The sequence below is a fragment of the Panthera tigris genome, chromosome E1 (genome assembly GCF_018350195.1).
Source record: "Panthera tigris isolate Pti1 chromosome E1, P.tigris_Pti1_mat1.1, whole genome shotgun sequence".
Lineage (NCBI taxonomy): Eukaryota > Metazoa > Chordata > Mammalia > Carnivora > Felidae > Panthera > Panthera tigris.
Window position 1 is genome coordinate 25,254,613 of NC_056673.1, and position 959,338 is coordinate 26,213,950.

A 959,338-nucleotide genomic window follows, 5' to 3' on the forward strand; every position below is an offset into this window, starting at 1 on the left:
TTGCTTTCTCCATTTCTCCCTCTAATTTGTCCAGAGGAGTAATTCTCTTCTTCTTGTACTCTTTGGGAATGGGGTTCTAGATACTGTTACTCATTCCCTAAACATATGAAGAAAAATTAAAATCCATTAGGAACAGACTTCAAACCTCAAGCAGTCTCTAAGACAGACTCAGCTTTCACTTTTGCTTGCAAAGAGCCTTAAAGTCAGCCTGAAATTAGTAACTAGAATCTTCTCCATTCCCATGTGTCTCCTGGGCATGTGCACAGCCTTGTGCATTTGCACAGTCTTATTTATTTATTTAATTTATTCATTCATTCTTTATTTATTTATTTCATTTATTTTTAAAGATTTTATTTTATTTATTTATTTTTTGATTGGTCTCTCTCTTTTTGTCCTTTGTTCATTTCTTTCTCTTTTTTTTGTAATTTAACTTTATTTTTTATTTTTTAAAATTTACATCCAAATTAGTTAGTGTATAGTGAAGCAATGATTTCAGTAGATTCCTTAATGCCCCTTACCCATTTAGCCCATCCCCCCTCCCACAACCCCTCCAGCAACCCTGAGTTTGTTCTCCATATTTATGAGTCTCTTTTGTTTTGTCCCCCTCCCTGTTTTTATATTATTTTTGTTTCCCTTCCCTTATGTTCATCTATTTTGTCTCTTAAAGTCCTCATATGAGTGAAGTCATATGATTTTTGTCTTTCTCTGACTAATTTCACTTAGCATAATACCCTCCAGTTCCATCCACGTAGTTGCAAATGGCAAGATTTCATTCTTTTTGATTGCCAAGTAATACTGCATTGTGTGTGTGTGTGTGTGTGTGTGTGTGTGTGTGTGTACCACATTTTCTTTACCCCTTCATCCATCAATGGACATTTGGGCTCTTTCCATACTTTGGCTATTGTTGATAGTGCTGCTATAAACATGGGGGTGCATGTGTCCCTTTGAAACAGCACACCTGTATCCCGTGGATCAATGCCTAGTAGTGCAGTTGCTGGGTTGTAGGGTAGTTCTATTTGTAGCCTTTTGAGGAACCTCCATACTGTTTTCTAGAGTGGCTGCACCAGCTTGTATTCCCACCAACAATGCAAAAGAGATTCTCTTTCTCCGCATCCTCGCCAACATCTGTCGTTGCCTGAGTTGTTAATGTTAGCCATTCTGACAGGTGTGAGGAGGTATCTCATTGTGGTTTTGATTTATATTTCCCTGATGATGAGTGATGTGGAGCATTTTTTCATGTGTCGGTTGGCCATCTGGATGTCTTCTTTGGAGAAGTGTCTTTTCGTGTCTTTTGCCCATTTCTTCACTGGATTATTTGTTTTTTGGGTGTTGAGTTTGATAAGTTCTTTATAGATTTTGGATACTAACCCTTTATCTGATATGTCATTTGCAAATATCTTCTCCCATTCCGTCAGTTGCCTTTTAGCTTTGCTGATTGTTTCCTTCGCTGTGCAGAAGCTTTTTATTTTGATGAGGTCCCAGTAGTTCATTTTTGCTTTTGTTTCCCTTGCCTCCGGAGACGTGTTGAGTAAGAAGTTGCTGCGGCCAAGATCAAGGAGGTTTTTGCCTGCTTTCTCCTCGAGGATTTTGATGGCTTCCTGTCTTACATTGAGGTGTTTCATCCATTTTCAGTTTCTTTTTGTGTATGGTGTAAGAAAGTGGTCCAGGTTCATTCTTCTGCATGTTGCTGTCCAGTTTTCCCAGCACCACTTGTTGAAGAGACTGTCTTTATTCCATTGGATATTCTTTCCTGCTTTGTCAAAATTAGTTGGCCATATGTTTGTGGGTCCATTTCTGGGTTCTCTATTCTGTTCCATTGATCTGAGTGTCTGCTCTTGTGCCAGTACCATACTGTCTTGATGGTTACAGCTTTGTAGTATAGCTTGAAGTCTGGGATTGTGATGCCTCCTGCTTTGGTTTTCTTTTTCAAGATCGCTTTGGCTATTCGGGGTCTTTTCCAGTTCCATACAAATTTTAGGATTATTTGTTCTAGCTCTGTGAAGAATGCTGGTGTTACTTTGATAGGGATCGCATTGAATATGTAGATTGCTTTGGGTAGTATCGACATTTTAACAATATTTGTTCTTCCTATTGAGGAGCATGAAATCTTTTTCCATTTCTTTGTGTCTTCTCCAATTTCTTTCATAAGCTTTCTATAGTTTTCAGTGTATAGATTTCCACCTCTTTGGTTAGATTTATTCCTAGGTATTTTATGGTTTTGGGTGCAACTGGAAATGGGATCGATTCCTTGATTTCTCTTTCTGTCGCTTCATTGTTGGTGTATAGGAATGCAACCGATTTCTGTGCATTGATTTTGTATCCTGCAACTTTGCTGAATTCATGAATCAGTTCCAGCAGTTTTTTGGTGGAATCTTTTGGGTTTTCCATATAGAGTATCCTGTCACCTATGATGAGTGAAAGTTTGACCTCCTCCTGGCCGATTTGGATGCCTTTTATTTCTTTGTGTTGTCTGATTGCAGAGGCTAAGACTTCCAATACTATGTTGAATAACAGTGGTGAGAGTGGACATCCCTGTCTCATTCCTGAATTTAGGGGGAAAGCTCTCAGTTTTTCCCCATTGAGGATGATATTAGCATTGGGTCGCTCGTATATGGCTTTTATGATCTCGAGGTATGCTCCTTCTATCCCTACTTTCTTGAGTATTTTTATCAAGAAAGGATGCTGTATTTTGTCAAATGCTTTCTCTGCATCTATTGAGAAGATCATATGGTTCTTGTCCTTTCTTTTATTGATGTGATGAATCACGTTAATTGTTTTGCGGATACTGAACCAGCCCTGCATCCCAGGTATAAATCCCACTTGGTCGTGGTGAACAATTTTTTTAATGTATTATTGGATCTGGTTGTCTAATATCTTGTTGAGGATTTTTGCATCCATGTTCATCAGGGAAATTGGTCTATAGTTCTCCTTTTTAGTGGGGGTCTCTGTCTGGTTTTGGGATCAGGGTAATGCTGGCTTCATAGAAAGAGTTTGGAAGTTTTCCTTGCATTTCTATTTTTTGGAACAGTTTCAAGAGAATAGGTGTTAACTCTTCCTTAAATGTTTGGTAGAATTCCCCTGTAAAGCCATCTGGCCCTGGATTCCTGTTTTTTGGCAGATTTTTGATTACTAATTCGATTTCCTTACTGGTTATAGGTCTCTTCTAATTTTCTATTTCTTCCTGTTTCAGATTTATTTATTCTTTCTTTCTTTCTTTCTTTCTTTCTTTCTTTCTTTCTTTCTTTCTTTTGTTTTTAAAGATTTTATTTTTAAGTAATCTCTACACCCAATGTGGGGCTCAAACTCACAACGCTGAGATTAAGAGTCGCATGCTGTACCGACTGAGCCAGCCAGGTGCCCCTACACAGTCTTTCAGATCCCCTGGAAAATGATGTAGCTTTTCAGAGTTCCCTGTGGTTATCCAGTTCTGCAGGATGTACTCTAAAATTCCTATCCTGTCTCTTGCTAACTGCAACCAAAAAAGCAAAGACTTACGCAGTAGCAATGTTGCCAGTAGATGGCTATTATTTTTGAAGATGCCCTGGGAGTAGGGCTTTTCTTTTTTTTTCTTTCTACTGAGCTGAAAGAATTCTGAGTTAAACCAAACAGCCAGAACAACCTAAAGAAAGATTTTCCAGGGAGCTGCAAAGTTTGGACAAAGACACTGTCTGTGCTCTGAGGATGTTGCTTTTAACTGAGCTCCACAAGAGGTCAGTCCTCTCCATTGGCCATGAGACTGCTGACTTTTTTTTACCACAAAGTGAGCTGGGAATGGAGGGTGGATGGAAATAGCATCCCATCCACAAGTTAAAATACCCCAGATCCCACTTTCTAACCGAAGTTCAGTAGTTTCTTTTCAATAGATGATTTCCAATTTGTTCTGTGGCTTTGGTTAATTCCCAAAATTCTAAAATGGTTCACTTTAGTTGTTTTGCCAGTATCTTCATTGTTTTTGTGGAAAAGCAAGTTTCACTGAGGTCCTCATTCTGCTATTCTGGAAGTTGATTTCCCGGCAAGCTCATTCCTAAACATGGTTCTTCTCACATATCCTACATCTCTGCAACAGAGCTTTTATTTAAAGTTTGTGCTGCTTCCATCAGACTCAAGGTCAGAATGCGAGTCTTTGTCACAACATGATTTAAAATTATTTTGATGTGAAATATCCCAGTTATCTTTAAGGTGTATGGTTCTCTTAAATGGAACTTCCAGAGATCACTGGAACATATTTCATCAAGAGCATCCCACTAGCCTGCTGTGCAACAGAAGATTGCTTACTAACAGCAGACCCTGACAGAAGGTGATCACTTGAGTGCTGTCAAGTTCTCTGTACAACTGCCCTAGCTGAAACAAATCCCAGTAGATTCTTTTCGTTCTGTTTTCATCCTATTGCCCAGGATGTGTTCTTGACCCATCATTGCTACCTTTGGGGAAGGGAAAAGCATCATGGGCTATTTGGAACGAAGTGCTAATCTTTCCTGCTTAGCTCTGGACCTTTCACTTGGCATTAGTGGAGCTTATCAATAATGCCTTTTTTGCAGAATTCTCGGTCCCTCCCCTAAGAATCAGTTCATATCATTTCCATGTCATTCATGACTTTACTGCTAGGACATGAACTATGCCTTTTTCAGGTCCTAGGTGCTAGTCTGACAAAAGTTTTCTGTCTTTTTTTTTTTATTTTTTTTAACATTTATTTTATTTTTGAGACAGAGAGAGACAGAACATGAATGGGGGAGGGTCAGAGAGAGAGGGAGACACAGAATCTGAAACAGGCTCCAGGCTCTGAGCAGTCAGCACAGAGCAGTCAGCATAGAGCCCGATGCGGGGCTTGAACTCACAGACCGCGAGATCATGACCTGAGCTGAAGTCAGACGCTTAACTGACTGAGCCACCCAGGTGCCCCAAAAGTTTTCTGTCTTTAATGAGCTTGTTGTTACCCTCCAACAATTGAGAGTGAGTGAAAGACATATACACCTACTCCCCTATCTCTATGGAGCTGATTGAAATAATCAAAGAAAATAACACCAATGATGAAATGATGGAAGGGAGATGTGGATATATGCCACAATCATAGAAGAATTTTTGGTAGATAATGGCCACCTAGGACTCAATGTAAGGCAAAAACCCATACATATCATTCTCAAGAGAGTAGTATAGTATCATGAAAACTAAGCAGAGGAAATCCTGGCAGAGCCACACTAGTACCCACTAATCTAAAAAATAAAATCTCCTAGAAAAAACTGTTTTTTGGAGGGATTGAGGCCATTATTACTTGGAAACTCTTTTGATGCTGCAGATAAATAGCACCTGAAGGCCGTTGCAGAATTTAGAAAAGGAGGCCATGAAAACAAAACAAAAAAAAAACTGTGGAGACATCTTTCCCTGACTGTACCTCTCATTAGAGCAGGTAGCTCATCTCAACGCTGGAAGAAGTTTCTTTATTTTCAGGAACAACTGACCCTGTGAGGCAGCTACCCTCAGCGCAACTTACAAAACAGCCAGGAAGGAAGTCATACACCTGTCCCAAAAGCAGAAACCAGGCCAAACAGAAAATTGATACCAAAAACTGTTACCTACGGCAGCAATTTGAACAAACAATGGGAAAAGTTCTGAATAAGAAGACCCATGACTCTGACTTCCTCTCAACCCTGTGCAGGATGCTGAAACACTGAACTGGTGATTTAAACCCACATAATGAAGGACTCCCACAGCAGCCAGGTAAATAGTGAGGGACCCAAGAAAAATAAAGACACGATATTTTTAGTCAATTATCATGTCTATCTAAATCAGGGGTTGGCAAGGTTTTTCTTAAAGGGCCAGAGAGGTAAATATTTTAGGCTTTGTGGGCCAAAAGACACAATCAAGACTATTATACAGATACTTATATAACCATCTAAAATGTAATCATTTAAAAATATAAAAACATTTCTCAGGTTGTGGGCTGTAAAAACAAAACAGGTGGCTGACCAGTTATGGCCCATGGGCTCTAGCTTGCTGATCTAGACTTATCCTCACTCAAATATGAATAATGAGGGAAGACACTGAGTCTGTGATTCTTATGAAACATAGAAGAAAAAGATAAATAGAGCATACACAAGATATATAAACATTAGTTAAGATACTTCTGGTCGTGACAGAAATCCAATTCATACTAGCTTAAGTAGAAAAAGACTATCAATTCAGATAACTGAGGATGGGTGCTTCAAAAGGAGGGGCAATATCATACTTTTTATCCCTTCTCTTATCTCATCTGCTTCTCTATGATTTTGTCACTTTCCTTCTGCATATGTAAATTAAAAGAAATATGTGTTATGTCAGAAATTTAGATTAAGTGAAAGATTTGGGGAAAATAAAAATGACTAAAACTGGCCAAAAGAAGATCCGAACAAAGGTATAACATGAAAGTGATTTCAAAACTAGTCAAGAGTGAGCTGCAGAGTGGGTAGCTCTGGACTTCAGGGGGCTGGAGGTGAGTGGGGGAAGCTTGGGATGGTGGGAGAGAAGAATAGGAGGGGACTGACCAAGGACAAAGTATAAGGTTCTTGAGCATTACTCTGCGCCTGCAGATCCAGAAATTTGTTAGCAACATCTATCTTCATGGCATTTCTCATCATTCTCGGTATGGGGCAGAGAAAAGGGCACAGAATTTATTTTAGAGATGGTGTTTTAATGTGTAGGTTGATTGAAGAAGGAAGGGATGTGAGGGAGGGGACAGTTCTGAAAGAATAGCTGAGGTGACAAGCCATGGAGGTTAGACTAAAGAGTGAAAGAAGTGAGGCAACAATGGGGCTGGTAGGTGGGGAAAAGAAGAAAGATCAAGAAGCTACAAGTATTTAACAGTTAAACCTCAATAAATATGGAAAATGAAAATAAACTATAGGTCTCTCTGTATGACCTAAGAACAATACTAATGAAAGTTAGAGCAGGTAAAAGGTGGAAGACAGAGAATGGTAGGTACATTAGAGTCAAAGATTTCTAATGTGGAGCAGTTTCTAGCATGGTCATGTGTGAGTCTGGTTGACCTGGAGTGAAGGATGTATGTCACTTGAGTTGAGAAAGTCATGGAAATGTGAGGTTTAGGGGTTTAATGGTTCTTCCAAAAGAAAGTTATCAGAGTGCTGGCACAATATGGGATTTAGAGGTAGATAGGAGCCTAGTGCTACATGCTATTCTTATAAATGTAGAATAGTAACCATAAATTGGAAGATAAGAGAGAAAGTGGTAGAGGGATTTTTACCCATCTGAGAGGAATACTGGTTTGGCAATAATGGAAATGAGAAAAATTCAAAATTCCCTCAGCCCCTATACTGTGTGGATTATGGGAGACCACAAGCCCCCTAACTTCAACAGGATAGCAACCGGAATAGGATTTTCAGGATAAGACAAGAAGGAAAGGAGGAAGGGAAGAATATGGGAGAGAAGAGTGTGGGAAAGTTTGTTTATAATGGAAATAAATACCCAGAAGGCACAGTGGAAAAGTAATTTAGGCAAGGGAGCAGTGGGATGATGAGTCAGGAAAGAGAGAATAAAGTGGTTTTGGTTTGGAAGTATGGAAAAGAAAAGAAAAAAAGAATGGGAGATATAGAGGTTAAATGATGAGTTGCCTATATTTTGGGCAAAATCCGAGAATGATAGGTGAGTTCAACTGGCCTCTAGATGAAATCCTGGTGTCTGGCTTCAGGAGATCTCCTAAGATGGCTATATCTAGATAAGGTCTCAGTGGATTTGTATCATGATATCCAAGCTGGGGAGCTGAGGCAATCATATTGGAGCCAGTCTAGTTTGGCTCTATCATTGAATAACTTCCAAGCTATTGTATATAGTGAGTGTTCAATGTGTATTAGTTATTTGTCCCATTTCAACAGTCCTAGGACTGGGATGGGAGTTGCCTATCCCATAGTGTGATGGGAATGGCCTATCCTAGGGAACTGGAATAGCAGAGACCATCCTGCCCAAAGGCAAGGGTATTGACCAGATGAACTTAATTCTGGGTAGGAAAGTGTGTTTGTTGAAGAGGAGGTAGAGGGAAGAATTCATTGTACTCTATCCCATGAAACATGTCCAAAAGAGTCACTCACTGAAAAGTCTATGAGACTCAAGCTTCTGAAAAGAACATAGGGAAATCATTTCATTACCAGATGAGGTGGAAGAAATGTCTTTTAAACAGAATTTCCCTGCCCCTCTCACTCCCTACCATCATCTCTATCTAATCAATCTACAATTGTGACATGCCCTTACCTCACTTCATCTTCTGAATCTTTTCCCACAGATCTAATCTCAATGATGTTGTCACTTCTACTGCGATTTTATTGTGTTGTAGTGTATGTTTGTTTATTGATTTGTTTCCTCCTCGCTTTACTATGCTGTAGTAGAGAGGGTGCTGAGCGGGAGGGGGCAGAGAGAGAGGGAGAGAGAGAATCCCAAGCAGGTTCTGTGCTGCCAGCACAGAGCCTGATGTGGGGCTCAAACTCAAAACTGTGAGATCATGAACTGAGCTGAAATCAAGAGTCAGAGGCTTAACTGACTGAGCCACCCAGACAACCCTACACCATATTTCTGTAAGTAATTAATTTTGTTCTAAAATGTAGGAAATAGGAAAACTTCCTTGACTCCCAGCAAATTTTTAACTTCTATTCTTATCTATTAGGGGCACCTGGGTGGCTCAGTCGGTTAGGCATCCGACTTTGGCTTGGGTCATAATCTCAAGGTTCATGAGTTTGAACCCAGTGTCAGGCTCTGTGCTGACAGCTCAGAGCCTGGAGCCTGCTTCAGATTCTGTGTCTCCCTCTCTCTCTGTCCCTCCCCTGCTCATACTCTGTCTCTCTCTCTCTCTCTTAAAAGTAAATAAATATTAAAAAAATAGAATTAGTATTTACCTTTGCAGAGCTATTGTATTAAGCATACAAGGAACCCAGCATGAAATAGACATAGTGACCAGTATTATAATTTTAATTCCCCATAAACTATACTTTTTTAAGTATAATAGTCCAGTTGAATAAGAATAAGTAGTTGGCAACCTAAATAGGAGACTATTGAGAGTTTGTGTGAAGTAATATGCTTAAAGCTAATCTCTGTTTAATTGGTACTACACCCTAGGGATCACCACTTGGGATCTGAACAAAACTGAAAGAGGTTGTTCCTGAAACCATATCCTAGATTCTGGAATCCCAAAATTCATTAATACCAAATGGAAGTTACCCCATTTCAGGGTTGCCTGGGTGGTTTAGTCAGTTGGGTGTCGGATTTCAGCCCAGATTATGATCTTGCACAGATCGTGAGTCTGAGCCCTGCGTCAGGCTCTGTGCTAACAGCTCAGAGCCTGGAGACTGCTTCAGATTCTATGTCTCCCTCTCTCTCTCTCTCTGCCCCTCCCCTACTCATGCTCTGTCTCTCTGTCTCCCAAGAATAAATTAACATTAAAACAAAAATTTTTAAGCTCTATAGTATTAAAAAAGAAGAAAGCTACCCCACTTGACACACTTATTTGACACTTAATCTGAACTGAATTCACATTACAGAGCCCTCAAAAGACTATATTATGACATGGTTGAGAACATAGCCCTGGATTTAGACTGTTTGGGATCAAACCCCACCACTTATTTTCTGTGTGACTTTGAGCAACTTATTTTCTTCAAGCGTCACCTAAAAATAGGGATAATAATAGAACCCATCTCATGGAGCTATTGTGAGGATCACCTGAATTCATATGTGTAAAGGGCTTAAAACAATACTTAGCACACACAAAAATGGCTCAATAAATGTTAGCTATTACAGTAACAACAATATATATATTTTCTACAACTTATCCTGAATGGTCACCTAGAGTTGTAGATGAAGTTGGGTGTAGCTCTAGATTTGATTTAATTCGATCCTCCCACAAGATCTTCATGAAACAGATTCAAAGAGAGAAACTGACTTGAAGCATTTCCTATGACACACACTGGGCAGAAGTACTTACTGCATAATCTTATTTAATTCTCCCCAAACTCTGTGAGATAGGTACCATTCCCATTCATGTCCCCATTTTACAGGTGAGACACTGAAGCCAAGAGAAGTTAACACACTTGCCCAACACCGCTAATATGTGGTGAGGCAGGATTAGAAATCAGAGCCTCTCATTCTAGAATCTATCCCTTAGTAAATTCTATGTCACTCTGCCTTTTAAAACCAATTGAATTCCTAAATTTCTACATCAAAGTACATGGCCAACAATATTCAAGCATGGAAATTTCCGAAGCAGGAGTTTCCAGTTAACCAGCTAAAGGAAAATCTTGCTAATTCTTCCACTGCCCCACATAACTTCCTGGTCAACTTGTCTGGATGAATTAATTGCAAACATTCCTTTAATAAGTAACAAAATAAATAGACTTGTTGTATGGTGTTATGAGGAGAGTTAATTGGAGGGCATTAAGCTTCACCTAATACTTATGTTCCTTATTCCATCCTCCTCTCTCTCTTGCTTTCAGCTGATGATTTCACTCCTACTTCACAGAGAAGATACAGGCCAATAGGCAGGAAATTCTTTAGCATCCTACCTCCCCCCAAAATCTACAAACTTATCTGCAGCCCTGTCAGTGTTTGCCTTTTCCTTATTTTCTCAGTGCTGAAGTGATCTCTCTTTGAAGGTGATTTTCTCTACACATACAGTAAATCAGTGATTCTCAGAGTATGATCCCTGGGCAAGCAGCATCAGCAGCACCTTGGAGCTTGTTAGAAATGTAAATTCTCGGGGCGCCTGGGTGGCTCAGTCGGTTAAGCGTCCGACTTCGGCTCAGGTCACGATCTCGCGGTCCGTGAGTTCGAGCCCCGCATCGGGCTCTGGGCTGATGGCTCAGAGCCTGGAGCCTGCTTCCGATTCTGTGTCTCCCTCTCTCTCTGCCCCTCCCCTGTTCATGTTCTGTCTCTCTCTGTCTCAAAAATAAATAAAATGTTAAAAAAAATTAAAAAAAAAAAAAAGAAAAAAAGAAATGTAAATTCTCGTGCCCAATCCCAGATGTACTGAATCAGAAACTCTGGGAGTGAGGCCCAACAACCTCTGTTTTAACAAGCACCCAAGGTGATTCTGGTGCATACTTAAGGCTGAGAACTGCTGGTCTAAATTCTTACTATTCAAAGTCGGGTCCATGGACCAGCAGCACTGATAATATCACCTGGGAGCTGGTTGGAAATGTAAACTCAAGGAGTGTCTGGGTGGCTCAGCTGGTTAAGCGTCCAACTCGTGATTTTGGTTCAGGTCATGATCTCACAGTCCCTCTCTGTCCCTAGCTTGCTCACACTTTCTCTCTCTCTCAAATATAAGTAAAATAAACTTAGAAAAAAAAAGAGATGTGGAATTGTAAGCCCCAATCCAGATTCACTGAATCAGAATATGCATTCAATAGAATCCCAGGGGTGATTACAAGATCTCCAGGTGACTCACATGCATATATAAAGTTTGAGAAGCACTGCTGTAGATGACATTCTCAGAGACCAGGCTCATTTTTATGGATCTATTACGTTTCACTCCTTTGGATCTTTCTGATCAGCATTTTACTTTATTATTTTTTAAATTAGTTTTACTTTTATTTTTTTAAAGTGTATTTATTTTTGAGAGAGAGAGAGGGGGAGAGAGATAGCGCAGGAGGAGCAGAGAGAGAAGAATACAGAGAATCCTAAGCAGGCTCTATGCCATCAGTGTTATCTCTCTCTCTCTCCCGAAATAAATAAATAACAACTTTTTTTTGCTCATTTATTTTGGGAGAGAGAGAGAGAGAGCGGGGGAAGGGCAGAGAGAGGGGGACAGAGGGTCTGAAGTGGGCTCTGTGCTGACAGCAGAGAGCCTGATGTGGGGCTTGAACTCATGAACCATGAGATCATGATCTGAGCCAAAGTTAGACACTTAACCAGCTGAACCACCCAAGTGCCCCAATAAATAAAAACTTTTTAAAAATGATCCTGTCTCTTCATAATTTAAAAACAAATGATTTCCCGACCCCTTCATCTACTTCTCTCTTTCCTTTCATTCACATGCAAGCTTTTTGAATGATTTGCCTATACCATAATTAAAGTCTCTTGATTACCATCTCTCACTCATTCCATATCAGCCTAACTTTGGCTCCTACCACCCTCCTGGAACTTCTTGGGCAAAGGTAACAAGTAACACCTTTATGGATGAATCCAATGGATGATTTTTAGTCATAAACATACTTGACCTCTCTACAGTCTTTGATAATACTGGCCATATCTTCCTTAAATTTTTCCTTTGGCTTTTGAACAGGCCATTTTTTCCATCTTCTACCTCTCTGACCACTCGTTATCAGACTTTCTCTGGTATGTACCCCTCCCTCACCTAGTCTTGGTGCTTCAGAGGAGTGGGTCTACTTGGTCTAAAACAGGATTTCCCAGTCTCAATATTCTTTTTTTTTAATGTTTATTTTTTTATTTTTGAGAGAGAGAGAGCAGGGGGAGGGGCAGAGAGAGAGAGGAGAGAAAGAGAGAATCCCAAGCAGGCTCCAAGCTGTCAGTGTAGAGTCTGAAACGGGGCTCAAACTAACGAACTGTGAGATCATGGTCTGAGCTGAAATCAAGAGTCAGACGCTTGTGGGAGCTGTCCTGTGCATTGGAGAATGTTTAGTTGTATCCCTGACACTAGATGCCAGTAGTGGCCCCTTCTTCCAGTTGTGACAATCAAAAATGTCTCCAGATATTGCTAAATGTCTTCTCAGGAGAAAAAGTGCCTATGGTAAAAGTGCCTACGGTAAAAGTGGCTAAAAGCAATCTAATGTGACCTAGTTCTAATAAGCACTAAGAGAGCTTTCCGGAAGATTTCTAGGAAAGTTCTGTACTTGAGAAAGAGCTATGGAAAGCCATTCTTTTTCTCCCACTACATGTGGGAAGCATGTAATGTTGATTGCTACAGGCAGCCATCCTATAACTCTGAGTGAAGAATGAGATGCATCTCATGACATCACTGGATCGCTGGATCAACCAGTTCTAATGTCTGTTCTTCCTCTGTATTTAATCATGAATAATATACCTTCCAAACTTACTCATCTTGTTGCTTCCTGTTGTCTCATTTCCTTATACTTGTTTTTTGTCTCAGCTTGTTCCCTTTAGACTGATGTTTTATTTGCACTTTATGTTTGGTTTTCTACTTTAGTTTCCCAGCGGATACTAATTTTTCTTTCTTTCTCCATGTTTTGCATGGAGGCCAGCCATCTCACCACTGGCCTGATGACTCCCAGCTCCCAGGGCTCAACTGAAACCTCAGAAATAACTCTCTCTGCACAGCTGAAGGGACACCTGGAACACGTAAGTCAGAAAAGAGGTCTGGCTGGGCTCCAGAACCCTCTTTCGATGTACTTGAGGCTCAGTGGTTCCCTCTGCTGATATTATTTCAGGAGACTGAACTATTCTAACTTGAAACCAATTTTCTTTGGAGTTTTAAGAACTCCACTTAATCCTACGGAAGAATTGGAATTGAGAAATAGAAACAGGAAGTCCAAAAATTAGATTCTTGCAGTTACAAGGACACATAGACTGGAGGGGCATGGATGACATTTTGGGAATACATATTTCTGTCTGTTTTATTTCTTTCTCTGTCCCCAGTGCATGGAACAGTCCTGGTCCATGGTAAGTGCTCAGTCAATATTTGATGAGTGTAAGTGTGCTGATGAGCAATTAAAGGGGTGGTCTGCTGAGAAAGGCATAGTTGAGGCCCTTTATGCCCCTAGAAAGATAAAGAGAACAATTGCCTTGGTTTGGTTTCTGACAAGTCCCTATTCAAGGTCCTAATTCGTCCTGGTAGGCTTCCTGAATTTTGGTTCCATGAGAGACCCCTACATTTGTATAACAAATTCTTTTTTTTAAACAAAAAAATTTTTTTGAGAGAGAGAGAGAATCTTAAGCGAGCTCCACACTCAGCATTTATATTAGAGAGAGAGAGAATGCATATGCGAGCTGGAGAGGGGCAGAGAGAGAGGGAGAGAGAGAGGGACAGAAAGAATGCTAAACAGGCTCCTCAATGTCAACACAGAGCCCAGTGTGGGGCTGGAGCCTGATATGGGGTTGGAGGTCAACATGGGGTTCAATCTTATGACCAGGAGATCATGATGTGAGCCGAAATCAAGAATCGACACTTAACCAACTGAGCCACTCACAACAAATTCTTTTTTAAGAAAAAGAATTGGGGTTTGGCCTAGACTGCCATAGAATTTTTAATCTGGGCACATGGTCCATTTAGAAAGAGGAATTCATTTCCCAGCCTTCTATAAGTTAGTGTGGTCAGGTGAGTAAAATCTGGCCAATAGGATATAAGTAGAAGTGTTCTGAGCCAGTTCCACATGACACACATGCCTCGGACCATACTTAGAATATCTGTGCTTCGCTCAAGGACTGACCTGGGAAACCCTACTTCCCAAAGAATGAAGATAATGGCAACCAAAAATTTCTAGAATACTCTGGATTTTATCTCAGAGATTATACTTTTTATAGATCTAATTCTCATAATGGCACATTTTATTTCCTGACCCAGTCCCCACTATACTATTCATTCAATTTTCAGTGGTATCTGCCTGCATGAATGGCTCATTCCCTTCTAAGCATTGCCTTTACTTTAAATCCCAGATTTTTTTTCAATATATGAAATTTATTGTCAAATTGGTTTCCATACAACACCCAGTGCTCATCCCAAAAGGTGCCCTCCTCAATATAAATCCCAGATTTTGAAGTGAGGGGAGACAAACCCTTTACGTGCTGGATTGCAAAGGCAATCACCTCTACCCTTGAGTAGCCTGACAAAGAGCTGGGTCAGCTGAAATGATCTGGCTCAGCACAAAGGGCTATAATACTACTAGTAGATACCAGCACTAGTGTTTGAACTCCTTTAGAAAATTGTCCCACAGAATATCCCTTTTGTATTCATGGCCATTCCTCCAAATAAAAAACTCTGGTTGATTAGTGTTCTCTACTCCCTCCCATTTCCCTGTAAATACAAAGAGCGGCTTGGGGCAGGGTGTGTGTGTGTGTGTGTGTGTGTGTGTGTGTGTGTTTTCCTGGAGCACTATTTGTAGAATGTCCTACCAAGCTTGACCCAAGCTTACCTCTCTATGGGATAATGAGACCCTAGGGGACTGTGTGCACTCTGCTGACTCTGCTATAAACTTCTTCCACAATAGGCTTTGTGTTGTACCTGTATCATGTATCTCTAGTATGTTTCCCACAATCCTATGCCTGACAGAATCTTAGAGATTCTTAAAGAATCTCTAAGTTCACTGCTTACCAGTCACACAGATGGATGACTGTGTCTATAATTTCAAATGGATTCTTAGGGAATGCCCATGTCTCTATATATCTTACTGATAGTATGACAGATCCACCAGTATTCCCACTACAGAATTTATGTCTAGCAAATCACTACACTCCTCTAGGCAGAACACCTTGTTTCATCGTAATTATGGTTTTCGGTCCTGTTACTTCTCTATACCCTCAGGATCACTTAAATCTTCTTTAGAATCCCTACTTAGAACCTGGGCAAAGTATAGGCCACCCAGGACAACTACCTTCAAGACTCCCCAGCAAGACAAGGTACAAGGAAAGGATATCTGAGTAAGAGATGGTGCCTAACTGGTGCCTCTCTCCCTCTCCCTTTCTCTCTGTATGAGTGTACTATCCCCTCAAAGCAAAACCACTATAATGAATTTATGAAAGTGTTAGTTTGCTGGCTTTCTGTTTTCAGGTGGTGATTCCCAAAAAGTGTTTTAAAAACTCCTCTCCAATTGCATCAGAAGATACTTATCTATTAAAGGAAATGCAAAAATCAAGCAGAGGATGCCTAAGATGGCAAGAAAAAAAAAAGGAAAGAAAGAAAGAAAGAAAGAAAGAAAGAAAGAAAGAAAGAAAGAAAGAAAGAAAGAAAGAAAGAAAAGGAAATAATAATCTATAGAGTACCATCACACAACCTTACCTAATATTTTGCAAAATGTCTTGGAGAAAATCAGAGACATCCAGATGTAGTGAGTACACAAACTCAGGTCTGTGAGGAATGTAAACTTATTTTCTATAATTATGTTCATATTTAATATCCCTACTTTCCCAAGTTAATGAAAAATTAATCTTTTAAAAACTGTTTATTTATTTATTTATTTTGAGAGAGAGCTTGAGCATGTGCAAGTTGGGGAGGGGTAGAGAGAGAGGGAGAGAGAGAATCCCATGAAGGCTCCATGCTGTCAGCACAGTCTAATGTGGGGCTTGATCTAATGAACCATAAGATCATGACGTGAGCTGAAATTGAATTGTACGCTCAATCGACAGAGCTAGCCAGGCACCCTGAAAAATTAATCTTAATTATTTGAATGTTCTTTTTTAAAGTTTTTTTTTTTCTTTTTTTCAACGTTTTTTTAAAATTTATTTTTGGGACAGAGAGAGACAGAGCATGAACGGGGGAGGGGCAGAGAGAGAGGGAGACACAGAATCGGAAACAGGCTCCAGGCTCCGAGACATCAGCCCAGAGCCTGATGCGGGGCTTGAACTCATGGACCACGAGATCGTGACCTGGCTGAAGTCGGACGCTTAACCGACTGCGCCACCCAGGCGCCCCATGTTTTAACTTAAATTCTAGTTAGTAAACATACAGTGTAATATTAGTTTCAGGTGTACAATATAGTGATTCAACACTTCTACAACACCCAGTGGTCATCACAACAAGTGCACCCCTTAATCCCCATCACCTATTTAACTCATCCTTCCACCCACCCCCCTCTGGTAACCACCAGTTTGTTTTCTATAGTTAAGAGTCTGTTTCTTGGTTTGCCTCTCTCTCTCTCTTTTTCCCCTTTGCTCGTTTGTTTTGTTTCTTATATTCCACATATGAGTGAAGTCATATAGTATCTGTCTTTCTCTGATTTCATTTAGCATAATACTCTCTAGCTCCATCCGTGTGGTTGCAAATGGCAAGATTTCATTCTTTTTATGGCTGAGTAATATTCCATCGCATATATACGTACCACATCTTCCTTATCCATTCATCAGCTGATGGACGCTTGGGCTGTTTTCATAATTTGGTTGTTGTAGATAATGCTGTAAACATCAGGTTGCATGTATCACTTTGAATTAGTATTTTTGTATTTTTGAGTAAATACCTAGTAGTGCAACTGCTAGATTGTGGGGTAGTTCTGTTTGTAACTTTTTGAAGAACCTCCATACTGTTGGCTATACCAGTTTGTGTTTCTAACAAGAGTGCAAGAGGGTTCTCCTTTCTCCATATCCTTGCCAACATTTGTTGTTTCCTGTGTTTTTTATGCAAATTGAATATTATTTTAAATATATCAGATGAGCTGATTCCATTCAGAGTCTCACATATGTGAGGCTTTACTTAACTTGAGTGGTGAAAGGGGCCTTGGATATATCTTCCCAAATCCCAAAGGTAGTCATTTCTACTTTCCTGATGCCTTACCATGGTGGACAGAGCAGAGAGGTAAGGCTTAGAGGTTGCTGCCTTCCCAAGAAAATGAGGCAAAACACTGGAGAATCAAACTATGTGGAAGACTTTGATGGACTTCCCCCAAGCTTAGCTTGCAGAGAAGACTAGGCACAGGATAACATTCTCTTGAACACACCAGTATCTAAGATCTTTAGTTCTCTTCTTCATACAGGCTATGGAATCATTTGCTTTTTCTCTTTGAGAACTTTTTTTTTTTTTTTTGCAGAAAATGTAGAGAACACTAAAATGAACACCTGTGTCCTCACTACCAAGGAGTGAAGATTGTTAATATTTTCATAACATCTTTTTTACCTATTTAAGTAAAATAAATGAAATATCACAGATACTTTGATGTCTCTTTGGGGCTAGATTTCAATTTCCTATTACATTCAAGTGTGGGGAGATGTGTTCAGGAATTCCTTATAGTTACATAAATGGGTTAAAGAAACTTAGGGCAGGGGCGCCTGGGTGGCTCAGTCGGTTGAGTGTCCGACTTCAACTCAGGTCACGATCTCACACTCTGTGAGTTCGAGCCCCGCGTCAGCCTCTGTGCTGACAGCTCAGAGCCTGGAGCCCGCTTCAGATTCTGTGTCCCCCCTCTCTCTGCCCCTCACCTGCTCATGCTCCTTCTTTCTCTGTCTCAAAAATAAATAAAAACATTCAAAAAATTTTTTAAAAAAGCTTAGGGCAGAAAGCCACCACCACAGGGTGAAAGCACCCAAGGTTAGTTAGCAAGATATTATAATGGGATAATGAGTAACTTGTTATATTACCTGCAGGAAACTACTTTCCGTCTGGCACCAATATACTTTGATCACAACTTCAAACTCCACTTGCCCCCCCCCCCCACCCCAGACCCTTTGCTTCTTACACACACAAGTTAATGATACTATCTGTTTTCTTCATGTTCACTATGTGTGTAAGATCTTGAGAGCTCAATAAATTTGGACACAAGGGGCACCTGGGTGGTTCAGTTGGTTGAGTGTCTGACTTTGGCTCAGGTCATGATCTCACGGTTCGTGGGTTCAAGCCCCGCATCAGGCTCTGTGCTGACAGCTCAGAGCCTGGAGCCTGCTTTGGATTCTGTGTCTCCCCTCTCTCTGCCTCTCCCCCACTCACACTCGGACTCTCAAAAATAAATAAATGTTAAAAAAATTAAAATAAATAAATACAGAGACGAAATCCCTGTTCAGGGCTCTTGTCTTCTCCCAGACATCAGCCTCTCTCATATTCAATTCTGCGTCCACTCTCTTGATGGACAAGAGAGAACTCCAGACTCATAGTCTGCAATATCCATGCACTACTGCTCCCACATGGTGAGCCAATGTTGGTTCACAAACTTGTTTATTCCAGTTGTTCTTGTTTAATTATATATTTAATTAAATGTTGTGCAACATGATGAAATATGAATGGAGGAAAAACAATTTCTCTCCGTGAAAATTAAATTCAATGCTTTAAGAAGATTTAATAAAGGCAAATCAATAACAACAACAACAACAACAAAACCCTGCTGTCAATTAGGTATACATGTGACAACTATAAAAGATTGATGGTGTTTTGGGTAAATTATGAAACCCAGAAGGATTCTGCCTTGAGAGCACTTTGCATATGTTTTTAAGTTCTTGTTCCACTTTATAGTAAGTAGGAAAACTGAAAGGCTTAGGTGATACACTATTGATGTGGTTTATGAAAAAAGAAAGGATGCTGAACTCCAAACAGTGGACTCATATACAGAGTAAAGGTCTTGGCTGTACATCTAAAGATTGGCAAATTAATATATGTTCATGCAAATTAAAATAAATGTGTAAGATATGCTTGTATATGTGTGTTGAAAGCTATAAATTAAGCAGAGAGCTCTGTAAACAAGAGAACTGGAATTGAAGTTGGTAATTAGGAGGTAAGAAGTGGTTCAGGAAGGTAAAGAAGATGGAGGCCAGATTACAGGAGAGTAAGGTGAAAAATAAAACCACTGTACTGAGAAAAATTAATCAAGATGGTTAATAACAATAAATCATTAATAACAAATGACAAGAGGTAACATTTACTGAGTGCTTATTGTATGCAGGCACCATCCTAGACATTTTCCATGCCCTATCTTCCTACAAACAACTAAGGAGGTAGATACAACATAACTCGTGCCAAGTTAAATAGCAAGAAAGTGAAATGGATTTTTCTGTTAAAGCACATGCTGGGTGGGGGGGAGGATGGGGAATCTGGATTTTTCTGATGAGAGAATATCCTAGGGAAAAAAATAATAAAAGGTTTAAATCAAAAGCCAACTGTAAGTTATTAAGTGTTCTTGCTACTTGGCCAATATTCACTTAAATGTACAAACTTCCTCTCTTTAAATAGGTGATCTAAAAGTTCACCTTTAACAGTTACTTCTGAAGTCCCTACTAAGTTCACTCAAGTCCCACAGACTGGATGGAGGAAGAAAATGGGGTGGGGGGAGTAATATTATGCCTTACAGCTCAGCACAGGGGATGCAGTGAGTATTCTAAGTAATCTGTTCCTACCCTACCTCAGAAACCAAATGTAATGCTTAAATTTTATTGGTTTCTCTCTTAAAGGTGGTCTCTGATTTTGTCTCTAATTCTGGAGGACACATTCTTTGGGGCTTAAAATTTTCTCCAACATAAATATAGTAAATAGTACTACTGAGTAAAAATAAAGCACACAGTAGTTACTTCAAGGAAAAAAAAAGATTTTTCCAAATTATTTAAATAACTTTTGTGTAACTTATCAGAAAATGAGAAGAATGGAACTTACATCAAGGAAAAGCAATAAATTCAAGAGTAGGTCTCTTTAGAAGAAAAGGCTAAGTGTATAAGTAGAGGTATCTAAAAAGAAATAGTATGAGCATTCTTTCCACATTAATGACTCTGAAAATAGTTATCTGCAGAAAACATGACAGATTGAATTTCCATGGCTAATTAAGAACAGATACAGGTTTGACACCTTTGGGACTCTGGCAGCAGTGATTCTAATTTTGTGTCTCCTACCAGTTTACATTTGCACACAATGAGTGTGACAGCAGTAGCCAGATTAGACTGATTATTTTGTCAAATATTGAGTTACAAAAACAACAGGGGCAGAGTAAAGGTAGAGTCATAGAATTTAACCTCTTGAGGCACATTACCTCACAGTTCTAAACACACAAGGTGGCTCTGATAGATGAACAATAGACTAATACTTAGGAGTAGATATTACTGATTTTTTTCTAGCTATGAGAAGAAACAATAGGAAATTAATTAGATTCTTATTTTGGTTCTAAGATTAATTCTCATAGTCTACATTTGAAGACTTTGAACTCAATACAAGCAAGACAGGACTCCCAAATCAATAAATCAGTGTATAGGAATAGTTAACCCTGAAATAGATCCCAGGGTGTGTAAAAACCTACTATCTAATAATGGGAGTATCACTAACCAATAGATAAAAAAAATGGATCATTTCACAAAAAGCATTGGGGAACAGTTATTTGAAAGAAGTTCAAACTCACTTCATGCCAAAATAATTCCAGAGAAATTTTAATGTCAAGACCCATTTTAACCATTAAATATTCTAGAAGAAAAAAAATGCTAGAAGAAAATATGAAACTTTAGGGGCACCTGGCTGTCTCAGTCTGTTGAGCGCATGACTCTTGATCTTGGGGTTGTGAATTTGAGCCCTGCGTTGAGTGTAGAGATTACTTAAAAATAACAAATCTTTTCTTTAAAAAAGTTCTATAAGTTCTATTGAACTGATCTCAAAAGATAAAAGGACATTTTAAGCATAACATCACTGGAAATATAAGAAAGGAAATATCAAGAGTTTTTTTCGTGTATTCTATCCCATATTTTCTTCTAGTACTTAAAAAAAAAAATCCCTTACTATTATAAGCAATGCTGTGAAAGTCCTTACATAGGTACCTTTTGCAAAGATGCCCGTATGGTAAATTCCTAGCAATGGAACTTCCAGGCCAAAAGATATGTGTAGTTTAAATTTCGTTTGATATGAACTGATATTAAATTACATTCCCACTAATAGTTAATGAGAGTGCTTGTCTCCACACCTTTCCCAGCCTTACATATTACTAAATTTAAAAGGTTTTTGCCAATCCAACAGGTAAAAAAATATCTCATTGTTACTTCTTGCACTCTTACACTTTTTTCTTAATGTAGTTCTTTAATCCACTTGCCATTTTACTTTCAGGGTGGTCCAAGTTGAGGACTTCATCATTTTCACCCCTCAAGAGAGTGAGTTATCCTACCAAAGGGATAGCCAGATGTCCTCACATCAGTGAATAATCAGTCTTTCCCCCAATTGTTTGAAATGTCACATCCATCATATACTCCTTTGCATTGTATATTGATTCCTTTCTGGACTCCTGGTTCCAAATGACCAAATGGACATTTATCTGCCACTGTCGATTTTATAAAATATTTGATATCTGCAGGGCACCTAATTGTCTTAATATTCTTCTTTTTCAATAACATCCCTTTTCTCTTCTGGATAAATTTGAGAATCAACTTGTCAAATTTAAAAAAAAAACCCAGTTGGGGAGGTACCTGGTTGGCCCAGTTGATAGAGCATGTGTGACTCTTGACCCCAGGGTCCTGAGTTCCAAGTCCCACATTGAGTGTAGAGCTTACTTAAAAAAAAAAAAAAAAAAAAAAAAACCCAGTTGGGATTTTGATTAAAATGATGATAAATTTTAGATTCATTTGGAATAAACAAGTTTCTCATCCAGGAATGTGATATATTTTCCCATTTATTCAGAGATTTATTTTTTCCTTTATAACAAAAAAATTTCATGGTTTTCTTCATAACAATTTTACACATTTCTTCCGGAATGAATGAACGAATTCACAGAACAACTTTTTGTGTTAGGTTCAGGGAATATAGAGATGAACAAGACAAGTTCCCTGTTTCCATGGAGCCTATATTCTAATTGAATAAGATAGTCAATAAACAAATAAGTAAAAAAGATCAGAGGGGTGCCTGGCTGGCTCAGTCAGTAGAGCATCCAGCTCTTGATTTCAGCTCAGGTCATGAGCCCAAGATCGTTGGATCGAGTCCCGCCTTGGGCTTTGTACTGACCTTAGAGCCTGGTTAAGATTCTCTCTCTCTCTCTCTCTCTCTCTCTCTCTCTCTCTCAGATAAAACAAATATAGGAGCACCTGGGTGGCTCAGTCAGTTAAGCATCTGACTTTGGCTCAGGTCATGAACTCTCTATTTGTGAGTTTGAGCCCCACGTGGGGCTCTATGCTGAAAGCTCCAAGAGCCTGCTTCAGATTCTGTGTCTCCCTCTCTCTCCGTTCCTCCCCTGCTTGCACTCTGCTCACAATCTGTCTCTCTCTCTCTCTCTCTCTCTCTCAAAAATAAATAAATAAATAAATAAATATTTAAAAATTAAATAAATAAAAAATAAAAAGAATACAGGGGTGCTTGTTGACTCTGATGGTTAAGCGACTGACTTTGGCTCAAGTCATGATCTCGTGGTTTGTGAGTTCAAGCCCCGATTAGGTCTCTGTGCTGACAGCTCAGAGTCTGGAGCCTGCTTCAGATTCTATGTCTCCCTCGCTCTCTGCCCTTCCCTCCCCCCTCTCTCTCCCTCTCTCGAAAATGAATAAACATAAAATAAAATAAAATAAAATAAAATAAAATAAAATAAAATAAATATATTTATTGATTTAATTTTTTAAAAGTTTATTTTTGACAGAGAGAGAGAGAGAGAGAGAGAGACAGAGCATGAGTGGGGGAGGGGCAGAGAGCAAGGAAGACACAGAATCTGAAACAGGCTCCAGGCTCTGAGCTGTCAGCACAGAGCCCGATGCGGGGCTCAAACTCACAGACCGCGAGATCATGACCTGAGCCGAAGTCAGAAGCTCAACTGACTGAGCCACCCAGGCACCCCAAAATAAATATATTTTTAAAAGATCAGGTAGTAAGAAGTCCTCTGCAGAGAATTTAAGTAGGGTTATCATAGAAGTTGCTTTTTCTTTAAATATGAAATGCTTCACGAATTTGCGTGTTATCCTTGCGCAGGGACCATGCTAATCTTCTCTGTATTGTTCCAATTTTAGTATATGTGCTGCCCAAGCAAGTGCTAGAGGCCACTTTTAAAAAACAGGCCTGACTGCTTTCAACAAGAGCAAAATTATGGAAAGAGCCCAAATGTCCATCAACTGATGAATGGATAAAGAAGATGTGGTTTATATACACAATGGAATACTACTTGGCAATGAAAAAGAATTAAATCCTGCCATTTACAGCAATGTGGATGGAACAGGAGGGTATTATGCTTAGTGAAATAAGTCAGTCAGAGAAAGACAGATATCCTATGTTTTCACTCATATATAGAACTTGAGAAACTTAACAGAAGACCATGGCGGGTGGGAAGGGGAAAAAAATAGTTACAAACAGAGAGGGAAGGAGGCAAACTGTAAGAGACTCTTAAATACAGAGAACAAACTGAGGGTTGGTGGAGGGGGTGGGGGAAAGGGGAAAATGGGCAATGGGCCTTGAGGAGGGCACTTGTTGGGATAAGTGCTGGGTGTTGTATGTAAGCAATGAATCATGTAAATCTAACCCCAAAACCAAGAGCACATGGTATACACTGTATGTTAACTTGACAATAAATTACGTTAAGAAAAAAAAAAAAAGAAAAGAAAAGAAAACAGGCTTGAGCAATGGCAACTTGATCAAGGCAAAAGGGCCCCTAGCGACCACTTGGCTGAATACACAGGCCCATCAGGCGGCCCACATCAAAATATCTATAAGCCCTAGCTCACCAATGGGCTATTTATATCCAGGCAGTTACCAAAAAGGGGAAAATTTCATATGTGCCCTTGTCTCCTCACCTTCTTGCTTTAAATACAACCTCCACCCACTGCCTCCTTGCGGACAGTCTCTCCTTTGCAGTCCTGCCTACCCATCCCTTGCGGTGTATTCAACAAACTTCTTTTTTGTTGTGCTTTGGGTGAGCCCTTTCACCGTCCATGCCACCATCTTCCACCCAATCATCGCCTCACATTTGGGGGCCGCCATCCGACTGGGTAGAGAGACACCGTGCGTAATGTGGTAGAAATACTGGGTGGCTACTTTAGACTGGATAGCCAGGAAAGTCCCTTAATATTTAGACTGAGGTCTGAATAGCATGAAGAATCCAGCCTTGTTAAGCTACTAGAGGTGAGGCAAGCATTCTTTATTTATAATTCTTTATTTACAAGTTTATTTATTTATTTTGAGAGAGACAGAGACAGCGTGAGTGGGGGTAGGGGCAGAGAGAGGGGGAGAATCCCAAGCAGACTCTGCACTGTCTTCCTGATGTGGTGCTAGAACTAATGAAACTGAGATCATGACCTGAGCCGAAATCAAGACTCAGTTGCTTGACTGACTGAGCCACCTAGGCTCCCCCGCAGGCATTCTATGGGGAGGGAACAGCTAAATGCAGAAAGTCCTAGGACTGTTAAATAGATTGGCTGGTTCAAGGAACAGAAAGAAGGCCAGTGAGGCTGGAGTATAGTGGGGAAGGGGAAAACTATTATGAAGTAATGTTATTTTACTTTATTATTTTTTATTAAAGAATAATTGACATACAATATCGTATTAGTTTCAGGTGTACAACATAGTTGGTTAGAAATTTATATGCATTATGAAAGGGTCACCACAAAATCTAGCTACCATCTGTCACCATACAAAGTTGTTACAATATTATTGATTATATTTCCTATGCTGTACATTACCTCCCCCTCTTATTCATTTTACAACTGGAATATTGTACCTCTTAATCCTTCACTTATTTTGTCTATCTTCCCACCCCCATACATATCATTTTAAATGTGAGAGGAAGTCATGGAGCGTAGTGAGTCGCAGAATGACTTGACCTGATTTACGGTTTTGAAAGATCACGATAGTAGCCAGTGGAAAAAGGAATGCCAGGGTCAAGAGTGAAAGAAATGAGACTTTGCGAGGAGACTGATGTAGTGACCCAGGTGAGAGGTAATAGTGACTTAAACTGGGATGGCAGTGGTGGAGGGAGTGAGAAGTGGTGGATTCAGTATTGATCTTGGAGATTTAGTCAAAAGGATTTGCTGATGAATTAGAAGGATTGGAAATTGGTAGGGAGATGGAGTGGGGGGAAGAGTGAAAGAAAGAATAAAAAAACTCCTAGGTTTGGTTTTTTTGTTTTGTTTTTGTTTTTGTTTTTTTGACTTGAATAGCATGGTGGATGGTGATGCTTACCGATGTGGATAAGACTGAGGGAGGAGAGCTATGGTCCTGGATGCTGTTACCTAGGGGGAGTGTATAGGAACAGAAAAGAGCCCAGGACCAAGCCCTGGACTCTCCCCAGCAACTTAAGGTCTGGCTGGGGAGAAATCAGCAAATGAAAATGAGAAAGGGTGGTTTGTGAATCAGGTAGGAAGAAAACCAGCATAGTGTGGTTTCTTTTCAACCAAGAGAAGTTTTAATAAAGAAGCATTGGTTTGACTTGCTACTAAGTTTCAAGAAGGAAACAGTGGTTTCATTTGCTTCTTCATTTGGAGCAGAGTCAGTAACAGAAAAATCATTCTTAGCTTTGGAAATAGAGAGGTCTGGTTATGTCACAAAAAGTCTTAAAAGAACAATGGGTATGGTTGCTTGTTTGGAATAGATTAAGGAGAAATTATGAAGTAGGAATTAAATGTAGAATATTAGAGACAAATCTTTCTTTTTTTTTTTTAATTTTTTTTTTTAACGTTTATTTACTTTTGAGACAGAGAGAGACAGAGGATGAACAGGGGAGGGTCAGAGAGAGAGAGGGAGACACAGAATCTGAAACAGGCTCCAGGCTCTGAGCCATTAGCACAGAGCCCGATGCGGGGCTAGAACTCACGGACTGTGAGATCGTGACCTGAGCTGAAGTCAGACGCTTAACCGACTGAGCCACCCAGGCGCCCCGAGACAAATCTTTCAAAGAATCTTCCTGTGAGGGGAGCAGAGACATGGGGTAGTGTAAGGGGTCAAGGTAGGTAGTTTTTTGTTGTTGCTTTTTTAAGTGTTTATTTTTGGGAGAGAGAGCAGGTGAAAGCAGGGGAGGGGCAGAGAGAGAGGCAGAGGACCTGAAGTGGGGTCCAAGCCGACAGTAGAGAGCTGGATGCAGGGCTTAAACTCATGAACCATGAGATCATGACCTGAGCCAAAGCCAGAGGCTTAACCAACTAAGCCACCCAGGTGCCCCTGTTGTTGTTTTTAGTTAAAATAGAAACCAGAACATGTCTGTGTACAGATGGAAATGACCCAGTAGAAGAGGAAAAACTTATGAGGTAGGAGCAAGAAAGGATAATTGGTGGAGCAAAGCTCTGGGGAAGGAGAGAGAAGAAAGGATCTGGAACACAAATGGAGGGTTTGCTTTTAACAGTATCAAGACCACTTCATGAAGAGGAGAATTTGCAACTGAGAAGACAGGGTGTTGGATGGAAAATGTGGATTACATTTTGAAAAAGTGGCCGAGAAGTGACAAAAATAGTGGAAGAAAGGAAGACAATGAGCCATGAACAAATGAAGAGGGAGTTGCTAGGGTGATGACATCTTGGTGTAGTAGCAGTTGGCAGTACTTTAAAAAAGCTTGGGTTTTTGAAGGAAAAAGAGAAATGATTTGGAGGAACATGAAGAGCAGGTTTGAAGATAAAAAAAAAAAATGTGAGAAGTAAAACAATCTCCTCTACTTGGAAAGTTGCAAGAGAGGTAATTTTGCCAGGTGATAAACCAGTTTTCAGTTGGAACAGGAAGTTGATGGGAACATTTAGAGAAGAGGTGAAGAATAAAGGGGAAATGACTGTTAGCAGATGTTGAAATCTAAAGTGTGGAGTGAAATGGTTAGAATGGTTGGTGAAAAGTGGACGCTGAATCAGATTAATGGAAGTAGTGGGTAGCATGGAGATGCTAATCAGGGTAATGGTGTATGACCTGGAGGCTACTGGTTGTGAATGAGTGAAAAGGATTATAAAGCTCAAGGGAATTATCTTTTTTGTAATCTCTAGGGAGGGAGGGAAGGTGGGTAAACTGTTTAAGATGAATAATATAAAGCTACACAAACTGTTTTCTCTTGCAGGTCTCAAGGTATGCAGGCTATTGGGTTAGAACTGCTAATTTTTCATTTAGGATTTTTGCATTTACAGTTATAAAATACTCTATAGATTTTCTTCTGGTGTTATGATTATTAGGTTTCTTGTTTGTTTTTTATTTTTAGAGAGAGAGAGCTAGAGTGGGGGAAAGAGGAAGAGGGAGGGAAAGGAGGGCAAGAGAGGGAGAGAGAGAGAGAGAGAGAGAGAGGGAGAGAGATTCATAAGCAGGCTCCATGCTCAGGAAGGAGCCCCACAAGGGGCTTGATCCCATGATCCTGGGATCATGACCTGAGTGGAAATCAAAAGTGAACACTCAACCACTGAGCCACCCAGTCCTCCTGATTGATTTGGTTACAGGATTTGATTATCTTTCAAAACAAGCTGGTATTTTTCCAAGTATTTTCACACTCTGAAACTATCTGGTCTAGTGTATTTTGGTGTATAGGGTCATCTCTGATTACACTTTTAATTGTAATTTTATGTAACTCAGATTTTCTACATTTTGAGCTTTTTTGTTTGTTTTTAAGTTTACTTATTTTGAGACAGAACGCAACTGGGGTTGCAGAGGATCCAAAGCAGGCTCTGTGATGACAGCAGTTAGCCCCATGCAGGGCTGGAACTTATAAACCAAGATATTATGACCTGAGCTGAAGTCAGACACAACCAACTGGGCCACCCAGGCGCCCCCTGATTTGGTTATTATTATTAGTAGTAGTACAAGGAGGTTTTTTTCTCCTATTTGTACTTCTTGAGCCAACTTTTTTTTTTTTTTTTTTTTGGTGCCAATTGTTTGAATGAACATTTTCCCTACTCCTATTTCTGTACTAGTAGAATTCCATTTGAGACTCTGGAAAGCCCTACAGCAAAGGGCACACGGGAGAATTGATGAAGTGGCTAAAACTGGAAAAAGGGAACTTTAAACGGATTCACTTCAAGAAAGTTTGCAGCTAAGAACATATAACCTGCCTACTCTGAGGTTTCATTTGTGGAAATCCGTGCAAAGGTTTCAGTGTTTAGAATACAACCTATTGGGCAAAGGGGGTGGAAAGCTAACCCAATTGTTAGAGCACTGAGTGCTTGGCAATTTTCGTAAGCTATTCCCAAGTGATAACTTGAAGTGGTACCACCAAAGGAGTACAATACTGTACCCAGGGCTCGTTGGGAAAAGTACTAGGTTTAACAAAAGCTGAAAAGATGTTTAAAATTAGTTAAAATATAACCCTTTTAAGTCTCCTACATACTAGTTATGTGAAACAAAACTGCAGCGGATGGTGGAAATTTCCCGTTTCCTTAACACAAACTGGATCCCTGCCAGTCGGATACATCCCACCCAAATCCAGTTCAAGAGTGCCACACTTTTTCCAGCCTTTTCACAACTACCTTCCTAAGTGGGGTTTCCCGCCATTTCACTTCAACGAATGAAAGGTTTCCCCTTCCCAGATTCTCCGCTCGTGGGAGGCCCGAGCCTACGCGGCTTCCCACTCAGGCGAGCGGCGGAACGCAGTGGGCTGCATTACGATCCCGGCGACTGAGCAATAAAGGTGACAGCCCAAGCTGTACAAGTGCTCAGCATCCGACAAAAACCCGGAGGCGACAACACCCACGGCAGAGCGGAAAGCCCGGCAGGGCAGCGCGCGGGCCCAGAGCCCGCGCACGGAGGATGAAGCTCGGCCGTTGCCGGTAGGAGCGAGGGTTGGGGGCGGGTTTGCCCCAACCCGACTCCGGATTGGTCAGGCCCAGAGAGCCGAATGACGACAGCCAAGGAGAACGTCTGATTTGTGTGGTGGGCGCGGGCAGGCGGGGAAGCGCATTGCGCAGGCGCAGCTGCTCGGCTCCTCTCGCCCTAGAGCCCCGGCCCAGCTCTCGCGGACAAGTCCCGACATCGCGTGCCCCCCCTCCGGGACCGCCTCCTCCCCCCTCTCGGCGTCGTCGAAGGTAAACAATAGTTGGCCGGCGGGCGCGGAGTGTGTCTCCCGCCGCCAGATTCGGCGGGCTGCGTGGGACCGGCGGGATCCCGGCCAGCCGGCCATGGCGGGGCTGTACTCGCTAGGAGTGAGCGTCTTCTCCGACCAGGGCGGGAGGAAGTACATGGAGGACGTTACTCAAATCGTGGTGGAGCCCGAGCCGACGGCTGAAGAAAAGCCCCCGACGCGGCGGTCGCTCTCTCAGCCGTCGCCTCCGCAGCGGTCACCGTCGACTCTTGCTGGCAGCGAAGTCTCGGGGAGAGGCCCGGCGGCGGCAGCCCGAGAAGCTCGCGACCCTCCCCCGGACTCCGCGGCCTCACCAACTCCCGGTCGCTGCTGCCGCCGCCGTTCCTCAGTGGCATTTTTCGCCGTGTGCGACGGTCACGGCGGGCGGGAGGCGGCACAGTTTGCCCGGGAGCATTTGTGGGGTTTCATCAAGAAGCAGAAGGGATTCACCTCGTCCGAGCCGGCGAAGGTTTGCGCTGCCATCCGCAAAGGCTTCCTAGCTTGTCACCTCGCCATGTGGAAGAAACTGGGTAAGTTCGCTGGCTTGTTTGTCTCTTCTTCGTGCAGTTGAGGGCTCTTATAAGAGCGCCAGCCCCGAGTGGGCCCCCGGCACCCAGATCGCTACAAAGTGCACCTTGGTTGTAAGTGAAGTCTCTCCTAGGTTGAATAGCGCTTTCGAGGGTGGAGGGTCGGGCGAAGTGGCTTTGGGAAAGATCGGATCGCTGTCTCCCCGCAGTCGGCCCGCGCTTAATTTCCACCTTCCAAGGACCCAGGGAAGCGGTCCTTTCCCAGCGTCACTTTGGTGGCAGCCTGCGGAAATGTGTTTGAAACCTGGCGCCAGATTTTGGCCAAAAGATGAACTGAAAATACGTTGTTACCTGGGCCACGCGCAAAGGAAGCGGGAGACGGCAAAAATGAGAGTGCTTCCCAAGAATCTGTCATAATTTTGCTCTGGAAGGACTTGTCCCTGTCGGTTGCCTCCTACCGGTGGTGTCGGTTCACCAAATTGACCCCGGGTGGTTGGTAGTTGAAGTATACTGCAGACTAATTTAATAAGGTTAAATGTAATTATCCAACGAGTTAAGTCTTGGGAAGAATTCGGTTGCTTATCATCAAATGTTTTAAAGATCTTCATGCTTATACTGCTTATGGGAAAAAAAAAGAAGCGGGGAATGCATTGCTATGTCTCAAACTGGCCCCGCCTTAGGCGTGTGTGTTAAATTCCACTGGGGCTTTTTAAAAGTATACTTTTTTTTTTTTTTTTTAATAGTTGCCTTAGCTAAGCCATCAGATAATTCTCACCAGTTCTCACTTTTACTACTTAAAAGTTGTAACTGCCGGTCAAAGTAACAGGAGAAATTACTGATATGCTAAAAGGAAATAGGTTTATTTTTAAAAATTCAGCAGAGTTGTAGTTTCCTCTAAGCTTTAAATGTTTTCTAAAGCAGCCATTGTTTCTGTACCCAACATGTGTTATACAGAGTTATAGGCGCTTATCCATTACTCCGAATGAATGGCATGAGCTTTTTTTTAGAGAGAGGATAATAACCTCTGTCATTTAAAAAATTCTCTTGTTTGTGGTAGCATAATATTGCTTTATTTTCGGCAGCGGGACAGGGGGATAGAAGAGTGTAAAAATTGGTCAAATAAAGAACAGTTTTTATAAGGTATTGTCAGAGTTGTAGACTAGCTTCTTTCAAAGTCTGTTTTCTGTTTGTCTGGCTTTCTGCCAAGAATTGTTTGATTGACTCATAGAACAGCCAGTCCTCCTGTCAGAGGCGTTTCCCATCCAATCCCAGAGGCCCCTATTATTTGTTTTGTTTTCGTGTAGGCAGAGCAGAGCTGGAAAGCGCTGCAGTATATTCCAGAAATATGTCATTTCATTGCCTACAGGGCAGCTAGGAGTGGACATCAAGATAGAGGAAGATTAGACACAAAGAAGTATTTAGAGGCCTATTTATTTTGCAGTACACTTGGAGCAGCATGAGTGTGCCATATATTTGAACTAAAAGTATAAAGTATAAACCTTGTTACTTGAGCATTTTTTTAATAAGGCAGGGACCATGCTGTCAAATGTTAATGTGTATGTTTTTTGACATACACATACTTTTTAAATCAGACTTTCACTCTTATGAGGCATAGTTTAGAGCCTTATACACCAAACGGATGTTAAAGTTTGCTTTGTTCCACAGCTAAGCCTTGTACTCAAAACTTGAAAAAAAAAATATTGGGGTGCCTGGGTTGCTCAGTAGGTTAAGTTGCCTGGGTTGCTCAGTAGGTTAAGTGTCCAACTTCGGCTCAGGTCACGATCTTGCTGTTTTTGAGTTCCAGACCCTGCATTCAGGTCTCTGCTGTCAACACAGAGCTTGCTTTGGATCCTAGGTTCCTGTCTCTTTCTTCCCCTCCCCCACTAATTCCCTCTCTGTCTCTCAAAATAAATAAACCTAAAAAAAAGGAATATGCTGAGTATATGAAAGTCTTGACACAGGAGTTGCAGATTTTTTTTTAAGTTTATTTATTTTGAGAGAGAGAAACAAGCAGAGGAGGGACAGAGAGAGGGAGAGAGAGAATCTCAAACAGGCTATGCGCTGTTAGCTCAAACTCATGAACTGTGAGATCATGAACTGAGTGGAAATCAAAAGTCAGATGCTTAACCGACTGAGCCACCCAGGCACACCCAGGAGATAAAGGTTGTTAGAAAAAAATTGTTCTTCAGTCCCAAATTCATGGATGGCCCCTCATTTTCTATATAAATGAACTGCGTTTATAATTTATAGGGTAAGCCCTTCCCAGTCCAACTTTAGACTCTTTATTCAATTTTATTTGTTACCCACATTTCTATTACATTAGTCTTTTCACCGTCCCAGAGCACATTGAAATACTCCATTTTCTTGAATTCTCCCCCAAAAAAGAAAACTGAAAAATAAACTCCTCTAAGTTTCTAAGTCAATATGTTTTCTTCTGTGAAGGTTTCTGTTTCTTTTGGAATTAAGCATCCTTTGTTTCTACTTCTGTAGTGCTCCCTAGGTTATAGCAGTGGTTCTCAAACTTTCTGCTCTCAGAACCCTTTTTACTCTTAAATGATTGAGGACCCTGAAGAGCTTTTGTTTATGTGGACTACATCCATTATATTTGCACTGTGAGAAATTAAAACTGAGAACATTTAAAAATACTTATTAACCTATTAAAAGTAAATCAAATATATGTTAATACATTTAAATGAACATATTCATAATTCATCATATTCATTATTCAATAAATAGTCATTATTAATATATAATTAAAATTTTTTTTAACGTTTATTCATTTTTGAGAGACAGAGTGTGAGCGGGGGAGGGACAAAGAGAGAAGGAGGGACAGAATCTGAAGCAGGCTGGAGGCTCTGAGCTGTCAGCACAGAGCCCGATGTGGGGCTTGAACTCATGAACCATGAGATCATGACCTGGGAGGCTTAACTGACTGAGCCATCCAGGCACCCCAATATATAATTTAAGTGAAAATGCTTTTTTCTGAAATAAGAAATATTGAAATAAATATTCTCATATCTGTTTCTGCATTCAGTCTATTGTGTTGGGTTTTCTGGTTGAAGTATATAAAGAAAAGGCAACCTCACATATATAATAGGATAAGGGAGGAATAGTTTAGTGGTGTTTTCAGATAATTGTGGATATCCTACACCAAAGTGATAGTTTCTTAAGGTTGGTAAAAATGGAATCTGAAACCTGATTGATTGGTCTGCCTTGCACTTTGAATGAATCATGAATCATTACCCATGTGTAATTTATGACATGGTACATTAGTCATTTGGGAAATAATCACTGAATTATGCCGATCTTCGAAATATTGACATTTTATTATGCAATATGAAAATATCACATTTGTTAATATTCCTGATCTCATCAGAAAAGTCTTAAGATTGGGAAGCTATCAAGTTCACTGTAGTGAATACACATTTTCCAAAATGTGAGTTTTTAAGCAGCAATTAGAAATTCATCGCTGGCAGGGCACCTGGGTGGCTCAGTTAGTTAAGCGTCCAACTCTTGATTTTGGCCCAGATCATGATCTCACGGTTCATGAGTTTGAGCCCCAAATTGGGCTCTGTGCTGACAGAGCAGAGCCTGCTTGGAATTCTCTCTTTCTCTCTCTCTCTCCCCCTCCCCCACTTGTGCTCTCTTGCTTTCTCAAAAAAAAAGAAAAAGTTTATCACGGCAACAAATACTGCCAGTTGTTTTTCTTGAAGTCAAGAGCTCACTTTGTACATATTGTTTACTTTTTATTTATTTTTTAATGTTTTTAAATTTATTTTTAAGTGAGACAGAGAGCACAAGCGGGGAAGGGCAGAGAGAAAGAGAGGGAGACGCAGAATCTGAAGAAGGCTCCAGGCTCTGAGCTATCAACACAGAGCCCAATGCAGGGCTCCAACTCACCAGCTGTGAGATCATGACCTGAGCTGAAGTTGGATGCTCAACCGACTGAGCCACCCAGGTGCCCCTTGTTTATTATTTTTTTAAGTTTACTTTATTTGAGAAAGAGTGTGCTTGGGCACATGCATGGGGAAGGGGCAGAGAGAGAATCCCAAGCAGGCTCCATGCTGTCAGTGCAGAGCCTGATATGGGGCTTGAACTCATGAACCGTGAGATCGTGACCTGAGCAGAAATCATTAGTCCGACGTTTAACCAACTGGGTCACCCAGGCGCCCTTCACTTTGTTCATTTTGAAGAAAATGTATGTCAAATGCCCAAGTGTTGTTAATATAGTTTATCAGTCTTGCAAGTAAAAATGATGGTCCGTGAAAAATGGGCTAGATCATTTCATAAGTCACAGAGTCAAAGGTACTTTTCCTCTAGACAGGCATAATATGCAACAGAAGCCTGTTGTATGTACTTCCCTTTCTCTACAGAATATAAAAAGACATGTGTTCATGGGTGGAGGCTTAATAAAATTAATTTTTTATTGCGACATCAAGGACATTAAGTAAAACTGGTTTGGTTCCCCCCCCCGACCCACCTCCCCCCCACTTGGTTTTTTTTTTTTTTTAACTGTAAGTGGGTGGCTATGGAGAATACAGAGACTACTAATTCAGTTTGGTGTCACTGCCTTGATTCCTGCTAAGGCACCAGCAGTTTTACAAACCACTGCTTTTGAACCATCAGTTCAAATGTCAACACAGTGAAAAGGGCAAATAAGCTCTTAGAATTATTATGAAAAGAGTTTGGCTTTGTGAAATCCCGGTAAAGATCACACAGACAATTGTGAGATGGCCATTATGTTTTTTTCTGTCTTTCAGGTAAATTTTGAGGTCTTTTGGTTGGGGATGCCTTACATACTTCATAATTAATCTCTTAGAGCTGATTTCTTGCTTAAAGTAGCTGCTAGTTTAGTTGAATTTCTGTGGGTGAAATGATTAAATTGGATTTTTTACTTCTATTTTTTAATACAAAAATTTTTCCCATTTAAAAAATTGTGGTAAAATACATACAAGATTTACCATTTTAGCCAATTTTATGTATACAGTTCAGTATACTCACAGTATTGTGCAACCATCACTATTGTCCATTTTCAGAATTTGTTCATCCTCCCATACAGAAACTGTAATCATTAAACAGTAATTCCCTATTACCCTCATCCCTAGCCCCTGGTAACATCTGTTTTACTTAGTGTCACTATGAATTTACCTATTCTAGGTACCCCGTATAAGTGGAATCATGTAATATTTGTCTTTTTGTGTCTTATCTCACTTAGCATAATGTCTTTAAGGTTCATCCAGATTATAGCCATGTATCAGGATTTTTTTCCTTTTTAATGGTGAATAATATTCTATCCTGTGTATATATGACATTTTGTCTATCCATTCATCTGTTGATAGACATTTGGGTTGTATCCACCTTTTGGCTAGCATGGATAATGCTGCTGTGAACATAGGTTGTTTGATTCTGTTTTCATTTCTTTTGGGTAGAAACCCTAGAAATGGAATTAAAGTCATTTTTTTTCATATTATTTTCTTATTTTCTTTACTCTTTGTTCCCAAGTTATAATACGTACCTAATTTATGTGTATTCACATGTATGCGTTATTCTTGTGTTATGCTCGCCTTCTAAGAAATAATGTTTTAAAGTTTGTGCTTTAAAAATTTTTTTTTAATGTTTATTTTTGGGGGGGGGGCATTTTAGAGAGAGAGAGAGAGAGACAGAGGCACAGAATCCAAAGCAGTCTCCAGATCTGAGCTGTCAGAACAGAGTCTGACGCCGGGCTTGAACTCATAAACTGTGAGATCATGACCTGAGCCTAAATCAAGAATCTGATGCACAACTGACTGAGCCACCTAGGTGCTGCTGAAGAATAGGTTTGGCAGATAGTTTTCATTTTCCTTAAATTTAGAAATGAGACCAACACTGAAAGAGAATGGGAGGGATAGAAGGAAAGATAAGGGAAAGTGTGATAGAATTAAATTTGAAGAAGAGTTCTCTTAAATCAGAGAATTTTAAACCTGTATCTTTATTTTGGTTTGGTATTTCTGTTTTTACTTTCAAGGACCTTCACCTTCTCACACATCACATGTTCGAAAGAGTTTGCCATATTTATCCAAGTACTAGATTTTTTCTATTTTTGTCAATCATTTCTTTCGATCAGTATTAGATAATTTCTGTTACCACATGTTTTGGCATATATCAGTAGTTCATTCCTTTTTATTACTGAGTAGCATTCCATTGTGTAGATACACCACAATTTGTTTATTCATTCACCTACTGATGGACATTTGGGTTGTCTTCAGTTTTGGCTATTACAAATGTGTAAGGCTTTACAGTAGAAAGGCCACTAATAAATGTAGCAGGAATGATAGAGAATCATGTTTAGTAACCATCATAATAATGATTCAATCAGGAGACATAAGTGAATGCTAAAACTAGTGGGTGAAAATTTGAGGAACAGAATTATATTAGTTTCTTAAAGGTGTTATAATAAATTAGCATGAATTGAGTAGCTTAACATAACAGAAATTTACTCTTTTATGGTTCTGGAGGTCTGACATCTGAAATCAAGGTGTTAGCCTCTGTTTTGGAAGCTCTGAGGGAGAATCTGTTCCATGCTTTCTCCTAGCTTCTGGTGGCTTCCAGCAATCCTTGGCATTTCTTGGCTTGTAGATTTATCACCTAGTTGCCACCGTCTTTTTTTTTTTTTTTAAGATTTTATTTTTAAGCAACCTTTTTTTTTTTTTTTTTTTTTTTTAGGTTTATTTATTTGAGAAAGAGAAAGAGAGGGGACAGGGAGAGAGGGCGTACACACAGTGGGGAGGGCCAGATTGAGGGAGAGAGAACATCCGAAGCAGAGTCCACGCTGTCAGCGTAAGACTGATGTGGGGCTTGAACTTGTGGACCGTGAGATCATGACCTGAGCTGAAATCAGAAATCCATTCGGATGCTTAACTGAGCCATCCAGGCACCCCTGTTTTAAAGTATTGTGTACACACAAAGTGGGGCTGGAACTCACAGCCCTGAGATCAAGAGTTGTGTGTTCCACTGACTGAGCCAGCCAGGAGCCCCATCCACCATCTTTATATCCCTTTCTCTGTGTCTTCTCCCCTTCTCTTTTAAGGGCACTTGTTCCCTTTAAGGGCACTAAATCCAAAATTTAGGGCCCAGTCTAATCCAGGATGATCTCTTAAGATCTTTAACCTAATTACACCTGTAAAGATCTTTTTCCCAAATAAGGTCACATTCACAGGTTCAGGGTGGACCTATATTTCATTCAACCCACTACAAGGATTTTTTACATGGTCTCAGATTATCTTCCCACAAAATACTTATTAATTACAAGAGAAAAAAGATTAGAGTGGAGAAACCTGGTAGACACGACCTTAAGTGACCAAAGGTAGCGTTATTTTAATGAATAAGTTGAGATTGCATACTGCCAACAATGAGAAGATATTTAACACTTCTGTGTTATTCCTGCCAAAAATGCATAATCTGAATACAAACATGAGGAAACATGAAACAAACCCAAATGGAGAGACATTCTTGAAATGATTGATCTAGTACTCTTAAAAAGCATCAAGGAAACAAGAATTTTTCCAGATTGAAAGGCTAAAGAGATATGAGTAAATATAATAAAGAGGTCCTGAATTTTATCATTTTATTATAAAGCATATTGTTAGGATAATTGATGAAAATTTGAATGAGATCTGTAGATTAGTTGGTAGTATGGTATCAGTGTTAATTTCCTGATTTTGATGGTTGATTGTGGACCTGTAGGAGAATGCCCTTGTTTATAGGAATTAGATACTGTGATAGTACTTGGGAGTGATGGGATATACTGTTGGCTATTTAGTCTCTATCTGTTCAAGAACAAGAAATTCTCTGAATTATTCATGCATAATTACTTCATTTTATGCAAAAAAGAAAAAAAGTAAATCCAAAGAAACAGGTCTCAGAAAGATCAGAAGCCTGGGTATCTCCAGGAATTTAAGTAGCAGTTTCATCAAGGCCCTGCTGCTGAATGCATACCAGATAGCCAAGTCTGTATTTATTTGTTTTACTAAAGAGGATAAATCAGAAACAGCAGTTGCATTTAGGATCACCACTGAATGTAATCCACTGTCGTTTTCTAAGAACTGTCAGAACTTTTGCAGTGGTCAAACTATAGAATTAAATATGTTGGATCCCTACCCCTGCTTTCATGTTTTAATGGTGCCAACCAATCTTTGTGATTCTTTGAGAGATGAGATAATGCTTTTCATTTACTATTTTGGAGGAGAGTATCATTGTTGGGGTGCTCTAAAATCTTAACACTTGGCCTCTTCAAGTATAATAGGCTTCCTGACTCGTCAATTAAGAGCTATGAGGAGAAGCTATTAGTTGCTGCAATTATTTGGGGACTAAACTAGCTGTGGCATAGGCTTGGGGTTCCACTGAGCCTGAGGTGGACTGGATTCAAAGTGCTATTTAGTACTTGGTCTCCATGAGCCTTAGCCCATGACCAGTGGACTGTGGTTGTGTTCTGTAGCTCCAGAATTATTATCTTACAGCCATCGTTCATTAGTTACTCAATGATGTGGGTATTTCTCTTTCCTTGGTGTACAAGTACATGTAAATGGCCATATACCATTTTGAAGAAGGTTAATGATTTCTTTAATTAAACTAGGAAAAGTTTTTGGTTTTTGTTTTGTTTCTTGTTTTGTTTTGTTTTTGATTCTTTGAATCAAATAAGGCCTTGTGAGTGACCATTCTGGAGATGCATTTTTTTCCCTCTGCCCTGTTGTCAGTTAGGTAAGGTAACCCTACCAACTTTGCTTTGCGTTAACTACTCCTATCTAACTACTCCTATCTGATCTCTGTAACCTCATGGTTCTCTAATCCCTACACAGATCAAGGAACCCATTTTAGTTGCGGCTTCTTTGACTAATATTCTTGCCTCAAGAGAAGGGTCAATAAAATGTGTTTAAAAGATTTTAGTGTTGGAACGCTTGAGTGGCTCAGTTGGTTGAGTGTCCAACTTCAGCTCAGGTTGTGATCTCACAGTTCGTGAGTTTGAGCCCCACGTTTGAGCCCCCTGCTTTAGATTCTGTCTCTCTGCCCCTCCCATGCTCATGCCCTGTCTCTCTCTCTCAATAAATAAACATTAAAAAAATATTAAAAAATAGATTTTAGTGTTTACCTAATTCCTTTTTTTTCTTGAATTTTTAAAAATGTTTATTTATTTTTGAGAGAGAGAGAGAGACAGACAGCGTGGATGGAGGAGGAGCAGAGAGACAGGGAGACACAGAATCGCAGGCTCCAGGCTCTGAGCTGTTAGCATAGAACCCGACACAGGGCTCCAACTCACAGACCGTGAGATGATAACCTGAGCCAAAGTTGGATGCTTAACTGACTGAGCCACCCAGGCGCCCTATGATACTGTCTTTTTAATATGCTCCTAGTTTTAAGTCATTTATTTTTAAATCATTTTTTGAATACATTTTTTAAAAAAGTTTATTTAGAGAGAAAGAGAAGAGAGAGGATCCCAAGCAGGCTCTGTGCTTCTAGTGCAGGGCCTGTTGTGGGGCTCAAACTCATGAACCATGAGATCATGACCAGAGCAAAAACCAATTAGACGCTTAATCGACTGAGCCACCCAGGCGCCCCTTTTTTAAGTCATTGAAAAAAAATTTTTTTTAATGTTTATTTTTGACAGAGAGAGAGAGAGAGAGAGAGAGAGAGAGACAGAGTGTGAGCCGGGGGAGGGGCAGAGAGAGAGGGAGACACAGAATCCCAAGCAGGCTCCAGGCTCTGAGCTATCAGCACAGAGCCCAGCGCAGGGCTTGAACTCACGAACTGTGAGATTGTGACCTGAGCTGAAGTCGGATGCTTAACCGACTGAGCCACCCAGGTGCCCTGTTAAGTCATTTTTTAAAAACTAAAAGATTAAAATAAAATGTAAAGTAGAAAACAAGGAACACTAATTATAAAGATATTGATTCCTTAGTATATAAATTCATTGCAGTTTTAATCAGACCTCAACAGGGTTTGTTATTTTAAATTTCCAACTTCTAAAGTTTTTTGGAATTTTTTTTTTAATGTTTTTATTTATTTTTGAGACAGAGAGAGACAGAGCATGAGCAGGGTAGGGACAGAGGGAGAGAGGGAGACACAGAATCCGAAGCAGGCTCCAGGCCCTGAGCTGTCAGCGCAGAGCCCGACACAGGGCTCGAATTCATGGACTGTGGGATCATGACCTGAGCCGAAGTCAGACACTCAACCAACTGAGCCACCCAGGCGCCCCATGGAAATCTTAAGATTGTTAAAAATAGAAGAAGAATTGGGGAATACTTAAATTCCTAATTATTGAAAAGAACCATAAATAGATTAGTAGGATGAGTCTAGAAATAGGTCTGAGGCAAAATGTAGCATATGATAAAAGGTGACTTTCAAATGATGAGAGCATGTTCAGTATTTTTAGATCATTGCAGAATATCACTTTGTACATATTAGTGTTTTTGACCAAAAAATGTGATTTAAATAATGTTAATATTATAATTTTGAATATTCTTTTTCTTTAAAGTTCTTTTTCTTCTTTTCCATCTTGTTTAGGTGCTTTTTGCAAACAGCTGGTAAATTTTAGGTAAATTTTGCTTTCTGAATGTGCTTAAGAACCTTTCTGGGAGTTCTCTCATTCATACTTACTGTGATAATTGTTTTTTGCAGCTGAGAACTTTAAAAAAAAATCTATTTTAGCTTATTTGAAAAGAAAAGGTTTTATGGGGGCGACTGGGTGGATCAGTTGGTTGAGTGTCCGACTTTGGCTCAGGTCATGATCTCGCAGTTCGTGAATTCCAGACCTGTATTGGGCTCTGTGCTGACAGCTCAGAGCCTGGAGCCTGCTTTGGATTCTGTCTCCCTCTCTCTCTGCCTCTCCTTCACTTGTTCTCTCTCTCTCTCTCTTTCATCTCTCTCCATCTCTCTCAAAAATAAATAAATGAAAGTTAAAAAAGAAAAGGAAAATTTTAAGCGGGAGCTGTAGTTAACCCACAAAATAATTGAAAGAAACATTCAACATACTGTAGGTTGAGCTTCTAGGAGTAATACCTGTGACCAAACTGGGAAAGTAGATGGGCTAGGGAGCTGTCTGCTGTGATCTATGCATGCAAAATTGATGCTTGCTTCCTGCTTTTTTGTTTTTGTTTTTGTTTTTTAACTTTAAACAAAATGTGAAATATAGCATACATATAAAAATGTCACGAAATGTAAATGTACACTTCAGTGAGTAGTTACAAAATGAGCTTTAAAAGTTAAGTAAGAGAACATTGCCTGTACAACAGAAGCCACATATGTCTTTTCTGATCTCATATTCTTATCTTCTCAAGGGGTAACCACTGTCCTGACTTTTGTGGTGATAGTTCTATAGCAATTTACTTATTTTTCTTTCTTTTTTCCTTTTTAAAAGAAAGTTTTTTTGAGAGAGCAAGCACAAGTGGAGAAAGAACAGAGAGAGAGGGAGGGAGGGAAGGAGGGAGGGAGGGAGAGGGAGAGGGAGAGGGAGAGAGAGAGAGAGAGAGAGAGAGAGAGAATGAGAATGAATCCCAAGCAGGCTCTGTGCCCTACACTGAGTCTGACGTGGGGCCTGATTCCATGACCACAAAATCATGACCTGAGCCGAAATCAAGAGTTAGATGCTTAACCGACTGAGCCACCCAGATACTCCTTAAAGATTTTATTTTTAAGTAATCTCTTCACCCAACGTTGGGCTTAGACCCACAACCCCAAGATCAAGAGTCGAATGCTCCACTGACTGAGCCAGCTGCCCTGATTTACTTATTTTTCTCAATAGTTTTACTACTTATTTTAAAACATGATCGTTTTCTTTTGAAGAAAATCATGCGGTTTGCTTTTATCTCATGCTTCTTGTGAGATTCTTACATGTTACATGTAGTGTAGTCTATTGTAGTCTTTTGTCACATTGAAGGACATTTGGGTTGTTCCTCCTTTTCAGCCCACATGAATGATGCATCTCTGAACATTCATATGTATTGTGTGTATGTATATGTGTGTGTATATATATATATATGCACATACACACATTGATTTATGGTATATGTCTAGGGATAGTGAGTAGTCAAAGTGTATACGTATATTTATTTTTGATAATGCCTAGATGTTTTCCCAAGTGGTTATATCAGTTTATACTCCCACCAGTAGTTGATAGAACATGTTGCTCCATATTCCTAATCACAGTTACTATTGTCAGACTTTTATTTATGTGATCTGGTAATTGTGTAGTGGAATCTCATTGTGGTTTTTATTTTATATTTCCCTGTTGATTAAAGAAGCTGAATACCTTTGCATGGTTTTTGTCTGTTTGGATTTCCTTTTATGCAAAAGGCCTGTTCAAGCCTTTTGTCCATTTTTTATTGCATAGTCTGTCTTATTGATTTGTTTTGTAGGAGCATTTTATATATTCTGGATACCATTCCTGTGGAATGTATATATATTACAAACTCCATTTTTTGAGATATCTTTTCGCTCTACTCATGGGATCTCCTGACAAGAATTCTTAATTTTGATGGTAGTACAATTTCGCATTTTCTTTATATGGCTAGCCCATCTTTTGTCTTTAGGAAATCCTTCCCTATCTTGAGGTCATGAATGTACCTTCCTAAATATTTTCTAAGCAGCTTAAGCTTTACTTTCATATTAAGTCATTTGATGTACTTGGAATTGACTTTTTGTGCTTGGCATCAGGGACCCAAAATGTTTGGTAGTTTTGGGGTTATTTAAAGAGAGAGAGAGCAGGGGAGGGGCAGAGAGAGAAGGAGAGAGAGAATCTCAAGCAAGCTCTGCGTGGTCGGCCACCCAGACACCTGTTTTTTGTTTTTTGTTTTGTTTTAAATCTTGTTGCAATTTCATGTACTGGATGCTATCTTTACTGTTCGTGTATCAAGTGTTTATGCATGGGTCCGTTTCTGTGCTTACCATTCTCTTGTAAACCATACTTTGGTTTACAACTTTTCCATAAAAGTCTTGTTAGAGATTTGTTAGCCATGTTCCCAGATATATACCTTTTGCTGTTAATTGTGAGTGGTATTTTAAAAGTTACATTTTGTAATTTTTTTAAAAGTAAGAGAGAGAGAGAGAGAAAACGTGTGCCCCTGAGCAGCGGAAAGGGGCAGATGGAGAGACAGAATCCTAAGCAGTCTCCATGCTCAGCACAGAGCTGGATATAGGGCTCAATCCCACAACCCTGGGATCACGACCTGAGCCAAAATCAGGAGTCAGATAGATGCTCAACCAGCTGAGCCATCGGGCACCCCAACATTTGTAACACTGTAATTTTTTGTTGCTGGTTTACAGAAATAGCATTGATATTTTATATAACAATATATAACCGTACTGAACCTTATCAGTGCCAATAATCTATAGATTCTTAGGATTTTTCCACAGATTTTTTTGGGGGGGGGGGCTTTTTTGTTTGTATACTCCTCTTGATGCCTCTCAGGCTCTTTGCTTTTCTTAAATAATGGTCATAACAAAAACTAACATTTATTGAGCATTTACTGTGTGTCTAGTACTGTTGCAGTGGTTTTACATTGTGTGAATTTCTAGCTTCATCAGTATTGGTAGCTGTTCTGGTTTCCCTCAGCAGTTGTGAGGGCCATTATTTCATATGTTGCAGGCAGCCCTCTGCTGTGAGTGACAGGACATTCTGTGGGGTGGATTCCATCTGCTGGATGAGATGAGGAGATGCACTGTAGGATTCAAGAAATATCTTTTTAGCGTATGTAATATTGTAAAGAAAAGAACTCTAGGTAGGGGCGCCTGAGTGGCTCAGTGCGTAAGCATCCGACTTGATTTCAGCTCAGGTCATGATCTCACGGTCCATGAGTTCAAGCCCCGCATTGGGCAAAGAGCAAAGAGCTGACAGCTCAGAGCCTGGAGCCTGGATTCGGTGTCTCCCTCTCTCTCCATTCCTCCCCTGCTCATGCTCTGTCTCTCAAAAGTAAATAAATGGTTTTTTTTTTTTTTTTTTTTTTTTTTAAAAGAAAAGAACTCTAGTTAACCTGAATACACTAGAGAAACCTTGTGGCTATGAAAGGTGTGTAGCACCCCATCCAGTTTTTTAGACCCTATTTCTTATCCCTCATCCCCTTTGAGCCCCTGTTGTCTCTATCAACAGATGCATCACTTCCCTTAAAAGAAAGGTATTATAATTACTGGCAGCTTAAGAACTAAAATGTTTCACCTTTTATTGTGCAGAAGTTTAGGCACTGACCTAGCTCCTGAAGTTTTAACTATATCTGCCAAACTTCTGCTATCTATTCCTGACACAGCTGCTGTCACTGTCTGTGAGTTTGAGCTTTTCTGGGACTCTTTTAACAGGGAAAACTGATGTATTGCTTTCTTTACTGACTGTGGTTTTTGCTTATGTTGGATTACAAGTTTTGCATTCTGATTTTTCCTTTAATGTAATTCTATTTCTTTAAAATTCTGGGGATTCCTCAGATTTGCTTATGCCCCTTCTCTGTGTTCATGACTGCTATGGACTTTTTCTAATACTTATATTCTGTCCTTTCAATGGGATTTTGGTGAGGAGAATGTGTCAGTGTTTGGATTCAGTTGGCTATCTTGAACCATAAATTGTAGTTTATTTAATATTACAGAATATTTCAAGTTTTTTAAAAGTTTATTTGAGAGAGCCAGAGCGCGCCCACAAGTGGGGGAGGGGCAGAGAGCGAATCCCAGGCAGGCTTTGAGCTTCAAGCTCACAAACCCTGAGATCATGCATGACCTGAGCTGAAATCAAGAGTCAGACCCTTAATTGACTGAGCCACCCAGGTGCCCCCAGAATATTTAGAGTTTTTCAATAACAATGAACTAGACATTTAAGATTTTGGAGTTAAATATATTGGGTCTCTGCCACTTGATATTGAGCAACTTTCTGAACTATTTCAACCTATTGATTTCCCTATTTGCAAAATAAAAATAATGGGAATAATTTTACCTGTCTTGGAGGTTTGCTGCAAGTATTATTTTAATTAAAAAAAATTTTTTTAATGTTTATTTTTGAGAGAGACAGACAGAGTGTGAGCGGGGGAGGGGTAGAGAGAAGGAGACATAGAATCTGAGGCAGGCTCCAGGCTCTGAGCTGTCAGCATGGGGCTCTAACCCACAAACCATGAGATCATGACCTGAGCTGAAGTTGGATGCTTAGCATACTGAGCCACCCAGGCGCCCCATGCACGTGTTATTTTGCTGTTTTTTTGTTTTTGTTTTTGCAAGTGGTTATTAAAATAACACTTATTATACATGTAAAGCTCTTAGCACAGAACCTGGTATACAATAAGTGCTCAATAAAAATGTTATTTGTTAGATTACGAATATTCAAAACAGCTACTTCAAAAACAACTCAAGTAGCTTTTTTATGGAAATCTTTTCAAAGAGAAATTAATAAATAGATGCTAAGCTACTGGCTATAGAGGTATCAAAACTCTGAGGACATCCTTGCTGCTAAATGTAGTTAGGACTAAGACATTTGGAACTAGTTACTTTATCCTATAATATATTTTTAAAAAAATATTTATTTATTTTTGAGAGAGTGCAAGCGGGGTGGGGTTGGGAGAGGGGAGACAGAGGATCCAAAGTGGGCCCTGTGTTGACAGGCTGACAGCAGCAAGCCCAATATGGTGCTTGAACTCACGAATAGGGAGATCATGACTGGAGCCAGAGTCAGACTCTCAATCAACTGAGCCACCCAGCTGCCCCTATCCTGTAATATTTTTTTCCTAGTGTTGGTTTGATGGTTGTAATATAATTATATTATTTATAAAATTCATTAATATATTGATGAAGGAATTAACACAAGTTTTTTGAATAGCTTTAAAAATATTCTTAAATTTTATTCTATGCTAATTCAAGTCTTTTTTTTTTTTTCTAAATCAAGTCTGATTCAGCACATGTTGCCATTTTTATTCTGATACAATACTAATGTTTATATCTGGAAGAGTAAAATATTTTATTTCTTATTACAGCAGAATGGCCAAAGACTATGACAGGTCTTCCCAGCACATCAGGGACAACTGCCAGTGTGGTCATCATACGGGGCATGAAGATGTATGTAGCTCACGTGGGTGACTCAGGGGTGGTTCTTGGAATTCAGGATGACCCGAAGGATGATTTTGTCAGAGCTGTGGAGGTGACACAGGACCATAAGCCAGAACTTCCCAAGGAAAGAGAACGAATCGAAGGACTTGGTGGGAGGTAATCATTGTGCTGTTTTGTCTTTCCTCTCTTGGTTCTATTTAGTCCTTTTCTGCTTTACTAACCAGATTGACCTTTACTCACTTTTGAAGTTATTTTCTCAGTATTACATGTTTTTAGTTTGCCTAATAAAGTACCCATCTGTGTTCATACTTACCTCATTGTTTTGAATTGACTTTTTTTTTTTTTTTCTAATAATGGCTCCAGAGGGAAATCCTATTTTAATGGGAGTCAAGTAACACATACAAGGATTTACTGATCACCTTTTACATAAATACTGATCAGCATGACTTTCAGAATCTGAACAGAACAGCCCTTAGGATTCTGGAGTAGAACAGTTTGAATCTGGCTTTGAGAATAGAATTTTGTTACAGTTAACCTTCAGCTCTTTGTTTTATTTTTTTATTTAAAAAAATGTTTTTTAATGTTTTTATTTATTTTTGAGACAGAGAGAGGCAGAGCATGAGCAGGGGAGGGGCAGAGAGAGAGGGAGACACAGAATCTGAAGCAGGCTCCAGGCTCTGCGCTGTCAGCACAGAGCCCGACGCGGGGCTCGAACTCACGGACTGTGAGATCATGACCTGAGCCGAAGCCGGACGCTTAACCGACTGAGCCACCCAGGCGCCCCTAGCTCTTTGATTTTTAAGTCAGATGTGCTGCTGCAAACCTTTCTTCTGATTATTTTATTTTGTCTGTTTCAAGTTATTGTTTCAATGTGTAGTTTGTAAACTATGAACTGAAAGTGGCTTTAGCATATTTTATAATGCACACTAAAATGCAAGATTATTCTAAAAACCAGAGGAATGAATAACATGAGAACATTTAAAAATTATTCCAATACTAATTTTTAAAAATTGAGGGTATGAGGCAAGTTAAATAGAATCCAGTATTTTCTAAATACTTGTTCTAACTAAAGTCTTACCATATTATTTCTTGCCTCCTTTTTCTTCCTTCTATTAGATCAAAATAGTTTTTTCCAGAGTATTAATAAACTGGGAAAAGAATTAATATCTTTAAACTATAAGGGGTTCAAAAATCAGTAAGAAAAACACTAAAACACTGCCACACCCAGATGGGTGAATGAAGGAGAGGACTTTTGAACAACAGCAACGAAAATGCAAAAGCGAGTAAATATTTGAAAAAATTGCTGAAGTGAAACTATTTCTTGCTATTGGGTTACCAAAGTTAAAAAAAAAAACGGATACTTCTCAATATTTTATAGTGTGAAATGGGAATCCTGTTGGTAGGATTATAAATTGGTATGACCTGTATAGAATATAATACACATCACTAACTTAAAAATGTTTATAGATTCTGTAATTTTGGGAATGTATTGTAAAGAAATCTGAAATGTGGACCAGAATATCTAAAGAGAGTTATTGATTGCAGTGATGTTTAATGGCTGTTGAAGCCTGGAAATAACTTGAAGGCCCAACAATTGAAGAATTGTTAAGTAAATTATCATACATATTTATAACATTGAATATGATATAGCTATTAAAAATAATGTTTATAGTAAATTTTTAAAAATCATGGTGTTAAGAAAATTTTCAAACATAGGTAAAGGTAGAGAGAGTAGTATAATGAACTCTCATATGTATGAAGAATTTTTAGTAATAAAGGATAATGCTTACTAGTCACAAAATAAGCAGGATATAAGTTATATTTGTAGTGTGATCTCAACTATGCAGAGAAAAGGAGTAGTATAGGAATACACCAAATGTTAATAATTTTCTGTATGATGATTTACATATATCTAAATATGTATAATTTTTAATGGGAGCATTCATTTGGTTAAAATTTAGGTAGCATAAAATGATGTACTTTAGAAGGTCTCTCAACTACTACTGTCCCACAGGCCACCCAGTTCCTCTCCCTCTCAAGAAGCCAGTATTACTGTGTATTCTTTGATAGCTATTCATGCACAATCCAATAAGAAGCTGTACCATGTATGGATGTACCATCATTTATTTAACTAGTCTCCTGTTGAAGAGTATTTGTTTCTATTTTTTTGTTGTTGTTGATATTACAAACACTACTGTAAAATGAAAAATCTTGTGCACGCATCTTTTTGTGCATACAAATATATTTGTAGGATTATTTCCTAGATGGAATTGCTGGGCCAAAGAGGAGTATTTTTAAATTTTTAAATCATTAATTAATTAATTTAAAATGGTTACTTATTTATTTTGAGAGGGATCCAGAGAGAGCGCATGTGATTGGAAGAGGGGCAGAGAGAGAGAATCCCAAACAGGCTCTGCACTGTCAGCACAGAGCACAACATGCTTCCCAGAAACCATGAGATCATTACCTGAGCCAAAATCAAGAGTTGACATTTAACTTACTGAGCCACCCAGGCACCCCAGGAACCCTTTATACTCTTAAAAATTGTGGACCTCAAAGAGCTTTTTGTTTATATGGATTATATATAATGATTTTACCGTATTAGAAACTAAAAATGGAGACATTTTCAAATATTTCTTAATTCATTAAAAAATAATACTAAACCCATTGTGTTAATATAAATAACATCTTTATGAAAAATAGCTATTTCTCAACACGTGTATTTAGTGAGAGGACTGGCATTGTTTTACACTTTTGAAAGTCTCTTTAATGTCTGGCTTAATAGTGGTAGCTAGATTCTCATATCTGCTTCTGCCTTCAATCTGTTGTAAGATGTTTTAGTTGCAGTATCAGAAGTAAAATGTGGTCTTTCATAGATACATAATTGGAAAAAGGAGGAGTATTTTGTTTCATTCATTCATTTATGTATTTATTTTTTTAATGTTTATTTTTGAGAGAGAGCAGCATGTGAGCGGGGGAGGGGCAGAGAGAGAGAGAGAGGGTGAAATGGAAGCAGGCTCCAGGCTCTGAGCTGTCAGTACAGAGCCCAATGCGAGGCTCAAACCCACAGACTGCAAGATTGTGACTATAATTGACTGAGCCCACCCAGGTGCCCCAAGGAGGAATATTTTAAAAACTTTTCCATGTATTGGAGATAGTCATCTTTGATGTTATTCCAGAACTCAAAAAGAGGTAGTTTCTTAAAGGTTAATAATAGTATATATTAATGACCTTTTTATACACTCACATTAAGATCCATAGGTATATCAATTGAGAGCTATTGCTTAAATTTTTTTTTTTTTTTTTTTAACGTTTATTTATTTTTGAGACAGAGAGAGACAGAGCATGAACGGGGGAGGGTCAGAGAGAGGGAGACACAGAATCTGAAACAGGCTCCAGGCTCTGAGCTGTCCGCACAGAGCCTGACGCGGGGCTCGAACTCACGGACCGCGAGATCATGACCCGAGCTGAAGTCGGCCGCTTAACCGACTGAGCCACACAGGCGCCCCGAGAGCTATTGCTTAAATGGCTTTTTTTTTTAATCCACATAGGATTTTTTTTTTTTATTAATAGACTTTATGTTTTAGAACAGTTTTAGGTTCATGGCCAAATGGAGTGGAAGGTACTGAGAATGCCTGTATACTCCCTGCCTCCTCCTATACACACAAACTTCACTCCTACACCAGAGTGGTGTGTTTGTTACAATTGATAACCCTACATTGACATATCATTATTACCCCAAGTCCGCAGTTTACCTTAGGGATGTTCTAGAGTTTTGACAGACATACAGTAACACGTATCTACCATTACAGTATCATAAGAATAGTTTCACTGTCTAAAGATTCTGTGTGCTTTGCCAATTTATCCTCCCTACCTCCTTTGTTACTGGCAACCACTGGTTTCTTTATTGTCTCCATGGTTTTGCTTTTTCTAGAAGATCATATAGTTGGAATGGTATAGTATATAGTGCCCATGTGTGATTTTGTAACATAGGCATTGGTCATTTGTAAAATACTGGTTTATTGAGTTACACATATCCAAATATTGACACGTTTTATCATATATCAAGACATGTAGCCTTTCAAAAATTCCACTGTATACACATGGTCTTACGAAAATAATTTTGACCTGGCAGACCCCCTGAAAAGATCTGGGAATCACTTTTCTAGTACTTGTATGGAGAGACCTTCAGTCTCCCTGGAATTTTAAAATCTGAGATGTGTAGTAGGGTACAAGTAATTTTTTTTCTTTATGGCCATTAGTAGCTACTTGAACAATTATATATCTTTTTCTTACTGATTAGAAGTCTTTACCAGGCATAAAACCCCTCTTTAATGGGAAGATGACCTTGAGTTTACTCTCTTCTAGCACTGTTTCTCTGGTTAAGATAAATAACAGAGTGTTAGCTCTGTTATAAGGTAACATTGCTTATGGTATACTGATCCTTGAATTGGAACTATATCTGTTTAGAGAAGATTTTGAGTGTACTATAAATTTCTGTTGGAAAGCACAGACCTTATTAGCAGCCCTATATCATGCAGTTTGACTTGTGCAGGGATGGGCTATTAAAAGACACTGATTCCTGTGGCATATGAAGCTCATTTATGGGGGCTAGAAAATGGCTCTTGGATTTCTGTTAAGGATCATTTCTGGAGACAACATGACTGAAGCTGCCATGCTGGCATACTGTGCTTCCTGTTCTGTATCCTACAAAGTTAAATGAGCCTGGTTTCATGCTGTCATTTATGTGATCCTATGAGTTTGAAAGTCAGTCTGTATCTGAGACCACTACTGGTAGTCATGCAAAGTGGGCTTTGCAATTATAAACTGAATTCCTGTATATCCTTGGGTCTTTTTCTGAGCTTTTTTTATATTATATGTGTACCAATATCATGCTTTTTTTAAATTGAGGCTTTGTTGCAATTTTTAATATTGGTAGGCCTGATCCCTTTTCATTAATCTTTTAAAAATATTTTCTTGATGATTCTTTATTTTTTATATGAATTGTTAAATTAGATTTTCTTTGATTTTTTTTTTTTTAATAACTTTTTTTAGAGTTTGTTTTTTGTCTTATCACTTAAAATACCATCTGGATAGTTGGACAGATGCTCTTTGCCATTTGGGAGCAGGTGTCTTTTTGCACAAATTGAGCTGTTTTATTAGAAGTTATTTCCTCCTTTCCCTCTGTCTCACCCTAGGCAACTGGCCAGTGCTATGTTTTTCCAGCCTTCTGTTGCTGCTAAGTCAGCTCTCTGCATATCAGGCTGTTCCTTTTGTGTATGCCTTTTAATCATACAGGACAACAGCAGGGAGTACAATAAAAGCAGTCTGCTTTTGTTTTTTGTTTTGTTTTTTGTTCCTCAGAAACACAGAGACCATAATATCTTTGACTATTAAGTGTCAAGAGAGCTCCTACTTAGATTTATAATGGAAACAATTTGGGTAGCTATTGTAATTACCTAAGTATGTATTAAAACTTACATTTTAGGGAGCAGGTTTAGGAAAGAATAGGACTTAGGTGGTATGAAGACAGAATGATGGTGTTTCTTCTTGTGAATGGTAGATTTAATCTTTACTCTCCTGTTTGTTTTTTGAGGATCAGCATTGAAGAAAGCATAGAATAACAAAATGGCCACCTTTGATAGTCTCACTCTTGAGACTATGACCTAGAATAATGTTGCTTTGAGGACTGTGAATTAAACTAAATGGGTTCTCAAAGGGATAGTAAATAAAGAACTCTCTTAATTTTCTCTTCTGTGTTATCATTGACAGCGTTTTGTGATCATTCTGTACTTGCTTCATTCCTCCTTTGTGCTATCCTATATATAGTTTCCACTAGCCACATATAGCTGTTTAAATTTAAATAGAATTAAAATCAAATAAAATTAAAAATTCAGTTCCTCATTTAGCACTAGCCACAGTTACAGTGCTCAGTAGCCATGGAGAGCAGCAGAGTGAACATTTCCATCGTTACAGAAAGTTTCGTGAGACAGCTGCTCAAGTCCCCTGGCATGCCCTTATCAGATAAGTTTGTTTTCTACTTCAGAAAGGTTGAGGCTGTTCTACGCCATATTCATGTTTTTCTTGGCTCAGAGGAAGAGTGGCCTTTTCTCATTTATATGGCTTATGCCTTTATTTTTCTTCTCTTAGGACTTTTATTCCATTTGTTATCTTTTTTTTCTCTAGTATCTTCATTCTTTTGAAGTTAGAGTAGAGGTAGAAAAGCCGTAGTTGGGGCTTAACTAGCTGGCAGCTGCTGAGGTATATGGCATTTTATAGTGACATTCCTTTGAGGGTGGTTGCCATTAGTTGTCCTGTCTTCAGCTTTCTAAATCTTTTTTTTTTTTTTTTTGAGAGACAGAGACAGAACATGAGCAGGGGAGGGGCAGAGAGAGAGGAAGACACAGAATCAGAAGCAGGCTCCAGGCTCTGAGCTGTTAGCACAGAGCCCGACGCAGGGCTCGAACCCACAAACCGTGAGGTCAAGACCTGAGCCGAAGCTGGATGCTTAACCGACTGAGCCACCCAGGCACCCCACAGCTTTCTAAATCTTAAAGCCAGTTTTATTTTGGTGTTCATCAAGTTTAGGAGGATAGAGTCATGCTACTCAAGGTCAACATAATCAACTGATAAGGGACTCATGTATTCATCAAGATGTCTTAGTACTCATTAATCATGAGAAAAATAACTGACAAGAAAACCTCATGTTATTATTGTCAGTTGCCCTGCTGTTGATGAAATGAAATTTCAGATTATAATCAAAGGGTGTCTGGATGCACGGGAGTTCTAAGTGAGAAGACTTAATTATATTATCTTAGTGTCATCTGTCTCAGAGTCTTGGGAATCACCCTCTGTCTTCTGCATGTATCTGTCAGGTGGACTTAATATCAATTAGGCTAATATAGTTTCTTGAAAATTCTCTTTGTGTTTTTCTCCCCAACTTTTCTAGCCTTCCAGAGGAACATTTTTCTTGTGTAGATTTTTTTTAATCCAGGCAGGTTATGATTAAATTAAGAGTCAGTTTACCATTTCAGTCATACCAGGTAACTGCAGAGAGACCATCTCTATTGTGTTATTACTTTTTTTGCTCAAAGATTGACTGTATTTTCATGTTTTAGGTACCCTAACATGTACTAACTTCTCCATATACTAATTACAGATTTCTGTTGCTCCTATGCCACATTCCTTTTTAAGAGTTTCCTTATTCTGTAACTCCCACATCTATATCTCTACAGCTGATCTGCTTGCAAAGTCTACTCTCATACTTCTAATTACAGAAATATTTCTGTAATACATAGTTGTTTCTATTTAGGTATATCCTATGCCTCAAATTAAGAATATTAAAACTGAATTTGTACCGTTTTCAGTACAAGTTTCAAAAACTATATAACCTTCCCCTTTTAATTTTTTTATCACTGTTTATTTATAGCCTCTTCCTCTCCTCAGTTTTCTTAGTTATCACATTACCTTGCTTTTTTCTCTGACAAGTTATCTACTCATTTTTCTTCTCATTACTTCCACTCTGTTCTGTCTAACCTACCTTAGTAATCTCCAAATTCCCCATGTTAATCTACCCTATTTTGTCTTTGCTCTTTGAACAGGAATCTTGGCTTATGCATCTTTGTGTCTGAAATAGATAAGTCATTATTTCGTGATAATTGATTATATTAGGTATTTGACACATTGATGTACTTTGTTATATTTTATTCATTTAGAGTATTTTTATGAACTCTTTTTTCAGTGTGATGAACAAGTCTGGGGTGAATCGTGTAGTTTGGAAACGACCTCGGCTCACTCACAATGGACCTGTTAGAAGGAGTACAGTTATTGACCAGATTCCTTTTCTGGCAGTAGCAAGAGCGCTTGGTAAGTAGGACTTACTTAGTGAAATCCTATTACATTTTCTACAGTGAACGGTGGTAACATAAAAGAGGAAACTAAGAACTAAACCTTCATTTAACAGATAATGGGGGTAGAAATATGCTGTTTTAATAGTAAATGCTTTAACACTCAATCCAGGGGAAGGTTAAAATACGGATTTCAGTGCCAATTGCTTCTTAATTAGGAGTCACGTTTAATTTTTTGCTGATTCCTACCTATACTTAGGGAAGTATATGTATGTCTGGGCTTGGTGTTACCCTTAAAACTGTTTTTAAATGTGCTTCCTTCAGCCTTTCATATTTCTCTTAAGAGCCTTTAAGGTTCTTTTCTTTTTAGCTAGCAAAATAATTGTTCATTACAAAATAAAAATACTTCTTTTCTAGTCTACCTGGTTTTGGAAGAAAGGCTAGAGGATTATAGCTACAGAAATATCTTACCTGGGATGTGCCAGTTAAATTTTCTTGTACAGCAAATTTCTTTTAGGAAACACTGATTTTTTCCTTCTTTCCTCTAACAGAAACTTGAGTACTGACTTAGTGCCAGGCACTGAATTAGGCTTTGGAGAGATTTTACTGGTAGATATATTCTGTTTGTTTTCACAGAACAAGACTATGTAGTTGAGGAGATAGGCAATAAAGAAATAAGCTTGTAAATGAAATAAGTATGGATTAGGAAATACTGTGAGGAAAAGAAATGGGGTTCTGTAATAAAAAATAATTTAGAATGGAAAAACTTTTATATAGTGTAATAGAAATGCTCCTTTTAGGAGGTGTTATTTTAGCTGAGATTTGATGGCTGAGAAGGAGCTATTCTTGTGAAGAGTCTGTTAAAGAATATTTCAGGCCTGGATCCTGAATTGGGAAAGAACTTGACATGTTCTAGGAATTATCAAGAGACTGGAGTTAATGAGGCAGACATGGGCCATATCATGGCAGATATTTGCATTCTAGTCTGAGTGTACTGGGAAACATTGAATGATACTAAGGTAAAGAGTAACACCATCTGATTTGCATTTTCAAAAGATCATTCTACCTTTCATATTACTATCTCTTAATTCGTCTTTGGTGATCAAATGCAGATAGGCTGAGCATTCATGGAACCTATAATCTAGTGGAGGAAATAGACAACAAATGAACAAATGGGAAAATTGTTCTAAAAAGTGTCATAAAGGAATTAAACAAGGTGATATACCTGTAATTGGTAGGAGGATTAGTGGGTAACAGTGGAAGGCTACATTAAAGAGGATGATCAAGGAACATTCTTTAAAAAAGTATTTATTACTTGAGTTAAGACCTGAAGGAGGAGAAGGGGGCGAGGAAAATAATAGTCAAAACATTCCCACAAAGCCATTAGGCAGTAGGTATTTGATTTGGGGCAGTGGATGGGTGAGTTGTCCAGCATGTATTCTCTTTTCCTACTAAATAACATACTGAAATTTTGGGAATTATGTCTCCCCTAATATGTGCAGTCTTAATTTAGACGTTCCTATTCAGGGTCCTTTTGTAAAACATAGGTCAGCTCAGTTAAATCAGTCAGATTCTCTATTCTAGGATTTTGAATTGTGACTCTAGTAAGGACAAAAATTAACAACAAAGAAACTGGTTGGAATGAATTCATCTTAGGAATACTGACTTCTTTCGGCAGTGCCCATTGATATGGTAGGGTTTTCCTGCCTAAGGCTTGAAACTGACCTGTATCCATGCTTGGTTCTCCAGCTTCTTGTCTGTTGTGTGAACTACTTGGGTTTTCTTCTGAGTTGCCTTTTGGGCCTAATTTAACCTGAGTTGGAAATTGTCATTTGCAAGCACAGAATCCTAATGCAGGAAAGAAAGGGCCTGATGTCTTTAAGGAACATGAATGAAACCAGTGTGAGAGAGAGGGAGGTAGAGATGTAAAATGAAAGTGGAGATGAGGATACTTACCCAATTAAGAAGGGCTCTGCAGGCTAAGTAAGGTAAGTTTGGTGAAGACATTATGGGTGGTAGGCAGGAACTAAACCCCACAAGGCTTTATGGCTAGACCATGATAAGAAACTTCATTTTAAATACTTTTGAGAAAAGGGTACCTGGGTGGCTCAGTTGGTTAAGCATCTGACTGACTCTTGGTTTCAGCTCAAGTCATGATCTTGTGGTTCATGGGATTGAGCCCTGAGGCATTGGGCTCTGCACCGACAGCGTGGAGTCTGCCTGGGATTCTTTCTCTTTGCTCCTGTCTCACTCGTGCTGTCTCTCAAAATAAATAAATAAACTTTTGGGGCGACTGAGTGGCTCATTTGGTTAAGCATCTCACTTCAGCTCAGGTCATGATCTAAGCAGTTTGTAAGTTCGAGCCCCACATTGGGCTCTGTGCTGACAGCTCAGAGCCTGGAGCCTGCTTTGGATTCTGTGTCTGCATCTCTCTCTGCCCCTCCCCAGCTCGCACTCTCTCTCGCTCAAAAATAAATAAACATAAAAATAAATAAATAAATAAATACTTTTGGGAAGGAATTGAGGAGTAGGAGAAGTATACCACAGTAGTTAAGAGAGAAACTTTGGAGCCAAGATTCCAAGGCTCCAATCCAATGCTGTTTACTTACTATACAAACTTGGGCAGATTACTTATTATATGTAAATTACTTAATGGGGTACAGTTTTTTCAGCTGTAAATGGGGTTAATGATGGTACCTGCCTCATTCTTTTGTGAGGATTGGATGACAATATATTTAAAGTGCTTAAAATAGTGTCTGGCACATCATAAACACTCTATAAATGTTAGCTGTTGTTACTGCTTATCGAAGTAGGACGGACTGATTCAGTTTTTTATTTTATTTTTTTATTATTTTATTCATTTAATTTTATTTAAATCCAAGTAGTTAACGTATAGTGTAATAGTGGTTTCAGGAGTACAGTTTAGTGATTCATCACTTAAAAATAACATGCAGTGCTCATCCCAACAAGTGTCCTCCTTAATGCCCATCACCCATTTAGTTCATCCCCTCACCAGATACCCCCTCCAGCAGTCCTCAGTTTGTGTGTATTTAAGAGTCTCTTATGGTTTGCCTCCCTCTCTGTTTTTATCTTATTTTTCCTTCTCTTCCCATATGCTCATCTGTTTTATTTCTTAAATTCCACATATATGAGTGAAATCTTAGGATATTTATCTCTCTGACTGACGTATTTTGCTTAGGATAATACATTCTAGTTCCATCCACGTTGTTGCAAATGGCAAGATTTCATTTGGTCACTGAGTAATATTCCATTGTGTGTGTGTATATATATATATATATATACACCACATCTTCTTAACCCATTCATCAGCTGATGGACATTTGGGCTCTTTCCATAATTTGGCTATTGTTGATGGTACTATCCAGTTTGTTTTTAAATTTTTTTTTTTTCTTTTTTTTTTTTCTTTTTTTTTTTCAACTTTTTTTTTATTTATTTTTGGACAGAGAGAGACAGAGCATGAACGGGGGAGGGGCAGAGAGAGAGGGAGACACAGAATCGGAAACAGGCTCCAGGCTCTGAGCCATCAGCCCAGAGCCTGACGCGGGGCTCGAACTCACGGACCGCGAGATCGTGACCTGGCTGAAGTCGGACGCTTAACCGACTGCGCCACCCAGGCGCCCCTATCCAGTTTGTTTTTAAAGGGTCGTTTTGGCTGCTATAATGGCTAAAATTATAGGGTAATAAAATTAGAGACAAGGGTACTATTTAGGGGCGTGTAGCAGTATATAGGCACTTTACATATTTTGTAGATTTTTGCAGAACTAGAATGCTATCTTAGTTACCCAGGTTGTTCATGTCATAGTATAAGCATGTGATGTAAGAGATCCTTCAATTCTTAGCAAGGAAAAAGAGGGAGGAAGGTGATAATTGGTAGAGAATTAATATTACTAAAGAATAGAGGGTTTTTTATGGGGCAATTCACTGGACTGAGGGCAGGGTCTCACTTCAGGTTCAAAAAGTAAAGTGAACCTTCAGTTTAGATTCTGGGGTGCCTGGGTGGTTCAGTCGGTTGAGTGTCAACTCTTTATTTCAGCTCAGGTCGTGATTTCACAGTCATGAGATCAAGCCCTGCATCTGGCTTTGGGCTGGCAGCTCGGAGCCTGCTTGGGATTCTCTCCCTCCCTCTCAGCCCCTCCCCTGCTCACATTCTCTTCACAAAAATAAATAAACAGTTTTTAAAGAGTAGATGCCAAGTTATTATGTATATATGAAGTATATGTGCCAAGCATTTTAAGCCTTGAAACCCATTAGTGATTGTGTAGTGGAAAAGAAGGAGCAGAAAGACCAAGAAAACTAACTGGTTTTTCTGTTTCACATATTCTTCTGTTCAGAGATATCTCTAGAGCAATTCAGACAAGAAATAATTCAGCCCATGCTTGAATATCTTCAGTAAATCCTAATATTTCATAGTATAAACACTTGCATAATTGTCAGTTAAAATCTGCCTCCATGAATCTTTCAGATGTTGGCTCTAGTTATGTGTGCTGAAACAAAAACAAAGCAGTATATTTATTTTGCCTTTTGCCTAATGACCATCATTTTACCTATTCAAAATTGCCTAGCATGTTTCTCTAGTCTTTCCTCTAGGCTAATTTCAGTCTCTTCATTATTCTTATCATATTCCTCTAGATGTTTCCTTCAGTAAATGTTCCAGAATTGAGGACACTCTACAAGATGTGGTGTGACCAATTTGAAGTATAATGGAAATATTTAGTTCCTGCTACCTGAGTGTTGTACTTCTACTAATAAGTGTCCTGGAATCCTGTCATTAGCTTTTAGTAATCATATCACATTTGTTTTATTCAAATAGCTCCAGTCTTTAGATGTTTTTCTTATTAACTGCTACCAGGTCAAATTTCTATATTACATCTTTGTTCTTTATTGGGATAGTGAGGGTGGGGAGATGGAGACTGAATAATAGCATTCAATGAGCTTCTTACAGAATGTATAGTCAATACAAAAAGTATTGATTGGTGTATTTGGAGAGATTTTTTTTTTTCTTTAAGAGAGACCACAAGCAAAGGAGGGGCAGATAGAGGGGAACAGAGAATCCAAAGCAGGCTCTGTGCTGACAGTAGAGAGCCCAATGTGGGGCTCAAACCCACGAACCACGAAGTGTTCCATGAAGTGTTCACATGGCTAAATGGCTACCCACTGTGGTTAGCATAGATTTCTACAGTGGATAGGAAGTTAGAGAATATAAGACTTTGAGGATCTCTTATAGTTTTGAGAGTCCATGGTAATATTTTTCAAATTGTTGATCTTTGGGATGTGAGGGCGATCTGGCTGTGACATCTGTCAACCCATTGATTGCCAGGGTTGATTTGACTGATCTGGCTGGCTAGGTGGGTGTCCCCTTCCTCCCTCACTGCTCCATGTGCATCCCTCCTGAAGCTGCATACTTGGTTGATGAGGATGACCTTCCCTGATAGAGGAGGACCTTTCTTCGGTTAAGTGTATATTAGTAGCTGTGCTCCCCAGCTAGAGTCTCCAAACAAGCTCTCGAGGTCCACTGATAGGAGAACATAGGGTAGTGTCAAGCTTCCAAGACTCCAGACACATCCAAATGAGGTCTGCATGTGGCAGTCTGCCTTTATTTAAAATAAATAAGTTAAACAAATAAATAAATGTTGATCTTTGGATTAGCTTTCTATCATAGTCAAAACACCTTTTTTTAACTTGCTATTTTCACTGTGTGTTGTTTTTGAGATTTATTCATCTTTATAAATGTAGTTTTAATTGTTGACTATTAGACATTCAGTCTCACTATGAAACTGTATTTTCTTCTTCCACACCCTGATTGGACAGTTAGGTTATACCTATGCATTTGCTACTATGAAAAATGCTGCTATGAATATATACACCTATGAGATTTCTTTAAGGCATATAAATTAGAAGTGGAATTGCTGGGTCATAGTACATTACTTACCAACTTTTAATCTGTATTTATTTTTGAGACAGAGAGAGAGAGAGAGTGCGAGTGGGGGAACAACAGAGAGAGAGGGAGACACAGAATCTAAAACAGGGTTCAGGCTCTGAGCTGTCAGCACAGAGCCTGATGCAAGGCTTGAACTCATGAAACTGTGAGTTCATGACCTGAGCCAAAGTCAGACACTTAACTGATTCACTCAGGCGCCCCCTACTTTTAAAACACCACATCAGGGGCACCTGAGTGACTCAGTCAGTTAAGCGTTCAACTTCAGCTCAGGTCATAATCTCCCAGTTTGTGAGTTTGAGCCCCATGCTGCTTTGGATCCTGTGCCTCCCTCTCTCTTTCTCCCCTGCTCATGCTCTGTCTCTCTCAATATCTATCCCTCTCAATAAGTAAACATTAAAAAATTTTTTTTAAATACTATGACATACACATACAGTATGATAATATTTCTTCAGTAAGTGAAGGAGGCTACTTCAGGCTGGAGGTAACTGGCCTAAAGGCTCTAGCCACTCAGGTCCCATCCTGCTAACACATGGTCCTACTCAATCCATTCAAGGGATACCAGTTGGAAAACTCAGTTCATAGATAAGTACATTTTTAATGTTGTTAGATCTTAATGTCTTCCCAGAGTGAGTAACTGAATTAGTTATCTCTTGCTATCTGACAGAATATTCTCAAACTTAGTTTAAAACATTTATTATTTCATATGGTTCCTGTGGCTCAGAACCTGGGAGTGATTCTGGCTCAGGGTCTCGCATGTAGTTGTAATCACGATATCACCTATGGGTATCATCTGAAAGCCAGAATGGGGTTGGAGTATTCACTTCTAGGATGCCTTACATACTTGGCTGTTGGAAGTAGGCCTCAGTTCCTTGTCCTGTGCGCTTCTCTGTAGGGCTCCTTGATGCAGCTGGCTTCCCCTGATCAAGTGATGCAAGAGAGCAAGGTGCAACAACCATAATGTGTTTTTATGGGCTAGTGTCAAAAGCGACACATCATCACTTCCTCTTAGACTAGACTAGAAAATCTAGTCGATTTTTCTTCTGAGCAGAATTAAGCTGTGCTTCTTACGAATGAATTTGTGCACATATTTTAAAACCACACAGAGTTCCCACTTCTTCATGACTCATAAATGAATCTTTGTTGATTTATTTACCAAATATCTATTAAATGTCTATTATGTGCCAGGTACTCTTCTAGGTTCTAGGGATTCCACAATGAACAAAACAATAAAAAATTCCTGGACTCATGGAACTTACCTTCTAATAGGAGAAAACAGACAATAAAGAAATAATAAGTAGACTATGTATTGTGTTATGTAGTGAAAGGTGCTATCATGAAAAATAAAGCAGGGAATGTTGTGGGAAGTAGGGGTGTAATTTTAAATGGAATACTCAGAGGAGATCTGAAAAAAATGACATTTGAATCAAGAGATGAGGCATTGAGACCTATGGGTGTCTTCTGGGGCAAGAGAATTTATTAGGCAGAAGGAACAATGAATGCAGATATCCTTATTAATGATTTTTTTTTTAACTGAGCAGCTATTAACCACATAGCAAATACTGAAACATCAGTTGCAAAAGGAGGTCAGGAGTTCTGTTTTTAACAAGTTAGTTTGAGGTGCTTATCAGACATAAAACCACTGATGTCCAGTTGACTTCATGTAGTTGACTTCATGAAAATTGGCAGTAGGTGAGGTCCAGGCTGGAGATAGCAATTTGGGAGTCAGTGGCATAGATAGTATTTTAAATACTGTTGATGGGGTACACCTGAGTGGCTCAGTTGGCTAAGTGTCCCACTGTTAGTTTCAGCTCAGATCATGATCTAATGGTTATGAGATTGAGTCCTGTGTCTTGTTCCATGCTGAGCGTGGACCCCGCTTAAGATTCTCTCTCTCCCTCCGTCCCTCCCCCGCACACATGTGGATGCGTGTACTCTTTCCGTCTCTCCCCACCCCTGCTAAAATTTTTTTAATTAAAAAAATTAATAGTTTAACATGTTGCATGATAATACTTATTGGCTCATAGTAAATTAAATTATCGTATTTAGCACCATTCTTATGGCATGTGGCCATTTTTCTTCTAGCTTTTTGGGAAAGAGGGAAGTTTGCTTAGCAGAAATTGGTATCGTTTTTAGGCACTCATTAGGATTATAGTTACTTGAGTACAGATGTGACAAAGGTGCCTTCTTGTGGCTGCCTCATGGAATTGCATGTGAATCTTGCAAATCATTTATTCATTGAACAGATACTGATTACAGTATGTGTCAAGCATGTGGTTGGCCTTTGTCCTCATGGAATCTTACAGTTTAGAGAAGGGGAGAGGCATTCATCAGATCACAAAAAGGACTGAAAAATTACATCTCTAAATATTTGTATGCATGTTAATAAGAACTTAAAATAAGGGTATTTTAGGGGCGCCTAGGTGGCTCAGTTGGTTGAGCATCTGACTTTGGCTCAGGTTGTGATCTCACGGTTCATTATGAGGCTCGCTGCTGTCAGCGCAGAGCCCACTTGAGGTCCTCTGTCCCCTCCCCCCCTTCACTCTCTCCGCTTGCACACGTGCTCTCTCTCTCTCAAAAATAAATAAAACATTTAAATAAAATAAAATGGTATTTTACTAGCTGGAGAAGCAAGAGATATTTAAGTCTAACAATTACTTGATGTTAAAAGTGGAAGAATGTGTGTTCTAGGCATAGGAACTGCATTTACGAACAACTCTGTGATGGGAGGAAGGCTGGTGAATATAAGGAGCTCTGACAAAGGCCAGTGTAGCTAGAACAGAGATTGATACAGAAATAAGAGGCACAGATAAAATGAGAAAATATTTCATGCTTTTAGACTGTGGTTAAGAGTTGTGTCTTAAGAATACGAATAAACTGTTGCAGAGTAGAAGTGGGAAACAACTCGATTTGTGTGTGTGTTTTCAATTATGGCAAATACATATACAGTTTTGCCATCTTAACCATTTTATTTTATCATTATTGTTTTTAATATATGTTTGTTTATCTTGAGGAAGAGAATCCCAAGCAGACTCTGCGCTGTCAGTGCAGAGCCCAAGGGGGGGCTTGATCCTATGAACCTGTGAGATCATGACCTGAGACCAAATCAAGAGTCAACCACTTAACTGACTGAGCCACCCAGGTGCCCCCCATCTTAACCATTTTAAGTGTGCCATTCAGTGGTAGTGTTAAGTACATTTACAATGTTGTGCAACCATCACCACCATCCATCTTTTTCTTCTTTAACTTTTTCTAACATTTATTTATTTTTGAGAGAGAGCACTAGTGGAGGAGGGGCAGAGAGAGAGACGGAGGGAGACACAGAATCTGAAGCAGGCTCCAGGGTCTGAGTTGTCAGCACAGAGCCTGATGTGGGGTTTGAACCCATGAACTGTGAGATCATAACCTAAGCCAAAGTGGAACACTTAACTGACTGAGCCACTCAGGCGCCCCATACCACCATGTTAAATTTGAGTTTTAAAAGGATGATTTGGGTTGCAGTTTTAAGAATGGATTAAGTGAGGCAAAAGTTGTTTGGGAGCTCTCCATGGGAAGCCACCCAAAGAGGGTAGGGAGAGGAATGTTGAAATTCACTAGGGGTGAGGACCACTGTGTCCTGTGCACTGGGCTGCCATGTGCCACACAAGAAAGCAGAAAACATACTGAAACCAGAAGGAAGACCTCTTTCTCCTCTGGGGTCCCTCCAGTGCCTCTACTGAAGACAAAAAGGAAACAGCCAACAAGCAGGCAACCAACTACATCTGCCCCAGTGCCCAAGGTCCCTCCCTTTAGAATGTACAGGAATGATACTCTGTGATCCTATTTTGGTGTACAAACTATAGGTCAGTGATAGAAACAATTAGTTCAAGGGCCAATTCTAATCCTCATTCATTTGATCTCAGGTAAAGCCATGTAAATTCTCTGAATTGGTAACATAAGGGAACTGTGGCTATATCATATATTCTTAAATCTGGCTATGAATACAACTCACGTAATGAGTTTGTTAAAAATTAACACTCCAAGGACTTTTACTGGCAAATTTAAAGCAACTTGAGCATCAAAACAAATAACGACAGGAGTAATTTATAGCATATTGAAGTAAAAAGAATCCATAAGTTTATAAAGATACTAAAAAGATTATAAACAAGTAGAGGAGAATGGGAAACTCTTCTTCAGAAAATACAACAAAAAGTGTAATTTAAGAATGTTCTTATTCTGTCAACAGTTTACAACCATCATAGTAACAGTTAATTATAGAGAGTTAAAGTTAAACATACAGTTAAACATAGGGGGCTAAGAATCATTAATGAATGCTAAAACATGGCATATTTTGGTGGACAAGAGGATATTTCACACAGACTCAAAGCTATCACTCTTTGGATTACATATCAATTACAAAATGAAAAGGGCACCTGTACAGTGGTGGTTGATAGCATTTGAACCAAATGGTTCAGGTTGGCATTGCCAATGATGGGAGAAACTGACACACTGTGCCTCTTAAGTGAAAAAATTACTTATTTAAAAATATTTTTAAATTTATAAAGATATTAATACTAGTTTATACATGAGAAATTGTGGCCCTTTTTAAAGGTCATGTAATCTGCATTATATTGAAAATTGGAATTTCTTTTTTTTACATAGATTTTAAATTTAGACATATGTTCTTACTTGGAATGGCAATAGTAATTCCAAATAATGAGGAAAAACTGCTTTTGAAAGCTTTTAGCATCACTTATGAATTCTGTACTTGCTATATTAATATTTATCTGAACTGTTTCCATGCTCATTTTAAAAGTTTCATCAGCCAAAGAACTTTGTTTTGTTAACATAAAGAACTAAATGTGTCTTTGTGAGTCGACCTGGATTATAATTAGCTTTTAGTGGTCCCGTGTGTTCTTTTTTGTTTGTTTGTTTTTAAAGATTTTATTTTTAGGTAATCTCTAAGCCCAGCATGGGGCTTAAACCCACAACCCCAAGGTCAGGAGTTGCATGCTCTACCAACTGAGCCAGTCAGGTGCCCGTATGTGCACTCTGTTGCTACTCTGAAGACTGAATTGCCCCTTTCTCTTTCAAGGGGCTGGTTTAGCAATGAATTTTGCTCTTTTAGAGTGGAGTAATTGATATGAATTATTTTTTCCTTAGACTCTGAGCATGTTTGAATTGGCCGATACTTCTGCTGGGTGGTAATAGGGAGGCTTAAGTAAGGAAGAGAAAGGACCAGGAGCTTCCTCTTTTTTAAAAAGAAGTCAGACATGGTGAAAGTGCAAAAACCACCTTCTTGTCTGAAAACCTTTTGCTTTTAATTTAGGTCTTTACTCAGAGTACATTTCACTATAAACAAAAGAGTCAGAGATTAATGTTTTCTCCTTTCTTTCTACTCTTCCCCCAGTTTTGGGGAGCAAAAGAAAAGTTACATTGTTCCACTTATTTTGTATTATGTATCACAGAAGAATAAATGGTTTCTGTAAAATGTTTTTTCTATCTCACTTGTAAAAATGTTTTTGATGGCCTGAGTCAACTAAAAGTTCTTAAGTTGCACATTTTGAGGTTTGTACTAATACGTCTGAAAGGTAGGAGTTTAGGTATTGTTTCATAGAGAGCTAATCAAGAAGGAGGGTAACTGTATGAGGACTTCTTTTCCTCACTCACTGAAAGGGTGAACTATTAATCTCCAAAGACTGGTCATGTGGTAGTTTAAGAACATAAAAATGCTCATTTTTATTTCTAGAATTTTCTTCCAAGTGACTGACATTTATTCTGTAAGTTTTGACTAGATCCTTTCTTGACCCTACGGGTGAGCAGGGGTTTTCAGATAGCAACTAAGACTCCTAGTTGTTGAGCAAGTTCTGTCTTTTATCTTTTCTTCACACTTGTCTTGGTTAATCTTGGCCCTTGTTCTTCCCTGTCCATTTTAAAAATAAGCTTGTCATTCTACAAAAATTCTTTAGGGGTTTTGCTTGGAATTACATTGACTTTTAAAGCTTTTAAAGCTATTTTTGGGAGAATTAACATCTTTAAAGTATTAAGTCTTCCTTTGAAATAGTTTATTTCTCCATTTATTTAGATAGTCTTTTTAATGTTTTGTAATCTAATTGTATAATTTTGTCCATAAAAGACTTGCACAACTTTTGTTAAATTTATTTCCAGATATTTACATTTGGTTAACTTATAAATAAATTGTTTAAATTTATATTTACTATTTCTTACTATTGTCTAGAAATACAGTTCACTTTTATAAACTGGGTTTGTATTTAACAACCTTTCTAAATGTTCCTTTTCTGATAATTTATCTGATTTGGTTTTGATTTCCCATGTAGAAATAAAATTATCTGAAACAAATGGTAGTTTATTTTCTCCTTTCCAGTTTATATATCTGATTTTAATTGTTTAAACTTACTATGCAGGGAGGGACCTTCAGTATAGTGTTAGAAAAGAACTTTTATCATGTTAAGGGAGTTGTCTTTTATTTCTAGTTTGCTTAAGAAGTTGTGTGTGTGTGTGTGTGTGTGTGTGTGTGTGTGTGTGTGTGTGTGTGTGTTTTAAATCATGTGTAGACTTTGAATGTTATCAAATACTTTTCTACATCTGTTGAGATGAATATGTAGATTTTCTCCTTTAATCTGTTGACATGATATTACTAGCTTGGAAATAATACTTCTTGCTTCTTACTTCTGCCCCCCACCCCCAGGTGATTTGTGGAGCTATGATTTCTTCAGTGGTGAGTTTGTGGTATCACCTGAACCAGACACAAGTGTCCACACTCTTGACCCCCAAAAGCACAAGTACATTATCTTGGGGAGTGATGGACTTTGGAATATGATCCCACCGCAGGATGCCATCTCAATGTGCCAGGACCAAGAGGAGAAAAAATACTTGATGGTGAGAAGTGACTCAATAATTAGATATTATGACCTGTACATTGTTTTAGTACGTTGGTCAGGAGTCTTGAATATGAACTAAGGATGTTCACTTTGTGTAGATTTTTGCATTTGCCTGGCTCTAGAATTAGTAAAACAGACTTTGCAACTCATCAGGAGAAGGAGACAGGATATAAATAAATGAAACTAGATAACAAAACATACAACCATAGACTTTTATGAATAGCCTTAAGACTTAAGGGCCTATGAAACCTCATTAATTTTTTATTTATTTTTTTAAAGTTTATTTATTTTGAGAGAGAGAAAGAGAACACGAGAGGCAGAGAGAGGGAGAGAGAGAATCCCAAGCAGGCTTCGTGCTGATAGCACAGAGCCTGACACAGAGCCAGAACCCACTAACCATGAGATCATGAGCTGAGCAGAAACCAAGACTTGGATGCTTAACTGACTGAGCTGCCCAGGTGCCCCTGATTTGATTTTTAGCAATGGATCTATTAGGCTTCCTTTTGGAGGCTACTGTTATATTCCAAATGAGAAATTTTGCAAGCTTGATATAGGGTAACAGTGGTAAAAAACAACAAATCCATATATACACAATAACAAAAGAAATTCATGAGTGGTAGAATTGATAGAATTTGGGTTTTTAAGGAGGATGAATGTGGTGATGCCCAAATTTTTGACTGGTGATAGCTGTTATCAAGAAGAAACACATTATTCTGGGGTAGAAGGGTGATAATTAATTCAGATGTAGGCATGTTGAATTGGAGGTGCTTGTGGTTAATCTAGATAGGTATTTTCATTAGGCAGAAATATTTGAGAGAGAAGCCTCTCAAATACAAATTTGAGTATTAAGAGTTAGGTAAAGCTGTGACAACTTATGAGATCACCTAGTAAGAGTGTATGGTGGAAGAAAATCGTTTTCATTTCTGTTCTTTGAAACTTAGTAATTATTGAATACATGTATTGAATCTGTGTATGATACTAAAAGTTTTATTCCAAGCCACATTTATTTGCATAACATGAGATCATTTGGAGTTTTGTTTTTTTTTTTTACGCTTTCTGTTTGTATGTGGTGATCTCCATACCATAGCCACTTACTGTATTGTTTTTTTTCTCATATCAGTGGCATCATTTTTATGTACAGTTGACCTTTAAACAACATGAGTTTGAACTACGTGTTTTTTGTTTGTTTGTGTTTCTTTTTTTTTTTTACCATGCCTGATTATCTCATTTGTGAATTATTTATCTGTAATAATTTGATGTTACTTCCCATTTTAGATAACTTCTATATAGCTTTTCCTAATTAAAGTTACAGTGAAGACGTAAGTTTCTTGCTACCAAAAAGAAAAAAGCACAGGTGAAATTTAACCACAGGATAAGGCCTTGTTTTATTACTTTAAAAAATTTAGAGCAATACTATTTTAACATAGTTATGGGGACTGTGGATAATGTTTGAAATTTTGGAGATTTAATTTAAGCCATATGAATACCTCATTTTAAATTTGATAAAACAGGGGCGCCTGGGTGGTTCAGTTGGTTGAGCAGCCGACTTCAGCTCAGGTTATGATTTCACAGTTTGTGAGTTCGGGCCGCGTGTCGGGCTCTGTGCTGACAGCTCAGAGCCTGGAGCCTGCTTCGGATTCTGTGTCTCCCTCTCTGTCTGACCATCCCCCACTCACGCTCTCTCTCTCTCAAAAATAAATAAACATTAAAAAAAAACCCCACACACACCTTTAAATTTGATAACAGATATAGTGGCAACTAAATCTGAGTTGTGAACTTTCTTTCTTCTTGTTCTTTTAAATATAGGGTGAGCATGGACAGTCTTGTGCCAAAATGCTTGTGAATCGAGCACTAGGCCGCTGGAGGCAGCGTATGCTTCGAGCAGATAATACTAGTGCTATAGTGATCTGCATTTCTCCAGGAGTGGACAGTCAGGGAAATTTCACCAATGAAGATGAGCTCTATCTGAACCTGACGGATAGTCCTTCCTATAATAGTCAAGAAACCTGCGTGATGACTCCTTCTCCATGTTCTACACCACCAGTCAAGGTATGTGATTCTCTTAAATGGTATTTAAGTTGTTTTAATAAATAGAATTTCTTTGGTTGGTGTTGCCTGAAAAGTTTTCAGATTCTTCATAGAAAAGGATTTTGGATTTGAATGAGGTTCAAGAAAGTGATAGATCTTTGTCATGTAACTTATTGTCATTGATTCATCTTCACATCAGTGCTATTCTGAATGCTAGCTATGTGTACAGCACCTAATAGAAAGGTGATGTAGATGTAATAATATTCTAATGATCCTCTTCTAATACTATGAACATTTATGTAAGCATTTAAAAGTTTGTGAAGTACTTTCATATATATTTCATTTGAACCTCATAACCCAAATAGGTAAATAGTGCAGTTGTTATTCCATCGTATAGATAATAAGACTGAGAGATTAAACAGTTTGGATTAGATGTACAGACTCAAGATTGAAGTGGACCTTAGGATATCAGACCTTAGAACTTGTTGTCTGATAACATGGATAAGAAACATTATTCCTCTTCTTACTCATGTTAATATTGAATGAGTTTAAGATAGGCTATGAAACAAATTTAAGTGGTACCATATTTCCTTTTTTTCTGATTTCATCCCAGTATTTTCCTACTAAAAATTAGTAGTATTGATAACTACTTTGTTATACTTGGGCCTTCTGAGAATGTGCTTTTCAGAAGACTGACCATTAAAATAGGAAATACAGTAGAATTTTATGTTATGTATTCGGCAGTTTTTTAAGGTATTCAGAGCTACACAGTACAAAAAATTTGATTGATTTTGGTATTGTGATCCTATGCTCAGTACTTGGAAATTTACTTTTAGTGCTTTCTTTTACTTCACATACAGGTGGCAACTTAGTTTTCCTTGCATTGACTCTTCATTTAGAAACTGACAAATTAATATTTTATACTTATATTCTTAGAAGAATTTCTTGTCAAAGCTTTCTTTTCTTTGGAAACTTTTGAATAATAGTGCGGATTGAAACCTTTTAAAATCTCCTTTCTCTTTTTGAGAGTTGTGAAGGAGCTTATGTTCATTTGAGTATTTGTCTATTCCTCAGTTTGAATGTATTCATTACTTTCGTGTTCCCTAATGTATTTATTTGTATTTGAATCACTGACCTTTAGGCAGAATAAAGAAGGAAGCATTAGAATGGAGATAAAGGGTAAGGGGACATAGACTGTGATAGGAATAAATATTATTACTTTTTAAGTTAATTTATTTTGAAAGAGAGAGCGCAAACAAACACGTGACCAAGTGGGGGAGGGGCAGAGAGGGGAAGAGGGAATCCCAGGCCCTCTCTGCACTGTCAGTGTAGAGCCTGATACAGGGCTCCAAGTCATGAACCATGAGATAATGACCTGAGCCAAAGTTGGACATTTACCCAAATGAGCCACCTGGGTGCCCCAAGGAATAAATAAATATTCTTAAAAAAATTTTTTTTCTTTAATGTTTATTTATTTTTGAGAGAAAGAGACAGTGTAAGCAGGGGAGGGGCAGAGAGAGGGAAACAGAGAATCTGAAGCAGGCTCCAGGTGCCGAGCTGTCAGCACAGAGCCCGACATGGGGCTAGAACCCACAAACTATGAGATCATAACCTGAGCTGAAGTCGGATGCTCAACTGACTGAGCCACCCAGGCATCCAAAATAAATACTCTCTTTTTTTAAATTTATTAATTTATTTATTGTTTAATTTATATCCAAGTTAGCATATAGTGCAACAATGATTTCAGGAGTAGCCCATCCCACCTCCCACAACCCCTCCAACAACCCTCTGTTCTCTATATTTAAGAGTCTCTTATGGGGTGCCTGTGTATACACCATATCTTCTTTATCCATTCATACACACACCATATCTTCTTTATCCATTCATACACACACCATATCTTCTTTATCCATTCATCTGTCGATGGACATTTGGGCTCTTTCCATACTTTGGCTGTTGTCAATAGTGCTGTTATAAACATCGGGGTGCATGTGCCCCTTCAAAACAGCATACCTGTATCCCTTGGGTAAATATGTAGTAGTGCAATTGCTGGGTTGTAGGGTAGTTCTATTTTAAATTTTTTGAGGAACCTCCATACTGTTTTCCAGAGTGGCTGCATCAGTTTGCATTCCCACCAGCAGTGCAAGAGATTTCTCTGCATCCTTGCCAACATCTGTTGTTGCCTGAGTTGTTAATGTTAGCCATCCTGACAGGTGTGAGGTGGTATCTCATTGTGGTTTTGATTTATATTTCCCTGATGATGAGTGATGTGAGCATTTTTTCATGTGTCAACCATGTGAATGTCTTCTTTGGAGAAGTGTCTATTCATGTCTTTGCCCATCTCTTCACTGCATTGTTTGTTTTTTTGGGTGTTGAGTTTGATAAGTTCTTTATAGATTTTGGATACTAACCCTTTATCTGATAGGTCATTTGCAAATATCTTCTCCCATTCCGTCAGTTGCCTTTTAGTTTTGATAATTGTTTCCTTCACTGTGCAGAAGCTTTTTATTTTGATGAGGTCCCAGTAGTTCATTTTTGCTTTTAATTCCCTTGCCTTTGGAGATGTGTCAAGCAAGAAGTTGCTATGGCCAAGGTCAAAGAGGTTTTTGCCTGCTTTCTCCTCAAGGATTTTGGTGGCTTCCTGTCTTACATTTAGGTCTTTCATCCATTTTGAGTTTCTTTTTGTTATATGGTGTAAGAAAGTGATCCAGGTTCATTTTTCTGCATGTCGCTGTCCAGTTTTCCCAGCACCACTTGCTGAAGAGACTGTCTTTATTCCATTGGATATTCTTTCCTGCTTTGTCAAAGATTAGTTGGCCATACATTTGTGGGTCCTTTTTTGGGTTCTCTATTCTGTTCCATTGATCTGAGTGTCTGTTCTTTTGCCAGTACCATACTGTCTTGATGATTACAGCTTTGTAATACATCTTGAAGTCTGGGATGGTGATGCCTCCAGCTTCGGTTTTCTTTTTCAAGATTGCTTTGGCTATTTGGGGTCTTTTCTGGTTCCATACAATTTTTAGGATTGTTTGTTCTAGCTCTGTGAAGAATGCTGGTGTTGTGATTTTGATAGGGATTGCCAGAATAAATATTCTTAATATTGATTTCACATAAAAATTATTGCAGCCTGCTGATTGGCATTAGTAAAAATTGTACATATGTTTCAAAAATTATTTCTAGAATTTTAGAAATGATCTAGAGATATAAGGATCTAGGAAAATAATGATTCTAACGAAATAATGATCTAATACTAAAATAAAGATAAGGAGATTTATGTATACACTAACTTATATTTAGGCATAGTTACTTGTTAACCAATTGGCCCCACCCAAATAGAGGAAAATATTTGGAGCCATTCAGAATAATTAGTGTTGTTGGCTCTGACCTAACAAGTAAGTAAAGGCAAATTTCTTCCCAAGAAATTATGTTTTATCTTAATTGGCAACCATAAGTACATTGTCTCTGATTTATTTCCTTGTTAAAATAATCCCATGTTTAGTAGCATCTAGATAAATATAATGACATTTTGGTCAATTTGGTTTTTAAGACTTTCCCACATTTAAATTTAAGTCACAAAACAGATGAACATAAGGAAAGGGAAGCAAAAATAATATAAAAACAGGGAGGGGGACAAAATGTAAGAGACTCTTAAATATAGAGAACAAGCTGAGGATTGCTGGAGGGATTATGGGGGGGTGGGGTAAATGGGCAAGGGACATTAAGGAAGACATTTGTTGGGATGAGCACTGGATTCTACTTCCGAAATCATTATTGCACCATGTGCTAACTAACTTATATGTAAATTAAAAATAAGGAAATAAAAAACAGACTGTCCAACATTTGGACTAGGCATTTGAGTGTAGGTTTATCTATCTATAGACATGTGAATTTGGGTATGGATTCTAAGGTATACCACTAGTTATATCTTTGTTTTGGAATAGATATGGTAGAAATACTTTGTTTAAGTGATATATTACTCTGGCACACGTTTCTTTCTCCATCCTTTCTTTAGGGCAAAACTAAATTTACCTTTTTTTTTTTTTTTTTAATAAGCCAAGAGCTATAGGAAGGAGGAATAGGGAAGGGAGTTGTTTCAGAAAATTAACATTTGGTTTCAGTTGAGTTCTCCACACAATTTTCAATTAGTTGTTTAATATTGTTGGATTGTAAGGTAGATGGCGCGAGGAAGTTGATCTCTGAAGTAGTGAAACTTGTAAAGTATGTATTTTTAGGAGGTAATCTCAATATCACATACGTTTTATGAATATGTAAAAAGGTCTAGTAAAACAACTAATTAATCTGGGATGAGTGTGAGAACTCTAAGCAGTTGCCTGTGCTGACAGATGCAACGTATTCCCACAGAATGCCAATAAAAAGAGAATAAAAAGGAAAAGTTCAAGGAGAAAGTGGGGGAAGAAAAGCCAGCACTCCTGTAGTGTCAGAATAATAATCTGTGAATTTAAAAAGACCCAGCACACCAGAAATTACAGTAAATTGTGTTAAAATGTGTAACGTTGTTTTACAAACTGGAGCAGTATATTCTATTCCTATCAATGGCTTGACTATTACCTTCTTTCTTAGGCCTAAATTAGTGATGTGATTGTTTGGTTAGTAGGAATCCTTCTGTCTGCCTTGTCTTGTTGTAAATCCTTTTTCCGTATTAAAAGCAGGACAAACTCGAGGTCAATAATTTCTTATGAGTAGATACAGTTTTCTGTGATTATCCAGAACATGCTTGTGACCACAGTAGGCATTGGAATCAACTAATGCAGAAGGATAAACTCACCTTACAACTCTTGTTGATATTATTGAAAGTCATATGTAAATATCCTGGAATGAAGACTGTTCCGTTGTCCTTTCTTGACAGTGGCACTTGGAAATAAGATTGCTGCCCAACATCTAGTCAGTGTTAAAACAGATAAGAACTGGGCTTTCAATAAACTATGCAATATAAAATAAATGAACCAATGACTGCAGAAGGAAAGAGTATTTTCTTAGTTAAAACAACAACGATAAAAACAGCAGCAGTCTAATTGAGGCAGTACCAAATTAGGAACTAGGGTTTCTCATCTCCAGTCTCCATTTGACCTAAAGTCATTATATTTTGATTTGGTTTGATTGAAATGCTTTCAGATGGCTTAAATTTCCCTTTTCTTTTTAATTCTAGAAACATAAAACATTCTTTTTAGAAGTATACTTTTATATAGCACTTTCTGAAAGGTGTTTATTTCTAAGGGATTTTATATCAGGAAAATAATATGTTTTCATTTACCCTTCTATAAAAGGGTTTACTTCAGAATATGTTAATATTTTAATAAACTTGATTTGATTTAAAAGAGGTAATGATTTGAGGGAAATGTTACATACCTGAAGGAGCCATAATATTTATGCTTAAATTCCATTTTTGAGAAACTATTAAGACAAGGATTTAAAATTTTTTTTTAATGTTTATTTTTGAGAGAGAGAGAGAGAGAGAGAGAGAGACAGAGCATGAGTAGAGGAGGGGCAGAGAGAGGGAGACACAGAATCTGAAGCAGGCTCCAGGCTCTGAGCTGTCAACACAGAGCCTGATGCAGAGCCTGAACCCACGAACTGTGAGATCGTGACCTGAGCTGAAGTTGGACACTCTACCGACTGAGCCACCCAGGTGCCCCAAGGATTTTATAAAATATTAGTGGTGTGGAAGATTTGGGTTTGATAGGAAAAATATCATCTACCAATGGGAAAAATATTCTGAGTGTATGTAGAGCACTATATCTGAAGGAGTAATGCATATCTGAATCACTTGTCAAACTTTTAAAAAACTACCTGAAAGTTTCCATATGATTTTCATTTATTTCTTTGAGAGTTGCCCCATCCATGCTCTGTAGGTTCCCATATGTCCTGCTTTTCTCAAGTCACAGAACAGCCTCTAGTGTTTGGGAAATAGATACAAAGCAACAATATGAGTTTGCATTATGACATTGTTGCTTTAATGTTACACTTTACATTATCTATACTACTAAATATTCAGGAATGAGAATATAGAAAAAAATGGGAAAGTAGGAAATAAACCAACCAAATTTGTCACTTACTCTAATGAAACTTCTTCATCTCCCCAATGGTTGAGTTGAATTCTAGAATAAATTATTTATTTGGCTTACTTTCTTGTTTTTCAGTCACTGGAGGAGGACCCATGGCCACGGCTGAACTCTAAGGACCATATACCTGCCCTTGTTCGTAGTAATGCCTTCTCAGAGAATTATTTAGAAGTCCCAACTGAGATAGCTCGAGGCAATGTCCCGGCGGCAGTCATACCCGCAAAAGATCCAGAGCCACTTGAAGAAAATTGCACTAAAGCCCTGACTTTAAGGATACATGATTCTTTGAATAATAGCCTGTCAGTTGGCCTTGCACCTACCAATTCAACAAATACCATCATGGACCAAAAAAATTTAAAGATGTCAACTCCAGGTCAAATGAAAGCCCAAGAAGTTGAAAGAACCCCTCCAGCAAACTTTAAAAGGACATTAGAGGAATCCAACTCTGGTCCTCTTATGAAGAAGCATAGACGAAATTGTTTAAGTAGAAGTAGTGGTGCTCAGCCTGCAAGCCTCCCCACCACCTCACAGCGAAAGAACGCTGTTAAACTTACCATGCGACGCAGACTTAGGGGCCAGAAGAAAATGGGAAATCCTTTACTTCATCAGCACAGAAAAACTGTTTGTGTCTGCTGAAATGTATCTGGAAAATGTTTTTTTCCCAAACTTAGGATATAAGAGGGCTTTTTGAAGTTGGTGCAGAACTTGAACGTTTTTTAGGGGGACAAAATAAAAATAGTATACAGTTTCACTTTTTGGAATTTGGCAGTTTTATCCTGGCCTTGTATTGTATTATAAATGTGAATTTTGTAGATGTTAGGGTATAAGTTGCTGTAAAATGTGTGTAAATTTGTATACTCCACACAAACTCAGTCTCTTATTCTGACACAGTAAATGTAACAACAGGGCTAAAATTTAAAAAAAATCAAAAGAATCTATTAGATTTTAGAAATACATTTAAACTTTTAAAAATGCTTATTAAGAAATTTGTATAAGTCACTTGTGATGAAAACTACACAACTTTTTAAAGTAAATTATTAAGCAAACTGGAAAAGTGATGTATTTTCATAGTGACCTGTGTTCCACTTAATGTTTCTTAGAGACAGCTAGTGTCTTTTAAAAATTATTTTTATTTCTAATTTCATAATTCAGAACTAAATTTTTCATAGCAGAAGTGTTGAGCCATGCTTAAAGTAGCTCGGCATTAGTCTTCTTGTCCTAATAAAAAATACTATGCAGTATCTCTTATTTCATTAGCATTTTTGTAAAACATCAATCATCAGATATACTCCTCAAATCTTTGGAGTAGAAGGAGGTGTGTTTGCCTAAAAAGGTGCCCTTCTCAATCATCCCAGACATTCAGTGGCATTATTGGGTCTTAAAGTAGTTACCCTCTTCTCGTGTTTGCATAAAATATGTGAAGTTTTTCTTGCTATTTCAATAACGGATGGTGCTGCTAATTCCCAACATTTCTTAAATTATTTTATATATCAGACAGTTTTCATTGATTATATGGATATATGTTTGTTCATCTAATAAATCAGTGAACTGTTGTTGATGTGCTGGAATTTTGTCGTTGGTTTAATGGTAGATATTAATTTTTTGTTGTGCTCTGATCATGCTTTAGAGGAACATTTTAAAAATACAAGTTTATTTTTGCACTCTTGCCTTTTTTTGATGTTTATTTATTTTGTGAGAGAGAGAGAGAGAGACCAAGAGTGAGCAGGAGAGGGCCAGGGAGAAAGGGAGACACAGAATTTGAAGCAGGCTCCAGGCTCTGAGCTGTCAGCACAGAGCCCGACGTGGTGCTTGAACTCATGAACCGTAGGGTCATGACCTGAGCCGAAGTCAGACGCTTATCTGACTGAGCCATCCAGGTGCCCCCCTCTTTTTTACATGTTTATTTAGCTCTTAACTTTTGGTTTTTTTAATGTTTATTTATTTTGAAGGAGAGACAGAGCATGAGCAGGGGAGAGGTAGAGAGAGGGGGAGATAGAGTGTGAAGCTGGGCTCCAGGCTCTGAGCTGTCAGCACAGAGCCGGACGCGGGGCTCTAACTCACAAGCCGTGAGATCATGACCTGAGCCCAAGTCAGATGCTTAACCAACTGAGCCACCCAGGCACCCCTTAGCTCTTGACTTTTTAATTTTATTTTAGAATACATTGAAACAGGCTAAATATCCAACAATAGACTATGGTTAAGAATATGGTTAAGTCAGTTATGGCTTGTAACCATTTGATGAAATATTATGTCCCACTTAAAAGTGAGTAGAAGTATACTATACCTAAGAGTATGTCATTTTGGTATGAATTGTTCTCCAATAAGAAAACTTTTTAATTTATTAATTTAGAACAAGATATCTCATTAAGAGATTGAAGAGCTAATTCATGCATTCAACATCCACAATATGCTAGGAACTGCACAACCGGAAGCATACCAGTTTTCAATAACAGGGTTGAGAACCAGTGGTCCAGGTAAAACAGTAATTGTGGTTCTTAAGAAGGATTTTTAGTTACTGAAGAGTTTGCTTTTCCAATCTTTCCGAGACAGAGACCTAGCAACTAATAGACACTTTAGAAGTCAATTTATTGTGAAGGGTTATTCCATCTTTTATTTATTTTTTGGGGGGGGGGTTCCATCTTTTAGACCTGTGATACCATCTTAGCTGCACCAACTAGAAATTGAACCAATCTGAATGTATATTAAAGAAAATTCATTTAACTGCTTTTACTTTTTTTGCCAGTGATTGTAAATGTATCTACATGAAATTAAAATTTTCACTTGATTAGAGTAATGCATTATTGAATCTTGATTTTTCAAATCAGTTTTTTTTATGTTTATTTATTTGTGAGAGCGAGCGTGTGAGCGGGGAAAGAGAGAGGCAGACACAGAATCTGAAGCAGACTGCAGACTCTAAGCTGTCAGCACAGAGCCCAGTGTGAGGCTTGAACTCACAAACTGTGAGATCATGACCTGAGCCAAAGTCGGACTCTTAACCGACTGAGCCACCCAGGTGCCCCTCAGATAAGTTTTTTTTTTTTTTTTTTTAATTTTTTTTTTTCAACGTTTATTTTATTTTTGGGACAGAGAGAGACAGAGCATGAACGGGGGAGGGACAGAGAGAGAGGGAGACACAGAATCGGAAACAGGCTCCAGGCTCCGAGCCATCAGCCCAGAGCCTGACGCGGGGCTCGAACTCACGGACCGTGAGATCGTGACCTGGCTGAAGTCGGACGCTTAACCGACTGCGCCACCCAGGTGCCCCCTCAGATAAGTTTTTTAATGTAAAAACGTTACACATTTCTTTCCTAGATCACTTTTTAGTGCAATGGAGTCCAATTCCATATAGTAGTAGCTATTTAATACTAGAAACATTTTTGGTTTAAGACACGACTACAAATGCTAAGATTAGCCCTTTTCTGTATGTGTTTCTAGGATTGTGTTTAGTCCTGTACTTTAAGGAGTTGAAGATGTTATGCAATCACAAGCAGTGTTTTAATGTTTCCACTTTGTTTTATTTTCTAAATTTATTTGCCTGTGTGACATAGATCAGTAGTATAGTACATTATGGAAAGTATATGATGTATGAGATGGTACATAAGAACTCCCACCTCGGTTTCCAAGGCAGCCAACATTTCCCCCTTTTTGTGTTATTTTAGTGATAATCTATGCATAGCATGCAATACACATGCAACTTTACCTCTTAATCTTGAAAATTTTCTCTATCACTATTTCACAGAGCCTCCTCAGGTTTTAGTATTCTAATCTGTGGATATAAGTTTATTTAACAGTGCATTACCTATGTCCACTGAAAGGAAAACATTTCTTCCTTTACTCATACGATACTTATGACACCAGATGTGTAGGTTTTCTTTCACCAAGCAATTCTCTGATTTTCTGTAGATACCAGTTGGGTGTCCTACAATTCAGTTCAGTTCTGACACTTCCTAGGATTATCATCAGATCCCACAAGTTAAGGGCTCAGTCTCACAAGACTGCCCCCACTCCAGAAACCAACTGCAAGTCCTAGGTTGTCACATATACTTCTAATCAACTGGCTGTAAATCCGTTTCCACAAGCCCCTCTAGATTGATAATTTGCTAGAACAGCTCACAAGAATTTAGGGAAACTGGTTTATTCTATAATAAAGGATACAGATGACAGCTAGATAAAGAGATGTATCAGGTGAGGTCCAGAATGGACCTCTACCCAAGCAGAGGAGCTTCTGACCATTGGCTTGGGGTGAACCTCTTCCAGCATGTGAGTGTATTCACCATCCTAGAAGCTCTGAACCTCATACTTCAGGGATTTTTGTGGAGGCTTCATCATTTAGGTGATCAATTATTAATCTCGAGCCTCTTCCCTTCCAGGAAAAAAAAAGGTGTGTGTGTAGTGAGCTCTCCAAGAAAGAGTTATCTCATTAGAACAAAAGCTGCTCCTACCAGGAAATTCCAAGGGATTTAGGAACTCGGTGTCAGGAATAGGAGTTAATGACCAAAGACAAAAGTTCCTAGTGACTTTATTACCTAAGAAATCACAAAGGTTTTACATACTCTAGCCAGGAGCCTGGGACAAAGGCCAAAATATGTGTTTCTTATTTTATCACAATATCACATCCACACACTGGTTCTTTTCAATATTTTGTAAAACAGATAATTATCCTGTTTCTCAAAGATTAAAATACGTATTATATATTGCTGCATAATAATACCTCAAAATTCAGCAGCCTAAAACAACAAAAAACATTATCTTCACAGTTTCTAAGTGTTAGGAAACTGGGAATGATGAAGCTAGGTTACAGAATCATGTGGTTGCAGTCAAGATACCAATCAGGGCAACAGTCATCCAAAGGCTTCACTAGCATTGTTGCACAGTGCTCACTTAACCTGTTAGTAGGAGGCCTCAGTTACCGTCACATGTACGGCTTCTCACAACATGTTAGTTAACTCTTCCCCCGCCCCTGCCACCGCCATAGCAAATGATACCAGAAACAATGCAGAAGGCTCAGTGTCTTTTGTAACCTAACCTCAAAAAAATATACCAATTCTGTGTTTAATCTTATATTTATTTTTTTCTATTAAAAGATTGAGATTTAATCATAATATTATAGAATGTTTTTCCTCCTCCACATCTTACCACCACACAACAGAGTATATCCAGTATAAACACAGAGCTGAAACTATAAAATTTAGACTTTCTCTGAGTAGTGCAAAGCCCAAAGTCAAGAGAGGACACAAAAATTAAGTGATAGGCATTTGAATTTATTGGCACCTCTGGCTACAGCCAACATTAAATAAATCTGACTCCCAGCCAAACTAACATAACCCTTCATGCTAGACGCATATTTACTCTAGTTCCTATTACTTAATGCACGTCTGGAGTTTCTACAAGTTTTTCTTTAAATTCCTCACAGTAACATACAGCGTAATATTCATTTCAGGTGTACAATTTAGTGATTCATCACTTACATATAATACCCAGTCCTCATTACTACAAGTGCCCTCCTTAACCTGTCAGACATTTAACACAACCCCACCCACTTGATCTCCAGTAACTTTCAGTTTCTCCTTATAGATAAAAGTCTGTTTCCTAGTTTGACTCTCTCTCTCTCTGTCTTTTTACCTGTATGTTTCTCTGTTTTATTTCTTAAATTCCATAAATGTGTGAAGTCACATGGTATTTGTCTTTCTCTGACTGAATTATTTTGCTGAGCATAATACTCTCTAGTTCCATCCCCACCATTGCAAATGGCAAGATTTCATTCTTTTTTATGGCAGAATAATATTCCATTGTGTATATATACCACCTCTTCCTTATCTATTCATCAGTCAATGGACATTTGGGCTCTTTCCTTAATTTGGTTATTGTTTAGAATGCTGCTATAAACAATGGGATGCATGTGCATGTGATTCCCTTTGAATTAGTGTTTTTGTATCCTTGGGGTACAAAATAGAAAGTAGTGCAATTGCAATTGTAGAGGAGTTCTATTTTTTTTTATTTTATTTTTTAAATTTACATCCAAATTAGTTAGCATATAGTGCAACAATGATTTCAGGGGTAGATTCCTTAATGCCCCTTACCCATTTAGCCCATCCCTCCTCCCACAGCCCCTCCAGTAACCCTCTGTTTGTTCTCCATATTTAAGTCTCTTCTGTTTTGTCCCCCTCCCTGTTTTTATATTATTTTTGCTTCCTTTCCCTTACGTTCGTTCATCTGTACTGTGTCTTAAAGTCCTCATATGAGTGAAGTCATATGATATTTGTCTTTCTCTGACTAATTTTGCTTAGCATAATACCCTCTAGTTCCATCCATGTAGTTGCAAATGACAGGATTTCATTCTTTTTGATTCCCAAGTAATACTCCATTGTACAGATGTACCACACCTTCTTTACCCATTCATCAGTTGATGGACATTTGGGCTCTTTCCATACTTTGGCTATTGTTGATAGTGCTGCTATAAACATGGGGGTGCATGTATCCCTTGGATAAATACCTAGAGGTGCAATTGCTGGGTTGTAGCATAGTTCTTTAAATTTTTGGAGGAACCTCCATACTGTTTTCCAGAGTGGCTGCCCCAGTTTGCATTCCCACCAGCAATGCAAAAGAAATCCTCTTTCTCTGCATCCTCGCCAACATCTGTTGTTGCCTGAGTTGTTAATGTTAGCCATTCTGACAGGTGTGAGGTGGTATCTCATTGTGGTTTTGGTTTGTATTTCCCTGATGATGAGTGATGTGGAGCATTTTTTCATGTGTCGGTTGGCCATCTGGATGTCTTCCTTGGAGAAGTTTCTATTCATGTCTTTTGCCTGTTTCTTCACTGGATTATGTGTTGAGTTTGATAAGTTCTTTATAGATTTTGGATACTAACCCTTTATCTGTTGTGTCATTTGCAAATATCTTCTCCCATTCTGTCAGTTGCCTTTTAGTTTTGCTGATTGTTTCCTTCACCGTGCAGAAGCTTTTTATTTTGCTGAGGTCCCAATAGTGCATTTTTGCTTTTGTTTCCCTTGCCTCTGGAGACATATTGAGTAAGAAGTTGCTGTGGCCAAGATCAAAGAGGTTTTTGCCTGCTTTCTCCTCAAGGATTTTGGTGGCTTCCTGTCTTACATTGAGGTCTTTCATCCATTTTGAGTTTCTTTTTGTGTATGGTGTAAGAAAGTGGTCCAGGTTCATTCTTCTGCATGTCACTGCTCAGTATTCCCAGCACCACTTGCTGAAGAGACTGTCTTTATTCCATTGGATATTCTTTCCTGCTTTGTCAAAGATTAGTTGGCCATACATTTGTGGGTCCATTTCTGGGTTCTCTATTCTGTTCCATTGATCTGTCTGTTTTTGTGCCAATTTCTGTGTTTTATAAGTTGCACAGACCAAACTGGTAACAGTGTAGGAGGCAACTACACAGGGCATGAATATCAGCAGATGGGCATCATTAAAAGCCATCTTGGAGTCTAGCACAATCTAGAAGTTAAAAGCATTAATCATGTAAAATACAGGCTTTTTAGCATTGCTTTCATAAGCTGTGCACTAAGTTTGTTTTGGTCACATTAATGATGTTATTTTCATCTTCCAGATATCTGGAAGATAGTGCTTTAATGGAGGGAAACATTTTAGTTGGCTTTTTTCTCTTGAATATACTATGTCATAGAAAAGTTGAAAACTTAAACTTTGATCCTTGAGGCAAAATATTTTGGCTCTGTGAATGGTTGCATTAGGGATTACAATATACAAACTTTGGTAGTCTACTTAAAGTCAGTATTTTACCACTTAAAGTACAATGTAGAAAATTTACCACTGTATTACCCTCTCCTCTATATGTTATAGTTGTCATATCTGTATATGTTGAAAACCCCATCATGTGGTGTTGTAACTTTTGCTATCAAAAATCAAACATTTTAAAGAACTCAAGAGGAGAATGCTGTGATATTCATCCAGATATTTACCATCGTTATTCCTCTTTTTTCATTCCTGATATTCTAGGTTTCCTTCTAGTATTGTTTTCTGGTTTCTGATGAAAAAATCTGTAGTCATTCAAATTGTTCTGTGGGTAATGCATTGTTTTTCTCTGGCTGCTTTCAACAATTTTTCCTTTGTCTTCAGTTTTTAGTAGTATGATTATGAAGTGTCTGTACATGGATTCCTTCGAGGTTTTCTGCTTGGGGTTTGCTGAGCATCTTGAATCTGTAGGTTTATATCTTTCACCAAACTTGGGGAGGTTTACAACCATTTCCCCCCTTCCCCATTTTTGTTTTCAGCATCACATTCTTTTTCTTCTTTCTTTGAAACTCTTTGTTTTTCCTTTTGTTAGAACATTTGTTGTTATATTTTTGAGTTTGAAAATTTCCATTTGGTTCTTTATTTTTATTTTATTTTTTCCATTTGGGTCTTCTTTGTATCTTTGCTGAGCTGTTCTGTTTTTTCATGCATGTCAAGGGTGTTCACAATTGCCCGTAGAAACTTTTTTTTTTTAAGTTTATGTATTTATTTAGAGAGAGGAAGAGAGCAAGCTGGGGAGGGGCAGAGAGAGAGCGGGGACAGAGGGGATCCAAAGCAGGCTCTGTGCTCCAGAGAGCTGGATACAGGTCTGGAACTCAGGAACCATGAGATCATGACCTAAGCTGAAACCAGGAGTTAGTCACTTAACTGACTGTGCCACCCAGGTGCCCCAGGAACATTTAAAAACAATTTTTTTAAATCTTTATTTATTTTTGAGAGACAGAAATATTATCTACATATAATAGATGTAGATAATACGTATTATATTATGAGCGGGGAGGGGCTGAGAGGAGACACAGAATCTGAAGCAGGCTCCAGGCTCTGAGCTGTCAGCACAGAGCCCATCATGGGGCTCAAACTCACAAAATGTGGGGTTATGACCTGCGCTGAAGTCAGAGGCTTAACCGACTGAGCCACCCAGGAGCCCCTCCAGAAACATTTTTATAGTACTGCTTTAAAGTGTTTGAAGGATAATTGTCATTTAGGTATTGGCATCTGTTGATTGTTTTTTCTCTGTGAGTTAAGATTTTCCTGGTTCTTTCAAAGTTCTCAAAGTCTTTGATATGCTAATTAGGACCAGATCCTTGCTATCTATAAGGTCCCTCTCCTGAGTTCCTCTCTTCCTACAGTCTCCATGGTACTTTCCCTACTCAGCATCTCCCCTTTTCAGTTTTTGTTTTTAAGTTTATTTTTATTTATTTTGAGAGAGATAGAGAACAAGCAGGGCAGGGGCAGAGAGAGAGGGAGACAGACAGAATTCAAAGCAGGCTCCACGCTGTCAGCACAGAGCCTAATGTGAGGCTCAAACCCACGAATTGTGAGATCATGATCTGAGCAGAGATGGAGTCCAACAGTTAACTGACTGAGCCACCCAGAAGGCCCTCCCACCACCCTTTTAAATATTTATTTTTGAGAGAGAGAGAGAGAGAGAGAGAGCAAGAGGGGGCGTGACAGAGAGAGAAGGAGACACAGAATTGAAAGCAGACTCCAGGTTCTGAACTGACAGCACAGAGCCCAACACAAGCCTTGATTTCACCAACCATGAGATCATGACTGAGCCACCCAAGTGTCCCTCCCCTTTTCAGTTCTCTGGGCAGAAAGCTGTGACTTTAGGAACTATGCACTTCTACCATGCGCCTACATCTGGAGCTAAATGGCTTAACACCTTTGTGTCTTGGTACTCATCTATAAAATGTAGATAATAATACCACAATGCCTGGCCTATATAGCTAAATGTTACCTAATATTACTCTTATTAAATGTTTAGCCTCTCAAAACTATCAATACAGATTCAGTTTTCTCAGATTTTAAAGTAGTTTTTATTCAGGGTTATGTGTATATGGGGAAGGCAAACTATGCCCTGGGCATCATTAAAACGGTTGATGAAACTAATTTTTGATCTTTGTAAATAGTTTTGGTTTTCAGTATCTTTTAATTATAAATACATGCTCCAGATTGCAGGATAAATCGTTGGGGTTCTGACATGTAATTTTTCCTGTTAGTTTTATGTTTCATAGTTTTATGGAGAATAGAAATGAAACAAATGATCCCTTCTGCTAAAGAGTTTACATGTTTTCTAAGTAGACAATAGAATTATACATTAATCAACTAGAAGAGTTCCAAAGTAGTACTAATGTATCAGAAATAAAGGGAAGCCATATTTAATGGTTTGCCTGAGACAGTTCTACTCTACCTTTTCTTGAAGGTGTGTGTGTGTGTAATTGTTAACAGACCCTCATATTTCATGAAGGTTTTCTGGTTAGGATGATGAATTATATGGCTACTTTATAGATACTGGTTATTTTCAAGACAATGAAAGGAAAACAATCACCATGTCTTCAGAAACTTTGCTGGGCCTCAGAATGAGCTAAATGAATCTAAACAAAGACTTAGAATTTTGAATAGAAATGTGGGAACATGCTGTTTTAGAAGCCACAGTTATGTCCTAATATGCAGGACAGATAAATGGCAGGCACTATTGCAATCAAATAGATATGAGGTGATATGACCTTTGTTGGTTTTACTCTTCTACAAAGTTTAGAATTCTACTTTTTAGGATATTACTATAAAAGGTAGTGTTCAAAATTTCAACCCTAATAAATGCACCAAAGAAAGTCTATATAGTGAGCAATTAATGTAGTTTTACCTCACAATTGGGGGATTTTAGAGAAATGTGATTTTAAACAATAGACTTTTTTTTAAGAGCAGTTTTAGGTTCATGGCAAAATTAAGCAGAAAGTGCAGATATCCCACGTATGCCCTCTCCTAACTAGTTTCCTATCACTTTCTACTTATACAACACATGTATAGTATCCCTTGTTATCAAAATCCCCAGTGTGATACAATTGATGATCCTACATTTGATGATGGTTATTTTTTTTACCTCTTTGGTTTTTTTTCCTTTCACTTGACTAAAAACTAAAATATTAATGTTTATCATAGTTCTGTGTGAAATCAGATTATTTTGCCACTGCTTAAATCATGTGATTGTTGTCCAAGTGGTTTTGGTGGCCAGGGTAAATGAGGCATTGGCTTGTTTGAGGCTAAAAAGGACTCCTAACGCTACCGAAACAAAAACTCATGATAAAGTATAAACTGCCCTTGAAATTGGTTTTCTTCTTTTTTAATTTTTTACTGTTTTTTAATTTATTTTTGAGAGAGACAAAGACAGAGTGCAAGCAGGAGAGGGGCAGAGAGAGAGGGAGACACAGAATCTGAAGCAGGATCCAGGCTCTGAGCTGTCGGCAAAGAGCCCGATGCAGGGCTTGAACCCATGAACTGTGAGATAATGACCTGAGCCAAAGTTGGACACTTAACCAACTGAGCCACCTAGGTGCCCCAAAATTGGTTTTCATATGGATCATTCCCTGATGATTTTCTGGAGATTTTTTGTTTTGATTTGCAGGGCCATTAGGAAAGGCAATTTTAATCATTAGTGATTTATTATAATGGATCATTTAGGAACTGGAAGAACACAGAATTCTGGCTCGAAGTCACTCTTTTACACTGAAAATCAGTTTCCTAGTTAGTATTGCTCAGCTACAAGAACAGATTGTTGAAAAGTTTCCTCATATACCAATGCTTTAAAATGACTCAAAAGCTGGCAATATGTACTGAGTAGCCTTAAGTTACTTCCATTTAAAAAATGATCTCCACAAATTTGCTTTCTCTCTATTTGAAGTCTCATGAGAGAATCTTATACCATCTCTGTGGAGAAAAAAAATGGAGTAATTAGAAATAGTGGTTAATTACAAGTAGTTAATTTGGAGAAATTTCTAACTGGTTCTAAGAATCTATCTATATCTATCTATCTATCTATCTATCTATCTATCTATTTAAAGTTACTTATTCATTTTGAGAGAGAGAGAGCACAAGCAGGTGAGAGGCAGACAGAGGGAGAGACAGAATCCCAAGCAGAATCCCAATACCTGACTGAGCCACCCAGGTGCCCCTGGTTCTAAGAATTTAAAATTTCCTTACTATTCATAAAAATCCTATGAACCTCAGAACAGTCTTTTTACAATTTATAAAGGATGAAACCAAAGCACAGAAATGCGCCCTTCCTAAAAATGTGTAACTTCACCAGTGTTCATCCTATTCATAATGTCATCACTTAGTTGTTAAAGCCCAAAACACAGGCATCATCCTTGATTCTCTTTTTCCCTTCTATCCCACAACTAACCCAACACTGCTTCACTTCTAGGCCCAGTTCTAGACTGCATCTCCCACCTGGTCTACTGAAATAGCTTCACTACTTGACCCACTGCTTCCGCTCATACTCCCTCCCTGACAACAGTTTATTCTTTGTATAGTGGATAGAATACTCTTTGAGAAATGTAAACATGATCATGATACTTTCTAGGTGAAAGTCCTCCAAAAGATTCCCACCTAGAACAAAATTGAAACTATTATTCTATACAAGACCATACTCCATCTGCCACTACTTACCTAGTTTGCTATCACTTTCTACTTATCTCACTTTGCTTAAATCATACTCTTTTCTCACTCTTCATCAAAATTCATTCCCTTCTTAGACCTTTGTACTTGTTCCTTTTGTCTGGACTGCTTTTTTCCCACAGTAGCTTTCTCACATACTTCATTAAAGCCTTTGTTAAAATACAGAGAAAGACAGATACCATATGTTTTCACTCTTATGTGGATCCTGAGAGAGTTAACAGAAACCCATGGGGGAGGGGAAGAAAAAAAAAAAAGGAGGTTAGAGTGGGAGAGAGCCAAAGCATAAGAGACTCTTAAAAACTGAGAACTGAGGGTTGATGGGGGTGGGAGGGTGGGGAGGGTGGGTGATGGGTATTGAGGAGGGCACCTTTTGGGATGAGCACTGGGTGTTATATGGAAACCAATTTGACAATAAATTTCATATATTGAAAAAATAAAAATAAAATGTTATCTCCTGAGAGGGCTTCCCTGATGACGCTACGTATATCCAGCCATCTATTTATCTGGATTATTATATTTTTTTCATAGCATTTTACACTACTTGAATTTCTCTGTTTATTTCTGTATTCCCATCAGAATGTAAATTCTCTGGCTGAGGAAAGCACATTGATTGATTTGTTTATCACTGTACCTGTGGAGCTTAGAACATGTCTGACATTTAATAGCTCTTACAATATTTGTTGAATGAATGAATGAATGAATGAGTGAGCTTGTGTACAACGGTATTCTTTATGTTTTTTTGTTTCTTTGTTTTTTCCCATAGCTTTGTAGAGGAATAGTCAAAGAGCTATGGAGTTTAACAATGCATATGAAACAGCTATTTTAACTGAATAGCTTTATACAAATGCTGGTTGTCCCATTTGTGATTATTACCTATTGGTTTCCTCTGGATTTCCTCTTTATTCCTGCTCTGGGTCTAGACGGCATGAAAATAGTAATTATTTAATTCAAGTAAGTCTGAATTTTGAAATACCTGTTGTGGTTGGGGCTGTTAGGTGTTAAGAGGGATTGAAAAATATGAAAACTTTAGTCTTCTAATACCTAAGAAGAATTTAACATTCTAGTTGGGGAAAATGAGATATGCACAAGAGAAACTCCAAACATTTCAAATACAGCAAAGAAGTAAGCTAATGATAGCAATAAGAGCAAAAGGAATTTAGAACTGTGGAAAGATTCTTCCGTTAGTGGGCTTAATGTAGGAAGCAAATCTTAAAAGGCCATGGTGCTCAGAATTTGTGTGTGTAGTGGAAGAAGATAAATGTTCAGAATCTTGTATTAGCCAATGTTCAAACATTAGCTCGATAAATAGCACTTTGGGTGTGCTATTTATTGGCATTGATAGAGCGTCAAGAGCATATAGGTGGTTTCCTGGCTACATCTACATCTATATCTATATTGGTATATCTATCATCTATCTCTCCAGCACCTGATTAACTGCATATTTCCGTTGAGGTAGTTTCTTTACTAAACTTTTCCATCCTCCATTGTGCTTAAAACCTTTTTAAAATTTTTATTGCTGTTTCAGCCAATTTTCTACAAACCTCATGCCTATTAATAAGCTATATCCTCATGGGATTGCCGTATTACATTTGATAATACTTATGAAATGCTTAAGACTGTATTGAGCGTTCGTTAAAAAAATCAATAAATGTAAATGTAAAGGAAATGTAACTGACGCAATGACACTGGCGAAATCGCGATCTCTTCCATAAGGGAAATGGAAACAGGTAAGGAAGGAGTCAGGTGAGCTCCACAAACCTTGCTCAAATTGACACGATCACCGGCCGCGCCCCTCATTTAGCTCAATATCTCCTTGGCTCTAGGTTTGCCCACCCGCGCAAGCCAGCCGAGGCTCCCGGAAGGTAAACACATCGAGAAGGGCGGGGCAGAAGGCGGGTTAGGGATGGGTGAGTGGCCAGCAGAAAGTGATTGGCAGCTGCCATGTCCACGTGCTTTGTGCTTCGAACTAGCTGTCGCGAGAATTCGATGTAAACAGACCAGTCCCGGGTCCTCCGACTCCCAGCCCGAGACGCTCAGCTGAGGTGCAGAGGAGTCTGAGACATAATTCCTTTTGACAAAGCCACGAAGGTGTGCTGTCTGCAAAGGAAAATAGACATGTTCGTAACTCTCCCTACCTGCCTGCGTTCGCAACCGAACCTGACACCTCGGCTTCACCCAAACTTACATACTGTTTTGTTTTCCCTGGAGCCCCAGCGGATTGGATAAATTCAGGAGGCGGGTCCGCCTCTTTTCTACTTGCTGGTTGGCGAAGCTGACCTCCAAGGGCGGTGCCCGGCCGTAGCCAGTTTCCTTCTGGGATTGGCTAGAAAAGTAGTTCCGCTGAGGCGTGGTAGGAAGTGGTAGCCGTCAATCACGAGGGGAGACTCCAAACAGTGAGCCTTGAGCTGGAGAACAGCGTTTACCGGCGGGGCGGCCGGTGAGAGGGCTGGTGGGGCTGTGGCTTTGGGGAGGCTTGGCGAGAACGAGGTGCAAGCAGCGTGAGGGGAGAGGGCTTGACTGGTATGGATTCGACGAGAGAGAGCTATCGAGATTGGAGGGGGAGGGGAAGAAGGGCAAGGGGCCAGAGGGCGGCCGGGGGCAGCGGTGGCTCCGCGTTGGAGGTTAAGTGGGTATCGCTGTTCTAGTCTTTCGGGAGAGTGGGGCCTGAGGGTCGTCCTCAGGAGACAGGGCCCTTATAGGACATTTCTTGGAAGGCTCTGTTTCGGGAAATGAAGGGTGGAATGGAAATGAGAGTGCTGAGGGGTTGGTGGTGAAGATACCTACCGAGGAAGGGGTACCTGGACTAGGTGGGTCAGAGGGTGTTTTTTTTGTAGCAGGTGAGACTCCTCAGTTTGGGAATTTTCAAATACGGTGAGAGAATGCTTCTTACTTAGAAGTGATGGTTTTAAGGGCTTTCAAGATTAGTTCCAGGTTGTGGACTTTCCTGAGCCCTGTAAGAGATCATTGATATTGCTGTCAATCCTCTTTTAGCCTTAACCAAGTACACTGTATGTTCTTAAAATCTACACAGTGATTCAGATGCTTATTGAACATTCAAGGATCAAGATTCAGTGATGTGACAGGAAAGGACAAGGGGCTTCTAATGTCATATAAGTTTTTATTACTTATTAAGGCTCTGGTGTTTAGGTTATAATAGTAAGGGGATTGACAAATCTGATTTAAAAACTCTTGTCAAATTATGATCATGCAATCCTTTTTTTATAGCTGTTACTGACATAACGTTGTATTAGTTTCAGGTGTACAACATAATTTGATTTGATATTTGTACATATCTTGAAATGATCACCACAATGTCTAGTTAACATCCATCACCAAACATAGTTACAATGTACAGTCTTGCTCATAGTTTCCCAACAGTTTTAGTTGGAAGATATTACCTCACTGTTCCATTAAGTCTCCAAATAGTGTGTTATGTGTATTTTCACTATCTCAATTTAAGATTTTAGTACATTTTAAAATTTTGGCACACAGAGATAGCACATTTTTAAAAAATATTAAGTGGTCTTGTGCTAGACTCTCTATCTAGCACATCTTACCTTTCTAGTTTGTGTTAACAGTGGATGAGAGGGGCCAGAAAGAGTCTTAACTAGTTTTGGGGTTCTGAGGCTTAGTCCAAAAAAAAAAAAAAAAAAAAAAAACAAAACCTCTCACGATAATTAGAAAACTTCTTTATCTACTTCCTGTCCTAATCTTCCCCCTTTCTGGTATAATTGGAATTTCTGGGAAGGTTTCCTATATTTTAGGCATTTTTGATAAGGGATCTCTAGTGAGCAACCATAAACCTTTCCCTCTACTGCCAACAATAATGATCAGTTTTTTTCTATCTCTTCCGTTCTGCAAACAGGTTTAGTGAATGAAGCTATGGCTACAGATTCTCCCAGAAGACCCAGTCGTTGTACTGGTGGAGTTGTGGTTCGCCCCCAGGCTGTCACGTAAGCAAATTTCAGTATAAGCCTAAAAACTAAAGAAAATTTGCTCAGAATAGTAACTAACATTCAGGTTTCCTTTATGAACGTTGATTACTTTTTAAATTTAATTAAGGCTTTATAGGATGATAAATATCGCCAAGGCCAAATAAAAGGAATAATGGGAGGGTCTAGTCGATGTAGTCATGTTTACAGAGTATGTCAAAAGCACTGTGCTAAATTCTAAGGAATAATCGTTTTTCCAACTCCAGGTTCAAAAATTGGTGGATCATTAATTCAGTGGATCAGGACCATTATTTAAAAAATGAAATAGCATATAATAGAAAATATAATTGGGAGTATTCTTTTGTGACACACACATGGATATTTTCATATGTATATATATGTTCACCAGATCCTGATGTAAAATGTATCTCTTACTCTAAGTCTCAGTCAGAAAGTTTCAGAGTCAGTGTCATAAAGAGTACATTCTATATTTTAAGCATTCTTTGACAAAGCCTATTTATACTTTCTGGGAGCATATGATCTTTTTTTTTTTAATGTTTATTCACTTTTAGAGAGAGAGGGGGCACGCATGTTTGCGCACGTGAGCAAGGGGAAAGGCAGAAAAAGAAGAGAGAGAGAATGCCAAGTGGGCTCTGTGCTTGCTTGATCTCATGATCTCTGAGATCATGACCTGAGCCAAAATCAAGAGTTGGCATTTAACTGACTGAGCCACCCAGGCACTCCTAGGAGCATATGATCTAATGTGGTTTTAAGATATGTTACTTGAGGGGCACCTGGGCTCAGTCTGTTAAGCATCCAACTTCGGCTCAGGCCATGATCAGGTTTAAGCCCCGCATTGGGCTCTGTGCTGACAGTTCTGAGCCTGGAGCCTGCTTCAGATTCTATGTGTCTGTCTCTCTGTCTCTCTCTCTCTCTTTCTCTGCCTCTCCCCTGCTTGCGCTCTGTGTTTTTCTCTTTCTCTCTCAAAAATAAATAAACATTAAAAAAAGATATGTATACTTGAAATCACCATAATTAACAAAAAAGATGCCAGCATAACAGCATGAGAATTGAAAGGAGTATTCTAGTGGGATTATTTAATGGGAATATTTTAGTATTTTAGATCCTAAAGGGTTTTATTAAGAAGCTAACATAATGTACTTTAAAGGCTGAACGGAGTTTAGACAATTAGAATCAAAGGTACATTTTAGGCAAAGGGACTAGAGTGAACAGATATGGGTAAGGCAAGCTATTTTCGTAAATGGAATATAGGGAGGTTGACCTATATAAAATAGGTTAGGGTGGACAATTAAGATCCTTCAGTATTTGGGTGAGGTGAAACTTGTTTTCTACCTTTTAAAATGTTTATAAGGGAATGTTAATATTTTGTATTATTCCCTTGGGCAGTTTAGCATGTTACATAAAGATTGCCTTTTCAGATTAAGAAAAGTATATGTATTTTACTATAATACTTCCTTTTTTTCCTTCCTGTATTTCCTGGGGCCATATTTCTTTGCTAACTATGGGCCATGGAACAAGTTAAGCATGTTATTAGCTATGAGTTAGGTACTATTTCAGTCTTCATTTTTTCCCCCTCCCTCTCAGCCTTTGTTTTATAGGTGAGAATACCAAAGCAGGGAGAAATTAAGTAAATTGCCCTTGGGAACAGCCAAGAAGGGGAACCTGGATCAAACCCAGGCAGTTTGTCTCCAGAGCCTGTGCACTTAGGCAGTATTGTATGTTGGTATTCAACATATATTGCTTTTTTTTGTTAATTAAATACGTAATTTTAGTGTTTTTTTAAAAGTTTTTTATTTATTTGTATTCTTTTAACAAATAATGCTCAAACATCTACTCTATGCCTAAAGTACTGGATTATAGATTCTGGAGGTAGAAGGGAAAATGAGAGTTGGATTCCTTTCTGTTATAGAGTTTATATTCTAGTGGGAGAAACACTAAGTTACTATAGGCTTGAACACTACACAGTGTGCTATGATAGAGAATGATAGCAGGGAGTAGGACTTAGGCTGTCAGGAAGGGCCTCTCTGAGGAGGTGACACATAAGCTGGAGATATGAAAGGGATGGAAGAGTATGGGAAAGATTCCTGACAGGAACAAAGCTCGTGTAAAGGTTTTGATTCAAGGAGCTTGGTCTATTTTAGGAATTGAAGTTGCAGGAGACTGAAGCAGAGTAAGTTAGGAGGGTGGCAGGAAAACAAGGTTGGAGAGGTAGGCCTAATCAAATTGTTTTTCTTTTTTTTCTTTTTAGGTCTAATCAGTTTTGGTAACTATCTAAGGCATACCGCTTTTTTTTATAGGATTTAGGATAACTCCTATGATTTTCTTTAAATGTAATTTTTCACATGAAATGAAATGATTTGATATTTTGAAGAATTTTTTCCCACTTGCTGATATCCATATACTTCCTATTTAAAATATCTCAGTGACCCTAACAGTATCATTTTTCTTCACTTCTATGCATTGTAATATTTTCTCATGTCTTGTCTATTGCAAAAGTTCTGTGAGGACGTCTTAGTATCTCCTAATTTTGCACCTGCAGCAAAATACAGATTCATTTTGCTGTATACAGGTAAGAGACTAGGTATGTAACCAATTTAAAGAAAAGGTCATGAAATACTGAGTCATCAGCAACAGTTTTTCTTGCTCTGGTAAATTCTTTTGCTTTGACTCAAGAGGAAGGTCCTGCCATAGCCTTGTGTCATCACTCTTTCAAATACAAGTTAGAATATCTGTGTCAAATTAAGAGAACATGACTTTTAAGAAGAGACAATGTTTAAAAATATTAAAATTTCATTTGCATTTCACTTAATAACATATTCAAAGAAACTAGAAAGCAGGGTTGCAGAACTATCAGTTGATGAGAGTTGTTTTTTTTTCTTTTTTCTTTTTTAAATATTTTAAGTGACTTTAGAAAGAACTTTTTCATGTTTTGTTTTAAGCTGTCAGGATAAATTTTATCCATTTCACCCCTTTCCAGGGAGCAGTCCTACATGGAAAGTGTTGTGACTTTTCTACAGGATGTTGTACCACAGGTAAGTGTCTGTGTAGTTTCAGAAATAGTAGGCCCCAGTAGTAGAACCATTGGCCAGGAAAGTTCTGAAATGTTCTCTTTCCTAAACTTGACACAGGTATCATCAACTTCACAAAGACTTTTGATGTTTTAGCATCCTGAGCATTGGTAGGGTAGAACCATACTTGTTAGTATTACTTGTGCCTTAGTTTTGTGCTGACAGTGGCACAATTATCATTCCTCAGGACTTGCTCTCATAAACAGAATCAAGGTGAGACATTAGTTGAGAGATGGGACTTGGGACTCTCTAGTTGGGTTCTATTTCCAGAATCTTCCTCTTGTCCTCGTTAAATGTTGCCTGTCTGAAGTGATTAATGCAAAGTATATATTTTGCATTTTATTAACTAGATATTATATTAACTAAATACTATACTGAACACAAATCTGTATCTTTTTCATATTGAGCAGTATTTATATGCCAAGTAGAGTATACCTTGTTACTCTAACTTATACAGAGTTCCATCTATATAAATGTAACAATAAAGAATAAGAGCAGCCCTTCTGGGATCATATCTAGTGCAGTGTTGTCCAGACTTAACATAAATGTCACTTGGCTCATGTGTTAAAAATAATAATTTCCAGGCCCCTTTCCCAGAGAGTTTGACTCAGTGGAATTGAGGTGGCATCCAGTTTGAGCCTCTGGTGATTCTTGTGAAACAGTAGCTGTGGGAAGCACTGTTCCGTGGAACTACTGAAGGGAAAGTTATTTTCTCCTTGTGGTGATGTCAGTATTTCCCGACTGCAAGGGATCTGTAACTGCACTGTTCAGAAAAGGACATTCATAGATCCAGTGTCTCAGCTTTATGACCACATCCTAGAAAAGTCTAAAATCCAGATCTCAGTTATACTAAATAAATTGTATTTATCAAATAAATTAAAGTATCGGGGTATTGGTATTCCTTTATTATGTTCAGACAACTCTAATGGAAATAGGTCACAATGACAAGGTTCATAGGAGCATGTAAAGAATAACAAATGCTTGCAGTGCCTGGGTGGCTCAGTCAGTTGAGTGTCTGACCTTGGCTCAGGTCATGATCTCACAGTTTGTGAGTTCGAGCCCCACATCGGGCTGCTGCTATCAGCACAGAGCCCACTTCAGATCCTCTGTCCCTCTCTTTCGGCTCTTCCCCCACTTGTGCGTGCGCTCGCTCTCGCTCTCTCTCTCTCTCTCTCTCTCTCAAAAATAAATAAAACATTAAAAAAACTTTTAAAAAAGGAATAATAAATGCTTTCCTTTTTTGAGGAACTTGGTTACTAAGGGAAGTAAAATTGCTAAAACAAGCATATCAGTAAGTGTTCTACATGATAGTACAGACTGAATGTGTAATTGCTAAGAGAATGCATAGCAGAGAAAGAGTGAGAGTCAAGTTCCAAAGGATATCAGAAGTAGCATTAGTTAAAATGAATGGAATGCTTGGGTATTTGATGTTGGAGGAGGCTGGCTACCTGGGTATGGTAGGCAAAGGAATTGCTGTGGCTGTAGAGTATCTTAGACTATGTACAGAAGACTAGTTCTAGAGAGCAACCTGGGACTGAAATCCAACCTGGGCTCTACAAACTGCTCTTTCTCTTAAGCCCTGAGCCCTGGCATGAAACTAGTTCCAAGGAAGGGGCGTTTAAAATTTTTTGTAATTTGCCTGCCCCTAGAGTGCCTCTTTATCACATTTTTACAAAGGCATCTTTTGTGTTAGTGGAAACCCTGCATGGCAAGCAGTTCTTGCTGGCTGGAGGAGAAATGCTGTGGTCAGAGGCTTTGAGGGAATAGAGAGTTTGGTAGAGAAACAAGAATACCAGATTGAGTAATAGATTGACAATAGGGGGTTCTTAAAACTGATAGGGTAAAAGTTCTGGAAGGTATAAGATTAATATAGTGTTTATGAGCATTACTACATTAGAAAGGAGATAATCTGTGCAATTGATTGTGAAGATTTGGATCAGAGTAGCAACTGTGGAGGTAAAGCTGTAGTCATGGATCTAAGAATTAGAATGTTCATTCAAGAAATATGTAAGTCATTATTCTGTTTACTCTGGAAAGAAAGCAAAAATTCAGGCAGCAGACATTTACTTGAGCACCCACTATGGGACAGGCACTGTGTTACACTGAGGGGATATTTGGTGCTTCTCCTTAAGGCTTCATGGTCTTGTGTAGCAGTAGTTGGCAAACTTTCCCCAAAAGGGCCGGATAAGCTTTGCAGGTCATACAATATCTGTTGCATCTACTCAGTACTGCTTTTTATGTAAAGGAAAGGGCATGGCCATATTCAAATAAAATTTTATTTATGAACACAGGTGGTGGGCCAGATTTGGTGTTTGGTGACCTCTGGTCTTTTTTTCCCCATATTTAATCCAGAATCCCCCAGTGGTACTGTGCAGTCAACCATTTGGAAAAAGTATGTTTTTTGCTGATGTTATGTTCCAACTCCTGTTCTGGAAATTGTCAAATTCATGGAGCCTAGAAATTATTCTCTGGGTTTCCAAATAGCCACAAAAGGGGGAAAATGTGTTGTTAGACTGGTATCAGCTTCTTCAGCTGTTACAGATAGAATGAATTACCATTGTGTTCAGCAGATGTCATTGATGCCTTGTAGATGCCCTTAGCTGTGCTGTTTGATCTAATAATTGTACTTATTAAAATTTATTAAAAAATAATTCAGCAAGGAAAAAGTTAAAGCTCAGAATTTTTTTAAAAAAAAATTTTTTTTTAACGTTTATTTTTGGGACAGAGACAGACAGAGCGTGAACAGGGGAGGGGCAGAGAGAGAGGGAGACACAGAATCTGAAACAGGCTCCAGGCTCTGGGCAGTCAGCACAGAGCCCGACGCGGGGCTCGAACTCACGGACCGTGAGATCATGACCTGAGCCGAAGTCGGACGCTTAACCGACCGAGCCACCCAGGCGCCCCAAAGCTCAGAATTTTTCATTTCAGTGTTTGTGTGTGAAAGTTCTACATTTTCAGTGTAAAAAATTGTAGCCAACCCAGGGGTGACTGGGTGGCTCAGTCTTACTTAAGCGTCTTACTTCGGCTCAGGTCATGATCTCATGGTCTGTGAATTTGAGCCCCGCAATGGGCTCTGTGCTGACAGCTCAGAGCCTGGAGCCTGCTTCGGATTCTGTGTCTGCCTCTCTCTCTGCCTCTCCCCAACTTGTTCTCTCTCTCAAAAATAAATAAAACTTAAAAAAACTTAAAAAAAATTATAGCCAGCCCAAATGTCAATAGCAGTCAAACAAATTATGGTACGTTATCCCTATAGAATAATTTGCGGTAATTAACAATTATACTTTTTGGCAAAAGGGAGGTTATTTCTGTATGATAAAAGAAACAAAACATATACATACAACAAAAAAATACAACATACCTACAATGGCTGTAACTATGTCTTTTAAAGTTCAACAATAACCTTATGCTTATGAATGGGTATATGTGGTAGAAACCTGGTAAGGAATAAAAGGGAAAATAACGAAATACTGTAAATAATGGGGTGGAAGTTTTGATTCTAAATAAGAGGGCTAGAGTAATTGCATCTTGGTTGAAGAAGGAGAGCTAATAATCAGTGCTCGGCAGGAGACTTTTGTGTGGTACATTGATACTGACCTCCATTAAGGTAGCAAGTGAAAGCTGGATGGGCACTGGGTGAGTATGTGCCTCACTAAGAATAAAATACCTACACATGGGCAAGAGATATCATAAGCTAAGAGGCAAAATGACATGATGTCACATGCCTTCTTTGTGCAGACCTGCAGGAAGGCACACAGGAAACAGCACTCAGATGCCTCAGCTTCACATTTTTTTCAAGAATGCTTAGTAAAGAACACCATGTCTGCTAAGGAGAGAGGAGAACTTGAAGACATAGCAAAAGTAGACAAGGCTTGTTTTGAAAGTCTTATTTTCCCCTGAAGGGGAAAGAAAAGTTCAAGAATCCCAGTACACTGAAAGACCTCATTCAACTTTGTTTTGTTCTGCATATCACTCAGAAATCAAAGGAGAACATCTTACAAATGTTGCAGAGGAATTGAGAGAATGTTGAATAATGCTGCAGGTGATAAATCTGCTAAGCTGAAGAAAATTCTGAAAAATGTTACTGCTTTACCAGATGAAAGGAGAGCTTGATGTGGGGAGAAAAAGTTGTCTTAAATGCACTGTGCTATTCCAGATTGGATCCTGGAACTGAGAAAGAACATTAGTGGAAAAACTGATGAAAACCAAATGAAGTGTGGGGCTTAATTAATAGTAATGCATCACTGTCAGTGTCCTAGTTTTGAGAAATGTTCCATGGTAAAGTCAGATTTGATTAGATAGTTAACATTAGGGGAAACTGGTTGAGGGATATATGAGAACTTTGTACTGTATTTAATAATCTAAAATTATTCCAAAATAAAAAGTTTATTTTTACAAAAGATTTTAAGCATGAAAAGAACAAAGAGGAAGGAGGTGAGGATGAGGCAGTTGAAGATAAAGTTGATGAATTAGTTAGATATAGTGCAGGTTTTCTCCTCTTCTTCAAAGGAATTAACTATACACATCTCACTTTTTTTTTTAAAGGCAATGAGATTTGTAAGGATTTGTAAGATAATTTCTTTTACGTAGTAAATTTATTAAAGTAATTTTGTCTTTTAGTAGTATTTTCAATGTAGATAATTTTTTTTGAGAGAGCGTGCATGTGTATGTGTGTGTGTTTGCGTGTGCGTGTGTGCACTAGCAGGGGCAGAGAAAATCTCAAGCAGCCTCCATGCCCGGTGTGAGCCCAATGCCGGGCTCTATCTTGCCACTGAGATCATGATCTGAGCCAAAATCAAGAGTCAGATGCTTAATTGACTGAGCCACCCAGGCACCCAATGTAGATACTTTTCAGTTATCATACAAGGTACAAGGGCTGTAAACTGGCATGGAAATTTAAAGTGGGTCGAGTATAACATAAATTATATGCAGGTTGGTAGTTTTTATATGCTTTTGGTACAGTTTATATTAAATAATTATTTTGTGAACTGGGTACCACTTTATGATTGAAAATGTTGCAGGCCTTTTGTTGACATTCTAAATGCTTATAAATATATACAATTTTTAAACATTTTAAAATGGAAACATTTGCTTTATGCAGCAATGACTCCCTTTAAATACGGATGGATACCATTGACACTTATGATTTCATGGCAGCTAAACTTATCTTTGTGAACTTTGCTGGCCTGCAGAAACCAGCTAATAGGTTGGGTCTAGAAGCCAGATAAGAGACTTAAAAAGTTTAATACTGTACTTTTTTATTCACCCCCAACTCTGGCTCTTGCCTTCTACCTGGAACTGGAGGCAAGCAGAAAGTAATATATTAGAAAATTCTAGGTAGAGTGTAGTTACATGATCATAAACACCTGAGACTAAATAGATACGTGTGGTAGTTTTGTTTTTTTCTTCTTTTTCTTTTAATTTTTTTTTTTTAACATTTACTTATTTTTGAGAGACAGAGAGAGAGAGACAAAGTGCGAGTGGGGGAGGGGTAGAGAGAGAAGGTGACACAGAATCGGAAGCAGGCTCTGGGCTCTGAGCAAGCTGTCAGCACAGAGCCCAATATGGGGCTCAAACCCATGAACCATGAGATCATGACCTGAGCTAAAGTCAGATGCCAACTGACTGAGCCACCCAGGTGCCCCAGTTTTGTTTGTTTCTTAAGCCTTCTTATTTGTTGATCAATATAGGGGGTGATGTAGGTTTTTGAGTGCCTTTCAGTTATAGTGATGTTTCCTAATAGACTATGATCATTGTATTTTAGGTTTCTGCAATTCTTTAATAAGTTAAAACCCCCTTTTTTGGCCAAGGTTATCACAGTTCTATATAACTTTCTTTGGGAGTAAAGATATTACAAAATGTGCTAGTTCCTAAGATGTTGGAACATCTTGGTGAAGTTGGAAAGAGATAAGATTGGCTTTATTTAAGTTACTTTTTGTCTTGAACTTCTGTAATACTATAAAACATTTTTATTCAAACCTTTCTATTTACTATGCAGGCTTACAGTGGAACACCTCTGACAGAAGAAAAGGAGAAAATAGTCTGGGTCAGATTTGAAAATGCAGATTTAAATGGTATGGTTTTAACTTTTTTGGAACATATGAATTAAATGTTTGTTGGAGGATGACCTAATTCTAAAAAGAGAACTCTTACTTTAGATTACTTTCTCTACAGTAAGTTTTTAGTTTTCAAACGAAATTTATTTTTAGTTTAAAAAGTAACGTAACCACACTATGGAAACTTCATTAGAACTTGTACAAGTCTTTAAAAAAATTTTTTTTTTTTTATGTTTGGTTATTTTTGAGAGACAGAGAGATACAGCATGAGTGGGGGAGGAGCAGAGAGAGAGGGAGACACAGAATCCAAAGCAGGCTTCAGGCTCTGAGCTGTCAGCACAGAGCCCGATGGGCTTGGACTCACGAACAGTAAGATCATGACCTGAGCCGAAGTTGGACACTTAACTGACTGAGCCACACAGGCGCCCCTGTATTGTAAAAGTCTTAAAGTAACTGTAACATATGGTGCCTAGCCTTAAGCTTTAGGACATAAAGATTTCTTAGAGAAGTTAATGTTTGATCAGTTGTATAGGATTTATAACTGCACACTTAGTACTGTTGAACTTTTTAGACTTTTAACATTTTTTTCTGGACAAGATTTATGTCTGGGTTGGCTCTTTTGTTCTCAGATACATTCCTGCATTCCATTTCTTTGTTCCATCCTGCTCCCTTGCAAGGTGGCTGCCCATTGTCTTTTTCCCATGATACCATGTCTGTTGTCTTCTGCTGAGTTTGGGAGGCATTGGTGAGAAATTGAATGAGAGGATAGGAGAAAGGGAAGAGTATTATTCCTTCTCCTCTCTCTGTTAGTGACTGCATTTCCTCTGTCGTTCTAGCTTCTTCCAGGCAGTTCCATTGGTGTTCCAGTTTTTGCCAGATGACCCAGCATCCTATACTCTCTGTCTCCCTAGCCTCGGGGTGGTAATGGTTTCCTACTGTTGTTAATATAATAGGCAGCCTCAAAGTTCCTTTTTTAGTCTCTCAGCTATTCTGTCGTCTGTAACCAGTTGTCTTTATTAAATTCTCAGTTATGAACACACTGAATTATTTTCATTTCCTAGTGGGGCTTTGACCGATATCATACTCTTGAGTCTTCATCTCCTCTAAGACTTTAAAAATGTGATGCTGTATTTTTTTTTTCTTTAAGCTACTGTCCAGGAGAGAGAGGCTAAGTAGCACTTCTGCAAATTGTTTTTTTTTTTTTTTTTTTTTTTTTTGCATTTTTGGATTCTTTATTAGCTGATTCATTCAAATAATAGCAACTTGTTGGGCTCTCTTTGTGGGAAATAAAAATTCATTTGTATGGGTAATTATTTATGACTTATAAACTTTTCCTACTATGTTTGCCTTTGAAAGCTTCTTATATCTTTGATTTTCTTTCTTTTTATGACTGTTAAATTGCCTTGTTTACTAGTGTATCCTTCCTTCTTTTTTCCTTTCCTTCATTAATAACTAGGTAACTATTCATCTTTTGTTTTCTATCTTTTCCTCTTGAATTCAGACTCTTCTTTCTTTTCTGGAAGTATATTTTGTTTAGTGGATGTCAGAAAGTATTAGAGAGCTCTCTCTCTCTCTTTCTTTTTTCTTTTTTTAAATATTTTATTCTTAAGTAATCTCTGCTTCCAGTGTGGAGGTCAAAGCCACAACCCTGAGATCAAGAGTTGTATGCTCCATTGACTGAGCCAGCCAGGCTTAGCATTAGAGCACTTTCTTTCTTTCCTTTTTTTTTTTTTTTTAATGTTTATTCTTGAAGAAGAGACAGAGTTCAAGCAGGAGAGAGTCAGAGAGACACAGAATCCAAAGCAGGCTCCAGGCTCTGAATGGTCAGCATAGAACCTGATGTGGGGCTTGAACCCACAAACTGTGAGATCATGACCTGAGCCAAAGTTGGATGCTTAACTGACTAAGCCACCCAGGTGCCCCTAGAGAACTTACTTACCTTAATAACAAAGCAAATGGTTGTCGTCTTGGAAATATTAGTGCCAGATAGTAGCAAAAGCTTGTTATACAACATATGTGAAATATTAAAAATAATTTTTATTTTTTTATTTTTTAACTTTTAATTATTATTATTTTTTAAATGTTTATTTATTTTTGAGGGAGAGAGACGGAGTGAGAGCAGGAGAGGCATAGAGAGAGAGGGAGACACAGAATCCAAAGCAGGCTCCAGGCTCTGAGCTGTCAGTACAGAGCCTGACACGGGGCTTGAACTCACGAGCTGTGAGATCATGACCTGAGCCTAAGTTGGACGCTTAACTGACTGAGCCATCCAGGTTCCCCTTAGCTTTAAATTATTTTTTTAATTTAAATCCAAGTTAGTCAACATATAGTGTAATAATAATTTCAGGAATAGAATTTAGTGATTAGTCACTTACATATAACACCCAGTGCTCATTCCAACAAGTGTCCTCCTTATTGCCCCCACCCCTTTAGTCCTTCCCCCTACCCAACACCCTGCCAGCAACCCTCAGTTTATTCTCTGTATTTAAGAGTCTCTTATATTTTGTCCCCCACTCTGTTTTTTTTTTTAAATTTTTAATGTTTATTTATTTTTGAGAGAGAGAGAGAGAGAGAGAGAGAGAGAGAGAGTATGAGAGGCAGAGGAGCATAGAGAGGAGACACGGAATCCGAAGCATGCTGCAGGCTTTGAGCTGTCAGCACAGAGCCTGACGTGGGGCTTGAACTCATGGACTGCGAGATCATGACCTGAGCCGAGGTCGGAAACTTAACTGACTGAACCACCCAGGCGCCCCTGTCCCCCACCCTCTTTTTATATTATTTTTGCTTACCTTCCCTTATGTTCATCTGTTTTTTATCTTAAATTGTACCTGAGTGAAATCGTCTATTTGTCTTTCTCTGACTGACTTGTTTCATTTAGCATAATATGCTCTAGTTCCATACACGTTCAGATGGCAAGATTTCATTCTTTTTGATTGTCGAGTAATATTCCATTGTACGTGTGTGTGTGTGTGTGTGTGTGTGTGTGTGTGTGTGTGTGTGTGTGTGTATGTATATATATATGTCACATCTTCTTTATCCATTCATCAGTGGATGGACATTTGGACTTTTTCCATACTTGGCTATTGTCGATAGTGCTGCTATAAACATTGGGGTGCATGTGGCCCTTTGTATCCTGTATCCTATGGTTAAATAACTAGTAGTGTAATTGCTGGATTGCAGGGTGGTTCTATTTTAAATTTTTTGAGTAACCTCCATAGTGTCTTCCAGAGTGGCTGCACCAGTTTGCATTCCCATCAGCAGTGCAAAAGGGTTTCTCTTTCTCCACATCCTTGCCACCATCTGTTGTTGCCTGAGTTGTTAATGTTAGCCATTCTCATAAGTGTGAGGTGGTGTCTCATTGTGGTTTTGATTTATATTTCCCTGATGATTAGTGATGTTGAGCATTTTTTCATGTATCAGCCATGTGGATGCCTTCTTTGGAAAAGTGTCTATTCATGTCTTTTGCCCATTTCTTCACTGGATTGTTTGTTTTTTGGGTGTTACACTTGATAAGTTCTTTATAGATTTTGGATACTACCCTTTATCCTATATGTCGTTTGCAAATATCTTCTCCTATTCCATTGGTTGCCTCTTAGTTTTGTTGATTGTTTGCTTAGTTGTGCAGAAGCTTTTTATCTTGATGAGGTCCCAGTAGTTGATTTTTGCTTTTGTTTCCCTTGCTTCTGGAGACATGTCAAGTAAGAAGTTGCTGTGGCTGAGGTTAAAGAGGTTGTTGCCTATTTTCTCCTCTAGGATTTTGATGGCTTCCTGTCTTACGTTTATGTCTTTCATCTATTTTGAGTTTATTTTTGTGTGTGATGTAAGAAAGTGGTCCAGGTTCATTCTTCTGCATGTTGCTGTCCAGTTTTCCCAGCACCATTTGCTGAAGAGACTATCTTTTTTCCATTGGATATTCTTTCCTGCTTTGTCAAAGATTAGTTGGCCATTCATTTGTGGGCCCATTTCTGGGTTTTCTTTTCTGTTCCATTGATCTGTATATCTGTTCTTGTGCCAGTACCATACTGTCTTGATGATTACAGCTTTGTAATACAGCTTGACATCCAGGATTGTGATGTCTCCTGCTTTGGTTTTCTTTTTTCAGGATTGCTTTGGCTATTGGGGTCTTTTCTGGTTCCATCTAAATTTAGGATTGTTTGTTCTAGCTCTGTGAAGAATGCTGGTGTTATTTTGATAGGGATTACTGAAAATAATTTTTAAAGGCATAGGCTCATGTCCACAACAAAAAACAAAATGATTTTAATATCACAAAATTAACATTTAGAAAATGTCAAAATAATCTTTACCTAAGCATGGTTTCTGTTGTTTTGTTTTTGTTTTGTTTTTAAATAGTGAGTAAGAATTTCTGGCATAATATTCCATAAAGCCTTTGCTTTATTGAAGTAAAATGTACCTGGAAATGTAGATGGGTCTTGCTTGAAAATTATTTTAGTCTGTGTGTGCTATTGAACTTACAGTAGTTGTTTTATTTTTATTTATTTATTTTTCAGAAGGTTATCTTTTGGTTTTATTGATTGTTTCCTCTGCTGTACAGAAGCTTTTAAAAAATATAGTCCAAATAGTTTATTTTTGCTTTTGTTTCCCTTGCCTTAGGAAACATATCTAGAAAAGTGTTGTTACAGCTGATATCCAAGAAATTACTACCTGTGCTCTCTTCTAGGATATTTATGGTTTCAGGGATCACGTTTAGAATACAGAGCTTCCACCTCTTTGGTTAAGTTTATTTCTAGGTATTTTGTTATTTTTGATATAATCATAAATAGGACTGCCTTCACAATTTGTCTTTATGTTCCTTTATTGTTAGTGTATAGAAGTGCAACAGATTTCTATACACTGATTTTGTATCCTGTGACCTTACTGAATTCACTTATTAGTACTTGTAGTTTTTTGGTGGAGTCTTTCAGGGTGTTTTTTTTTTTTTTTAATATTTTATTTTTATTTTATTTTATTTTATTTTATTTTATTTTATTTTATTTTATTTTATTTTATTTCATTTCATTTCATTTCATTTCATTTCATTTCATTTCAGTCATTTACATCCAAATTAGTTAGCATATAGTACAACAATGATTTCAGGAGTAGATTCCTTAATGCCCCTTACCCATTTAGCCCATCCCTCCTCCCACAGTCCCTCCACCAACCCTCTGTTTGTTCCTCATATTTAAGAGTCTCTTATGTTTTGTCCCCTCCCTGTTTTTATATCATTTTTGCTTCCCTTCCCTTATGTTCATCTGTTCTGTGTCTTAAAGTCCTCATATGAGTGAAGTCGTATGTTATTTTTCTTTCTCTGACTAATTTCACTTAGCATAATAACCTCTAGTTCCATCCACGTAGTTATAAATGCCAAGATTTCATTCTTTTTGATTGCCAAGTAATACTCCATTGTGTGTACGTATGTGTGTGTGTGTATATACACACACCACATCTTATTTATCTGTTCATCCATTGTTGGACATTTGGGCTCTTTCCATACTTTGGCTATTGTTGATAGTGCTGCTATAAACATTGGGGTGCATGTGTCACTTCGAAACGGCACACCTGTATCCCTTGGAAAAATACCTGGTAGTACAATTGCTGGGTTGTAGGGTAGTTTTATTTTTAATTTTTGGAGGAACCTCCATACTGTTTTCCAGAGTGGCTGCACCAGTTTGCATTCCCACCAGCAGTATTAGAGGGTTCTCCTTTCTCCACATCCTCACCAGCACCTGTTGTTTCTTGTGTTTTTTTGTTTTTTTTTTTAAATTTTTTTAACGTTTATTTATTTTTGAGACAGAGACAGAACATGAACGGGGGAGGGTCAGAGAGAGGGAGACACAGAATCCGAAACAGGCTCCAGGCTCTAAGCTGTCAGCACAGAGCCTGACGCGGGGCTCGAACTCACGGACCGTGAGATCATGACCTGAGCCGAAGTCGGCCGCTTAACCGACTGAGCCACCCAGGTGCCCCATCTTGTGTTGTTAATGTTAGCCATTCTGACAGGTTTGAAGTGGTATCTCATTGTGGTTTTGATTTATATTTCCCTGATTATGAGTGATGTGGAGCATCTTTTCATGTGTCTCTTGGCCATCTGGATACCTTCTTTGGAAGAATGTCTCTTCATGTCTTCTGTCCATTTCTTTCCTGGATTATTTGTTTTTTGGCCATTGAGTTTGATAAGTTCTTTATAGATTTTGGATACTAAGCTTTTATCCAGTACATCATTTGCAAATATCTTCTCCCATTCCATAGGCTGCCTGTTAATTTTGTTGATTGTTTGCTCTGCAGAAGCTTTTTATCTTGATGAAATCCCTATAGTTCATTTTTGCTTTTGTTTCCCATGCCTCTGGAGACATGCCAATAAGAAGTTGCCATGGCCGATATCAGAGAGATTGCTTCCTGTGTTGTCCTCTAGGATTTTTCTGGTTTTCTGTCTTACATTTAGGTCTTTCATCCACTTTTTAATTTATTTTTGTGTATGGTGTAATAAAGTTGTCCAGTTTCATTCTCTTGTATGTTGCTGTCCAGTTTTTCCCACACCATTTGTTGAAGAGACTGTCTTTTTTTCCGTTGGATATTTTTTCCTGCTTTGTTGAAGACCAATTGACCATTTAGTTGTGGGTCCATTTCTGGGTTTTCTGTTGTGTTGCATTGATCTCTATATCTGTTTTTGTGCCAGTACCATACTGTCTTGATGACTGCAGCTTTGTATTATGGCTTGAGGTCTGGAATTGTGATGCCTCCAGGTTTGTTTTTCTTTTTAAAAATTGCTTTGGCTATTTGGAGGCTTTTTCTGGTTCCATCCAAATTTAAGATTGTTTGTTCTAGCTCTGTGAAAAATGCTGGTGGTAATTTGATATGGATTGCATTAAATGGCTAGATTGCTTTGGGTAGTGTAGACATTTTAACAATATTTGTTCTTCCGACCTATGAGCATGGAATGTTTTTCCATTTCTTTGTGTCATCTGCGATTTCTTTCATAAGTGTTCTATAGTTTTCAGAGTACAGAACTTTTACCTTTTTGGTTAGGTTTATTCCTAGCTATCTTACGTTTTTTTGGTGCAATTTTAAATGGGATCAATTCCTTGATTTTGTTTTCTGCTCCTTCATTATTGGTGTATAGAAATGCAACAGAATGTACATTGAGTTTATATCCTGTGACTTTGCTGAATTTGTGTATCAGTTCTAGCAATTTTTTGGTGGAGTCTTTTGGATTTTCTGCATAGAGTATCATGTTGTCTATGAATAGTGAAAGTTTGACTCCTTTCATGCCCATTTGGATGCCTTTTATTTCTTTTTGTTTTTCTGATTGTTGAGGCTAGGACTTGAAATATTATGTTGAGCAACAGTGGTAAGAGTGGACATCCCTGTCTTGTTCCTGACCATAGAGGAAAAGCTTTCAGTTTTTCCCCATTGAGAATATTAGCTAAGGGTCTTTTGTATATGGCCTTTTTGATGTTGAGGTGTTTCCTCTATCCCTACTTTGTTGAAGGTTTTTATCAAGAATTGATGCTGTATTTGGTCAAATACTTTTTCTGCATCTGTTGAGAGATCATATGGTTCTTATCCTTTCTTTCATTAATGCGGCATATCATATTGATTTATGAATATTGAAGCACTCCTGCAGTCCAAGAATTGTGGTGAATAATTCTTTTAATGTACTGTTGGATTTGATTTATTAGTATCTTTTGGAGAATTTTTGCGTCCATGTTCATCAGGGATATTGGCATGTAATTCTCCATTTTAGTGGGATCTTTGTCTTGTTTTGGAATCAAGGTAATGCTCGCCTCATAGAATGAGTTTGGAAGTTTTCCTCCCATTTCTATTTTATGGATCAGTTTGAGAAGAATAGGTATATTAACTCTTCTTTCAATGTCTGGTTTAAATGTCTGGTAGAATTCCCCTGGGAAGTCATCTGGCCCTGGACTTTTGTTTGTTGGGAGATTTTTTATTACTGATTCAATTTGTTTGCTGATTTTGAGTCTGTTCAAATTTTCTATTTCTTCCTGTTTCAGTTTTGGTAGTTTGTATGTTTCTAGGAATTTAATCATTTCTTCCAGATTACCGTTTGTTGGCATATAATTTTTCATAATATGCTCTTATAATTGTTTGTTTTTCTGTGGTGTTGGTTGTGATCTCTCCTCTTTCATTTGTGATTTTATTTGAGTCTCTTATCTTTTCTTTTTGATAAGTCTGGCTAGGGATATATCAGTTTTATTATTTCTTTCAGAAAACCAGCTTTTAGTTTCATTGGTCTGTTCTGTTTCTTGTTTTGTTTTGTTTGTCTGTTTCTATGTCATTTATTTCTGCTCTAGTCTTTATTGTTTCCCTTCTTCTGCTGGCTTTAGGCTTATTTGCTGTTCCTTTTCTACCTCCTTTAGGTGTTAGATTAGGTTGTGAATTTGAGACTTTTCTTCTTTTTTTTTTTTTTTTTTAATTTTTTTTTCAACGTTTTTAATTTATTTTTGGGACAGAGAGAGACAGAGCATGAACGGGGGAGGGGCAGAGAGAGAGGGAGACACAGAATCGGAAACAGGCTCCAGGCTCCGAGCCATCAGCCGAGAGCCTGACGCGGGGCTCGAACTCACGGACCGCGAGATCGTGACCTGGCTGAAGTCGGACGCTTAACCGACTGCGCCACCCAGGCGCCCCAGAGACTTTTCTTCTTGAGGATGGCCTTTGCTTCATCCCAAAGGTTCTGGACTGTTATGTTTTTATTTTCATTTTCTTCCATGTTTTTTTTTTTATTTTTTCCTTAATTTCCTGGTTAACCCAATGATTCCTTAGTAGGGTGTTCTTTAGCCTCCATGTATTTATCGTCTTTCCAAATTTTTCTTGTGGTTGACTTCAAGTTTCATAGTGTTGTGGTCTGAAAGTATACACGATATGATCTCAGTCTTTTTCTACTTGTTGAGGACTGATTTGTGACCAAATATGTGATCTGATCTATTCAGGAGAGTGTTCCATGTGCACTCAAAAAGAATGTGTGTTCTGCTGCTTTATGATGAAATGTTGTGAATATATCTCTTAAGTCAGTCTGGTCCAGTGTGCCATTCAAAGTCTTGCAGAATAATTTAGAAGGTTATTATTAGCTGTCTATAGATTTAAATTATTTTATGTTATTAATGAAACTCTATTAACTATTAATTAAATTAAAAGTTACAGTGTTCTAATTGAAAATTCTGCTCTGGTGGTTGCTTTCTCCTCCTTTCATCAGGCCTGGAAGCTGTGCTTTTTAGTTTGGAATGATAAGAGTGGTACCAGTTGGCCCTTTGTCTCCAGATTGCAGCCCGTTTCATTATGACTTATCATGGTTGGGGGTTGAGTAGTTGACGACTGACAGAAGATAATTCTAAGGATCATGGCTTATTGGGACTCTCTAATCCTGGGTTTTCCTAGCTGTCTCCATTCTTAATCGTTGCATTAACTTTGACTTGGTGTTAGGTAGAGACTACTGCTTTTGGAACTCATTGGAGAGTGGGATTATGTCCCTTAGTGTCATTGTCACTATTCTCTTTCTGCTTCCAGGCAGTCTGGTTTGTATCTAAGCTTGTTTTTCTTGAGGCATTGTACTGGAAAAAGCACAAGAAGTAGCCAAAGCAAGTTAATATCCTAACAGTTTTCTATCAGATTCCCTAAAGGAGAGCGTATAATTTGAGTCCCAAAATGCATCATGTTAACCAGCTGGTTTTCTATAGTATTACAAGAACTGCCAACCTTCTAGCCTGTGAAGGGAAATTCTTATCACTCCCTAGCCCATCTTGACTTGGTCAATTCTAGTATAAAAGTACTAGTATACTACTATATTCCATGTGTTATATAGTGTATTATATATACTATGCTATAGTATAGTATAGTACTCACTATTATACTTAGGTATCCATTTTTATATTCAACAGGTTTGTTTTTTTTCCAGGTGTGATTGGTTTAAGAGAATCAAATATTTTTTTTATTGTGGTAAAATACATATAACATAAAATTTACCATTTTAATCTTTTATTTATTTATTAAAAAAATTTTTTTTTTAACATTTATTTATTTTTGAGACAGAGAGAGACAGAGCATGAACGGGGGGAGGGTCAGAGAGAGAGGGAGACACAGAATCGGAAGCAGGCTCCAGGCTCTGGGCCATCATCAGCCCAGAGCCCGACGCGGGGCTCGAACTCACGGACCGTGAGATCGTGACCTGAGCTGAAGTCGGATGCTTAACCGACTGAGCCACCCAGGCGCCCCTTTTTTAATCTTTTAAAAAGATGTTTTTTTTAATTGAGAGAGAGCCTGAGTGAGTGGGGGAGGGGCAGAAAGGGAAGGAGAGACAGAATCCAAAGCAGGCCCTGTGCTTTGCACGGCACAGAGGCTGCTGTGGGGCTCAGTCCCACAAACTATGAGATCATGACCTGAGCTGAAAGTAAGAGTCTCTCAACCAACTGAGCCGCCCAGGTGCCCCCATTTTAACCATTTTTAAGTGTACAGTTTAGTAGTGTCAAGTACATTCACACTGTTATGCAAACAATGCCTAGACCTCTTTTCATCTTGTAAAACTGAAACTCTGTACCCAGCCCCACATTCTCACCTTCCCATTAGCTCTTGGCGACCACCATTTTACTTTCCGGCTCTATGAATTTGACTACTCAAGGTACTTTGTAAGTGGCATTTGTCTTTATGTGCTGGCATATTTCACTCCAGATGTCAAGGTTCATCCATGCTGTAGCACGTATTTCCTTTTAATATGATATAATGTATACTATATTACATTTAATATATATAAAATATATATAAATAATTATTAAATATTATATACAATATATTTCTTTTCTTTTTAAGGCTGTATAATATTGCATTGTTTGTATATATCACATTTTGTTTATTCATCGATGGTCATTTGGGTTGCTTCCATCTTTTGGCTTTGTGAATAATTGTGCTATTAATATTTGTGTACAAATCTCTCTTTGAGTTTCTGTTTTCAATTTTTTCTGAGTATATATCCATAAGTGGAATTGTGGGCTCATACGTTAATTCTGTTTTTAATTTTTTTGAGGAGGCACCATACTAGTTTTCATAGGGGAATTATTTATTTATTTATTTTTATTTTAGAGAGCACGAGTGGGGGAGAGGGATGGAGGGGAAGAGAGAGAGAATCCCAAGCAGGCTCCACGCTCAGTGCAGATGCCGTCTGATGTGGGGCTTGATCCCATGACCCCGGAATCATCTGACCTGAGCCAAAATCAAGTTGGATGCTTAACCGATTGAGCCACCTAGGTGCCCCAGGAGAATTAGTTTCTTTATCCTACTCATATCATATAGCTGGAAAGGATAGTGGCTTGAAACTTCTAGTCATTCACTTCTTGCCACTACTTCTTTATGAATGCTTGCTTCTCTTCTTTGACTTCTCTAACGAGGATGGAGCAGTGATTACTCAGAGCTCTCTGATCATACCTTTATGATTATGCTATATGATCAAGGAGGACAAAGTATTCTTTCGGTGATCCAGGAAGATTACCTTCCAGTTACTGGTATAGTTGCAATGGCCAAGGATGTAGTACTAGAATTGGCTCAACTGGCTGTGTGCCTGTTCCTATGCTTAGTGGGGAGTGAGATCAATTACCAGGTAAGGGGGGAGGTTTAGAGTAAGAAGTGTGTGAAGCATACAAAGATAATAGCTGCTGCAAGTCTCTGTTGCTCTAGTGTGCTTGGGTCCACATTTCAGCTGTCTCCTAGACCTTTCACTTAGATGTCTCACAAGTGCTTCAAACTCTTATTCCTTTTCCCATCTATGTCCCCTCAAAAGCTATATTTCAACCCCACTTGGCTTTCAGGTCATTAATGGCACAGAACTTTTCATTCCTCAGAATCTTTGTACAGGGGGCCTTTTGGCTGAAACATTCTTTTCTGCCTTACTTCTCATTCATCTACTAGCATCTACTAAAAATGACGTCTCAGTTTTTAGACTGGGTATTGGCAGTTTATTTTATTTTATTTTTATTTTAGAGAGAGTGTGAGTGGGGGAGAGGGTCAGAGGAAGAGAGAGAGAGAGAGAGAGAGAGAGAGAGAGAGAGAGAATGAGAATCTTAAGCAGGCTCCATGCTGACTGTGGATCATGAGTCTGGGATCATGACCTGAGCCAAAATCGAGTTGGACACTCAACCGACTAAGCCACCCACCAGGTGTACCTAGCTGGGTATTGGCAGTGTGTTGCTGCTATTAGTACAATGTGGAATACAGAAGAAGCTGGTTTGGGAGAAAGATCTAATTTCACTTTACACCTCGATTTTTTAGGTGAGTCGAAAACTGGGTTTTAGGTGAATCGAAAACCCAGCCCCTGCCTCCTCCACCATTTGCAAACATTTTTGTAAGGAGGGAGAGTGTACAGAGTGCAGTATGAAGTTCACTTATAAGACTGGACAAGGTTTTGGAAGATGGGTGAATGAAAGGAGAACATTGTAGTTGTCTAAAACCACAAAAGAATGCTACATATCTCTAAAGGAGAGACTGCAAAATCCATATTTATGGGTGGAATAAAAAAGAAACCAGAAAAGAAGATAAAGAGCAGCTATGGGTAGAATAACCAGTGATGGTATAATAGAGGATATAAAGGAAAGTCAAAGAATAAGGATGCATACAATTTTTATAAAATTAGGAGTTTCATTCAAGAGTAATGAAGTCTTCTGTACCACCATCCAGAGAAAGAAAAGTAGTGCCAGTGACTAAGCAGAATCTAAAACAAGAGAAAGGAGATTTTGTTCATATAATGACCTCAGGGTTTTATATGTGGCATTTGAGCCCTTCTAAAAATAATAATCTGTGATCAAGATGGTAGCTGTATTAGAAAGATACCTGGATTGCGTATCAAGAATCTGGAGATTTCTTGGGGCACCTGGGTGGACAAATTGGTGAAGTGTCTGACTCTTGATTTTGGCTTAGGTCATGATCTCATGGTCATGAGACTGAGCCCCAAGTTGGGTTCTGTGCTAGGTGTGAGACTTAAGATTCTCTCAAAATCTCTCTCTCTCTTTCCCCCTCCTCCTTCCCCCGCCCTCTGCCCTTCTCCTCTGCTCACATGTAATATCTCTCAAAAAAAAAAAAAAAATCCTGAGGGATTTCTTTAGTTTTGAGTAAATTATACCTAATTTGTCAAAATGAAATTGGCTCCTGCTCTTTGTATAAAACAGGATTGTTGTGTGTCAGATTAGATGATCTAGGTATCAGAGCACATCGAAAACTATGAAAGAACATATTGATGTTAGATATAAAGAGAATTATGCCCTTGGAAAATAAGTTTGTAATTCTGAATTTTCCTAGACATAGAACCATGTGCTGTTAACTTTGTGCCAGTGAATTTGTGTCAAAAGAAAGTAAAAAAAATTACTGATTATAAGCTTTGTTAAACATTTTGATCTTTATATTTGAGCAATGGGGCATAACTAATATAGTGGATGGAGGTGAAGAAGTATGTCATTATTTGTATTTTTTAAAAAAGCACCTGTTGTATGGAGTTTATGGGCAATGGTGGATGCAGGAAGCCATTTTATGCTTTTGGAGTTGATGTTGGTGTAAGAAGAGAGCTGTTTAGGAAGACACAGGTGATAGATTGGTGGTAGATTTATTGCAAGAGAGAAGGAAGAAGGTGATTCCTGACTTTGCCAACTGGTTAGATAATCATTCTATTCACCAAAATTGAGAACCTTGGAGGAAGATCAGGTTTGCGACAAAATCATTATCTTTCTTTTTTTTTTTTAATGTTTATTTTTGAGAGAGAGAGAGAGAGAGAGAGAGAGAGAGTGTGTGTGTGTGTGTGTGTGTGTGTGTGTGTGTGTGTGTGTGAGAGGAGGAGAGGGAGACACAGAATCCAAAGCAGGCTCCAGGCTCTGAGCTGTCAGCCCACAGCCTGATGCAGGGCTCAAACCCATGAACCACGAGACAGTGACCTGAGCCGAAGTGAGAGTCTTAACCAACTGAGCCACCGAGGTGCCTGGGAAATCATCTTTGAGTGGAATTTGATTTTCTACTGAGACATCCAAAAACCTATGTTGAGGAAGTCACTAGCATACACTAATGGAATTAGTGGATGGAATGAGACCACTTGAGAGGGTATATTGTGAGAAGAAAAGAGTGTTTAGGAATTAGCTTTGGACAACTTCAATATTTAAAGAATAGGTGGAAAGGGTTGAGCCAGTGGAGGAAATGGTGAAGGAATGATTAGAGCAGTAGGAGGAAAACTAGGAGAAGGTTGTACATGGAAACCAAAGGAAAATATTTTAAGGAGAAACTGATGAGCATTGATTATAGCTGCTAAATAGTCTGAAAAGATGGGCTTAAAAAACACATATTGCATTCAACAACTTGGAGATTATTGCTGAGATTATATTGATTATCAGTGAGAACAGAAAACGTTTTGAAATGGATTTGGGGTGAAAGAAATGCAGAATAGATGACAGTGGCAAATAATCAAGGCATTTAGCTTCTAGAAGGAGAGGAGAGTAATGAAGTCAAATAAAGGAAGAGGGATATTGTTTCAATTTATGATTTTTTAAAACCTTATTTATTGTGCAAATATATCATGGTAAATAATACAAAAGTATGGCTCAGTGAACAAATTTTTACAAAACCACCTGTGTAACAATCACCTAGGGTAAGAAATAGAATATTGCTACCTAATTGCCTAGTGATTTTGAATTTCACATAAATAAAATTATTCACTATATAGTTTTTTTTATATCTGGCTTCTTTTGCTTATTATGTTTGTACGTTCATCAATATTATGATGTATGGCAGTGGTTCAGTACTATTCCATTGTTGCAATATACCCACTGTGCTTTTCCACTTTTGTTTTGATGGACATTTGGATTGATTCCAGCTGTTGGCTCTTTACAAATACTGTTGCTATGGAGGTGCCTGGCTGGCTCGGTTGGTAGAGTGTGTGACTCTTGATCTAGGGGTTGTGAGTTCAAGCCCCACGTTGGGTGTAGAGATTACTAAGAAAAAAATAAATAGGCTTGAAAAAAATTTTTAAAGTTAATGCTGCTATGGATATTCCTGTGCTTGTCTCTTGGCTTCAAGTGAGTGTATATCTGGAGTAGAACTACTTGGTCAAAGGGCATGGTATCTTCAATTTGAGAATATATTGTCAAACTGTTTTCCAAAGTGATTGTACTGTTTTACCTTCACTAGCAGTAAATAAACAATTACTTTATTTCACATCCTGCCCCTTGGTTTTGTCATTGTGGTTTAAAAAAAATTTTTTTTAACGTTTGTTTATTTTTTTGAGAGAGAGGGCGGGGGAGGGGCAGAGAGAGAGGGAGATGCAGAATCTGAAGCAGGCTCTGAGCTGTCAGTACAGAGCCCGATGTGGGGCCCAAACTCATGAACCATGAGATCTGTGAGATCATGACCTGAGCTGACGTTTGGGTGCTTAACCGACTGAGCCACCCAGGGGCCCTTTGTCATTGTGGTTTTAATCAACACTTCCTTAATTACAAATGCGATTGAGCTACTTTTCATATTTATTGATGATGGATTTATTTGAATATCCTTTTTTTGAAGTGTTTTTTCACGTCTCCAGCCTGTTTTTCTAATGACTTTTTCATATTGATTTTTAATTGTTATGTGTATGAGATATGTCCTTGTGGGGTTATATTTGTTACAAGTCTCTTTTCCCCTGCTGTGGCTTGCCTTTTCACTTTTCTGGTAAGGTTGGCTCATGATTAATTGAAATTCTTCATTTTAATGTAATAGATAATGTAGTAGGATTGTGTAATATTTCTTTTTTTTAAAGATTAAAAACTTTTTTTTTTATTTTTGAGAGAGAGAGAGAGTGAGCATGTGTAGGCATGTGTGTGAGAGCAGAAGAGAAGAGAGAGAGGGGGACAGAGTATCTGAACTGGGCTTTGTGCTGACAGTAGAGAGCCTGATGTGAGGGTTGAACTCATGAACTGTGAGCTTATGACCTGAGGCAAAGTTAGATGCTTAACTGACTGAGCCCCTAGGTGCCCCTAGGTGATATTTTGTGTGATATTTCTATAGCAGTGCTGGATTGCCATAGAATGTACTAAGAGAATGGATAGTTGGATTCATCTAGGATTGAGATTTTGTGAGTTGGGCACCATGCAGAGATTCCACAAAAAGAGATTTGAGACTGTAGATTATTGACAGAAGTTACTGAGATAATTGATCCAAGAGTGTAAGATGGAAAGAGAGTCAATATAAGATGATCTATAGAATAGAGAGAAGGTAGGGGTGTCAGTGGACCTGAGGGCCTAATGAAGTCAGAGAATGGATCATAATGGAAGTGGTTGAGCAAACTTGCTGGAAGATAAGGTTGTGATTTAAGAATAGAATGCTTGAATTAGTGTTTTGTGAGGTGCAATAGTTTTGTTCAGGAAGGATATCTTTTGTCATATTGATTTTATAACAGATGCTTAATATTCATTGATGTGAATTGGAAGTTGATTACACAAGTACATATAATTCTCTTGTAGTGGACTCTATGCCTGGTGTTCAGGTATATCAGGATTCACTTCCTATACATGAAGGAATATAACTTGTCTTCCACTGTTAAATTTACAAGTATTAGAAATTCTAGCAGATTACACTTCATATTTATATTTAATTAATTTTAGTAAAATTTTTTATTTTCATGTATCACTTACAGATAGATGGTTTTGTTCCTGGTATTAATATTCCCAAGTTCTCTAATGAGACTTTGGTTTTTAAAACCTTACTTGTGCAGATAATTATAAGTACTGTTAAAAAAAAAATACTAGTTTTCTAATTTCAGCTTCCTGATCCCTGTTCACTTTCTTTTAAATGATGTCTTCCAAATACTTTTTATTGAAAAAATGTTTGTTTATTTATTTTTCTTTTTTTAAAATTTAAACCCAAGCTAGTTAACTTGGATTATATAGTGTAATAATGTTTTCAGGAATAGAATTTAGTGATACATCATTGAAAAACAATTTAAACAACAGTTACACTAATAATATTAAAGAAGAGTAGTTGTTTACTTTTTAATTTGCTTCTTTGTGACTTAATTCTAATGCAGATACATCAAGAAATCTGGAATTTCATGAAATACACAGCACTGGGAATGAGCCGCCTCTGCTGATTATGATCGGCTACAGTGATGGAATGCAAGTCTGGAGCATCCCAGTAAGTATGAAGAAGGTTGAATCCCTAAAATATAATACTTTCCACCATGCTAGCTGATGTGAAATCTGGTGATACTTTCTGTAAGGTCTCATTAACTCTATTAAGTAGTTATTATTATTATTATTATTATTATTATTATTATTTCCCTTCTATTTTCCAGAATGGTAAAAAAGCTTGCAGAAGGCTTTTTCTTTTCTTTTTTCTTTTTAAATTAATTAATTAATTAATCAAAATTTTTTTTGGAGAGAGTGAGAGGGTGCAGATGAGCAAGGGAGGGGATAGAGAGGGAGAGAGAATTCCACGAGGGGCAGAAAGAGAAATGGGGCTCACCCGAAGCGGGACTCGAGCTCACCTGATGTGGGACTCGAACTCATGAACCCTGAGATCATGACCTGGGCTGAAGTCAGATGCTTAACTGACTGAGCCATCCAGGCACCCCTCTTTTCTTTTTTAAATTAGCAGTCATTAAAAATCAATGTTTTGAATCAGTTAAAACATTTATGTGGTACAAAATTCAAGTTACAAAGGGTTAAAAAACCTTTCCACCCTTGTCCCCCATTTCCCCTCGAGGCAACTAGGATTTCTAGTTTCTTATGTATCCTTATGGCTGTATTTTATGCAAATGATAACATAAACAAATCTGTTTCTGCCACCCTGCCCTCTCTAAAAGATGGTAGCATATTATGCAACTTAGTCTATACCTTGCTGTGTTTTACTTTTTTTTTTAATTAAAAAAATTTTTTTTTAATGTTTATTTATTTCTGAGAGAGAGAGAGACAGAGTGCGAGCAGGGGAGGGGCAGAGAGAAAGGGAGACACAGAAGCCAAAGCAGGCTCCAGGCTCTGAACTGTCAGCACAGAGCCGAACGTGGGGCTTGAACCCATGAACTGTGAGATCGTGACCTGAGCCAAAGTCGGACGCTTAACCGACTGAGCCACTCAGGCGCCCCTTTGTTTTACTCTTAATGTCAATATTCAGAGAGCTTCTTCTTTGAAGGTTATAGCTGTGTATAATTCCATTGTTTGGATTTTCTTTAATTTATGTCATTTATTTCCTATATTGAAAAAACTTGAATGTCTTTTTTTTTTCCCTGCTCTTAGCCATAATGATATAATATGTGAATTTGAACAAAGGTTATTTTATGTCTGTGTATCTGTATAAGATAAATCAAAATTTTGATAAATGTTTAAAATTGCCTAATATTGGTCCCAGTTTGCCTGTTAAATCTTACATGTTCCTCTTTGGGATGACGAAAAATAAAATGTCCTAAAAGAGGAAGAGGCTAGGTAGGATCATAGCTGAGTGAACTGTAGTAAAGATTGCATAATTTGGCTTGTACTTACATTCTGGCATGGCCTAAATATCGAATCTCTCCAGTAGATGATAGGGGGAAGGGGAACTTCTGTTGTGTGGTTCTTTTGCAGTTGGAGGCTCAGGGTCAATACAGAGACTTTTAATTTATACCTTTAATAAATTCATTCACCAAATTGTTGTATGTGTGTGTTTCTGCTAAAATTTTTGCCCCCTCTTTTTGGTTCCGTTGGGTAATACCAATTCTTAAAAGATTTATAGGAAAACATAGTTTATTATGTCAAATTTAAAGGAATTTGAGATGTTCTTGAGTACAGAATTTGGCTTCAGTGGCATAAGGATTATTAAGTAATGATCACATTGGACTTCATAATTCTTTAACATTTTTAGTAAAAAATTATTCTTTGATAAATCACGATGAACTTCAGTCTTTCATCTAATCGTATAATTAATTATGTATGGTATTATTATTTAGGGTTTGGGGTTTTATATTTCTTGTTTTTAAAGATTGGCTTTTTTTTTTCCCAGAGGTAGAAGAATCCTGCTGATATGTCATATAATGAGTGTCCTCTTTCTTTTGCCTTTTTTGGATGTGTAGTTGATGTTTTTCATGGGTCTACAATGTTGTTTGTGATTTAAGTATCATGCCAAAGACATGGACAAAGGACTTAAAATTAGGCAGTGTTTTTTGTTTTTTTTCCCCCTTCCAAGAGAAATATTTCTAGGTTTTGTGATCAGAGGAAAAGATTTTGTAAATGTAACTTTTTCTTATTAATAGATACAACATTTTAAACTCTTATGCTGTCTGTTGACAGGCTTGAAGGCAGAGGGGAAGCTAGAGCTTTAACAAGAAGGTTGAGTCTGTGTGATTAGGGGTGTTGACTGGATTGAGCACATTCCTTTGGTGGTACTCAGGCTACCCAGTTGTTTCGGTTATAATTAGAGGTATCACTTTTAATAGTTTTAAAGTTAACTTGTGTTTAGCTGTGAGTAACTTTAAAAGTTTTCTGACTAATTTAAATTACTTCTTTAAAATAGTTCTTATGCCCAGATTGTATTTTGAGACACTTGAATAATCTTTTCTTCATGGAATATTCATTAGCTGGTTGTTTACTCTTGTAGTATTATAGCTCTGTGAGAACTATTTCATGAATTAGGAGGCATTTTGGGAAAATAGGCTCCTTCTGTTGCATTGATTGTGCTCTTACTATGTCCAAAGCATTTTATATACACATGATCTCATCTGTTGTATACTGTGAGGTAGAAGTTGTCGTATTTATAGGTGTTAACATCACACTACGTGTAAGAGGCGGGATTAGAATTCAAACCCAGTTCTATCTGACTTCGTCTTCAAAGCGTATGATCTCAGAGCTGTACTTCATTACTCTCCAAATGTGATAGCAAAAGATATGCCATGCAAGTACACCAGTGTTCATTGTGAAAGGTTATGATATGGCTTCAAATATTCATCTTTTATAGAGTATCATGACTGTTACCCATTACTAACTAACCCCTTCCAAAACTTGTTTATCACTAGTCAGTTATTCAGTAATCACTTAAGTGTTACCATGTGCTAGACAGTGGGGAGCTTTATGTTGGTCAACCCAGGAATAATCCCAGCTCTTAGGGGTCTTTGCAGACCATAAATCATATTTGCTTTTGAGTAAGTGTGAGTGGGCAGAAAGTCAATCCCTGTCCAAACCATAGCTCAGTTTTTGCTTCAAGTTTGTGAACAGGGTTCCCTCGTGTTGATTTTATATAACCTGTGAGTCTCAGATGAAGAAAATAAACATATCCTGGGTAAACATTTAAAAAATTGTTTACAAATTGCACAAATTTGAACAAGGCTTAAATAGTGACTTGACAGACAGTTAAGTGGAGATAGCTCAGAAGCAGAACTGCCCAGAAGTAGTTTCTTGACTGCCTAGTCCCCACCACTTTGTTTACAGGGTGGCTGTAGGAAAACACTGGCTTTCCCAAGCTGTCAGGCCCTTTTTTCAACACATCTGATGTAAGAAAGAATGATTATTTGTTGATGTTTGGATAAACAGGCCCTTTTCCCATTCATGCCTAACAATCTCTTTGCCTCTTTTTGGTAATATAAATACAGGTTCTTGTGCTTAAAATTCTTAATAAAAAAAAAAAAATAAATAAAGGTTGTACATGGACTAAAAGCCAAATAGTTTTATGAGATTTGTTTTAAAAAAAGCAGTTCTATACTTTTCCTTTCATGACTCCTTTAATTTTTTAGCTCTTATCTCAGTATACATTTCAGTTATTTTAATACATCATACTTACATTCGTTATTTTTCTTTTCTCCGAGTCTTATACATAGAGTGATTTCGTGCTGTGAACTATGAGGACTTAAAAGGTGTTCATTTATTCAGCAAAGGCCTGGGATAAAATAATGTATTTTGAACAAAACAGACGTGGTGTTTGCTCTAATGGAGCTAGTAGGGGAGGTGAATTTAAATAAAAATCAATTAATATACAACTTAAATTGAAATTCAAGGAAAAGAATAAGAGATTATAGTAAGAAAGTGGCCTAGAAGTTAGGATTTAGCCAGGGAATGCTTGAAACGGCAAACAGTAAAGTCTGTGGCTCTGAGGTGGAAATGTTCTTTCCTGTATGGTTGGACATTGATTTAGATTTTTTAAGTTTTTGTCTTCTTAAAGAATATTGAGACAAATATCTTTATGATCATGTAATTTGGAGAGATCAATGAAAGTAGATACACCAAGGCTCTTGATAGATTTTCCAGATTGCATTCTTGTAAAGCCATTTGTACTTACCCCATTCATTTATTAATTCACTTACTCAGCAAAGATTTATTGATTTTTGTTTATGAGCCAGACCCTGTTCAAGGTGCTGGGAAAACAACAATGAACAAAACAAAATCATTCTTCGTGTGGTAGGGAGGAAGATGATAATAAACAAACATCTAGTATACTAGATGATGGTAAGTGTTAGGATGGGGTGGTTGATGTTGCTGTGGGTTGTTGTATTATACAGGGTGGCCTGGGGAAGTCTCTCTCAAAGATCCTTTGAGCAAAAGTGTGGAAGAGTGATCCTTATGGGTATTTGAAGGAGGAACATTCAAAGCCAGTACTCTGTGGTAGGACTTTGTTTCCTGTGTTCAAGAACAGCAAGGAGGCAGTTTAGCTGGAGGTGGGTGGGCAAGGTGAAGAATGCTTGGAGATGATGCCTGAGAAGTGGTTGTGGGCTAGAGCTTTGTCAACTACAGACTTCACAAATTTCAAATGTAGAGCAAAGTTGTGACAATTTTATGGTGAAAGCATGTATATCTACACCTAGATTTGAATCATTAAAATTTTACTATACTTCCTTTATTTCATATCCATCTTGTTCAATGCATTTCAAAATAAATTGTAGACTTCAGTATACTTTACCCTATTTTTTCGTGCTATCATTAATTAGAGTTCAATATTTGATTAATTTTTGTTGGATAAACTCTACAGCCATTAAATACACAATTCTTAATACGTCAAGTTATTGAGCTTTGATAAATGCATACACCTAGGTAACCCAGATCTCTGTCAAGATACAGAACATGTTTATCACTGAAGAAATTTCCTTCATGTCTATTCCTAGTTAATTTTCTTCCATCCCATTCAGAAGCAACCACTGTTCTCATTTTTTCCCTCACTATAGATTAGTGTTGCCTGTTTTATAACTTCCTGTGCTATTATACTATATGCACTTTTTCTTTTTTTTTTTTTTTTGTGGAAGGCTTCCTTCACTCAGCATGTTTATGAGATTCACCCATGATGTTTATTCCTTTTTATTGCCAAATAATACTCCAACTTATGAATATACCATAGTTTATCCCTTCTTTTAGTGATGGATAGCTGGGCTATTTGTAGCTTTTGCCTTTTCTGACTAAAGCTGCTGTGAAGATCTTCTGTAAGTCTTTTTGTTAAGTGTGTGTTCATTTCTCTTAGGTAAATGCCTACAAGTGGAATTGTAGCTTCATAGGGTAGGAATGTGGTCAGTTTTATAACAGACTCCAAACCTTTTTGTACCATCTTATATTTCCCCCAGCCGTGTAGGAGTTGTTCCATTAACCTCATCAACATTTGGTGTTGTCCATCTTTTTAATTTTAGCTATTCTTATGGGTGGCACCTTGTGGACTAATAATGTTGGACTACTTTTTCATATATTGTTGGCCATTTGAGTATCTTTTAGGAATATCTTTTAGGATTTTTTTTGCCCACTAAAAAAATGAGTTGTGGAAGTCATTTGAGGATTTTGAACAGATGTAGACAGCGATGCCTCTTACAAAATAGTAAAGGTATGATAAAGAGCAAATATGGGTGGAAAGATAGTGAGTTCAGTTTTCAGTTAGTGGAGGATGAACTGGTAGTGCTGGTCCATGAACTGGTAATAGTGAAGTATTTGTTACTGTATGCAACAAAATAAGTACAGAAAATGAGAGTAAGCTTTTAGACATCCATAGCTGTTTGCTAGTTGCACATCATCTAAATATGTGTTTGTCATTTACAGAAGTATCTGTTTGTGCCAGAATGGAAATTAAAAAATAAATAATTGGTCATTTATAACATGGTTTGACAAATACTATCAACAGGGCATCCAGGTGAAGGAGGAGTTTATGATAGTGTCTATGTTTTAGACGTTGTGTAGTCATGTTATTTTATTTAACACAGACAACTCTCACTTCTATGATTATTAACATTCATTTTAGTGGTTATATGCACTCTGGACATGGGATGAGATATAGAAGTTTCAGGGAAGAAATCTGAACTGCAAGATGAGAACTTGGATTTATTAAATCTTTCAGCCAGTGTGAACTCATTAAAAATCCTTGAGTAACAGAGATACATTGCAAAATCCATACTTAATAAAGATTTATTTTGCAGTGACAGTGGCATGAATAGAGAATAGGGAGAAAAGAAGAGGTTATAAGGCTACTTAGGAATCAGTTTCAACATTGTCCAATATGAGGTTGAGAACCTTGAACAAAGTTTGTTTTTGTGGTATCTGATAAGATATTAAGAGGAGAAGAAAGAGTCAAAGTTGTTCCCAAGGTATTGACCTGGGGCTGGTGCTACCTGGTATGTAAGATAGCTAGTTTTAGAAGAAGTAGAATTTATTATTAGACTTATACTTACATTATGTTAAAAATTATATGAGGCAAAAATTGTATTGCATAGTGTAAGTAATAGAGGTCTCACTTAAAATTTTCAGTGGATAAGAAACCCAAGATATACCATTATAAAAGTCCTGATAGTTTTCCCTACTTTTTATGTTGTCTATTTTTTTATTTATTTAAAGATTTAATTTAATTTTAATTTTAATTATTTTATTTTTATTTTTTATTAAATTAAAAAAAGTCTTTATTTTTGAGACAGAGAGAGAGAGATAGACAGACAGACAGACACACAGCATGAGCAGGAGAGGGGCAGAGGCAGAGGGAGGCACAAAATTTGAAGCAGGCTCCAGGCTCTGAGCTGTCAGCACAGAGCCTGATGTGGGGCTTGAACTCACAAACCTTGAGATCATGACCCAAGCCAAAGTTGGACGCTTAAACAACTAAGCCACCCAGGAGCCCCTTAGTTTAGTTTTTAATTTAATTTAATTTAATTTAATTTAATTTAATTAATTTAATTTAAATAATTTATTTTTTAAATTTACATCCAAGTTAGCATATACTGCAACAATGATTTCAGGAGTAGATTCCTTAATGCCCCTTATCCATTTAGCCCATCCCTCCTCCCACAACCCCTCCAGTAACCCTCTGTATGTTCTCCATATTTAAGAGTCTCCTATGTTTTGTCCCCCTCCTTATTTTTATATTATTTTTGCTTCCCTTCCCTTGTGTTCATCTGTACTGTGTCTTAAAGTCCTCATATGAGTGAAGTCGTATGATATTTGTCTTTCTCTGACTCATTTCGCTTAGCATAATACCCTCTAGTTCCATACATGTAGTTGCAAATGGCAAGATTTCATTCTTTTTGATTGCCGAGTAATATTCCATTGTATACATGTACCACATTTTCTTTATCCATTCATCCATCGTTGGACATTTGGGCTCTTTCCATACTTTGGCTATTGTTGATGGTTCTGCTATAAACATTGGGATGCATGTGTCTCTTCAAAACAGCCTACCTGTATCCCTTGGATAAAGACCTAGTTGTGCAATTGCTGGGTTGTAGGGAAGTTCTATTTTTAATTTTTGAAGGAACCTCCATACTGTTTTCGAGAGTGGCTGCACCAGTTTGCATTCCCACCAACAATGCAAAAGAGATCCTCTTTCTCTGCATCCTCGTCACCATCTCACAACTAGTATGGAGGTTCCTCCAAAAATTAAAAATAAAACTACCCTACAACCCAGCAATTGCACTACCAGGTATTTTTCCAAGGGATACAAGTATGCTGTTTCGAAGCGACACATGCACCCACATCCTTGCCAACATCTGTTGTTGCCTGAGTTGTTAATGTTAGCCATTCTGACAGGTGTGAGGTGGTATCTCATGGTGGTTTTGATTTGTATTTCCCTGATGATGAGTGATGTGGAGCATTTTTTCATGTGTCGGTTGGCCATCTGGATGTCTTCTTTGGAGAAGTGTCTATTCATGTCTTTTACCCATTTCTTCACTGGATTGTTTGTTTTTTGGGTGTTGAGTTTGATAAGTTCTTTATAGATTTTGGATACTAACCCTTTTCTGATATGTCATTTGCAAATATCTTCTCCCATTCTGTCGGTTGCCTTTTAGTTTTTAGTTTCAGTTTTAGTTTTGCTGATTGTTTCCTTCACTGTGCAGAAGCTTTTTATTTTGATGAGGTCCCAGTGGTTCATTTTTGCTTTTGTTTCCCTTGCCTCTGGAGACGTGTTGAGTAAGAAGTTGCTGTGGCCAAGATCAAAGAGGTTTTGCCTGCTTTCTTCTTGAGGATTTTGATGGCTTCCTGTCTTACGTTGAGGTCTTTCATCCATTTTGAGTTTCTTTTTGTGTATGGTGTAAGAAAGTGGTCCAGGTTCATTTTTCTGCACATCGCTGTCCAGTATTCCCAGTACCACTTGCTGAAGAGACTGTGTTTATTCCATTGGATATTCTTTCCTGCTTTGTCAAAGATTAGTTGGCCATACATTTGTGGGTCCATTTCTGGGTTCTCTATTCTGTTCCATTGATCTGAGTGTCTGTTTTCTTGCCATTATTTTTAATTTTAGAGAGAGAGAGAGAGAGAGAGAGAGAATGAGAATCCTAAACAGGCTCCATGTTCAGCATAGAGCCCGACATGGGGCTCGATCCTACAACCCTGGGATCATGACCTGAGCTGAAATCAAGAGTCAGATGTTCAACTCACTGAGCCACCCAACTGCCCTTTAAGATTTTATTTTTTAATTTTTCAATGTTTATTTATTTTTGAGAGAGAGCGAGAGACAGTGTATGTGTGTGTGTGTGTGTGTGTGTGTGTGTGTGAGTGAATGGGGGTGGGGGGAGCAGAGAGAGACAGAGACACAGAATCCAAAGCAGGCTCCAGGCTCTGAGCTGTCAGCACAGAGCCCGATGTGGGGCTCAAACTCATGAACTATGAGATCATGACCTGAGCCCAAGTCAGACGTTCAACTGACGGAGCCACCCAGGCACCCCAAGATTTTTTTTTTTAAGTAACCTTCACACCCAACGTGGGGCTCGAACCCTGAGATCAACAGTTGCATGCTCCACTGACCAAGCCCATCAGGTGCTCTTTCTGGTGTCTGTTTAAGTGGCTACTTAGTTTTTTCATTCTCTTTTGAAATTCTTAATGTCTTAAAAAAATTTTTTTTAATGTTTATTTTTGAGCGAGAGAGACAGAGAGAGGGAGGGAGGGAGGGGGAGGGGCAGAGACAAAGAATCTGAAGCAGGCTCCAGGCTCTGAACTGTCAGCACAGAGCCTGATGCAGGGCTTGAACTCATAAACCACAAGATCATGACCTGAGCTGAAGTTGGACGCTTAACCTACTGAGCCACCTAGGTGCCCCTGAAATTCTTAATATCTTAAAAAATCTTGAAAATATATTCATTACAGTACCTAGAAGATGACGGTTGCATTGCATGAAACGGTATTTTTTCTTTCTTTTTTTTTCCAAAGGTTTTTTTAATGTTTCATGTTTTTATTTAAATTCTAGTTAATTAACACACAGTATAATAGTTTCAGGAGTAGAGTTTAGTGATTTTTCACTTACATATTACACCCAGTGCTCATCACAACAAGTGCCCTCCTTAATACCCTTAATCACCTTAATACCTCCTTAATCACCCTTTTAGCCTAAATCCCCCCCCCCCCTACCTCCCCTCCAGCTCCAAGAAAGCACTCCAAATGTTAACTTACTGAACCTAAGGTTCATGTGGAGTGCCTTCTTGGAGCTTTGAATGTACTTCAAAGATGTGACACTAGGTGTCACTAACACATTGCGGTAAGAAAAGTGCAGCTGTTCTCTTGAAAGGAAATATTTCCCCTAGCTTTTAGCGTATGTAGCTTTTACACTAAAGCTTTAGAGAAACATGCAAGGGCATATTTGAGGTAAATACCAATTAGTATTTTATTTATTAGAAGTTGGGTGCCAGTAGACCTTGCCATGTCACGATTGCTAGCCAGGAACAATTTTTATGAGTTTCACTTGGGAGCAATATAAAGTCTATGATTTGGGTATCTGGCAAACAGAGGAAATTTGAATATGGACCTGAATCAAAAAATTGTGCTCATTGAAAATAGGTCCTTATTTTGTTTGGTCTAGTCTCTTGTTTACTGGGAAGAGAAGTAAAGGATGGCTCTTTAGTCATCTGCAGTGGAATAGCATTGATTGTCCTGGAATGAATGGAAGCAAAAATGAAGAATGATGTTGCAACAACTTCTAGAATCCACCTGTATTAACAGAGAAAAATACTTTTGCTTAGAGTGTTTCTTACAGTGTCACTTTAGAAAAGTCTTACATCTGAAGTTTAATTTTTCCTTGTGTTTTAATAGTGGCTTTATGTTACTTTTGTTGATTTAATATATGCACTCTACTTTGAGTTTGAAATTTATTACCACAAATTGGAATCTTGTTTGAAATATTTTTGATGTTTTTCTGTTCTAAAGCAGAAAGTATTCTTTGGACACAGACTTATGAGTGTGTGGAACGCAATTTTTTTCTTTTGTTATAAATCCTCTTGTTTTAAATTTTATTGAATATATTAAATACAGTAAAGTACACAGGTCTTAAGTGTGCAGACTGAATTGTTATATATGTATATAACCTTCTGTAGATCACTCAGAATAAGATATAGAACATTTGCAGCAACTCCGAAGAATTCCACTTCCCTGTTAATATTGTCCTCCTTATACCTCCAAATAACCAATATGCTGACTTCTGCCAGAGATTAGTTTTTCTGTTTTTGAACTTCATAAAAAGTATCGTAGATACCTGTGCTCTTTTATGTTTGGCTTCTTTCTCTTTTAACAGTATGACTATGAGATTCTTTCTTGTTCTTGTGTGTAGCAGTAATCTGTTCTTATTTTTTTTCTGTGTAGTATTTTATCATGAATACAACACATTTAAAGAAGTCCACTATATAGCCAATAGACATTTTTGGTTGTTTCCAGTTTTTGAGCATTATAAATAAAACTTCTCTGAATGTTATTTTATATGGTTGTTGGTGGACATATACTGTATCCATTTCTCTTGGACATATAGACCTAGAGTAGATTTGCTGTGTTATAGCGTATATGTATGTTTAACGTTAGTTCATATAACCAGTTTTCCAAAGTAGTTTTACCAATATGTATGCCCACTAGCAATGTATGAAAGTTTCATTTGCTCCATATTTCTCATTGGTTTTTGGTATTGTTAGCTTTAAAAATTTTTACCATTCTGGTAGGTGTGTACTAGTATCTCATTGTGGAGTTTGAAAGATGCTTTTTATTTTGCAATAATTTTAAACTTCCAGAAAATTTTATAATTAGTACAAGGAGCTCCTTGATTTACCCAAATTTACCGGTTATGGACATTTTGCCTCACTGGCTATATCATTCTCTCAGTTTTTTTATTTGTGCAGATTTTTTTCTGAATGGTTAATAAGTAGGAGAAATAATGTACCCCTTTTCTGTAAATAATTCAGTATATATTGCTAAGAATAAGGCACATTATCTTATACAACTATAGCACTATCAAAACCAGGACATTTACATTTGATACAATACTGTTATGTAATCCACAATCCATTTTCTGATTTCATCATTTGTCCCAATAGTCTCCTTTATAGGTATTCTGACATTTTCACTTTTTTTTATGATTTTACTTTTTAAAAAATTTTAAAATTATTTATTTATTTATTTATTTATTTATTTATTTCCAAGTTAGTTAGCATATAGTGCAATAATGATTTCGGGAGTAGATTCTAGTGATTCATCCCCTATGTATAACACCCAGTGCTTATCCCAATAAGTGTCTTCCTTAATGCCCCTTACCCATTTAGCCCATCCCCCCACTCACAGCCCCTCCAGCAACCCTCCGTTTGTTCTCTGTATTTAAGAGTCTCTTATGTTTTGTCCCCCTCCTTGTTTTTATATTATTTTTGCTTTCCTTCCCTTACGTTCATCTGTTTTGTATCCTAAATTCTGCATATGAGTGAAGTCACATGATATTTGTCTTTCTCTGACTAATTTCATTTAGCATAGTGTGTTCTAGTTCCATCCACGTAGTTGCAAATGGCAAAATTTCATTCTTTTTGATTGCCAAGTAGTACTTGGCTGTATAGATATACCACCTCTTCTTTATCCGTTCTTCTGTTGATGGACACTTGGGCTCTTTCCATACTTTGGCTATTGTTGATAGTGCTGCTGTAAAACATCGGGGTGCATGTGTCCCTTCAAAACAGCACACCTGTATCCCTTGGATAAAGACCTAGTTGTGCAATTGCTGGGGTCATAGGATAGTTCTATTTTTAATTTTTTGAGGAACCTCCATACTGTTTTCCAGAGTGGCTGCACCAGCTTGCATTTCCACCAGCAGTGCAAAAGAGATCCTCTTTCTCCGCATCCTCACCAACATCTGTTGTTGCCTGAGTTGTTAATGTTAGCCATTCTGACAGGTGTGAGGTGGTATCTCATGGTGGTTTTGATTTGTATTTCCCTGATGATGAATGATGTGGAGCATATTTCCATATGTCTGTCAGCCATGTGGATATCTTCTTTATTAAAAAAAAATTTTTTTTTTAACGTTTATTTATTTTTGAGACAGAGAGAGACAGAGCATGAACGGGGGAGGGTCAGAGAGAGAGGGAGACACAGAATCTGAAACAGGCTCCAGGCTCTGAGCAGTCAGCACAGAGCCTGACACGGGGCTCGAACTCACGGACTGCGAGATTGTGACCTGAGCCGAATTCGGACGCTTAACCGACTGAGCCACCCAGGCGCCCCTGTGGATATCTTCTTTAGAAAAGTGTCTATTCATGTCTTTTGCTCATTTCTTCACTGGATTGTTTGTTTTTTGGGTCTTGAGTTTAATAAGTTCTTTATAGAGGCATACAGTATGTACTCCTTTGTGTCATTTTTTGTTTAGTGTATTTTTTAGATTCATCCATGTTGTATGTTGTCATGGTTTGTGTTTTTTATTTTATTACTTTGATCATGTTTTCATGGTCTTTATATATCTGGTACCAAGTACATTGTCTGGCAGTTAGTTGGATATATATATATATATATATATATATATATATATATATAGATATATATATATATGTTTATATATATACATTTATGTATGTATGTGTACATGTAGACGTATATATGTGTGTATATGTTTAGTAAATGTATTTCAAGATTTCAATATTTTGCTCAGTATTTTCATCTAAGAGTGCTAGAGAGTCAATTTTAGAAAGATACAAACTAAAGTTCATAATCGTTTGCTATTGGCTTACATCCCATTCCATTCCCAGTCTGTCCCTTCTTCCTAAAATCTCTATGTTTATTAATTAATAGCATCATACTTTTTCCATTTAGCCACATTGAAGCCTAGGGTCTATGCCACGTATTAGGAGATACAAATATCACTAAGACCTGAGTCCTGAGCAGATCACATTCTACATATGTGAGGTGTCACTACATAATTGCAGTCTGTGTCAGTGCTTCCCAGATGGGAGTGCTTTTGCCCGCAAGGAAACATTTGCCATGTTTGCGGACATTTTTTATTGTCACGATTGGGAGTTGCTACTGGCATCTCGTAGATGAAAGCCAGAGATGCTACAAAGCTTCCTACAATGTTTAGGACATTTTTGCTCAACAAAGCATTGTCCATTCCAAAATGTCAGTAGGGCTGAAGTTGAGAAACCCTGGCCTGTGAAATTCATGTTCCAGTGGAGGAACGAATGGAGCACCGCAGAGCACTGAGTAGTGAGGAGATGCCTGGGGGAGTTTTGACACTTGCGCTGCCTAGTGAAATTTCATAATGTTAATATAAATAATAGCATCTGTAATTTGAATAATCAGAATATACCACACCATCATATTAGGTGCATCACCTATTATTCTCTATTATCCTGTCAATTTTACTATTTTTTTTTTAAGATTTTTTATTTTTGAGTACTCTCTATACCCAACATCAGGCTTGAACTCACAACCCTGACATAAAGAATTGCACACTCAAGATGCACACAAGAATCTTTGATTTAAGCCAGGCAGGCACCCCTTAGTTTCACTATTTAGTGTCATTCTCATTTTGTAGATAAAAAATTAAAGCTCATATTTAACCCTTAAAATGCACAGCCTCCCCACTATCAACATTCCACATCAGTAGTCCCTTTTATCTGTGGTTTTGCTTTCCACGATTTCCGTTACCCACAGTCAGCTGTGGTCTGGAAGCAAATGATCCTGCATCTGTTGTATTGCCATAAGGTGAATAGTAGTCTAATACTACGTCACATGCCTGCATCATTCATCTCACTTCATCTCATCACGTAGGCATTTTATCATCTGACATCACCACAAAGAGAGTAAATACAGTACATTATGTTTTGAGAGAGAGACATTCATATAACTTCTCTTATAGTATATTGTTATAATTGTCTTATTTCATTGTTGTTGTTAATCTCTTACTGTGCCTAATTTATAAATGAAACTTCACCATGATATATACATATAGGAAAATGTATTTATAGGATTTCTTACTATCCACAGTTTCAGGCATCCCCTGGAGGTCTTAGAATGTATCGCTCATAGATAAAGGGGGACTACTGTATAGTTTTGCCTTTCCATAATGTCATATAGTTGGAATCATACAGCATGTAGCTGTTTCAGATTGGCTTCTTTCACTTAGTAATACACATTTAAGTTATGCCCAAGTCTTTTCATGGCTTGGTAGCTCATTTCTTTTTAGCACTAAATAATATTACATTGTCTGGATGTACCATAATTTATTTATGGTAGATATCTTTAAAAAATTCAGATATAGCATATATACTCTAAAAAGTACAAACCTTGGGGCGCCTGGGTGGCGCAGTCGGTTAAGCGTCCGACTTCAGCCAGGTCACGATCTCGCGGTCTGTGAGTTCGAGCCCCGCGTCGGGCTCTGGGCTGATGGCTCAGAGCCTGGAGCCTGCTTCCGATTCTGTGTCTCCCTCTCTCTCTGCCCCTCCCCCGTTCATGCTCTGTCTCTCTCTGTCCCAAAAATAAATTAAAAAAAAAAAAATACAAACCTCAAGTCTGTAGTTTGAAGACTCTTTGTGTGTATATGTGATTATGTAAATGTGTATGTTTGTACCCATATGTAAATAAGTGAAAGTAACATTGAGAACAAAATGTAGAGCATTTTTCTTACTTATGTAGTTCCTCAGCCAATATTTCCCTTCCCCTCAGGTAAGATGATAACTATTCTGACCACAGATCTGTATTGAACGTCATATAAATAGAGGCACACAGTATGTACTCCTTTGTGTCTTTTTTTGTTCAGTGTATTTTTTAGATCCATCCATGTTGTTGCATGTTGTCATGGTTTGTATTTTTGATTTTTGATTTTATTACTGTGTTATATCCCACTGATTAGATATACCAATTGTTTAGCTATTATCCTTTTGGGATGGGCATATATGTTTCTATAATGAATATAGCTCCTATGAACATAATTGTAGATTTATGTGCTCTATTTTTGAGTATGTACTTAGGAGCAGCATTGCTGGGCCACAGGTCAGGCATATATTTAACTTGATTAGAAATTGCCTACAGGTTTTTCAAAGATGTTGAACCATGATACACTTTCACCTGCAATATCTGAGAGTTGTAGTTGCTCTGCTTCCTGCTACCATTGATGTTGTCATTCATTTTTTAAATCATCTTGTCAGTCTTACAAGCTCATAAGGTATCTATTTTACAGAAGAACAATCTTAGGCTTCTATTTAATATAATGTTTCTTTTTGGTTAGATATCTATGCAAAACTGTCTTCAGCCAACAGATTGTATCAGGATACATTTACAATACCAATCAAATATGACAAACTCAGTCTTTAAAAAAATTTTTTTTAAACATTTATTTATTACTGAGAGACAGAGCGACACAGAGCATGAGCAGGAGAGGGGTAGAGAGAGGGGGAGACACAGAATCTGAAGCAGGCTCCAGGCTCTGAGCTGTTAGCACAGCGCCTGACACGGAGCTCGAACTCACGATCTATGAGATCATGACCTGAGCTGAAGTCAGTTGCCTAACCAACTGAGCCACCCAGGTGCCCCCAAACTCAGTCTTTTAGAAGTAGAAAGAGGCTGTAATCCAAAATTGGCTTATCTGTAGCACTGTTTTCTCTCTTTCCAATTGGACATGTATTCTGCACAAAATAAAGTAACAAGTTAAAGGGAATCCAGTTTGTGTGTCTGAGTGATGATGAAGTGTTTATGACAGCTGCTAGGCTGACACTCTCTGTAATGGTGTTACATTGACTTCTGAACACCTTCCAGGCTGCTTCCAGCCATATGTGTCTGTGTAGTCTGAGTGGTTTTACATTAACATCTACCCTGAGTAAGATCTTTTGACTACAAAAGTGTTACTTTCAAATGGAAGATACCATTAGGGCTGCTTCAAAGCTCGGAATGGTATTTGGATTGGTGGTGCTGAAATAATGGCTGGGGTTTTGAAGTGTAAGGTCTAAATCTGTGTTGCATAACCAAAGGAACGTGTGAGTTTAAACTGCTTTTCTTTGATCTTCCTTTCAAAAATCAGACTGGAGGGGAAAGGTTAAAGTCGCCTTAAAGTACTCCTCTGTGTGTGCAAAAATTTGGAAGTATGAAAATATGATTACAAGTTCCATTCATTATTTGTGTTCTGTGGTTTTCATATTGTTCTTGCAACTCACTTCCTTCTTGCTCAAGTTTTGTATTTTGAATTTCGTGTCAAGACCAAAATATAGACTCAATTGCTCTCTGCTTTATGTGGTTAGCAAGTATCTGCTCTATAAGTTGTTAGTCCTCAAAAATATGTGTTTTAGGTGGTTTTTGTGGTTTGCATTTTTTTTTTTTTTGATGGCATACACAGTAGGTTACAGAGATACTGACACTCTGACATTAACTGAATCATTTGTGGTTAGTTAGGCAAAAATAAAACAAAAATGTTATCCCTGTCTTCCTCCTAATTTTAAGAGCTTTCCAAAGCTCTTACTATTAGGAATCCTTTCTTCAAACTGTGCTGTCTTAAGTTTTTGAAATTGTTGGAACAGAGTTGTAAAACATAAAATAACGCCCTGGCAGTGACTTGTTGGAGAAAAAAGGCTTGAGGTTAAAAACTGTTTTGAATACAGTATACTAACAGGAGATTTTGATGCCTCTTTGGTCTGGTCATGTTTGGAGAATATTGTTTTTTGTTTCCTTACATCTAAAATGAAAATATATCATCCAATTGGCTCATGGGGTGATTCTAGAGAGAGACTATCAGCTCTCATTAGAGATTGCTTTGTAGTTATAATAGTTACTCATGTAGCTAGTGGAGTCATTTTTTTGCTAATTAATCGAATACCATGGTATAACGTCATACTTCTCACTCCTTTCCCTATATTTCTTTGTATTTTTGCTTTTCCTCCCAATTAAAAACTTGTTGTGACTTCTGAAGTTAAAAAAAAAGTCATTAAATGTTCATTTTTTTAAAGAACTTCATCGTCAGTTCAGTTGTGTGGTCTGTATGATTACCACATGTGAAGTAGTTAACAAAGTGATAACTATACACTTGTACATTTAAATAGGCGAAGTGAGTTCCTTCTGTTGCTTTAAGAACTGAATTCTCTTAGTATAAGACCTCATCACCTCTTCATTCTCACTCTCTGTATTTTTGGGAGGGGTATCAGGAAAGGTTAAAATTTATTTGTGGAATTTCCACATTTTTCCATGCCTATATATGTAAATAAAAGTTAATAGACATTATTTTTTTGACCAATTATAGGTCTACCTAAAAATTGAGTAGAAAGTACAGAGAGTTCTCATGTATCCCCTCACCACCGTATTTGCCCCTGTTTAACATCTTGCATTAGTGAGGTACATTTGTTAAAATTAATGAACCAATATTGATATAAGTTATTAATAACTTTAAGTCTATAGTTTACATTTTCTCCTTAATTAAAAAACTTTTATTTGGTGTTACCTTTAAGGAAATGATGCTCTTTTTTTTAAGGAACTTCATTTCAGTTGTATCTGTGTGGTTAGTACATGTGGCATATTTAGAAAGATTGATAACTATTTGCATATTTAAATGTGCTGTTTTTAAAACATCATAGTTGGTAAGAAAACCTGTTGCAGGTAAAAACATCATATAAACACATAAAGATTGGAATGAGTGTAGGGTATTTGCTAGAGAGGGTGGAGACTGCCTTGTAAGAACTGTTGCACAGATGATGTGCTGCTTTCCACCTTGGTAATAGCCCTTTTACTGAGAGCTGTAAAACATAGGAAGTAATATACTGGTGGCTTCAAGAATGAGATGTACCAAATGTGTTTTATTGTATGGTATTATAACACATTTTCAGACATTAAATATTAATAACTTGCTTTGAGAACAGTGGGGCAAAGTCAGATTTATGCTAAATACCATTAAGATTGAATAATGAGGCTGATATAGACCCAGTCATTTATTCATCCATTTATTCAACAAGCATCTTTTTGATTTAACTGTCTTTTATGTTACATATTTTAGATATGCAATTTAATCATTACAGTTGCCTTCTTAGATATATCATCACCTCTATTTTATTTTTTGAGAGAGAGTGAGAGCAGGGGAGGGGCAGAGAGAAAGGGGACAGAGGATCTGAATTGGGCTCTGTGCTGACAGCTCAGAGCCTGGAGCCTGCTTCAGATTCTGTGTCTCCCTCTCTCTCTTTACCCCTCCCCCACTCGTGCTCTGTCTGTCTCTCTCTCTCTCTTTCTCTCTCTCTCTCAAATTATTATAGTTAATAAACACAAGTCCAGTTTGTTGGAATATTTGATGTGGTTGATGTGTGATATTTGCAACCTATGATCCTGGCATATTGTTGTATGTACTTGCCATTGTACTTGTCATTGTTGTACTTTCCCTTGATTTTGGGAAAAGAATAAAACTTCCAGGGTCCCACCTGTGGGCTGCTTTTACTCTGTCAGACTTTCCACGTGGAACCGGAGCCATTACTGGTGTGGAGAACTCTGACATGAAAGATATTTTTGATTGAAAGTCTGCATGTGCATGAGATAAACATGGGGAATTTTTTTCTTTTGTCTTTCATGTCTGGTGTCTTGGTTTTCAATTCATATTTCTAGCCTGGAAATCATCTGCTATATATGCTGTACCCATTTTGAAAAAAAATAGGCAAATTAATACTTCTTTTTAATTTTTTTTATTTTAAAGATGAAAACTTGTTAAAGTATCAAGAAAAAGAACTACTAGTCATTATCTTTTGTTTGAGCTGTTTGAGTTCCAGGGAAAGTATAGTAATTTTTGTGTGTTTCCTATCTTTAACAGAGACGGAATTTTCTTTGAATGTTAGTATGAATTTTTACAAATCATATTTTTCACTTCAAGAGATGGATATCATGTCGCTATAACCAAGCCATTGTACCTTGTTGAAGGGAGGGTTGCTTATTTATTACTGGATTTGGAATTAAGATATGAATTTGATTAGTTACAAAGAGTTCTACCTTTTTCTTGAAATGAGTTTTTGAGTCTCATTCATATTCTGAACTATTCATCATATATACATGTGGTAATCAAGGGTCCTTCAGGACAAAAGTCTTACATCATTTTCCCTGATGGCAGTCCACTACAATGAAGACTATTTATATAGTTAGTTTGAGGCAGCATTACTTTTCAGAGGATACTGACCTGCATTTCATTCGCTGTGCACAATAGATTTAAATCCATAATGTCTTAGAATCAGGGAACTGTAGTGGGCAAGAGACTTTAACAGTCATTCATGGAATAGTATAACTAATTCCAATAAGCATATGAAAAGGTGTTTGATCCATCTCCTTAGTCATGAAGAAAATACAAATTAAAACCACAGTGAAAGTCCCATTGAACACGCCAGAGTGCCTGATACAAACTGTTGGTGAGGAAGTGAGCAGGTAGAACTCTTTTTCATTGCTGGTGGAAGTGTCAATTTGTACAATCACTGTAGAAAACTATTTTGTTGAAATCTACAAAATATGCACATATGCCTAATATAGGAGCAATTCTAACTAGTAGATTTATACCAGGAGAAATATATATATATGTATTCACTAAATGAAATGTGCAAGAATATTCATAACAGTATTCTTTACAATGTTCTTTTAAAAATGCTAAAATCATGGCTCTCCTACAACTGTAAAATGGAACAGATGTCATAGATTTTATTTAATTCATTAATAAATGAGGTGTTTGGCAAGTTGTTACAGCTGGTTCAAGGGAGAATCTGAAGAACCAATATAGGCAATTAGAAATACTAAAATGAACTTTTTACGAGGTGCAAACCTGGTTAATATACTACTGAAACTAAAATGTACTGCCTGGAATCATCTTTTTTATAGAGTGGAATTCAATTGTATCTCTTCCAGACAAAATTCACTTGCATTTCTGTGGACAAGAGTCAGTTACTATCAGTTTTCTATAACTTACAATATTGCAAAACAAGGGTATAGATGTGTATAAAATCAAATAACCCCAAAGGGTCCACTAGACACTCTTGGTAATCCATTGAAAGGACATATAGTGATCTTTTTCTCATTTGAAAGTTTTTTCAATTTTTCCTGACATCTTAAGAGCCAAGAACTAGAAACAACCTGTAAGTCCACCAATAGTAAAATGGATAAATTGTAGTATTTTTCACACAGTGGAAATCTGTATAGCGATAGAAATTTAAAAAATACAATAAAAAAATAAAAAGCCAATCGTATGCAACAACATGAATGAATTTCATACATATGTAATTCACAAAAGAGTGTATACTGTGTGATTCTATTTGCATAAATTTGAATGAGTAAAATTTATATGTAATGAAGTCAGGATAGTGGTTATGATTATTCTTGAGTTGGGTTTGTGACTGGGAAAGGGGTGTGAGGGACCTTCTGAGTATCTGTCATGTTCTGTTTCTTGATGTCTGTGCTGGTGACAGAGGTATTTTAACATGGAAAATTCATTAAGCTGTATATATATGTATGATTGAGGTGTTGTTTCTGTGTCTGTTATTCAACAATGTTTGATAAAAAGAATCAACTGCAGACACAATTCTCCATTTGACTAGTATCTAAAAGGGAAGTTGGGGGTGTAAATATGTACTCTTGTCCTAATTCTGTGTCATAAAGCATTATTATTATTGTCCATGGTATTTGATTGACTTTTCTATTTTGTAGTCATATATCTTTGAAAAGTCATCATGATTTCAGAAACAAGTTTGGTTCTGAGGGCTAGATGACCTTCATTTGCTTTTAGAATTTTCTAGAGGTAGTTATAAAGCTCTCCCACAACTTTTATAGCCCTTTCCCTGTGTGTATTGTCTCGGCTGTTATAATTTCCCTTTGCCTTAGATTGAGTTGTGAGATTCTAAACTTGTACTCTCCCCCCCACTTTTTTGGTTTGGTATGTAATTTGCATATTTTCACCATGCGAAAGCTATTTTCTATGGTTGGAAAAGATTTTTTTCCTACAGTGTGAACAAATCATTCTTTGTTCTCCTTATTGTGCCTCCAAACTGGTACGTCCGGTTTATGCTCCAAACAACAAAAGTCTGTCATCAGAAATTAAAATGCCAGTAAGAACAAAGGCAGAGACCCATGAGGAACTCTTGGAGAGGTTTCCTCCCTGTTTGCTCCTCTCCCCAAGTTACCACAGTTGCCAGGAAGTTGGAACATTGCTTGGTACAACTCCTTCCTTGTAGTTCTGCCCTTGTATTTATTATTATTGTTGGTTTAAAAATGAACTTAACGCTCCTGGTAATTCTTGTCAGGATATATAAAATCCTCATCTCTGAGATTTTTTTTTTTTCCATTTTCAGTGAGCTCTTTTTTAAGAAATGTAAAAATCACTTTGAAAGCCTTTAAAAACTTAATCAGTTTTGACACGCATTTATTTGAGAGCAGAATTACCAGTGAACATGCTGTATAAAATTATTAGAGGCAATTGAAAGCGGCAGCTAAAGCCGAGCCTGTAAGGACATATCCAACTTGTGTTCTTTCTAAAATGTGCACATCTTATCTGTACATACTTTGTTGGCACTCTTCTGAAATAGTATTCCAGTGTAGCATTTGTACACATTGTTTGGAGAGTTCTCTCATCTCAGAAGTTTGGCATTTGAGACTCACTTAGGATACTTTGGAATTATGCTTCTAACAATCTTGATTTTAACATAGTCACAAATATTTGTAAATAGTGACAGAATGTTTCTTCATCCCTCCCTTCCCTTATGCTACAATTAAAGATTGAAGGATCTTAACTTAGAGGTAATAAAGGATGGGTAATAAATGTGGGATGCATTTTGTAATCAATCCTAATGTTTTTTCTTACCCTTTGCGGTGTATTTAAAGAGGGATTTAGAGTAGAAGCTTAGAATAGAATAGAGCATTTAGGTCTGTTTTGAAAGCTGTTATGCTGGAGAGCATGGTGTGTTCAGATTTCAAAATGTTTTTCAATGTCAGAGTAAAGCTCATGTGAATTAAATCCAGTGTTAACAAATGTTTATCATATTGTGAGAATGCCAAGACAGGTTTGCCTTGTTCTTTATTATTTAGTATAATTTAGTACACATAGGTCAGTTAAATATGATTAGACTTTTATTTTTTATTTTACTTTACTTTAAGGCTTTATTTGATAGAACCAAAAGCTAAATGCTAGATCTGTGGAATATGGCCATAATAGTACACAGCAGATTTTGTGTTAGAATATTATGATTTGTTAAAAGTATGAATGTATATTTGTTAGAGTGAGAAGTGTTTTTCATTGCTCTGAATTACAATTTCAGTGCAACTTCTACAGTATTGTTTTATAATTTTTTATTTCCTTGTAAGTAGAATAGTCTGTATATTGAAGAATATTATTTATCCATTTTTATATCCCCATTTTGGTGGAGATAGCTAATAATAACTCTATAATATAAATGTATTACATTAGTGACGTACCTTTCAGTGAAAGTGTGCTTAATATCAGAGAGATCATGCTTTTTAGATTTTAGAGAATGTGTGATTCCTGTGTTGGGTGGGAGGTTGAACAAAGTGACCTTTTAAGCCTTTTTCTAAATTTTAAATTCTGTTCTATAATATTAAACTGTAGACTTAAGAGCTATAGTATATAATGGCCATGTTTTTCATGTAGAAAATTAATGTTCACAAAGGAGTTTGTAGAGAGCTAAATTCTTATCTTTTGCTATACTGAGTTTATAGTTTGGTGTGTTTAATTGGTGATAGGTGGTGCTGTTGTTGCACAGTTGGTGCGAAGAGCCTAGCATTCCTCAAACCTGCATCCCAAGTGCTATAGAGAGATTTGCCATTGTGGCCAGCGAATAAGTTTATAGTAATTTTTATAGGCAGAATGAATATGATGGCTCTTTAGGCATCACCGTAAGTTAACATTTATAAGAAACAAAATATTTATAGTTTGCAGTCCTTAAATTCAGACAGAAGAGAAGCTGAAGATCTGAAAAAGTAGTTAAAGGAAGTGCTGCAGATTTACAGTTTAATATTGAAAGCTTTATAAGCCTTTTATCTTATATATGTTGTTTATATTTTAAACTGCTTGTTTGGCAGGCCCTATTGAAAAAAAACTACCATCCGCATGTTTCTCTTATTGAATATTTAGTACATGTGTTGTAAGTTCTTGAGTATTTAGAACTAGTTTTATAATTTTGGCCATTTTCCCCATCTGATATCACATATTCCATCAAACGCTTGAGAGTTATGAAAATGTATCGGGGACTAAATTATCACTTAAAGCAGTCTTAACTAATTCTAGTTTAATCTGCTCAATACTTCAATTAGCAGCAAACTGTTCTCTTGAACCACTAGTTTGGAAAAGCAGTTGTTTTTGCACTTGACACATATATTGTCATACCCTTTTACCTTTGGATTAATATACTACTGTACTCTTTATATCTGAGGAATAAATCTGATATGACTCAAAATGAACATTCATACAGTGTTTGATCTATGTGTATAATAAAAATGATGACATTTAAAGATGCTTACATATTACTTCTTTAATTCATAGAATATTGAAATGATTAGTATTTTGAGGTTCTTTGGCACCTTTACCTTTTAGGTTTATAAATGCAAAATAATACAGGCTTATGGGAGGTGAGGGGAGTGGAGAGATGTTGGTCAAAGGGTACAGAGTTGCAATTATGTAGAATGAGTAAGTCTAGAGATATAATGTTAAGGCATGATGCCTGTAGTTAATAACACTGTGTTGAATACTTTAAAAATGTTGAGGGTAGATTTCATGTGTTCTCATCATACAAAAAAGGAGGAAATGACTGCAGTAATAATTTTATTATGTATGCCTATGAAACCATCATGTTGTACACCTTAAATATCTATGATTTTAATTCAAAATATATTAAAAAAAGAGAAATATATAGGTTTATAGATGCTAAATGATTTATTCAAAGTTGTTAACAGGAAGGTAGTTGCAGAACCATAACCTGGTGCACAGGTTATTCATGTTCCACTATGTGTTCTTTGCAATATGTTTTGCTTTTTCTCCTTTACAACATATTTGCAGAAATTACTACATTTAAGTTCTGTTTTTCAGAATACTAAGAATATTTACCTTTTTGTTACGTGGAACACCTGGTACTAATTAAAAAAATCATAGTTGCTCTGCTCTAAAATGAAAGGCAATCATGCAGGAACTGAGCAGACTAACAGGAGTTTCTTAAAGATAAGAATTATAGACTTTAAGAGCAGATCATTCATTTTCCTGTTTATATTAAGTGTGTGCTCTTATCATTTTCTAAAAATATTTGTGGTAATTTAAATATGAATATGCTGAATGTGTATGAACAACCATAAATGTGTGTGTCTCTGTGTGTACATATATTACATTTCAGACAAAAAATTGTGATAAAATTTAGGAGATCTTGTTTTCATATAATCATGTTCTGACCTGTATTTTCATTTACGGAAATTTTTTGTCTTCTCATGCAGATCAGTGGGGAAGCGCAGGAGCTCTTTTCTGTTCGACATGGCCCCATTCGAGCGGCTAGAATCTTGCCTGCTCCACAGTTTGGTGAGTGTAGCCCTTGAGAAGAAACAAATCATTTAGGAGTTTCTCTTTTATTGGTCTTGGACTACAGACAGCAAGAATGATAACTAAAGTCTGTTTTCCTCCAAGTGTCCATGCCCCATCCTTTCCTCCCCACAAGATAAATTCTTGTTCTGTCAGTTGAGATGGAAATAGGTAATCTTAACCAATTCAATATGGCCATTCACATTCTACTGTGGTTTTGATTTATCTTCATCCTCTTTGATCTCAATTTAGCCTCTGACTTTGCTGGCTCTTTCTTGAAACCCTCTTCTCTCTTGGTTTTCATGGCATCACTCTTCCCAGATCCCTTCCTTGCTGACTGTACTGCTTTTGTTATGCTTCTGGCTTAGCTTTCTTCTGTGGGTATTCCCCAAGTCTCTGTTGTTCTCATGTCTTTGCTCTTCTTCGCAGTTATTCTTAAACTGCCTTGGAGAGCTTGGTTTTCACCATTATGTCGCTTCTGGATAAGTCTGCTGTCTATATTTCCAGCCTTGTCAGAAGTACAGTTTCGGGCTTTTGACCTTTAATCTCTGCTTTAAAAATAAATACTTCTTAATGTTGTATTTAAATATTATGTATGTTTTGATTTAAAAAGTCAAATATGTGTTTAAATTAAATATGTTATTTGGGTGCCTAATAACTCCTGACTCTTTAGTGATATGTTTTCTCATTAATTTGCCTGTGTTCACTCAGAATGTTTTTGCACGAGCAATGAAAACATAGTCATTTTAATCTTGTTTGCATACTCTAAAATCTTTTTAAAAAGAAGATATTAAAAAGTCTAATTCTGTTTTTAAAGTTTACTAGAAGTTGGATAATCTTCCTTATAATACTTCATTTAGCTTATAATTCTCTAAACTGGTGAGAATGAAGTTTATTAAAACTTACTACTGTGTGCGTTATGCACTAACCATATGTGTAAGTAATGTCAGGGATCAATTTAGCGATTAAATCTGCTTAATGGAAATGGGAAGGGTGGAGGTAACAAGGCAACAGCATCCTGCAGTCATGTAGAGATTTTTCTCCTTGTTATTGGGCTATATGACACATCCAGAGTTCAGCTGTCTCTCCTTTGCTCTCTCTCACTCTCTCTTGCTCTGATTTTTATTGCATTTGAGTTTTGGTGAAATCTTTTAACAAGGAAGATTGTTGAACATCTTTTTCTGGAAGGTTTTTGGAGTAGCCAGCCTTCTCTTTGGATAGTTGGACTCAAGAACAACTTTATTATTAGAAGACTCTGCTATGTCTTTGTTTCTTTTGTATGTAATTCAGAGGCAGATTTTTCTCCTTTCAGTTCATTTATGAAGCTCTTTTATATATGTCAGTTATTAATTTCCCACCTTTTTCAACTTTTACTTTGGGCAGAAATACTTCGTGAGAGAGTATAAAGCTATAAAAGTTATTGTTGGTAGTAGAATTTGAATATGCTTAATTTATTTTATCTAATTAAAAAAAGATTTCTCTTCTATAATATAATATTTAAAAATATATTATATTTAAAATATAATTTCACACAGCTAAATGTTCTTGTGCAAAAGTTACATATGTATCACTTTTGTTGTATTTGATTAATTGAAGTTCTACACTGAAGTTCTACATGTGACTGATCACATAAAATTTGTAATGGAAAATAGAATACCCCATCCCTCTCTTTCATCCATTTTGCTTTGTGTGATCATTTTGATGTAGTAAGTTCTTTAGTAGCTTCTGGAAAAAAGATGTGTGGTAAATCTTGTTTGTCTGAAGTTGTCTTTATTCTTTCTTAATTCTTGATTGCTAATTTGGCTGGCTAACAAATACTTTTTTGTAAATGGTGTTCAGAATTTTGAAGGCATTGATCTAGTGTTATGGTTGAAGAGTCTGAAGCCATTTTGACACCTTTTTCTTTGTCTATGGCTTGTTTTTCTCTGGGAACTAGCATAATGTTAGTCTTGTTCCCAGTGTTCTCAAACTTTACAATGATGTTTCTTAGCTCATACATTGTCCTGGGCCCCTTCAGTGAGGATGAAAATTAGTGCAGTTTTAGAAAATTTCTTTAAATTTATTTTTTGATGCCTTCTTTTAGTTTTATTTGTTCTCCCAGGTACTTACATTATTTGGCTGTTATACTCCTTAGAATGATTAATTTTATTTTTTATTTTTTTAATTTTTATTTTTTAATGTTTATTTTTGAGAGAGAGAGAGGCAGAGCATTAGTGGGGGGGGGGGGGCGGAGAGCGAGAGGGAGACACAGAATCCGAAGTAGGCTCTAGGCTCTGAACTGTCAGCACAGAGCCCAATGCAAGGCTTGAACTCACGAACCATGAGATCATGACCTGAGCTGAAGTTGGGTCGGATGCTCAACCAACTGAGCTACCCAAGTGCCCCTAGAATGATCAGTTTTAAAAAACAATTTCTTTCCTGTTCTTTTTGGGAGATTGTCTCCCTCGGGATTATAAACTCTTCTGTTGAATAATTCTTTTCTATTATCATGTTTTTCTTTTTTTTCCTTATTTTTAAAAAAAAATGTTTATTTATTTTGAGAAAGAGAGCATACATGTGCATGCATGAGTGCACGAGAGAATTCCAAGCATGCTCTGCTCTGTCAGCTCAGAGCCCAGTGTGGGGCTCCATCCCATAAACTGTGAGATCGTGACCTGAGCCGAGATCAAGAGTTGGACTTAACTAACTGAGCCACCCAGGCACCTCTATACTAACTTGTTTTTCTTAATCTTACCTTCTCATACCCAACAATTCGCTCTCCCTCTCTGCCTACTCCCTTCTTATCCTCTCTCCCTCCCCTCTGCTTCTTCTTCTCTTTTCTTTCTTTCTTGATGTAATTTACATATAAATATTACCAACTAGAATCCAGTGATATATGCAAAGAATGATATATCATGACCAAGTAAGATATTTCAGAAATACAAGGTTAGTTAACATTTGAAAATCATTCACATCATTCAGTGTAATTTGTATTAATAGAACAAAGAAGAAAACCCAGATGAGCATCTTATTAGAAGTGGAAAAAACCTTTGCTAAAATTCAGTAATCATTTATGATTAAAAAAACCTTTCCACAAATTAGGATAGAAACATCCTCAGTATGATAAAGATTATAAAAAACCTACAGCTTACAATATACTTAATAGTGATATATTAAATACTTTCTGCTGAGTTTGGGATAGCTTCTACCACAACTTTTATTTATCTTTGAATGTAGGTCCTAGACATTACAACAGGCAAGAAAAATAAATAAAAGGTGTAAATACTAGAATGAAAGATGTAAAATTGTCTTTATTCATCGATAACTTGATTGTATATATGGAAAATGCAAAAGAACCTATAAACTTTAGAATTAAGAAGTGAATTTAGCACAGTTGTTGAATACCAGGTTCATTAGATCTTTTGTGAACTGATCCCCTCACTGTATTTTTCCAGCATCATTTTCAGCCATCCTTTTAAAAAAATATTTTTTTAAGTTTATTTATTTATTTTGAGAGAGGGACAGCATGAGAGGGGAGAAGGGCAGAGAGAGAGAGAGAGAGAGAGAGAGAGAGAGAGAGAGAGAGAGAGAGAGAGAGAGAGAGAGGAGAGAGAGAGAGAGAGAGAGAGAGAGAGAATGAATCCCAAGCAGGCTCCATGCTGCTAGCACAGAACCCAGTGCAGGGCTCGGACCCACGAACCATGAGATGGTGACTTAAGCTGAAACCAAGAGTCGGATGCTTAACTGATTGAGCCACCCAGGTGCATGCATTTTCAGCCATCCTTAAAGAGTGTCTCACATCTTCTTCCTTGCTCTGATAGTACTCCTTTGTGATAGTTGTACTGAACTTCTTTCATTTCCTCAAATGATCCATTCTCTTTAAGGTCATTTCATTGCGATTTCCTTTTCTAGAATTCTCATGTTCTGCTAACCCTTTTTGCTCCATATTCAATTTAACAGTATGTGCTGATGTACGATTTACTCTCCTTTTTTTAATTTTAGTTGCTCATTTACCTCTCGTTAGATTGTTTTTGTTTTAAAGATTTTATTATTTTAAGTATTCTCTACACCCAACATGGGGCTTGAACTTGCAACCCCTAGATGAAGAGTCACATGCCCCACTGACAGAGCCAGCCAGGCACCCTGTACCTCTTGGCTAGATTTGTATTCTGTCTTCATATCTTTCGCACCTCACCAAGTACTTGTTTCAAGGTGTTAATAAATATTTGTTGAGAGTTGTTACATGGTGGGGCACCTGGGTGGCTCAGTTGGTTGAGTGTCTGACTTCAGCTCAGGTCATGATCTCATGGTTTGTGAGTTTGAACCCCGCAGCAGGCTCTCTGCTTTCAGTGCGGATCCTGCTTCAGATCATCTGTACCCTCCTCTCTCTGTATCTCTCTCTCTCTCTCTCTCTCTCTCTCTCTCTCAAAAATAAAATAAAAACATTAAAAAAAAAAGTTGCTTCAAAAGATGGTAAAATCTTTTGAAAATTATGACCCAGTAGAAAAGCAGGTTCCCTTTCTGTAGGTGTTTCTGTGGAAAGTCTGTCCTTTAAAAGTGAGAAACTGAAGGATTTGGATGGCATCTTATGCCATGGTAGGTCATTATTAAATATAATATACTATAAATGGGCATTTACTCATATCAGCATAGTTTGTGCTTTCCATGGTCAGCAATAATTGATTATTTTCTTAATGAACCTACACCTGCTTTAGAATTTTTTATGAGAGTATTTCAGAAAAGTATGACCAATCAATTGGTATTCTAATATCAGATAAAAACTGTTATTTATTTTTAAAAATTTTCAAGAACTTATTTCAAGCAAAGCAGATTCTTTGTGTCATTACTCTCAGTAGCCATTGTGGTTTTTAGTATCTCAGTACCTCACATTTGAAATAAAATATATTAGCATGTATGTGTTAATGTAAAGTTAAAAATGTATATGATTATAAACTTTGTGCTAGTAATGATTATTTCCAAGGAGTGGGATCAGAAAGCACTTTCACTTTAATATGTTTTTAATATCTTAAAATAAAGACCATATAATTCTAACCAGTTAAAATATTTATTATAAAAATTTAAAGAGGGGTGCCTGTCTGGCTCAATTGGAAGAGTGTGCGACTCTTTCAGGGTTGTGAGTTTGAGTCCCACATCGGGTGTAGAGATTACTTAAATGAATAAAACTTAAAAAAAAAGATAAAAATTTAAGCAATACTAATTGTAGAAAGTGAAAATTCATTTGGTTCTGTGTTATCAGAGATAAATCTAGGTTACTTCTTTCCTTCCTTTTCTTCCTTCCTCCAGATACTAAGTTCACAGCTTAGAGTATCCATTTCCTGACTTTTCCCCTTAACATGCATGAAATTAACTTGTAGTATTATGTCCAGGGCCTGATTCAAGTTCTTTACATATGTTGCATGTATTGGCTCTAGGGTGTGTGCGTCATTCCTTTGTATAAACATTTATATTAATTTTGACTTTCCCCCTAGCAAGTTATGTTGTTACATACTTCTATATATGTGCAATTAAAAAATACAGGGAATTATTTTTTTAGGATAGCTGTTAAATTTTTTTTAACGTTTATTTATTTTTGGAAGACAGACAGAGCATAAGTGGGGAAGGGGCAAAGAGAGAAGGAGACACAGAATCTGAAGCAGACTCCAGGCTCTGAGCTGTCAGCGCAGAGCTTGATGAGAGGCTTGAACCCGTAAACCATGAGATTGTGACTTGAGCCAAAGTCGGATGCTTAACTGGCTGAGCTACCCAGGCAGCCCTTAAGATAACTCTTAGAAGGGAATTCCTGTCCCATAACCAGTAAGGAAATCGAATTAGTAATAAAAAATCTGCCAAAAAACAAGAGTCCAGGGCCAGATGGCTTTCCAGAGGAATTCTACCAAACATTTAAGGAAGAGTTAACACCTATTCTCTTGAAGGTGTTCCAAAAAAGTAGAATGGAAGGAAAACTTCCAGACTCTTTCTATGAAGCCAGCATTACCCTGATTCCAAAACCAGACAGAGACCCCACTAAAAAGGAGAACTATAGACCAATTTCCCTGTGAACATGGATGCAAAAATCCTCAACAAGATATTAGCCAACCAGATCCAACAATACATTAAAAAAATTGTTCACCACGACCAAGCGGGATTTATACCTGGGATGCAGGACTGGTTCAATATCCACAAAATAATTAATGTGATTCATCACATCAATAAAAGAAAGGACAAGAACCATATGATTCTCTCAATAGATGCATAGAAAGCATTTGACAAAATACAGCAGCATCCTTTCTTGATAAAAACCCTCAAGAAAGTAGGGATAGAAGGAGCATACCTTGAGATCATAAAAGCCATGTATGAATGACCCAACGCTAATGTCGTCCTCAATGGGGAAAAACTGAGAGCTTTCCCCCTAAGGTCAGGAATGAGACAGGGATGTCCACTCTCGCCACTGTTATTCAACATAGTATTGGAAGTCTTAGCCTCTGCAATCAGACAACACAAAGAAATAAAAGGCATCCACATTGGCCAGGAGGAGGTCAAACTTGCACTCTTCGCAGGTGACATGATACTCTATATGGAAAACCCAAAAGATTCCACCAAAAAACTGCTAGAATTGATTCATGAATTCAGCAAAGTTGCAGGATATAAAATCAATGCACAGAAATCGGTTGCATTCCTATACACCAACAATGAAGTGACAGAGAAATCAAGGAATCCCATTTCCAGTTGCACAAAAAAATATAAAATACCTAGGAATAAATCTAACCAAAGAGGTGAAAATCTATACACTGAAAACTATAGAAAGCTTATGAAAGAAATTGAAGAAGACACAAAGAAATGGAAGAAGATTCCATGCTCCTCGATAGGAAGAACAAATATTGTTAAAATGTCAATACTACCCAGAGCAATCTATATATTCAATGCAATCCCTATCAAAATAACACCAGCATTCTTCACAGAGCTAGAACAAATAATCCTAAAATTTGTATGGAACTGGAAAAGACCCCGAATAGCCAAAGCGATCTTGAAAAAAAAAACCAAAGCAGGAGGCATCACAATCCCAGACTTCAAGCTATACTACAAAGCTGTAACCATCAAGACAGTATGGTACTGGCACAAGAGCAGACACTCAGATCAATGGAACAGAATAGAGAACCCAGAAATGGACCCACAAACGTATGACCAACTAATCTTTGACAAAGCAGGAAAGAATATCCAATGGAATAAAGACAGTCTCTTCAGCAAGTGGTGCTGGGAAAACTGGACAGCGACATGCAGAAGAATGAACCTGGACCACTTTCTTACACCATACACAAAAAGAAACTCAAAATGGATGAAAGACCTCAATGTAAGACAGGAAGCCACCAAAATCCTCGAGGAGAAAGCAGGCAAAAACCTCTTTGATCTTGGCCGCAGCAACTTCTTACTCAACATGTCTCCAGAGGCAAGGGAAACAAAAGCAAAAATGAACTACTGGGACCTCATCAAAATAAAAAGCTTCTGCACAGCGAAGAAAACAATCAGCAAAGCTAAAAGGCAGCCTACAGAATGGGAGAAGATATTTGCAAATGACATATCAGATAAAGGGTTAGTATCCAAAATCTATAAAAAGTTCACCAAACTCCACACCCGAAAAACAAATAATCCAGTGAAGAAATGGGCAAAAGACATGAATAGACACTTCTCCAAAGAAGACATCCAGATGGCCAGCTGACACATGAAAAAATGCTCCACATCACTCATCATCAGGGAAATACAAATCAAAACCACAATGAGATACCACCTCACACCTGTCAGAATGGCTAACATTAACAACTCAGGCAACGACAGATGTTGGCGAGGATGCAGAGAAAGAGGATCTCTTTTGCATTGTTGGTGGGAATGCAGGCTGGTGCAGCCACTCTCGAAAACAGTATGGAGGTTCCTCCAAAAGTTAAAAATAGAACTATCCTGCGACCCAGCAATTGCACTACTAGGCATTTTTCCAAGGGGTACAGGTGTGCTGTTTCGAAGGGACACATGCACCCCCATATTATTAACAGCACTATCAACAGTAGCCAAAGTATGGAAAGAGCCTAAATGTCCATCAATGGATGAATGGATAAAGAAGGTGTGGTATATCTATACAATGGAGTATTACTCAGCAATCAAAAAGAATGAAATCTTGCCATTTGCAACTATGTGCATGGAACTGGAGGGTATTATGCTAAGTTAGATTAGTCAGAGAAAAACAAAAATCCTATGACTTCACTCACATGAGGACTTTAAGAGAGAAAACAGATGAACGTAAGGGAATGGAAACAAAAATAATGTAAAAACAGGGAGGGGGACAAAACAGAAGAGACTCATAAATATGGAGAACAAACTGAGGGTTATGGGAGGAGTTGTGGGAGGGGGAATGGGCTAAATGGGTAACGGGCACTAAGGAATCTATTCCTGAAATCATTGTTGCATTATATGCTAACTAATTTGGATGTAAATTAAAAAAAATTAAAAATAAAATTAAAAAGAAGGGAATTCCTGGGTAAAGAATATATACATGTAAAATTTTGATACATCTTGTAAGGTTGCTTCTCAGAGAGAGTATACCGACATCTGTACATGAAAATTCCTTTTTTTCTCCAATTCTGTCCTTTACTGTCTATCTATTATGAATCTTTATAGTTTTTGCATATCTGATGGAGGAAAACCCTTTTCATTTGTAATTTTTTGGTCTTTGAGTGCTAGGAAGAGTAGAAAATCTTCACGTTTTTGCTGTTTATTCTGATTAATACCTTGCTTATTTGTACCCTTTGCTCTGATTGATTGAGCTCTTGATTATTATTAGTGATATATTGTTATGGATATGTATCCTGTAAACTTCATATATAGTTTGCCATTTGTCATGTTATCTGATGAAATCTATCAGTCTTTAGTTTCATGCAACGAAAATCTTTGCATATTTTATAACCATGTCTAACTTTAAATCTTGACTCTTCTTGAAAGTTGAATTTACTTTTTTTTGTTATTTGTTTTATTTTTATATTTTCTTGGTTGTTCCTTGACATCTTCTGATTTTCATAGGTTTTTGGGGAAGTTTCTCCTTTATTAAGGTGTTTTCCATACTATGATGTATTTCTTTGGAATAATGAGACAGCAATCTAATCACTACTTTCTCTGCAGTGCTTTCCATAATTATGTGGAAAATGAGTAGTGATACAAAATGTATTTATTCTGTATTTCACAAAAGAGGAACTAGAGCTCTACTTTTGTATAAAGTATTTTTTTAAAATCATTTGTCAGTGACCAAATGAATAATGCTGTTTTTAACTGTAATAGAGCTTGTAACTGTATTAGAAGTTATATTAGCCTTGTATTCATGCTGTTTTCTTATTGGTTATGGAGAAAGATTATTTTAGTCTCAGACTTGAATCAGATTTCTTAGAAATGCAGATTAAATCTTATTCATTATCCTTAGGAGTCCAGTGTACTGAGTACCTGAACTTCTTCATATTGAGAATGTATTAGAACTAATTCTTATAAGCTAGGACCTTTTTTCTGAGAATAGAAGGACTCTGGAGATAGAAGTTTCTTCGAGTGTCTATGAGCCAAAGTTCTCTCGTCCACAATACTGGGTAGCCAATTTGGTTTATTTCTTCTGGGTTATTTATACTTATCACTGGAAAGGTACTATTATTTTTTGTTCTGCTATAAGGAATTTACAATTTCACATCTCAAAATATTTAAAGGTTTAAAAAGAACCCTAAGATCCAACCCAGTTTTTCCTAGTGGAAGGTAAATTCCAGGTATTTTCTGAAACTTATTATAAACAGACCACCAGGCAGTCAAAAATACTAATCATTGTTGGTTTTTTATGCTATGAATGGCTAGAGTTATTTTTCTAGAAACAAACATGCAGGGTAATTCTAAAGTTAAACTTTTTTCATTTGCTTATTTTTGTAAATTTTCAGAGTACTTTTTCATAAGGTACAACCACCAGTTTCATCCTTTTCAAATGACTTAAATGTGCTTTTTGATCACATTCAAAGAAGAGCTGTTTGATTTTTCAGCTGTGTGAATTCAGAAATTTTGATTAACTTCACCAGAAGGATTTGCTATAATTTTTTTTTGTTTTGCTCTAAAATTCTAACTTCAAACAAATAAATCCTATAAACACGCACACAGACGCACAGAATCTGTTCAACCAAGACACCAGCAGCCTTCCAAAAGTAGGCCAACTGACATTTGCTCATAGTCATCACCAGTACTTTGCAAAGAGGAAACAGGCTTATTGACATTTTAAATGGCCAAACTATGAGATTTAAGGCCTCCCTAATGTTTTCTGCTCTAATTATTTCTCAGTTTGCCTTGTGTATTCTTTTTTAATAACACCTCATCTTTTTTGTTGGGGCCTTTACTACTTGGAATCATTTAGGTTTTTACAAAATTTTGCTAAACCTGTGATTTAGGTAAATTATGACTGGAAATATATATTCCTCTTAAATTTCTTTAATTGTTTTGGTCGGAGAAACAGTTTCCAGGAGAGAATATCTGTTTTAGAAGTGCTGCTTTTTTAATTTTTTAGTTTTTGTGATGTCATGGTGTTGAATTTGAGACATTGATCTAAGAGTATTCTCAGTTTATATCTATTTGAACCCAGTAATTAAAGATTTTTCCTATGAGGGCTATAGTGAGAGGGAAGTGTACTAAATAGAAAAGATAGGAAGTAAATTTATAAATGAGTGAATAATAATGCTTGATATTTTTCAGATGAAATTCTAGGTTGATTATATACATTATCATCACTTTACCACTAGTCTGGAAAGGTGAGTACCATTACCCTGTTTGATAGGTAAGGAGACTTAGAGCTCAAAGTTGGTAAGTGGCTGGCATAAAGACATATAGCTGATGGGTGGTGGAACTGGAATTTGAACTTTAAAGCTTGGCCTCTTAATCACTAGGCCTCACTGTCTCCATGTTTACAGGGCAACACTTTTACCAAATTCAGGTGTTTCTAGGTTATGCTTCTGACTGAAGAAATCAAACAGTTGTGTATTCATTGACATACGTAAAAAGTAGCTGTTTCTCTGTATTTACTTCCATTTTGAAAATTTAAAGTATCTTCAGTTGTTTTAGTGTCTTCATTGTATTTGGAGTCCTTGGTTGTTTAGTCTAAGGGTGAAGAGCAATTAAAAGAGTCAATCTGGGCATCAATATATAGAAAAGCCATTATCCTACATAACTACATTTAAAATTTTAAGCTGTCAGGATAAAGTATGTCACAGAAACAGCTGTAGTCTATTCAAGTTACATTCACCTTAAATTAAATCAACTGTTGAAAAGAAATGTTGGTTTCTTTTTATAGGACTTGGTATAAACTACTAAAAGTACATCAAAAGGGTTAGTGACGGATATCTTGAATCAGATAAAAACAAAGGTGTAACACGAAGCAACTAAATTACATGTGAGCTTAATGATTCTGACCCAAATAAACAGACTTGTAATGGAGATGCTGATGATTATCAGTACAGCTTAAATGCTTTTTACTGTAGAGCTGTAAAGAAGAATGTGGGTGTCTTAGTGAATTGGACAAGTTGTGGTCTTGGAAATCTTTGTTCATTTATCATAACACATTCCTAGGTGTGAAAGTGAAAACTCATAATTTTCTAAGTATACTTATTGTAAAGTTAGCCTTTTAAAAAATTCATCTTTATTGAGAAATAATTTACCTATAACACAACTTATGAATTTTGGGTATATAATTTGAGTTTTGCCAGATGGATGCAGTTATGGAACTACCACCACAATCAAAATACAAAGTGTTTCTTTCACTATAAAAAGTCCCCTTTTCCAATTCACACCCACTAAAATGGCTTACATACAAAGAGAGGTAATAACAAGTGTTGGTGAGGATGTGGACTAATTGGAACTCTCGTATGTTATTTATTAGAATGTTAAGATAGTACAACCACTGGAAAACAGCTTGGCAGTTCCTTAAAATATTAAAATATGGAGTTACCATTGACCCAGCAATTCTACTCCTAGGCATGTAGCCAATAAAAATGAAAACATACATCTATAGAAACTTGTAAATGAATATTTATAGCAGCGTTATTTGTAATAGCCAAAAAGTGGAAACAACCTAAATGTCTATCAGCTGATAAAGAAAATGTGGTATAACCATACAATGGAGCATTATTTGGCCATGAATAAATGATGTTGTGATATATACTGTAAGATGAACCTTGAAAACATCATGTTAAGTAAAAGAAAGCAGCTGCAAAAGGCCACAAATTGTTGATTCTGTCTATATGAAATATCCAGAATAGGCAAATCTGTAGACACAGAAAGCACATTAGTGGTTGCCTAGGATTAGGTGACTCTGAGAGTTTGGGGAACAACTGCTAATATACACAGGGTTTCTCTTTGGGGGCTATGAAAATGTTCTACATTTTTTGATTAGTTGTTGGGGTACCTGGGTAACTCAGTTGGTTAAGCGTCTGGCTCTTGGTTTCAGCTCAGGTCATGCATGATCTTGCTGTTGGTGAGTTTGAGCCCTGCATCAGGCTTTGTGCTGATAGCACAGAACCTGCTTGGGATTCTCTTTCCCTGTCTCTCTCTGCCCCTCCCTTGCTCACTCTGTCTCTTTCGCAAAATAAATAAACTTAAAAAAAAAAATTGTGGTGATGGTTGCACAACTGTAAATATACTAGAAACCATTGAATTGTACACATTAAATTGGTGAAATATATTTATGTGAATTATAGATGTATATATTTTTAAAGGTTTTTTAAAGTGTATTTTTGAGAGAGAGAGAGAGTGTGAGAGAGTACGCACAAGTGGGGGAGGGACAGAGAGAGAGGGAGACACAGAATCTGAAGCAGGCTCCAGGCTCTGAGCTTACAGCAGAGAGCCTGATGCGGGGCTTGAACTCACTAACCGTGACATCATGACCTGAGCTGAAGTCAGATGCTTAACTGACTGAGCCACCCAGGTGCCCCTGAATTATATATTTTTAAATGTCTATTTATTTATTTTAAGAAAGAGTGAGAGAGTGTATGTGCACACACAAGCAGGGGAGGAGCATAGAGAGAGGGAGAGAGAGAATCCCAGGCAGGCTCTATGCTGACGCGGGGCTCCATCCCACCACTGTGCGATCATGACCCGAGTTGAAATCAAGAATTAGATGGTTAACTGGCTGAGCAACCCAGGTGCCTCTATGTGAATTATATTTTAATAAAGTTGTTTATAACAAAATTCCTCTTTAAAAATTTTTTTTTAAACATTTATTTGTTATTGAGAGAGAGAGTGAGCAGGAGAGGGGTAGAGAGAGGGGGAGACACAGAATCTAAAGTAGGCTCCAGGCTCTGAGCTGTCAGCACAGAGCCCAAAGCAGGGCTCGAACTCACGATCTGTGAGATCATGACCTGAGCCGAAGTCAGTCACCTAACCAACTGAGCCACCCAGGCACCCCTATAACAAAATTCCTCTTGTGCCCCTTACCTCCCCACACCTGGAACACCAGCAATGACTAATAGAATTTATGTCACTATTGTTTCTGCCTTTCTAGAATTTGAAAAAATGGAATATGTAACATTTATATGTGCTTGGTTTCTTTCACTTCACATAATGCTTTTGAGAATCATCTATGTTGTTGTTTCAGTTGTTCATTCCCTTAAAAAAAATCTGAATAGTGTTCCATTGTCCAGATATACTAGTTTGTTTTTTCTTTCACCAGTGAATGGGTGTTTGGATTGTTTCCAGTTTTGTCTCATGCATAAATCTTCTCTGAATAGTTGCTTGGAGATACATGTTTTAATTCCTCTTGAGTGAGTAAGAGTAAGATTACTAGGTCATATAGGAGGTGTAGGTTTATCTTTGTAGAAAATTGCCTAGCTGTTTTCCAAAGTGACTATACTGTTTTGCATTCCCACCAGCAATGTTCCAGTTATCCTAACGACTAATGATATTGATCTTTCTTGTGCATATTTGCCATTTTATTGTTTTTATAAAACTATTGAAATTTATTGCATGTTTTAATAGTGTTGTTTTATTTAGTTGTAAGAGTTCTGTATATAGTCTAGATACAGGTCCTTTTTTAGATATATGTAAAATATGTACAAAAATTTTATTCCTTTGTGTGACTTACCTTAATGGGATTTTTTAAATAGACTACTTTTTTAGGGTATATTTAGGTTCACAGCAAAATTGAGCAGAAGGTACAGTGATTTCCCTTATATGCTCCATGTGCATATTCTCCCCCATTATCAACATCCTCCCACAGAAAGTACATTCAAACTTTTCAGGAGCAAATTTTTTTTTTAAGTTTATTTACTTATTTTGAAAGAGAGAGAGAGAGAGAGAGAGAGCGAGAGAGCGTGTGCACGCTGGGGAGGGGCAGAGAGAAGGAGAGAGAGTCCAAACCAGGCTCCATGCTGACAGCTCTAACCCACAAACCATGAGATCATGATCTGAACTGAAACCAAGAGTCCACACTTAACCAACTGAGCCACCCAGGTGTCCCAAGAGCAAATATCTTTAATATTCAAAAGTTTTTACATTTTAAACTTCATTTTTAATTTCCAGTTTATTGAGTTTTTAAAAAATAGATTGTGTTTGTTACGTTCTCTTTTTCATTCAGTTCAACACATTTCCTAAGGTTGCCCTGTGATTTTGTCCTTGACCTATGATTAGTTAAAAGGATGTTATTTTGTTTTTAAATTTTGAGAGATTTTCCTGATGTTTTTCTATTACTGATATCTAATTTAATCCCCTGAGAAGACCTAGTTTATATGATTCCAATCCTGTTAAGTGTTTTGAGATTTGTGTTATGGCCCAGAATATGGTCTATCTTACTTCATTGATCTCTATCCTTAGGAGTTGTGTTCCTGCTTATTCTGTCAGCTGTAGAGAAAGGGTTGTTGAAATCTTCCATAATATTGTTTGGGTATTCTTGTAATGTTATCAGTTTTTGCTTTATGTATTTTGCTACTCTGTTATTAGGAGCAAAACCATTTAGGATGGTAAAAGTCCTCTTTGTGAATTGATCAGTTTATTGTTACTGAAATCTCTGGTAATATTTCTTGCTCTGAAATCTTCTTTTTCTGTTATTATTATAGACATTCTTGCTTTCATTTTTTAAAGTTTATTTATTTACTTATTTTGAGAGAGAGTGAGAGAACGTGCACAGGAGGGGCAGAGAGAGAGGGAGAGAGAGAATCCCAAGCCGGCGCAGCACTGTCAGTGCCAAGCTCAATGAAGGGCTTGAACTCACAAACCATGAACCTTGAGATCATGACCTGAGCTGAAATCAAGTGTCAGACGCTTAACCGACTGAGCCACCCAGGCGCCCCAGACATTCTTGCTTTCTTTAGAACTAGTGTTGGCATGACATATTTTTTTGTGATCTTTTTACTTTTAATCTTTGGATTTCTTCATATGTAAAATGCATTTGAGGCGTCTGGGTGTCTCACTCGGTTGAGTGTCTGACTTTGGCTCAGGTCATGATCTCATGGCTCATGAGTTCTAGCCCTGCGTCAGGCTCTGTGCTGACAGCTTAGAGCCTGGAGCCTGCTTTGGATTCTGTGTCTCCCTCTCTTTCTGCCTCTCCCCTGCTTGTGTTCTATCTCTCTCTCTCTCTCTCAAAATAAACATTAAATTAAAAAAAATATTTATATGTACAATGCATTTATGTAGGCAGCATAGAATTGGGGCTTACTTTTTTATCTACTATTTCATTGTCTTTTAATTAGGTCTTTAGACAATTTACATTTAATGTGTGTGTCAATGGGAATTGATTTAAATCTGTTAGTTTACTATTTTCTCTTTTTCATATGTGTTCATTGTTCTTTCCCACTTTTTCTGTCTTCTTTTGGATTGGGTATTTTTATATCTCTACTTTATCTCCTTTGTTTATGTCTCTTTATCTTGTTTTTAGTGGTTCTTTAGGATTTATAGTATATATCTTTAACTCATCGCAGCCAATCTTCAAGTAATATAATGCCATTTCACATATTGTATAAAAATCTCAGAACAACAAAAAACCTTATTTAAAAATAGTCACATGACTTGAGATATTTTTTCCAAAGAAGGTATAAAAATGGTCCATAAGCACATGAAAAGATGCTCAATATCATCATTAGGGAAATGCAAAGCAAAACCATGATGAGCTACTTCTTCATATCCATTAGGATGGCATTATTAAAAAAAGGAAACAAAAAACCCCAGACAATAACAAGTGTTGATGAGGATGTGGAAAAATTGGAACCCATATGTTTAGTGTAGCCACTAAATAGTGTAGCCACTGTGGAAAGTGGTATGTGGTTTCTCAAAAACAGTGGATTTATGAAAAATTTTGGTTATTTATATAAATATTAAAAAAATAGAATATATATATTTTTAAATAGACTATTTTCTTAATTACAAATGTTTTTTAAATTTATATTTATTTATTTTTGAGAGTGAGAAAGACAGAGTGTGAGCAGGGGAGGGGCAAAGAGAGAGAGGGAGTCACAGTATCTGAAACAGGCTCCAGACTCTGAGCTGTCAGCACAGAGCCCAACACAGGGCTTGAACTCACGGACTGCGAGATCATGACCTGAGCCAAAGTTGGATGAGCCACCGACTGAGCCACCCAGGCACCCCTTAAATAGACTTTATTTTTTAAGAACAGTTTTAGATTTATAGAAAGATTGAATGGAAAGTACAGACGGTTCCCATATATTTCCTGAAATGAGAGTTTCTATTGTTCTACATCCTTGCCAGCATTTGATGTTGTCAGTTTTGGATTTTGGCCATTCTACTAGCTGTGTAATGCTATCTCAGTTTAATTTGTGTTTCCCTAATCATGGATGATGTGAAGCAGAAGCAGCATCTTTTGATATGCTTATTTGCCATCTGTATGTCTTCTTTGGTAAGGTATCTGTCAGGTCTTTAGCCCAGGATGTTTATTTTCTTATTGTTGAGTTCTAAGAGTATTCTGTATATTTTAGATAACAGCCCTTTATCATACACACACACACACACACACACACACACACACACACACACACGTACATGTATATATGATATGTGATATATTTTTCCCCAGCCAGTGGTGTGTCTCATTCTTTCGACAGCATTGTCTTTCCCAGAGCATATTAAAATATTTTTTCTTTGTCTTCTCTATTTTAGCCCACTTCATGTGGTTTCACAGCTCACTGATACTCTGTTCATTTTTTTCAGTCTTTTCTCTCCTTTTGTGTTTCTAGTAGTTTCTACTACTGTCTCTTCAAGTTTCCTAATCTTTTCCCCTGAAGTATCTAGTATATTATTAACTTATCTAGTGTATTTTTTCACCTCAAATGCTGCATTTTTCATTTTTAGATGTGTGTGAGTGTATGTTTACCTATACGGCAAGATCTTCCATGTGTCTTTAACTTGCTCTCACTTTGCTCTCCTTTTTTGAATAAATGAAGTATTTTTCTGATAGTCTTTAAAAAAATGTTTATTTAAGAGAGAGGGAGAACATGCGCACATGTGCATGTGAGCAGGGGAAGGGAAGAGAGAGAGAGGGAGAGAGAGAATCCCAAGCAAGCTCCATGCTTTCAGTGCAGAGCCTGACATGGGACTTGATGCCATGAACTGTGAGATCATGACCTGAGCTGAAATCAAGAATTGGACACTTAACTGACTGAGCCACCCTGGTGCCTCTCTCATAGCAGTTTAAATATCACTTTATTCTGTTGATTCATTTATCTCCTTATATGGGTCATATTTTTTTGCTTATTTGCATGTCTTGAAATATTTGTTTGGATGCCACACACTGAATTTTATGTTGCTCAGGGCTGGTATTAGTATTCCTTTAAGTATTTTGGGGCTTTGTTCTGGGCTACCTGACTTAAGTTACTTGAATTTTTGCTTGATATGCCTGGAACAGCCTTTATTCTAAGACAGGGGTGTGCAAACCTTTTCTTAAAGGGCCAGATAAATATTTTAGACTTGTGGGCCATATAGTATCTGTCGGGACTATTCACCTCTGCCGTCATAGTGCAAAAGCAGCCATTGGTTGTACTTAAATAAATTAGAATGTTGGAACATTCATAGGGCTCCCTTGTCTCAAGGATTACTGGTCCTATGCTGCCTATTGTTCAATATCTGGAAGCTGTCTTTCCATACATCTTATCTGTTTCAAGTTTCCACCAGGAGGGTATATCTACTCCCTGTTACTTCATTATGGCTGGATGTGAAAGTTCAGCATTTTGCTTTAATTCTAAGTTTTAGATAGTTTTTCTTAAGATTGTTTAGAACAGCACCTGGTACATAGTAAAAGCTCCATGTGAATTTTGTAAATTAAGCAAAGAAATAAATTGGATTTGGATTTTATTTGTAGGATAGTTTAAAATTTAATGTATCTTTAGAGAAGTTGAATCTCAGATCCTTTAAAAGTTGCCAGTATTATACAGGAATTTCTAGAGGTATTGTAGTCTTAATTGTGCTTTCTTCTCTCTGGTGTTAGATGTAGTAGCAAAAGAAAATGATAAAAACATCAAGGGATTCCTTTATTTCTTTTGATCTCATGAATAGGTAGAGGCGGCTTAAACTTTCCTTCCTCTTTTACTGTCACCAAGGGACTACTGTGATTCTTGGCTTTCAGAGAATGGCATCTTGTTTTTTTTTTTTTTTTCCTCCTTTGCTTGTGATGCTTTTAGTCTTAAAAACAAGAGGATTGAGCCTTTGTTGTTATCATTTGAAGTATCTTCTTGGCACCTACTGTTTATCCTAGGTTTCACTGAAAGTTTCCCTCTTGTTGCTGTTGCTGTGCCTTGCAGTTTTAATGTGTATATGGTTTTACTTTGGGAATATTTTTGAATTTCCATTATTTTCACTTGTGTAACACAAGAGAATCTATTTGAGGCCACATGCATTTATTCAGCTTTATATTTAACAGCAACAGCCTGCCACATGAACTAATCAAAACTCTAGTTTTAAAATGTGAAAAACAAAAATACAACTCTGGGTGTATGTGTGTAAGAGTGAGAAACACGAAGTTTAGGAGAATGGCTACCTGGTAGTGGGTGAGTGACAGGGTATGAATCTATATAAGTAAATGGAAATTATCGGTAATATTTTACTTCTCATTTTTGGGTGATGGGTTCATAGGTGTTTAGTTTATTATTAAAACATACAGAAGAGGTTCAAGCGTTCACCATTGAAGAGAAATAAACCAATGATTATTAATGGTATAATTCTTTGCACTCATTGCCCTAGGTGGAGAGGAGAAAGAAGCAGGCAAAGGAACTGAATATGGCAGTCTTTACTGGGACAGAAATGGAAATCAGAAATGAGAATTACAAGTTTAGAGTAAAGAAGTACAAGGGCGGGTTATTTTTCTCTGTATGTATTTTGCCTTGAGAGATTTATTTTATTTTTGCATAAGGATACATTCCTTAATTTGTTAATGTTTTAAATTTAGTAGTATTAAATCAGTTCTTTGTTTTAAAAGTGTGTGTGTGTGTGTGTGTGTGTGTGTTTATGTATGTATATATGTGTGTATTTTTTTCCCTCTTTTTCTTTTATTTTCATGTAGAGCAGTGACTGCATGTATGGAGCTAACATCTGTTCTTGGTATTTTTATTCATATTATTGAAAAGACCAGTGCAGTATCATCTCAAATTAGTCTTTTGACCTGTATATCAACGTTTTAAATGTAAATAATATCCTTTTTAAACTTTTTTTATATGAAATTTATTGTCAAATTGATTTCCATACAAAAAACACTTACTTTTTTAAATGTTTATTTATTTATTTTGAGAGAGAGTGTGCATGTGAGTGGGGGAGGGGCAGAGAGAAAGAGAGAGCGCGCATAACAGAGAATCCCAAGCAGGCTCCATGCTCAGCCTGGAGCCTGATGCAGGGCTCGATCCCACAACTGTGAGATCATGACCTGAGCTGATATCAAGAGTTGGATGCTCAACTGACTGAGCCACCCAGGTGCCCCAATATCCTTTTTAAACCTACCTCACAGAACTCCCATGAGGATAAATGAAGTAAAGTGTAATTCTTTTGAAAGGTTTTACTTTTTTAAAAGTAATCTCTATACCCACGGTGAGCTCAAACTCACAACACTGAGATTAAGAGTCATATGCTCTTCTGACTGAGCCAGCCAGACGCCCTAAGTAACGTGTAATTGAAATTTTTTCTTCACTGATGGAAGTTGCTAAAATGAGCAGGTATCAAGAGGGAGTCCCATGACCTCCATTCCATTACTGAGAGGAGAGAAAAAGTGGCTCTAGAATTCTTAGTGTCTTCCCCATCACCTCCTTCTCCTCTCACACTATACTCACAGTGTTGCCATCACTATCTGGAGACCATGGGAACTAAATTCCTCATGTCCTTTATTCTTGTGTTACTCAATCGCCATAAGAAGCTTAAAGATCATCTCTCATCCTTACACTCCTTCCATATAGCATTCACTTGCCAGATTTTTCAGATCTCTCTCTTAATTCCCCTTCTCCTTGCACTGCTCACCCCAACTCCTGAAATTTTTTTACCAGGCCCTCTGGAAGTCATTGTTATCTGCAAAATCCCCTATATCCTCAACCAACTTCTTTTGGAATGTTCTTTTCCTTTTTCCATGGTGCAGTCTTTCTTGGTTATTACCTTTTTGGTTTTCAAAGATTAAATTTTTATTTTGTGGTTTTATGTATCACATTCCTGATGATAGCTAATGATGTTGAACATCTTTCATATGCTTACTTGAAATCCCTGTATCCGCTTGGGTGATAGTGTCTATTCATGTCTTTTGCTAATTACTGTTGAATCTAGAGAGTTCTTTACATTTTCTAGATTCACGTCCTTTGTTGGATATATGATTTACAAATAACTTTTTTTCTATCTATGGCTTTTTCCCCCATCATCTCAATATAAATGAAGTCCAATTAATCATTTCTTTTCAAATGAAAGGATTCTTTCCTCAGGAATATTTTGGTACAGTAGTAGATATCCATCTACACATTATTAACTTTGATACTCTGTATTTTGGTTCTTGTTTCTCAGATTTTGTTATGCTTGGGGAAACTGGTGCTTATTCAACAAGGATTCTGTGTTATTCAAGATTTATTTCTCTGCAGTCTGCAAATCCTGAAAGGAACTAGATAAATCCCCAAAGTTTACTAGTTGATATGAGTATATAATTACCTATCATGTAAAAAGACCAAGCCTGGTATTTGACCAGGATGAGGTAGTTTATACCTAAATACAAATTTTTGCAGTACCCTTTTTGGTTAATACAGTAGTAGTGTTTTTAATTTGTCTTAATTGTGCCTTGATTCTAAATACATTATTCTGTCACTACTAATAGAGTTAGTCTAAATCATGCAAGTGTGGCATGATGCTCTTTGAAAAGTATTCTTGGTAATATAACTTGAAGTCTGGAATTGTGATGCTTCCATCTTTGCTTTTCTTTTTCAAGGTTGCTTTGGCTATTTAGGTTTTTTTGTGGTTGCATACAAATTTTAGGATTGTTTGTTCTAACTTTGTGAAAATGCTGTTGGTGTCTTGATAGGGATTGCATTAAATGTGTAGATTGCTTTGGGTAGTATAGACATTTTAACAGTATTTGTTCTTCCAGCCCATAAGCATGAAATGTCTCCATTTCTTTGTGTCCTCTTCTCTTTCTTTCATCAGTGTTTTATAGTTTTCAGAGTACAAACCTCTTTGGTTAGGTTTATTCTTAGGTATCTTCTGGTTTTTGGTGCCGTTATGAGATTGATTCTTTAATTTCTCTTTCTACTGCTTCATTATTGGTGTGTAGAAATGTAACAGATTTATGTATGCTAATTTTGTATCCTGTGACTTTACTGAATTTGTGTATCAATTCTAGCAATTTTTTGGTGGAGTCTTTTGGGATTTCTGTATAGAGTATCATGCCATTTACAAATAACGAAAGTTTGATTTCTTACTTGCAATTTATTTCTTGCTGTTATCTGATTGTTACAGCTAGGACTTCCAGTACTATGTTAAGTAATAGTGGTGAGAGTGAAATTGAAACTACACTGTGTGTAGTGAGTCCTTAAACTAATAACTTTTTCATTTAGATACTAGTTTTTGTAAACATATGTGTAGGAGTATATGGAAATAGAACTTTTTTTTTTAATACAGTAGAAAAAATAAAAAGTGTTCTTGGTGGCTATTTAATGTATAGGCTCTGACATGGTTATTGGAACATGGTATATTATAGTATTTTAGGGAAAAGAATAATATATTTTAAAAAGTTGACATTTATCCTTTTAACACTTTAGGTAGCTTCTCATACACAGAAATTTATTGGGGCTGAAAGCAGGCCTTTTATTTTATTTTATTTTATTTTATTTTATTTTATTTTATTTTATTTTATTTTTTTAATGTTTGTTTATTTTTGATTGAGAGGGAAGGAAGGGCAGAGAGAGAGGGAGACAGAGGATCTGAGCAGACTCTGCTCAGAGCAGGGAGCCTGATGTGGGGCTTGAACTCAATAACTGTGACATCATGATCTGAGCCAAAGTCAGATGCTTAACTGACTGAGCCACCCAGTCACCCTGAAAGTAGGCCTTTTAATACTAATTTTTGATAATCTATTTAGAAGATAGTTCCTCTTAAACAACATGACTTAGAGCTTCCTATTATAAGTTGTAGCCACTCAGAGCATAAAAGGATGATATAGGTAGTGATCAGAGTGTATGAATAATTTTGTTGCTTCTAATTTCTAGGTTGGAGTTCTTTACATCTTTCTTAGAGTTGTGGCTAAATGTGGCATTTTTTGAGGTATACTCCTAAGCTAATTATAGGATATCTATAGATACTTTGATAGACATACATGGAAACAATTTAAATGTTGGCCCTTTAAGATAATTTTTCCATCATGTTAAAAATTTTTTTTTATTTTGGGATTTGAAGTCATATCCCAAAGAGTTTTCCTTCTTCTCCTTGTTTTTCTTCTTGAATTTATTCTATCATATACTTAGTTGGATCATATTTCCTTGTATTGTCTCTGTCTTGTTCTCATCTTTTTTCTTCGTCTTTAAAAATTTTTTTTAAATTTATAAAAATGAATTACGTGTAGTTATACATGTATATTTCTTTGCAGGAATTCTATTTCTTTCTTTATTAGTGAAAATATTAACAATTGGTTTATGTGTTTCCAGGCTTTTTTCTAGGTGTGAATTTCTTTTTACTCTACTAGAGATTTATCAAGCTTATTGGATCACAGGATTGTTGCCTTTACATAATTCTGGAGAATTCTCTGCTTATCTCTTTGAATATCATATTTTTAATTCTTTCTGTCCTTCTGTCATTGCCTTTATCATGTTCCACAAAGACATTTCTGCCAAGAATTCAACCAGGTGAACAACCTAGCTAGAAAACAGGCTAACCTTCACAAAAGGAAAAGAAACCCGCACCAGATACTTAGTTTTTTGTTTTTGTTTTTGCCTTAAATAGGAACTGAAAATTAAGAATGAACAGCATATGAGGATAACTAGTGGTTTAAAGAGCAAATATACTTGGGGTGCCTGAGTGGCTCAGTTAGTTGAGCATCTGACTTTTGATTTTAGCTCAGATCATGATCCCAGGGTCGTGGGACCAAGCCCCTCATCAGGCTCCGTACTGAGCATGGAAAGTGCTTAAGATATTCTCTCTGACTCTCTTTCTCTCTCTCTCTCTCCCTCTCCCTCCCCCTCCCCCTCCCCCTCCCTCTGCCCCTCTCCCCTGCTCAGTGTGCGTGTGAGTGCTCGCTCGCACGCGCTCTCTCTAAAAGAAAAAAAAAAAAAGGAAAAAAAAGAAGAACAATATACTGTTAGGAGAGTCTTGCATTATAGATGAAATACTATATTATTTGAAGATAAATTTGTATTTTCCTGATAATGAGTGAAATAACTTAGACACATACTGCAGTTGTTAGAGCAAGAGAAAAAAGGAAAAGCAGAAGGAAAAAACAAAACCAAATAAATGTAGTTCATCATACAATAGAAGGGATAAAATAGAATATTAAACAAGACTTAGTTAATCCAAAAGAAGACAGGACCTAGTTATATGCAGTCTATAAAAAATAAATGTTGAATATAAAGATACCAATACATTTAAGGTAATCAGGTGGTAAATTTATACTGTGTAGAAACTAATAATAAGAAAGCCGGAGTGGCTGTATTAGTATTGGGTAAAGACTTTATTTAGAGACTTAAGAGCAAATATTCCCAGGGATAAAGAGGGACATTTCATAAAGACAAAAACATCAGTTCATTGGAAGACAGGACAGTCCTAAATGTGTATTCATTTAACAACAGAGGTTCTTTTTTTTATTGAAATTTAAGTTTTATTTTTTATAAATCACTCATTTACCTAGATTTATTTATCTATTTATCTATTTATTTATTTAGAGTTTATTTTGTTGAGAGGGGGAGGGACAGAGAGTGGGAGAGACAGAATCCCAAGCAGGATGCTTGCTGTTAGTGCAGAGCCCAACACAGGGCTGTAACTCATGAACCATGAGATCATGATCTGAGCTAAGATCAAGACTTGGATGCTTAGCCAACTGAGCCACCCAGGTGCCCCTCATTTACCTAACTTTATTTTATTTTATTTTTAATATGAAATTTATTGTCAAATTTGTTTCCATACAACACCCAGTGCTCATCCCGAAAGGTGCCCTCCTCAATACCCATCACCCACCCTCCCCTCCCTCCCACCCCCCATCAACCCTCAGTTTGTTCCCAGTTTTTAAGAGTCTCTTATGCTTTGGCTGTCTCTCTCTCTAACCTCTTTTTTTTTTTTCTTCCCCTCCCCCATGGACCTCTGCCAAGTTTCTCAGGATCCACATAAGAGTGAAAACATGGTATTTGTCTTTCTCTGTATGACTTATTTCACTTAGCATAACACTCTCCAGTTCCATCCACATTGCTACAAAAGGCCATATTTCTTTCTTTCTCATTGCCACATAGTATTCCATTGTGAATGGGAAAAGATATTTGCAAATGACATATCGGACAAAGGGCTAGTATCCAAAATCTATAAAGAGCTCACCAAACTCCACACCCGAAAACAAATAATCCAGTGAAGAAATGGGCAGAAAACATGAATAGACACTTCTCTAAAGAAGACATCCAGATGGCCAACAGGCACATGAAAAGATGCTCAACGTTGCTCCTCATCAGGGAAATACAAATCAAAACCACACTCAGATATCACCTCATGGCAGTCAGAGTGGCTAAAATGAACAAATCATTTACCTAGCTTTAAATGTCAAATAACCTTAGGACTTGAAAAAATTAGTCATCTTTTACAGGCAGAGTGTCAAGACCCCAAGGAGGGAACATTGTTTGCATATTTGGGTAACTTCAAAGAGGATGCTAGTGAGACAGAAAGGGTGAGGGGTGTTAAGAGACCAGTGAGAGAGAAATAAATGATGAACCAAAGGATGTAGGACTTGTAAACCATTATAAGTATTTTTGGCTTTTATTTTCCATCTCTGAATGAGTTGGGAAGCCACTAGAGGGTTTTGCAAATTAGATCAATCAGACTTGTACTTTTATAGCATCATACGCTGCTGTGTGGAGAATAGAGGGTAGGGTGTAGGGCTTTATGTTATTCAGTTTTGGAAAATTGTTGTATTATCATTTTGTTTATAATTTCCTTCTGTTTTCCTTATTCTCTCTTTTTGGAACTCTTACAAGTTAGATATTGGGCATCTATAACTTTCTTATTTAATTTTGCTTTTTATCTTTCATTTTCCATTTGTTCTAATTTTGGAGGAGGATTTCTTAAATTTATCTTCCATTCTGTCAAATTTAACTTAAATAACTTTTGGTTTCTGATTATATTGTAAATTATAACAGGTTTAGAAAAGTACATAAGACATATACAGTTTAACATATACAGCTTAAGATATACAGTGTAACATGAGTACCTTTTCAGCAACATGGAGGATAAGAACCACAACACTGTTAGCAAGCCCAAAGCCCCCAAGTGACTCATTCGAGTCAGTCTCCTTTCCTTCCTCTAAAGAAATCACCATTTTTGATTTTTATGGTGAATAGTTCCTTTCTTTGTTAAGCTACTGCAAATATGCATCCCCTGAACACTATGGTTTTTGAACTTACATAGAATCATGGAGTATACATTCTTTTGCATGGCTTCTTATTTAGACATGTGTTTTCAAATGCCTTCATGTTGTTTTTTGAAGCTATAGCTTACCAATTTCCATCACTGTAGAGCAGGGTTTCTCAGCACTAATGACATATTTGCCAGAAAATTCTTTGTTGCGAAGGTCTTTCTTGCATAATTTTAGGTGTCTAGCAGCATTCCCTGGCTTCTACCTATTAGATGTCACTAGCACAACCTCCTTCTGTCCCCTTTGTGAACTCCCACTGCAGTATAGAGGCTGACATAGAGCAGGGGCTGACAGACATGGCCACAGCTGGTTCCCTGTTTTTTTTTTTTTTTTTTTAATAAAATTTCATGCAATACAACCATGTCTATATGTTCAAATATTGTCTAAGGCTGCTTTTGTGCTAAGTGGGCAAAGCTAAGTAGTTGTTTCAGAGACATCATCGCCCACAGGCCTGAGATATTTACTGTCTGTCCCATTAAGAAGAAGTATGATGACCCTGTGAAAGTTACCCACTGTATGAATGTATCATATTTGTCTGTTTTACTGTTAATGGACATTTCAGTTTTATCTGGTTTGAGACTGCAATGAATAATATCCTCCTCTGCCCCTAGTCATGACAATCAGAAATGTCTCCTGGCATTGTCAAATCACCCCTGGTTGAGAACCAATGTGTTAGAGCACTCATTATACAGATTAATTAATTTGTTGATTGAGCAAAATCCCAATCAAAACACTAGGGTGTTGAAGAAATTGACAAGTTGATTTAGTTGTTTTTTTTTTTAAATGTTTATTTTTGAGAGGGAGAGAGACACAGTGTGAGCAGGGAGGGGCAGAGAGAAGGAGACGCAGAATCAGAAGCAGGCTCCAGGTTCTGAGCTGTCAACACAGAGCCCAATGCAGGGCTCGAACTCACGAACCATGAAATCATGACCTGAGCCAAAGTCAGATATTTAATTGACTAAGCCACCCTAGCACCTCAACAAGTTGATTTAGAATTTATGTGGAACTGCAAAGGACTTGGAGAAAAATAAGCTTGAGTTCTCCATCCCACTCCCTAAATCAGATTTCTCATTGTTAACTAGAGTCTTTATAAATAATGCTGCTGGTTAATTCCTCTCTAGTAGTTTTATTTGTTTGCTTGTTTGATAAAGGCTTATTGTTGTATATCACCTTTAATTCCAAACTCTCTTTTTTAGGGTCCAAACTGGTCCAGTCCTAACTCATCAACTTTATTTTATATTAGTCAATTGACAATAAATCCTTGTCTAGTTAAACATATACATACTTTGGACTTCAGTCCTATGTTGATTCATTTGTATTTCTTGTGTCCATGTTTTTATTTTTTTTCTTCTCATCCACATATTCTTATCCTTCATGGACCCCTAATTCCAATTTGATATTCTCCATGAAACTTTTCTTATCAACCAAGCAAAGATGATCTCTATGAGCTATTTGGTGCTTGAAGAGAACCTAATGCCTATCATTTAGTTTTCTTCTTATTATTTCATGTGTGCTAGTTTTCTGAAGTCCAGAAATTCCTATTGAGGAGGTATGACTTTAATAAGACTACTTTTGTTTATCTCTTGCATTCTTTCAAATAGCTTATAGCACTGTGTGAAGCTCAACATTGTTTTTTAATAATTGCCTGCTATGTTTAGTTTATGGTGAAAGATTTGTGCTTTTTCACCAACTTTTTAACATCAGCTCTCCCCTAGAATTCTTTCATTTTATCTTACTTTATTATAATAGCTGCCATTTATTAAGCACTTGCTATGTGTAGGTTAGGTAGAATCTCATTTATAGAAGTGGAGACTAAAGTTCAGAATTAAGGTTATAAAGCAATTAGTTGCAGAAATGAGTTTTGTGTGTTACTGTGTGTCCACCTGTGTCTGACTTCAAATTCCATGCTCTATTTACTATATTATGTTCAAATCAAAATTTAGGACTAGAAAACATGTTCATTGGCCTTTGGATATTTTACATTAAATCTTAACATGTTAAGCTAATTAAAATCAAGTCTTTAAGTGCATGCATATTTATATTTACACATTTGTAAATTTTTACATTTGTAAATAGATAATTCCTAAGCATCTTTAGATTTTTGGTAATGTGGTTTTGCTTCCTTTATTCTCATACTAGCCATATAATAGTATTTTCATCATGAACTTCCTCTTTACCTTTCTTACCTGAGTGTATTTGTTCTAAACTAAATGTACATTCTTTTATGGTATATACAGAGTTTCTGTATTAATATAAACTGTGATGTAATGTCACATGTATGGTTTGAGACTAATTTTGCTTTTTAATGCTTTTTTTACAAGTGTATTTATTTTTGAGAGAGAGAGAGAGAGCGTGCACGCGCACAAGTGGGGGAGGGGCAGAGAGAGAGGGAGACACAGAATCCGAAGCAGGCTCCAGGCCCCGAGCTGTCAGTGCAAAGCTGGACATGTGGCTTGAGCTCACTAACCATGAGATCATGACCTGAGCCAAAGTCAGATGCTTAACCAACTTATCCACCCAGGTGCCCCAGGAGGAATGTGAATTTTAAAAGCTTTTTTGGAAAATGAGCAAACAGTGTTTATTAAATTAAATACATCTAGCAATCCCACACATGTCTTTTGACTTAGCAGTTTCATGTTCGAAAGTCTACTTCATAGGAACAGAAGTATCAGTCTATGCTGATATACTATATATTTACAAGAATGTTTATAGCAGACAGCCTGGATGCACACATTAAGAGGAATAGTCAAATTATGTTGTGGGTGCACCATGGAATATTAGGAAGCTATGAAAAAGTGCATTAGATGTTGACCTGGAGGGATGTACATGATGCATTGAGTGAGGAAACTAAGATTCAGATGATATGTATACTGTGATCCCATTTTGTAAAACACATCTAAAAAAAATCTGTATTTAATATACATATGTTTTATTTGAAATGTGAAATATACATGTATACAATGTGAATATGTAAGAAATTTATTATATTCATGATTAAGACTCATGAACAATTGTAAATATTATTTGACTTTGATATGGGACTGTGCATGATCATGTTCACGTTTGTAGTTCAGCAATTCAAATGAAAGATTAGTTATCCTTTCTGAGGTTATTTTGCGTTTTAGGCAAACCTTTTTCTAAAAAGTTTGAGGTAAAACTTGTTAAAAACCTTTATGTTGTAGCATTGGCCATCACTTCTAAAGTGGATGTAATTAACATTTTGAATGAAGTAGATTACTTTGTATTCTAATGCATATATATTCCAACTTCTTATTTTGAAAAACATCAAAGCCCCAGAAAGGTAGAAAGAGTGGGATAATAAACTCCTCTATACCTTTTTCCCTGAATAATTATAAATATTTTGGTCACATTTTAGATAAGAAAAAGGAAAAGCTCACTAGTCTTAACCATTCTAATTAACCATTATCAATGTTATGCACACAGTTTATTTCCTTTGCTACTGAACAAATTTCTCATTTGCTTCATATTTTTAATGCAGGTATAATTTACCAAAGAGAAATAGATATATATTATAATGTAATCTGTTAAGTGTTTTGAAGAAAAATCAGAGTAAGGAGCCTGAACATGATTAGCGATGATCTTTCTGATTGGAAAATATTTAGCATGACCTAAAAAAAAAAGCATGCAAGTGACCTATGCACATAACTAGGGCATAACTTGGTATTTCTAAGCAGAGAGCAGAAAAGTGCAGCATTCCTGAGGCAGAAGTGTGCTTGGCGTATTCCATTATGAGTGTACAAGACACAGAGGGGGTTAGGTCAAAGAGATACTGGCCCCATGATAGGAGAGCAAATAGAAACTCAAGGATGTGAACAGTATTTTGTTTGTTTTGTTTTGTTTTGTTTTGTTTTTTGCCAGAAAAGCAGATGAATGGATTCACCACACTAGAGTTGCCAGCAACAATCATAACTACATCAAGATTATTGAGTTGTTACATGTTACAGCACCTTGCTTAGTCCATTGCATTTATTATCTTTCTAAATCCTCACAGCAATCCTATGTGAGGTATTGGTATTTATCCTCACTTTACAGATGAAAGAATTAAAGCACTAAGGGATTAAATACATTAGCCTTTGCCAATAATTTTGTTTATTTTTCAGCAGGGAAGTTGATCCTAATTTTCTGGCAGTAGCTTTTTTCAGTGACCAATGGTAGCAAAGGAAGGAATTCTGGACTGTCTTTCAGGTTCACATGTGGCATTTAATAGCACAACAACTTGGTCGAGTTATTTAACCTCTCTTAATATCATTTTACTCAGCTGTCAGATGGATGCTTTGTACTTTGTGTTTGTTAGGGTCTGAGGAGTCTCATCTGTGAAAGAGCCGCAAAGGCCAGATTATTAAAGTGAAGCATGTGATGCCATTATTAAGGGATACTTCACATATCGAACACTTTAACTTATGGAGGAAGGTAATAAAGCTAGCTGTAATGAAAAAATGTCTTTAATATATTAAACTTTTTGAAACCGTGGAAGCTAAAATGTATTACACATATTTTGGATGTTTGAGGCAAATGGCAAATATGTCTTTGGTGGTCATATTTAGATAAAATTGTTCAAGGTAATAAGATTTCTGTCCTGTTTATCCTCCTTGTGGTTGGTTGATGGAACCTGCAACCTCTGTATCTAGTTTCCTGTATCTATCTCCCTGCTCATCTCCAACTTCATCTCTGTCTTCTCTGTCTTAAAAAATTCCTTGCATTTTTCTCTTTTAGGTAAGATACAAATATGGATTACCCAGATTATACTGGAGATTATTTTGAAGCATAAAGTAGAAAATTTTGTGAGAAAATATAATTTTTTAGTGGGAAAAGATCCTGAAAGAATCTAAAATTACACACAATAAAATTTGACTATAAATGACAATAGAATCATATTTCTAGCTAAAATTTAGATCTGCAGAATAATGACTGCAACTTGAAGCTCACATTGAGAGAATCTATAAGGAAAACTGGACATGGACAAACTGGTTGGATTAAATCTTTTCTAAAAGAAAATTATTTCAGTAAAATAAGAAAAAATGGAGGAGGCTTGGAAATGGTTTAATTAACTGATAAGATGAATTAAATTGTTCAATGGGATCTTTCTGTAAAATACATTCTCATTTAAATTTTATGTAAGATCTTTGTAAGATCTTTATGTTCAAGGCGTCATAGTAGAGTTGGAATATTTCATTATCACTTGGATTTGTATTTGCCTCTGGATCTGTTTTCGGATCCTTGCAAAAGTGGTTTCTGTTTGATTTCTTGAAATCTTCAAGGCTTATTTATGAGCTTAAACTCTTTGGTTTAAATGAGTTTATAATGGTATGTATGGTGGGGGATATTATTTAACATTTTCTGACATGCAAACTGTCTTGAATTTTGTTGAGGGAGAGGGGAGTTGTGACTTGGTGGGCAAGCCCATTTTCATTACTTTAATTGTGCGATTTATTAGGATTTTAAGCTTTTTATAAATGTTTTAGTGTTATAGGACAGAATTAAAAGGATTTAGAATAAAAGGAGTTTAACAAAAGGACTTTACAACAGGATTGCAATAGTTTTTATATTTGATGGATTTGGCTAGCCGCTTTTCATTTCAATCATCATGCTACATTCTGTTAAATGCTGTAGAACAGGTGTGTGTAACGTCATTCTCTCTATTGTACATGCAAATAAACACAATTTTATATATAAAAAGTTAATCCTCTACAATTTGGAGGATTACATTATGGGAGGGTGATGACTCCATTAGGCATCATGGAGAGTACATGCTCCTATTTATACTGCATGAAAAATCAGGTTAATAGCTATAGTGTTCATGAGATTGTAGATTTTTATACTAACACTTTAAAAACTGTATTTCTTCAAACCATCTACAATGACATTATTTGAAGCAGAGTTAAGGTTTTGTTACTTTAGTTTTCTAACTCCAAAATTAAAGTTTTGTTTGTTTTTTTAAACTGAAAAGCATGCCTCAAATAGATTTGGAGGTTCTGTTATTATTTGTTTGCTTATTGTTGACGTTGGTCTTTTCTACTTGCATGGTTTTGGTAGTAGTTGCATTGGAGGTTATGCTTTTTGCAAGTTAAGGTTTTTAAAATTGTGTTGAGGGAGAGGGTTTAAAATTTTTGCTTGGCTATCTTCTCTGAATATCCATGAAGAGTATAAGTCTTCAGTAAGTGTCAGGTGGCTGACCTTCTAGTGCAAAGTCGGGAGTACTTATGTAACCTGTTAGGTCAGCTGAAACCAATGGGAGTTCTTCCTGGTTAGGTTTGAGAAATGCAAAACAATCAAACTATTCTTGCCAGTATTATTTGCATTTTAAAGACATGATGTTTCATTCATCAGAATATCAAGTTGTTATGTATAACACAGGTACAAACTGTAAAGACCTTACAGAGACCAGGAAGCAGAAGTAAAATAGTTATTGTTAAAAGTGAAGGTGAAATATGTAGGAGTGAAGAATTAGGTTTGCATAGATGAAGTCAAGCTGTAATTAATTTGGAACATAAATATTGTGGGCTTTGGACCAGTTAATTGTTAACTTGTGCTTCACTCAAGTTACATTGTTAATTGTGAAATTTGATTTATTTGTTTAGCAGGGATAACAGCACATAATCCTTAGTAAATTAATCATTTATAAAGTTAGTTAACATATAATGTAATATTGGTTTCAGGAGTAGAATTTAGTGATTCCTCACTTACATATAACACCCAGTACTCACCCCAACGACTGCCTTCCTTAATGCCCATCACCCATTTAGCCTGTTACCCACTCACCTCCCTCCAGCAATGTTCAATTTAAATATAGTTTTCTCTATATTTAAGTCTCTTATGGTTTACCTCCCTCTATTTTTATTTTACTTTATTTTTCCTTCCCTTCCCCTATGTTCATCTGTTTTGTTCCTTAAATTCCACATATGAGTGAAATAATAGATGTTTCTCTTTCTCTGACTTATTTTGCTTAGCATGATATACTCTAGTTCTATCCGCATTGTCGCAGATGGGAAGATTTCATTCTTTTTGATCTTCGAGTAACATTCCATTGTGTTTGTGTATATATGTGTGTGTGTGTATATGTATATGTGTGTATATATATCATATGTGTATAAATATACATACGTAATATATATGTACAATGCATATTGTCTATACATACATATATGTATATATATTCTTATATATATATATATATATATATATATATACACACATATATACATACACACATTATGTATATATTCACACACACATGCCACATCTTTATCCATTCATCAGTTGATGGACATTTGGGCTGTTTTCATAATTTGTTATTGATAATGCTGCTATAAACAGGGTGCATGTGCCCCTTCAAATCAGTATTTTTGTATCCTTTGGATAAATACCTAGTAGTGCTATTGGTGAGTTGTAGGGTAGTTCTATTTAAAAATTTTTGAGGAACCTCCATACTGTTTTCCAGAGTTGGCTGCACCAGTTTGCATTGCCACCAACAGCACAAAATTTTTTTGCATCCTCACCAACATCTGTTGCTTCCCAAGTTGTTAACTTTAGCCATTCTGACAAGTGTGAGGTAGTATCTCATTGTGGTTTTGATCTGTATTTGCCTGATGGTGAGTGATGTTAAGCATCTTTTCATGTATCTTTGAGCCATGTGGATGTCTTCTTTGGAAAAGTGTCTGTTCATGTCTTCTGCCCATTTCCTCTCTGGATAATTTGTTTTGGGTGTTGAGTTTGAGAAGTTCTTAATAGATTTTGGATACTAACCCTTTATCTAGTATGTCATTTGCAGGTATCTTCTCCCATTCTGTCGGTTGCCTTTCAGTTTTGTTGCTTGTTTCCTTCGCTGTGAAGAACTTTTCATCTTGATTAGGTCCCAGTATTTCATTTTTGCTTTCATTTCCTTTGCCTCTGGAGACATGTTTAGTAAAAATTTGCTGTGGCTGAGAGGTTGCTGCCTGTTTTCTCCTTTAGGATTTTGATGGTTTCCTGTCTTACATTTAGGTCTTTCATCCATTTTGAATTTATTTTTTTGTATGGTGTAAGAAAGTGGTCCAGTTTCATTCTTCTGCAAGACATATGTACCTTTTTAAAGAGTAAAATCCAAATTATTTAATATTGTAGAAAAACATTTATAAAGCAATCCTAGCAAGGAGTTTTCTGAAATATTATGTATTTACAGGAAGTTGCAAAAATACTAGAGAAGGGTGCTGTGTACCTTTCACCTAATTTTTCCCACTGGTTACATCATATATAAGTATAGAATAATATGTGAACCAAGAAATCGACAGTGCTGGAATGTGTGCACATAGTTCCATGATGTTTGATCACAAGTGTAGATTGCTTTAACCACCACCACAAAAAAGATACAAATCTAGACCATCACTACAACGATTTCCTTCATGGTGTCTTCTTCCACCATCCCTAACTTTTGAGAACCATCAGTCTGCTCTCCATTTCTATAATAATTTTGTCATTTCAAGATTGTTACATACCTGGAATAACACAGTATGTGAAGTTTTGAGATTGGCTTTTTCACTTAACACAATGTTCCTGAGTTATATTCAAGTTGTTCAGTGTATGAACAGTTTCATTTTTGTAATGATTAATATTACATGGTATAGAGATATCATTCATCTGTTGAATGACATCTGGGATGATTTCACTTTTTGGCTACTGCAAATAAAACTACTATAAACATTTGTGTACAAGTTTGTTTGGAAATACGTTTTTATTTCTCTGGGATGAATGCCCAGTACTGTGATTGCTGGGATGTATGGTAAGTATATGTATTGTTGTTTTTGTTGTTGTTAAAGAAAACATCAAACTCTTTTCTAGAGGGACTGTACTATTTTACATTTCCACTAGGAATGTATGAAAGATCTAGTTTCTCTACATCTTTGCCAACATTTGTCACTGTAATAATTTTCTCTTCTAGTTATTCTAATAGCTGTACAATTGTATTTCATTGTGGTCTTAATTTCCATTTTCTTGATGGCTGGTAATGTTGACAGTCTTTTCATCTGTATTATTTGCTACCCATATCTTTTCAGTGGAATATCTCATTTTTTTTATTTAAAAGTCTTTTTAATGTTTATTTTTGAGAGACAGAGAGAGATAGAGTGTGAGTGGGAGAGGGGCAGAGAGAGAGAGAGAGAGAGAGAGAGAGAGAGAATGAATCTGAAGCAGGCTCCAGGCTTTGAGCTGTCAGCACAGAGCCTGACACAGGGCTCAAACTCACAAGCTGTGAGATCATGACCTGAGCCAAAGTTGGATGCTTAACTGACTGAGCCATCCAGGTGCCCCTCAGTGGAATATCTCTTTATGTCTTTGGCCCATTTTCTAATAGGATTGTATGTTTTTTTTTAGTGTTGAGTTTACATGTGTATTGTAAGTATTTTTTTCCCCCAAAGTGTAGCTTTTTTTTATTATTAAAAGTTTTTTGCTTGTTTTTAATTTTAATTAAATCCAATTTATTGATTTTTTTTTTGGTCTTGTGAATCATACTTTTTATGTTGTGTATGTCTGAGACTCTTCTAGGTCCTGCAGGTTTTCTTCTAAATTTTCTTCTAAAAGCTACATAGTTTTACATATAAATCTATGATCACTTTTGCGTTAATTTTGGATAAGGTGTATGGTTTAGGTTAGGTTTTATTTTTTTCTTATGGATATCCAGTTGCTCCAGGACTATTTGTTGAAAAGACAACTACTCTTCCTCCATTTAATTGCTGTTCCCCCTTATAAAAATCATTTGACCATATTTATGGGTGCTTTTCTGTTCCCTTAATCTGTGTATCTTATATCAATTATATATCTCCATTTATTTGGATCGTCATTCGTTTCTTTTGTCAGCATTTTGTAGTTTTCGGTATATAAGTTCTACACATGTTTTGTTAGAATCATACCTGAGTATTTAATTTTAGAGCAATTATAAATGTAATTTTACTTTCTAAAGAAGTTTTTATTAAATTCCAGTTAGTGTAATATTAGTTGCAGGTGTACAAATTGTTATTGTACCTTTAATCTCATTTTTCATACATTCATTGCTAGTAGATGGAAATAGCTGATTTTTCCCCCCAGCTTTATTAAGGTATTATTGACAAATTACATTACATATTGGTATAATTGAGGTATACATTACATTGTAATGAGGTATACATTACAGTGAGGTATAATTGCCAAATTATATTACAAATTACATATATTTAGGATTACAGTTTGATGTTTCGTGTATGTATATATCCTGAAATGATTACCACACTCAAACTAATTAATATAGCTATCATTTTACATAGTTACTGTTTTTTGTTTTTTTGTGTTGTTTTGGTGTGGTGAAAATAAAATCTACTCTGTTAGCAAAATTCAAGTATACAATATAATATTATTAGCTACAGTCACCATGCTGTACGTCTCCAGAGTACATTCATCCTGCATGACTGAAACTCTGCACCTTTTGGCTAACATCTCGTCATTTCCCCCACTCCCCAGTCCTCGTCAACCACCATTCTACTCTCTGCTTTTATAAGTTCAATTTTTGCAGATTCCACATTTATTTTTTTCAGTGTTATATATATATACAATATATATATATAATACATATAATTTATAATATTCAGTGTATAATAATATATATAATTTATAATATTCAGTATATGATAATATATAACTTATATTCAGTGTTATATATATAATTTATTGTCGAATTGGTTTCCATACAACACCCAGTGCTCATCTCAACAGGTGCCCTCCTCAATACCCCTCACCCACTTTCCCCTCTCCCCCAACCCCCATCAACCTTCAGTTTGTTCTCAGTATTTAAGAGTCTCTTATGGTTTGCCTCCTTCCCTCTCTGTAACTTTTTTCCCCACCCTTCCCTTCCCCCCCTGGTCTTCTGTTAAGTTTCTCAGCATCCACATATGGTTTCTGTCTTTCTCTGCCTGACTTATTTCACTTAGCATAACACTGTCCAGTTCTATCCACATGGCTGCAAATGGCCAGATTTCATTCTTTCTCATTGCAGGTAGTATTCCATTGTATATATAAACCACATCTTCTGTATCTATTCGTCAGTTGATGGACATTTAGGCTCTTTCCATAATTTGGCTATTGTTGAAAGCGCTGCTATAAACATTGGGGTACAAGTGCTCCTATGCATCAGCACTCCTGTATCCCTTGGGTAAATTCCTAGCAGTGCTATTGCTGGGTCATAGGGTAGATCTATTTTTAATTTTTTGAAGAACCTCCACACTGTTTTCCAGAGTGGCTGCACCAGTTTGCATTCTCACCAACAGTGCAAGAGGGTTCCCATTTCTCCACATCCTCTCCATATCTAAAGTCTCCTGATTTGTTCATTTTAGCCACTCTGACTGGCGTGAAGTGGTATCTTAGTGTGGTTTTGATTTGTATTTCCCTGATGAGGAGCGATGTTGAGCATCTTTTCATGTGCCTGTTGGCCATCTGGATGTCTTCTTTAGAGAAGTGTCTATTCATGATTTCTGCCCATTTCTTCACTGGATTATTTATTTTTTGGGTGTGGAGTTTGGTGAGTTCTTTATAGATTTTGGATATTAGCCCTTTGTCCAATATGTCATTTGCAAATATCTTTTCCCATTCCATCAGTTGCCTTTTAGTTTTGTTGTTTCCTTTGCAGTGCAGAAGCTTTTTATCTTCATGAGTTCCCAATAGTTCATTTTTGCTTTTAATTCCTCTTGCCTTTGGAGATGTGTCAAGTAAGAAATTGCTGCGGCTGAGGTCAGAGGTTTTTTTCCTGCTTTCTCCTCTAGGGTTTTGATGGTTTCCTGTCTCACATTCAGGTCCTTTATCCATTTTGAGTTTATTTTTGTGAATGGTGTAAGAAAGAGGTCTAGTTTCATTCTTTGCAGATCCCACATTTAAATGGGATTATGCAATATTTGTTTTTCTTTGTCAGGCTTATTTCATTCAGCATAATATGCTCCAGGTACATCCACTATAGGATATCCTGTTTTATTTTTTTAATTTTAATTTTAATTTTAATTATTTATTTTTAATTTACATCCAAGTTAGTTAGCATATAGTGCAATAATGTTTTCAGGAGTAGATTCCAGTGATTCATCTCTTATGTATAACATCCCAGTGCTCATTCCAAGTTTCTTTCTTTCTTTTTTTTTTTTTTAGAGTTTTTTTTTTTTTTTTTTTTAATTTTTGTTTATTTTTTAATATATGAAATTTACTGTCAAATTGGTTTCCATACAACACCCAGTGCTCATCCCAAAAGGTGCCCTCCTCAATACCCATCACCCACCCTGCCCTCCCTCCCACCCCCCACCAAGTTTCTTTCTTAATGTTCCTTACCCGTTTCGTCCATCCCCCACCGGTAGCCCCTCCAGCAACCATCAGTTTGTTCTCTGTATTGAAGAGTCTTTTATGTTTTGTCCCCCTCCCTGTTTTTATATTCTTTTTGCTCCCCTTCCCTTATGTTCATCTGTTTTGTCTCTTAAATTCCTCATATGAGTGAAGTCATATGATATTTGTCTTTCTCTAATTTTGCTTATCATAATACCCTCTAGTTCCATCCACGTGGTTGCAAATGGCCAAGATTTTATTCTTTTGATTGCTCAGTAATGCTCCATTGTGTATGTATGTATGTATGTGTATATATATATATATATACACATATATACACATATATATATACACATATATACACATATATATACACATATATATATATACACCACATCTTTTTTATCTGTTCTTCTGTTGATGGACATTTGGGCTGTTTCCATACTTTAGCTATTGTTGATAGTGCTGCTATAAACATTGGGGTGCATGTGCCCCTTCGAAACAGCACACCTGTATCCCTTGGATAAATATCTAGTAGTGCAATTGCTGGGTTGTAGGGTAGTTCTAAGAAATAGTTGATTTTTGTATGTTGATCGTATCTCCTATAACTTTGCTGAACTAACTCACTAATTCGCTTCTTTTTTATTTTGTTATGTTTGATGTTGATTCTATGTGTCAGTCATATTATCAGCACATAAGGATTTTATTTCTTCCTTTCTTATCTGTATACCTTTTTTCTTTCCTTCTTGTCTTATTGCCTTGGCTAGAACTTCCAGTAGTATGTTAAATAGCAATGGTGAGAATGGATATTCTTGCCTTGTTTCTGATTTTAGGGGGAAAGCATTCAGTTTATATGATGTTAGCTGGGTTTTTTTTTGATGTTATATAATACCTAGAGTAGCCACTGGAATTCTTGCTTCTGTAAACAACCTGTTTTTTCTCCATGGAGACTTGTAGAAACTTCTTGTTGCCATTATCCTGAAACGATACACATTGGGGTTGATCTGTTCAATCAATTGTTCTAGACTCTCAAAGGGCTTATAAACTCATATACTTTTGTTCAGTGAAAATTTTTTTGAAACATTTCATAGATGATTTCTTCCTCTCTATTTTCTCTGTTTTTTCCCTTTTCTCCTATTTATATATTAGACTTTTGAGATTGCTCCTTTAACATTTCATGTGTGTGTGTGTAGATTAATGCCATTTTCCTCTAGTTTTGTGTTTTTGCTCTCTGAGACATTTTCTCAGTTTTACCTTTGACCCTTGTGTTGAGTTTATTAAATAATCTATCTTGTTTTTTAATTTCCAGGAGTTCTCTTTTATTCTCCAAGAGTCCATTTTCATTGCATTCTTGTATTGTTCCATGCCTAAAATAGCTTCTCTTATATCTTAGAAATGATAGATAGATAGATAGATAGATAGATGTTTTTCTTCCTGTATAGAGTTAGCCACTTTGCAGATGATTGTTTTCCTTTTCCTTGTCTGCACATATTTATAAGTGACAAGCTAAAAACCTGATTGAAAGTTCTGTGATGTGTTTGTCAATTTTTAATTTATTGTTTGGTGCTTTAGTTGTGCTCTTTGTTGGGGTCTTCTGACTGACAGTGTCTTTTGGTCTTTTATTCATGGACTGACTTGTTAAATTCTCCAGAGAAAGCTTACAAACTCCTTTACAATCTCCTAATTGTATAAGGATAAATCTCAGGTATACCTGGTATAATCAGGTGTCAAGTAATTTGAGTCTCAGATTCTGTTTTTTCTCCCAAGAGTAGCTTGAACTTTCACTTAGGACTGCTAAGTTAGTTATCACTTATCTAGTTCCAGTATTTGTTGGTGTTATTATATAGTTTTTAACCCTGTTTGATTTAATATGCTTTCACTGGAATTTTCAGAACGGACAAAATGAAATGCATATCTTCAGTCTACCAGCTTATCTCAGAAAGTGAAATAAACACATACTGGTGTCTGCTGGCATTTGTCTCCTTATTTCAAAACAAAGCAAAATTTGGGGGGAAATTAACATGTTCATATGGTTTTAAAATTAAAAAGTATAAAGTATATAGACTATGAAAAGCTTTTTTTCCCATTTTTGTTCTCTATCTTTTGCTTTTTCCCTTCTCCCTCCCATTGGTGGCCATGAGATAAGATTTTGTATGTATCTTAGAGTGTGTGGATATGTTTATATGCAAATAAGTCTTTTTTCTCCATGTTATACAAAAAATGGGACAATATTTTGTATTTTTCTGTTATTATATATATATATATTTTAGATTTCATTCCATATTTTCATAGAGCATACATTTATTCTTTTACAGCTATAGGAAATACTTCATTATATATTTAGAACTTACTAGTCCTCTGCTGTTACAAAAATGCTATAGTGAATAATTTTGTATACAAGTTACTTTCCTCATGGCTGAGTATATATGTAGGATGAAATCTTAGCAGTGATATTTCTGTATTGGAGGCTATTTGCATTTATAACTGATTGATATAACCAGAAAATTTTACAGAACTTTTGGATTTTTTGAGAAGGTCTTATGTAAAGGTCAGTGTTTATAAGTATAATTTAAACATTTTTAATGGAAAATTTCTAATTTATTCAGAAGTAGTAAAAATAGTATATCAATCTCTAATATTCTATTACCCATCATTTTATGGCTAATCTTATTTCATTAACATCTATTCCCCTTTATCCAGAAAATTGTGAACTATCCTCTCCCAGATATCATGCCAGCTTATTGGTTAATATTTTATTATTTATTTCCAAAAGATAAGGAATCTTAAAATTATAACCATAGTACCATTATCACTTCTGAAAATTAGCAAATTTCAATATAGTTTTAAGTGGAATTTCTCTCATGTGTGAGGTTGAGCATCTTTTTTTTTTTTTTTTTTTTTTTTTGTGGTTCTGACTCCTGACTTTATTCTTCTGCTTGTTGCTGCTATTACATTGATTTTATATCCAGCAATATTATTGAGTTCATTTATTGTTATTATCCTGTCTAGGACTTCCAGAATAGGGTTGAATAGAACATTTAATTGGATATCCTTGTGTTATTACTGATTTTCATGGCAGTACTCTGAAAGCATTACCTATGATTTTGTTGTAGAATATTTTGTAAATAATCATTATTTGGGCAAGAAAACAAGTTTTTTTGTTTTCTTTTGTTCTCATCATGACTAGATGAATACAGGATCGTATATAGAATAGTGCAGAATAGAATGTTTTTTCTGCATCTGCTACATTGCTAATATAAGCAATTACATTAGTAGGTTTTGTAATGTGAAATTATAACTTGAGTAAATCCAACTTTGTTATGAGACTTTGTTTTTTCTCATATATTGCTACTCAGTTTACATTTTTAAAAAGGAATTTTGCATTTATGTATATTGATAATGGCCTATAATTTTATAATTTTTCTGGCCTGACCTACCTTTATTTAGTTTTGACATGAAAATTATACTAGTCTTAGGTAATTAGTTGGTGGAGTTGGAAGAGGTTTCTGATCTCATGGAGAATGTGTATAAGATTGAAGTTGGTGCCAGTTTTTTAAAAAAGATATTTTAAATGCTGGTTCCACTTTAAAAATAGTTATGTTTTACTTATAGCTGTTCTATTTTTGTTCAGTCAAGTATATAAATTATGTCAATTTATAATGAATGTTTTGCTGTCTCTTCAGCTGTAAATAATTTGAGAGCATGAAGTTAATGGAAAATACACAAGAATATTTCTCAAAGTTTTATTTTACATTTTATTTTATGTTCCTTATCAGGTACTCAAAAGTGTGACAACTTTGCTGAAAAAAGGCCCCTCCTTGGTGTTTGTAAGAGCACTGGATCTTCTGGGTAAGGAAATTAAAAAAATTCTTTGAACCACTATTAAAAGTTTATATTGTTATTCCAGAGAGTGAATTTTGCTATCCTAAAATCTTTGTTACCATAAGACAATGCTCTTACAAGAGAGAAGAGAAAGGAATTAAAAACATATTTAGGGTTTCCTGTGGCTCAGGCCTTGTTATTTCTCTGCCTACTGTTTTCTCATATGCAGGGTGACAGTAGGAGACAAAAGAAAACAAGAAATTGAACAGAATTCAGTTTTGAAATAAAAGATTAGCATCATTAAGGAAAATGTTTTTTAGTTTCTGTGTTTTTTATTATAGTAACTTTTATGATGGCTTTCCACAGTGGAGACTAAACTAAAATGTGGGGAGACTTGAAACTGTTCTGGATGTTGGATATACTACCCTGACCACACATAGATCCTTTTGGAAAGGATGACAACCTTTATTGAGTATTTAAGTAAATTCTCTGTTGAATCATTGGCTAAGCTACATAGACACAGGGGCAACTCCAGGAAACTAGGCTTTAAAATAACAAGAATTAAAGAAAAGCAGAGCAGAGCAGAGACATTAGTAGCTGCACATGGTGGAGGAAGACAGATTTCTAGAGTTGTTACACCATATTATATTCACATAATATGTTCTAAGAACTAAATGAGTTGTGTTTCTAAAATTAAAGAAAGCATGGTAACAATGACTCAACAGATAAAGGATTTCAGTAAGGAGTTAGAAATTATAGAAAACCAAATGGGAATCCTGGAGTTGAGAAGATGCAAAAAATGAGATGATAATCTGGCTAGAGCAACTCAATACTATATTGAAGCCAGGGTGAGAATTAGGGCACTGATGTGTTGACAAAGGTACTGAAAAAGAATGGGTGTCACAGAGAAGAAGATAAGCTGCTGTGCTGGAGGGAAACTTTGTTGATTTCAGTTTTCCTGATGTTTGGCCCTTTAAGTTCAAGTGCATGTAGACCTGTGGAAACTCCACAGAAAGATGTATTCGTAGAAGGCATTTGCCTACCTGCTGGGTTGGGTTTGCAGTTCTTGAAAGGTTTTCCATTCCTTATCAACCCTGCTAACTGTATGATTAAGGAGATTGTTTTTGTTTTTACAAGATTCATTTATTGAGGGATCATTTTATAAAAAAAAATAAGACAAAAAGGAAGAGTAAGGTGATTATATGTAGTTGGTGATGAGGTCATTTATTGAGGGTTGAATTTAATGGAATGGGAGTCATATTAGTTAGGGTTCTCCCTAGAAACAAAACCAGTATCATGTGGGATATATGTGTGTGTATGTGTATGGTGGGAGAGAGAGACAGAGACAGAGAAAGAGAGAAAGAGGGAAGGAGAGAGATTGAGATTTCAAGAAATTGGCTCATGATTGTGAAGGCTGGCAAGTCCAAAATTTAGACACTGAGGGAGGAGTTGCAATTTCAGTCCAAAGATAGAATTCTTTCTTCCCCCAAGGAGGTCAGTGTTTTGTTTGTTTTTTCATATTAAGACTTTCAACTGACTAGATAAAGCACACTCACATTATAGAGCATAATCTGCTTAAGAATCAAACTTTACTGATTTAAATATTAATCTTATGTAAAACTACCTTGACAGAAACATCTAGAATATTATTTGGCCAAATCAGGTTATTGTGGCCTAGCCACATTGACACAAAATTAATCACCACAGGGGCAGTGAATGTAGTCCTGATTAAAATAGAATTTGCCTATTTAAGAAAATATATCTATTGTAGACATTTATTTTCCTCTTCTCATTTCTGCTCCTTAAATTATTTCACAGAAGAGGAATCATTCTAGCAAGAGACTTCTATACGTGTGTATCATTTGCTGGGTGGTTTTAAGAGTGGTTATTGATGAATAAATGCAAAGATACTTTTGAATTAAGTTCACAAGTCATTTCATGGACTGTAACTTCTGTAACTTCTAGCGAGTCTTGTTATTATATATAAGCTTTCTCTTGCCTGCATGCTGTCTTTTTTCTCTCTTGTTTTATACCTTTCTTTCTAATGGAAGATGATGGCAGGAAATACTCATTTTGTTTTCACTTATTTGCTGATCTGAATATAATAAACAACTGTATGTAGCATCTTTGTCAGAATGTTTATTGTCTCAAGGACATTTCCAAATAGGATTGTCTTGTGTTTCTTGCAAGTGTTGCATTATGCTTGCTGGTGAATAGAATTTTCTCTCTGAGCTAGTGCTTTGTGAATATGTACACATTTTAAGAGTTAATTCTAAGTGTGCAGTGGGTTAGAAGATGGTGATGTTGAACGGATTAGACACTTTTTAATAACTCCAAAGTTGAATATAATAACGAGTCTAATTATAGGTCAATTCTTTTAAAATCTGTTTCCCAGATTCTGGGATTTAGAAAAAAGTTATAACTCAAAATTTTTATGAGGCATATGCTTGTTGACTATGCTATTATAGCACTGGGGAATGGAAAGCAAATGTTGAATGCCTACTATGTATCTAGTCTGTTACATATTTTCCATTATGTAACATCATTTAATCTTAAAACAAGACTGTGGAGGAGATTGTGCTATTCTCATTTTATACATGAAGAAACTGAAACTAAGTGAGATTCAGTCATAGTTGTGGACCCAGGCCTTTGCCCACTTGCCAGGTCTGTAGATGGAACATACCTTTGCATTTAGGGTGCCCTAACTTCTTGTTCATGCATCCAACCTTCCTATTTTCTGGCCAGTTATTTTTAGAGTTAATAATAGAATTATTTTAAAATTAGCAAATAAGTTACACACTTATTTAAACAGTAACTTCTTAGTAGAGTTTTTGTTATGTGCATATGTTGTCTCAGTATATTTCTGTAGAAGTGGAGTATACTTTTGTTGTTGATTTTACTTTTATTGTTTTAAACAGAGTGACACATACTGTTACATAGCTACTTAGCTGGAAGTTTTTCAGTGTAAAGGGACTTCCCTGATTTGTTTGTTTGTTTGTTTTAACACATTGTTTTATTAAATGCAGAGGGGATCTTCTTTGCATGATAGCAGGAACATGCAAAGCACATGGAGATTGGAAAATAGAAGTAGCTAATTTAAGAAATACATAAAATTTTTTTGTTGTTTTTATTATGTGCTACATTAATACACTGCATAACCTTCCAGAAGAGGTAGATGATCATAAATGAGTTATTTTTCATCAATCAGGAAAATGCTTCCTTAATCGATGTTCTCCAAACCACATTGCACTGTGGTTACCAAGGCCTAGAAATACTCTTATTTAATGAAGTGTAGTGCCAACTTCTGTCTAATGCAAAGTAATTTCAAGACAGGGCATGTTCCCTCCCCACCCATTCCAATTTTTTTTTAAGTTTATTTATTTATTTTGAGAGAAAGAGTGAGTGTGTGTGAGTGGGGGAGGAGCAGAGAGAGAGAGAGAGAGAAAGAATCCCAAGCAGGCTCTGTGCTATCACTGCAGAGCCCCATGCAGGGCTCAATCTCCTGAACGGTGAGATCATGACCTGAGCTGAAATCAAGAGTGGGATGCTCAACTGACTGAGCCACCCAAGTGCTCCCACCCCATTCCAATTTTAAATAAAGTAACAAAAATGGAAGGCACTTGAAAGGAGGATATGAGTGTATCTAAGGTATAGTAGTCCCCCGTTTCCTAGGGGGAGTATGTTCCAAGACCCCCAGTGGATGCCTGAAACCATAGATAGTACCGAACCTTATATATACTGTTTTTTCCTGTACATACATACCCATGGTAAAGTTTAATTTATAAGTTAGGCACAATAAGAGATTTTTTAAAATTAATTTTTTTATTATGAAATTTATTGTCAAATTGGTTTCCATACAACACCCAGTGCTCATCCCAACAGGTGCCCTCAATACCCATCACCACCCACCCCTCCCTCTCACCCCCCATGAACCCTCAGTTTGTTCTCAGTTTTTAGGAGTCTCTTATGTTTTGGCTCTCTCCCTCTCTAACCATTTTTTTTTTCCTTCCCCTCCCCCATGGTCTTCTGTTAAGTTTCTCAGGATCCACATAGGAGTGAAAACATATGGAGTCTGTCCTTCTCTGTATGACTTATTTCACTTAGCATGACACTCTCCAGTTCCATCCATGTTGCTACAAAAGGCCATATTTCATTCTTTCTCATTGCCACGTAGTATTCCATTGTGTATATAAACCACAATTTCTTTATCCATTCATCAGTTGATGGACATTTAGGCTCTTTCCATAATTTAGCTATTGTTGAGAGTGCTGCTATAAACACTGGGGTACGGGGCGCCTGGGTGGCTCAGTCGGTTAAGCGTCTGACTTCAGCTCAGGTCATGATTTCACAGTCTGTGAGTTCGAGCCCCGCGTAGGGCTCTGTGCTGACAGCTCAGAGCCTGGAGCCTGCTTCAGATTCTGTGTCTCCCTCTCTCTCTGCCCCTTCCCCGCTCATGCTCTGTCTCTGTCTCAAAAATAAATAAAAACATTTAAAAAAAACACACTGGGGTACAAGTGCCCCTGTTAGGCACAATAAGAGATTAACAACAATAATAAAATAGAACAGTTATAACAATATGCTGTAATAAAAGTTATGTAATGGTCTCTTTCTCTCAAAATATCTTATTATTACTGTATTCACTCTTCTTCTTGTGACAATGTGAGATGATAAAATACCTATGTGATGAGATGAAGTGAGGTGAATGAAGTAGGTGTTATGATGTAGTTAGGCTACTATTGACCTCTCATGGTACTTCAGAAGGAGGATCATCTGCTTCTGGACCATGGTTGACCATGGGTAACACTGAAATCCAGAAAATGAAACTGTAGGTAAGGGTAGATTGCTGTAGTTTGAATTAAGAAACTCAAGTTTGGGGTGCCTGGCTGGCTGATTTGGTAGTGCATGCAACTCTTGATCTTGGGATCATGAGTTCGAGCCCCACGTTGGGTGTGGAGTTCACTTAAAAAAAATAAACTCAAGTTCATAGACATAAAGGTGGTTGATATAAGGAACCATTGAGGAAGGAAAAGGAAAAAACTGAACTAATGGAAAGGTAGGAGAATAATTAAAAGAGAAGTGACTGAATCAAATGGAGATGGAGAAAGCCATACATTCATGCAGTGGCTGCTTGAGATACTGTCTAATGTCACATGCACCTTGAGAATGTTGACTTTGTCTTGACTTTATTATCTTCTTGTTATTAAGCACAATGCCTTCTATCTAGTAGGCCCTCAAAATATTTATTTTTTAGTGAATAGATTTTAATAAGCTTGCTTTATATTCATACTAGCGCTTTATTTGAATATTAGTAGCTCCAAAATATAGAAATCATTTTTTATGATTGAGAAAATCTCAGGGGAAGGAAAAATAAAATAAGATAAAAACAGAGAGGGAGGCAAACCATAAGAGACTTTTTTTAAAAAAAATTTTTTTTAAATGTTTATTTTTGAGAGAGAAAGAGACAGTGTGAGTGGGGGAGAGACAGAAAGAGAGGGAGACACAGAATCCAAAGCAGGCTCCAGGCTCTGAGCTGTCAGCACAGAGCCTGATGCAGGGCTTGAACCCATGGACTGCGAGATCATGACCTGAGCTGAAGTTGGACGCTCAACCTACTAAACCACCCAGGTGCCCCAAGAGACTTAATACAGAGAACTGAGGGTTGGGGAAGGGAGGTGTGTGGGAGGATGGGCTAAATGGGTGATGGACATTAAGGAGGGCACTTGTTGGGATGAGTATTGGGTGTTATATGTAAGTGATGAATCAGTAAATTCTACCCCTGAAACCAATGCTACACTATATGTTAACTAACTTGAATTTAAGTTAAAAAAAAAAAAGTCTCTTAATCTGAGAAGCCATACATACTGCACCTGGGTTTTGATACCTTCTTCCAAACCAGTGGTGCACAGTCTTGAGACCTCCTCCTTCCCCCTGTGGAGATGTACAAGATGTGTCCATTGCCATCCATTTCTCTGGCAAATACTTTATTGAGAACCTGTTGCTATGGACATTGTCAGTTGCTTATACTGCTTATTAAATTATTCTTATGAAAAGTCAACAGCATTTTCTTTCGATTTGATTGGATTATAATTTTTTATTTTTATAAATTTATAGTGCCTTTTCAAGGAAGGGGTAATTGCTATGGAAATAATCCTAGTCTTCCTCATATTTTATCCTTTTTATATAAGTATGTTGTAGTTAGTCCACAGTTTTTTGTTTTATTTTATTATTATTTTTTAATGTTTATTTATTTTTGAGAGAGAAAGAGAGAATGAGCAGGGGAGGGGAAGAGAGAGAGGGAGACACAGAATCTGAAGCAGGCTCCAGGCTGTGTGCTGCCAGCCTGGATGTGTGGGCTGATGTGGGGCTCTAACTCAAGAGCTGCGAGATCATGACCCAAGCTGAAATTGGATGCTCAACCGACTGAGCCACCCAGGTGTCCCTAGCCCGCAGTTTTAAATTGCATTCATGACTATCACTAAAATATATATTTTGGTATTCTAGTAATTTTTAAATTATTATTATTGTTTGTGTGTATGTGATTCCATAACAATTCCAGATAAGCCATTTAGGTTTTGGGGGAGATAATGTTTGTTGTGCTACTGATCCAGGGATTAAGTCAGTGCTTGGTGTAATAATATGAGGGGAGAAGTACAGACAGTATACTACAGAATATACACTCTTTTAGGAAAACCAGAGTTCATTGTATACTGTATGCTAAATGGCTCCTAGAATGTAGCAAAAGAGTAACATTATTTAACAGCTGACTGCAGACCTTAAAGAATGTTTAATCATATAATACACTGTCATCACTTTATATACATTATATGGAATAGAGATATGTCCTTTATAATGACAGAATCATAGAAAATTGGAAATGGAAAGAATGTTGAACATCACATAGTTTGTCTCCTGATAAAGATAAAGAAAATCTTGGGGCACCTGGGTGGCTTAGTCAGTTAAGTGTCTGATTTTAGCTCTCGGGTCATGATCTCACTCTTTGTGAGATCGAGCCCCGCATTGGGCTCCGCACTCACAGTGTGGAGCCTGCTTGAGATTCTCTCTCTCTATGCCTTTCTCTCTGTGCAATTTGCGCATTCTCTCTCTGTCTCAAAATAAATAAATAAATTAAACAAACAAACAAAACAAAGCTGTTCCAGAGACTTCTATCATATATCCATTTGGTGGTGAGAAATTCTTGTAAGAGTGAGAAAATTTCCTCATTTCATTTGGTTTGGAATCCCTTATCTCTTATTAAATAGGCACTCTCTGGCCATATTTCCAAGATTGGATTTTAATAATCAGAAAAATTGAAATTTGGCAACCAAAGACATGTAAAAAACATAAAATACCTGTTTTTATCTTAAATTCACCTTGAAAAAAAGCAAAGTAAGTTAGCTGTATATAAGAGTAAAGTCTTAATTTAAAAATTAAAGACTGTTCATTAAATATAATACAGTTAGTTCAAAGGATTAATTTTTTGCAGTTTTTTTTTTTTTTTTACAGACTGCCAAAGAGTCATCTTGGATTGGCAGGATTCCATGGGATGGGTGTTTGGTAGCCACTGCCTGAAAGCAGTAGTTATTTGGGTAGAAGTTAAGCACAGTTTCAGTGTCCTGAAGTGTCACTGAAGAGACTTTATTTCATGTTGTGTCTAAAGTAAATAAAAGTTCTGTTAATTAGAAGTAGAAGGGAGATTGCTTGGGATAATAGGTATGCAATGTTTCTTTTTGTTGTGAAATGTCACCAGTGATTTTACATGTGATACTATGTATTTTGAGTTTGGACTAATTTTCATCCTATTGTGTTCATGAGGAATGAGGAAATCACATTTGGGGCTGGTATTGCTTCTGCAGACACAAAAGAGAGATTTATGTTAGTCTTCCAGTCTTTGATGTTTTTTTAATACATGCGCTTTCCAAGCAGTTCCTTGGCCTTCTTTCAAGCACAACTCTTTCACTTGCCCATCTCTCTGGTATTTTTCCCTCCTGTGGGTGTTCTGCATTTTCTTCTAGTTCTCTGCATGGCTCTCTGGCTCTCTTTACTGTTTTCAAAGAATGGGCTTTTACATAAAAATCTTTGACATATCACTAATCAGAGCTGCCACGTTGGCATAGCGGTTTTTAATGCAATCAGTCTGTATAGTAGGGTATTGAATATCATGGATTGTTCATGAGCCTCTGGACTTTAGTATTTATTATCTAGAGTATGCCCTATTCATCTAATTGTAGATGTAATGAAATCTTAAAGAAATAAGATGACATTACTATTACTTATATCTTATAATGACATTAGAAGATGACATTACATTACAGTGCTTTCTCTCATGAACTTAGAGATATACTTTATATATCTTGAAATGTTACACTGCCTTTAGTAAACAAAAGTCATTAGCATGAATGTTAATTATGCAACATTTACCAAGTTCACTTACTTAAAGCAAATTTTTAATTTTCCCATGGGGGAAGGAAGAGAGCCAGGATACTACATACTTGACTCACACTTATAAAGTTTTAAAACACATGCTGGACAAATCTGTAAACTGAGACACATATTATTATGTTATATTTTAACCCGGGAAAGTTTTTAAAATGTATTTATTTCAAAAAATAGTATCTGAACTATGGACACTCCTAAGTGGTGTGTTGTAAGGTCATATTTACAGATACTGCTGTATATTTCCTTGTGATCCTGAAATTGGCACAAATCTCAAATGGCCTACCAAAATGGTTGTATGTAGGTGACCAAACCAAAGGAAAGTTGGCTTAGTTTTTAGAAAGAAATTCCTTATTTGCTATTATATGCTATATGTATTCCTCAAAACCTGTTTTGTTAGGGTCTTGCCTAGAAACAGACGACATACTCAAATTGGATATTTTGAGGAAAGTTACAGTGAACCATGCGGGAGCTGAGACCTTTTACCATTTTCAGACAAGGGGAGAGAGCCATTAGCAGAGCCTGAAAAGGGAGCCCTGTCAGGAGGGTCACATCCAGAAGCAGTGGCCTCTGGTGGAAGGATTTGGTAGAGATAGAGCAGTCAGAGGTGTACCAACTTTACTCTCTTTTCTCTAGATGGCTCCCTCAGGCTGAACCCAGCCAGAAGCCAGAGGCTGGGTTCTGAAGGTTCAGAGAGCCCATTTAGCAACCTCTATAGTGTGGGTCGATCTCCCAAGGCAGGAAGCAGGGTGCAGAGAATATAAAGTGTATTTGGAGGAGCAGCACGCTTACATTCAGCAAAATTTCATACTAAAGCCGAGTTTATGGGGAAAACAAGTGTGGAGGAAATTTATGCCATGTTGTAATCAGAGCAATAATCCTGATTCAAAATCAGAACTATTAAAAAGAAAGGTTAATGCCAATAAAAATTACTAGTAATTAAAGAATTTTACCTAGAAAGGAGAGTGAAGATACCTTGTTGGAATGGGGGTATAAGGAAGAGTTGAGATAGTTAGGTTAGCGAAGAAAGAGCAAAATGGACAACGATCAGATAGAAACAAGCTCTAAGTACATCGTAGCCCGAGCACATGGTTAAACTGAGCCATAAAGAACCTGATTCCTCCTGGTTTTATGCATTCAATTGAGCCAGTGTATTCAATTGCTGTTATGTTGTAGCATAAAAAATTAAAATACTGTCAGTTTTATTTATTAATACAACTTCCTTGATATACTGACATAACTCTCCATTTAGAATTATAAATTGTAGCAAAAAAACCTGTAATGTGTGTGCACACACTTTTAAATGGCTTTATTGAAGTATAACTGACGTTAAATAACCTATATATACTTAAAGTGTACAATTTTGTGTTTGACATATATATACAGTTATGAAATCATCACTACATACAAGATAAGGAACATATCACTCCCCAAATATTCTTTGTGTCCCTTTATAACTCTTCCCTCCCAGTTCTTTTTCCTCAGATGATTACTTATCTACCTTCTATCACTATAGTTTACATTTTCTAGAGTTTTATATAAATGGAATCATACAGCATGCACTTTTTCTTTGGCTAGGTCACTTTTTCTTCTGTTATGCAGCATATTTAATTTGAGGTTCATCTGTGTTATTGCATTTATCAATAGTTCATTTTTATTGCTTACTACTATCTTATGATGATTGATCATCCATTCACCTAATGATGTGTCTTTCAATTGTTCCTGGGTTTTCGCTTTTACAAATAATGCTGCTATGAACATAATTTTCAAGTATTTGTATAAACCTGTGCTTTCTTTTCTTTTGGACCGATACCTATGAGTAGAATGGCTGAATCACATGTTAGGAGTGTGTTTTTCAAAGTGGTTGTCCTATTTTTACAATCCTACCAACAGCATATGAGATTTTTAGTTCTACTTCCTCATTAACACTTGGCTTTAGCAATCTTTTTCATTTTAGCCATTCTAAGAAATATGTAGTGGTTTCTCATTATGGTTTCATTTTGCACATTGTCAATTTTTAAAAAATCCTCAATCTTCAGTTAATTCTTCTTTCATATCTTCTTATTTGACCATTCTGAGTTTGTGACTTTCTGATTCATAGTGGTGTTTCACATCTATAATTGCTTATTTAGTTACAGATTTACCATATGTAATAGTTCTTTTAAATCTATACAACTTTTTCTTCTTGTTATAATAGAGCTTTAACACAAAACGCAGTAATTGAATATGAAATAAGAGTCCTATTTCTACATATGGTTTCAGGTAAAGCTACCACTGCAGCTTAATCAAAACAGTAGTTTCTAGTCAGAATATTCTATCAAATAACTTTTAAAGTACACTACTTCTAATTATTATGGTTAATGTCCTTCAGTGAATCGAACTTCCCAGTCCCGCCTCTCCATGTTCTTGTGTAGGCCCCTCCCACTTGAAACTAAGCTTGTTTGTGAGACTTGCTTTAACTAATAATCTATCAGTAAACGTACCACAGTCACATGCTTGATAAATATTTGCATACTGAAGCCTCTAACGTCAAGTCATCATCACCAACAGCATGTGAGGGTGAAAGTCCACATGGAAAGAGACTTAAGCATTCTTGCTTTCCCAACTGAGCCCAAAGCTCAGCCAACTTAGAAGGCGGAATATGAGCCCAGGAGAGAATGGCAGAACCAGCACCTCCCCAATCCACAGAATCATGGGAAATAAAGTGGTTATTGGTCTAAAGCAGTATGATTTTTAGTGCTTTGTCATATAGCAATAGGTACATGAACTGTATTAACCATTATTTTTTATACCTGGTGAGAAGGATGATGTGGTAGCACCTTCTTAACTCTTGTCTGTTTTTTACAGCCACAACTTTCAGATGTTGGGAACACTCTTTTTATTTTTTTGTGAAATAGAATTTATTGTGACTCCAACTATGTACCTGTGAGATGTGCCTGGCCAGGCCAGCTAGACTCGTACAGTTTGTATAATAAATACATCAGTGGGGCCTGCTCTCTGTGGCCAGAAAGCACCCACACCAGTTTCCACCCAGCTTCCAGTTTCTCACTTTCACAGGATCCTTGCCCACCTTCTTTTCAGTATGTTTGGCCTCCAGCTCCTGCTGATGCTCCTCTGAGCTTCTTCCAGGCTTGCTCAGCTTTCCCTTACCGGTTCATTGTGTCCAGACCTTCCCAGTTGTCTTTGCTCCACAAATCTGGTCTCGGGTGGGCGCCAGCCTCCCGTGGTACCAACAGGGCAGCAAAGGGACTACCTTTGTTACTGGGCTCCTGGCCACCCCAGTTATACTCATTGGCCAGCTGTGTGTCCTCACGGCGCTAGGGGACTTGGGTCCTGCCACCCCTGCTGGTCTGGGAACACTCTTGATTTTAGTTTTTATTTTGTCCCAGTATTTCTCTGCTATAATTTTATTTTAATGTGTGATCTGGGAGCAGGGGATCCATGAATCCCAAAAAGGTTGAAAAGCTGATGGGGAGAATGGTGTAGATAAAAGAGAAGCAAAGGGAAAAAGCTTAAATCATTAAGCAAAAGATGGTCTTTTTTATAAAGAGGATTGAAAATGGAAATAGAGTTTTAAAAAAGGGCATTTTCTTCAGAATTAGCCAACTACTGACCTGGTGTATGTTCTCAGAAATTATATCATGTCATTAGAAATAGTCATGATATTTGAGAACCTTAAAATGTATGTGATGTATTAAATGGAGACAAACTATGAGAAGTCAGTCAAGCTTTCACATTGTACTTTTTTTCACACACAGATTCTTCTTTTATGGCTATGTCAGGTTGAAAAATTTTTTTTTATTATCATAGTATGATGGAAAGGTAATTCTCATTAAACATGTCTCATTCTGATACTGGATATCCACCTGAAAGTAGGTCACCTGAAAGGAGATTTACCTTCCATGAAATGGACTTCCTGATACCTTTTTAAAATCAACAACCACTTACAAACAAGTCTTTCTACTTTGACTAGTGTGATAAACTTTCATTATTTTATAATTAAAGTACAATGTGTATTTACTTTCAGACTAATGTTTGTCATGTAAGTACATAGTTAGTATTTATTTACTATCTTTTTCTCTGTGAAAATCTGGATTGGAATAGAACTTATTACAGTTTTTACCATTGAAAGTAATAGAAATGATTTTCCATTTAATGCCTTTTCATTTAGTGGTAGAGTTTTCAGGAACAAATTGAAGTCACTAAGTGAGGCATGCATGTTTAGGTGATTATCTTGTACTGTGGGGTTATAGTTTTCTATTTTGTGGGATTTGGGGGGGTATTTTCATTAAGATAAAATTCTGTTTTTTAGTAGTTTAGTGTGAATGTTACTAATTTCTTTTTTTCTTTTTCTTTTTCTTTTGTCTTTTTTGTTCATGATGAACACAGTATGTTTTTTTTTCTGGGCCAGTTTTAACAATAGTTTTATAGAGGTTAGGAGTTGTGGTTGGAGGGGTTCAGATGTGTTACGTGGTTTCCTAGTGGGTGTATGTTTTTTTCTGTAGATATGGTGAAGTATAGGGTTTCTTTAATAAATGACACCTTGGGGCAATGACTTCAGTTCTTCCTCTTTTTTTTCCCCCCTCCGCTGGTTTTCTGGTAAGACATTTACCTTCATCTGCTTTCTTCCATATTTCCTTTTCCTGTTGAGTTCCTGAGGACATGTCTGTTGTGGTTCCTCTCTGACGCTTTCCCTCTGACTGGCATCTCTGGTCCTGCACTCATTCTGAGCCCTTTCCATTGATTCATTAGTAGACAACACTTTGATCCAACTGATCTGAGACCTGTTTTCAGCAATTCCCCACTTAGGTGAGACTTCTTGCTTCTGGAAGTAAATCCTAGGTGATTTTATCTATGTTCTGCCACTAGTAGGACCTTGCAGTTTCTACTTTTTTCCACATAATCCTTACTGAGCTCTGGGCCCAGAGCTCAATTTTGAATATTTCTGATCTCCCTATGTAAATTTTATTTAAATTTGTTGGTTTTTCTCGTTCTTAGTTATGCTATAGTACAATTCAGGAGTAATTTCATTTGCTTTCCTTGTTGAGATATATATATATATATATATATATATATATATATATATATATATATATATATATTTATTTATTTGAAGATATTTGGAGATTCAGAGTTAATTGGCCATATATACACACACAAACACATTTTTAAAAAACATTTGGGTTGTATCATTCTTATTTGCACCTTGCTTGTTTTTGCCTTTTGTTAATATGGTGTGTTTTCATTTAACAATGATTATTAATGCTACCTTATGCACATTATCCTATTGTATACATATTTCATGAATATACATATTTTAAAACATTGATCATAAATAGAAAGCTTAAAGCTTAAAATAGGCCATGATGTGCTATCACCAGATCTGAGGATCTCATGTTTAGTTTTGTAAGATTTTGTGTAAGAGAATGACGGTAAGGCAAAGAAGAAAGCATTTGTGAAAGGTTTGTTTCCTATACTGTCTGATTCTAAATTTGAGATAAAAAATTCGCCACAAATTTTATTAAAATGGGGCTGTTTCTCCTGCCATTTTACTACAGTGTATGTTTCATGTAGCAGTGTTGCAGAGAGGTGTATTTTCCAAGAGCTACATTTAATTCTTGTCATGTGGTTCTGCCTGATTTTAATAGAAGTCCTTGAGGAACGAACCCACACAAAGTTTTGACCCTTTTTTTCAGAAAGTGAGTATTGAAATCCATCATTACAAGGAGTTGAGAAGATGTTATCTCTTCTCTTGGATGTGTTTCATATGTTTTCCACTTTTCTTTAGGATCCATATACTTAAGTATTAGCTGACTAGCAATTCTTGTATTGTTCAAGCAGATTTGGCTATGAGAAATTTAAACATGGTTGATGCCAATTGAAATGATAATATTGTGTATTATATTATGTAAAATATAATATATATATAATTATATATATTTATATATATAATAATATATAAATAATATATAAAATATTATATATATAATAATATATAAAATAATATATAAATAATATATAAAAATATATATATTATGTAAAAGTATATTAAAATAAATTTCACCTGTTTCTTTTTACTTTTGTTTAATGTAGCTACTAGGAAGTTTCACATTACGTATGTAGCTCGCTTTATCTTTTTATTAAACTGTGTTGCTCTAACCTTAATTTGGTGTATGGGTATACATATGGATTCTTTCTGATGACCTCTTTGTGGAAAACCATCACAGTTTTTCTCTTTTTTTTCCCACATTTTCTTGTTACATGTACAGATCTATAGATTCATCTCTCCTGAGCTGTTAGCCAGGAATATTTACAGGAGTTCCTGGAAATGTAGTGTAAGGAAAGATTGCCAGAGGATAATAGTCTATAATGTATAGTTGAAGAAAGAAGCCTTCAAAGCAAACCTTGACTTTATGATATTCTGGATGACATTGAGCCTTCAGTGGCAGCATTTTTAGTATTAATCTAATAAGAACGCTACCTATTGTGATATTTGTGTTTAATGCATCTGGTTTTCATTTTTGGTTCTATAATTCTCTTTCTGTAAACATTTATGCTGAGGTTAGTGCTCTATAATATTCACTAATACTCCAGAATGCATGGCAAAAAGTGTAGAATAATGGAAAAAAAAAAAACAAAGGTTTTGGAGTCACACAGACCTAGATATGAATTATTACCTGCATAAATTAGTAAATTAGTCAACAGTATTCAGGCTTAATTTCTTATTTGTAAAGTGGTGCTCATATACAGCTACTGGGCTTGGTTCTTGTGAGGATTTAATAAGATAATGTTTTCAAGTATTTCATACAGTGTCAGGTCCATATTAGGCGCGCCTCACATTAATTGGGTGAGAAAGATATGAAGGGCAGCCAGGGAATACTCGACCATGTATGTATGTATATGTGTATGTGTGTGTATATATGTATACATTATGTATATATGTAATGTTTGGGGGAAGCTTTGCCTGTATGACTGTTGGAGAAATGTGGCCGTGCCCAGTTTATCTGGTACTTGTGCTACAGGTTTGTCAGGCTTCATGTCTTAGCCCAGTATTGTCTATCTCTGATGAACAGGAGCCCTTTACTTTCATTGGAAAATGGTTATTTGTTTATATTCCCTAAAGAAGCTCATGCTATATTTATATATTTATATTTTCACTGAGGTGTAACTGAAATACAACAAACCACATCTTTAAAGTGTATTGTATGGCAAATTTTGACGTATGTATATACCATGAAACCAGCACTCCTGTGAAAGTAATGAGCATATCCATCAGGCACAATAATTTTTTCATGCCCCTCATTAATGCATCCTTGCTGTCCCTCCCAGTAGGAAGAATAGAAGCAGCACATTTCTATGTAATAAGTCTCCCAGTATCACTGAGGTCTTTTTTTGGGGGAGATACTTTGCTGTCATGTAGTTTAAGATGACTTTAGTATATAGTTAAAAACATAAAGGTAGTAGTTTTTAATTCAAAATTGTTTTTTCTTCTGCTCTACATCTGAAGCTAAAGGCCTTTTAAAAGAAAAGCTTTCCATCTAGGACAAGTTCATAAAACTACTAAAGGGCTTACGGTTTCTCTGTGTAATCATTTCAAAACAAAATTTTTCAGCCACCAAAAGGATGCAGTCTTGACATATAAATAGAAAACAGATTGAGTTTTTGGCTGATATTGCTATATTGGTTTAGATGTTGGTTCGGTCAACTTCAGGCTTAGATTACAAGATTTGCAAATTAAAGGAAAACCAAAAGGGGAAGAACATCTGCATAGATTCCGACTTTGTGGAATTCCATACAGGCCCACTGACTCTACTTCTGGTGGAGCAGGGCATGTGCACAGTGAATAAGCTGTAGAAAGAGATCACTGTTTTGTTGTGCTTGTCCTAAAGACAAAATTGATGATGAAAATTAATTCATTATGAAGAACCATGGCAGTTTCTAAATCAAGTATAATTCCATAATTTTGGGGGGAAATATTTTGTTAATGTAGCCATATGGTATTTAGCCAGAATAAAATCTTGCTAAATGTCACTAGTTGTGACATGGTGACGAGGATGTGGAGAAAGAGGATCTCTTTTGCACTGCTGTTGGGGATGCAAACTGGTGCAGTCACTCTGGAAAACAGTATGGAGGTTCCTCAAAAAATTGAAAATAAAACTACCCTATGACCCAGCAATTGTACTACTAGGTATTTATCTAAGGGATACAGGTATGCTATTTCAAAGGGGCACATGAACCACAATGTTTATAGCAGCACTATCAACAATAGCCAAAGTATGGAAAGAGCCCAAATGTTCATCGATGGATGAATGGATAAAGAAGATGTGATATATATACACAATGGAGTATTACTCGGCAGTCAAAAAGAATTAAATCTTGCCATTTGCAAGTACGTGGATGGAACTAGAGGGTATTATGCTATGCGAAATTAGTCAGAGAAAGACAAATATCATATGACTTCACTCACATGAGGAATTTAAGAGACAAAACAGATGAACATAAGGGAAGGGAAGCAAAAAGAATATAAAAACAGAGAGGGGACAAAACATAAAAGACTTAAATATGGAGAACAAACGGATGGTTACTGGAGGGATTGTGGGAAGGGGGATGGGCTAAATGGGTAAGGGACATTAAGGAATCTACTCCTGAAATCATTGTTGCACTATATGCTAACTAACTTGGATATAAATTTAAAAAAATAAATAAAATGGCAAAAAAAAATGTCAGTTCTGTTACTTGATGACTTTCTTGAATCCAAGTATTGGGATTTGAGAAAGATAATTTGCTTTAACTAAGACTTAAACACGTTTTAATCAAGGGCTATGTTGATTACTACATAGCAGTAAATTGACACATTTCAGTGAGATATAAGGAATCCTTACTTGCTTCTGAGTAAATCATACCTGTGTGTGTATGATTTAAAAATGTTTGCTGTGAAAAAATGTTTGCTATGGATTACCTATGCTGCTATCTCAAAGAAATGCTTTAATATTTTTCCCTTTTATCCTAAGAAGGAACATTATATTCTCTCTGTTTTTTAAGGTTTTTAATGTTTTATTTATTTTTGAGAGAGAAACAGATTGAGAGTGGGAGAGGGTCAGAGAGAGAGGGAGGCACAGATTCTGAAGCAGGCTCCAGGCTCTGAGCTGTCAGTACAGAGCCTGACGTGGGGCTCGAACTCAAACAGTGAAGTCATGACCTGAGCTGAAGTTGGACGCTTAACCAACTGAGCCACCCTGGCACCCCTATATTCTCTTTTTAAAATGTTTACTTATTTATTGAGAGATAGAGAAGAGAGAGAGAGAGCATGCAAGCGAGCATGTGCATGTGTGAGCAGAGGAGAGGCAGAGAGAAAGTGAGTGAGAGAATCCCAAGTAGGCTCCACACTCAGCACAGAGCCTGATGTGGGGCTCTATCTCATGACCATGAGATCATGACCTGAACTGAAATCAAGACTGAGATGCTGAACCAAATGAGCCACCCAGGCACCCTGAAACATTATGTTGAGAAATATTTATGGGTTCCTACTATATTTCAGCTACTCTCACAGTATCTGGGAATTTAATAGTAATCTGAGGCAATGGTTTTAAACTGCGGAAAGGAAGGTGGGTGGGAGGTGATTTTGATCAGAGACCCATGGCAGTGTCTGGGGACAATTTTTGGTTGTTATAACTTGAGGTGGGGAGGAACTAGTGGGTAGAGTCAAGGATACTGCTAAACATCCTGTTATGTAGATATCAACCCCTGACAATAAAGAATTATCTAGCCTGTCAATAAAAAGGGCCAAGGTTGAGAAACTTGGACCTAAGGGGACAAAAAATTATGCACCAGATGAGCTGGCATTCTAGCATAGAGAGAAACAAATAAGTAAAATACATAATATGGTGATGAGAGATATGTAAACAATACTAGATAAGGTGGTTAACTGATGTTGGATAGAGCAATATTATGTGTTTTTGATGGATATTTAGATAACTTGATGTTTGGGATGTAGTCAATAGAGCTGATCATTTGTGTCCATGTGTATACCCTTTTGGAGTATATTTCTGTTTGGCATATATACCTAGGAGTAGGATTGCCATATCATAAGTTATGCTTTGTTAGATAGTACCATGCAGTTTTCTAAGGTGTTTTACCTTCCTACCAGTAGTCCATGAGGGTTCCAGGTGCAGTACTTCTTGTGAAAACTTGGCATTGATAGTCTTCATTTTAGCCATTCTGATGGGTTTGCGTTGGTATCTCGTGTGGTTTTGCTTGCATTTTACTGACAGCTAATGAGTTTGAATACTTTTACATGTATTTGTAAGCTATTTCAGTATCTTCTGAAGTGCCTGTCCAAGTCTTGCTCATTTTTCTTTTGCATTATATGTCTTTTTCATTTGTAGGAGTCCTTTTAATGTGTGCCCCTTTTATGATTAAATCCTGGTTACCCCAAGGTCATGAAGCTGATTCCAAAATGTACATGGGTATCAATACAGAGGCCCAAGAATAGTGAAGACAGTTGTGAAGAACAAATTTGGTGGGGTTACACTAGATATTAGCTTATGAAGTGACAGTAGATAAGACACATTGGCATAAGGAGAAGGTTTAGATTAGTTGAATCTAATTCAATTAGTTGAATTAGTTGAATTAGAGAGTCCGGAAACAGATAAAGTTGTTACTGCAGTACAGAGAGTGTTCATGTATGGTTCTTTTGGATATTCATATGGAAAATGAAGAACCTTATTCCCTACCTTATACCAAGCAAAAATAAATTTAAGATGTATTGTGGACCTAGGTCTGAGGGAAAAAAACAACAATATTTGAAGATAAATCATCTTCATGACTTTAAGGTAGGCAGATATTCCCTAAACAGAACATATTAAGTCCTGACTAAAAAGGAAAAGATTCATGAGGTGCCTGGGTGGCTCAGTCGGTTAAACATCTGACTTCGGCTCAGGTCAAGATCTTATGGTTCGTGAGTTTGAGCCCCACGTCAGGTTCTCTGCTCTGAACCTGGAGCCTGCTTCGGAGTCTGTGTCTCCCTCTCTTTCTGCCCCACCCCTGCTTGTGTTCTGTCTCTCTTTGTCTCTCAAAAAGGAATAAATGTTAACAAAAATTTTAAAAGAAAGGAAAAGATTTATATTCTGTTAGTTTTGATATTATACAGAAAATTGCTTCACTGGGTGATATATCATGTATATGTGATAGCCTGTTATGTGAATGCAATGAAAAGCTAGGATTTCATTGTCCCGCAAACCTTTATTTAATGTCAGCATATGGAATTATCATATAGTGAGGACAACACAGCAGAATGTGCATCATTTCCTATGTGGATGATACTGTAGGTCCCATAAGATTGTCCTAAAAAATTAGCTTTGAAATCTTGGATTTGCTTTTTCTCCATTTGTAGTCCTTTAAAAAAAATTCCTTTGTGCCTTAATTTATCTTCCTAATATTCCAATTATTGAACACTTTGATGTAGCATTTCTTTATGTTTGAGAAATGTAAATGCAACTATAATGGTACAAAACATGATATTGTCTCATAAATCTAGTTGGAAAACTTACCTGAAAGATAGCAGAAATCCTTAAAGCCATCTAGGTCATGGGGGCGGGGGAAAGGACAAATAGGAAGTCCTGGATAGTTACTTTGAAAGGGCATGCTAAATGAAATGGTAGGGGAAATTTTTTTTAATGCTTTAAATTCCTGGATTTTGTATTCTGTGCAAGATGGTATAGAGGGTCACAGTTTTCTTGTTTATTTCTATGCGTAAAGCTGTTAGTCGTATCTTAGGATACTTTGAAGGGGATTTAAAAAGAGAGAAAAACTCCTTTTGGACTAATACTTTGCTGAAAAACTTGAAAAAATTACAAATGAATTGAAGTATTGTTTCATGTATATAAACAGATTATTATTATTTAAAAATAAACTTTCTGGCCTCGATAAGGTAGTTGTCACAATCAATATAATATCCCAGAGGCAAGATTTATTTTTGTTGTTGTTTTTAAAGTCTTTTGAGTGTGTTATATCTTAATGTTAACTGATTTTATCCTTTGTTAGACACAATTGTTATAACAAGTGGTTTTTCTTGGCATTCAAGTAATTTTATTAACATCTTGTTTTTCAAACACAATCTAAAGAAGGTTACGGCAATTACTGTGAGGTATCTGGCACATTAGTTTGAGCCTCCTGCTTGGGTGGGGGTGAATGTGCTTATGGACTAGCAGCACGGGTAGAGATGCACAAGAGACAGTATTTTGAGTGCCCCTTTGGAGTTACTATTAACATTTTTTAAACGTATAAGGGCCACAAATCGTTTAAACGTATGGTCTGTTTAGATTTTATCACTTACTTAAATGTAAGTTACTCTTTCTCTCTGTGGAAACAATGAAATATAATAAATTTGTGTGTTGTAACACTTCCCATTTCGTTTTAAACTCTATTTTCTTACAGTCTTTTCATTTCCTTGAAAAGTTTCAAGAACACATTCTGAATGCATCTGTTTGTCAGTTTTTTCCACGTACCTTTCTCTAACAAAGAAATAAAAGTTAAGTTTATGTGACCAGATAGCTTGATGAAAACAGCTGCAGAGCATACTTGTCAAATGAAGCAGTGACATAGGAAAAATGGTAATGCACCCCTCCAGTCTCACCGACAAAACTGCTGCGTTTGGGGCCACTTGAAATTATTAAACACTAAACGCCATCATGTTAATTAGAAGAGGAACAAACTCTACAAAGATAAATATGTTTTCAATATGATTCTTAGGGAGGGTACAGTAGAAACCAGTGAATAGAGAGGAAATTTATTTCTGGCAGGACTCTAGACATGGAACTGTGGCTGAACTTTTTACCCTAATTACCTCCTGCTAATGCCTGCAGCGGTCTGGAATCAAAGTGGTGCTTCGGGCCCTGGAAATTCTCTGATGTGGCAAACGTTTGTTGTGTGAGGAGGGTTTCTTAAGAAAAAGCAGAATATTGTGACAGGATTTAAAAAAAATTTCTCAGTTACCACCCACCTCACTTGTTGCCTACAAAAATAGAGTAATTGTTTGCATCTGTGTGTGCTTTTTTTCCCTCTAAGAAATAACTGTTATAAATCAATGTGACATAGATCCAGTGAACTGAGGCCTGCCCGAGGTGGCTTTTTAAAAAATATGTTTCTCCTTTATTTTAAAATTTAGGTTCAAATGTAAAGAAGTTATTTTTGCTAAGTGAGAAAAAACATTCTGCCCATTTCTTAGGAGAATTCGAATCTTAAAGTATGCTTTGCAAAATGAAGTGTAACTACTTTCGTAGCATCAAACTGATAACTATTAAGTTGCTTAATCCTGGAAGATGAAATGGGAATTTCCAGTTTCCCTTTTTAACTCTCCATCCGACTGGGACTTGAACCTTTGAGACATTTCTTTTTAATTTTTCTGAAACTTTACATCATTCCATTTATCTGTCATAAAATTTCTGGCTCCTTGTACATATTTTTGAAATGAAAAGAGTAAGTTTTGTGAAAACCACCTGCTTTTCATCCTTTGCTTTTAAAATCAGTGTTTTCTATACTATACATAGGATAAATACATCGACCTTGCATTCTCTATGTTCTGAGACCATCCATATTTCAATTATGAACATCTGTGCTAACTTACATCTCCAGCTCTAGCCCTTTACTAATCTTAAATACCTTGTAGATAATTCTTGAAAAACACTAATTGCACTGTTATTTTGTAATGCAAGTAAATTCATGGTTTCCCTTGAGTAGAAATTTATTTTAGCAGTCTTTTATTTAGGTATTGTATAGAAATAGCTTTAATTTATAAAGGTGGTAGGTTATTAGTTTTCTTGATCCTGGGCAATAAAGATAATTTTTATTCCTCATAATGAAATCTAAAATTTCTTATAAGGCTTGTCACAAATTCACATCTTGCTGTGGTTAAGCTGTGGTTACAGTTGCTCCAGTACAACCTTAGTATTTTGTATAGTGTATAGTTTTGCACTGCATCTGTGACCATTCAAATAGTTTTATTTGTGAATTGTGGATTAGGGTTAGTTTTTTGACTTACCAGTGTCAAAATTATGTTGTAAATACTTTATTTTTATTTTGTTCTGTACATAGGTTTGTAAACAACTTTTTAATTAGTGGAAGGCAGTTATACATTTTCTCTTTAATATATTGTTTTGAAATTATAAATATCCATATTGGATGTAAAATATGAATTTCACAACTTTTGTTGTTTGATTCCCCTTGATTCCCTCCCATTCCACATACCTTTACAAGAATAGTCAAATAAAAACAGTTTTCTTCTAATTATACTATAAAAGTAATCTTTTATTGCAATAATACTGTTAAAAGTGGAAAACTACTTATGCTTTAACCATGTCTATATCTTTAGGCATTTAGTGCTGTTGCAATTTAATTTATACTTCATTATAAAATAACTTTGCATATTATTATGAGAAGTATTTATAGCCTCATCTGCTTTTTCCTAAATCTGATACCTCAGGTAAAAGAAGTGACAATGATGTGGCTTTATTGCGTATTATGGTGGTGTACAAATAATGACTTTCTTGAACTTTTAATAAGTCAAATTAGAAGAATTGATTTTGAACAGTATATTTAGTTTTCCTCTAAAAAAATAAAAGAAATGCTCAGATTTCTATATTAAGTATTACTACTTATAAGTATTAATACTATATTAAGTATTAAGTGAAAAAAATAGAAGTAATAGATTTTACACATGTCCTTTTCTAAAAGTATATGTGAACAACAGTACATGTTGGTATTCTTTGATTTTGAGAAACAGATTTCACATAATCTATTAACTAGTTTTCCTACATTTTTCAAGGTGTCTCAAATGATGTAATAATTTGTTGGATTCCATGTTTAATAAGTTGGTTTATACTGGTTCCATGCACATTGATAAAGCCTTAGGGTAACCCTGGAATAATAAAACCATGTATGCTTTCACACTATAATGTATTTGGCCTCTGTGCTTGCTTGGCAGAAGTTGGTGTAGTTAACATCTTTTTGTAAATTGAGCCAGACTTCAGTGTTCTCATTTCAAGTATCCCATGTTTGTCATTTAAGCTATGGTTATACATATCTGTTGATGTGCAACATGATTCTGTATATACTTTATTTATCATAACAGATAAGCAGTTATAGATTAGTTTGCTTAATAGGGAGATAAATTCAAGCAAGATTTTGCTTTGTTTTGTTGGAGCATTATTCTACCATAAACACCACATACATTTCCCTTGATATAGTCTTTTTCTACTCAAAGTTTCATTGTAATATTATGATTCAAAATTAACTATATCTTTTTAGGGAACGTATTTATGATGTATTTCTTAATTATTAAGTAAATTTTTAATTTTTAACTTTTTGTCTCTGTTCTTCTGTATCCCTCTGTCAGTGGTTTTCCTTATTTTAGGGGAAAATGTCCATGGGAAGGAAAAAAATAGGAAGTTACGATCAAAGTTTCTAGTAGACTCACTAAGAGGGTGTACCTGGTAGGCTTGGTTGGAAGAGCATGTGACTCTTGATCTAATAGACTCACGAAATTTCCATATCTTCCAAACTTATAAAGTAGTGAACAATTTGCAAATATTTCTGCAATAATAAATAAAAACTTTTTCTTCTACATAGGGAATTACAAAGTGAGATTTTAGGATCCTGAACTATTACTTTCAAGAATACTATATAATAGTTATAACTGTGGCTAATTATAATATTTACTATGTGAATACCAGAGGCAGATTTATTTGTTTTCCTTTTGAGTTTTGGGAAACATGCTGATAAAAGCAAGGTTGGAGCTTTTTTAGTCTTTGTTATCCTTGTTCTCTTCTGTTTCTATAAATCACTTTTCGAAGCAACCAGTAAGTGAACATCAGCACCTTAAGATATTAGCTATCTAATATTTGAAATCTTTGCTGTTGATATAAACATTTCCTATGGTATTTTTATTACTGAACATTGAAATTTATTTGAAGAATGAAATAAATGCTTAAAGAAACACTTTCCTCTATAAAAATTTTTCCTGCACCATAGGATCATTGTAATGGTTAAAATTAAATACTACATATAATGTCTTTATAACAATAGCTGGTATTTATCAAATGCACAGTAATCAGAATTACTGAGCTGCCACAGACATGGGACTTAGTACTAGAAAAGTAAGATTCACAAAAGGTAGAATGTCAAACATTTTCATACCTTTATTTCAGAAATGGAGTTTTGCCAAGTATCTCTCTCTTGATTTTATTTACTCCTTTAGGTTTAAAAAAAAATAGACTTCATTTTTTATAGCAGTTTTAGTTCACAGAAAATTTTAGAGGAGGGTAGGTACAGAGATTTCCCATATACACCCTTTCCCCACACATGCATAACTTCCCTCATTTTCAACACCCCCCTCCTCCCCGGAATGGTACATTTGTTACACTTGATGAACCTACGCTGACACATCATAATTACCTGAAGTCCATGTTGTACATTCTGTGGGTTTGGACAAATGTATGATGTACCACCATTATAGTATCATGTAGAATAGTTAATTGATAATAAGTAATTAACATTGATTAGTTTTCTTAATTCTTGATTATTTTAACAAATAGTATAGTGTTCAACATACAACAATAAAGAAGATGTAGTCTCTGCCTTATAGAAACTTACAGTTCTTTTTCATGAAAGGGCTTATATGTCTGCAAAATGTACACGTGACACTAACTACCTTTGTTTAGTCCCTTTGTTTGCATTCCTTCATTAAGAATGTTTTAATATCTCTAAATTATTAAAAAACATGGAAAATATTCTGGGAGGATTAGTGGACAGTTACTTTCCTCATTTGTTGGAATAAACTATTTGTATGTTTTAAATTCTGTTATTGTCCTCAGAAATGTTGCAGTTGTTCATATGGATTGTTAATGTTATTTATAATATCTCACATGTATATTTTTATGAATTGTCATATCATTTTTGCAGTTATATCATGTTAATAGCTTTGAAATAAAATGTTTCATATTTAATTATAATAATCTTTAAATAGTTATATATTACTTTATGTTAGGTCAGGTTATGTAGGAAAGTAATTAAAATATGTTTCACTTGAAAAAATACGTTTCACTTGTACCTAATTAGTTTAATTAAAACCTGATGAGAAGTTTAAAAATGTTCTAATTCTTACTGATCTTGTTGAGTTATTTTGGATGGGGGAAGATCCCTAGATTTTAAAGTTAGGAGAGATATTTGAGAGGCTTACAAAGTTACACTTTGTGTTTTTGGGAAATGAGACTTGATAATTTCTTGGAGACTTGGAGGATTTTCTATTCTCAAATGATTGCACTTTAACCTTATTTTCCTTTTATCTAGTGGAAAATTTACCTTCTTAGTAGATGTCAGAAAAGTTCAACTATTTAGATTTGGATGGTAAAACGCATATTAATGGGTGTATGTGCAACATTTAATAAATAGATGTAACAAAAGATGCTGAATTACCTGTTCTAAACATTCATAACTTTGTTTAAGCCGTTTCATATTTAGCAGATTACCATACCTGTTTTTTTTAAGTTTTTATTTAAAACTTTAAAAATTCCTATAACATACAGCGTAATATTCACGTGTACAATATAGTGATTCGGTACTTCCATACAACACCCAGTGCTCATCACAAGCAAACTTCTTAATCACCCTGACCTACCTATTTACTTCATTAGATCTTTAATCCAGTCTATTTGGAATTCCCCTAGATTATTTCTCCTCTGCCTCTAAACTTACCTATGCATAATTATAAAGGAATACCTGCTTAATCTGTGTAATATATCTGATCACCTAACATTGTTTTATTCAGAGGAGATGACTGGCAAACACATGTTCTTTCTTGAATATGTCAATATTTTAGAAAATGACTATTCAAATATGTGTTTCAAAACGCACACATTTTCAAAAGACATGAAGCAGTAATACAGCTGAAAGAGAGATAGAGAAATCAACAATTAAAATTAGAAATTAACCCTCCTCTTTTGGTAACTGATGTAACCAATAGGAAATCAGTAAGGATATGGAAGACATAAACTACATTATCAATATGACTGAACTGATATTATAGAATATTATATCCACATACTTTTAAGTACACGTGGAACAAAGACTGATCATACTGGATGATAAACCAAGATTCAGTGATAGACTGTGTTTTACAACCATGATACAATTAAATTAGAATTCAATAACAAACATCTCTTTGGAAAATCTGTACAATGTTTGGAAATTAAACTGTGGGTCAAGAAATATCATGGAAAAATAGAAGTGATATTGAACTGAATGATTAAAAGAACATAGCATATCAAAAATTTAGGATGTAACTAAAGCAGAGACAGAGGGCTATTTATAGCACCAAATGCTCACATTTGAGAAGAAGAAAGATCTAAAACCTTTCACTTTAAGAATCTAAAAGAGAGGAGTAAGTTTACCTAAAATAAGTAAAAGGAGGAATATAATAAATGGAAATCAGTGAAAGAAAATGGGTAAACAACAGAGAAAATCAATTAAGCCAAAAACTAGTTCTTATCAAGAAGAACAGAAGACACATTAAAAAAAAGAAGAGGAAGAAGAATGGAAGACACAAATTACCAATATCAAGAATGCATGAAGGGGCATTACTACAGATCTTATGGTCATCACAGGATAATACGCAATAGTATGAACAACTTTATCTTTGAAAACTTACATGAAATGGATGAATGGAGAACTTAGCTCAGTTTAAAGTTATTGGTAAGTGAAGAACAATCAGTAGAATAATGTTACTATGGAGCAGTTGATAGCTGTAAACAAATATTTTACAATTTTTTTTATGATTTAATAAACTGATTTTCTCTCTGAAAGAAGAGCACAAAACAGAAATACAACTCAGGGAAGACAGGGTGAGATAATAGGAGGGGAAGAAATAGAAGGAAAAAGCCCCACAAATTTATTACAGAATTGATGGAGAAATTAGAAGGGAGAAGAGATAGAAAACTGAATAAAACAAGAACTTGAGAAAAATGGAGAGAAAACAAGAGCAATTGCATAGTTCCCAAACAAGAGAAGCAAAGTAGTGCAATGAAAGGAAATATTAAATATCAGAATGGTGAGTCCCCAAAGATATCACTGTAGAGTTTCCTGTATTTCAGGAACTCAGGCTTACCTCATATTCTCCCACAACAATTGAAGCAAATAATTTAAGACCCTTGAAAAAGACTGTGTAAAAGCAACTCAGTTACATTAGAATAAAAAACTACAGATCATGTATCAGTAAAATTTTTTTGTCATATGCAAATTTTTTAAAATGTTTATTTATTTATTTATTTTGAGAGGGGTGAAGGGAGAGGGGCAGAGAGAGAGGGAGATGGAGAATCCCAAGCAGTGTCCATACTGTCAGTGCAGAGCCCAATGCAGGGAGGGCTTAAACTCATAAACTGTGAGATCATGATCTGAGCTGAAATCGAGTTGGATGCTTAACCGACTGAGCCACCCAGTCGCCCCCAAAATCTTTTAAAAAATGTTTATTTATTTTTGAGAGAGACAGAGCACAAGCCAGGGAGACACATTCTGAAGCTGGCTCCAGGCTCTGAGTTGTCAGCACAGAGCCTGACATGGGGCTTAAACCCATGAGCTGTGAGATCATGACCTGAGCTGAAGTTGGACCCTCATCTGACTGAGCCTCCCAGGTACCCCTACAAAATGTTTTAAGCTTGGTAGATTGTATGGTCTCTGTGGCAGCTACTGAACTCAGCCTTAGAAAATACATACATACATACATAAGTGTAGCTGTGTTCCAATGAAAGTAGCAGTAGGGTTGGATTTAGGATGTAGTTTGTTGACCTCTACTACACATTAAATTTTTTGAAAATTTTTTCTAAATCAAATTTTAAGTGCTATGTTTATGAATGGTTTTTAGGGGACAAAGATTGTGTAGGCATTGTTGAAAATAGTATTGTAAATATATAAATTATATATATGTTTATATTATTCATATATGAATACATGAAATAAACTGAAGACTTAATATCTCTCTTCCAGGATTTGAATTTCCCTTGCATTTGTTTTTCACTGTGGTATTTTATTTTATTTTATTTTTTTTTTTTGTTTTGCTTTACCAGCTGCATTTGATTTTTTTTTTTTTTTTTTTTAATATATGAAATTTACTGTCAAATTGGTTTCCATACAACACCCAGTGCTCATCCCAAAAGGTGCCCTCCTCAATACCCATCACCCACCCTGCCCTCCCTCCCACCCCCCATCAACCCTCAGTTTGTTCTCAGTTTTTAACAGTCTCTAATGCTTTGGCTCTCTCCCACTCTAACCTCTTTTTTTTTTTTTTTTTTTTTTTTTTTCCTTCCCCTCCCCCATGGGTTTCTGTTATGTTTCTCAGGATCCACATAAGAGTGAAACCATATGGTATCTGTCTTTCTCTGTATGGCTTATTTCACTTAGCATCACACTCTCCAGTTCCATCCATGTTGCTACAAAAGGCCATATTTCATTTTTTCTCATTGCCACGTAGTATTCCATTGTGTATATAAACCACAATTTCTTTATCCATTCATCAGTTGATGGACATTTAGGCTCTTTCCATAATTTGGCTATTGTTGAGAGTGCCGCTATAAACATTGGGGTACAGGTGCCCCTATGCATCAGTACTCCTGTATCCCTTGGATAAATTCCTAGCAGTGCTATTGCTGGGTCGTAGGGTAGGTCTATTTTTAATTTTCTGAGGAACCTCCACACTGCTTTCCAGAGCGGCTGCACCAATTTGCATTCCCACCAACAGTGCAAGAGGGTTCCTGTTTCTCCACATCCTCTCCAGCATCTATAGTCTCCTGATTTCTTCATTTTAGCCACTCTGACTGTCGTGAGGTGGTATCTGAGTGTGGTTTTGATTTGTATTTCCCTGATAAGGAGCGACGTTGAACATCTTTTCATGTGCCTGTTGGCCATCCGGATGTCTTCTTTAGAGAAGTGTCTATTCATGTTTTCTGCCCATTTCTTCACTGGGTTATTTGTTTTTCGGGTGTGGAGTTTGATGAGCTCTTTATAGATTTTGGATACTAGCCCTTTGTCCGATGTGTCATTTGCAAATATCTTTTCCCATTCCGTTGGTTGCCTTTTAGTTTTGTTGGTTGTTTCCTTTGCTGTGCAGAAGCTTTTTATCTTCATAAGGTCCCAGTAATTCACTTTTGCTTTTAATTCCCTTGCCTTTGGGGATGTGCCGAGTAAGAGATTGCTACGGCTGAGGTCAGAGAGGTCTTTTCCTGCTTTCTCCTCTAAGGTTTTGATGGTTTCCTGTCTCACATTCAGGTCCTTTATCCATTTTGAGTTTATTTTTGTGAATGGTGTGAGAAAGTGGTCTAGTTTCAACCTTCTGCATGTTGCTGTCCAGTTCTCCCAGCACCATTTGTTAAAGAGACTGTCTTTTTTCCATTGGATGTTCTTTCCTGCTTTGTCAAAGATGAGTTGGCCATACGTTTGTGGGTCTAGTTCTGGGGTTTCTATTCTATTCCATTGGTCTATGTGTCTGTTTTTATGCCAATACCATGCTGTCTTGATGATGACAGCTTTGTAGTAGAGGCTAAAGTCTGGGATTGTGATGCCTCCTGCTTTGGTCTTCTTCTTCAAAATTACTTTGGCTATTCGGGGCCTTTTGTGGTTCCATATGAATTTTAGGATTGCTTGTTCTAGTTTCGAGAAGAATGCTGGTGCAATTTTGATTGGGATTGCATTGAATGTGTAGATAGCTTTGGGTAGTATTGACATTTTGACAATATTTATTCTTCCAATCCATGAGCAGGGAATGTCTTTCCATTTCTTTATATCTTCTTCAATTACCTGCATAAGCTTTCTATAGTTTTCAGCATACAGATCTTTTACATCTTTGGTTAGATTTATTCCTAGGTATTTTATGCTTCTTGGTGCAATTGTGAATGGGATCAGTTTCTTCATTTGTCTTTCTGTTGCTTCATTGTTAGTGTATAAGAATGCAACTGATTTCTGCACGTTGATTTTGTATCCTGCAACTTTGCTGAATTCATGTATCAGTTCTAGCAGACTTTTGGTGGAGTCTATCGGATTTTCCATGTATAATATCATGTCATCTGCAAAAAGCGAAAGCTTGACTTCATCTTTGCCAATTTTGATGCCTTTGATTTCCTTTTGTTGTCTGATTGCTGATGCTAGAACTTCCAGCACTATATTAAACAGCAGCGGTGACAGTGGGCATCCCTGTCGTGTTCCTGATCTCAGGGAAAAAGCTCTCAGTTTTTCCCCGTTGAGGATGATGTTAGCTGTGGGCTTTTCATAAATGGCCTTTATGATCTTTAAGTATGTTCCTTCTATCCCGACTTTCTCAAGGGTTTTTATTAAGAAAGGGTGCTGGATTTTGTCAAAGGCCTTTTCTGCATCGATTGACAGGATCATATGGTTCTTCTCTTTTTTTTTGTTAATGTGATGTATCACGTTGATCGATTTGCGAATGTTGAACCAGCCCTGCATCCCAGGAATGAATCCCACTTGATCATGGTGAATAATTCTTTTTATATGCTGTTGAATTCGATTTGCTAGTATCTTATTAAGAATTTTTGCATCCATATTCATCAGGGATATTGGCCTGTAGTTCTCTTTTTTTACTGGGTCTCTGTCTGGTTTAGGAATCAAAGTAATACTGGCTTCATAGAATGCGTCTGGAAGTTTTCCTTCCCTTTCTATTTCTTGGAATAGCTTGAGAAGGATAGGTGTTATCTCTGCTTTAAATGTCTGGTAGAACTCCCCTGGGAAGCCATCTGGTCCTGGACTCTTATTTGTTGGGAGATTTTTGATAACCGATTCAATTTCTTCGCTGGTTATGGGTCTGTTCAAGCTTTCTATTTCCTCCTGATTGAGTTTTGGAAGAGTGTGGGTGTTTAGAAATTTGTCCATTTCTTCCAGGTTGTCCAATTTGCTGGCATATAATTTTTCATAGTATTCCCTGATAATTGTTTGTATCTCTGAGGGATTGGTTGTAATCATTCCATTTTCATTCATGATTTTATCTATTTGGGTCATCTCCCTTTTCTTTTTGAGAAGCCTGGCTAGAGGTTTGTCAATTTTGTTTATTTTTTCAAAAAACCAACTCTTGGTTTCGTTGATCTGCTCTACAGTTTTTTTAGATTCTATATTGTTTATTTCTGCTCTGATCTTTATTATTTCTCTTCTTCTGCTGGGTTTAGGCTGCCTTTGCTGTTCTGCTTCTATTTCCTTTAGGTGTGCTGTTAGATTTTGTATTTGGGATTTTTCTTGTTTCTTGAGATAGGCCTGGATTGCAATGTATTTTCCTCTCAGGACTGCCTTCGCTGCATCCCAAAGCGTTTGGATTGTTGTATTTTCATTTTCGTTTGTTTCCATATATGTTTTAATTTCTTCTCTGATTGCCTGGTTGACCCACTCATTCGTTAGTAGGGTGTTCTTTAACCTCCATGCTTTTGGAGGTTTTCCAGACTTTGTCCTGTGGTTGATTTCAAGCTTCATAGCATTGTGGTCTGAAAGTATGCATGGTATAATTTCAATTCTTGTAAACTTATGAAGGGCTGTTTTGTGACCCAGTATATGATCTATCTTGGAGAATGTTCCATGTGCACTCGAGAAGAAAGTATATTCTGTTGCTTTGGGATGCAGAGTTCTAAATATATCTGTCAAGTCCATCTGATCCAATGTATCATTCAGGGCCCTTGTTTCTTTATTGACTGTGTGTCTAGATGATCTATCCATTTCTGTAAGCGGGGTGTTAAAGTCCCCTGCAATGACCACATTCTTATCAATAAGGTTGCTTATGTTTATGAGTAATTGTTTTATATATCTGGGGGCTCGGGTATTTGGCGCATAGACATTTATAATAGTTAGCTCTTCCTGGTGGATAGACCCTGTGATTATTATATAATGCCCTTCTTCATCTCTTGTTACAGCCTTTAATTTAAAGTCTAGTTTGTCTGATATAAGTATGGCTACTCCAGCTTTCTTTTGGCTTCCAGGAGCATGATAAATAGTTCTCCATCCCCTCACTCTCAATCTAAAGGTGTCCTCAGATCTAAAATGAGTCTCTTGTAGACAGCAGATAGATGGGTCTTGTTTTTTTATCCATTCTGATACCCTATGTCTTTTGGTTGGCGCATTTAATCCATTTACATTCAGTGTTATTATAGAAAGATACGGGTTTAGAGTCATTGTGATGTCTGTATGTTTTATGCTTGTAGTGATGTCTCTGGTACTTTGTCTCACAGGATCCCCCTTAGGATCTCTTGTAGGGCTGGTTTAGTGGTGACAAATTCCTTCAGTTTTTGTTTGTTTGGGAAGACCTTTATCTCTCCTTCTATTCTAAATGACAGACTTGCTGGATAAAGGATTCTCGGCTGCATATTTTTTCTGTTTAGCACACTGTAGATATCGTGCCAAGCCTTTCTGGCCTGCCAAGTTTCAAAGGAGAGATCAGTCACGAGTCTTATAGGTCTCCCTTTATATGTGAGGGCACGTTTATCCCTTGCTGCTTTCAGAATTTTCTCTTTATCCTTGTATTTTGCCAGTTTCACTATGATATGTCGTGCAGAAGATCGATTCAAGTTACGTCTGAAGGGAGTTCTCTGTGCCTCTTGGATTTCAATGCCTTTTTCCTTCCCCAGTTCAGGGAAGTTCTCAGCTATAATTTGTTCAAGTACCCCTTCAGCACCCTTCCCTCTCTCTTCCTCCTCTGGGATACCAATTATGCGTATATTATTTTTTTTTAGTGTATCACTTAGTTCTCTAATTTTCCCCTCATACTCCTGGATTTTTTTATCTCTCTTTCTTTCAGCTTCCTCTTTCTCCATAACTTTATCTTCTAGTTCACCTATTCTCTCCTCTGCCTCTTCAAGCCGAGCCATCGTGGATTCCATTTTGTTTTGCAATTCGTTTAAAGCGTTTTTCAACTCCTCGTGACTGTTCCTTAGTCCCTCGATCTTTGTGGCAAGAGATTCTCTGCTGTCCTGTATACTGTTTTCAAGCCCAGCGATTAATTTTATGACTATTATTCTAAATTCACTTTCTGTTATATTATTTAAATCCTTTTTGATCAGTTCATTAGCTGTTGTTATTTCCTGGAGATTCTTCTGAGGGGAATTCTTCCGTTTGGTCATTTTGGAGAGTCCCTGGCGTGGTGAGGACCTGCAGTGCACTTCCCCTGTGCTGTGGTGTATAACTGGAGCTAGTGGGCGGGGCCGCAGTCCGACCCGATGTCTGCCCCCAGCCCACTGCTGGGGCCACAGTCAGACTGGTGTGTGCCTTCTCTTCCCCTCTCCTAGGGGCGGGATTCACTGTGGGGTGGCGTGTCCCGTCTGGGCTACTTGCACACTGCCAGGCTTGTGTTGCTGGGGATCTGGCGTATTAGCTGGGGTGGGTAGGCAAGGTGCACGGGGGCAGGAGGGGCAGGCTTAGCTCGCTTCTCCTTAGGTGATCCACTTCAGGAGGGGCCCTGTGGCAGCGGGAGGGAGTCAGATCCGCTGCCGGAGGTTTGGCTCCGCAGAAGCACAGAGTTGGGTGTTTGCGCGGAGCGAGCAAGTTCCCTGGCAGGAACTGGTTCCCTTTGGGATTTTGGCTGGGGGATGGGCGGGGGAGATGGCGCTGGCGCCTTTGTTCCCCGCCAAGCTGAGCTCTGCCGTCCGGGGGCTCAGCAGCTCTCCCTCCCTTTGTCCTCCAGCCTTCCCGCTTTCCGAGCAGAGCTGTTAACTTGTGACCTCCCAGACGCTAAGTCGCGCTTGCTGTCGGAACACAGTCTGTCCGGCCCCTCCGCTTTTGCCAGCCCGACTCGGGGGCTCTGCTTGGCCAGCGAGCCGCCCCTCCGCCCCGGCTCCCTCCCGCCAGTCCGTGGAGCGCGCACCGCCTCGCCGCCCTTCCTACCCTCTTCCGTGGGCCTCTGGTCTGCGCTTGACTCCGGAGACTCCCTTCTGCTAATCCTCTGGCGGTTTTCTGGGTTCTTTAGGCAGGTGTTGGTGGAATCTAAGTGATCGGCAGGACGCGCTGTGAACCCCGCGTCCTCCTACGCCGCCATCTTCTCACTGTGGTATTTTAAACATATTTCCTTGTATTCTTACTTTATTCTCTACCCTTTTTAAAAAATCAGCTGATTATTTAAAATCCCCTTGAAGGTAGTGTATTTCTAACTCATCTTTGCATTTAAGTACAAATAATAAAAACTTGGGGCGCCTGGGTGGCTCAGTCAGTTAAGTGTCCGACTTCGACTCAGGTCATGATCTTGTGGTCCGTGAGTTCGAGCCCCACGTCGGGCTCTGGGCTGATGGCTCGGAGCCTGGAGCCTGCTTCGGATTCTGTGTCTCCCTCTCTCTCTGCTCCTCCCCCGTTCATGCTCTGTCTCTGTCTCAAAAATAAATAAACGTTAAAAAAAAATAATAAAAACTTATTTAAAAAAATACAATGTATTATGCTTTTGGCTGCCTCCTAATGGTATGTTAGATGAGGATCACTATTGAAAAATATCTGATTCCAGCCCTGATTCTAACATTACCTCCTATTTTTATGTGAAGATATTACTTCTTCCTGCATGATTACCACCCCATATAAAAGCATCATTAATACCATTCTCTCAATGTATGGGAATGTTGGGAGGTTTAATTACCCAGTGTTTATTCAGCACTTTACAAAAGAAAAATGTTATTATTAACGAGGCTAATCACAAATTTAGCTTTTAATATGGTTAAGTTTCCATTTCTTTGCTTTTGTTTTTAATTACTTAATAAAAAACGTGACCAACTGGCTTTTGTTCTTTAGGAGCTGAATAAGAATACAACTAATGTAATACTATCAAAAATTTTCCTCTTACATTTAAAGGATTAGATTCAGTAACACATGTTGAAGGTTGTGCAGCTTTTTCCCATTTAAAAATAAGTGTTTCCATGCTTCTTGCAATTTGTGGTAGATTTAAAATGTCTTTGCTATTTTGTGTTTCAGTTTATACATGCACATTCTTGGAAAATGTCACTTTCTCCAATACTTTGTTCCGCTTTTCCTAATTTTGGTTCAATCTGTTAAATATCATGAATAAAAATAATAGAAGTCTTTGTAAAGAAAAATGGTATTAATGTTTAGAATTTTCAAATCATAAAAGCCATATTTCACATTGCTTTAACATGATGCTCATTGTATTGCATTACAAAAATACTATTTTGAAAACATCATCCATGGTAAGAAATGGCTATGATTCTGATAAAATATATGAAAATAAAAAATGTATTGTTACAAAAATTGAAAGTAGATTGTGAGAGTGAAATTTTAAGTATTTTTTTTAAATTTTTTTTTTAACGTTTATTTATTTTTGAGACAGAGAGAAACACAGCATGAACGGGGGAGGGGCAGAGAGAGAGGGAGACACAGAATCAGAAGCAGGCTCCAGGCTCTGAGCCATCAGCCCAGAGCCCGATGCGGGGCTCGAACTCGCGAACCGCGAGATCGTGACCTGAGCTGAAGTCGAACGCCCAACCGACTGAGCCACCCAGGCGCCCCGAAATTTTAAGTATTTTTGATAGAGATTTATAAATTTGAGCTTAGGAGTTTAATATTGTATTATGTGTAATTATTGTTTTCCATCAGGCACAATAGATAGTTTTGTATCTAATACACCATTTTTAGGCAGTCTTCAAATTTCAAAGATAACGTGTAAGGATGCCATCATCATTTGTTCATACATTATTTTTTTAAATTTCTAAATGTTTATTTTGAGAGAGAGAGAGAACATGAGTGAGAGGGAGTATGAGCAGGGGAGGGGCAGAGAGAGAGAGAGAGAGAGAGAGAGAGAGGGAATGAGAGGGAATTCCAAGCAGGCTCTGCAATCATAGCTCAATCAGTGCTATCAGCACACAGCCCAATGCAGGGCTCAAACTCTTGAACAATGAGATCATGACCTGAGCTGAAACCAAGAGTCAGATGCTTAACTGACTGAGCTACCGAGGGACCCCTGTTCATACGTTATTTAAAAAAATGCCAAAGTAGTCAACATCATACTAAGTCTTCACAAAAAGCCTAAGATACCTAGGTCATTCCTCATTTTCTAGATGCTGATAACCTAGTTTTGAGAGGATGGGGACTAGTAATGGGAAGGAATTATTGATTCTTCCATGGAAAGATGTACTTTAAGAGGAATACTTAACTGTACAGACCTAAAAATCTTATTTAATTCCTGTCCTTTGACCAATTCAGTGCTCCTTTTAGTGGTTTATTTGGCTAGGCTTCACCATATTGTTGATTTTTTCCTTATGTTGTAATTGTTGAATCTGAAACACTGTCAGAATGTTTTCCCATGTTTACAACATGTATAATATTATTTGTATATAAAACGATTCTGAAGTAATAGATTTAGAGTCTGATGATCACTTAGCCAAATGATGTGGTTATGTATATTTGGCTAAATCTTTTAACTGCACGACCTCAATTTATTAAGAACAATTTCTTGATATAACTTAAGAAAATTAAAATAAATTTTTGATTAAAAAGTGCTTAATGCTCAGTAGTTTTCCAGTTTTATTATTTTGGAAACTGTCTCTGTTGTCTTAATAAAAGTGGATTAGGATACCAATAATGTTAGTGTGTCATAGAAGAACCTGAAAAATGGAAGTCCACTCAGATTTGTTTCAGAATGGTTTATATTAGTGAAATTAAAACAAAAAACGTATTTAAATATGTATTGGTTTAATTGTTCATGTTATACTTAAAGAAATTTATAAACTAGTAAACAGTAAATCATAATTCTAGTTACACTGCTGAAATTTAATCGTTAAATACAGTGAAATGAAAAGACAACCTGATGTTATTTGAAGTAGTACAATGGCAGAAGGAGTTAAACTTTTATATTTCCATTGAAAATCCTACTGGTCTTTGGGATTGTACTGTATTTAAAGATCATTGTGAACAAAAGAGGGAGAAGGTCTATGTTGGTTATTTGTTGCTGTGTAAGAAATTATGATAGACTTAATGTCGTAAGACAACAAACACTTATTATTTCATGGTTTCTATGGATTGGCAGTCCAGGCACAACTAAATGGGTCTTTAGTGTAGGGACTTAAAAGGCTGCTGTCAAGATGTCCACAGAATTGGGTTTTTATCTGCAGGCTTGACTGGAAGAGAGTCCATTTCTAAATTTAGTCAGGTTCATTTCTTTTGTAGATTTAGGATTGAGGGCTCTGAAATACTGTTGGCTATGTGCTAGAGGCTGTCTGCAGTTCCTGGACATGGGGACTTCTCCCACATGGCTGCTTAATTACTTAATCAGACCACCAAAGAGAGACTATAGTGATGACCTTTGAGAGGATAGGGACTAGTAATGGTAACTTATTGAAGCATGAGGAACATTTCTGAGATACTGGAAATGTATTTTTCTACCTGTGTAGAGTTACATATGTGTATCTATCTTATGAAAATTCACCAAGACTTCACCTTAAAATTCATCAACTTGTACACTCTTCTTTATGTATGTTTACTTCAGTTATCTTTATCTGAAAATAATTATAAAACATAAAACAACTGCTAGTGACTTACAGATTTTTCAGTGTATTTTTTAGTTTTTCAATGTTTTTCATATTTTTTCATATTTCTTAACTTTTCTACTTTGGAACTAATTATTTGGTCAATATTACTTATCACTAGAAGTGAGTGATAGGTAAATCCTACCACTCTTTAACCATAGATCATTGGATAATAACCTTTTAAAATAGGAGATGTTTCTTCTTAAATTTTTTTCAACATTTATTTATTTTTTAGAGGCAGAGAGAGACAGAGCACAAGTGGGGGAGGAGCAGAGAGAGAATGAGACACAGAATCTGAAGCAGGCTCCAGGCCCTGAACTGTCAGCATAGAGCTCGATGTGGGGCTCAAACTCACAACCTGTGAGATCATGACCTGAGCCGAAGTTGGATGCTTTGACAACTGAGCCACCCAAGCACCCCCCATTTTTTTTAAAATTCCAGTTAGTTAATATACAGCGTAATGCTAGTTTCAGGTATAAAATTTAGTGATTCAACACTTACATATGACACCTGGTGCTCATCACAAGTGTACTCCTTAATCGCCAATTTAACCTGTTCCCCTCCCTCCCACCTCTCTTTTTGATTGCAGTGGAATTTCATTTCAGTTTGTTGGTAGTGGACAGCCATACATTATTTGGTAAATTTATTAGGAATCTTGTAATCATCGATGATGTTAAGAATGCTACTTCATAGAATATCATATGCAGTGGTATTGGCCCTTAATATTACTCTGGTGTTAACTTTTGGGGCCAAGGTACTAACAGTCTATATGATGATAGAAAATAGAAGGTGGGCTAAAACATGTTTTTTCAACTTTCTGTTTAGAACCCTGACCATAGCTAGTTCTAAGCCATTTTCCTTTTCCTTCCCAATATTCCACATACTTTGTGGAATAGGGATTCTGTCTGACCTCTTATGGTGGGATATAGTTCTTTCTCCACTTTTCTGTTTTCTTATTGATGTATAGGGTACTTTCCCCTTCTCTCTTTCTTTCTTCTTACTCTGGTGTCCAGTTTCTAGGGTCTGTCTTTTATATTCTTAGATTCTGCCATTGTATTGAAAATTAATTCCTCCATATCTACAGCCTGGCTTTCTTTCAAAAGACAAAATTTCCTAATAATACTGCCTTAATTTGATCTTTGTATTCTCTTAGCTTTATTAATTTTTATGTGCCTTTTTGATTGTTGTTTTATGTAGTATTTGTTGTTTAAAAAATTGGCTTAAAATATGTAATTCCTCTTTCCCTAGTGTCTATGTCACTGTTCAGTGAAGAGGAAATCTCATTTCCATACTCCAGACAAGATGTGCTCTCTCTTGCTCTTCTCCCTACACTCTTAATCACACTGCCATTATATACCCTGTGACCATAATGACAGATTGTGCCTGTTTACAGGTTTATATTAGTCCTCAGAAGACACCAGTACACCCAGGTTATTTCTAATTCTTACTCTCTAATCCTCATAAGACTTTGTGGGCAGTGAGGCATATCCTTTCATTCCCTGCACTTACTCTTTTAACCTGCTGTGTTTTTCTTTATTCATACTATTCACCAATATTCACCAACGATCAAATCATTTGGTTTATTTCACTTATTTATGTATTTATGTTTGTCTTCATCTACTAGAATATACTCAATAAGGGAAAGATCTTTGGCCTTTTTGTTCAGAATATCCAGCACAGAAATTAGTAATTAAATTTATCAAATGAATAGATTAATGAAAAGATAAAAGGCAATAATTCTCTTCCATCATTCTGAAAATAAAACCTAATTTTGACACTGTATTTTGTTCATTGTTTACTTCCATATTGCTTTATAATGTTATTGCTCTTTAACCATTTTAAATATGTGATATATGAGGTGTTAGGATATACTGCCATCACCTATAATCCTCTTTTCTCTGAATATAGTTCTTTTTTTTATTCTTTTTTTCCCCTTTTTTAAGGTGCTATGGTACATCTCTATATGGATACAGTTTTATACTACAGCTACCCATAGGTTGCTTGTCCTTAAGTCAGATACATCCTCTAGTCTAAGGGGAGGGCTTTTGTAGCAAACAGCATGGCCTTTTAAGACTGCTGACTAGTCATGGAATGGTTAGTAGGACATTTCTCTGTAAGTCGATTATGGCTGGTAGATCTTTAATTGACCTGGCAGATTCATGAGATTTCAAAGAAAGAAGCAAGTACTTCAAGCTAGGAGGATGTTATTGTGCTTATTCTGAAGAATGTGTTAGATTTAGGTGTGTGGAGTTGGGGATGGAATAGAACCAGGTAGACAGAGACCATGAGTTAAAAAAAAAAAAAAAGGCACTAATGGTACATGGGCTAGGTGACTCGGTTGAGCATCTGACTCTTGATTTTGGCTCAGGTCATGATCCCTAGGTCATGGGATCAAGCTTCGCGTCCAGCTCTGCACTGAGCATGGAGCCTGCTTAAAATTCTACCCCGCATCCTCCCCGCCTCTCTCTTCCTCTGCCCCTCTCCTCACACACTTTCTCTAGAAAAATAAAATAAAGGAGAGAGTGTCAATTAAATATTTAAAAAATTGAGTCTATATCATGGAGGGTTTTATCTGCTTAGATGAAAGGTTGAACAAATTGTTGGATAAATTCTGTGAGAGTGAGTGCCTTTGAAAGTTTCTGAAACAGAAATAAATGATCGGAGATGTTGTTTAAGTTTACTATGGCAAAGTAGATAGAGTTTTAAGTTTGTAACTTTTGAGTGTGATATAATGAAACAGATCACAAATCCTTACACTGATAGTCCTTAATTGTGGGCACTGCTCATTACACTCTGTTTCTGAACGTCTTCTTTTTCCTTCATTCACTCTGATTACTCTCAAAAATATTTATTGATGGTATACTATGTTCTAGGCACATGATGAGGGCCTGAAAAATGAATATGTCATTAGTGGCTTGAACATGATCACAGTATATTGGAGACTTGAAAATAAATAATTTTGATAAAGCATAATAATATTGTAATATTTTTGAAATGTGATTATTTCCCAAGGTTCCATCTTCTGTTCTATTCTCTAGATCACGTTTCCTTTTCTACTTAATTATTACCTTTTTCTATCAATATGGTTGAACATATACACATAGATGCTCCCACTAACTGTCTTGTTTAATAATATTACTGTGTTTCTCAGACTGGATAATGGCATGTATCTGTCATTATTGTATCAAGCAGAGTATTTTCACTGCTCTAAAAATTCTATGTGCTCTGCCTATTCATCCTTCACTCTTTCCCTGACTTCTGGCAAGCTCTGATCTTCTTTTATTATCTCCATAAATTTGCCTTTCCCAGAATGTCATATAATTGGAACTTCATTTTAAGGCCAAATAATATTATATCATATGTGTATACCACAGTTTGTTCATGCTTTCATCAGTTAAAGGGATGAGTGGGTTGTTTCCAATTTGATTGTTATGAATAATGCTGATATGAATGTTCATGTATTTCTACAGACATATGCTTTCATTTCTCATGAGAATATATCACCTAGGAGTGAAATTACTGGGTCACATGATAATTTAAAAAAAAATTTTTAACGTTTATTTATTTTTGAGACAGAGACAGAGCATGAATGGTGGAGGGTCAGAGAGAGAGGGAGACACAAAATCTGAAGCAGGTTCCAGGCTCTGAGCTGTCAGCACAGAGCCCAACGCAGGGCTTGAACTCACAGACCATGAGATCATGATCTGAGCCGAAGTCGGACGCTCAATCGACTGAGCCACCCAGGCGCCCCATATGTCTAGAGCCATCAAACTGTTTTCCATGGAGACTGCACCAGTTTACATTCCTACCAGCAACAGACCAGGGTTCCACTTTCTCTACATCCTTGCTGATGCTTGCTCTTTTTCAGTTGTTTTATTATGACCAACCTAGTGGGTGTGAAGTGGTATCTCATTGTGGTTTTGATTTGCATTTCCTTAATGACTAATGATGTTAAGCATTTTTTCATGTTTGATGGCCATATCTCTGTCTTCTTTGGAGAAATGTCTAATCATATCCTTTGCCCTTTTGTAAATGGGGTTGTTTGTCTTTTTGTTGTTGAATAGTAAGAATTCAACATATTCTGGGTACTAGACCCTTATCTGATCTCTGATATGCAAATATTGTCTCATTTTTTTTAGGTTGTCTTTTCACTTTCTTGATAATACCCCGTTTTTAAAAGAATGTTTATTTTTGAGAGATACAGAGCATGTGTGCAAGCAAGGAAGGGGCAGAGAGAAAGAGAGAATCTCAGGCAGGCTCCACACTGTCAGCACAGGGCCCACTGTGGGGCTAAAACTCACAAACTGTGAGATTATGATCTGAACTGAAATAAAGAGATGCTCAACCGACTGAGCCATCCAGGCACCGTTTTATAATGCCTTTTTATGCACAAAAGTTTTGTGCACAAAATATTGATGTAATTCAATTTATCTATTTTTTCTTTTGTTGCTTGTGCTTTTGGTCTTGTATCTAAGAATATTGCCAAATCCAAGGTCATGAAGATTTATCTCTCTTTTTTCCTTCTAAGAATTTAGAGTTTTAGCTCTTATATTTAGGTCTTTAATTTATTTTTAGTTAATTTTTATATATGATGTAAGATAGAAGTCCAACTTTATTCTTTTGCACATGGACTTTCAGTTTACCCAGCACCATTTTTGAAGATACTCTTTTCCTCATTGAATAGATTTGGCATCTCTCTCAAAAACTAATTGATCATGGAGGTATGTGTTTGTTTCTGGAATCCTAATTCTGTTCCATTGGTTTATCTCTCTAATATTATTTCACTATTTCAGTGTTTTGATTAAAATCACTTTGTTGTAAATTTTGCAATTGGGAAATGTGAATTTGCCAAGTTTGTTCTTTTTCATTATTGTTAGGCTGTTTGGGGCCTCTTGCATTTCTACTTGCTTTTTTAGGTTTGCTTTTCATTTCTGCAAAAAAAAAAATACATCTTTGGAATTTTGATAGAGATTGCATTGCTGTTGTTAATGGAACTGCTTTCTTAATTTCTCTTTTGGATTGATAACTGCTGGTTTATCTGTTTGATATTATACTCTGCAGCTTTCATGAATTTATCAGTTCTAGTATTATTTCTTTTGGATCCTTTGGGATTTTGTATGTATTGGATCATGTTGTCTGTGAATAGAGCAAGTTAATAAAACTTCTTTTCCAATTTAGAAGCTTTTAATTTCTTTTTCTTGCCCAGCTGCTTTTGCTAGATCTTTCAATATAATGTTGAATAGCAGTGTTAAAAGTGGGCATCCTTTTCTTTTTCCTGATTTTAGGGGGAAAACATTTAGTCTTTTGCCATTGAATATGTTAGCTCTGGGTGTTTCATAAATGCCCTTTATGATATTTAGAAAATTTCTTTTATTCCTAGTTTCTTATGTGTTTTTATCATTTAAGGATGTTGACTTTTGGGAAGTGCTTTTTCTGTATCATTTGAGATGATCACGTGTTCCTCCCCTACTCCCCTGCCCCCTGCATTCCGTTAATGTGGTGTTGATTGTTAAAGAGTTTATTGTTTAATCCCACATACTTGTGGCTCAGTGATTGTTTAAGAGGTGTTTAATTCAACATATTTGTGAATTTCCAGTTTTCCTTCTGGTTTTGATTAGCAATTTCATTCCATTTTGGTTAGAAAGCTTGTTTTCATTGTTTTTAAATTTATTGAGACTTGTTATGTGGCTAACATATGGTGTACCCTATAGAATGTTCCATGTGCACTTCAGAAGAATATGTATTCTTTTGTTGGGTGGAGTCTTCTGTAAATTGGCTAACTTTAGTTGATTTATAGTGTTGCTTATAAGCTGTGTTAATTTTTCTTCATTCTTTTTTAATTTTCCTCTGATGTATAATTTCAGTTGTCTTATTTTCAAGTCTGCACATTCTATCTTCTGCCTATTCTGATATTCAGATATGCTTTTGAAACCTTTAGTGTGTTTTCCACTTTATTTTATTTTATTTTTTGAACATTAAAGTCACTTTTTAATGTTTGAAATATGTGAATCATCATTATTAAAGCCCCTCAAGCATGCAATATCACATATATTAGAGCTGAGCATTCTTGGATGTAATTTCCCTATCAATAGAGATCTTTGAAACCAAAGAGAAATAAGCAGGTGCCTGTGTGGCACAAATACACTCCCCTCCCCACATTACTACCTGAATTTTGTCCCAGTGGAACCCAGAACTGCTGGGGAGAATGTTTAAAAACAGATTTAAACTTAATATAAATTGTACTTGAATAACCAGGAGGAGAACAAAACTGTGAAGTCAGGACTCTGATGAGTTTTGTAAAATCAGAAAATCAACACAATGTTGAAGAAGATGATGGCAGGAGATAGAAGAGCTAGCCCCTTTAAACTCACAGAAGTCACAGACCAGCACAAGCCGCTTTCCACATAACATTCTTCGTCTCTAATGGCATCATTCTTCCATGCTGTCTCCATCATCCTTGTAGTCATTGAACTCGTTCTTTGCCCTCCCTAGAGCACTTCAGCACTCAGTACCTTCCATTCCATTTGAATCATGACCATGTGATTTGGTCACAACAGCTTCCCTTCCCAGGTTGCACTCTCTGGTCAGCTAGTTTAATGGTGTCCTCCTCACTACCTTGGACTCTGTTCTTTTCGTAAGTTCCAGCTGGACTTGTTTCTGCTATTTGAATTCCTGACTGTGAGAAATTGCAGCCCAGCATGACAGTAGTAAGGAGTTCAGGCTCTGGAATCCAATGGAACTGGATTTGAAACCACTTGCTAGCTGTATGATCTTAGCAAGTTATTCAATTTCTCCAAGTCTCAGCTTCTTTTTCTGAAAAATGGAGATCATAATAGCACTTCGATCACAGGATTACTGTTAAGTATAAATGATACCAACCATGTGAAGTGTCTGGCTCAGAATAGGCATTTGATAAGTGTTAGCCATCACGAAAGCCATTTTCTTTTTCTTTTTTTTTCTTTCTTTCTTTTTTTCTCTCTTGTTCTTTCTTTCTTTCTTTTTCTTTCTTTCTCAAGTTTATTGTGTTTTCCATTTTAATTATTGTACTTTTTAGTTCCATTATTTCTATGTGATTCCTTTTTTCATAATTTCTAGATCTTTATTGATATTCTCAATTTGTTCATCTTTCTCTCTTGTAGTTTGTTTTAGCTCTATGAGCATAATATTTAAATCAATTGATTTAAATTCTTTGTATGGTGAGAAGTACAATGTTTTGGTTTCCTTTGATAGTTTCTTTCAATTAATTTCCTTAAAAAATTTTTTTTAATGTTTATTTTTGAGAGACGTTTTATTTATTTTAGAGCATGAGCTGGGGAGGGGCACAAAGAGAGGGAGACACAGAATCCGAAGCAGGCTCCAGACTCTGAGCTGTCAGCACAGAGCCTGACATGGGGCTCGAACTCACTAACCGTGATATCATGACCTGAGCCAAGATTGGACACTTAACCAATTGAGCCACCCAGGTGCCTTTCTTTCTTTTTCTTTCATTTTCTTTTTTAATGTTTATTTATTTTTGAGAGAGGGAGAGAGAGAGAGACAGAGTGCAAGTGGGGGAGGGGTAGAGAGAGAGGGAGACACAGAATCAGAAGCAGGCTCCAGGTTCTGACCTATTAGCACAGAGCTGAAGCGAGGCTTGAACTCACGGGCTGCGAGATCATGACCTGAGCCAAAGTCAGAGGCTTAACCGACTGAGCCACCCAAGCGCCCCCCCCCCCCAATTTATTTTCTATGAATAGGCCATACTTTCCTGTTTTTTTTTTTTTTTTTTATGCCTTGCATTTTTTGTTGATCAGTGGACATTTGAATATTGCAATACGGCAACTCTGAACATCAGGTTGTCCTCCTCCCCAGAGTATGCTGGTTTTGCCTGCATCTACCCATTGTTTAATGGCTTTTCCAAACTTTTTGTATGTTTATCGTCTTATGTGATTACTGAAATCTCTATTATCTTGGCAGTCAGTCAGTGACCTGACAGAGGTTTGCTTAAATGGCAGACCCCAAAATGAAAAAATAAATACTCTAACTTTTGCAAATTGGTACTGAGCTGGAATAGTCCTTGAGTGTGTAGTTATGCCATCTATTATTCTGCCTTAGCCCTTACGTCCAGCCTGTGCAGAGTCAAAGGCCCAGACAGAGATGCAAGTCTAGTGTCCTTGTGGTTCTTTTCTGAGCATACATCCGGCTCTGGGCATGTGTATTATATACTGAATTACCCAGTATATCATTCAGTTTACACACCCATACCCACACACATGATTTTGCTTTTTGTAAAAAAAATCATTTTATTTTAATTTTGTTATAATTAACAACAGTTTTATGTTAGTTTCAGGTATACAGTATAGTGATTCAACATGATTTTCATTTAAAGGAATTATGTGATTGTAGGGGATGGCAGTTAAGAAATAGGGTAGGCTGGCAGGCTGGAAATTATCACGTAGGGATTGATGCTACAATCTTGAGGCAGTTTCTTCAATGATATGTATTTCCATAAATTGAATTTCTATGTTCAGTGATTTTTATCTGTTGTTTTCCATTTCATCCCTTTTATTCATTTCTTCTTTATTCTGGAAATGTTTCTGAGGTTATCCTATACTTCACAGATTCAATTTTCTGAACAAATTTGGACATCATTAAAATTAAATACTTCTGCTTTTCAAAAACACCATCAATAGAATAAGAATACAAAACAGTGACAAAACACTTGGAAAATACACATCTGATAAAGGACAGAGATCTCTTAAAACCCAACAATAAGAAAATGAACAACCTGATTAAAAATTGGGCAAAAGACCTCAAACACAATATATAGATGTCAAATGGGCATGTGGAAATATGCTCCGTATTTTATGTCATCAGGGGAAGCCAATTTAAAACAACAATGAGATGTCACTATATACCTGTTACAATGGCCCAAATCCAGAAAGCTGACAGCATCAAATGCTGGTAAGGTTGTGGAGCAACAGGAACTCTCATTTATTTCTGGGAGGAATGCAAAATGGTAAAACCACTTTGTTAGACAGTTTGGCAGTTTCATACAAAGCTAAACTCATACCATTACAATCCATGAATTGCCTTGCTTGGTATTTACCCAAAGGGGTTGGAAATTTAAATTTTCACAAAAAAGTGCACATAGGTGTTTATATTTGCTTTATTTATAGTTGCTAGAACATGAAACAATCACGATATCCTTCAGTAGATGAATGGAGAAATAAACTGTTGACATCCAGGTAATGGAATGTTAATCAGGACTAAAATTAACTATTAAGCCATAAAATTAAATGGGGGAAAGTTAAATGCATATTACTAAGTGAAAGAAGCCAGTCTGAAAAGGCTACATCCTATATGATTTCAACTCTACTCTCTGGAAAAGGCAAAACTATGGAGACAGTGAAAAGATTAGTGTTTGTCAGGGGTTGGGGGTGAAGGACGGACGAATAGGCAGAGCATATAGGAATTTTAAGGTAGTGAATCTATTCCTTATGATACTATAATGTTGGATATATGCCATTATAAATTTGTCCAAACCCATAAAATGTACAACACCAAGAGTGAACCCTAATGTAAGCTGTGGACTTTGGGTGATTATATGTCATTGTAGATTCATCGATTGTAGCAAACATTCCATTCTGATGGGGGATGTTGTTAAAGGTAGTCTATGCATGAATGGTGGAAGGGGTATATGGAAAATCTCTGTACGTTTTCAATTTTGCTGTGAAGCAAAAATTGCTCTAAAAATAAAAAAATTACATTAAATATATTAAAATATTTTTAATGTGGTGAAAAGTATTACATAGAAAGTAAGAAATACTGAAGTAGGCAAGATATTTATATGGAAATGTTTAGTGTTTTCTTGGTGTTTATCTATAATATTTATAGATGGTATTTATAGGTGGTATTTATAATACTTTCAATATTTTTACTTTTGAGAAATCTAATGTAACTACTTGGTTTTATAGTTCCTTATTGCTTAATTTAACCATTGCATTTTCAATAATGGAGGCTTTTAAAAAAAATTGCTCTTTAAGTAGTTCTAGTCAATGCTCTTCACTGAAATAGATGAAATATGTAAATATCATACCATTGGCTCTGGAAGGACTTTTCCAAAACTCTCTAATAGAAGCTTAATAATTTCCCTTATGGGTATAGGTCACTGGTACAGTAGGTGACACATTATTCTGATACAAAAATTTTCAACTTATGTTCTTGGTTGCTTACTATAAAACAGGCTACTTAGGTAAAGAAAAGGTCAGTTAAGGACAATTTGTATTCGTGCCTATTTTTAAAAATTTTTAAAATGTTTTATTTACTGTTGAGAGAGAGAGAGACAGAGCATGAGTGAGAGAGGAGCAGAGCAAGAGAGGCACACAGAATCTAAAGCAGGCTCCGGGCTCTGAGCTGTCAGCACAGAACCTGATGTGGGGCTCGAACTCACAAGCTGTGAGACCATGACCTGAGCCGAAGTCGGATGCTTAACCTACTGAGCCACTCAAGCGCCCCTGTATTCATGTCTATTTTATATTTATTATAAAAAGTGTAACATAACTTTATACTATGCATGTTGCTGTCTGTGTATTGGTAAGACAGAGGTGCTGGGTTCACAAGTTAGAGTTCCTGAACCAACCATTTAATAATAAAAACTGTATCATTCCTGCTTTTTCTTCTAACCTCTGGTGTTTGCTTGCAATATATTCAGTTACGTTCTACATTTGGCTCTCAACATATCTATGTGGAACTTTTTTCCTTAAAGAATTAATTAGGTTTATTGTAAAGTTAAGTCACAGCTTTATGTTTAAATGTCAGACACAAACATATGAAAATGTTACCCCATTCAAATTCTAGAAATCTAACGAAAACTCATTCTGTAAACAACTTTCTTGTGGCACTGTTTGGTGTATACTAGAGTGCAGAGTCAAAACTTGTTTCATATCTTCATTTGAGTTTAACACATATCCTTTCTGTTATGGGGCATGCACACTGCTGCTGTTATGGAAAGCTTTCTCATCAGCCTACCCATGAGAAAAATTAAGATTGTCTTGCTGTGTCCCAGGGAAATAGTCAAGGCTTTTAAAAAGAGAAAAAATAGAGAACAAAAGGATATGTCAGGCGTGTACACAACTGTGTTATTGGCAGATAGCATGACTGACTCCTTTATGAATGTGTGACTTTCTGAAAACTCTTGTTTTAAAAGAATTATCTTTTTTCTGTTAGGCATTGAATAAGAGGTCCCCCCCCCTCCCCGCCCCATATAAGTAGGTTTTTCAATTCTACCAAGTCTTGTTTGGTCAACTCTAAACTGAGCCTTCATAGTATTTGTTTTGTCTGTTTCTATTGAAGATTTTCTGCAGGAAGAATCTCAGTTGTGACATAGTATGGATGCCAGTGAAATGATCAGAATTCAAGTTTCTAGTGTACTGTGGCTATACTGAGCTGCTAATTGAAGGTGACAAGCTGTTTTTTTCTTCCCAGTTGGTCTGGCAAAATTTTAGATTTCATTCATTATTAATTCATTGCTTCTCAGCAGAGGACTGGATTAATTAGTTGGGAACATTCAGAAAAGAATTTTTGCCTTGTGTCAATTTAGAGATTGAAGTTCAGGTTTTACTAGTTTCCCCCCCACCCCAGTTTTGCCACTTGTATACAGTTGTGTATCAAGACACAGCAACATTTCCATTATCCCCAGAATTTTCTCATGGCACTTTACCTCCCTCTTGCTTTGTCCCCTGGCAACAACTGATCTACTTCCAATAATTATAGTTTTACCTTTGAAGCTTTTCATTGAAAAGGGACTCATGCAGTGTGTGGACTTTTGTATCTGACCTTTTCTTTCTCACTTCCTAATGGTTTTAAGATTCATTTTGTATGGATAATTCATTTTTCAAAATTGCTGAGTAATATTGCATTACCTCAATATATCATAGTATATTTATCCATTCACTTATTGACTTACATTTAAGTGTTTTGTTATTATGAGTAACAAATTACCTAGATGTGACACGCAGTAAGGGTATGTTCACTGTATAAAAAGCAGCTAAACTATTTTTCAAAGTGAGTATTTTGCATTCCTAACAGCAGTGTATGACAGTTTTAATTACTTTGCATTCTTATATTGCCAGTCTTAAATTTTAGCCATTCTAATGAGTATAGTGGTATCCCTTAGTGGTTTAGTGGTTTTAATTTGTATTTCCATGATGTTCAGCATCTTTTCAAGTGTTTAGTTGCCCTCTCTGTATTTCCTTGGTAAAGTGTCAAATATTATGGCCATTAAAAAATGTGTTGTATGTATCATTATTGTTGAATGATAAGAGTTCTTTTTATGTTCTGGGTACAAACCCTTAGTCAGATATATCTTTTGAAAATATTTTCTCACGATACGGGGCTTGCTTGTTCATTTTTAAATATCAATTACAAATTTTTTTTAAATTTTATTTTTTATTTTTTAAAATTTACATCCAAATTAGCATATAGTGCAACAATGATTTCAGGAATAGATTCCTTAGTGCCCGTTACCCATTTAGCCCATCCCCCCTCCCACAACCCCTCCAGTAACCCTCGGTTTGTTCTCCATATTTAAGAGTCTCTTGTGTTTTGTCCCCCTCCCCGTTTTTATATTATTTTTGTTTCCCTTCCCTTATGTTCATCTGTTTTGTCTCTTAAAGTCCTCATATGAGTGAAGTCATATGATACTTGTCTTCCTCTGACTGACTAATTTCACTTAGCATAATATCCTCCAGTTCCATCCACATAGTCGCAAATGGCAAGATTTCATTCTTTTTGATTGCCGAGTAATACTCCATTGTATATATATACCATATCTTCTTTATCTGTTCATCCATTGATGGACATTTGGGCTTTTTCCATACTTTGGCTATTGTTGATAGTGCTGCTATAAACATGGGGGTGCATGTGTCCCTTCGAAACAGCACACCTGTATCCTGTGGATCAATGCGTAGTAGTGCAATTACTGGGTCGTAGGGTAGTTAGTTCTATTTTTAGTTTTTTGAGGAACCACCATACTGGTTTCCAGATTGGCTGCACCAGCTTGCATTCCCCAAAAAATAAAATTTGTTTTGATAATTTTGTGTTGTCAGTTATGTCTGTGTTCATACTTTCTTTTTCTTATTTAAGAAATAGATTTATCTAGGGGCGCCTAGATGGCTCAGGTGGTGAAGTGTCCGAGTCTTGATTTTGGCTTAGGTTATGATCTCATGATCTTGAGTTTGAGCTCCACATCAGGCTCTGTGCTGAATCCTAGCACAGAGCCTGCTTGGGATTTTCTCTGTCCCTCTCTCTCTACCCGTCCCTCTGCATATAAATCAATCAATCAATGAATCAATCAATCTTAAAAAAATATATTTTATCTATATTTTGTTCTAGAAACTATTTGGTTCTTATATTCTTAGGCTGTGATCTATTTTGAGTTATTTTTTATACATAAGTTAGGGAAAAATTTAATTCCTTCCATGCAAGTAACTAATTTTTAAATGCAACATTTGTTTAAAAATTATTCTTTCATCACTTAATTATATGGCACCTTTGATGAAAATCATTAGGTCATACATGTGCGTTTATTTATGGACGCTCTATTCTGCTTCCTTGACCTATATGTCTGGGCTCAGACCAGTATCATAATACCATTTTTTTTCTTAAATTGAGATACACTTGTCATATGACATTATATTAGTTTCAGGTATATGATGTAATGATTTGATATTTGTGTATACTGCAAAATGATCACCACAGTAAGTATAGTTAATATTTGTCACCACACAGTTACCATATTTTACTTTTGATGAGAACTTTTAAGACCTACTCTCTTAGCAACTTTTAAATATATAATACAGTATTGTTAACTATAGTCACCATGCTCTACATTGTATCCGCAGGACTTATTAATCTTCTAACTGGGTGTTTTTTCCTTTTGTCCATCTTCTCCCATTTTGCCTACCCCCTACCTCTGGCAAGTATAGTCTGTTCTCTGAATTGATGAGTTCATCTTTTTTGTTTTGTTTTTTTTTTTTAAATTCCGCATATATGTGAGATCATACAATATTTGTCATTGACTTATTTCACTCAGCATAATGCCCTCAAGGTGTATCCATGTCACAAATGGCAAGATTTCCTTTTTTTAAAAAATGCCTGAATAATGCTCTATTGTGTATGTATATCTGTATCTACCACATTTTCTCTATCCTTTTATCCATTGATGGACCCAGGTTGCTTCCATGTCTTGGCTGTTGTAAATAGTGCTGCAATGAACATACCAGTGCATGATGTATCTTTTATTATTATTATTATTATTATTATTATTATTATTTTAAGTTTTATGTTTATTTATTTTGAGGGCGATAGTAGGTGGGGGAGGGGTAGAAAGAGGGAGACGGAATCCCAAGCAGGCTCCGTGCTCCAGTGCAGAACTCTGTCCGGGGATTGAACCCACCCACGAACAGCGAGATCATGACCTGAGCCAAAGTCAGAGTTGGATGCTTAACCCATTAAGCCACCATGTGCCCCTTGAGTGAGCCTTTTTTTTTTTTTTTTTTAATAAATACCCAGAGGTGGAATTGCTGAATCATATGATATTTTTACTTAAAAAAATTGTTTTTAACTTAAATTCCAGTTAACATACAGCATAATATTAGTTTCAGATATAGAATTTAGTGATTCAACACTTCCATACAACACCTGGTGCTCATCACAAGTGCAACCCTTAATCCCCTTTACCTATTTCACATACCCCCATTCACTTCCCCTCTGGTAACCATCAGCTTGTTTTCTATAGTTAAGAGTCTGTTTCTTGGTTTTAATTTTTTGAGGGACCTCCATACTATTTTCCATAGTGAGTGCTGCAATTTACATGTCCCACCATCAATGCACAAGAGTTCCCTTTTCTTTGCACCCTTGCTAACTCATATTTCTTATCTTTTTGATAATAGCCATTCTAACAGATGTGAGGTGACATCTCCTATTATCTTAATTATTATAGATTAATAATGTTTCATACATATAAAGTCACTAATCATGTTTTGCAAATTTTCATAAATATTTAGAAATTAACTTGTTAAATGAGAGTGGTCAGAGCAGACAGGTTTGCCTTGTTCTTGATATTTTGGTGAAAGTTTTTTTTTTGTTTGTTTTGTTTTGTTTTTAAGTCTGTGTAGATGTCCTTCAGCAATTTGAAGTTGTCTTATATGCAACAACCTTTCATTCCTGGGATAAACCTTGTCTCATTTTGTATCGCTGGATTTGATTTGTTAATATTTTGTTGGAGAATTTTTATGTATAGTCATGAGATACATAGATACAGAAATGTATCTGTAGTTTCTTCCAAAGTATTTGTTTAGTTTTGCAATCAGGTGTTACTTGCTTCATAAAATAAGTTGAGAAGTTACTCCTCTTCTACCTTCTGAAAGTGTTTATGTAGGATATCTAAACATTTTTGTTTAACTGATTAATAGGATTTACAAATGAGCCATTTTTACAAGGATTTCACTGTGAGAAGTTTTAAATTATCAGTTCAGTTTCTTTTATAGATACTGGAATAGTCAAATTATTTGTTTCTTTGTAGATTGGTTTCAGAAAACTAGGTTTCATGTTTTCTTTTGCTTACTCCCGTTTCAATTCATTGATTTCATATTGTATTTTATTATTAATTCCCTCATTGCACTTTTATTGGATTTAACTTGTTCTTCTTTTCCTACCTTGTTAAGGTGGAAACATGAATCTCTTTATCTGTTCTAGAGTCAAGAACCCAGTCTCTTAATTACTATACCTTTCCAAAATAATCTGATCATGTGGAATGTATATTTATATACATTTTGGAGTGAGGTCTCATTCTGGTAGATTTTTTATTAGTGTTGAACTGTTTCAGTTTAGAAAGTCTGTCAGCCTATGGTATATACTTCAGTTTATTTTGATTTGTTTTGTTTTGTTTCTTTTTGTGTAAATATGTCAAAATTTTTACTTAGATTTATTCCAAGGTATTCAATATATTCATATATCCAATATATATGGATTTAAAATTTCACTTTATAATGGTTTGTCCTTAATTTATAAAAATATGGGTGGTATTGTACCTAGTGACCAGGGTAAATTGATATGTCAATTAATTAGCAATCCATATTACCAATTAATTCATGTATTAATCCATATAGTAATGGTTCTTCTTTATTGTGGGGTTGTCTTTATGTATATTTTGACATACAGATTTGTCTTACTGGGTTTTATACATACACAGGCAAATTCTTGGCAAATAATGACAGCTTTTTTTCTTCCTTACAGTAATTTCTTTTCTTGCCTTATGCACAGGACTTTCCATACTGTCTTGAGTAGATGTGGTAATAATGAGTATTCTTGTCTAGTTCCTGATTTTAGGGTGAAGGTTTTCAATGTTTTACCATTATATACAATTGATAGTTTTTCTTAGTTTTAAGGTTACTATACATTATCAGATTAATGAAATATTTCTTATGAACAAGTTTTTAATTTTATCAAATACTTTTATGTATTTATTGAGATAATCTTATAGTTTTCTTTTGTATAGTGATAATTTGGTGAATGAGTTTTATTTTCTTTTTTTCCCTTAATTTTGCATTAATGAAATGAATTGATTGGGATATATTATATTATGAACTATTTTAATAGTTCAAGTAAATTTCCTTCTATTATGTTAATTAGGGGTTTTAAGATTATGTTAATAAGAAAATATAGAGTTTACTGGCTCCCCCCACATTTTTAAAAATATGGCTTTTGTCTTTTTTTCTTTGTCTTTCTTTCTTTCTTTCTTTCTTTCTTTCTTTCTTTCTTTCTTTCTTTCTTTCTTTCTTTCTTTCTTTCTTTCTTTCTTTCTTTCTTTCTTTCTTTCTTTCTTTTAGCACAAGTCCACCTTACTGTTGTGTAGATCTATATTCACTTCGTACTGGTGAGATGGTCAAGTCTATTCAGTTTAAAACACCTATCTATGATCTCCACTGCAACAAGCGGTAAGCACTTTTTCATGTATTTCTTCTTTTTAAAAAATATTTTTTAATGTTTATTTATTTTTGAGAGAGAGAGACAGACAGACAGACTGAGCAGGGGAAGGGAGAGAGAGAGACACACACAGAATCCGAAGCAGGCTTCAGGCTTAGAGCTGTCAGCACAGAGCCCCATGTGGGGCTCAAACCCATGAACCTCGAGATCATGACCTGAGCCGAAGTGGGATGCTTAACCAGCTGACTGAGCCACTTTGGTGCCCCTTTCATGTGTTTCTTATACAAAGTAATGCACCTCCTGGGCATGTAGAGCTCTACTGGTATCATTGACTATCTTTGATTTATTTATTTTTTTTAAAGTTACAAAATACCTTCCCTGAATTTTGCCAAGTGGAGTAACTGTTAAGATTTCTGAATGAATGTTTTCAAACTTCCAGTCTTGATCCATTAGTGAATTAAGTTTAGCGAGTCATAATCAGTATTTTAAAACTGAAATGGAAAAGAACAAAAAGTAAGCAAATGTACAAAGATTAAGCATTGCTTTGGGGAACTTTTTTACATGTATAACATAGCTTTTTAATATATAGAATGTATGAACTTCTGTGGGTTTACTGGTTTATAATGTGAAATATAACTTTCCTGTTAGCATTCATCAAAACAAAACATATATCTGAACAATAAAAGTGGCTTTTAAATATTGTTATTTATTTATATTTAACAGTAGAACTAAAGCATGGACTAGATACATTTTCCTTCTTTCAAATCTATTTTGTTAAAATCTCTAAGAAAACACTCAGATCTGGGTTGAACCTGACCTAATGATAATGAAGATTTAACTTACAGCCATTGAATATTAGGGGAGAAAGGGACCTTAAGAATCTTCTATTACTCAGCACTTCATTTTACGTTTGAGAAAATTGTAGCCCTGCATTGGAAAATGTCTTGATCAAGGTCATGGATGCAAACTGTAAATCTGAACATCTCATCAAAAAGCAAACACATGGAACATGGAAAACACAATATTTTGTGCTGTGTCAATATAAAATAAATTTTGTAATAAAAGACTCTTGGGTTAGATTTTAAAGAGATTCAAAAAGTGACTCAGAAAGGCTGAATATAAAAAGAAGCTAAAGACAGACCTGACAAATGCAAACTAAAAGGATATGTGGGCTTTGATACTAATGAAAAAAGTGTTTGAATTCAAGTATAAAAACATGAACTAGGACAAAGAAAAGCTGTTCAGTGATAGTGTGCAGTTCATAGTGAAGATCTAATTATTATGCATATTTATACTTTAAATAATCTCAAACTCAAAATTATAGGAAACAGAAATATTATTGCTGGGATAATGTAATTATCCAATGACACAGCAAATTATTCAAAATCAACATTATTGAATGGCTGGATCCAATGGATAATATATTTAACCTGGGAAAATGTAATGAAAGCCCTTTTTCAAGTGTCCTTGTGCTGTCTCACACAACAGATTACATACCTACTTAGCCAAACAGCAACTTGCACACACTTGGAAAGGGAGATTAAGTACAAATAAGATTTGTAGAGCACAATTTACTTGTAGTACTACAAATACGCAAATACACTAGAAAACAGAGGAACAAAGTGCAGTTAAATTTTTAAAAAAGTATTTCTTGCAAAATATTTTAAAACTGTTACAGAGACAGGGTGCCTGGGTGGCTTAGTTCGTCAAGCTTCCGACTTTGGCTCAGGTCATGATCTCATGGTTCATGAGTTCAAGCCCTGCGTTGGTCTCTGTGCTGACAGTTTAGAGCCTGGAGCATGCTTCAGATTCTGTGTCTTCCTTTCTCTCTGCCCCTCCCCCGCTTGTCCCCCCCCCCCCACACACAAATAAATAAAACATTAAAAAAAACACAACCTGTTACAGATGCTATGAATGGCAGATTTGGGTTTTTCTTAAGTCTGCACTTGTTCCAAGTACTGTGTTCCAAGTACTGCAGTTAGGTCAGCTTTTCCTACAACAAATATTTTTGTGTTTATCGCTTTTAATTTTAGCCATGAAGTAATGAGCACATTTAATATTTAACAGATATAAATTACATTGAAAATTAATACAGTTAATTTTTTTGTAGTCATCAGTGTGCTCGTCGTAATTAGTAATTGTGAAACTTGTAAGTAGGAGTAAAAGGAGATAAAAGAGTGATTTATGAATATGAGATATCATTAATGAAAAGTGATTATGAAATTCTCTGGATATTTGGTTGATTAGCAAATGTTCATATTCTACCTTTATTTTTTTTTTAAGAAAAACTATTTGAAGATATGTTCCAACAAAAAACATCTGTTGATTTGGGCACATTATGTAGTATTTTTAAAAATTGATTTTCCCATTAGAAGTTGCATGAGTTCAAATGGTGAAGGTTAGAGGAAAAGCTATCATGCGGATTTCAGGATACTGCTTAGATTTTGCTCTATAAAGTGTCAAATCTATTCACCAGGTCTTTGCCTGGTTAATTTTGCATTTGGTTTTGCAAATCAGCTCTATGGCACAGTGTTTTGGACTTAGCAATATTCATAATAAATTAAACTGTCCTTGTTGGAATCATTCTTTGTTACTGTATTATGGGGAGGGGCTGCTTGGTTATAGGAAAACTTTTCATCTCTGGTTTGTCTGCGTTTTCTCTCATTTGAGTTTGTCACCTTCTTATTATGGGTTCCCTAAGCCTTTAACCTGGGTCTGAGGATTGGTTGGTTTCTTATGTTAAGTGCCATGACTGAATCATTTATTATGTGTTGTCAACTGTGTTAAGGATTTTGTTTTGCATTAGCAAATGAACAAGATTCTTTTTTTTTCTTTTTTTTTTAAATTTTTTAATATTTGAAATTTACTGTCAAATTGGTTTCCATACAACACCCAGTGCTCATCCCAAAAGGTGCCCTCCTCAATACCCATCACCCACCCTGCCCTCCCTCCCACCCCCCATCAACCCTCAGTTTAATGAACAAGATTATTAAAGCATGCATGTTGAAGACAACACTTTTCTTTTTTCCCGCTCACCATTAACATCTGTTACTCAGGCTTACCTCCCCCAAATTTGGAAAAATACACTGAGTATGTTAAATATTTAACAATTGTAATCTTTAATTATTAAAATGACTTTGAAATTTGTATCTTTACATTAATGCTATGCAAGGAGAAGTATTCTAAAACATAATTTATAAAATAACTTCATTTTGGACGTATTTTAGGAATTTTGATTATGAAAAAATTTTATAACTGAATTATGTTCCTAATTATTTGCACATCTTGGGCTTTGGGAGATAGTTCATACAGATTCTGATTAAATTTTAATATATTGAATCAATCAGAAATGGCTCATTTATACTGAATAACAGTTGTCTGAGTTTGCTTTCTTTCTTTTGCTCTTGTGTTGGGAAATTCAGCAATCATTTTAAGTGACAGGTTACATAAATCCATTTTATGTTTAATTTCATGACTTTGAGCAGCACTGGAAAACACTTTTAGTAAATAGCCAGCAGTTTATTGATTTCATACATTCCTAATGAAGATAGATTTATTTGATTAATAATGAATGAAAATAACATTTTATTCAGAGAAAAATAATTTTTTAAGCTATAATTTGTTCTGTCACTTTTCTTCTAATCATGTTTTTCTTGATTACTATAAGGATTTTGTGGTTCTGTTTTTATATTTTAACAGGCAGAGGTTTCTTGCCAAAATTGCATTGGTAGATACTTATTTAAATCTAATGATTTATCTTATTTATAATTTAATTTACAGAATTTCACATTCACATTTTTTTCCCCCTCTAATTTTAGGATCCTCGTTGTAGTCTTGCAGGAGAAAATTGCTGCCTTTGATAGCTGTACTTTCACAAAAAAATTTTTTGTCACAAGTATGTATCAAATTGATTTCTTATACATTTGAGTTTATACTATTTGATAGAATCAGCAAACTTATTGTAATCATAACATCAGTGTTTCGTGGTTATTCAATTATTATGATATTCCAGTGTTTCTGTGGATCTCTTACTACTGTAATTTTATGGTCTATCTTTACAACCCACAGCACATTTTCTATCTGTTATTGAGGACACCTTGTACTGTATTGCCTCAATTTCTCCTTAGTCTCCTTGAGTAATTGTGATTAATTTAGGTTCATGTAGCTATCTATGTTATACTTTCAAAGCCTGTGTTAAATTACTTAATTAACATAACATACTTGAAGAGATATCTGGGTTATTGCAACTGAGGGATTTGAAACTTAGAGAAATGTTTCAGTCTCTTTCTGTGTCTCCCTCCTTCTTATTCCATCTCCCATGACTTCTAGTACTGTTTGAAAGTGCAAAAATAAGCATAGAATCTGGAGCCATACACGCACTCACTGAGTGGTCGACTGATTTTTTTTTTTAAGGCTTATTTATTTATTTTGAGAGAGAGAGAGAGAGAGAGCATCCACACACACATGTGTGGGGGAGAGAGAGGGAGAGAGAGAATCCCAAGCAGGCTCCATGCTGTCAGCTCAGAGCCTGATACAGGGCTTAAACTCATGAACTGTGAGATCAGGACCTGAGCCAAAATCAAGAGTCAGATGCTTAACTGACTGAGCCACTCAGGCACCCCTGACTGATTTTTAGTTTTTTTTGAAAGGCATTGGTTCATGCAGTTGTGGGGGCTGGCAAGTCCAGGATTTGTAGGGCAGGCCAGCAAGGTGGAGATTCCAGTAGGAACTGAGTCCAAAGGAAGTCTGGAGTTAGAATTTTTTTTTACTATACTTCTAGTAAAATAGTAGTTTTCATTCTTATCTTCTATATTTTAACTTCTATAACTCACCATCAAAACTATATGTGTTTTTTCCAAAGAGTATAATTATGCATATGCTGCAGAAATAGTTTTGTTGGAACAGATCCCAGGTTTGTTATAACTAGGGAATCGAAATCATATTGCTGTAGCTCTTGAAGTATCACAGTTATTTACATACTTATTCATTAGGTTTATCAAATATCTGCTATGTATTAAGCACTGGGTAGTAGACATTATCCTTTCTGATAAGAACTCATGTTCTTGAGATAACTAGTACATTATAATTTATATGGAATCGCATGTATTATATATGATATATAACACATAAGGTAATAACTCATAATGCATGGTTTATAATTTTGTAGACTAGGAAGGAGAATTATGACAACTTGTCTTTGGCTTGCAATCATCTCTCAGAGATCCACAAAGATAATAATGGAGATCATGTTACTGGGATATTTTTTGTTTTATCACAAGGCCTAATGTGTACCGTTCATATCTTTGGCCCCTGGGACATTGATTAGCACAGTGTAGGCTCTCATTAAATATTTCTTGAATGAATGAGTACATTAATCCAGCTATCAGTGATTTTATGGTGATCAGAAATGTATTTATATTTTAATAATTATTAAATGTAGATCATTAGGCAGGATTTTATATTGTTACATTTATATGTAAAAAAATTAAAAAGTTTTTGAGGAACATGTATATTTGTTAATAACATCTTCATTCACAAATGTATTATATAGGTAATCTGGGAAACTTTGGATATTACATGGCCTGTTTTAGCTTAATGTTTCTTATACAGGTCTTATGCATTAATCTATTACATTATATTTGTATTACTCATTATTACAATTAAAACAATAGAGAAATAGAACATATCTGAGGAGCCATGTCTGAATCTATCCATTACTTCCATGGGTGTGGGCTACAGAGCAGTGAATCAGGACAATGTGAACACTTCAGTCAGATTCAGATACCAGGTTTTTTTGAGTATTTATGTTACATTTTATCAGTGGTCTTCTGCCCTTCATCATTAATCAAAGATATGTGTGGCCTGACTTCTGCAAAGTCAGATATCTCTGTTGTGACTCCATATCTTTTTTTATATATTTTTTTAATGTTTACTTATTGAGAGAGAGAGAGAGCGAGAGAGAGAGCGAGAGAGCGTGACAGAGCATGAGCAGAGAGGGGCAGAGATAGGGGGAGACACAGAATCTGAGCAGGCTCCAGGCTCTGAGCTGTCAGCACAGAGCCCGACGCGGGGCTCGAACTCACAAACCGTGAGATCATGACCTGAGCCAAAGGCGGTCACTCAACCAACTGAGCCACCCGGGCACCCCTGTTGTGACTCCATCTTAATTTTACACTTAGAATCTCTATTTTTTATTAGCTAATTTTACCTTTTAAAATCAGTTCAGGAGAATAGAACTACTTTCTTTTTTCTTTTTAAAAAATAAAGGTAGCCTACTTTTGCTGTCTCAGCTGAGTGTTAAATTGGGGGGAAAAATCCCAAATCATTATTTGTTAAGATAGTTTATTTAAATAACAATGTATGTTTTGAAATTTAAACCTTATTTAAACATTAGGCTCTACTGGACTGTGTATGTTGAAAGTAATATTGTACTTACCAATAGATCTAAGTTTCTTTCTTTGTAATAAGTGTTGGTAAAACTTCAGTTGTCACAGTGACTAAAGAGAAGTTAATAAATATAAATGATTTAATAATAGAGATATTTACTTTATAGAGCATATTTATTTATAGTTTTTTTAGTAAATAAGTAAAAAATACAGATTTTCAGTAATTAATTACCCAGTATAGAATTTTAAAAGAAAAATTAAACTTTATTATAAAGGAACAACTTAAAAGCGTTGGTGTACAATATAGTAATTCAGCAATTCTACACTTGATCTTAGCCAAAAGGCCAAGAAGTGATAGTAATTCAACAATTCTACACATTACTCAGTGCTCGTCATGATATGTGCGCTCTTAATCCCCTTCACCTATTTCACTCATCTTCCCCCTTCCCCTGGTTTGTATTCTGTATTATAGACTCTGTGTTTTTTTGTCTCTCTTCTTTGATCACTTATTTTGTTTCTGAAGTTCCACATATGAGCGAAATCATATGATATTTGTTTTTCTCTGATGTATTTCACTTGGCATAAAATCATTAGACTTATGTATTGAACTTATAATTAGATTTGAAGGACACAAGCTTTGTAATATTTTTGATACACTGGAATAAGAATAGGCCTTCCAGAGTACTCTGAAGGGAGAGGGGCAGAGAGAGATGGAGACACAGAATCAGAATCAGGTTCCAGGCTCTGAGCTGTCAGCATAGCCCCATGAGGGGCTTGAATTCATGAGCCACGAGATCATGACCTGAGCCAAAGCCGGACACTCAACTGACTGAGCCACCCAGGCGCTCCATTAGTGTTCATTCTTCCTTGAAATTATGAAGTTCTTGTTGAAAGAAGATGAATTTTTAGTTACGTTAAAATGGTTAAATGTGTTTTTGATTTTTAATAATTTTGCTTATTTGATAGACATTTAGTATATATATGGTGAAAATATTGTGTTTTATTAAATTAATAATGCCGCAGAAATACTATTTCATCTCCTATGAATGCCATTGAAACATTTTTAAAAAAATTTCAGTAAGTACATACTGTTATTTAAATAAAGTCATGGTATAATGAACCACCATGTACTTATCATCTAGTTTCAAGAATTATCAGTTCATGGGTAGTCTGTTTTATTTATACCTTTCCGCTAATTATTTTGAAGCATATCCTGGACATTATTTAATTTCATCAGTACATATTCTATTATGTATATCTAAATGATAAGAACTTAGAAAATTATATTTTTGATACACTAAATGACCATATATAATATGTCATCTAAACTGAGGTCTTTTTATTTGAACAAATGCTGTACTTGATTTAATTCTTGTCAAGTCTGGTTAACAGGTATACTAGAAATGTCCTGGGCCAACAGGGACATGTATCTTACATATTTCCTACCATCTCAGCTTCCAAGGTTTTTAACATAGAAAAACCTTCTTAGCAATATCCAATATCCTTGTCAACTCTTTATTTCTACAACTCATTTTCATGCTGCTGATGCTACATTTATTTTGAACCCCATTCATTATTCTCATTTCTTTGCAGATATACTGTTGCTTTATTTTCCTGCCTCAATTGGCCTTCCCAGAATGTATTAAGCCTATATATCTTTCCAGGCCCTGTATCTGTTTTAGTTCTTATGTGAACTATTTCCTGACACCTTTAGTTTAAAGCAACCTTGCCTTCTTTTAAGTCCCCAAAGATAACAATTCCCAAAGTCTGTTGGCAGAACACTAGACCTTCAACATGTGCAAATCAGAATGCCCTGGTCAAATATACTCAGGAAATGCTGTCTCCTATTGGAGAATGGTAATGGTGATTAACATTTTTATTCTGCTTAAATTTATTTACTGCATTTCTTTTTTTTAAAGAAAAAAAATTTTTTTAACATTTATTTTTGAGAGACAGAGTGAGACAGAGCACGAGTCGGGGAGGGGCAGAGAGAGAGAGGGGAGACACAGAATCCAAAGCAGGCTCCAGGCTCCTAGCTGTCAGCATAGAGCCTGACGTGGGGCTCAAACTCACAGGCCACAAGATCATGACCTGAGCCAAAGTCGGACGCTTAACCGACTGAGCCACCCAGGCACCCCACAGGTCATGATCTCATAGTTATGAAATTGAGCCCCGTGTCAGTCTCTATGTTGGGCATGGAGCCTGCTTAAGATTCTCTCTCCCCCCTCTTCCTCTACATTGCTCATGCTCTCTCTTTCTTTCTCAACACCCCCCCCCCCAAAAAAACAAAAAAAACACCCAAAAAAACCAAAAAAAAAAAAAAAAAAAAAAAACAAACCCCAACTCAGTTTGTTAAAGATGAAAAACCTTTATCACAGCTATTTTCTGGTTTCAAAGCATCAGTGGCCCTTTACCAAGATGTTTAGTTAACCAATATAGTTTAGAATGTAGTACAGCTCTGTTACAGGTCATCAGATAAGGAAAAAATTATTAATATAAGATCAGTACTGACCTCATGGAGGAGGTCTGAGGTGGAAATTAATAGTTTTTGGTGAATATTTAAAGAAATGAATATATGAATGCATATATGAATGAAGATTCTCCTACATATTGTGTTGGAGTAAATCCAGAAATTTTCTTGAAATACGAGTTTATTTGAAAAATGTATGTTTGTAGTCATCAGCTCTTGAGTATCTCTCCTGTACATGGAGTGTTTCCCCTTTTGAGAATAGGAAGATCTGTTTTATGAGCCTTTAGCAAGTACAAACTATCAGTGAAGTTAAAGATGAATGGGAGACTGAATCATTATTACTCTTTCTTAATGCTTTTGTTTTTTCTTTTTTAGTCGATATCCTTTGGGACCTTTGCCATGTAGTCCTAAATGCTTCCTTCTGCATTGCTGGACCCACCGAGTAGTTGAAATAAGTGTTATTGAAGTGTTAGTTTCTCTTGTATTCTGTGAATTGTGCATGATAAGAAGAAGAGATCTGAAGGGATCGGCAGTGTATATAGTATTGGAGTCAGGTGCCTTATAAGTGACATACAGCTTTATAAGTAAGTCTTGGTCAAGTGGCTGGAGGCCCCAAGAAGTGAGTTTTTAGTAATACCTGATCTATTAGGATTATTACTTATTCTCTCAGTGTAGTGTTTGTAAAATAGCTCTCATGATATCGGGATGCCATAAAGTCTATTTAATGTGAAGGTCATTAAATCTGAAAGGTATGTTACTAAAAAATATTGAAAACTGGGGTAGTATAAAAGTACACCTGTCATTTCTGGGGATAAAAAAATGGAAATAAGTGTAATAAACTGTGCTTTAAAGCCCAGTGATGTCTTTTGAGGACAGATGTTTAGTATAGTTGTTAGAAGGCAGGATAGTGCATAACCTTGGGAGAATAGGACTGGAGGGTATATGACATTGGGCTTTTGGGATTCTATAAAGTTTTGGGGTTTTTGTTTATTTTGTTTCAGGTACTGCATATGCATGTATACGTTCACTTTGTTGATTTGGGAACATGTGTATATATACATATTGTACTGAAATATATAGTTTACATAGAAAAAAGAGTTGAGAAAGCATCAACAGCAATGACAACAACAAAAGTTTGTGATTTTCTGAATACTATCCATTGTAGCATTTCACAAGTCTTCCCAACCCCTTCATCTATGAATACTCTGACCAATAGTGGTAACACACCGCATTTCATACTTCTGTGGAGAAGTATCTCATGGTTAGTTACATATTATTTTACTTGACTTGAAAACCCTAGAGATTGGATTTGTGTGAATGATGTAGGGTCGGTAAGATTGATAATATTTGTCAAATATTTGTATGAAGGAATGTAGCTTCTTGTCTCTGAAATGCTGCTTCACCTAAAGTGATTTATATCAACATGTTGAACAAAATTCAGCATAACCTAATATTTAAGATCAAGGAACAAGCGAGCCATTTCCTAACTTGATAGAAGCTTTTTTTTCTTTAATTACTGCCATCTTCCTACTATTCTTTTATACAGACTGAAACTTTTAGCAGGTGAAACGAGTCATGTTTATATTTGTTTCTCTAAATTTGGGTTATCCCATGAGTATAAGCCATCCTGCCTGGGACACTGAAAAGATGCAGCTGAGCCAGGCGGCATACTGAAAATAGCATTCATTGTAGTCCATTTGCCTGTGCCACATAGTATTTCTCCAGTGATTGGTTTCTAGTTCTTGAAGAATTAGGACCAAAGTCCACATAGAATGACATAATCTCTGCTTAATGATAATGTTTTCATCATGCAAGCATTTGATTTCTAAAGTAGTTTGAAAAGCTCTTGTATAATACGATTGTGAGTGCCTCAGTTATATATGAATACAATGATGGGACTGTAAAATAAGTAGAGACACCTGTGTCCATCAGAGAAGGCATCATGGGAATTTGTGACAGAGGGTGGAAGGATCAGGTAAAGAGAGCTGATAGAGAACTAGAAAGGGAATGCAGCCAATATAATGAGAAAGGAGACACCTTTGTATTTGCCTGTATAGAAACCGTGGCCTTGAGCAGCTGTCTGGTGTGGAAATTCAAAACCCATGTATGATTAAGAAAACAAAAGACAAGGACTGATAGATGTCATTAGCAGTCATTTCCAGTGTGCTTAAATTGAAAGTTAGATATGAAGTCTCTGGAGAGACCAGAGGATTGTGTAATAAGTAACTCTTTTCAGTGGCCTCTGTATTTACTTTGGGGAGGAAAATTTATTCCTTATAATCCTAATGTTATTTCTTAGTGTTACTATGTGTATTTTTGATTTATGTTAATGATGAATTAACAAATACAAGGAATGAATTTAAAGGATCTTAAAAATGTAGGATTATTTTTAGTTTTGGAAAGAAGCAGCTTCCTTTTTATGTTTAGAAGCAAATTTGTAACATTTATTAGGAGAGATAGGCAGGTTAATGTGAGCTCTAAGCTCAGGACAAGTTAAAAGTCAAATCTATCCCTCTTCTTTCAGGTTCCCATCTCTATACTGCCATGATGTTTTCACAGCCTGGGCAGTTGCCCAGTACAAAGTGGACACTCAATGGATATGTGTGCAGTAAACTAACTTGTGACTTTCCTATCCTCTCCACATAATTCCCACACATTTAACCCCACAATGGCAATACTCTTAAATTCATGATACATTTATATACATGAAAAATAAAGCAAAAATAAGTCAGAAAGCTAATGGAACTTTAAGAAGGTCATTAATCAGGGGTGCCTGGGTGGCTTAGTCGGTTGAGCGTCTGACTTTGGCTCAGGTCATGATCTCACAGCTTGTGGGTTCAGGCCCCGTGTCGGGCTCTGTGCTGTCTCCCTCTCTCTCTCTCTCTCTCTCTCTCTGCCCCTCCCCCACTCATGCTCTGTCTCTCTCTCTCTCTCTCTCTCAAAAATAAATAAATGTTAAAAAACAAAGAGGGTCATTAATCAGTTATAAAAAAGTCAAATTAATCTCTTAAAGTGGTGTTTAATATTTTATGTGCTTATATGTCTTTTTCAGAGGGTGTTGAGAGTTTTTTTCTGGACTTCATAGAATATGGGGTCTTTTGTGACTGTTTTTTTTTTTTTATTGAACATAGATAATCATAGTTCATCCATGTTGTAGGATGTCAGTTCTTTTAAAAGGTTTTTTTTTATATTTATTTTTTTAGAGCAGGTTCTTAAAAAAAATTTATTTATTTATTTTTTTGAGAAAGAGCATGTGTGCAAGCTAAACAGAGGGAGAGGGAGATAGAATCTCAAGCAGACTCCACACTAGGGAGAGCCCAGTGCAGAGTTCGCTCTTAACAAACTATGAGATCATGACCTGAGCCAAAATCAAGGGTTGGATGCTTACCCAGTTGAGCCACCCGGGTGTCCCAAGAGCAGTTTTAAGTCTACAGCAAGACTGAACAGAAGATACAAAGATTTCACTGTCCCTATACATGCATAGTGTCCCCCATTTTCAATGTTACTTATCAGAGTGGTACATTTGCTACATTGACACATCATTATCAACTGGAGTTTGTAGTTTACCTTAGGGTTCAGTCTTGGTTTTGTACATTCTGTGGGTTTGGATAAATGTATAATGACATATATCCATCATTGTAATATCATACAGAGTATTTTCGCTGCCCTAAAAATCCTCTGCTCTGCCTGTTCATCCCTGCCCTTCCCCCCACCCCCCCAGCAACCACAGATCTTTTTGTTATCTCCATGGTTTTGCATTTCCTAGAATGTCATATAGTTGGAATCGCATAGTACATAACCTTCTCAGATTGACTTTTTCTGTTTGGTAATACGATTCAAGTTTCTGCCATGTTCTGCCTGACTTCAAGATTTACTATCAAGCTACAGTAATCAAGACAGTGTGACAGTGGCAAAGGAATATACAAATAGATGAGTGGAACAGAATAGAGAGCCCAGAGATAGATCTTTGACAAAGGAGCAAGGGTAGTACAATGGAGCAAAGATAGTTTCTTCAACAAATGGTGCTAGAACAACTGTACATTCACATGTGAAAAACTGAAGCTAGACACAGTCCATACAGCCTTTGTAAAACTTAACTCAAAATGGATCACAGACCTAAATGTAACACACAAAAGTATAAAATTTGTAGAAGATAACATAGAGAAAACCTAGATGACCTTGAGTATGGTGATGACTTTTTAGATATAACACCAAAGGCACAATTCATGAAAGAAATAGTTGATAAGATGGAATTCATTAAAATGAAATGCTTATGCTCTGCAAAAGACAGCATCAAAAGAATGAGAAGGCAAGCCACAGACTAAGAGAAGGTTTTTGTAAAAGACACATCTAATAAAGGACTGTTATTCAAAATATACAAAGAATGCTTAAAACTCAACAAGAAGAAGCAACTGAATTAAAAAATGTGTCAAAAGCCTCAACAGACACCTCACCAAAGAAGATACACAGATAGCAGATAATCATATGAAAAGATGCTCCACATCATATGTTTCCAGAGAAAGTAAAATTAAAACGAGATACTATCACACACCTATTAGACTGACTAAAATCTAGAACACTGACAATGAACACCAAGTGCTGACAAAGATGTGGAGTAATGGAAATGCTCATACATTGCTGGTGGGAATGTAGAGTGATACAGCCACTTTGGAGGATGAGTTGGCAGTTTCTTACAAAACTACACATATTCTTACCATACAATCTAGCAATCACACTCCTTGGTATTTACCCAAAGGAGTTTGAAACTGACGTCCACTTACAAAACTTGCACAGTTGTTTATGGCAGCTTGATTCACACTGCAAGCAAGATGTTCTCAGTGGGTGGATGGAAAAATAAGCTGTGGGATTTCCAGACAACGGGATGTTATTCTTCATTTCTTTTTATTGCTGAATAATACTTAATTGTGTGGATAATACCATATTTATATATTTATCAGGTGATGGACATTTAGTTTGTTTCCATTTTGGGGCTATTATGAATAATATTTTCATGAATGAAAGGTTTTTGTGGGGACATACACAGTTGACCCTTGAACAACATGGGGGCTAGGGGTGCCAAATGCACACACAGTTGAAAATCCACGTATAACTTTTGACTCTCCCAAAACTTGGCCTACTGTTAATCAGAAGCTTTATCAATAACATAAGCAGTCAATTCATACATATTTTGTATGTTATATGTATTATATACTATGTTCTTACAGTCAAAGTAAATAAAATGTTAGTATGAAAATCATCAGGAAGAGAAAATACATCTACAGTAGTGTTCTGTAAAAAATCTGCGTAGAAGTAGACCTGTGTAGTTTAAACTCATGTTGTTTAAGGGTCAACTGTATTTTCAGTTATCTTGGATATAAGTATTTGTGTGGACATGTGTTTTCATTTCTCGAGTATGCAATGAGGAGTTGAATTGCTGAGTCATACGGTAATTCTATCCTTAACTGCTTGAAGAGCTGCCAGGCAGAGTGACTGCACCAGGTTACATTCCCACCTTCAGTGTATGAATGTTCCAATTTCTTCATATTCTCACCAGTGATTGTTACTACCTTTCTTTGATTATAGCCATATTATTAATATCTCATGAAATGCTATCAGATTGTACTTTAGATTTGTGTTTCCCTGATGGCTAATGATGTTGAGCATCTTTTCATGTGTTCATTCACCAACATATATCTTCTTTGTCAAAATTTATGAGTTATTTGTGTTTTCTTTATCAAGTTGTTACAGTTCTGTTTATATTCTGGATACAAGTCAGTTAGACATATGTTTTGTAAAACTTCCATTCTGAGTTTGTTTTCTTTCTTAGTGATGTCTTTTGAAGCACAAATGTTTTAGTTTTGATGAAGTCCAATTTTTCTATTTTTTTCTTTAAATTTTTTTTATAAATGTTTATTTTTGAGAGACAGGGAGTGCACAAGCAGGGAAGAGGCTGAGAGAGAGGGAGACACAGAATCTGAAGCAGGCTCCAGGCCCTGAGCTGTCAGCACAGAGCCCAGTGCAGGACTCGATCTCATGAACTGTAAGATCATGATCTAAGTCGAAGTCAGATGCTTAACCAACTGAGCCACCCAGGCGCCCTACTTATTTTTTTCTTTTATCACGCATACTTTTGGTGTCATATCTAAGAAAGCATTGCTTAATCTAAGGTTATGAAGATTTACCACTATGTTTTGTTCCAAGAATTTAATAGTTTTAACTTTTTTGGTAGTTTTATGGTTTTATTAACACCAATGTGACATGTACAGAAGCTGTTTGTCTATTCATTTTCTTTGCTGTGCAGCCTGGCCTTGGGATTGGTGGCTCTAATGGCCAGCTGGGCTACTCTTTCCATAGTGGCTTTGTGGTTTTGGAGGAGACACTGTGAGCAATCTCTGCACAGTAAGATTTGTTACACATCAGCAGCACTTTATGACATTGTGGACTAGGAACTTCCAGAAGCTACTGGACAGCATGTGCTTTGTTTTGTTATTGCTCCTGTAACCAGTGTTGGGCATCAAAATCTGGCTCTTGAATCTTCTGCACACCCTGTTGTCAGTGCCTCTGGGTTTACACCGGTTGCACTTAATTTCGACATATCAGTCTGACGGGTGCCGGATGAACTTCTTGGTCCTCTTTTTTATGGTCGTGGACTTCACCAGAGGTCTGAGGGCAGCTAGGAGATGGCTGCCACCCTGCAGGCAGTGCCAAGGAAGAGAGCAGTACTTTTAACTTTTTCATTTAAGTCTTTGATTCATGTCGAGTTAATTTTTGTATGCAGTATGTGTGAGGTCAGGTTTCAGTTTCATTCTTTGGCATGTGGATATGGAGGTGGCCCGTCATCATTTGTTGACAAGACTATTCTTTCCCCATTGACTTGTCTTGCTACCCTTGTTGAGAGTTAATTGACCATAAATGCAGACATCTGTTTTTTTCAAAAAGGTCTGAAATCTTTTGAGTTGTCTTTATCAAGAAAAATAAGGCAGAGTGTTACAGACAGTAGTTAAATCCTTTGTTTTTCAAAATGGGATCAGGTCACCTCCCCATTAGGGATCAACCTTATGGGAGGATGCCATCTAAAATTGTATCAGTCTCCTGTGCCTTTGAAAATATTTCTTTAGTAATGGAGGAATCTTCATTTAATGTGCTATTCTTGGATTTTACCTTTATTTCGATTTGGAAATCTCCGTATTTTTAATATACAGTTCTCTTATTTTATTCACAAACATTGTAAAACATGTTGGAATTAGTCCTAGTATTATAGAGATTGGGTTTCCCCCCCCTTGTTTTCAAAGTTTAGCTGGAGGCAGTGGTTAATTTTTAAAGGAGTCATGCTTATAAAGTTGGGATAGTGCTGAGTGGCTGATGGTCTGGTGATTCCAGCTGTAAAGTGTTTTTTGGAGAACAGAAAAACAATTTGCTTTCATTCTAGTACATAATAATTCTTGAGGTCCACTGAGTTTGTAAAAACATTGACTCAAAAAGTGAAATGAAGAATTGTTAACTACATTTTTCCTTTAGTATCTTCTAGTATTTGGAAAGGAGAGTATACTTATTAAGATCTATTGAGATGAAATTGTTACCTGAATTGAGTGATAGTTAGATTACATTGACTTTAAAGTTCAGGGCATTAGCTACATATAATGTAATGCTGAAGCTCACAAGTATTTATTTCTGTTTTTCATTTGGTTCTTTTTTTCATGACATTTTATTTTTTTTTAAATTTTTTTTTCAACGTTTTTTATTTATTTTTGGGACAGAGAGAGACAGAGCATGAACAGGGGAGGGGCAGAGAGAGAGGGAGACACAGAATCGGAAACAGGCTCCAGGCTCCGAGCCATCAGCCCAGAGCCTGACGCGGGGCTCGAACTCACGGACCGCGAGATCGTGACCTGGCTGAAGTCGGACGCTTAACCGACTGCGCCACCCAGGTGCCCCTTCATGACATTTTAAAAGGGGGAAGTTGTCAAAAAATATTTAAAAGGGGGAAATTTTCTTATAGGACATTTTCCAGCTCTGAAAATACCTATGGAATATGTGTTTGAATTAGTTTACTCAATGGGACTATAATAATTAAATCTATGTAGAGACTGCACAACATATGTTAGAGTGTATTGTCTTTGTACTATTTTAGTGGGCCTTGGTCCTTTGTATGTGTCCATAATATGTGGACATATTCAGTGGATATATTACCTAGAGGTCAGTTTTCCCAAAATCCAAAACATCCCAAACACAACCCTTTAAAGCTTGAAAGAAACAAAAAGTTGTGTTTTGTTTTTTTTTAGGATGAGCAAAAATTAGAAACCTCATATTTGATTTGTATTTCATTTGACATATGGATCTTCTCTTAGGGCCATTATCTCCTTTATAAAATCTTTATCTTCTTTAAAAAGGAAAACTCAGGGTACCTGGGTGGCTAAGTCAGTTAAGTGTTCGGCTCTTGATTTTGGCCCAGGTCATGATCTCACGGTTTGTGAGTTCGAGCCCTGCATGAGGCTTCACACTGACAAGTGAGGACCTGCTTGGGATTTTCTCTCTCCCTCTCTCTCTCTCTGCTCCTCCTCTACTGGAGCTCTCTTTCTCTCTCAAAATAAATAAATAAACTTGAACAAATAAATAAAAAGGGAAACTCAAAATAGATGGCATTTGAAGGAGCTCAAATGAAAACTGCTATGTCATGGAAGCAGCAGCAATGTGTGCTTCTTTAGTGCTTGCGAACACAGTGGCACTAGCATTTCAGAATGGTGACTGTTGCTATTCAGAACGCTTTCTGAGTCAGAAAGCATGTAATACATGTTTACAAAAGATCTATGTTTTTGAAAGATTCCTATTAAAAAAGTGGCTTTAAAATGAAAGATCTGGCTTTTAGGTGAGCACACTATTTGAGTATTTGAAAAGTTTTCTTAATTTGTTCAGATGTATTTATCAAGCTGCATTCAGGTGTTATTCTAGGCAGTGGAGATTCAGCAGTGAATGCAACAGACACAAATTCTTGACCTTACATACCCCCTAATCAAGTGGGAGGAAGATATAAAATAAATTTAAAAATAATAAATATATCACAGAACATATAAATTATTTTTATTATTGAAAGTAAGTCTTAAAGTAGTTTATTGTTCTTTTTCTCATTAATAAGTATGCTTTTGGATAAAAAATTGTCATACATTGATAACTCTATTCCTCTTAGGGTCAGTAACACAGACCAGGACTTCCTGCAGGGTAACACATTGTCAGATGTGCAGTTTACAATTCAGGTCATGTTATTTTTTTGCTATTATGGTCATGATTCAGGTAATTTGGCTATTATTTTGCTACAAGAAGAAAAGGGTTTTGTTATAAAATCTTGTTTGTCTCAAGATTGTATAAATTTAGATTCCAAACTGGGACCTAAACTGTGAAATAGAATACCTCAGTTTGATCCTCTGGTGTACATTTTGGAGGAGAACATTTGTAAAAATATTAACCAGATACTTGTGGAATGATAAACTTGAAGTTCTTTAGTTTAGGCTTTTTGTGTTGTCTGATTTTGCAGTTGCCTTTGAGTAGATCCTTTAAAGCTGTTTTGTGACTCAGTGGAATGTTATTTTGTGTAGTTGATGATGAGGGCATTCGACTCAAAGACCTAACTGGCATGGCTAGGAGGGGAGAGGAGAGCCTCTAGGATGACAGACGTCACTTACTTGACTGGGTTGTGGTGTGTTTTGGTTAGTAGTTCACAGGAAGACGGCATTGGAGTTTCCATGCATTGATGGTGTCCACTATCACGACTGTATGATTTATTCTTCTTGAGAGGAGGAGCCACAAAGCAATCCTTCCTACTAGTTTGCTATTGGCTGGACTGAAAGCAAGAAGAATGAAGTAGAGTGCTTAATGTAAATACACAAGATTATGCAAATTAGTTTTCCATCATCTTTCCATTGAGGCAATCTTGGTGAATTACGTTGCCTCGCTGGTGCCTTAAGTACTTGCTCTGTTTTTTTCTTCTCACCAGTGTATCATCATTTTCTTTTTAGGTGTTTGTTATCTTTTACCTTTAAATTCATGAACCAATTGTATCCTTTTTCTTTCTTCTCTAAACATTGTTGCTTGACCTAAAAGCATTGTTTCCTTTTAGCTACTCTTTCTTGTTCTAGGAGTAACTGTAAAAAATGCCCAATTTTTGCTAAAAGTTATTACCAGTTGTTCCCAGATTTGTTTCTTATTGGAATGGTGCCAAAACCAAAAGGAAACTGTAGAGGGGGAAAAAGAAAGAACTTCACTCAGCTATTAAAATAATGACCAGTTTTATGGGAATTTTATGTGAGACTTGAGAAAATAAAACCATTTGGTTGTTTTGTTTTTATGGCATCAAAATATGATGTGCCAACAGAAAACTTATTAAGAAATATCTCAATATTGCCATTTCAAATTTTTCAGGCTGCTATCCTTGCCCAGGGCCCAATATGAATCCTATTGCTCTTGGGAGCCGTTGGCTTGCTTATGCAGAAAACAAGGTAAGGTGTGGCTCATGTTTGGATTGTTTGTAATGGAGCAAGTGTTGAAGAATTTTCCAAAGTTGATTGCCAACCAATAATGAATATTTAACTTACTAGTTTTTCTTTGCTTAGATTTTGGTTTTAATTGGGCAACCAGTAATTATCCTATCTCCCTTATTGCTTAGGATCAGTATTTGGGCTCAACTTTAATTTTCTAGGCTTGGTTTTTGTTTTTTGTTTTTAATTTTTTATGTTTATGTGTTTATTTAATTTTATTTTTTTAATTTTGTTTCTAATTTTTTTTTAAAATTTACATCCAAATTAGTTAGCATATAGTGAAACAATGATTTCAGGAGTAGATTCCTTAATGTCCCTTACCCATTTAGCCCATTCCCCCTCCCACAACCCCTCCAGCAGCCCTCAGTTTGTTCTTCGTATTTAAGAGTCTCTTCTGTTTTATCCCCCTCCCTGTTTTTATATTATTTTTGTTTCCCTTCCCTTATGTTCATCTGTTTTGTCTCTTAAAGTCCTCATATGAGTGAAGTCATATGATTTTTGTCTTTCTCTTGACTAATTTCGCTTAGCATAATACCCTCCAGTTCCATCCACATAGTTGCAAATGGCAAGATTTCATTCTTTTTGATTGCTGAGTAATACTCCATTGTATGTATGTATGTGTGTGTGTGTGTATATATATATCTATATATGTATATATATGTATATATATGTATATATATGTATATATGTATATATCTATATCTATATCTATATCTATATCTATATCTATATCTATGTCTATGTCTATATCTATATACCACATCGTCTTTATCCATTCATCCATCGATGGACATTTGGGCTCTTTCCATGCTTTGGCTATTGTTGATAGTGCTGCTGTAAACATGGGGGTGCATGTGCCCTTTCGAAACATCACACCTGTATCCCGTGGATCAATGCCTGTATCCCGTGGATCAATGCAATAGCTGGGTTGTAGGGTAGTTCTATTTTTAGTTTTTGGAAGAACCTCCATACTGTTTTCCAGAGTGGCTGCACCAGCTTGCATTCCCACCAACAATGCAAAAGATATCCTCTTTCTCCGCATCCTCGCCAACATCTGTTGTTGCCTGAGTTGTTAATGTTTGCCATTCTGACAGCTGTGAGGTGGTGTCTCATTGTGGTTTTGATTTGTATTTCCCTGATGATGAATGATGCTGAGCATTTTTTCATGAGTCGGTTGCCCATCTGGATGTCTTCCTTGGAGAAGTGTCTATTCATGTCTTTTGCCCATTTCTTCACTGGATTATTTGCCTTTTGGGTGTTGAGTTTGATAAGTTCTTTATAAATTTTGGATACTAACCCTTTATCTGATATGTCATTTGCAAATGTCTTCTCCCATTCTGTCAGTTGCCTTTTAGTTTTGCTATGTGTTTATTTTGAGAGAGAGAGGGAGGGAGGGAGAGAGAGAGAGAGAGAATGAATTCCAAGCAGGCTCCATGCTGCCAGCACAGAGCCTAACGCTGGGCTTGAACTCACCAGCTCAGGACCTGAATCGAAAGCAAGAGTTGGATGCTTAACTGAGCCACCCAGGCACTCCTAGGCTTGGTTTGTTTGTTTGTTTGTTTGTTTACTTTTAATGTTTATTTTGAGAGAGAGAGAAAGACAGAGCATGAGCAGGGGAGGGGCAGAGAGAGAGGGAGATACAGAATCTGAAGCAGGCTCCAGGCTCTGAGCTGTCAGCACAGAGGCCGATGTGGGGCTCGAACTTACGAACTGTGAGATCATGACCTGAGCGAAGTCGGGTGCTCAACCGACTGAGCCACCCAGGTGCCCCTAGGCTTGGTTTTTTATAGAGAACTTTACTCCATCGATCTTAGGCACAGCATTGATACTACTTTAATAGCTTCTGTGGAGCTAGAAATCAGGGGGCAGGAATGACTTAAAAAATTTTTTTTAAAATGTATTAATTTTGAAAGACAGAGCACGAGTGGAGGAGGGACAGAGAGAGAGGGAGACATAGAATTCACTCCAGGTTCCGAGTGGTCAGCACAGAGCCCGATGTGGGGCTCAAACTTGTGAACCGTGAGCTCATGACCTGAGCCAAAGTCGGCTGCTTAACTGAATGAGTCATCCAGGTGCCCTAGGAATGAGTTTGTTTTTATTGGTAGATTGGGAACTGAGGCATAGAATAATTTAATTGATGTTATGTGTCTACAACTAAATCTAAACAAGGGTTAAACTATTTGTCTTAATAATTAAATCATAGGCAGGGGCGCCTGGGTGGCGCAGTCGGTTAAGCGTCCGACTTCAGCCAGGTCATGATCTCGCGGTCCGTGAGTTCGAGCCCCGCGTCAGGCTCTGGGCTGATGGCTCGGAGCCTGGAGCCTGTTTCCGATTCTGTGTCTCCCTCTCTCTCTGCCCCTCCCCCGTTCATGCTCTGTCTCTCTCTGTCCCAAAAATAAATAAAAAACGTTGAAAAAAAAATTAAAAAAAAAAAATCATAGGTGATCACATTTTGTTGAATCTTTTAGTTGTTTTTATGTTTTATTTATGTCCAATTCAACACCAAAGACAAATTGAATTTCAGAAAGAAAATGTGAAATCTTTTTTATACCATTTAGTGCCCTTCATGTGAATATAGGATGAAATCTAAAAAATATTACAGACTTCAAAGAAGATTATCATTTTTTGTTTCATTTTAGTTTGCTTGTATAGTTATATATTGAGATAATAGCAGAATAATAGGAAATAATATTTATTGAAGAGTTCTTAACACAAATCTGGATATGGTAAGTACAATAATTATTTGGAGAAACTACATAGCATGTAAATCTCTGGAATTCACAAAATCAAGAAACTACTGAAACAAGTTATTTTTGTAGATGAATTCCTTGATACTTTTTCCAAAATTCTGTTTGCTACAGATAGATACTTTGTATCTTACTGAATGCCATGTTTATGCTCCATTCTGTTATTTCTCTTCATTTTCTAGTATATCTCATAAAAATAGCTCTTTACAAATTACTCTTTTCAAACAAGACAAGAGGCATACAATTCAGTGTGGTAACATAATGGTGTCTTCAAATGTTTAAATATATAATATGTTTCTTTGAGTGCTGGAGACATCCAACAAGAAGATGTATAAATTGTCCCTTGGTTCTTGTAGATGTATTCTCACATGTGGGAAAGTACCCATTTAGAATTGTAGGTGATATGCAAATAGTTACATATCGTTTTCTAGCAGAGGAAACTCCCTTCACAGATACATACTGGGTGTGTGCCAGTTATCTTGCTTGTCTTGCCTTTGTAGAGATATGTGTTGATAATATCTAGCATTACATACAGAGATCAGAAAGTGTAGTGGCATTTATGGGGAGTTTGCTAATCAGATAGCTCTACCATCCTTTGGAAGAAATATTTTCAGATACATGTATTTCCAATAGCATTTATGTAAATGCTAGTATTTATTAACAGTTTCTGATTGTTTTAGTACCAGTGTCTGATTGCTTTGGTTTTGGGGCTGAGTGTGGAATTGCAAACTTAATTGAATTTTGGAGTAACAATATTTTTTAATGAAAATGCTTTTTGACTAAAATTTTAAGCAAGATGCCATATATACTGATTGGGTTTGTTTTTCAGTGGTTCTCTTTATTTTATTTTATTTTATTTTATTTTTTATTTTTTAAACTTTACATCCAAATTAGTTAGCATATAGTGCAACAGTGATTTCAGGAGTAGATTCCTTAGTGCCCCTTACCCATTTAGCCCATCCCCCCTCCCACAACCCTTCCAGTAACCCTCTGTTTGTTCTCCATATTTAAGAGTCTCTTATATTTTGTCCCCTCCATGTTTTTATTTTTGTTTCCCTTCCCTTATGTTCATCTGTTTTGTCTCTTAAAGTCCTCATATGAGTGAAGTCATAGGATTTTTGTCTTTCTCTTTCTCTTGACTAATTTCACTTAGCATAATACCCTCCAGTTCCATCCACATAGTTGCAAATGGCAAGATTTCATTCTTTTTGATTGCCAAGTAATACTCCATTATACACACACACACACACACACACACACACACACACACACACACCCCACATCTTCTTTATCCATTCATCCATCAATGGACATTTGGGCTCTTTCCATACTTTGGCTATTGTTGATAGTGCTGCTATAAACATGGGGGTACATGTGCCCTTTCGAAACAGCACACCTTTTTCCTGTGGATCAATGCATACTGTGCAATTGCTGGGTCGTAGGGTAGTTCTATTTTTAGTTTTTTGAGGAACTTCCATACTGTTTTCCAGAGTGGCTGCACCAGCTTGCATTCCCATCAATGGTTCTTTTTAAATGTCCTTTTAACTAGGAAAGCTTATAGAAAAGTTGTAAGAATAAATATAGTACAAATAGCACAAAGCACACCCATATATCTTTTACTCAGATTGGCCTTTTAATTATTTCAGAGTAAGTTGCATATATCACATTACTCCTAAATACTTAGTCAGTTTAATCTTTTTTTTTTTTTTTTTTTTTTTGAGAGAGAGAGAGCGAGAGGGAGAGCACAAGTGGGGGAAGGGAAGAGGGAGAGGGTTCATCTAGCATCTGCCCTGTCTCAGCCCTGGAATCTGCTACTTCTTATTTTCCTGGTTCCTTTTAATGGGCCAGAACTTTAGATACTTAGCTTTGTCCAGTAGATGTGCTCATTGTTACTGGGGTGTTTTTACTTCTAGACACTTTCAGTGGACAGAGTTTGGAAACACACATACTTCTATGCATACATAATGGGAAAGTATACAAATACATATATGTATTTGTACACCTATACACACACACACACACGTATTTTGGAAATGAAGGTTAGACATTGGTATTTTCCACAGGATTCTTTCCTTTCATCCTCCATTTATTTCTTATTTATATGTTCCTTGTTTCGCATGGGAAACTCTGATATCACACGTTTATTTCATTTGTTGAATCCTATAATGGCAAAAGTAATTGCAGAATTGTTTGCTCACACAACTACAAATATCAAGCCAAATAAAAAGAGTTCAGGATTTCTTGTAGTTCTCTCCAGTCCCATTGCTGCCCCAAACTGAAGATATACAGTCAAATACTGTGTTCAAATATTACTTTGATTATCCTTATCTCTCCCTTTCTGCCTTCCTTCATTGTTGTTACAGTTTTCATTTGATATCTAATTACATACACTTATTTTTATTTTTATGTTTTATTTACTTGCTTATATATTTCATTGTTATATGTATTTATATTTCCCTTTCTTTCCAAAAGATTAAATAATATACTTGCTCTTTTGTATGTTGCCTTTTAACTTATATTTTTTGAAAATCAGTCCATTTTATAGAGTTTTGCACTACAGAAATTTCTGATTCATCTTTAATTTTTGATGAATTGAGTTGCAAATGTAATTTTCTAACAAGTCTAAAGTTTTAAACAAAAATTTCTGGCTTAGTTATGTTTGTGTTGAAATGCTGACTCGGTTTTAGTTGAATTGAAAAAGTGATAGTGTTGCTTATTTTCACATATTTATCCTTGATTATTTTAATTACTGGAAGCAGAGAAAAGATGGTAGTATTTCCAAGATAATGTCTTTCATTGCATATGTGGCAGGAGGCAGCAGAGGGATAACTTGCATAATTCTTTGAAATTGTATTTATGACTGAATGAGCGAGTGAGTGAATGAAAGGGATACTTTTTATTAGCTGAAATGATCACTTTCAAACTACCTGTTTTCCCCTATATGAAATCACATTTGTGATCATCTGTCATTTGAAAAATTTCCTCACTACTGACCTTGAAATTTGCTCATGCAACAACACGTTTAGTGTGGCAGCTTGACATTTCATATCAGACTTATAAAGATACCCCATTATAACATATTATTATTGCTTTGAGCAATTGCTTTTCAATGTAGTGTCAGCGATATAAAAATTTTGATTTTAGAAGAATAAAAAGGTGACATTCATATTTATCAAATAATCATGTTTTAAATTATATAAGCATTTTTGTTTTTATGTTTTGAAAGAGGTAGATTCTTTCTGAATTATGTAGGCTTTTAAAATCATAACACAATGTGGAGCTTTTCTAATACTCTACAATTGTCATTTTATTTTTTTAATTTTTAAAAAGTTTATTTGTTTATTTTTGAGAGAGAGAGAGAGTGAGCAAGCAGGGAAGTGGCAGGGAGAGAGAGAGAGAGAGAGAGAGAGTCCCAAGAAAGCTCCGTGCTGTCAGCACAGAGCCTGATGCAGGTCCCGAACCCACAAACTCTGAGAAAATGACCTGTGCTGAAACCAAGATTGGATGCTTCACCAACAGAGCCACCCAGGTGCCCCTGTCATTTTATTAAAATTTTTTTTTTAAAATATAAAGATCTGGCTAATGAATTAAAAAACCCTAAATTTAGGAAGTGTAGGAGCAGTGGAGATTTTAATCCTGGTTTATTGCTTTAGTCCATGAGAGAATCATGCTATCAAACTAGTGATTCACTTTGAAAATTGAATCAAAGTGAATTGATTTGGTTGGTTTATTTACATCAGTCGTGACTAAAGGCACGTCTTTTTCATTCTGTGGTAATACTAGTAAGCCCTCTGAAGTGGACAGCTACTATATGCCTCACAGTTGATTTATGCATGATTTGTGCCACTATTCCCCTGACTTAATTGAAAATGGAAATATGATAAATTATTTTGCCTCTTTTTTGGCTTTTCTTTTACTATCTTTATGTAGGAATTAAGAGGACAAAACCTCCAATTTGCTAGTATGTTAAATATTTAATGTTAGAAAGGCAAGTCTAAGTCCTTTGATTATGTTTTAAAATTTATTTGTGGAATGGCTGCCAGATCCCAAATACTACCATTTTAGAGTTTATGAATTCTTAAAGACTATTCATCTGATAATTAAAAATTGTATTTGAGCATGACACTGCCTGAGTGGCACCAGTAGATTATAAAAAGAGGGAAAGTGTCTTGGCAGGGCTTTTAGCTGTTTGCCTGAAACACTCATACAAACATTCACCCCTCCCACCCTCATTCTGCTTGATAAATAAGCTCTGTCCTAATAGCCTGTACAATTAAACAGTTTAATAGAAATAACTTTCTGGCTTTTCTCTCTGTCTCTTTTTCCAGTTGATTCGATGTCATCAGTCCCGTGGTGGAGCCTGTGGAGACAACATTCAGTCTTATACTGCCACAGTCATTAGTGCTGCTAAAGTGAGTATTGAGTAGTCCCTAGGAGTTGTGATTTTGTGGAGTAAATATCAGGTTTCTCTCCTGAATTGTGTTGAAATTTTTCCTTCCCTTTTTGTTCACAAATGTGGAATAAACTTAAGTAAGTCAGAATATTTTTGCCACTCATGAAGATTGATGACTACATAATTAGATATTTAATCTCTTAAGGTTCATAAATCATACATTATTTTCTATTATAATTATAGGGTTTGTATTTATCAAATTTTAAATATTTAAGTCTGTTAGCTAGATTAAAATCTATTATATAATTAATAACATTTTTGAGAGAAGCTTTATATATATGTTTTAAGTAGTGACTTCTGGGTTCTTTTTCTGTGATTTCCATCATTCCATCTATACTGACATCCTTTTGTATCTTCGAATATTTATGAATCTTCTTCATGTAAAAAGAATATTATTCCTTAAGAAAACTTGAGTCAAACCCCTGGCACATTCAAAGACTCTTTCATGTCACAGGGCTGCCCTCTATGTGTTTGTCAAGTGAGCTCTGTTTGTGTGTGTGCGAGGGTTAATTTTGATGATGGCTCTTAAACTTTATGCTGATTATAAGGTATTCTTATAATCACTATCCTTTTGAATTGTGAAGTATACAACAAAACAATTCTAATAATAGGGATGACATAGTGAATCTAAATGACAGCATGTAATAGAAAGCACAACTATTCAGAAAAGAACAACAGTTTAAAGCAAACCACAGGGAGGGAATGAAAGGTCACACTGTTTTATGTAAAACAAATACAAAAATACTTCAAGATTGATCACAAGTACTTACATGTTATGCTTTAGAATGTGTTCCTTGGTTTGATGAGAGAAGCATTACATATTTTTTACTCAGAAAGGAAATGAAATACTGAATGTCTTTATGCTTACAGCACTATATACTTTGGCTTTTAGAATGTTCAAAAAAATTGCTTACTTTTCTCCATTGTGTATGTAAAAATTATGATGGTTATTTCAGTGAAGAGAATTCTGAGACAGAGTAATTAGCCAGCATCAGTGTTCTTCTATAGTTAGTTTATAATAGATCCACAAAATATACCAATGAGATCTAGTTCTCATGTATTATATTCCTTTTAGACTTATCTGTGCCATACATGTTAATTAGGATAGTTCATTGTATTATCATTTGAATAATTTTCAGTTCTGTGGTAGTGGACAGCTTTTCAGGTCTTCTTTGCTATAATGTGTTTGTGTGCTTACATAAAAGAAAACTGACCTGCTTCATTCAGTAACAGTTTTGCTGTTTAACTTTTAGCTGAATGTGGACATGTGGACAAACTCTAGCTAAATGAGGCTAGAGTTAATGTGCTTGGAAAAGAACAAGTTTGAACTCTCCAGTTTTCTATACCACATATTGAGAACTGTGAGGGATAAGCTCATGTCTTCCACATTTTAAATTCTCAGAAATTATGATGATGACAACACTCTAATCCAATCAGTTTCCAATAGACCATTGGTCACCAGTGGAATTGGTGTTGATTGAAATTCATCATTAGCTCAGGCAGTTGATAAAATTCTGCCATTGACCCTTGAATAAAGTAGTTAATATTTAATTTTTGTTTAATTGCTTTTGTCTGATTTTTAAAAACATTTTTACTTATTTTTTTAATGTTTATTTATTTTTGAGAGAGAGATAGTGCGAGAGGGGAGGGGCGGAGGGGGGGGCGGTGGGATAGAGGATCTGAAGCAGGCTCTGTGCTGATAGCAGCAAGCCCGATGTGGCACCTGAACTCACAAACCTGGAGATCATGACCTGAGCCGAAGTTGGACACTCAACTGACTGAGCCACCGAGGCACCCCGCTTTTGTCTGATTTTAATGCTTATTCATGCTCCTGTTTATAAATTTACAAAATGAAAGAAAAACAAAACCATAAACATAAAAGTTACCCATTTCTTTTTTTTTTCCCCCACATTTTTATTTAAATTCCAGCTAGTTAACATACAGTTGCAACATGAGTTTCAGGTGTAGAATTTAGTGATTCATCACCCACATACAACACCTGGTGCTCATCACAAGTGCCCTCCTTTTTACCCATCACCTATTTAACCCATCCCCCTGCCCACCTCACCTCCAGTAGCCCTCAGTTTGTTCTCTATGGTTAAGCGTCTGTTTCTGATTTGCTTCTGGTTTTTTTCCCCCTTATGTTCATTTGTTTTGTTTCTTACACATATGAGCGAAATCATGTTTTTTGTCTTTCTCTGACTTCTTTTGCTCTCTGGTTCCATCCATACTGTTGTAAATGGCAAGATTTCATTCTTTTTTTATAGCTGAGTAATATTCCATATGTACATATTATATATCCAACTTCTATATCCATTCATCAGTCAGTGGACACCTGGGCTCTTTCCGTAGTTTGGCTCTTGTTGATAATGCTGCTATAAATATACAATAGGGTGCATGTATTCCTTTGAATCAGTATTTTTGTATCCTTTGGGTTGGTACCCAGTAGTGCAATTGCTGGGTTGTAAGATAGTTCTATTTTAATGTTTATTTTTGAGAGAGAGAGAGAGAGAGAGCAAGAGCGAACAAGTGAGCATGAGTGAGGAAGGGGCAGAGAGAGAAGGAGACACAGAATCCTAAGCAGGCTTCAGGCTCTGAGCTGTCAGCACAGAGCCCGATGTGAGGCTTGAATTCACCAACTGCAAGATCATGACTTGAGCTGAAGTTGGACGCTTAACTGATGGAGCCACCCAGGTGCCCCAGATAGTTCTATTTTTAACTTTTTGAGAAACTTCCATACTGTTTTCCAGAGTGGCTGCACAAGTTTGCATTCCCACTAGTACTGTAAGGGGGGCTCCCCTTTCTCGGCATCCTCACCAAACCTTTGTTTCCTGTGTTGTTGATTTTAGCCATTCTGACAGGGATGAGGTGATATCTCATTGTAGATTTCTTTTGTATTTCCCTGATGATGAGTGATGTTGAGCATCTTTTCATGTGTCTGTTAGCCATCTGTAAAGTCACCCATTTCTTGAGTCTTACTGGGCTTACCAGGTAGTAAAATCCATATTGTACACTGCCTTTTAAACTTATGTGTAACTTATATGCCATGAAATATTTTTGAAAACACTTTCATATGTAATATTTATGTACTTATGGACTCCTGTGTTACCATGAATGTTTTGAGATTTACTTAAAAATATTAAGTTAATTTGGTATTTAGTACTAGTATTTAGTTATTTTCCTGAAATTCTACCAGAAATAGAATGATCTTTCATTTCACTTTCAAGGTATGGATATTTTATATAGGAAAGATTGGAAAGTTGAGATGATTTTGCCTCCTAAGTGATAATTTCTTCTAGTAAGATATTAGATACAAGAAACTTTGTGGGTAAATTAGCTTTCTGAGGTATAAGGCAGTTCCAGTTTTCCATGGTAGGTACATCAGAATTAAGTAGTCTTTGTTACCATTACATTATGTATTATACTTCTATTTATATTAGTATATTCACTTATGAAAATTCATCATGATGTACACTTATAATTCCTGTACTTTTCTGTATGAGGGAATATAAGTTTACTATGAAAAGAACAATGTCATGTATCTATCTTCAGGCCTAGAAGATATTCTAGGATATTCTTTTCCAGAGAATGCTCACATTTAAGAATGAACAATGGCAATATTACAAAGACTCTTCCATAGAATAAGAGATAATGCCTAATATTGTTTTATGATGCAGGATGACCTTGATACTGAATCTTGACAAGAGCATTGTGAAAAAGGAAAACTATAGTCCTGTCTTACTCATGAACATGAAAAATCCTGAAAAATCCTAAACAAAATATTAGCAGAGAAAAATTAAATATGTTGTAAGGATAATGTGTCCCAATCCAGTTGGGATAATTCCATAATATAAGGCTGGTTTATTACTCAAAATCAATGAATGTAATTTGTACATGAACAGAATAAAGGAGAAAAATTATATGATTATCTTGATATATACACAAAAAGGGTTTGATAAAATCAAACATATATGCATTGATAAAGTCTTTTAGTAAATAGTGATCATTTCTGGTTCTCTAGAATTCAGTTTTTTCTCAAATTACTAAATTGTTTAAATGTAGTAAACATAGTTAATATAAAGTCTTTCTGATAACTCCAATGTCTGGCTTCTTTTTGGGTGTATTTTTATTGTTTGCTATTTTTGCTGGTTCTCACTAATGATGTCTTGACTCCTTGTTTGCTAGAATTTATTTTAAAAATCTGTAGAAACAAGTTTGAATTTGAGATACCAGAGTTCTGTGGCACTCTTAGTCTTGGACCCTCCTAATCCAGTTTCTGGGATTGAGTTCCTTAAGGAATTTAAAGCTCACCTGAAATAGTTATGGGAGCCTGATTACTACAGATTAACTATTCTTTCTATTGTTGTGTTCCTTTGTGCCTCAACCAAAAACATGGAAACTCATTAGATAGATCCCCTTGGACATGACCACCTAGTACCACAGGTCCATCAAAAACACCACTCAGTCTCTTAGAAGTCTCCTCTAGAATCATCAGATCCATCTAGGCCTAAATACCCAACTCACATGTGTGGGATTTTCTTGTTCTCTTGGATTTGGATCTAGAAGCTCTCTACTATCTTGTTAAATATTCAATACCTTTAAGCAGAGTTAAAAAAAAAAAATTCTCCTCGGTTATCCTACTTGCTTTCATTGGTAGGATTGATCTGATTTACCTAGCCTGCCATTATTGAAAATAGAAAATAAAATTTCTGTTTATTTTCTGCCTACCTATTTATCTACTTAGAAATGATAAAAAAGGTAATTTAGAGATACAACATGGAAAACCTTTAAAAAACCATGTAGTATGTGCTCCTTAAAATACTAATCTTAAAATATTCACTTTGAGGAACTTGTGAAATCACTTTTTCTGAAAGTGATCACTTGTCAAATCACTTTTTCTGAAAGATTAATCATTAATATTTTTCTCTTGCTGATGACAGCTGCTTATGACTTCATAGAGGTTAACCACTTTGTTATACAGAAGGATTAATTTTTAAATTTTTATTCTTATTTTTTGTCTCACCAGATACTTGTAAGCAAAAATATATTAATTGCATATGTACTTGGATCTCCTTAGAGGAAATAATGTTTTTACAGTTTCTCTGGATTTTCAAATAGTAGTTAAAATTTATCTTTCTACTTCTAGATTTTTCTCTTTGTTTTTCCAAATAATTTATTTGGCTTTCCTTATAAAGAATATAATGGTGATGAATTCTCTGTGGCAGTGCTAAGGGGAAAATTTTAATACTTAAATAGTTCAAATTGGGTTATTTTGATACATTTGTAAAATCTTGGTCCATATTTCCTAGTTACCACATATTACCACCTATTTGATTTTTCCTTTTAATGTGTTTTAACCCCAGTGTGGTAAATTGATTTAGTAAATATGCCTCTTTTTTCCCCCTGGTTATCTGATAACTTCTTAATGACAACTAACAGCTTTTGTGAGAGCAGCACCATTACCACTAATGGACAGGGGTGGACAGCTGATATGGCATGAGAAAGGTTAAAGATGACTAGTGACCCTTTGACAAATCTGTCTGCACACAACAGAATAATACCATGCTCATTTGAATTTTTGGTCTGAGTGGATTATCTGACATATTTGTTATAATCTTACATTCAGCTCTCTTATGAGATAGAGTTTGGTTCTGTGGATACTCCTGTTAAGGTTAGTCAGGAATATGGTAAACTTTTTAGCTACCTCAGGCTGTGAAGACACTCAGTGTAAGTTAATATCTCCATTTGGCCAAATTAGATTTTTTTTAGTCCTAATTTTTACTGAGTCTTCATCCTTTTTTGGTATGTTGAGGAAATTATCAGGTATGTATACACTCTTTTGACTAAAATGTAATGAAAAGACTACTCTGAGGTGATTTAGATATTTAAATATGGTATATAGACACTATTAAATAACATTATATATTTCTTCTGGACAATGTGTTTGGGTGTAACATGGAAACAAATTTCTTCTAGAAGCAAAGGTCTTTATTGATGCAGAAAACTTCCAGTACCCCTCTCTCATCCCCTGCATTATACCTTATTTTGAAAGTTAATGAACTATAATAGATAGTACTATCTTGTCACTTACTATAAAAGTGCAGATTTGATGACTGTTAAGTCTTGGGTTTAGATTTTATCCACTAATAAGATGACCCCACTGGTTGTTGTTAAGTTGTGTGTGTGTGTGTGTGTGTGTGTGTGTGTGTGAATTATCAGTAACTCTTCATGTGTTATGAGGCTTTGTGAAATATACTACTCTGTTTTCCCCCTTCCTGGAGTTTTTTCCTAGTTCTCTTGTATTGACTTTTCCTTTTATCTTATGGTTTCTTTGGTACATTTCTTCCCACTTTCTGTGTGCTCCAGTTATTTTAGTTTTATTCCTATTCATTGGTATCAAAGCATGAAATAATAGGCTCAAGGGCAAGTTGGGAGGATATACAACCAAAGGCTTGAAACCTGAAAGGCACATTCCTTTGATAAAGGGATAGCTCTGTTTAAGTGGGAGCATCTCCATTAGCATTAATGGAGTAAGTATAGCAGCTGAGGCATCTTAGAGGTTAATCAGGCTTCCTAGCCAGCTTTGACATCAATACACTGTGGCGCCTGATTTTGTTGGTCCTTCAGAGGCTTTCTTGACAACACTAACAGACTTTGTGTAAGTCATTTCTTGTGAATTATTGAAACAAATGTTTGGCTGCTAATTGAGGAACGCTAATGTGTTTTATAATCACTGCAGCTTGAGTTTTTAGTGCTAAACAAAGGAGTTACAATTGATTTGTGGCCTTTTCTTGGTTTCAGTCAGCTGTAAGTTACATCTTTTTGCTCAAGTTCAGCAAATGGCTTTGATGGTCATTTTATTTAAGTATTTATTAGGATACACTATTATGGTCTTCATTCCCCCCACCTCCCCAGAATTCGTCTGTGTTCTGAATTCATGAAGTGTGAGATCACAAGTAGTAACAGGAATAGATTACAAAGCAGTACTGGTTGGTGGTTAAAATCAGGCTTTGGAGATAGACAGTTCTATTATTGAATTCCGGCTTTGTCATTGGTTAGCTGTTTGAGATGCTGTTTTGCATCTACTGTGGTCTCAGTTTTCTGTTCTATAAACCTGAGGTGTTGTAGGAAATCTGTACAGATCATTTATGTTAAGAGCCTTGACAAGTTCACAGTTAAGTTTCCACAGAACATAGTTACAGTAAAATGATACATATATTACTAGTGTTATATGGTGTTTTAATGAAAAATTTCCTTGGAAAATAGATTTCCTTATCTTAATTCCAATCTAATTGTTGCTTAAATCACGTTTAGGCCTTTATAAATTACCTTCTTTGCCTACCATTTATAAAACTATTTGAAATATTATGTATATTAATAATTTTCATTTTAAAATTTAGCTATAGTATATATCAGAGTATAGGTGAGCATATTTCTTTGATTATTCTGAAAAGAGAGTCACTTCATTAAAGGTTAATTTGCAATATTTTAATAAAAACTTTCTCACAATTGGAATTGGAAGAAAATTATTTCTGAATGTCTGTATTACACGTAAATTTTGATATATCCATGTAATCTACATTACTTATTTTGACTCTACTGGTTAGATCTTTTTTCACTATTTATGAGTTGCATGCTTTTCTTTTTGTTTTTGTTTTTTTCTCTTTTAGACAAAAACATCCCACAAAAACCTGTTGTTACTTTAACATTATTGTTAAAGTAATCAGATAATAAGATTCACATAAAAGAAAAATACTCACATGATCTATTTGCTTCAAATGAAATGGAACTAAAATGTAATTATAAAACATCTTAAGTTGTCTTTAATTGAAATAGTATATTAGGAGTATTACATTGAATTGTTTTCTGTTACCAGAGAGAAAATAACCTTCTTAGCTAATCTTTTATGATGTTTTATTCATCTAGTAATTGGTATCTTGGATGGAGACTGTATTTCTACGTGCCAAATATTTTTTTTAATTGAGGTAAAATTGGTATATAGCATAGACTTTTACATGTACATTATAATTGACATATGTATGCACTATAAAGTGATCACCACCAAAAGTCGCCATTCATCACCATCGAATTGACTGCCTTCACCCAATTTGCTTACCTCCCAACCCCCTTCCCCTCTGGTAATCAATCTGTTCTCTGTATCTGTGAGTTTGTTTTTATATTCTTCTGTTTGTTTCTTAGATTCCACTTATGAATGATATCAAATGGCATTTGTCTTTCTCTGTCTGACTTATTTCACTTAGCATAATACCCTCAAGCTCCATCTGTGTTGTCACAAATGGCAGTATTTCATTCTTCCATATGGCTAAGTAGTATTTGTGTGTGTGTGTGTGTACAAGTGTCAGACACACACACACACACACACACACACACACACACACACACCCTCTTTATCCATTTATCTATCAGTGGACACACTTAGGTTGTTTCCATATCTTGGCTATTATAAATAATGCTGCAATGAACATATGAACATAGAGGTTTATATATCTTTCTGAATCAGTATTTTCATATTCTTTGTATAAATACTCATAAGTAGAATAGCTGGATCATATGGCAGGTCTATTCTTAATTTTCTGAGGAATCTTAATGCTAATTTTTGTAGTGGCTGCACCAGTGTACATTCCCACCAACAACATATAAGGGTTCCCTTTACTCCACATTCTCTCTAACACTTGTTATTTCTTGTCTTTTTGATAATAGTCATTCTGACAGGTGTGAAGTGATATCTCATTGTGGTTTTGATTTTTATTTCCCCGTTGATTAGTGATGTTGAACATCTTTTCATATCTGTTGGCCATCTATGTCTTCTTTGGAAAAATGTCTCTTCAGATATTCTGCCCATTTTTTTTTCTTATTGTTGCTATTGTTGAGTTCTAGGAGTTGTTTATATATTTTGGATATTAACCCTGTATCAGATGTATGATTTGCAAATATTTTCTCCCATTAAACATTTTAATTTTGATGTTGTTTTCCTGTGCTATGCAGAAGATGCTTTTTGGTTTGATACAGTCCCATTGGTTTATTTTTGCATTTGTTTCCCTTGCCTTTGGAGTCAGATCCACAAACACATCTCTAAGATTGATGTTTGTGAGCTTACCGCCTATGTTTTCTTATAGGAACTTTGTGGTTTTAGGTTGGTCTTACATTTAATTCTTTAATTCATTTTGAGTTAATTTTTGTGTATGGTATAAGAGAGTAGTCTAGTTTAATTCTATTACATAACTGTCCAATTTTTCTGGAACTATTTATTGAAGGGACTGTCCTTTCTCCATTGTATGTTCTTGGCTTCTTTGTTGTAAATTAATTGTATATTTGGGTAGTTATTTCTCAGCTATCAATTTTGTTCCATTAATATATTTGTCTTTTTTATGCCAGTACCATACTGTTCTGATTACTATAAGTTTATAGAATAGTTTGAAATCAGGGACCATGATTTCAGCTTTGTTCTTTTTTTCTCAAGATTGCTTTGGCTAAAAGCATAAGAGACTGTTAAAAACTGAGAACAAACTGAGGGTTGATGGGGGGTGGGAGGGAGGCGAGGGTGGGGGATGGGTATTGAGGAGGGCACCTTTTGGGATGAGCACTGGGTGTTGTATGGAAACCAATTTGACAATAAATTTCATATATTGGAAAAAAAAAGATTGCTTTGGCTATTCTGGGTCTTTTATGGTACCATGCAAATTTTAGAATTATTTGTTCTAATTCTGTGAAAAATGCCTCTGGAATTTTGGTAGGAATTACACTGAATCTATAGATTGCAGTGGTGGTATGGACGTTTTAACAGTGTTAATTCTTCAATCCATGGGCATGGAATATCTTTCCTTTTATTTGTGTCTTCTTCATTTTCTTTCATTAGTGCCTTATAGTTCTCAGTGTACAGGTCTTTCGCTCCCTGGTTAAATTTATTCATAGGTATTTTATTCTTTTGATGCAATTGTAAATGACATTGCTTTCTTAATTTCTTTTTTACAATAGCTTATTATTAGTATATAGAAACATCACAGATTTATGTATATTGATTTTGTATTCTGCAACTTTACTGACTTTGTTTATTCGTTTTAACAGTTTTTTGATGGAGGTTTTCTATGTATTTGCACATAGTAATGATTTTACTACTTCTTTTCTGATTGGATGCCTTTTATTTATTTTTCTTGCCTTATTACTGTGACTAGGCTCCAATGCTGTATTGAATAAAAGTGGAGAAAGTGAACATTCTTGTCTTATCTTGTTCCCAATCTTAGAGGACAATCTTCCAGTTTTTCAGTATTAAGTATGATACTAGCTATGGGTTTATCATATAAAACCTTTACTATGTTGAGGCATGTATCCTTCATACCCACTTTGTTGAGAGTTTTTATCATAAATGGAGGTTGAATTTTTTCAAATGTTTTTTCTGCACCTATTGAAATGATCTTATGATTTCTGTCCTTCATTTTGTTAATGTGGTGTACCACATTGATTCGTGGATATTGAACCATTCTAGCTTCTCTGGAATAATTCCTACTTGATCATGGTGTATGATCCTTTTAATGTGTTGTTGAATTTGGTTTGCTAATATTTTGTTAAGGACTTTTGCATCTATGTTCATCAGTAATATTGGCCTGTAATTTTCCTTTGTTGTAGTGTCCTTGTTTGGTTTTGGTATCAGGGTAAAGTTAATGTCATGTTTTACATCTTTTTATTTTATGTATCCCTTAACTAATTGTAGTTTTAATTAGTTTTACTACTATTCTCTTTTAGCCTTTATACTTGTTTTATAAGTGATTAATCCACTATCTTTACAATATATTTATATTTTCCAATGAGAGTTTTACTTTTGTATGTTTCCTTGTGATTAAATACTAAATATTAAGTATTTCTTTTCAACTTAAAAGAAATCCCATTAACATTTCTTGTAAGACCACTTTAGCAATGATGAACTCCTTTAGTTTTTGCTTATCTGGAAAACTCTTAATTTCCCCTTCAATTATGAGTGATAACTTTGCTAGGTAGAGAATTCTTGGTTGGAAGTTTTTTCCTTTTAGCACTTTGAATATGTTGTGCCACTCTCTTCTGGCCTGCAAAGTTTCTGCAAAAAAATCTTGATAGCCGTATGCGGTTTCCTTGTGTGTATTTATCTTGATACTTTTAAGATTCTCCCTTTAACTTTTACCATTTTAATTATAATGTGTCTTGGTATGGAACTCTTTGGGGTTCCCACTTGTATGTCTATTTCCTTCACCAGATTAGGGAAGTCTTCAGCTATTAGTTTTTAAAACTTTTTTTCTGGCCCTTTCTCTCTTCTCTTCTGGGAACCATCTAATGTGAATGTTTTTCTGCTTGAAGTATTCCCAAGTTTTTTTTTTTTTTTAATACATATATGTTTATTTTAATTCTTTCTCTTTTTGCTCCTTTGTCTGGGTGAGTTCCATTGTTTTGTCTTCCAGCTCACTGATCTGCTTCATCTAGTCTATTGTTGAACCTCTCTAGTGTATTTTTCAGTTCACTTATTATATTTTCAGCTCTGTAGCTTCTGTTTGATACTTTTTAATGTTTTCACTCCTTTTGTTGAAGTTCACACTGTGTTAATTCATTCCTCTGAGTTTGGTGAGCATCTTTATGGCCATTTATTTGAACTCTGTTGCTTATCTCATTTTATTAAGGTCTTTTTCTGGGGTTTTGTTCTTTGTTTGGAACATATTCCTCTGTCTTCTTATCTTGTCTTTCTGTGTTTGTTTCTATGTATTAGGCAAATCAGCTACCTCTATACCAATCTTGAATGAGTGGCCTTGAAGTATCCTGTGGGACTCAAGCATTTATCCTTCCTGGCCACCCAGTGCCAGATGCTCAAGGGGTGTCTCCTATGTGAGCTGTACATGGCTGCCCACCTCCTGTGGAGGAGCTGTGGCTGTGGCATGAGTGCATGGGGCTCTTGTCTGGCCCACCTGTGATGTGTGGCTGTGACATAGGAATGAGTGTCTACATGCCTAATCTTGTTGTGCAATATTATATAACAGCATATTATAGATTTAATTTGGAAGCATAACATTTTTCACATAGGCATTCTACCAGTGTTCAGTCTTTTTCATGCTAAAAAATAGATTGAAAATTAGATTTATAATATTTCAAAAAATAACCATAGATGTTGGTGAGGATATGGAGAGAAGGGAACCCTCTTACACTGTTGGTGAGAATGCAAACTGGTACAACCACTCTGGAAAAACAGTATGGAGATTCCTCAAAAAGTTAAAAAATAGAACTACCCTACGATCCAGCAATTACACTACTAGGTATTTACCCAATGGATACAAAAATACTGATTCAAAGGGACACATGCACCCTGATGTTCATAGCAGCATTATCAATAATAGCCCAGGTGTCCGTTGACTGATAAATGGATAAAGAAGATACATTAAAACAAACAAACACAAACAAATACAAATAAATAAATAAATAGAAATATTACTCAGCCATAAAAAAGAACGAAATTTTGCCCTTGTTATAGGCATTAAAGACAGGAGAAAAAAGAAATATTTTTTTAGAAAGATATAATTGTTCCTGGGGTGCCTGAGTGGCTCAGTTGGTTAAGTGTTTGACTTCAGTTCAGGTCACAATCTCATGGTTTGTGAGTTCAAGCCCCACATCGGGCTCTGTGCTTACAGCTCAGAGCCTGGAGCCTATTTTGGATTCTGTGTCTCTGTCTTTCTCTCTGACACTCCCCCACACCCCCTTTCTCTCTCTCTCAAAAATAAATAAACATTAAAAAATATATATGTAAATATATACTATATATCTATATGTAAGTATACATACATATATGTATATGTATATACACATATATATGTATAATTGTTCCCTTATGTGAAACAAAGTTCTTTAATCATTTACTTGTGGCTTTATTCTCACTATGCTGATTTTGGGGATTCTACTGATACCATTTACTCAAACTAATACTGATTTTCTAACTAAAATTTAAGATTGTATGAAAAGTCAGACTGAATTTTTGTGACAGTTCACTGCTACATATAGGTTTGTAAGACAATAGGGAATTGAAAAGGTAGGAGAATGAGCCAAATGCATATTTCTGTTTAGAATTCAAATACTGATGTGAAGTCATATATTTTATATTTCATTGCATAGACATTGAAAACTGGTCTGACAATGGTCGGGAAAGTAGTGACTCAGCTGACAGGCACGCTGCCTTCAGGTGTGACAGAAGATGACGTTGCCCTCCATAGTAATTCAAGGCGGAGTCCTCTGGTTCCAGGCATTATCACAGTAATTGACACTGAAACCGTTGGAGAGGGCCAGGTAAGAACTTCCAATGCAAGTAATGTAAAAATAATACCTGTGGGGTGTCTGGGTGGCTTAGTCAGTTAAGTGTCTGACTCTTGGTTTTGGCTAAGGTCATGATCTCATGGTTTTGTGAGTTTGAACCCTGCTTTGGGCTCTGTGCTAACAGTGCAGAGCCTACTTGAGGTTCTGTTTCCCTCTGTCTCTGTCCTTCCCCCACTTGCCCTGTCTTGTCTCTCTCTAAATAAATAAATCAACTTTAAAAAAATAATAAAGATGACACTTGATATAACCTAAATTGGAAGATTAATAATTGATCTTTAAGGCAGAGGCTTGCTGATAGAAGCAATCAATAGGACCTTCCATATTTTGGAGGGAATTAAATAAATTATTGATTAATTATGATAGTTACAAGTGACAATACTGTAAATAATATCAAGTTTTATTACAGACATTTATAAATGTGAGAAATACATAAAGTCTTAAAGTATATGTTAAGATACATACATGGTAATGCTTATCTACATACATATGTTGTAATCCTGTATCTTCAGATAATGCAGAAACATTTAGATTATAAAAATCTAATTATTACAAAAAACATGGAAAAATAAATTACATAGTGTAAATCTGGCTGGTAAGAAACCAGTTGGGTTTTGTTTTCTTCCCCCATGTATTCATAAAATCTTTTTCTTTTGTATCATAGTCTTGAATTTTAAAATACATCTCTGGGGGTGACTGGGTGTCTCAGTTGGTTAAGTGTCTGACTCTTGATTTAGGCTAAGGTAATGATCTCATGGTTCGGGTGTTCGAGCCCCACGTCGGGCTCTGGGCTGGTGGCGTGGAGCCTACTTGGGATTCTCTCTCTTTCCCTCTGTCTCTGCCCCTCCCCTGCTCGTGTTCTCACTTTCTCAAAATAAATAAACATTAAAAAATACATTTTGAACGGAAGGTAATTTTAAAATTCTAATAGTTTGTGATCATTGCTACAAAAAAAAATCCAATCTAAAATTGATTACTAGAATAGGATAGGAGTAGATCAACATTTATGAAATAGAAATTATTTTAATTTTATATAGAATATATATTTAATTCTTTTTTCAGAATATAATGTCTGGGAGCTATGTGAGTCTTTAAAGTATTAAACCTAAATACTGCATTTTTTTTTTTAAGGAAATATGTTTTCAGTTTAAATGGTGATTCGATACCTGATAAAAAATTAGCTTTGACTCAATACTCATGTACTAGTTCCTACAGTAAGATCAATTCGCATTTCTAAAAAACATAGACTACTGCAATTAAAAGCCAAAAAAAATTTGAAGTTCTAGGTTACTGAATTTAGCTATTGTATTTTATTTGAAATCTGAATAATAATCAATCTCCACCTCCCCCATGTTAACTTTATGGTTCACCAAACATGTTAGAGTGCAGGCCTGTATTCTTGTTTAAAACTCTTTTTAATGAAGTGCTAGCAAACTTTTCAGTTGACTTGTAATGAATTTTTTTTAAGTTGTGTTAATTAGCTCAAGTTGATAGATACAGACAGATGTTAATTTTCTTTCTTAATTGGAATTAAATATTTAAACCCTAGTGTTTAATGAGTGTTAAAGTAAAAAATATTTTCTTATGTCCTTTGATTCTTAATCAATTTACCTCCAAGGCCACACACATTTTACTGAGTAGTAACAATCCTCCTGAACATTGTCTAGTTTGGTGAGCATAAGTCTGTTAAACATCTAACGTTTGTTGACAGATGGATGGTGGTCATTTAAAAGTAGAAAATGTTATCTCATGATTTTTGATGAAATAGAGGTATAACTCAATTTATTTTATTATATTTAAGTGTAGAAACATGTAAAAAGAAAAATTTTACATAATTATATAATTCTAATTAATGGCATATTAAATAGTGGCCTTATGTTTCCAAATATGCCCCCCCCATTCTTTATTAACTTTTTATAACTTTAAAGTGCAATTCTCAGATTTGAAATATGGAAATGAACTGTAGATTGTGGAGTTGCAAAAGTTCACTTTTCTTTGGTAAATGAATTATTAACACTTGAAACAAGTAAAGTTGTTTATTAGGAAATAAGAATTATAGAAATGTTAACTTTAAAAGTTAAAAGAAGTTAAAAAGTGTTACTCAACCTGAAAAATATTATCTTTTCTATTATTTGTTGAGCTCATAATCTCTTTTCATTCCCACTTATAACATTCTGAATTTTTATTTGATTTAAAAATTGTTTTTATAAGGGAGGAAATAAATTGATATTCAGTAAATGGTAAGTTACTATGTGCATTTTGAAAGAATTATAACTATTTTTTAAAGCAACAAGATTTCCTGACTATAATACTATCCTCCTTTTTTTTTTTTTTTATTACTGTGAATCTGTTTTTTGTTAAGAAGACATTTTTGTCTCTGATACATAGTTCAGTTGGAGTACAGAGCTGTTTTTAGGTTATGCTGGATTGTATTAAAAAGACTTCATGGGTTATTGTCCTAGATTTATCACCTCTAGCCCTTTCCGACTGATGTTTGACCTTAGCTGTAATGTTTTTCCTTTTCCATCTAAAGCTGACATTATGTCCACTTTTTCTGTTTAAATCCATTGAGCCTTTAATAAAGACATTTTCATGTTTACAGTGGCAATGTATAAAATTTGATTCACCATCTTTCTAATGCTAAATTGATTGATTTGATTTTATGTTGACGGGATCATTGCGTGGTAACTGCATTAAGGAAGAGTGGATTTGATTGAATTTGTGTCCATTTTTTAATCTGTGTTACTTGTTTTATTTAAAAGCATTTTGTGGCTAAGATAAGCTAAGTGATATAATTTGCCTTTACACATTTATATAATTGAAGTTAGCAGTGTGGCAAAGTCCCTAATCAAAGGAAAATGCTCCAGAATGATGACCTAAACTTGAGCTATTTCTTTCTCTGGGTACAAGTGTTATTCATAATAATTTACTGGTTCCTGAAGTGTTTTATGTATCTTTTTGTTCACACGGCAAAAGCTTATCCACCTTGTATCAATTAAAGTACTTTGATTAATTTTAATATAGTCAAGTTATTATTAATGTATACTTAAGAAGTTCAGCCTGTTTAAATGGGTACATATCTTAGGATAATTGTATTGGCATGTATTTTATATTATTAATTTGATGTTTTAGGCGAAGTGATAAGGCAATGGAGAAAATCCTTCCAAAAGTATCTGGTTGTTATGTTTGTGAAACTCATAAAGAGAAGCTTCAAAAAGTCTTATGTAATGGTATCAGGCTTTACTGTGCACCAAGATTAATGTGCCTTTTTACTAGACGCCTTCTGTATTGGTACCATCAAATAGAGTACTCAGTACTAATTGTATTGGAGACGGAGATATAAGATTATAGTGTATGAAAGGAAAGGGAATCTTGTAAGATTGAGTTAAAATAGAAAAGTAGACAAAACACAAATATTTCACAGAAAAAAATAAAACATACAGATTGTCTCTGACTTAAAATGTCTTGAGTTAATGATTTTTCAACTTTATGATGATATGAAAGTGATAGGAATTCAGTAGAAACCATACTTGGAATTTTGAATTCTGAACTTTCCCTAGCCCAGTGATATGTGGTATAATACTCTCTTGTGATTCTGGATAGCAACAACCAACTGCAGCTCTGAGTCAGCCTCGTGATCGTGAGGGTAAACAACTGATACACTTACACCTGTTCTGTACTCAGATAGCCATTGTGTTTCTCGCTTTTGGCATAGTATTCAATAAGTTACATGAGATATCCAGCATTTTGCTATAAAATAGGCTTTGTGTTAGATGATTTTGTCCAACTGTAGGCTAATGTGAGTGTTCTGAGCATGTTTAAGGTAGGGTAAGCTAAGGATGATGTTTGGTAGTTAGGTGTATTAAATGCATTTTTGACTTAAGATGTGTTCAACTCACGATGGATTTATTGCGATGTAACCTCTTTGTAAGTTGAGGAAGATCTGTATATAAAATGCTGTATAATCTATATCCATGACTTCACTTGTTATAAGAGAAAGACAAATTTACACTGAGATACCATTTGTCACCTGTGAGAATGAGGGAAATTCAAAAGCAGTGTATTCTACGTTTTAACTTCTAATTTTGAAATAATTGTAGAGTCACATTAAGTTGTAGAAATGTATTCATGTGATCTTTACCCAGATTCCTCCAACTTCCCTTGAATAGCGACATCTTACATAGCTGTAAGAAAATATTAAAACCAATATCAAGTTGACAAATATCAATACTGTTCATATGCTATAGACCTAGGATGCCTGGCTGGCTCAGTCAGTGGGGCGTGCAGTTCTTGAACTCAGAACTGTTAGTTCAAGCCCCGTGTTGGGTGTGGAGATTACTTAAAAATAAAATCTGTAAAAAAATATGGCACAGACTTTACTCAGCTCTCACTATTTGTTTTACCTGAATTTATTTGTGTGTTCCTGGGTGTATATAGTTCTATAACTTTTATTCCCTGTATAGATTCACATAATCAACAACACCATTAAGATATAAGACTATTCAACACATACATTTTTTTGTATTCAGACTTATCCTTCAACCTACCCCTTCCTTTTCTCCTGAAAACTATTATATGTTCTCTATCTCTATAATTTTGTGATTTATAGAGTGGATATAAGAGAAATCATATAGTATATTACATTTTAAAGTTAACTTTTAGACTAAATATGATATCCTTGAAGTTCATTTGTTGTGTGTAATTAAGTCTTTATTATCTCTCTGTTGTATTCCTGTGAGTAGCTGTGTCTATTTGTGCAACCGTTCACTCACTGGAAGACATTTGAGTTGTTTCTAGCATTTTGCTGTTATTAATAAAGCTGCTATGAACATCTAGGTAAAGGTTTTTGTGTGATTTCTGTAGAGTTTTCAGGTCTCTATATTAAATGCCACAGAGTATGATTGATAAATTTTATAAGTGCATATTTAGTTTTGTCAGAAACTGCCCAACTGTTTTTGCAGAGGGGCTGAACTGGTTTACATTCCTTCCAGTAATGTATGATAGGTGGCAGTTTTCTCATCAGAATCCATGGATGATGAAAGCAGTGTTAGAACATCTTTAAAATAGTGAAATAAATGAATTGTTAAACCTGAATTCCACATCTAATGAAAATACCTTTCAGGAATGAAGGGAATATAAAGACATTCTTATAAAAGGAAAGCTAAATTAATCACTAGCAGATCTATTTATTTATTTATCTATTTTTTAATGCTTATTTATTTTTGAGAGGGAGAGGGTGGGAGAGAGAAAGAGCGAGTGAGCAAGAGAGCACATAAGTAGGGAGGGGCAGAGAGGAGACTCAGAATCTGAAACAGGCTTCAGGCTCTGAGCTGTCAGGACAGAACCTGACATGGGGCTTGAACTCGTGAACCATGAGATCATGATGTGAGCCGAAGTTGGACGCTTAACTGTCTGAGCCACTCAGGCACTCCTATTTTTTTTAATTTTTGTTTGTTTGTTTGAGAGAGAGAGAGAGAGAGAGAGAGAGAGAGAGAGCACATGTACAGGAGCAGGTCAGGGGCAGAGAGAGGGGGAGAGAGAGAATCCCAAGCAAGCTTTGCACTTCCAGTGTAGAGCCTGACGTGGGGCTTAATCTTGGGAACTGTGAGATCATGACCTGAGCTGAAACCAAGAGTTAGATGCTTAACCGGCTAAGCCACCCATGCACCCTGCAGATCTACTCTTAAAGAATGTCTAAGGGAAGTTTTCTAAAGAAATTATAACAGAAGAAGGCTTGTAACTTCAGAAATAGAGAACAGTGGAAGAGGTAAAAATAGAAGCGTATATAATATATCGATTTTCGTAAGTTAAATTTGGTTGAAGCAAAAATGATAACATCTCATGTTATGATCAACATATTTATGAGAAATATTTGTGGGGAAGTAAATTGAGTTTCATAAAAATGTTACAATTTTGTACTACATATCACTGTATCTGAAAAGTTTAAAGACAACCCACTAAAGGGGAGAAAATATTTGGAAATTATATTTTTTATAATGGACTGCTATCCAGAATATAGAAAGAACTACAACTAAATAAAGAGATAGATAATCTAATTTTAAATTGAACAAAGATATGAATAAACATTTTTCTGAAAAAGATTTACCAATGGCCAATAAAAACAAATGAGAACCCTCATACACTGCTGGTGGGAATGTAAAATTGTGCAAATGCTTTGGAAAAGAGTTACCAAATGACTTAGCAATTTATCTTCTAGGAATACTCAAAAGAAATGAAAATATATATTCACATAATTGTATGTTCATAGCAGCGTTATTTGCAAGAGCCAAAAACTAGGAGCAACTCCAGTGTACCTCAACTGATTAGTAGATGGATAAATCAAATGTGATATGCACTTACAATGTAATATTCTTCAGCAATAAAAAGAAATGAAGCACTGTTTCATGTTATAATGTGGGTGAGTCTTGAAAATATTATACTTTGTGAAAGAAGCCAGTCTCAAAAGAGTGTATGTTGCATGATTCCATTTATGTGAAATGTCTAGAATAAGCAAAGCAATAGAAAGAGAAAATAGATTATAGTTTCCCAGGGCTGGGAGTTTGGAAGGAATGGAGAAATGTGGGGTGACTGTTAATAATTATGGGTTTTCCTTTGGTGATGAAAATGTTCTGAATTTGGTTGTGGTGATGGTTCTACAATTGTGTGAATATACCATATATATCCCAAAACAAACCTTTAGTAAATATTTAACAAGTGTAGTTTAACACACTTTCCCAGATACTACTACTATAAGACTTCGTTTTCTTGTTCTCCTCACTTAATACTTTGAAAGTCAATCAAACAACTAAAAAGAGAATAACTTATAATGCATGTTCCCCCCACCCCCATTGTGATAAAATATGCATAACATAAACATTGACATGTAACCATTTTTTAAGTTTACAATTCAGTGCATAAGTGTATTTACAATGTTGTGCCATCACAATGGCACATCACAATATCCATGGTTATCACAATAACCATCACTGTTATCTATTTCTAGAACTTTTTCATCATCTGGATTCATTAAATAGTAAACAGTAACTCCCCAAACCCCTGTCCCCACAGTCCCTGGTGACCATCATTCTGATTTCTGCTTCTAGTAGATTGCCCATAATTACAAAAGATGTACAATACAAAGTGTTGGAAAGGTTGTAGAAAAATTGGAAACCTCATGCTTTACTGATGGAAATATAAAATGATGTAGCTATTTTGGAAAACAATTTGTTAGTTTCTTTAAAAGTTCACCATATGTTTGCCATATGACTGACCAGATTCACTTCTAGGTATCTTCCCAAGAGAAATAAAAACATATGCACAAAAATACGTGCACATAGATATTCATAGCTGCCTATGCATTGTAACAATCGACTAGAAATAATCCAAATTGCCAAGAACTGGTGGGTGAACCCACATGTTGTGGTATTTTCATACAGTGGATAACAGTTTAGCAATGTAAAGAAATGAATGATACCTGAAACAACATGGCTGACCTATAAAAATTATATAAGTGAAAGAAAGTAGAAGGCAAATTGCATGATTCTATTTATATGAAACATTTTCAAAATTTTTAGAAAAGGCGAAAGAGATAAAATATACATAGGGATTGCCTGGGGCTTAGGGTTGGAAATCTACTGTAAAGTTAATATGAAGACATTTTGGGGATGGTGGAAGAAATCTAAATGGAGAATGTGGTGATGGTTACACAATTGTATGGATTTACTAAGCATTATCCACTTATGTATTTAAAATGGGTGATTTGAATGTATAAATTTACTGATGATTGGGGATGACTATCAGTTATGCTGAAGAGGTACATAAGTAGATCCTGTCTCCAGAAAATGAATACATTACTAGAAAGAATTTTCAAAAATAACTATCTGGGGACTCCAGAAATTGGCCAAAACTAAGAATGAAATGATAAGTGTGTAAAGACTTTAGAGCTTGGATAATAGTTGTAGGAGAAAATGGCCTTTTTGCATGAGGCTGCTCTCATTCACATCTGCCTGGAGCTTGGTGAGTGTGATTAGTTTAACCAGTGCAGAGTGGGCCATGTAAACAAGCCTTTTCCCTTCTAGACAGGGGATTTACTTGATTTGGAGTAGTATGTTAAAACCTAAGCCCAACAGTATTTTCACTTGGTGGATGATGAGTAAGGGAAAATGTGTAGCTCCACTGGCCTGAGATCGCAATTCAGATGGGGGCCAATTTGAAGAACAGGAGAAAAAAATGCTGGTGAAGTATAAGCAGAGCCTCAGAGACCTTTGGGACAACATCAAGTGTACCAACATATGTGTAACTGGGATCTCAGAAAGAGAGGTGAGAAAGGGGCAGAAAAACATTTGAAGAAATGAAGTGTATAAATACTTACCTTTCTCTTCCCTTAATTTCTTTAAAAGGTAGTTTAAAACGATTGTTTTAGGGAATAACTATAATGTTTCTCAGCTGATAATATATATGACAACAGTAGCACAAAGGAATGGGGAGGGGGTGCAGCTATATTGGAGCAAGGAGCTATAATTTTTGCAATTAACTGACAATCTTGTAATCTGTATAGCACCTTGTTACCTATACAGCATCCACTAAGAAATTAACCTCCCAAAATTAACAGAGGAATTAAAATAGTAATATTAAAAATAACACAAAAGAAGAGGATCAGAGGTACAACACCTGAGACAAAGTAAATAGCAAAATGGCAAACCTAAGTCCAATTATGTGTATAATTATATTAACTATAAATGGACTCAAGTTAAAAGACATTGATTATCAGACCAGAATCATTCAGATTCAAAGACATAATTGGCTGAAGTAAAAGGATTGAGGAAACGTACCACATAAACAGTAACCATAATAGGACTGGAATGGCTATATTAATATCAGACAGAAATACTTTGTCAGGAAATATTGCCAGAGAAAAAGATATTTCATAATAATAAGAGGGCCGATGTAATAGGTAGATAAAGCAACTATTAATGTGTAAACAGCTACAGCATTTCCCAACAAACATTAGGCAAAATCTGACAGATTGAAAGGAGAAATTATAGCTAACTAACATTTACAGCATGAGATTTAAATACTGTGCTCTCAATAATTGATAGGAAAAACTAGACAAAATTTGTGAGGATTTAGAACACTACCAACCAGCACGGTGTAACACCTCCAAACCCGTAGAATTTGCATTCTTTTTCTTTAAATGTTTTTAAAAGTTTATTTATTTATTTTGAGAGAGCAAGAAAGCAAAAGAGCGAGAAAGAGAGAGAGAGAGAGACACTTAACTGACCAAGCAGGCTCTGCGCTGTCAGAGTCCTGACATGGGGCTCGAACCCATGAACCGGGCGACCCCAGCCAAAATCAAAAGTTAGACACTTAACTGACTAGAATTTGCATTATTTTCAAGAACATCTGGGATGTTTTCCAAGATAGACCTTATGGTTGGGCAAAAAAATATATAAATAGCTTTAAAAGTATTAAAATTATGAGAAGTATGTTTCCTGAGAACTATGGAAATCAATAACAGAATGGGACGCCCCAGTGGCTCCATCAGTTGAGTGTCCAGCTCTTGATTTCAGCTCAGGTCATAATCTCATGGTAGGTGAGATCAAGCCCCACACATCGGACTCTGTGCTGGCTAATGGGGACTCTCTCTCTCCCTCTCTCTCTGCCCCTCCTGCGCTTACCTACTGTGCTCTCTCCCCCTCAAAAATAAATAAACTTAATTTTGTCAAATGCTTTTTCTGCATGGATTGACAGGATCCTCTTTTCTTTTACTAATGTGATGTATCACATTGATTGATTTGTGAAGGTTGAACCAGCCCTGCATCCCAGGAATGAACCCCACTTGATCGTGGAGAATAATTCTTTTTATATGCTGCTGAATTCTATTTGCTAGTATCTTATTGAGAATTTTTGCATCCATATTCATCAGGGATATTGGCCTGTAGTTCTCTTTTTTTGCTGGGTCTCTGTCTGGTTTAGGAATCAAAGTAATGTGGCTTCATAGAATGAGTCTGGAAGTTTTCCTTCCCTTTCTATTTTTTGGAACAGCTTGAGAAGGATAGGTATTATCTCTGCTTTAAATGTCTGGTAGAATTCCCCAGGGAAGCCATCTGGCCCTGGACTCTTATTTGTTCGGAGATTTAAAAAAAAAAAATTTTTTTTTAACGTTTATTTATTTTTGAGACAGACAGAGCGTGAACAGGGGAGGGGCAGAGAGAGAGGGAGACACAGAATCTGAAATAGGCTCCAAGCTCTGAGCTGTCAGCACAGAGCCTGACGTGGGGCTCGAACTCACAGACCGTGAGATCATGACCTGAGCCGAAGTCGGACACTTAACTGACTGAGCCACCCAGGCGCCCCTGTTCGGAGATTTTTGATAACTGATTCAATTTCTTTACTGGTTATGGGTCTGTTCAAGTTTTCTCTTTCTTCCTGTTTGAGGTTTGGAAGTGTGTGGGTGCTTAGGAATTTGTCCATTTCTTCTAGGTTGTCCAGTTTGTTGACATATAATTTTTCATAATATTCCCTGATAATTGCTTGTATCTCTGAGGGATTGGTCGTAATAATTCCATTTTCATTCATGATTTTATGTATTTGGGTCATCTCCCTTTTCTTTTTGAGAAGCCTGGCTAGAGGTTTATCAATTTTGTTTATTTTTTCAAAAAACCAACTCTTGGTTTCGTTGATCTGCTCTATAGTTTTTTTTTGATTCTATATTGTTTATTTCTGCTCTGATCTTTATTATTTCTCTTCTTCTGCTGGGTTTGGGGTGTCTTTGCTGTTCTGCTTCTATTTCCTTTAGGTGTGCCGTTAGATTTTGTATTTGGGATTTTTCTTGTTTCTTGAGATGGGCCTGGATTGCAATGTATTTTCCTCTCAGGACTGCCTTCGCTGCATCCCAAAGCGTTTGGATTGTTGTATGTTCATCTTCCTTTGTTTCCATATATTTTAAAATTTCTTCTCTAATTGTCTGGTTGACCCATTCATTCTTTAGTAGGGTGTTCTTTAACCTCCATGCTTTTGGAGGTTTTCCAGACTTTTTCCTGTGGTTGATTTCAAGTTTCATAGCATTGTGGTCTGAAAGTGTGCATGGTATGATATCAATTCTTTTATACTTATGAAGGGCTATTCTGTGACCCAGTATGTGATCTATCTTGGAGAATGTTCCATGTGCATTCAAGAAGAAAGTATATTCTGTTGCTTTGGGATGCAGAGTTCTGAATATATCTGTCAAGTTCATCTGATCCAATGTATCATTCAGGGCACTTGTTTCTTTATTGATCCTGTGTCTAGATGATCTGATCTACCCATTGTTGTAAGTGGAGTATTAAAGTCCCCCGCAATTACCACATTCTTATCAATAAGGGTACTTATGTTTGTGATTAATTTTTTTATATATTTGGGGGCTCCCGTATTCGGCACATAGGCGTTTATAATTGTTAGCTCTTCCTGATGGATAGACCCTGTAGTTACTGTATAATTCCCTTCTTCATCTCTTGTTACAGCCTTTAATTTAGAGTCTAGTTTGTCTGATATAAGTGTGGCTACTCCAGCTTTCTTTTGACTTCAGTAACATGATAGATAGTTCTCCATCCCCTCACTTTCAATCTGAAGATGTCCTCAGATCTAAAATGAGTCTCTTGTAGACAGCAAATAGATGGGTCTTGTTTTTTTATCCATTCTGATACCCTATGTCTTTTGGTTGGCGCATTTAGTCCATTTACATTTGGTGTTATTATGGAAAGATATGTGTTTAGAGCCACTGTGATGTCTGTAGATTTCATGCTGGTAGTGATGTCTGGTGCTTTGTGGTCCTTGCAACATTTCACTCACAGAATCCCCCTTAGGATCTCCTGTAGGGCTGGGTTAGTGCTGATGACGTACTTTCTTAATAAAAACCCTTGATAAAGTCGGGATAGAAGGAGCATACTTAAACATCATAAAAGCCATTTATGAAAAGCCCACAGCTAATATCATCCTCAATGGGGAAAAACTGAGAGCTTTCCCCCTGAGATCAGGAACACGACAGGGAAGTCCACTCTCACCGCTGTTGTTTAACACAGTGTTGGAAGTGCTAGCATCAGCAATCAGACAACAAAAGGAAATCAAAGGCATCAAAATTGGCAAAGATGAAGTCAAGCTTTCACTTTTTGCAGATGACATCATACTATACATGGAAAACCTGACAGACTCCACCAAAAGTCTGCTAGAACTGATACATGAATTAAGCAAAGTCGCAAGGTACAAAATCAATGTACAGACATCGGACAAAGGGCTAGTACAAAATCTATAAAGAGCTCACCAAACTCCACACCCAAAAAACAAATAATCCAGTGGAGAAATGGGCAGAAAACATGAATAGACACTTCTCTAAGGAAGACATCCAGATGGCCACAAGGCACATGAAAACATGCTCAACGTTGCTCCTCATCAGGGAAATACAAGTCAAAACCACACTCAGATATCACCTCACGCCAGTCAGAGTGGCTAAAATGAACAAATCAGATTATAGATGCTGGCGAGGTTGTGGAGAAACGGGAACCTTCTTGCACTGTTGGTGGGAATGCAAACTGGTGCAGCCGCTCTGGAAAATAGTGTGGAGGTTCCTCAAAGAATTAAAAATAGATCTACCCTATGGCCCCGCAATAGCACTGCTAGGAATTTACCCAAGGGATATAGGAGTGCTGATGCATAGGGGCACTTGTACCCCAATGTTTATGGCAGCACTCTCAACAATAGCCAAATTATGGAAAGAGCCTAAATGTCCATCAACTGACAAATGGATAAAGAAATTGTGGTTTATATATACAATGGAATACTACGTGGCAATGAGAAAGAATGAAATATGGCCCTTTGTAGCAACGTGGATGCAACTGGAGAGTGTTATGCTAAGTGAAATAAGCCATACAGAGAAAGACAGATACCATATGGTTTCACTCTTACGTGGATCCTGAGAAACTTAACAGAAACCCATGGGGGAGGGGAAGGAAAAAAAAAAAGAGGTTAAAGTGGAAGAGAGCCAAAGCATAAGAGACTCTTAAAACCTGAGAACAAACTGAGGGTTGATGGGGGGTGGGAGGGAGGGGAGGGTGGGTGATGGGTATTGAGGAGGGCACCTGTTGGGATGAGTGCTGCGTATTGTATAGAAACCAATTTGACAATAAATTTCATATTTAAAATAAATAAATAAACTTAAAAAATAACAATGAAATTATGGAAATCTCCAAATATTTGGAAATAAAACACACCTATCAATAGCTCATGGGTGGGAGAAGGAATCCCAAGGATATTAGAAAATATTTGGAATGGAATAAAAATAAAAAGTGAGCATATCAGAATTTATGAAGTGCAGCTATTCTTTTACAGAGAGGGAAATTTATAGCTTTAAATGCTTATAGTAGGAAGGAAAAACAGTCTGAAACTAATAATCTTCACTTTCCCCATTTTCTAATCTGAAAAACAAGAGCAAATTATAACCAAACAACAAATGAAGTAAATACTAAATATATGAACATAAGTCAACAAAATAGTAAATAGTGAAATATTGGGGAAAATCCAAAATTGGTTCTTTGAAAAGATAAAAAAAAATTGATCCTCAAAAAGTTAAAAATGAAATTATCATATGATCAGCAATCTGATTTCTAGGTTTGTATGCATAAGAATTCAAAGCAGGATCTGGAAGCACTATTTACACACCCTCGTTCATTGCAGCATATTCACAGTAGCGAGGATATGGAAGCAATCCATATATCTATCACTAGGTGAATGGATAAAGAAAAATCTGGTATATACATACTATAATATTATGCAGCCTTGAAATAGAAGGAAATATTGTGACATATTACAACATTGACAAACCTTGAGGACATTTTGGTAAGGGAAGTAAAGCCATCACAAAAGTGTAAAAACTATATTCTTCCAGTTATTTTGACTCTCTAAAATAGTCAAAATCATAAAAACAGAAAGTGGAAAAGTGGTTATCAATGGCTGGGGGGAGGGAAGAAGAAGAATCAGAGTTTAGTGGGTAGAGTTTCAGTGTTGCGAGATGGAAAAGTCCTAGAAATTTGTTACACAACAATGTGAGTATACTTAATGAACCGAACATTTAAAAATTGTTAAGATGGTAATAAAGATCTATGCACAAAAAATTTGATATATCAGTAGCTTTACTGAATTGTAGGTTTGAGTCAGCAATAGGCAAGAAAATTAAAGCATTAGGATAGTAAAGGATGACAAAGCAGACATTTCTATATAATGGATTGCTGTAATGGTTACAGTACTATATAAAATCATTGAATTGTAAACATGAAATAGGTGACTTTTATGGTATGTAAAGTATACCTTTGTAAAGTTTTTCATACTAAAAGAAAAATTAGCTTTGCCCGTTTAGGATTAGTTCCTGATTTACTTCAAATTAAATTATTTATGTCTGAATATCATGATCCAGTAATGATCTAGTTGTAAGCAAACATTTTCCAGTAGGTCATAACATAATAAGAATTGTATGTTCCTGTCTTTGGATGAAGCTCTACAAAGCTGATTTTATGCTTTTTGTTTTTTTTCTGAACCTCTACTTCAAGAAATTTTTGTCTCTGTCATCTACAGTAAAGCCCATCAACTGTTTTTAGAGTTTATATGATTGATCTTCTGGAGTATATTGTATCTTTTCCTCATTCCTAAAGTGGCATTCTCACCTTACAGTGACAATAATCTTCCAGTATAGTGGAAGCAATCATGCATACTTTTGGTCAGGGATATTGTAGTGTAGCTGTGTATATCTTCACGCTCAGTAATTGGTGAGTAAAGTTTAATTTCCATTTTCCTTCTTTCTTTCTGTGAAGGTGCTTGTGAGCGAGGATTCTGACAGTGATGGTATCGTGGCCCACTTTCCTGCTCATGAGAAACCAGTGTGCTGTATGGCATTTAATACAAGTGGTATGTCCTTTTTCTTTCCATTTATGTCATGGGATTTCAACAAGTTTTTTTTTTTTTTTTTTGGAAATGGAAAATATGAAATATGGAATCTGACTTTTCATAATGTGTCAATGTGTATCAGAAAAGTAAGTAGACTTCAGTAAGTGGTTCTTGAGTGAGTGAATTTAAAATAAAAATTTGGGGGGGGGCTAGGTGGCTCAGTCAGTTAAACATCCAAATTTGGCCCAGGTCATGATCTTGCAGTTCATGAGTTTGAGACCTGCATCAGGCTCTGTGCTGACAGCTCAGAGCCTGGAGCCCTCTTTGAGTTCTGTGTCTCCCTCTCTCTCTTTCCCTTCCCTGCTCACACTCTGTCTCTCAAAAATAAATAAACATTTAAAAAAATAAATAAAAATTTAGAAACCCACCAAGCATTAGTTTTGCTCTCAGTAAAGAGGTAATTGAATATCAGCAGTAGGTAAACTGTGCTATTGAGGTGCATTAATTTCTGTATTATAATTAAGCCAGGAACTTCAGTATTCCGGACTACATATTAATGAATGTAAGTGGCACTTTCCTTGTAATTTAAAATTTCTTTTTCACTTTCACATACAAGCGTATTATAAAGTATTTGCTTGTATTTTTCCCTGTGTTTTGGTAGTGGTTTTGTTTTTCTATTTATTCTTAAAGCATTTGATTAGGAGAGATGTTATAGTAATGTGGAACGTCCTACTACTTTTCATTTTTTTCTTCAAACTTTTTGTTATATAAAGTTTCAGACATAAAAATAGATTTAAAAGATAGTATAGTAATGACCCATGTATCACTACCTTGATTAAATAGGTGTTCACATTTCTGTGCATAATAAATAAATATACATATGTATAGGTATGTGTATACTTACGTATATGTACTTGTATACCCATGTATGTATAATAGATGTACATAAATATATGTATTTTGTTGAATCATTTGAATGTAAGTTACGCATGTAATGACAACTTACCCACTACAAATTAATCATGATTTCCTAAGAATAATGACCTTTTCCCATATAGCCAGATATTATATTGTAGTTTTGAAAGTTAACACATTATGTTATCTAATATCCAAGCCATAATTTAAAGTTTCCAATTATCTCAAAAATGTATCCTGCAAAATATATAATATGATACTATGTTGATCACATGGCTATGTTAGTAGACCCTCAAAATATCTACATATTGGAGATAGGTTTTTCTTATGGAGATTAGCAAGTAATCTGCAGAGCATTATTTTGGCTTCATTTCTTTTTATCTATTTATTTTTTATTTTAGAGAGGGCAAGAGAACGTGAGTGGGGGAGAGGGGCAGAGAGAGAGAGAGAGAGAGAGAGAGAGAGAGGATCTCAAGCAGACTCCATGCTCAGCATAGAGCCCAATGAGGGGCTCGATCCCATGACCCTGGGATCATGACCTGAGCTGAAATCAAGGGTCAGACACTCAACTGGCTGAAGTCACTTGGCTTCATTTCTGAAACAACTTTTTACTTAATAGTTGTATTATGTTGAAGCCTGGAGAATGGTGGTTTTTCTAATAATACCATGTTTTCTGCAAGATTAAGTACTGTTCTATAAAAAAAAGTTTTCTCTCATCAACCAGGAATGCACCATAGTTCTCTTGTATGTGAAAGGCAGGATAAATACTTAATTCTTTCCCTTTACTTACCAATTTTCATTGTTAGGAGTTGGTTTAATACTTACAGTGCTGTAATTCCATTCCAGTGTAGTCATTTTTAAAATACTTTGTTTTTAAGTAAAAGATAAAATTGCTCTTTTGCTTTGGGAGCTGAAATAGTCTTCATAAACTTACAGTTGTTTTAGATCTTATCCCTTTGGTTGATGGATCTGAAGAGATTGTCATTTTTATCTTATTCTGCAGAAATTATCCTATCAGTTAAAATTGATGGAAAGACCCATCTTTTTTTCCCTTTTCATCTTTTCAAATAAAGAATGATGGTAAGAGGATAATATAGAGCATTTTGAATAATCTTCCTTCTAATATCTTAATTAGTCATTTTTGATAGAGAGGAAGATTTTTGTAGCGGTTGTTGATCAGTAGGATTGATTTAATTAATAAAGACAAAGATTTATGGAAATGCTTTGAATGTTATGGGAATTAAGTTAAATTTGAAGAAACAATCTGGAAGTTATGTCACTTACAGCACTCTACTTGGAGTAACCAGTATGACTCATTTTGATGGTCCATCTGTTATGTCAAATCTCCTTTGTATTAATGTATATTTCATATCTCCATAGTCAGAATGCTTTAGACGTTGGAAGCTGTACTTTTTCCATCCTGTGGCTTTCCATTGTAACAAGAACATACCACTTGCCTTAAAGAATATTATAGTTATCTGTATCATTGTCTAGCAATTAATTCTAGAAAACCACAGTTTACTATGATTTCATAATTTTGACATACATTTTTCATTTGATTTTATTTGAACTCCCAAGTTTGTGTTTTTATGGTAAGATTAAAAATTTTTATATTTATACCTTCTTTTTTGTGTTTCTAGAGCACTATTTGTATAACGCTACGATATAATTTATCTTGAAGTAATCATTTATTTAAATACTTGTCTTTCTACCTAACCTCTGAGTTCCAGTTTACATTATTAGGGTTCACTCTTGGTGTTGTACATTCTGTCAATTTTGGCAAATATGTAATAACATATATCCACCATTATACAGAGTAAGTAGGTTCGCTGCCCTAGAAATCCCCTTTGCTCTACCAGTTCATCCCTACCTTCCTCAACCCCTGGCAACCAGTTATCTTTTTTACTGTTTCCATAGTTTGTTTTATTTTCCAGAATGTCACGTAGTTGGAATCTTACTGTATATAGTCATTTCAGATTGACTTCCTTCAATTACTAATAAGCATTTAAAGCTCCTCCATGTCTTTTCATGCCTTGATTACTCATTTCTTTTTAGTGCTGAATAACATTCCATTGTGTGGACATACCATAGTTTATTTGCCATTTGTGTATCTTCTTTGATGAGGTGCTTGTTCAGATCTTTTTTCCATTTTTTGATTGGGTTGTTCATTTTTAAATTGTTGACTTTTAAGAGTTCTTTGTATATTTTGGATAGCAGTCTTGTATTAGGTGTTTTGTAAATATTTTTTCCAAGTCTATGGCTTGTCTTCTTATTCTCTTGAAAGTATTTTTGAAAATCAGAATTATTTAATTTTAATGAAGTCTGAGTTATCAATTATTTCTTGTCTAGATCATTCCTTTGGTGTGTATGTAACATTTTAAAATATACAAATTGATGTTCTGTTGTATTCTTAATTCAGTTTCACATTGGATGTTGTAATCTCTTGGAGGGAAGATCTTTATATGAGAACTATTTTATGAGTTTTAGGATCTCTTTCATTTTTTTCTTGAATCTCAAATGAAGCTTCTTAACCTCAGTCTAAGATCTGGAAGGTTTATGGATAGAATTCAGAGAGTATGTGAATTTAGGAAAAAAATTACATCTTTATTTTCTCTAATCTCTGATGAAAAATTTCCTTCACTTATGAAAATGTAAAATAAAATAGTGAAATATTAGCTGTACTCCTGAGTTTATGAACAAATAAAAATAATAGATGTTTTCACATTTCTATCTTATTCACATAATTCTCCCAGTATTGCTTATGGTTCAAAATTATAGTAGATACTGTATTTTAATAGATAACAAAAAAAAAAAACTAAAAAAAAAAGACATACACTGTATGTCAATTTTTAAAATCTTATGTATTTTACTTTGTCTTAAAAATATATTATTCTGAGAAAGATGTTCCTAGGCTTTACCATATTGCTTAAAAGGTTCATGGCACTAGAATGTTTAGGATCCTGTTAATCAAAAAGGTTTATGCTCTCTAGAGACTCCATTCACATTGCCTGGCTCAGTCTTTGTGATTAAGTTAACAAGGGACAGTCCTTACTCATGGCATCTACTGGTGTGATAGGGACTTAAAGCAAGGAAGGAAAATCCTTTGTGGAGTAAGGACAGAATGCTAGGAGATGAATATTTACTTGGTTTCGACTATTGGGGAAAGTTCTTCAAAAGAAGTCAATTCTAAATTGGAACTTAAAAGATGATTAGTTAGGAAATAATGATTCTGTGTCTGGTATATAAATAAATATTAGTTGAATGAATGAGGCAAGAAAAATATGGCATATTTGGCATAGATTGTGAAGCAGGGTCTATACAGTGGACTCATCCGTTTATCATGTGGCAGATACATTTTTCAGTGTGTCATCATTTCTGCAGCATTTTATAAATGCTTTGTACATGTTTAAATATTTGAATTAAATGGAGGATTCATAACTCAGCAACCACTCACAAAATTGGTTTGCAAAATCTTTCATAGAAGATAGTGGAGATTTCATGCAACTGCTTGCAATTCATCTTAGTTATTTACTGTTCAGCTCTGAGTGTCTTTGCGATTCAGAGTATGACTGTTATTGCTTGAGTATAAGCAAGTGTATCTATAAAAGATTCAATTCTCAGTGATTTGAAAGCCTTGACTTTTTTTTTTTAAGCTGGTCACTATCTGAATTTTTACTTATAGAATGATATTGGGTTTAGCTGTGGCTGCTATTACCCAGCTCCTATGTGACATTTTATTTTACTTGTCTAGTTTCTGTATTATATTGCTTGTTTTATCCTAACCTTCTCAAATTGAGAATGCATATGAAATGTTTGAAGCAAGAGGCTGCATTGCCCTTTGTAAATGCACGGATTCCTTAGTAATTGTTATTTTTCCCCTGTAGTTATTTACATTATAGTTTAAAAAAATATTTTTGGGAGAGCAAATGATGTATTTTCTATTGATCTTTAAATCCTCCTATGTTATAAAATGATATATTTTCTGCTCTCTGGTTGAAAAAGTTTTATTAGTTTCTGAACTTTTATTAATTGGTATTTTTTAGAAAGGTGTGTAATTTAAATGGGCATTAAAACAGTACTTATAATTTTTTACTTAAATTGATCTTTTCAAAATACAACTTGTAGATCCTCTAGTAACACCTTCCAGTTTTTCTTTAACATGTATCCATACATATTTCTAAATTTATTTATATCAATAAGTTTTAACTGTTTTGCTCCTCCAATAATTCTCTTATTTAGTTAAAGGCTTTTTCATGGGGTATGTAGTGTGGCCAATAATAACAGTAGCGCTTGTTAGAATACTTTTTACAAGTTTAGGGAAGTTCATTAAAAAATAAGCAGAACAAAACATAGCAATGTTTATTGTGTGTTTTTGTTTTTAAACCTGATCATTCTGTAACCACTTTACCTGAACATATCCCTGTTATGCTTAACAATATAAATAAATTTCTTAGTCTTTTTTTTTTTAGAGAGGCATATTTTCCGATGACAGAATTATTAAGATGTCCTAGACATACATCAGGATTCAAGGAGAAAACCAGACCTGTTGTCCACCTTCTGAGAAATTTTAAAAACAATGTAAAATGTACATGATGAAATAACAGTCCGAAGTGAATTAAGGAGAAAATGTAGGTTGTTTGGGTGGTATGCAGTTCGGTTTTGTATGGGACCTATTCAGCAAAGAAATTAAGGGATGCCATTAAATAGCGTTGTGAAACTTTTAGTTCAGCAGCTGCATTCAGTTTGTTTTTCAATTTACCCTTCCCATTCTTGTTTATTAGCTGTGACTCTGAGTCCTGAATTAAAACAAATATTTTAATGGCAACATTTATGATATGGTTTGAAGTGCCAGAGAGGCCTCTGGTGCTTAGATCTGGGTAGGTTCAATATGGGTGGTGTAAATTTGTTGGTTTCAGTGATTGAGATACACAATGAGTAACATTTTCTCAGGAGCTTTTTTTTTAAATTAATAAACTCCAGTTTTGGGGGGCAGTTTCAAGTTCACAGCACAATTGGAAAGTACAGAAAACTCTCTTATAATCCGGCCCCCACTCCAAACCTCCTACACTATTGACATTCCACACCACAGTGGTAGATTTGTTACAGTTGATGAACATATATTGACCCAATCATTATCAACCAAAGTCTGTAGTTTACACGAGGGTTCACTCTTGGTGTTCACATATTCTCTGTGTTTTGACAAATTAATATTGACATATATCTACCTTTATAGTATAATACAGGATAGTTCCATTGCCTAAATGTTTTTCATCATGTTTGGGATGTTATTATTTCTTTAAACATCCTTTCTACCTTTTTTCCCCTCTTTTCTCCTTCTAGGACTCCTGCTACTCACAGATTAATCTTGGTGGTGTCTAATAGGTCTCTGGGGCTCTATTCATTTTTCTTCTTCTTTTTTTCCCCAAACTCGATAATCTCAGTTGATTTCTTCTTTCAGGTTCAAAACCACGATTTAAGCCCCTCTATTGAATTTTTTATTTTAGTTATTGTACTTTTGAACTCTGGAATTTCTATTTGTTTCCTTTTTTTATAATATTATCTCTTTATTGATATCCTTTGCTTGGTGAGACATTGTTCTCATACTTTCCTTTAATCCTTTTAACATGCTTTCTCTGCATCCGTGCTGGCATTTGGTATTATTGCCACTTTAATTTTATAAATACTAGATGGGGACCTCTGTAAGAGAGGTCATTTGGAAATCTTTTTTCCCAGTCAGAAGTTTGTATTTTTATCTTTTTAACAGAGTCTTTTGCAGAGGAAAATTGTTTACTTTTTGTCAAATCCAATAAAAAATATATCAGTTGTGTTTTTGTGTTCCTGCCTAAGAAATGTGCACCAGTCTGGGGCCTGAAGATTTTTCTCCTATGTGATTTTCTGATAGTTTTCTAGTTTTACATTTTGTATTTAAATTTATTTTTATTATTTTTTTTGTTTTTATTATTCTTTTAATGTTTATTTTATTTTTGAGAGAGAGAGAGAAGGAGGAGCAGAGAGAGAGGGAGACAGAGGATCTGAAGTGGGCTCCGTGCTGACAGCAGAGAGCCTGATGCAGGGCTCGAGCTCACAAACCAAGAGATTATGACCTGAGCTGAAGTCGGATGTTCAACTGACTGAGCCACCCAGGCACCCCTACATTTTATATTTAAATTTATGATCCAAATTCATTGTTATTTTTTGTATAATGTATCGGATTAGGTCATGGTTATTATTTTTTGGCTTATGGATATCCAGTTGATACTTTATTATTTTTTCAAAATTCCATTCTTTCTCTGATGAGTTTCTTTTGTACTTTTTCATTAAAGTAACATACTTCTGTTGGCTATTTCTGGATTCTCTGATGAAGATGACTTTTTAGCTGTTTTCTGTATGGGAATATCTGTATTTTGCCCATGATTTTCAGGCATGTTTCAACTAGGTAGTTTTTGACAGTTACTCATTAATTTTTCAGCAGCGGTTAACACTCTTACTTTGTTCACAGCTTTTAGTATTGTTACTCTTGATCCTCTTGATTAGTTGGGTACAGAGTTGAATTTTTGGGGGGCAGCATTCTAATCTGTAGCGTCAGCTCACTGAAAATTTTCGAAAAGGTTGCTGTGTTCTCCTTGCCTTCACATATTGTGGGTTCCTCTTCCTCTGGCTGTTGTTCTGCCTGATGTAAGAGCTACTATTTTTATTTATGTTTTTTTGTATTGAACTTTGAGATAGATTTTTTAAAACTCTGGGGTTTTTCTGTTTTGTTTATTGGTTTTGTTTTTGTTATAGGGTTAAAACAGCAGTCTCTTTTGAGTTTACAAATTCAACCCAAAATCCTCTTTGCTGGTCATATGAGTGGGTAAAATGTTCTCAGGGACCCTAAATTTAGGCAGTAACCTGTGTACATCTATTAGCTTGGGCTGCTGTAACCAAATCCCATAGATGTAGTAGCTTAAACAACAAAACCTTTTTTTCTCACAGTTACGAATGCTAGAAGTCTGAGATGAAACTTCCAGCTGATTTGGTTTCTAGTGAGGTCTTTCTTCCTGACTAACAGTCACCTTCTCAATGTGTCTTCACGTGTCCTTTCTTTGGTGCAAGGAAGTGGGGACAGAGAAAAAGAGCTAGTTCTGTGGTGTGTGTGTGTGTGTGTGTGTGTGTGTGTGTGTGTGTGTGTGTGTGTGTGTGTCTTTTAAATTGAAGTATCATCAACATACAATGTTATATTAGTTGCAGGTGTATAACATCTTGATTTGACAATTCTATACATTACTTGGTGCTCACTATAATAAATGCAGTCACTATCTGTCATCACACAATGTTATTACAATAATATTGGCTATATTCCCTAAGCTGTACTTTTCATCTCCCTGACTTATTTATTTTATAACTAGAAGTTTGTACCTCTTAACTTTTATCCATTTTTCCCATCCCCCTTACCTCCCCTCTGGCAACCGTCAGTTTGTTCTCTATATTTAAGAGTCTGGTTTTTTTTTGTTTGTTTTTGTTTATTTGTTCATTTGTTTTACTTTGTAGATTCTACATTTAAGTGAGATCATATGCTTTTATCCTTCTCTGTCTTATTTCACTTAGCATAATACCTTCTAGGTCCATCCATGTTATTGCAAATGGCAAAATCTCATTCTCTTTTATGGCTGAATAATATTCCTTATTTTATATGTAAATATATATAACATCTTTATCCATTCATCTATCAGTGGACATTTGGGTGGCTTCCATATCTTGGCTATTATAAATAATGCTACAGTAAACATAGGGGTGCATATATCTTTTTGAATTAGTATTTTTGTTTTCTTTGGGTAAATACCCAGTAGTGGAATTACTAGATCATATGGTTGTTTTAATATTAATTTTTTTTAGGAACTTCCATATTGTTTTTCATAGCTGTTACACCAATTTACCTTTCCCTCCAATAGCGTACAAGGGTTTGTGGTGTCTCTTCTTATAAGGACACTAATCATACCAGATCAGGGTCTCAGCCAATGACCTAATTGAAACTTAATTACTTCCTTAGAGACCCCATCTTCAAATATAGCCTGGGTTTTTAGAGTTTCAATATATGAATGTGAGGGCTGCACAGATATTTAATTCATAATAGTACATATATAGAATCATTTGGTTACTCTTAGTTTTTAAAAGACTCTTATTTGGTCATAGTCCAATTCTGGGTTATTCTGTTTGTGATTATTGTATCATACTTTTTCCATGTGTTTAGTTTCATTTTAAGATAAATATTTTAGGGGCGCCTGGGTGGCTCAGTCGGTTAAGCGTCCGACTTCAGCTCAGGTCATGATCTCGCGGTCTGTGAGTTCGAGCCCCGTGTCGGGCTCTGGGCTGATGGCTCAGAGCCTGGAGCCTGCTTTGGATTCTGTGTCTCCCTCTCTCTCTGCCCCTCCCCCGTTCATGCTCTGTCTCTCTCTGTCTCAAAAAAAAATAAACGTTAAAAAAAAAATAAAAAAAAATAAAAAGATAAATATTTTATAAGAAATGTTAAATGTTAATGATCTCTTCATCTTGTTTGTGTTGTCCAAAAGTATATAGCCTGGCACAACTTTACTGCTTTAACCTGTTCTTCTACCTTTCCTTCCAACATTTAGCCATACTATTTTTCACCTCCTTAAACATTTTACATCACTTTTCCTCCACCTGAAATCCTCTTTTGCCTGGGCAACTCTTATTTATCTTTCGAGTCCCATTTTTTATGTATTATTTTGTGAAGACCTACATGACCCTAAACAAAATATCATGTTCTCCCCGCCCCCACCTTGCTGCTTAATTGGGCAAGTAACTTAATACGCTTGGATCCTCCCTAGTACTTCAGTTTTCTCATCAATGAAATGAGAGGGTAATAATGGTATCCAAAACAATACCCAAAACATAGGGTCACCTCCAAAAATTTAGCTGTTGATGTTTTCATTATTATTAACTTCCCTCATCCTAGTTTAAATTTTATACCCATCAAGAGTATTCTTTCAACATGTTTTCTGCTATAGATAAGCTTTTACTTCATACCCAGGTATTTATTATTAGCCTGGTAATTTTCACATAATTAATAAGTAAACACTGAATAATTACACTTATTATTTTTTTCTATAATTATTATTATGAAAAAACCATGGCAGGGCAGAGATAAGGCACTAATTCAATGTGATTACTCATTTGTTGAATAAAACTCAGTTATTTCTAATTTGTAGTTTGAATGAGAATTGTCTTTTTCCCTATGAATTGTAGAAGTGATCCCTGATGCCAAATTGTATAAAATGAAGAAACATATCACACATCCTTAAGATTGAAATATGTAACATATATTAAAAATATCTTGTGGAAATTAAATCATATTTGTGTAACTAAGTAAACTAGATTGGGGTATTAAGTATATTACCTTTGACATAAAAGAAGATAAGCATTTTTATTAATCAAATTGGAAATTAGAAACATAAAAAAGAAATTCTTGGGGTGCCTGGGTGGCTTAGTCGGTTAAGCATCTGACTCTTGATTTTGGCTCAGGTTATGACCTCCCAATACATGAGTTCAAGCCCTGCCCATGTCAGGCTCTGCACTGACAGCATGGACCTGCTTAGGGATTCTCTCCTTCTCTCTCTGCTCCTCCTCTGCTTGCTCTCTCTCTCAAAATAAATAAACATTAAAAAAAAGGAAAGGAAATTCTCAACTCTCTGCAGTAAGCCTGACATTTCTAAAACAGACCTGTTGTCTTTAATTTGGTAAATAATTGATCTATTTTCCAGAGGCATTATTTCTGCCAGCTGAGTAGCTGAGAGCTGTGAAGTACAGCACATCTACATTTTAAATAATTGCCCTTCCTTGGCAGAGAAATTGCTTTTCCATCCATTAATAAGAGGAAAATTAATGTTGGGTCTGTAGTAAAGTAGATTAAACATGTATCCCTTTGGATGCTTGACTGCATCTTTAACAGACTTGAAATTATTCTGGTTACTTAAATGTTGTATATTGAAAGGTGATGGTGGTCGTGGGTTAATCATTAAAAAAGTTTAGGTTGGATTTTTTTTTCTTTTGCACAGAGTTTCCCCCATTGATCACAGTAAGTGGTCAGAAAAATACCTTGTCTTGATTTTTGCTAACATCTATAATGCCTCACAGATTTACAGAATTATGTGGCTTCTGAGTTTTCCTCTCATCCAACAGCTTCTGGTTTATTACCGCCAGTCATTTATACTATATCACTAATAATTCAAAGGCAGCTTGAAGAGTTTATTGCTTTTTTTTTTTCCCTAAGAAGGGGATGTTTCCATTATAGATTTGTAATTACTCTCCTCTGTTGTCATCTTCCAAAATGACATATCTTACTCACATAATGGATTACTCCCTGAAGGATTTGTTCTTTTTGCTCTCTGTTCATTGTGGCACAGGCCTTATATGAGAATTAGTGGTAACTTTTCAGGTTTGACTTATCATAAAGTACAGTAGGCATCATAATTTCGGGCCCATGCTGGTATTGTGGTCCCATCAAAATGTTTAATTCCTTTTAAAAGCAAAAAAATAATAATAGTAATAAACTTTTAAGTTAATGGAATACTTTAATATATTTTTAAAACCAGCAACTGTAATTGTAAAATATAATTGTAAATATTTTTTTTCATGGAAGAGGAGGTCCATAAAGGCAAAATTGCCCAGGGCCCATGAAAGTCCTAATGTAGCCCCGGGTCCTGGGTATCCATTAGTAAGGAAAAGCCCTTCTCTTTCCCCACCACCATTGCCACAGTATTTCTAGTTAATTAAACAGAGATGCCCAATTCACACTAAATGAACTAATGAAAGATGTGAATACATACATTGGCATACTATGAAAAATGAGGTAAATGCATACACAAACACACACACACTTGTAACACTATAGCTACCCATAACAGATGTAACTATAACAGTATTAAATTTTGAAGAATGTAAAGAATATCTGTAGCCAAGTACATACATGCAAAGTGGCCAAGGGTGAATTAAACTTTTTCTTATCAGGACAACTTTAGTGGTTGTTAAGCAGTGAAGTACTTGAATATTTATTGTCCCTTCTGCTTTCCTGTCCTCTGGAATGCTCTGGCCCTCCCCCAGATTCAGGCTTGTTTCAGTGTTCTCATTCAGATTTGTTTATACTCTTGCCATGCATTATTTTGAACAGTACTTTGAAAGCAGTGAAAATATGTCTCAAAAACACATATTTGAAAACACATATTTCAAAGGACATATATTACATCCAGTCGGGTGGGTACCTATGGTGGGAAGGGATGGGAATGAGGACTGGGTGCAGGAATGGAGGATGAATAGGAGAATGTAAAAAACAGTAGGCCGTGTTAGTATTCAGAATTAATATAATGGGTGTTACAAAGTCTTTAGGGTACCAACAGTATGGAAAAAAATAAAATTCGTGGGACGTGGGTGGCTCAGTCGGTTAAGCATCCGACTTCGGCTCCAATCGTGATCTTGCAGTTCATGAGTTCAAGCCCCGGGTCGGACTGTGTGCTGGCAGCTCAGAGCCTGGATCCTGCTTCAGTTTCTGTGTCTTGCTGTCTCTGCCCCTCCCCCTGCTCACATTCTCCCACTGTCTCTCAAAAATAAGTAAACATTAAACAAATTAAATAGTCAAATTATTCTTCTCTAATTTAAAATGAACTCATCTTTTGGTTTTCCTTTTGTTGCTTTGATGGTTTCAGGGAAGTTTCTGATGGTTATTGTTTTGGTCTCTTTTTTCAAATCCTATCTTTTTGATGGGCTAAGAAGCCACTACACTAATCTGTGTAGATATAGATGTATAGAGTTAGGTTGTGCAACAAATGCCTACCTGCTCAGAAATCTTTGTTATGTGTTAGCGGTTGTTCTTATAAATACTCTTTCTCAAACATAATTAAGGAGTAATGTTTTGAAATAGATCAGATAGGTAAAGAAAACTAATTTCCAGAGACACTTGGTAATTTGCTAATATTTGATATATTTGCAAATATACCCAAAATAAAAATGCTAAATGATGAAAATTTTTATTTTTCATCTAATACTTTTTTGTTCTATAGTTCTTTCTTTTAAAAAAAAAGATTTTATTTTTTTTTAAGTAATATCTACACCTAACATGGGGCTGGAACTTACAACCCTAAGATCAAGAGTTGCAGGAACCACTGACTGAGCCAGTCTGATGCCCCTGTTACATAGTTTCTGATCTCCACTACTAGAACCTTGATTGAACTCTGTTATACTGTCATATATGTGCTCTGGAATACATGATTTGTGGTGCTTTGACCACCCATTTTGCCAAGCTACACATCTGAGACTCATTGACCTCTTTCTTGACTCCTCACTATGTATCTGTATTTCTTATACATCCCTCTCTGGCTGCTGTGTTTTTAGATTTTATTGTATTTACCCCATCCCATCCCACAGGGGTAGGATTTTAACTTTCTTTCTTTTTTTTTTCCCTTTTGGAATTTTTATTGGAATTGTATTGAAAGTGTAGGTCCATTTGGGATAGAGAGATGGTATCTTTACAATATTGGGTATTTTTATCCACAAACATAGTATATCCTCCCATTTATTAAGTTGTCTTTTAACATCTTGCAACATAGTATATCCTTCCATTCATTTAGTTGTCTTTTAGCATCTTGCAATAAAAATTTATAGTTTCTACATAAAGGATTTGCCCATCTTTGTATTAGAATTATTCTTAGGAGCCTTTCTTTCTTTTTCTTTTTCACATTAACAGGTATTATTATTATTATTATTCTCAAGTTAGTTAACTTTATAAAGCGTAGTCTTGGCTTCTGAAGTAGAACACAGTGATTAATCTCTTATATGTGACACCCAGTGCTCATCCCAAAGAGTGCCCTCCTTAATGCCCGTCACCCATTTAACCCACTCATTCATGGATTTTAACTTTCTAACTACTGTGTTTACATTCACTGTATGTAAAACCACCAATTTTACTCTTACCCTTATTTTTGTTTTGGTTTGTATTCATTTTTATTGAACTGTAGCTTACATACAGTAGATTGCATAAATGTTAAGTGTCTAGCTTGGTGTACACACACACACACACACACACACACACACACCCCTGTATAAGCTCTACCCAGAAAATTTAAATGTTCTGTTTTACACATCCCTGAAGCACACTGAATGGCATTCCTTTGGAAATACTTAATTTCCAAATTTACCTTTCAATTTATATTTTATAGTCTAATACATAGAATATCTGTTCCAAACTGACTGATCTGCACGACATTCTCTTTACTTCTTCAGCCTTCTGCCATTTGGTCATATTTCACTTTCTTCTCCCTTCCGTCTGTCTACCGAATTCCTTTTAACCTCAATTTAAAATGTATTTAATTTTGAACTTCTAGCAGTGATTGTCTGTGATAGTTGTGTGTATGTGTGTCTGTGCCTGTAATTTGTCTTTGAGGATAGAATCTTGTATTGGTACATAATAAGGACAACACAAGCTAACACCTTTATCTTTAGACTTTTAAATCTGGTTTTCTCACTGTTTGTGGGCTTCAGTTATCATACCTGTTAATTGAAGTCAGTCATGCTATTTCTTATTTTTAAGACTTTTTAAAGCCCTTTTACTTTTTTTTTTAACATCTATTTATTTTTGAGAGGGACAGAGACAGAATGAGAGCTGGGGAGGGGCAGAGAGAGAGGGAGACACAGAATCTGAAGCAGGTTCCAGGCTCTGAGTTGTCAGCACAGGGCCCAATGTGGGGCTCGAACTCATGACCTGTGAGAACATGACCCAAGCCGAAGTCCACCACTTAAGCAACTGAGCTACCCAGGCGCCGCAACATTTTTTTTTTTAATGTTAACAGTTGGCATTAAAAAAGTTGTTTTTAATCCAAGTTCGTTAACATATAGCATAATAATGGTTTCAGGAGTAGAATTTCATGATTCATCACTTACATATAACACCTAGTGCTCATCCCAACAAGTGCCCTTCTTAGTACCCATCACCCATTTAGTCCATCCCCCCACCCAACACCCCTCCAGAAGCCCTCAGTTTGTTCTCCGTATTTGAGTCTCATATGGTGTGCCTCCCTCTCAGTTTTTGTCTTATTTTCCCTTGCCTTCCCCTGTGTTGATCTATTTTGTTTCTTAAATTACACATGAGTGAAATCATATGATATTTATCTTTCTCTGACCAACTTATTTTGCTTAGCATGATACACTCTAGTTCCATCCACATAGTTGCAAATGGCAAGATTTCATTCTTTATGACTACCAAGTAATATTCCATTGTGTGTGTGTGTGTGCGCGTGTGTGTGTGTGCACGTGTGTGTGTATGCACGTGCACGCACACGCTCGCACAATCCATTCATCAGTCGACGGACATTTAGGCTCTTTCCATGATTTGGCTGTAGTTGATAGCACTGCTATAAACATTGGGGTGCATGTGCCCCTTCAAATCAGCATTTTTGTATTCTTTGGATAAATACCTAGTAGAGCAATTGCTAGGCCGTAGGGTAGTTCTATTTTTAATTTTTTGAGAAACCTCTATACTGTTTCCCATAGTGGGTGCACCAGTTTGCATTCCCTCCAGCAGTGCAAAAGGGTTCCCCTTCCCCTGCCTCCTCGCCAACATCTGTTGTTGCCTGAGTTGTTAATGTTAGCCATTCTGACAGGTATGACGTGGTATCTGTGTCATTATGGTTTTCATTTGTATTTCCCTGATAATGTGTGGTGTTGAGCATCTTTTCATGTGTCTGTTAGCCATGTGGATGTCTTCTTTGGAAAAGTGCCTCTTCATGTGTTTTGCCCATTTTTTTCACTGAGATTATTTGGTTTTTGGGTGTTCATTTTGATAAGTTGTTCATAGATTTTGGATACTAACCCTTTATCTGATATGTCACTTGCAAATATATTCTCCCTTTCCGTCGGTTGCCTTTTGGTTTTGCTGATTGTTTCCTTCACCATGCAGAAGCTTTTTATTTTGATGAGGTCCCAATAGTTCATTTTTGCTTTTGTTTCCCTTGCCTCTGGAGACATGTTGAGTAAGAAATTGTTGCAGCCAAGGTCAAAGAGGTTTTTGCCTGCTTTCTCCTCAAGGATTTTGTTGGCTTCCTGTCTTACATTTAGGGCTTTCTTCCATTTTGAGTTTCTTTTTGTGTATGGTGCAAGAAAGCGGTCCAGGTTCATTTTTCTGCATGTCGCTGTCCAGTTTTGCCACCACTTGCTGAAGAGACTGTCTTTATTCCATTGAATATTCTTTCCTGCTTTCCTTTCTTTCTATTCTTTCCTCAAAGATTAGTTGGCCATATGTTTCTGGATCCATTTCTGGGTTCTCTATTCTTTTCCATTGATCGGAGGGTCTGTTTTGTGCCAGTACCATACTGTCGTGATGATTACAGCTTTGTAACACGTCTTGAAGTCTGGGAGTGTGATTGCCTCCAGCTTTAGTTTTCTTTTTGAAGATTGCTTTGGCTATTTGGGGTCGTTTCAGGTTCTATACAAATTTTAGGATTGTTTATTCTAGCTCTGTGAAGAATGCTGTTGTTATTTTGATACAGATTGCATTGAATATGTAGATTGTTTTGGGTAGTATTGACATTTTAATAATATTTGTTCTTCCTATCCAGGACCGTGGAATCTTTTTCCATTTTTTGTGTCTTCTTCAATTTCTTTCATAAACTTTCTATAGTTTTCAGTGTATAGATTTTTCACCTCTTTGTTTAGATTTATTCGTAGGTATTTTACAGTTTTTGGTACAATTGTAAATGGGATCGATTCCTTGATTTCTCTTTCTGTCACTTCATTGTTGGTGTATAGGAATGCAACTGAATTCTGTGCATTGATTTTTTATCCTGCCGCTTTGCTGAATTCACGGATCAGTTCTAGCAGTTTTTTGGTGGAATCTTTTGGGTTTCTATATACAGTATCATGTCATCTGCGAAGAGTGAAAGTTTGACCTCCTCCTGGCCGATTTGGATGCCTTTTATTTCTTTTGTTGTCTGATTGCAGAGGCTAAGACCTCCAATACGATATTGAATAACAGTGGTGAGAATGGACATCCCTGTCTTGTTCCTGACCTTAGGGGGAAAGCTCTCAGTTTTTCCCCATTGAAGATGATATTAGTGTTGGGTCTTTCATATATAGCTTTTATGATCTCGAGGTATGCTCCTTCTATCCCTACTTTTTTAAGGGTTTTTATCAAGAAATGATGCTGTATTTTGTCAAATGCTTTCTCTGAATCTATTGAGAGGATCATATGGTTCTTGTCCTTTTTTTTATTGATGTGATGAATCATACTGATTGTTTTATGGATATTGAACCAGCCCTGCATCCCAGGTATAAATCCCACTTGGTCATGGTGAATAATTTTTTAATGTATTGTTGGATCTGGTTGGCTAATATCTTGTTGAGGATTTTTGCATCCACGTTCATCAGGGAAATTGATCTGTAGTTCTCCTTTTTAGTGGGGTCTTTGGTTTTGGAATCAAGGTAATGCTGGCTTCATAGAAAGAGTTCGGAAGTTTTCCTTCCATATCTATTTTTTGGAACAGCTTCAAGAGAATAGGTGTTAATTCTTCCTTAATGTTTGGTAGAATTCCCCTGGAAAGCCATCTGGCCCTGGACTCTTGTTTTTTTGGGAGATTTTTGATTACTAATTCAATTTCTTTATTGGTTATGTGTCTATTTAAATTTTCTATTTCTTCCTATTTCAGTTTTGGTAGTTTATATGTTTCTAGGAATTTGTCGATTGCCCATTTTATTGGTGTATAATTGCTCATAATATTCTCTTATTATTGTTTGTGTTTCTGCTGTGTTGGTTGTGATCTCTCCTCTTTCATTTTTTATTTTATTTATTTGGGTCCTTTCTTTTTCTTTTTGATCAAATTGGCTAGTGGTGTATCAATTTTGTTAATTCTTTCAAAGAACCAGCTTCTGGTTTCATTGATCTGTTCTACTGTTTCTTTTTTGGGGGGAGGGGGGTTCAATAGCATTGATTTCTGCTCTAATCTTTATTATTTCCTGTCTTCTGCTTGTTTTAGGTTTTATTTGCTGTTCTTTTTCCAGCTCTTTGACATACAAAGTTAGGCTGTGTATCTGAGACCTTTATTCCTTCTTTAGGAAGGCCTGGATTGCTATATGCTTTCCTCTTATGAGTGCCTTTGCTGCATCCCAGAGGTTTTGGGCTGTGGTGTTATCATTTTCTTTGGCTTCTATGTACTTTTTAATTCCCTCTTTAACTTCTTGGTTAGTCCATTCATGCTGCTTAGCTTACTGGGGTGGATTGTTGTGGGGCTTGTAGGTGTATATGCACATGCATGGGAGGGGTGAAAATGGCATCACCCAGCTACCCAGTCTCTAGTATTGGAACTTTGTTCTCCCCAATCAGCAATTGTGCACCCGTCCTTTGTCTCTGGCCTCTGTCTACTCCCTGCTTTTACACTGTCTGTGACCAAACCATCAGGTTGCCAGGAGGCACCTCCCTCTTGCGTTTTATCTCAGATGTGGCTGTGTTTCCCAGCCCCTCACTTCTGAGGGACTGCGGCTTTGACCCACTCAGATCCTCTGGGGGAGAGTCTCACTGAGCAATGGCTGAGTGCCCACCGCACCCAGGAATGTTCGCAGGACCATGCTGATGCCAATGCCCAGAGACTGCAGTTGGGTGCCAGCCTGCCCCAGAAAAAGTTCACAAGATCGTGTAGCAGCAGCATTTCAGGGATTATGGAAAATCGCAACACACATCTGGCACCAGGCTTCACCCTTAATGACCTTGTTCCATCACCAGTGAATGTGGTTGTTCTCTGGGGTCTGCTGGGCCAGGTGGCCACACAGCTTCTACCAAATATCCTTCCAGCAGTGGAACTGCTTCTCCCCATGTAGCCTGAAGACCTTCTGGACCCCACTCTGCTCCTGGGGATTTGCCCTTCCCACCAGGGCACTGCCAGGTATTGAGCTGTAGAATTTCAGACTCTGTGCTCCCCCTGTTTATAGAGTCTTAATCTAATTTAAACCCTCTCCTTTCTCCTTTCTCCCTTTTTAGTTCAGTCCCTGTGGCTGTTTCCACATTTCCACTTTCTCTCCAACTTCTTTTGTGTGTGTGGGGTGCTTTTCCCAAACTCTCCCCCCATCTCTGTCCTCTCTCCGCAAGCAAAAACAGCTCCCTGCCCTCCACGGCTTCTCTCTCCCCCATTTCACCTCTCTGTGCCACGTACTTGCTGAGTTCTGTAGTTCAGGTTGTGCAGATTGTGTGTTAATCCTCAAATCAGTTTTCTAGGAATGCAGGTTTAATGTTGATCTGGCTATATTTCATGGATGCGAAATGCAAAAAAAAACCTTCCGTGCTGTTCTGCCATCTTGGCTTCTCTTCCCATTCAAATTTTAGAATTTTTGTTCCAGCTCTGTTAAGAATGCTGGTGTTATTTTGATTGGTATTGCATTGAATGTGCAGATTGCTTTGGGTAGTATTGACATTTTAACAATATTTGTTTTCTGATCCATGAACATGGAATGTTTCTCCATTTCTGTGTGTCTTCTTTACTTTTTTTCATAAGCTTTCTATAGTTTTCAGCGTACAGATCTTTTACTTCTTTGGTTAGGTTTATTCCTAGGTATTTTATGGTTTTTGGTGCCGTTGTAAATGGGATCGATTCTTCAATTTCTCTTCCTGCTGCTTCATTATTGGTGTATAGAAATGAACCAATTTCTATATGTTGATTTTATATCCTGCGACTTTGTTGAATTCATGTATCAGTTCTAATAGTTTTTTGGTGGAGTCTTTAGGGTTTTCCACATAGAATGTCATGTCATCTGTGAAGAGTGAAAGTTTCACTTCTTTCTTGCCAATTTGTGTGCCTTTTAAATTTATTTTTGTTGTCTTATTGCTGAGGCAAGGACTTCCAACACTATGTTAAACAACAGTGGTGAGAGTGGACATCCTGTCTTGTTCCTGACCTTAGGGGGAAAGCTTTCAGTTTTTACCCATTGAAGATGGTACTAGCTGTGGGTCTTTCATATATGGCTTGTATGATCTTGAGGAATGTTCTATCTATCCCTACTTTTTTAAGGGTTTTTATCAAGACAGGATGCTATATTTTGTCAAATGCTTTTACTGCAGCTAGAGAGGATCATGCAGTTCTTATCCTTTCTTTTGTTAATCTGATGTATCATGTCAATTGATTTGTAGACATTGAACCACACTTGCATCCCAGGAATAAATCTTACTTGATCGTGCTACATAATTCTTTTAATGTATTGTTGGGTTCAGTTTTCTAGTATCTTGTTGAAAATTTTTGCATCCATGTTCATCATGGAAATTGGTGTATAATACTCATTTTGAGTGGGGTCTTTGTCTGGTTTTGGAATCAAGGTAATGCTGGCTGCCTAGAATGGATTTTGAAGTTTTTCTTCCATTTCCATTTTTTGAAACAGCTTCAAAAGAAGAAGTATTAACTCTTCTTTAAATGTTTGGTAGAATTCCCCTGGGAAGCTATCTGGCCCTGGAAGGCATGCTATTTCCAAGGCCCTTAGAGTTGTAAAACTCTGAAATTGTATGATATGTTTTTTTCCTGAATAAAGACAGGAGTCAAATTACTTTTCCCAATCTATACTTCCTTATCTTCCCAATTCTTCTACTTTATCTAAAAATTTTACGTTTTTGCCCGCCATGTTGTGAGGTGTACAATATGATAGGGTAAGAAAAACCATTCAGTTATGAAAGAAAATTATATTTTATAAAAATATTTAATCACTTTTATGCCTTGGTATCTTATTAGTGTTTTGTGTTAGTATTGTTCACTAATCGTTAACTTTATTAAAAGTGCATGGTTAAATCAAAAGTAATCAACACAAGTTTATTCTAAAATTGTATAGAAATTCAAAGGATCCTGAAAAAGGTGGGTGAATTTTGAAAGCTGAAACTACCTAAATATCTGACCTTCTCTAATTGTACAGTAATCTAGAGAGTATGGTGTTGGGCAAATATAGTTATAGGTGGATGGAATGGAATCCAGAATTTGATTAAACTCACATGGTCACTTGATATATGACCAAAACAGTAGGTGATTCAATGTGGATGGTATAGTTGTCTGAAAAAGTGTTGGTGGAACAACTGGGATATCCACTTGGGGAAAAAAATAAACTTTTACTTAATGTCATGCACAAAAATTAACTCTAAGTTGATCATAGACTTAATTTAAAATCTTAAACTGTAAATCCTCAAAAATAAAATAAAGGATTATATCATTGTGACCCAGGAGAGATAAAGAAAGAGGTTTAGGTAGGACACCAAAAACACAAACCATAAAATTGTTCTTCTTTAAATTAAGCACCTTGGGAAAGATATTGTTAGGAAAATTAAGTGGGATACCATAAAGTGGGAGAAAATATCATATATGATATATATATATATATAGATATATATATATACACACACACATACATATAATTATATATCATATTCATAAATATATATGTAGTGAAGGGACAAAACAATTAAAAATGGACAAAAGATTTGAACAGTCATGTCACAAAAGAAAATATGCATGTAGCCTTAACACATGAAAAGCTGTTCAACATCACCAATCACCAAGGAATATGGCATACTAAAACCATAAGAAATCATCAGATACTCACTGAAATGATTAAGATTTTGAAAGACTAACAGTATCAAATGCTAATGAGTCATGGGGCTCGTGAGAAAGTTAAAATGATACAGCTGCTTTGGCTAAACATTTTCAGTTTTTTTTTTTTTTATCAAGTTACACATACATATGAGCTAGCAGTTCTACTCCTAAATATTCACCTAAGAAAAATAAAAACATATGTTCACACAGACACTTGTTTTGAATCCTACTGGGGGTTTCTTTCACAATAGCCAAAAAGAGAAATAACTGCCGAATGGATATATAAATTATATGTCTTTATAATGGAATGCCACCCAGTAATATAAATAAATGAATGTAGTACTGTTACTCACAGTGGTAGGTTTAACAAGGTATTGTGTGAATCTATTTACATGAAATTCTTAAGTAGGCAATATTAATTCATAATGACAAAGCCAATGAGTGGTTCCCTGGGGCCAGGCAGTGGGGATGGGATGGACAGCAGGTGGACACAATAGAATTTTATCACATGTGCTCTATCTTAATGGCAGCAGCCTAGGTGTATATATACTTGTCATACTCATCAAACTGTAGTAAAATGACTGCATTTATTGTACATAAATTATATATTAAAGGTTAATAAAGTTTAGAAACTTTTCTGGAATCTGAGAAAAAATATATTCAGCCACTTGGAAAAAAAAATACACATAGACATGCACCACTTTCCTATATGTCTCTTGGATGAAAAGACCATTTAAAATAATAGTAGAATATTTAATATGAAGACCCATTGGATATAGCCAAAGATGTCTTCAGAACTCTAAATATGTCATGACGCTAAGTGAAAGAAGGAAAACAAAGTATTTGAATAAAGATGTAAGAACATTTAACGTTGAGACTCCTAAAAACGCAAGAGGATAGAAATAGTAAGCTATAAAATAAGTGAGCTAGAAACCCAATTATGATTTTAGTTTTTCCTACATGGAAAAAATTGGTAAGAACCATATCAGATATTTTGGTCTAATTTATCTTGATCGTGGCTATATGCAACTTTAGGAAGGGATAAAATGAATCATGTGTTTTATGTGTTCGACAGTGTGTACATCAGTGCCTTTAACAGTGTTTTTGAGCTTAAATTTTAGAAAGACTTTTACTATATCCTGGACCACAAATTTAGAAAAATACAGTGATGAGTTTGATTATTAGCATCTTTAAGCAGCTTAAGAAATCTGCTAACACTGACGCTGCCCACAGGGAGACTTTGAGACATTGTTTTCAGTATTCACATTTACTTTAAATCAGACTTTAATAGGCTATTATTGTGATTTTATGTATTTGAAGACCTAAAAGACCTTGATCAGTACTAGGGTTCTGTTTCTCTGCTTTTATGGTTACAAATTAGACTAGTAACTTTATTTTTTTTAATGTTTATTTATTTATTGATTTTTGAGAGTGAGAGAGAGAGAGAGAGAGAGACAGACAGACAGACAGACAGGCAGGGGGAAGGACAGAGAGAGGGAGACAGAGAATCCCAAGCAGGTTCTGCGCTGTCAGCACAGAGCCCGACATGGTGCTCGAACCCATGAACCGTGAGATCATGACCTGAGTTGAAATCAAGAGTCAGACAGAGGCTTAACTGACTGAGCCACCCAGGTGCCCCTGGGCTAGTAACTTTAAAAGATAATTAGATAATGTGTAAGTTTTTAATCTGTACAAGGACTGATGGGGAAGTATTAAATTCACAAGAATTAATATCAAAATATAAAATTATTATGAGAGATATATTTTGAATTCCTGTAAGGATTTCCATTTGCCCCAGCATATCAGTGTTTATATCTATTTTTGGAAGAGAGTGTGAATAGCTGGTAATTTGTTTTCCAATTCATATGTGTGCACGTGATAAAGAACCGTACAATTAGGGAGGTGTTATAAATAGGATACGGTAAAAAAGACCTACCTACTCATGTTTCCAAGATTTTATAACATATGCCCAGTAGAGGTTTGCTACTCTTTAATTTTGTCTTTTGGGCTAACCAGCTGACGCCCAGTTGAAAAGATTTATGTTCTTATGAGGCCACAAAAGCCTTAATGTTCAGTCTCCATCTACCTCAGATTTTGGAGAACGCCATGTACCATCAGCAGCTTCAGTCTCCACCCTCTAATGCTAATGATCATCTATCAAACTTGAGGCTGAGAGTGAGGGAGAGGAAGCTTCCAGATAAACACACAGCAGCGCCTAAACAGCTAATCACTCTAAGCTTCCGCTTCCAGGCCCTATAATTAGAAGTCCTTCTTTTCCTTGTATTCCCAGATGACGCAAATGCTTTTTGTGGCTTGGCACCTCATTTGGGGCGTGGGTTTTAGTTTATGGCCAGGCTAGAGTCTGGTTTAGTCTTCTGATGCTGCATAAATAGTTCTTAAGCCACAGTCTACTCTGTACGAGTTTTTCCTTTTATGTATATCTGCTTTTTAACTTGTTTTCTAGAAAAAAAAAAAAGCTTGTCTTTCTCCCAGCAGAATGTGTGCAAAAGAGGAAATTATAAATTAAAAGAAAACATGATTGTATAGTACTATACTAGTTATTTATTTCTTCTTTTTCTCTCTGCTCTTTTATTTTATTTCATTTTTTCTTACTATTTTAAAGTTTTGTCAAAAACGGTAAGTTCATTGGTGGATCACAGAAACTACATTTACATGAGGAAATGGGAAAAAACTTTTGGGATAGGATACACAGAAGATAATAAAGATACATTTTCAGTGGCCCATTTCTCTAAAAATCTGAATTCATTTTACATATTAGAAACCAGACAGATGTTGAAAATCTAGGAGCATGTTGAAAAGTGTACATTTGTGATTATCATTCACATGTGAAACAATAATCTTCTTAATATGGCTACTAGGGACTTTTATTGGAGTGCTTATTATGAGTAAAATACTGATATGATTCTAGAAGAAATGAAGTTTATCTTCAGTAGGTGAGTCATATATTTGTATTATAAATATGAGCTCATCATTTTCCTATCAGAATGTTTCAATTGAATTGTTTATCATGTGCAGAAAATAGTTTTGTAGTGGAAAAGTGATATCAGAACATAGTAGAATTGTGATAATTCAGACTTAGTATAACTCAGCAAAAAGTAGGAGTGAAGAAACATTGTTCACAAAAGGACAACTAAGCATTCATGCCCAACCTTAGAAATTTGTTGGTCGGTTAACAACAATAAGATGGACAGAATATAAAGTATGTCAGTGACCTCATGACCATAGCTGGTTACAGGGTGGGATCTAATTGTTATCTAAATGTTATCTAAATTGTTATACATTTGAAGTAGATCTCAATAAATAACACTTTTTTATTTTCTAAAATGTATTCTCTTGGAAATAGGCATCTAGTATGGTATTTTTTAATTTAACATCGTGACAAGAACTGTACCTTTTATTACCCTAGTAAATAAGAAGCTCAGATATACTTCATCTTTCTATTTAAATGCTTACCTTATTATCTTCTCACTAGTACTTAATATTCTTTCATACATTTTTTTTCAAAAGACAAAAGTTTTAGGAGTTAAAAAATGTGATTCTGCCTCCGGCACAGCAGAGTAAACTAACAAACCATTCTTCCTACAGAAAACAAATATAAATTCTGGACAAAATGTAAACAAACATGCACAAATTTAGATATGTGTATTATAGTTCCAAGAATGGCTGATAGAAACTTAAAGAGAGACACAAAAAAAGGAAATGGAAAAATTAAAATTGGATATTAAAAATATTGAAATCATACAGAAAAAGGGAAGAAAGCAAGAACAGAGAAACAAAGAATAAAAACAAGGAAACCATCAGAAAAATAATAAAAAGTAATAAAATGGTAGCTATAAACTCAACCAATAAGTTAGGCTAAATGTGAATGAACTACAAACACCAATTATAAGTCCAGAATTAGATTAAAAAAAAAAACAACAAATTAGACCTCAATTATTACCTAAAACAAAGTCATTTTTTTAATGTTTATTTTTGAGAAAGAGAGAGAGAGAAAGAGAGAGAGAGAGAGAGAGAGAGGCAAAGCATTAGTGGGGGAGGGGCAGAGAGAGGGAGGCACAGAATCCAAAGCAGGCTCCAGAGCCTGACATGGGGCTCAAACCCACGAACTGCAAGATGATGACCTGAGCCAAAGTTGGACACTCTACCGACTGAGCCACCCAGGTGCCCCTAAAACAAAGTCATTTTAAGTACAATTATATTGATTATAAAAGTGAAAGAATAGAAAAGTATATGCCATGAGTGCACCAGTCAAAACAAAGCTAGAGTGATGGTATCAGTATCAGAAAAGTAGACTTCAGAACAAGGAAATTACCAGGTTAAAGTGGGACATTATGATGAAAGAGGCAGTTCGCCAAGATGTCCTAAGAATCCTAAATGTGTGTGAACTTAAAAGTTTAGTATTTGGGAGCTATATAATAAACATATCCACAATTATACTTGGAAATGTTCAGTGTTCAGTTCAATTCAATAGTAGAACAAGACAGCAGGCAATCAGTAAGGATATTGAAGATCCTAACAACGCTATCAGTAAACTTGAATTAACTGACCTTTATAGAACACTCCAGGTGTTTCAAGTATACATGGAAGAGTCACCACAACCTCTTCTCAAATATAAAACAAGGTTTAACAAATTCCTTGTCGTCACTAAAAATTAGTATGTGAAAGATACCTGAAAAATACCCAAATACTTAGAAAAGCTGAACAATATATCTTTAAATATCCCATGAGTAAAAGAGGAAATATCTAGAAAACATTTAGAACTGAATGCAAAAGAAAAGGCAGTGTGTCAAAATTTTGGAATTCAGGTTTACAGGGAAATTTATATCAATATATGCTTACTCTGAAAAAGAAGAAAGTTCCTGAAAAAGTAATCTAAGCTTCCACCTTAAGAAAACAGAAAAAAGAAAGAGCAAATAAAACTAAAGCAAGGAAAATGAAGTAGCAGAAGATACTAATAGCAGAAGGAGAAAGATAGGAGAAAGCAGAAATTGAAAAAAGAAATCAGAAAATCAGTGCTACTCAGAATAGATTTCCTTGAAAACATTTAGCTAGAATGATCAAGAAAAAAAGAGGGAAGACAAATTGTTGATAACCTCAATGAAAAAGTGGACATCACCAAAGACCTTACAGGTATTAATAAAGGCCATTTCCTTGAGTTACAGAAAGTAATTCACCCAAGGACATTTAAATTAAGCCCCCAAATTTTACATTTTAAAATAATAAAATTTAAATTACAAAGAAATTAAAATAAAAATATTTAAAGGTATTTTTAAAAATTTTTTTTAACGTTTATTTATTTTTGAGACAGAGAGAGACAGAGCATGAACAGGGGAGGGTCAGAGAGAGGGAGACACAGAATCTGAAACAGGCTCCAGGCTCTGAGCTGTCAGCACAGAGCCTGACGCGGGGCTCTAACTCACGGACCGCGAGATCATGATCTGAGTCGAAGTCGGCCGCTTAACCGACTGAGCCACCCAGGCGCCCCTAAAGGTTTTTGTTTTTTTTTTTTTAAAAGGCCCATATAGTTTTACTGACAAATTCTACTGAAAATCTAAGTAGGAAATAATAGTGGTTTTCCGCAATCTCTCTCTTCAGTTTCACAAGACCAGCTTTAGCCTGATACTGAAAACAGACAAACTCGTGATTAGAAAGCTACAAACCAATAACCCTCAGGAACAGTCATGAAAATCTTAAAACCTTAGCTAATTGAATCCAGCAGCATATAATAAAGGATTTTGACCAGGTGGAGTTTATCCTAGAAATGCAAGTTTTGTTTGACGTTTGATTTTGTTTGACATTTGATTATTTACTAAAATTCACCATATTAATTGAGTAAAGAAAAAAAATGCATAGTCATGTCACAGGTGTAAAACACTGTACACAATTCAACATTCATTCATTATAAAAACTATCAACAAATTAGGAGTAGAAAGGAACCTCCTTCACTTGATAGAGAGTATTTATAAAAAAAAAAAAACAACCTACAGCTAACATCATACTTAAAGATTGAATGCTTTCTCCTAAAATTTGGAAGGCACGAATATTACTTCTCCCCATTTCTGTTTTCCTCAGCAGTGTAGTAAGTGAAGAAAAATAAAAGGCATGTAGTTTGTAAAGGAAAAAATCAAATTATGTCTGTTCACAAACTACATGATAATCTGTAAAGAAAACTCCGTGTAATCTACAAAAAGCCCTGACTAGAACTGGCAGACTATCTGTCAATATAAAAAAATGTCCATTATGTCTCTATATGCCAGCAGGGAATAATTGACAATTGAGATAAAATAAAAAGTACCATTTATAATGGATCCAATAAAAAATGTGTATAATTTATGTACTCAACAGGAAAAATAAGAAGTCAAAGAAAACATATATCAAGAAATAGGAAGTGTTCATAGATTAGAAGGCTCAATATTGTTAAGCTGTCCATCAGTCAATTTGATTTATAAACTTAATATAACCTTCCCCAAAATCCTAAGAATTTTTATTTATTTAAGATTTTTTTAATGTTTATTTACCTTTGAGACAGAGAGAAACAGAGTGTGAGTGGGGGAGGGGCAGAGAGAGAGAGGGAGACACAGAATCTGAAGCAGGCTCCAGCCTCTGAGTTGTCAGCACAGACCCTGACCTGGGGCTCGAACTCATGAGCCATGAGATCATTACCTGAGTCGAAGTCGGCTGCCCAACTGACTGAGCCACCCAGATGCCCCCCTAGGAATTTTTAATATCAAAAATCTGATTTTGGGGTACCAGGGTGGCTCAGTTGGTTGAGTGTCTGACTCTTGATTTCAGCTCAGGTCATGATTCCAGGGTAATGGGATGAAGTGCCACATCTAGCTCCGTGCTGAACATGGAGCCCACTTGAGATTCTCTCTGTGTCTCCCTTTGCCCCTCTCCCCACTCATGTGCTCTATCTAAAATTAAAAAAAAAAAAATCTGATTTTGTGTTTGGAATGGAATTGGAATAGCCAAAATAATGTTGAAAAAAAAGGTTCTTTCTTCAACATTTGATATAAAGTTATGGTAATCAAGCAAGTGTGGTATTAATGAAAGTATAGACACAGAAAATGATGGACTAGAATAATACTTCCAGGTGAAGACCTATGCAGATACAGCCAGTTCATCTTTGGCAAGTTGACAATGGATAAAGAATAAAGGATAAAGACCTCAGTGAGTAAAGAATATTCCCTTCAAGAAATCTTGCTAGAACAATTGGACATTGTTTGCAAAAAAAGTTAGTTTGATACCTCACAATTTATACATAAATTAACTTAAAACGAATGATAGACCTCTATGCAAAATATAAAACTGAAATTTTGACAAGAAAACAAAATTTTTGTGACCTTGGATTAGGCAAAGAATTCTTAGCTATGACATTTCATCAAAATTAAAAACTTGCTATGTGAGACACTGTTCAGCATTTGAATAAATATTATGCCAGGGTAGAGAAACATTTTTATTTTTTATTTTATTTTATTTTTTTTTAAATTTTTTTTCAACGTTTTTTATTTATTTTTGGGACAGAGAGAGACAGAGCATGAACGGGGGAGGGGCAGAGAGAGAGAGGGAGACACAGAATCGGAAACAGGCTCCAGGCTCCGAGCCATCAGCCCAGAGCCTGACGCGGGGCTCGAACTCACGGACCGCGAGATCGTGACCTGGCTGAAGTCGGACACTTAACCGACTGCGCCACCCAGGCGCCCCAGAGAAACATTTTTAAACTGGTGGATTAAGTGTAGGGTATTTCAGATACACTGAAACTTAAAATTCAGGTTTTAAGAAGTGGCAAAAAATGGGAGCAAGTTTTAGTTCCATGGAGAGAAGTAATTTTCACATTCTTTGTTATCAGATTTGCTATATTAAAAGGCTTGTGAACTCTCCATAAACTTTTCTCTACTAGTTGTACAGGAACCTCATAAAATCTTTACAGCTAGTATCCTCACTATGCTTGTATACTGATATGGCATTAAGGTTTTGTGTTCATACAGGAAAAAGATGCTGCATTTTAATTTTTTTTTTAATTGGGGAAATTTTTTACATCTTTGGTCATTTTTTCCTTCGGTGATATTTTAAAGCATAATGAATATTTTGTGAAAATATTTCATCAACATACATAATTGTTTTTATTTTTACTCCCTTTTTGGTGTGTTCTTCAGGAATGCTTCTAGTTACAACAGACACCCTTGGCCATGACTTTCATGTCTTCCAAATTCTGACTCATCCTTGGTCTTCGTCACAAAGTGCTGTCCATCATCTGTATACTCTTCACAGGGGAGAAACTGAAGCCAAAGTAAGTTGTATATTTTTCAGAAGGTGTGTGTGTGTGCATGCGCATGCATGTGTGTAATATGACATCTAAAATAACTGGTTATTTATATCATATTGAAGCTTAATGTTAGTGACAACATACTATTCTTGGTGATAGAGTATATCAGGTAATTAAGAAAAAATATTTATCCTATAAATATTATTCTGTATAAATATTTGGCCCCATAAATACATAAGTAGTAGGTGAACAAGTCAATGAATGTTGATAAAACAAAAGTTCCATAAGTTCTATTTGTCCTTCTCCTCCTACCCTGTACCATTTCTTGCCCCAGCAAAAACTCTGTCATCTATCTGATGTCTCTCCAGGTGCGTGCATACATGTACACACACAGACACACACATACATGTAAACACATTCACATATACACAAAAATAATTGAGTTTTGTAATGTATGACTATATGGATAATATTCAGTGGTATGTAGGAGTCAGTTCACAGTGGCTAGTGAGAATGAGTTATGTACATTTCTCCCAAACTCTGGATGTAGTGACATTGTGTTGTTGGTATGAAATCATCCATGGTAAGAGTGTTTACATAATTGGAGTCAGCAAACGCTACAAATCAGAACTATTTTTTTCTTATGCAGCCAGCTTTTAACATTTAGCAACACATCACTGTGCACACATGTATGGGCATGCCCACATCCACACACACACAACCACATATGTAATTTACTAAGCATTTGCATTAGGCACCATGCTAAATGCTTTTACATGTATTTAATACTCTTAATATCACTTGGTAGATACTGTGATAGCTTAATAAGCTAAAATCCCAACTATTCTTTTGTTTCCCAGAGCCTGTGGTTATGCATTTACCAGTACACTACTGTAAATACTTTATTCTGAGAGATAGCTCATTGACACCCACCACCATTTATTGACTAGTCTTGTCCTTTCCCAATAGTCTAAAATGCTGTTTTAGAGGGGCACCTGGGTGGCTCAGTTGCTTAAGCATCTGACTTCAACTCAGGTCAAGATCTCACAGTTCATGGGTTTGAGCCCTGCATTAGGCTCTGTGCTGACAGCTCAGAGCCTGGAGCCTGCTTTGGATTCTGTCTCCCTCTCCTCTGCTCTCCCCTCCCCCCCTTGTGCTCTGTCTCTCTCTCTCAAAAATAGATACACATTAAAAAATTTAAAGAATTTTCTATAATAAAATGAAACATCTTAAATATATAGAAATCCATGAGTTTATAATGATACTTTAAAAGGAAGCATTGGACATAATTGTAGGTAGCTTGTTTACTAACTCATTATCCTCAAAACTGATAATTAAAGAGAGAATATTCAGCATTTACCTTGTCTTCCTTGTATCAATTTAATAAGATAACTGAATAGTTGATGAGGTAAAGTTTTTCCTTATGGAAGAGTTCCAGTATTAAAAATTTTAGAATTTAGATTTAGTGTGGAGGTCATTTTGTAATATATACACAGAATGAATCATGTTGTACCCCTGAAAGTAATATAATGTTGTATGTCAATTATATGTCAATTAAAATAAAAGTTAGAATTTTAAGAATCACCATTGTTGCTACCCCTAATGAAACAATGAATTTAGGCAATAATCATCTGTATTTGGCTTTAGCTGATGAGTCTTAACATTACCAAAGTGGAACAGTCAGATATCATTATGTGCTTCCTGATTTGTGTAATAGGATGTATATATACAATATCATCTATGAAATATTTCTTCCAAGTCCTCTCAATTAAATCTGAATCTAATTCAGCCCCTAAATATAATTAGTACCTTACATAAAAGACAGAGATAGAGGGTCAAGTTAAACAGTATCATGAGAATGCAGCTAGCCAACTCTGAAATGTAGGAAGTTCTTCATTATAAATGTGGCCTGATTTTTTCCAAGTTTTTTATTTAAATTCCAGTTAGTTAACATACAGTATAATATAAGTTTCATGTGTAGAATTTAGTGATTCAACACTTACAATATCTGGTACTCAACATGGACAAGTGCACTTCATCCCCATTTAACCCAATCGCCTCTGATAATCGTCAGTTTGTTCTCTGTAGTTAGGAGTCTGTTTCTTGGTTTGCCTCTCTTTTATCCCCTCTATGTTCATTCACTTTATTTCTTAATTTCCACATATGAGTGAAATCATATGGTATTTGTCATTTTCTGACTTATTTCACTTAGCTCCATGCATGTTATGGCAAATGGCAAGATTTCATTCTTTTTTATGGCTAATAATCCAGGGTGTGTGTGTGTGTGTGTGTGAGAGAGACATCTTTTTTTGAAGAAGAGACTTATGTATGCATTTATTTATTCTTTTTTTCAAGTTTTTACTTAAATTCCAGTTTGTTAACATACTGTATAATATTAGTTTCAGGTGTAGAATTTGTGATTTGTTGCTTCACATACAATATCCAGTGCTCATCATAACAAGTGCCCTCCTTAATACCCATTACCCATAACCCATCCCCTCCTATCCCCATCCCCCTCCACCTCTTGCCCACCTCCCCTCCGGTAACCCTCATTTTGTGCTCTATAGTTAAGAGTTTGTTTTCTGGTTTGCCTCACTTTCCCCCACCATGTTCATCTGTTTTGTTTCTTAAATTCCACATATGAGTGAAATCATATGGTATTTGTTTTTCTTTGACTGACTTACTTCACTTAGCATAATACTCTTTAGCTCCATCCACATTGTTGTAAATGGCAAGATTGCATTCTTTTTTATGGCTGAGTAATATTCCATTGTAAATATATATGCTACATCTTTATCCATTCATAAATGGACATTTGGGTTCTTCCCATCATTTGGCTATTGTTGATAATGCTGCTGTAAACATTGGGGTGCATGTATACCTTTGAATCAGTATTTTTGTATCCTTTGGGTTAATACCTAGTAGTTGTAATTGCTGGATCATAGGGTAATTCTATTTTTAACTTTTTGAGGAAACTCCCTGCTATTTTCCAGAGTGGCTGCACCAGTTTGCATTCCAACAGTGTAAGATGGTTCCCCTTTTTCTGCATCCTCACCAACATCGGTTGTTTCCTGTGTTGTTAATTTTAGCCATTATCACAGGTGTGAGGTAGTATCTCATTGTGGTTTTGATTTGCATTTCCCTGATGATGTGTGATTTTGAGCATCTTTTCATGTGTCTGTTTGCCATCTGGATATCTTCTTTGGAAAAAGATCTATTCTTGTCCTCTGCCCCTTTTTAATTGGATTATTATTATTATTTTGAGTGTTGAGTTTTATAAGTTCTTTATATATTTTGGATACTCACCCTTTTACCAGATATGTCATTTGCAAATATCTTCTCCCATTGTAAAGATTGCCTTTTTGTTTTGTTGATTGTTTCCTTTGCTGTGCAGAAGCTTTTTATCTTAATGGAGTCCCAGTAGTTCATTTTTGCTTTTGTTTCCCTTGCCTCTACGGATGTGTGTAGTAAGAAGTTGCTACAGCCAATGTGAAAGAGGTTGCTGCTTGTGTTCTCCTGCAGGATTTTGATGGTTTCCTGTTGATGGTTACAGTTAGGTCTTTTATCCATTTTGAGTTTATTTTTGCATATGGTGTAAGAAAGTGGTCCAGTTTCATTCTTCTGCTTGCCGCTGTCCAGTTTTCCCAACACCATTTGTTGAAGAGACTGGCTTTTTCCTGTTGGATATGTTTTCCTGCTTTGTCAAAGATTAATTGGCCATAGAGTGGTAGTTTCATTTCTGGGTTTTCTATTCTGTTTCATTGATCTGTGTGTCTATTTTTGTGCCAGTACCATATTGTTTTGATTACTACAGCTTTGTTATATAACTTGAAATCTGGAACTGTGACACCACCAGTTTTGTTTTCTTTTTTTACAATTTTTTGGCTATTCAGGGTCTTTTGTGATTCCATGAAAATTTTAGGATTATTTGTTCTAGCTCTGTAAAAAACGCTCTTGGTATTTTGACAGGTACTGCATTAAATCTGTAGATTGCTTTTGGTAGTACAGACATTTTAACAATATGTGTTCTTCCAGTCCATGAGCATAGATTTTCTTTCCATTTGTTTGTGTCATCTTCAATTTCTTTTGTCAGTGTTTTATAGTTTTTAAAGTATAGGTCTTTCACCTCCTTGGTAAAGTTTATTCCTAGGTATCTTATTATTTTTGGTGCAATTGTAAATGGGCTTGCTTTTTTTTAAAGTTTGTTTATTTTTTAAGTTTATTTATTTATCTCTCTCTTTCTTAAAAGAGAGAGAGAGAGAGAGAAAGAAAAGGACATGGAGAGGGAAAATCCCAAGCAGGTTTTGCGTGGGCAGTGCAGAGCCCCATGCGGAGCTCAAACTCATAAACTGTGAGATCATGGCTTGAACCAAAACCAAGAATTGGTCGCTAAACAACTGAGCCACCCAGGAACCTTTGGGATTGCTTTCTTAATTTCTCTTTCTCTTCCTTAATTACTTAGTGTATAGAAAAGCAATGGATTTCTGTACATTTATTTTTGTATCCTGTGATCTTACTGAATTCATTTATCACTTTTAGCATTTTTTTTGTGGAATCTTTTGGGTTTCCTATATATAGTATCATGTCATCTGTAAATATTGCAAATTTTGTTTCTTCCTTACCAATTTGGATACCTCTTATTCCTTTGTGTTGTCTGATTGCTGTGGCTAGGACATCCAGAACTATGTTGAATAAAAGTGGTGAGAGTGGACATCCTTATCTTGTTCCTGATCTTAAGGGGAAAGATTTCAGCTTTTCCCCATTGAGTATGATTTTAGCTGTGGGTTTTTCATATATAGCCTTTATTATATTGAGGTATGTTTCCTCTAAACCTAGTTTGTTGAGGGTTTTTATCATGAATGGATGTTGTGCTTTGTTGAATGCTGTTTCTGCATCTATTGAAATGATCATATGGTTTTTATCCTTTCTCTTTTTGATGTGTTATATCACATTTGTTGATTTTTAAAATTTTTCTTGACTAATTTCTCTGACTAGGACTTCCAGTACCATGTTGAGAAAAGCGGTGAGAGTGGACATCCTTGTTTTGTTCTTGACCTTAGAGGAAAAGCTTTCAGCTGTTGACTGTTGAGTGTGATGCTAGTTGTGGGCTTGTCATAGATGGCCTTTATTATGTTGAAGTATATTCCCTTTATACTCATTTTGTTGATAGTTTTTATCATGAATGGATGTTGAATATTTTCATATGCTTTTTCCTTATCTATTGAGATGATCATATGATTTTTATCCTTCTTTTTGTTAATGTGGTATGGATCTCAGTCAGCATCTAGATAGAGGCTGATTGGAAGCTGGACTCTCAGGCCGCATCTTTTAAAGTATGAAAAAATACTTCTTTTAGGGATAGTCTAAGAGATGGGCATTTTAGTCTACTGTTCTGTTTTGTGCCCTGAATGGATAGGGGGTTAAGAGAAATCATTTTAAACTATGTAAATATCCCATTTTCCCCCCAAAATTTGTAACACTGCTTTTATTTATATATATCATTAAATTCCTATTTTATTCAGTAGGTTATATTCACTCAGTAACTGTTTATTTTAATGCTCTGAATATCCCAGATTTGGCCAGTTAGCACCTATCAACTTGACATCTGTGTCCTTTGACATATCTCCATTTTTCTCTGACAATGTCCTTACCCTCTGGCACAACTAAACTTGTTTATTCTTATTTTAGTTGCCATTCAATTTTGTTTCTTTTGTATGGAAGGTACCAATTAGATGAACATTTTGGGTTAAAAATTCAATACTTCACTGTGCTGCTGGGCACATTTTATTTCTGAACTCTGGTCCTCACCAGTCACTGGTATTCCCTACGTTAGCTATAACCTCCTAGAACTTGAGTATTTTAAATATTTATACTTTTTTTTTTACCTTATACCTATTAATATATTTAACTTATACTTCATTTGCATTAACATTATTTATCATTTAATTTACTTGAACATGCAATCTGGAAATAGAGATCATGCTTAACCTTCTTGGTATCTGTCATCCTTAGAACAGTGCCCTGAACATGGGCAAATGTTTATAGGTACAGATATTTGCTGCTGCCAATGTTATTCCGGTTTAACATGTAGGGAAACCAAATAGAAATTATTAAAATTATTTTGTTCTGTGTCACACCCTGTAATTTAGGAGACTGGAAATTTCTAAATGTCAAATATTAAGATCTAAGGAAACTCAATTAATGACCATAAAATTAATTTTGTAACCTCCTACTGAAAATTATTTTGAAATGATATATAAAATTTAACACTGATTTTGAAATCTACTTAGCATATGATCTATCTGTCTTTGAGTACTTCAAAATCATGTCATTCTGGATTCTTCCAACAACTCTGAGGGTACTTTAATCAGGCAAGGAAAAAAACCTCAAGTATGTGGATCTAATTATGTTGAATTAAGTTGTTTTGTGATCTATGACTTGGGATATCCTCTGCATCTGACAGCAATTTTCCTCATAAGTCACATATGCAGTTAGAAAAATATTCCTAGTTTTCAACAGTCACACACACACACATACACACACACACACACATAGTAAAACCTTACAATATTTTGTTAATATACTTCCATAATATCTTACTCAAGCAGATACAAGTCATTTTAGTACTTAACATGCTAATTTTAGTAAATGGTCAACTTACTTTGGAAACATTTGCACATCAGATAAGTGTTACTTCTACCTTATCAGAATAGTTGTATAAAATAGTAAGATTTTAGGCTTAATTCTCAATGGCAAAGAATCTAGCTATTTAATATTATTAATTGATAGTATTTGATAGTTCAGATAAAAAGAAATAATTTTAGTATGAGTATGTCTAGATTGCCTACTTATGTTTATACTGAAATTTAAATTTTACTGGACTTTCTGTATTTTTTTAATGCTTATGTATTTAATTTGAGAGAGAGAGAGAGAATGAGCAAGAGCTGGGGAGGGGCAGAGAGAGAATCTCAAGCAGGCTCCACACTGAGTGGATTGGTAGTCACTAGCTATTAGTAGTCACTCCCCATTCCCCATCCCCAATTTTCATATATATTTGGATGCTGCTTAGTAATTATATTACCAAGGATGAATTATCTACTTTCCTTAAGTTTCAATTTATTGTAAAATGGGACCAAAGTCCATTTCATAGCATTTATTTCAAGAAATGTTAGAAATAATATATGTAAAATGTGTTTTACTGTGCTTAGTAGAACATTTGGCACAGTAAATGACAAGGATTTAACATGAGGACCTTCACGTTTGGTCATTGTAGAGTAAGAAGGAGATTGGTGGGAAGATGGTGGAATAGGAGGACTTTAAGCTCTCCTCATCTTAGGGTACAGCTAGATAACACTTACATCAGTATAAATAACCTAGAATAACAGGAACTGGATTTACCTTCCTACCTGAAACAGTTAAAGAACAAACAGTACTTTTCTAGAGACTGTACATAAGGCTATGAAGGATGATGATCCTTGAGAGATGGGATGTAAATGAGAGAAACCCTGTGATTGCCTCAGCTTACTGCCTGGGCAGAGTTTCCATCCTGTGGTGCAAGAAGGAGGAGCCCAAGTGGTGCGTGGTAGACTCCCCCTGTTGATAAGGTAATGCTAAGAGTGCTGAGAGGTGAAGATCATGGAGTTCTCAGGACAGAGTACTGGAGAGATAAAAGCTGCAATGATAGAACCTCCTGAGATCTGCAGAGGAAATCTTAGGCCATGGAAAGAATCATCATCATATCAGAAAGGAAGAAAGTAAAACTGTGTGTATTTAAAGGTGATGTGATTGTCTGTGTAGAAAATCTAATGGATTCTGCAAAAATAGTTAGAGTAAGTGATTTTAATTAGGTTTCAGTATATTAGATCAGTATATAGAAGTCAGTTGGACCTCTACATGCTAGAAACAAACAATAGGTAATTGATCATTTAAAAAAGAGTTAAGGGGCGCCTGGGTGGCTCAGTTGGTTAAGTGTCTGACTGGCTCAGGTCATGATCTCACAGTTCATGAGTTCAAGCCCCGCATTGGGCTCTGTACTGACAGCTCAGAGCCTGGAGCCTGATTCAGATTCTGTGTCTCCCTCTCTCTCTGCCCCTCCCCCACTCCTGCTCTGTCTGTGTCACTCTCAGAAATGGATACTGTTAAAATAATTGTTTTAAAGTTAAAAGTAAAAAATAGTGTGTAATATGTACTTACCATGTGTGAGACATGCACTTTGAAAACAATAAAACATTGCTGAGAGTAAAGACATAAATAAATGGAGAGTTGAACCTTGTTTTGGGGTTGGAATACTTAATATTGTTAGGATATCAGTTCTCTCCAAATTGATCTTATATTCAGTGCAATCCCCATCAAAAACTCAGCAGGATAAAAAACAAAGCTAGCAGGAATTTTTGGAGAGGGTGTAGAAATTGACAAATTACTTCTAAAATTCATGTATAAATACATAAGGCTTATAATAGGCAAAATAATGCTGAAAAAGAAAAACAAATTTGGAGGAATATTACCACCTGATATCAAGACTTATTAAAGCCACAGAATCAGTAGGGAATCCAGGAACATTCCCATACATATGGACAATTGATTTTTGACAAAGGTGCAAAATGAGAAAGGCTAGTCTTTTCAACAATAGTGATGGACTGCTTGGGTATTTATGTGCAAGAAAAATAAGCATCAATCCATCCCTTATCCCATATACAAAAATGAACTCAAATTTGGATCATAGATTTAAATGTAAAACCTACTATGAAAAGCTTTTAGAAGAAAATGTAGGAGAAACCTTTGTGATTTGGGTTAGACACAGCTTTCTCAGATGTGACACTAATAGCAAAATCCATGAAAGCAGTATTGATAAATTGGGAGTTCATTAAAACAAAACATATCTGCTCTTTGAGAAACACTGTTAATAGAATGAAAGGCACAAATTGTCTTCCCATCAGCCAATGGAATCTTACCTTGGGTATGAGTGACCCAGATTGTTCAGTTATCACTGTGATTTGTTTTGTGCACTCTTGGCCTTAAAAGAGGGACATCTGCAATCTGCCAGTATGTAGTCTTCCTCATGGTAAACCACAGTAGGTTTGGCCAGTGTGTCAACAGTATTGTTTAAAGCAGGGTCAGCAAACTTTTTCTGTAAAGGCCAATAGTAAATATTTAAACTCTGCATCGTATATATTCTCTGTACTCACCTTTGTCATCTAGTACAAAATCATCTATAGATGATATATAAACAAGTGGATATGAATGCCCCACAGCTATAGTGACCCCTCAATTAAAACAGAGGTCAGCTCTCCATTATCCTACTGTGCTAATTGGTCTTCATTTGTTCCACCAGCATTTTTGTTGGGGTTGTACAGCTGCCATAGGCTAGTGGACACCATCGGTCTTTGTCTTAGCCAAGCCATCAGGGAATCAGGCACAGGCATTTAAAGGAAGCTCTGTGAGTCAGGGGTCTATTGAACCAGTGGCATTGCTTTGGGCAGTGGAGTAGATGATACAGTAGTTGTAAAAACAAGATGTTTCTACGGCCAGGTTGGAACATACTCTGGAACATACCATTTCCACTTGACTAGCAAGCTCTGTTGGGTCCTTACCATCATGTTGATTATCAAATTTGAGTTGATCCATTCCAATATCGGTCTTGAAAAATCACAAGGCCTCATGGGTCAGTTGTTCATTCACAAGAACTTAGTAGCAAATAATAGCTACCATCTGAAAAAAGGGAGTGTATTTGGTTGTTGGATCAGGCAGGTGGCGATGTTGTACTGGGATAACACCTTAAGTACTTCAGCAGCCATTAAGTCATTACCTAACTTATTCCTACTGGGATTCTGTTGTTTCTATTATATAACACTGGGAAGGAACTGGAAGCCTAGTAGGCACTCTGTCATGCATTTTTCCCACTATCATTTCAGTCTGCATGGCAGAGGATACCGTCTGATACTTACAAGCATGTAAATACAATCAGTTAAGCCATTAATACCAGTTACACATTTATCAACAGAAGCACAAGAGTATTCCTACAAGGTCACTTTAGCTTCTCTTCCCTATTGCAAACTTTGCTTACATTTCATTCCAGGGTATTTTCCCCCACCCCCACAAGGACATGGAATTCTTTTCCCTACAGAACACTGACTAACGTATTTAATGTGCACATGTCAGTTATTCAAGTGACAGCTGCCAGGCAATCACATTATTCTGTCTTGTTGGCAGGGGAGGCTAGCCTGCAGATACTATGGGGGCAGCCAGAAGTGTTGGCCTTTTTTCTCACTTGGCCAAGTGTTGGTTCCCCAGTGTTTCTGCCACTTATTTCCCTATGGGCAGTAGTGCTACTTGCTAGCATCCAGTGAGTGTCCAGGCATAACCACCCCTTTTTTTTTCTGCCCCCACTCAACACTGCTGAGTTTCATCCCTACAGCCTTTGGCATTTTGGACACCCCTCATCCTTGTTTCCACTCAAGTTCGGATTGCAGCAAGAGCTGGCTATTTTAGCACTGCTGGCTCTGTTGTGTTTGTGAGGCATCATATTCACTTTTTATTCAGTTCAGATTTTTATTGAAATAATTGTTGATTCAATTGGACTTGTAAGAAATAGTACTAAGAGATCCCAGGTACCCTTGGCTCACTTTATCTCAATAAGGTAAACATTTTGCAAGCTAGAGTATATCACAACCAGGATATTGACATTGGTACAATCCCTGATCTTTTTCACATTTCATTAGATTTACTTGTACTCATTTGTGCATTTGTGTATGTGTGTGTGTGTGTAAATGAGTGTGTTTAGATCTATACAATTTAATGTAGGTTTGTATGTCCATTAAGATACTGAATAGTTCCCTCACATTGCCCTTTTGTAAGTGGACCTACATTCACCTGGCATTTACAGTTTGGGGCTGTTATGAATATATTATGTGAACATAGTTTTCATTTCTCTGATGTGGATGCCCAAGAGTGCAGTTGTTGGTTCAGATGATAATTGCATGCTGCTAATTAGCATTAGCTCATTTTTAAATTTGTGACTCTTTAGAAGAGTGTAAAACCTGTAATAAGCTTTCCATAAATATTTACTGAATAAATGATTATGAAGAATTGATAGGGAGAGGGAATTGGGCAGATAGGATAGAGGGTCTGTGGGGATTATCTGTCTAATTTAACACATTTCCTTTCTAAGCAACTTATTCCCAAGTAAACTTTTATTGCCATTAGCCTTGTCATGATAGTAAGAATTACAGCATTTAAAATGAAAGTTTATATTAATTTTGAAGGATAAAAGCTATTGAAATGTTGTGTTGGGAATGTGTCTAGAACTTGTATATTAATTCTTAAGCAAATAACTTCTTTTATATATTTTACTATAAGTTTTCATTAAACATAAACATCTGAGGGCTTGGACCCTGGCTAGTTTTTGCTCTACGGGGGACTTATCTTTATAGTGTTGACTGCCATTCTTACAGGCTTCTGAAAAACAATAATACTCTTGGATTGTAGACTTTCTATCCAAGTGCTGTCTGCTTTTGGGTTTTCTTTCCTTTTTTCTTTTTAAGAGAATTGGAAAGCAATTTGATATTTGAATCATTAGGTATATATTTGGCTACAGAAAGAAAATCATATTTAACGATGGTTTTAAAAACTTAGGATTTATTTTTGTCATGTTATAAGAAGGCTGCTGCTAGTTTTGGTAAAGTTGTTCAGCAGTGTCCTTGTGACTTTTTTGTTCTTTCCCTCATGACTGCTTTATAATTGCCACTCTTGTGGGTATCATTTCTGAATTCAAGGCACTAAGATGGGGAGTTTTGGCAGCCTCGGTGATGTTAATTTCTCATATCAGGGAAGGAGATACTTTCCCAGAATCCTGCAATAGTATCCTGCTTTTGTCTGACTGATCATAATTGTGTCAACACTTCCTGTTAGTCTGGGCAAGTCTGAAGTATCTGTAGAGGTGTCAGGTGAGAGAGAGAATGTTGGAAATGCTTGATTTGCCATTTACTAGTCATATATGTATAACCATCACAACAATCAAGATACAGATGATTCTCATCATCTCAGAAAATTTCCTGCATCTTTTTTTCAGTCAATATTCTACCTCACTCATGCCCTGGGCAATCATTGATATTACTTTGTTATTTTTTAAAATATCTTTTAATGCTTTCTAACGTTTGGTATGGGAGTAGGGGGACTGCCATTTCTGGCCACTTTATTTTCTGGCTCCGTATTAGAGACTGTAGGTGAATATCAGAGTCATTATCTGAGTGTTCCAAAAGTGCAAATTTCTTGGTTATGTCTCTCCCACCTCCCAGTACCTACAGAATCATAATTCTGAAGGTTGGACCAATTATCTGCACTTCTTACAAATAACTTAGGTACTTCTTTTCACACTAAAGTTTGAGAAATTTTGCTTTAGATTTTAGGATATTATACTGACCCTATGCTTTTATTGCTGTTATTAATTAGGTTTTGGTGATGAATTTGTGGCATAAGTTGGAGCCCTTTAAAATGCTGATTTCTATACCTTAGATGCTTAAATGTGGTACCACTTAATTCTAGAGTTCAAATACTCTTTTTCATGTGTAATTTGAATTCAGCCTGTTTTGTGACTTAAATATACATTTGGGATGGAGTTTTTTTTTTTTTTTTTTTTTTTTTGGTTTGATAAAATGGGCGTAATTGTTCTAAGTATATGTCTGCTAATTAGATTTGGTTGCTCCATATATTGTTGTTTTGGATTATTAAATCAACAAAATATTTGAAAATGGATAATTTAGATTTTCAAAAAATATTTGTATAAATTAGAATTACTGGAATATATTACCAACAATAGCCAAACTAGGAAAGAGCCCAAGTGTCCATCAACTGATGAATGGATAAAGAAGATATGATACTTATCTGCAGTGGACCATTACTCAGCCATCAAAAAGAATAAAATCTTGCCATTTGCAATGACATGGATGGAGCTAGAGTGTATTATTTTAAGCAAAATAAGTCAGAGAAAGACAAATACCATGTGATTTCATTTATATGTGGAATTTAGGAAACAGATGAACATAATGGGGAGGGAAAAGAAGAGGAAGGCAAACCATAAGAGACTCTTAACTATAGAGAATAAACTGAGGGTTGATGGAGGGATGTAGGTAGGGGATGGGCTAATTGGGTGATGGGTATTAAGAAGGCACTTGTTATGATGAGCACTGGGTGTTATTTGTAAGTGATGAATCACTAAATCCTACTCCTGAAACCAGTATTGCACTATATGTTATCTAACTAGAATTTAAATAAAAATTTGGAAAAAAAAAAAGATTTACTGGAATATAGCTATATTATATTTTAAGGAACAAATATATTAGCTTTCTAGAAGCCTAATGGTTTCTGGTAGCCAAACTTTACATCATTACAATAAAAAACAATTGTGAGATGTTATCAATATTCCAAATAACACAGGAGCCATTTAGCAAAAATAAATTATGTAACTTAGTATAAATTTGCAAAACATTTAATTAAGTACTCTGTATTTTTAAAATTCATATCACATTAGCTAAGAATTTTGACATTTGTATTCTTTTTTATTTTTATTTTTTAAATTAAAAAAATTGTAATGTTTTTATTTATTTTTGAGAGAGAGAGAGAGAGAGAGAGAGCGAGAGAGAGCACAAGCAGGGAGGGGGCAGAGAGAGACGGAGACACAGAATTAGGAACAGACTCCAGGCTCTGAGGTGTCAGCACAGAGCCCAGCACAGGGCTCGAACTCACAGGCTTTGAAATCATGACCTGAGTCAAAGTTAGATGCCCAACTGACTGAGCCAGCCAGGCGCCTCTGACATATGTATTCTTAAAAGCCTCTAAATTGATAAAATTGATAATAATGAGCATCTAATGAGGATTCACAGACTATGTTAGTTACTCTTTGCTTGATTTTTTCTATCATTTTATACCACACTTCTTTGCTGAGTGGAGGGACACTTAATAAGAATATACTGCTTACCCATGTTATGTTGTAGTCACTTATTTACTCCAACCCCAGATGTGAAGTGAGCCATGATGGGCACAGATAAAATGCTAATTTAGGCTATGTAGCAGCTGTGTATCTTCTTTTGAGCACAGAATAATAGAGACATCTCAAAGAACTAAACGACAGTTAAAAGAAACCTCAACTATAAAAAGAGGCTGTAGAACTTCCCTTTTAGCAAACTGACTAGTTAGTTTTTTCATTTTTTTAAGTAACAGCTTTTCTGAGACAGAATTCACATACATAAAGTTCACCCTTTTAAAGTGTACAGTTTAGTGCTTTTTAGTATACAGACTGGTATATTGATCACTACTATTTTATTCTAGAACATTTTCATCACCCCAGAAAGAAACCTGGTACCCATGAGCAACTATTCCCCCTTCCCTTCTTCCTGGCTCTTGAAAATTGCTAATCTATTTTCTATATCAATGGATCTGCTTATTCTGTACATTTCATATAAACAGAATAATATAATATGTAACCTTTTCTCATTTTACCTACTATTTTAGAAGTTCATTCATGTTGTAGCATGTATCAGAACTATATTACATTTTGTGGCTGAATAATATTCCCTTGTATGGATATACCACATTTTTTCCATTTATTAGTTGATAGACATTTGGGTTGTTTCCACTTTTGAACTCTAAGGATACTGCTATAAACATTAGTGTGCAGGTTTTTGTTTGAACATGTTTTTGGTTCTCTTGGGTATTTAAGAATGAAAGTGTATGTTTAACTTTTACAGGAATTTTCCGAGTGTCTACACCATTTACTTTTTTCCCAGCAATGTATGAGGGCTCAACTTTACCCACATCCTCATCAACACTTGTTATTTTATCTTTTTTTTCACTGTAATGAGGTTTATTTTTTTTAATATGAAGTTTATTTTTATATTTATTATTTATTATTTATTTATTTTTTAAATGTGAAATTTATTATCAAATTGGTTTCCATACAACACCCAGTGCTCATCCCAACAGGTGCCCTCCTCAATGCCGATCACCCACTTTCCCCTCCCTCCCATCCCCCCATCAACCCTCAGTTTACTCTCAGTTTTTAAGAGTCTCTTATGGTTTGGCTCCCTCCCTCTCTAACTTTTTCTTTCTTACTTACTTTCTTTCTTTTTTTTTTTTTTTAATAGCCATTATTTTCAGTATGAAGTGGTATCTCATTGTGGTTTTTATTTACATTTCCCCAATGACTAAAAAGATGTTGCACATCTTTTCATGTACCTTTTGGCCATTTCTATACCTTCTTTGGAAAAATATCTTTTCAAAATTTTTGCTTGTTTTTAACTGAATTATTTGTCTTTATGTTGTTGAGTTGAAAAACTTATTTATGTATTCTACATGCTGAACCTTTATCAGACATATTATTTGGAAAATTTTCTCATATTCTATGGGTTGTCTTAAATTTTTAATAGTATTCTTTGCTGCAGAAAAGTTTTTAATTTTGAATAAGTACAATTTATCTACTTTGTCTCTTGTTGCTTGTAGGTAGTCTCAATTAATAATCCATTTAAGAATCTAATGTAGTAACCTGTTAGAGTGATAATAGTGGTTTAGTCCTTGTTGTTAGCAGTGAAAACAGATGTTTGAACAGAATAGGGATATATTTTTATGGTAATTCTGATAATTATAGCAAACATCTTTGTTCATTGTTTAATAAATGATAGGCACTATTCTAAGTGCTTTACATGTTAATTCATTAAATCTAAAACCCCAGAGACTTGCATTATTGTTTTCATTTTACCAATTGAAGAACCATAAGGCAGAGAGTTGTTAACTAACTTTTCCATGGCTCTGTACCTAGTAAGTGATAGATACATTTACTCCTCTGTGCTACCTGTAGGGAAAGCCTGTAATCACATGTAAAGATTTTATACTTAACAGGCTGTTTCCATATGTTTTCACTATCTTTTTTAATATTAAAGTTTAATGATTATTTTACATTTCAAATTGGTTACTCTTATCCAATGAAAATTATATGTGTATGTGCATGTCTCACATGTCTTTGTGTATCTATATGTGTGTTTATGTGATATATATATATATATATATATACACATATATACACATAAATATCTATACATACTTATCTATTTTTGCATTAAGAGATGTCCAAGATAATTTGAAATAGTTGTCTCTGGGTTTGGGGGTTTATATGTGTATATGTGTGTGACTTTTTTTTTTTTGTTTTCAACCAAGATGACTTTCTCCAATAGTTTTGGGTTAATGTTGAATTGAATACAGCTCTATTCACCTTGAAGACAAAACAGAATGTCTGCTGGCTGTTGAATTTAGAAAAGAACTATAATTTCATCGGTGTCACGTTCCTAACTAATATCTTGCATGGATTCTTCTTATGGGGAAGGCTTTCTGTGTAGTTTTCCCTCTCTTTACTGTGGAGTATCTTGTAAACCATAGGAATAATACTGACCTGAGGGTCTTACTGTGTTTTTAACTTTGACTTTAGACTTTCAAGGCCCTTTCTGCTTTGAAGTTTATGATGATTTGACAAGTTTACATTTACTACCATGGTGGTGGTATAAAATGGGTCAGCAAACTGTGGTCCATTGGCTGTATGTGGCCCTCTGTCTATTTTTGTACATCTCATGAGCCAAGAATGGTTTTTATAAACATCAGCATTGGGATCTACTTGATGATAATGTTATGGGCTTTGAACCCTAAATAAACAAAATATTATCTCCAGTAAAAAACAGATGCCATTCTTCTTATTAGTAGACTTACATTACAAAAATTATATTTGGTAAAAATTTTGTCAAATTTTGTTTTCTTTCTTGTTATTCTCAGTACCTAGATAGTATCCTTGGTTTTGCTTTCATGCCTGAAGAGCCTAAAATTTTACTTTCTGGCCCCTTATGGAAAAAGTTTTCTGACCCCTGTTCTGAGAGAAACCTGTACTTGTCTCAAGTCCACATTCATTCTCTGCTCTAGTTTCATAGCAGTTTGAAATGCTAAGTAGGAGCCATACAATATATCTCTTGCTGTCCAGATCTGCTTGGATTGGGTTAATTCCTGAGTTCAGTATAGTAAATAGTACTTAAAAATAATAATTATCTAAGTATGCTTACTTCCTAAATTTGAGGGTACATGTTTGGACCATACTTTTTTGGTACCTGTACTTGTTTCGTTTAAGCTTCTAACAATTGCCTGATGTTACTTGCCATGATATTTAGTACTGTAGCATGGAAACAGAGAGATAGCTGCCATCTAGCTTTCCTGTTTTGTGAAGAGAAAGTCTTTATTAGAAATATCATTTCAAAATTGAGGTCCAGAAATGCTGCAGATGATGTTGTCATTTTATTACTAGTTTGCCATTTTATAGTCTTTCTTGTCTTTAATAATATATGAAAAACCACCCAACTTGTTTCATAAGACCAACAGTTATATTATTTTGCATTTTGTGAGTAGATGACTTATCTTCTATGTTATGTAAAGGATTAAACTTTCTCTAAGTCTCTTGACGACTAATATCTTCTGTGTTCATTTAAGTATCCTGATGCATCTCAAGGTCATAGAGCAGAATCACTTCTTTAATAGCACTTTTGTAAGCAAGCATTTAGGTGGAATTCTGTCTTCCTGCCTTGACCCTGATTGTTAGCACCACTTTATATCAGAAGTATTTTTAAAATGAAAGAAGAAACCTTCTTTTCATGGACAGACCAGGAAGTGGTCTTGATTATAAAGTATTCTGGAAAAAGGTTTTAGATAACGTGGATTAGTTGCCCTGTGGATGGAACACAAGTTACTCAATAAGTCTACAGGTGTTTTTTCTTTATATGTTTGATTCTGGCTTATGTTAATACATTTCATATTACAATATTAAACTTGTCTGGAACTATTTTTCTTTTCCTTGCTTCTGCTGTTTATACTTTTCTTTGTCTCCTTCCCTGTCTTTTGCTTTTCTGTAAGTCTGTTTAGCTGGAAGTTGTTGTAGGCATACTGCAGAGGTAAAGCACTTGTGGACTAGCTTTTTATTCATAACTCTAGAATCTTGGGAGTTAATTTTTTCAGATTTCAGGAGGTCCTTTTAACATTAAACATAAACATGTCATTAGGATATATCGCAGTGATTGAAATGAAAGGAGTTTGGTTGAATTTTGGGTTTATCTATGTATTGATAATTTTAGTCTAGCAATAGCCTAGCAATGAAGTATCCTGTCTTGATATATATGACTAAGATTTCTTTTGATTTCCAAGGTTCTGGGCTCTTTTAGAGACTTGTACTTTGATGTATACTTGTAGGTTTTGTTGGTAGAATATTTCTGGAATATTAGTCATGGTTCTAATCTGAACTTAGACTTATTTGAACATCTAATATATTGGAAAGTATTGGTTTCTCTGACTGCTGAAGGAGTTTTACTTAGCTCGTATTATAATGCTATGCCACACATTCATATATTATGTGTCTATACCTATATACATTTTCCATGTTAAATTCCACTTACAAACGTATTATCTTTATTATACCATACTTTTACTTGTTTGAATTCTTTTTTTTTTTTTAAGCACTGTTTGACTATAGTTTTATATGGTGGAAAATTAATCATTTAGTCAATAATACAGAAAATCTTAACAATCTGTAACTTGCCTTTCTTTTAGAGGCTATGCTTTAAAATGGTTAGAACAACGTTAAATTTTACTTGATTTTCTTTTTAAGAAGAAAAGTAAATGGAGACATTTTTGTTCAAGTTGTTATCATTAGATTGATATTAAGATGAAAGTAGTAAATTAGGTTTACTAATTTGAAAATAATTGAACTTCTGTATTCAATGCCTGGTAAGTGTCATACAAATTAGTAATTAATTTCCCCTAAATCAAGTGTGTGATCAGCCACTTGTTGCAAATAAAGGTTTCTTTGAACATAGTTGCACTCATTCATTTATATATTTTCTGTGGCTACTTTGACACTAGAAGGTCAGAGCTGAGTAGTTATAGCAGAAAATAGAGACTGGATAACCTGTAAAAGTTTGCCAACCACTGCAGATACATGAGGTGTAGGTGTGTGTGTGTGTGTGTGTGTGTGTGTGTGTGTGTGTGTGTGAAAGAGAGAGAGAGAGAGAGAGAGAGAGAGAGAGAGAGAGATTAGAGTGTTTTGAGACCTTTTCTCTTCTGCATTCCACCTTTCTTAAGGGTCCTATGTTCCTGACTGTTGAAGGAACTTTTACATAATTTTCCTTCAGCCACCCTCATCCCTGCTGCAAATCCACTCCCCTGCATTTCACTCCCATAATCATTCTTCCAAACCTGAAATCTTGACTGCACTATTTCTTAAATAAAATGCAGACACCTCTTGTTCTGGATTTGCCAAGTCTGATTTTTTTTTCTGACATGCTGAACTACTTGCTCATCATTTCTGTGTTATGCTTTTGCATTTATAGCTAATGTAGAATATCTGAATATCTCTAAATTGGAGTGTCTTCTCTTATTTCTTTCTAAGTATATCCTACTTCAAAACTTATTTCCAGAATCCAGGCCTTTCCTATACCTCCACCTTCACCATCTCCTTTTTACCTCTTACAGAGACTATATATTTCTTCCTTTTTCTTACCACTGTGCCTGGTACACAAGACACTTATTTTGCTTTTTAATATAATACATTATCACAAATTTCTCACATGTCTTTTCCTCCTGTTAGACTGTGAGCCCAAAGATTATTTCCTATTCACCTTTTTATTCCTGGTGCTTAGCGTGGAACCCAACAGATATTTGCTCAGTGAATGATTGGATTAATAACTTCACCTACATTGTATAATGTTTGTTTTTATTTTTACTATTTTATGCTTATTAGAAGGAAAATTAATTTAGAGAAATAAAGCTGACCCATATTTTTGTAGCTCTGTAGGTAAAACTGCCTAGGTCTGGATTTTTTTTACTTGGTACTCTGTGCTGCAAGGGACAGAACTTTCTACTCTAAAAATTATCAAATCCCTAATTTGGTGGTTTGATCAATATTCACCATGAAACTTGTCTGTAAAATAAAAAGTTTTAAGTTACACTTGATCTTAGGTAAATTTGGTAAGAAAGGCAAGTATTTCTATTCACATCTGCTGACATGTATGTGATACTCCTAGATAAATCCAAATAGTTTCAATCTCTCTTTTTGCATTTTTCCCTATCCATTTCCAGGTACAAGACATCTGCTTCAGCCATGACTGTCGCTGGGTTGTGGTCAGTACACTCCGGGGGACTTCCCATGTTTTCCCCATCAACCCTTATGGTGGCCAGCCTTGTGTTCGAACACATATGTCACCACGAGTTGTGAATCGTATGAGCCGTTTCCAGAAAAGTGCTGGGCTGGAAGAGATAGAACAAGAACTGACATCTAAGCAAGGAGGTCGCTGTAGCCCTGTTCCAGGTCTATCAAGTAGCCCTTCTGGATCACCTCTGCATGGTAAACCAAATTTTCTCTCTCTCCACTGAACCTACTATCTTTCTCTCATTATCCTTACTAGTCAAGATCTGGGATAAAATAATTAAAACATTTTTCCCCCTCATGTGTTCATGCAAAGACAAGATCTTAGGCTTATTTTGGGACATTCTTAATTTATTAAATAATTTAATAAATTGAAGTCCATATGGGAAAGGTGATTTTTGCCATGCTAACTTTTAGTTCATTGAGAAACATTCATTGTTGGAGAGTAATAGTCATGAGTCATGTGTATTTTGGAATAGCATTTGCATTTTATTTATTTTTTTTAATATGAAGTTTACTATCAAATTGGTTTCCATATAACACCCAGTGCTCATCCCAGAAGGTGCCCTCCTCAATACCCATCACCCACCCTCTTCTCCCTCCCACCCCCCATCAACCCTCAGTTTGTTCTCAGTTTTTAAGAGTCTCTTATGCTTTGGCTCTCTCCCTCTCTATGCATTTTATTTTAAAATACACCTGTGGGATTATGTTTATGAGATTAATTCATGTTGTTCAATGGAGGTTTACTTCATTTATTTCCATTGCTCTTAGGTATTTCATTGTACAAATATGCTTCTATGTATTTATTTGTCTATCCTTTTTACTACTATTGTTGATGTATATTTGGGAGGTTTCTGGTGTTGGGTTATTATACATAGTGATGCAGTGAAAATGTTTGTACTTGTTTCTTGGTGCAAATGTGTTCTCATTTGTGTATGTGTGTGTGTATGTATTCTCATTTTTTAATGAAATGCTGGGTGTGTATGTGCATCTTGACCTTGGTAGATAATACCGGAGTGGTTGTACCATTTCATTTCCATTAGAATGGCAAAAAAAATTGTTTATATTAGATGATACTTTTTCTAGAGCATTGCAGGTTCTTCTTGACAGATGACCAATTTATATTTTTAAGAATAGAGGATTTTATACAGAGAGATTATGGTTACTACAGAAACCACTTTTTAAAAAATGTTTTAATGTTTAGTTTTGAGAGAGAGAGAGAGAGAGAGAGAGAGCGAGGGAGGGGAAGAGAGTGAGGGAGACACAGAATCTGAAACAGGCTCCAGGCTCCTAGCTGTCAGCACAGAGCCCGACACGGGGCTCGAACTCAGGAACTGTGAGATCGTGACCTGAGCTGAAATCGATAGCTCAACTGACTGACCCACCTAGGTGCCCCACTACAGAAATCAATTTGTATTTATTCAATTGATCTGAAATGTACATAACATAAAATTAACCATTTAATATTAAGAATTCAATGGCATTTAGTACACTCACGATGAACCACCACTTCTAACTAGTTCCAAAATGTTTTCCTCACCTAAGAAGAACACCGTGTATTCTTTAAGCAGTTACTACCTGTTCCTCTCTCACTAAGTCCCTAGCAACCACCAGCCTGTTTTCCATCTCTGTGGATTTACTTGTTCTGGATATTTCATATAATAATCCATATGTGATCATATAATATGTGATTGTTTTTTCTGGCTTATATGACATGGTATAATGTTTTCAAGGTACAGCCACACATAGTATATATCAGTACTTCGTTCCTTTTTATGGCCGAGTAATATTTCACTGTGTGTATATACTCCAATTTTATCTATTCTTCCATTGATCGACATTTGGGTTGTTTCCACCTGTTTGCTGTTTTGAATAGCGCTGTGCTGAATATGAGCATGCAAGTAGTTGTTTGAGTACCTCTGAAGTTCTCTTGGCTTTATACCTATCCTTATTTGTTTCAGCTTCTGCTTAAACATGTATCCTTTTGTAATACCTAATCAATTCTAGATATATATTTTCTGTAGGAAGTTTTAAGATAGACTGAAATCATATAAGTACATAGAATCCCGGGGAGAAATTCTGTAACTCAAAAAAGTTTGGAACCTCGTTTTCTCCTTAGGTGATGCTATATGCTTTGGCCCCATTATTTTTATAAGAATAGTAGTTATTTATGTTTATTTACCTAGTGACCCATGATCTTCAAGGTTGAAGATCTTTAGAATCAGTCCTATGTGAAAATCTTCTAGAATCAGTCCTAGAAGTCATTTTGAAAAGCATTTAGAATTAAAAAAAAAAAGCTTAGAAAGTTACGGGATATTTGTATTTTCAGCCATTTGCAAGAAATTTTACTTCAGAAATAATTACTTAAACTTCTGTTATATAATTAGCCTCATAGTGTAGATTCTTTGAGGACCTTTCTCTTTGTGTTAAGGAGTTTCCTTCAATTAAATTTCACCAAACACTTTATGGAGAGAGATTCAGAGTACACATGGGGCAGCTAGGTTGACCAAAGAACAGAAGTAATCATAAAAAATTACGAAGGATTTATAGTCCTTATATTTGTACATCTTAAGAGGGTATCTTTTGAGCATCTTTTTTCTTCCTGTTCTTCCTTTCCTGTTAAGCTTACTACACACCAGTCTTTGGTTACAAAGTTCACAAAAAATTAAGGTGATCTCTGCCATCAGATATCTCTGGTCCAAGAGAGCATGCAGATATTAAATGACTGTGAACAAATACCTTTCAGTGTATTTTTGTAGAAGGGTGCGATGTGCCAATCAATTAAGGATGTGTCATTTGTGAAAGAACAAATAGTTGAAGAGAAATACTTGATTTCTGAGTAAAAATACATGATTTTCTCTCAGCTTTATTGATTTCACAGCTCTGTTCTTTTTTTTGCGTGAAGCTAACAGAAGGCATCTCAGAGAGGAGATTATACTGTTTGACAGTACTGCTGTGCTTAACATTCCCTTTGAAAGCTAGGAATTTCAGGAGGCATTTTCCTCCTGATAACATGTACTAAAGTCTTATTATGTTAGAATTTCACCCCATATTTCTGTGTAGTATTTCTCATTTGTAAAGCATAGACCTTTGAGTGTTGGTCATTTTTCTCCATGATCTTTTTGTATCTTACATGTCAAAACAAAATGGGCATTGTTGTTGGATAGTTCTAAAAATGATGTATTTACAGTTGGTGTGGATAAACAGTCTGATGCTGGTCAAAAACAATGTAAACCTTTGAACAGGGAGGGATTCATCTTGAAAATGAATCATGCTTTGGCAGTATTACCGTTGTTTGTGTGTGCTCTTTTTAGCAAAGTAAAGGAAACTGTTAAATAACAGTTGATATAGGGATATTTCCTTTTTACTCTCTGGAGTCAATCCAGTTTAGGTTAGGATTATTTTATCTATTTGCCTTTTTTTTTCTTAACAGAGGATGTTTATTTATTTGAAATATATTCTCTCTAAATAATCTCTTGCATTTCCTATCTTGTTGCCTGGACGTTAGTCTCTCTGAGGGTTCTTAACTTAAGATCCATGAACATACATGGGGAGAAATTGCATCTTTGTATTTACTATCTTCTAACCAAAATTAAGCATTTATTTTTATTTTGAATATAGACAAAACATCTGTGTTTTTATTGGGGACAACGTCACAAGTAGTACATTGTCACCAATAGAAACACAGATATTTTCATATCACATTATATGCAAAATATGTGTATCTTGAAATGCTTTAAATTACTGAACATATTTTGAAATACTGATTATGCTCATCATTGCTTTGCAGCTATAAGTTACGACATAATAATATTACTGATTTAAATATTTATTATGTATAATGCTATAGCAGAACTTAATTTTTAGAATGTATTGATAACTATGCTTCTAAATAATTTTTAATTTGTAATTCTATTTATTTTATTTCATTAATTTGTAAGTATTATTCCAAAAAAGAGTCCACAGCTTTCCCAGACTGCCCAAGTAGTCCTTGACACAAAAATTATTAAGAGTACCTAATCTTTGGGGCACTTGGGTGGTTTATTCGGTTAAGCATCCAACTCTTGATTTCAGCTCAGGTCATGATCTCACAGTTTGTGAGTTTAAGCCCCGCCTCAGGCTCTGCGCTGATAGTGTGGAGCCTGCTTGGGATTCTCTCTCTCTCTCCTTCTCATTCTCTCTCTCTGTCCTTCCCCTCCTCGCTCTCTCAGTCTCTCTCTCTCAAAAATAAATAAATTAAAAAAAAAAAAAACCCTGATCATCATTTCTTACCTCATCTGTTTCAGTAGCCTCCAGCCTTTTGTGACTGTCAAAAGCATTTCCTTTGTTAACCATAAATATGATCTTCTACTTTTCTGCTTAAAATCTTTCAGTGTCTCTTCATTCTTATAGAATATTAGAGAAGATTCCATCTTATTTCCAACTTCTTGTCCCTCCCACCATAGCTAGGTTTCCCTGAATATGCCACATGTGTCTATTTCTTGGCACCTTTCCTATTATATACTTTTCTCTATTTGAAATAATTATAACCCCCTTGAATGGCTATTAAATCCCTATTTAGCTAAAAATATCCTTTCATCTTTTAAGCCTGTCTTAAAAATCTCTTGATGTTGTGTCAGTCTGTATTAGCCTTGATGTTGGCTGAAGATGGGGTCTTTTTCTTGTTTGTATTTGTATTTTGACACCTCACATAGTATTGGTAAAATGTAGACTCTAAGGCTTCAAGCCGGAGTTTTCAAACATCTTTAGAAGTTCTAATAAAAACAATTTAGATTTAAATCATTGCTTGTCAGAATGAAGAGCTTCTCATTCATGGTAACATTGCTTTTCATTTTAACATCTGTGAGATACATTCATTTGTTCAACAACTGTTAATTAATGTTTACTATGTCCAGGCACTGTTCCTGAGCCCTAGGAAAAGAGCAGTGAACAAAAGAGGAAAAAATCCATATTTCCATGACTTTTTAGTACAGTGATATGAACAATGAAAAGGATGGATGGATGGATGGATGGATGGATGGGTAGGTAGGTAGATAGTTTTGTGTGCTGTGGAGAAAAATAAAGGATGAAAGGGGAAGTAGGGGATGTCTGGATAGGATCCCAATTTGAAATCAGAAAGGTTCCCACAGGCCTTACTAAGATGACATTTGAACAAAGATCTGATGGAAGTATGGGAGAAAGTCATGCAAATATCTGGGGAGTGTGTCTGAGGAAGAAGGAACAGCCAGTGTAAAATCCCTGCACTGGGAGTGTGCCTAGAGTGTTCAAGGAAAGGCAAAGAAGACAGTGTGGCTGAAGCACAGTGTGCAAGGTGCATACTAGAAGATGAGGTTACAGAGGAAATATGGTCAGATCATGTCAGCCTCTGACTTTTACTCAGAGTGAGGTGGAGAAGCTGTGAAGAGAGCTTGGAGAAAAAGAGTGACATAAGACTGTTTTAGTAGGATCAGAATGGAGATTTGTATTGAGAATTCACAGTCCTAGGTAACAAGGGTAGAAGCCTAGGGAGACTGGTTAGGAGAGTATTGCAGAAATCCAGGTTAGAGAGGACAGGCTTAGACTGAGTTGTTTATAATGGAGATTGTGAGTAGTGATTTTATTCTTGATACATTTTGATGGTAGGTTTAACAGGATCTGGCATTTATTATGTCAAGTATGACAGAAGAGAGGAGTCAGGGTAACTAGTAAGGCTTCTGGCCTGAGCAGCTGGAAGGACGGGGTTGCCCCTTCATGTCAGATGAGGAACACAATGTTAAAGTAGGTTTGGGGATAGGGGCAGGATCAGAAGTTTTGGACATGTTTAGTTTAAGATGTGTCTTTGGCCTCCTAGTGATATTAAGTGGATATTCGGTTCTACAAGCCTGGAGTTCAGTGGAAAGGACTAGACTGAGGATAAGTGTTTGGAAGGCACAGGTGAAGCCAAAAGCTGGATGAGATCACCTAGTGAGTTGAGTAAGAAAAAAAAATAAAGATGTCCCAAGACTGAGACCTGGGCCCTCCACCATGAAGTAGCTAGTAACAGAGAAGGAAAACCATATATGAGAAATCCTAGAGGTCAAATGAGAAAATTTTTTTCTGAGAAAAGGGAGGGATCCAGGTGTCAAATTCTGCTGATAGGCCACTTAAGATAAAGACTGAGATGGGAATGCAAACTGGTGCAGCCACTCTGGAAAACAGTATGGAGGTTCCTCAACAAACTAAAAATAGAACTACCCTACGACCCAGCAATTACACTACTAGGCATTTATCCAAGGGATACAGGTATGCTGTTTCGAAGGGACACATGCACCCCCATGTTTATAGCAGCGCTATCAACAATAGCCAAAGTATGGAAAGAGCCAAATGTCCATCGATGGATGAATGGATAAAGAAGATGTGGTATATATATACAATGGAGTATTATTCAGCAATCAAAAAGAATGAAATTTTGCCATTTGCAGCTTCATGGATGGAAATGGAGGATATTATGCTGAAATTAGTCAGAGAAAGACAAATATCATATGACTTCACTCATTTGAGGACTTTAAGAGACAAAACTGATGAACATAAGGGAAGGGAAACAAAAATAATATGAAAACAAGGAGGGGGACAAAACAGAAGAGACTCATAAATATGGAGAACAAACTGAGGGTTACGGGAGGGTTTGTGGGAGGGGGAATGGGCTAAATGGGTAAGGGCACTAAGGAATCTACTCCTGAAATCATTGTTGCACTATATGTTAATTAATTTGGATGTAAATTTTACAAAATTAAAAATAAAATTAAAAAAATAATAATTTATAGAAAAAAACAGACCGAGAAAGCAATAGAATACCATCAAATTTCGTAATGTAGAGGACATGTGACCATGATAAGAGCAGTTTGGTGGAGTGGGAGGAGCCTGATAGGAATGGATTCTGGTGAGACAGGAAGAGGGAAATTGGAGACTGGTATTAACAAGTCTTTCCAGAAGCACTGATATAAAAGGGAGCAGAAAAATGGGGAGAAGTTAGAGGGAAAGAAAAGACTGCTTTTGTTTCTTCATGGAATCAGGAAGTGAGGATGGTGGCAGGTATTGGGAGCTTTAAGGAAAAGGGCAAAGGTCACAAAATAGTCCTCTAGGAGAACAGCATTTCTTTTACCAGTTAGTAAATTTTTGATGAATAGAGAAACCATTTCTTCCACGATTATTTATGCCCCAAGCAAATTCAATGACTTGTCTTTGCTCTCTAGTATGATACCTTATTTCTACACCTGAACTGCTTTCTGCATATTTCTTCTGGTACACAATGCATTTTTCAACCTCAGCTCAGATTATGATGTGTAACTTTATGTATTTACTCCTTCTGTATGCTCTTGTTGCTTACTACTTTCTACCTTTTTGTTTCTTCTTTTTTTGATGATCTCCATTATGAAGCTGGAATGTGCTCAGGGAGGCAGTTGGAGGACCTAGAGTCAGACTACTTGTGGTGGAATCTATCCCCCATGATTTCATAACTCTGTAATCTTAGACAAATTACTTAAATACCTGTGCCTTAATTTTCTATCTATAAAATGGGGTTAATATTAACCTACCTTGCAGGATCACAGCACTTTAAATAGTGTTTGTACATATCAAATCCTAAGTAAAAATTAGCTGCTATGATTAGTGTCATTGATAGTGTTTATTATTGAGGAGGTATATAGGACTGATTCATTTTTTGTATTTTTATATAGTACCTCTTGAATGCAGAAAACAGAATAAACGAGTAAGTCACTGAATAATGTAAATGAAATATAATTGTGACTTTATTGTATATAGGTTTTAATATCATTATAGAACTCAGTATTGGTAAGTTGACTACTTTTTTAAAAATGTTTATTTATTTATTTTGAGAGAGAGAGAGAGAGAAGGAGAAAGAGAATCCCAAGCAGGCTTCAGTGTCATTGCAGAGCCTGAAGCAGGGCTCGATCTCAGAACCATGAGATCATGACCTAAGCCGAAATCAAGAGTCAGATGCTTAACCAACTGAGATACCCAGGCGCTCTGATAAGTTGACTTCTGATATGTTTCTGAAATGAAGGGAGATACCAACACAAAACTGAAAGTGCAGGTAGTGGTATTCCTTCTTTTTCATCTGTTTTTGTTCTTTTAATATCATCAGGAAATACATTTTGATTAATTTATTCACCTCTTCTTTAGTCCTTTGCATTTCTTTACAAAGTGATAGGGCTTTTTAGCTTTTTTTTTTTTTTTTTTTTTTTTAAATCCTGCTATTTCCACTGAGTTAACACAGGGGTTTTGGATTCACTTTTGCACTTCTCCAGAGTTCTTGGAAGTGTCTCCTTTCCCATCAACTCATTGTTCTTCAGGGGAGGAGTCCTCTTTGAGTCACAGTTTTTGGCATCTGAATTCCAGATTCTGCTTCTTCCAAATGGAGCTGGCTGATGAGACTGAGACCTCTAGAGGGGCCTCTGAATTCTTGGATGTGAAGCCTCTAGATTTTAGTAAAGTACTTTTAAATAACTGGTAGCATTACTAGTCTTTTTAGCATCTGTGTGATGCATTCTTTTTACCGCTCAGAAATTGTTTATAGTCTTTATGATGGTTTTGTAATTACTTACTTTTGTTGATCAGTAGTTTTCTTGATACAGACCACAACACAATTGTAAATACAAAACAACCACACATTTCAGCCTTATACAGTTTCACCTACTTAAGACAATCAATAATGTGATGATTCCTGACTTCTCTTTCCACATCACTGTTTACTTGTGGACTGAAGTTTCCATTTGTATGTTTTAATTTTTGCCAAGAAAAATCAATCATGTGCACTGTAGTTCTGCTTTAAATTTTATGCCTCATATCACACAGAGTATATATAGAGTATATACATGTTAACTGGATAAAATCTTCTTTTAGGCTATATTAGTTTACTACCTGGATTTTTACTGGTTATATATACTTTACTCTTTTAGTTCAGATTGAAGTCTTGTTTCTAATTTGTTCTTGTTAGATCTAATAGTTTTCCCAGTGAACTTGTTTTCTTATAAGTTCTTTGATCATCCTTTTTACAATGTTGCTACAATATTATGCTAGCCTTTACCTTTACTATACACCAAAATCATATGGTATTTTAAGTATTTTTATGTCAATTCCTATTGCTTCTCAGAGCAGATGAGTTCTTTAGGGCAAGTGGATTGAAAAGAGAGACCTCATAATTAATACCTTACTGAAAACAAGATGCTTTCATTTCAGAAGCAGTAATTGAAGAACCATCTATTAAATAAAGATAGCATAATTTTTTACTAGACTATTTTATAGAGCAGTTTTAGGTTCACAGCAAAATTGAGAGGGAGGTTCAGATAGCATAGTTTTTGAGGAAAATAAAATTACCTGTGGAGTATTTTTAAAAACTCTTACATTGCCTGTAAGATAAACTTTCGTGTAGTGCTATGAAAACTGATTGAACTCTGCTAGAATATTTTATCATTTTGTCTATTTCATTTGGACTATGCCACATTTTTTCCCTCTGGAAGTTTTCTCTTAAATGCCACATAAGGTATTTAGCAATTGAAACCCACCCAGAATTTGTTCTTTCGTTTTTTACTGCTCATGAAATTATATTCTCTCTCTATTTTTTATGTTGGCAAATCAGACTCCAGGTTTTTATAGTTTTGCTTTTAAACGGTTAAGGAGACATGCCTCTAGAGGGCGATCTTTTCTAAACTTTCCCATGATTGTAATCATGGCCACCCTAGCATGAACTTGGTGTACTATGGATGTGGATGTCTTATAACATTTTATAATAACCCGACTTCCTTGTTACTATGTTTTCTATGGTTTATTTCTCAGGGTCTTCTTAGAGAATCAGACTTTTGAAATATATTACTATTAATTAATATCCATTTTAGTACTCCATCCAGATGCCTAGCTTCTATGAATGAATTTAGGTAATTGAGTGGAGGCAAATTTTTTAATCATTTGAATAAGTGATGTCTATATGTTCTAAAAATTCCTTTATTTAGTCCTCTGTGTACTACTGTTCAAGGATTTGTTATCTCTATACTTTATGGGACCAGAGTGATTAAACTCTACCACTGAGGCATTATTAGAGTTTACAGTTAATCTCTGCTTCTCTTTTCTGTTAACATTGATTGGAGTTTTGTTGTTTTTCTTTACCTATTTAATGTATACTTTGGTCAAAGTAATACATGTATTATAAAAGTCAAATAAGACCACAATTTTATAATGACAAATGGCACTCTCTTGACTCATCCCTCTCCACTCTTAGGTGTCACTCCTGAGAGACGTCTTCTTTCAGTTCTTCATAGTTTCTTCCTTGCTGTTTTCTTTTTTGCCCCTTTCTGGAAATCATGTTAGTTGGATAATGGATCTCCTACATTGAATCTGTAACTTCCTTTTCTATTTTTCTATTTGTCTTTTTGTTTTACTTTATGAGAGTATCCCCAACTTTGTCTTCTAATCTTGTTGTATTTTTATTTCTGTATCATGTTTTTAATATCCTTTTCTCCAAATGATTTTTTTTTAACATTTATTTATTATATTATTGAGAGAGAGAGAGACAGAGCATGAGTGCGGGAGGGGCAGAGAAAGAGGGAGACACAGAATCTGAAGCAGGCTCCAGGCTCTGAGCTGTCAGCACAGAGCCCGATGCGGGGCTTGAACTCGCAAACCGGGAAATCATGACCTGAGCCAAAGTCAGATGCTCAACCAACTGAGCCACCCAGGCGCCCCTCTCCAAATGATTTTATCACATCCTTTTCTTTTTTTTATAGGTGGAATATTCTTTATCCTTTTGAGATATGGATACAGTTTTGAGGCATTTTTTTTGCTCGTTGCATTATCTCTATTTCGTATGAATTCCTTTTTCAATGTTTTTTTGTGATCATTATCTTTCATATTAGGACAGTGGTTCTCAACCCTGATTGTACCTTATAATTTACCTTATAAAAGGTACTGGTGCCTAGGCCCAGTCTCAGACTGATTAAACCAAAATATTGACCTGGATATCTTGGAATCCTTGGTGATCATTCTTATTTTTATTATTGAAATTTTATTACTTATTAATTTGTTTCATTATTTTATTTTTATTCAGCTAATTAATACATCTGTACTAAAGAAATGATTGGAAGTTCTTTGAGCAGGAAGAGGTCATACCAACTTCTAGTTCCCACTGATCCCTCAGGTGGGACTGGCAATTGTATTAGGGAACCCCCAATCAATACTATTTGTAGATCTTTTCACTTAGACTGGTCAGTTTTCCCACAAAGGAATCCTCTGTTTGGGGTGGATTTGGGGTAGTAGAAACTTTCTCTCAGTAAACTTAGAAGTCAGTTTTCAGGGAGTTGAAGGAGTTATATTATTTTAGTGATTAGAATAACAACAAGAGGATTTGGCATATCTGTTTGTATGTTACTATATTGCCTTACTTTTCCAGTGAGGAAGACAAAGAAGTAAGAAAATTCTGGTCAGAGTCCAGTGAAACATTTTTTTCAAAATTTGGTTTTAGAAAAAATGGGGAAGGAAAAGAGTAGAAATTAGGCTTCTTAGGATACATAATGACCAGTGTCTGAATAACTGACTCCAATAAACAGATTTAGAAATTATCACAGCTGGGAGTAGCAGCCATGAGTACTCTTGAACTAAAAATCCGAGCAGGAAGTAAAAATCTGACTGCTGGCCCATAGTTTATAAGCTACAAAAGGGTACAGAGAGTGGGGTCAGGGCTGTGCCAGGGTTACACATACTGAGAAATAGAAACTATTATGGTTCTTAGCATAATAGGTTCTTAGCATAAAATGATGTTTAGAATTTGGAGGAGGATGAGAAAAGGAAAGGGATTTAAGGTTCATTGAAAGAGTTATTAACATTGGATGGTGTGTTTTTGCAGGTGAGAATATTGAAGCTAGAACGAGGCACAGGAGTGAAACTATTTCAGAATGGATATACTGGAATTGATGTGGGCATTGTTGTTGTTGGCAGCCTCAGAAGAGAGAGGCTATTCTATTTTCATCCTTAGTAGGGAATGCTTAATATTTCACCCTTGTCTGATTTGGGAGTGGATTGAAATGTGTCCACATTTGATAAAATCATGGATAAGAGAAAATATAAAATGACAGTACTGATAAATGAATATGGTTTTTGGCAGTGAGCCAGCTGATTAAGAAAAAGTGTTTCTGCTATGGCAGAAGAATTACAGGGAAGGATATGGCGCCCAGATATGGTCATAGTAGCACTCCTTTTTGTGGTTCTCACTCTCAGGGAATTTCTATCAAGGGAGTTTTTATGTACATGAAGTAAATTCATGGTTTTCCTTTAGGAAAAGTTAGTTTTTAAGACAAGGACTTGAACAGTTTATTAGCACCCATATGGCATACTCTGATTTTTTTTTGGGGGGGGGGGAGGAGGTGAACAATTCTCTTTCACAAATTGTTGGTAATTTAGGCAGCTAAATTGGGCATGGGTTTCCCATTTTCTTCTTGAGCAGAACATGTAAGCATACTTTGATAGAGAGATATTTAAATGTTTTTAAGCTGGAAATAAAATATATGTGAATATAAAAGGTTTTATCTTCCCTGCTGTCAAAAAAGCTGACTTGGCCCTTTTGCACTGTACTCCCAACTTTGTATGGTTGTTAAAATCTGTTGCTCTTTCCCATCTGAAGGAAATGCATCTTTGACACTTCTCATGACCTGAGTCATGATGCTGAAATAGAGCCAGAAAATATCCTTAACAGTCATGGGTAAAAAGAAGGGAGGCTTCTGTGTGGTGGGGGTGGGGGAGCGGGAAGGAGAGCAGGGGAGCAGGGCATCTTTGCTATTGATATTCCAGTTTATATCTTTTTGAATATCAGGAATGTTGCTTACACTTTACTACTATAATTGTTCAACAGAAAATACTCTGATTTTATATTTAATTTTTCCTTAACTATACAGTGCTTATTTGCAAAAGACAAGTTTTACAAATGTTAAATTAAATCATTTGAATCCTCCAAGTCTGAAACAAATGCACCTAAATCTTGCAACTTATTTAATATGTTGTCTCAGTGTTTGTTTTTATCTCATAGCCAACTCCCAATTCTTCCACATGCTATATGTTCAGCAGTTTAAGTAATAAAGTTATATTTGTTGAATGATGCAGATAAGTTTATGTATTTTTTCCTTGGGACAGTGAAGTTCATCCTCCTGTTTGCTCTGCCTGACATGATACAAAATTCATTGTGATATAAGCATGGGGGATATGAGCGTAGGTATATTTTCAAAAGAATTTCAGTGAGGATTTATTTATACTTTGGGAAGTTCATTGAACCCCAAATTTGGTTTAAGTGATGCTAGATTGCCGGGTTTTTAATTCTGGAGATTTTTCACCAGGGCTGAAAGTCTTCATTTCTGAGCACTCAGAAGCTTGAGCTCAATTCAAAGTGGGAAATTTTGAGGCTGCTTAAATATACTAGATTTAGGAATAATGTGAATCTTAAAGTGAAAGACCCAGGATTCTTTTGTTTTATTCTTATTATTCATAAAAGAGTTTGCTTCGTCATCTCTAGTGTTAAATATAGTCTAAATACTGTTTTGTTTTGTTTTTTGTTGTTTTGTTTTTTATATTTCATTGTTGTAAGAGTGGCAGGCTACAATTCTAATGTTTATAATGAATTAAAACTTGCTAAAACTTCTTGATATTTAAATTATTTAAGTTATTTAAATTAAAACTTAAATATTAAGAAGTTTTATAGCTTATAAAATGTTCTTCATCTCCAATCTTGGAATGCTCTAAGAATAATAAACTTAAAGTAATGAAATTTTTACTTATGGGGGAAATTTTTTTCATTTATTTTATAAATTTGGGTTGGCTATGTGATTGAGACTAAATTGTGCCACAAATGTAGTGGAGAGGAAATGTAGGCAAGAGATTTTCCTACAATGTATTTCATTGCCTATCTCATACACCTTATTTTATCTTGAACTTTTTGGACATATTTCTTCTATTTTCCCCTGTTTATATTTTTTTCCCCTGTTTATATTTTTACATTTTATAAACGATGTTTCTAACTCTTGATCTCGTCTCCCTTTTCAGGCTCATTTTTACATTCCAGACTCCTTGTTCTAAGCATGCTTTAGTATCTTTTTGGAGCAGGGTGGATTGTCCCTTGCTGTATGTATAGTTTTAGCAAACTGGTTTCTTTTGATTTTTATTTTTGTGTTCCAACTTTCTGAATTTATTGAGTTTATTTTAGATTTAAGGAAAGAAAAATAATCAAAATTGTATATGATAGTTGTGAGCCATTTAAATCATTAACTGGTGAAAATGTATTCAGACTACAGAAAGGAAAGCAATCTAGCAGTTTTTTAATTATTTATAAACATATATTTGTATAAATAGATAAACAAATTTATATAAATAGTTATTCAATAATTAGTGGCATCTCAATTCTCCAGGGCATAAAGTTTTAATTCTTCTGACATTTAAGAAGCACTAGTGCAAATCTCCATGCAGGCGACTTTGTATGTAGTGAGACGTAGTGATGACAATGTCATCATTCAAAACCTCAGTCCCCATCACGTAAAAATAAAAAAAAAAAAGGATTGGACTCTGGTTTTCAAGTCGGATTTGTGGGAGATTTCTCTTCTTACCTTCCCACCCTTCCCCAAAGTACCTAGTGTAATGTCTGTGTCGCCGTGAACTGTTTGGTTGAAAAGCAACAAGTGTTTTTGCTTGAAATGCATAAAGATCTGCAGCACTTTGATTTCATCATCTGTCACTCCCCTCAGAAAAGTTACAAGGAGAAACAAGTTAATACCCAATCAGGATTGTCCTGAACCCTTTTCTGTCTTGAACTTTGTCACCTAAACTGTTTGATTGTTGTGTTAACAGTCTTTTAAAAAATATGTATATATTATTTTTTCTTTTAATTGTGTGTTCTACTCTCCCTGGCCCCTGTGAACAAGCATTGCTTCCGCCCAGTTTGGTATGTGGGTCAGAAGGCGCTGTTTCTCACCAGGGCGCTGCTGTTTCCTTTTCCTACTTGAGTAGATTACAGATTATACTGGAATACGCCTGAGAAAAGGTCAAAAAGGAGGGTGAAAGTCCTGGAACTGCAGCTGGGAAGCTTGTCATTCTCATCTAGGAAAGGAGAAAGAAAAAAAAAAGAACAAGAGAAAGAAAGAAAGAGAGAAATAGAGACTCCCATCCCAACCAAAACAACCCACATTCAGGAAATTCCTATTTGCACAGGATACTTTTTATATACTCTGAAAGGATTTTATTTGGTTTTGATTAAATAATTATCGAGTGTTTGGCTGAGAAAGCTTTAATGTTAAATTAGATGGCAAGCTAGCGCTAAGCAGTGTTTTTAACTTTTCAGAGCCCAGATTTCCAGTGATTGTTTCAAAACAAGCTACCATTGTACTCTTTGACAGAGTCAAGAAGTCAGGAGCTTTTCAACTACAGAGTTAACTTAGTTAAACTCACTGGTATATTTTGGATTTTTATCCCCGTCAATTCCACAGCAGGATATTAAAAGCAGACCAAAAGTTTTGGTTGTCTGTGGAAAGCAAAAAGCACACACAAAAATCCCCATACGAACTCATTACCCGGTTTTTATTTTGGAAAGATATGTAGGGGATAGAACATCTACATGAGGTCTGAGAGTAGGGAAATTGATGGGAGGAGAACAGTCACAATGGGATATTGGGAGTGGGGCTCTTTCTATAGAACTGCCTTCTTGGGAGTGCCAGGTTGTTATATGGACATTGGCTTTCAGTGGCCGTCATTAATCTGATTACAAAATGTAATGGTTCAAAATATTAGCAGACCAAGGACCCTAACGGGGAGGCTTGTATCCTAGAATAAGAGTGGATCTTGTTGCTAAGTGTATAGAGAGGTGATAAGAGAGTTTGATACTATTGTAGGAGTCTTATATATAGAAAAGTTTCTATGGTAAACCTTCTGAAAAGTGGAATACCTAAAGTGAACAAGTTCTGTGCCCATGATAAGGAACAAAAAGTGAGAAAAAAAATGCAGACCTTCCAATAATAGTTCTCTCCCAGAGGGCATGGTCAACACAGCCTGGTGTCCTTTGTTTTTTTACAACTGCACCTTTGCCATTTTTGTATTTATCCCTGTGTCCCTACTGACAACAAAAGACAATGCTCCTTTATCCTTCAAATGCTCCACTTGGTTCACTTTATTCCATGATAGTTCTTAGTTTCTTACACCTTCTGATCCTAGAATATTCTAGTCCTGTAACCCCCATTGGCAGCAGACTGTAGTTTGTGCTTCTAGAAATCTATAATAAAAAGTTTTCCCTTTCTTACTGATATGATACTGTTTTAAGGTACTTTCTGATTTATAACTCTATCCCTTGATTGCTTAATGTCATTTTAACTGCTTTTATTTGCTTTAGTTCACGGTATGGTGGGATAGGGAAAGTTTTTAAAGTGGGAGAGGAGGCAAGTAATTACATTTATGGCTTGTTTTTCCTCTTGACTGCATTTAAGAAGAAATGCATACACATACAGATAAACTGATATTAACTTTAATATTTAGCATAATCTGAAATGGTCAACAATTTCAGGATATTGCTGGCTTCAGAAACTTCTTGAGGCTGGCAGTTTGCCACATTCACGTGTTCTCACATCACTGCATTCAGAAGCTAAGAATCCCAGCCTGGCAGCTTCTGAAGAGAGGGTAAAGATGAAACAGAAAGGAGTCTAGCCACATTACCTGGGAGTTGTTGCTGATGTCTTTTCCACAAATGTTCACGTTTGTCAAAGCCCAGTAAATCTTGCAAAGTTTATTTTCCTTGTAGCATCTGTGTTTTATAATGGGTCTTTTAATTTGTTTTTACTTTGTCTGCAGGGATTTCTTTTGTCCGGAGTTTTCAGACTCTGTCTTTTTTTTTTTTTTTTTCCTGTGGAAGTGAGTCCATTAATGATGACTGGTTTGGGAATATGCCTCTCTGCAAAGCTGACCTGACAAGCTGTTCCTCTAGTGCAGCAACAAAGCCCATTGTTATTTTCTCTCTTTACTTTTATACTCAACTTAATCCATTTTTCCTCTGTGTTTTTATAGTATAGAATGTCTGGGAAAACATACTTAGGGACAATGCATAAATGATAAGATGGCATTTTGAAGTTAGCAAAACTTCTTGTAAACAGGTTATACCATGTCAACCTGACACACAGACACTGGTACCATATGTTGGTATGGAGATTGAGAGTTCCTCAGTAAAAGGTATCTGCAGGTATTCTTCCAAAAGGTGGAAGGAAAAAAAAAAGAGTGCATGAGGTTGTTTTCATAATTCCTTTTTCAAAAATGCAAACTTGTTCAAGTAAACCCAGAAGCCAGTGGTTAAAGCCCAGTGTGAACTGTTCTGGTTTAGTGCCTTGCATTCTAACAACAAAAACAATAATAATTAAGCAAATAAACAACTGAAAACAGAAACAAAATATCATAGCTTTAAGCATCAAGGGATGTTTTATAAATTCTGATTTTTAAATGATTTCCTACTCCCAAATAGAATTCCTGCTTTAGTTTATTGAGAAACCATTTTATTGGAACTTGGGATTTTTTTCTCCCAAGAGAACTCTGTCTATCTTGGAGACTGGTAAACCTCTAAAGGATCAAAGCTCTTGTGGATTTGGATAAAGACCCAAAAGCCTGAAGGCTTATAGAAGTTTATCTATATAGAGTAAGCCCAAAAACTGGGATGAGAGTCTTAGAAGAGCTTATTTTCTCATGAGATCTTTGGGACTTCCTCTGTTTGGATGTGCCAGAAATACTGTGAGAATATCCATTCTCATGGCATTTGTCACTTACAGGTCTTGTCCCAGCTGGAATTCAAAAGTATAATGGTGTGTGGAAATATTACATGTGTCTTAAGATTTTAAAAAGCTTACTACTAAAACTGCAATTCAACAACCTCTGCTATTTTCATTGTACTTATACAATTAAGAGAAAAGAGAAAAGGAAAGAACAGTTCGTGAAAATGACATTTAGCATATATGTAGTGACTCTTCATTGAGCTTGGAAATTTTTAATTTTACTGTTACTCTCATATATATATATATGCCTGAGAGGTGGAAGAAAGAAATAGTGCTACTATTCCTTTCTGTCCAATGGGAAATTGAAGGATAAAATGGAGGGACAGACTTAATCCTCATCCAAGACTTGGGATACTACAAGTTTCTTCCTGCTGAACCTCATTATATTAAGAGACTTCAGGCTTAATGAAAAATCTTGACTTGGAAATTTAGGCTTGATATACCCGTAAGGAAGTGTCTGAAGATGTGTTCGAAAAGTTAGCAAGTCTAGGCTTCTGGTTCAGTCAACATGAGACTAAGAATAGCTAAAGCCATGGATTCCAGCATCTGGCTATCTTCTGAAGTATTTCGTGTCCCTCCAAAATTAATTTTTTCTATGGATCATAAGACTCTGTTTTCCTGTACTTCCTGGATATGGGAAAAAATATATTTATTTCATTCATTCAGCAAACATTTGTGCTGTCCACAATAGTAAAATACTGCCCCTACTCTGGAAGAGTCTCCAGTTTTCCTGGAGAATAAATCTGAAGGTTTGTTAGATCTAGCTGCATTTTCAAAGAAAATCCATGATACAAGAGACAGTGAAAAATTATTTTTAACCAAAGACTTTGAACACTGGAAAAGGGAAGGAAAGGATCATTATGACTTTTGTATGTTTGATTTATTGAGTATGAACTTTCATTTTTAAATTTGTTGTTTTTTAATGTATATTTTTTACATGTAGATCATTATGTGTCAGCTAATGAGATTTCCTGTCTAAGCCATTTCCCTCATTTTACTAACTGCTATGTAATTGTTTGCACATCTCTCATCTTATCCTTTATTTTCCATTTGAAAAATAAAGGTATAAAGATACAGGTTTCTTCCTCTATGCTTAAAATTTGTATGCCTTAGCTTCCCTTTTAAGTTGTCCCTTTGAAACAACATAAAAATGTCTCCCTTTTATAGTTGTTGTTCCTGAGACATTCTGCAGATATCTTTGTTAGCATGTTTTCGCCCATTTAAAATTTTTTGTTTATATACTTTCTGTCTCATTATGTTATGAACTCTTTAGGAGGCCCTTGGACTTATTCATCCAGGGCTAGAACAGGGCCTTATACTGATAAGGCTCAAAAAATGTTAAGTGAAAGAATGAATATTGATGAAAACTTTGCTTGGGACAGTAACTCATCTTGATGTCTGCAGACATCAAAAGAATGTCTTATTTTCAGACCCAAAGTTCTTATATCTGTGTTCTATATCCATTACCTTGATCATTTCCGATCAATGTTTCTTTTACTTACCCTTTCCATCTGAGTTTTCCACCTCTTTACTGAAACGACCTTATTGAAGATTACCAAAGTTAGTAGTTTTGTCTCTGAGTTTACCTTCCTGAACCTTGTCATCATGGAGTGTTTTATTAATCCATTTATTGTTTCATTAAAGCTATTTTTATAAGTTGCTTGCCATGTCCAATAAAATATAAGACAGACACTATACCTATATGAATATAAAACCCTTTACCCTTAAGGTAGACTTACTTTACCCTTTCAGATGGGCTGGGTGTCAGAGGCTACATCATAAACACAGACACCAAGAGTAAATGCCCACAAACTTGGGTGTTGCTTGGCAATACAATAGCATGCTGAGAGGGATAGGTATGAAGCACCTTGTATACTCTTATGAGGTGAGGGGTTTTAAGTTATGGCTAACTATATCACAAGATTTGGAGCTTCTCAGTGAATCACTTCATTTTTCTAGACCACTCATCCTACCTATAAAGTTCAGTGATCTCAAAATCTGTATATTCCCTTGCTGAAGAATTTACCTAAGTCCCTGCTCCTCTGGCTCAATTAAAAAGTTCTTCTAAAACTCAAATCATTTAATCTTCCTACTGCTTTCTATTATAATCTCCTCTCGTTAGAGATTCCTTACTGTTGCTCACATATGTGGCATCCCTTTACACCCTCTGCTTTTCATGTTATCCTTCATGCTCAGCATATTTCTTCTCTCCTAGTCATCTCCATATTTTGCACATCTTTCAAAGCCTAGGTTATGTCCCATCTGCTCCATGATCTCTTCTCCAAATAGTTGATCCCATTTGTACTTATCTTTCAGTACTAGGCCGTTAGCATTTAAATTATTCCTGTTTCATGCATATAAGACTGTAAGCTCTGTGATAACAGAGAAGGCAGTCTTCACAGCATGTAATCTTAGGTTAAGGCACTCATGAAATATTTGACTACTAGTTGTGAAATGTGTGTGTCATGAACATTCCTTGAATTTCGTTAGCTTGTGATATTTTAGTGCTGCAGTCTGATTTCAGATTCAAATTAGTATTACTATAGTTGTCTAATGGTGAATCTTGCATCTACAGTGGTCTAAAGAGTGTCATAATAAATCACTGAATGATTTAACCATAATTTTTTTTCTTTTTTATGGTTTATTTTTAAACTTCTTATTGAAATTCTAGTTAGTTAACATATATGGTAAAATTGGTTGCAGGTGTAGAATTTAGTGATTCATCACTTACATATAACACCCCGTGCTCATCTCAAGTGCCCTCCTTAATGCCCATCACCCATCTAGCCCATCCCCCACCCACCCGCCTCCATCAACCCTCAGTTTATTCTCTATAGGTAAGAGTCTCCTTGCTGGAGAGGATATGGAGAAACAGGAACCCTCTTGCACTGTTGGTGGGAATGCAAACTGGTGCAGTTTGCACTCTGGAAAACGGTGTGGAGGTTCCTCAAAGAATTAAAAATAGATCTACCCTATGACCCAGCAATAGCACTGCTAGGAATTTACCCAAGGGCTACAGGAGTGCTGATGCATAGGGGCCCTTGTACCCCAATGTTTATAGCAGCACTTTCAACAATAGCCAAATTATGGAAAGAGCCTAAATGTCCATCAACTGAAGAATGGATAAAGAAAGTGAGGTTTATACACACAATGGAATACTATGTGGCAATGAGAAAGAATGAAATATGGCCCTTTGTAGCAACGTGGATGGAACTGGAGAGTGTTATGCTAAGTGAAATAAGTCATACAGAGAAAGACAGATACCATATATTTTCACTCTTATGTGGATCCTGAGAAACTTAACAGAAGACCATGGGGGAGGGGAAGGAAAAAAAAAGTTAGAGAGTGAGGGAGCCAAACCATAAGAGACTTTTAAAAACTGAGAGTAAAATGAGGGTTGATGGGGGGTGGGAGGGAGGGGAAAGTGGGTGATGGGCATTGAGGAGGGCACCTGTTGGGATGAGCACTGGGTGTTGTATGGAAACCAATTTGACAATAAATTTCATATTAAAAAAAAAGACATAGAAAAAAAAAGAGTCTCTTATGGTTTGCTTCTCTCTCTCTTTTTCCCCCTTCCCCTATCTTCATCTATTTTGTTTCTTAAATTCCACATACGAGTGAAATCATATGGCATTTATCTTTCTCTGACTTACTTTGCTTAGCATAATACACTCTGGCTCCATCCACATCATTGCAAATGACAAGATTTCATTCTTTCTGATGGCTGAGTAATATTCCATTGTGTATATATACCACATCTTCTTTAGCCATTCATCAGTTGATGGACATTTGGGGCTCTCCATAGTTTAGCTATTGTTGATAATGGTGCTGTATACATCAGGGTGCATGTGCCCCTTCAAATCTCTATTTTTGCATTCTTTGGGTAAATACCTATTAGTGTAATTGCTGGATCATAGCAATTCTATTTTTAATTTTTTGAGGAACCTCCACACTGTTTTCCAGAGTGGCTGCACCAATTTGCATTCCCACCAGCAGTGTAAGAGGTTTCCCCTTCATCCACATTCTTGCCAACATCTGTTGTTTCCTGTGTTGTCAATTTTAGCCATTCTGATAGGTGTGAGGTGGTATCTCATCATGGTTTTGATTTGTATTTCCCTGATGATGAGTGATGTTGAGCATTTTTTCATGTGTCTGTTAGCCATCTGTATGTCTTTGGAAGAAAGTCTGTTTCATGTCTTCTGCCCATTTCTTAACTGGTATAAAAAAGTTTTCTGTTATTCCTCTACAGATATTAAATGTTGTATTCAGAAATTGAGGAGATAGATAAAAATTTGTGTGAATTTCTTTTCTTTTCTTCTTTTTTTTTTTTTTTTTTTGCTGCCCATTGTGTGAGCACAGAAAGAGAAGCTTTTTTTTTTTTAATATCAAATTTATTGTCAAATTGGTTTGCATACAACACCTAGTGCTCATCCCAAAAGGTGCCCTCCTCAATAAGAATTTCTTACATTGCTGAAGAGACATCAGTATTTAACTTGATTATTCCATAGGTTTGTGCCCCAAAAAACAAGTCCCATTTGGTTAAGCCATTATGCTAATTCTGAAGATACCTTCATTTTGTAATGATTTTTTTTTACATTTTTTAAATGTTTATTTTTGAGAGAGAGAGAGACAGAATGTGAGCAGGGAAGGGGCAGAGAGAGACACACAGAATCCAAAGCAGTCTCCAGGCTCTGAGCTGTCAGCACAGAGTAGACGCAGGGCTCAAACCCACGAACCATGAGATCATGACCTGGGCTGCAGTCAGGTACTTAACCGACTGAGCCACCCAGGTGCTGCTTGTAATGATTTTTTAAAAAGAGCTTCTTACCATTCCACTAACTCTGAAGCTACCATTAATTATGGTGCGATAGTTCTCCCTCTGTATTGAATCCATGCTGTTTTAAGAGTGAATGTCTTTGAGAGAACACAGGCAGTAAATTCTTTGACATCAGCCATTGCAACTTCTTTCTAGATATGTCTCCTGAGGCAAGGGAAACAAAAGCAAAAATAAATTATTGGCACTACATCAAAATAAAAACCATCTGCACAATGAAGGAAATGATCAACAAAACTAAAAGTCAGCCTTAGAATGGGAGAAGATATTTGCAAATGACGTATCCAATAAAGGGTTAGTATCCAAAATATATAAACAATTTATAAAACTCAACACCCCAAAAGTGAATAATCCAATAGAAAGTGGGCAAAAGAGGAACGCCTGGGTGGTTTAGTCAGTTAAGTGTCTGGCTTCGGCTCAGGTCATGGTCTCATGGTTTGTGAGCCATCGGGCTATACACTGACACTGTGGAGCCTGCCTGTGATTCTCTTGTGCTCATTCTCTCTCAAAATAAATCAATAAACTTAAAAAAAATGGGCACAAGATATGAATAGACATTTTTCCAAAGAAGACATACAGACAGCTGAAAGACACATGAAAAGATGCTCAGCATCACTTATCATCAAGGAAATGCAAATCAAAACTACAATAAGACATCACCTCACAACTGTCAGAATGGCTAAAATCAACACCACAAGAAACAACAGGTGTTGGCGAGGATGTGGTGAAAGGGGAATCCCCTTACACTGTTGGTGGGAATGCAAACTGGTGCTGCCACTCTGGAAAACAGTGTGGCAGTTCCTCAAAAAGTTAAAACTAAAAGTTGTAGAACTACCCTACAACCCAGCAATTGCACTAGTAGGTATTTACCTAAAGAATACAAAAATACAGATATGAAAGGATACATGCACCCCAGTGTTTATAGCAGTGATTATCTACGGTAGCCAAATTATGGAAATAGCCCAAATGTCCATCAACTGATGAATGGGTAAAGAAAATGTGGTATATATACACAATGGGATATTACTCAGGCATTAAAAAGAATGAAATCTTGCCATTTGCGAAGATGTGCCTGGAGGTAGAGAGTATTATGCTAAGTGAAATAATTCAGGCAGAGAAAGACAAATACCATATGATTTCACTCATATGTGGAATTTAGGAAACAAAACAAATAAAAGAGGAGGGGAAAGAGAGAGAGAGAAACCAAGAAACAGACTCTTAACTATAGAGAACAAACTGGTAGTTATCAGAGGGGAGGTGGGCGGGGGAATAGGTTAAATAGGTGTTGGGGATTAAGGAGTGTACTTGTGATGAGCACTGAGTGATGTATGGAAGTGTTGAATTGCTATATTGTACACCTGAAACTATTAAGCTATATGTTAACTAACTGAAATTTAAATACAAACTAAAAAAAATAATGTCTTTCAGGATGTCATTTAGAAATAAGATATTCATTCTGATCTCTTGGGGGGATTGTTTGCTTTTTTATATAAATTTGTCTTATTCAAATTAGTAAAAAAAAGAGAGATCCTGGGAAGATGGCGGCGTAGGAGGACGCTGGGCTCACCGCGCGTCCTGCTGATCACTTAGATTCCACCTACACCTGCCTAAATAACCCAGAAAACCACCAGAAGACTAGCAGAACGGAGTCTCCAGAGCCAAGCGCAGACGAGAGGCCCACGGAAGAGGGTAGGAAGGGCAGAGAGGTGGTGCATGCTCCACGGACTGGCGGGAGGGAGCTGGGGCTGAGGGGCGGCCCACCGGCCAAGCTTAGCCCCCGAGTCTGGCTTGCAAAAGCGGAAGGGCCGGATGAGTGTGTTCCAACAGCAAGCGGGACTTGACATCTGGAAGGTTATAAGCTAACAGCTCTGCTTGGAGAACGGGAGGGCTGGAGGACAACAGGAAGGAGAGTTGTTGAGCCCCGGACAACAGAGCTCAGCATGTCGGGGAACAAAGGCACTCGCCAGCGCCATCTCCCTCGCCCATCCCCCAGCCAAAATCCCAAAGGGAACCAGTTTCTGCCAGGGAACTTGCTTGCAATGCGCAGACACCCAACACTGTGCTTCTAAAGATCCGTCCCTCTGGCGGGTCTGACTCCCTCCTGGTGCCGCAGGGCCCCTCCCGAAGCGGATCTCTGAAGGAAAAGCCAGCTGAGCCTGCCCCTCCCGCCCTTGTGCACCTTGCTGATCCATCCCAGCTAATATGCCAGATCCCCAGCACCACAAGCCTGGCAGTGTGCAAGTAGCCCAGACGGGCCACGCCACCCCACAGTGAATCCCGCCCCTAGGAAACGGGAAGAGAAGGCACACACCAGACTGACTGTGGTCCCAGAGGTGGGCTGGGGGCAGACATCAGGTCTGACTGCGGCCCCGCCCACCAACGCAAGTTATTCAAGACAGCACAGGGGAAGTGCCCCTCAGTCCCGCACCACTCCAGGGACTATCCAAAATGACGAAGTGGAAGAATTCCCCTCAGAAAAACGTCCAGGAAATGACAACGGCTAATGAACTGATCAAAAATGATTTAAACAATATAACAGAAAGTGAATTTAGAATAATAGTCATAAAATTAATCGCTGGGCTTGAAAACAGTATAAAGGACAGTAGAGAATCTCTTGCTACAGAGATCAAGGGACTAAGGAACAGCCAGGAGGAGCTAAAAAATGCTATCAACGAGTTGCAAAATAAACTGGAGACAACTACGGCTCGGATTTCAGAGGCAGAGGAGAGAATAGGTGAACTAGAAGATAAAATTATGGAAAAAGAAGAAGCTGAGAAAAAGATAAAAAAAATCCAGGAGTATGAGGGGAAAATTAGAGAACTAAGTGATGCACTAAAGAGAAATAATATACACATAATTGGTATTCCAGAGGAGGAAGAGAGAGGGAAAGGTGCTGAAGGTGTACTTGAAGAAATAATAGCTGAGAACTTCCCGGATCTGGGGAAGGAAAAAGGCATTGAAATCCAAGAGGCACAGAGAACTCCCTTCAGACGTAACTTGAATTGATCTTCTGCACGACATATCATAGTGAAACTGGCAAAATACAAGGATAAAGAGAAAATTCTGAAAGCAGCTAGAGATAAACGTGCTCTAACATATAAAGGGAGACCTATAAGACTCGTGACCGATCTGTCTACTGAAACTTGGCAGGCCAGAAAGGAATGGCAGGAGATCTTCAATGTGATGAACAGAAAAAAAAATATGCAGCCGAGAATCCTTTATCCAGCAAGTCTGTCATTTAGAATAGAAGGAGAGATAAAGGTCTTCCCAAACAAACAAAAACTGAAGGAATTCGTCACCACTAAACCAGCCCTACAAGAGATCCTAAGGGGGATCCTGTGAGACAAAGTACCAGAGACATCGCTACAAGCATGAAACCTACAGACATCACAATGACTCTAAACCCGTATCTTTCTATAATGACACTGAATGTAAATGCACTAAATGCACCAACCAAAAGACATAGGGTATCAGAATGGATAAAAAAACAAGACCCATCTATTTGCTGTCTACAAGAGACTCATTTTAGACCTGAGGACACCTTCAGATCGAGAGTGAGGGGATGGAGAACTATGTATCATGCCACTGGAAGTCAAAAGAAAGCTGGAGTAGCCATACTTATATCAGACAAACTAGACTTTAAATTAAAGGCTGTAACAAGGGATGAAGAAGGGCATTATATAATAATCACAGGGTCTATCCATCAGGAAGAGCTAACAATTATAAATGCCTATGTGCCGAATACAGGAGCCCCCAAATATATAAAACAATTACTCACAAACGTAAGCAACCTTATTGATAAGAATGTGGTTGGGGCGCCTGGGTGGCGCAGTCGGTTAAGCGTCCGACTTCAGCCAGGTCACGATCTCGCGGTCCGTGAGTTCGAGCCCCGCGTCGGGCTCTGGGCTGATGGCTCGGAGCCTGGAGCCTGTTTCAGATTCTGTGTCTCCCTCTCTCTCTGCCCCTCCCCCGTTCATGCTCTGTCTCTCTCTGTCCCAAAAATAAATAAAAAACGTTGAAAAAAAAAATTTAAAAAAAAAAAAAAAAAAAAAAAGAATGTGGTAATTGCAGGGGACTTTAACACTCCACTTACAAATTAGTAAAAAAAAAAAATACATGCTTACTGTTTGCTGTTATTTATAAAATACAATATTTATTGTTAACCATTGAACTGGGGCAGATAACTTTTATAAGTTAAGAACAATTATTTGAAAATAACATTGGGTCAATAAGATGTTTTCTGTATGGAAGAGTTGTTGAGTTATAGACACTGGACTCGTTTTTATAACATGGGAAGTGTGGAAAATTTTCTGTAAAGTTTCTGTGTAAGTACATGGATCACTATGAAACTACAGTAATCAACAGGGTACCTGGGTCACTCAGTGACTTGAGTGTCCGACTCTTGATTTTGGCTCAGGTCATGATCTCACGGTTTGTGAGATCGAGCCCTGTGGCTCTGCTCTGACAGCACAGAGACTGCTTGGGATTCTGTCTCTCCTCTCTCTTTGCCCCTCTTTCCACTCATACAGGCTCACACGTGCGCTCTCTCTGTCTTAAAAAAAAAACTACAGTAATCAAGAAAATGTAGTATTAGTGAAAGGATAGACACATGGATCAATGGAACAAAATCTAGAAATAGATGCACACGTGTATGGTCATTTGATTTTTGACAAAGATGAAAAGGCAATTTAATGGAGAAAGGATCATCTTTCTAATGGTGATGAAACAAGTTGATATCCACTTTCAAAGCATGAGCACAACCTCAACTCACACCTCAGTCCATATACAAAAAATAACTTAAAATGAATCATAGTCTGTTCTTGCCACTTCTGTTCAATATTGTACTGGCAGTTGTAACCAAGGCTTTTAGGCAATAAAATAAATAGAAGTCATCTGGACTGGAAAGGAAGAAGTAAAACTTTCTTCTTTGAGGATGACATGATCATGTATGTAGAAAATACTAAGGAATCCACAAGAAAGAAATATCTCCACTGAGATAAACAAGTTCAGCAAAGATTATAGGATATAAGATCAATGTACAATAATTAATTGTATTTTTCTACATTGGCAATTAACAGTCTGAAAAGTGAAATTAAAAACAATTCTTTTTACAAGTTGCATCCAAAAGAATAAAATAGGACTAAATTTAACCAAAGAAGTATAAAACCTGTACCCTGAAATCTACAAAATAATGTTCAAAGAAATTAAAGAATACTTAAATAAATGAAAAGACATCTCATATTCTTGGCTTGGTAAGATGGCAGTAGTTCCTCAGCTGATCTACAGACTCATTGCAGTTCCAATCAGAATCCTAGCTGGCATCTTTGCAAATAAATGACAACGTGTTGATGGAAGCAGCAGGTTTTGTTGAATACAGTGACATGAAACCACTGACTAAAAGAAATGAAATTCAATATTATTTTTCTCTATTTTTTTTCTATCTTTAGTCCCTCTGAAAAACCATTATTTACTGGGACAGAGGTGCTTCACAATCATTTTTCCTTGGAAAAAGGTGACTGAACAGGGGTGCTAAGAATTTTGAAAATAAAAGCACATTTTTAGTGAATTCTGTGTGCATTTGGGTAGATGTTTGTGTAATGTCTATTTTAGAAGTTATGAGTTGTTTAGGAACCTAATTCCCAATATGACAGCATTTCAAAACATGGACATTCAGAAAAACACGTAAAATATTCTAAAATGTCTAATCCCATGTGGCTTGTATCTGAAGAGAATTTTGATAACATAATAGCAATTTCTGTCTTTGTATTTCATAGCCTCCTCTCTGTGAGATCTGTAACTAATTTGAATTTTGTAGCTGTAGGCCACAAGGTGGTGACACCAAATAATATAGAAATAATAAATGTCCAAGTGGGTGCTTCTGTTCCAGAATATAGTATGTTCCCTTTTGATATACTGTTCTCTTTCTTTTCAGTAATTCTAATACGATTTCTTTTTGTGTTAAGAAAACAATCCTGAGAAACTTAACAGAAGACCATGGGGGAGGGGAAGAAAAAAAAGAAGTTAGAGAGGGAGGGAGCCAAACCATAAGAGACTCTTAAAAACTGAGAATAAAATGAGGGTTGATGGGGGGGTGGAAGGGAGGGGAGGGTGGGTGATGGGCATTGAGGAGGGCACCTGTTGGGATGTGTACTGGGTGTTTGTTGTACGGAAACCAATTTGACAATAAATTTCATATTAAAAAAAAAAAAGAAAGCAATCCAAATTGGCATACCACTTCAGCTCACCAAAATTTAGCTCAAATTTGTCATTTGGTGAATATATCAAAAAATTACAGAGATCATGGATCCTGCCTTGTCTCAGGCTTCAGTTATCATAATACTGGAGTAATAGACATTATCAGTAATATTTTATATCGGTAATATCATAAAATTTTTATCATTAATATCAGGGCACTGATTAAAAAATAAACAAAAAAAATCCTAATATGTAAAGTTGCTATAAACTTCACTTAAACTTTGGAGATTTTGTTTTATTTGCTTTCATTTGTTTCATTTCATTTCATTGTTATTTTTTTAAAAAATCACATTTCATACCTTAAAAAATTAACTGTATCATGTAACAAATGATATAAATTGTATATATGAAGATAAAATACAAGACTTAAAATTTTTTAGATTGAATTTTTTGACCTTAGGTTAGGCAAACAGTTCATCAATTCAACACCACATATACTAAACAAATTCATGAGGTGGACTTTATGGGAAAAAATCTTTTGCTTATTGAAAGATCTGTAAGAAGACAAGTTACAGGGTGGTAGAACATATTTGAAAATTTACAAAAGGCTTATGTCCAGAATATATAAAGATCTTTTAAAATTTGAGAGTAAGATCTATAAATAATTCCTTACATTTGTAGTCTTTTGATTTTCAACAAGAGTGCCAGGACAATCTGTTGATGTGGGAAAGAAGAGTCTTTTCAGTGGAAAGACTGGAACAAGTGGATATCCAAAATTCACAGTAATGATATTGAACCCCTACTTCACACCATTTATAACAATTGATTCAAGATAGATCCAAGACCTAAATGTCAGAACTGAAAATATAAAACTCTTAGAAGAAAATATAGGCATAAATCTTTGTGTCCCTGGATTTGGCAATGGTTTCTTAGATATGACAATAAAAGTATAAGCAACTAAAGAAAAAATGGATACAGTAGACTTTATCAAAATTAAAAACTTCTATACTTCAAAGAACATCATGAAGAAGGTGAGAAGACAACACATGTAATGGGACAAATATATTTATAAATAATATATTTGACCAGGGGCTTGTATCCAGAGAGTATGATTAACTTATGACTGAACAGTAAAAAGACAATCCAATTTTTATTTTATTTACTTTCAATTTTCTAAAAATGTTTATTTTTGAGACAGAAAGAGAGAGAGAGACATAGCACGAGTGGTCGAGGGGCAGAAAGAGAGGGAGACACAGAATCCAAAGCTGGCTCCAGGCTCAGAGCTGTCAGCACAGAGCATGACATGGGGCTCGAACTTATGAACCGTGAGATCATGACCTGAGCCGAAGTCGGACGCTCAACGAAATGAGCCACCCAGGAGCCCCAGACAATCCAGTTTTTAAATGGGCAAATATTTCAGATTAGACATTTCTCCAAAGAAGATATACGAATTACCAAACTGCACATGAAAAAGATGTTTAACATCCCTAGTAATTAGGGAAATGCAAATCAAAACCACATAAGACACCACTTCATACCCACTAGGATGGCTAAAACAGGGTGCCTGGGTGGCTCAGTCGGTTGAGCATCTGACTTCAGGTCAGGTTATACTGTCACAGTTCATGAGTTCAAGTCCCGCATCGGGCTCTGTGGTGATAGCTCAGAACCTGGATCCTGCTTCAGATTCCGTGTCTCCCTCTCGCTCTCTGCCCCTCCCCTGCTTGCCCTCTGCCTCTCCCTGTCTCTCAAAAATAAATAAACATTAAAAAAATTTAGGATGGCGAAAATAAGAGGTAGACAATAACAGTTTTTTTGAAGATGTGGAGAAGTTGGAGCCCTTATACATTGGTGCAGCCACAGGTTGGCAGTTCGTCAAAATGTTAAATACAGACTGAAATGTTCCACTCCTAGGTGTGTATACCCAAGAAAACTTGAGAACACATAAATGGATAAGTAAAATGTGGTACATCCATGCAATGGAATGCTATTTGGTTATAAAAAATAATGAACTACTGACATGTGGCACAACATGGATGAACCTTGAAAAGATACTAAGTCATAAAAGGCCACATTGTATATGATTCCATTTATGAGGCATCCAGAATAGGCAAAGCCATAGAATCAAAAAGGAGGTTCCTGGTTGTCAAAGGCTGAGAGGTGGGACAAAGGAGGAGTGATTGCCAATGGGTATGGGCTTTCTTTTTGGGTGATGAAAATATTCTGAAATTTGATAGTGGTCATGGTTGTGCTACACTGTAGAATATACTAAACACCACAGAAGTGTGCATTTTAAGAGTGATTTTCACAATATATGAATTATATCTCAGCATAAATATTGACTCAGTTTTTAAAATGGGCACAAGATTTGAGCAGATACTTTATCAAAAAAGAAATATGGATGACAAGTATATGAACAAAAAAGTACTACATTGTATTATGCATTAGAGAAATCCAAAGAAAGGCCAGAATAGCTAAAATCAAAAAGAATGACAATACTAAATGCTGGTGTGGATATGGAAGATCTGGAACTATGATACTTTACTGGTGAGAATAAGAAATGGTTCAGGTACTTTGTCAAACTGGCATTTTCTTATAATCTTAAAACATACCATTATTATGTCCATGCATGCATTCATTTACTATGACCAGCAATTCCATTCTTAGATTATTTATCCAAAAAAGGAAGCTTATATTCATACAAAACCTGTACATAAATGTTTATAGCACCTTTATTCATTAATAGCCAAAAGCTGGAAACCTAATAGCCAAAAGCAGTGACTAGATAAACAAACTGAAGTATTCCATATAATTCCATCATACTCAAGAATAAAAGGAAAGATCTGGGGTGACCTGAGTGGCTTAGTTGATTAAGCATCTGACTCTTGATCTCAGCGTTGTCAGTTCAAGCTCCACATTGGGCTCTGTGCTGGGAATGAAGCCCACTTAAAAAAAAGCGGGGGAGGAGAGGGAAAGATCTGTTGATACTTTCAGGAAAATATAGAGTGGGTGAATCTCAGATGCTTATTGGCAAATGAAAGAAGCTGGACCCCATAAGCCCCATACTCTGATTTCATTTATAGGACATTCTGGAAAATACCATGGAGAGGGAGAAAAGATAAGTATGTAGGAGGAATTTGGCTTACTAGTGAGCTGAAAGTAATTATTCCCTCTGCAGATCAGATTTTATTTCACAGATGAGTTTGTTTTTCCTAGTTACTAGTGAGCCATAATGACTATTCTTTTTATTTTTTATATTAATGCCCAGCATAAAATAAAGGGAAATGTGTTGATTTTTGTTTTTAAACTTTATGATGGAGGGTGGTAGATATTGGGAAGAAGGTGATGATTTTACCTATGACTTCCGTTACTCATCCTGTGTCTCCTATTCTCTGTGGATACTCATCTCATGACTCCTCTTTCTTCCACCCTCCCAGCTTTCACAGGCTGCTGTGGCTGGAATATTCTACCCACTTACTTTCAGCTTGTTTAGAGAATTGCTTCATGCCTCCTCTAGACTACCTTATATCTTCCTGTTTTGTTTTCTGTTACTATCCTATATTCCTTCATAAGATCATAAAATTATAATTAAATTTTATACTAATTATTTGTATAACCACTTAACATCCATCCATTTCTGTATCCTCCATTCCTCTATCCTCAAAGACTAAAGTCTCTGTTTATAATCAAGTCACACTTGGTGTTACCAGTATCCTTTGTTTTTTCCCATCCATATAACCATGATACTTTTAGAATCAATTCTGCCTTTGATAACTTTCTTAAATGGTTAGTGGAGTGAGTGCAAATCACGTGAGAGAAGGAAACATCTCTTGGTGATGCTTTTCTTTATTTTTCTTTTTGTAGGGAAACTAAACAGCCAAGACTCCTACAATAATTTTGCCAACAACAACCCTGGCAACCCTCGGCTCTCTCCTCTCCCCAGCTTGATGGTATTGATGCCTCTTGCACAAATCAAGCAACCAATGACATTGGGGACCATCACCAAACGAACAGGGTAAGGCCTTAGGCTTGCTACTTTTTAAAATAGCTGCTTTAGAGGATTGGATACATAAAAATAAAACACATTTTCTTTGGGTCATTTGAGTACGTTCTTCATTTCCAGCCCATGTGAGACTTAATGGCAGCAGAATAAGTACAAAGTATAGAACATGTACAAACATCCTCAAATACAACCATGTGCACATACATTCATAGCAAAGACAAAGCAGTGACAAGTTGTGAAAACTAGTACTGGCTAATAAAAACCAGACCCATCTACTCAGTCTCATACTTGCTGCCTTGCGGCTTTGTCTGAAAGTACAGTTTCAGTTTCTTGCTTTTGTGGACATAATCTGTGTTTATAATGACCACCAGATTTTACCTGGCCCAAATACTAAGGAAAGAACTTTGTTAGATGACAACCATGTTTCTGAAACTTAAAGGGAAAAAAACCCTATATTGTGGTATAATTTACAAATAATAATCTGTCATTATTGTTACGACAATGTGATATTATGGGTAGTTTTCAAAAGCCAGAGTCCTAAAATTTGGGCTTTACTCAAGATTGGTCATTAACATCCACAAAGACATTTGATGACTCACTTGATGTGTCTGTGCTTATTTTAGCTATTTAAAAACATTTTTAATTACTACTGGTTAGGAATATAAAACTCACTTCTTTGAGTTCTTGAAAATAAAGTACTATATTTAAGATATCATTAGATGATCAGTCGCAAAATGATTCTGAAATTCCATTTGTACCAGAAAAATATATATCTATAGGCAGATTACCTGTTTCATCAATAAGCAATCCTGAGATTGTTATCTAATTTGAAATGAAACAACTGTCTTAAATTTTGTCTGCAGGTAGCTCAGAGAAAACCCAATCCTGGCTTCAAACAATCCTCAGGGCCTTTCCAACAAAAGAAATAGATTATATTATTTGGCTACTATATCAATAGGTCTTAATATTTTTGTGCTGGATGGTAAAGTGTTTATAGAAGTCACTTTTGTGAGAAGAAATACTCATGCTCAGGGACAAGGCCTTTGAACTCCAGATTTCACCATAGTGCAGAAATGGACCCTCTACCTGGTGGGGTGGTATTCATATACAAAGTGATCTTATTGCTGAAGGCAGAAATAAAATGGAGTTTGTGGCATATTTGGGGAGGGGGAAGGAAAAATATACTTAGGTCCCAAATTAGGCATGTTATGATATAGATCATTGGGCCTGTATCCCTTTTTTTTAAAATTTATTTCAGCTTTTTAACTATGTTCAGTGATTTAAATAGAATGTTGGCTTCCCTTTCCTCTTTTAGTTTCTTTTTTTTAAAATAAGATAAGTAAAGGGTGCTTGGGTGGCTCAGTCAGTTAAGTGTCCGACATCGGCTCAGGTCATGATCTTGCTGTTTGTGAGTTTGAACCCCGCGTCAGACTCTGTGCTGACAGCTCAGAGCCTGGAGCCTGCTTCTGATTCTGTGTCTCCCTCTCTCTCTGTCCCTCCCCTGTTTACTTGCTCTCTCTCTCTCTCAAAAATAAATAAGCATAAAAATATTTAAAATTACAGTAGCTATTACTAGGAAAGAGGTTATGAAGAGGTTATTTACTGTTCATTCATTTTTTCTTTTACTTTTCTGGGATGTAGAATCAAATAAAAATTAGACTAAATCTTGAATCATAATTTTAAAGTTATTTTTTTTACTTATAGAAGTCATCCATAATTGTACCTTTTTGATTCAACTGAGCATTGTACAATTCTGCATAGTACTTATGAGTTTTTGTGTGTGTTTCCTGAATCCAAGTGAAAGAATACTCAAAATTGTTATTCTTGAATTTAATTCTAGCTTTGTTTCTGGTGTTTATTGTTTTTAAAACTTACAAGCTATGCTATTTTTATAATGTAAAGAATTAGCTCTCTTTTTCAAATAAGCTTTTCTAAGACAGTGACTGAGGTTCTATGCATGAAATCCTATTATATTAGAATTTAATTCAACATAGTTGTGAGGAGGAGTGGAAACTGAGCCTACTTTTGTATGTATTTGAAATTTTCCACAATAAAAAGAGAAAGTCTTTCACACTCTTTCACACTCTCTCTTGCTACTCTCTATTTCTCTGCCCTTAGATGGACAGAAACTATTAATCATCTGGTGTCTCCCTCCACTGCCATATTTTATGAACTTGGATAAATTCTGTTTCTTTTCTTTTTAAAAACTTAGTCACAATTCTTAGATTTTTAGATTGCATACATTAGGCTCCCTTATATTATAGACAACTTAGTAATTATTTATTAATGAAATAACTTAAATGAATTTGAATTATGTGCTTTGGAATTAATATTAGTTCAAGGTAGACATGTTGCATTGTTGACTTGGTTTTTTATCTCAGTTCCCAGACCATTATATTTTTGCTGAGTTTTTAAATTCTTTTTAGCATGTCCTGTGTTGAAGTGTTTAAAGAGAATATTTGTCCCACAACGAATACTTGGTTTGTAATTTTTAAAATTTTCGGAGGATTCAGATTTACAAAAAAAAGTTATAAGACCAGTAAAATGAATTCCCATTTTCCCCAAATGTTGACAATCCAATATTTTTGCCTTATCATTCACATTCTCTCTCACTCTGCCCATACATGTATGCACACGTGTGCATACACACACACATACACACACACACACACACCATATTTTTCTTAAATTGTTTCAAAGTAGAGTTAGTAATTCCTTATTCCTACAAATTTCAATATATAACTTCTACAGACAAGGATATTCTCTTACATAACTATAGTACAGTTATCAAAAGAAGAGATTTTAAAACTCACTATTGGTCTTTTTCGTAGAGTTGTCTGTAATGACTTCTCTACTTGTGGCAGAGCCATTAGTGTAGCACACATTATTACCCTGCCCATTATTTTCCGCTCTCCCCACCTGCTGTTCTTTTTTTCCCCACCCCTCCTGCTATTTTCTCTGGCTTCCTATTAACACAGATCACAGTGACCTATAAACACTTTGATAATAGTATTAATAACTTATAGTTGGCTCTTCTTATGAGACTTAATACCCTAAGCCACTTTCTTTTTTTTTTTTTTTTTAATGTTTATTTATTTATTTTTGAGAGAGATATTGAGATTGAGAAGTGGGACCTAAACTCACGAACTGTGAGATCATGACGTAAGCTGAAAGCAAGAGTTGGATGCTTAACTGACTTGAGCCACCCAGACACCCCCTCTAATCCGTTTTCTGAAGGGTTTGTTGATTATATCCAGAAATTGCTATAGTGTAATTTCCTTATAATTTTTATTCTAAGTCACCCCAACATTTGTTCATAGAATTTTTAGAATACAATTTATGGTTTTATTACCTTAAAATTTGGCATTTTCACTGAAATACATGTATTTTGCCTTACCAAAAGTAATATTTGTTTTATGAGAAAAAAAATTCCCTTAATTTCCATTTTTTATATATGCTGAGATTTGAACCAAATCCCATACATCTCATATCATTAGATTTCATCCCATTAGATTTTAAAAGCTATATTTATTTCATTTTTATTAACATTTTTTTACTATGACCAAGTCTCATGACTGTAGTTAGCTAATTTGCATTATTTCCACTAAATTTTGTTACATTTACTGAGAATTTTGCTTGCTATATTAAGGTTACCAGAGTGATGAGCAAATGGGGTTTTCATTTTCCAGGTCTCTTTTCATTCTAGAAATTCTCATTTACTCTAACTTTGCTTCTATGAAATGCCTTTGGTAGCATTTTAAAAATAAAACTAACAAGAAGTATTTGACATAGAATATCTAGAAATAAAGCACAGAGCTGACTCATTTATAGACATGTAAGTTTTGTGATTACTTCCAGTATATCTGATAATATATCTAATAAAATCATGTACTTACCTAGGCTACATCAACCTTTATTTACTCCATGTCCTAGATATTTGGCAAAAAGTCAAAATAAGCACAAAAAGTTGTATTTCTAGCACAGAGATTTTTTAAGGATTGCCTAGGATCCTATACTAGAATATTCAAATTGAGATAGAAGCCTCAGTTCAAACCTTGAGGGGATAAAACGTGTGCTTACCATATTTCACATCTGCCCTCTTATTTTTGGAAATATATATCCCTGGAAGCCTGTGCAATGTCAGGGACCATCTGTCTTACTTCAAGACATACACAAGGCCAGTAGAACTGCAAATGGCAAAAGACAGATGTATTTACACCTTCATGTTCTGTACCTTGAAGCAGCACTTGGAGGAAATAAGGCCCATTTTGGCAACAGCTGTTGCTTAACCTGACTACAATATACATTGATGAAGGCAAAAGAAGTGCTAGAAATCACTTGGCTCAATAATCATTCATTCAAACAGGGTCCATTTTCTTCCAGTATAAGACTGGAGAACTGGAAAAACCTCCATCATGTTTTATGACACATAAATAAGAATAGTTCTCATCTCTTAAAGTGAAACTGGGTACTAAGGAATTGCTCATTTTTTTGAAGTGTTAAGTGTTAATAGTAGGGATTTATTAAGTAGCATTTCATAGATGTTTGGTTGAATTACTGAATCAAGTAAGTGATAATTGTTTGTTTGAATGCTTCCTATGTAAAATTTTACTAAATAGATAATTTTTCATCAGTATGCATAATTTTATGTGCATTAAATCTAAAGTTATTAACCTATACATATCATTGTCCAGGGACAAATAGAGAGCAGCAAATTTCTTTTTTTTTTTTAATTTTTTTTTTAACATTTATTTATTTTTGAGACAGAGAGAGACAGAGCATGAACGGGGGAGGGTCAGAGAGAGAGGGAGACACAGAATCTGAAACAGGCTCCAGGCTCTGAGCAGTCAGCACAGAGCCCGATGCGGGGCTCGAACTCACATACCGCGAGATCGTGACCTGAGCCGAAGTCGGACGTTTAACCGACTGAGCCACGCAGGCGCCCCTAGAGAGCAGCAAATTTCTAAAAGAGATCAGAGTAATTTCATGGGAATAAAAAATACAGATATTGGTAATGAAGTTACTTCCTTACTCTTAACTAACAGTGAAGTAAACATGAGATGATTTGTTGTCTTTCATGTTTCCTTTGTCTTAAGTGGAGAAGCTTCTTGTTCTTTTCCCTTCTCCTGTCTTTATATTTATTCATGTCTTTGTGAGCAATTTGAAGTGTGTATTAAGAACCTAAAGCTCGACACTGTAGAAATAGGTTAATGTAGTCAAAGGATATTGACTTAGAATCTGATGCCTTGACTTCTCAGTTGGCTCTGCTACGTATTACCAGTGTGTCCTAGATAAATTTCTTCATCTGAAGAATATAAGTTTATGTATTTGGATTATCATCTTTTAGCTGTACATTGTGTGAGTTCCTACCAGGACTTTGGTTCCATTCCTTAATTTCTAAGCCTCACTCATTGTCAAGGTATAGGCCAGTAACAAGAGCTTCATTTAGAAAACATAGATGATTGTTCTTATTTAGAAATGGAAATATTTAATAGCATTTATTTGATTATCTCAAATTTGTAGACTAAATCTGCCATAGAGGTTGCTAAGTGGGTAAATGACATTGGCCTACAGTAGGCCTTGCAGAAAGGTCCATTCCTTCCTTGGCTTATCTAAAGTTTGCCTGAGCCCCAAACCTTATACGCTAAGTTCTGAGAATTAAATGGGAAAGATTTGGAGAAAGGCTCACCAGATACTGTAGTAGATGGTAATTCTCCACTTCCCAGCCTTGTCTTATATAGGTGTTAGTTTTTGATAACTAAAGTTATAAATGTTTGGTTCCAAATATAAAATAACAGATAATGTATTTTCATTAGAATGGATATGGATATATCTGCATGTACAATATACTTACCACAGTTTGAGTTTACAATTTTCATGCTCCATCAGTAGAGTATTTAAAATATACCATGGTTTGTTCCATTTTACCATAAATCTGTGGATTTTTTAGTTTTTGAATTAAGTCTACTATTAAAAATCAACAGTGGTAACTTGATACAGAAATTTGATAGTCTGTGCTATTCCAGTCTCTTCTGAAACATCTGGTAGAATTTTAACATTATCTAATGTTTTTCTAATGAAAATCTTGAGTTTGTAATTTAAATTTGCATGTTGAGTATATCTCAGATAGTGAACCTGTCTGTTTCAGCTTCAGTTTGCCCTGTAGATCAAGAATTTGAGAGCCAACAGTGCCATGGGTGTCTTTATTATGGAGTGGTTAAAATTAAATTAATGAAAAGTTATAAGTAACACTGGAAAAATTGACACAAGGACTAATTTTGCTCATATGTATGTGAGAACTGTAAGTCCATTTCTGTAGCTCTTTAACAGAGGATATACAGAATGTAACAGTCATTTAAGTTCCTAGGATATATTGGTAGAGGATACGTCTTTGCAATTTTACACATACCATTTTCTCTACATTTAACATTTATATGGGCTTATTTTTTTTCAGTTTTTTTAAGACATAATTGACATGTATCTCACTATATAAGTTTAAGGTGTGTAGCGTGATAGTTTGATTTACACATATAGTGGAATAATTACCACAATAGGTTCAGCTAACATCCATCTTCTACTGATACAATAAAAAGAAAAGAAAGAAGAAAAGAAAAAAGGAAACACTTTTTCCTTGTGATGAGAATTCTTAGGATTTACTCTCTTAACAGCTTTCTTATATGTCATACCACAGAGTTAGCTATGGCCATCATGTTGTACATCACATCCCTAGTACTGATTTATTTTATAACTGAAACTTTGTACCTTTTGACCACCTTCCTCCAACTCCCCCTTCTCCTACCTTCTGCATCTGCGAACCACAAATCTGATCTCTTTTTCTGAGTTTTTCTTTTAAAGATTTATCTTAAGATAAATAAGATCATACAGTATTTGTCTTTCTTTGACGTATTTCACTTAGCATACCTTCAAGGTCTTTCCATGTTGTTTGAAATGGTCAGATTTCTTCATATTTTTATGGCTGTATAATATTCCATTATAATGTATAATATATTAAATAAATATTAAATATAGTTAATATATATGTAATATATAATATAATATATAATATATACATATACATATACATATACACATCACAACATTTTTATCTATCCATTCATCTATCCATCAATGGACACTCAGGTTGTTTCCATGTCTTGGCTGTTGTAAATAATGCTAGGAACATGGGGATGTAGATATCTTTTTGTGTTTGTATTTTTATTTCCTTTGGTCATATTCCCAGAAATGAAATTGCTGGATCATAGGGTAGTTCTGTAGTTCTATTTTTAACTTTTTGAGGATTTCACCCCCCCCCCCCTACTGTTTTCCATAGTGGCTATACCAATTTATACCAACAATGCACAAGGGTTCCCTTTTCTCCACATCCATGGCAGCATTTCTATCTCTTGTCATGTTTAATTTAAATTTTAATTAGTTAACATACAGGAAATATTGGTTTCAGGAGTAGAATTCAGTGATTCATCACTTACATGCAACACCCAGTACTCATCACAGCAAGTGCTCTCCTTAATACCTATCACCCATCCAGCCTATCCTCCACCCACCTCCTTCCATCAACCCTCAGTTTGTTCTCTATTGTTTTTACTTAATTTAAAAAAATTTTTAATGTTTATTTTTGAGAGAGAAACAGAGAGTGAGTGAGGGAGGGGGAGAGAGAAAGGGAGACACAGAATCCGAAGTAGGCTCCAGGCTCTGAGCTATCATCACAGAGCCCAGTGCGGGGCTTGAACTCATGGAACTGTGAGATCATGACCTGAGCTGAAGTTGGGTGCTTAACTGACTGAGCCACCTAGGCGCCCCTCAAAATTTTTTTTAATGTTTGTTTGTTTATTTATTTATTTATTTATTTATTTATTTATTTTTAACCTTTATTTATTTTTGAGACAGAGAGAGACAGAGCATGAATGGGGGAGGGTGAGAGAGAGACACACACAGAATCTGAAATAGGCTCCAGGCTCTGAGCTGTCAGCACAGAGCCTGACATGGGGCTCGAACTCACAGACTGCGAGATCACGACCTGAGCCGAAGTTGGACACTTAACCAACTGAGCCACCCAGGCGCCCCAATGTTTATTTATTTTTGAGAGAGAGAGAGAGAGGCAGAGACAGAGGGTGAGTGGGGGAGGGGCAGAGAGAGCCAGAGGCACAGAATCCTAGCTGTCAGCACAGAGCCTGTTGTGGGGCTTTAACCCACAAACCGTGAGATCATGACCTGAGCTAAAGTCAGATGCTTAACCAACTGAGCCACCCAGGCACCCGTGTTCTCTATTGTTAAGAGTCTCCTGTGGTTTGTTTCCCTCTCTCCTCTCCCACTCTCACTTCCCATATGTTCATCTGTTTGGTTTCTTAAATTCCACATATGAATGAAATCATGTTTTTTGTCTTTCTCTGACTTATTTCGCTTAGCATAATACATTCTAGTTCCATCCACATCATTGCAAATGGCAAGATTTCATTCTTTTTGATGGCTGAATAATATTCTGTCATATACATACACGTATATATATGTATATATGTATATATATGTATATATGTGCGTGTGTGTGTCTGTGTGTATACAAACACATTTATATGTGTATATATACACCCACATCTTTATCCATTCATCAGTCAATGGAAATTTGGGCTCTCTCTGTAGTTTGGCTGTTTATCTCTTGTCTTTTTGATGGTGGCATGTTAACGGGTATGAGGTGGCGTCTCATTTTGCTTTTAATTTGCACTTCCCTAATCACTACTGATGTTGGGCACCTTTTCATGAACATGTTGGCTTTTTGTATATCTTATTTGGGAAAATGTTTATTCAAGTCATTTGCCCATCTTTTAATTGGGTTGTTTTTTGCCATTGAATGCATGTGTTCTTTATATATTTAGGATATTAAGCCCTTATTAGATAGATGGTTTGAAAATATTTTTCCCATTCTGTATTCTGTAGGTTGTCTTTTCACTTTGTTCGTGGTTTGTTTTGACGTGCAGAAGCTTTTTAATTTATTTTTAATTTTGTTGCTTGTGCTTTAAGTGTCATCTTTTAAAAATTACTACTAAGATCCATGTCAAGGAGATTTTGTTTCTGTATTTTCTTCTAGGAGTTTCATGATTTCAGGTCTTACATTTAAATCTTTGATCCATTTTGAGTTAATTTTTGTGACTGGTATAGGATTTGGGTCCAGTTTCATTCTTTACATGTGAATATCCAATTATCCCAGTACCATTTATTGAAGAGACTGCATTTTTTCTATTGAGCATTCTTGGTCCCCTTGTCAAATATTAGTGGACCATGCATGTTTGCGATTCTTTTCCATTGGTCCTTTTGTTTTTATGCCAATACCATACTGTTTTGATGACTATAGCTTTATAGTATAACTTGATGTCAGGAAGTGTGATGCCTCCTGCTTTTGTTCTCCTTTTTTAGGATTTTTTTTGGCTATTTGGGGTCTTTTGTGGTTCCACATAAATTTTAGGGAAGTTTTTTTCTATTTCTATAAAAAATGCCATTGGAACCTTGATAGGGATTGCATTGAATTTGTAGATGGCTTTTGGTAGTATTGACATTTTAACATTAATTCTCACAGTACATGACCACAGGATACCTTTTCATTTATTTGTGTCTTTTTTGATTCCATTCATCAATGTCTCATAGTTTTCAGAGTAGAGATCTTTCATCTTCTTAGTTATATTTATTCCTAAGTGTTTTATTGTTTTTGGTGCTATTGTAAATGGGATTGAATCCCTTGTTTGTTTTTCAGAAAATTTTTTATTAGTGTATAGAGACATTACTGATTTTTATATGTTAATTTTGTATCTATATAGATCTAACAGTTCTTTGGTTAAGTCTTTAGGGTTTTCTATAAATAAAATTCTGTCATCTGCAAATAGAGACAGTTTTCTTTCTTTCTTTCTTTTTTTTTTTTCGATTCTGCTTTCTTGCCTGATTGCTTTAGCTAGGACTTCCTGTACTATATTGAAAAAGAGTGGTGAGAGTGGGTGCCATTGTCTTGTTCCTGATCTTAGAGGAAAAGCTTTCCATTTTTCATCATTGGGTATGATGTTAGCTGTGCTTGTTTTATATGGCCTTTATGTTGAGATATATTCCTTCTGTGCCTGATTTGTTAAGAGTTTTTATTATGGATGCATTTTAAATTTTGTCAAATGCTTTTTCTGTGTCTGCTAGATGATCATGTGATTTTTTTTCATTCTACTAATGTGATGTATCACGTTGATTGGTTTGTGTTATGTTGAACCATCCTTGCCATCCCCAGAATGAATTTCACTTGATCATGGTGAATGATCCTTTTAGTGTGCTGCTGAATTTGGTTTGCTGATGTTTTATTGAGAATTTTTCCATTTATATTCATTTTGAATATTGGCCTATAGTTTTTTTTTGTTTTTTTGTTTTTTTTCCTAGTGGTGTCTTTTTCTGGTTTTGGTATCAGGATTATGCTAGCTTTGCAAAATGAGTTTGGGAGTGTTCCATCCACTTTGATTTTTTGGAAGAGTTTAAGAGTTGGTGTTTTTTCCTGCTTTCTCCTCTAGGGTTTTGATGGTTTCCTGTCTCACATTCAGGTCCTTTATCCATTTTGAGTTTATTTTTGTGAATGGTGTAAGAAAGTGATCTAGTTTCATTCTTCTACAAGTTGCTGTCCAGTTCTCCCAGCACCATTTGTTAAAGAGACTGTCTTTTTTCCATTGGATATTCTTTCCTGCTTTGTCAAAGATTAGTTGGCCATACTTTGGTGGGTCTAATTCTGGAGTTTCTATTCTATTCCATTGGTCTATGTGTCTGTTTTTTGCCAATACCATGCTGTCTTGGTGATTACAGCTTTGTAGTAGAGGCTAAAGTCTGGGATTGTGATGCCTCCCGCTTTGGTCTTCTTCTTCAAAATTACTTTGGCTATTCGGGGTCTTTTGTGGTTCCATACAAATTTTAGGATTGCTTGTTCTAGCTTTGAGAAGAATGCTGGTGCAATTTTGATTGGGATCGCATCGAATGTGTAGATAGCTTTGGGTAGTATTGACATTTTAACAATATTTATTCTTCCAATCCATGAGCACGGCATGTTTTTCCATTTCTTTATATCTTCTTCAATTTCCTTCATAAGCTTTCTAAGTTTTCAGCATACAGATCTTTTACATCTTTGGTTAGGTTTATTCCTAGGTATTTTATGCTTCTTGGTGCAATTGTGAATGGCATCAGTTTCTTTATGTGTCTTTCTGTTGCTTCATTGTAAGTGTATAAGAATGCAACTGATTTCTGTACATTGATTTTGTATCCTGAGACTTTGCTGAATTCATGTATCAGTTCTAGCAGACTTTTGGTGGAGTCTATCGGGTTTTTCATGTATAATATCACGTCATCTGCAAAAAGTGAAAGCATGACTTCATCTTTGCCAATTTGGATGCCTTCGATTTCCTTTTGTTGTCTGATTGCTGATGTTAGAACTTCCACACAATGGAATACTACGTGGCAATGAGAAAGAATGAAATATGGCCTTTTGTAACAATGTGGATGGAACTGGAGAGTGTTATGCTAAGTGAAATAAGTCATACAGAGAAAGACAGATACCATATGTTTTCACTCTTATGTGGATCCTGAGAAACTTAACAGAAGACCATGGGGGAGGGGAAGGAAAAAAAAAAGTTAGAGAGGGAGGGAGCCAAAACTTAAGAGACTCTTAAAAATGAGAACAAACTGAAGGTTGATGGGGGGTGGGAGGGAGGGGAGAGTAGGTGATGGGTATTGAGGAGGGCACCTGTTGGGATGAGCACTGGGTGTTGTATGGAAACCAATTTGACAATAAATTTCATATTTAAAAAAAAGAGTTGGTGTTAATTCTTTAAAAGTTTTGGTAAAATTTACCAGTGAAGCCATCTAGTCCTATGCTTTTCTTTATTAGGAGATTGTTGATTACTGATTCAATATCCTTACTAATAATTGTTCTGTTTAGATTTTCTATTTCTTATTTAGTCTTGGTAAGTTGTATATTTCTAAGGTTTTTTTCCTTTTCTTTTAGATTGTCCAGTTTGTTGGCATATAGTTGTCCATAATATGGGCTCATTCTGATGTCTGTTATACAATAGTGTCTGAATTTTCATAAGACTTGAGCAATTGAGAAATAGGACTTTCAGAGTATATTTATAGAATTTTTCACTTAGACTCCAGTTAATTCTTTAAAGATGATTGAACCATTTACACCTTTCAGCGCTAAAGTTGGGTTATGGAACACTTCAGCGCATTCAAAATAAAATCTAGTTTTACTTTTTCCTTGCATTTAAAAAAATCTTGGTGTGCCTGGGTGGCTCAGTCGGTTAAATATCTGACTTCGGCTCAGGTCATAATCTCATGGCTGGTGGGTTTGAGCCCCGTGTCAGGCTCTGTGCTAACAGCTCAGAGCCTGGAGCTTGCTTTGGATTCTGTGTGTCTCCCTCTGTCTCTACCCCTTTCCTACTCACACACTGTCTCTGTCATTCTCTTAAAATAAATTAACATAAAAAAAACCTTCATGTTTGCCTTGCTTTCAGCTAGTAACACCAAAGCTTTTGTTTTATTATGTGACATTCAGCCAAATGAATCAGTGTTTAAAAACTTATATAGCATTTATTATGATATAAAACACAATTCCTTCTTGGTTTCTGAGAATCTCTGGAAGAAACCTGTTGAGAACCAATGGTCAAGTCCCTTCACGTTGCACTATAAATAAGTATATAAAAAATATTTCTGGATTTTTCATCTCTTGGCCAATCCTGATGTTTTTGAATCAGAATTCAGCTTAAAAAGGACATAACTGCGACAAAGTGAATAGATTTTGTATGGCAGGATTGTTAAACCTGTTGAAACTTAATAGTGTTGAGAAAACACAGAAGTTCTTAATATCTGAACATCATAATTTGAGTTGCATATGTTAATATAAATCATTTTATTCAACATACACTCCCACTCACATACTCTCTTCTTCCTCCTAACTATCCTCATATAAAACTACAAATGTGGGGTTTTGAAAGGGGAGGGGAAGTCATAGGCAAAGACAGCTGGATCATGGACTTGTCCTTTGTGACTTTATATTTTCATTCTTTTGCTACTGAGGAAAGATGAAGCAGGCACATTTCAAAAGAACAGCTGACACTACCCATACAAAGTCAGTAATTACGTCAGTCACTCTAATTCTTTGGAGTTTGTGGCTCTTCTTTTACATGTATGTGGCAGAGGTCCAGTTTGTAGGAGTGGGTAAGAAGTGGGTAAGTGTAGATGGGGAACATGCCAAGTGTATATGAGAGCGGGTCCTCATTCAGTTTCTCTAGCCCTCTGTTTTCTCCTCGAGCTGTGTTAGCCAATGGATCCTTATTTGGTTGAAGGAGGGTTGCTTTTAACTCACACAATTGGGTTATGTTTTGAACAGTGAGAACCGTATTGTCTTTAAATTTGACATTGCTGCTGCTTTGTACCGGCCTGTTTACTACAGTGTCTGGAGAGTTAACAGTCATTTTAGGATTGTGGGGAAGGAAATGGTTGTTGAAATCTTTTGTTAATAACATACACTGCTATTGCCTAGAAAGGAAAATTTAGGAGATTTTTTTTAAGCTTGTGTTTAATTTGTTTGGCAAATTCATGTTTCCTTTTTATATATATGGAAACTTTAACCTAGGAAAGGGTATTTGCTGGCTCTACAGGTGGGGAGCATCAACTGGTCTTTTGAAGTGTAGAAACTTTAAAGTTTTGTTTCAATTTGTTGGGTTGTCTTTTGGTATCAGTAGAGAAGCCTTTTAAGTCATGAAGGAGTAGGATGAAACTTTCAAATGTTTTACAGTGACTTAGCTGTAGTCTGATATTTAGAATAAGATGGGACACTGTCCAGTGTTGATATAATATATACACTGAAGAGCGACTCATGTCTAGCTGTTCCCAATGGTCAGCGCATGTGTCAGAATCATTTGAACTGTTTGTTATTTCACGTGCCTCGCCTAATGAAACTCAAAGGAAGTTGGGTACTGTATGCTAACAATAACCTTTTCATTTTGGAAGTATTTGTGGGCATATAGAAACATATCAAAGCTTCCATTTTCTGATAATTTCTGCAGGGCGTTATTGTGTTACTGAGATTGGAGTCTTCAAGTGGTCTGAGTTATTTAAATGGGTATTTGGTTTGTCGGAGTGCAGGGTGAGCTCCAGTAACATTTTGTTTCTGATACAATTTGTGAATCATGCAATCAGATAAGGGGATTGTGACTATTTTTCATTAATGATATAGAATAAAATAAAATGTCACTTTGCTACTACTGGTTCTGCAAACAAGCAGCTTTGGTATGACCTGGGAGCTTGTTAGAAATATAGAATCTAGGGCCCCACCCAGACCTACCCTGTCAGAATGTGCATTAATCTTCCTTGTAACTAAATCCCAACATTAATGTTTATAAAACATTGAAATATAAAGTAGTAAATTTGATTACAGACAAAAAATACATTCATTCAGTTATTGTTTCAATTTATGTGTATTCATGTACACATCAGCCTGCACCTTAAAATGTATTTTATGGGTCTCAGTTAAAAAAGTTTGAAAATCCAACGTTTTAATGTGGATAATGACATCATATCTTTTGGTTGTGTCTTACTAACTATGAGAGAGATTTACTTTGCATTGACACCATTTCTAAAGTTTCTTTTCTTTCTTTTTGATATCTCAGTTCTTCCAACTCACTTTTCTCTGATTAGTATCTCTAATCAGAGATACTTACCTTTCTGTTCTCCTCTTTGTTTCTTCTGTGCATCAGTCCTGAGAATTGTACTCAGTGTTGTGAAAACATTTTACCCAAGTTTCTTTTTGTGAAACTCAATTCACAGGCAGATTAATGCTAATCATTTGGCAGAAATTTTTATTTTTATAATGTTCTTAACACCAAAGTTGAAGAAGAATATCCAGGTTTTGCCAGTGTGCTTTCTTTCTCAATTTATGTCTTACTTCCAAATGTCAGATACTACAGCAACATTTTTTTTTGGATATAGTTAAATCAGCCAATCTTCTTTGTATGCAAATATGTGTAGCATGTCTGAAATGCCTGTGAACAGAATATTAATGAGTATGTGTAACAATGAAATTGGACTTTGTATCCCCAGTTGTATTTAAAATAAACAATTGTGGCTTTACAGTATTCAAACCTAACCCAATGCAGGCTGGGTAGAAGAAGCCAATCTCTATCACTATTCAGAGAAATGCTAATTTCTGGGAATGTGACCCTACATGGAAATAAATCATACTACTTATATTTAGTGTTTGTTCCTTTGGCCAGCAATGCACAGTTCAATTTACTTTAAATAAGTAGCCTAGAAAATACATACTTTCTTTCTGTGGCTCTGAGAATGCAATCAGTGAAGAGCAAATAATGCTTATCGATTTTTTATTGAGTTCTCTTTAGCTGATTTTAAACATTTTGTGTCATACGACCACACACCTGTTGCTCCTGATTCCACTCTTCTCTCTATCTGATTATTCCACTTAACTTGTACTTTGTTTTAAGGGCCTCAGAAGTGAAATTTATTTTATTTTACCTTAGGAACCCTACAGGGGTACTCCAGAAAAGGGGGAGAAATAGACCATTTTGAAATCGCTAATCCTATGAAAATTAAGGGACTTGTTATTTCACGTCATTCTGTTTATTGGTTATATCAGACTCATTAGTATCTACAGCAGAATTGCAAATGATTACTAATTTTTTCAGTTATTTTATCCATACTCGATAACAGTATGATATACATGTATTTGTTAATGTGAAATGAGTTTTCCTCTAATTTTTTGTGCGTTTTCCCCCCTTTTCCATGAAGGCCTTATCTGTTTGGAGCGGGGTGTTTTTCCATAAAAGCTCCATGGTGAGTCCCAGTTCAGTCCCGCATGCCTAATTCATTTGCTGTACTCTCAAAAAGTAACTCTGTTTCGTACTTTTGTCTTCAGTTGCATGGCCTGATCACAGATAGATGCACATTACTGAACAATTTATCGATGGGACATGAATGTTGATATTTAAGCTTTAAAAGAGCAGGTTTTTTTTTTTTTCACTTAATTTCTTGAAGAGTCAAATAAAACAATCACAGACTAATATTTAAAAATAAGAAATTAGGATTTTCTCATAATGCTAGTGTATGTTATAAGACAAGGCTAACAACAGAGTTTAAAGCTTTGAGTAGTATAGTGATAAAAGCGCCTTATGTATCGTGCTGAACATTTGAAGATAGGATTTATTTTGAAATATAAAGATATTTAAGGTATACTAAAAATAGCCTATAAATTTTTACTGCATTTTATTTGGTACCAAAGGAATAGGGTCAGTTCTGTTTTGAAGAGTTTAAGTATTTAAGGGCCTACATGATGAAGAAATTTGTGATTCACATAAAAACCCCTAAATAATTTATTATTTTGAGTTATTAGCACCTACTCACTATAACTTATTTATTTACTAAATTCGCATATAATAATGCCTAAAATATAACTTTGTCAGTCTTAGACACGAGAGTCATAGAAAAGAAACAGAGCATATGTAATACTTTCATGTAAAGATGTGAAGTAGAATGAATTTAGAGCCTGGTATATTTAATATTCTGGTTAAAAGTTAGGCCTCCAGAATCAGACTGTCCAGGTCCTAAACCCCAGTTCACACACTTACTACCTATATGATCGTGCGTAATTTTCTAAAACCTTCCTGTTTCTCAGTTTCTTTATCTTTTAAGTGGCACATAGTAAGAGATCAGTAAATGTTAGCTGCTTCTACTACTATGTTGTTAAAGGGAAAAATACCATTTTTTTTTTTTTTTTTTTTTTTTTTTTTTGCTTTTAAGAGTTAAGTGAGCCAGAAGGACTGGGGCAATATAAGGTATATCAGTTTTATAAATGTAGTCAGAATACTTGAGAGAGTTTTGCACGTGTGTGTGTAGTTCTTATAACTGTTCCTGGGAATTGTTCATACTGTCCCATTATCCTAGGGAAAAGCCTGCCAATGATTTTTCTCCTGAATAAAAAGAAACTGCCGTAGTTCTTTCAGGTACACTCTAATGTAATGCAAACTAATTTCAGTGTTCATTTGCCACAGGAACATCTGAAAATTTTATTATCATATTAGAACAGGGTGACAAATCATAAAGACTTCCTCCTTGAAATGCAGCATCAAAATTAGGACACAGATTGTGAAACTATTTTAAAGAAATTCAGGGTATAAGTGCATAAAAATTCCCTGCAAGTCCATCTTCATTCTTTTTGTTAACCAGATTTCATCCCCAAACAAATAAGATACATGGATCTTACTTGGGAGCTTATAGTGAGCAGTTTTTAAATGCTAGATTCAACATATGACAGATTTCCTTTGTAGACTAAACTTAGAATTAGATTCCATCTTAGGATAAATTTCTCATTCTAAGTACAAAGAAAAGAGTTTTAGTATGTTAATAAAGATTGAAGTTTTAGCATGGAAGTAAATAAAGATGGAGTAACAAATGTTGTATGTTAAATAAGAAAACTCCATTCCTTCACCGGCTTATATGCTCCTCAAATTTAAGCAAAAGCACTTGTCAACCAGAAATGATTTGAGGTTGAAAGAAGATTAAAAGAGCCAGATTAAAGAAAGGGATATATGAAATATAGTAGACTTTTAAATCATTGCCTGTCTTTTAGAAGACTGCTTTGTGGTTTGTTTGATGCCATCGTTAGCTCACAAGAAACTCGTTTTTAGTCACTTATACTGGCCTAAAAGATCCTCCTTTAAAATACGTTCCTTCACTAGTGGTGCATGTTTTTCCCATTAAGATCTTAATGAAACCTCAAATTAAGGCAGCAAAATGAATATAAATTTGACAACTTCTAGCTTGTTTATAAGAGCTTCTTTGTTTTAACAGTTTTTGCTGTTTTACCATGCTATTTAGCATTCAACCGGAGGATGTTTGTATTTACAGTTCCGAAATAAAACGTTATGCCAAACAAATATTTTTATAGTACTTCCAGTTGCAGGTTAACATTTGTGTTTTGGAAGAATATGAAATTTTTATAGTTCCTCTTAAAATGTAATGAACACTTCATACAATTTTTTTATTACTTTCAAGTTGCAACCTTTGTATTTAGCTAAGATTTTGCTTTTGATAGATCACAGTTTCTGCTAATTCTTCATTCTTTGATAAACTGGTTTGTTTTTATTCATGCAGTTGCAGTGAGTCAGTTTAAAATAATGTCTTTCCTTTTGATAACAAAATAAACTTGTTGGAAAGTTATATAGGCCGTCTTCGACATTTTAGCCATCTTCTACACTCTGGGGATTGTACATCCTCCAGGATATATGAGTTTGAATGACTCATATAATATTAGAAATATTAGAAAAGAATCACACATATAATACTTCTTTAATATAGAAATTTTAAGAGAAATAGTCATTGTGAATTGTTAAAAATGGATTTTGCTTTCAGTATTACAAATAAGTAACAAGTATTTATTGAGCTTCTAATGTACGTGTAGTATTATGTTTAAACTGCTGGTATTTTTGAATTGCTTATCACAAGAAAAAAATATATACATAGTAGTGTGGACAAAAGTAGCCCATTTGGATATATCCCATACTCATAACCTGTATTTGTATTATATAAGGTTAAGTTAAAGAAGAATTAAAACTTACATATCAAACTATATTTAAATTTTAATTAGTGCTGCCTGAGAATATTCAATTTATATATAAATACTTTATTTAAACTAATCTTGTTCTTTCTTTTGAGAATCTTTAAAATATTAGAAATTCGTTTTTGAAAGGAAAGATTTACATGGAGGGGAGAATCTTCTTATTTGTTAAGTTTACATGAATCTGTTAGAGCTTTAAGAATAACTTGTGATAGAATAATTTTAGGTATATTATTAATATCTTTATTTGAAATAAAATACTTTCAGTTTCCCTCTTAGTTCTTCTTTTAGAAAATAAAGTTGAGAGTGAGAGAAAACTTCTAAATTCCTTTTAAAAGTTCAATCACAGCGAAGAATATAAAGAAAGATTTTTCTTCTTATCTACAAAGACACCATACCACTTGTAATTCTTACAGCAATATTGTGTCCAACATTTAAACTGGAATATCGAGTGTACCCTTATGTTCTAGAAAAGGAAAGAAACGGTGCTTCTATCTCAATTTAGCTCTTTCCATGCTTGTGTCCTTCTAACTAAGGCACAGAACGTCATTGCTGCTTTTCATGCCTTCCGCAGATACTCCATTTGTGCCCTGTTCTATGGGACATAGTAGATTTATCCAGATGGACATACTTTTTCTGTAATTTTAAAGCAGATATTATTAGTTTGCTTTTTTTTTTTTTTCCTCTTTGCAGTAGGGTGTGGAGAAACAAAAAAGGCAAGAGAAATTCAATGTTAATCTGATTGGATTATATAATACAGTAAAAGCCAATGGGTAACTTCAGTAGTCTCTATAAGTATTTTGGAAGATGTCATAGTGTTAATGTCCCTAGAACTTCTGATGGCAGTGAAAATGATTCTCACTTAACAGTTAGATGGTTAAGTCTCTCAAAAAGGAGTGACAAAAAGGTAAACTCCAGAGTTTTAAATTTAGTACCATATTTGTTTTGGTTTTTTGTTTCTTTGTATGTTTATTTTACTTTTTATTATGTTGTTTTCTTGTATAAAATTTAGCAAATATGATATTCTATGATCATTATTGTGCCCGATATGGTAAAAGTTGAATTTACTTCATTTTTCTTTTACATACTGCATACAAATTAAGCCAAATTCTACTTTTAATTTTTGAACATGTTATTTATGATGGGCTCAGGAGAGTAAAGAGCAAGAGTTCTCAGTAGAAAGGAGTCCATCATAAGCTCTATCAGAATGCTTTTTTCTGATTTAAACCATAACCAACACAATTGAATTTCTGGACACCATATACATTGAAATTTTATTTTTTATATCAAGACAATTTAATACGTTGATAAATAAATGAAGGAAGGCCTCCAAACACCCAGAGGTATTCTTTTTAAACTTGCAAATGTTTTTTTGTTGTTTTTTTTTAATTTTTTTTTTTTAACATTTATTTATTTATTTTTGAGACAGAGAGAGACAGAGCATGAATGGGGGAGGGGCAGAGAGAGGGAGACACAGAATCGGAAGCAGGCTCCAGGCTCCGAGCCATCAGCCCAGAGCCTGACGCGCGGCTCGAACTCACGGACCGCGAGATCGTGACCTGAGCTGAAGTCGGACGCTCAACCGACTGAGCCACCCAGGCACCCCAAACTTGCAAATGTTTTGTAATGGGATTTATTAAGTCCTTTTCCCAGAATAAAGGGAGAGGTTGAGAGGAAGAAAGAAAAAAAAAGGTAGTAATGGAATGCTTTTCTAAAACGGTTGGGTCACCAATGTAAAGTGAACATGATTTACAAGACTAATACTTTTATCTTTTGTTCATTCCATGTATGTTTCACTTTTCAGTGTTTTATTTTTCTGCCAACAGAACGTTATTTTGCAATAGAAATATTCTGGGTCGTTTTGGAAAAGTTCATTTCTGCTTCCATCCAAAATTCCTGGTGTTGGTCTCTTTAAAACTTAGGATAAAGAGCAAAGTTAGTCAAAATTAAATTTTCTCCCTTTAGGTAGGAATACTTTATTAATAGTAACCTTTTCTTCAGATTATTTCTCCTTCTAATTTTTCTGAAAGTCTTCTAGACACATGCATGTTTTTATGTTGTTTTGTTAAATACCACAGTCATTCCAAATATAGATTGATGATAGAAATGACTTGCTATGAATATATACACCAAATATGCTCTATCCCCAGTACACAGCACTATATCATGTGCAAGGTAGCAAGTTATTCTCAGGGATAAAAACTCTTTTAATCACTTATTTAACACAAACTTTTACTAATATGATTTATTAAGACCCTATCAGAAGAAAAAGAAGAAATAAGGTCTAAAACTTAAAATGATGATTCTTTACATAATTTTAAGCATACTTTTATCATAAGATACTTACTCTCTGCAGCAGATGAGTTTGTGTAAGATGATACCATGTTGATGCTTTTTAGTTGTGTGCTGAGCTGCTGAGTTATGTGTAATATTATGGAAGCGTAAGAAGTTTTAGCTTTTGTCATGGACTGAATAGACAATAAGCTAAAAAACACACACAGAATATATTTTTGCATGGCCAAAGATTAAGTTGATATCCTACCATATTTCTACTCTTTATTACTGTGTTGTGAAGGTAACTATCTGGCCTGATAGCAACTATTTTTTAAGTCTGTTCAGTAGGCACATTTTATCTGTACCATAGCCTCTCTTAAGAAGTGTCATGCTGTTCACTTGTATTCTATCTTGTTGCTTACCACATGCTTAAAAAAAACAAAACAAAAATAGCATCCAGTAATTTGCAAAGAGCTTTGAATTTGTCCCTGTGAAAGCTTATTTGTACATTGTAGTATTATTGTTCCCTGATGGTGATTCTAGTAAAAACACATAGTCACATAATTGGAAACACCTTTCAACAAATTATGGAATTTTTTTTTCTCTCCTCCTCTCTTCCAACCTCCCCAAACTCTTAAGGGTTAAAAATGACCAGAGGAACTAAAAGATGCTAGTTATAGGAACTTACTTGCTCAGTGATAGCAGTTCAGTGATGGAAATAAAGGCTTTGAAGTAGAATTTGGACTCTAAGGTATTCCAGCAGAGAGCATCATAACCAGAAGGGATAAGCTGATGTTGGTTATCCAGATATGGAGGAAAGGTACATGTTTGTTCTGGTGTAGGTCGGGGTGGAGGAGGGGGTGGGCTGGTGTCTTCTTTCCTGTTGGTAGATTATTGTAGTTGTGGCAAATGCAACAAGGAAGTTGTGAAACTGTTTGTAGAACCAGATTCATTTCCTCACAGAAAATTAAAAAAAAAACAACAAAAAAACATGTCTTTATCCCCTGTCAGTGGAAGTCGGACTGTGACTGGTATGATTTTTATGGGTGATGATGTGAAGTGATTAAGAAATGTAAATGATGGAAAGAAGAGGCCTTTTCATATATGGCAATGTGCATTGCCATAGATTTGGTACAAAGGGAGAGACCAAAAAGACCAATCACAGTTGCCTCTGATCCAAGCTTTTTGCTTTCCCTAGCAGGAAGATGTCAGAGCTGAAGGCTGGGGAAATAAAATATGTGGAAGCCTATTTCAAGTGTCATATGGACCTGGAAACTGAGATAACCAAAGCACAGTCTGATGTTTTTGAAAATTAGGTTAAGGCTGTGTGCCATATAGAAGACAGTTAACATTGTTGACTACCATAATATGGGAAGGGCTTGTTGAGTACCATAATATGGGAAGGCACTGCCCTGATTGCTTTATGTACTTTTCCTAATATAGCAGTTCTTAAACCTGAACGTGCACTGGAATCTCCTGGAGGGCTTGTTTAAAAAAAAAAAAAAAAAAAAAGATTATTAAAAAAAAAAAAAAGCACAGATTATTAGCCCCACCCTCAGAGTTGGGGTGTGGCTTGATGAATATTTGCATACCTAAGAAGTTCTCAGGTGGTACTACTAGCCAGGGAACATACTTAGAGAACAAATACAATAAAAAAAAAAAACGCTTAAAATAACCGTATGATGTAGGCATTACTATTTGTATTTTACATATTAGTAGTCTGAACTCTAAGAAGTTAAATACCTTAACCAAAATCACCCAGCTAATAAGTGGCAGTATCCAGGTTTCTTCCTGACTCCAAAACCCAATCTTTCTCTACCTAATCATACTTTATTAAAAGATAAAGAGATAGAGGATAGTGAACAAAAGAAGGTAGAAATAATGTTATTTGACATTGGAGACTGACTAGCAGAGTAGGAACATCAGAGCTCTGGTGTCCCAGCTGGGCTGTGATCTTGACCAATATGCAGCAAGGCTATTTTCTGGTGTATGAATTAGAGAAAACCTTACCATTGTTTATCTGAGGTGGTCAGCAGGATTGTCAGTGAGTTTTGAGGAAGTCTTTGCCAAGCCAAAAGAGTCACAGAAGATGAAAGGTTGATATTAGAAGTTGATGGTATGAAAGCTAAATTGGAGAAAACAAGAAAGCAAGTACTTTTTTATGGTAGTTACATCAGTTACTTAATGTGTCCTCAAATATGTGAAGGACAGAACAAAAACAGACACATCATTTTCACAGACCCTTGAAGAAAAAATAAACAACAAATAGGCAGATCAGTGAATATTGCCCTAGAGCACTGGATCTTCCCATTCATTGTCTCACTGTGCATAGCATTGTGGCTGAGACCATTTGCAGGGTTTCATTCTGTATCATCTCGTTATTTTCACACATGGTGTGTGCTTTCAACTGTATCATCTCGTTATTTCCACACATGATGTGTCAATCCCACATCTTATATATCAAAATGAAATGATAAACTATTTTATTATTGTGAGATGTTTATGTTGATTCTATTGTTCTTTAAAATCTCCAGACAAATGTCATTCATCTGAAAAGAAATGAGTTGGATTTCACCAGCACATAAGTCAAGGAGTTAATTTTTATCATTTTTATAAGTTACTATTCTCATAATACTCTGGAATTTTGAACTAATTTTACTTTTACTGCAGAACGCAATCTCACGCTGCCAATTATTACTTAAGGCGAAATGCATGTCCACATTGAAGGGTTTGAATACTTAGGGTAGAATTTTGAAGAAAATATGTCACTGTCTTGAGGTCTGTGATTCCATCATGGTAATTTTCTTACTATAATTTTATTTTTTAAGCAAAGTTAAACCACCTCCACAAATTTCACCCAGCAAATCAATGGGCGGAGAATTTTGCGTGGCTGCAATGTTTGGGACGTCCAGATCGTGGTTTGCAAATAATGCAGGTCTGAAAAGGGAAAAAGGTATGTAGTTTACTGATGCTTAAATTTGCCTTTAGTAAAATTCATAGTGGTTCTCCTTGAATAATCTTGGACCCAGTATTCTCTAAATCCATTTTCCATTCAGTTAGCATATCCATCCTCAACTACTCAAGCCTCATGGAGGAGAAAGGCTATCCTCTCACTATAAACGTGAAATAAACTTTTAGCCCATCTGAATATTTGTATTTTGTTTTGTTGGCCACAGTCTACCAGTGTCTTCAACATTGTTAATTCCATACCATTGTACATTTTTTTTCCATTACATTTTTGACAAGCTAATTTCATTACATTGCCTCCGAGGTGTGGAAAGGAAAACCCTTGTTATCCCTGTTTTAGAGACAAAGAGCTTGAGATCAGCGAGTTTAAATGTCTTAGCTGAAGGCACCAGTTAGGAGGTGATAGTATCAGAGTTTGAACCCAGGTTTTCTAAAGCTCAGTCTTGACTTTAAAAAACAAACCAAAAACTACCGACAACTTTGTCGTGTTATAAATTAAGATAAAAACAGTCTCCCACTCAGAAATAGGAGTCCTCTTTTACAGTAACCATTGCTTCTTTGAATTTATATAGTTTTTTTTTTTATCCCTACTTCAGTCACCAAGATCAGTACCTAAAATTTATATAATTATAGTTTTAGTGTATTATTCCTTCTTGTGTAGAAGAGGGCCTGCATTCATGGAACAGGTATTTAATGTTGAGTGTTAAGACTTTGTCTTTATTATTTTAGCACTATTAAAGTAGGTCAGAAACTGAGTTGTTAGCGAGGCACTTTTCTGCCGTGTTCCACAGGCTGTATTGTTCTTGGCAAAATGGCTCTGCTTTACACTTAATACTGGCAGTCAGACATCAGCCCTCTCCCTTGTTATCGCCTTTCTGTGACCCTTTCCTTGGAAATAGGATCTCAGGCACAGCAGGTTTCTTGCCTAAGTGGGAAAGGATACAGTAAAGTATGCAGGCCTTCCATTTTCTTATCCCATCTTTATTTTTTTGTTACCTCCTTAGTTTTAATGATGCTATCAAAATGACTTTTTGTTACTAGTTAAAACCCTCCGTGAAACTCGATTTCAAATGCTTCTCCCTTCTGTTCTAATTACCCTTTTAACTTACTACTCCTTTATGTCTGACTGACTGGTCGTTAGCCATTTTCTCAAATCAGCTGTAATTGATTCCTCTGGCATGGAGATAAGGTGACCCACCCAGCATTCATGAGTGATTTTATATGCTCCTAGGTTTACTGTAAAACCCAAGATAGAGGACTAAACCTGTTTTGGTCGTGAGGACATGTGTACTCCTTATAAAGTCATTTGATTAAATCCATATTCAGCACCTGACCTTAAAGTATGAGTGGTCTTCATTTACTATAGGGGCCAGTGATCCCATGGAGAGGAAAGAAGAAAGAGGATTTGGGGGGAGGGGGAGGACTTGCATGTTTTTCATTTGTTGATTTTAATCCAGATTTAAAAGACAAAGTTTTCTGAGAGAAAGTAGAGGAGAAGTTAGGCTAATTTAGGCATACAGAGAGCCTCTCATGCAGTTGAGTTAGTACATCCCTTGTAACTAAATCTTAGTCCATACAATGTTCCTTTCCAGTCAGTCCTTCCCTGTCCCACCTGATGTCATTCATTTTTTGTAATGTGGAACAAATTACATTGCAGACAAATACAAAAAACTGAAATATTGTTTCACTGTATTAGAATTTTGGTATATTTTCAACATTCTTGAAATTAATTGCTTAAGATTTAAAAATATTTTGATAGCACAGAGATTCTCATATTCATTAGCATCTACTTCCAAGAGGCAACCTTTAGGCAGGGAGCAGGCACCATGTAAAAAATTTCCTGCTGTATTTTCTCTCAACAGCCTCAGAAAGGTCTCTTTCAGCCTCTGAAAGGTCAGTAACTTATAAAATTTATGCTGTGCTACTTTTATGCCATTATCACACAACCAGGTTCCCTTTTTCTGTTTATAGATCAGTCCAAACAAGTTGTCGTTGAATCTCTCTACATTATTAGCTGCTATGGGACCTTAGTGGAGCACATGATGGAGCCACGACCACTCAGCACTGCCCCCAAGATTAGTGATGACACCCCACTGGAAGTGATGACATCACCTCGAGCCAGCTGGACTCTGGTTAGGTTAGTGCCTCCTTCCATTGTTTTAGTGGCTTTATTGAAGTATAAAATATTAAAAATGTACAGTTTGATAAAGTTGACATATGTATACGTCTGTGAAACTGGCACCATAATTAACATTATAAAATATCCATTGCCCCCAAATGTTTTCTTTTGCCTCTTTGTTGTCTTTCCCTCCTGCCCCTCTTTATCCCTACCTCACCCACTGAACCCCAGGCAATCACCGCTCTCTGCAACTAGAGATTAGTTTATAATTTCTAGAATTTTATATAAATGGAATCATAGTGTGTGTACTCTTTTTTGTCTTACTGCTTTTCACCCAGCAAAATTATTTTGATCCATCTCTGCTGTTGCATTTATCAGTAATTCCTTTTTTGAGATACAATGTACATACAATCCATTTAAACTGAATTTTCAGTAGGTTTCCCTACAGTAGTGTACCCATCACCACAATCAATTTTCATCACCTCCAAAAAGAAACTCTGTACCCATTAGCAGTCACTCCCCACTTTCCCCCAACCCTTCAGCTCTAGACAATCACAATTTACTTTCTCTTTGGATTTCCCCACTATGGACATTCCATATAAATGGAATCATACAAAATGTGACCTTTTACATTTGGCTTTATTCATTTAGCATAATGTTTTCAAGGTCCATCCATGTTGTAACATGTGTCATTCCTCTTTATGGCCAAATAATAGTCCACTGCATGGGTATACCACATTTTGTATCCATTTGTTTAAACATTTTGTCTATCCATCAGTTGATGACATTTCTGCTTTTTAGTTGTCATGAATTATGCTGCTAAGAACATTCACATACAAATTTTTGTGTGATCATATGCTTTCAGTTGTCTTTACTATATGCCACCTTTTGAATTACTTTGTCCTTGCATCTTTGTGTTATGTTTTCTAGGACTTGGGTTGTTTTCTGTCTCACAGATAGAGCTTTATGCTTCCTCTGTTTCCATTCTCATGTTCACTGAAAATAGACAGTACATTGGAACAGCCATTAAGGGGACTGGAAACTAATATAAATAGATTGGAAGGTTTCCTTTTAAAGCGATTCCCCAGGATATAATGGCTAAGCACTGTAGAAATGTTTATTAAGAGTCAGAGTCCTTCTAAAAAGTACGTGATCATTAGAATCTTTATAAGCAAGTATTAAAGAGGGAGAAATAAAATCTAGAATAATACCTGTTCAATTTAGTGTACAGTGGTACAGAAGAGGCAGAAAAAAATTTGTCCTGACAGGTACGGAAGGAAACAGACAAAAATGGATCTGAAAATAAGCCTCTCCTTTTGACATTTAAAATATTCTTATATTGATTTTGGGAGGCTCCAGCATTCTTACTACTACTTTACTGGACTAGATTGATCTGATCAATATCTTATTTATCAAGCTATTTAGGAGCAGGCAGATCTAATTAAAATTACTGCACTATCGTTGAAATAAGTGGCTTATTTTGGAACTCAAATACTAATTAAGTCTGTAATAAGTCAACCATTAATTTAACTGCATGGTGTTTTTTAAAAACCACTTTACCTGCTTTATTTTATCTTAAAATATACACATATTCTGAATAGTGAGCTCTAACAGTTGTCCAAAATGAAGTAAAATTAGAACTACTTAGTTTTGACATTTGAATTCTACACTCCCTCTCTGTCCAGTGCTTTGAATGTCTTGTCTATGCTGTTAGTAGGTCTTCTGCCATTAAACTAATATCAGCTCTACTTAACTGTATGACTCCCTGCCACCTTTTTATTCTTTTTAAGCAGATGGCCTTGTATTTCAGGTTTCAGCACTCCAACAAGTTCATTTTAATGATTGCAAAGATAGTGTGAGTTTATATCAGTGTCTATAAGTGGTGACAGTGATGGTGATTTACATCCCATCTATTAAGCTTAAATATTAATATTCTTCTGCTGTTTCCTTAGAACTCCTCAATGGAATGAATTGCAACCACCATTTAATGCGAACCACCCTCTGCTCCTCGCTGCCGATGCAGTCCAGTATTATCAGTTCCTGCTTGCTGGCCGTAAGTAGTTCTCATTGTTTTTTATTTTCCATACAGTATTTTGAGATTTCATCTTAAAATGCTGACTTTTAATGCAGCCATGCATATGACCACTGGCCCATAGGCTGTAAACAATCAGATTGAGGCAAATAAGAAATTTAATATAAAAGTAAACCATAAGCTTTAGCACACATTAAGTATGCCTCTATTCATATTACTTGGCCATGAGATATACTCCTGCAATTATATAAGTTCATGGGGGGTATATCTGATGGTCTCCAGAGTTTTTATTTTTTAAATTAAGATACTAGGATATAATAAACTTCATAAAACTTGGTATCTGTTTCTGACATGAAAAAAAAAGCACTTCTCACCATGAAAGTATCAGCAGGTTTTTCTTTTTGTAGGATTTTACTTGGAACGATGAAGCAATGATTGCAACTCCATGGGGTATTTATTTGTTTACTTTCATATCTAAGCCCTAACATTTATAGAGATTGATCCACGGTCTTTTTTCGCGTAAGGGAAAAATGTACAATGAACTGGAAACAGCGTTTTTTGCAGGGGAGACATAGAAAGACAGTTTAGTATTTATTATCCAGTTTATGTTCATAGAATTAAAAATTCTTTACAATTATAACTTAATTTTTTAGAATTGACTGGATCCTTAATTTCACTTGATGGCTATGAGCACTGTATTTTTAAGAAACTTCCTAAAGAATCAACATTGACATGCTTTTAATGGAGTTTTGTTGTATTGAACTTACTATCTTGCCTGGCTGTTTTATGCAGCATGAAGTAAAATAGTTCTAAAACTATTTTATTTTATGTTTATAATGTGTTACATATTACACTGGAAACAGAAAATTTACTGACTTTCCTTGAAATTTCTGAAACTCCATAATTGTAACAAATAGTTGGCAGCCTTGCTCTCTTATAAAATTGAACTCACTGATTCTTCCAGCATGTATTTACTGAGTTACTTCTGTGTGTCAGGCACTTGTGATTTAACATGAAGAATATGTTGCTTCACTAATGCAGGAGACAGGCATTTAATAAAGAAGTAAAATAAAATGAGATGGGTATATTAGTGAACTGTGAGGGCAATGACTTTAGTTGCTAAAGCCCTCACAGGGGGGTGTGGTAAGTCATTTTCAGGTTCAAGAAGCAGAAGATATAAAAGTTGTTAGGTTCTAGGTTATTGAAGCATGTATTTAATTTTTATCATTTGAATTGGGAAAAAAATGTAATTTGTATAATATCACATGAAAATCAGGAGAACATTTTCTCCCTGCCTCTCAACAGTGGTGAAAATAGTGTTGAATTAAGAAGAGTTGACTCAGAATTAATAATGGTTTTCTTTGTTTTGTTATTCTGATATTTTGTTATTTATTGTGTTCCATAGACAAATAGTAACAAGTCCCAGATATATAAGACAAAGATAGGGGCATAAACCAAATGCAGCTCTGTCCCTTGATTTTTGTGTCCTGGCAAATTAAGCTGATTGACATTACTTGATTTTAACAGCTGTAAACACCTTTGTCTAATTCTTCGAGTTACAGAGATCCCCAGGTGCACAGTTTAAGAACTACCACTATAGGCAGTAGCAAACCACCAAATGTTTTCAAGCGTTGGAATGACACCATCAGAACTGCATTTTAGAAAGATCGCTCTGGCAGTGTTGTAATGGGAGGTTCAGAGGAGGGGAGGGGTGTGGAGGCTCGGTGACCCTGGAGCAAGGTGAGATGGCTTTAATTATGTCTGTATTACAGAGAAGACAGGACAAACCTGTGAGATGTTGCAGCGTTGGAATAGAAAAGAATTAGAGATAATTTGTAAGAAAGTAGTCACTGATGATTCTACAGTTTCTAGTTAAAATATGTAATATAAATGCATTTCATGTTAGACCATTCCAGATGGACTAGCTTAGGCCAAGGATAAAAAGGCCCGAGTTCCAGTACCAAACCACCTCTCAATAATTTGATAAGTGTAAAATATTAATAACAACACTTGCTCTTAATAAAGGTGTTATTATGGTCAATGAAGGGATGCTGAAGTTCTGTAAAAACTGTAAAACAGTTTAAGCACCACTCTTTATCTTTGTTTCTTGTCTCAAAAGTACTGAATTCCAAATAATAGACTTCAGAGAGTTAATAATGAAATACCTATTCTGACTACGCAGTACTGGCCATGTTGTAATATCTGTTTTCCAAATGGTGAATATAATTAATTTGTTTTCTCTGATTTTGTGAAATGTCACTGTAGATATAATTTAATAGGGTATAAAAACACCTAGGAGATAAGTATTTTTGTAATAATTATTATACTACTTCTTTACATTGATGGTAGGGACACAGAATTAGCCTGATTTTAAAGTCCTGTTTTCTTACACAAAGAAAGTCTGTTTGATTGAGAGTCCTTGGACATGCCCATGTATTACAGGACTGAAGCAATTAAATATGCAAAAGATGGACATCGGCGTCAGAGGAATAAAAGCCTGAAATAACAATTGGAAAAGCAATGCTGGAGCCAGTTTAGAGAGGATGTCTTTACCTGCCCATCTGTTGGCTCCTTTATGCAAGTTAGAGCCTCATTAAGAAGACATTCTTATTACCCTCTTGCTTTCTCTCCAATTCCTCTTACTGAAACCATTTGAGAAGATGTTGTGACCTTTTAAAACACAAGGATACCATACCTGATGCTGGGAAGCTTTTGTTTTACCTAACCATATTGGAAATTACCTCTTATTTGCCAACTTGAAAAATTGATAAATATATTACTCAAAGTATTTTCAGATACAACCATTTGGAGGAAAACTCTACTGCAAACGTCTCAGATGTCACACACATTTTCTTTGTTGTATTTGGATCTGTGAATCAAGTGAAGCAGACTTGTACAAACTCCGGAAATTATAATAATAGTAGACAAAGTATGATGTAAATGGAAATGGGAAAGAGACTTTGTCTCAGGGAGAAGAGAGTAGGAGAGCAGGATGTTTAGCAAGGAATCCCCACTCCCCTTCCAGCCCTGTAATCATAATAAGTACACTGCTAGTTGATAAACAAAGTTCTGCATATGTGGCAAAAGGGTGACTGATGGGGGAGGAGAAGAGAAACTTGCCTGAAACACTAAAGACTTCTCACCTAACATTGAACTGAAGGAAGCAAAAACTCCAAATGTTGTGTTCTTAACTGTAGTCACATTTCCCACCTGTATTAATTGAATGGGAATGATGCAAAATTGAGGTGTTTTGGTCTATCAGAAATTGAATCATACCAGAATGCTCCTTACTCTACAGAGGTGGAGATGTCTTCTTTGTTATTAGGTTGAACCATAGGAAATTACCATTTTGAGTAAGTAAAACAGAAGTCAAATATCAGCAAATTCAAATTGTTTGAGTACATTGATTAATTTAAATGTGTAAAATGAATGTACCGTTGGTAATCTAATCTTGCAGTATGGCTCAGTAAAGGTAAAAGTCAAGAATCTAATATGAAAAAAATGTTTTGCTTTGGTCATAAGAAATCTTGGGAACAGTTTATAAAAAGATTATAGCAGAGGAAATTAGTAATTTTTGTGTTAACACAAAAAAAATTTTCTCCCTTCAAAAAAATTGCATACTGTAGTTACCTTTTCTGAAATAAGCACTTTATTTCAGTGCATTACTTTGCCAAAAACAAAGATAAGCATTAGAAGAGACTAACAAATATCATCTTGCTTTGAATATGACCCCAAAATAGACAATAGCTTTTTCTTTAGTCTGCTTCAGTGCTTCCCAAATTATAAATTAAAGATAGGACTTATTGAGTTGATTTGGGAAAGTTTTATTTAGGGGAAAAATAATGTTTCCTCCTTTTCTTTCAGGTAATTTGGCAGCAGCAGTATTTTTAAGTTGCTGACATTAACTAGCTTTATTGGGGGGAGGTCAGACTTTGAACTTCTTTCTGAGATAATCCATGGGTATATGAGAAGTTCCTCCGTAAGCTTATTGAATTTTCCTGGTTAAATGGGAACAGGAGATCATTCAACAGAAACATAGCCTTGATACACAATAGAAAGGTAACTGGGATCCATAGAACCTCTCTTTGTTTTATTTGGGATATGATTGTTTTCCTCTACCTTTACAAGCATTATAGGAAAGGTGGAGAGAACTTTTGACCATATGGAAAGGAATGAGAAACACAGAAAATGGTTAAAACATATAATATATACTTTAGATATATATGTTTCAATTGGATTTAAAATTTTACGTGTGTGAAAATAATGTTTTTATTGGGTATTTCTCAAAGTTCCATTTGGGTTGTACCATTCTTCCTGAAACAACAACAAAAAACAGAATATATAAAACAACTGTTTTCAAGTTACTGAATACCAGGTATTGAAAGACAGTGGTTCCTGGGGTGCCTGGGTGGCTCAGTCGGTTAAGTGTCCAACTTCGGCTCAGGTCATGATCTCACAGTTTGTGAGTTTGAGCCCCGCATTGGGCTCTGTGCTAACAGCTCAGAGCCTGGAGCCTGTTTCAGATTCTGTGTCTCCTTCTCTCTCTGCCCCTGCTCTGCTCATACTCTGTCTCTCAAAAAGTGAATAAACATTTTAAAAAGAGAAAGACAGTGGTTCCTGACAGATGGGAAACAAACGACGCAAGCCTTACAACTGCCTCCATTTGTTGCCTTGAAAGAGTTTCTGGGCTGTGCTGCAGTGGGGGGGGGGGGGGGAAGGGGGGATCCATGTGAAATACAGAGGGAGGACACAGAGCTGAGAGTCCAGTAAGACCAAGGAAGAGCATCTACCAGCAAAGTATTATGAGCTATTATCATAAATAAAGTTTACCTGTAACAGCCATACCATTTCATTTATATGTTGTCTCTGGCCACCTAAAAATTATAACCAGAGAGTTGAGTAATAATGACCCACAAAGCACTACCTATTTACTGTTTGCTAACTCCTAACTAGAATTTTCTGTATTAAGCCATCAGAGAGAATGGATCTGCACAGAATGTGAACTCTGAACATCTGCAGAGGGTCCTTCTCTAGTATTCTACACAGTACTGGTGGTTGTAGGAAACCACCAGAAGCCAAGGAAACAACCACCAGAGAGTCCCAGAGGGCACAGTGCCTACAGCTCACACAGGGTCAGGAATAGTGACTCTAAAAGAGTGATTGCAACTGTGTTCCATATGTTTGAAAAGTTAAGCAGAGACATGGGAAATTTTAAAGACTCAAATCAAAGTTCTAGATAAGAAAGCCTACATGTGAAAGTTGTACTGGATAAGATTGAAGATAAATTAGAAATCATGGAAGAAAATACTAGTGAACTTGAAGATAGACCAAGACAAATTGTCCAAAATGAAACACAGTAAAAACAGTATTTTAAACAGTTTCACTGAGCTGTAGGATAACCTGCACTTGAAAGCAGAGTCCCTGAAGGAGGGGTTGTATGACAAGAGAAATAATCAAAAAATGTCCAGATCTGATATAAATTATAAATTCACAGATCTGAGAAGGTCAATAAATCTCAAGCACAAGAATCTTGAAGAAAACCATACCAAAAAGTACATTATAATCAAATTGCTCAAAATCATTTAGAAAGAGAAAAGTCTAAAAGCAGCTGAAGAAAAAAAAAAGATGTTACATACCTAGACAAAAATGATAAGAATGGCAGATTTAAGTACTGAAAGGAAGCAACTGTTAACCTAGAATTCTGTCCCCCTTCCCCAAAAAGATCCTTCAAAAGGAAGGCAAAATAAACATTTTTCAGATATACAAAAAATTCAAAAAATGATCAGCCATAGATATGTTCTGTATGGAATGTTAAAGGAAGTTGCAGAAGAAAAATGATACTAGATGGAAAGGAGTGAAGAACACTGAATGTGGTTAAAACACAAAATATGCAGGGTTTTGGGGTAATGATTTATGTCTCTTTAAAATTTACTGTTAACCCCAAAATAGTATCAATGTATTGTAGTCTTTAAAATACACACACACATAATGTATTGTAGTCTTTGTGTGTGTGCGTGTGTGTGTGTGTGTGTGTGTGTGTGTGTAAATGTATGACAACAGTAGCATTGAGGCCAGGAGTGTGGGAAATGGAGCTATTCTAAGGCTTTTATAGCATATTTGAGTGGTATAATATCACTTGAAAGCAAACTTTGATGTATATAATTAAATTTATATAATGTATATAATGAAATGCATGTGATGTATATAATGAAACCAAAAGCAACCTACACCAAGAAAGAAAATAAAAGGAAATAAAGGAAATAAAAATAGATAAGCATGATGATGTAACCCTAAGCATATCAGTACTTATATGAGGTATAAATGGTCTAAATGTTGTAATAAAAAATCAGTTTTTAAAATTGGATAAAAAAATAAGCCCCAACTATATTCTGCTTAGGAGAAACATACTTGAAACCCTGAGTTACTACATTAATATCAAACTACATGAAATACTTCATCCAACAAAGTATGATACACATTCTTTTCAAGTGCACAGCAATGACCAGGATAGACCATATTCTGAGCCATTAAACAAGTCTCAATAAATTGAAAAACTTTCAAGTCATACAAAGTATATATTCTCTGATCACAATAGAATTAAATAAGAAATGAATAACAGATCTCTGGAAAATCCAGAAATATTTGGAAACTAAACAACATACTTCGAAATAATACATGGTTCAAAGAGGAAATCAAAAGGGAAATTAGAAATTATTTTAAACTGAATGAAAATTACAGCAGAAAAGATCCATATCTTAGAATACTATTCAAGAAAAAAAAAAGTGGATTGAAGTGTAAATATATGCAACAAATTGGCTGAATCTCGAGGACATTATGCCAAGTGAGAAAGCCAGTCTCGGAAGTTTGCTTACTACAGATCTTAAAAGCACCAAGAGAAAAAAAAGAATTCATTTATATAACATTCTCAAAATGACAGAATTCTAGAAATGAATAACAGATTTGTGTTGACCAGGCCTTAGAGACAAAATAGAAGGGAAGATATTGAACATGGCTGTAAAGGGTTAGGTCGATCTTTGTAGTGATGGCATAGTTCTGTATCTTGATTGTAGTAGAGGTCACACAAATTAACACATGGCAGAATTTGATAGAACTCTACACAAACATATACATGCCCTTACACAAAATGAGTGTATGTAAAACTGAATATACAAAACTCATGAAATCTGCATAAGGTCTGTGGATTGTACCAATAGCAATTTACTGGTTTTGAAACCAGGTGAAGGCTATGCAGAAGACTACTCTATATTATTTTGCAGCTTCTCATGAATCTATAATCATTTCAAAATAAACACTTTAAAGAAAAATAGAAAAAAATGCATGGGGTGGCACTACCTCAGTTTTCAAGAGCAAATTTATAGGACTAAATAATGCCTAATGTTATGAAAGAGAAAGTTCTGAAAGCAATGGCCTCAGCTTCCACATTCAGAAAATAGAAAAAGTAGAATAAATTGAGGCAAAAGAAAGAACATGATGAAGATCAGAATGGAAATCAGTGAAATAGAAAACAAAAACAGTAGAAGAAATAGAAAATATAGAAAAAAACAGGAAAAATCAATTAAACTATGATGTCATGGGGTGGTTTTCTTCTGCTTGGGGTTTATGAGATTCTTGGATTTGTGAATTTATAGTTTTTGTGAAATTTGAACACTTTTATGGAATTATGTGTTCAAATATTTTTTTCTGTCACTTCCCTTCTCTCCTTTTGTGACTCCAGTTATATGTATGTTGACCACCTGATATTTTCCCAGCTTACTAAATTTTTTTCATTTTTAAAAATTCTTTCTTTTTCTCTCTGATTTCGTATAGTATTCTACCTCTTTTAAAAAGTTTATTTTGAGAGAGTGTGTACATGCATGCTGGCAGGGGGAAAGGCAGAGAGAGAGTGAGAGAGAATCCCAAGCAGGCTCCACACCACCAGTGCAGAGCCCAACACAGGGCTTGATCTCACAAACCATGAGATCATGACCTGAGCCAAAATGAAGAGTTGGACATTCAACTGACTGAGCTACCCAGGTGCCCCTCTACATATTTAAATACATTAGGTCTTCTACTCTACTTGGCCTAATCTGCTGTTAATTTCATTCAACATATTTTTAAGATTTCAGGTGTCATATTTTTCCTCACTGGCAGTCCCATTTGGATCTTTTTTATATCTTTCATTTCTTTCCTCATCATGTATGTGTTTGAACATATGGAACATTTGTTTTATAATAGCTCTTCTAGAATCCCAGGGTTCTATTTCTTTTTACCACTATGGTGTTTCTTGGAGGTTTTTCTATTGATTGATTGTTCTCCTAGGTCTGGGGTGTGTTTTCTTGCTTCTTTATATCCCTAATGATTTTTGATAAGATGCTGGGCATTTTCAGTTTCATGTTGTTAAGTGGTGGATTGTTCTTTACTCCTAGGATGCATTCATATTACTTGTAATAAATGTGATTCTTTCTATGCCTATTCTTAAGCTTTATTATGGAGGGTTCCAAATTGCCTTTTGCTTAGGCCTAATTTAGTTATTTTAGGAGATAATGAAAATCAAGTCTCTCTTATGTGGCCAGTAGTGGTAATGTATGATCATAATTATTTTTTAAGCTTCAGTTGCTTGAAACCTGTGTATTATCTTAATTATTATCTTGCATTACACCACTTCTGCACTTTTACTTCTGACTCTTTTTACTTTTTGCCTCTAACATAAACACAAATAAGAAAGATATATGTGAGTGACTATAGCACATTGTGATAAGTGCTATGTTGATAGCATGAATTAATTGGTACAAAAGTTCAAAGAAGAAAGAAGTTAGTTATTAGTGGGGCTGGAGAGAAGTGGCTGAGGAGGTTAAATCTCTAGGATTTAGAACTATGTGAGGTGATTGAAGAAAAATGAGGAGGAAAGGATGACTGGCTTGGGCAATAGCTTATGCCATTCATTGCAACATTAACTGAACTATGTTGTCTAGAGTAGGAAAGAGAATTGGTGATTGCATTGTGGCTTCTGTATTGGTACCTGTGGTAATGTTCAGTAGGCTTTTAGAAATAACCCCAAAAGTTCCATATGTGTGTTTACAGGTTGCAGCTCCCTTCTGAGTTTTGTTTTGTTTTGTTTCTTTGTTTTTTTTTTTTTTGTGGGGGTTTTTTTGGATGTAATTGGTAATGCAAGTACACTTTCTATGAAATAATCTTATCCCAGCAAGAGTGTAGAAAGAAGCAATAAGGTTGCATTGTGATTCTCTAGACAGTACGACATGTAAGAAGGTGGTATTCACTCTAAAAATCACTCTAAAAGCTCCAACTGGAGCATTAGTTTCAAGGAATAGTGTTGCTTTGACAGAAATCTTAGTTTTTTATTATACTAAAGAGAACTAAGTTCTGAGTTTCTTTTGAATAGCTAGGCTCTCTCTTGGTATGTATGGTTTCAAAACATGTTATTGCTTTACTAATCTCTTACACTTCAGTAGCACTTTTATTTTAGTCTTTATATATAATGAAGGAGCTAGTACCTGAAAATAGTATTGAGATTTATGTTACATATAAAAGTATAAAAATCACAAGTCAACAGTGTATTTAAGATTAGAATCTAGAGATCTGATTCCCAACAGATTTTGTACTGCTGTCCTACCAGCTATAACCATGAGAATAGAAATAGCAAATATTTTCCCTTGTAATATAAAGTCATACTTTTGACTTCAGAATGAAGTTATTTTAGAATTTTACTATCCTATTGTTTTATTGGTTTTACAATACAGTGGTGATATATTTTGAACATATTGATACAAAAAGGAAAAAAAATCACTGGTCTTATCTCCTATGGTCATTGTCAGTACCTCGGAAAAGCAATTAAATATGCAGTGCTTTTCTGAGCTACTCTCTTTTGAATGTGACATTGGATTTAACTTAACATCCTGGATTGCATTGCTTCTGTGGTATGTACCAAGTATGATGGAGGTACTCAACAATATTTCCTTGCATTGTCCATAATAAATATTTGCCCAAGAGTGGGTAGGGTGGAAGGGGAAGAAAGAAATGTTTTTCTCTTGTAGAGGAAACTTGTAATGTAGGACTTATTTAAAGAGTATTTATAGTCTATTGTTGGTCCTTGGGTGTGTCATACTGCTCTATCCAGGTCTGAATATCTGAGGTAGTTAAGAAACCACTTCAGACTGAATTGTATTCGATGATTTCTCTTATTTATACTTAATTTTATCAACTTGACATGTCCTTCCATAGATAATTTTAGTGAGATGAGTGTTTTTCTTCAAGAGACCTCAAGTTTAATATATATTGACCCCAAATTTGGCCATATATGTTGTATAACTTGGGTAACACTATGAAATTAAATACCTTTTCTTCAATGTAAAGATGTTGAATAGTTAAAGGAAACTGCCATCAGCAATCTGCAAACTTGATAAATTATGGATTGAATAGTTTAGATTAGATTACCCTTTTTCCTTCTTCTTTCTCTTTGTATCTCTGGGAGATATACTTCTTATTGATACCCATATCTTTATGTAGAGCTTCACATTTATGGAATAGTTCCTTTGGTTTTTCTGTCACTGCTGATTTATTGTCGAGATGTTTCAACCAGAAGCCCTGTTTGTTACGATGTAATGACCTATATACTCCATTCTGAAGTGAACCTTAGCATTCCTGTCATTTGTTTGAGCATTTACCATTTGGGGAAAAAAATAGTTTACATGTCAGTCCACTTTCCTGTCTTAATTGTCCTTAAATTTGAAACGAAACAAAAGGAAAGTTTTTTTTTAAAGGGCTGTTTTGTATTTTTATTCTTTGTTGTTAATTTTTTTTAATGTTTATTTATTTTTGAAGAAGAGAGACACAGCATGAGTGGAGAGGGGCAGAGAGAGAGGGAGACACAGAATCCCAAGCAGGTTCCAGGCTCTGAGCTGTCAGCACAGAGCCCAACACGGGGCTTGAACTCACAAGCTGTGAGATCATGACCTGAGCTGAAGTCGGATGCTTAACTGACTGAGCCACCCAGATGGCCCCCTTGTTTTGTATTTTTAAATGTCCTTATTTTACAGAATTGTAAGTGATACTAGTATCTTAGTGTTCGTTAGGTTGTTTTATGACTTCCTTTTTTCAGGTACAGGTTAGAGTATACATTCCTTTTCATTGACACTATTCAGACCCTGATATCCCTGAATGTTCATTTTGTCGGTTGATTAGTGGGAATATAGGGTGGAGGGCATGGGGATATTTGTTTGCCCTTTTCTTCAAAACGAAGGAGCTAGAGCAGAATGATCTGTGTCTGCTTACCTGCGATAATGTAATGGGTTGATATTGGCAGGAGCTTGTGGTTTGATGTGCCATCACTTCCATCAGTAAGGTTAATTGCTAACAAATGACTAAATGGGAATTTAGGGGGAATGCTACAGCTGTCTGCTATGTTAGTGGTAACAGGAGTTCTGGCGCCATTTCAGGGTCGCTATTTGTGTCTGTCTATCAGAGTTAGAATACAGTTGTTTCTCTCAGTTTCAGTCTTCTCTATAGAATTTCTGTCAATTGTTTGACTCCATTAAGTGTGGAGAGGAAATAAAAGCTTGAATGACCAATCCACCAGGGGCTATGGATAGACCCTTTCTTTGTCCATACCCAGAGCACTGCATTAGGTCTCATTATCCATTTATAATAAGTGACCTTTGCCCCCTGGGTCATTGAAAAATATTCAGTGTGCTTTTCTGACACATAGGGCACCTTTCTCAGCAGACACATGAAACAATGGGACGTCTGGTAGTCTGGAGGACCAATACACATTTTAGGTTTTAAAATACACAGCCTTGTGCCAAGTCACTTTGGCATTTTTTTTTTCTTTGCTCTTTTATGGTTCATAAATGGGTTAAGGGGATTCTAATGTCTGGAAGATAAGTGTAGTTTTCCTTTTTTTTCTTGTAATTCAAAAAAAATTGTTGCCATATTTTTCAGTTTTGTTCTCTAGAAGGGGTTTGCCTTCATCTCTACTCTTGTATTTTCTGATAGAGAAATATAGAGATTTGGATGTAGTGCATGGAGAGAGCTATCATATTTGGAAACTATTTGCCAAATATACCCAGGTGCTCTGGAAGTTATCTGAGACATATTAAAAACCTGTCTTCTAGTCCTCTGCTCTGCCCAAACTGGTAGTGGTTAAATCTCCCAGTTGAAAAGTTTGAGAAAGGATTTGACCCTTTCTTGGTTACTATAGTCCAGATTTCTTCTGTGATATGAACTTGGACCCCGGACCAGAAATCCTTGCACATCTAGTTGTTCTATCTCTGGCTTCTAGTACATAGATAGACCTGGAAAAAGATGGAGATAGCATAGTAATTAGCAGATGAAATATATTTACAAAGCAAAAAAACTGTCACGTTCAGAGCTTCACACCGTGTAAAGTGAAGCTTGACTACCAGTAACTAACTGTGTGGCCTTAGTACACTGTGCGTGTTAAGTACTGGTGAGTTCTTGCCTGAAGAATGTTGGGGTAGGGAAAATAAAAGATTGAGACTACTTCCTTAGCAATTCATATGCAGAAAATTTTAGAATAGGGGAAAATGTTTATAGAAGTACTTTTTAAGTTTAAGATGCATGCATTTCCTTAGTAAAGCCTTGTTCCTCTCTTAGAAGCCTACTTATTTTGTGTTTAGTGTCACATGTATTGGCTTGCTAACTTTACTAAAAACATATGAGACACACAGGGATTGAGAGAAACCCAGCTGATTACAAGTTTTCAGCCACATTGTCCAGGGAACCCAGGTATCTTTATTCCGGCAAAGTAGTTTTCCTATTAAGTGATGTGCTATGGCATGCTCTCAGATATTGGGACATAGAGGTGTTATCTCCCAAGAATAACCTGTGAGACCCAGTACAGATTTTTCTTTCCAAACCAGTTATGGAAAACCACTTACGGTTGACCGTTGAACAACATGGGTTTGAACTGCATGGGTCTACTTATACGTGAATTTTTTTTATAGCAGTACTGTAAATTTATTTTTTCTTCCTTATTATTTTCTTAAGAACATTTTCTTTTTTCTAGCTTACTTTATTGTTTATTGGTATGACTTCCGGTCAATAGTAGGCAATTAGCAGTAAGTTTTGGGAGAGTCAAAAGTTATATGTGGATTTTTGACTGTGGGGAGTTTGGCACCCCTAGCCCCTGCTTTGTTTAAAGGTCAACTGTAGTTGTCAGAACTCTCTCCATGACAAGAATTAATATATTAACCGGATTATAGCACCATTTGACAAATTGCTTACTAAATACATCAAAATTGATTGGACATTCTGTATTTGAATTGACAAATGGCTGCATTAAGAGAAGGAGGGAAATCCATTAATTATAGCTGCTCTCAACCATAGGAAATATAATCACATAAATATGGATTTTGTTAAAACAAAAATCTCTGCTTTATGGTAGTGTTGCTTATGTGTGTATCTACACTTCTTTGCCATTAATAAAAGGGCTGCTCTTACCCACTGTCCTTTAACTGAGACAAAAATAATAATAGTTTCTGCTGTGTTATAGGTCTCAGGCTCTACTGACTGTAAAATAGTTTTTAGTTATTACTCCAAAAAAGTGGAAAATACCGGGCAGCCTCTGTAGTTGAGCCTTTCTGCTCAGTTCTTGATTATATCTCTATTTGTCCATCTTGCATGTGTGTTCTTGCTTAGGTCAAAGCTTTACTTTAGCTTTGATGTTGTATAGGCTTTTTATCATCACTGAATTTCTCCTTTTTAGAAAAAAATTTTTCGCATGATCTGTCTTACTAAAGGTAACCATCCAGTGACCGAGGCATAAGGGAGGTGGGTGAATGCCATAGATTGTCTCTTTCCAGTTTGAATCTGTTCTCCTTATTGTTGTCATATGACAGGAGGCTTTTTGCCATGTGATTTTGTGGAACTTGGTGGAGAGACAAGAAACACTGAATTGCCTTCATTGCTTTTATACCATTGGTTTCTTTGCCTTTTCTACTATGCTCTCTTTGTATTTTATGACCACATGAAGAACATCAGAATCACTCTTATAGGATGTCAAGTCTGGGTCAGACTGAGATTTATAAGGAGTATTTTGAGGCTAGTGGTTATTTTTGTTTTTTGTTTGTTTGTTTGTTTGTTTTCTTCCTCTTGGGCACTTTGCTGCCTTCCAACGCTATATTCCAGGTGCCAGTGGTCCTTCCATGGCTATGTCAATTGGCTTTTAAATATAAGACCAATTCAATATTTTCTAGCATGAAGTCTTCTAATTCCTCAAGGGTATTATAGAGAATGTAGAGTTGTGGCCCAAAGTACTTTCTTTGTTTCTGTCACTACATGTAAAGCTCCGTTGAATGTCTGTAACTTCCTTGTGTTGTGAACTTCTGGTCAAGGTAATTTTTCTCTATTGTTTGATAGCATTATATGGTAACTCAGATCAGGATACATAGATGTTTATTAAGATGATAAAATGATTACATTAAATTAAGGAGACATGGAACACAGACATCATGGAGACTAAATCAATGAACAGTTGATATTTGAGGATAAACATCTTTTATATGTTTATATGAAAATTTTAATTTAAAATAAAGAACCTACTAGGTAAAGCCATGATGAGTTGAGGCAGTTTATGCTTCAGATTAAGAACTTGGTCTTTGGAGTTTGCAATTGTAAATTCCATTTCTACTAAATGCTAGTGATTTGGGGCAAATAACCTCTCTGGGCTTTTGAAATGGGAAGTTAATAATACTTACATTATAGATTGTTGCTAGTTAGATTAAATAAGGCTATTCATCCAAAAAGCTTTACACATTATCTTGGATAGAATAAAAACTCACTAGAGATAGCTGTTAGCTGTAGTTGGTATTAATAGAAATAGTATCCTTGTTCTCTCTGGACGTCTTTCTTGCCTCTCTCAATTCGAAGTGCTTTATGACTAAGATACTACCAGACGGCATGGCTAAAGATGCTTTGTTGTTAACAAACAGCAGTGAAGATAAAACATTGGTGCTGAATCATATCTCCACTGCTCTTAAGTGGTCATCTGGATAAGTGTGGCTCTATCCTAATATGTGTGCATTTTCAAAGCTATGGAAAGAAATTTTACTTAGCAATTCTAATTTACTGATGCAAATTGAAAATTTCTCCTAGACTTCTTTGTTTTGAGTATCTTCATTCCCTTAGTAATTTTATAGGGAGTGAGATTTTTCTTGGCATCCACTGCATTCTAAAAGGCTTTACCCTGAAGGTCCTTTGTGATGGTTGCTTTAAGACAACAGCGTTGTCCCTCTCTTGTTTCCTCTGTTTTTTAAAATCTTTTTTTTTTTTTAAGATTTTATTTCGAAGTAATCTCTACACCTGACGGGGGGCTCAAACTCAAAACCCCGAGACCAAGACTTGCATGCCCTACTAAGCCTGCCAGGTTCCCCCAAATCTTTTTTTTTTAATGTATGGCAGATAAAAGTATTATGATAAAGCCCACCCACTATTGTATCTTTTCACCTACAAATACTTGAGTGTGTATCTAATGATAAAGATTGAAAGAATCATAACTACTGTGCCATTACATAATAGATAGTTTATACAGTGATGATGATTTGTGGAAGTAACTCTTTCCAGTAGTTTTACACTGTGGAGCAGTAGAGGGGAGAGCAAGCCTTGGAAACTGTTCTTGGAAACATTTGGAAAGAGAGAAAACCCTGTGGTTGTTGTAGGCTAGAATTCTGTCTCATTCTTTCCCCCATTTTCTTGGTTCTGTGAATTTTCTGATTTATTTAGAGGTAAAATTTTGAACATGTAGTTTCTCTATTGTGTGGAATACATCATGGATCCGTAATGATTGTTTGGAAAGATTTTTATTATATTCTTAAGCATGGGTTGCAAACATTGGCGTCTTCCACGTCTAAAAGCTTTTAACTCTCCATGCCAAAAGAACTTCACCTCTTTTGCTTAGGCAAGAGAAAATCTGTACTTAATTCTTCCTGCTGTATAATGATCTAGACTTTCCTAATATGTAACTAGATAGTAAGTAAATGAAGCATGGAAACGACTGCGTTAATTCTTTGCAAAAAAAAAAAAACAACAAAAAAGATTTTTGTTGTTTTTACATTTACAAACAACTGTCTCTCCTTTATTTTTGTTTGTTGTACTTTATTGTGGGGGCTGGGCTAATGACATTAGAGTGTTTGCTCTTCAACTATGCCATTAGAGATGGGACCAAGAACAGTAAGTTTAACTAGTCTGTTGCCTACTTGTACAAATTGGTACATTGATGACTGAATTCAGTTTAATGAGCAAAAACAGTGATTTGTTTTTTCTTTTTACCTTCAAGACATTAGTTCACAATAGTTTCTGCAAATCCTCTACTCATCTTAGTCTCTTTGCAAAGGGTATTCTATTTTAGTGTTCCTTGAATTTAGAATGGAAAATTGATTATTCCTGAGGGAAATGCATCTAGCATACATGGTTACCTGTAAGAATACATTTGCCATTATTCAAGGATTACAGTTCATAATTCTACATAGAATTAGCATTGGCAGACCTGGCTTCCAGCAAACAGTCATTTTCCTCAACAGAAACACATACTACCACATGTCCTTGAGCAGTTGCTAAAAGCTGGTCCTATATTTGATACGTGTGTGTGTAAATAGAGAGATAATGATAAATGGCTATATATGGAGAGAGTAGAAGAATGAGTGTGTATAGGCACTTCCACAGTTCCCCCTTAAAGAAAATATCACTAAACCTAAGAAAATAGGGGAGAAAATGCATGACTCATTATGCAATAAGCTCAACTTTTGTTTCATACATTGGTTTCCATCATTCATTGGTATGCAACCGATTTCTATGTTTTCCTTTCTTGGACTTCTTGGATTGACTGCACTAACCGTATCAATTGTAGTGTGCTTGTTCCACAACTTTTTATAAATACAAATTTTTAAATAGGTACATGGTAAATACAGTTTTAAAGATATCAAGGAATGTTAAGTGAAAAATAATCTGTCTCTGTGCCCAGCCATCCTCATCCCCTCCCAGGAGGCAGTTGCTATAACTGGTGCCTTGTAATCTACATTTCTGTAAAGGAGAACTTTGATAAGAATGGTTTTGTTGTTATTCAGACTTACATGTCTTGGTAGATTCCGTGACCCATGGTAAGACAAAGTTGTTATCCGTAAGCTCCAAGCAAAGTATTATGTAGTCATAATATGATCCTTTAAAATAGTAAGGGTGGACTTTTAAAGCTATCCTGCTCTTGTTTTAATGTATATATAATGTAGTTGAACTAAGAATTGAGTTGCCATAATACATATTAAATAGGCATTGTGTGCATCATTCCAGGTAAATAAACTCCACCTTGACCTTAGTTGCAGATGTTTTGAAAGGATTGTTGCAGTCTCTTTAGCTCTTAGAAGTATATTGGGTCAGTTTGAAATATTTAGTGGAATACCTGATCTTGCTGATAGCATGAAGCCATGTTTTCTTCTTTCTCTTCATTTTATGATATTTAGGGGTATGGTGAGCAAAACTAAATTGTGAACCCTTTCAGACTACCTCCGGGTCTAACTTGTCCAGATGCTGTATGTCAAATGACTGTTAGGGCAGCAGGAATAACAAATGAAAGCTCCTTAGTTTATGTCTTCTGTGGGAATATTATATGATACTTTGGGGGTAGAGAAAAGGAGACAGAGCAGGGCGAGGAAGAGGTGCACCCAGTGTTGTCAGTTATTCAGTGAAATCTATTATCTCATAGGCAATGAGGATATGTCATTTTTCTAATTATATATTGCCTGTGACTGTTCTTCTGGGAATGTGGAATAAAAGGAAAGTGAAACCAGAGATGTACAATGAGTGACTGTTAGAAAACTTTAATAATTAATTAGAGAACATCTATGGTACCACAGGGTCAGGGTGCAAGGAAAATCATTGATCCATTTAGTATATAACGTAGGTAAAGCTTGTTCCATTTTATGTATTGTAACACTTCAACTATTGTTGCTCTGGTACAAGAGATGGCCCCTAATAAACAGAATAGCCAGTAATATATAGTGCTATTGCTTAACTCCTCTATGTATGAAACTCAGTGAATTTACTTTTAACTGGAAACATTTATAAATCAGAGAAAAAACTTCTTTCTAGACTTGAGTAGAAATAGAGTTGCCTCCTTAATAAGAGTAAGAATGTTTCCCATTTCTTAATGTATTTAGGTGTGACATTTTTGACCTGAGAGCCTTCTCCCTTCTTTTTTATTTTTTTAAATTTAACGTTTATTTATTTTTGAAAGAGAGGGAAAGACTGAGAGGGGAAGTGGGGAGAGAGAGAGAGAGAGAGAGAGAGAGAGAGAGAGAGAGAGAGAGAATCCAAAGCAGGCCCCAGGCTCTGAGCTGTCAGCACAGAGCCTGGTATAGAGCCTGAACTCATGAACCTTGAGATCATGACCCTGAGCCAAAGTCAGATGCTTAACCAACTGAGCGACCCAGTGCCCCTAGCCTTCTCCCTTCTTAAAAAAATTATTTTAAAAGACTAGAGTTTAATTTTTGCCAGTTTGATAGTATAAAAGCCTAACTTGTTTAAATTTGCAAGTCTCTGGTTGCTACTGTTTACATGTGTTTGTTGGCTGTCGTATTTCCTCTTTTGTGAATTGCTTGTTCACTGGAAAATGCCTTAGACCACTTTGCTTTTAGATTGTCTTTTGAGCCTTTCTTTTTAAAAGGCAAATTTTGATTTCTGTACTAGGAAAGTACATTCCTAAGCAGCATTTCTTCCTCAGATCCCAAGTGCTTTCTGATCAGAAACAGAGTTTGGTAAAGAGCCCTCTCTTATTGTATGGCTGCTATATAAATGCTGTTTTTAATAAGTACCAAAAATATATTGAAGTTTGTCCTTCGGTGAGAGTTTATCACTGTTGGCCTTTGGGTGAACTTTGAGCCAGAGCTGTTTCATTCAAGGCAACATGATGTCATTTAACTCACAAATTTCTCTTTTGCTAGAAAAAGGAATGTTGTTCCCCTAAATAACTGAAAGGACCAAATAATGCCGGCACAACATTATTCACCTCTCAGGTCTCCACTAAAGACTTCAGCATGGTGAAGGTTTTATTGTTTGTGGAGGATGGGGTAGGGGGGTGGGATACGTTAGGGAGTAGGAAACAAGCTGCATTTGGTCTTGAGTCTTTCGAAGAATACTTTATTCCACTGCCCACACGGCTGCTGCTGTGACCCAGCTCACACTCCTCCAAAAAAAAAAAAACCTTTTGGCTCTACATTCATTTCTTCATTAAAAAAGACTCTCTAAGTTTGTTTCTAAATTTATATATTCAGGTTACAAACACATTTTAGGTTTTTCAACAGGAGCTAAACCAGAGAATTGTATCTCATATAAAAAACTAGATACCATTTAGATTAGCATTTTGCCCCTTATTTGAGAAGCAGACTTCTCTATTCCAATAGCGTTGAGGTTCATTTCAGGGAGTAGAATAGTTTTTTAAAATCTTCTAAAGTTGGGAGTGTGGAGTTCACTGGCAGCAGCACCTGTAGTTGATTAGCTATGTCCTCTGAAGCTTCCAGAGCTCCATCTAAAAGAATTTATTACTGGGAGTTCAAGAAATGTAGGGAACAGTTGGACAAGAACAGAATAGAACCAAATAGATTTTCCTTCATTGGCTTCATACATAATCACTGCTCATTGTTAAGTGTTATGCTTTGTGTTAGTTTATGTAAAAAGGATGCTTATAACCTGTAAGTGGTTGGTCTGTTTACTTTGATATGCATTGCCAAATCTTTTTTCTTTCATTGTTTTAAAAGCACATGGTACTGGGAGCAAATAATTACTCCTTTTATTCCAACATCTTAACAGAATACCTAGACCCTGGGTACTCTGTTGTAAACTCTATAGTTAGGAGATCTGACTTTTTTTTTTTTCTGAATATCTAAACCATGCCCAATACACTAAGAAAATTAATTACCTGCCCCAATATGTTCAATATATTAATGGTGACAACTTATCTTCAACCTTCTAATTGGAAGACTGGATATTTTGTAGGTGAATCTAGATTACTGAGATCTAGCTGTTACTTTTAGCATATTTTAGAAAGAATTTGATTCCTTGGAATTGAGGATATACTATTATTGTTTTGGCAAAAACACCCTGAAATGTCAAGAAGTTTAAATTTCTCCAGGGCTAGAACTCATTTTTGGAACCTTGATTCAATCCTACATACCCTAACCTACAAGTAATAGTCTATATTCATTCTATTACTCAATGTTAACAAGAAGACTTAAGAGTGTCTTTAGATGTCTGTTAACACAATGTTTACAACTCTTTCACTTAGTTATTATTTGAATTGCTTAATGCTTTGTATTCGTAGTTTAACATAATCTAGAGCAATACTTTTAACTATCTCTAATGCAGAAATACTGTATTTTGTATGGGTAATTTGTAAAAATTCTGTACTGTTTGATCCTTATGTTACAGGGCAGAAGACATCTAAAAATTGAAAACCAGAGAACTTATGCAAAATATTTATATATTTGAGAAGTTATATTATGAATTGACATTTTCCACTTTATAATATTGAGAATTTTGTTATGTGGATTCAGACTTAGGGTTGTTATCAAAGGAGCATTTAATCTTTCTGTTCATAATTTTACTCCTGTTGTTCTACTGAGTTGGAAGGTTTTTGGGTTTAGATTAACAGGACTAATTTGCAAAGGTCGGCACTGCAGCAGATTTGTTTTTGTTTGCTTTGCATATAAACACATATTAAAATATATAAATATGTACATAGAAACACACATATGTACACATACACACACCCATATATCACTTAAGACAGCAAAATACACGTCGTGATTTTTTTTAGCATTTATTTACTCACTAGAAGCATGATCTGCTTTCCTGAGAACACAATATAAACAAAGTCTGGCTCACAGTTACCTCATAATGATCTGCTCATCCTGCTCTTGCTTGTTGATCTATACTTACCACATGCCTGTGTGTAGAGGCAGTACTTTTGAAGTTGTATTCTCTAAAGTAAATTGGTAGTGTATCCTTTTTAGTTAGATGGATAGGTTTGTCTTAAATTACTGTTCTAAAGGTAGGGAAGGAACATGGCAGAGATTTTTATTTCAAAATTCCATAGTCTTTTCCCACCCCAAGTTTATTAATTATCTAAGAACAGTTGGCAAATGCAGAAGATACTAAACATTTTTCTTTATATAGAAGGTGTGTATGTTAGTCCATTAAACTTAGGCTTGTGAGATACAGAGCTTAATTTTTTTCTATAAAAAAACTGCCTTCCTGTAATTCTCTTTTGTGCCTTCTAACATATGTGGAAAAATTAATCTCAGTCAATTATACCCCCTCCAAAACTGCATCTAAATTCTATAGGGCTTTCAGAGTGCAAAGATATGAGATAGGAGAATTGGAGACATTTTATCCTTAGCATGACCACTGGGCTGTTCCAGTTCCCTGCCTGATCGATGGTTACTGGTTCAGATAGGTCTCTGCAGCATTCATCCGTGTTTCTACTTCGAAGCCTTCTAAATACCTGTCAGTTCTCTGGATCTCATCCATATTACTCTTGGACACATACTAAATATTATTCTCACCTGATCCATGGGGAACTTGGAGAGGTTATCATAGACTTGGTTGTGTAGACACACTATGTGCATACCTCCTCTTCTCTTGCACCATGTGGAATCTCTTGCTACTTCCCCTGAACTCTACTCAAGAATAAAGATACGATTTTTTCACAGATGTTTTATCCCTAAAACTCTCGGGATTCTGCCATTTTTTACCCTTTCTTGGGGACTGGACTCTCTTTTTATCCCTTTTATGGCACTCTTGCTCAAATCTCAATCTTTCCTAATAATGGGCTGGTTAGAGAACATGGAAGCTTTACTCTTTTTTTTTTAATATGAAATTTATTGTCAAATTGGTTTCCATACAACACCCAGTGCTCATCCCAAAAGGTGCCCTCTTTATTATCATACTTAAATTTTTTTTTTCTTGTCCCAGGGTCAACATTTTGAATTCTTTTTTAATTGTGACTTCGTGGGTCATTGCTTCCTTAAGGTAGTGAACGTGAGTGTTCTTCTGACCTGGATTAGGGAAAATTTTTTAAACACAAAGAAAAGTGAGAGAAAGGGAAGGATATTTATTTGATGCTGAAAATATTATCCCACCAGACTTGTATTTTATATTGTGAATCTTCTGAATGCTTCAGATCTATTGGAAAACTATTTTTTAGTGAATGTAAGGTAATAGAACACCTCTTACAATCTCTATTTAAGAATTCAGGATTCAGGGTTAATGTTTTATAGATATATATTTGGTATTTTTATCACTTTCTTTGGAAAGTAGAGGACAGTTGGGAGGAGGAAGAAGAGGATTCTTCTTTTTCTTTTTCTTCCTCTTTTTTTTTTAACGTTTTGCTATGGGAAATGCCAAACATACACAAAATTAGAAAACAGTAGAATAATGATGCTCCATGTACCTATCATCCAGCTTCAACAATGATGAACTCATGACTAATCTTCTTTCATCTACAATCCTACTCCTTACCCCCTCCCTGACACTATATTCTTTTAAAGTTTATCCCATTTTGATAATGGATAAATAAATGTTCAACCATTCTGGTGCCATTACTTAGTCCAGAACCCCAAACTCCCTTCACCTAATACTTACTGAGTGCTTATTCTGTGACAAGTACTAGCTTTGACTCAGCATGTAGAGAATGCAACATAAACTCTTGGAAAAATTCTCATCAAATACTAGTTAGTTATAAAAGGGTACAATTTCTCACTTCGCATTACAACTTTCTTATATCTTTCCATCAAAAATCCCTAGGTTTGTCGTCCCTCTCTGCCCCCTTTGTTTTACTGACTCATCTTCCACTCTCAACCTGCCTCCTCATACCCAACCATGCTAGCCTCCTAATAATTACTGAAAATTTTCGTTTATGTTCTCACTTAAAAAATTTTTGTACTTGATATTCTCTTTGTAACACTTTCCTCTCATATATCTGTACGGCCTATTCCCTCACCTCCTTAAAATCTTCTTTGCCCTCAACTGCTTTTCAAAGGCTGTCCTAACCTTTAAATATTTGTCCTTAGTTACCTTCTCGACTACTGTTTGTAGAGGGTTTGAAGGATCCACTGCTCTGTTCTGTATTAAGAATTTAATATAAAATTTATTTATTGAAAAGATAATAAATGGTTTAGAAACAACTCAGCCTTTTGCAAACATAAATGTACTTAACAGTTTTGTAGTATACACCAAAATTATTCCCAAGAGGATGCTTAAATATTAATTAGATAATTATTATGATACTCTTTTCTTCATGGTAATCATTTAGAATTGCAAGAAATCAGATGTTATGCTTTGGTGGTCATTGGTGTTTTGTGCCAAAGGCCACATACCTCTCACTAGCAGAACTATGATTTTGAAAAAATAGCAGCTAATCATTTTAGCCACTGCAAATCTTACACTTGAATACTATTTATTTCCCTCTGACTGGTAATTGATGGCTTAGGTACCACTTGTCCTCTGCCACCAAGTTAAGTTAGGTTTTTGTGAGTGTACATCCTTTTACAATCTTGCCCAAGGTTCTTCTACTCGGTCTACTTCATCTGTTATCTGTTTCACTAAGATTTATTTCTTCAAGATACCTTGTTCTGGCAAGAGTGCAGTGAGATTTGTGTTCTCAGTCAGTGCTCCTGAAAGTGTATAACTCCTAATAAGCTTTGAGATATTTAAATATGTTCATATCCTTTTATTTCCTTTTTAGGAATGTAGCCAAGGAATGTATCTCTGGGTGATGGAAATTATGAGATAATTTTCTGTTTCTAATTCTTTTCTTTTTTAATACTCACCTATTTTCCTCCCTCCTTCCCCCCCTACTTTTCCTTTTTCTATTTCCCCCAGTACTTCACTGCTTTATTTCTCTCAGTATTAAAATCATACATGGAAGCAGAGAGTATATGAGAAATTACTGTGCCTTCTGCTCAGTTTTGCTGTGAATTTAAAATTACTCCAAAAAATAAAGACTATCTTATAATAAAAATAAGCAAATAAATATTTAAAAAGAAGCTAAGTTTTTATTGGGTTAATATTTGGTTTATAGTAGGAACTCAACAAATGTTTGTTAAATAATTTTATCACTTTGACTAAGCAAAGGTTCTTCTTTGTGTGAGAAAGTAGGCTTTTTGTGTTTTCAGCCTATATTCTACCACTGAAGAACTGGGGAAACTAATGAAGTGCCCAAGGAAATGAAATATTTCTTTGGATAAATGAAATGTTTCAGGAACTGAAAATGTTTTTAAATTAAAAATGCATATTTATGCCTTGTAATTTATATGTAACTATTAAATAGACTCTTAAAGAATCTTGGCATTTGTTTTAAAAATTCCTTCACAAATTATAGGAACTGCATCAAATTAATTTCTTTGTTAATTGGAGGTGATTGAAATGTCCTAAATCCTGAAGGCTATGAAATACCCTGGTGCTCGTGTAGTGGATTTGTCACTGCTCCTTGACGTACTTGCGCTGTTAAGATGTAGTTGGTTGTTTATTTCTTTTACACCGATATATGTCATGACGAAATTTGTATAGATATTTTTTAAAGTATACTCTTAATTGGAGATCTTTCTTAGTCCTAAAAAATTCAGTCTTTCTTGTTCATTAATTATTTAAATTGCCTTTGTGCATTTAATGTTGTATTTTATCTTAAAAATTAACACAATATCCAGGATGGTCATGCCCACATTAATTTTTCCACTGCACGGGTTAAAGTTGTTAAAATATGTTTTCTTTCTCTTACAGTGGTTCCCCCTGGAAGTCCTGGGCCCATTACTCGGCATGGGTCCTATGACAGTTTAGCTTCTGACCATAGTGGACAGGAAGATGAAGAATGGCTTTCTCAGGTAAAACTGTAAAATGTTTGGCCTACTAAAGTGAAAGAGAACAGAAATCCATTGTCTGTTTTTATTACTGAATTCTAAGAACTGAAAAATTATTTTCCTTAGAGGAAAATAGGCAGACTTTGGAACTCTTTGTAGGATCACCAAGAATTAATCAGTTGTCTTTCCATATTAAGAATTTCTTATAGGGGGCTCCTGGGTGACTGTTAGTTGAGCATCCGACTTCAGCTCAGGTCATGATCTCTCAGATTGTGAGTTTGAGCCCTCCATTGGGCTCCATGCTGACAGCTCAGAGCCTGCAGCTTACTTCGGATTCTGTGTCTCCCTCTCTCTCTGCCGCTCCCCCACTCGCACTCTGTCTCACTCTCACTCACTCTCAAAAATAAATAAATAAACATTTAAAAAATTTTCAAATAAAAAAATAATTTCTTATAAGTACTGCTGCAGGGATGTATATCCATATATTTTATATGTATTAGATACATATGTGTATGTGTACATTAGCCCTCTGTATAAAATAGGCATTTCTTTCAAACAATCCATGTATATCTCTTAGAACTTTCGATTTTAGATGGACTGTTTGGGTTAAAATAAGAATTGGCCTTGTTGAAAGTGCAACCATTCAACAATCTGTGGGATTTGTTTTGTGGAGCCAACATTTTCTGAAGATTGGGCCCATACTCTGATTAGAAAAGTTCAGCATTCTAATCTGCACATGTCCTGATTGTGCCCAGCTGGGTTTCTTTTCCTCAGCTCACGTACTACTGCTTCCAGTGGTCTCCAAAGCAGTCCTGTGACAGCTTCAGCTGACCCTTTCTCCCTTTGCCAGGTGAAGCTGTCTTCATCTCAAGGGCTTTGAAATAAAAGATACTTGGGCAGATTTCAAAATGATGAGATTACAAATGACTTCATTACAAATGCTGTTATGTCTGCCTCAAGTCTGACATCATTTGGTGAAGTTAATGACCTGTCTCAGATTACCAATCCAGAGGCTTTTCATCAGACAGGTGCCTCGGTGGAGGCCCATGCAGTTTCACTGCTTTCTCAGGGAGGGTAGCCCAAAAAAACAAAAGGGAATCTGGAAGTTGGAGAATCAAACTGTTTCTAGGTAACATACATTTCATTACACCTAAAGTACTCACAGGAAGCTCCTTGGATGAAGGGTTGATACTTCAGCTCCTGGCATATGGAGATGCCTCCTTCCTTGAGGAGATACCACGATGAAGTAAAAAAACCTAAAATGCTGGCAAAGACCCCACTGTCCTTCACTTCAACTTTTCAATCAGAAAAAGGGGTAATGTGTGCTGTCAGTGTGAAAGTATATACAATATGTTTGTACTGCACACAACAGGAGAGTGAATAGGAACATCTGGCCATCGCCTCAGTGAAATTGCATAGGCATCTGTTTACCTCTCGGCTCTGTGACACGGATGGTTTTGAGCTTAAAATACACAGAATGCTTTATCTGTGGCCTAATTTGTGTTGTGGAATACAACTACTTGAATCAGAAATCGCTGTCCTAAATCTGAGTAGTTTTCACCCTGTGATTAGTGGGAATGTGAATATTGTTCCAAGACCATGATGCTTTTGCCCTTTAGGACTTAACAAACCCAGAGCTGCACTCTGAACCTTTTCAATTATGTTTTGTTAAGAATTAATCACCGCAATCAGAGAAATGTGATTAAATATAAATGAACTCAGGGCAAAAATAAGGCATGTGGAAGTCAGTTCTATGAAGTGTATATACAGACATGGATGTAGCAATTAAAGACATTGAGAAGTAGTTTTTCACCAAATGTTTGCATATTTAGTGTCTTAGTCAAGTTGCTCATGTATAAAATCATTTGATATGTTTATTTTCAGGTTTTATCTTCTACTCTATGCATTATCTTTAAAGTCTTTATTATAATATTGGCACCATTCCCTATCCCCTCCATAGAGCATGAAACTTGTAAACATTTTAGTGTTACTGTTTTGCCACACTTATCGGTAGTGGAGGAAACATTCTAATTGAATAACAGTATTTTGAAGACAAATCTAGTCTGAGAGAAAATATATAATACTCTTTTCATTTATTTAAAAGTTGATTTAGGGGAATTTTGAAGGCAGTATAGTAAATATTATAATATTTAATTGTAGAAAGAAACTGGCTTTGGGTGTTGAAAATTATTTCAGACCTTTTGTTTTCCTTGGATATTTCAAGAACAACTTCAAGTTTGTCATGAGCTTGATCCTCAGTGAAGGAATTACTTTTAATCTGTGGATTGATAGGTGTAGTATTCAGTGCATGGCCACAAAGTGGTAAGTACTGTCTAGAATGAATGAAAAAGGTACTTCCTAGGGAGTTGATGCTAGTTATATGAGGCAGGCAACTGGTCCTTTTACTCTCATGTGACTTTGTGTTCTGTATGTGGGGGAGCATGTGTGTGTGTGTGGATTCACACCTATATAAATACACACACACACACACACACAATGAATTTTTTGTTTATTGTGGTAAAAATCAGTACAGAGAGGTAGTGAATGTTTATATAGGCTGTGATTACCATTGCCTTCTGATTGTGGATGCCCCTTACCTCTCCCACTTGGTTAAGATGGGCTTCTCTTAGAGGGTGTTCAGAGACAAGATGGAGGGAATCATGAAAGGCTCTTTGAAGGAGGTCATAATACATTTAAATCATGATTTTTAATCTGTTCCAGGTAGAAATTGTAACGCACACTGGACCCCACAGACGTCTGTGGATGGGTCCACAGTTCCAGTTCAAAACCATCCACCCCTCAGGCCAAACCACAGTCATATCATCTAGTTCATCTGTGTTGCAGTCTCATGGTCCAAGTGATACTCCACAGCCCCTTTTGGATTTTGATACAGATGATCTTGATCTCAACAGTCTCAGGTAAGAAATAAGAACTGGGGAGTGATTTAAGTAGATTAATATATTCATTTGTAATGAGCATCTTAGGTTATATTTACCTAATTTACTGTGTCCTTTTGGCACACTACTAATGGTGCAAAATACATGCACTGTAGCTTGTGATTCATTATTATTGGTGGGGAATCTTATGTGGGTTCTCCTCCCATTCAGTAAGTATTTGTGTTTCAGATTGTGTTTTCCTAAACCTAATATTCAGTGCATTAAAAAAAAAAAAATCTCAGGGGCGCATGGGTGGCTCAGTTGGTTAAGCATCTGGCTTCAGCTCAGGTCATGATTTTGGGGTCCATGAGTGTGAGCCCCATGTTGAGCTCTGCGCTGATGGCTCAAAGCCTGGAGCCTGCTTCGTATTCTGTGTCTCCCTCCCTCTGTGTCCCTCCCCCTTGTGCTCTGTCTCTCTCTCAAAATAATAAATCAACATTAAAATAATAATAATAAAATCTCATGCTGCTTTTCTCCTATTTCTAACTGCTTAAAGTCTGAGGGTACCCTCCTTTCCTGATCTTACTGACCCTTTTTCATCTTTCAACCAACCTTCATCCAAATCCTGCTTATTCCCTCTTTTAGGCTTTAAAAAGTTTTTGGATGAGAAAGAATTGATATAAATTCACTTATAGTTGATTGTATCTATATATTCCTCATAGGTATTCTCTGACCCTCACTTGTAAGAGTCATAGTACAAAGTTTACAAGTATGCTTTTTATTATTAAAGATCTTTTTTTTAATGCAATGGAGAACTTCTTGACTTTTTTAGGTCTCAGGTTTGCTAACCAGTTTAATTTGTTACACCCAGACTTGACACATTAGGATATAACAATGAAGGGCTTAGTCTAATGCAATGTAATCTCCCTTTCTTTGTCTTCTCTTATAAAAAGTTCTGTAATGTATCTTATTTAAGTCTAAAATAGACACTTTTCTTGAATCTCTTTAAAAATTATGGAAAAATATGTCCCAATCATATGTTGGAAATATATTTTTATATATCTCTTTGTCAATATCATTTCTAACAATGCAAAAGGTGTTGTAGAGATAGATTAGTCCCAAATGTTTCTTCCTTAAGAGTGATTCATGGGGGGCACCTGGCTGGCTCAGTTGGTAGAGTATGCGACTCTTGATATCAGGGTTGTGAGTGCAAGCCCCACATTGAGTGTAGAGCTAACTTTAAAAAAAAACAAAAAAGAGTTGAGCACCTGGGTGGCTCAGTCGGTGAAGTGTCTGACTTCAGCTCAGGTTATGATCTTACGGTTCATGGGTTTTAGCCCCACATTGGGCTCTGTGCTGACAGCTCAGAGCCTGGAGACTGCTTCAGATTCCTTGTCTCCCTCTCTCTCTGCCTCTCTCTCTCTCTCTCTCTCTCTCTCTCTCTCTCTATCAAAAATAAATAAACATTTAAAAGATTTAAAAAAAAAGTAATTCATATAATGGAACATGCCTCCTATAATACCTTTTTCAGTGTTTTAATTTTTTGTTTGCTTTGTACTTTATTTCTTTCCTCTATACATTTTTTTTTTTAACCTAGCAGATCTTCAGCTTTTCAGAAGTGGGACTTTTCCCCCAAGATGTTAGGCAATAGTGGCAGTACTGAGTGTTATGCCAGTTTTCACCAGTACCAACTATTAAATGTGATCTGGTTTAGATAGCCAGTCCATTTTCAGGAAGTCATCAGTCCTCAACTTAATGATTTAGTGTGTAGTTATTCATGTTTCTAAGTCACTCATGTACTTTAATGTTAATAATAAGGCATTTAAACTACCCTACGACCTAGCAGTTGCACTACTAGGTATTTATCCAAGGGATATAGGTGTGCTGTTTCGAAGGGGCACATGCACCCCAAATGTTTACAGCAGCACTATCAACAATAGCCAAAGTATGGAAAGAGCCCAAATGTCCATCGATGGATGAATGGATAAAGAAGATGTGGTACACACACACACACACACACACACACACACACACACACACAGTGGAGTATTACTCGGCAATCAAAAAGAATGAAATGTTGCCATTTGCAACTATGTGGATGGAACTGGAGGGTATTATGCTAAGTGAAATTAGTCAGAGGAAGACAAGTATCATATGACTTCACTCATATGAGGACTTTAAGAGACAAAACAGATGAACACAGGGAAGGGAAACAAAAATAGTATAAAAACAGGGAGGGTGACAAAACAGAAGAGACTCATAAATAAGGAGAACAAACTGAGGGTTACGGGAGGGGGGATGGGCTAAATGGGTAAGGGGCATTAAGGAATCTACTCCTGAAATCATTGTTGCACTATGTGCTAACTAATTTGGATATAAATTTAAAAAATAAAAAATAAAATAAAAATAATAATAATAATAAGCATTTAAAATAGATGACCCATAAAACTATATATATTCTCTTTATTGAACTATTCACAAGTTCTTTTTTTTTTTTTTCTGATGACTGTCACCTGGTGCTGTAATAAACCCCTGTCCCTTTTCTTTGGAGGACATCTCTAGCTTTCCTATATAGACACCTCTGTTCCTCTGCTTTGTGACCTCCAGCTTGCTTAATTACTCTTTACCTCAGACAGAGCCCTTCATCTAAGAGCTCTCTAACTTGCTTCTTCAGACAAAGCTACTTTTCTGAACTCCTTCTAGAATTTTCCCTAGGGGCTTTCCTTTTTCTTATAATGAGCATATAGACTCTTGGTTAAAACCTTAACTTCCATTAGAACACAGTTTTGATGGGAAATTCAGATTTGACTTACATCATTTCAGTCACAAGTGGATTGTTTAGTACCATTTCCTGCCCAGCATCCAGCTAGAAATGCAACTATTTACATTCTCCTCATTCCTGTTTACTATTGCTCTTAGTGCCTCACCTCTATTTCTTCTACATTTCTTTAGGCTTATGTACAATGACACCATGGCTGTTAGCCTTATTTTGTCCTTTGAATTGTAAAAACTTATTTAGATGTTTTTGATACAGCCTAACCCTTTAACATCTGGTACCCTGTCCTGCACTCCATAAGGTATCACCAAGAATTACGTGGTGCTCTGATAGTCTGCCTCCCTAGATCCTGATCTAAATGGGGAACAGGCAGGTGTTGAGTTGACTGTCATATTCATAAGGACATCCGGGGTGGCTTAAACTCATGGCAGCTCCTGACTTGGGAGAGGGATTTAAACTGTAAAAAAGGTGAATGAAATATTTATTCAGAGACCTAAGAAATAGATCACATAAAGAAGCTGAGATACAAAGTCTAGTTTTCTACTCAAGAATAGCTCCTTTTCCTTTATTATTTTATTTTTTTCATCTGCTTAATTAACACATCCATCAGCTCACATGTTTAGTGTGTGTGTATATGTATAATATGCATATTATATATATATATATAGTGATTTTTTTTGAGGACCTCTAAGTTCTCCTCTTTTAGCAGATTTCATTCATGTAACACCGTGTTATCAATTATAGTCACCATGTTATACATTAGGTCCTCAGACCTTATTCATGTTATTTTATTTTAAGTGATACATAATTCACATAACATAAAATTCGCTGCATAATTCAGTGGTTTTTAGTATATTCACTATTTTGAGCAATATCCCCACTATCTAATTCCAGGATATTTCCATCACCTCTCCCAGTTTGTTTTTATTTTTGTCATTTTTATTATGGAAAAATTTCAAATATATATAACCATATTAAAAGTTAAAATAATAGAATAAGTCCCCATGTATCTGTTGCCGACTTCAACACATCAGTTCGTGACCAGCCTTGTTTCATCTATAACCCCATGTACACGCCACCCATAACTCTGGATTTTTCAGACAGCCCAATATAGATTGAATTAATAATGGGAAATTTATTAGCCCACTTAAACTATTTAGACCAGGAGGGGGCTTTACTTTGGATAAATTTATCATATCTGTCTAGCTTCTTTTCTCTTAAGAACCAAAAAACATCTTTTCCAGACACCAGCTCCTCTTCTCCCACTGGCCCAAATTTGCGTAGGCCTGCCCATCATGGAGTTGACTAATCTCTGTCGTGAGATGATGAGATTACCATGACTGGTTTAGCAAAATCAGCTGGGGTAGAACGAATGCTGGGTGGTACATGTTGTCCACAATAGCAGTGACCAGTATTTGTATCTCAGTATTTCTAGCTTCCATCTTCCAATGCTGAATCAAATGCATTGTCCTTCACCTGTCTCCCATTTCTTTTACTCACACAACAAATACACGTAAGTTTAAACTGAGCTTTCAATAACTACTCTTTTTCTGAAGTCTGTACTTGGTATTTTAGGCTTCTATAACCTGTCCATGGCGCTTATCAACCGCTTCTCTTCTGCCAGTATCCACTATGAACTCTATGCTTCTGCCAAATCATGCTCCTCAAGATGCCCTGCATTTGCCATGCTTAGTCATCAATCCAACGGTCTTCTTGTTCCAGTTCTGTGCTTAAAGAGCACTTCTTGCTCCTCTGCATATGCACACATCCTGTTACTGTATTCACATCCAATTCCTGTTACAGCTCCACAAGATCTGTCTGCTGTGGACCATGTATTCATTCCCCCATTTTCTCATTCTGAGCTTTTATTACCTATTGCACTCATTTTCACACTTTTCTTTTGCATCAGCCAGGAATGTGCACCTGCTATACCATATATCCACGTGTACACCTTACATTTCATGTTTCATTTCTGCCTGTTCCTAAAATAATACTGATGCATGATTAATATTCACCAAATACTCATTGAATGAATGAATTTGCCAAAAATGCATGTTTGTATTGTATTCCTCTATGTTGCCTAGGCTCTCAGATCTTCTAGTCATACAGATATTTTTATGTTAATAGTATTAATCTAAGACAGCTGGAAATAGACTCTGTATTTGTAGATTTATCATTCCTAAGCAACTTGAAATTATATGTAGTAAATTTCAGTTTTGATGAAACTCTAATTGATTCTCACATGCTAATTGGTAATTTTATGGAGGTAACTCAGATGGTAGTGATCCTAGCTAAGCCTCTGGCCCACACATTTGAACACAGCTTTGTTTTCCTCTGCTTCTTGTCATATATAAAGTAACCTTCATTAAGGATCTTAAGGGAGTTGCTCAAAATTTTATATCTAGTGTATGCTGCGTTTTATGGCATGTGTTACTAGCTATGGTGCTATTCATGAATTTTAAGAGTGTTATAACTCTCATATCTGTCCTTTGGAAATGTCAAAGGTTTTGGTATAAAGTATTTTGTTTCCTTTCCCATTATATTAAATTTATCCTTTTGAATTAATGTCAATTTTTCGATCCCTTACTTAAAATCTATTGAATAAGTTACAAAGAGAAGAAGGGGCCCGGAGTGTAGGGAATATTTGCAGTCCTTCAGCTTTGTGCAAGAATTAGGAACTACAGTTCCCCCGTTTGTCTAGTTTTAGAATGAATGGTTCTTTAATGGATTGGCCTATTCCAGCATTCCTGATTTAAGGTCTGTTGTAGCATGCGACAGTTTTGATGCCAGTAACATATGTGAATTAAATTAAATTGCATTGCAGGATCCAGCCGGTCCGCTCTGACCCAGTCAGCATGCCAGGGTCATCCCGTCCAGTCTCTGATCGAAGGGGAATTTCCACCGTGATTGATGCTGCCTCAGGTAGAAAACCACCTCTAAAATGTGTGCTGGAGAGTTCTGTGCATTTTAAATTTCTTTTCCTGCACAATGTAGAGAATGGTATTTTTTTTTTGCCTTCCTCCTCCTCCTCCTCCTCCTCCTCCTCCTCCTCTTCTTCTTCTTCTTCTTCTTCTTCTTTTTTGTTTGTTTTGGGATATGTGTGCATGTGTGTATGTGTGTATCTGTTAAACCAATACTGTGCCTATATTTGTTGCTAAACAATGCCATGCATTTAAGTATTGTTAAGTTTGGTGAATGATGCTGTGGGTTTGGCACTTGATTAAATGTAATGAACACAGTATTGAAGGCTACAGGGTTGATCACTGTTTTGCCTTTGATCTCTCAAATGTGGAGAAGCAACCTTGACAGAGAACGTAAATACAATATATGGATTCAATTTACTCAACCTGTTGAGTATCAAAGTGCTCAATCTGTGGAAGTAGAGTCCAAGTGCTGTAACTTAAATGGTTTTATTATTGAAAGCATAAAGTTTAGAAATTCATTAACTTAACTTTAGTCTATCTATCACAGTTATTAACCACCTATCCTTGGAACCAAGCCATGGCTATGTATCATTAGTATCTGGAAGTAGGTCTTTGCCTCTGTAGGTGATAGTTGCTGCATTAGTATTGTAAAACTGTGTTCTGCCAGGTCTGCCAAGTAATAGAACTGTTTATAATAATACATTTTTCATCTCTGAATGCATTGATAAAGAAAATAAGGACAGTGATGCTTTATATTATGGTGCAGCTGCAGAGCATCTGAAGCTAGCATACAGCAGGGTTTCATCAAGAAAAAGTCTCTCCTGAGTGGAATTATTAAATACTCGGCATTAGTCAAACAGTTGAGTCAGACAGGATTTTAATCTATAGCAATTTCAAAATCCCCAGAGACTGCTGATTTGATTGAGGCTTAAACTGTGAAAGAAAATGGAAACAAACACAAAACTGATTTGTGAAGGTCACTTTTTAAAGACCAAAGCTTCTGTTTCTGATTCTGTGTCTGGATGTATTTTGAAGTTTGAAAGCTAAATGGTTTTGTACGTTTTCTTAGCTTTCTGATTTTTTTTCTCTCAGTGGATCGGACCTTGTGTCTGATTGAGCTGTCCGCATCCAGGGCTGTGCCTTCATTTGTAGTGTAGACTCTTGCTTGAGAGGGCTCATACTTGTCCTTCTGCTTTCACTTGGCAACCATGCTTGTCCCCTGGAAACAAGCACAGAAATGTGTGAAGTCTCTAGCCTTCCTTCCCTGCATTGAATAAAATATTGAGATAGGTGTCTCAAACAATAAATCTTTTTGATAGTTTCGATCTGAGAGTGCTAAGAGATCTTTCTCATCTGGAATTATCATTTAAAAATTGTGAATCCTGGAAGTGATGTATTGTAACCTAAAGTATTTTATTCAAGGTTACAGTAGTAGCCTTTGTTGTAGAGGTTTAACATTCTTGAACTGTCATATTATTAATGTTTTAGAGTCAGGTGACTCCCAGTCAAGTAAAACACACATCACTAAAGCAGTTGTTGTGCGTTATTGAAAGTTGCCATATTCAGCGCTTTACTCTGAGGTAATGATACTCCACATTTATCATATAGCAGTATATCAATTTTAGCTCTTTGTAAAGATATCCTCATGCCACAGAGAGGAATATCAGTGCACTATTGGCAACCATAGTTTGATTTAAATCTGCTGCAAGAAGAGTTTTTAAAATGATGTTTAAAAAAGGAAACAGATCTTTGCCCTTGATTCACTCATATTTCCATCAGAGACACATTGTAGGAGATTCTAGGGTATTGTTCTACAGCTCTGAGCCTCTGCCTGAAAGTGATAATCTTTTTGAGTAGAGAAAGAGCTTCTTGGTGACTAAGCTCTGTTGTTATTTTTCTAAGCCTGTTTTCATTCCAGAAAGCCATAGTTCCTTTCTGAGACAGAGCAATGAAATGTGTGTGCTGCTTTCTGTAACTTGGAGCTAAAGAAACCCTATAGATGAGGAGTTGGACTATTATGAATAATTCTCTGCCTCTCAAATGGTTTGGATCCCTATTGTTCAACGTATTTTTTAAGTGAGTGAAAATAATATCTTGTTGGGGAAACTTAATCTACTTTATCCAGTAGGACCGGTGTTGTAACAGACTTACTTTTCTACTGATATTTAGGGAAGTTAGAGACTAAATGGTTCGGGTTCCTTATAAAAAGAAGCTCATGGGAAAATTCTGTTTTAGATTTTTCTGTTAAAAAGAGTCTAATAAATTTGTATAACTGCTCCTGAACCAGGAAGTACTTCTCTGATTATGGCCATTGGAGTCAGCTGCATATTATGAAGATGCTTATCTGGAGTTCTGATTGCCTTTGCATAGAGATATGACCACTGTGGTGCCTCCTCTGAATGGTCTTCATGGCTTTGTCTTAACCTTCAAGCAATTTATACAATTAAATGTATTGTCTTTTTAATTGTTCTTGTGGCACATTTTATAACTATCCTTCTATTTTAGTGACAGCATTTGCTCTTTCTAAACTAGTGGTGCAGTAATTATTTTTCATATGATTACTTTTCAGAGGCATTTAATGAAATGAAATTTAATGTGATATGACTAGATCTTTGACAGTTGTAACAATTTTCAAAATGAAAATGTTTTATTTATACCTTTATTTATTTATTTATAGCATGTTATGTTTTAGAGCTCTATCTGGCAATGTTATTCTGTTCAAACTAAAAGAGATCAGCAGAGCATTATACCACTTTTGCTAAGAAATTTTGTTTTTATAATTTCTTGATCATCTAGTATATCTGTGCTTCACTCCTTCACATCGAAATACGTTTCCCAAAATATGTATGTTTTGCTTATTAACTTCAGTGATTTAGGCATGGCATAAATTCTATGCCTGTAGATACCTACGAACCAGCTTCTTACTGTCTCTATATAAATATGTGTATTTAGACTGGCAGAACTATAACTGCTTTATAAGTAGATGTCACTCCCACAGCATGTTTCATCTGAACTTTGGTGAGTCAAAATGTACTATCCTAGCTAAATTTTGAGTTTAGATAATTATGAGATGTTCCCTTCTTGACCAAGAAGAAGACCATTCTGGAAAGATACTTTATAGGATTTTACCCTTATACACACAGGCTACGTAGAACAAATGAGATTTGAAGGAACTACTCCATTTTTCATTAACATCAGTGTCTCCAAATCATAGATAATATTTCTAGATGAAGTACTTTTTTTCTCTGTACATTTCCTTTCGGTCAGCTATCTAAGAATTTCTTTTCATTGTTTGTTTTTTTTATAACCTGTGTCCTTCTTTTGATAAAGCTATAGGACCTCTGAAGAAAAAGTAGAAATATAGCTGCCAATATCCTATTCAAACTTTGTTTCTCACATTGGTGACTGATCTCTCATTCCCAGACCTGTAGGCTATACCTGTTGAGTAACTTAATAACAGCTCTAAAGTTGCTTTTGAGCCCTCCAGGCAGAAAGCCTAGAAAGATCTGGTTCATCCTAAGTTTGCTTCTCCTCATTTGTGGTTTTACTATGGAAACTGATGTTTACCAAGAAAGAACTCAAAGCAACTGAGATTTAAAGACAGACGCATGCCTGGTTCATATGAAGAGCAGCCCTCTTTGTCAAACTCTACTAAAGTAAACATTTTAATAGAGAAAATGTTATTGGAAGTGGTAGGAGCAGTATTTATGTACATTCCTGAGGAAGATGACAGTAGAAGGAAAATTGTGACAGTTAAGCAAAATGAGTTCTTATCCTGTAGAGTAGGCTTTGATAAATAAGGTATTAGTGTTATGTCAAGTATTTCTACAAATAAGGACAAAGTTCCAGACTTAGTATTTGATGTTCTTGACTTAAGAGGAATATTATTTTTGTTGTACAGTTGAAGTAATCTAAATAATTTCCAAGAGATTTGTTAATTCAGGAGATACTTTTTCGACACCCATTTTTTCCCATTAGCAAAGTCATTTGTGTACTGAAGAAAATGATATACTTAAAACCCAAACTGATTTGATTTGGTGGATTTTGTAATAATTTTTTTGGGCCTGCTCTGACTGATTTTGTAACGATCATTTGTGCCTGCTTTGTGTATTTGGCATTTGATGCATCAGACTTTTTTTTTAAAAAAGGTACTTACTAGAGAAGTATGATTGGGTAGGCAACAAGGAGATTATTTAAGTCAAACCTCTGCTGGAAGGAAGGACGTTCACTTGGGGCATGCTTTTATTTTACAGAGATTTTTCTGATATGCTGGGGGAAGAATATTCCTAGGGATTATATTTCATTGTATCTACAGTTGCCATTCCAATCTGAGGCAGACAAGCTTAGTCACTGTGTCTTACCGCTATCAGAGACGCAAGAGATGCTGGTGGTAAGAAGCAAAGAGATTTGTAAGAAACACCATTAGTCTTCCAATGGTGAGGCAACTTAGTGCCGTGATTTTAAAAACTAGAGCTGAATGATGAAAGCCATGACATTATAATCGTGGTTTTGAACATTTGTTGAAACTTTCAACAAGTGATGTTTCCTACCTATCTAGTCTTCTCTGCGTCTGTAAAAAGAGTTTAAGGTTCCCCACACACAAAAAATTGTTTTTCTTTTTTTTTGGCAGGGACATGTTCATTATTTCCTAAAATAATTCTCAGATATAAAGGATATAAAGTTCTTTAGAAATATTGATATATTTCTTTGAATACATGATGTGGCTTTCATTTAATGGACTTCCATATATTCTTTGTGATTATAAGGTGACGAAAACCCCAGGCATACTTGTACCTTGAGTATTCAAAGCCTATGTGGGATCAGTAAGAGGATTATGGATGAGGATGAAATTAAAAGAAGGCTTAGTCGTGAACTGTGAACAGTCCCTCAGAGAGGAAAAAGGAGGTCAGCAATTTTACTTTGACACTATTTATGCTTGAGACAGTTAGCAAATATTCGAATTCAGATATTAAGACTGGCTTTTTTATTAGAAAAGAGGAAGTTTATGCTTTGTTTCAACTCTAATGAACACCTACTTGTCTGTATAGAATCAAAAATAGGTGTTAGAGATTAAGAGCATAGGGAAAAGACCTGATTTTGCCCATGAGGAAGGTGATCAGCCACATCTCTCTCCTTCTGACTTAAATATTCCTCTCATTCTTCTTTCTAATATTTATAGGATGTTAGAAGATGAAATTCAAGTTAACAATGTGGAAAATTTTAGCTCAGCACAATTAAGAAAAAAAAGTGCCCCACTTGAAGATGAAGAAATTGTAAACAGAAGTAGAAGAAACTGTTGGGAAAGCTTTTTTCTGCTGACACATTGCTTCTTTGAATAAATCTTTGTGTCAACTAAAACCTCGCCTTTGCTTTCTCTATTGCAAGCACCAAGTCCTTGACATGACTTTAAGTCTTTCCTAAGCATTTTGAGAAGGAATTGATGGAATTCTCCCTACTGTTGATATACCGGGGTGCCACATATTTACAAGGGGCTTTTTGGCCAAAAGACCCAGCTTTCCTTTTTTGTACCTTTATTACTACATCTTTAATACAAGGCTGGACTGTTTATGCAGTCTGTTGCCTGAGACTGTGGTGGCAGAGGGACAATATTGGGGGCAGTATTAGAATTTGTTTAAGTCTGAACCGGGAATTCCATTTGTCTTAGTGACGTTAGTGTCAAACTGTTAGTGCCACGCTATTTTAAATTGTGTCCAAGAGCCTGAGAGGCTTATGCTTATAGGTGCCATCTATAAACTTAGAAAGAAACAAAAGAGTCTCTTTCCATTGAATATATAAGCCCAGTGAGCAATTAAAAAGCAGCCTGGGACCTCACCCGGGCAACTAGTCGGAACCAGAGCTCATGATAGTCCCCTGGATATTGTTGAAAACTGTCAGAGAAAAGCTAAAGCAAATAATCGAAGTGAAAATAATTGTTCCCAGGAAAAAGTCTTGTTTTGTAAGGTTGGTGTAGTGTAAAGAATAGAGACTAGTAACTTGTGAATCTTTGGCTCTGTTCTCAACTTTGCCTGTAATTACCTGTTTGGGAAATTGCTTCAAAACCCAAGACTTTTCTACCATAAAATGAAGGAATTGAAGTAGATTATTTCCAAAGCCTCTTCCAGCTTGAGAAATTGATAAACTTGTACTTTGGATCACCTTTGAAGAATTTTTAAAAATCAGGGTAAAATTTATATGTAGCAGAAATGTACATATCTTAATCATACAACTTGATGAATTTTTACACCTATGTATATCACTACTCAGAATAAATTAGAATATTTACATCATTCTAGAAAGTTCCTTCATGCCCCTTCCAGTCAATACTACCTTTGAGCTAGAGATGACCACTATGAGTTTTATCATCATAAATTAGTTTTACCTATATTAAACTTTATAGATACTTTTTTGTGTCTGGCTTCTTAATGGTTTTGAGTTCATCCAGGTGTTACATGTGTTACTAGTTCCTTTTTTTACATTGCAATGTAGTACAAATATAACACAGTTTATGTATCCATTGTCCTGGGAGCCTGGGTGGCTCAGTTGGTTAAGTGGCCGACTTCAGCTCAGCTCAGAAGCCTGGAGCCTAATCCAGGTTCTGTGTCTCCCTCTCTCTCTGTCCCTCCTCCACTCACAATCTCTCTCTCTCTCTCTCTCTCTCTGTCAAAAATAAACATTAAAAAAATGCTTTTATATATCCATTGTCCTACTGTTTTCTGCTTTTAGCTTATTATGAATAAAGCTGGTATAAACTTTATTGTACAAGCCTTCTTTTTTGACATATGCACTTTTTTTTTTTTTTTTTTTTTTTTTTACATATACATGCATATATTTTGAGCATATACCTAGGACTGGAATTGCTGGCTCAAGAAGTAGGCATGTCTTTAGCTTTATTAGGAACCTCCAAGAAGGTATTCCAAAATGACTATGCCATTTTTCATTCTTAGAAATGTATGAGCCATTCTTGTAAATGTAAACGGTAGTTTCTATTTGCTTTTCTCTGATGAATATCAATACTGAGTACTTTGAATATACTTTCTGGCCAGTTGGAGATCTTCTTTTGTAATGTACTTGTGAAGTGAACTTTTATGTGGTCTGTTGTCTTATTGCATTTAAATTCTTTAAATATTTTGGATGTAGGTCTTCTGCCATATTTTACAAATATTTCCTTTTAGTTTATTGCCTTTTCACTTTCGTATTGGTGGTTTTTGACAGCCAGAAATCCAATTTTTCCACTGTTTTTCCTTTTATGTTTTGTGTTTTAAACAAAAATTTTTCCCCATTCCACCCAGTTTTGAGTGATGCTTTTCTCTAGTAATTGTATAGTATTGGCTTTTGCATTTGGGTATATGAAGCTTTTCAAATTATTTTTTATCATGCTATAAGGCAAAGATCAAGGTTCAGTTTCTTCCATGCAATTTCTTCTGGCACTATTTATCAAAAAGATACTTTTTTCCTCCATTGAATTTCATTGCTGCCTTTTTAAAAAATCCATGTTTTTCCTGGATTCTCTATTCTGTTCCTTTGATGTGTGTGTGTGTGTGTGTGTGTGTGTGTGTGTGTGTGTATCTGCCTTTACACCAATATGATACTGTTTTAAGATTGTAGCGTTTTAGTAAGAGATATAGCAGTTTAATATCTTCATTTTTGCTTTTCATGCCTGTCTTGGCTACTCTAGATTCTTTGCATTTCCAAACACATGTGTATGTATATACATACCAGTAATTCATGGTGTGGTCCACTGACCTATGGAAGTCCCCAAGACACTTTTAAGGGATCAGTGCTTGAAAGCTATTTTTATGGTAATATGAAGTGATTATTGGCCTTTCTTTTTTATGCTGTGTTGATTAAGTACAGATGATGCGGAAGCAATGGTTGATAAAACTGATGGCATCTTAGCATAGTGAAAGCAGTGGTACCAAACTATGCTTGTAGCTATGGGTACTCACTCATAGTTTAAAAAAGCTACAATTACTTAAGAATGTCTATGATACAGACAAAATCATTGACATGTGAAAATTTTATTCAATTTTGCTGCTTGTATACTTCTTTTTATTATTCTATATATCACAGTTGAATTAATGAATGATAGTTGTCTTGACAAAATGCACTTGTGTGATTATTGTGAACTGAACTAGCAACTATTTTCATGGAATACTATTTTATTAGAAAGAACAACTGACAAACTTTGTTTATTCAAACCTGGGTATTTGGCAAAAATTTTCTCAAAAATAAACAAAATAGGCCTGCCACTTCAAAGAAAACAACTGACAATATTTGTTACCAATGATAAAACTCATTTTCAATTAAAACTTAGAAAATTGAAAATCATATATCCATGTATCTACCACTATTTAATAAGCTCCCAATACTTAAAGACATTTCTGATGAGATAGGTGGTGATATTAACCAGTGTGATATTTTTATGTCATATAATAATATAAATCCACATTTGGAGATCCGAAATATTTTCTGAAAGACCAATTTTATTATATTACAAAAGTATGTATGGTTAATGGACTCATTCCAAATGTAAGAAAGGACAAAGGATTTTCATGTAACAGACTACAAAAGTTAATTGATATCGTTTCAATTAACTTGTTAAGGGTCATCTCAAAGAAGAATATTCTAAGAATCTGAAAAGGCTCAGGATCTGAATATGCTCTATCCTTCTCCAGTTACATTTTTGAGTGAGGCCAACTTGTCTTCACATACTCAACCAAAACAACATATCACAACAGATTGAATGCACAAATTGATAAGAGAATCTACCTGTTGTTTATTATAAAAGTTTCTGTCCAAAAAAGTAAAAATTACATTCTTCTCATTATTTTTCAGTTTGGAAATTTTGAATAAAAAATATCACTTATGTTAATACATAGAGAGTTTCTTGTATTTTAATGAGTTAATACATAAATGTTTTCAATGTTGATAGATATAAAATACATAAACCTTTTGTGCTCTTTGGAAACCTCAATTTTTAAGAGCACAAAAGGGTCCTGAATCAAAAAATGTTTGAAAATCACTGAGATATAACTATATCCTCATATACATACACATTAAATGTATAATCATCTCTACAGAAATTTAGATGAGATTTCATTGGATCAAATTTTGGAGAATTGACATCTTAAAAATATTCAGTCTTCCAACACATGAACATTTTATAGCTCTCCATTTAGTTAGGCCTTTTTAATTTCTCCTACTACTGTTACATTTCAATGTAGAAGTCTTAAACATATTTTATAAAATTTACTTCAATTATTTGATGTTTTGATGCTAGTATAAATAGCGTATTGTGTTTCATTTTTCAGACTTTTTTTCATAGCATATAGACTACATAATTTTGTTTGTATGTTGAACTTGTATCCAGAAACCTCTTTTTTGTTTAAATCTTCAAGTTTTTATTTAAATTCCAGTTAGTTAACATATAGTGTAATATTAGTTTCAGGTGTAGGATTTGGTGATTCATCAGTTACCTACAACACCCAGCACTCATCACAAGTGCCCTCCTTTCTAAATTCATGTATTCTAATAGATTCCTTTGGATTTTCTACTATGTAGTCATTGATCTGCAAACAAAGATGGTTTTCTTTCTTTCTCATCTTTATACCTTTTATTTCTTTTTCCTCTTTATTGTACTTGCTTAGACATTCCAGCTAAATGTTGAATAGAAGTGAAGATATTGAACATTCTTGTCTTAATCTTAGAAAGAAGTTTTTAATATTTCCGTATAATGTTACATGTAATTTTTAAAATGAAAACCTACATTTGAATATTATTTCTTTATTGGAGTGAGGAATAGATGGGCAAAATTCATAAAAGAATCAAACTGACATTCTAAAACTGAAAAATATACCTTAAATAAATAATTTGTGGAATGGGCTTAATAGTTGACTGGATGCAGAAGAAAAGGATCAGAGACTCAAAAACAAGTCAAAAATTATCAGACTGAAGCACAGAGAGAAGAAAATAATGAAATAAAACAACTCAGTGTGAGAAGTATGTGGGGTAATATTAAACTGTCTAATGTATGTGGTTGTTACACATGGATGACAAGGAGGGAAAGGGCAAAAAAAAAAAAAGTGAATGGCTGAGAATTTTCCAAAATTACTTAAAGACCTGAACTTTCAAAGTTTCAAGAAGCTCACTATACCCCAAGTAGGATAAAAACAAAATCACATGAAGGCATATCAGAGGCAAACTGTTGAAATCCTTAAATCATGAAGCAATTTTAAAAACTCCACTGTATTTCTTTATTTCTTGGGTTCATATTTGGGTGAGAGTTTAGAGTTATGACAAAATTAGGGTGATTCTTAAGTTTCTTTGGCAGTATGAGATCCCCATCTCCCAGAGATCTATGAGGAATCTTTAGGATATTCACCATTAGATAGAAGTAAAAGATATGGAAAGCCAGTATTTATTGATAAACAGCTCTGTGCCCAACACTGTGCTAGGTGCTTTTACATGGCTTATCCCACTGAATCATATTTAATTAGGATCACAGGCCTATCTCAGAAATATGCAAAGCGTGGGACCTAAGACACCTAGCTCCTGATACTTAGAATTACTTAAAGTGCATTATGGTGACACCTCAGATAAGTCCAAATCTCCTTTTACCCTGACTGATCAAATATTCATTTCAAAACACTGTATGCTGAAATGAGTCACATGGGAGTTGAAGAAAATCAACTATTCAGGTGGTGAAAATGTGTGAATGCAGCTGGCAGATGAAGTTCCAGTATGATGAATTCCCAACTTGTCCTTATTGCTGCAGGCAACAACTGACAGGCCTGACTGGTCATTGGCTTTCCATTTCTGGCATTGATAGGACTGAAAATTCTTCGTGTCACAGATACTTAAAAGCTGTCCCTGTTATAGTGGATACAAACAGTGCTGGAGGGTCCTTATTGCATAGAGATGTAATCAATATGGTCTAGAGTTCTTGACCTGAACCTATAATTATCTGGATGTTATAAAGGTAGCTTGTTGTTACAGAAAATGCTTATATTCAGAACTTTGGGACTAAGTTGTGAATGGAGAGAAGAAAAATAGGAGCTTTGTCCCTCTTCCTATATTTCACAGTATTTAGGAAGCTATCATAGTAATCACAGAACAGAGTATTCTTATAGGATTAGTAGAACATTGTATCATCAGGCTTTGGGGTGCTGAAGTTTAAATCTTACCTCTGATGCGATCCTAGTCCCAGAAAAAGTTGTGACTTTAATGTTTTGCAGCTTGTGGCTATGATTGTTTTGAATGCCAAAATAGGGGGGGGGGGTTGTTTTTGTTTTTTTTTATTGAGCCAAATTCCTGGATTTGAAGTGCAGCTTTAAATAATAATACATTTTGAGTTTGCTATTTTCCTGCTGCTAAGAGTATGGTGAAAAAAGCTGGGTAAGCATACATTACAGCATCTGTGATCCATGGGCAGGAGTGAGCAGAAGGAGATGACACTGGTAGCAGTTCTTAAGTCATTGTTTGTACTGATGTGTTTAAGTATATTGTGATCGAGATTAATTTGCCATTGAAAATAGTGGGGGAAAAGGCACAGAATGACTTAACAGGAGATGTGAATCCTGATTCCTCTGTTACTGCTTGGTTTAACATAACTCTGGATGGCATTATTATTGGATTACCCTATGGATAGGATGCCTTGAAAAAGAGGGGGAAAGTAATGTTTTATAGTAAAGAGCTCTTTAAGAACAAGAGCTGTCTTTGTAGGTCTCATGCCTGGTATTGGTGCTTGTCATGGAGCAGATAATCAATATTTGTTGCATTGTTGATTTCTGATAGAACATAAGGCTTAAAATATACCATAAACTGATTAAAATTTAATAACATTGCATCTTTGTATCTACATTACATCACTTACACCCAGAAAATATGATCTTGGCCTAGAGTCCTTTATTAGAGTTGCCCTTAGGTTTATTGTCACTATTTCTTTGTTTGGGCCCTTAGTAAACTGTGTTATCAGTAGGAATATTTTTTTTTATTTTTATTTTTTTAATATTTTTGAGAGACAGAGAGAGACAGAGCATGAGCAGGGGAGGGGCAGAGAGAGAGGGAGACACAAAATCTGGAAGCAGGTTCCACACTCCGAGCTGTCAGCGCCGAGTCTGATGTGGGGCTCAAACTCACAAATTGTGAGATAAGGACGTAGGCTGAAGTCAGACGCTTAACCGACCGAGCCACCCAGGCACCCCCAGTTGGAATATTTTTGCAGAGCATTTCAAATGATCTTTCATGTCATTTTTTAAAAGCAGCATTATGTTTAAGTAGTTTGTTTCTCATCTTTGATAGCTTTTACATAATCAGATAATAAAAATAAGGGAATTATGGCCCTCAAATCAGTTGTGTTTTTGTAGTATTAGGCTTGCATAGGAATTTGTGTTTTAAGGTTATCTTTACAAAGCATTCACTATAGCAAATTCCTGCTTTCTGGAATCTTCTCAAGCCTGGAAAACTGAAAGCAATGGACCTGCTTTTGTTTTCTGGTCATACTGGGCTAATTTTCAGACATACCATTGTATGGTTATTTAGGGCTGTCTTTTAAGCTTGCCTGTCTTATGCATGAACCCAGGATATTAGCATTTAGGGATATCTGACCTAAATTCCATTAAACCAAAATAATTTCTTGAAGAATTGCCACCATTTTTGTAATGTCATTGCAGTTCAGTGACTTGTACTTATGCTCCAGGCAGCCCTGTGAGACTTGGTATCTTGAGTCTTAAACCTGTTTTACTTTGTTTGAGCTAAGAATATTGGAAAGACCACAATTATTCTATAAATGCTCCATGTTAAGATTGGAGAGAATACCAAAGTTACACTTGAAACTTTAATTGAATTCCCGTTAGTAATCCCTTTTTTAGATGCGTTTATATACTTTTCAGATGAACAATGTTTGCATGATTGGGAAGAGAAAAGACTTTCATTTCACTCTTCTGTTTCTCTCTACCTAAAAAGGACACTTACAGCATCCATACTAGTCCCTTTGACATTCTCCTATTGGGCTGACCTTTCCTATGTTAGAAATTTTTAGCCATGAGTGAATACCTTTAAATAGAGTATTTATAGCCATGGTAGGATCCTAATTCCCGGAGTCAGAGGGCCTAAACTAGAGAGATCTTAGTAAAATTTTGGTATGGTGCCTGAAACTTTTCATTTGCCTTGAAACCTGTTCTTAATTTTACTCTTTATTCCAATTCACCCCATTGATTAAATTAATTGCTTTCTCCGCTGTTCTTAAACTTTTACTGTTGTGTTTATCACCTCATATTAAAGTTAGTTGGGAACCATTTCCCATTCTAGACTGTGAGCTCATCTTTGTGCTCCCCACAGCACCCTGAATGGTTCTGACCCATAATAGGCACTCAATAAATGTTAATGAATTCAACATTTCAGCATGAAATATTGAAACCAAATTTTTGCATTTGACTAGATACAGTAGTTGCCTTTTAGGAAGGGAACTGAGTGGCTAGGGAACAGAGATAAAAAGGAGACTTTTTTTCAATGTAGTCTTTTAGAACATGTGTATGCATTATCCACAAAACATAAATGAAACTGTTTAACACCTAACATATTTTTCAGTATTTGATAGGTTACCATTGCAAGTTGTTTGTTTGTTCATTTACATAAATGAAGAAACTGAGGTTAAGGGATGTTAAATAACTTGTCTGTTGTCACATAGCTAGTAGGCAGCAGAGCAAAGATATGATTCTGTGAAACCTTCACTTCTTCCAGGGTATTAAATAGCATCTTGGCCACAATAGCCTGCCTTGATTTCATTCATATGATTAGCAGGTGTTATATCTGACCTAGGAACTGTCTTTATTTATTTATTTATTTATTTATTTATTTATTTATTTATTAATTAATTAAGAGAGACAGAGCACAAGTGTAGGGAGAGGGTCAAAGGGAGAGAGAATCTTAAGAAGGCTCCACACTTAGCCTGATGCAGAGCTTGATTCCACAACACTGGGATCATGACCTGGGCTAAAATCAAGAGTTGGGTACTCAATCAACTGAACCACCCAGGTGCTCCTATTCTTTATAGCATATATTGTGTACATCATAGAATTCTTCAACTACAGCCTTTCCACTCTTAGGTGGCACCTCTATTTTAAGGAGCCATTGGCCAGACCTCTTTGATAAGGTTTTGATGGCTCACGTAGGTATTCCTGCTGCTGACAGAGAAACTCTTACTCTTTAAGCAGTAAATATTTACTTTCAGCTAGGAAAGCCACTATCAATCAGGTAATGTTTTCTGAAGCTGAAAAAGGCATTCACTAAAGAATGGTGATTGCCCAAGGTCACTTTCTTTTCCATCTGCTTGTGGGCAAATGCACACTAAAAGAATACTAGTGTTTGAAACTCACAATTTATTCTGTATTTGGGGGTAGGGGAGAGGGAGGCAAAGTGATGATATTTCTCTTAGAAATATTTTTAATTGCTTTTTCAAAGTATGGATTAAAGCATAAAAGAAGCCAAAAATGTCCTGATACTAAATGGACTGGACACCTTGATCTATCATGGCATAATATATGAGTGGGGATTCCCAAAGGACCTTTGTACACTACAATATTTATTACTATAAAGATCTATGAGTTCTTAGCCACTTTGAAACTTATAAAAGCTGTTCACATCCCATCCACTGGACTTGTGTTTTCACATGTTTAAGTTATTCTTGTTTGTTTTGTATAGTTTATTCAGAAATAACTCCCCACTTCAAATTCTGAAAAATAATATCTGGCCCTTTAATAAAGGTGGAGAAAAAAATTCAACTCGGGTATGAAAGTGTACGTGAGAGAGAAATGTATTTGCTTGCTTTTCCTGTCCATTAACGCTTGGGAACTACAGGATCTTTAACCAGCCCATTTATGCCTCTGTTTTCTCATCTGCAAAATGGCAACTAAATATTTGCCTTCTATTTGGTTGACATAAACAAAATACTAACAAACCCGAAAGGCTCTGGATTGATACCTCTGTCAGCTCCTGCTGTCGAAGGTGGAATTTTCACTTGTAGTTTGTTCATTGTTATTTCAAGAATAAACATTATGGCTTGTTCTTGGTTTATTATGGTTTATTTTTAACATTATAGTCTTGGGGCACCTGGCTGTCTCAGTCGGTTAAGTGTCTGACTCTTGAATTCAGCTCAGGTCATGATCTCATGGTCCATCGGATCAAGCCCTGTGTTGGTCTCTGTGCCCACAGCATGAAGCCTGTTTGGGATTCTCTCTCTCCTCCTCTCTCTGCCTCTACCCTGTTTGCATGTGCTCTCTCTCTCAAAATAAATAAATACGCTTAAAAATAAAACAAAAACAATATAGTCTTAAGAATAAAAAAAGAAGTTACTAAGGAACGTTAATGAATATAAAACCACTAACATGCACAAAAATAGCTATATGCAAACTAGTAGGTGTCCTTGACTGAGACAAAATTATTTTGAGGTGGTGATCATGAAAATTATCATAATTTTAAATTATGTGTTTCCCTACTTATGAAGGAAACCTAACTGGACTATGTATTCTGGGAAAGTTATAACATTAAAAGACAATAAATACGATATTTAACATCTCTATTTAAATCTTGAGTTACATGCAGCCTATACAGTTCCTGTGCTGCATATTAAATTTTATATATAATGAATAATACCGTTTTTTTACAATATTTGATTGCTTAATATACTGTGCTAAGTACTTCATATACATTAGCTTTTTTATTCTTCATAAAATTCCCATGAGGTAAAGGTATTGTTATACAGTTGACCCTTGAACAATGTGAGGGTTAGGGGGGCTGACCCCCCTGTACAGTTGAAAATCCATGTATAAATTTTGACTCCCCTAAAAGTTAATTACTAATAGCCTGCTGTTGGCCAGAAGCCTTCCTGAGAACATAAACAGTCAATTAACCCATATTTTGCATGTTATATATATTATATACTGTATTTATATACTGTATTCTTATAATAAAGTAAGCTAAAGAAAAGAAAATGTTATTGAGAAACTCATAAGGAAGACAATACACATTTACAGTACTATATTGTGTTTATGTTTTTAAAAATCCATGTTTAAGTGGACCCATGCAGTTCAAACCCATGTTGTTCAAGGATCAACTGTAATTCCCTTTTTTCAGAATAAGGAACTATGACTCAGAAAAGTTATATATGCTGTACTATCTTCCACTTTGGCAATGCCATCTGAATTTCTTTGTCATGAATGTGTTTTATGTAGCTCTCTATTAAATTTTATTTTTGACAGGTGCATTTTTAGAATAGGCAGGTTACATGTAGCGGAAGTACATGAACTTTGTGGTCAAGTGTAAATTCTGTCCTTATAGCCAACCAGGTATATGACCTTGCGTCTCTTTTTCCTTAAGAAGAATATAAGAACACCTGTGTCCTATTGGGAAAATTCATAGGACATTTGTAAAGATTCTGGCCATAGCCCAGGTATACAACAAGGACTCATTAAATGTTAGTTCTTTCCCTGTTACTGTTACTTTATTTCAATGATGATGATGATGATGATGATGATGCAGCAATAGCTTTTACTATATCAAAGTTTTGGTACACAACAAGGACTCATTAAATGTTCTCTCCTTGTTACTTTATTTCAATAATAATGATGATGATGATGATGATGCAATAGCTTTTACTGTATCCCAAAGTTTTTGTTTTCTATATATTTTATGTTTATATACCTTTGGAGACTGGCTATAGTATTGTCCTCATTTTATAATTGAGGACACAGACTTTGAGAAGTGGTAGATCCTATGTTGGAAGCCAGGCAGTCTAATGCCAGAGCTTGTATTCTTAACTAATATGTAATTTTCTTGGAAGACATGTTCCATTAACAATAGATTACATTCTGATATTTTAAGCAACAGTTTAAATCTCAGAAATCGTCATCCCACCCCCTCCTACACCATCCATTTCTTCCAGTTTCAGATTGTGACAGTATGACAATTTCTTTCCTGATCCTCATTTGATTCCTAAGGTAAGTTTGTTACATTAGATATGTAGAGACCTTTCTGATTGTAAAATCTGTGATCGTATATTGTTTGGTTACATTTGCAGTATTCTGAGGCAGCTCTGATAGTCCCTTAAGGGAAAGGGATTCATCACTGATTTTGATAAGGAATATGTTGACTTCTTGACTGAACTGAAATTAGCCATTTCATGGGAGTTTTGGTGGGGACTACAGAACAGGAATTAACTCCTTGAGCTGCTTCACTCCTTAAAAAGAGGAACCTCAAAATAGTTCTGCCCAAACAGATTTGACTTTAGGGATGTTTGTTTTTGCATATAAATACATTTCACTCAGTCTTCAGAAGGTACTCTGTCTTCAAAAATGGAGCTTGTTTTGTTTGCGAGGGGAGCAGACCACTCTCCGGAGTATGTTAGACTGGCTGTTTACATTTGGTTTTAACTGTCTTGATCTGTCCCTGTCTCTCCTTCACTCTTTTTACCCCTCTCTCTGTTTCAGTTTGTCTTCTGTTTCTCTTTCTCCTGCCTAGCTTCTATCTTCCTATTTTGATAATTCTGCTTTATTTCTGTAAGTGAAAGACTCTCCCAGGATGCTGAATATGCCTTTATTTTTACAGCACTCCTTATATGCACAGAAGATTTTAGCTTGGCTGTAAAGCTTGCTCTTGGCATAAATTTGGCAGATAGTTTTTAGCCTGGGTGAGACTTTTTATTGGGATCATGAAAGTGTTGGGCCGTCACTGCCCTCCACTTTTCCTTCTTGAAGTATGACATTAGTGGTTTTAGCTCTTGTTGACCCTTCTTTTTAAACCAAAGCTTTATAGCTTATTAGTGCATAGTGTGGATTTTTCTTATGATATGTTGGAGGGAAAGAAAAAAACTCCTCTAAAGTTACAAATGGTTTCACTTACCAAAATGATTATTTCTCTTGGAAAGGTCTGTCTTTTCTTTAAAATTTCCGGGAGTTGGGTGGGCTCGATGTCCTCTCTCCCACTCTTTCTCTACCCACACTCTCACACTGGCAGAAATGCTGAGAGCTTTAAGCATAATTCCAGGCTTCTAGGAGGCAAATCATTGACCAAGGAATAACCAAGATACGCTTATCTGCTGTTATTTTTAAAGAAAGTTTTTCAGTCAAAATGGAAGTAAGGACAGGATGCTGCAGGCTTGTTTTTGACTGTTTGTTTCACTTATGGAACATAGATGCTTTAGAACATCAGTAATGAGTATTTCAGGCACCGTTGGGGAATTGAAATCTATGCTTTTCAAATCTGCAATTAATCTCATACTTCGTCATTTATTGGATCAAATAGTTTCATTTGCTTAGGATCCAGGTCAGCACCTTGAGCTCCAAATCAGGTATTATTTGTACCTTTGTGAGAGATTCTCTGCTTTGCCCCTATCTGTTTCTGCTTCATTTAAGCGTCTTCATTTTTCCAAGGCTTTAATGAAATAAAAATTATTTGCCCTCTCCCTAAAAATAATACTTAAAAAACTTTTATCTTACATTTTGCTTATCAGAGTAACTTTGCTCAGCCTTGGAACAGAGCACTCTTAATGTGAGCCCGATAGATCTAAGCTTCTGATGGGTCCACAAGAAACCACTGAAGAAATTTAAGGATTTCCTGGCCAAAGCAAGGTGTGTCCTTCAGTAGGGTTTCAGATTATAACATAAACCTAGATACATCTGAAAAGAAGAAAAAATGTGATTTTTTTTATCACCATAAACTGTATAAATACATACTTCAGGTAACCTCCATAGGTTGCCTCCCTGCTCTTGGCTCAGCAGTGGATTTTAATGGAGCCACTTCTGCACCTCTGCTCTTTCATCCCTCCCTTTTTATGAGAATAAAAAGTAAGTTGGGTGCTATTTAAATATTCTCAACTTACATTTATTGAAAACTACCCTGCCGTGGGGCATAGCACTTTGAAAAACTGCCTTGCTTTAGCCCAGTTTTCCACCCAGGTGGTTTACCCCAAAACCTGGACTTTGCTTTACTCAGACTTTTAATTTCTTTAAACTAAATAGAAGGAACCCAGTTTCATTTGTGAGGTTTTTCAATAAAAGTTAAGTGGAGTGTGGCTAGGAAACCAGACCTGTGAAAAGCCATGACTCTGCTGACACTAGAGGAAAAGCTACAGAATTCTTATACTGCTTTTGCTTTCAGTGTTCAGGAGAAAAGAGGAAATGAGGAAGGTGGAAGAGCTTTAGTGCTGGTACATTTTAGGAAAGCAGGGGAGCAAGGAAAGTTTGTTGGGGTTCATGTGTCACTTACTGGTGCTTTATTTGAAAGCCTCCCCTACTTGTAGGTCTATGTTCTTTCTAGAAAACTTGTCAAGTACAAAAAATTATAAAGAATAAAATTTAAAGACTGATTTCATTCCACAGGTATAATTAGTCTTAACATTTTGGCATATAACTTTTTAGTGCCTTTTTATTTATAAAATATTAGAAAATTGGCAATACATTAAACGATATTTTGTAACTTGCCTCATTTACCATCAGCAGATTTCTTTTAAGTAATTAAATATTTTTTAAAACATAGACAAGTTTTGATGTGTAGCTATTTTGCGAGGGGGAGAGAGAGAGTGAGAGAATCCCAAGCAGGCTACATGCTATCAGTACACAGCCCAAGATGGGGCAAGATCATAACCCAAGCTGAAATCAAGAGTCAGATGTTTAACCAACTGAGCCACCCAGGCACCCCTCAAAACATAGATAATTTAATAGTTATATTCTTTGAATCATTTGTCTAATCTTCTGTCATTAAATTTTTTGGTTTTTAATTTTTTACCATGCTAATTAAGAATAAATAAAATTCTTATATATAAATCCTTGGTTTATATATTTCCAAACATTTAAGGAAGAATTAATATCAATTCTTCTCAAATGCTTCCAAAATAGAAGAGTAAAGAACACCTCCAAACTCGCTTTACAAGGTCAGCATTACCCTGATAGCAAAATCAGATTAAGGACACTATGAGAAAGGAAAATTACTGATCATTATTCCTGGTGAACATAGATACAGAAATCCTTAATAACCTATTAGCAAACCAAATTCACCAATATGTTAAAAGGATCATATACCATGATCACATGGAATTTATTCCAGGGATGCTTGGATGGTTTAACATCCACAAATCAATCAATTGGTGTGGTATACAGCACATTAACAAAATAAAGGATTAAAATTATATCACCTCAACAGATTCAGAAAAAGCACTTGACAAAATACAACTTCCATTTTTTATAAAGACTCTCAACAAAGTGGGCATAAGAGGGAATGTAAAGGCCATATGTGACAAACCCACAGCTAACATTATACCCAGTAGTGAAAAGCTTAAAGGTTTTCCTCCAAGGTCAGGAACAACACAAGGATGCCCACTTCTGTGCTTTGATTCAACATAGTATGGAAGACCTAGCCAGAGCAATTAGGCAAGAAAAAGAAATAAAAGTTATCCAAATTGGAAAGGAAGAAGTAAAACTATCACAATTTGCATATGACAGATGTTATATATAGAAGCCCTAAAGACTTCACCAAAATACCCCTAGAACTGATAAATGAATTCAGTAAAGTTGCAGGGTACAAAAACAATATATAAAAATCAGTTGTGTTTCTATACACTAATAACAAACTAACAGAAAAAGAAAACAATCTCATTTACAATTGCTTTGGAAAGAATGAAATACCCAGGAATAAATTTAGTGAGGTGAAAGACCTGTGTATGGAAACCATATGACATTGATGAATGAAATCAAAGAAGACACAAATAAATGGAAAGATATTGTGTGCTCATGGATTAGAAGATTTGATATTGTTAAAATGTCCATTCTACCCAAAACAGTGTACAGATTCAATCCATTCCCTATCAAACTTTTAATGGTATTTTTCACAGAAATAGAACAAGCAATCTTAAAATTTGTATGGAACCACAAAAGACCCTGAATAGCCAAAGAAATCTTGAGAAAGAAGAACAACATGGAGGCATCATGTTTCCTGATTCCACTCTATATTACAAAGCTATAGTAATCAATACAATATTGCCATAAAAATAGACATATAGATAAATGAAACAGAATAGAGAGCCTAAAAACAAACCCACAGATATATGATCGATTAATTTATGACAAAGGAGCCAAGAATATACAATGGGGAAATGATAGTCTCTTTAAAATTTTTCTTAAAACTTTTAATTGATTTATTATTTTTTATTTTTTTAGAGAGAGCATGTGAGTGAGGGAGAGGGGCAGTGGGAGAGAGAGAATCTCAAGCAGGCTCCATGTTCAGCACAGAGCCTGACTCAGGGCTCGATCCCACGATCCTAAGGTGACCTGAGCTGAAATCAAGGGTCAGATGTTCAGCCACCCAGGCACCCCAGGGTAGTCTCTTCAATAAATAGTTTTGGAAAAACTGGATCACTATCTTACAACATACACACATTTCAACTGAAAATGGATTAAAGACTTTAATGTAAAACCATTTTGAAACCATAAAACTCCCAGAAGAAAACAGTCAGTAAGCTTGGCATTGGTCATGGCGATAATATTTGAATTTGACACCAAAAGCAAAGGCAATGAAAACAAAGGTAAACAGTTGGGACTACAGACTACAAAGCTTCTGTACAGTGAAAGAAAACATCAACAGAATGAAAAATTAACCTATGGAATGAGATAAAATATTTGCAAATCATGTATCTGATAAAGGGTTAATATCTAAAATATATATAGGGGCGACTAGGTGGCTCAGTCTGTTAAGCTCAGGTAGTGATCTCACAGTTCATGAGTTTGAGCTCCGCTTTGGGCTCTGTGCTGACAGCTCAGAGCCTGCAGTCTGCTTCACATTCTGTGTCTCCCTCTCTATCTCTGCCCCTCCCTTGCTGTCTCTCTCTCGCTCTCTCTCTGTCAAAAATAAATAAATATTTAAAAATTTAATAAAAAATAAAACATATATAAAGAATTCATACAACTCCATAGAAAAAAAATTTTGGTTAAAAATGGACAGAGGATCTGAATAGACATTTTTCCACAGAAGTACACAGAAGCCAACAAGTACATGAAAAGATGCTCAACATCACTAGTCAGCAGGGAAATGGAAATTGAAGCCACATTGAGATAGCACCTCACACCTATTAGAAATGGCTATTGTCAAAAAGAAAAAGGCTATTGTCAAAAAGACAAGAAATAACAAGTGGATAAAATGGAATGCTTATGCACTATAAATTGGAATTTTGGACAGTAAATTGGTGCAGCTGCTGTGGAAAACAGTATGGAGGTTCCTCAAAAAATTAAAAATAGAGGGACGCCTGGGTGGCTCAGTTGGTTAAGCATCTGACTCTTGATTTCAGCCCAGGTCATGATCTCACGGTTCATGAGATCGAGCCCCGTGTTGGGCTCTGCGCTGCCACTGTAAAGCTTGGGATTCTCTCTGTCCCTGTCTTTCTGCCCCTTCCCCACCTGTGCACATTCTCATTCTCTCTCTCTCTCTCTCTCTCTCTCTTTTTCTCTCTTTCTCTCTCTCAAAATAAATAAATAAATAAAAATTAAAAGTAGAACCACCATATGTTTCAGCAGTTTCACTTTTGGGTATTTATTTGAAACACTAACTTGAAAAGATACCTGCATTCCTGTGTTTGCTACAGCATTATTTACAATAGCTAAGACATGGAAACAACCTAAGTATCCATCGATAGATGAATGGATAAAGAAAATGTAGTATATATACAATGGAATATTTTTCAGCCATAAAAAAGAAGGAAATCCTGTCATGACAACCTGGATAAAATTTGAGGGCTTTATGCTAAATGAAATAAGGCAGATGGAGAAAGGCAAATACCATATGATCTTACCTGTATGTAGAATCTAAACAAAACAAACTAATCTCATACATACAGAGAGACTGGTGGTTATCAGACATGGGGTGGAGGTAGGAGGTGGTCACAATGGTGAAGGTGGTCAAAAGGTACAAACTTCCAGTTATAAAGTAAATAGAGTAAATAAGTCCTGGGGAAATAATATACAGCCAGGTGTCAATAGTTCATAATACTATATTGTATATTTGGAAGTTGCTAAGGGAATAGATCTTAAAATTTTTCATCATAAGGAAAAAAGTTTGTAACTGTGCATCTTGATGGATATTAAATAGGCATACTGTGATGATCATTTTGTAATATATACATATATGATCATGTTGTACACCTGAAATTAATATAATGGCACATGTCATTTGTGTTTTGATTTTTTAATATAAATAATGGTCAAAACAGCAAATTTTGTTATATATATTACCACAAAAAATAATGAGTTTTATTTTTGTTAAAATAACAAGCAAGAATCAACAAGATTTATTTTTGTTAAAAAGGTAATTTTAATTTGTATTTATTATTGAAGTTGAACACTGAAAAATTGTTAATTAGCCATTGACCATTACCTTTGGAGTTTTCCTATTCTCATTGATTTTAAGATCTCCTATAGATATAGATGGATACCCAACTTTTCTATATCATTATGTTTGAAATGAGGTTCTTATAGACAGCATATTGTTGAGTCATGTTTAAATTATCTACCAATTTCTCTTTTATTTGGTGTTCGTAGACCATTTACATTGAATGTAGCTATATGTTAGGGCTTAAGTATACCATTTTATTTATTGTTTTCTATTTGTTCTCTATGTTTTATGTTTCTTTGTTTTCTTTTCCCTGCTTTCCTGTGGGTTGCTTGAACATTTTATAAAATTCCATTTTTATTTATCTATTTTTTATTTACCTCTTTGTACAGCTTTATTGGTGATTGCTGAAGGTGTACTACATTAACTATGCATAACTCTACTACATGCTTGCTCTCTACTACATGCTGTACTGATGTTGTCATTTTACCAGTTTGAGTGAAACTTTTCCTCCTGTTTTGTTCCTTTACCTTCCTATTTATAATTATCTTAAAGAATATTTCATCAATATACATCAAAAACCACACCAACGATAGTTACAATTTTTACTTCAACTCTTAAGTATAATTAAGAAAGCTCAAGAGAAGGAAAGCCTATTATATTTATCCTTATTTTAAAAAATTTTTTTAATGTTTATTTTTGACAGAGAGAGACAGAGAGAGCATGAACGAGGGAGGGGCAGAGAGAGGGAGAAATGGAACTTGAAGCAGGCTCCAGGCTCGGAGCTATCAGCACAGAACCCAACATGGGGCTTGAACTCACGAACTGTGAGATCATGACTGAGCCAAAGTCAGACACTTAACCGACTAAGCGACCCAGGCGCCCCTACCTATATTTTTGTTTCCTATGTTCTTTCTTCCTTCTAATGTTACAAGATTCCTTCTTTTATTGTTTTCTTTTTGTTGGAGAACTTCCTTTAGTCATTCTTTTAGAGTATGTCTTCTGGGAATCCATTCTTTTCATTTTTGTTCATCTGAGAATGTCTTAATTTTCTCTTCATTCCTGAAAGATATTTTCTCTGGATACAGAGTTCAGGATTGATGATTCTTTTCTTTAAATGCTCAAAATAATACTGTTTTACTTTTTTCTAACCTCCATGTTTTGTTGTTGTTGTTGTTGTTGTTGTTGATGATGAGGAATCTGTTGTCATTTGAAATGTTTTCCCCTACAGGTAAAGTGTAATTTTTCTCTGGCTGCCCATAAGAGTTTTTCTTTGTCTTTAATTTTTAGAAATTTAATTATGATGTGTCTTTCCATGAATTTATTTGGGAGTATACTGTATAGGGTTCTTTAACATGTAGATTTAGGTGTCTTGAAAAAATTGTGTAATTTTCATTCATTTTTTTTTCAAATACCTTTTTAGCCCCACTCCCATCTCCACTTCTTCCAAGCCCATTATGACTTAAAAGTTAGACTTTTTTTTTTTAATTCCACGGATCCCTAAGATTCTGTTAATCTTTCAGTGTGTTTTCTCTGTATTGTTCAAATTGGGTAATTTCTATTGTTCTTTACAATTTACTGATTCTTTCCATTGTCCCTCCATTCTGCTGTTGAACCTATCCACTGAATTTAAATTTTGCTTGTTGTATTTTTAAGTTTTAGGATTTCCATTTGATTTTTCTTTACATCTTCAACTTCCTTGCTGAGTTCCAGTTTCCTTGCTTAGGCTTTTTACTTTTTCATTTTTTCTTGTTCTTTGAAACATTTTTTTATCATGGCATTTAAAAAAATACTTTGTCAGCTAATTTTAACATCTTTGTTATCTTGGTGTTGGTTAATTGTCTTTTTTTCATTCAGTCTGAGATCATCCTGGTTCTTGGTATATTGAGTGATTTGCAGTTGAAATTTTCTAAGATTTGGATTATATGTAAAACCCTTTGCTTTAACTGGCTTTCTCAGACATCACTCTGGCAGGGGAAGTGAGAGATAGAAGTTCCCCTTGTATAGCATTGCCATCCAAGGTCGGATTACTATGGGCAGAGATGGGAGTTCCAGTTCCCCATCTGGTCTCCACTGATAATGCTGTGGGGTGGCCTCATTACTGCTGGATGATGACATAAGACCTGACTTTCTCCTAGGCCTCCTCTGACAGCACCCAAGTGAGGAGGAGCAGGGGTGATTCTTTACTGCCAGATAAGGATGGAAGTCCAAACTCTCTATTTGTTGTGCTTTGACACTCTGTGTGTGTTAGGGGGTGGTACTTATTAACAGCTGGCAGAAATTAAAGTCCTCACTCCTACTTAGCTTGCTCTGAGACCACCCCAGTAGAGGTGTTGGGCATCTTGTTACTGGCTCGTGAGAGTGAAAAGTCTAGGTTCCCCACTTGGCCTTTGCTGGCGTGGATAGTGTGGTAGAGCCAGTTGTTTCCTGTGGTGTTTGCTAGAGTAATGCAGTTATTTTTAAAAAGTTTCCATCTAGTGAAGCTGCTCCTTTCATATTCCTTTGGCTAGAGAGATCTTGTTTTTGTTCAGACTTTTTGTGCCCTTATCCATTGGCATTTTCAGGTTTCTGACTTCTTCAGCTCCAAGGCTGGGTTATTTGAGGCAAAAAGAAAGCCCAAGACCTTCATGTTCCTTGTGTCATTACTTGTATACTGAAGAGACTAGCTTGACTGCTTTTTCTCCACTTTTCAGAATCATCTAATGTTTGTTTTATATATAATGCTCAGAAATTTTGGTTGTGCCTGGCAGGAGAAATGTGCATCTACTTCTGTCTTCCCTTAAGTGGAATCAGTTTTTGCAATTTACTCAAATCTTTCACCAAAATATATATGTATATGTCAGTCTGTGTGTATATGAAGAAATCACATATCTTGTAAGTGAACTAGTCGTCCATGATTTGTCAGTATCAGGAGCCAACAAGTTGTATCTCTAAAGAGCCATACAGTAAATATTTTAGACTTTGAAAACCATACTGTAATGGTAGGCACATTTGAATTTTTTATTTCTTCCTTTATTCCTTTTACTTTACCTGTATTTTAGAGCATCCTGTTCAGTATTACACAAGTCAAAGACCAAGCTGGAAATTTCACCTACAATAAAGTAAGCTAATGTTTGCCAATACTACTTCTCTTTTTGAAATATGTTGTAAAAAAAAAAAAAAAAACTGGGAAGGAAAAACATTGAAACCACGATGACCATAGATTGTGCCTTGACTGAGTATGAGATTGGTTTTGTGTGTGGAATCTTGAGCCTTACTAAGTCTGGGTGCAGACTTTGCTTTCTTTCCATTTCTTTTATCTGGCTTTATTCTTTTACAAATAGAGTTTGTAGACCAATCTCTTCTCTGCTAGCAGCCTTACTAGTAAACCTGCAGAGATCTCAAATTCAGGCTTCTCTGAAAATGAGATGGTATTCTTTCATACAGTGGTGATTTGAGTTACTGCCTCTGTTTAGTTCCTTTGTGTACTGAGTATCTTCCAATTGAAATGTCATTACCCAGGGATGTAGTACACTTCATAAGATGAAGAACCTATCCCAAAGATGAAATCAGAGTATTTTCTTTCTCCAGGTCATTGTGTAGTTTCTATCACAAACTGGTAGAATCTGTAGCAAACTAGTACTAAATCTAAGGATTCTAATGAGCTATAGAAATGTTCAATGCCTGCCAAAGTCGGGACTAACTTCTTAGGATTCTAGTGCTCTATTTGTAATATATATTATTTGTGTGTTTTCTAGCCCAGCTTTATTGTCTCTTATTCCATACTGATACTGAGAAAAAAAATGTGTTATGGTTTTTAAATTATCTTCCAAAAAGTTGACAGTTCTTGTGTTTGTCAATTACTTTAATATTCTATATATTTTTAAATGGTGGCTTGGTTCAGAGTCTCTAGACACAACACTTCACACTAAGTAAGACTGACAGCTAAGTGATGTGGAAGCCATTATCTCACCTTTGTGCATGCAGGCTGGGGCCTCTTGCCTTTTCCTATTTCATAATAAATAGCATTAGCATTCAGGAACTTTGTAACACCTATTGAGGACAGGATTTTTATAAGCCCCTATAAGACAGTATTTTAAAAATGAATGACTAAAACCTAACAAACATAACATACAAAAAAGAGAGCTATGCATCAATCTTACATTTGAATTTAGACTCATAAATCTCAAATAAAATACCAACAAGCCAAATTGGACATTACAATAAGAATCATTTAGCATGACCAAATATGATTTATTTCATGTTAGAAAATCTGTGGTTATAATACATAATATTAATTGGTCCAGTAAGAAAACATGATAAACTCACTAGATGCTGAAAAGGTGTTTAATAAAATTCAGCATTTATTTATGAGATTTATTCTGTGGTAACTAGGGATAAAAAGATAAATTCTTTAAATAATAAAGAATATCTTAAACCAATCACCAGCATCACTTTTAATGTGGGATACTATTAACATTTCTTCTAAAATCAGGAATAAGGCAATCATGCCATGACCATTATTATACAATTACTCAGAAAATTTCAGACAGTGCAGTAGTACTAAGCTATAAAGAAGAGATACAATTACAAAATCATGGTTTATAGACAATACAACTTTTGACCTAGAAAATTCAAAAGCATGAACTTTTTAAGATGTTTATTTATTTATTTTGAGATAGAGAATTCATGCATGCAAGCATGAGCAGGGGAGGGGCAGAGAGAGGGGGGAGAGAGAGAATCCCAAGCAGGTTCTGCGTTGACAGCTGAGGCACCCAACTGAGCCACCCAGGTACCCCCAAATCATCAACTTTTAAAGAACTTACACTAATCAGATACTCGGTTAATAGGCAAAGCATCCATGCAGTTTCTACAAACCAATAAAACTAATTAAATGATCTAATTCTTTAAAAAAGTTTATCTCAAGGGGCACCTGGATGGCTCAGTTGGTTAAGCAGCCGACTCTTTCAGCTCAGGTCATGATCTCACAGTTTGTGAGTTCGAGCCCCACGTCGGGCTCTGTGCTGGCTTGGGACTGTCTCTCCTCCTCTCTCTCTGCACCTCCCTCTGTTCTCTCTCACTTTCTCTCTCTCTCAAAATAAATAAACTTAAAAAAAATTCTCTAATGATAGTATCAGAAAACATAAAATATTTGGAAAAACCCTAAGAAGAAATATGAAAAGTCTGCAATAAGTAAAGCTTTGAAACTCTTCAGAGAAATACAGATTATTTATATACATTAACAATACATAATGTTTCTGAATAAGGAAAGTAACTATTGTAAAAATTGCAGGTATTCCAAAATTAATTCAGAATTAATTGCTAACATTTTGTAATATCTGTCTAGAATAAGGTTTAAATAAAAATGAATGAACTGTGAGGTCTGTTTCTGCTTTAAAAGTGGTATCAGCTGGGGCATCTGGGTGGCTCAGTTGGTTAAGCGTCCAACTCTTGGTTTCAGCTCAGATCATGATCTCACACTTCGTGAGATCGAGCCTTGGTGTCAGGCTCTGTGCTGACAAGTGTGGAGTCTGCTTGGGATTCTCTCTCTCCCTTTTTCCCTTCCCCTCACCTGCTCACACTCTCTCTCTCAAAATAAATAAATAAACATTTTAAAAGTTTTTAAAAAGTGGTTCAGCTACAGACCCATTTCTGTCCTTTCCTTTAAAGCATAACTCCTCAAAAGAATTATCTGTCCTTGCTGTTTGCAATTTCTGTGTGTGTGTGTGTGTGTACACACATGCTCTCTCATCTCTTTAACTCCTTATTATAAAAAATTCCAAATATATGCAAACATAGAAAGAATAGCATAATGAACACCTAACTATCAGGTTCAACAATAGACAACTCTTGGCCAGACTAGTTTTGTATCTTACCCCGCAGCCCCAACCAGATTATTTTTTAAAATATATTTATTATTATGTTTTAGAGAGAGTACAAGAAGGGGAGAGGGGCAGAGGGAGGGAGAGTGAGAATTCCAAGCAGGCTCCACGCTCATCATGTAGCCTAAGCAGGGCTCGATCCCATGGCCCTGGGATCACCACCTGAGCCAAAATCAAGAGAAGCTCAACTGACTGAGCCACCCAGGCACCCCCCCAACACACACCAGATTATTTTGAAGTAAATTCAGACATCCTGTCATTTCTTCTATATGTATGTCAGTACATATTTCCACAATATAAGGGCTCTGTTTTTAAAGCATAGTATTATCAAGCCAGAAAAAAATTAATAATAATTCTTTAATATCAAGTTTCCAATCCATTTCAAATTCCCTGATCATCGCATTTAAAAAAATCATGTTCCATGTTTCCATTGCAATTGGTTGACAGTTCTCATAAGAATCTCCTTATATATAGGTTTCTCTTCCTTCTCTTTTTATCACCTCCTTGTATTTTCTGAAGAACCAGGACCATTTATGCTACAGTGTTTCCTTTCCTACAGACAGGATTTTGCTGATTGCATCCCCATGGTGTTCTTTGGTTTCTGAAATTTTCTGTGAATTGTTAATTACATCTAGAAGATTTGTTAGATCAGATTTTATTTTTCGGCAGAAAATGCTTATATTTTATGAATTTTATGTCATGGGCACCTGAAAAAGGAATATTATATGTTTTCAGGATATAAAGTTATATTGATGTTAGGTAGATTTACCTCCTTAATTGTGTATTTTCTGATGCTATGTGTATATATTATTAAGTTTACACACACACACACACACACACACACACACACACACACACACACACACACACACATATCTCCTATCATGCAGTTGAATTTAAAATCTCATGCTACTAATTTTCTCATTATCTCTCCTTATATTCTGTAGCTATACTATATAATGTTAATGTTATATGATGTGATATGTGGATATGCATAACTCTTAGGGATTCATTATAGAATGAATATAATATACCTAGGTATCCTTTTTAACTTTTTTTTGAGGTGCATTTTATTTTATTTTATTTTTATTTTTATTTTGGATCAAATTCTGCCATTTTTAATACACAGTTAAAAATAAAACTAAATAGGGGCGCCTGGGTGGCTCAGTCGGTTGGGCGACCGACTTCGGCTCAGGTCATGATCTAGCAGTCCATGAGTTTGAGCCCTGCATCGGGCTCTGTGCTGACAGCTCAGAGCCTGGAGCCTGTTTCAGATTCTGTGTCTCCCTCTCTCTCTGACCCTCCCCCGTTCATGCTCTGTCTCTCTCTGTCTCAAAAATAAATAAACGTAAAAAAAAAAAAAACCTAAATAGCTTGTCAATAGCACGCAAATTCATACAAGTCATATAATGTGATTCAAGACAATTGTGGATATTTTTCAAAACAAATATTATATCTAAAATCATTTATGTTAAATAAACATTAATGAACAAATCTTTACAGATGAGCAAAGAATTCATGATTTTGGTTTCTGTGACTTAATAGTGAGGGTAATGACAAAGCTATTCTACAGCATATATAAAGTCCTATTATGCTGACTTTATTATTTTTTTTACCATTTTATTTAATTTATTTTTTAAATTTACATCCAAGTTAGTTAGCGTATAGTGCAACACTGATTTCAAGAGTATATTTCTTATTGCCCCTTACCCATTTAGCCCATTCCCCTCTCCCACAACCCCTCCAGGAACCCTGTTTGTTCTTCGTATTTAAGAGTCTCTTGTGTTTTGTCCCCTCCCTCTTTTTATATTATTTTTGCTTCCCTTCCCTTCCCTTATGTCCATCTGTTTTGTCTCTTAAAGTCCTCATATGAGTGAAGTCATATGATATTTGTCTTTCTCTGACTGACTAATTTCGCTTAACATAATACCCTCTAGTTCCATACACGTAGTCGCAAATGGCAAGATTTCATTCTTTTTGATTGCCAAGTAATACTCCATTGTGTGTGTGTGTGTGTGTGTGTGTGTGTGTGTGTGTGTGTGTGTATGTGTATACCACATCTTCTTTATCCATTCATCCATTGATGGACATTTGGGCTCTTTCCATACTTTGGCTATTGTTGATAGTGCTGCTATACACATTGGGGTGCATGTGCCACTTTAAAACAGCACATCTGTATCCCTTGGATAAATACCTAGTAGTGCAATTGCTGGGTCATAGGGTAGTTCTATTTTTAATTTTTTGAGGAACCTCCATACTGTTTTCCAGAGTGGCTGCACCAGTTTGCATTCTCATCTTTTTAACATTTTTAAATGTCCTTTTTTTTTTAATGTTTAGTGCTTTTTGTTTATTAAAATTATGACCAGTGCTTTTCATTTTGTCATTATAAACAAGGATACCAAACTGTATAAAGTGTTATTTAAAAAAAAGTATGTTTATATACAATGTTATAGATATAGCTATAGGTATGTGATAAACTAGAAGGATACAGACCAGAGTGTAAACAGTTTTTGACCTCTGAGTGATAGGATTATGGGCAATTTTAATTTTCTTCTGTAAGTTTTTTTCCATGAGCTTGTGTTATTTTTATGAGGCTCAAAACCCTTTTATTTTTACAGAAGAAAATATTAAAGAAAGTTTACAAAGTAGTTTGGTTTCCTTAATATTTTCAGCATATATATATGTACACAAACACACACACACACATATACACACACACATATATATATTCAGCAAATAAGTATATATATATACATATATATATTCTGCAGATATGTATATATATATACGTATATATATTCTGCAGATATGTATATATATATATATACATATATATATTCAGCAAATATGTGTATATATATATATATATATATATATATATATATATATGTATTTTTTTTTCCACAGCCTAAATAATGAGCTAGGGACAGTATTGCACAGCACCCCCCTCCCCCATTTGAGTCACAACTAAAATCATACACATGACTCTTCCAGCGATATGTTTGAAATGGGAAAATTTGATTACTAGGAATTGTTACACAAGTGAGGAAAAATTTACCAGTCTTTGATATGATTCGAGGTCTGGGAAGGAGAACATGGGAGGCCTCCTGAAAACCTGTCCAACATGCACTCAGGCTCTTCTTGGTTCAGAGCCAAATAACGAACTCTTCTGTTGAATTTTTCTGTCCAGACACTGGCTTAAATGAAGGTATACTTAACTTGGAAATATCATTTCAGCTTTTGGCTGGAAGAGTTGTTGTAGAGGAGTTTCTTTAGATGTGAGACCATGAGGGAGTTCTCGGAGTACATGCATTTTCACACATCTGCTAATGCAAAAGCCCCCGTGTGAGCATTAGTACTCAGGAATGTGATGTGGATTTGAGATGATCTCCCCAGGATTTTGGCAGGTCAGGACAAACATTATCTTGCTCCCATATGTTTTTGTGGGATCTTGAAAGGGAAATCATATACATTTCCTTAGACTGACATGCTGAATTTTCCCACATATACCAAAAAAAAAAAAAAAAAAAAACCCTCTCAGCAAAAATAAATTCAGCAATATGTATATATGACATTCATATACTTAGCATCTGTTGTCAATACAATATAACCTGATGGCTATTGGGAGTCACATACAGTTTGCATTTACTTTGATTTATGTTTAAATGGCTTATCTCAGAAAACCTGGCCCATAGATAAAAACTGTGAAAGATCCCACATTTTCAATAAGGCCTTTTTATTTGTTTCTACTCTGCTTTTCCTTGGGGGCAATGTACATGGAGCTAGCATTCCTCATTTTCAGTAGTTCTCCATTGATAGCACTGTTCCCCCACATGGATACCTCCTCCCCCAGTTTTGTAGTATCTGATCTGTATGTGACACATTCAGTATAAAAACGACCAGGGAACCCTGTGAAGCTAAGAAATTCCAATATAATAATAACAACAACAACAACAACACATACTGTGTGTTGAGACCGTATCTGTTTTTTAATCACCCTTGAGCAAACCCAGTCCTGTTCCATGTGGGGTTTCATAAACAATAGGTACTCATTTAATGTTGACTAACCCTTTTTCTGAATCTTCCCATTCTCGTCTCCAGTCCCCCTAGAGAATGATATATCATCTGCCCAGTAGTTTGGCTCCTTTTCTGTGCAAGTATATTATTAAAAGTTGAATAAAGACAGCACTAGTTTCAGCTACTTAATGGTCTATGTGCCAAGGATAGCACATTGGCTGATTCTCATGGGCATGCAAGCTGATAGACGTAGTCTTACTTCATTCTGTGTCACAACTCAGCCCTCCTGTAGGACTAAACCTCATTTTGAGAGAGTAATAATCCCTAATCACTGTTTGTTTTCATGTTTTGTAAATGAGTTTTCTTGCTGCAGTGTCACATGCATAATCAAATCAGCCCTGCAGTTCTTGTATCTGCTTATGCCACATAGTTTTCAGGCTATCAGATGATATTTAAAGGAATATCTTAGATCTCTCTCTCTCTCCCCCCCCATCCTCTCTCTCTCTCTCTCTCTCTCTCTCTTTCTTTCCACATATGGAGGGAGGTCATGTATGTATCTTTGACCTCCTTTCCTTTATTTTGTGCTTATTTATTTACCACCAGTGGTTTACTATTGGATTATTTAGCTGGAAAAAACATGATTTCCACAGGGAAGCAAGAGCTGGGATTTTGCTCCGTAAAGGAAAACATGCAGACGGAATATTATAAAGTTAATTTAATTTTAAAAAATAGGTCTTGAGTTCTTTTCCCAGAGTCTTGAACCACTGAGGTCATGAGCTTTACTTAGTTTGATTTTTCAGTCTATAAAGGTAGGGATCCTAACAGTATATCTTAGTTAGTTTGTTGACTGCATTCTATTCTGGAACCTGTTATATTATTTTTAAAATCTTGTGATCCCCAGAAATATTGGTATTTCTGGACTAGTTCTTATTTCATTGCCTGTTGGTGCTTTGGCATTAGTTCTTACATCCACGGTTGTTTTTTAGGGGGCAAACATGGAAGAGTCTTTAGTTGGGCTCCCCCCCCCACTTATTTTCCTTTGTGAGTTATACACTTAATTACATGAAAATGTTCTTCTGTTCTTAAAATATGTGAGATTTTCAGTCCTTTGAAAAAATGGTTATAGTCCATTTTCCATATATTACTCAACATTAGCGATCTGCCTGCCAAATGATCCCAGGTGTGGGATTGCAGCAGGTAATTTCCTGAGCTGTATGGTACAGATGATTTTCTGTGTTGGAAGATGCTATCGGCTCACCTGGCCTCTTAGTGACAGAGAAATCCTTTGTTTATTCATTTAGTAGGCAGATTAACCCTAATGAATATTGGCTTCCTGGAAATAGATACAGGTGACAATGGCAAAGTGAGGAGAGGGGAGAAGTAAGACAAATTCCCTTTTCTTTCTTCACTTAGAAATAATGGTGGCTTTCATTGGAGAGTGTTTTAAGTCAGAAAGGAATGCAAAATATTTTAATTTAAAAGCTAGATTTAAATAATCAACTTTCGATTTTTAGTTTTGAAAGTCTTTATGTTCAGAAGGACTAAAGATTTTCTCATTTTGGCAAACAAGTTAAAAGTTATATGTCTTTCAGGTTACTTACACAAAAATATTTAATTAAACACTCCATGCCGGTTTGGGCACAGCCAGTCATTTGAAGAGGAGAGTGCAATCCTATTATGTCCTTGCACTCAGTTAAAATTTTATGAATTAAAAAAGTATATCATTCCTCAGCCTCTCCTAGCATATGAAAGAAAATGTGCATTGTGCCGTGGTCATTTCTAGTCTTTTCATACTGCTTCAGTGACAGATTTATCTGTTTTCTGGGAAGCAAAGATGAAGAACTAATACAGCCGTTAGGAAAATTATTCAGAGTTATAGTATAAATTGTAAGAAGTTTTTAACGTTAGGCTATTTTAAATTCTCTGGTTTGCAATAGCGTGTTGGCAAAAATTATTTAAATTAATATAATTATGGATATTTGATGTAACTCTCAACAGCATATGATGAAATGTTTGCTTACTGAAGGAAGGAGTACTTCACAACATTTTTCTGTGAATGGTTTTGGAGATACATTATTCCCAAGACATGAGTGTGTAGAGACAGATGGGAAAATCTCTTAACGTTCAACCAAACTTTTCCAGATCTTGCAGCTATAATTTATTCTGCACTCTCCAAAGACTCCCAAAATGTCTTCTTTTACATAACTTTATCCATTGGAGGAAAAGTTAAAATTCTTCTCTTCCACATGCTGAATGATGGAGATAGGCTTTTCACGATACATTTTGTAGCTGACTATAAAAGCTCTAGGATTTCAAGGGAGAAGTGAAAAAGCAGAGTTTACTTCTCTATGAAGATTTAAAATTTATGATTTCTTCTAGCTATAGGGTTGAGATGCTGCTTGAATTGTGTTATGGAGAGTTCTGAATAATGTAAAATATATATGAATCAGAGGCAGTAATAAATTCTGAATGAATCTTTGGGTTTTTACTTTAGATTACTTTATCCTTAAAACTAATGTTTCTATAACCTCTGACCGAATACAGAAGATCCAAAGTACTTCCAGGGGTGAGAATTTTTCCTGGCCTTGTGTGAGTAGTTTAATTCATTCTGATTGTGTGATCCAGGATAGCATGTGATATGAGTACAGCAGAGGTATATTTACAAATTTTTAATTTACATGTCACCTTGCCAAAATACAAGGCAATCCTTTACTGAATTGTCCGGAATATTTTCAACGATACTGGAAAAAGAGAAAGCAATGTATATGTGTCATATTATCTTCAGATGAACCACTCACTGCCTGTGTTAACTGGATTTTTCTTTCCTTTTAGTGAAAAACCAAAGGACAACAGTCATTATACGATTTTGTATTTTAAGTATTTTCATAATCCAACATAAATTGGCCCACCCAAGGATTATGTCTGTCTTATAAAGATGTGTTTACATAGTCATTGGGTGAAAGATTGCAGAAGTTGAACCACTAGTTTTGAAAGTTGAGCCAGACCAGGAAAAATCAGGATACAATTTGGCACTTATGGAGACGAAATGATTTCCTTTTTAGCTGCTGATTTCTACTGGGAAATGTATCCTTGGACTGAAAATTGCATCCGGAAAAATGTTTATGTAGTGTTTTTCAAATGACTGATTATTCTTCTAACCTTTAACATGAACTATGTCTAATTTTGTTCTCTTTTAACTCTTTCACGACTGGGGAACTTTTCTCTTTGTGGGAAAAAAGATTGCTAACAAACATATCTTTACTACTTTAGATACAAGAATGTCTTATGTGGCAACAAGATAAAACGTGTTAATATTTATTCTTGAGTTGTTTTTCCAGGTGGTAGTACAATGCCCGGCATAATCCACCCTTTATCACAGGTGCTTAAGTTTTATATTATGATAAATCTTTATATTATGGTACAGTGGTTTTCATCTGCATGAGCTCCTACAGCTCCCCCTCTTATTCCACCACCACCTGTATATGGGAAGTAGGAGCTTCTTGACATTTTCATGGGTCACATTTGACCCTAAGTTCTTCACAAAGATTAGACTATGCTCTATTTTCTTTCTTGTATATTTTTGTGGCTTTTCTGGCTAAGTAATTGTCAGGTAGCACAGGTCTTGACTTCCTGCTGTATCCACTCAGGAACCTAGGTTAACTAAGGTTCCAACAATGAATTATGGCAAGTGACAATGTCAGGGTGGAAGGGGACACTGGAGGTCTCACAACTGGTTACTTCTTATAATTCATAAGTTAGAACTGTGCTGTGTGGTATGATTTGGTTACCTAATTTAAATGTGAAAAATAAAATTTGTAATTGAGTTCCTCAGTTGCCCTAGCCGCATTACAAATCTACTATACTGGACAACAGAAATGTAGAACATTTCCGTTAACACAGGAAGTTCCATTGGAGATGACTGTACTAGAATGTTAAGGGATGGGGAAATGCAGTCCTCTTGTGTGCCCAGAGGTGGTGAAGTAGCAAATATTACTGAACTGCAATAATGTCTACCACCATTGGTAAACTATATGCTTGCAGATACTCCCTGAGATCCTCTAAGCCCTTTTTTTAACCTTGTGGTGTGTGTGTTTGTGTGTGTGTGTGTGTGTGTGTGTGTGTGTGTGTGTGTGTGTGTGTGTAAAACATGAAAAGGGTAAGATAGATCAATATGTGCACACACACACACACACACACAGACTGCTTCTAACTGCATGAAAAAGAAAACATAAGAAACATGCAATTGAAACTAACATTTTGCCAAGGGAGAGTCCTCATGTTAGATATCCTTTTGAAGGAAGAATCTGTACTGCATTCGTGTGGCTCTGGAAACAAACACCACAATTCCCATTGAGCTCAGAAAATGTGATTAAGGAATTTGAATGTAATTACCCAAAGTTTGGCTTTTCCTTTAAAGAACCCATTCATTTTAGAGATTCCTTGATACTGTAAATCTGACAACTAAATCTGGTTGTTTTTGGAAGACTTCCACCAGGAATAGTGAGAATCAAGGATGAGTACATAAAAAAGAAGCCCATACATCAAGGACAGCCTGAGCAATATTATGTTTTGACTTAAATCAGATTTTATCTATGGCTGCTATACAGAGGGGATAGTTAGTGGAATGTGCAGGACTTTGTTCGAGATTCCTATCTTATTTGATTGGTGTACAAGCTTATTTAAATGAATGTTGAAGCAACAATAAATATATATTTAAGCAAGTCACACTGCAGTTATTTCTGAACACAGTAATAATAGATTTGGAACATTTTCTCTGTTTTCAAAGACAAAGTTCCTTTTTACCCCATAATCAATGTATTAGAATTTGACAGGTAATAGACAAACCTTCAGTGCCTTTCTATCCTAAATTGTTTGACAGCTGTGTAAAATCCCCAGAACACAAGTAACTCAGCAGAGTTTGTGACAAACTGTGAACCAGCCTTTCTGGCGTTCCTGCGCTGTCGTGTCCAACATCTGGAGATCAGCATGTTTGCAGCCATCTCACAACATGACTTTGCATTTACATCACTGTGCTTGCTGGTAAAGTTTTTTTTTTTCTTTTTTTAAGAAAAGAAATGCAGCAACTTTTGGTCTGTCACAAGGTCAAGTGATGATTAGTGATGCAGCCTCTCCTAAACATATGTTTAGCTCAGAAAACTAAAGCAGTTCCCCAAAATTTGGTAACCATTAGAGTACTTCCTAAGTCACTTCCGGATGTCAAGCCTGAGGTGGAGGGGGACAGGGCTATAGTGAGTTCTCTGCAGTTTTCGAGCAAAGGGACTTAATTTGGCAACTGATCCAGCCAAGGAAACACGCAATGGCAGCACTAGACAGGAAACAGTTTTGAAAGTGCTGTTTTGATAGAGGATCATGAGATCAGGCAAAGGGCTGTGAACTTTATATGTAGCCTAGGCCATATAGCACAGGGCTAGCCACCTGAGGGTAGAGAATAACAAAGGAGGGCCAGATAATTTATGTGCAGTTTTACTAAGAGGAATGCTAAAAAATATGAAATTCTTTGAAGTAGAGGAACATAATTAATGATTTTGTTGTGGCTGTTGCTTTTGTTTTTGGTAAAACATTCCACCATCATTATTCACCTTTACATTTTTAACATGATTGTTAGCATAGACTTCAGGAGCTAACCTCATCAATTCTAACCACCTTTTTATAGCTCTCAGAAGAGCTGTCTTCCAAGGAAAACATTGTATTGAGCAAAAGTTGTACTTTTGGAAGATGGACGTTTTATAATGATAAGTTTTGACAACTTGCTCTGGTCGCCATGTGTCTCCCAGGCCTGCCAGTGGGTGGGTATTTGTCAGGAATGAGAATATGTCTGAGAGGGGCTGCTTTACAGCAGCCAGACTTGATTTTCAACTTCCATGGCTTTGAGTCTCCTTAAAGCACTCTGGAAACAGAGAGGAGGGGCTTTGCTTCTCTTATGTGTGACGTTGGCGGCACCTTGAGTGTCCAGTTTAGGGAGGTGTAGAGCCTCAGTGTTTGAGCCTTTGTTTGACACCTCTTGCTCGTTCTCCTGTGACTTCTTCATGTTCTTCTGTGCCCACATTTTAGAAACTACAATTTGACTTATTTCTTTTGTTGAGCCACTCTGCCAAGTCTGCAGAAGCCATCTTTGTGCAGAAGGCAAACCTGTTTGTTTCTCACAGCAGATCATTAAATTATATCTTGCTTAATTGCAAAATTTCAAAGAAAAATAAAATCCCTATCTGTACTTAAAAAATGCTGCCAACACTTCTCTGTAGACCAAGAGTGATTCTTGGTTTGTTTGCAAAGCAATGTTGTGTTCCACAACATCTTCACCCACACTCAACTTCCGTGGCTCAGACAGCTGGCAGGTCCCAGAGAGAGCATATGGATGATGCCCTAATAGCATCTGCCCAGTTGTTCTAATCACATATTTGGTAGACAGCTGAAAGGCCCACATTCAACTTTACTAAGTTTATATGACTAATTCTAAATTTACTGTAAACACTTTTTTATCCAAAGCCCTTTCAGATGCTTATTAATACTTAACAATAATTGCGTAAGTATTTCTCTCAATTCTAATTTCCAGAGCTTCTTAAAAACCAACAAATAAAACATGTTTCCAATTAATTAGGAGAAACCAATCTGTACAATTTAGTTATCATCATTAGTTCTCTAATATCCCAAGGAATAGTCAATACAACTCATCAGAATAGCACAAAACTGATTCTTAACTACTTCTTGCCTGGAGCACTGTAGCAGTATCCAAGTTGGTCCCACAAACCTAAGTCTCTGATGCTGCCAGGTCACTCTGTTTCCAAGAACCTTTGATATATCCCATTTTACAACATGAAGTCTAAATACTGTGAATGAAGATTCACAATTCTGGCCATGTTTCTTGTATATCCCTTCTGTAAGCACCTGCACTCAAGTCAAATTGACCTTTTTGGTTCAGTCAGTCTCCAAGCAGTGGAGGTTCTAGCTTCTGAAGTCAGTATCAAGAAACAGGTCTCCTGAGGTCTTATGAGAGTTTTTCTTCATAAAGTCAATGAAAGAAAAGGGTTCTGCTTGAAACAGGAAAAGCAGAAGGCTGTTTTATGCAGTTAGATTCAGGAAGTATTCATCACTTTGATGGATGCTAGTTCCTTAGTTATATTTTAATAATATTGGAGGGTTGGAAAACTAGCATTTTGGGATAGATGTGACTCTGCCTCAGAGGTGGCTCCTCTGTGTAAGGATAAGGTCCATATCTGTCAGGCCATGGTGAGATAATATTATTATGCCAACAACGTTCACAGACAACAAGCCAACAGAGTTGGGACAGTAGTAACTCTTGGCTCCTGGGCAGGTGTGTTGCCTCTGTTGCCAGATAGCATCATGTATTTGGCTAAAGGTCACCCATGATTTCCTTCTGGAGTCCATGCCATACACACTCTGTCATAGGCAGATAGATAAAAAGTAGGGTTTTAGGTTTGTCAGTAGAAAAGTTAGCATCAATTTTGGAAGCCATGGATCCAACTTTTGCTTGCTGATTTGCATGCCAAGCTGTGGTCTGATTTTAAACTTAAGGGGTGATTTCATATTTATACTTGTCTCCAAGAGTCCTAGAAGCATTTGCCATCATCTGGATCTATCTTCCTATGAAAAGTACATGTTCTCTTTAACATGAACTCTGTTAGCTCTTCAGCGCATTAATGCTCTTGGAAAAATTGTTTATAATAATTTAAATAATACCTTTAATTTAGGAGGAAATTGCAACAACCCTATAATACGTTCAGTAAATATGTAAACCCCATTTTACAGATGGAGAAATTGAGACTCAGACTATTAGATTATTTTGTCAAGGTAAACCAGTAAGTGGTGGGTATAGGACTAGAGCCCGCATTTCTTGACTTATATTCTACTTTTTTCTTCACTTTTCTCACTCTCTGTAAGTGGTGGGATTTCAGTATTTGCCTCATGCATGAGATCTGTAGCTGTACAAGATGTTTGGAATCCTAGGTTCTAGAGGAAACTCTGCCACCAACCAGCTATGCTGACTTTTTATAAGACCGTTTAATCTTTCTCTTACAGTATTTCTAAGATCCTTTCCAGTGAAAAAATACAATGTGTTTTTAATTTTATGATCCTTATTCCATTTAAGCAAAGTAATAGTCATATCATAGACATTAGACAGTTCTCACCTGGAATTTTTTATTTCATTTCTTAATAATATCCCTGAAAACAAGAAGCGAGGAGTTTCTGACTTCATTTTAATTTTAAAAATTTATCTCCTGCCCCTCTGCCTTGGTTTTACTCAGCTTTGAATTAGCTATTGAAATCAGTAAGCTGAGGTACAAATTATAATTCATTAAGCAAACTCATAATCTATTTTACATTGTTCAAATGAAATTATATTCCAAACTCTTACACTTTTAAGTGTGAACAATTTATTTTTGAGGTTTTAAAAGAAATCCTAAACACAGGAGTGCTATTCTACTTTGCCTATGCCTAACTTATTATTTCTACACAAAGACCTTTCTTCCTTGAGGCCTGTGAGCCCCCAGGTTTTCTCAGCATAGTGGTCTGCACGTCTCTGTTTTTCTTTCCCTGGGAGTGCTGATTAGTGACTTGCGGTGTGGATTCTGATTTATCGCAGACCAGAGCTGCCCCTTAGGGGCTGAGCAGAAACACTCATGAAGGAGCCCTGATTAAAAAGAGTGGTAATGAAGACAAATGTTTCAGAGGGAGTTGAGAGAAAACCAGTCTTTGGCATTCCCCGTAGCTCCTCTGAGCTTTTGAAAAGGAGGCAGTGGTAGCCAAAGGAAATATTTCTCCTTTGTTGTTTATTTCTCATGGCACTGGAAACATTTTTCTTTTCCTCCTGGGTGTTCTAATTCTCACTTGTTAACTGCTTTCCATGCAGGGTTGCAATTAACCCCTGGCAGATTCCTCACCAGGTTCCCCTTATAGCCACTCCATCCCCAAAGAAGTCTTTAATGCTTTGACCTATAACCATTTTTAAATTCTTCAGACTTGACACTTGTGCCTAATTTCTCAGATCATTAAATCACACTTCTGGGTTGTTTTTTTTTTTTTCCCAATGATTTTTACTAAATTTGATGTTAGGTAGATGCCTATAATCACCTTTCCTTCTTCTTGGTTTTTGTAAGACAGAATGCCAGTGGAAAAACCAAATTCTCAAATTCTCTTGGTAATTTTAATCAAAACTAGGTCAAAAGTTTCATATCTTATGTCCATAACTAAAGACACTATTCCAGAATTACTTGAGTCTAGGTGGGACCTTTGCAAATAAGTGTCATGGCTTGATCGGGGTCTTTGGGCATGACCAAATCAGTAGTCCCACCATGTGTGGCCATGTGAGCTATAATCCACTGCCCTGGTCAAACGTAACCAATATCCTGTTTTCTTTCAGAAGAATCACTAACATAGGAATTAATGCTAAGGATCTAGATTGTTTCTGACAGGCTTACACCATGAGTCTCTGAACTACACTGAATGGTCAGAGTATCATATTCGGAACACATAGAAAGATAAAGTACCTTGGAAGCTATGAAGTAGTCTGGTGAGCAGGAGCAAACCACTATGCATGCATCTGGTTAGTGGGCTGCATACTTTGTTCAGTGCTGAGGAGGATGCAGTATTCAAGGAGGAAAGAAGGAAAGGCAAGGAATAGAAGACAGAGTCTGCCTCCTGCCCGTCTTTATTAGCAGATCTGCATGCATTAACAGGAAGATATCAGAGCATCCAAGCAAAATTCAGGAAATGCCACCCCACCCCTGACTGATCTGGCCTACTAAAAGGTTTGATTTCCAGAGGCAAGTAGTGGTTTCTTATTGAATCAAGTGGATCCCTTTTTGCAGAGTCTCAGCGTACTTAGAGAACCTTGTCAAACGTCTAAGGCTAAAGGAAAATTTCAGTCTAATCCTATCAGATGAACAAAGCTGATTAAAACAATCATTAGTGTGAGAAGAGCCTTTCAAGTTACCCTTGTGGCATTTTTATTTCTATCCTAAGGCAAAACAAAAACAAGGAAACAAATAACAACAACAAATAATTATGAGCTTAATATTTCTCAAATATAAGGGAGTATTAGAGGTTATTCCATGCTGACAAACATATGAGATTAAAGATCAACGTTAAAGATTAAAGAGCACTCACTGAGAGAACACTGGGTAAAACCTTTCACACTTAGGTTGTTTCTATTGAGGTTCAGTCCCTCTGAACTCTTCTTCAACTATAAAGGCGAGGTCAAGGTCTGAGTCTAGGCTAAACGATGTCAAGTACAGGGCTGTAGGACAGGCCAAAAATTGCTGCAGCTCATCTGGCAACAGATGAAGATTCAGGCTGCTGGAGTAATGGCCAAGATCGTAGGATTACTTCAGGAGCATGCTCCAGGGTAGTAGAATTCCATGCAAATTAGAGGCATTTGACATTACCTCCCTGTTAACTGGGGAAGAAAGACTCTTTTAGTAATTTCCAAGACTGTACCAAATTCCCCCCAAGTACTGATGGACTCTTCCTGGTCTTAAATACTGGCATACTGTTCTTTATTTTTCCTGGCTTCAAACAGGCATATTAAGATTTCATGGATATCTGAATCTTTCTTTGAGTATCTGGGAACACATCAGAGAAATCAGATAGAGAAGAGGGAAAAGGAAATAGGTTATTTCCTTAGCCTTTTGAAGCAAGTGAATTGGAAGGATGCTTTCTGTGACGTTCATTGGCCCACAACTGCCTAGAATCTCCAAAACACCATCTTTTGTTCCTTATTGTGTAATCTTTAACAAAGTATTTCACAGACAGATTTAGCGCATGATTTTCACATATGTATTCCCAGGATCCATGGAGCCAAGTTGGGAGAGACCAAAGCCTTAGAAGACTTCAAAGTAATTTGAAATTGAGGGATGTACTAGGGAAGGAATCACACACAGGGAGAGGTGGAATTTGCCTGATTTGGAATAGTCTGTTTGAGTTCAGTGTGGTCAGCCAGTAGGGTTAGGTACGGGTCAGGTTCAGTACAGCAGCAGTTTACACACATTTCTTCAAAAGATGAATAGAGGAAATACAATTTTATAAGTAAGAAAATTGAGGTTTTGCCAGAATTTACTCAGCTGATTGGCCGGTTGAGCCAGGATTCAAAACCATCATAGTCTGACTCCAGAGCCCTCACCTTTTTTTTTTTTTTAAGTTTATTTATTTATTTTGAGAGAGCACACACACACAAGCAGGAGGGGACAGAGAGAGACAGAGGGGGAGAGAGAGAATCCCCAACAAGAGACAGAGGGAGAGAGAGAGAATCCCCAGCAAGCTCCATGCTCAGCGTGGACCCCAACATGGGGCTTGATCTCATGATCACAAGATCATGACCTGAGCCAATATCAAGAGTCAGATGCTTAACCAACTGAACCACCCAAGTGCTCCCAGAGCCCTCACTTTTTATAACAAGATATCCTACCTCCCTGTGTGACTTTGGTCAGTCAATCCATTTAGATAACATGAGAGTTGAAATGTACGATATCTAGATTCTTTTCGTTCTGCAATTCTAAAAACGTATTATACAGTTGGGAGAACTCTCTCATGGTGAAACATTTGAGAGGACCTGAAGTAGAGATTGTAATACCATTTCAAGTTAATGACAGCTAGCATCAATTCCGCATATATGTAATTAAATTTACAAACAGCTCAATTAATCCTCAAAACAGTCCTTCTGACATAGGTTTATTGTCCCTAAGAAAGATCATAATTATTCATAAAGAGTTGGCCATATTAAAGATGTAAAAGACAGTTGCTTAGATTTCAAATGGCCGTAGTTATTGTAGTATACTACTTGTGGCTCATAAAATTAATAAAAAATTTGGAGTCAGGAAGCAACAAATTTTTTAAGGAAATGTTTCTCTAGATTAGTAGTCTGTGCTTTTCTCATACATAATTTTTTTAATAAAATATTTTTTGTATGTATGTATGTATGTATTTATAAATTCCAGTATGGTTAACATACAGTGTTATGTCAGTTTCAGATGTACAATATGGTGATTCAACAATTCTATACATGACTCAGTGCTCATCACAGTAAGAGTGCTCTGAATCCCCTTCATCTATTTTACCCATCTTTCCCCTCCCCTCTGGCAGCCTGGTTTTTGGTTGGTCTCTTTTTTCCTTTGTTTTGTTTCTTGAATTCCACATATGAGTGAAATCACATGGTGTTTGTCTTTCTCTGACTTATTCCACTTAGCCATATACCCTCCAGTTCCATCCATGTTTTGCAAATGGCAAGATTTCATTCTTTTTATGGCTGAATAATTTTCCATGGTATATATATTCACAGCTTCTTTATCCATTCATCTACCGATGGACACTTCAGTTGCTCCCACATCTTAAATGTTGTAAATAATGGTGCAATGAACATAGGAATGTATTATCTTTTCAAATAAGTGTTTTTGTTTTCTTTAAGTAAATACCTGGTAGTGCAATTACTGGATTGTATGGTAATTCTTTTAATAAAATATTTTTAAGTTGTATTAAAAGTCATACATTTTCTTTATAATTTGAATTCACGTTATTAGACCTCTCTCTTGCAAATAGCTCCAAATTAAAGGTATGAAGTTTCCAGTAGCTTGAGGTCTGCAGAATGTGACTTGGGATAACTTCAGGACCATCTGAGAGAGTGACAATACCTAAACTATGTGTCATGCACCCTATTTCATACTTCTCATAGTGACACTGGGAGGTATTTGGTATTATTTTCATTGTAACAAATGATTACAAATGAAGAGTTGTTTCTTAACAGTTGGTGCTTTTTGTCACTTAGTCCTAATTGTCTTAATTCAAGGACATACTTTGAGTGCTGGGGAGCTGGTTTAAGGATGACTTTTCTGCAGTAATCAAATTACATCAGTGTCAAGTGCCCACTAATTATGAAGAAATTTATATCTGCATTAGGTAAATGTCATTTCACCACAGTAGCCTGAAATGAGCTATTTATTCCTTTAGTTAGCATACCATCTCATTGTAAGTATTAGAAGCAAGCTATTGATAAAATTTAGACCCACGTCCATTTGTTCTTTAGCAGGAAATGGCTACAGGATGGTCAGTACTTCTAGAGATCTGAAGAGAAATGCCCTGCTTCATTTTTTATCTGATCAGCTAACTTGTCGCCTTGAAGTCCTACGTATTCACTATGGCAGGGTTGGCAAACTACTGCTACCACCTGTTTATGTTCAGCCCATGGGTTAAGAATTGTTTTCACATTTCTCAATGGTAGAAAAAATCAAAATACCAAGAATGTGTTATTAAACCTGAAAATTATATGAAATTCAAATTTTAGTGCCTATAAATAATGTTTTTATGGAACACAGCCATATTCATTCATTTATGTATAGTCTAGGGCAGCTTTTTCACTAGGATAGCAGAGTTGAGTAGTTGTAACAGAGACCATATGGCCAAAAGATACTTCCTGTCTGGTTCATTACAGAAATGTTTGCCAACCACTGATTATAAGATCAAATCCAAACTCTTTCCTAGCATGGTGTACAAAACCTTTATGCTCTGGCTTCTGCATACCTCTTCTGCTTCATCTGTACTCTTTCTCTCTGATAAGCAGCCTAAGGTCTAACTGTTCTGAGCTAACCATTCTGAATTACCAGAACTTCTTAGACTCTGGCATGATTTCTACATATCTAAATATTTCCCCATGCTATTCCCTCTGTATGAAATCCTTTCTTTCCATCCTGAGCACCCCTAGCATTCGTCTTCCATTCTTTTGGTTTAAACATCCTTTCTGTGCAACCCTAGCATTATGTGCTCTGTTTCCACCTTGAACACCTTCACTGTACAGAAAGCTTTTAAAAGACAGATGTTGTCTCCTGTTCACCTTTGTAGCCCTAGTAGAGTTTCTCAACCTAAACACTATTGGCCCTTTGGACTGAATAATTCTCTGTTGTGGGGCTGTTCTGTGAAATTGTAGGATGTTGAGCAGTACCCCCAGCATCTACCCGTTAAAATACTAGTAGCCTTCCCCATCCCCTGCCCCATTGTGGCAATCAAATGTCTCCAATCATTGCCAGATGTTTCCTGATGGTCAGAATTGCCCCCATTTAAGAACTACTGCCCTAGAACTTTCCACAGTCACTAGCCCATAGTGGATACTGAATAAATCTTGAATTACATATTGTACACTTCAAATGGATGATTTATACAGTGTGTTGTCTCTCAATAAAGCTGTTTTTTAATAAAAAAGATTTGGTTTACTATTAGTTATTACTAATGGTATTATTATGGTGTTTTTTTTGTTTTTGTCTTCTAGAATAGTTGCCAGTGCAACTGATTGCACCATGTACTGTACTAGTTGATCCCAAATCTACATTGTCTTATTTAATACTGACCTCAGGCCTGGGAAGTGGCCCGATTTTTCTCGTTACTTTTTTAGGAAATGCAGACACAAAAAGATTTATTAATTTACTCAAAAGTCATGTGACTAGTAAGCGTGTATGAAGGAATATAGAGGACTCAGCTCTTGTCTGGTTTTATTTTATTTTTTTAGTATTTATTTATTTTTGAAAAAGAGAGAGGGAGAGGGGGAAGGACAGAGAGAGAGGAAGACAGAGGGTCCAAAGTGGGCTCTGCACTGACCACAGAGAGCCTGACACGGGGCTCAAACTCACAGACCATGAGATCATGAGCTGAGCTGAAATCTAGAGTTGTACGCTTAACCAACTGAGCCACTCAGGCACCCCCATCTCTCGTCTGGTTTTAAAACTTGTGTTCATATCACTTGACCAATTTGCTTCCACAGCCAGATGTTAGCCACAAGAAGCCTAACTTCTTAGATTAGGTAAAAATGCATGTACCTACCAAAGACAGTGTATGTAGGTAGTAAATATGAACAGTTTCTAAATAATGGGAGCATTATTTTTGTTCAAAATACTAAATAGTGCGTTTCTTATCAGTAGAATAGCATACATGCTGTATGGTGGGTTTTTTAATTTTGTTGTAGTTGTAGCTGTTAGGGTTGGTTTGTTTTTAGTGTTATACCAAGGGGACACTGATTTCTCTTCCATATCTTTAGATCCTGAGGTGGTGGGGAATCTATTCTAAAACATCATAAAGACCTAATTTTTATCCTAAAACAAAAACAAAAGAAAATCAATAGGTGGCATTATCAGTTCCATCTTTCACTTTGCTTTGGAGCGATGCACTAAAACAAATATAATGTGTAAGACTGGTAATCTTTAGAATGGTACTGTACAATAGAACTTTCTGCAGTGATAGATATATGCTGTTTAGAGCCCTTGCCATCCAATATGATAGCCACATATGGTTGATATAACTGAAGAACTGAATTTTTAATTTAATTTTAATTGAAATCTGAATAGCCATGTGTGTCTAGTGGCTATGATATTGGACAGCATAGCTTTAGAAGTCTTTACTTTTTCTAAAAAATTTTTTAATGTTCATTTATTTAAAAATTTTTTTTAAATGTTTATTTTTGAGAGAGAGAGACAGTGTGAGTGGGGGAGGAGCAGAGAGAGAGAGGGAGACAAAATCTGAAACAGGCTCCAGGCTCTGAGCTGTCAGCACAGAGCCCCACGCAGGGCTCGAACTTGGGATGGGTGAGATCATGACCTAGGCCAAAGTCAGATGCTTAACCGACTGAACCACCCAGGCACCCCTCATGTTTATTTATTTTTGAGAGAGAGAGAGAGGGAGAGAGGGAGAGAGAGAGGGAGAACATGAACAGGCAGGGGAGGAGCAGAGAGAGAGGGAGACACAGAATCTGAAGCAGGCTCCAGGCTCCAAGCTGTCAGCACAGAGCCCAGTGCGGGGCTCAAACTCACAAACTACGAGATCATGACCTGAACTGAAGTCAGATGCTTAACTGACTGAGTCACCCAGGCGCCCCTAGAAGTTTTAGCTTTGATAAAGCCACACACCTAAGCTTAACCCCAGGGAATATCTTAAGGGATCAGAGACCCCAGTTTCAGACTGAATAAATTATCACTGTTGAATACATACAGAAGAGTGTAGGATATCTATTTTTATAGTATACAATTTAAAAGGTTAGTGTTATATTCAGCTATGTGACTTGTAGAGGACAAAATTACTCTGTAAGGGGTAAACTCACATTGCAGTGTTAATTCAACATTTATGCACATCTTCTAGTAAGCAATTTTGTACTTTTCTGATGACTTGATTCCTATAGTGATAAGTTCTCCATTAAGGAGTAATGTTGAGACATTGAGGAATAAAATGAATAATATGCTATGTTTAATTGTTTTAGGTACTTAAGAATTATTGTGGCAATAAGAGACTTTTGCTTTGTTGAAATTCTAGAATCATTTACTAGAATATTTGTTTTTTGTCTTGGTCCACATGAGAGCTACATTTTACTAATTCAACAGGAAACTAACAAAATTTTTCTTGAGTATATTGTAGAGTATTTTCAGAAGATGCAATGTTTTAGAATATTCTTTTCATATCTGTGATATTTTACTTATGCTGATGAAAATAAAAATGATGTTACATTGGTATATTTTCATGAGCAATACACTCTTAAAAAGGAGAAAAATATTTCAAAGTCCATCTTAAATTAATAATTTGTAATTTTGGGCAAGTTATATTTAAACCCATTTTATGCCTTTGCCTGTATTTGTTTATTAAATCTGTTGGATCTAGGAAAAAAGCAACTTCAGTATAATGGAGACAGAGATGAGTTTTATTATTCTTGCATTTTTAAGAGTTATTGTTAATTTTTTATTTATATTTTATCCCAGCACTTACCTTGTATTAATTGCTCGTAATTGAAGTTCTTAAATATAGATGTATTTTTCACTTGATCTTAGCCAAAAGGCCAAGAAGCAATAGGTGCATTCTTAAAGATTATTCGTTTTTCTCCTTATAGTTACAGATGATCTAATCTAAAAATTTGGAAGAGTTAAAAGTAAGTTTAAAGATATTTTTTTCCCTTTTCTACTTGTTCCTTTTAAGAAAGTGTGATAAGGTTAAGGATGTCTGTGATCTGTGATCTGGCCAAAAGACTTTCACAAATACTGTTTCCATATTTGTGGCTTTGGTGTTTCCTCTTACACATGTGTCTTCCTTCTTCAGTTTCCTACCCTGTCAAGAGAGAATTGGTTGCTCCATTTGTATTCTGTGCATATAACAGATGGGCTCAGTGGGGGCTTTGTCTATAGCAGAAACCATAATGTCCAGGAATCGGTGGGATAATTAAGAAATTTCCTTCAAAGAATTCCTTGTGCAGACTGCTTATTAGAAAAGATGTAAGTGCTATTATTGACGGTTTCCTAGGTCTCAAATATGCAGCATAGTTGAGTGTGATTAGAAGTTTCCACGTCCCATGCTTTAGGGGGTACAAAAATGAAAAAAGCATGCTTCCTGACCCCCAGGAATTCAGAATTCAGAATTCAGGTGATAAGGAAAAAAACTCTAGTGACTATAGCAGAAGGCAGATCAAGTCCTCTTAGAGTACATAGGAGGGAAAGACTAGTTTTAACCGGGGTAAGTCAGAGAAAGTTTAGTGGGGAAAGTGCCATTTGAGCTAGAATCTGGAGAATAGTTAGAATTTTGATAGGTGAAGATTGAGAAAAGGGGCTCGCTCCTCTAGAAACAAAGGCACCAAGGTGTACATGTGCTGGACTAATTTGAGGACAAATTTGAATCTGCTTTGAATATATAGGAAACGATATGTGAAGGGAACTTGTGGAGGTCTCAGCTATCTAGGGAGGTTCGGACCAGACTGTGGAAGGAGAGTGCTGGTAGAAGAGTTGGAATAGGGGACAAGGAATGAAAGGTTTTTGAGGTAGGCAAGTGATGAGTTTAGAAAGCTTATTCTAGCAGCAGAATTGAATAGATGTGGGAAAGACTAAAGAAAACCATTAAGTGGTTATCACAGTCAAACATTTATCGGGTAATCACAACTGAGGCTTAATTTGTAAAACCACATGAAAGTTGCTAAGCTTTCCTTTCCCCCCACCCCCACCCCCACAGGAGAAATAGTGCTCTGGCATTCAGCCATGTTAGCAGACCTTTATATAACTTTGAAATACAAAAGAGAGAGAGAGAGAGAGAGAGAGAGAGAGAGAGAGAGAGAAAAGAACACTTTCATTATAAAGTCCGTAAAAAGCTAATTTGTGATTTTTAATTAGTAGATAGATAGTTCTTACATAAGACTCTTGTGTCAGTTCTTTTCCTTATGAAATGACTAAATGACATTGGGCACGTTACAGATTGTAATGTAGTGATTTGATAGTGCATCATTTAAGATACATTTTGTCCTAATCTGCAAGAGTCCTGACACTGTTAAGTAAGCAAAAAGCATGCCTCCCTGCGCCCTTTGTTCGAGTGATTTTTTTCAAAAGTATAATAGTGAAGTGGTGCAGGTGTGAAGCCAAGTGAGAGACCCATTGCTGCTGCTACTACTTTTCATTATCAGTATGATCACTGCTCTTTGCTTGACTCTGGCCCACCTGCACAAATGGACTGGGCTGGTTCATTCAGATAAGGTAGTGAGCGTTGATCCCCCTCTACCCTGACTCTTTATATCAGTATATACATATTACATTCTTTAACCAAAGCCTTTTACGTTTGTGTATGAGACATTTGATTTTTTAAGGTTCAACATTCATGGATAGGTTGAATCACCTGTTTTAGACTATAAGCTTAATCTAATCTCATTAAACAACTATAATCTTTAATCCCATTAAACAATTATACTCAGATACTCAAGTTCTTAAAAGAAGTTAGTTGAGAGTACAGTTTATAAAAATGGACTATTTTTACTCTCATTTCCTCCCTTACTTGCTCCTTTTCACTGTACGCATACCCCTTCTCATTGTTTTATGGGTCACATGTAAGATTCTGTTGCTTAATTTTTAAAAGTGAGCTATCACTTATTAAGGTTCTTGGCTAATAAGCACTCTGTATATATTATTTCATTTACTCTTCTTGACAATTCTATGAGGTGTTAATTATTCCAGTTTTAGTGATTAGGAAACAGAAACGCAGAGAGGTTAGGTAACTTGCCCAAGGACACCAAGTTAGTAATTGGCAGAGCCAAATTTAAAACCAGATCTGAATGAATGAAGCCGTTGTCTTAACCACTATACTTCCTTAACCAGTGTGCCTGCCTTGGTGCCAGGTGACGTGACCCCAGTTTTGGTAACAGAGGAACACTGGTCTAAAGTGATGTCTCCATAGGGGAGTCATAGAATTTTAAGAATGGAAGGGTATATGGAGGTCATCAGCCCTCATGTAAAACAAAAGTCCTGTGTATCTAATAAGTGCTCTCTATTTAATTAGATTCATATAGTGCCTGAAGTAGTAGTAATCAGTGTGTGTGCATCCTATGTGTGTGTGTTGTTGGGGGAGGTAGTCATTATCAGACAAAGATTGCTTTGTAGGTGCAGGTGAAGGCAGAAAGAGGCAGTCTGTGGAATAACGTACTTGGAGGATCTCCGCTTTTCCATGTACTGTGTCTGATTTGATGACGTCTGTGATTTTGCTTCAAAACAGTACAGGAGGAGGGAAGTGGACATGGATGTGGATGGGGCAGGATCGTCCATGGTTTGATGGTTGTTGGCTTGTGCAATGGATGCTTGGGTTTTATTACATTTTTTTGTCTATTTTGGTGTATGTTCAAAATTCTCCATAATAGAATGTTTTAAAATGTTCTTTGAAAGCACTGTTTTCATGATTTTGTAGTGGTTAGATTATGTATATGTCTTCTTATTCAAAACTCTCTTGGATGTTTTAGTCAAAAGAAGCATTTTTTTCTAGCATTTGTTCTCTGTAAAAAAACTCCTTCATCTCTTTTTCTGATTATTTGTTAGAGAAAGAACCCAGCGTTCCCAGTGAGGAAGGTGAAGTTAACAGTCAGCTGCCTACATGGCTACAGTATTGGGATAATTTATCTAATTTCTCTTATGAGTAACTTCTCTTTGACATTATTTTTGAACTCAAAGACTTGCTTGCATTGTTCTTGTTAGTAAAAAAATCGCTAGGATGTACTTAGTAATTGGAGTCAGCTGCACTTAAGACTGTTCCGCCAGACTGTTATTTTAGCCTTCACTAGTAGGGTTTTTAACACCAGTTTGACCTTACTTTGAAACATTCTCAAAATACCATACTTTAATATCGATTTATATACTTTCATATTAAAGCAGGGCAGGGTCCCTGGGGAAAAAAAAAATAATGAAACTCTTACTTCCCCCAAATATAGGAATAAAGGTAGATTTTTCGGATTTTGCTTTTTAGAAAAAAGTAGGGAGTTTGGGTTAAGTTTTCCTTTGGTCAGGTATAGCGATTGCAAACGTATTCTAAAGTACGCAAGTCACAGAATGGAAGGATGCCTTCCAGTTCAGGGGGCCGATTCCCACGGCCTGCGTGCCTTACTACTGACTGCTTAAGGATAAAGACTCGTTCCTCAGTTCGTAGCACCGAGTAGATGCTCCATGAATTTGTTTCTGACTGGCAAGTACTAAATGCCCATTACATCATGCCAATTATATTTGAGACAAGTGAAGCTCAAAGTTTATAAACTATTTCTAAAAATAAATTCTTAATTTTTGTTCATTCCAGAGAGGTGTGTTTCCTGATTCCTTTCTTCTCTTTGCTTTTTTTTTTTTTGCCATTGTCCTTATTTTTTGGCCACTGGTAAATTCCCACATAGGAGAATGTCAGAGGCAGAATAAAGCCAGAGTGTAGTTCTTCTTTTTTTAAGTAGATTGAGAGGGTTATAGTACTCTCAGGACATCACTTTTTTCTCTGAAGACACATCCGTCAGCAACTCCATATAAGGCAACTGGACTCCCTCCCTTCTCTTCTGAGCCTTCTGCGTGTATGTCTAGATACCATAATAGATCCAATGCCTGTGAAGACCTGGAACACTTCAGACAATAACTCAGACTTGTTTTGTTATGCTATATTTAGGAATTGAGCGAGTGTTTTATAATGAAATATCTCTCCATGCATTCTGCATTGTCTAGTGATACAAAACCCTCAGGCACCCAATAAGCAGCCCTTTTTAAGTTTAAAATGGTGGCTACTTTAGTTATTACCTTTCTGAAATGTTCGGCCCAGTATTTTTCATGAAAATAATAGGATCTGTGAAACATTAAAATTTTGTAATGGTTGATCCTCACTAGCTAAAAATGAGCTCTTTGACGACAGCATTTCTCTGCATGTTCTGGAGGTATAAGTTCATGAGCATTTAATTTTGCTTTAATTAACCCTTTATTTTTCTTGACTTTTCCACATTAGCTGTTGGAATTATTTGTGAGTTGCTGAGGAAGCTAAAGGTTAAAGATAGTTTCTTAGGAAGTTGATTTACATCAAAGAATTACTTCATGTAGATTAACTGAAATAATGATACCAGTAAGATTTCCAGACCAGGATCATTACAGGATTTTGAGTAGGCCCGCAGAGACAAATTGCTCTAAACCTGTTTGACTCACCACCATAAGGTTTAAAACATAAAAATATAAAAGTGTTTGAATTTTTCTGTTTCCTTATCAGAAATATTCATTTAGACCATAACAACTGTTAGAACAAGATAACAACTCCAGGCCAGCTGTCAAATGTTTACCATTATCAAAACTCTCCCTGGAGGGAGATGCAACTTTGGCTCGCCTCACCGGCAGTAATTTAATTTTTCCTTCATTCTGACTCGGAAATGGCAGCATTTTTCAAAGCTTCCTCCCACTGATGGCTGAAATTTTCCTTGTGAAATGATTTCCACCAGTCTTGAATCTTTCTTGTTTCTGCCGTCTTCACCTTTGCTGATGGTTCTGCAACTCATCACCAGCTATGCAAACTGACAGTTCACATCCTGGGGCAGCAGCAGGGGCTGGCCTGCAGAAAGGAGCAGCCTGACCAAATTTACGCTCACAAGATCTCTTAATTCACAAAAGCATTTGCTCTAGTTCCTGTTCTCTGCTGCAGGGGCTATGGAGAGGGAGTGGGGGATGGGGCAGGACCATTGGGAGAATGTTCTGAAGAGAAGAGAGGCTCTCTTCACACTCTACTGAGTACACAGACTTTGGAGATGAAAAACAGACGGAGAGAGGCATTTCCAACCATCTTGCTGATCTGTGCAGGAGTTCATTGAACTGTACAGCATAGCACCAGACCCTTGTGTCATTTAATGTTACTTTTTAAAATTGTTCTTAAATGTTCAGCACAAATATCCCTCCCTTTTACTTAAGTTGACAAAGAATATGAAAACAACAACAAAAAAAGAAATTAAAAAGCCAGATATTGCAATGAGAATGACCAGAAATCGTTTTCCTCTCTGTAGAGTTCTGTTTAATATGAAAGTCCTCTTAACAAGAGTGGACAGAGGAAGTTTTAGGTTTGATTTGAACTTCATGTACGTGACATATTTCATTTTTTCCTTCTCTCACAAGTTTCAGCCCAGGCACTTGTTTGAAAAACCACCAAACCTTCTCTGGCTGCTTCTAAGATACTCCTGGAATTTGAGGTTGCCTTTTATCTTCTTCTTGGCAGAGACCTTTTTTTTTTTTTTCTTTCTTTTTTTTTTTTTTTTTTTTGAGAGAGAGAGAGAGAGAGAGAGCAGGGGAGGGGCAGAAAGAGAGAGGGAGAGAGAATCCCAAGCAGGCTGCATGCTGTCAGCAGAGAGCCCAATGCGGGGCACAAACCCATGAACCGTGAAGTCATGACCTGAGCCAAAATCAAGAGTTGAAGGCTCAACCGCCTGAGCCACCCAGTAGAGACATATTTTTGTACTTTTCCCTGGAGTGCCTCGACTCCTCTACAGAGGACTCATCCCTGGTGTGTCTAGTCTACCCTAGACACGCAGTTGGTACATTACCATTCCATAGCGCAAGGTCACTTATGTACTTGTGTACCAGTTTGGCTCAGTCTGAAAATTGCTTTCAAACACAGATTGTTTAAAATGACTGACCTCTTAGGTTTATTTCTACCCACTCCCTCCCCAGAGGTCTAAAACGACCTAATCAAATTGGTAGGTTGTTTTCATGGCTTTGAAAATAAAACTATAATTAAAGTAAAAACAACAAAATCCTGAGCTAGAGAGGCAAATTTGAATTTTAGGCTTTGCTCTTGCACCGACTTTGTTCTTCAAGATTTCTTCCTTGTAACCCCCACAATCACAGCAAAAAGATGGGATTATGGCTGATAACAAAATCAAGTCCCTAATTTGGACCCCACTAATTTAGAAGGTTTGATCATGCTCAATTATAGCTGATCTTTGAACTACCTGTGAGTAAAGTATGTTATGCAAGTGGTGTTTTAAACCATATCTCAGAGAGGAACATTCACTTATTGAAGAAAATGAAAACATTTCAAACACTGGTATGTATGCAGTTAGTTGTATACAACATTCCCAATTGCAGGTGTTTCTTATATCAAAGTAGCTTTAACAGACTTCTCCCACTCAGCAAGTATTCTTGTTAAGTATAACTCTCCTGTTTCCTTGTTTGAGACTGGCCATTTCTCTAATTGCCTGAATTAGGGTTACTTTTATGTTCTGAACAATGCTGTGGGAATACACACTTAAGGGGCTTACAAGTTGGTTGGGGGTGCAAAGACCAATACAAGGTAGTAGTCTGCTAAATTCCAGAGAAAGCACTATAAAAAGTAAGTGTTGTAGGAATTTTAGATCAGTACAGATATTAGGAAGGTTTTGAAAACAACACATGTATATATAAACACATGGGAGGGAGGCTTTTTGTTTTTCGTTTTTCATTTCCAGAGCTTGATACATCGTTTGCCACATAAAATGTTTACCTGATAAACCTCTGTCGATTTTGGTTTCTTCTTATAATACCTATCTTTTCTTGAGTATTTCTTATGTACCAGACATTTTGTGCAGACACTGTTCCAAACTCTGTTTTAAACTATTCAAGGAGGGTTCAAAAACTCCGATTCACTGGCTAAGTTTAAGTGGTAGGGGCCATGGCAAATTACCTGTGTTTCAGGTTGCTGCTGCCGCCACGTTCCATGTCGCCACTGCAGAAACGTGCGTGGACTTGGTATTGCCAGACCTTCCATTTAGTCAAGAGAGACAGGAAATTCACATTTTTATGGATATTTCCTGATTTTAAAAACAGTATAGGCCAAGTAAACGTTTGTGACTTTTACATTATAATACTCAACCCCGTTTTATCCTCACAACATCCCTGAAAAATAGGGATAATTATTTGTACTTGCCCACCTTCAACACGGCTAATAAGTAGCAAAAGTAGCACAAGTGGAATCTACCCCGGGTCTGTCTCCAACAGCTCCAGCGTTACCGCGCTCCTTCCTTCCAATCTTCCTGTAGATTCACCGGAGTGGTGGTGGTGATAGTTTTTGGCAGAAAAGTCGTCTTTGGTTAAAGCCATGCCCTTATCAAAATTGTCTCATCAGGTAATGCTGTACCAGAGTGTCATCTTCCAGAGAACAGTTATTTATGGCTTTGGGGAGAATTAATTATAATAGGAAGCTGTTGGTGACTGTAAGTATCAAACAAAAGCTCTGTCGCCTTTGCTGCGGATTTATTATTTCAAACCCATGGTACTTCTAGAAAAGCTACACAAATATTCTATCGTTGGTAGAGTTCTTCAAGTTTCACAAAGAGTGGCCAAAGTATTTGTGGCAATTTTACAAGGCCTGACCTTGCCAGAGAGAGAGAAATCATTAGTTCTCAGGATCTACTAAATATTTAAGCACTTTTGTTAAAATTCTCAATGAACTTTGTGGCCTGAAGGAGTTAACACACCTCCACAAACCTGCTTTCAGCTGGTAAGATCAGGCCCATTATTATTATTATATACAGCTGTAAAAAGCTGGTTACATAGCATAAATTGCATTGAGACACTTAGGCCACAAGATTACTCAAGAAGAATTGTATTGCTTGTTCAGTCATATATTTTGATCTTTATTGCTAGTAGTTTATTCTCATGAGAGTTGGGGATTAGCCTTCCTTTTAATGTAAAAAGTGTATCTATGAGGGTAAAAATATAAAATGAAAATAGATTTTTAATGGCAACTTTGGTTCTTAGCATTAATTTTACATGCATTTTTCATTCTGAACTTTTAAACAGTTTTGAGAAACGCATGAGAGATTTGTGAACAGGGGCAAGAGAGGGTCAAATGTATCAAATCCTTGGATTCCAGCAAATGTAGGATTTGTGGAAGAGCAGAGAAGCACACATGTGTTGGGAATGTAAATTAAAATAAAACCTTGGTGGAGACTTTGAGAAGTGAGTGCACCACACTATGGCAAATGTCGGAGGCGTTTATCTTCTTAATAAATTAACCAAATATTAAAATAAACATTAATTTAATCAGTCTGCATTTTTTCCTCTCTGGATGAAAGTGTTTCAGGAAAAATCATAAAAGAATCTATGGTAGCTCAGAGAGGTTAAACTCAACAGTTGTTTTCTTTGAAGTCCCTGGCCATGAGGTTAATTGCCAAAACTGCTTGTGGAAAAGGTGGTAACAATTTAACAAGACTGTACAACTGCAGAGACGTAGATGAATATCAGGTGTTTGCAGATGTTTTTTCCTAACAGGAAAGGGGGTGGGGAGGAGAGGAGGAAAAGAATGCGAAACAGGGAAAGAGAGAGGCCTGAGTAAAGTCCCAACTAAACAGCCAATAATTCTTTGTTTGCTTAGCCAATCATCCTGTAATTGGCCAGGAGGTTAATAGGAGTCTATTGATTGGTCAGGAGGAGTGCTTACGGTGGCTATTTTTACAGTATGCTCCCAGACAGAAGGCTGCAATTACTGGAGCTCTCATTCCCACTCTTTAGGGCCATTGCTGCTCTGATTTATGAAAGCTGAGCAGGTTGCTGTTGGCAGTTTATGTTTTAAGTGTTGCCTTCTGGGTCTTTGCTGCTTATGGGTCAGTGTGCTATTTCTCATCATTTATTGTGGTCATTTGAATAGGTAAGCTTATTTATGGCTTATTGAAGTAGGAATACATTAAAAATAATAACCACCACCCACATGGTGGAAAGTGGGAACAATCATACTCGAAGTGTGATCGAGCCCTACCTGCTCTAGAAATAGAAATTCTGCTACCGGCATAGAGTTTACAGTAGTTCCAGAAATCAGTCGTCTTTTCTTTACCTGCCTTCAAGAGATGTGTTTCTCACCTCCTCGTAATTTATACTAATTGATTACACTTGGATTTTGCTTTTGACTTCTAATAATTAAATTTGCTCACTGATATTTTAGAGTTAAGGAAACTGAGGCCTTGTTTAAAATGTCTTAAACCACTGAGACGCCTTCTGGAGCTTGCAACGGGGTTCTTCTGTCTTAACCCACCCTGACCTGGTCCTGACCTTAGCATTACTAATAAGGTACTTACTTCATCATTTCATTTCTCACTTGCTAAACCTGACTATAAATCCTTCCGTTACTCAAGATCTTGGTTTCCCACCCTTGTTCAGACCTTCTTTTGTCCTTCAGAGTTCCCTGGGAGCCCAGGTGAAGGGGAGTAAATCTTTACTGATGATAAGGCCCCTGAGCCACAGAATTCTGTGTAGCTGCATCCAGACCACTGGATTTCACCTCCGCTTCCAGCTTGTCACTTAGGGCTGTGGTGACCACAGCTACCGTGGCTACTGTTTACTTCCTCCTGTTTCTTCTACTCTTTTAATTTCACTGCTACTACTTAAAAATGTTAAAGTCTTCTGCAGATCCTCTCATTGCTTTGAAAGCTCTCCATCATTCAGCATTCATGTCTTGAATGACTGCTCTGTTAGCAGACACCCCCTGGAAGTGCCATGGACACAGTGGTGGTGACGACAGACCACAGCTGTGTGTACCGATCGTGCCCCCGCGAACATGATGAACATTCCTTATCCCACCTGACTTTCTGTAAAAAGTAAGGCAACCACCAACCCCACAGAGTGACACAGTACAAGAAGAGCAAGGATCCTCCATATGCCCACTGGAAACAGTGTTAGGGACAGGAAGCAAAGTGGTGATGGCAGGTAGCCGAAGTAAATTTCCCTCAAAAAAGGCTAACTCAGCCAAGAACATGGTGCTGAGGTTTGGCTGTTGAGCCCAACAGCAGATCTCAGAGAATGTTGGCCAGGAAAAGATGCAAGCATTTTGAACTGGGAGGAGATAAAAGGAAGGGCCAGACATCCAGTTCTAAGCTTCATGTTTCATTTTGTTAGGAAGAGTGTAAAATATTGAGGGTATGTTTAAAATCCTAAAAGACCACAACTATCCCAATACTGCAGATTCCTGGTCATTTTCCTTTTGGAAAGAAAGACACCCTCTAGTTTGATGAGTACACCTTCCTCTACAAAGCTGTGAAAGGTATGGTTGCCCCACCTGAGGCTATGGATCTATAGACAACCTCCCAGGGATTTCTTTTCTGCAAGGGAGCCACTTATGACTGAACTGTTGTTATTTGTGCTGCCTGGACATTGCAAGAGAGATTTCCTTTCCTTCTTACTTCTTTTAAAAATGTGCTTCTATCGTCCTATTCTGACTCAGTTTTTCTCATCCTCCCGAGCTCACTAGCGCTCAAAAGAACCTTGATGGTTTTCTCTCTGGTCAGTTGTACATGGAGCCCTCTTTCTCTTCTGTTGCCTCTGCAAATATGGGTGACTTTTGCCTTCCCTCCTCGCACCACCTCCCGCTCATTACCTTACTTTAGAGGTCTATTCTGATTGGGATTACATCTTTTAGGAGAGTCTATTCAAGTCTTCTGACCTATTGTTACCATAATGTTATGATGTAGGAGAGTGTAGTCTCTCAGTGTGGTAATTATGGTTCAAGTAAAGCAAAATGTTAGTAGCTAAATCTCTTGTAGGGTAGTTTGGCACTGGTTCCACTAGACTTTGAGAATATCACTCCTGCCTTTCTTCATTCATATCTAGGCAAGATTACCTTTTCTCTCAGTCTGTTTGCTATGTTACTCTTTTTCCCATAAATATCAGAGGGAAAGAGATGACTCTGTGTGCTTTAAAGATCTGACTTCACCAAACCCTTAAAGTAATGTGACCTCTCCTTTTTACTTAATTTGGAATTCATAAGAGAAAATAGCTTAGTACTTTCAGACTGATGGCATGTTTTTTATCTTTTGCTTTTACCATAATCCAAAAATCTAGAGACCCAGAGAAAGGTCCCTGAAATGCATTCTCTGTTGTATGCGTTTAGAATCCTTGTATTGTTTGTTTTCTTGTTTTTGCTAGACATTACTGCTGACCTCATTATCAACTTTTATATCACAACTCAATAGCATTTATAAGATTCTTTAGTAGCACAGCTATGTTCAAACTTCTGTCTTCCCATTTGGGGGTAGAATCTGCTACTGTTTTCCAAAGGAATTAACAACCACCACCACTGACAACAAATTTGAATGATCCATGTTCTGAAACAAGCCAGTTTAAAGGGCTCATCGTTTTAGTGTCCTTTCCTTGTTGATAATTGAATTATGAAAAAAGGAGAATAAACAGACAATTCATTCTTTTAGAGAAGGGAAACAAGGACTGAGTAAAGAAGTGTGGGGTCATTCCCTAAGACCACTTTGTTCTCTTTAAGTACCCTTCATTTAGATATTTGTCACACTGCCTTCCTTCAATTTTGTTTTGTTTTGAGCTGGCCATGCCCTTTGCTGGATGAGCATGTGTAAAAACAGAAGGGAATAAACCATAAGAGACTCTTAATGATAGAGAACAAACTGAAGGCTGATGGAGGGAAGTAGGTGGGGGGATGGGCTAGATGGTGATTGGTATTAAGGAGGACACTTGTGATGTGTTGTATGTAAGTGATGAATCACTAAATTCTACTCCTGAAACCAATATTGCACTGTATGTTAACTAACTGGAATTTAAATAAAGATCTGAAAAAAAAGGGGGGGAGGGAAGGAAGGAAGGAAAACTCAGGTAATACAGCAAGCAGATATTGTGAACTGAGATACAAATACAATATTTGGAGATACAATTATTTTAAAAACTTTGGGCTCTGACTCAGTCATGACACATTAACCTTTTTGGGAAAACTCAGGGAAATTTTTTGGTGAAATTCTGTGATTTTTGTTTTCGCAGTTCTGGACACAACTCCCCACCACAGACTCACATTCTTGAGAACTAAAACATGACATTGGTTAATCACTGGAATATTTATTATTTAATGTGTTCACTGTACGAAGGAATAAAATTTATTGTGAATGAAGGTACAGGCGCTAAGTATAATCTTATTTTTTTAATGTAAATCTGAAGTATTCCTTTGATTGAATGTGACCTTTTTTTTTTTTTTAAGACAAAAGAAGTCATTTCAGAGATGTGTTCCTGTCTACACTTTTACTTGAAACGATCTTTTGAGTATAGAAGAGTGGCCAATAAACAAAACGGAATTTTTAATGAGACTTTTCAGGCTTTGTGGAAGGTTTGTGTGTGCTTCACTCGTGTGAGATGACCTCAGCAAACTCATTTTACTACACGATGGAAAAAAAAAAGTATACAAAGCTTACACATGATAAAAATGTTTCTCCATCCTAGAGCATGGATTCAAGTAACTTTGACAGAGTAAAAAAACTATTAAGCATAGTTTGATATGAATTTTGGTGAAAGTTATCAGAGACCCAAACAGTGGTGGACCAACCAAACTGGTATCTTTATAGGAAAAAAAAAATGAATTGGGACAATAAATATGTCCTGAGGCTTTAGCGGCATCAGAAAAGATTTGTGCTTTGTTCTTTGTGATTTTATTACTTTATCGGCACAAGGGAGCATTTGTGCTCAAAAATGGATAATTCACATAAATCTTTCTCTATTTAATCAAGCTTAAATTACAGGTTAAACGTAGTGGCAAAAGAAAAATAAAAAAGCTACAGAAAAAGTGTAATACCTAACTTGAATCTTAGTTTAAATTTGCCACCCAATGCTGAGTTTTCACATGTGTCTAGGGGCAGACTCCTCTGGTATTTGTCAATAAGCAAAAGAAAAACACTGGCTTTCAAATACCAGGCCTTTGGTGAACTGGCGACAGTCGTGCGAGCGAGAATGTTCGAATGACTTCAGCTCTTTCCAGCTTCATTATGTCAGGCTGGCAGATCGCATATGGCATTATGGAAATCAGCAAATGAAAACCATATTGATCAGCATTGAGAACAAATGTAAAAAAGGTGGTCTTGAGGAGGAGCCGGGGAGAAGAATGCTTTCCTGGTCAACCTGATAGGCCCTTGTTAGGGCCTTTTAATCATTTATTAACGGAACCCTCCTTCTTCCCTTTCCACTCAGATTACCTCAGCCACAGAGCATCCTGCTCCATTTATCTTTTAATGTTTCCTTTATTTAATTTATTCGTAAGCTCTAAGTTATACTCTTATTTCAGAATTGAGTTTTACTTTTCATGGGATTGTTTTAAGTGACTGAAATGACTTTTCCCAACAAGCTCACCAGGCATTCAAAGGGAGAAACGCATTTGCTGAGATTCACCTATCAGCAAATAATTTACTTGGTATGCACCACAACCAGAAGCAGAGAGACAGAGAGAGACAGTCAGCCAGACATTAAAAAAAGAGTAAAATCGGAGTCGTTCCTAAACTTAATTCTCTTGTTAAGGTTTGGGTCAGTGTTTCAATTTTAAAGTCTCTTTCTCAGGGTTTGGAATTTAGCCTGGTAAAATTACTTTAGGTCTAAAACTGGGATCTGTCACCTTTCCTTTCCTTCTTCATTCTGTGATTTCAGTAGAAAGCTGCAGCTTTCTTTTATCGTGTTGCTTTGGAAGGAAACTTAGAGCAGTATTCTGTCTGCCTGCATGAGATAGAGAAATGGAAGGCTGTGTTTGTGGAGGATTCAGTTTTCCAGGAGTTTCCTCACCTGAAATGCATCTTGGGTTTTGGAAGGTTTGCTGCTTTTCCTAAATCACATTCAGACCTAGGTTTGAACGGGTCTTCTCTCCCTGCCTCTTCCCTCCCCCAACGCCTGCCTCCCCTTACATTTTTATGTCCAGGTTTACCATTTGGAAAGAAATTGCCAAGATGTTTTCCTCGTACAGAACCGTGTCCTTTCGTAGTTGATGAGTAACCTGTGAATGTGATTCTTCAGAATGCTGATTGGCACATGACAATACTTGTTTCTTCCCTGCCTTGAAGCATAAATCACTCCTAAAAAAGATTCACACACACACACAAAAAACCCAGAATATGGATAGAAGTGGATGCCCTAAACTGCTGCATACGAAACAGCTCTATGATGGACTCCTCCACGAGTTATTTAGCCAATTGACAAAACTGAGTATTTGCCTTTTTTTTTTCCTTTTGAAACCACCTTAAAAAAAAAAAAAACACTTCCACAATAAACAACTGAGGTTCACTTTCCTATAAATTTAGCATTGAATTCTGGAATAGGTATTTCTAAAAAAAAAAAAAAAAAAGGTTAATCTCTGGGTGCCGTGGGTGATCGAATCATTGAACTTTCTTTTTGCTCTGGACTCCTTGTCTGTGGCCGTTTAGCATGATTATTTTTATCTTCACTTTGCTAGGTTTCCTTTGCTTCCTGAGCATTTTGAGGAAACATCACTGATTTGGATATCAAAAGATATACAACATGTAGATCTCATTTAGCTAAGTAGAATCGGGAATTTTATTTTGGTTTTCCCTTGGGACCCCAGAGACACATTCAATAATATATTTGAAAAACCCATAGCTAAAATCTGTGTTTTTCCTTCTTGCATACTCATTGATTTCTAAGTGCTTTTCCTCATAGACTCACATTACTATCCCCCTTTCCTTTCTGGGCTCTACATCAAACAGTGTAGGAATTACAGCAGGAGTGCTATCTGTGGAAGACTTGCCCTCCTTGTTTGTTGCAGAAGAGCAGAACATTAAACAGTGAGTGGACTATGCAGAAATGCTCTCCCTCTCCAGTGTTTTTTTTCTTCCCTCCCTGTCTCCCTCCCTCTTTTTTCCACTCTTCCCTCTCCTTCTCTTCCCCTCTTTCTCTCGCTCTCCCCATCCCAATGGGAGTGTTGTTTATAGAGCATTATAATTTATAACTGAAGAGAGTGGATTTAATTTCAGTGGAGAGGCTCGCCAGCAGGGCGCCAGCCTGCAATCATATGAATCAGCAAGCTGCAAACTCTATTGAATGGAAAGTATTATCGCTGGCCACAAACGGACACTGTTTCTCCTAAACAACTCCCTTGGTGCAGGAAGACCTTGTCTTCATTCATCTATTTTACATATCTACTTCTGTTTTAATTTTGCCATTTCCTAAAAGTGTTTTCTCTTTAGATTGCAACTTTTCTCTACCTTATTTCCTGACCCAACATTGGAAACTGCCATTGTATATTTCTGGCTGATTTGATATTTCTTCTATCTCCATCCTTACATTATCTGACTTTAGTTTTCCCTTTGCTTCTCCTTCCTGCAAGTGTTTTTGTTTTTTTTTTTAATGGGAGCTGTTAAACATACAAATAAGACTATGATGAACCATTAGCATTAATATTGTAAAAAGCTAGCCAGTTTTAATCACCTAATGTTTTATTTAATCGTGGATATTTTCCTTATACTTGGATTTTTTTTTTCTGTATTCATGGAAAGATTTATTTTCCTGTCCTTCAAATCTAGGAGATAATTTCTTATTCTTGACATGACCCACCAAATCTCTTGTAATGTCAGTACTGTACTTTATGCCAAGTTTTCCAAGTGCTTCAGTCATGTTTCAGAAAGTGCTAGAATATGTGTATGACTTTTTGTGGTTGGTATTTATTTTAGTGCAACATTGGCCGCTTCCATGTAGTTAAGCTAAATCTCTGAATAATTTTAAAAATCAAGTTAGACCTAAAGTCTGGTACCTTTATCAAAAGCATTTTACTGACTTCATGTAGCTATTATAATTGGGAATTTTTGGTAGTAAATCTTTAACTGAGATTAGACAGATTGCATTAATATTGCATCAAATATCAGGCTGTCTTTATCTAGACTTTTGAATAATTTCCACACTCCTCTCTCAACAATGAAATAAATTCAAGTTGTACAAATAGCCGGTTGGCTGATACTGTTATTTGCTTAAAAGGAGAGAGGGGTAGTACGTGAGTCAGTAAGGAAGCTCCAATAAAGGAATTCTATTTAGACATCGGTGGAAAAGCCAGAGTAGTCTATGTTTGTTTAAAATAAGGGCCTAATGTATTTGAAAAATACTATAAATACAAAAGTTAGCAAATAACCCAAATGCTAAAAACTCAGAAATTTGATATGAAGTTCACATGTCGTATTGTCAGAAATGCATTTATTTTTTATGTATATATAGGGAGAAATTATTTATATATGAGCTTGCATATTTTCTTGACACAATTTAACATCAACAAATCAAAATACATGTAGCCATAATTTTTCTCATTTAAAGCACAAACTTATGAATCCATATGTATTCATAAATTTTTCTCCTTTAAAGCCTAAGAATAGAGTTATAGTCTCCACTGTCTCAGCTAGGGATTTTTTTTTTTTTTTTGCCTTTGATTACTCAATAAGAATTACACATAGGAACAGAAAATCAATATGTTTACTTCTGCTTATTTTCAAAATTGAATGTTGCTACGGTTTAATATCAGAGAAGGCATACCCAGGGTCAGCCTAAAGAGGTTTCGTTTGGTTTAGTTTTAAATTGCTTATGGTGGTAGTTGTTACCTCTAACAACAATTAATTATCAACAAAAGTAAAATTTCCTATCAGTCCGTTTTTATTCCAAGAAGCGGTATGTGAAATGAGGAAGAAGGTTGCAGGTGAATGTATTTCTAAATCCTTTCACTCCTGACTTAAAACCGTTAGTTGGTAAGCCGTCATGACTCCGGGTATGTGGATTTTTATTAAATTAAGATTAGGAAAAAGTACTTGCAGCTCAGTAATGAATATCTTTACAAAGAAATATTGTGCATTTTTAACATCCTTGAGGATGCGGGAGATCTACAGCGAAGCGCAAGCATTTCAGTAAGGTTGCAATGGCTCAACAATAGTGAAAAGACCCTGGGCTTCGTTGTTCCTTTTCAGAGTCAGGGAAAGGGAGGGCCTTTGTCTTTTCACTTGAGTGCTGTGGGCTTAGTTCTTGTGTTTTGGTTGTTTGGGGGGTGGGTATTTTTACCTAAATGATATCCCCCTCTTTATCTATAATACAAGACTCAAGACAATCATGGGGGTTTTGTGCCTTATTCTGATTAATTCCTGTTTTTAAAAAATGCAACCATGAGAACTCTCAAAACCCAGTCCCAGAACAGGTAAATTCTGTTTGCCTATTGTATGGAAAGGATTCATTTCTCTAAATTATCACCATTGTTAAATTAATTCCTTTGAGAATTTTCTGAAATTGAAGTAGAAGAAAAAATGGGTAGTTATCTTTGATTTAAATAAAAGTATATATTGAAAATAGAACCATCTATAAATACATTCATCCAAAATCATTATATGCTACTAGATTCAAAAATACAGAGTAAGTGCAGGAAAGTACAGTTCCCTGAAAAGTTGCTCTTTTGGCCGAAAGCAGGGTGGTGGTTGGTTTTTTGTATTATTTATTTGCACAATTGTTGCCCGTTATAGTGATGTGACTTCTTAACATATCTGATTCCTTGATCAGAAAAACTTTATCAAATAGTCTGAGTGGATTTTGAAAATGTTCTTGGGTGACCTTGCAGAAGTCCCTACCCTGGTCTTAAAGAGAATATGTTGCATTTACATAATTGCTATTGGCTTTCTTGTCTGTCAGGGGTTCCAAGTGTTGCTTTAATAAAACACGTTTGGGCATGGAGGCCGACATTTACGTTTCCCCTCCCTGTAACTCTGCTTCTGGACCGTGTGCTTGGCCGACTTAGCAAAGCTTAGAAGTCAGCTGCATCCGTGTGAGCCAACTCTGCTTTGACTGGGAGCAATTGAGTACACCATTTGTTTTCTTTTCTAAATATCACAAAAGTTGTATTTCTTATTCAACTACGGCTTTTTTAAAAAATTGCCTTGGGCCAAGGGTTTACCAATTTTTCTAACATCTATACTTCCAAAATATAAAAAAGGTCATGTCCTTGTTACTGATTGCAGTGGATAACACTGTGGCCGTGCTAGTTAAAACTGTGACCTGGGTAGGGGGATGGGGAAATGCCCTACTGGTGGCTGCTTTCCTCATTTTTTGGAACTTTGATGTGTTTCTGCAACTGATATAAATGCAGGGGTGTTCAGGGAGAGGCAGCTGGCTGGCAGCAACAGATTAAAATATTTCTGACCCACAAAAGTAACCAAATGCCCATATTTCTTCATTTAACATAATTAATACCTTGTATTTCCATTGACTTTGATAAAGTGGCCTTCCTCCTCCCACCCCATCCCCCTTCCCTCTGTCAACTTTCGGAAGACTGCAAGAGATCTATAGTTAAAATACTCTACAGATGATGAAGGATAGCATGTCTTAAAAAAGCTAACATCAAAAGTCTCAATTAGGTTGCTGCCTAGCAGGAAGCTTATAACCACATTAAAATGGAAAAGTTATTTCATTTTTAGTATACTGTATTTCAGCAGCAAGGGTTGCAATCTAAGAGCAATATGAAACATTTTGGTCTGGCTGCCAAGTAAATCCACGTTTTGTTATAAATGTGTAATTACAGGAAATATATGAAAAGTGTTAAACATCTCTTATCAAATATTGTTAAAGAGGAATTTGGTGCATGTGGAATTTAGAAAAAGCCTGGGATGGATTTCACTCATGGTTGCAAGGTCTACTTGTATTTAATTTAAAGCAGTTGTCCTTGTTTCATTATCACAGAACACACTGTTTTTCAGTTTATTTGTTAAATATAGTGCCACAGAGACAGTGACACGAAAAAATGCCTGTAGGTTTAGGCAAAATTTGATCAGTCATGTGACTATATCAGTGTCTTTTTTTCTACATTTTTGTACCTCAGTGTACACACTTCTGAGTGAAAAGACAGACAATACCTTAACTTTGAACAACCTAAGCAATGGTTGAGCAAGCCATCTGGAAAGGTGATGTCAGCTGAGGGCAAGGGTGGTTGCTGGTTGACGGTAGTGCTCCACCCCTGCCCCCCAACACACACACCAGCCTCGCAAACCCAGTTTCATGGTGCCTGAGTTGCTGTCTGGTTGGTTGAACTCCTTCTCCTCAGCTGATATTTAACTAGTAGCTTGTGCTGGAAAAGTATCAGTACTGCCTTCCCTGGCCTTTTATAAACACGATTGCTAGACAAAGATGAACAGCACTGATCTGCTATGATGGACAGAATTCAATTAGGTTACTCTCTCAGAGGGAAAAAAGTGCACATTTGATGCCATAACTAAATTGGATTCCTTCTAAGAAATCCTAAATTTGTGTATAATAGATAAATGTAGAGCTGATTTATATATACATGCTGAATGTAGATTTGGTTGATAGAACATATAATTTAGTCTGTATGTGGATGGTTTTACTATCCCAAGTGGTATGTATGTATCCTGATCCTGTGCAGTTTTTTTTAAGTGAAAAGTAAAGATCTCATATCAGAAAACATCCTGGGTAAGGAGACAGTGACTGCAGTGTGTTTGGAGCCGCCATTCGAACAGGTGTGTGTACAGTTCACATAAGAAGGGGAAGCCCCAGAAGACTGTGATTCTTACTAGGATGGGGGTGGATAGAGAATCATGTCATGAGGGATGATTCTCACAGTGGAATTGCAGAAGTGCTCTTGACAGCTGGGTTTCTTTTTATTTCCAACCAATAGAGGTTTCACATGTGTTTACTTCCACAGAAAGGGAATTTACTCATATTATATGGCTACAGAGGAAGGACAGACACACACACCATATTTTATCTGGAGACGTCCTGACAGGATTCCTCACTATCTTTTTCTGTGCTACAATCTGTTGTACAGCAGCTAAGACCGAGATGATCCCAGTAATAAACCTTATTGGTATGGTTCACTGATTTTTTTGGACTCTGCATTTATTTTAGCAGACTTCTCTGATAGCTTTTTGCAGTTTTCAGCTTTTTGTTGTTGAAAACAAAAATAATAAGTAAACCAGTTCAGGGATATATTTCTCTTTCTGAAACTGATTCCATGTCATAGTGCCCTCCTTAGGGAGGAGCTATATCTCCAGCCAAGGCTGGAACCTGAGGAGCCACTCCTGATGGAATATGAGAACGAACAAAGTACTGTTTACATTCTTAATGTTCCTGTCTTTTCTTAGTGTAAGAGACATTCAAGAGGACCATCATAGTGTTAGAATTTTTTCCTGAAAAAAATTACATACCTATCTTGTTCAAGTTTTGTATGTAGTTCTGGAGGTAAAGATCATGATAACATTCTATTCACATTCATGTAATAAGTGAGCCCTTATTGTGTGATAAAATAGTGAATGCCTAGAATGAATTTACCGGAGTAGATTTTGTCCCCATTATATGAATGAAGCACTACAGCACACATGATAAATATTATTGAATAACAAATTTTTTTATACTAAAAGTTAGGGGGTCGATGCTTCTTAAGTATCAGGAGATAGGATAGTTGTTTTTTTTTTTTTTTAAATACTTGACCAAGATATTTTAAAGTTTGAAGGAATAGCTACAATACATTATTCCAATGCAGAGCTGCCCAGATTTTTTATTTAAAGATTTTATTCCAGAGTCCCTTCTGGAGTATAGTTTAAGAAATGGTAATATGCCATTTATCTAGGAGTCAAAAAAACAAAACAAATAAACCGAAGTTTTAACTGAAATGACCATATCCTTAGGCACTGAGATCAATAATAAGGATGTGACTTTTTTTTTTTTTTTTTTTTTTTTTTGGAGACCTGGATATTGGGAAATTTAGAAAACCTTTAATGGAAGACAGTAAAAGTACCAGGGAATCATGTGTATGGTGATTCTGAAACAGTGACATGATACTGAACTGTCTTCTAAATCATCAAAGAAATAAATTATGGTCAGTATAGTTTTTGTATTAAGTATAGTTCATAATTTTCTAGTTCCTTATAACTTTGTATTCACATATAACAGACATGATACCTCCTCATTAGTAAGAACCCCAGAGCATGTTATCTCCTTTTGGACTACTTCCATAATCTGTTTTGAGAATGCTGAACCAGATAAACTGTAGGATGGGTATTCAGATTGAAAGGTGGCAATCCCTAGTTGGTTCTCCATTGTGATATCTGTCGAAGAAACAGAACACTCAGCAGGCCTACCTGGGGAAGGCATGCCATGATAGTTTCTATCTATCCACTAGATTCTTACTGCTTGCAATGACTTTTCTTCTCCCTATAGTTTCTTCAGTTATTTGATATGTTTCAAAAGAAACCCCGTTAGGGCCCAGAGTACTTACATTGGAGACTTTTTCCCAAAGGAAGCCCTGGGATCCAAAGGAATTAGTACAAACGCACCTAGGAACTCCAATGCCCTGCAGAAAATAACATCCTTACTGCCCACAATTACTTAGCTTAGCCTCACCTACTTCAATTAAATGTCATACACTCTGAGCGAGATATGTGATTTTTTTTTTAATTATTCTAATTTATAGAGAACTCTTCACTTGCATTGCCTCAGTTAATCCTTGAAAGAACCCAGGTAGGAATTGTTACTTTATGTTGTATGGACGATTTTGAACTGAGGCTTAGCATTGTTAAGTAATTTCAGCATGGTGACTAAGTGTTAGAGCTGGGAGTCAAATGGAGGTTCTGTAAATCCAAATACTGTCTCTCCACTGTGTGACACTGCCTGATTCTTTGTGATGGTAATGATCATGGTGAAAGCAGGTAATTGCTACTCGGGCTTCTCAATGAACAAAGGAAACTAAGTCTCTGATAAGTTTTCCCCTATTATTGCTGGTTTAGGAGATGCCCCTGCTCAGTTCCTTTTCATCCTTGCTAAACAAAACACCCTTCCCCAGAGCTCCTTTTGGCAGGTTATCAACAAGCAGAAGGCTTGAATGCTGTGGCATATTTTTGTCCTGTAAACTAGCTTATATAACTGACAGCTTCATCAGTCTTCCCTTCCAACTGCGTACTTCTAGTTAAAAGGCAATTTGCAGTAGGGCCTCAAAATGTGAAGTTCCAACCCAATGATCATTTTGTTTTGTGAACTAGGTTGATATTTATTGAAACCTTAACTGTGTTCTTAGCAGTGAGGGAGATGAGAAAATTTTGTTGCTTTCTCCATTCAAGTGCTTTAGTTGGGAAAGATGAGGCATAAATGAATTTGAATTACTTAAAAGATGAAGAAATACCACAAGGCATTATGTGACCAATTGCAAAATTAATGGTACAGATAATAAATGCTTTGCATTCAGGGAAGGGGGAATCATAGTCTTAGAATTGTAGCACTGATAGAGTCCTTATCAAGTCCTACCACCTTGAGAGAAGGTAAAATTCAGTAAGATTGATGTGTAGGCTTAAATTTATATAATAGGATCTTGCCAGATCTAGAATTCAACTCTCCCTGGCCTGGAATCACTTAGATTTTTGAGAGAGAAAAGTGAAATCTCACCGTTAGTATTTTTTAAGCTTCTGACAGGTAACTTTTAAGCTGCTATCTATTGAGTACCCTGGTGTACACTGGGCACAAGGTACTAGGTACTGTAATAAAAAAAAAGATCCCTGACACAAGTAGTTTACAATCAGATGGGGTAGAAATATTTACAGTTAACTGGACTACAGGGTAAACTTACATAAATGCCACTAAAGAGCCATATATATATGTATATAGTGTGTGTGTGAGATGGAAGTCCCAAGGTATGGGGAGAAATCCTGTTTATGGGGACTAAGGCTTCTTGTAGGGGATACATTTGAATGGCTGGTAGTTTTTGGAAGGGCATTCTGTACAAAGAGAAGTGCTGTGATTTACTGTCTGTTGTTTAGTGCTTTCACAATTAGTTACTATTTTCCTTTACTCTTTCTAATCTCACCTGTTCCCCATACCTATTTTTCACCATCTTAGCTACTTCTTACGGGGTTTTGCCTTGCTAAAACCTCCTTTTTAAAAAAAAATGAAGTGTAGTTGACAATGTTGTATTAGGTTCAGGTATAGTGATTTGATAATTCTATACATTACTCAGTGCTCCCCATACTAAGTGTAGTTGTTACCATCTGTCACCATACAACAGTATTATGGCATTGTTAACTACATTTCCTATGCTGTACTTTCCGTGACTTGCTTATTTTATAACTGGAAGTTTGTACCTCTTAATCCCCTTCACCTGTTTCTCCCATTCCTTCACCCACCTGCCTTCTGGCAACCACCAGTTTGTCCTCTGTATTTAGGAGTCTGTAGGGTTGCCTGGGTGGCTCAGTCGGTTAAGCGTCTGACTTTGGTTCATCTCATGATCTCACAGTTTGTGACCTCAAGGCCTGCATCAGGCTCTGTGCTGACAGCTCAGAGCCTGGAGCCTGCCTCAGATTCTGTGTGTCCCTTTCTCTCTGCCCCTCCCCCTCACTCGCTTTCTCTCTCTCTCTCTCTCTCTCTCTCTAAGATAAATAAATACTAAAAAAAAAATTGTTTGTTTGTAAAAACTACTTTTTGATATTTGCTGTAACTAAGGTTTACTCCCTCTCCTCTTTGGTATAATATGGCACTGTCTGTCTCCTGATTCTAGAAATAATTTGATTTCTCCATTGGCTTTTATCATTCATAGGAAACAACTGAAATTTATGCCTCTTGACAAAATTCAGCATTAGCTTGTTTCATTGGCTGCATCGATCTTGACTTTTTTCTGATCTGTCTTCCTTTTTCTGTCTTTCATTTCTCTGACTCTTGGCTTTTTTTTTTTTTTCTCTATCCCTCCAGTTTTTCCCATGTAACTTCTATACACTGGAAGATCTTTTTGATGATTTTTAGACACCAAATACATATCTATTTACACCTGTTACATGGAGCTGTCTTGTCCCTGGAGCCTTTTCTATTTCTCTCGTCTTACATTTTGTATTTAACATTTAATTACCATGCTGCAAAATGGTTTGACATCATTTTGTGTTTTTTTAAGAAAAGGCAATCAAATAAAAGTTAATTTATTTTGAACAGCAATTTTGAATCATTAATGACTGCTTGGAGATTAGGTCATAATTTTCTCACCTTACTCAAATATTTATCTCTAATTTTTTTCCTGCCAAAGTCTAGAATTCCACAGTGTCTTTCTGCAGTAATTTAATTAGGCCACAAGTTTGAGGTTTAATGATGGATCAAAAAATGTATGATATGCTTCAGAGATCAAGACAGCAAATTGATTACTGTTGTAGCAAAGGTTGGCAAATGTGGGAGAGGGAGCAGGTAGGTACTGCCCTGTGCTGCAGGATCTGAGTCAATGATCAAGGTCAGCCTTAGTTCATTAACTTCCTCTGAGGGCTTATAGTCATTGTAAATATGACTCCTCATACCTTATATTCGAAATACAATATAGTACAGTTTTGAAATGACTTATGTCCACTTCAGTAATGCCCTGAGGTGATATAGGATGTTGAAAGATCTACAGTAGCGTAAGCTAATTTCTGGTAATTTTGCCTAGTTTTCTAGTGCCTGCAAATAGAAAATCTCACCCCTAAAGATGTGTGTGAATAAGCATGTCCCCATCTATGGGCACATCAGGCAGGGGTCTGCTCTTAACCTAATTATCTAAAATGGTCCTCTGTTTTAAGGAGCAGAATGCAGGGATTCTCATTATACTCTCAGCTAACACATTATTGAAAGTTGAAATGTGTTTCATGCTGATTTTTAAGACCTCACAATCAAGAAGTGTGTTCTTTCAATATTTCTAACAGCCATTTCATTCCTATGTTTAGGCAGTACCATAAATTGTTTTCACCATAAATTTCTAGTAAGCTTACTTTTAGCTGGTTTTTAAATATTTCACATGAAGCAAAATGGTAAATCACTTTAAACTTAACAGTTTTTATGAAATCTAGAATGAAGATAGCATTTTGTGTGTCCAGGTCTTTACACACAAGTATAGTAACTTGGTTTGGGATTCTGCACACAGCTAACCTAACTGTGCTATGAGACAGGATTCTTTTGTTTAAGGATTTCTTAATGTACTTTAGAAATTCTCAACACCAACCTTCATAAATAAACAACATCATAAAAATAAATATACTTCTTCATTTGTTATACAGATGTTAAAGACCATTTGAGGAGCAGAGTGTGGTACTGGTGATAAGATAGTGAACTGGCATTTTTTAAAGCTAAGGATATTTGGGGATATCCAACAATTTTTTACTAATCTCCTTTAAAAGACACTTAACAGAAGACCAAGCAGGAAGGGAAGGAAGAAAAGATAGTTGTAAAGAGAGAGGGAGGGAGGCAAACCATAATAGACTCTTAAATACAGAGAACAAACTAAGGGTTGATGGGGGTTGGGGGGCAGGGGAGAGGAGGAAATGCGTGGTGGGCATTGAGGAGGGCACTTGTTAGGATGAGTGAGCACTGGGTGTTGTATGTAAGCGATGAGTCACAGGAATCTACCCCCCAAACCAGGAGGGTATACACTGTTTACACTGTATATTAGCCAACTTAAAAATAAATTATATTTAAAACAAAAAGAGAGATTATGTTCCTTTTAATTTCTGTAAGTTGATTTTAATAAAGGTGAAATAATTAACATTCATTCTCTGAGTGTTAATTGGATACTCCATACATAGAATTTTATAAGGCCTTCAATGAATGGAGGTACCAGACATACCCTCCCACCTAAAACAAATGGATAATTACATGATACAATAGCTGTCAAGGTATTGGGTATGAGGCAGTTAAGGACAGTGATCCCCAAGAGATGGGAAATAAATGAAGTAAGTCCTACAATTGTACTGGCTCATTGCCAACACATATTCTGGGGAGGGGGACATCCAGGTGGAGCACAGCAGTTTATCTGAGTGGAAGAGATGAAGCTAGGAGTTTGGGGAGGCTAAGATGTATAGTATGCACAGGGCAGAGTACCAGAGAGGAGAAAGCTGCATGGCTAGAGAACTGTAGAGATCTGCAGAGATCTCTAACCTTCAGCTGAGTATTGTTTGGCACATGAGAAGCTACCCAGGGCCCAGGAAAGAACCACCTAAAAAGATTAGAGGGAATAATTCATTAGAGCTCACACAGGACTGCAAAGAAGTTTCTGTTCCCACTAGCCACAGTGGAAAATCTTATTATTTACAGGCAAGTGGGGAAAATACTCAGAAGCTTTTTGTCTCCACAGTGGGACAGAATTTTTCCTAGACTGTTGTCCTAGACTGTTGTCCTAGACTGTTCCAGGCCTGCCTAACAAAGCTTAAAAGCACATCATAATCAAATTGCTTAGAGCCAGTGATAAAGAGAAAAACATTGTAAGCTTTTTATACTATATATGAAGTGTTATAATATTCCTTAAGGGTAAACTTTGATAAAATATATGATATAAACCCTAAAGTAACCATTAAAATACCAAAGATTTATATAGCTAATAAGCCAACAAATGAGATAAAAGGAATCATAAAAATACTCAATCCAAAAGAAGTTAGAGAGGAAGAAAAAAGAGGGAACAAAAAACATGAACAAATGGAAAACATAGCAATATGGTCAATTTAAAGCAAACCTTATCAAAAAACATATTAAATGTAAATGGCCTAATACCCAATTAAAAGACAAATTACCAGCTTGGATAAAAAAGGAAGATTCCACTATCTGCTACCTGTAAGAAACACAAACACAACTTAACACAACTTAACACAAAGACATAAATAGGACAAAAGATATGGAAATAACAATATACTATGTTAACATTAATCAAAAGAAAACAGCAATGGTTATTTTAAAAAACAAAATAACCAGAAGAAAGAATGTTATTACAGAATAAGGAAACAATCATAGTGTTAAGGGTGTTAATTTATGAAGAGGACCTATCAATTCTAAACGTTTATGTGCCTGATTACAGAGCTTCAAAACATGAAACAAAATGAACTGCAACCAAATCAGGTAAACACAAAATTATAATTGGAGATTTCAACATCCCTCTCTCAATAATTGACAGAAGAATAGGGAATCAACAAGGACATGGAAGACTTGAATTAACTAATAGCCAACTTAATCTAATTGATATCTATTTATATCTATATCTGTATTTATATCTATATAGTTATATATCTCTTCCACTACCACCAGCTGAACCACCTTCTTTTCAAGGCATATAAAATATTTCTATGATAATCCATATTCTGGGCCATAAAGAAAGCCTTGATAAATTTAAAGAATTTAAATCATACAAAGTATGTTCTCTGGCTACAGTGAAATTAAATTAGAAATCAATAACCACAATTCTAACTATTTCAATAATTAGAAATTATTTTGAACTGAGTGAAAATAAGACACAACATATCAAAATTTGCGGGATATACTAAGGCAGTACTTAGAGGAAAATTTATAGCACTAAAATGCCTGTGTTAGAAAATAAGATCTCATATCAGCTCCCATCTTAGTAAACTAGAATAAGGATCAAAGTGGCAATTAATTTAAAATGGAAAAACAATAGAGAAAATCAATATAAGATTAGTTTCTTAGTTTTGACACTAAAAGTGTGGTCCAGGGGCACCCAGGTGGCTCAGTCAGTTGAGCGTCCAACTCTTAGCTTGATTCGGGTCATGATCTCACAGTTTGTGACTTCGAGCTCTGCCTCAGGCTCTGCGCTTACAGTGTAGAACCTGCTTGGGATTCTCTCTTTCCCTCTCTCTCTGCCCCTTCCCTGCTCACACTCTCTCTCTCAAAATAAATAAACTTTAAAAAGTATGGTCCATAAAAGAAAAAATTAATAAATTGGACTTCATCAAAATTGAGAACGTATGTTCTTATAATGATACTATTAATGGAATACCACACACTAGGAGAAGATATTTTCAAATCACGTATCTGATAAAAGAATATGTAAATATGTAAAAACCCAAACTCAATAAGAAAACAGTGAAAGAAAAATTGGGAAGTGAGATGAACAGATTTCACTGAAGAAGAAATACAGATGGCAAATAAATACATGCAAAGATGATCAACATCAGTAGTCATTAAGGAATTGCAAATTAAAACCATAATGAGGTACCACTACATACTTAGTAGATTGTCTAATGTTAAAACCTGCTGACTATACCAAGTTTTAGCAAGATCATAGAGCAACTGGAGCTCACATACATTATTGGAAATATAGAATCATAGAAACATTTTGGAATATAATTTGGCAGTTTCTTAAGACATTAAACATATACCTACCATATGTCCTAGCCATTCTACTCCTAAATATTTAACCAAGAGAAATGAAAGCATGTGTCTATACAAAGACTCATGCATCAAAATGTAACAGAGGCTATGTTTGTAGTAGCCAAGAACTGCAGACAACTCAAATGTCCATCAAGTCACTGGGTAAACAAATTGCTATTCATCCACAAAATGGAATACTACTCAGCAATAAAAAGGAATGGATTTTTGATAAATGCAGTAACATGGCTGGGTTTCAAAATAAATAAAAGGAACCAGACCAAAGAAACCATACTGTATGGTTTCATTCATATAAAATCCTAAAAAATGCTAACAAATTTATGGTAATATAAAGCCAATGAATGGTTTCCTGCATATGTAGTGGGGCAGGGGAGAGAGATGGATCACAAAAGGGCATTAAGGAAGTCTTGGCCATGATGGGTATGTTCATTATCTTGATTGCGGTGATGGTTTCATAGGTGTATACATATATTAGGACATCAAATTGTATACTTTAAATATGCACAGTTTATTCATGTCAGTTAAACTTAAATTTTCAAGGATGGCATTGTGTATACCCTCATTCTAATTCTGTTCAACAATGCTGTTTTGAGATTTTTGGTTTAGTGTTCCAATTAATCTCTTAGGTCTCTCACCTGGAGGTTAAACATTATCTAGCCATTGTACTTGCCTTGTTTCCAAACCCATCACTATTTAGTGAGAAAACCAAATCCAGGGCATTTTTGATTCTGTAGTAAACCAATAAAATGGATGTATTACTTAAGAACACATGTAAGAGCTACTAAATGGATAATCTTTTGTCTTACACTTCTGCATCTTATAATAAAATGAACATTAGACACTGTATCTTTGAATGTTTAGGTTACTGTTTTGCTTTTTGGACTCTAAAATACAGACTCAAATCCTAAACATTAAAAAAAAAATTACCTCCCAAACTCACAGATTCTGGCTCTTGTATGTTTGGTGAGCTATACACACCCAGTCTGCCATCTTATTCCTTGGAAGTCCTGCTTGGGCATTGTATTTTGAAATCTGTATTACAAAGTCTTTTATCCTTTTATTAGTTTAGTACTTTAAGCCTTAGACATAAGAAAGAAGACTATCAGTGAAAATCAATTGAAATGCAGTTAGATAAAGATCTGTTGTACAAGGCAGAAGGCTTAGTTGCAGCACAATATAATCAATTAGGACCCTCCAGCTGCATACAGAGTTTTACCCAGCCAATCACTTTTCACACGTTTCCTCCATTAGCTTGACTAGAGTTCTTTTTTTTTTTTTAATGTGAATTATGATGAATGAGATTGTTGTTATGAATAGAGAAGATGGGTCATTAACCTACAGAAACCAGACTATGCTGGCGTTTAGTGATTAGGGCTTTCTGCTCCTGCTATCAATAAAGTATAAATTTATCTGTCTCAAACTGCAATTGGGAAGCTGTAGCCATTGTTATCTAATTCATTTAACAATGTTATAATCGTAAATTGTTTTTGTTCATCTGGATACTTTACATAACTTTTAAGTTAGTTGTGAGGGTGAAGGAATATAATTTATTAAATAGCAGTGGGAAATTTTTCATGGCTTAAAATCCAATAAATAGCCCTCAGGAATTAGTACTCCCAAATTTAGCAACCTGGGTATAGCCCTTCAAGATGTCAAAAAGCAGAAATAATGAAGTTTTCATACCCTACATGAAGATGCTGGAGGTTTGCAAAGTAATGACTATTAGCTTATTACAGAAGTCCTGTGGTTGTTAAATTCTAAAAATTAAGTGACTGCTTTTCCTGGGCTTGGGTTGAGGAATTCAAGAGGGAGGAAAAGAGTTGCAGTTTAATGTATCTGCTAAGTGACTAAGATGGGTTACTGGTAAATTGGGCCAATCAGCCTAATATTAGCATGTTTTATGAAAAAAAAATCAATCCTTAGAAAACCTTTACCAGAATAAATTAATAGAAGAGGTCCTCCTATAAACTGTTGATTTATAAGCAAATATGAGGGGTTTTTTGCTCTTAAAATAGTTTTTGATTTTCGTTATTTTAACTTTTTCCTATTCCGGTCTCCTGTTGTCACAGAAAAAGGCATGTGTGCGTGCGTGCGTGCGTGCGTGTGTGTGTGTGTGTGTCTAGATTATTGGGCATACTCAGCCCTCACAGATGTCAGTGCATGAATAGAAAAATTTCATTGTCTGCAGGCATGAATAATTTTAACGTTGGATGGAAAGGCAGAAACTGTTGACTGATTGTGGTGGATACCAAAGAAAACCCCAGTAGAGACGCTGTTCTTGAAGTTTAATGTTCAAGCATACCAGCCTTTGAGGTCCATTGATGAAAAGACTTTTGTATTTTGTGCCATGAGGGTGGGGGAGAAGTACTCAGTACTAGAAGAGTTAATAAACACCAAGAGCTGTGCTCATCTTGTAGCTTTAGTAAGCTTTAATCTGTAAGCTTGATTACCTCCTAACCCTCTATCTCTTGCCTCCCCCTTCAAGCACTGCAGGAGCTTTATGGTGGTATTAGTGGCACTTTGCCCAACATTGGCTTTAGGGAAATCATTCTACAAGAAAGAAAAGCAGAAAAGGATCTGTCTGTTGTGTGAGGTCATTAACACAAGAATAACCTTATGAGTTCTAGAGGGCAGGAGGGATGTCTGTCTTTACTAGAAATTTGCAGGTGGAGTATCACTATCCTTTTCTTGAAGCCCAACTTGTTCCAGGCCTGGTGGCATACATCATCTGGAAGAGCTCTCTTCAGATACTTTCAGCAGGATACCAGTTGTGTATCATGGAGAGCCCTTTGTATTTGCTGGGATATTTCATAAAAACATGTTTGCAAGCTATAGCTTCTAGGATTCTTTTTTAGAGACACTCACACAGAGTGGCTGTGGAATTAATTCTCAGTATTGAGAATATTGTAGTGTCTGAGACCAGATTCAGTGCTCCCTGTTTTGCCAAATGTCATTAAGTCATTAGTGTAGGGGACTTGCTGTGAAGGACTGATTAAAAGCTCAGAGAGGCCTTTGTACATTTTTATATTCATCCCAAGAGCTTTACAATATTCTCTCTTTTTTTTCTAATGAGTAGTTTGAGAAGATAATATTATTTCACTTAAAAAATTTTGAAAGATAAACAAAGAAAATGATTATGGCCACAGGTAAGAGATTAAATGATTCAGCTAACAAGCTGTAATAAATAAATACTGAGCTAATATATTGTTACACTGGGAGCCACTGGGTAGAAATAACGTTGTTTGAATTTAAACACTGTGTTATCAGAGGATGTAAAAGAAACAGTGAAAATTGTCACTGTTACTGTTACCCCCGGGTGTCACCAAAGAACAGGTGTGCCTTACAAGTCTGAGTAAACAACTCAGAGGGACTCTTGCAGCAAGTAATGGGCAAGTGTTGGCTGACACTTGCTACCTTTATCAGGAGCATTGGTCCTGTGCTGTGTGTCTGTGCAATGGACCAAAAAGCAGCAGTCCAGCCTCACAGATGGTTTTGCCTACAACTGGCTTTGTTCTTTAGGCACAGAATAAAATTGAATTGAGGGGGAAGTAAAATGACCATGTAGAGCCCAAGGATAGAATATAAGCTCTCTAGAGCCTTATCTTCTGTCCGTGAATTCCCAGTAGCTGCAATAGTCCCTGGCAGATAATGGTGATTTGATATGAAATTTGAATTCATTAATTGCCATGACTGATAAGAGACAAGAGATGATCGGATCCGGGCCTTATACTTCTATGGTAAGACCTAGAATACTGCAGGCCCACTGGTGGTGGTCAAGGGAAGGATTTAAGCAGCTCAGAACAAAGTATGGAGTTGCGAGGAGATAATGCCAACCACAGCTCAGAACTGGGAAGCTACTCACTGCAGGTTACGTTCGTTCTCTTTGAACCTTTGTTCAACCATTTATGGATCGATATACCCAGAAACATGGGTTCATTCTAATTGTGACTTGTTGAAGGAATTGTTTCCTTAATACAAGAACCTTCTTTTGAGGTCCTCCTCCTCTTCAAGTGTTGAATGCCATTTAAAAATTTTTGCTATTATAGTTTTCCATTAAGAAATTTCCTCCATTTTAAAATTTATAGTTTCTTGCTTTTAGAAAACTTTGGTCATTTGCATATTTACACATTTCATGTGTCAGTGGCCAAGTTGTCCATGATAGGAAAATTCATTGGCAAAAGCCTCACAAGAACAAAGGCTTAAACCTGGTCTTAAGTGTGGCTTTTAGAAAAATGTGTTTTCTTTTTTTTTTTTAAGTTTATTTATTTATTTATTTATTTTTTGGTAATCTCTACACCCAACATGGGGCTTGAACCCACAATCAAGAGTTGTATGCTCAGGGCGGCTGGGTGGCTCAGTCAGTTGAGTGTCCAACTTTGGCTCAGGTCGTGATCTCACAGTCCGTGAGTTTGAGCCCCACATCGAGCTGTGTGCTGGCTTTGTGGAGCCTGCTTGGGATTCTGTCTCTCTCCCTGTCTCTGCCCCTCCCCTGCTTGTGTTCTTTCTTTCTCTCAAAAAAACAAAAACAAAAACAAAGAAAAACAGTTATGTGCTCTACCTGCTGAGCCACCCAGGCACCCCTAGACAAATGTGTTTTCCAATATGTTGTTCCATATTAGTAAGAGATGTCTCCTTATCTTGGTAGTTCAAAATAAAAATATTATTTTAATTTAAATATCTTTCATTAAAATATATTATTTTAATTCATATGATGCTTCAAGCTAAATATTGTATAACAGACTTATAAAAATACTATAAACGTATGTTTGTTATTTTTTAACATGAGGTTTGCTAAGAGTAATGATAATTAAAAAGTAATTTATCCCTGGGAAATCACAGGTAAGGTTATATGTAAAAATTAATTCTAAATAGGATCATAAATATAAAGAGCTAAAACTGTAAACTTTAAGAAGAAAAACTAGGAGCATATCTATTTGTTCTTGATTTTGGCAGAGATTTTTAGATGGGATGCAAAACCTTGAACCAGAAAAAGTAACTGACACATCAGACTAAGTCAAAATTGTAAATGCTTGCCCTTGGAAAACTATTGTTAAGAAAATGAAAAGGCAAGCCACAGACTGGAAGAAAATCTTCTCAGAACATATACATTTGATCCTCTTCCTCACAGATTCCATATTTGCGAGTTTACCCGTGTACCAAAATTTATTTGTAACCCCAAACCAAAACCTGTTTGCTGTGCTTTCTTGGACAGATGGGTAAAGCTGCAAAAAATTTCAATTGCCTGACATGCACTTTCTCAACTGACTTCAAATAATGTGACACTTGCTTTGCCTTATTTGAGCTCTCATGCTATGGTTAAATGTCCTTTTTCTGATCTATTTAGTGTTACATTTTTTTTGCATTGTTGTGTTTTTGTTAGTGATTTCACCATTTAAAACAACCCCCAAGCATAGTGCTGAAGTCCTATCTAGTGTTCCTAAGTGCAGGAAGGCTGCAATGTGCCTCACACACACACACAAAAAATAGATATGTTACTTGAACTTAGTTCGTGTATGAGTTATAATTCTGTTGGCCATGAGTACAATGCTAATGAATTAACAATACGATACATACAGAAAAAGGAAGAGGAATTCATTGATCCGTACATGAAGCTGCTCTGGGAAATGCTAGAGTAACATCTAGCAGGGAAAGCAGCTAAATTTGTGGATTTAGGAGATGACAACTGATAAAAATTGTGGTGGACAGTATTGTTAAAAAGGTAAAGTTATATACAAATTAATTCTAAATGGTATCATAAACCTAAAGTAAGAGCTAAAACTGAAAAGAGCTTTATAGTCACATTACCCAGGGTCAGGAAAACCTTACACCGATTTTGATTAGTGCCGGCTGGCTTGCATATTTCCAAAGACAGTATAGCACAAAAATGCTAAATTTGTAATCAAGGAAAGTTCTGTAGATTGGGAGGTTGCAGAAAATTTTTTTTTAAATACCTGCTAAGTGATAGGAAAAAAAAGTTAAGTGGATGAGAAGGTTTTTGATGCTTTATTGTTATTATTACCATTACTATTATTATTAATATTGAAGTGTAATTGACATACAATATCCTGTTAGTTTCAGGTGTATATCATAGTAGTGCAGTATTTTAATATATTATGAAATGATCCTCACGATAAGTTTAGTTATCATCTGTCACCATACAAAGCTATTACAGTATTAGTGCCTATATTCTCTATGCTGTATTTTATATTCCCATGACTTATTTATTTTATAACTGGAAGTTTGTACCTCTTAATCCCTTTCGCCTATTTTGCCCACCTCCCTCAAACTCTCTGGTAACCAACAGTTTGTTTACTGTATCTATGAGTTTGTTTTGGTTTTGTTTCTTTCTTTTATTTTTTAAATTCCACATATAAGTGAAATCCTATGGTGTTTGTCTTTCTCTGTCTGACTTCTGCATAGTACCCTCTAGATCCATCCATGTTGTTACAAATGGCATTCTTTTTTATGGCTGAGTCAAATTCACACACACCACATCTTCTTTATCCATTCATCTATCAATGGACACTTGAGTTGCTTCCGTATCTTGGCTATTGTAAATAATGCTGCATTGAACATAGGAGTGCATATATCTCTTCAAATTGGGGTTTTTATTTTCTTTGCATAAATACCCAGAAGTAGAATTGGTAGATTATATGATACTTATATTTTTAATTTTTTGAGGCACTTCTATACTGTTTTCCACTGTGGCCGCACCAATTTACATTGCCACCAAGAGTATACAAGGGTTCACTTTTCTCCACATCCTCAACAACACTTGTTTTTTTAATTCTTTTTTATAATTGCTGATCTGACAGGTATGAGGTGATATCTCCTGATCTTGATTTGCATATCCCTGATAGTGATGTTGAACATTTTTTTTATTTGCCTGTTGGCCATTCAATGCTTTTGAGACTAGTTTTCAACGCTGATGAGACATTGGCAAATGAACCATATAATGTAAATGGCATTTCATTTGATGACAGTGTTGTGATCCCAAGCTCACAGGAACCTTGCTCTAGTTTTCCCTTAGGAAATTTCTCTTATAACTCAATAATGAGAAACACAATTCAAAATGTGGGCAAAAAGACTTTACCAAAGAAGATTTTAAAAGTGACAAATAAGTATATAAAAAGGTACTCTGACATTGGGGAAATGATACTGTCTGTATGCTATGAGAAGGACTAAAATTTAAAAGACTACTAATACCAAGTGTTGATGAGGTTATGGAGAAACTGCAGAACGCTTATGCATTATTGTTGGAAATGCAAAATGGTATAGCCACTTTGTAAACTAGTTTGGTAGTTTCTTATAAACATACATCTACCATATGATTCCACCATTCCACTCATAGGTATTTACTCAAAAGAAATGAAAACATACATTTATTCAAAGACTTGTACTCAGATGTTCATTGCAGCTTCATTCATAATAGCCAAAACCTTGAAACAAACCAAATGTTCATCAGCTTATGAACAGACAACAAAAGCTGTGTTCTATCCCTGCTTAGCAATAAAAGGAAAGGGAGTACTGATTGATACACGTAACAAAGCACATGAATTGGAAAAGCATTAGGTTAAGTTAAAAAAGACAGACATAAAACACGACACATGATTCCATTTATATGAAATTCTAGAAAAGGCAAAACTGTAGAGATAGAATGCAGATCAGTGAATGTCAGGGGCCAGGAGTTGGGGGACAGGTATTGACTTCTGAAAGACACGTGCAGACCTTTTGGGGTGATGGAAATATTCTATATCTTGACTGTGGTGATTGATTGCATATTATATACATTAAAAAAAACCTCTCATATTAATGCCCTTCTAAAGCTAATTAAAACAACAGCAACAATAAAACTTACCAGAACCGATAAGGCCCAGCATAATAAAATTGTGCCTACTTTTTTTCAACTTAAAACAAATAAAAGGGTTGGTTTTTTTTTTTTTTTTTTGTATTTGAATTTATAGGTCTTCAGCCCAACAGGGGCTACTGATCATGTGGAGTTATCTTCATATAAGCCAGTAATAATTAAAATTTTTCTTTTTTTGAATAGCTAATGGGCTAATGGTTTAAATACTTATCCATATTCTAGTATGTTCTTCTCTTCTATGACCATGCTGTGACCTCTGAAAACAAAAGTTAGAGATCGGAAGTAACTAACTGACAATTACAGTGGTTGATACACTCCAGTTTAAATAGAAGTGTCCTCGGTTAAAATATGGTTCATTCATCGGTCAAACTGTCCTTATTTCCTTTAATTGAATTAAGATGGACAAATGAGAGATGTGTGCAAGACAGAAAAAAAATCCTTTCACAAATCACTGTTATCCTCCCTTTGAGTGTAAAACGAATCAATTAAAAGCATGTCAAAGTATCTTTCACTCTTGAACAACTTTAAAGCAGAAAACATTTTACAAAAATAAAAATTTGAGTGAGAAATGGAGAGAAACTGGTTACTTTTTATAGTTAAACATAATTTAATTTTATCTCCAAGAACTGTGGATTATATTACTTTATATGCTCTCGTTTGGTTACAAATTATAACTGTGCTACAAAGCCTTCATCTTTCATTTTATCTTCAACTTGGAAATAGAAGAAAATAGAAAATAGAAGAAAACAGTCAATTCACAGTTGTCTATACACAATTTGGTTTCATCTGTACATATACTACATAGTATTCCTGGAGGAGGGATGTGGGAGTAGGATAGAAGGTAAAATGTAATTTTAATTTTTCCACCTAGTTAGGCAGCTAGTTTGAAAAATGTGGCATCCCTACTCTTTCTATTCCATTAAATTATTATTGATTTGTACTATATCTTATGTGTGGATTCATACACATTCTATAAAGTAATTTTTAACCTGTGCATTAAAGTGAATTTTATTAAAATTAGTTATGTGCTCCTGTATTTTACCTCTATTTTCACTAGTCTACACATGCAAATCTATACCACTTAACTCAGAGCCTGCTTCCTGTTTGTAATTTGTATCTTTTCATACTTAAATATATTTTTCCAGCTCTCTAAATTTGGTTATAGATAGGCTCATAATTTGTGTTGTTTATTCATTTGAATTTTTTTGTTTTTAATGTTTTTAATCTTAATAGGCTCAAAATCCAAACCTGTAATACAAAAGAGTACATAATGAAAAACCTCTCTTCTTAACATTACCAGTTTTTTCATCCTTCCAGATATGTTTTATGCAATATATATTCGGGTTAAAGGGAAAAAACTGAAGCAAACTTTATAAATTGGGGCCAGGATCAAAATTTCAAAAATGTTAGAGTACTGCCAGTTTCTCCTTGTTGATTTGTATAGAATCACCTTGACAACATAAACCAGATCTAAGCTTTTAAGTGTTATCAGTGACATCAAGATAGACTCTTCAATAGGAGATTTTAAGAACTTAAAATACTCTGAATGTCAGGCTTTTGGAGTTTCTTTTCTCTGGACTTGATGTCTATGACATGTGTTCCAGGCTAGAATTCTGGTATGTCTGTGAAATTTCTCTCTTGTCATTTATCTTTTAGTATGGACCATGCCAGTGAAAGACAGCATAGATATGAATTATTGAGTAGACTGATCCTAACACATCTAGCCAGGGGATTTTCCCTTACTTTTATAATCTATACTTTATTTTTTTTTATTAAAGTTTATTTATTTTTGAGAGAGAGAAACAAACAGAATGTGAGCGGGGGAGGTGCAGAGAGAGAGGGAGACACAGAATCCAAAGCAGGCTCCAGGCTCTGAGCTGTCAGCACAGAGCCCAATGTGGGGCTCGAACTCACAGACCGCGAGATCATGACCTGAGCCGAAATCGGACGCTTAACTGACTGAGCCACCCAGGTGCTCCTATAGTCTATACTTTAAAAAAATGTCCTAAAATACCCAGGGCTGAGAATACTAATTTTTCCCCTTCCATAACAAATAAATAAATAAAAATTTATAGACATAGGAGAGGAAACTAAAATCCAGAAGAACATTGGCAAACATGCTCAGGGTTATTTATTGATGGTTTTGCTCATTGGCAGTATATAGTGTGTGTCACTTGTCATTAGCAGTAACAATTTCAGCACGTTATGTTCTCTTTTTATTTACTCTGGTGGCAACATGTTTCTGAACAGGGCCACTGGCTGTGGGTCAAGAGGTCAGTCTTTGAGGTTAAGAGTGGATGGGGTCATTTGCTATTAACCTAAGATTAGCAGCTAAGTTTTTTCTCTTTTTTTTTCTTTTTAGCAGATTGCCTCCTATTTGTGTAACATGCCAAATTAATCTTGCCCAATTTTAGAAGAACTTCTTTCTGATCTGAATTTTAGTTAAGTATTCATAAAGGTGTTTTTTCTATACAGATCTCCTACCAGACCCTTTTTCTAGTCCATGAAGCAATGTGAACTTTTTGTAAGATTTAAAAAATTTCTTACCCTCAGCATCCATTTCCCAATGTACAAATGCAGCTATTTTTTTTAATAGTTTTCAACTTTTACATTTTTTCCCACCCATTTGCATACCAAACTAACCGATCCACAGCACAATTTTAGGATTTCAGAGATGTGTTCTCCCCTGAGATAGCCTGTCTCCTTGCTATTAAACAATGTCCAACTTTTAAACTAGCAAGTTTTGTTATTGTTATAGTTGTTTAATTTTAGGGCCCTATTTAGATGGTTCCCGGATATCTGAAACCTTCTTGTTCTACCTTTCAGCAAAAAGAATCACCTGTTATAATGTAGTTTCATCAGTTGCCCTGTAAAAAGTGTTCTCTGTGGAATTTCCCCCATGAGAATTTCTACACAATTCCTAGTTTATATCCTGGTGTAAACCACAAGCCTGTTCCAGTTGGTAAGTCAGTGTTAGGTCTCTTATACCAAAGTTGTTTCTCTTCTGTCTTAGCTCATTTGATTACTAAAAAGACATTTTACTTGCCTTTAAAAAACTTTATTGCTATTGATGATTTGCTTTCTTTCTCTCTATAACCTTAGCAGTAGGGCTTAGCCTGTGGATAAGCTTATAATGAATACACTGTGGGTGGAAGGTACAACAAGCAGGGAAAGTTCTTTAACACAGACTTCTCAGAGTGCAATGTTGAGCTTAATGGGTAAAAAGGAGAGGAAGTAATGTATGTACATAAAAACTTCAATTAAACTTATGGTAAGAGAGAGATTAAAATCAACTGGATTTTTAATAATATTATGCAGTAAGGAACAGCAGACTTCAAAGGGCATGCCTTTTGTTGCTAAGTTCCTTTATATGCTTGGTGTTCAGGAAGGTAGAGAATATTTAAGGAAAGCTTTCTGGAGATAAGGTATCCAGGATGAGGAGCAATTCAGGTAGACAGTATAGCATAAGTAAAGGTTTAGAGACAAGAAAAGCCATGGTATATTCAAAGGTCTCATAAGGAGGTTGACATTGCCATAATATAAATTCCTAGGCAGAGAGTTATAGGAGATGAATCCAGAACAGTGTGTGGGAATGGAGAAGGGTTTTAAGCAGAAGAGGAGTGATATAATCAGGCTTGCATTTTATTTTATTTTATTTTATTTTATTTTATTTTATTTTATTTTATTTTTTTATTTTTATTTTTCCTTTTTGCCTAACTTCTTTGATTTTATTATTTATATTTTATAGTTGACATATATTCGTTTCAGGTGTACAACATAGTGATTCAGCAATTGTATGTTACAGAATGCTCCAGTTGGTAGCTATAGAGAAGGCAGATTTGAAGAAAGGTTAAAACTGGAGTCAGGGAGAACACACATAGTATTGACCTGACCTAGGACAGCGGTAAACGGAAGTAGAAAGTTGAGAAGTGTTTAGCAGTAAAAATTGTCAGACGTGGTGATTGGATATCAGGCATGGGGAAGGGGGAGGAGTTTAAATATGAATCTCAGGTTTCTGTCTGTGCTTATTGAATGGAAGAGAAAATATAAGGGACAAGCAGATAAATGGGGAACTTAATACTTTAAATTTTAGCAATATTGAAAGTGATGTACCTATAAGAACCAAGGTAGAACACCTGGCTCTGAGTAAAAATATGTGAGTTATCAGTGTAGATGAAAGAGAAATTGTATGGAATGAGAAAAATAGTTGGTCAGGAGCAGACCCTGAAAATCAGCAAAATATTAGAGGCCTTCAAAAGATGATTTGTTCAGAAGGAGCTGTCAGAGAATCAGGACTAGAACCCAAAAGTACATTGCCACCAGAAGTGATGGGGGTAGTGGGTGGGGAGGATATCAAACAGCAGTGTCATTAAATATAGGATAGTACAATGATCCTGGCTAATAAAGATAGAAATATACATTGGATTTAGCAATTAGCAAGTCATTGGGGCATTAGCAAGAATAGTTTTGAGTATAGCAATCAAAATGAGAGCCACACTACCACAAATTATGGAGTGAATAGAAATGACTAGGGAGTGAGAAAATAGGACATGGGAACTCATTTTCAAAAGGGTTTGTTTTTTCTTTTAAAAAACTTGAGCTTATTCATAGTCTGAGGGAAGGATGTAGAATCAGGGGATGAATTAGAAATTGAAGAGAGATCAGATGCCTGACAGAGCAAGATCCTGAGCAAGCAGGAGGAGATTGGGTTGGAGATCTTGAAAAAAAGGAGGGAGAGCTCAGATTTATGTAATAGGAAGAAATAGCTCTAGGTGGATGAGGATATATTTATATGTGAAGACAGTCAGTTGAGGGATTTAGTTGGTTGGCCCCAAGCTCATATTATCTCCCTTCTCTTGCCTTCTGTGCAATTAAGAATAATTATTCTTCTCGCCTCTGCTCGATTTTTACTTTTTTAAAGACATATACATACATAGTCTGTAACCATAAAAATTTTAATATCACAGCCATGGAAAAAGAAAATAGAGGATACCCGTTAACATACTTGCAGAGTTAACAGTGTGGTATAACCTTTCACCCCTCTTCTGTGTGTATGAGTGTATTTTTAAAGTGACTATGTAGTATTCTGTAATTTATTTAACCAGTCTCGTGTTAATAAATACTTTATTTGTTCCTTTGCTTTTGTTTGTTTCACTATTGTTAGCTTTGTTTTTTGCTTTTATAAACAATGAATTCCTTGTACATTTTGGTACATTTATGTTATTATTTTCTCAGGATAAATTTTCCAGCAGTAGAATGGCTGCTCCATCAAGTATGTGTTCTGTTAGAGTTTTTGATGTACGTTGACCAAATCACTTTCTAAACAGATTGTCACATTTGCACTACCATAAAAGTATAAGAGAATGGTTTCTCTTTACTCTCTTAACTGTTTGCCAACCCAGTATGCAAAAGTGGTGTCTTTTAAGTTTGCATTTCTTCTTCTTTTTTTTTTTTTAATGTTTTTTAATGTTTATTTTGAGAGAGAGAGAGAGAGAGAGAGAGAGAGAGAGACAGAGTGTGAGTGGGGGAGGGGCAGAGAGAGAGGGAGACACAGAATCCGAGGCAGGCTCCAGGCTCCGAGCTGTCAGCACAGAGCCCGACATGGGACTTGAACTCACAAACTGTGAGATCATGACCTGAGCAGAAGTCGGACGCTTAACTGACTGAGCCACCCAGGCGCCCTGAGTTTGCATTTCTTTGACGTTGAATACTTTTTATTTGTTTTCATCATTTAAGAGGATATATTTTAATTTGAGTATTTTTCACTCATTTCTTGAATAATCAAAAGTATAAGAAATTAATTGCAATTATAATTATAAATTATAAGAAGTTTTAATCATGACTTATAAGTATCTGTGATATAGCAATAATAAGGCCTTTTTGGCTTAGAAGAAAATCAAAAGGTCAATGACATGGAGACTACTAAAAAGTTGGTTGGAGAAACTCTTTTAGTAAAAATGATGTTATAAGTCTATACCTTGATGATAAACTATTGGAAAAACAAAAGAGAAAAAAAACAGAAAAGAAAATTTGGAATATATGACAAAGATCAAAAATAGGACAAACATCTCCCTGGACCAAAATTGAAACAGAAATGTAAGGGGCCAAGAGGTGGAGAATATGGGTGTTAGTGTCTGAAAGATGGCTCAAGTGTCTGGGAGTTAGACTTCTACAGAAGGACTGTTGCCAAGAGCTGTGGCTTGTTTGAAACTGAATGCCCAAGAAGGTGGGAAGACAAAGACCACCTTAGGAACTGACTCATTTTCTGATTTGGATTTTTCCCAGTGTTACCAAGGGATCTGATCCCTATCTGATCCCTAGTTGTTCAATATAAGACCAAATTCTGGACTGGAGTTTTAGAGATTCCACAGAGGCAGCCATTAAACTGGAAGACAAGGAGTGGTATACTCATAGAGAAAGCAGAAATAAATCACTGTAACTCAGATCAAAGGTGAGCCTACAAATCAAATGTCAAAATCCATAAAATAAAGTAATGTATTAATACCAAAAAAGACAGACAATAAAGTCAGCAGATAGGAGATGAATTCACTCAGATGAAAGGAAAACAATAGAAAAATCTGAAAGAAAACCTTTATATTTCAAATTTTCAAAAGGATAAAGGAATAGCTTTATAAAACAAATCATAAAATGAAGCCAGCAGAAATGAAATTAGACAAGAATAAATGAATATGAGAAAAAAATCACTTCAGAATATTAGTAATAAAATAATAAAGACATTGACATTTTAAAACTCAGTAACAATTTCAGGCTGTGTTTTTGGATAGTCGTTCTCAGAAAGCAGCACAGAGATATAAACATGTGAAAGAGTTAAGAAACAAGGAGTTGAGAAACGTCAATATATATTTAATAAGAGTTCCAAAATAATAAGAAACAATGTTCACATTATAACTAAGAATTTTACAGAATTGGAGAGATTTAGTCCTCAAATTGAAAGTTTAACTTGAGCAGAATATATATAAATAAATTCACGTCTGTATGCTTTATAGTAAAATTGAAGACCACTGTTTTAAAAAGCTAATAGAGAGAAAAGACATATTACCTACATAGGTATGAAAATTACATAGATCATAGACTTCTATTGGATGGCATTAGATGCCAGAAAATAATGTGGTAATATACCAAAGTGCTGAGCAAAAATAATTCTTAAATAACAATTCTATACCCAGCTAAAATTAGCATTCAGTACTTTCACACTATAGTAAATATTTACTACTGTCTTGTACTTGCTGAAAAGAAAATCCTTTAAAGATGTACTTTATCACAACATTGTGAATTCAGAGGAAAAGAGTGATGTGCACGATAGAGAATTATGTTGGTAATTAACTTTGAATGTTATAATAGTAATATAATAACATTACTTTTCATGTGATGATATATATTTGTATGAAACTACAATCCCAGACAATAAGGACAAGATGTGGGGCTGTTCAGCATCAATTAAAGCATATTTAGGACAAATACTGTGATACTAAGTAACTTAGGGAAATGAATAGTTGTGTACAGCGTGAGAAAAATTAAGGGTAAGCCATTAATAAAAATACAATCTGTAGCTTTCAAATGTAGAGAGAAAAAATGATTATAGAAAAGCAGTAGAAATAAACTAGGCACACCTGGGTGACTCACTCAATTAAGCAACCAGCTCTTGATCTCATCTCAGGTCTTGATCTCAATGTCTTGAGTTGGGCTCCATGCTGGGCATGATACCTACTTACAAAAAAAGGAAAGAAAAAGAAATTAAGTAAATAAAAGTGCAATAGAAGGCACAGAAGAACGAAGCATACAAAATAAGATGGTAGAGGGGCACCTGGGTGGCTCAATTGGTTGAGCATCCAACTCTTGATCTTGGCTCAAGTCATGATCTCACGGTTATGGGATCGAGCCCCGCATCAGGCTCTGCACCAATGATGAGGAGCCTGTTTGGAATTCTCTCTCACTCTCTCTCTGCCCCTCCCCTACTCGTGCACACGCATGCACTCTCTCTCTCTTTCTCTCTCTCTCTCACTCTCTCCCACAAAATAAATAAACATTAAAAAAATAAGGTGGTAGAATTAAGCCCTAGAATATCAATAATTAAGATAAATATAAAAAGATACAATATTGAATTTTCAAAAATCTAATTATATTCTGCTTACAAATAAAGTATATCTGGAGGTCGTGCCATCAGCTTGTGCCAGTGGTGTGAAATTTTCATTCAGGATCTGCTATAGCAGGAGCAACAAATGGCTTCATTTTCTTTTCCTCATTATTCCAAATATGTTTGTGTCAGAGAAATAAAATATTGCTTTGTGATTTCACAGATTTTGTCATTAGTTAATCAGAGTTCATAGAAGCTTCAAAGATCCCATCAGTTAATTCCCCCAGCACTCGAAATTGTCATTGTGCTAAAGCTGATTGAAATTCTGATCTGCCTTTAAAGCAATTCCAGACCTCAAGCTTCTGAGGATTTTAAAAAGATATACTAAGTATGTGACGCTTAAATTCATAGGCTAAATTTCCTTTTGGATTGTTTTTCAAAGACTGAAAATGCCTGTCAGGAAATATTTTCTCTTTCCATCTCCCAGCTTCCCTATTTGTCAACTATTCTATCCTGACCTCTAAGATGGGGTTCACATTTTAATTACAGTTATGTATGGCAGTCTCCATCTGCCATAGCCAGCCAGCCAGCCTGCAGGCTTGACAGGAGAGAAAGAGACAACCTAATACAGGACCTCTTTTTGACAAGCTATCTTGCTACTTTCCCTTTACCATTAGAGTCTCAAAATAATAATCTGTTGCAATGACTAAATGACCCAGTAAACCATCAAATACTATAAATCTTCAGTTTGTGTAGGTGTATCACTTTAAGCATCAACAATCAAGTTCTTTTTAATTAAATTTCTTCATTTTCCACATATGCCATTGGTCCTTATGGCCAGAAGGACTTAGTATAGTTTATGAAAGTTGTAAAAATTTGCTGTTTACTCTCTTATTCCCATTTAACTGCAGATGAAATATTCGTTGTTTAGGATAAATTCATCATTTAGGATAAATTCCCTCCCATCCCTGTGGGTCCCTCTCTCCCAACTAACTGTTCTCTCCCTAAGAATATTTCTAAACTTTTAGTTCGTTGTGACTAGAAAGTTATCCACAGATTAAACATAGATTTATTCTGGTTGGTAATGGGCATCATAAGTGATCTGATTAGATCCTTAGGAATGATTATTGGTAGGCTATAGTAATAAAACCCAAACCGCTTTTCTTTTTGTCCTGTTAAGGTACAGGAATCTAAATTTTTTTCTTTATGGACATTAACATCAGAAGCATATATACGTAGTCTTAAAACTGAAAATATAACTTCTTTTTACCTCTTGTATAATTATACAGGCCATTGCCTCTGCAGTTCTACCTAGAGAACTTTTGGGGTTCATACTTGTACAAGGGAAAACTAATTTATTGCTGCTGATAAATTCTTGCTCTGACCCTCGCTGGAAATCACTGCAGTCTGAATTACTGAAGAGAAGCTATTCCATAACACAGTGAATCTCAGAATTTATTTTTTCAACTGATACTTCCAGCTCTGGATTCTGTGACATTTGCCCAAAGGGAAACACCGGCCCCTTGGATTATACTGTGCATCCATTGTCTGAACTGTCACAGCAATAGCGCGTAAAGCTGTTTGCATAGCGTGCTAACTCTATCAGGGTCAGTTCCAGTCTGTGGCCGCTAAAAATGAAAACCATGCCCCAACCGGGACAAGAGCAGGGTCAACAGCTGGCAAAGGATATGGCAATCATTTATATAAATATGCTTTCTCAAGCCCACAAAAACAAAAAACCCCAACCCAACAGCTGGGAAGGGTTGGAAGTAGCCCCAAGGCTGGTTAGTCCCCTTCCAGATGGGGAGGTTAGACTGGGGCTAGCCAGACTGCTCCACATAGACTTCCGATTCGCATTAGAAATGAAAAGAGGAGAGGAAAGGGAAAAGGAAGAAAGGCTACAAGCATGACTGCTCTGTTTTTCACCTAACTTAATCAAATAAGTGAAGACTTTCCGAGACGGAAGGCTTGCATTTATCGGTATTCATTTTTTCTGTTTATCATAGTGTCTAATACACGTCTTAACTGCTTAAACAGAAAGCATATATGCTCTAAAGTATAGTTTATATATAATGTCATGGTTATTTGTAGACAGATTGAAGAACCGATCTCAGATTTATATCCTGTTTACATCTTCCAAACACTTATGTAGAACATTCAATGCTAGAGAAGATAATAATTGTGGTGTTGGCTCACTCCCAGAACTTTATCCAAGGGATAGGGTTCATTTTTGTAATTTGATTTGCTTTATAATACATCGTTATTGCACATCTAATATATCCAACAGAAAAACGAATACCATTTTCCTGAGTTCATCTTAAGGTTGCATACCATGAGACAAAGTATTATTTTTATAACCTGTTGTTGCTACAAGAGGCAAAGGTGGAGAGTATATGACTTTCAAACTCTTCCAGAGTGACATAGTGAAATAAAAGACACCACAATGACGATGAAAAATTTGTTCTCATTATCTAGAAATGGGCAGCCTCCTCCCTAATAATGGAAAGTTCTGCTGAAGCCAAATTGAATGGCAAGCAGCACTTTCCTCCTCTCCAGCCTTATATTTGCTTAAGGGAAAGCTTACATAATGAATACATTTTTTTAGGTGTAGGATGAGCTCATGCTATTGGAATCCATAAAGAGACATGAATTAGGGTCTTTTGCCAAAATGGAGACGTTGTCTTAGAGAATGCTAGTCTGACACAGAAGTTAAATAACACTTTTTCCTTCTTGTAATGATCCGCCTGAAACAAACATTTTAGCTTTACTAATGGAATGTAACAACTAGAAGGAACTTTTAGTGATCATCTAAGATACTTCCTCTCATCTTCCCGCCAGAGTAGTGGAGATCACAAAGGCAGGGTGTGTAGCTGGTGGATGCGGTGGACCCCTAGTCAGGCATGCATACATACAGACCCGGGGCTTAGGAAGAACAGCGCTAGTCCAAGCTGGGTAAAGAGCTATAGAAGCCTGAGATCATCAGTGCCGTCTGCTGATCCCAGATACACCCCAATTTACTCTGTAACTGTGCTTGCTTTCCACTCTGGTCTGTAGCCCTAGAGGATCAAAGCAAGTGTTTCTCAAGCATCAACATTTTATTAGATATTCTGGTGGTTTCTAGATGATGTTTTAGTCAGGTTATTTCCATGGATAAGTAATAAGGTAAGTGTGCTAAGAATGTGTCAGGAGTCTATCCTCGCTGTGTATGTAGTACTAGATGTTAAGCATTCGGAGGGCAAGAAAACTAGGTCTTACTCATTTGTATCCACAGAGTCTTGCACATACGAGTGTCTAGTCGATGTTTGCTGATGGGAAATTTAAATAAGGTACAGGAAATGCTGATTTTGAAATCATTGTCTCATTTAAATGTTTTCTTCTAGAATACCTACAGTCACTTAATGTTGAATTTTTTGAGGGGGGGGGCTTTTTATTACCTTAATTTACACGCCAGTTCAGTTATGTTTTATAGGAGAGGGAGAGTATGGCAAAGGGGTTTCTGACAAATTGTCATTGCTATCCCTGCTATTTTCTGTGCCGGTACCCAGCCCTTTTTAAAAAGTTTCTGTGCACTTACTTCTGGTTAATCTATTTAACTTGAATACATGTTCAATTCATCTCAAACATCTTCCTAGCATTTATCTACAAACTTTAAGTATAAAAGCAAGACTGAGGCTTAGAAGTGTGCTCAGAATTTAAGAACTAGTGGCTTAATTTCCTGACTCTGAGTATCTAAATGTTTCCTTAGATTGATGCAGATTAGTTTAACATAATTGGAAGTTTGAAAGGTGCATGCTTCTAAAGCTTTTAAGGTAATGATACTTAGAAATCACTGATTCTTCCCTGATGACTAAGGTCTCTAATATATGTTTACAAACTCCAAAGACTTTTAAATATATTTTTATCATACTTTGGTTACTAGTAATATATAATGGAAACAAATATTTTTCTTCATTTTGTAATTTTTAGTGAAGAAAAGTATTTGGTAGAGGCTTCTGAATTTAAAGTAGCTCTGTATCTTCTTTTTATGTTTCTTAAAACTTTCCCACTCTACAATTCATTATGGTCTTGCTAGGATATACCAGGAAGATAGTTTTTCCTTCCATTTTCTCTTCCTCTTCTAGCCATTTGTGTACCATGTACAACCATATAAGACATACGTTTATATCTGTTCTGTTGAACTGAATGTATATGACACCAGCCAGCCTTACTCTTCCTCTCCATCCTGCCATGGCTATAACTACTTCCCTATCAAATATTAGAAAAACAGAGAGAGGAGACCAGTATGTGGTGTTAATCAATGACATCTTGACACTATATGACTGCCACTTTCCTCTCTTGTTTTAAAGGCAAATAGTACCAAGATAAATTTAGGATATGATTGACACCATTGTTTAGATGTGCATGTGATTCAATGTGGTTATCTAATCATATCTGTTCTTCTAATTTGTGGCCTGACTGCTTTGCCAAAGGTTTATTAGGACTAGGATAATAACCATGATATGTAAGTCAAAAGAAATACTTTCAGTATGGACAAATGTTGATTTTAAACAGTGAAGGCAAACAGTAATGAATTACTAATACTATAGCCCCTTCCTCAGAAACAGTGACAGGTTAATTTTGATGAGATCTCTATGATCTTTCTAAGTGTCTCCATGCCAGTAATGTTGTTGTAAGCATTAGATCCTATCTCTATCCGTTTTCAAAAAGTCCTGTAAAGTTAGTTGCTTAAAAGTACCTGAAAACATCTTTCTAGACTTCCACCTTACTTCAGGGCCTAGGGTCATAACCTCTTAACCTTATAGGTTATAGGTCTTTTGCTTTTTGATCTTTCTTGGTTCCTTAGTTTTTGCCTACTTCCTCCACAACATTCAAGCCTTGTTATATAAGGAAATTGGAAACACCAATTTTAGATGAGATAAGAGTTACCCTCTCTTCCAGAATAATGCAAAAGGATGATTTTAAATAGAAACATGCTTGGGGAAAATGTAACAAAACTAACTACAGCATCCTGTCTAAGCCAGTTTGAAGTAGAAGGCCCTTCATTTCTTATACTCCCTTTCAAAAACAAAAAACCTTAGAATTTACTGTTGACTTAGCGATAAAAGTTTTATTTAGGTCAGCACAGCTTGTTTGAGGTATCAGAAGGAGTCAAAGTAGTTTGAATGAATGCCAAATTGGATTAATAAAATCAGTCAGTTAGCCTATCGTTCTTGCCCTACTGGTCAGCATATTATTGGATATTAGCCTATCATTCTTGCCCTACTGGTCAGCATATTATGGGATAATCGTAACAGCTATGGCACTTACTGTTGACAAAGCATATCATCTTTATCATTTTATAGCCATATCAATTTAGTGTGAGAGAGACTATCTTCATTTCACAGTAGAGAACCTGAGCTTCAGAAGAGGTCCTCAACTTGCCCAAGGCCAGACAAAAATCAATGGCAGAGCTGATGTGGAAATGTTAGCCTTCTGGATCCTGATCCTTTGCAGCCAACCGTTCCTAGTAGAGGGGCTTTAGAAGTAGAGCGAATTTCTTTTAATTCTCAACTAGGGTGGTGGTATGATATCTTCAGTTGTTTGGCTGACTCACCAGCTCTCATGACAGTAATATCTTTTTGGTATTACCCTGTTTCTGTTTCAGCCAATATTTGGGTTTTATTTCTTTGCCACACCTATGGGGACAGGTACAGGTAGACTGAATTTATAGTTCTTTCTATGAAGACACTTCTCTGAGCTAATACTCAAGTGCTGAAATTACAAACAGAATTGGAAAATTCTAGACCACAAAAACCCCTCACATAGGATTTTAAAGTCAAAGAGAAGCTCCGAGGACAAGTATTTGTCTTTGATCCTTACTCAGGAAGTACTAGTTACCCATCCACCAGGCAGAGCATAAGAGGACATATGGTAAAAAAAATTTTAAGTCATTATTCAGTTGTCTTTTAGCGCTGCTAAAATTATGAGATCTTGCTTTTAAAAAATTAAGTTGAAATTTAACCTAAACCTAAAATCAAACATGACAGCAGTATTTCTTCTGAAATGCAGACTGACATTTGCAAATATCTACCAGTATCAGAATTAGAGGGAGGAGCCTTATGAACGAAAATCATACTTCCATCCTGTATTAATCACATACTTGTCTGACTCACAATAGCACTGAAGCATGTGTATGTGTGTGTATTTGTTCTGAATTTATTTTTATTTTATCTGACTTGCCAGCTGAATAAGGGGGCAAGGAATGTAATGTGCAAATCTTCCATTGCCACTGGAGAAAGGATCCAAGAGGAATTCCTCAAGCTGAGAACATGAGCTGTGAGCAACATGTTTAAATAGCTAAATATCCAAAGGTTGAGTCAAGTCCATTTATTACTGTGGGGACACTCTCTTCCTTGAGGCTTAACCGAGTCCTTTTGACTTAGACTATAACAGATGTGGTGCTAGAGGAGGTGAGAGACTTGAGGTCCTGGCGAGTTTGCCCAAGTTGTGGTTAATAGTGAGAGAGAATGCTGTGGCCCCCTTCATGAAGTACATTTCATGTTCTGCCTGAAAAAGCCATGGACTTTCAAAGAAAGGCTTTTCTGTATTCTCCAGTGAAATGAGGGGAGAATTGGAAAAAGGAAACTGACATTTTTCCAATGTGGCAGACACCATTCTGGGTACTTTCAGAAGTAACACACTTCATTCTACCAGGACTCCTAGTAGGTAGTGATTTTTTTCTCTCCATTTTGCAGATGAGGAAACTGATGATGTCTGAGATAGCTTGCCCAGTCTAACACCGCTTAAAAGATTGAAATCAATATTTGATCCCAGATCTGGCTTCAAAACCCAGGCTTTTCTCAAATGCCTTGATATTACTCAAAGCATTAACTAGAGCTCTCAACAGAGTTTACTTTCCTTGATTTTTCTTGTTTTTCTGCTCTAGGCTATCTGGGCTAATTATTCCATTAGTTAGAATAAGAATGCTTTGGGTCCCAAATTTTGTTTGATCTCTGGATGGGCCAAGTTAATTTTTTGCAAAGCGAAACTGAGAATTATATGGCATCACATTGGCTGGCCATTATGACAAAAGTGTGAGAGATGAGCTAAGAGTGTGTCTGACTCAATGCCAGGCCAGAAAAACAACTCAACAGCACATGCCCTGTTGCTTTTACATGGTGGAAGTATCCAAAAGAGATAAAAGTAATGTGTCTATAGTAGAAATAAACAGCCGGAATAACTTGTATGAAGTCCATAGCTTTTCAACAGGAAAGCTGACTCTTATGTATCTGTCCTGTTTCAATTTAGGTAATCAAGGTACTGAATTTTCTCTAAGCAGGTTTATATTTATAATATCAGCATTGAGACTAGGGTGGTCTTCATCCTCTGTTGTGAGTCAGGACTCATATTAAATTATACATGATTACTGGAGAAGTTTGCTAATGCCTGTGTTTATCACCTCTCTCTTGAAAAAAAAATTTTTTTTGTACCTCCTAGATCTAAAAGGGAAGAGTTTTTCATATAATTTCAAAACTTTTTTTTTCCAATGTAAGCACCTTACTGTGCCTGTCTTTAGTCTCTGTTGGTTGTAATAAACAGGTATATGCTTTTATCTCTTCCACCTCTTTTTCATTCAATATTTGGAAAAGAAACTTTTGTTTATCACCATACTTCTCATTTTCAAGAATAATTTTAAGCCATCAATAATTATCCTTCATTCATACCATAGTAATGTTCTCTGAGTGAGCAGATTGAGTTTGGTGTGAAGAAATAATATGAAGTCTTTTAAAAATCATTTTTGAAGAGTAAAGATTACTGAAGAGAACTAAGTGTAAATCCAGTCAGGAAGAAACTTCTGTGCAGAGTCGTTAAGAAGAGGCTTCCAGAGTACATCTTCCCTTCTCTCTCCCTTAGCAGTTCTTCATTCCTATTTTTATTTTATTTTACTTTTGTCTTCCTGACTTCTGGGGGACAGTCGGGGCACAAAAGAGACAGTTTATGAAGTACTTAACAGTTTCCACATTGTCATCTGTGTAAAATCAGGAAAAGAATAATTAACAGATGTATCATAGAATAGTTAGGGAGAACAGTGATCAAAAAGGGCTTGAAAAGATAGTTCAAAATTCATGGAAACTTCCAGCTACATATTTTGTCTTCTGTTTATCTTTGTAAACTTTTTTTTTTCCAGGTTGAGTGTGATTCTTTCTTCCCAGCTGGAACTTTCAGCTTTGTCCCTAGGACCAAAGGCTCAATCAGTATCACTTTGCAGAGAACGTTTTCAGTGTCCTGGTATCCTCAGCTTGTGAGGTAGAGGGACAGACAGCGCTGCCTGTGGCCCTGAGCTAATTAAATGAGTGGTTGTCGGAGCTCTGACGTGACAGAGGGGAAAGGGCAGAGAATGGAACCAAGAGATCATTCAAAATGGGGTTCAAGCTGTGAACGGGGCCTGGCCCCCTTCTTTCACAGCTGGGGTTTTGGCTGTGTGTCCTTCGGGTTGTTCAGCATGGTGACCCTGGCCGCCTGTGATTTACTAACTGTTTTACAAACATTTCCTCACTCTGGGAGGTTTGATATACTCTTCATCCTCCTCAGCTCACCAGAGTCATTCAGTCTCTGAGCCAAACCTGCATTTGTTTACAACTTTTCCGGAAATTTTCACAGAGGGGGAAGAAAAAACCTTCCCTCCTCTTCCAGTGTTTTATTTTTAAGTCAACACTTTCCCCAAGTTTATTTGTGCTAAACCAAATTCTCCTACAAGGTATTGCTCTATATTCAAATGGGAATTGCTGCATTTCTATAAATAGAATGAAGGTCATGTGAACGAGCTCAGAAAAATCTAGATATCACATTTTACTGGACCTTTACATTTAGTTCACTATTTTTTGAAAATAATATTCTATGTTTGGATTTGTCTTTTTTTCCCACATTCATATTAAGACTGACCATTATGTGAAACATTAAATTTGGGAAACATTGAGTGGAATCTTTCTAAAACTAAAATACCCATGTTAAAAATAACAAAATTTCGTGTTGTTTCATCATTGTAACTTTCTTTAAAACAGAGTTTATAGCCCTTACATTAAATATATCTAGGATATAATTACCTTGGAAACATAGTGCCAGGATTTTTTTCTTTAAATCTAATTCCCATTGTATTGTTCAGTCTTTACATTGGCTGAGAAGGAAAGGATCCTTGGAACTTAATAAACATCAAGAATAATGTGAAAAAAAGCTAAAGAATGAGAGGATAAAAGATTAGGAAGTCCAATTCCATCAGAAATCAAAGGCTAACTCCTGGTTCACACTAAGAAGAAATTAAGTAGCAAGTTCTGACAAATCCACAGTGGATTTCCCCTATCTGTTCCTTTTCCTAGCCCAGTGTTAAAGTAGAAGCAAACTTATAAGACTCTCTTATTAAACAGTTACTTTCTTTGGAACTTACCTGCCTGGGAAATGCAAGAAGTATTATTTTTCTCTTTTCTACCTGTCAAAAAAAGGTTGAAACTGAAAGAAAAAAACCAAATAAGTATTATTTCTTTTCTCCTTTTCTGTCTTCTAGAGCCAGAACAGAGCATATCCTAAGCTGGATACAGCTAATGACTAGTTTCCTGAGAAAATGTGTTTTAGGAAGGAAAAATTGTTTTATTTCAACAAATCCATCTGGACTTCCTGGTAGGCCTCCCACATTGTCAACATCAATAACATTTATTTGTTGACCAACAGAAGACCACCAGAATGAGGCATTTGCATTTCTGCCTATTTCTAAGTGGACAGGAAAGATAGCTGGTAAGAGAACTAGTATGAAGGAAATGGCAAACAAACACTATAGGTGATCCTGTGTGACATTCAGGAACTATTGCAGACTTCCAGTGCTCAAGACCGTCTCCCTCAGCCATAATGTCATTGACCTTGACATACTCAGAACAAATTGGTCTTTGTGATTGCTACCACATGCTGTAGGGCCTGCTAACCCTCCCGTTGGTCTAGAGTGAAGGGGGCAGGAGAAAGAGCTACTCATCAGAGAATATGTTTCTTGCATGTTCTATAGAGCCTTGCCCAGCATGCTTTTCCCACTCTGGTTAGTCTTAAAATGGCTAATTTAGAGTTGCATAAGTGTTGTAGGACCTATGGAGCGTACCTTGTTTTACCCAAGTACTTCCTGAATGAATAGTCTCTGTATTCTTAGGGTGTGAATTGTGTCAGGAGCAGAGTTTAAGGCTGACACAATCAGAAGGACAGCTTTGGTGCTCAGTTAGAAAGATAATTTTTGCCCCAAAGCGCTTTACACTATCTGTACCCCTCAGACCAGTAGATCTGTGCTTTTAAAGGGGAAACAGTATCTCTTTCCCACCTGAAGAGTCAACTTATTTCTGAATTGTACTTCTCTTTTCCTTTTGTAGGTTTTTCATTTATCTGAGGAGCATAGGTTTTAGCCAGTAAAAGTTTTTATAGGCTCTTCTGTTTCTAGCACCCTAGTTATAACTGTTGAGTGAATGAATGAATGAATGAGTGCTGCACCACTCAAGATGTGTGGGATAAGCGATAATCCCAACAAAAGCCTTGCTCACAACCAAATCATCACCTTTGAAATGCATCCTTAAGTCTGTCTTGCCTTTGATTTCTAGCCTAAAACTGATACATTAACTTTTGTGATGTTGTCCACCTTGACGTGCAGTGGGGTATGACTACATGTCAGAACAGCTGACGCTCAGAGCATACTGGGGTGTTCTTTACTCATCGTGTGTATGATGTTCCCCATATCCTGTGTCAGCGCCGTGCAGATGATTCTTGAGCACTGGGAATAAGTTTCTTTATGTTTGAAAATAAGTAAGTCCATATTATATCTTGCTTTGTACACACACACACACACATCTATAAATTATTCCAGTTCTTTTCTGGCACTATGAAAAACTATAATATTAACTAAAACCACTTTTCTATATTAGAAAATTGTGGGGAGGTTTTTCCCTGTGAATGTATGAGTTTTTATTTTGATTCTAGCTAGTTCCTTTTTTGAAAAAAAATCTAGTTCTTTTTTTAACTTGAAGAACTCTGTAGAGATCCAAAATAATTTTGTTTTGAAAGGACAGATATATTAGGGGAACAACTGACATGTAAGCTACCAAAGGAGTGTGTTTTTCAAGTATTTCTTTATTGGAAGATACAGTTTTCATATTTGTTTTTGCCACCTTTTCCAAGTTTTCTGCACATGAACTCTTGCAGTGTGCCAAAAGAGCAGAAATGTTCTTTAACCTTTTGTCTGCCACATGCATAAGATTTTCCTTCCCTGCCCTCATACTGCTGTACCTGCTGCTCTCCAGCCTGTGTTTTTCTCACTGATTTGTATGATAGACATCGTCTCCTTGTCAGTGCATATTGTACATACATATCCACCTTATTCTTTTTACTGTCTTCATAGTAATAATGATAATATTTCTAGAGGCAGGTGTATAGCTGTAGGATATATGTATTGATGGATGAGGAAACTGAGTTAAAGAAAGCTTACAACCACATCCAAGGTTACAAAAACACTAAAAACCAAGACTGGATCCAACCAAGATGCTCTGGCTCCTTAGCTTGTGCTCCTGATCACCCAGCTCTTTTCAACAGTATTCTATTAAATGGAGATACTACAATTTATTTGACTGCTTCTCTACCAATGGTTGTTTAAAAATCTTTGCTTTTACAAGAAGCAAATCTGCAGCGAACATCTTTCTACATATTTCCTTGTGCACTAAGTAGCATCTTAAAAGTATGGATATAACTGCCCTCTCCACCCACTCTTACCCCAGGCAATCCCTGGATTGCTCCAGAACCCAGAAATGGAGAATCTGCCCTCTCCTGTGGCTCAAGGAAATTCAGCTGGCAGAGGATCCATTTTTCAAAGTTTTCTTGGAGCTGTGAGATTTAAACTAAGACCAACTAATGTATATATACATATTTGTGTCTTGTTTGGTGGGAAGTGGTGGGAAGGATAATGTTTCTGTTTTTACTGAAGTTTTATTAGTAACATGGCTGAAAACATTGGCTTTGTAAAATTCTCTGTAAGATCCTTGCATGTAAGCAGAATCAGAAAAAGAAAAGTATTATTAGTATTGTTAATCTTACTTTCATGGGAACCTCGATAAAAACAAAAACAAACAGGACGTAATCTTGATTACCTCTTGAAGTTATCTTTAAAGTATATAGTAAGGATAGTAAGTAGGGCTCTTTTTAAAATCCTCTCAAAGGGGTGCCTGGGTGGCTCAGTTGGTTAAGCATCTGACTCTTGACGTCTGCTCAGGTCATGATCTCACGGTTCGTGAGTTTGAGCCCCGGGTCGGGCTCTGCACTGACAGTGTGGAGCCTGCTTGGGATTCTCTTTCTCTCCCTCTCTCTCTGCCCCTCCCCTGCTTGCATACACTCTGTCTCTCAAAATAAATAAATAAACGTAACAACAAAAAAAGTACATCCAGCCACCTGTGTAAGATTTTATAGATTGGTACACTTAGGGACTCAAAAACAAGTTCAAAGAAATGCCTCTGTGAATCTAGGGTGGAAATAATCTGTTTTTACCTTTGGCTTTACCTCTTACCTGTTAGATCTGAATAAACAACTCTTATTTAATATTTTAGAAAATGATCTGTAAAAAGTTTATTGACTTCAACTTACTATTTCAAGTCTAAATTCCAAATGGGGAGGTTTCATGGATTCCCAGACTTTCCAGAGGCAGGTGGCTTCCTATTCCACTTCCCTGTGCTTGGTATTTCAGTGACTATATTGCTTACTTACATATATTATTTGAATTTTCACTGTATTTCATTTTCTTCTAAAGCTGAGCTCTCTTCTCCTTCCAGGAACAAGAGACATTTCTTCCCAATGCTCTGCTAATGCCTTGCTAATGCTCTGACTCAGCCTGACTTGAAATCCATAGTTTTGTTTTTGAACACTAGTAATGATTAATATTGAAGACCCAAAGAAAGGAAATGCTATAGTTTCATTAGAGAGCCGAGATAGTAAGTTTTCATGAGAAGTGTGTTTGGGACGTTTCTTATCTTCAGCTTGATTTCAGCTTGAATCTCATTAGCCCTGTTTAACGTGAGGATGTTCTCGGAAAAGGAAGAGGGAGAAAGGCGCATGGTCGTCCTAAATGCTAATGTCAAAGACTCTTCTTTTATGAACCTATTAGGCCCGTGCTTCTGTGAGGAAAGCAGGTATCCATGTTGTTGACACTCCCCGGAGAGGGCCTCAAACACATTTTGTTCCCAAACAGAATTAGAAGGAAAAAGCCTGCTTAGCTGTCTTTTCCTGTTTAAAATACAGCTGCCCCTGCAGCAGAGCCGTCGTCAGCTCACCAGGGCTCTCTGCAGACTTGGGACAAGCCTATGATCGAAGTGGTGTTCAGTGGTTTTTTTGCTAAAGGAAAAGTGCTCTAAGGGGGGTAGGGGAAGATGTATCTCTTGTACGGCTCAGATCCTTTGGGTATTTAATGTACAGTTTCAACAAAGGACATTCAGAATTATACCTCTGGTTCAAAATTGCTTAAATGTTGAAACATATGGTCTCATGTTCCATTCGTTAGGAAACAACCAGCTGTTCTCAGCCTGCCAAATCCAAGTAAACATCCACTGTGTGGAAGAGTGAATGTGAAGTGGTTCAGTAAAAACATAAAAGCCGTTTTTGCTGAAGAAGAGGGAACAAAAAAAAAAAAGGCCACCCCGAAACAACAGCTAGTGTAAAGTAAAAAAGAAATCCTGTTCTGATAACGTATTTTCCCTGGTTTGTTCACAGTGGACTGTGGAGCAGGAATGGCTCTGGAGAGGTTTCAATTAAAAAAGATTTGTAGGCATCCTTGTTGTCTTCTGTTGGTGAAAATCATGTGATTGTCTCAGTTACAGTGATTACTTTAATAAAATGCAATTATCTGAATAATTAATTTATTTGGCTACTCTACTGTGTCCTCCATTCACAGAGGCCAAAATGTCAAAGATCAAGTAGATTAGGAGAATAGGAAAATTCTCATTATAAAGGCAGAGGGAGGAGGGAAAGGATGGAATATTTGGAATTTCAGTGCAGTGGTTTCTATTTATCTGAAATGTCAAGGGCAGTGTAAAATGTATTTTTAAAATGTGTTTCTGTATGGTTTGTGCCCATTCTTGGCGTGGCTGTAGCTCTACAGAGGCCATTGTTCTTTGAAGAGTATGAGGGGGTGTCTTTGTCCAAAGTGACAAAAAGAAGACTTGGAAGACTGGGCTTCCTTTGTTCCTGTGCGGTGCTGTAAAATTTGGTTTGAAATTAGGACCTCAGGGAAGGACCTTCAATAGAGAGCTTTCATTTCCTGCCAGCATTTTAATCACTCTGGGGTTTAAAGTGGATGGCCGGCCAGCATAATGGCCCTATGTTTAATAGAACAGCTCGTATCTTGAAGGCCAGTTAAGGGATCTGTCATCCGCCCAATATTCGTCTTTTCTGTTTCCTGTCCATTTATGAAGATCACCCACCCTTTTAGGTGGCTTCCCTACACTACTTTGTAGGAGAGCTGCTGCCACTGCTTCTTAAGGAGGCTGAACAGAAACCCAGTTGAATGTGGTCCAGTCTTTAGCCTATGTGGGAAGGTCTGGAGAGTGCTTTAATTAGACATAAAATTTGTTGGGTTTGGGAATTGATTCCATCAGATGCAGAAAGGAAGTGTCACTTTTCTCAAAAGAGGTTCAAATGGATAAAATAGATCATCAGAAATATCGGTACCTACTGATCTGATCGTGTTTACAACATCACTGCTGTGAAAGTTAATGTCATCCTGTCAGGAAGAAGAGTCATTTATACCCTGGAAGGTGCAGTCGCCCAGTGGATTTGATCTTGTTGTATAACAAAGAAATTTGTAGTTTTTGTGAAAGAGTGGCTTTTTAACACTGAGGACTCCTTTTGGAACCATTCAGAAATTGACCTTTACAGTTTATGAAACGATATCCAGAACCCATAAAGGAGTGAATATTGGAGTAAAGTCTTGAAAGATAGGGTCAGCATTAACAAGTTGGGGTTCTGAATTTCTTCTAATTCATACCTTGTGGCCAGGAGTAATGTAGTATCAGTGAAAGCCTCAGATTCACTAAATTCTAATCTAGGACCTGTCACTGCAATTGCTCTGTGACCAGGTGCTAAGCATGGAATTCTCCTTGTGGTGGCAAGTTGAACTAGTTGGCAAAAGCAATTTTAGAGGCAGTTATTAAATCAGATTATAAAGTGTTTCCCTAACTCTGAGCTGTAACATACATGAACGAGGAGTGAAAGAGAAAGGACTTTTTCAGCCACTAACACACTATCCCATTTTACAACCAGGAGCACCACAAAAGAAACGGGGAACTCACTTTTCATGGGCATTTTCTTCTTTGTAGGTAGATGTAGGGAAACTAAGGAATGTGGAAGAGTTTTCTCTTCTGCTCATCTCAGCCAAGCTTGACCCACACCCACAGAGGTGATGGAAATGAGAGAGAGTCTTCACTGCCTGCAGCCTTCTCAGAGCCAGGGTCCTGGCCCTGGGTGCAGGAAAAGAGAGAAGGGTCAGGTGACTGAAGTATTCTCACTTCTTCAGAAGAAACAGAATGACATTAAAGTTCTTTACAGAAAACTGCTGGAACCAGCTCCCCCTTCACCTTTCCCATCTGTAATCAGTAATCATTGCCTGGTTAGTTCATGTGATAGGCCAGTTGGCCACCAAGTGGTGGTGCCTCCGTACTGACTGTACTTGTGCCCTGGAAGACTTCTCAGACAAGGATTTAAACATCCGGACACTTGCCTGCCTCTTGGAGAGCCACCCTCCCACTGGGTCCCTTCTGACCTCTTTCATCACATTCCTGGCTATACATTTCTTAGCGGCCCAATTTGAGCCCTTTGGAGTTGGCCTCCCTTGGATGAATAGCTGTTTGAAAGCTGATTTAAAGTGAGTGTTGCTCCCCATAAGAGCTATTGGCTGAAAAGGGCACTATCCAGAGCAGCAGAGGTGGCCACAGAAGGTAGGCAGGCTCTCCTGAGCTGGTTTTGCAGCTGTGCATTGGTCCAGTAGGAATTACGCATCATTAGACTCAGGATCTTTTCTTTGCATTCAGGCCACTTCTCCATCAAAAAGGCCTCCGACATTTCAGCCGGGGAACCATCATTGAACTTATACCAGTCTGTTCCCACACATGAAATGTTATGACTCAAATCACCACTCAGCAGCTCCTCTGAAGGTCTAGGGTGTATTTGCTGGGTAAAATTTTTCAGGCATAGTTTTTGGAGGGAAAGCTGCCCACCAGAGCAGGACCTTAGCATAAAGTTAATATTGTCAAAGATCTGACTATAATCCGTTTCATTCACTGTTGCAGTTCACTGTGTGGGTGTATCCACAATGTGGGAACCTCATTTCATTGAAGAATCTGAATATTTTGTAAGGATGTGAAGAGTTGCAAATAATCTTTTATATAAGGCTGTGAGGAGGAACAAAGCAGCTAATGTTAGAAAGAACTGGTACACTATTGTTTTCTACCATTTGTAAAACTCAATAGGAATATTCTAGACTTGACAGATTTATATCCTCAACTTGTTGTTCTTTAAAGACTATCCATATCCTGCCCACAAAAGGCATACCTGTGAAAAGATCTGTTCCATTGTAAGGATATCCTCTTTTGAAGCACAAATAGTTTTAAAATAAGATGATATGTGTAATAAGCCCCTAAATTCTTTGTCTTTAGCAAATAATTTGTCTATACCTTTACATTTTTTTTTAACATTTATTTATCTTTGAGAGACAGAGGTGGAGAGCAAAGGAGGGAGGAGCAGAGAGAGAGGAAGACATAGAATCCGAAGCAGGCTCCAGGCTCTGAGCTATCAGCACAGAGCCCAAGGTGGGGTTTGAAATCATGAACCCATAAGATCATGACCTGAGCTGAAGTCAGAAGCTTAACTGACTGAGCCACCCAGGTGCCCCTGTCTATACCTTTAAAGAGCTATCCAAAGCCTGCTGTATTAGCAAAAGACATGGCATAGAATAAAGCTTTAATATATATATATATATATATATATATATATATATATATACACACACACATTTTATTTTTAAATTTATTTTTACTTTTTTATTGAAGTATAATTGATATAAAATATTATATTAGTTTTGGGTATACAGCATAGTCATTCAACATTTATATACATTACAAAGTGATCGCCATAGTTACTATTTGTAACCATATGGAGGTATACAACATTATTGTGTACATTTCCCATGCTGTATATTACATCCCCATGATTTATTTATAACTGGAAGTTTGTACCTTTTGATCCCCTTCACCCTTTTTAATCTACCCTTTAACCTTCCTCTCCTCTGGCAAGCATCAGTTTGTTCTCTTTATCTGCTTTTATTTTGTTTTGTTTGACTGATTTTTTTCCCCCATATATAAGTAAAATCATATGGTATTGTCTTTCTCTTGTCAAACTTATTTCACTTAGCATAATACTCTCAAGCTCCCTTCACATTGTTGCAAAGGGCAGGATTTTATTCTTTTTTATGGATGAGTAATATTCCATTGTGTTTATATACCACATCTTTTTTATCCATTTATCTATCAGTCAGCACTTAGGTTGCTTCCATATCTTGGCTATTAAAATAATTCTGCAGTGAACATAGGGGTGCATATAATTCAGTACATGTAATTAATTAATATAGCTTTCAATTTAGTGTTTTTATTTTCCTTGGATAAATACAGAAGTAGAATTGCTGGATAATAAGGTAGTTCTAGTTTTAATTTTCTGAGGAAGCTGCATACTGTCTTCCAGAGTGGGTGCACCAGTTTACATTCTCATCAACAGTACATGAGGGTACCCCGTCACCACATCCTCACAACACTTATTATTTCTCATTTTGTGATAATAGCCATTCTGATAGGGGTGAGGTGATATCTCATTGTGGCTTTCATTTACATTTCCCTGATAATCAGTCATGTTAAGCATCCTTTCATGTGTTCTTTGGTAAAATATCTATTGAGATCTTTGAGATCTTCTGCCCATTTTTTTTTTTTAGGCCAACTTAAAAAAGCAGCTTTTTTGAGATATAGTTCATATAACACAAAATTTACCTTTTAAACTGTACACTTGAATATCTTTTAGTGGATTCATAGAGTCATGCATGAACACCACGATCAATTTTTTTAATATAATTTCTTGTCAAATTGGCTTACATACAACACCCAGTGTTCATCCCAGCAAGTACCTCCTCAGTGCCCATCACCCACTTTCCCCTCTCTGTGAATTTTTCTCCCCCTCCCTTCCCCCAACGTCTTCTGTTAAGTTTCCCAAGATCCACCTATGAATGAAAACATGATATCTTTCTGTGACTAACTTATTTCACTTAGCATAATACCCTCCAGTTCCATCCACATTGCTGCAAATGACATGATTTTATTCTTTTTCATTGCCAAGTAGTATTCCATTGTGTATATAAACCACATCTTCTTTATCCGTTCATCAGTTGATGGACATTTAGGCTCTTTCCGTAATTTGGCTATTGTTGAAAGTGCTGCTATAAACATTGGGGTACATGTGCCCCTATGCATCAGCATTCCTGTATCCCTTGTGTAAATTCCTAGCAGTGCTGTTGCTGGGTCATAGGGTAGTTCTATTTTTAATTTTTTGAGGAACCTCCACACTGTTTTCCAGAGTGGCTGCACCAGTTTTTCTGCCCATTTTTAATTGGATAGTTTGTTTTTTGCTGTTGGGTTGTAGGAGTTCTTTGTATATGTTGGATATTAGCCCTTATCAGATATATGATTTGCAAATATTTGCTTCCATTAAGTACGTTGCCTTTCATTTTGCTTATAGTTTTTTCCTCTGTGCAAAAACTTTTTAGTTTGATGTAGTCCTACTTATTTATTTTTGCTTTTCTTTCCCTTGCCTATGGAATCAGGTCAAAAAAATCACAAGGAGTTTACCACCTATATTTTCTTCTAGGAGTTTTATGGTTTTAGGTCTTATATTCAAGTCTTTATTCCATTTCAAGTTTATTTTTTTATGTTTTTTATGTTTTATTTATTTATTTTGAGAGAGAAAGACAGAGCACAAGCAGGGGAGGGGCAGACAGAGAGGGAGAGAGAGAATCCCAAGGAGGCTCTGCACTGTCAGCGCAGAGTCCAAAGCAGGCTCAAACCCATAAACCGTGAGATCATAACCTGAGCCAAAATCAAGAGTCATATGCTTAACCGACTGAGCCATCCAGGCCCCCCTTTTTTGAGTTAATTTGTATATGGGGGTAAGAAAGTGGTTCAATGTCATTCTTTTGCATGTAGCTGTCCAGTTTTCCCAGCACCGTTTGTTGAAGAGACTGTCTTTTCTCCATTGTGTATTCTTGCCTCTTTGTTGTAGATTAGTTGATCAGGTATGTATGGGTTTATTTGTGGTCTCTCTGTTCTGTTCCATTGATCCATGTGCCTATTGTTGTGCCTGTACCATACAGTTTTGATTACTGTAACTTCGTAGTATAGCTTGAAATGAGGGAGTGGAGTGTGATACCTTCAGGTTTGCTCCTCTTTCCCAAGATTGATTTAGCTGTTTAGGGTCTTTCATGGTTCCATATAAATTTTAGGATTATTTGTTCTACTTCTTTGAAAAATGCTGTTAGTATTTTGGTAGGGATTGCATTGAGTCTGTAGATTGCTTTGAACAGTATGGACATTTCAACAATATTAATTGTTCCACTTCATGTATTTTATTTTTATATATACACTTGAATATATTAAAATTATATATAATAATATAGTAAAATAATGTACATATAAATATATAAACATAATTATGATGTAAGTATATAAAATATAAGTGTGTATGTATATTCAACTCAGTGGAGTTAGTGAAGTGCCTTCACTTTTGCCTGGTTTTAGGCAGTGAGATTTGCACCAGGCTAACTGTAATCAAGACAATTATGAGACTCATTGGTGCTAGTTTCCAGCTTCCATTTCTCTGCAGTTCTTTGACATTACACTAGAAAATGAAGTGGCCTCTGTGGATGCCCCATTTTTAGCCAATAGTATTTGGTTAGCATTGTTTTCATGAGCTCCCTTGGGAAATTTTGCCCCTATCTCTAGATATTTCCAACCTTTCCTTCCAGAACACTTTCCTGAGAGTTCATCCCTTATTTAGTTAATACCTGTTTTATTATATTGTGTGCAGATGTGTTTATGTTTCAGAATTGAATCCAACCAGGTAGTTAACTTCTTTGAGGCAGGACTCATGTCATACTTTTTCTGTGTTCCTTAAAACCTGACAAACTGTTCGACGCATAAACAGGTGTTAATTTCCTTTATGTATTTAATTGTTATCTGTAAATTTCCCATATAAGAAAAGTAAGGCATGAAGATAATTTTATTATTTGTTTAGTTGACAAGATTTTTGAAGCAACAGTAATACAGTAACCACCTTAGGTCAAGAAGAATGATCTCCTTGCCACTCCTCTACGTTATTGCTCATCTGTCTTCCAGACCTTTAGATGTCTTATATTTGAATGTTTTTTTAAATCACAATTGTTTTTGAAAGTGGTAGAAGAAAAGTAGAGGATGAATGGGCAGACAGATGAATGGCCAGAGGATGAATTTGGAACAGAACTGGATTAGAACTCACAAATTTTGAATTTTTTGGATGTGTTTTAGTATATCATGAATACCAAACTATGGCAGCTCCCAGCATGTGATTGTAAAGGAAGCAGGCAGGCAAGAATGGAATGAGATATCAAATTCTGCCCTCTGCCTTTTTGTAATTGTCACAGAATAGCATAGAAAGATTCTAGTAATGTAGTGCAAAGGGATGAGTAAGGAGTCCTGGCAGCCACATGACTCCTAGAGGGAAAGGCAAGAGAATGATGGCTGTGCGTGATTGCTTGATGTAATTGTGGGCAAGAGACCCTAACTCACCACGCAGGATGGCTGGTTTCAAAGCTCATTCCACATACAGGACTGTTTTGATGGAAGTACTCCTTGGATTTTCTGGAAAATACTGAAAGCTGACTATTCAAAAGGACATGCTCTGACTGTAAATGCACTCTACTGATGCTTTTTTTTTTTTTTTTTTTTTTTTTTTTTTTTTTTAAATCATCATGTTTCTTTTTAATTAAAATAAAAATAAGAAATCACCACAAAAGAAGATGAATAATACTAAGTTATTTTCTTGAAAGATTTGTTAGAAGAAAAGTATCTTTCATAATCATAAAATCTAGAACTATAAGTAATAATTGATTGCAGATAAATTTGTTTTCTTAATTAGAAAGATATGAACCTCACAAGAGGTTTCCAGGTTAACCTTACATATGCACAAATTTCTCTTTTGTTTTAAATACAACTATTATTTATCACTGCCATTATTACTCCTACTGTTGGCATTATTATCCTATCATTATGTACATTGTTGACAATAGTTCTTTTTGGTTTTTATTTATTTATTTTTTTTTTTTTTATTTTTTTTTATTTTTTTATTTTTTAATATATGAAGTTTACTGTCAAATTGGTTTCCATACAACACCCAGTGCTCATCCCAAAAGGTGCTCTCCTCAATACCCATCACCCACCCTGCCCTCCCTCCCACCCTGCCCTCCCTCCCACCCCCCATCAACCCTCAGTTTGTTCTCAGTTTTTAACAGTCTCTTATGCTTTGGCTCTCTCCCACTCTAACCTCTTTTTTTTTTTTTTTCCTTCCCCTCCCCCATGGGTTTCTGTTATGTTTCTCAGGATCCACATAAGAGTGAAACCATATGGTATGCACTCTACTGATGCTAAGCAGTGTCTAGCATTAACCAGTTTTTGTTAGTTTCATCTCAGAAAATTTACCACTTGCATATATTTAATGCACAGGCTTGCCTTCTAAGAAAAAGAATTCCCACCTGAAGGTCTCCTTCACTCACTACATAAAATTTAAGGAACTTATCAGGATCTCTTTTGATAGCTGGAGCAGATGGGCAGGACATACAACTAACCAGGATTAATTTCACATATTGTCTATTACTATAGTTTTTCTTAATTGACTCTTTGGCTTGATCTAATTCTTTTCAGTTCAGAGAGCTGGCTTCTTAAGAGTAGGGGACAGGGGACAAGTGTCCTTTTGACACTTTGCTTCTCTATGCTTCAGTTTCATATTTTGTGGAGCATCTAAACTAGTTGATTCCTGACCTCTCCCGTAGATCTGTAGTATTAACATATCACTTGAGAAATGCAGGTAACATTTGAATGTAAGTTTCCAAACACTCATATGCAGTGCTCCCCCTGCATAGAGTGGGAACCAATGTCAATTACAGTGCCGACTCTCTAATACAAAGGAACATATTTTCACATATTTTAAAAGTTACCTGAGCTTGGATTAAAATTGTTAGAATTAAAAGAAATGTGTTATATTAACATTAGCCTCTCCCAGTTTCCATCTCTTTCACTTTCACCTCCTTCATTTGCTAACTCCTCTGTTCATGGTGTCCAGGCTCCATTAGATATGAACACCAACAACTCCTGATGCAGCAGCCCTCAACCTTGGCCACACATTAGAATTCCTTGGGGACCTTTTAAAAATCCCCACACCCAGGCCATACTCAGAGCAGCTGAGGTTGGAGTGTAGGCAGCAGTATTTCTCAGATTCCCCAGATGATTCTAATGTACAACCAAATTTGAAAACTTCTGTCTTAGTTGGATCTCTTCGCTTTTCAGACTATAGTGTGGAAGTCCACTTTTCTAATATATTAAAATATATATTTAGGTTAGTTTTCCCAGTATCACATGTTTTATATTTCAGAATATTTTGCCAAGTATTTTATATTTTATTTGATACTAATCTCTCTGATAGCCATTTCCTTTCCTTTGGAGGTGTAGCATGGTTTCAGATGAGGCAACGTGGCATGAATTTTCTTTTTCTTTTTCATTTTTTTAAAATGTATTTATTTTGAGAGAGAGAGAGTGGGGTTGGGGCAGAGAGAAGGAGAGAGAATTCCAAGCAGGCCCTGCACTGACAGCACAGGGCCCGATGTGGGGCTCGAACTCATGAACCGTGAGATCAGGACCCAAGCCAAAATCAAGAGTTGGACACTCAACTGACTGAGCCACCCACGCACTCCACAGCATGAATTTTCTATTCCCATTTCCTTTGATTAAGCTAGAAGGAATATTCCTTAGTGCTTCATGGGATGTCCAGAAATTGTGTGGCCTGAGACACATGAGTGGATTAAGGTGATATCAATATATTTATTTACAACAGAAGATGCTGCTATTGGAACTTAGGTTACTGTTTTGTCAGATTTGCCTTAACTCAAGTATATACAAGGTTTTGAAGTTCTTTTCTTTCAGAATTGGCTTTACCCAAAATGAAGTTTAAAGTGAAAAAACGGGCGCCTTACTGGCTCAGTTGGTGGAGCATATGACTCTTGATTTTGGGGTTGTAAGTTTGAGCCCCACATTAGGTGTAGAGATTACTTAAAAAAATAAAATCTTTAAAAAAATAAAAAATTTTAAAAAGTGAAAAAAACAGTTCAGAAAGGAGATACTAAATTAAAACTCATGTAGGTTTATATAGCATATGTCATTGTACCTATGAACTCAGCAATTCACTAAATATTTATTGATTTTATATGAAGTAAGATGATTTTCAAATACACTGCTCCACCAAGATACAGAATTTAAATGTGCGTTTGTTAATGATGAATCTGAGCGGTCTCATGCAGGTTTTCCTTTATCTAAATTTCAGGCCTTTATTCTGCAAAGTTGTTTGCCTACCATGTATAGGTTAAAGTTGACACTGATTTTAAAGTGTCCTCTGCTTTTCGTGATAGTGAAAAATCTGGATTCCTGAAAAGAATAGATTCTTTTCCCACCTGGATGATTTCCAATCCTTACAATGGTTTGGAAGCATGTTTGTAAGCATGCTGTGGCCCAGAAATCATTGTGGTTTAGTTTGGTTTGCTCTAGTAATGTAAATTATAGGAAACCTTTCTTGAAAAAGATAAACAGGAACTAAGGGCAGAAATGCTTTTTCCCTTGTCATGATTATTTGGAGCTAGTGAATGGACAAGTAAAGGAAGGGCATATTCCCAAGACTTAGATTCACTCCAGAATTCCTCCTTTTTATCTCAAGTTGGGTTTTATCATTAGGCAGATTATTCATAACTTGTTAATTTGCTTGAGAAATATTGTTTTCAATCAGGTAGCATCCCATACTGCTTTGCTTCTATTCCTCTAAGCCTTTTGTTCCTCCCTTTTTCAAAATGACTTTAAAAAAATTCCTAATGCCAGGCACAGAATAAACTATATGAGAAAAGTGTCACACTTCCTCTAAAAAGTCTTGGTGATTGAGTTTCTTGCTCCTCTGAAAGGCCTTCATGCTTTTGGAGACACATTTATCTTTTTTTTTTTTTTTTTTTTTCAAATTTATTTATTTATTTTTGAGAGGGAGGGAGAACACAAGCAGGGGAGGGGCAGAGAGAAAGAGGGAGACACAGAATCTGAAGCAGGCTCCAGGCTCTGAGCTGTCAGCACAGAGCCTGACACGGGGCTCGAATTCACAAACTGAGATCATGACACGAGCCAAAGTGAGATGCTTAACCAACTGAGCCACCTAAGCGCCCTGAGGCCTTCATGCTTTTGAATAAACACTGCTATAATTGACCCCTGATAATTTAGGTGGCCTAGTTACTGCCGGAATCCTTGGGATTATCCCCAGGTGGCTCTCCATTTAATATTGCTGTGCTTACAATCTAGTTATGCTGTCATGATCTGGATCTGACCAGAACAACAACCGAGGTGTTTAAAGGAAGAAATGCTAAATGTTGGATCATGAGAAATTAAATCGAGCACTTCATTTCTTGTTCATTTCTTGGAGCTGACTACGCGGACTTTCTCAGTCTGAAGTCCCCTCCCTACTGCCCCATGCCTGGGCTGCTATGAGCCTATTAGCACAGTAATTAGAAGCATGCAGAAGGTTAGATAATACTCTTTTCCCTAGCTGAAGACTATAGCCTGAATTTGGGAGACTGATTGTTGAGATTTTCTTAAATTCTTCTCTTCTATCAAAGTGGCAAATGCTCATTCTGTCTGTCCTCTAGGGTCTGTCCTTTGAGCCAGAGAAAAGGACCCTAAGACCAGTATGGTCTTGGCTTCAGGTCAATTTCACAGAAGTGTGTTGCTAGCTGTTCTAGGACCCTGCACTACAGTGACAGTGGGTAATTACAACTGTGCTATAATCACTGTGGCCACGCCTCCTTCCTCTCACTAAGGAGTCAGGGCCCTGTCAGCACGGTTGTCTGTGAAAGAACACCATGGATCAAAAAGCCTGATGTTTGTTGTTAAGCAAGCAAGACATCCAGCTGGTGGGCTGAGCATCTCCATTCCATCCTGCCTGTTAGTTCTCTGAGGAAATAGCCTCTTATTCATGTCCTGTTTCATCACATAACTTTTCAGGCCTCAATTTGCTGTGAGGACAGGGACTTAGCAAGGGTAACCATAGGCCCTGATTTACCCAGGTCCTATTTTCACTTGTGCCACTTTAATTATCAGTGCCACTCATTTCCCATTAAGAGTGGACTAGTCTGGATAATGGTCACCCTGGTTGTCACCCAAGGGTAGACTTTGGAGCCAAAAGAAAGAGCCACTAACTGGAATGATACCAGGATGTGTGCTTCTTAAACATTAGAATTAGCCTGAATAACCTGTTGTTTTCAATGCGAATCCAAAAAAAGTTGTAAGGTGTCATCGTCTTTATGTTTACCAACAAAGGAAGGAGCTCTAGAATTAGGATTCTGGCCTCTGACAAATATTTTCATAGGAAACCAGAAAGCCGTGAAGTACAAAATCAGGCAGGTTCTATCGCCTTTTTGATAAAATTTGGCTCTTCTCATGGGGACAGAGGTGGATAGATGATGGTGGACCGAGTTGTCTTCTAAACATACAACCCCTGAGAAGGGAAGCTTATCCAGAATTCCCATGCCTCATGTGGTGCCCATTGGTGCCCCGGAGAGGAACATTCCAGTAATTCCTTTCTGGGCAAATTTCCTTGGGAGTACTGAGAGTTGAGCAGTGTGTATATGTTCAGGACTTTTGGACCAGATCTCAACATAAATGTCTTTCTCTCCCCAAGGTGGTCCATTGGTTTGGTCTCCATGTGCCCACATCACTAGTGCTGCTAGCTTAGGGAGTTTATGAAATTTTGATATAGAAATTAGGTTGTTGCTTATCTTGTACCTTCTTGCTCATAGTATTGACTGTACCACTGAATTGCTTGAGGCAGATAGCATCTCAGTGATCACTGTGCTATTTCAACTCTCTGCTGCTGACAACATCAGAAGTGTTTTAACAGGGTTTTAATGGGCAGCCTCTGTAGCTCCTTGGAGGGTTGCAAATAGCTGCCGTGAGAAACCCTCTCTGCTGCTCTGGGCTGACATGCCCTCTTTTCTCATCCAGCTGCTGCTTGTTTAGATGGCCGCCTTCCTGGTGACAAGCACTTCTTATTTGGGCTGAACAGAACTAGGACTTGAATTCCAGAGATGAGATTGTGTAATACAAAAAAGGAAAGGTCTCCTAAGGACATTTTCTTCCCATCCTGTTGGGGGCAGGAAAAATAAGGCGGGTTATGGGGGGTAGGGCAAAGAGAGAGGGTCTAACCAGGAATAAGTCTGCCATTCCCAGAACCTTTCAGAGAAAATTCCTGGTGTGTCGTTAAAACTAAAGTGTTCTCATTTGGTGGAGTCACAAGAATCTATTTGGAGAATGCCATGCCCAGAGCCCCTGTTTTCTAGCTTTCCCACATTTTAGAGTTTTATTTAATGGTTGGCAGGCACACAAATGAGGAAGGCACCTTTCCACACATGAAGACAGTTGTTCACTGTTTCATGATACCCTGGGATTTTCTCCACTATTAGGAAACACATCTCAAGAGTTAAAGCACAGTGAATTAATGCTGCTTCGTTTACCTTGGTTCCATTACTTGATCATCTGTTGCAACAAAGTGACTGAATTCCCAACCTAGTAACTTAAAACCTCAAATCCTAGGACGAAAGGGGATGGATATCTACTCTTCCTAGGAGTCTTAGTCTTAGTAGACAATGAGATAGTAAAATGAGGTGGAAAAAAATGACGTTACATTGACCTCCCCGCTGTGGTGCAATTCGTGATCTCAGTGCCCAGGGTCAGCAGGGTATCCAAAAGGAAACTGGTGAGGGGAATGGAAGAAAAAAAAATGGTGGTCAAAATAATAACGTTTTTAGTGTGATACAAGAACTCAGTCTAATCAGGAGGGCCTCCCCCCCATCTCCGTGCAAGGAGAATATGTCTGCATTCCATTTAGAAAGTTTAGTTATTAGTAGAATCCCTGTGTTTGGAAGTATCAGTGCAGACAGCAGCCACTATAATTGTTTCTCTCTGTCAACTTCCTTTCTCAGGGACATAGAAACAGTAGTTTGCCTGGCTGTTTGAAGGAGATCTAAGAATACTTCCTTCTAATGTGAGAAAGAGGCTGCTTTCACCTCAAGCTCTACCTGCTTGCAATTGGTTTTTATCATTATCACCCTCCACAGTTTTTTCAGGCTGCCTGAGAACAATCTCCTATCAGACACTTAAGGCCATTTCACAGCCTTCTCTTTCCAAACCAGACTGATAGTACTGGGTTATCATCTGCCCTTCAGAGATTTAAGATTCTTAACTTCTTGTCACCAGCAGAGGCATGACTTTAGCTATTAAGGGATAAATCTGATTATCAAGGTTGGAAGGGAGAAAAACACCTCTGGGACACATTCAGAAATGGATTCTTGGCAAGGCCCAAGCCTGCTTACCCTTTGATTCTCACTCCTAAAGCTGCTGCCGCTCTCCTACCCAAACCAGCATCATAAAAAAGCCTTTTTAGATGCACCTGTGTTTGGGATCTTCGGTAAGGCATTGAGTAAAGAAGACCGCAGTAAACTACCTAGTGTAAAGGGAAAACCATGAGAATATGGCCTAATGGGAGAGCATAATGATGGAGTACAAACCTTAGTGTTCGAGAGAAAGCCAACAGCGCCATTAACTAGCAAGTGGATTTATGTCCCTCTACCTCAGCTTCCTGATTTCTAAAGTGAAAATTATAACGAGAGTTGTACCTACTCACAGGATTGTCAGGAATTAAATGAGATATTGCACTATAGCACAGTGCTGGGCACATCGTTGAGAGGCTGGTTAACAGGAGCCAATATTACTATTTCTGTAAGAATACTCATGCCTGGTGCTCAATAAAGGTATATGTAATCCCCCCCCCCATGTGTTCAAAGTGTCCAATTTTAGGGATTTGTTAGCAGTCACACTGACACAGATTCAAGTATAGAGAACATACAATGGCAGAATAAAATCAGTAAACGAAGACATGAAGGAACAGTGGGGAGCTATAAAACGATCAAAATAAAGACTTTGCATAAGCTGTTGACAGAAAGAGCATCCCTGGGTTTGTCAATTCACACATTTCAAGTTTGAGACTCAATATTTTCTTTTATGGTCTAGAACCAAGAAACCTAAGCTTGATACCTTCTAGTGGTCTTGGGATGGTCCTTCCTTTCTCTAGGTCTCTGTCCCTGTAAGATGGGAATAGATGGTCTCCAGGTTATCTTCCATTCTAAATTGTGTAAGTCTATTGAAAGAGAAATAGAGATAGTAGTATTCCTCTTTTCACAATTGCCTAGCTGTATTTTCCCTGAGGTGAAGATGTTTTGTACATCTGCCTTCATATGTCTTTCTGTGAAATTTCAGATCCTACCTTGTGTCTCTGTATCTTACCAATAAGGTTCTGTGGTTAATTTATTCTGTTTTGTGGCAGATTGGGTGAGTTAAATCATGTGGCAAGTGAGGATTTTTTTTTGTTAAGTAAAGTTCTAGTTCCAACGTGGGGCTTGAACTCACGACCCAGATCAGTAGTCGCGTGCTCTACCTACTGAGCTAGCCGGGTGCCCTGGGAATTTTTTTATTTTCACGGTCTTTTGGTTTTTTTTCAATGACCAGTGGCCTTGGTCAAGATGGCCCATGGCTGCTTTACTACTCCAGGTTAATTCCTGGCCTCGTGGCCTTTAGCCTCATTCGGCTGCCTTGAGTACAATCATTTGCTACTCCTCTGTTCTTGTGATCTCCTCCACTTTCGTGTTTGCTGCTGCTCCGAACGATGGGGATGTAGTTTGCCTGCGGCAGAGGAGCTAGCCCTCCCGACTTCCCTCAGCGACAGCACTACTCCACACTGGACTTTCCTCACTTTCCGGTTGGTTGTTCCCAAGTTCACTAGTTTAATTCTCCAAATCTGAAGAGTACTGTACCTCCCTTTCTTTAATCATAATTGTAGGTGGTAATTGTGGAACATATTCCTTACAAATACTCATTTTGCTTTCAGTGTGTGACACAGGGTTCCGAGCTGGTTTTTATAAATATTCAAAACAATTTAAAAGTTAGTAGAGATACCTGTAACCAGGTTCTGGAGGACCCACAGGCTACCTGACCCAGTCATTCTTCTATCTGCCGTGGGGCCTGTCTCTCCTTAGGCTAACATGTTTACTTATTTTATCTATCACCTGCCAGTGGCTAGCTACAAGATGTCTTTGACCATGAGTCTTATAAAGGGCTGTACAAGTACCTTTTCATGATGTAAAGTTTTTAAAAATTTAAAACTAGCAATTGGGATACACTTAAAAGGGGGAATATCTTGATTTCTCAGAACACTGCAGGAGGCAAGTTCTATTTGCATCTCTGAGCGCCATTGGTGAGGTGGGCCATGTAATGAAAGACTCAGGTCAAGTATTTTCAAAACAACTGATTTCCTAAACCTGGGTTCCTTGCGATGTGTAAAGTTGTTGCTACAGATGTCACTGGGCAATATGGCTAGAACTCACTTAGAGCCTGATTGCACCCGTAGGGTATCTGCTAAGCACATTATCATGTGCTGGGATTTGAACAGAGGGAGGAAATTGCCATCCTTCAGTTCCCTTCAACCATCTCTAGTTGAGGGCAGAGAAGCATTCGCTTTATAGCAATTTGATAGTCCATCTTTCCTCCTGTACTTGATGATAAGCCTGCTGAGGATAGAAAAGCAGTTTTTAATTTTAATCCTATATCTTTATTATTTACCCATTTATTTATAAGAGGAATTTTTGAGCACTAATTATGTGCCTCTCTCTGCTAGGAACTGTAGGTGATCTAAAGACGCACAAAACAAAGTTCTCATTAGTGGGAAAATGGGCTAAGTACACCTATGACTATAAAATAATACCAGAAATACAGGTGAGGCAGTGGGGACATTCAGAGGAAATGGAAATCTATTTCTACTTGAAGTTTCAGGAAAGGCTCCATGGAAGGTATCATTTGAGCTGAGTTTTGTTATACGGAAATAGGGAAAGGAAAGTCATTCCAGGCAGGGAGAACAGTGTTCAGAAAACATGGTGTACATATGGGGAAAACAGATGATTTGGTTTGCCTGTAGGACAGGGTGTGACCAAGAGAGAAGAGAACATTTGAAAAGTAAGTTACACTGGAGAGTATAAGGCTTTGAATACTTTGCGGCGTTTCATGCATCTCTGGAGTCAGTTGATATGTCAGGATTTGAATCTTGCTTCCACTACCTCTTACCACTGAGACCTTGGGTCTGCTCCATAGCATCTCTGCACTTCAGTTTCGTGCTATGAAACCTAACAGGCAAAATGAACTTTAATCCTGTATTTTATTTAACCTAGTATATGTAAAATACCATTTCAAGATTTACTCAATATAAAAAGTAACGGAGGGGTACCTGGGTGTCTCAGTCAGTTGGGTGTCCAACTTCAGCTCAGGTCATGATCTCACAGCTTGTGAGTTTGACCCCAGCATCAGGCTCTGTGCTGATAGTTCAGAGCCTGGAGCCTGTTTCAGATTCTCTCTCTCTCTCTCTCTCTCTCTCGCTCTCGCTCTCGCTCTCGCTCTCGCTCTCGCTCTCGCTCTCTCTCCCCCTCCCCAGCTCATGCTCTGTCTCTCTCTCAAAAATAAACATTAAAAAAGAAAAAAAAATTAATTAATGGAATATTTTACATTCTTTTTTCCATGCCGAGTCTTTGAAATCTGCTGTATATTTTATACTTACCAGTACATCTCAATGCAGACTCGCCATATTTCAAATGCTCAACAGCCACACATTGGCAGCACAGATCTACAATCTTTAGAACATTCTTTGACTATACTGCCTTTGGTTTTATGAACACAGAGAAACATGCAAACTGAACTCAAAGTCATTCTATGCTGATATCCATAACTACCATTTACATTTTGACATGACAGAAGTTAATCCAAATAAATTTTGTTCTCAGTTGGCCAGTCACAAGAGATTTGTCAGCAATTATCCAGAATGAAAGCAATCCCTGGTACACGTCCATCCTGGTAGACATGTGAGTTTTGCTCTGGCATGAGGAGTAAGACTCATCTCTCCTTTTATTCTTTCCTGACCAATACTGCCTTTGTATTCAGATTTAACAACCTTGGAGGAACACAGATTATGTGCTCAGTATAATAGTTATCTGAATTCCCTGTACTGATCTAATTCCAATTGCTTCTGCAGTTTACCTTTTATGCTTGTGTTGCTTTTAGCCAGTGACCACTGGGTCAGAGGTCATGACCTCATACACTGCCTCCCAATAGATTCACTGTATCAGTGCTCAATTTGTTAGGATACCTCTAGATCAGTTTATTTAATTTTGCCGCCATTGGCTAATTCATAAAATCATCAGGCCCTTTTTTCTTCTTTCAGTTGGATGGCAAATGGATGATAAAGAAGGAGAAGGAAAAGGAACGGAATACATCAGTTTCTTCAGCATCTTAATTATCTTAGTTTTAAGTTCTTCTATAAATGTGTCTTTGTGGATGTAGTTTTACGAGCTTAAAGCATCTAATTGAAACCAGATCCTTAAATCTCTTTGGATCAGGAGCAGTACTAAGTCCAGAGCATCTTATCCCTACAATCCAGAAACATGTCTGTGTGCTTGTACGTGATGCATGTGTAATCAGTTTACTCTCCCAGCTTCTTTTTCCACCTAAGGCCTTAGCAGGACCTAGTATGGTGATGAAGGGGATATTTATTCCTGTTTTAAATGGGTACAATCAAGGAAGGGAGGGTGGGTGCTTAATTATTAGTGATTGTTCAAAGAATCTGTTTCCTTTACATATGGTATTATGGTGGCCACCTATCTATATTCAGCTACAGAATATATGATTCTACCTTTGCCAATTAAGGTTCACTTTTTTCTCTATCGCATGCTGATTCTGATTTGACATTTGCTATACGTTCAAAAATACAGCATGGTGTTTAAAATGCCTGCTGATCACAAATGGTATCTATTGCATACATTTTAACATTCTTGCTGTCACGTTCAAATCCTTTCTGTAGAGAATTCAGGAAATATTTGTCCTGCAATACCTACTTGCCAGGTAACTCCAGCTTTTCAGAAAAAAAGATTGACAATATTTAATGCATTTAAATTATATTAACACTCTTTTTTTTTGTGCATAGAGAAGAAAGTGATTAGATTTTAAATGTTTTAACCCTTTGTATGGAGATCTTTCTCAAGAAGATTTTATGCTTTCTTACTTCTTGGGTACACTTTGCTCTAGGACAAGGTCTAGCCATAATAGACATGCAGTTCTCAGTTGTTGAATCGTGTTGAATGATTAATTGGTATAAGCATACAATATTGTACTGGCACGTAGATCTTAAATGTTGAGGTTTTTTAAATCTATTTTTTGCTCAGATGCAAAATAGCTTCAATGCTCATTTGTATTTCCTGTAACTTTTCTTTGTCTTTCTGCCATCACAACTGATAACCTTATCTCTTAGAGAAAGAGAGCCAGACAGAAATCTTTTTTTTTTAATGTTTATTTATTTATTTTGAGAGAGAGAAATAAAGAATATGAGCAGGGGAGGGGCAGAGAGAGAGGGAGAGAGAGAATCCCAAGCAGGTTCCACACTGTCAGCACAGAGCCCGATGTGAGGCTTGATCTCATGAACTGTGAGATCATGACCTGAGCCATAATCAATAGACGCTTAACTGACTGAGCTGCCTAGGCATCCCAGACAGAGATTTTTTTATCGACCACATAATATGGTCGATAATAAATATAGCTGTAATAGAATATAATATATGCTATATATTATAACTAAATATAATATAGCTAAATATAGCATATAATAAATATAGCTTTACATTGGACATTTAATCCTTACAGCAACCACCTTGAGCTAGCGCTTACTGTACCCACTATACATGGGAGGGAATTGAGGCTGAGAAAGATGAAGCTGTTTTCTTACTGCTCTCTGTGTACCTGCCTATGTCATTTCTCTCCTTTTTAATTGGTTGCTTCCAGTTCTGAAGGCCAGAAATCTGGGTAACTGGATCAGGCATACAATAAAATATGCTCTGGTGAGTCCTTGTGATGTGAACCTCTGGGTAATGAATGATGAAGAAAAGGGAGGGGGTTCCAGGTCGGGCATTTATGAGGTATGTTAGGTTAGGTAGGCTCATGCCCCTTTATATAGGTTCGAGTTATGCTGTAGTTAAGGTAATGTTATGCTGTTAGCCAGGATGGGTAGATTTTGGCTAGACCAGTTTTTTGCCTAGGGATAGAGGAATTACATGAAGGAGTCCTCACACACTATTCTAGAAGGGTGCATGTTCCGTAGCCTAACTTGGAAAGGCTAAGCCATCAGCGTTTAGTAGTTTGGTGTCATAGACTGCTCTGAGAAGCCAGTGATATTTATGAGTCCTCTCCAGGAAAACTATGTACAGACACTCATATACAATGTTGCATATGCTTTCAGGGTTTCCAGGACCCCCTTAAAACCCATCCCTGGACCCCAGATTAAGAGAATTCATTTGGCCTCTGGTGGTAGGTGTTAGTCACTAATGCTGTTATCACTGAAATATGTCCCTCAGACCAGAAATTATACTTGAGGACAGAGGAACTGTAGGGACTGTGGGAGATTTGAACCAGGAAAGGGCTTTAGCTGTGGGGCAGAGGGCAGGGAGGTGGCAGATTCGTATTTGTCCTTGAATCGGGTGAGATGAACAAGGAGACAGTAGAGCCAATGCCGGATGCCAGAGAGACTTTACACACCTGGAGGTCACATGCCTGAGAGAAGCACTGAAGCCAAGAAAGCAGAGCCCAGGCAGAGGTCCTGTAGAGTTCTGCCAGTCTGTCAGATTAGAGCACACTGGCCTCAACTCAGGACAGTTCTTTCTGCTCTGAGGAGAGACTTTCAGAATCAGAGAACTGTACTTGGAAAACATGACTTTTGATGCTGTTTATATTTTCTATAATGATTTGTTTTTGCCTTCTCCTTGGTTTTGTGTAAAATTTGCACTAAGTTCAGGATAGAAAGGGAGTTTTGCAAATAAATCCTTGAGCCTTTAGAAAGGGAAGAACAGTACCTGCAATGGTATTAGCAGCACTTTTCCTCTTACTTGTGAGCGAATAAACCCCCTTCCCCCTGAAATAAAGTGTAAAGGCTTAGCGTCTGGTGTAGACTGGCTTCTCACCTGGAGATTCTCCTCTCAGATTCTCAAAGCTGAAGGGTTTTACATCTTGTTTTCATAAGAATGCCTCTTCCTTTACACTCATTCCTGCATGTTCTTGCTTCACCCCACAAGCCCAGTAGACACTCCAGTAGGACCTTCCTCATTCTAGCAAGTGTGACTCCTGTTGGTAGGTCCAGTCACCTGGCTCTTAACTGAAGCCTTGAACAGTTTCAGGAGGCCTTTCTTATTTTGCTTTGAGATTTTAAGCTCCAGTGGTGTTGAGAAATTATGAAGGAGACTGTAGACACATTGAAGTCTTTAACCAGAGTAGCTGCCTTCACAGGAAACCATAATTTATAGCATGTTTTAAAAGGGTTTGAAAGCACTAAAGTAGTAGGTCCAATAAGTATAGTATTCTCCAAAATCATTGGATGTTACCCTAAAGAATGAAAAGTGTCGCCTTTGAAGTCACAGATCTATTTTCTGTGTCTAAATACAGTAACTTTCTTCTAGGCAGCCCCAGTCTAAGTTGGTGAACCCCATTCTTGTGTTTCTAAAAGTTCTCCAGTAAAGTACCTTGCGTAGCAGAGGAGGGGACATATGTGTCCTCTTTACCCAGTCCCGAATTCTGGAGCCACAACCTTGTCTGTCACGAGCAAAAACTTTTCTTGAAGGTAGGGTTTTATCTTAAAATCAGTGTTGATAATATATTCTCTTTCACAGTGTGTATGTTTTGATATATAAATTATTTGCCAGATGACTTTTTTCCCTAAAATTTCCAAGTAAATCAGCTCTCCCTGGCCCACCACTACATACCCCCAGAAATAGTGTAATAACACAAACGTTGGTAGAGGGTTTTTTTTTTTAATTGCTTTCTTTTGTTCCCATTTTACAGAAGAGAAACAGGTTTGTAAAGTTCAGGCACTTGCTCAAGTTCATAAACTATGAAGCAGCAAAGTGTTTTAAACCCAGGTCTTTCTTGAGTTCCAAATCTATGGTAAAAAACTATGCTGGGTATTAAGGAATGCTATCTTCAAGAGAAGTAAGAGGTAGGTTTAAAAATATTCCACAAAGTTAGAGATTATGAGTTATTCATGGGCAGTGTGCTTGGTTTCCCGGATAGCTTGGAAACAATTTTGGATAAACATGTATGTTTTATGTAATTGTAGATACTGGCAGTAATGTTTCATAACCAGGTACATCATGGCAAACAAGAGTGGGGGGCTAATTTCTTTCAAAACAATTATCTAGCAGGTTAAGAAGGGAGTGTTTTTCTTTTATGGACAGAGAAACAGAGTCTCAAGTTGAAATCTTCATTCCATTTATGGCAGTTTGGCAGACCCTTGAATATAACCAATCCATGACCCATGAATTGGTTCTGCCCTGAAAACCCCTATTGCTTGCGAAGAAAATCTTTAAAAACCTTAAGTTCCTGAGTTTCATTCTGAGGATCCAGGACCAATTTTCTCTTTCTTAAAAGGAAAAAGAACTAAAATGAGAAATTCTTTGCAAGTCCTATTTTATTCTCCATTGTTGTCTCTCTCCTCCGTTGCTGCTTTATTGGCACTTTCGGCCCTTGTGATTATGCATAATGGAAATAATAATTATTATTATTAAAATAACTGTTTTCCTTATTATCATTTCAGAGTCATATATCCATTTAGCAGACCACAGCAGCTAGCCTGAACTAGTATTGTAAGATACAAAATTATGTTGCCTGCATCAGTTGGGAATTTCATGGAATTTGCTTCTATTTGACTATATTTCCAGATGGAACCATGTGCCTAAGTGTTTGTTTTAGGCCTCCAAGAAGTCATTCCTTTGCAATGATCTGTAGCCAGACTGCCCTCCCTTGGGACTAACCTGTGTGACTAATTTGAGTAGGAGTGTGATAAACTTTGTCACCGCTTAAGAAGAGGCTAAAAATACTTCGTGTGTGTGTGTGTGTGTGCGTGTGTGTGTGTGTGTGTGTGTGTGTGTGTGTGTTTCTCCATATTATCTAACAACACTCTTTGAAGGATAATGGAAAGGAGGTGGTGAAGATTAGAAATGGTTGGGAAAGTTCTGAACGCCCAAGCCTCATTTCGGAAGCTTCACACCTTTGAGCCCCAGGGAAGAGCTTTGACCCCAGGCTTTTACAGGTTTTGTTGTAAAATCCAAGCTGCCCAGAACACTTTGTGGCTAATGGCTTTAGCAGAAGTGATTTTACAACTAAAGATGGCCATCAACCAGGCTTGTCTTAGTTCATTGTCCAGATCTAAAAATGATTGTTAATGTGACTTATTTCACCAGTAAAATATTTCTAAGAAGTGTTTCTTTTTGGGTTGCAGTCTTGTGATCAAAACACAGTAAATGGAGGGCTTCCCTACAAGGTGAAGTAGACAGACATGATTTGAAGATGAAGCATACGGTGGTCCCCCCTTATGACGCCTTATGAGCTTGGAGGGATTTGTTCCAAGACCCCCAGTGGATGCCTGAAACCATGGCTAGTACTGAACCCTTCATATACCATGTTTTTTCTATATATACGTACCCATGATAAAGTATAATTTATAAATGAGGCACAGTAAGACATTAACAAGAACTAATAATAAACTAGAATAGTTATAACAATATACTGTAAAAAAAGTTATGTGAATGTGGTCTCTCTCTCAAAATATCTTATTATACTGTATTTGCTCTTCTTGTGATGTTGTAAAATGATAAAATGCCTATGGGATGAGATGAAGTGAGGTTAATGACACAGGCATGTGGTGTAGAGTCAGAGGGGATCAACTGCTTCCCAGCCAAAGTTGATGGTGGAAACTGAAGACTAGAGAGGGATTCTTATCTTAGCCTTGACCCTGACTGACTGAGAGACCTTGGACAAGTCATAACCTCCCTTGTCCCATGTTTCTTTAACTGTAAAATAAAAGGATTGGATCAGCTCTTTGATTTTCAGACCTCCCTCTCAAACCTTCCTCCCCAACAACAGAGCCTTTTTTCTAGTGAAATTTTATGCAGGACCCTAGTATATAAAGCAGATACAAGTGGAGATGTTTCCTTAATAGAAGGTTCAGGGAAGAGTCTTCTCTGACCTCAGTTCTGGCCCCCAAGGCATTTCTACTTTATTTGAAAAGAGCTCTTCCAGCTGTGGCATTCTATAATTCTAATGTGAATTGAGCATTATTAATATCATTGGGTCTGGTTTTTTTTCCCTTGGTACCCAAAGCAGGGAGAAAAAAAAATGGTCTTAAATTTTAGCATGACTTAAGTGAATAGAAGATCTAATTCATTGATATTAAAGATGAATACAAGTCTAAATATATGACTATTACAAGTTGTAGAAATTCACAATAGAAACCCTTTCTTCCTTTGCCCCAGAATGCTTGGAGCAAGAATGCAGAGGAGCAGATAAATGATAAACCTTCAACCACTAGACCTCACTTCTCTATATTTCCCCTGGAATACTACTATACAGCTCTCCCTTTTTCCTTCCTCTCTTCTCTCAAGTCCCAGATTACTGCCTGGTTCAGCATTTGAGCCCCAGAAGGGCTTTCCTTGGTTCCTGATATCTTTCTAACTGGAGCCACGTCTGAACCACTCTGATTTCTACCTGTCATCTCCACCAAGACCTTGCAGATTCAATACCAAACTGTTGTGTAGGATTAAACTCTGAGACTTCCAGGAAAAACTTCAGAAAGGATTCCCTTGGTGTTGTTAATTGCAAAATAAACAGATCTGCCTCCCAGGGAGTAGAGTTTCCTTCTCCTTTGGTGGGCTTCCCTCAAGCAATCTAGGAGCTGCTGGGGCCAGATTTACACAGACAATTCCAGACCAGTTTAGAGCTCCCACCTCACCTTCCCAGTCTGCAGAATTTTGCCAACCTGTGCACCAACAGCTAATCATGCTGGCCTTTTCTGAGCCTTGGGCTTCCCCAGTCAACAGTTTTTCCACCGATTGCTAGATCTGTAGCTCTGAGTCAGGATTTCTCCCCCCCCCCCACACCCCAAATAATAATAGCAATACTGTTTAGCATTTTCTGTCAGCCAGGCGCTGTCCTGAGCGCTTTAAATGTGTTAACTCATGGGGGCTCTTTGAGAATGGCCTGACCAAGGCCCAAGTGACAAGATAGGTGCAGAGTTTCCAGAATCCTTCTTGGCTACTTATAGCCAACTGACTTGTAGACAGGCAGGCTGGGCAGATCCCAAATGAGTGCCCTTCAAATGAAAATGTACAGTTTTTGAGAATTTGGATTTTCTTTTTAACAAATGAACCACTTGAGTTGTTTACATATGAAATGATTGCTTGGCAGGTAGAGTTCTTATTATGCCATTATGTTAAAAATTATTAACAAGGGTTTAATTTCATTCCAAACAGATTGTGTCAAGGCGACTGGGAGCTGCAGAAATACAGTGAAATATGAGATTCTTGAGCCTTTAGTAGAGGCTGAGCTAGAGACCCCAGTTAGTCCTACCCTTTTCTAAACAGCCGCAGCCATGAAACTTTCTTGACCTTTTCACCTTTAAACTTTGTTTGAACTTGGAAAGAAGACTTTTGAATTATTAAAAAAAAAAAAGAAAGAAAGAAAGAAAAAAAAAAGAGAGAAGAAAGAAAGACAGGAGAAAAAAGGCCGGGGGAGGCTGTGGAAGACTGGGGTAGAAGGACTGATTATATGTTAGAGTAACAGTAATACTAGGAAAATAACCCTCCTCTTGTGTATGAGTTTCTGCTACTGGGAGCCACGGGGTAATCGGCTCACATGACATACCCAGAGGCTAATGCTAGCCTGTGCTGTTTTTGAACATACTCAAACAAAGGCTGATTATCCAAACAAGAATTTGGACTGCAGCAGTCGGACCAGTTAAATTATAGTTAGTAAAACTTGGCGCCTTATGAGCTTGGAATGTTACAATTGCAGCTGGATCTTCGTTTGTCAGGCAGGCCCCCGAAACAATCAAACCAGAGATTTTTATCTGCCCGGGACTCAGTTTAACTCCTTGGATGCAAAGACAAAGTGCCAACTCTCACGGCTTGGACTCCTGGCCACTTCTGTCTCCCATCCTGCCAGAGTTAATAGGCACAGGCATTTTCGTGGTGTTCCGTAGGGAAGTGGTGAAGGCAAGTCGCTTATTTTCTTAGATTTTGTGTTGGAGAGAGGATAATTGTGATTCGTTTATTCCTTTAGCCAACATCTATTAAGTGCTACTATGGACAAAGGCCTCTGCTAGATATTCTGTTTATACAGGCATATCTCACTCTGTTGTGCTTTGCTTTATGGCACTTTGCAGACATTGTGTTTTTTACAAATTGAAGGTTCGTAGCAACCCTGAATTGAACAAGACCATTGGCACCATTTTTCCAACAGCATTTGCTCACTTTGTGTCTCTGTGTCACGTTTTGGCGATTCTTACAATATTTCAAACTTTCATTATTATTTGTTATGGTGATCTGTGATCAGTAATTATGATTCACTGAAAGCTCTGATGGTGGTTAGCATTTTTTAGCAATAAAGTATTTTTAAATTAATGTATGTACAGTGTTTTTTTTAGACAAAATGTTATTGCACACTTAATAGACAACAGTATAGTGTAAACATAACTTTCACATACACTGGGAAAACAAAAACTCATTTGACTTCCTTTTATTATGGTAGTCTGGAACTGAACCTGCAACATCGCTGAGGTATGCCTGTATACAGATGGCTATAATAAGTGCATAAAGCAATCAGCTGTCAAAAGATTATAAAATATTCTGAGTAATTTAGCTAGAGGGGAACATGGAAAATAAAGGCTTTTTGAAGAAAGTGTCATTTGAACTAACTTTGAGGAAAGGTAGGCTTGAATCTTTATTTTTTTATTTTTTAGAGACAGAGAAGAAGAGAGTATACACAAGTGGGAGAGAAGGGCAGAGGGAGAGAGAGAGAGAGAGAGAGAGAGAGAGAGAGAATCCCAAGCAGGCTCCACACTCAGGGTAGAGCCTGATGTGGGGCTCAATCCTATGACCTCAGGATCATGATCTGAACCAAAATCAAGAGTGGAACACTCAACTGACTGAGCCATCCAGGCACCCTGAATCTTTAAAGGTGACCCTAAATGTGGTTGTATGCAGAGGGAACAGCACAAATAAAGGAATCGAAGCAGGAGAGATGGGGAGTGGATGTGAAGGGAAGGAGGCAGAGAAGGCTGAAGAAGTAGATGAGGACTAAAAGTAGATTGAGAATGGCAGGGCTAAGAGAGTGGCCTTTATCTGCTACATCAAGAAGCCAATAAAAGTTATCTTTCATTTTTACATAGCTGTCTTTAATGATAAGTTAACATGTATTGAAAGTCTACCATCTGTCAGGACACTGAGTCCTCATAATAATTCTCCTCAAGCCTGAGATTCAGAGGAACTACGGAACTTTCCCAAGATCACAGCCCATAAATGGCAATCAAGATTCAAACCTAGACTGACTATAGACCCCACCCCCCGCAGCTCTTAACCACTTTTCTGTTCTACTCTCTATGCCTTTTTAATTTGCTGACTTTATGATCGTAATGCAGAATATAAAAGGCATATTTTTATATGGAAGCAAGAAGCTTGATTCTAATGGATTATCATTATTCTTTAGTTGGATGGCTAGAGTGAAGAGAATTGCTTTGCATGGATGAATTTCTTTGGAGAGAGAAAAAGGCTGCAAGAGTGAGCGTGGGGAAGGTGCAGAGAGAGGAGAGAGAATCCTAAGCAGGCTCCATGCCCAGTGCAGACCCTGATGTGGGGCTCCAACCCATGAGTATGAGATCATGGTACATGGGTGATTTTTTTAAATTTTTTTAATGTTTTATTGATTTTTCAGAGAGAGAGACAGAGAGCATGAGCAGGGGAGGGTCAGAGAGAGAGGGAGACACAGAATCTGAAGCAGGCTCCAGGCTCTGAGCTGTCAGCCAGAGCCTGACATGGGGCTCAAACCCACAAGCTGTGAGATCATGACCTGTGCCAAAGTCAGACGCTTAACCAACTGAGCCACCCAGGTGCCCCTACATGGATGATTTTTATACCAGAGTTCAGTCATACAATTACAATGAACACTTGGAGTTGGTTTAAGCATATGGGTTGTAGTAAGTTCGTGTGAGGAGTATTCTTGACCAATTCCATCAAATGACAGTCTGCTTTCCTAGGTACTTCTGACAGTGATTTTACAGTAGTACAGAGCTGACTTTGGCAGTGAAGGTCTTATGTATTTATGATGTTGCCTTTTCTGAGAAACACATTTGATACTATTAGAATATGGCTCCCCACTTCCCGGTTTCCACAGGGCATCTTCACTGTATTCTTATCCTCTGCTGACCCTGCCACTGTCTTGTTTTCTTTCCTGTCCTCTTTGATATACTCTGTTATTGTAAGCCAGGCTTGTGGCTTCTGGGAGGGGTGATTGGCAGGGTCAGTCAGACATAAGCACTGAAACGTGTGTCCCAGAGGTGGAAGCCAGATTTCCTCTCAGGGCCCCGAGGCCAACTCCTGTGATGGCTTCGTGGCTAGAAATAGCAAAAATCGAAATGGATATTGCAGATAGTCCAGGCAAACAAATAAGAAATCCAAATGCTTGGATACTTCAGATTTTTAAATTTATTACTGGGTATTTTTAACAATAAAAGCAATATTGCATATTTTTTGTCATTTTTTCCTATGTATGGCAGATAGGTTGGGTTTACAGTTCTTATGGGAAGATCAGGTGCTGCTTTAGTGAGCTTATTTTTGAAAAGCCAAAGCAAGAATGAATAAAATAGCAAGTTACCATATTGTAGATAGAGGAAGTTAATTGGCACCAACATCCTTATTTAGCTTGGCTTTAAACAAATTCTCTGCATAGGACACTTGAACAGCGTCACCATGAAGGATAGTTACAAATGCAAGAAGAAAGCCATACGGATGGGGGCAGGGAAGGGGAAAGCGGGTAATTTGTTTGTTTTGTTTTGTTTTTTAATTCAGTGTGTCAGGCCTCTACCAGATAGCTCCAAAACCTTTGAGAAAACTATTGAGATTCTAGAGACAAGCTTTCTATGGCTTATGATACTTTTGGAAATGAGGGTAGCCTAATGATGAGCAATTCTTCCTTTATAATGTTAATTATTTGCATTTTATCAGTGACTCTAAAATTCATATAATAAGGGAACTTCATTTACTTTGGTGATCATGTTTCAATGTGTTAATGTTTCAGGAGTAGCAGAGGATAACTTGCTACTGTTAAGATCTAGATCATGCTAAAAGTATTAAACTTGGCTTTTGGAGATTAGGTTTTCCCTACTTAAAATTAAGGGCTTCAAGATTTTAATCAAGATAATCTTAAAATGTCTTAAGGTGCAACTTATTCTGGAGGTGGTACCACTTGCAATAGTAAAGGCCAAAGGAGAAATTGTGAGTTAATCTTTACTCTTTCATTACTGTTTTAATCAAATGGCTTTACAACTTGACCTTTTAAATGTGAATATGTTTTTTTAAAAGAACACTCAGGTATGTGGAGCCATAACTGTTGTGTTGGAAGTTCAAAAGACTAAAAGTCTTATCCTTTGAGTTTTAAATATGCATATGATAACAATATTTTGATTGGGGTTTTCTGGGAACACCAGAAATACTGGGAATGACCAGTATTTTGGTATAGGTAGAAAACCAAAACCTTTGGATGCTTGGGAACTGTAACCATGTCATCTCAAAAAATATATATAATAATTTTAAAATAATAATAATAACAGGAGCTACCATTTATTGAATACCTGCTCCATGATAGGTACTTTATATACATAATATGTTATCCTCACAACTATCCTTTCAGGTATAATATTTTTATTTCACAGTTAAGAGAACTGAGCCTAAGAGAAGATAAGTGATAGGGACAGGATTTGAACCCAGGTTTCTCTGACTCCCAAAATCTATATTCTTCCCACTGTACCATGATATTAAAAAGGCATGAGTTGTAGGTGATGCTCATTAAAACTTAGCACACATAACCCTAAGAAGTTCTAAGCCAATCTTATCTAATAAAGCAAACCAATTTCATTTACCTGGGTCATGGAGACCTATGACTGAAGGGCTCATTTTAAATTAGCCTTAAACACACTGAAGTATATCTTAACTAAAACTTTCCCCCAAAAGAAGCATTCTTAAGAGGTGCCGAGGATTGTTGTTCTCGATTTTGATGAATTCAAGGGCAAAAATAGGTTAGACATCTGATTAGATTTCAATATGCCACTCTTACTTGGGAATTTTCCTTTGGGCATGAGAGAATTCTTGCCATGAGAAACCATCTGCTCCCTGCCCTCCACTCTCACTCCCCATCTCTCACCCTTTAAAAGAATCCATCCCCAAATCACCATCCAATTAGGCTTTCTTTGGGGGACCCTCAAAATAGTAAACACACTGAATCAGTAGATTTGACATTAGAGGTTTGACTATTTGAAAGGGATTCCAAAAGTCAATGAGGAATTTGCTGTTGCTACTGATTTGTAGGAGCAAGTGGCAAAGCCAGTGAGACAGTCTGTTTGACCATCCAGCACCCACATCTCCCTTTGGCTCTATTTGTCATCTCGTGCCATGATTTAAAACATCCACAACATAACCATCTCTCTTTTTTTTAAATTATCAGTATTTATTATACCTGAAAAGCTGAGGGTGAATTGTTTTTGAAAAATAAATCATATTTTATTTATTTATTTTTTTATAATTTTATTATTTTTTTAAAATTTACATCCAAATTCGTTAGAATATAGTGCAACAATGATTTCAGGAGTAGATTCCTTGGTGCCCCTTACCCATTTAGCCCATCCCCCCTTCCACACCCCCTCCAGTAACCCTCTGTTTGTTCTCCATATTTATGAGTCTTTTAAGTTTTGTCCCCCTCCCTGTTTTTATATTATTTTTGTTTCCCTTCCCTTATGTTCATCTGTTTTGTCTCTTAAAGTCCTCATGAGTAAAGTCATATATTTGTCTTCCTCTGACTGACTAATTTCGCTTAGCATAATACCCTCTAGTTCCATCCTCGTAGTTGCAAATGGCAAGATTCCATTCTTTTTGATTGCTGAGTAATACTCCATTGTATGCATATATATCACATCTTCTTTATCCATTCATCCATCTATGGACATTTGGGCTCTTTCCATACGTTGGCTATTGTTGATAGCGCTGCTATAAACATTGGCATAACCATCTCTTTATGCTAATAATAGAAGAGAAGAGAAAGTAAGCCTATGAAACAATAGTTCTCAGGCAAAATCAATTTTGAAATCATACCCCCCCCCCTACTAATAGCATTTAGCACATTAGGTATTTGTAAAAGTTTATTGAATAAATGTTCACAATTTCTAAGAAATCTAAGAGCTTTCATGATAATGGAATAAGTTTAGTCTGTGTGTGTGTGTGTGTGTGTGTGTGTGTGTGTGTGTGTGTGTGTGTATTTTAATTAATGGGGAATGGTTTCCCAGTGATAAGTATATCTAGGACCAGAGTGGCTCTTGTTATCCAAGAGGAAGAAGCCAAAAACATGAGGAAGATAGTATAAAGAATCTGACCCAGAATCTGACCCAGAAGTGACCCTTCAATATGTCCTAGTTAGCCCTCTGACAGATCACTATACCTTAAAACACATAAAGATGTTCATAGTGGTGTTTTAGTAACTAACAAGTCTATTTTACTCCCAGTCCATATTTGGTTAATGTGGCTAGGCCCAGACTCCAGTCCTTCTCTCTTTATATTTGACACTTTCAACAGGACAAGAACTTCCTCACTGACTAGCCTGTGATGCCTAGATTCTTCCTTCAATTAGAACATCACTGAATGCAAATTATTGCAAAGAGCTGTGGTGGAACCTATACTTACAATACCATGAGATGCAAAGAGCATGGAATTCAGTAAGAACTAAAGGGAAAATTCACATTCAGAATGTCTCTTCTCCCAGCCAACCTGCTTTTTTGCAAAGAGGTTTATCCCACTTTTTCTGAGTCAACGTTGAGTATAGGGAATACCGTTGATTACAGTTCTCTAGAGTCTCACTGCTTTTACAAACTAATACCTATTTCTTTCAATAGATTCATGAGAAATGCACTTATAATCGTATATAATGGGTGCATACTACTCCACTGTTTGATATGTCAGTATTTTTTTTAACCAATTCTTTTTTTTTTAAGAATATTCTATTTTAATGTTTTTTTTTAACATTTATTTTTGAGACAGAGAGAGACAGAGCATGAACGGGGGAGGGGCAGAGAGAGAGGGAGACACAGAATCAGAAGCAGGCTCCAGGCTCTGAGCCATCACCCCAGAGCCCGATGCGGGGCTCGAACTCACGGACTGCAAGATCGTGACCTGAGCTGAAGTCGGACGCTTAACCGACTGAGCCACCCAGGCACCCCTTTTTGCCAATTCTTTAGAAGGTTGTGTCTTTAGAAGACAGTGAAGTAGGGGCACCTGGGTGGCTCAGTCAGTTAAGCATCTGACTTTGGCTCAGGCCATGATCTCACAGTTTGTGAGTTCAAGCCCCATGTTGGGCTCTGTGCTGATGGCTCAGAGCCTGGAGCCTGCTTCAGATTCTGTGGCTCTTTCTCTCTCTGTCCCTACCCTGCTTGCACTCTGTCTCTCTCTCTCTCTCAAAAATAAGTAAACATTAAAAAGTTTTAAGAAAAAAAAGAAGACAAAGAAGTAGGCTTTCAATGGGTTAAAAAAACCAAATAAGGAAAATCCATTCCATCGATGGAAGTAATATGGGCAAAGACATGAATTTGGAAGCAGGGTGACTAGAAGTTAGCAAAAATATGTGTCATAAAAGAATAACAATAGGTAGAATTTAGAAGATAATCTTACTTTTGTGTTAAAAGGGCCTAATGTTCACAGACTTTATTCTGTGTTTTATGAATTGGGACATACAGGGAAAAAGCAATATTTTTAAAGACTTAACTATAATTGCATAGTAGTTTGTGATTTCACTATTCACCTTCCCAAATGCAATGTAATAGACTGTAATTGTAGGCAATCCTTAAACAAGTATTATTGATCTGTATACAAGTGTTTATTTTTAAAAGTGGAAAAGTTGTTTCCAAACAATCTAATGTCAATCAGTTTTTCTCTCTGGTAGAAAATTGTATATGTACAAATCAAAATTATAGAAAGTACTTCTCTGACTGCTGTTCAGTGGTTTCAGATGGTAGGCTTTAACATAACAATATGAGATGTTGGACTATCATAAAAAACAGTTCCTAAGGGAACACCTAAATTTAGTACTTGTTTTTAATGGTGGTGAAGGGTTTCATTGAAAGACAAAACAACAGGAGATTGTTAGTTACTTCTTACTGCCTAGTACAAAGTCATGAGTGTTAGGGAGCTGATGAGCCAGCTCTTTAGGGTCTAGAGACCCATTCTTTGTAGACTCAGTGTAATGTTAACACTGGAAGGCCTCCTCCTCTAACATGTGAAAAAAAACTGAAGTTCTGAGGGTTCAGGTGAGCTCCCCAAGATTCCACAGTGACTGAGAGAGCTGATACTCAGAATGCCAGCCTTCTTACACCCCTATTTAGCCTGTCTCACATAGTGACCAGGGATTCTTTTCTGTCCTGGGAGAACCCTATACCTAACATGACCCCAGACTTGAGTCTAAAGGTAGCATTCAGGAGATGGTTAGAATATGCCAAAAGTAACTAGCAATTAGTCCCTGGGTCTCTCCCTCTACTTCCAAAACTATCCTAAAGATTTTCTAGGAGCCCCAGTGGCCAAGGGATAGACTAGAGATATCATATCTGGTAACATTTTGTACGTGGCTCACCTGGCATGGCCTCACTGGAGCTTGTGTACCTGAATTATGTCAGTTGTTGTAGGTCAGCTCTCTTGGTTGGTAAGAGAATTTCCTTTTCCTCTTTGAAATGCAAGTCATGCTTTCATTTTAATATAATATCAACCATTCAGCCTTGACATGATTTAAAATGAATGTGGCTAGTTTTGCTTTTGAGTGTATATGTGTAGAATAACCTAATTGACAAGCAATCATGAAGTTCTCTTTGAGCCTGATGTTATCCCATCATTCGGAGACCCATTTTGGTTAATTTGTTTTTTCATATAGTTTCTGGTGGGAAAAATGCATTACTTTGGTACTAAAATTAACTTGATTGAAATATCTTAGACTTTGTCATTTTCCAGTGGCTCAAAAGGTTATTTCCCAAGTGTTTAATTTTTTAAGTACAGTGTATATTAATTTAACTGCTACTTTCTGACATTCATCATTCCGTGAAAAATTATCACAGCTGCATGCATTGAGCAGATTTTTATTTACACTCCAAATCGTCGTTCAATGTAGAGTTATTTAACTTTGAAGATATCATGCAGATTTGATAAAGATGAGGTTTTTAAAAACTTGCACCATTTATTGATTTGCTAAATATAATTTTCACATTTTCTTTATAGTAGTCTATAATATATCTTTCAGAAGGAAACACTTAAAGACTAATGCAATCTACAGGAACTGTTCAATCAGAAATAATGAGTGGAGAGGTCACTTGTCAAGAACATATTGTTTGAAATACTTACATTTAAGGATTTCCAGTCTTTGGGGTAAAAAGTTCTGCCATGAAAAATATGGATTGCATTGGGCTTCTGAATTCTGTACAACATGTCACGATTTTTGCTCCTGGGCTAAAGATAGAAAGTAAAATAAAATGTTCTTTGTCCATTTAGTTATCCTTGACTCCATGAAATTCTCCGAAGTAATTACTGGTGACCACAATACCACCTACTAGCAAGAGCAGCATTGACCCTGTGCCAACTGCCTTATTGCTGACCACAGCTGCTCTTGACTAGAGCAGATGTTTCTCCTTTTGCCTTGCCAGTAAAATTTTATTGAACAGTTTTGCAAGTATAGAGCAGTATACTCTGCCTGATGAGTGACCAGAGATCTTAGCCACCCTCCTCTCTATCACGAGGCCCCCACTTATAGGTTCCATGTATCTTACCTCCCAGGCCTCTTATAAACTGCAGTCCTCTTGAGTTTGCTTCCCTACCCACCCATGTAATTAAAAAAAAAAAAAAACCCATATGTGTGTGTGTGTGTGTGTGTGTGTGTGTGTGTGTGTGTGTGTATACACATTGGAACTTTGCAAACCAGTTGTGGGTTTGCAAAAAAGGAGTTAGGGTACTTTGTTGGGATGTTTTGTTAGGATATGCTTTTCTGAAATTTTCCACATCTCTTTGGTTTGGATGTTGACTTGGAAATCTCTTTTCAATTAGCTTCTTTTGGAGAGCTTTCTGCCTTCCTGAGTACTTCTTGACTCTTTCCGCATGAAGACAGCCAAGGGAACTTCTTCTGATCCCATCTGTTTGTACCTATCATGGATGGTACCTATTTGAGCCTGAAAACTGGAGCACTTTAAAGGCCTGGTTTTGCTTTTGAGTTGGTTTGGATGATTTAATACAATTTATCTCCATGTTCTTTGTACAGAGGTAAAGGAATAGATTTTCAAATTGTGGCTGATAATATTTTTTTTAATGGAAATTTAAGGACCACTCCATTCAGTGATTGCAGCCTATTCCCTGGGACCTTCCAAAGAAATCAACTCATAAAGATAATGGCAATTAAGTGTCTAAGCCCCAGTCTGGCATGAATTCCCACAGAGCCTTAGGCCTGGGAAGGACAGGTAAGATGTAAGATCAGAGAACAAAGGCCATATGGTGAGAATTTGCCTGCTTTGTGCTTCCTCAGCCAGGAAGAAGTAGCAGTGACCTGAGTCCCTCAACATCATACTAGGAGCGTGTCGTTGTGGGAATTTATCTAGCCGATTTCGTAGCAGATGATCAGTTCTGATAGCCTGATTTTAAGGCTTCTAACACATATGATACCAGGACCTCATTGAATATTCCATTTCATCCATATTAAGATACATAGGACAAAGTGAATGACTTCTTTAGATCTATAGATCAAGAAGTTTGAAGCAGTATATTCATTTTTACAATTTCAAACCACTTGACTCATTTAAAATACTAGTATTATGCTCAAATACCTGTAACATAAAGCTTCATGCTTCTTTGATCTTAAAGAGAAGAACTTGTGTAACTTAATGTATATTCTTTCCCTATTTCCTAGACTACTCCTGCAAACTCTTATTTTTAAAATAAGAACCTTGAAAGCACTATCAGTACTGGTAGACTGGGTATTTGGCTCAAGACCAGGGCTTTAATTTTTTTCTTTTTTCTTTTCTTTTTCTTTTCTTTTTTTAATGTTCCCAGGGCAGAGCACTCCTTAAAGTACGATGAGAAAAGCTAATTTTAATCCTCCAAAGGCTTATTTGCTAGCACAAAAGGTCATGAAACACACCCAAAAACTGTACTGCTGAAATCTTAAGGACATCTGAGCAGCAGAGATGGACTCTCCTATCCCAACATAGAATCATGTCCCTGGCTGAAGAAACGGTGTGTTTTAGGAGCACCAATTAATACAAAAGCTACTGAATAAAAAGGTTTTTTTCCCCTAAATCTAAGGGAAAACTCCTTTTTTGTGTTATTTCTGGTGTTTCAAAAGAAAATTCTTTAAGAGTAGCTGTAAAATGGTAGTAGAAGGAGTTATTTTCAAGGATATTCAGGTAGCTGCTCTCTGCCCAATCGTTTTATAATTACCATTCCTTAATCTGTGATCTGTCAAAAGGGAGACAGACTTGCTATAGTTAGCTGACAGGCCCATAGAAGACAAAAATGTCATGACCCAATTTTTTAAAGCTTTCTTTTCAGCTGATTTCTTAAGGTATTCAAGTGTCACCTGCCCCCAAATATTAAGAACCAGAAATCAAATTGAATCAGCAATTTGAAGAAGATCCAAAAATAAGGTACTGAATAGCAGCAGCCATTGTAGATCTAGAGAAGACTAGGAAAGACCTTGCTTTTCTATGGCAAGGGTCTTTCCCATGAGTTTGGAGAGTTTTAGAAAAGTTCAGACCCTGGGGCCAATAGAGAGCTTTGGCCTCATGGTTGTCTGTATACAGTAAGACCTCAATGTCCCTAGTTTATTTCTCCTCCTCAGCACATATATGAAGTAAAAGCTTACTAAAGGGAAGAAAACCCAATTTAAAATGTAAGTTTTGATAATTTAAAGTTAAGAAGGAGATTGATAGACAGCTGCTCTTTCACACAGTGTGACCTCAGGGGCACTGTGAAATCAGGGCCTGCTGAGCCATTGGAAGAATTCTCAATATATTGTGTGAGTTTTGATGGGAAGGGGACTGAGAAAAAGGCTTATTTTTCATAAAAAATTGCTTTAGAAACCAAGGTTGTAGCCGAGCACTGCTCTGTGCTACATCAGGCCATAATATCCAGTGAATCATGAAGGCATTAGGGAAACACTGGAGACACCATACGAAACATTGGAGTTAATGTTCGAGATAAGGAAGATGACTGTCTCTGAAAAGAAACTGTAGTAAAAGGGCACACACTCTAATTTTCAGACAACTAAAGGGAATCGCTTTTAGCGACGCTTCCCTTACTTTCTGACGGGCATCCTGTAGAAGGTCGAATGCCAGGACAGAGAGCCAGAGACCAGTTTCCTAAACTCACCAGGAGACCTTGGGCAAGTTACTGCCCATCTCGACTTCCATTTCCTCACCTGAAAATGAGTGAGGCACCACAACATCTCTGTGAGCCCTTCTGGTCCAAGGAGTCTTGAATCTGGTTTTTTTGAACATTATCCTACATTGGATAATTTACCCCAAAAGGTTTTATCATTTGTGGCTACTTCCTATCACTGAGAGCACATGCCGCTTGGACCACTGAGGATGCCAGCGCCCAAAGCTGCTGTTTCTTCCTAGCCAATAATTCAGATGGCCAGACACCTTCGTCCTCTGCCCCTGCCCCAACAGACTCTTAGCTCAAATGGTCACTTCATTTCCTGTAAGTCTGTGATTCAGTCTTATATCACTGAAGCTGGGTACTGTTTGCCCAACTGGAAGGTGAGCAATGGAGGCCTCAGCCCCTGCAGACTCTGTCAGTGACCTGACCTTCCAGGTGTTGTCTGCCTGGTGACAAGCTGTAGAAGAGTCCAGTCCCTCATTTAACTTCAGCCTGATTCTAATGGATTCGGGATTCCTTGCTGAAAAGAAGACTGGATCCTGGTGTGTCCAAGAGTCTGCCCTTGAAGCCTCTGGGTCAATGACTGATATGTTGGTCTCTTGGGACAAAGCTGTACAGCTGAGAGAAGTAGCAGGAGCATCCGATCTCTGTAGGTCATCTGGCCCCTATAAAAAAGCCATAGCAAGTGGGAAAAGGCTAGACTGCTAGGTTCCCAGCTATACTGGATTATTAGACGAAGCCACCCACTCCATCTTTGTTTATAGAACTCATTTTCAGGAATAAGTGTTTTATAGTGAGGTGGAGGTTGTTAAGAAGCTATTTATAATGAAGATCTCAAATATGTGAGCCCTATATCAAGCTTGATCTAAAGGAACTTTGTATGGGTGGCAGTTTAGGAGAAAAAGAGAGAAAAGGATAAGGAAAAAAACTAATAAAAATAGCTGAGATCACTCAACAGTTATCAAGAAACAGATACTACAGTTTTATAACACTAAGTACTAAAAGTATATGCACTCTTAAAAGGCAATTAAAACGTATGCTCTGAAACTATAAAACATTTTCTTTTCATCTGCAACATAGAGGGCAGATTACAACGCATTAATAACGTTTTGTTTAGAGTTCAGTTTCTGATGGTTTCCAAATGTAGTCTGTGTAGATTAACCAGAAGGAGTCCAGTCCCTTTTTTAAGAGCGCTTGTAAAGGAAAGCAATGTGGTAAGATTGTTATGAAAAGAGAGTGTATTTAGGAAATAGCACTTAGCAGGGTCTCTCTGAATGGCTGCCAGGTCAGGAAGCTGAAGTGCAAGGCTTGGCCCTCGTTCAGCCCCCCCAGTCCCAGCTCCTTGACCACACAGTACGTCAGGAACATGTCACAAGCCAGCCAGAAAGACTCAGCCCCGCCCATGGGCCAGCTTGGCACGGCTGCTTTCACATAACCCAGGGCTCCAGAGGGGCCGGAGGCAGGCATTCCAGGGCCACGGGAACATGCAATTTTTTAAAATAGAAATGAAGAACTTAAAAAAAAAAAAGAGCCTGGGAATCCAACAGTTGCTGAGTCCTTATGGAACATGGTCCCTCATGGAGAATGTCAGAGCTGAAAAGGGCCTTAAGGGTTATCTCGTCTTCTGCCCTTGTCTGATAGACAAGGAAATTGACCTGCCTCAGCAATAGTGGCAGAGCCAAGGGTGGAATCTGTATCTCTCTGCTCTCAGTCTGCTAAGCCTTCCACTTCACTGGGCTAAACCCCATGTCCTAGGAACTCTGTCCTATCTTTAGCGTCCTGCTGTACTGTTTCAGAGCCCTGTGGACATCCTCCTTCTTGGACTTTGGCTGTCCATGATTCGTTGCTCTACTATTTGCCCTTACTACTTGCCTAACTGCTCTGTGTCTCAGCCTCAGTTTTTTCATCTGCAAAATGGAGATATAACATCAGTGTTAAATCCTCATAGAGTTATTACAAGGATTGACTGAATAAATACATGTAACCTTGATAAAGGCTCAATGTTAGCTATTATCTTTAATAATAGCATCTGTTGGCATTGTTACTGTCATTCATATTTTCATTATTATGACTGCTATTGTTTCAACAGTTGCTACATCAGTAGTCACCCTCTGGTGATTGGAGTTGGGGGTGGGGGGGAAGGGGCCTCAGCTCTGTCACTCATAGACTGTCACACCCAGGATGGAAGGGCAATGTAAAGGGGACGATGAGTCATGGATATGTCTGGGCCAGCGCTTCATAAAGTCCTGTCATCACATTCCAACTGAGGAGCAGAAGTTTAGAAGGGTTTTTGTTGTTGTTGTTTGTTTTTGTTCGGGGGGTGGCTTGCTTTTCCAACTTTGTTATGTAATTTTTGTTGAAAGAGACTTTAGAAGTGACTGAGTAATTATATATATAATATATATATTATTAGTATAGTTCAGACTCCTCAGTTAACCTGGGAAAACTGAAGCTCAGAAAGATAAAGTGATTTGCCTTGTGCCTTGCTACCCTAACATCACAACCGACTGGAGCTCTCGTCTTATTTATATATAAAAGGAAAACTGGAGGAGAAGAGCCTGAAGATAATACCCACGAGACCTAAATCCTTTGGCCTTTCTTCTACATCAGACCCACTGCTACCTTACTTAAAACCCCAGTTGTGACCTTATTCCTTAGTCAGCATAGAGACAACCCGAAGAAAAAATTCAAGAGATCCAGCCCCTTTCTTAGGTATTATTAGAGAACAACTCCCTATACAAGTTAAATGGATGTTTGTTTTCCATTTAAAACCCTGAAGAGATTTAACCCTGTTGGGCCCTGACTGCCTCACTCACAGCAGTGTCCTCTGTGAGCAGCACAGGCCTCACGTAGTACTAAAAAGACTTACTTTCAGGTTGCTTTAAAAACTCTGATAAGCACATTTCTTTGCTTAATACAAGGCTCACTGGTTTAGAAAGTAAAATTACTTTCTTAGTTTATGCCTCAATTGTCTTTTCCTTGAGTTTTTATCTCTCCCTTGCCCTAGTGTCAAATTGGTTTTCCTGTTTTTCTAAAATGTTTCAAGTACTTGGTAAGATCAGAAAATAAGTACGGTATTAGGTTGCTGGAAAGGTCCTGCATACTTACCAACAACAGTACTATAATAACACCCACGATTATTTACCTACAAAAATCAACCATAAATTCATCCCAGTCTTCAGTTAGAACATTCTAGCGTTTCTTTTTAAGACTTTAAGTTCTGGTGTTGCCTGCTGACACTGAGACAGCCCTGTGTGTCATCCCACTTTCCCTTTCCTTGTACCTTCCTATTTGGGACTTGGTTTGGCTTCATTCATCCCAACTTGCTCTGAAGGCACTAAAGCTGATTTTCAAAGAGCTGTAATTGTCACAGAAAGAGCACAATGACTTATTGAAGTTTCAAATTTTGCTCTGTTTGGAGCCACCGGAGATTGGAACAGATTCTCCATCCTCCTCTCTACCCCAGAGTTGGATGAAAATATCAAAGTTTTCCTTTCTCTGGTGTTTGTCAGAAATACCCTCCCCAGCTAATCACATTCCTAATTTTCCAAAGAATAAAAACAAAGCTCAAGAGGTGGCTATTCATCTCAAGGTCACCTGACAAGGTAAGAAGAGAGCTTGGATGTGTGCGCACAAGTTTCTTTCCCCTTACAGCCTCCAAAACACCTCCAGAAATATTCTTTCTTTAGTGCACACATTTCACTTTGCTAAATTTCTTCTTAGTTTGACAATGTCTAGAAAGCATCATGGGAAACTGATGGTGACAACCAATGGGCAGAGACTTATCATCCGTATGTCATCAGTCATACTGTCATCAGTACCCAGAAGTCTTTCTATCCTTCTGTGGAACCACAATGGACACATGCTTGCATCCTGTGGTGTTAGTGTGAGCCCTGAAATTAGAGTAGACTTGGCTTTGCGCGTCCATATCCGTAGTTGGCTTAAGCGTATTGGGGAAAGTTTTTTGCATCAGAGTACTAATTCTTTGGAAGACTTTTATAAACATTTTTTGCTTGACTATGTATGCTGTGTGTAGGGTCTTGGGGCTAAAGGTTTCCTGATAGAGCTGCTCATGTGGAGAACCTTACCATAGCTTTGTTTTCCCTGAGCTATTTTTTGTAGGAAGGTCCTGGCAATTGTTTAGATGTTCAGTGAGTAACACCTAATAAAATACTAAGTGGATGGGGTTTGACTCTAAGGGAATTTGAGGCGTTGATGGTTTCCTTGCCAACTCTCTGCAACTTTGCTCCTAGGCTCAGGATAGGAGATGCCACACCATCCTTTTTCCCCTAAAAAATGAGTCATCAAACTGAGAGATTATTTTCTGAAACTCTAAGTCACAAGTATATTATATTTATTTTCTGACTTTGATATTTACTTTTTATGGTTAACAAATGTTTCCTACCCACTGCCAACCTCTACTGGTAGTCACAGAATAAGTTGGCCAGTGGATCGTTGTACAGTTGAGGCTTCCTTTTTAACATGAAAATACTATGTTTCAGAGTGCCTTCCAAGTGACCCTGAACTGGACCAGACTATGTGGAGTCATCAGTCTTACATTTTCAAGTCAAGAAGTAGTTTCTGTTTTGTTGATTTTTTAAAAATTTAATGTCTCTGCCTATGGAGTGCTGTGCATCCAAGGTTGATGCCCACTTGTTGCCTTTAAAACCATTGAGTCTTGGGACTAAAGAGGGATGAGTAGGATATACAGGTGAACAGAGATGGAGCTACACAAAAATAACCATTTCAGAAGAGGCCTGGGGGTTAAGCTGGTTTGTATCCCAAGGCGCAAGAACCCAAAGTAATTTACTCAGCCTCAACCCCAAACCCTGCGGACAGACTTTGAGCAACCTACAAGTAAGGGTTGGACCTTATTTTTGCACATAAGCATGTGTATGAACAATTTCTGGGGGTGAACTCAGGTTCTGTTTAAAGTATTTTCTCTACCAAATCAAGAATTTTGGATTTTTTAAAAATTTAAATTATTCTTTATACTTGTAGAGTGCTTCTACCCACATTATATCCTTTCAAATCCAAACCTGTGAGTTGGGTGTTGTCATCCCCATCTTATCAATGAGGCTTAGCAAAAGAAACTTCTCAAAGATCACATTGCTAATAAAGGGCAAAACTCTGGCATTCAACCCATGCCCTCAGTCATCCCTTCAAGAATACTTTTTACCACATTACCTCCCTTTCAGTGGAATACCTCAGTGGCCCCAGGAGAGTCTTTATCCCCAAATAACAAATATTTTGATCATGTCAAAATATTTTCCTCATCTAAAACTTAAACGATGCGTTGCCACCTTCAAATAATAGAAATCCAAATTCATTAATTTCTTGTTTAAGGCGACATCGTGCTGTGGGAGGAACATGTAATTTAAGAGCAATCAAATAATTCGGAACATGATTCCGTTCTGCAATAAACGTAGGACCTTCACTTAGTGTCTTCCTTCTGATCAGTCTAAATGAACTGACACAGCACAGTTCGGTTCAAACCGACCTTTCTACCTTACCTCCCACTCCTTCTTAGATGAACCCTCTGTTCATGCCAGATTTAATTATTTATCATCTCTTGAGCATGCCTTCTGTCTTCCCACCGTCATATTTTTGTACACACTGTCTCCTTCCTCTAAATAGCCCTTCTGTCTTCAGTGTCCTTTCATGCACTCCTCTTTAGCCCCCTAGAATTTCTGCTCATCCTTCAAGGTTTAGATCAAATATCACTTCTCCTTGTAGCCTTTCCTGATTGTTCCAGTCAAAAATTGTCTCTCTGAATGTCCATGTCTTTAATAATCACTGCCCTCATGTGGCACTTACCATGTTTTGTCTTATGTTCTTTGTTTATATACTTTGATTATCTTTCGCTCAGATTTTTTTTTTATTTTTTAATATATGAAATTTACTGTCAAATTGGTTTCCATACAACACCCAGTGCTCATCCCAAAAGGTGCCCTCCTCAATACCCATCACCCACCCTGCCCTCTCTCCCACCCTGCCCTCCCTCCCACCCCCCATCAACCCTCAGTTTGTTCTCAGTTTTTAACAGTCTCTTATGCTTTGGCTCTCTCCCACTCTAACCTCTTTTTTTTTTTTTTTTTTCTTTCCTTCCCCTCCCCCATGGGTTTCTGTTATGTTTCTCAGGATCCACATAAGAGTGAAACCATATGGTATCTGTCTTTCTCTGTATGGCTTATTTCACTTAGCATCACACTCTCCAGTTCCATCCATGTTGCTACAAAAGGCCATATTTCATTTTTTCTCATTGCCACGTAGTATTCCATTGTGTATATAAACCACAATTTCTTTATCCATTCATCAGTTGATGGACATTTAGGCTCTTCCCATAATTTGGCTATTGTTGAGAGTGCCGCTATAAACATTGGGGTACAGGTGCCCCTATGCATCAGTACTCCTGTATCCCTTGGATAAATTCCTAGCAGTGCTATTGCTGGGTCATAGGGTAGGTCTATTTTTAATTTTCTGAGGAACCTCCACACTGCTTTCCAGAGCGGCTGCACCAATTTGCATTCCCACCAACAGTGCAAGAGGGTTCCTGTTTCTCCACATCCTCTCCAGCATCTATAGTCTCCTGATTTCTTCATTTTGGCCACTCTGACTGGCGTGAGGTGGTATCTGAGTGTGGTTTTGATTTGTATTTCCCTGATAAGGAGCGACGTTGAGCATCTTTTCATGTGCCTGTTGGCCATCCGGATGTCTTCTTTAGAGAAGTGTCTATTCATGTTTTCTGCCCATTTCTTCACTGGGTTATTTGTTTTTCGGGTGTGGAGTTTGATGAGCTCTTTATAGATTTTGGATACTAGCCCTTTGTCCGATGTGTCATTTGCAAATATCTTTTCCCATTCCGTTGGCTGCCTTTTAGTTTTGTTGGTTGTTTCCTTTGCTGTGCAGAAGCTTTTTATCTTCATAAGGTCCCAGTAATTCACTTTTGCTTTTAATTCCCTTGCCTTTGGGGATGTGCCGTATCTTTCGCTCAGATTTTAAACTCACTGCCTCCAGATTGGATATCTAATCTGGATTAGATCATGCTAATACATAGCATGATTCCTGAGAGGTTGTATGGTGTGGTCAAAAGAACACAAATTTTAGAGGAAGGCTTATCTGGGTTTGAATCCTGGGTCTGCCATTTCCTTACTAGCCATTGACCTTAGACAAGTTACTTCACCCACTGAGCCTCTATAAAATATAGGTAATCATACTTAGTTCATGGATTCATTGTGTGGATTAAATGAAGTAACATTTAGAGTGCCTGCCACCAAATAGACACGTAATAAATGTTAGATTCTTTCCCTTGATCACAATAAAAAATGGATTAAGTAAGTAGGATGAAGCCTACTCATGCCATGATTTTCTAAGCAAGAAATTTATTGGTAATAATTTTAGTATATTCGTCTAATATGATATTAGATATTAGAATTTAGTATATTCGTCTAATATGATATAAGATGATTAGTATATTCTCCTAATAATGGAGACTGACATACACTCTCTGTAGTTTATTTGGGAAGGCAGGTGTTACTCTGTAAAAGAATTATGGAACACTGGCTAAATATTGACAGCTGACTGTTCTGTCCCATTCCAGCATATGGATTTGTATTTGTAATTCTCCCTAGATAAGATTTTACCGTACCTCTTAATTTTATTAATCCATTCTAAACTGGCAGATGTTGTAGTGAGCCTTGAGCTCTTGGGGATTCTTATTTTGCATCTGATTAAAAGATGAGTTTCTTTCTTAAACCCAAGGGTCTAAGTATATACTGCCCTTCTCTCCTAAACAGCTTATTTGAATGTCAGAAGTAAACTTGTTGTTTTTCTATTGAATACTGAAGAACTTTTATAGTATTGGAGCCCCTTCTAAAATGTTTCCTTCTAGTGGACCGAAGAGTAGTACTAGTAGTACCGGGTAGTATGATCTTAACTTTTTATTTACCTTTTTTTTATTATTTTGGAAGAGGCTTGGAGTAGTGGGCATAACTAATCTGTGTTGATCTCCCTTCTCAAGGGCACATAGAATTTGAGAACACTGAAATTCAGCCAGTTAATGACCCAGAGTTATGGTCAATGTTCCAGTATGGTTTGTGCTTTGTTCTTATTAGAGTCCAGCGCTGACTTTAATAGCACAGCAGCAATTGTCAGCTCCTATCCATAGGGGACAAGAAAAACAGATCACCTGTTTAAACACTGGAGAAGGTGAGGGTGCCTAAGACTGGTCCATTCTTAGGTTACTGGCTATTACTTTGTGAACTGCTACTCCAGAAAGCAAGGTGGTCAACATAAGAATTTTAATGAAACCATTTAAGTTTTCCACCCATGGGAGTTGGTTCTCTTGTTTTATGTTTTGCTTTTTGTTTGTTTTTCCCCCCTTTCATCAGCCTACCTCCAAGAAGAGGCTCATATTCTTTCTGAGGGAAACAGCCTTAGAATGGGCAGTTGTCCATCATTATTGGCCTAGGACAATCATCTTGGAGATCTCCCTAGACACCAGACACTTGCTATCACCTCTGCTCTCCTGTTGGCTGATCCTCCTAGTGCTTTTAAGGGCACCTGAGGTCATCTTTTTCCCTAGGGGGTGTCCTCTGTGGCACCTTTACTGAACAGAACTGTGGGTTTGACTTCTTTCACTTTGGACTGGCCATAGCTACTATTGATCGAACTGCCGTGTGATTTGGCACTCTGCAAGTCATTTAACGCAGGTTGTCGCTGATCCTCCCAGCAACCCTTGTCGTCTTATTATACCCATTTTACAGATAAGCATGGGAGAAGTTAAGCAACTTGCCCGAGTTGCTGTATGTCAAAGCGAGACTTAACTTCAAAGCCCTGTTTTTCTACTCTGTTTACAGTAAGCTCAAAATGTCCCTGAAACTCTGAAATCCCTGTGGTATTTCACACTAACATTACCAGAAATTCCCAGGGCATTAATGAAGTGATCAGAATTGAACGTGTAGAGGCATTAGCCAATTTGAAAACAGTAGATTTCCACAGTTTTACAAGACAACCCAGAGAAGCCCAAGTTAGACAAATTGGAATCGAAAAGCTTAAGTAAAAAATATTCATTTTAAGGTCATCTGTTTATACTGACACGAAGTCTATGGAAAATGAGGGAGCCAGCATCATGTTTCTGAAATATGCAATTTTACAATGGGAACGTGTTATAAAACGCCCTGCCACTGTTGTTTGCCTTGGGATTTAGGGTGAGAGACATGAAGGCTGACAACTCTCTTCCTGTTGTAGGTCAGAGCTTCAAGGAACTCTGTAATCTTCCCACCAGCTTTACTCTCTCCTGGAACTCACGGGTAAAATTAGATGCTGGCTGGACTTCAGTAGTTGGTTTGAAAGCTTTCAGAGGCCAAGTCAGACAACTGCAGCAGACTGCTTTCTCACAGTGCCACTTGGAAAGACACTTTGTACAGACTAACATAGTTTGGTAAACTGACGAGTGCCTGACAGTTCCGCCATAAAACACCATTAATAACAGTGCCCATAGGAACACAAGAAAATTAGCTTTGTGTGGTTAATCTCCTTGGAAACAGGATAAGACTTTATCTCCCTTTTACCAAGATGCTGCATTTACCTCTTGATGTTGCTCTACTGCGGGTGTACTGTTGAAGTTAAGATAACAACAACAACAACAACAACAACAACAAACCTCTTTTTGAGGATTTCGACACTCTCAAGTTAGGATTCTTTTTTTATACAGATTCTGACTGACTCTAGGAGGCAAACATGGTGAAAAGGGTGTGGGAAGAAGCCATTTAGAGAATGAGAGCTCTCCCAAACCAACATTGAACACATTTATCTAATTTGACACATTTTGCCTGGAAGTCATAGAAAGAGACTGTGGTGCCCCCGTCAGAATATAAAGAGCTAGAGACTAAAACCAGACTAAAAAGAGCCAACCCATTAGGGAAGTACCTCCCTGGGGAGCGGGTGGGCAGGGAAAGGAGGTTACATGGCAGTTATTAAACACTGAATTAAGAATATGTTCAGAGAGGCTGCTACCCAGGAATATCCTCCTTCCCATATTTAGCTGGGCAGGGGACAGTTAAGGAAAAGGAGTTCTGTTTATTCTCTGCTGCAGGATGCTACCCCCTGACCCTTTATAAGTCAGCCTTGCTTGATTACTTCTTTTAATTCAAGACTCGGAACAGCTTGTAAAGCTTTTTTTTTTTTTTTTATCATTCCTTTCCAGAATGTGTGGGCCACACTGTAGCCTGTGCTTTCCCTTTGTCCACATCTGTTTTCCAACCTCATTACTCTTCTGTTATTACATTCATTAAAAAAAAAAAAAAAAAGAGAGAGAGAGGGAGCTGTTTATTTCTTTTCGGCATGTTTTCCTCCCAGTTTCAAAAGCTAAAATGGTAAATCATGTAATGTTTGATATGACCATCTCCACAAATTCTGGTGGGTGAATGGATGGTTGCTTATATAGGAATTGGTTGAACCTTATTGTTTAAATTAGTTCCACCTAAGCCAGAGTTCACAACTCACGTAATGCTGTTTCAGTGCAGACTACGATTGTCAAGGCTTGTTATTTCTGTATTAGAATGTTATAGCATACTCTCCAGGGCACATAGTAGTAACATGAATTTTTGGCTAATGTGACTCCTGGGCGCTTTAATTTGAGTGTAATTATTTAAGGGCAAGTGGAAGCTAGGAGCCATAGCTTTAGGATTTACAGTGGTTTTACTTCATGAAGAATATGCTAACAGAAATGAGACAAGGGTGCCCATTAACACCATTTCTACTCAACATTGTGTGGAAGTATTAACCAATGGAACGAAGTAAGAGCAAGAGATAGGAGATAGAAGAATTGGAAAGAAAGAGGCATAGCTGACTTTATTTGCAGATGATATGATTTGCAAGAAAGAAAATCCAGGAGAGTCAACGAACAGAATTAATAAAAGAGTTCAACAAGGTTGCTGAATACAGAAATGGATGGTGTTCCTACATGTCAGCAATAACCAATGAAAGAAAAGTCCTATTTGCACTAATGGTCGAAAGCACAAAGAAGCCAGGAATAATCCTGAGAAAAAATACCAAAACATTTACAGAAAATTTATAAAATTGAAGGGATGAAAGAAGACCTAAATAAATGGATATAACATACTCATGTATGAGAAGACCCAATATATTAAAGTTGTCAATTATCCTCAAATTAATTGAGAAATGAAATTCTAATGAAAATCATAATAGGTTTTGAATCAGTCAGAGGCGTGGCAGGAAACCAATGGCACGTATGAAAGTGTTTACTAAAGAGAGTTAATGAAGGGTCTGTTTGCAAATGTTTAGAAAAAGCTTAGGGAAACCAAGAAACCAACAGAGGAAGGTGAAGTACCCTGAGCTATCAAAAGATAGAAGCCTTTAGGAGCAACTTGCTGGTTCAGTCGATGGAGCATGTGACTCTTGGTCTCGGTGGGGGGTGAGTTCGGGCTCCATGTTGGGTATAGAAATTACTTCAAAATAAAAAAATCTTAAAAAAAAAAAAAAAAATAGAAGCCTTTAGCACCCCTGGGTCTGAAACAGCAAGGGGTAGAGCAGTTGTCAGAACCCAGAGAGTGCTGTAGCTGTAGCTTTTGGAGAAGGTATCTGACAGGCCTTCCACAGAGAAATAGCCACTGCTAACCTGGACCTCATGGCAAGAAAGCCAAGGGGCAAAGTACCTGTTTTTCTTGCTCTTCCTTCTCCTGCCATTGACTCTCATTGGCTGCATCTAGGATAAAGGAACCCAGCTGATGCTATCCATCTGGAAGACAGTGCATGGGGATAGAGGAAGATGGAGAAGAGTGGGAAGTGGATCTGAAGGAGCAATCAGAGAATATCCAGTACAGGTTTTTTCATAAAAGTTTTCAAGGTGATCGTGAACTTCATATGGAAGACGAAAGGACCAAAAATAGCAAAGAACAATTTTGGAGAACCGACCAATTATGATTTTCATTAGAATCTCATTTAAGTTCTATCTCTCAGATACCAAAATGTATTATATAAACTGCGGTAATTATATAGAATGGTATTGTTACAGAGGTAGACAAACAATAGAATGAAATCAGCATGTATTTGAAAACTTGAAATGTGATAGAGATAGCATTACAAATCAGTACTGTAAAATGGACTAGTCAATAAATTGTGCTGAGACAAATGGTTACGCATATAGGAATAATTTAGGAAAAATTCATATTAGGACAACAAAACTAAAAACTTTGACCACAAGTGCAGGCAAAGATGTGGAAAGTCATAGGCTGATGGTGGAATATAAATTGATGTAATCGTTTTGGAAGGTATTTTGCAATGTCTGGTTGCAAAGATTCTAGAGCCAGACTACTTCCCATCTGTAAGATAGTGATAATAACAGAATCCTCATAAAGTTATTGTGAAAACTAAATGAGTTAACGTAAAAAGTACTTAGCACAATGACACAAAATGAACACTATGTCAGTGTCAGTTATTACCATCATTATTATTTCTAGGATCTGGCAGTTCCACCTCAAGGTTAGGTAGTCTGGAGAAAGTTCTGACTTGAATAAAAGAAGACTCATATAATAATGTTTGTTGCAGATGAACAAAAGCATAGATTTATTAAAAATCATGGTATGTTTGGGGTGCCTGCGTGGCTCAGTTGGTTAAGTGTTTGACTCTTGGTTTTGGCTCAAGACATGATCTCACGGTTCATGGGTTCAAGCCCCACGTCGGACTCTGCGCTGGCAGCATGGAGCCTGCTTGGGATTCTCTCTTTCCCTCTCTCTCTCTCTCTCTGTGCCCCTTCCCTGCTAGCTTTCTCTCTCAAAATAAATAAATAAACATTTTTTTAAATGAGCATTTAAAAAATTATGATAAGTTTATTATGTAGAGTAGAAGTGAGTGAGCATAACTTATCTTTAGCAATGTAGCTAAATCTTAAAAACATGTTGAGGGAGAAAACAGACTGCAAAGGAATGGGAATAGTGTGCTACTGGCAAAGAGGACCGTGGTGGGGTAAGGTACACAGAGATTTCAGCTGTATCTGTAATAGTAAATATCTTTAACAGCCTTTAAAAAAAAATCTGAACTGGAGAGAGAGAGAGCTAAGCAGTAAGTTATGGCCAGGTTTTAAAAACATGAAAGCGATATTAGAAGTATGATAGGAGGAAACTACCTTGTAGGGAAAAGAGTATATTGTCTTTGTAGGCAGACAGCCCTGGGTTCCATTCTACTTTTTTAAAAAATTAGATCTGTCACTTTGTATAAGTTACTTAACATCAGTTACCTCACTGGGATATTTTGAGGATTAATAATATAACATAATGTATATTGTATGTAGCATAGTATATGTATTTTTATATTGAATATAGCAGAACATAGCATATAAAACATAGCATAGTGCCTGATACATAATAGACATTCAATAATCGTTCCATTCTTTTCCCTCTTGTGCAAGGAAGAAAAAGTCTCATCAACATTTTCCTTGGAAAATATTCTAGACCAAATTTCTGCTTCTGTGGGCCTGGTTTCCACAATCTTGTCTTGGCTTCAGTTCATGTTGACTTTAAGTAAGCATTGCCAGTTCATGCCCAAACTTAGTGAAACAAGCTCATTTGATAAAGAAATGAACTTGAGGATCTCACTGCATAAAATCATCGTTCTTTTTCCATCAAGTACTGTATTTCCCAGTGTCTGCGTGTGTAGTGCTGTCTTGGACTTTGGGTAATAAAGAGCTAATGACCACAGTCCTTACCTTTATCCTAAAACCTCTTTGACTATACTGTTTTTGTAATAAGCACTTGTGAACTTACACCTTCTCTTGCTAGCTGAGCTGGGGAATAGTTCTTCCCCTCAGCCCCATAAAAGATAAACATCTTTATCTTGTGAAAACCCAGTGTTACTTTTCATGAATACTAAACTGTTTCCCTTCTTCATCTCTAATGAGTTGCTATTTGATTATTGTTTTTGTAAAGATACGAAATCCATATGAAAGCCTATGTAGTCAGGGTCAGTTTCTACATGGGAGAAACTTGTCCTCACTGTCATTAAAATTTTATCTATTCTAGGCCGACCCCCTTTGATCATTAACAAGTAATTTGATATTTTTCATATGAACACTTCTGCAACAAGAAGACAGCAAATTAAGGATTGTGGCTTAAGACTTAACCTCTTTTTTACTCTAGTATTTGAGGAGTTACATATGACATTCAATGTTAAAAAGAAAGGCTTTGCAATAGGTAAGGGAGACAGATGGCTTTAAAAACGGAGTGAAAGATCATGGACAAAGAAAATGGCTGGTGTGGATTTTTAAAGGAGATCTTCTCTTGCGTGCTTCTCACAGGGAAACTCACTGTGAGCAATGCCATTTAAGGAAAGGTTTGGGAAAGAAGAATTAGTTTCCAAAGGAAAGTGTGAGAAGCACCTTGAGCTTGAATGATTTAACACTAAACTAAGACCTGGTATCTGAGAAGCTATATCTAAGGGTGGAGAGATGAAACAGGAGGCCTAGGAAAATTTTCCTGTCTGGTGCCCCCAGGGTTTACCAAGATGATCTTGCATGTAGATACTGTTTTCTAAAACTGACATATTTAGGAAATCTCTGTAAAGATCTAATTGCTACAATAACTGTGACTCATAGCCTTTTGCACCTTCCGTTGTTGTGTAGTCCGTCCCATGCCGTGTTAGAAATTTTCTATAGTCTAAGCCTATTTAGTCTATTTTCTCCCACTTTGTAAACACCCTTTTTCCATAGTTGCAAATGTCTCCACCATTATTTGTTTCGATTTGTAAATTGCAGAAAGGCTAGAATAAACAGTGTCCTCACACACGCACATCATTTGTTGCCAGAGATTAACCATCTCCGGTCAGAGATACATTTAAATGGGGACAGTCAATATTTTCTTAATAAAGCCAAATTTCCAAAAGCAAGTTTCCTTTCTTCTTGTCCCCTCTCTACTAAGATAGGAAAGTTAATTTTTAAATCGCCCCAGTGGTTAGTAACTTAGAAGGTAATTAGTAGTGATGCCGAGGCTTTTATTTCTTTGGAAACTTAAACAGGAGATTGACTGGTCTCTCAGAAGTATTCAGGGCCCTTACAAATAGCTACAGTGGTAGTGACCATGTCTTAACAGTAAATTCCCAACACTTAGCTGTGGTTGGTGGGTGGGTGAGTGAGTGAGTGAGTGAGTGAATGCTGTGTTGCCCAAAAGTATTATCCTTGGCAAGAAACATAGGATGGAAAAAAAAAAAAAAAAAAAAAAAAGCATGGATGCCCATAGACTTACAGTCTGAGTCTGATTCTGAACTCAAGAACAGAGATGGGGAGGTGAAACATGGAATTTTCCAGAGCATAGCCAGGAAGGGCTATGTAAGAAAGGACTATTTGACCTGAAACATGACCATAGGGTAAGAGATTCTGCTCTCCTTTGTTTTGTTCTCCTCTATGTCCACAAACTTGTCCTATATAGGTCTGTGTATTCTCAGAGCTCACTGAAAACCCAACACCCCCACCTTACCCCCCAAAAACTAGGTCATGTATCTCTTGAATGTTTAATATCATGTCCTACATTTTGTGCCTGGAGAAAAACCTTTACTCACTTGTAGATGTCACTCAAGCCACAGATCTTCTGTCATTCACTGAAGATTCAGCATCGCTGGTCATATTTGATTTGGGGGACTGCTTCCACCTTTACTTGTGTCACCCCTGCCCATTTTGCATTCATTCATTCATTCAGTACTTTCGTTAACTAAAGATTCTCTTGACTACTCAGAGATGAAAATGAATAAGACATATTCTCCATCTCCGAGGTATATCCTTATTCCAGTTAGGAAGACAGAGTTATATAGCCTGTCTGTCCCTCCTTCCCCTTTTGTATCACCACCAACAACCACCCACCCCACTACCACATTTTTTTAGTCCTTTTTTGCTTTCCCTTTACTAGATTCACATTATTATTTTCATAGTAAAAAAAAACACATAACAAAAATTTGCCATCTTAACCTTTTTTAAGTATACAGTACAGTTGTATTGACCTTATGCATATTGTTGTGCAATGCATCTCTAATAATTTTTCATCACAGAAGCAGAACCACTGGTATAGAATAAGGTATCCATTATTGGGACTAGACCTATATCTGACCTTGTATGATTGTGGTAGCTGTTTAAGAAATCTGTTGCCTTTCAGTCTCATGGTGGGCCTGAATGGAGATCAGGGCTGATGTTGGGAAGAAAGCTTAATGTGAACTGACAGAGTAAAAGGACAAACTCTAACCCATGAGGCAAACTGGAACCCATGTCTGTTTCTCAGGGCTGGTAGCCATGATGAAATGGGTGATCTGGAGCAGGCACTGACATTCCTCATTACAGAGCTGCACATGCACTTGGCCCAGGACACAAAGAATCTGAAGGAGGATATCTGGTGAGAGCTGGGGGATATGCAGGCCTGGTGGGTTGGCCAGCACATTAGCAACAGAATGCACAAGATGCCACAGTGCCACACGCCCAACATTTAACCTTCAGAGTGTAATGATGGCTGCTGCACGTCCATCTTTTGAATCTCATATAAATCTTTCTTATAGACAAGCCTAACTCATAGCCATATAGGGAAGGAAATTCTGGGAAATATAGTTCCAGCTTATATAAGTTGAGTCAGTACAAAGCCACCACAAGACTTAATTATTTTTTAAGAGCTTTAGGAACAAATTCTTACTCAGCAAGGATGCAGAATATAAGAACAATATATAAAAAGCACTTGTATATCTATGTAGTAGTAATGAGAAAACCAAAAACAAAACTAAGAAAACAATTCCATTTACAGTAGCATCAAAAGGATTAAAACATTTAGGAATAAATTTTTTAAAAGAAGTGTAAGGGCACCTGGGTGGCTCAGTTGGTTAAATGTCTGACTATGGATTTTGGCTCATGGTTCGTGAGATCAAGCCCCACACTGGGCTCTGTGCTAACAATGCAGAGGATTCCTTGTTTCCCTCTCTCTCTGCCTCTCCCCCACTCACACACATACTCTCTCTCTCACTCTCAAAATAAATGAACATGAAAAAAAATTTGAAAGAAATATAAACTTTATACTCTGAAAATGCAAAGTGTTAAATTACAGAAGACTTCAATAAATGCAAAGACATGTTGTGGATGGAAAGACAATATTGTTAAGAGGGCAGTGCTTGCTAGGAATTTATCCAAGGGATACAGGAGTACTGATGCATAGGGGCACTTGTACCCCAATGTTTATAGCAGCACTCTCAACAATAGCCAAATTATGGAAAGAGCCTAAATGTCCATCAACTGATGAATGGATAAAGAAATTGTGGTTTGTATACACAATGGAATACTACGTGGCAATGAGAAAGAATGAAATATGGCCTTTTGTAGCAACGTGGATGGAACTGGAGAGTGTGGTGCTAAGTGAAATAAGCCATACAGAGAAAGACAGATACCATATGGTTTCACTCTTATGTGGATCCTGAGAAACTTAACAGAAACCCATGGGGGAGGGGAAGGAAAAAAAAAAAAAAAGAGGTTAGAGTGGGAGAGAGCCAAAGCATAAGAGACTGTTAAAAACTGAGAACAAACTGAGGGTTGATGGGGGGTGGGAGGGAGGGGAGGGTGGGTGATGGGTATTGAGGAGGGCACCTTTTGGGATGAGCACTGGGTATTGTATGGAAACCAATTTGACAATAAATTTCATATACTAAAAAAAAAAAAGAGAGAGAGCAGTGCTCCCCAAATTGATTTACATATTCAGTGAAATCCCTGTCAAAATCCCAGCCGACTTCTATGTAGAAATTGATAAGCAGGTCCTAAAATTCATATATAAATACAATGGATGCAGAATAGCCAAAACAATCTTAAATAAGAACATATACAGGCCTCAACTTTTCAATTTCAAAATTTACTGTTACAGTAATCAAGATGATGTCTTACCAATATAAAGATAGACATATGGATTGATGGGATAGAGTGGAAAGTCCAGAAATAAACCCTCACATTTATACTCAATTGATTTTCAACAAGGATGCCAAGGCAATTCTTGGGGAAAAATAGTTTTTCAAGAAATGGCGATGGGACAGTTATATAGCCACATGTAAAAGAATGAAGTTTGACCCTACCTCTCACCATATATGACTTAACTCAAAATGGACCAAAGACTTAAATATAGGAGCTAATTCTGTAAAACTCTTAGAAGAAAACATAGGTATAAATCTTTGTGACCTTGGATTAGGCAATGGTTTCTTGGATATAACACCATAAGTAGAAACAAAATGAAAAATAGATAAGCTGCATATCACCACAGTGAAAAACTGTTGTGCTTCAGAGGACAACATCACAAAAGTGAAAAGACAACCCATAGAATGGGAGAAAATTTTTGCAAGTCATATATCTGATAAAGGATTTGTGTCTAGACTATGTAAATGACTACCACAACTCAATAGTAAAATGACAGGTAACCCCATTTAAAAATGGGCAAAGGATCTGAATAGACAGTTCTCCAAAGAAGATATGCAAATGACCAATAATCACGTGAACAGATGCTTGACATTGTTAACCACCAGGGAGATACAACACAAAAACACAGTGAGATGCCACTCTGTACTCACTAGGATGACTATAATAAAAAAGATAGATAATAATAAGTATGATAAGAATGTAGAGAAATCAAAGCCTTCGTACACTGCCCTTGGGAATGTAAAATAGTGCAGCTCCTTTGGCAAAATGTTTGGCAGTTTCTCAAATAGTTAAAAATAGAGTTATCATATGATCCGGCAATTCCGCAACAGGGTATATATCCAAGAGAAATGAAAACATATCCATACAAAATCTTGTACACCAGTGTTCATTGCAGCATTATTCACAATAGCCTAAAGATGAAATAGCCCAAGCGTCCATCAACAGATTAATGGATAAAATGTAGTATGTTCAGACAAAGGGATTTTATCCAGCCATAAAAAAGAATGAAGTTCTAACACATGCCATAACACAGATGAACTTGGAAAATATTTGTGACTGAAAGAAGCCAGTCACATCACAAAGCACCATAGATTCCATGGTACCATTTATATGAAATGTCCAGAATAGGCAAATCTAGAGAGACAGAAAGTAGATTAGTGGTTGCCTAGTGCTGGGGAAATGAGAAGTTTGAGAGGTGATGGCTAAGAGGTACAGGGTTTTTCTTTTTGGAGTAATTAAAGTGTTCCAAAATAGATTGTGGTGACAGTTGTACATCTTATAACTATACTAAAAGCCACTGAATTGTACCTTTTAAATGGGTGAAATGTATGTAGGTGAATTATATCTCAGTAAAGCTGTTGTTTCAAAGGTGGAGGGCAACCTAGGACTGGTATACTTAATAGAATAGAAGCTCTTGCTTATTTCTCCTCTTTTCCTTAGTCAGTAATTCCTTTTGTGGGCAGGTGTGTGAGCAGATGGAAAGCTTTATTCCATTCCTTGTCATTTGGGTTCTTTATAAATGGCAGCTTCTACCTAGCTTGCTGTGGTGAAGAGATTTACTAGACATTGTTTGTATTTGGCAAAGTTTTCCCTGGGGCTTCACAGAGGATAGTTTTAGAAAAATTTGGGGCCTAATGTTGTTGTGGCCCAATGTCTCTTCACCCATCCTCATCACTGTCATTGGGATAAGCATAGGTTACATTTGTTCTTAATCCCTTGGAGGACACAGAGTTGTTCAATCCATCCTAGTATAGACCACAAACCATATTTAAAATAATGGGCCAAGCCATCGGGCCTCCATGGTGAGGGGGCACGGATCCCTCTGCCTGAGTAAAAAAAAGCCAAGCAGGTGACCACAAGCCACGCTGGGCTTGGCTGCTTCATGCTAGCTGGACGACTGTGATGGTGTGAGTTTTGCTAAGCCTCCTTTGGCTCACTCTTTCTCCCTCTCCAGTGTCTCTCAGCATTAACTCTAGCTTGGCTCCACAGCTAGAAGTACTTTCTTTGTTGTTAAGTGTTCACCCGTGGGGTAATGTGCTCCCCACTGTTAGCAGAACTCAAGAAATCTTCTATTTCATTGCAGAATAGAGTTGTAAGGGCTCTCAGAATTCTTATAGTCGAATCTCCCTACTTGACACTTGAGCACCCTGGATGCCCACGGAAAGGCAGTTATGGTTTGTTAAAGTCCAGGAGGCCATTGGATGCCACTGGATCCAGGGAGTCACACAGGCAGAATAAATACTTCATAGCTTGTAACTGTCACAGCTTGGGGTCTGAGGAATCACAATTTATCTTTTGAAGGGAATGCGAGGTAGTTCGTATGGCAGAAGGAATATCCAGTTTGGAACTAGGGGATGCACGTTTAAATCACAGCCCTGCCACTTACTGATTTTACATCTGCGGTGAGGACTTGAGTTTCTGAGCTTCAAGGTACAAATTTATGTAACTGGAAGGAATAAAAAGTACCTCCCTTAGAACATATGCAGATTTGATGAAATTGTAGATATAAAACTTCTTGTAACTTGGAACAAAAGGTGTATTCCCATGAAAAGATCCAGTACTGTTTGTGTGTGTTTGTGCATGTGCCAGGCAAGAAGTGGCCCCTCCAAGGACATTCTTATGACAGATTAGTGTTTGCATGGGCAGTACCAGAGCCAGGGGTTCTGCCAGCTCTCCTCACACCTGCCTGCTCCCCTGGGCAGCAAAGATGGAGACATATGGGAATATCTGGACCTTGCTTTTTCCAGCAAGTTTCAATTCATTGGTCTATTTTATTTCTATGATATCTCAGCTTTTTGAATAGGTATTATGTACCGTATGCAAATAGGTATTATATATACCATGACTGGGTGGCTCAGTCGGTTAAGCATCCAACTCTTGATTTCCACTCAGGTCATCATTTTATTGTTCGTGAGTTCAAGCCCCACATCGGGCTCTGCTCTGACAACGTGGAGCCTGCTTGAGGTTCTCTGTCTTCCTTTCCCTCTGCCCCTCCCCTGCTTGCTTGTTCTCTCTCTCTTTCAAAAATAAATAAACATTTTAAAAAGTTGAAAATTAGGCACAAAAGGGTATATAGTGAAGTCTCCCACCCCTATCTCCTGATCTATCCCTAAAGGTAATCACTGTTACCAGTTTCCTGTGTGTCATTCCAAGCATACTCATGCACATACAAATATCCTTTTTTTTTCCATCAAAAGAACATCCTACTATGCACACTCTTTTTGTATTTTAGTTTCATCATACGTCAATATATCTTGGATATTTTTCCTTTTTTAGTATTTATGGAATGTCCGTGTTATTTTTAGAGAAAACATGGTTTTCATTGCAGTGATTTACCATAATTTACTTAGAACCCCTATTTTGGACCTACAGATGGCTTTCAATCTTTTGTTGTTATAAACATCTTTTTATATCTTTGAGCATTTGTGTAATATTCGATTAGGAACTCTACAGTTACTTGCTAGAAGTAAAATTCCCAAGTTAAAAGAGTATGTGCATATTAACAAATGCCAAATTTCCCATCATAGTTGTTCTACTAACTTATATTCCCACCAACAATGTATGAGAGTGCTTATTTCTCTATATCTTTCCAATACAGCATGCTATCAGATTTTTTTAGTTTTGACTGTCAGATTCAATGTGATATTTCATTGTGATTTTTTTAAGTTTATTTATTTATTTAGAGAGAGAGAGTGGGGCAGGAGCAGAGAGAGAGGGAAAGAGAAAGAATCGCAAGCAGGCTCTGCACTGTTCACTCATGAACTGTGAGATCATGACCTGAGCCGAAATCAGACACTTAACTGACTGAGCCACCCAGGCGCCCCTCAATGTGATTTTAATTTGCATTTCTCTTAGACGGGCTGTGAACATCTTTTCTCATGTTTAAGTTCCTTATTTTTTGTATTCTCCACTCATTGTTTCCGTGGTTATTGCGTTGTTAGTCTTACTCATATTGATTTGGAGAAACTTTCTCCATACTAAGTAAACTAGCATTTTATTTTTCATGTTTATTATAAATATTTTCCCTGGTTTGTCAGTATCTTTTAACAGGTATGTGATACTTGTTTTGCCATAAAATATTTTAAATTTTTATGGGTTTATATTTATCAGCAATTTTCAATGGTTTCTGGGGCTTACATCATACTTAGAATAACATTCCCATTCTCTACTGATTAAAAAGTTCTCCTGTGTTTTCATGACAAATCTTTTTTTTCTTCCAAGTTTTTATTTAAATTCCAGTTCATTAACACACAGTGTAACATTAGTTCCCGCGCAAGTATCTTGACTTTCTTTTCTGTTACTTCCTTCAGAGGTGGCACACAAAAAGATGCTCAAGAACTTTTTTCTTGATCAACTGTTTCAATTTAGACTGTTTCACGTAGTGGAAGAACCACTGAATTTGGATTCAGAAGACCAACTAACTGTACTACATAGATCCCAGCTATCTACTGTGTATCTGCCTCTTAGACTTTTGTGAATGTGTAATAAGATCAAATGAAATAATATATGAGAAAGAGCTATTTTAGCTGTAAAAGAGTTGTTCAGGATGGTGTCTCAGTGAACACATTCATACATGCTTTTGTTGGGGGCATAGCTCAGGGGTAGATAGATCATTTGACTGCATACATGCTTTTGTTATTTTTCTCCCTAATTGGTCTCAGGTTTGAAATAAAATTTGTCTCTAGGAAAAAGCAAACCTCATAAATGTGAAATTTCCTTTATTGCTTCTTTGGGAATAACTTACCAATGTGAAATCTTTACTGAGCCTTCGAATTGGCAGCTGAAAAAGGAGGGGGATATTGGGCTGTTAGTGAGAGGTTCTCCCCAAGTGTCCAGACTAGTAATTTCTGAGAGTTGAATGGCTGGGAAAAGTGGGCAGGGCATTTGGTTCATGTGCAAGGACAGAGAACCCAGTCCATTCCAGTTGTGTTAAAAGAGTTTGAAGGGAAAATATTTTGGGAACTAAAGTGGGTTTACTCTTAGACAAATATGTCAGCCAGGGAAAGTTCCCTAGCCTGACCTACAGAGGCTCTGGGACATGTTAAATGCCCAAGTTATAAAAAGTTTTGTTGGATTGGTCCTTGTTAATAAAGTGGAAGAGCTGAGTTGAATGAAAAAGAAGAAAGCCTGTCAACAAGGAGTATTGTAGGCCACATCATTCTAGAAGTTTCTATACCTCAGTTTGAGAATAACACTGTTATTTTTATGTCCATCCTGGTTTAATGAGTTGGTCAAATTACATCATCCCTTTATCTACCTAAACAATTTTTGTTGAGGTAAATATTTCATACAGTGGAATGCAATGTGTAATTGAATAAACGGTAACAATTGGAAATATATATATGTGAATATATTTGTGATTTCCCCCCTTTAATATTAAAAATAAAGCAGCCCATGGCATATTATGTCTAAATAATACTATGATGTTCTGATACTGGAAATTGTAATGTAATGGTTACTTCACTCCATTTTGCTCCTTTATGTGATGAAAACACTTGGGCCGCCAGGACGTTCCATAGTGCTGCCTAGTCCTGCCTAGTTCTTTCAGCGATTTTACCATCTCGTTTATTTTTTATTACAAATAGGACTATTTGTGCTGGAAATGTACCAATGAATCTAACTTGTCTTGGTTTTGTACAATTGGTACTAAGCACCCACTTTGCACCAGGTGCCGTGTCTTGCTTCTGTTTCCTTCTGCCTCTCCACTCCTAGCTGGGAGGAGACAGAGGTGACAGAGGGATGGGTGAGTGGATTTAGAAGGGAAGTGGACCGAAATGAAGTTTAAAATAAATTGATTTATGAGCCATCAGAACTTGAGGACCATAGTCCAAGTTAAAACTTGACCTCACTCACCGGAGCAGCTTGAAGTGTACCTTTGGTATTTTGATCTGAAGCCTATTGACCTCCACTGCCTTTGAGCTCCTTGGAAGTAGCAGTGCAATCCACAGCTGCAGGTCTTTTCTCTGCTCCTGTTTTCTTTCTCTGGCTGAGCTTTGGAGGTGGCTGTTTAGACTTTGCAGTGCTGGTTCTTCCACCTGCCAGGGCCTTCGTTGGTCCCTGTAAGGCCATGCCGCTTTTTGTAACCATGGAGAGGAGGAACCCTCCGAGGAGCCATCAGAGTCTATTCCAGGAGAGCTCCTCACCCCTCTGCCTACTAGTAAAGTCGGGGGATTTGCCCAGGCACTGCAAGGCACAGCATGGTGACCTGAGGCCTTGTCAGCAAGGGCAACAGAAGCCTCCGCAGCACCTGGCTCAGTGCAGAACGCCTAGTCACTGAATGGACGGGTGAGTGACGTTCTCAAGCAGTTGTCACCAGGGCCCTCTCCTGACTATCTGGTCTGTAGGCTCTGGAAACCTTGTTGCCCTAAATTCCTGTTCTCAATCTCTACCTAGACACTGCTGCTCTCTCTTGGCCTCCTGCCTGGACCTCAGGGCCTCCTCTGCCCCCTCCTGACTCAAACCACCTCTCTTGAGGCTGCCTCCAGCTGAGTGGACCAGGGACCACATGAACCAGAGAAATTAAAAGTATTACCTGAGAGTTGAACTGGGGTCCTTTGCTTTCCCATCCTCCTAGATTGTGGTTTATCTTGCTAAAATACAGAAAAGGAGGAGAAACAAATATGCTATTTAGTGCCTGGCAGAGTAGGTGCTAAGAAAGGTGTCAAACAGAGAACCCCGTGCTACTTTGTTCAGCCCAGAGTAGCCCCCAGGTCTGAATACTGATCTTTATTTTCTGCTGATTTCCAGCAGGTTTCAGTTACACTTTCTTGGCCCTCTAGTGAGGAACTCTGCCTATTTGGTTCCGTTTAGCCATAGGCTCTAGACTAGACTGGAGGATTGACTCAGTGAAAATGTTTACTTCTCTAATTAAGCAGAATTAAGGTCTGGACTCAAAACTGTCTTGGGCTGTGCTAGGCATAATTGAGATGCATGGGCTTTGTGTAAATAATGTACCTCTAATTGGCTTTGATTAAGTGCAAATTAGGATCACACTTCACTCCAGTGTGATTTACATTCCTAAGCCGTTTTACTAACTGAAGTAGTGTGGGTGGCCGATAAGGCTTGTGTATCCAGGATGCCTAGAGAGGTAGGAGCTGGGGGTCTGTCTGCAGTTTTCCAGAGGTAGAGAGCCTACAGCTGAGATTCTGGATTCTGGCATCTTCCTTCCCATTTCTGGTCCCTACTTTGGGCAAATCGGCTTAATCCATTAAATTCTAGAGCTCCACCACGTTTTGATTTTCAAGACTTGGGAAGCTTATCTTAAAATAAAATAAAATTTTAAAAAAGTCAAACAAATGGTGTTTGCCTTGTGGAAACTCCGTCCTAAAGCCAGCACCAGGCTTTGGCTGTCAGAATATTGTGACACCTTTGTTACTTGTTGACCAGAAATGTTTCATAAAAGGAAACAACCTGTGGCAAGTTTTCTCCAAAGAGTTTCCGGTCTGTGAGTGTGAGTCAACAGACTGCTACAAAGCAGCTTAACTCCGTCCATCTCTCCCTCCGCGATTGCTTTACAGCATTCCAAGGGAGGGTCTTTGCAAGTGGCCCTCTGTGGGCCTGGATGGGAAATGTGGCACATTTCTTGCTCACGAATTCTTTCAATCTGCATTTGAAGGTCACCATGAGGAGATGAAGCCTCAATAGTTGGATTGGTATTGATGTCAGCTCCTACTCCTGAGCTGGCGAAGTCTGGCATGTGGCAAGGCCTGTGGTTAGTGCGAGCCTGGTAAATGGGCCACCGGAGGAGAATTGTGACATGGTGTTTATGACCCTGGAGGCCTCTGGCAGTTCGACCTAGAAGGAGTGTCTCCAGATTTTCTCACATTAGCGTGCTGCTGCTTGGTGCAGGACCAAAAAATAACCTGACAAAATAGGGATTTTCACACTAACAGAGAGTGCTAACAGTATGCCAGAGTCTGTGGGAATGCTGTTAAGAGGTGTGATGTGTTAAATACTCACTTCACGGCCTGGTGAAAGAGTTGCCCAGAGCATCACAGAGGGACTCCTTGAATGTGTCACCTTCAGAGAAGGTTAGACTGTAAATATGTTTGGTGTCTAAACTCTGCCCTGGGCCTACCAGAGTGAGGAGGCAGCATATTTAGACAGGTTACACTCTAGAAATCCTGGCAGAGTGAGTAGAGACAGAGAAGGCTTTCTAGGCCCTATAAGCTACATTCATTCTTTTACTCATCCAGTAAATGCTTGTGGGCCACCTACGGGGCCAGACATTTGGAGATGTGAGTAGGAATAAGCCATGGACTCTACCCCAAAAGAGCTCTATCTAGTTGAGGAATTAATCTGTATAGAGGCTAAATCACAACCAAATGTGGTATGCGCTGCGTCAGAAACAAGGAGGCATATGGCGGTGGGCTATCATGGGGAAAATTGTCTGCTCTACTGCTTGGGTTCAGAGCAGCTTGGAGTTGGCTCGAGGGCCATGTGCTGTTCCAAAGAAGTGCACTTGTTACCCTTTTCACTTGAGTGGGAATTTCTGAAGAAAAACAGTAATAACAACAATACAGTAATTAAGAACATTTGATCAGTATATACTGTGTACCAGGTACCATTCTACAGGCTTTTGTTCATTCAGTCAGATCTTTACAGCATCATATAGGTATAATTATTACTCTCATTTTAAGAGGAGTAAACTGAGGCTTGGAAACTGAATAACTTGCCAAAGATAGGAGCCAGAACTCAAATTTCAGAAGCTCTTGGTCTGGTGCTGACTTTCCGACCAACAGGCTGTGAGCTCTGAGCAGGTCACTGCCTATCTCTGCCTCAGTTCCCTCCCTAGCCCCACCATTAGATGAGGCACTCAGCCAGCTTCCTGAATCACAGAAAACACTTGGCTTATGGCTGGGGGAAGAATAGGGTCTTTTGCTGCTTGCTGTTGCTACTATCAGTTGTGAATTTTGTGACCTTGACTTGCCATCTGCAAGCCCTAGACAAAGTGATATTGATCTTTGTCAGTCTTCTTGACCTGTGTACTTGATTCCAGAAAGCCTCTTAAAGTAGGGCTCTCTACCTTTCTTTGTCGTAAGTGGCCCAGGCAGCAGGGACCCAAGGTTATCAAACACAAGGGCCTTGTCCCAAGGCCATCTCTGATATAAATTGTCCTAGCTTTACATCAGCATGTACTTTATACTTTAGATCCCCTGTCAGGCCTTGTTATCAAATGCAGTGTTCTCTGGTCTTTTAAAAGATGCAGTTCAGGGGTGCATGGGTGGCTCAGTTGGTTGGGCGTCCAACTTCAGCTCAGGTCATGATCTCACAGTTCATGAGAACAGCTCAGAGCCTGGAGCCCACTTTGGATTCTGTGTCTCCCTCTCTCTCTGCCCCTCCCCTGCTTGCACTCTCTCTCAAAAAATAAATCAACATTAAAAAAAAAAAAATGCAGTTCAGCCCAAGACCTTGACTCAGGTAAGTTCTCCTTCACTCTTGATGCATTAGGAGGAGTGCTTCCTTTTCTGAGTGGTAGAGACAAGGAACCAAGTCTGAGGCAACCACAAAATATGGCCTTCTAGAGGGCCAGGAAGTATTCCTGATGGGTTTTTATGCAGAGATGCCTAGAAAGGACCTACTGCCTCACCTGCCAATCCTTTCAAGAGCAATTGCACTCAGCCCTGGGTGAAAGTACTGTACTGAGAACCATCAGATCCTGCTTAGGCACAGGCAGTGAGTGACTGGTGTTTTGCAGGTACCTTGATGTTAAAGAGAGCCTTGGGCCAGAAGATTTTGGTTTCAGAAGACAGGGATAGAGGGGAGGAAATATGCTCATAATATTTATCTATCAATGTCTAAAAGTACTAGTGTCAGCTTCATGGCATCATTCCTTCAGTCCCTCCCGTTCCAGAAGGACCACACAGGCCCAACTGCCCTGTCTATGCACACTTCCTTTTGGGCAGGGCCCAGGACAAGTACACCTTCCTTCTTACCCCGTAGTTTACTTGTTAGAACAACTTGTTTCAGACCCTTAATGTTGTCTGATCCTTCTAATCATATTCTGGAACTTTGGCTTTGACCTTGAGTTATATTTCCAAGCATTACTTAGAAGAGAATGCAGCCACCATGACTCAGCTGGCTCACTGCAAGTAGTGGGGGTGGGGTAAGGGTGCCGACCCAGTAAATTCTCAATTCACTCATGAAAAGGAGCTTCTCTTCATCTTCAAATGAGCCCAATCTGGTTTTTAACTTTTTTTTCGCTCTTTGCTTATAATTTTCCAGTATCAGATGTAGATGTTTACCTCCATGTGCATTACTGCAATATGAAACCTCTGTCCTGAAAGCAAATAACTGGCTTTAATGGATGTGCTGTCAGCTAGCAGCTAAAGAGTTAAAAGTTTTAGCAGGCAGACTGGCCAGCAGGAGTTAGTGGTGTGGAGTAAGAGGGACGCCAGGCTGTCTCTAAACTTTTTGGCCCTCCCCAAGTACAGAGATGAAGGAAGAGCCTCTATAAATCACTGGAGATTAGAGACCCTGTTCTTGCCGACTCCGCAGGGTTGCCCTGCTTAATGTCAAAGCCTCACGTATTACTTTAACAGCGCTCCTTTTCTTTATTAAATCCACTTTGAAATAAAAAAAAAAAAAAATGATGATCTTTCCAGTAAGGGGGAGAAGGCTAAAAGGATTTAGAAAGTATCTGCTATGTTACATTACAGAGACTAATAACTGTTTAGGGAGTAAGTAACATTTTTGCACCATCTTAAGCCATAAAAATGAAAAGATGTATAAAGGTCTGTGTCTTAAAATGAATTTGTTTGAGCATTTATTTTGTCCCATGTCCTTGCCTTCAGGTCCTTCAAAGTGTGAGTGCAGAAACTGGGAACAGGAGGCGTGGGTGCTAATGACCAGAAAGTCTAGGAACGTACTCTTAAGGAAATTGTTCAGAACTAGGGTATTTACTGCGTGGCGGGGGTGGGGAGTCTGGGAGGGAGTGTGGTGGTGGAGAGAGTTCTACTTTTATACTTAAAAGAAAAAATGCAAACGTTGACTGTGTTCCATTGGAGGCCGAGACCAGGCTTATCTCCTTCATCTGACTTTAATGAAGACATATTTTAAGCAGCTGCACCCATGTCAAATGTCATATTTTTGCTCAAAACTTCCACCTTCTGAGTGGGAGGTTCTCAAAACTAAAAAGTTGGTAGTAATTATAAACTAATTGGAGAGCTCTAGGCAAAAGTTGGATTGTCACAAAACCTAAGTTAAAAACAAATTTATATAGATGAAATAAGAGGAGCCGTGAATCGAAAATCATTAAAGCGGGTAATGTGTGGATGCGGTTCATTATACCATCTTCTGTGCTTCTATATTGTAAAATGTTTCCATAATAGAAAATAAATAAAGCAGTTCACATAAAATGCTTAGCACTCAATAGAAAAACAACGCACACAAGCCAATGTAGGCCAAAATATTAAATCACCAATTACAGCATCTTTATGCTTTCAGAGACATTGTCAGGATAAAGAAAAGCTGCACAGAAAATTTGGGTACCCTCATTTGTTTACTACCCATTAGACATTGAAGCTTCTTTCTGTTTTGTTTTGTTTTCATTTATAATCAAATGGCCATTGCTTAATTAGAATTATTTCAAAAAGGTAGGATTCTCTCATTAAAAGCCCAGCAAAAATCTTTCAAAATCTCAGGAGCAAATGTGATCGAGGGACTTTTACAGTTTGCCTGTTTTTGCCAAGCACCCACAAGCCAAGTTCGTTTTGTTTTCAGGATTTCACTTGTTTATTCAGCAAACAACTGCTACCTTTCAGGCATGTTGCGAGCTGCCAGTGATAAAAAGCTGAGTAACCTGGTCTCCTGCTCTTGAGAAGCTTACAGTCTTAAATGGAAATATAAAAATACAGATTAAATATAAACTGGGCATGAAACCTTAAAAACAGAGGCCCCTTTTAAATTATGTTATACTCCATGTGGGAAAGGGAATCATGCTTTCTTTCTGTAGCTCCCAGGTCGTGGCTTAACAGAAGGACTGAGGTTTGGGATGAGCAAGGAATCCCTTGCGAGCCGATTCCTAGATTGGCATGGTGCTATTTCCATCTGCATTTTGAAGTTTAGAAGAAGTTTACACCTTTAAAATATGGTTCGTATTTGCCAGGAAAAAAAAAATAGCTTGTTTTGCAGGGCTTCCCATCCAAAGGTTGACAAGTCACAGCTTTTGATTCTGACAAACAGCTTGAAGGTGTCACGTCTGCAGGCTCCCGACACAATGAATTGCGGTTCTTCATTTATGGCAGTTTGTGCTTCATATATGCTTTCATGTGTTTAGGACGGCTGCCCAGTTTTAAAGTAGCAGCTCTTAAAATAGCTGGAAATGGATGTGGAGTTCAGGTTCGGTTGAAATGGGACTGGTGGTGCTTGTGTGTGTGTTTGTGTGTGCACATTTTCAAGCCTGCGTGCGTGCCTGTGCTGCTGTAAGTCACTGCTGGAACAGTTTACACAGGGGGCCATTGTGACCAGAAAAGAAAATGCATGTAGGGTGAGGTGGAAGAGGGAGGGAGGATTGCATCTAGTGATCCTGGAGCAGTTGCTCGGACCAGCATTTAGTGTTTTATTAGGAGAGAACAACTCTATAAAAGGAACAAGAGGTTCAATCATTACAGAGTGGGGCGACAGGAGGCAGCTGCCAGCATGACTTTGAAAACCCTTTCAGATCCTAAAAAAGTTGCCACATATAACGTGCTGCAGCTGCTGGGATCATTTAGGAGAAATGAAGAACTTGGCACCCACTCACCTCTAGGGGATAGGATTCTAGGATCACCCCGATGTTTTCTTTAGATGAATTCCAACACCCCCCCACCTCCCCCCATCACTTTCCTTCTTTGTCGCTGCACCTTCTCAGAGCAGCTCTTGTATTTCTTATTTTTTCAGGTAGGTTTTCAGAGAATTAAGAGAAAAGGACAGTTCCCTAGTTTTATTGAAAACAAAGGTGGGGGGGGAGGTCCCACATGCTTGGGAATTGGGTAGGTGAGGCCAGGTCGGGAGAATACAGAGGATCCCCTAATTGTGCCCCTAGTACTTGTACTTGACGAACGAGTTACCATAGCCTTGCAAACTATCACTTACATGATGTCATGTAAGTAACAAAGTATGTGGATTTCATTTTTTTTAAATCTGCCCAGAGATGTCTGTTTTTCATCAGTACATACAGAATATTTGCAAAGTTGAACCCTTGGTGATTAAACATCTCCAATTAAATCATATAAACTTAAGCAATAACCTGTGATCATATACGCCAGGAAAAAAATAATTTAAGGGGAGTTATTTTTGACAAATGTATTATTTGATATATGTGCAAGACTTTTGATAAAGATTTCTTAAAGCATAAATGCCAATTACTGCTAAAATTTGGCAACCAGAAGGGTCTCTGTGAACTCACATTCTGTAAGCAAGCTCAGAGACCACTAACAAAAAACATTGCTGATGTAATCTTGAAAGAGATGCGGCCCCAACCTCACTGGGGAATAAATGGAGAGAAAATGAGGGGGTGATGGGGTGTGGAGGTAGTTACAGTTCCTTATTTAGAGGGGATATTAGAAACCCTTCGGCTGGAAATCTCAGAATTTGAGAAAAGCCCCCCTGTCCTTCCTACCCAAGGGATCCTGATCACTTTCTCTTTTATTTCTCACCTTCCCCACCCCAACTTAAAAATTGTTCCTGCTCTTATTAGGAGAGATGCTGATCTTTCGGGTATGTTGAGGTGGAAGTGGGGTGGGGAGGGCTCATTTTTAAGATGAGAAAAGTAGGGCCCGGGGAACTCCTAGAGGAGAAAACAGACTGAGGTCTTCTTGTTCTGTCACAGCCTAAACCAGGCGTTTCTAAGCCATCAAGTTACAACCCTCACGTAGGTGACCAGGGGTCAACAGCGGTCAAGCAGGAAAGAGAAAAGACCATGTCGCCAGTGAAATGATATGAAGAACTGCGTATGGTCATAAGCTTAAATTCCATTCTATGCAGGATTCAAGAGATCTGGTAGAAGTAGCAGCTCCTTTCACTGCAAAGTAGAATGTTGTGTCTGTGGTCAACGTAGTTAAGTAATACATTAGAGCATTTTATTCCTGTATCTTCCAGTCACTAAAAGAAGTTGCTATTAAAAAAAGAAAAGTATACAAGAGATGCCCAACTACTGTGGAGTTACTCATTATGTTTATTTTAATTTTTGTTGTTGTCGTTATTGTTTAGAGAGAGATAGAGAGAGCGCACGCGCGTGGGAGGGGAGGGGTAGAGAGAGAGGGGGACAGAGGATCCGAAGCGGGCTCTGCTCCACGTGGGGCTCAAACTCACAGACTGGGAGATCATGACCTGAGCCGAAGTCAGACGCTTAACTGACTGAGCTACTCAGGTGCCCTGTGTTTAAAAAGAGCCCTGACATGTAATAGCTTATTAATTTTTTTTTCCCCTGGGCCCACAGGTAGTTAGAAACTCTAGCATGTGCTCACACTTGCAGGTCCTTTACCTCTTGATTTGTGACACATGGAACTTCTCACCAGCCTGGGGAGAATCACCCGGCCTAAGTATCTTTAAACGTTTGATTAAGCCATACAAGGGGCAAACAGAGTTCTGCTACCCACAGCATGGTATTTGGAATTCCTTTTGTTATTAAAAAATTCCACACTGGTAGTATGAGTTCAGGAAGCCTGAGGAGGGATAAGAAATAGAGAGCTTTTGTCTAGTGCTCTTTTAATGCTCTGCTCCAGGTGTTGGTGGCAAAGTGGCTTTGAAAGGCCTTGCTCGAGTCATTAACAGTGTCGAATTTCAGGCCTAGGCTGGCTGGCAGAAATGCCAGATCCCATGGGGCACCTCTTCTGGTCCACCTCTCCTGTCCCTGTGTTTGTCAGTCTTCTCAGGACAGTGTTGTTACTTAACCACAATCCGGCAGTGCCAGTCCTTTCTGCCAGACTCTGTCAAGTCCCATTTGCTGGGATGTAGCCTGCGTTTAATGCGGCCGTGCTTGGGGATAAAATCAGTCTTTTCCAAACATCATAAGACAGTTTCTCTGGAGACTTCCTGTTCATTTCTTACTCTTGAGGTCTTTGCCCCTAAGACAGTTCTCTCTGCTCCTATGGTGCTTTCAGTATGGCAGGTCGGGTGAACAGTTAGCCACCTCAGTAATTCAGAAAACAAAGACTGCCTCCACCCACATGACGTCACTTTGATGTCATCACTACTCAGGATTGTGGCTGACAGGAAGGTCTTGGTGCCACTCTACGGAGGACAGGCTGAGATGCCCGGCTTCTAAATAGCCCCTGCTGGGTGACGAAGTCTTGATTGGGGAATGTGCTCCCCTCTGAGACTTCTCTCTAAGCCTTTGGAGGGCACACTCCCTCGTAAGCTGCCTGAGATGGGCAGTCCAGACGGGAACTCCCTTTAAGTGAGTCACAACATCTGGAATGATCATGCTGGATTACTAGGCAGCCTCACTAGCAACCCCTTTCTTCTTTCCTAAAACTCAATTCTCAAGTGAAGAGGTTTATAAGGAGCAGGTGATGGCGGCAAGGAGGTGTCGGTGATGGGGACTTCTGTGAGAGCAGTCTGACTCCTGGGCAGAGAGGACGGGGTAGAGAACCTCTGTCTCTGAGACTAACAATGCCCAGCATTATTCCCAAGGCAAAGGACAGACTGAGAGCGTCTTTTCAGAAGAGTAGCTGTCTCGCGGCTCTGAGGTAGTAGAGGGAGTGCCTTTTCTGCGAGATTGCTGCCACCAAGAGCCAAAGCAGTGTCTTCAAGGTGAAGGTTCTTCTGTCTGGTTCTCTACGTGCTTATGGTAAAACCTGTTTCTGGCACGACTCAGTTCAAGGCCGATCTTATTGAGATGTCTGTTGTGGCCATTTGAAATTTCTGGAGATCATCACAATTTTAAACATTAACAGTTGCTGAGACAGCTCCTGCGTTGGCCCAAGAGGGTCATGAAAAGTTTCTCTTTATTCTGAAAATGAGTTTTGTCCTGCTGATGATATTTAGTGACATTTGCCCCCAGGGACACAAAAATCTAACTGTGTATCATCACCATATGAGGCAGAATGTACTTGCCTCCACTCAACCACTCGCTCCTTCATTCTCCCAAGCAGGTTAAACAGCCTTGACCCAGGGGTCGAGGCTTCAGGTCTTCTGCAGAAAGACTGGCCTTTAGGATTCTATCTCATTTTTGGAAAGGCAGTTCTGACAAAAGTAACATTCCCCAGACGACATTCTTTCCTTTCCCTTTGCAGTTATAACCATGCTTTTGTGGGAACGAGATGTGTTTACTAGAACATGTTTCTACCATTTTGTTTGGCTTACTCATTCATTCAAAAAATGTATGAAGAGCCAAGCATGTGCCGGGAAGCTTCCTGGGGAAAGGATGGTTTGAACCAAGTCTTGAAGAATAAGTTGGAGTTAGGCAGGCAGCAGTGAAGATGGAACAGCATGGACAAAGTCCACGAAGACAAGAGGTCAGAGCACCAGTAGAGCTTCATTTAGGTAGGGAAGGCCAGGATATAGGGCACGTAGGAGATGAGAAGGGAGAAATAGAAAGTTGGTCATGAGGAGTTTAGGTGTCATGGTAGGAGCCTGAAGACTTTGGGGATCTCTTGTGGAATTTTAAACAAGACAATATGATCAGGTATGTGTTTCAGAAAAACCACTTTGGCTACAGTTTGGAAAACAGATTGAAGTGAGGTGAGACTGGATCCAGGAAAACCATCAGATACTAACTATATTAATCTAAATGACAAATACCTGAAGTAAGGTAGTGGTCGTAGGAATGGAGACAAGACCAAAATGCAAGAGAAATTTAGAGGGACTCTCTGAGAGCTAATGGCGTATCGTGCCCAGAATGTAATAAAGAGGGAGGAGTCCAGGATGATACTCAAGGTCTGGCAACTAAGTAGAAGGCGTAAGTACCATTTATACAGAAAAAGGGTGGGGATGGAGAGAAGATATGTTTACTTCATAACCTGTTGAATTTAAGGAGCCCAAGGAACAACCAAGAGAAATCATGGCCAGAGTCATATTCCTTGACTTTCTGTTGACTTAGACTGTCTCACTTTCCTTGGTGATTTATTTGTGTGTGTGAGTATGGGAGAAGGGGAGAGAGGAAGCATGTGGAAACTCTCAACATCCAAAAGAAGTTAGCATAAACCCTTCTGTTGATATTATTTCCAAAATTTGACCAGATGTTTAAGCAAATTAACAAATGATTAAAGCGGCAGTCGGCAAAGACCTAGACCACTGTAGGCTAAGCAAAAGAGCAAGCCTATAGAGAAAGCCAAGCCCAGGTGTTTCTGCTAGAAAGGTCACTGCAGTGTGGGTCCCCAGTGGTCGATGGACAGAGATAAAACAAGGCAAGCCGGGTGTGATGGAGAGAGTGAAATAGGGAGTCTAGAACAAGTACAGATGTTTGTATTCATTCTGAGAGGAACTTGTGCCCAGTGGCTAGGCTTCCAAGAATGTTTTATTCTACCCACTATTAGTAACACATTCCTTTTTCCTCTATAGTCAAGTGTTTCATACCTTAGAAAGACTTTCTAAGTGGTCCAGACAGTATAGTATCAAAGAAGGACCATTGATTAACATTTTTCCATAGCCTGCATGCTGGACCAGCAGTCTGGACACTGACTTGGGTACAGCCTCCGGCTTCATTAGTAGCTCACTGTGGAGTCTTGAGCAAGTCACTTTCCCTTTCTGGACTTTAGCTTTCACTTCCCCAAAGTTAAGTAACACATCCTAGCAGGTTTCTAGGATCACTTCTAGCACTATCATTCCATATCTGTATCTATTTCTGGACTAAACAAGACCAAAGACTTGTTTAAAGTGGTAGACTCTTCTCACTCACCAAAGGCAGGCAATATACTTCAGTAAACTGTGCTTCCCAGCACACTCTATGCCTGGTGGGTAGACAGGCTGGAGAATTGCCATAGAGACGCTCACTGCAGCCCTTAACCCTTCAGGGGTCATTTAAAATGTCAGGCTTAAAAATCAACTATCTATGCTGCCCCCCCCCCCCACCACCACCAAAGTCAGCTTCCTAGCTAGCCTCATCTAGAGGCTTCATTCCTCATTGGTCTTCAAATAAAAACAAAATAAAATGAAAAAGATGTTGAGCTCTAATACATGGAAACTCTCCCAAATGTCCTGATCTTTCTGCCTTTGCTAACCCTAGCTCTCTTAACATCTTCATTCTCCATGTGAGTTGAGTCTCTAGCTCAAATTCTCTACCCTGAGAATAATGATGAAAAGGGCACTGGAGACTATCCTACTGCCTTTCCAAACTACTTCCAAAAGGGAGTCAGATCCAGACCCCAGCGGGGATGTCCCACAACCTATGACGCGACACTCATGCTTCTTCAGTTTCTGTGTTTCAGGCTGCATCCTGTCATCTTTCCATTCATCCCTCTCACCTCTTCTATGGGAATAGATTTCTGTGCCCTCAAATGTGGGCTACCTTCCAGCTGAAAGTAGTCACATATCATAATCTAACACTTGCATTGTAGAAGATAGGATTCTGATTAAACTTGAGGGAAGTATGTTAATTAAGTAATTAATTCATGACATTCACGGCAATATTTCATAGCATTCTTCAGAGGGCTTGGGGTTCTTTACCAAAAGAATCTCATTAATATTTGTGCCACTTATGTGAGGCAGTTAACGTGTATCAAAATGTTTATTTCACACATAGGTCTCAGAGAGCCAGAGAAGTTCAGTTACTTGCCTGTGGTCCCACAGCAAGTGAGTAACCAGCAAACATTAGTAACAATCCAGGTGGTAATGAAACTGAAATGTTTTGGCTCTGACAGAATAGTTCAGCAAAAGGATATTGGTCCTAGGATGGGGAGCACGGCTTAGCCTCTAGGCCCCACTGCTATCCCAGGAGAACTGTATATTCTACTCTCCTGAATTTTGTTATGACAGGTTTTTTTAAATGATCTAAAATTTATGTGTACGTATGTGCATGAAAATATGTAGCTGCTCACAGATACATATATAGAAGATGAAAGAGAAAAATGGACAACTTATAATTACAGATATTTTTGTTCATCTGGTATCCAGATGATCTCCCTTGATTCTGACAGTTTTGACAAATCAGTTTATTAAAATTGTAAATGTAACCCAGAGCTGTTTAGTACAGTACTAAGCAGAAGGTGCTTTCTCCTCACATTATATTTTGCTATTGCATTATTAGAAGTAAATATGGCTTATACTTAAAAGACAAAACAGCCTGTCCTCCATGAGAAAGATGTGAGTTGTCACATATATTCCCAGTTGGTTTCACTGCTCCAAGACCCTGAGGATATTTTCATAGAGCTTTGACCTTGATGAGGCACAGAGAAGCCTGGTCCCCAGGTCCCCTCCTCTCCTCCAGCTCCCCCCATCTTTCCACTTCAGGTTTCTAAGTAGAAAATTCCAAAGTGAAAACTTGCTCCCTACTATCCCATAAGCATTATTCAGGTGACATTTGGGGAAATAAATCATCAGGAAGGCAAGTCACAATTTGGGGTATCTGAACGTGTTGTGCTTAAGTAACATATTTGCACTGTAAACCCTTCAGAAAAATGTGTGGCAGCAAGAAGTAATGGCAGGGAAGGCAGACTGGGAATCCTAAGTGCCGTTGTAAACAGAGAGAAGTAATGTACAAAACATGAAACTGCCTGCAGTAGCTGAACAGAGGGAAAAGAATTCCAGTTTTTCATAGACTGCCCTGGGAAGTCCAGAGAGGTTTTGATTTCCTACCTGATTAGTTTCAGTGGACAGTGCCATCTACCACTCTGATTTTGTTTTCTATCTTTCCTCCTCCCTATCCCTTCTAGCCTCTGCCCAGGAGTAATTTGTAAACAAGCACTATATCTATATGACAAGACATCTTAATCTTCATGCTATGGACTATTGGCAATCCAATAAAACCTGTGGACCCATTCTCAGAATATTTTTCAATGCTTAAAATAACATGTATCTGAATGTCAGTATTAAAATATTTTATAGCCCACACATTTATGATATAGTAATGCATATTTATTTTTTTAACATATTCAGTAACAAGAACTAATCACTACTATAATTTTAAAGTCATAAGGTATGTACACCAGGTCAGCAAACTATAGCCCACAGACCATTTTCGTAAATAAAGTTTTATTGGAACACAGCCATGCTCATTCATTTACATATCATCTCTGCTGGCTTTCATGCTGCAACAGCAGAGTTGAATAGTTGGACTGAGATCATATGGCTTTCAAAGTCTAAAATATTTGCCATCTGGCCCTTTACAGAAGAAGTTTCCCAATCCTTGGTGTAAATTACAACAATAGTAATGTGCAATAAAAATGCTAATTTCTATTGGTGACAGTCATAGGTACTGTGAACCACTATTTGTTGCCAACATTCATAATTGATAGAAGTGCTGAAGTTCAGTTAGAGGTTAGCAAAACCAAGGTCAGCCAAGGCCACCTGAATTCTGTCTAAACCAGTGGACCCTAGGTTAGAAAGCTTTGAATGGGGTTACAATTTAAAGGAACTTTTAGCAGAAAGAAAGAATTTTTTGCAGTGTGGAAAATCTGCTCCCTCTGCACTCCTCTTACAATTGTATTGCAACTTAACATTTTCACATAAGGGATATTTAAGTAGTAAATGAAAAATAATCCATATCATCCCTATAATTAGGGGTGTCTTTCTGGGGAAAACTCATTCAGTCAGCTAATGCTAAGAAAAATAGAAGATTCTCTGCATAATCACTCATTACCACTCTTGCCCCACTGGAAGAAAGAGCCAGAATTTCCCTTCCTCCTCCCAGGCTTCTCCTATCATCTATGGTATATAACTTGACTTTTCTTATCTTGACTCTTGATGTCACATCTAGACATACCATGAAATCTGACTTTATCATTTATGTGGCTATGATGTCTTATTCTCCAGAGACGACGTCAAGTATTCAGCAATAACTCATGTCCACTTAATGTGAAAATTGGTACCATCTAATGGAATCTTCAACATGCTAACCACACCATTCCAATAATGAAATGCAAATTTTCCCGCTATTTTTTTTTTTTTTTTGGTATGGTCATTTTTTCGACTCTTAAGGAATGAAATATCCTCTTTATTATGAATTGAGAACTGGAAATAAAAATGCATTGTTTTCTTACACTAGTTTTAGTCTCTTTACCAGGAGCCCTAGGATTGTCATATTTAATCGTCACAACAGACTCAGACTCAGAAGGTCCATATCACTACTCCTATTTTATTGCTGAGAAAACTAAGATATAGGGAGTTTAGGTCACATCGGTAAGTGATGAGGTTCCAGAATTCATGTAGGTTTTTTTCCGGCTTTGGAAGAAAAGACAACCTTACTTTATATGACCCTTCATTTATAGGATTAGCTGTAGCCCCTGGGCGTGTTTTTATCTAAGAGAAAGAAAGACCATGAAATGGAGTAGTTCTGACTGTAAACTCAGAGGATCTAGTATAGTGTTTGGATCATTTCCCAAGTTTCCCATCATGCAATAAGGGCTTTTGGAGAGACAGTGCCACTTCACCATCAGAAGTTCTAGGCTACTCAAAGCAAAGAATGGCTGAAAAAGCCCAATCTGTGATGAGCTCCCACCCTGCCTTTCAGGCTGGCCATTAAAGGCAAAGACTTGCCCAGCAACGGGACCTCTGAGATGGAGCAGTGCACCGCAGCCATCGGCCTGTGTGCTGAACAACTCTGCTGATACAGCAAAGCCAGGGATGTTATTGATTTTTCGAATAATATTTGAACGTCCTCTGATGGAGACAAAATGAAGAGGATTTATGGGGAACTAGAGCTGCACACGGCTGCAGGAGACTCTGTCTGTGGGCATCTTCTGAGCTGCCTGAAAAAAAAAAAGGAAAAAACAATCTCTCCTCTGTGAGACTAGGGAAAGAATGTAAACAAGCGCCTATGTGTGGGGACACAGCAGCAGCCTGGAACTTCTGAACTGCCAGAGAAGCATCCACTGGGTGAGAAGGAACACATGGGCCTCACTGAGCAATTACTGCTGTAGGTTTAATAGAGTTTGAGTACTGATCCAGAGTCAGCCTCAAATCTGCTTGACTTCCAGAACGGCGATTTGAACTGACAGCCTTACCACCTGTTGTTAATTGGACTTTGGTGCTCTTGCCTCCTGTCATTTCTCATTTCTGTCCTTGACCTCTTTTTAGGGGAGCAGGTACAGTGGGGAGAGACCAGCCCTCAGGAAGGGGGCCCGGGTGTATGCCGGTGCTGACCCTCTCATCCCCTGCCCGTCTTTGGTTTGGGGCAGGATCAGTGTTTCTCCATCCTCTCTGGTCCCCCCCTTTACTGAGCCCTCGGCACACCATGCTTTAGTTTCCTGGTTAACATTTATTTTTGTTTTTAAGTAATCGCTACAACCAGCGTGGGCCTCGAACTCATGACCTGGAGATCGAGAGTCACATGCTCTTCCAACTGAGCCAGCCAGATGCCCCTGGCTAACATTTCTGATTCCCTTCTGGATTGTGAGCCCCTGGACAGCAGAGATTGAAAAGTCATCTCTGTGACCCTAGCACCAAGCTCTGTGCCTGGCACTTAGTAGGTGTTCTTAATATTTGTTGAATGGATGGCTAAAGAGTAGAAATTTTCCTGGCCTAATCTAGTCTAACCGTGCTCCACTTCCAACAACGCCATTTATTATTTTCTGGTCTGCACTTGTAGCACCACCATCCACCCTGTCAGTAAAACTAGAAATACAGGAGTCATCCTCACCATTGCCTCTTTCTCCTTCATTCTCCACGCAAGTACCCAGCTCCTGCTGATTTCTTCTTAAATAGTTCTCAAATTTGTCCTTTTTCCTTTTCATTCATATTACGACTACCTAATTCATTGCTTGATTATTGGAATTATCTAGACTTCCTGTCTTCACTTTGGCATCCACTTATCTGTCCTGTGACATGGCCACTCTGACCGTGTTACTACTCTGTCTACAGCCTTTCAGAGGCTCCCTGTTTGCCCACAACAAAAAGCCCAAGCTTTTTAGCGTGGTCTACAAAGACTTTCCTTGGTCTGGTTTCTGCCTGCCCCTATATCTACAGCTCTAACCACTTCCTGCCATGAATTTTATGTTTCAGCATCACCAGACTTTGTGTCATTCTCCATATTAGTTACACTATTTGATGCCCAGAATGCCCCTCTCACTTTTGCTTTTTCCATTCTTAGTCATACTGTGAGATTCAACATATATGTCACCTTCTATAAGGGGCCTCCTTGGAAGGGAGGGAGGAAGAGGAAGGTATGTGACATCTCCTGTGGGCGTTCATAGAACTGTGTACGCATCTCAGTGTACCTGACACGTCCATAAGTTATCGAACCTCCAACATGTCTCTTTCAGTTGCCTGATATCCTCAAATTCTCTCCATTTGCCTTCTGAGTCATTTTCTAAAGTTTTTATTCATATTAGGATGAAAGTAACGGCTATGCACGATCTTTCGTAAGAGGATTGCCATTTTTATGGGGCCTTACTCCTCTAAAGATGAAATACCGGCCTTATTCAGTGAATGAGGATGCCTCTCATGGCGTTGCCAGATGACACAGTGGGTAACGAAGAATCAAGTGAACTCTGACTCAGCTGCTCAGTTGAGTGAACAGTTTCTACTCTGTGTAGTGCAAGGAATGGAGAAAGCAGAGCATCAGCACACGCTGCAGAACGGGGCAGTGAGCTGAAAGCAGTGCTGAGCCCAGCCAGGAGCAAAGACAGCCTTACTAGAAAGTTCATGGGCTTTGAAAGATGGGCAAACCCGGGGGAGAAGCCAAGATGGCAGAACAGCATGGAAGTTTTTTGTGTGTCTCGCGTCCATGAAATACAGCCAGCCCAACACTAAACCATCCTGCACACCTAGAAAACTGATCTGAGGATTAGCACAACAATCTGCACAACCTGAACCACAGAATTCAGCAGGTACACGGCACAGAGAGGTGAACTGGGGGAGAGAAAAGCCATGGAAGGCAGGGAGCTGCTTTTGCGTGCGGAGAGAGGACAGAGATGGGGGCAGAGAATATGGGAAAAACACCACCCCCCTCCCACCCAAAAGCAGCTGGAGAGAAAGCAGAAAAGTGGAAACAGCCGCAGGGACTGAACTAAAAAGAAAGATGGACAAACCCAGATTCAAATCCATCATTTGCCTCTTTACTATGTAAACTTTAGCAAGTTCCTTAAAATTCTTCCTCCTCTGTTAAATGTGCACACTGCTTTAAATGAATATATGTTATATGCTTAGAAGAGTCACTGGCGCAGAGTAGGCGATCAGTAATGATGGCTGCCTTTGTTGTTATTTCCCCCGGTCTTGGTTCCACCAGAAAGACAATACTGAGCAATGAAAACCTTAATCCCTAAGGTCTGTGTGTATCCCTCTTGTTTCACTGAATTTGACCCAGAGGCTTATCTCCCAAATCCACCAGTGTGCCTAATCCAGAGCCCTGGGCCGCTGCTGATTTAGGAGGCCTCAAACATCGTAGTATGTGCTTCCAGTGTTCAAACAGTTAATGAGAACAGTACAAAGCCCCACTTCTGTATGTGGCAAAGCAGTATAGTATAGAAAAGGTGGTACACCTGACTTCTGACCCTGGTTCTCTTCTTGGCAGCTGCATGACCTCAGGTACATCCAGATGCTTCAGCTCTGCACCTGAGTTGTGAACATCCCGTGAGATGAACGTATAGATGAAACTTTCTTTTTTTTTTCTTTTTTTTCTTTTTTTTAACTTTTTAACGTTTATTTATTACTGAGAGACAGAGGCACAGAGCGTGAGCAGGAGAGGGGTAGAGAGAGGGGAGACACAGAATCTGAAGCAGGCTCCAGGCTCTGAGCTGTCAGCACAGAGCCCAACATGAGGCTCGAACTCACGAACTGTGAGATCATGACCTGAGCCGAAGTCGGTCGCCCAACCATCTGAGCCACCCAGGCACCCCTAGATGAAACTTTCTATTGTTGGATGTTTTTTATTTCTTTAAGATACTTTGCTAACAATGAAAGTACTCTGGCAGTACAGTATTGGTTTGGTTATAACTATTTAGTCAGAGACTAGCAGTTTTCGTGGGGCACCTGGGTGGCTCAGTCAGTGGAGCGTCTGACTTGAGCTCAGGTCATGATCTCATGATTCGTGAGTTCGAGCCCCGCATTGGACTTGCTGCTGTCACTGAAGAGCCCGCTTCAGATCTTCTGTCCCCCCTCTCTCTCTGCCTCTTCCCCACTTGCTCTCTCTCTCTCTCTCTCTCTCTCAAAAATAAATAAATCTCTAAAAAAGGAGAGAGATTAGCAGGTTTTGTTTCATTTTTAAATGAAAACAAAACTCACCTTAGGAACCACAACATTATCTGTATCACCAGATATTAATTCCCAAAGATAATTAAAGAAGCTCTTTTCTTTCAAACACTTCTTTGAAAATAAGCACATAGATCTTCATTAGTATTAATCATTCCTTAATGGAGCTTTGGATTTTTTTCCCCAGGCTTAGGTAGGATGGTTATTTCTAACTCTGTTATTTCCTGGTCTCAGATCTTTCTAGGAACAGCTCTGGATCTCTTGGCCAGTTTGGCATCAGAACTTCCGGGCCCATTTTCCTAGATTCTGTGATTCTCTCCAAAGTCTGACAGCGTTTGTCAGAGAATCATTCCTGCTGAATCCTTGTGGTTTTCTCTTTCTTCTTTCCCCATACGCCAAGGAATTACGAGAGGAAGGATGAAGCCAAGGGCCTACCATGGTGTCAAGCTCGGGCTGGCACTTGCTGAATGTTGGTTGCTGTCCCCACGGTCACGGAGAATACACTGCAGTCTGCCTCAGCTGTGTCATTCCTCTGGGATTGTTCCCAGAAGGAAAACTTTGTGTCCGTTTTTACTTTGATTTGGGGGGAACAAAGAATACTACCTGTAATTTTTCCTGTCCCCCCCTCTAGTTTTACTAGCATTTACTAGAGTTTTACTTAAGTTCCTTGAGTAATAGGACTCCTAAAATTACTTGAGAGTAATCTCAGACAAATCTAACCCATTCTTTCTTTCTCCCGTTGCATTTCCCACAGCTGTAAGTATGATACATGTGGTATTACCCTTCTTTAGCCTCTAGCCAACATGTAAGCAGCCCCTTTTATTTTTTTCAGTTTTACTGAGATATGGTTGACATCTAACACTGCATAAGCTTAAGGTGTACAACATAATGTTTTGGTCTATGTCTATATTGTGAAATGATCACCACAACAAGATTAATCAATGTCTATCACCTCACATACTTTTTATTCCCTTCATGCTAGAACTTTTGAGATCTACTCTCTTCGCAACTTTCAAATATACAATACATATCATGGTATACCTTACCAAGCAGCCTTTTAAACTTCATCTTCTGTGGTTAGCATCCACCTGTGTAAAACAGGAATAATCCTAGTCTTCCTCAATGGGATTTTGTCCCCCCACATTAGTATTCAGAAACAAAAGGAACAATATGAATCCCAGAAACTACTGAAAAGCCTCTAAGGAATTTCATGTCCCAAGTGCTCTACGTTGAATTACTTTTTCCCATATAAACGGTATTCTGTAAGGAGTCATATTCCTGACTACAGAATTAATGGCTAACTTGTTGGGAAATAACCATAAGGATTTAATTCCAACTTTTAACTAATTTTTTGGAACACCTTCTATAGGCACTTCCACATGACCTCTATAAAACGCATAGCAAAACATCTGATACATAGTTACAAATGTAACAGTTACACAAACAATTCCGATGCACCTTTATACCATTGAGACTTAAATTTTCCAAACGCTAATTAAATTGGGCAGGTAAATACCTATTTCATCCAATTAGCTCTGTTTTATCTATTTAGCTGTGTGTGGGCCTCCTAAAAAAGGGACCTGGGAACTAGGGTCAGAGAGTAGACTGGCCGGGCGGTGGAGTTTATGCATCCCAGTGCTGTAAACAGCAGCCTGGGTACAATGGCCAAGCCCTGTGAGTGAGGCCGAGTATGTGGGGACTCCTGGTGTTGTTGTTTATGCCATTTGGCAAATATTTCCCCTTAAGTCCTCAGCTAGTTTATAGCATTTCATTTTACAGCCCATCATGATGATAGTAACCAACCCCAGAAAAACATCAACAAGCCGTTAGAAACCATAGTGTTGGAAGATGAATGTGACCCCAGAGACCTCCATTCCATCCGCCCCACCATCTCATCACACTCCCCCTCGCCACCCCCTTTAATGTTCAGTGAATTTCTTTAGTCAAAGTGGTTGCCATGGTTCTTGGGTCAAAAGGAGGATATTTGGAGGGATTTTTCTAAACACACGCATATAAATGTTGAGAAATAGGACTCTAAAAACTATGAGTTGTACACAGACCCCAGCCCCTCTGGGTGAGTAAGACAAAAGGCAGCATGATCTATAAATATGGTAAAGTGCCTTCAAGTGAAGAGTGTTGGGGGTGGAGAGGAGAGGAAGAAGGAGGGGGTAGTAATCTGTGACACCAAGCATGCCTTTTCCTCCCTCTAAACACAGCCTCCTAAGCCATTTTCCACTTTTGAACAAGAAAACAACAACTGCATTTTAAGTTGCATTGGTTAAGAACAGAAAACTATAACTTGGCATGAGTTCCCATATTGGCCTTTTAGAACGGGTTGGTCTGTAACACCATACTAAGTCTGTTTTCTATCAGTGATTCCTAGCCAGCTTATTAAACAGATTTATACAATGAAAGAATCTAATAACAGAAACATTCACCTCCTTTATTACTTGGCATTATTTATGGTTTGAGTTTTTTCGGCCAGTTTTTTATGCACCGGAATCTGGCAACATTGTACTTATAATAAAGTTTATGTACCAAAGCATAAGTAGGCCTGGAGAGTATTCTGTGTCGTGTCCCCTCTATCTGGCTATATGGACTCTTCCAGCAGAGATGCTGAGGACCTGTCTGGCCCACCCTCTGCGTATTTGCAGCATGGAATCCTGTTTCCTTTCGGAGTCCACGGTTCTTGACCCTAACAAGGGTTAATACCCACCCCACCCCACCCCCACCCCCACCAATGAAGAGTAAGTCTCCTTTCGAGTTCTAGGTTTAGTGACAGAAGGAAAAAAAAAGAAACTTAGCCTGTGTGAGAAAGCTTATAGGGGAATTAGATAATTCTCTACGGTTCTGCAAACATCCCTCAAAATTTTCAAGATAGAAGAGATACCCAGAGTCTCCTTTTTTTCCCCATTCATAATGAAGGATAATGGCGAGGTAGTGTAAAATTTTGGAGGGCACTGGTGTGGGGAGATGAGAATGTTTGAGTACTAAACTCCAGAGCATCACTCCTCAAGTTGCCTTTTTAAAGTAAGGACAGCAGGGAGCTGCTTGGAGGGGCATAACTGGACCTGAAGTGGGTGTCACATGGACCGTGGCATGGCCAATGTAGCCCTGACCCTTTCCTGCCTCACTTAGCCTCTGTTTCCCAGCTTCATCACAGCATGAAAAAATATTTTGATTTGATTGCTTTCCCTGAGAGAGAATAGTCCTCATCTCAGATAGATGTTGCTTCCTCTTCCCAAAGTGTGTCCTACCTCCCCAGGAAAATGGATATGTAAGGCACTCTGAGAAGAGTCTGGAGCTAGACAGGCGACCCTAGGTGCTTTAAGATTGTGAGGCAGCCGCTGTGGGAAAGTGGTGGCCTGTTTATGGATGAAGGAGGAAGGACAGATGACAAGGGGGAGACCAGGAGCCTTCCGTGAACCTCTACACCCTTGTAAGAAACCTGTGAAGTCAAATGGCAATTTGTAAAAAGAAGCCATGAACACTAGCAAATGAGAACGTTGGTGGTTGAAGATGAAGGGGAAAGCTTATATGCTTAAAGCAGTTTTCTTTCTTAAAGCATTTAGTCTACCTCCTGTGTTTCCTTAATAAGGAAGCCATATTCTAGCCATGTGTCAGGAATTAGTCATTGCTGTCCATGTGGTTAATAATAATAAATATAAAAACTCAAAGCTTAATGAACCTGGTTCTGATTCTCAATTATCAGAGGGAATTGCCATAGGTTTGCCAGGTGCATGTATCAAAAGGGATCACATTCCTTCCTGATATCCAGCTTCCAGATATCCAGGCCTTCTTCCCTGTTATGCATATATGCATATGAGCTTCCCTGACCCACAGATCCCTCTTTCAAAGGGCCATTTGAGTAATCGGGAATGGAGCCCATCTAAAGAACTCTCAGATCTCTCTCTTTCGCCTGCATGTGAACCATCTCTCGGAAACCAGTGTTTCCCCTGAACCCCGTTAATTAAAGCCAAGCTATGAACCACAAATTAGAGGTGTGAGAGACATGACAAGAGGGAGGCCTCTGTGCCTTTCCCTCTGAGAGCTCCCAGGCTCATGCTGTAGAAACAGATGGCTCGAGTGGCAAATGGTGTGAGAGAAAAAGGGCCCCCAGTTCTGTTGAGCAGCTGGGAGCAAGGTTGAAGGCCAAAGAGGGAAGGCTGTGTTCTAAGTGGCTTTTGAGGATCTTCCAGAACATCCATAGCAGGTTAGCTCAGCAGATTAGAACGTGGATTCTGGAACAGCTCACACTGACTTCAGTTCCCAGCTCTGCCTCTCACTAGCTGTGTGACCTTGGACGAGTTACTTAACCTCTCTGTGCCTCATTTCTTCATCCATAAAATTGTATACCTGTATCCTAGGGTTGCTGTGAGGATTCAGTGTGTTAATATGAAGAACACTTAAAATACTGCCTGCCCACCACACACAAAAAATACTACCTGACAGTAAATGCTATATAAGTATTAGCTATTATTATTACTTACACATATTTTGTGTGAGTGTATTACAAACATCATACATGTGTACCTATCCTTTTTTTCTCGCTTGAGCTCATAGTATACAGAAGCCCTAACTTGTTTTCCATATCAGCACATACAGATTTATCTTAAGACATTAATTTACAATCAACTTTCAGGGCGCCTGGGTGGCTCAGTTGGTTAAGCATCCGACTTTGCCTCGGGTCATGGTCTCGCTGTTTATGGGTTCGAGCCCTGCGTCAGACTCTGTGCTGACAGCTCAGAGCTTGGAGCCTGCTTCGGATCCTGTGTCTCCCTCTCTCTCTCCCCCTCCCCCCACCTCTCTCTCTGTCTCTCAAAAATGAAAAAATATTAAAAGAAATTTTTTTTAAATCAACTTTCTTTTTGAGAAATTTTATAAACCCCATCAGAGGTTAGAAATTCTATGTGGTGGCATCTCTTCAAGATTGGATCTTCCTGCACTTGTCGGTGTTACATCCTTCAAAGTCCACATTTAGGCTGCTTCATTTGTGAGAATTTTATTTTCTTTTTTTCTTTTTTTTTTTAATGTTTATTTTTGATAGCACACATGCAAGTTGGAGAGGGGCAGACAGAGAGGGAGACAGAGGATCTGTACTGTCAGCACAGAGCTTGACTCAGGGCTCGAACCCACGAACTGTGAGATCATGACCTGAGCCAAAGTCGGATGCTTAACTGACTGAGCCACCCAGGTGCCCCATAGTTTGTGAGAATTTTAGATTTTTGTTTTTTATATCCATATCAGGGCACGTTATTCACTGTTTAGAGAAATCAGTGTGTACTAATTTCTAGGCTGCCTGAAGAACCTGTAGGTAAATTGTTACCCTTGAATCCCCCTAAAAGGTAGGGCAGAAGGGAACTTGGCACCCTATGTTGAAAGGTACATTTTAAGTCTAGTGTTAGGAGATACAGGTCACTTCCCATCCTAGCCTCAGGAGACTCGTATTTCTCCAGGTTGGTGTGGTTTCAGGGAGTTCTGTTAGAAACAAAGCAAGAGGATCTTTTGATCTCTTGCCCCTTGAATGTGGGTCCTGGGTCATCATGAAGAGGTCCTGGCCCTTGCAAGTGTTCTCCACAATTCGCCCCCTAAGAACAGCAGACCTGGATCCAAGTCCGGGATTCTACATTTTGTAGTTATTTGGTATCTATGGTGGTATCCTCAGGCCTGTCCAAGGAGATGGAAGGGAGCAGGAAGAAAGGTGGTGTCCACCCAGATGGGCTAGCTAGTCTGGTGGATGCCTGTCCTCCCACAAGGCAGATTTCCTGTGTAACTCACATCTGGTACTGAAGAGGCTGGAGTGTTGGCACACCCCAATATGACACTGATCTTGGCCATGTTGTTGGGGTAATTGGACTTTCAAGATGAACTCCCTGAACAATCTCACCACTGTGGCTGCACAAACAGGCTTTTCTTTAGCAGCAGACGTCCATGTCTTCTTGCTCCAACTTTTTTTTCTTGAACAAACATATGTATTGTGGCCAATGCAAGGAAAATCCCACTCATCCTTTCATTCTGAGTTGTTTCTGTCCTGGAACAATAGTCTAGTGTACTGGGGGCCCTCGAAAATCTAGTTTCCATGCCCGGGTCTAGTTTCGTGAATCTCCTTGGAAGACCCTAAGGCCAGGAAGCCATTGGTATTACTGGGGGACCTCCTGCCACCATCCGTGACATCGGTGGCTTTGTGTCTGATCGGCTTCTTTTCCCATCGCCAGAAAGTAAGCTGCAGCAGCAGCTTCAGGGTCAGCACTGGTCGTATTGGAAAATATCCCCAAATCAAAGGGCTTTCGAAGTGCCTGTCTTTTCTCCCAGGATGTGCCCTTTCATCACTTAAATGGGCATAACCAAGGGCTTGTATACTTCTTTGAGCATTCACTTCACTCAGGTAGAAATGTGTCTCCAAGCAAGGCAGACTAGTAAATAAGCACTTTCCAAGGGCCAAGTACAAGGTTAGGCATTTCATATCTTTAATCTCATTCATCTCCTCAAAATCCTGTGAGGTTTTTAATCACTGACTCTGCATATTAATTGAGAAATTTCTGTGTTAGGCTTAGACTACATAATGGGGAACAAATCAGACAGTCTTTGTACTCATGGAGGTTACCGCCAAGTAGAAGTGCATGCTGTTACACCCATAAAAGAGGAAAGTGAGGTTCAAAAAATCAATACTTTCTCAAGGCCATACAGCTGTAGGGGGTGGAGCCACGATGCAGACGCCTGTCTGAATCCAAAGACTGTCCTCCTTCTACCGTGCCATACTGCCTTCCTACAGGAAGCTTAATCTGTGGTTCCACTTAAAATATGAGGAAACATCTGGAATATTAGTTTTCAACCACATTTCAGACACGGAAAGTGGAGCCTAAGGAATAGCCCAGTTGGCTCCTAGCTGAGAGTGGGTAAGAGTAGAAAAGAATTGCTGATCTCAAGCATTTTGTTACCAGAATAACCCCACAGGAGAGACCGGGCTGAACCGGGGCTTGTGTGGGCCAGACAGCGTAGGGGATTTATTTCCCGAGTCGGAGGACAGGACTTGAGTTCTGGTCCAGCTCCGCATCCTCCCTTGAGTCCTGGCCCGCTGGAGAGGTGCGGCATCTGGACGCGGACTTTCCGGCTGAGCTAGAGCTCTTCAGTGCCGAGGCAGTTAACGATTAAACAAGAAGCAGCCTTTGGCTACAAACCTAATGGTTTGGGTTCCAGGGCGCAGATAAAAATATACAACTGGAAAGGCAAGCTCCCAATTAAGTGGAAGAGCTCAAGAAGAGATGTTTCAATACAGTGTCGCCAGTGACCACACGCGGGCCTGCTGTCTCCTCAGACGGCCCCGCTCTCCCCGCCCCATACTTAGTGTTGGCTCCAGAATCTTGTGGGGGATGTCAGCTGGCAGCACGCAGGCTTTTTCTCTTTTCCATTCAAAGAAAAACTTACTTGCCTTCAGCCCAACGATTTATCTTATTTGGCGTCTCAGAAGAGTAGAATGTCAGAACTAGAAGGGTCTTTAGAGACCCTCTCGTCTCATCGAGCTCCCTGGTTTAATGCTATGGAAGCTGAGGCCCAGACAGGGGAAGTGACTTGACCAGAGTCACTCTGTCAGCTAGGTTACCGGCAGGGAAGAGATCAAAGTCGAGGTCTTCTGATGGCCTTAGCAACACGCCCCTCCCCCTTTGTGCACTAAGCCACCATTTGACAATATGCCAGACACGCATCTTCCCTTTTTCCCCCAAACACAGGAGTGCTCAGCCCTCCTCCTCTTTTACAGGAAAGGATACTAAGACAGGGAGTGTAAGCAGTGCCCACAGAACTGACAAGAACAGATGCCAGAGAGGGAACCACAAAATCTCAACCAGCAGGCTTGAGCCTTCACCATCTGACCACATTCCCTCTCTAAGAACATGTTGTGGGAGGACCAAATTTGGCCTCCTCTGAGCTCCAAGCCTGCAACAGCCCTCCTAATGGCTCTACGGTTCCTGGCTTCCTCTTGCCACTGACTTTTCCCTCTACCGCTGCCTGGGACAACCTTACAACTACAGTCACTTTGAGTCTTGCCAAGACAAGCCCAATAGTTACTTTCAGACTCAAGTTCTTGCCAAGCCTGAAATAGTAATTGCCTGAAGGATTCCAAAAAGCTGGGCTTTATCTGCAGCAGAGACTCAGTAAATCAAAACACCGGTCTTATCTCCGTATTCTCTCCTCTCTGTTGTGTGGTCTCCTAGATGAAAAATGTTACCTAATTGCCTAAAACAGCTGGCCTGATGTTTAATTATTTCAGCTTGCTAACCTGATACTCTGGGCCAAGAAATTGTACACAGGGAATGGATAATGCTCTTTACAGATCATACTTGTCCAGGTTTCCTTTGTGGGAAATGTTGATTTCAGCCACCAGAGAGGATTCCAAATTTGAATGCTATTAGCAATAACTGCATTCGTCTGATGTTGGAACTCTTCTTCACCCATCTGAGGAACAGTTTGCTTAGAAAATGCCTTTAATCTTCTCCCAAACATTCCAACGGCATGCCCTTCTGTGCTTCTCTGCACATCTCAGCCTGCACTCCCTGTTCTGAGGCACAGGAGGGCCTACGGAACAGCCTCAAATACGACTCTCAGCCCTGGGGCCTGTGCTCTCACCTCAGAGAGCGAATGATCCCACAGAAAAGGCTGCACAGTGTCGCTGGTTAATGACAGTCAAGATTATGGGCCAGTAAACTAACTGTCCTACCTAATATCAAGTATTCTCCCCACTCTGCGCTCCCTCTTGTGGGTCCTGGATTCTGACCAGGCCAAATGGCCTGTAGTTCTCTGACCCCAGAATCATGCCCCTTTGCCTTTGCTCATTACCAGTCCCTGAGATGTCACCCTACTCACCCTCTCCCCTCCCCTCCCCTCCTCTTCCCTTCCATCCGCCAACTGCCACTTTCTTCTCCTTCTAGAGTCACCTCAGTGGCAACACCTCACGGTCCAACCTTCTTCTTCACCGCTTGGGGGACTCGGGGGTTCCCATGGCTAATATCTTAGCTCTACCTCCCTTGTCCCTCTATTTCTCTGTTTCACTGAACTTCTTCAGAAGCAGGACTTTTCATCTGTGATCCTCTGGTGCTTAGAACAGTATCTGATATATCGCTGGTGCCTAGCAAATATGTGCTGAATGAGACCTGTATCTCACCAGAAAGCCTAAGATGTCATTCTTAGAGCAGCAAAGATAAGATCATAGAGCCAGGTATACTTAATGCCTGAGAAAAGACAAAAGGAAGGGAGGGAGAGAGGAAGGGAAAGAGAAGGAGAAAAAAATAGGTGACTTCTTCAGGAAAGAAATCCAGGCCCTCTGAATGGTGTGGCTTTGACTAACAAGTCAAACACCTGCTCAGGCTTACATGCAGGACTGTGTTCTGGGCTAGATTCCTCAGGGTAAGATACAACAGCTCCTGCCATTTAGGTTTATTAAATTAACAGTTTCAGCTTAAATTATGTTTAGCTGCTTTCCCCAATGGATTTCCTCATGAATTAAGTCTATTTGTGCAAGAAGCTAACTCCAGCCATGGCTGGTCCTCTTGTGAAACTGCTAGTGTATGATCCAAAGTTCCTTTTCCACATAGACACTGATGATACCATTAGAATTTGGGAGACTCGTATACAATTCTGAGACGGGTGTGGCATGTATAAAAACTGCTTTCCCTGCTTTATTTTCCTAAAAATTTCAGGTTTCCAAAGAGTAGCATCCTCTCTCTAAATTTAATATATTTTTATATTATATCCATTATATTATATTTAGCTGTCTTCCCCCAGGTATTTGATCGATGTGTGTGTTTGTTGCCAAGCTTTTTTTTTTTTTTTTTTTACGTTTATTTTTGAGACAGAGAGAGACAGAGCATGAACGGGGGAGGGGCAGACAGAGAGGGAGACACAGAATCGGAAGCAGGCTCCAGGCTCTGAGCCATCAGCCCAGAGCCCGACGCGGGGCTCGAACCCACGGTCTGTGAGATCATGACCTGAGCTGAAGTCGGACACCCAACCGACCGAGCCACCCAGGCGCCCCTGTTGCCAAGCTTTTAAGAAGCTTCTGCTCCACATCTTCCTGCCACCTTCACTGTCTCAGGACGAACCAGTGGACCAGTAGGAGAGGGGACTTGTCACCAGAGCCCACCCAGAGGTGACATATATAACAGGATGTAATAAAACAAAGGCAACACTGCCTAAATAATAGATCATATGATTTTATCCTTTCATTCATTCATCTACTGATGGTGTCATTTTCACTGTCAGCAAAAAGCCTCTCTTAAACTGTTGGACCTGTGGACCTGTGCTGAGCATTAGGCCTGATGAACCACACAGTTCATGGTGTTGGGGCCGTGGCCCGGGGACATACCGTTCCTCATTTGGTGGAGTGACTGGAACCCGAGGAACTGCCCTGTACAGACCTCTGGGCTGACAGGGTAGTAACAGCATTAGGGGCAGCTGGCCATGGGGCCTCAACGGCACATTGAGAATCCAACAAGATTCTTTGGGGGGGGGGGTGCGGGGGAGTGACAGTTGACAGGGTAAGGCACAGTCTTGTTCTTAGACAACTGAAGCCAGTACAAAGCACACACTGGGGGACTTGTCCTCAGGGATAGTGCAGAGCATAGATATTGGATCAGAGGCACAGTATTGGAGCCAGCCAATGGTCTGCCTCAGGGGCAGGGGGCAGGGAGGTGCTGATGCCGAATCTCTTCCCCTCTACCACCTGAAGGCAGACCTGGATGAAGAACCCAGGTCTGAGGTGGGGAGGAACCAGGTAGAGCATGGCAGATTGCCCTGACCAAGACGCCTCTGCAGGCCTGACATGTCCAACCAAGTGGTGAAGGGGGCCGGCAAGGTCAGTGCTTTTGTCCCACAATGTGCAGGAAGCAGGGGCCCAGACCTCCTTGGCTGCCAGAGCTCTGTCCTGTGCCTGTGATCCTCTCCTGCACCATCGCACCAGGGATCAGGTCCTGGCTAGAAGGGACTAGAACCTGCTAAAAAGGGATGTCTGGAACAGTTTCCCTGCTAGGAGGAATCAATCCTTTGTTCAAGATGTTGGCAGTGGCCTGAAGTTAGGAAGGCTTCTGTGTGTAAAGTTTGCCGCTTTTGAGGCAAGAGTAGAGATTCCAGAATTAACTGACTTTTCTAAATTGGAACCACCCCTGTCAGGCTCCAGGATGTGCACTGTCCACTCTCTCCTCCTTGGTGACATCTGAGCAGCAGCCATCTCCTCTCTTCCTTTCCTGCTGTTGTAGCAAAATGTGGTCTTCTTGAAGCCCACCAGAGCAACACCAGCCCCCTATCCTGTTGTCATCAGCATCCACACCCTACTCCCCTCCCCCACATGGCAAACGTGGCCATTTCTAAGTGTCCTGTAGCATTAACAAGGAATGGACAGCTTAATAACATGTCAAACCACAAACAGACAGAAGGGTATTTCCCATATTTCTCCCCACCCTGCGGTGAGGCGGCAGCCTGGTGTGGGGTTTCTGAAGAGCCCTCCTGCTCAGAGGATGTGTGCTATTTCCAGCCGGTTGTCCACCTGCAACTTTCTGCCAGTGTTAGCAGTTTCATCTCCCATTATTAGAGTCCAGCTGGAGTGCCTTTGAAGTTGGTCCCATAATGTTAAATGTTAACTATAATTTCTCTTGCCCCTTGCAGGAGAGTGCATTCCTTCTGTTGGTATGATAACAGGCACAGTTATACTGACTGTGTTCTAGCTGACCACCTCAGCAATTGCTTTCTCTCCTGTCGTGACATAGAAAGAGCTTTGCACCGCGCATCGTGGAACTCGGGTTTGGACCTGGTTCTGCCAGGTCCATGTGACCTTGAGCACATCCATCCTCTTCTCTGATCTTCATTTTCCTGCTCTGTGTGATGATGGATGAAGGCTAGCAGGTCTCTGAAGCCCTTCCACCTCTAAGTCTGAGATTCCAAGAATTGGAGAAGGCAGCTAGTCTAACTCCTACTTCCGCCTCGGCCCTGCTTCTCTCCCCACACGGTTCTTCTCCATGTGCCTATCTTACCCAGGACTGTGAATATTAATGATATGTAGGGACCCTCGGGCCATTCTGATCATTTGAACCTGAAATCCTCAGAGAGCTTTTTGTTCTAATAAAAAGGCATAATATTGGTGATATGACACCCCCTACATCAAATTCAGTCTTATTAAGGAAACCTGAGAACTCAGACCTGCAGTGTGGCCCGATAATTTACAATTCTGCCGGGATTAGTATGAGGAATAATTATATCTATTTATTTATTCCACTGTCAGAACGTTGATGCCGGGTTTTCATATTGTCTTTGTCACTAAAGATTATAATTAAATAATATGTCAAATGTATTGATCATTTTCTTATAAATTTGCTTGATATGCTGTAGAGGCCTTTGTTGTTACACTATATCACAGGATTAAATTCAAAAGTTTGCCAGGCCATCTAGGTCTGTTTAAGAGCTCTTTTTTTTTTTTTTTCTTAATAAACCACAAATTTTTGATGGCTTGTCATTTTGACATTGACTAAAGTAATTTCTTCTTCCTCTCTAGTGCAGTGCTGTCTCTCTTTTAGCCTTTAGTCAGACTAAATAGTTATAATTCCATTAAAACGAAAAGTAGTCTGTATCTTTGAAGGTAGGTTTTAAATGTCTTTTTCTGCATGAACTCAGAGTTTTCAGAGAACAGGTTATTTTTTATATACATTTATTATGAGATATTTTCCAAATATGTCTTTATAATTTTTCTAGCTTTCAGTTGCATTCTTCAGTTCAATATAGAAGTAGCAAATAAACATCCACTTATTAGCCAACTGCTATATCTCTAACAGTACTGGACATGAGACTCAGTCCAAGTGAGGGAGATGAGATGTAATATGATGATAAGTAGGCAAGGTGGGAGTTGAGAGAAGAGACGTGTCTCTGGATTGGATTACGAGAACAGGTATGGCAATAAACGTATGTACAGAACTCTCCCAGGATTCCAGAGGCCAAAGATGGCAGTAGTAGGGACAGGAAATGGGAGGCAGGCGGGAAAACCTTTGTGATACACAAGGCACACTTATGACTCTGATATTTGCCTATCTAGAATTCTGAAATGCTTGTTAAGTTCTTGTTATACTAAAGCTGTCCATTACTTTAAATCCAAGGCCCTGGATGTTTGCCAAAAGAAGGAAAAACCAAGGCACTTTCTATGTGGTGGGCCAGGAAAAACAACTGGCCACTTTTGTATATCTGTACTTTGCTTTATAGGCCTCGAGAAACAATTAGCAAATGAAATTTAAAAGTTTATGTAATATATTTATGATGTCTGCACAGGGAAATTTCAGACACAGTGAACTGTAAAGAAAAGGGGGGGAGATAAATTGAGAAAAGAAGATGTACCTGTAACTGCTATTTATCGATCTCTTATTATGCACTTAGCATTCTAGAGTTTTTCGTAGTTTGTCTCTTACGGTATAGTATTTTTCCTGTGTTACAGAGGAGGAAACTTGAGCGGCTCCTTGCCCATGGTCTCAGAGCTAGTAACCCAGGCCTTCAAAACCTGAGTCTGCTGCTCCACTATGTCTTCAGGTCGTCTCTCTGACATCTTCTTCAGCAAGCCACTAGAATTTTACCATATCTTAGAAGATGTGTAAGATGTCAGATCACTTTCTGATGAGCAGCGGCTATGTGCCAGTCGCTTTGGATGCATAATTCCAAATTCTTATGGCAACTCTGCACAAATAAGATACTTTCATCCTCATTTTTCAGACAAAGAAACTGAAGCCCAAAGTGATGAAGCACATTCCTCTGGGTACATGGCTAGCAATTGGCAGAGCTGGGGTCTCTGGCTCTAAACCCCAGTTCTTTTGTTCTGCAGTGGGCCATGTCTTCCTGGACAGCTACCTTCAACCCAAAAAGTCTTGGGTTCCTCACTCGTCCTTGGAGCTCAGAGCCAGGGGACCTGGTGAAGGAAAATATTTGGCTATATGTTCTTTTGTCATCGCAGTTCTCCGTTGCTTTTCTTAAGTCACAAAACATTTACCTGCTTTGGTGACAGGACCCAGAGAGTATAATTAGACCTCTTCTAATATTTGCTTTGGGTGTTTCATATGTTTTCTTAATAGGCAGAGAGGATTTCTTTAATCTGCCTGCAACATGTGTAATAAACTCTTCAGTCATAATGATAATAGATCACATGTGTATAACGCTTTAACATTTACAGAAGGCTGTCCCGTACGTTATCTCAGATATCCTTAAAGAATGCTGTGATATAGGCAGGGATTATTACTATTAGTTCATTTTACAGATTTTTGAAAAGAGGCCCAGAGAATTTAATACTTTCCCATGTCAGTGGAGACTAGAACTCATGTCTCCTGAATCCTTAATCTAGTGTCTTTGGCCTCCTATCGTTTTTCCCAAAACATAACTAAACATGTGGCATCTCCAATTTCCCTTTTTCAGCTTACCTGCTTAAAATAGGCTGTCAGTTTCCTTCTGGCATCCAGTACCCTGGACAAATGTAGTATGAAATTAAATGGCCACATTTTACTCACTCAGGGAAGGACGGAGCTAACGGAAGAGGAAAGCTGTCGGTTATATTTGACTGAGGGATACTCACTCCCCTCTTCCCCCCACCCTCCTCTCCCTGTATCCATCCATCCTCTGCCTTTCTGGGGAGCTCATGACCCCCGTTTTCAAAGAGTTTGGTTGCGGTCCTGGGCCAGGAGGAAGCACATGAGCAAAAACAGTGGTTGTAAGTGGCTGATGACCCCCAACAAAAGGCCATTTGGCCTCGGGTGTGGGAGGCTTGGGCCAGGAAGCCCTTTGCTCCTGGCACCATCTGGATAGCCCTGTGGACTACTAGGCTCCCTATGCCTTCAGGAAACCTTTCTCTGCTGAGTGTCACTAGGTTAGCATTTGGGCCTTGTTATCAGGAATTCTTCATACTGGAGCCAGCAAATTGTCCCTGTGGCTACCCCGGACTATGAGAACCAGTCTGGCTAGTATTCCCCATTCTGGCCCAGGCTTTGGCTGGAAGAGGAGAAATGATAGTAGCAAGAGCCCCTGGAGGGCTGGGTTTTTGCTCTTGCAGTCTGTACGACCTTAGGCACATTATTCTATCTCTCTGGGCTTCAGCTGAATTTCCTCATCAGTAAAATGTGGCTAGTAACACCAATTCCCACTTATTTCCTCTGGTGGTTTATCATGAGGCAAAAATGAGCTCATGTATAAAGGCACTTTGCTCATTCTGAAGCCCACTCAAATGCAAGGGACTCATGCTGAGGGAAGGTGCTAGTAGTCTCTGGAAGATGGTGTTGTAGGGGAGCTGCCAAACTGAGCAGTTCTTAAGAATAGAAAGAATTCTTTCCTCTCATCACTCCTGGTGAGGATCAGTACTGCCTACTGGGGTTACGCCCAGCCCTCCAAGCCCTCTGCCATCCTCTTAGGAATGAGGTTGTAACTCAGTCACGACTTGGCTGGGACATTTCTTCAGGCCTGAGGCTGGGCCAAGAACATGGCCTCAACTGTGCCTCCCACTCTGCTTTCCTTTCTTCTCCCTCTCTGCAGCCTCTACTTTATTTTAGACAAGTGAGTTGTGTTGGTTACTTTTCTAAGGAGGTTTTTCCAGCCTCTTTTTTTTTTTTTTTTGTCCTTGACCATAAAGAACTCCCAGTTACTCAAAGCTGAAAATAAAATTTGGCCAGAAGTAAGCTGAGAGTATAGTCTCATTATTGGTGTTGATATTTTTAAGTCTCTCTTTAAAAAAAAAAAAAGGGGCTCTGGGAGAAAAGGGAGATTTGTCATGGAATGAATATCTGTTTGAGTACCCTAGAGTGAGGACTTTACATCTTTTCCTGAAAACAAGGCGCCTTCCTTCTTTTCAGGGAGAGTTGTGGCTATTTTGATGCCTTTTGAAAGCACCACAATTAATTTGATTGAGCTGCTAAGCAGTTGATTTTAAAAAAAGAAAAAGGAGAAGAAAAAGGATAATGGTCACATGGACTTAGCATCACATGGGGAAATTCGCTGTAACCCAGCAGTCTTTTAGACAGCTGATGACCACGGGCCAGATTGTTCATTTCACAAAAGGGAGTCTTTTAAAGATGAGAAGACTTTTGTCTAGAGCCTGAACTTCCCCAGGGGAAAGGACTCATTTATAACCCATTCTGATTATATTTTTCCTCCTAAATCTCACTGGTTAAATATGAATATATGTGGAACACTCAGCTACGCCATGGAAATAAGTAATGCAGTAAGAGATCAGCTAACAGGGAGTTCTGGTTCTGGGTTCTGGTCTCTGCTCTGACCTCCCAAGGAGCTGTGGACTCACTAAGTCCACACTGAGGCCACTGAGTGGCCCTGAGATGCCTTTGGCTTTCTGCTCTGTAAAATGAAGCAATAAAATGAATGCTTCATACCTTGGAGGGTGGGCTTGGAAGGGAAAAAATAGTTGATTATGTAAAATATAATGTAAAAAAGTTAATAATGTAAAAAATACTTGAAGAAATATCTTAGATGTTCTCAAAATTATATGCTTGAAGGTATGGAGGGGAGGTGAATTTGGGGAGGGTGTTGGTGACCAAGGTCCCCAGTTCTGTCCTCCACATGGCATCTCAGTCAGAAGGTGGGTCTGTGTTTCCTTAGTAGACCCCACTTCCCTCCAAGGATTCAGAGTCTATTCATCACTACGGTGCACAATCCCCAGGATTGTGCTGTCTGCTGTACTCTGCTGCTCATAAGCTATCCAACAGAAGCAGGCAGCCCTCACTTATCCTTTGGCCCCTTGGTCCCTGTGTGGGTTTGTTGGCCCTTTGTTTCCCCTCTTTCCCAGACTACCTTTTCCCTTCTCGTGTGCACATTCCTCCTGGAGAAAAATGATAACTCACTGTCAAAGCTGGGTTTGGAGACGAGACTAGAACTGCTAGTGTCCGCAAAGTGTTTGGGGTCTTTTCATCATGTACACCTTAGTTTTCAACGGGAATCCTAGTTCTTCTTCAGCGAGGGCCTCCTTCCTCTGTGTTCCCAGGGCTTCTGCATACACCTCTGGAGGAGCACTTAGCACACAGGGCGTCCTGTGGTCTCTCTTCCTATGGGAGGGGATCTCTCCCATAGGGTCTCTCTCCCCCTCCTTTCTGCATCTGCGTGTCCCCAGGACCTGACACAGGCTAAGCACTCAGTAAATGTTTCCATCAATGAATGAATGAATTAGAGATGAAAAGGACCCAGAGTACCTCCTTCATTGCACACGTTGAGGAAACCAAAGCCCACAGCTGCTATGTGTATTGATCATGCAGAGAAAACTAGAGCCAAGATTAAATATACTTTTAGAATAAGTATATATTTAAATCTCAGTTCTAGAATACCCTGCCTCTGGTATATCTACGGCTAAATCCTGACTGAGTGTTGACTGGGTGTTAAAAAGCAAACTTACATATCCTGGAAAGGAAGGCAGTACCAGATGGTAAGGCAAGAGCCGGGCTTAGAGTCAGCAGCCTGGCTGCCCACCCTGCCAGTGACTGGCTGCATGACCTTGGCTAAGTCATTTCCTCTCCCTCATCTCATTTGCCTGGGTTATAAAATAAGGGTTTAGCTGAGATGATCTCTAAGTCTCTCCATATTCCAGAAGTCTGATGTTCTAAGAACGTCATGAGTTGTTAGAAGTTTGACTTGTTGAGCAGAAATAACAAAACACATAAAAATAAGTTACAGAATTACTGCAAAGGAGGTCTTTTGTTAAAAATTCTTATCTTAAAGCCCCTTTCCACTAGGGTCCCATCGTGAGCACTTTGCCTATGCCTTAGAAGTACCCATCACAGTTAAGTTTCTGGTTGGAGGCTCTTGAACGTTTGACTCTGTGTCCACGGACCACAGCACAAGCCACAGGCTATAGCACAGTCACATTCAGGGCGTGGCAGAATGCTGGTATCTGGCCAGAGACCATGGTAAGGAGCTCTCAGCCGTCCAAACAGCACCCTGACCTTTTCATGTCTGTGGGGGCTGACTCTTAGCCTCCACCCCACCCCACACCCTGCCCTGCCCTGTCCTGCCTGGTTCTCAGGCCTCAGAGGGGTGGGAAGGGTGACCCTCTGCCCCAGGCACTGGGCACTACCCAGAAGGCAGGGAGCCGTTCCCGGGAAGACCTGCTCTCCCCGAGGGTTTTGCAGAGCAACAGAGTTACGCACCAGTTCATTCTTGGTCAGTGGCAGGCACATTTCACACTAAATTCCACCCTGTGGGGCTGTGTCTAATTGGACAAATTTGAACAGCAGGCAGCATAGTCACTGCAGCAAAGAACGTTGATATATGGCCCAGGCAAGGGACTAAATCCTTAAAGTGACAGGGTTTCTTTTTCAAAAAATGACTGGCTAGATTCCAGGAGCAACAGGCCTGACTAGCAAGAAAGAGATGGGCCAGCTCTGCAAAGCAGGGGCTAAAAGAGCCCTCCTAAAAGAGGAGGTGTTTTTGAAAACAGCGTCTCCATTTCTCCTGGTGTCTTTGGTAGTATAAAGAGTACAAGGTGGTCCCTGGGATTGTCATCTGGGAACCAGTCATGCTGAGTGCTTCTCCCACCAAAAAACTCACAGCATCTGATAAATCTGGTTAAAATATAGAGCAAGGAAACCCTGACAGCAAAAAATTGAAAAACCATGTTGCCATACATTACCAAGCACCCACCGTTCATTACTTCAACATCCATCCAATATCTATTAAATGCTACTATGTGCATATTAAATGCACTTAGGCCTGGACATGGTGGAGCATGTGAAGTCTATGGTTCAGGGAGGAAAAAACACAAATCAAATGACCTCACAAATAAATGTAATTATAAATTGTGTGACGTATAATAAAGGAAAAATCCCATGTGGTAGAAGAGCATATAAAAGTGGCATTTGAGGAGAGTTTCCAGGCGGGAAGTCACATTTCAGCTAAGCCCTAAGGGGTGAGTTGAGGCAGCAAAGGAGGCAGGGGTGAGGAGGTGAGGGGAATGGTTAAGGTGAAAGAGAGCCTGTGTGGCTGGCTCAGTGCCCAAAAGGGAGAACAGCATGGGGTTGGGCCTTGCTGTTCACGTGAAGGATCTCAGTCTTATCCTAAAGGCAATGGGAAATGTGTTTGCAACAGAGAGTAGTAGGATCATATTGGAGTTTTGGAAAGATCGCTCTGGAAGCAGACTGTTACAGAAGTCCCATAGGAGATGATGGCATGGATTGGACTGGTACCAATAATAGAAGTGGACAGGGGCACCTGGGTGGCTCAGTCGGTTACGCGTCCGACTCTTGGCTTTGGCTCAGGTTATGATCTCATGGTTTCATGAGTTTGAGCCCCGTGTCTGGCTTCATGCTAACCATGCAGCGACTGCTTGGGGTTCTCTGTCTCTCTCTCTCTGCACCTTCCTCGCTCACACTGTCCCTATCTCTCTCAACATAAATAAACTTAAAAAAAAAAAAAAAGTAATAGACATGGCCAGACACAGGTGACATTTAGGAGGTACGATCATCAGGACTTTGTGATGGCATCAGTACAGGAAGGCAAGAGGGAAGAGATGGCAGGGATGGTCCTCAGTTCCCTGACTTGTTTTACTCTTTTTATTTCGTTCACTTAGTGTTGCCAGTCATGTGGGGAAGGAGGCCCATTGAGTTTCCATGGAGATGTCAAGACGTTGACTCCACATCCTTAGAGTTGTATCAGTGGGTCCTCACAGAAGAGATGTTTGGGCTAGGCATTTCCTCAGAGAAGGACAGGGAGAAGGATGAAAAAATGATGGAACAGACACCTTGTCTCCCTTTTGGCATCCCCAAATGTATTTGGAGAGGCAATGGGACTACAGACTCCAGGAGACATTTACAAATGGATATAGTAAATGATGTAGCAATGCGATGTGGGTGTGTGAAGAGGTAGCTGACAGCCAGGTGTGCGGTGTGTAGAGGGAACAGGCAGATAATGAGGCAGAACTGCCCAAGGAACTCTCACAGAAGTGATGGTCCGTGCACAGCAGGTTAACAGTGGTGGGAGTGTGGCAAGCCCCATTGGCTTGTTTCACTCCAGGACATCCTGTTCTCTGAATCAGTTTCAGACAGGGTATGAGAACTAGAGCTTCGGAAACCTCCTGAGGAGTGAGGGAGGGTTGGAAAGCAGCCTGAGGCCCCCACTTCCTTTTTTTCTAGAGTGTACTTACTGCCCACTCTGGCAGAAAGAGAGGTTCCAAATGATATAACCCTTCTTACATCCCACTCCTAGGAGTTAGGGAAAGTGAGAGGGGAATGTCTTGTCAAGAAAACCATGAACAAAGAACACATTTCAGTTCCACTTCTGTCATTTCCGTCTGCTGTGGGCTCCTCAGTGTGTACTCAACACACAGCAGGTGTACAGCTTGTACTAATTGGCCAAAAGTGACTACCCTTCTGAGCTCTCAGCTCATCGCTGGTGCTGACAAGAGTTTTATCTGCCCATAATTGAACCCATGACGGGTTTGGGTGGTGTACTTTTTTTGGTTTGTACCAAACCAGCCTTTTCCATGTACCCTCCTATGCTGGTCTGTTTCTTTTGCATGTTGGGCTAATCTTCTCCATATGTGTGTCTGGTTTGGCATGTGCATCCTGACCTCCCATGAGTAGGGTGAGGCTGCCTCGGTCAAGTTCAGAGAGTTGCTGCCCAGCCTGCCAGGCTCTGGAGCGAGGCCATTGGCTGGCTCTCTGAAGAGCATAGCCCCCTTTAGGCCTTTAGGCTCTGTGGAGAGGCACCCAGATGGGCTTCTTGTTGGGGTTTAGTGAGGCATGAGAAGAAGGCATTCTTTGAACAACTACTGCCTGGTGACCCACTTGGAACAGAGTCTCACTAGGACAGTGGGCCTAAGCCAAGCAGCACGTGGCTCTCAGGTAAGGAATGCTCTAGGCCTTGAACTTCTTGCTCTGACTACCAACATCCTCTCTTCCCCTCCCTTCACCATTCTAGAGGTAAACTTCCTTTCCCAGCAGAATGTAGCCCTTGCTCACCGTGTTTATGAGAGCAAATAGACTGATTGATAGGGTTTATAGCTACAGATTGAAAGGCGGGGGAACAATGTGACAGCAGAAAAAGACACCTCATGTGAAGAGTATGTTATAATTTTACAAAGTTTTTTTCAAATTCTTAACTTTCATTAATCCCCACAACCACCTCGTGAAGTATTCTTCTCAAGGCTCGGAGAAGCTATGTTGCCAGTAAGAGGCAGAGAGCGAGCCAAGACTATATCCTGGCTTCCTGACTCCAAGTTCAGTGCTCTTTCTAAAGCACTGCACTCCCCAAACTTCTATCTCTGCAGCCTCACGCCTCTTCAAGCCCTTTCCCATAGACCCCATGAGGGTGCCTTTTCAGGCTCTTCTTGTCTCCCTTGTGCCACCTCACACCTGTCTCTGGACCTCAGTTGGTGTATGGGTCAGGGGGCGGCCTGTGTGAGCATAAGAATGAAATCTCTGTGAGGGGAACAAGTGAGTTACTGCACAGGGAGCAGCTGGCCCCTCAGACTCCGACAGCCACTGCCATAATGGCTGCTGCTCTTGGAAAAGCTCCATCTTCAGAGGCGTTCGTGCCCAGCCACTAATCTCCACCTGTAATCTTCAGAGAGCACCAGTTCCCATCATGCAATAGTTGTCCCTGACCTCACGCCAGGCCCAGGACAAAATGGAGGCATTTTGTGAGACAGATGGGCCCCTGCCTCATCATCACCAGTAGCATACCTTCCTATCGGCCCACTCCCTGCTGCCCCAGCCCTGGCCAATCCTGAGCATACCATACAGTTGTGCCAGCCCGTCCTTCCTCCTGAGCACAAGAGCCCCTTTTTTGCCCACTAGATTAGCTGTACGGCTTTAAGTTCCTGAAACTTTCTGGTCCTTTATCTCCCTGATTGAGAAATGAGGTCAGAATGCATGTATGCATTCATCAACTTTTTCATTTATATTCATTCAACATATAATTTGATGGGTCCCCAAGATTCAAATTATAGGACTCCAAGCCCTAGAGATTCAGAAAGGTAATCAGACACGATCTCTCTGCCCCCCGCCCCCAGGTGTTCATAATCTAGCAGGGCAACAGATGTATAAACAGATGATCATGGTACAGTAGGAGCGTCAACAAAGTACTTCCCAGCTCCTGTCAGAGCTATCTGCATTGAAGGCTGTTGAGGGAAAGAGAATGTGGGGATCATTCTCTAGAAGTCACAGAGAGGGGTGAGCTGGATGATTTGGGGCAAGTGATATAACTTCTCTGAGCCTCAGTTTCCTTATCTATAAAATGGGATGACAAAGCCTACGATACAGAGTTTCATTGTAAGGATAATGCCCAATGTATTCAAGCATCGAGTCAATGCCTTGTACATAATGTCATAGATAGCAAAGATGCCACAAAGAATATTGAATTTTAGTTTCTGGAAAAATAAGTGTCACAGGGACAACTCATGACAGCAAGTAGTATTAATTAGTGCCCAGTAAACACCTGACCCACTTGTGGGACTTGGCCCAGCACCTGAGGCTGAAACCTCGGCTGCACTCTGGGATTCCTGAGCAGAAGTTGGTGTCCGGTAGAAAGAACCAGAACCTGCCTCCAGTGCAGGAGCTCAGCCAAGATTAGAGCTCTAAGGGCACCTGGCTGGTTCCATCAGTAGAGCATGTGACTCTTGATCTCGGGGTCATGAGTTCAAGCCCCACATTGGGTGTAGAGATTACAAATTAATTAATTAATTAATTAATTAATTAACTAACTATCTAACTAAAAAGAAGACAGTAAAAGAATAAAGCTGTAATGGCCCTGGCACTGTTGAAGAACAGACCATGGAGGGCCTCCTCAGACACACCGCTGCCCTCTTGTAGATGTGCATCATTTTCAGCCCATTTCTTTTTCTCACCAGGTCCACAGAGGCAAACCTCCCTTTGGGAGGCCCCATTTTAGTCCTTAAAATCCTCAGGCCTGTGTGTGCTCTGTAAATTCGGAACAGCAAATTCCTCCCAGAGGTGGAGAGGAGCACATTCCCTTCTGGCCTGGCACGCTGAGTCCTGCTGTCCCGGGGCTGGTTAACAATATGCCCTCAGTCAAGGCACCTGACTTTTTGGAAATACCTCTTCTTCAACCCTCTCACCCAAAACAGCTATTTTTGCCCTACATCCTTAACATAGTAAGAAATAAGCAGAGTAGACTCTGTTATCTTTCGCCATTTGACAGATACTCTTTAGTCTCTTCTCTGAATCCCACAATGTGAGAAATGCAAAGATGCAAGGTGTAGGGATTGTCTGAGCAGCCACATCCCTACCAACAGTTATTTTTGTCAATTCATTAATGTTGACACAGTGAAGGGAGTCTAATTAAATGACTGTTTGCCTTCTGGGCCTCAATGTCTTCACCTGGAAAATGGGCCGGGGGCGGGGGGAGGGGAGCAGATGGTAATAATACCTCACAAAGCTCTTGTTAAGGATTAAACAGTGTACCTAGATGAGCACCTTTGCATATACTGGGTACTTGGTAGTTCTCAGTACTTGGTAGTTCTCATTCATTGCCCCCTTAGCTACCAGACATTTACTGGGGGCCTCCTGTGGACTAGACACTCCAGTGGACCCTGGAGATACCACAGTGAGAAACCCAAGCAGTCAGGAAGCTATCCACCCAGTCTGTGAGGGAAAACCGACATTAAACAAATAATTGCCTTGGGAATTCATGGCCCTTCACAGTGCTTGGAAAAAAGGGAGAAAAAGCAACTTTGGGCTGTTTTGTCTTCCCAGAAGCCCACAAACTCCAGTCTGGACAAAGTCTGGAGACTCTGGACACTCTGGCTGGAGAGTGAGCACCCGAAAGGTCACCACCTAGCCTGGCAGCTGTGGCGGTCAACCAGCTTGACAACTGTCTTCCGACCCCACCCCAGAAGGCTGCCCAGACTCCTGCTTCAGAGAGCCCACTCTGCAGGCCTCCTGTCTGTGTTCTGCTCAGATGCAAGGCTTGTCAACTCTGCTGATGTGAGCGAAGCTCCAGAGGCCCTGCCCCAACGGTGCTGCTCTGGATCAAGGCCTTACTAGACTCCCAGCTCCCTGGTTTGCAAAGCAAACTTCAGCCTTGTACTATTTACCTTGGCAAGTCCACGACCAGATTGATGATCTGTAAAGTGGATTTGTTATTTGGCTGTTTGCTTTGGCAGCTCTTGAAAGCGCTTTGCTGATTACAGTCCCAGATGTCATTGCATACATTACCCTGCTCTATAACGGGGCTTTGAACACTTTAATTTGAACTACAAATACTATTAAGCTTTTTGCACCTCTTCTGCCTTTAGTTCTCGGATATTAAATATCAGAACAGACAGCCTGCATTTCCGTAGGCTTCTCTCCCATTGTCTTGGTCAGCCTCCTCCCATAGAAAGCTTCCGGCTTTCCTCCCATTCTCTGTGGGTCTTTCTAGAAACCTTACCCACCTATGCCCACCCCCAACCCAGCTTCCCTGGCGGCAGCCGTGCCAATTTTTCCCTAACAGATAATCTGGCTTTCCAGTTTGGAGGTGCACAGTGTGTGTTCCAAGTCTGGCTTCCCCACACTTCCAGGCCTGAGTCCTTTGCACTATTGCTGTTTAACTCACCCACAAGGAGTTTTCTCTATCCATTTTTTGTTTTAATGCTACCAACAGCATTCTTTTGGGGAAGGTAGATTTGGGGCATGAATATGTCATGTCACTTTGCCCATAGAGGACAGACATCTCACCAAAACAAAAGCTCAACATCACACAGAAAAGGCAGCTGCAGAACCAAAAATAACTTTACACTTTCCCAACTCAAAGCTCGACTCAGGCTCCCTTTCTCATACTTTGTTGAAAATCCCCTCATGAGTAGGGAGGAGAGGGGTGGCAGTGTCTTTAAACCGGGGCAGTCACTGGTTCATATATCTTTGGAGATTATTGGTAGAGAGTGCGGTGTTCCTGGCTAATGGTGGGGTATATGACTCCACATTCTCCAAGGTAATTGCTTCTTCCTGTTGTAAATAAACCATTAGCTGGGTCCTCGCCTCAGGAAGCAATTCAAGGCCCAAGGGAGGTAGCCAAAGAAGTCAGCTCGCAGCCTCCTGGTTGGAAGGCTCAGCCTCGCCCAGCACCCTCAGCCCCAGGTCTTCCCCTTGGAGTGAGAAAATACTCCTGCCATCATCCTGCCAAGCTCCCGACAGGCTGCCCTTGGCCTTTGATTTGCCAAACTCCATGTGAACTGCCTCTGTTTTTGTTACTCCCCAAAACACACACACACACGCACGCACGCACACAAAACCACTATTTCTAATCCACCTAAACTGAATACCGGTGGGATTTTTTTTTGCTCGTGTTATTTTTTCCTTTTTCTTGTTTGCTCTCCCTCCTTAAAGTTCATTTTCTGTCCATTCCCTCTCCTCTGGCCTTAAATATCCACAAGGTTCTTAGCTGAAGCCTTTCAGCATTTCACAGGACTTTAGAGATGGAAAAAGTCTCCTTAATATCAGCAATTGGTGGAGCACCTATGTGTATTTCTGTTCATTCTTATACTAAACCTACAAGGAAGACAGTTCCATCCCCATTTTAATAGTGAGGAAACCGAGGCTCCATGAGGGCCTTGTTCCATGTCACACGTGTATGGCACAACTAAGAATGAAGCAACCAGATTTGTGTAACTCCAAGGCTTGCACTCTCCACTGGGTGGCCTCTCCCTGCTACCTATATCCTATCCCTCCTTCTATGCAAGGTCCAAGTTCTAACTTAGGAACTACAGTATCCCTTCTGTGTTGTAAGCACCTCAAAGGCAGGTTAAATGTCATGCTTAATTTTGTTTCCTGGTGACTGGTGCTGGACCTGGCTTGTACTAGGTGCCCAATAAATATTTGTTGGGTGAACAACCATAAGTCCACTGAAGTGGTTCTGCTTTTAAGCAACCGTGGCTTCCCTGTGGCCAGTCTCTACATCAAGGAGGGAGGGCCTTCAGCTTTGAAATATTTCAGTTAAAGAACTTAATTCACTTTGGGAGTTTACTTTAGGAATAGAGATTATTGCAGTGTTTTTGGCCACCACTCTCAAATTCTTCTAAACCTTTACTATAATAAGCAAATTGAGCAGATTAAGGACATACTTAACTGCCAAATGGTGTTCTGAACTGTGTAAAGTTACCCAGGGTGGCTTTTTCCCCCCTATATAAAAGTTTGTGTGGGTTCTGTGAACTTCCCTGCTTTTTTTAGCTCTTCCTGTTTTATTGTGTTTGAAGTATCTTTGTAGTGACCTGTTGGGATAGGGTTCTTCCATATGGAAGTGTTTCTTTAACTTTTTAATCATTTCTTTTGGGAAGTGGAGGGTTAGGGGTAGCAGATGTTTTTCTGGCATTGTTTGCTAAGTGGAGGTAGGAGCTTTTGGAGCTATGAGTCAGGCTACACCCCGCCTGAAAGGAGAAGGTTCCAGATTCCAGCACCACTGGATCTGGAAAAAGCAGCCTATGTGGGAATAGACCCTTTTGCCCTCACCCTGACTAATGCCTTTCCCATTTCCCGGGAAGAATACGTGTTCCCTTGTGACACTGAGACAAGTTATTTATTTTTTTCAGTGTCCCATGGTAAATCCTTATCAGTCCTCAAATGGGAAGCCAGTCTGGTGCCCTTACCAAAAAAGAAAGGAAAAATAACAAATTAAATGAACCCTTGTTTCTGTCCTTCATGGCAGTCACGTCCCTCTTCATACCCGTTCTCATTGAGCCAAAGTTTAACATCTTGGTTTAAAAAAAAAAAAAAAAAAGTGGCAAAAAGCCATTGAATTGTCCCATTTCCTCATGTTGTTTTAGACTTTATTATTCAGTCAGTCTATTCAAGAGGCAACCTGTGGGCTCCTTGGAAGGTTGTTCTGTGGAACCTGCAGAAGCTGATAGTTGGCCATCATGTTCCACAGCCGGCAGTTGGCCCTTGTCCTTGGTCTGCTTTAGGGCCTCACTTCCAGAATCCACTTCTTCATTCCCGGGTTACACCTCAAAAGCCAGTGAAGAAAAGGTTTTGGTTCAGTGAGTAGATTCCCCAGGCACTGGCTCACTTGAGACCCAGGTGATAAGGAAGCTGGGGACGAGGAACCTGAAGGAACACAAACTAGGACTTCCCTGGGCACTCTGATCCTTTCTTGGCAAGACCAAGGCTTTGCTTGTTAACTTGGGAGTCTCGACATTTGGAGGCTAAGAAGATGTGGAAGAGTCCACGAGAGGGACCAAGAGCTAGAAAGCAGCTAGAAAGACGAGAGGAAACCAGGTGCATGTGGCATCCTGGAAGCCAAGTGACTTGATCTGCTGACAGGTTGGGTCAGATGACTGAGAAATGGCCATGGGATTTAGTAATATGGAGGTCATTAACTTTGGAAGAGCAGTTTCAGTGGAGAGGTGGGGGCAACACCATGATTGGTTTCGTAGAGAGGAAGGAAATTATAGACAGCAAGTCCAGACATCTCTTTTAAAGAACTTTACGGGAAAGAGAGAAATGGGACAGTAGCTCAAGAAGGAAGTGGGGGTCAAGACATTCTTTCTTTTAATAGAGGAAATACTGGCATAATGGTGACAAGAGGAGATGGGCTCTAGTGCATGGGTGGATGGACTGGACTTGGTGGGAGGACAGAGGGTATATATACTCAGATGCAGGTGGGTGGGTAGGTGCAGCGCCAGGACTTTAAATCTCCTTCTGATTGCTTCAGCTTTCTTTATGAAGCAGTAATTAAAATCCTCAGCTGAACATGGGAATGGTGGAGAAGGTATGGGAAGTCACTGGCCAGGAGAGCGAGAGAGCAAATGGACTGAGGAAATGTGATCAGAAGGCAGCATTAAAAGCCCATTTGCAGTTAGTGATCATAAATTTAAAGTAAGACCGGTTAGCATGGTGTGCTTTTTTCCTCAGCTGCAAGTAACTGCATGGGGACAGTGAGTGGGCAGACTAACAAGGTTTTGATTTCACCAGGTGAGTAGAGCAAAAGGAGAGGGGGTATGGAAGTTGAGGATATATATGAGGGATTGAGTGTAACAATTGCATATGGTGGGAGGAGAAGGACCCAAGGCAGGCAGGATCAATGGGTAAGAGACCTTGGTGGGGTCGGGGGCTTGTCGGGAGTTGTGGTACTAGAAAGATAGGAGGTGGGGAGATAATTTGGTAATTGACGTTGTGGCAGTGTTTGCCATTGTTGTTCATTATATCAAAGGAATGGCCATTGCAGTGAGTGGCAGAGGCAAAGGAGGTGAGTGCCAGAAGTCAGGAGGTCCCGGAATTAAGAGGCCAGGTAATTGGAAGGATCGTCTATATGACTTATGACAGAAATCAGGAGCTAAACTCTTAAAGGAGTAAGGGGTGTGATGGGGGATGAGGGGTGGGGTGCTGGACAAGGAGAGGCCAGAGGCAGTACAGTCTTATCCCACCAGAGTCAAAGCTGTGGGTTTTATGAAAAAAAGAAGAGAAGTCTGCATCAGTGAGGAGCTAAAAGGAATGGAGGAGAGAAATCAGCCACAGGGGAGGACTACTGGGCAGGCAGGGTCCTCAGAAAAAATCCTTGTAATTTTCAAAGTGCAGCACTTTAGAGAGGAAGTATATATACACTTCCTGTTTTATTTGAGTCTTTCAACAACCTTCCAGTAGGCCTCCATAGAACCCATGAAAGCATACTTAATCCAAAGTCACAAGTGTTGTAATGCTGCCTCCATAGCGTAAGATTCAGCACCCAAAGTCAGGCTGGCCTATTCTCGGCCCTCTCGGATCCACTGTTCTCTGTGACATCCAAAATATCTTACACTTAGCAGCCAGTAATGGGACATAAGTGGACATTTCCTTTCAGGAATAATTGGGATAACAATTCCTAAATGGAAATAATATGGCATTTTAGTTTTAAGGAATTTAGGTGTCTAAGAACATGCCTAAGCCGTGGTGGTTCAGGACTTGGTTCTTAAGAATTTTTCCTTCCTGGGACACCTGGGTGGCTCAGTTGGTTAAGCATCCGACTTGGGCTCAGGTCATGATCTCACAGTTTGTGAGTTCAAGGCCCACGTTGGGCTCTGTGCTGACAGCTCAGAGCCTGGAGCCTGCTTCAAATTCTGTGTCTCTGTCTCTCTCTCTCTGCCTCTCCCCCGCCTCTCAAAAATAAAAATAAACATTAAAAAAAAAAAGAATGTATCCTTGATTCTCAGGCTCAGTGAGTGGGCAATAGGGCAGTGTGGGAATCTCCCAACTGCTGGGTGACCCCATCCCTCCAACTTCCTTGAGCCACCCACTCTCATAGGCAGAGAGCCCACACCCAAACAAATGTGATCTCAGTTGTTCATTCAGTTAGCAAGCGCGTGTTGATCACCTGTTGCAGTTTTGAGTGTCCAGAGATGAGCACTACCCTAAAGAAATAAGTGCAGCAAATGGTTACAGGTTTCTCTCCACGCACTGCATAAAGAGATTTCCTCGTAAAGGAAGGGGAGAATATTCCTGCATGCTCCAAGAAAGTAACCTCTTCTTAGCCACCTCATCCTAGTTTCCCAGCTTGCCAGACCACTGAGGTGGGTCGATTCATGGAGGGTATGCATCAAATGCCTTCATCAGCCCTCTCAGCCATGTTCCTTTGTGAGCACGTTGGCCAAGGCCCAGGCGGACACACTGACCTAGATGGGAACAGAGATCTATCTGGTCATGGCTTACAGCAACCGGGAGTGCCTCCGAGCTACCTGGGAATGCAGATGCCCAGGCCCCAATCTTAGGCCCTAGAAATTCTGATTATGATATGGGGTGAGACCTGTACCTCCATATATTTGGAAACCCCCCTAGTTGATTCTGATGTGGAGCCCCAGTTGAGAAGTACTGGTCGAGGAAGCATATGTAGAAGTTTGTGCCAAACGACTGGATGGCCAGATATGCAACATCCCACTGCCAATCCTCTACCAGATCTGAGTGTGATCAAATATTTCTCCTGCCAGTTCCCTTCTCAATATTATCCTCCAGGAACTTGTGATTATCCTCAGCCTAAGTCCAAAGCAGCTTAATTCTTCTGAAAACAGTGCCAGTTGGGCATTTTGCCTGGAAGGAGCAAAGCAAATCTGTGGCAGTGTTCTTTGCTTAGTTCAGTCCTGCAGCCTCCACGGGGCACCCTCTACCACCGCCCCCAGATTTCTCTTCCTGCCACAAGGTCTAGTGCATTGTTAGGTACCTGCTTGGGGAGGTCAGCTCATTCCAGCAGGAACTGAGGGCCTCGCTGGATGCAGGCTTGGGTATAGTTGGCCAGATAAAATCTGGTTGGCAAGAAGGTCCTGGGCGGGCTGAGGTGAATGTCCATAATAAGATCAGAGAGCAGGAGACTAGGGCCAGCAGCCTGGACAGCAGGCTGAAGGTGCAGGCCAGAGCAGCACAAAACACTGAAACTGAGTCTGAGAGTCTCACTGGAGCCCGTGAGGAGTTGGAACACATGAGCTCTTGTTACGTACAGGAACCTGAGTTCACCTGCCTACATCATTCTTTGTCATTAAGTCCCCTTGGTCTTCAAGGGCCAACTCCTACCAGTTGCTTCTACTTTATCAGAGGCATGGGCCTCTTCATGCGTGACCTTGTGCTGAAATTTGGGGCTATTGCATCGTGAAACCTGCAATAGTTGATTCTGGGTCTTCTTCTAGAGACTGGTTCCCTCTCAGGCCCAGCTTCATCCTCACCAGGACTTTCTTCCCTCTGTGAACTGATACTGGTGTTCTGTCCACATCTAAAACCCTTGATTTTCTGGGATCAGTATAGAGATATTAGAGAAAGTGGGTCCTAAGTCTTGAGGATACCGTAGAGAACAAGACAGGTGATACTTCTGCCTTTGTGGGGCTTCAATTCTAGAAGAGGAAGCAGATACACCAGCAATACTTACGGAGTGTACTATGATGAGGGAGGTTCAGGAGGCTTTGCTGTTGGAGCGCATAGCAGGGGCACCTGGCCTAATCTAGGGGAGAGTCAGGAAAGGTGCCCCAGAAGTTCTGTTTAAGCTGCCATCAAGGGAAGAGCAAGATGAAGATATAAAGGCCAGAGGTGAAAGGGAGCACAGTCCACCGGAGGAACGGAAAGAGGTTTCTTATGTTTAATGCAAAGGACAGGGAGGGAGCGGGAGAGGCAAGTCTGGATGAGTGAGCAGAGATCAGGTCATCAAGAGGCTTGGCAACCATGGCAAGGAGTTGAGGCATCATTCTAGCACCTTTCTGCCACTTTGGACAGGTGTTTTCGGAGTCCTGGGATCACTCTGAAATAGATCCACATATTCGTGCAGGTGCACAGCGCACATCTGACAGGAACACTGACTGCCCTGTCCCTTCTCGTTTGGAGGCAGTACAGGGTAATCCGGATTATAAACCACCCGCCTGGGGCAGGAGCTCACTCGCCTGCTGTAATCATCTTTTTCTTCCACCTTAGGATGCCACTCAGCCTCACACAGCACCAGCTATCTGATGAAGAATAGAAGTGACAAGGGCAAAATCAAAAACCCTCCAGAACGTATTCAGTGGGAAACTAAAGGCGGGAAGAGCGTTCCTCGTGTTCCCAGCCGACACCCCTCTCGCCTGCTTTCTCTTACCAGAGGAGTCTCCGCTTCCAGTATGCCTGACTGGCTGGCTGGCTGATTCTTCAGGGGCCGTGGTTTGTGCTTGTCACCCCTACACTGGTCGCTTTTAAGATGCACAGACTTCTGAATCTTTAAAAGAAAGAACTAAAAAGGAAATCCCAAAGGCAGTTAGTTGACAGGTCATCTATTGAGAATGAGGGAGAAAGTTGTGACAGGTTTAGGGAGTTTGAGAAGAGGAAGAAATACAGGAGGGAACTGACCAAGAACAAATGGAAAAAAAAAAAAGGTTGAGGAGCAGGGAGGGCCTGGCTGGTAAATTTGTCGTGGGACCAGTGGATGCAAGTGCAAGATTTTCTCCAGCACAGCCCAGGAGCCCAGGAGTAGTTGCAGAGGAGTCCAGTGACTAGATGGATCATCTTGGATGCATGTGGAAAAGCAGGTGGGAGGCAGATAGACCAGGGGAGCAGTGACAGGGGAGTTGTTGAGGGTGCGCGTGGACCTGTAAGCCTGAAATCTGGGATGGACAGTGAAGAAGTTTCACTAGGAAGGAATGAGTAGATTGGGACAATAGAGAAGGGCTCCAGGGGCTAGCCGGCTCAACGAGGTGGGAGAGCATCATCAGGAAGAATAAAGTCAGGGAGATAGACAAATAGGAAGTTTCATGGTCAAGATGGGGGATTTCTTGCTTAAAATACTAGGAGAGGCAGTTGCAAGATCCAGGTGAGTGAGCTGCTGGAATGAAGGGGAAGTCATTGGCGTGTGAGGTCACTGAATTGTGAGGCCAGGAGTGTTGCTTTGGTCACACACCTGAGCATCACACTTTCTCAGCATTTGGCTGGAGCTGTTGTTGGGACAGTGACAGTGGTGTAGTGCCGTAGTCCTCTTTGAATTCAAGGAATTGACTTAGAAGGTCTGCAGAGTCCAGTGAAAAGGACAAGGGGCACTGTTGTAAACAGTTCCCGGGAGTGTTGCGCTTCTCTCCTGATTGATAAAATAATTCCTTTGGAAAAGGTGATGTAATTCACAAAGAACACTTGTATTCCCTTGGAGAAGAAAGTACTTCCTTTTATTGCCAGCTCATTTCAACATGATTGAAAAATCAGGGAGAAAACTTTTTTTTAAAGTTTAAGCCTGGAAGAAATACACTGTATGAGACATCTAAAATGCTGGCCCCAGGGTCCAGCTCCATGGCCTAGTGCAAAGTCTCTTTGTACCTCAGCGTCTTTGTGAAACAGAAGAACTTCACCAGGTTATGATGAGGACCAGCAGGCTGGTAGTACATGGAAATATTTCCTGTGTGCCAGACACTGTGCTGAGCACATTTGTTTCAGCCTTAATATTTTTTATTAGTCGCATTTTAAAGAGGTGTACGTTGAAACAGGAGAGTTAACTAATTTGCCCAACATATGCAACTATTAAGTGACAGAATAAAAGCCCAAAAGCCTGAGCCTTTAGCCATCTCCTGTACTGCATGTTTAGGCTCTGTGAATACAAAAATTAGGCAAAACACGCACAGCACTAAGCTGAGAGGAAGACACGAGAACAGGTCGCCACAATCACATGTGCACCGCGTCAGAGGTTGCACAGATTCTCTGGGGATGTAGCAGAGGGACCAGTCCCTCCCCAGGGGACTCTAGGAAGGCTTCATGAAGGAGCTCAAGCACGGGTTGGGTCTTGAAGTGGCTGCAGGAGACAGCTTGTCGTGTCATTTGGTGCTGCTTCTCACGTTGGTCCGAAATATGCCAGCATGTTGTCTTCTGTGTGTGTGTCCTGTTTTGCCTGTTGGGCCTCAAAAAAAATAAAAATAAAAAATCGATTCCCTTTTTCATAAAATTGCGCTGCAAATATTTGAGTACTGGAATCCCAGCTCTCTTAATCTCCAGGTTAGACAACCTCCGTTTCTTCCTTCCCTTCTTTCTTTCCTGCTAAGTGACAAGAACTGAGGCAATATGCTGTGCATTTAGAATACAGAGATTTAGAAAAAAAAAAAAAAAAAGCAGCAGCAGATGCTGCCCTCCAGGAACTTACAGTCAAGTGAGCAGGGTAGACCAGGAAATACTTTATTATTCTCCTTTGCACTCTGTCCCCTTTACCAAAATTCCCCACCCAATAAGTGTCTGTTGTTGAATTGCCTACACCAGGGTGCAATGAAGAAGGTAAGCCAGGATGCTGTGGGGGCCTTTTGGAAGACCTAAGTCAGACTGAGAAGAGTGGTTAACTTTCCCAGCTGACCTAGGTTTTCAAGGATGAGTGGTACTTAGCTAGAGAAGAGCATTCCAGGCAGAGGGAGACACAGATGCAGGGACACAGGGGCAAAATTCAAGGTGGGGCATGGTGTGCGGGGAGTCTGGAGAGCTGGCCAGGACCTGATGAGAGACGGTGGTACTATGAAGATTGGGCTTTGTCCTGAGGATAGACGAGTAAAATGTTCAGATTTGCATTGTAGAAAAGGTTACTCTGGTGGCACTAAGAAGAATTAAATGAAGGGAAGCTATATTAAGGGACAGAAAGACCAGTGTAAAGATTGTTGGAATAATCCCAGTGGAAACCGATGAGGGCCTAAACTCAGTGGCTGCGGAGTAGGGGACAGATTGGAGAGGGCTTAGGAAGTAAAATCCATAGCACTTCCTGAGCAGTGGTCTGGAGGAAAGGGGGAAGTCTGGGTGGGCAGTCACTGAGAAGACAGTGCTGGCATTCACTCGGGTAGAAAATAGAGAAGTTTGAGAGAAGTAAGGCAGTGAATCTGTTTTGGACATACTGAGTTGGAGGTGCCTGTGGAGTGTATTTGGTGTGTGACGTGGATTTGGAGGCCAGGAGAGAACTGAGTCAGAAGTGCAGTTACGGGAGGCAGCGTGTCAGAGGTAGTCGTAACTACTGGGAGTGGATGAGCTCGCCCAGGCAAAATGTACAGAGGAAGAAGAGAAGAGGGTTGAGGGTAGAAGCCTTAGAAGCACTACAATTTGAGGAGCAGAAGGAGCCAAGCTAGGCCCTGGGAGAGACTTGGGGGTGGTCAGAGAGGGAGAAGGAAAACCAAAGAAAGCTAAGGAAGGATGGGGAGTCATCAGCAATTTGCCAGTACAGTCGGCTTTTCTTTGTAGCATCTGAGTTGCCACAGGGGACAGTCCTGAGCTACCAGGATGGAGGGAGGGCAGTCACATGCTTTTGCCATAAGGCTGGATTTGAGGACCTGTTACTCTAGAGCAGTGGTTCCCCGAATTCCCAGGTAAAAATCGGACCCTATCCCAGGACCACTACATTGGATTCTCTTGGAGAAGGGCCTGAGAATCTGTTTATTCGGTAAGCACACCGGGTGATTCTTCTCATTAGGAAAATCTGGGAATGATGCTTTACACCAGAGGCTGTTCAGTAATAACCTGAGAGCATTGGAGCACTTTCCAGTGACACAAATCACACCCACCCTCCCACCCTACACACAGCCAGATTCCACCTCAGGTTCCAGAGAATCCCCGTAATTTGAGCCATTGTTTCTGTGGCATTCCTCAGATATGTGAAGACGGAAGTGCTACCCCACTAATCTAAAGGAGAGTTTCTGAGCAACTGTCTGAGTATTCGGGAATCCAATCGAAATCCTGCATTTAGACAGATAATTGGTCCAGCGGTGCTTCTCTAAAGCATTTAGACTAGAGCACCCTCACTGCCCTCTGGTGTAGACAGTCTGATTGCCCACTCCATTTTACGGAATAATGGGCCTGAATGTGATCCAGCATTAAAAAAAAAAAAAAAAAAAAAAAGCCCCCACCATATGTTAAAAAGCTATTAAAGAAGTTTGGAAGAGGCACCATCTGTAGACAAAGAAGACATTTGTAGGTTATTGCCAATGTAGGAGCTGGCTCTACTCGCTTATATGTTTGGGACCTAATACTGCCCACTGGCCCTCACAGTGAAGTTCATGAAATATGTTTAATACAACTATTCTCAGGATCAATTTTGAGAAGAAAGGCTTTGTCTCTACTGAAGGTATTTTATTAGACATAGAAGTGGTTCAGAGGGTCTGTGCCCCTTGTGTGAAATTGCAAATCTGTGAAATTCAAACATGGTCATTCATGAATAGTCAGGACAAGTAATCTTTCCTAAATGATTCATCTTGGGATATTATCTTTCCAGGATAAATAGAGATATTAATTGTACTTGCTTTAATATTGCAGAGAGAGGTACCTGCTGAGTAGAATACTAAGGAGTGTGGCTCTAAAAAGCATAGAGACCTCCTCTTTTTGGAGTTATTTTAGAATGAGAGATTTAAGGGGAGTGCTGCCTGGAGGGCAGGTGGCTGGGAGGTGCTTTCATGCACTCCTCTTCAGACCCTTGATACACACTTCAGATCAAAATATACTGAAGGTTTGTTCTTTCATTCATTCATTCAATAAACATTTATTAGGCACCTATTACGTGGCAAGATCTGTGCTGCAGGCTCTTTGTTCTTGGATATCTCTGGGACATCAGAATAATAATTTCAGGGTGAGGTCCGTTGACCCTGGAGGAGAGCAGTTAAGTGTCTCGTGCAGTATTAATGCTCCAGTGAAAACACGATTGGTAACTTCACATTCCCATTTTAGAATCAAGCAGTGTGCTGAGCTGTGTGGACATTCCCCACCTCCAGAAGCCAGACAGCTTAGACATTATCCTTAAGTCTCAAAGGATCTAGAGGGAAGTAGTGAGAACACCAGCATAAAGCCATCTGGCTTCTAAGGGTAAAATCAATACTTTACATACTGATTACCATTATAGTCTCAAAGGCTCTATCACATACATTGTCATTTGAATCTTAGCATAATTTTGGGAATTATGAATAGCTAGTCATAATAATAACTAGCATTAGTATTCCTCTTTTACAGTGCAGAGACCAAGGTTCCAGGAAGTGACTTGCACAAGGTCACACAGCACCGGAACTAGCACTTGGTTTCTCACTCTTAAGCAAGTGCTCTTTCTACCAACAGAGAGCTCAGTGACCTTACAACCACCTCATCTGTCCAAGAGATCTGCCCCACACCGCTATCTCACAATGGTTTTTAAAATAAGAAGAAGGTACTAAATGAAGAGAAGAGATAGCAGCTAGATTCAAAGAGTACAGGCAGCAGCTGCTGGGCAGGGGAGGAGGAGGACGGCTAGTTCACCCAGTAAACCAGGTGCCACCACCCATTTTGGATCTTGAGAGCAGGAGAGTCATTTCTGAAGATCATAGAGCTCTTATCCAGGCCTCATTATTTTATTTTATTTTTATTTTTTATAATTTTTTTAATGTTTATTTTTGAGAGAGAGAGAGAGAGGGAGAGAGCATGTGCAGGGGAGGGTCAGAGAGAGAGGGAGACACAGAATCCAAAGCAGACTCCAGGCTGTGAGCTGTCAGCACAGAGCCTGATGTGGGGCTCGAACTCATGAACCGTGAGATCATGACCTGAGCCAAAGTCGGATGCTTAACCGACTGATCCACCCAAGTGCCCCCAGGCCTCATTATTTTAAAGGGAGGCCCAGAAAGGGTTAATGACTTGCCCAGGAGAGTTTTGGTGAATTTGGAAGTTCATTTAGCTATTTGGTAGGTGTTTCTACAATAAATATACTTGGTTCTTACTTATTTACTTTTTTTTTAACAGTCTGAGGGATGTAAGAAAGCTCTTCTAGTAGCTTTTCAACCCTAAAGGCATTTCTGAAACTCAAATGAAGCACAATGAGAAATTCTTTTGTTCAGCTGTTAGCCCTAACTCAAGGTTGGATGACAGGTCTGTGTCTGTCTGAGAGAGTAACAGGAGGTTTCCAGGCCCCTCCTAGGGGCCTCTTGGCGCCTTGGCTTTTTTCGCCTCTCTACTTATGGATGACTCTGATCTCTGGATCCATTATGAACCATAGGTCCAGAGATAAAAAGCTAGGTTTCTGCACGCATGCGCGCGCGCGCACACACACACACACACACACACACACACACACACACACACACTCGTTCTAGGCTACTCCTTGTATGAATGTAGCAGAAACAAAATATGTGGCTTCCTCCTCATGGGAAAGATTGGCATTTCTCACACTGGGACAGAGCAGAGGAGCTCTGCTGGCCCTTTTGAACTTGCTTCTCAGCTAGGGAAATGAATAACATCCTGATTGGCCTCAATGGACTAGAAGTGAGGGAAGGGAGGGGGAATCCTGGCCCCAGGCTCCCGCCAAGGCCTAGGAATCGCTTTACTCACAGGCGCCAAACTTGGCACCCAGGGAGACCAGTGAGTGGAGAGGAAATCATAACCGGCTTAACACAGTTTATTTGGGCATTTTTCACACTTCCTAATGAAGTGGACATTTTATAAGGCCTGTGCAGTATCTCCTCCACAGGTAAGCAGGGGTTTCCCAGCCCTCTCCTAAAGGCAGTAAGGCCATGAGGGGAGAGGCGGGGGCGGGGGGGGGGGGCGGGGGGAGGGCTGGCTGAGCTGTGGCCAGGCCTGGGCAGCTATGCCAGGAGCCCCTGGGTGCCCCGCACTCCTGCTTGGCTCCTCCACGGTAGCAGGAGGTCTCAGCTTCCCTATTGGCTTTAATAGAGTGTTAACCCTAGGCCCTAGAACTTGTGTTAACACTTAACACAAGGCTGGAACTGAGGGGGGAGGCCAAGGGACTGGCAGCTGAGAGCAGTTTGAGGGTTGAATTTGTAGAGAGGGAGGAGGAAAGGAAAGGCCAACAGCAGTTGAATGTCAGTTGGATTAAGTGGACCCAGGACTGATTTGCGAGACCAAGGTTCTGTCTGCTCCTGCTTGTATAGCAGGCCACGTCCCATCCTCTCCCTGGGCCTCAATTTCCTGGTCTTTAAATAAGTAGATAGAACCAGGTATACTCTGGGCGCTCGGGTGATGCAGTGGTTAAGCTCTGACTCTTGATTTCGGCTCAGGTTATGATCTCAGCACTCATGAGTTTGAGCCCCACGTCAGGCTCTACACTCTCGGTGCAGAGCCTGCTTGGGATTCTCTCTCTCTGTCTCTCTCTCTCTCTCTCTCTCTCTCTCCCCCCTCCCTCCCTCTCAAAAATAAGTAAATAAACATTTTTTAAAAAGAAGAAGAAGAAGAACCAGATATACTCTGAGGAACCAGGGCAGAGTGAGGGGAGGGCAGCGTCAGCAGCCCTCTCCACCTTTAGTTACACACAGCTCCCTGGGGGTGTGATTTCAGTGCGCACTCTGCTTCCTGGGGCAGGGGCCTGCATTGCTCCCAGGCCTCCAGGTGATGCTGCTGTGCTGGCCAGTGGCTCACACTTTGAGTAGCAAAGGTGTAGCAGGACTGAGTTCTCCAAACTCCTCTCCGCCCCTCACTTAACTCCCTGCACTTACTTCCTCAGCTGTGAAACCAGGACTAGAGGTATCTAGTAGCTTTCCTCTCTAGGGGTGCCTTCCTCTCTAAGGGTGTTGTGAAGATTAAGAGAGTAAAAGCACTTTGTAAAGGGTAAAGCAGAGGTGCAGTCTCAGGGATTATTGTCATTGTTAAGATTTCTGCACCTCATTGCTCCCCCTGTTTGCTCCTGCAGCTTCTCAACCTTTCCCTACATCCTCCCTGGTTTCCATGCCTGGGCTGATGAGTCAGTGTGACCAGCCAGGGCTGAACAAACACTTGGACATGTCAAGGCAGGAAATGACAATTCCCAGGCACCCCCACTGTTTCAGGTGTGGAACAAGCTATGGACACACCTTGTGCAATAAATTCAAGTGATACCAAGCTGAACCCCCACCTCCACCCACACCCCCATGGGCTGCAAGACTGGAAACGAGGCCAAAAGTCAAGGAAGTCTCTGTAGGACAGGGGGCCTAAGCAAGCACTAGTTAGGTTTTCAGCAAGGTGAATCACCCGTCTACCCTGTGATCCAGTATTGGCGCCTGCCTCAGGCCACCATGATGGTATTTCTGTAGTGTCAGTTTGTTCACGGAGGACCTTCACCGATGGTTCCACAGCTCCCTTGTGAGACAAGAAAGTAAGGTGACAGTCAACTATACTGCAATAAAAAGAGAAGAAACTAAGGTGACTGAGGCAAGTCATTTGCTCAGCAGGAGCCTCAGTATCCCCATCTGTAAAATGGAATCAACAGTGTCTGTCCTGCTTATGGTACAAATTGCTATGATCCCGCAATCAAAAGGAAACAATTAGGTGAAAATATGCACCGATTCTGAGAAACCACGTGAGATATTACTCTTCATGAGGGACCCTCCACCCCAGTGTACTCTACTGACCGCCTCTACATGAGGAGCATCCCTGCCTTCCTGTTTGTACTCGGACAGTCCCCTTTACTGTGGAATGTCTTCCACCCACGTCAAACCACCACGACTGATGGAAACCGTCCCCAACCACCCCAGCTCCAGTGGGTGTCCCCTGTTGTCCAAACAGTGCTGTTTCTCATCTTGCTCTTCTCAGGCCCCGAGGCCAAGTCTTTGCTGAACAGCTTTGTTGTAAGGGCCTGAAAAGTAGGGATCCTGTTATATAATATACCCCGTGTGAGAATGGTAGGCCAGGCACAAATCTTCATCCCAAGACCCCTGCGGCTGAAAATCTGGTTCAGGTTTGCCCCTTGGAGTGAGAGCTGATGGGTTTTGATGGCAGAGAGAAGCGGAAGGCTGACCACACACTACAAATGGCAATGCTTCATGCCCAAGCTGGGAGCATCATTTTAAAGCCCACGTGGTTAGGGGACTACCAAAATAACAAAACCAAAACTTGGCACCGCATCAAACCAGTCAGCTCTAAGACCTGCAGGCACATCCAGGACACTCTTTCGGCACAGGGTGACTTCCTGTCTTCTTTCCCACAGCTACTGCCTTGGGGGCTTAGAGGAGCAAATGGCAGTTTGAAGCCACTTTGCCCACTCTTCCCTCCCTGGCCTTTGAAATTCCTGAGGCCAGCAGGGGCCCAGACCTACAACGTTGGGTCTCCAGACATCTCAGCCAGCCCAGGAAGCGGAGAGATCTCATCTGAGGAAATGCAGATCCTCGGGAAGGATCAAAAATAACCCAAAAGGACAAGCCATGCATGTCTGTGTGTATATTGAGTTTCACATCTGAAATCCAGTCGTGATAAATCTGATGATTTTGAAACATCTTCTTTAATTAATAAAAACAGGAGACTTCTTAGCCCCAGGTTCCAGCCTTTAGAGTTCTCAGTTGAGAGCCTCAAATTTGGCTTATTTGTGGAGCACTGAAATCTCTGTTAAGACAAACACAGGATTTCGGTTGGGTTGTTTGTCCTGTCCCCGCCCCCCCCCCCCCCCCACTACTGCCTAACTGCAAGAACCACTTAAAAATCCTGGACTAGAAAGACTAAACTGAAAAACCGCTTATTAGTACTGCAGCCATATTTTCAGAATGAAAATCCAGCCTGAATTTTAGTTGGGAAAGTATAGGCTTTGGACCTAGAATCCGAATCTTTTTTTTTTTTTTTTTTTAATGTTCATTTTTGAGAGAGAGACAGAGTGCAAGTGGGGGAGGGGCAGAGAGAGAGGGAGACACAGAATCTGAAGCAGGTTCCAGGCTCTGAGCTGCCAGCACAGAGCCTGACGTGGGACTTGAACCCACAAACTATGAGATCGTGACCTGAGCCGAAGTCGGACACTTAACTGACTGAGCCACCCAGGTGCCCCTAGAATCCAAATCTTAACCATACCCTTGACATTGTCCTCTTAAGCAAAATTTTACCTTTCTCTGCCACAGTTTCTTGATCTGTAAAATGGAAATGTTAGCACATTCTCATAGACCTGTTGGGGTAATTTCTGTGAGATAATGTCTTATAAAGTGACAATGCCTAGCACAAAATAGGTAACAAATGTTAGTTCTTTTGCCTTCCTTGCTCTCCGATCTGATCACAGAACTAATTATTTGGGAGCCGGACTGTTCTAGAAAACCCAGTGCTTACTTGTCCTGAGAGATACAGTTCCATGAAGTTTTTCCATTCAAGGAGATGTTAGGTTTCCGAGGATATAGTTTGTCTTGCGTTGTATTCTGAGCCTTGCCATAGGAGTCCTATAACAGAGTGCCGTGTGTACATTTTCTCTCTACCCTCAGAAGCAGGGCAGAGCGTCCTGCAGAGAATATTTTCATTGCAGTCTAGCTACAAAATGATCCTTCTCTTCCCACTTGGAAGGATAGAAATCTTGATTGTGTCTGTTTTAAAGCAGAGGGGGAAAGGATCTCTGAGATCCTGTCTGGGAAATGCCAGTGTCAGCCTGACTTGGAAAGCTCTTCTGTCGGAGGCACCTCCAGGTCTGCTCTGAGTGTGGAGCCAGTTGAAATTCTCCTTAGTGGGCCCTTCAGTGATGACTGATCTCCTGGGCTCCCAGGCAAAAGTCAGGGGCCCTGTTCAATGACCTCCTAATGATGTGTGAGGGGCTCAGACATTCCTTGACAATCATGAAAGGGCGTCTCCTAGCAAGCTGTGTCCTGTTTATCAAAAGGTTGGGGGCTGGGATGACAGGGCCGGACAAAGATGACAGATAAAGGGACTCGATTTAAAAATGGACTCCTTCCAAGCAGTGGGTGTTGTATGGAAACCAATTTGACAATAAATTTCATATATTGAAAAAAAAAAGTGGACTCCTTCCAGAGTTGCTCTTCTGGTCCTTTCTGATCTGATGTATGAAATTTGTACAGAGGTAGAATTGTTTCCGCCATTTCACACACAAGTTGGTGCACATTCCTGACACGAACTTAAAGGAAATATGTCAAGTGTACACAGGGATGAGTCAACATCACATTCAGCCAGTGATGGACACTGGGAGAGGAGTCAAATAAGGGCCATGGAGCTGCAGGCTCACCTGCCTTCAGCTGAGTCAAGTCCAAGTGCAGGGGAGGCGACTCAGCACTCAGGTCCTCCCCTTAAGTGCTCCTCATGGGGCTGCTGTCTGGGTCCCAGCACAGATGCGTTAGCACAGGGCATTTTTTCTCTCTCTCAGCTTTTTCATGTTTATTTATTTGTTTTATACTGATTGCCAACATCACAGGAAATATATAGACAGGTATAATCTGTAACAGAAGGGTCCATGGTAACCCAACTACGACCATGATTAACACTTAGTCATAAATTTCCAAAAATGTTTGCCTATGTTTCCTTTACATTGCTCAGTAGTATGAACTCTATAATTTTGTTTGGCTTCTTTTATTAAATATGATATCTTAAAGAATTTCCCCTCTTATAAACATTATTTTTCATGACTACATAATATTCTACTGCAAGAAGCAAGTATAATTTACTTAACAACTACCTTATTTTAAGGCCGTGTTAAGGTGGCAGTGAGCATCTTTATGCATGAAGGCATCTGATCATACCTAAGATGATCATCTTATCATCTTACCATGTTGGCATCGTATTTAGTTGGGCTAGATTTCTGGAAATGGAATCCCTGGATCAGTAATTGGGCATGTTTTTAAAAGTCTCTTCATACATATTGCCAAACTGTCCTTCAGGTAGTTTATAGCAGTAGTATTCCCACCGGCAGCAGCCTATCTCGTATTATCCTTACCTGTGTTGAGTATGATTCTATTCGTTTATTAAAGAATTTAGGAGCTAAAACATCCTGTCCCTGCCTACGGGTGTAGGGACATCACAAGGATGGAAAGGAACTAACCTCGGAGCTAAGAGGCCACCTGCCCTGCCCTCCTGGGCCCCCTGCAGACATCCTCAGAGAAGTGGGGGACATGCACCCAGTTCTGTGCCTTAAGTCCCCATCAAAGGCCTTTGCTGTGTGACCACACAGAACCACTCAGCTTTAATAATGGAGCTCCCATAGGGGCCTGGGTGACTTAGCTTGTTAAGCCTCCAACTTCAGCTCGGGTCAAAATCTTGTGGTCTGTGAGTTTGAGCCCTGCGTCAGGCTCTGTGTTGACAGCTCAGAGCCTGGAGCCTGCTTTGGATTCTGTGTCCCCCTCTCGGCCCCTCCCCTTCTCATGCTCGGTCTCTCTCGCTCTCAAAAATAAACAAACATAAAATAATAAATAAATAAATAAATAAATAAATAAATAAATAAATAAATAAATAAAATGATGGCGCTCCCACACCAGTACCTCTCCTCTAGCTTCTTGTCTTCTGGCCTAGAGGTGTCCCTGGTCACTTTCTTCACTTTCTAAACCTTTCACTGAATCCCATGCCACTCCAAAGAGCTGCACACATAGTCCGAGGGTAGTCCTCTGTATTCTTGCGGCCCTGTACAGTTTTACGAGGCACTCTTTTATGTACTATCTGATCAGATGCTCACGATAACCTAGAAGGCAAATATTCATTTCCCTGTTTTATACATGTATTCCTTTCCTAGGGCTGCCGTACCAAATTACCACGGACCTGGTGACTTAAAACAATAGAATTTTATTCTCTCAGACTTCTAGAGGCCACAAGTTCAAAATTAAGGTGTCAGCAAGGTCACACTCCCTCCAAAGGTTCTAAAGGAGAATCCTTCTTTACCTCTTCCAGCTTCTGGTGGCTCCCAGTATTCCTCATCTTGTTACAACAGAAGTCTGCTCTCTGCCTCTGTCTTCACATGGCCTTCTTCCCGTTCTTTGATCTCCCTCTCCTTTCTCTTGTAAGGATACCAGTCACTGCATTTAGAACTCACTGTAACTCTAGGATAGTCTCATCTTCGATCCTTAATTATGTCCACAAAGACCCTATTTCTAAACAAGGTCATATTCTTATTTGGGGGGAAAATGCAATTCAACCCACTTTAGCTGGTAAAGAAACCAAGGTCCAAAGAGGCTAAATGACTTGCCCAAGGTCATACAGTGAAAAAACAGCAGGAAATGGCATTTGAACCCAGGTCTTCTGCTTACCATATGCCTTTAATTAAGAAAACAAACAAACAAAAAGACACATATGGTATGAATACTTAATTATGTTTTCTGATTCCCAGAAGATGAAATGTGGTACCTTTTACTCTAGGATACATCAAACACCATTTCACCAGTACTCTGTGTATGACTATTAATTACATTTGAAACCATTCGTGCTAACATAATGAACCCCTTATGTGGGGTCAGTCATTTATTGTCCATGTGGTAAGTGGGGAAGTTAAGACTAGAATAACCAGAAAAGTTCATGGGAGGAGTCTACTTGTAACCTAGATGTCTTGAGTTGTGATTTGTATTCTAATCTTTAACATGGGAGTTGTGATCATACATTGCACTTGTGAAAGCAGTTGCCAAAACAACTACTCTGTTAAATTGCAAAGAAATCTTGGCATCTTATTTACTGTTGAACTCCTGTTCTCTGACTTAGGACCCCTCGATATGTTGGTCACACAGGGCAGTCTAGTCATGGACCTATGATGAATGATGAATAATCCTTTCCCAGTAGTGGCCCCAAGGGCCTGTGAGAACAGATGTGCACAACATCATCACATCTGGAATGTCAGCATATCCTGGCTTGCCAACATTAGTGCAGGCATTTCTCTACTTTGCTGGTACCTTTCCTTTCTCTTGCTCAATTCACTTCTGAACTGGGGTAGAAGATCCTTTTTTTTTTTTTTTTTAAGTTTTATATATTTAAGTAATCTCTAAACCTAACTTGGGCCTTGAATTCAATGACCCTGAGATCAAGAGTCGTGTGCTCTTCCAACGGAGCCAACCAGGGGCCCCAATGGAGTAGCAAATCCTTTAAAAATGGCCCAACCCTAAAATCCAAACCCCACGGCCAAATGGATGAATATGGAACAAACATGGCACACTGTCACATTAGATAATCTTGACTCATAAAAGACTTCCAGAGTCTGGGTCCCTTTGCTTTGTACCATGTCTGTGGGTATGGGATCATGGTTATCTTGGGAACCATCCTAAAGGATTGAGAGGTACAGACAGGGTCCTCATATTCTCTCACCTTCCTACAGTGAACCAATCTCTGTTAGTCAGAACCAACATAGTGCATACTGACATAGTGAAATATGCCAGTGGCCACATCCGGTAACCAAATGAAGCTAATGTCTTCAGCCTGTGCTTATACAGAACGAACAGGGGAGGAGCTCTCCCCCACAGCACCAGGCTCAAGTTCAGTTTAGCGAGCTAGTTCAGAGAATGGGCAAGGAAGTTCTCCAGTGGCTGCTTTCATCCCACCTGGATTCATTTCTTAGTTATTGTGGACATCATTATTGTCATGAGCTCTCACCTAGAAGGGCTTATGTCTTGAAGAGAATTGTTTAACGATGAGTTTTGTTCTTGCTACTGGGCCTCCCTGGTGGCTGGAAATCCGATCAACAGGCTCTCATCAAGATCCAGATCCTGGGCCGAACCTAATTGATGCAAAGGGAAGGCTGTGTCACAGTCTCCTGAATAGCTATGGTGTGATTAGACACTATCAGCTCAGAGGAACACCCCACCTCCCCCATACCTCCTCTTTCCCTCAAGCTTCGTTGCCCCTCGACAATGGTATACAAAAGACAGAGCACGTGTTCCCCTAGGCTCCCCAGGATCTGCAGGCTTACCAGCTGTCACAGCATGTCTTTAATGGGTTTGTGAAACCCAAGAACCTGACCCATTTCTCCTCTGGGGAAAGAGTGTAACACAGGATGCCAAGCTGGGAAGCAGAATTCGGGAAGCTCACCTGTATGAGCCTGGCTCTCTGTGCCATCCAAGGCACATTGTTTGGTTCTTCCAATTCCCAGGGTCTCAAATCTAAAATAAATGCACAGAAGTCAGCAGAGGGATATTGTGACATTGTTTTCTGCTCACTTATAACCTCCTTCCTAACTTATTTAGTTTTAGCCCCCTTTTCTACCTACCTCCATCCCATTCCTCCCAATCCTGGCCCTAGATGTTTAGGTTCTGGGATCCTACTCAAAGGGTATCGACTCCAAAGGGTGTTTCTCAGGTTGTCATAATCAGTTGATAAGCAAACATATTTTGAGTAAGCATGATGCCCAAAGTCCTGTACTTACTACAGACTTATGGATTATGGAGGAATCCATGCCCTCGAGGAGCTTCTAAACTAGGCTGGAGAGCAGATCATGAGAATAATATAAGGCAGGATGGGAATGATACCACCTGGGATCCAAAGTGGGGCTTCAGAAGCATACAGAAACATAATCCCTTTACAGTGTTTTATGACATTGCTTACATAATTTCATGTGTGCAAACACATTTTTCAGGTTAAGTTTATCGCTTTCATCAGCTTCACCAGAGAGGTAAAGGGCCTGTCATACAGTCAGGCTTTATGAAACAGCACCCATTATAACTTGGGTAGTCACTCAAGGTTTCACGGAGCAGGTGAGACTTGAACTAAATCTTAGAAAATGCTGTGCAGAGAATAGCAGGCTGGGTGGCAGCCCTGAGGGGAGGGAGTCCCAGGAAGACTGAAAGCCCGTGCCCTTAAGCTACCTCACCTCTCTCCCTCAGACTCAGTGAAAGATAAATCTGTAAAGTGGTGACAGCTGCTGCTTCCCAGAGTTTTGTGAAGGACCATGAACTTATTTTTTATTTTTATTTTTTGGCTCACTGTGTATCCTCATACCTCAGTACAATGCTTGACTCATAATCGTAGTGGACACTAATCAATATTTGATGAACGTGTGAGTTAACTGAAATCGTAAAAGTAAGGGGGCTTTGCAAATAGCAGAACATTGCTTCCACAAAAGATCTTTGTTGCTAAGAATGTATATTTTGTGCTTTGAAAACGGCCTGCACTAAGTGTCCTTTCCCCTTGAAACTGACCCTTTCTCCCATAATGGGACGCAGAGGGCCCGCTCATCTGATGGAGTGTCTCTGGGCCAACCCGATGAATGATAGCGGTGCCGACAACACCGACAAGATGTGTGGTTGCCTGAGAGCGAGGAGGTGACCTCACTCTCTAAGGGCTTGGCCTCTTAACCCCAGCCCCTGCTGACACACACACACCTGCAACTCTCTCTCCCCAAGACTGGGATGGGAGAATGCAGGAGCTCCTTTGCTGTCCTCATCTGCACTGGCCGGGGTGGAAGGAAGGACAAGGGAGGGGGCTCTACTGGGATTCCTTCCAGCACAATAAGCAAGACCACTGATTGTATCCTCTCTGTGAGTTCTCAGGACAGTAGAAATGGTCCAATGCTCCTTTGCTGGATGCTTTTTGTATCCCCAGCCTCCTACCAACAGCATCCTAGTAATGCCCATGTTAAGAGAGAACATATTCGGGGCGCCTGGGTGGCTCGGTTGGTTGGGCGTCCAACTTCGGCTCAGGTCATGATCTTGCGCTTCGTGAGTTCGAGCCCCGCATCGGGCTCTGTGCCGACAGCTCGGAGCCTGGATCCTGCTTCGGATTCTGTGCCTCCTTCTCTCTCTGTCCCTCCCCTGCTCATGCTCTGTTTCTCTGTCTCTTAAAAATAAATAAACATTAAAAAAATTTTTTAAAAAAAAGAGAGAACATATTCTATCTTCTTTCACTGTTTTTTCCCTCCTGTGTACCATCCAACAGACAGGATAATTACCATGAGGATCATCATCATTACCATGATACTCCAAGGAAGCTGGGTTAGTTGGGAGTGGGAAAGATTTTTGTTTTAAGTTTATTTATTTATTTTGAGAGAGAGAGAGAGAGCACAGCGGAGGGGCAGAGAAGGGGGAGAGATAATCTCAAGCAGGCTCCACATTGTCAGCGCAGAGCCTGACTCGGGGCTCAAGCTCACGAACCATAAGATCATGACCTGAGCCAAAATCAAGAGTTGGATGCTTAAACGACTGAGCACCCAGCAGTGGGAAAGATTTTTTTAAAGGTATTGGTTGAAGGTGACAAGAGTTCTCAGAACAAGTTAGAAAAGACGAGGTGATTTCTCCATATGCAGAAGCAGCTCAGGGAAGCAATGTGTAAACTGATAGAATGAACTCCAAGGGAAGAATCAGGGGCCTGTGTTCCGGATCTGTCACTTAGAGACTTCCAGCATGCCATTTAATCTCTCTGAGCGTCCAGCTCCTCTCTCATAATTGGAGTAGTACCTGAACTGCCTCTCAGGATCATTGTGATAGTCAAAATTTATGATGATGCTTCCAGTGGTATAAAGTTGTACCTATTTGTTATTATTAACATATACATGAGCACACCCTTCCTGTGCAGAGCACTTACTATGTGCCAGGTGATTGTGCATTTATCTAATGGAATTCTCACAACAACCCTGTAGAATTGTATTGCTTTTCAGTTTGTACGGATGAGGTTTCAGAGGATCAGAAGAAATGTGTTAGAGCCTACATTTAGGTCCAGATCTGTTTCCATTCTCCACCAGCGCATGCTTCTTTCCTCCTGTGTGCTGTTGTTTTGTCCCTCAAACGCTACTGCTCCTCTGGCCTTTGCCATCTGTCACAGTCCAGGCCCACCCTCTTACCTGAACCTTTCTTGCTGTAACATCTTGCTGACTTATTTTGTTTTCTTCTCCTCTTGGCCCTGCTATATGCTTGGCCGCCCTGACCTCTAAGAGTAGCGTGTACGAACGCTGACTGAGTGCCTTTCTAAAGGCAGGCACGCTGCTCTTGGGAAGTGACAAAAGGAAAGGGCATTCCCCATTCCTGAGACAGGCTCTGAGACATGTCTGCCCATAAGAAAGCCGCCCCCGCCCCAGCCCTGAGAGTACAAGGAGCAGGAGTGTCCGTGTTTTATTATTAATTCCCTCAGCTGGAAATCACTAGGCGTACATGTCCCAGGCAGAGTCTTTGGAGAAACAATGATGCTGTAGCCCTTGCTGTTGTCAGTTAAGAGCGGGGCAGCACTAGAGGGGAACACAGGCTCCTGGCAGGAACCTTGCTTCACCTTTCATTCCTTCAAGGCAGGGTTGTTAGTTCTCCTTCAGAGATGGGAAAAGGAGATAGAGGGACTGGCCTAACATGACTTTGTGAGCGGGGAGGGGAATCAAAATCTTAGCTTCTGTCATCAGTCCCCGTGTGTCTTTAGGGACTGGGCACCTTTAAGTTGTTGCTAATGCTGGTCTGGTGTTGGCTCTGGGCTTGGCACTGCCAAGGCATGACTGCACAGTTCAGGCCCTTGGAGGGCTGACACTCGGAGCACCCTACCCCCACTACCAGTGCCTGGCTCTCCAGATCCATCCTGACCCTACTTGATGGGGAGAGAGGGTGGTACAGGGCAGCTCCCCATTCCTGGGTCCTACCTGACAAGCCGATTCCCAGCAACCCCGTCCCAAGGTGGGCCTCTTCTTGGGGAGATACATTTATAGATGTCTCCCATTCTCCCAGCACCAGAAATCTACCCAACAATTAGGCAAGAGATAAATCAAAGCCAAACTTGGCTGATGACATTCAGGAGCCAGTAGTGACCCTTGCCACACATATAAATCCCAGCCGGCTGGCCAAGGGCCTTTGTCTGGTCAGAAGAGCTCGGGATTATCTGGCCCTCTTTGCTGATGTATGGAGTCACCGGCTGTCGGAGTGTTTACTAACGGTTATCACCTCAATGCTTTGGCCATTATCAGAGGCAGGGCCGCCTGCCGGGGCCGGGGCTCGCACCCTCTCTATTACCACCTGTCATTGGTAGAGAGTGTGTGCTGACGCTGCCCAGTCCTGACCGCCTAGGAAAGATAGTTTCTGACGGCTGATCAAAGAGGAGAAGCAAGGCCTGATAAAAAGTGTGTGTTGTGCGTACTTTTAACTTTAGGAAACATTGGCATTTGCATTTTTTCCCCATCTTCCTGGTGCTGGCAGGAACCAAGCCCAATAAATGCAGTGGATTCAGTTACCTAATCACTGGGAAAATGGTATGTGCTTAAAGCAACAGAGCATGACGATAATCTCCTTCCAAGAGAGAGTAGATGAAATAAGCTTTCACAGAAGACTTGCTGTATAATAGAGTATAATAACTTAAATTTCGACTTTGAAGTGATCGTGCATGTAAAGTCTAATCTCAGCACTGAACAGAGCACCATGTACTTTTTGGAATTGGAGAGCAGCTTCAGATTAAGGAAAGATTTTTGCTGAAGATTCTGTCACCCAACTGGCATCCCCCAAGTGGTGCCCCAGTTGTACATATGTCCTTGGGCAGCCAGGAGACTATATGCAGTAGAGTAGAATGAATTCTGGATTGAGGCATCAGGTGATCTAAGTCCTTGAACCAAGTGTGTCACAAACTTGCTGTTGGATCTTGGGCCATTACTTCTCTGATTCTCAAATGTCAAATGAGGAGATTGTGCATAAGTTATAGAATATAGTGGTTTAGAAAGCTTTAACAAAATTTTTAAGCTATGTAACCCCTCTTTAAAATGAACTGTGGTGGGGGGTGCATGGGGGGCTCAGTCAGTTGAGCATCTGACTTTGGCTCAGGTCATAATCTCGCAGTTCATGGGTTCGAGCCCCACGTCATGCTCTTTGCTGTCAGCCTGTCAACACAGAGCCTGCTTCAGATCCTCTGTCCCCCTCTCCCCTCCTCCTCCCCCACTCATGGACTCTCTCTCTCTCTCTTTCAAAAATAAACATTAAAAAAAAGTGAACTGTTAAGGGAAGCCCTATTATGTCAAAGAAAAGTAGAGGTGTTGTGGTTGAACTTGGCAAGGAGGTTCTCTGCTCTTGACCTGTCTCTGAAGCAGTCCCTGAAGACTTCAGAGGACCCCTGTAGCCCCTAAGGAAACATTTTTTCAAAAACTTTTAATGTTTTTATTTATTTTTGAGAAAGAGAGAGAGAGACAGAACGCGAGTGGGGGAGTCAGAGAGAGAGGGAAACACAGAATCTGAAACAGGCTCCAGGCTCTGAGCTGTCAGCACAGAGCTGGACGCAGAGCTCAAACTCAAGAACCACAAGATCATGACTTGAGCCAAAGTCGACTCTTAACTAACTGAGCCACCCAGGGGTCCCCCTAAGGGAACATTTTAAAAACCACTAGCCCAGTGATGTGAAGGTCTTTTTCTGAATGTCTACACTCTCTGATCCACTGGCATGAGCTGCCTCATTCTGCCCTACACATGTTTCATGGTGTTCTCTCCTCCATCCAGCTTGTAGAGGAGCTGAAATGGGCCCTGGGTGGGGAGGGGAGCTGGTGGTGGGCAGCCAGAAGAACAGTCCGCTCTCTGAAAGCACGAACTCAATGTCAGATGTCCCATGTGTGCCACAGGTACCTTTGACCGGAGCGTGACCCTGCTAGAGGTGTGTGGGAGCTGGCCCGAGGGCTTCGGGCTACGGCACATGTCCTCCATGGAGCATACAGAGGAAGGCCTGCGGGAGCGGCTCGCCGATGCCATGGCAGAGTCACCAAGCCGGGACGTTGTGGGATCTGGAACAGGTAAAGGTGGCCTCACACTTCCAGCCTGACTTGGGCGTGACTGGCACATGTTGGTGTAGACTTTCTCTGGCAAGAGAGGGTATGTGTTTGTTTTAACCATGTGTTTCTTTAGTTAGCACTCTGATTGCCATTGTTTTTGAAGTTTCTGGTATCAGGAAAGCCTTGTGTAAAGGAGTTCCCAGTGGAACTGACTCCTCCTACATGGAAGAGTACCTAAAACATGCTGTCATGAACACAACTGTATTGTATGTGTGGCTCCCCGAAGGACATCTTCTCCAGGGGAAGGGACAACCATGGAGTCCCCAAGTTTTCAGCAGCCCTAAGACACTGAGTGTGAAGGCAGGACACGTTCTGTCATGCCTGAGGCTTCATAGATTAGCAAGTATCAGGGGGGCCTGCTGACCTGGAGAGAGCAAACATGAAGTAGGCAAGGCTGGTTTAAGCTCCCAGACTGCTTCTTCTTATGCTGCCTTTGCCCTCGCACTCTTGCCTGTGAGAGGGCCCAGGAGCTGGGGCCCAGGGCAGCTTCTCACACCAGAGAGCAGTCAGAAGAGCATCTTTCGAAGATGGGTGAGCCCTGTCCCAGCAGCAGGCATACACGTGCACACACCCACACATGTGTGCACGCACACACGTATACAACATGCAGTTAGGAAAGACCACAATTCTTGCATCTCCACACAATTACAATACAGCCTGCCTCTCCTTTTTTCCAAAGCGCCTCCTCATTCTAGATATCAGTGCTGCTAATGCCTGCTCTGGCCCACGTTTAGGCCCAAGAGAAAGACTGCACAACAGGCCTCTTCCCCACACCCTGAGGTCAACAGGAACTTCCTACTGGGTCATGCAGATCCTGGCTGTGGGCCCTCCTGCTCTTGCTTGCCCGAGGCCTCTCAAGACTGTTACTCTTGACCGCCAACGTTTCCGCCCTGCTCCACATGCCTACCTGGAAAGAGGATCCCAGCCAGGAGAAACTTACAACCGTGGGACAGGAATCAGAGTCAAAGCATTTTTGGCAGGTCTTGAAATGCCTGACGTCATCACACTTCTTCTCATTTCCATGCGGCTCCTCCCTCTCCCTCAGATAGTTGGCATTTGAGCCTTTCCCTCTCTTCTTCCCTCCCATTCAGTTCTCCTGCTCCTGCATGGAGAGGAGAGAGACCAAAGCACTCCCATCTCCACCTGCACAGCACCAGCTCTGGGCCTGCCCACAGTGCTTGTGCACTGACTGGCAAATGCACAGAGTGGAGGCACGAAGGGGAAAGAAGGTCTTTGTCTGGAGATAGAGAAGTACTTTACCAGGCTGTAGGAGACAGCTGTCTCTGAGGGCCAGCCCCCTTCCACATCCACTTCTTCCCTGGAAAGAGAGGAGGTGTGGATCTCGGAAGTGGCAACAAGCCATGTCCCATTCCGTCGCGCACACGCATGCACACACGTGTGCACACCAGCACTCCACCCCGACATCCAGCCCTCCGGTTTGTGGATAGCAGCCCGTTGTGCCATTGTTCTACCTGCATCTGGAGGTGAGGCACGGCTGTGCCATCTGCGGGGGCTCCGACCCCTTTTTCCTTGGAAGCCGGTGAAAGGGAGGAGGGCTTTTCCCTTTCTGAACCTCCTTGTAGCACCACCTTCCCTCCTGCCAGCCCCTGCTATGTAAACCAGGGCCTGGCGTCACCAGACTCACTCCCTGGGAGCCACCCTTGCAGGGAGCAGCTCCAGGGCAGCCCTCCTCAGACACCGCTTGGGGCCCCTCAGCACCAGCCAGCCAGCAGTTCTAAAGGTGCGTTCGGCCAGAGCTGGGGAACTTCAGCCTGGCACAAACAGTAACCTGAACAAAACTGGCAGCAATTCATCTGCTAGACAGCTGAGGGATTCAGGAGAGTCTTTGTAGCCTTAAGCAGGTTTGTGAAATAAAAAAAAAAAAAAAAAAAAAAGGAAGAAAAGAAACGAGAGAGGAAATTAAAACTGCATGACCCACCGGTCAGAAAATAGGAGATGCCCTTTTTGGGCAGAGGGATTTCATTTTCCTCCCCAAACCATCACCAAAAGGGATTCATTTGGTTTTCTTTGATCATATTAAATGTATCAATTTTTTTTAATCTGCCTCTATTTTAATGGTCAATAAGCAAAGCAGATATTATGGAAATTAGCTTGTTTCCCCCTGCCTTTGCCGAGAATCACTTTTCACATTTTGCAACTCCAGATGAAGTATCAGCTTGGTGGTTGAGCCCAGGGCCTTGGAAGGGCAGCCCAGCACACCCAGAAAGAGCCTAGGAAGTACGGTGTGACCGGGGAGAATTTCCAACAAGCCACCCTTTGCCATAGCAGCCTTTCCCTCTCTCTTTTCCCACAATCTTGCTTCTCTCAGTGGCTCATCGGATATACAGATAAGGTGACATTAAGTATTTGCCTGTGTTAGGTACTCTGAGGCACCCGAGATGATCAGTCCTGTAAAGCCTTCCAGCAGGCACTTTGTATAGTATAGCAACCACGACCGATGGCCTCTTTATCAAGGTATGAATGGAACATGCCCTGTGACCCCCAGCACCGAAACCCATCCTATAGCATGCCTATTATACAGGCTTAGCTAGTGACCTGCTGGGAATTGTTTCACAACCAGTCCTCCAAAGGGAAGCAGGAAAGCCCCGCTTTGTAGCATTTGAACATTTCTGTAGTATAAAAACTCACATTATGGCCAATTTCACACTATCAACACGGTGTCAGTAGGCTAGCTGAATTCCTGAACGTGTAACAGTCAGCTGGCTCCAGCACCCCACTGGCAAGCTGTACCGTGGGCAAATTAATTGTCCCCAAAAGTAAAGCAAAACCTTTTAAAGCCTTCCTGTTCAAAGAGTGGTCTTCGAACCATCTATACCTGGGGAGCTGGTTAGAAATGCGTAGACTCAGGCCCCACCCAGCCCTGCTGAGTCAACACCTGCATTTTAAACAAGAGCTCTATGCATGTTTGAGAAGGTCTGTTTTAAAACATGGATAACCTATGAGGCAGGTGTTAGTTCTGTCCTCCATGAGGTCTGCTGACCAATTAGTCTAATTAGGTCAGACGTGTGATCTGCAAATCCGCCCTAAAATAACTGGCTGAGTTGCTGTCTTGCAATATCATCACACCCCTTGTCCCTATAACCCTTCCATTGTCCCCATTCAGCAAAACTCCAAATCAAGGTCAGTCCAACTCCGCTCTTACCCTTACGTTGCTGAAGAAGAATCACAGATTGTTCAGATTAGCACCTCTACAAATTTCTGGCTCCTACTCTCCAGTGAGCCATGGGAGGCCTTCTCTGTTTTTCTAGTGCTCCTCCTCTTATTCTCAGTTGGTGCTCAGCAGAAACCAGCACCTAGAACAGTGTCTGGCACACAGTAGACATGCAGTAACTATTTACCGAATGAATGAATTCTACATTCAACCTAGATGTGAGCAGTTCTGCTGCTGTGGCTTCTGTTCCGGTTTCATTCTCCTGACAACTCCACAGATTTCTGGTCCCTCTAAGAGTTTGTTCTATTTTTTATATTTTCCCTCCATTTTTACTGTTTATTTCATACAGTGCATATGATCAGTCCATCATTTTTTTATGTTTATTATTTTTGAGAGAGAGAGAGAGAGCGAACATGAGTAGGGGAGGGGCAGAGAGAGAGGGAGACATAGAATCTGAAGCAGGAGCCAGGCTCTGAGCTGTCAGCATAGAGCCCGATGCGGGGCTTGAACTCACAAAGTGCAAGATCATGACCTGAGCTGAAGTTGGATGTTCAACCAACTGAGCCACCCTGGTGCTCCTCAGTCCATCTTTTTTTTTTTTTAATGTTTATTTATTTTTGAGAGAGAGACAGAGCATGAGCTGGGGAGGGGCAGAGAGAGAGAGAGAGGGAGACACAGAATCTGAAGCAGGCTCCAGGCTCTGAGCTATCAGAACAGATCCCAACGCAGGACTCAAACCCATGAGCCATGAGATCATGACCTGAGCTGAAGTCGGATGCTCAATCAACTGAGCCACCCAGGTGCCCGCCTCAGTCCATCATTTTGAAATCAGTCTCTTTCCTTCTGCATGGATAGTATTTCAAACTCCCCCATTCTCCTCAACTCTCTTAGCCCCACCATCTTGTCTCTCACTCTCAGTGAGAAAATAGTGGTCATTGTTCAAGAAATCTCTTGACTTAAAAAAAAAAAAAAGAAAAGAAAAGGGAGGGAGGGAAGAATCTCTTGCTTTCATGCACCCAGACCCTAACCATACTGTGACCACCTCATGCTCCCCCTGCCTGCAGAATTGCCCAACCACAACAGCTATTCTCCCTACAGTCACCACTGGTCACCACTTTACCTCAACACTGGCCTGTGAGCCTGGCCCTGCGATCTTGAGAGGCTTTCCTGTGGCTCCTGTTCTACCACACTCTCCCAGTTTTACTTCTGCCTCTGACTACTTCTCAGTCCCCTTTCTGGGTTTTCCTTCTCTGTTGGCCTTAAGTGTATTTCTCAAGGCACTATCTTGGCCCTCTTCCTTCTCCCTCACTCAGTACAAGGCAGTCTCCTCTGCTTCTGGGGCCTCAGATGCTATCCACAAACTGACTGTCTCCAAATAATCTCCAAGTTGGCTTTCTCTCTTGAACTCCAGAACCATTTATCCAGCCACCTACTGACATTTCCACATGTCCAATTCCTGAACTCCTCTCCCCCAACCCTGTCCTTCTCCAGGACCACCCCATATCACTGCATACAAAGCCCTTCATGACCAGTCACTGCCCTCTCTCCAGACCCCTCTCCTGTTGCTCTGCGCAAGCTCCAGCCAAGCTGGACTCCCTGGAGGGTCCCCAAGCACACATGCTCTCTCTGCCTGCCAGGCCCTTGCACATACTTCTCCTCCTGCCCGGAATGCCGTCTCCCACATCCCCTTCTCTCTCTATCACCCCCCCTCAAAATAACCTAATTCCTGCTTAGCAGACATTCCTTTCAATATTGCCTCTTCTAGAAAAATAGAATTTTTAAAATAAGCAAAACATGTACGTACTCCAATTGTTTTGAGTCTAGGTAACTTAATACCAAAAAAATCTTAATAAACACCTGGATACATATTAAGTGAATTTTCTCTTTAGACTTTAACTCTTTCCATCTTTAGCTAAACCTTGTCTTTCTTCTTTGCTCTCTCCCACGTCCAATAGCAAAAGCCCCAGGCCTCATTCACAAGTCCTGATCAGCTTGACACGTCTCTGTTTGCAGGCAGCCTCCTTTTGCTGCTGTTGACCCTCAAGAGCTCACTAAGTCAGCTCTCAAGGTCAAGAGGGACTGTCTCTTCCCCCTGACTGTGGCTTCCTGCAGTCCTGGGAACACTGTTTCACTCTCCTATACTATCACAGCACTAAAGGTAGGAAGGAGGCTCCATCTCTTTCTGTCTACCGTGTCTTCAGTGAATTCTGTTCTAGTCCAGAAACAGTTACTTTAGAGGATCACACTGTAGGCTCAGTCTTTGCCTCTTACCTTCTGTACATACATTTACTTCCTTACCAAACATGCAAAGCTTTCACAAAACAATATTATAAGCAATGCATTCTAGTACTTTCTATTTTCTTTTGTTTTTTTTAAGAATGTGGTCATGACCTACTAAACGGACTTCACAATACATCAATGAATTTCCATCTATAGCTTGGAAACCAATGCACTAGTATATTCTGCCAAATCCTCTGAGTTCTCCTATATGTATATTAATTACTCAGCAGAAAAGGCTCTAGGATTATTTTCAGCAAAAGCTCTTCCAAAGATTTGTTAGAAATTACTTTTACTTATTTAAAGGGCTTTGCCTTTTTTTCCTTCTTACATGAAAAGCACATTTTGAACATTGTACACAGTTGTTTTTTTTAACTTTTATTTATTTTTGAGACAGAGAGAGACAGAGCATGAACAGGGGAGGGGCAGAGAGACAGGGAGACACAGAATCTGAAATGGGCTCCAGGCTCTGAGCTGTCAGCACAGAGTCTGACACGGGGCTCGAACTCACGGACCGTGAGATCATGACCTGAGCCGAAGTCGGACGCTTAACCGACTGAGCCACCCAGGCGCCCCTGTACACAGTTTTTCAATGGTCAGAAGAAAGTTTCAGTAAGTTAATCAACAAATACCTGATGATCACCTATGTTTTACAAAAGAGGAACTAAGAGCACTGTGTATGTGTGTGTGTGTGTGTGTGTTTGTGTGTGTACACATGTGTGCACATGTGCACCCTCATGCTAATAACCATCTTTCATTTCAGGACTATAGAAATTAATGTAAATAATTAATGTTAGCCATTGTTAATGGAGTTGACCGGTTATGTACCCCACAACAAATAACCCAGAGCATTGGCCCTTCTATCCTTCCTCTAGGATTAGCTTTTCCAATGGGTCTTGAAACTCCTGCTCGCCCCACTGCTGACAGCTGAGAACAGTTTCATGCTAAGGCTGCATTTCCAGTGGGGGCCCTATTAGCCCTGTCCCACCTCAGGGTGCCACATGATCAGGGTGCCATCGGCAGACCACAATTGCGGGCATGGGGCAGTGAATTACTTCTGTTATCCTTTAGACGCTCCTACTCTCAGGCAAGTACTTTCATCCAGGTAACTTAGCCAGTTGCTTAGGTCCTTTCCTTTGCTTTACCTAATTGGGCCCTGGAATTTTTCTCCCGTTACAGTGCATTTACAAAATGCTTCTTGTGTCTCTCTCAACGACCTCCTTGGTGGGCCTGCACCTTCTTCCATGGTTGCAGTGGACAGGCAGGCTCTCTATAGACACCTGCTGGTTTCTCCACACTAGGCTGGGCACTGTGGGGAAGAGGTAAGGCATGGTTCCTACCCTCAGAGAGGTGAAAGCTCCAGAGGAGGCAACAGTGAACTGTGGGGGTGTTCCTCTCTGGCTCCTATCCCCACCTGCCCACTGGGGCCCACCTTACAGAGCTGGACCAAACAGAAGTCTAGACTGGTCCCCTGCCCATAGGCTGTGGTCTTTCTAGGATGTGAAGAGCAGGATGAACAGATGCCATGACTGTTGAGGGTGGGGAGAAAAGAGTAAGTCCCCAGAGACATAGGAGCACCCAGACATAGAGCCTAGTGCCATCGGCAGGCCACGAGCACCCTTGCTGAGGGTGGCAGGAAGCAGCCATTGGGACTGGGGGTGGCAGGTGGCTCCGGCAGTGGTGGCATTGTTGGTATTGCTATCTGTGCCTCAGTTCGGTGGCAGATTGCCTGTCCCTAGCTATTTTCCACTGGTAGGAAAGGCCAAATCTGAGAGTCCAACTACTGCCATTGGGAATAATTTTTTTTTTCTTTTCAGTGGCATTTAGAAACTCTCATCAAGGAATGGGGGAAGCCTGTGACCTTGGGCAAGTTTCTTTCCCATTCTTCTCTAGTCCCATGGGCGAGGGAAACCAGTAAATGCGGTAAATGTTTGCCCTCCATGTGTGTTGGGTCCTGGCCGCTGGACTGCTGTACTGAGCACTTTGTGTATGGCGTCTCACTTCCTCCTCTCAACAGTTAACAGCCACACCTCCCAAATGGCCTCGGTGTTCCAGACTCTATGCTAGCCACATAAATCACCAATACCACCAGGTAGACGTTCGTCTCTCCAACTCACAAGAGAGGAAAGATTAAAGATTTGAAGTCAGATCATAACTAAAAGATATAGGCTCAAAATGAGACGTCAAGGAAGTGCTGGAAGCCCAGCCTCTATAAAGTAGTGCAATTAGCTGAGCTGAGTTTTCTTCACTCTGGTGTTAGAATAGTTATTTCATTAAGGGTCTTTCCCATGGACAATAGCATTCTCAGGGGCAACCATGGTTATGGTGTTCTTGGTGTTCAGACCAAACCTCCTTACAGGGGTTTCCTGGACAGAGGACATTGTTCCGAGGGTGGAGGGAGGGCCTCTGAGACCGGGTGGTGGTGCTGCAGTCCTGGACAGATGTGCCTACACCCTTGCCTGCAGTTGAAGGTTGGGTTGGATCTCCCACACCTGTGGGTCCTACCTGTGACTCTCTGTCTGGGATTTCACACACAAGTAGTGGTTCCAAACCCACCCCCACCTGCAACTGTGAATGTTTATTTCTACCCCAGGTAAAGATAATGGGGGCCCTTTAGTGACCCATCAGCTGACTGGGCGTGCTTCTGTTCTCCATGGGTAACAATATTGGGCAAGGGTTATTTTAGTCATGGTTAGAGAACTGGAAATAAGGTTGCACATGTGTATGCAAATGATAAAAGTTGTTCATGAGAAAGATTTGTGAAATTGGAATCTACACAAAACAGAAGTAACTTTGTATAAACTTGACTCAGGAGATCTAGAGAAACAGGTCTGTTGAAATTGTTTCCATTGTATGCCATGCATTCACCTCGTCCACAAAGTAAGCAAGGCCGAGGTTTAGAAGCATCAGCTGCAACCTCACAAGAAGTGAATTAAGGCCCAGGAACATTAAATAATGAGACTGTGCTCACACTGCCCAAGAATTCAAAGAGACAGAGAGAGGGAGGGAGGGAGGGAGGAGAGGGGAGGGGAGGGAAAGGGAGGGGAGGGGAGGGGAGGGGAGGGGAGGGGAGGGGAGGGGAGGGGAGGGGAGGGGAGGGGAGAGGAGGGGAGAGGAGAGGAGAGGAGAGGAGAGGAGAGGAGAGGAGAGGAGAGGAGAGGAGAGGAGAGGAGAGGAGAGGAGAGGAGAGGAGAGGAGAGGAGAGGAGAGGAGAACAGGGAAGGGAAAGAAAAAAAAAAAGAGATAACTAGGAGGAATTTAAGATCCCATCAGTCTCACTTGGTCAGAGGGTATTTCAGTGACCCCCGACCCTTTACTCAGAATAAGAGGGGATCCCCAGAAGAGGAAGGGGTCTCTCACCTTCAGGGCCTGCTCTGTCTTCCTGTCTCCCTGTTTGCAAAGTGCCCAGGGCCCACATTCCAGCCTCGGCTCCTTTCTGTGAGATTTCAAGTCTTACCGTACTTCCTCACCTTCCTTTCCAACCTGATCTCCCCCTTGCTTGCTCACAGTAACCCCTTATTCGTATTTCTTCACCACCACCACCTTCGTGCAAACAAGCTCACCTGTCAAAACCATCCCATCATCTGCCACACATGTGCTGCTCACTCAGCTGTTAGAGTACCCTCCACCCTCCCTCTCTGCCCAGTCACTTTTTTAGACCAAACTCCGATCTCACCCCTCTGTGAAGCCCTCCCTAACTATGCAGCCAAATGCCCTTTCTCCTCTGAACTTCTGAACCACCTACTCACTGGACACTTGGCCCTGGACAAGTAGTGTATGTTGCCTTTCCCTTTAACTAGCAGTGTCTGATTTCCTTCTATGTGCCACTGGGGGAAGGCTCAGCTCTGGTGGTCCCTTCAGCTCCCTCAGCCATACTGCCCATACTGCTTGTCTTAACCTAATTCTGGTTCCTTGGACTGAGTCTGATTCATATTTGTTACCTGTAACCACCAACCTCCTCATTGCCCAGCATCCAGCACTGGGACAGGAGCCAAGCTGAGCCCCAGTGAATGTTTGTTGAATGACTGCATGGGTTTTTATGGCTCCTAAGAGGTAAATGAAAGCCAGCCAGAGCAGTGGGAAAAATTACTGTGTTTAAGACATACTTGTTAGTTTCTGGCCAGTCATCAAATCTGATTCTAGGTAGACAGCTTCTTCCTTCCTTCCTTCCTTCCTTCCTTCCTTCCTTCCTTCCTTCCTTCTTTTCTTTCTTTCTTTCTCTCTCTCTCTCTCTGTCTCTCTCTCTCTCCCCCCCCATCTCCATTCTTCCCTTTCTCCCTCTCTCCTCCTTCTCTCTGTCCCCTCTTCCTTCTCCTCCCAAGACTGCTAGAAGTCCAAGGCAGAGGCAGAACTATAATGGGAGCTTAGGGCTGAGAAGCTTCCCTGCGCATTTTTCAGTTGCCCAAAGTCTACTTTGAATTCTTTAACCAAAGCACACTGATTCCTATCAACAAGGAGGAAGTGCCAGTGTGGCTTCTTTGGTGAACCTTTAGAGTCCCCTTTCCAGGATTGCCCCCAACTTGGAGGCGGGAGTCCCTGTGGAAAATGTACAGGCCTGGACAAGCGGGTGGGGAAGGGCGGCTGCGCCCCCAGATGAAGGCCCTCCTCTGGAGACATTAACATAGGTAAATGGTTAACAAAAGGGAGTATTTCTCTCTGTTCTTCCTCCTCTGCCAGAGAATTCACCTTTAACCATTGACCTCTCTGTGAGGTGTGAGATCTAAACAAAGTTGAACACAGTCATGGATCGTTAAGTACCCATCTTTCCCTCTGCTCCTGCCTCTGCCTCCTCAGAAGATGGTCTGAGGTATACGGACCACCCCCCATGTTTGATGGCTGGTAACAGAGGAGAGACACACATACACACAAACACACAAAAAATAACAGTTGGAAATGACCCTCTGACCCTTTCGGAATCCAGATCCTCACTATACCAAGAAGGCCAAGCCATGCCAATCTGATTGAACTGAACAGAATGAGACATTTCCAAGTACCTGTACCAGAATGAGTGGTCTAACCTCTGACATTTGGTGATTTCTCCTTGCCCACTTCTCTTTGAACCCCAACCCTACCCCCAGGCACCTGCGGGGCCTACTGCATAAGCATAAATTTTTTAGTTTGCTGCCAGAATCCTCCAGCACCAGGCTTCACAGACCTCCCCCAATTCCCCCAACATCTTATTTAGTATAGCTTGATAGCTTGCAATTCCACTCCTCTGTGTGCTTAATTAGGTTTGGGAAGAATCGACACCCAGGTTTTTCATTTGTGTAGGGTCACTTTTTCCATTCTGTGTCCTCCCTGTGCTCATTCTACTGGCATGTTCCCATCCTCTCTGGGGTCCAGTTGGCCGGGACCAGCATGCCGTCTCCACTTTGATGTGTACGTTGGTGCTGGCCTCAGAGGTGGGTTGGGAGAGTGCGGGCTAAGCCTGCCGGGGTCCTGCTTACATCTGGGCCTGGCTGGGTCCTCGGAAGGCTTGGAGATTCTTTGATTTCACACTTTGTTCATCCCTAAGCCACGGAAAGCTGAATATGAGTGTACAGTTCGGGACTTTGAGCGTGTTCTCCATGATCCTTCTCTCAGCAGTCCAGCCACACTGCCAAGCAGCTTTGAACTTCAGGCCTGGTTCTACCTCCGTGGACCCCGAGAGGAGGAAGAATCCTTGAGGGGCCACCCAAAGTGCTGGGTTTACCTCCACATCTTTTCCTGCCCCCAGGGCCGTGCAGCAGGCAGGAATGTGGGCACTCGGTAGGCAGCACTGGGCAGGAGGAATAGAAGGAAGGATGGCAGAGGTTTAGGCTCGTGAGAGATATAGGTAAAAGCCTGCATGTGTTCTTCCTTGGAACAGACCACAAACACCCCCTGCAGAGCTCTCAATGGTCAAACCAGATTCTGATACCTACTCTCTTTGGTTTCAGCTCTTGCTGCTCTCTCAAAGGTCCATTTCGTGATCCTCTTTAAAGAAATATTCTATTTTCAATACAGACACAGCCCTTGACGTAGCAGTAAAAAACACCACCCCCGAGAGACACGTGGCTGTGAAGTATGTTGGTATGTAACCTCCCGTATTTGCCTACGTGCAAGGCTTTGTCCCTCAAGAAGTTGCCCCTTTACCCCCTGGTGCTCAGGCTTCAGGAGGCATTGAAACAAGGGCAGGAGGTCAGCACAGACAGGAGGTACCTTCTGGCAACAGACTGGTTTGGGATGGGAAGTAGTTGCTGTTCTTCACCCAACAAGAGTTTCTTTGAGACCCTCATTCCCAGCCCCCCACTTTTAAGATGGAAGTCAAATTTTCGGATTCTGCTGTGCAGAGCAGAGAGGTCACTAGGCTCTAATGCATTTACCATTGACTGCCCCTCTTGTAGTGCGTCTATTAGTGAGTAATTTGATTTGTACCTATTCATTTGCAGTCCCTGCAGGAGCCTGGAGCTGGCCCCTAGTATAATTGGTGCTGTCTCTATTTTTACATCATTAGATTAGCCCCGACTCCTGGCCACTTGTTGTCTGCGCTTGTCTGTCCATTTATACAACCTAATGTAACACAAAATTCATTACTGATCACATTACTTTCAACTCTGAAGCCAGCCTTGTGATAAACATTTGGTTAACCCTTCCCTGCCCACAGGAGGGCTGACAGAACAAATGCACTTCCACTCGACAGGCAAATCAATATCTTAATACACCAAAGTGGAATTGCATTTCTAGATTTGTTATTCCTCCTGGAGGAGCAAATGGAAAGGCTGGTCTGAGCTAGCTGAATTGAATAATGAATAGAGCCCCGGCACCAGCAGCCAGTCTGTGAACAGAGCACAAAGGCAGACCCGGCATCCACCCCGCTTTTTCATCTGGACGGGTGGCACCACAGCAATTAACTGAGACTCGTGCTCCTCCCGCAGCCATGGAGTGTGGGTGCCAGAGCGCAGGCTGGGACAGTAGGGATCTTGACCCCACTGTCATTCTCTTTGCTAGGCTTGGCCTAGGACAACTGGCTTAAGTTTCCTTAAAACCTTCTCTACTGATATGAAGGCACCAGACTCATGGCCTTGGCACTAAAGTCACCAAGAAATTAATTAAATTCATTACTAAACGAAAGTTTACCATTTGGAAAAAGATACACAAAGTTATTCCTACTTAGAGGTCAGCAATGTTGGGATTGTGTGTGTGTGTGTGTGTGTGTGTGTGTGTGTGTACGTGTGTGCACAGGCGCACCAGTCCCCAGGATGAGCATTCTCTGGCATGGAAACACCACATGAACCTGAAAGGGTCCTAGTTCTCTGATAGAGATGATGGTGAGGACTCTAGTACAGGACCCTCTGACACAGGGTCTCAAAGAGCCCTCCACACAGCTCTGTTTAATCTAGAAGATTCTCCCCTACACCACCCTGGTTATCCCCTTTCCAGCCCCTGTTTGTCTTTGGGGCACACCCACTATAAGTCATTAGCTTGCAGGACAGCTTGTTTCAAAAGGGAAAATATCCCAACTTATAAAGAAACTCTTGTAAAGCCTATACCACAAAGATTAGAAAAATAGGCACAGAGGAAGTAGAGTGGAACCCATTACCATGAAAGTCTTAAATCCCTAAGTCTAAAACTAAAAAAGCCATAAACAGAAGATACCAGGTTGGGAAGGGGAGCTAGAAAAGGCAGCCTGTTTAGGGGAATTCTGCTTGAATTCAGGGAAGTCCTGAACAGGCGACTTAGGAGAGGCATCGAATCCTCAGATTAGTGGGCCTCCTTCCTGTTGAGCAGGCCACCTTCCACCTCTGAGGACTGCACCTTGGACCCTGTTCAGAGCCTCAACATGCCAGAAACAACCAGCAATCCTGGGAGACCTGGAGATCCCAGGGATTCTTTGAGAGGGCTCAGCGCTGCTCGTGGCCTTCTCCATTCCTCCAGCATTCCCCATGCCTCCCTCCTTTGTGTGTGGAGGAGGGCCAGGGGCAGGGTGTCGCCTTGCCGCAGTCCCTGGGCTGCAAGTTGAGAGTTAAGAGGTACAGGGGGATTGCCTCACCCTGCCTGATGGTGGGAAGCTCCATTTCCCACACAGGGACTAGAGGGCCAAGCCAGAGACTTTGGAGACTCTCAAGAGCTTCCCACTGTGAGGAACTACAAAGGGGGGATCCTCGCCTCTAGTCAGTGAGAGGACAGGGGTGTGTCCTGGCATAGCCTGGGTAGACAGCTGCCTCCTCACCCCTACACGGCCCACAGCATACTAACTTTCTCAGTTGCCAGCCTGCTGCTTTGGCCTCGGCTGTTAATCGTCTCAGGTGGGTAAGTGGACCAGTGGGGGAGAGAGGCTTCGTGTAGCCCCTGCCGGCCCAGCCCCTTCAGCTCTAGAAATCAGAGCAGAGCACAGACCTCTGGTTTGCAGAATGGGACAGACCAGTGGCAGGGAGGAGAATGAGTCGGCCGGCTGGTGGGATGAGAGACTGATTTCTTAACCTTGATGGAAAGGGGGAAAGCCACATCTTACCAAACTCTTCCGCTGCATCATAGAGAATTTAATTATGTTTGGACATTTGAATGAGAACCAGATGTGGCTCTGGCCCTTCAGGCCAGCAGGGTTCAAGGAGCTGCGTCTCTCCTGTGGTCTGCAGACCCCTGTGCTGTCTCTTAGCCCTGGAGGGCTACTCTTTGGGAACCACCCTGCCTGGGAGCTCGGTGGGGTCTCCTGAGCTTCAAGGCTGGACTGTAGGTGATAGGCAGGTCAAGGCTAGGTACCAAGCACCGGTTCCACTAGAGAGTTTCCAAGCGCTGTGTCGTCCTGGTAGCCATGCTGAGTGGGCATGTTTGCAGGGCCCTCATTAGCACCCTCACCTACCCCACACGCAGACACACACACAAAGAACTCATGTCCTAGCACCTGGCGGGGCATTCTCTACCACCAAAGACACATCTCCGAACTACCCAGGCCTGAGTCTACCTTAGATGGCGTCTACCAAGGCTCGGCCCCCAAGATTGTGTGTGACCTGGAGCCAGAAAGGCTCTTCCAGGCCCTCTTGCATGGGGAGCCCTTCTCCAGGGGTCTCAGCCTGCTGAAACACCAGAGATGGCAACACTGATTTTCCAGCCAAAACACCACTGCAGTAATAATGATCTCTTACACGTGTTCAGTGAATGTTCTCCTTCTGAGAGCCCCATCACATTCCTTTCTCTTTAGAGCCTCACACACCCAGTGAGGTTGCCAGAGCAGCCCCTCCCCACCCCCCTGACAGATGCTGAAGCAGACAAGGAGTGAAGTGACTCGCCCAGGTCATTCAGCACGTGGGCGGCAGGACTGGCGCAAGAGTGAGCCCTCCGCCTCCTACTCTTCCTTCCTGCCATCTATAGCGGGGTTCAGTGCAGAGCTGTTCCCGGAGTGTGGCTTCAGCCAGATTTACCAAATACCTCAAAAACAGGGAAACATGAGCCAGGTCCGCTCAGCCTTTGCTGTCCCCATGTAGAATAGGTTGTGACAGGGCAGGATTTAAAGTTATGGTAACATAGTGGTACTGAGAGGGTCCCTGAACATGGGATGCTAGTCCAGGTGGTCTGGGTGGGGGATCCTGCTGTCTTGTGCTTTGAAGCCAAGACTTAGGAAGGCTTAGGTAATGTGGGTTTCCTGGGATTGGAGTGTGGCAGCATTTCTGGTTCAAGTCTTTCCCTACCTGGGATTGGTTGCCTCATCATGGCTATTATTTGGAGGGACCTGGGGAAAGGCTCTAGCCCCCATCCAGACCAGCACACCTTCTGGCTCATACCCCACGTACTGCCATAGCTCATGAGCTGTTCAAAGGCTGTGAAGGAACCTGGGGTCAGGCCATGAGCTGCTCTGTTGGAACTCAGATGCTCTGTTCTCCACTCTCCCAATACACACACACACACACACACACACACACAGCCAGTTCCAATGGAGAGAGGGGGCACAGGATGTGGTAAGAGACTGGTCTTTTGAACATGGATCCTCCCTCCTGAGTCTTCCTCATTCCTCAGGCCTCCCTCCCCCGCTCTTTCTACTTTTATTCTCCCTTCCCCAACATTCCAGCATGCTCAGCTCCTGCCACCCCCCTCTGCCTACTGGCCCCACCAGGAGTTTGTGAATCTAGCTACCTCTATGCTTCCACGTCATGATATTAATGCCACACTGGCCTGCTGTCATGAGTAACCTTCCTCTTTGGCTACTGGAGGGAAGGGGCAATGAGGAAGAAAGGTGATGTGCCTTTTCCCCATTTTTCCTTGACGGAGGCTGTCTGCTTGCCTAGTCTCCTCAACCATCATCCTTTCCACAACTTTCCACAACTGACCACAATCTTCCAGGAGCCAGTGGATGCCTGGGAGGATCTGAGGTCTTCCCTAGACTTCAGGTCTCCTGCACCCAAAACCCTAAGGTTATTAGGCACATGCATGGCCCCAGTGGCTAAGGGAAATAGTTTGTAATCTCCTGAGCCAAAAGCACCAGATATTTACTCTCATTGTTTGAAACTGAGGGGTGGGGGGTGGGCAGAGCAGGCCATGTGGTCCTAGCCTTGTTCTGCGGCTTTCTGGGCCTCAGTACCTGCAGGGATCAGGGACGAGAACTGGGCAAGGGGGAGAGAAAGCACATTTGTGGGAGTCCTGTGGGTTGAAAAGGACTCCAGCTAAGAAGGACGCACCTGCCTTCCCACAGGCTGTGTGCAGTCAGGTCACCAGAAGTATGTAACATCAGTGGGCCAGGGCTCTGCACTCAGCATAGGTGTGAGGCCTGGAGGCAACCAGGCCAGAATTAGCCCTGTTTCTTCTCTACTCCCAGATTCCATCAGCCCAAACCAGGACTCCTATTATCTGGATGTGGAGGGGCCATTTCATCCTCAGCTTCAAGAAGCTGCCCTACTTCCTTCTACAAGCATACCTGGAAAGGGGAGGGTGACCTGTATCCCCCAGCCCCATCCTCCCAAGATGTCCATGCCAGTCTCTTGGCATCTCTGCCAGCCCTGCAGCCTGTTGGGTTGCCAGAGGAGGAGAGGAGCCCGACACGGCAGGGTGGGCCTGGCAGAGGGCTGGGAAGAGGGAAGGTATGGGGGAGGCAGCAGCCTCCAAGGTGGGCATTTCTGAGTGTGGAGAAAAGCAAGGCCACTTCCTTTACCTGCTACCCTTTCGTCCTCCTCAAAATTGCCACTGCTGAGGCTGGCTCCAACCCAGAGAGTAGTCTCTGACAGGGCTGTTGGGGTTTCTAGAAACATTTGTAACCAACTCCCTCTCTGTCTCTGCCTCCCTCAGCCGCACTCTGGAGGAGAGAGCAGTAGTTTCCAGACCCAGGACTGTTGTAAGACAAGCAGCCCAAAGCTGTCTTACACCGCTGCCTGGTTGGCATCCGGGTCATCTCTCTGGATTCCACCATCAGGAGGCTGCCAGTCCTGCTCAGCCCCACAGGATGCATTCAAGACCCCTACCTGCTTAACTCTTCTCTCTCTGAGTCCCAGTTTGCTTGGTCCCCAGCCTGTTGGTAGGCCGTGGCTGACCAAGTCGATTGCTTGAGGCAGACCCCATTTGGATCCATCTGCTGAACTTGGCAGCAGTCCAGTAGTCCCCTGGTCTCCTCTCCATATATCCCATCCAGAGAAGTTCTGAAAATCTCTAACTTCCCAGTCAGAGCACCACCCCCTCCTGCCCACCCCAACCTCACTTCCCAGCCAAGAAGGGGATTGGAATATTTCTGTTTGCAGACCTCCTCTGAGCCAGGCGGTGGGCAGGATAGCGCAGTTTGGCTGGCTGTTCTGGGTTCTGGGGCCACCCACGCCCCTGGGGTGCCACTGAGCCCAACCCAGGCAAGGGGCTTAACCACAGGCCCTTCTGATAGGGAAGAAGGGGAAGGTGGACGCAGGAGGGAAAAATCAATGCATGTCAGCAGGGTTGGAAATTTATTTTCCAGCTTGGAAAAGGGTATTTACAAAGAGGCAAGGAGGGAAATGAAATGTGTAAACACATATCTGCCATCTTCCTCAGCGAGCCATTTCTTGATTAAAAAGAAAAAATCCTTCCCAAGCTCCAGTGGAGGGCGAGCTGGTAGGGCCCTGTTTGGCAGAGGCACCTGCTGGAGAGGGAAGACGAGAGGGACCCAGAGGATCCTGTGGACAGTCACAATCACTAATACAATTGCAACAATAATAGTAACTCACATTTGCTGGATGGAAGCTTTAAGCACTTTGTGATGCACTCTACCCGCATTGCATTATTTAATTAAATTCTTACAACCACACTATGAAACAAACATTGTTGTTCTCATGCACAGGAAACTGAGGTACAGGAGATGCTGAATAACTTGTCCAAAGTCTCCCAGGTGGCAGCAGGCCGGAGCCTGTGCTCTTAACCATTTCCCTAAACTGCCTCCCCACTCTGGCCAGACACTGCCCCTCCCCTCTTCTCAGGCCCCTGAGGCTGCGGGGTGGGGGTGGGGTGGGGATGGCGGCGGGGGGAGCCTTGTCCCCTCCCACTGCCAGAAGTGGATAGGCTGTGGGTGCAGGGTAAGACTCTGCCCTAAGGTCTAATCCTACTCCCACCAGCCTCTTGGGTGGTTAGCTTAGGACTGAGCTGTGTGGCTGCAGCCAGGGCCCAATAAAAGTGCTCTGCTAATCCCTTTAATGAGCAGCATCGTGAGGCTCTAGGTGTACAGAATAGGGCTGGCTGCTGAGCACAGCAGAGGGGCTACTGGTAGATGCTGCTGCTTTTGTGGTGGAGGAAGTGCCAGGGCTGCCTGGAGGCTGAACCAGGGGTCCCAGGCACCCTCTTCCCAAACACACACACACACACACACACACACACACACACACACACACACACGGCACTGCCCTCATTGACCCTGCTGGATCCCAGAAACAGGTCTCCCTCTGAGTCCTGAGCCTTGAGCTCTCCACAATTACCCCCCACCTACCAGAAGCCTCAGGGGCTTCCCTCAGAGTCTCTGATTGGCCAACTGACCCACTGCCCTCCTGCCTAGAAGAGGCCTGAAGAGGGTAAAGCCCAACTGTCTTCTCGACCTGAAGTCGGGAGACTTCACTCCCAACCTTCTACTGGGATCCCCTGCCCACCTGGGCTTCCCCAGCTCCCCGCAAGTCTCACCTAGTACCTGTCCTGTGTTTTGCCCCCTCCCAGGGAATGGGGGAACAAAGACCATGGCATTTAGCGGGGACCTTTGCAAAGGGGCTGCAGTATCCTCCTGTGGGATGAGGGAGTGAACTACCACAGAGACTCCCTCATTCTGCACGGCCCAACCCCGAGTGGGCCGACATTTGCAGCCAGCCAGGCTCCTGCCTCCTCACACAGACTAACCGTGACTCCTCCCTAGGTCTCCTTTGCCTACATGCCCAGGTAGCAGAGTAGCTCTCTCTGACAAGGGCAGCCACCTCCCTGCCCCCTTTGACACCTTTGCATTTTGCCAGACTCCAGGTGGAATGGGAGCAACAAGAGGCTTGAGCATTCCCTTTCCTTCACTTATTTTGCGAGAGCCCAGGCACCTCCCTTGTAGTTGCTGCTCATCCCATTGTGCCCCTATCCCCCATGACTTGCCCATCCTGGTCATGGAATCAAGGGGCATCTGTGGATAGCAGGCCCATTCTCCAATAAGAGCCAGTATGGGAATGGGTGGGCACAGCCAGCGGTGCGCATTGGGACCCAGTCGGTGATGCCTGGAGTTGCCAACATCTCCATCCTGGGGCCAAACCGGCACCAGTTCTCTCTCAGGGAGACTGTATACCTAGAGCTGGTGGCCTCCTACTCTTCCTTGGTTTTGCCGTCTGTAAGATGGGGAGACAACCACCCAACTCCCAGGCACACAGGGTCGCTGGAGGATGTGAGGGCACAATAAGTTATCTTCTCTCTCAGTCCAGCAACAGGTCTGGGAACTATTCCTCATCCCCTACTGTGCTTTGAGGCCAGGGGAGCAACCTCTCTTAGGGCTGGCATTTTCCCACTGGCCAGAATCTGCATTCTTCTAAGCAGAGAGGCTGCTGGGAGTGATTTCTTAGCCACCACCACCCCTGCTCGACAGAGCCCGCAGCTCCCCTCTGCGGCCCTGGCAGGTAGCTGGTGGACTCTCCCCACAAGCTCACCTCAACTTCGGCAGAGCTGCCCAGAACTGGGGACTTGGGAATGGGGAAGGAGGGCAGCAGCCCAGAGGCTGGGCCCCTGAGTCAAAAGGTCTGGAGGTGTCCCCCAGAACTCTGCAGCCTGCCTTTGTCTCCTCTCCCTCTAGCAACCTGCCCACATGGGGTATCTCCTGGCACCCTTCTCTCCCCTTCCCACAGTTGCCCTCATGCTCTGTGTGCAGCTCCTCTCTCCCCACCCCCCCCCCATGCTGAAGGGGGTCTCCACTCTGTCACACCAGTTCCAAATCTGGGACCCTGAAGACTGACCGGTCCTCACCCCCCTACACGTGCATGTCACTACCCTCCTTGACTGCAGGACTTTGCTGCAAGCCTGCCCTCCTTCCAGCGTGACACCCCACACCTCCTTACTCCTCCTCCACCTGCTTGCAGAGATCAGTGTACTTCTCAATCGTTGTCCATATCTTTTCCAAAAAGATTCCTCAATGCTTTTCTTTTCAAAAGGGAAAAAAAAAAGGAAAAAAAAAACAATGCCAACAGCCCAGCGTCCGTGAGCAACCCAACAGTAACAAAGCAGGTGTTCGGGATGGAGGAAGGTAAGGCCACACATTTCCATTTGCCGCTTGCTCCTAGGGCTGGGCGGCCGGGGTAACTCGAAGGTGGGGGAACCTGTGTGCAGCCCTCCTCCACTTGCTCTTCCGCACACACTCATTGCCCTGTCTCAGTGAGAAGAGAAAAGGGGGTTGACGGAAGGCGTATGGAAAAGTGCCCAGGTCCAGCCTGGCTCTGGTTCTTTCACTGATAGTCCGTACTTGAGAAGAAGCTCCTGACTCCCCTTCCCACATCATTCATTCAAGAAATGTTTTCTGAGCACCAACTCTTTTCCAGGCCCAATGGTTGGCATCAGGGATACAGAGATAAGGCACAGACCCAGCCCCTGAGAGCCTTTCCCCATGGATGGGGACACACAGTGTGAACAGATGGTGCACAGAGTGTTAGAGGGCCTGGGGCAGAAGGAAGTACAGAGCACAGTGGGGCCTGGCCAGCTCTGCAGGACAGCAGGACAGGCTCACGGAGGAGTAGACACATGTGCTAACCTTTGGAAGATGAGTAGGTGTTCTGGGGGCCTGGGGAGCCTGGGAAGGGTTTTTCAGTCAAAGGAAATTGCAACAGCACAGACCCAGGGGCCTGAGGCAACTTGGAGAGATCCCAAAACTGCACAAGTTCATTACTTTGGTTCTTCAAATCCAATAATGAGTGGCATTGGTGAGGTGGGGTCTCAGGGGCAGGTCATGAAAGGTCATTTTTGTAGTGCTGAGTTTAGGCCTTATCCTGAGGACTATTGGGAGTGATAAAGGTTTTTAAGCAGAGAAAAAGCGAGATGAGGCTTGTGCTGTAGACAAGCCATTCTGGCTTTGGTAAGTGGGATGGACAGCGGGTGCTGGAGGTTAGGAGGCCAGTAGGGAGTTCTTGAAATTATCTAGGTGGGAAGTGCAGGCCTAACCAGGCAGCGGCAGCGTGAGTGGAGAGGAGGGATGAGGCTGGAGGAGATCGACTGGGCAGAGCTTGACCACCCGGGATCGGGGGGCAGGGGAGAAGCCTGCCCACTACCATCGTACCCCAGGCCTAACTGGTGAAGAGAAAGTGGGAGCCAGGCAGGTCAGGCTACATCTGGCCCCCTCAGAATGGCAAACTCATAAGTCCCTTTGGCAACGGTCCCTGCACTGTCACATGATGGGATGAGGTGTGAGTGGGACCCCTGGAGCTGCCGAGGGGGTTGCCCTTGGCCAGTGCCAAGAGGCAGTGGGGGTGCTGTGCTTGGTCCTGGGCTCCAGTCTCCTCAGTTTCCTTGGCAGCGTGGATGTGTCAGAACTTTGCATCAAGAGCTCTGGGCCTGTCCCCCAGCTCTGGAAGGGGGCCAGCCTTCCCTATACTAGTGGCCATTCCTGCTCCTTCATCTGGGGCTTTCTTGCTTAGGCTTGGTGTCCAGATCCTAAGGAAGCCCCTGCTTTCCTTGCTACTGCGGGTGCTCCTCTCTCCTGCCCTCCTGGCCCTGCCGTTAGCGCCCCCTAGTGCCACGATGGCTGTGCATGAGGGCAAGGGTCTCTGAAATCCAATGGGGCCTCAGAGATCCCCCACACGCTCCTTGGCTTGCTTGTGGGCAAAGAAGGGAACAAAGGAAGCTTTCTTGGAGTCTGATACTTCCATGCAGAAATTCCAGGGTCTATTCTTTGCTTTCCCATCCTGTCCCTCTCTTGGCACATGGTCTGTACTCCCAAGTTAGGGTGAGACCAGAGAACGAGTAGGGAAGACAGAGCTCATGCAGTAGTCACCTGCCTTGTTTTCTGTCCATATGTAGATAACTCTTGATGTATCCCAGGGCCCCTGGCCCAACAGGGAAGCCAGTGCGTCTTGGAGACTGGGACCATCATCGGGCCCACAGCCCCCTCCTTCCACTGCCCCCTATCTGCTGAGAGGTTCCAGTGTCCAGTGCACCCTTCCAGCCTGGACCCGGGCCCCAGACATGTCTGTGCAGCCTGATGGCCCCTCTCGCCCAGGTACAGGTGCCTGCTCTGAAGGCACACTCTCCCACCCCATTCTGTGGTGGCTGCAGGGTAGCCTCTGTGCTTTGGGGTGACCTATAAAGAGTGGGAGTCAGTGGTTAGTGCCTGGATGGCTGCTGGTGGCCAGCCCAAGAGTAAAGTCCATGACTCATTCCCTAACCAAAACTAGCTGTGCTGCGTGTGTATGATGGCAGGGGGCCTGGGAGCAGGTACAAGCTGGAGATAAAGGTCTCAAGCCAGACCAGACAAGTATAACATTCAAGCACACCTTCCTGTTCCAAGTGGCAGCTTTGGGATCCTGAGCTCCCGGGGTGGACGGTTAAGATCCTCTCAGTCCCAGGCAAGTGTACCTTGGAAGAAGAGAAATTGCAGGTCACCGCATCTTGGCTTGGGGTAGACTCCCAGGGTCTTCCCAGGTATGTGTGTGCCCGCACCTCAGAGCCCACTATGAGGGACTGAAAGGGGATAGGAACTAGCCTCTTGCAAAAAAACCAAGGTGTAATTCCTTCTTCCTTTCATTCAGCACGCAAAGAAATCTATTTCCACCCCACCTGCTCCAGTCCCTATCTTAAGTCAAGAGATGGCGGTGGGGACAGTTAAGGTGCCCACCACTCAATGAGATAGGGCCAGTTGCCCTATCTAAGATGGCAGCATGGCTGTGCTGGGGCCAGGGAAAGGGCAGTAGAAGGGGTTGGAGCCTCCCTGCCTACTTCCCAGGGCAACCCTGAGCAAGTACATTCTGAGGGGCCTCCAGGACACTTGAGGGATAAGAGAGAGGAAGGAAGGAAGGAAGGAAGGAAGGAAGGAAGGAAGGAAGGAAGGAAGGAAGGAAGGAAGGAAGGAAGGAAGGAGATACTGCAGGCAAGTAGGGACCTTCCCTCCATTGGAATAGGCCCCTCTCAAACCAGGCATTCCCTCCTGCAGGGAAACAGGACACTTTCCAGGAGGTGCCAAAGATGAGCCAAGGCCTGGCCAGCAGGCAGATTGGATGGGTCAGAATATGTGAGCAAGTGAGTTGCTAAGCCAGGGTGGAAGCTCTGGGTAACAGGCAGGGCCAGGGAGGAGAGGTAGGGACAGATCAGGCAGGAAAGCTGCAGTCCTTGCTGTGGTCTATCTTTTCTCCTGCCTAACCAGTAGATCCAGGACCGGAGCCACTTACGGAATTGGGGAGCATGCTGGCTGAGCATGAGTATGTGTGCAGGTGTGGGCACACGTCCCGTGTATGGCAGTGTGGCCCAGACAAATCAGCAGGGTGGCCATACTTCTGGCCCAAAGGGGTTCCCACAGTGAGGGAAAGACTGTGGCCTAAAACTGGAGTCTGCTAGCCAAGGGAGCTTCTCCCTCCTTCGGCTGAGCTCCCTGTGACCTGAGCTGCTGCCTGGTGCATCTGGGGAGCAGGTGGAGATCCCCCTCCAGGCAGACAGCCTGGCCCAGGGTGTGCCCCTCCCCCCAGACCCACTCTGACCAGGCCTGGTCCTCTCCTCTGTCTTGCAGAACTACAGCGAGAGGGAAGCATCGAGACTCTGAGTAACAGCTCAGGCTCCACCAGCGGCAGCATCCCAAGAAACTTTGATGGCTACCGATCTCCACTGCCTACCAACGAGAGTCAGCCGCTCAGCCTCTTCCCTACTGGCTTCCCGTAGTACCAGCAACCTGCTTCTGACTGGCCGGCCCACTCACCTGCTGGGGGGAGGGGGAGAAGCCCCCCTCTTGGTCCTACCCTTCAGTCTCTGCTCCTCTTTCACCAACCACCTTCCCCAAGCTTAGTGACAACAGCCACCCACCCTCCCTGGATGGAGAAGAGACCCTTCTCCAAAGCACCTTGGCACACTCTGACCTCTGTCCCCCATCAGTGGGGCTGTGGCTGAAAAAGACTCTGCAGAAGTTCCGTCCCCTCCTCTGCACATGATGTCCTGCATTGGATCCGCTTTTGTATTTTCTAACCATACCCACAGGGGGCTTGGGAGGAGAGAGAGTGGATGGCCCGCCTGGGCATTTTGACCCTGAGCAGACAGCTCTAGCCCACTCCTGGCTATGATATGCACTGCCCAGTTTCCCTTGGCCAACCTCCCTTTGGCACAGGGTAAACTGAGGCCCAGAGTATCAGGGAAGGAGGAAGGAAGGAGAAGCACCCCCCTTCCTCTTTTCTTTCCCCTTTGGCTCATGGGAAGGATTTGTCTTTTTTGTCTGTAAGCCCTTTTACCCTGGTCCTGTACTGTTGAGTGAAGGAAACCGTGGTTACCAAGACCCTGTCAAAAAGTGCACGTCTTGTCCAATAAATCACGCTGCAATTGGTGTCTATCCCTGAGTTGCTGGGGTCAGGGTCCTCTCCAAGCACCGAGCAGAGTCCTGTGGGCCTGACCATGTGTCTCTGCTTCCAGCACCCCCTGCCTTGATGATACGAGCAATTGATTGAAGAGTCAGTGCAGGGGTAAGAAGGAGGAGAATATTTGCTCTGCAATTTGGGTAGGGCCTGATTTAAATTTATTCTCCAAATTTCTTGCCTGTTACCAGAGCAGGTAGTTCTGGAGGCACCACAGGCCTGGAGCCTCCCTGGCTGTGGCAGTCAGGGCCAGTCAGGTCCTCGACATGGGCTAAGGGAGGACTGCTGGAGGAAAGACCCTAACCTTATCTTTAAGGCGGGCACTTGGTAATTGCTTCTTTTTTCGAACTCAGAAGGTGAAAAGTTAGGTGTAGGTAGGTCTCTTGAAACCTGGCTGGAACCTTGGATGACAGGTTCCTGATTTTGTTCCCCTATCTCTTCCCAATTCTGGACCTAAAGTGAATGGCAGAAAGGAGACAGGAACAGCAGGAGCAAAAAGGGGTGTTGAGCATGAAGGAGACTAATGCTAGCCCTTGTTCCCCTCTTCCCTGAGAACCCAGAAAAGCCTGGGAGGTTTGAAGGAAACCCACTAAGCCAGGTGTGGTTTGGGGTAAAGTTTAATGTAATAGTTGCAGATGAGTTGAATTCACAAACAAGCAGGGATCCCCATGCAACCATCCAGCCAGAACTGGAGCAGCATCTAGAGCCTCTGCTCCTTTCACATGCATCCCATCCAGTCCTCACAACTGAAAAGAGACTTCATCCTCAGTTCCCTCCACTGGGTCAGCTGGGCATCTTGGGAGAAGCGGGACCTGAATCAAACTAGGCTCTGTAGGCTGAGTAGATGGCCTTCCATAGGGTGGCTTAAGCCAGTCCCTCCTGTCTGGGGACTGCAAGGTGAGAAATCACATGCCCTAGAGAGGCATGGCCGGGAACATAAGGAGGTCTGGGCACAGCCAGTGGGGGCTGTCAGACTAGCAGCAGCTTTTCACCATTTCAGCTGAATCAGAGACAGTGATGTGTCTGGCACATCCCCAACCCCCAGCCAGAGCAGTGTTTCAGTCAAAAAGGGACGGCGAAAGAGGTGCCACCAGGCTGCCAGCGCATACTATCTATTGCTTGGCTCCCTGGGGATGGGTCCAGAGCTCTAGGAAAGGTGAGCCTCTCTGAATCCACGTGGGTTTATGGATGGGGCAAATATGGGGAGCTCTCTCCAACCATTCAGGGAACCGGCTGGCAGCTTAGAGTCAGGAGTCCTCCCTGGCTCAGCCCTTTCCCTCCAGGGGGTGCAAAACATCTGTGGCCTCCTCTAGTCAGGGAAAGTGGTGGGTGTAGGGCTGGACTTGCCGGCTGAGCTTGCAGGACAATCTGGTTATTCATCTGCTCACAGCCAGGGCAACTCTTTGAGTATGTGGGGGAAGGGGAAGGATAAGAGAGGCCAGATAAGCTGGCCCCATGGCGGCTGCCACAGAGCTCAGGTTATCAGAGAGGCCTTGGGCCTGGCCCCTGGCTAATTGGGGAGGTTATGGACCCTGCCACAGCCTGTAATCAGCTGGAAGTGAGATCTGGGCCCCCGGGTGGGGGACCTCACTGCCCACTGGCCCTGGAGCAGCCAGCCTCCTATCCTCTAGAGATAACACCAAGGGCAATCTCCCACCTCACCCCCCAGAAGCCCAGCAGACCTCCATGATGGCATTACTTACCTAGGAGGCCATTAGAACAGGCATCTAATTGTGGCCTGACCGAGTGACCTTGAGGAAGCCATGTGATCTCCCTGATTCTCACAGTGCTACCTGCTCAACGGGCAAATTACCATGGACTTTCTCTCAGTTTGATGCGGGGAAAAAATATCTTCATGGTCTGTGAGGAGGCTGATGGGAGTTGGGGTGGCAGCTCAAGGAGGGAGGGCACTGTCTGGGATTGATCTGAGAAAAGGCCCAGTGGTCCCAAGGCAAATTCAGGCACACAAGCACTCTGCCAAACAGTATCAGCTCTGGAAGCAAGCAGAGGCCAGAGCAGGCAGCTGCCAGTCTGGGATTGGAAATGGTTTCTCAGGTGCTCATTTTTCTGCTGTTCACAGATCAGAGAATTTCTAAACTAGAAAGTACTTAAGAGAGCACTGTTTGGTCCTCATTTTGCAGATGAGAAGCCTGAGCCCCAGAGAAGGCCCTGGCCTTGCCCACGGTTACAAAGTCACACAGCTAGTCTGACCTCTGTCTGCTCCTTACTGCCTCACATGCCCTGGCTGGTTCCCTTACAGGGCCAGATTCTGCACTGGCCTGCACCCCTGCACAATCCAAGACTCTGATCCCACTCACCCCCATCCCATACTCCTGAGAGCTTTCAGACCCAGCCCCTGGCTTTGAAGCTGCTCCCTGTCCCTGTGTAACTTGGAAAGGCAGCCCCTTCCTACAGACCTAGAGCTGGAAACTCTAGCAGCAACGGGAGAAAGCATCTGGTATATCTTGTATTCAAAGCAAGAGCCCAGCCTGAGGGTGGGTCTCCGAAGTCTCAGTATTGTCTTGCTGTAGAAGTAGGGGTAGCTATCAGGACAGCAATGACATCACCAGCTTCTAAGGAGTGGATGGAGCCTTGCTCTCTTTTAAGGTCCCAAGGTCCCATCCCAGCTCTGCCACTGGTAGCCATGTGGCTTTGGGTAAATTACTGCACCTCTGGGCTTCAGGGTCCTCATTTGTAAAATGGGGGCAGAGGTGCAAGCCCTGCCAAGAGGAAGAGCTGGGCTGAAGCAAGCAAAAAGGAAGTTGCAGGTCAAAAAAGGCAAAAGGTTGGTTTGAGGCCCAGAGACTGCCCAGACAGGCCAGGTAGCTCTACCTCGGGAGAGGGAGGGCCGGTGCGGCACAGCTGGAGCCCAGATTGTAGTGCGCAGCCCCCCGGACGCTTCGCCGCCCGGCTCCCTGGGAAAGTTTCTTGAAAGCAAATCCAGATCCTGGTGAGCGCTGGCAGACCAGCCCCGCCCTTCTCTCGCAGGTGGGCTGGTCCTAGGGGTCCTTCCTGCGATTTGCCCCCTCTCTCAAGCGCCACCGGAGCGTGGCCTGTTCGCGCTGCCGTGATCCCAAGCACCCACACCCACCATTTCACAATTGTGTGCGTCCACGCACACTCAGGTTCACAGAGGTGCACCTCACTTTTGCCGACCCGCCGCTCCGAAGCGGACATCGGCGACCAAGACTCCAGAGCAGCTAATAGTCTGGAGCCCCTAGGGTTACGGGGTGCCGAAAACTCTGGGGAAGTCGTCCAAAGTTCAGAGGGGACGCGCCCTGGGTTGCCGGCCCACTGACCTCCCCCTCGCCCTCGCCCTCGGGTGTAGAACGACACCCTTCAAAGACAGGTCTGTCCTGGACCAGAGCGGCCAGGCGGGACCTCGGCTTCGCATTAGCCTGAAAGACTGGGGACTGGGCCACACAGGCCGTGGCTGCTCAGGCACTTCCCGGAACCTACCCGGAAAAAAAGTGGCCCCGCGCCTTTCCTGGCGCAAGGCCGGGGCCATAACGCGGGCCTGGAAAAGGTCGCGCCTCCCGCTCTCCCCACGCCCCCCAAACCATCCCAGCCACTTGGCCCGACCCTGCGCGGGGTAATTGGGTCGGGAGGGAGGCGTCGGGCGGGCGGCGACTCCAGAGAGACTGTGCGCCTGTCAGCAGCAATTTGTCTAAGTGGACGGGACAGGCCCGGCCGCTGTGGGCCAGGGTCATCGAGGCCGCGGCCCCCACCCCAGCCAGACCCGGGACCGCGGGGGAGCCGGGCCCGGCCGCTAAACCGGGCTGGCTGGCGCCAAGACTCCGGGAGGCGCGGGTCGGTCCGGGAAGCGGGAATGGGAAGCAACTCTGTGTCTCCCCGCGCCCCACCACCACACACACATACACACGCTACACGCCAAGACGGGGACAGGCGCCCAGTGGCACCTCCACTGCTGGTCACACGCATAGGCCACACACATCACCTGAGCTTAGCCCGGGCACACTCATTTCCTTAGTACTCTTCTCATGACAGCCCCCAGCTACGTCGCACGACGCAGGTCCCCACTCGACCACTAAGCCATCCACGCGGGCGCACGCGAATCCACGCCCGGTCACACAGACCAAAGACACCAGCGAGGCCCAACCCGGGGCAGGTCCCATCAGTGGCCCTTAACCACGCGAAATGTTACGGGGCCAAGGACAGACGGGCAGCCCAGCGAGGCTCAGGACCAAGGAACCACACCTCCCAGGCCTTCCCAGCCCGATTTCCTGGTTGCAGGAAGCGTGGAGCGTACTGAGGGCGCGCAACCACCCGCCAGAGGCGGGGAGGCCCGCGCCCGTCCGACGCCCGAGCCCAGGACTGCCTGGGAGAGGGAGGGGCGGCTGAGCGCGCGTCCCCCGCCCGTCTGCGGGGCCCGACCGATGCGAAGTGACAGGGGCCGGAGCTTTGTTGTGGAGCCTCGGCCGCCTGGCGCCAGCCGCCCCCGCCCGTGCCCTCCCCTCTCCAGCCCCGGGCGGCTTGCGAGGCGCCCCCCGGGGCCTCTTAAAGAGACACGAACTCTCAGCCCCGGGGACCACCCCCCCAAGAGGCGCCTGTTCCCGGGAAGGGGAAGTGGGGTAGACCCAGGTGGGGGAGGGGCCGAGCAGGAGCTGGGAACCTCTAGGCGCCGCTCCGAGGCCTCTTGGGCCTCCCCTGCGTGGGTTTTCGAGGAGGCAAGGATATCCCTCGCTGGAGAGTATGGCTGGGGGGAGGGGGGTGTAGATTCAGAATCTTGAGGGCAGCTGTAGCAGGACCTCGGGGTGGTTGCGGGACAGCAAGGCCAGGCAGACGACTGGGGCCTGACTGGAAAGAGCCTGTGACCGCGGGAGGGCAGGTCCGTGACCCAGTGGCTGTGGCCAGCTGGGATCGTGGTCCCCAAATGCAGCCGCTGCACCGTCGCCGGGTTTCTTCGGCAAACAACCCAGGCCAGCGTGTTTCTCGAACTCTCCGGGCCTTGGAACTCTGGACCAGCTACGGATCTTTCCCGGGAAAATGTCCGAATTGCATACAATTAGGTGTACACACATTCTTACGAGTAGGAAAGTATGCGTGCACGCACGAGTTTGCAAATGTATTCACGTATTCCCAGGCCCGCACCCGGATTCCCGGCTAAGGAACGCTGCCCTTTTATCTGGTCACCTCACTGACTGCGCAAACCTGCCCACACATGTCCCTCCCTGAGGGGCCATATCCCGCCTAAATGGAGCCGGCAGGACTTTGCCTATGCAAAGCTGCAACGGATCCTGCCACATCTTCGCAGACTGCGCAAAGCGGAGTCAAAGATTCGTTCCGGACAGAGAGGAAGCACTACAAGAAGAGCAGGGTTTTGAAGGAAAACTCTGTGGGGGCGGCGGTCATTTGCGAGCTGGGTAAAGGAGCTTTGAGGGCTCCGGGACTGGCCTGGAAAAGTAGAAAAAAGGTCGCGGAGGCCAAACCACTCCGGCCGGTCCTGAACCCGCACTCCTTCGACTTAGCAGGCTTTACATGCCAGGTCCACGTGTGCAGCGACAAGGTGCCCTGCGACTTGGTGTGCGTAGTGGACGGCCAGTGTTGCCTGGATCACTGTTGGATGTGGGCTGTACACACCTACCACGCGGGCACAGGGCCCGCGCCGGCTGAACTCACCCTCACTTGTATTGGTTGTGCGGGCAGGAGTGTCACCTATGTGCAGTACGTGGTCCTTCTTATCCTTCGGAACGCGACCACCAGGAATCAGTCTGAGTGTCAGCGCCCCAGCCCGATTCACGGCAGGTGTGTGACGGCTTCACTCTCTGGGCACACTCCTTAAGTTGCCACTCGCGCCGCGCACAGTGGGCACCACCATACAGAGCGCACAACACACACACACACACACACACACACACACACACACCCATGTGGCAGAGGGGGGGGAATACTGGGGCTGGTGAAGAACGAAGACTGCCGATAGTCGGGGTGGGGATGGATTCAACCACAGGTGAGTGCAAACATTCCGACCCCCGTACTCGTTTCTCTGCACTACTGAACTTGGGAGACTAGCGCTTCGGAGAGCCGGAAACAAACTCTAGGAATGTGGCCGAGAGCGGAGAAAGGATGCCGCTGTTTAGGATGAGGGAGACTTGTGTCTCCGGTACCGGATACGACGAAAATTCGTTGCGCGGGTCAAGAATCTGGGGACCGGGATCAGCCGTCCAGCTCGGCGAACGATGCGCTCACCTTCCTAGCCCCGAGGACCCGGCTCTCCCGGCCGTCGGATGTCTCAGGGCTGGATGCAGGAGGCAGGATACTGGGCTGAGTTCAGGGCTTGCCCAGAATTCCAAGTTCCTCCTGAGTCTTCCTGTGAGGGGGAGGCGCGGACTGGGGGGTCCCCGCGTTTCCCGAGTACAAGGCCGCATCCCACTCCCTCCCATGCCGGCCCCACCGAAGGGCTCTACCACCGCTCCACTCACCGGCTCCCGCCACCTGGGTTCCTCTCCAGGACCTCGGCCGCCCTCGCCTCCCGACTCGCCCGCCCACCGGCCTCTCTTTCCAGTTCCCTCCGGAGTGCAGGGGCCCCGGGCGGCGCCTCCGCCGAGAGCGGGGTCGGAGGCCAAGCTGGGGCGCGGGCCAGAGCGGCTGAGCCGCCGGGCGAGGGAGAAGGAGGGCGCCCCCTCTCCTCACGGGGCCATGTCAATGCTTTGCACTTGGAGCCGGCGTGCGGCTGGGGGGTCCTTCCCCAGGGCCTTGGGACCCGGGCGCCCCCCGCCTCAGGCCCTTTCGGCGGGTCGGGTCGGCCCGCCGCTCTTTCCCGTCCGGGCGCAGGCAGCCGCGGGCGCGGGCGGTGGGGTGGGGGCCGGGGCAGGGGGAGGGGTCTCGGGGCCCGCTTGCCCGTCATTGGTTAATATTTTATTCTGTTGACATGTTTTCTTACTGCTGAGGCTTCCGACACCTTCTCCCCGGCCCCCCCTCCCGGCCGGAGCTTGGCTAGAGCTGTCAAAACCCCGCCCCCGGAGACCCACAATTGGTCCAAAAAGCGTAAAATCAGCAATCAAGGGGGGCCTGGCTCGTTAGCGCAGGGGATCCGAGCAGGGCAGGACATGTGAGATAGTCACAGTTTTCCAGAGATCACGACAAGATCTAACCAGTCGCGCGTGGTCCCCGGCGCCGGAGCGGGCCAGCCCAGCCCAGCGCAGAGCCCCCGCCACCCCCGCGCCCAGAGCCCCGCGCCCCTCGCCGTGCCTCGGACGGAGAGCCGGGAGGAGCCGCCGCTGCGCTTGCCACCCGGGTCGCCCTTCCTCCGCGCGCGCCGCCGCCCGGGCCGGGGGTCCGAGCCGCGCGCCCCCGGCCCCGGCCCCTGGGCGCCTGGGCCGGATGTCCCGATGAGAGAGCCGGCGCTGGCGGCCAGCGCCATGGCTTACCACCCGTTCCACGCGCCACGGCCGGCCGACTTCCCCATGTCCGCCTTCCTGGCGGCGGCGCAGCCCTCCTTCTTCCCGGCGCTCGCACTGCCGCCCGGCGCGCTGGCCAAGCCGCTGCCCGACCCGGGCCTGGCGGGGGCGGCGGCCGCGGCGGCCGCGGCGGCGGCGGCGGCCGAGGCGGGGCTGCACGTCTCGGCACTCGGCCCGCACCCGCCCGCCGCGCATCTGCGCTCGCTTAAGAGCCTGGAGCCCGAGGACGAGGTGGAGGACGACCCCAAGGTGACGCTGGAGGCCAAGGAGCTGTGGGACCAGTTCCACAAGCTGGGCACCGAGATGGTCATCACCAAGTCTGGGAGGTAGGGCGGCCGGCTGGCCGGCGGGCACGCAGGCGGGCGGGCGGGCTGGGGGACCCGACAGCACAGACCAGCGCCGAGCCTGCCGCTCGAGGCTCCGGGCTCTGGCCCCGGCGCCACGCTTAGCTCCCACAGGCAACCAAGTTGACTTTTCTCATTTGGCACCGAGAGAAATTTTAAAAACTAAAACAGGAAAATCTCCCGAATAAAGTAAAACGAAAACATGCTGTTAAAGAACAGTCCTAACCATTCTGAGTCCCAAAGCTGAGGAGGTCCTGCGGCTCGGCCCCAGGCGGGTCTCAGACATCTCCGCAGCAACTCAGCCTCGCCGCCTCGCTCTCCTGCCTCCCTGTCTGACTCGGAGCTCCAGGGAGATGTAGCATCTCCCGGACTGTCCTCTGACCCTGAAGCCCATAATGAAACCTGTACCATGCTAGGCCCTGGCTGGCCAGCCGATTCCAGCCGGCCGTCCCTTTCCGGCAGTAAGCCCCAAGCGGCCCTGTGGAAGCCTGACCCAGGCTGGGAGCCTTGTCCTGGCCCAAGGAGCAAAAAGCTCCCGACTCACACACCACTCCAGGCCTTAACGCCTGACGAAAATCACAGCCCCCAGCCCCTCCACCCTTTGACTCAGCCGCCGGGAATTCAGGCCTCAGGTTCACCCTCTTCCCCCGAAACTTAAGGTTCTTGTTGGGCTGCAACCCAGTTATCCAAGCAAACATCTTCTGGTTTTATTTTTGGGAGTTTCAGTCCCAGTGGGCATATCTCCTGAATGAATTTTGGGAAGATTCAAAAGAAGCAGGTGTATTTCTAGGGGGCCTGGATTTCTTTCTTGGACATCCGCTTTCATCTCAGATGAGAGAGAAAGAGAGTCACCAGATCTGAGGATAAAGCCGATGGGAAACCATATAATAAGAGAGAGTTTGACAAGCGGAAATGGGATCCCCCAGGAATAATAACCACAGGTGGGGTCTCTCAGGCAGTTATATGGGGGCAGAGCCCAGACAACCGGGAAACACAGATAGGGAAGCTCCTGGCAGTGGTGTGTGCTTGGGGAGTGAGGTCCTCCGACATAAAACCGGGTCCCATGGAGTCTTGCCCTTTCCCTTCCTCGCAGGCGGATGTTTCCTCCCTTCAAGGTGCGAGTCAGCGGCCTGGACAAAAAGGCGAAATATATCCTGCTGATGGACATTGTGGCCGCTGATGATTGCCGGTATAAATTCCATAACTCGCGCTGGATGGTGGCGGGCAAGGCCGACCCAGAGATGCCCAAACGCATGTACATCCACCCGGACAGCCCGGCCACGGGAGAGCAGTGGATGGCCAAGCCTGTGGCTTTCCACAAGCTGAAACTGACCAACAACATCTCCGACAAGCATGGCTTCGTGAGTGCTGGGCGGGCGCGGGGATGGGGGTCGGAAACTGAGTGTCCTGTGCTGCAGGGGGTGGGGGCGGGAGAGCAGGCGGCGGGATTCCCCAGAGAGGAGCGCTGGCCGAACTCTCAAAGTGCCCCTGCTTGGGTCACCGCCCTGTGGCCTATGCTGGCTGAGTCTGGGCCCAGAGGGCTCCACTTTGCAAGCCTGGGTTGTGGGGTGGAAAGCCCCAGGCTGCTCACAATCTTGGCTGGGGTCAAGCCTTCCAAAGCTCTTCCTAGAGCCCAGCCGGAGGCAGGTGCGACTCAGTTGTGCGGCCTCTGGTGTTTAAGTGCTGAGCTTGGAAGTCCTACCCCCAACCTCAGCTTGTCCTCACCCTTCCCCATGACCTGTTCCCCATTTCCCTTCCCACCCCCTCCCCAGACGAGGAGATTTAAAAGTTAAACCAGCCCCTTTAACAACCTAAGTCTCCATTCCCTCCTCCCATAGGCAAACGCCCTACCAGGCGGAGGGAGTTTGGGGGGTTCTCTCCATTTCTGCCTGAGGCAGGGCCCCAGTGAATGGGAAGGGGGTGTTGATGGGGCAAAAGGGATTGTCCATTCAGAAGTAGGGCGCTCGCTGAGCCCCCAAAGATCCAAAGCTTCTTTCTGTAGAGTTACTAGGGGCTTAGCAATGAGCCCAGGAAGAGAGGTTAAGAGTGGAGTTTTATGGGGGTTTTCTTTTGTTTTATTTCTATTTTCAACTGGGGTAATTTTTTTAAGTAGAGGTAGAAAGAGAGAGAAACTGTGATAAAGAAAGCTGAGAGAAAAATAAAAAGAAATATAGGCAAGAAAAAAGGCAGAGAAGACAGGAGAAAATAGCGAAGGAGGGGGTGTAGAAGGCAGACGAAGAGAGAGAGAGCATTGGAAAGAGGTCGGGTCCCCAAAGAGTAGAAATGCTCCGGCCAAAAGCTGGGAGCTATCGGCTGACCCGCACCCTCCCCACAGACCATTCTGAACTCCATGCACAAGTACCAACCGCGCTTCCACATTGTGAGAGCCAACGACATCCTGAAGCTGCCCTACAGCACCTTCCGCACCTACGTGTTCCCTGAGACCGACTTCATCGCGGTCACTGCCTACCAGAACGATAAGGTGCGCTTGGGGGGGGCGATGGGCCCAGCCCCTGCACCGATGCCCCCTTACACCTGCAGACTCCACCCCTTCACTCATAGCTGCCCGTAGACCCCAGCACCCATCTCTCGCTCTCACAGCTCACTCCAGAGCAGCAAGTCTCATCTGTAACCGAAGCACCCACTGAAATCCTCCAGGCTCCCCCCCACCAAGTCCGCGACACGACACGTATACACAGGCTCCCCCTCGGGGCGCTAACAGCTGGGCACTCCAAGGGGTGGGGATATTTACTTAGTAATTAGCCGAGACTCCCGGCCCGTGCTGACATTTTTACATTTTATTCGTTTATTTCTTGGCATTGGAATGGGAATTTAAATGAAGAGAGGGAGCCCGAGGCACCCTGCCCTGGCTCTCCTGACTCTCTGGAAACCAGCAATAGGAACCTGGGGCCCAGTTTTCACTCTCTCGGGGGGAGCCAGAGGGCGGGACAGGTGACACAGCTTCCCAAAGTATCCCCACTCTGGGTCGGTCCAGGCTGTGAACCCCTTGGGAGGTGCTTAGAGAATTTTTCTGCTTGCTGCCTTTCTACCCCCCTTTTCTAGAGGTGCAGAGCTCACTCCCTCTGGGCCTGTGCCCATATACCACTCTCGGGACAGTGTCCAAGCGTCCTGCTGGTCGTTCTTTTTGTCTTTGTGAAATGGCATGTATGCGGGTATGTGGGCAACATTTCGGGGGACTCAGATACGTGTGGAGGAGTGTGAATTCGTTCTGTTCTGTGGGCACTTGGTTATTTTGTCTGTGTGTACTTGCGTGGGCGCGGGCCTGTGAGTGTGATTTGTGTCTGTGGTGTGGACTCGCGTGTGTTTTGCTGTCTCCGTGCGCCCCTGCTCCGATGCCCGGTTTGTTAAACTTGAGTGAACGAGTGGGTCTGTGTGCATGCTTGGGCAGATTTCGACTCTTTGCACACACCTTTGGGCTTGTGTGTGCAAGATAAGGGAATATGCTTCGAATAAAGTGGAAGAGGAGAGACCCTGTGGCTTCCCGCGAGGACCGCTCGCCGGCCTCAACTCGTCTTCCAGCTCGGAGAGTCGTATCCTAGGCGGGCGGGTACCAAGTGGACTTTCGCGGGGTTCTTCTCTGGGGCGGCAGCCTCCGACCTCGGGGTGCCTCAGCCCAGGCTGGAGGCGACTCGTCCTGACCTGGCGCCGCCCCCTCGGTCCCTGCAGATCACTCAACTGAAGATCGACAACAACCCGTTTGCCAAGGGCTTCCGGGACACCGGGAATGGCCGGCGGGAGAAAAGGTGAGGGGTGCGCTGGACGGCTGCGCGGTGGGAGACTGAGCCAGCAGAACGCTGGGGGGTGTGAGCTCGCCTCTGACCGGCTCCCTCCGCTCATCCCCAGGAAGCAGCTGACGCTGCCGTCTCTGCGGCTGTACGAGGAGCACTGCAAACCGGAACGCGACGGCGCCGAGTCCGACGCCTCTTCTTGCGACCCTGCCCCCGCGCGGGAACCGCCACCCTCCCCGGGGTCAGTGCCTAGTCCCCTGCGCCTGCATCGGACCAGAGGTGAGAGTTGGGTAGTCGGACCCGGGGTAGAGGAAGGGGAGGTTCTCCTTCCGACCCCAGGCTGGCTCTTTGCTCAGCTTCCGGGTAACCACAAAACCTGCGGGAAGCGTCAGCAATGTGTCTGGGATGGGGCAAACGACCGAGGCCTTTCCAGTGAGGGCGGTCCGGGTATCCAGAAGATCTGGCTGCCCAGCTAGGTCTTTGGCACTGTGTGACTCTATCAGTGAGTTTCCTTTACATGGCTCAATTTCTCCCGCTGTAAATACGGAGCCTTAGGTTAGGTGACCTGCAGCTGCCCCTTTGCCGGACGAGGATCTGGAAGTTCCTCGAACGTGGCTTCCTCGGGAGCAGGCCTCTCCCAGTCTCTCCGACCCGGTCCAGACACGGGTGGAGGAGGGGAGGCCTCGCGTCTGTCTCTTCCGGGACCCCTGTGACCTCCCGCGTCCTTTCTCCCTGCAGCCGAGGAGAAGTCGTGCGCCGCGGACAGCGACCCAGAGCCGGAAAGGCTGAGCGAGGAGCGCGCAGGGCCGGCTCTCGGCCGCAGCCCGGCCCTGGACAGCGCCAGCCCCCCTCGCTTGACCGAACCTGAGCGCTCCCGGGAGCGGCGCAGCCCCGAGAGGGGCAAGGAGCCGGCGGAGAGCGGCGGGGACGGTCCGTTTGGCCTGCGGAGCCTAGAGAAGGAGCGCACGGAAGCAAGGCGAAAGGACGAGGGGCGCAAGGAGGCAGGCGAGGGCAAGGAGCCCGGCCTGGCGCCGCTGGTGGTGCAGACGGACAGTGCGTCCCCTCTGGGCGCCGGACACCTGCCGGGCCTGGCTTTCTCCGGCCATCTGCACGGGCAGCAGTTCTTCGGGCCGCTGGGGGCCGGCCAGCCGCTCTTCTTGCACCCGGGACAGTTCGCCATGGGCCCCGGAGCCTTCTCTGCCATGGGCATGGGTCACCTGCTGGCATCGGTGGCGGGCAGCAGCAGCAGTGGGGGGGCTGGCGGCCCAGGGACCGCCACGGGGCTGGACGCAGGCGGGCTGGGTCCCGCGGCCAGCGCCGCAAGCACCGCTGCACCCTTCCCGTTCCACCTCTCCCAGCACATGCTGGCATCTCAGGTAAGACCTGTGATCTGAAGGGAGAAAGAGCAAGGTGGGCATAGGGCCTGGGGGTGCCATAGGTGCTCTGAGTTTCTAGCGGACAACCACTCTGTCCTGGGGAGACCTGACACTCCACCACACCTAGGTTCAGGGAGACTAAGAGTGTAGGTCTAGGGTCTCGCCAGGGTGCTATTTTGACTGTGTGTGACTGTGGACAAGTGCCTGACCCTCTTTGGGCCTGTTTCCTTCCCTATAACTCCAGCACAGAGTGGCACCCAGTAGACTCTTCCTCTGACAGACTGAGTCTGCCTCTGGCTTTGTGAAGTCCACTTTCCTGGCCTCAGGACACTTCTCTTGGAAACAAAAACCCTTGGCTCACTGTCAGTCCCTGAAAGGCTAAGATGCCTGGGAAAAGGGAGTAGGAAGATTTGCAATATTTTCTGGACAATTGACTGCCAAAATGACCCACCTCTCAGATGCCTCTGGCCCCTTTCAGGCCCTCCAGAAGTCCTCCTGTTCCTTCCCCCACCTTAGGTCTCCCAACTACACATCTCAGGAAAGAAGGGCTCAGTTCCCCAAGCCCAGGCTGAAATTCTGAGCTCCCAGGGGAGACTTTATGAAACTGGCTAGGAGCAAAATAAGGAGACCCAATGGGGAGAGCGGCCTCTTTGGTTGCTTGGGTGGAATATTCCCTGTGGAAAGATTTGGAATCTCTACATTCATTTTCTTCCCTCTGAGGTTTCTGGCAAATTGAACCTTTGAGATCTTATCTTAAGGGAAGGAAAATAGGAGTTCAGGTCTGAGAAGTCTCCTTTGGTTCAGAAGCAAATATTTTTAAAATGGGGGAAGGGATCCTGAAATGGGTTTTAAATAGAGCTCAGTGTCAAGGATATGTGGAGTGAGCATTTGAAACACTAACATCACATATCTGTGGCTCTGAGATGGCAAGGAAGCTTCTGGAAAATGTAGCTCAGGTCCTGGAGGTTTAATCTGCATCCTTGATTCCATATGTATGTGAATGCCTCCTCCCCAGCATGGGCATCATAAAGGTTGTCGGGAAGTCAGGGCTTCTAGATACAGCCTGGTCAACAGGTGCAAGGCCAGGCTGAGAGTACCCAGCACTCAGGAGGTATCACTTGGTATACTGCTACTGGTTAAGTTCCTATAACTGAGTAGCCCGCCCTTGGCCATCAGGTAGAGCCAAATTTGGGGAGATTTGAAGCCTCCCTCCTTCCTCTCCCCCTGAGATACCAGGACTGAATGCCCAGTAGGACTTGACCTTCTCAGGAAGGATATTTTCTCATTCCCGACTGGGCTACTTCTTTCCTTCTCCCTGCCTGAGCCAGGCCTGAGACTCCCTGGAAGCCCAGCACAGCCAGCTCCCTGCCCTCCTCCCCATACCCTCTTACTCTGGAGAGTGAGCCATTATCTCAAAGGTCAGATAATCCAAAAGTCGGGCCTCATAGACTCAGCAGATGTTTGTCAGGGTTTCCTGGCTACTGTGCTCTCCACGGGCAGACTTTGCATTCCTTCCTCAGCTGCCACTGAGGTGCTGCCAGGAGCTCTTTGTAGAATATCCAGGCCAGTTTATAAACGGATTGGCATCTATGCCCTTCTGACCCAGGCAGGAGATCCCTGAGCAGGCAGGCAGGTAGAAGGAGAATGTACGGAGTTCCTCACCTCTCCTGCCCAGGCTTTCTCAGTCCTTTGGGGCACCTGCAGATAGAAGGGTTGGGGAGGACACTCTTTTAAATGAGCAGAACCTCCCAAGACAGCCAAAGCTGCCTACTTGCCACCTGGCTCTATGCCTGCCCAGTTTCCTCCCTCTAGGCTTTTGCTCATGCTACTTCAGCCACCTGGCATGTCTTTCCCTCACTCGTAGTGTAATACCTGGCACAGAGCTTGACGGCACCAGACCTTTGCATCATAACCTGAAGTGAGCTCCTGTCTAACTGGGCTTGGCCATAGGCATACTGGCTCTCCTCTACCTGTGCTGCTTGGGGTTACAGTTATGTGAGCTCTGGTCTTATATTCCTAAAACAGTAGGGCAAGGATTCCTGGTGGTAGCACCACCCCCAGCACCCAGCTCACCCTTAGAACACCTCAGGCAGGATGCCTAACCCTTGTCTTGTTCTTTTTTTTCAGGGAATCCCAATGCCCACTTTCGGAGGCCTCTTCCCCTACCCCTACACCTACATGGCGGCCGCTGCGGCAGCGGCCTCTGCTTTGCCAGCCACCAGTGCTGCGGCTGCAGCTGCTGCCGCTGCGGGCTCCCTATCCCGGAGCCACTTTCTGGGCAATGCCCGGCCCCGCCTGCGGTTCAGCCCCTACCAGATCCCGGTCACTATCCCGCCTAGCGCTAGTCTTCTCACCACGGGGCTGGCGGCGGAGGGCTCCAAGGCTGCGGGCAGCAACAGCCGGGAGCCCAGCCCGCTACCGGAGCTGGCTCTCCGCAAGGTTGGGGCCCCATCCCGCGGTGCCCTGTCACCCAGCGGCTCAGCCAAAGAGGCGGCCAGTGAACTGCAGAGCATCCAGAGACTGGTGAGTGGGCTGGAGAGCCAGCGAGCCCTCTCCCCCGGCAGGGAGTCGCCCAAGTGAGGGGACTGCCCAGCTGCTCCGCTGCCACGCAGACCTCCCCGGCTGCCTGCCCCTGCTGCTTGGGACGTGTACAGCACAGAATGGGTATTTATTTAAATAAAGGAGCAAAAGCGGGCTGCTGCAGCCGGAATAGAGCCCTGGCCAGCCAGCCGGAGCCTGGGACAATTCCCTAGGCCCCAAGAAGAACCCGGCTGCCGGGAACACAGTCGCTTAGGAGCCACTGGTCACTGTCCAGATCTGCTCCGATGTCAAAGTGGCATTGGCCAGGTGTCCCTCCAGGTCCTCCAGCGCTGTGGGGAGGCCTCATTGCCCCGCCCAGTGGTCTCATCGGGAGACAGAAGGTGCAGGAGTCAGGGATGGGAACTTCGGAGGGAACCCCAGAGCCCCTAGCCTTGGGCCTGGACCGCTTGAGAATCTGCAGTAAGGGATGCGGGCACAGTGAAGACTGAAATCAGTGTAGACTTGAGCTGGGAGGGACCTGTTCTTTTAGTCCTCCCACTTCTTCCCCCGAAAGACAGGCGCTCCTCCCACCCCTCGGTCAGGGGAGGGAGTGGCACTTCTGCCTTGAGTCCCCAGGGGGAGAAAAAAAAAAGATATTTATAAAATAAATGGTAATTTGTGTAAATAAGCTTTAAGGTTCCCAGAATATACAAATTGGTATTAATTTATTCAAAGGTGTACATTGCTGTGTACATAATATTTAGAGATTAATTCATAGCATTTAAAATTTCTTTTCATTTTACATAAGCATCTATATTGTACAGGGCTGGGGGGTCCTCGGCTGCGGGAGAAGCCCCATCCCTGGAGGGGCTCCCACCCCGCCAGCCCCTCGGCCCCTCCGCCCGGGCTTTGCTCGCCCGGCCCGCGGGCTCCACCTCAGGTTTTCACTTTTCGCTACCGAGCGAGACGAAAAGACAAAAACTCGAGAAAACAATAAAACGCTGCAATGCGAAGTGAACGGCGCTGTGCGCTCTGTGGGCCGCGTGGGGTAGGGGCGCAGCAAGCGCGTTAGGAGGGACTGGAGGCGGGGATAAAACGTCGGGCGCCCCCAGCTCGGCGGCAGCTGCACCCCGGGGGCGGCAGCAGGCTGGCTGGGGCAGCGGGCGGAGCTGCGAGGCCGAGCGGCGCCGGCGCGGGCCACCGGCTGGGCCGGGAGGCGCCGAGCCCCTTCGAGTCCCCCGCGCTCCCGGCGCGGGCCGCCTCCCAAGTCAGGGGCCGGGCTCCCTCTGCTGGCCACTTGCCTCCGGCCGCCGCCCCAGCCACTCTGCACCGGGACTCCTGACTCCCTTTCTGGGGCTCCAGAGTAGAAACGAATCCCGTTTTAGCGCCTCTGGGTAGGCGGAGCTGGTAAGAGGGGTGCACCCTACTCCCTCTCTCCCTTCTGAGGAGGAGTTTGGCCGTGGTGCACCCGGTACCACGGACCCTAGAATCCTTTTCATCTCTCTGCCTCCTGGACCTCAAAAAGAAACCGTTCTTGGGGCGTCTAAGCACAAGACCCTTGATTTTGGGGTGGTAAGTTGGGCCCCACGTTTGACTTAGATATTACTTTCTTTAAGAAGAAGAAAAGAAGCATTTCTCCTTGTCAGGGCTGTTGACTAGAGTGACAGTCTAACCTGAAAGTTCTCCCGTGTAACTCATCTAAATCTCTTTTGGGAGTGTGGGAAGTGTGGGTCAATAGGTTACTTCCTTTACTGCCTCAGTTTCCTCTGGTATAATAAAGGGCTCCGCTGGGGTATCTCTGGGAGTCCCATGTGTCTTCCCAGTGGCACGTTCTTCCCAGTGGCCCCCTCCTGCAAGTGGGCCTCCCACCCCCATCCTTTGAGCTTCTTTCTGCTTCACACAGCCAACAGGTGTCTCCGACCCCCAAATCCTAGTAGTGGGAAGGGGTGAGAGATGGGAAGTCACTCCTTTAACCCACCCTCAGGTCTGTCCATCACCGAGCTCCCACCTCCTTCCCAGTTCTCTGCTCTTTAAGCCTTGGGAGTCCGTGCCGCCCTGGACGAACACACTGCCTGCCCACCTTGGGTACTTTAGGGGGCGGCAAGCACAGGTCCCCCAACTCACCAGGAAGACCAGAAATGGTAAGATGAAGGAAGGGTGAAGGTGGAGGCGGAACTGCCAGTATCCGGGCCTCCAAGTGCCCAGGACGCCTCCGTGGGCCGACACACTTGCAAGGAAAGAGAACTGTGTCCGCCTCTTCCACGGAGGGAGCTGGACCCAGCCTACGCTGAATTCGGCAAGGGGCTTGGCCAGTGAGCGAGCAAAAGGGCGCAAAAGACTGTCCCAGCTCCCAGAGTGTGGGCTGCTTCTTCGCTCTCTGACCTTCCGCAGGCAGGACAGCGAATGTGGCAGTCCAGGAACCGGGCGGGCCAGAGAGGCCACTTTCTCGGCTCAAATAGAATCCCTCGTGGACAGTGTGCTTATTTGAGGTCGCTTTCGGCTCAAAACACCTCTGAAATTTTCGAAGAGCGGGACGCGTTCACTTTTTCCGGTTTCTCCCCGCACGTCTAAGAAGGAAAGTTGGGCAGAGGCTGCAAGTGCACGGCAGTCTCAGGAGCGGGTTGCTGACACCAGGGGGCAGTACCAACCTAAAGCTGCGGTGAGAGCGGCGCGCAGAGTGGGGAACTCCAAGAGGGTGGCCGCGAATGCCAGGCAGGGCGGCCTGGTTGCGGCCGCAGCCTCGCCGCATCATTGCTGCAGCACCCCGGATGAGGTGGAGTGATACTTAAGGGCCTCGAGAGGCCCCAGGCCCTGAGTGCAGCTTGGGGAGTCGTCCTGAATTCCCCCGCCTCCCGCCGGCAAATCCTGTCCCGGAGTCGCCCTCCAGGCGCTCCGCTGGGTCTCAGCTGAGAACCTGAGTTCGGCTACGGGAACCGCGAGGCGGGCAGCAAGGCCTTGTCCCAGGCAAAGGCCAGGCCGCTCCCTGGCCCAATTAAGCCACCCGTCACCCCCCTTCCCCGCCTCGCATCCCTCATTGTTCCCGGGGTCGCCAATTAGCCCCGGCGTTCCGCGTCCCACCGCTCTGGTGCCCCAAGGCCTTCTTAACCCTTCTGGGTCTGGCACCAGGGGCCCTAGACGGCAGAATCCCCTGCGCACGGCTGTATGTGGAGGCCGTGTTTGGGTTGATGGGGACTGAGGGGTCACTGCGGGGCCGTGTGCGTTGGAACTGTGGGGTTAGAGAGGGAACTGTGCTTGGCTGTGTGGGATGGTTGAATGTGACTTCACTGGGGAACTTGGAGACGGGGGATGTGGGTGTGGGGTCTCCGTGAGACCCCTAGCGGCCAAGCAGTGCGGATCTCCAGGCCCAGGATAACTCATTTCCTCTTGGGATAAATAGGAGTCTACCGAATCCCCTCAAGCCATTCTTTTCCTCCCACCCCAACTCACGCTGCGGCGGCGGAAATCTACGACCTGGCCCCGCCCCCCCCCCCAAAGGCACTGAACTGGGGTCCGCCTCCCGTGTCCACACAGGGCACTCCTTGTAGCTGGAGCGGAACGTTCAGCTTGGCGCTCCAGGACACAGGTGAACACCTCAGCTCGAGCCCCCTTACCTCCCTTTCCCGGATATTGGATGGTTCGAGGGACAGAGTCTCCATGAGACCGAAGTTTAAACGCTGAGCCTTGCCTTCTTCCCAGCTTTGGAAAGCACCCCAAATCTAATCCCACTTTTTCCTCTCTTCGCGATCCTCGATCTCAAAGTCCGGCGAGGGGCCGAGCGACCATGTAATAGGGACCGGACAACAGAGGGAATGTACGCCCGGGGAAGAGGCAAAGGGAAAGGAACCTGAGCTCCGGGCGTCTCTCTGGGTTCCCCGGGGAGCGCCCTTGGGAGTGCAGTCTGGTCCTTCCTCAGTGAATGCGTTGATGCCAATGCCAGATTCTGGAATTCTTATTTGCCCTTGGAACTCTTTTTGGGTTCTCAGAGGCGCAGATCTGCTTGCCCCACCCCACACCCACTCGCGAAGCCGACGGCCGCTGCTCTTTTCCCAGCCCCTCCCCTAGGTAGCTTTGGAAACTCCCCGCCCAAAGCAAACCTGCAGCTTGCCCCGTCGACGAGCCGCGACAACTCCCCAAGAGCCCACGAGATGGCGCTCCAGGCCAGGGGCCAGGCCGCGGCCGGACAGCCGGCCGCGAGCTAGACCCAGAGGTGAACAGAGAGATCGGCAGAGGCGCACGGAGACAAAACCACAAACTGACGTAAATCCTGGCCTAGAGACGGGTACAAGCATCTGAGGGACCAAGAGGTTCAGCGGAGCCCGAATGGGGCTGTGGTGGGCCTACAGACACACGGACGGGAACGCGGCTTCTTTCCCTCCCTTGGGACCGTCCTGCGGTGCCAACTCCCGGACCTTTGAGACCCTGGCTGCAAATACCTCCTCTCGGCCTTCTGTGTGCCCGACTAGGCTGGGACCTTCTTGGGGTCCTGACTCAGGCCTTCCTCGCCCGAGGAAGCAGGGCTATGGGCTTGGATCCTCCGCATGAGGGAAAAACTGCTTTGGCCTGCGGGCCCACTTGGATTCAATGCTCCTCCGTCGCAGAGGTCAGCCTAAGTTCCTTCCTCCAGCTCCTCACCTTTTCCATTGAGGTCTTCAAGGTCAAGCGCGGGTGGCGGGGCGGGGGGAGGCGGCGGGGAGGGGCGCAGGGGCGGGGCGTGCAGGATGCTCCCTCGAGCCCTGAAGAGCTGCTCATCTGGTTGACCTGCCTTAGGCGGCGTGTGCCAGAAGCCCTGGGGAAGCTTTGGGTCTGCATTATTCCTGTGGAAGGTGGTGAGAAATGGGGAAAGCACAGGGGTCAGCCTGAGAATCTCTCCCTTGGGTTAAAAGCCACCCAAGCTCTCTGTCAGGTATGAATGGGAAGGGGGGAAAGATGTGAGGCCAGATTGCCAGTTTGACTCAGGGAAGGCTTTGATTCCAGCTGACCCTTAACGTCCTTGGATGAGCTCTGCACTCTGGGAGATTATCTCCTTTATTATTAACTAAGGGCACATAGCTAGAAAGCAGCCCAGTCCACACCAGCTAGGGTAATTTCCACCACGACACAGTCACCAGCTTGTTGTGATCCCAGCCAGGTGTCTTCCCTGAACTAGGCTTCCAGTTATTCCCTCTTCGATTTATAATGCAGGATAGAGTCAAACGTTTGGTAATTCAATAGTTATCTACATATTCATCTACTGCTGGCATGGGAGATAGGTACAAGGTTAAGTTCTGGCTTCAGCTGTGCAACCTTGGACAATGTGACTTTCTTCTCTGGACCCCAGAATCCTCTTCCTGAGAATAAGTGGTTTGGGCCCAAATCAAATAGATCTGTGAGTGGCCAGTCGACATTGGTCCAATTCTCAGTGATCCCCAGCCTCAACTTCCTCATACAAGAGGTAGGGGTTATACTTCTTAATGTTTAAGGAACGGAAGCCTGAGGGATACTGTTGCTGACATTCTTGGTGTGGGGGTGGGGCTGGTGGCCAGGATGAATTCACAATTAGGAAACTGCATTCCAGGTCCTGAAACCCTCAAGAACCAGCTGGCTCCAGCTGCCTCTCCACTCCTTGTGGGATGTGGTTATTTCCTGCCTTGCTTTCCACCTTGGAGCAAACTGTAGGAGAGGCACAGACGGGTGGAGGGTGGCTTTGCCACCTAGCACCAGTTTGTTGAATGTGACTTCTTCCCAGAGCCACGAGAGGACACAAATGGAGGATATTCAGGTGCCCGTGTTGAAGGATGCCCCCCCACACCTGGGACACCCAATGGGCTAATTCCTTACCTGTGTGGAAAGCTTTGTTCAAAGCAGTTGCACATATGAGCTCTCACTGAGCCCTCACTGGCAGAGTGTTGATTATGAATCCCCACTTCAAGGATGAAGATACTGAGGTTCAGAGAAATAAAGGAAAATGCCCCCTGGCTATCCAGTAAATAAAGGAAGAGGTCTTTCCCAATCCCTTGGGTCTGATCCTTGAAAACATTAGCTGATAAGTGATAATGGTTAAGAGTCAGCCTCAGCTGGGAAAAGGCAGAGAGGCTGGGAGAATGCCCTCTGGCCCGCCCGCCCAGAGGTGTGTCCATGAAAACAGCAGCCAGACTCAGAGTCTAAGTACAGGAGACCTAGGGGAAAGAATGGCCTCCCAGCTTCATATCAACACAGTAGGGCCTGCTGGGGACCCCTGGTGGGAGCGGGGGCTTCTGGGTAAAACAATAGCAGGGATGTTGATGGATTATCTGAGATGTCACATTGGCAAGTGCTTAGCTCAAGCGTGGCTCATGTTTGCTTTGCTTATTATTGATTTCCATCCCAAAGAAAATAAGATATCCTCAGGTCCTATGGGGAAGAGCTGATGGGAGGAGCTATGCGACACCCACCAGTGTGCTTAACACCGGGCATACATTTCCTTAGTTCTAGGCACCGGGTAGTGGATATGCTTATTCCCATTTTACAGAGGAGAAAACCAAGGCTTGGGCATGCCCGAGGTCATGCAGCTGCTAAGAAGGTATGGCTGCCCCCAAACCTATACTCTTTCCTGGAGGTCTCAGAGTTCCTTCTCTACAGCTCTGGGGGATTCTGAGTCCCACCAGGCATTTGGCCCAGCCCCCTGTGGCAGGCTCTTATGTGGCTGGTACTTATTCACCCCTGGTCTGGCTGGTCTGTTTCTTCACCCTGCCCCAACTTTGGGTCTTATTCCCTTCTTGGAGGGGCTGTCCACCCTTCCAGCTTTGGCCTCCCACAGCTGTCCTAGTGTGTTCATGGCAGTTCTAGTTTTATTACTGATATCTTGCAGTTTCCCCTTAGAAGTCACCCAGCAGGCACCCTACCTCTCGCACACAGACACCCACACAGAGTCCCCCTATAGACAACCATGCATACGTACCCACGGAGACACACATAGCACACTACCACCACCCCCACACAGACACACAAATGTATACATATACGGACACCTCACACACACCACACAGACACACTCATTTAACAGCACATACGAACACACAGATGTACATACAAACACACACAGTCATGCACACACACATAGACATTCATGGATGCAAACACACATAGATATGCTCTCACAAAGATGTTTGGTGTTTTTCCTTGGAGAAATCACCTCTCCAGACTCTCTGAGGCTCCCCTCTTCCCTCAGTTTGCTGGAGCGGAGCCCATTCACCCCACCCCTCAGCATTGCCACATCTCCTCCAGGAGGGGCTATATTTGTTTAAGGTTTCTGTCTTCTATGAGATCATTGTCTCCCTCAAGGCGTCTGGTGTCTGTTGTGCTTATTGCTAGGTCCCCAGACCTAAAATTGCTTAACACATGGCAGGGGTGCGGAAAGTGTTTGCTGAGAAAGAAAGAAAGAAAGAAAGAAAGAAAGAAAGAAAGAAAGAAAGAAAGACTGCAGAAGCAGGGCCCACACCTGGTCCTTCCAGGATATGCTTGCCCAGGCCCCGGGCCACAAGCCCCTGCTGCAAGTCCACTTGACATTGGCCACAGAGAGCCTCTGAGGGCTGGGAACCTCAGTCGCAGCCAATAGAGCCTCCTTTCTCTCTTGAGGAGATATCCAGAGAAGCTGTATATCTTGCCTGAGGACTTGCCTCTGCAGGAAAACCGTCCAGACTGCTGTAGTCTGAATGTGTGCATCACCCCAAAATTCATGTTGAAAACGAACACCCAAGGTGATAGTATTAGGAGGCAGAACCTTTGGGAGGTAATTAGGTCACAAGGACAGAGCCCTCATAACTGGGATCGGTGCTGTTACAAGAGACCCTTCCCCTTTCCACCATGTGAGCATACAATGAGACGTCGGTGCCCTGGAAGAGGTCCCTCACTTGCCCCTGCTGGCACCCAGATCTCCAATGTCCAACCTCCAAAACTGTGAGAAATAAATATCTGTGCTTTATAAGGTACCCAGTCTGTGGCATTATGTTACAGCAGCCCAAGCCCTCCCAGCCCTCAAATGCTTCTCTCCAGCTATGCTGAGTGATTCTCTGTTTTTGAGAGGCTCTGGGGCCTTCTGGCCTCTGGGCCTTTGCTGCTGCTGAGCCCCTGCCTAAGGACCTTACCCTGCCACCCCCAGTTCCAGGGCAAGCCTCTGCACCTGGGACACTTGAGAGCCTCACAGGCAGACCACATTTCCTGCCAGCCAGGACCTTCCTGAAACACAGATGAGATGGGGTCGTCGCCCTATTTAAAGGTTTCCCATGACCTTGGAGTCCAGAATCTTTAACTTGGTAGTGGCGCCTGTATGAGTTCTGCCTGCTAACCTCACCCCACTCCTACCCCAGGGCTCTACCCACACTGTCCACCTGCCCAGGTCTATCTAGGTTAACCTTGCTGACCTTGCCTCATGTCCTTCTCACACTCACTCACATGCTCTTCCCTCTGCCTGGAATCTTTTTCCTTTCTTCCTTCAAAACTTTGCCCACTAGTCCCTTCTCCAGGAAGCTTCCCCTTGACCTTCTCCCTTCTGGGTAAGGTGACCACACACAATGTTTTAAGTTAGTATTCAATGAATGAGTGACTCATTCTAATGAGTGACTAAAGCTAATTACTCCTCCCCCATCACTTCTTCCACATGGAGATAATAGTACCTAGCTCTTGGGGTGTTTTGATTGAAACACTGTTTAGAACAGTAAATGCTGGGGCGCCTGGATGGCTCAGTTGGTTAAGGGTCTGACTTCAGCTCAGGTCATGATCTCACAGTTTGTGGACTCAAGCCCCGTGTAGGGCTCTGTGCTGACAGCTCAGAGCCTGGAGCCTGTTTCAGGATCTGGGTCTCCCTCTATCTCTGCCCCTCCCCTGCTCATGCTCTGTCTCTCTCTTTCTCAAAAAGAAATTAAAAAAAAAAAAATTAAAAGAAAAAAACAACAGTAAATGCTGCATCCCTGCCCCTCTTGCGGAGGCCTTGCCCCTTTGGAGGAGCCTCGGAGCTTCCAAGGATGGGGTCCTAGGAGCCATCTAGAGGCAGAGCAAATTCTTCCCCCATCCTGGGTAGCATCCAGTGTTCAGCCTATCAGAGCTAGGTGACCCCTCCCACCCTAGAGGCCAGCACAGGCCAATGAGACCTGCCTTCTGGGGTGACAAGTTGTTAAGTCCCTGAGCCTGAAGAATCTGACCTCCACATGGGGACCTGTGTGTTGAGGTTTCTGGCTGAGGACAGAGCTCCCACAGGCAACTGTGCTGCTGCAGAGAAATCTCAAGGGCAATGAACCCCAGTGTGCATGCCCCTTGATGGGTCCTCTTCTCTCACTATGGAACTCAGGCCCGGGGAAGGGACGTTTCTTGTTGGCGGGTTGTTTGCTGGTGACCTGACTGCATCAGTGTGGCCAGTGAGCTGCCTGGGCCATGTTGCAGTGGCTACCTTTTACCACTAGATGGGGATCTGGAGTCATCCAGGCCTGGAGTCTGGGGCTTGGGCTTCTACCCAAAGTCCCTGCCCCTCCTGCCTTAGGCCTGTTTCAGATCAAGGGTTCTCAACCTGCCTGGTTGTTGCCTCTGGGGGATCCAAGCCTACTTCCTGTGCCTCCATTCTAATTTCTGGCTAGGTCCTGCTGCTAGGCAATGACACTGAGGGAAGAGAATGACGGACTTGTGCAGCCGGACACCTGAGTTCAAATCCTAGCTGCACCTCTAGCTCTGTGGCTTTGACCCTTTGAGCCTCAAGTGTCCTCATCTCTAAAAAAGACTTGAGTCTAATTATTCTGCAAAGAGCAAGAGGAAATGTGGCCGCCCTGGTTGCCACACAGAGAGGGTGTGGAATGGTCTTGCTGGTGAGCACGTAAAACAAGCTGACCCAGCAGGAGAAACTGAATGAATGTAAGACAGTCCTCATTTGCCTCATCCATCATTCCCCTTCCTCCTCGGTCCTTGGCTGAGCCCGAGCCTCAGGCTGGCTTGTGGCAGCTGTACAACTTGTCCTCAGGACCCCTCCCGTGGCCCTGCATGCTGACCTCCTGAATGTTTTTCTGGACAATGCCTGTTTTCCAGGCATTGGTGGAGTCTCACCCTTCCTAGGGCTCCCTCCCTTGCAGCAATGGTGGGTGAGGGCCCGTTCAACTCACTGGGCTTCATCCTCTCTCTCAGAGGCACTGGTCTCCTTGGGTTGTTTTCATTCTTTTCAAAAACTGAGATATAATTTGGGGCACCTCGGTGGTCCAAGTGTTCGACTCTTAATTTTGGCTCAGGTGATGATCCCGGGGTCATGGGATTTAGCCCTGCACCGGGCTTGCTGAGCATGGAGGCTGCTTAAGATTTTCTCTCTCTTTCTCTCCTCCTTTCTCCCCTGCTCGCTCTCACTCTCTCTCTAAAAAATAAAAATTAAAAAAAATTTGAAATATAATTTGCATACTATAATAGCCACTCTTTTAAAGTGTACAATTCAGTGGGTTTTAGTGTATTCATAAGGTTGTACAACAATCACTACTATCTAATTCCAGAATATTTTCATCATCCCAAAGTGAAACCCTGACCCATTAGCAGTCATGGCCCCTGCCTCCAGCCCTTGGCATCCGCTAATCTACTTTCTGTCTCTGGAGGTTTGCCTATTCAGGACATTTTATATCAATGGAGTCATACAATTTGTGGGTTTTTGTGGCTGGATTCTTTTACTTTACATAGTATGTTCAAGGCTCATCCACGTTGTAACATAAATCAGTGCTTTTATTCCTTTTTAAGGTTGAAAAATATTCCACCATATGGATATACCACATTTTGTTTATCCATTTGTCTGTTGAGGGGCATTTGGTTTGTTTCCACTTCCTGGCTATTAAGTAATACTGCTGTGGACATTCATGTGCAAGTCTTTAGGCGGACATACGTTCTCATTTCTCTTGAGTCTACGCTTAAGAGTGGAACTGCTGGGTTAAATGATAACTGTTTAACTCTTTTTTTTAATGCTTATGTATTTTTGAGAGAGAGCGTGTGAGTGGGGGAGGGGTAGAAGAGGGAGAGAGAGGATCTGAAGCAGGCTCCGCACTGACAGCAGTGAGCCCAATGCAGGGCTCCAACTCATGAACGTTGAGATCATGATCTGAGCTGAAGTCAGACTGACTGAGCCACCCAGGTGCTCTGATAACTGTTTAACTTTTTGAGAGAAACCACCAAACTGTTTTCCAAAGTGGCTGTACCGTTGTATATTCCACCAGGAATTCCTTGCCATTTTTTGAATATGCCAGCCATGCACCTCCTTGCTCCCCAACTGCTTGCTTGAAGAGGTCGTCCTTTACAAAATTGTCACCCACCTTCACTCTCTCCATTGTCCTCCTCCCCTCCTGTGACTGTTGTCATTATTGACATCTCACGCTATGCATTTTTTATTTTATTTATTTTCTCCCCTCATTAGAACATGAGCTTTGTTTTGTTCATTGTATTGTTCCCAGCACAGTGCCCAGCACATAACATCTGTTCAAACAATGTTTGTGGAGTAACACATGAATGAAGACGTGGATGGCACTCTGCTGGGGACACAGCGTACAGTATGGTGAAGCCTCAGAGAGGTACCCTGAGCATCACCAAGGGCCCCTTACCTCCACCTGTCAAATCTGTCACGGGGGCTCAGTCCAGACCACTCATGCTTTCACCCTCATCAGCCAGGGTGACAGAGGATCAAACCTCTTCCCTAAGGAAGAGGGAAAAGGTGGGGGAAGCATGTTTGTTCACCACACAATCATTAAATGGGTCCACCTGTCAGGACACTGTCAGGCAACAGTTTAGTCAAGGACTTGAAAGGTGGCCATTGAAGAGGGCAGTAGACTGTGACATCAGTGCCCTGTATCAGCCTAGTCTGCCTCAGACACTGGATGTGAGAGCTGCTTGACAGGAAAGGATGCTGGCCTTTCCCAAGCCAGGAGTGAGGGACAAACCATCACAGCTGCAGAGCTGACCCGGTGGGTCTTTTACAGCCTCATCTCAGCTGGCCTCTGGGCACATTAGTCAGGATCCCTCAGTTGCAAGGGACAGAAAGCAAGCTGAAGAGAAATAGTTCACTGGAGCATGTGGTACCTAGAAGTGCAGGGTTAGGATGCTGGGGACGAGCGACATGAATGTCCCCAGCTCTCTCACTCTGTCTTCTCTCCTATTTCTTTTCTTTGCATGTCAGTTTCACTCTCTCCTACCATGGTTGAGCTTCTTCATGGCACAGGGAGCTTGGCTACAGAATTCAGCTTAGTGGCCCTGCTGCTCCCCTGCCGATGACACACTCACTGCCCTCATACATACACACAAGTAATCCATTCCCATCTGCCACTGTGGTCTGTACGGTTACACCAGAAAATCAGGCGGGCTTGTTGGTCTCTCGCAGAATGCCCTCTAGGTGCCAGGTACTTGGCAATATAATTTCTTTTAATCCACACAACTGCCCTGCACAAAGATATATTGGTCAGGGCTTTTTCACCTCCCACTGACAAGAAGCCCAGCTCAAATTAGCTTAAGCCAAAAAGGGAATTTATTGCTCACACAACTGATAAAAACAGGAGTGGACTTTAGGCATAGCTAGATCCAGGGAGACAGATTAGTTGGGCTGTCTCTCATTAGCTACAGTTCTTTTATTATTATTATTTTATTTTATTTTAGAGACAGAGAGAGAATGCAAGAGGGGGAGAAGGGCAGAGGGAGAGAGAGAAAATCCCAAGTAGTCAGCGTGGAGCCTGAAGGTGGACTCGATCCCACAACCTTGGCATCATGACATGAGCTGAAATTGAGAGCCAGACTGGGGTTCCTGGATGGCTCAGTCGGTTAAGCCACTGACTTGGGCTCAGCTCATGATTTCACAGTTCAAGCCCCGCGTCAGGCTCTGTGCTGCTGGCTCAGAGCCTGGAGCCGGCTTTGGATCCTGTGTCTCCCTCTATCTCTGCCCCTCCCCTGCTCATACTCTGTCTTTCTCTCTCTCTCAAAATTAAATAAACATTTAAAAAAATGTTAAAGAGTCAGACCAACTGAGCCACCCAGATACCCCTGCTCCAATTCTTTTTTTTTTAAGGTTCCCCCCCCCCCCCCCCCCCCCGATCATCTCCATGCCCGGTGGCACTCAAACTCACAGCCCTAAGATCAAGAGTCACATGTTCTTCTAACTGAGCCAGCCAGGTGCCCCTCATTAACTCCAGCTCTTAACCTGACGCCCCTCTGTATTGGCTCAGGAACATTCTGCCCACATAGCTGGAAGGATGCCCAAGGCATCCAAAGCCTGCATGGCCTTAACAGCCCTCAATCCCAGGGGCAAGAGAGAGGCCTGCTCTCTGTGTGTAAACTACTTGAGGATACTTGGGCTTCTAGAAGGTCACATATCTATTCAGTGGACATGGGAAGGGCAACTCTAATTGGCCAGGCCAGATCACATGCCACCCCTGCAGCCAGAAGATAAGATAGACCTATGGGCAGTGGTGCCACAAGAATTGGGAAGGAGCAAACAGATTGCATATGACCAGCTACTGTTGGTATAATTTTCCTATTGTACAAATTAGGAAACTGAGGCATGGGGAGATTAGGAAACTCACCAGGGCTAGAGACACAGCTGGGATTCAAACCTTTGTCTGTCTGCTCTTCCCAGAACATCACCCTACCCCTTTTTAAAGTGATATTGAAACATCACCTGATGAAGTAGAATCTTGTTGACAGCTATATTGTTCCCAGCACCTCTTGTGGCAGCTGTCACAGAGAGGATGCCCTGGGAGGAGGGGGTGGCCACACCCTCAGATTAAATTTTTTACAAGCCCTGCTCCATGATTGAAAGAGTCTCTAAGATCATTAACTCCTGTTGCCATACTGAATCACTGAGTCAGTAATCCATCACCTGGCCTCTGTTTGGACATTGCCCTTACAAGGAACTCACCACCTCTCAAGGTAGGCAACTTATTCCAGATTTGAACTAGTCTAATGGTTAGAAACATCCCCAATGATTAGAAACAGTGTAGTTTGGGCTGGCTCCTGATTGTCTTCATTCATCTGTAGGAAAGCTTTTGGATTATAAGTGGAGGAACAGACAGAATTCTCTAGAGGGGGAACCATCTGAATACTTGAAAGTTGTCATGCACCCCTTTTCCTCTAACCCACCCAGTCATCTCCCTAATTTCCTCAACTGCTTTCCACTAATAAGAATCTATGGTCTCAAGAGACCCTTTGAAAAATGTGTGCCTCAGCGGGTAGAGCACAGAACACAGCGTCTCTCTTCCTGCACTGGTTTAAATACAACTCAATATCACTTGCTTTTTGACAACCATGAAGCACTGTTGGCTTAAATTGGTTCTATGGGGTCAGCTGTTTGGCCACATCATCTCTCCATTATGGACAAGTGACACTGATTTTTATTTTAATCAGAAATGATGGGTTGGGGCACCGGGGTGGCTCAGTTGGTTAAGCACCTAACTCTTGATTTCAGCTCAGGTCATGATTCACAATTTGTGAGTTTGAACCCCATGTCTGGCTCTGTGCAGAGGCTGCTTGGGATTCTCTGTCTCCCTCTCTCTCTGCCCCTTCTCTGCTTGTATTCTCTCACTCTCCCTGTCTCTTAAACATAAGTAAGTAAATATTTAAAAGAAAAAAGAAAAGAAATGATAGATCAATGGTGGTTTTTTCTTTTTTGCAAAAATGATAAAATTTTTAAAAATTTTAAAATTCATATAGAATTTCAAGGAACCCTAAATACCCAAAAACAATCTTAAAAAAGAAGAAAACTCACGTTTCCCAATGTCAAAACATATTACAAAATTACAGTGATTAAAACAGTGTGCTATCGGCATTAGGACAGATGTATAGACCAATGGAATAGAACCGAAAACTCCAAAATAAACCTTCACATCTATGGTCAATTGATTTTCCACAAAGGTGTGGAAACCATTCAATAGGAAAAGGAGAGTCTTTTCAACAAATGGTGCAGGGAAAACTGGATATCCACATTTAAATAATGAAGTTAGATTTTTACCTCATACTGTATATAAAAATTACTCAAAATAGATCAAAGACCTAAAATGTAAGAGCTCAAACTATAAAACTCTTAGACGAAATCATGGGAGAAAATCTTCATGGCCCCTAGCTTTGGCAATGGTTTCTTAAATATGATACCAAAGCACAAGTGACAAAAGAAAAAAATAAATAAATTAGACTTCACAAAATTAAACACTTTTGTGCATCAAAAGACATTGTCAAGAGAGTGAAAAAGCAACCAAAAGAATGGAAAAAATCTTGCAAATCACATATCTGATAAGGGTGTAACATCCAGAACATATAAAGAACTACAACTCAACAACAGAGAGACAAATGTCCAATTTAAAAATGGGCAAAGTGGAGCACCTGGGTGGCTCGGTCGGTTAAGCGTCCGACTTCGGCTTAGGTCATGATTTCACGGTCCGTGGGTTTGAGCCCCGCATCGGGCTCTGTGCTGACAGCTCAGAGCCTGGAGCCTGTTTCAGATTCTGTGTCTCCCTCTCTCTGTGATGTGACCTCCCCCGTTCATGCTCTGTCTCTGTCTCAAAAATAAACGTTAAAAAAAAATTTTTTTAATGGGCAAAGAATCATGAATAGATAGTTCTCCAAAGAAGATATACAAATAACCAAAAAGCACATGAAAAAATGCTCAACATTATTAACCATTAGGGAAATGCAAATCAAAATCATAACTAGATACTACTTTATACCCACTAGGATGGCTAGAATTAAAACAAAACAAAACCAAGTGTTGACAAGGATGTGGGGAAATTGGAGCACTTGCATATCCTGTTGGGAATCTAAAATGGTGCTGTCCTTCAAAAGGCTAAACAAAGAATTACCTTATGATCCAGGAATTCTACTCCTGGGTATATACCCCTAAGAATTGAAAACAGGATTTAAACAGACAGTTGTAACCTATGTTGATTACAGCATTATTCACAATAGTTAAATGGTAGATACAACCTGAGTGTCCATCAACAGATGAATGAATAAACAAACTTTGGTTCATATGTACAAGAGAATATTATTCAGCCACAAAAAGAAACAAAGTTCTGATATATATTACAACATGGGTAAAACCTGAAGGCATTGTGCTAAGTGAAATAAGCTAGATACAAAGGGACAAATATTGTATGATTCCACTCACATAGAATGTCTAGAATAGGAAAATTTTTAGATCCAGAAAGTAGGCTAGAGGTTACCAGGGGCTGAGGGAAGGGGGAAATGAGGAATTATTGCTTAACATGTGCAGTTTCTGTTTAGGATGATGAAAATGTTTTGGAAATAGATACTGCTGATGCACAAAATTTGAGTGTACTTAATGCCACTGAACTGTACAATGAAAAATTATTAAAATGGTAAATTTTACACTATATATGTTTTACCACAATTAAAACTTTTTTACATGATTGGGGCACCTGAGTGGCTCAGTCAGTTAAGCATCTGATTCTTGATTTTGGTTCAGGTCATGATCTCAGGGTTTGTGGGTTTGAGCCACTTGGGATTCTTTCTCTCTCTGCTCTTCCCCCAATTTCTCTCTCTCTCTCTCTCTCTCTCTCTCTCTCAATAAAGAAATAAACTTAGAAAAATGTTTTTACATGATTAAAATGGCAATTTTTATGTTGTATATATTTTACCTCAGTTAAAAAAAAAAAGGTAATGGGTCAGCACTGCTGCAAGGTCATAAAACACCTTCAATGTGAACTTGAAAAAGGGTCCTCTTCCTCTGGGTGAAATTGAGTGGAGTGCCTTCATTTTAGCTCCCATTTAGTCTCTCAACCTGTAAGATGCATTTGGGGAGTGAACAGCCTATGCAACCATACATGGTGACCATGTGCTACATTTTCTATTTCTGTCTGTTTCTGGTTGGTGAAAATCATGTTGGGTCTTCATTCTGTTATCCAATATACTTGCCATCTCCCCCAGTTTGGTGATACCTACAGAGCTGATACTATGCCATCTTCCACACCATTGATTGAAAAGTCAAACTGGGCAGAACCCTGTAGCTCCTCAGTAGAGCCCTCCTGCCAGACTTCTACTGACTTGGACTAACACCCTTAGGGTATGACTGTCTAACTGCCACTCATCCTACTTGTGCCTCTGGAATAATACATATATCATCATGCTGTGTCCTGCCTCCTTCCTCGCTAGTATTCTCCACATTTTCCCACATTGTCCTCGAAGATTTCTTGAGAACTAGATCAAAGTCTTCACCAAACTCCAGACACAGGGTATCTCCTTCATCTGCCAGTCTGGACATCCTATTACAAAAGAAAATGAGATTTTTTTTGGCCTGCATGCATCTTTAATGGGATGGGATAAAGCAGGGAAATGGTTTCCCAATTTGAGCATGGCTAAAAATAACCTGGAGGGTGACTGTTAGGCTCTGCCCAAAGAGATTCAGATTAAGAAGGTCTGAGTGGGGCCCCAGCACTTGTATTTCTGGTAAGTTCTCAGTGATGGTAAAGCTACTGGTCCAGAGACCACATTTTGAGAACCACTGATGTATGGGGGTAAAGGAAATGCTTTGGAGTCAGGTAGACCTTAACTTGTTTGCATGTCAGTTTCTTTGAAATCAAGATAGTAATCCCACCTAATATGGTAGCTGTGGATTAAAAAGAGAATGCATAGAAACACTTAGCTTGGTGCCTAGCACATAAGTGATCAATAAACATTGACATATTACTATATGTCATGTAATGAATCTGGGCTGGCTGCTTTTCTGAGCTGCTCACACACCATTGCTAGATCATCCATCTGCACACTGGAGCAGGGGTTGGTCAGTTACTGGCCTCAGTTTTTCTTGGGTTAATCTGGGTAGTGGGTAGGTTTCAAAATTGGTTACCTGAAGAAAGTAGATTGATTAACTAAGAAAGAAGAGAAGAGAATAAACCCTTCAAGTGGGAGGAAGGAGTCCTGGCTGAGCTGGGGGAGGATTCCTCTACCCTCTGTTTCTCTTTTGTCTCTTAGCTGGTTATTTATAATACTGTCAGAATCTTACTTTCCAAAGCCCACTCATAGATAGCAAGTCAAGAAGATGGGTGCCCAGCCAAGCCTGGCTCCCAGGCAGGGCAAACCTCTGCCCTAGATGGATGGGACTCCCAAAGCAGACTTCTGCCTCACCCTGAGCATCCTCATTCCTGCCACACCTCAGATGCTGGGCTTCCTGCCTTACTCTTGAGATGCATGTTTCAAAACTGAGATGTCACAATATTCTGTGTTTGTTCCTGCCTGGTGCTTCTGTCTCAGTGGCAGTCCCCAGGCTCAGAGGTTGAGTAGGACTGATGGACAGAGCCAGCCAGGCAGCAGATTCATCCACCACCTCTACTCCCCTCTCCCAAGTCCACAGGCCTAGGCCTGAGAGGCCCCTCCCACCTCCCCCCCCCCGCCCCCCTCCCAAATCTCCCAAGCTCTGAAAGGAGAAAAATGTCCAAAACCTCCAAGAACTATAGGAGCAGAGCCTGCCCCAGAACATGCTTCTCAGTACCTGCTGCAGGTACAACAAAGAAGCTAGACTGCTTCTTTGTTGGCTCTGCAACCGTGGATATGTTAACAAAGCTCCTGATACAACGCAGTTTCCTCTTTTGCCAAATTGAAGCTAATGATCTTACCTGCCTCAGAATTGCCAAGAAGATTAAATGATTTTTTATGGCTAGTGCTTAGGACAGATCCTGACACATGGGAAACTCTTAGTAATACTGATTTCATTACTATTAGTTTCTGGGCCAGAGTTTTTAAAACTAATGGTATTTCCCCATCTGTAGTGGGTCCAACCGTGTCTCCCTCTCCCAAAGGTATATCTAAGTCCCATCCCCTGGTACCTGTGAATATGACCTTATTTGGGTAGGCTGTTAAGGATCTCAAGGTGATATCACCCTGGATTTAGAGTGGGCCTTAAATCTAATGAGTGGTGTCCTTACAAGAGAGAGGACACAAAGAGAGGCATGGAGTCAAAAAGGCCATGTGAAGAACAGATTTATGCCTGCCACAAGCCAAAGAAGTGGAGTCATCGGAAGCTGGAATGAGGAAGGAAAGATTCTTCTTTAGAACTTTCAGAGGGAGTGTGGCTCTACAGGCAACTTGATTCCCAACTCTGGTCTGCATAACTGTGAGAGAAAAAATGACTATCATTTAAAGCACCAGGTCTGTGGTGAGTTGTCATGGCAGCCCTGGGAAATGAATACACCTTTCTTTCCGATTGTCCAGAGAGGCCCTGCCCAGGCTCACTCTCTCTTGCAAGGATCTGTTCACATTTCTCTCTCCTCCTAGCAAAAACACCCACCTCTTGGGGAAATCTACCTTGATGTGAAGTGGGAAAAAATATAATTTAGCTAAAAAAAGTCTTTCCCTCTGAGCATTAAAAACTTTCCCTCACACGCCTGCATTCCAAATGAAGCTTTCTTGGCGGAATGTGGGTCTGAAGATTTTCAAGGCCTGCTTGGTCTCCCTGGCTGGGCTGGCTCACTCTGCAGAGGGCACTTCTGCCCAAACACTGACCAGACCAAAAGGTCATGAGAGACCTCTTTGTGCTGCTAGGTCTGTAGGGCAGGCTTGGTACATCATTGTCCAAATAAATGTTTATTGACTTAAGAGATAAGGGATGGGTTTTGCTGATGTCCCCACCTTTACCCTAGTCTTAGAAAATTCTATGAGAAGTGAAAACATGTCCATACCCAGAGTTGTACACAAATGTTTAGAGAGGCTTAATTTACAATAGCTAAATCTGGAAACGATACAAATGCCATCAACGGGTGACTGAATAAACAAATGGTGGTATATCCCTATAGTGGTATACTACTCAGCAATAAAAAGGACTAATCTATTCACCAGTATAGGTGAATCTCAAAGTCATTATGCTGAATGGAAGAAGCCAGACACAAAAGAGTACATACTATACTATTCCATTTACATGTAATTCTAGAGAACAGGAAATTAATCTATCATGACAGGAAGACTAGAAGCTGCCTGGGGCTGGGGTAGAGGGAAGACTGGCTGCAAAGGGGCATGAGGGGACTCTTGAGGGTGATGGAAATATTCTGCATCTTGATCACGGTTATGGTTACACTGATGTATACATTTATCAGAACTCATCAAATCCATACTTTAAATGGGTTCAGTTTATTGTATGTAAATTATATCTCAATAAAGTTGATTAAAAAGAAAACTCTGTAAGCTGTGGGCCCTAAATACTACATCCTCTACTTCAATAAAAATAGAATATGCATCTTGCATGTGGAGAAGTCTACTTTTTAAAAAAAAATTTTTAATGTTTATTTTTGAGAGAGAAAGAGACAGAGCATGAGTAGAGGAAGGGTAGAAAGAGAGAGGGAGACACAGAATCCAAAACAGGCTCCAGGCTCTGAGCTGTCAGCAGAGATGGATACGGGGCTCAAGCTCAGGAACAGCGAGCTCATGACCTAGGCCAAAGTTGGACGCTCAACCAACTGAGTCACCCAGGTGCCTCGAGAATTTATTTAGACAACAGATATGTATTGAACACCAGCCCAGTGTGTGGGCATCTGGTTGGCGCTGGGAGGTCCATAATGTAGGCTGTGCCCTCAGGAGTCCAGGGCTGAAACAGAGCTTGCCAATTTCTCAAAGACAGATGAGCTAGGATGAAAAGAATGTGCCAAGGGAAAAGAATGTGTCATCAGTGCTACCTTGACTGAGATGCTTATTACAAGTATTAAAAATGCCTGGGCTCCATCCCTGACTTAGAAATGCTGAAAAGGCCTAGGAATCTTTGTTTTTAATAAGTGTCCCAGGGAAATCTTCACATTGGATAAATTTAGAGAAAATGCTTAACTGGGTCTCTATTTCAGGCAGAGGTGGGAATCACTGTCTCCCCCCAATTAGAGGACTTTGAACTAGAAGGGCCTGTGAAGGGTAACCCTTCCCACCCACCTACCTACCTACCTCTGGCCAATGGGAATCTGCCAACTCCTTCTTCCTCTCTGCTCCTGGAGTCTCAGCCTGTCTACCAGAAATTCCCCTGTTTAGTTAACTCTCTCCCCCTTCAGAAGCTCCTGACTTTTTGGTCCATCTTGGGAAAAATAGAAAAAAGTTCCCTCTCCCCAAATCCCACTATCTTTCAGAAGGGTAAATGTTTTATTAAGCAGTTCTGCAACTTGGGTCAAACATGTCGGTCCTTTGACTAGGCAGTTTCTGCTCCTCTGGCCTGAGAATTCAATGCTAACCTAACCTAGTGAACACATTCCCCATGGTCAGAGTGGTGGGTGTGAAGCTGTTGGAGGGGGTGGGGGGGATTCCTTCCTCTGTGCATTCAGGCCACAGGGAGAGGTGGTCACCACGTCAATGAGCACTCTCTACTCTGCAAGCAGACATTGTGTTTTCATGAGCAAAACCCCAACACATCAGGACGATGTGTGGTAGCAGTGGGGACACAACATTCAGAAAAGTTCTATGTCACAGCTAGAGATCACCCAGTACCTCAGGGTCAGCAGCTAGGCACCCTTCCCAAAGTTGGCCAGGTTCCTCCCTAGGATGCCAGGACTTTGGGCAAAAGGCAAGCATTCAGGCCTTAGCTGCTATCCTTCTCCCAGAAGAGGAAAACTGTCCCCTCTTGGAAAACATGCCATGGTGACCATCTTTTAAAATCCCAAATCAGGGGGCACCTGGGTGGCTCAGTCAGGTCATGATCTCTCAGTTTGTGAGTTCGATCCCTGAACTGGATTTGCTCCTGTCAGCTCAGAGTCTGGAGCTTACTTCAGATCCTGGTCCCGCCCTCTCTCTCTGCCATTCCCCTGCTCTCTCTTTCTCTCAAAAATAAATAAACACTAAAAAATAGGTGTGCCTGGGGGGCTCAGTCAGTTAAGTGTCCAACCCTTGGTTTCGGCTCAGGTCATGATCTCACAGTTTGTGAATTCAGGCCTGGGTTGGGATCCTCACTGACAGTGCAGAACCTGCTTAGGATTCTCTCTCTCTGACCCTCCCCTGTTCATGTGCTGGCACACATACTCTCTCTCTCTGTCAAAATAAATAAACTTTTTTTAAAAACCTATAAAAATAAATAAAATAAAATAAAACCTCAAATCACAACATCATGCTTGATAAAAAAAATTTGTAGATTGACGCAAAAAGTCAATCAAAGTTAAACATATATAAATTATGTTGTAGTTACATACAGAATAAATTATATTTCTGGGAAAGAATGCAATCAAGGCAAGACACTGTCTTGAAAATCTAGGCCAGCGATTCTAAATGGGGGCGATTTTGACTCCCAAGGGACATTTGGCAATGCTTGGAGACATTTTTGGTTTTTACAACCTAGGGTAGGGATGAGACCAGGAATGCTGCCAAACATTCCACAACAGGACAGCTCCACAACAAAGGATCAGCCAGTCTAAATGTCAGCCTGTGCCCAGGTCGAAAAACCCTGGTCTAGGCTCTCTGGTGCTGTACCTGTGGACCCCAGGGTGTTGGCCCTGGCATTGGTTTCTGTCCTACTTACTTTGGTCCTGGCCTTGACGTTGTTGTCAGAAGGGAGAGGCTTGGGACCCCTTGGCTCTCTGCTGCTTCCTCTCTTGTCAGCAAATACAAGGAGATAACTGCCTTTGAAGAGGTGCCCAGGAACCAACCCCAGCATGATGAGAGTCAGGCAAGGTGTTGCATGAGTATCTCCCCTGGAAGAGCGTCCAGAGCAGAGACCAGCTGCAGCAAGGGGCAGGGAGGAGCACTGGATTTGAAGGGTTCTAGTTCTGCTTGACTCTGCTTCTGACTTGGTCACTTAATCTCTGTGCTTCAGTTTCTTCAGTTCCTCCTCTGGGCACAGGTGCCTGTTCTTGCCTTCCTCACAGGGTTGTTGTGAGGGTCAGGGGAGATGAAGGGTGTGACTGGGTTTTGGAAAACTCAAAGGTCAGGCAGTACCAACCCACCGAGTAGCCTGTGTGTGTGGATACAGGAGTTTCCCAGGTGGCCAGCAAGAGGTGGGAGGATAACTCTGGGCTGAGAGATCAGAATGAGTAGCCTGTGGGGTTACGAACAACCAGGTACTAACGGAAGGAGAAGGAGGGGATGGGGAAGGAGGGGATGGGGGTGGCTGGCAGCACAGTGCTGGGCAGCAGATGGAGCCTTCGTTTGAGGATTCTGTTTTCTTTTGTAGCTCTCACACAGAGGGGGCAGGTGCTGTATAGCTGTCCAGGAGTCCCAAAGTTTTTAGGAATTTAGGAATTTGGAAAAAATTTTCTTACTTACAAAACTTTCCTAATTTCTCCCTTTTAAAAAAAATTTTTTTTTACTGTTTATTTATTTTTGAGACAGAAAGCGTGAACAGGGGAGGGGCAGAGAAAGAGGGAGACACGGAATCTGAAACAGGCTCCAGGCTCTGAGCTGTCAGCACAGAGCCTGACGCAGGGTTCGAACCCACGAACTGTGAGGTCATGACCTGAGCCGAAGTCGGATGCTTAACTGACTGAGACACCCAGGTGCCCCCTAATTTCTCTTAACCCATAATCTTTGGCTATGGTTTTCTTTTCATGCACATGTGTGAGAGAGAACATCTAGTCTGTTCCCATAAATTTCTGTTGTTAGATATTTAATTTTGTTCCAACTAATGTTTATTATAGACATTTCAGTTATTCCAAATTTGTGCCAATATATACAACATAGAGAAGAAATACCTACCAAAGAATTAGAAATTTAAAACTAGATTTAAAACACCTTAAAAAGGTGGACAGAAATGCTTAAAGATATCTAAAGGTTGCAAAACCACTTCACAAGGAACTAAAAACATGAATATGTTCAGAACATCAGCTGTGGGTGTAAGTGTTCATCACTTCACAACCATGCTGCTAATCAACCTGCATTGGGCCAACGACACAGCACTCACTCACTCCAGCATCTCCTTCCCGAGGCTGACCTACAGCACATGTGGCCTGAACCCTTGAACTACCCAGGGGTTAGAGGCGCCCACCCCTGCACAGTCGAAAATCTGCCAATAACTTTCGGCTCCCCCAAAACTTACTATTAATAACCTACTGTTGACCAGAAGGCTTATGGTAACATAAACAGTCGGTTAATATACATTTTGTTTGTTACATATACTATTTACTGTAATCTTACAATATAGTAAGCTAGAAAAAAGAAAATGTTACTAAGAAAATTGTAAGGACAAGAAAATACATTTACAGTACTATGCTGCATTTATTAAAGAAAAAAGTCCATATATAAGTGGACCTGCACAGTTCAAATCCTTGTTAAGGATGTAAGTAGAAATGAGCATGTGTGTGTATAAATTTTCTTAGAGGCGGCAGTGGAGTATAGTGGTTGTACTTTCTGCCCAGAGATTACAAAGAGACCCCTATTTACCAGCACTATAACCCTGGGGCTGTTACTCAATTTCTCTTGACTTTGGTTTCTTCGTCTGTAAGAGATGGATAATAACGATGGTATGTGGGAGGGACACTGAAGCCAGCCAGAGAAAGAGCTCCCAGTGGCTAAAACTGGAACGATCTGAATGACACAATAAATAACGTAAAATTGGATTTTAACCCAAAGTATAAAATAAGTATTCATGAGGTTGTACTGATATAAATAAATGACTAGATACATAAAGAAATGGAAAAAAAGAGATAAATCTACTGTGAAGAATTCCAAATACTGTTTGTAGATGCTCTTCCCTCAAGGAGGCCAGTGTAACCCCACTCCTGACATTCCAGCTATGCACGGTGACTTCCTCCCAACTACTGCAGGGGAGGGGAGAACAGAGGAACTTAATAGGAGAAACCTAGCAAACACTCAGCCAGGTGGTCAAGGTCAACATCATTAGTGATAAGTCATCTTGATAATACAAACCTTTGATAGGATGTGATGAGAAGGGCACTTCACCTCTGAGGCCTTCCTCCCCCAAATCCATAAGCCTGGTCTAGTCGTGAGGGAAACATCAGACAAACCCCAATCAAGGGGGGGTCCTACAAAATACCTGACTGACACTCCTTAAAACTGTCAAGGTCATCAAAAACAAGGAAAGTTGGAGAAACTGTCTCAGCAGAGAGTGGCCTAAGGAGACATGACTAAGTGTAATGTGATATCCTGGACAGGATCCTGAAGCCGAAAAAGGATATTAAGTTAAAACTAGGGGAAATCTGAATGAAGTATGTGTGGACCTTAATTAATAATAATGTAAAATATCTATCTATTCGTTGTGACAATTATATCATATTAATGTAAGATGCTAACAATAAGGGAAACTAGTGTGAGCAATATGGGAATTCCACATACTATCTTTGCAACTTTTCCATAAATCTATTCTAAAATAAAAAGTTTATTTTAAAAAGTGGATAATAGGGGCACCTGGCTGGCTCAGTCAGAAGAGCATGTGACTCTTGAGCTTGGGGTCATGAGTTCAAGCCCCATGTTGGGTGCAGAGATTACTTAAATAAATGAAACTTAAAAAAAAAATTAAAAGTGGATAATAGTGTTTATGTTATGTTGTTGCTTTCAGTAAGGGAATTTATATCAAGCATTTAGCATACTGGCATATGATAAGTGTTTAAAGTTAGTTATTACTTATCATTATTGTTCCTATTTCTATTTTTCTTATTAAAAATAGCAATACAGGGATGCCTGGGTGGCTCAGTCAATTAAGCATCCGACTCTTAATTTCAGCTCAGGTCATGATCTCATAGTTTGTGAGTTCGAGCCCTGCATTGGGCTCTGCACTGACAGAGCAGAGCCTGCTTGGGATTCTCTCTCTCTCTCTCTCTCTCTCTCTCTCTCTCTCCCCCTCTCTCTTTCCCCACCCCTTCCCCACTTGTGCTCTCTCTCTCTCTCAAAACAAATAAATAAACATATATATATGTAATAGCAAAACATACTCATAATAGAAAATTTTACATACAAAGAAAAACATAAGCCAAAGAAAATAAGGAAGAATATCCACAATCTTACCCTGTCTGAGACAACTACCAATCACACCTTGCTGTGGGTCCCTTCAGATATGATTAACTGTAAAATTTCGATCACACCATATATACAATTTGGTATACATTGGTATATATTTGGTATATATGGTGGCCATAATTCAGTTAAGTAATTTTTGTTGCTTTGTTACAACTCTTTGCTCTTACAAGTACTCAAGAACATAAGTAATGGGCTAAATATTAGTTAGGGAGAAAAAAAGAAAACCCTGAAAAATTATAAAAACTGGGCACTAATGCTTAAATATGCACAAAGGGTATTCAATGGTTCATCAAAACAACCCTCATCTGAAAAGCCAATGACTGACTTTTCTACATCTATTTTGTTTCATAATTTTAAAAAAGTATTTTCTAAAAGTAAAGAAAGATAAAGAAGTAAAGAAGATACTCTAGCAAAATGTTGACACTAGTTATCTGTTTTGTTTCCTTTGCATCTGGCTCTTGACTGCCAGATTCTCTACAAGGAGGATATTTTACTCTAAAGCAGCAGGAGTAGAATCCAGGATGATGACAAGGCTGTCTTCAGCCTCTCAGCTGGGCTCCTGGGCGGCTAAGTGGGTTTGAGACAGAGCCCCTCAGTACAGGCCCTCTGGGTGGGTGAGGCCTCCAGTGGTGTGTAGGGACGTGCTGGCAAATTTTAGGCACTGTCCATAAGAGGGAAGGATGAAATAGAAGGTAGCACTACTGCTCTTTCCAGAAACCTAGAGAAACCAGAGTGCCTGCTCTCTTATTCGGTGGCCCCTTCCCATTTACTAGAGCCAGCTCATTTGATCCTTCCACAGTCTGGGAAGCAGGTAGACTCCTCTCCCCTGCACTCGATCTGCTCTTCCTGAGGTCCCCGGTGACCTCTAATTGCCCCCCTCCCCTAATCATTTACACTCTCCTCCTTGACACCTTTGCCAGTATTTTACATTGCTGACCTCTCCCTTGCTCTTTTTTTGCCAGGACTGCACTGTGTCTTAGACAACTCTAACTGGCTCTTCTTGGGCTGCATCGCTGCTTTCCTTTCTCCTTTCCCACACCTTCCAGACTCTTCTCTGGGCTTCCTTCTTTTCTCTTTCTAGGAATTCGCCCTTAGTGGCCTTATCGACTACCAATATAAGCCCCCCACCATGCACTGATGTGTTCGAAATCTTTAGCCCCTGTATTTCGACTTTTTTTTAAATGTTTTTTATTTTATTTTTGAGAGGTGAGGAGGGGCAGAGAGAGAGAAGGAGACAGAAGATCCAAAGCGGGCTCTGTGCTGACACCAGATAGCCCAATGCGGGGCTCAAACTCACAAACAGTGAGATCATGACCTGAGCCAAAGTTGGATGTTTAATCGACTGAGCCACCCAGGTGCCCAGATACCCTGTATTTCCAACTTCAGTCTTGTCATGACTGAAAGGAACCTCTGGCTGGCTTAAGCAGAGAGGGGATTTATTAGAAGGATGGATCCACTCACCATCTTGAAGGAAAGGCTGAAGATCCAGGCTTAGAAATGATGGAGGCTGGAGCAGTTCTGGGAGCCAAGCAGTTGGTGCAGGTGAATAACTCCTTCAGGGTACGAAGACTGAAGAATGTAGGATAAGAATGTTACCTACCATGTAGCGTTTGTTGAATCTTAAGTGATCGGTACAGACAAGCAAGTTGAGGCCCCCTAACATGATTAAATTCCCATTCCTTTCATTCTTCCTGCCATTATGCTCAAGATGAGAATTCTGGGAAGACACCATCTAATATGATCTTGGCTGGGGCAGACAGATCCCCTTCACTGACAATCCCACCAAAATCCTCAGTGGAAATGATTCTTTCCCCTAAAACTATACTAGGGTTCTTTTTATTTATTTATTTTTTTAAGGTTTATTCATTTTTGAGAGACAGACTGTGAGCAGGGGAGGGGCAGGGAGAGAGACACACACAGAATCTGAAGCAGGCTCCAGACTCTGAGCTGTCAGCACAGAGACCGATGTGGGGCTCGAACCCATGAACCGTGAGATCATGACTTGAGCCGAAGTCAGACGCTTAACCTATGGAGCCACCCAGGCACCCCTATACTGGGGTTCTGCACATGAAAAGGGGGAGTGGACTCAGGGGATGCAAAATGACAAATGTCTAACATATTCCTGCCCAGAAACGTCCTTAACTCCTGCCTCTTTCCTGCTCCACTTCTCCTAAATACTATTCTAATAAATTCCCTGCTTGCATAAGTGATCTCCTTGCTGCCACTCTTCACCCCAAAATCTTCCCACCCCACCACTAGTCATCTTCTAAAATACAAATCTGATTAGCCCAGCTCTGTTCCCTCCTAAAAACCTGTTATGGCTTCCCCATTGACCTTAGATAAAGGTGTGGTTTTTTTTTTTTGTCTCAATTCAACTTTTATTACCCTCATTATACACAGGTGTGTAGACAAAAGCTTTTTATCAGCTAACTACATGAAAAGATATATATTGTACGTAATTCATGTGATCCAATAAGGGCAAAAGCAGAGGACTAGAGTTTTCCCCTTAAGAAGAAAAAATTCAGATCTATGAAAAGGACAATGCTAGTTTTAAAAAATTGTATTTACTTACAAGCATTCAGAATGTCAACAAAACAGCTGCAACTTTTTTTTTTCCCCAACTGCAGAATGAACAGAAAAACATTTCACAGAAGCTGCATCAAAAACAACTAAAGATGAAAAAACTACCATCCCCATGGATATCTAATTTGGGGTGTGCACCAACAAGAGCCTGCTTTAAATTCCCATGCCAGTTTACAGCCTCCATACTGCACCTACCAAGCTTAGTAGCTACTGAAAATACCATGGGGATAAGGCTAGCTAAAGACGCGTTCAGTAGTGTGTAAACTCTATTTAAAAAAAAAAAAAACACAAAACAAACAGCTGTAAATTTTTTTCTTTAAAAGTAGTGAGTTCTGGGGGTTAGATGCTTTATGGACATGGGAAAAAACTGCCCTAGAACCAGCTTTTTCATCATCACCATCTTCCTTACCTAACTTCTTTTTCTTGTTTTTGGCCAGGATCACTCCCGTTTTTGCCGCATCAGCTTTCCTGTAGCTCAGTATGCAGCAATATCCTTTTTTCCTATCTTTTCCTTCAGCTTAGCAGCCTTCTTCTCATGAAGATGCCTGTTATCTGCAGCAGTGCTATTCCACGTCCCTCCCAGGTCCTTTGCAACATCACCAATGGACAAGCCCAGATGTTCTCCTTTGATTTTTGGATGATACTCAGAACAAAACAAGATGAAGGCCAAAGGCCAAAGGCCAATCTTGGATACACTAGGATCCTTGAACTTCCCTGTTATTTCCCCTGTAGGGGGGATGGATACAGGTTTTCATGTCTCATACTGAGCCTTGTTGGTCTTTACCTTGTCTTCAAATTTTCCTTTCTCTTTAGAAGACAAGTCTTCCACCTTTCTGAGCACTATTTAGAAAATTTTGAAAAGTTGACTGAAACATCTTTGCACTTTGTCTTGTGCTCCTCCTGGCAAGTTTGCAGAAAGAATGCATATGATGATGTTCTGCCTCTCAGAATCCCTCTTAGGATCTCCTTTGCTCCTGTTTCCCTATTTTTCCTCAGTGAGGCTCAGGTCACCCAGTGCCTGTCTGACTCTCAAGTGCCCTGGCTATTTCTGTGGAGCTCAATGTACTACACTGGCTGTCTAGGTAAAGTTATTAACATGACTTACAAGGCCCTTCTAAACTTTTACCTTCCCACGAAACTTCATTTTCTGTCGCTGCAGCTCTGCTGTTCCTCAAACATGTTCTCTGTGCCTTTGTACAGGCTATTCCCTTTTCCTGAAATGCCCTTTTCACATTCTCTGTCTCTCAGGATCCCATACGTATTCATCTTTCAAAGATGGGCTCAGATGTTATCTGCTCATGGAACCTTCCTTAACAAGGCAGGATGAGTTGGTAACTCCCTCTTTTGTACTCACATCATACCCGGTATGGGTTTAGATTACAGCCCTGAGCACGTTTTATTACTGCATTTGTTTACAAGTCTGTCTCCCCCACTAGATTGGGAGCTCCCTTCAAGAAGAGCCTCAGTTTTCCTCTGCTTCATTCTTCTAGCGCTTAGCACTGTGCCTAGAATGTAGGGTTCGGTGAATCTTAAGTGAACTATACAGAAAACTGAAGCCCAAAGAGGTTAAGTCACACACCTAGAAGAAGTAAGCAACCTGATGGAGGGATCTGGAGAGAGAGATGTGATACATCAGATGGTGCTTTTTATAGTCTAGGCAGTTGCTAAGGACTGTTTGCCCCCCACCTCCCACCCATATACAGGCTGGTAGTCGCCTATTTATTCCCTTGGGAAATTTCCCTTTGGGAAAATTGGGCTCAAACTCAAATAGTCAGGAGAGATTTAAGTTAAAGAAGAGCAAGGCCTTCTTGTTCCTAGACAAAAAAAGTGAGCTGACTCGGAATGCATGGACTTGACCTCTGGGGGCTTTTAAAAACAAGAGAGACTTTATCAGGAGGACCAATTTCCAAGTCTTGTTAGAAGTAGACAAATGTCCGAGTCTGAAGAGTCGGCCTCTTGAGGAGGCCCATATGGAGCAGAGGAACCAGCCGGAGAACTCCAGTGTCTCCAACCTTGTTCCCATTGAGCTCAAGGATGTTTGGGGGAGGGGAGACAGATGAGGGAGCCCTTGCTAATTAAGCCTCTACCCATGAGCGAATGTGAGGCTAATAAGGCAGCCCCATTCCAGGGCACCTCCACACCAAGCCAGCCGGTCTGCCTGTTTATTGCCCGTATGGAGATCATTAATGCCTCCTGACACTGGGGTCATTCCTGGGGTCAATCCCTGAGCCCGTTCTGCAAAACAAGGGGAAATGAACTTCCCAGCACATGTGGCTCAGGCTTGGCGGGGAGGGGGACTCCTGTCACCCCACACCTCAGTTCTGGGAGAGATCAGCACCCCAGGCTGTCAGACCCCCAACACAATCTTTCTCTGCCCAAACTGGACTCTGGGAAGGCACTCCTGGAGAAGGGTGAAGGGAGCCTTCGTCTGGGCCAGGACAACCCCCACTGAGGCTGTCCCAACCCACAGACAGACACTAATCCCCTGGCGACGGGCTGGGGTGGTGTCTGGGAGCTGCAGCTGCAGCTCGACAGGGGCCAGGCCCCCGGCCGCAGGTGGCGGGAAGGCACAGGTCGGCGGCCACGTGGGCACTAGAGGCGACCTCTCCCCACCCTCACCCGCTTCCCCCCGCCCATCCGGTGGTGATTGGGCCCCTTACCCCTCCGGATCCAAGATGGAGTATGGGGCGGGGTTCCAGGCCAAGCAAAGCTGTGATTGGTGAAGCCCAGGCCTTTTGAGCTGAAGGACGGCCTCAGTAGCCACTCAGGAAGCTCCTGGAGGTGGTAGTGGGCACCCAGCCGCTTTACTTCACACTTAAGCAACCAAGGCGGCCTCGCAAGTCCAAATCTCGCATCTTGGGAAGGGCCAGGGTTGGAACAAGGAACCCCGCCCGGGACGGGCCTCTGGGCAAATCCTTAACGGCCTGGGGCCTCTTCCTCGGGAATGACCAGAACTGGGAATGAGCTCCTACAGGCCCAGGAAGATGTCGAGAAAAACCCCAAATAACTTGAAGGAAATCAATAGGATTATGAAATTAATGCCACCGTAGGCTGAGTGACAGTTACCAAATAATGACCTCAGGAGGACAAGGCTGAGGTTAAATGAGACCCAATAAATAAAGGGACGTGTTCAAAGGAGGAACTTCAGAAAATACAGGGACATGGGGGTCTAGCATGGGGACTCCTCCCTGCCCTCCCCTTCTAGGGTCTGTTGAATTCTAGGCGAGCCACAGCCTTGCCTCCCAGAAATGCACACGGGGTCTGTGCCCTGTTCAGTGCCAGTGCTGGCATAGCTCTTAAGCTCAGGGCTCTTTGAATAGCTCCATCCGCCCAGCTTCCGTGGCTGAATGAGGGAATGGAAACTGACTGTGGAGGTCCGACCAGTTAACAGAGCCCCAGTATGCCTCTGATTCCTTAGAGACAGAGAAAGGACCAACTGCAGCAATAGGGGTTGAAGCTAGATGTTAGGAGGCACTTCCCAAACATTAGCTAGGTGGAGGGAGTTTATGAATCTTGGAAGCAAGGAAGAAGGCCTGTTATAGAGGATTTTATTTCAGATGAAAGCACACTTATCTTTATCCCCATTTGTGCCTGGGTTAGTGAACATTGCCTTTTTTTGGCCAATGTGGTGTTACCAGCTAGAAAGGGCCATCAGTATGGTCTTTGCATAAGAAAAGTTTGTGGTACAGTCTGTGTATACAGTGCTCTCCATTCCACTACCAAGTGTCCAGGTGAATGAGCAGCCTTTTGCCTGAGTCCTGCTGACTCTTCCAGTGGCCAGGTTGGTGGGGTCAGTGGGAGGCAGAGCATGGCGTTTCTGGGACCATGAAAGATGTATTGTCTTTCTTTGGGGAGTCTAAAGAGAAACTAAGTCTTTAGTTTTTTAAAGAGAAACTAAGAGAAACTAGGTAGGTATTTTATTTTTTAGAAAATAAACAATAATGATAGCTAAGCTCTTGGGCTCTTGAGCCTTGGGTGTCCAATGACCTCTTTTCTTACTGTGAGACCTTGGGAGAGTCCTGTTTACAAAAATGAGAATAGGGTTATTATGTGTCAGGCAGTATTTTACACTCTTACAACAACCCAGTGGGGGAGGTATTATTATCCTTGCTTAACAAGTGAAATGAACTTAGGTTCAATGACCATAGAGCAGCATATTTAAAAACATGGTCACTGAAGATCCAGACTAATTGGATTCAAATCCTGACTTTATTTCCTGGTTGTATGACCTTGGGTATATTACCCAATTTTTCATCTGTTGAAATGAGGACTATGATAGTACTCACCTGGTGAGGTGGTAAGGTTGAAATGAGGTTAAGCACATAAAGCTCTTAGATTCCTGTCAGACACATTGTAGGTGCTCAATAAACATTAGCTATTTTTGTGAGCCCTTCAAGCACGATTATCTATATGATAAATAGATACTTTCTACTGTCCTTTCAGGTGGCTGTTATTATTAAATTCATTTTACAGGTGAGGAAACAGGCTTAAAGCAGATCATATTGTAGTTCCCTCTGTTAACAGCCTGCTGATGACCTGAATTTAGGTTTTTTAACTCAAATTCCAAGGACGCTGTGGTAGCTCGTGTGCTCTTTCATTCTTGAATCCTAATTTGTTTCAGCCCCTCATTCAAAGGGCTCAGTCGGTTAAGTATCTGACTCATGATTTTGGCTCAGGTCATGGTCTCATGGTTTGTGGGACTGAGCCCCAAATCAGGCTCCAAGCTGACAGCACTGAACCTGCTTGGGATTCTCTCTCTCCCCCTCTCTCTGCTCCTCCCCACCTCACTCTCTGTCTCTAAGTCAATAAATTAATTAAAAACAAACAAACAAACAAACAAAAAAACTCAGTGTGGCTGGGTGGCTCCATCAGTTAAGTGTCTGACTTCAGCTCTGGTCATGATCTCACTCACGGTTTGTGAGTTTGAGCCCCGCATAGGGCCTTCTGCTGTTAGCATGGAGCCTGCTTCAGCTCCTCTGTCCTCCTCTCTCTGCCCCTTCTCACCTTTTGTGTGCTTGCTTGTGCTCTCTCTCCTCTCTCTTTCTCTCTCTCAAAAATAAATAAACATTTGGAAAATAAAAAAAAAAAAAACACTTGAGGACCCAAATTAAAAAAACCTTGAGGACCCAGTTTTGGATAGTGTGTGCTTGGGAAGCATAGAGGGCAGAAAGAGGAGGAAAGAGAAGGGAGGTTGGATAATGAAATAGATTCTCTGACTTAGGAATACTTTTTACCCAATATGACCCTAGCAGATATAACTTCCTCGGACAGGTAGTAAAATAAGTGTGTATTTCAGAGAAGTCTTACTGGAGGAAATGGAAAGAAGTAGCAGTGCCGGAGCATGTAGTGTAATGGGGGAGAAAGTCTGATCTGCAGAGAATCCACCTATGGATAAGGACTCTGGAACAGAAGGCCTAGATTGCTAGCCCTGACTATACAAAATGCAAATTTGATCATTCATTCCTTATCTCTGTAGTGCCTCAACTGAGAGTTATACGAGGGACTCACCTGTGCTATTGGTAAATCACTACCTCTGTCCTCAGTCCTGAGGGGGCTCAGACCAGCAGGGATCAGAGCAGCACAGTTCTCAGTTTCTTCTCACTGGAAGCTTCCTAATTCTCTTTGTGGGAGAAGGCCCGGGAGGCCAGGGTGAGAGATCAGGTGAGCAGAACTGTACCTGTGGTAGGAGGGAAAGCCCCTGAAGCAGCTGCCACCTACTACCCATTCCCCTTGCTCCATCCTCCAATTTCCAGAAGGAGCTCAAGCTCCTGCTTCCACTACCCCAGTTGCCTTAGCTTGATAAACCCAATGGGATGTGGGCTGGAAAATCTAGAACCAAGATTTGGGGCTACTCGGTAACAATAAAGTCATAGGGGACAAGTGAATTCCCTGCTTCCTCACCCATCTTTTCCCTTTTGGGGACTTACTAAGGACCCCCAGGACTTAGATCATAGCACACACTAAATAACATGGCTGGGAAGGGGATGTGGAGGAATTTTGTGTCCTGGAGTTGAATGGGAAGGTATGTGCAAATGCACAAGGACACATATTCAGATATGTATCTGTCATTATGGAGTGCCTAAGGACTCACTCAACACTGAGCTGGGACCTTTACACATGTCTCTGGAGTGTATTTGACTGTAAGTAACAGAGACCCAGACTAACAACGATGCAAAGAAATAGGGTTTATTTTTCTCATGTTATAAGAAGCAGTTTGACACTGGTCTACTGGCTCAGTGATGCCATCAGGAACCCAGGCTCTTTCTTTTTGTTCTGTTGTCCTTAGCGTATTGGCCTTCATCCTTGCATCAGGGTCTCTAGAGAGTGAGAATTCCAAGGATCTCATCTACAGGAGAAAAGATTATGTTTTCCCCTTCATCCAGAAAGCAAAAAATTCCTTCCCAACCTTCCTCTTGCCAGTCTTCTGCCCAGGCCTCATTGGCCAACATTGGATCATGTGCCCACTGCTAGCTACAAGAGAGACTAGGAAAGCAGGGAACAGGATTTCCATGATTGACATACAGCAGTGATTTTCAGCTTTGATCCTATCCTCAAAGATTCTGACTCAGTGGGTCTGGGGTGGGTCTTGACATTGGTATTTACTAAATACTCCAAAAGCTTTTCTTTTCTTTTTTTTAAAAATGTTTAATTGTAATTTGCTTTTCACCACACTGTGGAGCCAGCTGAAGCAGTCATCCTCAACAAGCCTCCCCTCCCCTCTGGATAAGCCACGTTACTGCACTGACTGGGATTCTCAGGTTTATCCTGCAGTCCCTGCTCCCTTTGGGATTGATTAATTAGTAAGTTTGCAGGTTATTCATTAGTGAATTTGCAGTTAGTAATTGGTTAGCCAATCAGTTGGCTAACTAATAGAACTAATAAACTTACCAATTAGTTGGCCTTTCCTTTTTATGTGTCTGACACATAGTGAGCACTTACTTACATGGTAAGCATAGTAAGGACTTTGGATGAATGAATCCATAAAATGGAGATAAAATGGAATTAATACAGCATCTGATGAGATAGTAGTTGTGAAACCACTTCGTAAATAGCAAGACACTATACAGACATAAGAATAAAAGTTGACAAAAGAAACTACTTTAAAATTTAGGGCCAGGAGAAAGTTTATTCCCCACCCTTCACCAAAAACATACTGTTTCCACATTTCTGAAATGGAGAACTACCTTTTGCCCTGCTGCTGATAAGCCAGATTTTGTTCTCAATTATAGCAACTTTGTCAACGCTTAGTGATAGCATGTATTCTTTCTCCTTGATCCTAGTTCACCTTTATACTTGTATTTTTATTAGCTTATTTTGGTTATAAACCACCTCAAGCCTTTTTGGAAAAGAAGTGGGATAAAAGAAATTTTAGAAATACTTGGGAACTAACATATTAGCTATCCTACCACATGTCAGGAATTTATATGCATTAACTTAGCCAAAGTTCACAATAAGCTAGTGGGTCCATGTGATTATCTCCATTTTATTTAAGTGTTAAGGGACATGCCCAAGGTCACACAGTTGCTAAATGATGAGCCAGGTTTCAAAACCACAGTGAGCCTGACACCAAACCTGACGGCTTTCCCCTCAGCCAACCCAAGCCTGTGTGATAGATGCTTGGTTATGGTCAACTATTTGCTTAGCTAGTTGAGGAGAATTTTTATACTTTGAACTCCTCAAATCCATTTTGGAAGAACAAAAACAAAAACACTGGTCTTTTTCTTTCCTCCCACAGGCCATTTATCAGCCCATTTCCTATTATTTTATGTACTACTAAGAAGGAAAAAAAATACCAATTAAACTATAACACTACAAGGAATTAAATTACCTTTGATTCTAAGATGTCAAAATTTCAAAGATGTCAAAACGTTAAAAAGAAATGTATGTGTTAATCAGTGAAAGAAAGAATTCCATTCTACTAACGGGGAATGTGTATACAAAACCTCCCTTTCTCTCTTACTTGCTGGCTGGTTTGCCCCTTCCTTTTCATTGCCAAAACCTTGCCTGTCCCTTGCATATCTCATTTTTCCATGTCATCATGAACTAGTTGATACTGATTTGGAGTATCTCCTGTGAGTCTCCAGAAAGACTTGCACTTACAGAAAGTCTCCATTCTAGTTTCTTTAAAGAGCAACACTAGATGGTCTCATTATGAACTTCCTCCAATGATTGTCAACAAATTCTTTCCAGAGTCTGGCCTAAATGTAGTCTTCCCATAGTATCTGGTGATTCACTGCCCTCCCTGTTCACCATTCCATACAGTAGTTGGTTGGTTAGTCCGTACACTATTTATTTGCAAGGGATTTCCCTACAGGTTGTTGGAGAGGGCATGGGAGGGGGCTTGGGAGCAGAAGCTGAGACATGTCATCCAGTCCTCCCTAACACAGGAAACATGACTCCCCAGGCATCTCTGAAACACCAGGGCCTTTCCTTTCTCCACTCCAGAAGAAGGCAGGATTGGAGGAAGATTAAGCTTCTCCATCCCTTAGACCTTACTTCCCCTTCCTGGTTTGGGATTCCATCAGACAAATTGTGCAGGGAAGATGGGGTAGTGGAATCTGGTATTGCGAAGGGTGATAGGGATTCTTGAGCAGTGAGCCCATTGTGGAGATGGGTTCCCAGGCTCCTGACAGCAGCAGCTGGCTTTTCTGAGTTGGCATTTTGCCTCCTCCTTTGAGTGCAGGGTAGTGGGAGAGGCATTGATGTTGGCTTTCCATTTCCTAGCATTAGAAAAGGGACAGATCCATCCAAGGAAGGAATTTCCCTGTCCTGTTTCCTTCCATCTGATTTTGAGGTAAAAATCTGGATAGGAACAGAAGCTGATTGGAACTGTTGGGGGCACCAGTGGAGGAAACGATGCAGCCCATGCTGAGGAGCAAGGAGCTAATTTGGGAATTCTGTTGACAGGGGACTCCGGGGCCTTTGGGATAGGTGGGCAGACCTAGCCTTGCCTCAGTATTCTGGGCATGTAGCAGGCTGTGAGGCTTGGGCATGGACTGGGGTCCCCATGGCTCTGTCTGCCTGTGGAGCTCAAGGGTCCTGTGGAGAGGTACAGACAGACATAAAGAAATAGAGGTAAGTGGAGACAGAGGGAGTGGAGAGTCAGAGGTTGGTCAGGGAGGTCTAGGCAGTGAGGGGGCCTCACTTTCTGACTTTCTGAGGCACAGAGGCCGGGTAGCTCCCAGTGCAGTGGTCTCAGCTTCCTAGACTGGGGCAGGGATTGGGCTTCCTCGTCAGCTTTCTGGGATCTTGAGGCTGCTGGCGGAGTCTTGGCCCTCGCCGCTGCAGTTTCGCCCAGAGACTCTGCCAAGCCCTGGCACCTTGAAGCCTGGGCCTCGGCTCGGATTCAGAAGCCGGCCCGGCACTTCCCCGCTGCCGCCGCTCAGGCCTGGCGGCCCGGCCTCCTCCCCGCCTGAGCGAAGGGCCTGCCCTCACCCGTGACCTCCGCGGGCCGACTCCGAGGCGCGCCAGGCCGGGTCCGGCGGCCGCTCTCCGCCAGGCCGGGACGAGCAGGGGCCGGTGAGCAGAGGGGCCGCGCCCTGGCCGTCGCGCCCGCGCCCAGAGCCCGGGAGCAGGAGCGCGCGGGCCGGAGCGCGTAGGTGTGAGAATGTGTGAGGGGCATGGTCTGTGGACGAGTGCGGGGCTGTGGGGCGCTGTGCGCCTGCCTCCCGGGACGTGGGCTTACCGAGCCGCTGCGTGCACCGCTGGGAGCGGGTCTCGGACCGCGGGGTGTGCGGGCGCGGAGCCCGCGGCCTGGGGCTCGGCGGAGGGCGGCTGTCTGCAAGTGGGCCCCCGGCCCGACCAGGCCGGGCCGGGCCGCGCCCCAGTGTGCGGGCCGCGCTGCGGCTCCGGGCGTTCGGTCCTGGTTGTCGAGTCTCCGTGCGAGCCGTGCGGCACCGCCAGGCCGCTCTGCCTCTTCCCGCCCCTCTAATCTAAACCATGCGGGGCTCCCTGTCCCAGCCAGGCCTGCCGGGCCGAGGGCCGCAGGGAGGGCACCGAGCCACGCGGTGGGGGAGCGCGCGGCCAGCTCGGGGCTCGGGGTCCTGGGGCCGCGGAGCCAAGGGACCCTAGAGCCCCCCTCCCCGGGGGGCGGCGGGCGCAGACTGATTGACAGCGGCGACGTCAGCGCAGGGGGGTGGCGGCCCCGGAGGGAGGGAGGAAGGAGGAGGGAGCTGAGGCCCCAAAGTGCAGCCTCGGAGATCAAGGGCCCGCTCCAGAGTCAGGATGTGTCGGGCCCCGAGGGCGCGGCGGGCAACGGGACACTGACCCAGCGGCCCCGAGTCGGTCCCCAGGCCGTCCTGTGCCACTCGGACCCGAGCCTGCAGTGAACCTCGGGCCGCAGGCGCCTCCGCATGCTGCAGCGCAGTTAGGGTGAGTGTGGGTTCCGGCGGGGATGGGGGTGAGCCGGGCGTGCGGGACAGGGGCCACCCCGAGCCCAGCGTTAGGCTGCAGGGTTGAGGAGGGTGAACTGGAAAAGAGGCGAGTAACGGGACGGGGGTAAGAACCTCAGGGAAAGGCAAGACTGCAGGATGGTGCCGCGATGTGCTTCAGATCAGGCTGCCGCCTCGGCCCTACTTCCAGCGGTTTGGGGCGCGAGCCCTCATCTCCACTGAGTAACAGGATGAATTGGGTCTAGGGACCCAAGGGCAAAGAAACAACAGCGCCAGAGCCAAAAGAACATGGTTAAGCTGCGACTAGCGGAACATTGGTCTTGAAACTGGTGTTTGCAGAATAAGAAAGGCCAAGGAAGAGGGCCCGGGTGCTTGAGGCGATATCGATGAAGAAATGTGCGATCGGAACCCCGGACTTCAGAGCCTTTGATGCAACGGGCTCGTCAAAATTAAAGCAAGGAGCATTGTATATAAATAATTATCAATGATCAGGAAGTATCAGAATGTGAGCAATTGCCAAAGAAACAGGGCTAAGTGGAAAACTAATACAGCACTCACACTTTAAAACAACAGTAAAATAATAGTCACTTTCAGAACCAAGCGAAAATTGTAATCACAAACTTTAAAAGGATCATAGACAAAGTAACTCCAAATATAGGAACAATGTGATAAGAACCATTGTATTAAAATCAATAGTAAAAATAAAATAAAATAAAATCAATAGTGATACTATAGGAAATAGTAACAAATGATAAAACTGTAGGAAAAGGGTAAACAAAAACACTATTAAGGGAAATACTAATATTAGTATTGATGGAGTATTATATATAATTTCTTATTTATACTATTATGAATTATTATAATAAATATTAACCAAAATCTTTAGAGCAATACTAATATAAACAAAGACAGCAACAAGAATTGCTGAAATAATATGACAATTTATGACCAACATATTAATAGTCCCAGCAACATTATAAATAATGGTAGAGTAATAAGAAGCATCGTACCAATGTGATGAAAAATAATCAGAGTATTAAGAACTACAGCAATATCACAAATTATGACAAAGTAACAAGGAGTAATGATGTGATGAAAAATAACCAGCGAATTAAGATTGTAACGTTACAAATAATGACAAAGTAACAAGATATTGTAACGATGTGATGAAGAATACCTGGAGTATTGTGAACAATTCTAACAAAACAAATAATGATAAAATAACAAGAAGTATTAGAAGGATGTGAAGAAAACTAACGTCTATATTGAGAACAATGATATTACAAGTTATGGTAAATAAGTTATTGAAACTGTGACAAAGTACAGAGACTGAGGAGCCAGCAACAGAAGCATTTTAGGGGTACGGAATAAAAATTAAAATAACAATAGATTAACATGACCTGCTGGAATAGTATATTTAGTAATTACCTAGATATTAGTAACAGTGTCACCAGGAAGCCCTAGAATGATGGAGCAGGGACCAGAGAGCAACAACGTGTTTAATAATGATGAATTAATAAATCAAACCAGTACTTTAAATATACAGTGTTAAAAATAAAAGGTTCTAATAATTTATGTGATATTTTTAATGCTATCGAGCTGACCCGAATACTGCTCTCATAATAGAGATAATTAAAATATTTAAAATAATACAAAATGTTAATTTCCCCAGTGCAAGAAAAATATCAGCAGTAATTTAGAGTAAAGAGAAAAATGCTGTTCTCCTTAGAAAGCGAGTTGGTTGAAAGCGACGGACGGAGCGAAAGCGCGCCGAGCCGGCAGGCGCGTCCGCGAAGGGGTCCGCGAGAGGGGCGAGCGCGATGGGCTGCGGCCCTCGGGCTCGGGCTGATGTGGAACGCGGCTGTACAGTGCGCCGGGGCTCGGGGTCCGAGGGGAACCAAGGGGACAGCCAGTCTGGGCCAGCCCAGAGGGAAGGAAAGGAAATTAGCGGGGAGCCCCATCGAGGGCGAGGGCCAGCTGTCGCGATGTCGAGATGTGTCTCCGCGGCTGAGAGAAAAGGAAGAGGTGAAGCCCGCGGAGTGGAAGGAGAGCACCACGCTGCCCTCGTCCCAGGTGGGAGCGGTGGGACCTGCGTCAGTGGATGCCGGCCGCGGACGTGCTTAGTGCCCAGGACTGAGAGTGCCAGGCATGAGCCAGAAGGCAGCCCTGCACGGCTCCGGGTGCGACAAGTGCTCCGTAGAGGACCCGGTGGCCAAAACAGCATCGCCCCAGGCGACGCGTCTTCCTGCCCCCGTGGTCTGCCGCGCTTGTGACCAGCCTATGGCCCGCGCCCATCCCTCTGACCCCAGATACAGTCCGGACCAGCGTCTTGGGCCAGGGCGTGCAACTACCCTCCTCACGCAATGTCCCCTTGCCTGGGGGCTCTGGGTTTCCTAGGCTCCGCTGGGAACCAGCATGTGGCCCAAGGCCGGTACTGGGGCTGGCCATGCCGGGCAAGACTTGTTTCCTGCTGCCTGTGGACCAAGGACTGGGAGGGCTGTCAGCTTTATCTTTATGGGCTTTTCCCAGCCCTACTGGCCCAGGCCCCTTTTTTATCTCCCTCTGTTGCACTTGGCTTGTTTACTTTGTGAGGCCCTGGGAGCCGATGTCTACGACCTGGGATGGGGAAACCGGTAGGCAGGATGGCCAGAGGCCTGGGCCTTGGGATGCTCAGGGAGATCCAGGAGAGAACAGAAAGAAGACAGGAGGAAGGGGGAACACTCTTACACAAGAGAGGCAGCCAGGCACATAGAAAGCTGCACCAGATCCAAAAGAAGGGAGAAGAGCAGGGAGATGGAAAGAAGCAGATATAATGCAGGGTTGCATCCATGATGGAGGCAGGAAAAGCAGGTTCTGCAGCCTTGGACAGCCTGGTGGATAGTTCTAGACTCTTGGGGAAAGATAGCTGTGCTGGGGGGGGTGGGGGGGTGGGCAGGACTAGGTTGTGTCTGTGAACTGGACCCACCCAACTGGCCTGGTCCTTAGCTGGGAAGGGTCTGGATCCTTTGCTCCAAAGCAGAGCCCTTTGGACTGAGGGAGCCAGCGAATGTGAATATATGGGCAAGGCTGGGGGGCCCCTGGCTGAATTCAGTGCCTAAATCAGAGCTGCCCTGGGACAGTGTGGCTGCTTGAGTGACTAGAAGACTCTGTGTGGGTGCTTGTGTCTGGGTGTGAAGTGTGTACCTGTGTGAATGACACACAGGGTGTCTGTGGGAGTGGGAATGTGCAGGAGTGAAAGCCTTTGGCTCAGAGAGGCTCTACCTGACTGCTGTCTAAGGGAGTGGGTGAGGGCAGATGGGTGAGCAGGGGCCTGAGGAACTGCCCAACCCTAGGCCCTTTCTGCAGGTGTGGAGCCCCAGGAGCCTGGGCCCTGCCTCCTGGTTTCACTGTCCTGGCTGCCCTGGGCCAAGAGTGAGCCTGGACCCCAATTATTAGGAAACTTCGAAGAGAGACCCAGGCCTCAGGCTCCCCTGGCGCCCAGCAGGAGGGAGGGACTGGGGGTGCAGCTGGGGCAATGCCGAGAGGGCGGTCCTTCCCCCAGACCTGCTCATCACACAGCCCCACACCCAGAGGCAGGCAGACCTTGAACCGCACACAGACCCTCCCAAGTCCAGACCCCAGACGGTGGAGGCGACGGTCCTGCCCTCCGCATTTTCTCCCTCCCCCAGCTCAGAAGGGGGCGGTGTCCACGTGCGCCAGGGCGACCTTCCCGCCCGGCCCCGAAGTCCCCCGGCTGGGCTGGAGCGAGCTGCTGGGCCTCTGGCGAGTGTGGACCTGGGCATGTGACTCGGTGTGTGCTGTGCCCGCAGGAGATGCTGCAGGATAAGGGCCTGTCGGAGAGCGAGGAGGCCTTCCGGGCCCCGGGCTCGGCGCTCGGCGAGGCCAGCGCTTCCAACGCCGCCAACAACCCCGAGCCCGCGCTGGCCGCGCCGGGCCTCAGCGGAGCCGCGCTCGGCAGCCCCCCGGGCCCAGGCGCCGACGCCGCCGCCGCCGCTGCCGCCGCAGAGCAGGTAGGGCCGCGCTGGCCGTCGGGCAGAGGTCGGGCGTCGGTCTGTCTGCAGGGCAGCCTGCGTCTGCCAATCCGCCCCACTGAGGACAAGACTCGCTTCCCGGGGGACCTGGCTGCGTCCTGGACTGCGCGTTCTGCTCCGCTGGGCAGGGCTCCCGCTCTTTGCCTTTCGTCCCTCTTCTGCTTCGCTCCCTTGGGGCTACTAGGGGACAGGCTGGGGAGGGGACCCTTGTGGCAGCAGGGCGAGCCCGGGCCAAGTGTCCGGCTCCGACGACGCTGAGAGGGCGTGGGCGAAAGAAAGCCTGGCATCGGGAGGGAGGAACAGATCCCGGTCGTGTGCGAGCGGGAGCCGCCGCGGGGACGTCGCTGAGAGGGTCACACTGACAATCTGATGATCACAATGAAAGGAATCCGTCTGTGTGCACCCTCGGCCTGCGTGGGTCTGCGTAGAGTCTGAGGGTGCGCGAGTCTGGCCGCAGGGGCGTTTGTCCCTCCTGTGACTGTGTGTGTCCGCAAGCCTGTGGCTGTGTCCCGCCACGTGGAGTGTTTATGTTTGTGTAGTGTGTCATCTACCCCGGCATGGTCAGCATGTGTCCTTTGCGGACCATCTATAGGCACGGCTCCGAAGGAGTGGGTTTCAGCTACTGATTAAATTTTGAAAAATTCACCAGTGGTACAGGATAATTTCATGAAACGAAATCTTGAGGCATGGGCTTCAGGGGCTGGCAGGACTCTGCACAGTTCCTTGGGCCTGTGTTCTCCGTTCTGTGGGCTCTGCATGGAGCCGTGGCTCAGGCCGACCCCTTCCGTCTCATCCCTAGACCATCGAGAACATCAAGGTGGGCCTGCATGAGAAGGAGCTCTGGAAGAAGTTCCATGAGGCGGGCACCGAAATGATCATCACCAAGGCGGGCAGGTCAGCGCTGGGACATTTATCTGGGGGATGGGGATGACTGGTGGGAGGGATGGGAATCCCCCAGGAGCTCCCATGACAGTCCTCTCGGGCTCCTGCCAAAGGAGCGCCAGGAGTTCCTTTCGCCACTCGGGTCTTAGCCCCTTGTCCCACCACGGCTTTTGACTGGGCCGCAGAACTTCACCGGAGGATCCATCTCCTCCAGGGAGCCTCCAGGCTTGGACGGATGGGAGGGGTAGCGCTATGCAAATAAAATGCAAATAAGGATCGCGACTCCGGAGGTCCCAGTCCTGCACTATTGGCCCCCAGGGGGGCTGCTTTGTCCTCTTCCTTTTGGGGACCTGCCTGGTTTCTCAGGATTGCATTGATTGGGGACCCGGAGATGACCCTCAACAGATGGAGGAAGGGGACTGGACCATGTTTTCCTACTTCCATAACTTTTCCTGGCAGTGGCAACCAGGAAACCTCTCATCCCTCGGGGTGCTGCTCGTCTATTGCCGGCCCCCCCCACCTCAGCCAAGGGGAAGGCACCGTTGGGCCCTGCGTGTGTGTTGTTTGGGGAGCAACTCTCGGGTGGTTGCCAGAGATGATGATTTATAAAGTGGAAACATCTTTAAAATGTGCTGGTGTCTGTGGGAGAGAGTCTCGGGGAGAAGGGGAGAGGAGGGAGATGCAGACCAGGCAAGATGAGAGATTCGTTGGGGCCAGCGGGGCCAGGAGTCTCAGGTGGGGCGCCAATGGCAAGGCCAGCGGTTATCAGTGTAGGGGGATTGCTGCAGACAGAGAAGCTGGAAAGTTCAGGTGTAGGAACTGCCCTCTCCCCACTTACTCACATTTGATTCTAGTCCCTGGGGGACAGGGTAGGTGTAAAAATGTCTGTGGGCCCATAATTGGGTTTTCGAAGAAATAAGGTGGCGAAGCCTCAAGAGCCAGGGATGGGGAGTCAGACCACAGTGGCTTCCAGTTCCACTCAGCTGCTTCCATCTGTGCAACCCTCAGGCAGGGTGCTTCAGGGTATCTGCCCTCTCCACATCCCCCTCTGCAAAATAATACAGTATGTAAAACACTTAGCCTAGCTCCTGGCACATATGAGCATGCCATACATGTGAGCCAAAATTAATTGTAATTAGAGAAATGTCTGACACCCAGTCAGCAGTTTTTTTCTTCTTAGAGAACTCTGCTGAACTGCTTAGAGAACGGTGAGCTGTTGAAAAGAAGCAAAAAGCTAGTAGTTTTTGCAGTGTGTAGTGAAAGGGTGCTGTGGTCCTTCTTGTCTGCTCACTGGCAGACCTTGCGAGGTTTCCTTTGTTTTGCTGGGGGTAAGTTCTGGGCACTTGGTCAGGCTCCCTGGTAGGTGGCAAGGCCACCTGGAGCCTCTATCAGGGGAAGGAGCATGGGGATGTCAGGGCCTGAATTTGCTGCATTTGGGGGCTGGGGAAGGAGGATGCATTAGGGAAACCTGGTAGAGGGTGCCACTTGGAATAGTCCTGAAGACAGTGGCTCTCAAGCCTTGCCTCTTCCTAGCTGAGTGCCCTTGGGCAGGTTTCTACACTTCCCGTGGCTCAATGGTGCTGGGGTAAACAGAGCTGGTGACTGTAGACTTACCTGCCATTCTTCTTTTCTTAGTTACTGTGAGACTCAAATGGGGGTCACGTGAGCTGCGTATGGTAAATTGTTGACTGGATTATAGGTATGAAGAGAGGGAATTTATTTATTGGAACTGCTGGGGTGGAGGGATGGAAAGAAGAAAGAGAAAGATCCAGAATTTCCCTTTTTAGGCAGCAGAAATATTCTTGTCTTTCAAAAATAAATGGTCTGCATGTTCTTCGGGTTTGTCTGGCCTCTGCCGTTTTAAACAAAAGACATTTGTGATTCTCCTCAGTGGGGTTTCCTGCATCAGTATGGGTCCTCCTCCCTCCCTCCCTCCCCCAACACACACACACACACACACACACACACACACACACACCTCCAGAGGTGACCAGCTTCAGGCGGATGTCTGTGCCTGATCCTAGTGGAGACTTAGAGATGCGCCTCAGGGAATGATGACAATAATTTTTAAATGGCTGTGATGAGGTTGACCACTTATGGTTTCATCACGGTCTTGGCCTTTCATTTCTCTGGCAGAAAGTTATTCTTGCACCAGGCCTAGTCCTTAAGAAAGTCACTAGCCTCGTCGCCCTTCCCCATGGTTCTCACAGACCCTCTTTCCTCCTGCGTTGCTGCTCACTGACTTTGGAGACCACATTCTCAGTTCTGATCCCTGTGGCCCCCTCCCCCTTCACTGCCTCCCTTCCACAGGAGGCAGCTTGCTTTGCTTGGGTTTGTGGTTCTTCAACATCCTGTGGAGTCCCAGTTCTCTTCTTTGTGTCTCTACCGGCACCCTTCCTGGAACACCTCCATTTCTCAGCAGACGGCTTGAACCCTTGTCCTGAACCTGGAATCGCAGATTCCTAGACTTCTGGTAAACTGAGGGAACATAAGCCTGACCCCAGAGAAGGGAAGGCACTTGGCTCTTATAGATAGAAGCAAAATTAAGCAGCTGCCAGGTCCACACAAGCCAAGCAGATGATACTCTACCCCCAGAAAAAAAACCCAACTTTGAGAAATTCCCCTTAGATACAGGGCCCTCCAATATGGGGTTGTTGCTCTGCCCTAGAGACCCCCCTGGTTGGTTAGAGGCATGATACTTGCTATCTGGCTGAGGGAGAGGCAGGTCCCAAACAAGGGGAACAATGTTTCTCAAGCTAGTTTGAGTCTTTGAGTCACAAGCCTCTTGCCTATAAGCTCTTGAAGGTATGAAGGTCTGAAGGCCAAAGTAGAGGATAGTCCCCTTCATTGGATAGTGACTTCGGATTCTCAAACCATTTGATCTGGGGATTAAAATGCCAATCACATTGGGAGACATCAATTTCTGAATGCTCAGTAACCCCTGATGTCAGGTGTAAAACGAGGCCAGAATCCTCCCAGCCAGTTTCTGTCCCTTTCAGGGGCCTCTGCACCCAGAAGGCTGTTTACTGCAGAGACCAGACCCCTCCTCTGTCTACCTCCTTCACATCCCTGCCAAGCTTGAAAGATGTGAGAAACTGCATTTTCTCCCAAACATAGATAAAAGTGAGCTCCACAAAAATTTAAATATAAACCTCCCAAAAATGAAAATTTCCTAACCGTTTGACTGCTTTACTCCTAGGTCATGGTTTTGCCACCAGATAAATCTCCACTATCAGCCTTCATAGCCTGTTGAGTTCAATGTTGCTTGTGTTAGTGACAGTGAATTTGCGTTTGAAAAATGAGCTACCGATGAGAACTCCTGTTGAACCTGTATTGTTTGTTATTCTGAGGCAAGGATTTGGCCCGGCTTAATCCGGGGCTTCAAAGCCAATTGCCCTTGCTCTGTATACAGAGCGTCAGAGCCCAGTGGCGTGGGTGATAAGACAAGTAAGGGTTGAAGACACTGGGAAAGTGGGTTGGGGAGAGAGTCCTTTGATCTCTTTCTAAAGTATTTTCTGAAAGCAAAAGTCTATCAGAAGGAAGTGTCTTTAAAAAAATCTGAGAAGCAACTGATCTTCCAAAACAGCATCCATTCCATATACCCTCACTCTTGCCACCCCCCCCTCCCCCGACCTCAGGGAAAATATTTCTTAAAAATGCTTTGAGTGAATTAGAAAATTGTGTGCGTGTTAGAGAGAGAGAGAAAATTGGGACTAAATTACAAAGCTTTGCCATTGCTCTCAGAAATCATTTGGCTCTAGAAGGTTTAGTCTCCGTACAGGCAGCACCAGCAATGCAGCCCCCACCTCCTCCAGCAAACTCAGCCTTGGTGGACGGGCCTTAGCCTCTTCCCAACATACCCAGAAATCCCTCTCAAAAGTCCCAGACACTAGAGATAGAAAGAATGGTGGGGTTTTCTGGGGACCCCTGTCCTTTGCCTGCAGCCGGTTTCTTTCCGACTCTGGGATCCACGGCTGGTGTATGTATTTACATGTGTGTATAGACACACACATATGATATATACGTGTATAATTTTCAATGTCAGTTTTATTGAAGTGGAACTTGCCTGCATAAGTGATCAAATCTTAATTGTACAGCTCTATACACTTTCACAAAATGAATAATACACTGGTACAAATCACCACCCAGATAAAGAAACACAGCAGAATTCTCTTGTGTGCCCTCCCACTCCCCACCACTCCTCTCCCCCCTCGAAGCCCCTCTCCAGACTTCTCACCCCTTCTATTTGGTTTTGTGTCTAGTTTAAGGGAAGGCACATCTAGCTGCTCCTGGGGTTTCCAGGCCCTCACAGAAAGTCAGGCTGCAACCGGGTTGGGGACTTGGGGGTCCGGCCAAGTGGAGAGAATCTGGCTGGTTTCCTACGTCCTGCTGACTCCCTGCACCCCCATTCTGGATTCGTGGGAGACTAGTAGGTCGGGCCAGGAATTTGGCGATCGCTTTGGCCGGAGAGCCGGGAGCCCCCGCCGCTCTCTGAGACCAGCTGAACTTGCGAGTCTCCACTCAGCAACCAGCGAGCATTTGAGGGGTTGTTGCCAAAATCACAAGGTCCCGAATCCTTGCCCCGTGCCCCGCAGGCCTCCCACACGAAGAAACGTCCAAGGAAGCTTATCTTAGCAGTTCATTCTAAAACCATTTCCGAGTATGAAGTAGATAAAGGCTCCAGCCCGCATCCTTTCAGAGCCTGTTTCGTGATCAGAGGAGAAACCCCCGGCTTTCATCTCCTCCCGGGCCGGCGGGGCAGGCGGCTTGTTTATTCCCCGGCGGAGCCGTTTCCGCGTGTGCCGGGAGCGCCCCTCTGTCTGGGGGTCCAGGAGCCCCGAGGGGGCGTCAGGCGCGCGGACCGGAGGCTCGCGGGGCGCAGGGAGAGGGTGGGGCGAAGGCTCGACCGCGCGGGGCTTGGAGGCCGCGAGGTGTCCGGGGCGGGCGAGCCAGGGATTCCGGCCAGGCCAGCGCTGGCGGCGGGGCAGAGTGGGACACTGGCGGCTCAGAGTCCTTCCCTCCTTTCCTGCCCGCTCCCCCAGGTGTTCATTTCCCGCATTGATGTTGGTTTTCAGGTACATTTTACGTCCTAAGCCACAGAAACAACTTGATCTCACCCCATCCTTTTCATCTGTTTCAGTAGAGAGGGTCTTTATAGTGTGGAGTCACCAGAGAGGATGGCACAGCTCCCAGACCCAGCCTGGCCTCTGTGGCAGGAGTCATGCCCACCTGGTGAATGGTCCCATGCTGCGCCTGGGGCTTCAACTTTAGGGCAAGGGCAGATGCCTTCAGCTGTGGCAGGAGGCTTCCGGGGTGGGTGGAACATACATTTCCCCTTGGCACTCAGCCTTTTCCCCACAGGGTGTGCCCTTCATCCCACTGGAGCCCCCTAGGTGGGGCAGTGATAGTGCCTAGGGTCCCCAGGGCCCGTGTTCTCAGAAGCAGTCACCAAACTGGACCCTGACAGAAAAGCCGATACAGGTTCTCATGAAAGCAGTGGAGTTCACTGAGCCTGAGTAGTTCAGCCTGGAGCAGCGTCCCCTTTCAGACCAGATATCCCATCCCCCGCCCCTGCTTCTAAGGGCAGCTGCCCTAGGAAGGGGGGGATTGGTAGGCAGGGGAGGCAGAAGCTAGGAGATACCTTCCTTCCCTGCCCCAACTCTTGGCAAAACCTCCCTGAGGGTGTTTTTGGTCAGGAATCCAGTCTTTAGTCAGCTTCTGGGTGAAGCCAAATCCTAGGACACCAGCTCCGTGCCTTGGGGAGCTGAGCACAGGCTACTTACAGGCCTTCTAAAAACCATTTAGTGGATCTTAGCCTGGCTTCCTGAGCTGCTGAGATGAAGTGTAGTAAGGAGTAGGAGAAGGGGAAGGACAGGGTCTTCATCCCCCTCTCAGCCTAGGTTATGAAGACTGTCAAAGTGGCAGCGGGACATTTTTTCCTGGACCCCTTTGTGGATACTGGCCTGGGGGGGAAGCCATGTCTGCCTTCTGCTGTTGCCACCTGGTGTGATTACAGGAGAAACAGACTAAGCACAGGGCACTGGTGCCAGGTCAGCCCCAAGGGCAACCAGGGCTGCCCCATTTTGTGGCAGTTCCTGTAGCAGTTACAAAATGGTGACCTGGAGGGGACAGGATTCTTGGCCTTTCCCCGGGGAGCAGGGGAAGTGAGGCAGCTGATGCCTTCCCTGCTTCAGCTTTAGGCCTATCAGGGGAGAGGCTGGGCCAGGAAAGAAGGTGGTGCAGGCTCCAGCTGGGCCCCCAGGCTGGGCAGGCGCTGGTAAGCAGCAGGCAGGATTGGGTTCCTGAGCCCTCTCACTTCCCCCATTCCTGGAGAGGGGGTGGGGTGGACATTTGAAAATGCTTTCAATTGACATCTGAGACAAATTCTTCCACACGGTTTATAAGTCCCTAGACTTACAGCTAGAACTTCCCTCCTCCCTCCAGGCACGCACACATGCACACATGCACACATGCGCACTCCACCGTGTACTCAAGTACGTGCCCTTGAGCGTACACATGGCCACATACCTCCCACATCCCTGGCCCATTGCAGTGCTCTCCCGGGCCTTGCCTCCTGCAAGAGAGAGGGTGAACAGGCTGGGGCTGGGCCAGGGGTAGAACTGAACCTTCCACCTCAGGGTCCTGGCCTGGGCTTGCTGTAGGGTCTGCCTGCTTGTAAAGGCCTTGATCCCTTCTGGAAACCCTGGTAAACTGGTACCCATGTTGACAAAACGGGGGTCTGAGGTGTCTAGGACAGCTTCTCTTGAGGTTCCCTTTATGGTCTCTTAGTGAGGCTTTCCTTCAGTGGACTGGTTGGGCACTTTCCCAACTCAGGGGATTTGGTTCCTGATGTCCTTAGTGTCTTCAGTTAGGTTTGCATCCTGCTTCTCTCTTGGGGAAACACCTTTGTGGGAGATCAGCTAGGAGGGGGTGGGGGTGTCTGAGGAGGATTGTGGTAAAGTTCCGTCTGCTCCCTCTGGAGAAGTCCAGTGTCAGGGACTCGATGACTAAGGGGCAGAACTCTGCCCCTGCAGGTATGTGTATATGCTATTGTACCTGTGTGTGTGTTAAGGGGTCTGGGGAAGCCCGTCTCTAGAATATTCACTGAGCCTCAGGGTCCTGGATAGTCTTAGCATGAGCTGTAGAAACTGGAAAACTTCCTGGTTTTTTGGTGAGTCCTTTTTCACAGAGGTAAGTCATCCACTGGTTTGAGGAGGGAGGAATGCAGTGGGAGTCAGTGGTAATAGTCACAAATGGACTCAGTTAATCCACAGACCAACCTATGAGATAGGTAGTAATATCCCCATTTTAGAGATAAGGAAACCAAGGCACAGAGAATGAGATCCAAGCAAGTTGCCCAATGCCTCAAAACTTGTCAGGGGTGGGCCAGGCTGGTGGACCATGGCAGAGTAGTTCTAGAATCCATGCTTTTCTCCATGAGGCTCCTGAACTGACTTCACCTGGTACCCAGTTAGTATACACAAGCCCAGGAAAGGTCTTCACATGGCTAAACACCTCTGCTAAACACACCAAAAGAATCCAAAGACCTAGCAACACTCTCTTGTTTTTCTGTGAGTTGGTTCCAGGCCTGAGGGTTTCCACAGAGACAAGGCCCCGAGGAGATACCCCATTGATTACAGAAGCAACTGACAGGGCTTTGAAGTCTTTTGCTCTGACCCCCTGTAGTGGCAGCCCAGAACTTCAGCTGTGTAGGGACTGGCAAAGGGCAGGAGGGAAATTAAGCAGCCAGGTTGGTGTTGACATCCTCTCTCATGATCCTGAAACTTTCTATGCTTTAGCTGCTTACAACCAGTTGCCCTAAATATTAGGGGATTGTTGGGGAGAGGGAATTGCATTGGGGAAGCCATGTAAACCCTCTTTCTAGGCATGCAGACCAGATGAAGCTACCTGGACCCAGAGAGAACGGCTAGTGCAACCTTTCCCTTGTGTAGGGGGAGGCTGAGGCAAGGTCACACAGTTCTGATCAGGGCCGGTGTCTCTTAAGGCCTTCTGTTCCCTCACCCCTGGGTGTCATCTCTCTTGATGCTCTGTCTATGCCTCTACCTCACACCTTGGCTTCCCCTAGGAGGATGTTTCCCAGCTACAAGGTAAAAGTCACAGGCATGAACCCTAAGACCAAGTACATCCTGCTGATTGACATCGTCCCTGCGGATGACCACCGCTACAAGTTCTGTGACAACAAATGGTAAGAACCTGGGACCCTCACATCACCTGCCTTCTCTGAACTGCTCTGTCCACTCACCACACCCATCTGCACCTGATGTTTGGTCCAGGGACTCACCAGTTAGTTCATATGATTGCCCAGATCCGCAGTCTTGGGAGCTGAGCCTGCAGAGGCCGCAGGGTCGGCCAATGTCTGCACACCCGCTAAAGTGAGCTGCAGGGTTTGAGTGTTCAGTGGATTTCGAGTCTGTTCTCTCCCTACAGCCATGGGCAAACAAGATTGGTGACTACGCTGTGGGATGACAGAGGAACACGAACACTGGATGAATTTAGGCTCTGGTAGTGCTGCACTGGGGAGGAGGATGGGAGCTGTTTGCTTGAGGGACTTTGATATTGGATGGTTAGACATCCAATGACATCTCTCTGCTGCTCTTCCGCTTAGTTCCTCATTGTCTGGCTATGAGCCCTCCCTTTAAGCTGTCGATCCAGAGTGAGTGGCAGCTGCCTGATGGTTGGATGATGGGACCCTCTGGCAAGAGGCTGGGGGGAACAAGTGGGCTGTAAGGCAAAACAGGGGCTGGGTAAGTAAACACTAGGCTACTTTTCCTAAGGTCACCTTCTTAGTACCCTGTCTGCCCCCAGAGGCCAGGACAGTGCTCAAGGAGAAAGAGGGATTGACTGAATCAGTAGCTAGCCAGGATGTGGGCTTCACAGTAGGCTGGTAGTGGGGCCAGCAGAGACCTGGCTGAGGAGGCTGGATTCGGTGACCAGGTCTTGCCAAGGGCCATGTTTCTATTTCTTCTCTCTTTGGGTTGGATTATCATTCAGAGCAGGCTCTGGCTGAGGGGAGGTTTACCAATTAATTTCCTTGGGGGTGAGCACTCTTTTGGGGACAAGCAGTTTGAAAGTTGTCTAGGTCTTCTGAGAAGCTCCCTCCAAATAATATAATTTATAACGTTTTAAAGTTGTAACTGTAATACATACACAGAGGTGCCTAAATCGCCCCACAATATATTTGTGATTAGCCCCATTCTTTGAAGTAAATAATCACATTTGTCTGTACCCTCCCTTTCTCTTTCTGCTGCAGTAAAATAAAAGAGGTTCATAATTGCTCCTCCTCCTCAGTGCTCTCTCCTTTGACCCTCACTCCTACTCACAAAGTCCGAAATTGAGAGTATAGGACTAGCAGTGATTTCTTTCCCCCTCAAGTCTATGGGGATTTGCTCTAACAGGGGACAGGGAATCTGGGCTTTTCCAGACCCCAGAGTAATCAACTGTTGTAATCATCTGTTCTGTTGGCAGGATGGTGGCCGGGAAGGCTGAGCCCGCCATGCCAGGAAGGCTCTATGTCCACCCCGATTCTCCTGCCACTGGGGCCCACTGGATGCGGCAGCTAGTCTCTTTCCAGAAGCTGAAACTCACAAACAACCACCTGGACCCCTTCGGTCATGTAAGAAAGAGACTGCCTGGCCTTGAGAGCCAGTCCTTGAGCAGTGCTGGGGGTGGGCTGGTAGGTAGGGATGGAGTTCTAGAGAATCCCCTCTGGGGATCCAGCTCCAGGCTTTGGCACTTGCCGGGCCAGTTGGAGGAAGGAGCCCAGAGTCTGAGTCCCTCTGATGTACATCCTTCCCCTCCCACTTGCTAACTGGGTAACTTTGGGCAAGTTTTTGAGCCTTAGTTTCCTTATCTAGAAACCTTTCGTGGTTTCGAGAATCAACTGAGAGAATATGCATGAGGCACCTTGCACATGGGAGGCTCTAAATATGGCAGCTATGACAAGGACAGTGATGCTGGATCAAATCTTTCAGTGTCAGGTTCCCCAAATTTGGCCTTGCTGGAGCATAAGGCAAGTTAACTTTCTTGGGAAAGAGTCACTATGAGTTCCAAAGCCTCTCTCTGGAGTATGCCGTCTGCCTGGCCTGGCAGCCCCTGCCCTCTGGAAGGGAAGGCCTCACTCTGGCTCGGATGGCAGCTCCTTCCTGGCCTTGCCTCGGACCTGGTTCTTGCCAGAGAGACTCTGAAGCCCCAGGGATGCTGCTGCTGACGCCCCATCCAGGCTGCTGAGGCTCATTCTTTCCCCATCTGATTCTGGCAGGCCCACAAAAAGCGTTTTATGTGGAAATTTTTAGCTCAAGTGTGTGGTAAACTGAAGCCTGGGGAGCTGGTATTATCTGCCAGGGCACAGGCCCTGGCCTTCTCCATTTCCCATCGGTACCCTGGAAGTACAGGATGGGGTGGGGTGGAGCATGGGTGCGGTAGAGGCTGCTAGATGCAGTTGCCCAGGCCATACATGTAACATTCAGAGTGTGGATGGTGGTAGGGGAAGCAGGGGTGAGGGGTGTGCAGGTATGTGCCTTTTTTATATCTAAATTCTATTTCTGGGGAGTTGTATGCAAATCAGAATTCTGTGAATCATAGTTCCTCATGGAAAATGCCAGCAATGGGTCATTTCTGATTGATTGGTATATAACTGACAGGCAGCTCTTAGTTCTAATTTTTTCAGAGTCTGTTTAGTTTTTTTCTCAGTTGGTGATCTATAAACAAGCAAGTAGGAGAATACTTAATTAATGTAATTAGCCCCTGAGTTTTCCATCTTGCGAGCAGCACAGGCTTTCCCATGCAAGGCAGGCTGATGCTGTGGGCGAGGGGTGGCAGAAATGTGCAGCCCCAACCTCTCATGGGGGCAGAGATAAGCCACTGATCTAATGGGAAGGGTTGGCCAAGCACCCACTGCCTAGAGCACAAGGCCTTTTAATCGAGGGGCAGAAGGGCCTTCTGGGTCTTACTGGGCACTATCCTGACCAAGACTTTGCTCCCAGTTGACCCCTACCTGGCCTCCTCTGCTTGCCCAGGCCATGACACTAACCTGGAAAGGTTAGTGAAAGCCTCTGTGCCCGGAGTTGGGGAGCTTAGCTGGCGGGCAGGTCTCTGCCCCCAAATGTGCATGTGGACCCCATGGGACAGACCACTGGGGGGAGCACAGAGCTTGGCAAGAGCTAGATGTTTCGGTGAGTGGCCAAAAGTACCCCAGGCATCAAAGTTCTGGTGAGAATTTCAGGTGCACAGCTTGCTATCATGGTTCCCAACTGCAGGGGTGCCTCAGATGACTCTTCTACCTTTACCCCACCCCTGCCACCCCAGCAGAAAGTGGTAGGGGTGGGACTCAAGTGGTTGAAAATCTGGGCTTTTTAAAGTGGGAGAGAGGCTTTCATAGCCCAGCAGTAGATTTTCCCAGCCTGGCTTGCCTCCTTGGTGGCTCTACTGGAGTCCATGAAGGGTTTGCAATAATCCTGCATATGGTCTTGAGTCTGAGCAAGTTGGGCTGCTTGATGGGCTGGTGACATGGGGGTTGCCCCTGGCTACACTTGCCATGCCTGCCAAGAACTCATGTCTCCTTGGCAATAGGGATACTCCTGACACAAATGCAGCTTTCTCCAGAGGGTTGGGATGCAGAGCATCTTCCTTCTCCCCATTCCCGCACCTACCCAGCAGAGGCAGCTTATTGGTCACAGCACCCTGCGTGCAGTGGCAGGACTCAGGGATGATGTGATTGTTTCAGGGGCTGGGAGTAAAGGAGCTGTGCTTGAACCCACACTTCTCTTCCCAGTCCAGCATTCTTTTGGCTTGTCCACCTGTCTTTCTGCACCCAAGGCTTGAGCTGGCATATCTTCAGTTATTTGGAGCATCACTGGAGAGGGAACAGCTTCTGATCGTGCAGGCAAGGGCTGTGGAGATGAGCTAAATATTCCTAGATAAGCCACGTGGACCATGGCTTTCTGCTCATTGGCCTGCACCAGTGGGAGTGCTGAGCCCTTCATCACCCTGTTTGGTTTCTCAGTGCAGGCGCCTGGGAAGGAGCCATCTCATATGCTATGAATTTGCCCCAAACAAGCCCTTCATTCTGTGCTGCTCTCCTCCAGTTTCAGTTTTCCCTAAAATCTCCTAGGCGTTGAGGACCTTTCTCAGCCAAATGAGCTTTGGACTTTTCCCTCAGGTCTCATAGTATCTCAGGGATTTTAACTGAGATTTTGCAGCCTAGGGTCCCGGGGAGAGCTTGGGCTTGGCAGCCTGTCCTACATACAGGGAACAGGGACCCCTCAGACCACATGGCCACATGTTTTGGCACAGGGTTCTGACTAGAAAACTCTTTGTGGGCTTTTGCTGTAGTCAAGGAAGGCCTCTGTTCCTTCCTGGGGCAGGTTCAGGGATGATGACCGGTTTCTGGGAGTAAGCGCAAGCAGGGACAGAAAGGATCCTGGGGGCTCGGGGCTAGGACTGAGCTGCTGCCTTAAGGCTCGATTCAGTTCCACTTCTGTTCTGCTGGCTGTAGAGACTGCCTGTCCCTTGCTGCCTACCTGCCATCCCCTTCCATCCACAGCAGGGTCCTGGGCCAGGTAACCATGAAATGGAAAGAGGAGCTGCTTCAGAAAGTTGAGGCGGGCTTCACTGAGACAGGGCCTGCATCCTGCAGCAGCACATGGAGATGGCTGGGACTCACTTTTCTCCTGATCTGGAAGCCGGGAGCCGATGGCTGCAGTGGTGTGTGTGTGTCTGTGTGTGTGTGTGTGTGTGTCTGTGTGTGTGTGTGTGTGTGACAGAGAGAGAGAGAGAGAGAGAGAGAGAGAGAGAGAGGGAAGGAATGGCCTTCACCACCTCTTATGTCCCAGGACTCCCAGATTGCTGAGGAGGAAGACCAGCAAATGATTTCTGACGCAGAAAGTCTAATGGTTCCAGAGGCCGAGTTAGCTCCAGGCTGGGGTGTGGGCTGCAGCTTCTTGGTCACAAAGTGGCGCATGCACTTGTCCCCTCTGTATGCTACTTTCTCCTCTGGCCACATGGCTCTTCACCTAGTTAGTTACTCCTGAGCCTTGGGATCCAAGCTCAAATGCCACCTCTTCAGAGAGATGGTTCAGGGTCCCCACTCTGGCTCTCAGAGTGCCACGCACCTTTCTGTCCTAGTACTTACCACACTAAGAGTTTTATACTTATTTATCAAGTTTATTTCTGCATAGGAAATACAGTCACATGGCTTAAAAATCAATCAATGAATGAATAAAAATGTCTGTAATGAACCATTTTTCTCCTCTTGGTTCCCTATCCGCCCAGTTTCTTTCAATCCCTGCCACCCATAACCGTTGTTCCTAATTTCTTTTTGGCATTTCTTTTTGCATATACAAGCAAAATACAGAATCTCAAATCCTTTCTTTTGTACACAAAAGGTAGCATACCATAAACACTTTTTGCACCTTGCGTTGTAAACAGTATCAAATGGAGATCATTCTGTTCGTATAGAGCTTCCTTTTTCCTTTTTTTACAGCTGCATTTCTTTTTCAGTGCACATTTCTTTCATAAATTATGTAGCCAGTCCTTACTGAAGAAATTAAGATGCCTATTTTTGCTCTTTTATCTACGTATCTTTAAATTTTCTTATGTTTATTATTTATTTTAGAGAGGTAGAGAGACAGAGTGCAAACGGGGAAGTGGCAGAGAGAGAGAGAGGGAGACACAGAATCTGAAGCAGATTCCATGCTCTGAGCTGTCAGCATAGAGCCCTACACAGGGCTCGAACCCACAAATGTCGAGATCATGACCTGAGCCGAAGTGAGATGCTCAACTAACTGAACCACCCAGGCGCCCCTATTTTTGCACTTTTAATTAAATTTCTACATATATCATTTTACACGTGTGTCAAGTATATCTGTGTGATAAGCTGCTTGGTCAGAAGGTATTTGGATTTGTAATTCATAGTTTCACCCTCCATCAGGGTTTTAACTGATGTATAATTCCCACCATTGCTGTAGCCTCACCAACAGGGTGGGAGAGCAAAGTTTTAGACTTTTGCCAGTCTGATGGGTAAAATATAGATACTGGTTGTAGTTTCAATTTGTATTTCCTTTATTATGACTAAGGTCAGGCATCTTTTTTCCCTTTCTGTGAACGTCTGTCTCTATCCTTTGCTCATTTTTTCTCTCAGATTTTTGAACATTTATTAATTCTAGAAGGTTTTATAAATTAGGAGAATTTAGCTTTTATACGTGTTAGGAGTTGCTCAGATGTTTCCCCAGTTTGTCATTTGCCTTTCGATTTTACCTATAGTGGTGTTCCCACACAGAAGTTTTTGACTGAATGTATTGCTCTATCCTTATGGATTCTGCATTTTGACTAGTTTAAAGCCCTTATCCACTCCGTACTTGTAAGGAAAATTTCTTGTGTTTTCTTCTAGTATTTTATGGATTTATTTTTACATTTAAACCATTGATCCTTTTGGAATTTTTTCTGGCATTCGATAGGAGGTGTGAATCCAACTTTTCTTTTTTTCTAAAGAGCCATCCAGTTGTCCCGACACCAGCAATTGACTGTTTCTCTTTCCTACTTGGCTTAGGATGCCTTATTTCTGTGCACTAAATCCCCATATGAATTTGTGTCTGTTCATGTGCCAGTGCCTTAACTGTTGAGACTTCACGATAGGTTTTAGTGTCTGGCAGAGCTGGTCCCCCGTTGCTGTTTTGTTTTGTTTTTGTTTTTTTCCAGCGTTTTCTTGGCTAGTCTTATCTATTTTTTTCATATGAACTTTAGAATCAGCTTATATTGTTGAGAAACTTATCTGTATTTTTATTAGAATTGCTTGAAATTATAATTTTACTTAGGGAGGATTAATAGGAATACCCTTCTCTTGGTTGAAGTCTTCTTTTTTGTCTTTCCAAAGTATATTCAAGTTTTCTTCATAAGGTCCCACACGTTTTCTGTTAGGTATTTCATCTTGTTCATTACTATTATAAATGCAGTCTTCCTTCCAGTACATTTTCTCACTACTTACTTTTGCTTGGTTTTTGGATTACTCTGTGACTTCCCCACCAGATAGGAAACCATAAGGTTTTTGTTTGCTTGCTTGCTTGCTTGCTTTTGGTCAGGGGCCTGGAACCCACAAACCATGAGATCATGATTGGAGCCGAAGTCAGATGCTTAACTGACTGAGCCACCTAGGCACCCCAGAAACCATAAGGTTAAATCACCATTGTATCCTACTGCCTGTTACTGTGTCTGGAACAGTGGATGCTGGTAAGCAGTAAGCGAATGAGTGAACCGGCTGAAGGGGGTGGTATTTGGTGTTTAGAGAGAGAAGGCATGTCCTCCACCAGGGGCTGACATCCCTCCAAAGCTTATGCTGTCAACTTGTCAGTAGGGACTCAGAGCTACTGATCTCCCTCTTTTCCTCTTTTTCTCCCACATTTGCTGAGCCCTGACAATGTGCCGAGCCCTTGCTGGATGTGTTGGGAGATACAGATGCCCCATACACTCCAGATCAGGCCTGGTGCCCCTGGCCAGGTACACATATGAGCTCAGGCTCAGAAATTAGTATCAATTCTAGCTCTGCCTCCCACTGGCTGTCTGAGGTTGGGAAAATTCCTTCACCTCCCTGAGCCACAGTCAGTGGGTCTAATAATAATGTCTACTTTACAGAGATGTTGTAAAGAGTAATTACATGATGTGTGTAGGTTCCTCGGCACAGGGCCTGGCACCTAGGCTATGCTCCATAAACACTGGCTGCTAGTGCAGAGACTGTGGGAGAAGGCAGAGGGTTTCTGGAACCCTGGGTTGCTGCCCTGGGAATGAGACCTAAGGCATATCAGTTGGCTAACTCAGTTCTAGTTTAGATATTCTTTCAGCCAATCACTTACCTTTCTGGGTCTCCGCTTTTTTTCTTCTTTAAAAAAGATGTTTTTTAACATGTATTCAGTTTTGAGAGACAGAACTCTCTCAGAGAGAGAGGGAGACACAATCCGAAGCAGGCTCCAGGCTCTGAGCTGTCAACACAGAGCCCGATGTGGAGCTCAAACCTACAAACTGTGAGATCACGACCTGAGCCGAAGTTGGACGCTTAACTTACTGAGCCACCCAGGTGCTCCTCTTCTTTTTATGTAAGCTGTAGATCCTGTCTCTGTCCTTCCCTGTTTGCAGGACTGGAGAGGGTAAGAAGGAGGATGGAGAAGGTAGTCTTAGAAAGTAAAACTATGATGCAGGGGAAAATCTGGTTTTAATAGATGACAAAATGGACATTAGCCACACTTGTATGGCTAGCATTCAGATACACTGCTTTCTGTGATGGACAATAGGGCCTGGTGAGTCCTCATCTCATGCGGTGTTTGGTTGACACTTTGTTATTCGTTACTGAATATGTTGTTGAGAGCAGTGTGTGCTCTCTCGAAGGTCGTCTGGAATCTTCTCAGGATTCTGTCTCCAACCAGCTATGTGTTCTTGGGCGAGTCACGTTCCCACTATAAGCCTCCTGTTCCTCATCTGTAAATTAGGAGGTTGGACTAGAATGATTTCTAAGGTCTGCCTCTCCATGCCCTAATGTTCTGTGATTCTAATGCAGATAAATCTGGACCTCATTGGCCAAGCACGCTATGGAGATCTCTCGAGGAGATGGATGTTTGGCACTATCACAGTTGTTAAAATAGAACAGGCTTCTGAATTGTAGCCAGAACATAATGAATCCCATTTCTGTAAAACAATAACGGGACCAGTCATGTAGTGGGGTTTGTTGATGTGGTTGGTCCATTTGGCCCAGCATCCTCTGCCACAAATATAAATGTGAGACTCTGGCAAAAGAGATTAATGTGGCGCCTGGGGAACTTCCGAGTAAAGCCAGGTGTGAGTCACGGAGTTGGTTTCACATTCTCCTGGGCTGTTGGGGCTGAGGCTCCACTTTATATTTGCACTGGTTCAATGAGGGGACTTTCTTCCAGACACCTGTCCAGGTTCCAGACTGTCCAAGTTAGAAGGGGTGTTTGGGACCACTTCTTAGTTGAAGGCCTCACTTTATAGATAGGGACTGGAGGGGAAGAGCTTGCTCAAGACTTATCACTGGTGAACAGAAATCCATAGAAGCTTCTGGACCCTTCTTGACTTCTCTGTGTCTGGGATTGCACTCCCCTAGTGGCTCCTTCCTGCCCCTGCAGGCAGTTTCTCTCTTCCCAGTTTTCCCTGCCAGCCAGTCTTGTTCCCTCCCCTAAAAGGTGTGTTTGGCAATCTCTCCACGTCAGTCAATAGAGGACCTTGTCTGATAGGCTAAGGAGTTTGGCTTTTAACCCAAGGGGCAAGAGGGAACCATCAAAGAGGGAACCCCAAGGGGCGAGAGGGAACCCCATTATAGATATGACATTTATTGAGCTCTAAATGCTGGCAGGAAGTGGGGGAGGGGAACAGGGGAGGCAAGAGGAGAAACTACAAAAGGTGCCTCTCAAGCAGTGTGCAGTGTTCCTGGGTGAACTGGAAGGTTCTAATCAGGGGAGTGACCTGATCTGATGCGTGGCACGTGAAGATGGAGAGGAAATAGATATAGGCAGGGAAGAGGTGGTCCCAAACCTGGAGAGAGATGGTGGGCCTGGATCAAGGGTGTGTGGGGTAATGGAGAGGTTTTTATCCTGCAGATGGAGTCACAGGACTTGGTCATTGACTGGACCTGGAGGTGAGTGACAGTGAGGAGCAGGGGAGTCGATAATACCTAGGACTCTGGCTGGACTAACACAGCCTGTGACTGCCCAGTTGGCAGAGGAGCAGGGTGGATGCTGTCATTGGTCTGAAGGTGTCCCGAAGGGAGAGCCCAGCCTCACCATGCAGATGCCTGCATCTGCCTTGGGTCTGTTAGTCCAGTGTCTGTGCTCTCCCCGCCCTAGGAGAGCCAGCGTGGCCAGGGAACTGCAGTGTGCAAGTGCTCATGGGGAGGTTGTCTGCACACATGTTTAATCACTGTGTTTCACCTGAAAAATGCCTCAGAGGTTACCTTGTCTCTAGTGAGCAAAGAAAGACAGGAGAGGAAGGGACAGGGAGCTTGTGATCATGGCCCAAGTCTCCCCAGTCCTGTAACCCTGCCTTGTACTTACTAGTTCCTGTTTTGGGGTAAAGGAGCCTAGAGGTACAAAAGGAGTAAAAGATCTGGCCCTTTCTCTTGAGGGGTTTATAGTTTAATTGAAGGGACAAGAAGAAATAGGAAGCCACTAGGAAGCAACACAACAGCCAGGCAGACAGTGCACAGGGAGGAAGTTTCAGTCAGCATCAGGAGTTCAGAACAGGACCTAGTAATCTGGGAAGGCTTCCCAGAAGAGTTAGGCCTTGAGATGATTGCCCTAGAAGGTGAGAGAGAATGGGAAAGGAAAATTGAGCAGAAGGAACTTCATGTGAAAAGGCCCAGAGGTGGGAATCTGGGGACTTCTGGATGCATCCAGGCCACCTCCCAGGTATTTAGTTCTGGGAATTTAGGTCCTTTGTGGACTCCTGCAGCTGGGAGCAGTGCAGGTTGACAGAGTAACCCAAAAGGACTGGGAGGTGTTTCCCAAGTTCCAGCCCCTCTCCCCAGCCTCCTAGAAATGGATGTCCATTGAGGTTTCCCAAGGGAGAACTTGTGTCCACCCTGAGTTGTTTTTTTTTTTTAATCTGGCTGGCTCCCAGTTGAGCAGTGGGTCCCCAGCTGCAGGACCTGGCTTGAGGTTTGGAGTGCTCTGTACCTGCCCTGAGAAAGTCCAGAAGTTTGTCACTGGGGTTTAGTGGGGCACAACCAGTGCAGAAGGCAGAAAAGCAAGCTCCTACTGGATGAAGCTACCAGGCCAAACTGAGGAGCCCAGGGAAATCCAGAGGCCACAGCCCAGCTCCTGACCCACCTACTTCCTCAGCTGAGCCTGCCCTCTGGGCTTTCTCTGTCCCCAGCGTGTGCTTCCCAGACTAAGACTTCTGCCTTGGTTTTCCATGGAAGAGCCTGGCTCTGGCCTTTCTTTTGGCAGTCTGGTCACTCAGGGGTTTAATCTTGCAACAAGCTTCAGCATCAGGCCTGTCACTGGGAATGGGGAAAGGTGGGAGCCAGCAGGGCTAACCCAAGAAAGGGCACTCTTGGAAGGAAAGGAAGGAAAGAAAGGAGGTGAGAGAGTAATGGGGCCAGAGAGCCGGCCTTGCCCAGCTAGGATAGGAGCCAAAGGGTTAACAAAAGCAGCCGTGCTGATAAAATGCCCCAAATTCCTGGTCCTGCCTCCAATGGGGAGGGCGTCTGGCAAATGTCAACGATAAAAAATACATTTTAATGGCACATGATTCAGCCGCTACCGTGGGGCACAGCTGAATGAAGCAGGTTTGGAGCAGCAACTACTGTGTGTTACTCCCGGGGCTCTGGGGCCAAGCCTCCTGGGCTCTTCGTGTCTGGTGGGGTGGCCCTCCTCCCCAGTCCCAGGCATCCCCAAGGGCCAGTAGGTTCCTGGGGCCTCCGGCTTTCTCTGGCATTATTTCTGGAACTTTGCTGTCTCCTACCTCGGCACCTGGAATTCTAGCCCACGATGGAGCTTCTCCCCAGGCTGTGAGGTGTCTTGGGCAGGTCTGAGGGCAGGATGCAGCTGGGTTTCCCCGGCATCCCTTCCACAGGCCTCTGCAAATGTTGAGACAGATGGAAAAGAGTCAGAGTGGAACTCTTTCCTCCGCTCCTCGGCCATTCTGCACACCCAGTCAGGTATCTATAAGAAAGGCCAGTCACATGATGGGGAGTGGGGAGGAGCAGGAGAGGTGGGAGAAGAATGAGAGGATCTGGGTAAAGAGTCAATTGAAGCAGGAAACCTGAGGGGTAAGTTATATATTAGGATTCCATTTTACAAATATGAAAGCTGGGGCTCAGAGAAGTCCAGTGATTTGCCTGAGGTCACACAGCAAGTCAGTGGCACCCTGGGACTTTGCCTACGGCTTGGAATTCCACCTGCTACAATATACTGAGGTCACTTGAGCTTTTAAATGTTTGGTTCTCCATTACTGCAGTAAAACAATCTGTGCCATTAGGAAAGCCAGGTTTTGGTTCCAGAGCAGAGAGGCTGAGTGGGGACCATGGGGGCTGAACTGGTGCTCGGGGACCTGGTTCTTCACTTGGGAGCATTAGCACCTTTCTGGCTGTAGTCAGGCCCTGGAGCCTGGGCTTTTAGGAGAATGAAAGCCAGCCCAAGGCCAGCTGACTGAGACCAGGGTGGAGACCTGGAGCTCAGAAAGAGACACTTCTCTTCCAGATCATCCTCAATTCCATGCACAAGTACCAGCCACGGCTACACATCGTGAAGGCTGATGAGAACAATGCTTTTGGCTCCAAAAACACAGCCTTCTGCACCCATGTGTTCCCAGAGACTTCCTTCATCTCTGTGACCTCCTACCAGAATCACAAGGTACGGCCACCCCCATAGCCCCCACTGCTGATGCTGCCTGGCATTTCTGTGCTACTACAGAAAGGCAGGAAGTGACGTCCCCACGCAGTGCGGCTGAGACGTCCCAGACACCTATATTGTCCCTCAGAGCAGTGAGAAATTGGATGATGAACAGGAAAGTAGACCAGACCCCTAAATCTTCAGTGCAAAGTAATTATGGAGAATGGACCAAGTTGGCAACTGTAGAAGCCAAGAGCATGGATCTTGCCCTGTGGCTTGAGTGTTAGTTAGCCATTTTGTTCTACAAACTTCTTCTCCCTGGTGGGATTTAAAAGTTGATTCTGGCCTGTCAAGGAAGGGGAGAGAATGGGGAAAGGAGCCCAGGGTACTGTCAGCTGTAGAAGAGCCAGGACTGAGCCTTCTGGAGGCCATTCCCAGGCTGCAGTCAGAGAGGTCCGCCTCCCACCCTACACCCCCTTCCATAGCCTGACCGTCCCAAACTGCCTCCAGACCCCTGCATGGGCTGCTGTCCCCTGTCTCTCTGCCTTTGCCCGTGCTACCCTTCTTGGAGCTCTTTTCACATCATGCATATTGGGACTGGCGAGGTGGGCTGGGGATACTGGGGAAAGGCCATAGGCTGTGGCAAATTTTAGGCAGAACATTGACAGTCAGATTTGTACGGTCACTTGGAAGCTGAGGTGGCAGTTGCACTGGACAAGGGTGACACAGATGGGAAGCTGTTCCAGGCACAGTGGGACAGGAGGACAGGAGACAGAATCAGAAGGTCTGAAGTTAGTAGAATGGATGAAAGCTAGCAAGGAGCCATATGTGAACAGTGAGGCCAAGGAGGACCCAGCAAGACTGCAGCTGGTCTTGGGCTTGGGTGTGCAACTTACCCAGGCTCTGAATGTGCCTGGGGCAGTGGGGGAGGGCCCAAAGCCTGCCCAGCCCTCTACCCCAGCGACTCTGTGTGTCCTCTCCTGACAGATCACACAGCTGAAAATTGAGAACAACCCTTTTGCCAAGGGATTCCGGGGCAGTGACGACAGCGACCTGCGTGTGGCCCGACTACAGAGGTGGGGCTGCCAGGCCGGGGGGTAGGGAGGGCAGGCCGGCTGGGTTCAGGCACACAGACCTGGTAACCCTCAAAGTATCTTTACTCTCTTCCTGTCTCCCTCTGACTGTCCTCCCACACCTCCAGCAAAGAATATCCTGTGATCTCAAAAAGCATCATGAGACAGAGGCTTGTCTCCACCCAGCTCTCAGCCAAGCCTGACGTCAGCCCCCTGCATGGTGCCCACCAGGCGCTCCAGCACTACCAGTATGAGAATGGTGCTCACATGCAGTTTGCTGCGGCCGAGCCACAGGACCTTCCCCTCAACACCTTCCCAGCCCAGAGGGACTCCAGTCTCTTCTATCACTGCCTGAAAAGACGAGGTAGTTCTCTCCAAGTCTGGAAGCCCTAGAGGGTCAGAGGAGGGATAAAGCTCTTCCTACAAACACTTTCCACGAATGCATGGGTACACACACACGCACCTGGTTATTGTGTGGCCTGGGAGAATAAGCCTGAAAGGTTAGGGACCATGGTCAGGCCCCATGCAGGAATATTGATTCTTGATTTAAAATCTTTTTTATGTTTATTTTTGAGGCAGAGAGAAACAGAGCATGAGCTGGGGTGGGGCAGAGAGAGAGAGGGAGACACAGAATCTGAAGCAGGCTCCAAGCTCCGAGCTGTCCAGAGCTGTCAGCACAGAGCCCAAAGCAAACAAGCCGCGAAATCATGACCTGAGCCGAAGTCAGGCGTTTAACCGACTGAGCCACCCACGTGTCCCAATTCTTGATTTTAATGTACACTTCAGAATCCTCAGAGACAGCTTGTGGTCTTGGTGTCCCCAGACACTGGTACCCCTCCCCCATTTCAGATGTTGCTTTATAGCCACTGCTTTCAGAGCCTCCACGGGATGGGCAGATCACACAAAGTCAGCTGGACTCCATCTCTAAGCATGGGAGGAGGCTGAAGCATCCTAGTCCAGAGATTTTGAGATTGAGGCTGTCATTTATCAAAGCAACTTCAATCCTAAAACACGGATGACCCAGAGTCATGAGAATGGAAAGGCTTCTTGAGAATGGAAATAAACTACTGTGGATGTAGATTGGGAGCCAGGAAGACAAGCAAAAGAAATGTTTTCTTCTTCTTTTGGAGAAGAAGAGCCCTGAGCTGGGAACTGGCACATCTGAGCTCTGGTAGCAGTTCTCAGTTTCTCCATATATAAAATACAGATGATTGGTGTTTACACCAGAAGAACCCTCAGGGACCCTGAGATTCTCTTGGGAATGGGTTTTAGGGACTTTTGCTTAAAATCCAGAATGTTCTCTCTAGCTCCTAGGGAGCAGCTGGTAGAGTTCTGAGTATCTGCTGCTCTAGTCCTGTTAGAATGAATGGCCTAGAGCAGGGGTTAGCAAACTGTGGCCCTTGATCCAAATCCGGACTATTGTCTGTTTTTGTTCAACCTGTGAGCCATAAAAAATGGTTTTACATTTTTTTAGTAGTTGAAAGAAGTCAAAGGATGACTATTTCATGATATGTGAACATTATATGAAATTCAAACTTTAATATCCATAAATAAAGTTTTATGGGAACACAGACATATGCATTTGCTCAACTACTGTCCATGGCCACCTTCGTGTGATAACAGCAGTGTCAAATAGCTGCAAAAGATTCTGTTACGGCCCACAGAGCCTAAAATGTCTACTATCTGGCCCTTTACAGAGAAAGTTTGCTCACTCCTGACCTAGAGTCACTGGGCCACTTCGCAGGTCCAAGAGCTTAGTACTCTTGAGAGGAAGGAAGAATTTGGAGAGACGAGAGAAAGGAGGGATGAGTAAGGGTGAGAGAGCTGGGTGAAAAAAGAGGCAAGTTTCTCCTTTTCAGGGAAGATGCTTCCAGAGGGGAAGAGTGGAGAGATGAGTGCAGGCCTTCAAACTCAGTCCACTCATCCCCCAGGCCACCCTGCCCTGTGCATACACACAGCTCTCAGAATGAATCCCTAGAGAAAACAGAAGGAGGGAGGCCAAGTTAAGCCTTTGGACAAGTGTTCTTAAATTTGTTTAGTGGTCTTTTGCCCAAGTCTTCAGGCCTGGGTCATCCCTGGGTCCCACGGGAGGATGTGACACTCCAGAGAGTCAAGCTGTCATGGTTGAGGAGGTTGAAAGACATGCATACATGGTTTGGGGCAGCTGATGTCATCTTTCCCCAAAGAGAGTATGTTTAGCCTTAAAAGTAGAAGTCACCTTTTACTTATTATCAACTCCATTTCTTAATTTTGTAAATACTGTTGTGTTGGAATCTGTATAATAACCATCTGCCGGGATTTCTTTGAACGTATGTAGTGTTTACTTCTTCTTCTAAAAGTAATAGGAACGTGCCTGCGAGTAGCTTTGGCTTGCTAAGGCCTTCCTGGGAGCTGAGGATTAAGGCAGAAACATTGTGGCTTTAATTTTCTGGCTAATTCAGACAGATGTGGCCTCTGGGCCTGGTTTGGCCTGGCAATTGTCTCCACTTTCCTTGGCCAGGGTGGGCCTAGCCTAAGAATGCTAATGCACATTAAGGCCTCTTACCATCCCCGAGAGTCAGGGTGGCAAAGGATGAAAGCTATATGCCGCCTGGCTAACCACATCACTCAATGTCCACTGATGTGGTATCCCCTGTGGCCTTTGAGCAGTGTCCATAATCTGACCATTTCTTGGCTGCCACCACCTCATAAAAGCTGTTGCTGATTAAAATGGTTCTGGGAGTACCATGGCAACATGGGGCAGGGCAAGCCCTGAATGGCAAGGGTAGGCTGTCTTGGCATCCACAAGGGGTGTTCTGGGCCCTGGGTTGGTAGAAATGGCCCTTCCTGAAGGTTTCTTTGTCTTCCAGCAGACAGTGCCCGACACCTGGACCTGCCCTGCAAGCGATCCTATCTGGAGGCTCCCCCTGCAGTGGGGGAGGATCATTACTTCCGCTCTCCCCCTCCCTATGACCAACAGATGCTGAGCCCCTCCTACTGCAGTGAGGTGACCCCAAGAGAAGCCTGTATGTACTCAGGTTCAGGGCCCGAGATTGCTGGGGTGTCTGGTGTGGACGACTTGCCCCCACCCCCACTGAGCTGTAACATGTGGACATCGGTCTCACCGTACACAAGCTACAGCGTTCAGACGATGGAGACTGTGCCTTACCAATCCTTCCCCACACACTTCACCGCCACCACTATGATGCCTCGGCTGCCTACTATCTCTGCTCAGAGCTCCCAGCCACCAGGAAACACCCACTTCAGCGTCTACAATCAGCTCTCACAGTCTCAGGTCCGGGAGCGGGGGCCCGCCGCCTCCTTCCCCAGGGATCGAGGCCTCCCTGCAGTGTGCGAGAGGAAGCCACCCTCTCCACACTTGAATGCTGCCAATGAGTTTCTCTACTCTCAAAGCTTCTCCTTGTCCCGGGAGGCTTCCTTACAATACCATTCAGGAATGGGAACTGTAGAGAACTGGACTGACGGATGACTCCCATGTCTCTCGACAGCCCCAGGACCATGTTCATCCAGTGTTAACCTCTGTGGGTGGCCTGCACTACCAAGAAACACAGGAAGGTATTTCAGAGGGTGTGATGTATGCGTGTGTGTGTGTGTGTGTGTTTGTACATGCGTACATTTGGAGAGCATCTATCTTCTGATATACAATTGAGGCCATGACAAGAAAAAAAAACAATTATCTAAGAAGCGATTTTGGCTGCGGGACCTGGGTCCACTGTTATCTCACATGTCTTGACATGTGCATGGATGGGATGGGAGTAGAGAGTTCATGCAAGTTATTTAGAGATTTGGATAATATAATCTTTGATTTACTCAGGGGCCAGGTGGTGCAGTCTCTCTCATAGGGAAAGTTGGGGGAAGATTCTCATTGCTGGGGTGGGAGGGCTCTGTGCACATCTTAGAGCTCCTGGCCTTCTGTTAGCAAAGAAGCTGAAAATCTTGTTTGGGGGACAGGAGGCCCACTCTTTTGGCTTCTGGAGATTCTGTGAGACTACCTGAGACGTGCACTCAGCTAAGCCACAAAAGCCTGCTCTGAGAGTAGAGCTGACTGCTCAGTTACTGGCCTGGAAATTGATCCCTGGAGTTCTGAGGTCTGAGGGATGATTTTCAGAGAAGGTCATGTGCTAAGTGCTACCTGATGAGTATTAAAAAAGGGTTTTTTCCTTCAAGAGGAGGGAAAATGCAACCAATAGCATCTCTGTCATCATTCAGGTTTTCTTATACAGTACAAAGCCCTTCCCCTCCATCCCTGACATATAGTTTCTCACTCTCCGGTGCATAAGACTCGGCCTCTCAGGCACCATCTGCATCCTGTGACTGGCAATTATGAAACACACTTCACCTGGCAACGTCCCCAGGAGGTTACATCGGAGCTGCCGCCAGGCAGAGCCTGTTCTCCCAGAAAATCCTCGCCTCTGGAGCAAGAAAGCCCAACAGAAATAAAAACAAGAATTGAGAAAACATTCATTTCTTCCAGTAAATTCAGCCAGTGAGCTCAGAGAGCAAGGATAATTCTCCAGTGAGGTGAATCGTGTAGTCCCCAGCCCAGCTCTTTAGCATCGAACGTCACCAGACCATCCACGGGGCTGGTATGAACTCTGTAATCAAATTTGGGAAATCACTAAACTCTTTGCATGCTGAATAGCTATTTATATATTATATATATATATAAATAAATAAATATATATATATATATATCTCACAAATGCAGGCCACATGTCAAATTCAGCTTTGCTTTTTACAAATGAATAAACCTAATAAAATGAACGCTGGAGGGGGTATTTGGAAAGACATCTATTTAAAATTTTATTACACATTTGATGTTAAAAACTAAGAATGGTTTAGATAAAACATATAAATAAATAAATAATAAATATATAAATATATAAATATATAAATAAATAAATATATATATATATAAACATACACACCACAGATTAAACTTTATTAGAAAGACACATTAGCCAACAGGGGGTATGGAACTTCAAGTGTTTTGTTGTATAGCATGGACATTTTATTTTATATATCAGAACATAAAGCCATTTTACAACTGTGAAGTGTGTGGATGCTCTTTACTACTGACTTGTCATTTCTTGGCTCAGCAATGGTCTCATCCTCCCTTTTGCTGGTATTTCTTCTGTGCCTCTGAGCATTTACACTATGGAGCCTCTGAGCCTAGAGTGAAGGAATTTAGGACCAACGGAACAGCTGTATCTTTGATCTCGTGCTACTCTGCAGATGATGGGTCTGGATTTCAGGGTCCACAAAGACCCCAGAAGGGCAAGGCAGGCAGTACACAAGAATCTGTCACATTTCAGTAGTCAGCACACAACCTGGTGGTTTGGAGGAGGTGGTCTTACACGTAGGGAATTCTCGGTGGGATCTGTGCAGCTTCTTCAGGTGAGGAACTGAAGAGCAGGTTGGAGTGAGAACACGAGGCTTTCCAGAGCAGTCAGATGTATGAGCTCATCAGCCACCTGCACCCTAGAGAAAGGATTCAAGGCCTGGAAGAGACCTCTGCATCCTCCTCCTCAACCAGATCCTTAAAGCTTGGTCACAAGATGGAGTGGCAAGAAAGGAGATGAATCCAGTCCACCCTATTAGATTAGAAGAGAAGCTGGTGTCAGGAGGTGTGTTGGGGCTCCCTCCTTACAACGCCTTGCCTCTTGCCCCCTCCCCTCATTGTCACCCACCATCTCCACTGCAGATTGGTCTAGGAAGCCAGGAGAAAAGAAGACAAGGGTAAGGGTGTTCTTTAAATCCATACCTTCATCAGGATGAAGATGAGATTTCCTGCTGGATAAAAAGTCCACCTTGTCTCCTATTTCCCCAGAGTCCTTTCCTGTGGCTTTAGGGCTGCTCTCTGGGTGAACTTCCTCCTGCAGAAGGAAGCCAAGCTCCTTCTTTCCTTGGCTGTTGGCTCCCACCTTGGGCTTTTTGGTCACAGAGAAAAACTTAACTGAACCTGGCTTAGGACACAGAGAAGTGGTGGGTTCATCCTAACTCACACCTGCTCTGTTCTTTTCTTTCTGGGTGGATTGCATTCTGGAACACTCCACACCTTCTAGAACCCCAGGCAGAGGGCTGGGAGCTAGACATGGGTTCCCAGCCTCTCTCCAGATACACAGTTGCCTGAATCCAAGGTAAAGAAAGCTGTCTGTCTCTTATGGGATATTCTGAGTCTAAGCGGCCCATATCTTCCTACCAGCTTTCTGGGAAGCATGAGGTCCTGGGGCTTTCCCACCTGGGCATGGCTAGAGAGCAAGGCCTGAAGTGGGATTTGTGGAACTTTCCTGCCCTTCTGAATCAACAAGTCAATAAAAAGGGGGCACATGGGATACCCTGGAACAAAGGGCACCATTCAGTAGCGCCAACAGGTCATACATCATCGGGCCAGAAACCTGCCACATGAAAAGTGTCTGCTTCTACAGTGCCCTGCCTGGGAAGGGGGGGGGGGGGGGAAGATGAATATTCAGCTGTGAGGCCATAGGCAGGCAGCCCCCAAGGCTCTGATCACCAGCCCAGAGCCAGCCACTTGGTGAAGCTGGGCTAGGCTCTTAGCTGCAGCTCAGCTACCCAACTGCCCTCCAACAACAGAAGAGCCTGGAATAACAAAATGGAGAATGAAAGAGAAGCTGGAGCAGACTGACAAATTGTTAAAAAACCAAACCAACTTCCAGTCTTGGCTGGGCCTCAGGGGGTCAAGAGGCCTCAGCTTGCCCCACTAATGGAGCCTGCTGGAGAAGTAGCAGCCCCAGCCTTGCAGGGTCTTATCTTACAACATAAAATTAAAACCCACTTAAAAGGCCGGAGGGCATGTTAACATTCCCCCTGCTGTCTAATTGAAGTAGTTCCCAGTGCAAAGGATTTCACTTGAAAGATGTCCCCCTCCAAGCCCCAGTTGGCAGGCAGGGCACGGGAGTGGGGAGGAGGAGACTGTCATTTCAAAAGACCAGCACAAGCTCAGGCAGGAAAAGCCTGGTTCTGTTTGCCTTCCCCACCCAGGCAGCAGGTGGCGACAGCAAAGGTTAGGACAGGCTGGGTTGTTTTGTATTTTTAGAAAATTTTACAAATTCATTAGCAGCTATGTCAGCGGAGGCCAGACTCCCGACAAGAAGCCTTGTAATGATTCAAATATGGCGAGCCCGCAGCTAAATCTGGCAGTCCCTGCAGCCCAGAGATTTCTATTACGTCCCCCAGCGACGCCCTGCTCCTATGCAAATATATTACAGGTCTCCCAGGCATACGGAATCAATCAGGGACATCCTGTAAAGGTGATGAACTTGCACTGGCCATCCTGAGTAATGGGAACCAGTCAGCCTGCAGCCGGTTGGGACTGAAAGCCAAGGTGACAGCTATTAAGCAATTGTGTGCAGAACAAAATGGCAAAGGGGCCGGGTAATCAATTCAATTTCGATGGGCGACCCAAGCAACTGCAGCGTCTGTCGCAGCTGATTAGAGGGGCCTGCTGGAGCTTTCAGTGCGAGCCCATCAGAGATCAGAAACAGGCCTGGGATGAAAAGGGAAAGAACTGTCTCCTGAGAAGCAGGCGATGAAGGACTCTGTTTTATGTGACTGTGTTCTTCCTTCTCTCCTTGAAGAAAGAGTAGAAAAAAAGCAAGCAGTTTGGAGATTAGATAGTTTTCTTTTCAGCCATTTATCATTATGAAGGAAAGTAGACAGGGCAGGGGCAGAAAAATCTCCAGTGGGATTTCTGCAGAGTCTCACTAAGAAGGACCAGGTTTACACTTTGCAGCTCAAACAGCCCCTGCTTATTACCACAGCCTGACGGGGTCTGCAGAGCGTCCAGAGTCTCTCTTCCCTAACGAGTGCAAACAGGTCCCAGCGCTCTGAGGATCACAGAAATTCTCCTGCAGAAACCCCAAACCACCAAATTGTATCATTTGCGAAAATGAAAGCCCGAGTTGGAATAATGGGGAGAGGAGGCAAATGGGAAAGGAAAAGATGAGACAGAGTTGTACAGAGTCCCAGCTGGTTAGGCCCCCACTGTGGCCCCCCATTTACCTGGGCCCAGTGCAGGGCAGGAAGGGCCCTGGCTGTGTCTGCCCAAGTTCAGCACTGACCCCAGTCTGATGGTGTATCCTGTCAGCCTGCATGAAAATTCTAGGCTTGTGTTCGGTTCTCCAGTGCAGAGGAGGCAGAAAAAGAGCACCCCACAGGCACAGAAGCCATGAGAGAGACCAGCTATGGGACTGAGGTGGGAATGAGAGAGGTTTGTGAGCAGATGGCCAGGAAGATGCAGAACCAGGAAGGAGAGGGCTCTCTTGGAGCCCCGGGTGGGAAATAAGCATCTGAGGCAGGGCTGGCAATGAAAGAGGAAGGGCAGATTTAGAAATGAAGAGCCACGGGTGGCCCTGATCAACCCCTCCGTAAGAGAATCACAAAATGATAATTAACTTGAGCAAAGCTAACCTCACTAATAATCTGAAATGCAAATTAAAGTGAGAAAACATCACTTCTATCTAACAAATTAATAAACATTTAAGAAAAGATGTGGGGAGTAGCTCTCAATCATTGCTGGTGGGAACGCAGATTGTTATAGTCTCTCTGGAAAAAGCAACTTGGTAACTTGGACAAAGACTCTAAAAGTGTTCATATCCTAAAGAAAATAACCAGAAATGTGGACATAGCTTAATGCTCTATAATGTTCATTATGGTATTATTTTTAATAGCCCAAATTGGAAGAAAGTAAATAATAGTTAAATAAATTATGATATACTCATACTCTGTACTATGATGTAGTCATTGAAAATATATTTACAAAGTGTGTTTAGTGACACGGAGAATTGATTTAATACTAAGTGAAAAAAGAGGATCATAACACCGAGTATGATCTCAAGAATATTTGGGAATGAAAAAAATACATCAGTACAGCCAAACTACAGATCATTAAATAGCAATCGACAAGAGAATGAAATATATAAATATATAGGTCCATGATATATTATGTGAAAACAATTTTCTAAGTAATAGATATGGTTTCCCATTTGTGTGAAATACAAAGCAAAAAACAAACCTGTGAGTGTGCATATATGTGTGTGCATGGTGTGTGTGGGGGAGGGTAGGTGGTTGGGTGGGTGTGGGTGTGTGTGGTAGGGGCTAAGAGAAGACTTAGGAGGAATTTTTTCTGATAGTTCCCCCATACATCTCTGTTTTATTTTCCTTGTTACAATGAGCATGTATTTCTTCTGTAACCAAAAGATTCAATTAAAGAACAAAGAAAAATAACTTGTGATTATAGAAGTGCCTGGAATAAAAGAGAAGAAACTGTGTCCAATGCTATGGCAGTAACCCTGGGAAGTGGCCAATGCTCCCAGTCAGGTGGACAGAGATTGACCTCTGGGCCCCCTCACATCCCTTGTTTTCCTCCTGATCCTTGGGCTGTCCTTCTTAGACACCTTTTCGTCTGCCCAGTCCTTCAATGCTGCTGTTGCTCAAGGACTGGGGCTTTAGCCTTGTATTCTCACAAGGTACTCTCCCTGGGTGAGGCCATTTGTTCCCACGGCTCTTTCACCAACATACACTGACAAATCTCCAGTCTAATCTTTCCGTCTCCTGAGATTGTCTTCTGGATGTTTCTGTTTAAGAGATTCAGAATCTCCAACTCCTCCTGTTCAAACCTGAGCCCTCCAAACATCTCCTTGCCTTATATGTTTTGGTAAATGGCCCTGCCAGCCAAAGTCTCATTGCTCAAATCAGAAACCTGGACTTCAGTTCCCTACCCGCCCAGCCCCCAAACACTTGCTAATTTATGCAGGTTCTATGTTCTAAAGACTGCTTACATCTGTATACTTTTTTCTCTCCTTCATTAAGTCTGTGTCCCCCAGAGTGGCAAATCCTTGGGTCTGGGCTGCCTACCCTCTAGTGTTAGCTGTGTGAGGCTGCAGAGCTTTGGGCTGGCAGAAGCAGCACTCCAAGGCACTAAAACATTGCTCGTGGGGTGATGGCTGTTCAGACATGTTGAACCAGGGAATTGCCCAGGCAGAAGACAAGAGGCTGTTCAAAGGTAGGAGTGCTGCTTTCATTGGTGACTCTGCTTTAGGCTTGGTGTGGTCTGCTTCTTCTGCTCTGGCTGCCACTGTGGAGGTAGTGAGAAAGCAGTGCCCTCCTGCAGCTCATTTTGTAGGGTCACAGGCTAGCCCCCAGACTCACAAGCTATCTGAGCACCCTCCTGCCCTGTAGGCCGGCATTGAGAGTGTATGCTCCCAATGACAACTCTCTGTGAACGTATCCAATTGCTTGCTAGGGGGTAAATGAGCCCCAGGAGTACTAGATCGGTGCTGTTTCCAGCATCTGCCCTCCACGTACCTATATCTCTTTCTCTTTCAGGGATTCCAAATTGTCCCCTCTCCCAAGTACTTCCTTGGGAGACCTATGCCAATTTAGGACTGGCTTTGTCTCTCCCTTAAGAAGAGAAAAACCAGGGGCGCTTGGGTGGCTTGGTCAGTTGAGTGTCTGACCCTTGATTTCAGCTCAGGTCACGATCTCAAGGTTTGTGAGAGCGAGCCCCATTTCCGGCTCTGCACTGACAGTGAAGAGCCTGGGATTCTCTTTCTCCCTCTCTCTCCGCCCCTCGCTTGTGCACATTTTCTCTCTCTCTCAGAATAAATAAAAATTAAAAAAAAAAAAGAAGAGAAAAACAAAGACAGTAAGTCCCCAAACATGACTCCCTACATAAAGCACCTAGAACAGGGTGCATGCTTAGGAAATGATGGTGTTCCTTAGGTCTAAGGAATTGGGAGATTCCTCCAAATATAATTTAGTGAACAATTGGTGGCACCTCAATTTGTAATTGCCTCCACTCACCACATGCTGGCCATGAACTTGCTGCCCTCCGCCTCACAGGGAGGTAGGTTGTCACTGCATTAGGTCCCATCCTCTCCATGAGGCTGGGTCAGGTTGGTCCAAACTAGCAGAGTTAGTAAATAATCCAAGTACCTCTAAAACGACTGTTTAAAGTGTCTGGGGAATGGCCTCAAGACCCCCTCGGGTTGGGTGGCAGAGCCAGGGTATCTTTCCCTTGCCTTTGCAACTCCTGGCCACAGAGTTCTTCCTTGGGATGACCTGGAAGAGACTTGTTCTGGAGTCACGATTCTTTACACCAAGAATTCCTAGCTAGGGTGCCCGAAGCAAGGGTTGGGTCTGTAAAATGACGTAGTTCCATTAGGAATGATGGAAACTATGTGAGCTGCTTTTAATAACACCAAATACAGCACAGCACAGCACAGTCCTCCTTCCCTTAAACCCCACGTGCTGATGGCCCGGCCCACATGTTCTCTGGCCCAGACTGAAAGCCAACGGCTGTCTCTTCAGGGCAGTCGATGGACCTGAATTTACTCCACACAAGGCACCGAAGGTTCAGGCATTAAGCTCTGGCCTGTCACACTGCAAACCTGCATTTTCTAGCCCAAGAAAATGAGCTTTCGGTTTTTTCTTATAGCAGTGAAAAGAGCTTGGGATGGGGTGTGAGAGATGTGGGTTCCAGTCCCAGTTCCGTCAAATGCTGGCTGTGTGGCTTGCCCTCTTTTTGAGCCTCCTTTTCCTTCTTCTGCGTAGCTCCTCATTTCCCTTGCAGCACTGAAGGTCTGTAAGTCCGTGAATAATAACGTCTGCACTCATGAATTTCTTAGTTATAACCAGGACTCTGTTTGAATCTATAGCAGGACTTGCTCCAAAAAAGAGTAATGGAAGGAAATACAGAAACTTCTTTTTCTAATTATATTTATCTCATCCTTTTCAGATATCTAGTGTAGCATAGTAGTAAATATGTATAATTGATAAATAACTTTATAAATAATAAATAATATATTGGGATATGTGCTTTAAAGCTTTTTGCTGAAGGGAGGTAAGATTTTTTTTTTTAACGTTTATTCATTTTTGAGAGACAGAGAGAGACAGAGCATGAGCGGGGAAGGGCCAGAGAGAGAGGGAGACACAGAATCCAAAGCAGGCTCCAGGCTCTGAGCTGTCAGCACAGAGCCCGATACGGGGCTCAAACTCACGAACTGAGAAATCTTGACCTGAACCGGAGTTGGACGCTCAACCGACTGAGCCACCCAGGCACCCCAAGGTGAGATTTTTAAAAAAGGATGAGGGGCACCTGGGTGGCTCAGTCAGTTTAACATCAACTTCAGCTCTGGCCATGATCTTGGGTTTGTGGCTTTGTGGGCTGTCAGCTGTCAGCGCAGAGCCCAGATCAGATCCTCTGTCTCCCTCTCTCTTTGCTCCTCCCCCTTGTGCACACCCGCATGCGTGACGCCCCCCCACTCAAAAATGAACATTAAAAAAAAAAAAAAAAAGGATGGATGGAGACTAAAGGGTGCTAGAGCAGTCACTGTGAGGCTCTGCGCTCTGCACGACCTCCCAGAGATGGTTTACCAGAGCTTTGGATGGAGAGGCACAGTGAGGTAGTGAAGAGAGAATGGGCCTGGAGCCCTACCACTTATTAGCTGTATGCCTCATCTCTGTGAGCCTCAATATTTCCCTACATTTAATTAGGGGTAATAAAGCGCTACCTACCTTCCAAGCTTAAATAACAGATTAAATGAGATAACACAGATAAAACTGTGCCCAATTAATGTTGTCCCCCTTCCCTACCATGGGATGCCCTTCTGCATAGGTTTCATTTTAGATGCTGAAAAAATGTAGACATTTTCTTTTCTGGGAAATTCCTTTTATTGCCTTTCGGTACTTTATTGCTTCTCCTGTCTCACAGTTAAGCCTTCTTTAACAGCCGCCAAAGCCTATGCGCAGTTAGGTATGGAGTGCCAAGGGGAGCCGGAGGGCCATGCTGGGAAGAATCCTGCTTGGTCTTTCCAGCGCTCTGAGCACCTCACACTCCTAGGGGTTTGGGGCTCATCCAGGATTCAGGACACCATTCAAGGACATTTAGGAAAGGGTATCCCTCCAGCGGAGAAGCCAGCTGTCTTCACCTAGGAAGAGACAGCTTGAGTTTTTTGCTCCTTCAATCAAAGCTCATTGCCATATTCAGTGACACTGGAAATGAATCTATTCTTAAAAGAAAGTCCCAACTCTGCCACTATTTTGTTGGAGGCCTTAGACAATCCCTCAGTCTTTTTCGGCTTCAATTTCCTCTTTGCAAAGAAGGATGAGCACTATCTGTGCTGCCAACGGCCTAGGCTTGGCATGGCTCATGGGCCAAATGAGACGCTCTGCATGAAAATAGTAAGAAATGAAAGGGATTGCAATTATTAAGCTTCCCGTTGGTCCAATTAGCACCAGCCCACACTAATTTCTGCCTATTCATGAAAAAAAAATCACTGCTTTTCATAGACTAAGGAGGGGGAACGGTTGGCAAGGTATTGAACAATCTCATCAGCTCTGAGAGGTGGATGATTTAGTATCATCACCTACCTTATCATTATCCTTGCCCAGCCTGCATCCTCAGCTTTTGACGAGGTCAATTTCCGGCACACACAGCAAAGCCTGTGGCTGTGGTCGGAACAATGGGCCACAGTACTCCTCTCATGTTGTTGATCCCTTCATTTCCTCCAGCAGACTCCTGCCGGGGACTGAGTTCTAAGTTTTACGCTACTCTTTTGGACTAATCATTTGCGACAGCCCTGAGCACCCTGCCCCTCTCTCACTTTTGCTGTCCAGCTACTGCTCTGGATGGCAAGATTGCTAATTGGGACATGATCCCAGTAAAATGGCAAGAAGGATTCAAGGAGCTGGTTCACTGGACCTTAAATATCCTGCCCACAACTTTACAGCTCAGGCGGCCATGGAGGAAGTATGAGTCATACCAAAGAGGTGAGGCTGCTGCTTAGGAAGGCCTCCACAATGACATTTTTCACGCTTGTAATAAACCGCTGTATTATTAGAACTCACCAAAGCTGAATTTAATGAAAGTTTTAGGCCCCAAGGCCTGAATTTTTCTTTTGTATTGCAAAACAAAACCAACTGGTCCAATTCAAATTAACCCCAGAAAATGCTTAGACTTTAATTATAATTTCTTTCATTCTTTTTCCATTCTCTCTTTCTTCTTCTCTCCTTTTCTCCAGTCTCTCATCTACAAATTTTGCTGGAGATTACAATCTGTTGGAAGAAAAGGAAATGTACAAGAGGAGGAAGAAATGAAAATCTTAGAAACATTCAGGTAGTCACAAGTTTGTCTACAGGAGTCTTTAACAAGAGTTCCTGATCAGAGACACAGATTCACATGAGAAACTTTTAAAAGTGAATGAAGAGGAGAAAAATACCAGACCCTCTCCATTTGTACCAGAGATATAATGGGATTTAAAATTCAACTGTATCAAAGCTCCTCCAGTTAGACCTGGGAGGCATCCTTTTGTAACAGCAACTTTGCAAAATACTGGTGCCACAAGCAAACAAATGATCACTCCAGAAATAAGAAGACAAGTCCTTTATTTTTTAAATTTCTGGGTCTGAGCCCTCGGGAACTACCTTGGGGGAGGGTGGGAATGAAATGTGCCGCTGTGCACCTGGCCTTCAGCTATTCAGGAGCTTGGGCGGCAGGAAATACCTCGGGGGCAGCTTCCGTATTTGCAGGAGCTAGTGAAAAGACATCTTTTTTCCCCTCACAGCTACGTTCGTAAACAAATGTTCACTCTCCAACCCTCACCCCAATTTGGAGCATATTTACCCAATAAAGTAGGCCTTCAAATGCCTCCTTGTCCTTCATGGAACTGAAGAGCGCGGCGCCGCTGGCTTCGCCGCCACGGTAGGGAGCGCGCTCTCGACCCTTCCCTGGGGCAGCTCGGTAATCCTCCGAGCACCGAAGCCCCACACGAGCTACTGGGCTGTAAAGTCGCCCAAGATGTCGGCGAGGAAGACTACTTCAAACGCGCTGCCTTCAGCATCAAGGGGCCGGCGGTAGCGGCGGGAGGGGCGGGGGGTGCTGGCAAAAATTCCGGGCCAGAGCTGCCTTTGTCTTAGCCGATCCCTCCTTCCCCTCCTTCCGGGGATCGGGCTCAATGCTGATTCCTGCAGGGGAGTCCCTGCTTGGCATCAAGGCTGGCCCCAGGCATAAGATCCTAATTATTTGAATGGTATTTGTTTTCATTGCTCTTTTTTTTTTTTTTTTTTTTTTTTAATGTGTCCAGGTCGATGGCATTTTAATGCCTTATTAAACGGGGGTTTTACAGCAGTCTGTCTGTTAAGTCTCTGGGCCCATGCCTGTACTTTGTGTGCAGGGATTTTATCTTTCCTGCTGGCTGAAAATATTTTCCGAATTCCCTATAAAAGTTTTCGAGATTTCCTAAGACAAATAGAGCTCCACCAGCTCTAAAATGACCTTGATGCAGTCGGAATTACATTCAGACACATGCTTTCTCCCTTGTTTACACAAAGAACTGAACTTCACTTGTGCTCATTAGCTGCCGTTCTGAGTACACACCAAATTTGCTCCACAAATGTGCTGGTGCGTAAAAGCACAACTCTACCTGGGATGGCTCCCCAGAATCCAATCTTTTACTGGTTTCTTCCATCCTCTCAGATGGCTGCCCTGGCTTTGAAGGCAGCATCAATAAAGATCAATAAAGCCTGATCCTGGATGAGGGGTTTGCATAAGAGTGTGCAGCATGTACAGCTGAGGGGAGCAGCCAGGCCTGCAACAGAAACATGACTGTCGTGAAGCTCCACAAAGTCGCCTAGAAGAAAATCAGCAGAGTCCTTTACTTGTCAGTGTGTAAAATTTTATGAAAATATGTTTTTCAGAAGGAAGCTGAATGTAAAAAACATCGAAATAAGCTACAAGTCAGGCAACGTAGTGTTATGGAAAGAACCTAGAACAGACATAGGTTCAAATCTCATTTCTGGTGCAAGTTAGCATGTGATCTGGGGCAAATAAAATGGGAAAAATTATCTTTATCTATATCTGTATCTATCTCAGGGTTATTAGGAGGCTTGGAAAGAAGTAACGTGTGTAAAACATCTAGTGCAGTGACCGACCCGATGATTGTAAATAGCTACCATTACTATTTCATGAGGATCCTTAGGACTCAGATGGGCAAAAGCACACTCATTGTGTGTACTCGGGCTTTGTTAAGGCTTCTGGAGTGGGAGAAGGGAGGCCTCAGGGACTGAATGTCCACTCTGAGCCAGATATAGCAATAACTGGTGTAACCAGAATTTAAATCCAGATCTGACTCCAAAAGCTGGTTCCACTGTCCAGGTTAGGTAAAGTAAATATGGAGAATTATATCTCCATAATTCTCCTGTAGCACAACCTAAGGCTGAATCAGCCAGATGGGGCTTATTTTGCTTAGATGGCACTAAAAACCCCTCCAATGCTCACTGCTTAACCACCTGGAAAACTCCCTTTGAATTTCTATTTTGCTGGGTCTTTTTTTTTTTTTTTTTATAGCATTACCTTCTTGGTGGTGTTTCACTAACATTTAAGACATTTAACGTTTAAGACAGACAAATACCCTGGAGATGAATTGGTAGGGATGCCCAGTCCGTTCAGAATATTTCACGCTTATTTCATGTCTGCTGTTGCATTAAGCATGTCACAACAAAAAATGGAAGGTATCTGGGTGGCTCAGCCAGTTGAACATGCGACTTTGGCGCCACTCATGATCTCGAAGTTCGTGAGTTCGAGCCCCACATTGGGCTCACTGCTGTCGGTAGAGAGGCAGCTTCAGATCCTCTGTACCCCTCTCTCTGCCCTTCCCCTGCTTGTGCTTTCTCAAAAATAAACTTTTTTTTTTTTTTTTTAAGAGAGAAGGTTGCTTGATGTCTGCAGTTGGAAAGGACAATAATCAGAGGGTCATGGCTTAAAAAAAATTTTTTTTAATGTTTATTTTTGAGAGAAAGAGAGTGAGTGGGGAAGGGGGAGAGAGAGAGAGAGAGGGAGAGAGTCACAGAACCCGAGGCAGGCTCCAGGTTCCAAGCTGTTAGCACAGAGCCTGATGCAGGGCTTGAATCCATGAACCGTGAGATTATGACCTGAGCCAAAGTTGGATGCTCGACCAACTGAGCCACCCAGGCACCCCAGTCAGGAGTCATGTTTATGCTACTACAGTTAAAACCTATCACTTATTTGTCAAGGTTTGACACACTTGCATGGAATCAATGAATACTCTCAATTTTAAGAAGTACGTTACATTCCTTGAAATTCTATTTGATTCATTTTTCAGTCAATTTAGTCTTTTAAAAAAATATTGCTTTTTACTCTGTGTGATCTGTTTTTTTATCTATCTTAGCCATGTTTTAAAATAATCTCTAGATGGTAATTCTGTTCTCTGAGGTTCTTGGAAGGAAGCATCTGATATGCCATTTACTGGGTCTACTGATGTTTCACAACAGGATTTTTTTCTATCGTTTTGTAATTTTGTAAGAATTCATTCTACACCATTCTTTATCTTACCAGTTGTACCAGCATGGTCCTGGTGCAAAGATAGACAAGAGACCAGTGGAACAGCACATAGAGTCCAGAAACACACCCACACATATATGGTACCTGAATTATGAAAAACATTATACTATAGTAGAAAAGGATGGTTCTGTGTCAATTGGATACCAATTTGAAACAAAATGAAGTTTGACCCCTGACTCACCATACAGAAACAATAAATTCCAGATGTATTGTGATCTAAATGTGAAATACAATAAAATATTTAAAAGAAAACATAGAAGAATGTCTGTATGACCTTGGGCTAAGCAAAGATTTCTTAAAGACACAAAAAACACTAACCATAATGAAAGAAACTGATAGACTGGTCTGTATTGAATTAAAAACTTATGTTTATCAAAAGACATCGCTAAGACAATGAAAAGCCAAGTACAAAATAGAAAAAAAAAAGACATTTTTTGTATATATGTGGACTTAAGTTCAGAACATTTTAAGAACTCCTATGAATCAACAAGAAAAAGACAAATAACTCAAAAGATAAATGGGCAAAGAACTTGTACAGGCTCTTTGCAAAAGAGGATATCCTAATTTCCAAGAAACATGAAAAAGCATTCAATTTCAATAGTGATCAGGAAAATGCAAATTATGACCATAATGCAATACTACTGTACTCCAATCAGAATGGCCAAAATGAAAAAGACAAACAATACTGAGCGTTGGTGGAACTTCCATACACAGCTGGTTGAAATATAGATTGGTACATCCACTTTGGAAAATGATTTGGCGGTATCTACTGAACTGTCACAGCATCCTACAATTATGTTTACTAGGAATGTAGGAATGTACTGTACGGACAAACAATTCCCCTCTTAGGTATATACAGAAAAATATGTGCATATGCTAACAAAAAGGCAGGTATGGTATGTTAACAGTAGCACTATTCATTATAACTCAAAAGTGAAAACAACCCAAATGTCCATCTGCAGTAGAAAGGATAACAAATTAGAGTATATTCATACACTGGACTATTACACACCAATGAGAATGAGTGAACTACAACTTAATGCAAAAGCATAAATAAACCTTACGAACATAATGTTAAGGGAAAAAAGCCAGACTTAGATGAGTACCTACTGTGTGTTTTCATTATACAAAGACCAACCAGGCAAAACTAATTTGATGCTGTTAGAAGTTAGGATTTCCCTTGGAGAGGTGAGTAGTGACTAAATGGGACTCAACTGAGGCTACTGGACTGCTGGCAAAAAAGTCTGTTTCTTGGTGTGAGTACTGCTTGAATGTGTTCACGCTGTTAAAATTAATTAAAGCATACAATTATAATTTGTGCATGTCATACTTCAAAAAAGTCTACTTAAAAAAAAAGGTTATTTAAAAAAGACACTCCATAACCAATCAAAAAGAGAAAAACAAAATTCAAGCCCCTGGCTTAATAAGATAGATTCTTTACACCCAGGTAGTCCTAGCATCAACTTAAATTTACAACTTTGTCTTTAGTTCTTCCTACATTTTTCACCTTTGAGGATTTTTCTTACTTTCTTAAAATTTAGCCATATATTTAAGAGAAAGTTGCTCTGTTTTTTTAAATTGAGATATACAGGTCATAAAACATTATACTAGTTTTAGTTGTACAACATAGTGATTTGATATATGTATGCACAGTTGACCCTTGAACAATGTGGTGGTTAGGGATGCTGACCTCCACACAGTCAAAAATCCACATATGACTTTTGGTTCCCCCAAAACTTAACTACTTATAGCCTACTGTTGACAGAAGCCTTACCAATAACATAAACAGTTGATTGATACATATTTTGTATATTACATGCATTATATACCGTATTCTTAAAGTAAACAGCTATAACTATAAAGAACAAATGGATGGCTACCAGAGGAAAGGTGGGTAGGGGGATGAGTGAAATAGGTGAAGGGAATTAAGAGTACACTTATGATGAGCATTGTACAGAGAGTACAATGTACTCTCATTGTACATGAGAGTAAAGTACAGAATTGTTGAATCACTATATTGTATACCTGAAACTAATATAACACTATATGTTAACTATACTGAACTTAAAATAAAAAAAATAAAGTAAGCTAGAGAAAAGAAAATGTTATTGAGAAAATCATAAGGAAGAGAAAATACATTACTGTACTATAAAAAAATCTTCATATAAGTGACCACACGGTCCAAACCCACGTTGTTCAAGGGTCAACTGTCTTGCCAAATGATTTCCACAATAAGTTTAATTAACATTCATCACCACACATAGTTAAAATGTTTTCCTTGTGTTAAGAACTTTAAAAAAAATTTTTTTTAGTTTATTTATTTTTGAAAGAGAGAGAGAGAGACAGAGTGAGTAGGGGAAGAGGCAGAGAGAGGGAGACACAGAATCTGAAAGAGGCTCCCAGGCTCTGAGCTGTCAGCACAGAGTCCAACATGGGGCTCAAACTCAAAAACTGTGAGATCACGACCTAAGCCGAAGTCAGCCACTTAACCAACTGAACCATCCAGGTGCCCTGTGATAAGAACTTTTAAGATCTACTCTCTTAGCAGAAAGTTACTATATTATATTATCCATCTTTGAAAAGGTTTTTGAGCTGGAGCATTTTTCAGATTATAATATTGCCAAATATTATAGGTTATAATATTGCCAAAACCAGAAGTCTTTTATGAAAAGGTGCTTGACTTCGATAGTCATCCGGAAAATGCGAATTATAACCCTAATACTATTACACCCCCTCTTGTTTGAAATTTCCTTAAGCATTTTTACTTCTCAAGTGACTCTCTTCTAATTATGGCAGGGATCTAAACTCAGTCAACCATGAGGCAAAAGATCCCAGTGATTTAGTCTTAACAAACAGTTCTTCATGTGTCACTCTGGACTCACCTGGATTGTTTTTCCAGATTTATTGAGAAATAATTGACATCCAGTACTGTATAAGTGTAAGGCATACAACATGGCTTGATTTACATATAAATATATTGTGAAATGATTACCTTGCCACAATAGGTTTAGCTAACATCCAACTTCTCAAAACGATACAATAAAAAAAAAGAAAAAAGGAAAAAAGTTCTCCTTGTGATGAGAATTCTTAGGACTTATTTACTCTCTTAACTTTCCACAATAGTACTAACCATTCATCATGTTGTACATCATGACTGGAAGTTTGTACCTTTTGACCACTTTCCTCTAATTCCTTCTCCCCCCTACCCTCCACCTCTGGTAACAAGTCTCTTGTTACAAGTCCCTTTTTCTGTAAATTTTGTTTGCTTGTTTGTTTGTTTTAGATTCCATATGTAAGCGTGATCATACAATATTTGTCTTTCTCTGCCTGACTTAGACATACTAATTATCTTCCCTGTTGTGCCTTACATTCCCAGGCGTTAGATGTACTAATTACTTTCCTTGTTGCACCAAGTAATCCCCCAGCCAGCAAGAAGGTGAGGAGACAGAAGTGACAGGAGAGCGGAAACTCTGGTTTGAAAGAGTGTGCTTTCTCTTTCCCTTGACCCTAGTCTGTTTGAGAATGCTGGTTCTTATGGGTATTCCAGCAGATTCATTTTTAAAAGACCTTTTTATAAAATGTGCTTAGTTGAAGCGAGAAAAATTTAACAGGAATGTGCACACTAAATCTTGTGTTGTGGAACCATTAGTTCTCAGAGTCAGGGGAGGTAGTTAGAAGAATAATTTTGATATAGTGATATGTTCCCGTTAGTTCACAAACTGGTTATTTTCTCCTGTTAAGTCTCTACTTAAAGTTTAATTTAAATTGGGGAAAAAAATGCACAAAAACAAGATGAATCAGATGGTTGTAGCTCTCTTCTTCTGTGCTTAGCTTTCCAGTCGGTTTCAGGGAAGAAACAGAAGGGAAGACATGGTCCTACAGTCTAGGAGCTTGTTATTTGACTGGAGACTCAGAACTAGCACACGTGCGGCCACAGCAAAAATGTGGAGTATAATTACCACCTATAACGTGGGACATAAGAAAGAAGTACCTTTCATTTCTTTCCTCTGCATTTCCAAACATAGCTGTTTCCTCATTTTGTTTTTGTTTTTTACATTTTTATTATAATGCTTAATTTATTTTTGAGAGAGTACACGCAGGGCAGGAGCAGAGAGAGAGGGGAACAGAGGATCTGAAGCAAGCTCTGTGCTGACAGCAGAGACCCCAATGTGGGGCGCAAACTCACGAACCGCAAGATTTCATGACCTGAGCCCAGTCGGACACTCAACTGACTGAGCCACCCAGGTGACCCCCTTATTTTGTTTTTGTGGTGCATGATATTTATTTCAATATCTTTCCATTACATTTTCTAAATGGAAGTTTCTGAGATATGGTGGGAAAACAGTTTTTATTTTGTAAATGGGTACTATTACTCTCTCTTGGTTCTAGTAGCTTTGATTCTCTTGGATTTTCTAGTTACACAATCTTATCTTTTGCAAACATTGATAATATTGCAAATAATAAAACCCCTCCCTCCCTCTCTTCCCTTCTATCTTTTTATTGGGCAGAATTTACTTTAACAACAATGTAAAATAAATGTAGCGATAATGGATCTTCTTGGGGGTGCCTGGGTGTCTCAGTTGGTTGAGCATCTGACTTCAGCTCAGGTCATATCTCACAGTTTGTGAGTTTGAGCCCTGTGTTGGGCTCTGTGCTGACAGCTCAGAGTCTGGAGCCTGCTTTGGATTCTGTGTCTCCCTCTCTGTCTACCCCTACCCTGCTCACGTTCTGTCTCTCTCACTCTCAAAAATGAATAAATGTTAAAAATTTTTAAAAAATTAAAAAAAACACAATGGACCTTCTTGTCTTGACTCTGACTTCTCTTGAAATCCTCCTAGTACTTTATCCTTATGTTTTCTTATATTATATATTTGATTATTGCATTTGTTCTATTTGTTCTATTCTTTCTAAGAGCATCATTTATCCACTGACTTTTGTATCTATCATGCTGTCTCATTGTTCCTTTTCTCTTTTCCTTGGTATTCTGAGTGATTTCTTTTATAGCTTAACCAGTACCTTATATGCTAATGATTTCCAAATCAAGAAACAAATCACTTCTGTCTTGAATACCAACATCTGTATTCCTAGTTTTGGGTATTGTTATCCGATGTCCTATGGATACTGCAAGCTTGACATACTCAAAATTGAAATCCTTTCCCCATAAAAAAAAGTTCCTTCTCCCGTGTGTCCTAAGCAGAAGCTGATGATTTACCAATCACCTGGTCATTCATCGAAGGAAGAAAACTTAGTTTTGTCCCCTTCCTCTTCCTGCCCTCTCCTTCTCACATACAATTGAAACACAAATGTTTTTATTAAATAAGGCCAAAAGAGTTGGATTAGGGGCACCTGGGTGGCTCAGTCAGTTAAGCATCTGACTTCAGCTCAGGTCATGACCTCACAGTTCATGGCATCCAGCCCCATGTTGGACTCCATGCTGACAGTGCTGAGCCTGCTTGGGATTCTCACTCTTTCTGCCCCTCCCCTGCTCTTGCTTTCTCTCTCTCAAAATAAATAAATAAACTTAAAAAAAAGAATGGGAACGGCAAAATGAAATAATCTCATGTGTAAGGTATTATGAATGGTGTGAAATAAGATCCTCACATTTGTGGTGGTAGGAAAAAATTCTATTAAAAAAAACACACACACGTCACAGCCCCAACTAATAGGGAAGTTGCAACATTGATTTTCAGGGTACATAACACGATTGTTTGAGAAGACACTTTGATGGAACTTTTTAGCTGAGAAGGGCACAGCTTAGATGTACTAGACAAAGAGAGAGCTGAACGTTTATGTGGAAAAAAGGGAGAAGACTTGAGTTTCTACAGAGAATCATTGTGAAAGAGAGTGGGTGGGACCACCAGATGGAGATGTCCAGAGATGTGAAGAGGGACTAGGAGACAAGAGGGCCAGTAAGCTAGAACCAAAGGAAAGTTCCTTTCTTTCTGAGAGATTCTCTGTAATGAGGGTGGCCTGGGGACTATAGGACTGTGATGTTCACTTCCGAGTTGTTTGCTGTGCTATGTTGTTAGCCCTTCTATGACTCCCATAAAAAGATACTATCCATAACAGCCTTGCATAAATGGTGCTGAAGGAAACTAGAACGAGGTGCAGTAAAAAGAAGTGAAGCTTTCACTATATCACCTCTCCTCGAGGCTAATGTGGCTGGTAGCAGCAGTGTGTGGCAGAAGGACAGTTCAAGGCTATTCCCTTGAAACAAAACCCCTTTCATCAAGGATATTAGAAGAAAGTGACCTTTTTTATTGATTTTTTTTAAATGTTTAGTTATTTTTGAGAGAGACAGAGACAGAAAGAGAGAGGATGGGGGTGGATAGAGAGTGGGGGTGGGGGGGCAGAGATTCCCAAGCCGGCTCTGCACTGACAGCAGAGAGCCTGATGTGGGGCTTGAACTCACAAACTGTGAGGTCGTGACCTGAGCCAAAATCAAGAGTTGGATGCTTAACCAACTGAGCCAACCAGGTGTCCCAGGAGAAAGTTATCTTTGAAAGGGGGCAGGTAGGCACTTATGTGACACCTACAATCTAGAAAGGAGATTAACACAAGTAAAATCATAATACAAAGCAATGTAAAATACATGCCATAGAGTGGTATATACAAAAAACTGTTGGAGTACAGAATAGGAAAACAGAAACACTGAAAATCACCACATCAAGGTGAGGCTTTGATATTAATGAAAGTAGAATGAGATAAAAGTATCTGAATGCATATATAATAAAAGCAATGTGCATACCAACAACACACAGATAAATGTGCTATGAGTCACTAAAAACTCTAACAGTGATTTCTGCAATAGTAAATTTAAGAGCACATTTTTAAAAGTGAAACAATATATTTGTTGATTAAATAAATGATGAGTGAAGAATTTGGTAAAGTAATTCAGAATGGGAGAGTGATAAATGAATCAGTGCAACTAATCAAGCAGGAAAAATCGTAAAATAAAGGGATGGATGGCTTACAAAGAGTGTCTGAGATCTTGAGTTGATACATTGGCTAAAAAATAAATTTGAGAATGAACAGCATAGATGCTAGGATATCTCCTTACTTTACCAAGATCACAAACCCTGGTGCTAGCCAGGGTGAGGTCAATTGATGAAGACTGATCAAGGACAAAGGGTTTAGAAAGCTTCTTAAATTCTGTTATAAGGAGCAGTAAAGATGGAATTGGAGGCAAAACCTTGCTGCAACTGCTCCTGATTCATTCTGATCATAACTGGCTACTCTGAGTACCTTATGGCAACTAAGAAATACTAATATAAGAAGCAGGAAAGAGCGTGTTTGTGTGTGCGTGCATGTGCACGTGCATGCGTGTGTGTGTGTGTGTGTGTGAGAGAGAGAGAGAGAGAATATGATTCATTCATATTCATTCATATAGACTTTCATAGTCTATGTGTAATCTGTGAGTGAAACGTTGTGATTGACAAAATGAAAATCAGATTGTCCAATTGTATTTGCCGTGAGTATTCCTCCCTAGATTTTGTGATTGTAAAAATAATACTGGATTTTCATTTGACAAATACAAGGAACATGGTAACTGAGTTGCTTGGAATGGTTAAGCACATGGTTCTGATATTTCTGAGTATTTGAAGAAAAGAAACAATCAGAAGCCCTGGCCAACAATTATTTGTCCACTGTGGTCTCTGTACATGCCAAAGGTGCAGACGCAAATTTGGGGAGAGTGGTGGAAGAAAGGTTTTTGACCAAAGATTAGAGATGGACTGAACAGACTAACTGCTAAGGGGTCCCCCTTCCTAAGGCGAAGGGCACAGACATTTGTTGAGAGCTATGTGTCATGTGGGCACGTGGACGTATCCTCTTATTGATTTTCACAAGGGAGTAAAGCAAGTGCAATGACCTTCCTTTAACAAACAAGAAGGGTCTGAGAGCTTACACAGTGGGTAAAGATTGGAACTTGGTTGAGATACCAGGTTTGTTGGCTCCATATGGCCACACCACCATGAACCCTAAGTAAGGATGAAGATTCTTTTTTACAACTTCTTACTGACTCTCAGGAACAAAAAATCTCTGTGAGACTCTGATGGCTGTTTGACACTAAGCAGAAATCCCCCAGAAACAGGTGAAAGTTATCAACAAAAGCCCATACTTTTTGAGGGCCTCTTGGGACAGACTCCTGCTTTTGGGAAAAAAAAAAATATGTGTAAAATAAACTGAATCAACTCCAGATTCATCCCAACCAATACTATCCAAGTGGGACTAGGGAAGCCATTCACTAAGGATGAACCAAATTCCAGCTTATTTTTCCTCTTGTGAGAAACAATTAGGTAAAAAGAACAAAGACAGCAATAACAAACTGTATTTAAAATTCTGCTTATCAAAGGTCAGCATAAATAAGTGAAAAGAACAAGTCAGAAATATATTTTTAACATATCAAGTGACAAAGATTTAGTGTATATAAAGAATTTCTACAAATTAATAAGAAAAAGACAAACAATTCCATAGAAAACTGACAGAAAGACTTGAACACACACTTCATAAAGAATAAATATGATCGACTGATAAACATATGAACAGATGCTTAGCCTCACTGGAAATCAAGAAAATGCAAAGTAGCATCAGAAAGGGAAAACATTTCACATTCATTAGACAGCCAAAACTTGAAATGTCAAATAAAACCAAGAAATAGAAAGGATATAAAGCAACTGGAGCAAATATACACTGCTGGTGGTTGTGTACAACAATTTGGAAAACAGTTTGGCATTATTTGGGATGTTAAAGATGTGAAAACTCTATGACTCAGCAGAAATAAATCCCTAGAGAAATTTGTGCCATGTTCCCCAGAGGGCAGGTACAGTAATGTTCAAAGCAGAATTGTTTGCAATAGCTAAACATTGTAATCAGCCCAAATATCTCTCAAGAGGACAATGGTTAAATAAATTTCAGTATAGTCAAACAGTGGAGTATTATACTGCAGTGAACACAAAGCTTTGCCATGTATATCAACATGAGTGAATATTGCAAGCATGTTTAATGAAAGAAAGAAGTAAGTTGCAGAAGAATACACACAGTATGACAACATTTTTATGAAGCTCAAAACAAAAAAACTGAGCATTACAGTTTAGGAATATTTACTTCCATAGGTAAACTACATAATAAAGAAGAGTCAAAGAGTCATAAACATGACATTCAGGATAGGGTAACCTCCAGGGAAGAGGGAGCAGGATTTGAGATGGGGCAGAAGCACACAGATGTCTTCAGTGGTATGAATGGTGTCCTTTTTCTTAGCCTGTGTTTTGGGTACAAGAGTGCTTATCTTATTATTCTTCTGCCTGATATATATTTTATATGCATTCCTTTGAATGCATAACTTAAAAAAAAAATGAAGAAAGAAATAGCATTAAGGGCTTAGAAATGCATTAGTTTTAATAGGACCTCACTAATTTCCCCTCCCTAATCAGTTAGTATTCATCACTTTTACTTTGCCTTAATGATTCTCTTTGGAATGGAATTTGCAGTGGATAAAAGGATTAGACAGCGGTAGGTAAAATTGTTAACTGTTGGTAGATCTGCAGTTTGCTTTTGACATTTAAAAAGTACAAGGTAAACTTCAGGTGTGAATGACCCCTAAATGCTCCATGGACATTTCAGTAGTTCCTCCATTAATGAAGAAGATGTTTTTGAAAATCCCTCTGTTGATAGACACTTTGTTTCAAGAGATAGATATCATATGGGTAGTTTGGGATTAGGGCTCAGAGCCACTGATTCCCCTCCTGGCTCCCAAACCAGGCGCCACAGCCAGACATTCCCTTTCTCCCCTGAGATAAGCCTTGACTCTCCAAGTCTCTCAGACTGGAGACCAGAGGGCAACCTCCTGCTCAGGGATGAGGTCCCATATGGTGGCTTCCCTGCTCCCGCTCTGCTTTTCCTTCAGCTCCTCTTTGTTAGCTGCCAAAGTTCTAACACTTCAGGAGACCAGACTCTTCAAACTTCCCTCACATCGGGCTGTTCTAATGAGCTGAGTTGTCAGAGTATTACTTACCAGAGCTAAGTCATCTGACTGATTTCTCACAGCTCTTAGGCACCCCTGCCATACAGGTAGCATTATTAGCTCCTTGTCACTTGCCTGATTCCTAAAACTTTGGGAGCTTTCTTTTGGGAATCTATTTTTCACTTTGTCTGATACTTTGAGTGTCTATATAGCTTCAGTGGCCAGTGAAAGGTATTAGAAGAAGAACAGAATGGGTGAAATTTTTTTCAATGAAGAGGTTAGGTGCACCTGTGCAGCTTAGGCAGTTACGCATCAGACTCTTGATTTCTGCTCAGGTCATTATTTCATGGTTCGTGAATTCGAGCCCCACATCCCGGTCTGCACTGACGGTGCAGAGCCTGCTTGGGTTTCTGTCTCCCTCTCTCTCTGCCCCTCCCTCACTTGCTCTCTCTCTCTCTCTCAAAATAAAAAATAAAAAGATAAAATGAAGAAGTTAAAGGACTTTTCACTGATGACTACTGTAGATAAACTTCACAGATCTAAAAGACCAATTATTTGCTACCAATAAAGGTCAGTCTATTATATGTCAGGCCGTATTGGCATGTATTATCTTTTCTGTTGGTACCAAACTTATAAGGAAAGTATAACCGAGATTTAAATACATATTGGTCAAAATCCAATAACCTGTAAAAATCTGAATCAGTCACTGACTCCAAACCTCTTAAGGCAAGGACAGCTCCAGCCAGTGTGGTGAGGGACAGTGAAGGTCACATGGCCTGTTACTCTGAATATGCAATAACATTAGATTCCATCACTCCACTGCCCTAGTTCCGTGTATAGAGAATCCATATTTCTGGTGGAAAAACACTGCTTTTTCAAAACATGTTTTCCTGCATATTTACAGAGGCAAGCTTTTGAGGCATTGTGGACCAACAGCTTAGAAGCCTATTTTTTACCTAATGAAGTTTTGGGGGGGTGTTTATAGACATCCCCCAAATGTCTAAAACTAGAAACGTCTCTATTTTTGGGCACACAGCTTAAGAACAGCTAAGAGAGTAGATGCCAAACTTCAACCCAGAGTGAATTTTTATGACTTGAGCTGTAAGCCTATGAAATTAAGGGTTTAAAATGGAAATGCTGACACAATCTTTGCACTTCGTAGAACGTTGAGTGCTGGTGGGGGTGGTGCTATCCTCTTGCTGCTGCTGGCCTCCTCTGTGCTAGGAGACTTCCTGTCCAGCTTTCTTTACTGTGGGGCCTCTTGTTCTCTTAGATCTCCCCAAGCCTTCCCCTTGCCCAGATAGGAAAGGAAGCTTAGATACAGGCCCATCTGGAGATACTCAGTGTGATGCCTGGACGGACTGTAGAGTGCAGCCTGTGGAGCCCTTACTGGTTTCAGAGCTTTGTGGTGTTGCGATGGCGCTATCTGTGAGCCCTCCTAGCCTAAAATCTCCCAAGTGGCCCTGAGAGGTACTACACTGAGCTACCACGCTGTGGCAAGCCAACACCTTCCTGGGAATACTTCCCATGATGCAGAAGGCCACCATTCCTGAGGTTTACAGGACTCCCCCTGGATTTGCCAGGGCCTTTTGGCTGAGTTCCCATCATCCTGAAAGAAAACCTCTGTCAGAAATGCTTTCCTTCATGGCAGCAAGAATGACATGTATTGATGGCTGCCCGAAAGCTACCTCAAATCAGTATGATTCAAGTATGCAGACTTTGTCAGACTGCCTGGATTCGAATCCACACAGTACCTATCTCACAGGATTGTTCTGAAGATTCGGTGAGGTCATATACTCGGAGTGCTTGACACTCACTCGGGAAGGCCTGGGTGAGAGCGGTGTGCTCTTTTACCCTGAATCAAGAGGCAGGGTCAGGAGCTAAGAGGACTGGCTCTGGGAACACTGCACATGAGTGAACCCAAGGGAGATAAGATGGAATTGATGACTTCAAAATAAAATTTTATTTGCCTGATGTGTTACAGTGTATGGTCTCATAATTTAATCAGAGCATCCTTAGGGAGGTTGTCTCCATTGTACAGACTAAGGCTCAGAGAGCTTATGTGACATGGCCAAGCCCACATAGCTAGCAAGTGAAAAGCCAGGGCCTGGGCGCCTGGGAGCCTGGGGGGCTCAGTCAGTTAAGCATCTGACTCTGGCTCAGGTCATGATCTCACGGTTTGTGAGTTTGAGCCCCGCAAAGGGTGGGCCCCTCTTCTCTCTCTCCCTCCCCACTCTATGCCCCTCGCTCACTTGCATCCTCTCTTTCTCTTGCTTTCTCTCTCTTTCTCTCTCTCTCTCTCAAAAAAAAAGGGGGGGGGCGGCTTGAACCACATCCTGATACTAAGTTTGGTGCTTTTTTCACTATTCCATGGGTTTCATGGAATTAGAAGGACTGGCTGATGGTGATGGTGGAGTCCTCATCACCTTATGGGTTCTTAATCTAAAAGGTGGACATTATACCTTTAAAACACTCACTATCTAAAGAAAGCATATCTCATTTCTTTATCACTGAGAACCCCAGAAAGTACCTTGGAATTGGTACAATCAAGGATCAAATGAGCATGTTTTTAAATGGACTATATTGAACTGTCTAACTTAATTCTTCTTTCTTTCATACTTTCTCCAATTTTGGTTTTAGTAATTTTCTTTCTCTCAGAAACTGTCTTATAAAATCTTTCACTCCATGATCAGAATTTAATTAGAAAACAATAGAGTAAAACAACATAAAATCAAAGGAAACTGCTGGGAAATTTTTCATAATTTAGTAAAATGTGCTTAGAGTTTTAATGCCTATAAATATATGCCTATATACATTTGTATATATATTTGTGTATATATACACAAATAATTAAACAACAAAACCCTAGTTTGTTACAACAAGAAAGGAAAGTATGGTATGATATAAGAAGAACTATCATTTCTTCTGCACAGTGGAGAAGACTTTTCAGATTGTACCAACCTGGAAACCATTCTCTTTCTTTAAAAAAGAAACAGAGAGGGGAGCCTGGGTGGCTCAGTCGGTTAAGTGTCCAACTTCAGCTCAGGTCATGATCTCACGGCTCCTGAGTTCGAGTCCTGCGTCAGGCTCTGTGCTGACAGCTCAGAGCCTGGAGCCTGCTTCGGATTCTGTGTCTCCCTCTCTCTCAGCCCCTCCCCTGCTCACACTCTATCTCTCTGTCTCTCAAAAATAAATAAACATTAAAAAAAAAAAAAAAGAACTAGAGAAAGAGAAAGGGAGAGAACACAAGCAAGTGAGAACAAGAGAAGTCAAAGCTGTAGAAGACAGAGAGTGGATGGCTGTGGCAGGCATTTTGCAGGGTGCACAGTAAAAGAAAATGAACCTTCATATGTTATAGCTTTAAATGGTTCTGTTCAGGAGCAGATGTGGAACAGTTTTGCTAGTGCTGTGGAAATGCAGTTCAAAAGGACTGTAATTAAAGAGTAAACTTTGAGCAATTGCAGACAGAAAAGCTGAAAATTCTGTGTGATTATTGAAAAGCATTTGGAGAAGGTAAAACAGTGGTGACTGTAAGACAGTGGGACACAGTAGATGGGCAAGCAGTGCACTGTAGCGAGGGCAGACAAAGAAAGAAGAGGAACTTCACAGGCCCAGGAGAGAGCTGTCCCCCCAGTGCTTAACATCAGAACTGAGTTATTTATTACTATAGTTGTATTTATAGATTTATGTTCAAATTAACTATTTCACAAAATATGGTTCATTCTATGATATGTTTTTAGTCATTCTCTGAAGAAACTCTGAAAAGTCTTTATGAAGTCTTGAGTTCAAACAGACAAAACCCTTTAACTATTGATGACGCTCGAACGAACTGGGTTCCAGCTCATGACTATAGTCCAGATTTTATGTGAAAAATTAGCGGGCAAGATTGACAGCTCAGACTAGTGCCTGAATAAGGATGCACTACACTTGTAACTGCGTGTATTGTGCTAATGCTTGCTTTATTGATTTTGTATGCTACGACCTTCACAAAATTGCCTTATCATCTTGGCATTTTTCTTCCTTTTTTCTTTTATGGGTGGGAAATTATAGCCATACTCTATGTCTCAGCTTCTCATGGTCACAGTCTTCTACAGTCTCACCACCACCCCTTTTCTAACATATTCTAAAATGTATGCCATTGAACCACATACCTCACCTGAGCCAGTTGGCAACCTAATCTATTCAGAAACACAGTGAAAATTCAGGAAGAAAGGAAAATGAAGGGCGAGGCAAGGAAACAGAATGAAGGACTCCATTATACATTTCCTTCATTTAATCATTGTAATTCTATGATACAGGTTTTATTCTTTGTATTTTAAAGTCAATAAATCTGAGGTTCAGATTGATCAAGTAACTTGCCCAAGGTCACACAGCTAACAAATAGAGGACTTAGGATTCAGACTTAGGTCTGTTTAACTTCCAAACTCATATTCTTTCCACTGTACCACACTATTTTCTGAAAAGGTCTCTGAATAACCAAGACCTGTGTTACAAAGGATAAAACCAAAGTGTCTTATTCACATAAGTAGTCTAAAGCCCCCATGTAGAATTTGGTTGCCCTTATTCTAAATTATGGCTGTCTGGTTTTGAAGTCCAGAGCTGATTAGAAAGAAGTAGCAAATTGGGGCACCTGGGTGGCTCAGTAAGTTGAGCGCCTGCCTTTGGCTCAGGTCATGATCTCATGTTCACGAGTTTGGGCCCCACATTGGGCTCTCTGCTGTCAGCACAGAGCCTGCTTCAGATCCTCTGTCCCCCTCTGTCTCTGCCCCTGCCCCATTCACACACACACACTCTCTCTCACATTCTCTCTCTCTTAAAAATAAATTAATTAATTAAAAAAAAATGCTGGGGCACCTGGGTGGCTCAGTTGCTTAAGCGTCCAACTTCAGCTCAGGCCATGACTTCGTGATTTGTGGGTTTGAGCCCCAAGTCAGGCTCTGTGTTGACAGCTCACAGCCTGGAGCCTGCTTTGGATTCTGTGTCTGCCTCTATCTCTGCCCCTCCCATGCTCATGCTCTGTCTCTCTCTGTCTCTCAACAATAGATAAATGTTAAAAAAAAATTTTTTAATAAAAAAAAAGAAGATGGGAGAAGGGTTTTTGTGAACAAGTACAGTGATTACTGTGAGAAGAGACAAATGATAGCTTGATGGTAAGACAGAAAACCACATTTAAAAAAGCAGATATAGAATAAAATCATAAATATGAATAAAAGCTTCAAGGTAAGTGATGCTAATCCTACACTGCTATCATTTCAATAGTACTTACTGGGGCACCTGGGTGGCTCAATCTGTTAAGTGTCTGCCTCTTGATTTCAGCTCAAGTCATGATCTCATGGTCGTGGGATCAAGCCCCATGTTGGACTCTGCAGTGACAGCGTGGAGCCTGCTTGGGATTCTCTCTTCCTCTGTCTCTGCCTCTTCCCTGCTAGCTCTCTCAAACTCTCTCTCTCAAAAATAAATAAATAAATATTATTAAATAGTATCTACTAAGTGTCAGGCTCTGCGCTAGACACAATGGTTTTAAAGACCCAGAACATTTCCACTTTTTTTTATTTATGACACAGCTCTGTATAAGATTTCATTTGGAAAAAGAATTTTGGGGTGAAAAATACTGAAAAGTCACTGCATTATATCACTTAATTATCAAACAATCACTGTTCAGTTTGATTCCACCATTCCCATTTTATAGATGAGCTCAAAAACTTTGAGAAATTTGCCCAAAGTCATATAGCTATGAAGAACAGGAGCCAGTATTCAAACTCAGGTCTGCTGATTTCACAGCCTGTGCTTTTTCCATTGTCATGTTGCCTCCACGTTTATAGGCATGGCTCTGAGTCACTGAAAGAAGGTTAATTTATAACTGTTTAAAAATCCAGGGAAACTGTATTGGTTAAACTAATGGAAGTGTACAAACACCTAGTTCTCTGGAAAACTTAGCTTTCCAGGATGACTAGAGATACAACAACAGAGGAGCACTATATAATCAAGATCCTTACAGTTTTCCCAACCTGATATTAACATTAGTGCAATATTATAATTTTCATGTCTGTATGTCTTATAGCTGATCTTTTATGGTCATCTCAGTGGACAATTTGAAGAAAATCCAATTCAGGAAGGATTTTGTCATAGTAATCATGAGAACTGTACACTTTTCAGCTGGGGCATGTGTTGGCCTGCCTTTGTGGCAATGATTTTATTGAACCACCATTTGGTAGAGTTTGTACAAACACATAAATATAATTTATGAATTATTGTTAATAAAAGCACATTTTTGTGAGTGATAATCTGTGGGCTGCAAAGTAGTATCTTTCATGACATCTTTCTAATGATATTGTTGGATGGAAAAGGAGTAGTTATAAATCATCCCTCAAATCCCCTAAAGGCTGAAAGGTAAGTAGTTACTAGTCATCTTCAGAACTCATTGGATTTACAAGTTTATCCTCAAATAGATTCATGACTGAGAGTAAGCCTCATTAATCTTAATCATATCAATCTGAGTACCCAGTAAAGTTAGGTCAGAAATGGCTGCTATCAGAGACAGTCAGGACATACTTCAGACAAGAATGCACTCACTTCTTAGACACACATACCCAAGCCAGATAACAGCCGGGGATTTAGGAGAGATTCAGTGGAGACACAAATAGTCTCAATAATGACAATAGCTAGAGAGAGGATCCCACAGCCAAACACACAGCTAATAAAACCACTAAGGTGCAGGGTCAGACCAGAGTTAACTGCAGAGTCATCCAGAACATTACTGCCTCTATTAAATAAGAGAGAGGAGAGAGACAGAGAGAGGGAAAGAAAGAAGGAAAGAAAGAAAGAAAGAAAGAAAGAAAGAAAGAAAGAAAGAGAAAGAAAGAAAGAAAGAGAAAGAAAGAAAGAAAGAAAGAAAGAAAGAAAGAAAAAGAAAAAGAAAAGGGGAGAGAAGAAGAAAGAAAAGAAAAAGGAACAGAAACCTTGTGTGTAACAAGTGGCCAGTTTAGGGCTCCAACTGGTAAACTATGATGGTCCTAGGAGATAGGGCTGGATATCATTAAGGTCAGGAAGAACTCTGCTCTGACACCCCCCCCCCCCCCGCATTTAGATGTGGAGACATGAACACAAGATGAACTTAAAAAAAAAGGGGAGGAAAGGAGAAACCACATAATGCAGCCAGATTTTTGCATTTATTGGAGGGTCTAATCTCTAAAAGTTTAGATCAACCTGACCAGAGAAATGAAAAAGAGTCACCTATCACAGTGTAGGGAACATATCCAGTCAAGATTAGTAGTTTTCAATTTTTTTAACTTGTGAAACACGCAAACTTGCCAGGAAGCTTCAGGGTACATATCCTCTCCTCCCTCTTGTCTCTCCAGCCCAAATAGCTTGGTCATTTAGTCAAATTTCTCCTAGAGTCTATAGCCTCCATGTGAATATATTCATCTTTGTTTCCCTATAAAGCCTAGTACAAAACATACACTAGGCTCTCAAATCTTTGTGGATTTGAATCCCTCTTCATACCTACCCTCCTCCAACTGACAAGGCATTCTCCTTCTTTTCTCATTATTATCGTTAGCTAAATCTTTTACCTCTTAGTCAAAAATTTTAAAAGAAGTGTGAAGATACACAGGATTTGAAACTGACAGTGGAAACCCTTGTGGTATATATAAAGATTTGCATACACAAGATGAAAACCTATTAGGTGATTTGATTCTAGCCAGCCTTGATTCTGTGAGCTTTCTGATTTGTACCTTATTTAATTTTGCCTTCTTCTTCTTCTTCTTCTTCTTCTTCTTCTTCTTCGATTTAAACTTCTTCTTTTTTCAATTTTTCTTTATTCTTTTTTAAATATCTGGAGAATTTTTATTTGGGTAAATACTTTAATTATAATATTCTCTGTCCCTGATACATTTTTGAAAGCTTTATTAAGATATCATTCACATGTCACATAATTCACCTATTTAAAGTGTATAATTAAATGATTTTTAGTATATTCACAGAGGTGTCAACCATTACCATAATCAATTTAAAATGTTATCATCACCTCCAAAATAAACCCTGTATCTCTTCACTATTGCCACCATATTTCCCACACGCCCTAGCCCAAAGCAACCTCTAATCACTTTCTATCTCTATGGATTTGCCTCTTCTGGACATTTCATATAAAAGCAATCATGTAATATATGGTCTTTTGTGACTAGCTCCTTTGAAAACATATGTTTTCATTTCTCTTGGGTATATATCTAGGAGTAGAACTGCTGGGTCATCGGTAACATATGGTTTGTGGAACTTCCAGACAATTTGCCAAAACGGCTGCACCATTTTACATCTCACCAGCAGTGTGTGCAAGTTCTGATTTCTCCACACCTCACCAAAGCAACCCTGCTATCATCTGACTTTTTTCATTATAGTCATCCTAGTTGATGTGACCTAGCATCTCATTATGGTTTTGATTTGCATTTTGCTGATAACTAATTATGTTGAACATCTTTTCATGTGCTTATTGGCTGACCATTCGTTTATCTTCTTTGTAGAAATGTCTATTCAGATCCTTGGCCCATTTAAAAAATTGGGCTATTTATCTTTTTATTATTGAATTGTAAGAGCTCTTTATATATTCTAAATACAATTCCCTCATCAGAAATATGATTGCAAGTATATTCTCCCATTCTGTGGGTTAGCTTTTCATTTTCTTGATAGCATCTTTTGAAGCACAAAGATTTCTTTTTAATTTTGATAAAGTCCAATTTATCTTTTTTTTTTCCTTTGGTAGCTTGTTCTTTTAATGTCATATCTAAGAATCTATTGCCAAATTCAAGGTCATGAAGATTTGCCTCTATGCTTTCTCTTAAGAGTTTTATACTTCTTTAAAAAAAATTTTTTTAATGTTTATTTTTGAGAGAGAGAGAGAGAGAGAGAGCGTGTGAGCAGAGGAGGGGCAGAGAGAGAGGGAAACACAGAATTGGAAGCAGGCTCCAGGCTCTGAGCTGTCAGCACATGGGGCTTGAACTGGGGGCCTTGGAGCTGTGAGATCATGACCCGAGCCGAAGTCGGCTGCTTAACCGACAGAGCCACCCAGGGGCCCCAAGAGTTTTATACTTCTAACTATCACATTTTAGTTAATTTTTGGGTATGATATGAGGTAAAGGTCCAACCTCATTCTTTTGCATGTGGCTATCATCCAATTGTCCCAGAACAAATTGTTGAAAAGACAATTCTTTCCACTGAATGATATGGACACTCTTGTTCATAGACACATGGGTTTATTTTTGGAGTTTCAGTTCTATTCCATTGATTTATATGATTATCCTTATGCCAGTATCACACTGTCTTGATTATTGTTGTTTTGTAGTAAGTTTTGGAACTAGGAAGTGTGAGTCCTTCAACTTTGTTCTACTTTTTCAACACTGTTTTAGCTATTTCAATTTTAATTGAATTTGAATTCAATTTGATTGAATTCGAATTTTAGAATTAGTTTATCTATTTCCACCAAGAAGCCAGCTGAGATTCTGACAGAGACTGAATTGAATCCATAGATCAACTTGGGAAACATTGCCATCTTATTTATATGTCTTCTTGTGCATGGATATGAGATATTTTTCCACGTATTTAGGTCTCCTTTAGTTTCTTTCAACAACTTTTTATAGTTTCCAAAGTATAAGTTTTGTACTTCTTTTTTAAAAATTTTTTAATGTTTATTTATTTTTGAGACAGATAGAAAGGCAGAGTGCAAGTGGGGGAGGGGCAGAGAGAGGGAGACACAGAGTCTGAAGCAGGCTCCAGGCTCTGAGCCATCAGCACAGGCCCTGATACGGGGCTCGAACCCACAAACCAGGAGATCATAACCTGTGCTGAAGTCGGATGCCTAACTGACTGAGCCACCCAGGCACCCCAGTTTTGTACTTCTTTTGTTAGGTTAATTCCTAAGTATTTTATTCTTTATGGTGCTATTGTAAATGTAATTTAAAATTTTTTAATTTTTGAATTATTCATTGCAAGTATATAGAAACACAGTTAATTGATTTTTGTATATTATATGCAAATTATATATATGATTATAGATATAATTTATTTTTATGTATTGGATCATGTGTCTTGAAAACTTGCTGAACTTTTTTATTAGTTCTAATAGTTTTTTAGTGGAATCCTCAGGATTTCATAATAGATTATGTTATTAGCAAATAGATTTACTTCTTCCTTTCTAACCTGGATGTCTTTTATTTATTTTTCTTATCTAATTGTTCTGGCTAGAACCACCAGTACAAAGCTGAATAGAACTGGCAAGAGTTGACATTCTTGCCTTGTTCCTGAGGGAAAGCTTTCTGTCATTCACCATTATGGATGTTAGCTGTGGATTTTTATAGATGCTTTTTATTAGATTAAAGTAGTTGCTTTCTATTCGTAGTTTTTGTTGAGTGTTTTTTATCATGAAGTTGTGTTGAAGTTTGACAAATGCTTGTCTGTGTCTATTGAGATGGTCATGAGGTTTTGTTTTTTACTCTGTCAATATGATGTATTACATTAGTTGATTTTCAAACGTTAAACCAATTTTGTATTCCTGGAATAAATCTCACTGGTCATGGTATATAATTCTTTTTATAAGTGCTGGATTCAGTTTGCAAGTATTGAGAATTTTTACGGTCATTTTTCTAATAGGTATTGGTATATAGTTTTCTTCATCTTCATCTGGTTGTAGTATCAGGCTAATATTAGCCTTCTACAATGATTTGGAAAGTGTTCCTTCCTCTTTTATATTTTGAAGAGTTGGTGAAGAAATGGTATTAATTCTAAATTATATGTCTGGTAGAATTCACCAAAGAAAACATTTGGTTCTGGATTTTTTTTGTGGGTAGTTTTTTAAATTACTAATTCAATCTCTTTACTTGTTATAGACCTATTCAGATTGTCTATTTCTTCTTGAGTCAGTTTTGGTAATTTGTGTGCAGGGCTCAATCTCATGAACTGTGAGATGACCTAAGCCGAAATCAAGAGTCAGACACTTAACTAACTGAGTCACGCAGGCACCCCTGTGTTATTGATTTGTAACTTCATTTCATCATGGTAAGAGAACATTGTATTATTTCTTTCTTTTTAAATCTATTGAAGTTTTTATTTTATGTTCCACCATATGGTCTATCCTGGTCCTCTTAAGCTGTAGCTGAAGAGTCCTCAGATCAAGGAGAATTGGAATATGATAGAAAAATCACTATCCAACTAGGTTTTAACTCTAGCTTTTTCTGCTTATCAACAATATATGGACTTGGAAGTCCACTTTCTTTCTCTGGATGTCCCTATTTGTATAAAGAGGACCACTTAAACTCGGTTCTCTTACTAGCTTGAATAAATCCTTCAATCTCTCTGACGCAAGTTTCCTTATTTCTAAAATGGGGACAATAAATCTTAATTTGCAGAGCTGTCTCAAGAACAAGCTAATGATGGGGGGGTGAGGGAGAGGGGAAAGTGGGTGATGGCCATTGATGAGGGCACTTGTTGGGATGAGCACTGGGGGTTGTATGGAAACCAATTTGACAATAAATTATATTTAAAAAAAAGAACAAGCTAACGTGTGTAATTACTGGTACATGGTAGACGCTCAATAAATGAATTTTGTTATGCATTTTTTTTTAACAATGATAGTTGTCAATTTTTCTACGGTCTAGGGGAGAGAGTTAGTAGGTTCATCCTGGCAGCAGAGAAGCAAGTTCTACAAAGCTGTCTTAGGAGCTGTTTTGGAATCCTTTGTCTTCCTCAGTTGTTCAGGCCCACTGTAACCCAACAGGCTTAGCTCATCTAAAACAAAAACTTCTCTGTTTGGCCTTTGACCTCCTAAGCCACTGATGCTAGAATCCCACGAGTATAATACACTAGAAACAAGACATCCCATGGTAGCATCAACCCAATCCTCAATGAGATTTCTTTACATAGTGACATTTACTATTTTGTATTTGATGTCTACTTTCTTCCTTGGAAGTCATGACACTTCATAATTGTTTGCTTTACACTTACTTATGAGGTAGAACTTCTCATCTAGAGAGGGTAATTAGTTTTTCTAAGATAGGGAGAAGCAGCCAAAGACACCTGAAAGAAGTATTGGAACATACTAGATCCTTAGTCTAGAAAAAAAAAAAAAAAACACCTCATGTTAATAGCTTTGACACCTCAAAAAACAAAACAAAACAAAAACACCTCAAGTTAATAGCTTGTTAATAGCTAATTTGTATTAGCTCCTTGTCTTTAGTCAATCTAGCTAAGAACAAGGAAAGTAAGGTTGATTTTGAAGCCCAGCAGGAAAGAAAGAAGAAACTCCTAATCAGACCCTATGCTAAATGTGGATTATAAATCTACTATATAATACCATACAATACATGTAGATGCAAGGTTCTAAACCTGACAATAAGACTTAAAGCCCTGCATTCAGACATAAGTATGGGGAGAAAAGGAAAGGTCATTACCCATCTGACGCTTGTTGAGATTATCCAGCTACTGATAACAGAAAAATCAATTTAACTTTGAATAATGATTTTAAGCTCTGCCTCTTGGGTAGTGTGGGATACTATGGTAGAGAATGGATAGGGGAGTGGTAGGCATTATTCCAGGCATTGAAAATATGCTTTCCTAAAGAAATCTGGTTCTCAGGTGCACCACAAAATATGAATTTGCCATAATCTTAATTTGGGTGATAAAGAGTGAGTAGGAAGAACTTGGAGAAGAATCTTTCTTTCTTTCCAAAGATTCTGTTAACAACCCTAGTATCTAAATTATTCCAAGTTTTGGCAATATAGGAAAGCAGTCAAGCAAAATTTATTCCTGGATAAGAATTTACCAGGAGTCTACCAGGTGCCCCATCCCACATCTCAGAGAACAGCAAATTCACTAGAGAAACTGGCGGCTACTCCAAACCGCTCCACTGGACCAGGCCTCCAAATGTGTAGCAGCCACAATGCTTTCCTTGGACCAGCCTCCGAGCTTTTATTAGCTTTTTGCTGTTTTTCTAGGTTAAACCCATTGGAAATTGGATTCTCTTTAAAAAGAAGTCTATTTTGGTTGAGAATACAGAGTATGTGGAATAATCAAGTCAGGTAATCTCTGGGGCTTTGGATCAAGAATTCTCTGCCCATGATGCATCATATTTAGCTTTCATTTTTGGTGAAAGCCTAGTCTAAGAAATTGTATGGAAAAACAAACAATCACAATCTTTGGAAGAATAGAAATGATGTCTGACTTAGCTATTCAGTGAACTTTAAGAATTCTGGCTTTGTCCTTTTTGCTTGTTTTAAGTTGACAGGTGTTTCTAGAAAAACAAGTCATGTTTGTTTAAGGTCAGTATTGGAAGCCAATAAAAAGGCTGGCCTTTTTGGCTCTGATATATGGTGTGATTTTGGATTTTTCTTTCTACTACATTAACCATGCATTCCTTAAAGAGTACTTAAAGTCCTGGGAAGGATGTAAAATGTCAGTACTGAACTAAGATCACAAAATTCCTGGAATCATAGCACACATGTTGTTAAGGATCATACTGAAGATGTGCAAATCAAAAACAATACTTTAAACATATTTTCAGCTTTTCAGTTCATCCTAAAAACTCAACTATCGCTCCCAATACAGAGTAATGTCACCTCCCACCCCTTCTAGGTACTTTTCTGAAGAGCTCAGAGCACTTTCCAGACATGACTTCATTTGCTCTCCAGTAACTAACAGTGCAGGAGGGTAGAGTGAGAACTTTTCTGTATATATTATATATTAAGGAAAATGTGGCTTAGAAAAGAATTTATGTTAGAGTCACCTAGGGTGTCAGGTGGAAGTGTATGTGCCTATCATATCTATGGCAAAGCCCATGGAATGCTAAAGCTGGGAGAAAACTTAGACCTATCATCTAGTACAGTAATTCCTGATACTTTGGATTTTATATACAAGTAAAACTTTGAAGCTATTTTAGAGGATTAATCATAAATTTTCTCCAAAAAGGACACTAGAAAAACAACACCGGTAATTTTGTGAAAAAGGAGACATTATAACACCCCGAAACCAAAAAGTTTATAACTGCTGATATTAGAGGGAGATAAAGAAGAAAGTAACAGAATTTGGAATAATGGAATCAGAAGTAGGGTTGAAGATGGTAGACATCCAAACTATGAATTCATATGATAGAAGAATAACCTCAAAATAAATGGTAGACCTTCTCAACACAAAACATGCACACACTCTATATACTGCTTCTTTTTCTCATTTTACCATCAGAGACCAGCAGCATTACCAGAGTAGAACTATAGGAATTTAACCTGAATCTTCATTTTACTTACAAGAAAATTAAGACTTGGAAAAGGAAGTAGGATTGCCAGATAAAATACAGGGCACCTAATTAAATTTAAATCCCATGCAATATTTGGGATATACTTATACTAACTAATAATTTGTTGTTTATCTAAAATACAAATTTAATAGGGCAACCTGTATTTCTATTTGCTAAATATGGCAACATTAAAGGGAAATATCTTTTAGTTACTTGAACCGTTGTTTAATGGCAGAATTAGGAGCAATTAGTTTTGACTCCAGTGATTTAAAAAAATATATATTGTTCTACCTTTTCATACATCATAGTCTGGCTCTAATTCAACACAATCCATTAACCATACTAATTCTACCATCTTCATCCTCACCTTTAATTATAATTCTATTATTCTGAATTCTGCTACTTTTCTCTTTGGAGCCCAAAGTTTCTTTTCCCTTTATACTAGTAGTTACCAAACTTTTTTGGTTTCAGGATCCTTTATTCTTTTTTTTTTTTTTTTAAGGTTTTTTTATTTATTTTTGAGACAGAGAGAGACAGAGCATGAACGGGGGAGGGGCAGAGAGAGAGGGAGACACAGAATCGGAAGCAGGCTCCAGGCTCTGAGCCATCAGCCCAGAGCCCGACGCGGGGCTCGAACTCATGGACCGTGAGATCGTGACCTGAGCTGAAGTTGGACGCTTAACTGACTGAGCCACCCAGGCGCCCCTCAGGATCCTTTATTCTTAAAAATTATTGAAGACCTGGGCCACCTGGACGGCTCAGTCCCTTGAGCGACTGACTTTGGCTCAGGTCATGATCTCGCAGTTCATGAGTTCATGAGTTCATGAGTTTGTGAATTCAAGACCCACGTCACGCTAGCTGCTGTCAGCCAGTGAGTGCAGAACCTACTTCAGATCCTCTGTCCCCCTCTCTCTCTGCCCCTCCCCTGCTTGCTTTCTCTCTCTCTCTCTCTCAAAAAAATAAAACATTAAAAAAATTATTGAAGACCCCAAAGAGTTCTTATGTGAGTCTATCAGTATTTACTGTATTCCAAATTAAAATTGAGAAAATTATATATATTTATTAATTCATTTAATAATAAACCTATTAAATATTAGTATAAATACATTTATTTTTAAAAACTATACTTTTCATGTGAAACAAGTCAGACTAAGAAAGACAAATACCATGTAATGTCACTCATATGTGGAATCTAAAAAACAGAACAAATGAACAAACAAAAAGCAGAATCAGATCTCTAAGTACAGAGAACAAACTGATGGTTGCCAGAGAGACGGGGGAGAGGCGGTGGGCAAAATGGGTGAAAGGGAGTGGCAGATGCAGGCCTCCAGTTATGGAATGAATAAGTCATGGGAATAAAATGTACAGCATAGGGAATATAGTCAATGATATTATAATAGTGTTGTGTGGTTAACAGATGCTAGTTACACTTGTGGTGAGCGTAGCATAACATATAGAGGTGTCGAATTGCTATGTTGTACACCTGAAACTAATATAGCATTGTGTGTTAACTATACTCAAATTTAAAAATAAAAAAACTTATATTTTCCAAAATAAAAAAAACAACAAGAGTGGTAATGCTTTATATTTTCACAAGTCTCTTTAATGTCTGGTTTAATAGAAGACAGGGGATTCTGATATCAGCTTCTGCATTTGATCTGTTGTGAAATGTTTTGCTTAAAGTATATAAAGAAAAAACAGCCTCATACAGACATGTAGTTGAAAAAAGGAGAAGTGTTTTAAGTAGCATTTGGAGATAATTGTGGCTATTTTTCTTCGATGCTACACCAAAAATTGACAAGTGGTGGTTTCTTAAATGTTAGTTGTAAGGTAGAATCTGAAACCCTATCAATGAATTTTTGTACTATATTTCATTAAAATCATTGGTTTCTCATGCACTGAGAACAAGTCATCTACTCTTGATGATTTTGTAATATCATTCATTAGTAATTTGGAAAATATTGGTTCACTGAGTTATATAGATCTTCCAAATGTTGATGCATTTCATTATACAATATAAAAAAATCATGCTTGCCAATATCAATATAGATGTGATAAATAAATGTCTTAAAGTTTTCCAAAATTCTATTTTTGCTTGGAAGCTGGACTTTTATCATTGGCAACAAATACCAACTCATTGTTGAAGTGACTGGCTCCCTTTTTTCATCATTAAGAAAATATCTGCCAAATCTGAGCAACCACACCTTGTCTGTCAGTAATTTTTTCAAGTAACAATAAGATTTTGTGAAAAAAAGGAGTTAGTTTAACTTACAACGCAAACAGGTGCACAATAACTGTCTTTGAGCCAGCCATCATAGTTTGGTATGCAGCAGGAATGCTTTTTGTTGTTGTTGTTGTTGTTACACCGACTAAAAATTCCTGTAGTGGAGAGTTGAGATTTAATAAAATTAATAATTTTTACTGTTTCATCAAAGGTATTCTCAAGGGAAATTTACTCTTTTTATTTGTTGTTGTTTTGCTTTTGCTTTTTACTGTGAGGGTGTTGTGGTGAAGAATACAGTGACTACTATGCAGTTTTTACAGTAGTTTTACCTACCATTGCTTTATTTTTTTTTTAATTTTTTAATGTTAATTTATTTTTGAGAGATAGGGGCACAGAGCGCGGGTGGAGGAGGGGCGGAGAGGGAGGGAGACACAGAATCCAAAGCAGGCTCCAGGCTCTGAGCTGTCAGCACAGAGCCCGATGCAGGGCTCAAACTCACAAACTGTGAGATCATGACCTGAGCCGAAATCGGATGCTTAACCAACTGAGCCACCCAGGCACCCCTACCTACCATTGTTTTTGAACCATCAATGCAAACATCCACAGAGTGTAAAAGGAAATTAATGTCTCAGTGCTGTTAAGAAAATAGTTTTACCCTTGTGGATTCCCTGAAAAGGTATTGGGAATTCCCAGGAATCTGTAAAATTGAGATCCACTGTTCTATTTACCACCTTGGCACTAACACACCCACAACCAACTGAAATGCTTAACAAGAAACTGGAGTCCAAAATCCATTAAGAGCGTTGACCCCTTTGTTCCAACTTATCACTACAGTACAAAACCTGCAGGGAAGCTTCTGCAAGTCTTTTTCTTTATGAATTACCAAAAGATAGCTGTGTCCTGCATGGAGGAAACCAGACTGTAAACTACTGCCAAACACATGCTGTTCCTTGGACTTAGAATGTTCCTTGGTCCTTCCCTACCCCTACTACATATTCTTCAGGTTTTGGCTGAAGCACTACCTCCTCCCATAGCATTATGCTAACATCATGGGGAAGATTTAGGATGAGGGTATGGAGAGAATAACATTATTAAGTACCTCCCATCTTTCAGGCCTCATGCAGGATACTTAACATTTAATGCTTACAAAAATCTTGTGAGACAATTTTTTAAATTAATTAACTTATTTATTTTTAAACTTACATCCAAGTTAGTTAGCATATAGTAGTAACAATGATTTCAGGAGTAGATTCCTTAATGCCCTTTACCCATTTAGCCCATCCCCCCCCCCACAATCCCTCCAGCAACCCTTTGTTTGTTCTCTGTATTTAAAAGTCTCTTATGTTTTGTCCCCCTCTCTTTTTTACATTATTTTTGCTTCCCTTCAATTATTCCTCTCTTTTGTATCTTAAATTCCTCATACAAGAGAAGTCATATGATATTTGTCTTTCTCTGACTAATTTCGTTTAGCATAATACCCTCTATTATATCCACATAGTTGCAAATGGAAGGATTTCATTCTTTTTGATTGCCAAGTAATACTCCACTGTGTGTGTGTGTGTGTGTACCACATCTTCTTTATCCATTCATCCGTCGATGGACATTTGGGCTCATTCCATACTTTGCTATTGTCGATAGTGCTGCTATAAACATTGGGGTGCGTGTGCTCCTTTGAAACAGCACACCTGTATCCCTTGGATAAATACCTAGTAGTGCAATTGCTGGATCGTAGTGTAGCTCTATTTTAAATTTTTTTGAGGAATCTCCATACTGGTTTCCAAGGTGGCTGCACCAGTTTGCATTCCCAACTTGTGAGATGATTTTATAGACGAAGTCACCAAAGTTTAGAGAGGTTGAATAATGTATCTAGTAAAAGGAAGAGCTACCTGAATCCAAAGCATATGTCCTTTGTACTTGATCATGAGTTAGTTTTCTATTATCTAGAGAAATTCTACCTAGTTAAAATTTTTCTCATCTTCACACCATTTATGATGGGATTTTAACCAATAATCTCTTTGATTCCTTTTAGAATTAAATTTTTTAAATAGCATTAAAAGTTTATGAATCTTGGTTCTTTATAGGGCAACTGATCACTTAACTGGCAATCTACATAGAGATACTCATAGTTTTTTTTTACACTTTTCTGAAAAATCAGAGAAGGCAGAAGAAAGATTGGGATGGAGCTGGAGTTAGAGAAGGAGTAGAGTCAGGAAAGGTATTCAGCCCATTTGTGGAAATCTTCAGATGGCTAGAAATAGATATGTAGTAAAATCATACTGTCAGAAAAGTCAGGAAAAAGCACACTTTCAAAAGCCAAGGACATAATTATGAAGAAGAACAGGGTGGAGAAATTGTGCCACTTATTATAAAACTATAGTAAGACACAAAAAGCACAAACTATAAAGACTGATAAATTTGACCATTTTAAATATCAAAACTTCAGTTTATCAAATGATACCATAAAATAGATGAAAAGGAAAGATAAACACTAGAAAAAGATACTGGTAATACATAGAACAAATAAGGCATAAATACTCAGGATATATAAAGAATTTCTACAAATCTATATGAAAAAGACAAATAATACTCCTGCCCCTCAAAAGGACAAAAGACATAAGCTTATGTTGCACAGAAGGTGAAACACAAATGGCCAGTAAACAAATAGATATAAAAACTTACTAAGTAATCAAGGAGATGAGATATTTCACATCCATCAGATTAACAAAAATTAAAAAGCCTTATAATACCAACTGTTGGTGAGATGGTGAAGCAAAACCTGCTGGTAGGAGTATAATTTGATTTACCACTTCATTGAATAAATTGGCAATAAGTAGAAAAGGTGAATATGTATTTACTTTTGGGATATGCTCTAGAACAATTCTTGCATGTGTGCAAAAAGATGTGCACGAGAATGTTCATAGTAACAATGTTGATAATAGCAAACAATACCAGACAAGCTAAATGTCTATCAACAGACGATGTATAAATAGGTTGCAGTATAACCATATAATATAATACCATACATCAGCAAAAATTAATGAGTCAGAGCCATGTAAATGAATCTCACACACAAAATGTGGGAGAAAAAGCAAGTTTCATAAGAATACATATAGTATGACATTTATATAAAGTTTTGAATTTTTTTTAATCTTTATTTATTTTTGTGAAAGAGAGAGAGACAGAGTGCGAGTGGAGGAGGAACAGAGAGAGAGGGAGACACAGAATCTGAAGCAGGCTCAGCACAAAGCCCGACGCAAGGCTCGAACTCACAAACTGTGAGATCATGCCCTGAGCCAAAGTCGGACGCTCAACCGAGTGAGCCACCCAGGCACCCCTATTTATATAAAGTTTTAAAAATGGGTATTAGTGCTGTATATTTTTTAGGAATACACACATGTGTAGTAAAAATATACAGAAATGCCAGCAAATGATAAACACCAGATTTCCTCATCTAGGGAATTGGAAGGAAGATGGAACTGGGAGGGGGACACACAGAGAGCTTCGGTTTTATTGCTAATGTTTCATTTCTTAAGTTAGGCAGTGAGTAGAGAGGTGTTTGTTGTATTACTTTTTACATGGTTTTGTATAGGTCATAATAAATGTTTTTAAAACTCCAGGGCAAATGTCTGAAAAAGTCATTCTTTAGGTAAACCAAAGATATATATAGGTATATATACACTCCAGGCAGCCACAAACATTTTTTTCTATATTCAGAATATTGGATTTTAACAATTGGATTGCTTTAAAGAATAGTTTTAGACAAAATAACACAAAAGCTTATTCCCACTAGTTAAGTTTCACATTACACGCCTTCTGGATTAAAATAATGCAATGCAGAATCCAGTTTATGTCACATGAGGTCAGGGAAAGAAAAAAATAATGATACCTGGAAACTAGCATGGGGAAACAGACCCTATATGCACACAGTTTATTTGTTCAGGCTTGTAGCAAGGAGTAAGGGAAACACGAAAATATCTCGGTCATAAATTGTCATGTAAAAGACAAAGAGAAACTCTGGAATATTATGAAACTATAAATTACTTCTGCTGAAAGGGTAGAATTTGCAGTATCCCCTTAACCGAGGTTTCACCTCCCCACTTTTGACAGAATAACTCCTGTTCTTTGGAGAAAAACAGATGAAATAAATGTAAAACCCGAGAGGGAAATCATCTAATATGTACGCCACCTGCCTAATAAAATGAGAATAAATTTGGCTTTTTGGCTAAGTAGATTTGCTTATGTTTTAACTTAGTTAGAGGCACACGCCATCTAAATTACATATATGTTTTTATTTCAAAAACCCAACATGAAGGGACAAAAAAATAATTTCACCGCATTTAAATGGTTTTGCTTTCAAAACAAACATCATACAATAAAATTCTTATTTATAAAGTAAGCCACAATCAGCTTTCAGGTTGACGTGGAGCCATGTCCACTTATTAATAATGCTAATGAGATTCCAAAACATCATAGCTCTGTCTCCAGCTCAGTCCTGGGATCTTAAAACTGTAGTCTGAGGACTACAGGACTAATGCAGACACATACTTTTACTCCAGAGATTGCTAGTGGTTTCGTTAGTGAGCTAATGGCTGCAGGTACCAAACAATGACTTCTCAAGAGTAAACATCTCTACTCTTTTAAAACTCTCCTTCTCCCGAATCCCAGAAGGTAGCAGGCCTCATGAAGAGCTACCTGCAAAATCCTTCCTTTGAAGAAATACACAAATGAGTCAATCCCCCGTTAAAGGATTTGCTAAAAACAAAGGTCCAGGAAGCCACGTAAAAATGATTTGTGAGGCTGCTTGATGCCTGACATTTTTTTAAACCCTTTCTATGCCCCATTTCAAAAAATGCATCTGCAGGCAACTTGACTGTTTAAGGCTAAATGCTGGTCTCAGATGTATATTTGAGGCATCTATTCAATCTGGAGTTTACTATAGCCACGGTTTAAACCATAAAAATGGAGTTGGTAATGAAAGTATGGAGAACTTTAACTAGAGTCAGAGCCAGATCCCTATCCTGACTCCTCCAGCACCTTTCACTTACGAGTAATTCCTGCCAAATGGAGCTGTGGGAGTTGCAGTGGTCCCCCTTCACTGGCCAATGTGACTCTCTAATGGAACACCCTGGTGCCTTGGAGCCATCGGTTTTCTGCAGTTGTGTTGGTCAGATACAAAGCTAGAGCTTCAAAAAGTCGGTCTGAGGGTATTGCTTTGGCTTTATTCCATTCATCGAATTGGATAGTAGAAGCAAATATATATTTTCCAATGTTCTGTATTCTGTACAAGAGAAAGAATAGCCAGTGTTTGAGGGTCAAAACAGGACCTCTTTTTGGTACTAATTAGTCTTTATTTTTATTATTGGGAAGAAAAATTACAAGAAAATTATTCAAATATGAGCTTTTACCAAGAATAATAATAGCTATGAATTTGAGGGTTTTCAAGTTAGCCACTCCTCTTAGGGCTTTTCAGACACTGAATTGTGTCATTCCCTTAACAGACCTAATGATAAGACTACTATCCCTGTTTCATAAATGAGGAAACTGAGGCTCTGAGAGATTAAGTAACCTGATCCAGATCACACATTTACTAAGTGGCAAACGTGGGATTCGAATCCACATCTAGTCAAATATTAAAACCCTTTTCATTACCCTGTAATGCTTCTTCAGAGTTATTTTGTATGTGAACTGCTAAAGATGTTGTGAGATCAGAACAACTTAGGTTCTTTGAAACACATTAGGGGTCCCACTACAGTTCACTACTGTAGTGGTAGGACCCAAACCTGCATTCTGTGGGGGGAATTCTGAAGTATGAAGAGGTTAGTTAGTTAGTCTAAAATTACACTGTAAGGAAGAGCTGTGGTCTCGACTCGACCCTTTTGACTTTACTGCTCTAAGAAAGTTATAAAATACTCCTTACATAACTCCTCTTGTTCTACTTCTGTGTTTGATCTGACAGCAATAGTTTACAAAAGCTCCTTTGTTTCCAAACAATGTTAAATAATAGAAGGGGGGGGAAATACAGGGTTTCCCTCCCAAATGTGCACAAATAAATTAGCTAAAGATATTAAAAAAAGTGTATGGGCTCTTTTTGGAATTAATTCATTGAAAGAACCATTACAGTATCTATATCCCTGTTCATCAACTTTCCCATCTGGATTTTATTTTTTAGGCACTCATTGCTTCTCACAGGTTCAATGTTACCCATTTCACACCATTTAACTATTGAAAGCACTTGAAATTCCGGACCCTAGAAGAGGGCCAGTGTATTTCTCCGTGATGCAGCTAATGTGTCAGACTTGTAAAATAGCTCTTAGTGGCGGGCCTCCATTTAGAGAAAGACGGAAACTAGCTTTAAATACTTAGAGCTTTAATATCTAGTCCATTATACTGAAGCAGGCTCTTGTAAAGAGTCAATTATGGGATACTTCTGATTTGATCCACATGCAAGGGAAATCCGCTTCTTTGCCTTTAAATCCCTGTTGTAAGTGTCTTGTTTAAATAATTAGTGACACTTTTTCTTTGATCAAATTGATTCATATTGTTATTCTTCTATGCTAATTTAAAGCTAAATCCATGTAAAAGTCTAGGCAGATCTTAATCTCTCATGAAGAAAGCTTTACCAAAGACTGTAGTTTTCCAGAAAACATTTTATTTTTTAAAACATTATTAATTGATTGAAATAAATTAAAATTTTCTATGAGGAAATATGGGAGTCAATCACAAGCCAAGATGGTAATGTTATTTTTCTATGTAGAGTGATGTATTTCACACACACACACACACACACACACACACACACACACACTGCGTAATACATACTTAATAGCATGTTTAAACAACAAATATTACTGAGACCTCTAAAAGCAATCAAATGTAATCTCTGTTTATGGGTTGGAGGCTAAAAGTTTATGCACATTTGCAACATACTATCAAAGGGTAATATCCTTTATACTAAACTTTATTCATAATCAAGGAACAAACACAAAATGCCAGACTTATCTAATTCATATTTTTTAAAATTACAATACCCAGTGTTGGTTAGGGCCCTGGGAAACTGGTACTCTTATGTACTGCTGGTGGGTACTAAATAGCAGTTTTCTAAAAGGCTTGTGAAAAGTACATTTCAAAGACCTAGAAAATGCATACGACATCTGATCCAACATCAACACTTCTAGCTTAGGAATCTAGTCTGAGGAAATACGCATATCTGTGAATTAAAACAATGTGACAGTTTATACATCAATATGTTAATGATGGTCATTTCGGGGTTAGGCTAATTTTTATTTTCCTATTTTTCTTCTCTGAATTTTCTAAGTTTTCTATAATAAACATATATTGCTTTTATAATAAGGATGTCATTTCAAACATTTATGTAAATTTTAAATTATTTAACAAGAAATACATTATAATGAGATTTTAAAAAACACAGAAGTAGTAGTATAAATATTGAAAAATTCTTTCTTCCCACCCTGTCCCCAATTCTATTTCCTTTCTAGGGTGTAACTACTATTGATAGTTTCATATATCCTTCTTGACCATTTTTCTACATATTTATACTTTATGCATATGTATATTTTTATATTGTTTATAAATAGGATCATATCCATGAATTGATAGAACCAGAGTCTATTTAGTCAGTTCCATTCATATTAATGTTATTTCTCTCTTTTTTGCTATTATAAACAATGCTTCGATAAACATCCTCATACATATTTCAACATATACAGGCACAAGTGTTTATCTAGAATAAAAACCAAGAAACAAGTGAAATGTTGATGAGAATAGATGTCACCTGTCAATAGTGAAGTCACCTCTCAAGCTCAGTGATTCATGTGAGTGGTTATTGCTTTTACTCATCAACAGTGGATATTACCTATATTTTTTGTTTTGGCCCGGCAGATGAGCAAAAGTGGCATCTCTTTTTGTTTATCTTGGCCTTTTCCTGATTGCTAGTGCATTTGAACATCTTGTCAGATGTTAATTGGTCATTTTTATTTCTTCTGTCAGTTGCTCTTTTCACTCTTGGTTTATAATTTCTCTAATTGCTTTGTAGTACTCTTTATATTTTGAGTGTTACCTTTATTTATTATGTTGCAATTATTTTCTCCCTCCCATTTTTTTCTATCCTATAAAAAAACTTGAGGTATAATTTACACATAAGTATACAGTTCAAAAGTTTTTATAAAAACTTACCCTCATGTCATTAAAAAAAACTTTATGTGGGGGCGCCTCAGTGGCTCAGTCTGTTAAGCATCTGACTTCAGCTCTGATCATGATCTCTCAGTTTGTGAGTTGGGGCCCTGCGACAGGCTCTGTGCTGACAGCTCAGAGCCTGGAGCCTGCTTCAAATTCTGTCTCCCTCTCTCTGACCCTCCCCTACTCTTTGTCTCTCAAAAATAAATAAACATTAAGAAAACTTTTTTTAAGTTAAAAAAAAAAACTTTATGTGTTTTTCAGGTGTACAAAAGTTTTATTTACTGCCAATCTATTTTATGGATTCTAGATTTTTCTTTACAGAAGGACTTCCACAGACCAAATTTAAGATATTCTTTTATATTTTTTCTGATATTTATTTTTTACTTTTTATATTTAGCTTTCTAATCTATTTAGAATTGAGTTTTGTATTTGATGTGAGATTGTGATACGATTTTGTTTTATTTTTCTAAATTGACATTGAATCACCCCAGCTGTATTTTCTCATTCATTTGAAATACCATTGTTTTCGTAAACCAAGTTTATTTGTATGAATATATCTGTTTCTGAGCTTTGCATTTATTCCATTAACTTCATTGTTTATTCTTGTACCGGTGTCACAATGTTTTAATTATCGTAAGTTTATAGTGTATTTTCATATCTGGTAATGCAATTCCCACTTCACTGCTCTGTATCAAGTAGTTTTCTTATGGTCTCATTCAGTTTTTCTTCAATAAATAATTGAGAATCACCTTGTCAAGTTTCATGAAAAAAACTTAACTAGGATTTTGATTTGGATTGCATTAAACTTATGGGCAATTTGAGGAGAAGTGACATCTTTACAATGTTGGGTCTGCCAATCCAAGAACAGGGTATTTATCTCCACTGATGCTTCTTTTATGACTTTAACTGAAGTTCAGTAGTTTATATCGCTCATTCAGATTTCTTGTTAGATTTATTCCTAGGAATTTATCTGCTTCATGTAATTGTTGGCATATAAGAAATCCATTGATTTTTCTATATTGATCTTTAGTTACTTGGTTAAATTTTCTTTAGTTTTTTTCTTTTAGCTTTTGGAGCTGTTGATTTTTCTAAGCAGACTATCATGTGGTCTGCAAACAATGACACTGTTGTCATTCTTTCCAATATTCATAATTCTCATTTCTTTTCCTTTTCATATTGCATTGGCTTTCAGTATAACATTAAAAAGTAGTTATAGTGGGCATCCTCTCATTCCAGATTTTGAAGGGAATGTTTATATATTTGCTGTAGATTTTGGACAGATAAACTTTATCAAGTTAAGGAAGTTTACTTCTATTACTAATCTACTAAAAATTGATGGTTTTTATTTGTTTAATGAGGAATGGAGCTGAGTTATGTTAAATGTTCTTTTTTAGGTGGGGACTATTGAAATTATTGATTTTTCCCTCTTATAACTTATAGAATATTAAATTATGTTTACATTCCTGAGATAAATCCTAATTAGACATAATGCACTTATCTCCTAATACATCACTGGATTTGATTTATGAATATATTTAAAATTTGGAATCTTTCGTGGATGACATTGCCTATATCTGCATGCTGCCCTTGTCTGAATTTGGTTTCAGCCTTGGAGATGGAGTTAGCTTTAGCGCATTCTCTATGTTCTGGAGCATTTTATCTAACAAAGGAAACATTTATTCCTTAAGGCTTGATAGAATCCGTCTGTAAAAAAACTAGGCTTAATGCTTTCTTAGAGGAAGACTTCTTCCCACTTTTAAATTTTCTCTTATTTTTGGTGTATTAAACTATTTATTTTATGGAATAGATTTGGTTAAGTTATACTTTGCTAGAAAGTCCCAATGTCTATTTGTACTTTTTTTTTTTTTCTGGATCAGATTTACTGAAGTTTTGTATATTTTATTAGTCTTTTAAAAAAACCCAATATTCGGTTTTATTAATTGGATCTACTAGTTTGACCTTCCTATTAATTTTTGCTTTCATCTTGATTAATTATTTCCTCCATTCAGGCTTATTTTATTGTTTTTCTTCCCCCTAGTTGTCTGAGTGGAATGCTTAATTCATTCATCTTTCATCTTTATTATTTTTTAATAAATGCAATAATTTTCCTCCAATTATCTAAATTTTCTAATATCTCCTCCAATATCTAAATTTTCCTCCAATTATCACTTTGTCTGAATCCTCTAGATTTAGGTTATGTTATGTATTTATTGTTTTCCATTTCTAAATAGTCTGTGATTTGGGGCAATAGTATTAAGAATGCTTAATTTTTTCCATTTAGAGAAATTTTGGTGGGAGAATATCCTTTAACTGTTAATTCTTAATCGCTATTTTTATTGCATTGTGGCCAGAGATTTGTAGAATAGAAAATATTTGCTATACTGGTATTTGTTAAAATTTCCCTTGTAGTTTAATATATGGCTAAATTCTAAGAATCTTTCATGGCTGTTTGAAAACAGGTGTACTATGTCTTTGCTGGATATAATATTCTATGTGTATCATTTAGAATAGGATTGCTTAATTGTGCAATTTAAATCCTCTATTTCTTAACTTTGTGTGTGTATGTACTTGATTATCTGATTTCTGAGAGAGAGCTATTAGAATATTCCACTCTAATTATGGAGCTGTCCATTTTTCCTTGTATTTCTATCAATTTTTACTTACTATTCTATATTTCAAAACTATGTTTTTAGTTGATAAAAGTTCAAAATTCTTATTTCTTCTTGGTGGATGATACTTTCTATCAATATAAACAATCCTTTGCCCTCTTTATGTTTTTCATTTTTTTAGACTGAAACTAATATTTTGTCTGAAATTAATATTACTATATTTACTTTCTGTTAGCATCTATTTATTATAATGGATATATTTTTCCATTTTTTAATTTTAACCTTTAATCATTTTATATTCTATATGTTTCTTGTAAACAGCTTAAGGCAACATTTTTTAAAAGCTCAATTGGATTTTCTATCCTTTAATTGGAGAATTTAACCTGTTTACATTAATTGTGATTGTTAGTATATTTAGACAAACTTGTCAACTTATTTTACATTTTCTATTTACTATGATTTCTTATTGTTTCTTTTTCCTTCTGTATTGCCTTTTGTTGGATTGATTTAGTTCTTTTTACCTTTATTGTCTTACTGGAAACTACATATTTTTCTGATGGTTACGCATATTTTTAGATTAATTTTTAAAATTTTTCCACCATTTTTCCCTATCAATTAGTCTACTTATCAACACAGCTCTTGCCCCCAACAACAAAAGAGTCTTAGGAAGCATTCAGTTACTGCTCTGTCCTCTCATCTTGTCCCTCCTATTGCTCATGCTAAAATTATCTGGTATTTTAGCTCCAGGTTGTTGTTAATTTTTCATTATTTATGAACATTATTAGAATTACTATAGGTTTTGTTGCTATGTTGATCATTTATGTTTCTAAAAATTCCTCTTAGGGAGGAGGGGTTGAGTTATATAATTTAGTAATACTCTAAAGAGAAGGTTGGTGGGTGATAAGCTTCCAAGTCTTAATGTGCCTAAAAATGCCTTAATTTCCTCCATCCCCCACCCCCATTTAAGTATTAACTTGGCTGGCAATAAGGTTTTAGCTTTAAAGTACTTTTCCCTTGGGGCACCTGGGTGGCTCAGTTGGTTGAGCGACAACCTTCAGCTCAGGTCACTATCTCTTGTGAGTTCAAGCCCTGTGCTGGGTTCTGTGCTGACAGCTCAGATCCTGGAGCCTACTTCAGATTCTATGTCTCCCCCTCTCTCTACCCCTCCCCTGCTCATGCTCTGTGTCTCTCTGTCTCTCAATAATAAATAAATATTACAAAAATTTTTTAATTAAAAAATTAAATTAAATTAAAAAAATTAAAATACTTTTCCCTTACTATATTGAGATATTGTTTCATTGTTTTTTGGTATCCAGCCGTAGTAATGAAGCATATAATGTTGAACTGGTATCTATACCTTTGTAGATTATTTATTTTTCCTCTCTTTATCCATGGTATTTTGGTGTAGGTCCTTTTAATCTGAAGGCTTCTGTTTTCCTTTAGATCTAGAAAACTTTCTCCTATTATTTCTTTGATTATTTCCTTCCTTTTATCCTCTGTATTCTTTCAGAGATTCTTCAAAATATCTAATCTGATGAACTGTTTCTTCTTTTTAATGCGTGTTTTCTTACATTTTGTGGCTTGCTGGGAGAGGAAGTAGGCACAACAGACCATGATTTTAATCCAATCTTACAATGTGTTACTAAGAGAAGTTCAAAATGAATTTCAAATTATACCTTTGCATGGGATTGAATTTGAGCTCTGGCTATTTTCTCAAAGAATCTTGCTTTTCTATCTTTGGATGACTTCTCTTCAGAGAATCCTATGAAGTTTTTCACTCATTGAACCAGTTTTTACCTAGGGCCTGTTTTTACCTGGCATTGTTTTACATTCTAAGGATCCAAAGTTGAAAAAAGACACAAGTTTATATCTGACAGAGTTTCTCAACCTTGGTATGACTGGCTTTTTTGGCTAGATAATTCTTTGTTGTAGGAGGCTGCCCTGGGCATCCATCATGAATGTTTAGCAGCATCTCTGGCTTCTACTCATTAAATGCCAGTAACACTCCTCTCCCCTGTGTGACAATAAAGATGTCTCTAAACATTGCAAAATAGTGCCCCACCCCACTCCTCTGCACCCAAACCACTGGTCTAGCAGGAGAAATAATGAATACAATATGGGGAGTATGTTACAGAAGAGTATATACAGGAGAGTACTGGCACAAGAAGGTAATGGCTAACCCTGTCTTAGATTCAGCAAAGTTTTTACAAAGTAGAATATACTTGGCCTGGATCTTAAAGGAAGAGTTCGATATTTGTCATGCAAACAAGGAGTGAAAGAAAAAAGAATAGTAATACTAGAGAGAATGACAGCATGCAAAGTTTGAAAACTTGGAAAGTTTGAAACAGTTTGATGCATTTGAAGAACTCTAAATAGTTCAGTGTATGACTGGAACATAGATTTGAGGGCGGTGGTGAAGAGAGAAGGAAGCAGTAAAGCTGAAGAGGTAGTTAGGGACAAAGTTATAAAAGAACTTGCAGGCTATGCTAAGAAAATTTGGGCTTTATTGAGTAGTGATGGCAAACCACTTAAAGTATTAAGGAGGAAAAAGGCATTTCAGATAGGTGGTTTTGTAAATATGCAGGCAATCGTTTAGAAACAGATGAGACTGAAAATAGATTAATTAGAAGACAGTTACAATAGCTAAGTTAGGGTCTAACCTAGGGCTGTGAGTGCTAAAGAGACGGGAAATGGCACAGGAATATATAGGAGGTAGAGCTGATAACGTTTAGTGATTACTTAGCTGTGGAGAGTAATGAATTGGGAGGAGTTAAGTATAATGTCAGATTTTGGTGAAAAAGAGAGGGTATATAGGAATGTTCTTAGTGAACTGTGTTAATAGCAGGAATTCCTAACAAAAATAAATGAAAAGAAAAATCCCTGGGACAAAGCCAAAAAATAACCTGTCCCAAATCTTGTAGATCCATAGTTCCAAACACAAGAAACAATAAGTAAATTGGTAGTTTTTAGAAAACCGGAACTGAACCCCTAGCTCTCCTCCCCAAATCATTGTTGTCCTTCATCTCAAAAAGCGTTAAAATCTTCTCTGAACAGTTTCTCACAGTCTTTTCATTCCAGAATTTCGAGAAAATAGTTTACATTTTTTTTCAAATATCCCACTGTTAAATGACTCATTTTTTTTTCAAGCTTTTTATTTTAATTCCAGTAGAGTTAACAGTGTTATATTAGTGTCAGGTATACAATATAGTGATTCATCAATTCTCTGCATTAATCAGTGCTCATCCTGCTAAGTGTGCTCTTCAATGACCATCACCTATTTCACCCATCCCCCCACCCACCTGAATAACTCACGTCTGACACATTATTTCAGCTGTTACAAAAGACTATGAAATTTAAGCCAAGGTGAGACGATTAGAACTAAATTTTTTTTTCATTTATCGATGACATAAAAGTAGACCATTGTACACATAAAGTGACTTAAGTTCCACAATCATAAAGCCAAATAATTCAAGAGTGGGATTTTCAGCATCTTGGTTGAAGAACTATGATACTGAGGACCTCTACTGTTGAGAGTGTGAATGACTTCAATGTTAGGATTAAATGTTCAGAAAAACATTAATCAGGCATGTGCAATCTACAGCCTGCCCAAAGTTCAGAAATTATTTTCAGAGGCACACAGATAATCACTGAAGTTTATGCAGAAATGCTTATAAAGTTGAATCTAGGTCTCCTCTTACCTCCTGGAACTACTTCATCTCCAGGTGCCCCCTATCCTAGTGCTATTTTCTGGCCTATGATTCTGTATTGGGTCTGATTACTACAGTTTTTCTGAGGCCTGATTACAAACAAATCTAATGTTTACACAATTTAAATCCTCACTGATGCTAAGAGTTGGAAGTAATCTATTATCTCATAGTAATTTATTACCTAATTTAGAAAGGGGAGAGCGTGTTTCTTAAATCCATCTCCTGCCTCTAAAGAAAAACCTCCATCTAAAATGATTAGTGCTTAGAAATGCAAAATGGCCAAGAGAAATATTACTCTTTTCAGATCATTTTTCTTTTAATCTACCCAGATGCTGAAATGTTGACTAAAAGCACTAAAGATTCTCCTACAGTTTACTCCCCTACAAAGTCGGAATCCAAAAGCTGTTTGATTCTGTCAAACCATTGAGCCTACAACACACATTTTCCCTCAGATTTCCTCAAAATTATCTCAGATTTTAAAACCGTGTAATTACTTTTTAAACTGGGGGTTTTGTGAGAAGATTTTCTCAACTGCCACAAGTTATAGGGTTGGGAAAGATTTCTGTTTATATTTAATATCTGCATGGATATGGCTCTCTACACAGTAAGCTTTCCCTTTCAGAGAGCCTTAGTTCCATTATTTCCATGATATTCATTGATAGCATTTAAACTAACCCAACCGGGGGGAGGGGCAACTGGGGGGTTCAGACCCTTGATTTCCGCTCAGGTTATGAGCTCAGTTTCGTGATTTTGAGCTCTGTGGGCTCTGTGCTGATAGACTGGAGCCTGCTTGAGATTCTCCCTCTATCTGTCCCTCCCCCACTCGCGCACGCTCTGTCTCTCTCGGGTGCTCTCTCTCTCTCTCTCTCTCGCTCTCGCCCTTGCTCTCGCTCTCTCAAAATCAATAAATAAACTTTAACTCAAAGGCTTCTCCAGATGTATTTTGGATAATAACTATCACACCCGCTAAAGCTTAAATTTGGGTTCTGTCATTTTTTAGTTTATTGTTAAGTAACTTGTTCAAGTCACTTAACTCCTCTGACTCTGAATTTTCTTTTCTATTAAAATGGGAGAAAATAACTATCTTGCAGGTTTTATGAAGTTTGAGTAAGAAACATCTATGACAAAGACTCACCCCAAATTAAGGCTAAATATATGTTTCCCTACTTTTCCTTTCCCTTTTTAAAGAACACTTTAAATAATAACTTCAAAGTAAGAGTTATCTGTGTTTTAAAATATGCCCAGGTGGGATCCTTTATCAACAACATATTTTCAAGCCAACTGTGAATCAAACCAAATTCTTCTCCTCATCAGATTGTGCTTTTACCAGAAGAAAAGCAGGCAAATTTGGGTTGATGCTGACCAAAGGAAGTGGGTTTTAAGGGGGTTGGGTGTACATATAAAGTACCAAAGGCATAATCCATTTTGTATAAGAAATTCGATAGAATTAGAAGAGTTTAGTTCATCTTATTGCTGCATGTGAATATGTGGTTTGGTATAGGAGTTGATGAGGGAAAGAATCCTACCAAAGTTCAAAACAAGAGAAACTGAAGCCTCGAATATAAAGGAGGCTCACACCACTTTAACCACCGTCGAGCCACACTCACAACATGCAACGTGTACATTTGGGCCGTCTGTGCAAAGAAAATTCAACAGCTCCCATGCCTCACCATTGATGACTCAGAGTTAGGTCATCCTCTATCGGAAACTTCTTTGTGAAAAGATGTATCAAACCATGTGCAGAGAACTATATGCCGAAATACAAATTCAAGCTAGCACATAGATGTATTTTCACATTGCCGGGAGATTTTTGTTGTTTTCTATGCTGGGAGTGAAGTAGGAAAGCTAATGTTTCCTTTGCACTTTGAAAAATGAAGAGGGAGTAACAATCTGGTTGAAGGAATAGTGGGTTAACAATCAGGAAATCAAGGATCTAAACCTTGTTTATACCGCTGCCTATTAATGGACCTCAGGGACAAATCCAATGCTTCAGTTTCCCCACCAGAGTGCTCTAAATAACAATTCTGGCTGGTAACACAATGGGAGGAGATAATAAGCATAAAATACTTTGCAATCTTCCTTAAGACAGTGTTACATAAATCCCAGTCATTATCACCACTAATACACTGGGATGATAGTACCTGCAGGGAGGTAATCATCACCTAAGAGAGAGAGAGAGAAAGAACAAGCTATTAATCACCTCAAATCCCTCAAGTTGTGTGTCAAGTCAAGGGCAAGTGAGAGATGTACAAATGGTGTCAGAATGATTTTGTACGAGCTTCAAGCCTTCACTGTGAACATCTGCTGCTAAGAAAATGATTCTAACCTCACTGCTATGAGAAGATACAGTTTTGACTAGGTGACCTCTGTTGACGCTTTAAACCTTGGCAACAGTGTTGTGATTCCCACTTAAGCTGAAGTACAAGGGCGGGATTGTGCCGTCAACATAACCAGAAGGTAAGATAAGTACACTAATGCTAACCGAGAAAACCATCTCTAACCCAGGATTATAAAATGTCTTCCTAAATCCAAACTGTAACTTTTTAAAAATGTTTATTTAGTTTTCAGAGATAGAGACAGAGTGTGAGTGGGGGAGGGACAGAGAGAGAGAGAGAGAGAGAGAGAGAGAGACAGAATCTGAAGCAGTCTGCAGGCTCTGAGCTGTCAGCACAGAGCCCAGCGCAGGGCTTGAACTTGTGAATGGTAAGATCATGACCTGGGCCAAAGTCGGAAGCCCAACAGACTGAGCCACCCAGACGCCCCCAAACTATAACTTTTCTCTTGGACTTCACCTCCAGCTGATGTGGTCATGTGCAGATCAAATGTTTAGATTGATAAATGCGGCTTACTTGGTAAGGGACACACTCAATGACAGAGCCCAGAATCCAAAGGTGATTAGTCGACTAAAGAGGGAAGATGAGCACCAGACAACCTTGTTTGTCATTTTGCCACTTAATCACATAAATCCCTTAACACGAAGTGCATCTGCATGGCAGGAAATTAAACACCGACAAAAATAAAACCCAAGCTCCCAAAGCAGTTCAGACACCTGTTTCACAGGAGTAAGTGTGATAAGATTATCTGTGGGTAGCAATTTTCTTCTGTAGACATTCTTAACATTAGAACATTAACACACATACTGTAGCATTCATTTTCATAAGGGTGGCTACTTTTTCTACAATGTAGATAAATGTTACATTCTAGGTAAAAAACAGACCGGATTTTAATTGGAAATAAATAGACCATCCTCTTACTATGGTTACTAATTCATAAGCAATATATTTTCTATTTCAGAAGGAAGCCAATTTAGAGATTTTCCTTGCACCAAAAAACATTAAAAGTGACTGATGTTTCTAAACACATACTTAATCTATCTGATTTTGATCAAGATTTCCCTATGATCCTTACATTGTTTAAATGAATTCTTTATAAGGCAGGCTCTAATACCCTAACATATGAGAATTATTATTTAAAGATTTTTTTTAATCCATATGAAAAATATCAATTTAAAGACCATACTTTTTTTTCTTAAAAGAAAACCACAGGACCATGGTCTTGTATCATCACTTGACAACTGTTTTTCTCCAATGTTCCATTTTTTAGTTAAAACCACAGATACAAAAATATGTGCAAATCAGTTAAACATTAGAGGAAATATTGTGAAAAAGCAAAGTAGAAAAGACTCTCTTCTGAGAAAAATCTACCACTTACAGGCACTGCTAATTAAACATTTTTTTAATTTAAAAATAATTTTAAGTGGGCAATCTTTAAGCAGAATTCCGTTTTCTTCTCAACAGCACACATGTACAGAAGATCCCAGAGATGTTCAAGTGCACCAGGCACCAGAACAGCATGTAAGCACGCAGAACTAGGAAAAGGCCCATGGAGGGTTTTCATGGCTACTGACAGGAGTCAGCAGGGCACCACAACTCTTTTCCAAACATACCGAAGGATGGAATAAAGCATTCCAAGCACAAAATGAGCACTCAACAAGAGCTGCAAAAGAGTCTTTTACCTAATTAAAAGCTTAAATTTACAGAACTTCAGAGCATTGCCGTTTCAGCTTAGCCTTGCCAAAATAATCAAGCAGAATGAAGCAAAACAAATAGGGGAACAACAAGCCTACCACTCTGGTTTTGATTTGCTGCCCATTACAGTTGAGCGGTTTGGCCTGCTTGGGCTAGACTGCTTTCAAACGTCTTCCAAATGCCCTATAATGACACCTAATTTTACATTTAACTCTTGGAGGACAAAGTTGTTTTTCTTGTGATGATATTTGTTCTATTTGAACATTATCAAACTGTTTGTTCTAATCCATTAGGGGAAAAAAAAAACATAGTAAGGCTCATCTAGAGGCCTTCCTAGTTAGGAAGGTGACTGAAAAGATTTAGGTCTTTAGCCTGTCTTTAAATCTTCTAAATGAAAGATGATTTACAATTAAGCTACAAAAATGTGAACACTCTCAAGTCTGGAAAGTTTCAGTCTGAATTTAGGTATCCTAAATCAATGTAAAAGACTCTGTCTCACAGAACCAAATCTTACAAAAATCAGCTTCTATGCTCAAATCTTGTTAATAAATTATAAAGCGTTTGCACACTATGTTTAAGTTCAGCTAGTTTCAGCTGTGACACTATCAGTATTTCCCTGTAATGCGCCATGGAAAGGATAATGGAGCTTATATTTAAAGGTAAAATGGCATAAAGTGCCAGGAAATTGTCACACGAAGGTCATTTTCTTAAAAAATGATTACACTTCTAATAATTTGATTAGCTGGAATAGGAAGATAATGTTGCTAGGCTCTTCAGAATATATCTTCGGGTTTAGTTGCAAATTAAGATCAATTTTTACAAACAATATCCTCAAAGTGTTTACATTTTTAATCAGCTTTGGATGATCATATTTAACCAGTTTACAATGATCAGCATGAACTCCTTGATTTCCTTTCTCTGTACTCAGCCTTGCCCTTGCCCTTGCTCAGAGATCTTATTTCCACTCAACAAGCAATACAAGTAGTAGAAAGGCCACAGTTAGAAGTTAGAAGCCTGGGTTTGACTTTAGGCAAGTTTCTTTTCACCAGAATAATTTTCCTCATCTGGAAAACAATGGAATTAGACCAAGCACCTCTAAGAATTGTTCCAGTGTAAAACACTGAGTTCTCAGCAAAGGAGGAATACGAGGCAGTGGTGCATAGATATCACATTACTCAAGTCTCTCAGCAGACCTTGAGTAAAGGCTATAAAACTACCCAGCTATCTGAACACTGAAAACAGGAAACTGAAGGCCAAAAAGCTGAGATTTTTAAATCTGCAGATGAAATTTACTAGAGAGAGAAAGCTGCATAGAAAAAGTTGTACATGGTGGAGGTGTGCGTAAGTTCTACTTCAAATAGTAGAAGGAAGAAAAGAGAATACAAATCCAGGAAGAAGACTATAACAAGAACGAGATTTACAAAACTGTGTCAGGGGGGTGCCTGAGTGGCTCAGTTCGTTAAGCGTCTGACTTCAGCTCAGGTCACGATCTCACGGTTTGTGGGTTCGAGCCCCGCACCAGGCTCTGTGCTGACAGCTCAGAGCCTGAAGCCTGCTTCAGCTTCTGTGTCTCCCTCTCTCTCTCTCTACCCCTCCCCTGCTTGTGCTCTGTCTCTCTTTCTCTCTCAAAAATGAATATTAAGAAAAATTTTTAAAAACTGTGTCAAAAATGACACTTCTCAAAAATGAATAAATAGAATTTCTCAAAAATGAGGATGATGTACTCAAATTTTTTTGTCCTAGAGGCAATGAAGGCAGTAGATAGAACACTGAGCTAGGACTCCGGGAAGACAGATTCTAATGCAGCTTAGGTTCTGCCACTTATTAAGAATATGTGACATATTCTTTACCTGTCCAATAATCATTTTACTTATCTGTAGGAAGAAACAGCAGGACTCAATCATTAAGGTCCCTTAGAGATCTTAAATTTTATAATCACACGTGATTAAACAAAGGCATTTTTCCATGAAGTTAGCTGATAATCTGAGAAAAGCCTTAAAAGTTGAGATAATGCTACCCACTTTCATACATTTTGGAAAACTTAATGAAACGGAGACTGTGAAAGTGTTTTTTAAGCTGTAAAATGCTACACTAACAATGGTGGTGGTGGTGGACGTTATCATTTATCAGTATTTGAGAAAAATGAGGAGTTAACATTGATGAAAATTTCAGCAATGCCATAGTGGGTGGTCAACACATACTTTCTGAATAAATAAATAGATCCTAAGTAACATGTTCAACCTCATAATGAGAACAGTTGACAAACAGATGTGCAGATATAAGAGGGAAATTCATATCTACATTGTGGAGAACATGGGCAAATAGGGAGCCTCATTCAGGAACAAAGAAGAAGAATGTTTGGAAGGATCCTTCCTGCTGCCTCCTCCACCCCCCCTCCCCAACCTTCAAAGTAGAAGAATTTCTGCTTTGAACCTCCTTTGGTTTCAAAAACATGAAGTGTCAACAAGGTGCAAGACTTTATGCTAATTTCTTGATCACGGAGAGTAGGTGTTCTAGGATAAATAAGAATTCCTGCCCTCAAGCAGCTTACAAGTTAATTTGGATGAATGACAAATACATATTAACTGTAATATAACGTTTCAAGTACGGTCATAGAAGTGGTACCAGAACCATGGAGTACAGGGAATAATTCTGTTTGGGAAGAATGGAGGGTAAGAAATGGAGAAGAATTTTTGTAGGAAATAATATTCCTTGAAAGATGAATAGGATTTCATTAAGCTAAACAAGGTGAGAAAGGCATTTCAGGCTGATGACTGAAAGTTGTTTCAGAGTAGAAACGTAAGTGAAAGCCAGAATCCAGGAGACAAAAATTGAGTATGAGGGTGACCAAGTAAGGATTAAAGTTTTAATTGTTTGAGCCAAATAAGAGAACTACATCATCTACAATCACAATTCATTTTTTAAAGGTGGTATGCTTGTGCAGATTGTTCATTCCATTTCATTCCATTGTTAATTTCAAAAAGTGTCAACACAAATATGTATGTTTTTCTAGGTATTTTGCAAAGGAAATTAAAAAGATAAAAAAATTGATCCTTTCAGAGTTTAAATTTAGACTAATGCAGTTGAGGGGACATCATATGGCTTTTTTTTTAAGATTTCATTTTTTTTTTTTAAGCCTATTTATTTTGAGAGAGAGAGAGACCTCTTGCACGAGCAGGAGAGAAACAAAGAGACAGAGACAGAGAATCCTGAGCTGGTTCTGAGCTGTCAGCACGGAGCCCGACGTGGGGCTCAAACCCACAAGCCCCCGAGATCATGACCTGAGCAGAAATCAAGAGTCAGACACTTAACCGACTGAACCACCCAGGTTTCATATCTTAATTTGAATTCTAACCTGGGATTAAAGGCAACATTGCCTATAATAAATTGCATAAAAAATTATATAGCTAAATACATATGCTTGGGGTGGAACTCTTAGTCTAACTTAACGCATGCTTAAGAGCTCCCAGCTCCACTTTTAAACAGCCCGAGTCATGCAGGGGAGCTGACTTTTCTCACCATGTGGTTCCAGCTTGCATCTTGCGTCCATCTTTTCCCAGTGATTCCTTTAGCTCCCTACCAGAGAGGTAGCAGATATTTTTCTCACTTTTTTGTCATATCTAACTGCTTGCTAATTAGTCTGATTGAAACATCTCTCCAAACCTATCCTTACTACTAGTTAATCAACCTACGTAGTCGCTTTTGAGTGTGCAGTGTAGGGCATACTGTCTGCGCCACGTTCCCAGATCCTACTGGCTTAGGTCCAGAGTTTGGGACTGGAAATTCAATCAGAACCATGCTTTCTTATGGAATTTGACCTTATATTATTTTTTTTAAACACATATAGTCCAACAGAAACAAACAGCCATGAAAAGGAACTTCGCATATTAGGCACATAGCAAGCTGTTAGGTAAAAATGCCATATTATGCCAAGGATATAGCTGCTGTTCGAAGATGTAAGTCTGTCCACTTGGGACGGTTAAGCTTCTGACTCTCGGCTCAGGTCATGACCTTACGGTTTGTGAGTTTGAGCCCCGTGTTGGACTTTGGGCTAACAGTGCAGAACCTGCCGGGAACTCTCAGTCTCCCTTTCTCTCTGTCCCTCTCCTGTGTGTGCACATATGTGCATACTCTCTCAGTCTTTGAACAATAAACATTAAAAAAAAAAAAGCCTATCCATCTGAATACAGCTGAGTAATGCTAAAGCAGGTCATCTGGTCTAGGCATCCTTTGGAGAAGATGGTTCTGGAGGGATGGGAAAGAAACCTTGGGCTTTTCTTCAGTCCCTTTATATTTCCCATGTTCCACAAAGGTCAAACTACTTTATTTTTTAATTTTTTAAAATGTTTGTTCATTTTTGAGAGACAGAGACAGGCAGAGCATGAGCTGGGAAGGGGCAGAGAGAGGGAGACAGAATCTGAAACAGGCTCCAGGCTCCGAGCTGATAGCACAGAGCCCAACGCAGGACTCGAACTCACGAACTTCGAGATCCTGACCTGAGCCGAAGGTGGACGCTCAACCCAGGCACCCCCAAACTACTATTATAAAAGGAAATTAAATGTTAAAAGCCAGCACTAAAATGAAATCACTCTATTTTCTCACCTAACCCCACCAAAGTCAGGGTGTTTTGAGCTCATATTTCCCTATTTTACTAAGCAGTGGATTCCAGTTTTGGATTTTTTAAAAAATGTCTCTGACTCATATGCTGTAATTCTTCAAAAGAGGATATAATGCTGGTATTTGTTATTTAGGAAGTAATGAATTAGATAATAATGAACTGGACACGTTGAATTCTTCATTGATTTCCTTTTCCACTTACAACATATGTATAAGTACATTTAGTATATGTGTGATTCTATCTTTAAAGACGTACCTATATTAAGGAAGCAAGCAGGTTATTTATAGGTGCCAATCCTGAAAGCCCTCACTTGCATAACAGGTGTATTTTGCTTTGTAACACCTCTATTTGATTCCAAATGAAATAAACTCACTTTGTTTAAAGCATATATAGTTTCAGATACATGCAATGTAAATGGGAAGATTTATGTAGCAAAATTCATGTGGAAGGAGCATACAGCGACCATATTGATAGTAATATTTAAGAGGCAGCACAGTATCATGGTTAAGCATGCTGGCTACAGATTCAGACTGTTGTGCTTCGATTCAGGCCTACTGCCATACAAATTTTCTTTGCCTTAATTGTCTCTCTCTAGGGGAGATTACAATAGTACCTAGGATTAAATCAATTAGTATTAACTATAATTAGTATAATATAGTTGATACAATCAATTATAATACCAATTAATCAAATATGCAAGTTCCTTTGCACCACGTGCAACACATATGAGGGTTCCGAAATGGTAGTTACTACTACTTGCATAATACTACGTGCTGTACAAAGTGTTCTCGCTGGCATATCACTTGCTTCTCCTAGAAACCTCACTCCTATCATGCAGCACTGTGTAATTGTTAAAAGAATGGATTCTGGAATCAGACTGCTTAAGCTGGAAGTTTAGCTTCCCCATTTGCTAACAATACAAAATGGTTAAATTTCTTTTCTAATGCTTCAGTTTTCTTACCTGTAAAATAGAGACAATAGTATGTACCTCACAGCTCTGTTGTGTGCACATGCAAAATGCTTAGAAAAGTAACAGCTAGTGTTTAGTAACTATGAGCAATTGTTATCTTCATTTTAAAGATGAAAAAACTGTTTTAAAGAGGCAAGTGATTGGCTCAAGTGCAATTAGCTAAAAAGTAGTAAAGCTATAAGCAAGAAAAAAAAATTCCACCTAACTAACTGTTATAAGCTATTATATGTTTACTTCAGAAAACATGCAAAAGTATGCATTTTAAGTTTAGTGTTAGGACTCTAATGACATAAAAAAAGAAGTAAGGCAGATCTTTTATGTAGACATAAATGATTTCAATATAATATGCTGAATAGAGATTTGCAGAGATCATTATGTGATCACAAAGAAAAGGACTTTTAAATTCAACGTAGGACCTCAGGCGAAAATGATGCCTGAATTGGGGTCTTAAAAGATGAGTAAGAATTAGCCAAGCAAAGATTCATGGGAAGTAGAGGTAGAGGGAACATAATGAGAAAAAAGGCACCAAAAATATGAAATAACATATGTGCATATGTAACAATAAAATATCCAGTATTACTAGAGCATAAAATTCTAGTTGAAGAAATGGATAAGACTGGGCAATGAGGGGCCAACAGTCTTATATGCATATTAAAGAAATACTGAAGTTTTAAGCAGGAAGTTGCAGGTAGATTTTTCTGGGTGACAGATTTAGGAGAAGAGAAGATTAAAAAGAGGCAGGAAGCCTAGATAGGTGGCAAAGTATGGTGCAGATTTGAATTAGAGTATGAGTAGCAGAGATGGAGAGGTTTGTCCTTAAGCTTAGGACATTGACAAAACCTGGGAAAGGTAAAACTTAAAAACACCTTCAAAACACATTACTGTATCACCAATTGTATAGTTTTTTTTTAAATTACTTTTCCAAATGTTGACAGTTTACCTATTATTTTGGTGTCATGTATATTTTTAATCCTACACATACTATTTAAATATGTTAATGTCCCTCCTTTAACTAGACTGTAATGAAAATTATATTCTGATTATAATAAAACTTAATGTCAGTTAATGACATGGTTAATAACAGAATTTAGTAAGTTTGTCTAAGTAGAAATTCTAAGAGTACAACAGGTATTTTCGGAATGGCCAATAGTTACTTTCCAAATTACTATTTTATGGAATGTTTTTAAACAAAAAATAATAATGATATCAAGAAATATCCAGAAAGAGAAACTATACCTTTAAGAAAAGTTGCAGCAACATATCTGGGAAAGAAATCCTTTTCAAAGACAGGATCAAAAGGATTACTCTGTTCAATTTAAAAAACAACACGCACACCTGCTGAAATATTAGTTTCTATTAATGTTTACATGGTACTAGACTCTTTAGTATTTTTCTTACAGCTTTTCTATAGGATGGGAAGTTGACAAAAGATTATTTCTTTGTACCTTTTGAAAATTCTACTTTTGTGTAGAGGCTGAAACTTCTTTTGCCCCTCTCTTTTGTTCTATTGTACACATTCGTGGATTTTAATTTATGTGACTCACCATTGATGCAACTTGTGAAAAGTTCAGCATAACTGGTAATTAAATGAAGGCATTTTGGAAAACATTACAACTTTTGTGTTAATGGGTGTAACCCAAAAGATGGGCCTGGTGAATATTCTCTTTTATGTATTATGACTCTACCACATTAAAACCAGATGGTAAGTAAACACTAAATACACTTTCAAGTGCAAGGAATTATCAAACAGAAATCATTGATCTTATACCTAACATGTTAACAATGATTAAACAATATTACCTATGAGTAAGAGAGTACTGTACTCTATATAAATTACAAATTGTTTGAGCTCATTCAAAAATATTTTCAATCTGCCCTGAACTGCTTTTCACTGGAAACAATTGTTGCTAGGAACTATTATTTCTATAAAAACTAACAATGCAAATGAAGGAAAAACAAGCTGAAAAGTTCCTTAACAAACACCTGATTTTTCTATCGAGCTGGAGGGTTGGATATTTTAAAGCATTTGAAAGCTAAGAGGAGTTTCAGACACCTTAGATTAACATTGAAATTGATGTATCCACCTGGTTTTTAAAGGTGTTGATCTCCAAGACAAGAAGCTGCATGCGAATTAACACAGGTCTCATTTCAACTGAAAGTTCAAAGAAGCACACTTTGGAAGGTATTACAAAATTATAGAGACTAATTCTACCTGAGAACTATTAGGTACCTGTTTTCTTTCAAGTGTTTCATTTGCATTTTTGTTAAAAAGGCAACTTTTATTTTAGATGTCTTGAACTCTTAGTGGGAAACATTCCCCGTTTATCTCCACCTAGCTCCATTTTTTTTTTTTTACTTCCAGTCTCAATACCTACCATGAAAAGAAGACAAAAAGAAATACTACAAATGTGCAAGTGGTTACTATAAGCACTGAAAATAGAATGTTTCTACAGTTTCAGATTTAGCTCGTTTATCTCCTCTGTGTTTACCTAACCAACTACACCTCTGTTGACACAATGATTCACAGAGAAAAATAAGAACCCATATTTAAGCATAAAGATCAACAACAAAAAATACCACCCAGGAAAATACTATTGAGTGAGATCACTTAGATCTGGCTAAGTGAGATCTTAGCCAGAGAGATGTATAAATGAATTGCCAACCTAATGGCTCAGGTGCCAGAGGACGCTAATTGGAGCCAAACCTCTCATCCGGAGTTCTTGTAGGTGCTGGTGTGAGCACAAAGAAGGGGGCAAAGTGAGAGAGGGGAGGAGAGAATCAGACTTGCAATCGCACTCCATACCAGAACATAACGTCTTTCCTGAGTCAAAGGAAAGATTGTATTTGTCATATATGTACGTTAGGAGACGGGGGTGGTCTGTAGAGGTACCTGAAGAACATATAAAATCATCAAACACCAAAGTTCACCTCCTGATAAAATTAGTTTCTCAAAGCAAATATGTTGAAGGCTAATTATTGGTCTGAGACTATAACTGTTGCAAGTCCTGATCTAAAGATACAAACATACAGTGCCATGTGTAAATATCAAATACAGTTATGATCTAGCCCATACTATTGATCTTATATGGTTATGTGCATAGTTTTATTCCCAAATTATTTGAGTATTTTCAATGTGATTGTGTTTCTCAATAGTGTTAATTTTTATAAAATGCTTGGATTATGCTTAGGGCCAGTGTTCTCCAGAAATTGAAACATACAAATTTAAGAATCTTGGGTACTTACTGTATCTTTTAACTATGATTTTCCTTGAATGTTTTATGTCTTATAGCTTAAGTTCTGAAATCTCAGTAGTGACAGAAAAATACATAGAATATAGTAAGACTATGCTTCTGGAATACAGAACTGTCTTTCATGTCTTCTTTTATGTCATTTGTCTTTGAATCATTAGAATTTTTAACTGATGAAATGGTTAAATAGGGCTTCACTGGAGATAGTAGGACTTTAAAGAGGGAGACCAAGTTAGGAGACATCTGTGACAGTTTTTTAATGTCTTAAAATTACATAATAAAATTTACAATATTTAAAATATTGAGTGAAAAGAGCAAAATGCAGTCGGATAGGTATGATACCTTTTTTAAAAAATTTAAAAGTCACATGAAACAATAGTAAATATTTTTTATGGATTCAATATGTAAAAAATCTTTTGAAAATAAATGGAACAGATTCACACACACCAAGTTCAGGATAGTGGTTGCCTCTGGGGGTTGAAGAGTGTGAAATGAGATCAAGGAGGAATACAAAAGACACTTTACCTGTACATGTAATCTTTTATTTCTTGAGAAGCAAAACTAAAGCCAATATAGCCAAATGTTAACATTTCTTGAATCCACTGATCAGTGGATGGAATTTGGGGTTATTTTTACCTTTTGGCTATTGTGAATAATGCTGCTATGAACATTTGTATACAAGAGTTTGTATGAATACATGTCTTCAATTCTTGAGTATATACCAAGGAGTGGAATTGGTGGGTTATATGATAATTCCATAACTTTCTGAAGAACCACCAAACTGCTTTCCATAGAAGCTATATCATTTTATATTCATACTAGCAATGTACAAGGGTTCCAATTTCTCCATATCCTCATCAACACTTGTTCTTTCCTTTTTTAAAAAAATATATAGTCATCCCATTGTGTGTGAAGTACTATCTCACTGTGGTCTAGCTTTGCATTTCCTTAATGGCAAATGATTTTGAGCATCTTTTCATGAGCTTTTTGGCCATTGTCTATTCCAAACCTTTATCCATTTTTAAATTGGGTTGTTTGTCCTTTTGTTGAGTTGTAGGAGTTCTTTATATATTCTAGATACTAGACCCTTATCAGATACATGATTTGCAAGTATCTTCTCCCATTCTTCTGTTTGTCGTTTCATCTTCTTGATAGTGTCATTTTATGTACAAAGTTTTAAACTTTGAAGAAGTCCAATTTATTCTTTCTTTTGTTGCCTGTGTTTTTGGTGTCATATCTAAGACTCCATGGCCAAATCCAACGTCACAAAGACTGACACCTAACTTTTCTTCTAAAAGTTTTGTAGTTTAGTGCCTACATGGAGGTCTTTGATCCATTTTGAGTTAATTTTTGTATACTGTATGAGATCAACTTCATTATTTTGCATGTGGCTCTCCAGTTATCCTAGAACCATTTGTTGAAGAGACTATTTTTTCCTCATTGAATAATGTTAGAAACTTTCCAAAAATCAGTTGACCATGGACACATGGGTTTCTTTCTGAACTCTCAATTCTGTTTCATTGATCTATATGTCTATTCTTATGCTGGCATGCTTTCTTACACACACCATACAGAACAAATTGTAAATGTTTTCATAATACAAGATCACTACTCTTAGTGTCAACTATAATGTACTGTGTTACAACAGTGCCACCTCAGGGTACATTGAAATAAACTGGATGTTTACTTCACAGAAAATAAGCTCAGACTGGTGTTTTTAGTTTTATGTGGTTTTCTATCTTCCCCTTGCTCAGGGCTGTTATTTTTCTGCTATGATCAGGGTGCCTATCACATTTATACTCTCACCTTTCCCTTCCTAATTCATTATTTTCAGTGCCTCTGTGAATTCAGATAACTGAGCTTTATGCATTCCATAAACATTCTGAGTGTCCACATTTTTAGTTTTTGAGAAAGAGTTAATGACTCTCACATTCTAAAATGAGTATGAACATACTCACAATTTAACAAGCATATATGTATATAGCTAATTGTAAAATGAAATGCTCAATGCACTAATAGAGGTTAAGAATAGTGTTGTGGGAGCATGAAGAAGGTGGAATTAATTTAGTCCTGGGAGATAGGGAAAGATTTCACGGGGTTGGTGACATGTACACTATACCTTGAAAGGGACTCCTGGCTCAGTTGGTTAAGCCTCTGACTTCAGCTCAGGTCATGATCTCATGGTTCGTGGGTTTGAGCCCCACCTCGGGCTCTGTGTTGACAGCTCAGAACCTGGAGCCTGCTTCAGATTCTGTGTCTCTGTCTCCCTCTGCCCCTTCCCCGCTCACTCTCTGTCTCTGTCTCTCTCTCTCAAAAATAAATAAACATTATAAATAAATAAACAAACAAACAAACTATACCTTGAAAGATGAATCAGATCTTATCAGCTAGAAAAGGGTGGGAAGTACATTCGAGGGGAAAAGAACATATGATGCCCAGGGAACAATAAAATATTCCAGTGTGACTAGAGTCATGGTAAAAAAGGAGGGGATGAAGGGGCACCTGGGTGGCTCAGTCAGTTAAGTGTCCAACTCTTGGTTTCGGCTCAGGTCATGATCTCGCAGTTTGGGAGTTCAAGCACCGCATAGGCTCTCTGCTGCCAGTGCAGAGCCTGCTTCAGATCCTCTGTCTCCCCTCTCTCTGCCCCTCCCCACTCATGTGCTCACTCTCAAAACTAAATAATTTTTTTTTAAAGTAGGGGATGAGAGAGGATGGAGGGGGTGATGAGAGAGAGGTAGAGGAAGACAGAGGGAGAGTGAGAAAGAGAAGGGAGAGAAAGAGAGAGGGAAGTGGAGAGAGAGGAAGAGCAGAAGGAAAGGAACAGACATAAAGATGGGAAAACATGAGGCTGAGTGAATAGCCTTGAAAACTACGCTAAGGAGTTTGAACTTTACTATGAAGACAATTGGAAGGCAGTAAAGTTTTTTGTTTGCATAACTGTTATGAGTAGTTCTGTTTTAAGAAAATTTGTGGTATGGAGTGTGGTGCTGGTGGTGAGATTGAGGCAAAGAGTTTTTAATCTCTGTATGAGATGATGAGGAGTGGGCAATGGGAACGGATTTGTGATTTATTAAAGCAAACCACATGAGTCAGAGTTTCAGGAACTTTCCTATGAATAAAGTGCATCAGGAAATCATAGTGTACAGACTCTGTGATGTTTAACTTTTGGCTACTATGAAGAAAGAAAGTGACAGGGTTCAGGACATGCTACCCCAAAATATGGCACCTTGGCATACTATCCGAAGCTGAAGGAATTTGAGAAATCCCATGTGCAGGAGGAACTTTCTGATCTTCCCCTGAAGCAGGTCATAAGACCCTCATGTCTGTACCCGGAAGAAGGGAGCATCCTTATCTCTGATGTGCAGAAGGACACCATGAGGAATGTCAACAAGGCCTTACTCAGCTTCTCCCAGTTCACTACTCTGAGCTCATACTCTTTTTTGCCTTATCACATTTTCCCCAAGACTTTCCACTCTTTGTCACACCTAGCATAAAATCACTCTGGTTTAATCACTTCTTTGGGTCTTCATTTCCTTATGAAGGCTCCTGTGTGACACGAAACTTATATTAAATACCCTTGTATGCTTTTCTCTTGTTAGTCTGTCTTTTGTTAGAGGGACCCAGGCAAGATCTTGGAAGGGTAGGAGGAAAAGATATCTTTCCCTCCCCTGCAAAAGCTTAACAAGAGCATAGACTTTAGAGTCATCAGAGCCCCAACTCTGGCTCTACCATTCCCGAGCTTGCTATGGGAAACTTCCTTAATATTTTTAAGCCTTGTCATAAAACAGACACATTACTATTAATATCACAGAATTAAGGTGCAGTATTGAGACGCCACGAGTGCTATTCAAAAAATGTCAGTGTTCTTATTTTCCTTCCTCTTCCAGGTTTTTAACTATATTTTTGATAGCTGAGGTTGTTATCTAAGTGTCCTTAAGATTTAGCATTATTGGGGCTCCTGGGTGGCTCAGTCAGTCAAATGTCCAACTTAAGCTCAGGTCATGAACTCGTGGCTGGTGGGTTCAAGCCCCCCATCAGGCTCTGTGCTGACAGCTCAGGGCCTGGAGTCTGCTTTGGATTCTTTCTCCCCCTTTCTCTGCCCCTCCCCTGCTCGCATTCTGTCTGTCTGTCTCTCTTTCAAAAATAAATAAACACTAAAAAATGTTTTTAAAAGATTTAGCATTATTATAATATTTTTAGGTTATAGTTAAGGGTTGATGAGAAAATAGTGACCTTGACTCTTCCCTTTGACTTCAACAAAACTATTTTCTGGAAATTTCACTTTAATATTAGAACTGTATTATATTATTTAATGTGCACACCATGCTGTCTTTGATTTATGCTGTCCCTCTGTTTGGAATGCCCTTCCTGTATCCCTTTCAGTTGGCTAGTCTAGCCTATAAGCCACAGTTGAAATATCAATTACTTCAGGAAGGCTCTCTTGCCCTCCACCCCAGGTAAGTTTTGTCTTTTCTGTGTTCTCGTATTACCATATACTACAACGTACTAAATGCAAAGATAGAGTCACTGTGTTATAATGATCTATTTATGTGTCGGTTCCCCCCCATAGAGTATAAAAGGACAAGAATTGTGTATTATGGACTACGTCAGTGTTTCCTTAGTTCCTATCCAGGGCTTGGTACATACCAGACATTTAATAAATATTTATTGAATGAAGAAACAAACAAATTTAAAAATCACCCACCACCCATTCCAAGTGTTTACAGATTATATCCATTTTCTTGTCTTAAATCTCTCATGTCCTACTTACCAGCCTGTCTTTCTCCAAGGAGAAGCAGCTGTAATGGCTTTGAAAAAACTGGCCTGAGAATTAAAAAATGTGCATTATAGCCTGGTTCTACCACCACTAGCTGGGAAATCTTGGACAAGTCATCGGATTGTTTTGCCCTTTCTTCTTCATGTGCAAAATAAGAATGATGTGGGTTCATAACAAGAGTTAAAGGAAATAAGATAAAAGAACCCTACGTAGTATCTGTGACATAGTGAGTTTTCATCATTTATTGATTATAGTTTTCTGTTGTTAAAAATTAAGTCAGAATATAGCTGGAAATGATAAAAGACTTTTCAGGAAAAATTTGGGTCTTTCATATAATTAACTAGATTATTCCAATCATCCAGAGAACTCTGTAAAACTGCTTTTATTTTAGGCTCCACTGTTATCACTAGCACCAGAATGAACCTGTTAACAAAAATAAAACAAAGTAAAACACCCCAGCCTCAAAGTCATTGCCAGTCATAAATAACTTGAAAGTTATTTAAATTAAGATATATTGCCTCTATAATGGGGTGCTGTCTATAAATCAGGAAGAAAAACAAACAAATAAAAGACCCATTAATGTGAAATGCTGACAAATCTGTGTTTTCAAAGGCCCTACAATTGGTATTTTCAGAAGCTCTAATAAAATACACATTCATTTTGTCTTCTAAACCCCACAACTATAGGAATATGCTCAAAGCTTTGAGGGCAAGTCTGAATGTAGTAAATTTAGAGGTGGACGCTAGCAGAGTCAAAGAAAGTTTTCACCCTCAACAAGGAAAAATGGTGGCTGGTTTTCAGTCCTGTAGGCACTGGAGAGTTTTCAGCATCTTTCTCACAAATTCACTGCGAGAGGCTTTAGAAAGGATGCATTAGTGTGATGCTGCCATCTACAGCCAGAATTTTCCAAATGCTTCCGTGAAAAATAACTATTCTAGGCCTGTCCAATCTTTTAGGTTGCTTCATTGAATAAGGAGGTACTCATTGGTTCCAAAAACATTTTGGGCTGAGATTTCTTCGGATAATCAGATTTCAGGAGCAATCTCAAACAGATGATACTTTCACTTCATATCAGTTTTCCTCAATTTCAAAGGCACACATTTCTATCAGTACAACATCTTTTTAAAAGAATTATGCTTGTCTCTGGGGCGCCTGGGTGGCTCAGTCGGTTAAGCGTCCAACTTCGGCTCAGGTCATGAACCCATGGCTTGTGAGTTCGAGCCCCATGTCGGGCTCTGTGTTGGCAGCTCAGAGCCTGGAGCCTGCCTCGGATTCTGTGTCTCCCTCTCTCTCTGCCCCCCATCTCCACCCCTGCTCGTGCTCTGTCTTTCTGTCTTTCAAAAATAAACATTAAAAAAAATTTTTTTTAATAAATAAAAAATAAAAGAATTATATTTATCTCTAATGATGGTGTGAATTCACTTCAGAGTGAAGTTATAAAACAGTCAGATATAGGCAGGTGATTCAGTCCATGGCAGTGCGGATACCAGAATTTCCCATTATTGCTCTCTGACCACTTTGCTTGGGTTTTGCCCTTTCGGTCCTGTTTTGACGGCAAGCAGAAGGAAGATGACAGCAGAGGGCATCAGTCTTTTTTTTTTTTTTCCTAAGAGAACAATGCTGCATCAATAAGTAGTATCTAACTAATACATAAGTCACATTTATAAAACACAGAATGTTCCCCAAAATAACCAATTTTACAAAAGTGAAAATTGTGATCGCTATTTCCAGTTTCTAACTTGTTTCCAAGTTTGTTTTTGCTCAGCTAATTATTTGATCTCTACCAACTGTCCCACATTTTTTCTGAAATTTTTGTGTCTCATTATGAATCCACTTATTTTTTTCAAGCTAGGTTTGCTTCTCATATATCTTAGTGCTCACTTAAAGATAAGATAACAAAAATCAGTGTTCATAATCTCTCAAAAATATCATAATGAGTTATTATGATATGAAATGAGTTTCTACCCTTATAGTGTTTCTAGGTATTTTAGATTAAGAATTCAATTGGTTTCCCAAATGTGGACAAGGATATCACAGAAAATTTATAGGTCATATTAAAAATAGTTTGTTGGGGCGCCTGCGTGGCTCAGTTGGTTAAGCATTCGACTCCGGCTCAGGTCGTGATCTCATGGTTCGTGGGTTTGAGCCCCGCATCTGGCTCTGTGCTGACAGCTGTGTGTCTCTCTCTCTCTGCTCCTCCCCAGCTCGTGCTCTGTCTCTTTCTCTCAAAAATAAACATTTAAAAAAATATTAGTTTGTCGATGTCTTTGTGAGGAACAGAAGATATAAAACTATTTGGTTATCATAGGTAACCACACAATTAGACTACTCTTTACTGTCATTTGGGAGATAAGAAAAATGAGGCATCTAAGGGTTAAATTACTTACTCAAGGTCATTTCAAGTGATTTGCATGAGCACTTAGAGAAGAGGTTCTTATTAAGATCTGCACTGAGGTCCTAGAGAGAATGTTAGACCTTTCTTTTTCTACCTCTGTAGTGAGAGGCCTACTTCAAATTTTCCATCTGACCATTATATTGTATACCTGAAACTAATATAACATTGCATGTTAACTATATTTGGATAAAAAAATAAAACAAAATAAATTTTCTATTTGAAAATGGGCACCAATATCTCAAATTGAACCGTTGAGAAAATAATTTATGACAACCCATGCAATTCCCAAGAGATGGATAGGGAAGAAAAATGAGATGCTATATGGAAAGATTTAGATTGGAATGTTAAAGAAAAAAAGGTTTTATCTAAATTTACAGTGGTAGTATTATGTGTTTATAGCTTCAGTAGTCAAGTTACTAAAAACTCATCCGGTAGTAGTAAGATATTCAGCTTTATAAAACGGTTAAGAAAAGACTTTGCAAGCTTATTGCAAAGGCTTAGGTAGAAAAATCTAGCTAACTCTTTCAAAATCAATCTTATGAAATGTTAGGGATAAATATAAATGTCTCAGTTATTATTATGTATGACTTTAAATCATACCTACGATTTCTAAAAATACAAGCAGTTTTTTTCCCCGTGGCTTGAGGAGAAAAGACAACTACTGTCCCTCTATCACCTTCAGAGTTTTGGGGGGATGTTTTTTCTTAAGGCATGATATTTAATCGTCCATAAGAATTCTAAGTCAACAGAGAGAGGCAAAATTTTTAAAAGACTCTAAATATTTAAAATAAATTCAGAAACACATGAACTCTTCTCAGCCACGTATTCATTTAATTGTACTGCAAAACCAGCAAACACACACACTTTTAATTTTTCTATATTCTGTAAACAAAAGATTTCTGAGTAGGATTAGGTAGATGTTGGATTTCAAATTGAACTGAAAATGTTCCCATAACACAACCAATTATTTTATTAACTCTGAATAATTTAAATTCTTACAACTAAACAAGGTCCTGAGTGAATATATATGTATCAAATCTAAAACAGAAGCAAGCAACTGGTGTATGGTTTATGATCTGTACACTTTCATTTTGTTTTAAAACAATTTTTTTAAGGTTTATTCATTTTTCAGAGACAGAGAGACAGAGTGTGGGTGGGGGAGGGGCAGAGAGAGAGGGAGACACAGAATCCGAAGCAGGCTCCAGGCTCTGAGCTGTCAGCACAGAGCCCTACGCGGAGCTCGAACTCACAGAGGGCGAGATCATGACCTGAGCTGAAGTCAGACGCTCAACTGACTGAGCCTCCCAGGCGCCCCATTTCAGTTTTGTTTCTAAAACACACCTGTGATTATGGGTCTGCAGCTCTGTAAGCATACTAAACACCATTGAATTATACACTTTAGAAGTATGAATTACATCATAATAAAAGTGTTATTTAAAAAAGCTAAAATTTCTTGTAACAAAATCCTGTTAGTAAAAAATATGTGATTTTTTCCTTGCTAGCACTATATTTAAGAGTATACAAAATGAAATAAACAAAATAAGGTTTCACTGCAGCCCAGATAAGATGATGTTCTCTGTTTAGAGTAGGATATCTTCTGTGTTGTAGTTATGGGCACGAAATTGTAATCTTAAAGACTTGTATGAAATGTCCACTGATACCAGTGACCATACACTACAAAGCTTAGAGCATGATTTGGCACATTCTGCAGTATACTTATATTTTTAAAGGATTCTTTGTCATAACTTTCATCTGTTTTTGTTTAACTCACCAAAGGATCAAGCAAAGGTTATGCTCTCATCATGATATTTCTTTAAAGTAAATCTGAATAGAAACAAAAAAGTGCCCCTAGTAGCTTTTGAGCTATATACGTTTGAACTCACTGGAAGTTTTTGGAAATAAATGTTGCAGGCACTCTTCATTTGGATTTTGAAAGGAAGAGGAGTTAGAAGGGTCATTCTTTTCTGGAAAAATGACTTTTGATAGCATTAAAGAATCTTAGAGCCAGAAGCAGTTTACAGATAATCTGATTAAATCCACTGTCCTTGATGAAGAAATGGAGATCCAAAGACGTTAAGTGATTTACACAAGGTCATGCAGCAAGTTAGTCTAAGAGTAAAACAGAGAATGGGTCTCTTGATTTTCTAATCAAAAGTTTTCATTCTTTCCTTCCATAGACTACTATCATCTAGGGAAAATAAAAATTTGTTAGGTGTTGTCAATTGAAAAACCATATTTATATGTAGAATAATCTCATGCGCAGCAGGTACTTAATAAATATTTTTAAATTATGATTTATTTTCCATTTATTTTTACTGTTTTTTTCACACAACAATTTTGTGAGATATTTTGTAGTTAATGTCATTGATGAAGAAAATTGAACATGCAGAGATTGGGGAGGGGGGAGGTCAAGGAAAAAGTCAAACAGCAATCACATCTCTTTCCAAACTCCATTGGGCCTCATGAAATCCCAAGAGACTTTTAATAATCAGCCATCCAAATAAGCCATGAAATGCAGGCTATCACATTCTGCTAGGCACGGTGTAAATTAAAACAACCATTCGGGAAAACGATTTCACAATTTGCCTTTAAAAAGTTTGTATAGTTTAACCTAATAATTCTATATCTGGGAACCAATTATATAAATATAAACTAAGATCCAGAGATACAACTTTGCAGAGAAATGCTCATTGCAACCTTACTTATCATTATAAGAAATGATAAATATTAGTGAGGGAATGCTTAAGAACACCATAGTATATTCAGTTGACGATTGTCATAGTAGCAAAGAAAAGAAAATTTAGATGAATTTTACACAGAAATTATGTGATAGAATGTTAAGTTTTAAAGGCAGAATACAGGGATGCCTAACTGGCTCAGCTGGTGGAGCATGTAACTCTTGATCTCAGGATTGTGAGTTCGAGCCCCATGTGGAGATTACTTAAAAATAAAATCTTTAAAAAAGTACAAAATTTTATATGTGGCATATTTTTTAAAAATAAAAACCTGTACACAGAAAAATATATTGGTTGTCTTAGGGTAGTAACAATATGGGTGGTTTTTCTTTTTTTTTTTTTTTTATGTTTATGTCTTCATTATTGAGAGAGAGAGAGAGCAGAGGAGAGACAGAGAGAGAGAGGGAGAGAAAATCCCAAGCAGGCTCCACGCTGTCAGCACAGAGCCCGATGAGGGGCTCGAACTCACAAACCATGAGATCATGACCTGAGCCAACATCAAGAGTTGAATACTTAGCCAACTGAAAGGGTGTTTTTTCTTATATTATCCGATGTTTTAATAAAAAGTATGTACTGCTTTTATAGTAGAAAAATCTTTAATAGATGTTATTACAACAAATATAAAATGAGTCAGCCCATCAAAAACCGACTCAGAATATAATTAGGCTCTACCATTGGACTAAAGTATTTATAGGCTTTGGGTTCAGATGTCTTTCCACTACACACATTCTCCAATGCCATCATTTCTTATGTCGTTGCTAAGTGCTTTTGTTTACAGAATCACATATGATTAATATCTAACAAAATATATAGTTCTTTGAGATTCTAAAGAATACCATTAACTCTAGGGCTTATAAACACTTCCATCTTTTGATTTCCTTGATCAGACTGCACCAATTAAAACCAAATTGCACAAGTCTCCCAAACTTAACTCAGGTGGAGAGGCTCCTCTGGCTACTTCCAGAGAGGTTTCCTAATTCAAGGCAGTCGTCTTTCACTCTTTCACGCACATGGGAGAGTTATGTTTTTTCTTTGTATGCAAACTCATACAAAAGTTTGCAGGGCCATGACTCCTCATTTCACAAAACCCCAAGTAAACCAAAGTTGTCACACATGGGTCTGGGGCTGGGGCGGCAGAGGGGTGGTAGCAAACACCTTAAAAGTAACAACCATCTAAAAGGATAATAAAACATTGTTTCAAACAAGAAAACAGGGTGTAGTGAACTATTTAGTGAAAATGTCCTTCATTTAAAGAAGAGAATTTGTTAAAGGGGATTTTGAAATTCCCGAGTTTCACCTTTAGAAAAACTCCCCCTGTTGCTTACACTTGGGAATAATAAGGCCAGACAGAAGAACCTTTTATTTCTCTGTCAGAGTGATTCATGTCCCAACATTTTAAATGAAGAGGATCCTTTGCTGACTAGATCTCAATAAGACAACCATGAAGGCAAACTGACAACCTGGGTTTCTGCTGTCAAAGATTTGCACATCAATCAGCGAGACTCCGTATGGCATCTGTTTTCAGTGATCATGTCACTTACCATCAACGTCACATTAAATCCTTGCAGTGAAAATGGGTTCTTTCCCCCATATTCACAAGCAGATGATCTCTGATTTCATCCTGAGGCCTCTTGTGTTGGGAAGAAAACAGTGCAACAGTGTCTCCTGCTGCCTATTAGTGTGGTGACATGTGTGCATGGGAGGGACTCCTAATGAAAAGGAATGAAGGCTTAATCCTGGCAGTACTTGACTTCATTCCAGTGTATCCTTCCTCTACACTCAATTTAACTGTGTTTTGACTTTTGCATTGTTCATTTCAAAGTGTAAGAATACCATCATTAGAACTCTTCTATTATTAAGCAATTTCTCACATTCTTCTAATTTTTCATATGTTCACTCTCATACTTGCCTGCTCAGCATTCTTATCCTCACCTTGCAGAAGCAATACAAGAGAGCCAGTTAAATCTGAAGAACAGTTTTACCAACAGAAGGATCTGAATTTTAGATACCAGAGACAAAATTACTGGTGTCAAGATAGAACCTTATTGCCTCACAAGTTTGACATAACATTCAGTGGGAAATCATTCTGGATGAGTGCCACTAAAACCCACACGAATACAAGTTGGCTTTTTGGTATTATTTCAGATCCTTGATGGAGGAAAAATGCATGTCTGGGAGCAATCACACTCAAGCATATATCTTCCTCTGATGCAATTTTGTGAATCCAAAGTGATAAAAAGAAGTTGTGACTTTTGACATCACTAAATAAATTCTGAGGTACTGTTTGAATCAATCAGGTTACTTCTTCCCCTGAAATAAATTCAGTATGTTTACGCTCTTACCATATGTTAAAGGAATGCATTTGGAAGTCTCATGATGAGTTAATTTATTTTCTAAAAGGCAGTAGGGGCTGGTGGGGAGAGCTCATGAAGAAAATGGCCCCAACTCTTTTTTTTTTTTTTTTCCGTCAAATTTCCAGTCACTTTTCTAATTTTGAATATCTGTCCTGGGGAATGGTTAAGCTTTTATTGTCTCTTGTTTGGGGAAAATTTGACAAGCACAGTTGCACCCATTTTAGATGTTAAAGTACCTGCCTTTGAGTGCAGTGATAGTGTGCTCCATATGTGTTCCGAATTAGCTGAGAAAGGGCACTTACTTTCCCTGGTCTCAAAGTGACTACTGAGGTAGGGTGAAAGACAAAACCATGGCATAGGACTATTTCCTGTACCTAAGGAGTAAAATAGCCCTGGCTCTAACACTGACCATAGATCTGGTTTTCTACCTCTCTATTCAGGTCTATTTTGGCACGTGATCACGTCCAGTGCTGAATATTTTCTAGTTGTTCCAGAAGTGCGTATCTTGCTTCCAAAACAGGACTAACTTACTTACAGGTATTTGAACATGTTGTCATTCCTCCAGCTCAAAGTACACTAATAAAATGGTCTCTTCTCTCTTTGCCTTAGAAATCACAGTGACAACAGCCGCAAACTTTAAAGAGTGTTATGGAATCAATCTGTTAATATTTGTGCATTTGAGAAATAGAAAGCATTCAATATTGTAGTGGATAGCAACTTAATACGATAATTAACCAACCATTTCTAACTTGAAACTGTGTTAAGTATGGACATGTTTTACTTCTGAATATTTTATTCTTTCTTTCTTTTATTGGCTTAGGTGTACTACTGAATGGTCTGATGACTCAATTGGAGTGAAAGAAAAAGACATTTTAGTTTGAATAAGAATTATCTTACCATTTAGCAGCATCATTTTCTCTCAGTATAGGGAATGTTTTTTCATCTTAACATGCCATTTTTTATGCCCTGAGTAGAAAGACTGTTAAAAGTAAACACTGGAGCTAATCTCTAGTTAGGAAAGCATTTGATCACTGGCTTTGCTATACATTTGAATTGGGACACTTTTTAAGAAGACAACCAGTCCCTCCCAGGGTGGAAAGCAACTACTCAGTTCTGCTGTATACACAGTTAAACCTTCTATTATGTGTCCTATTAATAATTATATTTACTTTTGTAGTGTGTACTGTCTCCTGATCTCTGAGCTCATACCTATTATAATCCTCTCTAAATAAGTAACGTTCAAGTTCCAGTTCCCAAAGATCTGCTGGCAGAGACCGTTTCCCTCCATTTTTCTAGCACTCTAAGACCCAAGCATACGAAGAGAATCTAAAATTATTTTATAGCAAAAATAAGAGTGGAATAACAACTAGGAGCCACTAAAATCTCCTACAATATCTAAATGAATTTACTGAGAATTTCTTTGATGGGATGTAGTGTTTAAACCATAAGTAACTCTTACCTTAAACTGTATCAAAGACAGAAAAGCAGATGATAAATGATCAATAATCAAAAACATAGAGAAAATTATTAGAAATAAAGATATTTCAAATGAAAAGTTATTAAGTTTCATTTACATTACTGAATATTAGGTTTAATGCTATCATTATTATATTAATCTCATATTAATCTAATATTATGATATTAATATTAATATATCAATAGTATATTATACTATTAATATAACATATTAATAATATAATATAAATATAATATTAATATACAATATAAAATATTAATTATATTAGATGTAAATATAATTAAATTATATACATGTAAATATAATTAATATCATAATATTAATCTTTTATTTGGCGTCCTCAATGCTTAACACATGCCTGGAACAATGAAGACACTTAACAACTATTTGAAACATCAGTGAGAGAATGAATGAATGAATGAGTGAATAAGTGGCCAACGTACTCTAGATATACACTGCAGTTTATGCATAAGCCTGTACCTTACCACTGATACTCGGTTTACAGATGTATCTGAAAGAAAAATGTCGGAGAACATAAAGAATCAGTGCAACTGGGGCGCCTAGGTGGCTCAGTCAGTTGAGTGACTGACTCTTGATTTCAGCTCAGGTCATGATCCCAGCCAGAGTGGTGGGACTGACCTCCATATCGGCTCTGGCTGAGTGTGGAGCCTCCTTAAGATTCTCTCTCTCCCCACCCTCTCTCTCTCTCTCTCTCTCTCTTCATTTTAAAATAAAATAAGAAAAAGAAAAAAAGAATCAGCACTTTTAACCTGGACTCCTTGAAACTAATCTTGGACTCATCTGAATCTTGGACTTCTCTGAGAGGGGGTTTGGTTGAAGAAGTCATCATGGAAGAGAGGAAAAGGCAGAATCTCAGATATTTGGGAGGCTCTAAGTAGATTCTTTGGTTACAGTCGGCAAACTTTATTGCCAAAAACTCCTCGACTTTTGTTTTAAGTATCTTCTAATATTGGGGTGCCTGGGTGGCTCCGTCAGTTAGGTTCTTGATTTCGGCTAAGGTCATGATCTCACAGTTCACGGTATCACGCCCTGTGTGGGAATCCATGCTGACAGCTCAGCTGTTTGGCATTCTCTCCCTCCCTCTCTCTCTGCCCCTTCCCTGCTCACTCTCTCTCTTTCAAATTAAATAAATAAACTTAAAAAAAACTATTAAAAATATCTTCTTTTTTAAAAATTTTTTTAACGTTTATTTATTTTTGAGACAGAGACAGAGCATGAACGGGGGAGAAGCAGAGAGAGAGGGAGACACAGAATCTGAAACAGGCTCCAGGCTCTGAGCAGTCAGCACAGAGCCCGACGCGGGGCTCGAACTCCGGACCGTGAGATCATGACCTGAGCCAAAGTTGGAGGCTTAACCGACCAAGCCACCCAGGCGCCCCTAAAAATATCTTCTAACGTTTATTTTTGAGACAGAGAGAGACAGAGAGAGACAGAGCATGAGCGGGGGAGGGGCAGAGAGAGACGGAGACACAGAATCTGAAGCAGGCTCCAGGCTCTGAGCTGTCAGCACAGAGCCCAACATGGGGCACAGGACTTGAACTCACAAACCATGAGATCATGACCTGAACCGAAGTCGGTTGCTCAACCGACTGAGCCACCAGTCGCCCCTATTAAAAATATATTCTAGTACTATTCCACAAACCTTATTCAGCCCTATACTCTATACAAACAATATTTATAAAGGATCATATTATGTCTTCAAAATATGTTTAATTTTAAAGACATAACTGTGGGGTAAAAAGCACAGGGAAGCTGATCCTCTTGCTGAAAGAACACATTTGGAGTTCTCATTGGGATCAGGGTCACGAATGCCCCTAAAAGTGTGTTTATTGAGGGCAATACAGAAAAGCTTGGCATATGTTGTCAATTTGGGAACAAGTACATGTATCTACATTGGCATCAGGCAACTTGTTAGACCCAGAGGCAGGATTCTAAGTCATGTACTAACAAGGCAAAAATAAGAAACCTGTTTTAAAAGCACATCATTAGATTCAGAATAAAAAAACTTCCTCAAATAGTTTATACATAAACACACCACCTTGTGGAATGAAATATAAATGCTTTATCATGTTCTGCCACTTGTGAATGATGTCGTCACTGTGATTATATGAAGAAGAAACTTCTTAACTCCAGATGGTCACCTCTTTCTTTCTCTGATTGTCCTAGTATTCATAAGTTAGTATAATTTTTGTTCAATCTGAATTGTATAAAAACACATTGCCTTTTCTCAGTGATATGGGTGGATGTGCACACTGTTTTATTACTCTCTTCAGTTTTTACTAATGTGTTTTCCTTTGTGATTTATTCTTTTAGTATAGTGATCATTTTGCCTGGATAACCAGAATAGACTTTTAGCAACTTCTATTCCATTAGTTTCTAAGTGGGGTCAGAGATTTTTTTTAAAGGTTTATTAAACTCTCTTGAATTTAAGCAAAGGTATTTACTTTCTACCTACATGATGAGAGGTATCCACTAATAAATGTGGAAAGGAAAGAGCAGATAATTCCTGTTTGTTAACAATTTATATACTAAAAACCTATCTGGAACCTCACTATCCCCAAGATGTTGTGGAATTTAGGATATTGTGGAAAATGAGTCTTAGAAGGTTAAGTGGATCACCCAACATTATACTATCAGTTAATGGCTGAGCTAAGACCAAATCCCAGGCCTTATATACTCTTTAGTACATTTTCTACTATACAGCACAATACTGCTTAGCAGTAGAGTGAATTTCAAATGGGTTTTCCAGACAGCAAAATTCATTATGCTTAGCAACTTTGCTACTTATTCAAATGCTCTCAATTTCTTGTAATTTTTATATTTCATGTCTTAAAAGTAATGCTATCATTTCAGTTTGGTGCAAATAAAGCTATTTTATGTACTTCCTAATTGCAATTTTTAAAAAACATGCATTTTACTTTGACATTTGCTTTATTGTATGTGTATTTTAAAAACCAGGATAATGGAAACACTTCTGACTTTTCCATTAGCTATAAAAGCAATGCATTTGCTTCAAGAAGAGAAAACATTGTAGGTATTTAATCTGTTGCACATACGAATTCTGCCAGATATTTGGCTGATCCACATTACATAAGTTTGATGACAGCTATCTTGAAATTTCTAATTGAAGGAGCTTTAAGTAATTGTGCTAAAGCCATGTTCAGTGTGTGTAGCAATGAAGAAGCCCAGATACTGGGGAAGAATCTTTCAGTGCAGCTGTTAATACAATCCAAATTCCCAGTTTGTAAAGCAGCCAGCTGCAACCCACTTGTGATATGCCATATAAATAAGAACAGATGAATTTGATACAAATGATTTATGAAAGCAGAAATCTGCTATTTAAAATTCACACTAGTTGATTTTAAAAAAACACATATACATCTTTGCTTTTTGACTATTACTTTGAAATAAGAAAAAGAAACCTAAGTAAAAACTCTTTGGCATCCTAAAAATATGCAATGTTGGGCACATGTAACTTCCTTCTTTTGAAGTCTTTAAAAAATAGAATTAGAATACCATTTGTATCACTTCCCTTGTTTTCAACGTCTTTTTTTTTTTTTTTTTTTTTTTTAATTTATTTTTGGGACAGAGAGAGACAGAGCATGAATGGGGGAGGGGCAGAGAGAGAGGGAGACACAGAATCGGAAACAGGCTCCAGGCTCCGAGCCATCAGCCCAGAGCCTGACGCGGGGCTCGAACTCACGGACCGCGAGATCGTGACCTGGCTGAAGTCGGACGCTTAACCGACTGTGCCACCCAGGCGCCCCTAACTTCCCTTGTTTTAAAAAATGGGTATAAAATTCAGAAAAGATGTTTCTTGTATGATTCATAACTGGTAAACAAAATGTTCTACATTCCCAGATGAGTCCTATAATAAAATATGAATTCAAGTACACCAGGTCTCTTTGGAAGAAAATGTACATATTTGTCAGCGAGGGGGAAAAGAAGGATCATGTTAAGTATCTCTTACTAAACTTGAGTTGGACTAGCCTATGTCATCACTAACTCTTCCTTTTCCTCCTCCTTCTCCTTCTTCATAGCTGTGGACAACTTAAGGCAGTGATTTTCAAACTATGGACTTTGACACACTTCTTAGGTCCTAACCAGATTTTTAAGAAATGAAATAGAAATAGTATCAAAGGGGGTTGCCTGGGTGGCTCAGTTGGTTGAGCGTCTGACTTCGGCTCAGGTCATGATCTCATGGTTTGTGAGTTCGAGCCCCGCATCGGGCTCTGTGCTAAGAGCTCAGAGTCTGGAGCCTGCTTCAGATTCTGTGTCTCCCTCTCTCTCTGCCCCTCCCCTGCTCACGCTCTGTCTCTGTCTCAAAAATAAATAAAAACATTAAAAATATTTTTAAAAAAGAAGTAGTATCAAAGGTTGCATTATGCAGAGTGAGGATAACTACTTTTGAGTCTTATGATAAAAATGTATTTATTACTGTGAATTATGGTTTTAAAAGTTTGAAAAGCACTGATTCTGAGTAAAACAATTACGAAAAGTATTGCTAGTTTTCTTCAATATTTTGTGCATGTTTCTCTTCTTTGGTTTCCTTCTTGGTAACCCTTGATTTTTTTATCACTAGTTATCATATCCTGGAATTTATTTTCCACGCTGAAAGCTTTGCAGAAGAAGAATTATGTATACTAACAGATAACATACACTAACATATATATATAATAGTATTCTAACATACGATAATAATGTATGCTAACAGATAGTGAAGGAACATGTAGCTGAGCCTCTCCAGCAATCAACTTATCTTTAGTAAATAACTTAGTAGGAGTCAGGACATCTAAATATTAGTTCTATAATTGTCAGGAGACCTTGTACAATCTTACTGTGATTTAGTTTCCTCATATATTTTGTGAGAATAATTTCTGCTGCTAACTTACTTTCTAGACCCTTGGAAAACTAGTATTAGCAGACTAATAATACTGTAGGCTGCCCTGAGTAACACTGTAGGATAAATACATGGATGGAGAGACCTGCTAGAATAGCAATTTTTAGACCTCTTTTAATTCTCTTCACTGCATATTTTCTTCTTGATTGTTCTTTATACCCTTACAAAATATTTCTTTTAGGTCAAGAGTTTTCCTTTTTGAGAATATACAGCTTGACTTAGAGATTCAATATCATTTTAAGGCACAGAAAAGAGCTCTATGAACAGATGTGATTTAAGAGATGCTTATAATAAATAATTAAATCATGATGAAGGATGAAGGACAGATAAAGAGTTAAAATATTATGCGGAGCTGAAAACAGACTCTACTGACCTTAAAATAAACACCATGAAATCAGTCAGGAATATAGATAAGAGTTATAGATAAGGGTTAAAACGTGTTAGGTTGTATGGGGCGCCTGGGTGGCTCAGTTGGTTAAGCGGCCAACTTCGGCTCAGGTCTTGATCTTGTGCTCGGTGAGTTTGAGCCCTCCTTCAGGCTCTGTGCTGACACCTCAGAGCTTGGAGCCTGCTTTGGATTCTGTGTCTCTCCCTCCCCTCTTCACAGTCTGTCTCTCTCGAAAATAAGTAAACATTAAAAAAATATTAAAATGTGTTAGGTCGTGGGGCGCCTGGGTGGCTTGGTCGGTTAAGCGTCCGACTTCGGCTCAGGTCATGATCTCACGGTCCGTGAGTTCGAGCCCTACGTCGGGCTCTGTGCTGACAGCTCAGAGCCTGGAGCCTGTTTCAGATTCTGTGTCTCCCTCTCTCTCTGCCCTTCCCCTGTTCATGCTCTGTCTCTCTCTGTCTCAAAAATAAATAAACGTTAAAAAAAATTTTTTTTAAATAAATAAATAAATAAAATGTGTTAGGTCGTAAGTAGGTAGAAAAATATTGATTTATAGTTTGATATGCATATGAGAGTAATGATGATTTTTATGACACAAAGCTTTATTAATTCCTTTCCAATTTCCTTTATTTAGATGTTTCCCTTTCATTGCACATTAAAGGCTCTTGCATCATAGTTTTTTGGCTAATATTAAGCTAGAAGACAAAGATAATGTGTCAACATACCTACCCACAACAAATCATACTTTCCTCTAAGACCCTCATCAACAGCATCAAGCTAAAAGTGGCAGCTAAATTTGGTTCCATCAACATAATGGCACAATCAACATGTATATATGACAAAAATGTTACGACAGTCAATGCATTCCCTGGGAGACTGACAGTCTATTTGCGGTCCATATCCAAATTGGAATCTGTGTTTGGGCAAAGCATGGATATCAGATTTAATAATTGGGAATGTTCCATCAACCACCCTCTTTTACCTTCCCCATACAAGACTCAATATCAAATGGCAAGAACCCCCCTCCTCCATAGAGAAGGGTTTGTGCTTACTATTTTATAGGAGGCAAAGGTCAAGGAAAGTTGGTTTCCATAATGCAGGTCGTTGGAGGCAAGATCTGAGCTTCAGTAACAACTTCTTGAGCAATGAAGTTAGAAGTGAGGCATAAGGGCAGTTGAGAACACAGCTGGAATACACTCATTATAGTAAAAGATTGAGAAAAAGAATGGAAAACTCCTGATTCTCATTTCGAAGAAAGCAAAGCTGCCAGAAGACTAAGACACTGATGACAAGATGAGCCACACAAAAAAGTCTAGTCAATAGAGGTGGTACTTCAAATGTACCATCTTTGCCTATGGTGATGGCCTGGTTCATTTTGTATTTTGAGTAAAGTGGAAAAAACTTGGCTTCGGAACTATGTAGAGCATTGGCTCTCAGTCTAGATCTTCCAATTGCTATCTTTTTAATGATGGGCAAGTTAATTAACCTCTCTTAGCTTTGGGTTCTGAAATGAAAAAATAATACCTGCATATTAAATGCTTAGCATTTCTGGCACATAATGGGGGATCTAAATAAGATCTATTAGTGTTACTGTTAATAGGGAAGATAGATTTATTTCTGTAGATCTGTTCTTGCCCATGATTTCCCTTGTGACCAATAATACATATTTTTGAGTAGTCTGACCAGAGTCTGAAGGCACCATCTGTGGCAGTTGGACTCATTCATTAGCTTCAATAAACTGAGCCAACCCAATCTCACAGTGGTTGGTACCCTTGAGAGCTATCTTAGTTGGCAAAGGATTATCCGATATTTCGTAACATTTTTGCTGGGGGAGGTATATAAAGTAGGCGGGTTGAAGTAACTTTATGGTGCTATGTGGCCAAATTATGATGATGATTAATTTGTAAGTGCCTTGCACATTATTAAATGTTCACAATATTGATGATAAGTAACATTTACTTCACATTTCTGGGCTCTATCTATTATATCATGCTCTCCCTGATGCCTTGAGTAAAGTTTACATGTATGTAGAAATTGTGTCTAAAGGAAACAAGAATTATTAAAGAAAACAAAACAAAACAAAACATTCCTGACTGTATACATCTAAATGAACAGTGTTCCCTGCAAAGAAATTCCCTTGGGATGCTATACAAACATTTTAACAATCCTGCCATTGCTCAAAACATTTTTGAAACTTCTCTTCTAGAATTGCCTTATGACCCAGTTTATGAGCCATATGAAAAAAATCAGACTCATTCATTTATAGTCATGCATATTTTTTTTTTACCTCTGATAATATTGCTCTGCTTGATTACCTATCTTGGCTCTGAGTGATTTTGCTGCTTCCAAAATAAAATCCAACCTCAAAGGATAAATATCTGCCACAATCTAGGGTATTAGAGGGGAATATATTGCATGGAGGCAATCCCAAAAAGAATTCCAAAATTCCAGATTTTTGAATGGCATCTTCCATGGCAATAAGTTTGCTGAGGATAACTCTCCCCTGAATAGAAAGATGTAGTGTTTGGGTTTTTGGGGTTTTTTAGATCACTTCATTCAGCGGGGCACCTGGACGGCTCAGTTGGTTGAGCATCCAACTTTGGCTCAGGTCATGATCTTGCAATTCAGTTCATAAGTTCAAGCCCCACATCGGACTCACTGCTGTCAGCACAGAGCCCACTTGGGATCTTCTGGCTCCCTCTCCCTTCCCTTCCCTCACTTGTGCTCTCTCAAAAAAAAATAAACATTTTTTAAAAAAAGATCATTTTATTCAATAGTTATTGAGTTCTAACTATTGCCAATTTGTTTATTCATTCATTCACCCAACAAGTATTTATTGAATACCTACTATGTGATAGGCATTGAGCTGTAGATCTAGCAGTGAATAGGACAGACATGGCCACTACTCTTGATCTAGTCAGGAAGACAAAGATTAAATAAGCAATTGCAGAAAGAGTGGTGTAATGGGAACATATTTGAGGGAGATCTAAGTTAATCTAGGGACCAGGATTAACTCTTATGAGAAAATGACTTCAAAGCTGAGATCTGAAAGATGAGTAGAAATGTTGCAGGTAGAGACAGTAGCATGTAAAAGCTTCGTGTCAAGGAAGCACAATTTTGCAGGAACTGAAAGAAATTCGGTATGGTTAAGTGTGTTTGGGGGGATAACAAGAGAAGACTGACAGAGGCCAGAACATACAAGGCCTAATAAACCATGTTACAGAGGTCAGAGTTGTACATACTGAAGAATGGATATGCAAATCTGGTTGAAGAATGGATTGGTGAGAATGGACACTGGAAGTAAGGAGACCATTTAGTCGGTTATTACAAAAATTTGGAGACAGCGATAGTAGTAGCAATTGAGAGAAGTACCTGGGTTTGAGAAATGCTCAGGCAGTAAGAGCAACATGAACTGAAGGTTTATTGGATGTCACAGATAAGGACAGGGAAGAGTTAAGAGTGATTATCAGGTTGTTGGTTTGGAAATTATGTATGTGATGGTGCCACTCATTGAGCTGGGGACACTGGAGACACATCTCTAATCAATCAATAAAGGAGAAGTGATTAATTCACTTTTGGGTATGCTATGTTTGAGGTGCCAGAGGGGGATCCAAGAAAGAATATTAAGTAGGCATTTGGACATACACGTGTGTGTCACAGAACAAAGATTGAATTTGGAATTATAGATTTGTGAGTCATCAGCAACAGGAATGAATCAGATAATTTAAGGTGAATATATAGAGTGAAAAGAGCACAAAGCTGGGAAAAACCCTGAGATATATCAATATTTAAGAGCTGAGATGAGGAGATGCCCACAAAAGAAATTGAGGAGCATGCCAGAGAGGAAAGAAAAAAATCAGGAGAATGTGGTGGCATGGAGGCCAAAGAAAAAGAGCATTTAAAAAGACAGATGTCAACAGTGTTAAATGTTGCCAAGAAGTCAAAGAAGGTTGGAATTGAAATAAGGCTGGATTTAGAGGATATAAATTATAGATAGTCCAGAGTACAACAGAAAGCCACTTATTTAGTAAAAGGACCTGGGAATTGGTCAATGGGTAGTTCATTGAAAAAGACATTAAATTGGGGAATCATAGAAAAATTTACATTCTTTAACATTTATTTTAACCTAAAACATATAACTGTGAATTTATTTGCCAATCTTTTCATTTAGGGCCTAAAACTTTCTTTGAGTATAATCTGTTCATTGGATTTCTTTAAGTATGTTCTGTTATTAGAATATGTTTATTGGAATCAGCTTCAGTTTTCTTGTATAGACCATATCCATAACTGCATCTTTTATGATAACCTGTTTTGGTTATTTAAAGTAAATTAAGAACTTAAAGGTGCTCATGGAGATAATTCTGAGAAGATGGTAGGGTAAGAAGCACAAGGAATCTGTATTTCTATCTAGACTACAATTGCACTGGCAGATCTGTTTCATGTAACTATTTTGGAATTCTGGAGTCAACTGAGGCTTGCAACTTCCAGGGGAAGGTTTGGATGGTAAATTTTGATCAATTTCAGCTTTTAGCACAGTAGTAGCTACCTACCCTACATCTCATCCCAGTGACAGGTAGCTGTGCATGCACTCCAGGGGCAGCTTGCAATGCAGCTTGCAGGAACTAGGGTAGCAAAAAGGACTTTCCACAAAATATCAAGGATTTGTGCTCTAATTGTTAATTACTGGTTCTAATCTCAGAGGTACAAAGAGATATGAGGCCATTCTTGTTGCACCTCCCCAGTTATTACAAGTTCCACCCCTTTTGCTGAACAAATTCCAGGGGATTTAAAAGCCTGGCACTTTATCATTCCTCCTTCATTTTTATCTTTCCCCTTTTGAAAGCCAGACATTAAAGACTAGGACATTCAAAAGCAACTGCATATACAAAGGAAATCAGAAAGCCACCATGCATGCCTAGGGAAAGGTGCAGGCTAAGAAAAGACCTGAAAAGACCTTAAGTTTATACCTCAGGCCAATCCTTGGCAAAGAGACACATGTAACAATAAAATAACAACAATAATAATAAAGACAAAACTCAGAAATCCTGGGGAAGGAGAAGAATCTGATTTCCAGAGTTACCACATTATTAGGGTCAAATGTCTAGTTTTCAACAACAACAGCAAACAGAAGGATAGAAAGAAACATGAAAGAATGATTCATTCAACTTATTCAAAAAATAAGTTAATGGAAACTGTCCAAAAAAAAAAAAAAAGAGAGAGAGAGAGAGACCTGCTTGTGGATCTACTAGACAAAGACCTTAAAACAAATGCCTTAAAAATACTCAAAGAACTACAGGGAGATGTGGAAAAAGAAAACAATGTATGAAATAGAAACATCAATAGAGATATAGAAAACTTAGAAAGAAAGTAAAAAGAAATTATGGAGCTGAAAAGTACAATAACTGAAATGAAAAATTCACTAGAGGGAGTCAAAGGCAAATTTGAGCCAGGAGAAGAAAGAAGGAGTAAACTTGAAGACAGGGCTATGGAAATTACTGAATCTGAGGAACAAAAACTAAAAAGATTGAAAAAAGTGAACAGCATCAAAGTGACCTGTGGGATACAATCTAATGTGACTACGTATGCATTGTAGGAGTCCCAGAAAGAAAAGAGAGAAAGAAAGTGGGTAGAGTATTTGGATAATGGCTGAAAACTTCCCAAATTTGATAAAAAACATAAAAATAAACATCCAAGAAGCTCAAGGCACTTGACATAAGATGAACTCAGAGACCCACAAAAAGACACATTATAATTAGACTTTTGAAAGACAAGGACTAAGAGAGAATCTTGAAAACAGACAGTAAAGTGACTCATCTCATATAAGAAATATTCATGGGATTATCAACAGATTTCTCATCAGAAACTTTGGAGGCCAGAAGGAAGTGGGCTGATAGATTCATAGTGCTAAAAGAAAAAAAGAAAAAAAAAAAAAGATCTTAAACCAACAACCAAACTCTACAACTGAGGGAACTAGAAAAAAAGAAGAACAAATGAAACCCAAACAACTGAATCTAGCAGAAGGAAGGAAATAATAAAGATGAGAGCAGAGGTAAACAAAATAAGAATTTAAAAAATAGAGAAAATTAATGAAATGAAAAGTTGGTTCTTGGAAAATATCAAAAAATTTGATAAATATTTAGCTAAATGGACTAAGAAAAACAGAAATTTGAATTACTAAAATCAAAAATGAAAGTGGGGACATTACTACTGATTCTACAGAAATACAAAAGATTATAAAGGAGTACCATGTATACCAACCAAATGGATACTCTGTATAAAATGAACAAATTCCTAGAAACACAAAACCTACTAAGACTAAATTATGAAAAAAATAGAAAATCCAAAAAAGACCGAATCAGTAATCAAAAATCTCCCAACAAAGGAAAGCAATGGATCTGATGACTTCACTGTTGAATATTTAAATAAACCTAAGGATTATACAAAACTAAAGGATTCACATTTACTGATTTCAAAACTTTCTACAAAGCTACAATAATCAAAACAACATAAGACAGACATATAGACCAATGGAATAGAATAGAAATCCCAGAAATAACCCTCACATATATAGTCAAATGATTTTTGACATGGGTGCCACAATAATACAATGGGGAAAAGGAAGGTTTTTCAATAAGTGGTGCTGGGAAAACTAGATATCTGCATGTAAAAGAATGAAGTTAGACCCTGACTAATACTATATATAAAAATTAACTCAATGAATCAAAGACCTAAACATAATATTTAAAACTACAAAATTATTTAAAGGAAAACAGGTCAAAATCTTCATTACATTGGATTTGGCAATGATTTCTTGGATAGGACACCAAAGGTATAGGCAACAAAAGAAAAAATGACAAATAGGAGGGGATGAATTTAAAAAAAATTTTTTATATTTATTCATTTTTGAGACATAGTGAGTAAGGGAGGGACACAGAGAGAGTGGGAGACACAGAATCTCAAGCAGGCTCTAGGCTCTGAGCTGTCAGCACAGAGCCCAACTTGGGACTCAAACCCACATGAGATCATGACCTGAGCTGAAGTCAGATGCTTAACTGACTGAGTCACCCAGGCACCCCTAGATGAAAAATTTTTAAGTTTGTGCATCAAAAGATGCTGTCAATATTTGTAACACTGCATCCTAAAACATCAGAACACACATTATTTTCAAGTGCATATGGAACATTTTCCAGAAGAGATCACACATAAGGCCACAAAACAAGCCTCAACAAATTCAAGAAGATCAAAGTCATACCACGCATCTTTTCTGACCACAGTACTCTGAAACTAGAAATCAACCACAGGAAAAAAAACCTGGAAAGAACACAAATACATGTAGGTTAAACAACATGCTACTAAACCATCAATGGGTCAACCAGGAAATAAAAGAAGAAATAAAAAAGTACATGGAAACAAATGAAAATGAAAACACAACAGTCCGAACCTTTGGGATGCAGTACAAGCAGTTCTAAGAGGAGAGTTTATAGCAATACAGGCTTACCTCAAGAAGCAAGAAAAATCTCAAATAAACCACCTAACCTTATACCTAAAGTCGCTAGAAAAAGAACAACAAACAAAACCTAAAACCAGCAGAAGGAAGGATAATATAGATTAGGACAGAAATAAATGATACAGAAACTAAAAAAAACAATAAAACAGATCAATGAAACCAGGAGTTTATTCCTTGAAAAAATCAATAAAATTGATAAACCTCTAGCCAGGCTTATTAAGAGAAAAAAAAAGAAAGGACTCAAATAAATAAATTCACAAATGAGAGAAGAGAAATAACAGTCACACCACAGGAATACAAACAATTATAAGAAATATTATGAAAAGCTATATGCCAACAAATTGGATTGCCTAGAAGAAATGAATAAATTCCTAGAAACACATAAAACTACCAAAACTGAAATAGTAAGAAACAGAAAATTTGAACAGACTGACAACCAGCAAAGGAATTGAATCAGTTATCAAAAAACTCCCAACAAACAAAAGACCAGGACCAGAGAGCTTCACAGGCAAATTCTACCAAACACTTAAAGAAGAGTTAATACCTATTCTTCTCAAACTATTCCAAAAAATAGAAAAGGAAGAAAAACTTCCAAATTCATTCTATGAGGCCAGCATAACCCTGATACAAAAATCAGATAAAGACACCACAAAAAAAGAGAACTACTGGCCAATATCCCTGATGAACATAGATGCAAAAATCCTCAACCAAATACTAGTAAACCAAATCCAACAGACATTAAAAAATTAGTCACCAAGGAAAAGTGGTCTTTCTTTCTAGGTTGCAAGGATGGTTCAATATTCACAAATCAATCAACATGATACATCACAACAATAAGGGAAAGGATAAGAACCATATGATCATTTCAATAGACACAGAAAAAACATTTGACAAAGTACAACATCAATTCGTGATAAAAACTCTCTGCGAAGTAGGTCTAGAGGGAAGATACCTCAACATAATAAAGACCATATATGAAAAACCCATAGCTAATATCATCCTCACTGGGGAAAACCTGAGAGCTTTTCTCTTAAGTTGGGAACAAGACAAGGATGCCCACTCTCACTACTTTTATTCAACATAGTACTGGAAGTCCTAACCACAGCAATCAGACACAAAAAGAAATAAAAGGTATCCAAATTGGTAAGAAAGAAATAAAGCTTTCACTATTTGCATATCTATAGAAAACCTGAAAGACTCCACCAGAAAACTGCTAGAACTGATAAACATATTCAGTAAAGTTGCAGGACACAAAATCAATGTACAGAAATCTGTTGCCTTTCTATATACCAGTAATGAAGCAGCAGAAAGAGAAATTAAGAAACAATCCCATTTACAATTGCACGAAAAATAATAATACCTAGGAATTTATACCTAGGAATAAACTTAACCAAAAAGGTGAGAGACCTGTACTCTGAAAAAGATGAAACATTGATGAAGGAAATTGAAGATGACACAAAGAAATGGAAAGACATTCCATGCTTATGGATTAGAAGAACAAATATTATTAACATGTCTATACTACCCAAAGCAATCTACACACTTAATGCAATCCCTATCAAAATGCCAATAGCATTTTTCACAGAACTAGAAGAAACAATCCTAAAATTTGTATAGGACCACAAAAGATCCCAAATAACCAAAGCAATCTTGAAACTGAAGAGCAAAGCTAGAGACATCAAAATTCCAGATATCAAGGGGCGCCTGGGTGGCTCAGTCGGTTAAGCCTCCGACTTCGGCTCAGGTCATGATCTCGCAGTCCGTGAGTTCGAGCCCCACGTCGGGCTCTGTGCTGACAGCTCAGAGCCTGGAGCCTCCTTCGGATTCTGTGTCTCTCTCTCTCTCTCTGACCCTCCCCCATTCATACTGTCTCTCTCTGTCTCAAAAATAAATAAACATTTAAAAAAAATTAAAAAAAAATTCCAGATATCAAGTTATAGTACAAAGCTGTAGTAATCAAAACAGTATGGACTGGCACCAAAATAGACACATAGATCAATGAAACAGAACAGAAAATCCAGAAGTAAAGCCACAATTATATGGTCAATTTGTCTTTGACAAAGCAGGAAAGAATATCCAACGGGAAAAAGACAGTCTCTTCAGCAAATGGTGTAGGGAAAACGGGACAGCAACATGCAAAAGAATGAAGCTGGACACTTGCTTACATCATACACAAAAATAAATTCAAAATGAATTAAAGACCTCAATGTGAGACTTAAAACCATAAAAATTCTAGAAGAGCACACAAGCAATAACTTCTCTGACATTAGCCATAGCAACTTTTTCCTAGATACATCTCTTGAGGCAAGGGAAACAAAAGCAAAAATAAACTGTGGGACTACATCAAAATATAAAGCTTCTGCACAGCAAAGGAAACAATCAACAAAACAAAAAGGCAACAAGATATTTAAGTGACATATTTAAAAGATATTTAAAGTGACATATCTGATAAAGGGTTAGTATCCAAAATATATAAAGAATTTATACAAGTCAACACCCAAAAAACAAACAATCCAATTAAAAAATGGGCAGAAGACATAAACAGACATTTGTCCCAAGAAGACATACGAACAGACACATGAAAGATCCTTAACATCATTCGTCATCAGGGAAATGCAAATCAAAACTACAATGAGACACACCTGTTAGAATGGCTGAAATCAACAACACAAGAAACAACAGGTATTGGGGAGGATATTGCACTGTTGGTGGAAATGCAAACTGGTGCAGCCCGTGGGAAAGTAGTATGGAGCTTCCTCAAAAATTTAAAAATAGAACTACCTTAATAGCCAGGATTCAGACCACTGGGTATTTACCTAAAGAATGTAAAAACACCAATTCAAAGGTATACATGCATCCTTGTTTTTATAGCAGCATTATTTACAATAGCCAAATTATGGAAGTGGTCCAAGTGTCCATTGATGAATGAATAAAGAAGACATGGTATATATGTACACACACACACACACACACACACACACACACTGGAAAATCATTCAGCCATAAAAAAGAATGAAATATTGACATTTGCAATGACATGGATGGAGCTAGAGAGTATAATGTTGAGTAAAATGTCAGAGAAAGACAAATACCATATGATTTCACTCATGAAATTTAGGAAACAAAACAAATGAGCAAAGAGGAAAAAAAGGAGAGAGGGAAAAACCAAGAAACAGACTCTTAATTACAGAGAACAAATGGATGGTTTCCAGAGGGAAGGTGAGTGGGGGGATGGATTAAATAGGTAATGAAGATTAAAGGAGTACAGTTGTGATGAGCACTGGGTGATATATGGCATTGTTAAATCACTATATTGTACACCTGAAACTAATATAACAGTATGTTAATTAACTGGAATTAAAATAAAAACTTAAAAAAATTTAAAACTGTAAAAAAAAGACACTATCAACAGACTAAAAAGGCAAACCACAGAATGGGAGAAAATATTTACAAATCACATATCTGATAATATCAAGAATATATAAGAATTCCTAACACTAAATAACAAAAGCCAAACAATCCAATTCAAAATTTGGCAAAGGACTTGAATAGAAATTTCTCTAAAGAAGATATAAATGGCCATATAGCACATGAAAAAAGATGCTCAACATGTCTCGTCATTAGGGAAATGCAAATCAAAACTACAATGAGATACCACCTAATATCCATTAGGATAGCTAATTTCAAAAAAGAAAAAAAACCCAAAACAGAAAATTACAAGTGTTGATAACAATGTACAGAAAATTGAACCCTTTGTGCATGCTTGGGAATGTAAAATGGTACAACCACCAAGGAAAATAGTTCTTCAAAAAGTAAAAACAGAATTATCATATGATCTAGCAATTCTACTTCTGGGTATTTATCTCAAAGAATTGAAAGCAGTGTCTCAAAGAGATATATGTATGCCCAAATTCATGGCAGCATTATTCACAATAACCAAAACATGGAAGCAACCCAAATGTGCACTGGCAGATGAATAAATAAGTAAAGTTGTATAGACATATGATGGGATATTATTCTGACTTAAAAAGGAATATTTTTAAGTAGTATGAACTTTGAGGACATTATGCTAAGTGAAATAGACCACTCACAAGAAAAATTAAAAATTAAAAAAACAAATACTGCATGACTCCACTTAGGTTAATACTTAGTCAAAAGCATAAAGGCAGAAAGTAGAATGGTGGCTGCCAGGGGCTGGGGCAAAAGAGAAAATGGGGAGTTATTATTTAATGGGTATACAGTTTCAGTTTTATAAGATGAAAAGAGTTCTCGAGATAGATGGTAGTGGTGATAGCACGACATTATGAGTATATTTAATACCACTGACCTATACACTTAAAAATTTTTAAATGGAAAATGTTATTAACCATAATTAAAAAAATGAAAAAAAGCGCTCGTGAAGCAATCTGAGTGCAGAATGCTAGATACTTAGTATTTTCCCCAATCTTTTTACCCAGGTCCAATGGAAATTTTTTAAGCCATTTTCCTTTTGTGAATTTTTCCAAAGTACTCAATTTCATTTTCATAGAACTAACCATTTTCTTTATTTATATTTCAAATAACAGTTATGTGACGGTTTATACAAACATCAGTTAAGTGATGTAATTCAATAACAAGTATATCTAGCATAAACAGGTTGAATAAACACAACTGTTTCTTGGTAAGTCTACCACTCTCTAGTGAGAACAAAAGTCTACATGTATACTGGGCAGTGGCATATTACCTCAATGGCTTCAGTGTGCTGTGTGCATCAGTTAATACGTTTTGTTTATAGAGGTAATGGAGAGTACCCATTATTTTTTATTATGTTGGTTAAATAGAGGTTAGTTACAAGAGTTTTTTCTTGAGCTCCAGGGGACGACCAGGAGGAAGTCAGATTGCAGTGGGAGTAGGAGTTTAAAGAATATAGAAAATAGAAAAGATTGAATCTAAATCCCCAAGCATTTTCTAGTAAACTGTAGCCAGATCTAGCGAATTTTCTATTTCTTGAATTCTAGTTGCTGAAAACTGACTGACATCATCATCTTTTGAGAAGTTAAATTTTAGTCGTGGAATTTCTATTTGAACTAAAATTACATGACTTAGAGATATATTTTGATTTAAACCTAATGACAGCAAATTGGTTCATAGTAGGAATATAGTAATTCTGGATAAATATAAATTTTATGTTTCAAAATGAAACAATGTGTTCTAATTGCAATGAACAAGAGAATGTAGTTAGTCCCAATTGCCACATGAGACACTGTGCCAAGAATTTCAAGAACAGGAAAAAAAACCCAGAATTGTAGTCAACATGAATGCCAGGGAAAGAATGCTTCCAAAAGGCTCTAAGACTCTCCATGGGAAAGCAGTTTCTTTAGTTCCTTAAATCTCCATATCCATACCTTTCATCAACACTGAGAATTTCCTCAATTTTCAAATTCCTGGTTCAGTATTCTGTTTTCCTTTATTAAAACTCCTGTCATTGCTCTGAAATCTCCTTCTCAGTTTTTAAAGTTCAAATTTATGAAGGTCTTGAGGATTTTGTTTTCCAATAGTATCAAATTTTTCCTTTTAATGTAACTAGTGAGGAAGAATATAAACAAGGGCTGGACAGCGGCCCTCTGGCACCCAAAGAAATTACACTTTTTTCCCTTCTATCCCTTGCTTGCTATCTTCTGGGTCTCTAAGAAAATGACAAAGTTTCTGTCCTGGTAACTTGCTTGGTCTGTAAAGTGATAGCTGATATGAAGCTTTTCCGTATCACGAGAATGCACTAAAATTCAGAATCTCACCAGAAGATGGTTCATTCCTGGGTTTCCGCATCCCCCCCCACCCCGCAAAAAGACAATTTTTCTCAATTCATCACCCTTCCAAGGATATTTTGAATGCATCACTTTCCCAGAGTGAGCAACACCAAAGCAACATGGAAAGATGCCACATCAGGCTTCTGTCCGTTCCAATTTATATTACTGGTTTTCTAATTGGCTCTTTAGCTACTATAAGTATACATCAATATTGTCCTTCCTTACCAAACTGCTTACTGCTTAAGTCTGAAGATTTGTAAACAAACATAAAAGAAATATATATATATTTCTCCAAAGCCATCAAAGATAAATACATTTTCTTCTCATGCATTCAAAAATTGGGGATGGGGTTAAAGCCTCATATGATTCCAGTAGAGTAAAACCTTGAATTGAGAGTAACTTTTTCTGTGAGTGTTCTGCAAGATGAGGAAACATTTTAATACATTTTAACTTGATAAATGAGCTATGTCTTGCGATACAGGTAGTACAAGACACCGAATGGCACATGATCACAACTGGGCCAATGGTTCTTGGAATTTGCTTTGATATATGAGTGCTTTAGATTACAAGCATGTTTCCAGAACAAATTAGGCTTGCAAACCAAGGTTTTACTGTATCTTAACAAAATTGGTGTTTTTACCTGCGAAAGCTTTCTCTCTTTCATTATTCTCACTTGGCTTGAGAGTTGCTGCTTTCTACTCAACCAAAAATATGAAAGATTCAAGTACTAAGAATTTAAGTGTTGAGCATATTGCAGTATGTGGTGCTGGCTTCACCCACCTGCTGGCTCCCATCCACCAGAATTCAAAATGGAAAATGTACCTAATGAAGGTTTATACATAATTTCTGGGAAAGATTTTTGGATTTCGTTTTTTTTTTTAATTTAACCCCATTATTTATTTCATATAAGTGGTCCCAAAGAGAGCTCTATAGTGACCAGCTTTAATTTATATACCTCAGGGATCCACAGCACCATAAATGGAAGGCCCTGGTCTTAAAATGACAGCATGCTTGGTTAACAGGCGGGATACAGCAGTTTGGAATTAACTAAAAGAAACAGAGTTATATATTCCACCTTCTGTTTACTTAGCTACCTGAAAGGTTATTCTAACTGCATCCTATCAAATATGTTAGCTGAATTAGATTTAATCCATTGTTCAATACTAATTCTTTATGTAGCATTAGACAAATTGTCGAAATGTTTTGTCTTCTGTACATGTATAAATGGAGATTATATTCTTGCATTCTGTGATGAAATACTTAACTCCTGCTTTTGTTGCCACCATCCAAAGGGTTTAAGGCTACTTCCTGTGTTTATGGCTTGGAAAGGTAACCCAAAAGGTAAGAGATATTAGTCCAAACTTTCTTTTTTACAGATAAGAAAGAACTTAGGCTTTTGTGCTTTGAATTCTGCTCTTCCCTCTATAGTCATATATTAAAATCCTACGTGTATTTTTATTTTTATTTTTTTAATGTTTATGTATTTTTGAGAGACAGAGACACAGAGTGAAAGCAGGGGAGGGGTAGAGAGAGAGAGGGAGACACAGAATCCAAAGCAGGCTCCAGGCTCTGAGCTGTCAGCACAGAGCTCTACTCAGGGCTCCAACTCATGAACCGGTGAACCATGAGATCATGACCTGAGCCAAAGTTGGACATTTAACCAACTGAGCCACTCAGGTACTCCTCTAGTTATATTTTTAAAAATGAATTAATACAGTTGACCGTTGAAGAGGTTAGGGGTGCTGACCCTTGTACAATTGAAAATTTGCATATAACTTTGACTCCCCCAAAAGCTTAACTACTAATAGCCTACTGTTGAACGGAAGCCTTACCAATAACATAAACAGACAATTAACACATATTTTGTATGTTATATATATTATATACCATATCCTTACAGTAAAGTAAGCTAGAGACAAGAAATGTTATTAAGAAAATCACAAGGAAGAGAAAATACACTTACTATAATGTTTGTAGAAAAAAATCCATGTATTAGTGGACTTATGCAGTTTAAATCCATGTTGTTGAAGGGCAAACTGTATATGTAAAGCACTTTAAACAGTACCTAGTTCATGATACTAAATAAATATTCGCTCTTATGAAAATATATTTTTATTCCGACTCCTTTGTGAAATCTTCCCTATCCTTATCTGGCCAGTCCTGTACAACAATGTGTTTCTTGGGTTTGTTTTCTTATTCAAACTGAGGTTGAACTTAATTATCTATATGTCCCTCTCCTTCACCAAACAGTATTTGAGGGCAAGAACCATGAAATTTCTTTGTATTATCTTTCTCCCCAGTGCCTAGCATTTTACTTTTCAGGCATTAAATTCCTTTTATTTATTTATTTATTTATTTATTTATTTAGAGAGAGGGAGAGAGAGAGAGAGAAAGAGAGAGAGAGAAAGCACGAGCTGGAGAGGGGCAGAGAGAGAGGGAGAGACAACGTGGAGCCATACTTGGGGCTTGAACTCATCGGACCATGAGATCACGACCTGAGTTGAAATCAAGAGTAGGACACTTAACCAACTGAGCCACCCTGGCATCTCTCTGGCACTACATCCCTTAAAAAAACTGTTAATTGAAGGGTGCCTGGGTGGCTCAGTCAGGCTTCCAACTTCTGCTCGGGTCATGATCTTACAGGGTTCATGAGCCTGCATCAGGCTCAGTGTTAATGGTGCAGAGCCTGCTTGGGATTCTCGCTCTCTCCTCTCTCTGCCTCGCCCCCAGTCGCACTTTTTCTCTCATTATAAATGAATAAATGTAAAAAAAAAAAAACCAAAAAACAAAAACCTGTTAATTGATTTAATTGTAATGATGACCTTAAAAGCCATTTGGAAGTTATCAGTTAACACTATAAAATTCTCTCTTAGATCTGCCTACAAATACTAACAAACACCAAATTAGGGTTTTTTTTAATGTTTATTTATTTATTTTGAGAGAGAGAGAGAGCATGCACGAGTGGGAGAGGGGCAGAGAGAAAGAATCCCAAGCAGGCTCCAAACTGTCAGCACAGAGCCCAACACAGGGCTCGGTCTCACAAACCATGAGATCATGACCCGAACCAAAGGCAAGGGTCCAACACTTAACCAACTGAGCCACCCAGGAAGCCCCAAATTAGTTTCTTTATGCAAACTGGAGTTGCAATAAGATTAAGCAAGTAACATGGCCAAATGGCAGGGACCAGAAAAAGCTAACTGCAAAACAGCAATAACAAAATGCACAAACAATGGGATTAACAATGTTATTAATTTAGAATGGAACTCCCTAAACAAACAGACACATTGATACACTATTAGGGACAAGGATAGATTTAGGCAAGTGAACAGGGCAACTGAAGCCAGGTTCAGACCCCATTTATAGGTAGGAAAGAGAAACTGTAATCTTAAGAAAGCATCTGAAATGGTTTCCAAGTGTTTCATTAAGGGGTGATGGCAGGATAGGAGATTAAAAAGAACTATAGGGGTGCCTGGGTGGCTCAGTTGGTTAAGCCTCTGATTTCAGCTCAGATCACGATCTCACGGTTAATGAGTTCAACCCAGCATCAGGCTGTCTGCCTCAGCACAGAGCCCACTTTGGATCCTCTGTACCCCTCTCTCTCTGCCCCTCCCCTGCTCATGCTTTCTCTCTCTTACTCAAAAATAAACATTAAAAAAAAAGAAACGCGTTAAAAAAAATAAAAATAAAAGGAATTATAGCCTCTTAAATGCAAAGAATACATCTTTCTACATTAGTTCCGCCCACAAGATGTTTGTTAAAGAATTCCTGTTTATTACAGTGGTTTCCATTTAACCAGGATCATCTTCATGTGTAGTGCTATTTCTTCAAAGAGTATCAAAGATATAATCACCACTCAAAGACCAATTCCAATTTTCTAAAGACTTTAGGAATTTCCATATGGAATTTGTTCTCTAGAACTCCTAATAGCTGGGCTTTTGCCTAGAGAACCAGTACTGTTCCCCCCTCATGTTTACTAAGTGGATTATCAGGTGCACAAATCTCTAGATGGTGTTTGGTTGTAGATAGCAGGTCCCAAGTCTACAAGTTACCCCTGTCAATGGAGCACCCCTAAGAAATACTAAATGGTTCGGACCTCAAATTCCATAGCATCCCTTATTTGAAATCAGTGAAGGAAGGATAGGAAGGGAGTGGGGAGGACATTGTGTAGGAAAGAAAGAAGTTTAATGTTGAGTTTGATGGGACACAGAAAAGATCAGGAAAACAGAAGCTGAAGTCAATAGTTTTAATAATAGGAGAACTAAAGAAAATGTTTTTCAGTCTTTAGGAGAGTGAAAGAAGACTATAAGCATAAATGGTTGGAAGTACTTGGCCTCTAGCTCATTAATATGCCCTGGGGATGGCAGTTCATTTCTAAATTTGCTTTTTTCCCCATTTGTAGAAAGGTGCCCTCTGACAATTTAATTTTTTTTAAGAGTCTGCAAAGAGCTCAGGCCTTTGGGTAATGAGACTTTTGGTGTCTCTACCCTTTAGATCCTTGTAAGGCTTAAGGATGGTTAACGAGGGGTTTTTAAAGTCTGAGAGCTCTATTGTCTGAGAAAGGGAGTCATCCTTGACACTTCTCTATAGCAGGCATGAAAAGAATAAAAAAACAGTTGGATTTCTTTCATTCCTGTGATGGCAGTCTAATGAGACTGTCAGCTGGTTTCTGCTGAACTTGCTCCATCATTTCTAATCCTAATTCTCTCACCTTTTAATCATTTTGGTCAATTGTTCAATATCCTTATTTTTTAAATTTCCCTTTTCATGTAAGTCAGCTACAGTTAGTTCTTATATCTTACAATCAAGAATTCTAACTACTTAGGGGCACCTGGGTCGCTCAGATGGTTACACATCCAACTTCAGCTCAGGTCATGATCTTGTGGTTCATGAGTTTGAGCCCCATGTCGGGCTCTGTGCTGACAGTGTAGAACCTGGAGCCTGCTTCGGATTCCGTGTCTCCCTCTCTCCCTGCCCCTCCTCCACTCGTTCTCTCTCTCTCTCTTTCTCTCAAAATTAAATAAATATTAAAAAAAAGAATTCTAACTACTTCAATATCCCTTTTCTCACACATGTTATTCAGTCCTGTTAATTCTACTTCCAAAATAGATCTTGAATTGATTCACTTTTATACAGTTACTCTGATATCACCCTTAATCTAGGCTACCATCTTCTCTTACCCAGACCGTTATAAGAACCTTCATGGTTCTGCTTTTGTCATCCTCAAATCTAATCCATTCTCCACATTGCAACCACAGTGATCTTTTAAAACTCAGATCTGATCATGATATTCCTCAGTCTAATATTCTTCAATTGCTTCCCATTGTTCTTAGAAGAAAAGGAGAAAATTTAAAATCCTTAAAGTGGTCTATAAGACCTTTTATATTCTGGTTCCAGATACCTTCTCTAATCTTGTCTTATAGCATGCTCCCCAGTTGCTCACTGAGCTCCAACAATTCTGGCCTCCTTTTACCTTCTTGAACACAATAAGCTCCTTATTAACTCGGGGACTTCAAACATGATGCTCCCCCCCATCTACAATACTCCCCTTATCAACTGTGTGCCTTGTTGGTCTTTCCTTATTTCTTAATCTAAATTAGTTCATGCTCTCTTCTTTCAAAGCGTTTTGTTCCTTTTTTTCATAGTGGTATCAAAATTTTTTTAAGTTTATTTATTTATGTTGAGGGAGAGAGAGAAAGAGAGAGGGAGGGGCAGAGAGAGAAGGAAAGAGAGATTCCCAAGCAGGCTCCGCACTGTCAGTGCAGAGCCCAATGTGGGGCTTGAACTCACGAACTGTGAGACACCACATGTTTTGCTCACTACTGGATCTCCAGCATCCAGTAGGGTGCCTAATATACAAAATATCTTTTTATTTTTTCATTTTTTTAATATTTATTTTTGTGTGTGAGAGAGAGAGGACAGAGTGTGAGTGGAGAAGGAGCAGAGAGAGAAGGGGACACAGAATCTGAAACAGGTTCCAGGATCTGAGATATCAGCACAGAGACCAATGCGGGGCTCAAACCTACAAACCTTGAGATCATGACCTGAGCTGAAGTCGGACAGTCAAACGACAGAATATCTTTAAGAATTATCTTTGTCGGGTGGGGGTAGGGGCGCACCTGGGTGGCTCAGTCAGTGAAGCATCCAACTTCATTCAGCTCGCATCATGATCTTGACGTTCATGAGTTTGAGCCCTGCGTCAGGCTCTGTGCTGACAGCTCAGAGCCAGAAGCCTGTTTCAGATTATGTGTCTCCCTCACTCTCTCTGCCCCTTCCCCACTCGCACTCTGTCTCTCTCAAAAATACATGTAAAAAAAATTTTTTTTAAAGAATTATCTTTGGATTGGAAGAATAAATATTGTTAAAATGTCAGTACTACCCAAAGCAATCTACACATTCAATGCAATCTCAATCAAAATTGTACCAGCATTCTTCTCGAAGCTAGAACAAGCAATCCTAAAATTTGTATGGAACCACAAAAGACCTTGAATAGCCAAAGTAATATTGAAGAAGAAGACCAAAGCAGGAGGCATCACAATCCCAGACTTTAACCTCTACTACAAAGCTGTAATCATCAAGACAGCATGGTATTGGCACAAAAACAGACACATAGACCAATGAAATAGAATAGAGACTCCAGAATTGGACCCACAAAAGTATGGACAACTAATCTTTGACAAAGCAGGAAAGAATATCTAATGGAAAAAAGACAGTCTCTTTAACAAGTGGAGAACTGGACAGCAACATGCAGAAGAATGAAACTAGACCACTTTCTTACACCACTCACAAAAATAAACTCAAAATGGATGAAGGACCTGAATGTGAGACAGGAAACCATCAAAACCCTAGAGGAGAAAGCAGAAAAAACCTCTCTGACCTCAGCCGCAGCAGTTTCTTACTTGACACATCTCCAAAGACAAGGGAATTAAAAGCAAAAATGAACTATTGGGACCTCATCAAGATAAAAAGCTTCTGCTGTTTGTAAAGGAAACAATCAACAAAACTAAAAGGCAACTGATGGAATGGGAAAAGATATTTGCAAATGACATATCAGACAAAGAACTAGCATCCAAAATCTATAAAGAATTCACCAAACTTCACACCCGAAAAACAAAAAATCCAGTGAAAAAGTGGGCAGAAGACATGAATAGACACTTTTCTAAAGAAGACACCTAGATGGCCAACAGCACATGAAAAGATAATGTCACTCCTCATCAGGGAAATACAAATCAAAACCACACGGAGATACCATCTCACGCCAGTCAGAGTGGCTAAAACGAACAAATCAGGAGACTATAGATGCTGGAGAGGATGTGGAGAAACGGGAACCCTCTTGCACTGTTGGTGGGAATGCAAACTGATGCAGCCACTCTGGAAAAGTGTGGAGGTTCCTCAAAAAATTAGAAATAGATCTACCCTATGTCCCAGCAATAGCACTGCTAGGAATTTACCCAAGGGATACAGGAGTGCTGATGCATAGGGGCACTTGTACCCCAATGTTTATAGCAGCACTTTCAACAATAGCCAAATTATGGAAAAAGCCTAAATGTCCATCAACTGATGAATGGATAAAGAAGTTGTGGTTTATATACATAATGGAATACTACTTGATAACGAGAAAGAATGAAATATGGCCTTTTGTAGCAACATGGATGGAACTGGAGAGTGTTATGGTAAGTGAAATAAGTCGTACAGAGAAAGACAGATACCATATATTTTCACTCTTATGTGGATCCTGAGAAACTTAACAGAAGACCATAGGGAAGGGGAAGAAAAAAAAAGAGAAGGAGGAAGCCAAGCCATAAGAGACTCTTGAGAACTGAGAATAAACTGAGGGTTCATGGGGGGTGGGGGGGAGGGGAAAGTGGGTGATGGGCATTGAGGAGGGCACCTGTTGGGATGAGCACTGGGTGTTGTATGGAAACCAATTTGACAATAAATTTTATATTAAAAAGAAAGAAAGAAAGAAAGAAAGAAAGAAAGAAAGAAAGAAAGAAAAGGAAAGAGAAAGAAAGAAAGAAAGAAAGAAAGAAAGAAAGAAAGAAAGAAAGAAAGAATTACCTTTGAATCCAATGGTCACATTCTCTTCTCCTACCCTCAGCATTCTAAAATCATTAAATCCTTCAATTAATCTCTAAAATATGCTTCTATTATCACTGCTACTGATTTTGTTCAGGCCATCATCATTTCTTACCTGGGCATTTACAATAATCTCCTAACTAGTCCTCTTGTCCCTATTCTTGCCCCTCTCTAAACTATCTTCCACACCACAGCCAGAGTGATCTCTCTTTTTTTTTTTTTAATTTAAATTTTACTTAACATACAATGCAAATTGGTTTCAGGAGTAGACTTCAGTGATTCATCATTTACATGCAATACCCAGTGCTCATCATAACAAGTGCTCTCTTTAATACCATCTAGCCCATCCCCCACGATTTCCCTCCATCAACTCTCAGTTTGTTCTCTATCCTTAAGAGTCTTTGGTTGTTTGTTTCCCTCTCTCCTCTTTTTTCCCCCTTGCTATATGTTCAACTGTTTTGTTTCTTAAATCCACATATGAGTGAAATCATGGTATTTGTCTTTCTCTGATTGACTTATTTTGCTTAGCATAATATATTCAAGCTTCATCCACATTGTTGCAAATGGCAAGATCTCATTCTTTTTGATGACTAAGTAATATTCCACTATATATGTATATGCCACATGTTCTTTATTTATTCATCAGTTGATGGCATTTGGGCTTCCTCAATAGTTTGGCTATTGTTGACAATGCTGCTATAAGCATCAGGGTGCATTTATCCCTTGGAATCTGTGTTTTTGTATCACTTGGGTAAATACCTAGTAGTGCAATTGCTGGAATATAGGGTAGTTCTTTTTTTAGTTTTTTGAGGAACCTCCATACTGTTCTCCAGAGTGGCTGCACCAGTTTTCATTCCCATGAATAGTGCAAAAGTTTCCCCTTTCTCCACATCCTCACCAACACCTGTTGTTTCTTGTGTCGTTAATTTTAGCCATTCTGACAGGTGTGAGGTGGTATCTCATTTGGTTTTGATTTGTATCTCCCTGATGATGTGTGATGTTGAGCATCTTTTCATGTGTCTGTTAGCCATCTGGATGTTTTCTTTCAAAAAGTGTCTATTCATGTCTTCTGCCCATTTCTTAACTGGGTTATTTGGTTTTGGAATGTTGAGTTTGGTAAGTTCTTTATAGATTTTGGATACTAACCCTTTATCCAATATGTCATTTGCAAATATTTTCTCCCATTCCATAGGTTGCCTTTTAGTTTTCAGAGTGATCTCTTTAAAACACCAGTCACATAATGTCAAGTCCCTATTGACAATCCTTTGATAGCTTTCCATCACCTGCAGGATAAAGACCAAATTCCTCATACAAAGCCCTAAATGGCTTGGTTCTTATCTATTTCTAGCTTCATTTCCCAACTACTCTCCACTTCTAATCTTAAGCTTTCATTCTTTCCTCTTGTTGTTCCCTTGGCCTGGAAAACTGACCTTTTTGTTCACTTCACCAACTCTAATATACCACAATGCCCTGTATTCTATCACAGTTTATCCTGTTGCATTAAACTTTATCTGTGTATGCTGTCTTCCTCTGCCATTACAATGAAAGCTCCTTTAGAACATGAACCTTGTTTTACTCACATTTCTATCATCTTAGTATAGTCTTTTTCAATCTGCAAGTTGTAATCCATTACTTTGGTCATTCATCAGTTTAGTTTGTTATAACTAGTATTAATTGTTTAAAATATTTTTTTAAATTTATTTTTGAGAGAGAGAGAGGAGGGGAGGGGCAGAGAGAGAAGGAGACAGAAGATCTGAAGTGGGCTCTGAGCTGATAGCAGAGAGCCTGATGTGGAGCTTGAATTCACAAACCACAAGATCATGACCCGAGCCAAAGTTGGATGCTTAACTGACTGAGCCACCCAGGCACCCACTAGTATTATTTTTTTTAAATGACATAGAAGAGAAAATATCAGACTGTATCATATGTAGTAAGAGTTAAATTTTTTGTGTGAAACTTTTCTAGGATCAATAACAAGACAAGTTTGTCTCCTTTTGCCATGCCTATTCAATATTGTACTGGAGGTTTTATTCAGTGGAATAAACAAGAAGCATTTAAAAGCTTCCGGTTGAAAAGGAATTCTTATTCATAGATGACATATTCATTTATGCAGAATATCTGATGGAATATACAAAACTCTACTAGAACTAATAAATGAATTTAGTCAGATTGCAGGACACAAGATAAGTATACAAAAATCAATTATATTTTTATATACTAACAAACATTCAGAAACTGAAATACAAACCAACAGTAGCATAAAAATATAAAATATTTAGGAATAAGTGTGACAAAAGATGGGCAAGACCTATACATGGAAAGTATAAAACACTGTTAAATTAAACAAGACCCAAATAATGGAGAAATATTCATATGTGGATGACTTGTTATTTTTAAGATGTTAATTCTTCCAACTGCAATCTTTTTCTTTTTTAGTTTTTTTTTTTGTTTTATTGTTTTTGTTTTTGTTCATTTTGTTTTGTTTATTTTGTTGAGAAAGAGAGAGAGCATGTGAGAACAGGGGAAATAAACAGAGGGAGAGAGAGAAAATCCCAAGCAGGCTCTACACTCAGCACAGGGCCCAATGTGGGAATTGATCCCACAACCTTGGGATCATGACCTGAGCCAAAATCAGGAGTCAGATGCTCAATCAACTAAGCCACCCAGGTGCCCCATAGGTTTTATTTTTAAATAATTTCACTACCAACGTGGGGCTCAAACTCACAACCCCAAGATCAAGAGCTACATGCTCCACTGACTGAGCCAGCCAGCCAAAGTTTATGTGAACTTTTTTTGTATAAATTGACAAGCTGATTCCAAAATTCATATGGAAATGCAAAGGACCTAGAATGGTCAATTTAACTTTGATAAAAAAAAAGTTGGAGGATTAACATTATTTTAAGACTGTGTGGTATTGTAAAGATAGACAAATAATAAATGGAATAGAATAGAGAGTCCAGAAATAGATCCACACATATATGGACAATTTATTTTTGACAAAGATGCAAAGACAATCCAGTGGAGAGAAGTATTCATTTCAGCAAAAGCTGTTGGAATAATTGGATACAAATAAATAAACTTGGACCTGTATCTTGCACCATATACAAACATTAATATGCATCATAGACCACAAACATCTAGAAAAATCTCTGCAACCTGGTGTTAGGCAAAGATTTTTTAAAAATAATACCAAAGGCAAAATCCAAAAAAAGAAAAATGGACAAATATGACTTTATCAAAATTTAAAGGATCTGTTCTTTGAAAAACACTGCTAAGAAAATGACAAGACCAGGAGCACCTGGGTGACTCAGTTGGTTAAACATCCAGCTCTTGGTTTCGGCTCAGGTCATGATCTCATGGTTTGTGGGTTCGAGCCCCAGGTCAGGCTCTGCACTGACAGTGCAGAGCCTGCTTGGTATTCTCTCTCTCTCTCTTTCTCTCTCTGTTCCTTCCCTGCTCACTCTCACTTTCTCTCAAAATAAATAAATAAACTTTAAAATAAATAAAATAAAAATAAAAAGACAAACCACAGACTGTAAGAATATTTGCAAAGCAAAGCTTATATCTGATAAAGGACTTAAATCCAGAATATATAGAGAATTCTCAAAACTCAGCAAGAAAACAAACAGCCCAATTTTTAAAAATGGGCCCAACCTGCTTCCGATTCTGTCTCCCTCTCTCTCTGCCCCTCCCCCGTTCATGCTCTGTCTCTCTCTGTCTCAAAAATAAATAAACGTTAAAAAAAAAAAAATTAAAAAAAAAAAAAAGGGGCGCCTGGGTGGCGCAGTCGGTTGAGCGTCTGACTTCGGCTCAGGTCACGATCTCGCGGTCCGTGAGTTTGAGCCCCGCATCGGGCTCTGGGCTGATGGCTCAGAGCCTGGAGCCTGCTTCCGATTCTGTGTCTCCCTCTCTCTCTGCCCCTCCCCTGTTCATGCTCTGTCTCTCTCTGTCTCAAAAATAAATAAACGTTAAAATAAAAAAAAAAAAATTTAAAAATGGGCCCAAGATTTGAATAGATTATTTCACCAAATAACATATATGGATAGCATGAAAACATATGAATAGACATTGAGCAATAGGGAAAATGCAAATTAACGTTATAATCAAATACCACCGTACACCTATTAGAATGGCTAAAATTAAAATGACTGACCACACCAAGTGTTGGCAAAAATGTGGAGGAACTAAAACACTTACACCCTGTTGGTAGGAAAGTAAAATGGTATCATCACTTTGGAAAACAGTTTGGCAGTTTCTTAAAAACTTAAACATTCATCAGTTAAGAGAAATGAAAAGCACATGTCCATACAAAGACATGTACACGAATGTTCATAGTAGCTTTATTTGTAATAGCACCACACTTGAAAGAACCCAAGTGTCCATTAACACGTGAACAGATAAACAAATTTTGGCATAGCTATATAATGAAATACTACTTAGTAATAAAAGGCAATTAACTATTGTTATATGCAATAACAGATGAATCTCAAAATAATTATGCTAAGTTAAAGATGCCAGACAAAAAAAGAATGTATACTTTACTATTCCATCCATAGAAAATTCTAGAAAATGCAAACTAATCTACAGTGACAGAAAGCTAATCAGTGGTTGTTGGGGGGTGGGGGAGAAAGAGATGTTAGGAAGGAACTACAAAGAAGCAGGAAACACCTTTTTGAGGTGATGATTATGCACATCATCTTGTGTTGGTGGTTTCATGGGTTACAAATATATAAAAACTTGTCAAATTGTAGAATTTAAATATGTACGATTTATTAACTGTGTATCAATAAAAAATAAATAAGAATAAAAAAGAAATGAATGGAACAAAACTATTGAAGCCCTAGAAGAAAATAAAAGATATTATCATAATCTGAGTAAGGAAGACCTTCTTTAGCATGCATTAAAGCTAGAAATTATCAATAAAAAAACTAATAAAATTGACCACACATTGACACATCACATAAAGTTAAAATAAAAATTTCAGGGGCACCTGAGTGGCTCAGTTGGTTAGGCGTCTGACTCTTGGTTTCGGCTCAGGTCACGATCTCACAGTTTCATGGGTTGGAGCCCCGCCACCCCCACTTGTGCTGCCAGCGCGGGCCTGCTTGGGATTTTCCCTCTCCCTCTCTTTCTGCCCCTCCCCCACTCTCTGTCTCTCTCAAATTACATAAATAAACTTAAAAACAATAAAAATAAATTTTAAAAAGCTAAAAAAAAATAAATTTCAACATATAATACACAAATGATTCATATCTTCAAAGTCTCTTATCAATTAAATAGAAAAGATAGAAAATGGGGGAAAAAAACATGTATTTCCTGTACTTCACAAATGAAAAAATCTAAATTTGCCGGTAAACAAGATGTGCTACTCTGTCGTATCTAATTAACAAATATTAGAAACATGGATTATACACAGTAGGTGAGGGTGTTGATATCATATACTGTTGATGGCACTGTAAATTTGCATAACTCTCTCAGAGAGCAACTAGACAAGATATATAAAACTAAAACACCTAAACACTTAATCCAATAATTGGAATTTTTGGAATTTTTTCCAAGGAAGTCATTAAACAAATGTAATGTGGTTTATAAAAACCCTGAATTGGAAACAATCTAAATGACCATCGCTAGAGAGATTCATTAAATAAACTCTCATTTGCCTGTAGGGAGTTAAGTATGAACAGAATACTAGGTCACCATTAAAATTATCAAAATCTGGGGCGCCTGGGTGGCTCAGTCAGTTGGGCATCTGACTTCGGCTCAAGTCATGATCTTGCGGTCTGTGAGTTTGAGCCCTGCGTCAGGCTCTGTGCTGACAGCTTGGAGCCTGGAGTCTGCTTTGGATTCTGTGTCTCCCTCTCTCTCTGTCCCCTCCCTGCTCACTCTCTCTCTCTCTCTCTCTCTCAAAAATAAAGATTAAAAAAAAGTTTTTAATAAATAAACATTAAAAAAAATTTTTTTAATATCAAGATCTGAATTTATTGACATGGAAAGTTATTCATAATACAGTAACTGAAAAAAGGCATTTTGCAAAGTAATATACATAAGTATAAGTAAATTTTAAGACTATTTTGTAAAAAAAAAATCCTGCAAGCAGAGTATTAACAATGTTTTTCTCTGAGAAGGAAGATTGGGTAGAATCTTCCAGTTTTGAGCTTTTGGTATTGCTTGAGTTTTACAACAAAAATGTATTGTTGCTTAAGGGTGAAAGATCAGTAAAAGTTTTCCATTTTAGGAAAAAAATCTGTTCTAATGTTATTCAATAAGAATTTTCTAATAACATTATGAATCAAATTCATTCCTACCTAGGTTTTTAAATGTTCTATTTTGTTCATTGAAAGCTTTTAGAAAGTGTTTCCTCTATTGAAAAATCATGAACAATTTTCTTGAATTGTGATTTTTAAACATTTATAAGCAAAGTTTCCTAACCAAACAGTTTTGAACACAAAAAGTACAAGATGTTGGACTTGTGTTACTAGCTCTGAGTAAAATACATCTATCATCACTTTGTGAGATGACTTCCCACTAAACAAACACCTGGGCTAAGAAAATTAATGGATAAACCAATATTGCAAGCCTGAGCTACATTCATATATATTGGATTAGTTTTCATTCACATCATTATTTCTTGTTGAAAAGTATTCCATCTGAATAATTTTAAAATTTGCTTTTCACAATATATTGTCACACTTAAATATACACTGAAAACACTCTGGATAATATTATACAAAAGTTACAAGACTCTGTAATCATTTTTGAAAAGCTGGTATATAATCATCTGTGCTATATAGTTACACATGAAAACAAAGCACTATAAGGAATACCAGTTATTAGAATAATGTGTCTGAAAATTAACCATTGCAAATTAAAAAAAAATCACATTAGGGAATATTGGCAAGACCAAGGCATGATTAAGATAATAATATTATATGTCAAATATGAGTTGTATCACTTCTTTGCACCAAATGTTATCATTGCCGCCCATGACAATTTAAACAAAAAATCCAAACACATTATAAATCACACACCCTCACACACACTCTTAAGCAAAAACACCTACCAGGTATACAATCAAATTAAAACTGTAGAGAGATTTATTAGCTTGTAGATGTTCCTAATTATTTGAAAAATTTGTCTTATGTTCAAGAGCAACATCATTCAAGAGTGCATTTCAATCTGAGGTAAGGGGATCAAACCATCATAAAAGTGATCATAGAGAGGGTATATTAAAGCAACGTTTTGGGGCAAAGTAAACTTTTGGCAGGTATTGTGAGTTTTACTCTATAATACACACAATAGTGCTCAACCTTTGTCACTATCTAGAAAGCTTGCTATGTACAGGAGATACAATAATATAAAAGGTATACTGGGGTAGGGGCAACACAGAGGGAAAGGAGCTAAGATTTATTACCTTCAATTATTTTTGTTAAAATCTCTCCTCAGGGCACAGGCACATAATATATTGTACTTTCCATTACTTAGTGCAAATGTAAAACATATCTAAAAAACACATTTCATCGTTATAACATATTAAAATAACAAGTAGGATGTCATGATGTTAATTTGACAGATGGACTGTCATTTAACAATGTTGTACAACATTAGTTAACAGCAAATTAATATCATCATACCCAATTTTTCTTAACATTCAGATTGGGAAAAGTTTCCTAGTAAAGTATCATTGATTTGTTTACTAATCTAATGAGGCAAAATAGCTACCTAAAAATATGCAAATGTAATCCACATATAATTCTAAAATAAGTACTTTCAAAAAATTTTAAAACAAATGTTAGGATAATCTAAAAATTCTGATCTTAGCCACTTCCTCTCAACTTTATCCTTCACAAAGGTATTGATTTTTTTTTGACAAGTTCACATGTACATTATGAACTGACTCATAAAAATTTTCAGCATATTGTACTAGGTTTATTATAACCGCCTTTACTATATATTAAGAACAGTATCTTTTCATCAACACAAGCTGTTAAGCAAACTCAAGTGACATAGTAGATTCATGATTAGCCCATAGAAAAGAAAGCAAAAATAGAGTGACATAAATTTAATTTCATTACACTTTGGCATCTAAAGCCACATTTTATACCCCACTGACCACAAATGACTTCTCTTATTGTAAAACAATCTTGATCTATACAATTCTTATAATGACATTCACCAAGTGCATATTAATTTTAGTTTAAAAAGTCCTCATATCAAATACTGATGTTTTCTGAAATAATTTTAATAATATTGGAGATATTGGAATAACATGAAAAAGTTATTTCTTGCAAGTTTATCATCATTGATAATTTATGTAGGTACTTTCTGTTAATATTTTTTTCTTTATCTAATGTACAATGGGGAGGGGCAAAAGAGGAAGGAGAACTTCCAGCCTAATATCAGGGTTTGAATCAAAATCTTAGTTTAACTTTATATGGCCAGCTCTTGGAGCAAGAACAGGAAGAGTTGAAGAAGCATGGCTTTAAATCTTTAACAACTACATTCTAGAAAAACAAAATAGCTAAAACATTAAAATAGACTTGCTTTTATGTAAAAGGAATTGTGGTAACCATACTTTTTAGTAAAGAAGCTATAATTTCTCAATGAAAACAAAGACCTGATTTCAGGAATGATTATATAAAACTATAAAAAGGAATATACATGCTTTTTGTAAAATTTGCAAATTCCACCTCCTTTGAGAAGCTAACTCATTCCACACCAAAACCAAGTTGTCTTTTGTATGTTAATTTTGTCGCTCCCATTGGATTTTACATTCTTTGAAAGCAGGGACCATGTGTTAAACTTTCCCCTCATTCCCTTTATTAGCATGGTTTAAGCATATAATGTGTACTCAATAAATACTTGATTGTGAAATTCTAGCAATACTTATCAGTTTAAAAACTCTAGATGTATTTTTTACCCCCCAAATCCAATATTATTAGGTAAATCTGACTGCCTTTTCCACTTATGACTTATTCTGAGTCTCATTTTTCCTTCATCTATTTGTTACTCCTGAATATTTCTGTTTTTCTTTTTCCTCCCACTGCCAGGATATACACACACCTCCAACTACACATACACATACACACAAACATAATACCAACTATGTAACCTTCCTACAAAAAATCATATACTATAAAATATATTATTTTACATAATTGATTATTAGAGTTTTAAACTTTGTTCCTACCTTATTGCTTTAAAAGAAATCTAGAAAACTAAATAAAGATAATTTTGGGTTATCTTAAATTGATTTTTCCTACTGAAATCAATGGTCCTCTCTTCTAATGGTTGCTCACATTATCCCAAAATATAGCTATAATTTCACTTAAATGTCACATTTACTACTCAAAATATTTAATTTTATTAATTTCTTGAAAATTGTGTGTTTTGCTGCATTTTCCAATTTCATTGGAAGAAAGTGATGGCTGTTGCTGATAAAAGAATATATTTTCTGAAAAATCATTCTTTTTTTAAATTTTTTTTTTTAGTTTATTTTGAGAGAAAGAGCATGAGTGGGAGAAGGGCAGAGAGAGAGGGACAGAAAGAATTCCAAGCAGGATCCATGCCCAGCATAGAGCCCAAGGCAGGGCTCGATCTTACTATTATGAGATCATGACCTGAGCTGAAATCAAGAATTGGACACTTAACTGACTAAGCCACCCAGGTGTCCCAAAAAATCATTCTTGATTTGTTCTCAAGGTGGTATTAACAATCTTAACTTCCATGTTCAGCCATTCCTAGATTATAAATCCTCATATTTTTTTGTGTGATTTATGATTCTTTTATAAGAAAGGGGTACGTTTAGTATAGTAATGAATACACAGGCCGAGAACTTAGCAGAAAACCTAAATTCAATTCCTTTCCTCCTAAAAATAAAAACAGCATGGTTTCTCAGTTTCTGTGTTTGTAAGATTTGAATATTATTATTCATTTTCATAAGGAAATCTATTGTGTCAAATGGGAGTGATATTAACAAAAGGACAAATAAGACCTGGCGATGTGATATATACAATGCAATAATTATTATATTATCAAAGTATTTCACAAAAAACTATATTTTTAGTAATTTGAATTATATTATGCATAAACATGTTGAGCACAGGCTATGGAAAGTCAGTATTCAGATCTGTTTCTGGCACTAACAATGTGTGGCTGAAGAAATAACTTGATCTTTGTGTTAGCAAATTGCTATGACATGGATATCATAAATACAATTTGGCTAATGATAAATAAAACCAGTTTTCAATGGGTAGAAAGTACATATTTCAAGTACACTGGTGTTTGGCATTTACTTTGTGAAGTTTAAGGCTTTTTAAATTATAAAACTGGAATCAGAACATTATTTCATGATTCTGTACCAAATAAATATTATAAATAATAGTTGACACACAATGTTACATTAGTTTTAGGTGTACAACATAGTGATTGGACAACTCTATATAATATGTATGCTATGCTTCCCACAAGTATAGCTACCATGTGTCACCACACAACGCTGTTACAATACCATTCATACACCATGTTCCCTATGCTATATCTTTCATTCCTGTGACTTATTCATTCCATACCTGGAAGCCTGTATCTCTCACTCCCCTTCACCTATTTAGCTCATCTTCCACCCCCCACCCCTCTGGTAACCATTAGTTTATTCTCTGTATTTATGGGTCTGTTTCTGCTTTTTGTTTGTTTATTCATTTGTTTTGTTTTTTACATTCCACCACATATAAGTGAAATCATATGGTATTTATCTTTCTCTGACTTATTTCACTTAGCATAATGCTCTCTAGGTTCATTCCTATTGTCACAAATAACAAGATCTCATTCTTTTTTATGTATGAGTAATATTCCGTTGTATATATGCCACATCTTTATCCATTCATCTATGAATAGACACTTGGGTTTCTTCCATATCTTGGCTATTGTAAATAATGCTGAAATAAACACAAGGGTGCAGGTATGTTTTCAAATAGATGGAAACATAGTCAGTGTGCTTGTTTTTATATTCTTTGGATAAATAGTATTACTGGATCAAATAGTATTTCTATTTTTTTAATTATTTGAGGAACGTCCACACTGTTTTCCACAGTGGCTGCACCAATTTACATGCCCATCAACAGTGCGCAAGGGTTCTGTCTCCTCCATATCCTTGCCAACACTGGTTATTTCTTGTCTTTTTGAGTCTAGCCATTCTGACGGGTGTAAGGTGATATTTCATTGTGTTTTTGATTTGCATCTCCCTGATGATTAGTGATGTTGAGCATCTTTTCATGTGTCTATTGTCCATCTGTTTGCCCTCTTTGGAAGAAATGTCTGTTCAGGGGCAGCTGGATAGCTCAGTTGGTTAAGCGTCTGACTCTTGATTTTGGGTCAGGTCATGATCTCACAGAGGTGAGACTGAGCCCACGTCAGGCTCTGCACTGGGTGTGGAGCCAGCTTAATATGCTCTCTCTCCCTCTCCTTCTGCCTCTTCACCACTTCCATGTGAGCATGCACACACCCTCTCTTTCCCTCTCTCTCTCAAAAAATAAAAATAATTTTTTTTAAAGTTTACATTTTTTAAAAAAAGAAACAAAAAGAAAAAAGTCTCTTCGAGTGCTTTGTCCATTTTTAGTTGGATTATTTATTTGTTTCTTTGGTGTTGAGTTGTGTAAGTTCTTCATATATTGTGGATATTAACCCCTCCTCTCAGATGGATCATTTGCGAATATCTTCTCCCATTCAGTAGGTTGCCTTTTTGTTTTGTTGATGTTTTTCCTTTGCTGTGCATACATTTATTTTTGTTTCCCATTTCTGAGAAGACACATCTAAAAAAAATGTTGCTACAACAAATGTCAAACAGATTTTTGCCTATGTTTTCTTCTAGGAGTTTTATGGTTTCCTGCCCCACATTTAGGTCTTTAATCCATTTTGAGTTTATTTTTGTGTATGGTGTAAGAAAGTGGTCCTGTCTTTAAATCTATTTTACATGTAGATATAGAAATTTTAAAAAATTGCAACTCCCACAGGAAACATATCCAGTGTGTTTGCCATTAATTTACTGATGACCTCTACATCAGAATTGCCTTTTTAAATATCTCTTTATGCTTTATCCCATGACAAGTATTTGTAATTATAACTATTATAGTAGGCAATTGCAATATAATTAAATCTATATCTGACCCTATTCATGGCACACAACTCCCAAAACCCTTTGAATTTCCTGAGTGATGGGAGTGTCTTTATTATGCTAATTAGGTGACCTAGGACAAGGCCTCCAGATAGCTTCAGAATGAAAGGGCTAATAACCAGAAAACTAACCACATGATTAAAGTGTTGGAACTCTGGGCCAGCCCAACCTTCAGGGAAAGGAGGTAGGCTAGAGAGATCAATCACAGTGTCCTATGATTTGATTTATTGTGTCTATATAATGAAACCATCTGGATACCTAGTCCCAGGGGAGCTTTGAGGTTGGTGAACAAATTGATATGCTGGTGTCACATCATGACCCCACAGAGATAGAAGCTCCTGTATTCTGGACCTTCCAGACCTTGCTCTTTGTGTATCTTCACGTGACTGTTCGTTTGTATCCTTTATAATAAAATGTCAGTCATAAGTATTGTACTTTCCTGAATTCTGTGAGTCATTCTAGTGAATTATCAAACCTGAAAATGTTGTGGGAAACCCTGACTAAATTTGTAGTAGGCCAGACAGAAGTGTGGGTGTTTTGGTGACACCCAAAACTTGCAATTGGCAGCTGAAGTAGGAGCAGTCTTATGAAAGACTTTGTCTTAAGCCTGTGGAGTCTGACATGACTCTGGGTAAGTGGTATCAGATTGAATGGAATAGTAGGACACCCAATCGGTGTCAGAGAATTGGTGTTGGAACACAGCAACACACAACTTTTATCTTAAGAACTGTAAACTTTTGGATTTATTTCCCCACCCCTCCCCCCTGCACTATGAAATCAATTTAGTCTTTTTTTTTTAATTTTTAAAAAATCTTTACTTATTTTTGAGAGAAAGAAAGAGACAGAACATGAGTAGGGGAGGAACAGAGACAGAGGGATACACAGAATTCAAAGCAGGCTCCAGGCTCTGAGCTGTCAGCACAGAGCCTGACACAGGGTTGAAACTCACAAACTGCGAGTTCATGACCTGAGCCAAAATCGGACGCTCTACCAACTGAGCCACCCAGGAGCCCCAATTTAAATAGTCTTTAAAGAAAATATGTCAGAGTGGTGTGTCGGTCATTATTCTGGTTGCTTGTTCTAAATGTTATTTTCATCCTAAATAACAAAACAAATAAATAACAACAATTAAAAAAACAACTATAACCTACTAATATATATGGAAAATGCACAGGGCAGGAGAATAGAAGCCATTGTACATTACATACATTCAATGGTCTTTATTAAAATGGTTTTTATAGAGGTCAAAATTGAAACCCAATAGACTTTGATTTAATGGGAAAGCAAGACCTAAAATATCAAAACCCCAAAGCATCAAAAATTTACAAATATAAAATATATTGCAGTTGGAACTTTGTTTCATTAATGTCTTTGTAAAAGTGTCTTTAATTATACAATGTTACTTCTGCTATTTAAAATAAAATTTACATTAAACCCTAGATAAAAAGCATTCTGCTAATTTTTGGTTTTGCAGTAAAAGATGAATGGCCTTGAGAAAGACTGGATTATGTTAAGAGAACCCTTGTATACAGGACCATCCTAAAAGTTAAAAATCTTTAACATTAGTGAATGCCACGTGTTTTAAAGAATTATCAGTTTTCAATACTGATGAGAAACAGATGAAATACAGTAAAGTTGCCACAAGGGCTAAGTAAAAGACCTGGTCACTACTTTTACCAACAGTCAATAGCTCTAAAACATTTGTTAAATTTACTTACTAGAAACTGAGGCATGTGGAGAGTTACACATGAAATAGAAATGCTAAAGATTCAGAAAAAAATTGTCCATTTCCTTATGATACCATGCATTTCATAATTAAAATAATTCATCTGGTGGTAAAATCTGAAAAATACATTTTCCAGCACACCTTATCCACTTATCATAGTATAGAAAAATAAGTGGATTTCAATTTGGTGATTTAACCTATAGCTTTAAATCTTTAATAAACAAACGTGAAATTCCAAAATTTAATAATGAAAAAGCCATAACTGAAATGATGTCAACCCTGGATATGAATCTCTTACCAATACGATGAAAGCCTCACTTGTAGAGCTGCACTTCTGGTCAGCAGCTGCATTTTTGTTTTAATAAAAGGAGAAAGGGTGCCAGTACACCAATGCGATCCAAGACATGGTTGCTATATAAGCAGTAGGATTAATTGCTTTTCCAGAAAGCTGGAGTAAGCTCTCCTTCCACTGTCCCATCAGGATCAGCTTCCATAAAATGAGTGTAATAAGATAATGTATTACATACGCCAGTAACTCCTACCAGCAGTATTCAGCTGAACAAAGTCATCCATATTTATATCAATCAATAAAAACTTCATTGTTACATATATCTCAGACATCACATTTTAGCTATGTCTTTAAGGAGCAGATAAGGTAGGCTATAAAGAAGCAAAAGTATATTTCCTTACTCTCTAAAGGATGTGTCCACATTTCCTCTACTATCTTCCTTGGCTAATGAGAGGGAAAAACAAAACATATATTAGGCTAGATTTTGGAAAAATAGTGCTACCACTATGAAGGTGATCTGATTCACAAAAATAAGAACTATGACATTTTAATTGGTACCAAAATGGTCATACTAATCATAATTTCATGACTAATGAGATGTGGAGAGATCATATGGTTATCCCATATGTAGCTATGCAAAGTACAATTAGGTTGTTGAGGTATCTTCATGATTTCATAGGCTCACACTATCTTTGGAAGTGAACGTAATGGAGAAAGTTATTTCTAAATTTAAGAATAGCACAGAGGGAAGCATGACAAAGGTCACACTCCAACCAGAAAAAGAACTCTTTTCTTCTGGTTCCACAGTCTGGAACTTATCCACTAAATCATTTGGATTTCCAGACCACAACCTAAATGTACCTTCTCATGGCTATGTATGGAATAATCAAATGATCGCTCCAAAACCCATCAATCATTTTAGAAACCATTAGCCTAAAAACCATAGATTTAAGTTTACTTCATAGGTACAAAAGTACTGAGACTATTTTTTAAATTCTTGCCCATTTATGAAAATGACACAATGTACTATATTAGAAACTGAAGGCTTCTCTTGGAGTTTTGTCTTTCTTTCTTTCTTTCTTTCTTTCTTCTTTCTTTCTTTTTCAAATGAAAAAGATGGATCTTTCTCTTTAGGAGAGCAAATTGATTATTGTCATCTAATGAAATCCAAACTAAACCTAACTAAATGGATGCTGTTTGTTAAAATGATATGAAGAATAACTGCGGTCTCTGCTTCAGATTTAGGGAAGAAGCAAAAATAAAATTATGATATTAAACTAAAAATTTTTAATAATATGTGCCTTCTTAACATGTGTGTGTATGTCTGTATGCATACCATTGAAAATAGGTAAAAAGCAGAAATCTCTACTTTTACTCAAATATTCTATGATGAATTTAGCAACAATAATATGTAGAATGATATTTTTGAAGCCAGCCATTAACTACTTAAAATGTTTTAACAATATCAAACCAGCATTTTCTAAATTCTGAATAAAATTATTTTTTGTTGTAGTCTTTACCTACTCTGAGAAAAAACATACAATACTATCATCTTCTATTATGATGCCCCTGATGATTTCCAAATGTTCCTTTGCTATGCAGCAGAAGTATATGATTTCTGATCCAGATGCTTTAAAAAGCAATTCTAACAAAGAAACTTAATCTGAACTGAACTTGGCACAGATTCTAAAAACCTATAGGATGATGTTTTGGAAGCTGCTCAAACAAAAGCTGAAACAGAAATATGCATCCACAATCATATATCCTTGGCTGGTAGTAATAAAGGAAGGATACAGACTTTTTCCATAAGTGTGGGTGAATAGAAGTTAATGCTTATAAAATACAGTGTAAGTATCAAAACAGTATTTGAGATTGATGCTTTTTTTTTTTAAAGCCAAAACATCCATTTAATTCACAAGAAGTTACAAATCAAAAAAATATTATACTTATTCTTTTGAAAGCTACTCAGAAGCTTTGGTGCTCATCCTAAGTAAAAATAAAAATTACTTTTGTTATTATGTAGCAAAATTACAGCATGATAGTCTAAAAATATTAATAGAGAGATGAGGACACTTTAAGCCATTTTCTTTCAGTGAACATGTAATAAATTGGGTACAAAAGTTCTGAGACTTTTTCTGGAGCCCAAGAGGAGAGGAGGAGAGTGGGACAGAAAATATTTGAAAAGATATTGCTTGAGAATTTTCTAAAACTCATAAAAGATACCAAGCCATACATTCAAGAAGTACTAATACCCCAGGAGCAATAAATTAAAAAAAAAAAAGTATAACTAAGAGCATCATAATAAAAGTGCTGAAACCAAAGACAAAAAGAAAATCTTAGAGGTAGACAAAAGAAAGGACATACAATATTTCAATGAAAACAATGGGAGTCAGAAGAGAATAGATTATTTTCAAAGCAGTTAAAGAAAATAACTCCAAGTGAGAATTCTATACCCAATGAAAATATCCTTCAAAAATGAATGTGAAAGAAGAGTATTTACACACAACTAAATATTGAAAGACTTTGTGGCCAGAGGACAAACACTAAAAGAAACACTGCTATGTAAAAATAGAATTTATTTTTGTATTTTATCTTGCATCATGAGACCTTCTTAAACACACTTCTTAGTTTTAGTAACATTTTGTACATTCTTTATGATTTTCTGCAAAGGGGGTCATGTTGTCCATGAATAAAAAGTTTTACTTATTTCTTTCCAATATATATGCTTTCCTTTCATTTTTTTTCCCTCCTTTCTCTGGCTAGGGCCTTTAGCACAATGTTGAATAGAAGTAATGAGAGCATGGGACCTCATCAAAATAAAAAGCTTCTGCACAGTGAAGGAAACAATCAACAAAACTAAAAGGCAACCGATGGAATGGGAGAAGATAATTACAAATGACATAATGGATAAAGGGTTAGTATCCAAAATCTATAAAGAACTTATCAAACTCAACACCTAAAATACAAATAATCCAGTGAAGAAATGGGCAAAAGACATGAACAGACACTTTTTGAAAGAAGACATCCAGATGGCTAACAGACACATGAAAAGATTCTCAACATCACTCATTGTCGGGGAAATATAAATCAAAACCACGATGAGACACCACCTCACACCTGTCAGAATGGCTAAAATGAATAATTCAGGAAACAACAGATGTTGGTGAGGATGCAGAGAAAGGGGAACACTTTTGTACTGCTGGTGGGAATCCAAACTGGTGCAGCCAGTATGAGAAACAGTATGAAGGTTCCTCAAAAAATTAAAAATAGAACTACCTTATGACTCAGCAATTGCTCTACTAGGTATGTATCCAAAGGATACAAAAATGCTGACTTGAAGGGGCACAACCCCCGCCCCCCAGTGTTTATAGGAGCACTACCAACAATAGCCAACGTATGGAAAAAATCCAAATGTCCATCAATGGATAAAGATGTGGTATATATATACATACATACAATGGAGTATTTCTTGGCAATCAAAAAGAATGAAATCTTGCCATTTGCAACTACATGGATGGAACTAGAGGGTATTATTTTTGCTAAGCGAAATTAGTAAGAGAAAGACAAAAATATGATTTCACTCATATGAGGACTCTAAGATACAAAACAGATGAACATAAGGGAAGGGAAGCAAAAATAATAAAAAACAGTGAGGAAGACAAAAACATAAGAGATTCTGAAATATGGAGAACAGAGGGTTACTGTAGGGGTTGTGGAAGAGGGAGTGGGCTAAATGCATAAGGGGCATTAAGGAATCTACTCCTGAAGTCATTGTTGCACTATATGCTAACTAACTTGGATGTAAATTAAAAAAATAAATTAAATTTTAAAAAAGAGGAGAGAGGGAGTCAAACCATAAGAGACTTTTATTTTTTATTTTTTTATTTTTAAACAAGCTTTAATGTTTATTAATTTTTGAAAGACAGAGAGAGAAAGAGTGCAAGCAGGGGTGGGGCAGAGAGAGAGGGGGACACAGAATCTGAAGCAGGCTCCAGGGTCTGAGTTGTCAGCACACAGCCTGGTGTGGGGCTCGAACCCGTGAACCGCAAGATCATGACCTGAGAGCTGAAGTCGGATGCTTAACCGACCAAGCCACCCAGGCACCCCCATAAGAGACTTTTAAATGCAGAAAACAAACTGAGGGTTACTGGAGGGATGTTGGGTGGGGGGATGGGCTAAATAGGTGATGGGCATTAAAGAGGGCCCTTGTTGGGGTGAGCACTGGGGATTATATGTAAGTGATGAATCACTAAATTCTATTCCTGAAATCATTATTACACTATACGTTAACTAACTTGGATTTAAATAAAATTTTAAAAAAAGAAGTAGTGAGAGCAAATATCCTTCGTTCTGATCTTAGAGAAGTATTTAATCTTTCACCAAAATTAAGTATATTGCTGGCTGTAGTTGTTTTGTTGCTAAAAAGTATTGTTTTTAGAGCAGTTTTAGATTCAAGGCAAAATTAAGAGGAAGGTACAGAGATTTCCCATATCACACATACACAGCCTCCCTCATTATCAATATCCCCCACCAGAGTGGTACATTTGCTATATTTGATGAACCTACAATGTCACATCAAGATAACCCAAAGTCCAGAGTTGACATTATAGTTCACTCTTGGTGTTGCACAAATGCATAATGACATGTATACATCATTATGGTAACAAACAGAGTATATTCATTGCCATAAAAATTCTGTGTTCTGCGCATTCATTCTTTCCCTTCCAACTCCAGCCCTTGGCAACTACAGATCTTTTTGCTATCTCCATAGTTTTGCCTTTAATAGAATGTCATATAATTAGAATAATACAGTATGTACCCCTTTTCAGATTGGCTTCTTTCACTTAGTAATATGCATTTAAAACTTTTCAATGGCTTGATAGCTCACTTCTTTTTAGTGATGAATAATATTCCATTGACTGGATGTAGTCATGTACCATGACCGGAGTTTATTTACCAATTCACCTACTGAAGAACATCTATGTTGCTACCAAGTTTTAATTATGAATTAAATTTTGTGTGAATAAAAGTGTTCAACTCCTTTGAGTAAACACCAAAAGCACTGCAATTCCTGGATTGTATGTTTAGTTTTGTAAAAAACATCCAAACTGTCTTCCAAAGTGGCAATACCACTTTGCATTCCACCAGCAATGAATGAGTTCCTATTGCTCCACATCTTTCCCAACATTTGCTGTTGTCAGTGTTTCAGATTTTGTTCATTCTAGTAGGTGGGTGGTGGTATCTCATTGTTGTTTTCATACACATTTCCCTGATGGTATAGGAAGTGGAGCACCTTTTCATATGTTTATTTGCCACCTGCGCACCTTCTGTGGTGAATGTACCATTTAAGGTCTGTGGCCCGTTTTTAAATTGGGTTGTTCATTTTCTTCTTGTTGAGTTTTAAGAGTTCTTTGTATATTTTGGGTAAAAGTTCTTTATCAGATATGTATTTTGCAAATATTTTCTCCCAGGCTGTGGTCTGTTTTCTCATTCTCTTGACAGAATAGTTTTTAGTTTTTATGAAGTCTAGTTTATCAATTATTTTCTTCATGGATCGTGCCCTTGGTGTTGTATGTAAAAAAGTTATTGCCTTAGCCAAGATCATCTAGTTCTTCTCATATGTTTTCTTCCACAAGTTTTATATGTCTGTGTTTTACATTAGGTCTGTGGCCCATTTTGAGTTAATTTTGTGAAGCATGTAAGGTCTGTGCCTAGATTTTTTTTTTTTTTTTTTTTTTTTTTTTTTGCATGTGCATGTCCAGATGTTCCAGCACCCTTTGTTGAAGAGACTGTCTTGGCTCCATCTTACTGTTTTTGCTCCTTTGTCAAATATTAGTTGGCTATATTTATGGGGGGGTCTATTTCTGGGCTCTTTATTCTGTCCTATCAATCTACATAGCTATGATTGTTCCAATACCACACTGTCTTGATTATTGCAGCTTTATAGTAATACTTGAAGTTGGGTAGTGTCAGTCCTCCAATATTATTCTTCTCTTTCAATATTGTGTTGGATATTCTGGGTCTTTTCCCTCTTCATATAAACTTTCAAATCAGTTTGTTGACATCCACAAAACAACTTGTTGGGATTTTGATTGGTACTGCACTGAATTTATAGATCAGTTGGGAAGAACATCTTGATTATACTGAGCCTTCTTAACCATAAATACAAAAAATCTCTCCATTTATTTAGTTCCTCTCTGATTTCATTCATCAGTTTTATAGTTTCCTCATCTAGATCTTGTTCATATTTTGTTAGCTTTATACCTAAGTGTATCTTTTGAAGGTTTGTGTTTTTAATTTCAAATCCCACTTGTTCATTGCTGGTATATGGGAAAGCAAGAGAGTTTTGTATATTAATCTCATAGCCTGAAATCTTGCTATAATCACTTATTAGTTCTAAGGGGGTATTTGGGTTCATTTTGTTTTATTTTATTTATTTATTTATTTATTTATTTAGGATTTTTTGCATAGATGATCATGTCATCCCTGAACAAAAACAGATTTATTTATTCCTTCTTATTCTATCTAAATTTTATTTCCTTTTCTTGTCTTATTGCATTAGCTATAATTTCTTGTAAAATGTTGAAAAGGAGTGATGAGAGAGGACATCCTTGCTTTGTACCTGATCTTAGTGGGCAACCTCTGAATTTCTCACCATTGAGTATGATATTAGCTGAAGGTTTTTGAAATTAGTCTTAATTAGGTTGAAGAAGTTTCCCTTTCTTCCTACTCTACTGACAGTTTTTATTATACATAGGCATTGGCTTTTGTGAAATGCTTTTTCTGCATCTACTGATACGATCATGTGATTATTCTTTTTAGCCTATTGATTCAATGAGGGATTACATTACATGCTCACCTCACTTTTTTCTACTTTGCTTTATTGCTCTTCACAGATATTGTGTGGGTTTTTTTTTAACAAATTGAAGATTTGTGGTAGCCCTGCATTAATTAAGTCTATTGGTACCATTTTTCCAATAGCATTTGCTCAATTTGATTGTTTTTTGTGTTGTTTGATGTTTTGCATTCACATCCTTCAAAGTCAAATAATATGCTACTAACAAAGAAGCAATTTATATTTCGATACTCCTGAGAGGTGTCAATGGCAGAACAATCAGCATAAAGCCCAATCCCATTTTAATGAATCTTTATTAAAATATGCAACAATCTAATCTATAATTCTTACTTTTAGCAGGTACTCCTGTAGGCTTTAAATATATACTGAATCCTTGCTTAGAACTACACGGTCTTGAAGTATCAATTCAGGAAGGCAGACAGAGACACATTAACTTGCAAAATAATAGTATGCAAAAACAATTTGTTTAAAGCACTCTTGCAAGCTGCAGGTGACTTTTAAATCTCACATGACAAATTTCTAAAATTAAATGAGATTTCTAACTTAATGACTGCATCATACCATAACTTAAAAGTAATGTTACATGGCAAAATTCTTAAATTTATAATGGCCAAAGCTAAATTGTAACCCAAAATACAACTATGTATACATTAGCTAACAAAAAAACATACACACACTCTTATAAAGTTTTTCATTCATAATATAATGAGCAAAGACAAATTACACATACATCATGTTTATAAGATTTGCTTAATACTCATCTACTTATTTAGACATCTCAAACAAATTATATATAATCATAAATATTTTATTTTATTAAAAAATTTTTAATGTTTATTTATTTGTGTGTGTGTGAGAGAGAGAGAGAGAGAGAGAGGGAGACACAGAATCTGAAGCAAGCTCCAGGCTCTGAGCTGTCATAACAGAACCAGATGCAGGGTCGAACCCATGAAAGGTGAGATCATGACCTGAGCCAAAGTCAGACGCTTAACCAACTGAGCCAGCTAGCTGCCCCTAATCATAAATATTTTAACATTTAAAGGGCCTTGTTAGAATTTTGAATTTTAGGGATGCCTGGGTGGCTCAGTTGGTTAAGCTCTTGCTTTTGGCTCAGGTCATGATCTCACGTTTTGTGAGTTCAGGCCCCATGTGCCATTTGCACAGAGTCTGCTTGGGATTCTTTCTCTCTCTCTCTCTCTCTCTCTCTCTGCCCCTCCCCTGTTCTCTTCTCTCTCTCTCTCCCTCTCTCTCTCAAAATAAATAAAATTAAAAAAAAATAATTTTGAATTTTGGCCAACATTATACTATTTTTGTCTGGAATGTGTATTTTTAAATATTAATAATTGCAAACATTTGTTATATCATTATTTTAATCCTTTAGTTTCAGTTACCAGTACCTATATAATAACAGAAATACATCTCAATATTTGGAAAAGTTCTAAGTTTCTTAAAAGGCTGAAAAATCAAATGATTTCAAAAGGAAACTGAGAAAGAAAGAAAGAGAAAGGAGAAAGAAAAGAAAGAAAGAAGAAAGAAAGAAAGAAGAAAGAAGAAAGAAAGAAAGAAGAAAGAAACTAAGTGTAGCAAAATTGTACTGAATTGGTGTAGGCCCTCAAAAAGTGAATTATTGGGTACATAAATGCTGGTATTTGAGAACTTCAAAAATTTGTTTTAAACATTTTTTATATATGTGTAGTATTTCACACTTTGCTGATTTAGTAAGTATACTATACTTATCATTTCTTACATTTATAAAAGACTCAGAATCATTAATACAGATGATTTAGGACACTGAGTTGAATCTATACTAACTCTAAAACATTGGCTGGAACTGACATTCTTGACTAAATCTTACATGATAATTTTTAATTATGATTTTTTTGTTTCAAATAAAAGAAGGATGCAGAAAGTACATGTAGTGGCCATAACACATGGCAAGGGAAATCTGACTGCCATTCTGGAAAGTCATTCTATTGAATCAAATGTTGAAGTACTTATCTCATAAATTTTTTGGCACTCAACAAAATGATCTCAATTATTTTCATTTGAATTTAAATATTCTTTACTTAAGTATGTGTATGTACTTTCACTTTGCATTCATTTCTCAATAAAGTAATACTAACTAAATTTAGATGGATCTTTAAATTTTCAAAATACTTCATTTGATTCTTGAAAATCCTTGTGAGATAGGCATTACAGGTATTATTTCTGACTTATAAATAAAAAACTCAGAAATTTTAATAAATTAAGTGTATACATAGTGTCTCTAGTAACTCGGATCTGGAAGTGAGATATAATGAAAAACAAACAAACAGATCCACAGGGTTTGTAGGTAATTAAACTGGGACTTAAATCCCACCTCTCCTACCTTAAAATTGTCTGACATTGCAAATTACTTGGCATCTCTTTGTATCAGTTTATTCATATGTAAAATTGGCAGTAATGACTATTCAACATTATTGTGAGGAATAAATTAATGCACAAAGTAAACACATGTCATTTCCAACTGATAGTTTTATTTTTGCCATGCTCTCTTTCAAGTTCTTAAATGTGTATAAAAGTCTATATGACACTTTCATTTAAGTATAACCCATTTAATGCTTATTGCTTTAAGACACAGGCAAATCAAGTAGAACACCTCCAACTTATTGATGAAAACATTAGGTTTTAGGCAGTATAAGCTTTTTACTCAAATTCACCCTGTTGCAGTAGGGTGACAAAAATCATCTTTATTGTAAACAGAAAAATTTATTTTCCATTGAGGAGTCAACTCTTTCTTATTAGAAAAAAACTTTGATATGCCACTGGGAAATAAAAAATATGAGATTCTGAGAACATAATTAGCTGGAGACAGGAAAACAAGAGATAGTTAAATTGCTCTACATTAGAGATGAGCAGGAATTGAGGCATAAAGATAGTATAAAAGAATAAATAGAAGAGACAAGGAGAAGGATTGTTAGCAACACTTACGACTCCTGAAGTATATAATCGGATGCACACATTCTTTCAGTTTAAATCTCCCCGTCTCCAAATCTTCATTAAACCTGATATATACACAAATTCCTTGATGCAGGTGGCTCTTTTTCTTTGTTATTTTTATTTAGCTTCCTTCTCTTTTTTTTCTCACTCTTTCTCCTCCTCCTTTTTTAAAAAAATGATATTTATGAACAGGGTCCAATTCTATAGCTAAGTTAGTATGATGTGAGACAAGGGCAGCATGTGGAGGAAGAGCAAATAATCTGTAACTGAATAAATTCAGCAGAAGCAGAAGCTTAGACTTCTGATAAAGAAGAAAACATGCCAATACCTCTCCAGGCTCACAGAAATCTTGGGTAAAAGAATTAATCCTTTACATGCTGTTCTTTTCAAGATTTTAAGGGAAGTACAGTGGAAAAGCTAAGACTAGTATTTAGACTTTTTTTTTTAAGTGGGCTTCACACCCAGCATGGAGCCCAACACAGGGTTTGAACTCACGATTGTGAGATCAAGACCTGAGCTGAAATCAAGAGTCAGATGCTTAACTGACTGAGCCACCCAGGCGCCCCTGTACTCAAGATTTTTTTCATTCTTCATCCAGTAGTCTTCCTCCTGACATGCCACAAAAGTGTTAATTAACTAAGTGGTACAAATATAGACCAAGTTAAGGCCTACTGTATTCTGAAATGACTTAATATAAAAACAACAACAACAACAACAACAACAACACACCAGTGATGAAAATAATGTCATGGGTTGATATGTAGTATTTAAGCTAGAAGAAAAAACAAAACTTAAGTATAGTCCTGGCTGTCTTACTGAGCAAGTCATTTAACCTGTTCCTCTGCCTCACTGGATTATCAAGAAAATGGGTTTTGATATGAATCTTGCCGAATAATTCAATACCTTAACACCATCAGGCTACACTGTATGAAATTAATGTTTTTGTAGGTAAAAAAGGCCAAATACTGACAATCACACTTAGTTAAATTAATATTGAGCAAAACGCACATCTTTTAGCTTAACTGCTTTATTTCTACATTCTGATAAAATTTCTGATTACTTTGTTTATGCCTAGTATAATTCATATTCAAATGCATGATGGTTGCTTAGATTGTTAGATGCTACCGACAATTAAGCTCTTTCCTTTTTCTTATACTCTAACTAGATCTTTGCTTCTTATGAATTTTAGTGCCTGGAAGAGATATTAATTTGGCTTCCATCAGAGTGCCTTTAGCAAGTCAGAGAAAACAGTGCTTTGCAAAGAAATTCTCTCCTTCTTCCATATCTTGGCTATTGTAAATAATGCTGCAATGAGCGTGGTGTTTTTGAGTTGAGCAATGAGCCACTTGGGATGCTTCATGTAAAGAACCCCCACAACTGGCCCATAGACTTCCCTGACATTCCGTGCATCTCTTCCCTCATGGCTGTATCACCATGCATAACCCCTGTGGATATATGCAGGCCTCTGCAGACAACTTGCAAGCACACACAGACATCCAACATGACTTTATGGGTTTGGGAGAAGGCACACAAACTTAAATATTTCAGGGCACCACCCTAGGAAAAACAAATGGGAGGATCTCAGCATTTGACTGGCTTTGTGGGATCAAGAAAAGGCAGATAACCTTAAGAATCCTCATTGCCCAGAAAGAGGTGTCAAATGGGCACACCCATAGAAAATGTTGAAGAGAGCCCCAGAATCTCTAGCCAGGCTGACTGGTGATGGTAGCTCTCTCCCAAAGTCAGTTATAAAGACTGAAGGAAGTCACTGCTTCTTCAAATGTGAATACAGAACACAAGACTTCACAAAACACACACAGAACAAAGAAACATAACACCACCAAAGTGGTGACCATGTGTCACTGGAACATGACACAATTTTCCAGTAGCTAACCCCAGGAAAGGGAGATCTACAAAGTACATGAAAAAGACATAAAAATAATTAGTTTAAGGAAGATCAGCAAACAACAAGATAACATAAACAATACAAAATAATAGGAAAATAATACACAAAAAAATTGAGAAGCTTAACAAAAAGAAAGAAATCATAAAAACCAATGAGAGAGAAATTCTGGAGGTGAAAAATACAAAAAAAAAATACATGAAATGAAATATGCAATAGAGAGTGTCAACAGCAAAAGAACCTCTGAACTCAAAGATAATCATTTGAAATGATACAGTCAGAGAGAAAAAACAAAGAAAAAGAATAAAGAGGGACACCTGGGTGGCTCAGTAGGTTAGCATCAGGCTCTTGATTTCAGCTCAGGTTATGATCTTAAGGTTTGTGAGATTGAGCCCCATGTTGGGCTCTGCACTGACAGTGCAGAACCTGCTTAGGATTCTCTCTCTCCCTCCTCTCTCTGCCCCTCCCTTACTTATTCTCTCTCTCTCTCAAAATAAATAAACATTTTTTTAAAAAATAAAAAGAATTAAGAAAGCCTATGGGATTTATAGGACACCATCAAAAAAACCCTAATATATGTGGTATGAGAGTCCCAAAAGGAAGAGAAGAGAGGCGGGCAGATGTTTATTTAAAGAAATAATGCCCAAATCGTGGGAGGTATATGAACATCCAGGTACCTAGAAGTCAAAGATCCCCAAACAGGTTTAACCCAAAGAGGAAATCACCAAGGCACATAATAATTAAACTGACCAAAATCAAAGACAAAAAGAGCATTATTAAAGCAGCAAAAGTGACTCATCACATACCAGGGAACTCCCTTAAAACTAAAAGCAGAATTCTCAGCAGAAATCTTGCAGGCCAGAAGAGAGATACTTGCAGGCCAGAAGAGAGGGATACTCAGTGTTGAAAGAAAAAAAAAATTGCCAACCAAGAATAATTTGCTGGGCAAATCTGCCTCTTACAAATGAAGGAAATAGGGGTGTGTGGGTGGCTCAGTCTGTTTGACTCTTGATTTTGGCTCAGGTCATGATCTCATAGTCATGAGATCAAGCCCTACATTGGGCTTCACCCTAAATGTGGAGCCTGCTTGAGTCTCTCTCTCCTTCTCCTTCTGTCCCTCCCCCACTCCCTCATTTTCTCTCACTCTCTCTGTGAAACATTTTTTAATTAAAAAAAAAATAAGAAAAGAAATGAAGAAGATAAAACTTTACCAACAAAAGCTGAAGAAGTTCATCACCATTAGAACTACCTCACAAGAAATGCTAAAGGGAATTCTTCAAGTTGAAACAAAAGGATGCTAATTACTAATATGAACACCATATTAAAGTATAGAATTCACTGGTAAAGGGAAGTACAGACATACCTTGGAGATATTGACGGTTCAGTTCCAGACCACCACCATAAAGTGAATATTGCATTTAAATAAGCCAAATGATACTCTAGGAAGATGGCAGCGTAGGAGGACGCTGGGCTCACTGCGCGTCCTGCTGATCACTTAGCTTCCACCTACACCTGCCTAAATAACCCAGAAAACCGCCAGAAAACTAGCAGAACGGAGTCTCCGGAGCCAAGCGCAGAGGAGAGGCCCACGGAAGAGGGTGGGAAGGGCGGAGAGGCGGTGCGCGCTCCACGGACTGGCCGGAGGAGCCGGGGCGGAGGGGCGGCCCGCTGGCCAAGCTTAGCCCCTGAGTCTGGCTTGCAAAAGCGGAGGGGCTGGACGGAGTGTGTTCCGACAGCAAGCGGGACTTGACATCTGAAAGGTTATAAGCTAACAGCTCTGCTCAGAGAACAGGAGGGCTGGAGGACAACAGGAGGGAGAGTTGTTGGGGCCCGGACGACAGAGCTCAGCTTGGCAGGGAACAAAGGCACTCGCCAGCGCCATCTCCCTCGCCCATCCCCCAGCCAAAATCCCAAAGGGAACCAGTTCCTGCCAGGGAACTTGCTTGCAATGCGCAGACACCCAACGCTGTGCTTCTAAAGATCCGTCCCTCTGGCGGGTCTGACTCCCTCCTGGTGCCGCAGGGCCCCTCCCGAAGCGGATCTCTGAAGGAAAAGCCAGCTGAGCCTGCCCCTCCCGCCCTTGTGCACCTTGCCGATCTACCCCAGCTAATACGCCAGATCCCCAGCACCACAAGCCTGGCAGTGTGCAAGTAGCCCAGACGGGCCACGCCACCCCACAGTGAATCCCGCCCCTAGGAGAGGGGAAGAGAAGGCACACACCAGTCTGACTGTGGCCCCAGTGGTGGGCTGGGGGCAGACATCAGGTCTGACTGCGGCCCCGCCCACCAACGCAAGTTATTCAAGACAACACAGGGGAAGTGCCCCGCAGTCCCTCACCACTCCAGGGACTATCCAAAATGATGAAACAGAAGAATTCTCCTCAGAAAAACGTCCAGGAAATAACAACAGCTAACGAACTGATCAAAAATGATTTAAACAATATAACAGAAAGTGAATTTAGAATAATAGTCATAAAATTAATCGCTGGGCTTGAAAACAGTATAAAGGACAGCAGAGAATCTCTTGCTACAGAGATCAAGGGACTAAGGAACAGCCAGGAGAAGCTAAAAAATGCTATCAACGAGTTGCAAAATAAAATGGAGACAACTATGGCTTGGATTGAAGAGGCAGAGGAGAGAATAGGTGAACTAGAAGATAAAATTATGGAAAAAGAAGAAACTGAGAAAAAGAGAGATTAAAAAAATCCAGGAGTATGAGGGGAAAATTAGAGAACTAAGTGATGCACTAAAGAGAAATAATACATGCATAATTGGTATTCCAGAGGAGGAAGAGACAGGGAAAGGTACTGAAGGTGTACTTGAAGAAATAATAGCTGAGAATTTCCCAGATCTGGGGAAGGAAAAAGGCATTGAAATCCAAGAGGCACAGAGAACTCCCTTCAGATGTAACTTGAATCGATCTTCTACAAGACATATCATAGTGAAACTGGCAAAATACAAGGATAAAGAGAAAATTCTGAAAGCAGCTAGAGATAAACATGCTCTAACATATAAAGGGAGACCTATAAGACTCGTGACCGATCTCTCTACTGAAACTTGGCAGGCCAGAAAGGAATGGCAGGAGATCTTCAATGTGATGAACAGAAAAAAATATGCAGCAGAGAATTCTTTATCCAGCAAGTCTGTCATTTAGAATAGAAGGAGAGATAAAGGTCTTCCCAAACAAACAAAAACTGAAGGAATTCGTCACCACCAAACCAGCCCTACAAGAGATCCTAAGGGGGATCCTGTGAGACAAAGTACCAGAGACATCGCTACAAGCATGAAACCTATGGACATCACTATGACTCTAAACCCATATCTTTCTATAATAACACTGAATCTAAATGGACTAAATGCACCAACCAAAAGACATAGGGTATCAGAATGGATAAAAATACAAGACCCATCTATTTGCTGTCTACAAGAGACTCATTTTAGACCTGAGGACACCTTCAGATTGAGAGTGAGGGGATGGAGAACTATTTGTCATAACACTGGAAGTCAAAAGAAAGCTGGAGTAGCCATACTTATATCAGACAAACTAGACTTTAAATTAAAGGTTGTAACAAGAGATGAAGAAGGACATTATATAATAATCACAGGGTCTATCCATCAGGACGAGCTAACAATTATAAATGTCTATGTGCCAAATACAGGAGCTCCAAATATATAAAACAATTACTCACAAATATAAGCAACCTTATTGATAAGAACGTGGTAATTTCAGGGAACTTTAACACCCCACTTACAGAAATGGATAGATCATCTGGACACACGGTCAATAAAGAAACAAGGGCCCTGAATGATACATTGAATCAGATGGACTTGACAGATATATTTAGAACTCTGCATCCCAAAGCAATAGAATATACTTTCTTCTCGAGTGCACATGGAACATTCTCCAAGATAGATCACATACTGGGTCACAAAACAGCCCTTCATAAGTACACAAGAATTGATATCATACTATGCATACTTTCAGACCATAATTCTATGAAGCTTGAAATCAACCACAGGAAAAAGTCTGGAAAACCTCCAAAAGCATGGAGGTTAAAGAACACCCTACTAAAGAATGAGTGGGTCAACCAGGCAATTAGAGAAGAAATTAAAAAATATATGGAAACAAATGAAAATGAAAATACAACAATCCAAACGCTTTGGGATGCAGCGAAGGCAGTCCTGAGAGGAAAATACATTGCAATCCAGGCCTATCTCAAGAAACAAGAAAAATCCCAAATACAAAATCTAACAGCACACCTAAAGGAAATAGAAGCAGAACAGCAAAGACAGCCTAAATCCAGCAGAAGAAGACAAATAATAAAGATCAGAGCAGAAATAAACAATATAGAATCTAAAAAAACTGTAGAGCAGATGAACGAAAGCAAGAGTTGGTTTTTTGAAAAAATAAACAAAATTGATAAACCTCTAGCCAGGCTTCTCAAAAAGAAAAGAGAGATGACCCAAATAGATAAAATCATGAATGAAAATGTAATTATTACAACCAATCCCTCAGAGATACAAACAATTATCAGGGAATACTATGAAAAATTATATGCCAACAAACTGGACAACCTGGAAGAAATGGACAAATTCCTAAACACCCACACACTTCCAATACTCAATCAGGAGGAAATAGAAAGCTTGAACAGACCCATAACCAGCGAAGAAATTGAATCAGTCATCAAAAATCTCCCAACAAATAAGAGTCCAGGACCAGATGGCTTCCCAGGGGAGTTCTACCAGACGTTTAAAGCAGAGATAATACCTATCCTTCTCAAGCTATTCCAAAAAATAGAAAGGGAAGGAAAACTTCCAGACTCATTTTATGAAGCCAGTATTATTTTGATTCCTAAACCAGATAGAGACCCAGTAAAAAAAGAGAACTACAGGCCAAAAACCCTGATGAAGATGGATGCAAAAATTCTCAATAAGATACTAGCAAATCAAATTCAACAGCATATAAAAAGAATTATTCACCATGATCAAGTGGGATTCATTCCTGGGATGCAGGGCTGGTTCAACATTCGCAAATGAATCAATGTGATACATCACATTAATAAAAGAAAAGATAAGAACCATATGATCCTGTCAATCGATGCAGAAAAGGCCTTTGACAAAATTCAGCAACGTTTCTTAATAAAAACGCTCGAGAAAGTCGGGATAGAAGGAACATACTTAAAGATCATAAAAGCCATTTATGATAAGCCCACAGCTAACATCATCCTCAATGGGGAAAAACTGAGAGCTTTTTCCCTGAGATCAGGAACACCTCAGGGATGTCCACTCTCACCGCTGTTGTTTAACATAGTGTTGGAAGTTCTAGCATCAGCAATCAGACAACAAAAGGAAATCAAAGGCATCAAAAAATTGGCAAAGATGAAGTTAAGCTTTCACTTTTTGCAGATGACATGATATTATACATGGAAAATCCGATAGACTCCACCAGAAGTCTGCTAGAACTGATACACGAATTTAGCAAAGTTGCAGGATACAAAATCAATATACAGAAATCAGTTGCATTCTTATACACTAATAATGAAGCAACAGAAAGACAAATAAAGAAACTGATCCCATTCACAATTGCACCAAGAAGCATAAAATACGTAGGAATAAATCTAACCAAGGATGTAAAAGATCTGTATGCTGAAAACTATAGAAAGCTTATGAAGGTAATTGAAGAAGATATAAAGAAATGGAAAGACATTTCCTGCTCATGGATTGGAAGAATAAATATTGTCACAATGTCAATACTACCCAAAGCTATCTACACATTCAATGCAATCCCAATCAAAATTGCACCAGCATTCTTCTCGAAACTAGAACAAGCAATCCTAAAATTCATATGGAACCACAAAAGGCCCCGAATAGCCATAGTAATTTTGAAGAAGAAGACAAAAGCAGGAGGCATCACAATCCCAGACTTTAGCCTCTACTACAAAGCTGTAATCATCAAGATAGCATGGTATTGGCACAAAAACAGACACATAGAAACCCCAGAACTAGACCCACAAACGTATGGCCAACTAATCTTTGACAAAGCAGGAAAGAACATCCAATGGAAAAAAGACAGTCTCTTTAACAAATGGTGCTGGGAGAACTGGACAGCAACATGCAGAAGATTTAAACTAGACCACTTTCTCACACCATTCACAAAGTAAACTAAAAATGGATAAAGGACTTGAATGTGAGACAGGAAACCATCAAAACCCTAGAGGAGAAAGCAGGAAAAGACCTCTCTGACCTCAGCTGTAGCAATTTCTTACTCGACACATCCCCAAAGGCAAGGGAATTAAAAGCAAAAATGAACTACTGGGACCTTATGAAGATAAAATCTGCACAGCAAAGGAAACAACCAACAAAACTAAAAGGCAACCAACAGAAAGGGAAAAGATATTTGCAAATGACATATCAGACAAAGGGCTAGTATCCAAAATCTATAAAGAGCTCACCAAACTCCACACCCGAAAAACAAATAACCCAGTGAAGAAATGGGCAGAAAACATGAATAGACACTTCTCTAAAGAAGACATCCAGATGGCCAACAGGCACATGAAAAGAGGCTCAATGTCGCTCCTCATCAGGGAAATACAAATCAAAACCACACTCAGATATCACCTCACGCCAGTCAGAGTGGCCAAAATGAACAAATCAGGAGAGTATAGAGGCTGGAGAGGATGTGGAGAAACAGGAACCCTCTTGCACTGTTGGTGGGAATGCAAATTGGTGCAGCCACTCTGGAAAACAGTGTGGAGGTTCCTCAGAAAATTAAAAATAGACCTACCCTATGACCCAGCAATAGCACTGCTAGGAATTTACCCAAGGGATACAGGAGTACTGATGCATAGAGGCACTTGTACCCCAATGTTTATGGCAGCACTCTCAACAATAGCCAAATTATGGAAAGAGCCTAAATGTCCATCAACTGATGAATGGAAAGAAATTGTGGTTTATATACACAATGGAGTACTACGTGGCAATGAGAAAGAATGAAATATGGCCCTTTGTAGCAACGTGGATGGAACTGGAGAGTGTGATGCTAAATGAAATAAGCCATACAGAGAAAGACATATACCATATGGTTTCACTCTTATGTGGATCCTGAGAAACTTAACAGAAACCCATGGGGAAGGGGAAGGAAAAAAAAGGGGGGAGTTAGAGTGGAAGAGAGCCAAAGCATAAGAGACTCTTAAAAACTGAGAACAAACTGAGGGTTGATGGGGGGTGGGAGGAAGAGGAGGGTGGGTGATGGGTATTGAGGAGGGCACATTTTGGGATGAGCACTAGGTGTTGTATGGAAACCAATTTGACAATAAACTTCATAAAAAATAAATAAATAAATAAATAAATAAATAAATAAATAAATAAATATAAGCCAAATGAATTTTTTGGTTTCCCACTACATATAAAAATTACGTTAACACTACACTATAGTATACTAAGCGTGCAATAGTGTTACATTAAAAGAAATGTACCTACCTTAATTTAAAAATACTTGGGGCACCTGGGTGGCTCAGTTGTTTAGGTAACCAAATCTTGATTTCAACTCAGGTCATGATCTCACAGTTCGAGAATTTGAGTCCCACACCAGGCTCTGTGCTGACAGTGTGGAGGCTGCTTGGGATTCTCTCTCTCCCTCTCTCTCTGTCCCTCCCTTGTTTACTTGTTCTCTCTCTCTCTCAAAATAAATAAATAAACTAAAAAAAAAAAATTTGCCAGAAAATGCTAACCATCATCTGAGCTTTCTGTGAATTATAACCACTGACCACAAATCAAAATAACAAACACAATAATAATGAAAAGCTTTGAAATTTTATGAGAATTACCAAAATGTGACAGAAAGGTTACAAAGTGAGAAAATGCTGTTGGAAAAGATAGTGCTCACACACTTGCTCAACACAGGTTTCTCACAAGCCTTCAATTTATAAAAAGTGCAATATTTGCAAAGTCCAATGAAACAAAATATGCCTTAACATACTCAGATTTAGAATACTCTAATAGAGAATGGTGGTGAGTTAATCACTTTTAACTCCAGTATAAAAGTTAAAAGACAAAAGTATTTAAAATACCCATATCTGGGATGTCTGGGTGGCTCAGTCAGTTGATTTTGGCTCAGGTCATGATCTCATGTTTCGTGAGATTGAACTCCTCATTGGGCTCTGTGCTGAAAGTGTGGGACCTGCTTGGGATTCTCTCTCCCTCTCTCTCTGCCCCTCCCCCTTCATGCTCTCTCTCTTCTCTCTCTCCCCTCTCTATGTCTCTCAATAGTAAATAAATAAACATAAAACAAACTGATAAATAAATAAATAAATAAATATAACTGTAGCTAAAATAATTTGTTAATGGATACACAATACAAAAATAGATAAATTGTAGCATTAAAAACAAAATACTAGGGAGTAGAAAAAGTGTAGAGATTTTCTTTGCAATTGAATTTGAGTTGTTATCACCTTAAAATAGACTGTTAGAATTAAAATATATTTTAGGTAAGTGTCATGGGAGTCACAAGGCAAAGGCCTATATAGTAAACACACAAAAGATAAAAAGAAAAGAATCAAAGAATACCACTAATGATAATCATCAAATCATAAAGAAAAACAGCAACTGAAGAAAAAAGGAACTACAAAAGCTGCCAGAAAACAATGAATGAAATGGCAATCCTAAGGCCTTATCTATCAAAAATTTCTTTAAATGCAAATGAATTAAGTTCTCCAAACAAAAGACACAGAGTGACTGCCGAATGGATAAAAAACAAGACCCAACTATGCGCTGCCTACAAGAGATTCACTTCAGCTTTAAAGACACATGCAGGCTGAAAGTTAAGGAATGGAAAAGGATATTTCACGCAAATGGAAACAAAAAGAGTTTGGGGGGTGGCCATACTTAAATGAGAAAGAATAAACTTTAAGTCAAAAACTGTCACAAGAGACAAGGAGAGTTATCATAGGCTATAACAGTTGTAAATATATATGCACCCAACATCAGAGCACCTAAATATATAAATATTAACAGATCTGCAGAAATAGACAATAATATAATAATAGTAGCAGACTTTAATACCCTACTTTCAACAAGGTATAGGTCATCCAGACAGAAAATTGATAAAGAAACAGTGGACTTAAACTACACTTCAAATGGGTCTAATAGAACAATCCACCCAACAGCACGAGTATACATATTCTTCTCAAGTACCTAGGGTATTCTCCAGGATAAATCATATGTAAGGCCACAAAATAAGTCTTAAGAGAAAGAAGGCTGAAATCATGTCAGGTATCTTTTTTTTGACACAAACAGTAGGAAACTAGAAATAAATAACAGGAGAAAAACTGGAATATTCATAAATATGTGAAAATTGACCACATCACTGAACAATCAATGAGTCAAATAAGAGATCAAAAGGGGAATAAAAAAACTATCTTGAGACAAAGGAAAATGGAAACAAAACACAACTAAACACTGGGGATGCAACAAAAGCATTTATTATAGGGAAATTTATAGTAATAAACACTTACATTAAAAGAGAAAAATCTCAACTAAACAACCTAGTTTCACACTTCAAGGAACTAGAAAAAGAACAAACTAAACTCAAAGTTATCAGAAGGAAGGAAATAACAAAAATCAGAACAGAAATAAATGAGATAGAGACTACAAAAACAAAAGAGCATTAAAGCTAACAGTTGATTTTTTTGAAAAGATAAATGAATTTGACAAATCTTTAACTAGGCTAAGAAAAAAAGATAAAGGATTCAAATAAATAAAATCAGAAATGAAAGTGGGGACATTACTACTGATACCAAAGAAATATGAAAGATCATAAAGGACTACTATAAACAATTACATACGAAAAAATTGGGTAACCTATAAGAAATGGATAAATTCCTAGAAACATACAACCTACCAAGAGTGAATCATAAAGAAAGAGAAAATATTAACAGACCAATAATAAGTAAGGATATTGAAGCAATAATCAAAACCTTCAAACAAAGAAAAGGCTAGGTCTAGATGGCTTCATGAGGGCAAGCTACATAAAATTTAAAGAATACCAGTTCTTCTCAAACTCTTCCAAAAGGTTGAAGAGGAGAGAATACTTCCAAACTCATTTTATGAGGTCAGCATTTGATAACAAAGCCAGATAAAGACATTACAAAAGAAATTATACACCAATATACCTGAAGAACATAGTTGCAGGAATCTTCAAAAGACACTAGCAAACTGAATTCACCAGTACATTAAAATGATCATACAATATGATCAAATAGGAGTTATCTCTGGGATGCAAGAATGGTTCAACATACACAAATCAATCAATGTGATACACTACTTTAATGGAAGGAAGGGAAAAAATCTTAAGATCATTTCAATAGATGTAGAAAAAGTATTTGACAGAATTCAACATCTGTTTATGATAAAAAAAACTCTCAACAAATTAGGTATAGAAGGAATGTAGTTCAACATAACAGGTCTGTATATGACAAGCCCACAGCTAATATTATACTCCATGGTGGAACAAGACAATGATGCCCACTCTCACCTCTACTATTCAGCAGAGGATGGCAAATCCTAGCCAGAACAATTAGGCAAGAAAAAGAAATAAATTACATCCAAATTGAAAGGAATATAAAATTGTCTCTGTTTATGGATGGTATGATCTTCTATATAAAAAACCCTCAGGACTCCACCTAAAAACTGTTAGAACTAAAAAACAAATTAAGTAAAATTGCAGGACATAAAGTCAATATACATAAATCAGTTGTATTTCTAGGGGTATCTGGGTGGCTCAGTTGTTGAACATCTGACTCTTTGATTTCATCTCAGGTCATGATCTCATGGTTCATGAGATCCAGCTCTGCAGAGGGCTCTGCACTGGCTGCACTGAGCCTGCTTGGGATTCTCTCTCTTTCTTCCTCTCTCTCTCTCTCTCTCTCTCTCTCTCTGCCCCTCCCCTGCTATGAGCTCTCTCTCTCTCTCTCTCAAAATAAATAAACAAACTTAAAAAAAATCAGTTTTATTGCTGTACACTAACAATAAATATCCAAAAAAAGAAATTAACAATCCCATTTACAATATCATCAACAAGATAAAATACTAAGAACAAATTTAGCCAAGGAAATGAAGGGTCTTTACACTGAAAACTATAAAACACTGATGAAAGAAAATGAAGGAGACACAAGTAAATGAAAAGGTATCTGTGTATGTGAATTGGAAGAATTATTATTGTTAAAATGTCCATACTACACAAAGTGATCTACAGATTCAATGCAATCCCTAGAAAATCCAAATGACATTTTTTACAGAAATGGAAGTGGGAAACAGGATATCCACATGCAAAAGGATGAAATTAAATCTTTATTTTTCACCATACACAAAACTCAAAATGTATTTAAAAAAGACTTAAATGTAGACCTCAAATTGTAAAAGTCCTAGAAGAAATACATAGGGGAAAAAACTCCTTGACATTAGTCTTCACAATAATACTTTGGACATGACACCAAAAACAGGCAACAAAAGTAAAAGTAAACAAGTGGACTGCATAAACTAAAAAGCTTCTGCACAGCAAAGGAAACCATCATCAGAGCAAAGAGACAACCAATAGAATAGGAGACATTTGGAAATCATTTATCTGATAAGGGGTTAATATCCAAAATATATAAGGAAATTGTACAACAAATAACAAAAACCCAAATAACCTGATTCAAAAATGAGCAGAGAACCTGAATAGCCATTTTCCAAAAATGTACAAATGGTCAATGGGTATAATATGAAAAATGCTCAACATAACTAATCATCAAGAAAATGCAAAACAACAATGAAATATCACCTCACATCTGTTAGGATGGCTATTATATTAAATAAAATTTAAAAACACCAAAACCCAAAAACAAACTCAAGAGATAACAAGTGTTTGTGAGAGTGTGGAGAAAAAGGAACCCTTGGGAACTACAGTGGGAATGTAAATTGATATAGCCATTATGGAAAACAATATGGAGGTTCCTCAAAAAATAAAAAATAGAACTACCATATGATCCAGCAATTCTACTTCTGGGTATTTATCTGAAGAAAATGAAAATACTAACTTGAAAAGATATATGCACCCCCATGTTCAATGCATTATTCATAATGGCCAAGATATGAAAACAACTTAAGTGTTGTCAATGGATGAATAAAGAAAATATGATATAAATATATATAATGGAATAATATTCAACCTCAAAGAACAAGATAATCTTGCCATTTGCAAGAACATGGATGAACCTGGAGGATAGGATATTAAGCTGAGTGAAATATGCCAGACAAAAAAGACAAAATACTACATGATCTCACTTATGTGTGGAATCTAAAAAAGTCTAACTCAGTGAACCAAAGGGTAGGATGGTGTTCACAAGGGGCAGAAGAAATGGAGAGATGTTGGTCAAAGGGTACAGCCTTTCAGTTATAAGATGAATAAGTTCTAGACTTAATGTCCAACATGGTGACTGTATAGTTAATAATAATGTATTGTGTACTTAAAATTTGCTAAGAGAATTAGATCTTTTGTCTTACCACATTAAAAAAAAGGGTCTTATGAGGTGATGGATATATTAATTAGGTTATCGTGGTAATCATATCACAATGTATCAAATATCAAAATACTGTGTGGTATAACTTAAATCTGTATAATTTACCTTAATAAAACTGGGGAAACCCAGATACATTGTAAATCTAAATGAGGATAGAAAACAATAAAGGCACTAGAGAATTTTTAAGTGAGTATTTTTACTCTTGAATAGATATACAGAAATATTTTTACAGCATATAATAATTGCTTTATTTATAAAATGCTTGACCATAACTCATTCCTAACATAATTTGCATTGTATGAATTTGAGAGGATTCAGTTCCTTGATAAAGCAGAAAATAATAAATAACTCTTCCCTAAGACTCACTGGTCAGGAAATGTGAAGGACAACCATCTAATTCCATCTACTCAAAACTTTTAACCAGATTATAAAACTAAGTCCACCTGAACCCTTAATGGGTGAGGATTTCATTTCTAAGGCTGCAATAATTTCATTTGTGGCCAAGTCAGTTCCAGGAGCAGACAGATTACTAAAGATGTTCTAAGATCAGTTTGAAGTACATTCTGCTTAAACCAATTATGGTGAAATTTCCAGATCTCTGATGACAGTCAATTTCATGCATTTCATAGCCACTGAATTTTTTTAATCACAACAATAACAGAAACTGAACAAGAAAGAAGGCATTATACATAATTCATTTGGGGAATCAGAACCTTAGATGAATAATTTACAAATAAAATTGTGTGGGTCAGCAAATATGATTTTAAGAAAAATATGTTGCAGGGAAAATGTGGATTTATAATTATATTGTTTAATAATTATACTTTCATGATTATTTTTCTGCTTATTCTACTCATTGACTCATTTTAAGAGAAAACTAACATGTATATTTAAATAATATATTTAATCCTTTTTCTTCTGTATTATTTGATCAAAGTGGATGATAAAATATATCAAGGCAGAGAGCAATGCTTACAAATTTCTCACTTTTGTACTACTTTTAAGCCATGGACTTTAAATGATGCTCTATAATATATACAAAAGGAAACAGTTTTACATAATCAGTAATTATTTCATGCATCCTTCAATATAGAAACCTATAATGAAATAAGAGGAATTCATATGAGCTTTTTCTAAGACTGCTCTTTGTAGTGTGTTTGCATAATAGTAAGACCCAATTCACTAGAAAACAACTAAAGGACAAATCAATTCAGTCATCATTTTGTTCTAATGATGCTTAATGCAGTTTTAAGCAATCTGCTCAAGACAAAAGGTGGCCACTCAGACATAGCCAATTACGTATTTGTGTAGCAGATGAAATCTTTAATAATGAATCTGATTAACATTCGATAATAAACATACAGGCTGAGAAAATGACCAAGCCACCTCCAGCAAACATCAACTAAGGCTTTGTTCAGATTGAGGTCAGACTGGTATTCCAGAAAGGCGCATTAAGATAAAAGTTTATCAAATGTGTTAACATGCACCCCCCCTAAAAAATCCACACAAAATCCCTATTATACAAAGGTCACCTTTTGGTGAACATATGTATGCATTTCTGTTGAGCATATATCCAGGTGTATCGCTGGGGCTTAGAATATACATATATTCAATTTTATTAGATACTGTGAATCAGTTTTCCCAATGGTTATACCAATTCACATTCCCATTAACAGTATAACAAGAGTTCTGCCTGTTCCACATTCTCACCAATCTTTAGCATTTTCTGTCTTCATTTAGCCATTCTGGTAGGTATATAGTGATTATGGTTTAAATTTGCATTTCCATTAAAACTAGTAAGGTTGAACATCTGTTCATATATTTATTGGCCATTTAAATACCCTTTTTTGGTGAAGTACCTATTCAAGTCTTTGGTCTACATTTTACCTGCCAAGCCAAACTATAATATCTCCTAAAAGTAGTTGTATTAACCAGCATGTAAATGAAATTTTAGTTATTATATTTTTAATATATGAAATGAATTGAAATATATCAATATTTTTAGGTTTCTGAGCCTATAATTAAACAAAAAAGCAAACAACCAAAAAACATTGCTATTGAATGCTATTGAACTAACTCATTATAATTATGGTAAAGAAAAATACCAAGTAGTTTTTTTCTTATTTATATGGTTCCTCTGAGTAATCAGATAGCAGACAAAGAGAAGCTCTTCTCCTAGAAGTTCTGGATATAATAACTGAATAAAGGATGAGAGAATTGAAACATCACTCTTTTGCAACTCTTAATGGATTAATGGTCCTAGATGTTGAACATCACTGGCTGTTAACATCATCAAAAGAGAGTTACATAGACATATACTTCTTGATGGAAGAATACAATACCACCTATGAAGTAGATATAAAAAAAATTACTAGTTATACTAAAAGATTAAAAAAAACAGTTTGAAGAGACAAGCATGAGAAGCAGACTCAGACATGACAGAGATGTTGAAATTATCATGCTGGGAACTTAAAACATATGATAAATATGCTAAGAAGTCTAATGGGAAAGTGGACAGCATGTAAGAATGTATAGATATTATAAACAGAGAAATGGAAATTCTAAGAAAAAATCAAAAGGGAATGCTAGAAATCAAGAATACCATTAACAGAAATAAAGAATGCTTTGATGGGCTCATCAATAGATTGACCCATGCTCAGGAAAGATCAGTGGGCTTGATGAAATGTCAATAGAGACTTCCAAAAGTGAAATGCAAAGAGAAAATACAATGAGAGACAGAATATCTAAGAAATGAGAATTAAAATTATAATTACAAAGGGTGTAAAGTGTGTAATGATAATACCAGAAGTAGAAAAAAGGGGAAAGGAACGAAAGGAATACTTGAAACAATAATGACTGACAATTTCCCAAAATTAATGAGAAACACCAGATCACAGATCCATGAAGCCCATAAGCCACTGAGGATAAATATCACAAAATCTGCGCGAAGGCATATTATATTCAAGCTTCAGAAAATCAAAGACAAAGAGAAAATTTTGAAAGAAGCCAGAGGAAAAAAACACATTACCTATACAGGAACAAGGTTACCTCTCATCAGGAATCATGCAAGCACAAATATAGTGGAGTAAAATAAAGTGCTGAAAGTAAAAAAATAACGAACTTAGAATTCTATCTGCTGCTAAATTAAACTTCAGAACCGAAGGAAAAATAAATACCTTCCTTAGAAAAGCAAAAAATGAGGGAATTTGTTGCCAGTAGGCAACTTTCATGTTTTGCAAGAAATGTTAGAAGAAATTTCTCAGAAAAAAAATGAAAATTATATACACAATGGTATGGGCTGAATCGTCTCCTCCCCCCAAATTCATATATTGGAGCCCAACTCCCCACTAACTCAGGATATAACTGCATTTGGAGATAGGACTACTATCTTTGGATTCTGTGTCTCCGTCTTTCTGCCCCTCCCCGGCTCTCTCTCTCTCTCTATCAAAGATAAATAGACATTAAAAATTTTAAATAAGACTTTATTTACTGTCTCTAAAAAGTTATCACCTTAGCCAAGGTCATCTAGGTTTTCTCATGTTATCTTTTTTTTTTAATGTTTATTTATTTTTGAGAGAGAGAGAGTGAGCAGGGGAGGGTCAGAGAGAGAGGGAGACACAAAATCTGAAACAGGCTCCAGGCTCTGAGCTGTCAGCACAGAGCCCAACTTGGGGCTTGAACCCATGAACTGCGAGATCGTGACCTGAGCCAAAGTTGGACACTTAACCAACTGAGCCACCCAGACACCCCACATTAATTTGATTTTTGAATGCTGAGTCAGCTTTTCCTAGTTGGGATAAACCCCATTTGGTTGTGGGGTATAATTTTTTTATACATTATTGGATTTGATTTGGTAATATTTATTGAGAATTTTTACATCAATCTTCATGAGAGAGATTGTTCTGTAGTTTTCTTTTCTTGTACTATCTTTGTGTAGTTTTGAAATAAGGGTAATTCTGGATTCATACAATGAGTTAGGCAGTATTCCCTCTGCTTTTATCCTCTGAAAGAGATTTTAGAAAATTAGCATAATTTCTTCCTTAAATGTTTGGTAGAAATCATCAGTGAACCCACTTGGGCTGGGTTCTTTCTGTTTTGGAAGGTTATTAAATATGGATTCAATTTTTTTAATAGATATAGACAATATGCAGATTGTATGTTTCTTTGTGTGAGTTTTGGTAAATTACTTACGTCTTTCAAGAAATTGGCCTATTTCATAGAGGTTATCAATATTTGGGTATAAAGTTGTTTCTAGTATTTATTATCCTTTAAAGTTCACAAGATCTGCAGCAATATCTTCTCTTCCATTTCTGATATTGGTGATTTTTGTCCTTTTTTTTCCTTAGTTACACTGGCTTGAGGTTTATTGATTTTTGATATTTTCAAAGAAACAGCTTTTTGGTTTCATTATTTATTATATCCTATTTGCAATTTCATTGATTTCTGTTGTAAATTATTCTTTTTCTTCTGCTTACTTTGGATTTAATCTGCTCTTCTTTTTCTAGTTTCCTAAGGTGGAAACTTAGATTTTTAATTTTAGATCTTTCTTCTTTTCTTATATATGCATTCAATGCTATAAATTTCTTCTTTGCGTTGATGTCGCCGCATCCCACATATTTTGAAAAGTTGTGCTTTCATTTTCATTTAGTTCAAAATATTTTCAAATTTCTCTTGAGATTTTTTTTTTCTGTGACCCATGTGTTATTTAGAAGTGTGTGTTGTTTGGGTGCCTGGGTGGCTCAGTCAGTTGAGCGTCCAACTTCAGCTCAGGTCATGATCTCACAGTTCATGGGATTGACTCCTGTGTCAGGCTCCATACTGACAGCAAGTAGCCTGCTTGGGATTCTCTCTCTCCCTCTCTTTCTACTCCTTCCCTATACTCTGTCTTTCTCACTCTCAAAATAAATAAACTTAAAAAAAAATAAAGTGTTTATTTTGAAACTATGGTGTTAGATGCAAGTTTAAGATTAAAATAGAAATATACCTAAAGATTTGCATAACAACAAATAGGTAGAAAATTCACTCACTGGAGAAAATGCCCAGTAAATTTGAATTAAGCAATCGTTTCAAAAAATTACTGAAAACTTAGATGATCAATTATAATAAATGATCACTATGAGTGTGCGAATAGTTTCTCAGCTGTATTAAGGTATCTTCTAAAGAATCTAGAAGTTTACAAAGATAAATTTAAAAAAAATTAATGTTGATTTATTTTTGAAAGAGAAAGAGAGAGCAGGGAAAGGGCAGAGAGAGAGGGAGACAGAATCTGAAGCCGGCTCCAGGCTCCAAGCTGTCAGCACAGAGCCCTACGCAGAGTTTGAACTCACAAACCGTTGAGATCATGACCTGAGCAGAAGTCAGACACTTAACCAACTGAACCATCCAGGTACCCCATACAATAAATGTTAAGGATAACAACAACATTTCTGAAGCTTTAATGAACTTTCAATAGAGAATGGATTATTAAAAAGAACACCTTAAAATCATTTATTTAGAACTTTTTTTTCTTTCATTTACGTACACATACTAACCAAACTGGGAGATGCAAAAGAAAGCAGTTTTTTACCAGTTCCCTATGGAACCATTATTCTTATTGACCTTTGGATGTAACCTGAGATTTTTAGTTTATTCTTCATCCTTCATCCTGCTTTAGAGATATTGCTATGGCGGTGCCATAATAATCTCACAGTATGTCTAATTCTTAGAAAGAAGTGTTGTTTTAGCTAAGGAGAAATTATATGTTTTGGAATGATACAATGTACTCTTCTAATAGTTGCCAAATAGGATGCCAGTGCTTGCTATAATATTACCCCTTCCCCTTTTCATTCAGATTCTCTTCCTTATCATTGATTTGCTCTTCTAATAATGTTTTCACTGAAATAAAGACTTCAAGCTATATACATACATGTAGGTCCATCATCAAGCGACATGCCCAACATGCATAAAATGCGAAAACATTCCTACTACCTTTTCTACTGAAGTAAGAGTGTTATACCACCTAAAACAAATAAAATATTTTTACAGAGTAATGTGATTTTCACTGATGCAGTCATTTAAGGAACACTAGTATGCAAACTCTAATTTAGTATAAATAGTGGCAAAAAGAGAAAAAAGAGAAAAGGGTTATAAATAGGCATAAATGAGAGAAATAAAACAATAAAAAATAAATCTACAAAAAATTAAAAAACTAACATTATTCATTGGATATTTTGAAGACAAAAGGAAAAGGGGAGATGTTAAAAATAATAAATCAGAAAAAAATGTAGTTTGCTTACTCTGGGTGGTAATAAAAATATAAAAAATATATCTTCCACAAGTTATTAAGTTACATATGATATATCTAAGTTAAAAATATGAACATCTCTAGAGCAAATCTCATTTTCATCAATAAGATTGTCAATAATAGTTACAAAAACCACCTTCAGTAAAGCCACAAACAGCAGAACTAATCCTTTATTTGTACACAGCACATTTGAACATAGAATCATTTCAGATTTCAGATCCCCAAATATATTCAGTATTTAAAAAGAATCACTATCCTGGGGCTCCTGGGTCCCTCAGTTGGTTAAGCATCTGACTTCAGCACAGGTCATGATCTCATGGTTCACGGGTTCAAGCCCCACATCCAGCTCCATGCTGATGGTGCAGAGCCTGCTTGGGATTCTCTCTGTCCTCCCGGCCCCTGCCCCTTCTACACTTGTGCTCTCTCAAAATAAATGAATGGACTTAAGAAAATCACTATATGGGGGCGCCTGAGTGGCTCAGTGTGTTAAACATCCGACTTCAGCTCAGGTCACGATCTCATGGCTTGTGGGTTTGAGCCCCGGGTCAAGCTCTGTGCTAATAGCACAGAGCCTGGAGCCTGCTTCGGATTCTGTGTCTCCCTCTCTCTCTGCCCTCCTCCTCAAAAATAAATAAACATTAAAAAAAGAAAAGAAAATCACCATATTAAAATAAGTAAAAAAAAAATATTAAGTGTGTTACTATTAGGTAAGACTGAACAAGAGAATAAAAAACAGTCTCTCAGTAACACAGGTGATAGTTATGTTTAGTTAAGATGTGTGATAAGTGATATAATTTCCTAACTCACTAATACAAGAGTGTAATATGGATGGATATGACATGAGCATAACCAAAAAAGAGAAGGCCATATTTGAAAGTTAATTCCCAGTGGTTCTAACCCAAATAAGGTTATGCTTACTGCCCTGTCTAAATTTCTTATCAGGCAAGACAATGGAACAAAACCTTGTTGCAAAATCCTTATTACATTTCCAATTGGGAAGAGTAAATTTTCAAAAGTAAAATCTATAACCCTGCCAGAACTTTTCAATGTTCCCATACTGCCAATTTTACCTTCCTTGGAAGAAAGACAAGCTCTATTTTTTTCCCACAGAGAAGTATTAATTGTAAGGCATAATTCAGCAGCCCACAAAGGAATACTACTTAACTGTGCTCTTCCTGTGAGCATTCAATTAACTGTATGCTTATAAATGGCATTTCCTCTGAACGTGTATTGAAACTCACCTTATAAAATCCACAGCAGTAGGACATTTCTTGTTGCTAAGGGACTATGATACTATTTCATAATGCTAAAACAGGAATATTATAGTTTAATTGTTCATATGCCTAGCCATCATCAGACAACTTAAACACTAAACTGGATAAATGTTCTAACCTCTAATTACGTTATTTAATGTTGGGATGATGAGTGATCTTGTACTTTTTAATAGCTAAAGACTTTTAAAGTACTATAAATAATAAATAATAGTAATAATAATAACAACAATAATATAGCATTATTATCATTATGATTGTTGTTGCATGAACTCTTGCATCATGCTAGGCACTGTTCTAAGTGGTTTATAGGAATTAACTTATTTAATCCTTATTACAACCCTATCGCTTAGGTATTATTATTTCCCTAGTTTTGCACAAAAGTAACAGAAAAGTTAAGTAACTTGCTCTAGGTCATGGAGCTAATAAAGAGTGAGAGAAGTAGAATTTGATATTCAACTGGTCTCACTGCAGAGTTCACATTCTTACCTGCTACATTATACTACACTAAGAAAACATTTTTAAAAATCTTACTACTTTTAGTTATTTGGGATTGATGTTTTTTAAAGTGATGTTATTCATAGGTCTTTAAGAACATACCTAGTCTTAATTCATAGAACATATTTGCTGAAACTACTTCTATCCTTTGATAAAACTGTATTTATAACCAAATTGTTTACATTACTATTATAACTTTGAATCTTCTTAGTTTAGGGATGTACACTAGCAGTTTACTGAGTTGGAAATCTGATCCTTATTTTACAAAGCTAATCTTTGGGTCATGTCTTTGTCTCCAATGTATATTTAATCCTGATTAGGTTTAAGTGAGCAGATTAAAAAACACACGAAGAGATAAGACAGAATTACTTTAACAATGCAAGTTTTTAAAGTGTAATTTCACTGTAATGTGGAACTATAAGGTGTCTAATTTTTCTATGCTGACATACTAAATGGCTTTTTAGTTTTGGCTTTGATACTTATGGTTTAATGCCAAATTTACTAAAGTACTATATCTAGGAATAGTTTATCTTTAATAGCATATCATATTTTATATTTGTTTTTATTAAAAAAGAGAATGGACCTTATCAATTATATTTATCTGCATCACAGCAATATTTATGTTATTAAGATATATGAAATATTATTATGCATAAGCAGCTCCATATTAAATTTCAAGAACAAATGTATAAAAACTTACCCTTGATTCAGCAATGTTTCCAGGATCACTTTTTTAATTTCCAGCACCAATTAAAGGGCATGGGAATAGGGACTGGTTGATACAATTCCTATACTATAAGTAGTTGGTTAAAGAACATTCTTTCATATTCCAGATGGCATTTAAAGATAAACCTGTCTCCATGCCTACAAAAAATTTTTAAAAAGGCTTTCAAAAACCCTGAACCACCAGATTCCACATCTCAATTTCACTTATAAAGGTCTAATAGAAGGTAGAATGGATGTTAAGACTGGATAAACCATTAGTTTAATGGTTTTAAAGGAAAAAGTAAAATCTTAACTTTCACAATCTTTAGTTTAGCATGGAAGAGTACAAAAATGGGTTTAAAAAAACAGTACTAGCTTACATTTACTATTGCCTATTATGCAAATTCATTAATTCGATTTATTCTCATAGCAACACTATGAAGTAAGTACTATTGTCCTCATTTTATGTATAAGAAAATTGAGTTTCAGAGAATATAAGTAAAAGTTAGGGAGCAGTAGGCTGGGTTTGAAAATGTCCGAACCCCAAACACATGCTCCAGTTCCTTAGGCTTAGTGCCTTCCTAAGAATCAAAACTGTTTTCAAGAGAAAAGTATACTTCTTTTGTTTTTTTTTTTTAATTTTTTAATGTTTATTTATTTTTGAGAGAGAGAGAGAGAAAAAAAAGCAAGCGGGGGAGGGGCAGAAAGAGACACACACACAGAATCCAAAGCAGGCTCCAGGATCTGAGCTGTCAGCACAAAGCCGGACTCAGGGTTCGAACCCACAGACCACAAGATCATGACCTGAGCCAAAGTTGGATGCTTAACCGACTGAGCCACCCAGGCACCCCTATTTCTGTTTTCTAATTAAATTATGTATAAATGAGACTATTAATAAATCTCTATAATCTACCATAAGAAAAACCTCTCTATATTAATTAAATGTGAAATAGCACCTTTTAAATTTTTCAAACCAGTTAGTTTTAAAACAGAAATTTGATTATCATATAAATATATAAGAACTTAATTTTTCCCATAATAGAGGCTATAACAAAAATTACATGGAGGATTCATAGTCTAAGAGAAGGCTAATTTAAAAGAAAAATATTAAAATGCAACTATTTCTTCAGCAGTTAGAAATAGCAAAGTAATTTTATTCAAGCTTCCTCCACATTGTAATACACTTGTGAGAGTTACCATTCCTTTTACAGTATATTCATAATAATAGTAATAATAATAATAATAATAATAATAATAATAATAATATGTTACTGCCACACTACTGGCTTCAGAATAAAAAGTTTCTCCATATTCTTTAGTTGGACAATCCACCAAACAAATCTCAAATAATCGAGGACAGTCTTCTTTGTTAGACTGCCTTTTGTATAAAGTGAGTAAAACTCCTACCTTCTGTAGGAATTAATGGTACTATATAACAGAGGGTTTCAGTTATAGCAAAGAGAAGACAATAGACCAAGAGAGAGCCTCCCTTACTACATTCCCCCAATCTCTTTTGGGATTGTATTACATTTGTGTCTGGAAGTCACTGTAAAGAGGGGTGGAAACTCAGAATGAGTAGACATTGTATGATGTAGCTCAAAAAAAAAAAATAATAACAACATAGTATTTTACTTCAAGCTCAAGGGTACACAGTTGAAATTAGAAGAATTTGTGTAATAAGACTATGAATCTATGCAAAGTTGTAATTCTCAAAAAAACTTCTTACAGTCTTTCATATTGCACTAAGCCAAAAAGTTCTTAACAACCACATATTCATTTTTTGATAAATGAGTACATTCCCACAAGAAAGAATTTCCAATTCCAGAAAAAATATTGAAATTGGTCAAAGCTGCAAAGTACTAAAGGGAACATTATTAGAACCATATGATCTGACCATATGTTTCTGCAGACATTTGTAACCAAAGTAAACATTCAGACTTGTCATAAATGGTCCACCTTTGAGGGGGTTAGCAGCAGAGAAAATCCCAAGTTATAGTTTTAAGTGTCTTTTATACTTAAGTATTGAATGAATGGATATTATCATAGAACTTGTTACCCTCAGATTTTTAAGTGGGTAGAAAAGAGAGTTTGGATGAATCCACTGATTTTGAAAATGGGTAAATAATAAATGCTTGGTTATTTAAGTAAGCATTTTGGAATACAACTAATATGCTTCTCCTTGGCCACACTGCTCCTAGGAAAAGTGGAGTTTAGGATTATTTCTAGTTGCCTGAAGTAAATCATGTGTGACCTAGTCTTTTCTATCCAATAATAAAAATGGATATGATGAGCAGCATTAAAAGTGGCTGGGAGGGGCGCCTGGGTGGCTCAGTCAGTTAAGAGTCTGACTTCAGCTCAGGTCATGATCTTGCGGTTTGAGTTTGAGCCCTGTGTCCGGCTCTGTGCTAACAGCTCAGAGCCTGGAGCCTGCTTCAGATTCTGTGCCTCCTCCTCTCTCTGCCCCTCCCATGCTCATGCTCTGTCTCTCAATAACAAATAGACGTTAAAAAAACATTAAACATTTTTTAAAAAGTGACTGGGAAATTGAAAAAGGGTAGCAGGCAAACTGAGACATACTTATGCAAAGGAAAAATGCTTATGGGTCACTTGTTTGTATACGAGCACCCATCACATTGCTTTTTAGGAACAGCTGGTAGAACCAGTCCCTTTTATCTTTAGGTTGCTTCCATGAGTTATTGCCCATCCTTTTCCCAGGTCAAGTCTGCCAAGGCATGAGATCTGGATTACGTGTTGGGAATACTTGGGAATACTTGTTTGCTTGTTTTAAAATTCATTATCAGACACAAATAGATCAATGCTTATCTGCTCCAGTGTGACATTTCTTACTTTCTTTGTTTTGAACAGAACTGAGATTGTTTTATTTTTTCTTCCTTTGCAATTATTAAGTCAGTTGGCCATATTTTGAAAAGCAGCTTAAAAATTTCTTTTCAAGGCACCTGGGTGGCTCAGTCAGTTAAGTGTTTGATTCTTGATTTCGGCTCAGGTCATGATCTCATGGTTCGTGGGATCAAGTCCCCCACTGGGTTCTGTGCTGACAGTGTGGAGCCTGCTTGGGATTCCCTCTCCTTCTCTCTGCCCCTTCCTCGCTTGTGCATGCAGGCTTGTGCGCTCTTGCTCTCCCTCTCTCAAAAATAAACATTAAAAAATTTGTTTTTCATTTCAGAATTTACATGAAAATGAGAAAGGTGTCTTATTTACATTTGAAGTTTTTCAAATGTAGCAATTGGAATGTAGCAATTAAGTAAGTTTATCTTCATTCTTCACTGAAGTCTGATAAACCGTTAATGTGGCATTTAAATAATAAAGGGTTGCTCTGTTGCCAGTGACATAAAATAAATTTTCTTCTGATCTGTACTCTCAGTTAAGCAACAGCAAAGGAATTTTGTGCAATTTTACATCAGGAAGAGTCTTTGGATTTTGTTGATTCTTGAAAAAAGCTTTTAAAACAAATTCCTAAGAATAAAATAAGGTGAGGGGCACCTGGATGGCTCAGTTGGTTAAGCATTCGACTTTCAATTTTGGCTCAGGCCATGATTTCAGTTTGTGAGATCGAGCCCAGCATCAGGCTCTGTGCTGACAGTGTGGAACCTGTTTGGGATTCTCTCTCTCTGTCCCTTTCCTGCTCACTCTCTCTCTCTCAAAATAAATAAATAAACATTTTTAAAAAAAGAATAAAATAAAGTGAAAAAGATTTAGGAAAGGCATATCATACTAACAATTATGTTAATTTCCTAAAAATACACTGCTGGCTGTAGTAATTTGTTAAGGTGTGGTGTACATGTTTAGTCAATCAGATGACAGCCCAATGGAGAATTATTGTACATAGTGGTAATAATAAAACAAGTAAATGTATTATCATTAAAATCTATTATCACCAACATATATATACTTCTTCTCATAATAAGCTCTATAGTTAGATGCAGTCACAAAGAATGTGATTGAGTGGATTCTTAATTAGTATCTTAATTTGTTAGATTTTGGTTATCTAACATTGTATTTTTCTCTAAGAATGCCCATAAAAAGAGGCTAAATCAAGTTAATTTATACTAAACTACATTAAAAACAAACAGTGTGTGATGTTGCTATCAATGACCTTGGTCTAGTTTCTCCCTGTGCCTCAGTTACCTCAAGTCTAATGTAAGGGAAGTATATGATTCCTAAAGTTCTGGCCTACTCTAAAATATTAAAGCAGTAATAAACAATATAATAAGCAAATCTAAGCAGCACCTAAATAAAAGTAGCCTATCTTAAAATAGCCTGGTACAGTTCAGCTTGTGGAACTGAAGAGGGCGATAAATTGGGTGGTTTTAAAGCATGTACCAGATGCAAGAGTTACAAAGACAAACAAGTATATAGTATGGTACAGAGACAAGCAAAAATAAACAACTTAATGTGTTGAAAATACTATGTTGAATTTAGGCACTGGGGGGCCAAGAAAGTTTGATGAAGTATACTTAATGCACTTGGGAGAACACAATGTTTTCAGAGGAATAATGCCTTAGTTGAATTTCTCAGGATGAGTACGAGTGTGTCAGGTAAAGGAGAGGGAGAGAACTCTGCACAAGTGAAGGAGCATTAGCAAAAGTAATGGGTCTGAAACAGTATGGTCTGTTTTTAAAACTATTCTTAAGTATAATGTCAGCAAAGGGTGCTAGGAGATGAGGCTGGAAACATCGGCAAAGACCAGATCACAAAAGGCCTGGTACGTTTTCAGGTGGAGTTTTGACTTGGTCTTGTACATAGAAGATTTTAAACAAGTGAATGAAATGGTCAGATTTGCATTTTTGATCAGCTAAATGGCAACAAAGTGGAAAGGGGTAAGACTAGCGGCAAAGTGACTGATTACACTAGGTTAGAAGAGATTACGAGGTTCTTAATGAAATCACAGTAAAGATAGAAAGTTGAGCAATATTGCTCAACTCTAACACTTAGATGACTTGAATTTAAGATTTAGAGAACTAGATGAATGATGGGTACCATCAGCTGAAAGAGGCAGAACAGGTTTCAGGAAATAATTGTTTTGTGCAGGGGTGCCTGGGTGGCTCAGTAGGTTAAGCGTCCAACTTTGGCTTAGGTCATGATCTCCTGGTCTGTGAGTTTGAGCTCTGCATCAGGCTCTGTGCTGACAGCTCGGAGTCTGGAGCCTGCTTCGGATTCTGTGTCTCCTCTTCTCTCTGTCTCTCTGTCTCTCTCAAAAATAAATAAACATTAAGAAAAAAAAGAGAACTGTTTTATGCAAATTGAGTTTGAGATGTTATGGGGCATCCAAGATGTTGAGTACACATCTCAACATTCCTGGTTTAGGAATTATTGGCATATAGTTCAAGAGAGGATAAGATTATTCAGAGGAAGAATATCAACTGGGAAGGAACTGGGGTAAGAAGTAACATTTAAGTTTAGTTCAGTCGCTAGTGGGTGAGGGGAGAGGGAAAACTAATCAGGTAAAATACGTAAGTGGAAAAGTGGTATTGAGAATCCCATTAAGACTAGAAGCCATAATACTGTAGTGGCACCAATCCACACTACTATACAATGTTTTTCAGTAGTAGTCAATTCCCCAGATGTAGTAATAGCAAAACCAGACTGTGACATTAAACTGGGCTTATGATTTTGCAAAGCTAAGATAGTAGAATGATGAAAGTAGACAGGAGTTCAGGACACTAGGAAGAAAACAGTCCTAGTGACTGACTATGAAGTTGAAACTTGGAAGGAAGGAAGCTTAGACTGAAGAAAACTGATAAATTGGGAGAAAACTGAGAGAGTAGGTATGCAAGGATGAATGGAGTAAAAGCTGGAGGACAGGATCAGAAATGTAATCAGAGAGAAGGATATTCATTCAAGGTTACATGAGTAAGGAAGTTTCAGGGTATAGTCAATGGAAGTGGGTGGATGAAATGGAAATGAAATCACAAGTCAAGAAACTGAGGCTTTGGTATTAGGTAAGTTGGTAAGGTGTTAAGAATATAGAACTTATAACACCTGTGTACAAGTTTTGAACTGTAGTGTCACTAGTTAGCTATGTAACCTAAAGCAAGGTTAAGGTTTTGGGGTAGTTTTGAAAAGATTCCTTTTCTCATCAAAAAATATTTACTAAGCATCTGCTGCTATAGGTCAAGCAGTATACTATACTCTAGGACTGTTCTGCCCTCAAAGAGATTAAACTCCTTAATGGATGTTACTGTATCTTTGTTTAATAGTAAGAAATGTTCCAATTTTAGTATATGTGCTGCCTAAGCGAGCACATTAGTAAGAAATGTTAAGATGATTCTGGCAAGTACTCCCTTGGAAAAAAGTAAGATAATGAAGCTTGCTTTCAGAATTCTAAGGCTATATACTTTTCATAAAGAGATTTTTGGAAACAAAGGTGGACTGAAATCAACATGAAAGTACAAAACTGCAACAAAACAGTGGAAAGAGTATCATGACCTTGATTGTAGCCTCATGTTTAATTTTCCTCGTTTATAAAATGTGTTGCTGACATTGGCTGGCTATTTTGAGAACCAAATGAGCTAATGGTTATGAAAGCTCTGTGATAGACTACATACTATATACTAAAAGTACTATGGAAGATTTACTTGCCGTGTTCTTGTTTTCTTTCCTTTAGGTCAATTAACAACTCGATAATCCTGGGTAGAGAGCCTAAGAGATCCGAAGATAGGATTATCAGGAGAAATAGCATATCCTGAATTTCCTCAAGAATATATTTCAAAATTGTAAGTATTTTTCCATTAAAAAATGAAAGAAAATCTGTCAAGATGTTTCCTGTGTTAAATTCTACTGTTAACTTACAGATCCTCTAACTACAATAATTAACTATGCATACCAATATGCTGTGTGCCTTGCGTCTATTACAGCTCTTACTGCACTGTACTGTAACTGTTTGCTTGTATGTTAATTAGGGTATGAATTCCTGGTGGATATGATCCTTGTCTTACTCATCTTTGGTATCCCTAGAGCATAGCATAGCTCTTAATGCAAGCAGGCTCTCAAAACATGCTAGATGAGTGAGTGGATGAACAAATGCTAAGTAATATAGGAAGCTGTCCTTAATCTTAGGAAGTCACAGTGTGCCAGAGACAGACAGACTTCTACATAATTAATTGCAATATCATGCAATAAATATTACATTGAGAACAACTCATTTTATCACAGGGTGGTAATGAAAGGCTTACAAAATAGCTGACATTTTAGCTAATCAATTTAGTTAATATGAAATTCAATTGACATTTATTTTTATTTTATTTTTTATTTTATAGAAAGAGAGTGAGCAGGGGAGAGGGGCAGAGGGAGACACAAGCAGGCTCCATGATTGGACGGGCTTGATATCATGACCCTGGGATCATGACCTGAGCCAAAATCAAGAGTCGGACGGTCAACTGACTAAGCCACCCAGGCGCCCCTCAATTAATATTTCAGAATCCAATTGTGTTGAAATAATACCGTTTATGGACATCTCTATAGAATGTGCAAAAATCCAACATTCCTTATAGGTGAAGTTGGTAAAAGTATACCCCTCAAAATAAAAAGAGAAAAGAAAATCTCTGGCCCACAACTGAAGGAACAGAGAAAATGTGAAAGATTTAATGCTATTAAAGAAATAAAGAAATAAAGAATAAAACATTTGGAAAGAGAAAGGTCATTAGAGTATAGAAATTGGTCAAATGAAATAGGCATTTATGACAGTCAAGTATCATATGATAAAGTCCTGAGAGAAATAAATATACTATTAGAATGCTCCATACATTTTTTAAAATTTTTTTAATGTTTATTTATTTTTTTGAGACAGAGAGAGACAGAACAGGGGAGGAGCAGAGAGAGAGGGAGACACAGAATCTGAAACAGGCTCCAGGCTCTGAGCTGTCAGCACAGAGCCCGGCGCGGGGCTCGAACTCACGGACTGTGAGATCATGACCTGAGCCGAAGTCGGACGCTTAACTGACCAAGCCACCCAGGCGCCCCTCCATACATTTTTTTTAATATGAAATTTATTGTCAAATTGGTTTCCATACAACACCCAGTGCTCATCCCAACAGGTGACCTCCTCAATGTCCATCACCCACTTTCCCCTCCCTCCCACCCCCCATCAACCCTCAGTTTATTCTCAGTTTTTAAGCATCTCTTATGGTTTGGCTCCCTCCCTCTCTAACTTTTTTTTTTCTTCCCCTCTCCCATGGTCTTCTGTTAAATTTCTCAGGATCCACGTAAGAGTGGAAACATATGGTATCTGTCTTTCTCTGTATGACCATGGTCACTTAGCAAATAGCAGAGCCAAAACTCAAACTTATTCCTTTGACCCCAAATTCTGTTACTTTTCCCTTCGTCTGATTAAAAAAAAAAAAAAAAACTTTTTGGGTGCCTGGGTGGCTCACAGTTGGTTGAACATCCAACTCTTGATCTCAGCTCAGGTCTTGATCTTAGGTTGTAAGTTCAAGCCCCATGTTGGGCTCCATGCTGGGTGTGGAGCCTACTTCAAAAAATAAAAAAGGGGCGCCTGGGTGGCTCAGTTGGTCAAGCATCTGACTTCAGTGTAGGTCATGATCTCACAGTTCGTGGATCTGAGTCCCGTGTAGGGCTCTGTGATGACAGCTTGAAACCTGGGGCCTGCTTGGGATTCTGTCTCCCTCTCTGCCCCTCCCCTGCTTGTGCACTCTCTCTCTCTCTCACTTAAAAATAAACATTAAAAAAATTTTTTTAATAAAAAAGAAAGCTTTTATGCACTCTACTGAATATGATAGTCATAATGTTTGATCAATTTCTTATGATTATTATCTCCATTTTAAGATAAAAAAATGGAAGTTCCGAGAAGTGATTTGTTCAAAAAAGTCAGCAGGTGGAATTGGAACATGTTTCCAAGTCCAATGGTAACAAATTTCATGTGTATTGCAATCAACTTTAAAGGCTGAAATCTGGAAATATTAATATATCAATCTACTTTATTATGATTTTAGGTAGGCCTATACTAAGGATGGCACAGAATCTTTTTTACGTTTCCTACCTTCAGCTTTAGGCAATTGTTCCCCATGTAATACATAGCATCCTGACTGGCAAGACAGGTTACTTGGGTCCCTTTACAACAGATGAAACACATCAGTGTTTGAAAGAATGCTAACATTTAAATATAAATACCATAACAACTAGTTTGAAAAAAAGGGAAAATATATCAAAACTATACTTGATTCAAAATAACAATCTGTATTTAATATCTTTAAATCTTTCAACTACATATGAATCATATATGAAAGATGGTGGCATCTTTTTTTTTAATATATGAAATTTATTGTCAAATTGGTTTCCATACAACACCCAGTGCTTATCCCAAAAGATGCCCTCTTCAATACCCATCACCTACCCTCCACTCCCTCCCACCCGCCATCAACCCTCAGTTTGTTCTCAGTTTTTAAGAGTCTCTTACGCTTTGGCTCTCTCCCACTCTAACCTCTTTTTTTTTTTTTTCCTTCCCCTCCCCCATGGGTTTCTGTTACGCTTCTCAGGATCCACATAAGAGTGAAACCATATGGTATCTGTCTTTCTCTGTGTGGCTTGTTTCACTTAGCATCACACTCTCCAGTTCCGCCCACGTTGCTACAAAGGGCGATATTTCATTCTTTCTCCTTGCCATGTAGTACTCCATTGTGTATATAAGCCACAATTTCTTTATCCATTCATCAGTTGATGGACATTTAGGCTCTTTCCATAATTTGGCTGTTGTTGAGAGTGCTGCTATAAACACTGGGGTACAAGTGCCCCTATGCATCAGTACTCTTGTATCCCTTGGGTAAATTCCTAGCAGTGCTATTGCTGGGTCATAGGGTAGGTCTATTTTTAATTTTTTGAGGAACATCCACACACTTTTCCAGAGTGCCTGCACCAGTTTGCATTCCCACCAACAGTGCAAGAGGGTTCCCATTTCTATAGTCTCCTGATTTGTTCATTTTGGCCACTCTGACTGGCATGAGGTGATATCTAAGTGTGGTTTTGATTTGTATTTCCCTGATGAGGAACGATGTTGAGCATCTTTTCATGTGCCTGTTGGCCAAGATGGTGGCATCTAACAGTTTAGATAAATGATATGCCACTTGTACAATTTAGTACTTTACAATATCAAAGAGCCAAATTAAACATTTTAATATTGAGTTTTATAAATATTGATGTAAAATAATGTTATGTAAAATGACAGAATTTGGGAAAAATCATAAGAAAATAAAAATCAAATAAATTGCTTTAAAAAGGAAAACCAAGATAAAAATACAAATTTATTATTTAAAAAAAGCACTAAAGTAACTACCTGATTATGCCTTGTTAAAATATATTCCTCTTCATCGGTATTTACCATTAGATTTTAAAGGTTAATTTCTGGGAATAGTAAGTTTCATGCAGCTTTTAATTTTTTTTTAATACATTGAAACTTGTTTATTACAGAGTGGAATTTGGTATAAGATGGGTTGTTTTGGACCTTGTCCAAGAGTTTAGTTACTGAAAGCACTTCATTATAAGGTAGTTTCACCAATAAGGTGATCCACTGGCTCAGATCCCATGGATATTATAACAAGGCTCCATTGTAGAGTACAGGAAGCTGGGCAGCCAATGTTCTATCAAATGAAACCTTAAGAAACAAACTTCTTTTTTTTGGGGGGGGAGGAGGTGGGAAGACATGAAAATCGTTTAAGCCTAGAGAATCATAAGCCCAGGTCATCTGTCTAAATTTCCATTTCCTGAAGTGATGTTCTTTATTGTACATTTAATAGTTGCACATATACTTCTTGTTATTTTAGCTTCTTTAAGACATTCATTGCCTGATGTAGCATTAAATTTATTTTTTATTATGAAAATGTCCAGTATTAATACTGCCCTTCTCTTTATAGAAGATTGACTTCATTTGTCTACAGAATAGACAAGAAACTACCAACAGTTTATGAAGGCTAAAGTAAAATCAAGTGCACCTCACTGATAAATCTGAGGCATGAGCAAGAATAACTGTGTGGTAATCAAATTTTTAAAAATGCCATCACTTAGAGATTAAATAACTACAATAACCAGTCTTTCAAGTGATTTTACAATAGGCACTTTGATTTATAAAGTTTTATAAACAATCCTGAAGAATTAAATATTTTGAATGTGTTTTACTTTGGAAAAATAACAACAAAGTCGTTGCAGAAAAATATGGAAATAAAAAAATTAATGAATACAAAGATCAAAAGAATAAAACCAAGGAGTGCCTGGGTGGCTCAGTCGGTTAGGCGTCCGACTTCGGCTCAGGTCATGATCTCGTGGTTTGTGGGTTTGAGCCCCATGCCAGGCTCTGTGCTGACAGCTCAAAGCCTGTAACCTGCTTTGGATTTTGTGTCTCCATGTCTCTCTACCCCTCCCCCACTCACGCTCTGTCTCTCTCAAAAATAACATTTAAAAAATGTTTTTAATGAGGAAAAAAACAAAAAACAAAGCCTTATGAGAACTTAGATACACTAGCAAATTAAAAACCATGTAATAACTAAGTGCATAGTAGCAGCATTGTATGAACTGTCATTAATTTCCAATACAATTACAAAAAGTTTTAAATGACTTATCTAAATTTCAAAAGTAAAATCATGAAACATCTACTCTTTACATTATACCTTTCTCCATCAATAAAGCCCTTTCCAACTGGCAGTTTTCCTGATTCATGGCCAGTATGCTTTATATAATTTCAGCCCTTAAATAAATTCAGTATAATTATTTCATATATCCATTGAATGGGTAAGGCAAATTACCTGATAAACAATTTCTAACTTATGTACCTCCAAAGCCTTAAAAAATAACTAGCCAAATAATATTTCCTTCCTACTATATAACAATTCTTTATTGTCAGTTTATCTCCCTATGTATCTATCTGTCATCTATCATCATAAAAGGGAAGGCTTCACATAAAGCAAGGGTGTACTTCAGATATATGATTGATTTACTAGTTAATATTTGAGGGTTTGACATGTGCCAGATATTCTTTTAAATGCTTTCACATTTTAACTTAACTCTCTAAAACATCTTTTAAAAGTACATTATTACTAATTAAAATGTTCTACAACCTAATCTATTATAAAGGCTGGTACTTTAATTCTTGCATTATCCTGGTCAAAGTTGCTATCTAAGGAGACTATATACCTGTTTCACTAATGGTACCATTGCACAACATTTTTAAAATATCTTTTGGAATTACTAAATACTAGTGGCACAGCTCTACATATGTTCTCGGATACTGGAAATTTTTAGCCTCAGAGAGAATTAGATTTTGGAGAGAATAAATTTGAGATAAGTTTGGATAATACACCAAGGTATGACTAAAAAATATTGTGCTTAATTTTTCTCATGTAATTTGCCAATTCTTCTAAAGGCAATATTAAGGGTCAAAAATGTTTTCATTATAGCATTGTTAAAAATAAATATTGGGGCACCTGGGTGGCTGTCAGTTAAGCCTTTGACTTTGGCTTAGGTCATGAGCTCATGGTTTGTGAGTCTGTGAGTTCAAGCCCTGCATTGGGCTCCAGCTGACCATGCAGAGCTTGCTTGGGATTCTCTCACTCCCTCTCTCTGTCCCTCCTCTGCTCACTTGTGCTCTCTTTCAAAATAAATAAAGAAATAAAAAAAAATTATCTTGCTTCTCAAGTTACTATGTACATATTCATACAATTATTCCTTAAAAGATATATGAGTGTTATTTTACTGTTTCTAAAAAATGGTTTACTTTATTAAAAAAAATTTTTAATGTCTGTTTATTTTTGAGAGAGAGAGAGAGAGAGAGAGAGCGAGCAGTGGTGGGGCAGAGAGAGAGGAAGACAGAATCCCAAGCAGGCTCCATGCCATTAGTACAGAACCCAATGTGGGGCTCGAACCCACCAAATGTGAGATCATGACTTGAGCCGAAACCAGAGGTCAGATGCTTAACTGACTGAACCATCCAGGAGCCCCTGTTAATTTTTTAATTTTTATTAAAAACACTTTTGTTCATTTTTGAGAGACAGAGCACGGGCAGGGGAGGGGCAGACAGAGAGGGAGACACAGAATCTGAAGCAGGCTCCAGGCTCTGAGCTGTCAGCACAGAGCCCGACGCAGGGCTAGAACCCACAAACTGTGAGATCAAGACGTGAGCTAAAGTCGGATGCTTAACTGACTGAGCCATCCACGCACCCCTGGTTTGCCTTATTTTAAGCATTCTGGAACAAAAGCAAATGAAAATTGACTCAGAATAAAATATTAACATCTTTAAATTATGTATTTTTAAAGCTGAAAGGGATTTACATGATTTTATATACTAAATCCCACATTTCACAGATGAAACTAATTTCCCAAAAGGCATGGTGATTGCCAACAAGACTTAGCAAATTAGTGGCAGAACCAGGAACAGAACACAAGTCTCTTGTCTTCCACTTGCTTTTCTTTCTACTACCCCACTACCCTTATCTGTGGATTAGGAACTACATCTGAAAGGATAAATGGTTTCACTCTTGCAAAATTAGAAATTTTCTTTTACTCTAGTGCTTGTAACTTATTACTCACTGATCAACTAAGAAAAATATACAATACTAGGGATCAAATATATCCTAATCTATAGATGAATTCTTTAACTGGTAAGTTATCATTTTAAATTTCTTTGAACTATGCTTATAGTTGTACTATCCAGTGCTATAGAAACAAGCTGTATTCAACCTAAACACCTTCAAAATAAAAGTAAACATACAGACGTATAATAATTCATTTATCCAAATGAATATATAAAATACTGGATTCCTCGGACTTCAAGCTGTATTACAAAGCTGTACATCATCAAGACAGTATGGTACTGGCACAAGAACAGACATTCAGATCAATGGAACAGAATAGAGAACCCAGAAATGGACCCACAAACGTATGGCCAACTAATCTTTGACAAAGCAGGAAAGAATATCTAATAAAGACAGTCTCTTCAGCAAGTTGTGCTGGGAAAACTGGACAGCAACATGCAGAAAAATGAACCTGGACCACTTTCTTAAACTGTACACAAAAATAAACTCAAAATGGATGAAAGACCTAAATGTAAGTAAGATGGAAGCCATCAAAATCCTTGAGGAGAAAGCAGGCAATTTGGCCTGCAACTTTGACTTTGGCCACAGCAACTTCTTACTCAACACGTCGCCAGAGGCAAGGGAAACAAAAGCAAAAATGAACTATTGGGACCTCATCAAAACAAAAAGCTTCTGCACAGAGAAGGAAACAATCAGCGAAAAGGCAACCAATGCAATGGGAGAAGATATTTGCAAAAGGCATATCAGATAAAGGATTACTATCCAAAATCTATAAAGAACTTCTCAAACTCAACACCCAAAATACAAATAATCCAGTGAAGAAATGGGCAAAAGACATGAATAGACACTTCTCCAAGGAAGACATCCAGATGGCCAAGCAACACATGAAAAGATGCTCAACATCACTCATCATCAGGGAAATACAAATCAAAACCACAATGAGATACCACCTCACACCTGTCAGAATGGCTAACATTAACAACTCAGGCAACAACAGATGTTGGCGAGGATGCAGAGAAAGAGAATCTCTTTTGCACTGCTGGTGGGAATGCAAACTGGGGCAGCCACTCTGGAAAACAGTATGGGAGGTCCTCAAAAAATTAAAAGTAGAACTACCCTATGAGCCAGCAATTGCACTACCAGGTATTTTTCCAAGGGATACAGGTATGCTGTTTCAAAGGGGCACATTCACCCTAATGTTTATAGCAGCACTATCGACAATAGCCAAAGTATGGAAAGAGCCCAAATGTCCATCGATGGATGAATGGATAAAGAGGATGTGGTATATATACACAGTGGAGTGTTACTCGGCAATGAAAAAGAATGAAATCTTGCCATTTGCAACTATGTGGATGGAACTAGAGGGTATTATGCTAAGCGAAATTAGAGAAAGACAAACATATGACTTCACTCATATGAGGACTTGAAGATACAAAACAGATGAATATATGGGAAAGGAAGCAAAAATAATACAAAAACAGGGAAGGGGCCAAAAACACAAGAGACTCTTAAATATGGAGAACAAACAGGGTTACTGGAGGGGTCGTGGGAGCGGGGATGGGCTAAATGGGTAAGGGGCATTAGGAATCTACTCCTGAAATCATTGTTGCACTATATGCTTAGATATAACTTAAAAAAATAAATAAATAATAAAAAAATAAAATAAAATACTGGATTCCTGGAAATTTTGACTTGAAAATAAACCACATCCACAACTTGAACAACTTGTAAGATTTTTCAATTCAAATCGCTCACATGAAGCCTAAATGTCCATTGAATAAGACATGTTTCTTAGAAAAAGAGGAGTGAATGTATTTTTGGAATGATGACAGAGAAATGCATCTTTTATAACCATTTTTGATCAGAAGTATAGCTTCATACACAAATACATAAACAGGGTCAAAATTTACAGAAAAATTTAGTGAGCTATAAGAGAACATTTTTCAGCTGCAGTTACATGTCTGGGTTTACTTATAAAATTTATATATGGAGTTTTCTATCTTAACAGTTTCATAATTACAACCTTCATGCTAGAACATTTCACTTTTTTCTACAATGATGAAGCTAAGTAATTAGAATTAAAAATTTGGAGTCATTCCTTTGGCATTTTGTAACTTTATATAATTTGCTATATATTCAGTGCTTGATTGTGTTTTATCAAATGAAAAAATGTAAAGCAACATCAATTAAAAATACATGCAGTTTTCTTCCTTAATTCTTAATTCCCTCTAAGTAGGCAGTTTAATACAGGAATAAACTTTTCAAGAAAACTCTGATTTCTAAAATAATATATTGATTTGAGGTAAATACGTAAGTGAAACAAGACTGAGATAAGACTGGATTAGACTGCTATTCATTTTTATGTATTAAACAGATGTTTTATGTATAAAAACAGGACTACAAAATACAAATATTTATGCGACAGGGGCGCCTGGGTGGCTCAGTCGGTTGAGCATCTGACTTTGGCTCAGGTCATGATCTCACAGTTCATGGGTTCAAGCCCGGCATCTGGCTCTGTGCTGACAGCCTGGAGCCTGGAGCCTGCTTCTGATTCTGTCTCCCTCTCTCTCTCTGCCCCTCCCCTGCTCACACTCTCTCTGTCTCTCAAAAATAAATAAATGTAAAAAAAAAGAAAAAAAATATTTATGCGACATATGAAGTACCCTAGGAAACTACATATCTTTCACATTGGTTAATTTTTAAATTGTATTCAGCTAAGGAAGACTTCTTGGAGG

At 38.8% G+C, this 959,338-nt stretch overlaps 4 protein-coding genes, 2 long non-coding RNA genes, 1 other non-coding gene and 1 pseudogene across 21 annotated transcripts; 4 read left to right on the forward strand and 4 right to left on the reverse strand.

The window, feature by feature from the left end:
- Window positions 1-23,440: 23,440 nt before the first annotated feature.
- On the reverse strand, window positions 23,441-23,543 carry LOC122233804. The gene has a single exon (XR_006211536.1). It is a non-coding gene; the product is annotated as a U6 spliceosomal RNA (small nuclear RNA).
- A 5,651-nt stretch (window positions 23,544-29,194) lies between these two features.
- PPM1D (protein phosphatase, Mg2+/Mn2+ dependent 1D) lies at window positions 29,195-76,434 on the forward strand. The gene is made up of 6 exons (XM_007086795.2): window positions 29,195-30,046; window positions 46,012-46,240; window positions 53,826-53,950; window positions 66,576-66,766; window positions 68,575-68,817; window positions 74,955-76,434. The coding sequence occupies exons 1-6, from the start codon at window positions 29,575-29,577 to the stop codon at window positions 75,510-75,512; spliced, it is 1,818 nt and encodes a 605-aa protein (XP_007086857.2). The 5' UTR covers window positions 29,195-29,574; the 3' UTR covers window positions 75,513-76,434.
- Window positions 76,435-89,392: 12,958 nt separating this feature from the next.
- On the forward strand, window positions 89,393-703,562 carry BCAS3 (BCAS3 microtubule associated cell migration factor). 13 transcript variants are annotated; one of them, XM_042966195.1, is made up of 26 exons: window positions 89,761-89,846; window positions 91,192-91,279; window positions 94,257-94,311; window positions 100,343-100,418; window positions 117,433-117,539; window positions 142,463-142,544; window positions 184,722-184,794; window positions 239,615-239,722; window positions 243,530-243,606; window positions 258,981-259,057; window positions 266,172-266,255; window positions 279,437-279,607; window positions 294,469-294,562; window positions 324,228-324,361; window positions 344,486-344,750; window positions 377,247-377,397; window positions 401,137-401,261; window positions 403,247-403,412; window positions 405,347-405,447; window positions 430,225-430,325; window positions 433,023-433,219; window positions 438,778-438,875; window positions 678,991-679,158; window positions 690,632-690,697; window positions 699,208-699,299; window positions 702,762-702,847. In XM_042966195.1, exons 2-25 carry the CDS (start codon window positions 91,209-91,211, stop codon window positions 699,255-699,257), a joined length of 2,697 nt encoding a protein of 898 aa, XP_042822129.1. In that variant the 5' UTR covers window positions 89,761-89,846; window positions 91,192-91,208; the 3' UTR covers window positions 699,258-699,299; window positions 702,762-702,847. The 13 variants fall into 13 exon arrangements, with proteins under 13 accessions (XP_042822128.1, XP_042822127.1, XP_042822126.1 ...); XM_042966196.1 differs by lacking the exon at window positions 690,632-690,697; XM_042966194.1 differs by lacking the exons at window positions 89,761-89,846; window positions 690,632-690,697; window positions 699,208-699,299 and adding an exon at window positions 89,393-89,414 and having other exon boundaries at window positions 702,762-703,562.
- LOC107180076 lies at window positions 254,720-258,197 on the reverse strand (annotated as a pseudogene).
- LOC107180073 lies at window positions 659,940-673,982 on the reverse strand. Its single transcript, XR_006211083.1, has 4 exons — window positions 673,521-673,982; window positions 673,086-673,209; window positions 666,812-666,911; window positions 659,940-660,765 (listed from the first exon to the last, which is right to left on the reverse strand). It is a non-coding gene; the product is annotated as an uncharacterized LOC107180073 (long non-coding RNA).
- A 7,042-nt stretch (window positions 703,563-710,604) lies between the features above and the next one.
- TBX2 (T-box transcription factor 2) lies at window positions 710,605-720,058 on the forward strand. Its single transcript, XM_042967159.1, has 7 exons — window positions 710,605-711,337; window positions 712,449-712,716; window positions 713,691-713,837; window positions 715,043-715,119; window positions 715,220-715,383; window positions 715,843-716,480; window positions 718,608-720,058. The coding sequence occupies exons 1-7, from the start codon at window positions 710,943-710,945 to the stop codon at window positions 719,058-719,060; spliced, it is 2,142 nt and encodes a 713-aa protein (XP_042823093.1). The 5' UTR covers window positions 710,605-710,942; the 3' UTR covers window positions 719,061-720,058.
- A 37,616-nt stretch (window positions 720,059-757,674) lies between these two features.
- Window positions 757,675-789,034, forward strand: TBX4 (T-box transcription factor 4). 3 transcript variants are annotated; one of them, XM_042966788.1, is made up of 9 exons: window positions 757,675-757,832; window positions 761,662-761,862; window positions 762,683-762,777; window positions 770,852-770,971; window positions 772,252-772,399; window positions 782,985-783,137; window positions 784,104-784,192; window positions 784,318-784,553; window positions 787,039-789,034. In XM_042966788.1, the coding sequence occupies exons 2-9, from the start codon at window positions 761,665-761,667 to the stop codon at window positions 787,656-787,658; spliced, it is 1,659 nt and encodes a 552-aa protein (XP_042822722.1). In that variant the 5' UTR covers window positions 757,675-757,832; window positions 761,662-761,664; the 3' UTR covers window positions 787,659-789,034. The 3 variants fall into 3 exon arrangements, 2 of the variants coding, with proteins under 2 accessions (XP_042822722.1, XP_042822723.1); XR_006211253.1 differs by lacking the exon at window positions 757,675-757,832 and having other exon boundaries at window positions 761,493-761,862; window positions 787,039-787,744; window positions 788,470-789,034; XM_042966789.1 differs by lacking the exon at window positions 757,675-757,832 and having other exon boundaries at window positions 761,493-761,862; window positions 787,042-789,034.
- Window positions 789,035-789,104: 70 nt separating this feature from the next.
- Window positions 789,105-790,302, reverse strand: LOC122233617. Its single transcript, XR_006211254.1, has 2 exons — window positions 789,954-790,302; window positions 789,105-789,783 (listed from the first exon to the last, which is right to left on the reverse strand). It is a non-coding gene; the product is annotated as an uncharacterized LOC122233617 (long non-coding RNA).
- Window positions 790,303-959,338: the final 169,036 nt, after the last annotated feature.

Bases quoted from the DNA above. Each gene is read 5' to 3' on its own strand.
- PPM1D (XM_007086795.2), top strand. From the start codon at position 29,575: ATGGCGGGGCTGTACTCGCTAGGAGTGAGCGTCTTCTCCGACCAGGGC. The intron at 46,241-53,825 runs GTAATCATTGTG...CTCTTTTTTCAG, and splicing joins ATCGAAGGACTTGGTGGGAG to TGTGATGAACAAGTCTGGGG. The intron at 68,818-74,954 runs GTATGTGATTCT...CTTGTTTTTCAG, and splicing joins GTTCTACACCACCAGTCAAG to TCACTGGAGGAGGACCCATG.
- BCAS3 (XM_042966194.1), top strand. From the start codon at position 91,209: ATGGCTACAGATTCTCCCAGAAGACCCAGTCGTTGTACTGGTGGAGTT. The intron at 184,795-239,614 runs GTAAGGAAATTA...TCTTTCTTTTAG, and splicing joins AAGAGCACTGGATCTTCTGG to CACAAGTCCACCTTACTGTT. The intron at 377,398-401,136 runs GTAAGGCCTTAG...TTATTTTTTAAG, and splicing joins ACCATCACCAAACGAACAGG to CAAAGTTAAACCACCTCCAC.
- TBX2 (XM_042967159.1), top strand. From the start codon at position 710,943: ATGAGAGAGCCGGCGCTGGCGGCCAGCGCCATGGCTTACCACCCGTTC. The intron at 712,717-713,690 runs GTGAGTGCTGGG...CCCTCCCCACAG, and splicing joins TCTCCGACAAGCATGGCTTC to ACCATTCTGAACTCCATGCA. The intron at 716,481-718,607 runs GTAAGACCTGTG...CTTTTTTTTCAG, and splicing joins AGCACATGCTGGCATCTCAG to GGAATCCCAATGCCCACTTT.
- TBX4 (XM_042966788.1), top strand. From the start codon at position 761,665: ATGCTGCAGGATAAGGGCCTGTCGGAGAGCGAGGAGGCCTTCCGGGCC. The intron at 772,400-782,984 runs GTAAGAAAGAGA...CTTCTCTTCCAG, and splicing joins ACCTGGACCCCTTCGGTCAT to ATCATCCTCAATTCCATGCA. The intron at 784,554-787,038 runs GTAGTTCTCTCC...TTTGTCTTCCAG, and splicing joins TCACTGCCTGAAAAGACGAG to CAGACAGTGCCCGACACCTG.